A 1,122,234-nucleotide genomic window follows, 5' to 3' on the forward strand; every position below is an offset into this window, starting at 1 on the left:
AGTCAGCTGGAGTGATCTTGACATAACACCTTTCCCCAGATTCATAGGAAAATTGTACAGGATCCTGAAAAGTTTGTAAGCATTTCTGATAAATGGAATCACTGATTACCTTAATGTACATGGCTGGCTCCTGGGCATTCAGTTGAATTGCTTCCACTTGGTCGACGGTGAACCTGAGTGTGTTAGAAACCCACCAATGAATTTCCATAGGCGAAGGTCGGGAACTCTGACCATCCCACAAACAGCGTACGGTGTTTCTCCGTTGGTATGTTGACATTTGTCTGTTATTTTATTCCTTTCAGTACACTTAAATTCAAACCTTGTCGCTATACAACAGAGTATTACACTTCATTGATGACTGTCGTATGGTGTGTGTACTGTTGAGACGCAAGCGGACAAGTTACACGTCCTTCCTCTACCACAGGCACAGCACTACTAGCTAATAGCTAATGAGACAGCTCCCACAGAGCGCCGAGTTCATGCGACCTGTGCTTGGCCACGCTGCACGCCGTTACAGCGTTGCCAGAGCCTCGTTTCTTAACTCGCATTTCTATTAAACCTATTGGTGGGACTAGGTTTTGCAAGATAAACTTTTGTCGTGAATTTCGACGAGGAACCGCATGCCGATCTCCAAGTACGGCATTTTTTTGTTTACCCTGTATAATTAAGAAATAAATTAACGCTCTGGAATTGGCTTATATTAGTTTCAAAAGTAGCGAGTGTTGTAGTGGATAGTGAATTTCCCAGACGTCACTCTGGAACGATGCTCTATTTCCAGCATACTAAACATGGAATTTCGGTAAAACCTTTTCTTTTGCTTTATTTACAACTTCGATGATAGATTTTCATGGAAACACTCCTCAATCCAAACAAAAAATAAATCAGGGTTATCTGGGTTGATTCATTTTTTACTCTTCATTGAAGGTGTTTCTACTTTTTGATTCTTTCAGCGCACGTTGACCATTGAAACACTATATCTTTCTTTCTTTCTTAATCTGTTTACCCTCCAGGGTTGGTTTTTCCTCGGACTCAGCGAGGGATCACACCTCTACCGCCTCAAGGGCAGTGTCCTGGAGCGTGAGACTTCGGGTCGGAGGATACAACTGGGGAGAATGACAAGTACCTCGCCCAGGTGGCCTCACCTGCTATGATGAACAGGGGCCTTGGTGGGTGATGGGGAGATTAGAAATGATAGGCAAGGAAGAGGGAAGGAAGCGGCCGTGGCCTTAGGTTAGGTACCATTCCGGCATTTTCCTGGAGGAGAAGTTGGAAACCACGGAAAACCATTTCCAGGATGGCTGAGGTGGGAATCGAACCCACCTCTACTTAGTTGACCTCCCGAGGCTGAGTAGAACCCGTTCCAGCCCTCGTACCACTTTTCAAATTTCGTGGCAGAGCGGGAATCGAACCCGGGCCTCCGGGGTTGGCAGCTAATCACACTAACCACTACACCACAGAGCCGGACGAAAAACTATATCTTACAAGCAAAATAATCTCGGATACGGACCTCTTTTCCCTTGTGTTTTCAAGGAGGCGTTCACGTTTTCTATTCCTTCATGTGCAAGTTGGGACTTGCGAAAAGGTAAGTGCTTATATCCTGTTTTCAATGCTCATCTTGTCAGTTTGACTGAGATGTTTCTGTTCTTGGTTTCTTCCCTGTGGTTGCTTGCAACTGCTCAAACTTCAGTCGCCTACGTTGCATTTCGGAATGTCGGTATAGTTCAGAGTTCGCTTTTAGACGGTAGGTTCCGTCGAAGTATTCTGGGTCAATGGATTTTTTTCACATTTTTTCCAGGTCAACCATGGTCATTTTCTATTCATTAGCAGAGCCTCATCTGAGTGTAGCAACTGGGCTCTGACTACAGTTCTCTAGTGACGGAACTTGGCATTCTTCGCAATGTTGTATCTGTTTCGCGGATTGTGTTGAGTTTCGTTCATTTTTCTAGGAGGGGAGTGCCGTCTTTACCTATGCGGTGAACACATTCACTAAGAAAGAAAACGACACGACAAGCAACCCCAACACACTTGATTCCAAGAAGAAAATAGCATATAATTGTACAATCCTGGGAATGTTTAACAAGAAAGTCGTTTACTCCTTGAAAAGTGAAGTCAGTAACTTTATAACTTTGTGATCCTATTCTCCCCAGTGATCCTATTCACATCATTTTACGGTACTTGGTTTCATCATACGATATCTGCGTCCTGTCTTCAGCGCTATTTCGTGCAAGACTTGGACAGCAATGACATTTTCCTCGGAGTTTTTGGCTAGGATTGCGATGTATCTGCAGAGACCAGACACCTGACTTCGGTCTTTCTAGTAACGGTTTTGGAACAGGTTTGATTCTTAGTTTTTCGTTTCATTTTCCCACGCTTGTATGTGTTTCCCAAGCCCCAGGACTGAAATTAGTTCCAGTCACTCATTTATTTTTACAAGATGTTTTAAAGATTTATTATTCGCTTGAAAGAACTGAGAATCAGTCCTCGGTGGGGCAATCGCGGATACTTGTCATTTAGGGTTTAGTCTGGTCTTTGTTTATGTGAAGAAATGGTCAAGAATAACGCTTCAACCTTTACAAACTTTCATATTCACGACCTCGTTCCTGTAATTCGCACTGTTGGCAACGTTGTCTATCTGAAATGAACCAACAGCGGGTTCGGTGACTGCCAAATGGTCTGGTACCTCGGCTCCCCAGGAAAGACTGTGGACATGATACGCATCTGGTTCAACCTAGACAGTTCTATTAGATGCTTACCGTTTGTGTTGGTGCATTTACGTGCTGTGTGAGATCCTGTCGGAATCGTGCACATTCGACGAGAACTTGATCAGCTAGATCGTCGGACTAAGATAGGCAGGTTGGACGTTCTGGTGAATTACTAGCCACTTTAACCTTTATGAGTGCACTGTGTGTCGGTGGACGCAGTGGTAACGTGAGGTAAGGTTCGGATTAAACCCGGTGGACGACAGGCAATGAGGAGAATCTCAGTGTTCGACGGCTGTAAGCACGACACACACGTCATTGCGCACCTTTCAGAGAATGTCACGGCAGCTGTGGATACGCCTGTAACCACCAGGCGGCTAGTAAAGCAGGATCTGTCGCCGCGGTGTCGCTTATGACGTCTACCATTACGACCTGAGCATCACCGAATTTCTTTGAACTGCAGCCTTGCTGCTTGTTGGCAGGCAGCGAGTGATGTTCAGTGACGATTCATGGTTCTTTCTTGATGCAGATGACCGCTGGATTCGAGTCTAGAGACGTCCCGGCCAGCGCTGTGTAGTGTGACACACACCCCCAACGAGAGCTGTCGTGGTGAGGGGTATCATTTCCTACATTTTCTGCTTCCCTCTGATGATGATTAAAGGAACCCTGACAGCGTGATGATACGTCCAGGAAATTCTTCGACCGTGCCTGCTTCCTTTCCTGGTGCAGCTCGACACAGCACAGCGCCCAGACTCACATAACACGGGTATCTTTGATGTCTCCAACATGCTTCCTTGGCCAGGAAAGCCCCCAGACCTCTCGCTCATCGAAGATGTTATGGACCAGATTGGATTGCAACTTCAGCTAGTGGAATTTATGGAATATCTGGAGGACTTTCAGGCCAGCTGTGGCAATAACCGACGTCTGTATGCCTTCATGACTGGCTATATCGCCGCCTAACTTTGTGCTACGGGTGCTACCGTACCATGTGTTTATTACCCTGCTATAAGCGCAATAAGTTAGGTACAATATATTGATGTTTTCTTTATACTACCATGTGCTGTGCCTGTACCCACTTACGTGCCATTGCTTTGACTCTTTAATTACAGAAATTAATTTGGAAATGTTTGTATGTTTTCTTTGCTAGTGTTTTAATGTCTCGACATGGTATGAGGAAGGTAGCTGCCGTGACTATAACTAACGTACTGTGTTTCTCTGGCATGAGGATGGAAACAAGGAAAAATCTTTATCAGTGCAGCCAACGGAGGGATTCGAGCCAACAATCTCTCAGGTATACAACCAATATCGAGTAGTTAAATGGTGATAAACATAAAGTGGATAGTTACAGGCCAGTCAGCTTGACATGTGTTGCACGCAATTTCTAGGAAATACTTTTTCTGCTTATCTTAAACAACTGGTTTTATGAAGGGCCGTTCGGGTTTCGGAAAGATTGTTTCAGTGAGGCTAAACTTGTAGGATTCAAGTAAGATATAGCAGCTATTTTAGATTCGGGAGGTCATATGGACTGTATCGCTGTTGACCTATACTAACGAAACGAAACCAAACTAAACCACACGGGGCAACAGCCCCGCAGGGCCATTGCCTTCCAAGTGACTGCTCCTCAGCCCAAAGGCCTGCAGATTACAATTGACCTTTACAGAGTTGTTGATAAGGTAGATCATGGAAGACTACAGACGAAAATTAGGACCATTGGACTAGACAAAAGAGTAGTTGAATGTGTGGCTAAATTTCGAGAAAAAAGAACTTGGAATTAGAGTAACGATTGAGAGGTTTTCACGCAAGGTGGAATTTTTGGATATTTATATTTTCATATGTATACCAGGTAACCCTCCAGCCCCGTGCTTTCGACGTATAAGTGTCCTGCATGCGCTAGTGATGAACAGGATGCCTTTTACAAAGGAGCGCTACAACGTGGTACAGTATATTGTACGCGCACTTCTTAGTGATAGATTTTTGTACTCGGTTCCGGTAGTACTGCCAGTCGAATAGAAATTACATCTGAATTGAATCGATAATATGATCGATCGATATGAATTTTCTAAACCTTTATTATCGTACGCCAACAACTGTGTCACACACACAATATATAATACTATATAACATTTCCCGATGCGAAACGTGTTCCTAGCATGAATTCTATAGTTAGGCTTTGCTGTGTAAACAACAACAGTACGAGTACTTAAAGTGTACGCCAGATGTCGCACAGCGATGAAAAGCGATTCTTAGTTTGTGTTTCAAAGGTTGCCAATACGAATCTTGAAGATAACCGAAGTCGACCGATTCAGCACTAGGGTGTAAATCTATCGCTAAAAAGTGCGCATATAATATATCGGATGTGACACACATAGTAGTCATTTTACTACACACATTTTGTGATAGGGTACATTTGTAAATACGCTAAAGATGCAGAAAATAAAGTTTAAAGCTCATTAATTTCTACACCTACAGACATTCCACGCTACCAAAGAGCTGGTATGTGCCTTGAACGATCCATTAGCGAAATACGTGTACCTCCTTGCGCATACCGTCTGCGAGCTTCGGCTGCATTCCTACCATACGTTAAAATGATGCCAGTGTATTCGTCGATATCTTAACAGGAACTGTAGTGCTGGTGAACAAAACACAAGCCTACCCAGCGTTTAAAAACGAGGCTTACTAACGCAAGGGGGCTCATTAGACGCGTAGCGCTGAGGAACATGCAGCGAGTGGCCGCCCTGTTATCTCTTGGAATTCTGGCGTAACATACCTCCAAGCAATAACACCCCTGTGATAATAAGTTGTTCGACATCCCATCCATCACTAGTGTATGCGGGGCAGTTATAAATAGAGGGTGCGGCGCTAGCGAGTCAGCTGGTATAAATGATATAAGAAAAGAACTGGAATCACACATACGGAATTTTGCAGATGAAGTTATACTATAATGAGTAATGACTAAGTTACCTCGACAATGTTGTGGGATGAAATCCAGACAATTATGTGGTGGCAAACGGGATGATAAGTCAGGTTGTAAGTTTCACCGAGAGGAAAATTACTGTGTTGATGGGTTAATAGTGCGGAATCTCTTGGGAATCACCGTAAGTACGTAATTATTAATATAACGAATGGTATTCATTGGGGCAATCACATTAACGAGGTGGTAAATAAGGGTTTGAGGGTATTTAAGGGAATGCAGTACGATTTGTTCTGGGTGATTTATGACAGAAGGGCAGTGTTATGAAAATGTCGCAAACTTCGGTTTGGGAAGACTTGGGAGTAAGGATTTTAACAGCTCGACTAAGGTGAATGTTCCATGCTGACATTGGAGGCATGGCTTGGAATGACATTAGTAAATGAATATACTTAAATGGAGTTCTTCAAAGTAATTGAAATTGGGGAAAATAATCGCTAATGTGCAGATGAATTCGAGGATGGAATAATTTAAAAATGGTGGCTTTTTGATAAATTTCCAACTTGTTTTACTAGGTAAACAACTGATAAGGAACTTGCCACATGGGTGACAGCCCTAAATGAATATATGTGATGATCGATTGATTGAGTGATTGATTGATTGACTGATTAATTAATTAATTAATTAATTGATTGATTGATTGATTGATTGATTGATTGATTGATTGATTGATTGATTGATTGATTGATTGATTGACTGTCAGCTCTCTCTGATGCAGTATACTGCTAGCATGTCACAAATTTTAGAGTTCACTAAAATCTTAATGGTTTTTTGGAGGGGTTGAACTGCTGGAATTGTGTCCTGAAGAAATTATTTTACCTGCCTTAGAAGCTATCGGCATTTGGGTGGCGTATTTGAGCAGCTTCAAATACCACCAGAATCTAACTTGGGCACTGAGCCACTCAGCTCTGCAAGTATGTAGCTGATGTAGGCTGGACCGAGTAAAACAAGAGTCTGAACTCTCACATTATGTTATAATACATTTGGACATGGTTTACAAGTTTTCAGCCTTTTGGGAACGGGAGGGTAAGTTGTTGTGTGGTGTTCCATGAGCGAACCCTTAGAGGCTAATCTTCAGTAGCCTAGGATAATCCAATTGCTGTTTGGCTTATTTTGCATTCTTGACTTTTGTGTACCACATATTTTAAAATATTGACTAAACGTATTACACTTTACTGAATAAATGTCAATGCGTTAATCTCCGTTACTGAAGAAAAATGGGGCATTACAAATTAAATTACAACATCTACTGTTTAATACCGTTTAAAATCATCTTAGCCATTATGTAATCTACCGTATCAAACTTCTTGATAAGAGATATCATAGATACATGAAGGAAGGGAAATGATTTGATACAATGGATATGGAGTTCTACTTTTAAATATGAGAAAGGTATATCGTAGGCTTCACATAATCACTACCAGTCTTTTATTTCATCTTCTGGAATATAGTTTTACATTAGAAATGTACAAAATTAGGTATGAAGACTGGAAATAATTATAGGACTGAAAATAAAGAAGGGGAGGGGGAAATGCACAATTCATGAAAAATAATATCATAATGCTTTGTGTTATTCTTAATAGAAACTTACATAAATTAAATTAATGTCATGCCAGCTTACTCTGCACTCAAAAATATAGTAGCAAATTTGACATTGGAACTCAGGAGATAGTTTAAAATATTTCGAAGTATTGAGGACAGTACAAATGTGAAAATTTACAGATTACTTTTAAATTGTCGTCTTGCATCTGACATATGTGCAAATAATTCATAATAGGCAACAGGCTCCTACCACCTCAGTCTCTTGAAACATTCTGATCCATTCTTCCACTAATCCACAGTTAAATTATTATTATTATTATTAAAATAGTGTTAACTATAATAATTTTATATTTTCGTGATCTTCATGAATGGTCCACAGGAAAAGAAAATAGGGCAGACACGAATCATTCATTCAGCTTATGGCCACAATAGAAAGATTTGAAGAAACTATTAAACATTGGACTATATTCTCCTGTGTTCCATATCTAGGTAAATCATTATAATTTGTTTAGGTACTGGTATTATTAATCGTAGATTTCTACTTGAGAACATAAATGAACGCCTGTGAGGTAATGAATTTGCAAAAGTTTAACAATGCTGAAGCTTTGAAGAGTCAAACCCACCAGGAAATATAGGATGGAATTCATGAATTTCAGGTCGTGTATTTTATCTTCAAATTATTTGCTTATGAGGAAAGATCCAGACATGATCAATAATAGATATCTACATGTTGCATTCCTAATCATATTGTAAATCAACATAAAACAAATTGAAAAGACTGATAGCAATTCATTTCTGATGAGAACACAAGTGACACAGATACATTCTGGTATATTGTTTCACAGTTCTGTTCATGCTATGATCATCTCCTCTTTGAATAAGCTGCTCCTCAACCAACCTCATTTTAAACACTCACACAACAGAAACGTATTTTATTTGTTAATGTTAATCCACTAAATATATTGATAATTAATGAATAAATGGTGGGAGAGGGGATATTTAAGCCCCAGATTACATTTAACAGGAAATAGGAAAAGAATGAAACAGAGAGGGGTAGGGAAGACCAGGGTGTTACTGGTTTTATCACGTTTACAGATTTGTATTTTCAGGCCTGAACTGTATTCCTTAGCAGCAAGAATTGGCTTCTTAATAACTCTCCTGAAGCTAAAGAGAACACGAATATTCATTTCTAACAGAAAGAAATATTCTCCTATTTGAACCTTTCTAACCCCTTGCCCATCTCATGCGAAGTATTCTTAAACAAATCTCACAAACCAGAGGAACAAGTCCTGGTGGTTTTAAGGAAGCATGTCACTGTTGGCAATCAATGATATGCAGGCTTTGACAGTTTCCAATAAAACATCTTGTGGAGGCTGGAACCACAAAAGGTTTCACAAGGTAAAATACAATATTTCTTACTTGAGATATAGGTATTACAACAAAAATCCTGATTAAAGTATTCCTTTTCAGAAGACTCGTGAATATCACTAAGCAAAAACGTTAGTTTCAAATGTTACTCCCCTAAAACTTCCTTATTTAACTGCATCACAAAAATACCGATATATTTTATACCAGCGACTATATATATTTATTTATACTCATTATTTTTACTAAAACCCTGATTGTGAGAAATTCTTAACAGCTTTCATTATAACTCAATGCTTCAGGGAAATTGATTAACAATTTCAGTAAAATATAAATATTTCATTAAATCTCTACTATCTTGGCCCACATATTTCATAAGCCAATGATTGCTTGAATTGACATGCGCTATTTAAGACAACCTAACACACATTAAAACTCTAGGGACACCTCCACACTGAAGAATGTTCCACAGTAACACTGTATATATATCTCTCTTTTAAATATTTTCTCTGCTTATTTAACTATGCATTCATACATGCCTTTTTATGTAGGATTTAAATTTTTTTTTAAGATTTTATGTTTACCTAAACCAACGCTGTTTTACGATGTACCTACTGAAATAAAGGTACTCTTAAAATATATATCTTTGCAAAGTAAAACAGAACAGTTTTCTTTAATTATATAAATAATGATTGGACAAAACTGACAACATTCTCAACATTTGAGTCATAAATGACTAAATGATAATAACTTTATCATGACTGGATATCAAGTTGCAGATTAATTTATGGTAACATATTTTTGTACTAATTATTTACTTCATGTTTCACAGATAATTCTCATATAGGTGAACATTGATATAATTTTTGTATATAAGTATATTTATTCACACTTACAATTATAGCACAGATTACATGTAGTAGGCTCTGAACAGAAATATTTCTAAATAGGTCTGCTCTTCAGAAAAAGATACTACTTGGATAATGGTCCTCAAAAATGACCAAATAGGATGTATTATAATTTTAATTATTGACAGTGTCTCTATTTCGTGTGATTTAAAATAATTAACTTTCGGAAACTGGTTTACTGCTACAATTGGAAAGAACACATGTGTTCTGTTAGATATGTCATAAATAATTCAAATTACTTATGAATTTTCAATTGGGAACCTATTAAGAGATGAGTTGACTGAAATTATAATAGCAATACTAAATTGCATTTAGAGATCAGTAAACTATACAGAAAATTCAAGTAAAGTTGTTATAAATTGATAGGCCACTAAGTAAGTCATAGTCTACTGAGTATATTACTTATGTTTCATTCATGTTTGATGTCAGGGAAGTAGGGTGCATTTCCAATAACTTTGAAATACGGAGAATCTCTCTGGCCGGTCTCTTTTCTTCAATGGATGGAAGAATAAAATGGAGTGGTTTAGTGAATCTTAGATTTACTTGGAAAGTTAGAAGTACGCCTACGTATCACGTGTGTCAAATTTGAGAGCAAAAGTACATTATAAATGAGAGTTAAAATTAGCAATGATATCCTCCTTGAGGGAAATACTCATAAAAAATGAGTACTGGTACAGTAGCCTATAAAATTGTGAATAACTCTTTACATAGGTGTTAAACCTCTCCTAAATGCTATATTTCCTTCAGTTGATTTCTTTCACTACCTTATTCTTTAGTTTCCCATTATAAATAAATACCATCATATTTGAAAACCAATCTAGCTACCATTTCAGTCCTTTGTTTATGCATTGAATAATGCAACATCTTCATCTCCTTTCCTCTTAAATCTTAAAATTAATAAAGGTTTGTAATGATTTTTTAAATAAGTTAACAGAAATTTATATCTGCTATGTAAATGAGGTGATCAATACATAATGAACTCCTTCGTATGTTACAATGTTTACGATTTCATTTTAATGCAGGCTGGAAAACATCAGACTCCAGGCTGATGTTAATATTCCATTAATAGTCGATGAACCGAGCATATGGTTGAATCATTACCTACGAAAATATTACATCTTTTCATAAGTAAAGTTAATTTAGGAAACGTTGACCGCATAAGAAAAGAATGTCTCATGAATATCTCTGACAGAACCATAGTAACACTAATATGGTATACTTTGTGTTTTTCGTACTATGCATTAATTTTCAGAATTTATTTCAGTACCAGTACTGCTTTACACTTTGTTAACAAATTACAAAAAATAATTTGTAAATTACAAGGAGTATAAAATTAAAAGTCAGTCGTAGAAATTGCCACTCCACAATCATAGCATATGCTTAACATTTCAGCAGAGGAATTCAAGTTTCACTTGATGGATTTCAGGAAAACCATGCATCAATATTAGAAATATTAACTGAACTTTAAATACAGTATCATACTCAGTATCTTAATACTGCTTATTTATGGTTATTATTCCCTCTCTTTAACAACCTCAATATAATAGAAAACTATTTCAGAAAATAGTTTATTAAGCTGCATTGTTGCTATATTGTGTCCATCTCTCCGAGCACATCAAGAAGTGTAATAACTGCTGAAAACCAGTCATATGGATTTGCTCCTAAAGATACATTTTTATTCACTATTTTATGTATTAGATATGGCATACTGAAAAATAGACAATTACGTTTTTGGAAAATGTTTTACTCATTCTCAATTATATTAAGAATTGCCTTAATTGCATAGTATATTTTTATTCATCCTATGAATGCTCCCTGATGAGTTAGTATGATATATTTAGAGTCAATCCACTGTGACACATTTTGTCATGCAACTAACTGGTGCTGCAATAACAAACTTAAGTTTTATTATACAGGTTGTGACAATCAGAGAGAAAGTTTTCCAACCAGTCCATCTATATATTTTATACTGATTGAATACCATGTATTTTTGTTTTCCATTTAGAACTTATGAAACTATATACTATTTAAATTGCCTACTGCCACAACTGCGATATTCCAGCTAGGAGAGAAAAATACACAACATAAATATGCAATGGAATGGAGGGTAGTATCACAATAATGAAGGGAACACTGCAACAAGTATTATTTCAAGAGAAGGACAATTTAACACATATTCATTTTGTCTAGATGCCTAATTTACGTGACATCTTGTATTATTTTCTAATAATGTAGCAATGAGGTATAATAGCCCCTAAACTGTCAGACTACAGGAAATGTGTATATATGCTTACTTTCGTATAGCAAAAATAGTGATGTAGAAACATCACACAATTTTCAGGCTACCACTAAGTCATGCATACTAGATTTAATCAAATCCATATCCCTTTCTTTGGAGAGCAGTGTCATATAAAAAGTTATGCAGCAATTCGAAGACCAGTACAGCAATTTAAATTTTATGGAAGTTGAGAGAATTCAATCAACAAGCCATTTTCACATCTACCAATATTGATCTAAGATGTGGATCAACATTATAAATACAGTAATGAGCCTTTACTGCAGTTATAAGTTGGAACATCTTATCATTGTGTATATTTAGATATGGTAGTTAATATACTGAATGTTTATGCTGAAGTTACTTTCAAATAAAAGACGTTTTGAAATACTGTGTCTAGATCTCATTATGCGTAGTAATTATTATAATACAAAGGTTTAAGTACAAAGACACTATACAATTACACAAATAGTAGTCTGTTTGAAAGCTGTCTATATACAAAACAAAGAAGATGAGAAACTAAATCAATATAAGGAACAAAGAAATAAAAAATAAAAACTGACAATTTTAGATTCAAAATTGGTCTACTATTACATGGATATACTTCAATGTAAATTACAGCAGTAACTGGTCATGAAGAATAAAGAGCCCCTTCCAGTATACCCATGTTTACATTAGCTTATTCATTAACCTCTCTCATGTCTGGCCTTAACCCAGCGTTCTTCTTCACCTTATTTCTGTAGCTGAGATTTTTGCTGTTGTTGCGGAGGTGGTTGCTGCTGCTGCTGCTGCTGCTGCTGCTGCTGCTGCTGAGACTGTGGTTGTTGCTGTTGCTGAGATGGTAATGCCTTCAGTATGGCATGAACCTCCTCAGCTACTGCCATTAGTACAAATTCAAACTGCTGCTTGGTACGAACCATAGCTTGTCGCTGGTCGCGAATATGCTCCAAAGTGGCAGCAATATCAATTTCCTTTGCACCCTTAGCCATTCGGTTCAGCACCATATCAATGAGACAGTAAGTACCTGTTCGCCCCACACCATCGCTGCAAGCAGAAAATGATAATGACATACAGAGGTATTATAAAACTAAAAATACTAACAACAACTCCAGCATATTTCCCCAATCTTTCTGTACATAATAGCAATGCCTCTCATGTGACTGCTAGACAGATGTATTTTTCGGGTAGAAGAAAGCAGGGAGTTATTTACCTCCTTCTCACATTACCTACAGTATATACCTCGACACGCCTGGATTGCGCATGGGAAGGTATAACCTGGTCTCCACGAGATCCGTCTTGCTTGCGCAGTTCTAAGATGGCAGGAAAGACGGAACACGGAAGAAGACATGGATGTTCCGTTTTGTTGAGAGTTTTTGTGAGTCGTGCACGGAAGAACATGTTAGGGAGACTTTTAATTTACACCGCTGCAGCATTAGTTTTGAGATCCAAAGCTAAGAAAAGATTACATCAAAGTGGGCAAAAGCTTGATTACTTAAAACAGATAAACTTTCGCATATACATTTAATGAAAGATTGATCTCTTGAATTAGGTGTCTGATACAATTGTTTGAGGATACACAGTGAAATGCATATATGTGCACGTTCTTTACTTGGTACCACCCACATCAGAAAGGGTGGCAGTTCAGTATCTCAAAGGAACCAATCAACGTCACACTTTGTTTCCTAGCAACCAGAATAAGTTACAAAGATCTGAAATTGTCTTTTGCAGTTTCAGCCCAGTCATTGGGAGACCTGAGACCTGCGCTGTAATATGCTGTATAAAGTTCTAAAGAAACATTAGCACAAAGTAAGTAGAATTAACGTGTAAGTAATTTGTACAAGGTGAAACAATGAATTTCATGTTCCTTTAAAGTATTAAACTACAGTATAAAAATTGCAAGCTTACAGTTCGATATACAATAATGATACCTAATAATTTTACCACTGCTTCTTTTGTAGTTTGGTGATTAGTTTCGGGTACAGATCACAAGCAACATTTTAAAAATATGTTTAACCCTGTATTCTTTTATTTATTTCCACAATCGCAGATCATATCTGTATAACTGGGTGAATTCGATTTAAAACGCTCGAGGTTTAATCGTCAATTCAGAAATTATGTCCTACGAGCGAAGTGCATAGTTAGATTGAAGACCCGACACACGCTCCAAGTTGCTCGTCGGCTTACTTGTACACGCACAGAGATATTAACCTTTTACAAACTTCCCGTAGCCCATTTCTTTCCGAAGAGGCTGTCTGTTATTGAACTGTACAATCTGACATTGACAGTCATCAAACAGGTTGAACCTGTTGGTTACAAATAATCACAAGACAAAATGTGATTATGATGAGACGACTGTCCGATGGAAAATTATTGATGACTCAGATTCCTCACCCTACCAATCAAGACCGACCTCTATCTTTGTCCTTGGACCAGTGTCACATTCTTTAAAACGTCAGGACATCACTTTTATGAAATACCATGTACGACAGGGAAGAAGAAATTAGTGGAAGCCATGTCAAAAATAAATACCACATGCAGTTAAAAGAAGTGATTAAACAAGTTCCTTTCTTAACTAGAAAGCACGTGGCCCCTAAAAATGTCGAAAACATAATGTGAAACGGGCTAAGGATGCATTTTTATCGGAGGTAATTACTGCTCTTCAATATATGAAAGACAACAATATCCACTTTCGAGGATGGGCTTTCCAAAGCAGTGGTGCAACCATTTCATTCCCAAAAACGGTAAGGAAATGTTTTGAAATCTATGATGTCAACAGCAATAATTTTCAGTATCTAAAGCCAGTGAATATACACTTATTCAATATAAGCGACGAGAGACTGGAATGTTTACAGAAGGATTTTATGTCATACCTCGAAAGGACAAGAGAGTTGAGTAGTGGACACGAAATGACATTCTCAAGCAAAGGAACTTCCGCAGCTATTCTTTTGAATACTGTCTTGTGCGTTAAGTATCTTTTCTCGTGTGGATTCCATTTCGTCCTTAGGTCATTTAATAGTGACTTAGTAGAACACTTCTTCAGCAAGCTGAGAAGTAGGCTACGTGAAATGTTATATTGCAGAATGGAACTAACAACATTGACATGTATCGGAGGTTTTGTTGTGCAACAAGTACAGAAGGAAGTCGACTGCAAGTTCTGCTGTCAGTTGGTAGGAAAATAAAATGTAGCTCTTTTTTAACGGACTTAATTTACACGAGGGACGTCTCTGATAAGCTTCGCTATTCAACTGAACTGTTAGTGTGGATACTGAATACACTTCTGAAGGTTGTTGCTGAAGCTACGAAGTTCAGATTTGCTAGGAATTGTGAAACTGTAGCACAATATATTCTTCCTGAATTTGAATTGTGCCCTGCACTTAATTGCCTCGTCTCTCCGGAAAACAGTCACGCAAGAAGGTTGTAAATATGCTAAAGGCCTACCCATCTTTATGCAAAAAATTGCTTCACAAGTCAGTGGCGATTATTCCATATAGGATGTGAGGATCATCCTACATTCCACAATTTATTTGTATAAACTTTTATTAACATTCATTGCAGTAGTTGAAAACTGTATGACAAATCAGAATTAAGAACGTCATTGATAGGCACTAAGGAAAGAGAGCAGGTTGGTATTGGCTTGAGGACGTATTCGCTTCATCTTAAACTGGCCTTGAATTCACGTGGCTGTGAGTGACACCAGCGCAGCGGGAGTAAGGTGGGGAATTGTGCTCAAGACGTCGGGTTGTTCGTCCAATAGCTTGACCCGGAGCGTGTACTGAATAGATGCGTCGTAAAATGTCTTGTAATGCGAGTACATCAAAACGTGAAAATCCAGTAAGTGAACGTTGTGATTGTGCAATCGAAGGACTAATGGCAAAACCGTTCAGTTCATTAAGCTTTCAAAGAGAAAAGGAAGTGATTTTAAGAGGGTGGCCTACACCATCATTACCCACCTTAATTGCGTTTTGTAAAACACGCGCCAAAACAGTGAAACTTCCGTTCTATATTTCTAAGTGGTTAAGTGGCTGTAGACATTTAAATAATGGCCGTGTTTATTGTTTCGCAACCAGAAAAGTACTTGGGACAATGAAGGTGTGACTGATTTAAATAATTTAGGAAATATTCTCCGTAAACGTCAACAAACAAGGAACACATTATTATTGCTTAACCTACCTATTTCTTTTCTTGTGTGTGTGTGTCTTACTACTAATGTTTCATCCTACACATCTAAAAACCAGGAATTGCCACTGTCACTAGGATCTCAAGAGTTAGAGCATTTCAACTTTCTCAAAGTCCAGCCGGAGAGTAGGAAAATGCGGCGTGTGTAAACTGCCCGCCAGCGCGCCGACCGTCGGTGCCGAGAGGTGAGTAGTAGAGAAATTGTAGACTAGTTCAATGTGCGCGCTCTCCGTTGGAGTGGAAGGGTATGTGCGATGGTCTTTATATTCATTTCCTGAAGAAGATCAGCTGAAAACTGGATTAAGTCTTATCTATTATGATTTCAAGAAATATTTAACCTTTTGAAATTGATTTACATGAATGACTTAAAAATATTTACAAACAAGTGACAAAGCTTCTGCATGTAGTCTTGTGTTTGCCTGCTACAAGTGAACGACGTATGAGTACTCTTTTCTGACCCATGAAAGACTCTCTTTCCCACCGATAAGTCACTAGCCACTGTTTGAGTTAACAAAGGATCATCACTTCAAGATAAGAGTTATTGAAGATACGCAGAGAAGAAATCCCGTCGAATTGACTTAAAATGCAAACGTATTTAGGTGTTGACAGAGCGAGTTGCTCGTGCGTTTAGGGTCACTTAGTTGTGAAACTTACATTCAGTAGATGGTGGGTGGGAATCCCACCATCGGTAGCCTTGTGGATGGTTTCTCATGGTTCCTGTTTTCACACCAGGCAAATCCTGAGGCTGTGCCTCGGCCGCTTCCTTCCCAACCCTAGCCCTTTCCCATCCTTGCGTCGCCGGAAACCTGCGATGTGTTAGTGTGACGTTTAACCACTAGCAAACGAAAAGAAAAAAAATCCACAGGAATAGAACCTGCTTCTGAGTAGCTAGACAGTGTGCGTTTGCAGAGTTTCACCCAGATGTGGCATTTGGGCTCATCAGCTGTATTGGCGCGCCCCTCCAAGACTCTGCTTAGCAGTGGCACGCCGACTACGACTAATAAAACGTTTTTATTCCGTCCTTGAAGGGAACGGCGAGCTTCGTAGACGGTAACGCTGTCTCGCAAGCCACGGAGATGTGATACGGTGAAGGAGATGTTCGGAGAAGGTGAGGGGGTTGACGGCTGTGGCCTATACTAGGAACTATCCCGGCATTCAGCTTGGTGCAGGAGAATGGTAAACCACGGAAAACAATTCTCAGGACAGCCGGTGGTGGGGACGAGCCCTTTTCCTCTGCCGAATGCAGAGGCGTACAGCCACGACAGAGCCGCGGTCAGCCGTCCTCTGCTCGGTTACTCGGTCGGTCGGAGCCATTGAACCACGAATCAACCATGACCACCTGTAAGCCGAAACCCACTCTGCGTCCGCCGACCAGACCAACTGCGGGTCCCACCACGTTAGCAAATGGAAGTCTCCGCACTCTTCTGAAAACTCCCCAAGAAACACATTCATTTCTTCTGCACAACCTTTCACAAGGATTCCTCCAGCCAAGAAGCATCTTTGTCAAGCTCATCAGATTCAACATGCAGCGCCACGATGTAGCGGACATCCGTCGCAAATTCTAATGGTGTGAACATTTACGTCAATGGGAAGGACGCCGCACGTCATGTCACCCACACCATAGGAGTCGCCAAGTTAGGATTAGCATCACCAGTCAAGCCCTTCTCCACTCCCACCACAAAACACCTCCACCACCCCCACCTCCACCACAGTCTGTTCAGTTGCCTTAACCGGGGAGTGGCCTCGGATATTGCAGAAGACACCATCGTTTCCGAGCTGAATGCGGAGGGCGTCCCAGTCCGGAAACACTTCCGCATACAAAACTCATCAGGACCCACGTTTATGGTGAAGACTCTACTTTCCAGCAGCACCCAACAGCACACTGCACCGCAGAATATACGGTGTGCGGACATTGTTGAGAACCAAATCCTACTTCCCGATGCCCCAATGTTCAATGCCCGCTCAAGTAGAACAACTGTGGTGAAACTCACCCCAAGTACTCCCGTCATTGCAAGGTCCGTCCCACCACCCTTGAAAACCGCCCTTAATAAGTCGCTCCCAGACGTACCACAGATACCCCCACCCGACCAACTCCCTCAATCTTTCCCCCTACCCTTGATGACATTATTCAATTCATCACCACCTCCCTCTTCACTATTCATCCTTTCCATCGACCCATGCTACTCGCCCAACTACAAGCCGCGGCAAACCAAACCCTTAATATACACTTTGAAACCTCTCACTCCGGCCTCAACACCCTTTTCTATTTCACCCCTCTTGAGACCTTAGTTTGATCATGAATAGAGTCCCTTCCAGATTCCGGTCTCTCAAGCCCATCTCCATCCTGCTCTTTTACAGCCTCAACACCCTTTTCTATTTCACCCCGCTTGAGACCTTAGTTTGATCATGAAGAGAGTCCCTTCCAGATCCCGGTCTCTCAAGCCCATCTCCATCCTGCTCTTTTACATCAAGTCCTTTCACTCCAAACGCCCCCATCTTGAAGCCCTCATGGCCCAAAACCCTTCCCATGTCCACCCCCTCACTGAAACTATTCTCCGCACTTATCAGTTCGCCAATCTCCACGGCTTCAGTCTACACCGCTCGGACCACCCCCACGTCACTGGCCGAGGAGGGTTTCCCACTAGCATCACGCACGTAACTCCCAGTCCGCATCCACACTCTATCTCACCCTCTCTCCTTCCCTGAATCCATTACTGCCACGATTTATTTCCCCTCCCGAATCCTACATTTTGCCACCATTTACCACCGGTCCCATCTCCCACTACCGCCGGCCTATATACCCAACTCTAGTAACACCTTCCTCCACTTTCTGCTCCTAGCAAACCGTAAACTACCATACCACTCCCACATCGAATGGATCGTTTGCAGAACCTACTTTATCACATCGATTGATCCCTGGTCACTATTCCTGGACACATTCGGTCTTCCTCAAACACCACCCAGACGCCATCATCGCCGACATTTCCCTCGCCCAGTTTTTATAAGTCTCTCTACTTCGAAGTATCGGCAGTGACGACCTCCCCGTCCTTCTCCAAATCCCCTTGCTAATCACCGCTCTCCACCCTACCCCACTATGAACATTACCAACTATGCTCAAGCAGACTCGCCCTCCTACTAGACCCATCTATCCGAAGCCTTGGTACAAACACCTCTTCCACTGAACTACTGACAATCCGTCGACAACCTGAACACCTATATCCTATCCGAAATTACTTCTTCACCCTCGGTCCACATTCTCACCACCCTCCACTCACCTTCCAAACCCCGACTACCTCCCCGTTTCTTCCACCTCTAAGACCTCTCCCAATCCTACCTTCGCCAATTCGCATCCACTCGCGATCCATACTTCCTACCCCTGCATCGACAGACCTTCCGCATCATTCCGAACTACTTTGCAGCCCACTCCCTTCGTTCCTAGGCCCATACCTGCACAACTCTCAACACACTGCACGCCCATCCATCGAAATATTGGCGAAAGCTCCTTGGTCAATCCCCCATTCCTAGATACCCGATCATCGACTGTGGCGTTGCTCCAGCCAACACCTCGGAGAAACTGGACATCTTCGCCCGGCATTTCAAACGCCGTTTCAACACGCATGGTGACTCTAATTTCGATATTTCTGACACTCAGCTCCACCGAAATCTAGCCTCCTGCCCCCACCCACACCCTCCACGAACCACATCCTCACAAACCGTCCTCTAGACGATCCTATCACCCGATACGAAACCTGTTCCGTCCTATACAAAACTCGCAACACTGTTTCTGGATCTGAAAAGACCCACTACCTACACATCCGTCAAACCCCTCCAATGCTTCTCACTATCCTAGACACATTCTACATCTTTATTCTTAGATCCGGCTTTTACTCTTCATCTTGGTAACATCCACAATGGTCCTTTTCCCCAAATCCGGTAAACGTCCCTCAAACCTCGACTCTAACCGCCCCCATTATCCTTATCATGGTCCGTGCCAAAATCCTTGATAAAATCCTTGTTTGACGTCTCCACCCTCATCTACACAGTAACCACTTACTACCATCCTCTCAATTCGGCTGACGTCCTGGCCTGTATACCACTGATCAACTCCTACGTTTGGTACAAATGACATCGAATAAATTCTACCATATCCGTCTCACCCTTCTGATCACGTTTGATTTTCACCTAGCATTTGATTCCATCTGGCACCCTGCGCTCCTTTTCTAGTTGCATTTATTTGCTTTGCCTCCCTCCTATATCCGGCTTATCTCCTCCTTCCTCAGCAACCGTCCGACAGATCTCCATCAACCAGCGGCTCTCCTCTTCCTTTCATCTCACACTTGGTGTCCCACAAGGCTCTTGACTCTCCACCCTCCTTTTTATCCTTTTTGTAGCACTTATACCCCAACCCACAACCCCGATCCAACTTATTCGATTTGCGGATGATACCGCCATCCTCGCCCCCTCTACTCCATCCAGTCTATTAACCATACCGTCCAATCTTACCTACAACCATTCATTTCCTGGTGTGACCGGTGGCACTTCCAAATCAATTCATTTAAAACCCAGTCTTTCCTATTCCGCCACTAACGCCGGAGATTCAGCAGCAACCGTGATTCTCACAATTTCCACCTCTAAGTCCGTGATAGCCGCTTCCGGAAACAATCCACCCACAAATACCTAAGAATCAAATTCGATGAACACCTAAGTTTCCGTCCCCACTTCCTTCATCTCAAAACTAAGACCTCCGCCCGTGCCTGGCACTCGGTGTGATCTTAACTCCTCTCTATTCCTCTTAACCTAAAAGTCCTTTCTTTGTCCATCCCCCATTATCTACGGTCTCATTGTCTGGGCAGCTGTCGCCCACTGCATCCTACTCTGTACCGTCCATTCCTTTCCATAGAGCGTCGCCTTGCCCATCATGCCCCAAGCCCCCCTTGCTCCTTCACACGTCCGACCTCTCTGACATTTTCCTTTTTCACAAATTGGAATACTACTTCTTCATCCACCTCCAACGAGCCGTCCTTCGCGTCCTCAACCGAGCCCACCCTCACCTACGCAACTCCTAAATGGCCCAATCCCTACCTCCCCACTCTTCATTTTATTGTTCCCTTCCCCCACCCTAGCGTGGTGGCTGACCGTGGCCTGTGACTGGACCTTCAACCTGGATTTCCTACCTGTTCCCTCAGTATTCTTCGCAACAACAGCAACGATTAATCAACTTATTTCACTCCCATTATAATGATCAGCATTTTGTGCGTGAGCTCACGTCGGCGTCCCTCTCGAGCATACTCATATTTCATGTACAATGTCACACTTTTATGACTGTTCACCTCATCAATTATCCATTTCTTGTATTACTGATATTGCTTTGTAATATTCCATTTAAAACAATGTAATATGTAATTATGTCATAAAAAAATCCAAAACAAAGAATAGTACACGTCCAGTTACTGTGCTTAAGGCTATATGTTTTCCATCACAATATACTTTATGTACGTCCAGAGAAAGTCTTTGTAAATTATATTATAGAATGTCTTGTACATTCAGATTATGTCAATGTCATATGTTCACATCTTGTCCTTTGTCCCTATATTTATAACTTAATATAAACTATTCCCCAACTTAAGAAGCTACAACCTCCCACTACTCTTCAAACCACTCCTTATCAATACTATATATCCTTCACTTCCACTAAACCAGTCTTTTTCTCCTGACCAGAGAGAAGGCGTTCCCGGGTAGGTGGCCCGTCCCCCTCCCAAGAAGGGAGAATGAAAACTTCAGTAGTAGTAGTTGACCTGCCACTGCTAAGCAGAGTCTTGGAGGGGCGTGCCAATCCAACTTATGAGCCCAAATGGCACGTCTGGGCGAAACTCTGCAAACGCACACAGCCTAATCACACACAAGCTGGTTCTGTTCCTGTGATTTTTAGATCTGTGGCCATGAAAGCCATTTTGGAAAAGAAAGAAAGTAGTTAGGTAATATTTTACATTATGTACGTTAGAGTTGCAGAGCAATATGCATATAAGTAATTACTGTATATCTTGCATTCAATGTAATTATGTTAATAAGTGATTTATGGGATTTAAAAAGGTATGGATACCTACCCTTGTTATAAATGTACCCTTTGCCACTGATCGCAACCATGGCGACAAATTCCCTCAATAAATTTGTCCTTGAAGTGAGGAGGCAATATTCAAAAGCCACCCGATCCTCCCTTCCCGGAAGGTTACTTCCACAGCCCTCCACCCATATCCTTAATTCAATGGCTGGCCAATTCCGCTGAACATTTTATGTTGAGTGTGTGGTCCTGAGATATACAGGGTGTTAGGGGTATACGTGCAGATATTAAGCTAGTCGGCAAAGAAAAATACATCTCACAATATATGCTATATACTTTTTACCTTGTCCTATTAGTTTGCCCATAACAGAGCCAAATATTTCAGGACCTAATGTGTTTTGAACGGCCGTAGCAGGATGCGCCGGTTACGTCATTCTGTCCACGCGTAATGGAAGTACAGTAGCAGAGTATAGGGCTTGTTGAACCTGTTTCTTATCGCAGGCCAACACATGTTGTTGTGCACTTCCCCTAAAGGCTTGGCAAGTAGGAGAAGTTGACTCACGTGCCTGGCCACTTGCTGTACTCGAAAACCGGTCTAGGGTAGTCTGTTTGAAAAGTACACGGAATTCTTACAGTGACGTCGAAGATCCGTACCAGCACATGCATGCGAATCAAGTGTTGTGTAGTTGTGTGTGATTTATAAGACGTCATTGGCATTACTCAGTGATCCAAGCTGACAAAATTAAAGGAAATAGTTAATAAGTAATGAAAAATGGGCGCAACATTTCTGTGCTGTTATTGCAACAGTCTACGATGAACTTCTGACAATAGACAATGCGAGTTGTCTATGCTTATTCATAACCTTTTCAGGTCAATGAAAGGACGGTGGACACTGAAAGAAAAGGCTATAAGTATTCAGTGAAATTGTTATTAATGAGACAAATTTCAAAAACCGTAGTTTCATCCATCGTGAACATTGCTCGAAGGAAAAAGAGCTACCGGTACTGTGGAATTGCCGCCGGGCATTTGTAATATAAGGCTTATTCTTCCTAATATGTTTACCCTCCAGGGTTGGTTTTCGCTGGGACTCAGCAAGGGATCCCACCTCTACCGCCTCAAGGGCAGGGTCCTCGAGCGTGAGACATTGGGTCTGGGATACAACTGGGGAGAATGACCAGTACATCGCCCAAGCGGCCCCACCTGCTAGGATGAAGAGGGGCCTTGCGGGGGGATGGGAAGGGATAGAAAAGGAAGAGGGAAGGAAGCGGCCGTGGCCTTAAGCTAGGTACCATCGCGGCATTTGCCTGGAGAAGTGGAAAACTACGGGAAACCACTTTCAGGATGGTTGAGTTGCGAATCGAACCACCTCTACTCATTTGACCTCCCGAGGCATAATGGGCCCCGTTCCAACTTTCGTACCCCTTTTCAAATTTCGTGTCAGAGCTCGAAATCGAACCCGGGCCTTCGGGGGGTGGCACTATACCACAGAGGCGGACAGAAGGCTTATTACTGGACAGTAAGTGCCGATAGGTAAAGTGATGACTGTAATGGACCCGCTTAATTAGAACTTCCGTAATCATAATAATACTACTACTACTGCTAATAATAATAATAATAATAATAATAATAATAATAATAATAATAATAATAATAATAATAATAATAATAATAATGTCTTTACGTTCCACTAACTAATTTTCACGGTTTTCGGAGACGCTGAAATGCCAGAATTTTTTACCGCAGTGTTTTTTAATGCAAGTAAATCTACAGACACGAGACTGGCTTATTTGAGCACCTTCAAATACCACTGAACTGAGCCGCCATCGAACCTGCCAAGGTGGGATCAGAAGACCAGCGCTCTATCGTCCGAGCTACTCAGTTCGGCATTAGAGGTTGGAATAAGTTGGTCGTGTGGTTAGGGGCGCGCAGCTGTGAGCTTGCATTTTGGTGATAGTGGATTCGAACTCCGCTGTCGGCAGCCGGGAAGATGGTTTTCCGTAATTTCCCATTTTCACATCAGGGAAATACTGGGACTGTACCTTTATTAAGGCCTCGAACGCTTCCTTCCCACTTGTATCCCTTTTCTCTCCCATCGTCGCCGTAAGACCTACTTGTGTCGGTGCGACGTAAAAACAATTTGTAAGTACATGTTTCGGTAATTTCGGAGACATGTCCGCAATTATAAGATTAATAATAATTCGGACTTGTTAAAAGTTCACTATTTTCTTTAGTGTTTTCTGACAGATTACCAGCTACGAAGTTTGAGTGGGGCGTTTAACTTTTATTTTCGTAATAGTTAGTAATAATGGAGTAACACAGCTTTTTTTATAATATTGGTAGGTGGTTTTACGACGAATGCAAGCTGACAGCCGCGCGCTCCTAATCACATGGCCAACTCGCTCAGTAATAATAATAATAATAATAATAATAATAATAATAATAATAATAATAATAATAATAAATGTTTACGTGCCAATGGAGACGCGCGGTTTCGGAATTTTGCCCACGGGTATTCTTTAACGTGCCTGTAATTCTACCGATCAGAAGCGGACGTATTTGAGTACCTTCAAATACCAGCGGACTGAGCCAGGATCGAACCTGCTAAGTTCATGAAACCAGAGCTTGAACCGCCTGAGCCACTCAGCCTGGCAACGTTTATTTGGATACGTTTAATAGGCACTGCAAAAGCAGAATGCTTTAATTTACCATTAAACAAGTTCTTTTCGTTTGGAAGCACGAAAAGGAAGTACGTTTAATTTATTTATTTTTATAACATGTCCCTTATTGATATGAAGCAAAACGTTCGATGTGCTTTGACAATTCAGTTCTGATACTACTCACTTGGAAATCCTATCCCACGCATTCTTTCGTTGACGTAAGAAACTTTATTAACGTACACGTCAACACGGAGTGTTTCTGCATACGGCGAGTTGGTCTCCCAAGAATCCATGGTATTGAAATCACACTGTGGGAGAATATTTCACGTAAGCAGTTTGACAAATTCACTAGACCTGTCACGGGCCGGTCGGTCGTCTGCTGTTTCTAGCGACGGGGGTGTGGTGGGACGGGTTCCCGCCCCTACATGAAACCACCGGACTAGAGGTATGAGCTGTCTGTCTGACCTTGACCTGAATAACAGCTGTCAGAGAGGCGAATTATCGTCCGTTTAGTACGCGAGTTACTTCGTAGTAGCAGTATTTGAATAATGCCAGTGTATGAATACCACGAATACCATGATATGCTGCTAGTGTATCGAGTGGCAGAACAGAACACGGGTCGCCCTCAATGAATCTATCGGAAAAGGCTTTCCAACAGACGGGTGCCGAACCCAGCAACGATACTTGCTGTACTGCAGCGTATTCGCGATGCAGGTTGTGTTACATCACGCTTTCAGAAGCGATGGCCTAAACGGCCACGTGTAATTCTAGACGCGGAAGAAGACATCCTGACAATGGAAATAAAATGGCGTATGGATATTAGTGCCGGGAGATCCCAGGACGGGTTCGGCTCGCTAGGTGCATGTCTTTTGGTTTGACTCCCGTAGGTGACCTGCGCATCTTGATGATAATCAAATGAGGATGAAGACAACACATACACCCAGCCCCATGCCAGGGAAAATAACCATGATGGTTCAAATACCGACCCTGCCGGGAATCGAACCCGGGACCCCTGTAACCAAAGGCCAGCACGCTAACCGTTTTGCCATGGAGCCGGGCATCCTAACAATAGTAAACGATGATCCCGGGCGCCGTACGCGTAGTATAACACGTGCCGTTGGTGTACCAACTTGGACCATACGTAGGTCACTGCATGAAGAACGAGTGCATCCTGACCATATTCAACGGGTGCAGTGTCTTTGACAGCTGATTACCATTTTCTTACGAGCTGATGTACGTCGCCACGACACAGATAGATATTACGGCGACGACGGTACAGGAAAGGGCTAGGATCGTGAAGAAGCAACCGTGGCCTTAATTAAGGAACAGCACCAGCATTTGCCTGGTGTGAACATGGCAAACCACGGAAAACCGTCTTTAGGGCTGCCGACAGAGGAGTTCGAACCCACTATATCCCACTCATGGGCTGTAGAACGTCCCCATTCAGTAGGAGAAGGCAATTTCCAGCACCGGTTATGAATTAATACCTGGATGGGTGTAGTAGGAAGTCGGTTACGTGGACTAATCATCTTTTTTATTAATGTTACCTTGCTCCTGTAGATACAGTACGTTACTTGAGCTTTCAGAGGACGTGTCGCTTCGACTACGCAGAACCACGTGGATTTTACACGATGGTGCAGACATTTCCTCAACGGTGGACAGGACGATATGGAACTATCAATTGGCCAGCCAGATCTCCAGACGTTATTCCAATGGACTTTAATGTCTGGGGGAACATGAAACACAAAGTATATCGAACTGAAGTAACCACTTCGGACGACTTCCGTGAACGTATTGTTTAAGCAGCAGAGGATATTCTGAACAACCCTGGTGAAATGAAATGAAATGAAATGAAATGTCGTATGGCTTTTAGTGCCGGGATATTCCAGGACGAGTTCGGCTCGCCAGGTGCAGGTCTTTCCATTTGACTCTCGTAGGCGACCTGCGCGTCGTGATGAGGATGAAATGATGATGAAGACAACACATACACTCAGCCCCCGTGCCATTGGAATTAACCAGTTGAGGTTAAAATCCCCGACCCGGCCGGGAATCGAACCCGGGACCCTCTGAACGGAAGGCCAGTACGCTGACCGTTCAGCCAACGAGTCGAACACAACCCTGGTGTCTTGGCTCGAATGCGTCGCAACTGGATTCGGAGAAGTGAAGCCTGCAGGGAAGCCCAGGGTGATCACTTTGAACAATTGCTACGAGTTTTACTTTGGTATGTCAGATGTTACGCCATTTCTGCAACGTAATGGCTTGGGAGTACAGTACAGTATCGCCTTAGTATTTTGAGTCTCGATAGGTCGATATTCTCATAAATCCGAGCAGGGAAATATTGATGTACCGGTAACAAAAAATATAAATCGAGAGTTTCAGTGCGCGAGTGCGGAAGACGTGCTTGTTAAAACGCTAGACATTGACCTTGAACGCATTTCGGCAGTTGCTCAATCCTACACTGCATGTTTTTTTTTGCTACTTGCTTTACGTCGCACCGACACAGATACGTCTTATGGCGACGATGGGACAGGAAAGGGCTAGGTGTGGGAAGGAAGCGGCCATGCCTTAATTAAGGTACAGCCCCACCATTTGCCTGGTGTGAAAATGGGAATCCACGGAAAACCATATTCAGGGCTGCCGACAGTGGGGTTCGAACCTACTATCTCCCGAATACTGGATACTGGCCGCACTTAAGTGACTGCAGCTATCGAGCTCGGTTTTTTGGTTCTTTACGTGTGTTCGAGAAATTTATATTTTGTTTCTTATTCACTACGAGTTAAAACAGAAGACATTTTGCGTTTTTAAGGGCCGATGACCTTAAAACAGCAATCATCATCATTAACACGTATACAAATTCAAAAATTCAATCAAATTAGTTATTTCATTCCCACACTCGTAGAGGGGTGGGTGGGCCGTCAGCTATACGTGTAGCTCTTGGGCCATGGAGTAAGGAAGTAGAGTTGTGAGGATGAAATAATTCAAGTTGGACGTGTGTCTTGTACATACAATAAATTGAATTGAACATGTTAGTAAATACCTGAACGCGCAGAGAGATAACCGCAGCAACAACACGGACCCCAGAGGAGGCCCGCAGAACACACCACCCAGGACAGAGACCCCCCAAACACCCCGTTTATTGAGTACGTTTTCATGGTACGATGTTGACATAGTACAATGTTGACATACATACCTGGGTAAATAAATAAATAAACAAACAAACAGATAGAAGTGGTTGGCCTTGAACTTGCTGTGCCGAGTGAGACAAGTTCTTAGTCCAGATATGTGAACAAAACAAGCACTGAGGTCATTGACCATGCTACACTTTTAAAGGCTGCAGAGCAGATGAAAGGCGATGTATCACAAGGCCAAACTTAAACATGTAACAGAACGTAAGATGTAACTCTGTCACATGAGAAACGAAACACCCCCGGGCTGGGGAAGCAAACACAGATCTTGCAGCACTGTCTTGAAGCACAAGACAGAAGTACACCGGCACACGACACAAAAGGTGAATTAAAGACGGAAAAAGTATTGTGTCACATGAAGCTAAAGAGATGTTATAAATAAACGAAATAAACTAAATAATAAAAATAATAATTATATAAAAATAACAATAATATTAATAACAAAACATCAAATATGAATAACAAGTATACGACTTAAAAGGAGAGTAAAAAGAGGAATAAGACGAAAGTATGAACAGGTGAATAATAATAATAATAATAATAATAATAATAATAATAATAATAATAATAATAATAATAATAATAATAATAATAATAATAATAATAATAATACCGGTAATGTTATTTGCTTTACGTCCCACTAACTACTCATACTGTTTCTGGAGGCGCTGTAATTTAGTCCCGAAGGAGTTATTTTTACGTGCCAGTAAATCTGCCGACACGAGGCTGACGAGCACCTTCGAATGCCACCGGACGGACCCAAGATCGAGCCTGCTAAGTTGGAAACAAGAAACCAGTGCTTTAAACGTCTGAGCAACTCAGACTGGCCACTTTTATTTTGCTTTATTTTACCATTACACATATGCTTTTCGTTTGCAAGCACAAAATAATAATGTAATTTTTTACGTCCCAATAACTACTTTGTCGGGTTTTGGAGACGCCGAGGTGCTGGAATGTTGTACCGCAGGACTTTTTTTAATGCAAGTAAATCTACAGACACGAAACTGGCGTATTTCAGCACCTTCACATACCCCCGAATTGAGCCTCCATCGAACCTGCCAAGATGGGATCAGAATACCAGCGCTCTATCGTCGGAGGTACTCAACCCGGCATTAGAGCTTGGAATACGTTGGTCGTGCGGTTAGGGGTGCGAAATTGTGAACTTTCAGTGGGGAGATACTGGGTTCGAACTCCACTGTCGGCAGCCCTGAAGATGGTTCTCCGTGGTTTCCCATTTTCACATCAGGAAAATGCTGGAGTTGAACCTCATTTAGGTCACGAAGGCTTCCTTCTCACTTCTACACCTTTCCTGTCCCATCGTCGCCATAAGACATATCTGTGTAGGTGCGACTTAAAGCCAATTTTGAAAATCATCATAATTAGGACATTATACAACTGTCGAGATCCATAGTTATAAACGATGAGAAGTATTTTCTAGGCAGACATTATTGGCGAGTAGTCAATAATAATAATAATAATAATAATAATAATAATAATAATAATAATAATAATGGTATTTGCGTTACGTTTACGGTTATCGGAGAGGATGAGGTGCCGGAATTTAGTCCCGCAGGGGTTCTATTTACGTGCCACTAAATCTACCGGCACGAGTGTGACGTATTTGAGCACATTCAAAAACTACCGGACTGGGCCAAGTTCGAACCTGCGAGGTTGGAGTCAAAGGACCAGCACCTCAACCTTCTGAGCCACACAGCCCGGCAGGAGGCACGAAATGTAGGTACGTTTAATTTATTTATTTGTATAACATGTCCATTATTCGTTTGAAGTAAAACGTTGGCTGTGCTTGCCTAATTCAATTCAATCCCATGCTTACTTTCGTTGGCGTAAAGACATAGGTTTTCAGGTCATTTCCATACTCACTAGACCATGGGGCTGACGACCACAGATATCCCAATCCCCTAAATGACGTAACAGCAAATGAACCAGTATTAACGCTGACAATTCGATACAGCTCGAGGGTCCGAAACCGATAACTAGGGTTGTCTGACGGAAACTAAATACTAACAACAAAACCAGTCTGGCGAGAATGTAACGTAACATTGTGAACACCGGTAGCAGCCTTCAGCTGTTATCGTAGTTCAGTTGCTCGTAAACATAAAACCAGTTTGGCAAGTATATTACGTAACATCTCGTGGCGTTCAGCTGTTACAGTAGAACCAGTTTGGTACGGATGGCGCGTGACTTGCCTGTTATCAACGGAAAGCTATTCATTCGCAGAACGAGGCATACTACCTATTCTAAAAACATCATATCACTTTGCTCTCGGAAATAACTTCCGCGGATTACTAAAAGTTTGATATATAGTGGTTCGTCACATCGTTCTCTATTGCTACAAGAAATATCTGCACGTATACACCTAACACCCTGTATATATTGTAATGAGTTATAATTACAAAATGCTACACATTATTCATATATGTCGAATGTGGTATGCGTTATAGTCCATCGTTTTGTTAGATACACAATTTTACGTACGGAAAGATCATGGATGGATATGATGCTCTCAAAGACAGGAGGATTGATTTAGTGTATAAACAATAGATTAGTTTTGCGTGCATGTTGATGCTGTTGAATCGTACTGGAAGAAGTTCCCCGACCCCGTATAAGGAAAAAGGGACTAAAAATAATAGTGTACTTGCGTGTTCGGTCATGGCTATAATATAGGCGAGCCTACGGTTAGAGTGGTCTAGAGTTTGATGCTGCCGAAGTAAGAGAATTTTTCTGGGCGTATTAGCTTGGAACATTTAAATTCGGTTATGTGACGTCAATTGAGATGATATAGATGGCTTGTGCTCCTCGAATACGATAATTGACTTACGTGATACTGAGTGCCGTAAGAGTTTTGTTGCCGATCATAGTTATAATAATAGTAATAAAATAATAATCATAATTTGAGCTATTTTCCTGGATTATTTGGGGTCGTAACGTTAACAGTTTTACGGTTGGTTGCACAACCCTGTCTCTGTGGTAGTTGGCAGTGAAGTGCGTTTTATGAGTATTACAAATAACTCAAATACCAGGTTCCAATTCCTAATGCCCCTTCCTGTAAATTAATATTTGCCACAATTCACCACGTGCATTCCAACTTTATCTTCATATTATGATCTTTCCTGCCTTCAAAAGTAGAGCTTTCGAAGTTTCGCAAAAGTTTATTCGTCTATTAAAGTCATTCCATGCCATCTCTCCACTGACACTCGGAACATGTCACATAGTCGAGCAGCCCTTCTCCTCGCTCCCAAGTCAGCCTGGTTTCCGTTGATTAATTGATTAAATAATTACACATTTAAAACTACATTTAGAATGTGAAATTATGGACAATGTCTTACTTATGGCATTAACTGCATTCATTGTTTAATTTACTTTAAACGATTTTGTTCTCCTTTCTTTTTGTTACTTTGTTTCATGTGCATTTCATTTCGTGTTAAAATACAACTAGTTCGTACATTATAATTTGGGATCTAGTCTCTGTTACAGAAGTTTAATTGATTTCTTCTAGTGGCTCATCATTTTTATAGGTTCATCTGAATGTCAAGATAAACACTTTTCGCTGAATCAAGGGATGAAAACCGAGCTCGATAGCCGCGGTCGCTTAAGTGCGGCCAGTATCCAGTAATCGGGAGATAGTGGGTTCGAGTCCCACTGTCGGCAGCCATGAAGATGGTTTTCCGTGGTTTCCCATTTTCACACCAGGCAAATGCCGGGGCTGTACCATAATTAAGGCCACGGCGGCTTCCTTCCAACTCCTAGGCCTTTCCTATCCCATCGTCGCCATAAGACCTATCTGTGTCAGTGCGACGTAAAGCAAATAGCAAAAAAATATATATATATAGCAAGGGATGAAAAATGCAGTGTCTCTACCGCTCATTCCTCTAAAGAGCCTATTTTGTCACCGACTTCACTTTAACTGAAATATCCGAAACAAGGATAAACGAATATTTTCAAACAATACTACAGTATTTTAAACGAAAGAATGAACCGAATGTTGATTGGGTTTTGAAAAGTATCTTGTCCTGGATGAACAATTAATTTTCAGGAGCCCGGGCGAGTTGGCCGTGCGGTTAGGGGCGCGCAGCTGAGAGCTTGCAACCGGGAGATAGTGGGTTCGAACCCCACTGTCAGCAGCCCTGAAGATGGTTTTCCGTGGTTTCCCATTTCCATACCAGGCAAATACCTTAATTAAGGCCACGGCCACTTCCTTCCAACTCCTAGCCCTTTCCTATCCCATCCTCGCCATAAGACCTATCTGTGTCGGTGCGACGTAAAGCAAGTAGCAAAAAATTTTCGGGAGAGTATAAGAGTTCTACCTTCCACTGCCACATACAGAAACACCTAGTTTCCTGCATTCCCATGCATTTAGATTTCAAATGAAGATGATTGTCAATAAAATGGCCGACTATTTCGACATGCTTTCCAAGAGGACAACAGTCTTTCCTGTCAAAATTATGGAGATTATCTCTGGTAAAGTGTATTACGTATTTCTGACGAAATGACTGTTTTCATGAATGCCTCATGAATATTAAATTGGTTATAGTATGTGTGTCTATTTTTCGATCACTTCTAGACCAAATAACTACCACTATTACATATGAATACACTCACCTGCAGTGGACTACGATAGGGCAAGAGCGGCCGCGGTAAGACTTGTTTACTTTCCTGAAATTAAAACGAACATTGTATAAACATTTGAGTGCTTACAAAAATAACTGGACAGAATGTATCAAATAAAACACTTTACTGTATATGCAATATAACAAAAACAATAATATTTAACACTGATTCCTCAATTTAAAAGGGGGTTTGATGAGTAATCTCTGGAACATCTATGGGCAGTTCATCGTATAATCATTCCTCAGTGACTTTATTATCGATATTTCCCCTGCTTCTATAAAAGGTTTGGTAACTTCGAGTCCCCAATAACTTCACAGCTATTTCCTTTGTGTGCCGACTGAAATTTGAATTAATTTTCGTAAGGATCTTTGCTTTAATCCCCCTAAAGATCCAATATCAAGCCCATGTCCCTAAGCAATATACAGTACGATGATATTTTCTTTAAATAAAATAAACACCGAGCGAGTTGGCCTTGCGGTTAGGAGCGCGCAGTTGTGAGCTTCCATTCGGGAGGTAGTGGGTTCGAATCCCACTGTCGGCAGCCCTGAAGATGGTTTTCGGTGGTTTCTCATTTTCACAAAAGGCAAATTCCGGTGTTGTACCGTAATCAAGGCGACGGCTGATTCTTTCCCACGCCTAGGCCTTTCCTATCCCATCCTCGCCTTAACATCTATCTGTGTTGGTGCGACTTAAGGCCAATGAAAGAAATAAAACACTTGAGTCTCTTTCTGATACCTTCTTCTTCTCCTTCCAGGCGTTATTCACGCATAGTTACAGGGTCGGCCTTCATTCTGACCGATCCAAGGCACCTTCTGGGGGTAACATTCACTTATTCCTTGTCCCACTTGATGCGAAACACCCACCATGTTTTGATCGGTCACTTGTACGTTGACCCCTCAGCCTCTCGAGAACGCGTTCTCGTTTCCATGGCGTGCAGAACATGTTAATGCTTTGCTTTCGCTGGGCAGCAATCTTATCCGTAGAGGGTGACCGGGATCACTACTCTTCTTTCGGTTTCGGGACATCAGACGATCACACAAGATTCCAGGTGGCGTTGACTTAGGCGTGGAAGTCCTGAAGGCTCTCACTGTTGCTTCATATGAGAGAGCCGAGGTACTGGGTGCTATATTCTATGTACTCTGTCTTCTTGGGATTGAGTCGAAGCTCAAATTCGCCAAGCTGTTGTTTCTATTGCTGACGTTTTCACATTGTACATCCGGCAAAAATATAGCATCGGCGGTGAGAAATGTTCACGGCTGGTGAAGCCGAAAGTAACACGCATTAGTATCCACGCTATGGAAACATGTTAGGGTGGAAGTGCCAGTCTCTGATGTACTACACCATTAATTATGAAAGGAGGCATTGTTCTTGCCCAATATCCGATAATGCCGGAGACACTGTGGTACAATAGTTGGGATCCACTCGACATAAGCTTCGGGAACATGACGGCACCTTGGAGCGTGCCAAATGAGCGCATGCGGGATGTGGTTAAAGGCCTTGTCCAAGTCAAGGGGTGCCATATGGGTGGGGATTGTCACCTCATAGTGCTTCTCCTAAAACAATCATCACCTCATAGTGCTTCTCCTAAAACAATCGAGCAGCGTGAATGGCATCGGCCTTTAACGAATCGACATTGAAACATAGTGGTAGAGACAATCTTACGAAGCCTGACATCCGTAAACCATGCGTATAATTTCATGGCGTGTCAATAGAGCGGTATCGGTCTGTAATGGTTGCACTCTATCAAATCTCGCTTGTCTTCCAAATTGGTTCTCTAATCCCAAACTGCTGGGGATACACCCGTAATCGATGATTCGATTGTAGAAGGCAGTAAGGACCGTGGCTCCTTAGTGATCAAGAATGATCCACACTTCATTTGGGATGTCGTGGAGGCCAGTTGCCTTCCCATTCCTCATCTTACTTTTTGCTTCTTCGCCCTCCTCGATGGCAATTGGTAGTACTGTCCCAGAAAATGTATTCGCACATTGGCTTGGAGGATAGTTAAATTCCTTATTACGGATTTTGGAGAAGTACAGTAGTACCTCCATCGGCGGGGGATGATGAGTAGCTTTCGGAGTCGGTAGACGTCCTTAACGTGGCTGACATGTCCAATATACTGAGTTGCTTGATGACGTGCGCGGAGCAAATGGACTCTCCTTCAGGTGGATCCAACTCAGCATATAGCCACAGAGTCGTAGTAAGCTGCCTTGATTACTGCTACTGCTGTTTCACTCCTGACTTTTGCATCTGGTTATGCTGAAGTTCTTCATCGTTGTTGAATTAGAACCAGCGTTTTGACAACCACAAAACCTTCCATTCTCTGTTTTAGCGTTCCAAATGTATAAATAAATTTAATTTTTGACAACTACGAAAACAATTTTTTGAATTCTGTCTTTTGAAATGTATTTTGTACTTGGAAGAACAAAACATAGCACGAAATAGGATGATTGATAACAACACTATAACTAAACATGGAGCAGTTAATATTTGGCATAACGTTATATTTAACATATCTGAATCTGCTATTTTGGAATCTAAAAATAGTTTTCCAGGTACTACTTTTTATGACAAATTATTATGATAAAGAATAACATACAAGCCACAAGAAGCGAACTGAACATTTCAACATTATAGCTCGCATAGAGGGTGGCTGCCCAGTTGTACTTCTTCTTAAAATAATAACCACTAGGGTTCGGAAGTACAAAATATGTAAGAAAATATGCCCTAAAACAAGCCAAGTATGACTCAAAATCTATAAAATACGACATAAAATTTAGTGATAGATTAGATTATTACTAACATTCAAAGTCTTAAATACCAAAATGTGCTCAGCGATTATACACCAGACACATTTAGTCATACAAACTGACAAAGAGCTACAGTACGTTAAAACTTACAGCACTCATTCAGTTTCATAGCCTTGAGGTGCAGTTCTCGCTCGGTGTTTCTAAATAAAGAAAGGAAGCAAATACGAAGTATTAGCATGGATTATGGTATATGACGGCAGAAGTTAGAAGACACTGCCTGGGCCGATGACCTTCGATGTTAGGCCCCTTTAAACAACAAGCATCATCATCAAGACACTGCCTAAGAGGAAGTTTATTTGGTTCATTATCGTACGTTCCTCTTCATCTTCAGCTCTGCCATCACGACAATGCGCAATCTCAGGCTTTCGAAAATAAATTCTTTCGAAGGTCGCTCAGTACCTTTTTGCTGGGAGAAGCCCCTTTCTGCGTCACATGACGTCACAGGTGCATATTTAAACATAGTTGAGTGCTGCTTAGCAGAGGGTCCTCTTTGCCTAAACCAGTTCCACTAACCTAAAAATGGCACTAATTCTGCACATTTGTTGCGTATCCCTCATTTGCACTCAGTATCGGAGTTTGTTTTTTCACCGTAAAATACTGTACACCCTACCTCTTGCTTGTTCTACCTTTGATACCATGTCCTTTACTACTCACAATCTCTCACATAATTTCTAAACTAGTCATTTCTAGGCGAGTAATAGTTTACGACAGATCCCTTTTTGACGTAATATATACTAATTTTCCCGACAAATCATTGGAAAACCGCTCCTGTGCCATTTTTATTGACGTTGCCTCACTCCTGTCAAGGGCAGAAACATTTTCTCGCACAGTTTCGTAGTGTTCAAAGCAGTACCCCACGTTCTCCATCGGGTGAGCACTGGCTGAGGAGGAAGAAGAAGATGAGTGATCTTTGTATTTGGCACCCTCAGTGGAATCTTCAAAAAATATTTTCTTAATATTTGATATAAACTGGTCATCATCAGGAAGATTCTGTTGTATATCTTCAGCAACTCTGTGCAACCCGTGAACAAGACACGTTAAATGGACATTTTTTATGTATGGTACGTAAGTCCCCTTGCTGTTTTCACGATGTATGGTGCAGTATCGGTTGCTAGCAAAAAGATTCGTTCTCGCTTAACTTTAGCATCCCAAAAAAGCTCATGACATTGCCAGAAAGTACTGCAATTGTGGAATGGTTAGCTGCAGCTAGAAATTCTGAATGAAGTAAATATGCATCGCCCGAAAGATCCACGGGAAGCGTGGCAAATTTAACATTTGCAACATACCTCCCACAAAGATCCGTAGTTTCATCATCGGGTACCCAGACGCTATTGCTGCCTATACTAATTTTAATTTTTCAAAATGTGTCTTCATAACAGGAGGACAAATAACTTTTTCGCAATGTTGCCGCGTCCGGGATAGACTGTGTTGTGTATTTAGTTAAGAATTTTCGGAAGTGTTCGTTGTTCGATGTATTAAGCGGAATATTCGTAGATGCCAACATTTCACACAGGTCTTCTAAAAAATTGGAAATTTTGGTACACGAAGATTTCCATATATGAAACGAAAGAACCTGTCTGCTCTGTTCAGAAGACTTTCGATTCGCCCAGCTTTTATGCTTAGCTGTAGCGCAGTGCTGTGTCACATTAAATCGCTTTAACGCTACTACCTTAATTTTACACGCTTTACTAAAGAAAATTGTTCCATCAGTACTGAATATCTCTTCACCGCACTCTTTCACATATCTTCTTAATTTTACACTTTCACTGCATTTCATTTTCGGCATGATGGGGCTCACTGCATTACCACAAGGGTGACGAATCTGGTGAAATTCGCTGGTAATGAAACGGGAAGGGAGCTGAAACTGGACCCGTGAAGGAAGAACTGGGCGAGATAATATTGAATTTCCTTGATTGCTAATTGCTTTTGAGCTAAATATATCTACTGGAGTGAAATCCTATTCAAAGACGGAAACACACGTGAGCTTACGCGTATCGCGTCGCAATCTAACCGGCCGAGAATGATGCCCTGAAAACGTCCGTACAGCAGCTCCTTCTGGAAATCAGGTCTTTTATACCTGCTAATTGTCCGTTCCGAAAAAATAAAGAAAAATATATCTACTACAATATTTGGAAATTCGGTGTTTGAATCTCGACGCAGATAACATGTACCACGTTAACGAAGCCTCAATTAAAAAAATATTGAAATTAAAATCAAATATGACCTTATATAACTAAAATGAGCAAAACATGACCCAATACACCCTTACATTTCAGATTTCGGCTAAAACGAACTCAGGAAAGAAATCTAACTTTCCCTTAATTTCTCAACCTTTATTATGACTATCTCCACCACATTTATATTCATATTTAAGCCCTGAGATAAGCCTAATCGTTGACGCGTACACACGTTTCGTAGGGTCGTTTTATGTCACCAATTAAGGTCTGTTACATGAAACCTCAAGCTTGAAGATGCCATACTGTATATAGTCCAGCTGTCACTTACTCCGAAGGAAAACATCTTCTTATTCTTATTTTTCTCCCTAGCGCTTTGTCCCACGTAACTGTCGGGTCCGCTTTGCTGAACTTCTCTTTCTATCGCTGCCGACCTTTGGGGTCAACTGAACTAAGAATTCATCCTCCCGTAGTACTTTAAGCCATCTCTTCCTTCGCCGTCCCCGTGGTCGACGGTCCTCGCAACAGAGGTACCACTGCTGTACGGAACTTGACCATACCCTCGCGCATGTTATCAGTAATTGGACCCACATAGACATCCAGTTTTCTTACGTGGTCCAATTTCATAAGTCCCAGAAGCCAATGAAGCATCTACATTTCCATGGCATGGAAACATTCTTCATATCCTTTAAGACTGGCCAGCACTCCGCCACGTACAGAGCTACTATACATATTTGATTTCAAGTACAACGGGATCTTCCACGCCATATACGCCGCACTCCTCCTTATGGAACGCCATCAAGAGAAAGAGAGACCACTACACATGGCATTCTTGGATCTTATCACATTATCTTATTTGTCACACGCTTGGTTTGCAAAGCGCACCAGAAATTTACGTTCGACGGATTTAGCTCCTGTAATCTCACCAGCGTGTGACAAATAAGATAACGTGACACTCTGTGAAATGCCTTTTCAAAATCCAGGAATGCCATGTGTAGTGGTCTCTATTTCTCTTGATGGCGTTCCATAAGAAGGCGTGAGGCATATAAGGCGTTGACCGTTACTCTACCTTTTACAAAATCATTGTTTCGGAGTGACATCACAATATCGCGAAAACGTGCGTCGAAGGAAAATATATTTTTAAAATAAACAACCTACAGACACTTCTAAGTGGCCAAGTGATGACCACCAAGGTACCTGTAACTGAAAGAAGAATACATTATGTTGAACATAGAAGTAAATATTTGAAGATAAGAGAAGCGATAATAATAATAATAATAATAATAATAATAATAATAATAATAATAATAATAATAATAATAATAATAACTGTTACATGGCTGTACAAAACATGAACCAAAAATTACATTTTTACAAGTATATTTAGCAATGACCGTTTTCTTTTCTTTGTCTTGGCAAATTAGGAAACAACAACAATAGAGGAGAGAAAATAGAAAATAATAGATAAGCTTAGGAGCTTAGTTAATTCACAACCAGGTGAGACAGGATTCCCATTTTCATACAAGAATTCGAGTCGAAACTAGACCAATAGATCTTATAAATTTTGTCATCTTTGGCATTAAAAGTGAGGCACTTTCTTCTTCTTCTTCTTCTTCTTCTTCTTCTTCTTCTTCTTCTTCTTCTTCTTTTCTAGCCTATTTCAATCCACTGCTGGATATAGGCCTCTTCCATATGCTTCCATCGTCTTTGGTCTTGAGCCACTTGGAACCAGTGTGTTCCAGCCAACAGCTTTATGTCGTCGAGCCATCTCTTCTTGGGTCTTCCAATGCCTCTCTTGTGTTCCCATGGTCTCCAGTGAACAATCCTGGAGGTCCACCTGTTGTAGTCTTGTCGAGCTACGTGTCCTACCCATTGCTATTTTAGTATTGCTACTCTCTCTAGGATGTCTGTTACATTAGTTCTTCTCCTGATGTCTTCTGAACGGATCTTATCCCTAAGGCTGATTCCTAGCATCTGTCGCTGAAGCTTGCGAGCACTTTCCTTCGTCAGAGTCATCGTTTCCAGACCGTAAGTAGTGGCAGCACGCACGTATTATAAACCTTGGTCTTCAGGTTAATTGGAACATCCTTGTTGGTGAGGATGAATCTTAGTTTTCGGAATGCAGTTCAACTCATACCTATTCTGCGAGGAATTTCTGCACGTTGGTTGTCTTTTCCAAGTTTTATCTTGTGTCCAAGATAGATGTACTCATCGACAGCTTCTATATATTGGTTTCCCATTTTGAGTGGTCGACTGTCTGGGCTTAGTATTTTCGTTTTATTAATGTTCATTTCCAATCCAATCTTAGCAGAAGCAGTTTTTAATTCTTGGATCATGCTTTCTAGCTCATCTAGATTTTCACTTATGAGCACAATGTCATCGGCAAAACGCAGGTGGTTCAAATATAACCCGTTGATTTTTATTCCTTTATTATCCCAATGAAGGGTTTTGAATACATCTTCCAAGGCAAGGGTAAACAGCTTTGGAGAGATTGTTTCACCTTGTCGAACTCCTTTGCCAACTGGGATTTTATTGGTGATGAGGTCTTCGTCCACTCTGACTACCAATGTTGCTTGATCATAAATGTTTTCCAGGAGATTTATACACCTTGAGTTTATCATGGCATTTTGAAGTGCCTTCATGATTGCTCAAATCTCCACTGAGTCAAAAGCTTTTTTATAATCAGTGAAGGCCAGATGAATCTTGATGTATTCAGTGGTTTTCTCAAGAAGAAGACGAATAGTCTGGATGTGTTCAACGGTTGAGAAACCTTTACGAAATCCCGCTTGCTCGGCAGGTTGATAAAAATCCAGTTCTCTTGTGAGGCGGTTGGTTACAATTTTAGTCAGGAGCTTGTAAAGGTGTGATAACAAACTCACAGGACGATAGTTCTCTAAATTTTCCTTATCAGCTTTCTTGAAGAGAAGTACCACTTCAGCATTTTTCCAATTTTCTGGTATTCTTCCAGAGTTAATACACTTGTTGATGAGTATTCTCACGGCTTCTAGCAGATCTCTTCCACCTAACTTCAGCATTTCATTCGTTATTTTATCCTCCCCACGGGACTTTTTATTCCTTAGTTGTTTAAGTGCATTTTCAATCTCAGCAATGGTTACTTCCGGTGTTACTTCATCTGTATAATTCTGGGCTAGTTGTTCATCACTGGGTGGTTTATTAATGGTTGATGTATACAGCTTGTAGTAGAAATCTCTAATAACTTCAGTAATGTTTTGCCTATCTGTGGTTATTTCTCCATTTTGGTTCTTAGGTTTTGTAATTTTTGGCCTTCTTGTAGACATGTTGTTCTTTAAAATCTTCATGTTTTTATTTTCTTCAATTGTCTGCATGATCATGTTATTATTAAATTTCCTTAGATCTTTTCTTATTTCCTTGCGAATGGTCTTGTTAAGATTTTTGTATTCTGCTGTATCCCTGTCCATTGTCTTACTGTCCTTAATGAGCTGCATGGTATTACGTGAAAGTCGGCTCCTCTTATTACTTTTCTTCAATGGGATCTCCATTGCTGCATTTTGAATACTGACTGTAATTTTCTCATTAAGTTCGTTCACGTCCAAGTATTTCAAATCTTCTGTTGGGTTAAGTTTTTTGGTAAGAGCTTGTTGAAATGATGATTGATGTTTTTCTAAGTCCTCTACTCTTGGAAAAGTGTACCCCCTTGTTATTTTGGACTGTTCAAGTTTGAGGTCAAATGTGAAGGTTGCTCGAACTAGCCTATGGTCGCTTCCTGTATCAAATCTGTTGAGAACAGTAACATCTGTACAACATTTCTTCTTGTTGGTCAGGATAAAATCTGTCTCATTCTTGGTTTGTCCATCGGGGTTCTTCCATGTCCATTTTCGTTGGATGGGCTTTTTAAAGGAAGTATTCATGCAATAGAGATTTTCGGCTGTGAGATATTCTAGCAGTCTTTCTCCTTTCTCCTCTTTCGTTTCGACCGCCTAGTCCATATGTACCAATGATCTCTGGGTCTCCGATTTCCTTTTGACCCACTTTTGTATTGGAGTCTCCAATGATGATACAGAGTTGTGCCTTTTCTGAATTTTTCGCTTTGGTGATATCTTCATACAGCTGTTCCACTTCCTCTTCGTCAGAAGTACTGGTTGAAGCATAGACGTGTATGACTTGTATGGAGAATTTACTATTTAATTTGAGGACGATATATATCACTCTGAAAGAGACACAAATCATCTTGTGTGTACCGGGCGGTACACCTCCACGCCGCTAGTTCAAATATTGCGCCAATTGAAACTCCTCTACAGGAGAAAGTCTGAACTTTAAAAAACTGTATCAACTCACTGTTTCTCCGAAGATGACTCTGTGTAAATTTTGATGTGTTTTTGTTTGTCATTGATCAAGAAGTGTGGACGTTCTCTACCAGATGTCTCTACAAAAACTATGGTAATACACTCTGGTGCAATGGAATGAACCTTCCGGAAGAAATTTTGTATTCATAAGTTTTGTCTTTACTAAATTTTGTTCTGTGGTTTGTGGGTTGGCAACATTATTTCTACGCGCTTGTTTTGAATTTAGCCAATCCCGAATTTCTCTAATTAGTTTTTGACCAATAACGTATATGGATATGTTGCTTTAAGCTATCCAATAAAGTTGAGGGGGGTGGGTGTACTCATTCTTGAAAGGTCTCGAATGTTCCACGAGGATATATAAACTGCTGATTTCTTGTCTCGGGGCCACTTCATCGACATCTTGCTTAGTGTGTGATTATGTAGCAGGGGGCGGGAAGCGCCTCTTTCTTCGGGCAGCAGTTCATCCACAAGGTAATGGCCGTTTAATAACTTTATTTCTTGCTAGCTCAGCAGTTTAACCCTCGGGGCAGGTTCGAAACTTTTCTCATGTAACCTATCTTTAAAATGTAATAGACACTTGGTAAAATTTCGTCTCTTTAACTATAAATTGGGATAGAGAGTGCCTAACCCTCTCGAGCTCCCACTCATATTGTTTTGAGGTGACTACGTTTTCATAACCGTTTTTCTTCTCTTCGTAATGTAATAAAGTTTTCTTATCGTGTCACCTCTTTAGTTTGGGATTAGCCCTTGCGTAAGCGGCCTAGTGCCAAGTAGGTTTCAAAAGTGTATTAGGAGTGCAAGCTTCGCCTCCATTCTATTTTGTATTATGGGCCAGTAACTTAACCTGATGTTTTATTTTCCTCATGTAAAGGCCCTGTAGGTTGGGTATCAAATACCCCTGTTTCTTGGTGCGCCTTAAGGGCAGATAGAAATGAAGTTTGTTGTAGCCTTTGATGGGCTTGTCAAATTGAGAGCGGGTCTGCTCTTTTTCTTAACGTTGTAATTAGGAGCAAGTGCTCCTTGTACTTAGGGGTTTTCTGCCCTTTAGCTATTGTGGTGGTGAGCTGAGAGCTCAGAAATTAATCTTGGGGCTCGAAGCCCAAATCTTTTAACTATTGTAATTTCTTAAATTTTTTTCCTGCTACTTGGTACTTGTTACTCTGTTGTTGTTATCTGTTGATTTTGAAAAGAAAATATAACCTTTGTTAAAGTTTTAAATTAACTTTAATTCTGTAGTTGAGACCTATTCCACCCAGCACCTTCTTTCACCTATGCAAATCCACAAAACATCGTAACATTGTGCATGAATTCTTTGATATTTTTTATTGACAAGAATAGCAACCCCATGTGTAGAAGCATTCCCGTTATTACGTAAGATGACATGACCTGATGGAAGGGTCTCAGCTTTTTCTCCTTGAAGGCGAGTCTCACAAATACCCAGAATATCCCATTTTATGTCATGCAGTTCTTGTTCTAGCCTTTCCAGGTCTTCAGCTAGTCTCATAGTTCTTATGTTGTATGTGGCTATTCTTACTTTTTTAGTCGTTCTTTTCGAATTTTTGCATCCCCCAGAATCCTTGAGGCAGACTGACGTATTGTCAGTGTGAGATTCACTCTACTCACCTGGAGTAGTTTCGTAGGCTTTCAACGATATTCTCCGATCTTATAGTGTGCCATACGTCAAAAAGGAAGGCTGAGATGCGAATATCCCAGCGAGCTAGGCGTCCAGTACGGTTGGGCTTACCAAGAACCCAACTCAATGCCTGATTTTCTGTTTCTAACTCAAACTTCGCATTTTTCTAGGATAAAAAGAATGGTGAGGTCTTCTAGCCCGTATGCAGAGAATTTTTCCTCTTGAGGAGGAAGAGTTCTAGATGCCCAGACGACAGGTTCAGTGTCTTGCATCAGAACAGCAGCGACGGGTGATGAAGAGCCGTCGGTCTGAACGATAAACTTCCTAGATAAATCCGATGTTACCAAGGCTGGCACATTACAAAGAGCTAACTTATGGTCTTTGAAAGCTGACTGCTAAGAAGGTCCCCACTCAAACTTAACATGTTTCCTACGGAGTAAATGCAAAGGAGCAGCACGGTTTGCAAAATTAGGCATGGAATTGCGGAAAAAATTTATCATTACAATAAATCTGGCTACACACTTGATGTCCTTAGGAGGCTTGAAATCACGAGTTGCCTGAGTCCTGAAGCGGTCGACAGAAACTCCGGTAGGACACTCAAGGTTTCCTAAAATGCCCATGCTTGATTTTGCAAAATAAACTGTTTACTATTTCACGGTCAGGCCAGATTTTCTGAGAAGCAGTACAATTTCTTTCAAATGAAAGAGGCGTTCTTCGGAAGTTTCTGAATGTACAACTACGTCGTCTAATTAATGGTAGACATAGTTAAATTTTACGTCTGAAAAGATACTATCCAGAAGTTTAGTCGGTACTGTAGCTTCAGTGGACCGAAAGGCACTGGGTTGAATTCGTAAAGATTCGAATCCGTAGCAAATGCTGTGAGGTGCTTAGACTCCTCGGCTGACGCGATTTGATAGTAGGCTTCATTAAGGACTAATTACTTGGCCTACGGGACCAATAGAAGCAAGAATGCAAATTAGGGAGAGGTACTGATTGCAAGATGACCTTTCTAACGAACGCCCTATAATCCACAACCGGGCCAAAACCACCTTGTAGTTTTGGCACTAAGGAAATAGGAGAAGAATAGGCAGATGTAGATGGGTAGATGATACCATCGCTCAGCATCTTATTTATGAGTTCCCTGAGAGCATTCATGTTGGGAGGTGCCAACTGATAGGGAGAAAACCTCACTGGATTTTATCATGTCAGTGACTGCTAGCTTCTCTGAGAAAACATCAGAGTGAAACTGACACAGATAATGAATACCATTAGTCTGCTCCTCAGGTAAATGTCTAAGAACTAATGTAATTTAATGCCGAGGAGGCGAAACAACCGGAAATGACACAGAATTGCAATGTAAAAGAGGTAGTGACACATTATTAGGAAATTTGAACCAGCAGGATCCTTTTTGAAGATCCAGCATAATGCCAGAATGGGATATGAAATAGGCTCCAAATATAATGGGGACACGATAGATTTTTAGCTACAAAAATATGAATTTTCAAATGACAACTTTACAGAAAATAAAGCCCAAAATTTCTAAAGAACAAGAGTTGGCCGAAACACGTTCTAATGAGGAAGGAACCTAGTTAGATAAGTTTACAGGCGGTCTTCAGTTTGGAGTTCCATTCCTCACAAATTAAGGATACTACACTCTATGAATCTAATAAGGCGGTTACGGGTTCATTATTAACCTCTACCTTGAGAAACGGGACGAAACCAGAAATGTCAGCTGAACACCCCATAAGGCCAAAAATGTCATTACAAGGACACTCATCATCTTCACTATGGCACCTAGCCTCAACATTAGGTGACAGATATTCACCAACACATGAATAGGATTTACTGCCCTTTCTCTTACCTGGATCGGCAGAAGAAGAAAACGACTCAGCCTGGCGGCCTGGTGATATACCATGTATATGCATAAGTTTTTTCCGGTTTCACTAAGAGATGGCGCCAGCGAACAGTACGAGGCGTATGAATTTGACACAAACATTAGTTTGTTGATTTCACATTAACCTACCAATACACACAAGTTGAGTATACCAAACACTAGCGTCTGTGTCGTATCGTTCAGCTATCAGGTCGTCGTTTGCGCGTGAAAAAGAACATTTGCGGCAAGCATTGCTTTTCTTATTTAATCAAGAGAAAAAGGCTCGCGGAATATCATCGCTTGCTGGTAGACACATATGCTGAACAAGCTCCATCGATTAGAATATGGTTTCGACAATTTAAACGTGGTGATTTCAATGTGAAAGGCAGTGCAATCTGGTAGACCAGAAAAGTGCGAAGACGAGCAATTGCAGGCGTTGCTGGATCATAACCCAATTCACACTCAACGCTATTCCAACAAATTATTAATTTAAACCACGCATTGATCGAAAGACGGCCCTAATGGGTCAGAAGATATTGCAAAGTGATTTTGTTACACGACAATGCGCCGTCTCACACAGCAAAACCAGTGAAAGACACCTTGAAAACGCATGGATGGGACATCCTTCTGTGCCCGCCGTACTACCCCGTCCTGGCACCATCTGACTATCACCTCTTCGCGTCAATGGGGCATGCGCTCGCAGAGCAGCACTTCAGCAATTTCGAGGGAGTTGGAAAACGGCTCGACGAATGGTTTGCCGCAAAAGACAAGCAGTGTTTCTGATATGGTATTCATAACTTACTTGAAAGATGGGCGAAGTGTGTAGAAGCCGATCACCAGTATTTTCAGTAAACGAAAAATGAATTTTCCTTGAAAGCTATGTGTTCTCTTTACCAAAAAAAAAAAAAAAAAACGGCAAAAACTTATGAATACACCTGGTATTGCTACTATTAGGTTTAGAATTGCATGAAAAAGGAGAGTTACGAACATTAGAGTTCTTAGACAGGTATTGAAAGGACGCGCACTTGAAACATCCTGCAGGGACAGAAGTTTCTCTTTGAAGTTTTCAAAAGAATCAAGGGGCACTTGTTCATTAAATGATCTGCTGACCCACAAGCATAACAATTCCGAGGGGTGAAAGTTCCTCGCGACGGAGGCTGAGTTATCGAAGAAGAAGATGGTGGATCGCGCACTATTCGAAGAAAGTCGGCATATTTGACACCCTCCGTAGCATCGGACATGCCGCGTGTGAAAATAGGAAACCACGGAAAACCATCTTCAGAGCTGCCGACAGTGGGGTTCGAACCCACTATCTTCCGGATGCAAGCTCACAGCTGCGCGCCCCTAACCGCACGGCCTACTCACCCGGTGAATAGTAAACGGGACAGTTTACCAATGGTTTGCGGCCGGGAAGCATAGCAATAGTAAAGCTAGTTGCTTTACGTCGCACCGACATAGGTAGGTGTTATGGCGAAGATCCGACTCGTTGGCTGAATGGTCAGCGTACTGGCCTTCGGTTGAGAGGGTCCCGGGTTCGATTCCCGGCCGGGTCGGGGATTTTAACCTTCATTGGTTAATTCCAATGGCCCGGGGACTGGGTATTTGTTCTCTCCCCAACATCCCTGCAACTCACACACCACACATAACACTATCCTCTACCACAATAACACGCAGTTACCTACACATGGCAGATGCCGTCCACCCTCATCGGAGGGTCTGCCTTACAAGGGCTGCACTCGGCTATAAATAGCCACACGAAATTATTATTATGGCGACGATGGGATAGGAAAGGCCTAGGAATGGGGAGTAAGCGGCCGTGGCCTTAATTAAGGGACACCCCCGGCATTTGCCAGGTATGAAAATAGGAAACCAAGGAAAACCATCTTCAGAGTTGCCGACAGTGGGGTTCGAACACACTAATCTCCCGGATGCAAGCTCACAGCTGCGCGCCCCTAACCACACGGCCTACTCGCCTGGTGAATAGTAAAGCAATAGTAAGGTGAAATCCCTTCAATAATGGTCTTAACCATTCGCCCTACGGTGTAGTGAAGTGCAAAGACCCGGACATAAAATTTATTATTTTGAATGAAGTTTCGTTCAATATTTGGACCCTAAAATGATACCTCTGGACTAAAGATTGCAGAGCTCTGGGAGGAGTAAGTATGCGAGAAGATGCGCATGAAAAGTTTCTATGGTACTTCTGTCAGAGATGGCTTTCACAATTTTGTCAAAAGAACACCAATTACGTACTGCACCCGTCTAAATCTGCACATTCCATTCATAAGGAGAGAAATGGAAAATTTATGGAACATTTATTCTTTATTGAATGTCATTTCGTTATTATTATTATTAATATTATTATTATTATTATTATTATTATTATTATTATTATTTCCACAGAGTAATAACAGAAGGAAGTCCTACACATGTCTTCTGATCATATGATACCAAAGTACAACTTTGAAAAACCGTTTGAGACCCATATAATAAAAAAGGAAGACTGGGATATCAAGAGATGGAATATTGAAAAAGAAGATATAGCGTGGTGGACTGATGGCTCAAAGACTGTGGATGGCACAGGAGGAGGGATCAACGGGGGAAGACCTGAGAGATTAATCCAGATGAGCCTGGGTAAACACATTACTGTCTTTCAAGCTGAAGTGATAGCTATCACAACATGTCTTGAAGAAAATCGGAAAACGAACAATAGGAGTAAGGACATTTTCATTTTTACGGACAGCCAAGCGGCAATTAAGGCACTAGAAGCAGTGCGGATAATATCCAGAATTATCTGGTATTGTCATTCACTTCTCCTGAAGCTCTCAAAGTACAACATTGTCGAAATAATATGGGTGCCAGGGCATGGAGGTGTAGAAGGAAATGAAAAGGCAGATGAACTGGCCAGGAAAGGGGCAGAAACACATTTTGTAGGCCCAGAACCTGTAAGCGGGATTTCCTATGGACAAGCCCGACACTACATAGGAAATTGGATACGAAAGAAACAAATGGAGAACTGGAAAAATACTCCAGGTGCAGGCTTGCAAAGGAACTGATAAAAGGACCGAACAAGAAGCATACGAAAGAACTGTTGAAACTCAGCAGAGAAAATATAAGATGCGTAGTAGGACTGTAGACAGGACACTGCCATCTGAAAAAAACACTTACATAGAATTGGAGTAATAAGAGGCAATATATGTAGGAAATGCAATGAAGCAGAGGAATCAGCTGAACACATACTTTTCGAATGTGAGGCGCTGGGTAGAATCAGACTCTCCACTCTAGGAATACCAGGTGAAGAGAGAGAAGAAAATCCAATAAGAACAACCTGCAGCTTTGTAAAGGGAGCAGGTATATCTAGGTGGGAATGAAGGGAAAAAATGGTAGCAAAAGATCTTAGAGGTCGTCGCTAATTATAAGAACTAATATTTAGAGGCCCCATGAAGGAAAAAAGAAAAAGAAGAGCAGAAAATAAGCAGATAGTTTATCTGAATTCCGGTACATTTATAAATACTTTGTTGAGCTAATAATAGTTATGGATGTGATTGTTGTTGTTGTTGATATTTATGCACGAGTTTGATAAAGTGCTCACATCTTCGTGGGAAGGGAATTGACTACAACCATTAGCAAATTTGATGAGCAGAGCATCATGTTGAACTGAATCAAAGGCTTTGGAGAAGTCCGTGTAAACAACATCCACTTGCCGCCTCCTATAGAGGGATTCAGAAATAGTTAGCTGATATTTCCAGTTTATCTTGTGCCACCATCTTTACGCCAGCCACAACATCAGGCTCCTGAAGGAAACCTCCTCAACTAACGTAGCACTCTCTAAGTCCCGATGAAGATTGACAATTGAAGGTTCAAACTCATCTGCAAATAATTCTCACCAGAAAGTGATAATAATAACAGTTAAAAGTCGTGAATTATGATACACGTCAATAATGTGATATTTTACGCGGATTTATATAAGTATATGTGTGTGTGTTTGATATTGCTGTCTATATGTTTCTCGAAGGAACAACAGCAGTTCGAAAGTGTCAACAACAAAGACTCCTTGAGAAAATACTTAACTGAGTCCAACATTTGCACGTGATCGGGTAACTTTATGGTTTTCAGCACAAAAACTGAAGTTGACCAGTCATGGTAGATGTCAAATAGTTTTCGTTGGATTAGGAATTCAAACTAAGTGGGAGGCCGTACTACTGTCATCATAAGTAGCCCTCTTGAGTTACTTGGTATACTAAATAACTTACATCATATAGCTCTTTGCCACGCTAATGAAGTTCTGTGCTAGTCTCTCATATCAGTCAGTTCCTGAGTAGGTATCACGGGACTGGCTGAATTCCGTTCCAGCACTCGATGCCTGCGGGTAAGAAGACATGTGCTCGATACATCCGGTCATGGTGGCGCGGCATGCACGAGTCCTCTACAGTAGGTGATGAGGGAGGCCATAACAGAAGGTCATCTAATCTTGTTCACCATTACATGAAGAAAAGTCACGAGGGTCAACATTTATTCAAATGCCTCCTGCTCTTCAACGCAGCGGGCAACTCAAACCATCTTGAATGCGTATCACAAGTCGGGAGTTAACCCACATGTTCAGAAGATCAAACAATAGGCCATCCTTTCAGAATATTGACTGCATTGCATATTTAATATTGATTTGAAGTCCACCTCAGTCTGAAATGTGCCTTGGAATATATAATGAGGGAATGGTACAATAGTAACCCAAAGAACATCCGAATTGGAAGACTCAAAGGCAACATAAATTTAAATTGCCTAGGTTTTGCCGATGACCTTGCTTTCTTGTCCAGCAATATTCAGGAAACCAGATAACAAGTTACATCACTACAGGAAATAGCACAGAAAATTGGTCTTGGAATATCTTTTGAAAAGACAGTAATCATGTTTACTGACCCACCACTCATAAACAAAATTCTATTCCTTCACTTCCCATCAGCATTTTTCTGTGGTCCTAAAATTTTACTTAATATCCTCCTCTAATTTTTTTCGAGTTCTTGAAGCTCACCGTTTTTTATTCATTGTCAGGCTTTCTGAAGCGTACAGACCCTAATATGTCATATGTGAGTTTTCAACAGTCATGACATCAGTAGTTCTTATAATACGAATATAGTTGGTCCGTTATTGGACAATAAATTTTACAGCTAACTCATTCATGGCATTTACTCATTCGTGAAAAATATTTTAGGTTCCCTGTGGGAATCAACATCTATATCATCAGTAGTTCTGGCAGAATACATGGAATATGGACATTAAGGGGAGAGACTCTTAGCAGTGAAGCATGGGACTGTAAAAAGGAACTGAGAAATTTCAATTCCTAGGGGGATGGGTAGAACCTAACGGATTGGATAAAGAGGCGAATAGGGCAAGAATTAGAAAACTAGAATTAGCTTACAGGTTAAACCAGAACATATACAACAAAAGAGCAATATCTTACAAGGCGAAACTTGGATACTACAGCACATTGGTAAAGCCAGAGGGTCTGTACGCTCCAGAAAGCCTGACAATGAATAAAAAACGGTGAGCTTCAAGAACTCGAAAAAGGGAGAGGAGGATATTAAGTAACATTTTAGGACCACAGAAAAATGATGATGGGGAGTAGAGGAATACAAAAAATGATCTCTACAAATGCACCGAAAAAAAATCACTGTCACCATGCGAAAGTGAAGGCTAAAATTCTGTGGGCATCTACAAAGAATGGATGAGAAGTGACTAACTTAGAAAGTATTCAAGTACATCATTGGACTGAAAGCTTCGACGAAGTGGGTCGAAGAGGTAAAAAGAGACGCAATAGAAAGTGGACTTGCAATGGATATGATTCACATAAGAGAACAATTTAAAAGCCGAGTGGACAGCATCAAAACATTCCAGGAGAAACCACCAAAATATAGACCCAAATTGGTCACATGTGAGAAAGAAAGGAAGATTAGAAGTGTAGGATGAATGGGTTTTGGGAGAAGAAGAAGAAGAAGAAGAAGAAGAAGAGGAGAAAGCCTTAGGTTCAATGCAGTCCATAGGCGGCCGAATTCGGAAACAAGTAGAAGGTGTGGGACGTGAACGACAAACAGGCGTTACACAAACATTCCACCAAAGGTGACTCAGAATTATCTGACAGACCATCAGTGTTCCTCTGGACGCCCGACAACAGCTCCAATGGTCCGCATATGGAATCGTCGCATTTTAAAGCAAATATTCTACTCTGAACTAAGCGAGGGTAGCCGCCATGTTGATGTTCACAGGAAGGGGTAAGATATCGCATTAAATCCATTCTGAAACAGGGTAAATTCGATATTGGCAACAGTTAAACACGTGTCCTGGATCAGTCAATATGGAGAAGTACAGCAGATATTCGGTGTAACATTGTCAGGTAAACCGCGGATTTGGATATTACGTCATGAAGAGTATATGTCCCCGAAGTACATCTTTGGGGGTGAAATTGTTACCGCAAACATTGGAAAAGATTATTTCTTGGCTTTCGGTTTCGATTACTACATTACACTGTAGCTCTGCATTTCTGTTGTCATTCCAAATCCCCGAAACAGATTCATTTAGGCTACTGCAGCCTGCGAATACATAACTTGCGTGAAAAACAGACGCTGTGCATTAACCCTAAAACAACTCTTACTGACAACCAAAAATTAGGTGCTCTGTGAAGACGTGCTCAAAATACAGTATGGCTTTAGTCCAGTTTAACAATTTGGAGCAATGCAATTTGTGCAGCAAGTAGGAATGATTCATACGAGCACATACTGCTACTAGTGTAAGCGGTGGCTAGATTATTAATAATTTTTCATTATGGAAGCTCAACAAGTAATAAAATATAACTGCTAACCCTGAGGGTCAGCAATGATTTCAATTTAGTTTCTTCTTATTAAGATCTAATGAAGATTTATTGATCTAGAATGATTATTTTGAGCAAGTGATTCTCATCCCATTTACTCACTCTTTTCCACGAGTAAAAGCATCTCTAGGACGAATAAATGTAGGGTCATCTACAAGATTTAACGGCGAATAAAGCTAAAAATTAGTGACAGAATAATTATGCCAATAGGTCACGTAAAAGTACAGATAACAACGTGTGTTGAACAGTGGCGGCTCGTGACAAAATTTTTAGGAGGTTCACAACATTTCTGTTCATGTCTCAAATCAGCAAAAGAGTAACATAGGTACATAAATCATTTCACTAACAGTTCCTTGTACGGTTCCTTCTTCACAAATACTTTGGTAGAACCCCTGTAACCGAGGATAAATTTTATACGAGACTAATTTGTTAGTGTAGAACAAAAGTAAAATTCACAATAACTTTACTACACTGAGATTATTGAAGGATGCGAGCACTATTTTTGGTTTTTAAACAGCACGAATTTCACCTGGGTGTTAGTGTAGAACCAAACCAAACCTCATGGCCTACCAAGCAACTGCTGCTCAGCCCGGTGGTCTGCAGATTACGAGGTGTCGTGTGGTTAGCACGACGAATACTCTCGGCCGTTATTCTTGGCTTTTTTGACCGCCATCTCACCATCAGATAGCTCCTCAATTGTAATCACGTAGACTGAGTGGACCTCGAACCAGCCCTCAGATCCAGGTTAAAATCCCTGACCTGGCCGGGAATCTAAACCGGGGCCTCCGGGAAAGAGGCAGGCATATTACCCCTATAATAGTAAAATTCATAATAGCTTTACTGCACTGCGAACACTGAAGGATGCGAGCACTATTCCTGGTTTTTAAACAGCACGAAGTTCACCTGGGTATGACGAGAAGCATAGAAGGAATGTGTACCGCATTTACCGGTAATTTTTTTAAAAATAATTATTTCCGAATTGACCCCCATAGTCTCCACATTATCTCGGTTAGTTAGGGTTCTACTGTATCACATGGTAATTATTCTCATTTTGCAAATTATAGCCACTACTCTAAACAATTTAGCATGCAGTACAACCAACAATACTAGATCATGCTTATTTAAATGATAGAATTTAGATTAGAAACTCACGTAAATGCTGATTATTTGTACAGGAAAGCAATCCTTCTGTCTTTCAATCGCGCGAATTTCTCAATCACTTTACGATTGAAGTCACTGATGTTGTTGACAAATCTCTTCTCAATAGCAAGCATAACCAGCGCTGACAGTCGTTCTCCAGTCATGGTGTTCCTCAGAAACGTTTTAATTCGTATTCAAAGTAGAAAAACACCTCTCAGGCTCCGCTGTCGTAATTGGGGTTGTGACAACAATTCGGAGTAATTCGCATACTTGTGGAAATGTGTCCCTATCTAGTTCATTGTCAAGCAGAAACTGCAACATGGAAATGGCCCCATCATCTTTCTGAAAGCCATTTCTCATATACAATACTTCTAGTTCAGTCTTCAGCTGTATCTTATTTAGGCAGGGATACATATGCGCCATTGTATTCAGTTCTCTTTCTGGAAAAGAGTCTGAACAGACACCAAAATGCCTATTCAGAATTAGGGTACTAGCGAAATCTGCCGGTAATGTAATGCAATAGTAGCTCCTGGGAGGCTGTGGCTAACCATAATAGGGGAGGTGGCGGACCCTTGTGGTCAACTGTAATACTGCCACTGGGTTGAGGGTGGCTCTAGACGACAAGGCACGTACCTTACCGTGCTCCTCGCTAATGGGAATATCAGTGCAGAAAACCATGACGTCATCTGCTTTGCGCATGCGTATAGTCTTCAGCAAAATAGCGCATTATCCAGTGTGCTCGCTGCACTGTCAGTCAAAACGAACAACTGTCGGTGTAACGGAGCTTCGATATAAGTCGATTGTCGAATGCTTTCGATCGATTGTCAAAATCAGGTCGAAAGAAAGGAATGAATGCGTAAATATATAATAAAACTGGGTGTTCACGTGCTCCTGTGCTCCTGAGAGCCCACCGCCACTGGTGTTGAATGCATGTGTGTTGTAGAGACAAGTGTTTGGAAAATATGCTTTCGCCATATCATGCCATTTATCATTCACGATGTGTTTTTTCTGAACTTCATGAGTTGCAACGTAGTGGAAGTTTCAGATCCGGTTGAATATACAATTAAGATTGAATTTATAAGTGTTTCGAAGCTTCTGTTCTCTAATTTTACCAACAGATTTATTCATGATTAAGAGAAGATTTTCAGCTAGTAAACTATAAAGTTAACGTTAAAATCATAATTAATCTATTGAAAGAAAAGGAGCCAAAGAAAGTAAACGAAATAAACTATTTTAATAAATACAAAGAATGATAAGGAGAAATGTGTTTGCGTAAAAACAGGAAGAGCACTAAATGAGTAATCCTAGGGACGATAATCCACATTTAGTGTTAGATAATGCCTAATTTAATGTTGGAGTAAACATTAATCCCTAAATTATACTGACCGGGCGAGTTGGTCGTGCGGTGAAAGGCGCGCGGCTGTGAGCATGCATCCGGGAGATAGTAGGTTCGAATCCCACTGTCGGCAGCCCTGAAGATGGTTTTCCGTGTTTTACCCACGTTCACACCAGGCAAATGTTGGGGCTGTACATCAATTAAGGCCCAGGCCGCTTCCTTCCAACTCCTATGCCATTCCTATCCCATCGTCGCCATAAGGCCTATCTGTATCGGTGCGACGTAAAGCCACTAGCAAAAGAATTATACTGATACGAGAGATAGGATTAATAATCAAAAATTAAATTATCTTTTAGGGCATAATAATTCTCTTAACTCAATCTTTTTGCAGATAAACACTAAAAATAGAAAGTGATGAATTAATTCAAATAATTAATTTGAGAATTTAGGAAATCTGCCTGTGTGTGTAAATGTTAGATTCATATTTAAGGGAAATACGATGGGTAAAACTATTGAGACGTGAAGAATAATTCACAAGTGATGTAAATATTGTACAGATAATGATAGGATGTATTTTAGACCACACGGGCTGCTCTTGTAGAGAATTGGTCAGTGATTTGTCTTGTTAGACAGACATAGTGATTCTTAGAGAAGTAATTGATCCTTAAATAATTAATTGTTTAGTTAACAATGATTAGTGAACCTTATGTGGAGAATTAAGCAAGATTTTGCTAAATTTAAGGAGGTTTTTCATACAGGACAGAGAAAGATTTTTGGGGAGGATAACTCCAGAATTATCACTAATTTAGATTATTCTGATTAAATATGAATTGTCATAACAGCATCGAGGTATCCTGTGAGGAAGAGACCACTGAATGGGAGATATATATTTCTTAACAATGTATAAATTAACAGTCACGTGAGAATTCAAATTTTTGTAAATATTTTTCAAAGAATTCACTCTCAAGAATTATGTTTTAATTCATGTATATATTAAATAAATTTGCACCTTTGTTAATGTAATTCTTAGCCGCAGGTTTTGTAATGTTTTGAACATCACAGCATGTACATAACACCATCAAACTGTGTAATTAACTTCAAAGGTGCATATATTTAATTTGTGATGGGCCATTTTAGATTACTATGCGTATTTATAGGGCTCGTGCCTTTGTATTACGAAGACTGAACGAATTGTGTCTTGCGTAAAGTATTGCAAAAATCACACTTAGTATTGCTTGCAGTAATTTCTAGTAACCTGTGGTTAGTCAACCGGATATACGGCATGGTATTTTAGCTCATTACACCAAGAAAGACGTCATAGAAATACATATATATTCTATCCCCACTAATTTCGAGCGAAGCCGTTGGAATTGGTCAACGCCTACTTTTTGAAGTATTCCACCTCACGTTTACGAAGCCAGCAAACTTTCAACCTATGTGAGTGATCGCTACGGAACCAGATGATGGATGTACAACGGTGGAAAGAAGAACGGGTGAAAAATCAAATCTTATTGGACCATGTGAAAATAGAACGGGAGGCAGAACTGACAGTGACGGGAGGTCTTTCTCATCGGCTGGTTACTTGGTCCTTCTTTTCTTTCTTTGAGGTGTCATCGTCATTCAATTAGGAGGGAATCGTCACCAGTAGGTGGAGGCCAGAAGGAGACCAGATATTGTACCAGGAACCGCCAGCGGTCTGGAACATAATTTATTTCAGCGCGAGGTACTGCGAAGTAAACAAAGTCACAGCTGGAACTTTTGGTGAGAGAGGGAGTAACTACGTCACGAGCTCCACGCAAGGAAGTGACATTGCTGTGACGCGCCGATCATGTGTACAGCACGTGATTGCATGGAAAGGAATGGAACTTATTTTTACGATATGTTGATCTGGATAAACTATCAAATAATGGAATATGTCATTTTGTAGCCCATCATTTGAAAGCAAACATAACCAAATTTAAAGTGAATCGTCCCACTGATTTACGAGTATTTCCACCTCAAAGGAGATCAATCCTGCCTCGGCAGAATGATATAAAAGGACAGGGATTCGCCAAGTAAAAGTCAATTCATAACTAGCAGCTGAAGGAACAACACAATGTTGTACGCGAGTGACTGCGCCGAGGTTCGAACATAGCCGCCACGAGTGAGGTTCGCCGGTAAGAACTCTGCCGTAATTGTCGTCAAAAGACTTGTATTCAAAGTGCTACATTTGGACTTAAAAATTTTCCTAAAATTAAAATACGAACTTAGTTTTCACGAACTACTAGGACTATTTCGAGAATGTGTGACAATAAATTAAACTGTGGAATAATGCTTTTGAACTTCAACTCAGTTGAAAGCGATTGTGCAGAACCTGCACTCACACCAGATTTATTTTTAACTTGAAACATTTTTTAATTTAAAAGCGTGTGCATATTAACGCAATTGCCCAGTGAAATACTTAAATACTTAGTCTGTTAAAACCAATAACGCAATAAAAGTGCTTAAAGATTGGTATTTAATTAAAGTGTGATTAACTCTAAACAGCATCAAAACCTTCGTCGCGGGTGAACAAGACAGTGCCGCATTAGACGATCTCTTCTTTGTAATACTCCAACTATTTGAACGTACAAACATTCATGAGTTTAAAACACTTCTACTGTTGTAAATAGAACTTTCGTTCTTGTGTCATACCAATGATTATATTGGAAATGTGTTTTTCCTCTGAACAGTTCTTCCGATAAATGAGCTTTCATAATTCTGCTGCCAGTGTTAAGAACAGTGAACAAGTGCGCATTACAAAATACCGTGCATACTTTTATGAAGTGCAAATACGAGTTATTTTGAATAGGACACTACTAAGCAATCATAGTCAGTGGAACTTTCACGTGTTCGCTAACACTACACAGTGACGCGTGAAATCGTGACAGGTGCCTATTTCTCGTAATCATGATATGCCTGCCGCTACACAAGCTGAATCTCGAATCGACGTGGGACGTGTCAACAAGGGAATGGAACCGTGGTATCAACGTGGGATATGGAGCGTGGTGCTATGGTGATGACTTCACGACATCGGCTGCCTATGGTAACAACTTGCTGTTCGCTGAGCAGCAGCTGTCTGCATTCCAGTCCTGAGTTCCAGTAAAAACAGGTGATATGAAGTGCATTTTAAACCACTTTTAAAACAAGTGCATAAAATTCCACAAAAACTAACTTTCTTCTTGCCAAGTGGAATAGTAAAATCAGTGACTTCGTTTAGCAGCTTTACGAACAATTATTACAACGCTCATTGGAAACTAGACTTTTACTAAATTCTAGTTTGCGGTATTTTCGAAGTGTTACATTTTTCATACGTATAAAAACTTTTAGGGAGAACTTCACAAACTTTGAAAGTGAAAGAGTATTTATTTTAAAGTGAAGGAATATTTATTATTATTTAAAAAGATTGTAGGAAACAAGTGAAATTTATTATTTAAAAAGACTGTAGGAAACAAGTGAGATTTATTATTTAAAAAGACTGTAGGGGAAACGATTCAGTAATTGGAATTTTGAATTTGATCTTCTGGCGAAACACATTCATTTCAATTAATTTATGGTGACTTACGTAAAACCAAATTATTTTCAAAACATCAAGATATAGGCAATCTTTTGCGGATATCATGTTTTTAAATCAGGCAAACATTGCATTACGAAAATTTCGTAAAATAACTTGCTTTAATGTTTAAATAATTTGCCAACGAAACAAATATTTCGTGATAAGGAACAGGAATAATACAGTAGGAAACATTGCCCATAAATACATGGTGGTGAATAAATTGAGTTTTAAGCCCAACTATTATTTTGCTCTGCGTACACCTCTCTGTACCTGCTCCATAAGAGCCGTCCACCCTTACGTGAAAGTTCTCATGCCCAGATCCCTGATCGTTTCCCGGTACAATATGTTACTATAACACTTCGTATTAGAGTAGAGTACTATTCTCAGTGTTTCACATTGAAAACTGGTTGTTTAAATGAAGAGGGATCAAGACTGTGAGACTGTAGGCCAGATGCTCAAATTAGCTAGAGACCAGCTTTAACTTGTCTCAAATAGTAGTTATTTTGTTATATATTTTGTTATGCAACATTTCTGTAATATGGAAGAATACAAATGTATTCTCTCCATGAACGCATCCCAAGGTGGTTTTGATATTCGAAACTAGGGCTCATTACCATATCAAGGAACGAGTAATATAGGAAGTGCTAAGGAACATGCCCAGTAGACGAAATAAATGTGGGGCAAAGTCATATTCTCATATGTGTCAAAATTTAGTTTCAGGAAAAATGATAAAACAATATTTCTTCGTCGTCGGAGAGGGTAGGAATTTCTGCCTGAATGTCTGGACACAATGAAATTCCCAAAAAGTGTTGTGTTCTGGGGTTGTATTTCAAGTCAAGGAGTGGGTTCACTTCCTATGACTGAAGGAACACTGAATGTTGATGCATAAGGTAAAGACTCAGATGATGTGGTTTAGGAACAAGAAGGGGCTGTTGATGCTGAAGAAATGGGTGACCCAATTTTAAGGTCAGAATTCGCAGAGCTTTGAGAGACCTAAATAGGAACAACGCATCTGGGATTAGTGACATTTCCTCTGAATTACTGACTGCCTGAAGAGAAACCAGCATTGCAAGTTTACTCCATTTATTGTGTAAGATGTATGATACGGGATAAGTGCCATCCGATTTTCCGCAGAATGTTGTTATACACATTCCCTAGGAAGTCGATGCTGACAAGTGTAGAAACTACCGCAACGTTAGTTTAGTATCTCACGTCTGCAAAATTTTAAGACGTATTATTTACAGAAGATTGGAAAGACAAGTTGAAACTTATTTGGGAGAAGATCAATTTGGCTTCAGAAGAAATGCAGGAACACGTGAAGCTTAGACGATCGAATAAAGGAAGACAACCCCACGTGCATGGCGTTCGTAGATCTAGAAGAGGCATTCGATAATGTTGATTGGACCAAGCTATTAAAGATTCTGAAGGTGACCGTCATCAGATACCGGAAACGAAGAATAATGTACAGTCTGGACAAAAAACAGTCTAAAACAATAAGAACCGAAGGCTTTGGAACAGAAGCAGCAATCCAGAAAGGAGTGAGGCAAGGCTGCACTTTGTCCCCTCTACTTTTCTCTGTTTATGTGGAACAGGTAGCAAAGGAAATCAAAGAGGAATTTGGAAAGGGAATCACAATCCAAGAAGAGGAAATCAAAACACTGTAATTTGCCGGTGATGTTATTTTATCTGAGACCGCAGAAAATCTAGAGAAATTGCTAAATGGTATGGACAGAGTATTGGGGAAGGAGTACAAGATGAAAATAAATAAGTCCAAAACAAAAGTAATGCAGTGCAGTCGAAAGAAGTTAGGTGATGCAGGAAATATTTGATTAGGAAATGACCTCTTAAAGGAAGCAGATGAATATTGTTACTTGGGTAGTAAAATAACTAATGATGGCAGAAGTAAATCATACCGATCCTAAAAATTAGACAATATAAACATCCTCAACGACATTAAATTATAAGATGAAGAAAACTTAGATATTTCATATCCTAATCAACCCCATAGTACTCTAACGACTAGGGCATATATTTCAATAATTATAAATTAAAGTAATTCTATGATTACGTTATGATTATGATTATATGCAGGCTAGCGCAAGCAAGGAATGCCTTTCTTAACGAAAGAAATTTACTCACTTCGAACATTGATATAGGAATTAGAAAGATGTTCTTGAAGACTATCATCTTGGGCGTGGCATGGTATGGAAGTGAAATATGGATGATAACTACGTCGGAAAGGAAGAGAATGGAATCATTTGAAATGCGGTGTTACAGAAGAATGTTAAAAGTGGGATGGATATATCGAATCAAAGGTGAATAGATACTGAATCGATTTGGTGTGAAGAGATCGATTTGGCTAAATTTGATGAGAAGAAGAGATAGAATCATTGGATACATCTTAAGACACTCAGGACTTGTTCAGTTGGTTTTTGAGGGAGGAGTAGGCGGTAAGAACGGTGGGGTTAGACGAAGGTATGTATATAACAAGCAGATTAGAGCAGATGCGGGGTGCAGTAGTTAGGTGGCATGGAGAGCTGCATCAAACCAGTCTATGGACTGACGTCTCAAACAACTGAAGAACTAGTAGGCATGTAGACCTGCACCATTGTTGTGGGCTCTGATTTGGTATCTACTTTGACAACAATAATTCTTTCACTGTGCTGGTCGTAGTAGCTTACCCGCTGCCCTAATTTCTTATTGATTATTATACAAACTCCTGCATTTCGCATATTTGATTTTGTGTAGGCAATTCTTTATCTGCTTGACCAATAATCCTGCTCCTCCAGGCAACGCAATTCACTGCATCTAATTTTAGTCCATCCATTTCTCTCTTCTGATTCTATAACTTACCACAACAAATGTATTTACAGAAATAAAAGTTTTAATCACTCCTAATTAATACATTAATTTGAGGTAATTAACCCATTCAAAGGTTTTGGACTAGTTTCGATCAATGTAATGGTGATCTTCAGCAAATCAAACAAGATAAAAAGCTAATCAAGAATGAGACATAGCTATCTAAAAACATACCTGAGAAATGTCTAAATAAGGAAGTCAAATGGGATTGTGAATGTCCTATAAGAGAAGAATACAATGAGCAAGAGAATATGTACAAACAATGGGTTAATGATTCTAAAATGTATGTATATCTTCCATGATATTATATGTTGGCTTAAAATCTTGATTTTTTATTAAAATAAAGCGCAAGCACACTTTAACTTCAACTAGTCCGCTGAACATGAAATTGTTGTTTTCTGATTGAACGTATAAAAGTATAAAATGTGCCCAAGCACGTAAGATTTGTGTGTCCGGTAGACACTAGTTGATTGTACAAGGCTTCTGTGTGTAGCTGTAGTCGTCTCCTTTTATCCAAGGTTGTAATGACGTCCAAATTAATGCTGAATGAAGAAAGTTAAGTCTTAGGTGGATATCATAGTTGTTTAAAGCCATATCTATCAATTCGCTGAACCATGTAGGCCTAAATTATAGGATATCTAAAAAGAGACAAAAAGACGGTGACTTAGAAAAGCCGATAGAAAGATGGATTCAGAAAATAAAGAACGAGGCTTACCCTTGATGTTCCAGTCGGAGTGCAGCAGTTAACAGCTGATAGTGTTGTGAGAGCTTGTTGGAGGTTTTGAGTCAAGGCGACGGGAGGAAATGGTAGGGGGAGAAGGAGAGAGAGAGAGAGAGAGAGAGAGAGAGAGAGAGAGAGAGAGAGAGAGAGAGAGAGGGAGAGAATATGTATAAGCGATTACTAATGTGATGCCTGTTGAATTTCCTATCATAATATTTGGCGACTATGGGGCTACAGATTCTAAAAGAATATAACAATTTTCGGATATTTCATTAGTACTGGATTAGAGATATGAGATATGAAGCACCCTTCAGAAAGTTAAGCAGGGGGCCTTTCTAACTGAAGCTAACTATGTTGAAATTCTGTTGAATATTGGTAAAATTAAAATCTTTGACATGTTGACCCATAGCGGAAAATTTAGCTTATTTTATTGCATCGACGTGTTCGAGCTAGCGTGCATTGAAATTACTCTTGGTCTGACCTATATACGTGGTTTTGCTAATCAGTGTATTTTAGTCTATATATGCCTGAACATCCAAATTAGTTGGATGTATTTTTGGAATTGAAATGATGGAAAAACGAAAATTGTTGTTAATGGTTATAAATGCTATTTCTTAAGGGGATATAAAATGTAATGAATACTATTATTATTGAAAGTAAACGTGGCGTATTTTTGTTGTAGCTTTGATTCTCTGATGGGATTGGATTTAGATTTGTTTTTGATTTTATTAATGAGGCTGGTTTAGTAGTGGAAACTGAAACTATTACTTAGAGATATATTATAGGTTATATTTTGTTCTGTATTAAGATCGGCTGAGACTTGGGAATGTTGAAAGCTCTGTTAATCATACTGTGATACGTTGCTTTCTTATGGGAAGTCTGCGTAGGTTATTTAAATATTTTGAAAATGAGGTGGTCATTGTAAGGTCCAAGAAACTGCTAGAATGATTATTTTCTTTCTCTAATGTGAACTTGATGTAGGGGTTCAAATCATTTAACGATTTCAGTATCATTTCACTACTAGTTGAGCGTTCATCCAGTATGCAAAGAACATCGTCGGCACACCTCAGCCAGCATATTTTTAAATTTATTAATACTCGTATATTCAAGATGATCAATATAAATCTCAGCCAAGATACCTGAGGCCGGTAAAACACGAGGAGACAGTATTGTTTATAGATAGTGTTGTTAAAGGTAAAATAATTATTATTCAATATAAACTCCAAAATATGTATGAACTCTTCTGTTACAAGAATGTTTAAATTATGTGCTGTCTTAAACTGTTATTGACAATAGCTATTGTCTCTTTAATAGGAATACTCGGATACATGTTATTTATGTCAAAAGAAGGTAGGGTATTTTGTGAAGCAATTTTGAGATTTTTCATGATCTTGCAATGCTAGCTAGAATGTTTTATTGACTTGTTAGCAGGAAATTTATAATGGTTACTGTACCAGGAGTAAGGCCTTTCCGACCATTTAAAATTGCCTCTTAGTGCCTATCTGGTATAAATACCTCGAACTATCAGATGCTCTAGGTAGTTTGACTGTCGGTGATTAGATGTCCTTACAATCGATTTCGGACTGCTTCCTGGCGTTCAAGTATTATATAACCTAGAAGAATTCGATGTTTAGAAATCGGGCAACCTGTTTACGGTTAGTTAGTCCTTTTATTCACACTGAAGTTGTCAATACTGATCTCTTATGAAATGTAATCAAAACAAAGCGATATCCCAGTCAGTTTGTCCCTATTTAATAACCTGCAGTCCCATGAAAAGTGTTGTAACTAATCTTTCTAGAAACATACCCTGAGTCTCTATTTAAGAGCAAGGTTTTCGGGCTAAGATGTCTTGTATGGATTGACTTGCGTGTGAGCAACATCTGAGAGGGATCTAAGGGCGACACCGAATGGGGATTGAAGCAGCGTGGACATTATATATTTATCAGGTAAGGCAGCAACGCTCAATGTTTAAGTGAATAAAACTTGAGTGTGAAATTCGGGAAGATTTTAGGTCTTCTGTTGGCATGTAACTGCTGGGTCATCCGTCCCTTTCGTAAACTCATGTAAAGATTTTAATTTCATAGGGTGAATTAATATAAGGAGTCTGCAGGTGATGAAGATTATTCCCTAATGGGAACTTGTCAAACATAAGGAAGCACGGGTGTGGTACCCTCGTTATACTTCATATCTACTTAATATTTGGTGACTAAATTTTCTAACTGTTCAATTTTTATCGCTCTTTCGGCCCTTAAATTTCTACCTTTACTTAGTCATAACATACTGATGTATGGATTAGCCTCTGCTTCGTAGGGCCGTAAGCCCAACAAGGTAATGCAAGCATTTGTCCTCTGGAGTGCGTAGATTTTTCCTCCTCGATTCTTGTTTTTCGGGCTTGTAAATTTAACCTTCTTTCACTTTCATACCTTTATGGACGGGTATTTTGGGTCTTTTGTCCCTGTAATGTGGAATGTGTTATCCCATTTGGACAAGTAACGAGTGTACGAAGTAATTTTATAGCAACTGTTGTTGCTTTTTCGAATATTAAGGTATTTCTGTGGCCTAAATCACGGGCAGATTATAAAACTGCTTGAATGAATTCCGGGGTTTGAGCCCCTTGCCTTGTATAATTTCCTCCTGAGTCCGAGACCTTGAAAGATATTTCTTGAAACGAACTACTGGGTTCAAGACAAGTTGTGTAATGACATTACACTTTCAGAAGCCACGGCTTCTCCATTGGATGGTATTTTACATACCCTGTCGAATGTACAGTCTGAAGTCATTACTTATAATTATAACGAAGTTTAAGAATTAGAGTTTACTTAGTATAACTGTGAAATAGGTTTGCTCGTGTAGCGTAAGGTACTTTTAGCCGTTATGCTCTTTCTTACCAATGACCTCCGAGCTTTTTAGCTTCTGTGTAAAATTTATTAAACGCTGGTGTTTTCTCAAACTTATCTCTCGACAGATATCCATCCGATATGGTTGCAGCTACGGATCGGCTATCTGCTTCATTGGGACGAGCAAGCCTGCTCACCGCGGCAAGGTCACATGGTTCACCTGGGAAGGTTCAATAAGGTTTAATAACTAGGTATTGGCCATTGTCCATTCTACAGGGTGAAATTGAATGTTGTAGTGTGATCGTACAGGATATGCAAGGCATACGTGAAAACTATCTTTCTAACACAGTTTTCAGGTGTACGCTCTCCACGTAGAGATACAGTGCGAACACCCGGAAGTAAACTTACAGAAACGGGCCCTTTACTTAGTAGGATGTGAAGGACATAAACCGTGCGTTTAATGAGGAGAAAGTAAACGAAATGGCAGGAAAAAATAAAATATACGCCTACAAAATCCCTACGACGACTTGGGCAAGAAACTGGGGGGGGGGGGAGAGTTCGAAGAGCACAATATGGTGAGCTACGAAACATATAAGGAGAAATAGCTTCAGTTATGGAAGACGAACTAATGGGTGTGAATCGGAGTTTCCTAACATGATGCCAAAACTGTTGAAGGAGAACATTTCAGACACCTGTCACAAGGCACTGCTTATTTTCATAATTGTAATTAACTCATGTGATATGCTTGTTGCGGGGAGTGATGAGTCAACGGCACGCACGCTGGCAGCAGGCAAGCCGCTCCACCGATGTGGTAAACTCACTGTATATAAACGACTAGCAATTACCCGCGGCTTCGCTCGCGTGGATTTCGTAATTTGATCAAAGTAATCGGTCCTCGGCATTGCACTGAGACATTATCTGAAAATTCCTAAAGTATAAAATCTCTCCCAAAAAGTAAGTTTCATTTATCCCAGAAATTATTTGTAAACCATGTTTGAGGTATTACCTTTTATGGCTAAGGCGACCATGCGACACATAACTGCACATGTGAGAAACAGTATTCTCTTAAGTCGAAAAAATAAAGACATGTTTCTTTATTTTTAAAGGAGATTCCAAATACATATTCCCAAATCTGTAACAATTCAGTTTTTCAGGTATACATAAGTATCCCCACAAAAAGAATTCAACCCCATGATCAGTCCTTCCCCCACCCTCACCCCCATCTAAGTGTACTTTCGGAAAACAAAAATACATGTTCCTTTATTTTTAAAGGAGATTCCAAACAACAATTTTCACGTCTATAACATTCTCAGTTTCTAAGATATAAGTATCCTCATAAAAAATTCAACTATTTTTCACTTCTTTTCACCCCCTGTTAAGTGCCTTCTCCGAAAACAAAAAGGTACACTTTCCTGTATTTTGAAAGGACTTTCCTAATACCAAGTTTCTTGTCCCTAACACGTTAAGGTTTCTACATATAATGTAGATATACCGGTATTCATTTTAAAAATCACCCGCTTTTCCAATTCTTTTCAGCCCCTTAACTGGATTTTCCGAATACAAAAAATGCGTGTTTCATTACTTTTAAAGGAGATTCCAAATACCAGTTTTCATGCCTGTACGTCTGTAAAACCTTCATTTTTTGAGATAAATTTATACTCATAGGAATAATTCAACTTATTCACTTCTTTCCTCCCCTCTCCCGCCTTAAGTGGACTTTCCGAAAAGAAAAAATACGCGTTCCTTTATTTTGAAAGAAAATTCAAAATACCAACTTTCACGTCTGTAATAGCTTCAGTTTTTAAGATAAAGCATCCTCATAAACATATTTCAACTCCTTATTTACTTATTTTTAAACCCCATACCCCTTGCGTAGATTTTTCGAGAAAAAATGCGTGTTCATTCATTTTTAAAGGCCACTCCAAATACTAATTTTCACGTCTGTAACATCTTCAGTTTTTGTGATAAAAGTAATTCAACTTCTTTTTATCCCCCTTCCTACCCGTTAATTTGATTCCCCCTCCCCAAATGTGTGTGATTCTTTATTTTTAATGGCGATTTCAAATACCAATTTTCACGTCTTTAATATTTTTAGTTTTTTTAGATATAAGTATCCTCCCACAAATAATTCAACTTTTTCAATTCATTAACTCCCTTAAGTGGATTTACCGAAGACAAAATACCACGCGATTCTTTACTCTGAAAGAAGATCCCAAATACAAATATTCATGCCTCTAACATCTTCAGTTTTTGAGATATAAGTATTCTCATAAAAATAATTCAGTTCCTTTTTCACCCCAGCCCGTTAAGTTGATTCCCCCTTCAAAAATGCGTGTTTCTTTATTTTAAGATGATTTCAAATACAAATGTTCACGTGTGTAACCTTAAGTTTTTGAGATATGAGTTTCTCCATAAAAATAATTAAATTTTTTCATTTCCTTTCACCCTCGCCCCGTAAGTGAACTGTTTCTTTATTTATAAAGGAGCTTCCAAATGTCATTAATCACGGCTCAAACATCTTCAGTTTTGAGATATTAGTATCCTCATAAAAATGAATTAAATTCCTTTGGCCCCCATGTTGATTCCCCCCCCCCAAATCCGTGTTTCTTTATTTTAAAGGAGATTCCAAATAGTAATTTTCATGTCTGTAACATTTTTGGTTTTTGAGATAGTAGTATCCTCATACAAAATATTCAACTAATTTTTCAATTAATTCACCCCCTTAAGTGTATTTTCCAAAGAGAAAAGGTCACGTCTTTCTTTACTTTGAAAGAAAATTCCAAATACAAAATATTCATGTCTGCAACATCTTCAGTTTTTGAGATGTAAGTATCCTCATGAAAATAATTCAACTCCTTTTTCACTCCACCCCGCCCGTTAAATTGGTTCCCCCACCCAAAAAAATGCGTGTTGCTTTATTTTTAAAGGAGATTCCAAATACCGGTTTTCACGTTTGTAACATCTTAAGATTTTTTACATATACATTCTCACACAGATAATTCAACCAATATAGCAATTCTTTCACCCCCACCCCACTCGTTAAGGGTTTTTTCCGAAAACCAAAAATGCGTGTTTCCTTATTTTATAGGAGACTACAAATACCAATTTTCACATCTGCAACATGTTAAGTTTTGAGATACACTGTAGATACGCTAATTAAAAAAATAACCCCCTTTTCCAGTTCCCCTTAAGTGGCTTTTCAGAAAAACATTTATGTTTCTTCACTTTTACAGGAAATTCTAAATACTGGTTTTAAAATCTGTAATATGTTACGTGTCTACGATAATTTGCGGATATAGCCTTTTTAAAATTCACCCCGTTTGTCACTCCTGTTCCCCTATTCATCGGGTTATCCAAAAACGCACAAAAGTACGTGTTTCGTTATTTTCGAAGGAGATTCCAAATTTCAATTTTAATGTCTGTAACATCTTCAGTTTTTGAGAAATGTCTCGTGATAAAAGGTGTTCAACCCCTTTTCCCCCTTTTTTCACCCCCATTAATAGAATTTTCCGAAAAAATACATGTGTCTTTATTTTTAAAGGAGATTCGAAATACCAATTTTTACGTCTGTAAACTTTTAAGTTCTTGAGATATAGATATCCTCATTTAAAAATTCACCCCCCCCTTTTCACCCCCTCAGCGACGGAATATCCAAAAATCCTCCCTTAGCGTGCATCGACATGTTAGTATGAATGTATCCCCAAAATTTCATTTCTTTATGTCCAGTAGTTCTGGCTCGGCGATGATGAATCAGTCAGTCAGTCAGTCAGTCAGTCAGTCAGTCAGTCAGTCAGTCAGTCAGTCAGTCAGTCAGTCAGTCAGTCAGTCAGTCAGTCAGTCAGTCAGGACAAGTCATTTTATATATATATATAGATATATGTGTAGGGATATTATCAGACATCACACACAGAGCGTGCGCAGCTATCTCACAGCTCTTCTCTAAAGCCTTCTCGGTCTAAGCAGAAGGCAGTAGTTGGCATAAGGTTTTTCTTTCTTTCATTGCTATATCTGTAATCGTACACCATCTGAATGAACTTTGTGAGATTTAAAATTTTAGAGTTTGATTTCCTTATTGTTCGGCGAGCACGTTTTATTCTCAGGCTGTGGAACAATATTATAAAGTTTAACCCAATTGTAGCCGTAATTAAATTTGTTTTGATTCTTCTTATTGTATATTGCTTTATTTAGGCTATGTTTAAAGGAAAATACACTTTTTTTTAATTACTTCCTTTCTTCTCAACTTTCTAGGTGGTGTGAGAATTCATGCCATGACGGTATATAACTCACACTGGCGGAAAAGGAAATCTCATCCGCAAGAAGACATTTGATTAGAGGAATGCAATTTAGGCTAATCAGTCGTCTAGGTAACATATTTATTTGATTATTACAGTTTCCAGGTCACTGGTTCAAGTACATTAATACCGGATGTAGTGGCCACGATTTTGAATGCAAGTATGCAAACGTGTATGCTTTGTATCGTACAGGTGCCGAGTGTCATTTTGTGAGACTGAGTTCCACGCCTGTTGCACTTAATCAGTCAAATTAGCAACGGTTAACGCTTGTATTGGATGACGCTAGATCTCAATGTCCCATACATGCTGTTCAATTGGCGAAAGGTCTGGTGATCTCGCAGGTCAAAGCAACTGGTCGACACTCTGTAGAGCACTTTGGGTGACAGGTCATCCTGTTGAGAAACACCCCTTGTACTCTGAGAATGAATGGCAGCACAACCGGTTCAGTCACCAGTCTGACATATAAATCAGGTGTCAAGGTTCTTGGCATAACGGCACGGGTCCAAGACAGAAACGGCTCTCATCTGAGAACACACCACCCTTCAATGAGCTCTAGCTTGACATTACTGAAGTCGCAGATAGCATTGTTTCGGAGTTAGTGTCGTAGTGGCTACAGGACGTCTGGATCGGTGCTGTCCGTGGAGCAATCGATTTCACTCTGGTGCCAACTGAAGCTCTAATGTCTGCTGCAGGTGCAGTCCGATCCACCACAGCCATGTGGCGAATATGGCGGTCTTCCCTCTCCGTAGTGTCCCGTGTGCGGCCTGACCCCGGCTTCTTGAGACAGTGCCTTTCCGTGATCATTGTCGTCAACACTGTGGATACATCGTTTCCAAGTCTTTCTGCAATATCCCGGAAAGAAATGGCGCCCTTTCCCTATTGCCCTCCAATACATCACACCATTTCCTAATATTATGTCAGAAAAATCAGTACTGAACAACAGACCTCTAACGGGAATGTACAATAATAACTTATTGTCTTTTTCACTGCTTCTGTCCTGATATAATCGCAATCATCGTACAGTAACATTAACTATCCAACAAAGAATCAGAAACATAAACTTCTTGAAATCGCACCTTTTTCTTCCGGTGGAACAGTTATCGCCTTGTGTTGCACTAAACATAGAATATTCTTGGATGTAGGCAAACGCTACACCTGTAGAATCAACCAAATGTCCATTGTTGTAATATCTCACCTCTTTCAGGACTTGCTTGTAATTTTGAGGAGAGACGCATTTAGGTATCCAATCGCATGGGTTGCCAAGATTGCGATAACAATTCACCTGGTAAATTATACAAGATAAGTGCCTGTACAGGAGTCATGTATTCATCACTTCGCCGGAATATTGGGTAGTACCATCTCTTTATATGAGTGCGATTGAGCTACAAACCTTGCAGTACCTCACCATCATGGGCTCTTCTCGAGATTTTTTAATGGAGCCTTATTTATTCGGTAAGAACGGATAGTACAAATAACGCAAATCTGTTCTTCCTTTACACCTTCAAGGAGACCAATGTTGTTCGAGAACTTGTCCATTGAATATTCCGCATAGTTCTGAACAACAGTTGTTCCAATCTGACGACCAGTAATATAGCTTCTTGTGCTTCTACACATGGTTCAAGTTTGATTATTCGCTAGGGATATTCAAACACTACAAAAAAAACCCACATCAAATCAACTTAACCCCGATTAACTGATTCATTAAATGGCGTCCATAACAGGGCTGGATTGTTTCGTCAACACAAAACATTCGACCCAGTGGTTTTATCGAATTCATGTTAGTGGTGATTGATTGAACTTTTCACCGAAACGCTGAATAACTGGTTGAACTTTGTGTACTCTGAGTTATCACTGAAATGAAGATTTCTGCACAGTTTTCTGAAAGAACCCGGTTCATACTGTAGCATCAACTACCAATAAATTTCGGGTATGTGTCCGTTCTTCCCAATGCATATCTCGTGTGTAATATGGCAATAACGAAACAATTATTTACAAATACCTTTGCGGTATACCTGAATTTGATTCCTTCCCTGCATGGCATAGGTAGCAGTTCCTCTACAAGCGTTCGTCAAAAGTTAATCATCGATGTTCCGTGGTTTCCGTGGAACGCAGAGGTGAAAGAAGGTGCCGGGGTGAATGGGTCTAACTACAAGGTCAAAAATTGAATTTAAAACTTAAACTGAAGGTTATATTTTCAGAACTTAAAACTTAACATTTTTTCACGACAATATTACAGGTACAAGTAGCAATCATTAAACAAGATTGGGAAAAATCCAAGATTCAGAACCTTAATACTTTGGGTCTTAACCCACCAGTTATACAATTCCGGAGATACCGGATTCAGTTTACACAATTTAAGTTAAAATTTGGGAACCATTAAGTCAAGGGCAGAAATCTCCCAAATCAAGAGCACTTGCTCCCAAAATTACAATATCTAGCCTTCCAGAGGCACTCTTTAATCTTACAAAACTTTGGAAAAGAGCAGATAGGCTCTCAATATCTTCTAGCCTATTCAAGGCAATATCAGAAAATTACAATCACTCGCCCATCAAGGCACAACTTACAAATTGAAAGATAATGTTATACAGGGGTATCTAGTACCCAACCTCCAGGGCCTTTGCGGAAAAGAACAGCTGAAGTAAATAGCCCGAAACACAAACTGAATGGAGGCGTATACTAGCACTCCTAGATATGAACACTAAAACAACCTAAGGGGCTCTACGCCGATGAAACAGGGGCTATTCCCAAACTACTGAGGTGAATCGTATAGAAATTACTTTACCACATTACAGAATGAAAAACAATTATAAAGACGTAGTCACCTAAAACCAAGATGAAGGGGAGCTCGAGAGGGTAATTCACTCTCTATACCTGATTTACAGTTAAATATTTCACGAAGTTTTTACATTAGCCGAAAGAAGATTTACATTTTAGAAAAGCTGGTTACATAGTTATAAAGATTCGGACCTTTCCCTCGGGTTAAACTGAGGAGGTAGCAAGAAAGAAATAAGTTATGTGGCCATTACCTTGTAGATGTTCAGCTGACCGGAGAAAGAGGCTGCCCGCCTCCTGCTTACCACACATAATAAGATTGACGATGATCAATTGGCCAAGAAACAAGAAAAGCCGCAGTTTATAAACCCTCAGGGAAGATACGATATCATTCAAGATGAATCAGGACACGCCCTCTTGATTTTATTGGTTAAACACAAAAGTGACACTCATAATCGAGGAAGAAGCCTGTGATAGGCTGAAAATTAATTACAGAAATTTGGGATTGGCTAGATTCAAAACTGGCGGAAATAATAATGAAGTATTGCCAACCCGAAAATAAATGAACATCATTCAGTTACAAAAACCTAGAAACACAAAATTTCTTTAAATGATAACTTCTTACAACTCGCACCAGGGTGCGTGATCATAGTTTTTAGTAATGTCATCTGTGGAAGAATGCCCAAACTTCTTGATGAATGGCGAACAAAACAAGGAGAAATTCACTCAGTTTAGGAAACTGCACAATAACAAAATTACATCATATTTCTGTGGTGACATCTTCTGAGTAAAGTTCTAAGTTGGTGTAGTTTCAGTTTCACTGTTTTACCAATAGAGGAGTTCATTTAGGCGCTGAATTTGAATGCGCGGCGATGGGATGTACCTCCCGGTACAATCGATAATATGAGAGACACTGCCGTTCAAATACACCTTTATGGAAAGATCGAAAAGTAGTTTTTTTCGTATGAACATGTTATTGCTTACTTTATGCATTCAAGTACATACTTATTTGTCATAAGAGTGTAACAAGATACACCAACCAAATCAAAATACAGCAGAAATTCAATATGAATTATTAACGTACAAACACCTGGATGTAGCTGTTTTTTACTGAACTGAGGGGATATAATAATGTTTGCACGAAAACGTGACACAGACCTCTGCCTGCACAACATTTTAATAAAATCTAAAACATTTCTGGAGAATTTCAATAGTCAGAACATTCAACTGCAATGTCATTTACTAAGATAATAATCATAACTTGTATGTTTATGAACCTTTAAACCAGAAATATATATTTTTATATGGAAGCCCCCATCATATTCCAAACAGACTTGCTGCAGGTGTACCCATTAACAATCTTTCTGCCTATACCAAGATTCTTCACATCTTCAATTTTCTCAGTTGAGGGTCGATGAGATAGCTGCGCTTTTGTTTGAGCTACAACCTCTATTACGTACGGATTTCTATATATCTAGATCACTTTTAAATCTATAACGTAATTTTCACAGGTCTTTACTTTCATTTAATGTGCATTGAATGTGTATTAGTTTCATGTTTAACTTCTCTACCTAACACCCCAACGTCACCCTCTGTTGTGAACACACCATCACATTCTTATTTATCATTATTATTATTATTCTTGAAATACATGCAGACTTCTTCATCAATTTCTTATATGTGATCAAACGCACGGTCTGCTCGTAAACGATGGAAGACATTCGTGTGCCTTCTAGTTCATACGAACCTGACACGCCGGCGAAACACTAAATTGATACTGTGACCGCATTAAACGTAATACTTGCTATAAGCTGCCCAGTGTGCCGTACGGTAGTTGGTAAAGGCGTGGCGGAGCGGGCTTGTATGTCAGGTAGGAGGTTCGATTCCGGGGCGAAGAAAACCCATTTCCGAAATATCTGTTTAATACGTACCGCACGCAATGTAGGTTCAATATTTCTCACTGGATACGTAATATATTCGATGCCTGATTTTTCAGTATAAAATTAATAAAATTACACAGAATGTGATCGTTCTTGTTTTGAGATGTACACCAGTCATCAGTTAATACATATACGATTTCTTATTCTCTATTTCTAGAGGTTACAACTGATGTAAAAGAGCACCAGGTAACTCTGTAGCGCCTCGAAGAGACTGGTCTTCGGTCTATATATTATCTTCAAAATGTTTAGTTATACTTCGTACTACGGGTGTGAGGAGTGAGGAGGGAGCTCTTCCGGTTCCGGTAATATTTCCAACTGAATGGAAATGAAATCTCAATTGAATCGATAGTATGATCGATCGATATGAATTTTCTAAATCTTTATTATCTTAAGCCAACAACTGTGTCACACACATTATATAATATTTCTCGATACGAATCATGTTCCTAGCATGAATTCTCAGAAATATCACTTTCACAATCTCACTGCTATCTGCAGTACTATTAATTACAATCTCGTCCATGGCTATTTCCATAACACCGTCTTGCCCCAGTATTCCTCTTTCAGTTCTTTCACCATTCTGCAATACCCCTCCCAATCTGCGACAGATATTGAATGGAATGCCTCGATGGTTAGTCGTCGTAAGTTACCTGCTGACTTGTCTCCCGTAACCCGTGTTTTCCTCACTCATGTTCAATTCTAACCTATATTATGGCTTTGCTGCGTAAACAATAACAGTACGTAAAGTGTTTCAATTATACCGCCACTTGTCTCACGGTGATGCATAATCGATTCATAGTTTTTGTGTCAAAGGTTGCCAATACGAATCTCGAAGATAACCGAGGTCTATCGATTCAGCACTAGGGAGCCGAAGTATAACTAAAAGTTTCGCGGATAATACAGCGTGATTCAGCCACCCCTTCCAAAGGAGTTTTATGCAACCCACAATATTCATTCCGTCCGGTATGCTCAGACAACTCAACCGGATATCTTGGTATTTACTGCCTCACCATGATAGGACGCCGTAATATTGTAGCAAACACTGCAAGACATGCGTGTGACTTCTAGATCATATGCACCTGACACGCCGGCGAAACACTAAATTGATATTGTGACCGCAGTAAACCTAATACTTGCTATAAGCTGCCCAGTTTGCCCTACGGAATCGTAGTGTAGTTGGTAAAATCGTGGCGGAGCGGGCTTGCATGTAAGGTGGGAGGTTCGACTCCGGGGAGAAGATTATGAACTTTCGAAATGTTTGTTTATTAGGTACCGCACTCAATGTAAGTTCAATACCCGCTTTCATGGAAATTGTGTGTGAATAAATGTGTTTGTGGCCCTAAGAAAGGCCGATTAGTTAGCATCCCGGACACATACAGACCGGAAATAATAGGAACACAACTGCCTTGACAATGTTTCATCGCAGCAAATGCTCGATATGATGACCGTTTTGGTTTATGCACATTCGGCCTCGGTGACCAATAAATTGTCATGCGCGCTGAAGCATCCCAAGTGTAATTGCTCGGCAGGCGTCCGTGATGAGTTGCCGGCGCTGGTCGGGATTTTCCAGCGCTTGAGTGTAAACGACGTTCTTCAAATGTCCCCACAAGAAGTCTTACGGCGTTAAATCCGGTGATCTGGTGGGCCAAGAAACAGGGCCTCCTCGTACTATCCGTTTCCCTCGCAGTTCCTTGTTCAGATGGCTACGAACGAGCAAAGTCGAATGTGGTGGAGCTCCATCCCGTTACAACCACATAATCACACGATCGTGCAAAGGCACATCACCCAGTAGCAGTGGGAGTTCCTGACGCAGAAAATGCAGGGAGCGTGTGCCCGTCCAAAGGCCCTCAAATAAATAAGGTCCAATCAGGCGATCCCCCAAGATTCCACACCAAACGTACGTGATGGGCCGCACCAGTGAGAGTGTCCGGACTTCAACAGTGCACAGTAGCGGCAGTTGTCCCCCACTTTGTGGAGAAAATATTACATTTTTATTCCATTTCGGTCAACGGAAACTAGGAGTTATATGAATTATTTAAAAGAAGCCATTTATACAAGACCTCTTGTCTATCAGCTATTTCCTCTATTTCCTTTAATTATTTACACAATTATTAGCGGATACGCACAAAATGTCGTTCGTCGCGGCTAACCGATTTATGCTGTAAGGAAAGGTAGCAAAGGTACATACATTGCCAAGGTCATGAACACTGAGGTGTTATTCACCCGCTTGCCGCGCATTCGTCATTCACTTTAGCGCCTGTTAGTTTGTTAGTATGCAGTCAAACACTAAATGGTTTTTTTAATTGTATAATCACACCTTACTTCTATTTAATTGTAATACATGTGTAATACTGTTCCTCTGGTGAAAGTTTTACTGTACAGTGTTGAATCAAAATCTCAAAAAGCCTTTACCTGTCTGTAGAAATTCGCTCATAGAGTATCAAAAACTTCCCATTTTGTTGCGCTTTTCTTTTCAGTTTTGATGTATGTACCCCTCCTCCCCGGTCCGCTATATTCCACAAACCCGGCCACTTTTGTCGTCTGTATATTTCTTTTGCCCCCGTACTTTTAATTCCCAATCGCCGCTACTGATAGTCCATGTTGTAACGATTGACGTTCCCAATATTGTGGAAGCGCGATTCGTCCGAGAACAGGATATGCGATACGAATGCTGCATCATTGTCCATCCTGCCTGATAGCCACCGACGGACCTCCATTCGAGCTTCGAAATTCTGCCCATGGAGCTCTTGGTGTAGCTCAAAATGGTATGGGTGAAATTTATGTCCATACAGTATTGGCCAGACGGCTGGCTGGTGTACACCTGTCGTGCAATCACTGACGTATGGATTATTACAAGCTGCCTCCAGAACGGCCACTTCTGCTTCACTCGATGTAACGGGCCTATCGCGGCAAACACGTCTGTTGTCCTTAGGCGCCTTTCAACACGGCGGAATGTCGTAGCAGCCGAGTGTCGCCTGTCGGTATACCGTTCCTGGTACAGACGTAGTGCCTCGCACGCGTTTGGTCTTGCTTCCCCATAAATGAGGAGCAAGTTAACGTATTCCTCTGCGGAAATCATGCCGAATGACAGCAGAGATTACAGTACATTCAGGCCTTAACCAGCGGAGTATGCGCAGGGCACAAGATGAATAACAGCGTTATTCTACTGTTTGAATGTGGCAAACGCGGGCTGTGTTTACGTATTCAAACATAATACCGATACGAAATTATTTGAACGCTGCAGGATTCGAACCGCCGCTGGCACGTTCCATCGATTGCTTGGCGAACGCCTAACCACACCCACTACGCTACACTGCTTGAGACATGCTGATAGTACACGAGAGCAGAGTGCATACGCCATCCAGTTCGGTGTTTAAGACATTAATTACTGCACTGTTATTTAGTTTCATTCCGTGATTCCCCTCTTCTTTACACTCGGTCACTAGACACGACACATAACATAGTTACACGGTAAACTATGTTAAAGGGCGTTGCTACATGGTTTCAAGGCGCCATGTTGTGCGAACGGATGATATAACTTTTCGCTAGGGTTCAGAATCGTGTGCAAAATGTGGTCACTGAACATTAGTACCATACAGTACGCCTGCAGGGCAACAGAACCCCTATAACCATGTTCACGTTAGTACGGCTGCAGCAAACGGTATCGGAAGGAACTGCTGAATCACGCTGTTTAATTTTTTTCAAGGCAGAAACAGGCTGCAGGGTAAACATTCCAGGAATCATAAATGACCAAGGGAAGTGTACATGTGAGGATTTAGAAAAGTCGGAAGTACTTCATCAGCACTATGTTAAAAGAGTTGAATATAATAATTACATCCAAGTAGAGGTGGTGAGTAATACTTTCGAAGAACTAAAAGTTCACGATGATGGAAAGGACACCTACAAATTGATACAAAATTTGAAATCCAAAATTGCAGGTGGGGTTGATAAGATTTCTGTATATATATTAAAGGCAATGGGTAGGAATGCAGTACCACATTTGAAGTACTTGTTCAAATACTGTTTGCATGAAGCAGTTATACAAATTGAATGGAGAGTTGTTTTAGTCGACCCAGTGTACAAAGGAAAGGGTGATAAACAAAAAGCCAATAATTACAGGCCAGTCACCTGGACACGTGTCGTAAATTCTGCGAAAGCTTACTTTCTCCTTGTATTACACATGTTTCGAAAATTATTGACTAGTTTGTTTGAAGGCAGTTCGTGTTTAGGAAGGGTTATTCCAGTTCGGCTCAACTTGCAGGATTCCGGCAATATATAGCAGATATCTTACATTCAGGAGGTCAAATGAACTGTAATCTCCATTGACTTATTCACGGCTGTTGTTAGGTTAGATCATGGGGGAAACTGCTGACGAAAATTAGTGCTATTGGACTAGACAATATAATGATTGAATGGGCAGCTAGAATTATAGAAATAGAACTCAATGAATGAGAGAACTTGAAGAATTATTTGATACTGTAGTGAATAAGTGGGAGGTTCCGCAAGGCAGTGTTATTGGACCTTTATATTTTCATATATACCGCGTGATACAGCCGCCCCTTCCAATGTAGTTTGATGCAACCCAACTAACGTGCGACTTGGTTATAAGGTGGTTATTACCCTGCAGGCGTACTGTATGGTATTCATGTCGAGTGAGCACATTTTGCACACGATTCTGAACCCTACCAACAGGTTATATCGTCCACTCGCCAAACATGGCGCGTTAAATCATGTAGCGACATTCCTTTGACCATGCAACTGTGTTAATATGTCGTGCCTCGTGACCAGGTGTAACGAAGAGGGGAATCAATGCATAAAACTAGATAACAGTGGAGTAATTACTGTCTTAAACACCGAGCCGGATGGCGCATGTACTCTACTCTCCTCATGCTACCAGCATATTCCCAGCACTATAGCGTAGCGGATCTGGTCAGGCGTTAGCTTAGCAATCGATGGAATGTGCCTTTGGCGGTTCGAGACCTGGCAGTTCAAAGTTTTTGTGTCAGTATGATGTTTGAATACGTAAACATAGGTTCACGTTTGTCATATTTAAACAGTAGAACTACGCTGTTATTCATCTTGTGCATTTGCTGCGATAAAATATCGTCAGGGCAGTAGTGTTCCTATTATTTCCGATCCGTATGTGTCTGTACTGCTAACTAATAGGCCCTTCTTAGGGCCACAAATACATTCATTTTTTCTTAGTTTCTTAATCCGCTTAAACTCCAGGGTTGGTTTTTCTCTCGGACTCAGCGAGAGATCCCACCTCTACCGCCTCAAGGGCAGTGTCCTGGAGCGTGAGACCTCGGAAACAGGTGCCTTGGTGGGGGATGGGAAGATTGGAAGGAATAAGCAAGGAAGAGGGAAGGAAGCGGCCGTGTCTTTAAGTTAGGTACCATCCCGGCATTTGCGTGGAGGAGAAGTGGGAAATCACGGAAAACCACTTCCAGGATGGCTAAGGTGGGAACTGAACCCACCTCTACTCAGTTGACCTCCTAAGGCTGAGTGGACCCCGTTCCAGCTATGGTACAAATTTTCAAATTTCGTGGCAGAGCCGGTAATGGAACCCGGACCTCCGGGGGTGGGACCTAATCACACTAACTACTACACCACAGAGGCGAACAAATACATACATACACACAAAATTTGCATGAAAGCGGGTATTGAACTTATATTACGTACGGTACGTATTAGAGAGTCCGCCTTTGACTCTATTTATTCCCAAGCTGCACCTGCTTCTTAAATCCTTTATTCTCTGTTATAATGCATAATTTGTGATACATACCTATTTGCACACTTGTCAATACTTTATTTATACCCATCCATTAGGCTATACGTTTATACAGTTTTTATTCACTATTTTCCATCGACCAAAATGACGGTACTTTTTAAGAATTGCTCATGCGTACGTTGTCAACCATATGGTAATTATTAATAGTCCTACTTTTACAACCTTAACTTCTATCACAATTATTCTTAATTACGATTAAAACAGCTTTCCGATCTCGTGTTAGTTGTATAGCTGATTAAATTTAATGGGTACTGTCCACGAGAGAGAAAAATATAAATAAAATCCATTCTTCAGATATCCTTCTATAGTACTGTCCTTCCTCTGGATCTTCACTACACGTCCTGCCGTGGCAGGATGATTCCTTCGTCTTGGTGACTGGGTATTTGTGCTCATCTTTCTATTGAAACTCATTACTCTAGGCTAAGGGAGTGAAGAATGACAGGAATTCTAAGGTAGATGGATCACAGCACCTACAGCGCGAGAATTCGAAACTTTCTTTGGAACTATCAGCAAGGCCATTATAGGGATCCAGTAACATGGGCACCACAGTTTCCCCATACTTTTTCGAACAGGCTTACAGACTCCTGAAGGGGACTCTCCAGTGACGTCGTGAGTCTTCGGCATAACACGGGATGTGGTACTTTTCTGTTACAAGCTCCTCTGATTGGCATATGTTTCGAAAGCCACGAGCCGCTACCGTCGGTGGGAGAGATCATAGAGTTTTACAGGACAGCTACCGTCGAACATATGGTGGGCAGCTGCCTGCTTCATTGCGTGTCTGAAGCTTAGAGGACTTCTCGACAAGCAGGTCGATGCCGTACACTGAACAAGAAGAAAATTCATTTCATACTGCAACGTGGGTAAATTGGGACCGTGTGTCCTCGGTACACTAATGACACTCAAGAGGTTGTCTTCATTCATAAGACTGTTGTCTTCGAGAGAGAACTCTGTTCAATTAGCGTGGATTTTGCATGTCTGCATGAGACCAGACTGCGTAAGAGACGTCACTAGCGATCTTTCTGTTTGAACGCTCGAGTAACAGCACCTAGGTCATCATGAAACAGGAAAATATAAGAGGAGTGGATTTCTCTAACTGTGCTCATCTTCAGTATGGAAAAAAAGGAAAAAAAGGCGGTTCTGGGCCAGGGATAACGTGCAAGATGGCGGACACGTCTGATTTACTGAGGCAATGCAACGACGTCACACGTTTCGCTTGCTTTCTCGTAGGATCCAAACATATGTGCCGTAGTTTTTGAGCACAAGAATATGTTGTTGATGAGTAGCTTACTTTTTCGGATAACCGGGTGCTACGCAGCATACTTTCCTTTAGAAGGGTGATGACCTAGCAGTTTTAAAAACAACCAACACTGCAGGCTGTTGTTTTATAACTGTATGAGTTTTAAGGAGTCGGCAAACAGAGTCAAGTGGAATATTTACAATCCAATTTATTCAATTTCATTGTTGTCCTATAATATGTTTCATTGCCAGAGGCATAAATGTATTCTGTGTATTTTTATGGCAGAACTGACACCGCTTATTTTCTTTTCTGCATGAACTACATGCTTATAACTCATGCGAACACATTCAAGTGGTATGTTTCCGATGCAATTTATAAACTTTCATGTTTATCCGATATTTTTTTTTCCTTGCTAGGCTAAAATGTAATCTAGATATTTCTGATGGCAGATATGACACTGCTTATTTTCTTTTCTGCACTGGCTACAAGCTTAGAAGTTATGGTAACAGATTCTTCTTCTTCTTCTTCTTCATCTTCTTCTTCTCTTCTTTATCTGTTTACCCTCCAGGGTCGGTTTTTCCCTCGGACTCAGCGAGGGATCCCATGGTAACAGATTCAAGTGGTACATTTCCGATTAAATTTATCAAGTGTCACGTTTATCCGTTAGTTTGTTTAATTGCTAGGGGGCTAAATGTATCCTATGTACTTCTTATGGCAGAATGGACAAAACTTATTTTCTTTCCTGCATGAGCTACAAGCTTACAACTTATGCTCACAGCTTCAAGTGGTATGTTTCCATTAGAATTTGTTAACTTTCATTTTTATCCGATAATTTGCTTCGTTGCTAAGGTCCTAACTGTATTCTGTGCATTTCTTACGGCAGAACTGACACCGCATATATTTCCTGTTCTCCAAGAGCTACACGGTCATAACTTATGCTAATGGATTTAAGTAGTAGGTATCCGATCCAATTTATTAACTTTCATGTTTATCCGATACTTAACACCATAACTATTCAAAATTGTAGGTAAATATAATCTCGAACGTTAAAAAGCTTTCCTGTATTAAGCTTCAAATTACTTTCAGAGTAAAAAATAATCTGGGGTGAAAACATTCCTTAAATTAAACATATTTTATCTCGTAAACAGATAGTCAAATTTGATTCTTAGTTTAAGATTTATTAAAACTGATCCTCTAACAGGTGATATTTAACTACTCACCTCTAACTTTGACTTTTTAAAATTTCGGGTAATTTTTTTACAAGTTGATTTATGTCACACTGATACAGATAGGTATTATGGGGACGATGAGACAAGACGGGGCCTTAATTAAAATAATTAAATACTTTAATATTTCTTTGGTACAGCCCCAGCCAGGGTAAAAATAACCTCGAACGTTGAAACAAGTCTCGAATGATACTTTAAATGACTTTTGGATTAAGAAAATTAGGTTGGGGGTGAAAACAACCATTAACTTAAAAACTCGTTATCTCCTCAATCAATAGCCGCAGAAACTGTTTATGAGCTTAGAATTCATCAAAAATTATCTTCTAACAGGTGATATATATCAATCCACCCTCAAATGTTTCATTTCAAAGTTTAGAGGTAAAAATGGACTCTAACATTAAAAGAGTCTTGGATGATACATTAAATGTCTTTCAGAGTAAAAATAGGTGGGGGTGAAAACATCCCTTAAATTAAAAATCCATTATCAGCTGAACCAATAGTCCTAGAAAACTGTTCTTGAGCAAAAATGTTTCGTTTTACTGCTGTACCTCTTCGCATGTCGTTTCTATCTTTCACCCGTATATTTTAAAATTTGGGGTAGGCGTGCCTAGAAAATAACTCATGTGATACATATTCTTGGTTTATGTTATTTTATGCATGCCTTCATATTTATGTTGTCTTAACATGTTTTTTCTGTACAGGCCATAATGACATACATAATTGTTAATTTAGACTTTTACCGGGCGAGGTGGCCGTGCGGTTCGAGGCGCGCGGCTGTGAGCTTGCATACGGGAGATAGTGGGTTCGAATCCCACTGTCGGCAGCCCTGAAGATGGTTTTCCATGGTTTCCCATTTTCACACCAAGCAAATGCTGGGGCTGTACCTTAATCAAGGCCACGGTCACTTTCTTCCAACTCCTAGGCCTTTCCTCTCCCATCGTCGCTATAAGACCTATCTATGCCGGTGCGACGTAAAGCAAATAGCAAAAAAAGGTAATAGTAGATGAAATGTCATATGGCTTTTAGTGCCGGGATATCCCAGGACGGGTTCGGCTCACCAGGTGCAGGTCTTTCTATTTAACTCCCGTAGACGACCTGCGCGTCGTGATGAGGATGAAATGATGATGAAGACAACACATACAGCCAGCCCCCGTGCCGTAGGAATTAACCAATTAAGGTTAAAATCCCCGACCCAGCCGGGAATCGAACCCGGGACCCTCTGAACCGAAGGCCAGTACGCTGACCGTTCAGCCAACGAGTCGGACAATAGTAGATTATACTATGGTCACTGGTACGGTGGGAATTGAAACTCAGGGAATGGGAAGGAGGCGGCTGTGGCCTTAATTAAGGTACAGGATTCATCAATCACCAGCATTTGCCTGGTGTGAAAATGGGAAACCACGGAAAACCATCTTCAGGGATGCCGACAGTGGGATTCGAACCCACTATCTCCCGGACGCGAGCTCACAGTTGCTACTATTACTAGCTGAACACTTCTAAGTAACGAAGTTTTAAGTATGTCTACAAGATGTCTCCACTGGTGATATTGTGCCTCCTTGTGTACACTCCTGTTACTGACTTTAATGAGTATTACAAGATATTAGAATCATTCCGTATTGACGGTTTTCACTTTACAATGGCGAAAAATGAAAGTATCCTCCTATTCAATACATCATATATTCCGTCATTAGACGGAGTAAACAAGTTCAGACATGTTTCGGCTCGTTTGAGCCATCTTCAGTGAAAAAATTAGGGGGGTTGGAATAATTTACATAATATGAGTTGAAAAAATGCTAAAAACATAATGAAAGCGCAAATGAAAAAACAAACAAAAGAGAGCCTAGACGGAAACAAAATAGCACAAATATACAATATTTACAACAATATGCAGAGCAAAAAACAACTTATTGCAACAAAATTCAGTGAAACAGGAGTTTTTGAAATAATAATTGATACTAAAAAACTGCGTTAACCTAAGAAACAAGGGAATGAGAAAACAAATGATGATGATGATGATGATGATGATTTTCTCATTCCCTTGTTTCTTAGGTTAACGCAGTTTTTTAGTATCAATTATTATTTCAAAAACTCCTGTTTCACTGAATTTTGTTGCAATAAGTTGTTTTTTGCTCTGCATATTGTTGTAAATATTGTATATTTGTGCTATTTTGTTTCCGTCTAGGCTCTCTTTTGTTTGTTTTTTCATTTGCGCTTTCATTATGTTTTTTAGCATTTTTTCAACTCATATTATGTAAATTATTCCAACCCCCCTAATTTTTTCACTGAAGATGGCTCAAACGAGCCGAAACATGTCTGAACTTGTTTACTCCGTCTAATGACGGAATATATGATGTATTGAATAGGAGGATACTTTCATTTTTCGCCATTGTAAAGTTTAATGAGTATGTTCATAATTTAAGATTTCGTAACCTGATATCACTTCAGTAATGATTTATATATTTTGAAGTCGTACCTACTGTCCAATTTTGGTTTACCAATCAGTTCTCTTCCTTGTGACTTTTGGTTCATCCAATCAGAAACTCTAATTACGTCATTGTTCTCGAACTGCCACCTCGCTATAAATAGTCATGAATTAGAGCCTTGAAAGGTCAGTGTTCGCCAAGATCTGAAAGAGCGCCACCCTGAACGAGGTCTCATTCCGGAGGCCGGATAAATTTGAGGCTGGCATAAGGTAACGCAGAACATAATCTCATCATGTAATTACCGATCTACGTGTGATGTAGGGAAGATTTATGCGTTCCCCTTTAGCATGTGACGGTTAGGTCGATCTGCGTCTAACTTTAATGTAGGGTTTTCTTTTCAACTTTAGTTTAATGTGTAGGTCTTCCACGCAGTCGACGAATTTCTCTACCCCTCATGGGGGCTTTGTAAAAGTATAAGGACGCACGAGTGTATAACCCCGTTACCCTTATTATCTTTGTTTTCTGATGGCTAAGTTTACCTTTTATCTCCCCTTTTTCGGCATTTAATATATTTTCCTTACTTATCAAGTAGTATGGCTTATAAACTGAATCTTCGTGCCCTACGTCCTCGTAAGGTTTTTCCATTATATTGAACTTCGAGGGCTTTTGGGGATTCAATCCCCGATTTTCATTTCGCTCTCGGCCTTGTAACTTATTCCCTTATTGGCCGTGTAGTATGGGCTTCGACTCCTGTAACTTCTGGATCTTTGGATCTATAAGTGACTTCCTCAGGATATGAAGGTAGCAAGTGTTAAAACTATTTAGCTTTTGAATACAGAAGGTGTATTCTGCTCTACGAAAACAGAGGTGTTTTATTAACAGACATTTATGTAAATTCCTGGCCCAGAAAGGGCAGTTGTAAATTGTAAAATATAAATTATTTTCAGGGTTTGAGACCTTACTGATGTGAAGAAACTGATACTTGGGGTTCTAGTAACTGTTCGGAACTTTGTTCTGGAAGGTACGGCTTCTTCCTTATACTGATTACGGTTCTAGTTCCCTCTAATGCGGGACTTATTATTATTAGGCATGCCTAATCCTAAAAAATTATACATTTCGTAGACTTCTTGGTCTATCTCCTATGCAAGACTTGTTAGAAAAACGGTTCTTACTCCCCTATTGTAATTTACTGAACTTTCAAGGCCCCTTTGTTATTTATCCCTCTTGTTAAATGTTGTTGCTGTTGTCAAATAATCCAATAAAAAGACAAGGAGGAAAATAAATTTAATTAAATATTGTTGTCAAAATTTGATCGTTGGTTCTCGCTTTATCCAGCCATTAACCCCTCATGCTTCTTTCTGTCTCTGCGCCACGGAACCATTGTAACAAGTGTTAGTAGAATGTTTGTTTTCTGGGTATGGAAATGCTCCCTTTGACTATTTTCGGCAAAATGTTCAATTCGACCTCTGAATATATCAATTTTCCAAATTTTCGAACTTTTCTTATTTTCATTATGTCAGACCCTCGGGACATTGTAGCTCTAGGGATCTCCGTAAAGACGAGCTCATTTACGACCTGTTAATTAGGGAAATACAGTCTAATGGCACAGTCTATACAGATTTGCCACAACTTAAGAAGCTTTTGGGCTTATCTATTTCTATCCCTGTTTATGGGGAGAAAGAATTTGGAGAGTCAATATCCATAAGCGGATCTAATGTAGCTGAATATATTTCGGTAATTACAGTAGTTTTCCTGAAGTGGCTGAGCCATCAGCTAACCCACTTAAACGCGCACAGGCATGATTGTTTCAATTTTACAATTGAATTCGAGATCTATTGTTTCTTAAATTTAGTGATGCACATTATATGACTACTGAATTTTTGTGCCAAATATGTCCATGTTGTCTGATAAAGTTAGTCAGTGGATAACTGGGTCTGTCATTGGGAGGAGTGATAATATTGTTCCACCTACGGCTAATGTGGTAGAGGAACACAACAAATGCATTGAAAATATTCTCTCATTTGTACAACACCACGCTGCTGCCTTATCTGAACAGCACGTACCTGGCCCTTATGTGCATCAACAACTGCCCCTTCATCAATTAGGCTTTTCAGAAACCGAACAGCCTAATCATCCCCCGTAGTACCAACATTTTATCGATGGTTCAGTAATCATGCTCTCGTTTTTGTCCTATCTCATTCACGGATATTGCAAGTAATATATCTTATTGCAAGTCACATTACTAGTTGACTGTTGAAGGGAGCAGACGTGTTTGTGCAGCAATGGGTATTTCCTTATCAGCTTGGCGAGCAGCAATCGAGACATGGGCTGCGGAGTGCTTGCTGGGATGCGGACCTGCAACAGGCAGTTACCCGAGAAGTGTTTTATCGTTGGCACTCGTTACCACATTACTTTTAATAGGAGGCTTGGAGTTAAACCCGGGCCCTGTTCAACCAGCTTCAGAAGTGGTAGTGAACGTGAACGTGAAGTGTATGGGGTGTAAGAGGAACTTAAGATCTGGTGCTAAGTGTGATACGTGTGGAATGTGGTTTCATTTCAAGTGTGGTAAGCTACAGTCCTTGGACAGTGATAAGGAAAGGATGGCATGTAGCGAGTGTTTCATGAATGGGAATGTGACGAGCGACAATGCGAAAATTGAAGAACTATATGGGAATTAAATGAAGCAAATCTCATGATTGCGGAGCTACAAAAGAAGTTACAGAAAGTATATATGAGAAATGTAGGCACTCACTCATCTGTCGAAAATATAAAAACCGTAAATTGTGTGGTGATAGGCGATTCTATCATGCGGCGTATAGGACAGGAAAATATGTCAGTGAAAGGGATGTGCATGCCGGGAATTCGAGCGGAACAGGTGAACAGGAAAATAGAGGGTGAATGAGGTGGGAATGAGGAAGTAGTAATTCTCCACGTGGGAACTAATGATTTAAAAAGGCAACAGACTGAATATATGATGGGTGACATTTATGATCTAGTGAACTCGACTAAGAAAAAGTTTCCGACGGCAAATGTTATAAATAGTGGTATACTAACGAGACCAGATGTATCATGGCAGCTGATTGGCCGATTGAACGAAGAGCTTCAGTGGGTGGCCGAAAGTTCCGGATCAATCACTGTAGACAGCAACAGTTGGATCGACGACAGGGACTTCAGCAGGGATGGACTTCATCTGAACCAACGAGGAGTGGCGAGAATAGGTGAACTCGTTTCGAAGGTTACCGAGGCCTTTTCCACCCAAACGGATGACGGCGAAGAACGGCCAGCCGAATGACGATCCACGACGGGAGCAGATTCGATGCAACTACAACGACAACGGGACCACCAACAGGATATTGTGAGAGGCAGTGATACCGGATCGGGGAAGTTTCTTAGATTGTTGCAGGTAAACTGAGGAAGTATTGGTAATAAAATCGTAAAATTCGAAAACTTACTTGATGTGAGTGACCCTGATATAATTGTGGGAACAGAAAGTTAGTTATCGGATCACACACATAAGTCAGAAACTCCGCCATTGTCCGGTCCCAAGTCCGGAATGAGAAAGGAGGAGGGTTTGCTGGTCTGGGACCCAGCTGTAAAACTGCCAACGCCGAGTGTTCTAACGCGGGAAATAACCTGACTCCCTACGGAGGCCAACGGCTTCGGGCGAATGAGCCCCTTTAAGGTGGGGTGATGGAGGAAATGCCACTGGAATCCATTGTGCAGCGTCTATTCTTCAGGTTAGGGGCGGCTGCACAAGGCGTCTGTACTCCAGAGGAGCGGCCTCAAAATCACCTCACTGAATCTCATCCAGAGTTGTAATTCGGGACCTTGTCCCACACAGGTGACACCTTGACAGTCAACTGTGGAAGGTCTTTTAAGGTATACTCCACCGCCTGGACCAAGAGTTCAGAGAAAGCAGCATTCGAATATGGTGGACTGCCACCTAAGAGATACCGTGAAGTCGGAGGCACGGAAATACCCCAGTACCACATACACGAACGAGACAAAGTCAAGAATCAAACCAAAGCAGATAACCTACTTCTCCACACACAACATAACCTCACTCATGCAAACCGGTAAATGGAAAGTGATCACCGACAAAATGAACCAACACAAAATTCTTATCATGGGATTACAGGAAATTAGAAACACTGATCAGGATGCCTTGGAATTTCAAGGGTACAGACTTTATAAAGGTATATCCGGGAAGAGTGTGATGAAGAAAGTCCCACAATATGGAACAGGATTTATGGTAAGCCTTAAAATAATAAGCTCAGTTCAAGAATTCAAATCACAGTCTCCATTACTCTCAACGCTCACCTTCTATGCATCTAATAAAATCTATACTATAATAAATGCCCATGCTCCCACTAATGATAAAAACAACTCCTTAAAACACCAGGAGGAAACAAAAGAATTTTGGGACTTATTGGACCTGACCATAGATAACATCCCCAAACACCATGTAAAATTATTAATAGGCGACTTCAACGTTCAACTGAGCTGAGAAAGAAAATATCGCGACATCATCGGGAAATGGCCAGCACACAAGAAAACAAATAAAAATGGAGAGAGACTAGTTAACCTGTGTGAAACAACAACTTAACCTCAAAATCTATATGTTTTACGAGAAAACCTCAAAAACTCAAAACGTGGAAACATCCTGACTACACTAAAGGAGAATGGCAACTGGATCACATCTGCATGGACAAATATCACTGCAAAGATATATATAACGTCAAAAAGTCCTTCGAAGAATAGACACAGGTTCCGATCACGACGTAGTTGAAATTAAAATTAAACACACTCCCCAGAGGAGACAACAAAAGCAAACCCCTAAAACGAAAATTAAATTAGATCCTACCCAACTAATAAAAAATGATAATTACCAAAAAGCAACTGAAAAAATAAAAATCACAGATAAACTTGAAGACTTAGGACAAAACCTTAGACAAATTACAGAAGATCTGGCTCCAATTAAACCACGTAAATACACCAATGGTGGAACAGGGAATGTGATGAAACAGTGGAGAAAAGGCATCAGGCATGGCTATTACATCAGTCCCAAAAATTAGAAATATCCTATCGAAATCTAGTAAAACAGAGAAAAGAAAATACCCAAGTCTTAAGAAGAATAAAAAGAGAGCATCATAAGGACATACTGCGATTAATTGAACAAGAATTCAATAAAAATCAATCAAGGGACTACTACATTAGCATCAGAAAACAGCCCCAAAAATATGAACCCCCGACCCTGCTGAAGAAGGATGAAAATGGTAAGTTGGCCCATAACAATAGAGAAAATGCATAAATTCTGGCTAAATATTTCAACTAGCTTCTAAATTGTGAGGAACCTAAGGAAGTACTTCATTTGGACCCCAACATCCCAATAAAAACACCACCAGAGAACATCAATCCCCCCACAATAAAGGAAGTCTACCAAGAACTGAAAAAAAAAAAAAACTACAAAGTGACTGGACAGTATCAAACCTTTGCAGAAATCTGAAAATATGCAGGAAGATCATCAGAAGTTGCCCTCCATCAACACCTTGTCTCTGTCTGGATTAAAGAAGAACTACCAGAACACTGGGCAACAGCCCTCATTCACCCACTGCACAAAAAAGGAGAAAAACCGACCCTAATAACTACAGGGGAATCTAGCTTCTAGACATAACATACAAAATCTTTTCAATCCTTAATAGGATGTTTACAACTGAGAAAGAACTAGGAGAATATCAAGGAGGTTTCACCCTGGAGGAGCTGTCCTGATCAGATCATGAGTCTTAAGTTGATAATGGAAACAGGAAAAGAAACAAATATGGTGATAAGATTTGAAGATTTGAAGAAAGCTTACGATTGTATCAATAGAGGATCTCTGTTTAAAATTTTAAGATGCCTTGGACTACACCCCAAATTAATAAACATGATGAAATTGACTCTCACTAACACCAAATCAAAAGTGAAATTTACGGGTGAAACATCAGAGTCCTTTGAAATTAAAACTGGACTACGGCAGGGAGATGGGCTCTCATCACTATTATTTAATTTAATTCCGTCTAGCTCGAGCAGCCGAGGAGTGAAGTCGCGTGGTGCAGTGCGTGCCGTAAACATGGTCGGTATTGAGCAGTACCGGGCCGCGATTGGGAAATGGCAGCTGAAGCAGAGGAAATAGAACAAGAATGGACGGGTGTTAAGAAAAGAAGGGGTAAAAATAGGTGAAGCGGTGCTGGTAGTGACAGTGATAACGATGCTACTGGTTATTGGGGGGGGGGGTGGAATTAAACCCAGGCCCAAATACCAGCGGAAAATTTAGCATGGAGGACTTGGCAGCTCTCAAGGTGGTAGTGAGTGAGGTAATACAGGAAAAGTGTCAATGGGATAAGGTAGAGGAAATAAAGGACATGATGGAGGAGCAGAGAAATGAGATAGGGAACATGAAGAAATGGCTAGAAACGAAGACGGAGGAATCGAAAAGGAGAGTGGACAATAATGAGAAGGAAATAGAGTTATTAAGAGGGAAAGTGAAACATCTGGAAGAGGAGATGATGATGATGATGAAGAGAGAAGCGGATGGGTACAGGCAGGAGAGAATGAAGAAAGCCATATTTATATATGGTGTGGAGGAAGGTGAGAGGGAAGGCAAGATTGACCTGATATCCAAGGTGGTAGAGGTCATACGGGATAGGATGAAGATAAACTTCAGTGAAGTGGATATAGACGATGTGGAGAGAGTGGGAAAAACTAAAGGACGGAGGCCGATTAGGGTAACATTTTTCTCAACCCTAATGGCAGAAATTGTGATAAGAAACAGTAATAATTTACAGGGCCAGAAAGTAGGGACCTTCTGAACCGAAGGCCAGAACGCTGACCGTTCGGCCCGTTCAGCCAACGAGTCGGACATTGGGATAGTGTAGTAATAGAGGAATTACATTTTCTGAAATATGGTTGGGAAGGTGCGTTAGAGGAGAATAATATTGACAAAGCCTTGGAATTGATACTACATCCAATAATGATGATTGCACAGAAGGTAGAATGTAGAAGAAAGAAAAAGAAAGAGGGTGAAGAATGGTTTAACAGAGAGTGTGAAGGAATGCGGAGGAGGGTGCTGGGTGCGTTACAAGAGTATAGAAAGAAAGGTGGGGGTGCAGAAAGGGAGGTTTTCTGTAAGTTGAGGAAGGAGTATAAAAATAAAGTTTGTGAGGTAAAAAAGGCGTGGTTAGAGGAACAAACTGAAGCCATAAATAAAGAATGTAAGACTAACAGCATTGAAAAATTTGGGAAAGGATTAACAGAATAATAAAGGGTGGAAGGAGTCTAGAGGTAAAGAGCATTGAAGATGTACAGTGGGTGAGCTACTTTGGTGAATTACTCGGGGATAAGGAGGAAGAATGCTGGAGGTAGACGGGGGATGAAGTAATTTGGAGAAATAGAAGAGTGGCAAATTACGATTTGGACAAGGAAATTACGAGGGAGGAAACCTTAAGAGTGATAAAAAGAATCAGGGGCAGGTCGGCAGGGGGTTGTAATGGGATCAATAATAAGTTTTGGAAAGAAATTAGCAAAAATGGGACAATGATAGAGGGCATAGTGAAACTATTTAATAAGAATTTTGATCAGGGGATGTACAAGAAGGAATGGGAAACAGGAATTGTATGTCCAATATATAAGGGGAAGGGTAATAAAAACAGTTTGAATAATTATAGGGGAATATCTCTGTTAGATTCCTTAAGCAAAACTTACACAGGGGTGTTGGCGAACAGGTTGTGTGAACGGGCAGAAAAGAATGAAGTATTGTCTGATTTCCAAGGGGGATTTAAAAGAAAGAAAAGAACAGTGGATAATATAATGATAATGATGACAGTTCTGGAAGAGTATAGGAGCCTGTCAAGAAGGAAGGTGTATGTGGTGGCAATCGATTTTGAAAAGGCATTTGATAAGGTGGAGAGGGAAGCTCTATTAGAGAAACTGGGAAGGTTGGGGGTTTCGGGAAAGATGATGAGGGCAGTAGAGGGGATATATAGGGTAGTCAGCTTCTGTGTAAAATTGGGAGACGATAGGTTGAGCAGACCATTAGAGTCTAAGGTGGGCTTAAAGCAGGGGTGCAAATTATCGCCAATTTAGTTTATTTTATTTAGTAACGATATCTTGGAGGGGCAGTGCCGGTAATTAATGGGGTAGAGGTTCCAGGATTGATTTTTGCTGATGATATGATTTTGATGACTCTAACCCTAGGGGGGATGCAGAAGGCTTTAAATTCAGTGTCCGATTTTGCGAAGAAATGGGCCTCGAAAATTAATGGGAATAAATCTAAAATGCTAATAGCCCAGGCGCACAAAGGAAGAAGGAATGACGGGAAATGGGTTGTGCACGGAGAAAGGTTGGAACTGGTAAGCAAGTTAGAATATCTAGGAGTCATTATTAATGGTAAAGGCACCTGGAATGATCATATTAAGAGGGCGAGGAACAGAGGGTGCGCCGCCCTAGCCTCAGTCAAAAACTTGCTAGCGAAATATCCGGGTATCAATTATAAAACCCTGAGGTTAGTTCTAAAATCGGTGATTTTTGGGAGGGTATTGTATGGACCTGAAGTCTGGGGGTTGGATGACAAAAGACTTGAGTTAAGACGAATTATTACTAATTTCCGTAAGATGGTGATGGGGCTACCGATGTGCACAGCCAATGCCGGGGTGGAATTAATGTGTGGGGAGGATTTGGAATCTGAGTGTGTGAAAAGAATAGTTAGATATTGGATGAATTTGAAAAGACAGGAAGGAGGGAGTGTATTACAGGCCGCGTACAAACAACAACGGAAGAGTATGTATAAGGGATGCTGGCTAGATAAAATTAAAGGATACTTGGAGATGATAGGCCTGGGGTACATGTGGGAAGAGGTGTGGACGAAGACAAAAGCTAGAGGGATGAAGGTATTGGTAAGGAGGATTAGAGATCTGGGTAGGCAGAAATTATTGGCAGAAAGTTGATTAAGAAGTTCCCTTAGTGTTTTTAATAAAGTTGAGGAAGTAACGGGGATAAATATGAAATACGCTGAGAGGTTAAATAGGAGAGGGTTGATATGGTGGATAATGGGACTTCATAAAAATAGGGGATGGTTGAAAGGTAGAGACAATTCTGTATGTATACTTTGTGGGGTAGAGAACAATGATTTTCACTTATTAGGTAATTGTGAAGTAACAAGTAAGATCAGATTTAGTCTTTTGGGTGCTAAACATCGGAAAATATAAGAAATAGGGGACGAGCGGAGTATTATAAGGTGGATTATTAAGGAATGGGAAGACGGAGGAGATTTGAACAGGTACTTATGTGCGGTTAAAAATGCATGTGTGAGAAAAATGGAGAAGGTGTTTCATAGGGCGATGGTTGTGAGTCTAGCTTGGAGAGAATAAGGGGGTAAGTGCTGGAATGTGGACGGGTGTTTTTGATTTTTATGGGGGTCTTGTATAACAGTACCCAGTGGTTTGAGTTGGTTAGGTATTTTCAGCAGTAAGTGAAGTGTAGGTGATGTGGTCATAGTGAAGGATGTAGAATGCAAGCCTGGAGGTGAAGTAAGACCGGGTGACAGCGATGGGCATGCAGATTGCGAAGTAATTGAGTATGTAAATAATATGGTATGTGGAAAGGTAGAGGCCTTACCGATTGCGAGATTGCAAGTCAGTATGCGATTCTTGTCATGTGGTGTGCTTTAGATCCAGGTTAAGTATGTTAAGGAACAAGGACTGCGAAGTAAGCAACTGTGTATACAAGGACTGAAGTGGAATCTGCTGTAGCGTAAGGTCAGCGGTTTCTTTTTAATTTTTCAGAACTATCTGTTGTGACGCTCATGTGGTGAAGGCAAGGTCAGGGTAGGGCTAGATTGGTTGTTTTGTAGGTAGATTCTTGTTTAATATTATTATTATATTTACTATTATTATTATTATTATTATTATTATTATTATTATTAATATTATTATTGCTTTGTGAACATGTATCTGCGCTGGAAGCCTGTTTTGTTCATTAATACATACATACATACACTGACTGACAGAGCAAATGCAACACCAAGAAGGAGTGGTCAGAACTTTATGCCAATTGCAGGGTAGACTGACGTCACTGAGGTATGCTCATGACGTGAAATGCGCCGCTGTGCTGCGCACGTAGCAAACGATAAATGGGACACGGCGTTGGCGAATGGCCCACTTCGTACCGTGATTTCTCAGCCGACAGTCATTGTAGAACGTGTTGTCGTGTGCCACAGGACACGTGTATAGCTAAGAATGCCAGGCCGCCGTCAACGGAGGCATTTCCAGCAGACAGACGACTTTACGAGGGGTATGGTGATCGGGCTGAGAAGGGCAGGTTGGTCGCTTCGTCAAATCGCAGCCGATACCCATAGGGATGTGTCCACGGTGCAGCGCCTGTGGCGAAGATGGTTGGCGCAGGGACATGTGGCACGTGCGAGGGGTTCAGGCGCAGCCCGAGTGACGTCAGCACGCGAGGATCGGCGCATCCGCCGCCAAGCGGTGGCAGCCCCGCACGCCACGTCAACCGCCATTCTTCAGCATGTGCAAGACACCCTGGATGTTCCAATATCGACCAGAACAATTTCCCGTCGATTGGTTGAAGGAGGCCTGCACTCCCGGCGTCCGCTCAGAAGACTACCATTGACTCCACAGCATAGACGTGCACGCCTGGCATGGTGCCGGGCTAGAGCGACTTGGATGAGGGAATGGCGGAACGTCGTGTTCTCCGATGAGTCACGCTTCTGTTCTGTCAGTGATAGTCACCGCAGATGAGTGTGGCGTCGGCGTGGAGAAAGGTCAAATCCGGCAGTAACTGTGGAGTGCCCTACCGCTAGACAACGCGGCATCATGGTTTGGGGCGCTATTGCGTATGATTCCACGTCACCTCTAGTGCGTATTCAAGGCACGTTAAATGCCCACCGCTACGTGCAGCATGTGCTGCGGCCGGTGGCACTCCCGTACCTTCAGGGGCTGCCCAATGCTCTGTTTCAGCAGGATAATGCCCGAGCACACACTGCTCGCATCTCCCAACAGGCTCTACGAGGTGTACAGATGCTTCCGTGGCCAGCGTACTATCCGGATCTCTCACCAATCGAACACGTGTGGGATCTCATTGGACGCCGTTTGCAAACTCTGCCTCAGCCTCGTACGGACGACCAACTGTGGCAAATGGTTGACAGAGAATGGAGAACCATCCCTCAGGACACCATCAGCACTCTTATTGACACTGTACCTCGACGTGTTTCTGCGTGCATCGCCGCTCGCGGTGGTCCTACATCCTACTGAGTCGAAGCCGTGCGCATTGTGTAACCTGCATATCGGTTTGAAATAAACATCAATTATTCATCCGTGCCGTGTCTGTTTTTTCCCCAACTTTCATCCCTTTCGAACCACTCCTCCTTGGTGTTGCATTGTCACTGTCAGTCAGTGTACATACATACATACATACATTATAATTATAGACTGTTATGCCTTTCAGCGTTCAGTCTGCAAGCCTCTAAGAATTTACTAAACATCGCCACAATCCTCGATTTGCAACTAGTGTTGTGGCCTCATTTAGTTCTATACCTCTTATCTTTAAATCGTTAGAAACCGAGTCTAACCATCGTCGTCTTGGTCTCCCTCTACTTCTCTTACCCTCCATAACAGAGTCCATTATTCTCCTAGGTAACCTATCCTCCTCCATTCGCCTCACATGACCCCACCACCGAAGCCGGTTTATGCGTACAGCTTCATCCATCGAGTTAATTCCTAAATTAGCCTTTATCTCCTCATTCCGAGTACCCTCCTGCCATTGTTCCCACCTGTTTGTACCAACAATCATTCTTGCTACTTTCATGTCTGTTACTTCTAACTTGTGAATAAGATATCCTGAGTCAACCCAGCTTTCGCTCCCGTAAAGCAAAGTTGGTCTGAAAACAGACCGATGAAAAGATAGTTTCGTCTGGGAGCTGATTTCCTTCTTACAGAATACTGTTGATCGCAACTGCGAGCTCACTGCATTAGCTTTACTACACCTTGATTCAATCTCACTTACTATATTACCATCCTGGGAGAACACACAACCTAAATACTTGAAATTATTGACCTGTTTCAGCTTTGTATCACTAATCTGACAATCAATTCTGTTGAATTTCTTACCTACTGACATCAATTTAGTCTTCGAGAGGCTAATTTTCATACCATACTCATTGCACCTATTTTCAAGTTCCAAGATATTAGACTGCAGGCTTTCGGCACAGTCTGCCATTAAGACCAAGTCGTCAACATAGGCCAAACTGCTTACTACATTTCCACCTAACTGAATCCCTCCCTGCCATTTTATACCTTTCAGCAGATGATCCATGTAAACTACGAACAGCAAAGGTGAAAGATTACAGCCTTGTATAACTCCTGTAAGTACCCTGAACCAAGAACTCATTCTACCATCAATTCTCACTGCAGCCCAATTGTCAACATAAATGCCTTTGATTGATTTTTAATAATTCCATAGTCGCCCAGTATGTCGAACATCTTTTCCCTCGGTACCCTGTCATATGCTTTCTCTAGATCTACGAAACATAAACACAACTGCCTATTCCTCTCGTAGCATTTTTCAATTACCTGGCGCATACTGAAAATCTGATCCTGACAGCCTCTCTCTGGTCTGAAACCACACTGGTTTTCATCCAACTTCCTCTCAACGACTGATCGCACCCTCCCTTCCAAGATGCCAGTGAATACTTTGCCTGGTATACTAATCAATGAGATACCTCGATAGTTGTTGCAATCCTTCCTGTTTCCTTGCTTATAGATAGGTGCAATTACTGCTTTTGTCCAATCTGAAGGTACCTTACCAACACTCCATGCTAATTTTACTACTCTATGAAGCCATTTCATCCCCGCCTTCCCACTATACTTCACCATTTCAGGTCTAATTTCATCTATTCCTGCCGCCTTATGACAATGGAGTTTATTTACTATCCTTTCAACTTCCTCAAGCATAATTTCACCAACATCATTTTCCTCCTCCCCATGAGCTTGGCTGTTTGCAACACCACCATGATGATTTCCTTTTACATTGAGAAGATGTTCAAAATATTCCCTCCACCTCTCCAGTGATACCCTGGGATCTATTATGAGTTCACCTGAATTACTCAAAACACTGTTCATTTTCTTTTTCCCTCCCTTCCTAAGATTCTTTATTACTGTCCAGAAAGGTTTCCCTGCTGCTTGACCTAGCCTTTCCAGGTTATTACCAAAATCTTCCCATGACTTCTTTTTGGATTCAACAACTATTTGTTTTGCTCTGTTTCTTTCATCTACGTACCAATCCCTGTCTGCCTCAGCCCTTGTTTGGAGCCATTTCTGATAAGCCTTCTTTTTACGTTTACAGGCTGCTCTCACTTCATCATTCCACCAAGATGTTCGCCTTTTCCCATCTTTACACACAGTTGTTCCTAGGCATTCCCTTGCTGTTTCTACTACAGCATCCCTGTATGCCACCCATTCACTTTCTATATCCTGAACCTGCTTACTGTCTACTGTTTGAACCTTCTCACTAATCATAACCATGTACTTCTGTCTAATTTCCTCGTCCTGGAGATTTTCTACCCTTATTCGTTTGCAGACAGATTTCACTTTCTCTACGCTAGGCCTAGAGATACTTAGTTCACTACAGATCAGATAGTGGTCAGTATCATCGAAAAATCCGCGAAAAACTCGTACATTCCTAACAGATTTCCTGAATTCAAAGTCTGTTAAGATATAGTCTATTATGGATCTGGTACCCCTAGCCTCCCATGTGTAGCGGTGAATAGCCTTATGCTTGAAGAATGTATTCGTAACAGGTAAACCCATACTAGCACAGAAGTCCTGCAAACACTTCCCATTCCCATTAGCTTCCATATCTTCCCCACATTTACCAATCACCCTTTCGTAACCTTCAGTTCTATTCCCAACTCTCGCATTGAAATCGCCCATTAGCACTATTCTATCCTTGCTGTTGACCCTGACCACGATGTCACTCAATGCTTCATAAAACTTGTCAACTTCATCCTCATCTGCACCCTCACATGGTGAATACACGGACACAATTCTAGTCCTAATTCCTCCAACTGACAAATCTACCCACATCATTCGCTCATTTACGTGCCTAACAGAAACTATGTTGTGTGCAATGGTATTCCTGATAAAGAGCTCTACCCCAGACTCTGCCCTTCCCTTTCTAACACCCGTCAAGTACACTTTATAATCTCCTATCTCTTCCTCGTTATCTCCCCTTACCCGAATATCACTTACTCCTAGCACATCCAGATGCATCCTCTTTGTTGACTCAGCCAGTTCTACCTTCTTTTTTCCATAAGCCCCATTAATATTGATAGCTCCCCATCGAATTCCATTTCGTTCGCCAAGTTGTTTCCAAGGAGTCCCTCGCCTGTCAAATGGGAGTGGGACTCCATTACTCCCATAGGTCCGAGGCTTGCTTAAAGTGTTCTGAGCTCGGTAAATTCATGAAGCAGGATGCTGCCCTACTTGCACATAGTCCAAGTGAGAATCTCTCCTCTAACGGGTTATGGACCACCGGTGAATTGTATAGTCCTAGCCGCCTGAGCACAAGGAGGGCCACGACTCAGAATATGTCCGAGTTGCCCACTCCCATTCCATAGCAACTGGTATCCCGACTGTCAGGACCACTTACTAGGCCACTCAGCCGTTGCCCATGGTTCACGAACTAGGACGTGACAACAGTAACCCACAAACATGAACCATTTTATACTAAATACTATTATTTAATTGTGCTCTAGAAATGGTAATTACGGATTGTTTTCGGAAATGTCCCCCTAAAATAAAGTTTGGCCGAAATATCAAAACAAATTTCCTGGGTTTCTTTGACTGTTTAGTATTACTAGCAGTGCACATAAAAGACGCAAAACCCCAGATATCAGAACTTCAGAACACTACAAACCAAACTGGTCTCAAAATATCATTTGAAAAAACAGAAATTATGCCCCAGAAACCAACACATCTAAAATAAGTTACCATAAATGGTAATAAAATCAAAATAGTAACTCAATTTAAATATCTCGGAGAAAAAATAACACATAACCTAAATTTAAAACAATCTCAATCCAAACAAGAAAAAATAGATTAGCTAAAGTACCAAAATTAACCTGGGATCTACAAAAATAAGTGCCTATCAATAAATGCAAAAATAAAACACTACAACACAGTTGTAAAACCAGAAGCTACATACGTAGCAGAAAGGCTTCTTCACCTGAATAAACAATCAAAGACTGACAGACTTCAGAAAATTGAAACGACGTTTGGAAGAACCTGCATAAAAAATACCCGAAAGATGGTCAGTGGCGGATAGTACCTAACAAAGTCGTGTACACAAAGCTACAGATACTATGCATAAGAGGAGACTGGGATTCTTTGGACATATCATGAGAATGCAGGATTCGAGACTTCTGAAACAACTAGTACAACACAATCTCGTCTCAAAAAATACCACAACAGGATTTAAATGGATCAGAGAAATAAGAGAGGATCTGAAGGAAATAGGCCTTACAACAGAAGCCACCACAAATAAGGTAAAATTGAATACGAAACTCAAGAATATAAACCTCCGCTTTACCCTTACACGAAACAAACCAACAAGATGCATATTTTCAACCGAGGAAAGGGCACGAATATCGGAGCGTCTGAAGAAGTACTAGGAGGACCGCAAAGCCCGAACAATCCCTTCAAAGAGACCTGAACGATGGAATGACTAAAGTGGTCCTATGCGGTCATAAGAGAAGAAGTAGAAGAAAAACATAAATCAGAAATATTCAGATCAACATTTCTAACGTTTAAACGGGTAGAGGATCGAAAGTATGGGGAATTTTCATTTGTGTTAGGTCAGAGCTAAGCAGTACGTTAAAATGTGTTCTCGATGACTGCGAAATAATTGAGTCGATTATTTTAGAAAGCAGTCAAGTGCCAAAAAATGAAAAAAATGGCTTGAAAACGAAAGTTGATAATTAATAATAATAATAATAATAATAATAATAATAATAATAATAATAATAATAATAATACGTAATGAGATTCAAAAAACTCCCATGGCTGGGGTGACGGAACACAAATCATGAAGTACACTAAATTGGAATTTAAGGATCATTAACAATCATTTCATAAAATACAAATTAAAACAGCTATTTATTAGGATGAAAAACGTGACGTAACGGCGTATTAACGAAATCTGAACCTACGAAAGCAAAAGAAAAATTGAATGAAATTAACTCTAAGAAAATGAACTGTTGCGCGAAAACTTGCAGTAACTTATGCCTTTAGCTTACCATATGTAGACTCTGTTATCTTGAAGCTGATGATGGGTGGATCTCTCGTGCCGGCTGCCTCATCTGTTGTTGGATTCCAGTCCTACTTATGCTTTTCCTGTCGTTAACACTTCCTACTGTACTCCTTACATAAAGTCGTAATGAGTCCTAATTTTAAATTCAAAATCACCATGAGATATATTCATGGAGAGAATACACTTGTATTCTTCCTTATTACGGAGCAGTAGCGTAGCTAAATTCATTATAAAAGCTCTCCTTCCCTGTACTACTCAAAACCGGTCTCCCGTTGACTATACCTCTCGTCATTGAAATAACAAGTCCCAATAAGAGTAACTTTTGAGTAGTATCCTACGGTACTACTCAGATGCGAAGTGAACTAAGTTAAAATCTTCTCCGATGTGCGGACGTAGAATCATAGTAAGAGTGTCTTCCAAGAGAGAGAATAAGAATGTCCTCTCCAGCTCTTGTCTTCGAAGTATATCGGTTCAAAAGTCTCCCTCCATCAGCCATATCACATGGTCCAGTAAGATTCGAGGTCTCATCCCTTCTATGTATTGCTATGAATCCATCACGTTGCTTCATTACGTTCATTCACATAGGCTGAACCTTCCCGCTGAAATAAAGCGTCAGGTAGCGAAGTTCGAAAAGTGGGCGTTTATAATGTTTCAACTGTCTCTTCAAGAGGTGGAGAGGGTAAGATCTCTCGTAATCTCGATGACGTACTTTTCCTGGAAATGGGCTGAAATTAGCCTGCTGACTCTGGTCACCTCACAGCGGCTATTGGAAAATTTACTGCAAGCTATTAATATGAATGATGTTGAAATACTTTACCCAATTATTTGTTCGTTCAGAATACGTTATATCCGCGATACAAAGAAATGAAATTATGATTGAAATGGATGATAAAAACCCTATATATATATTTAAAAATGACCTATCAGTGATTAAATGTATACATCTTATCAATTAATTATATAGTTCATTAACTGAAAACATGCAGTGATATCCCAAACATCACAAGATGGTACATGTACACGTGGAACTCCACAACAAGACCGATGTGTAATAAGCGGTGCACTACAAACGCTCATAACCGCAGGAAGTATTTCGAAACCGTTAGTGGTATTCGCGAGTGAGCAGACCATATGGTCTTTCAAGAAATTCCTCAAATATGAAACATTTTAGAAGAATTGTAAAATGATAATCTACAGGGCGAAGCAGATATTGTTATAATACCTCCAGAAGGAAGACACGGGAACTTGACAGATGGGGAAGCTGGTGACGATGACGTAACATGCATCGATGAACCAGATCTACCTGCAGAAGTGTGTGAAGGGGTAAAACTACACCATGCTACTGAGGATGATTCTGATGATTGCGGTGAATCTCATTCTAAGAGGACTAGGTCTAGAAAACATCCATGTATGACCAGCAACAAGGCAAGTAATAAAGGCAATAGAGAAAGAATTTCACCGCAATGGAGAAAGTCAGAGGAATCTACAAGAGACTCCCATTGACCCTTTTGAACAAATTTGTCCTCACCTTGTTGGACTGGACTGGAACCGCTTTCCCTATTATATTATTTGTTCAATAATAGTAAATTGGAAAGGAAATGAAAAGATAAACAAATCAGAAAGTGACACTAATTGTTACTGTTATAAGATAGATGTGCTAAAATTTTTCAAGTAGTATTTATGTCAGGATATAATTCCTTATCACGAGAAAAACTGTATTCTTAAAAAATGGGAGATGTTTCTATGTCACTTGTTTCAAGGCAAATGAGTCTTTACAAATTTCAGGCAGTATTGCCAATAATGAAGAGCTGACACCTGAAGACAAAATAGCATAAGTAAGACCTCTCACTGAGGCACCTCATTTGCAAATAAAGAGATTTGATTTGATTTGATTTGATTTGATTTGATTTGAACCGATTATATTCGGATTGAAACTTTGGATGATACGTTCAGTTCGTGGATATCCTTTCAGAATTCATCCACATTTTAGCAGGAACATCAATAACCAGAAATCGGATATTCCGTCGGGCACTCAAGTGGTGAAAAATATGTTAAGCTTTGTACTCCGCCCTAAATATCACATGGTGTTCGTTGGTAATATTTTCACGTCGTATGATCTCCTGGCTGACATACGTCTTCTTGGATTCAGGGCTACAGCATCAGTGCGCGAGATGAGACTCAAGAACTACCATCTCCAGAATATTATCGCAACAGATACTTGCATTCTAGGAACATATGACTTTAGAACTGATGGAAATGTCCTTTGCAGCAAAGTGGAAAAACAATAAACGTGGGTTGTGTTGCAACAAATTTTGACAAAGTGCATCCTACGTAGAAGATGAAATGGTATAGGTAAAGTCAGAAAAAGCATATACAAGTTACGCAGCCTCATTTTATAAAATCTTACAGGTATATGGGAGGAGCGGATTTACTTGAAGATTTCACTTCGCAATCTGGACCGGTAATAAGGTCAAAATGGTACTGGCCTACACTTACGAACTGCATCAGTATGCTGAGAATTGGTCCTTAGCGGGTTCACGTAATACTCTCTCCGAAATCAAAACTGGACCACGTTGCTTTCACCAGAATGCTGATCGGTGGGATTTTTACACCCACTCCACTATCTCCTAGAACCGGGCCTTCAGGATCACTTCCTGTTGTACAGAGCACTGGTGGAAAACAACATCTTGTACCAGTAAAGAAACAAGGGTGGTGCCGATCATGCACAAAGAACGCCAATCTAATGCGTTTAGCTTGCAGTGCACATATTCCAGTCCTGTTTAACCTTTCCTACTCACCATTGTCCCGCAGTGCAAAATAAGACGACTTGACTCGATAGTGAAATAACTCAATATAGCTGTTGTGTTGGATCATTGTTCCCAAAGGGGAACATACATTTTTGAAGACGTTCCTGCATGTAATTTCTTTTTAAATGTGGTTTGTTGTCTAAAATGATGTCAATAAATAGAGAAAAAGTGATAAACTCTTCAACAGTAGTTGTTAATGGGCTTGGGTTCAAATGGGATTTGGAAATCAAAGAGATCGCTGTACAGTGATAGTCATCACATTAATACTTGGAGATCAAGAGCTAACCACTCAGTATATACGCTGTACAGAGATGATAATTACAATAATCCTTGGACTTAAAGAGCTAACCACTCAGTGTAGGGGCTGTACATAGATTGTAATCACATTAATACTTGGAGTTAAAGAGCTAACTATTCAGTATGTAGGCTGTTCAGAGATGCTAATCACATTAATCCTTGGAGGTCAAGAGCTAACCACTCAGTATATAGGCTGTACAAAGATTGTCATCGTATTAATCCTTACAGTCAGGAGCTAACCACTCGGTGTACAGGATGTACAGAGATTGTCATGACATTAATACTTGCAGTTAGACAGACGTTCTATGACATTCTGGTATCCCTCAAACAGCCCAAAGATGAACCGCTCTGGTTCGAGAGGCTGAGGCAGGAACCCTATTGTAAAATCTTCAACATATGAAACTGAAATATTATAAGTTTGTGGCTTTCGGAGGTGCTGAGGAGCCGAAAATGATAAAAAAGAATAAAATAATTTGTAGTTCTTATAAGACCCTTGATGGCATGATCATAGCCACGTGACCTCTGCGTTTAATTGCAATACGAAGCATAGTGAAGAGATTTTCCGTTACAAATATGACAAGTACAAGGAATTCCGTTCTGCAAGAGTTCTTTAACCCGGCATGAGGCTGGGAAATTCGAACACTTTCAGTAGGCCTTATCCCGTCACCACGGCACCCATATCGTTGAAAACGTTAGTGAGTCCAGTTCTATATTTTGTGTGCATTGTTATTAAACAGACGTCGGCTGATCAAATCCATCCCATTAACAACCTTTGGAAAATACTGAACTCTTAAAATTGTGAAGGAAGACATGTACAATAAAACAGTGTGGTAATAATCACCATGAATTTGAAGTTTTAAAGTTTTTGATTTAACGATATGAAATTTGAGGAGACTTTGTTTCTTTATTATATAATAAACTTGAGTAGAAACCTAGTCAATATTTCCAGCGTGTGCTTCTTTGAATTACTTTTCGTAATTTCTAATTTCAAAACATGTATCAAAATTGCAAAATTAAATTAAGACATTTATGTAGTAAAATTGCATAACTTTTGTAATAAATATATTGCGTGTATTAAAAAATGCTATAAATAAGTTACTTTACTTTCATTATTAATTTAAAACAAAAATTATTCTCAAAATATATAAAAAAATCACAACTTAAGTATTTCCAGTGCTTAACACTACGGCTTACAATACTATAGGTTGAACTTACTACTAGCATAACACTACAAGTGATAATAAAGTAAACAACTAAAACAATACGAGTACAAAGAGCAATTCCATGGAAAAAATTATAAGAAATACTATTAGTTTAACATTCTAAATTCAGCATCATCATATACGATTTCAGGCATAATTTAATTATTTCCAGTACTTAACACTATGGCTTATAAAACTGCAGGATGAGCTGACTACCAGCTTAACGTTACAAGTTATAACAAAGTAAGGTTAAAACATAATTACCCAACAACAACAATAACAACAAGAGTAAAACAAGAAATTCCATGGAAAGAAAATGTTACAAGACATACTACTAGTTTAACTTTCTAAATCCAGCATCATCATATACAAATTCACACACAACTTAAGTGTTCCCAGCACGTAACACTACGGCTTACAGTACTATAGGCTGAGATTACTACCAGCTTAACACTACCCAACAACAATAACAACAACATTAGCACAACAAGCAATTCACTGGAAAGAGAATACCACAAGAAAAACTACTAGTTTCACAATCTAAACCAAGCAGATAATCATAAATTCAGTGTCCGTAATTTACAATTTTTACTTCTCACTTTACACTAGCACTAATGGTCTTCTTAAATGACTTGATACCGGAAGGGAATCTATCAAAGACTGCTTCAGGTAATTTATTCCAATCCGCTATGGTCCTGTTCATGAAGGAAATCTTGCCCACGTGCGTATGCTGGTTTCTGGACCTAATTTTATGCTTATGGTCATTTCTCGATAAGTATGAAGGAGGTTCCCACCTATTCCTAATAATACTCCAGACAGCCCTTCCCGTATATCTCTTATAAATACCACACAGGCGAGCTCTAGTTCTTCCAGATTCAAGGTAATCCTCCTGTTCCCGGTTACGAAACGCATCGCTCTTCCTGAACTTTTTCTATGTAATATACATTACCTATCCTGTACGGATCCCAGCACACAGATCCATATTCAAAAATCGTTTCTACCAAGCATATATCTTTACTTTTGGCACCAGAATTAGAATCTCCAGCATTTCTTAACTACATTTTCCACTTGCTCTGACCAGTTTAAGTCTTTTCTAATAGTAACACCTAAGTAATTACAACTATCAAATTCAGCTACACTTTCCCCTCCAATTTCGTAATCCTGTCATTTTCTTTTGATTGAAACGCAATTTCTTGCTTTTTTCTGCTGTGGATTTTCATTCGATTTTCACGCGCGGTATATGATGTAATCATCGGCAAAGAGGCGCACTCCGATTTTATCAAATCAGGCATATCATTCATGAAAAGTCTGAAAAGAATTGGCCCAATAAAGCTACCCTGAGCCTCACCAGACGTAACACTTATTGGAGAAGATAGCATTTCCCCAACGCGCCCCCTCTGACTTCTTCCACTGAGGAGTTCTCGTATCCATTTCACAACCCTGATGTCAATGCCCGTATGCGCTAACTTGTTAAGAAGGATGTCATGTGTCACAAGATCGAATGCCTTAGCAAGATCAATTACCATTGGATCAATCCTTGACTCACTGTCGAGCTTATACGATATATATTGATATACAGAAAAGAGCTGACTTTTGCAGGAAAAAGCCTTCCCTAAAACCATGCTGCCCCTTAAATATCATTCCAGAAGAGTCCCCTATTAATCTCAAATAATCTACTATTAATTGATCCCTTTGTTTGCATATTATTGACGTCAAACTTACCGGTCTGTGGTTACTAAAGTCGCTCTTGTCAACCCCTTAGCGAGTAGGAACGACAATGACCGATTTCCAATCCTCTGGAACCTTCGTACGGTTTAGCATGGGCGCCCATATGACTTTTTTTAGAGGGGGCCTGACCTGGGGGTGTGTAGTATTTTAAATATTTTGGAAGATGAATGGTGACTTGTATTCCACAGTAGAATAACACCCACGTTATCCTCTGCCTGTTGATGGGGTGCGGTACTACCACTTCTCCGTAATACCGACTTTTAAATAATTTTCTTAAAAGAAAAACACCTGACTACGGTAGAATTTTGCCTTTCCCTGAGAGCTAAAGGGGGCAGCGGTCCCCCCTTGCCCCCGGGTATCGGCGCCCTTGTGGTTTAGTGATAAGTTAAAGATTCTTATGAAATATGGTAGGATCGCTTCACCCCCCCCCCCTTCCCCGACTTTAAGTGCCTCTCCGGAAACAGAATCTGGCCCACATGATTTACTTCTGAGTTCAGAAAACCTTTACGCAATAATGAAGCTTTAATTTGGAAAACATGATTAGTTTTCGGAAAATTGTTCCTGCATAACTGTGCTGCCGGATCAAAAACCTTTCCGTAGTGCTTATTTAATGCTTCCGCTTTATCTATATCTGTTGTCGCCAATATATCCAGTCCTATACAAAGACAAGGAACTGACTTGGTCTCTACCTTCAGTCTTCGTATATGTTTAAAAAAAGGTTCCAGGAATTTCGACTTTCCTTTAGGATACTGTCAAGATATTTCTCTTCAGCCACTTTCTTTTCTGCTAACAAAAGCATCACCAAACTTCTATACTCCGACTTGCACGCATCGTTATTATTTCTTCTGTTGAACGCTCTTTTAGTTTTACGTTTAAGCTTCCTAATAGTCGTGGTGTAGTACGGCGGACATGAATTTTCCCTAATTCTCCTTTTGTGAACGAATTTATTCAGTCCAGTGTGTAAAATGGTTTGAAGTTCTCCCAAATGTCGTCCACCCCCTTTCCATCCTTTAACCAAGTAGTATAGCACAACCACTAATAGTTTTGATAACCTATGGAGTTTCCCCTCGCATAGCACCGAATAGTCTTAGAAATTCCCACAAGCCTCTTATTACAAGTTTCCCAGGAGAGATCGAGCACCACTGCACTGTGGTCACTAATGCCCTGAATTACAGTAGGTCACAGGTTATGATTATGTCATCCGGTCTGACTAGAAGAACATTTAAAGTGCTCGTTTACGTGTGTTCTTTGTAACGACTTGGGAAAAGCCACTATTCCACACTAATAAGTTGAATGCTTCCTGCGATAGTCCCCACCCCCGTAGTTGACCCAGTCCAGTTTACTGACGGTAGGTTTAGATCCCCTGCAATTATATTTCTTTTCCCGTAGCTTATATTTGCACATGTCAATTCTGAAAGACGAGTGATCGTGTTAAACCTGATTTCGGCGGGCGATAAGCTCCAATAACGACAATTTTTTTGTAGTGGTTGCATTATTTACCTGCACTCCAATTATTTCGCAGTCATCGAGAACACATTTTAACGTACTGCTTAGCTCTGACCTAATACAAATGAAAATTCCCCTTCCTTTCGACCCTCTATTCCGTCTAAACGTTAGAAATTTTGACCTGAATATTTCTGATTTATATATGTATGTACGATACGATAATCAATTTTCCGTTCCCGCAATTATATCAGCGTCATTCGCATCAACTAAATTTGCGAATTTTACTATTTTATTGCCAATACTTCCGCATACCTGCAACAATCTAAGAAACTTCCCGTTGACGTTATAGCTGCATCGAATATGCTCCCGTCGTGGATCGTCATTTGGCTGCCCGTTCTGTGCCGTCATCCGTTTGGCTGGAAAAGGACTCGTTAACCCTCGAAACGAGTTCACCTCTTCTCGCCACTCCTCGCTGGTTTAGATGAAGTCCATCACTGCTGAAGTCCCTGTCGTCGATCCAACCGTTGCTGTGTACAAAGAGTGATCGGGAACCCACTGAAGCTCTTCGTACAATCGGCCAATCTTCTTCCATGATACATCTGGTCTCCTTAGTATACCACTAATTACAACATTTGCCTTCGGGAACTTTTTCTTAGTCGAGTTCAGTAGATCATAAATGGCCCTCATTATATATTCAGTCCCGTCTTTTTAAATCATTAGTCCTACGTAGAGAATTACTACTTCCTCATTCCCGCGCCATTCGTCCTCTATTTTCCTGTTCAAATGTTCCGCTCGAATTCCCGGAAAATATTCTCGACGAATGGGACTCGAACCGCCGAAGCACGGTCTGAGAGCATAACTTCATGCTTTAGCGACCACGGCAAGCAGATTGGCGGGAAGATATACATAATGTATCTTAATCCGTACGATGGCGCTTGCTATCACCTGGCCGTGGCACTACCAAAAATCACTAAGCCCCGTCATGTGAAGTTTTGTTAGCCGCCTGGCGATAATGATGTGAACGGCAGTTTTTCTTGACGCTCTTGGAAGCAAGATGCTTTCGCCTGGCGACCTGAATTTTAATTTGATAATCATGTTGATGTGGGTCGTTGTGGAACATGAGTGATGAATTTATAACCACGCTCCTCATGTTTAACTCTTTTATACTTCCTGTGGTGAAGTATCTTGTATTTTAATTAATTTTCTCCGTAAGTATCGACGACTTATTAGACAAGGATGAATGAGTTCTTATTTGGATTGCTCAATTTGAAGAAAGTTTTACCTCTTTCAATCACTGAAATGGAGGTTCTACAGTGATTCTCGTCCTGAATCAAAGCATCTATTTCCAAAATTCTCCGTGACTGTATTCAAATTTAAAATTTAGCAACATGGCATCCTCAGATCTCGTTTATGTACTAACACAAAAAAGGAACAATTAGATCATCATAACTTATCTTGAACTTCTCTCCTTTTAATTAAGGTTTAATTACCTTCACTTAATTCTAATTTTTCCTTGAGAAAAGTACTTCTCACACTCAATTATTTACTCAATTATTTATTTATTAGGCAATTCTATCTGGTTTATTGGGTAAACGGTAACGTTTGGTTATTACCCTCGCTTTGGTTTCATTTGGGATATTTATCTATGACCTAATATTATTACCCTACTTTACAGAATTATTAAATGTAATTCATCGCTGGTCATTATAATGTTTGTTATTATAGAAACTGCCCTAGTTGCGTTCGATTACAAGTTAGTCTATATATAATTACGTAATTCTCTAAAATGGATCTTCCATGCGGACAGCAACCCAGGGATGGCAAACCTTTCACAAACAGTGTGCCATTTTAAGTCTGGTTTATTTTATTCAACTGTCTACAGTGCTACTTCTTATTCTCCTTTGGAATGACTATAACCCCCCAAACTTCCATCCCTAAATCCAAATTATGTTTCATAATTCGTTATTACATATATATTGCAAATAATACATTTGATTGCATGATCCTTAGTCGTACTTGCCAGTACCACAAAAATACTGTCATAAATATGTAAGTTTCAAGAATACCTAACATAAGCGCCTATTGAAACACACTTCATAGTAAGTATTATTAGATATAGAAATCAAACATAATAATATTACCGAAGGACTTTAAGTGTAATATCGTTCTCAACTTTAATGTGAAACTTGTTGCTGAATCTTAGTAGGCATGTCAGTTATGTTAGGTTCATAACTGTCTTCAATAACACATAAGAAACACTTCGGCTTGAATCAAGTGGGTTTCTCACTGTTGACTTAACAACGTTCATTATAGAAAATATCTGCTGGCAGGCGCTGTAAAAAGTTTCTTCATGGCCGAAAACATTTGAGGGAGGCTTCTCCGTTTTCTGGTGAGAGTATTCATCACCGACAGAACACTCGAAGTCGTACTAATTTGTTCACACATGTTCTGCTTTCTTGAAATTCAGTCAACTCCATTTATAAACTGTCAATATTTAACCACTCAAAAATTGACCTCAATGTCACTCATTTGTGCAATATGAGGGTTTGAAATAAAGTGTGATATTTTCTGCAAATCTCGAAATTGGTATAATCTCCTGGCAACTATTTGCCTTACAAAATTCAAAACAACAAAATTACACACTAAGAAAAATTATGCACTGCTGGCAACCACACACAAGCGAAACTTCACTAACTGATTGATGTGAGTGAGCGAATGGCTCGTCGGCCGCATCTCACATTTACCTCCATTAGTGTTACAGTGTTGCCATAATGGATGTCCGAATAGAACTAGAATTTAGATTTTCGGTATTTATTTCTTAAACCTGAAATATTATGACTATACGATGCACGAGATATGTATTGTGACCGTGAGGCCACAAATGAGTGAACAGGTGTTGGTGCGGCTTGTGTTCGCTTGTCGGCGAGATGGGGTGCACGCGACCTTGGACAAGGGCGAGAACGAGTTTTTTTTGTGCGGAGAGCGGCCGGCTGGCTAACGGAATAAAAAAAAAATGAAGGTTGGCGAGTGAAAGAAGGAGGCCAGCGCGTGTCACCTGTAATTGCGAGGAACGATATGAATGAAATATTTGTAATATCTTCGGTGGCGACGTGCATAATTACGGAAGGCTCAAGGGTTAAAGTAAAATAAACTGGATAAAAGAATAGCACATTTGGAGGATATAAATTAAAAACTGAAATTTTGAAATAATTTGCACGACCTTGTGGCTAAAATGGTGATGAAGTTGTAGATTCGTACAGTAGAAGAATTTAGTTCCTAAATTGACTTTACTTCCGTGCATGTGCACCAGACATGATATTTAAGTCATGTGATACGAGTACCCATTCTCACTCACACACTGGCGTGTTCCTGGACTATCACCTTCAGTCGCTCAGCGTGGAACGTCGTGAATACTGGCTTCACTCCTGTGCTCTACACGTCTGAAAATAGGATACAATTTAGAACAGTGCTGTGATCAGACGTCGAATGTGCAGATATTAATCCCTTAAGTACGTGTCATTTCCAAAATACAGTTACGTGTGTGTTTGGAGCCTACTCTAAGGCATTTTGTGTAAGTTTCAGCTTTCTTACGAGTGGACGCGGAAGACGTGGACGTGAATATTTCCAGAAGAGGACGGAATCTCACATCATGGATTACCAGTGCTTCACCATGAAGTTCTAAACCTTTGACCATCGTTGGCGGCGTCGGGATGCAGATTCTTTCATCCTGGCATGGCTGATTGAGAACCCAGACTTCCAGACATGAAGATTTCTCTATAAGTTAAGTCGATTACGTCTCATTTATATCTGTTCTATGTAGTTTTGTTCTATTCTTTCTTTCTTCTTAGTAAGCTATTTTGACACATTTTATGGTTGTTTATTTGCTGGAATACGTCGTAAAACTGACACATGTGATTACTTAATGACCATGTGGCCATGAATTTGACAGTGAGGGTTCTGATAGAGTTATCCATGTGTTATCGACACCATCTTTGCTTATTGAGTAAATTTCGTCACGAATATGAATTAATTTATGTCTGATAGATTTAATGGTAGGATATTTCGTCCACCTTTTCTATATTTTCCTTGTAATGGAACTTCTACTTGTACCTCGTGTCTGAGACAACGTGTCATCGGGATATTGAGTCCGAATTCTACGTACGAATTTAATGTGAACATGTGCATTGGGAGCATGTGATAATTAGTTGGAGTAATTAATCATCGAGACACTTTTAAGTGGATATTATGTATTTGTAGGACGATGGTAGGTCCTGATATTTCACGGCTACACATATTTGAGATTAGGATGCGACAAGTTAGGGTCGTCATTGTGGTACACTGTACGTGTAGAGTGTATGGAATAATTGTGCATGGCACAAATCTTCGTGAAACTGAGCTTTTCACATGTTAATGGATTATTCGCGATAAATGCAGTGTAGTCTAATATTGGTGTCTTCAGATGAAGAAAATGAAAGTCCATGTTAATCGATGTACTTTTTAATTCGTGGGAATATCCCAAATTTTCTCAAGTAATCCAGTAATTTCAAGCTCAAGGTACAGATGAATGTTCGAGAAGGCCTTAGGTCTAAAGAACAGGTCTTCGACGAAATATCTAAATAATATCTGATTCGTGACTATATCAGCTCATTCGTTGATGCAATTGTTCGCTCTCATGTGATAACTCAATCTTGCTGTAACTCAATAAATTCGTTAACAGGAGAGTAATACGGTTGATCGACACTCGTCGACATGTACATAGTGTAGATATTTTCTTCTTGGTACTTACAGTCTTCTTGACAATTTCCGTAGTTAGCTGTAGAAGTAGTAATTTGTTAGTATTTAGAGGATTATTTTTTATGTGTTCTGTTCTGAAATATGTGACACTGATATTATCGATTGATCGTGGACAGGATTTCCACATGGATGGTATTCTCCCCATTTACTTACGTTTGCAAGCCCAGGAGGCGTTTTATTTTGTTTAATTATTGGTCAAATACTTAACGTTCAGTATAAATTCTCACGAAAAGAGATGTGAGATGACGTGAACAGGTATATCCGACGTCTCGGATTAACTTAGAGAAAACCAAGGCAAATTCAAATTTTCATTTTATAATTACAAATTGTTAGATAACGACTGTAAATTTTATTTTTGCTATGAGTGTTAACTTTTTGAATCTTGGATATTTCTTTATTATACTCGTTATTACAATTACTGCATTTTTTCCAGATTATCGATGAAGGCTTGGCCCAGACCTCATTTTTCTGAATGAAAATTTTAATTCAACTTTAAACCAATAACTTAATAACTGTAAAGACGAGAAAAAAAAATTTTTTACAATGTAAATACTCTGTTAGAATGTCAGGGAAATAACTGTCGTGTACCATCCCATTTGATTGCACATAGGTTTGTTACATCAAGAGCCATATTAAATTCCATAACGTAACGATCATAATCATAATCACAGATTTCAGGATGGCCAATATTGCATTTAATTAAATAAAAGTGTCACATTTGTTCTATACTTGGAATGTGCTTATTTGATGAACCCTATGATAATCCTGCCACATTCATTTATTTTATAAGCCTACAGCCACCGAACTGAGCACCCCTGGGGTGTCTCGTGTTCGCAGACTGACTACGACGGGCACATCTTAGTGGCTTTTCCCATCCGTGGGGCATCTTAGTGGCTAGTCCCTTCCGTGGGGCTCGATTTGTGGCTTAAAAAGTGGCTTAATCCATCGTGGAACTTGATTAATTGCTTCTCCACGTGGTTTAAATTGACTTGCTCAAATCATTAATTATTCAAGGTTCGGCAGGTTCATTTCAGATTTAATGCCATCCCAGTTAGGTAGAATTCTAACAGAGTACGCGGAATTTTCAGAATATTTTACTTAAGATGATGTGTTTCACATGGAAAAATGAGGGTTAGGAATTTTCTTCATGAAACTTGAATTTGCCTTATCACAATCAACATGTCTGGGGGGAAAGTTTCTGCATTTCGGCGTTTGCTGACACAGGTCACTTTATGAATAATAGAATGGATCTCGAGGAGATTAGGAAGTTATTAGAGACTATGACAGTAGAGAGTAGGAGAGCACAGGAAGAGAATAAAGAGGAACTCAGAAAAATGCAGGAAGAGAATAAGGAGGAATTTAGGAAAATACAGGGAATACAGGAAGATAGTAATGAGCGCATGAGTCAAAAAATGAACATTATGGGTGCTGCGATACAGGAAGAGAATAGGAAGGCACAGGAAGAGGCGAAAAAGGGTCGTGACGAACTATATGCAAAACTGGAGGAAATAAGCTGTCGGATTGACAATATCGTGTTAGAGTGCAGGGAAAATCAGAAAAAAACCCTGGAACAAGTTGTTACTTTGACAAGCCAGATTAAAGAGGATAATAAGGTTATCACCGGGAAGGTCACCGCTCTTCAGAGTGACGTAGTCCTAGTAAGAAATAACATTGAATCCGTGAGGAAGGAGTTAGATGTTATAAAGGTAGAGATTTCTACGGCACAAGAAGAGATGTCAGAACAAGTGAAAAATCTTAGAGGAGAGGTCACAGAAGACTTAAAGAAAATAAAAGAGAAGGTCGACGATGATCTCCGTTCCGTAAAGGACAGTATCTCAGTCAACCAAATGGAGATACAAGATATTTCACTCCCGTTCGATGATATCAAGAGCATGATTGACAAGGACAAGTCGGAAATACTCGAACAAATTATTAATCTTGCCGGAGATGTCAAGTCCGGGAAACAGAAGATGGAGGAAAATATGGACGCCCTCCAAAAATTAGAAAAAGAAGTAGGATTCTTGAAGTTGCAGGATAGGAGCACTAGAGTCTTAGTGACATCATTAATGGACCGACAGAGTAATGTCGAAGAGGTCGTACAGGCTAAATCTACTGTAACAGAAGGAATATCGCCCGTAGCTCAATCGTCTCAGAATATTACCCACATCGAACAACCCACAGTAAATCTCAGTACTACACCGGCCCAAAGTGTACCTCAAATCATTAATTTTATCCGAATGAGCGAGGACAGGCCTAGAAAATTCAACAACTTAAACGGGGTCACACCTAAAAATTTCATTAGGGACCTTGATGAATATATTCGTGAACAGAAGATCCCTACTGAAAAACATCTGCGAACAGCGGAGAAATTTTTAGAGGGAGACGTGCTCAACTGGTACCATGCTTTCCGTTATACGTTTGAAGACTATGAAGGTTTCAAGCGCTTATTCCTACAGAGATACTGGGGAGCGGATCTGCAACAAGCACTACGGTTGGATTTGTATTCACGAAAATATTCCATAGATGGGCAGACGCAGTACGCTAATTACTTCTGTAATCAAGTACGACGAATGAAAGACCTCGACACTCCACCATCTGAAAATGAGTTGGTCCAGGCGATAACAAAGCAGTTTCCTGTGGAAGTACAGCGTTTACTCATTGCTGCTAATGTTCAGACCGCCGTGCAGGCTGAGGCCATCCTCAGACAGCTCGACCACACCATGAATGTTTCAACAGTACCGAAAACTCAAAGAAGTAATACTTATCAGGTCAACGTAATAGACACTCCGAAAAACCGGAATTCGACTCCAATGCCTGAAAACGGAAATCAGAGTGGACCTAAAGAGTACAAAAACCATCCCAGAGCGTACGACCGCCGATGGGAAGAGAGAAGAACGAGACCCAGAGAGGACAGGATGGAAGATCCGAAGAACGTCCGAAGAAGGGGAAATTACAGGACACGGGACCGACCACAGGACTACAGACGGAATAGGCCCTATGATAGACCTAGATATTATTCAGATCGCAACTACCAGAATTTCAGAGACGAGATGGAGAACCGTCATCGAGAAAGCATGAGGTACATCGAAGAATTAAGGAAGGAAACTGAAAAAGGCTCAAAATGGAAGGACGCCATTCATAATCAAGACACCGATCCAGATGTGATGGGAGCCGAGAGCCTACAGTTCCAGCGACACCGGAGTTCACCTCATGACGATAGATTAAATCCTTCGGCACCACAATATCAACCTGAAAATCAGGGTGCCAGAAGAAAGACTCCAATGTGAAGATATCAAACTATTACTCTCCTATGAACAGTTATATTCAATGCCTCGAACCTAAGACTCTACCGTAAAGCAGAAGAGTGAAGAAAGAAAAAAGAAAAGACCCAGATCGGCTGTCGAAGAAATACCAGTTTGTGTCGTGCAGAATGATTACCGTTCAGACAACTGACAGATGCTTGGAAATTATAAATACCATGAAAATTAAACAGTGAAGTAGACAGCATACGGACCACATTTTAAGGAATGAACGTGATCAAAAAATTTTTAACCTTGTTTAAAAATTTTTGTCCCAGTAAGAGGTGGATGTGACCGTGAGGCCACAAATGAGTGAACAGGTGTTGGTGCGGCTTGTGTTCGCTTGTCGGCGAGATGGGGTGCACGCGACCTTGGACAAGGGCGAGAACGAGTTTTTTTTGTGCGGAGAGCGGCCGGCTGGCTAACGGAATAAAAATAAAAAAATGAAGGTTGGCGAGTGAAAGAAGGAGGCCAGCGCGTGTCACCTGTAATTGCGAGGAACGATATGAATGAAATATTTGTAATATCTTCGGTGGCGACGTGCATAATTACGGAAGGCTCAAGGGTTAAAGTAAAATAAACTGGACAAAAGAATAGCACATTTGGAGGATATAAATTAAAAACTGAAATTTTGAAATAATTTGCACGACCTTGTGGCTAAAATGGTGATGAAGTTGTAGATTCGTACAGTAGAAGAATTTAGTTCCTAAATTGACTTTACTTCCGTGCATGTGCACCAGACATGATATTTAAGTCATGTGATACGAGTACCCATTCTCACTCACACACTGGCGTGTTCCTGGACTATCACCTTCAGTCGCTCAGCGTGGAACGTCGTGAATACTGGCTTCACTCCTGTGCTCTACACGTCTGAAAATAGGATACAATTTAGAACAGTGCTGTGATCAGACGTCGAATGTGCAGATATTAATCCCTTAAGTACGTGTCATTTCCAAAATACAGTTACGTGTGTGTTTGGAGCCTACTCTAAGGCATTTTGTGTAAGTTTCAGCTTTCTTACGAGTGGACGCGGAAGACGTGGACGTGAATATTTCCAGAAGAGGACGGAATCTCACATCATGGATTACCAGTGCTTCACCATGAAGTTCTAAACCTTTGACCATCGTTGGCGGCGTCGGGATGCAGATTCTTTCATCCTGGCATGGCTGATTGAGAACCCAGACTTCCAGACATGAAGATTTCTCTATAAGTTAAGTCGATTACGTCTCATTTATATCTGTTCTATGTAGTTTTGTTCTATTCTTTCTTTCTTCTTAGTAAGCTATTTTGACACATTTTATGGTTGTTTATTTGCTGGAATACGTCGTAAAACTGACACATGTGATTACTTAATGACCATGTGGCCATGAATTTGACAGTGAGGGTTCTGATAGAGTTATCCATGTGTTATCGACACCATCTTTGCTTATTGAGTAAATTTCGTCACGAATATGAATTAATTTATGTCTGATAGATTTAATGGTAGGATATTTCGTCCACCTTTTCTATATTTTCCTTGTAATGGAACTTCTACTTGTACCTCGTGTCTGAGACAACGTGTCATCGGGATATTGAGTCCGAATTCTACGTACGAATTTAATGTGAACATGTGCATTGGGAGCATGTGATAATTAGTTGGAGTAATTAATCATCGAGACACTTTTAAGTGGATATTATGTATTTGTAGGACGATGGTAGGTCCTGATATTTCACGGCTACACATATTTGAGATTAGGATGCGACAAGTTAGGGTCGTCATTGTGGTACACTGTACGTGTAGAGTATATGGAATAATTGTGCATGGCACAAATCTTCGTGAAACTGAGCTTTTCACATGTTAATGGATTATTCGCGATAAATGCAGTGTAGTCTAATATTGGTGTCTTCAGATGAAGAAAATGAAAGTCCATGTTAATCGATGTACTTTTTAATTCGTGGGAATATCCCAAATTTTCTCAAGTAATCCAGTAATTTCAAGCTCAAGGTACAGATGAATGTTCGAGAAGGCCTTAGGTCTAAAGAACAGGTCTTCGACGAAATATCTAAATAATATCTGATTCGTGACTATATCAGCTCATTCGTTGATGCAATTGTTCGCTCTCATGTGATAACTCAATCTTGCTGTAACTCAATAAATTCGTTAACAGGAGAGTAATACGGTTGATCGACACTCGTCGACATGTACATAGTGTAGATATTTTCTTCTTGGTACTTACAGTCTTCTTGACAATTTCCGTAGTTAGCTGTAGAAGTAGTAATTTGTTAGTATTTAGAGGATTATTTTTTATGTGTTCTGTTCTGAAATATGTGACACTGATATTATCGATTGATCGTGGACAGGATTTCCACATGGATGGTATTCTCCCCATTTACTTACGTTTGCAAGCCCAGGAGGCGTTTTATTTTGTTTAATTATTGGTCAAATACTTAACGTTCAGTATAAATTCTCACGAAAAGAGATGTGAGATGACGTGAACAGGTATATCCGACGTCTCGGATTAACTTAGAGAAAACCAAGGCAAATTCAAATTTTCATTTTATAATTACAAATTGTTAGATAACGACTGTAAATTTTATTTTTGCTATGAGTGTTAACTTTTTGAATCTTGGATATTTCTTTATTATACTCGTTATTACAATTACTGCATTTTTTCCAGATTATCGATGAAGGCTTGGCCCAGACCTCATTTTTCTGAATGAAAATTTTAATTCAACTTTAAACCAATAACTTAATAACTGTAAAGACGAGAAAAAATTTTTTTTCACAATGTAAATACTCTGTTAGAATGTCAGGGAAATAACTGTCGTGTACCATCCCATTTGATTGCACATAGGTTTGTTACATCAAGAGCCATATTAAATTCCATAACGTAACGATCATAATCATAATCACAGATTTCAGGATGGCCAATATTGCATTTAATTAAATAAAAGTGTCACATTTGTTCTATACTTGGAACGTGCTTATTTGATGAACCCTATGATAATCCTGCCACATTCATTTATTTTATAAGCCTACAGCCACCGAACTGAGCACCCCTGGGGTGTCTCGTGTTCGCAGACTGACTACGACGGGCACAGTATAGCCTGTAGTACAAGACGCACATAAAACATTCATATGTGCATGTGGTGTGCCACCGAAATCGTGTTCGCGTGTCACCTAGTAACACGCGTGGCATGGGTTCGCCATCCCTGGCCCTAACCTTATTCACTCGATAATTTATATTATTCCAGCTTAATTCCTTAACGGAGTACATTTCTTACTTCAATACTAATTAAGGGGTAATACTCTCGTTATTTGAGTTCAACTAAGAGGAATATTATAACTTTTTGAACCGAATTAATTTTAAGATTAACTCATTTGACTTAGTAGATTTCTTTCCGCCTACGTTTGTCTACCATTTTGGTTTCCGTTATTCTTCTGTTTTCTCTGTTATGTCGATGCTATGCTCAGCTATTTCCTAAAAAGAGGCGTGGTCATTGTTTCCCCGTGTTGATGATAATTATGTGATGGATTTTGTTTTTGTGATGGGATAAGTTGATAAATAAGGAGATGGCTGATTAGATTGATCATTGATAGTGACGTTTAGGATTCAACCTTTTACTGATTGAATATTTTTCTCGGTTTTACTGTATTTCAACTTTAAGTAATTGGTTTCTTTCTTTCTTTCTTTCTTTCTTTCTTTCTTTCTTTCTTTCTTTCTTTCTTGTGTCAGGTGAATCATTACCACCGAATGAAGTGAGCTGAGATTGCCTTACAGTTTCCTTGGTATTCATATAGAAGAAGGAATAACGTATGGTAGTTCTAATCGATCTTTAAAATCACTTCTACAGCTTTTTTGAAAATAATGTAATGTTTTCTTTGATTCCATTAAATTTTGATTTCCTCTAAATGAAATCTTATTTCAGTCCAGTTCTTTTTTCTCGTCTTCTTTTAAGTAGCTCTAATTCGCCTTACCTTCCTTATGCGTGGCTTAATTGCCTTTTAATATTTTTGAAGCACGTTTGGCACCTGGTCAAAAGTAAGTTCGCTTCCTCATTAGTTTGTGTTTCTGAGTGTATTTTATTGTATTGAAATCCCATTTCGTGACAAAAGTATGATTTGTTAAACTACTGAAAATACTTCATAATTTTCTAGTAGCGAGAGCGTAAGATGTCTACTTGTTCGTACCTACTGTTCTTATCATTTTGAATCTTTACACATTGCAGCGAAGACAGTTTTTTACCTGGTGCTGGACTATGTGTTTTACGGATGAGGAATAAGTGATTAACACAACGAAATGAACTCTACACATTTCGAGGAGCGGTTCAGGAAAATATTAAGCCTTTTGAAAAATCAGCCGTTATTATTTACACAATGATACGATGATACATCCACCCACAAGGAATCCTAGTGTGGCGAAAAGATAAATATTTCACCACCGCTCTATGTCGAAAGTTATGAAACAAAACCGGAGTTAATTGAAGTGAGTAGAGACACCTCAATGGAATCTCGACATGCTAACAAAACCAATCCATTCTGACGGAGTTTGTTTGTATGCCCCTTGCTCACTGCGAATTAAACGCAATCGAGACCATTTGGGCTTACGTTAAGGGGAAATTGGCAAAAGTAAATATCGCCGATGCTATCGAAAGAGGGAGAGGACTGGAAATGATGAAAGATCTATGCACTGAAGCTTTGCTCTCGGTAATGCCTGAATTATGGAAACATATATTCAGCACTCTCCGAAAATTGATAAAACATTATTCGGATAAAGAAGAACTTCCTTACAATATCACTCCTATGGTTACCATTATAATTAAAATTGATTAAATCTCTGATTCGGCGAGCATTAACATCTCTTATGAGGACATTTTATAACTAACATTATTTAACTTTTTGCACATATGTAAATACGAATCGCGATGATTAAATCTGATGCATAAATGTTATGCACATAACAAGGTAAATGGCAGTTGTTTTAAACAATAAGATACGCACCATTTTAAACCTGCTGTAGCAGGCCCAAAGCCATTAAGCAAATACGTGATGAGATATTACCTATGCTTAATAACGTTCAATATTATTCCTGTTTTAAACAGAGTGTTAAGTATTCACTTAATTATGTACGGTCTACCGCGAGCGCGGCAACACACAGCTCTATAGGCAGCTGGAGGGTAGCTGAATTCCCCGCTTCGCGCTCACGCTATTTCCCTCTCAAATAATAATGTGTATAAAATTTATGGAAACGTGTAGATTTTATGTATATTGTACCCGGGTGATAGAGTCCGTAATTTTATCATAATTTGTTATCAGAACGAGAATATTTGCACATATTGAAATGGGAAAAATCAGTTAACAATATTCAGGGCGAGGGAAGTGTGGAAATGTACGAACCGGCTGCGCGACGGAATGGGGCCGTAAGGATTATTCTGTCACAATGACCAGAGTTGTCACTCCTAGCAGGGTGCCCATTAGTTTACCGACAGTAAGATTTGGATGTCCCAATGTGCCTCGTACAGGAAGAGAAAGGACAGCCAGAGACAATGGCATATGTTACAACATGAGCGCTGCGAAGATGTATTTCGATCCGGCAGAACTTTCCACTACGTCACAAATTCTCGGAAGCTGGAGGTTGGACATCCCAGCGCCTCGGGCGAACATGTTGTTAAGTTGTTACGGAGGAAGATTCAAATTAACCGCTCGCCTCAGCCCAATCACAAAATTCATTTGGCCACCCAGGAATACGAGCTAAAAAGAAATGAATTGAAACATCAGTTATTTCAGAAATTAATCATTAATTAAATATTGCAATTATAGGAATTAAATCAAGATATTTTTAGATATCACGCATAAAGAAATCAGTTGTAAGTTTAATAAATTGAAGAATGAAATTCCCGGAACTGGGCCATCTCGAATGCTATTGGCCGGAAAGTGATCACGTTATGAGGGCGCTGTTTAGTCCGCGAAATATTGGGGAGCGATATCTGCTAATATCTCTGAGATCTACGATCGCTATGAGATCATATTAAACCAGGTGTATGTTCCATACTAGTGGATTAATCAGCATCAATTACAACCTTCTATTCGGACTGCCAGACCGATTTAAGAAAACTACCCCCTCTCTCCAAGGCGTGACGTCAGTTGATCCGGCAGTAAGGCCTTCCATCCATAAATACGAGTAAAAGGAACAAACCACACTCTCAATCGTATTCGGATCTTGGGCGAAGTGGCGTGTCATTCTGATTCAGGAAGTTGTATTGTGTCCCAGTCACCTGCGTTCGAGTGAACTTTAGATCCAGCCAGATCTTGTTACGATCTGAGCTGACTATTAGTTAAACTATGAATTCAAGCAGATGGGTAGCAGTCAAAAAGTGATGAACATTTTTTGATAATTAACGTTGAGAGCAGAAATAGCAAGTCGTGCGACGAACAGTCAGTACAAGCTATAGTGAATGTTGCTGGTCAGTAATTAAGCCTGTATTGTAGGACGGTAAGATGAGCCACGTGGAGCACCGGAATCATGAACACATCAAGAGTACGGCTTGATAACATTTCGGACGCGCCGTATCGAGACTCGTGAAACGCACCGGGCGATTTATTTGACACATTTTCGTACGTGTCTCAGTCCTTTGTGCGGGAAAGGATGAAGAATAATCAGTGTAAATAAAATTTGGGTCTTAGGTACCTCTGTGTGATCATGTGTTAAAATTTCAAACCAGCGTTATAATAGCTGAACGCCGTAGTGTAAAGTGTCTTTGTGAATTGAAACCAGCCACCATGCAGGAGTAAATGGATAAGGGCCGACATGGGCGTCTCATTCGTAAATTGTCGACCAGGAGTCAACCAAAGAAATGAGTACTAATCAGTAAATTATTTGGGGAATGTTGCCATGATTAGGAGGGAAACAGTATTATTTTGATTTGGTTACTTCGTGTAACAAATGGATCGCTTCCCGAGTCCATTATAAATTTAGGATAGACGGACGGAGTTAAATTTTGATAACGTAAATGATGGGTCAGATTCAGTAGTATATTTTATTTGTTGTACATTAGTCTACAGTAGGTGCGGGATAGTATTTTAAGTCATGCATGTATTTTGGTGTTAATTGATTCGAGCTTTTCTCGATATTGATGTTGTTATTTAGTGTTTGTACTGACCCATAGTGTGCTTCTTTTTATATCAGTCAATTGATGACAAGTGGTGTGAAATTTTTCTATGGGAAATCCAGCCACATGCAATGCCAGTGTTTTCCGTTGTGTTGATTTTTTAAATTTATTAATATGTATTTGTAGGGAAGGTCACGATATAATAATAATTCATGATGCCGAGATTTGCTGTGATTATGAAAGGGTATTAAATTATCGGGATGTAAATCCAATATCCAAGTGTAAACAATGCTAAACTTTGAAATTTAAATGGATAAAATGCTAGAATAAGTGGGAATCGCAGATGACATACTAACATTTCTAATTGGATTTAAAATATGGTGTTAATTAAATTTGCGAAATTATGAGGATGAACCGGTGATAATAATACTAAATATCTGTGTAAACTTATTGTTTAAATTACGGTTCGAATATATTATAAATAATGGTCAGAATTTTAATGTAAAGATATTGGTTTAGGACCACGTAGGCCTAAAAATTACATACTCACGATTGTCAAATTTATGCGAATAGAAAGTCACTCCCCTGCGATTATTTGTCGAGACTAACCTCAGAAACCGATCAAGTGTAAAGGGAAGGGAGACGTTATGAAGATCATACAGTCGATAGCTAAATATATCGTACTATGTCGTCGATGAAATATAAATCAGTCGTAAACTCTGTGAATAATAATTTAATAATATTACGTTGAAAGATGAGGAAGGACGGAATTCCGTATGGGCACACTCATAATGAAGCTATATTGAAAGATAATGTGATACGATGAAATATGTGAAAATATGATAAACACAGAGAATATTAGTGTAAGAGTACGGACAATGTAGACAGAGTAAGATTGAGTTACTGGGAGTACAGGGTTCGCACCCGTGATAGTATGTACGAGATGGAGGGGCTGCATGGGTAATCATTTGAAATAATACGGACGGAGAAGTTAAAGAGGTGGATAGTCGACATAAATGAACGAAAGGTGTAATGAATAATGATGACTAGGGATGCAATAATAATAATAATAATAATAATAATAATAATAATAATAATAATTTAACGACGATATCCTTAAGGTTAAGACTTGTAGCAAAGATAATCGCATTTCTATTGGAAAGGGAGATGTCGATTCGTAACAAGACAACTCGTCGTGTGTCAAGTTTAGGTTAGACCCGGTTTGTTTGTATTTGCTAGAGGGATGTGAGCGGAGAGTAGTCAGGTATTTCCCGTTAAGCCCTTGTTAAGTAAGTGAGGCGTTGACCTTCCCAGACCAGGCAGTCGAGCCTGGCAGTAATAAATATATTGAGTTAATATTTGTAATGACGAGTTCGGTTTGGCATGGCATCAACTGGATCAAGTATAGGGTCCGTCCGTAAAATACATCCTACCTAATCATAGTAGCGTTACCCAACCCAAGACGCCGACCTTGGGAAATGTACATCTGGCGGAGGTACTTCATCAAACCGGATCGAGAAGCCGACAGTAAAATTTATTTTATTCTCGTGCTCTCTACTCCTAAAGGGTCATCCTTGTGAACTACCCAGTTCGATCCCAACAGGATCAGATGGTGGAGCCAGCTCCAGAAATATCCCCAACTAAGCTGGAATATACCCCGAATTTATGTTTTTCTTACAGGATAGGTATTATAACTGTATCCTCACCACCTGCGGTGAAGCAAGAATCATGTAATTTAGGTTGTTGTCAAATCAATGTGTTGGTAAATTGTATCTGAAATTAGTGCGCCGAATGGTGCAATAAACTGCTCCTTATGGCATTTATTTTCAAAGGAAACCATTCTCATACTATTTTTATTGTAGTTGGCTATGATGCCCATGTAAATTTTAAGTGTCACTTCCTAGTCCTATCATGGAGTCCTTAAATTTATGTTTATAATTGAGCCTCCCCCACCTTAATTTGCATGCCCCGTTCATCCCTGTGTTTATGTGTTCCTCTATATATTTATGGTTAGATTTTGATTAGATGATTTTAAAAAATGAACCAACACCCCTGAGACTAATGCTAGCCCGGGACTCAGAGGGTGAGTGGGTGCAATATATCGATTGTGAAAACTGTACGTAAAAACTCATAACGGTATGCTATCAAAAACAGCCTTTTACGACGTCGCAAAACTGAGAAATATATATATATATATATATATATATATATATATATATATATATATATAAAATAACATGTCCTGACTGACTGACTGACTGACTGACTGACTGACTGACTGACTGACTGACTGACTGACTGACTGATTCATCATCGCCGAGCCAAAACTACTGGACATAAAGAAATGAAATTTTGGGTATACATTCATATTACAACGTAGGTGCTCGCTGAGGGAGGTTTATTAGATATTCCGTCGCTAAGGGGGTAAAAAGGGGGTGAAGTTTTAGAATGAGGATATCTATATCTCAAGAACTTTAAAGTTTACAGACGTAAACATTGGTACTTTGAATCTCCTTTAAAAATAAGGAAACACGTATTTTTTTGTTTTCGGAAAATCCCATTAAGAGGGGTGAAAAAGAGGGAAAAGTGGTTGAACACCTTTTATGAGGAGTCTTATATCTAAAAAAAATGAAGATGTTACAGACATGAAAATTGAAATTTGGAATCTCCCTTGAAAATGAAGAAATACGTATTTTTGTGTTTTTGGATAATCTGATGTATACGGGGTGAACAGGAGTGAAAAACAGGGTGAATTTTTAAAAAGACTGTATCTGCAAATTATCTCAGACACGTAACATATTATAGATTTGAAAACTGGTATTTGGAATTTCATGTAAAAGTAAAGAAACATAAATATATATTTTTCGGATAATCCACTTAAAAGGGAACTGAAAAAGGGGGTGAATTTTTAAAATGAGCGTATCTACAGTATATCTCAAACACTTAAAATGTTGCAGACGTGAACATTGGTATTTGGAATCTCCTTTGAAAATAAGGAAACGTGTATTTTTTGGTTTTCGAGAGAAAGACATAACGGGGGAGGGAGTGAAAGAATTGAAAAATTAGTTGAATTATTTGTATGAGAATGTACTGTATATATATAAAAAACGAAAGATGTTAGAAACGTAAAAACTGGTGTTTGGAATCTCCTTTTAAAATAAAGAAACACACATTTGTTGTGGGAATAAACTTGGGGGTGGGGGGGGGGGAGAGAAAACGAAGATGAATTCCTTTTACGAGGATACATATATCTCAAAAACGGAAGATGTTACAGTCGTGGTAATTGGTATTTGGAAGCTCTTTTAAAGAAACGAGTACTGTTTGTTTTTGGAAAAATCATTGGAGTGGGGAGCGTGAAAAGAAGTAAAAAATTGAATTCTTTTTCTGGAGAAACATATATCTCAAAACTGAAGGTTAAAGATGTGGAAATTGGTATTTGGAATCTCCTTTAAAAATAAAGAAACGCGCACTTCTGGGGAGGGGGGAATCAACTGAACTGGTAGGAAGGGTGGCGGTGATTGAAAACGGAGTTGAATTACTTTTATGAGGATACATATATATCAAAAACTAAAGATGTTACCGACATGAACATTTGTATTTGGAATTTTCTTTCAAAGTAAAGAAACACGTAATTTTTTGTCTTTGAAAAATCCACTTAAACGGGTGAATTAATTGAAAAATTAGTTGAATTCTTTGCATGAGGATACTTATATCTCAGAAACGAAATATGTTACAGGCGTGAAAATTAGTGTTTGGAATCACCCAAGGTAGTTAGAGTAAGAGGTAGGGATCACGCGCAGGTCTCCCCACCACGCTTGGCCGCCGATGACGTCAACGTGAACCCTCAGCGCCTTGTCTTCTGTATGAGGTAGGCTAATACACAGCTGTAATAAGCTATTCTCTTTTAGCCACAAGTTAGAGATAAGAGAACTTCATTGATATTTTAACTTCACCTCACAAAAGGTATTCCACTTCACTATTACAGTAGAGTAATTATAGGAGATCAAATACAATGTGAATCCAGCAGCGTTTCTGAAGTATTTCGATCTGTATAAAAGGTTGTAACAATGCTAAGACTGTGATTGCACTGGAATGGCTATTCCATATGTTCATGTTCTCAACACCTATGATAACAATAACAAGAGGTTCTAATTGTTACAGACTCGAACATTAAAGCCTGATGCTTGATGACTGCAAGAAATATGTCCGTTGTTACAAGCAATATTGGGAAACTATATACACTGTCAACAACACAAACAGCAAATGTTAGGAAACTGTCCACAACACAAACAGTACAGTAAATGTTCTCTTCCAAGTGCCAGGAATTGGCAAAATCCACGTTAACATTTGATAGGCCATATAAATTAATGAGCCTGTATATTAACATTGTTAGCACTGGTTTCATATACAACATAATAAATTGCCTTCCATACTAAATAACAGGTATGTTATAAACAAAGAATAATGCTGATATTAAAAAAAAGAATATCAAACACACTTATCCATAGCATCAGTGGAATTTGTTTGCTTTTGTTCTTTCTTTATCGGTATTGTATTAACTGAAACCCGGTCTCTTGAATGTCTTATTTTTGTTTAAAGCGTCCATTCAAATAAAATAACGGCTTCTCACAAAGCAACTTGCAAGCTCATAAATTTCAGGGAATTTCTTCTTCAGGATATCCGTAAGGTTTGTGATGATGTTAGAACCCTCTTTCAGTTCTTTCCCGTGGTAAAATTGAAACTACGGAGCTCGATGGCTGCAGTCGCTTAAGTGCGGCCAATATCCAGTATTCGGGAGATAATGGGTTCGAATCCCACTGTCGGCAGCCCTGAAGATGGTTTTCCGTGGTTTATCATTTTCACACCAAGCAAATGCTGGGGCTGTACCTTAATTAAGGTCACGGACGCTTCCTTCCCACTCCTAGCCCTTTCCTGTCCCATCGTCACCATAAGACCTATCTGTGTCGGTGCGACGTAAAGCAACTTGGCAAAAAAGAACTCTTTTTGAAATCTAATTTCCACCCCTTGTAGTTTGACCTGTTTTCTCTCTGTAATTTTATTGCTTTCTATATCGAGCTTCTTCTTCTTTACCCTAAGAGCTACAATATAGCCAGTGAAGTTTTCAAGCAGCTCATCACGATCCTTGGTTTTGCGACTGTCCTCAAGCTGTTTTACTAGCCCTTCAAGGGCTTTAACGAACCCTAGCTCATCCTCCAGTAAAGAATAGGATGTTATGGGCTAAACGCTGGCCTTGGCACACGATATCCGAGTTTTGATCGAGTTCATCAGTAGCATGTAACATATTTGGGCGTAATGTTTCATAATCTTCCGGAGAACAGATGGAAGTTCCTATCGCCTCGGAAGCATTGAGGCTGAGGAGCAGTGATCTCACCTTTCGCGTCACAGCTGTCGGAAGAGGATGGTCATAAAGCCTTCCGAACCCTCGAAGCTGAGAAAGATAGCTTTCGATAATGACTTGATTACTTTTGTCACCATTTATTTAGGCCAGTGGCTTTAGAGAATACGTGAAAGTGTATGTTTCTTTCCTTCGCGTGCCTGCTATGATTTGTGCAGCCTGCAATGGCATGACAAAGCATACTGAAAAGTGTACACTATTACTGCTTTTTACGTTTTATCACATAAAAAACACACACGGTTTCTTATACACCACAGATATGTTACTATCGTGTATTATTAGCACCTAGCTTCTGCGTGTACAGCGATTCTTATTCGAACTACCTCTACCTCATTCAGAGCAGATTCAACGCGAGGGTCCTGCGTGACGTCACAACTCTGCTTTGCTACTGCGCACCTCTCTCGTGATCCCTACCTTGTATTCTACGTACATTGGGAATCACCTTTAAATATAAACAAACACGCATTGCGGGGGGGGGGGGGGAACTAGGGGGCGAAGGCGGTGAAGGAGCTTAATTCCTTTTTATGAGGATACATATATCTCAAAACTGAAGATTTTACAGTCGTGATAATTGGAATTTGGGAGCTCCTTTATAAATAAACAAGGTTTTTTGGTTTTCGGAAAATTCACTTAAGGGGGGAGGTGAAAGGAGGTGAAAAAAGTAGTTCTTATGGAGACTCTTATATCTCAAACATTTAAGGTTACCCACGTGAAAATTTGTATTCGGAATCACCTTAAAAAGTAAAGAAACACGCATTTTTTGGAGGGGGAATCAACTTAACGGGCTAGGGTGTAAAAGGAGTTGAATTCTTTTTATGAGGATGCTTATACCTCAAAAACTGAAGGTATTAGAGGCATGAACATTTGTATTTGGAATCTTCCTTCAAAGTAAATAAACACGCATTATTTTGTGTTCGGAAAGTCCACTTAAGAGGGGTGAATGAATTGAAAAATTAGTTGAATTTTTTGTGTGAGTATAGTTATATCTCAAAAACTAAAAATGTTTGAGACGTGAAAATTGGTATTTGGAATCATCTTTAAAAATAAGCACGCATTTTTTTGGGGGGCGGGGAATCAACTTAACGGGTACGAAGGGGAGTGGAAGAGGAGTTGAATTAATTTTATTATGAGTCCGGCCGCGCGGTGTATGGGGCAACGCGTCCGCCTGTCAACCGGAAGCCTCGGGTTCGATTCGCGGCCAGATAGGGGTGTTTAATTGTAAATGATTGATATCCCTGGCTTGGGGACTGGGTGTTTTTGTCGTCCTGAATGTTCCTTTCCTCACGTTCAACACGTTATACTTCCGCCATTTACATTATAAACGCCGGTTCCTCACATATGGTGCAAGTAGCGGCAAAAGTTCTTCCTAGGTCGACGCCGCAAACAAATAGCAAGAAAAAAACTTATACATAAAAAACTGAAGATGTTACAGACGTGAAAATTAGTATTTGTAATCTCATTTAAAAATAAAGAAACACGCATTTGTTGTTTTTTTCGGAAAATCGACGTAAGCGGTGTGGGGTTGAAAATAAATATATAAGGAGTTGAAACACGTTTATGAGGATACTCTATCTTAAAAACTGAAGCTGTTACAGACATGAAGGTGGTATTTTGAATTTCCTTTCAAAATAAAGGAACACGTAATTTTTGTTTTCGGAAAGTACACTTAAGGCGGGAGAGGGTTGGAAAGAAGTGAAGAAGAAGTTGAATTACGAGTATACATTTATCTCAAAAACTGAAGGTGTTACAGACGTACAGGCATGAAAACTGGTATTTGGAATTCCCTTTAAAAATAATGAAACACGTATTTCCTGTTTTCGGAAAATCCAGGTAAGGGGCTGAAAAAAATTGTAAAAGCGGTTGAATTTTTAAAACGAGTACCGGTATTTCTACATTATATGTTAAAAGAGTTAACATTTTAGAGACAAGAAACTTGGCATTTGGAATGTCCTTTAAAAATACATGAACCTGTACCTTTTCGTTTTCGGAGAAGGTACTTAACAGGGGATGAAAAGAAGTGAAAAATAGTTGAATTATTTTTATGAGGATACTTATATCTTAAAAACTGAAAATGTTACAGACGTGAAAATAGGTATTTGGAATCTCCTTTAAAAATAAAGAAACATGCATTTTTGTTTTAGGAAAATATACTTAAATGGGTTATCGGTGGGGGGTTGGATTCTTTTTATGGGAATACGTATGTATATCTCAAAAACTGGAGATGGTACAGATGTGGGAATTGGTATTTTGAATCTCCTTTAAAAGTAAAAGTATGGACTAGAGAGAAGACTGTTTCTCACATGTATGGTTCTATGTCGCATGGTCGTCTTAGTCCCAAAAGGCTTTATCACGTTCCGATGACGCGTTTTGATATTACGTAGTTTTACAGTCGAGGTTGTCCGTAGAATGCCAAAAAATACGTTCCTTTTTGTTTCCAATTATAACAGCTGCAGAAAGGAACACGACATAGAAAGTTGTATACACTGTCAAATGCAAAAAGAATTGAGCTATAATTTGACGCATTAGCTTTGAGATTGGTGTACCCGTTCATTTCTAAGAGAATCTAAAATTCGAGTATCCAAAATTTTGAATCTCACCGTAGGTTGTTGTATTTCTCGATCAATAAGCACAATAACCATCCACAGCAGTAGTGTAAAATGGGTGGTTGGGCCTTGCCTCCGTCTCACGGAATGTACTGACTAAGAGTGCATGCTTAACCTTACGCGACATCACAGCGCGGACGGTTTGAAATGCGGGCTGTTGTCTAAAAGTGCACCCTTAACTTCATATGACATTATAACATAACTCTGGCTATGTGTGCAGATTTTACTCCACATTCTCGGGTTCAACATCAGGCTTAAAATTACAAGGGCGTTAACTTTACAGACCCAAGTTCGATGCCCAAGAGAGCAAGCTTAACCTAATAACCAAAGTCATCATGGACAAGAGTGCAGGCTGGAATTCGAATCCAGGCTTAAACGTACAGGAGCGTTAAGGTTAGAGCCTCAAGTTTGCGATTCGATCCCAGGTCTAACCTAACTAGACAATATGGCAACTATACATTATTCATATGAGACATGGTCCAGGGCTACCTCAGAGACTCTGAGCTGAACTTGAAATACTGCACAAGATGGCAACTACACACTGCACTAATGGGACGACGAAGACGGTGTAAGGTCTATTATGTATGCTTTTCTTATAGGATCATAGCGTTGGAAGGCAGCTTTAGTCCCTCGGATCCGAACTTGGAATTGTTAACAATATGGCTGCTACACATTTTAGCAATGGAACTAGGGAGATGGTGTAAGTCTTAATACGTGTGCATTATTTATATAAGAATAACGTTGGAAGGCGACCTCGGGTACTCTGTGCTGAACTTGGAACTCTGAACAAGATGGTGTCTGAGCTGATGCGTAACGCGCTGTTGGTTTTTAGTGTCTCGAACACTGAATTTATGATTTTAACTTTTCGAGCATTTAGATTTGAAACCTAAAGACTTGTAATTGGGCTACCGCAAAGTTTACACCATTCAGAGATTAAAATTTTGCGTTCAGACCAAAAAAAAAAAGTGTCGCCGACCGACCGGCCTTCGAGCTACAAGAATTAAACGTTAAAAATTCCGAACCCGACAGAGAATCGAACCCGGGACTCCTTAACTTGAGCTGCTAGCTAAATGAATATGCAATAAATTCTTGCATTTATTTTTAAAGACAAGGCCGTAGAGCTACAGGAAATTAAAAGTTAGAATCCCTGGTCTGATCGGGAATTGAACCTGGGACTCCTTTCCTTACGCTGCAAACAAGCATGCTGACTAAGTGACTGTGCATTAAAACGTTGCGTTTAATTCACAACACCCGACGTTCGGACTACAGGAATTAAAAGACAAAATCCCCGTCCTGACCTAGGATCGAACCCAGGGCTTTCCCTTGGACAGCAAACTAGCATGCTAACTTAATTATTGCGCATTAAAAGCTTGCGTTTAATACACACACTCGGCCATCGAGCTACAAGAATTAAAAATTAAAATCCCTGTCCCGACCTAGGATCGAACCCGTGGCATTTTCCCTTGGACAGCAGACTAGCATGCTAACTAAATTATTGCGCATTAACATATCGCATGTCATTCAAACACCCGGCCTTCGAGATACAGGAATTACAAGTTAAAATCCCTGTCCCGACCTGGGGTGAAACCCGGGGCTCCCTTCGTCTGAAGAGTTTATGTTGAACTATTTTTTTTGCTAGGGGCTTTACGTCGCACCGACACAGATAGGTCTTATGGCGACGATGGGATATGAAAGGCCTAGGAGTTGGAAGGAAGCGGCCGTGGCCTTAATTAAGGTAGAGCCTGATGTGAAAGTGGAAAACCACGGAAAAGCATCTTCAGGGCTACCGACAGTGGGACTCGAACCCCCTATCTCCTGGATGCGAGTTCACAGCCGCGTGCCTCTACGCGCACGGCCAACTCGCCCGGTTATGTTGAATTAAAACATCTAACCCCGAGCTAAGAGGAATTCAAAATTATAATACGCGACCCGACCGGAAATCGATTACTAGATTTTCTTGGACTGCACACTAGCGCGCCAACAGCTCAAAGAGCTACAGAGAGATAATGCTGAAAAAATATTGTATTATGAAGCCAAGTCGTGTCACTTCTCAGCAAAATTTTCTCTACAAGCATTTAGGATTAATAACCTAGCAAGAATTTGCTGACACGAAGGTGGCTTTTATGTATTCAGGCAGGTGCTCGTAGATGTCATCGGCTGGTCTGCGTGTGAAAAAAATATGCATAAGTTTGAACTTTTATTTACTGTTTAAAAACGGGCCAGTGTTTGCCTGTTATTGCTCATCAGGAAACTCGTCGAGAAAACTTGTGCATTCTTCTTCTTCTTCCTATTATTATTAAATACGTATATTACATGACTGTGTTCTTTTTTAATATAGAATATCTATGTCCTCCAGAGGTATCTCAAATGGAGTGAGCGATTTGCATTTCATGTTTAGTTACTACGATACACATAAGAAGCGCAGATAACAGTTCGAATGCTGAATCGTAAAAACTGTAGCTAATGCAAGGAAAGTAGCCTATACATGTTTATTTAACCTTGCCACGATGTGTGACTCTTTAATCTTACGTCTACTCACTGCTGATCAACTGCTGTTGTAAGGTTCCAGACGTCGCAGTGTAATTATTTTAATTTTATTATGTTTAATTAATTCAGGAATGGTATATTTGACGTCATGATATTTATCTTCGCACGTAATTTTATTATATTTCATGTTTGATCATTTGCTCACTATCATTTCATTACTTTGTAGCTACGACTTTTAAACGTGGGCTGAATATACTTATATCAACTTAGATTCTTGCGACATTTGTATAAATTTAACTTGCAGTTGATTTTCCTCTATCTTGCCACATCATCGAGGAAGAAGAAGCGACGAATTTAGAACTCAATTCTTGGAAAAAGCCGGCACTTGTCCAGGCGTTGTAACCGCAGCTACTGTGTTCCGAGCTGAGTAATTCAAACTGGCCACCGCCTACATTTTCAAAGGAGCGTCCTGTTGCCATGGATACTGAGTGAAATGGCTAATAGATAAACAGTGGATATCATCGTGGGGACCCTTCATCTTCGATATCTGGAGTAGGGATAGACGTGTTACCTGACTGGACCACGTGTTTCGACCTGTAATTAGAGCCAGTAACACTTACTTAAGGGTGTTGGAGCTCTTGGCTTCATTAGACTCGATTCGATTCTATCTCGTATTTCGCTTTAGGTCTGAGAACATGTCTTATGTTTGATGTACCATAGTGGACTCGTTTGATAGTTTATCACTTCTTCATTCTTCACCTCGTCACCACGACGTGGTACTCTCATCAGGAAGAACAAACAGCTATAATACTAGACCGGACCAGTCTAAAACAATAGGTATCATTAAACTAGCTAGAAATGAAACTACGGTATACATTTTCAGTAAAGTTGGACGGATTGTAAATTCAATATCCTCTCCCTATAACCCAAGGGAATTTTTCTAACAGTGATTCAGGGCTCATATCCAATATATGGGACAGAGCATAACAGAGAGTGGTAGTTTCGAAGCCATCATCCTATTAGTGTTTGATGCACTGGGCAAGGCAAGAATGTTACTTGGCAGCAGATGGAGATATCTCAAACACGACCGGTGATGTTCCAGCTACAAGGACGGAGGCTTTCCAAGGACCAGCAGAACAAGACCACATGGTGAGCAAGCAAGTTAAAAATATTGCAAATTTCCGCGAGGTAGAGTCATTCGACTTTTTGTTAAACTCATTTCCTACTTTAAATTCAGTCCTCGTAAAACCGTCCTCATTTTTATTCAGTATAATACATAATATTTTCTTGGTTTATTTTAATCAGTCTGCCTTAGTTAGCCTTGTAATTTCTAAATCTACTGCTTAATGATTAGTGCAATGTCACCCCATTCCTGTGATGAGCATCCATACGAGCTTCCTTATATATTTTTGCTTTTAAGTCATCAACTTAAAGACTGGCGCCCTTAGCTTGGATGCTGCATTTCTCGTCCAATTGTTCTCCAAAAGAGGGGCAAGTCACATATGACGTTCCAACGTGGGGCGAGAAAATCATTAAGTACGGAGCAGGGAATGACAGTAACGATAGCAAAATTAGTATTCTGGGTAAAATGTGGATATCCACCTTTCATTAGGAGTGTTTGATTGTGGGAGGGTCATGGCTGATCCGGCGAAAGAGGAGAAGATGTTGCGCAGTGTACGGGAGATAAAAAACAACAACGTAGAGAGTTCAGAGGAAGATTTGGGTAGTCTAGTAGAGGAAACTGAAGATAGAAGTGTAAGTAGTATGGAGTGTGAAGGCAAGGAGAAAGAAGTCAGTATGGAGTCAGACGACGTTAGGATGGGGGGCGAAGCGGAGGTAAACACTAACAATAAAAGTACCGGTAATAATAATGATCAGTTAATGGGAATGATAGAGTAATGTTAGAGGAATTAAAACAAACTAAATCTGAGCTTAAAAGTGAATTAGAAGAAACTAACAGTAAAATTGAGAATACTAAATATGAACTTAAAGAACAGTTAGAGCAAACTAAAGCTGAATTAAGCAGGGAGATGAGGGAAAATAAGGAGGAAGCGAATCGGAGAATGGACGAACACAGTAGGCAGTAACGCGATTTGGTGGTAAAAAATTAATTGTTAAATAAGCGATTAGAGGAACAGAAAAGTGAATGTGAACGGCAAGGGAAAGAGGTAGAATAAAAGTTTGCGGAGCAGAGAAGTAAATTCCTGGAATTAATGGGGAAGGAAAGAAACTCTACTAGGGAGGATGTAATGAGGCAGGTCACTAGTATAGATAAGAGAGTTGAGACTCAAAAACGAGAAATACGGGAATTCAAAGACCAGATCCAACAAGCGATTGACACAGTAAAGCTTAGGTTGGAAGATGAGACACGGGCAAGCGAAGAAAGGTTTGCAATAGCGGAAGATAATAAGATTGAAATTAGGACACTGAAAAAGAAGCAGGTTAATTTGAAGAGCGAAATTGATGGGAGAGACAAAGACGTAGAACGCCGGATGGAGAAAGCAGAAAATCAGTTAAAACAGGTGGCAAGGGATAAACAGGTTTTCACGGGAAGGCAATGTCTCGGAGGTAACTAGAGTAGGGACATTGCACTACCTAAATTTAATGGGAAACAAACGAACCCGCTAGATTTCGTTAAGATGATAGAAAAAACGGTTTGAATAGCGTCTAGAGGAAGGGTCTATCGACTGGGAAGACGTTATAGAAAATATTGGCCATGCTTTTGTACGAGAAACTCGGTCTTGGTTCATGGTGTATAGGGAAACGATGACGAATCTTAAAGAATTCAGAAATAAGTTTAGAGAGAACTTTTGGAGTGAAACGGTGAAAGCTTGGGAGAGAGAAAGGATGGTATTTGGGAGGTACGAACCGCATGATGGAGTCACTATGACCGAATATTTCTTGGCCCATGTCATGATTTGTCAGAAATTAGATGGTATAACTGAGAGGTCTGATGTAGTTAGACTACTTTGAGACATTTTCCGGACATGGTGAGAGAAGCGGCCTGCATGCAAAGAGTTGGTACTATTCAGGAAATGGAGAACTTACTATGTAGTTTGATGCTTTAGGTAACCTTAGGAGTAGAAGGGAGAATACTCAGAAATTAGTCATCACAAAGGAGTGAGAGAAAACAGGAGAACACAGAATCGTGCCTAAGTCCGATGGATCTATGCGTCTGTGCATTGATGGCAGAGAAATGAACAGACGCATTTGTGCTGATCAGTAGAGATCACAAAACATTGAACAGTTGATACAGAGTTTTCAAGGTAAGAGTTGGTTCTCTAAGGTAGATCTTAGGAGTAGTTTTTGGCAGATACCTTTGAGATTAGAAGACAGGCCTCTTACTGCTTTCAATTTTAAGTATGGTTTGTATAAATTTAGGCGCGTTCCTTTTGGGACACCTACGAGCTCGGCGGCTCTAATTCTCGCATCAAGTATAGCCTTGGGAGATGATACTGGAGACTATGCTACGATCTATATCGACGACTTGCTGATTACATCGAGTACCTTTGTAGAGCACTTGGATCACCAGGAGAGGGTTTTTTCTAAATTAGAGTATGCTGGTTTTACTCTGAAACTTGACAAGTGTGTTTTCAGTAGGCGAGAGGTGACTTTTTTTGGGCACCGTGTATTGGCAATGGGAGTGACGCCTGAAAGCACTAGACTGACGCCATCACAAGTTAATTTTGGTAGTAAGCCCCAGAATGAACTAGTTAGAGTGTTAGGTTTGGCTCAGACACCACCTCGTAATGTTGAATTTTACGCCCGACTGGCACGAGAGAACCTGATTAAATCTGGGGATAAACGTAAAAGGCAGCAGAAATGAAAGGTGCCGGATGACTTTGAGATTGGTGACCTTGTATTGTAGAGAGTTCCCATGTTGTCAACCAGTGAGGGTAAGGTAACCAAGAAATTTTTCTTTTATATCAAGGCCCTTATAAAAGTACATAGAAAACTAGGACCCTGTGCTTACAAGTTAGCGGACGGCGAGAGCGTATTGGATGGTTCATATAGCATTAGTAGTTTACGGAGATACCTGTCGTGTGATGTGGCTGAACCGGAGTGTGAGATATAGGTCAGTAGTACGGGGAAGTTGCTACCTGTTATGTCAGACTACGAGCTGAGGGAGTTGACCTCTCAATTGTGGTGGTATTTCTTGGTTGCGTTTGTAAACAAATGACTTGTTTATGTGTAACGGTAGATTTACGCTCGTTCATTGACTATAGATCGTCTGTTTTCTGTATGTGAGGCCATGTAATTTTCTAGTGTATCTATTTTCTAAAGTTGACGACGGCAAGTAATTAATTTTCCCGTATGTTCATTTCTAACTTGCAATAATTCTATCGTGAGCTTAAATCGCATGTGTCTTCGTGTGAAGTGTGTTGTATGATACTTCAAGATAAGGTTTATACATTTGAGAGAGTGATTAAGGTATTAATTGGCTGTATCATATGTTTTACATGGTTTTGGTGTAAAAGATTGGAAGAGAACGTGTTACTGCTAACTAGCAGAGAATGCGGGAAACATGAAGAGTAAAAGAACTAATAGACACTCGGAAGAGTTTGTAATCTGAGTTGTATGTATTATATGTTATATTTTAAAAGATCATATTGTAAAAAAATGGAATGTTGCTCATGTTGGGCAGAATTTAGTGGGTAAACCTCAAGCGAGCTGGACTAAAATACGCTTGGAAGAGTTAGCTATTGAGTTGCATATATGTAATCTGTATGGTATAACTTATCAGTGTAATATGGTGAATGAAATGTTGCCCGAATAGTACAACTACACGGTCAACCTCAAGATGAACAAAAATAACAGACATTCGCAACGGTAAGCAGTGTAAGACTGATATGAAGACAGTGAGATATAATTGTAACTGTATGAAAATGGTGCAGCTCGTAATGGGCATCTAGTAGATGTATTTCAGGTCAAGGTGGGAGTGAGTGTGTGAGTTATCAACTCATGTCCTACTCGTTAAGAACTCATGGGGGCGAATGTAACGTTTCAGACGTCACTGTGTAATTATGTTAATTTTCTTATGTTTAATTAATTCAGGAATGGTATATTTGACGTCATGATATTTATCTTCGCACGTAATTTTATTATATTTCATGTTTGATCATTTGTCACTATCATGTCATTACTCTGTAGCTACGACTTTTAAACGAGGGCTGAATATCTATATATTAATTTAGATTCTTGCGACATTTGTGTAAATTTAACTTGCAGTAGATTTTCCTCTATCTTGCCACATCATCGAGGAAGAAGAAACGAAAAATTTAGAAATCAATTCTTGGAAAAAGCCGGCACGTGCCCAGCGTTGTAACCGCAGCTACTGTGTTCCGAGCTGAGTAATTCGAACTGGTCACCGCCTACATTTTCAAAGGAGCGTCCCGTTGCCATGGATACTGAGTGAGATGGCTAATAGAAGAAAAGTTGATATCATCGTGGGGACCTTTCATTTCCGATATCTGGAGTAGGGAGAGACGTGTCACCTGATTGGACCACGTGTTTCGACCTGTAATTAGAGCCAGTAAAGCTTACTTAAGGGCGTGTTGGAGCTCTTGGCTTCATTAGATTAGATTCGATTCTATCCCGTATTACGCTTTAGGTCTGAGAACTTGTCTTATGGTTAATGTACCATAGTGGACTCGTTTGATAGTTTATCACTTCTTCATTCTGCATTTCGTTACCACGATGTGGTACTTAGGAATTTCTGAATGATGGGCGTATAACCACTCTCATCAGGAAGTACAATCAGCTATAATACTGGACCCGTTTGTATCAGTCTAAAACAAGAGGTAGCATTAAACTAGCTAGAAATGAAACTACGGTACACATTTTCAGTAATGTTGGAAGGATTGTTAATTCAATATCCTCTCCGCATAACCCAAAGGTTTTTTCTGACAGTGATTCAGAGCTCATCTCCAATATATGGGATAGAACATAACAGGGGGTGGTAGTTTCGAAGCCATCATCCTATTAGTGTTTGATGCACTTGGCAAGGCAGAAATGGTACTTGGCGGCAGATGGAGATATCTCAAAGACGACCGGCGATGTTCCAGCTACAAGGACGGAAGCTTTACAAGGACCAGCAGAACAAGACCACATGGTGAGCAAGCGAGTTAAAAATCATACAAGTTTCCGCGAGGTAGAGTCATTCGATTTTTTTTGTTACATTCATTTCCTACTTTAAATTCAGTCCTCGTAAAACCGTCGTCATTTTTATTCAGTATAATAAATGATATTTTCTTGGTTCATTTCAATCAGCCTGCCTTAACTAGCCTTGTGATTTCTAAATCTCCTGCTTAATGATTTGTGCAATGTCACCCCATCCCTATGATGAGATTCCATCCGAGCTTTCTTATAAACTTTTGTTTTTAATTCACCAACTTCAAGACTGGCGCCCTTAGCGTGGATAGCTGCATTTCTCATTCAATTGTTTTCCAAAAGAGGGGTAGTTCACAATGTTCTCTTCTAACTTCAAATCTGCAACCGTGTCTGACGTTTAATGATCAACACTTGTTTTCTTCCAATCTTAACATTGCAACTGTGTCTGACTGGTTTCTCTTACGTCTGTTCTATATTGAATAGTTGTTGTTTTCTTGTAACTTCACGCTTGCAATCGTGTCTGACCTTTACTGATCAAGTCCGGATTTCCTCCAATGTTATCATTGTAACTATGACTCTTTACTCTTACGTCCAATCTCTATTGATCAAATGTTGTTCTCCTCCAACACAAAAAGTTGCAAACGTGTCTGGCTTTATTGAGCAACTCTTGTTTTCTTCCAATCTTAACGTTGCAACTATGTTTGACTCTTTACTCTTACGTCTAATCCTTATTTATCAACTATTGTTCTCTTCTGTCTTCAACCTCGCAACCGTATGTGACCTTTGTTGATTAACTCTGGTTTTCTTCCAATATTAACCTAGCTGTGTTCAATAATACACGCTAGCGGATAACGCTATAGATGATTTATAGTAGGATCGAAGAAGTTTACTATGCGATTATTTTTCTATCCTTTTCTAACTATATTCTATAAGATAACGAGAACGGTAAACATACTTTGTTACATCTGTTAGGCAGAGTACTTAGTATCGACACACGAGGTTTTTGTCTGTTTTGTTGACGCACTGGCCTTCTGACCCCAACTTGGCAGGTTCGATCCTGGCTCAGTCCGGTGGTATTTGAATCTGATCAATTACGTCAGCCTTGTGTAGGCAAATTTATTGACACCTAAAAGGACTCCTACGGGACTAAATTTCGGCACCTCGGCGTCTCCGAAAACCATAAAAGTACTTAGTGGGACGTAAAGCAAATAACATTATTATTCTGTCTTGTTTCACTAGCATTGCTTTACGTAATCATATTTTTTTTCTTTTTCGACTGAAGGACATTGAATTTAAGAGCGTGGGGTAGCGACTACACTGTAGCAGTTAGCTGAAGTGGGTGCATTCTGACAACCACATCTTCCTCGTCCGTCATCACCTGCGAGAGTGCTTCTGCTTTCTCAGGTATGAACAAGAATATGAAATGTTTGGAAAAAGTAGGAATTGTTTAAGCGGGTGTCTTCTCGTGAGTTAGTCTGCGAAAAATTATTTATCTTGCTGAGATTCAATAAGTTGTAGCAGTTAGCTGAAGTGTACACATTAATAGTAAACCATCTATTATATTTAAATGCGATCTATGTACTATGGGCTTTGCAAGGCGTGACATTCTAGTTAGGCGTAAAGGTACTGTACAGAATCTTACCATGTTCTCATGCGGGCAGTGTTAGGCTATGGTCAGAAGACGGGATAACCGTGTAAGTCATATTAAATTAAAATATACTAGCATAGCATCTGCTTTACGTGAAGATTTCGGGAAATATTTCACTAATATAGAACAGTGCCAGTCCTACATAGTAGCAGTACATCAGCAGGTTCAGGTATCTACTTGCGAATACAGTCCTCAGGCTATGCAAAAAAGTGTAAAATTACTGATGTAGGTAAAGAAATCTGTATTAAGAAATATCTAGAAAAATGAAGTAGAACATAGTGAAGAACTTCAAACTATACACTGTGAACACTGTAACACTAATGTACAATCTTCATATTTCCAAGGTGGAGGCGGCTGCCGGACCATCCCATGTACCAGGGACGAATGCTGATCATGAAAGTCAGACTTGCTCTTCCATTCGTGAAAGTTGGTGGGACATGCATAGTTCTGAATGAATAACATTTATAAACCCAATAATCGCTAAATCACATGAACATTTTAATCATCGGTTACATGAACATGCATTCAAACTGGTTACGTCACACCTTCAAGAATGGCCAAAAAAATAACAATCAGACACATTTTATAATTATTAAGAAATCATGACAAGCCAGTGATTATATAATTTAAACAAGTAAACGTCAAACTATGTACACGGAAAAATTGCAACTATTTATTAGATCTTCGAAAACAAACTCTACTCTGCGGCTTCTCTTTACAAAACCATCAATAACGTCATCATATAAAGAGGACTGTAATCTAATATTTGCAAGCAATCCTGTTTTCAATCGACAACATAGCTAATGATGATAGCCTCTCCTGGCCTTGAGTCGATCTGCAATATGTATTAATGCGTCTCAGTGTTGAAAAAGAACGTTCTGCAGAGGATGTAGTAGCAGGATTTGTTGCTACAAGTTTGATGAGCTTGAAAATTTCTGGCATACCCATGTACAATTTATTAGTATGCATAAACTGAATTAAGTCTGAAACACTTTTCTCTTTAAAATCAGAAGATGAATACATCACACTTAATTTAGTTTTTAAGCGAACAATGTCTAAAAATGACCCATAGGTCTTTTCTACGGAAGTAACATCACTGTCTGGAAACCTATTTCTGTGCTTCTGAAACAAATCAAAATCCAACAGCGAGAAGAACACAAATTTATTTATGCATTTAAAACGCTCTCCTATTTGGACAATTACATTGTCAATAAGTTCACTGAATAGGCGTTTGCATTTCGATTTTTCTGGTTCATCACTAATTCTTCGATTTTAGAGCACGGCTGTCCTCCACAAACATCAATTTCAGTATCAACATGTCCATACAAACTATCAAAATCTTCGTCTCTGATAGACTGGATATTTAAAAAGAGCTCTTCAACTTTCTTGCCACAGTACTGAATATCCAGACTTTTTGTTTGTAAAATATTGAACACAGTATCGGAGAATGAAAAAATCTTGGAGAACACTGCCAGCAGAAATCTAGTGTTGAACTTAAGTAAGAAGAACAAAAATCCTTGTGCTTTCAATGTAGTGCCTTCATCCCAGTCGATGAAGTATCCTGTACATGTTGAAATAATTTCACCAGCGTATCATAATATTCCTTCACAGTATTAATAAGACGTGAAGCAAAATTCCATCTCGTTGGTGCTACTATTGGCAACTTCTTCTGAACAAAATCTCGGAAGAGCAGCTGTTCCCTTTGTAGACTTTGATAAAAAAAAAGCAGCAAGTCCTGACATTGTTTGGAAGAAAATTGTACATTCTTTGATTTTTAAATCAGACTGCTGTAGTGTTAAATTCAATAGGTGGCTATAACAATGCACAAATGTCGCATATGGATACTGGTCTTGAAGTAGTTTATTAAGCCCATTCACATGACCGGCTAAGACAGCAGCACCGTCATATGTTTGAGCCACAATCTTTTCCTCACAACTGAACTCTTTTAAAATAGCACGAACATGATTGGAGAGGGCTCCAGCAGTGCGATCTTTATTAATGTCAGCAAAACCAAGAAACCTCTCTTGAATTTCACCACTTTCACCTACAAAACGGAGTAAAGTAGAGAGTTGTGACTTATTAATAATATCGGACGTTTCGTCCAACATTATTGCCACAAAAGTTGCTTGTTTAAGCTCCTCCTTTATTCTTCTCACAATTATTGAACTTATTTCTACTATTAAATCATTTTGGATAGCAGACGACGTCCCTCTAAAAATAGTGGAGTCTTTCAGATGAGCTGCTGGAAGAGGATCATATTCACTTATAATTTGTAGAAGTTCGATGTACGAAGGCCATCCGGAAAGTGGTACCCGTTTGCGCAATAAAGACACAGGAGTAAATATTAACAAATATACACATTTTTATTGGAAAGAGCATACTTTACACTATTTCTCCACATAATCTCCAAGCAAATTTAGGCATTTGTCATAACGTGGGACGAGTTTTTGTATTCCAGCGTCATAGTTCCCCACCGCCAGCGTATTGAGATACGTAGTCACGGCTCGTTTAAGTTCTTCATCGTTCTCAAATCTTTTTCCCGCCAGAAAGTCTTTAAGCTTCGTAAAGAGATTAAAATCCTAAGGGGCCAAGTCCTGGCTATACGGGGGATGGTCGAAGGTTTCCCACTTGAATTGCTGCAAAAATTGTTGTGTTATCGCAGCTGCGTGAGGCCTGGCATAGTCATGAAGGAGAATGACGGTTGTAGACAATAGACCTCGCCGTCGATTTTGTATTGCCCACCGTAATTCCTTTAATGTTTCACAATACGCATTAGCATTAATTGTGTCTCCACGGGCCATAAAATCAATGAGCAGTACACTTCGGCGATCCCAGAAAACGGTTGCCATGAGTTTCATGGTGGACAGAACTGTCTTGAATTTTTTTGGTTTGTTTGGTGAATGAGCATGATACCACTCCACTGAGTGTCGTTTACTCTCAAGTGATGCATAACAAACCCATGTTTCGTCCCCAGTAATTATGCGAGTCAGGAAAGAGTCTCCTTCATCGGAATAACGTCCCAGATACGTCAGTGCTGCAGCCATACGCTTGGTTTTGTGCCCCTCTGCAAGCATGCGAGGGACCCACCTTGCACAGATTTTTGAATAATGCATATGGTCATTGACAAGTTCATGAACAATTGTTCGAGACATATTAGGAAAATGTTCACAGAGTTCATCAATTGTGACGCGCCGATCGTTGCTCACTCATTCGTCTACTCCGCTCAGCAGTTGGTCTGTAATGACAGATGGTCTCCCTGAACGCTCCTCGTCGTGTGTATTCTCCCTCCCCAGGTTGAAGTTGCGACACCAGCGCCGAACAGACGACTCGTCCATCACATTGTCTCCATACACCTCCGTTAATTGGTGATGAATATCACAAGGTCGAACGTTTCGTGCATTAAGAAATTTAATCATGGCCCTCACTTCACAACTGGTGGGCAATGCTAGAGTCACGCAACCTCGCACAGAGCAGGCAGACAAGCCATTGACGCGGTATGACCTTGCCCAGCGGCTACCCGAGTCGTCAGCGCTTCACGCGGCGCTAACGGGTACTACTTTCCGGATGACCCTCGTAATTCCCTCCGTTTATGGAAGTTGCAGACTCGTCATGTCCGCGAGATGGTAGTTCCTGTTTTGCTAAAACACTCACTGCATCGATCAGTCGTTTAAGCATGTCACGATTTTTCTTTGCCTTTTCATTATGAAGTTGGTCACTGATGCGTTTATGTTCATCCAGCTGGTGGTCGATCCTTGTACGCCCAAAGCTATTTAACTGCAAGAAACACTTCATATGGTTTGAAGATTTCTCATGTCTTGTAATGGACAGCGTCAAGGTGTTCAAATTGTCAAAGCCAATTTTACACCATACATCGTTATCAGCAGAAAATAGTAAACACGGCCTGCAAAACAGTTTATTCAGTTTCTTGGACCCTGTCAACCAGTGAGTATTTTTATACTGAGATACAGAGAACGTACATATTCCCTATTTTTCTCCCTGTGCTGTGTCTTTAAATCTGGCAGCGCCGGACAGGGCCTGCCATTCTTAATAATGTCTGTTTTCTCTTGGATAGTCCTCCGAGAAAATGGATTTGATAACAAGCTGTCAATAATGCACGGTTCGGAACTCATTGCAGCACGTCAAATCATTCAGAATAGATGATCAGGAACTTACAGTACACTTCTCACTGACACAACACACTAGGGCCCGGTTTCATCAACACATGTTAGTACTTAACAAGGTGTTAAATCATTTTAACATACGATTTAAGAAAATTTGCGTTTCATCAACAACTGTTAACATTAACAAATGTTAAACTGCGTATTAAAGTTAACATCAGCCATTTCCAATGTTAAATGGCTAACATTAACATTTAGCAACCTGTTCCAAAATGGCTGCTGTGAATCTCGCTTTCGATGCGGAATTGCTCTATTTAGATCTTTTACACAATAATCCTGATCGAAGAAGAGTTCAGCGACGTAATGACTTTTGAAAATTTGACGGATGCTGAATTTCTTCATAGATACAGGTTATCGAAAATAGTCGTTGCTAAGGTTGTTGACGAAATTCGAGTGAGGTTAGAATATCCTACGAAGAGAAACTTAACCTCTTTCTCCAATGTTGCAGGTACTGATAATATTACGATTTTTTTTGCTGGTTATTTTCACATAATGCTCGGAGACAATGCTGGAATTTCTAAAGCCACTGTTAGTAGAGTTGTTTGACGAGTGTCTGCAGCAATAGCATCCGTGAGGAGGAGGCATATAACATTACATTCCCTTCAGTAGAAGAGCGTCAGCAAATTATCCGCGATTTCTATTAAATAAGCCGTTTTCCTATTGTTTGTTCTAGGTGCAATAGATTGCGCACATGTAAGAATCCAATCACCTGGAGGCAATTGGGCCGAAATATATCGTAATCGGAAGGGATATTTCTCTGTTAATGTTCAGGTGATTAATGAGCCTAACCTCCAAATCAGGGATATACTTTCTACGTGGTCTGGTTCTGCACACGACAATGCAATATTTAATAACTCCCATATCGGAGCACAGTTTGAAGTTGGACAATTAACGAAGTGATTTTGTTAGGTGACAGTGGATACCCGCTAAAAAAGTATCTGTTAACCTCATTGAAACCATCGCGGCCTTTCTCCCACGCCTCGTCCTTTTGTTTTATCGTCAAGCCATCCGTGCGCTTGCACTCAATAACTTATATGCATTTACTAACTAATTCAATTAACAACTCTTTTTCGAAGGAGGAAAAATTAGAACTACGATTCCGTTTCACTTCTCGCGCCATATTTTACAGCTGTACGCAAAGAAAAGCGCATCGGAGCGCGCTGTAAAACAGCATGTTCGTACCACTGCCACCTTGATTCGCACCAGTTCGCAATATTGGGAGAGTTAACAGTCGATTAGTTAACATTTCACAAGAAAAGTTTGATGAAACGCAAGAAACCTAGCAAGATGTTAAAATTTTAACTCCGTATTAACTAACTACTTGTTAGTATATATTTAACATGTGTTGATGAAACCGGGCCTAGATCTGTAGCTCTCAGACCAGAGCTTCCAACTGCACATTACAAACGTGGCAGCTTGCAACCGGCCTTGGAGAGAAGAAACCTGCGCGCGCATACATTTCTCGCTGTGTCGACAGTTCCGCTGAAGCTCCTAAGACACGAGCAAGCCTCGCTGGACTCGCCAAGATATATGCAACATGCGATTTGTATAATGCAGATCTATTACAGATACAGTACATATTGTAATTTTTTTAACTCGCCTGCTTTAGAAAAATATTGCGCTTGCGCAGCAAGCGTAGCATGCTCGGACAAATCGCCCCTGCCATGTACCCTGCTCACAACGCCTCTCTAATTTTCTTGCTTCCGAACTTGGCTACTGTTTTCCGATGCAAACGTTGATACCTATGGTGGTTTCGATTGTTCCACTTTCGTCTCTCATCCAACAGGTCCAGACTTCCGTCTCTCATTCAGTCTTACTTTTCTGCTTCCTTCCTGCTTGCAAGTGTGTTGTCCTTGTTGAGACGAGTACATGCTTCGAGCCAGCTCACTGATCCTCCACCTCATTGTCGGTATTCTTCAGTTGCTTTAGCTCTTCTACAAGATCACTCCTGACTCTGCCATGAATTTCGGTGTATTTCATTTTGTTGACACCAATCCTCACATCGCACAGATTTTCTTACGAACGATCTAACGTGATATGAAAAACGGAAAGCAGATTCGAATTGAGAACTCCTAGGTTAAGTAAGATATCCTTTTAAACCTTTTACCGGAGGAAACAAAATTGCATGCTAGTGTTTTCTAACAAAATTAATAATTTCATACCCATAGGAATGTATGGCTTACTTTTTAATACAGTAGAAACATTATACACCTCCTAATTCTCCCCTAAGAAGCTTACCATACCAAGGTAAAAGTTCAGGAATCAGCAACGCTTGAGACCAAACGTACAGTATACTGTATTAGTTCTATTTTTGTAACGGGAGGTCTGTCATCTACCAGATATAGTTAGTACATCCCAAGTATGATCTGAACTCAAAATGAAGTCAAAAATTGTTCATTCAGATAAGAAAAAATCGGGATTGCAGGGGTAATCTGCACCATAATCTCCTTCACAATGAAGAGCAGCAAGTTCGTTATCTCGAAAAAAGGATAAAATACAAAACAAAGTAGGTACTTAATGTAAATACATGACAAAAGTCAGAATTCAGGTAGTAAGAAACTTTCCACCGTACAAGGTGCAGGGTCCTTACTCGGAGAGGTAGCGTGTTTTTCTATCTACTGAATTACTACTCACAAGTTTGTACACACCATTTCCCGCTCTTCCGTACTCACAACTGTCTCCTAATTAAACTCAAAACTAACTGGCTTTCACACTTGGAGGTAATTGTGGGCACCTTTATCAGCTTCCAGCCTCAACAATTGCCTGGCTCCGCACAAACTCGGCCTTCATTGCCGCAGAACTCTGTCGGAAAGCTTGACGATATTCTTGAAATGCCATATGTTTCCGGTTATATAATAGAAACCCAGCAATATTTACTTCTTCTTCTTCTTCTTCGTAGCAATTTTGGAGCACTGCTTAAAGTCATTATCCAGTCACTACATTTATTATAGAGTTATCTTCAAGGAAACAGATTTCATTTTCACACGCTATTTCTTGAGTCGTTCGGCACATTTAGATAAATGTAGTTAAACTTCTTTATGGTGTGTTGACTCGTAAACAAGTAAACGTCAAACGAGTTTCTTGGTCCTGAAATGTACCTATCGAAGCGACTAAATGTCCCAACGTAGGCTCCTCACATGTCAGACAAGTTGCGGATGAATTGTAACTGAATCGTTTGGGAAGGGTTCCTTGTGAGTAACCCCACTGGGAAAAATGGGCTATCTTAATGTTCCACATTTTGTTGGTCTGTGTGAAAATAAAATAGGAAGTGTTGTTAATTGATTCATGTTGTCACGTTTCGCCCCCTTGTAGAAATCTAACAGTGCAAAATAACTTTACGTTTGACATGTTTTGGTGCACGGACACAAGACAGTCAGTTGTTACAGTCTTACCGGTACTATTATGGATATGTTATGTTCTTAGATGTGTTGCAAATACAACCTTACTTTGAATGAAATATTTGGTTGTTACTGTTTCCATAAAATAAGAAAGGTGCCTGCATTTTGACAAACCAGTCTGCCAGGTAGGTTTTCTGGTTTGAATAGAACATTAGTGGTGGCAGGACGGATGCGATTCGACGTGAGCAAAGCTGTAAGTAAGTCAAGATGAAGAGACATGTAAAATTGGGAAAACGCGTACGTGCAGCATTTACGAAGACTTTTGACTCATTGATGATGGAAACGCAACTCGACAAGGTAAGATCATATTTAACTAAGTTAGAAAGACTGGTTGTTAAACTGAAAGAAGCTGATGATAAACTTTTAGACGTGCTTCTCAACAGTAGCGATGACGCAGATTGGGAATGTTAATACAATGAAGTGCAAGAATACCGCGATAAATTAGACGCGCGTCAGTGGGTCGAGAACTCTTATCCAGTGAACGTAGCAACTGTCACAAGTGAAGGTGTCGATGTGTTGAGTGACAATTCCGGTTCCGCTAAGAAAACACCTAAGTTGCCTAAGATCGAATTGAGGAAATTCAGAGGTGAAGTTAAAGGCTGGTTAGGTTTCTGGAGTCAGTTCCGTAGGATAAATGATGATCCGGACATAGAATGGGAAGATAAATTCCAGTACTTAATTCAAGCTACTACAAAGGGCAGTAGGGGGAGGAACGTCGTAAATAGCTTTCCGCCTACAGCTGATAACTACGAGGGAACAATTCAGTGTTTACAGAGTAGGTTCGGAAGAGAAGAATTATTGGTGGAGTTTTATGTTCACGAACTGTCAGGACTAGTTTTCAAAATTTCACAGCATCTAATAAACTCACTACTTTGCAACTCTATGATCGATTAGAATCGCACTTACGTCATTGGAATCGTTAGGAATGACCAGTGATAAATATACAGCCTTTTAATTCCTCCTAGTTCAATCATTACTCCCAGAAACCTGCTAAAAGCGTGGTTCACATGGTTCACAACTGCCATTTCTTTGCCTATCAGTGAAACAGCAGAGAATCTTTATTGTGAGAAATTGTCACAGCTATCGCTTTTTCTGAAGGACGAAGTGGAGGGAGAACAAAGAATTGTTCTCACCCAAGGGGAATTCAGAAGAGCAGAAGAGGAAGTCACATCGACCTGAATCTATGCTAGTAATCTGTTTGCTGGAGAAGCAAGAGGTGCATCAAATGGAAGCAATTCTGCCTACTGTAAGAGAAACCATGATACGAAAGATTGTTTCAAGGCACAGAATATGACTCTGTCTGAGGTGAAAAGTATATTGATGAAAATAGAGTGCTGCTAGCAATATCTGAAACAACGTCGTACGGCTAAGGCTTGTAAAGCGACTATGCGGTGTCAGGTATGTGGGAAGAGACACCGTGTTCTTGTGAGTCGAACGAAGAGCTGAAGGAGGAGGAGCCAAGAATGGAAAAACACATTGCAACGTTGAACAGACAAAGCTATGGTCAAAAGGTTCTCCTTTGAAACCCTAATGGTGAAGATCCTGTTCGGAAGAAAAGAACGAATCGTCAGAACTTTGATCGACAGTGCATCGCAGCGATCGTATTTATTGGAAAGAACTGCTGTGTCTGTTGGACTTCAATCCTCAGGTACGGAGACCTTAACTCATGCTTTCTTTGGAGGTATTGAACTGATAGGCAGTTGCATTCGAGCTACCAGTTGAAGATCTGCAGTGTGGATGGAAAGTATTGTTGTCCAATCCCTGAGCTGTCAGCCTGTGATTTGTGGTGGAATTCACAGACTACAGATGGGTCTCTTAAAGAAGGAACTGAAACAAAACAATATTTTGTTTTGATTGTCGTCTCAATAGACCTGATATTGAACTGCTTATGGGAGCTGACATGTATGGATAGTTACTGACCGGGAATAATACAACTTTGAGCTGTGGACCAGTAGCTGTAGGAACCCGTTTAGGATGGGTTGTTATGGGAAGTTTGGCGGATCGTCATTCCTCCTGTAACGCTAACATGTTTGTAACATCGCTGCTGACATTGAATTCTAGTGTAACTAAACTGTCGAAATTAGACACTCTTGGAATCAAAGATCCTGTGGAAAAGAAGTCCCGAGAAGAAATGTAAATTGCCACACTTGACTATTTTAAGAATACCGTTTCTATTAACAATGATGGGCGCTATGAGGTCAGCTTGCCTTGGAATGAGAGGTTCGAGGATCTGCAAGAAAACCTAGAAATTGCTAGGAAAAGTGAAGGTCTACTTCAGAAAAACTGATCTGTGAAGGAAAGTATGGAGATTATGACAAGGTACTTAAAAAATGACAACAAGAACAAGTGATAGAAGAAATACCACTCGAAGAAATGAATTAAAATGCCACTACTTACCACACCGGGGAATGTTTAAAGAAACTATTCCTTTACATCCGTCAGGCTGGTATTCGATGCCTCCAGCAAGAGTAAGGGGTTTTCATCTTTGAATGAGTTCCTGAAAAAGGGTCCCAATTTACTGGAGCAATTTCCACCAATTCTGGCAAGATTTCACCGTGGGAGAATAGGCGTAGTTTCTGACATCAGGAAGGCCTTTCTTCAAATTTTCGTTGCTCCACCTGATAGAGATTTTCTCAGACTTCTGTGGTGGGAGGACTTTTCCCAAGTGAAATTCAAGGTTTTCAGACATAGACGAGTAGTCTTTGGACTTAAATGTAGCCCCTTTTTGTTGAGTGCTGTGCTTACCCTTCTTCTGGAGAAAAGTCCACCCGAATAAAGGAATACATCCGAAATGCTAAGGAGGTCTTCCTATCTTGACAACTGTGTTACGTCCATTAACACCGAAGAAGAATTGATCTAGTTCACTGATGAATCCACAAGACTTTTTGCATAAGCAAAGTTCGAACTTCGAGGCTGGGAAAGTAACTGCTTGGAAAGGACTATAGGAATGCAAAGTGATAATCCCGTTCTTGGCCTGCTGTGGGATAAAAAGAATGATGAACTGTTCTGTGACGTTTGAATGATAACAGAAACTGGAACCACCACCAGAAGAAAGATCCTGTCTATGGCCCAAAGGATTTTTGACCCTGTTGGATTTTCAAGTCCGTTTATTTCGATCACGAAACTTCTTATACAGAGTACTTGGAACCTCAAGATGTGCTGGGATGATCCGTTGCCTGAAGAGATGAAGAAGAAATTCAAAAGGTGGGAGCAAGAAATTCCGCAGTTTTTTTAGTTGAGGGTACCCAGACGCATACGTGCTTGTGAAACTGAAGAAAATTGGAGCTCCCACACCTTCTGTGATGCCAACAATAAGACCTATACCTCAGTTATTTTTCTGAGAAGTGGACCGGAAAGATGTGTTTTGTTTCAGCTTGTCATGACGAAGTCAAGAGTTACGCCTCTGAAGAGTTTATTAATGCCCAGGTTAGAGCTTCTTATTTGTTGTATAGAGAGCCGTTTGGCAGCTAGTGTGAAGGAGACTTTACGTAAACACACCCCAGAGTATTTCTGGACTGACTCTTCTACAGCATTGCACTGGATCAAGACAAATGTTTCATTGGGTCCATTTGTCAGTAACCGTGTGAAAGAGATTAGAACACTGACGAGGCAACAAGACTGTAGACATAAAGCCGGTGATCTGACCGTCTATGCCGAGGATCTTCTGCATGACCTCTGATTGACTCCCGATGGCGGGAGGGCCCAGATTGGTTAAATATGGAAGAAAAGGATTGCCCCTATCATGTGTTAGTGCACACGAAGATGAAATTGAGCGAGAGAAGAAGAGGTCGTCTCCATGCTTGATTACTACTTCACACCAAGACGTAGCATGGTATCTACGACGGTTTTCAAAACTTACTCAGATCGTCAGACTTGTAGCCTGGATACTACGCTCCGTTGCCAGAACACTGAGGCAGATACGGTGTGAAAGGGATGACTTCACGGTTGATGAAATAGAAGAGGCTGAAAGAAGACTGCTGAAGTTCGTCCAGATAGAAACACTAGGGAAAGGAGAAGGTGACATTATAAAATCATTCACTTTCATTAATCGGGATGGCCTTCTAAAGCTGAAAACGAAAATTACTTGAAGGGAAGACAATGAAAACTTCAGATACCCTATTTTATTGCCTTCCAAACACAGAATCACAGAACTTCTGATAGATTGAAGAGTGCCATGTGAAATATTGATACGCTGGATTTCAGATGTTGTTGGGAGGGCTAAGAGAAAAATATTGGATTTTGAGGGACAGGAAGACAGTTCGTGGAGTACTATCCAAATATGTTACCTGCAGAAGATCTAAGTCGAAAAAGACTATGCCTGAGTCTTCACCGCTGCCAAAGGATGTTTTGGTTTTGAAGTAACTGGAGTGGACCTCGCTGGACCGCTTTACCCTCAGAGTGGTGTGAAGGCATGGATCGTGCTGTTCACCTGCGCAGTCTATCGTGTTGTACATTTGGAGCTGGTTCTGAGTCTTTCTACAGATGCATTCCTCCAGGGTTTGAGGATGTTTATCGCAAGAATAAGAAGGCCTCGTATGATTTATAGCGATAATGGCACAAATTTCTCCGGAACAAATAGTTTGATGACCTCACTAGACTGGAGCAAGCTAAAGGAGGTTGCAACCATTCAGAGAATCCAGTGGGAATTCGTCCCACTCACTGCCGCATGGTAGGGTGGATGGAAGGAGAGAGTGGTGCAGGTGATAAAGAAACTGTTAAGGAGGTCACTTGGAAGGGCTTCTTTGAACTATGAAGAGGTATCTACAGTCTTTTGCGACGTGGAGTGTATGGCTAATGCGAGACCCCTGACCTACCTGTCCGAAGACCCAGATGACTTGGCACCACTGACCGTTACAATGTTCCTGCAGGACATTCCTTCAGTTTGGGTGGCCGACTTTGACCACCTGGATGTTACAGATATAAGGAAGAGAGCAAAGTACGTCCAACGTCTGCGGGGGCAGCTGAGGAGAAGGTTTCGGGAGGAGTATCTGAGTGTTTTGGTGCAGCAGCAGACTGGAAAGGTACACAAGGAACTTCTGGAGTTTGGTGATATATTTCCGGTTGGTTCTGATGATAAAAGAAGACCTGAATGGCCTGTTGCTAGAGTGGTATAAGTAATCCCAGGACAAGACGGTCACGCGAGAGTAGTGAAAGTTAGAGTTGCAGGAAGAGATATCATCAGACCTATTCAGCGAATTTTTCGCTTGGAGGTGTCTTCACCAGGGGATGTACCACATCTGGAAGGAGATAATGATGTCAACCTGAGAACTGACATTCCAGCTGCTGGGCTTCAGTCTTGAAGAGTAGAAGTGGGCGTTCATTGAAAGTACCAGTTCAGTTAAGGAGTAATCTAACGTTGATTTTTTTAGGGTGACCGCTTTCGATTTGGTTGTGTAACAAAATAATCGAGGTGGGAGGTATGTCACGTTCTGCCTTCTTGTAGAAATCTAACAGAGTGAAATAACTTTACGTTTGACATGCTTTGGTGCACGAACACAAGACAGTCAGTTGTTGCAGTCTTACCGGTACTGTTATGGATATGTTATGTTCTTAGATGCGTTGCAAATATACCTTACCTTGAGTGAAATATTTGCTTGATACTGTTTTCGTACAATAAAAGAAGTGCCTGTATTTTGACAAACCAGTCTGCCAGGTAGGCTTTCTGGTTTGAGTAGAACACATGTTTTATGAAGAGTTGTTATAAGAGCGCTCGTTCTTAATCAGACACTTGATTATGACTGAGCGTTAAATAAGGGTAACCCGGAGAACTTCGTTATGGTTACTTGACTGGAAGATCTTTTGCTTGGAACACTCTCATTTTCAATTCTATTTTAGAACCCGGTTTATCCGGATCCCGAAAATCTGGATGGCTGGCGTATTCCGACTACTTATGTAGATAAGGTTTCTACATTGAACCAAATACTGTATAATCCCAATACCGGAAAATCAATGTCATAACAGGCGACAAGTGCTATTAGTGCTCCAAGAGATCTGAGTTGATGTAACTGTTTGGTGTTCAGAAGAATGACTGCTGTCTGTGTGGTTGCTAGCAGGTTTTTTAAATTTTTTGCAATGAGCTGTAAAATCCTGAAAACTGTGTTCGGTATATTTTTAAAAGGAATGACAATGGAAGCATGGATATGTGCCATTTTTACATTTCTACAAGATGAAGAACGTAATGATGTCCCATTAGATTAGAACATCTTCCTCATTAGAAATAATTTCTGCTTACGTTTTATATAGGCTTTTATTATCTATTGCTGTAATCTAGAATTCCGTCCGGCTTCATGGCTAAATTGTTAGCGTGCTAGCCTTTGGTCATAGGGGGCCCGCGTTCGATTCCCGAAATGGTCGGAAATTTGAACCATAATTGATTAATTCCGCTGACACGGGGGTGTATGTGTCGTCTTAATCATCATCTCATCCTCATCACGACGTGCGGTCGCCTACGGTCGTCAAATCGAAAGACCTGCATCTGGCGAGTCGAGCTTGTCCTCGGACACTCCCGGCAATGAAAGCCATATGCCATATCATTTCTTCTTGAATTCCAAACTTGCAGTACTGCTAACTGTGTCTGTTTAAGCCGAAAGGCGAATTCAGACATTTTATTTAAGGAATAAGGTCCTGAAGAACTGAAAAACAATACGATTTGTGCAAGAAATTTTCTAGCCATCGGATTGTAGGTACCTGGATGTAACCGACCAGGGTAAGAATCAATTTTATAGTTCAATTAAAGTCCATTGAACATCAAGTGCGATGTTTAACTTACCAATATCGTAGCGGTCATGGTAATAAGTTGAAAAACGGAATGGTTTCTTCTCTGAACTTTTCTGAGAACTGAAACATCACTAAAACTAGTTTAATGTTTTACCTAACGAGAGAACAGCGTTAACAATCTACAGGGTCTTTCACTGAAAGTGGGTCGGACGGTCGGCTGGCGCAGCGCAGCGGGTGGATGGGCGAGCTAAAGGCAACTCGCTGAGCTTGGGGCCGAGAGAGCGCCCGTGTGAATCGTATGTAAATAACAAGCACACATTATAACGCATAATGAACGTAAAATAATTTGTCCACTTCTCACAGAAGATGTTGAAAATGTCTTCAACTTGCATCTACACTTTTCGGGCTTCATAAAAGGAAATTTTCATTCATACGCATTGGTTCATCTACGAGATATCCTCAATTTCTCTCGTCATATTTTGTTTGAGTTCATCTAGAGTGTGAAAATGGGAGTGTTGGCGGCAGTAACTGCGGACAGGATAATAGGGCCTTTAGGTTTTGAAACCATAATCACTGGGCAGAGATACAGGAATGACATTCTCGTACCATTTTTTATAACAATTGATGGAGAAAGAACGCCAATCTGGAAATTTCCTGCAAGACCCGGCAACCGCGCATACGACTAACGAGTCATTAAGTTTAGTTGAGGAAATTATCGACAACAGGGTATTTAGTAAACCATTGTGGCCGCAAATTCCCCAGATCTTACGGTTTGTGATTTGTATTTATTGGGGAAAACTGCAAAATAAGATTTTTTTTTGCTAGGGGCTTTACGTTGCACCGACACAGATAGGTCTTATGGCGACGATGGGATAGGAAAGGCCTAGGAGTTGGAAGGAAGCGGCCGTGGCCTTAATTAAGGTACAGCCCCAGCATTTGCCTGGTGTGAAAATGCGAAACCACGGAAAACCATTTTCAGGGCTGCCGATAGTGGGATTCGAACCTACTATCTCCCGGATGCAAAATAAGATTTAGGCAACCAACCCTCACACTCTAGATCAGTGGTACCCAACCTTTGCCAGCTGACGCCCCACTTTTCAGATACGAGTGGTCATCGCCCCCCTCCTCCGTCGCTCCTCTAACCTCTCCGAAAAACAGACGTTGAGGGTATAGACCTACTCTAATGACACTACATAATGAATTATTCTATTATTAAATTATGTATGAAAAAAAATATGAAGTACGCGCTTTATATCTATGACATACGAACTTCATTTTAGCACAATACAAATAACACACTTTTACAATAAATCCTTAAGTTAGTCAACAAATATCAGTGTGAGGGTTGACATTGTTTTCTCTTGGTAAGATTCGGTATGTTTGATTTGATAATTGACAGAGCACAGCGGAGATCCCTTGCAACATCAAGCCGATAGCACTGCTTTTTTTCTTATGACACTCAGCGTTGAAAATTCTGACTCGCATAAATATGGCGTTGAAAATGGGACAATGACACCCAATGCTACTGTGGCTATTTCAGGATACACTGCAAGACATTTTACCCAAAAGTCGCCCAGTCCTAATATTTTGTAATAATCTTTTAGCTTTGAATCACACTTCAAATCTGTGGCTTCTTCTTGAAGTTGTGCTGGCAGTGCTTCAATGTCAGTGGCAAACGGATTTCTTGTTAACATCCAGGACCATTCATCTGACGAGATATCAGGAAAGTAGAAATTGAATTCTTGTGCCAGGGAATCTAAATGTGACTGAATTTGCACCTTAAGTTTATTACGATCACGTTCATTTTCCGGCAAAATTTCATTAAGGCGGTGAAAGGATGAGAAGTTGTTCAACTGAAGCCGGCGTTTCCATAACTGTATTTTTTTCCAGGAAAGCTCTGATGGCATCATAAGCAAGCATAATATTGGAGTTTTTGCCTTGGAGCTTTATGTTCAAACTGTTCAAAGCTTCCAAAAAAATCGCAAAGATATGCAAATTAGACGATAAAATTGGCATCAGTAAATATTTCATACAGATTGTTCTTACCTTCACCAAAAAAGGAAAATTTCAACTTCAGACTTTAATTCAAACAGCCGAGCCAACATGTTCCCTTTTGATAGCCAGCGAACCTCTGTATGGAAAAGGAGAGCTTAGTGATCGGCTTGAAGGTCAACACAAAGGGCTTCAAACAATCTTGTCTGTAAAGAACTTGTCTTCACAGAGTTCAAAATTCTTATAGCGACTTTTAGAGCGCTATTAAAATCTTGGGGCAAGGTGGATTCCCATGATGTTTGAATTTTTATCTTTAGCCAATTTGAGAAACCCAGAACGTGACCCAAACATAGCAGGTGCACGACACGTACATGCACCCACTACATTTTCCCAGGAAAGTACATATTCCTGGAAAAAACTATCGATGACAGAAAACACATCCCAAGCTTTCGAAGTTATTTTATAACATTGGGAAAATAACATTTCTTCTCTTAAAATTCCATTGTCGACAAATCGACAATATACAATCAGTTGACAACAATGGGGCACATCAGTTGTTTCATCACACTGACTTGAAAACACTGGAGATTCTTCCACCTTCTCAAAAATTTGCATTTTAATGTCTTCTGACAGTTCTTGTAGTCTGCACTTCACGGTATTATCAGAAAGAGAAATTTTAGACAATTTCTGCCGATTCCCTTAACCCAAAACTATATTTGCGGCTAATAACATACATGGCTTTACTAATGTTTCCCCAATTATGTGTGCTTTTTTGTGTTTGGCAATCAGAAGAGCTAGTTCGTATGATGCTTCCACTGCTTTCTCATTTTCTTAGTTAAAATTACCCGATGAATCTAATTTCATACGTTTTAGTGAGTTGAGTTTAGTTGCAAAAAATTATGTGGGTTTGTCTGTTAAGTCTGAATGATTCGCGTTTAAATGTCTCTCCAAACGCACAGGCCTCATCGCATCGTTACTCAGAACACAGCGACAGATTACGCATTGAGGCTGTTGTATTCCGTCCCGTTCAACGACTGTGAAGCCATATTTAATGCAGTCATCATTGTACAGTCTCTTCTTGGATATCGTTATCATTTAAAAAAGTCACAATATTAAATAACACAATTCACACAGTCGCACTGTTACAGCGAAGCATACACAACACTCAATTGTACTATGCAGCTCTCGCCAATTTGGCTTCAAGGGAAGAATAAGAATGTGTAGGGGTGGGAACAGAGCATTCAAGGATGAGCAACCCACAAAACGAGTCTATATGCCGCGGAGTGAGAGGGAAGGAGGCACTTCCACTTCATTTGTTGCTTCTGAAATTCCGGTATTCTTTGTTCTTCAGAGTTAATGTCGACTCCTGACTGTAGTAACTTATTGCCAGTTAATGTCCTTCGTAAGAAAATGTCACTGTTTCATTAATTGCTGTGGTTAAACATTAATTAGTTGTAGCCCAAAATACCAGTAGGCCTACATAGAATTTCACGCTAGCCGTGAAAGCCTAACACGTTATATATTAAAGAAATTTATTATAATTTAGCCTACTATTATTGCCTTATCTCCTGTTGTTCTCGCTACTAGATCAATGTGATATAATGCCAATATCTATACGCGTACCTCCTTCATTTAATATATTTTGTTGATGAGAAAAACCTTGTACAGTATGTAACAATAGTACTAGAAAATGAAAGCAACTACTACATCGTTGATGAGTTGAAACATATCGCGTATGGTCATAGTTTACTTTCACGCAAGTAGGTCCACAAAGTGTGCAATTAAACGTGCGTTGAATGGTCTTGTTCCCGCACCTGCTCTCAAGCTTCATTTTGCTCCTCACAACACAACAAATTCCTTATTTCACCTCCAACCTCGCGCCTTCGCAGAGGTTTGTGCCGACAGTTGGCAATTACCAGTGCTTTTGAACGATTGACTTGGCGCGACAATCATTTGGAGAGATTCGAAAAATGTTTATTACACATTTTTGTAATATTCGAGTTTTAAATAAAATTCGAAAATCACTTCACGCCGACCCCCCCCCCCCCCATGATAAAGCTCCACGCTCTCCTATGGGGCACGTCCTCCAGGTTGGGAACCCTTGCTCTGGATGAACTCAAACAAAGTATCACGAAAGAAACTGAGGCTATCTCGGTAGATGAACTAATGCGTATGAATGAAAATTTCTTTAGATGAAGCCGAAAATGTGTAGATGCAGGTGGAGGCCATTTTCAACGTCTTCTGTGACAAGGTGAGAAATTACTTTACTTTGATTATGCCTTATAATGTATGCATTGTGTGCTTGTTATTTACATGCGATTCATACGGACGCTCTCCCAGCTCCAAGCTCGGCGAGTTGCCATGTGCTCGTCTGACCTTCAGCTCGCCCATCTACCCACTGCGCCGCGCCAGCCGGCCCCACTTTGAGTGAAAGACCGTGTAGTTCAAAGAAAAGAATGAGTGAAGACGGTGAATATTTTACCAGTTAAAACAGACGTTTCGAGCGCAGTAGAATTTCGTAATGCTCCGTTGTGAGGAAATAATCAAGCTCGATGTCGCTCAGCAAGAAGCCTAGTGTTCTAATACATTTCGGTCGGATTTTTATCTCTCTTTACTTTCACATGTTATATCTCCCGGACTGGTTTCGATTATAACCTACATAATAATTTTTATCAAACGACTGTTATTCGCACCACAAAAGTACAGGCCGATTAAAAAAAATGAAATGAAAAGGCTGCCTCATGTTCTCGTTACTCCAGGACATATTTATTAGCTCATCACTGTGTTTCATGAATACCAGGTAAAAGGTGCTTGATGCTTGTTGTTTAAAGGGGCCTAACATCTAAGGTCATCGGCCCTATCAGGTAAAAAGAAGTCAATCAACAATGTCATTTCTTTGTATAAGCGTGCCATGTGGGCCATATTCTGTACGTGATTTTATCAGAATGAATATGCTAATGTACTCAAAGGAACAGCTTGAAGGTGATTAATAGAGCCCGGATTTCCGTGCACTATCAAATCTCAAAATATGCATGCATTCATGCACTGTAATATGGCAAAGCATGCACAATAAACCGGAAAATATGCATTATCAAAATTCAGTTTCTTTTGAAACTTTGTACAACTACCGTAATCTCTGCCAATCGTCTTTTATCTGTCAGCATATTCGTAAACACAGAAAATGATCTTTCTACGTCAGCAGAAGTGACACATGCACACTTAAGTGAAGACATTTGGGACAAATTGTGCTCAAATTGTACGTCTTTTGCATTTTTACCACAATCCGTCTGGACGAATTCAAAGCCAGGATTTGTACGGATCACTTTGTTCGACCTACAGTATCTCCAGCTGCCGCAGCTACTTCTCCGTGCGATGACTGCAGACACGTTTGAAAGTCCTCAATAACTGGTATCGGTTGCATGCTGCGATAACAAAGACGTGTGACGAGTAAGAGTTCCGGGTAGGATATTCCATGATAACAACAGAAGAGGGTTCAGTGCAAAATCAAGGTTTGTAAGCTGCTATCTCAGTAACGCGAAGTGATAGAAGTGCGATACAAGAGATACAACAAATGAGCCGCCAAATGAGCCGACAATGAGTACAATTTAAGGTTCAATTTATAGCACTGTATAACTGGGACACCTTATTCCTAAGAATTACAGAGATCGACTTGGGGACTTCCGGCTTACATCAATGTTTACTCAAGCAACAGATAAAGTGTTTTGTTAATTGGATTATAGGACTCCTGCCGTATGTACTAACTTTGGTCGTCAGATAGGATGCCAGGAATACATTCTCCCCGTCTCTCAGTAATAGACATACTGTATAACGTGGAAAAATGGTCCCAAATTCTGCAAACGAAAATTCATAAAAGGCATTATCATCCAAGTTAACATTATATATGCGCCAAAGTTAGAAGAAGTGTCATATTCGCTATTACATCCAAAATCTTTAAAATATGCATTATTTATGAATTTTCTTCTAAAAACGCCAAAACATGCAAACATGCACGGAAAAAGAACGGTTATTTGGAATCGTTAAGCCATAAAACGAATATTTGCAAAGTTTGAGAAGTGTAACTAGCTTATTTAAAAACATGCACTTGCATGGAAATCTGGGCTCTAGTGATTAATCTGTCACTTAAAAAAATGGAACCTGTCAACACATTCAAGGTCACTAGAGAAGATTTAAAGTATCTAAGAAAAATTGTTGAAAATAATGCTAAAATGGTTCGTGAATAAAACCTTCACATCTGCAGACTCAGTATCCAGTATCCATGATAGTGAGCGAGTTATAGCTGCCTTATCAACGATGAACAGTATACCAAATTTACGGAAGTTTTCATTAATCACTCTAAAAATGTTTAAAGCAAAAATTTACCCCAATACTGACATATGGTTTGACATTAATCTGGCACCAACTCAAAAAGAACATCACGGAAATCGAAAAATTAAAAGCATGATTCCTGAAAAGGGCCTTATGTATTTCAAAGTATAGGCCTACACCCTCATGCCTGGCATATGCACTCGCCAGAGAATCCCTCTACATTGAGATGTGACCTATTCCTGCCATCAACAGAACCATATCGCAGTCTACTCCGAGAAATGCAAGGAGGAAAGGAGGAAATATTTTCTGAGTTTTACGCTACAGACGCAATGATCAATAGAGAATGCATAAAAGTCAATTATGCTTTGAGACACATCAAGGAGCGCTTTACGGATCATGGTTTTCACCACCGTATCTGCACGAGAGACATCTGCCATCAACCGGACGAGCTACGCGTATGCCAAGTTTGTGATAACCCATGCGACAGATATAATGTAATGTCATGTAAGCGCGTCTCTGACGAAATTCTGTGAAAGTGCTTAAGATTTAAGATCATGTACTCTACTTATGCACATTGTGCGGAATGAAATTAAATTAAATTTCTGCAGAGATGAACATTTTAATTACGGTGTTAGGAATGACTATGATACATTAAAACATAGGCAATGCATAACTGTATGTAGCAGGTGTAGCAGATTTTGTGTATACATAGTGTTTGAACGTCAAGAGCTCTCTTATATAAAACATGTGGACGTCAGAGGCAAACTATCGTAAATACAAACATGACTTTTACGATGATTTTATCGTATGTGACTTGTTTTGGTCGTACATTTTATGAGTACACTTGTACCTGCACGTGTCATAGGAAATGAAGATAAGTTCTGTGCAAGGAGAACCCAGCGATAAACAATGGTAAGCGACCATACAACCTTATGCCGTCCGCCGTACTCCTTATCGTATAGGTTACCATGGTCAGAACTGCCCTGCTCCTCAGCTCTCCTGTAAAGTTAAGACATTTTACCTCTCACGTCCATATTCTTCTTTCTGTACACTTCCACATTATTATTCCAGTGTGCCAGGTGTAGCTACGGCTTTACAGGCCTAATATTTTCCACACCAGAAGGAAAATAGGGAAACGTTGTTACTCTCTTTCAGAGAGCAATGAACGAGAAATGCAGATATCCAAGCTAAAGGCGCCAGTCTTTAAGTTGATGACTTAAAAACAAAAATTTATAAGAAAGCTTGGACGGACTCTCATCACAGGAATGGAGTGACAGTAAGTATGAGAATTAGAAATCAAAAGGCTAATTAAGGCAGACTGATTAAAATGAACCAAGAAAATAACATTTATTACACTGAATAAAATGACGACGGTTTTACGAGAACTGAATTTAAAATAGGAAATGAATTTAACAGAAAAAATAGAATGACTCTACCTCGCTGAAACTTGCAATATTTTTAACTCGCTTGCTTACCATCTGGTCTTGTTCTGCTGGTCGTTGGAAAGCCTCCGTCCTTGTAGCTGGAACATCATCGGTCGTCTTTGAGATATCTTTATCTATCTGCCTTACCAAGTGCATCAACCACTAATAGGATGATGGCTTCGAAACTACCATTCCATATATTGGAGATGAACCCTGAGTCACTTTTAGAAAAAACCCCTTGGGTTATACGGAGAGGATATTGAATTAACAACCCTTCCAACATTACTGAAAATGTGTACCGTAGTTTCATTTCTAGCTAGTTTAATGCTACATACTGTTTTAGACAGGTACAAACGGGTCTAGTATTATAGCTGTTTGTACTTCCTGATGAGAGTGGTTATACGCCCATCATTCAGAAATTCCTAAGTACCACGTCGTGGTAACGAAGTGAAGAATGGAGAAGTGATAAACTATCAAACTAGTCCACTCTGGTACATTAACCATAAGACAAGTTCTCAGACCTAAAGCGAAATACGAGATAGAATCGAATCGAATCTAATTAAGCCAAGAGCTCCAACACGCCCTTAAGTAAGCTTTATTGGCTCTAATTACAGGTCGAAACACGTGGTCAAATCAGGTGACACGTCTCTCCCTACTCCAGATAAAGAAGATGAAGGGTCCCCACGATGATAACTGTTCTTCTATTAGCCATCTCACTCAGTATCCATGGCAACGGGACGCTCTTTTGAAAATGTAGGCGATGACCAGTTCGAATTACTCAGCTCGGAACACAGTAGCTGCGGTTACAACGCTGGACACGTGCCGGCCTTTTCCAAGAATTGAGTTCTAAATTCGTCGCTTCTTCTACCTCGATGATGTGGCAAGATAGAAGAAAATCTACTGCAAGTTAAATTTACACAAATGTCGCAAGAACCTAAGTTAATATAAGGATATTCAGCCCTGGTTTAAAAGTCGTAGCTACAAAGTAATGAAATGATAGTGACAAATGATCAAACATGAAATATAATAAAATTACGTGCGAAGATAAATATCATGACGTCAAATATACCATTCCTGAATTAAAATAAAATTTACATAATTACACTGTGACGTCTGGAACGTTACATTCGCCCGCATGAGTTCTTAACGAGTAGGACATGAGTTGATAACTCACACACTCACTCCCACCTTGACCTGAAATATATCTATTACATGCCCCTTACGAGCTGCACCATTTTTATACAGTTACAATTATATCTCACTGTCTACATATCAATCTTACACCGCTTACCGTTGCGAATGTCTGTTATTTTTGTTCATATTGGGGTTAACCGTGTAGTTGTACTATTCAGGCAACATTTCATTCACCATATTACACTGATAAGTCATACCATACAGATTACATATATGCAACTCAATAGCTAACTCTTCCAAGCGTATTTTAGTCCAGCTCGCTTGAGGTTTACCCACTAAATTATGCCCAACGTGAGCAACATTCCATTCTTTTTTTTTACAATATGATCTTTGAAAATATAACATATAATACATACAACTCAGATTACAAACTCTTCCGAGTGTCTATTAGTTCTTTTACTCTTCATGTTTCCGACATTCTCTGCTAGTTAGCAGTAACACGTTCTCTTCCAATCTTTTACACCAAAACCATGTAAAACATATGATACAGCCAATTAATACCTTAAACACACTCTCGAATGTTTAAACCTTATCTTGAAGTATCATACAACACACATCACACGAAGACACATGCGATTTAAGCTCACGATACAATTATTGCAAGTTAGAAGTGCAAGTGACATCTCAGAAAACACATACACTAGAAAATTACATGGCCTCACTTACAGAAAACAGACGATCTATAGTCAATGAACGAGCGTAAATCTACCGCTACACATAAACAAGTCATTTGTTTACAAACGCAACCAGGAAATACCACCACAATTGAGAGGTCAACTCCCTCAGCTTGTAGTCTGACATAACAGGTAGCAACTTCCCCGTACTACTGACCTATATCTCACAATCCGGATCAGCCACATCACACGACAGGTATCTCCGTAAACTACTAATATTATATGAACCATCCAATACGCTCTCGCCGTCCGCTAACTTGTAAGCACAGGGTCCTAGTTTTCTATGCACTTTATAAGGGCCTTGATATAAAAGAAAAAATTCTTGGTTACCTTATCCTCACTGTTCGAAAACATGGGAACTCTCAGCAAAACAAGATCACCAATCTCAAAGTCATCTAGCATCTTACATTCCTGCTGCCTTTTACGTTTATCTCCAGATTTAATCAGGTTCTCCCGTGCCAGTCGGACGTAAAATTCAACATTGGGAGGTGGTTCCTCAGCCAAACCTAACACTCTAACTAGTTCATTCTGAGGCTCGACAGTTAAGAGATTAACGTATTGACTGTTTGATAAATCAATCACCCCGTCTGCTAACATAGCTTGAATTTGGTCCTCCACGGCTATGGCAAATTTGTGTGGTATTGGATACCGTCGTCCACTGAATGGACTCTTATCCAGCATAGAAAAAGAATGCTCATACAGATGGGTAACACCAGACTTCTCGGAAAAAATCTCCATGTGTTCACATAACACTTCAAATAACTTGTCCTTCTCGACTTCATTTAACTGATTTCTACCTACGGCTTCTTTCAAGGCACATATTTTATCCTCATTAAGCCAACTTCAGGCCCTCACTAGCCTCGTCATTAACTTTAGAAACCTCTCTCACCCTCCACACTGTACTAACTTCCGTTTTCCTCTGAATTTCCTCCTCAAACTTGACCTTGATATCCTCATTATTCCACCTCAAATTTAGCACTGCATCATTGTTATCTAACTGAGCCAATTTTAACGTTAACCAGTCAGATCCCAAGATTAGATCAAATATCAAATGCAGAATTACCAAATCTCCGAAAGCTAATAAAATTATTAATACAGATCGGAACAGCTACCTGTTTACAAATTTTTCTAGACCTCTTACCAACAGCCGTAATGATGAAAGTAGACTTAACAGGTATTTCCTCCAATTGAATACCCTGTTTCACTAATGACTCATACCATTGAGAACTAACACCTGAGATTTGGCTGCCGGAATCAATTAAAACATTAACCCACGCCCCCCCAACTTTCAATTTAACCACGGGTTTGACTACTTCATTACTTGAATCTACATTATCCTGCTCGGGTTCATACAACAAATCTTCTCTAACATCTAGGTCATATGGTAACACTTTCATGACAAGACACTTCGCTACCTTCGTACTAGGCTGGAATTCTGATCTAACATTACAGCCTCTAGTTAGTTTAAAGGTTCCCTTTGTGTATTGACGTTGGACTCATTAGTACATTGCTCTGGCCCTCGTTGGGAATTCCCTGTTCTATATTCAGGTACTCCGCTCCTACTGTTATGCTGGGGTCTGAACTGGTTGCGAGCTTCGTGATTCTGTGTTCTCCTGTTTTCTCTCACTCCATTGTGATGACTAAAGATCTGAGTATACTTCGTTCTATTATTAAGGTTACCTAAAGCATCAAAACTACCTAGTAAGTTATCCATATCCTGAATAGTACCAGCTCTTTGCATGCAGGCCGCTTCTCTCACCCTGTCCGGAAAATGTCTTTAAACTAGTCTAACTACATTAGACCCCTCGGTTATACCATCTATGTTCTGAAATATTCGGTCATAGTGACTCCTTCATGAGGTTTGTACCTCCCAAATACCCAAATTCTTTCTCCTTGTCTTCACTCTCCATACTACTTCCACTTCTATCTTCAATTTGCTTTACTAGACTACCCAACTCTTCCTCTGAACTCTCCACGTTATTGCTTTTTATCGCCAGTCCACTGCGCAACATCCTCTCCTCTTTCGTCTGATCAGCTATGATCCTCCCCACAATCAAACACTCCTAATGCAACGTGGATATCCAAATTTTACCCAGAATACTAATTCTGCTATCGTTACTGTCATTCCCTGCTCCGTACTTATTGATTTTCTCACCCCACGTTGGGCGCCATACGTTACTTGCCCTTGTTTTGGAGAACAATTGAACGAGAAATGCAGATATCCAAGCTAAGGGCGCCAGTCTAAGTTGATGACTTAAAAACAAAAATTTACAAGAAAACTCGGACGGATGCTCATCACAGGAATGGGGTGACAGTGAACTAATCATTAAGTAGGAAAATTAGAAATCTTGGATGCCCATCATTCATAGTTTAAGACATACAGACCACAACATAAACACACGGGCCGCAACCCATTACATAACAGCGCGGCAAGCCCCCACTACCTGGCTGTGACATAAATTTCCAGAAGCCTCGCGAGACAGCCAGGGCTTACGTCAGCCAGATAGGCTGGGATATAAAAGGCCAAGATCAAGGCCACTCTAGTAGTGTAAACTCTGCCTGGGAGACTGATTACCTCGGATCGAGTAGGGGTATTTCAGTTGCCTTGACAAAGAATACTGCAATGTATTCGAAACGTCGGCAAACTGTACGTGATATGCGTACAAGTACAACACGGTTCAACGCGGTAAATAAATAATTCTTCACACCTTGGAAGCTTCACTTCTAAGTTACTGAAAAAGTTTTTAAGTGGTCGTACCCAAAATCACAATAAGTGCATCAACAGTGTTATTTGGATCAAGAATTCCAAAAAACAATTTGTATCAATTCATGCGATTCATTTTCGTGTTTACGATGCCTTTTAACAACAGCAACTTGTCAAATTGTGAGGTATTGAAGAAACTTAGTATTAGTATTGGGTATCACACCATACGAGCCAAGTACAAGCTTGACAAAGAAAAAGTGAAAGCATTGAGGGAGGTGGAAAATGAGGCACGAGAGAAGAGAAGAGAGATGAAGAGAAGGCTGGAAGAAACCTATCAGGACGATCCAGATGACCCAATTTATGGTTCTGTAATGCACTGAAACTTTGACAGTCATTTCCCGTAGTTTACTTTTTAAATGATTTAGTGTACTGTACCTTTTCTCGGAAACTACCTGCATGAACTTCCTGAAACTTTTACAGACTTGAAAGTATATTTCTGTGAGTATTTTAACACAGCATTTTACCTCATTGTGTGCGAATTATTGACTGTACAGCACCTCTAAAAGTGCAAAAAAATTGGAGTATTTATAAGAAATGCTGCCAAACGAAACAGTACTTTTGGAAATCCCTGTGTTAAAGTATTAGAAAACCATCATAGGTTCTTATTTTTTTCAGACATGTTCCTTAATTAGTTGTTGAGAAAAGGTACAATGAATTTTGTAAAATATGCATGGGAAAGATACACCCAACCGGAGCCCCTTAATAAGTTAGAGGTGGAGTAATTAAAGGGTAACATAGGCCCCAGTTCAAATTTCTGGGTGTTCACGTGTACTTGTGCTCTTGAACACGAGACGCCGCCACCGCACACGATTATTGATATTATTATTATTACTATTGTGGTTACTTTTATTATTATTATTATTATTATTATTATTATTATTATTATTATTATTATTATTATATAATCTTGCAGATATGTGAGCGGATCACAAACTGCATTTTGTCACGTGGAAGGTATGCAGGCATAGTGTGGGTTGTTAGATAACTGAAATCAAAATACGGGTCAGATGTGTGATCAAGGAAATCAACGGGCTCGTATTCTACATGTTATAAACTTCGTTTCAAAATGATACGCTTATTATTATGTTGACATCATAGAGCAGTTTATTAATGCATGCCTTAACATTTATACACAGACTGAAACTTACAGTACCGAGCAAGTTGCCCACGCGGTCTGGGTCATGTAGCTATGAGCTCGTACTCGGAAGACGATGGGTTCGAACCCCACTGTCGGCAGCCCTAAAGATGGTTTTCCGTGATTTCCCATTTTACACAAGGAAAATGCGGGGCTGGAGCCTTCCTTAAAACCACGGTTGATTCCAATCCTAACCCTTTTCTATCCCATCGTCACCGTAAGATCTGCCTCTGTCGATGCGACGTAAAACAAATTGAAAAAATCAGTTTATTTAATTATTCATACCAGTTCTTTCGGTTTCAACATACTGTATTTTCATTTCTCTGTAGTGCTGTTATTCTTTAGTCACTCTTAACAATTTCATAAAAATCTCTGCATGACATTAAAGAAAAATTTACAGAAATGAACAGCTCAGACCTAATCATGTCAACAAAACATAATATTCTTCACAGCTGAAAATTTCACACGAACATGTGGTGGACACGGACTACCTCAGATAGCTGTCCGCTATTACGCGTCTTATTCGCCAGGATCGACAACCTGAGAACTGCAAGCAATAAAATAAAAATAAAAAATCTAAGAAAACTTTGAAAGAAAGAAGACAAGCTCTTGGTACTTATCAGAGGTGGAAACACTCGTGTGTTTCTCTCGAGGTTCAAAATTCGGGACAATTGCCGGCCAGGATAGTAACTGATCGGGACGCGGAATATTTAACACAAATATGGTACTGTCCCGTAAAATCCGGGGCGTCTGGAAACCCTGGACATAGTGTGTATTCACAACAACAGATGGCTCTGTGATTGCTGGCAGCTAAAATACCCGAGTTTGCTAATGCAGGCACAACATCACAGGTTGCTCGGCTCCTACCTAAGGCAAGGGTGCCCCTGGAGGAGCTTTACTCTGCTAGAACCTTACCACATCAGAATGAAGTGTCCTACAAGAGTTGGCCAAGGAGGTTAAATAGACGACAGCTTAGCACACATCATAGCTAGACTCAGGTAAAAATACCTAAGTTCGCCATTGCAGACACAACAACAGCACAGGTTGCTCGGTGCCCCTGGAGGAGCTTTACTCTGATCACCCCCCCTCGGAATAAATTGACCTACAGGAGTTGTCCAAGGGAGGTTATACACAACAGCTTAGCATACATCATACCTAGGCTCAGCTAATGACCCCTAGTTCGCTAACACTTGCTCTTTCAAGTCAGGTATCCCTTTTAGTAGCCTCTTTCGACAGTATTCCATAAGATAACGACATCCTATTTTCTGAAGGTGTCCAAGGACGTAGTGCGTAGCTAGAGGTAGATTGCGCGTGGCGGCCATCTTGCGCGGTGGCGTTAGAGGTAGATTGCGCGCGGCGGCCATCTTGCGCATTAGCCCCTGGCCCAGAATCCCCTTTTTATCCCTACTACGGTAGATTGCGCGTGGCGGCCATCTTGCGCGGTGGCGTTAGAGGTAGATTGCGCGCGGCGGCCATCTTGCGCATTAGCCCCTGGCCCAGAATCCCCTTTTTATCCCTACTACGTATCCTACTAGCACGTAAGTGGCTTATACGCTGCGAGAGCCGCGTCAAAAATTATATTTTTATTTTTATTTTCTATACTCCATCTGGAGTTCCCACTTGGATACTTTCATTTCTAGCCAAGCCCTGCATGTTCTATAAATTTGAGCGAAATCGGTGGTGACGAGTAGGGAATGCCCCCTTGGTAGATAGTTTCCATCCATTCGTCGAGGAAAGAAACTTTACTCAAACAATGACCACACGTTTGAACACATGGGCAATAAATGGATTTCTTCAGTTCGTGCTGTAGCTATGACTTAAAACACATAAATAAACACTCAGAATATATGCTTTTAATTTTTGGCTATAAATGCCGAGTCCAGTGTTCTTATGTTATGAGAAATGCTGCAATAGAAGACTTGATGTTTAATTTTAGAAAGTGTGCATTAGGAGACAAAGCGAACTATAAAGACGAGAAGAGAATTGTGGCTGAATTACGAACTTCAAATCTCTATAATAGCTACATAGAGTTCTTTTTGCGGAAGCTTACTATTAACATTGTGGCGTTATACTATTCGAGTACATATATTATTATTACCAGTATAACCGTGAGTGTTATTGCTGACGAATTGGAAAGTATCACCATAACAATATGCCATTGACTGTTGTGCAGCGATTGGCTGTAATGAGTAATTAAGGTAACCATTATTCGCCTATTGGACTGTAAAAGGTGTACATTGTTCCTAATACGTTACTCCTTGCCGTCGCAACTAGACATTCCACTGTTTCCTGTCGCTCGCTCTGTCTGTCTGCTAAGACGGACGCGTTACATATCTGGTGCTTATAGCCATTATGGTCGGAAAGGACGACTTCAAACTACCCTAATGGAAGTTAAAGTGGTTTTGGAATCCTAAACTATTTACTGTATATATTTAGAAATGGCGGTGTGCTTATCGTCATGCACGTTAGGTACCAAAATGGGTTAAAAAGCAATGTAAATTTTTGAATCTTATAGCAGTTGTATTGCATTTTTGAATTGATTTCACATACTGTATATGAGTTGATTATGTATTTAAATACAGAAAAAAATTATGAGTGGAAATTTTGTAAATAATATACATTTATTAAGGATGACCTGTGTGTTTAATATAAAAGTTGTTAATGTAAATTGTGTAATACTGTTGCCAATGATGCTTTCACGGCCCGTATTTATAGACATGATAGTGTATAGGCTTTTGGGCTTATGCCGTGTCAAGATAATATGGTGAAATTCTTTACGTTTCGCAGAGAAATGTGCTCTGCGTCATCAGAAGAAAATGTTGACTGTCCACGAGAAAGGCTTCTTAAACAATACTGTATTTTTCTTTTTAATTTAAAATTAAGTTGTTGAGAAAAAAATATTTTTGCGTATCATTTGCCAAAGAGGTAGACACCTCATTTGCACATTAAGTATTTTGATTCGATTTGATTTGATTTGATTTGATTTGATTTGATTTGATTTGATTTGATTTGATTTGATTTGATTTGATTTGATTTGATTTGATTTGATTTGATTTGATTTGATTTGATTTGATTTGATTTGATTTGATTTGATTTGATTTGATTTGATTTGATTTGATTTGATTTGATTTGATTTGATTTGAGTTGCCTGGACCTGTGGGGATCTTGTGTGACTTATTATCATCGTTCTGGGTGATCTTAATTTTGTGTTTCGTCTTGTATGAAGTATTATTGTGCATTCTAATGTCAGAGTTATTTAGATATAAAAGGCCTCTACAGTGATAAGTCATTACCAAATACATAATATTTATAACCAAACTTCGACCTTTCTCTACCACGTTGTGTGACTACGTGATTTAAACAGTTCGTCCGACATGACTTCCGAAATTATGCTGTTTTCAATTCAGACACCTCTACCGCTCTCATGGTGGATGCCACTGGTGAAAATTAATCGATGAAAATTTAATTCTACTGAAATTTCAAGTGTCTTCTCCCTCAGGAAAAAGATTTTCAAAATTCTGATATCAATAATACTTCAAGACATTTCAAATTGTGAAAAGCACGTCTATGGTCCTTTAACTGAATTATATTTAAGTATTTGTTACAGTGTTTAATGACTCATCAATTTAGAGAACCGGTTTCAAAAGAAATAATTGTAATATTTTGGCTTAGTGAATGAATGATTAGAACACACACGATGGTTCATGGCCATCTGCGAAATATTTCTTTACCACTGAGGTCACTATAGAATGTCATGCATCCTATTGTAAATACTTATCAAGTTGATTTCTTAGGTAGTTTTTATAAATTATTTCTTTTCAATAGGACACAGAAGTTCCGGTTGTATTTTCATATTTATTTGGGTCATTGTTATTTTCATGTAGATTGCCCTCTTGGCATTTTTGTTGTCGTCTGGTGTCTTGTGACTGTTTATGGCATTATTTTCCCTGTGATGGACTGATAAGTTTTAGATAAAGTTCCGTCATAGGCTATTGTTCATTATTATTATGTCCGACTCGTTGGCTGAATGGTCAGCGTACTGGCCTTCGGTTCAGAGGGTCCCGGGTTCGATTCCCGGCCGGGTCGGGGATTTTAACCTTCATTGGTTAATTCCAATGGCTCGGGGGCTGGGTGTTTGTGCTGTCCCTGCAACTCACACACCACACATAACACATAACACTATCCTCCACCACAATAACACGCAGTTACCTACGCATGGCAGATGCCGCCCACCTTCATCGGAGGGTCTGCCTTACAAGGGCTGCACTCGGCTAGAAACAGCCACACGAAATTATCATTATTATTATTATTATTATTATTATTATTATTATTATTATTATTATTATTATTATTATTATTGTACCGGGCGGTACACCTCTACGCCGCTAGTTTAAAAATGTGCGCCACTTGAAACTCCTCTGCTGGAGGAAGTCTGAACTTTATCTACGGTATTAATTTTCTACTTTATCAGAAGATGTCACTACCTGGAAATTTTGGAGTTTTTGAACTGTGTCATTTTCGACGTATTTTTGTTTTGCTTGTAGTAAGAAGTGTGAACTTTCTCTTCTAGAGGACACTACTGAAAAACTACAATGGTGCACCCTAGTGCGACGTGAAAGAACTATTTTTTTGGAGAAATTTTTATTTCAAAAGTTTGTTTCTTGTTAAATTTCTTTCTGTTATTGTTTAAGTTGGCTGTATACCCCTCTCTTTCCCCTTGTTTTGTATTTAGCCAATCCCGAATTTCTTTTATTAATTTCTGACCAATCGGATGTATCTTCCCCCAACTTGAATATGTTGCTGTATCCTACCCAATAAAGAGTTTGTGGGAGGGTGTTCTCATTCCCCTAACGCCTCGAACTTTCCGCGAGAGTATATAAACTGCTGATTTTAGGGTCTCCGGGCCACTTCTGTTCCATCTTTTCGTGTGTAAAGTACATAGCAGGGGGCGGGAAGCGCCTCTTTCTTCGGTGGCAGTCAACAACCAGGTAATGGCCGATTAATTATTTCTTTTCTTGCTTGCTCAGCAGTTTAACTCTCGGGGCGGGTCCGAAGTTTTTCCATTATGTAACCTTCCTTAAATGTAAAGGAACTTGTATCTATTCTATCTTTTAAACTACATATTGGGATAGAGAGTGCTTAACCCTCTCGAGCTCCCACTCATATTGTTTTGAGGTGAACTTGTTTTCTCAACCTATTCTTCCTTAACATTATGTAAATTTGTCAATTTCTAAAGTCACCTCTTTAGTATGGGATTAGCCCTTGCATCAGTGGCCTAGAGCCAAATTAGGTTTTGAAACAAATACATTAGGAGTGCAAATCGCCTCCTCTCAAATTGTTGATTTAGAGGTCATGTAATTAACCTTCTTGTCATTTAACAGACCTCAGTAGGTTGGGTATTTTACCCCTGTGTATATGTCCTGAGAGGACAGCTTGAAGGTAGAATTAGGTGTGGCCTTTGACAGGCCTGAATTTTGAGAGCAAGTTGCTCTTTTCCCGAAAATTTTGTTTTCTGCGCGCCTCAAAGAGGCCTTACGGTGTATTTTGGAGCAAGTGCTCCTAGGTATGAATGGGGTTCTCCCCTCTCTGTTGACACTTGTGTTTGGGGTAAAACTGAGCTGATTGCTCAAGGATTGTGACCGCGGGGCTCGAAGCCCAAATCCTGTAAATACTGTAATTGTACTTTTGTTGCTTTGCTACTCTGTACCTGCCATATTTGTTATTTCTTGATTTGGAAAAGAAAATATAACCTTGTTATATTTTAAATTCACTTTACTTTCGTAGCCTGAGACCTATTCACCACCCCGCACCTTCTTTCACCTCTAACTACCACGGAAAACTCCGTAACAAGTGGTAGCAGAGCGTGGTTGAATGGGTCTCATTTTAGCCCCTTTTGACGGCTAAACATTGCTTTGATAACAACTTTAACTATTTTCTCAGTTGCTGGAATTTTTTTGATTTTTTCTTTTTCAAAATTGTTCTGTCATCATGCCCGGCCCTCGCGATGTTCTCCATCTTAAGTATTTGCGCAAGGAGGAGTTGATCTATGAGTTAACTATCAGAAATGTGCAATCTGGAGGCACGGTTGCGATAGACTCCAACAAGCTTAGAGAGTCCCTTGACTTGCCCATTTCCATCCCCGCTTTGGGAGAGAAAGAAATTGACGACTCTTTTTCCACGATCGTCGAGAATATTACTGGGCTAGCATCTGTAGTTAGTATTTTTGATGAAAATGATCCTTCTCCTAATCAAATCAAACGTGTGCAAGCCAGGCTGTTTCATTTTTCAAATAGAGTTAACGATCTGTTGTCTCTAAAGTTGAATGACGTTCAGAGGAAGGAAGCTAGTACGCTGCTTGAAAATATTTCTGAATTATCTAGCAAGGTCACTCAATTGTTAACTGGGGAGGTTCCTCCCAAAACTGATCAACCCGTCACGATGAATGTAGGTAGCGAGGAAGAGCCTCCTAAGGGAGAAGTCAATAGGATAACCGTTGCTGCTCAAACTATCCCTGCCCCATTGGACAACGAGTCTGAACGCCGTAACTCATTGAATAATATACGTTCTGAATTAACTTCCTTGCCACTGAAACCTTTACCTACTATGTCACCCGGGTTCAGCAGCTTGCCTCATCCATTGGCAATGTTGCTCAGAGGTATATCGAAGTTTTCCGTTAATACCACCAGTGAAGTAATTTCATTTTTAAGATTTCTAGTTGAATTTCAGGATCATGCCCTTGTGTTTTCTCTTTCCCCATGTCAAATTTTGCAAATCATCTATCCTTATGCAATTGGTATTCTCTCCGACAAAATAGTAAGAGCCATAGCTGAACAGTCATCTATTGAAGATTTTCACGCACACTTGCTTGCAAATTTTATTCCTGCTCGCGCGAGGTCATCTCTGATTCAGAAGTACTATTATCGTGTACAGCGCTTGGATGAAAACTTGGCTGATTTCATACAGGACATTAAGTTTTATACTAGGGTGTTTGCTCTTCACTTCCCTGAGGATCAGATTGTACAAGCCATTGTGGAAGGTATCTCACCATCCTATAGGTCATATTTGTGTTTCGCGGCGTGCCCGCAAACTTTCTCTGAACTTGAAGCATTGGCCGTCTCAGCGGAAGGAGTTAGATACGCCGATTCTTTGCGTGTCGCGAAAGAACCCCCTCCTTCTTTTAGTAATCCTCGGCCTCCACCTCGCCGACCAGTCAATCCCCGTAAATGTTATGCTTGCGGGTCGCCTGACCATCTTCGCAATAAGTGTCCACTGATCAAGTCGAGTGGGACAAGGAATGGGGCTGGTTCATCACAAGGCTGTTTTAAATGTGGGGCTTTCTCACATATCGCCAAAAATTGCCCAAATTCAAATAGCACCCCCTCCTGCTCAACTTCTGGTGCAACTTCCAACAAGAATCAAAAGTGACTAGTGGCTTCGGCTGAGTCAACTAATCCATCTTCCCGAGACTCAGCCCCGGGTAAACAGGTTGTAAATTCAGGGAACGATCAGTCTTCAAATTCGTCTTTTGAATGCCCTAAAGAGTGTCTTAGGATTGCGGCGGGTTCCCCCGCGCCTGTTCCTTTTCTTAAGATTGAGTTAAATAATGAACCTGTAACAGCTCTCTTAGATTCAGGCAGTGTTTGTTCGATTATTTCGGCTGAATGGTATTCTAAATTGAAATCTGTTTGTAAACTACCTGACTATGTCTCATCTCCTGTTCAATATGTTTCGGCTAATTCATCTCCATTAGAAATTCTATGTTCTTTACATGTCAAAATTCGTATTTTTAAATTTACATGGAAAATTAAATTGTTTGTGGCCAAGCACTTGTCTTGCCCCATTTATTGGGAGCTGACTTCATTTCCTACACTGGTCTTGTGCTCGATCTCCAGAGCAGGTCGTGCACATTAAAATTTGCGTCCAATTGTAAAATTCCCTTGTTAAAGTGTAATTCTGTATCATGTTCATCTATTTCGCCTACCCAGGATGAGATGTTGTTAGACCTTAGACATCTACCTGAGGAGCAGGCTGATAGTATTCGTAAGTTGTGTCAGTCGTCTCCAGAGGTGTTCTCTGATACTCTTGGTGTTACTGACCTTATTGAATACAAAATTGAGGTCACGGATTCGATTCCTGTCCGTTTTCCACCTTATAGGCTATCTCCACCTAAAATGAAGGCTCTGAAAGAAATCATCGATCAGATGTTGAAGGATGGTATTATTAGGCCCTCTAAGTCGGCGTATTCGTCGCCTATTTTTCTAGTCCCGAAACCCCAGGGGGGCTTCAGGCCTGTCATTGATTATAGGGCTCTCAATCGGAAGGTGGTGTTGCAATCCGTGCCCCTTCCTGACCTTCATTCTTGGTTTTCATGGTTTCGTAAGGCCAAGTTCTTTACTATCGTGGACTTGAATCAGGCCTATAATCAAATTCCCCTTGCCGAAGAGTCTAAACATCTTACAGCGTTTGCCACGGACTGGAACTTATACGAATACAACCGCGTGCCTTTCGGGCTCCCCACGGGAGCAGCTGTACTCACTAGGCTACTAGATAGGGTCTTCTCCGACATCAAATTTGAGTACTTATATCACTACTTGGATGATGTCGTCGTATTTTCAGAGACTTTTGAAGAACATCTAGATCATCTGCGAGAAGTTCTCGATCGCCTTCGTAAGGCTGGGTTAACTGTCAAGTTGTCCAAGGTTGCCTTTGCTAAGCCCTCTATGTCATTCCTAGGGCATGTTGTGTCACCTGATGGTGTAGCAGTCGATCATTCTAGAACACAGGCCATCCGTGATTTTAAACCTCCCAAGGACATTAAAGGTATCGCCAGGTTCATTGGTATGGTGAATTTCTTCAGGAAGTTTATTCCTAACTTCGCTAATAGAGCGGCACCCTTAAACCTTCTTCGTAGGAAAGGCATCAAATTCGAGTGGGGACCTGCTCAACAAGCCGCTTTTGAAGATCTTAAATTAGCTCTCTGTAATGCCCCTGTACTTGCTATGCCTGATTTCTCAAAGAAATTCATTGTCCAAACCGACGCGTCGTCGTCAGCAGTAGCTGCAGTCCTTCTTCAAGAGACTGAACTAGGGAGGCGACCCATCGCCTATGCATCTAGGACCTTGTCGGCTCAAGAAGCCAAGTATTCTATCTATGAGCTCGAAGGTTTGGCAGTCTTATTTGCCTTAGAAAAGTTCCGTCTCTATCTTGAACATGTCAAATTCGACCTGGAGACAGATAATCAAGCCTTAAGCTGGGTCTTAGTTAGGCCGCGTCGTACTGGCCGTATAGCCCGTTGGGCCATCCGTATTTCTGCCTTCCAATTCGATGTCAGGCATATCAGAGGTACCGAAAATGTTGTTGCTGATGGACTCAGCCGTATGTTTTCCAACGACGTCGAGACCCATGAACCGGTCGACAGTTCATCACCTTCCGAGTCCATACTATCTGATGTTAATGCCATCTTAACAGATGCTCCCATGCTCTTTAGGGATATCGAGAAATACCAACGTGAAGATCCGACGCTGGCTCCGATAATGGAAACCCTTTCTTCTGGGGAACATGTTGTCCCTTATGTTCTGAGGAATGGTGTTTTATGTTGCCCATCGAGGCATGATAAGATGATGAAGGTTGTCGTTCCAGCTGTTCTTGTGCCTATGATCTTCAAATACTATCATGAGACCCCATTAGGGGGGCATCTTGGAATCTTTAAAACTCGTGAAAAGATTCGTGAAAGGTTCATCTGGAAAGGTATGGACGGTGAAATCCGTGAACTAGTAAAAGCTTGTAAATCTTGTTTGCTTAGTAAACCAACCATGTCCACCAAGGTAGGCCTTTTGTCTTCGCATCAAGCGTCGCGCCCCATGGAACGCCTGTATATTGATTATGTAGGACCCTTCCCCCAGTCAAAGGGAAATGCCAACAAGTTCATCTTTGTATGCGTAGATGGTTTTACAAGATTTTCCTGGTTATTTCCGACTAAGCTGGCTACCGCTCAGTCCACCATTACTTGCCTAAATTCTATTTTTGCTTCTTTTGGTCCGTGCCAATATATTGTGTCTGATAATGCTAAGGCGTTCATATCAAATCTTTTTCGTGAATTCTGTTTTGACTTGTCCATCTCTCATGTAACTACTTCTGCTTATTACCCTCAACCATCTCAGGCTGAACGGGTTAACCGTAATCTCAGGTCCGCGCTTATTGCCTATCATCATGAAGATCATTCCAGGTGGGACACGTCCCTGCATTGGTTAGCTTTTGCTTTGAATTCGGCGGTTCATGAATCACATAAATTTACTCCAGCCTCTTTGATGTTCAAGTTTGTTCCCAACACACCGCTCTCTAACCTCTGGTCTCTGAGTGACATTCTACCCGAGACAATAGATCCGGACAACATTAAAGATCTTTGGAAGAACGCTAAAGCCAATCTTAAAGTGTCTCATGAAAAGGTTAGGGAAAGGTATGATCGTGGACGGAGACCCACCCCTTTGAAGGTAGGTGACCAAGTAATGGTCAAGAATTTTGTTCCCGCGGGCAAGCTTGCCCCCAGATTCCATGGGCCGTGCGTCATTCTCGATTTCCTTACGCTCGTTACGTTGTTATTAAGCAATCCAGCCACCGAGAGGATATTTAGGGTTCACTTGTCGCAGGTGAAACCTGTATAAATTCTGTGCTAACTTGCCTCATATTATCTTGAAAGGAATATGAAGGTTATATTTTTTTTTTTGAGTTTCACTTTTAAGGCTTTCTGCCCCTTCTATAGTATTTTGTTTTATATGTAAGCATTTTTGTGAAACCTGCCCCGAACCGTTAAACTGCCATCCTGTCCTTGCCACGGCCATTACCACGCTCCCGTCTCCTGCTCCACTCTATACAGTGGCTTAATTAATGCCATGGATATTTGCACGCCGCTGGCCCCTCAACCTCTCCACAAGCCTGTGCCCTAGAAAAAAAAAGATGATGGTCCAACAAATTCTGCCGCCTAGTTTTAATGTTTCAGTGCCCCCGCAGCCGCGCGGCGCCGTGCCGCGACTGGGTTAGAGGAAGGGCCCCCTCGGCCCCAGCGAGGACGACATGTGCACGGCGAGCAGGAGCCCTCCTCCCGGCCAAGGCTGATGTGCGGCGCACGACCTGCTACTTGCCCGCAGCCTGTATATGTTCACCGCGGGCGCGGCGTGCTTCAACACCACCGCTCCCCTCATAGTGCGGGCGAGCGGTATCTCAGGGTACTTGTGGGGTCCGAGCGGCCGCCTTTGGACGCAAGCTGCAACGGCCGGTCTGGCCATCCAACTTAATCAACATCAACTATATGGACATTCCAGATCAACTTTACTACCTTTTCTTGGGTATTCTACTGCAATATTTGGTGGACTTAGAAAATTTTCCTCAACTTTAAAAACTAAAGTTTTTCCTTCTGAATTCAACTTCTACAAACATAAAGACTTTACTTCGCCTGTCACAACAAAATTTTGAAACTGAATCAAACCACATTAAGAAAATCCTATAAATACTTCTGCAATTAATCTCCATATCAACATCAAAACTTGAAACTTGTTTCCAAACAAATTGCCAGTGTCACCCCTGGAGGAACTTTTGGGGGGGGGGGAGGTCTGTACCGGGCGGTACACCTCCACGCCGCTAGTTTAAAAATGTCCTCACTTGAAACTCCTCTGCTGGAGGAAGTCTGAACTTTATCTACGGTATTAATTTTCTACTTTATCAGAAGATGTCACTACCTGGAAATTTTGGAGTTTTTGAACTGTGTCATTTTCGACGTATTTTTGTTTTGCTTGTAGTAAGAAGTGTGAACTTTCTCTTCTAGAGGACACTACTGAAAAACTACAATGGTGCACCCTAGTGCGACGTGAAAGAACTATTTTTTTGGAGAAATTTTTATTTCAAAAGTTTGTTTCTTGTTAAATTTCTTTCTGTTATTGTTTAAGTTGGCTGTATACCCCTCTCTTTCCCCTTGTTTTGTATTTAGCCAATCCCGAATTTCTTTTATTAATTTCTGACCAATCGGATGTATCTTCCCCCAACTTGAATATGTTGCTGTATCCTACCCAATAAAGAGTTTGTGGGAGGGTGTTCTCATTCCCCTAACGCCTCGAACTTTCCGCGAGAGTATATAAACTGCTGATTTTAGGGTCTCCGGGCCACTTCTGTTCCATCTTTTCGTGTGTAAAGTACATAGCAGGGGGCGGGAAGCGCCTCTTTCTTCGGTGGCAGTCAACAACCAGGTAATGGCCGATTAATTACTTCTTTTTTTGCTTGCTCAGCAGTTTAACTCTCGGGGCGGGTCCGAAGTTTTTCCATTATGTAACCTTCCTTAAATGTAAAGGAACTTGTATCTATTCTATCTTTTAAACTACATATTGGGATAGAGAGTGCTTAACCCTCTCGAGCTCCCACTCATATTGTTTTGAGGTGAACTTGTTTTCTCAACCTATTCTTCCTTAACATTATGTAAATTTGTCAATTTCTAAAGTTACCTCTTTAGTATGGGATTAGCCCTTGCATCAGTGGCCTAGAGCCAAATTAGGTTTTGAAACAAATACATTAGGAGTGCAAATCGCCTCCTCTCAAATTGTTGATTTAGAGGTCATGTAATTAACCTTCTTGTCATTTAACAGACCTCAGTTGGTTGGGTATTTTACCCCTGTGTGTATGTCCTGAGAGGACAGCTTGAAGGTAGAATTAGGTGTGGCCTTTGACAGGCCTGAATTTTGAGAGCAAGTTGCTCTTTTCCCGAAAATTTTGTTTTCTGCGCGCCTCAAGGAGGCCTTACGGTGTATTTTGGAGCAAGTGCTCCTAGGTATGAATGGGGTTCTCCCCTCTCTGTTGACACTTGTGTTTGGGGTAAAACTGAGCTGATTGCTCAAGGATTGTGACCGCGGGGCTCGAAGCCCAAATCCTGTAAATACTGTAATTGTACTTTTGTTGCTTTGCTACTCTGTACCTGCCATATTTGTTATTTCTTGATTTGGAAAAGAAAATATAACCTTGTTATATTTTAAATTCACTTTAATTTCGTAGCCTGAGATCTATTCACCACCCCGCACCTTCTTTCACCTCTAACTACCACGGAAAACGCCGTAACAATTATTATTATTATTATGTAATCATCCTTCCTGACAGACGCTTGGTTGTGTGTGCTTGTTGTTGTCTCATGGAGTTGAAGTTGCAAGAACGTGTTAAGTGAAGTTAATTGTGCTATAAGGGAAAATTAGTCTCAGGAATATATTCAATAGGACACAGAAGTTCTGGATCACTTAATTTATATTTGTGAATTTCGCCAAATGTTAATTCATTTTTATTTCGGTGATTATGCCGATCTTGGGTGTGATGCACGTTTGTTATACTACATGCTTTCTCATTTACCTTCCGCAATTTGAGAGTATTTGATTTCTCCCTTTCCGAATTTTCATTTTCTTTTACATTATGTGCTTCCTCGTTTCTGTTTTTTTGGGGGGGGGGTTTCGATATATTTTTATTTATGCACTTCACTGTTCTATTAAAAAAAATTATGATTAGGTTGAAAATAAGTATCCATATAAAAAAAAGCAACTTTAAGGATACATTTTAGTATTTTTTTTTACAATCTATTCAGTTATATACCATCGGACTGCAGTACCGTAAATAGCTTTATTAGAAAAGAGATTAGTCAAGAATGGATGTTCACTATGCACAATTGTTCAAACTTATTTTTGCAAACACTCCTTATTTAAGTAGATAGACACTTGCTTTAAAATTTCTTCTATGTACCAAGTAAATATACCTGAGCTCATTCATATTACGGACAACTGAATATTAATGAGGAACTCAGTCCACTTCGAGGTCAGGAAATAATACAAGGTATAGTTCAGACGATCAGTAGTAGCTGCCATTTCAAGGTTCTTAAAATATTTTAAAATAATATGGTGCACTTCTATGAAGGTTACATTGATGCATTAACGAATACCTTATTGTGAGTATATGTTCACAAAGGAAATATTTCCAAACAAGTGTGTAACAAAGCACTGAAAGAAGTTGTACTCCTAGGAGTGTGTACTCATTAAGATTTACGTTACTCAATGTTCATGGGATTTAATTTTCTATATTTGCATTATATTTATTTCTTGTCCAACCACGATTTTAATATTTTAAATTTAATTACATTGCTCTTGATTTTAAAACTATGACACGTGTTTTATGTTCCTTCAGGTGAATTGTCCACATCCTTTGTTACTGTTTCCTTATCCACACTCGGTAGGTCCTCATGACCTTGGCTCTCTCCAGATTCCCACGCTTCCTAGTCTCTTGTGATTATGTGTTGCGACTTTCTTCCACTTTGTATCATATGTTCTGGGAGTGTCACAATAATCTCATCTAGTGGTATTCATGATTGACACTGCGCTACTTGGGGGCGGTTGTAGTCTGTTGTCTCTTGGTACCAGAGTTCGGTTGTTTTATCGCTACGTAGTATTTGGCTTTACGTTCACCATACACCACCTGCTTTTTTATTACATTACTTTCCTCGTTGAGACTGAACACGCAATAGAATGCAAATTAGTTAGGATTCATCGACGGTCATTGGCGGTATGGTACTGTTCTCAAAGCCACACACAGAAAGCACAGATTATGAATTAAGTGCACTCAGGCAGAGATGCACAAAACTTGACTCTGGCAGCAAGTGCGCTCACGTCCTCAATGTACACAATCCTTCACACACACACACACACACACACACACACACACACACACACTCTCTCTCTCTCTCTCTCTCTCTCTATCTATCTCATTTACTCTGTATTATTTTGCACTAAGATGCTGCCTGGCCCGCGTTCAATTACCGGCCGGGTCAGGGGTTTGTAAATGATTAATATCCATGGCCTGGGGACTGGATGTTTGTGTTGTCCTTAACGTTCCTTTCCTCACATTCAACACTCTACACTACCGCAATTCCAGTTACACGCAGGTTCATATCAAATTTTGCAAGTGCCGTGCGCGTAGAGGCGCGCGGCTGTGAGCTTGTATCCGGGAGATAGTAGGTTCGAATCCCACTATCGGCAGCCCTGAAAATGGTTTTCCGTGGTTTCCCATTTTCACACCAGGCAAATGCTGGGGCTGTACCTTAATTAAGGCCACGGCCGCTTCCTTCCAACTCCTAGGCCTTTCCTATCCCATCGTCGCCATAAGACCTACCTGTGTCGGTGCGACGTAAAGCCCCTAGCAAAAACAAATTGTAAGTAGTGGACAAAGATCTCTAGAGGTCGACGCCACGAACAAATAGTATTAAAAAAAAAGGGATGCTGCCTGCGTCACTTGCACATCATGCAGTCAACGGTAATTTTTTAAATACATATTAATATTTTGTAGGAATTGTTTATTTTCCTTCCAATTCTAATCTTGTTAAATACTGGACGTTTATCAAAGTATTGGATCGGTAATAAATCCATAAAACGACGATCCTGTCTATATTGTAAGAAATTTTAATATAAGAGTAGCAAATCAGGATGCTGGTACAATTTCTACAGCAATAAGACTTCAAAATTTTCTAAGACTCATGAATTTAACAACAAATAAACAAATTCGTATTGAGCGAGATGATCAGCCTTTGTTACTTTGAGACGATTATCTTCCTCCAGCGCCCCCCTACACTTTTAGTTAATCTGAAGAAACGTAGAACACTTAATTGTAGGTCAAACTTTTAGACCTCCCAATTACGACAAAGCCAATTTTCGATTATACGTGATTTATAGATTTATTGGAATTAGTCAGAAATGAATAAATCCGAGAACGTTAGCAGTGCTCTTGACTGCTTTTAAAAGAAATTCTATGACATACCTGATTATTGCGTCCCTGTAACATGTTGTCCAATAAGTTATCCGATATGGTATCATAGTGAATTAATACACCTAATTCATAGTAAGGAATCTCACATGAAAAGAAGGTACCTTTGTGAAAGTAGTATTAAGGGGTTCTGATCATTGAGAACAATTGTAAGGAAAATTGACATATTTGAAGCAAAGGAAGGGCAATAATCAGGAAGTTCGTAGTTATCAACTTGGCAACAACATCTTAACTTCCATGAAGAATACAGTGGAGGGATTTGACCCTTATTCCAATAGTACATAATATAGAAAATAACTCAGTAAGTAATCAGTGCCATACTCCAGAGAAATCGAACTATAAAGAACTAGATGAAGTTGTATGGTGATGATCAATAATAAGGTTACAGTCCGGAAACAGTGCTGGTCCAAATAATGTGAGGTGAAACAAGTGGAAACGCTCTGGCATATCCACTTTGTGAAATAAGTAATTAACAAATTTCTGTATCTAAACACAATTCCTGATTTGTGGAGGATAACAAGAGCATGTTTCGCAGCGTGTCTACAAGCAGTGGTGTACTACACGTGGCCACGAAACACGACGTCAGAATTGTGGTCGGAAATACATCAGGACTGAGAGGGCCCGGAGAAGTTTTTCACGGTTTGGGAATCAAAATCGCTTCCAAACTCGACAGAAATTGCTGCAGTCGTTGAATGAAGGTAAATCCTAACATATTAGCGAGAGAATATTGCGACGGGAACTGCATGCAGTTGGGGTCGGTCACCAAGCAAGAGGCCATTCCTCACACAGGCACAAAAAGCTGCGCGTCTTCAATGGGCTAGAAATCATCAAACGTGGACAGTAGCTGACTGGCGGAACGTAATGTTGTCTGACGAGTCACGTTCTTGCCTGTATTCTAATGACGCACATCGCTGAATACATCTACGGCCAAATGAAGCACTTCATCCTGGATGTGTGCACGGTCAGACTCAAGCTGGAGTGGTTCTGTGATGTTTGGGAGTGGTTTTCGTGTCATGGATTGGGCCCTCACACTCAGGTGACCACTAACATGAACCAGCATGTTTATTTAAACATTCAGGATGATCAGGTTTTGCCTTTCAGTCAACATCTGCATGATGAGTACGCTATTGATACCCCGATTTTTTAAGACGATAACAGCAAAGTTCATCGGGCTGGGCGCGTATGTGACTGGTTTTATGAACACTCCCCCACCCTATTCCATCTCGATTGGCGTGAAAAATCACCTGACTTGAACCCCATTGAAAATCTGTAGGACATGTAGGTACAGCGGGTAAAATGCCTACATCAACATCCGCGTAATTTGGTGGAATTGCGCGATCAAATCCTCAGTGAGTGGCTTCATCTGGATGCGACGTTCCTGCGCAACCTTGTGGACTCACTTCCTAACCGAATCCGGGCGGTTATCAAGTCCAGAGGCGGAGTTACACTGTATTAAATGATGCCTGTAATGATTTGTCCAGGGGGGGTGACTATTTTTTTTGTCCGGTGAGCTTACTTTATTACGCTATTTACTACATTTGTTTCACTACATTTACCACACACACTTCTGATTTTCTTCCTCATTCGCTGCTCATGGTTCTGACGATGACCACTTTGTGAAATGTTCTATTCAGAGGCAAATACTTTCGGCACCACTGAAATATAAACTTTCACTTGTTCCCCTGTGGACAAAGGCAGCTACTACGAATCGTCTGAACTATACGTTTTATAATTCCCTGATCTCGAAATGGACCGTGTTCCTCATGAATACTGAGTTGTCCGTAATATGAATGAACTCAGGTATATGTTTCCTGTTTATAAGCGTCAAATTCTTTAATGTGTACATTTGATTTCCTTTACTGTGGACCTCAGACATGCATTGGTGCCACTATATACAACAATATAAGCACAGTGAAGACCTTGAATATATACAGTACAGGAATATTTATACACGTATCACGTAGAGAGAAAGTCCAAAATTGACAGTTTTATGTCAGTGCTTTCCACAATAAGATATAATTATATATTTCTTCCAGTATATATTTGTGAAATATAATTTAATAAATGTCTTGGGAAATCTTTCCCATCCAATGAAATATAATAAAATATTTATAATCTAGATGCCAGTACCCGAAAATGACATTGATACACTCCATTCAATGTACAGTAAAATAAAATTACAGAAGAATTAGAATATAGGATAAAAGAAAGTAATATTATCTACACAGAAGTGAGAAAGAAAAAAATTGATATGATACTATTCTATTTACAGGAAGCATACCATGAATTGCCAAAAATATTATTGCACTATTATTGAAACTGAAGAAGAATATTTGTGATTTTGAAAATAAACGAGGGTTGCACGAATTCAGTCAAAGAATGGGATGTATATGTTAAGTCCACTTAACCACTAACACTTCTTATCACTTAATGAAGTCAATTGCATTATTTAATATTTCGACATAGATGTCACAAAATATTTCAATATAGGGAACGGGCAAGGACGATCGCTAGGTGAGCGGCTAATCTGAGAAACTTGCAGGGAGGTCGAGAGACTGCTGAGGCAACTCAAGTGGAAAATAAAGGGCCTAGTTATTATATTCCGTGAACGAGTGTTGAATATTGAATCATATGTTCGAAAGGAATCAGATTGGAATCCAAATCTTAGCATTCAGAATTTGGTTAATGAATATTATGCAACCAGGTAGTACTGAACATTCGAATCAAAGAAGAGGACATTCAGCATCCACACAAGAAACTCTGGACGACATTTGATGCCTCTTGCGAAATTCCACTATAAACTTCAATCGCCGTCGTTTTCTGACAGACGCGTGGTAAATGAAATATTTCTTAGTTGAACCGCGAAACCGTGAACTCCCCGCTAGGAAAATGTTTCACTGATAAGCTGCTCACCCGTTCTAGAGCGTTCAAATACGTTAAGAGCAAGAAGTCTCATTGGGATACCCTCAGCATGCCACAAGCCCAAAGCGTAGAAAGATGAAGAAGAGATGAAAGCAGTAGTCTTGTTTCAGAGAGAGCAGAGTGTAGCCGTGCTGGTATAGGGAAGCAGAAGCTAGAGGCAAGCCCACGACACTGCCATCACTTTTGTGACTATGCAATCAAGGCACAAAATTGCAAAAATCACAAAAATGATGAAAGGATCATGATTGGTTGGTTAGTACATTACTTAATCTAATCAATCTGTTAGGAGTGCAAGAAGCATTAATAGAAAGGTAAAGTAATAGAAGCAATATACGAACGCCTCATCTTTTGGATGTGATAATACACTTCGCAATTATTCGAAGTGATGCCAGTTTTTCTACTAGACGTTCACTGTATAATCTAAAATGAGGAGCTGTATTCTTACGTAGATGTGACCTTCAAGCTACAAAACGTTAGAGGTGTATCAAAAAATGTGGAAAGATTTAATAAAGTATGCATTCCATTAATATTTGCAATTACCGATATGCGATATTGTTCTTTAATAGCTTTTGAGATATGTCGGAGGTTGTTCAGTATTGCAGTTGTTTATGTATAAGACGAGAGAGCAGAGGGAGCGATATTCGAATTTTATGTGAAATACAAAGGTGAAGGATGATGCTATACCTAATGCGGCCGTCATATTGTCCGAAGACAGAGATCAAATTACATAAGCTTGATATTGTTTGAATAAAGCACAGGAACTATAAGGGAAGATTGCGGCTTTATGTAGAATATGAACAACAGGGACGGGAAAAGCCAGTGACGACAACTGTGCTTCTGTTGCTATCAGAATTTAGTGGGGTGGTCTACACAGCTTGTGGTAGCAGAAAGCATTTCACTTGATTATCGTGTTCATACTGCTATCATGATCTGGAGGTTGGTGTAGTCAGCTTGTGACAGCAGGAAGCATTTGATTTGATAATCGTGCTGATACTGCTATCAGGATCTAGTGGAGTGGCGTAGTCAGCTTGCGACAGAGGAAGAATTTCACTTGATTATCTTGCTGATACTTCTATCGGGATCTAGTGAAGTGGTGTAGGCAGCTCGTTGCAGCAGGAAACATTTCATATCCTCATCGTGCTGATACTGCTACCAGGATTTAGTGGAGTCGCTTTCTCAGCATGTGACAGCAGGAATCATTTCACTTCATCATTGTGCTTATACTGATATCATGATCTAGTGGAGTGGTGAAGTCAGCTCGTTGCAGCAGGAAGCATTTCATATCCTCATCGTGCTGATGCTGCTGTCAGGATCTAGTGGAGTTGTCTTGTCAGCTTGTGACAGCAGGAAGCATTTCACTAGATCATGCTGCGAGTACTGCTATCAGATCTAGGGGAGTGGTTTTAATAGCATGTGACAGCAGGAATCATTTCAATTGATCATCGTGCTAACACTGATATGAGGATCTACTGGAGTTGTCTAGTCAGCTTGTGTCAGGAGGATCATCGGGCTAATAATGCTATCAGAATTTAGTGGAGTGTTAACGTGTGACGGCAGAACGCATTTTATTTGAGCATCGTGTTGATACTATCAGATTTAGTAGAGTGGTCCGGTCAGCTTATGTCAGGAGGAAAAATTTCACTCGATCACCGTGCTAATACTGCTATCAGGATCTAGTGGAGTGTTCTAGTCAGCTTGTGTCAGGAGGAAGCATTTCTCTTGATCATCGTGCTTATACTTCTATCGGGATCTAGTGGAGTGTTCTAGTCAGCTTGTGTCAGGAGGAAGCATTTCTCTTGATCATCGTGCTTATAGTTCTATCGGGATCTAGTGGAGTGTTCTAGTCAGCTTGAGTCAGGAGGTGGTTCTGTGCTGTTTGGTGGTGTTTTTGGTATCATGGATTGGGCCCGCTCACTGAGGTGACTACTAACATGAATCGGCGTGTTTATTTAAAATCATGGATGATCTGGTGCGGCCTTTCAGTCAACACCTGGATGGTGAGTGTGTTATTGTGTCAGGAGGAATAATATCACTTGATCATCGTGCTAATACTACTATCAGGATCTAGTGGAGTGATCTAGTCAGCTTGTGTCAGGAGGAAGCATTTCTCTTGATCATCGTGCTTATACTTCTATCGGGATCTAGTGGAGTGGTCTAGTTATCTTGTATCAGGAGGAAGCATTTCTCTTGATCATCGTGCTTATACTTCTATCGGGATCTAGTGGAGTGATGTAGTCAGCTTGTGTCAGGAGGAAGCATTTCACTTGATCATCGTACTAGTACTACAATCAGGATCTAGTGGAGTGGTCTAGTCAGCTTGAGTCAGGAGGAAGCATTTCACTTGATCATTGTACTAATACTACTATCAGAATCTAGTGGAGTGATGTAGTCAGCTTGTGTCAGGAGGAAGCATTTCATTTGATCATCGTACTAATACTACTATCAGGAGCTAGTGGAGTGGTCTAGTCAGCTTGTGTCAGGAGGAAGCATTTCACTTGATCATCGTACTAATACTGCTATCAGGATCTAGTGGAGTGATGTAGTCACCTTGTGTCAGGAGGAAGCATTTCCCTTGATCATCGCACTAATACTACTATCAGGATCTAGTGGAGTGGTCTAGTCAGCTTGTGTCAGGAGGAAGCATTTCACTTGATCATCGTACTAATACTACTATCAGGAGCTAGTGTAGTGGTCTAGTCAGCTTGTGTCAGGAGGAAGCATTTCATTTGATCATCGTACTAATACTACTATCAGGAGCTAGTGGAGTGGTCTAGTCAGCTTGTGTCAGGAGGAAGCATTTCACTTGATCATCGTACTAATACTACTATCAGGATCTAGTGGAGTGATCTAGTCAGCTTGTTTCAGGAGGAAGCATTTCACTTGATCATCGTACTAATACTGCTATCAGGATCTAGTGGAGTGGTTTAGTCAGCTTGTTTCAGGAAGACGTATTTCACTCGATCATCGTACTAATACTACTATCAGGATCTAATGGAGTGATGTAGTCAGCTTGAGTCAGGAGGAAGCATTTCACTTGATCATCGTACTAATACTACAGTAATATGAGGATCTAGTGGAGTGGTCTAGTCAGCTTGAGTCAGGAGGAAGCATTTCACTTGATCATCGGACTAATACTACTATCAAGAGCTAGTGGAGTGGTCTTGTCAGCTTGTGTCAGGAGGAAGCATTTCACTTGATCATTGTACTAATACTACTATCAGAATCTAGTGGAGTGATGTAGACACCTTGTGTCAGGAGGAAGCATTTCCCTTGATCATCGCACTAATACTACTATCAGGAGCTAGTGGAGTGGTCTAGTCAGCTTGTGTCAGGAGGAAGCATTTCACTTGATCATCGCACTAATACTACTATCAGGATCTAGTGGAGTGGTCTAGTCAGCTTGTGTCAGGAGGAAGCATTTCACTTGATCATCGTACTAATACTATTATCAGGAGCTAGTGGAGTGGTCTAGTCAGCTTGTGTCAGGAAGACGTATTTCACTCGATCATCGTACTAATACTACTATCAGGAGCTAGTGGAGTGATGTAGTCAGCTTGAGTCAGGAGGAAGCATTTCACTTGATCATCATACTAATACTACAGTACTATCAGGATCTAGTAGAGTGGTCTAGTCAGCTTGTGTCAGGAGGAAGCATTTCACTTCATCATCGTACTAATACTGCTATCAGGATCTAGTGGAGTGGTTTAGTCAGCTTGTGTCAGGAAGACGAATTTCACTCGATCATCGTACTAATACTACTATCAGGATCTAATGGAGTGATGTAGTCAGCCTGAGTCAGGAGGAAGCATTTCACTTGATCATCGTACTAATACTACAGTACTATCAGGATCTAGTGGAGTGGTCTAGTCAGCTTGAGTCAGGAGGAAGCATTTCACTTGATCATCGGACTAATACTACTATCAGGAGCTAGTGGAGTGGTCTTGTCAGCTTGTGTCAGGAGGAAGCATTTCACTTGATCATCGCACTAATACTACTATCAGGAGCAAGTGGAGTGGTCTAGTCAGCTTGTGTCAGGAGGAAGCATTTCACTTGATCATCGAATTAATACTACTATCAGGATCTAGTGGAGTGGTTAGCTTGGGCCAGGAGAAAGTATTTCACTTGATTATCGTACTAATACTACTATCAGGAGCTAGTGGAGTGGTCTAGTCAGCTTGTGTCAGGAGGAAGTATTTCACTTGATCATCGTACTAATACTACTATCAGGAGATAGTGGAGTGGTCTAGTTAGCTTGTGTCAGGAGGTTCATCGTGCTGATACTACTATCAGAATCTAGTGGAGTGGTGCGATAGCGTGTGACGGCAGAACGCATTTCATTTAATCATCGTGCTGATACTATTGGGATTTAGTAGAGTGGTCTTTCAGTATGTAGTAATCCATGTGCTGAACTCGACCGCAAAAGGATAGGTTGCTATTTTGCATCTGCGACCAGCTTCATGGAATCTGGTCTCATCCATCATTTTGCACTGATAACGCTCGATGCAAGTTATTTTCCCTTATACATTCGACATTACTGAGAAGTGATATAAGTTCTCGTGATATAACCCCACGATATAAGTGGCACAAGGCTCTTGAACTACACATTTCTTTACTAGTAACATGTAGACACTCGTGGGGAACGTGGTAAAATTCCTGCGACCCGACATTAAATGCGTTTTGGAACAGATTTGTACGTAAAGACGAGCAACGGAATCTAATGTTATTATTCACTGCGCAATATACATTTCTCTCTCTTTAAAGTCTTTAGGAATATTATCTTTAAAATGTAGGATGACGTCAGCTCCTCATTCATCATACAATGCTCGTATATTCCTTCAAGTACCATTAATCACTCTACTACTAAACTATGCCTACATTTAATACTCTTATACCTACAAAACTGCAGAGCTGCAAGGTTTCACTGACTTTAACATCCAGAAATATATTTAAACTCCTTTTGTACTGGTACCTAATGTGAGTAAATTATTTTTTGAAAATATTTTACAATGTTCGTCACAGAATGCAATAAGCAGCACGTACAAGAAGGTAGTGATTTCCCTGCAATTCACTTCCACAGAAACCTTGAAGCTCTGACATTTACCTAATAATCACAATATATATAGCAAATTACAGTTTCTTGGTACAAGTTGACAGGCAAGCAGGGACCTCTGCGAGTCTAAAGAAGGAACAAAGCATTTCTAACATGCCTTAAATTGTAAATAACCTTATTCTAGGGAAATAGCTCTACATTCTAAGGTGAATGCACACGAATGCACCAGAACACGCAACGTATCCCTTTACGAATGTTTTTCACAAGATACTTCACAATTTAAAATAGGCTTAAATTAGAACGTCCATTCAGACCTGCCTACTTGCATCATAAATCTCCTCCGCGAATGTTGTAGAAGTAGAACACTTGGAGCTTCAATATAGGATGTGTTACAATTAATATATAGAATTTTGTCAGTAGTGTAAATAAGATAGATTTTTACGCTAAATACTATAGAACCACTAGTAATTATAGGCTTCCCTTGGAGTTTGTCCTCACTTAAGTTATTATGATTCATAACAGAAGAATGATATAGAGTATTTGAAAACAAAATGGACGCTGCATTGCGCGCGATCCAGTAATGACTCAACTACGGCAGGAAACTGTGTCCGAATATCGGATAATACTTTCAAGTCTGAAATTTAGGGCACCGGTTTTCATTTTGTATACGTAAAAGATTCACTTTAATAATGCAAAATTAGGCTGATAAACAGTTTAATAAAAACATTTGCAGCAATTTCCATATCACAAAATTAAGGACATTATTATCTAAAGGAAGTTGATTTCAAGTGTTTTCTATGAGAGTTCCTAATATCGGATAAGGTAGAAGGCAATACACGCAAGTTATTCTTATGTCAGAAGAAATGTATGTGTAATGTAGTTACCATTTTCGATAGAATGAAGTGTGACAAAATAACATTATTCGAAATGCAAATTTATTGACAAACATTACTAAAAAGAGTTTTGAATAGGTACTCTCTTATCAACACCAGAGCACGATTCATGTGTCGCGCATCTACTGTTTACCACTTTTCTCCAATAGAACCGAAAAGCAAGCTGACATATCTGCTGACCGTAATTCAAAATATGTAGTTTCCATGACTTTTCAGCTGCATCTTCAAAGTTTACCTTTTTGAGCGATCTACAGGGTCTAATGTGCAAGATGACGGCAGCGCAAAACTACCTCCGATACCCTGAAGAAATAGGATAGTGTCACCGTTTCGTTTGCCTTTTCCCACAATTTAAACGTATGTGGCGTGTTTTTTGAGCAGCTGACTATGTTGTAGATTAGTAGCTTAACTGTTTTCGGATAACCGGGTACAACGAAGCCTACTTTCTTTTAGAAGGCACATGACCTACCAATTTTAACAACAACCAACACTGCAGGCTATTGTTTGTAACTGTGTGTGTTTGAAGGAGTTCCCACAGTAGTTGCCTTGTGAGAGATCCAGACTTAGCGCGGAAGATTTGAACTTTGGGCGTGGGAGATTTGTAAAGTATGTCAAGACTTGTACAGACTTGGATTCGGCTCCAGGCTTAATCTCACCTGGCAACATAGCTGCTATACACTATTCTCATGGGCGTAACTTAACGAGCGCTATCTAACTTTCGAGAACTGACGCAAGGGCTATTAGGCAAGGTAGCTGCTATACACTGTCCTAACTTTAGAGAGCTATCTCAGGGGCTAACAACTTCTAACTTAGGACTTATTAGCTTTATCGCCCTAACATTTGGGAAATGATCCAAGGGCTATTAGGCAAGATGGCTGCTATATATTATTTTTATGGACCTGCGTCTAGAAAGCGACCTTAGGATCTCACAACTTGTAACTCAGGATTTACTAGTTTTATCAGCCTGTTGTTTGGGAACTGACGCAAGGGTTACTAGGCTAGATGGGTGCTATACATTGGTTTTATGGGACTAAAGGTGACAGTTTTGGAACCTCCTCCTCAGAAGGCTGCCCTTCCCTACACCGGGCCGTAGCTCAGCCCCATGTAATTACATGTATGAAAAATTTGCTTGATAACTTCTATTACTGTAATAACTGTAGTAGTGTGTTAAATTGTACTAGTGTTAGGCTGGGGGTGAAAGCATCCCTTAAATTAAAACATTCATTATCTCCACAACCGACAGTCTTAAATAACTTATGCTTAGCTTAAAATTGATCAAACATTATCGTTTAATAGGTGATAACCCACTTCTAACTGTTTCTTTTGAAATTTCGAGTAAAAATAACCTCGCACACATAGGTCTTTTGGCTATGATGGGACAGCAAAAAGCCTAGGAGTGGGAAAGGAGCGGCCATAGCCTTAATTAAGGCACAGCCCCAGCATTTTTCTGATGTGGAGACGGGTAATTCGGAACACCATCTTCAGGGCTACCGGCAGTTAGGTTCGAACCCACTATCTCCCGGATGCAAACGGAATGTTTTCACCTCTAACCTAACACTGGTGTATTTTTTTTTGCTATGGGCTTTACGTCGCACCGACACAGATAGGTCTTATGGCGACGATACTGGTGTATTTTAACGCACTATTCCAGTTATTACAACAACGCAGGTTATCAAGCAAATTCTACTTGCATGTAAGTACACCGGGTTGAGCTACTAACTGGCGTAGGGAAGGGCAGCCTGCCGAGGAGGTGGAGGCTCCATAACTGTCACCATTAGCCCCATTAAACTTATGTATAATAGCTAGCTTGCCAAGCTGGATTAAGCCTGGGGTTGAATGCAAGCCTGTACAAGCCTGCACAATTAGCCAGCCGATTTTTACTATCAAATCGCGCTCGCCCAAATTTCAAATCCTTTGCACTTTATCTGGACCTCCCATATGACAACTGCTGTGGGGACTGCTTCAAACTCATACAGTTACAAAAATGAAGAAAATAGCCTGCAGTGTTTGTTGTTAAAATTTCTAGGTCATGACCCTTCTAAAAGAATGTACACTATGCGGTATTCTGTTATCCGAAAAAAGAGTGAACTGCTCATCTACAACATAATCATCTGCTCAAAATATTTTGCGACAGACTTAAGTTCTGGAAGAAGGCAAGGGAAACGGATGACGTCATCCTATTTCTTCAGAGTATCAGAGGTGGTTGCACGTTGCCGTTATATTGCGCATTAGACCCTGTGTCGGCTTCGGCTATTTTACCCTGCTAATGCCTTTAATTATGCTTCTTACGCAATATTCAAGAGTTCATTTTGGAACCATTTTAAACAACCACTTAAAAACCCAATCCTGGGGTACTGGAGACCTGTGCAATCCCTATGATAAATAGAAGGCATGGAAGAAGGTCAGCATAACCTGAGAGGTCACAAGTTAACGAGCTGTGATACACTGGGTTGTAAAATTGGTCAGTGCACTTCATTCAAACATCACCATCAAGGCACAAAACAGAAGGTGTCAGCCAGAAAGAATATAATTCGTAAACACACGAATACCTTACGGAGGTGGTGTGGTGCCCATTCTAATATCCTGCTCACATCTGCTCTTGCTTTCAAAGTATGCTGCACCAGTTTGGAGAAACTCGGCCCACACTTATGAGTTTGACACTACTCTTCACGAAACAGGTCAAATTATTACAGAATGACTAAGACCGACATCTGTCAATAAACGTTTCTTTCTCACAGGCATAGCACTTCCCGAAATAAACAAAACGATTGCAGCCGAAATCGAGAGAAAGTATAGGGTGTTCAGACGAGCTTTACTCCGGTACGCGGTATTTTTATTGTGGGCCAGCGCACGCTCCTTTGCCGCGAGCGGGTTGAGGTAAGTAGCGGTAAGGTGAAACATACAACCGCAACACACGCAATTTTAATAAGTTCATTACTTGCCAAATTATGAGGCGGGGGTGGGGGCTTGCAAATAACAGCCTTCATTCTCGACACATTTCGGGCACCTCGTTAGGAAATTATTCATCACTCGCTGTAATTAACGCTGAGGAAACTTGGAAATTTCCTGAGAAATTTCCTATTTCACTTCTGGTATGGTGTGTGAGTTCCACTTGAACACGGCATATTTTTATATACGCTAGAGATAATAATCGCAGGCGTACCAATTGGGGGACCGAGGGGGTCACAAATCTGCATTATGCGGAAACGTTGTGACTTTTACTCGTGTAATTATTGGCAGTGCAGTGGCAGGGTCATGTCGTTTAATTCTCTGAAGAACGGGGTGAGTATGATAGGCACATAAGTAAAGCCAGGCAGAATCAACTCTATTCTAAAAACATGATCCTACGACTCTTTTTCACCACTGCTGGCACACAATAAACCGACTTTTGCGTCGTGGAGGGGCAATTCATGTACGAAGTCAGGTTTAACAGCACTCCAGTAACGATTGTTTTATGTACACAAATAACCATGGATGTGGAAGTAGTATTCGAGAAGAATGTAAAAAGTAGATCTCTTTGTCCATTGTATACATTCACTCACAAAAATATGCCCCTATGCACAGGGTAATCTAGTTGAATAGTATATGCCAGAGTTATATTAAACGGCTTGAATTGTAATAGTTTAGTAACCCATTTGTAGTTCACACTTGTATATGTCGACGAAGTGATATTTTAGAACTTTTCGAACTATGACCAATGTCATCATTATTTTTGTCTGATGAGATCCCTATTCTACTCTTTCGATTTCGGTCCAATGACCTAGAAGTTAGTCCCCTTTAAAAAGAAAGCAAACGAATCTCTTTGTTCCTTAGGGTGAATTCTTCCAGTTTCCTGAAATTTGTTATAAAGATTCTGGACTGTTTTACGACTTGGAACGTCTATACCCGGGAATCTTCCTTGAAACCGTTTTTTGAAATTCATGAGCTGAGTTAAGACATATGAATCATGAATCGTACACAAAGACAGGCTGTGCCGCTGAAGACGCCCAAGCCATAACAACCTTTATAGCTAGTTAGAGAATTAAGGAAAGAACAAAACAAACATACACCAGAGAACAGCTGAGACATCGGACACGTGTACATTGTTAGCTAGCAGGGATGCGTGCGCACGCAAAACAAAGGCCAGTGTCAGGAAACAAAACACGTGATGGTTACCACAATATCCCCTTCCTCCGCGCGGCAATACCAGATCCGGAACGCTCATTTGAAAATGAAATTTTTTGTATGTGTGTGTGGTTTTGCCCTCTATTCGATTTTAAAGCACCACGCATGTCATATCCTTGCCGGTATGCTTGGGCTTGGTTTAATAACTCCTTAGGAGCGTCTAAATTTTACGAAGAATAGTCATCCGGACTAAGATATTTCTTAAAGAGCATCTCTTATAGTCCTCTCGAGGTAGGGTATTCTACGCTTCCAGTTTTAACAACATTTTCTTGAAATATGACTTTTTTTTAAATTAGCAAATGTATACCGTTTATTTTCACGTTGAATTCCATACACGATATCAAGTTCTTTTCTAGCCGTAGATGCGCTATTAAGGATAGATAGGTATTCTCTTTACTTTTGATCAGTTGTAGCAGATGATCGAAATCTGCATCATCATTATCTCCTGATTCTAATTCTTCTATGTTTTCTCTTCTTCTGCTTCTTCCAACTTGATATACTCATAATTCACTTCCTCCCTCACGTCACTGGTGGACGCAGCACCATTTCCCTAGGACCATCTGCTACAAATTTTCTTCTTGTTAAAACGTCTAGAGACTGTTGTCTCTGCTCTGTTCTTGGAAGAATTATATTTAAACGTTTAGAAATAGGTGGAAATGTTTTCTCTAATATGGCCTCTGTAATTTCGTGGCTCGATTTAAGTGCTCTGTACTTCCGTTTTAAATACTTTACTGATTATTGAAGCCCTCTTTTACACTTTCTTACGCGTCTCACGTTTTTCACATCGAGCCATCGAACGAACGCTTTACTGTTCCACTCTTCCTCATCTTGTGTTGAAAGGCAGTTGAACGTATGATGTTTTACAATTGTTCAACATTCAAAGTTTATATTCCCATGAAAGAGAATGATGATTCCAGGTGATTACTACGCAAAGATGACTGCCACAGAAAGGGGTCCTATGTCCTAGGCAGCTGGCGCTAGATGGCTCCCTCTGGCATGTGGTTTCAAAGACCAACTGCAGCATGGCGGTCTGCAGGCTGAAGCAAGATGGATACCACTGGCATGTGTTCCAAAGACCAGCTGCAGCATGGCGGTCTGCAGGCTGAAGCAAGATGGATACCACTGGCATGTGTTCCAAAGACCAACTGCAGCATGGCGGTCTGCAGGCTGAAGCAAGATGGATACCACTGGCATGTGTTCCAAAGACCAACTGCAGCATGGCGGTCTGCAGGCTGAAGCAAGATGGATACCACTGGCATGTGTTCCAAAGACCAGCTGCAGCATGGCGGTCTGCAGGCTGAAGCAAGATGGATACCACTGGCATGTGTTCCAAAGACCAGCTGCAGCATGGCGGTCTGCAGGCTGAAGCAAGATGGATACCACTGGCATGTGTTCCAAAGACCAGCTGCAGCATGGCGGTCTGCAGGCTGAAGCAAGATGGATACCACTGGCATGTGTTTCAAAGACCAACTGCAGCATGGCGGTCTGCAGGCTGAAGCAAGATGGATACCACTGGCATGTGTTCCAAAGACCAGCTGCAGCATGGCGGTCTGCAGGCTGAAGCAAGATGGATACCACTGGCATGTGTTCCAAAGACCAGCTGCAGCATGGCGGTCTGCAGGCTGAAGCAAGATGGATACCACTGGCATGTGTTCCAAAGACCAGCTGCAGCATGGCGATCTGCAGGCTGAAGCAAGTTGGATACCACTGGCATGTGTTCCAATGTACTCCATCATGCCATCAAACACTATCGGAAGATGGCCACAACTGCCACTTGTTCCAACCTAACCCACAACCATGGCTGATACCGGCACGTGTCCCAGCCTTGACGTACCCTAAGACATGACCTACCCCACCACATGACCTATCCTCAAACAATGATCTATCCCAACACGTGACCTAGCTCGACGCATGATTCAGTAATCCAGTTTCAGAGTCGAGGTTGGCGTAATACTCTCCCTCCCTGTCTATTGCAATAATTAGAGAGGCTCCTCCAATTGACTACAAACTTGTGAAAATAATGCGCTGAATCTGTTGTTGATCTGCACATCGGCGAATATCAATCCAAGTTCCGTACGACCTGCTCTATTCATAAGAGACTTCCAAGAAGGTCTATGACTTAAATGACTTATCCCCTCTTCCATGATATCCTCAGGAACTGGCGGAGAAAGAAGACTCGTTCATTTATCCATCAAACTCTTGCCAATACCTATTGAGAGGTAAAATTCACGGGGAAAATAAGCAGATCCTTAGAGTTTATGATTGATGTTCGTCGAGGCGATGGGCCCTTGGAAACACACGCTACGAAAAAGAAAGTGTATTAGACTGTGCACTCGATCGAAAGTCTTGCTTTTGCAAATGTCCTCAACAGGCTGAGACATTTTCAGGAATAGCTGAACTCGTAGGTATCTAGATTTACTTGAATAATTTGAAGTAATGGTGTCTGTTCACCTTAGTACCATCGCGTTCCTCGGTTCCAAGTACAAACTTCGCATTTGCAGTGTCCTAGATAGGTAATTTTGTGTAATGCATTGGAGGAAGAAGCCTTAAGATTTCTGGTAAATTAGGCAAGTCTTATGGCAGAAAGGTTACCGTTACTACATCACAGTAGTATGTCCCGAGTGCGTGGCCTTCTCTCACCACGGTGATGAAAATGATCGGAAAAGGGAGGAAATTGCTGTAGAAAATCCTCGCCCCACGCAAACATTGTAAGGGTGAGTATACTCCCAATTTGAAAAGCTCTCACTTTCTATGAAAAAGCGTCAACTATGTTTCACAATCATCTCCCTCGAATGCCAGAACATAAAGCAAACTTTTTTTACCTTGTCATGACTTGGAACTGTGCCACTCAGTAACTGACTACAGTGACCGGTGTCACTGAAGCAAATAGAAATAAGGACTTGGGTACAGGGGGTAAAATATCGTCTGGAAAGAAAAGAAGAACTCTCAGGGGATATCATGGAAAGCAAAGAACAGCATTCTCCACCAAGACGTCTTTTTTTTTGCAAGTTGCTTTACAATACACCGACACAGATAGGTCCTATGGCGATGATGGGACAGGAAAGGGCTAGGAGTGGGAAGGAAGCGGCCGTGGCCTTAATTAAGGTACAACCTAGTAAAAAATGGGAAACCACGGAAAACCATCTTCAGGGCTGCTGACAGTGGGGTTCGAACCCACTATCTCCTCAATACTGGATACTGGCCACACTTAAGCTTCTGCAGCTATCGAGCTCGGTACCACCAAGATGAAGGAGTACTGGAAATGCAGTAAGGCTATCAAATGTTAACCGCGTCACTAAGTGGCTGATAATACCAGCTTATGTTCCTACAAGTGTATTGCTTTTGACGATTAACCGAAGAGCTGTCATTTAGCTGCGGTAAGTTTCTTTAATGTGTCCGTATACCTACTGACAGTGACGAAGTGTAATCACGCAACCTACGCGCTACACACTTACCATCCAGTTCCTCGAGCGGCATGAATACGAGGAGCCCTGACCAACACCACGTTTGAGATCTCTGCACCTCTAATATGATGTCCTCGTTCGCCGTTAGTATTCACACGAAGTGTTAACAAATTGTGCCAGTGTTCATAACGCCAGCGGTCTACTGCTCAATCTTGAAGAAAAACCAAACCAAACCCCATGGCACTACAGCCCTTGAAGGGCCTTGGCCTACCAAGCGACCGCTGCTCAGCCCGAAGGCCTGCAGATTACGAGCTGTCGTGTGGTCAGCACGACGAATCCTCTCGGCCGTTATTCTTGGCTTTCTAGACCGGAAATCTTGAAGAAAATGGTGACGGTACATCAATGGTAGGTGGAAAATCAGGAGGTTCTTGAGTGTTCAGTTGGACCTTTTTAATAGATTTGAATGTTCAATGAATACATCAAAGACCTCAATCATAAAATGATATTAATAAGATACAGAAAATGAAAAATGATCACCTACCACCAATAACTATACATGTGATATTCGAAAACGCCGAGGTACAGAATTTTCCCCGCAGGAGCTCTTTAATTGTGCCGGTAAATCTAGCCAAAAAGTCTGATATATTTCCGTACCTTCTAATACCACCGGTTCTAGCCGGGTCATAACCTACCAAACTGACTCCAGAAAGCTAAAGCTCTACCATCTGAGTCACTTGGCCTGGCACAAAGACAACATTTTTATTGTCTGCGGCAGTACTGAAGAGTTATGATGTATTCATCTTTATAGTGTTCGGCAGTACTGATGTGGAGGCTGCAGCTCCAGTGGCTCGCGTAATCATTCAAGTATACATGCCCACTTCAACCAACGATGATGAAGGGGTTGTAGAAAATTGATGATTAACTTTTCAAGGCTCAGTGATAATGTAATGATAATAATGTAATAATAATAATAATAATAATGACCTCTTGCAGCCCTTCATGGACTTCACGTGCAAGGCTTTAGACAATATTAGACTTAGAAAACAAGCATATCCAGATTTAAGACCCACAGTCTCAGCCAAGTACTAAAATTATCTACAGGAGACTAATGGAAAACAAGCCAAGCATACCCCATATCATGCTAAAGTTTCCAAACAGAATCTGGAAGCAATTTAAGACACCAAACACAGCCGCGGAGTGTGAAGTAAGTGTCGGAAATAATTCCGACAGAACAAAGAATTTTCTTCAGAATATTGTACTATCACCCCTTTGTAGGATGTGCGGAAGAGTGGATACGCAGCCGCACAGATATACCACCTGCGCAAATGTGTCTTGGGTGTTTCTCACACAAAAACACATTCTTATAATGTAAACTTGAGAACGAACGTAAATAAGTCGCTCTAATATATCTGTGGTACCGTATATATTATGAGAATACTGCCAGTGAATGGCAGAGGCTCATTCATTCTTGTCAAGTGTGTATTGTTCCGATGGAAAACAAATCTCGGAAGACATGATGCAGGAGGTGGTCTTCATATTCTTCCATAGATAACGATGTCTGCAGCCAGTTTCGAGACTGTTTTTGGAACCAGATGTTCGTCAGCAACAAGCTGTGAGCACACTTATATAGATATGTATCCGTACAGTTAGAAGAGTGAACTTACCTGCGGAATTCTAACAATGCTTTGGTGGAGAGTGGCACGCCGCCATCAGGCCAGGACAGGAAGTGGAACTGAGTAACGGTTCGAGTTTCACCAGTCTTCAGATTCTTCAGGTAGAAGCTGCGCACTAGGTAGTCATCACACCAGATGTGCTCACTCACCAGATGAACCTAGAGGTAGAGCCAAACAAACATGTCATACAGGGACTAAACTACCATCTGACAAAGGAACTGAAACCTGGGTGAATGACCGGTTAACATTTAATGGTAATAATAATGATGCTGTAAAGATAACTGATAACGTAACGCAGCAGAAACCACCGGCTGGGAATCAAGACGTGGGCTACCACTAAGTTGGTTTAGTGAACGTCAAGTCTTAAGCGTTTTGAGGTTTTGGAACATCAGAGTAGTTGTCAAGGCTGTTTCACAGGCTACTGCCACTACCAGTACTCAACGCCTGCTCAGTGCGAATGGTAACATAGTGTTTAGCAAATTAAAGTCCACCGTGCTCGATAGCTGCAGTCGCTTAAGTGCGGCCGGTATCCAGTGATCGTGAGATAGTGGGTTCGAGCCCCACTGTCGGCAGCCCTGAAGATGGTTTTCAGTGGTGTCCCATTTTCACACCTGGCAAATGCCGGGGCTGTACCTTAATTAAGGACACGGCTGCTTCATTCCACGTCCTAGGCCTTTCCTATCCCATCGTCACCATAAGACATATCTGTGTCGGTGCGACGTAAAGCAAATAGCAAAAAAATAAAAAATAAAGTCCGGCTTTGTGGCTAAATGGATAGAATTCTTGCCTTTGCTCCGATGGTCCCGTTCAATTTTTGGGATCAACCTCCTCGTACACTTGAATCACCCGACTTGGGGATTGGGTGTTTAAGGCGTCTTCGCCATTCATTTCATCCTCATTGTATCACCACCAAGCTTTTCCAGAGGCAATGATTGAAAAAATGAAAACCTACAACCTGTTTTCCAGTCATTGACCGGGTCAGAGATGTAATGAATGAAACATACATAGGCTGTTATTACGATGGGATCGCCACTCCCAAGGTGATTTATTAATGAGTGATAAATGCTATGAAATGATAATGGAGGGTGTTGCTGGAATGAAAGATGACAGGGAAAACCGGAGTACCCGGAGAAAAACCTGTCCCGCCTCCGCTTTGTCCAGCACAAATCTCACATGGAGTGACCGGGATTTGAACCACGGTATCCAGCGGGCAATGATTATCAAATTAGAATACAGAATTTTACAGCATTACCTGCGGTCGTACACGTCGTTCACTGGTTTATTGGCTTCCTAGGAAGATCGGTGGTGGTGTCCGGCCCATGATCACCGTTTCGATTTCAAACAACAAAAGAGGACACTAATCCTAAAAGATTGCATTCCATTTTAGAAAGAAAATTATGTTACTCCTATAACAGCAGCCCTGGTGTCTTCCTAGAAGGATGTAGAAGTAGATGGGAGTGAAATACCAGCACTCTATTATCTGTAGAATGAAGTCCGAAGTATGAGGTCACGAAGTATATACGATGAGGAAGGCAGGGCTGTTTGGAATCGAACCCGTGATCGTGGTTCGGACACCACCACTGATCTACCAGGATGATGATATACCACTGAACGACGCGTACGACCACTGGTAATGTTGTAATGTTTATTTTAATTTTATAATAATAATAATAATAATAATAATAATAATAATAATAATAATAATAATAATAATAATAATAATAATTATCTATAATTATCTATAATAATTATAATTATAATAATAATAATAATTATTATTATTATAATTGTACCGGGAGGTACACCCCAACGCCGCGCATTTCAATCTAGCGCCTAAATGAACTCCTCTACTGGTGAAACAGTGAAATTGAATCTATACCTACTTAAAACTTTACTCAGAAGATGTCACCACAGAAATCTGATGTAATTTTGTTATTGTGAAGTTTCCTGAACTGTGTGCATCTCTACTTGTTTTGTTTGCTATCCATCAAGAAGTTTGGACATTCTCTCATAGATGACACTACCAAAAACTATGATAATGCACCCTGGTGCAAAGTGAAAGAACTTTTGATTTAAGAAGTTCCGTATTCGTAATTTTTTTTTTTTACTGATTGATGTTCATTTATTTTTGGGTTGGCAATATTTATCTTTTCTTTCCGCCAATTTTGAAACTAGCCAATCCCAAATTTCTGTAATTAATTTTCTACCAGTCACAGTTTTCTTCTTCAATTTTGAGTGTAAACTTTAAATTAACCAATAATTTGGGAGGGTGTGGCTAGTTTAATCTTGAATGATCTCGAACCTCCCCTGAGGGTTTATAAACTGCGGCTTTTCTCGTTTATTGGACAATTGATCGTCAGCTTACTAATTGTGTGTGTCAAAGCAGGAGGCCACTTTCATCAGGCAGCAGTACATCAACAAGGTAATGGCCACATAACCTCTTTATTCCTTGCTAGCTCTGCGGTTTAACCTGAGGGAAAGGTCCGAATCATTAGCTATGTAACCTAGCTTTCCTAAAAATTTAACTTTCAGTCGGCTAATGTAAAAACGTAGTAAAAACTTTAACTGTAAATCGGGGATAGAGAGTGATGTACCCTTTCGAGCTTCCCTTCATCTTGGTTTGAGGTGCCACGTTTTTGTAACCTTTAGTTTCTGCAATGAATTAAAGTTATTTCCGTTCGTGCTACCTCACTCAGTAGGTTGGGAGTAGCCCCTGTTTGGTCGGCCAAGCGCCTTATATGTTTTCAAATTTGTGGAGCTCAGTCTTCGACTCCATTCAAATTGTACTCGGGCCGTTTATTTAACCTGTTCTTTTTCACTAAGGCTCAGTAGGTTGGGTACTAGATGCCTCTGTGTAATTAGGTTTCTATGTGTAAATAGTGCCTGGTAAGGCCAGAGAGTATTAGAGTTTCATGCTATGTCGCCTTGAGTAGGCGTGGAAAACTGAGAGCCTGTTTGCTCTTTTGAAAGTGTTGGTAAGATTAATGAATGCCTCCTGAAGGCTAGATGTTGTACTTTTGAGAGCAAGTGCTCTTTGAATTAGGGGATTTCTGCCCCTCGCTAAATAATACCTCTTCCTTTGCAAAATTGTAAAACTAGGGGCTTGAAGCCCAGAATTTGTAAAATCCACTAATCTTGGACCTTCCTACTCTTGTTTCAAGATTGATTTTGTACCTGATATATTGTTAAGCTAGTTTTGGAAAAGAAATATAACCTTTTACAATTTTAAATTCAAGTTTTGACATTGTAGTTAGACCCATTCACCCCAGCACCTTCTTTCACCTCTGCGTCCACGAGAAACCCCGCAGCAAGTGGTTGCAGAGCGTGGTTGAATGGTATCAATTAAGCCCCTTTTACGGCTAAACACAGAATTCGTTTCGAACTCTAAGAATTTTCTAGGCTGCTGGAAATTTTCTAAAGTTGTAAATTTTCTTTCATCATGTCCGGCCCTCGCGAAATTTTCCATCCCGGCTACTTGCGCAAGGAGGAATTGAGTTACGAATTGCTAATCAGAAATGTTCAATCTGGAGGCACGGTTGCGACTGATACCACTAAGCTTAAAGAATCATTAGAGTTGCCTATTAGTATCCGAACTTTGGGGGAAAAAGAAATTGATGAGGCTCTATCCACTATCACGGGCAACACCACCGAGCTAGCTTCTGTAGTATGTTTTCTTGAAGTGAGTGATCCATCTCCCAATCAACTTAAAAGAGTACAAGCTAGATTGTTTCACTTTTACAATAGTGTTAGGAACCTATTGTCTCTCAAGTTAAAAGAGGACCATGCTAAGGAGGCTAGTAATCTTGTTGAACACCTGTCTGAAATGTCAAATAAAGTTCTTCAATTGTTGACTGGGGCAGCTACTCCCAAAACCGACAGAGCCCCTGCGATAAACATGGTGAGCGAGGAAGATTCTTCCAAGAATGTAGGAAGCAGAAAATCTGCGGCTACGCAACAAACTTCTGCCCCATTAGGAAATGAGCCTGAGCGTCGTACATCCATTCCACCATTAGTTTTAAATAATGCTGTGTCTGAAGCTTCTTCATCCCCTAGGCCGTTGCCTATTATGTCACCCGGGTTCAATAGTTTGCCTCACCCTTTGGCTATGTTGCTTAGGGGAATTTCTAAGTTTTCTATTAATTCTACTAATGATGTCATTTCATTTTTAAGATTCTTAGTTGAATTTCAAGATCACGCACTAGTGTTTTCCCTTTCTTCTTCTCAAATTCTTCAAATGTTTTACCCTTACTCCATAGGTGTCCTCGCGGACAAAATATTCAGAGCCATAGCTGAACAATCTTCCACAGAAGACTTCTACGCCCATCTGCTGGTTAACTTCATTCCGGCTCGAGCTACGTCATCATTAATTCAAAAATACTATTACAGAGTGCAGAGACTGGATGAGAATCTCGCCGATTTCATCCAGGACATTAAGTTCTACATTAGGGTATTTGCTCTTCATTTCCCAGAAGATAAAATTGTGCAGACCACTCTTGAAGGGATTTCACCGCCCTACAGTTCTTATTTGTGTTTCGCGTCGCAGTTAAACTACCTTCTACCTATCAACTTCAAAAAACAAACTTAGAAATTTTCTTCATCTGGAAATAATTTTTTCATAATTCTTCTGTGTCACCCCCAAGGAAGGACATTTGGTAAGGGGGGGGGGGGGCAGGTCTGTACCGGGAGGTACACCCCAACGCCGCGCATTTAAATCTAGCGCCTAAAAGAACTCCTCTACTGGTGAACAGTGAAATTGAAACTATACCTACTGAGTGAAAGAACTTTTGATTTATGAAGTTTTGTATTCATAAGTTTTTTTACTGATTGATATTCATTTATTTTTGGGTTGGCAATATTTATCTTTTCTTTCCGCCAATTTTGAAACTAGCCAATCCCAAATTTCTGTAATTAATTTTCTACCAATCACAGTCTTCTTCTTCTTCTTCTTCGATTTTGAGTGTAAACTTTAAATTAACCAATAATTTGAGAGGGTGTGGCTAGTTTAATCTTGAATGATCTCGAACCTCCCCTGAGGGTTTATAAACTGCAGTTTTTCTCGTTTCTTGGCCAATTGATCGTCAGCTTACTAAGTGTGTGTGTCAAAGCAGGAGGCGGGAGGCCTCTTTCATCAGGCAGCAGTACATCAACAAGGTAATGGCCACATAACCTCTTTATTTCTTGCTAGCTCCGCAGTTTAACCTGAGGGAAAGGTCCGAATCATTAGCTATGTAACCTAGTTTCCCTAAAAATTTAACTTTCAGCCGGCTAATGTAAAAACGTCGTAAAAACTTTAACTGTAAATCGGGGATAGAGAGTGATGTACCCTCTCGAGCTCCCCTTCATCTTGGTTTGAGGTGCCACATTTTTGTAACCTTTCGTTTCTGCAATGTATTAAAGTTATTTCCGTTCGTGCTACCTCACTCAGTAGGTTGGGAGTAGCCCCTGTTTGGTCGGCCAAGCGCCTTATATGTTTTCAAATTTGTGGAGCTCAGTCTTCGACTCCATTCAAATTGTACTCGAGCCGTTTATTTAACCTGTTCTTTTTCACTAAGGCCCTGTAGGTTGGGTACTAGATACCTCTGTGTAATTAGGTTTCTATGTGTAAATAGTGCCTGGTAAGGCCAGAGAGTATTAGAGTTTCATGCTATGTCGCCTTGAGTAGGCGTGGAAAACTGAGAGCCTGTTTGCTATTTTGAAAGTTTTGGTAAGATTAATGGATGCCTCCTGAAGGCTAGATGTTGTACTTTTGGGAGCAAGTGCTCTTTGAATTAGGGGATTTCTGCCCCTCTCTAAATAATACCTCTTCCTTTGCAAAATGGTAAAACTAGGGTCTTGAGGCCCAGAATTTGTAAAATCCACTAATCTTGGACCTTCCTACTCTTGTTTCAAGATTGATTTTGTACCTGATATGTTGTTAAGTTGGTTTTGGAAAAGAAATATAACCTTTTCAAGTTTTGACATTGTAGTTAGACCCATTCACCCCAGCACCTTCTTGCAACAACAACAATAATAATAACAATAATAATAATAATAATAATAATAATAATAATAATAATAATAATAATAATAATAATAATGTACATCTTCTGGAAAGACTTGCTGGTGACATAAGGATGAAATGAATTGCGAATACGTTATTAATACCCAAACCTCATTCCAGGGTAATTAAAATTACGAGGAGGTTGATTCCGGGGAAGATGTGGGGTAGGCTTGCCATTTTAAACTATCAGCAATTTATCTGCATAACGCAATTGCGAGGATGGTTTATCCAGTACGGTTTTATACGGTTACAAAAGTCACCCCACACGGTCAGTCACGTTTTACAATGTAACTTCAAATAAACTAAAATTGTTCTGAAAACAAATACACAAACAACTTTCTCAACTATAAACAATCATCAATCAGTAAGATGTCTTGTTCATGCAACAGCAAGCACTTGACACCGAAGTACTTGGGTCAATCGTATCTTCTCGGAGTCTTCCGGAGAGCTTCGTGTCATTGAGCTCTCTCCCTCCTCAGTAGTGGGAGGGCGAGTCACGAACTGACGGAACAAAGCCTTGTCCACCTATCCCCTCTGTCCCCGAAACCTATCGGACATTCAGCATACATTATTGCCTCAAAGGAGACACTCTGCCATAAAAAGGTACAATAAAGCTGTGAAAATGTTTTAAAATATCTGCATTGATCAAGACTGGAACGGTGAATCTATTTTGGGATTCAAAGTCCGTACTAATTCATCCACAATGACAAGAATCTCCTTGCTCAAAGGAAGAACGTCTCCTTCATTTTGACATTCAATTTCCGTGTCATACCTATGGTTCACATTTTGCAGGGTTCATTTAGGTTCCATCACAATCAATCACGTGGCATAATCTCGATCGCGTTAGTGTTACGTGCATTATAACAGCAGGGAGATTGCAAAAAGTTGCTTTTTCCCGTACAAGTTTGGCTCGTCTTATGTTGCTAACATAATGGCAGCAAGCAGAACAATTTCAAGGAGCTATTGGACCACTCAGTATTTCCACTTTCTAAGGGACATTTTTTGCAAACTACCGTATACCCTATGTCATAATGTATCTTAAGGGTAACTTTATTTGTTGCACTAGTGTACTAATGTTAGACGCAGTTTCTCAATATTTAGTTAAGCATTTGCACAGGATAGGGGAATATTGGTGCATTAGGACATCGCGGCCATACAGAGGAGGTTACGGTACAATTATACAGAAACCATCCCTCTGCCTGGCAAATGAGGCACGAATTATCCCGTTGTTTTCTTTATTTAGTGATATGTCTGAAATTATAGGTGACAACTATGGATTCAGTGTATTACACCGGTTTAAAAATCGAAGTCCACAGAAATTATGAGCAAAGGAAGTGAAATACTGGTACCAGAAGAGGAATTTGTGATTTGTACACACCGAGCCCGCTAACACTACGTTGAGTGTTAATGGTGTCTCAATATTCTTCTGGATCCCTACAGTGCTGAGAGGACATCGGTATGGATGACATCTTTGCTCGGTTTTGAGTATACTGCAGAAAGGCGTTGAACCATTCTTTCTTTGAATTACGCTCTCATAGACGGCATTTCTAAGACTAAAGGCTAAAACCTGTGACTATCACTATCCATCCTAAAGTTCCACAGTGGTCTCTAGATTTACTGGTGCGTTTAAGAATCGCTTTCAGCAAAGAAATCCTTCATGTCGGCTCCGGAGGTATTTGGGACACATGCTCTATAATGAATACTTTGTAGCTCAGCCGAATTGAGTAGAACGCAACGTAGCCCTTGATGGAACGGTACGGGGCATTAACTCCCTCCATTTCAGTCATTTAAAGCAAATTGTGACACAAGCTCTCACCTCATAGATATGGTAGAGTTCTGAACCTTCCTCCGGCCAGTAGCGGTGACACATAGCCGTACCTCCTTCCGTCAGTCTAGTCAACATGACCATCACGACACTGCCTTGCTCCCAAATCATTTGCCAGAAGTCAGGAGCTGTGTGTGGCAGAGGACCTTGTGTGGCGATGTAAGCTGGGTTACGAGGATCATGATCAGTCTGCAACAAAGAGCATTCTACCTGTAGGAGGAAACATAATCACACTTAATAAAAATAGATTGTACGTACTTTTAATTAATAACTTACAGCCACTGGTAGCTTGTAAACTGGTGGGGCAATAAGACGGCACTTAGGATCGAGGATACAGTGAAATAACTTATCTCAATAATAATAATCTCTCTGAGAAGGCAGCTTTCGAGTCACAAATCAGGAAAATGAAAATGGCATATAATCTAACAAAGGCCATTTACAACAAGAAATCCATATCTACAAATGCCAAGTTAAGACATTACCTCACAGTCATCCGTCCAGAGGCCTTGTACGCTGCAGAGTGCCTTGCATCGGAAGGGACTAATAGAGAAATTGGAAGTGAAGGAAAGGAAAATTCTAAGAAAACGGGGAATATATGAGACGGCACAACCACGAACTTTACCTCGTGTGGAAAAAAATAACTGACACCATGAGGAAACGGAGAATTATCTTTTACTGCCATATAACAAGAATGAACCCCGTGCGATTGACAAATAGGATTTTCCCCTATTTTCTCGCAAAGAAAACCAAGGGAGCTTGGTTCACTGAGGTGGACAAAGATTTACAAGAATTAGGAATTAGAGAAAATGATATCTGGGAACGTACCCCCACTTAAAGAGAAACTAACAAGACACCGATATTTCCAAGAAAAACGTAAGCTTCCAACAGGCAAGAAGTGGACTGAAGAAAGCAAGCAAGGGCATCGAAAATTAATGCGAAAGTGCTGGGAGGGTGTTAAAGCTCAATGCAGCAAGATGTAGTTCTTAGATGACCGAATCGAAATAATAATAATAATAATAATAATAATAATAATAATAATAATAATAATAATAATAATAATAATAATAATAATAATCATAATAATAATAATAATCATAATAATAATAATAATAATAATAATAATAATAATAATAATAATAATAATCGTCATCATCATCATCGTCATTCTGATGCTAGAAATATTTCTGATTGTGTCTTAACTGAATAAGCATTTGAGAATTTTACTTGGATCGATTGGTTCGAATAATATGTAGTATTGCTGATCCTTCAAATATATTTTGTATACGGTTCGACATAACATAGTAGCACTATTTGGGAGCTCTTTCCATATTCACCGAATTTAAAGCACTGGCACACCCTTAATTTCTTCTCGAAGGTCGTTGAAGAAGAAAAGACACTAACCCAGGTTATTACAATCTAAAACATTAAAACACCAGTCCAGTATTGCACTTGCAAAAGTAATATACACCCTTAACAAAGTACTGCTTCATTTATATCAACTCATGGCCAATCATTCCTGGCCTCGTAGCCATGGACTGGCTACTGACAACATCATGCGATTAATACACACTGCTCGAGAACATAAGTCCCTAAAGATAAAGGTCCTAACTCCCAAGTCATGGGCTGGTAACACGTCAAGGCTACACCCTGCTTCGAGAACATAAGTCCCTAAAGAGAAAAGTCCTAACTCCCAAATCATGGGCTGGTAACACGCCAAGGCTACACCCTGCTTCGAGAACATAAGTCCCGAAAGAGGAAGGTCCTAACTCCCAAGTCATAGGCTGGTAACACGCCAAGGCTACACCCTGCTTCGAGAACATAAGTCCCGAAAAAGAAAAGTCCTAACTTCCGAGTCATGGGCTGGTAACACGTCAAGGCTACACCCTGCTTGGAGGACGTTAGTCCTATATAAGGAACATTCGCGAAGTACCTAACTGTTAATGATATTGTTATACAATCATATGCTTGTTGTACCAGTGAAATGAAATGGCGTATGGCTTCAGGTGCCGGGAGTGTCCGAGGACAAGTTCGGCTCGCCAGATGCAGGTCTTTTGATTTGAAGCCAGTAGGCGACCTGCGCGTCGTGATGAAGATGAAATGATGATGAAGACGTCACATACACCCAGCCCCAGTGCCAGCGAAATTAACCAATTCTGGTTAAAATTCCTGACCCTGCCGGGAATCGAAGCCAGGACCTCTGTGACCAAAGGCCAGCACGCTAACCATTTAGCCCTGGAGACGGACATTGTACCAGTTTTAGCTGCCCACAGGGGTAATATCTTATGTTTACGAGCCTATATCGATACTGATATAATAATGAATATGAGAGAAAATTAATCTACAAGTAATGATTATTCTACTAATTTTAGTTGTCTTTACATATATTCAAACATGTCTGTGAATCTTGATGTCGAAATGTTCTAATCAAAATTGTAAATGACAATACGCACATTGGATGAATGACGCATTTGTGCAATTGAGAATTGAGCAACTCGAATCTTCCGGGTCCCATTTAACATTGTCAGAGCATGAAAGGCATCATATTCAAGCAGAAATCAGGCACACTTTTTCATGCTATTGAATATGGGGAAACTGAAAGCGCTCTCTAGATCAGTATCAATGTTGTCGAGTAAAACCCGCTCACAAAAACGTTTGGCGAGCTTCTGCCATTGAGGAAAGAAGTACAGCTTGAAAGGTTTAATAGGGGATTGCGTATATTAACCAATAATTAAGAACAGTTTCTGTTGATGACGTGAAAATTAATCTAGATCCGGACGGCATCTTGTTCCAACATTAGGGGAGGGACAGTTCTCCCGTTATTGTTCAAGAAAACTCTTGTACACTATGCCTGATTTTGAACACGTTACACACATGTTAGCAGGTCTTATGCACAAGAGGACCAAATGGTTCACGTAAGACAAGAAGTGGAGAGGGACGTTTCCATTCTCTGGATAAAAAGGGCTCGATTGTATGCGAATATGATATTCCGGACGCTCATTTCACTGTACATGCACGGATTATCTGAAATTGCTTATCTGCAGTGAACGAGTCTATAAGAAAGGTGCCATCTAGTGGATGATTTGTGCCTATTTAAACGACCAGGCAATTCGCGATTATTCTTTGTTAGTAGAAGACATTTGTAACTCACAGGCCCCATTGCCCATCCACCCTGCTTAGAGAAAAGTAGTGTGGTCCACAGAAGTATAATAGCCGTCCATATATAGTAAGTTCAATCGATTTCACAGGAGTACGCTATCATTCCCTACAGATTAAGTACCTATAAAATAAGTACAATCTATTTCACAGGAGTACGCTAGCTGCCCCTATAATTTAAGGGCAGTCTCCGAACATTACGTCTATAGGTTCAACTGTTTCTGAAAAAATGTATCTGTGGCTTTTTCTGAGCGACTGTCCTACGATAGCGGGTTGAAGCGTGCACGTCACGATTTAAAATTTCTTGGATGGGAATGACAGAATTTCCTCTTAGAAAAGTAAAATCCCTATCAACCATTCAGTAAAATGTAATACGTTATTCAAAATATTTCATGCTTGATTTTGTGCGGTGTTCTAGTGTTTTGTGACTTTACATGTTCGTCGAGTTTCTGAAAATAGTACTTACTTCTAAGTTCATCATGCGAATGAGCATGTTTCACTTTGTAGCGCCGTTCTACATTTAGCATTTACCACATAAGAGACTGCCCTCATAATAGGCATTTTGCACAGTACACTGCTAGAACTCCGCCCAAAAAACCTGTTCTTCTGCAGTTAGATTCGTAAGGCCCTTTGTTTTTCATTAGTTTCTTCCAGCACTTTTAACGCGGGATATCGCCGCAATGATCGAGTCTAACTAGCAGGCCTTCGCCTGGCTTTGACAATCTCAGCCAGTGACGTAACCACAACGTCACTGTGGCTAAATAACATACGCTCATAGCCTCCCGCCCGCTCACAATGCTGTGTGCCCCCGGGACGAAATGCCCAGAGTGAGCACCTCTGCTATAGAGTAATAGTCCGTTGCGTATAAGTACGCTAGCTGTTGCGTTCAGAATGATGATCTCCTTTCTTTTCTTTAAATATTTTATATTTTGTGTTCTTTGATTCGTTTACTCTCCGTAGCTCAGTATGTGTATCTGTTTTGTGAAATGTTGTTAACGATGGTACCTAAGGACAACCATTAAAAGTATTCATGTTTGATCGTTTCTTATTAATGAAATGCAATAACACAATTGGTTTCACCCAAATCAAGTAGATTATGGTCCCTAACACTAGTTGTCCCTACACAACAAGTACAATCTATTGCACAGAAGTACGCTAGCTGTTTCAATAGAATAAGTACAATCTATTGCACAGAAGTACGCTAGCTGTTTCAATAGAATAAGTACAATCTATTGCACAGAAGTACGCTAGCTATACCCACAGAGTAAGTGCAATCTACTGTACAGAAGTACGCTAGCTGTACCCGTAGAGTAAGTACAATCTATTGCACAGAAGTACGCTAGCTGTACCCATAGAGTAAGTACAATCTATTGCACAGAAGTACGCTAGCTGTACCCATAGAGTAAGTACAATCTATTGCACAGAAGTACGCTAGCTGTACCCATAGAGTAAGTACAATCTGTTGCACAGAAGTACGCTAGCTGTACCCATAGAGTAAGTACAATCTATTGTATTGAAGAACGCTAGTTGTCCCTATAGAGCAAGTACAGTCTATTCCAAAGAAGTACGTTATACAACAATGGAATCCACTCATCTGAGGTACGCTAGCAGTAAGGACACATATCAGACAAGATATTATGTTACTTACGATAGTAGAGGCGTTGATGTAGTCAGAGCCGGAGATGTTCGCCAGGTCATTGAGTACTACTCGAGAATGGTCGTACGGCAGAAATTCATTGTAGCGGTTCTTCTTGGAATTCTCAGGCTGGACAGAAAATGAAAGAAGCATATATTTATAGGAACAGTCAACAAAAATAGCAAAGTTAAATCTACCTGTTCAGCATAAACACGCAAGTGTTGTAGAGGATTGATCATCCGACACTGTGAAGTGTTTGTAGTTTAAACATACCATGGAACACATTGTGAAATATAGTAGCAACTTACATAACCGTACTTCACTCTCTCTCTTAATGTAGGATACATTTTCATTATTACACAGTAGCACAGTATTACCTACACTCACACTTGACTTCGAACGCTCAGAGCCGAAAGAAAACAAGCTCGTCACACAAGCAATGATGTAAGTGATTCCCATGGAAATGTTTGATAACAGAAAGAAAAACATTATATACAACCGGACCAAAACCACACATTTTGATGACATACTATCTTTTACCTGCTGCATCATACACTTTGCTAACTTCTACATAAATCCTCATCATGCCCCCTGATCATATTTACGTTATTTTTCATCAATTTTTGCCATTTTTTCTGCTAGGTCATTTCTTCAATTTTGCTTAACAATTTTTTTAATTTTCAGCAGTCCGTTACATTTTTTCTTTCTAAGCATTTTTCTGTAATTATTCAGCCATTTGCATGCATTTACGTTGTGTAATCAACATTCTGAATAATCGTACGAACTTCCAATAAACAAAAGTAATCGAACATCAAAAGTTTCTGTACTCAGTTCGAAAATCATGAAATAAAGTAATCTTCTACAACTCTTATCCGTATTCTTTGGAAATCCACATCCTTAGAGTGCAATGAGAAGTTGCCCCTAGTCTGGATGGTCTTGCGATGAGAGAGGGAGGTATTCTTATTGTAGCAGGTACAAGTTCGCATTTTCTCTGGTTGCTGAAGTATCCGAGTACTAACATACATATACATGTTTGTTAGTTTCATTTCACACAGTGCGAGTTTTAATTATTTGTGTGTTATTCATTTCAAGTGTAAAAATGACACATGTAAAGCCATGTAACACTGTCCATTAAGGGAAACTTATTTCACAACTCGAGGAGGATATATATATTCACAAGTTGCTTTACGTCGCACTGACACAAATAGGTCCTGTAGCGACGATGGGACAGGGCAGGGCTAAAAGTGGGAAGGAATCAGTTAAAGTGTGAACATGCGAAATCACGGAAAACCCTCTTCAAGGCAGCGTTCGAACCCACTATCTCCCTAATACTGGTTAATGGCCGCACGTAAGCGACTGCAGCTATCCAGCTCGATAATATTATTTCTAGAAATGGCCAGATACTTTTCTGGGAATTATGCGAAGTGAAAGGGGCAGCAGCAGTTAAGTAGTGAAAATCAAGTTGAAGGTGACATCCTGAACTTATTGACTCACAACATACAAGTACCAACCTATATAACAAAAATGACAATACCATCACAACAATATAATATCTCCTTCCTGAACATACTACCCTCCTAACTATGTAATTAATTCAGCATATTAGACACAAAGTTTAAGCATCACTGAGATGTGTTAATGCACCAAAAATGTTCTCGAGTTGGAACCACATTAGTCCATCTGAAATGATACACTTAACAAACAATACAGATATTTGAAGAGAAAAAGGAACTGAATTAAATGTCATCACTCATTTGCAGCAAGCATTGACTAGTTTATTGACACGTCGCTTGAAGTAGCCCTTAGTAGTATTCAAATTAACCACTCGAACAAGCCCATCTCGTCCTGGATGAAGCTCCGTGACCTAGACATTCTTCCACACTAGTGGTGGAACACTATCTTACTTGATGATGACTACAAATCCCACCATGAGATTTTGTTGCATTTGTGACCATTTATTTACCTGCAGCAGTTGCCAGAGATAGTCTGATGTCCAAGACTTCCAGAGATTCCAGAAGTGTTGTACCATCTGTTGAACATACAACCAACGAGACAGGTGGCTAGGTTAGGGATCTATTTCGTTGTCGTCTGGGACAGACAGCATGGATGATCGAATGAGAAAATGACCATTTGTCAGGATGTCTATGTTATCAGGGTCGGTGGACAAGGGAACAAGTGGTCTGGTATTCAAAATAGCTTCGGTGGGACACAATACAGTGCAGAATATTTCAAAGGCCAAATTGGCAGTGCTAGTTGTGCGTTGCAAGTGAAACTTGACTGACTTAACACCTGCCTTCCAAATGCCTCCCATATGAGCGAAATTCAGAGGAATAAAATTAAAATCGGTGTGGTACTCCACAACATAACTCGTGATTTCAGTTTTGAAGTCTGATGAACCTAGTAACTCAGTTCATTACGTGCTCCAATAAAGTTGGTCACGTTATCACTGTAAATGTTAGAACACACTCCTCTTCTCGCGATAAAGCGTCTCAAGGCTCCGATAAAGTTTCAGTTGACAGATCGGTTACTACCTCAATGTGTAAGGCCTTCACACTCAAGCACACGAATAGAGCTATGTAACACTTGGTCTTCAGGTTACTTCGTCTTCCTCGTTGTTTCCTAGCAGGCTTCTCCTTGCTGCTTCCGTGACTCCAGTCACTCACATTTGTCATTTCCTGAATTTGATTTACCCTGTGCGCAACAAACGTCTTCCATCCTGATGGTGAAGAAACCAGCTAAGATAGGGTTACGATTGAGTCATACCAAAATCTAACGTCGTAAAATTTCTTCTTGATAGTCCGTTGTGTCTTCTGACACAATTCAGCAAGTAAGTGAGTACCAAGAAGTTCTAGTTTTGGCAGCGATAACTTCCTTAAGGGAGCTAGTCTTGATCGTGAGCTTAGTAGTTTCGCATTCGCATTTCCTTCCGTGTCCACAGTTTGAAGATATAAGCAATTCACTGGCATCTGAAAATCCGTGCAGTTGAGATCTGTCACTGCCCTCCATACTACTGATAAAACGGTCGAGCTTGATGCCGTTTATAGTTGAAAACTGTTCATGAATGTTTGACCAAGAAGTCCTTAAAGCCTGTGATAGTGGTACATCCCAGTCTATTCCAGGTGACCAAATATTTGCATAACATTTTTTACAGGTGCCAATTAGTGGGCCAAAATGTCCTATAGGATTATATAGAAGCAGTCGTCCTCAACACACTCCTCTTGGTTACAATGCTGTCTGGTTTAGGCTAGATATCAAACAAAAATTTGTCATTCACTGGCGTCCATGAAACTCCCAACGTTTTCGTAGTTTCCTTGTCGTTGAAAATCAATGCGACATATATGGCGACATCTTCTGGCGGGATATTTTGTAATCTTAAAATTTCATTTAAGTCATCCGTTCCAGAAATTATCTCATCAACATAAAAATCATTGTTGGCTCTCTCGGCTGCTTCAGGTTAGTTCGGTGATTCATCTTCAGAAAATCTTCTGAGGTATCTTATAGCTAGAAATGGCGCCGATGCTGCGTTCAGTTCGTACTCTTGGACTGCTTGGTTTGGATCACTTCTCCGTACTATTCGTTGGAGGTGTCTGTCTTCAGGATGTATCAAAATTTAAATGACCGGGCGAGTTGGCCGTACGCGTAGAGGCGCGCGGCTGTGAGCTTGCATCCGGGAGATAGTAGGTTCGAATCCCACTATCGGCAGCCCTGAAAATGGTTTTCCGTGGTTTCCCATTTTCACACCAGGCAAATGCTGGGGCTGTACCTTAATTAAGGCCACGGCCGCTTCCTTCCAACTCCTAGGCCTATCCTATCCCATCGTCGCCATAAGACCTATCTGTGTCGGTGCGACGTAAAGCCCCTAGCAAAAAAAAAAAAAAAATTAAATGCACTTGTGTGTAATCGGAATCTTCGAATTATTGAGTACAGATCATCTTGCACAGTTGCACCAACCATTAACAAATCATTCAATGAAGCTCCACTGTCACTCCGTTCTGAGGCATTAAAATAACCCTTAACTTATTTGTTGAACTGGTCTCCTTTATGACACCCTGGTATGGCATGTAAATTGGTGGGGATGTGTCAGCAGGAAGTATTTCATCCTTCTCGTCATCTAGTGACATATAACCCAACTCTTCATATTATTGCGAGAACTAGTGATACATTTCCTTCATCTCTGGCTGGTAGTTTAATTTCCGTTTTTTACATTGTCAAAGGATCTCCCTAGTGATTTATGATTCTGTTTCAGTGGTAGTCTAACTTCATACTGACCATTCTCTAGACGTCTTCTCTATTCTCGAAAGTGGGCTTCACAAGCTTTCTCTTCCTGTGTAAGTGTTCTACTTGAAATATCTTCTACAGACCAGAATCGCTCCATTACTTGATGTAAAGTGTCTGTCTGTAGGAAGTATACGTTTGAATATATCACGGACGGATTTTTCCAGCAAGTATGTAGCCTAATTGTGTGTTCTGGAGAACTGGCAATCCTTTATATTCAAACTTCCCTTCTAACATAATATGAAAGAACATTTCTGCCCCAATAACGAGGACATCAGTAGGCTTGTTAAAAATTTTCATCTGCAAGTTTTACACCAGAGGGGAAGGCCCATTTAGAGATGCCATGTGTACAGTAGGTAAATAATTAATAACTTGTGGTAGAACCAAACAGGTTATTTTAGTTTGATAGCTGCTGTGTATGGAGCTTAGTTCCAATTGAACAGTGTGGGTGACTGTTGGCGTTACGTTCTAAACACCCTTTATTGGTATTTGATTCATTGTCTGACGATGGGTTAAACCTAGCCTTCTAACAAGGCCTTCCGTGACGAAATTAGATTGCGAACTACTGTCAAGAAGAATTCGACATGATTGCTGATTGCTCCTATTGTCCATGAAATAGTTCTTAGCTGTTCATAACAGCACACACAGTATGCTGTGTGTCTCCTTAAATGTATGGTACGAACCCCTTTTATTGTCCACTTGGAGTGTTTCCTGACTGCGATGTAATAAAGAGTGGTGCCACTTGACACATACTCTACATCCGCTGGATATTCATTGTTTAACCATGTGAGCATTACCAAGACAATTTATACGTAAGCTACGGTGTGTAACCATTTCATACCTGGCAGGAGGATGGGAAGCTTTAAATTCTGGAAACATTAATTGATAGCATGGGAATTATTACATATAGCACATTGATCCTTGACACTAACAAATTATTGTGACTGGTTCTTGGTAAGACTTGCCCTGTTGTTATCATACTTCTGGTATACAACTCTGATCTTTCCTTGAGATTTCTAAGTTGATAACTCCCTAACTGAAATGCGAAGCTCCCACTCCTTCCTTGTTCTACTGTGTGAAAGTCCTGTACTACTGGACCAGCCAATTACAGGCCCTGACCGTCAAAATCACTGTCTCTATTCAACGTATTTTCATGCCTTTATGTGACTTCGCCATTGTGTTTTTCAATTAGTGTGCTATATACAATAATCCCGAACTCTACACCTTCGACACCGATTACGTTCCGATATGTGGTACGTCGGAACAATTCTTCCATTTTGACAACATTCATAGGATTAATTCATATCTTGATGCTGAAGTACACTGTTTACAGACTCAGCTCGCAGCCAAATGCTCTATGAGCCCAACTCCTACTGCTGCATTACTATTCCAGCAAGCAGACTGATAATTCGTGGAGTTACAACACCCCACCGTAAAATGATGAATTTTGCATGCAAAAGACTCAGCTCAATATTCTAAGCATTCTTTGGTTTATTCGAATTCAACTAAATCCCTTGTGAGTGTGTCCATTCTTTTACCCATTGGTTTAACGGCAGATACCCTTCAGATTTCTGATACTGACGGACGATACCAAAAATCAATTGTACATCTGGAAAAAGTCCCCAAGATAAACGATAGAATTCTGTTGGAGAAAATGTAACACATCCGATCGAAATGAACCAATGTCTTTCCAACAATCATCAAAAATTATTTACAATTCCATTTAATATTTTGTTGACTATGTTATAATTTCCATTAATTTACGAACATAGAGGAATAATGAGCCAGACTTTGTAAAAACAATGGGTTTTGGATATTTGTAAATGCAATAATGATGTACCCTCATACTCCCAAAAAACTCATCATGAAGGAGCCACCGCTGGGACATGCACGTCAGTACGGACACATAACATTGTGGTAGAGAGAGAAATATGAAAAATACCGTATCACACCAAGTATGTATTCCAGCGGAAGAAACACTTAATGCTGTGTTGGACCCCCTTTAGCACTGAGACAGGAGACAATACGCTCGGGCATGGAGTTATGCAGACGGCGAATATTCTTCTGAGGAAGATTCAGCCACGGCAAGCGTAAGTGACCCTCCAAACTTGCAGTAGTTCCAGCTGGCCAAAGTTGCCGTCCAGTCTGGTCCCAATCGTTCTCCATGAGCGAGAGGTCTGGAGACTTTGATGTCCAAGGAAGCATATTGACATCACGGTTCTTTCAATGACAACCAGTAATGAACGGATATCGTAATAAATTGGCACCCCTACCATGGCACACCTCGTTGGTGTGTGGGACGTCTGCAGACTCGAATTCGGTGGTCGTCTGTATTCAGACAGAACAGCTGAACACCACTCGTCACCACTACTACCATGCTGCTTGTTCCTGACAGAAGTTCAAACGTCATCGCCGATGCGTAGGTCGTTATGGTAGGCGTCAGAAGGAATGCCGTGACGACAGATCCTACTCTGCTAGCCGCTTGAATATGGATCTGGTGGACACGATGTATCCCCAGCTCCCTGGAGAGAGCACAGGGACGCCTGCGGTCTACTTACAGCCTTGTCGCACGATAATACGCTCCTCCCTGCTGGCAGTCGGCCATTGGATCCAACACAGACACACACTGCAGTCAGAACAGTTCAAGTGGCAAATAATGCGTCGAAACCTCCAATCTGCCTCTGTTAATCCGACGATATCGCTCTCTTAAAAACATTTGTCTGATAAAAGGCATGCCGAATATACCGCCAGGACATGTTGCTTGTTCTCTCAATTTAGCTCGGTTGCTCACATAAAGCCTTACTTGGTTCTTTCGTCTATGAATGATGGAGGGACATGTATTTCCCTGTGGTATTTCCACGCAAACTACCATCATTAAATGCAAGTGGGACACATATCAGCCTGTGATGATACCCTGTAGCTAATGACAAAGGTATTCGCGCAATATATTTTGCAAGTGAGTGTATAGCAGACTATACATGGGTGGACTAAATTACATTTAGGAGAACTGAAACTGAAACGGAAGGAGTACTTCAAATATTTAGGTGCCCTATTCCTTGAAATGAAATGGCGTATGGCTTTTAGTGCCGGGAGTGTCCGAGGACAAGTTCGGCTCGCCAGATGCAGGTCTTTCGATTTGACTCCCGTAGGCGACCTGCGCGTCATGATGAGGATGAAATTATGATGAAGACGACACATACACCCAGCCCCCATGCCAGAGAAATTAACCAATTAAGGTTAAAATTCCCGACCCTGCCGGGAATCGAACTCGGGACCCCTGTGGCCAAAGGCCAGCACGCTAACCATTTGGCCATGGAGCCGGACGCATTATTCATTAATGAAGCAACATAACGAGTGTGATGAGAAGAAAGATGTTTTTACACGTAACCCGTTCTATTGTACTTACGAGTCCTGCAAGTCCGAACGGTGAGAAGCCGTGACTCGGGATCTCGAGGTTTTCGTGCAATTCGAGTCCTTTTTTTCCATTAAACCTTCATTTAATGGCCGCTAGGAAATTTTTATCTTCATATAGTGTGCGTAATTTGTGCAACACGAAAATAGGACGGACATGGAAGCACAGTAAACAACATCCTTCATTCGGCTAGCTCATATGTTACAAGACAATGTCCCAATGTTTCTCTTATTGATGTACTTTGTGTATAAATACTGCATCACAATTCATTCTGCCGAACTAGAGAAGGTACTCCCGTGTAAAAAGAATTTAGAATCCTATTCATTATCTCCTTACCTTTTGGGCCACAGTGGCAGAGCAGGGTTCGGCCTCATACGCGCAGAGAGCCACCCACTCCTGTTCCAGACGGTCCTTGTTCTTAAGATGATCTTCCATGTAAGACTGGAAAAAAGAAACAGAATTCAGTTTGTTTCACCATGTTAATATAGTTAGGAAAATGTAAAAGAATCATGTATTCAAAGTAATGAAATTAGTAATGCAAGTGTCACACTCGCTATCGGTACCCAACATTCCCTTAAAAATTTGAAACCAATGAATAATTTTATGATATTTAACGCAGACACATCGTTGTTTCACAGTAGCTACCATTAACATCAAGATATGCACACTAAGCTACCTCGGTGAGAAGTCAGTGACTTTCCACTTCAGCAAGGCCAAAAGCAAGAAATCCAGGAACCTCCTGGCAAAGTACTAAATATGTTCTTCATCGCTCTATCGTCATTTGCAAGCAATATATGTCTATCCCACTCTAGCACCTTGCAGTTAATTATGTTAACAATATCGGGTTTGTTAAGTAGCCTATTAAGGTCATGGTTGCATCTACTTCTCCATTCTCCGTTTTCTTCTACTAGCTCAAAGTTAAGCTGTTTATCAACCGATTTTGACAGAGACTTAGCAACCACAAAACTGAGTAATTTATGTTACTTCTGGATTCTATCCTCAATAATAATTGGTTTTCTTTCAATATCAAGAAATGTTTCTCCCGATGGGGGACGGTGATTCACACATCCTGGTCGAAATTTATATGGACAATTTAGGAAACCACAAGATTCTCAACGATGTAAATATGTATTGTCGTTTGACTGAGGTTTGTTGGTGATATCTTTGTAATTATAGATGCCAATTCATTAGACGAAATCAACAGTTTAGACCCTTTTTTAAATTTATATTAGGGACTGAAAATAATAACAAACATTATTTTTTTGCTATTTTGCATTTGACTATTCAAAGGAAAAAGAAAATCTGTCTTTCACGATTTTCAGAAAGTCGTCTCAAACATTAATTTAAATAGGCCTACCACATAAAAGATTCATAAACCCCGAAGCACATAAAAAAACTTCTTTTTTAAGAATGCTGAACAGAGCCAATAATATCCCCCTATCTAAGAATGACTTTCAGAAATAAATCAACCTCATTTAAGGAATAGCAATAAGTAACGGGTAGGCCTACATAAAAAATTGCATTGATATATTAATAATTGAAATAAAAAGTAAACCCCAAATACAGCTTACAAAGAACAAAATAACAAGAAAAATGTTGCTACATTTACCTACAACAACGGAAATATATACCAAATTACATTTTCAGGAAACTCATTTTTAATATAGCTCTGCGCACAAATAATAATAATAATAATAATAATAATAATAATAATAATAATAATAATAATAATAATAATAATAATAATAATCAACGGCTATTGTTCAATTACCGTAGTGTTGCGAGATTTTTAAATGCAGGGATATATAGGATCAAGTGCGCAGATTGTAATACTTCTCATATCAGACAAACAGGTAGGAGTTTGTCCTTAAAATACCAAGAGCATATCAATTCGGAGAAGTAGAATAGATATTTAGCCATGGGCTTACATATAATCGAGCATAATCACAGTTTCGGTAGAGAAGAAAAACACTTGACTCTCCTACGCGCAAGTTTCCAAAATAGCGTTCGGATAAACATTTCGTACGACTTCACTCCCCTTTCCCTCCCTCTCCCTGGTAAACAGCGTGATATACACACTGAGCCAGCTGACGGCGAAAGTAAGCACAGCGGGACCGGCAGGGAGGTAGGCGGTTTGAATGATTTTCGATACCCATCACGCATCCACAATATCTTCTCTTCTTTTAATTTCCTTTCCTTTCCATTTACAGACTCCTTAATATGCCGGATCAACAAATCTGCTCAAGGTCTAACTTCAACTTTGGTTTCTCAGGGAGTTTCCCCGATCCCCGTATTCGTTTTTTAAATTCTAAGTCCACTAATGCCAGTTTTAAGTTAAGTTAAATTTATATAAAGCAATAAAAGTAACAGTTCCAGGATTTTTGAAGAAATAAAGTCTACCTTGTACAAACACGTCTCACTCGTGGACGTGGATTTTATTATGAATTTTAACATCGACATATTTTATGTGTTTTAACATAACATGAAAACATTATCAACCTCATTTTCACCATAAGTGTTTCAACTATATGTGTTAATTTACGCATTTACATTTTTTAGCTAAAGATGTTCCATATTTTAGGAACGAAACATGTACTATTTTTTGCTAGTTGCTTTACGTCGCACCGACACAGATAGGTTTTATGGCGACGATGGGGTAGGAAAGGGCTAGGAGTGGGAAGAAAACGGCCGTAGCCTTAATTAAAGTACAGCCTGGTGTGAAAATGTGAAACCATGGAAAACTATCTTCAGGGCTGCCGACAGTGTGGTTCGAACCCACTATCTCTCGGATGCAAGCTCACAGCTACGCGCCCCTAACCGCATGGCCAACTCGCCCGGTGAAACATTTACTAATATTTTAGTTGAGTAGTTAGACATTAAAATGTATTACGTTCGTATTTTCAAGAAATAGCTATAAAAACATTGAGTTTTGGAAGACGTGATTCTTCGTTCATCCTCAGTTCAGTTAATATCGCTACGGAATCAAACCAATGATATTTATATTATGTTCTTTCCATTGTCCAAGCAAGGAGCTGTGTTTGTGAGGTATCATTGTTTGAAAAATTCGGGTATATAATTTATTACCTGTTTGGATACTCATCTCTCAACGTTCGTGAGTACGTTTCTGGAAATTTTAATCCACCTTCAATAAGTCTACTACTTCCGTATTTGACCAAACAAAAGGCTTCCGGTTGAGATAGCTAAATCAAATTCTGGAAACCCAATCCTCAAAAATTACAAGTGTTTCGCCCCAGTGCGGCGTAGGCTCATCAGTTTAATTAGCTATCTCAATCGGAAGCCAATTTTTTGGTCATGCTAGCTCGGGAGGGCATATATACCAGTTTCAGATGTAATTCTCCCCTAGTACGTCGGCACTGCAATGTACTGTACTTATCACAGGATAGCTTGCAGTGGCGTCGGAATCCTCAGCCGTCCAAAAGTTTTCCTACACCGTAACTCAGGCACGGAGGGCATTCCCTATTAAAAAGTGTTCTGACCAAGTGGACAGAAAAAAATCCGCGAGGTGTCACCTCAGGGCGAGCCCATCGTCAGCAATACCGTGTTTCCTCATACTCCAGTAAAATTCCCCTCCGTCATGTATCGCTATTCACCTTCTGCTGAAAAATTTAAAGCTAATCCTTCTCTTCTGTACTGAACATTAAATCCTGAAACCAGTTCAGATCCTCCCTCTGCAAAATCAAAAGGAGTTTCAGCTAAACATGTTGAAAACCATGCTAACATAAGAGAATCGGTCTTATTTAAAAGGGCGTAAGTCAGGGTTTTTAGCTTTTTCATGTTTGTAACGCTTTAGATAGTGTTTAAAAGGGTGTCTGTAATGTTCCTGGTTGGTTGGTAACGGAAGAATGAAATACGTAATTGTTTTTAAACGGACGGATGTCGCTGACGCACGCCGTTTCAAAAATGGACAGTTGACATGGAAACAGATGAAGAGCGCCAGACCGGGCGAAAAACAACCCTGTTTGTTGCTGCCTTGTGGAATGAAATCTACTAATATATTATTGTGGAAATTAAGGACTTAATTACCTGTAAAATGTCAGATGATAGCAGTGTAGAAGGTGATATTGAAGACGAAAATAGAAAGAGGAAGAGAGGAAGAGATCCTTCCAGGTACAAAAGTAACTAAATAAAAGCAGCTGGTCTGAAGGGAGTAGCCTATGTCAATCACAGAGGCAAGTCAACTGAGGCTAAGAAACCTGAATTCTCTTGCAGGTAAGCACGGCTTAAGTACGTTTTCTAGCATGCACCGTCTGTGTCAGTCACCGTTTCTTATTCTGAAAGCAATTTTATTTATTTTTGCAGATGAAAGAAGAAATGTTTGGAGGTCATTGGAGAAGAAAACTGCTTAGATATTTTCAAAAATTTTTACAATATTCCTACTAAGAATGAGCAAGATATATTTCTTCAAGGCCTAATAGATGTCGGAGAGGTCAAGTAGAGGCGACCATGAAAACAGGATAACCCTTTGGGACTGCATTCTGCTACTTTTTAATCAAGTACTGGTCGGTTTACTTCGTCGAGAGGTTTGCATGAAAGGTTTCCTCTTAGTTTCTGATATTATTGAAAAACGAGTTCGCAGAATAAGGCTGCTTAAGCAGTCTAGTAAAACCCCAGAAGTCAAGAGAGGTAGGGGAATTACACACAGTCTTCACTCATCTAATTATGATGCAGTATGGGAGCATATTCAGTCAATGCCCTTAAAGGAGAGTCATTATACTTCTGAAAAGTTGTATTGCCTTAGTGCAGAATTAGATGTGAAAATAATGTGGACATTGTTCTCAGAGAAGCATCCAGAATGTAAAGTAAGTTATGACTTTTACTGGAATTTCTTCAAAAAAATCTTTAATTATCGATTTGGGCGACCTCAGGTAGATACCTGCCGTACCTGTGAAGAGCTCAAATTGAAACATAGATCGCCATATCTTAATGATGTAGGAAAACGCACCACCGGCTGCAGAGTTGATGGTACATCAGTGTCTAAGCAAAACATTTTACTCTGCTCTCAAGTATGAGGCATCAGATGTAGCAAAAAAGGAGATGGATGTATTGGCATTGTCATTTGATTACATGCAGAACATTAGTCTGGTAAAAGTGCCAGTTCAGGAACTATTTTATTTAAGAAAACTTACAGTGAATGTTTTTTGCATTCATGATATAAGAAAAGGAACCAGTTCATATCGTGTTTACCACGAAGGAAACGGTAGAAAGGGTCCTAACAAAGTATGATCTTTTTTGTTTCACTACCTAAACTCAGTGTCCGAAAACATCACAGAGCTTAGACTGTTCTGTAATAACGGTGCTGGACAGAACAAGAACCAGCCACTCTGCAGATTTTTACTATCACTGACAGATCCTGGCCGTTTCCAAAAAAAAAAAAAAAGAAATTAGCGATATTATCCCTTGCGAGGGCACAGTTTTATGCCATGAGACAGAGATTTTGGAATCCACTCAAGAAGGCTTCGTCGATATGACAGAATTTTCACAATCCATCAGATTATAGAGCACATTGTACAAAGTACTGTTAAAGTAGGCAATTTCACAGTAACAGAAATTGAAGCATCCCAAATCCTGGACTTCAAGAATTGGTGGGCAAGATATTATAAGAAAACAGCAGTGTCTGAAGAAACAACGAGCAAGCCTAGAACTGAAACAATAAATTTTGCAATCAGTACCCTGTTCCACCTTGTGTACTCACAAGATGGAGTTGGATATATCAAAGGATCCAGTGGAATTAACACATTCTTTTTGGCATCTAGGAGAGGACCTGTCCTTTCACTATCAGCAGGAAAAGTGCCAATTGCAGTTAACAAAATGCAAGACTTGAAAAAAAAGGAGTATATTCCACATTAACATATAGAATTTTATGAGGAAATTTTCAGCTGGCCTACTGAGAATAATGGTGTAGATAGTGATTGAAACGTAGTGAGTTAGTTAATGTGTTATTTTATAATGTAAACGATATTGTGGGTTTCATTAACATTTTGCTCCTTGTATGTGATTGAAAAAACTTCCAGTGTAATAGAATGTTGTATTGTTGTTAAATCATTAAGTTTGTCCCTGTCCTTAAGGTAATTTTTTAAGGGGACCGATTTCATCCTGCTCTTTTTTTAAAGGGCGATATTTTCTATAATTGAAACCTATAAAAATACTATTGTGTATTATGTTCAGTAGGCAATTACATTCAAAAGTAATAAATATTCACTAAACCTAACAAATTATACTTTCAAAATGGTATCTTTATGGGTAGGTTCTCCCTGAAGTAGTTTTCTTCAATTTCCCACAAATTTACATTCCTTGACTTTCACCCTTTTAAAAACGACCGATTCAAGAGGGAAAGTTTAAAACATCAATAATACATAACCTTGAAAATTCATAAATCTTATAAGACAATAGCTATCAACTAAAAAACTCAATAAAATGCTTATCTCACTTCGTAAGAAATCGTTTGACCCACAGCACGTAACCCCCATAATGCATTATTCGTGTTAGATGATCACCACCACCACCACCACCACCACTGACTTCAGTCGAACAGCCGCAGCAGCTCACCACTCGGCCGTAATGTCTAGTTTTGCCGCCAGATTTCTTCCCAGGACACCAGCTCCGCGTTCAATTCCAGTTTAAGAGGTTTTCTCCTCTGTATGCTCCGGAGGAAGAAGAAGCTCCGCGACGCCTTGCTTTGGACCTGGAACCTGCCCCATCTTTACTTTTCTTTGATGTTTCCCTATTGTTGCGAGTTATCTTGTTGTTGTTGGTTACCGGATAAGATGCCCCGGTGTTGTGACAAGCGTCAAGTGGTTCTGAACATAGTGAGATGCATTTTATTTGAACGTTGTTTACCGAAACCATGGGGTATTGTAATCTTTTAAATTTAATTTAAATACATTTATTTATATTCCCTGTTTTACATTAATTTTATTTCAGGGTTAATTACCTAATTTTGGTTGGAATTTTCTCTATTTGAAATGATAATATAAGTTTTTAATTTATTTCACTCATTGTTAATGTTTCATTAATTTCTGTTTCCCATTTTTGGTAAATTTCATACTTTTAAAAATTTTCCTGTACAGTTATGTGTTCGCGGAGATTGTCATTATTCACATTGCTAATAACTGATGAGTAATTAAGAAACTTAATAATTATTTATCTGGGATTGAAAAGATTATGGTTTTAAAATGGTTGGTCTAATAGATGCTGCAGGATCCTAAAAGTATTGCCACATTAAAAGGATCCTCATAAGAGTATTTATTTATTGAGGATAGAAAATTATAAAACATGGCACTTACAAGTTTATGTTGGGGTCATGAACTAATGGATTTTAAGGTAATTAATTTCTTTTAACGGTTTCATTTTCGTTTGTGTTCCACTTTTTGTAAATGTCACTTCAGTACCCACTCTTTATTTTAATTAATTTTTTCTTTAATTGAATTATGTCTTGTTCACTACAAGTTTCAGTAGAGTTGTTATGTACCTTCAAGACTATCGTAAAACTGAATTCACCGTCTGTCCTTCTCCTTTCCTTGGGTCCTTTCCACGGGCTCACCCGCTCTTGATCTCTTGTACGTTTCAATGCCAATTTCTCTGGTGTTACATTTTTGTGGTAATCCATAGTCCATAATCCACGGTCTGAAGTAAAAGCATGGCAGGATGAAACTAAAGAATGACGTGTAAAGGATTTTCTCTTCTTCAGACATCCAAGAAAGATCTGATGATGCTTGTTGTTTAAAGGGACCTAACATCTAAGGTCATCGGCCCAAGAAAGATTTTCAGACATGGCGTCTATAATAATAAACTTCAATGTTTGTAAATTTTAAAAGAATATTTTACGTATAGCGAAACTAGACCCAATTTTATGACGGAGGGGAGTATTCACGTGCAAGATTCAACGAATTATGAAAGAGTATTTGAAGTTTGTTCCAGTATTTACTAACATGTATATGTTTTATAACTTACAAGAACCATGTGCCCCGTAGAGATGTCCATATTGGTTAGCGCTGGTTCTTCGCTCCTGAAACACACAACAGCATGAAATGATTAACACAGCAATGTTATCAGAGAGCGAAATTTGTCGGTGCTGGACCATAACATAACGAAAACAAAAGCCTTAATATAATGGTCATATTAACAACTAACATTCATAAAATATCTACTTAAGAAGGCAGACAAAATATGCCATTTCAAGAATACTCGATAAATCTGAAAGATAACAATATGTTCATGAGAAGCAATTTGTACCACTGAATTTAATAAATGTTATATTCTTTCTCTTTCGTGTCACATTCATTTGTGTCAATGACGTTTAATGCTGCTTTAAAACGATTAAAATATCTCTTGTATAATTAATTCACAATATGCACAATTTATTCCTTTAAAAAATCGACGACATGGTAGTACTGTACGTTTTTTCGGTACTTCCTGATTTCTCGCTGTAGGAAGAAATACGGGGTTTCCAGTTGCAATACAAGCGAGGTGTACGGACGTGAAGTGCTTATAGCGTGCGCTTGAAATACGAGAATGGAGGTGGCATTGCACGATAAAAATCAAACATCCAACATGTCGACAGTCCCCTTAATATAGCGCAGGTGGTGTTGACGGGAGTGGTGGTTATGGCTCTGCTAGTGGTTGGTGGTGTTGAAATGAACCCCGGCCCTGGACTTTCTTGGGAGGACATTGAAAAGCTAAAGGAGGTAACGAAAGAGGCGCGTCAAATGGACAAGACAAGGGAAATATTAGGCTATTAGACCAAAGCAAGGAGCGCAAGGACTTGAATAATTACATACAAGCAGAGTTAATCGATATAAAAGTGATTCTGAAGCAAAATAAGTCTAGCCTGGAGGAAATTAAGAATCGAGTGCTGGACTTAAAAGAAAGGGTCATGAGACTTGAAATGAAGAAGCTATCTGGAGATAGGGAGGATAGGAAGAGAAATATAGTAATATATGGCCTGGAAGATTCCTATAGAAAGAATTTTAATGAGATGATAAACAAAGTGGCATTGTTGAACAGCGAAAAGTTAAGGTAGACTGTAGTGAAAGCGATACTGACAAAGTCTTTAGAATAGGAAAAACACGGGAAGGTGACCTGCAAATGCGTGTGTGGTATAACGTATAAACGTGTGCAGATTTTAAAAAATGCGAAGAATCTGAAAGGGACTCAAATATGGATCAGAAAAGAAATGTGTCCGAAAGAGACAGAAGATATGAGAACGCTTCGCCGTCAGTTGTACCGGGCACGCAATTCAGGTCTTCAAGCCTTCGTCCGTGGTTATAGACTTATGGTTAGAAGAGGTTCGTAGAGCAAATCGTGGTCAGTCAAACAGCTAAGGGGAAGCACGTTCTGATGGGTCAGCAGTGAGTAGCGAGGTCAACTCCAAGACGAGGAAAACATCGCTTGACGACATCTCATAAACAGCTCAACAACCAGGAAGAGGTGACGTTGACAAGTGTGGAGACCCGAACTTACCCTGTCAGCAGTGTGTAACTGTTGAAGTAGATGAGCAAGCAGCCGGCCAAACGGACGACAACACAGCAAGAAAAGAAGCAGGAATACGTAAGGTGCCATTAAACTTGAAACACTTGTAGGGTAAAAACCGGGCAAGGAACGAAGGTAGTGATACAGACGACGATCTAATTAGCTCCCCAGATGGATGTATCATACAGCTAGAAAAAATAACAGTCACACGTAGCAAGACCGTGAGTATGGCGGATACGCAGATAAGTAAATAACTAGTGTGGAAAATAGGCTGTGTAAATATAGAGAGTATAATGAATAAAGTGGGAAATGATGAGGTGAGGGAATTAATGTCTGACTATGAGATCATGGGGTTTACAGAGGCACGGCACCCAAGAGGATGCCAACTACAGATACCGCGTTATAACATCTCGAGCAAAACAAAACAGAAGAGGGCATGTAAGGGTCCTTATCCTGGGGGCATATTAGTGTGTGTAAAGGATGCGGTAGCGAAACGGGTGCAACTAATCGGCCCTTGATGAAGTAATCTGGGTTAGGCTAATTAAGAGGAAACAGGGAGACTGGGAATTAATTATAGGATTCGGTTACAGCCATCCAGAGGGATCGTCTTTTGCAAAGAAAAATGTCTTTGGTGACCTCCTCTGGGAAATAAACCAGATAAAACTAGAGAGTGAAGAAGCAGGGATAATTTTAATGGGAGATTTTAATGCAAGGGTGGGTGAGAAAAATCCATTGTACGGTAGAGAAAGAGACGAGATAATACTAGAGGGAAGAAATTTTAAATGCAGCAGAAACTCTTAAACTTACAAGAATGGGGAATCTTCAAAAATTAGAAAAAGTTGAAAGAAGAACTCTGTGAAAAATACTGGGACCTATAAGAAATAACGATGCCGAATTTAGACTAAGATTAAACAGAGAGCTATATTTAAAAGTTGAAAAACTGACAAATGTAATGAGGAAAAGGAGACTCCAGTTTTTGGACACATTTATAGAACGAATAACTATAGACCAACTAAACAAATCTTCAACTAATTGAACAGTTACAAATCAAAGCTAACGTGGTTCACTGAAATTGAAAAGGATATGGAAAACACTAGAATTAAACTAGATACGATAGAAAACAGAACACGTTTCAGAGAAGTAACACGAAAAGCAGGATTTCGGGAGAAAGAAATTAACAACTGGAAGAAAATGGACTCAAGAGGAAAAGGAGCAACATTCTCAGAAAATGAAGGAAGTTTGGAAACGAAGAAAATTAAATGCAAATAAAAGTAACCAAAGTTGTTTTATCGTACCCTCGAAAAGGTTATTCGTAGGAGTAGAGGAAGAAGAAGAAAATGGAAGAAAAAGTCAATACGAAAAATGTAATAAAAATGGTGAGATGATATTAGAAATGTGTGCAATACAGGAATTACATATACTAAATGGTTGGCGGCCGGGAGATGAATCAGGGAATTTAACTTATGTTGTGGACGCAGGATTCACACGATAGATTTAGTTATAACTTCTAGGGAAGCAATAAGTACATTAAGGTAAAGAACCGGGCAGCAACTCATCATTTTCCAGTTGTTATTAAGTTGCAGATAATTGAAAAAAAGGACGAAGGAGAAGCAACAGGTTACAAACGTACAGAAACAATTGGTAAGGTATAGATGGAGAGATAAATACAGAGACAATTTAAGGATAATTTCAGTGGAGAAACCAACGAGCTAGAATATAATACGTAAAGTGGCTATCACGCTGCCATCTTTGAAGAAAGTCGAACTGGCGATCGCCATGTCTTAAATGTACCTCATTAGGCGGAGCACTGTGTAAGCGAGTACGGAACAGAGCGAGACATTTCCACACAGATCTTGTTCATGAGCTATAACAATTAGAAATCATTTGAGTTGATGATGAAATCATCGGATGGAAATCGTAACTGTTTCATGTGTATAAGTTTTCCTTAAGCAGATATGCCCTACAGAATTGGGATGTACTGTAACTTACAATAGAAGAAACAAAATACTCAACAATTTGTTTTTCTTGAAGCAGTATGTTGTTGAAAATGACTGAATCAAATATTGTTTAATCACAAAGATGTGAGAATCCATATATCTCCAATACTAATCAACATACAGAGGAGTGTAGGCCTACGGTACAAGGTATCTAAACAGCCAAGAAAATTAAGCACACTTTAATGAACATTAACAACCTTTCTATGTAAATATTTTTATAACATATACCGGAAATATAATTTACAATAAACAAATTGAATTTTGCTTTGGCTTTCTAGACCGGCGTCGCCATCTCACGGTCAGATAGCTCTTCAACTGTAATCACGTAGGATGAGTGGACCTCGGACCACCCCTCAGATCCAGGCAAATATCCCTGAACTGGCCGGGGATCGAACCAAGATCCTCCGCGAAAGAGGCGGGCACGCAATCCCTATACCGCGGGGCCGGATCATTGTCCCATGAAAAGTATTCATTTTGTGTACACATGCCCCATGGTTTCTCTTTTCAGTTCTTGCGTAATAGCTCTGTGTCTTTGGTGCCGTCTAATTTAAATACTGCTTTCAGAGAAGTCTTGTCATGCTGGCGTAATGGGATTCCTCAATGAAATCGGTAGCAGTAAATAAATTATCGTTACTGTAAAATACTGCCCCGTAACTGACGAGAGAACTTCAGTCTCCAACTTGAAGTTTATGTTAATTTTGCGACAGTGACATTTTCTGAACACTTTTTCAGCCACGTGTCTTTTCACATCATGAACTGGATAGAGAGACATGCTTTAGGCAATATGTCCTTTCATCTCTTCGGCTTGCTAAATAAACATAACATTCAGACAGCCGTAGCATTTAATTTTTCTTTCTCACATTTCCTGCTACGTACTCAACTTCATTTTCAGAGCACTTGGTGAGTGGCTCGTAATTTGTAGCACAGTCATAATATTATCAGTAAAGGAATCGTAGTACACAGATAAGAGAAGCACATCACTTCCTGATTTTGCCGTGGTCGATGAGTCTATCTGCCCAAGTAATCACTTCCTACAGGCTGATCTGAATTGTTCTGCACTGGGATTATTTCTGTTTCCCCCAGTATTACGTATGCATAAGAAGAGCAATTCTAAATTGTCCGTACTGCCTTGGACACCAAATGTCTCCTTCAACACTCGACCCCGTAGAGAAAAAAGACAAGAGTTGGACACACACACACACACTCCTCAGAATGTTCTGAACAGCGTTTACTTTGCTGATTGGGATAGGCCTTAGATTCGCCTCTCTTCATGTTATTCACCCATTGCCTAGTCAGCTATTTGCCTTTTAGTGAGAACTTGTGACTAGAATTTATGCTTTACAGTAGCGAAAATTAAGATCATCTTTTAATATACTGTACGTAGCCTTCTTAAAATAAAATAAATGAACATACCTGAAATAAGATACATTGTTTGGATTGCTGGCAAGAAATCATGTGAACCAGAATGTAGGCATATTTACGCTTCAATAAATAAAGCCAAACTATAAATAATTTCGGCAGATTCATTGGCACGTAAAAGAACTCCTGCGGGACTAAATTACAGCACCTCGGCGTCTCCAAAAACCATAAAAGAAGGTAGTGGGACGTAAAGCCAATACCATTATTATAATAAATAATTTCTATCAATGATGAACTTCACAGACATGCGAGATTACTCAGACAGCTCCAGACAGCTGTTGTCGTTACCTGGTACATTTAAGTCATGGCGGTCGTAGTGTTGCTTGCCTCCGCCCGGAGCACTAATCGAGCTGCTATAGCCACTCTATGTATTATATTCTAGCTCGTTGGGAGAAACGTTCGAAATCTCGAAGATAGGTATTGAAAATACGTTAAAACACAAGAACACTGATGAAGCGATAAAAATAGTGGAAAGAGGAGTAATAATAGCTGGTAGACAAATGGTTGTAAGAATGAGAAGGGAAAAAAATCAAGATTCTTGGCGTAACGATGAATGTAAAGAAAGAAATCTGAAGAGATGAGGGTCCTATAAAAGTGCAGAAATGAGGGATCGCAGGAATCTAGGGTAAAATTCTGTAAGGAACGGAGGGAGCACAAAGACATATTAAGTAAAAATAGGATACATTGGCAGGCCGATGAAGTACAGTTACTGAATAGATATTGTAAAGGAAAAGAAACCAAACAACATGGAACAAGATAAGCAAACTTTGTAAGAATAGTAATCAATCATATCGTCCCTGTTCTGCCAAACGAATGTGACAATGCTCTTCCTATCCATTATTTCCCTTAAGACTAGTCACGCCTTCCAGCCATTTATTGATATGCGGTCCATCGGAACAATTTTCGTTGAGTTCATTTTCCTATGCACGTGTGTAAAGGAAAATGAATCTTAAATACATCACACTCTAGAAGTGGGTAAATGTCATGCAAACGTACATTCCTTCAGGATGGTACAGTAAGGTTCATTTTCCTTTACACACGCACATAGGAAAATTAACTCAACGGAGATTGTTCTGATGGACTGCATATCAATATGCGGCTGGAAGGCGTAACCGGTCTTAAGGGAAATAACGGATAGGAAGAGCATTGTCACATTCGCCGTTTTGGCAAAACAGGGACGATATATAAGTAATAATGAATGGATACATTACTTCAGAGGATTATTAGGGGGTCAGGATAAATAGGAACTGACGGGAAATGAGATTGGCATACATAGAACTAGGTGATCTGATAAAATAGGAGAAAGTATTAGAGGAAATGAAAAAATGGAAGAGGGGAAAATCAGGTGCTATTAGTGGAATAACCTACGAATTTGGGAAAAATCTAGGTAACAACAGCTATATGCTGGGAACTATAACAAACATATTTAATGTAACGTTTGATGGCAGGTAAATCCCAAGATTTTGACAAGAATGAATAATACGAACAGTATACAAAAGGATGGGAGAGAGATCCAATACAAGTAATTAAAGAGGCATTACTCTGTTGAACACACTCAGCAAGATTTATACTGGGATATTAGCAAAATGGCTTATAAAATTGGATTACTCTGTACTCTCCATATATCAGCCGTGTTCAGGAAAGGAATGAGAACTTCAATCAATATATTTGTCATCAAAACAATAATAGATCAACACATAGAGAAAAAAGGTTAAATTGTATATTTCAGCAATAGATTTAGAGAAAGCATTTGACTCTGTAAACAGAAGGTCAGTCGTTACGAAGCTGGCTAAAATCAAAATGATTAATTCCATAAAAGGATTGTATTGAGAGGTGAAATGCACGATTAAAGTGAAAGAAGACTTACCTGTGGGAGAGATATATTCAAAAATTGGTCTAAAGTAGGGGTGCAAATTATCACCAATATTATTCATACATTTCACTAAGGATATTTTGAAGAATGAAGGAAATGAGAGTATTGCAAGCCCATTTCTTAACAATACGGGAATTACGAGAATTCTGTAAAATTAGCAAAAACTGTCCATAAAGAAGGAAAGAAAGAAAGAAAGAAAGAAAGAAAGAAAGACTTACTAATAGAGAAGTAAGAGGTGGTGGCTAATGGATATCTATAAGTAATAGTGTCTATAAGGAAAATTGAAGAAAATTGCTGTTTGTTATGTATAGAAATAATGGAAGAGGCACACTTATTGAGAGTATGTAGGGAAAGAGAATCAATGAATCAAGTACCTGGGTAGTGAGTGCAAGAAAATGTTTACAAAATTATACAGTTTTTAAACAAGGAATGGATCGCACTGAGTAAGGCAGCAAATTTTCCCAGATTATCAAAAGTATGTGGCAAACGAGAATCAAAGAAACCGAGCACTATGTTAATTTTCAGTGTTATGGTTGTATTGTTGATATAATTTCATTTCATTAAGGTAACTATGTGTTAAATGCATGTGAAATTGCTTTGGTTACAATGGGTAAATGTTCCTTCCTCAGCTGCTGGAGTTCCGTAGATGAAGGTTGAGAGCATTCATTCATTGATCAATCCATTCATTTATTCATTCATTCAATGCAATTATCCAATAATAAAAATCTCTCTCCCCAGTGGAGGACATCCGTGACGGGGAGAGAGACCTATTTTCATGCATGCATTGCAATGCTTGAAGAATATATTCATAAATACTAATCCCATTCTAGCACAGAATTCCAGTAAATACTTCCCGTTCATATTAGCTTCCATAACTTTCCCATATTTACCCTTCACCTTCTCGTATTATTTATTTCTATTTGCAACTCTCGCAATGAAATTGCACATGGGCACTATCCAATCATTGCTGTTGACCCTGACCACAATGCCGCACAGTGATTTATAAAACTTGTCAACTTCCTTCTCGACTGCACCCTCACAAGGTGAATATACTGAGATAAATCTCGCGCTAACTCCTCCAACAGCTAAATATTCTCACATATTTTGCTCATTGGTGTCATTTTCTGAAAAACGTGAAAGGTGATTTACCGGATTAAAATTAAATAGAGAGACGGGATAGGGCTTGGAAATTCAGGATTATATGGGGTTCGCGTACGGGAGAGTTGGAAAACCTAACATTTAACATTTGACTGTTTACGGTTTTAAACATTTCGCGAGTGCGTCTCATTTCGAAATTCGTGTTCTCACCTTTTCTGCACATCAGTTCCTTACTTCGCATTCTTATCCATTCTTGAAGGTTTCGTGACAATTGTAACAAAAAGCAACTGCGACCTGACCGCTTCGATTTCACTGACGGTCATAGAAATAAAATGTAAAGGCAGGGGTAAAAGTGGATGTCCGTAATTCCAGTAGAGTAATACATTCCATTGGTTTGGAGAGGTACTATAAGCCGGTCGAATTTCTACGCGCTATCAATCAACGTAGACCAATAAAGCAGATTTGAATATTTGTAGTGAAAAGAAAGAACAGTTGATGTCCGTACCCTACTTTAAAGAAACAGATGATCTGCATATATCCAGTTCCTGCAGCTTCTCTTAGTCCTCACACATTTGTATGATTGTAACCTCTTCCCTCTAGTGTAATGAGGTTATTTTTGTAGTTCTGGTACCAAAGTGGTCAATGCTCCTTACCAAGGCTTGTGTTTAGCCAGCCACGAGTTCGGATGAAAGAACCTCAGTAGAAACATTGAGGAACATAGAAAAGAAGAGAGTGACGGCGGAAAGGCTCACCAGTGTTGTGAAAAAATCACACCTCAGTGTCATGATGTGGACGAAGACTGCTATTGTAAGAAATTGAAATGTTTCGAACATATAAATGCACAAGAAACGCAATTAATTGAACTCAGAAGCAGATATTCTTGAGATTTGCCAGAAAGTTTTCTATGTTGATCGAGATTGTAATATTGGAATATTTCCCAGTGCCACCCACTCTTTCATTCACGTACTGCGTTAACTGGAGCAGAAAATCTGTTCTTCTTCTTTCTTTGCACAAAAATGATATTAGCAGAAGCAGATTTTATGGACAGTTTCTTGCCAGTAATTTTTGTACTTTGTTCTAGAAAATAAATCAATATTACGCTTAAAATATTTTCTAGTGTTTATTGGAGATTTAAGACCAACAGGCGAAAAATCAACAAAAGATGACAAAATTGTTAAGAAATTCTTTTGGTTTTAAAGGTTAAAATTTAATACCCTCAAGACAATTGTCCATGAAACTTTTCTCCCCTGGCCCTTCAAATATATTTACTTAGAGTGAATCTACAAGGCCTGCTTCTTTCCATGTTGCATGCGGTAAATGAAGAATGAGACAGACTTACCAAGACGAAGTGCTGGATCTTGAGGATGGACTGTTGTTCGAGCCCTCTGACTCTCGCGATAAACTAGCGATCCTGGTTTGTCCCACGTGAATGGGTTCAGACTTCTCCTGTTGTGCCTTATTAGCCATTCGAGCTCGGCAGAGATCCTGAAACACAACGGAGGATTTCATTAACTCAGCATGAGCGGTGATCCGAATTCCTTCTGCACAACTGCATGAGTTATCAGAGTCGGTGAATACAGCAAAATACATAATTGTAAACAAAAGAATAAGTGAACACTAGTGGATAAAATCATAATCATCAAAATACAATTTGACTGATGTCGGGTCCAGAAATCGAACCCACATCACAATGAATCCGATTACAAATTACGAGACAGAACCCGTTTTAGGAATCCAATCAAAAAAAAATTAAACACAACTCAAGGAGCATATTAAAAAAATATGTACACATATTTTAAAACAAACTATAAACAAATATACGCATGCAACTGGCTGTGTAACGTAAAAAGATATTGTGTGACAAGGAAAATCCATGGTCTGCCTTGGAGATCGAACCGATGATCACCAAGATGCCATCGACAAACCGGTCTCTAAAAACTCCCTATCAATTATTCATAAGGTTAACAAATCAATAATAATACTGGCGTTCCAGTTATTTAATTTATTTATAGAAATGAACATGAACGAGTTAAAGGAATCCTTTAAATGTAATCCGGTTTATGCGAAACCCCAAACATTCAGTCATAGTGGACAGGCTTGAACAATAAACTTGGCAGTTTCCTTCCTAACAAAGGATTACTAGCGCTCCCTCTTTCTAAAATCATAAATCATACAACGCACAACCGCACCTAATAATGGGTGGCCGCAGATCACTTCTTGTCAACAAACTCAAGGCGAGACAATGCGTCTCCCTGAAAATACATCTTGGTAAATAATAGCATTTCAACTGATATCCTCTTATCATATTCCAAAGCTCCACTGGCTTATTAATTCACTGCCCTGTTACAATTCTTTAATTCAATATCAAGCCACTGTTCATCTTTTCAATTTGACATCCATGGAAGAATGTCCCGGTTCACATCCATCCGACTACATAGAATATCTCAGCCTATGTATAGTTCGTCTTTTGATTTCTCTAATTCCTACAGATATGAGAAGCCCATCGAAATTTAAGAAGAAACGTTTTGTTGCTTCATCGGGCGGATAATACTTAATTTTTTTACGCACTAAAATTGACGAATTGTGCCTACGAAATTTCTTACTTTGGGCATTAATATTGCAAAAAATTATCTAATTCTTTTTTACGACAAATTTTTAACGTTCTGAGTCAAATTAAAATCTATATATAAAAATAACTTGTCCTGACTGACTGACTGACTGACTGATTCATCATCGCCGAGCCAAAAATACTGGACATAAAGAAATGAAATTTTGGGGATATATTCATATTAAGATGTAGGTGCTCGCTAAGAGAGGATTTTTGTATATTCCGTCGATAAGGGGTGAAAAGGGGGGTGAAATTTTAAAATGAGTGTATCTATATCTCAAAACGTTAAAAGTTTACACATGTAAAAATTGGTATTTAGAATCTTCTTTAAAAATAAGGAAACACGCCTTTTTTGTTTTCAGAAAATCCCAATAGGAGGGGTGAAAAAGGGGTTGAATGCCTTTAAATAGGATACTTATATCTCAGAAACTGAAGATATTGCAGACCTGAAAATTGGTGTTTGGGATCTCCTTTATAAATAAAGAAACACATATTTTTTTTGTTTTTGGAAAACCCAATTAATGGGGGAGGGATGTGTGAAAAGGGGATGAATTTTTAAAATGAGTGTATCTATATCTCAAAATTTTTAAATTTATAGATGTAAAAATTGGTATTTAGAATCTCCTATAAAATAAAGAAACACGTATATTTTTGTTTTAGGAAAATCCCAATAGGAAGGGTCGACAAGGGTGAAAAAGTGTTGAATGCCTTTAATGAGGCTACTTATATTTCAGAACCTGAAGATATTACAGACCTGAAAATTGGTGTTTGGGTCTCCTTTAAAAATAAAGAAACACGTATTTTTTGTTTTGGAAAACCCAATTAATGGGGGGTGAAAAGGGGGTGAATTTTTACAATGAGTGTATCTATATCTCAAAACTTTTAAAGTTTACAGATGTAAAAATTGGTATTTAGAATCTCCTTCAAAACTAAAGGAACACGTACTTTTTTGTTTTCTGTAAATCCAAATAGGAGGGGTGTAAAAGGGTGAAGAATGGGTTGAATGCCTTTAATGAGGATACAGATACCTCAGAAACTGAAAATATTACAGAACTGAAAATTTGTATAAGGGATCTCCTTTAACAATAAAAATTGGAAAATCCAATTAATAATGGTTAAACAGGAGTGACAAATTAGGGTGAATTTGTTGAAGGACTATATCTAGAGTATATCTGAGAAACGTAAAATGTTACAGACGTAAACAGTAGGTATTTGGAATCTCCTGTAAATGTAAAGAAACATAGGTGATTTGTTTTTGGAAACTCCACTTAAAGGAGAACTAAAAAGGGGTGACATTTTAAAATGAGATTTTGTACAGTATATCTCAAAAAACTTAACATGTACCGGTAACAGAAGTGAAAAATGGTATTTTATTACCTCTATTAAAAATAAAGAAACGTGTCTTTTTAGTTTTCGGAAATACAACTTGGGTGGAGAGGGTGGTAAAGGTAACTGAAAATGGTGTGGAATTCTTTTAATAAGGCCACTGATATCTCAAAAATGAAGATGTTACAGATGTGAAATTTGATATTTGGAATCTGCTTTTAAAGTAAAGAAACACGTATTCTCGAAAAATCCAATGAAGTGGGGGTGGTTGGGGGTGGTGAAAGAATTGAAAAATTAATTGACTTAATTGTATGAGAATACATACACCTAATAAAAACTAAAGTTTTTACGGACGTGAAAAATGGTATTTGAATCTCCTTTAAAAACGAAGAAAAACGCGTTTTGTGGGGGAAACCATCTTGGGGGGGGGGCCGCGAGTGAAAATGAATTGAATTCCTTTCATGAAGACACATAAATCAAAAACTGAAGAAGTTAGAGTCGTGATAATTGGTATTTAGAAGATCCTTTACTATTAAAGAAACAAATAGTTTTTGCCAGAAAATTCACTTGGGTGGTGGTGGGGGGAGGAGTGTGAGAGGAAGTGAAAGAAAGTGAATTCTTTTTATGGGGATAATTATATCTCAAAACTGAAGGTAATAGACGTGAACATTGGTGTTTGGAATCTCCTTTAAACGTAAAGAAACACGCCTTCTTTTAATTATTTTTTTTTTTGGGGGGTGGCAAATATATTTAATGGCGGTGGGGTGTAAAAGGAGGTGAGACCAATTGATTTTACTGTTCATAATGTACTTATGAGAAGCCTCCGTTGCTCAGGCGGCAGCGCGTCGGCCTATCACAGCTGGGTTCAGTGGTTCAAATCCCGGTCACTCCATGTGACATTCGCTGGAAAAAACGGAGGCGGGACAGGTTTTTCTCCGGACACTCCGGTTTTCCCTGTCATCATTCATTCATTCCAGCAACACTGTCTAATATTTCATTTCATTTGTCATTAATCGATCATTGCCCCAGAGGAGTGCTTCAGCAGCCGGCACAATTCCTATTGTCGCCGCTAGATGGGGCTTTATTAATTCCATTCCTGACCCTGTCGAATGACTGAAAACAGGCTGTAGATTTCCGATGTACTTATTTTGATCATAAACCGATCATTTTTAATCTTTCCTGGGTTCGTTTTCAACAGCCATCTTTTCCTTCGGAGAAGGTTCTTAAATTACAGTAGACTCTCCTGGCATAGAAATAAAAATTTAAACACGTTTGAAATAAACGATAGGAATGAGATTGAGCGTCAAATTGTTCACGTCTATAATAAGGTCAATAATGCACGGAAGTATGTCATTCGTATCGCCAGATACCCCGCACACTTGCCTACGCGCGACAATGGTGCTTGTCACATTGTCAACAATGAAAATGGCAGCAGATGTATTATACTAAAATTTATAATTGGATGCTTTACGTGTTATATAAATCCGCCGAACTTCGCGATCTGACTCGTGTTCTGAGAGAATCCGCCAAAATTTGCGATCTGACTCGTTTTCTGAAAGATTACGGCGAAGTTCCTCCCATTTTCAATCTTTCTTTCGAGCAATCAATTTCGTATTTCCCGGACTACGTCCGGGTATTCCACCCGGTCAGTTGGATCCCTAAATCTTTGCCAACTTTTCCTATAAGCATTTTAAATATGGATCAAATCCTTGAGGAGATTCGGCGTCGTGTCGTCTTGGGTGCCTTGGCGGTACTGAACCCGCGGCCGGACTGCATTCGTAGTCATTATCCATCCAGGACACATTTCCAGCGCGGTCTGCACATTTTAACGACGGTCCAAGAAATTATTATTATTATTATTATTATTATTATTATTATTATTATTATTATTATTATTATTATTATTATTATTATTATTATTATTATATGTTCTGGACCCCACAGCAAGATGCAAGACCGCTACTTGGCGGTAAATTACATCTGCTGCCATTGTCATTGTTAAGAATGTGACAGCACCATTGTCGCGCGTAGGCAAGTTTGCGGGATTTCTGGCGATACGAATGACATACTTCCGTGCATTATTGACCTTATTATAGTGGTGAACAATTGGACGGTCAATCTCATTCCTATCGTTTATTTCAAATGCGTTTTAATTTTTATATGCCAGGAGAATCTACTGTAATCTAAGAACGTTCTCCGAAGGAAAAGATGGCTCTTGAAAACAAACACAGGAAAGATTAAAAATGATCGGTTTATGATCAGAATAAGTACATCGAAAATCTATAGACTGTTTCCAGTCATTCGACAGGGTCAGGAATGGAATGAATAAAGCCCCCATCTAGCGGCGACAATAGGAATTGTGCCGGCTGCCGAAACCTGTCGCACTCCTCTGGGGCAATGATTAATGCATGACAAATGAAATGAAATTATATTGGACAGTGTTGCTGGAATGAATGATGACGGGGAAAACCGGAGTACCCGGAGAAAAACCTGTCACGCCTCCGTTTGACCAGCACGAATGTCATATGGAGAGACCGGGATTTGAACCACGGAACCCAGCTGTGAGAGGCCGGCGCGCTGCCGCCTGAGCAACGGAAGCTCCTTATAAATACATTACGAACAGTGAAATCAATTGGTCTCACCTCCTTTTACACCCCACCGCCGTTAAGTTTATGTACCCCCCCCCCCAAAAAAAAATAAAGGGAGGCGTGATTCTTTATGTTTAAAGGAGATTCCAAACACAAATGTTCACGTTTATTACCTTCAGTTTTGAGATAAAAATAATTCACTTTTTTCACTTTCACACTCCTCCCCCCCCCCCCCCCCCCGCCACTAAGTAATTTTGATTTATGTGTCCTCATGAAAGGAATTCAATTACTTTTCACTCCCGCCCCCCAAGATGATTCCCCCCAAAAAGGGTTTTTCTTTGTTTTTAAAGGAGAATCATATACCAATTTTCACGTCTGTAGGCTCTAACAATTTTAGTTTTTATTAGATGTAAGTATTCTCATACAAGTAAGTCCATTAATTTTAAATTCTTTCACCCTCCCCCCCCCCCCCATTCATTGGATTTTCCGAGAATAGGTGTTTCTTTCCTTTTAAAGCAGATTCCAAATATCAAATTTCACGTCTTAACATCTTCATTTTTGAGATAACAGTAGCCTAATTAAAAGAATTCAACACAATTTTCGGTCACCCGTCCACCCAAATGGTATTTCCGAAAACTAAAAATACACGTTTCTTTATTTCTAACAGAGATAAAAATACCATTTTCACTTCTGTAACATGTGAAGTTTTTTGAGATATACTGTATAAATTCTCATTTTAAAATTTCACCCCCTTTTTAGTTCCCCTTAAAACGAGTTTCGAAAAACAAATCACCTATGTTCCTTTACATTTACAGGAGATTCCAAATACCACTTTTTACGTCTGTAACGTTTCACGTTTCTCATATATTCTGTAGATGTAGTCTTTCAAAAAATTCACCCCAATATGTCACTCCTGTTTAACAGCCATTAATTGGATTTTCCAAAAATAAAAAGAAATGCGTGCTTCTTTTTTAAAGGAGATCCCATATACAAATTTTCAGTTCTGTAATATCTTCCGTTTCTGAGATATATGTATCCTCATTAAAGGCATTCAACCCATTATTCACACTTTTAACCCTTCTTATTGGGATTTACAGAAGAAAAAAAAGTGTTCCTTTATTTTTAAAGCAGATTCTAAATATCAACATGTGCAGACTTTTAAAGTTTTGAGATGTAGATACACTCATTTTTGAAATCCAACCCCCGCCCCACTATTTGGATTTTCCTAACGCAAAAAAAATTTCTTTATTTTTAAAGGAGATCCCAAATACCAATTTTCAGGTCTGTAATATCTTCAGTTTCTGAGATTTAAGCATCCTCATTAAAGGCATTCAACCCCTGTTTCACCCCTCCTATTGGGATTTTCCGAAAACGAAAAATACATGTTTCTTTATTTTTAAAGGAGATTCTAAATACCTATTTTTACAACTGTAAACTTTTAAAGTTTTAAGATGTAGATACACTCATTTTAAAAATTCACCCTCCTTTTCACCCCGCATTATTTGGATTTTCCAAAAACGAAAAAAAACCTGTACTTTATTTTTAAAGTAGATCCCAAACACCGATTTTCAGGTCTGTAATATCTTCAGGTTCTGAAATATAAGTAGCCTCATTAAAGGCATTCAACCCTTTTTTCACCCTTTTCCACCCTTCCTACTGGGATTTTCCGAAAACAAAAAATACGTGTTTCTTTATTTTTAAAGGAGATTCTAAATACCAATTTTTACATCTATAAACATTAAAAGTTTTGAGATATAGATACACGCATTTTAAAAATTCACCCCCTTTTCACTTCCCATTAATTGGATTTTCCAAAAACAAAAAATACGTGTTTCTTTATTTTTAAAAGAGATCCCAGACACCAATTTTCAGGTTTGTAATATCTTCAGGTTCTGAGATATAAGTATCCTCATTAAAGGCATTCAACCCCTTTTTCACCCATTTTCACCCCTCTTATTGGGATTTTCCAAAAACAAAAAAATACGTGTTTCTTTATTTTTAATGAAGATTCCAAATACCAATTTTTACATCTGTAAACTTTCAAAGTTTTGAGATATAGATACGCTCATTTTAAAAATTCACCCCCCTTTTCACCCTCCCATTAATTGGATTTTCGAAAAACAAAAAATAAGTGTTCCTTAATTTTTAAAATAGATCAAAAGTACTAATTTTTAGGTCTATAATATCTTCAGTTTCTGAGATATAAGTACCGGTATCCTGATCAAAGGCATTCAACCCCTATTTCACCCTTTTTCTCCCCTCCTATTGGGATTTTCTGAAAACAAAATATGCGTGTTTCCTTATTTTTAAAGAAGATTCTAAATACCAATTTTTACATCTGTACACTTTTACAGTTTTGAGATATAGATACACTCATTTTAAAATTTCACCCCCCTTTTCACCCCCTTAGCGACGGTATATCCAAAAATCCTCTCTTAGCGAGCGCCTACATCTTAATATGAATGTATCCCCAAAATTTCATTTCTTTATGTCCAATAGTTTAGGCTCGGCGATGATGAATCAGTCAGTCAGTCAGTCAGTCAGTCAGGACAAGTTATTTTGTATATATAGATAAGCATTCAGTTCTAAATTTCAGTATAATACCGTAGCGAAGCACGGGTATCTTGCTAGTGTCTTATGATAAATATCGGTATTTTTTGGTTTCTCTATTTCCTATCGGAATTAAAGAAATGTTTTTGTTGCTCTATCGGGTGGTGAGTATTTAAATATAACTCACGAAAATTGACGATTTGTGCCTAGGATAGCTGACACTTAAAGAGAGCTCGGAGAAAGCTTTCGCGCATGCGCATTTACTTGTCACATACGCTATAGACCTCGCGGAAATATTTGTTCGTGAAAGACAATCGTAATCGCAATTGAACACTTCCAGTGAGACTTGTATCACATGTTGCACCAATCAGTTCTCTTCAGAAGCACAGAAGTTGTTGTTGTTGTTGTTTTTTTTTGTTTTTTTTTTTTTTTTTTTTTTTTTTTTTTTTTTTTTTGCTAGGGGCTTTACGTCGCACCGACACAGATAGGTCTTATAGCGACGATGGGATAGGAAAGGCCTAGGAGTTGGAAGGAAGCGGCCGTGGCCTTAATTAAGGTACAGCCCCAGCATTTGCCTGGTGTGAAAATGGGAAACCACGGAAAACCATCTTCAGGGCTGCCGACAGTGGGATTCGAACCTACTGTCTCCCGGATGCGTCACAGAAGTTTTAGACTTTTATGTGAACTAATTTATGAACAGCCTTAACTTTATGCCGTGACAGCCAGCAGCGGCGATTATTGGGGGGGGAGGGGCAGTTGCCCCTCCACTTTGTAGAGATTTTTTTATTTTAGACACCTGACTTATTTTTAAGTTTCGTAAGTATTATTTTAAAAATCGCCTGAAAATAGAAATTATAGAAAAACAATTTTTACAATCCCTCTTGTTTTTTCAGCTAATTCCTTCCTTAAATTTCTTTCATTATTTAGAAAAATACGCACGAAATATCGTTCTTTGCGGCTAACCGATTCATACAGCGCCACAGCAAGTAGCGGAGACTGGCGCAGCAGCGTGTAGTATGAGCTGTGAGGAAGGGTAGCAGGGGTCTACTTTCTTTTTTTTTTGCTAGGGGCTTTACGTCGCACCGACACAGATAGGTCTTATGGCGACGATGGGATAGGAAAGGCCTAGGAGTTGGAAGGAATCGGTCGTGGCCTTAATTAAGGTACAGCCCCAGTATTTGCCTGGTGTGAAAATGGGAAACCACGGAAAACCATTTTCAGGGCTGCCGATAGTGGGATTCGAACCTACTATCTCCCGGATGCAAGGGTCTACTTTTTGCCGAGGTCATGGACACTGAGGTATGATTCACACGCTTGCCGTGCGCATTCTCACTCAATGTGTCTGTTACTTTGTTACTGTGTAGTCAAATACTAAATGACATTTTAAATGTATAATCACGCTGAACTATTTAATCGTGATACATGTGTGATTATTATCCCTTTGGTGTAAGTATTATTGTATAGCACTATTACCGCACTGAAATTGGTGGACTCAACCTTTACGTCTCTATCGAAATTCGCTCAGCGAGCATTTAAAAATTTACCATTTTGTAGCATTTTTTTAAATTTTTTTGTCCCCCCCCCCCCCTGGTCCCTCTGCTATAGCTCTTATATCCGGGTACTTCTTGCTGTCTATAAATTTTCGTGCTCTCCCACTTCTAAGTCCTAATCGCCGCTACTGACAGCCAATGTTAAGTAAAATGGGAAAGGTTGTTCCATATACTAGCCAGCTACGGAATGTAGTGAGCTGTTTCAATGTAGGGTAAGATTATCCGCTGGTCTAGTGTGGCGTCATTTCTTTTTTCTTTTTGCTATTTGTTTTACGTCGCACCGACACAGATACGTCTTATGGCGACGATGGGAATGGAAAGGCCTAGGAATGGGAAGGAAGCGTCCGTGGCCTTAGTTAAGGTACAGCCCCAGCATTTGCCTGGTGTGAAAATGGGAAACCACGGAAAACCATCTTTAGGGATGCCGACAGTGGGGTTCGAACCCACTATCTCCCGAATACTGGATACTGGCCGCACTTAAGCGACTGCAGCTATCGAGCTCGGTGGCGTCATTATTAAGATAGATGGAAATATGCAGGTTAGAAGACAGAATAGTTCAACATCTTCGATATATAAGGCATCAGAAGAAATAAAGCACTTCGTGGGAAACATTTGACACAGCCATTCATATAGACATATTTGCAAAAGGCAGAAGAGTACAACAACAAACGTACCTTCCCCGATCTTACAGCTGCTTTATTCCTTCATAAAGTAAATATGCCTTCAATGAGGAATTGCTTCGAAAAATACACAGAAAGATCTGTCCCAGATGAAAGCACTATGTGAAAGAATTACTTGCATCCTATACTCGGAAGCGAAGTTGATAAACGTTAAGAGGTAATAGGAGACCACCCCGCTTATTTACTTTTGATGAAATACCCGATATTGTCTTGAGAGTTGTCCTGAATCTCCTTGGATGCCGCATGTCGGGAGAGCATCAACGCCAATGTTGTGTGCAATGTATTCATTTCAAACATTTGCCATGCACGATTTTAATGACTGTTCCTGCAAGCTTTGGCCTACAAGAATTAATGAACAAGAAAATATTACTAACTTTATTGAACAGGCACTATACATGGCCTCAGCATTTGGATACTCGGAACTCTATATCTCGGTCTCCATCACGTAACCAGTGCTGCTCACATATTACAGAGGGTATGCAAAGCAGTCAGAGCTGAATATCAGGCAGCAAACTCCTTCGTATCCGAACTCAAGAAGACGATGGTTAAAACTCCCAATAGAACACACCACAGACAGATCAGAGGTCTGCAGTTGCCGTAGTAGTTTCCCTTCATCACCAGATGGGATTTCGTGTCTTATTTTTCTAAGTGAGAATTTTTAGCGAGGTTACGCCTTTGTGATTTTTTTAATAATCCGTAGTGTAGCACGGGCAAGGCTTTATTGAGGCATCCACATGTGGAAACAGAACTGTACCGGTACTCAAATTTCTGCCCGGTGCCATAGTGAGTCTTGAAGAGGAAACATTGCTCACGGAGACCCAGTGGAGTGTGAGAGAAGAAGTGAACAGCATGTTGGATGGATTTGCCAAAGACAAACTGAAGCAAAATTTAGCAAAGTATCCAGAGATTAAAAATCAGAGTGTGCTGATTTAGAGTACAGGGTAAAACTCAATTATTAGTTGATGTTGAGATGTCATCTTCTGTTTTTAAGGAGGTCCTTCATTCAGAGAAGTAGAATCCGACTTTTATACACATTAAAAAGTTGAACGTAATCAAATACAACAATTTCCGTATGTTGTGATGTGTTAACTGTAAGCTCGTGTGGACCATGCGTATCCACGAATTTGCTGAAATGTATTTTTAGTTAAAATGGCGCGTTCTTGAGGGAGCATAGTCCCTTTTTCACAATAACACGCAGTTACCTGCACATGGCAGATGCCACCCACACTCGTCGGAGGGTCTGCCTTACAAGGGCTGCACCCGACTAGCAATAGCCACACGAAATTATTATTAATTATTATTAGTCCTCTTTTCAAATACTTTTTGCGGACAACTTCCTCTTTTTATTGTCCTTTTTCTATGACAAATTTTCCCTTCAAAATCCGGTCTCTAGTTGTTGTTCTTCTTCTTTATCTGTTTATCCTCCAAGGTTGGTTTTCCCCTCGGACTCAGCTAGGGATCCCACCTTTAACGCCTCAAGGGCAGTGTCCTGGAGCTTCAGACTCTGGGTCGGGTATACAACTGGGTAGGATGACCAGTACCTCGCCCAGGTGACCTCACCTGCTATGCTGAACAGGGCCCTTGCGAGGGGATGGGAAGATTGGAAGGGATAGACAAGGAAGAGGGAAGGAAGCGGCCGTGGCCTTAAGTTAGGTACCATCCCGGCATTTGCCTGGAGGAGAAGTGGGAAACCACGGAAAACCACTTCCAGGATGGCTGAGGTGTGAATCGAACCCCCTTTACTCAGTTGACCTCCCAAGGCTGAGTGGACCTCGTTCCAGCCCTCGTAACACTTTTCACATTTTGTGGCAGAGCCGGAAATCGAACCCGAGCCTCCGGGGGGGGGGGGGGGAGCGGCAGCTAATCACAGTAACCCCTACACCACAGAGGCGGAGCTCTAGTTGTTAAACTTACGAAGTCCTGTGTGATGTTCTTATGCTAACACACAATGATAATCAAATGTTCTAATTCCTTCACATTAAAATGCTCCTGTCCTGCTGAAATATAGCACAGACTGACACAATGTAGGCCAACCCATGGTGTAAGGGTAGCGTGCCTGCCTCTTACCCGGAGGCCCCAGGTTCTATTCCCGGCCAGGTCAGGGAGTTTTACCTGGATCCGAGGACTGGTTCGAGGTCTATTCAGCCTACGTGATTAGAATTGAGGAGCTATCTGACGGTGAGATAGCGACCCCGGTCTAGAAAACCAAGAATAACGGCCGAGTTGATTCGACGTGTTGACCACACGACACCTTGTAATCTGCAAGCCTTCAGGCTAAGCAGCGGTCGCTTGGTAGGCCAAGGCCCTCAAGGGCTGTAGTGCCATGGGGTTTGTTTTTCTGACACAATCTACTTCTCATGCACCTCGAGGCGGTACATATAGGAAGTGGGTTCAAAGGGTTTCAAATCTCCCTTCCGTCCACCACAACGGAATAAACATGAACTAGACAAGCTTAAACAGCGCGTACGGATTTTCGAAAATTCGAATCTTTAAATCAAACCTATTATGGGATCAAGTATTTTCAAAATAAAACATTTGAATATATAGAGAAGCACTAGCTGCAGTACCCGTTGTGGACAGGTCTATCGTACAGCATGTGCAAAGTTATATAACCCCATCTATCGGATATGTGTGGCAGAAGAAGAGACAAATCACATCTTAACAATTGTCAATGTATTCTCATTGTTAAATTTTTTTATAAACTTTCGATATTGTAGGCCTTCGCATTTAGTTTTCTTCCGAATTTGTGATATTAGGGCATCTAATGTAAAGGCGGTCCTTCCTTCTTTTATGACTCTCTCTTGTCGTATTCTTCTAGCGATCGTTCCTTTACGATTTTTCTCATTTTTATAATCACAATTTTCCTTGGCGATATGGACCGATGACCACGCAGTTTAACACCTTAAGACAATCAAGGAAAAATAACCATCGCCAGTTAACACCATTGAACAATATTTCCAAGTTAATAATGATCGGCGTTGTTACGGACTTAGCAGCAAAAGTCTAAATTCATGAATTCTTCTCTCATAGTCGGAACGGTAAAGCTGTATAAGACATAAAAGATCGGGAGTTGTATTTCCTATCACTTTTGTTATGACGTTCTTTTCTATAGGACCAATAACAAAGGCATTTAAAAAATAATTTTAGGCGCTTTCCCCTGAACTACCATTTCGTCCAACGTGAATACAATTATTTATAGCCTGGACTGTAGTGCCTTATTTTCTGACTTCACATACCGATTTTCATTAAATTCTGATCACCCATTTTCTCGTGGTTTGGCGTTGATGCAGACTTAGCAACGAAAATCGAAATTCATTAATATCTCCGTTATCACAGTCGGTACGGTAAAAATGTATGACATAAATGGTCAAAAATTGAATTTTTTATAACTTTGTTTATGTAGTATTTATCGATAGGACCATTAATAACATAGTTATTTGAGAATTACATTGTAAGCTTCCCCCTAAAATACCATTTCACTCAGCATGATTAAAATTATTTATAGCCTAGATTATAGTGCCTCATTCCCTGACTGTAGATACATGTTTTCATTAAATTCCCTTCAGCCATTTTCTCGCGATATGCGTACATACGGACATAAAGACATGACGGAAAATGAAAAAATGCATTTCCTTGTTACTGTGGATACGACCGAAACAGAAACCTAAAAATAAGAGTTTTGTCTTTACATTGCTCAGTATTCAAAAAGAATGGTATTTCTGTACCGGACGTGTCCGCAGTAACAAGGATATGCACTTTTAATTTTCCGTCATATCTGTCTGTCTGTCTGTCTGTCTGTCTGTCTGTCTGTCTCTGTATATGTGTGTATGTATGTATGTATGTATGTATGTGCGCGCATCACGAGAAAATAGATGAAGAGAATGCAAACCTACAACCTGTTTTCCAGTCAGTGACCGGGTCAGGACTGGAAATGAATGAAGCCCCGATCTTGTGCCGAGGATAGGAATTGTGCCATCTGCCGAAGCCTGCCACACTCCTCTGGGGCAATGATTAATGACTGACAGATGAAATGAAATGGTAGTGGAGAGTGTTGCTGAAATGAAAGATGACAGGGAAAACCGCAGAACCCGGAGAAAAACCTGTCCCGCCTCCGCTTTGTCCAGCACAAATCTCAAATGGAGTGACCGGGATTTGAACCACGGAACCCAGCGGTGAAAGGGCGACGTGCTACCGTCTGAGCCCCGGAGGCTCTTTTCATAAGGACGCTTGTATCTCAAAAACTGAAGAAGTTACAGACATGAAAATTTGTATTTTGAATTTTCTTTAAAAATAAATAAACACGTATTTTTTGTTTTCGGATAATCCACTTACGGGAGGGGTAGGTGGGGGGGGGAAGAGGTAAAGAAAGATTTGAAGCCTTTTTATGAGGATACTTTTACATATATATTAAATACCAAAGAAGTTACAGACGTAAAAATTGGTTTTTTGGAATCTCCTTTAAAGATAGAAAGACACATATTCTTTTGTTTTCGGAAAATCAACTTAAGGGGGGTGAAAGACTTGAAGAATTAGTTGAATTCTTTGTTTGATGATACTTAAATCTCAAAAACTGAAGATGTTACAGGCGTGAAAATTGGTATTTGGAATCTCCTTTCAAAATAAAGGAACACGTACTTTTTATTTTGTTTTAAGAAAATCCACTTAAGTGGGAAGGGTGAAAGGAAGTGGAAAAGATTGAATTATTTTTATGAGGATACTTATATATAAAAAACGGAAGGTTACAAACGTGAAACCTGGTATTTTGAATCTCCTATAAAAATGTCCGACTCGTTGGCTGAACGGTCGGCGTACTGGCCTTCGATTCAGAGGGTCCCGGGTTCGATTCCCGGCCGGGTCGGGGATTTTAACCTTAATTGGTTAATTCCTACGGCACGGGGGCTGGCTGTATGCGTTGTCTTCATCATCATTTCATCCTTATCACGACGCGCAGGTCGCCTACGGGTGTCAAATAGAAAGACCTGCATCTGGCGAGCCGAACCCGTCGAAAAGAATTGAAGAAAGTCAAGGAGTTTCAAAAGTCAGGCAATGGTACAGATGACAATTATATACCAAGTTTATGGTACTATGAGGACCTATGGTTTTTAGTGGACCAAGAACTTTCCAGAGCGTGAGCAGTTTGGATTCCCCAAAAGAGGTAAGCATAAATAAACTAACGGTATTTAGTACTTAGTGATAGATTTCAGTTTTGATAAGCACTGTTACAATACCGTGTCTCTAAACAAGGAATAAAATGCATGCTATTTATACTGAATTTAGAAAGATCTTAACTGATTCAAGAACTGTGCATTCTGAAATAGTCACCCTGCTGGAATTGTCGAGTACGTTTCTACAAGTACATAGTGCTTAATCGATGAGAGATGTAACAAATGGGGACACTCGCTATCTGACTGCATTTGTCTAATACACCGAATATGCGTGCCTTTGTTTCTCCATCTTTAACTCGTTTAATTATTTCTAATATATTGGTCAAAGTGTATTTCTTCTTTTTATTCACCTGCTATTGCTCTGTTCGAACGGACATAAGGAAATACGAATATTTTCCCTTCATTGCTTACCGTAGATGTTATCGTCCCTAGGGTATTTACATGGAGGATTCGTGGGATTCCACATCCAGAAATAGTACAGGAATCTGCAAAATTCCTTTGAACACTGAGGGTGTGCAAAACTTGTTTTCAGCTCTGAAAAATTCTCACTGCAATTATATTGAATTATACTCCAATCATATGTTAAATGAATATTTATTGCTGAGACGGGAGACATGAGAGAGTTCGGGTTATATCCGATTCTGCGGTATTATTTTAATTATTATTGGGGCCGTGATACCGCAGTGGCTTAGCTGCTGGCTTCTCACTCAGGCGTGTGGGGTTTGAATCCCCATGACTGCAGGGAGGAATTTTTATCTGAAAAACTACGTGGCGTCAGGAAGGGCATCTGGCCTTAAACTCCTGGCCAAAAATCCAAATGAGCCAGGGTGAAATATGTGGAAGATTATTATTATTATTATTATTATTATTATTATTATTATTATTATTATTATTATTATTGGAGAAGATTATAAATTAACGTTACAAACCTCCGTAGTGTAACGGTTAGCCAATTGTCTGCCGTCCTCGGGGCCCGAGTTCGATTCTCCGCACAGATCTGATGAACACCCCTACACTACATTTGTACATCAGGCTTCTCGGGTGAGGAGAGATAATAATAATAATAATAATAATAATAATAATAATAATAATAATAATAATAATAATAATAATAACGTTCCAAATACTAAATAATAAGATATGCCTTTACTTATTAAACAAATTTTATTTTACAATAGTATACACTACATCAAAATATAAAAATGTATAGAACAGAAAGTATAATATTTCTATTTACTTCTTCGTAAGTTGATGATGACGGCGTTGATGAGACTGCAAGTGTGAGTGCATCAAATTCAGAAGTTTCACTGTCAGGAGGATGTTCATCAAGGCAGTCGTTCAGAAAGAGAATAAGGCTTGATCGGTCTGATGAGGTACTGAATTTGGTCGCTACGAAATTGCAGTCCAGCGAAGGGAAATTCTCTGCATACGGCAAGCATCTTGCACAAGAGCTGGAAAGCCTTCCCGACGAAATGGCAGTGTTCTGCAGAAAAGTAATGAATGACGTACTTTTCGAAGCACAGATGGGCACATTAAATAGGACATCACGAGTTGTAACTGATCCTCGCTATCCACCATCAACAAGCACACCACATGAGTACGTATGTCCTGAGCCATCGTCGCACACCTCTAATCCCAACGTCTCGGTGGGACAACTCTTCGCAAATTTTCTTCAGTGATAACTGTTACTGAGGTAAGCGGTTTTTAATCTTGTTTAAGAAATAATGTGTTCACAACAATGGTTAAGGAATCGGCTGATCACTGTATTTTGCCAAGGCACTTGACCTTCTTCATTAACGTAACTCATGAACTTGTTCCTCACAATTTTGCCCTCTTCACCATGACGGCTACTGTGCCCACATTGTAACGGTGTTAAAAAATGTTTACGTTCTCTTCCATTTCATCCCCTATGTCAACCGCGTAGGAACTGCATGAACGACGTAAATAATTGTGTAAAACATAACAAGTCAAGACAACTATTTCTATTCGATCCAATCTGAAATTCATTGCCGTGTGAAATATGCGGAATCTTGAAGCCATTATTCCAAACATATTTTCTATAACCCTCCGTGCTCGTGACAAGCGGTAATTAAAAGCTCTTCTTTCATTTGTAAGGTCTTTCTGACTGAAAGGTTTTAAAAAGTCTTTACGTAACGAGAAGGCCTCATCCCCGATAAACACATAAGGCAACTCATATGTAGCATCCTCAGGTTTCTTAGGCGAGGGGAGATTAAGATTTTCATTCACTAGTTTGGAATAAAATGCCGTGTTCTCAATGACCCCTCAATCTGAAATTCGGCCATTTGTTCCAATATCACAATATACGAACTCGTAATTAGCATTCGCAACTGCCATTAAAACTAAACTGTTGAAACCTTTGTAATTCCAATAGTATGATCCACTTCCAACTGGTGGGATTATTTTTACATATTTTCCATTAGCCGCACCCAGACAATTTGGAAAATTCCATTTTCTTTCAAACTGCTGTCCAATACACATCCATTCATCTTCTTTTGTTGGAAACTGAAACAAAATAAAATTAAAATTATTATTATTGTTATTATTATTAAATCATGCAACTAAAATATAATTTAACCCAATGTACTTTCTTTTTGTTTTTAGGTTGGTTGGACGAAGACTTAATTTTCACACTCCGTTATATAATTCTTTCTTATTGTACTGTAAGCATACATTATACCTTGTTTTATATTAAATTAACATGAAATACATTTCCTTTTATCTTGTACAAGAAACTTATAAATAAATTTTACTTACTTTCAGAGACTGTTTCTTGAGCACCTTATATATTGCAGCGCAAGTCTCAGGAATAACTACTCCCAAAGACTGGGTTGAAATTGCAGCGGAAAATTTCAGATCTTCGTAACTTCTACCGGTTGCTAGGAAACGAAGTGTGACGCTGAGTCGTTCATGCGGTGTTATTGCCCGTCTCATTGCATTGTCACTCTTTCTGATATGGGGCGCTACCAAGTGAAGAAGGTGTAAATACGTTTCACTGTCCATCCTCAGATAATTGTACCAGTCACCTGGCCCAAGAGTTAAATCTTTCATTAAATTTATATGCGACAGTATATCTCGTTTAAGTAACCAAGCTTTTGCCCATTTTGATCTAGCCCTTTTCTTTTTAGCTTTTGATCTCAAAGCTAATGCTAGAGCGGTGTAAATTACAAGTTCCTCTAACATGTTATCCGTGCACGACTAGCGAAAACTGATCGCAAGTCTGACAACAAAAGGGAGCGTCTGATTCCTCTTCCGTGTTCCGTCTTACCTGGCATCTTAGAACTGCGCAGGCAAGACGGCCCTTTAATAAGACTCGTACCTGGGCAAGCTGATTTTAACAAATAGCAAATCCCTGACTCAGAAGCACGAAACTGAAGGCTCACAAATAGGACGTCCATCCTGAGGAAGACGCAACAGACGTTGCGTATATTCAGGGGCAGAGAAGTGCGAGGAAGAGCATCATTTATCTAGCGTACCCATTTTTGTTCTCTTTGTTTTCCACGTATAAAATTCATTTTGCGGTAAATAAATAGAGATATGAAGCAATGTTAGTCTTCGACCATCTAAAGTTAACTTCTTAATAAATGTTAATATTGATAATTTGATCATGATCTCCAGTCACACAAGTTTTGAGAAAATGTATTACATAGTATGTGAATTACAACAATAAAAACTATTGTAATAATAATGTATTGCACACGATATTTATTTGAGGTACCTGCTATATTTCATTGGATTGTGGAGATCGGTAACAGCGTGAACCGGGTATATGAGCGTTAGCGGGTTGGTCACAGGCCTACTTATAAATAATGAGAGCGCCGATAGAAGAAATATACTTCTCCAGTGGAGGGACTTGAATAAGGGCCTCCCTGCTCGGCCCGCAGCAAGCATTGGCTGAAACCCACGGTGTGTTAGTGTTTGATGCTCATTTCTCGGCGTGGCTCTCAAGCCCGACCAAGCCACGTGCAGATTAACAACACCGCCTCGTACAGCCCATCTGAATTCGCTCGCGAAGTGATCTGATTGGTTAACTTCAACAACTCATAAAATGACAACGATGCGAGATATCGACGTAATCTTTTCAAATTACTTATCAGTATGACCAAAGTCCTAACGCTCATATACTCGGCTCACGTTATTTCCGAACACCCTGTGTAATTGTGTAAGTAGACGTGCATAATATTATTTATACATGTATTTGTGTACACGATTTAAGATATAACCGGAATTTTTTCTATACGGTTTAAATTTTCCTCATTTAAAATTATACGTGATGATGATGATTGTTGTTTAAAGGGACCTAATAGCTAGGTCATCGGCCCAAAAATTATACGTCTTAGTGAATATATTTGTATTAAAATCTCCGACATTTGGTATTATGGCAAAACTGAAAAAAATATTGTTCTCTTCTACGCATTTGTTGAAAAAGTAACTCATGACAGACAACTTGAAGAATGAAGTGAAAATTACAATATAAGTGCCTCAAGATATGTGATATAGCTCCCAATTTAACTAACATTACTCAAATCTTCTTTCTTTCTCAACCTGTTTACCCTCCAGGTTCGGTTTTTCCCTCGGACTCAGCGAGAGATCCCACCTCTACCACCTCAAGGGCAGTGTCCTAGAGGGCCAGTCTTAGGGGCGGGGATACAACTTGGGAGTAGGACCAGTACCTCACCCAGACTGCCTCACCTGATATGCTGAACAGGGATGGGAAGATAGGAAGGGACAGGCAATGAAGAGGGAAGGAAGCGGCCGTGTCCATAAGTTAGGTACCATCCCGACATTTGCCTGGAAGAGAAGTGGGAAACCACGGAAAAACTTCGAGAATGGCTGAGGTGGGAATTGAGCCCACCTCTACTCAGTTGACCTCCCGAGGATGAATGGACCCCGTTTCAGCCCTCGTACCACTTTTCAAATTTTGTGGCAGACCCTGGGATCGAACCCGGGCCTCCGGGGGTGGGAGCTAATCACGCTAACCACTACACCACAGATTACTCAAATACTAAAATTATATTGTATTTTTATTAGCACAAAATGGACGATATTTTGCTATACTGTACGCACTCCGCAAAATTCAAAATATTACAAACGTTCTAAACAAAGCAATTGCATGCAGCGTTTTTTGAATCACATCCTTATAAAAATGTAGAAATACACGTATAAACAAGAACATTTATTTATTTATTTATTTATTTATTTATTTATTTATTTATTTATTTATTTATTTATTTATTTATTTATTTATTTATTTATAGTATTTCATTCGTTTACCCTCTAGAGTTGGTTCTTCCCCAGGGTTCAGCGAGTGATCCTATCTCTACCACCTCAAGGGCAGTGTCCTGGAACGTAAGACATTTGGTCGGGGATATAACTGGGGGGAGCACCAGTACCTCGCCCAGGCGGCCTCACCTGCTATGCTGAACAGAGGCCTTGAGGGGGATGGAAATATTGGAAGGGATAGACAAGGAAGTGGCCGTACGCCAATCACTAGGCTCCACATAACTAGCTGAGTAGCGAATGGTACCATTAAGAAGGTATAATAATTTATAATTTCGTGTGGCTATTTCTAGCCCTGTATGGCAGACCCTTCGATGAGGGTGGGCGGCATCTGTCATGTGTAGGTAACTATATGTTATTGTGGTGGAGGATAGTGTTGTGTGTGCTGTGCGAGTTGCAGGTATTTTGGGAACAGCACAAACACCCAGTCCCCGAGCCAAGGGAATTAATCATTTAAGGTTAAATCTCCGACCCGGTCGGGAATCGAACCCGGGACCCTCTGGAACAAAGGCCAGCACGCTAACCATTTAGCCATGGAGCTGGACACCATTGAAATGAAATGGCGTATGGCTTTTAGTGTCGGGGGTGTCCGAGGACATGTTCGGCTCGCCAGGTGCAAGTCTTTTGATTTGACTCCCGTAGGCGACCTGCGCGTCGTGATGAGGATGAAAATGACGATGAAGGCGACACATACGCCCAGCCCCCGTGCCAGCAAAATTAACCAATTATGGTTAAAATTCATGACCCTGCCGGGAATCGAACCCGAGACCGCTGCGACCAAAGGCCAGCACGCTAACCATTTAGCCATGGAGCCGGACTGCACACCATTAAGAAGGTTATACATATTTTTGATAAATTAAATCAATTTGATAACTAAAACGCGGCGGTTTTGTTAACTCCTTCAGTTTGTCTAGCCCCACCCAGCGGAAAATTCTAGCCCCCTTTGGTACTGCTTTGATGACTCTATTAAGACATGGTTATTAAACACACAGAGTTGTTAAATATTCTCCTACTCACCATTTTAGATCCAGCCTTCGGGCTCAATATCCAACACACATACACCACTTTCGACGGCGGCACAGTGACACTGAGTTGAAACTTGCGCGCTATCGCTCCGTTATCAACTCGGAAGTACGGTACACGTACTCACATCAATTAGCGTGCTTCAGCCCGCACAACACAGCGGCTTCAACGTCTAGGCTACTTATTAATCTACTGTATATCTATCTAAGTTTTCTATTTCCTGACTCCGAATAAAAGGAACTTCTTGTTCATTTTTTATTCCTGTAGGAAATAAAGTGTGGGTTGTGGCATAAGTCGTGGTAATAGGGTGCTGGGGAATGTAGTAGCTTTATCACGTAACTGGAGGAATCTGTCAGCCATGAAATTCTTCTGGTACATAATGTTTATTCTCAAAGAGCAGTGGAGTGGCGGCGATTGTGGAGAAAACATTACATTTTTATTCCATTTTAGTCGCCTGAAACTAAGAATTATAGGAATTATTTTAAGAAAGCAATTTGTACAAGCCCTGTTATCTTACGGCTAATTATTTCCTTTATAATAATAACAATAATCCACAGCCTGTTTCCAGTCATTCGACTGGGTCAGGAATGGAATGAATGACACCCCATCTGTAGGCGAGGATAGGAATTGCCCCGGCTGCCGAAGCCTGTCGCACTCCCCTATGACAATGATTAATGACTGACAGATGAAATTAAATGATACTGGAGAGTTTTATTGGAATGAAAGATGACAGGGAAAAACGGAGTATCCGGAGGAAACCCTGTCCCGCCACGGCTTTGCCTTCAAAAAATATCACAAGGAGTGACCGGGATTTGAACCACTTATTCTTTCATTATGAACAATATTCTTAGCGGAAATACGCACAAGTAGGGTAAATGCTTGGCTCCGGCGGCATCCGCAATTGCGGATCGCTCGGCTAAGTTAAGCTAACCTCACATTATAGACTGATTATCGGTTGACTGATTGACTGATTAATGCAATGATTATCGATTGATTGGTTTATCGGCTTCTGACGTCACCTACAAGGGTCATTCAGAAAGTATTTAAAGTTAGCTAAGAGTTGGGCGTTAACCTCATGCCAATTTCACTGGCTGCCTCTCTCGGCTGCTATATTTTTACGGCTTCCGGTGGTACGAGGATCATTCGAAAAGTACTTAACGTTAGCTAAGAGTACGGCGTTAACCTCTCGTTAACCTCACAGGCTGCCCTCCCCAGCTGCTGTTTCTTACGCCTGGCTGCCTTCCTTACGTCACCTACGAGGGTCATTCAAAAATACTTAATCTCATTTAACGTTAGGTAAGAGAGCGTAGTTAACCAAATTGGCTGTCCTTCTTGCCTACGAAGTTCATTAAAGCTGTTGTTGTTGTTGTTGTTTGAGACATAAATCCATAGACTGGTTTTGATGCACTTCTCCATGCCACCCTATCCTGTACTTACCTTTTCATTTCTACATAACTGCTGCATCCTACATCTGCTCTAACCTAATTTACCGTTAGCTACGGGTGAGTAGTTAATCTCACTGGCTGCCCTTCCTAGGTGATAATTTTACACTCAGCTGCCCTTCTTGACGTCACCTACGGGGGTTATTCGAAAATTATTTAACCCAATTTAACGCTAGCTAAGAATGCGGCGTTAACATCGCTGGCTGCCCTGCTCTTTTTAACGCCCGGCTGCTCTTCCTGGAGCGTCACCTACGAAGGTCATTCGAAAAGTACCCAACCTAACTTAACGCTAGCTAAGAGTGTGAGCTTAACCTCACTGTCTGCCGTTCCTTACAGCAGGGTGCCCTTCCTAAGTCTGGGTGACCTTAAGAGCAGCATCATTGACGAGAAACCTGGCTGTGTTTTACGGGCCGCAGAGGATAGTGGGTACCAACCACATCATCGGCAGCCTCAAAATAAATATCTATGGTTTCGAATTCTCACACCAGGCAAATGCTGCGGCTGCACCTTAATAAATAACACGATCCCTTCCTTCCTAGTCCTAGCCTTTTTCTATAGGCTACATCATCGCTGTAAACCTATGCGACGTTAAACCAAATAATAAGAACATCAGTGCAATTACGAAACACACTAGACTCACTACTGAGACTATCTGCGCCAAACACATACAGTATTATGATCAGCCGGTAAGAGTACATGTGCCAAGCAGTAGAGCCTGCTGCTATAACTCGATACCAGTCCGCATAATTGTTCGGTCACTGGCGGCGGCGCCCTGATCATTGACTTTTTGGCACCGGCTCATTCGTTTTCGTCATTCGATGTTTCTAGTTTTAATACATTTTGTTTTTGCCCGATAAAACTACAAAACATATAATCAATAAATGAATTACCGTACTTATAAGTCGAAGAAGAAACATATCATAGACACCGCGTTTAAAAAAATATTTCTGTTTTCTTTCCGCCCTGAAAAGGAAACCTACAACGGAGCGAGGGAAGGAACAAGCCTGCCTTACGTGGTGTCGCGTTTGGGACACGTAATGGGTAGACACCATCACTTCAGAATAACAACAAGAAAAAGATCACATGAATGACCTTCTTTTCGTCAAGACTTCTTCTCAGCAAAGTCATCAATTATGACATCAAAATTAATCCTGTTTACAATTCCACCTTCAATTTGCAATACACACAATGCGTTAGATCTTTCTCCCAAAAATATTTTTAAATTTTTTAAAGCTGAAAGCGACCTCTCCGCTACAATTGACAGATGCATTTCATCTTTTTTTCATATTACCTTTCAAATACAATGTAAGGTTGATACATTCGCTTTAGGAGCAGGAGACTCTGAACGAGTCTACAGTCATTGTGATCAGATAGCACGGCAGTTCGGTAGACTCATGAGCAGGAAACTCTGAACGAGTCTACAGTCACTGTGATCAGACAGCACGGCAGCTCGGTAGACTTATGAGCAGGAAACTCTGATCGAGTCTACAGTTACTGTGATCAGACAGCACGGCAGTTCGGCAGACCCATGAGCAGGAAACTCTGAACGAGTCTACAGTCACTGATCAGACAGCACGGCAGTTGGGTAGACTCATGAGCAGGAAACTCTGAACGAGTCTACAGTCACTGTGATCAGACAGCACGCCAGTTCGGTAGACTCATGAGCAGGAAACTCTGAAAGTCTATAGCCCCTGCCATGTAAGCTAATACCTTACTCTTTCTCCACTGTTAAATACTGAAGGCAGTGATTTATAGTTGGTTTATAACTGATTGGTTGTCTGACTCGTTGGTTGAATGGTCAGTGTACTGGCCTTCGGTTCAGAGGGTCCCGGGTTCGACTCCCGGCCGGGTCGGAGATTTTAACCTTCATTGGTTAATTCCAGTGGCCCGGGGGCTGGATGTTTGTGCTGTCCCCAACATCCCTGCAATTCACACACCACACATAGCACTATCCTCCACAAAAATAACACGCAGTTATTTACAAATGGCAGATGCCGCCCACACTCATCGGAGGGTATGCATCACAAAGGCTGCACTCGGCTAGAAATAGCCCCTCGAAATTATTATTATTACTGTTGTGTTCGATTCAGTGTCGCTAGCCATACAGTTCAAGGACCCTACTTGCTGTTAATTTGTAGGTTGGCACTAATTAGTCATGATTTTTTCGTGACTTGGGAGATTTACGTATTTCCACTGTCGTATTATGAAAATCACTAGTGTCACATTGGTGGGAGCAAGTAAAGCATATTTTTTTTTCTGTAGGGTTCTAAATCTGTTTGGGTAACACCTGGTAAGTAGAATTCTGGCATGTTCGAATAATGCAGTTGGTATTAAATGACGAACGCAGTATATATATTTTTGCTATCGCTTTACGTCGCACTGACACAGATAGGTCTTATGGCGAAGCCGGGATAGGAAAGGCTTAGGAGTTGGAAGGAATAAGCTGTGGCCTTAATTAAGGTACAGCCCCAGCATTTGCCTGGTGTGAAAATGGGAAACCACGGAAAACCATCTTCAGGACTGCCGACAGTGGGGCTCGAACCCACTATCTCCCGGATGCAAGCTCACAGCCGCGTGCCTTTGACCACTCGGCCAACTCACCCGGTCACTATTTTAATATTACGGTCTTCTTTCGTCCAATTCGTATGTGTAGAATTCAGTTGGGTTGTGTAAGAAGCAAGGAAAGGAGCCTCCGTGGCTCAGGCGGCAGCGCGCCGGCCTCTCACCGCTGAGTTGCGTGGTTCAAATCCCGGTCACTCCATGTGAGATTTGTGCTGGACAAAGTGGAGGCGGGACAGGTTTTTCTCCGGGTACTCAGGTTTTCCCTGTCATCATTCATTCCAGCAACACCCTCCAATATCATTTCATTTCATCTGTCGGTCATTAATCATTGCCCCAGAGGAGTGCGACAGGCTTCGGCAACCGGCACAATTCCTATCCTCACCGCTAGATGGGGGCTTCATTCATTCCATCCCTGACCCTGTCAATGACTGCAAAACAGGCTGTGAGTTTTCATTTCATGAAGCAAGAAACATCTGCAAAAACTCTTCCGAAAAGGAAAGCAACGTTACTTCTTCCTAATGATCAATTCAGTTGAAATGGAAGGAAACTTCATTACCGGTGTATGGACATGTAATATATTTGCTTGTGAGTATTATTACAGCGTGTTTTCACTTCAGTACGACCAAGCTCGATAGCTGCAGTCGCTTTAGTGTCCAGTATTCGGTAGACAGTGGGTTCGAACCCCACTGTCGGACGCCCTGAAGATGGTTTTCTGTGGTTTCCCATTTTCACACCAGGCAAATACTGGGGCTCTACCTTAATTAAGGCCACGGTCGCTTCCTTCCCATTCCTAGCTCTTTCCTGTCCCATCGTCGCCATAAGACCTATCTGTGTCGGCGTGACGTAAAGCAACTTGCAAAGAAAATGAATATATTATTGCAGGATAATGGTCAGACAGTCGTTGACATACACGGCAAACTCACGACGTTCACAAAAACGCTCCGTATATTCTAGAAGCGACTAAGGAATGGAAATTGAACATTTTTTCAACCGACTTCCACCTTTATAACTGTATTTCGGGACAGTATTTGTGTATTGCGTGTGCAAGATAACCCAGCTTCATCAGTTTTTCGTAGCACAATTTCACAAACTCAGTAGGCATGAACAAAAATGGAGATGGACACACTCAAAGTCACGTTCAAGAGTGATGGTTACAGCGATTTGCATATCCATAGAGCCTTGCATCCCGGATAAACGACCAAGCAAAACTCACAGAAGGAAGAAGTGAAGGGAACTGCCTACCTTTACATTCACAACACCACAGATCGAACTGCCAAGGTCCTCCAGATGTACCGTGTCCGGTGAGCCATCTTGTGACGAATGAACGTACCACTTCCACTTGTATGAGAACGTCTAAATTAAAACCTCATTCTCTGAGGAGCCTTTCTCGTGAACACTTGAGATTGTCTTCTGAAGACGCAGAGCAAAGTTCTCTGCGAAACGTAAATAATTTCACCTTATTTTCTTGACACGGCATAAGCCCAAAAGCCTATATCATGTCTATAAATACGGGCCGGGAAAGCATCAATGGCAACAAAAATTAACGTGTTCAGCAAGCCTTTTCAGTTTCACGGGGTGTCGTTCGGCAATTCGAAAATCCAACGGCATTGAAGGATAGATATTACGAAACTCTCGGCTTGTAACGCTGGCATTGTGCCCTACACCAAGACTGCACAATAACGCACCAGAAATCATGTCTATGTTTGGTTGGGCGCATTGCTGAAAGTATTCTTTTCCTGCCATGAATCTAATAAAGAATAAAGACCGATCAGTGCTTCAACACCAAGGTATAAAAGTCACGCTCTGCATTACAACAGCAAATGCATTAGCTCCTGATATATCCTCGCTTGTTGCGCACAGAGTGTGTCAACAGCCATTCAGAGGCCACCAGTGGCCCACGACGCTTGCGAAGGAGAAGTTGTGGTGCCAAACATTTCGAAACTAACAGCCATGTCCCAGAATGGAGAGGGTGGCTCCTTTGTAACCCATATTGAAAGAGAATAAACGCGGGGCAATATAATCGTTGAGACACTTCCAGGTATGCCAGAGAACCTGTTACAATCAAGACCAAGTGGGTCGATTTGCTGGCAGTTAGAAGAAATTGTGCCTCAGGAACAAATCAGCACAAGGATTCAAGCGTACGTATTTCTTCAACCAGTGGGAAACATTTCCAAAACTATGACCTATGATTTTAATGGTTTGTAGGTTTCTAGAAGTCCAAATTTATTTCTCACATCGAACTCCGAAGAAGTATTGAGGAAAAGTTTCGAGATATTAAGCAAGCAGTCCGTACTAAGAAATGGACGTCTGTGTACAGCAATGTACATAAGAGGTAGATATGAAAACGAAAGTTTCGAGCACCACTGTAGGCAGTCCTGAAGATGGTTTCCCACGGTTTCCCATTTCAAACAAGGCAAATGCTGGAAATGTACCTAAATTAAGGCCAGGGTCGATTCCTTCCCTCTCCTAGACCTTTCCTGTCCCATCATTTCCAAAAGAACTATATGTGTCGATGCGACGTAAAGCGAAATGTAAAAAATAAATATGAAGAAACTGGGCTTACACTCATATATTGCTGACTACAAGTAAGTTGCGGAATTGCTAATAATAATAATAATAATAATAATAATAATAATAATAATAATAATAATAATAATAATAATAATAATAATTGTACCGGAGGTACACCTTCCGCGTGTATTTGAACTGACGCCTTTTAGGAGGCCATCTGTGTTATCAATCAGAAACTATGTACTGGAAGAAGTTTGGACCTTAAATCTTCAGATGTCGCTACTGTCGACTTATGCGCCCACTGGGGGGTGAGGGTGGAGGACGGACAATCAATTTTCAAGGGAAAATTCTATTGTATATGTTTGTTAAACTGAAGTGTTTGTAGATTGCTTTCTTTTGTGCTGAAGTTGTCAGCACTACTACGATCTCCTTCTTCCTTATGTTATGGACCAATCAGAAGTTTTTGTAAATATTTCTGCAGCCAATTAAAATTCAGGGTCTGTACAGGCATTCTGCCTAGAGAGTTCTGGAACTTTCCCCTCTGCTATATAAGCTGGGTGTTTTGGGGCCATTTTGTCTTCTTCATCGCTCCAGTCTAGAGTGCATAAGGTGTAATTAGAGGCAAGGGAGGTCTTGCCCGTCGGTAATGGCAGAAATCTTTTATGTGATAACTCCAGAAAGTTAACTTGAGGGGAAGGTTTCAAATTCATTCTTAATGTAAATTTCTAAAGTTCAATATCACCATTTAAATGTAAATTTTCAGGCTAGTGTAGGGACTCTATTCAAATCCCTGCTGGGAAATATGTAACTTGGGGAATAAAGAGTGTTCGCCCGCTATTAATCCCCATTCAACATGGTGTTGGGGTGACTATCATTTTCTAAAACACTAAATTTTTAATTCTATTTTGGAACTTAATATTTCGCCATCTAGTCACCCTCTGTAGTATAGGCTTAGCCTCTGTAACTTCGGGCCATAAGCCCATTTAGGATTGTAAGTGTAAGTGTATTTCAAAAGTAGTGAAAGTGCTTCGTCTCCTAACATTTTGTTCATGGCCGATTTCTTAAAACTTTTCTTTTCAAAATGTAATGTTAAAAAAAACATGCTTATGGTTCATGGTGTGGGTTACAGTAAACGCGTCCTAGTTCGTGAACCATGGGCAACAGCTGAGTGCCCTAGTAACTGGTCCTGAGAGTCGGTTAAGATATAGTCTATTATGGATCGGGTTCCTCTAGCCTCCAATGTGTAGCGGTGAATAGCCTTATGCTTGAAGAATGTATTCGTAACTGCTAAACCCATACTAGCACAGAAGTCCAACAAACTCTTCCCATTCCAATTAGCTTCTGTATCTTCCCCACATTTACCAATCACCCTTTCATATCCTTCAGTTCTATTTCCAACTCTCGTATTGAAATCGCACATTAGCACTATCCTATCCTTGCTGTTGACCCTAACTACGATGTCACTCAATGCTTCATAAAACTTGTCAACTTCATCCTCATCTGCACCCTCATATGGTGGATACACTGAGACAATTCTCGTCCTAATTCCTCCAACTGACAAATCTACCCACATCATTCGCTCATTTACGTGCCTAACAGAGACTATGTTGCTTGCAATGGTATTCCTGACAAACAGCCCTAACCCAGACTCTGTCCTTCCCTTTCCAACACCCGTCAAGTACACTTTATAATATCCTATCTCTTCCTCAATATCTCCCCTTACCCGAATACCACTTACACCTAGCACATCCAGATGCATCCTCTTTGCCGACTTAGCCGGTTCTACTTTTTTCTTCCATAAGTCCCATTAATATTGACAACTCCCCATCGAATGGTGTCCCACTCCCATTTGATCTGAAGACATTACTAAACTGTGTGGTCGGACATAGTGCAGCAGCAGGTCTGCGTTTAAACACGAAAAAGACCAAAGTAATGCCATTCAACCTGTTAACTTGACAATAGCTGGCACATCACTGGAGCAAGTCCAACGCTTTAAGTTTCTCGGCAGTGTACTTGATCACAGCTGGAACAATGCTGTTGAACAGACAAGGATTATATTCAAGAGAATGAGCAAACTTCTCTGTAACAGGGACTTTAAGATTAATCTCCGTCTCCGTTCGCTTTGGTGTTATGTATTTTCTGTCTTATTTTATGGTGCCGAGACTTGAACATTAACAGAGAACACCACCAAAAAACTTAGAACTTTTGGGATGTGGTGCTATGGATGCCTGCTCAGAATATCATGGGTTGACAGAATACGTAACACTGAAGTACTCCAACGCCTGAAAAATGTGCTAAAGATAATGTACAACATAAACATCAAGAAACATGAGTACTTTGGCTATATCATTCGAAGATCTTAAAAGGCAAAATTGAAGGAAGGAATCTACGGAATCTACGAGAATGATATGGGCTCAGTAACACCCACTCTTTTCCGAGTTGCTGAGAACAAGAACCAGATCACCCTGGTGACAGCCGTCATCCAATGAGGATATGGTACAAGAAGAGGAAGTAGCAGAAGAAGATATTACCTCATGCGATCACTACGGAGGTGTATGCCTCCAGTGTATAACATCCACATGAGTGGATTTATTTAGGTGAACATGGAGAAGGAAAAGACCATGGTTATCAGCAAGAATGAAAAGAGGTGCATAATCATTGTCAATTAAAAATAAACTGAAGGATGCCAACAAATTCAGCTACCTTCGTTCAACCATCTGCTCGGGCGAGAAAGTGGAGGATGAGAACAAAGAAATATCTGGAGATGAAGGCTACCAGCTTAATGGCATCCGACAGGATTCCAATATGAAGGAGGTCTTGAGTGGTATAACCAGTATGGCGCCGAGTCCTGGGCAATGACAGAGCTGAATACCTCCAAACCCTGCACAACAAGGTTGTGAAGGACAGGATGATAAAGCATTGAACGTGGTGAATAGACCGCATACCGACGTTGATGAACAAGAGGAAGACCAAGTCGCGTTTTAACCCATGAAACCCTGTCTTTTTTCATGCAAGACTGAACGATATGCTATAAATGTCTCTAAGAGCAATCTGTGAGTTAGCCTAAAAAGTATTTCAGTATTCCAACTAAGTCGGCACTAAGTGAAACGTTACTTTAAAATTTCGGGAAGGGAGTAGGTTTGAGGCGAAGTTGGATCATTTTTAATAAGAGTTGGAAGTAAGTTATTCTAATTTATTTACTGCATATTTTCTATGTTCACTAAGATAAATATTTCCACTATACCCAATGGTGATTCAAGAATGGTTAGACATATTGTCATCCTGAATGATTCACTACACACTTTCGAACTTTTGTGATCTCTGCAATGGCTCCTCCTTCATGGCAAAAGTTAGAAACCATATTTGTGATTATCACTTCTTGAAGTGTGAGAGCAGATGGTTTTCTCCCGCAAACTAATAGCTGTGAGGAGCTGCCAGCTATTGCAGAGTGTGTCTTCCTGGACAGTTTATAACCTAGAGAATGGCTTACATTTGTAACTAAAGCACATGAGATAAACAACTAAAACTATCTACCATACAACTGATCATATAAAGAATGAATACCATACACTGTAAATTACATATTTCTTCTACATTTTAAATGCAAAACATTTCAATAGAAGTAATATTAAAGGAGATACGTAAATACCGAGTTTATGTTAGACTGTTTTCACGGAATATCAAAAAAGCAATTATAAAATGAATCTGTTTTCGAATTTCTATAGGAAATCGGAGTTAGAATGAAATATGGGATGAAAATCCATAGGTTACGGACCAAAGAACGATTTTATACATACAGAGTGTGTACGTGATGACGATACATAATTTGAGGGACGCTGGAAGAAGGAACACGTATCAATCTGATACAGGGAACCCGGTCCAGAAATGCCTTAGTCGCAAAGTATAGGGCAAATTTGTTTTGGGATTCCTATGAAGGAGGGGTTAAAATGTCCTCACGGATCTTTGTGTGAGGATGTTGTAAATTTCTTTACCCGCACTGTCTATGACATATACAATAGGTTTTAAAAATGGCGGCCTCACACACAACAACGTCGCAGTACGTTCTGGCGTATATAGGCGTCAGTCTAACGATGTGACAGGTGTCTCGTAGACACAACTAGAAGAAATCAAATGGGGGCAGATAAGGTGAACGAGCTGGCCACGAGCAGCATGTTAAAGGTGGGTTGATCCCACATGCGTAGCGTAGAAACTGTGCCGTTAAGCGAGGTCCATGTTCATAGCAAAGGCCACTCACAACTTTAACATCATCTACACGTGACCCTTTCCATATTTTGTGAAACAGAAAAGTGAAGCTGGGCAGAAGATCACTGTAGCAACCATTGGCTTAACACGACATGCGGCTGTTCCCGCATTACTTTCCAAACAATACTGTGATTTGGAACGGAGCGCATGCTTATACAGTAACGAGGTGAAGGACTGCTTCCTGCCAGTCGGGCGTTCTTTCTCGATCGTGATGTTGTGACTCGCATAACTGTGTGAAAAGCCTTGTGAACATTGTATGAAGTGGATGTCCCCTACATAGGTAATTGGCCTGATTTAAACATTCCGTTTACCGACTGTTTGCATGTGTTTGTCGGCGTTTGTGCTCACGGAATGCATGCTTCGCCGTGTAAAGACAGATCTAAATGTTATATTACTAAGGAACTTCATCACATTTCGAAATCTACCTTGGAATTTGTTTCATCGCGTTTCATTATACCTTTTCAGGCAATCTTATTAACTTTCCCCTGTGAAATGTGCCTGGTGTGAACTTACTTATGTGAACTCAAGAATTACCTGTTGGCGTGCCGGTGAACTAAACATTTGCTCCAGTACTGGCACCCCAGCCGCCTCTGTGGTGTAGTGGTTAGCGTGATTAGCTGCCACCCCCGGAGGTCCGGGTTCGATTACCGGCTCTGCCATGAAATTTGAAAAGTGGTACGAGGGCTGGAACGGGGTCCACTCAGCCTCGGAAGGTCAACTGAGTAGAGGTGGGTTCGATTCCCACCTCAGCCATCCTGGAAGTGGTTTTCCGTGGTTTCCCACTTCACCTCCAGGCGAATGCCGGGATGGTACCTAACTTAAGGCCACGGCCGCTTCCTTCCACGGCCGCTTCCTTCCCTCATCCTTGCCTATCCCTTCCAATCTTCCCATCCCCCTACAAGGCCCCTGTTCACCATAACAGGTGAGGCCGCCTGGGCGAGGTACTGGTCATACTCCCCAGTTGTATCCCCCGACCAAGAGTCTGAAGCTCCAGGACACTGCCCTTGAGTCGGTAGAGGTGGGATCCCTCGCTGAGTCCGAGGGAAAAGCCGAACCTGGAGGGTAAACAGATGATGATGATGATGATGATGATGACTGGCACCCCAAGTGTCCGCTATCCTAACCCGCGACAATGCACATAGGCAGTTTTTTTAAACAGGCTTCAGTTGGATTATAACTCGATTGGAGGAGAGAAGCCACTTCTGGTGGTTGTAATATTTGCTCCGTTAAAATGAAAAAAAACTGCTATTCTGGATATGATCCAGGATGAGATCATATCTACTAGCGATGAGAGAACGTCGGTGAAGTTTTAAATCTCCTATTTTCCTCATTTTTCTTATATTTTGAGCAAGTTATTTGTTGTGCTCTAAGAGCCCTTTAGAATAGTAGACTTCAATGATGTATCTGAACTTCACTAATTCCGGAACATCGCCTTCTTATCTACGCGTAAGTGGAAATCTTTAAAATGTATAAAGTATTTCATATTGCCTAAATCTAAATGCTATATTCGCCATTAGCATGTCGTATCGGCGTTGTTTAAAGTCATGATGTAATTACTTCCCTTACGGTTAGGACTGTATTTCCTTCTGTTAACGTATTACAGTTTGAGTGTCTGAAACTTGTTAAAATTTTAATTACTGTTTAAATCACATTTCTTGAGAATTCCTTCAATCTTATTCTTGTCAATATCGTTACATTTTGAGGCTAGGCCTAATATTTTACCATCTAGTTCATTTCAGAGATGCTTAATTCGAAATTAACATTGATGTAAATGAGACTTCAAAATTATTAACAGATCTCATACTGGTTAATTGTATGAAATAATATGCTCTTCGTTTTTTGTCTATTACCTTATTTTATTTGATGGCGTATTTTTTTCTGTTTCGTGTGTTTTAATGATGGATGATTCTAAGATTGCGTTGATGTTGACTGGTTCGGTATAGGCGTGTCCTCCTGAATTTTTATTTCGACATCTTTAACTTGAATCTTGGAACATTTAATTATATCATTTATCACCATTACACTGCCTCACAAAGTAAGTTTAGTACCCAGAAGGACTGGTCCAATATTATCCCATTTCGGTATACATGCATACCATTGATGTGTAAGTAAATTATTAGATTTACAAGGATCTGTAATCTGTATTACGCCCACCAGAGTGCATTCGTGAGGGCATCGTCCTGTTCCTGATACGTTGTTACAAGTCAACTGCTGTGAGGCAGACAGTCAAGCATGATGTGCAGAGAGGACGAAGTACCCGCGATGCCTCGCAGACGCGTTAGACAGCCTGGCCATCAACTGACAGCATTTGGCAGAGGCCGCATTGTGGGACTGCATGAGGCTGGTTGGTCGTATCGAGCAATTGCCAATCATGTGGGCCATTCAGATGTCACACTGGCCCGATGTTGAACTCAATGGGTACATGAAGGCACCCAGTCACGTCGCGGAGGTTCGGGTCGACCAAGAAACACCACCCCGAGGGAGAACCGTCGTATGGTGCGCCAAGCATTGCGGGATCCCGTAACGTCCGCACCCGCCATCCGCGAACATGTACTGGAGACTCTACAACATCCTGTGAGTTCCCGCACAGTGTCTCGACGACTCGCATCCGCCGGATTGGGGTCCTATCGCCCCATGCGTCGGTTACCCTTGACACCAGAACGCCAACGCCTGCGTTTGGAGGGGCGCTTTGCCCGGGAGTCATGGACAGAGGACGACTGGCGCCGCATCATATTCAGTGATGAGTCCCGCTTCCCCATAACTTCCCATGATCATCGTGTGTGGGTTTGACGGCGTCGAGGACAAAGGACAGATCCTGCCCATATTGTGGAAGGACACACAGGCGTAATCTCTGGCATCATGGTGTGGGGAGCCATAGGACGTGCGTTCAGGTCACCTCTAATAGTGCTTCGGCAGATAGCGATAAGTCGCAGACATTCTGCGTCCACACACAGCACAAGTGTCTATGGACTGCCTAGAGCAAGATCCCCGGACCTCTCCATTATTGAACACACGTGGGAGGACATTGGCAAGGGGCTCCGTCCCAGTACCAACCTGCAGGATCTGGAGGGACGGCTGCAACAACTGTGGACGAACTTGCCTCAGGGGAGGATCCAAAGGCTGTTTGACACCATTCCGAACCGCACAAGGGTATGCACTGCGGCCAGGGGTGTGCGACAACCTACTGACTCGGCGCCCACGTTCCACCTGTAACTGCCAACGCCCTTGTCTCTTTGATCGCACATTCTAATCAGTTCAGTAATTGCACAGGTCTTTCAGCATATGTAGTTCCATTCACGTTCAACCACTCCTTCGGGTGCTTATCTTTCTTTTTATCAAGCAGTGTAATTGCCTGACTGGGATTAATTGCTATTAATAATAATAATAATAATGTTATTAGTTTTACGTCCCACTAACTACTCTTTTACGGTTTTCGGAGACGCTGAGGTGCCGGAATTTAGTCCCGCAGGAGTTCTTTTACGTGCCAATAAATATACCGACACGAGGCTGAGGTATTTAAGAACCTTCAAATACCACCAGACTGAGCCAGGATCGAACCTGCCAAGTTGGGGTCAGAAGCCCAGCGCCTTAACCGTCTGAACCACTCAGCCCGGCATTAATTGCTATTTAGACCCCTTATGATATGATATCACACCAAATGAAGGTGATAATTTTGGGGTTCCGGAATAAAATTACCTTATTTAATTGACGAAGCTCGGTCTGATATGTGATTATCTTTCAATTTTCCATGAATGAATTTACTTTCTTTAATTTGAAAGATTCAAACATTTAAATAGCTATTATTTTCGTTCTGCAAGAATTAATGAGAATGAATGAATTATTATTTCAATGAACTACGAATTGAGGTATCCCACCTTTGTCATTTGCGATCAATCATCATTTAAGTCGCTGTTATTTCATTTTCAATTTTAATTATTACATTTTATTAAGAGCCATCTTGTGTTCCTCATTTCATGGGATATTGTTTGGGGAGCTGGATTTTATTTAGGTCATTTATTAAATCCCGGCCTTTCGGCTTTTGCCAGTGTGTTGTGCCGCTCCACGCATCCACGTGAGATTATTGTCACTGGTAAGTAATTTGTTTTTGATTGTGTGACACTAAACCTTCACACTTTACGCTACTCAGGTTTACAGATCACGCCATGATGTACGCTTACACGCACCTACTGCTGAAACTTGACGTATAAAATCTGTATCATTATGACGGACACTAACCTGGTAGTCCTTGCTAGCTTCAGTGTCCGGCGCCGAGAGGTTCTGGAGCTTCTCACGTGACCGTGCATGGCGACGTATGACGTAGAGAGCCGTAGCCGCCACCAGAACAGCAGCCACAGCACCGCACAGAAGGAACGTCGCGATGTATAACTCATGCTGAGAGTCAGGAGCCACCAGAACAGATGGTAACTTCGTCTGAAACAGAAGAAAGCCTTATTTTGCTACAATTTACTTTACGTCGCACTGATACAGATAAGTCTCATGGCGACCATGGGATAGAAAAGGGCTAGGAGTAGGAAGGAATCGACCGTGGCCTTAATTAAGGAGCAGCCCCAGCATTTTCCTGTTGTGAAAATAGGAAACTACGGAAAACCATTTTCAGGGCTGCCGAAACTGCAGTTCGAACCCACTGTCTCCCGAATGCAAATCGCGCGGCCACTTACTCGGTAAAAGGAAAACAATCCATGTCACAGTTACATAATAGTTATACCGACATTGTAAAAGTTTATTTTTGTACAACAGAGTAAAACCATCTGACAGTAGCCATGGAAAGAAACAAACATTTTGTAAACCTGGTCGAGACAACTTACAAATCGGGAAATGTTACAATAATTTGAAGAACTGCTTAACATAAGAGAAATCATTTTAAAGTTGTCGAAATGAGATCAGAAAGAAATTGTACAGAATAGAAGAAATTTTGCTGAAGGGAAACAAACTGAATCGATGATTACAGAATAAACCTGAATCACGTTTTAACGATGTTGAGTTATGATCTGATTCTGAATCTCTGGATGTAGACGCAACTTTGTGCGTAGAAAGGATCCTAGTCCACGCAGGTACAGCCTTGGTAACAGGGGATTGAATTCTTCATTGAGTGCAGAAAGGTTTGGAGTCCCGGACTGAGGCCCCTTTCTCCTCACGTCTTTTGTTTTGTAGCGTGATAATCGCGCATATTTTATTGTGATGAAATGGACTAATTTGGTTCTCGTTGTGAAAGAATGGAATCAGAGAGCCAGAAACCAAATAAACGCAGAAGAGGGGGAGGAGTGCTGATTGCAAAGGTAACAAAATAATGGTAGCAAAAGCGAAAGGGCAGCAACGTATCAACTATGCTGGGCAGGACGTAGCGGCGAAATGCAAATGTCCTTTGACAAGCTTTCCAGGAATTTGTTAAAACGACCAGTTAAGTATATTGACTACGTTTTTGGACATCACAACTGCATCTCCATAGAAACTTCTCATCATTCTGCGGCAATAGACCGGAAGATTTCGTTACGTGTGTCGACATTTAACCACTTTGTCTACGACAGTGAAAAGAAAGGTTGCTTTCTGCCTACCAGTATATCAGTGGTCTGAATTTCAGCACATTTCATCTTTCTATGTCACAAAACCATAGCACTGCACTGCTTATGCGTCTGGCATATCTAAGCAATGCAGTTCCCTTAACTGAGATGATATTATTTATATTAACAAATCGGCTGCCTGTGTGTCAGAAACAGCTGAAAATGACGATATCTGGAATTGTAACTTCCGATGGTCAACTGTGAAATGAAGGTAGGAAGAAGAGAACATTGAGGAAGTGCTGCCAAATACTGTTTTACGGGGAGTGTTTGTTAATACTAATGCTTTCTGTCTCTGTGTACAATGTGAAGAATGTAAGCAAAGATTAGCAACAAAAAGACCTGAATCAACATTATTGCAATGCTTTGAATAATGGAATAATACAAATATTAATGTCATAACAGTGGTGTGTGGGATACTTGCATTTGTTTCTATTAATATTCGCTGTGATTTCAGGTGATTTATTATTACATTTTATGTTATGGTAATGTTGATTGCAGAAAGGGCCTGGATCCAACAATTATGAATTGCATCCACAGTTGTATATTGAAGGAGTTCGTTTAGACAATAGAGTTAAGTGTGTGTTTTAAGGTACTCTTTCGAGATACATTAATTACATACATTAAAATACGTCCCAATAAATTTTAAATAACTCAATGGTATACTGAAGCACTTAGGTCGTTTCTGCAATTATCGATTCAAATAAACTCATAATGAGAGATTCCAAAACGCGAGGTGTTAATGGACACATTTCCATAAAATTATACAATAAGGTTATACCAGAATTCGAGGTTATCAAAGAAATTAAAAGTAAGAGAATCAGAAGGAAAGGGAAAGTTTGCCTGCACACGCTATGAGCAATTCATTGCGTTCCGTACGTTTGCCATATTTATGCCGGAAGTTTACAAAAATTGCCAAAACCGTTTTCTGTGATATGCACCAACTGATAGCAGTCGACATTCAACAGGGGCAATATCACGAGCACTAACTGGTAAAAGTGTGTAAGAATTAAGAAGTGAGGCGTTCGACGAAATGTTTTCAATGCATCTTGGTACGCATTGTTCGTTGAACTGCAATGGGTGATGTGCGGAAATATCGCCGAAGATGTTGTACACGTAATATGACTGGTGATTTTGTTATTTTGTTACTTGTCGGAGAGTGATTCCAAGGTTCACTGCAAAATACAACTTTATTTGATTGGATATACAGAGAAATCAAAACGAGGGGGGGGGGAAGTCATGCAATTTCGTGATAGTTTATAATCTCTTCACTGGCATTACTTTTATTAATACTAAAATTAAAATCAGGGCACTTTATTGCACAAAACAACTATAAAATAAACGTAACATTTTTGTTCTTTGGCTTGTCTTTTCTGGTGTCCTTATGTCTCTTCGAAGTTGATAGTTTACTCTTTGGGAAATAATCTTCACAGACAGGTCACTTCTGCCTATCTTTACTTTCTTGGAGAAAACAGGATTTTTCAATATTTGTTCAGTTGTAGAACTTTGTTTGTCAGCTTGAAATATTAGGTCTACATTTCCTAGAGGTACAAGGGATAGAGCAATGGCATCACCAGAAACTGAAAATTTGTTGAAAGGAAATATCAAAAGCTACTGCAAACTATAGAGGCTTGGGATCCATTCCGATAATCTCTGGGATTATATTTCAAGATTCTCTCAGCAGTTTTTACTGTAAACTTCAGCGTCTATAGTATGGTCTGGAAATGTCAAAATATCAACAACGTTATCAGATGTCAGGTGCAAAACGAATAATATGACGGGTACAAAGGAAGGGATGGAGCCAACCTTTCGGAGAAAGGCGAATTCACAGGAATGTTTATACTAGGAGCGTTGACGCATGCTAGAATTCCCATTTCCTGAAACTTTATTTCTAGTCATCCTTTTACCGAATTGAATTGCAGCATTTCCAGACTTACACTTACAGAGTCACGATCGTCAATTAACTTCTTCAAAGATTGTCTGGTTTTCACGAATTCACTCTAAGTTCAACGTTTCCGACTATTTGACGACCATTGCGTGAAAAAAAATAGTATTATTTAACATTTGTCAGTCTCTTTTTAACTTATAACGGGTAAACTGTTGAGTTGTTTCTACCAAAACTTATTTTTAAAATGTACCAACTCAACATCCTTTAATGTACTGGCTCTTGTAGGAAGCATGACATAAAGAATCCCCTTTTGCGCTGAACAGGTATGGTTCAAATTTAACTGTAAGCAACTTTTATTCCGTCCAATTTTTTAATAGGATCAAGTTTATGGAACTACGTAAGATTGAAGAACCTTCTTTTATGCTCTACTGAAAATAGAATGTTGTATGTCAGAAGGCACTAAAATACACTCATCGACCAAAAAAATCACGCATCAAGGAATTGACGTTTTGCTACAAAACTCAAAATCCAGTCACATATCAAGCAGTTAGTCGATTTATGAGCACAGTGACGTGGTTAGTTGAACAGTGCCACCCGAGGCGTATGTAAAGGCCTGTAGAAACGCTGATCCCGGTGACTGAAAGCTCCTGAAACACTCGACATGCCACTACGACGCTGCCGAAGAGATTTCGCCCAGTTATCAGAGTTTAAGAGGGAACACAATATTGGAATTCGCGAGTCTGTATGGTCATATCGATGAATGATCATTCCGATCAGAGTGTTAGGCGTACCAGTGATACGCGAGGGCACGCACGCATGGACCCCCTGGATTGACCACCACGAGAATCTGATCTCACGTCAAGCACGAGCAGATTAAACTGTTCTGTAACAAGGGAATCACAATAAACTTAGCGCATTTCAAACAACGCGCAGTACCGGGCGAGATGGCCGTGAGGTTAGAGGCACGTGGCTATGAGCTTGCATCCGGGAGATAGTGGGTTCGAATCCCACTGTCGGCATCCCAGAAGGTGTTTTTCCGTGGTTTCCCATTTTCACACCAGGTAAATGCTCGGGCTGTACCTTAATTAAGGCCACGGTTACTTCCTTCCAACTGCTAAGCCTTTCCTATCTCATCGTCGCTAAAAAGCCTATCTGTGTCGGTGCGACGTAAATCCACTAGCAACAAAGCGCAGTGTGAAACGATATTCCTCTAGTGTACAACCGAAGCCAAGTCGACTCTGACCTTCTGAATTAATGTTCAGATTCTTCTCTTTTGATTTTTCTGTATTTTCAAATAGAAAGGATTAAGTTTATTTCTTTTTAAGTTTTTAACAGTTATTCCTAACGTTTATACTGCGTTCATTTCTTAGACTTCTATAGTCCAAATACTTTGTAAACGTCCTGCGCGGGAATCAGCCGCGCATATGGGGAGAGGCAAACGAGGGTCCTGTCCCGTCTCCCACTCTTTTCGCTGTCCAGTCTCCGCCTACACCTCGTGCTAAGCACCGTACGCAGTGGCTGAACACAACGTGTCAACGAGCTAGTTAAAGGATAGCGAACCGGGGAGAGAGATCACGCTAATCAGACCTCCCACACTATCTACATGACCACGCCCCGCCGATCACTCAGGAGGACGTTTACTAAGTATACGAACTATATCTTTGTGATATACGAAATCAAGGCAATGTAATTACTGCAGAGAATTCATTTAAATCTAAAGAGATGATTCTTTATAGAATATCTTATTCAAATAATACATTTCAGCAGCTGTAGATTCTAGGATTTGAAAATGAACTCCGAATCGGAAACTTTTAGGTGATTGCGATGGGAGAGACTCTACCTATTTCAAGGAGAAAGAGATAATTTTTATTTCGAATTCTTCCTACTCCAGCAGTAAAGGTAAAGTCAACAGATGAAGCATGAGGTAGACAGTGATAGTCGTTGCAAACCTTGAATAATCCAAAATACTTTCAAACTGCGTGGTGGCAGTCTCCGGCTTCTCGCCAACGTCTGTGGTTAAGAATCCGCATAAGAACTGGAGGTCCCCGGGATATGATAACTTATGCTTTGGGTGCGAAGTCTTCTTTGCAATATAAGATATCATGAAATTTAATTGTTGGAGAGAATTCAGTTAGATCTAACGAGAAAGATGATTCTTTAAGGATTAGTTTATTCAAATAATACTTGAGCATCACATAAACCTACAAGCTTGCTTGCTTGAAGAAATTTTCAAAGAATAGTGAACAGCAATCAAATCGAACTTAGTAAAGAATTACAGATGAAATTTCCCTTTACAATGTACTGTGATTGACTCTTATTTGAGTCTCCTCATCTTTAGGTTGGTTCTCATGCTTCAGAAATCTAATTATTTTATTCTTGATGTGAGTTCGGTTTATAGGCTATGATATCAACCCGGTTGTTACTGACTTCCCTGAACACAACTCGAACCTCCTAAATGGGGGTATATCCCTTTTCCTTCAAGGCGTACATGATCATAGTATATTAAGGGACTTCAAATAATATTTTAAGCTGAGCAAACGGAATATAAGTCAAAAGTATCAACAGACAGTTAACCTCCGTGATTAAAATGGGTTTACTAGTCTGAAGTAAAGAACAATGTGGTTAAAGGACGAGGAGAAGATAGTATGACAGCTACATGACTCATACCGCGTAGCCACTCGCTCGGTACCCAGACTTTTATTTTAAATACTAACTGATAGACCACACAGATGAAGACAGCTCAGGGAAGTAGACGGAACACCAAAAGTAGTGACACAGCAAATTCAGACCTATATTAAGGAGGCATATGCAGATAAATTTTCGAGGTAACTAAAACACCACTGGGTCTAGCTCTCCAGTCTTATGGTCAGTATGACGGAATTCTCAATCATATTCCTTAAATTCTTCCAGTGTGTGACCTTAAGCAGCTCTTCAGTTGATATCTATAGGCCTACGGAACCCCATTCCTGCAATCACACCATGATTAAATCCTTGAACCTGCTGAGAATCGATCCAGAGCGTCCGAGTAAGAGGCAGAGTCAGTAGACAATCTTCTGGCATAGGCTAGTGGTGGTGCGGTAACGAATGTGAAGGCATCACAAACCTGGTGTGAAAATTGGAAAACCACGAAAACCCATCTCTAGGACCGATTGCAGGCTCCGTATCAACTCGCCCAGTGTAAAGACACTTGGCGCAATATAAAAATATTGCAACGTGGAAGGCCTCCACATCCGCCATTTTGTCGCACATCATAGGGAGTGACGTCACTGCGTGGAGCCTAGCCATTCGCCACACAGCGAGCCGGCGCTGCCGTTACGGTCACTGGAGATCTCGAACATTGCGGAAAGTACGAGAACTGTTGAACCGAGACCCTTCCAAGGGCTTCATGTTCCCGATGTATCTCGCAGGGCGGCCCAGGCCTCCTGGCCAGAGAGAAGGCGTAACCTTCTAGGTGGCCCGCCCCTTCCCTTCGGGAAGGGGAATGAAAACATTCCCCTTCGTTCTTAGCCCAGGCAAGACTTTCCGGTGCGGTCTAGTTAAGTGAGTGCCTCCGTGGACAGTGTGGAGGCAGTCTGCAGTGCGTTCTGTCCGTGGAGCTGAATGTTCGTTCGCCGTGGGCCAGCGTCGTGTTTCAGGAGCAGCGTGAAAGAAATCACTCGGGCAGCGAACGAAGTTCTACTGGAGTACGCACAGCATACGTCGTACCAAACTGAGACTTTCGTGCGCGGGCTATGGACTGAGGACTACGATGGCCGGAACGCCAGTAAATGAGAGCCTGAATGAGATTGTGTTAGTGAAAGAAGACTGAATGTGAATTAGTGTGACTAAACACTGTGCACTAACAGAGAGGGTGAACTGTGTAACTGTGAATTCTGCACTGCGTCGTGTAAATTATGGTCCTGGTATGTCTGTAAGTAGTTAAGTAGTCAGAAAATAAGTCTTAGAAGTTTAACGCTACCAGTAGTTGCATTTATTTATATACCCCGCCAACACGTAACAATATCATCAAAATATTCGAATGCTAAATTTGGCCTTTCTGACTATCGTACTTGAACAGTATAACTATTTTCTAAGTTTTGAGTAATTTCAGCATTTCTATTTCCTTTCCATTTTGGCCACATGCGTAAATTTACATGAGGCACTCCAAAGTGGTCTCCATCAAAACAACATATGGAGGGATATGGAAGACATGAGTGTGATTATATCCGGTATATGCGTCGTTTGCTTAGAGGTAAGAATGTAGTTCCTATGATCATGTTCGTCTTCCCTGAAATATTGAAAGATAGCGACGGGTGGTAGAAATGATTTCGTTGGGATAACTTGATTGAATTTGTAATATTATAAGTGATTTAGGGACTAGTATACGTTGAGTCAAATGAAGACGAAGAGAGAGGTGAAGACAGTGGACGTAACTACGGGACCCGCCTTCATGACAACGAACTTTACATTAAAATTTTGAATAACTTCGTAATTACTGAACACCTGTGTATCATCATCTTCTTCTTCTTAATCTGTTTACCGTTCAGGGTTGGTTTTTACCTCGGACTCAGCGAGGGATCCCACCTCTACCGCCTCAAGGGCAGTGTCCTAGAGCGTAAGACATTGGGTCGGGGGATACAACTGGGGATAATGACCAGTAACTCGCCCAGGTGGCCTCACCTGCTATGCTGAACAGGGGCCTTGCGGGGGATGGGAAGATTGGAAGTGATAGACAAGGAAGAGGGAAGGAAGCGGCCGTGGCCTTAAGTTAGGTACCATCCCAGCATTTGTCTAGAGGAGAAGTGGGAAACCACGGAAAACCACTTCCAGGATGGCTGGGGTGGGAATCGAACCCACCTATACTCAGTTGACCTCCCGAGGCTGAGTGGACCCCGTTCCAGCCCTCGTACCACTTTTCAAAATTTCGTGGCAGAGCCGGGAATCGAAAACGGGCCTCCGGGTGTGGCAGCTAATCACACTAACCACTACACCACAGAGGCGGACGTGTCATGATCTTTCTTTACTTATTCGTTGTATACATGCACTGCAGAATAGGTGAAATATTTCATGTATGAATTGAAATTTGGTACCGTATTAGTTTCTTTCTACGCCTTTCTTGCCAACAGAGTGCTTTAAAATTGAAATTTTCAGCAGAGGCACGGTAATCAAAACAGCATCAGTAGGATATTGATATTTCGTAACATGTGCAAACAATTTCAGGTCAAAATATCACCCATTGTGAATTGGATGACATCTTAAGTAGAAGCCTGTAGAATGTTGTAAAAATCGGTGTGGCATTTTGTCAAGAACTGGTTTAATTAACACCTGACAAGGACTGGGAATGAACTGCCCATGCAGTCTGTACATTTGCCAAGTGTAAACATGGCAAAGCACAGGGCACCCACCGTCTTCCGAATGCGAGCTTTCAGCTACATGATGCAAAACCGCGCAGCCAACTTCATTCCACTCAATATTTTCTTTGATATATGAGGTCTTACGTTATATCTATGAAGTCGTTGTAGGGGGAAAGTCAGCCAACAAATGTCACTGTGCTCCATACTTGCATACTCTTTTTAACTAAAAAGACAACTACTTTGGTGACTTTCTGTATGGTGGTAACTTACTAGTTCTTCTAGTTCTCCTAGTACAAGACTTGATTCTCATAATTATCTCGGACAAAATACTATTCGTTGAAAAGTTTTGCCAATAACTTCATGAATTGTATGATTCTCCATGAACTTTATTTTTCCCCCGATCTTCAGCGGAAATGTCACTTTGGAGTGCTGCAATTATCTCTACAAGTAACGACATCTTCCAGCACTCTGAGAGAACTATGTGGCCCGCGATGGGATATTTTCTGTGCTGGCGGCCAGTGAACTATTCTGAGTGAACCGCTTCCGCTATCTGGTGCGTGTGATTGTGGTTAACGTTGTGGTGAAATCAGGAAAAAATTTGAAATTATAATAAACAATTTGAATCATCTTCATTATTAAGTATTTACCGGATCGCTAATTATGCATACGAACTTCGTGGAAATGTTCTCCTTACTACGAGCATCAAATCCTTAAGCTCTGTTATCATATAATGTTTTTAATTCCAATGTTACATTTGTTATTTATATTTTAATTGTTATTGTTTAATTCTCTTCTGGACACCCACTAAAAATAAATCATGTTTTCCCTATTTTGAAGCATTTTGATTCAAGCTACGTGCGCATTATTATTAATTAATTAATTAATTTATTTATTTATTTATTTATTTATTTATTTTCTCATCTCATTTTATGTTTATGACTTTCTGGGAGTTTCAAGACAGCCGTTTACTCTTTTAGTGTAAGATAGGAATAGAGATAAATGATTATTGTGAATTCGTAGTTCTTATGAAACACAATTGTGCATTTGTTCACTTGATTCTTGAATTCATTCGGTGTGTCTTGTTCCTTGCCAGCCTTCTTTGAAGTGCTAAATATGTAACAGTCATCCCTTATTGCTTTTTCGAGGTGAATAGTGTCTTTATGGCAGCGTGTCTATTGTTTGATTGCTTTTTTGGGTTGAGATTGTTGTGTATATAACGTGGTTCTCCTATTTTACGGATTATTTGATGATTTCAAGGCTATAATAATTTTAATTGAAGGGGATTCTCTTGAATGATTATGATTTTAAAATATTTTTAAAGTAGTAAAATAAAATCGGGAAGTTTTTGTGTCCTATTTAGTATTTCATTTTTTACTGTGTTAGCCTTTGAAATGATCCTTCCAAGTTATTTGAACTTAGAAATAGATTGTAACGGAGTTATTTCCAGAAAAAAATGAATCTGTGCTTTTCCTGTTGTGGTTCATCTGAACTATAAATACCGGGCGAGTTGGCCGTGCGGTTTGGGGCGCGCAGCTGTGAGGTTGCATCCCGGAGATAGTCGGTTCGAATCCCACTGTCGGCAGCTCTGAAGATGGTTTTCCGTGATTTCCCATTTTCACACCAGGCAAATGCGGGGGCTGTACCCTAAGTAAGGCCACGGCCGCTTCCTTCCAACTCCAAGCCCTTTCCTATCCCATCGTCGCCATAAGACCTATCTGTGTCGGTGCGACGTAAAGCCACTAGCAAGGTAAAAACTATGAATATCAAGTTACATTCTCCACCTGATTAAACATGAATTTGTTGAAGATATCACTTACATTTCTAGTTACTGAGGATCCCTATAAAATTAATATAATTCTTTGATCATCAATGTCATCATCATTTCCAGCCACTTCTTCCTGTCAGAATATAGTTCCTATTCCTCATGTCCCCCCATTTGACATTCTTCTTACTGAGCGCCGGGCTGAGTGGCTTAAATGGTTGAGGCGCTGGCCTTCTGACCCCAACTTGGCAGGTTCGATCCTGGCTCAGTCCTGTGATAATTGAAGATGCTCAAATACGTCAGCCTCGTGTCGGTAGATTTACTGGAATGTAAAAGAACTCCTGCGGGACTAAATTCCGGCACCTTAGCATCTCTGAAAACCGTAAAAGTAGTTAGCGGGACGTAAAGCCAACAACATTATCTTACTGACCTCCGAGCTCACTGTGTCCATCCATCAATTCCTGGCCTCTCTATTGATCTCTTCCCTCTAATTTCTCTGTCAAAGTACTTCCCTGCTGTTCTTCTTCTGTCCATCCTCATTACAGGTCGAAACCATTGTAGCCTGCATTACTTAAAAGCTCGGTAACAGGTATTTTGATGCCAGCCCCCTCCCTGAATCATTCTTTTCTAATCTTGTCTTTCCTGGTCTTTTGGTTTATTGTCCTGATAAATTTCATTTCTGTTGACTGGATTTTACTGTTAGCCTTGTTGTGTAAGGTATATGTTTCGAGTCCATGGGTGAAAAGTGGATTGAAGTAGGAATGAAACAGATCAATTTTGCTTGCTGGTGTATTTTATGTTCCCACAGAGCATTTCTCACTTCAAAATAAAGTTGAGAAGTTTTCATTCCTATTGAGCATTTCTTTCTTTTATTATGTTATCGTTTGAAATGATCCTTCCAAGGTATTTGATGTTACGTTGTAAATGAGTTCCCTCCAGAAAAAAAATGTTTGAATCTGTGCTTTTCCTGTTGACAGTCATGTCGATAGCTTTTGATATTTTTTTAACTTGACACTCCAAAGATTTAGCTTCACCTGTACTTCTACTTCAGTTCCTCCCCAAATGAAAGCATTATCTGTAAATATTAAATTGTTAGGCTCTTTGTAATAGTATTGATGGATTTTATGATCCGATTCATGATGATGAACAGGAGTTGTACCAAGCCACTTCACTGCTTGACTCTTATCTTTGTTTCAAATCAACCTGATCTTCCATCTCCTACTTGGACAAAGTTGAAGGATTTTTGATGGAGCATTTTTGTTTTTATCAGTCAGAAAGTTTGAAACACCTGTATCTTCCAAGCATTTCCAGATCATCTTCCTCTGGACACTGTAGTTGGCCTTCACAATGTCCACAAAAACATTCACTAACATTTACCATTCTGACAACAATTATGAGGTCTGTACTGCTTCGGTTCTTCCTGAAGCCGTGTTGCTCCTCCTTCAATGACGGTTTAACAATTTTCCTGAGTCATCTTTAAATTACTTTCTCCAGAAGATTAAGTGAATGAGAAACTAGAGTGATGCCCCTATAATTTTCAGATTTACTCCTGTCTTCCTCTTTATACAGGATGTTCATGATGCCTTTCATCCAGACTTCTGATATCCTGTTCTCTTCCTTGGAGCAACCGTTGTATGTCTTGTGCTCCATCTGCGTTTATCATGTCAGCAGTGAGGTCATCATACTCTGAGGACTTACCATTTCTCATGTTCTTCAGTTCAGACTTCACTCCTAGCATTGTTAGCTGGTGATATGATCCATAACTCGGACTTAAACTGCAATCTTCAGTGATATCATTTCAAAGACTTTCTCAATTTAATAAAGTATTGAAGTAGTTCTTCATCTCTTCTGTGGTGCCTTGAACTGTCTTTATCAGGTTCACACCATCTGTTTCCAGTTATGCTCACTTCTTCTATGCTTGACAACTTTATAAATCAACACTTCCTGATACTTTCGCAGTCTTCTATTAGCCTGGTAATAAACTCGTTCCTACACCTCTCTTCCTTAATCAGTCGCTCCACAAATAGTTTCTTATTCCGGTACTCCTGTGCCAGGTACTGAATTTCATCTTCTTAGTGGATTGATTTCAGTTTTTTCATTAACTAGCCTCTTCTTTGTTGGATTTTTTTCTGTAACAGATGTTTTTACCTCCTCATTCCACCATGGTATTTGTTTCTCCCTGAATATTGCACATGTCTTTCCACATAGTGATTCGGCTTCTGAAACCAGGGTGTTCTCGAATGATCGCCACTCTTCTTCTATTCCTCTTTCTTCATTGTTTGGTAATTTGGCTGAAAACTTTCTTTGGTATTTTTCTTTCTCCCCATCTTCTCCCAGCAACTAGCGACCAGAAGCCGGTGGTGACTATCGAGACATTCACCTGGGACAACCTTAATATCAGTGATGAACTGGCTAGCACATATACAGGGTGAAGCGTAATTCGCGCGCACTCGGGCGTCGCAGCGCGACTCCTCACATGCCAGCAATAAAAAAATGTCTCATACAAAATTGCATCTTGCGAGTATATCATCATCATCATCATCATCATCTGTTTACCCTCCAGGTTCGGCTTTTCCCTCGGACACAGCGAGGGATCCCACCTCTACCGCCTCAAGGGCAGTGTCCTGGAGCTTCAGACTCTTGGTCGGGGGATACAACTGGGGAGTATGACCAGTACCTCGCCCAGGCGGCCTCACCTGCTATGCTGAACAGGGGCCTTGTGGAGGGATGGGAAGATTGGAAGGGATAGGCAAGGAAGCGGCCGTGGCCTTAAGTTAGGAACCATCCCGGCATTCGCCTGGAGGAGAAGTGGGAAACCACGGAAAACCACTTCCAGGATGGCTGAGGTGGGAATCGAACCCACCTCTACTCAATTGACCTCCCGAGGCTGAGTGGACCCCGTTCCAGCCCTCGTACCACTTTTCAAATTTCGTGGCAGAGCCGGGAATCGAACCCGGGCCTCCGGGGGTGGCAGCTAATCTCGCTAACCACTACACCACAGATGCGGACTTGCGAGTATATCCGGAAGAAAAACGACGTAGAAGAGTAGCAGTCTGGCAACACTGTAACCACATGTAGGGTAACTACCTCTGTCAGCAGAAGTTAGTCGTACTGTACAGTTGGTGCAATGGATAAAGTTCTGGGTTAGCACGCAGGAGGTCGAGTGGTCGGTCCTGGGTTGAGGCGTATGTTTTTTATTTCGTAAATGTAGTCCAGGTGGTATGGTATCTGGCACCTTAATCGTCAACAGCGACTGCAGCGTTTCCTCTAGAAACCATTTGCACTTACATACTACGATCCTAGAAATGGACGAACAATCGTTTTCATTGGTCAGCTTTGAAAGGCGCCCTTTCCACGTCGTGGGCGTGAATTTATTCGCACCACTTCATCTACTAGATGTGAAACCTGTTTTCTTTGTACCCTCCTCCAATGGTCCCATAGATTAGTACCAACTATTATTCTTGCCTCGTTCAGGTCCATTACATTTCGTTAGGGCCTGACGTTACCAGTAGGCCTAGCAACGTGCTCTGCGAATAATGTCCAAACTCGGTTACAATTTGTATGTGTTATCACCATGGTCCCAATAATTCTGCCTTTCAACATTGTGTCTGGTAACCGCATGCTGTTTAGTACGTATCTCAATGCATTATTATTATTATTATTATTATTATTATTATTATTATTATTATTATTATTATTATTATGTTGTAAATGTAGGATACATGTGACCTCAGAAACGGTGTCTTACTGTATTACAGTAGGTAATGTCAGATGGAAATTAGCAAATAAAAAATGCGCCTCAACCCAGGATCGAACCATCGACCTCCTGCATGCCAACCAAAAACTCTGCCCCACTGCACCAACTGTACAACACGACGTGAACGTGCTGACGGCGGTAGTTACCCTACATATGGTTACAGTGTTGCCAGATTGCTACTCTTTAACGTCCGTTTTCTGCTGGATATACTCGCAAGACGAAATTTTTGTGAGAGACATTTTTTATTGCTGGCATGTGAGGAGTCGCGCTGCGACGCCCGAGTGCGCGAATTACGCTTCACACTGTATAAGTCATTATATAGACTATCACTCTCTTGTGCTTCCCATCCCAACAATTTTGTGTGATTTTATGGCTATCTATCTTCTGATACTAGGAGTTTCCTATGGTCGAATTATTTTGGGCACAGAAGTCTATCAGGTTTTCTCCCACCTGGTATCTACCACCATAGTGTTGGGAGACTATGCTGCTTTCACGGCCTTGCCAATCTGTCCTGGTTTTGGCATTGTAGTCTCCCGTAATTATAATGATGTCTTCCTTTATTTGTACCTCTAGATCTACAAGAAATGATCTTTTTCATCTGCAGGACAGCCTGCCTGTGGGACATATACTTGGAGAAAGGTATGGAATACCTGGCCAACACCTAATTTTATTTTAACGATTCTGTCAATCATATAACTGATGTCCATCTGCACGTAAACGTCTTTGTGGAGAACGAAAGCAACTCAATTTCTGACTTCATTACGGCCCATACTCCAGTACAATATACAACCTAAATCTTTCTATTTCGTCTCACACACCCCATGTCCATGAGGTCTACAATTTCTTCACATTTACCGGTAAGGGTGAGGATGCTGAGGGTTCCAACTTTCAGCTGTTTCTTCCTGTGTAATATCTGTCTCTTCCTGCACCTACGAAGAGCTTCGGGTTGTTGGCCATCATCAGTTTGTGAGCTGCATAAAGAGTTGCTGACTTATCTGGTAATTTTAACATTTTACATCCGAGGCAGGTTTTGGTTTTGAAGGCAATGAACTAATCACTTCTGTTCAGCTGGCTTACTAGAGGATTTTCTGTCGGGGTAATCTCCGTTAGCCTTTGGCAGTCCCCAGCCACATCTGCAAGGCTGCAGCGTGTTGGTGAATTTGTGTGTCATTTCCTACACAAAGACTTAACCAAATAAGGGAGAAATCCTCCGCCATTAGCCGTTGGTTCTCACTTAGTTTGTCGGGTTTGGTGCTGTCCGCCCAAACTTTGGCCAGACAGTCTACTGTCACATACGGTAGCAGGGTGCTCCTGACCTGACAAGTTAAAATACTTTACTTACTCAAATTACTTGACAGCAATTCCTTTTGATTTATTTATTGCTTTTCAAATACCTACATTTCCTACAGGCTATCTCTGTCCTTGTTTGGGGTATTTTGACGTTATCTTTTCCCTTAGAAAACAGTGATTTAACTGTACTTACGATAAATTCATGAATTCATTAAATTTTTGTTAAAATTATGCGTTGTTCTCATTCAACTTTGAATCTTGTACAGGCCTCTTAAACTTGTTTGGGGTGTGTGTCTCTTTCAGCTTCGTTATTTTTGGGGATTTCTCTTCTTGGGTAACTTGTCTAAGGTAAGTCATTGAGTGATTACCTTTTGTTATTAATGTTTATTGGTGATGATGCCTTTCTTGATTTTTTTGTGATCTTTTGTGATGTGTGTTCCCTTCCCTTCCCCTAAAATTAAGAGGGCTGAAAGAAATACATTCAGTAGTTTAAGTAACTCGTGAAGGTTTCTCCGAAGGTAAATTACTTTGAGCCCAGGTGTTTTTACGCTGGATGCTAGTGTAGTGCGATAATGGAGTTCCCTCATCTGGCTAGGAATCAAATCCAGCTACATGGATAATTCACCTTGGAAGCTGAATTTAAGCGTAAAACTAATAGGACATTAATGTTTCTCTCTGAACACTGAGAAGTTGAGGTAACAATAATACTTTTATTTATAACACATTATAAAGTTGATAATAATAATAATAATAATAATGATAATAATAATAATAATAATAATAATAATAATAATAATAATAATAATAATAATAATAATGTCCGGTTCCATGGCTAAATGTTTAGTGTGCTGGCGTTTGGTCAGAGGGGCCTCGGTTTCGATTTCCGGCAGAGTCGGAAATTTTAACCATCATTGGTTAATTTCGCTGGAACGGGGGCTGAGTGTATGGTCGTCTTTGTCATCATTTCATCCTCATCACGACGCGCAGATCGCCTACGGGCGTCAAATCAAAAGACCTGTACCTTGCGAGCCGAACAGGTCCTCGGATACTCCCGGCACTATAAGCCATACGCCATTTCATTTCATGTCATAACAATGATAATAATAATAATAATAATAATAATAATAATAATAATAATAATAATAATAATAATAATAATAATAATAATGTTAATTATTTTACGCCCTACCGTCCAATGTTACGATTTTGTAGAGACCGAGGTAGCGGAATTTTGACCTACAGCAGTTCTTTTGCGTGCCGGTAAATCTACAGACACGACACTGGCGTATTTGAGCAACTTCAATTTCCATTAGAGTGCTAGTTGCTTTACGTCGCACCGACACAGATAGGTCTTTTGGCGACGATGGGACAGGAAAGGGCTAGGAGTGGGAAGGAAGCGGCCGTGGCCTTAATTAAGGTACAGCCCCAGCATTTGCCTGGTGTGAAAATGGGAAACCACGGAAAACCATTTTCAGGGCTGCCGACAGTAGGGTTCGAACCTACTATCTCCCTAATACTGGATACTGGCCGCACTTAAGCGACTGCAGCTATCGAGCTCGGTGAATTAGAGTGAACCGGAATCGAACGTGCCCAATTGAGCTACATAAAGGAGTCGACCACGTTGTGTAAGAAATGACCTGGAGTCACACTACGTTTTATTACCCCCTTGTTGATTGGACAATTACATACCATGTGTATGACTATAATTTAATGTTGAAAACTTTTCTTAGCAGAAAAACGTAAAATTAAACAATTTCCTCAATTGTGCCGATAGTTGAAAGGTATCAAACTGTGAGTCATGGACAGCTCTATCAAACGGCCTGAATGCAGTTCCATAAAAACAGCCTAAAATCGCTTGTTTCTTTACTCGTTTTCTTTTTGACTCAAATCCTAGCTAAATTTAACTTATTTACACAATTATTTTTGGTTCAATACCCTCAGGCGCTTTTTGGTGTTTGAAATATGTCCACATGGAATGTAGTTATAAGGGCTTACGTGAAACTCTGCATTGACTCACATTAGCGCTCGTAGTGGTAGGAAAAGGCAAACTGCTAATCTAATCGACCGGATAACGAAGATTAAGGAAATTATTGCAATTTTTAGGAATAAATAAAGAATATATTCCCATACTTTATTATATCGTCGCTGCCGGGACAAAACCTCCTATGTGAAATATTTTAGCTTGGAACTTTGGCCGGTAAGGTTCTGTCATCTAAGGTGCAATATTGTGTGAATATTGTCAAGGCATATTCGCTCTTCATAATGTATGTGCTGCGGGTCAGTATACCTCCAAAAATATTTAACACAGCAGGTTTTGTCCCGGCAATGACGATATTTTTTTTTACCTAAAATTCATAGCTCATGTTTTCAACATTTAGTTGCTAGAACTGTGGATGTTTACCACATTGTTCTCCAGATTCTTGGGGACATAAGTGGCCATGCCTCTCCCTGTCAGTGGCTTGTCGTGACGTACTCGCTTTCTTGATCTCTGTGGCCCTTCGCAGTTTCATGTTGTTCTGTATTATTGCTGACCTTGATTTGATCTCTTCCTTGCGGTATAAAAGGAAGCCAAGTATGGGGTTAATTTTCAAAGAATACTGACAGATGTACAAAGCTTTTAAAGTGTTGTCGGAACTATCTCCATCGCAACTCTGCTTACAGGCTACAAAGCTAGTTACCGGCTCTTGGACCTAAACATTCACATGGCTGCTACTGATTAGTGATGGGATAATAGAATACAAAATAATCGCTGATTCGATTACTCTACTTTATTCAATTATTCGATTATATTTTCCATTCGATTATTCATTCGAATGAATGTTGCAATCGACTAGTGAATATTTTTCCATCCGATTACTTCTTTCGATTATTCATTCGAAACTCCATTCGAGTGAATGAGACAAACGAATAGTGAATACTTCCTCCATTCGATTTTTCGATTTTTTTTTTATCCATCCGAAACTCGATTCCAATCAATGAGGCTATCGAGTAGTGAATTTTTCCATTGGATTATTTTTTTCACTGTTCTTTCGGAACTGCATTCGAATGAATGAGGCAAATGAATAGTGAATGCTTTCGAAATAATCCAATAAAAAGTGATGTTTTCAAGACAGTTATTTCACTAATTTAGTTTCAACACTTGGAGATACGTTTGGAAAAAGGTGTATTTCTATGTTTCATAAGAGTTCATCTATTTGCTTATTTTAATCGATTACCCATCCGACACACTTAAACAGAAAAATTGATTCATGACGCATACAAATATTCTATGATATTTGAAACTCATTCGATTATTTTGTTCGATTATTTAATAATTGGATGGACGTTAATCGATTATTAACTATTCGATTATCCCATCACTACCACTGATATTTCCCTTAGTTTTCGCTGTATCTTAAAAAGATATAGAACAAAATTTGCCACGAGTTATTTCCTTGTAAAACCAACCTTAAGAGTGATACATCGATTTTTATACTTTAGGCCCCTTCTGAAGCACTCGCTCCACCTGAATGTTTTGAACAACCGCTAATATCAGACTCAACCTTGTTCTAAATTGAAGTAACAACTTTCATTAAAATTCTTCCATCCATTTGAATGATGCATTTATCTTCTCAAGAACCGCTAAGTGAACCTCAGGATTCAAACTTATGTCCTTTCAACAGAACAGCATTGGCTACTACTGCCGAGAAAGAGTATTCATGTACGTTAGGAACCAACTGTTAGTAACCACTAGACACCCTTTTTGTGTTATCCTCTGAAACACATCGGGTGAGTTGGCTTTACGGTTAGAGGCGCACAGATGTGAGCTCGTATCCGGGAGATAGTGGGTTCGAACCCCACTGTCGGCAGCCCTGAAGATGGTTTTCTGTGGTTTCCCATTTTCACACCAGGCAAATGCTGGAGCTGTACCTTAATTAAGGCCACGGCTGCTTCCTTCTCATTCCTAGGCATTTCATGTCCCATCGTCGCCATAAGACATATCAGTGTCGGTGCGACATAAAGCAAACAGCAAAAAGAACCTCTGAAACAGAAAGAGTTATCGTGTTTAACGTAAACATTTCTGTGATGCTGTGGCATACACAGACAAACATTAAACTGAACTCGACATAATGAGATCAGTATTCTTGTCAGAATACAGTTTTAACAGTCTGGAATGTCGCGGTTTTAAGAAATGCTATCGTATGAAATGATCAATCAAATGAAAAATGGCACAGTTTCTCACGTTTTACGAAAAGTACTATGCTGGCGTTCTAACAATGCCAATTTCAAGAGCTGGAATGACCCAGTCACAGACACCAGTAAATAGTGATCTGCCGTTTTCCGTTAAGGTCAAACACTACCCATGCCTATCAGAGCAGGGATCGAATAGCTGGTATACCGGTACTAGGATTAACCGGTGTGTCACGTACCAGTAGTTACCAAAACATATGTGAACCAGAGGAATGGCATGCTAAAAAATGTTGTTTAGCTCCCCAGCTACATCCCGCCATAATTCAAGCGGACATTGTTACCACCAGATGATTTATTTTTACTGACGACTCTTGTGAAGTCTCAAACATGGCTACATTAATCAATCAGATACGTGGAATACCCACGAATATTGGAAATACTCTAAAATAGGAATTTATATGTCTTCTCTGATAAGTCAACGCGGATTTGCATATTTTTAGTGTTTTTATTCATGCCTGTGTTCCTTTCTCTTCTTCATACTTGACGTTGGTGATTTTTATTGTTGTGTCTTGGGAACCAACGTTGATACTTCGTGTGTTCGTAGACCAACCGCGATGACATTTGTGTTACAGTTTAGGATAATTTACGGAAAAGGACGACAGTTAGCTTAATTATTTAAAAACAGGCAACGCTTCATCAACGCTCTAACAAAGAATTATGTCGCAGATAGTTTATTTTCTCCTATTATGATATTGAAGTGTTACGTGTTTCAACACTAACTTGATGAGGGACGATGTTGATTTAATAGTAAATTATTAAATTATGACACATTTGTGAATCTGTTTAGTAGACCAAGAAATTGCTTAATCAAGTATTAAACAAGGCGCATGGCCTCACTGTGTATGGTTTCTGGTATTGTTACCACTAGATGATGTTTATTTTACCGAAGACTCTTGTGAAGTTCGAATCATAGCTATATTAATCAATGTAATAATAATTCCTATTTAAGAATGTGTTAAATTGTGAAAAGGGATCCATGTGGAATCCAGGCCATGCAAATATGTGAAAGAATCTTGGGTTCGACTCTCAAAAATCGGTCGAGTTGTCATAATAATGGCAGTAGCCCATTAATATTTTACGATGGTGACATTATGTTACAATGTGTGTCTCATAAACTTGATTTGTACTTCTCAGATTTTAATTAATATTATTTCATTTCATTTGTTTTTCCATATTCTTTTAAAGTCGATTATCTTTATAAAAGTTTAGTCATTTTTAAATTAAGTTCAGTTTTCCATTAATGCTTGGGATTTTGGGTAGCTAAATTAAATTTTCAAATAGAGTCAGTTTATCTGTTAAGTGAGTAGAGTAGCCTGAGGATATGGCAAGCGATGCATCCCTGGGATAAGAGAAGATAGGAGAATATTCTAGCGGCGCCCGGAACTTCAAGCACTCACTAGCCACTCATGCAGGTACGACAAAACAAAGAACACTAGGAAACCGAAGTGTGAAAGAAATGGGGGTGTTGTACGTTGGAAGTGAAGGGGAATGTGAAGAAAGTCTGATAAATAAATCGAAATCAGTCTTGAGACCAGGCTGGCAAATCCTCAACACATCGCTTATGTTGCCAAGTGCTGTGAGCAAAAACTCTTTGTATAAAAAATTTAACGTTATCCTGCAGTACTCAGGGAAATAAGTCACATCAGTGAAGAAAGGCGAGGAAAATCCTCCTTTAGGCACTAAACTAGGCTTTATTATCTCGTGCACAATGATATTTGCGAGCTTCAGGCAGTCGTAGTTATACGCGGAGCCACAGCATTAACTTGCCAAACACGCAATAATCCGCTGTCACTCTCTGTCTGCCAGTGAGGTACATCGGCAATAAAGAGAATTTTTAAAAAAGGGAAGAATTTAGGCGCTGAAAGAAGTATTTATCGCAAAATATGTGCTAACTGTCAAAGTATGCATTTATTACCACTAACAACTGGCTTTCATTTATCATAATTTGACTCACGTTTAGCAATAACAAGTAATTAACGAAACGTCCTCAGCTTAACACGTGATAGCGAACCACGAACTGGGTTCAAAATATCTGGCACTGGCAGTAAGCAGCCAAATAGGTAGGAGGAAGGTTTCATAATAGTCGTGTTGTTGCGTCGGTAAAAAGGTATCCAAGAAAGATTCCAAATGTCAGCTTGAAAATGGGTTATTATGAATACAAACAGTTTTCGCTTCTGAATAGCAGAATTGTAGTTGACGGGACAATTTGGTCTTGCTCTTTCATTACAGATTTTGCCATAACATGGGATTACCCTCTTAAAACAAATTTAGTCATTCTTCCAAGTTCTTATTGAGGTGTGAGTTTCAACGTGCCTACACTTTTATGATTGTAATGGTTAATTATATTGATTTTTACGACCTTCTACTGTACGCAGCATAACATGGCACACATTTTTCATAACATTTCTGAAAATTATTGAGCATGTTGATGGGGAAATGCTGATGTAAGGACAAAAAAAAAAAAGACTGTATCTCCTCGCATAACACGAGAATGGTTGTAGTTGGGTGATTCCTTTAACATGCTCCATATGTACGGATCCGTGGCGCAAAATTAGAACATCTCCCTCACGGTCTGGGCTGTAGCTCCATCTTGCTGCATCCAATATCGTTGAAGGAGTAATTTTCTGGGGCGACAAATTCCACATGAATACGATAGACAATATTGCCCACTAATTTTTAATTCTGTGCAGCATCCTCGACGAAATAAGGGTCCAATATTCCATGACCAGACGCGGTGCACCAAATAGTAACCCGCACACTGTGTAGTGGTTTCTGTGTAACGACATAACATGTATAGCACTGCCACCTGGGTGATAGCTCTACATGCAGATCATTAATGATTGATTGATTGATTGATTGATTGATTGATTGATTGATTGATTGATTGATTGATTGATTGATTGATTGATTGATTGATTGATTGACATCAGGCCGTTCAAACCCTAAAAACCAGTTGTTTGTCAGTTGATGTAGCCACCGTGTGAATCTTGCTTCCACCTGAAACCATATGTTGCGAAGAAATCTGGACCCTCATACGCCATCGACAACATTCGATTGCTTTACTGGCATCGGGCTCGCTCATCCCTTTCTGTCAGACGCTGAGCCACTTGAATGCGGGCTGCTCTTTAAACATTCGCCGAACAGAACTATCGCTCGAACCGAACTTCAGCGAACTTCGCCGTAGACTACGCTTTTTGGGACTGCAACACCTACTGAAGAAGTTCGTGGTAGCTGCTGTTGGGCGGCGTGTTGTTCCCTTCCGTTGACGTAAGACGAACTTGTCAACGACAGGTAACATTGCTCTCGTACAGACGTGAATCCGCATCGGCACACTGTTGTGGGAACCGCAGCAACACAACACTTCATTTGGACTGCAGACAAGCAATAATTTTGCTACGCTTGGTTTTGCCTCATGCCTTAAATATTTTACGGTTTTCGGAGACGCTGGAATATTGTCTAGCGGAGTCTCTTTATGTGTCAGTAAGACTGGCGGGCAGAAGTTACCAACTTGAGCTAATGCCTGCCTGTCTTTTGAATGCTGTTATAAACTGAACAAATTAATTCTGCCTAGTTTATTCCCATTGTGAACACTTTAAGTAAAATGCCATGTAAAAATGTTCTTGAAACCGTTTTGGCAACAGGGTAGGGGATAGGGTAGGTAGGCTTGAAGGCTTGGCCTCGGGGGGCTGCTGTCACACGTAGACATTATAGAGCTGACTAACCATGGTGCCAAAGGGAATAATTTAGAGGTGGCGCGGGAATGAACCATATCTGACCAATAACGAAATTATTGATAGGAGACTTGATACACAGACGAAGCAATGTCTGGAGTTTAGGTTTATTTGATCTAACTGCACTGGTGGCTTCAGTACGGAACCGGAAGCGTTGACATGCACGGGTAACATTGTCCTTATCGACGTTGGTGGTAATTCGGGGAATGACGATTTCAGTTCTCCAGTTGTACTGTTAGAATGTTGATAAAAACAACCTCGGACACGTAATAATATGAAGGATTTAGGTCGGGTGAGTAAGGTGGCCACATGTGTAGTGTGATTGGTCTCCAACCACAGAAAACCAACTGAAATACACGCTATACGGCCCTAAATTTTGTATGTTGTCTATACAGGGCTTTACAATTGCCTCCAGCAACTCAATGTAGCGAGCAGCACTCAACGACTTCGGTTTGCTCGGGATAAGTACTTTGAGACTACACGAGTGGCAGAAGTAACTTCTTACACGATCTTAGAATGCAGGAGAATCAAAGTCATCTCCCAGATAGTCACGGAAGTATAAGAGGAACATTGCTCCAACATATTTCAGAGAAAAAATTGCCGATGAATAGACTCTAGTATGAGGGTTACACAACCTCTTCATTGTAATGAGACGTCACGGGACACAGCTGCACGTAGACAACATTTACACTTCGAAATGTCATGCTGTCGGTTGCCTCCTCTCCGGACAGCGTTCACGCAGCTACACACATACATGCCATCGCATGTTGTTATCGTTTCAATGTGGCATACTTTGCCCTACCCGTGGTCTATTTGAAGCTTAGACTACGTAGGACGTAGCTAACTGTTTGCTTGTGTCTTAGCCACATACCATCCCATCCTCTTCCTCGGACCCTACGGTATGCCACCATACACACAACCCTCTACAGGGCCAAATAAACAAATCTGTCTGTGTGAACTATTAAGTATGCAACCTTGCCACATCCCATAGACCTGGTGGTATAAAGAATGATACTTGCGTGAGACTTGAAACTTCGTACCCTCGAGCACTGCCGACATCTCTGACCGTGCCCCTGCCAAGTGACCTATTGCGATATCTGAAATGCAGCGGGTAGTCCCCAGCCTAAACAATACCTGTTCCTGGTGTGTGCGCGTGTGTGTGTGTGCACTTCCTCTTGTAAGGTACGTGTTATTCGTGTCTGTGCAAATTGTACGGATTAATTCAGGATACCCACAATGAATTAATAATAGCGCCCATGATGCCTCCTGTCTTGTAGCCTGCAATAGCACATCTTGATATTTTATCCCTGTTTAGGGCGAGGGGCCGACGTTTTTGAGAATTTTAGTAAATGCGACGGGTTGCATGGAACTAGATCGCAAGGGGCTAATGGACCATCCGGAATATGCTGTCCAAGTTGTTGTGGAAGATGGCTCTTTCTGATTGAATTAGAGAAGCGATGGCCCCACTCTACTCTGCACGCTTCATTATAGCTTTGTGGAGTTCTGCAATGATCACATATACCGAGGATACATCCAGCTTCATAGCTGACGCGAATCAGTACCATTCGCCGACAATTAATGCCTATGATTTACCAATATTCTAACAAACACGTCAATATAAGCATGTTCAAGTTCAGTATAATTATAATAACTTACTTCTACATTTCATTTTATTGGAAAGTTCTTGGCACTGATTTCTTTCTGACACATTTCGAATGAATTCGCCACATTCTACTAAATCAGTACTTTATCAAACCCAAAATTCACTCGAGACCACTAAAAGGAAAAAAATATTTGCTTATTTCTGATTTAGCCCTGACATAAATCTGTACCTACTAGGAACGCCATATTTACACATTCCTGCACATAATTGTCATTTTCGTCAACTTTCTGAAAACCAGAATTTGTACTGAGTGAGTGCAAGAAGCGCACATATGCCTGGATCCGACAACTCTTTCTGCGGTCTTTTTAAATTCTAAAGTGTGTAACCAAAATCTTTATTAATTAACTGCTTGAGAAATGAAGGGTACAGGGCAAGAAGGGGCTCATTACATTTTTTTGGAAAAATGTCAAAATGTCTGCTGATGTTCACTTAAACTTCCTAGTGGGCAACTCCATATGTGAAATAAGCAGCTGCCTCCAGAGAAATGAACTCAAAATGAAAAGAGCATACAGGGAAAGAGGGGGCTCATGGACATACCTGCACGGGAAGAAGGAATCGTTGTATTCTTCTCGCGCTCAGTGTACGAGCAGCAGGAGTTTAGATAAGCAGAACAGAAGCATTTTATTTGAGGAAAAGAAGACATAAGGAGAAATCAAAACGTCAATATGAATTTGAGGCGATTTTCTTCGACTGTGGGAGAAATTTGGCTGTTGTTAATATCTCCACGAATGATGTCTACTACAGGAGACAGTTATCTGTGTTTGCATTTAACGTCCATATACTGTCCACTTCCCAAAGTGTTTTTATGTGTATCCGGAGCAAGAAGGCAAAACGAGAAGTGACGATATGTGTTCCTTGTTGCATCACGTCATCTACAACCTTTCTAATGACAAGCACCGGAGTATGTTCTGTGACTCGTGTAGTGGACAACAGAAGAACTTCATCTTCTTTCGGTTCCTCTTCAACATGGTGAAAGTTGATAAAAACCGTAAATTTCCCATTAAGGGGTCATTCCTACCTTGAGAACGATAAAAACATGGGTTTGTTGAATTCAAAAGCCCAGACAATTATTCTTAGCGACTGGATCTCGAACATCAAAACCGCTTGTCAGAAGCCCAGTTCGACGTTGTAACACTTGACCACACGATGTTTAGGAGTTGGGAAATTTTTTGGAATGAGAGGTATGCCACGATATCACCATTTCCATCCCTGTCAGTAACGGATATCAAGATTCATAGAGGAAAATTGTTGAGCTTTCGGACCATTTAAAATGGAGATTGGTAATCCGTCTCCATAGCGCGGAAAGGAAGAGACATGATGCTGCCAATCATCCTGATGGCATCTTTGACCTGCCAGAGTAAATTCATGAAGGTATGTGTATCATTCCCTTCAAGATGTTATCTTCACATTCATTTATTACCCCATCATAGCACAATGGGATCTAATACAATAATCTTCTTTCCCAGGAGCTTTGCGCATATCTGCCAAGAAGTTCAAAGATTCTGTGGTGAGGAGGAAATGGATTATTTCTGAAAATAAATCTTCATGGACGATGAACTGCAGCCTATGTTACAGGATGTGGTGGATGTACACTGACTGACAGAGCAAATGCAACACCAAGAAGGAGTGGTCAGAACTTTATCCCAATTGCAGGGTAGACTGACGTCACTGAGGTATGCTCATGATGTGAAATGCGCCGCTGTGCTGCGCACGTAGCGAACGATAAATGGGACACGGCGTTGGCGAATGGCCCACTTCGTACCGTGATTTCTCAGCCGACAGTCATTGTAGAACGTGTTGTCGTGTGCCACAGGACACGTGTATAGCTAAGAATGCCAGGCCGCCGTCAACGGAGGCATTTCCAGCAGACAGACGACTTTACGAGGGGTATGGTGATCGGGCTGAGAAGGGCAGGTTGGTCGCTTCGTCAAATCGCAGCCGATACCCATAGGGATGTGTCCACGGTGCAGCGCCTGTGGCGAAGATGGTTGGCGCAGGGACATGTGGCACGTGCGAGGGGTCCAGGCGCAGCCCGAGTGACGTCAGCACGCGAGGATCGGCGCATCCGCCGCCAAGCGGTGGCAGCCCCGCACGCCACGTCAACCGCCATTCTTCAGCATGTGCAAGACACCCTGGCTGTTCCAATATCGACCAGAACAATTTCCCGTCGATTGGTTGAAGGAGGCCTGCACTCCCGGCGCCCGCTCAGAAGACTACCATTGACTCCACAGCATAGACGTGCACGCCTGGCATGGTGCCGGGCTAGAGCGACTTGGATGAGGGAATGGCGGAACGTCGTGTTCTCCGATGAGTCACGCTTCTGTTCTGTCAGTGATAGTCACCGCAGACGAGTGTGGCGTCGGCGTGGAGAAAGGTCAAATCCGGCAGTAACTGTGGAGCGCCCTATCGCTAGACAACGCGGCATCATGGTTTGGGGCGCTATTGCGTATGATTCCACGTCACCTCTAGTGCGTATTCAAGGCACGTTAAATGCCCACCACTACGTGCAGCATGTGCTGCGGCCGGTGGCACTCCCGTACCTTCAGGGGCTGCCCAATGCTCTGTTTCAGCAGGATAATGCCCGCCCACACACTGCTCGCATCTCCCAACAGGCTCTACGAGGTGTACAGATGCTTCCGTGGCCAGCGTACTCTCCGGATCTCTCACCAATCGAACACGTGTGGGATCTCATTGGACGCCATTTGTAAACTCTGCCCCAGCCGCGTACGGACGACCAACTGTGGCAAATGGTTGACAGAGAATGGAGGACCATCCCTCAGGACACCATCCGCACTCTTATTGACTCTGTACCTCGACGTGTTTCTGCGTGCATCGCCGCTCGCGGTGGTCCTACATCCTACTGAGTCGATGCCGTGCGCATTGTGTAACCTGCATATCGGTTTGAAATAAACATCAATTATTCTTCCGTGCCGACTCTGTTTTTTCCCCAACTTTCATCCCTTTCGAACCACTCCTCCTTGGTGTTGCATTTGCTCTGTCAGTCAGTGTAATTTCCAATATATGTACGCAGTCAGAAAATATTTTAATATTTTTTTCCCTAATTGTTTGTTAAAATTCTGTAATGAAATTAAATTACACATTTATAATGAATGTACCACGATCTGTAAATTTCTGGATTTTAACATGGACAAGGGATCAGGTTTTACGAGATTTTGAAGGTTAAAATGCTTCTAGTGGCTAGTTAGTAAAATGTTGATGAGCCTTTCTTTCCCTGTACCCTTCAAATATAAAAGTGCGTTTCTTACTTCGCTGTCTAGAGGATTGTCATTCTCCACTCTCTAGTAATGTTGGAGAAAATGAAGAGGACTAGCGACCAGAACAACTACAACGCTTTTAAGTGATCAAGAGGGAAGATTGGCCACATAACGTGGAGTAAACTGAAGAAATCGTCACACAAGAAAATGTAGATGGGCCAAGACAGTCGGACAGGGTGTCACAAAGTCAATAAACATGAATTGTGATTTAAGGGGTTGTTACATCCATTTACCAATTGTAATGTTAATTTGGTTCTTTTACATAAACGTAAAATTGGATTCATAATATACGGTACATTTTAACACGTTTTAATTCATTATTTGATTATAGTTTAATAAATAATTATGTAATCAAATGCAAGCACCAGGCACTGATATGTCAATAGTATTATTATGAACTTTGCAAATAAATACAGGGTGTCCCAAACATTTTGGGTCAAACTGAAGCTGGTGATAGTGGGTCCACAACTGATTATATTGAGATAGGGAACCAATGGGCGGAAATGCATATTTATTGTGTTATGGACATACAAAGCGCACACCGTATAACAACAACGTAGCTCATAGTAATTGTCCAAAGTGACGACCGCCAGTCTTAATGCATGAAAGGCAATGGCGCATGAAGTTCTGCCGCACTCTCTCAAAGATAGCTGGTGTCTGCTGTATCAGAAGACAGGCAGCTTGGACCCTAGCAAGCAGGTCTTCAACCTTATCTACGGGGATTTCGTACACCAATGCATTGACGTAACCTCAGAAGAAAAAGTCCAGAGATGTGAGATACGGCGATCGCGCTGGCCATGGGTTAGTACCTCCCCTTTCAGTCCACGGATGAGGGTATTTGTTTTTCAGGTGCTCGCGGACATTAACATCAAAGTGGGCTGGTGCACCATCGTGTTGAAACCACATGCTTTCGCGGAAAACAAGGGGTCCAGTCTCCAGGAACTGTTGCAGTACATCTCGCAAGAACACCAGGTAGCGAGGACCAGTCAAACGGGGAGGCAGCAAATAAGATCCTATTAGGTGACGTTGGACAATGCCCACCCATAAGTTGGCAGATAAGCGTTGCTGGTGTCCACCGAAACGTGTGGCGTGGGGATTGTCCTCACTCCAAATATGGACGTTACGGCTGTAGAAAACGCCATCATGGGTGAATGAGGCCTCATCCGTGAACAATACAAACTGTACAAAGTTCGGCACTACTGCTCTGAAGTGAATAATCCATTGACAGAAGTTAACGCGGGGCTCAAAATCCATTGGTCTCAGTGTTTGCACACGTTCTTTATGATAGGGGTGTAATAACTGTTCCGCCAGTTCTCTTCACACTGTATCCTCCGAAGTGTGCATTTCACGGGCAAGTCGACTGGCGTTTATTGCTGGGTGGTCGGCCACACGATCCATCACCATCTCCTCAAAGTCTGGTGTTCGGGCATGTCTTTGGCGGGAACCTTGGCTGGCTTTCTGTGGCGTGAACGACCCTGTCTCTCGTAAGTTTGTATCAACGGAGATAAACTTCTTCCAATTAGGAAGGCACCTGTCGGGAAAGCGTTCTCTGTACATTCGTGCTGCTTTACGGGCACTATATACTGCCGCACCGTACATTAAATGCATGTCTGACAACTTTCGTGACGAGTAACGATCCATCGTTGACTACGCGTCATGCACTGTACACAATAACACACCTCAACATCGACACATCACAAGCTGTCTGATGCAATGGACAACTGATACCAGGGGTAGTGGTGTGCATGCGCCGGTGCGATGCATGCGGTCGTCACATGACACACGTGCTAGAACTAAGTTGTGTACAGTACGTCTGTTAGGTAGTCAGGGGTGTACGCCGTTTATCATCCCCTGCTTGTTCCAGTGTACAACAGACACCCGGGATCTTTGCGAGAGTGCGGCAGAACTGCTTGCGCCATTGCAATACATGCATTGAGACTGGCGTTCGTCACTTTGAACAATTACTATGAGGTACGATGTTGTTATGCGATATACGCTGTGTATGTCCATTACACAATAAACATGCATTTCCGACCACTGGTTCCCTATCTCAATATAATCGGTTGTGGACCCACTATCACCTGTTTCAACTTGACGCAAAAGGTTTATGACACCCTACCTGTATAGCTGTTGTAGCCTATCGCTTATGATGAATAACAGTTCTTCCGAAACTCTACATAGACTTTGCCACATACGTATAAAACTTATAATGATATCTTCAAATCCTTCACTTTGGAAACTAATTTGAGGAGCCTCAAGTGATTCAGCATCATGAATATTATTCAACTGAAGAATGAGCTTCAGTACACTCTTTTCAAAATGATTTTGGATAACCTTCTAGCAATTTGGAGAACGATAACCATCACAACACAACACAACACAACACTATCTGTTGTTGCATATAAATCGTTGTACCAATAAGTGATTTATTCTCTTATCTCATTAACATATCTGGTATAATGAAGTCCCAAAGACACATCCTTACATTTTTTGAAGGAGATACGATGAATAAGTTGTGGACATCACTGAATTTTAGGGAGTATGCCACCGAACTTATTTATTTATTTCGTTTGGCAGAAGGATACAAGTTTACAAACAACGATAAACATTATTTACAACTATATAGATATTTGAGAAGTATTAAAACATACAGAATGAGTCTTAGATTACATGATGTAGTAGTGTTAGAGTTGAATTCCAACATGTATAACTATTTCGCAGCTTCATCTGTGGCCTCATGGATGTCCTGAATTGTTCCGTTGAACTTCTGGAGTGCGCTATCCATAGCGATTTGTTGGAGAGTCTGCGGCACCTCTACAGTCACAATATGGGTTCTCAGTTACCTTCCCCTTATGCTTCTAGTATTGACATCTGCCATGCTGGGTTCTTACTCGATTTAATGAGGTCCAGATTTTTCTGGGTAGGTTGAAACCAGAAGGACAGTTAACTGGATCCATGATTTAGCCTAGTTTGATTCACGTTAAATTGATTTTGAATCAGTCCCTCACCTAGTACTCATGATGGATTCCTTGAATTTATCCTGAGACGTTGATGCAATCAGTCCTGATGTATTGGCAGGAGAGAATTTTCACGCCATTTGGGCCGTTCTTTTTTCAGTGACATTGATCTTCTAAGATAAGGGAGAGGAATGTTAGGAAGTACTGGTAGCCATTCCAAAGGTGTAGAGTGAATGGTCCCTTAATAGTCCTCATTGTGTCATTCAACTAAGGTCTATTTTCTTTGTGTGAGCACTATTAAGCCATACTGGACTGCAATATTCAGCTGCTGGGTAACTAAAACAGGAGCTGTTGTTCTTAAGGTGGATGCAATTGTATCCCAGCCTGTTCCTGAGGGTTTGTGTAGGATGTCATTTCGGGTTCTGATCTTTGCAGATATCCTGTTGAGATGTCCTCTATAGGTCAATGATTGATCGAATAAAACGCCTAGATATGTTGAATGAGGATTAAACTTCAGTAGCTGTCCATTGAATTGTACTTGAGAGGAGTAAGTTGCTTGCTTATTGTTCAAGTGAAAGCAGCTGACCTCGGTTTGGTTTCAATCGCCAAGTAGTGAAGAAGGCCAAGTTTTAGAATATCATCTGTAGGGATAACTGCAGCGGTTGTAAAATCGCGGGACTGTACAGTTATAGAAAGGTCGTCGGCATTTGTAGAAGGTAGGTCAGTCGTGTTTAAGTTGAAGAGCAACGGGACAAGGACTGAAACCTGCGGTAATCCATTGTTTAGTCTGTAAGACCTACTTATATTACCATTTAGATGAATTTCAAACATTCTGTTGGATAGCATGTTCTTCAGTAGTAGGTTGAGAGTATTGCAAGGAATTATTTACAGGAATTTCAGGATCATTGCATTACGCCAAACAGTGTTATATGCTGATTCAGGTCCACGAACACAGAAATGGTCTTCTGGTCTTGAAAACATTTCTCAATGTGTGTGGTAAATGACACAATCTGGTCGGAACAACTGCGATTTGATCTGAAGCCAGTTTGATCTATTGGTACGTGCTGTAAGATCTTGAGTGAGATTCTGTTGTACAGGATTCTCTCCAGCAGTTCGTAACTTACACTCAGGGGGGCGATTGGTCCGTAATATTCTGCATTGTGCCCACTTTTCCCTAGCTTGAGTATTGCTACTACTTTGGTTCTTTTGAGTACAGAAGGGATTCTTCCATCCAGTAATATGTTTTGGTAAAATATGGCGTTCCATTTAATTGTGTGTGGGCCAAAATGCATTAGAAATTCTGAATATATTCTGTTTAGTCCATCTACTTTCTCCGGCTTAATTTGTCAATGCATTTGAGATCTCATCGGCGGTGAATTCTAATGAGAACTGAAGGGCTATTTCAGCCTGAGACGACCTGAACTTTAGTCCCAGCTGTAATTTCTTATCTTCCTTCCTCTTTCAGCTGTGGTCGTTCTACTTTCAATGTGGCCCCAATTTAAAGACAAAAAAATTAAATTAGTTTAAAATAGAAAGGAGAATCATATGGATTCCAGAAATGTAAGTGACCAAAAATGCAGGTGGGAAGGATAGTGAAGCAGTAGGACGGACGGGAAATTTAACCAACGTGATGTTACACAAGAGAATATCTCTCAAGGCATTATTTTCTAGCTCTCTCTTTTAACGTATCATATTTCTTCATTACCAGTTGGTAAAGTTGTATGATTAATCGAAGGCCTATCGAGAACTCTCCAGTTATTCGGAGAAACCATCACAATAAAACACAAGAGAAGCTGTTCAGTTTGAGTGAGATACAAGTACATAAATCATAACCGTGAGGAGACAACAAGGTCATGCAACACTAATTACGAAACAACTGATCGTAGTAAGACAACGGCACGTTGGACAATACAATATTCGGAAAGATGAGGAATCTCAGTGTCACATGGAGAGGACAAACTCCAACAGAAATTCCAGGAGAAGATTACAAGCATTCGAAAGGCTATAATCTACGTACATGCAAAAATATAAGCATGCTTGACTTGTATTATATGTTGGGAATACATATGGGAATAAGGAGATCTCAAGACCAGCTAAGCGTGGAAAATGAGGACAGCGAGAGAATATCTTTAGCAACTTCAGCAGTTTCGAACAAATCAACTTCAATATGGAAATAATATCTGAGTTTGTGTATTGATAGCCCACTGAATTGGGTAACAGTCCTGGCGTTGCCGAATACATTCTATGAAGAAATGAGCCTTCACGGAGCTAATGATCATGACATCTCAGGCCTGTATTTATCTTGGCGGGACAGCAGATGTTCTCTGTAACATGCAATGCGGCTATCAGCTAAATCGTATTTCTTACGTCTCCTTCCCGGGTATATGAGCCTTCTTTTCATACACAAGCCTAATGAACCGGATTTCAAATTCGTAAATGTAGGCCTATAAAGTGTGATTCAAAAATGTGTGAGCGTCTCTGAAGCTGTTCAATTTCGAGTTTACTGCAATTCGTCATTCTTTATTAGTTTTGTTATTTACCTTCTCGTTGTTCATCAAAACTGAAAAGACAACACATCACGAACACGAACAGTAAAATTGGAAAACATTCACAGAAATGGGCTGGCGGGTTGGAACCTGTAATACCTTAACCTCCTCAATGGTCCTCCATTGGCTCTTCGGATATTTTTCTCTCTTTTCTTTCTTTTCTTCAATTTCAGCAGAATTCAAACGTTTCTACCTCACGATGATTTAGAGGCTATAGATTCTTATCGGAAAAAAGTTCTGACCGAGCCGTTACCTTTTGAATAATTCCTATAACATAGCATTTTAATTAAAAACAGCAAAGGAACTCTATTTTTCTAGAGCCACTACAACTCGTTTTGTGTCTTGGTTGGATACTCATGTGACTTTTCAACTAAGAATTCCAACCTGAGTTTCCAACCTGCGTCGTTCGGGTGGAAATCCAGCGGGTAAATCACTGTGCCAATTGCGCTTCGTCACCACTCACCCGCCCCCCCCCCCCGCCCGCGCCAACACCGTTCTCAATGATTTGTAATATGTATATGGAGACCTTGTCCCACTTCTCTACGGGGTCGAGTATGAAGTAAGAGTAATTTTCGTAGCGAGTTTTTACGACCAGATACCCTTCCTAACGTCAACCTCATAAGAGAAGTAAATGCGATGAAATGAATGACGTGGTATGTGATAGCAGAAACAAAGCAAAGGCATCTCCGTGCAGGCCACTGAGGAATGGACTATCCCTAACCTCGTATCTTCGCTCCCAGGAATTAACCTCGTACTCATTTTCGGTTTAGGTTGAGTGGACCTCAAGGTAAGGTGCATCTCCGGAAGTGGAAATCTCGTTTTTAAATTTTTCCATTTCGGGACGGGGAATCGAACCCAAGTCATTCCGAGTGAACCAAGCAGTCCTTTACCGCCTCGGCCAGCCAGCTTCTATGATAGTGCAAAGGGAGAGGGTGAATCCCTGTTCCGGCACAAAGTCTTCTAGAGGCTTAACGTTCCAACTGACGGACGAATCACTATCAACAGTGTCGGGGCTCATTCCAAATGAACATTGCGGAGAGGTTTTGAATTGAATCGAGGCTATAGGCATCACCATTTCCCCTACCCTGTCGGCCATAATTCTGATGATGATTACTTTTCTCCAACGGGGCTTCAAGTGGCTTGCCAGAAGGCGGGCAATGGGTGGTCGGTCCACCAGCCCATTTCGATCTAGTTTTATGCATCCCGCCGCTTGTTCTAAAATGCATCGGTCCCTTTCCCTTAAACGGAGCAATACAACGAGATGTGGTGAGCGCCACTATTAATTCATTCATTATGGGTGCCTCAAATGAACGCGTGAAATGAGCACAGATACCTTACGGGCACCAGGAGCAGGTATTGTGTAGCCTGGGAACTGCATATCAAGCCTCACAGTAGCTCACATGGCAGGCGCACAGTGGACAGTATGGTCCTTTCAGCCAATTCCGAGCAAAGAGAGAAAATTCACCATTGTGGCACTTTCGCCCTTTTCCATTTTCACTCTTCAATTGTTTTAAAACCATCCCATAGCCTGTTTACCATTTTCTACTCATTATAATTAATTTTTAACTGCCCCTACCACTCTTATCAACCATACGGTATTACCTAATAGTTCTACTATTATAATCTTCCTTTCCTTCACATTTGACTACCTATGACAAAAAATGTGCTGATAACTTATACTGTCACTATCACTAAAGTTAATCTGTAGACCTCATCTGGCTTCATCTGCACTACGTCTAAAATATTTTCCCTCTAGTTGGTCCTATCACTTTCTGATTCATTTGCTCTTCTCAGATTTACGTATTTACTACTTGTTGGTCACGCTTTCCGTCATTCGCATTCCCTTTCCAGTTAACTTTCGGCAAATTGAGATCACCCACTACGATAACGTTATTTCCTGTGTCGTTACCTACATAATTGATTATCTTATCAAACACTTTCGCAACAGCGCCAGGATTTCTAGGCCTATACACCCCCAAAACATCAAGTTGACTATTTCCTTGAGAGATGGGCCTTGCGCCTAGAATTTCACGTTTCTGTTCCATAGGTTACAAATTCTTTTCTGACCAGTAGGTAACTACCCCACCCCCCACTTGCTGTTCTCCACCGATCTCTACAATAAACACTCCAGTTCCGTAAGAAAATTTCCGCATTCATAATATAACCTCTCAGTCACGATCACAAACGAGCACTCAACTGTGATTACGGGACCTTGACACTCTTTGTGTGAGGATTGGTCAAATGAAACATTGCAACAATGGAAATAACTGACGGAGAGCCACGAGAAGGCAGGGTGGCATGGTTTGGTGTTTGTAGTTTCTTTCCATATGGCTAGGGGCGTGAATTTTTCGCATTAATTTATGTTCGATTCCGCGAAAAGGAAGCAAATTTTCGCGTTATTTCGCGAAATAAGGCTGACCCCAACGCTTTTACTTCGCGTTAATCATTCACTAAAATTATTCATCGAAAGTTTAATTAGTGAAATTTGTGAATTATTTATGTGAAAGATAGATAATAAAGATAAACAGTACTGATATCCATTCATTATTCCTTATGTAATATTGTTTATAACTATAATATAGCCCTAATCAAGATTATATAACAATTTACCCTTTCACCCTGCATGGCCGTAGCTTTCGCCCTACATGGCCATGCTGTTAAGGGATTTTGTAGAATATTAATACGAAGAGGTACATCTGTCGAAATGAGAAATCCTTCTTCTCTCTTCTGTTTCCCTTCACACACGTGATATTGGAAGACAATTTCAAGAACGTTATTTTCTATGAATTTCATTGCATTTTCGCACTTATCGCAAAATAAGTAAATTTCGCTTTAAACTGGCCTTGTCGTTTTAATTCGGTGTAATTCGCGAAAAAAATCACTAATTTCTTAACCTGAATCATGTGATACTTTAAGATATCTCAAAATCGCTTCAAAATATTTCTTGTCGCGCTTATCGTTAATGCGAAAAAATCATGCCTCTACGTATGGCTTTTAGTGCCGGGAGTGCATGAGGACATGAGTGTAGTGTTTGTGGTATCACCTCAGAGTGTGTCTGCTAAATGGGGAAGGAGTTGAATGGTTACATTAGGAGTTAGTAAATTTTTAATAAGCTTAAATGTAAATTTTTAAGGTAGAATTTTGAATTTATTTAGAGTTTAAGATTAGTATATGAAGCTTGTAGTACAAAGAAGGTGTTTTAAATGGGAAGACTGTCGGCATATCAAAACATTCCTCTCTTTGCTTTAGTGAAGAGAAAGCATTTCATTATCGATCAAGTGGTTCCAGATGATATGCAAGAAGGATTAACAAGGAATTGTTCAGCATTGGGACAGGCAGTCGTTTTGATGTTGTCCAATACAAGATGGTTTCTTAAGAAGGAAGTCATATTTTCCAGTGTCGACTTAGTTAATGAAACTGAAAAATCTTCTCAGTCTGTCGAAAACACTTTTCATAACACATGCCTGTAAAAAATGCACACTATTAAACAAAGAATGTCATATTTCGTTCTACAAGAACATCAACGTTGTTAATACAATGGCCATTGTAAAACCATCAGTAATTCTTTAATCCATCTATTGTAGGTAGTCGTCAAGGGGATGAATATCACTGAAAAAAATGATGTTCTGCGGAACATGTTAATAATAAAAGCCATAATTTTCAAGGCAATGAGAAAGACACGATGTTAATTTTTAAAGGTAACTACGGTGTAGAGTTAAATACCCATTAAAATACTGAAGTATTTATGGCACAGGAAAAGGAACCTGAAAATATTTTACAAGAAACCGCTATTAGTAGCACAGTGTTTACAACGGTGAGATGACGCAATGTCGCGTGATCGAAGGTGAGCGTCTGACAGCATGTCCAATCAGGTTCACATACTGTCATTCATTTCTTCTTCTCTATCTTTACAGTTTATTTCATCTGGGTTCCATTTTACCTTTAGACACCCATGCGGATTAATAATAACTTTTAATCACTGATGATGGATCTTAGTATCCGAAATCGATAATGAACTGGGCACTTGTGACCTCATACGACTGTTAGATTTTAATAATACCTATTATGCAACATTGGAAGTTAAGTGCTGAGGGGAGGGATCTATCAGCATTTGTTTTAGAAATCGAAGACCACACCATTCTCTCGAATCGTCAATATCTTAGTTTCAGCTGTTAGTAAGTTCCTCACAGGAATTACATTACTAGGTTCGAGATAAGGAATTTGTTGCCGCTACAAAGTTCTCTGAAATTTCAGTTTCCTGGTTCATATAACTAACTAGCTGATGTACCCGTGCTTCGCTACGGGATTCTCAGAAAGACTGTCTTTGTGGTTTTCCTACCTGAAGTCGTCAGAAGGAATGTAGTGATTAAAAGCAATGTTACATAAAATACTCGATCAAATTAATAAACCGCACATTTCCTCACTTTTAACGAACAGTACTACGGTGCTGATCTAACAGTCCAAAGTTCCAGTGCTGCAATGACCAGACCGCAGACAGCCGTGAACACTTCTCTTCCATTATTCCGTTAAATATGCACACTGCTCATTCCAATCAGTGCCTCAGAGTAGGAATTGAATAGCTGGAATGCTATGATGAACCAGTTTCTTATGTATCACTAGTATCAGAAATTTATCTAACTCCCCAGCTACTTCCCGCCAATTTTCAGGCAGGCTGTTATTCTCGGTACGACCGGGTGAGTTGGCTGTCCGGTTAGGGGCGCATAGCTGTGAGCTTGGATCCGGGAGGTAGTGGGTTCGAACTCCACTGTCGACAGCCCTGAAGATGGTTTTCCGTGGTCTCCAGTTTTCACACCAGGAAAATGCTTGGGCTGTAATGTAATTAACGTAGGGGCGGCTTCCTTCCCACTCCTAGCCCTTTCGTATCCCATCGTCGCCATGAGTCCTATCTGTGTCGGCGCGACGTAGAGCAAATTAAAAAAAAACTCGGTATACAGCAGTAATCCCATCTATCGGAGATGAATGGCAACAGAGACACAAAGCAAATCACAACAAACAATGGTCAATGTAATGTTATTGTTGATCAATGTTATGAGCTTTCTGTATTGTAGGCCTTCACATTCAGTTTTCTTTCGCCCGTCTTATAAAATTAATTATAGTGTAGACTGTAGTTCCTTATTCCCCGACTTTACATACCGATTTTCATTAAATTCTGTTTACCCATTTTCTCGTGACGGCGCTGATATAATCTTAGCAACAAAAAATCCATATTCATGAATATCTTCGTTATCATAGCCGGTACGGTCAAAATGTATAAGACATAAATGATCGGAAATTTAATACTATGTCACTTTATTTATATAGTAATTGTCAATAAGACCACTGACAACACAAATATTCTAGAATTAAATTTTGGGCCTTCCCCTAAACTACCATTTCGCTCAGCGTGAATGAAGTTATTTATGGCCTAGATTGTAGCGACTTATTCCCCGACTGTGCATACCGATTTTATTTTCGATGGGACAACTAATAACAAATATTTCAGAATTAAATTTTAGGCCTTCCCCTAAACTACCATTTCTCTCAGCGTGAATAAGATTATTTACGGCGTAGACTGTAGCGACTTATTCGCCGACTTTACATACCTATTTTAATTAAGATAGGGCCACTAATAACATAAATATTTGCGAATAAAATTGTATGCCTTCCCCTAAACTACAATTTCTTTCAGAGTGAATAAGATTATTTATAGTTTATATTGTAGCGACTTATTTTAGAACTTTACATACCGGTTTTCATTAAGATAGGACCACTAATAATATAAATATTTCAGAATTAAATTTTAGGCCTTCCCCTAAACTACCATTTCTCTCAGCGTGAAAAGGATTATGGCCTAGATTGTAGCAACTTATTCCCGGACTTTACATACTGATTTTCATTAAATTCTCTTCAGCCGTTTTCTCGTGATGCGTGTACAGACAGACAGACAGACAGACAGACAGACAGACAGACAGACAGACAGACAGACAGACAGACAGACAGACAGACAGACAGACAGACAGACAGACAGACAGACATTACGGAAAATTAAAAAATGCATTTTCTTGTTACTGTGGGCATGACTGATACAGAAATACCATCCTTTTTAAATTTTGAGCAATGTACAGACAAAACTCTTATTTTATATATATAGATAGATAGATATATATGAGTCGCCGAAAATATTAATGTGTTAATGCGACATTAAAGGCAGACCTAATACGGCGACATGGCGCTTCTTGTCTACAAGTTTCACAGTATTCTGATATAATGGACAATCTGGAAAAAGCTCTCATGTCTGTTGCAAGCAGTTGGTGGTGTGTCTGACATTGACTCTCAGTTTGCGGAAAATGCCACGTCACTGACGCAGTTGAGAATGTAAACTGGTGGAAAATGTGCTGGACTAGATACTCTTCTACACTTGGAATTATGCAGTTCAAATATACCTTATACGTGCAAGTGCCATTTCGTTTCGAGGATGGTTACCCAGTTGTACTTCCTCTTAAAACAATAATCACCACCACCATTTCGTTTACTTGATCTCCACGAGGTAAGCATCCCAAGTATTTTGCCGTCTATTCCGCAGCCTGCCTCATTAATACTGATGAGATCCCACTCACTAATCCAGCATACGACTCTTTTTACCAGAAACTGGTCACGTCCGCGACAAGCCCGTGATTAATTCAACCAACCAATAAGAAAAGTGACATAGTAAGTCGACAAAAAATGCTCATCGACATTGTCACTGTATCTTACATTATTTTAATGGTAGTATTATTACATTGATCTCGTAACAGCAATGTGATGTTCTGGTAATGAAATGAAATGGCGTATGGCTTTTAGTGCCGGGAGTGTCCAAGGACAAGTTCGGCTCGCCAGATGCAGGTCTTTTGATTTGACAGCCGTAAGCGACCTGCGCGTCGTGATGAGTATGAAATGATGATGAAGTCGACACATACACCCAGCTTCCGTGCCAGCGAAATTAACCAATTATGGTTAAAATTCCCGACCATGCCGGGAATCGAACCAGGGACCCCTGTGACCAAAGGCCAGCACGCTAACCATTTAGCCATGGAGCGTTCTGGTAATATTAAATGTTAATAAAGCAAAAACTTTGGAACACGCTTGACTTTAAGTGCCTATACATTTATACAATTGAGATATGAAATAAAGATTTATATATGACCTTCAAGTTAGCTAAAGAAAGGGGTCTGCGGGGACCGGATATGCTACCTGAAAAAGAAGATATATGACCTACAAACTTGCAAATTTCTCTCGTGAAAAAATACATTTTTGACATGTCAGATTTTGCCTTTCACAAACAGAATATATTTCTGCAGGCCCATTCCGAGCATTGTCAAACTGAAAATACGCCATTTCCTGCAACAAAAGTAATTCTAGCCCATTAAAGCACTGGACGACTGCACCGTATTGCCTACTTCTCATATGCCTCAGCCCTAACAGCACTTAAGTGTGATTCTTCCACATCCTGCGTTTAAATGTTTGGCGGGTCTTAATTTCCACCACATTATTATTATTATTATTATTATTATTATTATTATTATTATTATTACCACCTCCTTGGCAGAATGACCAAAGGATCAAAGGGACCTGGCAGGACCAGAGATTTTAATTTTAAATGGTTAGTTCCCTTTGCTTGTTTGGTGCTACCCCCAGTAACATGTGGCAGATTGTCTGCACCTTTCTAGCAATAGCGAGGTGAAATATTGGGCATTATTATTATTATTATTATTATTATTATTATTATTATTATTATTATTAAACGCAGCCTCATTGACAGATCTTATTCTGAGTGTAAGATGACCAGAGCATTAGACCTATGTTATTTGTTTGACGTCTGTAAAAGGTGTCGACACATGGCCTGAAATGCAGAGGCGGCACCTCCCAACTGAGTAGAGAGGGCTGTATAAACCAGATTTCATAAACTCAAGGAGGGGGTGTTCTTGTGTTGGGTGTGTGTTCGTGGGGATGCTATGTGAAGTGCAAGCCGCTGTATAAAATGTATGTGGGTTGTATGTTATCAGGGGCGGATGTTGTTCCAATGTCATCTTTTACCCCTTTGCATTAGAACGTTGCTCAGTAGTTTACACATTTATTCTGCGTTATTACAAGCGATTATAACAAGTCTTAATTTTGCATTCTTTTTGCATCTTTTTGCCTATTTGGGATGATCGGGTACTTTCTTCCATTTTCAATATGGTTTTAGGTGAACTTATAACATTTTGATGAATTTTAATATCATTTTAAAATGTTTATTTTTTATTTATTTATTTATCCATGTATTCCTTAATTTCAGTAAGTCTCCGTGGGTCAGACGGCAGCGCGCCGGCCTCTCACCGCTCGATACCGTGGTTCAAATCCCGGTCGCTCGATGTGAGATTTGTGCTGAACAAAGCGGTGACGCGACAGGTTTTTTTCCGGGTACTCTGGTTTTCCCTGTCATATTTCATTCCAGCAATCCCCTCCATTAACATTTCATTTCATCTATCAGTCATTTATCATTGCCCCAGAGGAGTGCGACAGGCTTCGGCAGCCGGCACATTGCCCATCCTCGCCGCTAGATGGGGCTTCATTCATTCCGTCCCTGACCCGGTCGAATGATTGGAAACAGGCTGTGAATTCTCATTTTCATTCCTTAATTTCAGACTGAAAAATGTGCACAAATGACAACATAAAAATAAAAACATTTTCTTACATATGACTCAATTTGCTATAATAATATCTTTCATGACCAAGCAAAATGACCAATGGATGGTTCATGGGGTGGGTTACTGTAGCCACGTCCTAGTTCGTGAACCATGGGCAACGGTTGAGTGGCCTAGTAAGTTGTTCTGAGAGTCGGGATACCAGTTGCTATGGAATGGGAGTGGGCATCTCGGACATATTCTGAGTCATGGCCCTCCTTGTGCTCAGGCGGCTAGGACTATACAATTCACCGGTGGTCCATAACCCGTTAGAGGAGAGATCCTCGCTTGGACTATGTGTAAGTGGGGTAGCATTCTGTTTCATGAATTTACAGAGCTTAGAACATTTTAAGCAAGCCTTGGACCAATGGGAGTAACGGATTCCCACTCCAATTTGACAGGCGAGGGACTCCTTGGAAACAACTTGGCGAACGAAATGGAATTCGATGGGGAGCTATCAATACTAATGGGGCTTATGGAAGAAAGGAAGTAGAACTGGCTAAATCAGTGAGTAAGTGATATTCGTGTAAGGGGAGATAACGAGGAAGAGATAGGAGATTATAAAGTGTACTTGACGGGTGTTACAAAGGGAAGGGCAGAGTTTGGGATAGGGCTGTTTATCAGGAATACCACTGCACGCAACATAGTTTCTGTCAGGCACGTAAATGAGAGAATGATGTGGGTAGATTTGACAGATGGAGGAATTAGGACGAGAATAGTCTCGGTGTATTCATCATGTGAGGGTGCAGATGAGAACGAAATTGACAAGTTTTATAAGGCATTGAGTGACTTCGTATTCAGGGTCAATAGCAAGATAGGATAGTGATAATGGGCGGTTTCAATGCGAGAGTTGGAAATAGAACTGAAGGATACGAAAGAGTGATTGGTAAATGTGGGAAAGATATGGAAGCTAAAGGGAATTTGAAGCGTTTGCTTGACTTCTGTGCTAGTATGGGTTTAGTAGTTACGAATACATTCTTCAAGCATACTGTAAGGCTATTCACCGCTACACATGGGATGCTGGGGGTACCAGATATATAATAGACTATATCTTAACCTATTTCGAATTCTGGAAGTCTGTTAAGAATGTACGGGTTTCTCGGGGATTTTTTGATGATACAGACCACTATCTGATCTGTAGTGAACTATGTATCTCTAGGCCTAGGATAGGGAAATTGAAATATGTCTGAAAACGAATAAGGGCAGAAAATCTCCAGAACGAGGAAATTAGAGAGGAGTAGATGGATATCATCAGTGAGAAGTTTCGAACAGTGGACAGTAAGCAGCTTCAGGATATACAAAGAGAATGTGTGGCATACAGGGATGCTGTAGTAGAAACAGCAAGGGAATGCCTAGGAACAACTGCGTGTAAAGATGGGAAAAAGCGAACATCTTGGTGGAATGATGAAGTGAGAGCAGCTTGTAACCGTAAAAAGAAGGCTTATTAAGAATAGCTCCGAACAAGGACCGATACAGACAGGGAATTGTAAGTAGATGAAAGAAACACAATGTAACAAATAGTTGTTGAATCCAAAAAGAAGTTGTGGGAAGTTTCTGGTAATAACCTGGAAATGTTAGTTCAAGCAGCAGGGAAACCTTTCTGGACAGTAATAAAGAATCTTAAGAAGGGAGGGAAAAGGGAAATGGACAGTGTTTTGGGTAATTCTGGTGAACTCATAATAGATCCCGGGGAATCACTGGAGAGGTGGAGGGAATATTTTGAACATCTTCTCAACGTAAATGGAAATCTTTCTAGTGGTGTCACGAACAACCAAGCTCATGGGAAGGAGGAAAATTATGTTGGTGAAATTATGCTTGAGGAAGTGGAAAGGATGGTAAATAAACTCCATTGTCATAAAGCAGCAGGAATAGATGAAATCACACCCGAATTGGTGAAGTATAGTGGGAAGCCAGAGATGAAATGGCTTCGTAGAGTAATGAGATTAGCATGGAGTGTTGGTAAGGTACCTTCAGATTGGACAAAAGCAGTAATTGCACCTATCTATAAGCAAGGGAACAGGAAGGATTGCAACAACTATCGAGGTATCTCATTGATTATTATACCAGGCAATGTATTCACTGGCATCTTGGAAGGGAAGGTGCGATCAGTGGATGATAGGACGTTGGATGAAAACCAGTGTAGTATGAGACCGCAGAGGGGCTGGCAGGATCAGATATTCAGTATGTGTCAGGTAACTGAAATATTTTACGAGAGGAATAGACAGTTGTGTTTATGTTTCATAGATATGGAGAAAGCATATGACAGGGTACCGAGGGAAAAGACGTTCACCGAACTGGGAGACTAGGAATTAAGGGTAGATTATTAAAATCAATCAACTGGGCTGCAGTGAGAATTTGTGGTAGGTAGATTGAGTTCTTGGTTCAGGGTACTTACAGGGGTTAGACAAGCCTGTAATCTTTCACCTTTGCTGTTCCTAGTTTACAAGGATCATCTGCTGAAAGGTATTAAGTGGCAGGGAGGGATTCAGTTAGGTGGATATGTAGTAATCAGTCTGGCCTTTTTTTTTTTTTTTGCTAGGGGCTTTACGTCGCACCGACACAGATATGTCTTATGGCGACGATGGGATAGGAAAGGCCTAGGAGTTGGAAGGAAGCGGCCGTGGCCTTAATTAAGGTACAGCCCCAGCATTTGCCTGGTGTGAAAATGGGAAACCACGGAAAACCATCTTCAGGGCTGCCGATAGTAGGATTCGAACCTACTATCTCCCGGATGCAAGCTCACAGCCACGCGCCTCTACGCGCACGGCCAACTCGCCCGGTAGTCTGGCCTTTGCGGATGACTTGGTCTTAATGGCAGATTGTGCCGAAAGCCTGCAGTCTAATATCTTGGAACTTGAAAAATGTTGCAATAAGTTTGGTATGAAAATTAGCCCTTCAAAGCCTAAATTGATGTCAGTAGGTAAGAAATTCAACAGATTCGAGTGTCATATTGGTGATCAAAAGCTAGAACAGGTAGATAATTTTAAGTATTTAGGTTGTATATGTTCTCCCAGGTTGGTAAGTAAGACTGAATCAAGGTGTGATAAAGCTAATGCAGTGAGCTCGCAGTTGCAATCAACAGTATTCTGTAAGAAGGAAGTCAGCTGCCAGACAAAACAATATTTACAACGGTCTGTTTTCAGACCAACTTTGCTTTACGGGAGCGAAAGCTGAGTGGACTCAGGATATCTTATTCATAAGTTAGAAGTAATAGACATGAAAGTAGCGAGAATGATTTCTGGTACAAACAGGTGGGAACAATGGCAGGAAGGTACTCGGAATGAGGAGATAAAGGCTAAGTTAGGAATGAACTCGATGGATGAAGCTGTACGCATCAACCGGCTTCGGTGGTGGGATCACCTGAGGCGAATGGAGAAGGATAGTTTACCTAGGAGGATAACGGACTCTGTTATGGCGGGTAAGTGAAGTGGAGGGAGACCAAGACGACGATGGTTAGACACAGTTTATAACGATATAAAGATAAGAGGTATAGAACTAAATGAGGCCACAGCACTAGTAGAAAATAGAGAATGCGGCGACGTTTAGTAAATTCACAGAAGCTTTCAGACTGAACGCTAAAAGGCATAACGGTCTATAATGATATTATATGTATGTATGTATGTATGTATGTATGTATGTATGTATGTATGTATGTATGTATGTATGTATGTATGTATGTATGTATTCTGTAATTTTTGCTAGTTGCTATACGTCGCCGCACCGACACAGGTAGGTCTTATGGCGACGACTGTATGTATGTATGTATGTATGTATGTTTGTATGTATGTATGTAGATGTCCGGATAATTTTGTTTAAGTAGATTCCATCAAAATATCTCGTAAATGCATTCAGGTATTTGGAGAGGAATTGTTTGTAAAACAAGGTCTCTCCGAGGTTTTACAATAACCAACGAGACAGGTCAAGAGTGGGTTACAGGCACTTCTTGGAGTAAGTCTATCCACCTGAGAGGAGGTGTGCCAGTACTCCCAGCTCAGTGACCTCAAGAGTGGATCATAACAACTTCTTCCAAAACGTCTGCCCTCGAGAGATATTGTGTGTCAGTACTCCCAGTTCAGTGTCTTCAAGAGTGGATCAAAACCGCTTCTTCCAACACGTCTGTCCTCCAGAGACATAGTGTGCCAGTGCTCCCAGCTCAACGTTCTCGAGAGTGGATGAAAACCACTTCTTCCAACAAGTCTGTCCTCCAGAGATGTTTTATGCCAGTGCTACCTGTTCAGTGTCTTCAAGAGTGAGTCAAAACCACTTCTTCCAAGACGTCTGTCCTCGAGAGATATTGTGTGCCAGTGCTCCCAGCTCAGTGACCTCAAGAGTGGATCAAAACCACTTCTTCGAACACGTATGTCCTCGAGAGATATTGTGTGCCAGTGCTCCCAGCTCAGTGACTTCAAGAATGGATCAAAACCACTTCTTCGAACACGTCTGTCCTCGAGAGACATTGTGTGCCAGTGCTCCCAGCTCAACGTTCTCAAGAGTGGATCAAAACCACTTCTTCCAACTCGTCTGTCCTCCAGAGATATTGTGCCCCCGTGCTCCCAGCTCAACGTTCTCAAGAGTGGATCAAAACCACTTCTTCCAACTCGTCTGTCCTCCAGAGACATTGTGCGCCCGTGCTCCCAGCTCAACGTTCTCAAGAGTGGATCAAAAGCACTTCTTCCAACTCGTCTGTCCTCCAAAGATATTGTGCCCCCGTGCTCCCAGCTCAACGTTCTCAAGAGTGGATCAAAACCACTTCTTCCAACTCGTCTGTCCTCCAGAGACATTGTGCGCCCGTGCTCCCAGCTCAACGTTCTCAAGAGTGGATCAAAACCACTTCTTCCAACTCGTCTGTCCTCCAGAGACATTGTGCGCCCGTGCTCCCAGCTCAACGTTCTCAAGAGTGGATCAAAACCACTTCTTCCAACACGACTATCTACTGGAAATATTATTTGCGAGTACTCTCAGCTCAACGTCGAGGAGTAGGTAACCTCGCTCTTCTTTCGTCGAATTTGATCTAGGGATAATGACTTCCACGTGTCCAGGTAATAAGAAATGGTTATAACCCGTTTATCTGGGTTATATGAAACGGGTACCCACGTACCCGGATAACCGTTCTTTACAATATTTCATTTTTTAATCTTTTTTTTTGGAAGCTGATTTACGTCGCATCGACACAGATAGGTCTTATGGCGACGATGGGATAGGAAAGGGCTAGGAGTGGGAAGGAAAAGCCCGTGGACTTAATTAAGGTACAGCCCCAGCATTTACCTGGTGTGAAAATTGGAAACAACGGAAAACTATCTTCAGGGCTGCCGACAGTGGGGCTCGAACCCACTATCTCCCGAATACTGGATACTGGCCGCACTTAAGCGACTGCAGCTATCGAGCTCGGTTTGTTTAATCTTACGATAATGGGAAGGATGACTTAAGATCATGCATACTAACTAAAACAGTAGAAGAATTAAGTTAGTTTTCTAAAATAAATTATATCCTACATGATGGCTGTGATATGAATAAGTGCGTAGAGATATACGAGTAAAAGAGTTCGCTAAATGATTCACCAGGAATGCGTACCGGAGGGTCAAACTGTCAAAGCCGCTCTCTACGAGAAAGTTGGGAAACGGTTGTTGCTACGTGTCTGGCGTGTTCCACCAGAGTTGTACAGGACTGGAAAGTGGAGTCTCCTCCACGACAAAGCCCGGCGCACATTGTGATCCGTGTGCGCAACTTCTTGGCTATGAGGCGCCTAACTGTTCTCGAGCATCAACCATTCTGCCCGAATGTGGCACCTGCAGACTTCTTTATTTTCCTCGCCTCAAGGGGATTCTCAAAGGCACACATAGTGCAGTCAAACAAATACGTGTGACATCATTGCTTCGATCGATTCCGAAAGGCGCTTTCGCTGCAAATTTCTAGCAGCTGTATACAGGTTGCAAGAAGTGTTCGGGGCCAAAGAAAACTTTTTTTTTTTTTTGCTAGGGGCTTTACGTCGCTCCGACACAGATAGGTCTTATGGCGACGATGGGATAGGAAAGGCCTAGGAGTTGGAAGGAAGCGGCCGTGGCCTTAATTAAGGTACAGCCCCAGCATTTGCCTGGTGTGAAAATGGGAAACCACGGAAAACCATCTTCAGGGCTGCCGATAGTGGGATTCGAACCTACTATCTCCCGGATGCAAGCTCACAGCCGCGCGCCTCTACGCGCACGACCAACTCGCCCGGTAAAGAAAACTTTGAAGGCGACTAAAAGTGTTTTGTTTGTAAATCTGTTTCTTTTCTGTTATGGCATCATTCACCGAACGTTTGTATATTACGATCTTACATCTATTTTGTCAGTGTAATATAATTAGTTATGATAGTAGCAATCTTTTCTTTTCATCTCTCTCTGTAGTGGTGCTTTGTTTTTGAAATTACCGTACTTGTCATGTTTGCAAATGTGTTTTCTTCGACTGCAGTTCTTCTTTAGTGCAACGTCGTAAATTTGTAAAATATTTTATCAGTCATCTTGAATTTGGGGCTGCCTGGCCGAGGCGGTAAAGGCGTTCTCGGTTCGCCCGGAAGGACGTGGGTTCGTATCCCCGTCAGGAAGTCGTAAAATTTAAGAAACGAGATTTCTACTTCCGGAGGTGCACAAGGCCCTGAGGTTCACTCAGCTTACACCAAAAATGAGTACAAGGGTCATTCCTGGGGGCAAAGGCGGCCGGGCGTAGAGCTAACCACTCTACCCCATCACGTGCCGCGGTTAACAATGGTGGAGGCTTTTACCTTCCACTCCTCCAAGGGCATTCATGGCCTGTATGGAGGTGACTGTCTTTGTTTTTTCATCTTGAATTTATTTCTTATTATTCGAGTATGGAAGGTTACCAGAAATAATAATAATAATAATAATAATAATAATAATAATAATAATAATAATAATAATAATAATAATAATAATAATAATAATCAGAAGAAGAAAAAATTAATGACCGAGCGAGCTGGCCGTGCGGTTAGGGTCGTGCAACTGTGAACTTGCGTGGGGTAGATAGTGGGTTCGAATCCCACCGTTGGCACCTCTGGAACTAATTGTCCGTTGTTTCCTATTTTCACACCCGGCAAATGCTGTGCCTTGATTATGGCCACGGCCGCTTCCTTCCCAATCCTAGCTCCTTTCCGTCGCCGAAATCCTTCGACGTGTAAGTGCGACGTTAAACATTAGGAGAAAAATTAATAAAACCTATCATTGCTCTTATTTGCGACTGAAATTTTTGGGAGATGTTTAGTTGTGTTCTCTATTTTATTTTCGAGGCTGTTGTAATATACAGTTAGGAGAATACCTGCCCATGCTAGATAAAATTATATTTTATTTGTGCTAATTTTCTCTCTGCTAACTTTATGTTTCGGAACACTATTACAATTTCGTAATCGAGTTAGACTCAATAACTGACCTAATTTTAATCTAGTCGGACTTAGTATCTGATGTTGCATCCCAAAGTTTACCTCTCTCCAAATAATAATTGTAATAAATAATTTATGTAGAAATTCTTTTAGATTGGGTGTGTCATGTGTATATTAATTAGTTGTGTGATGTTTTCTCACACCTTGTAGTCTCTATTCATCATTGTGTTTGTGTTTTTGATTTGTCATTATTGTCATTTTCTGCAATGACTAGTTGTGGATTTTGCGTTGTGTCGCGGCCGTATCTGTATTCCAGCGTTGAACCAATGATACTTCGGAAATGGAGATAATTAGGTCTTTGTATTTTATTGGTGGTTTTCAAGCTACTTGTAATTAATTTAATATGGTGGATTTTGCGTTGTGTCGCGGCCGTATCTGTATTCCAGCGTTGAACCAATGATACTTCGGAAATGGAGATAATTAGGTCTTTGTATTTTATTGGTGGTTTTCAAGCTACTTGTAATTAATTTAATATGGCAAGATCGACACATAAATCAAGAAAATTTCAGCTATGTGAAGCTGAACTGAAAGAACATCAAATTTAAGGAACTGTATTAACTTAAATTTAGAAGGCATCGTTGTGTTCAGTGCGAAAATTAAGAATTCAACGTTTTGCGCTGACACTGTAGCACAGAAAGTACTGTGTTCACACTGTAGCACAAACAGTACTCTTTTGACTCTGTAGCACAAGCATTTTGAAAATTAAAGGACAACGCTAAATTTGGTTTATTTGAGGACGTGAGTTTCCTCATTATTTGAAATTTTTAGGATATTTTTAAAAAAATTATTTTATTTGATTAAGAAAGCTGAAGGAATAAATTATTGAATGTTGATAAAGAAAATGAGTTAATTTAAAGTAATTTCAAATGGTCGAAATACCAAAAGAAATTCATTCGTACACATCTTGTAATTCACTTTCTAAATTACGATGGTTTGATAGGTTGTGGTAATATTATTTTGATAGATTTTCATTGAGATTTTATTATTAATATAATTGTTTCACATATCTTATCTTTGTCAATTAATGGATTTTCCGATTTTCTTGCCCTTACATTCACTAGTTGGATATACGACCAGTCCACCCTTGGGGATCGTCCTGTTTCTCCGTTGAGCTGTGACGAGCATAATACATACATAGAGTGACCATTTTCGCCTCCAGCTTAAGTACGCCTCTCGCTAGAAGATTAAACTAGATATTTTAGGTCAGAGCCACTGTATGATTCCATCGTGTGCATCAGAAGTGGATCACAGGCCTATTTTTAACAATGATGTTAATTGCCGGCCGCACAACAACCAAGAGTGGCCCACTGAGCAGAATGAAACGTTTGTACACATAATAGTGGTCGGCATTGTGCTCAAAATATAACGGTGCACTGCGGCATTAACATACAGAAGTTGATACAGTCCAGAGACATTAAGTGAGCTGTTTCGTTAGACTTGCGAACTATTTCCTACTTAATACACCGTGATGTTAACATGCAGTAGTTTAGGGACATTAAGTGAGTTGTTGTGTTAGATTTTCGAAATGTTTCCTACTTAGTACACTGTGATATTAACATAGAGTAGTTCGTATAGTTAAGAGACATTAAGTGAGCTGGGCTGTTAGATTTTCGAACAATGTCCTACTTAATACACTGTGATATTAACATACAGTGGTTTAGAGACATTAAGTGAGCTGTTGTATTATACTTGCGAACTATTTCCTACTTAGTACACTCTGATATTAACATGCAGTAGTTTAGAGATTTAAGTGAGCTGTTGTGTTTGACTTGCGAACTATTTCCTACTTAATACACTGTGATATTAACATACAGTAGTTTAGAGACATTAAGTGAGCTGTTGTGTTATACTTGCGAACTATTTCCTACTTAATACACTGTGATATTAACATGCAGTAGTTTAGAGACATTAAGTGAGCTGTTGTGTTTCACTTGCGAACTGTTTCCTACTTAGTACACTCTGATATTAACATACAGTAGTTTAGAGACATTAAGTGAGCTGTTGTGTTAGACTTGCGGACTATTTCCTACTTAATACACTGTGATATTAACATACAGTATTTCGTATAGTTAAGAAATATTAAGTGAGCTGGGCTGTTAGATTTTCGAACAATGTCCTACTTAATACACTGTGATATTAACATACAGTGGTTTAGAGACATTAAGTGAGCTGTTGTATTATACTTGCGAACTATTTCCTACTTAGTACACTCTGATATTAACATGCAGTAGTTTAGAGATATTAAGTGAGCTGTGTGTTAGACTTGCGAACTATGTCCTACTAAATACACTGTGATATTAACATACAGTAGTTTAGAGATATTAAGTGAGCTGTTGTATTAGATTTTCGAACTATTTCCTACTAAATACACTGTGATATTAACATACAGTAGTTTAGAGATAATAAGTGAGCTGTGTGTTAGACTTGCGAACTATGTCCTACTAAATACACTGTGATATTAACATACAGTAGTTTAGAGATATTAAGTGAGCTGTTGTATTAGATTTTCGAACTATTTCCTACTAAATACACTGTGATATTAACATACAGTAGTTTAGAGATAATAAGTGAGCTGTTGTGTTAGACTTGCGAAATATTTTCCTACTTAGTGCACTGTGATATTAACATACAGTAGTTTAGAGATATTAAGTGAGCTGTTGTATTAGATTTTCGAACTATTGCCTACTTAGTACACTGTGATATTAACATACAGTAGTTTAGAGGTATTAAGTGAGCTGTTGTGTTAGACTTGCGAACTATTTCCTACTTAGTACACTTCCTCACCCGCACCCCCTGATGTGTACCGATTTCAGCCCAGTGTCTGCGTCCTCTGTAAAAACAGATTTACAGTCAAATGCTCTTTGCTACCAGTTGAGCAAATAGAAAATACAGATGGTTGTTCGGTTGACAGAGGTACCATAATGGGTTGAAAATCACGGTTAGCTCGCAATTAGAGTCGAACCTCGATATCTCGAACCTCCATTACTCGAATTTTCAGTATCTCGAAGTAACTTAAATTTCCTGGCCGTTTCTCCTATTCATCACGTGTATTCATTTCTCTATTACTCGAAATTCGGTCACATGAATATCTCGATGTCTTGAAGCAGACATTTTCTCCCTTAAAGCAAAAAATACTCTGTAACTCGAATTTTATGCAGCATAAACTGTGCAATACGCCATTTTTGGTTTGTGAAGAACAGTTAACTAGTAAAGAAAGGGTTACATTGATGCTGGGAGCTAGTATGACAGGAATCGAAAAACTAAAACTTTCAATGATCGGAAAATCGTCGAAGCCTCGCTGTTTCTCGGGTGTAAATTAATTACGGGTCACGTACGAAAGCAGTCCTCCAAGTCGGGGATGACAAGCTACAGTACATTTACGAATTTCATCTGCGTGTTATTGACGAGAAGTTTGAACGTGAAGGGAGGAAAAGTTTACAGTTACAAACAAAAGAGACTAACGGATTTATTCCAAAGGTGTTAACCGAGCTATGTGCCTTGTTTCACTACTGTATGTACTGTATCGTGTCTTCTACTATAATAAAAGTTATAATTAAAGTGATGCCGTCAAATAGAGTTTGTATATTTTCAATACTGTTAAAAATAACGTGTTCAGTATAAGCCCATAGATACATATGACTCAGTTATGTGCTCTACATGCTCACAAACGGTATTCTCTATACCTCGAAATTTCGATACCTCGAAATAAAATTTAGCTCCCGAGGTTATTCGAGATACCGAAGTTCCACTGTACTTAATCAGCTTTTATTTTCTAAAATGGCAATAAGTTTACAGTTCGTAAATTAATGTGTATACGCCGTATTTAGAGAGGATGCAGAACAAAGGAAATGAAAATCCTTGTGATAAATGTTTTCATTCACTGTGGGAGCAGCTCTTGGTCAAGAAACAAATGAGAAATCATGTGTTTGGATCAAGAGGACGCTTACTCTAACAGTCAGGCAACTTATGTTGAATCGGAAGAAGTTTCGTTGTAACTGTACTATTGTATTTTTCTGCTATTCGTAAGTTGAAAAGCCAGTGTAAAGAACTAAACAATTAAGCAGGAACTGTTACAGCAAAAGTTGCTCCGATTCAACACATACGAAAATAAGTTACCCGGTTGGTACAGTAATACTGCCATCTGCTTTTAGCTACTACGCACACTTTTATCTGAGTACATGTGTGATCCGTTGTAAAATACGACACCTGACCAGAACAGATGTTGTATCTCCGTGGCAATATCAAGTATTGTGTTTCCAAAACAATAATGGCAGATTCAAATCGTTCACTGAATGAAGAAGTTATTACCAAGTTCCAATCAGGTATCGATGAAAATGACAGCATTAGCCTATATTAGAAAATGGTTTTGTGAAATTTTGGACAGCGACACTACGAATCTTTTGTAGAATGCAGATACTGCGACCAAATGCACTGCACATTGTTTAAGCATAGAGATATGAGTTTCAGAAAAGGTGTCACATATCTCAGGAGATGTGTGATGTACGACAGAGATAAGCGTGCCATTTATCCAAGTACAAACAAAGGTACGTAGTGACAAACAGATGTATTCTGATTCCTCATCTGTTTCTTGGCAAACAGTTCACAGCAGAAGAACAGGAAATATAGACATTTCTCACAAGATACTAGTTTTGGGATCTGTGGTTGTAGGACCTTCATTTCTTGTTTTGATTCTTGATATCTCCTGTTGGTACCTTCTTCAGAACATTCTGTATGGAACGTTTTAGTTCCAAGGTGGTTTTTACATTTTATTTTCAGGATCTGAAGATGTCTACTTGACTGGACGTTTTTGATTCAACTTTTATGTACTGGATACTTTTTGAAAACTTCACTTAAATTTTTAGCTACGGAGAGATCGTTGCAATGTAAGCGTTTGCATGTGATTAAAATTTTCCGGCTTATTTGTTAAGTCATATTTCGTTCTGTAAATCTTTATAAAACATCAACAATTTCCCGAAATTCACACGTCGTAAACTGAAAACGTTCTTCAGTCTACTGGACACGTCGAGAAAGCTTCGATGAGAACGATTTTTTTTCTTAAATTTTGGTCTTTACTCAGAGCCCTTCCAACATTTTGTTAGAAAGTGGAAAGTAAGTTCCGAAATTGCTTCAAACCACTGTGACTATTAAGTAGACTGTAACTGAATGACCTTAATCTGACAATTACCTGTACTGGTATTTGTTGTGTGTGTCCTCCGCATCGCAAGCTCTGCGCCTACAAGCTCCGCAACCCGCCGTAGCACCGAAGTTTCTAGCAGCTACGAGGTGTCTTCATTGCGCCTGGCACGCTCACCGATGACGTCAGCCAGCGATATATAAGGAACTTCGTTCCGAGCCTCTCCAGGACTACCCCAGTGTTCGACGACCAGACCGCACCGCAAGTCAGACACGGGGGCATTCCTCTTAAAAACGTGTTTTGAACAGGTGGACAAATTGCTGGCCGTGAGGTTTCACCTCTGAACATTGCCTCATTATCCTGATCCCCGTAGCCACGTCGAGCCCCGAGTATAGCATTCTGCTACTCCCTTTAGTCCTCACCAGTGCTCCGACGTCCACCTTAGCATTCTGCTATTTGAATAAATTAATGCAAGTTTCTTGCAAGTATAAACCTAGTACCAGCATTCTGCCTCTCTCTATAAGTTACGCTTGTAATTTCACAGAAGATAGTTTTCGACTATCAGGACAATTTATTAGTGAAACAGACTATCTCCTCAAGATAGAACTAAGTGTATATAGAACTCTCGTATTGTATAATCGTACATATGCAACAGACATTCAATTTAAGATTTAATTTCAACATTAACTGCTTGGATTCAAACAAGTTTCAAGAAGGATTCAGTTTCATTTCTTATATATTGTATCAAATCATTGAAACAATAAACTTTATGTTGTGTCACTGTATACCAAGTTCCTTGTATACAACAGTATTAGATCTAGTTATACATACGGTAAGTGTAGTGGACCACCTTCTGTAAATATAAGTTTCGTGAGCAACATAATTTACCGTGACGAAGTTACAAGCCAGGAATATGATAGGGAGTGTACATAAGCGAGATGTTGCTGTGGTGAGGAATGGGAGCGTATTTCAATCTGGTTGTGACACTGAGGATGATACATTTTTGGGTGGTTGAAGAGTACCGACCAGGAATTAACATATATTATTCGTGCAAACTCGACTCTGTTCGAGATTTCGGGGAACATCGAAAGTGTATGGGACACAATGAGACACCGACATACTACTTACTGCCACGGACATCTCACTTACAAGCCACTTTTCAGTGCCTCTTCCGATGAGCAATCCAAAGCAGCATGAGATGGAAGTTTCTCCCCAATTTCGATCTCCTACCTCACCACCTTTCACCATCTACAACAAGAAGACTAGCATGTAATATACAAGACTACACAAGATGAGATGGTTACTCATTAATTATCGTCAACGGACGCCATTCTGGAGAGATTCGGCCATTTCTACAAACCATAACGGAGAAGGCTTGTTCATTTAATGTATTTTAAAGCCAAGGTTCCGTTGAGTAAAATTACTGACAAATCCTTATTGGAACACAGACACGCCCTCTTGTTACAGCTGAGCTCAGTTCCCTACTTTACATCAAGATGGATGGCTAGCCAGCACAGAAGTGCCCGAGCGATGAATACTGAAGAAGATCATCGCCCCATGCTAACGAGAGATACTATTGACATGCTTTTAGATATATTCTGACAATGACTGAAAATATGAAGATGTTGTTTACGTGAGATACAAAATCCTAGCATGTTATTGCTTACACTCATAACCTCTTTTGAAGCCAGTTTCTTGGAAAGTCCACTGTCATGAAAACTGTAATGGTTTAATAGAAATCTTCAAGCAAGATTGTGGTCTGATCATTTTTTTTTCTCGAGCAGTCACGTGCCCTCTCCACACAGAGTGAAAGGGTTCCTTCGTCATGTGAGCGAGAATGCAGGGGTAGGAGAATCTTTTTCTGTCTCTTTTTACAATTTCCTCCCTTTAAATATGGTAAAGATTGAGCTCGTTCTTGTCCCAAAACGAGAAAGCAAATCATTATAATTTTTGACTTTTGTGCACATATGTAGATAGCCTCATTATGACAAACCTCCCATAAGAACTAGCCAAATTTTGTCACCACTCGATATTCACTAAAAGACAACGTTATCTGTAACTAAATCACGACCTTAATGACATGATACGTTACTGATATTGACACCCATTGAAATTTTAGAACACTTTAAACATTTCATGTTCTGGCTATGACCACAGAGGAAATATTTACCTCCCCATTCTGCGCTAACGTGGACGTCTTTGCGGTTTTGTAACTGATATTTCATATTTCTGCACACGGTACACACAATCATCGAATTGCATAGGATTTGCTCCTGATGAGTCCGCTCCTGATACACCTTTTAAACTTGTGGCGTCTCACTTCTACTTGTCTGTGTTCGGGGGCTACAGGCTAACAATAAAGTGAAGTCTAAGTGAAGCGATGTGAAAAGCTATGTATACATTTGAAAATCAGCACGAATTAGGAAAGTAGGTACCCTAGATTCATAAAGCTAAGTAACAAGCAAACTGGGACCCCCAAATCACTAGAAAACTCCCCGAGAAGACTGATTTGAAGCGGAAGCAATACAGTATAAGTACGAAGGCACAAATATTTTGAAAACAGTGGGACACATTTTCTAAACCTATGACCTATTGTTTCGAAGAGCCTAAGGGTTTTCTGTAAGTATAAGTTACCTTTTTTTCTTCAAACCACAATAAAGTGCCGAGGGACATATTCGAGTTATTAAAGAGGTAGGAATACATAGTTTGTCAATATAGGAAGCTCCATTAAAGAGCGGTAGATGAGGGATCAACTACAACAATGAAAATAGTATACATAAGCTCACTGGACAAAAAAATTAGTCGCCCTAGTGTGCACGCACAGATGGATCATTAAGCATGTACAGATGGCACAGCGAACGAGTTGCGCGATCAACCTCACGCGCACTGCCTCAGTGTACGTCGACATGGGTAGATGTAAGGATGTGATAGAGTGGCAGAAAGGGGCAATCATGTTTGGTCGTGCCCATGGCCATACGGTGCGTGGAAGTTGCTGAATTTGATAATGTTTCTCAGCGAACTGTTCAACGTGTCTACCTACACGTGGCCACGAAACACGACGTCAGATGTATGGTTGGAAAACAATCCGGACTGAGAGAGAAGGGAGACGCGTTTCACGGCTTGTGAATCAAAATTCCTCCCAAATCCGACAGCAATTGCTGCAGTCAGTGAATGAAGGTCCATCTCAAACTGCTAGCGAGAGAACATTGCGACTGGAACTGCATATAATGAACATTTGGTGTTGGTCACCTCGCAAGAGGCCATTGCTCACACAGGCACATAAATCTGTGCGTTTTCAATGGCCTAGAAATCATCAAACGTAGACAGTAGCTGACTATGGGATTTTAATGTGGTCTGGTGAATCACTTCTTCTCATGTATTCCAATGACGCACGTAATCGAGTGCACCGAAGACCAAATGAAGCATTTCATCTGGATGTGTGCAGAGTCAGGTACAAGCCAGAGGTAGATCTGAGATGTTTGAGGATGTTTTTCGTATCATGGATTGGGCCCGCTCACTGAGTTGAGCATTAGCATGAAACAGCATATTTATTTAAACATTATGGATGATCAGGTGTTGCCTTTCAGTCAATAAATGCATGATGAGTATGCTACCAAAACCCCGATTTTTCAAGATGACAACAGTGAAGTTCATTGGGCTGGACGCGCACGCGATTGGTTTTATGAACACTTCCCCATCCTATTACATCTCGATTGGCATCCAAATATCCTGGCTTGCCCCATTGAAAATCTATGGGATATGTTGGAACAGCGGGTAAGACGCAGACATCAGCACCTCCGAAATTTAGTGGACTTGCGCGATTAAATCTTCAGCGAGTGGCACGACATACCTGCACAACTTTGTAGACACACTTCCTAACCGAATCCGGGCGGTTATCAAGTCCAGAGGTGGAGTTACATGGTATTAAATGATGCTTGTAATGTTTTTTCCAGGGATGACTAAATTTTTGTCCGGTGAGCTTAACAACATTGTTGAGATGGATTAATTGGAGGTCATGGCTGTCCGAATCAGGTAAAAATGTTCATGAACAAAACATATGTATTGATCCTTAATGAAATGTAAATCTATAGCCGGATATGTGCATACCTTACGCGATGTAGTTTGAATGGGTCCATTCCACTGCTAATATGGGACGTTTTCTTAAGAATTATTACGGGGATGCACATGAGGATCGCTTTAAAAATAAATAAATAAATAAATAAATAAATAAATAAATAAATAAATAAATAAATAAATAAATAAATAAATAAATAAATAAATAAATAAATAAATAAAGTACATTTGAAGGGGAAAATATTTTAACAGATAAACATATCTAATATTAAACGTTTTTATAACGAATCAAAACAAAAAGTTTGGATTATTCTTATATAATGATACGTCCCAGTAACTACTTTTGCGGTTTCGGAGGAGTCGATGTGCTGGAATGGGACGATAAACCAATAACATGCGAAAAAGCTTTCACAAGTCATTTAAGATTTTAAACAGATATTTGATACGTCTTTCAAAGTAAAGAAACATGTAATCATTTGTTTTTGTAAAATCGACTTAAGGGGATACATTAATTGAAAATTAGTTGAATTATTTGTATGAGGATACTTATACCTCAAAAACTAAAGATGTTACAGACGTAAAAATTAGTATTTGGAATCTCCTTTAAAAAAAGAAACAGGCATTTTTAGGAGGAATCAACTTGGGGGCGTTGAGAAAGGAGTTTAATTCCTTTTTATGAGGATACATATATCACAAGACCGAAGATGTTACAGTCGTAATAATTGGCATTTGGAAGCTCCTTTATAAATAAAGAAACAAATATTGTTGGTTTTCAGAAAATTCACTGACGTGAAAGGAAGTGAAAATATTTAATTCTTTTTATGGAGAAACTTACATCTGAAATACTTAAGGTTACACACGTGAAAATTTGCATTTGGAATCTCCTTTAAAACTAAAGAAACAAGCATTTTTGGAGGGTGGAATCAACTTAACGGGCTGGGGTAAAAAAGGAGTTGAATTCTTTTTATGGTGACTTACATTTCAAAAACTAAATATGTTAGAGGCATGGACATTTGTATTTGGAATCTTCTTTAAAAGTAAAGAAACACGAGTTCTTTCGTCTTCGGAAAATCCACTTAAGGGGAGTGAATGAATTGAGAAATTTATTGAATTCTTTGTATGAGGATACTTATATCTCAAAAACTAAAAATGTTAAAGACATGAAAATTGGAATTTGGAATCTCCTTTAAAAATAAAGAACACGCACTTTAGGGGCGGGGGGAATCAACTTAACGAGTAGGAAGAGTGGGGGTGAAAAAGGAGTTGAATTACTTTTATGAGGATACTTGTATCTCAAAACTGAAGATGTTACAGATGCAAAAATTAGTATTTGGAACCTCTTTTAAAAATAAAGAAACACGCATTTGTTTTCTTTCGGTAAATCGACGTAAGGGGTGTGGGGCTGAAAATAAGTAAATAAGGAGTTGAAATATGTTTATGAGGATAGTTTATCTTAAAAACTCAAGCCTTTACAGACGTGAAAGTTAGTATTTTGATTTTCCTTTCAAAATAAAGAAACACGTATTTTTTGTTTTCGTAAAGTCCACTTAAGTTGGGAGAGGGGTGGAAAGAATTGAAGAAGAAGAAGAAGAAAAAGAAAAAGAAGTTGAATTATTTTTATCACTATACATTTATCTCAAAAACTGAAGGTGTTACAGACGTACAGCAATGAAAATTGGTATTTGGAATCTCCTTAAAAGTAATGAAACACGTATATTTCCTTTTCGCGAATCCAGTTAAGGGGATGGAAAGAATTGGAAAAGCGGGAGAATTTTAAAATGAGTACCGGTATATCTACAGAATATGTCAAACTTAACATGTTAGAGACAGGGAACTTGGTATTTGGAAAGTCCTTTAAAAATACAGGAACATGTATCTTTTTGTTTTCGGAGAAGGCACTTAATGGGGGGTGGGGGTGAAAAGAAGTGGAAAATAGTTTAATTATTTTTGATGAGGATACTTATATCTTAAAACTGAAGATGTTACAGAAGTGAAAATTGGTATTTGGAATCTCCTTTAAAAATAAAGAAATATGAATTTTTGTTTTCGTAAAATACAACTATATGGGGTGGGTGAAGGACTGATCAGGGGGTTGAATACTTTTTATGGGGATTGTTATGTATATCTCAAAAACTGAAGATGTTACAGATGTGGGAATAGGTACTTGGAATTTCCTTTAAAAATAAAGACACATGTATTTATTTTTTCGACTTGAGAGAATACTGTTTCACATGTACAGTTCTATGTTGCATGTTCGTCTTAGCCCCAAGAGGTAATACCACAAACATGGTTTACAAAGAATTTCTGGTGCAAATGAAACTCAATTTTTGGGTCAGTTTTTATACTTTAGAAATGTTCAGATAATGTCTTAGTACTGAACCATATCATCATATGCTTCATTGGCATAATCATGATAGAATACTGCGGACTTATTGAGCAACATGGCTTTGTGTGGGAGTCTGTTTGGAAGACGGTTAGATACCGGACACGCCAGCACAAATTGAGCGGCTAGTGCGAGGCTTCAGTCAACGATTTTCGTTTAAATTTGAAAGTGGTTTCAGGAAACCGCCGCAGCACACTTTTTCCAGCCAGTTTCGAACTCCGCCAATCACGAGCTAGGAGGAGGACTTTGCGAACTGCCGAACCGCGATGGCAGAATAACCAACTCTCTAACTGCATCCTTGAACCAGTTTAATTTTTTATGATAATCTGTCATTGCGCCGATATTCCACAGTTCTGAGGTGTCTAGATAGACTTGCATAATTTTTCGGATGCTTGAGAATAAATCTGGTGCCTATGTAAGGCCTAGATGTTTATTTCGCATTATCAACGGCTTCTAATTCAAACTAAACCGCCGCTCAACAGACTTTCTATTCATCAGAGGGGAGTCCCCGCCCTTTCGATTGAAACTCTTTATAACTGCCAGTAACAAGGGAGCGTCACTTCACTCTCTGTCTGAATTTTGTGCCGGTCGGTCGATCGTCCGCCGAGACCCTACGATTAGAGGACGCTTTGTCCTGATATTTGAGAACTGAACCAGTGATACGTGTTTGAATATAATACAATTTATAACTGTGTTTAACTGTGGCACAATGTATGTGAAGTATTTTAATTCGATCCGGAGGTGATCTGTATAAACGTAATAAGATAGTTGCCTCTATCTGTAGCGGTTGTGTAAGTGACGCCTAGTGCGGGAGTGGCGTATTTATCTGACGCTATCAGGACGGTAATGAACGGTGTTATTCAGTGCCGCCTATAGTTCGGCTGATAATTCACGTCTATATTAGCATAACTGCTATAACAATCCGCGGGCGCGATTGGGGAACTGTCGTAATCGTATGTTGCGTTGCAGCGCCAAGGACTATTCGCGTCCGGGCGAGTTGCCCTTAAATTAATGGTGAGCGGAACGAACTAATTTTCGCTTGCAGGCTGTAGCCAATTAATGGCCAAGCATTAAGGGCGTGATCTTACACACGTGTGCGACTAGCGGCGAAGAAGATGTGCCTAATTCAACTATTTTACAGGAGCAGCATCAATCAGAACTATGGAGCCAGCACCGAGGATCGATGTAGTGACTTCACACATCCTGGAGACTGACATAACCATGGCCTAAGTTCGTGGCGACGCCAGTGGTCATGTGATCGTCATGGGTGATGAGTCGACGCAAGATAAGCTCTTTGTCATTTTAGCATGCGTGGGTAATAGTTGCACACTAGTTTAGATCAGATGTGTATAAGTAATTTAAAGTTAATTGTCAGCCATAGGGCACAGTGGTTTTCCAATTCAATGTACAGTAAATACGTCCTGGGCTGATGCACGCTTTTATATTTCTTTTATATCCTTTTTTGTCAGTTATATGGGTTTAAGGGTATGCCAGTGTAGATATAGGAGTGTTTTTATGTTTTTTTCAGTGTATTCCATTATGTGGTCAGTATGCAAACTCTGATCGACATTTACAGAGGCTATACGCTAGTGATGATGTATGGGAGATCACATTACATTTGTAGTTTTTTATCGTATATTTTTTTATTCATGCATGGGAATTTCAGGTGTGATCCGGAAGCAGAGTCGCGGAAATTCAACGTTGTTTTATTAGTCATTACGCCGAGCTGAGTGGCTCAGACGGTTAAGGCGCTGGCCTTCTAACCCCAAATTGGTAGGTTCGATCCTGGCTCAGTCCGGTGGTATTTGAAGGTGCTCAAATACGACAGCCTCGTGTCGGTAGATTTACTGGCACGTAAAAGAACTCCTGTGGGACTAAATTCCGGCACCTCGGCGTCTCCGAAAACAGTAAAATTAGTTAGTGGGACGTAAAGCAAATAACATTATTATTAGAGTCATTACTATTCGGGGAAAGCATGACCGACGGTCTTTTAGAATAGCTGACTGGCCGAATAAGACGCCAGATGTGCACGTATAGGTGGAGGAATATTAATCTGGGGCTGGTTATGTGAGCCGTGTGGAATCATGAGTATACTGATGTATAATTCAGGGGTTGATAGATTGAGACATGTGAAGGAGGCTGGAATTGCCGTAGTCATGACATGAGGAGGGTCGAGAACCCGTACACTGCCAAATGCAAGGCCCGAGTATGGTCTCAAGATTTTTAGTATGTGATGTGTTTATTCATATGAGAGGGGATGAAGCCCGTATTGATGTGCGTTTGTTTTAATCTGCGAATTGAGATCGCAGGTCATTATAAGTAAGAAGCAGTAATAGTGCTGCGAGTGTTGTGAATTTAGTCTTGTCTCCGGAGGAGAGTTTGCAGGTAGAGACGCAGCCCCTTTCTTGAGAAGTCAAGTGTACCGCCCCAAGGCCATATTTTGTAGAAGGCTTGCTAGACCGTTATCCGTGTATCTCCCCAGACAGTTCGGAAGTTCCAGGTATGAGCTGTTTGAAAGAGATCCTTAATGGATTGCCCTTGCGTCTGACTTCTGGATGTGAGCCATATGATTGCTGGCTGAGGAAGATCCTGATGACCACACGTGGAGCATTTATGAATATTTCATGTTTTTCTTTTACAGGTTCCATATGCCTACTTTATTTGCGTGTGTTATCATGCCTATCTGTTTGTTTGGTATGTGTGATGGTGATGGCTGATTTGATTAGCTTGTGTTTGTTTTGTTTCCTTTGTATTATGTGTCGGCGTGACCAGCGTTGCATTAGATTATTTTGTGTGTTTAATCGTTTGCTATCGTCGCCATAAGACCTATCTGTGTCGGTGCGACGTAAAGCTCCTAGCAAAAAAAAAAAAAAATCGTTTGCTAAATAGATGGTCGCTGGCATTTGTGCCATCGGATTGCTATGTGGGTGGCACATATTTAGAATCTGTGTAAGTATAAGTTGCAGCTCAGGGCTAGCGTTGCATTGAATTGATTTTGTTAAGGATATGTAAATATGTATAGTCTGGATCGCTTACTTGTGTGTTTAACTATCTACCGCGGTCATGTATAGACACTTTTCGAGGCGCATCCCATACGGGAATTATGACATTGAAGCGAAGCTTGCGTCAACTTAAATTAAAATGTATTCATGCGAAGTCAATCCCAAGTCGTGTGTTTCTTTAGTAGGGCCGAGTCCCTAGTGTAATACATTTGTGTTTAATATGGACATGTGCGGGCCACATATTGTGCTTTGATTTTATGTGGCCAACAGATTAGTGTTGTTATATATTTCTTGTCGTTAGTGAATGGGTTAATGTCTTTAATAAATCCATTGTAACCCCGTTTCTCTGTTTTATTCACGTAGTCTATGTACCCGTATTCCTATCATGTACCTTTGGTATTATGCTCATGATGAGTTTTGATTTTGTTTAGTCCATATCTTTTTTTCGAACGGTAACCACGTCTCTGCCACGACTAGCCCGGGATATTATGAAGACGAGTACAGTACAGTACAATGCCGAGGAACGGTTACATTGATCCAATTACGAAATCCGCGCGAGCGAAGCCGCGGGTAATTGCTAGTATATATAAAAGAAAATATAAAGGTCCAGTAATCCCTTGAGGAATTCCCCACTGAACGATGACAGGATCAGATAATGCTTCACGTACTCTAATTCTCTGAATTATATATTCTAGATATATATTGACCCATTCAGTTACTCTTTTTTCTAGTCCATTTACACTCATTTTTGCCAGTAGTCTCCCATGATCTACTCTATCAAATAACTTAGATAGGGCAATCGCGATACTGTCCATTTGACCTCCTGAATCTGAGATAACAGCTATATTTTGCTGGAATCCTACAAGGTGAGTTTAAGTGGAATAACCTCCCCTAAAGCCGCACTCTCTTCTACCGAACCAGATATTAATTTCACAAACATGTCTAATGTAATCAGAAATAATGCGTTCCAAAGCTTTACGAATAAACACGTGTCAAACTGACTGGCCTATAACTTTTGGCTTTATGTTTATTCGCGCAAATGGAATAACATACTAAGTCTGTTTGGCACAGGTTACAGGCCGGTGTGGAACTGTGCGATACACTTCACGTGAGAACAATCAAAGGACCAAATGGCCCGATATTCGAGACCTGACAGAAGGTCGAGGTCATAACAGATACGCTTGAGGTGGCATTCATTGCCAGCGGGGAACCATCAGACCCCACCTTCACAAGGCGAAAAGGGGCAAATGTAGAGGAATACCTCGCCAATGCACCTAAGCCTGAGGTTAAGAAAACTAACATACACGAGATTAAGTGGATCATAGATCACCTTAATCCAAAGAAGGCCCGCGGCCCAGACGAGATACAAAATATACAGTAATAATGAACTATATCAAAAAGCCCTTACATTACTCACATGCATACGAAATGCAATGCTCATGCTTCAATAGTACCCTGAGCAGGGAATAGTGCCAGAATCCTAGTATTTGTAAAAGCAGGCAAAGTATTCGAGAAACAACTGCTGAAGGGGCCAATAGCACATATCAAGGAAAGAGCAATTATCCGCAACAAGCAATTCGGATTTAGGTACGGACTCCGCTCCACACAACAGCTCATGCGATTCATAGACCACGCAACTGTCGGCTTTAATATGCAAAGAGACACGGGCACGGTATCCCTAGATATCCAGAAGACATTCGAAAAGGTATGGCCCGAAGGCTTGCTCGCGAAACTAATAGACCACGAGTTCCATCCTGGATATTCAGACTAATCAAATTATATCTGGAGGGCAGAGAGGTCCAAGCAGATGTACATTACACTCTGTCGATCACGTGAATAATTAGATTGGGCGTAGCGCAAAGATCACAGGCCCGATTCTGTTCATCCTATTAACAAATGACATGCCGACAGCTGAATTCACTACCACGAACCTCTAAGCAGACGATACAGCAATATCAGTGCGGCCCCAACCTCATCTCATGAGGATACAAGATAATCTACAGGTAGCAGTACACTCCCTTGTACCATGGCTTAAATGGCGAATAAAGGTCAATGTTAACAAGTGCCAAGCAGTTAGAAGAGGCACACACATAGCTCAGCCAACATAACGCTATTCAATCAAAAAGTAGCGTGGCATGGCAAAGCTAAATGCCTAGGGGGTAGTTGTAGATATAATATGGAAATGAAAATCCAGTATTAACCCGAAACAAATGTTCCGAATGTACGCGAAGTCATGGGGTAAAAACATCAACTCTCTAGTAAGTGGCACTGAACTGTACGACTTTGATCTCTACAAGGAATACCACACACCGAAACATATACTGTTCAGCCATGGGGTTAGAAGGAAAGGTCCAAATAAAACCTCCATTGTATGCTGAAACCATTAACACACTGAACAGAAACATGAAATGCACACTTTAACTGGAAACATAAACATGTATTACTCATATCTATGTTACCACCCACTTAGTCTGCAAGGAACTACAACACGACAACGACAGCCTTGCTGGACGACAACTGACGCCTCAATCCACCCCATAGCATCCCGACGGAGACAGAGGAGCGGAAATTTAGCCCGCTCTCTTCCAAGAAGGTGGTCATTTATTCCTTTCCTTTGATATTCTATTTTTCTTGTTTTGTAGACGGAATAACAGGGACACGAGAGCGGACGTGCCAGCACAGATTCTAGCAAATCTACATCATCAATCAAGAAATTGTAATATATGAATGTGTATGTATTTCAATTAGTTACATCTGCAGATAAGTGTGTATGCCACCGCCGCAAGAATGGGGCGTCGACGCGCGGAAGAAGATAGCCCCTTACTTCACGTAAAGCTTGGCTATCCATCTTTTATGTAGGTCGTAACAGAAGTATCTCGTTTATGTCCCTCTTTTCAGGTGTTGAAATATTCAATGTGTCTCTTTTTTGGTTTTCAAATTTGGTCACCCTATACTAGAAGGACAAATCACTGTTTGTTTGCGGTAAATGTACGAAATCTTTCACTATAAAGAGTAATGGAAAACGTCACGAAAAGACTTGTGGGGCTGTTATCAGTGTAATAAATGTGGTCGTGAATTTCCAAACGCACACAACGGACGTCTACATGAAGCTGTTTGTAATTTAGCTTAGTCCGCGAATATAGAGTAAAACTGAGCCAACTAAAAACAATCATCATCTAATGATCCCTGATAATACTAAGGTTACTAAATATTCAAGATCTAGCGAAAAATCACTGTATATTCGCTATAAAGAGTAATGGAAAACGTTGCGAAAAAACTACTCGTCATCTTATCAGTGTAAAAACTGGGGTCGTGAATTTCCAAACGCACACAACGGATGTCAATTTGAAGCTGATTTTTATTTAGCTTTGTCTGTGAAAAAGGAGTAAAACTGAACCAGCTAAAAATCATCAACAAGTAATGATCCCTGATAATAATAACGTAACTGAAAATTAAAATTCTAGCATGAAATATATTGTGGTATATTACCAAATGTTCAGAGCGGACATCAACACAAGGAAGTTTGTGATGTAGCTACGCTTGCGAAGAAGATCAAAACTGCTGGTACAGCATCCATGGTAACTAATGGTAACACCGAAAAATCACAGTATATTTGTGGAAAATAGTTCTCCAGGAATTTTATTAGCAAGCGTCATTAATAAAGCTGTAAGGGCGAGAAATTACGAAACGTTCGGAACAAACGTTAATATGAGGCAGGTTTGGAAGCGAAAAAGATTAAAACTGAAGGTAGAGCATCGATGCGCTAATGGTAATACCGATAAATCACGGCATATTTGCGGAATATGTGAAAAAATCCTTCTTCAGGATTGTTATTAGGAAGCGCCACGAAGAGGGCAAGAACTACTACGTTATAACGAGCTAAAGCATCGTTTCCTTCTGTATATCATACATAGGCTCAGTTTTTGTTTTTATTTTAGACCGTGCGCTTGTTTGAATGTTGTTTTCAAAGGTAAACAATATGTCTTTTTTTTGGTCTTCAAATCTCGTCACCCTGTACTATGAGAGACAAATCACTGTTTGTTTGCGGTAAATGTAAGAAATCTTCCACTATAAAGAGTAATGGAAACCGTCACAAAAAGATCTGTGGGGCCTCTTATCAGTTCAACATAAACGCCTCAACGTCGTTGCCATGAAATATCCGTAATGATGCCTTAAAAGTACATTCCCTATGGCTATTAACGCTGGCGCCTTAGAATATTCATTTATCTTCTTCAAATTACACTAACAAAGCTCCGATTACCATGCCTAGGTATTTTTAAATGATGTTTCGACTACTGATCGATTCATGTGCTGCTGTCGATATTTCTGCAAATCGACTAGCTAGAAAACTACAAAATGCTCACACTGACAGAGAACGCGTGTTCTGTAGTAAGTTTCTACTTTTCACATGTTGACAATTCGAAAAGCTTGGTTTAAAGTTAGACGTCGAAGTCGTCTCGCCTTCATGTATAGAGGTTTGTCCAGCTTATGAAGTTCATTTAAAGCGTCCATCTCACATGCTGACATTAACAATAGACTAGAAATAGTGTCGCTGCTGCCTTGAGATATGCTAAGAAAATAACAATGTTTTTAAAATGGCCCTATTTAAGTTACACTCGGTTCACAATATTGAACAGTGACAATCTCTTTCGTAAATTGACGATTACGCAGCAGATTAAGTCCCGTTGAACGATAGACTGAAAAATAGTTTTATTTTTCTAAGTAGCTTCTGTCTCGAACGAAAATGCGCTCATCCCTCGCATTTACTACGATGCGCTTGCAGTCCTCTGCGAGTCGTAATATTACTGTTAGTGAAATAAGGCCTGTAAATGTTCCATCAGTGTTAATCATCGAGTCGTTGGTAGAATCGGGACACCAGCCTCCCATACGAAGAGGTTTATTTTCTCCACCTCCATAAAAGGGACAACGTTTCACTGCGCTTGTTATTCCAATGTTTCGAGTACTGTTCACTTCAACAGCACTGACCTTTTAGCGCACCTCAGAAAGATAGAAAGGCTGGATGATGATGATGATGATGATGATTAGCCAATGTCCATGTGGTATATTACCAAATGTTCAGACCGAACATCAACACAAGGAAGTTTGTGATTTAGCTATGCCTGCGAAGAAGATTAAAACTGGCGGTAGAGTATCGATGATTGCTAATGCTAATACCGATAAATCACGGCATATTTGCGGAATATGTGAAAATATCCTTCTTCAGGAATGCTATTAGGAAGCGCCATGAACAGGTAAAGAACTGCTACGTTATAACGAGCTAAAGCATCGTTTCCATCCGTATATAATACATAGGCTCAATTTTTGTTTTTATTTTAGACCGTGCCCTTGTTTGAACAGTCAACAGGTAGTCTGACCATAAGGAACTTTAGTTTGTGTTAAATATGGTGCTCGTAACACATTTCTAATAGCCCAATTCTGTACAAGTTTCAGTGGTTTCAAGTTTGTTTCAGACCTATAATCATATAAGTTATGTGAGAATGAATGAAATTAAATAAAACATCAAAACATAATTCTTGCTTGATGATACCTTCTGGAATTGAAATTCTTAAACCATTCTCAAAATCTCACTTTTTACAATAGTGAGATTCTTCCACCCTGGTTCCAATATCTCGGATGTTAAGGTTACTAACATTCAATAACAATGTATCCATTAATTTAAAGCTTCGTAATAATCGAAGAGCAAGAGATAAGTTATTCCTAAATTCCTACTATAAATATTCTAAGAAAACGCTTAATAATCTGAATTTCTTCTACTGAGGTCTAAAACCTTTAAATCATTTATTTCGTCCTATTTCTACCTTTACAGGCATAATTATCACAAGTAAAGTTTTGATATCCAATAAATCAATATGATTTCTTCATAAATTGAATTAAATCTTCATCCTGACCATATGGCTAGGCTAACGAATTTTACAACCCTGTTTCACATCAGTTCAAAATATTATCTGCTGAAATTCTTATGATCCCATTTAATATTCTCTTAATCGAATCATTCGTCAACACTATTAACAATATTCATCATTTTTAAAGTATTTATGGCTTTATTTAGCAATTTTTATTTTTATTAATACTTTAATTAATCAACAGTCCCCTTATTATTATTTTTATCTGCAGGATTAATTAGTCATTACCTACTTTTAGACTTTAGCTTCTGTTAATTAATAATTCTCCTTGAATACTCTAATCTTGCGTCATTTTTTTATTCACAAATTAATCACTCCTTTAATCTTCCTATCAGAATATCTTCAATTTTCACAAGAATTTTTTTTACTCAAAATCGTGTAATTTTTACAGAGTATATTATTTTCGTTTCATTGGCTGGTCGTTTTAATAGGATAGAATATGAGCCGTTCTTCTATTAACGTTTTACATTCTTAAGGATCTATCACTCGAGCAATGGTTAAATTATCCTGTGGTAATAAGCACAAAGTCATTCTTTCCACTCTGAGAAATTCCTAGGTTCGACACTGATCTGAGCCTTTCACCGCGGCAGAACACCTAAATTTCAGATGTCCCTTAATAATATTCACATGGCAAAAAATTAACATAAGAATCAGATATGCATGACAACAAACACAGTCTAATCCATACAACATACACTCAAGTACATGTCTCTTATGAATGCATTTACTTACTAACATCTATAATTTTTAACATTGATTATTAAACACTAATCGTAGGAATTATTACGTTGATGACCTTACTTTTACGCGCCTCTCGAATTACACGTCCGCAACTTACTTAGTTGGTGATTGAATCCGTAGAAATCAATTTATGGTCCTAACATTCTATTTCAACGCAGAATGACACATTGGGAATTCAAATGCAAGAATATCATCTCCTATATTTTCTGATATCTAATATATTTCATCCGGCATTAATAGCTACTTTTATTATTTATTACTTTTGAGCTGCCTACAGAATGATTATTAAGTCATTTAGCTCCAGGTTGCACACACATGGTAATAGTTCCCATTAGAAAATCATTCTAAGCAGTTATTAACTAGCTCCAAATTCAACTAAAATGGATTCCGCCATACAGTGTACTCCATCGTTTGAATTCAGCACTTATTCACTTCACTAGCAAACTTTTCCAATCATAACTCTATTTATACGCTCAATAACTCCTTTAGAGACTATTCCCGATGTTACTCTTATAAAGTTTAGCTTATTACTTTTAGCCCCTAATTATCATGTACTTGAATTGATGACCGTGTCTTTAACATGTAGAAAGTTTCTAAGAAGAATGTAATTTATGCCACTCGTGAATTAATCACACCTCGAATACGGATTGAAATTAATTCCAAATAATTAAATTAATTTATTAATTGTCGATGAGGTCATTTATTTTAGTTTAACCGTTTTATCTGCAAATCAAGAATAAATTCATATAATTTTAATGATCACTTATTGCACTCCATTCGAAATCAGATCTACATTTCTATACTAGTGCAAAGTAATAGTATATATTAGCTTTAAGAAGATCTTACTACAATCTACTGAAATGAAGGAATATTAATATATAATTCTACTCAAATTTGGCTGTTTCTCGATTCTTCAACTAGTCCTTCATGTAGTCGAATGTTCTAGTTCGTGGTTTCTGTTGATACACATCACGGTCCAGGCGCCGTATCCGGATTAAGCGTTCATGATGATCGTGTAGTCCCGTATTGGACATATCAGTTGGATTCCCGTTGTTCCCGGTGTGAAGAACATGATGATCCCTCGCTAATGTGGTGGATTGAAGACGATGTCCTCTTGATTTTGTCCTTCCAGAACGAACAAGACGTTTTAGGATGTGCTTGTGACCAGTTTATGGCACACAACTGATCACCTTGAATTATACTAATCTTATTTAGTGGTTAACTGACTGCAGATGCACTAAATTATTGTAGTACATCACTAATGTTGAATCTAACACTTAAAGATTGTAGTCTGGTAGACTGAACGTTTATTGCAGTATGAAGACAATTTAGTTTCATGTAAGCCGAGTTGAATTCTCACGAAGTACACCATCACTGTAAATGTCGTAGCCGTTGTAACGTGCTCCCCTACGTATTTATTACTTCAAAATTTCTACTTTACCATCTGTCAACTTCTCCGGCCTGCTCTCACTACAGCGTGTGCTTCGACTGCTTACCCTGCCCGTTATGCACTCTACTACTGCTCTCCCGACGTCCCCCCCCCCCCCCATCTACCGCTCCATGTATGCGTCACGTCTATTTCTCGTACATTCTGGACTCTGCTATCTTTCCACTATAAATGCCTGCCTTCGCCTCGAACAGGCGGTCAGACAGCCAGTGTCGAACCAGTTCGCCTCGCATTATGGCTGGCCCGTATGCGATATCTTATTTTAACTGCAACATCACATCTCAGCTTTCGACGGCTCGCTGGGTGAGCAAAAAAATCGTATTCTGCCTTAAACTCCTAAATAAGGAACTATTATTCTCTTCCATTATGCCCTTCAGGCTGGATTCTCAGCATTACATTTTGTGTGGCAACTAAAATTATCTACGAGTATGTTCATTCTGAATTTGATTTGTAATTTTCAAACCGTTATTGCCACTAGACTTACTTCGTGTACAGACGCTTGAAGAGATAATCATATCTGTGATCTTCCTTGTTTTGGAACAGTGTGTACGCCTAATTGTGTGCGTGGCTTTACTACTTTCTGGAAATTTGTATGCAGGCTGAAAATCTTTCTTACCCGTCCCCTCGCCAGCCCTCTGATTTCTTTTTTCTCCTCTATTGCTCTTTTTATCTCTTTCTAGGTGACCCTGGCGGTTTTCATATTGTATAGTGGCCTTCGTGGTTTTATATATCATTCTAAACATAGTGCTGTTTTTTTTTGCTAGGGGCTTTACGTCGCGCCGACACAGATAGGTCTTATGGCGACGATGGGATAGGAAAGGCCTAGGAGTTGGAAGGAAGCGGCCGTGGCCTTAATTAAGGTACAGCCCCAGCATTTGCCTGGCGTGAAAATGGGAAACCACGGAAAACCATTTTCAGGGCTGCCGATAGTGGGATTCGAACCTACTATCTCCCGAATGCAAGCTCACAGCCGCGCGCCTCTACGCGCACGGCCAACTCGCCCGGTAATGCTGTTTTTAAATAGGGTGTTAGTCATATTGTAATCTATTTGTGATTTGCAGGATCTAACCTTATTCATTAGTCCTGCGTATAAAATTTTGTAAAATGTTTCTCTTCTCTTCCTGATTGGATCTATACTATTACGAATTTGCTCCTTTTTATAGTGTTAAAATTTCTAGTTTCTTGGCTTCAATTAAATCTCGTCGTCTACTCTGCAAAAATCAACTTATACACTAAAACTTGCCTATGTAACCATATTTTTATTGGCATTTGTAATATAAAAATGTTCTGCTAATCTGAGTGGGTGTACATTCCTGACAGTCCTTTCACCATTCTCTCTTCTTCTTGCCAATTTATACTTACCACGTAAGATTTCTGGAAAGGTCTCAGCAAAACGCTTCGCGCAAAACTCTACCCACTAGCTGCGATTTGGATTTTGAAACATAACTTGATTAATCTCCTATTAATGAAGAATATTGTTAAATGCTGAGTACTCACAGTGTAAAGGTGTCCACAGACTTTACTGTTTACATCACCATACTGCAGTTCTTTGACCATATCGCCTGTACCAACTACACTAGTCAGACTGGTGTCTCAATTTTGGAGTATATTTCTATTCTAAACAGTTATTTCAATTTTTACTTATCTGAATACATAATTGTAAGTGTAATCGATCATAAGCCTTGTTAGTTTTATGTTATGTCCAAACACAATCAAAAATAACTACAAACCTAAAAAGTACGCCACAAATGGTAGCAGACTATTTTTTCTCCTCTTTATAATTATATCTTTTTTGCCTTCTTTTCAATATGGCATGCTTTTCTGACAACTTTCCCTTGGGCGAAGAAGCTACTTCATCACCACTTCCTCCCTACCATAATTTTTCCTTGCCCAACCTTCCCGTTGCTGATTTAATTTATTTTTCTATTCCTCCCAGTTCGTTTACATATTCTTCCACTCCTACTTCTGACAAATTGACTGCTGATGTTAAATCTTCCCCATTCTTTCAACAACACTCTATGTCTCCGAATCCACATCTCCATTCATCTTCCCCCATACACCAACTCAACGCTGTTGACAGTTCACTCAATGTTCAAATTGTAAAACAATCTTTACTTCAGGTTCCCCAATTACTAGCTACTGATCCCCGTAGTCTAACTATTTGGCTTTTCTCTGCTCGTAAATTTTTGAATCTTAAGTTGGCTTCTTTTCCACAATTGATTGGTTTCTGGTTTTCTCAAAATTTTGGCTGGATGACACATCTGATTTTTCTACTTGGTATGTGTTACGGGGTTACCCGTGGAACGCAGAGTTGAAAGAAGGTACCGGGATGAATGGGTTTAACGACAATGTCAAGAATTGAATTTAAAACTTAAACTGAAGGTTATATTTTCAGACATCAAAATTTGACAATTTTTAAAAGTAGGAACCGTTAAACAAGATTGGTAAAAATTTCAAGATTCAGAACCTTAACACCTTGGGATTTAAGCCCCTAGCTTTACATTTCCTGAGCTACATGCTCAAATTTACAAAGATCACAAATTTACTCAAGGGTAGAAATCCCCTAATACATGGAGCACTTGCTCCGTAAATTACAACATCTAGCCTTCAAGAGGCATTCATTAATCTTACAAAAACTTTGAAAAAGGGCTAACAGGCTCTCAGTTTTCCAAGTCTATTCAAGGCGACATCAACTTACAATTTCTGGATAATACAGGGGTATTTAATACCCAACCTACTGGGCCTTCATGGAACAAGAATAACGGCTAAATAAATGGCCCGAACACAAAATGAATGGAGGCGAATACTTGCACTCCTAGATATGAACACTTAAAACCTAATGGGCACTAGGCCGATGAAACATGGGCTATTCCCAAACTATGGAGGTGACTCGTATAAGAATAGATTAGAACATTACGGAAAGGAAGGAAACCAGTTATAAAACGTAGTCACCTCAAACCAATATGAAGGGGAGCTCGAGAGGGTACATCACTCTCTATCCCTGATTTACAGTTAATGATTTTATGAAGTTTTACATCAGCCGGCAGAAAATTACATTTTTAGAAAAACTAGGTTACATAGTTAATGATTCGGTACTTTCCCTCGGGTTAAACTTCGGAGCTAGCAAGAAATAAAGATGTTATGTGGCCATTACCTTGTAGAAGTTCTAGCAGCTGAAGAAGAGGCCGCCCGCCTTCTGATTTGACACACACACTCAGTAAGATGACGATCAATTGGCCAAGAGACGTGAAAAGCCGCAGTTTATAAAACCTCGGGGAAGGTTCAAGATCATTCATGAATAATCAAGACACACCCACAGGATTTTATTGTTTGAGTTCAAAAGTGACACTCAGGATCGGAGAAGAAGCCTGTGATAGGTTGAAAATTAATTACAGAAATTTGGGATTGGCTAGGTTCAAAACTGGCGGAGAGAAAGGTAAATATGAACATCAATCAGTAAGAAAAACTTATGAATACAAAACTTCTTTAAATCAAAAGTTCTTTCACTTCGCACCAGGGTGCATGATCACAGTTTTTAGTAGTAACATCTGTGGAAGAATGTCCATACTTCTTGATGAATTGCAAACAAAACAAGTAGAAATTCACACAGTACAGTAAACTTCACAATAACGAAATTACATCAGATTTCTGTGGTGACATCTTCTGAGTAAAGTTCTAAGTAGGTTTAGTTTCAATTTCACAGTTGCACCAGTAGAGGAGTTCTTTTAGGCGGTAGATTTAAATGCATGGCGTTGGGGTGTACCTCCCGGTACAGTATGAATTCCGAAATGCCATTCACAATTAATTCTTGCCTTATGAAATACGTTTTAAAAAGTACTGAGTTCATTCGCCGTCATCAACTACCTACTGAACCGGCACATGACTTTTTAGATTCTCATTGCTCATGTCACCGAGTTAATCTTCATTGTTCAGTTTCATACTACTCCTTCTATGCTTCATTGTATAATCTGGCTCAATCCCATGCTATATTTGCATCAGGTGATTCTTCTTGTTATTCTTCCGTTCCGCCACCACTTTTTACCTCTTCTTCTCCACCTACGTCCTCTGTTTCTAGTGCCCCTAATGTTGTTCGATCACCTATTTTCTGTTTTCGTTGTAAAAGACAGGGCCATATTTCGAACTTTTGTACAAATCCATCTTCGGGAAACTCTCTTCCCCCTTGTCATTAGGCAGTTGACGCACTACTGGGGAAACCTGCCTTCCCACACTCGTTCTCCTCCTCACTACAACTCTCAAGTTTTCTACGTCACTACTGTCTTATTCTTTTTCTCCCAGTTCTGCCTCATTTATACCTCAGGCTTCTCACGTCATTGTGACTGTAAATAATTTACCTTCTGTTGCTCTTTTAGATTCCGGTGCTGCTGTGTCTCTTATTAGTTTAGCGTTTTTTCTATCTTTATAATCAACTTGTTCTCACTTGCATTATTTTCTATCTACATTGTGTGTTTCCGCAGGTAATCAACCTCTAAATGTTCTTGGAGCTATTTATTTAAATATAAAGTTGCAATATATTTCCTGGCCCTTTACCTTTCTTGTTGTTGAAAATATATCCTCTCCTATTATTTTAGGTTTCGATTTTTTCTCACACTGGTCTTGTTTTCGATTCGGTCACCGCTAAGGTTTCTTTTCATTTTTCCTCTAACTCAATTCCACTGATTGACAATTTTGATTACCCCTTTTATCACCAGCCTGCCTCCTTTACAATAGATTCTGTTCATTCTGATCACGTTCAGTCTTTGCTTACTGAATTTTCGTATGTGATTACCCTACTTTAGGTACTGTTAAAAACTCTACTGCTCACATTGATCTCACCGACCCGACTCCGGTTCGTTCCTCCCCCTATTTCTTGACTTGAGTCCTCCCAAAATGAAAATCCTGAATGAATTGGTTGATTAAATGCTTAAAAATGATACAATTATTCCTTCATCTTCTAATTATGCCTCCCCCGCATTTATAGTGTATTAACCGGATGGATAATTTAGATTTATTGTTGATTATAGGAAACTGAACTCTCGCATTTTATATGACGCATACCCTATGCCCAAATTACAATCTGCTTTTCAGCACATTTCTAATTCTCAACTTTTTACTATTTTTGATTTGAATTCAGCTTATCATCAAATTTCTCTTGATGATGTCAGTTCTTGCTATACCGCTTTAATTACCCCCAAATGGTCTATATCAGTTCAACAAGGACCCTTTTGGCTTAAATCTTGGTTCACAGATCATGCAGCGTTTTGTTGATTCTTTGTTATCGGATGACAAATACAAATTTTTATTTCCTTTAATTGATGATATTCTTATTTATTCTCCTGATTGTTATCTCATTTAGTTCACGTTCGCGAAGTTCTAACTCCTCTTCGTTCTGTTGGCTTAACTGTTGACCCCACTAAGGTACTTATTGCCCAGTCATCAATTAAATTTCCAGGACATATTTTAAGCTCACAGGGTGTTGCTGTCAATCCCGACAGAGTTTCTGCCATTCATAAAATACCTCCTCCTAATAATTTAAAACAATTGCGCTCTTTTCTTGGCATGGTTGGCTTTTATGCCAAATACATTCAAAAATGTTCCCAAATTTCAGAACCGTTAAATTTCCTTAAACGAAAAGGGATTAAATTTCACTGAGCCTCTCCCCAACAAGCCGCCTTTGATATGTTGAAATCTAAACTATCTCAGGCTTCCCTTTTGCAAATTCCAGATTTTAATTTAACTTTTGAACTTTCTACCGACGCTTCTGACATCGCGCCTGGCGCTGTTTTACAACAGACAAAGTGGTCAGACATTACCTCTTGTCTGTTTTAGCCCCATTCTCTCTCCAGGTGAACGTAAATATTCGGTGTACGAAAGAGAAGCTGTAGACCTTATTCCTTCCATTGAACATTTTGCGGAATATCTTGATCACCGTGAATTTTTAGTAAGCACTGACAATCAAGCTCTTTCCTTGTTATTGAATAACTCCCCCAAAGTCGGTCGTACTGGTCGTTGGTTGCTTCGTCTGTCCCGCTCAAATTCTCCCTTAATTTTGTATCTGGGTAGCATAATTCCGTTGCTGACGATTTATCTCGTCTTTTTGACGATAATCTATCTCATGTTTCTGAACTTAATCAACTTCCTATTCATTCTCTTACTTCTATTTCTTCCCTTAATAATTTTCCTCTTTCCTTTCAATCCTGTTTGGATCACCAAAAACTTGATCCGTATTGCCAGCAAATTGTTCATGATCTTTCGTCTCCTGATTATTCTGGTTCTTTTCGTTTACACAATCAGCTCCTTATATTCAAACCTACCCCACGCGCTACCCCTCGTCTTGTTCTCCCTTTTAATTTACGCCCTATGATTTTTAAGTATTTTCATGGTTCCCCTATTGGGGACATTTTGGTATGGCTAAGATCAGTGCTTGTCTTGCATCTGAATTTGTTTGGCCCCAGATAAGGAAATATGTTTATTCTTGGGTGCGCTTATGCGACTTGTGTCAAAAGCATAAGCCCCTTAACCATCAACCTTATGGTAATTACGCTGCTTCTCCTGCCGCCTATCCTGCTGAACAAATTTACATTAATATTGTTGGTCCCCTCGTAAAATCTTAAAAGTCTAATTCTTACATTTTTACGTTGCTTGATGGTTTTCCTAAATTCCTCATTGTTCGTCCTTTACGCAATATTTCTTCACAGATACTTATAAATTTATTGTACAACCAAATTTTCCCTATTACCGGTCTTCCAAAATTCTTAGTTTCTAATAACTACTATTTCTACCTCTGAAGATTTCTACAACTTTTGTTTTTCTCATGGTATGAAGAAAGTCTATACTTCTGCATACCACCCTCAAGCTGATATTTTTGAGCGCTATCACCGCAATTTAAAATCTTTTTTGTCTATCTTCTATTCCCCTGACCATAAATCTTGGGATGCTGAACTTCCCTATTTTGTCGTAGCATTAAACGCTACCGTAAATAATTCTACTTCTTATTCTCCTGCAAAATTGCTTTTAGGCCGCGAACTACAGGCACCTCTTTCCTTAACTTGGAATTTTCCTCCTTGCTGGACACTCCTTCTCATCTTCTCACTTATGCTCATTTGCAAAATGCCCTCCAGAAGCCTTTTCAGGCTAGAGAAATCCACAGAAAAACTTATAATTCCCGGGTTCGTACCCCCACTTTCAAAACCTTTTGACTTAGTTTTGCTCAAAAACCACCCAATCAGTTCCTCTTCTCAACACCTTTCTGCCAAGCTTTCTCCTCGTTGGCTTGGCCCTTTTCGCATTCTTTCGTTTCCCTCTCCCATTACTGCCCAACTGCAATCACTTGACAATCCTAACATTCTTAGTAACGCTCACTTTTCCCAGTTGAAAAAGTTTTCTGCTTAAAGCCTTGGCCGGACTCAAGGATTGGAATTTTTCAGTCTGCCTTTTGTATTTGCTTTTTGATCTCTTCTTGCGTTTGTCCACGCGTCAGTACATTTTTCTTTCTGGTTAATGATCATTGTTTTCCCTGTTTTTGCTCACCCTGTCATGCTCCCTCCACTCACTTCACCCCTTTTGTCTGACTCTCCCATGAAAAGTTTTTCTCCTTATGGGACTTGTGTTTTCCTTTTAATAACGGGAAACCATTATTGTAATCCTTAATTGTTAATGGTCCCTTATATTTCTATTTTGCGAAAACGTTAATTCTTAAACTCATATTTCAAAGGCCACTTATATTCTGCAATTACGATATTTTATATTGTATTATTAGTGCTACTCCTCCTTCTTTTCTTTCTTATATGTTGTATACGATTCGGATCGATTCCTTTTTTCCTACCACTATTTTCCCCTTTTCCCATTTCCCCCTTTATTTTCTCTTTTTCTTTTTTCCGCTATTTATGCCTGCTTTTTGGTTTCCTTGTTATCTTCGACGACAGTCTGCGTGTTCCTGAGAAGGCACCTCTCCGGGACATCGATGGACCTCCGTCGCACCAGTCTCTCATCCTTAGGATTTCTCCGGCTGCTGAGAGTATGCAACGTGCTCCCCTACGTATTTATTACTTCAAGATTTCTACTTTACCATCTGTCAACTTCTCCGGCCTGCTCTCACTACAGCGTGTGCTTCGACTGCTTTCCCAGCCCGTTATGCACTCTACTACTGCTCTCCCGCACTCTCCACCCCTCTATCGCTCCATGTACACGTCACGTCTATTTCTCGTACATTCTGGACTCTGCTATCTTTCCACTATAAATGCCTGCCTTCGCCTCGAACAGGTGGTCAGACAACCAGTGTCGAACCAGTTCGCACTCGCATTATGGCTGGCCCGTATGCGATATCTTATTTTAACTGCAACATACATCTCAGCTTTCGACGGCGCGCTGGGTGAGCAAAAAATAATCGTATTCTGCTTCCAACTCCTAAATAAGGAACTAGTATTCTCTTCCATTATGCCCTTCAGGCTGGATTCTCAGCATTACATTTTGTGTGGCAACTAAAATTATCTACGAGTATGTTCATTCTGAACTTGATTTGTAATTTTCAAACCGTTATTGCCACTAGACTTACTTCGTGTACAGACGCTTGAAGAGATAATCATATCTGTGATCTTCCTTGTTTTGGAACAGTGTGTACGCCTAATTGTGTGCGTGGCTTAACTACTTTCTGGAAATATGCATGCAGGCTGAAAATCTTTCTTACCCGTCCCCTCGCCAGCCCTCTGATTTCCTTTTTCTCTTCTATTGTTCCTTTTTTCTCTTTCTAGGTGACCCTGGCGGTTTTCATATTGTATAGTGGCCTTCGTGGTTTCATATATCGTTCTAAACATAGTGCTGTTTTTAATAGGGTGTTAGTCATATTGTAATCTATTTGTGATTTGCAGGATCTAACCTTGTTCATTAATCATGCGCATTAAATTTTGTAAAATGTTTCTCTTCTCTTCCTGACTGGATCTATACTATTAAGAATTTGCTCCTTTTTATAGTGTTAAAATTTCTAGTTTCTTGGTTTCAATTAAATCTCGTCGTCTACTCTGTAAAAATCAACTTATACACTAAAACATGCCTATATAACCATATTTTTATTGTTATTTGCAATATAAAATGTTGTGCTAACCTGAGTGTTTGTACGTTCCTGATAGTCCTTTCACCATTCTCCTTTCTCTTGCCAATTTGTACTTACCACGTAAGATTTCTGGAAAGGTCTCAGCAAAACGCTTCGCGCAAAACTCTGCCCACTAGCTGCGATTTGGATTTTGAAACTTAACTTGATTATTCTCCTATTAATGAAGCATCTTGTTAAATGCTGGGCACTCACAGTGTAGAGGTGTCCACGGTCTTTACTGTTTACATCACCATACTGCAGTTCTTTGTCCATATCGCCTGTACCTACTACACTAGTCAGACTGGTGTCTCGATTTTGGAGTATATTTCTATTCTAAACAGTTACTTCAATTTTTACTTATCTGAGTACATAATTGTGAGTAAGTTTAACGAACCATAAGCGTTATTAGTTTTATACCATGTCCAATCAATAACAATCAACAATAACTACAAAGCTAAAAAGTACGCTACACCGTTGCAGTGGAGAGCCGCACAATGTGCTGCTTCCTATCTTCCTGATTTATCGTAGAATATCCAATGTCGTGACCCTCCCTACGAGAGATATTTCATTTCGAGAAGAGAATATAAGCGAAGTATAATACAGGAGAGAGAGAGAGAGATATATATTGTGTTATCAGCTGCGCACAGCTTGTATTAACTCATATCCCAGGTAAGTGTGAACGTCAAACACTCTCTTATTGGACATTATTCACGGTCATGACGTTCATTGCTTCCTCCTTCTCGCTAATGAGAGTTCCAGAAATCTATTCTGGAATACTGTTCGCTGAGTTCACCTTCTCACGCGACTAGAGATGGGGATTTTCTGAACGAGTGATTCATAATGAACGAATCATTGCACTGAACGGTTGAATCATGATTCAGTGAACTAAATGAACTGACTCGTTTGTGAATCGAAAGCTGAATCGAGTGTTGGCAGCCACAACTCGTTCCTTGGTTCCTCGTTCGTTCTGATTCATATCGCCAAATCGGGTACCCACCATTTTTGAATCCATAACAACATGTGAAGAGCGACTCTGTTACATTTTATTTACCCTGAACTAAAAGTCCGGTTCACAAGTCAAACACTCCTAACCTAATCTTACAGGATTTTTTTGAAAATAAGAAATTATCACATCATTTCATGTCACACACTTCACGGAACTGTAATATACACTCAAATTCCAGCTCGTTGCGAAATGTTAGGTTAAGTTTACTTCAAGGTTCCCGTTCTCGTTCTCGTGAACTACTGTGAACTAACGTGTGGAACATGGAAGCCTCCCCGTTCTCGTTCTCAGCCCTTTGTAAGAAACGATATTTTTTAAAATCTTGTCATGAAGTGTATATGCAAGTGGAATTGGAAGAGTTAACCATGATTTCTTTGTATATAGGCAATATAAGACTATTAAGGTGCAATACTTAGAGTAATTTTCATCATGATGACGAAGGGAGTAAATAATGCAAGGCATAAATGCTCCAAGTGACAGATTCTTCCGAATGTGATATGTACACCAGTTACTATCTGACACATAACCTCAATTATTTCTTAAGCATTTTCGTAAATTGTTCCATACTTCCCCCTTCGACGTTCGTCTTTCTGGTTTCTATGTTTACTCTGAGGAGCGGCAGTACATTAAGGGGCAACCGTACTAAAAAAAAGACAATTCACCGAACGAGTGGCTGCGCGATTTGGTTCACGTACCTGTCACCTGCACTTGGGAGTTAGTGAGTTTTAATTCCACTGTCGGCAGCCCTGCTTCCTTCCTAGTCCTAGCCCTTTCCTATCCAACTGTCACCATAAGACCTATGTGTGTCGGTGCAACGTAAAGAAGATCGTAGGTATTTTTTTTAAAGACAGTCAGCTGCTTTACTTCGATAGCGCATTGTCTTATTGGCGGCAATGCACTATTTGATAATAATAATGTTATTGGCTTTACGTCCCACAAATTACTTTTTCCGTTTACGGAGACGCCGGGGTGCCGAAATTTGTCCCTAGGAGTTCTTTTGCGAGCCAGTAAATCTACTGAACGAGGCTGATGTATTTGAGCACATTCAAATTCCACCGGACTGAGCAGGATCGAACCTGCCAAGTTGGGGTCAGAAGGCCAGCCCCTCTACCGTCTGAGCCACTCAGCCCGGCATATCTACTGTAAATTTCAAATTCGATTGTCGTATAATTTAGAATGGTAGCTTCTTAAGTTTGGAAAGAATTAGGTCGGAAAATGGTGTAGCAGGGTTTCGACTGTAACCTCTAAAAAGGATATTACTCTAGTTCAAATGCTAGCGATTACCTACATTTCACTTCTTGTAACTTGTAAAGCAGTAGCAGTTATAAATAACATAACGGAGTGGTTCAACTGAGTCCATAGTTTCGCTTTCGGTTCTCCGTCACGTGGTAATCGAATGAACGAATCAAATGAACGAATCGAATGAATGAATCATTTTGGTGAATCGATTCAAATGAATCGGTTCTTCAAAATGAATCAGATTCCCCATCTCTACACGCGACTCATAGCTTGGCTTGAAGCAAGAACTCGGGAAAAGGAATAAATAAAACTACGGAGTCGGGGGATTGGCTGTCAACCCCTCGCTGCGTTTCATGGTCAAGGTCAGCCTCACAACCGCTCGTCCCAACTGGTTCCAATGGCGAAATAATACATTCTATTATAAATGTCATATTTCCTTTCCCAACAGATAAGGACCGATATTGACGGGTACAATATACACAATATACTAGAATACACATCCTCGTTTGGCTCTGTTTAAAGTACATCGTATTTCTCGCTATGATGTTTATTAAACAGCCACAAACACTTCCAAGCGGAGACGTAGATTCTAGCCTTATTCCAGAATCGACCGAATAAGATCACGGAACACTTTGTTACAAAACCATTCGACGTCTCATTGCCACACCATCGGGTTTTGTAGGACTGACCTTCTGAATACTCTGATTACCTCGATGAACGGAGTGCGATTTCAGAATATCTACATATTTGCCAAGTCACTCTAACAACCACTACACGTTATATTGGAACAGGTCATGTATAGTCCCATGAAAAAGGAAAACAAGTGTTATTTTGTATTTGCAGCGCACGATGAAGTCGAAACATTCGCCCCGATTCAGTCATGATTTTAGATTATGCGTCTACGAAACAGCAGTCCATCATTTAAGCCTATTTTGGAATGGGTCGTCACAAAAATGTAGACTATGCCGAACGTATTCACGCATACCGAAACATCTCATTCGCGATAATGCAAACGTCATTGTTCCTTTTCGTAAAGATGAGCGAAATATGAGCCACGTCTACGATGATCACGTGAATCCATACATGACATTAATCGCCTCTACAGAGTTGTGCGCTGCCCGTTGGAATGATCATCAACATGGCGCTATCGACAGAGTGAGATCGATAAGAGTTGCTATCATAGAGGCTTCGGCGACTTTATTCATGTTTAAGGCAACACTTATATAGAGAAATAGACAAGCAATTGAAACAGCATATTATCAGTGCTAGAAATAATATTCGACGCAAGTTTCGCGAACTCAAACACATCGTGCAGCGTTTTCTTCAAAAGCATTTAGAACTACCACTACAAACATTACGGAAGCTGATATCGTAAGCAGTTCACGATACATCGACGAAGACAATGGAATCTAAAAGAACGTATACTTTGGGTAAAGAACATACAGTAAAGTGAAGGCAACGCAGACGTTGAATGATCAGGACGACGTAGAAAAAGAAGTATTTTCTCCTGTAGAGGAATTTATGCCAGCACCAGTCATTGCTACTACGTCAAAAGACACTCCCTTATTTGAAATCTTCTCAACGCCAGAATATAATACGCAATTCAAGACGTTGCTTAGAACTACCAACAGACTCGAAACTTCACCATGATTGGAACAACACTTTACCAAGAAAACCTATACGACCTTTAGCATTCGCTACTAGAACAAGAGATTTCGCACTGGTGATTTAGGTATTAAGATAAGCGATAATTCTCTCACCATGCAAAACATTCAGTATTAACCAACACCGGGGCTTCTTGCACTTCTGTTTTTGAGAGATCCTAACAGCGAAGATTACGGTAAAGGTGATCTCACCAAGTACAAGTAAATCTTACTTGCCGAATGCGTATCTCCGTAACTACAGTATTCGGAACCGGTCATTGCAAATAAGAGCATTAAATATAGAACGATCATCGCAAAGTTATTTCCTAAGTTGGAGAGCCCTCGACGCACAGCTTCAGCCTCTGGCTGCAACATTAAAACCTAACATTGATGTTTCTTACTGGAATAATTCAAATAAGTTGGTTAATCGTCTCCAGTGCCTACAGACATCTCAACAGGCTGTACATACTTGTCACGAAGGGGCTATTTTAGAAATAGAGGAGGAATTTCGTAATGCCGGAATCATCGTTTAAACCTTCACCCTTCAAAACGGCAATTGACCACGAGTTCACCAGTCCAGCTCGTCGCAAGTTCTGTATTTTCTCGCAAATTTATTTTACGCGGAGTCAACGATCTCTGGCAAACTGATCTTTGAAAGATAATGAAGGATTCAAGTATATACGTATGTACGCGCTCACCGTGTACTGATGCGAACATAATCACCTGCAGGAAATATTTTACGCATTGGAACAACTGTTTTGATGGAATTAAAAATACGAGCCAAGAATGAAAAACATTTCTTAACGAGTCGTGCTTTCGTACCGATGATTCTATATCAATGGCGTATACTGAGGGCTACCAAGGCTACCAGTGAAGCCCAAACCTCAAATGCGAACGATGGAAATCTAAAGCACATTATAATGTAAGCATCTGACACACTGTTCCATTTACAAACCTTGAAAGCAATGAAAAGAAACGTCGCACGTATTTCTGAGAACAAAACTTCGGAGATTGATATTGCAGCTCTCCTCGACTCACCTCGCGCAGCTTGCTGCTGTATGCCTATAGGCGCGGGGACCGGGGGATAAGTGTGCTAGGCTTCGTTCCGTCAGATCACCACTGCTAACTATCAATCATGCGTTACCCATCGTATTTATTTCCTAACCTCATCCTTGTGACTTAATTATATAGATAACAGAGTGTTGGTATTTCACTCCCGTTTAATTCTACATCCTTGTAAGAAGATACTGCAGGGCTGCTGTTGTACGAGTAATATAATTTTATATGTAGATCTACTGAAATGTAATGCAATCTTTCTGGTTTAGTGTTCTCTTGTTGGTTGGAATCGAACCCGTGATCATGGGTCGGACACCACCACTGATCTCCCGAGGAAGCTAATTAACCAGTGAACGATGGATACGACCACTGTAAAATTCAACATTTTAATTTAATAATAATAATAATAATAATAATAATAATAATAATAATAATAATAATAATGGTGTATGGCATGGATAAAATGAACGGCGAAGACGTCATAAGTACCCAGTCCCTAAGCCAGGGGAATTAAGAGTATGAGGGTGTTGATTCCATTTAGCCACAAAGCCGGACTTCAATTTGCTAATCCTTAGGCTACAATCTCGACTGATCAGGTGTTGACTATTGAGAGTAGCAGAAGCCAGGGCAGTAGCTTGTGAAGCAGCCTTGACAACACAGCAGGCTTCTCCGTTGGCTATTGGCTGCAGCTCAAAACGCTTAAGGCTTGACGTTCACTAAATCAACTATCGAAAACAGGGTAACCTAAGTCTAGTGGTAGCCCACGTCTTGATCCCAGCATATGCCACTGTTCTATAATTGGTATCTTTGTAGCGCATAGCTAGAGTAGGGTACACGTATAATCAGGTAGACTAGTTATCCGTTCAGTAGGTCCCTTGCAATCTGATCAGTAGGGACCTTGTGATCTGATCAGTATGGTCTCTGTGATGTCATCAATACGGGCCTTGCAATATGATAAGTAGGGGCCTTGTGATATGATCAGTAGGAGCCTTGTAATCTGATCAATAGGTCCCTTGTGATCTGATCAATATGTTCCTTGCAATATGATAAGTAGGGGCCTTGTGATCTCATCAGTAGGTCGGGGCCTTGTGATTTGATCAATAGGTACCTTCTGATCTGATCAGTAGGGACCTTGTGATCTGATCAATAGGTCCCTTGTGATCTGATCAATAGGTCCCTTGCAATATGATAAGTACGGGCCTTGTGATCTGATCAGCGGGGGCCTTGTGATCTGATCAATAGGTCCCTTGTGATCTGATCAGTAGGAGCCTTGCGATCAATTGAGGAGAGAGAAGGCGGTCTAAGCCCCAAGCAATACCTACTGTTGACGCTCATCAACCTAACGCAGGGAGTCATTGTCGCGGAGGAGCTCAGTCCAGAAGTTGACAAAGACACCTGCAAACTGTATTCGAGTAGCTCTGAACGTGTTCAGCACTCACTATCAGCCATCATGCTCGCTTGTAAGCTAGAGACTAGGCAGATCCGGCAGTAAAGTGTATCATTACTCCAATTGGGGAGATGTCTGCAAACTTAAAATTTTGATGTAATTTTAATGCATGCTTTCGGTTTATGCTTAATTAATCATGTAATTATAAGTTTTGGGGATTCTCTTGTGTAACTTGTGCAAGTTGAATTGCGTCACATTGCTGCTAGGTAGTTGTACCATAGTTTCTTGTAGTCGGTGATCCTTGGCTCCCTTGCTCCATGCTTGTAAGTGACTTTTGTAAATTCTTCTATCTTTGCGTCTCTAAACTCTCTCCAACCTATCGCACCGTAGAAGATGACTAACCCATATATAGTTTGACCTTTGGACCATCGTCTGCACTTTCCTTTTGTACCAGATGGTAGATTTTCCCTTTACCCTCTTGCGATTAGTGTGGGACTAGCTTTTGCTCAATTCACGTCACACTATAAAATGTAACAGTAAGGCTGGGCTAAATCCACACAGGATTATTGGAAAGAGAACAGCAAGAAGAAGACTAGCGCTGATGTAATTCGGACTCAACCATCCCCTAAACAAGATTTTTCTCGGTGACCTATTCTTGAAACACTATAACGTTTATAATGTTACAGTATTCCCTCTTTGTGTGTATAGAAATTTACCACATATTGTAAATTACTTCTTCAGATTTACCTTTAAAGCCAGTGAAATATCTGAGTGAAACTTCTATGCTGCAATCATTTTAACAGACTCCTTTTAAGGAAAGAATGTGTTAACTTGCTGAACGAGGATCATTCTGCCGTTATTATCGTATTTGTCAAGTACCTACATGTTAGAGTACTTGGTAATCGTCCACTGAAGTTTACTATGTCCTATACTAGTAAGCCTGTTTTTCTTATCATATTCTTGTAAATATTTCTCTTTTGCTTTGAAGACTATAAACGGTTTTCCACCGTAATACTTATTTGTTTTCTTTGTGAGGCATGTTAACTGTGTTTTTCTCTTTCATGTTGCTAAATTTAAATGTTCGCCGTCACTTTATATTCAAGTAATAAAATAAAACCCTTCACCTGGCCCAGAATCAAACCTGCATCCCTTCTTTAGATTTAAACTAATATTCAAACAGGGAAAAGCACACATGGTTGTAATCCAAATCAATATGTCCCACATGAAGAGGGTCCGATAAAATAATGAATTCAAGTAGAACAAGCTCACAACACAGAATTTGCTGGAACTATTTTCAGTACTTCAGTAACCTTCAGAATGGTGGCAAATATTAGAGTATGTTCCAATAATAATAATAATAATCAAAAATAATAGTGAAGTTTTCACTAATTTACCCACTATGGCAGACATTCCAAACTTATAATCCAAACATTTGATGTCTTCCAGAAAATACACTTTAAGGACAGTTCTGGTTGTCGTTGAGAGGATTCCCTACCTTGTTTCCTATGCCTGCAGATGTCACCTCTATTCCAAGCCTCTTCTTCAGATCACCTTTGATGCTATCTGGAATAAGAGGGAAACAAGGCATGATAATAAAACAGAATGAATGGCAATACTGCCAATGACTTCCACTCTTTTAGTGCTCACATCTATGGAGTCATGTAATAAGTGGTTTCTTGGGAATTCTTATCGAAGGATATATTTTACTAAATTAACATACAGATATAATGTTATCCTATTGAGTGTAATTTTATCACAACACAGAAACAATCAGATAATAATGTATCCAGTAACTGTTATGTTTAGTGTACTAACACAGTTTTATGGTTAAATAATGTGTGTTTCAAATTACTTTCTCTTTAATTTAGTGATTCTTTAAAACTATGTCTGCAACTCCTAAAGGTATGTCACATGCAACGTCTCGAATGTTTCTCATAACTTTCATGTATACGATTAACGGTATTCTGTAAGAAAGAAGTGAATTCTCCGACGGAACTGTCTTAACATAGGTCTCTTTTCAGATGTACAGAAGTGAAAACTGAACTGATTCGGGACATTTAATTAATAAGTTACAAGTATCTGACATGAATGTACTGTAGATGCGAACCATTGCATGGATTAACTTTTATCTCCTCATTCGGGTAAGTTAGAAATAATCTCGACAGATAAAGCTGAATGAATAAACCGGCTTTGGTGGTGCGGTCATGTTAATTGAACGTAGGAGGTGGTGATTATTGTTTTAAGTAGAGCATAGGTTACTTAGTAGAATAATGGAATCGGCCATGGACAGTAAGAGAAGACGAGTGAGATCAAGATGATGATTGCTAGACTCGGTTTCTAATGGTTTCATGATAAGAAGTATGGAATTGAACGAGGCCACAGAGCTAGTAACAAATGGAAGACTGTGGAGGCGTTTAGGCCATTCACTGAGGCTTGCAGACATAAAACGTAAGGTATAACAGTTTATGGTAATTCTTCTTCTTCTTCTTCTTTATCTGCTTACCCTCCAGGGTCGGTTTTTCCCTCGAACTCAGCGAGGGATCACACCTCTACCGCCTCAAGGGCAGTGTTCTGGATCTTCAGACTCTGGATCTGGGATACAACTGGGGAGGATGACCAGTACCTCGCCAAGGCGGCCTCACCTGCTATGCTGAACAGGGGCCTTGCGGGGGATGGGAAGATTAGACGGGGTGGACAAAGAAGAGGGAAGGAAGTGACCGTGGCCTTAAGTTAGGTACCATCCCGGCATTTGCCTGGAGGAGAAGTGGGAATCCACGGAAAACCACTTCCAGGATGGCTGAGGTGGGAATGGAACCCACCTCTACTCACTTGACCTCCCGAAACTGAGTGGACCCGGTTCCAGCCCTCGTACCACTATTCAAATTTCGTGGCAGAGCCAGGAATCGAACCCGGACCTCCGGGGGTGGCAGCTAATCACACTAACCACTACAGCACAGAAGCGGACTTATGGTATTTACATAATAATAATAATAATAATAATAATAATAATAATAATAATAATAATAATGGCCGCCAAGCTGGAGTCATGAAGTGGAGCTCCGCGATCTTGACATCTTTTCTCGCGTTCTGTGTAGTGTCGGTGGGTATCAGGGAGTATTTGAGCATTTGATTGGTGTGGTGGTTGTGTGAACGTGTTATCTTGGGAATCTAGAGCTTGTTTTAATTGATTTGAGGGCATAATTTTATTTCATTTTATTGCCATAAACGCCTCCATGTTGGATTTAACTACAATTGCTCCATAGATAACTTACCAAGAGTGTATATTGGCTGCTAACCTTGCCCTAACAACCACCCACTCGCTAAATTTTCTTGGTCTCCATATATACTACCAACTAGATATATCATTCCACTCTTCCATTGAGGCGTCTCTAAGGCAACAGATCTTAGCCTACTGCTGGGAGCCAACTTGGTGGTCTGTGATAATATAATAATAAACATCATAGCAGAACATCAGCTACCCGTTTGGACTAACAACCCTTACGGTGAAGGTGAATCAAAATGAATGATTCAACCGTCCCGGGCTCACGCCCACCAGCTAACATCAACAAGGTGGCGGATAAGGGGCTCACAGAAATGTGGGCTGGTTCTAAAACCACGGAAAGGAACCCTCGGACCAATAGGCAGCCCAGTTCCTGGGGGCTTTATAATACTCGGACACCCTCTCTCCAGGGGTAATAAGTATGGAGAGCCCTTGCCGGGGTTATGGTGAAGACCTCAACGGTTGACTTGGCAGAAAAGAAGTTCTTCGGTATGGCAAGTGAGGCGGAAGGGGCAATGAACCACAAATCCAGCTATGGTGTCTGTTCCCGCATCGGGCGGCTTGCTGGTCAGCGTCTGTTATCCCATGTTAGGGGCGGCTGTTAATGGAAGCTCTGGGACTTACAATCTCAGTTCTATATCTGCGAAGCAATTCTTGCTTCGCCACGTCTAATGATTAGACAGTTAACGCGTTATGGACTACCAGTGCATTGATGAAACTACTCCAGGTGGCAGCCCAAAAGGGAAGTCCACCGCCACGATAAGTGGCGCAAGCAGGCCAAAGGGTTCTGGAGAGCCTGCACAACAACGCGAGGGGAAGTCGGAGTCCCCTGGGAACCACAGACTCAAGATGAAACGCAAGTTCTGGCTAGGAACTCTGAACGTAAACTCACTACTTAAGGTCGGAAAATTGAAAGAACTAACAAAGACAATGGAAGAAAGGGAAATAAGAGTTTTGGCTGTTCAAGAAACAAGATACAGAGACGAGGACTTACTCGATACTGGAAAGTTTAGGATATTTAAAGGAAAACCAGCCATCATAGTGGACCAAACTAAATCTCTCCCACTATTCGGAACAGCATTCATTGTAGACAAGTGTTTAATAGACTCCGTTGTAGGTTTCGAGAGTTTCTCTGAACGCCTATCATTTCTGCATTTAGGATGTGGAAACAAAACGTACACATTAATCAATGCCCACGCCCCGACCAATGAAGACAACCGAAAAAAAGCAGACAAAGTTGATAGTTTTTGGGAGGAATTCGAAGATCAGATCTCCCGGATTCCCGAAAGAAATGTGAAGGTATTAATGGGGGACTTCAATGCTCAGATAGGAAGAGAGAAAAAGTTCAGAAAAATAGTAGGGGAATATCCGGCACACAGGCGGACAAACAGGAATGGAGAGAGGCTTATTGAGTTGTGCCGAGCCTTTAATCTACAACTCATGTCAACTAAATTCAGACACTTGCCAAGAAAACAAAAAACGTGGAGATCTCCCAATCCGATTCTGGGTGAATTCCAAATTGACCATGTGGCGATCTCTAAACAAGCGCAAAAAGAAATCATGAACGTGAAAGTATTACGAGGTGCCCAAGTTGATTCTGATCATTATTTAACCAAAATAAAGATGAGACTTCTCCCAGTCAGGAAAAGACGAAAGGAGAAAAGAGTACCAAGATACGATGTGGGAAGGTTAAAACTTCGTGAGGAAATAAAGCATCAGTACCAAAAAGAGCTGGAAAACATGAATTCAGTAAACTGGGATGACATTCGAGACAATATTAAACATGCTGCAAGTAAAACCATTCTCTTGGCGAAACGAAAGAAACGTGAATGGTGGAATGAAACATGTGAAGATGCACTCTTCCGCAGAATGGAGGCATGGAAGAAATGGAGTTCCACCAGAAGGAACTGTGACTTGATTGCCTTCAGAGATCAAAGAAAATTGACAGCACAAACTTTCAGGCAAGCGAAAAGACAATATGAAACAGATCAGCTGAAGAAGACCTCAGAAGATTTCTAGAAAAATAACACCAGAAATTTCTATCAGACCTTTAAGTCACGGTTAAAAGGATATAAATCACCTGGTTTATGTTTTGAGGATGAAGAGGGTAAACTAGGAATGAACAATAAGGAAAACTGTCAAATTCTCGCCAGATATTTCAAAAGATTACTGAATTGCGACGGTCCACAAGAAAGACTGGCAATTAAGCGACCGCAGGTAACAATGCCAGATTCAAAGCCACCTGACGAACGTGAGGTATCCAAAATCATCCAGGAGCTAAAAAATAACAAGGCAGCAGGTGAAGACGGTATTGTGGCAGAACTGCTCAAAATGGGAAATGCAGAATTAATCTCATCATTGACCCATTTATTTAAAATTATTTGGGAAACGGAAAGAATTCCAGAAGACTGGCTAACTGCTTTAATACATCCATTACACAAAAAATGGAACAAGAAGGATGTCAATAATTATAGAGGAATTTCGCTGCTTTCGGTCCCATATAAAATGCTGTCTAAAGCCCTTTAAACCAGGGTTGAAGAAAGACTCGATGAAGAACTGGGCGAGTACCAAGCTGGATTCCGGAAAGGCAGATCATGCGCTGAGCAGATTTTTAATCTCAAGAACATCATAAAGTACAAGATGCTGGGACGAAGCAAATATGTTGTAGTCTTCGTGGATTTTAAGAAGGCCTACGATTCGGTAGATAGAGAGACGTTATTCGGAATACTGGAAGAATTTGGTGTGGACAGTAAAACAAGGAATATCATCAAACAGACACTTACCAACACCAAGTCAAAGGTCAAGTTCATGGGTGAAATATCGGAGTCCTTTGAAGTCAAGACTGGTGTGAGACAAGGGGATGGACTCTCACCAATTCTCTTTAACTGTGTCTTGGAAAAGGTGATAAGGAAATGGAAAGAAGGAATCCCAGACAAAGAAGCATTCCGTATTGGAAGAGGGGCAGGTGCTATACGGATAGACTGCCTGGCATATGCTGATGATATCGCAGTCTTTGCCAGTGACATAGAAATAGCAAAGAAAAGAGTGGAACAACTCCATAGCATAGCAGAAATGACTGGACTGCAAATATCATACAGTAAGACTGAATTTATGACCAACATCAAAGAGGCTCCCCAAATGTTAAAGTTGAAAGAGGGGAAAGTCAAAAGAGTAAAGAGCTTCAAGTATCTTGGAGAAATAGTTCAAGAGAATGGATCAGAGAAGCTAGCTCTGATAGAACGAGCGAGAAAAATGGAAACAGCGTATCAGCTCACTAGAGACACCTACAACAAGAAAGCTTTGTCATATGGAGCCAAATTAAGACATCTGGACACAGTCATCAGACCTGAATGCTTATACGCAGCAGAAACATTGGACATGATTGGAAAGGGAGATCTAGAGAACATCAGAAAGAAAGAGAGGAAAATGCTCCGGAAGATCTTGGGCCCGAAAATGAAAGGTGGGGAGAGGAGACTTAGACCCAACAAAGAACTATACCAGAAGACAGAGGAAGTCGTCGTATTGATGAAAAAGCGAAGGCTTCAATTTTATGGACATCTACAGAGAATGGACACCAACCGACTGACAAAAAGGATTTTCAGCTTCTTCAGCCTAAGGAAGACGGAACCAAAATGGTTTCGGGAAGTAAGGACCGACCTGGCCAGGATAGGAGTAGAAAAAGAGGACGTACTGGACAGAAACAAATTTAGACAAAAAGTGAAGGAGTTCAAGGGTTTTCAGGAGACTGGGGAAGAACTTGTGAAGAAGAAGAAGAGAACCTACACAGAAGAACAGAAGAAAGAAGTCAGTGCAAGGATGAAGATGTACTGGCAGAATGTGAAGTCAGGACTGGTGAAAAATAACGTAAAGACTGTAAAACGTGGTTCATAGATGGCCTGAACGATAATTAATAATAATAATAATAATAATAATAATAATAATAATAATAATAATAATAATAATAATAATAATAATAATAATAATTGTACCGGGCGGTACACCTCCACGCCGCTAATTTAAAAGTTGCGCCAGTTGAAACTCCTCTGCTGGAGGAAGTCTGAACTTTATTGACGGTATTAATTTTCTACTTTCTCAGAAGATGTCACTACCTGTAAATTTTGGGGTTTAGAACTGTGTCATTTTTGATGTGTTTTTGTTTTGCCTGAAGTAAGAAGTGTGAACTTTCTCTTCTAGAGGACTCTACTGAAGAACTACAATAGTGCACCCTAGTGCGAAGAAAAAGAACTGCTCTTTGGAGAAATTTTTATTTCAAAAGTTGGTTTCTTGTTAAATTTCCTTCTGTTATTGTTTAAGTTGGCTGCATACCCCTCTCTTTCTCCTTGTTTTGTATTCAACCAATCCCGAATTTCTTAACTTAATTTTCCACCAATAATGTGTTTCTTCTTCATCTTGTGTAGGGGTTTCTCTTTATTCTCCAATAAAGTGATTGTGGGCGGGTGTTCTCATTCCCCTAACGCCTAGAACCTTCCGCGAGAGTATATAAACTGCTGATTTTAGGGTCTCTGAGCCACTTCTGTTCCATCTTTCAGTGTGTAAAGTACATAGCAGGGGGCGGGAAGCGCCTCTTTCTTCGGCGGCGGTCAACAATAAGGTAATGGCCGATTAATTACTTATTTTCTTGCTTGCTCAGCAGTTTAACTCTCGGGGCGGGTCCGAAGCTTGTTCCATTATGTAACCTTCCTTAAAATGTAAAGAAACTTGTATCTATTTCATCTTTTGAACTGCATATCGGGATAGAGAGTGCTTAACCCTCTCGAGCTCCCCATCATAATGTTTTGAGGTGAACTTATTTTTCTCAACCTATTCTTCGTTAATATAATGTAAATTGTTCTTTTCTGAAGTCACCTCTGTAGTATGGGATTAGCCCTTGCATTAATGGCCTAGTGCCAAGTAGGTTTTAAAAACAAAGTGTATTAGGAGTGCAGATCGCCTCCTCTCAAATTGTTATTTTTGAGGTCATGTAATCAACCTTCTTTTCATTTAATAGACCTCAGTAGGTTGGGTATTTTACCCCTGTGTCTATGTCCAGTGAGGACAACTCGAAGGTGGAGTTTGGTGTGGCCTTTGAGAGGCTTAAAGTTGAGAGCGAGTGGCTCTTTTGAAAATTGAGTGTTGTATGCCTCGTGGAGGCTTTTCAGTGTAATTTGGAGCAAGGGCTCCTAGGCATGAATGGGGTTTTCTGCCCCTCTGTTGAAACTTGTGTTTGGGGTAAAACTGAGCTGATTGCCCTAGCATTGTGAAGTCAGGGCGCGAAGCCCAAATCCTGTAAATATTGTAACTACCCTTTTGACTTGCTACTTTGTACCTGCCATGCTTGTTATTTCCTTATTTTGAAAAGAAAATATAACCTTGTTAAATTTTAAATTAATTTTACTTTCGTAGCTTGAGACCCGTTCACACCCGCACCTTCTTTCACCTCTACCTACCGCTAAAACACGGTAACAATAATAATAATAATAATAATAATAATAAGGGGGAGTTTTGTAATGTTTAAATTAATTGCATTTTGTGAAGGAAGAGAACTTGGAACTTTAATTAGTGATGTGAGGCAAGATCTGTGGTCCTTTTAGTGAGAACAATCTCATAGTCACTGAAATCAAGAGCCGTCTCGAATTACGTAAACAGTTCAGTATGATGCTATTCTGTAAATAAGTCTGTACGTGAATCTGTGTTGTGTAAATAAAAGTGCATAGCACAAATTGGAATAGGATTTGTCTGACTCATTGGCTGAATGGTCACCATTGAGGCCTTCGGTTTAGACGGTCCCGGGTTCGATTTCCGGCCGGGTCGGGGATTTTAATCACCTCTGATTAATTCCTCTGGCCCGGGGAGTGGGTGTTTGTGTTTGTTCCAACGCTTTCATCTTCATGTCCATACAACACACTACACTACCAACCACCACAGAAACACGCAATAGTGATTACATCCCTCCATATAGGGTTGGCGTCAGGAAGGGCATCCGGCCGTAAAACATGGCCAAATCCACATGTGCAACACAGTTCGCACCCGCGACTCTACAGGAGTAGGAAAACGATATAAAAGAGAAGAAATTAGAATAGGATGACTTTTGTTTCAGCTGTGTGTTATGTTTTGTTATACGAGTTGGTATTGGCGATGATTTGACTGTAACTTCAATTGTATCATATTTTCACTGGCACTGATTGGTTGTGACGCGAGCACGCTATGGCGAATCCATGGCCCAGGGGCCGTTAAAGCTTTCGCCAAGTATAATTTAGTATTTATGTGTGCACCGCGCTACCCTGAATATTGAATTCCAGCCATTAACATTTACTGTATATTCTATTTATTTGAAGTGAATGAGTTTAGTTTGTTCCTTCTGAGCAGTGTTGCGTTAAACTGGGCTCGTATGTTTGCCTAGTGATTTGGTGACCTGATGTTATTGAAGCTTGTCTCATTTAATATATACTGTATGTATGTTTTTGGTTCTGTAAGTTTTGCTGGCCATTAATTTATTCTTGTGGACACATTCTGATGTGATTTCAAAAAATTCTTCTTCGGTGGTTGTTGAATGTTGCCGTGGTGATTTTGTGTAACATGGACTCGTTGATTCTAGTAGTTGTTCACTTCAAGAGCGTTTAATCGTGATACTCTTCTCCGCCCGACTAAGATTATATTCTTTAAATTTCCGATAATTTATTTGTCCCCGTTGTGTTATTGCGAAGCAACTTCTCTCCCCGCAGTTATTTGGTCTTTTCATTTCTAAGGAAATCTTATTTCTAGTCTAAATTGTCAGCTCAATTTACATTCCTAATTAAGTTACTCTATATGCATTTCTGTGATAAACATACCTTTTATTTAAGCTATGTGATTGGTGTAATGGATTCTACGAAGTTTTAAAGAGAGTTTTGAAACGGAATTCCTACTCAAGTATTTATTTAATTTTAATCTTCCATAGGGTGATATTTTGAAAGCTGTGTTAACAAAGGTTTTAAATTTTAAATAAACTTTATATTTTATTTTAAATGTGTGTTATTTTGTTCGAGCTAGTTGCTTTTCATCTAGGTGTTTTGTGCAGTGGAGTAGAAACCGTATCCTTTCCTCTTTACGTTGTCACGTATTGGGCTGGTTTTTACTTTGGCTGAGAATAAAGGTAAGTAACAAGGATACATTGGTGTTATACATTTTTATTTTGATGGGTTTGCAGTTCCCTTGCCTGAGTTGTTTTCGTATTATATTTCGCACTTCTACCTGATTGTAACCTCATAACGTGGCTTGAGTCGCGGATTCCTACCTACCTTGACCGTCGCCACGACTATGAATTGTATAAACTGCTGAGCAAAACTTAAGGACGAAAGTAACTTTCGCATGTTGCGTCATGGCCCAAGTAACATAGCTCGATGAAACTTGAACCACACATAGGAAGAACCGCTGCAGTATGGTACGGTAGGCAACTGAAAGCGATATGCGATGAGACGAGCAGAAATGACACCTTTATACGGAGACAATAAATGACACGTAAGTCACTGCGAAACACGATGGTCCCCTGGACATCACAAAAGAAGGGATATGGTTCTTAAAAGGGTGTGTGATCACCACGGACATCGATGCGTGCTCTTCAACGTGTTCCCATGCTGGCCTCTAGATTGGTAAGGAGTTCTTGTGGTAGAGCGCTCCAAACCTCCACCAGCGCTGTTGACAACTGCTGGATGGTCGTTGGTGCATGTGGACGTGCCGCAATAAGTCTGCACAACACGTCCCATACGTGCTTGATGGGATTTATGTCAGGGGAACGGGCAGGCCAGTCCATTCGCCGAATATTCTCTCGTTCCAAGAGTTCCTCCACCTGCGCTGTTCGATGCGGTCGTGCATTGTCATCCATAAAAATGAAGTCAGGGCTGAATACACCCTTGAAAAGACGTACATGGGGAAGGAGTACACTGTCACAACAACGTTGACCAGTAAATATACACCGTTCAAAGATTAATAATAATGTTATTTGCTTTATGTCCTACTAACTGCTTTTACGGTTTTCGGAGACGCCGAGGTGCCGGAATTTTGTTCCGCAGGAGTTCTTTACGTGGCAGTAAATCTACCGACACGAGGCTGACGTATTTCAGCACCTTCAAATACCACCGGACTGAGCCAGGATCGAACCTGCTAAGTTGGGGGTCAGAAGGCCGCCGCCTCAACCGTCTGAGCCACTCAGCCCGGCGTTCAAAGATTTGGAGGTCGGTACTCCCATGCAACGTTATGCCTCCCCACACCATAATACTTGGACCACCAGAATGATCATATTCGACAATGTTCCTGGGTGCATTACGTGCTCCCACCTCTCGCCAGATGAGGGTAAGTCTAGAATCACTACTCAGCTCTCATCTGAGAAGAGTACGCGACCCGACTCCTCATCAGTCCAGACCTGATGCTCTTGGCACCATTGCAAACGTTGCCGCCGATGAAAAATGAAATGAAACGGCGTATGGGTTTTAGTGCCGGGAGTGTCCGAGGACAAGTTCAGCTCGCCAGGTGCAGGTCTTTAGATTCGACTCCCGTAGGCGACCTGCACGTCGTGATGAGGATGAAATGATGATGATGATGAAGACGACACATACATCCAGTCCCCATACAAGCGAAATTAACCAATTATGGTTAAAATTCCGACCCTGCCGGGAATCGAACCCGGGACCCCTGTGACCAAAGGCCAGAATGCTAACCATTTTTCCATGGAGCCGGACGGTGCCGCCGATGTGCGGGTGTTAACGGAACAACGTAATGGTCGTCGGGCAAACAGACCACCCCCATGTTGTCGCCATGCCACTGTGGGCGTGAGATTGGGTGCATTTCAGTCCTGTTAGATGTGGTTGAAATTGCACCCGCTGTTTGACGTGAGTCTCTTCCTGGCTGTTGCACAACGTAGCTGTCATCTGCTGCTGTAGTTGGCCGTGTTCGACCCCTCCTCTCCTTCAGGCAGCAGTGCCTGTGGCTCGGAATGCTCCCCATGCACCAGAAGCAACGCTATCACACTTCGTCCTTCCAGTTTCCCGACGATTCTTCCTCGTGTGAAGTCATCCAAATGTTGTCTCCGGGCCATGTTGTAATGAGTAGCACCACTACAGTGTACTGTAACAGCTCGCTGATTGGTTCACACTGTCTTGTCCCGTTCCTTCAACTGCCTGGTTTTGACGCTGTAGTCGCGCTGACCTCACGCCAGGTTCCTATGCACGTACGGGCACCATGTTACCGCACTTTCATTCATTTCCACCGAGTACTTGATATGACGTTATGTTGCTTTATCTATCCCGTCCTTAAGTTTTTCACAGCAGTGTATGTGAACCAGTATATGGCTTATATGACATCAAAGAGCTCAAGAATGTTACGATTATAGGCCTTATACAGGGTGAAGCGTAATTCGCGCACTCGGGCGTCGCGGCGCGACTCCTCACATGCCAGCAATAAAAAAATGTCTCTTACAAAATTTCGTCTTGCGAGTATATCCGGTAGAAAACGGACGTTGAAGAGTAGCAATCTGGCAACACTGTACGCATATGTAGGGTAACTATCGCTGTCAGCACGTTCTGGTCGTGCTGTACAGTTGGTGCAGTGGGTAGAGTTTTTGGTTGGCATGCAGGAGATCGATGGTTCGATCCTGGGTTGAAGCGCATTTTTTATTTGCTAATTTCCATCCGATATTACCTACTGTAATACAGTAAGACACCGTTTCTGAGGTTACATGTATCCTACATTTACAACATTTTGTAACGCTGAAACAACAAATACCTGGTTAGACTAATAAGAAATAGACAGCTGAAACAAATGACCAGTCATAGGACAGAATAACTACACAAACAATATCACTTTCGATATGCTAAAGATGATAGCACAGTACAGTAACACAACATCTACCTTGTCATTTACATACTAAATGTATAATAATAATGTTACTTGTTTCACGTCCCACGAACTACCTTTTTTAAGGTTTTCGGAGACGCCGCCATACTACATGTAATATGATCGCGCAGATGTAGCACATTAACACTAATACTGTTCATATTAAATTCACGCCCACGACGTGGAAAGGGCGCCTTTCAAAGCTGACCAATGAAAACGACTGTTCGTCCATTTCTAGGTTCGTAGTATGTAAGTGCAAATGGTTTCTAGAGGACCCGCTGCAATCGCTGTTGACGATTAAGATGCCAGATACCATACCACCTGGACTACATTTACGAAATAAAAACATACGCCTCAACCCAGGATCGACCACTCGACCTCCTGCATGCTATCCCAAAACTCCATCCACTGCACCAACTGTACAGTACGACTAACGTGTGCTGACAGAGGTAGTTACCCTAGATGTGGTTACAGCGTTGCCATATTGCTACTCTTCAACGTCGTTTTTCTGCCGGATATACTGGCAAGACGAAATTTTGTAAGAGACATTTTTTTATTGCTGGCATGTGAGGAGTCGCGCTGCGACGCCCGAGTGCGCGAATTACGCTTCACTTTTTATAACATAAAATGTAAACTCAAAGATGTTACCGTTTTAGGGCTTATGCAATGTAATATGTTGACCACCGTTACCGTTATAGGGCTTATGCAGTTAAATATGTAACCTCACAGACATTTTAATGCTTTTGGTGGGATGCAAGGGAACAATGCCTAGTTTCTTCCGTTACTTTTATATATGCTTCTCTGTAAGTGAACAAATATTCGAAGTTACATTATTGAAATAATTCGTCGTGGGCTCAGTTGAGAAGCAATGCCAAGTTTCTTCCGTGATGTTTGTACCTGTTTCTGTAAAAGTGACAAATATTTGAGGTTATGTATATTATTGAAATAATTCGTCGTGGGCTCAGTTGAGGGGCTAATGAAGACGAAATGGATGATGGTGAATGAAATTGGGTTAGAAGGTGAAAGGAATCGGCTGTGGCTTATGAATAGGAACTGTTCCCCCATTTACCCGGAAGTGAAATAATAATAATAACGATAATAATAATCAGCTCCGCCTACAGCAATTACTTGATGTATTGAGTAGCTCAGTAGTTGCTATTGCTGGCCCCAAGCCCGGATAAAGGAGGATCGTAAAAGAGAAAGAAAATCCAGTCTAGAACACCGACGGGCATTTGTCAACCACCGCAAAACATCAGCTGCCGTGTGGACTAACTACCCTTATGATGAGAGTGATGTGAACCTAGAGACTGCGATTCACTCGCCCTGGGTTCAGGCCCACAGATAAAATCAACCACGAACTGAGCTTGATAGAAAAACAAGCGACAATGCAAATACCTCAGGCCGAAGCTGAGAAGAATGAAGGCAAAGCTGGTCATTCGGATTCTGGGGGAACATGACATCATGCTGGGAAAAGAACAAGCTTCCCAAAACTCCTCAGACCCAAGAGAAAGTAATTCATTGGTACTATCAACATACAGACGCTGACCAAACAGGAAAACTGAAGAGGCTGACGGATACCTGCCACAAATTCGATATCCGCATACTTGCAGTACAAGAAACACGATGTCGTGACTGAAATAACATTGACTCTGGTGGATATCGCATCTCATCATCATCATCATCATCATCATCATCTGTTTACCCTCCAGGTTCGGTTTTCCCCTCGGACTTAGCGAGGGATCCCACCTCTACCGCCTCAAGGGCAGTGTCCTGGAGCTTCAGGCTCTTGGTCGGGGGATACAACTGGGGAGTATGACCAGTACCTCGCCCAGGCGGCCTCACCTGCTATGCTGAACAGGGGCCTTGTGGAGGGATGGGAAGATTGGAAGGGATAGGCAAGGAAGAGGGAAGGAAGCGGCCGTGGCCTTAAGTTAGGTACCATCCCGGCATTCGCCTGGAGGAGAAGTGGGAAACCACGGAAAACCACTTCCAGGATGGCTGAGGTGGGAATCGAACCCACCTCTACTCAGTTGACCTCCCGAGGCTGAGTGGACCCCGTTCCAGCCCTCGTACCACTTTTTCAAATTTCGTGGCAGAGCCGGAAATCGAACCCGGGCCTCCGGGGGTGGCAGCTAATCACGCTAACCACTACACCACAGAGGCGGACGGATATCGCATCTACGAAGGAAAACTTGCAATCAAGCTTAAAAACAGTCATTTACATATCTTGCGAACCGCATTTCTAGTACACAAAAGTATCAAGAATTCTTTGATAGATTTCACACCACCCTCCCTACTCACAGTGAAATGCGCCAACCAAGCCTACACAGTTGTAAACGCACATTCCCCAGGTAACAATGACCCTGACAAGTACAAAGTTGAGACTTTCTGGTCACAACTTGAACGAGCACTCACGAAGATCCCTAAACACGATCTCAGGATCCTCCTTGGAAATTTCAATGCACAAATTGGCAGAGAACGAGAGCACAGACACATCACTGGTGATTTCTCGACACACAATAGCACAAATGCCAACGGACATTGCCTATTCAACGTATGTGGAATGGCAAACCTCCAACTAATGTCCATACACTTTATGAAACCACAACGGAAGATAACAACTTGGAAATAACCAGTCAACCACACTGGAGAACACCAAATTGATTATGTGGCGATAACCAGAATATTTTCTCCAGAAATCATGAACGTGAAGGTACGCAAGTGTTTCATGGAGTCCAATCATCACCACTCATAGGACAAAATCCGCTTCGTAGCCAACAGAAAGAAGCGCTGAATGTCTAAACTCCCACGTATAGATCCAGAACACATAAAAGAACACGCAGAGGAGTTCGTACAATCGCTACAGACCAACACAAAAACATGGAATGGACTTCTTGAAAACATTCAACAAACAGCAAGAAAACTCGCTCAACCGCCACGGAAAAGGAGGCACCGATGGTGGACTTACACTGCGACAAACCGCTAGAATCCCGTATCCATGCCTGGAATACTTAATATAGCCATAAAACTCCAGAGAATTGGCAGAACATTATAGAAATGCAGAGGAGAACATTTAGAACAATCAGGCGTATTAAACGGGTATACCACCTCAAATGATTAGAGGAAATCGATAACGATTTCAAATAAACAGAACACGAAACTTCTAGAGGATATTTAGGGAACTACAAGTCGCCCAGTCTTCGATTCCGTCCCCTGATGGAACATGTGAGATTAACACACACAAGTCAACTGTGAAATTCTGAAGCAGTACTTCGAGAAATTACACAACTGTGAACCTCCTGCAAACATACTCCTCCATTTAACAGCACCAAACCAAAACACCTCAAAAACAACAAAGCCCTAGTGGAAGATGGTATAATCACAGAAATATTCAAGATCGTAGGTGAACTACAGACTACAAGCCATCATTGAAAATATATGGGAAAGCAGCGTCATACCAGCAGATTGGAAACAATGATTTGATCCAATCACTGCAGTAAAAGGCGGAACAGACAGATCGAAACAATTGCCGAGGTATTTTACTTCTACCAATTGCCTACGAAGTATTCTCACGTGCCCTGTTTACCAAACTGGAACAGCAGACAGAACATTTAGTCGATGAATAGCAGGCAGACTTCCGACCGAGCCGACTACGCGCTGAACAGATATGGAACCTCAAAATGATACTGCAACACCGCCAGTCGAACCGCCCAGCTGTCGCTTCGAAAAAGCCTACGACTCGATTGACCGCACCACCCTGTTTGATATACTTCGTGACAGGGGCGTATATAAGTGGGGGGGCCCAGGGGGCCTGCCCCCCCCCCGAAAAAATGTATAAGTCTTGAAGAACCGGACCAAAATGATGGGAATTTTCGATCGTTGTTGAGATACCGAGCCAACAGTGGAGATAATATTCTTAAAGACCAATTAACGACTAGTGGTGGGAAGACGATGTACACAAGTTCTTTAATTCAAAACGAACTTATTAACACATTCGGTCACTTAATGCAATCAAAATGTTAGAAATTCTGTTTTTATTCGATTTTAGGAGATGAAACCACTGACATCAGCCAAATCAAATAGATTTCTCTCTGTGTACGTTATGTAGAGGAACAAACTTTCAAAATCAGAGAAGATTTTCTGTCATTCGTCCCCGTTTATGACATCACTGGAGCTGGTTTGGCCAACACAATATTGGAGACCTTGTCAACATTAGGGCTTGACCTAAACAAAATGAGAGACCAAGGGGACGATGGTGCTGCCACGACGAGCGGGCAATTCGGGCTACCGTTGGCCCTGTATACACATTGTTCTTCACACACTCTAAATGTATGTTTGTCAGATGCGAAAAAAGTACCGTCTGTAAGAAACTGTATGGGTGTTATAAAAGAAGTCTGTGGATTCTTTCATATATCAGCCAAAAGAAACGAAATATTGAAATCAATGATTTCTGAATGTTGTCCAGAACAAAAGAAACAGAAACGTATTTCATTATGCGAAACCCGATGGGTAGAAAGGCACGACTCTGTTTTGAGCTGGATGCTATCAACCATGCATAACTTATCTGAGCAGTTTCAAAACAACAATATAGATCTTCCACAGGCCTTGACTAACGTCATGAGTGTCTTCCACATTCGCTGCCAAACTTGACATTAAAGAAGAGATTCCAAGAATTTGCTGCCTTCAAACAGCAAGTAGCAACGTCCCTTACACCACAGAAGAAGAATACTATTGAGTAGCTGTTTATGTGCCGTACCTGGACGATTTTTGTAACTCACTAAAAGAACGCTTTGAATCTCACAAAGGAAATAGTTGCATCCTTACAAAACATCCTTCCACAATTGTGTATCGTAACAGATTTCGGTTCACTGGAGGCTGCTTTTAGTTTCTACGAAGAAGATCTGTCACATAAAGAGATTGTGCAAAGTGAGTTTATGTTGTGGAAAGAAAGGTGGAGTCAGGAAAATCCTTCAAATCTTCCCAAAATGGCTGTAAGTTCTCTAGAAAAATGTGATAAGACTTTCTTCCCCAACATTTATACCCTTCTCAAATTACTCTGCGTTCTTCCTGTTTCTGTCGCAACCGTAGAAAGAACTTTCTCTAGCCTAAGGAGACTGAAGACTTACTTAAGGAACAGCACATCTGAAAGTAGGCTTAACGGGCTTGCTTTACTCTCTATCCACAGAGACATTATAGTTAGTGACGAAGACGTTCTTGAAAAGTTTGCAAGTGTACCAAGAAACCTGGACTTCGTTCTTTTTTTTTTTTTGTTTTGCTAGGGGCTTTACGTCGCACCGACACAGATAGGTTTTATGGCGACGATAGTACTTCGTTTTGTAACCATTGGTGTACTGTATGTATGTATGTATGTATGTATGTATGTATGTATGTATGTATGTATGCATGTATGTATCAGCCCAAATCAATGTTTCCTTTTTCCTTTCTAAAGTGTTTGAAATCGTCTGACCTCTTAAAATTACTTAACCTAACCTTACATCAATCTTGGCCCCCCCCCAAAATATATTCTATATTCGCCACTGCTTCGTGAGTACGGTGTGGATAACAAAACAAGTATGTTAATGGAACAGACCTTGACAGACACATTCTCTAAAGTAAAATTCATGGGTGAAATCTCCGAACCTCCTGATTGTTATTTTTCCCTTGTGGAAATATGTTATTTTTTTTTATAATGAAATAAATATAACCTTTGTTAAACTTTTAATTCAATTCTTGACATTGTAGTTAGACCCATTCAAGCCCGCACCTTCTTTCACCTCTGCGTTCCACAAATACCCCGGAATAATAATAATAATAATAATAATAATAATAATAATAATAATAATAATAATAATAATATCCGACCCTTAGTTTTTTCCGATATGGGGTCGCGGATGAGGTGAGATCAAATTATCCGGGATGTTTTACGGCCGGGTGTCCATCTTGACGCCAACCTCAGTGTCTTAGACCTTAGAGTACCAGGCTATGTCAGATTTATGTAAAAACTTGCATATATCAGGCATTGAAATATGAGTGCCCTTCAGGTTATTTACACTTACCGATCCGCTTTGCCACTTCAGAGGCGTTCAGGCCCTTCGAATTAGGCTCCACTTTGAAGGCTACTTCATTCCGATGAACGCTAGAAAAGAAGAAAAAGGGAAATTTACTTTATCAAGCGTTACATTGATGCAGATATATAAAGTAATCAATGTTTTCAGCGTTAATCACAATAAGTGGGAATAATATAAAATTTAGATGACGATGATGATGATGATGATGTTGATGATTGTTGTTGTTGTTGTTGTTGTTGTTTAAAGGGGCCTAACACCTAGTTAATCGGCCCCTAATAGTATGAAGCGCAACGAAATGACACGATAGTTAAAACTGCAAAATGTATCCACTGACTAGAATCTAAAAGGAATCATGATGAAAAAATGATCGTGAAACAAAAACAATCAGTGGATTCAATCCACAATGCCTTCATTACTGGAATGATACTTATTATCTAAAGGGGCCCAAAATCCAGGTCGCCGGCCCCTCATAATGGTACTGATCACTGATAAAGCAGAACCATGGTGTTCCTCCTATAGTGGTACTAATCCCAGGTAATGTACACCCATAGTGTGTTACACACAATGGCACGACTCGCAGGTAACACAAACCCACAGTGTTTCGCACATAAGGGCACTACTCACAAGCAACGCTGACCCATGGTGTTCCTCGTATAGTGGGACTAATCACGGCGCCGGTATTCCCGTGGTGTTTCTCACATAGTGAAACTAACCACAGGCCATGTATGCTCATGGGGTCACTCGCATAGTGGTACTAATCTTAAGGAATATAGACCCACGGTGCATCACACATTATGGTAACGCCCACAGGCAACACAAACCCATGGTGTTCCTCACATAATGGTACCACTCTCAGGCAACGCAGACCCATGGTTTTACTCACATAGTGGTACTTATCACGGGCACCAGGTAAACCCATGGTGTTTCTCACATAGTGGCACTAACCACAGGCAATGTAGGCCTATGGTATTTCTCATAAAGTGGTACTATTCAGGGGTAACGCAGGCCCATTCTGATCACAGCGGAACCGACTAGTGGAATACAAACGATGAGACTTATCACAAGCAACGCCCAGACCCGTAGTGTTTATCGCATAATGGTACTGCTCCTATGTAATGTAGACCCATGGTTAGGGGCAAAACTGTATAGGTCGACGCCCCGAACAAATAACATAAAAAATGACCCATGGTTTTCCTCACAAGGTGGTACGAGTCCAAGTAGCCTCCACCCATGGTGTTCCGCACGTAATGGTACTGATCACAGGTGGTCTCATGCTTCTAATGTCACAATCACTAGATAGATCCTTTTAGTCGCCTCTTATGGCAGGCAGGAGATACCGTGGGTGTATTCTTCGTCTGTGCCCCCCCACCCACAGGGGGTAGCATCAAAGAACAATTTAACATCCTCATCATAAAATGATGCCTCTTTCTTTTATTACAGCGTTTAACATCGCCTGAAAAGAAGATTTCAGAGGTTGGAACCCATTTCTAAATTTGCCCAGTTGTGGAACTGTACTTATTTCTTAAAGACCATTTTCGTTAACTGGAAAATGACTAACATTCACTTATGTTGGTGACCTCAAAGAACAGAATATGTAATCCTCATATTTCTTTTATAAATACAAAACAATGGCATCTTGTCACATGCATCCAGTAAGAGCATACGTAGTTGGCTTTATTAACATATCAACGAGTCAATAAAAAACCTGAATTTTTTGTACTTTACTCCCTACATGAAGTGAATGATTTTCGCCTTGTTCATGAAGAGGGCTTAGAATATGGCCCGGTTCATATAAGGGATAAATTCTAGTCAATTTCTTAAAAGCATTCATTTCATAACTAGGACTGACCATATCCACGCCAAAGAAATGTGTAAATAATTACAGTGACAGGAGAAACATGTAATAATAATGATAATAATAATAATAATAATAATAATAATAAAATTGAACCATATCCTAGGCAAAACTGAGGCACTACCGCTCAATAGTTCAACCAGAATCCCTCTTCGCCACATAGATATTGGTAAAATAAAATATACTGGGAAAAAGAAAAGGGAATGAAGGTTCTTTAGTTAAGACCATAGTGGCGAAAAGATCACTACGGTATGGTAGAAGTAGTGCCATAAGCAGTTTGGCCTATGCTAACGACTAGGTCCTGTGCCGAAAGCCTGCAGTCTAATATCTTGGGACTTGAAAATAGGTACAAAGAGCATGATATGAAAATTAGCCTTTCCAAGACTAAAGTGATGTCAGTAGGAGAGAGGAAGGGAATACAAAGCTGGAACAAGTATTTTGGCTGTTTATTCTCCCAGGATGGTAGTGAAAGGTTTATATCAGCATCTTTGACCCAAACTGCGCTTTATCAGCTATCTAAAGAGCTCTCTCACCTGTTAAGATTAAAAATACGCCCACTCTGCGTTAAAAACATACCGCTGAGCAATAGCGGCAATCTGTATATCCCCCTGCACTTTCCCACGCCACTACATTAGGACGTGTGCTGCCAGATACGCGGAAGTTGTGGTCTCTATATTTCCCTCCACCTCCCCCTACCGCCATCTTGGATTTCTTGTGCTCCACTTAAGGCGGCTACACACGTTACTGTATAAATGTGCGATTTAACTGCAGCAACCAAACTGCGGAGATTTATCTCACGTGTGGATGGTAAATCGTTGCAGTTATTTCTGCTTGCACAGTTCGTCGGAGAAAGTTCATTTTTCTAAGCAATAAAACTGTGTCGATTGCGTTTGCACAGTTTTATCGCAACGTGTGGACCGTGGCGACTGCCGATTGCTCAGTAAAAGTGAGTCGCTCGTTAAGTTAGTTATCATAGCAATGTCTCAGGAAGACCAAAGCGGATATAGTGAGCATTTAGAAGCTTTCATTGAATGCTATAGAAATGAATCTTGTCTCTGGCAGACAAAGTCTAAAGATTATCACAATCGGAACAGAAAAGACGCCGCCTACAGTAAATTGATTGCAAAATATAAATTAAATGACTGCAAAGCCAACAGAAACGTAGTTGTAAAAAAGATTAATAATCTTAGGAGTTCTTACAAAAAGGAGTTAAACAAAGTTAAACAATCTAAAATAACGGGGTGAGGCACTGATGTGATATACACTCCACGTCTGTGGTACTTTCATCTATTGGACTTCTTATATGAACAAGAGACCCCAACTTCGGTACGAAACCTAAGTCATTTAATAAATTTGCGTGTGAATATTTTCTCAGCAGTAGCCAATCTTTAGACCACACGCTGCGTGTCTTCTTTTGCTTTTTCATTATACACACACATAGGCCCAACACCGCTAGTACGTCATCATCGTCCGTTGCTTTGATAAATGTCTGATGAGTTCTGTCGATGGACGCAGTTATCTGTACCGTGTGGAGGCTATAGGGCTTTCAGATTTACTGCGCAGTTCATCGTTGCAGTTAAATCGCACAGTTATACAGTAACGTGTGTAGCCGCCTTTAGACGCTCTCCTCGCCAGGTACAGCTGTCAAACAAACCACAACATTCAAAACGTGTCTGAACTTGTGTTCTTTCAAGAGCACATCAAGAGAGCATTGCCTAAGATTACACGATAATAAGCTTTTGAGCGTTTGCCCTGTCATAAAACAAGGTGGAGAGCTTTACGTTTCGCGGAGAACTTGAGAATAAAATCTCGTTTGCTCATGAGCAAGACTTCCTTAATTACATTTATGGTCCGTGAAAGCATCAATCTAAATATTGTCTAAACGCATTTTAGTGGGACATCTCTTTCATGGTAATTACAGGTTTCATCAGGGAATATGGTAGACGACAGCAAGTCCACCGAAGAACAGCAGAGGGAATGGTTTCAGTCCATCAACTTGAAGGACTTCAGGCTTGAGCCAGGACACGCTGACGCGGGCACCCCGAAACTTCTTCTATACTACGATGAGAAACTGCTGATGAATGGGCCTGAAAACCTGCAGAACTGCATGGTCAGAACATGCTGTACCTTCTCATCTATTGCGAGGGCTACCCCGACCCAGCTCTGGACATCGAGGCCTTCCTGCCCCAGGACGTAATCTTTCTTCCTGTTGCTCCAGACGACATCGATTGTTACGAGGAACATTTCAAGGCCTTCCAGACTGTCAGAATCCCAGTGATGGGTAAGACTCTCTGTTGGAGGACTGACGGCTTCATGCAGACAAAACAGCCGCCACCAAGCCAGAGACGACGACGACCGCCACGTAGACCGCCAGGAGGCAGAGGTAGAATCAAGTAAGAAAGAACACATGCTCCTTGGCTCTCATGAGGCCCACGGCTGCTAGGATCGGACGGGAGCACCCTGCACTGCTTGTCCAAGTAGATACAGATGACCAAGGCCGCAGTCCAGGAACGTCCATGTGAGAAGGGCCCACCACCCGCGTGCAACCCAGGACGGTGGCCCGGACTAAGGATGACAGCATGGAGGTGGCGTTCCGAGGTTACTTCCCCGGCTTCCCGGCCTCCTTCAAAATGCAGGAGCCTGAATGTTCCGCACAGGACAGAGACCACGCCAGGATGCCTGCGCCTGCTCCCGACACCCGCCAGGAGGGAGAAGAAGTCAGAGCAACTGCAGAGCCGCCCGCGCCCTCACGGTTCCCAGGCCGAGATGAGAGATACCAGCAGTAAGTGGCCTCATCCCCTGCCGAAAAGAGATCGCCGACAGGAAGAACACACCAGGAGGAAGAAGATGCCGGCCCACCAGGAGAGGGCCACCCAGCCGCAACGCACAACCGCATCCAGGGAGGAAGTGAAACGAAGGACCAATGAGGAGAGAACCCGAACGGGAAACGGCAGTCAGGTGAGATTAATAGCTCTTGCAATGGAGTGGGGCCACCATCATACAGCATGCACCGCACCTAGGGAGGCGTGGAGGCAATCTCATTTGTCTCGCATATAGAGCAATCGTACAGGCAGAGACGAAGGAGCATGTCATCTGGCAATAGCGGAGCAGAATTTTTTGTACTCATCTAACATTTGGGTCGGCCTTGTATTTTCGTAACACGTTTAATATTTCCCATTACTGTTCTGAATCGAATTATGTGACTTTAAATGATGTTTAATGAGGTTTCCCGATTCTTGAGAATGATAAGTTAAAATTAAATTTTGAATGGAAGAAGCATTAAGATCTCCTAGAATAGTTAGATTGTGCCATATATGTATATCATAGTGAGATTCTAATCATTTGAATATATCTAATTTTCAACACGTTGCCAACATGCCATACTTTACCGGCAAGGCCCCAAAAGTATTAGTCATTTTTTCAGATTTCAAGGCTGCCAATTTTCTTGCTAGAGTGGTAAACAATCCTTCTCTGTTCCTCCGATATACTTTGCACTTCCCCACTACAGACCTCATGTCGATAAACATTCAATGAACGCCAACACATCAAAAACATTATACCAATCTCTTTCAAAATATCCAGTATTGGCTTTACTCCACCTACATCACGGTAATAAATGGAGAGAGTTTCAGTTTGACTAGATCTTTCTGTCCATTAGTTAGGATAGCATGGAAAATTGATTGTACGTAATTTCATTAGTGCATTTCCTTCGCTCATTCGTCTGTAAAATATAGGAGTAGGCATTGTCGGAGGTTTTTGCCGGCGGTGTTGAGCTTACGTACTAAAGTAGTAGTCCACAAAGAATGTTAAATCTCTCTTTAAAGTTGTGAATTCCATGGACAACTGTCATTTAGAAACGGTCTCAGACAATCACTCGACGTGCGTCTCCGTGCTTAAGCCCACGGTAATAATAAAACATCTACAATATATTTTATTGTTTAATGTTGTATTGTTACGTAATAGAACTTGTGCGACGGCTGTTCGACTACGAGACGTGACCGAGCTTTCATTAATGATTTTTAACGTACGGGTAACCGTTCAGTACGCCAAATTGTGGTTTATTCTTTCAATTTATAGACGTGTACGATTCCTGTTATCAAGACAATTCAACATTTTTGAAATTTTAGCAAACATTAAGTCAAATTTCACACTTTATCACTGGATTCTTCCAAATTCCTTCACTATTATCACTATCATAGCACTTGTCGAGCATTGTCAAACGACGTCTCATACAACGTACGGTGTGTACGAGTTCCGGGATATATTAATTTTACAGTGCGCTGAACAGGTAATTTTCCACTCGAAATTTGCGGCCATTTTGTGGCGCTGTGTGACGTCACGCGTTCGGGGTTTCATCCTTTCTCTCTTAAAATGTATACCGCTTATTTCGCTATGCATTATAGATTTAAGGTTGTTAACACAAAATCGCTAACACCGAATTTCGCAGAGTTTCCGCCTACCCAACCCGCGGCGTTAATTGTTTCCCATCAAAGATCCTCTAGAAAGTACAAATGAATCTCTCCTCCCACTTTAAGCAAAGTCACCTGAAAATATTTTATAGTTACGCTGAAGAATACTAGTAATGAGCTTACACTCACCTTTCGACCATTTAACTTACTTGGGCTTGGTAAAGGCCTCAGGCTCCACACCAAGTAGACGAGCCACTTCACTCACGATGCGAGTTCCATCCACCCACTTCTGAATCCTGTAACAGAGATAATAAGCTTAAGGGGATACGAATTCATCAAAATTAGCACCCTAATCTCTTAATCTTCCTGAATAGGAAATGGTAATATTCTACGGTGATCAGATATGCTTTATTCCGGCGCGCAGTGTTTTTCTATGGGCGAATGACCTCTCGTTTGCCGCATCGGTCGAGGTCTGTAGTGGGAAGGTAAATCATACAAGAGTAACACCATCAATTTTAAGAAGTTCAGTACTTCTTTAACTGCTCGCCTTCATTTTCCTTCCACATATTTTTGCCACCTCGTTAGAAAATAATTCATAATATTCCACATTATCTCATTAATAATACGTTTTAATTCTTGTATGATGTATGGATGCATCTTGTACATGGCATTTTAAAATGTAACTCAGAGATAATCATCACAGGCGGATAAATCGCGGAGACCGAGGGGGACACATATCTCTGTTCTGTGGAAAAAGCTTCGTGAATTATTCGCAGTGTGAAAAGTAACAGAGTCCTGTCAGTAAATTTTCAGAAAAACTGGGTTAGTATGGTAGTTACATAAGTAATAAAATCAACCTATTCTCATTACACAAGGGTACTTCATGTACGAAGTCAGGTTCAACTGCACACTTTTACCATGGATTGGCCAGGCCTCAACCGAAAAGAACATTAAATGTGGATCCGTTTCTCAATTGTCTACATTTTCCAGATTCCACTCACAAAATGTGCGCCTAAATACACGATTAGTTAGTTGCAGAGCATGTGCTATAGTTATCTTCTATGGCTTTAAGTGCAAACGTTTTAAGCAGACCCTTGTACAGACCATATGAAATTACCCTATTGTTGTGCAAGACGACGAAGTGATATTTCAGAATAATTTTAGAAATGTTGACCATTTGAGTCTCTTTTCTTCGAAGAGAACCATACCCTGATTCCTTTTGGTTTCTTGGGTTGGATAATTCCAGTTTCCTGAAAATTATCATAACGATTATGGACTGTTCAACGACTTGGTACGTCTACACCCGATGAACTGCACGAGCCGACTGAGTTAAAACATAAGAAATGTGCATAAAGACGTACTGTGCCATTCAAAACGCAAGATACAGAATACGTTTTATACCTAATCACAGAATTAAGAAAAGTACAACACACACACTCGAGAACAGGTGAAATACGATGCTGCATCGTACATGTGTACAAATAACTTAAGAGGGTTGCGCTGCGCGTATACAATGAAAGGCCTTCAGGGAACAAAATATGTGATGGAATACCGCGCCATTCCCTTAATGCGCTGCAAACGAGCGGAGAGCTCGCCCATAGAAAAAACACGTGCGCACTGGAGTAATTCATATTGATAACTAGTAGTTGTTTTGCACGGGTTCTGAGGCCTCCACCAGTGCCTGAGATACTACTCCTCCACATCGTTGTGCGGACTAAGACTGCTAGCTTAACGTCACATTACATCATAACCTAACGCTGACTGAGAGTGAAAATTTAACCTCACAACAGACGTCATCATGTAACCTACCTAAATCTCACAAAACCAAGTTTGACACCTGGGCTAACCACATAAGAGTGCAACCTTAAGTCAAAGGTTTGGATTCAATCCCAGAAAACCAAACCAAAACCAAACCCCATAGCACTACAGCCCTTGAAGGGCCTTGGCCTACCAAGCGACCGCTGCTCAGCCCGAAGGCCTACAGATTACGAGGTGTCGTGTGGTCAGCACGACGAATCCTCTCGGCCGTTATTCTTGGCTTTCTAGACCGGTGGATTCAATCCCAGGCTTAACCTAACTGTGCTACTGGACAAGATGGCTGCTATACATTGCTCTTATGGGACTAACTCTTAGGAGAGATGAAGCAGGGCCAGTGGGCTAGGTAGCTGCTATATGTTTCTCTTATAGGGCTAACTCTGGAGAGCTGCCTTGCGGGCTCACAACTTGTGACAGTTTTATCGGACTGACTCTAGGGAGCTGGTGGAAAGGACACTAGGTAAGATGGAAACTATACATTGCTGTTATTTATAGGTGTAACACGAAGGGAACTCACCAGTATCAGGAGAGCAGGAGGTCTACACCAGTTACTTAGAATCTGTGAAGTGACAAAAGGTCGCGGTAGTGACTTGTTTAGCCCCTCCTCTCTTCATGCGTGCGGCAGTTAAAATGATACGTTCGCATGCCATATTTTGACCTGAGGTAACCTGAGTAAGTAACCCAAAAATTGGTCTGTTTCTGCGATGCGTAGTTGTGCGACAGGCGAAATTAGATTTATATCTGCAAATATCATGTCGAAAAACTGTTTGTAGCCTTAATTGTTGACGAAGAAAAACATTATAATAAGCTTGTGGGCTTTTGACCTACCAGAAAATATAGTGAAATTCTCTGTGTTCCGCAGATAACTTTGCGCCAGGTCTTCAGAAAAACGTCCCGTCTGCTCACAAGCACGACTTCCCCAATATTACTATCTCTAATATTATATTATTATCTCTAAAGTGATATTATTAGAGAAGTCTTGCTCATAAACAGACGAAAGGTTCTTCTGAAGACTCGGAGCAAAGTTATCTATGAAACGCAAAGATTTCACCTTGTTTTCTGACACGGTGAAAGCCCAAAAGCTTAGCATGACTACAAATACGGGTCGTAAAAGTTCTAATATAAATATAGGAAAAACATTGTAAACGCGCACAAACTTACGGTGAAGTTAATCTTACGCTAGATACTACGCGGTGTTTATCTGCAGACCTGTCTTCGACTGTAACTTTCGCTTATCAACCTGAGTTCGTCTCCAGCCTCTATATGTGGATACTAGCAAGATACCCGTGCTTCGCTACGGTATTATAATGAAATGTATAATTGAATACTTGACGTTTTATATATAATCCGCCGAAATTCGCGATCTGACTCGTTTTCTGAGAGAGTCCGCCAAAATTCGCGATCTGACTCGTTTTCTGAGAGATTACGGCAAAGTTTCTCCCATTCTTCAATCCTTCCTTCCAGCAATCGATTTCTTACTTCCAGCGCTAGGTCTACGTATTCCACGCTGTCAGTTGGGTCAATAAATCTTTGTAATCATTTCCTATAAGCATTTTTAATATGGATCAAATCCTTGAGGAGATCCGGTGTGGTGTTTTGGGTGCCTTGGCGGTAATGAACCCGCGGCCGGACTGCATTCGTAATCATTACCCGGCCAAGACACGTTTCCAGTGCGGTCCGCAAATTTTGACGACGGTCCAGCAGAACATTATTATTATTATCATTATTATTATTATTATTATTATTATTATTATTATTATTATTATTATTATTATTATTGTTGTTCTGGACCACACAGCAAGATGCAAGACCGCTACTTGTGGTAAATTGAATCTGCTGCCATTGTCATTGTTGACAATGTGACCAGCACCATTGTCGCGCGTAGGCAAGTGCGCGGGATATCTGGCGATACGAATAATATACTTCCGTGCATTATTGACCTTATTATAGAGGTGAACAATTGCACGGTCAATATCATTCCTATCGTTTATTACAAATATGTTTAAATGTTTATTGGTATGCCAGGAGAATCTACTGTAATCTAACTTTAAGTTCCCCAAAGGAAAAGATGGCTCTTGAAAACCAACCCAGGAAATATTAAAAATGATCGGTTTATGATCAGAATAAGTACATTATGAACAGTAAAATCAACTGATCTCAACTCATTTTTCACCACACTGCCGTTAAGTTGATTTATCCCCCCCCCCCCCTCCAAGAAGACGTGTTTATGTTTAAAGGAGATTCCAAATACCAATGTTCACGTCAGGGGCGGCTTTTCAGGTGAAGTAGGTGAAGTGCCACTTCACTTATTTTTACCATAATGAATTACTTAAATTTATTTTTCTTATACCATTTGTTGGTTTTACGGAAAGAAAATGTTTTATTGTACGGCGTTTGGAGCACCTCATCACCTGATGAGAACCAGGGAAACTCACGAAAGCGCCGGCTGTCGGCCACAGTACGGCGCGTGAGACTGAGTGAAGACAAGAGATTCCGCAGCTGCCTCTACCTCCCAAGTGCTCCCTCCTAGCGCTTGGCCTTGGCGGTTGCCATGACAACCGTGACGTCATCCGCGTACTCTCCACATAGCGGAATGTGCTAGTGAAGTTGTCGGAAGAGCGGAATGTTTCGTCTTCCGTGCGTCATCCTGTGTGTAGTACGAGTACTTATGCATCGTGGTTCATTCGTAGTGTTGTGCTGTTTTATTTAAATATGTATCCTATTTATGATATAGTGTGCATTTTATTATAAACATTTTCACGCTGGAGAAACGAAGATCAGAATGAAGTTCTACGTTTTGATCGCCCTACTGAATCACTGCAAATTTGTGCTACAAAAGAAGTGAAACATTCCGGTAAATCTTACAATCTTAGTTTCAAACGATCGTGGTTTAAGGAATTTCCATGGTTGTGCTCCTCTCCAGCTCTACAGATGTTGTTTTGTTGGGCCTGCTTGCCTTTTATCAATAAAAATAACGTTTGGAATAAAGAAGGATTTTCAGCCCTTTTGAACATAACACGTTCTTTACATAAGCACTCAGACTCTGCAGAACATAAAATACGGCAGCTAGATTTCAAGACATTGGAAACAAACCAAAATACGATCTCTGATGTCCTGAAGGAAAATGTCAGACTGTATATTGTAATTGTACAGTTCAGTGAAAATGTACATTTAAATAGGCTTTTCCTTCAGTTGGTAAATGATGCAGTGCTCTATTTAAGTAAGTAAGCAAACTAGCTTTTCGTGGTCATGACGAAACATTAAATTCAATAAATCGTGGTCACGTGCTGGATCCTCCGCCAGTCACAGGTACGAGGTACGAGTACAAAACAACCAAAAACAAAACGTAGTTCCTAAATCATGTCCTCCTCTGTGGTGTAGTGGTTAGTGTGATTAGCTGCCATTCCCGGCTCAGCCACGAAATTTGAAAAGTGGTACGAGGGCTGGAACGGGGTCCACTCAGCCTCGTGAGATCAACTGAGTAGAGGTGGGCTCGATTCCCACCTCAGCCATCCTGGAAGTGGTTTCCCACTTCTCCTCCAGGTGAATGCCGGGATGGTACCTAACTTAAGGCCACGGCCGCTTCCTTCCCTCTTCCTTGTCTATCCCTTCCAATCTTCCCATCCCCCACCAAGGCCCCTCTTCAGCATAGCAGGTGAGGCCGCCTGGGCGAGGTACTGGTCATCCTCCCCGGTTGTATCCCCCGACCCAGAGTCTGAAGCTCCAGGACACTGTCCTTGAGGCGGTAGAGGTGGAATCCCTCGCTGAGCCCGAGGGAAAACCAACCCTGGAGGGTAAGCAGATTAAGAAAGAAAAAAAGAAGTTCTTAAATCTGTCGCTCGAAACCGAACGGGTAATAGCTCTTCACCATACTTTACAGCCACGAGCCGCCACTGGTTCACGTCTGTTACCTTCAGTTTTGAGATATAAGTATCCCCATAAAAGGAATGCTCTTTCTTCACTTCCTTTCACCCCCCCCCCCCAAGTGAATTTTCCGGCCAAAAATACTTGTTTCTTTAATAGTCAAGGATCTTCTAAATACCAATTAACACGACTGTAACATCTTCAGTTTTTGAGGTATGTGTCCTCACAAAAGGAATTCAACTCCTTTTCACGCCCGCCCCAAAGATTCCCCCCCCCCCCCCAAACGCGTCTTTCTTTGTTTTTAAAGGAGATCCAAATACCAATTTTCACGTCTGTAACAATATTGTTTTATTAGATGCAAGTATCCTCATACAATTAATTCAATTAATTTTTCAATTTTTTCACCTCCACCCACATTATTGGATTTTCCGAAAATACGTGTATCTTTACTTTTAAATCAGATTCCAAATATTAACTTTCACGTCTGCAAAATCTTTTGTTTTTGAGGTAATATTTTCTTCATACAAATTATTCTACTAATTTTTCAAAATTCCCCCCATAAGTGGATTTTCGAAAACAAAAAATATGTATTTCTTTATTTTTAAAGGAGATTCCAAATACCAAATTTCACGTCTGTAACATTTTCAGTTTTTGAGATATCAGTATCCTAATTAAAAGAATTCAACCCCATTTTCAGTCAATTTTTCCCCACCCCCGCCGAAGTGGTTTTTCCGAAAACAAAAATACATTTTTATTTACTTTTAATAGAGATAAAAGTATCATTTTTCACTTCTGTAACATGTTAAATTTTTGATATACTGTAAAAATGATCATTTTAAAATTTCTCCCCCTTTTTAGTTCCCCTTAAGTGGAGTTTCCAAAAACAAATCGCCTACGTTTCTTTACTTTTACAGGAGATTCAAAATACCAGTTTTTACGTCTGTAACATTTTACGTTTCTGAGATATACCGTAGATATAGTATTTCTAAAATTTTCGCCCAATTTGTCACTCCTGTTTAACCCCCATTAATTGGATTTTCCAAAAACAAAAAAATACGTGCTTCTTTATTTTTAAAGGAGATCCCAAATACCAATTTTCAGGTCTGTAATATCTTCAGTTTCTGAGATATAAGTATCCACATTAAAGGCATTCAACCCCTTTTTCACCCTTTTCACCCCTCTTATTGGGATTTTCCGAAAACAAAAAATACGTGTTTCTTTATTTTTATGGAGATTCCAAATACCAATTTTACATCTGTAAACGTTTAAGGTTTTGAGATATAGATAACTAATTTTAAAAATTCACTCCCCCTTTTCACCCCCCATTAATTGGATTTTCCAAAGACAAAAAATACGTGTTTCATTTTTTTAAAAGGAAATCTGAAATACCAATTTTCGGGTCTTTAATATCTTCAGTTTCTGAGATATAAGTATCCTCATTAAAGGCATTCAACCCCCTTTTCACCCTTTTTCACCGCTCCTATTGGAATTTTACGAAAACAAAAAATACGTTTTTCTTTATTTTTAAAGGAGATTCTAAATAGCAATGTTTACATATGTAAACTTTTAAAGTTTCGAGATATAGATACACTCATTTTAAAAATTCAGCCCCCCTTTCACCCCCCCCATTAATTGGACTTTCCATGAACAAAAAGTACGTTTCTTTATTTTTAAAGGAGATCCTAAATACCAATTTTTCAGGTCTGTAATATCTTAAAGGCATTCAGCCGTTTTTCATCCCTCTTATTGGGATTTTCCGAAAACAAAAAAAATACGCGTTTCTTTATTTTTAAAGGAGATTCTAAATAAAAAAATTTCATCTGTAAACTTTTAAAGTTTTGAGATATAGACACACTCATTTTTAAAAATTCACCCCCTTTTAACGTCCTTAGCGATGGAATATCCAAAAATCCTCCCTTAGCAAGCATCTACATTGTGTGTCCTCAAAATTTCATTTCGTTATGTCCAGTAGTTTTCGCTCGGCGATGATAAATCAGTCAGGCAGTCAGGACATGTTATTTTATTTAAACATACATAATATATAGATGTACAGTACTTGGCGACTCTTCCCTTTCGCTTAAGAATTGTCTTTAAGTCTGTGTCTCGATTCTCAGTAGCGACGGTGAGATGCAAGAATTTAGTCATTGTGAATAATGTTTGAGGGCGCCTAGCTGATGTAATACAGGTACGCTCTGTTCACTTAAAATGACGGGTTTCAATCTCTGTCAGAAAGGCTGATAACCAAAATTGCTTGAGATTACGCGGTCTTGATCTGCGACTGCATTCGACTCCAACCTCTGTATGTAAATGTATAGGTTGTCTAGAGCTCAAGTTTAATGATTCGATTCTTGTTGAATTCTGACCAGTAGCCTTTTGAGCTGTATTTAGTGGGTTCGATCTGGGCTCAGTCTGGTGGGACTAGGGGGTGCTAGCCTCGTGTCGGTAGATTTGCCTAACGGACTGATACGGGATGAAATTATGGTATTTCGCCTTCTTTGAAATCTGTAAAAAGTAGTCACTCGGATGGGAAAACCAACGATGAGTCGCGTTTTGGGTTGAAATAATGCTCTGGGAGACTGTCATTTGAAATTTTGTGGATATACGAGGCCCAGACAGCACGTCTCATATTTTCCAAAGAATCCAAATTATTTCTGATTGCCAGTCATGAATATCTTTGAAGAATGCAAACTTCTTTTTTCAGTCGGCCTGCCCTTTCCTGATAAAACACGCCCATCTCCAAGTTTCTTCCTTTTCATATCCTTTCTCAGTTTTCTCGGACGGGCTCCCATCCTCTTCTGAGTATGTTCTACGCATTCAAGCTTCTCAATACTAATGTCCTCATAAGGCTTGCTTTCTAAAACTTTATGAAAACTCTTACAATCACCATCACCCAAGTAATTCAAATATCGGACACCGTACCTCTTTACAGAATGGTTGAATATAGCTACTGCTCCTGCCGACTCCATTCCTTCACGTTTGTCTTCAAAGATTTTGCTGCACCTACTATTCATGTTAGAGAACTTCAACAGCACGAATAATGTAGACAGGGCTATTGGTGGAGATGGACAAAAAATATCACAAGTTATCTTGGAACTGTTCCGGACTCGGAACTAATCTTTGAATGAACAGTACGCCGGAACATCCTATTCCGAAAGAAAAGTGTTCCGTGTCACATGCATTCCAGCGAGATTGGTCTAGCAACATGCTATGCCGAAAGAACAGTGTTCCGTATCGGCTGCACTCCAGCGGGATTGGTCTGGCAACACCCTGTTCCGAAATAACAGTGTTCTGTATCGCCTGCACTCCAGCGGGATTGGTTTGGCAACACCCTGTTCCGAAATAACAGTGTTCCGTATCGCCTGCACTCCAGCGGGATTGGTCTGACAACACCCTGTTCCGAAATAACAGTGTTCCGTATCGCCTGCACTCCAGCGAGATTGGTCTGGCAACACCCTGTTCCGAAATAACAGTGTTCCGTATCGCCTGCACTCCAGCGAGATTGGTCTGGCAACACCCTGTTCCGAAATAACAGTGTTCCGTATCGCCTGCACTCCAGCGAGATTGGTCTGGCAACACCCTGTTCCGAAATAACAGTGTTCCGTATCGCCTGCACTCCAGCGAGATTGGTCTGGCAACACCCTGTTCCGAAATAACAGTGTTCCGTATTGCCTGCACTCAGCTGGATTGGTCCAAGAGCCACTCCTACGGTCTCAATTGTTCTAGGTGTTTAAGAACCGCGCATGTTCCGCTGGTTGGCTGATTGTTCCCACTCCGGGCGAGCGTGAGTGCTACACTGGTTTCGATGGTCTTTGAAACTAGTCATTGGCTGCGATGAACAGCAGGTGAGCATCGAGGGTAGGGGAATGGAACCCACAAAATATGAAATTGTAAGAGGCGCGCATCTTAGTCAGCATTTAGACAGACAGCGAATCCACGGTATGCATAACACTGATTTTAATCTTTGTTCGCCTGAATTCTTGCCGCGTTAAACCACGTGCATAGTCAAAGCATAATTTTACAGCAATTTACCCCTGTTTGTATTGTGATACCCACTGCAATTTGTTCATTAGGTGTGTTGTACACACCGGTATATAAAAACATGGCAATGTCAATATACCAAAAATGTTATTGAAGTAGGCCTACGTGTTTCGTATTTTCCAATACCTGCTTTCTTTTGTCACATAAAAACCTTAGTTAATCTATAACTGTAAGGTTCTTCTGTCTGTCGAAACTAATTTATGATTAAGTAAAATGTATAAAAATACCTGAAAAATAACACATTTAACAACAGAACAAACATGAAATTTAATTTAATTATGGTGTTTCTTTTTCAGATTTCATTAATACCCAATTTGTTTTGAGAAAGCCATGTTTTAGTGTTTTCTAGAGACATTAAAATTAAAACATTAAACGAGCAGTGAGGAAACAACTTTCCAATTAGCATTTGTGAGGTTCGTTGATATTTTCTAATTCCCAACTGCCTAAACCTTTAACTGTTATTTTGGAACTGCTTTTCGGAACATAATATTTTTTCGGAACAGGATCAACCGGAACCGTTCCAGAAAAAGAATAATTTCGCCCATCTCTAGCTGTTGGTCACTTTTATAGTAAAATGAACAATGCTCGTAAATACATTATTCATGCCGCTAGAAATCCCGCCTTCTCTTACGCGCGACAATGGTAGCGGTATTATTGTCAATCATGGCAGAGATAATGTCCTGTCATGTCGGAAGGAATGTCGACTATCAGGACTCATCTGATCGCAGTCACGCTACACTCGCCTTGTGGAGACAGCAGATGATAATGTTGTTATAGTCCGCTTCCTTGACTGAATGTTCAGCAAAATGCCCTCCGCTTCATAGTCCGCGGGTTCGATTCTTGGCCGGGTCGGGAATTTTAGCCGCGTTCGGTTAATTTCTCTACCCGAGGGGATGGTTGTGTTCGTTGCAAAACACATCTTAATTTATATGACACATCACCCTACCAATAACTACAGAAACACGCGTTAGTCAATAAAACCCTCTACTTACGGTCGGCGGCTTAACCCACACTAGTACCGACCACAAATAATTAAAACAAGCCAGTAAAATAGAATAAATACATTATTATTATTATTATTATTATTATTATTATTATTATTATTATTCAGCAGCTAATCTCAATATAGGTAAGTAATAAATTGTTCCCAAAATAAATTTAGTAGTCCGCTTCTGTGCTGTAGTGGTTAGTGTGATTAGCTGCTACCCCAGGACGTCCGAGTTCGATTCTCGGCTATGCCACGAAATTTGAAAAGAGGTACGAGGGCTGGAACGGGGTTCATTCAGCCTCGGAGGATCAGCTGAGTAGAGGGGGGTTCGATTCCCACCTTAGCCATCATGGAAGTGGCTTTTCGTGGTTTCCCATTTCTCCTCTAGGCAAATGCCACGATGGTATCTAACTTAAGGCCACGGCCGTTTCCTTCCCTCTTCCCTTGTCTGTCACCTCAAAGCTTCCAAGACAACTGTTCAGCATAGCAGGTGAGGCCGCCTGGTCGAGCTACTGGCCCTCCTCCACAATTGTATCCCCCAACCCAGAGTCCCACGCTCTGGAACACTGCCCTTGTGGCGGTAGAGGCGCGATCCCTCGCTGATTCCGCGGGGAAAAACAACCCTGGACGGTAAATGTAGAAAGAAAGAAAGAAAGAAAGAAAGAAAGAAAGAAGAATGAAAAATGTAATTCTGAATGGAGACTGAAAGGAAATTCACATTATATTAATGACGAGATTGAGAACATTGGGCAAGGAGATGGACCAGCTAGCTGATGCTCTGCAAATAGAGTAACGTGATGAACTTCTAGAATTGTTAGAAAGAATTCAAGAAAGAAAACAGTATATTAACTCCGTTTCAAACGTTTAATTCTTAGTGATGTAAGTTATGTTATTTAGGCTACTAAAAAAACTGACGGAATTGCAAATCATGTGATAAAACTGAAATGTCTACAGGATGGTACAATTGTACTTGAAACTGATGTTACTGAAGGGTTTGGCCGCGCGGTCCGGGCCGTGTAGCTGTTCGCTTGCATTCGGGTGATGGTGGATTTGAATGTCATTGTCGGCAGCTCTGAAGATCATATTTAGTGGTTTCGCATTTTCACACGAGGCAAATGCTTGGGCTGCCACGGCCGCTTCCTTCCCAGTTCTAGCCTGTTATTGCCATAAGGGTCGTATTCAAGAACAAGACTTTGACCCACCAAAGTCATTTTCCTATTCATAGTCGAGAGTTCGCGGAAAATAGATTTTGACAATGATTTTTGTTTCGAAGTCGCTAATGGCCCGTACTTTGATTTCACAAAGTTGACTGTAGAGGATAATACAATGCCGGAGATTCTAAACATAATCCAGTTTGTGGACGATCTTGAAGATGTCCAGTGGCAGGGCTGAATGGCTCTAAAGGTTGAGGCGCTGGCCTTCTGGCCCCAACTTGGCAGTCCGGTGGTATTTGAAGGTACTCAAATACATCAGCCTCGTGTCGGTAGATTTACTGGCACGTTAAAGAACTCCTGCGGGACAAAATTCCGCCACCTGCGGCGTCTCCGAAAACAGCTAAAAGTAGTTAGTCGGACGTAGAACAATAACGTTATTATTATTATTATTATTATTATTATTATTATTATTATTATTATTATTATTATTATTATTATTAAGATGTCCAGCACATTATCCAAGCCGCACATACCCCTCGTCGAGTTAAACGAGACGCGCAAAATCCGACTGAGTTCTACAGGGATGGCGAATTCAAAGTTAGGTACAGATTCGATAAACTAATTTCGCGATGTTCGAAGATTTACTCTGCACGGGGTCGGGTGTGAAGCGAGATTCGTAGCGAATTTTTACGACCGGATGCCCTTCCTGACGGCAACAGAGGAGTTAATGAGACTAAATGAATGACGTGATATATGATAGCAGGAAGAGAGAGGGTGAAGTCCCATTCCTCTTGAATAGCACCAAAGGGTCTGCTCATTGCTTTACGGCCTCATCCGATGGACGAATCATCAGCGCCATATGCCCTCACTGCATATGAGCACTCCGGAGAGGTTTGCAATTTAATCCAGGCTTTTGGCACGCAATCTGGTGATTAGAAATTTTATACCATCATCTCTCCTACCCTGCCGGCCAAGATTCTGACGGTGAAAATTGTTTTCGACCGACGGGGCTAGCCAACCAGTTATAGACTTCACACCTTAACGACCTTGGCTGCCAGGTGGGCTGATGTTCGAAGATGTACAAATGACAAACTCAAAGAGGACTTTTCCTTCAATGATACAACTGCTAATTGCTTTAAGATATTATGCAGGGATTATTATTATTATTATTATTATTATTATTATTATTATTATTATTATTATTATTATTATTTAATCGGTTTTCCGTCCAGGTTTGTTTTTCCATCGGACTCAGCTATGGATCTCACCTCTACCGCCTCTAGGGCAGTGTCCTGGGGCGTGAGACATTTGGTTGGGGATATGCCGAACAGGGGCCTTGTGGGGGATGGGAAGACGGCCTGGAGAAGAAGCGGGAAACCACGACTGAGGTGGGAATCGAACCCCTCTACTCAGTTGACCTCCCGAGGCTGGTGCGATTCTCGTTCCAGTCCTCGTCCGCAGACACGAGCTAAATGTGTAAACTGAGGGAGCGAACACCCAAACTCTTGGAGAGACTGCAATCTCTTCCGCTCTGTTATGGAGCAGAAGTTGGTACGAGAGTACCTGAGAAATCAGAAAGACAGGGCTCTCCCTGCTGCAAGAGAAGTAGGCCGCTGCAGTCATTCCAAAACCAGGGAAAAATATATTATTCCCACAAAATTACAATATGGAGCGATAACCCTGTTATTCGAGAGACTTCTTCTCACCCACCCACCTCAATGGATACCTGGGTACATAAAACGTACTGCGACCGGAGCAATTCGGCTTCCGATCTAAGCGCAGTGCTCCTCTTGTGGCACTGCGCTTAATAGGCCTGCAGTATGCCACAAGATCGTTCAATGTACGCCGTAGCGTGCCAGCAATATTTTTCGATGTTGTGAAAGCTTTCCACACTCCCTGGCACGATAACCTCATTGTTAAACTTATTGAGAAGTATAAAGTCTCAAATCACCCAGTCAAAATTATTCAGTCATACTTGACGAATAGGAAATTTTATATCTCCTGTGAGGGGGAGAAATCCACCCCTAGGGCACTAAAAGCCAGTGTCCCGCAGAGAGGAGTTCTGTCCCCCACCCTCTACGGCCTATATGTGAATAATATTCCAACCCGACAGTGAGTGGAAGTCGGGCAGTACGCAGATGACATTGCAATTTACACCTCTAAGAGGAGAAAAGCCCACGCTGTCTCCGCGCTGCAACAATGGATCACGTCTTTCTGGAAGTGGTGCGTCCGAAACAAGGAGAAAATAAATACTACAAAAACACCAAGCGTCGGCCTAAATTTGGTCATCTCACTATTGACGATGTCTCATTGTCCTCGACCAACAAAATAAACTATTTCGGGTTAATAATTGACCGCAGTTAGTCCTGGACCTGAAGATAGTATATAGAACAAGCCTTACAACGAGTTTCGGCTTGGGTAGCAGCCCCGAAAGCTCTGCTTGCAAATAAATATATCTCCACAAGTATTAAGAGAAATATTTGCCCAGCATATATCAGGCCTATCTTGCTGCATTGTTGTGAGGCCTGGAGCTATATTCCCAAAACTTCACTTCATTAAGTACAAGTTTTCCAAAATAAAACTTTGAAAATGATATCTAGAGCCCCAGTACCGAAATCTAATAAAATATACGACATGAACTTCGTGTTCCGCTTATTAGATATCAGATAAACAAAATAGTAAAGATGACGAAATCTAGAATCCTCCTTAGCTACTCAACCGACCCGAGCATCATACTCTTAAAAGGGGTCACAAGGACCAAGAAGCCGAACACACGATTCAATGTCCACTTATGACCTGTTTTAAATAGGAAAACAACAAATCTTTGGATCTTTTCCAAATTTAAACCAACTGACAATCAAAATTGGAAATTCATTTATTAAGAAATGAGGTTTTCCCTCCATCCCCTTCCAGTACTCCGGCATTAAATTTTAAACCTGTCCGGCCCCGCGGTGTAGGGGGCAACGCGTCCGTTTGTCACCCGATTCCCGGCCGGGTCAGGGGTTTTTAATTGTAATGATCAATATCCCTGGCCTTGGGACTGGGTGTTTGTGACGTCCTTAATGTTCCTTTCCTCACACACAACATTCCACACTACCGCCATTCCAATAACACGCAGGTTCATTCAATATGGTGCCAGTAAGGTCAAAAAATCCACATGGGTCGACGCCCCGAACAAATTACATTTTAAAAAACTTTTAAACCTAAAATGAACAAATAGCGGTTTTTCCTTTCTGACGGGAGGCCTCTCAGCCAGATCGAGTTTCCCCCAATGCAGTAAACAGAGATTTTTCCAATTCATCGGGTATTCCCGGAAACAGGTGAGTAAAAGTTCATAGTTTTCACCCTGGGACTCCAATTTACTTGCCCTCAACATGAAAAAACAAACAACTCCCTCCTGCTTTCTTTCCTTTGCCTTTATCGACGCGGACTATGAAATGCGCATATCTATATACATAAAATAACATGTACTGACTGACTGACTGAGTGATTCATCATCGCCTAGCCAAAACTACTCGACATAAAGAAATTAAATTTTGAGGGTACATTTATATTAGGCTGTAGATGCTCACCAAGGAAGGATTTTCAGGTATTCCGTCGCTAAGGGGGTGAAAAGGGGGGGGGTGAAATTTTTAAAAGAGGATATCTATATCTCATGCCTTTGCTGGCAGGATCTAGTGTTTACAGTGCACTATGTCTTCTGGTATGGGCTAGAGCAATTTTGTTACTTTCATTGATCTGTCTCTGTCTTATCCTTGGCTTTGACAATATGAAAGTGACTGAGGTATGAGCGATGCTAGTAATGCCATTCCTTGTGCAGCCAGTCCCTGCTATGAATGGTGTGAAAATGTTGCTCACAGGGTCGGTTTGTGCATGCATTTCAGTGGGCTTGGCAGACTGATATGTAATAGCAACTTCTGGCTCGGTGAGGAAAGCAACGGGAAACTACCTTACTCCTCATTTCCCTAGTACGCTTAAAAATAAAGAAACACGTATTTTTTGTTTTTTAAAATCCAATGAATAGGGGGTGAACGGGAGTGACAAACAAGGTGGAATTTGAAAAAATATATCTAGGCCTACAATATATCACAGACACTTAACATGTTACAGAGTTGAAAACTGTACTTAGAATCTCCTGTAAAAGTAAAGAAACATAGATAATTTGTTTTTGGAAAATCCTCTTAAGGGAAACTGAAAAAGGGGGGAATTTTTTAAATGAGCATATCTACACAACATCTAAAAAACTTAAGATGTTAAAGATGTGAAAATTGGTATTTTTAATCTTTTAAAAATAAAAAAACATGTATTTTGTTGTTTTCGGGCGAAACCACAAGGGGGGGGGGGGCAAAAAGGAATGACAAGGGGCTGATTTTTATTAGGTTAGTGATATCTCAAAAACTGAAGATGTTACAGACGTGAACATTGGTAGGTATTTGGAGTCTTTTTAAAAATAAAGTAATACATATTTCTTTTTCTCAGAAAATCCACTTAAAAGGGGCGAAGGAATTGAAAAATGAGTTGAATTCTTTGTATGAGGATTCTTATATATAAAAAACTAGAAATTTTTCAGAAGTGAAGTGGATCTCCCTTTAAAAAAACACGGATTCTTTTGTTTTCGGAAAATCCATTTACGGTGGTGAAAGAATTGAAAAATTAATTGAATTATTTGTATGAGGGTACTTAAAACAGGTAAGTGGAGTATCTTTCAAAAGTAAAGAATCACGGATTTTGTTGGGAAAATCAAATTCGGAGGTGGGGAGGAGATGAATTATTTTTATGAGGAAATAAATATCTCAAAACTGAAGATGTTAGAGTCGTGATAAATGGTATTTGGAAGATCCATTATAAATAAAGAAACACGTATTTTTTGTTTTCGGAAAATTCACTTAAGGGGGAATGAGAAAGGAAGTGAAAAACGTTGAATTCCTTTTATGGAGAAATTTATATCTCATAAACTGAACGTTACAGACGTGAAAATTGGTATTTGGAATCTTCTTTAAAAATAAAGAATCACGTCTTTTGGGGGGAAGGGATGAAGTTAACGGGCGGGGGCTGGGGTAAAAATGAATTGTATTATTTTTATGAGGGTACTTATACCTTAAAAAGTAAAGATGTTACAGACGTGAAAATTGGTATTTGGAATATCCTTTAAAAATAAAGAAAACAGGCATTTTTGAGTGGGGGGTGATCAAATTAACGGGCGAGGGTTGGGGCGGCTGAAAAACGAGTTGAATTATTTTTATGAGGATAATATCATCTCAAAAACGGAAGATGTTCCAGACGAAAATTTTTATTTGGAATCTTCTTTCAAAGTAAACAAATACCTATTCCTTTGTCTTCGGAAAAACAACTTACGGGGGGAGGGCGTGAATGAATTGGAACATTAGTTGATTTCTTTGTATGTGGATACTTAGGCCTATACTGTATCTCAAAACTAACGACGTTACAGACGTGAAAACTTTCCTTTAAAAATAAAGAAACACGTTTTTTGTTTTTGGAACTTCGACTTAAGCGGGTTTGAAAATTATTACAGAAGGAGTTTAATTCCGTGCATGAGGATACTTATATCTTAAAGACTGAAGCTGTTGGAGACGTGATAGTTGGTGTTTTGAATGTCCTTTCAAAATAAAAAAAAACACGTACTTTTTGTTTTCGGAAATTCCACTTAAAGGAGGAGAGGGGTGGAAAGAAGTGAAGAAGAATTTGAATTCCTTTTATGAGAATACTTATATCTCAATACCTGAAGGTGTTACAGACGTACAGAGGTGAAAACTGGTATTTGGAATCTCCTTTAATCTCCTTTAGGAAAATCCATTGAAAGAGCTGAAATGAATTGAAAAAGCGAACGAATTTTTAAAATTATTACCGGTATATCTGCATTATATGTCAAGAACTTAACATGTTAGAGACAAGAAACTTGGTAGTTGGAAAATCCTTTAAAAAACAGGAACAGGTGCGTTTTTTGTTTTCGGAAAAGGCACTTAACGCGGGTGAAAGGAAGTTGAAAAGTGAGCTGAATGATTTTTTATGAGGATACTTATATCTCAAAAAATGAAAATGTTACAGACATGGAAATTGGCATTTGGAAACTCATTTAAAAATATAGAAACGTGTATATTTTCGACTTGAGACAACACTGTTTCTAACATGTAAATTTCTGTGTCGCATGATCGTCTTAGGCCCAAAAGGCAATACCTCGAACGTGTTTTAGAAAGAGTTTCTGGGGTTAATGAAACTCTACTTTTCGGTGAGTTTTTATACTTTAGGGATTTTCAGATAACGTCTTAGTACAGTGCCGAGGAACGATTGCTTTCATCAAATTACGAAATCGAGGCGAGCGAGAGAAGCCGCGGTTAATTGCTAGTTAAGTATAAGTTTTATCATAAACTCGTTTACTATGGTCCCGTCATGCCACTCATGGCTTGACAAATGTTCGCTTTTTCTGTTATTTTTATAACCATTGCTGCAACTATGGTCAGAGTTAGAGAGAGAAGCTGTTTACGTTTAACAACAGAAATCAGTAAAAGTAAAATAAAAAACACTCACGATATGGTTCGAACTGCTTTGATTTTTTAAATTTACAACTAGCTCTCGGACCCGTCAAAGGAAGGTTAATTTTTGTGTAATTGCTACAGTAATTCCATCTACTGGAGAAGTTTGGCAACAGAACCAACAAAACACTTCTTAATTGTCTTCTTCTTCTTCTTCTTCTTCTTCTTCTTCTTCTTCTTCTTCTTCTTCTTCTGTTCCTCCTCCTCCTCCTTATACCACATGCTGGTGGGATCGCCGGTGTGATCTGTGTCACACATGTAGACTTAGATACGTTTTATGGCTGCTTGCCCTTCCTGACGCCAATCCTATGTGGAAGGATGTGTCCATTACTATGTGATTCTGTGATGGTAGGCACTATGGTGTGTTGTGTGACACAAACGCCCAGTCCCAGGAATCGTACCATTCAGCCAAGGAGCCGGATTCCATGGTAACATAAATATTCCTAATTAATTATATCTCTCCAGTTAACGATTTGAAACCAAGATGGTAAATTGCAGTCCTGTTTTGAGCGTGTCGTGTTAATCAGACTCGTTTTCTTCTCTTGTTTCATTTTTAGGTGACGTGCAGTTTGTTGTACAGAATCCTAATTTGTAGGCAGAAACTTTTCCAAAAACAATGAAATATACGAAGAACGGAATAGACGAATGCCGGAGACACCGGAGCAAGTATTCTTTGAAACTTCTGTCTAATATGCTTGTCATGGAGGTTGCCTACTCTTGTTCTTCTGCATATAGATTTAACTTTCTCTACCCTAGGACTAGACACACTCAGTCCATTACATATCAGATCCGCATCATCGAAAAATGTCCGGAATATCCGCACATTCATAACAGATTTCCTGAATTCAAATTCAGTTACGATATAGCCTGTTACGGACCTGGTGCCCCTACCCTCCCACGTGTAGCGGTGAATAGCCTTCTGCTTGAAGAATGCATTCGTAACTGCTAATCCCAAACTAGCACAGAAGTCCAGTAAACGCTTCTCATTCCTATTAGCTTCCATATCTTCCCCACGTTTACTATTCACCTTCTCGTATCCTTCAGTTCTATTTCTATCTCTCGCATTGAAATAGCCCATTAGCACTATCCTATCCTTGCTGTTTACCCTAACTACTTCATCCTCATCTGCCCCCTCATATGGTGAATACACCGAGACAGTTCATGTCCTAATTTCTGCAACTGCCCAATCTACCCACATCGTTCGCTCATTTACGTGATTAACAGAAACTTTGTTGCGTGCAATAGTTTTCCTGATGATTACTCCTAACACACACTCTGCCCTCCCCCTTTTAAAACCTGTTAAGAACACTTCGTAATCTCCTATCTCTTGCTCGTTATCTCCCCTTCACGAATATCACAATTCCCAACTCATGCACACGCAACCTCTTCGCTGACTGGGCGGGTTATAGCCTGCTTTCTTTCTTTCATAAGACACATTAATATTGATAGCTCCCCCATAGAGTTCTATTTCGTTCGACAAATTGTTTCCAAGGAGTCCCTCGCCCGTCAAATGGAAGTGGGACTCAGTTACTCCCGTAAGTTCGAGGCTTGCTTAAAATTTTCTGAGCTCAGTAAATACTGTCAAGCAGGATGCTACCCTACGTACACAATGTCCCAGTGATAATCTCTCCTGTAACTTTTTAGGGACCACCGGAGGATTGTATAGTCATAGCCCACGGAGCACAAGAAGGGCCATGATTCAGAAACGTGCCCGAGATGCCCACTCCTATACCATTGCAATGGTATTCCGACTCTCACGACCACTTACTAGGCCACACAGCCGTTTTCCATGGTTCAGAAACTTGGACGTGACTGTGGTAACTCATACCACGGACCTTTATTTATTTATTTATTTATTTATTTATTTATTTATTTATTTATTTATTTATTTATTTATTTATTTATTTATTTATTTATTTATTTGAGAACTGACCACTTAGGATCAAGCTACAGTTTCATTGTTTCTTTGTCTGAAGTTTCTTCTTCCTTCAGTAGGCCTACTCCTTACTATGGGGGCCATGCTGTTTCTTCTGTTCATCCGTCCAGACTCTTCCCGTCTTTCCATTTCTTTCCGCTTGAAACCCTTCCAAATTTTGAATCATGGTCCGAAATGTTTTCCTGTCTAACATCTAAACTTCCTGGATGTTGATGATGTTTGTCTTCTGTAGATATTAACTTGCTTAATCCATGCCATCGTTGTCTTCTTGTTCCACAGGTAGTCGAATAACGTTTTGGTTAGTCTGGTTTTGTCCATTCTCTGCAAATGTCCGAAAAATGATAACCGCCTCTTTTTCACGGTCTCTGAAATATTCTCCATATTTTTGCGGACTTCATGTTGTTCCGAAGTTTCCAGCCAGTTTCGGCCTGCATTCGGCCCAAGATTTTCCGTATTATTCTTCTTTATAGGACCTCCAGCTTCTCCAACTTGTAATTCATCGAAAGGCATTCGCAGACATACAGGCATTCTGTTTTACTACAGTGTTGTAATGCCTTATTTTGGCATTCCATGAGTTGCATTTCTTGATTATTATTATTATTATTATTATTATTATTATTATTATTATTATTATTATTATTATTATTATTATTATTATTATTATTATTATTATTATTGTTTCGTTTCGGCCAACTAAGGACCACGTCATTTCAACTGTTTCCCTTGAGCTTTAATGTTGATCCAGTACTCCTTCATTCATATACGGTGTTGCTCCTTTCGTTCTTCCGTCCATGCCTTTCCAGTTTTCATCTTCGGCTTTGGTAGGAAACTCTGATGTTCTTGGAATTTTTTCTTAAGTGGGACACGCTCTTGGATATCCTCAAATGAGATCCCAATCTCCTGCAGATCTTTCTGTACCTCACTGAACCATGCCCCCTTTGCCTTTTTCTCTTGGAGGAAAGTGAAAATGCGATTGGTTAACCGTGTTGAATTCATTCGGGCCATGTGTCCATAAAAAGTAATCCTCCTTTTTCGCATCGCATCAATTATTTTCTCCACATGAGAGTACAACTCCTGGTTGTGCTGTCTCCTAAACTCGCCGTTGTCTTTGACTGAACCTAAGATTTTTCTCAAAATCTTTCTTTCCTTGGCCTCCAATTTCTCCATCATGCCTTTTTTGTTCATGGCGAGACATTCCGCAGCATATAGAGCCTCTGGCCGGATAACAGTGCAATAGTGTTTGATTTTTGCATTCAGAGATATGGATCTTTTGTTATAGACATTTTTAGTCAGATGGTAAGCCATTTCCTTTTTTTCATGCGTGAAGAAAAGGCTTCTTTTTCGGACAAGTTAGGTTCTATCCATTCACCAAGATACTTAAATTTTTCAACTCGCTTGACTTTTCCGTGAGTCCCTTCTAGCTCACTTGGCGCCTGTTTGATGTTTGTAATGAATTTCGTTTTCTCAAAGGAGATTTGGAGGCCCGCCTTTGCAGCTTGTGTTTGAAGCTGGTTGATCTGCTTCGTGGCCACATCCAAGGAATCAGCGAAAACCGTGAGATCATCTTCAAATGCTAGACAATCAATTAAAAGGTTCTTGTTCTTGTGGCCTAGTCTGACTCCGCTTTCGACTCCTTCATAACTCATTTCTCTGCGCCATTCACGGATCACTTTCTCAAAAACGCAGTTGAACAACAGAAGTGAGAGACCATCTCCTTGCCTAACTCCTGTCCGTATTTCAAAGGCCTCTGAAATCTCTCCTCTAAACTTCACTTTTGAGATGGTATTGGTGAGAGTCTGTTGGATGATCACTCTTGTTTTACCTTCCAAGCCAAATTCCTTTAAGATCTGAAGTAGGGTAGTTCTATCAATTGAATCATAGGCCTTCTTAAAGTCGATGAACGTTACTACAAAAGGCTTGCTCCTTAGTTTAAGATATGAAAGGACAGATTTCAGATTCATAATCTGCTCCACACATGACCGTCCTTTCCTGAAACCTCCTTGGTAATCACCCAGCTCTGGATCTAGCTGTTCTTCTACCCTGATTTGAAGAGCTTTCGAGAGAATTTTGTAGGTTATAAGTAGGAGGGAGATGCCGCGATAGTTGTTAACATCCGACTTGTCGCCTTTCTTATGAAGTGGGTGGATTAGGGCAGATGTCCAGTCACTTGGAAGTCTTTCAGTGTTCCAGATTTCATGTATGATGTCCGTTAATTTTTCCACTGCATTGTCACTAGCAAACTTCCACAATTCAGCTATTATCGAATCTTCATCCGGCGCTTTATTATTCTTCAAGGATTGGATAATCTGTCTCACTTCCTCTTTCGTAGGTGGAGCTGAATCTCGGTGAACTGTTGTTTTATATTCAAATGTGAATCTGGACATTGGGGCCTCGCAGTTCAGAAGGGATTCGAAGTATTTTGCAAGGATCCGGCAGTTTTCCTTGTCGTTATGTGCTAGGTTACCATTGGAATCTCTGAACTGTAGGCTCGGAGGGTCGTATTTCTTCAAGTTGCTTTTAAATGTTTTATAAAAGTCGCGTGTATTGTTCTTCTTGAAATCCTGCTCAATTTGAGCCAGCTGGTGTTTATCAAAAGCCCGTTTAACGCTGCGGATGGTTTTTGCTGCACACTCTCTCTCATTTAAGAAGTTTGTCCAGTTGACTTGGTTCTTTAGCGAGTTCCATTTCTGCCAGGCGAACTGTCTTTGCCTTATCGCTGCTTCGCATTCACTGTTCCACCAAGCATGCTTCCTGGGCTTAGTAAGCTGAACCGTCTCTCTAGCTGTTTTGACCAGGGCCTCGCGCAGTTGTTCCCAGTTCTCTGCATCCACCGATTGTAGTTTATTATTATTATTATTATTATTATTATTATTATTATTATTATTATTCATTAATGCAGCATAGATGAGGAACATTGGACTGTGGTAATCAAGTTTATTACTCCAGGACAGGAAGAGGGAAGACATAGAAAGAAAAAAACTGTTTTTATGAAAGCATCATACTGTAATTACTTGGAATGTATTTCTTGTAAAACAAATATGTAAATGAATCATTTTACTTATAATATTGTATTATCCGACTGTTCCGGCTCTTTGACTGAATGGTCAGTGCAGTGGCCTTCAGTTCAGAGGGCCCCGATTTCCGGCCGGTTATTTCTCTAGGCTAGGCTAGTGGGTACTTGTGCTGTCCCCACTATCTTCGCAACTCATACACAACACAATCCTTCACCACAATAACAAAATAACAATACACAACAGATGACACCCACCCTCACTGGATGGTCTGCCTTACAAGGACTGTACCAGGGTAGCATTAGTACACGAAACTATTATTAATATTATTATTATTATTATTATTATTATTATTATTATTATTACCATACGCCGTGCAGGGCTGGTTCGAAGTCCATTCAGTCTACGCGATTAAAATCGAGGAGCTAACTGACGGTGAGATAGTGGCCCCGGTGTAGAAAGCCAAAAATAACGGCGAGAGGATTCGACGTGCTGACCATACGACATCCGATAATCTGCAGGCCTTCGTGTTGAGCAGCGGTGATTTGGTAGGCCATGACCTTTCAGGGCTGCTGCGCCATGGGTTTTGGTTTGATTATTATTATTATTATTATTATTATTATTATTATTATTATTATTATTATTATTATTATTATTATTGTACCGGGAGGTACACCCCAACGCCGCGCATTTAAATGTTGCGCCTAATAGAACTCCTCTACGGGAGGAACAGTGAACTTGAAACAAGACCTTCTTAAACATTTACTCAGATGTCACTGCTCATAAACTATGATCATGCACCCTGGTGCGAAGTGGAAGAACCTTGATTTCAAGAAGTTTTGTATTCATAAGTTTTTTCATTACTAAATTTCGTTCATTCATTTTTGGGTTGGCAATATTGATCTTTTCTTTCCGCCAGTTTTGAATCCAGCCAATCCCCAATTTTTGTAAGTAATTTCGAACCAATCCCGTATTTCTTCTTCGATTCTTAGTGTGTGTGTCAAGCAGGAGGCGGGAGGCGCCTCTTTAATCAGGTAGCAGTTCTTCAACAAGGTAATGGCCATCTAACATCTTACTTATTTGCTAGCTCCGCAGTTTAACCTGAGGGAAAGGTCCGAAAACTTAACTATGTAACCAACTTCTCTAAAATGTAACTTCTGCCGGCTAAATAAAAATTTCATAAAATCTCCAACTGTAATTCGGGGATAGAGAGTGACGTACCCTCTCGAGCTCCCCTTCATATTGGTTTGAGGTGACTACGTTTTGTAACTCGTTTTCTTCCTTTGCGTAATGTCTTAAATTATTGTTATAAGAGTCACCTCCATAGTTTGGGAATAGCCCCTGTTTCATCGGCCTAGTGCCCCTTAGTTTTTCAGACTTCATATCTTGGAGTGCAGATACACGCCTCCAGTCTATTTGTGTTTTGGGCCATTTACTTAACCTGTTCTTTTCTACTACGGCCCAATAGGTAGGGTACTAGATACCCCTGTTTCAAATTTTGTTAGTTTTGCCTTGATGGCAAGTAATTGTAATTTTCTGATATTGCCTTGAGTAGGCTTGAGAACTGAGAGCACGTTAGCTCCTTTTCTAGTGTTGTAAAAGTGCCTCTGGGAGGCCGGATATTGTAATTGCTGGAGCAAAGGCTCCACGTATTAGGGCATTTCTGCCCTTAAGTAAAGTTGTGATCTTTGTAAAGTTGAGCGTGTAGCTCAGGAATTGTGAAGTGAGGGCTTGAAGCCCATGATCTGTTTATACTACCAATCTTGTCTTTCGTAAGACTTGTTTATTGTTACTAGTACCTGTTACATTGTTACTTGTTGGTTTCTTTTAAAAAAAGAAAAATATAACCTTTGTTACAGTTTTAGATTAACTTTGATTTTGTAGTTAGACCCATTCACCCCAGCACCTTCTTTCACCTCCGCTGATCCACGGGTATCCCCGTAATTATTATTATTATTATTATTATTATTATTATTATTATTATTATTATTATTATTATTATTATTATTATTCTACGTCACTCACGCCTTCTTAGAGGACTTTAACAGCACGAATGATGTAGAGAGGGCTATCGGTCACCTGTATAGTAAGATGAACAACGCTCGCAAATACATTATTCATGGCGATAGAAATCCCGCCTTTTCTTACGCGCGACAATGGCAGTGGTATTTTTAACGATAATGGCAATAATTAGCAGAGGTAATATATGTTACGCCAGCACGTCCAGATTAATAATAATAATAATAATAATAATAATAATAATAATAATAATAATAATATGGATCGTCGTCTAAATTTTGGGACTCCGCGGGAAACGGGCGCTGGCCGAGACTGCTCGGCCTAGCAGGAACATAGGATAGTCTCCTCTAATCCCATCCCACTAAGGGGTGCAGACCCTATCCTGGTCAGCGCGATTTAAATTGCAATATTTCACAACTATACAGGCGTTTCCTGATCCCCCTGCAAGAATAATCTTAGGGGCCAGAGTGCCAGAATGGTCCGCCCCCCTCGCAAAATAATCTCCTCCTAGATGTTTAGTTCCCTTAAAACGCGGAGTTTGGTAGTCTTCGGAGGCTGCTAAGGCGTTAAATCTGCAGAAGTTGGTTGATTTTATATCAAGAAATGAGATTAGAAAGCGGCATTCCTTCAGAGAACTACATTTCCCAATGGAGGCTGTTCAGGCGGTACATCTGTGGTAGAGCATTTCACATTTCGTATCATGAAATTAACAAAATACAGTAATAGGATATTTACAGTATTAAGAACATGTATTTATGAAGCAAGTTCTAATCTTTTTACTTGTGATTATTTTTTTATAGCTTCGTACGTAAAATATTCCTTCAAAATATTTACTGTATTTATGAATCAAGTTCTATTTCTCTGTGTGTTTGTGTTTTTTGTTATTATATAGGTGTTTGCCTTGATAGATGTTCCTCATTACACATGCCTGTGTTCATGTTAATCATGCCCCCTCAATAATGACCCTGCCTGCCAACACAAATGCAGTCCTAGTTAGAAAGAAAGTATATAACGAAAGAGCACTCAAGGCCCAAACTGGGTCAAACGGTCATAATCCCTCATTGGTACCGGGACTTCCCGGCACCCTTGAGAATTGTGAATACCCTTTAGTTAAACCGCGACACCCGAGACGACACCACGGTGGATCTCCTTAAGGATTCGATCCACATTAAAAATAGGTATAGGAAAAGACGAATAACAATGATATAATAAAAACATACTGAAAAAAGAAAAGAATAAACAAGAGGAAAAACGATTAGCCAATGAGCCAAATACCTTCCATCTCCTTATTTCCAAAAATCAACTACCCAACTCCTAAATCCTTCACTTCAGCTTGAACCCGCCTGAGTCTCTTGGCCAGAGAGAAGTCGTTTACATTCAAAGTGGCCTCCCCCTTCAGGGGACGAATACAAACTTTCTCTATGATAATAGCATGGCAAAAATATCGCGAATACCAGGAATACCAGAAACTCGCCCGGGAAGTCCGCAACCGTTTGCTGTAACGTAGGATTGAAAAATGGCAAGAATTCTGTCGAAATCTCTCGGAACCCGAGTCGGACCGCGATTTCAGGCCGTTTTCTCGTAGTCTTTCCTGTTCCTGTCTAGGTGTAATAAACTTGGCTATCACAGTCCAATGTTCCTCAGCTATGCTGCATTAATAATAATCATCATCATTATCATCATCCTCACAATCTCCAGTAAACACATACAGAGAAGATATCCAAGTGCACAGATCTAGCCACAGAAATAAAAACCATGTGGAAACTCAAAACAATGTTATCATCATTCCAGTAGTGATTGGATGAAATGGTATTATATCAAAGACAATACACAGGAGCATTGGAACACTTAATCTCCACCCTCTCACTTACAGAGAATTACAAAACGCAGCAATCCTGGCCACTCTATATAGTAAGGAATTTTATTGGCGTGAACTATCCACTATATACGGAGGAATACTGAAAATTGTCTACTAATAATTTTGACCATTTATGTATAGTAAATATCCTATAAATATCTGTTAAATGTATTTGCCAACATTATATAAGTATGTACCAGCATGTATGGAGCATATGTACGTATGTACTATAGTACCTCTTCCATGTACATTGTTCCGAAGAAGCACACAAACCCAATTTTCAAATTGTGATTTACGTATGAATGTGGAAATGAAAATCCACAGCGTGTTTCCAGTCGTTCAACCCGGTCAGGAATGGAATGAAGCCCCCATCTAGCGGCGAGGATAGGAACTGTACCGGCTGCAGAAGTCTGTCACACTCCCCTGGGGCAATGATTAACGACTGACAGAAGACATGAAATGATAGTGGAGACTGTCGGCGGAGTGAAAGATGACAGGGAAAACCGGAGTACCCGGAGAAAAACCTGTCCCGCCTCCGCTTTGTCCAGAACAAACCTCACATGGAGTAACCGGGATTTGAACCACGGAACCCAGAGGTGAGACGCCAGCACGCTGCCGCCTGAGTCACGGAGGCTTTGAATTATATAACAATAATAAAAATCATCATCGTCATCATTATCATCATCCTCACAACCTCCAATCAACACATACAGAGAAGATATCCAAGTGCACAGATCTAGCCACAGAAATAAAAACCATGTGCAAACTCAACAATTTTATCGTCATTCCAGTAGTGATTGGATGTAATGGTAAATGTTCATATTATTATTATTATTATTATTATTATTATTATTATTATTATTATTATTATTATTGGTGTAGTGGTTAGTGTGATTAGCTGCCACCCCCAGAGGCCAGGGTTCGATTCCCGGTTCTGCCACGAAATTTGAAATGTGGTACGAGGGCTGGAACGGGGTCCACTCAGCCTCGGGAGGTCAACTGAGTAGAGGTGGGTTCGATTCCTACCTCAGCCATCCTGGAAGTGGTTTCCCGTGGTTTCCCACTTCTCCTCCAGGCAAATGCCGGGATGGTACCTAACTTAAGGCCACGGCCGCTTCCTTCCCTCTTCCTTGCCTGTCCTTTTAAATTATCCCATCCCACACCAAGGCCCCTGTTCAGAAAAGCAGCTGAGGCCGCCTAGACGAGGTACTGGTCATCCTCCCCAGTTTTATCCCGCGACTCAATATCTCACGCTCCGGGACACTGCCCTTGAGGCGCTAGGGGTGGGATCCCCCTCGGAGTCCGAGGGAATAACCGACCCTGGAGGGTAAACATATTAAGAAAGAAAGAAAGAAAGAAGGAAAGTAATAATAATAATAATAATAATAATAATAATAATAATAAAATAATAATCTGACTCCTTGGATGAATGGTCAGCGTAATAGCCTTCGATACATGTGGCCCCAGATTGATTCCCATCCGCGTCGTTGACTTTAGCTGTGTTGGTTTGAGGCTTGGTTTTTATGATCGTTTGCCAGCATTGCATTTGTACCGGTACTGCAGATTTCTTTTTCCTCGGGTATTCGGAACCTGTTTCTTCCGAAGTGGGGACGATGAACTTCTCACGATAGTCTAAATTTCAGTTCATTGATGATTATTTCCCTGACCTATTTGAACTTAATTTAAGGTACCCTGTAAGTGAAAGGAGCTAGAGTTTCGATTTATTCTCGCCACTTCCTTAGTAATTCAGAATGTTGCTTTTCTGAATACATCAACAGTATTACGGAAGTTAATTTATAGTTTTGTATTGATCATATCGAGCCACTTTTTAGGAAGAAATGCGCTCTTTAAAGGTGGTGATTTCTACTACAACCTTCCCGCCATCTGTAGTGCTTTTGTTAAACTCTCAGAATTACTATCGACCTTCTCAACGAGGTTCGAAAATCAACCAACAGAGTCGCCGCGGATACCACGACGAGGTTCGGTTCTGCTACTGTAGATGTCGTCACCTGTACGACGAGGTTTGGAAATTAAGATAGTCATCGCGGATACCACGACGTTCGATTCTTCCACGGTAGATCGCATCTAGCGCGTAGTGTACATTATAATTATAACCATGGCCGACTGGATCCCTCACTGCGCTCCTTGTAAGGAGCTAGCTAGAGCGACGCATTAAGTCGGCCGTGTTATAACACAATGCCTGGAAGTGAACGAAGTGAGTCGCGATCGTTGCCTACGTTATAATACAAGCCCTGGAAATAGAGCCCGTAAAACGCTATGGAAGTGGTTACACTGAAGTTCAATGCCGGGTCGCTAAGATCGCTTACCTGCCCCCTGTCTACCAGGCTCGCGCCTTTAAACGTGTTCATTAACTGATTTGGTTGTGAATGTATTATGTATTTGTCTGATGTTAAGCATTCGCAGTTCCAGTCATGGTTTATTCACGAGAAATTAAAGGTAGTGGTATTTCGTTTCACAAGTTTCCAGTGAATGTTCAATGTTCGAAACATTATACAGAGGAAGTATTAGGTATGAGATACGGCTTCAAGCTGATCGAAGTAGGCCTCTGTTCCTCTAAGTTTTGATCCGAGTTACGTCATAAGAATCGGGCGATCCGAAAATTTGTCACTGGACGTTTTTAAAACTATGCTACCGTGACCGGCAACCATTTGAGAGGCATCTTCAAACTCAGAAATCTTAAATTAGGAAACCAACGAGGAAAATAATTTGCCCAACAAATTTCACGAAAATGAATGTAGCAAGAGCTAAAAATATTGTATTTTCCCCTGAAACAGTCTCTAGTTTGAAAAGTATGGAGGTGATTTTGTCCCGAGAGCATAAATTATAGTTTAAAATAAGCCGTTTGTTTTATGGAGCATTTTTTTTAAATTGTTCAATGCGCATAACGTCTGCAACACCTCACATGGGACATATTCAGGAACGAGAACAAACGAGCATCTTTTAACCGGGCGAGTTGGTCGTACGGTTAGGGGCGCGCGGCTGTGAGCTTGCATCCGGGAGATAGTGGGTTCGAATCACACTGTCGGCAGCCCTGAAGATGGTTTTCCGTGGTTTCCCATTTTGACACCAGGCAAATGCTGGGGCTGTACCTTAATTAAGGCCACGGTCGCTTCCTTCCAACTCCTAGGCCTTTCCTATCCCATCGTCGCCATAATACCTATCTGTGTCGGTGCGATGTAAAGTCACTAGCAAAAAAAAAAAAGAAAAGCATATTTTGGTACTGAAGATGACCTCCTCAGTTGGTTAATTAATGATTTCCTGTCATATATTAAGAAACTTAAAATGCATTCAGAGAAAGTAAAAAAGAATCATGAGAGAAATGTGTCAGGCATAGATCTTGACTACCCAGTCCACTGTGTCCTGCGTAAAATACCTCATAAGTATACATTTGCATTATGCATTGACGAGGAACCTAACGAGCTATGACATCGAGCTCTTCTTCAGCTACCTAAGACGCCAAACGGAATACAATGCCATTATGGTTCGTGTGGCAAAAGAAAAAAAAACAGACTGTAAAGACTGTTTAGAACATATCTGTTCTCCAGCTACTCAAAGTCCAACATTGTGTCTTATTCGTTTTCAAGATCGAGGAGCCCTCAGATACCGAAAATCGTCTGTGGCACTTCTGCAGTGAACGACGGAATTTGTCACTTGCGCTATGCAGTACTTGCCCCGAAGAGAGTTACTAAAAGGTGTACGTTTATTTTTTCGAAAGTCATGTTCAACAGTGAAATTAAGTGTGGAAAGTGTAAAGGCGACAAACCACCTCTTTTTCTACTATGAAAATTTCTGAGACCTCTGTTAGACAACATTGCTTTGAGCCACTCAAGTAGAAGAGAGAAAGTTTTGAAACTTGATAAGAAGCCCCTCAAAAGGAAAGTTTTGAAACTTCAATGACATATCCAAGCCAATGCAGCACCGCTCTATAAATAAAGTACTGTCAATACTCGCAAAAACATTCAGTTCTTTTTATTTAGGATATACTTTACTTATTGACATATACGGCCATGCAAATACAAGGGGGCAAGACCGCGAACCTAGCGGCTGAATGGTGAACTAGGAAGCAACCCGTTTCCACGAGTGCATTTCAAGGCCTTGTATTATAGCGTAGGCAACGGTCGCGATCAACAACGTGAGCGATGGTTCACGGCCGACTTGATGCGTCGCTCTAGCTAGCTCCTTACCGGCCTTGACAATCGGGTCCACGCACTGTAATCGGAGTACTTACACAGCTCGACACGTGGCGCTGGCGGCCGACCTATTTGCGGTAGAAATGCATACTTCTTTATGGAAAATAAATGGACTTAGATTGCCGGTTTATAATAGAGTTATGGAGAATGTTACATAGGTTAATACTGTTAAAATGATTAATCCTAAGGGTTATTTTCCTTGATATTTGCCAAAATGATGTGGAATGAAACTGCGGGGAGATGACTTGGTCCAGCTGACGTTCTGAAATTGACTCTGATTGCCGATGTATCTTAATTTAGGGAATAAAATAGTATGTTACATTGACTAATATTGTTAAAATGATTAATCCCAAAGGCTACTTTCATTGATATGTGCAAATATATCGTCGTGAAATGAAACTGCGGAGGATGGAGTAGTCCAACTGACGTTCCTTAATTGTGAGGAATAATAGTAATCGTTTTTATTATCATGACATTTAGATACTTAGCAGAACTTACCACAATACTTTTGTCTTCTGATGTTAATATTGAGATTAAGAGTCATTGTTCAATTAGTTTTAAAATTCTTCAAGCGCTGCTCTCAGGAATGGGGCTGGACAAAACATAAAAGTCTTACTTTTCCATATTCGTTGTATGCATAACATAAATATTTTGACTCAAACATGTTTAAATTTTAATTTCAACATATATATTGTTTCCGATTACATTTCATTCATACATTTCACTAGAATATTAAATGCCGGGCAAGTTGTCCGTGCTAAATTCAGACAATAATTTGTACTTGAAATGTAGTAGGGTAGAACAAGTTGGCCGAGCGGTGTGCAGCTGTGAGCTTGCATCCGGGAGACAGTGGGTTCGAACCCCACTGTCAGCATCCCTGGAGATGGTTTTCCGTGGTTTCCCATTTTCACATCAGGCTGTACCTTAATTAAGGCAACGGCCGGTTCCTTCCCACTGCTAGCCCTTTCCTATTCCACCGCCGTCGTACGACCTATCTGTATCGGTGCGACGTAAAACAAATAGCGAAAACATAATAATAATAATAATAATAATAATAATAATAATAATAATAATAATAATAATAATAATAATAATAATAATAATAATAAGAGGAGGAGAAAAGTAGAAAAGTATTTTGAGTAAATAAATTGTAAACTGTTCTCTGCTCGATGATGATGATGCTTGTTGTCTAAGGGGCCTAACATCTTGGTCATCGGCCCCATTGCTCAGGTAACAACACTTCATACGTTGGCCTTACCGTCATAGCAGTAGTGATTCTTACTCGTCAATGTTTAAATGTTAAAGTTCAGATTATCTTGGATAAAAATGTGTTATGTTGCTGTTATATGGCAAATACGACACCGCCTAAAGGATTATTCTATGAAAGAAAATTAATGGGTAAAAATACCTGATTAGCGTGATAAGCTGCCACTCCCGGAGGCCCGGGTTCTATTCCTGGCCCTGCCACGATATTTCAAAAGTGGTACGAAGGCTGGAACGGGGTCCACTCAGCCTTGGGAGGTCAACTGTGTAGAGGGGTTATCGATTCCCACCTCAGACATCCTCGAAGTTGTTTTCCATAGTTTCCCACTTCTCCTCCAAGCAAATGCCGGATGGTAAGTAACTTAAGGCCACGGCTGCTTCCTTCTCTCTTCCTTGTCTATGCCTTCCAATCTTCCAATCCCCAACACAAGGCCCCTGTTCAGCATAGAAGTTGCGGCCGCCTGGGCGAGGTACTGGCCATCCTTCCCAGTTGTATCCCCCGACCCGCAGTCTCATGCTCCACGACACTACCCTTGAGGTGGTAGAGGTGGGATCACTCACTGAGTCCGAGAGAAAAGCCAACCCTGGAGAGGTAAACAGAGAAAGAAAGAAAGAGAGAAAGAAAGAACGAAGGAAAATACCCGAAATAGAAACGGAAAACTAAAATGAGGGTGCTACCTGCTTTTAGCCACTCCGTAGTTTTGTCCTGGTCTACAGGGAATTCGTGAAATGATAGTGTCCCTTTGCTCTTTTTTTCTGTTCGCAATACAAAAAAAGGCACACAGCAATATATATTCGAATATTTCCTAACACAGTTAAAGAAAGGCAAATCACCACACCATTTAAAATGAATTAGCGCATAAATTAAAATCCTTGTTCAGGACGAAGTTACAACGAGAAATCACTTTGTTCTGGTTTCCATAAAATTTCTGCTCGAAGTACGAAAAGGTGCACAAGAATATCACAAATTCCAAGATTTGTAAACACAATTTAAAAAATATAATCACCACACTACACAATAAAAAATAAACTCACTAGAGCATAACTCTCAAATCTCAATATCGAGCCAACAAGCACGTCATTGCGAACAGATTGCCAACATTTACGACAGCAAAACTATATAAATAACACTGGAAATGCGGCAATTTGGGGTATACAGCTTCCTGTCAGTGGGTAGTAGGCCAGCGCTCCAGCGGCATTACGGTGAAACGTTCCAAATACAGCTTTAATGCTGGACTTCACAAGCGATTGTCAAGGCCGGTATAAGGAGCGCAGCGAGGGACCCAGTCGACCGTGGATGGTTCAATCTCGTTCCGCATTTTGACGCTAGGTTCACTTCTTGGCGACCTTAATCGAAACGTTTGCATTACGTTCCATGTACATTGTATCTCCATACTTGACGGTAAAGAAGGTGTCTTAAAGAGTGAGAAAGTCGCTTAAGTGCGGCCAGTATCCAGTATACGGGAGATAGTGGGTTCGAGCCCCACTGTCGGCAGCCCTCAAGATGGTTTCCCATTTTCACACCAGGCAAATGCTGGGGCTGTACCTTAATCAAGGCCACAGCCGCTTCCTTCCCACTCCCAGGTCCTTCCTCTACCGTCGTCGCCATAAGACCTATCTGTGACGGTGCGATGTAAAGAAAAAAAAAAGTGAGAAATCTCGGGTATGTTTAAAACTGACAAGGAAAACATCTCGTATTTGAGATATACTTTAGCCAAGGGCATTGGACCTCCTGTTTGACAGAGAAAAAGCAAGGTTTTCGTGTGAATTGGCGTAAATGTGGAATGAAAAATCACACAATGCTCTTTGCAGGGATTTTCTCCCCCTCCTCACCAAAAAATTGCTTTACGTTGCACCGACAAAGAAAGGTCTTACGGAAACGCTGGGATAGGAAAGGGCTAGGAGTAGTAAATAAGTGACCGTTGCCTTACGTAAGGTACAGTCCCAAAATTTTGCCTGGTGTGAAAATGGGACACCGCAGGGCTGCTGACGGTGGGGTTCGGACCCGAATGCAAGCTGACAGCCACGTGACCCAAACCGCACGGTCACTTACTCGGTTATTTGTAGAGAAATTTATATGTAAAGAGCAGTGTTATGAATTGTGTTTTGTAGCGTGTCGTATTGTAAATCTCGTCAAGTTTCGTTTCATAAATTTCCATTGAACGATGACATTAAGAGTAAAATGTTTTCTAGCTGTTTCGCGTGAGGGGGAAAACCAGGGATTTTATGGAAACCGAAACAGTCTTCTACAATTTGTAGCAAAGCATTTCCAGGATTCTCATTATAGTGTAAGTACTGTAAAGGGAACGCAAGTAAACAGAAATTAGCACAAATGAGCATATGCAGTAAAAGAGAAATGTATCAACAATAAAAGAAAATGTGCAGGTAATGTAAATATTACAGAAGACTGTCGTGATGAAATAACTGAGGAAATCAATGGTCAATCGCGTCTTAGTGTAGGAACGCAGTGCTCTACAACCAAGTCAACTCACGGCAAATCAACAAAAATAAAATTGAAATTAAGGAGGACAGTAAGAAAAATGCAGTACACAGGACTACAGTTAAACTGGAGGATTATTTTATGAAACAAAAATTTGCATTCACTGCAACGTCAGGGCAAACTCGGTGTTGAAATATTCTATCGAAGTTCAAGAGTGAAGCTGGCCGTGGGGACTTGAAAACTAGTCTCTTCATTCTTTTTCTTTCTTTCTTTCTTTCTTTCTTTCCTGATCTGTTTACTCTCCAGGATTGGTTTTTTCCTCGGACTCAGCGAGGGATCCCACCTTCATCACCTCAAGGGCAGTATCCTGGAGCGTAAGCCTTTGGGTTGAAATACAACTGGAAAGGAGGACCAGTAAATCATCCAGGCGGCCTCACCTGCTATGCTCAACAGGAGCCTTGTGGGAGGATGGGAAGATCGGAAGGGGTATACAAGGGACATGGGAGGAAGCGGCCGTGGCCTTAAGTTAGGTACAATCCCGTCATCTGCCTGGAGAAGTGGATAACCACGGAAAACCACTTCCAGGATATCTGAGGTGGGAATCAAACCCCTTCTACTCGGTTGTCACCCTGAGGCTGAGTGGAAACCGTTCCAGCCCTCGTATCACTAATCAAATTTCGCGGCAGAGACGGGAATCGAATATGGACCCTCCGGAGTTGGCAGCTAATCACGTTAACCATTGCACCACAGAGGTGGACAAATTCGAGCTTTCGCCAAAAGAAGCGTATATACAGTGGAGAAAATAACCGAAAATGGTCTATTACAGTCAAATAAATCAGCGGCCGCTTACCGCTAGAACTTTCACATCCCCGAACACTGAAAACTTATACTGGGTCCACGAACAGAGAGACAGGTGTCACGTCACTTGAAACAGGTAGGTTGACTGCTGAAGAAAAGTAATTGGCTCTCGACAATCAAAAGTTAAATTATTATGACCACTTTGAAAGAATATTGCTGCGAACCGTACGAGCAGCAGCGCATGTTTCTGAATCTTTGCAGTAAACCTCTTAAGATAAATATCCTTAAAGTGACGCGAATTTCAGCAAAGAACGAGCCGTATTGATCGTTCAGGTGGAAATGGAGGATAACCGGTAAGTAATGCTAAAGAGGACGTGTGTATAGAGTATGTGAGTTGGACGTAATGCGTAGTCAACAAGAGACAACTTGGGCGCTAAACCGCAACTGTAGCGGTGTGAAGCGGAACTACCAGTTTGTCTCGCCAAGTCTCGGCTCTATTTCCAGACCTCGAATAATAACGTGTCCGCCTGTGTGGTGTAGTGGTTAGTGTGATTAGCTGCCACCCCCGGAGGCCCGGGTTCGATTCCCGGCTCTGCCACGAAATTTGAAATGTGGTACGAGGGCTGGAACGGGGTCCACTCAGCCTTGGAAGGTCAGCTGAGTAGAGGTAGGTTCGATTCCCACCTCAGCCATCCTTGAAGTGGTTTTCCATAGTTTCCCACTTCTCCTCCAAGCAAATGCAGGATGGAAAGTAACTTCAGACCACGGCTGCTTCCTTCCCTCTTCCTTGTCTATGCCTTCCAATCTTCCCATCCCCAAAACAAGGCCCCTGTTCAGCATAAAAGTTGCGGCCGCCTGGGCGAGATACTGGTCATCCTTCCCAGTTGTATCCCGCGACTCAATATCTTACGTTCCGGGACACTGCCCTTGAGGCGGCAGAGGTGGGATCCCTCGCTGAGTCCGATTGAATAACCGACCCTGGAGGGTAAACATATTAAGAAAGAAGGAAAGTAATAATAATAATAATAATAATAATAATAATCTGACTCCTTGGGTGAATGGTCAGCGTAATAGCCTTCGATGCATGTGGCCCCAGATTGATTCCCATCCGCGTCGTTGACTTTAGCTGTGTTGATTTGAGGCTTGGTGTTTATGATCGTTTGCCAGCATTGCATCTGTACCGGTACTGCAGATTTCTTTTTCCTCGGGTATTCGGAACCTGTTTTTTTCCGAAGTGTGGACGATGTACTTCTCACGGCGCGTAGAGGCGCGCGGCTGTGAGCTTGCATCCGGGAGATAGTAGGTTCGAATCCCACTATCGGCAGCCCTGAAGATGGTTTTCCGTGGTTCCCCATTTTCACACCAGGCAAATGCTGGGGCTGTACCTTAATTAAGGCCACGGCCGCTTCCTTCCAACTCCCAGGCCTTTCCTATCCCATCGTCGCCATAAGACCTATCTGTGTCGGTGCGACGTAATGCCCCTAGCAAAAAAAAAAGTACTTCTCACGTGATTCTAAATTTCAGTTCATTGATGATTATTTCCCTGACCTATTTGAACTTAATTTAAGTTACCCTGTAAGTGAAAGGATTTTTTTTTTTTTTTTTTTTTTTTTGTAGCGGCCTTACGTCGCGTGAAAGGAACTTAAGTTTCGATTTATTCCCGCCACTTCCTTAGTAATTCAGATTTTTGCTTATCTGAATACATCAACAGTATTACGGAAGTTAATTTATAGATTCGTATTGATCATATCGAGGCATTTTTTAGGAAGAAATGTGCTTTTTAATGCTGGTGATATGTACTACAACTTTCTGGCCATCTGTAGTGCTTTTGATAAACTCTCAGAATTACTACCGACCTTCACAACGAGGTTCGAAAATCAACCAACAGAGTCGCAGCGGATACCACGACGAGGTTCGGTTCTGCTACTGTAGATGTCGTCACCTGTACGACGAGGTTTGAAAATCAACCAAGAGGGTCATCGCGGATACCACCACGAGGTTCGATTCTTTCACGGTAGATCGCATCTGGAGCGTAGTCTACGTTAGAATTATAACCACGGCCAACTGGATTCCTCATGCGACGCATCAAGTCGGCCGTGTTAAAACACAATGCCGGGAAGTGAGGCGTGATCAGCAATGTGAGCAATGGTTCAATCTCGTTCCGCATTTTGACGCTAGGTTCACTTCTTGGCGACCTTAATCGAAACGTTTGCATTACGTACCATGTACATTGTATCTCCATACTTGACCGTAAAGAAGGTGTCTTAAAGAGTGAGAAAGTCGCTTAGGTGCGGTCAGTATCCAGTATTCGGGGGATAGTGAGTTCGAGCCCGACTGTCGGCAGCCCTCAAGATGATATTCCGTGGTTTCCCATTTTCACACCAGGCAAATGCTGAGGCTGTAACTTAATAAAGCCCACGGCCGCTTCCTTTCCACTCTTATGCCCTACCTCTACCATGGTCGCCACAAGACCTATCTGTGTCGGTGCGACGTAAAGTAAAAAAAAAAAAAAGAGAAATCTCGGGTATGTTTAAAATTGACAAGGGAAACATCTCGTATTGAGATATACTTTACACTGCTTTACTTTGGACTGCTGTTTGACAGAGAAAAAGCAAGGTTTTCGAGTGAATTGGCGTAAATGTGGAATAAAAAATCACAGAATGCTATTTGTAGGGAATTTCTCGCCCTCCTCACCAAAAAATTGCTTCACGTTGCACCGAGAAAGATAGGTCTTACTGCAACGCTGGGATAGGAAAGGCCTGGGAGTAAGAGATAAGCGACCGTTGCCTTACGTACGGTAGTCTACAGTCCCAAAATTTGCCTGGTGTGGAAATGGGGAACCGCAGGGCTGCTGACAGTGGGGTCCGGACCAGAATGTAAGCTTATAACCACATGACCCAAACCGCATTGTCACTTACCCGGTTATTTGTAGAGAAATTTATATGTAAAGAGCAGTGTTATGAATTGTGTTTTGTAGCGTGTCGTATTGTAAATCTCATCAAGTAAAGGCAATGGACTTTCGTTTCATAAATTTCCATTGAACAATGACATTAAGAGAAAAATGTTTTCTAGCTGTTTCGCTTGAGGGAGAAAACCAGGGATTTTGTGGAAACCGAAACAGTCTTCTACAATTTGTAGCAAAGCATTTCCAGGATTCTGATTATAGTGTAAGTACTATAAAGGGAACGCAAGTAAATAGAAATGCGCAAAAATGACCATATGCAGTAAAAGAGAAATGTATCAACAATAAAAGAAAATGTGCAGGTAATGTAAATATTACAGAAGATTGTCGTGATGAAATAACTGAGGAAATCAATGGTCAATCACGTCTTAGTGTAGGAACGCAATGCTTTACAACCAAGTCAACTCACGGCAAATCAACAAAAATAAGATTGAAATTAAGGAGGGCAGTAAGAAAAATGCAGTATACAGGACTACAGTTAAACTGGAGGATTATTTTATTAAATAAAAATTTGTATTTACTACAACGTCAGGGCAAAGTCGGTGTTGAAATATTCTATCGAAGTTCAAGAGTGAAGCTGGCCGTGGGGACTTGAAAACTAGTCTCTTCATTCTTTTTCTTTCTTTCTTTTCCGATCTGTTTACTCTCTAGGGTTGGTTTTCCCCTCGGACTCTGCGAGGGATCCCACCTTCACCACCTCAAGGGCAGTATCCTGGAGCGTAAGGCTTTGGGTTGGGGATACAACTGGAAAGGAGGACCAGTAAATCCTCCAGGCGGCCTCACCTGCTATGCTCAACAGGAGCCTTGTGGGAGGATGGGAAGATCGGAAGGGATATGCAAGGAACATGGGAGGAAGCGGCCGTGGCCTTAAGTTAGGTACAATCCCGTCATCTGCCTGGAGAAGTGGATAACCACGGAAAACCACTTCCAGGATATCTAAGGTGGGAATCGAACCCCTTCTACTCGGTTGTCACCCTGAGGCTGAGTGGACACCGTTCCAGCCCTCGTATCACTAATCAAATATCGTGGCAGAGACGGGAATCGAATATGGACCCTCCGGGGTTGGCAGCTAATCACGTTAACCATTGCACCACAGAGGTGGACAAATTCGAGCTTTCACCAAAAGAAGCGTAAATACAGTGGAGAAAACAACCGAAACTGGTCTATTACAGTCAAATAAATCAGCGGCCGCTTACCGCTAGAACTTTCACATCCCCGAACACTGAAAACTTATACTGGGTCCACGAACAGAGAGACAGGTGTCAAGTCACTTGAAACAGGTAGGTTGACTGCTGAAGAAAAGTAATTGGCTCTCGACAATCAAAAGTTAAATTATTATGACCACTTTGAAAGAATATTGCTGCGAACCGTACGAGCAGCAGCGCATGTTTCTGAATCTTTGCAGTAAACCTCTTAAGATAAATATCCTTAAAGTGACGCGAATTTCAGCAAAGAACGAGCCGTATTGATCGTTCAGGTGGAAATGGAGGATAACCGGAAAGTAATGCTAAAGAGGACGTGTGTATAGAGTATGTGAGTTGGACGTAATGCGTAGTCAACAAGAGACAACTTGGGCGCTAAACCGCGACTCTAGCGGTGTGAAGCGGAACTACCAGTTTGTCTCGCCAAGTCTCGGCTCTATTTCCAGACCTCGAATAATAACGTGTCCGCCTGTGTGGTGTAGTGGTTAGTGTGATTAGCTGCCACCCCCGGAGGCCCGGGTTCGATTCCCGGCTCTGCCACGAAATTTGAAATGTTGTACGAGGGCTGGAACGGGGTCCACTCAGCCTCGGGAGGTCAGCTGAGTAGAGGTAGGTTCGATTCCCACCTCAGCCATCCTGGAAGTGGTTTTCCATAGTTTCCCACTTTTCCTCCAAGCAAATGCAGGATGGGAAATAACTTCAGACCACGGCTGCTTCTTTCCCTCTTCCTTGTCTATGCCTTCCATTTTTCCCGTCCCCAACACAAGGCCCCTGTTCAGCATAGAAGTTGTGGCCGCCTGGGCGAGATACTGGTCATCCTTCCCAGTTGTATCCCGCGACTCAATATCTCACGCTCCGGGACACTGCCCTTGAGGCGGCAGAGGTGGGATCCCTCGCTGAGTCCGAGGGAATAACCGACCCTGGATGGTAAACGTATTAAGAAAGAAGGAAAGTGATAATAATAGTAATAATAATAAATAATAATCTGACTCCTTGGCTGAATGGTCAGCGTAATAGCCTTCGATGCATGTGGCCCCAGATTGATTCCCATCCGCGTCGTTGACTTTAGCTGTGTTGATTTGAGGCTTGGTGTTTATGATCGTTTGCCAGCATTGCATCTGTACCGGTACTGCAGAATTCTTTTTCCTCGGGTATTCGGAACCTGTTTCTTCCGAAGTGGGGACTATGTACTTCTCACGATAGTCTAAATTTCAGTTCATTGATGATTATTTCCCTGACCTATTTGAACTTAATTTAAGGTACCCTGTAAGTGAAAGGAACTAAAGTTTCGATTTATTCTCGCCACTTCCTTAGTAATTCAGAATGTTGCTTTTCTGAATACATCAACAGTATTACGGAAGTTAATTTATAGATTCGTATTGATCATATCGAGCCACTTTTTAGGAAGAAATGCGCTTTTTTAAGGTGGTGATTTCTACTACAACCTTCCCGCCATCTGTAGTGTTTTTGTTAAACTCTCAGAATTACTATCGACCTTCTCAACGAGGTTCGAAAATCAACCAACAGAGTCGCCGCGGATACCACGACGAGGTTCCGTCCTGCTACTGTAGATGTCGTCACCTATACGACGAGGTTTGATAATCAAACAAGAGAGTCATCGCGAATACCACCACGAGGTTCGATTCTTTCACGGTAGATCGCATCTAGCGCGTAGTCTACGTTAGAATTATAACCACGGCCGACTGGATCCCTCACTGCGCTCCTTATAAGGAGCTAGCTAGTGCGACGCGTCAAGCCGGCCGTGTTATAACACAATGGCGGGAAGTGAGGCGTGATCAGCAATGTGAGCCATGGTTCAATCTCGTTCCGCATTTTGACGCTAGGTTCACTTCTTGGCGACCTTAATCGAAACGTTTGCATTACGTTCCATGTTCATTGTATCTCCATACTTGACGGTAAAGAAGGTGTCTTAAAAAGTTAGAAAGTCGCATAAGTGCGGTCAGTATCCAGTATTCGGGGGATAGTGAGTTCGAGCCCCACTGTCGGCAGCCCTCAAGATGATATTCCGTGGTTTCCCATTTTCACACCAGGCAAATGCTGGGACTGTACCTTAATAAAGCCCACAGCAGCTTCCTTTCCACTCCTAGGCCCTTCCTCTACCATCGTCGCCATAAAACCTATCTGTGTCGGTGCGACGTAAAGTAAAAAAAAAAAAAAAAAAAAAAAAAAAATGAGAATCTCGGGTATGTTTAAAATTGACAAGGGAAACATCTCGTATTTGAGATATACTTTAGTCAAGGGCATTCGACTGCTGTTTGACAGAGAATGAGACGGCTGCTAAGTGCTCTTTGGGATGAAGACGCAACGAAAAAGCAAGGTTTTCGAGTGAATTGGCGTAAATGTGGAATAAAAATTCACACAATGCTCTTTGTAGGGATTTTCTCCCCCTCCTCACCAAAATATTGCTTTACGTTGCACCGACAAAGATAGGTCTTACGGCAACGCTGGGATAGGAAAGGCCTAGGAATAAGAGATAAGCGACCGTTGCCTTACGTAAGGTACATTCCCAAAATTTGCCTGGTGTGGAAATGGGGAACCACAGGGCTGCCGACAGTGGGGTCCGGACCCGAATGCAAGCTGACAGCCACGTGACCCAAACAGCATTGTCACTTACCCGGTTAATTGTAGAGAAGTTTATATAAAAAGAGCAGTGTTATGAATTGTGTTTTGTAGAGTGTCGAATTGTAAATCTCGTCAAGTGAAAGGCAATAGACTTTCGTTTTATAAATTTCCATTGAACGATGACATTAAGAGAAAAATGTTTTCTAGCTGTTTCGCGTGAGGGGAAAAACCAGGGATTTTGTGGAAACCGAAACAGTCTTCTACAATTTGTAGCAAAGCATTTCCAGGATTCTGATTATAGTGTAAGTACTATAAAGGGAACGCAAGTAAATAGAAATGCGCACACATTAGCATATGCAGTAAAAGAGAAATGTATCAACAATAAAAGAAAATGTGCAGGTAATGTAAATATTACAGAAGATTGTCGTGATGAAATAACTGAGGAAATCAATGGTCAATCGCGTCTTAGTGTAGGAACGCAATGCTCTACAATCAAGTCAACTCACGGCAAATCAACAAAAATAAAATTGAAATTAAGGAGGACATTAAGAAAAATGCAGTACACAGGACTACAGTTAAACTGGAGGATTTTTTTATTAAATGAAAATTTGCATTTACTGCAACGTCAGGGCAAACTCGGTGTTGAAATATTCTATCGAAGTTCAAGAGTGAAGCTGGCCGTGGGGACTTGAAAACTAGTCTCTTCATTCTTTTTCTTTCTTTCTTTCCTTCTTTCTTTCTTGATCTGTTTACTCACTAGGGTTGGTTTTTCCCTCGACTCAGAGAGGGATCCCACCTTCACCACCTCAAGTGCAGTATCCTGGAGCGTAAGGCTTATGGGGATACAACTGGAAAGGAGGACCAGTACCTCACCCAGGCGGCCTCACCTGCTATGCTCAACAGGGTTCTTGTGGGAGGATGGGAAGATCGGAAGGGATATACAAGGAAGATGGGAGGAAGCGGCCGTGGCCTTAAGTTAAGTACAATTCCGTCATCTTCCAGGATAGCTGAGGTGGGAATCGAACCAGTTCTACTCAGTTGTCACCCCGACACTGAGTGAACATCGTTCCAGGCCTCGTATCACTAATCAAATTTCGTGGCAGAGCCGGGAATCGAATATGGACCCTCCGGGGTTGGCAGCTAATCACGTTAACCATTGCACCACAGAGGTGGACAAGCTAATTTCTTACTTGAACAAATTCGAGCTTTCACCAAAAGTAGCGTAAATACAGTGGAGAAAACTGTACCGGGCGGTACACCTCCACGCTGCTTATTTAAACCTTGCGCCAGTTGAAACTCCCCTACTGGAAGAAGTCTGAACTTTGTCCTATGTGTTAATTTTCAAGTTACCCTGAAGATGCCACTACTTGGAAATTTTGAAGTTTCTGAACTGTGTTGTTTTCGATGTAATTTTGTTTTGCTTGTAGTAAGAAGTTTGAACTTTCTCTTCTAGAGGAGACTATTGAAGAACTACAACGGTGCACCCTAGTGCGAAGTGAAAGAACTTTTTTGGAGAAAATTTAATTTCAAAAGTTTGTTCTTTGCTAAATTTCTTTCAGTCATTGTTTAAGTTGGCAATATTAACCATTTTCTTTCCCCTTGTTTTGTATTTAGCCAATCCCGAATTTTTAAAATTAATTTCTAACCAATCAGGTGTATCTTCTCCAAAGGGGATATGTTGCTGTACCCTAGCCAATAAAGTGATTGTGGGCGGGTGTTTTCCTTCCTGAAACGCCTCGAACTTTCCGCGAGAGTATATAAACTGCTGATTTTAGGGTCTCTGCGCCACTTCAGTACCATCGTGCAGTGTGTAAAGTACATAGCAGGGGGCGGGAAGCGCCTCTTTCTTCGGGGAGCAGTTCTACACCAAGGTAATGGCCTTTTAATATCTTCTTTTCTTGCTAGCTCAGCAGTTTAACTCTCGGGGCGGGTCCGAAGCGTTTCTACCATGTAACCTTTTCCTAAAATGTAACTACTCTTAGCATCAATTATCTTTTAAGGCTACATATTGGGATAGAGAGTGCTTAACCCTCTCGAGCTCTCACTCATTTTGTTTTGAGGTGAACTTATTTCTCACAACCGATTCTTCCTCAATGTAAAGTAAATTGTTTCTTTCTGAAGTCACCTCTTTAGTATGGGATTAGCCCTTGCATTAGCGGCCTAGTGCCAGATTAGGGTTTTAAACAAGTGTATTAGAAGTGCAGATCGCCTCCCCTCAATTGTTATTTTAGAGGTCAAGTAATTAACCTTTTCTCACTTAATAGACCTCAGTAGGTTGGGTATGTTACCCCTGTGTATATGTCCTTAGAGGACAACTTGAAGGTGGAGTTTGGTGTGGCCTTTGATAGGCTTAAAGTTGAGAGCGAGTGGCTCTTTTTTGAAAACTGAGTGTTGTAGGCCTCGAGGAGGCTTTACTGTGTAATTTGGAGCAAGTGCTCCTGGGCTTGATTGGGGTCTTCTGCCCCTTTGTTGAATTCTGTATATCGTAAAGTTGGGCTAATTGCTCAAGAATTGTGAGGTTGGGGCTTGAAGCCCAAATCCTGTAAATATTGTAATTGTATTTTTATTGCCTTGCCACTCTGTACCTGTCTTTCGTGTTATTTCTGAATTTTGGAAAGAGAATATAACCTTGTAAAATTTTACATTAACTTTAATTTCGTAGTTTGAGACCCGTTCACACCCGCACCTTCTTTCACCTCTACCTACCACAAAAAAAACGGTAACAAAAACAATAAAAACTTGTCTATTACAGTCAAATAAATCAGCGGCCGCTTACCGCTAGAACTTTCACATCCCCGAACACTGAAAACTTATACTGGGTCCACGAACAGAGAGACAGGTGTCACGTCACTTGAAACAGGTAGGTTGACTGCTGAAGAAAAGTAATTGGCTCTTGACAGTCAAAAGTTAATTTATTATGACCACTTTGAAAGAATATTGCTGCGAACCGTACGAGCAGCAGCGCATGTTTCTGAATCTTTGCAGTAAACCTCTTAAGATAAATATCCTTAAAGTGACGCGAATTTCAGCAAAGAACGAGCCGTATTGATCGTTCAGGTGGAAATGGAGGATAACCGATAAGTAATGCTAAAGAGGACGTGTGTATAGAGTATGTGAGTTGGACGTAATGCGTAGTCAACAAGAGACAACTTGGGCGCTAAACCGCGACTCTAGCGGTGTGAAGCGGAACTACCAGTTTGTCTCGCCATTTCTCGACTCTATTTCTAGACCTTGAATAATAACGTGTCCGCCTCTGTGGTGTAGTGGTTAGTGTGATTAGCTGCCACCCCCGGAGGCCCGGGTTCGATTCCCGGCTCTGCCACGAAATTTGAAATGTGGTACGAGGGCTGGAACGGGGTCCACTTAGCCTCGAGAGGTCAACTGAGTAGAGGTGGGTTCGATTCCCACCTCAGCCATCCTGGAAGCGGTTTTCCGTGGTTTCCCACTTCTCCTCCAGGCAAATGCTGGGATGGTACCTAACTTAAGTCCACGGCCGCTTCCTTCCCTCTTCCTTGCCTGTCCCTTCCAATCATGTCTTCCCCCCGCAAGGACCCTGTTCAGCATAGCAGGTGAGGCTGCCTGGTCGAGGTACTCGTCATCCTCCCCAGATGTATCCCCCGACCCAGTGTCTGAAGCTCCAGGACACTGCACTTGAGGCGGTAGAGGTGCGTTCCCTCGCTGAGTCCGAGGGAAAAACCGACTCTGGAGGGTAAACAGATGAAGAAGGAGAAGAATAACGTAGGCCACGATCTAGAGATGGACGGCGAGGATAGGAATTGTGCCGGCTGCCGAAGCCTCTCGCACTCCTCTGGGGCAATGATTAATGACGACTGTTGAAATGAAAATATATTTTTAGAGAGTGCTCCTGGAATGGAAAATGACGGGGAAGTCCGGAGCACCACGGGGAAAACCTGCCACGCCTCCTCTTTGTCCAGCACGAATCTCACACTGACAGACCACGATTTGAAACACGGAATCCGCCTGAGCCACGGAGGCTCAAATATTTTGCAGTAAAATATGCGTGGATGTCAGATTTAAACGCGAGAAATTAAGGTGAAACAAGGTAAACTTCACTAAGAACTTCGTAAGGCGATTCGTGTAAATTTATAACTACGCTGCAACAAAACTGTCAGTAGTCGATACATGTTACTAGCCTTCTTGTTTCTATTAAACTACACTGACTGACAGAGCAAATGCAGCACCAAGAAGGAGTGGTTCGAAAGGAATGAAAGTTGGGGAAAAAACAGAGACGGCGCGGACGAATAATTGATGTTTATTTCAAACCGATATGCAGGTTACACAATGCCCACGGCATCGACTCAGTAGGATGTAGGACCACCGCGAGCGGCGATGCACGCAGAAACACGTCGAGGTACAGAGTCAATAAGAGTGCGGATGGTGTCCTGAGGGATGGTTCTCCATTCTCTGTCAACCATTTGCCACAGTTGGTCGTCCGTACGAGGCTGGGGCAGAGTTTGCAAACGGCGTCCAATGAGATCCCACACGTGTTCGATTGGTGAGAGATCCGGAGAGTACGCTGGCCACGGAAGCATCTGTACACCTCGTAGAGCCTGTTGGGAGATGCGAGCAGTGTGTGGGCGGGCATTATCCTGCTGAAACAGAGCATTGGGCAGCCCCTGAAGGTACGGGAGTGCCACCGGCCGCAGCACATGCTGCACGTAGCGGTGGGCATTTAACGTGCCTTGAATACGCACTAGAGGTGACGTGGAATCATACGCAATAGCGCCCCAAACCATGATGCCGCGTTGTCTAGCGGTAGGGCGCTCCACAGTTACTGCCGGATTTGACCTTTCTCCACGCCGACGCCACACTCGTCTGCGGTGACTATCACTGACAGAACAGAAGCGTGACTCATCGGAGAACACGACGTTACGCCATTCCCTCATCCAAGTCGCTCTAGCCCGGCACCATGCCAGGCGTGCACGTCTATGCTGTGGAGTCAATGGTAGTCTTCTGATCGGCCGCCGGGAGTGCAGGCCTCCTTCAACCAATCGACGGGAAATTGTTCTGGTCGATATTGGAACAGCCAGAGTGTCTTGCACATGCTGAAGAATGGCGGTTGACGTGGCGTGCGGGGCTGCCACCGCTTGGCGGCGGATGCGCCGATCCTCGCGTGCTGACGTCACTCGGGCTGCGCCTGGACCCCTCGCACGTGCCACATGTCCCTGCGCCAACCATCTTCGCCACAGGCGCTGCACCGTGGACACATCCCTATGGGTATCGGCTGCGATTTGACGAAGCGACCAACCTGGATCACCATACCCCTCGTAAAGTCGTCTGTCTGCTGGAAATGCCTCCGTTGACGGCGGCCTGGCATTCTTTGCTATACACGTGTCCTGTGGCACACGACAACACGTTCTACAATGACTGTCGGCTGAGAAATCACGGTACGAAGTGGGCCATTCGCCAACGCCGTGTCCCATTTATCGTTCGCTACGTGCGCAGCACAGCGGCGCATTTCACATCATGAGCATACCTCAGTGACGTCAGTCTACCCTGCAATTGGCATAAAGTTCTGACCACTCCTTCTTGGTGTTGCATTTGCTCTGTCAGTCAGTGTATATATTTCAATCCCTCAGCTGGCTCCTTTTCTGAATTATCAATGCAGTGGCTGCGGGATCAGAATCCCGGCCGGTTCGAGGATTTTAGCCATACTGGCTAATTTCTCTAGCTCGAAGACTGGTATTTGCGTTCGAAACACCTCTTCGTTTGCACACAGTACACCACACTGCCAACCACCAGAAAAAGACGTAGAAACCTTTGACCGTAAAAGGTGAAGACCTACCGAACAACACAACGCTTCCGATCCGATGAGGATAAAGTCAGGGATTGATGCTCTCTTGATTGGAAGTGAATTATTATTCCGATATTTACCGTACCTGAGCTATGAATAGTGTTCTCCAATGAACGGTCTGTGTCAGTGAAGAGTAATCGTTGTCAGCGCTCGGTACAAGACCCGTCCAGCTGTTGATGTTTAGCTCCATCGAGGAGAGACCTTTTTGATCAGTCACAGTGCTGAGCGTACAGTGTTACATGCATCGAATGGAGACCGAATGTCCCTAAATCTGTCCAGCTTTATGGTAATATCAAACACTAGCCCGAAGTCTTAAGGAATAAAAACTCTTAACAACTATTTGAACAGCATATTTCAATATATCCGTATTAGTGGAGCTGCAGTTTGATACATAATTTTTAAGTTCTCCCTCAAGTGAGTGTTGTCTTTAACAGCAATATTTATTCAGACAGCATTGCCCCTATTTAGAGACAACGTGCCCTTAAGTTCAACAGCAATTATCGCTATTTGTTTATCAATCGTTGTTGATAATGTAATACGAATATTTCATGAAGAAACACGTTTTTACTATTTAGTTATTCAAACTGCTACCATTGCGCCAATTCTACAACTTTATTAACACTCACCAAGCTCTTACCTTCCACATTTTTCACGGAAGACTTTCTTTCTTACTACCTTTCTTAGTCATAATGTTAAGAAGAACAATTCGAAACCCAGATCACGTACGTGGGTATCATTCATTGTATCACTAAATTATCTGCACATATCATATCCCTGATTAGTGTACGCAATGCAGAATGAACGTGTGAGTACCGGAAACAACTTTTTGCCGGGTTCGTTCAAATGTGTTAATACCCTAACGTTGCTCATTATGTGAAAGTAAAATCTGAAACCAGCTTTTGGCGGAGTGGCTATGTTTAGCTGTGTGTGGGACTGAGGTAGATGGCTCAATATTTGGTATCCTACAAATACTATATTAACATTTTCAGAGAGTTGGCGTGGAAAATACTGTCATGGGATGCTCTAATGTCACTCCCGTAGATCCAGCCTCGCACCTCAAAACGTTGCAGTTTCCGATCTTACTGAGGAACGGACGTGATGGAGAAGGCAGGAGGCTGCTGTCCACCCCAGGGAAGAGTAACAGAGACTGGAGGTGTGATAGTGTCACTGGCTTCTCACTACGGTTGCCCAGTGAATGCACGCTGGATATTTGACATAAAATCATATTCCAGTGGTGTCCAGGATGGCGACGATGGGATAAGAAATTGCTAGGAGTGGGAAGAAAGCTCCCGTGGCCTTAATTAATGTACAGCCACAGCAATTGCCTGATGTGAAAATGGGAAACCACGCAAAACCATCTTCTAGGCAACCGACATTGTGGTTCGAACCTACCATCTTCCAAATGCAAGCTCAAGGTTGCGCTTCCCTAACCGCACGGCCAACTCACTCGGTCACATACATCTTGATCAAAAATCGAATTCCATTTTCAATCTCAACGAAATTTAGGAAAACACTATCATTCTTGTTGATTTAATAACTGAAAGAGGTCTTAATCAGGCCGGGCTGAGTGGCTCAGACGGTTGAGGCGCTGGCGTTCTGACCACAACTTGGCAGGTTCGATCCTGGGTCAGTTCTGTGGTATTTGAAAGTGCTCAAATACGTCAGCCCCATGTCGGTAGATTTACTGGCACGTGAATAAATTCCGTGGGAAAAAATTCCGGCAACACGGTGGCTCCGAAAACAATAACAAGTAGTTCGTGGAACTTAAAATCATTATTATTATTTGTATTATTATTATTATTATTATTATTATTAGTATTATTATTCTAAGTAACCTTTCCTTCTCTAATCACCCCATTTCCAAAACCGGTTCATACCTAAAGCTTCATCCATCGAGCTTATTCCTAACCTAGCTTTCTTTAACATTTGCTTTTTACTTCGCACCGATAAAAGTAGGTTTTATTGCGACGATTGAATAGAAAAAGGCTAGGAGTGGGGAGGAAGCTACCGTTTCCTTAATTAAGGTACAGCCCCAGCAGGCAGGCTACAGGCAACTTAGCTTGCTGGCTTTCCTTCTTCTTCCTACTGTGCTACAAAACGTAGCACTAAGGTCTGCTCCTTCTTACCCTCAAGATCAATAAATTGAGGCATCCTTAAATATCTTAAGAAACGCTATAAGCCCAGAAGTGTCCTGATCATAGCCTAGCATTATATCGGAGGGACCCCTCGTGTTCACAGCATCTCTCTGGGAGTCTGACAATGAACTCACTGCAGCTGTACCACTGAGTCAAACATACTATTTTAATAGTGCAGTTGGGGTTGCAAAGCTGTGACCCTGCATTCGGGATATAGTGGGTTCGAATCCCCGCTCTCGTCAGCCTTGAAAATAGTTTTGCACGGTTTCCCATTTCCGCACCAGGCAAATGCTGGGGCTGTACCTTACTTAAGGCCACGGCCGCTTCCTTTCCACTCCTAGCACTTTCCTATCCCGTCGTAGCCATAAAACCTCTCTGTGTCGATGCAACGTAAAGCAACTTGTTGTTAGAAAATGTTACTGTAGACGCCAGTCGCGTTAATATTGAAGATTAGGCTCCGCTTCATAATGGACTATATCCAAGGTTACCTTTCCGCTAGTAATCTCAGTACCGGGCGAGTTGGCCGTGCGGTTAGGAGCACGCAGCTGTGAGCTCGCATCCGGCAGATAGTGGGTTCGAACACCACTGTCGGCAGCCCTGAAGATGGTTTCCCATGGTTTCCCATTTTCACACCAGTTAAATGCCGGGGCTGTACCTTAATTAAGGCCACGGCCGCTTTCTTCCCATTCCTAGGCCTTTCCTGTCCCATCGTCGTCATAAGACCTATCTGTGTCGGTGCGACGTAAAGCAACTAGCAAAAAAATAATCCCACTACGATACGGTAAAAGGAAAAAATAAAAGTCCCCTACAGTAGTGGATAAAAATATTTTTATAGAGCGAGTTGGCCGTACGGTTAATGTCGCGCTGCTGTGGGCTTGCATTCGGGAGATAGTGGGTTCGTATCCCACCGTCGGCAGCCGTGAAGATGTTTTCGCGTTTTTCTCATTTTCACTCCATGCAAATGCTGGGGCTGTACCTTAAAGAAGTCCACGGCTGCTACCGTCCCAAGCCTAGACGTTTCCTATTCTTCCGTAGCAGATAACCTTCGATGTGTTCGTGGGACGTTAAAAAACATTAAAGATATATTAATAAATCAAAATAATAAGTAAATACCTTAAACAATTATAGTGGCACTCATGGGGATACAATACGTTTAAAAATATGTTCATAGTGATGTAACCTATCGTAGGTCTCGTTGGTTTTAAGTACTCCTTTTATAAACACTCATTTATGTTCGTGGTTTTAATTGTAATTTAAGCTTAACCACAACAGCCAAGCAGGACAACGCTCGTGTTCCGATTAAGTGGCCTGTTCGTATGTCACTGTATGACGGTTCTCCGTATATCCTTTTCGAAGTACCCTACAATCAACTGATCGTGGTGTTGGCTTCGGGCTGCAACATGGATGAATTGGCGCCATTCGCACTCTATGATAATTAATGCTCTAAACTTTCGGCTGTCTTTAATTTTGTACCAGTGATTCTATAATTCGTATTTTTAATAACTTTCGTCATTCGACAACCACGCCCCCTTGCTTATGTGACCACGGAAAACATGGCGGACATTCGTTGAATTAGCTTCAGCTAGGCAGCGCTTACGCCTCTCCATGCTATTCTAGCTCGTTGGCGCGCGATCAATTCTCCGCGCACGTGGTGATTATCTCTAGAACTAACAACATATTGTCCCCTGCCTTTTGTGTGCACCTGCAGCCCGCCCACTACTGCCTCATCTTTTGTAAGCACTCACTGCCTATAAAAGCGAAGGACGAGTTTGGCAGTTACAGCGAGCGGGCATATGTGCTTCCCGCTGAGTCACTCTCCTCGCCAGGCTATTTGTACTTTCCGAGTACTAGTCAGGCAACTTGTACTGGTTAGTACATCTTCAGGAGAGTATTGTATACATTGTGTACTTTTCAGTACAAGGTAATTGCATTGTTATGTAGCACTTTTCAGTGCTACCTCTCTTTCAGGCATTTATTTCAGGAAGCAACGGGAATGGTGGAGCTACGAGAGATCGTCTCGTAGCTCCACCAGCTACTACTAGAGGACTACCGGTAGACGGTGGCGGATATTGTTCAGTGGGTTGACAACAGGAAAATGCCGCTGAACCTAGTCCTCCCTGCATAGGGGCACGACAGCTACAGGGAGCTTACCTCATCATGCAACTTCTCTCTAGGTTTGAGGAGGTTGAAGGGGAGGTCCTTTCGACAAATGCCATCTAGGACATCTTAAACTGGGCGATAATCATTCGCCCCATGGTCTCAGGCCTGATCGGCTACTATAGGAGGATCTATTCTGCTTGATTTTAGGTCAGGCGACTACCAGGAAGGCGATGCTGTACAACCGACACCGGCAGCCATGTGGCGGTCACCCAGACGTCACAGGAGACGTCTGCCGCCAAGAGGCAGAAGAACAAGCAGTTGGGCACGGACCCAGGCTTGTTGGTTCCCCTGGAGCCGAGGTCCGAGGAAGACGGCACCGCTCCCGAGCGCTGCGACAGCGCGACCCAGGTCGAACTGCTGCACTTTTCGAAATACACGCAGACCGATAGGGCCGCCAACCAGGAACGTCCACCAACTGCCAGAGCCACACAGGGAATGCCCACCACCCGGGCGCAGACCATGAAGGCGACCCGGACTGCGGAAGGCGGCACGGCGATGGACGCCCTCGGGCTTTCACAGCCTGCTACCCAGGCCCGGCTTGTTAGCGCCTTCTTTACGATGCGGACATAGATGTGCGTCCAACCGGACAGGGATAGGAATCAAATGCCAGCAACAACACCGCTGCCGCCAGCAAGTAGGAGGGAGAAACCGGCATTGCAGTGGGGCCACCCGCTACTCAGGGTTACCAGCCCACCGCCAGGAAGCAGACGCTGCCCCAGGGCGAGGAGGAAGAACGACTTTGACTCACCAGGAGAGGGCCACCCAGCCGCATCCCAAGGCTGCTCCCAGGACAGCAGTCAAGCGAGGAGCCAATGAGGAGAAGACCTCAGCGTGTAGCGGCAGTAAGGGGGAATTAAACATCCCCCTCAGCAGCTCTTACAGTGTTTCCGCTGCTCGAGGTAGGGCCACCGTCAGGATAGATGTGGGCTCCTATTTTCTTTTTAATAGTGAGGTGCAACCGTTGTGAGGGTGATCACCACTACATGGCCAGCGCAGCACTTAACGAGGCGCCGGTGTGCGTCAACTGCGCGAGGGGCCACCCGGCGTCTCATCGTAGTTGCCCGGTCTTCCAGGACATGGACCGGGCAGAGAGGAAGGGGGCCGGGCGTCATGTCCCCCAACCAGGTGGCCCTCGCCTCGGTGGGCTTAGCCTCGTTATACGGGATCGGAGACTGAGTACGAGGGACCTCAAGGGCGCCGAGAGGTGCGACAGGTCCCAGTGGCTATTGCCGAATGGATCGGCAAACGGCAAGGCCCGCGCTGGTCACGGCAGTGCCCAGGACTGATCTCCTGAATAACTTGACTAGCTAATGACCTGTGTATGACACCTGCACCAAACTAAGCGATTACCAGGACCTTTCCAGAAACTACATCCTTGTATGTACTATTTAAAAAATGTCAGGTTTTGTATGTTGGCACGTGGTTTTGTCCTGACCCTTATTACCCGATTACACCGCTATTAATACCCATCACCGCATCTGGCCTGGTAGCATGCTGAGCATGGGGACAACCAGATACTCCTGTAGTATCACACTCCCAATCCTCGTTGCTATCTCATTCTTCTTAGAAATACTAGCATGTCGGAGGCGACGTGGATCAGAGTCGATCGCCATACGGGGGGAGCGGCTACGGGGCCCCCAAAAATAAATAATAATAATAAGAATAAAAAATACGAACTTATCAGAGGACGAAACAGTGTTAGCGGACGGATGAACGCGCCTACGCTTAGTCCCTCTCCTCGCTAGGTCCTGTACTTCACAGTACTGCCATGGCTGTACTTCTAAGTACAAGTAAGAGAGTTTTGTTTACAGCAGTGTATTTATCATTATACTAAAAGCACACTTGTTAGCGCAACCTCTCTTACAGTCTTATTCCAGGTACCATCATGGAAGATGAATATAAAACTCGATCTTCTAGAGGGCTGGGAATTCGAGGGCACAGTAACGTCGTTGTTTCAGGGGATTAAACGCTAGGGCTGATATCCTGAACCCAGCCTTCCAGGTGCTGATGGCGTATTACCGATAGGGTAAAGTCGGTCACAAGGACACTGTTAACATCTTCGGAATCCTGTCAAAGCTAGAGATGGAATAAGGAGGAGAGGGCCCACAGCAACTCATCGAACACAACCTATCATGGGTGTTAATCATACGCCCCAAGGCCCAGACAGCATCGGTTTCTACGAGAAGAATCTTTTTCTGTTCTTTTAGGCTACCAGGACTGAAATAAAGCCCAACTGATATCGGAAATCAGGAGACATCCACCCAGACGCTGCTGGAGGAGAAGATGACGGCCACTACCGACATGCAGACAGCCAGGAGGCAGAAGCATAAGCAGCTTGCCACGGACTCGAGCCCATCGGGTGCAACGGAGCCCACGACTGCGAGGATGTTGTGGACAGCGGCGCTCCCGAACGTCGTGACGGCGTGACTCAGGTCGTTCTGTCCTATTACTCAAAGTGGACGCATCCAGCGTGGGCCACTCAGGACAAGTCCACCATTCGGGCGCAAACCAGTACGGCGTTCCGGACGGGGGATGGCAACATGGCAGTGGAGAGGGACACTCTCTGGCGTTCTGAGGTTGGTAGCAAGACTTCCCTGCCTATTATCACCTCGTATACCATGCAGACGTCTGCATACAGCCTACGGGACAAGTATCACACGAAGACGCCTGCATGCGTGGACGACGCCTGCCAGAAAAGAGAACAACAATGGTGTAGCCGCGCCCTCACGGTTCGCAGGCCGAGAGGAAAGGCGCTATTAGGACGAGGCCTCCTCTCCAGCAAAGAAGATACTGTCGCCAGGATAACGACGTCTAGGGAGGCACTGGTGTGCACCATTCGGACACTCTTCAAGGGGTCATGGCCCGGGTGGAGAGGAGGATGCCCGGCGTTATGTGCCACCACCATCCATCAGGTCCCTGCCTCGGCGGGCGTGGCCTCGTTTTCTGGGATCAGTAGGCATGAAGAAATGCAAGTGATCATCAACAGAATTGCGGTGGAATATCAAGAATACGACCCAAATGTAAATGCCGCAAAAACAAAAATCACAGTCGCCAGTAAACAGAAATCTGTTGGAGCAAGTGAAAAAGAGCATATTCATGACATTCTGTGCAATAACACAATAAATTTAGACGTTATTGGAGAACTGGCCGTGGACGGCAACGTATTTAAAGACACATGAAGCATTTGAAACGTGAGTTTATAGACGCATAGTGCTTATAAGCTGGATTGACAAAGTGCGAAACGCGGAGGTTCCAGGATATACTGGGAAACCGAACGCAATTGAGAGAAATATATTTTAAAAAAGCGAACACCATGTCATGTGACAGCCAGAAAAATATAATATCATCATGCAAGGTGAGACTGAAGGCAAACGAGATTCCAGTGGTAGAAAAGTGGCTGAAGAATCTGAAAATTTTCCTTCAAACAGTCTCGGGGAGTAGTCAATAAATGTCCGCTAAGTGAATATAACTCAGAAAGAAATGAATTCACCGAGCTCGATAGCTGCAGTCGCTTAAGTGCGGCCAGTATCCAATATTCGGGAGATAGTGGGTTCGAACCCCACTGTCGCCAGCCCTGAAGATGGTTTTCCGTGGTTTCCTATTTTCACACCAGGCAAATGCTGGGGCTGTACCTTAACTAAGGCCACGGACGCTTCCTTCTCATTCCTAGGCCTTTCCTGTCCCATCGTCGTCATAAGACATATCTGTGTCGGTGCGACGTAAAACAAATAGCCAAAAAAAAAAAAAGAAATGAATTCCACAAACAGTTCTAAAAATAAACACGATGAAAGTAAAACTTCGAGACAGGAAAGTTCCTATTTTATGAAACACTGACGTAAAGTGATTCAAATCCTGACGAGGCAAAAGGTAACATTTTAGGATCACATCACGAGTACATTAGGATTTTTGACTCAGAAATTGCAATTGACAGGAAGAGAACACAGGATAATGATAATTGTGACCCGCCAGAGCAGATGGAGATTGTCGGCCATCGTTAATGATTTTCCTGATTTTCACTTGGGAGATTACAGTATTGTTCAAGATCACAATTCCTCACACCGGACATTATCCTGGTGTAATTCAGGGCATCTCATCTCACCACCTTCCAAATGCAAGTGTTTACTTGCACGACTCGTACTGCATGCCAAATATCTAGGCAGGTTATTAACATGTCTCTCAATGGCGTCGCTTTCAGTTGAGACATCGATTTCGGGGTCCTAGTTCAAAAGATCTCGAAATATCGATTTCTCTGCACTCGAAATAATTACTAAAAGGTAACATTGACTGTTGGAATGTTGCAGTGAACTTATTTATAATTCACACATCGTATTTAAAATACTGTACAAGGTTACAATTAGGGGTTAACCACCGGTGGTTTGGGTTTGTCACAATTTTTAAAGGCTGGTGCGGGGTAGAGTAGACAAGTTGATTTTCTTCAGATCCTTATCATTGCAACGACCGCTTCCCATACAGTTATTACACACAAAATAATAAACATGCTCCACTCACAATCAAGCTCAGAAATGAAAATGCTCATTGGTTCTCTACCTATTTTCAATATTTTCTTCATGCAGTATTCTATTACAAAGAGAGAAAGTAACATTTTACTGACCCATTCTTGAATCCTATGTAAGCATATGTAGTATCAACAATATCATACTGGTCGGAGACGGATGTCCCATCCGTTGATTCCGGGTTTGGAAGTTCTTTCTTTTGTGGTAACATGTGAGGAATCTGGAAAAGAACGCAATAGTATTAGTCCTCTGTGTGCGGTGAAAGAACAGTGTTATAAGATTAACTCAAATCAACAGGTTTCGTGTGAAAATATTCAATAAACACATCAAGAAGCGACATTCAATAAATTTTCAAATCCAGTAACAATAACCTCAATTTTAGTTAGGCTTCTCTGACAAGATTCACCATTTTAATAAAGAAAAAGAAAAGCAAACTCATTCAAAATGTAAAATACTAAACATTCACTATAGAAGTTTCCTGATAACTTTACAAACAAGTAGAAATTCAATTACGAATTTCTTACTAGGTTCAAGAATTAAAATGAGTAAACGAACTTGAGGAGGTAATGTATGTTGATTTGTTAGTTGACAGCAACGCCACATCAACGCAGTCGGCTCGGCCAGGTACGGTTGTAAGCTGTCTGCTCACACCTCCAAGTCTCCATTTCTTCCCTTCCTCTTCTCTTCCTGTTCCTTCATCTGACTAAATATTATTCCACTATTCGTAGGTTGTTTTGTAAAATCTATTAGTATATACCGGGTGGTACAGCTGCCCCTATTCACGCAGTTTTATGCAACCCGCAGATTATAGTCGAACCTAAAAATATTGACCTTGACTACTCACTACAATGTCTGCTCTTACAACGCTTTCCATAATTCGTTTATTCGTGTCAAGCAAATCAGCATTAATGATAAAATACCGATTGATGGTAAAGAATCGTGAAAATTATGTGTCGCAGAAACGTCCTGTACAGAGAATATTATTGGTGAATGACTAGAAGTACAGCAACACAACAGCGCTAAGTAGCAACCTGTGATAGCCGAGCTTGCTAAAAGTTAGAGGAGAGTACCGGTGTTCGTTAATAGGCGGTTCGAGTTCTGTGTACGACGAATACTTTTATTGCGTTGTTGATGTTCGTGAGAGTCGTGTTGTTGACGACAAATCTAAATCATGATCAGTTCTCATATTGCAGGTACCCAGCTATGTTTGTTTTTTAAGGAGCTCTTAAAAGAGCTATTTGCAATAAAGTGAGATTGTACCGACAGCGGTGCGATGGGCTTATGCATGGCCATTCGATTAATGAAGCAAATGTTCAAAATGACCACCTGCTTCGTTAATGCACATCTGAGCACGGTGGAGGAGAGACATTCTTGCTTGCTGCAACATATGTGGTGGAATCTGCCTGCAGGCTTCCGTGATGAGCCGCCGTAAATGATTCGGGCTCTCAGGCTCCTGCTCATAGACTCTTTCCTTTAAATAACCCCAGAGGAAAAAGTCGAGTGGAGTAAGGTCAGGTGATCTAGCCGGCCATGTGACCGGACCCCCTCGTCCAATCCATCGTCCAGGATATGTCCTATGCAAGTGGTTCCGTACTGCCAACGACCAGTGTGGGGGAGCTCCATCCTGCTGGAACCACATCCGTAACCGTGTCATAAGGGGCACATCCTCCAATAAGAGTGGGAATTACTCACGAAGAAACTCTAGATAGCGTCGTCCCGTGAGGTTTCCTTCGAAGAAATATGGTCCAATTATCTTGTCACCTAGTATCCCGCACCACACGTTGACGCCCCATTGTACCTGAAATCGAGCTCCCCTGATCCAGTGAGGATTTTCAACGCTCCAGTAATGGAAGTTGCGACGATTAACAGTTCCGTTGTTGTGAAATCTGGATTCATCACTAAAGAGAATGTCCATTAAGAAATTCGCATCAGCTTCAACTCTTTGTAATATCCATTGCGAAAATTCTATCCGTTTTGGAAAGTCATCTCTGTGAAGTTCCTGGTGCAGCTGTTGATGGAAAGGGTGGAATTTATGGCGGTGCAATATTCGCAGTACAGATACATGACTGATGTTCAGTTCATTTCCTATGGCCCGTGAGCTTGTGTGCGGGTTGTATGCAATTGCATTTTGAACAGCTTCGTCGTTATTTCCAGACGTCACTGGAGCATCCCGAACGGGGGGTAATGTATGAAATGACCCCGTTGCACGCAACCGTCTTTCAACACGTCGAAATGTATCTGCAGTTGGCAGCCTTCGTCCAGGAAATCGTTCTTGATACAAGCGTCTGGCTTCCCGTGCATTTTGCCTTGCTTCTCCATAAAGTAGTACCATATTCACATAATCATCCCGTGAATACATAATGTTTGCTTTCGTGCTAACCGTACAGTACGTGCTCACACGTTGCTGCTAGGATTGCGATATGCTGTTTCATGTGCCCTACGTATGAAGTGTAGACCGCTGTTAGTTGGTCTTCGAGTCGAACGTGCGCAGTTGCTTGGTTGAATGGGTGGGTCAGAATGTTGACAACACGTGCACTGCGCTTCATTCCCTGTAGTCGTTTGCCATATGGAAGTCGCATGTTGTTATTCCTTTCGTATGTACGCTTTCTTTGTAAAGGTGGCAAATTACTTTTGAGACTTAAGAACGTTAAATATTTATTATGAATGGCCTTACAAGTATAATATAAAAATAAAAATTGAAAAGCTCATAACTAGATTCGAACTCTAAACGCCTGCTAACATATCGTATGCTCGCTGCGATTGGTGCCATGTAGCCACTGCAGGCGACAAAGAATTGGTCTCGTAGCTCTGTACTAATGGAATTACCTAGGCTATCGCTTCGATACTGATCGTTGATGTTAAAAGTTCTGAACTCGAATGTGCAAACACCACAGTGAACTAAAGAATCGCGTCTCTCTTACGCCCAGATAGTTGCAACCATTTTCTACGCATTACTTGGTTGAATGAGTCCAGCGTTATGTTTCAGGTGGTATTCACAATCGGTGCGTATGTGGCGATATTTATGATGCCTGTTTATTATAACTTCCGCAGAAGAGTATCGGAGACTTCAGAAAGGTCTTCGTAAACGATGCCTAGGCGAATACGAAATGACATTAAAAAATGCATGACTCAAGAATGGTTGGAACCCTTCCTGCTTCAAGTAACCTATCGAGGTACGTCTTCCATACGTAATTCCGCGCAGCTATTTGCAACGTACAAGCGCCAACCTTGTAACTCTGTATTCACGAGGAGAGCGGAAGTTCCCGCTTCGACAAGTTACTGATGAGTTACAGCCTTATGGTCCCGTTTTATGCCTTTTTTGATCGCTCTAACGGTAGTAATTACATGGCGTAAGCTATCACATCTGCTGTACAGCATTTGCGTGCCACAGATTATAAACTACAGTGCAAAACACGTTTCTATCAATTTCGATGTGATGAGACTGTACAAAATGGTGGTGCATTGACATGTCTGTAATTGGTCTTACCCTATCACGTTTTCTGTGATACCACGACCGCCCTTTCTATCAAAAGAAAATGGCCTCTTGGACCAATCAGGTGCGCAATTCTCTACCGACAGCTATAGGCGTGTTTATAATTTGTACAGTATAGTAACATTTCGTAAAAATTAGTAGAGTATTGGACACCGCTCTACATAAAATGGTACAGTGTTTTTGAGATGGACCTCACTTACTGCCTCTTGTACCATTTTTCCATTGTGCGGAGAAGTCTACATCGGGTTAACTGCACATAACATTGCTGTAAGGTGTTGCGCAATATGGGACTAAGAGGCATTTACGTCCTAGCTGGTTGCATATATTCGGGGAAAATAGGGGCAGCTGTACCACCCGGTATATTGACTGGGGACAATGCTTCTTCTGTACAGGTGTTCCTGTTTTTGCGTGTAAAATTAGTAACAATAACGGAAATACTGACTTAATCGGTTTTTGAAACACATTAACTGATATTTTAAGCTGCTAAGAGACGCCGTGGTGCCAGTATTTTGGAGATTCCCCGATGTCGATAAATCTACTAACACGGCACAGCAGTACTCGAAAACTTTCAAATACCACCGGACTGAGAATACAGCGTAGAGCATCTGAAATAACTGTAAGGTCGGCTGCACATAGGGTTATTTAATGCAAAAAGTTGGCCAAAATTATTTTTTGGTATTTTCTGGACTGCGAGACCGTAGAGAACACAGTGTTAGGATAATAACGTAGTCACATACGTTATACAATGAATAAAACAACATAATGGGATTATTATGAGATGCATTATTTCTTTATTTCTTAGCTAAAATATTATGTATTATTAAGATGATGCTTTCAAGTCTTGCTCGTCGGAGCAGTCTGTTCCTATTGAGGACTCCTCTTCATCATCATTTTCAGCTTGAGGGATCTTCCTAATGTATCCTGCGCTTGAGAGCAGTAAATGCAATGTTTCTTTTAAGAAAGGTTTGTAGTTTTTCTTTGGATCCGGTCTCATACCTGTCATTAATGGATCAGATGTCAGTAGTAGCCTGTTAATTATGTCCAGTTTGAATGTTTTGTGTGATAATTTCCTTTCAAAACTGTGTCTGTACAGACGAAAGTGCTTATTGCGGGCCACAGCTGATTCTTCTGATAAACTGCCTGTGGGTAAGAGGACCTATTCAATGACAGTTGGGCCATGCACCAAAATCCTGTGTACAGTGGGAGACATAGGATGCCATGGATATAAATCAACATACAGTCTTGCAATTTCAACAGTATAAGCAGAACATTTGTCAATGTCTATCTGATGTCCACTGGAAATAGTTCCTAGAATAACCCTGAATCGATAGATGAGATGCAGATCTACACCTGTTATTTCTGGTGATGTTTCAGGGTCTGCAAGAAATCTCCTTCTGGTATTTCCATCATTGCTGTTTCCATAGCCTGGCTTGGGAACATCTACAATTAATCCCAATCGATTTCCGTTTTTGAATGGATTTCCCATTTCTTGACGTTTATTTTATAGGAAAAATGCAACAGAAAAGTCTAATTCGGGCACAGAGTATAGACAGGCCGAAATGAAGGTCTTCTGTATTTACTGCTTTGGTTTTTGACAAGTCATTGAAGTCTTTTGTGGTAGCCTTGCAAATGTAGCATCTCATTGTTGATGCTGTCTCTGTTGCTGCATTGCGGACCTTTGAATCTACCATAGTAAGCAGCAATGAGTTCTTGAAATTGTTATTTCTTGTAATGTTTCAATTTTACTGTTTATATAAGCAGTTTCTTCCTTAGTAAGATCAGCTGTTCCATGTATAAATCTAATTCTTATTGGTTTACAATAACGAGGGGATGACGGGTATTTCCAAACAATTAGGTCTTTATACTTGCGGTTAAAAAGTTGGAGAGGCACTAAAGATGACTGAAATAGGTTAGCATCAGAATCATTGTTGTTTTCAAGTTTTTGTTTAAACTGAATTTGCTGTGAACCATCACAACCCCATTTATAGAAAAGTTCGAATGATTGTATGTCATCATGTGGAGGACCATTTAAAACCTCTTCCAAATAGAATATTCGAATCGCCTGATTGTTAAAACTCTGCGACATCGTCGGAAACATAGTGCCTGAGTAAACTTTCAGTTTGGAAGATAAAGACCCTTAAATTAAATCTTTCAATCTTTGAACGAATAGAACTAATAACGGGGTATTTTTCCAGTACCGTATAACGAGTGCCGGTTAAAATTATTTGAATATGTAAATTTGTCAGTGTCCAGTTCATGACATCGTCAGATACATCATCGCCCTCTACCATGACTGCGCTAATACGCCTTCCCAACACAGCTATATGAGCGATATGGGTCTAGTTCCCATTTTTACCACTGAGCGCTGTTTCGCTGGCATTAAAACACGATTGTTCATTACAGCACACGTTAAGTGTTTTGTATATTTCTGTTCAAATATAAAGCCAATCACTCAATAATTATATTTGAATCACACCTTTCACCTTAATAAAGAAATTCAGTGAAGAACGTACCCCTCCGAAGCGGAAAAACCGTACAAAATAATGTTAACGGTAGGTAGTAAATACTGTAGAATGGTCTTTTAAATACTGTAGAATACTTTTCTGTTTAGGTGTTTCGCGTTTTTGCGTTCAAATATTTCAAAGATCTCTGTTATTTATGTGGCTATGTTATTTAAGAATACAGGAATAACTCGCAAGTAACTACACTCAATAACTATGAATGTCCGATTTCAGGACAACTGAAGTGAGGAAAATCACGCAACACAGACACTAAATAGTCACTCATAGATGCAACAGGATTTTTATGTACAAATGGTTGTGCTTTCAATACAAAATCGTGAATATCTTTCAAAATCCACAGTGGCAAATCAGATGGGTAATGCAGCCTGCTGTTTTGATCTCTTTTATAAATCAATCCATTAGCACTGTTGAACACCTTGGTCTTGTCAAAAGAATCAAGCATCTTGTCCGGCTGCAGTGTTGCTACATTTGTGCTACTGACACGTATGTAGAATCAATTTTTTATCGATAACTTGTATTTGACAGTGGTACCTGCATTTAAAAAATCGTGCATATCTGTATAGGAATGGTCTTTTAAATATCATAGGGCTGTTATTACTTCAGTCGCGAAAATATCATTCGCGCGCAGCACATTCATTTCTTAAACTTAGACGGCTCGATGTTTTTTCATGTAAGAAAAATGAACCCGTTTCACAGTTTCATTTCATTGCATCTGATACAGTTCCTTGATAAAATCACTATTTATATCCTGGGAACCATCAAACATAGATTTTTTGAGTGAAGAATTTCTTACTTTTCAGAATGTGCCATTTGTCGAAAGCAAGGAGAGGCATTTCACTACCAACAGGATGACAGATCTTCGGTTTAATGTGTTTTGAAGAAGAAATTCTTCTTATCCTGCTAACATTAGTCTTATGATTGTCACTCACAATGCGCAATACGAAAAAACAGCAATCTTCGACTTCCTTTATTGCTTTGAGTGTTAAACTATGTAGCTCTGTACCTAAAAGCCTCTTAAAGAAGAGAAATGCTGCTGTAACCTTTATTTTGTAGTCACAGCAGAAATTATAAAACAGAAAATGTTATTGACTAGGGTAATTCGATTTCTACTTTCGTTTGGATGACGGTCATCTTCAGTAGTTTTTATTCGCTCAACATGGAATGAAGCATCTTTCTGTTGAAAGAAGGTGCCGAGTTTCTTGTCATATAACGTCTGCTGTTCGATGGACTACCAACAATCACAATCTCTCTGCTTCACTTAGGCACTGACTTTCTGCTAAGAGGCGCTCCTTTACTAAGAGTATTATTCCAGTCTCGCAGTTCATATCTCCTACGTAGCATGAAAGTGTAGATTTATTCGGTGTGGCAAACATATCGTTAGGATGATCTTGAATTGAAATTCGGCGAGAAATGTTTCTTGAAATAACATTTAGCCATTTATGACGTTGTAGCTCGTTGAGAGGAAATTCATGAAACGAAATCCCACTTCCCGATCTGCTTTTCATCTTACATTAAGGCACACAGCAGTAAACAATATTATGTACATAATAACTAAAACGGTTCACGGCCAAAGAAATAACCAAATAAGGTAGATACAGGCTCAAATTACACCAGCACTCTTAGCAATGATTACTGAGCGTGTCTCGTCAAGCAGACTAAGGCCAGCTTCTCAGCGCTCCAAGCGCCTGAACTGGTAACTACGCCGTGTTCGCTCGTTTACATGTGAAACTGGGCGAATGAGAAGGCGTATTAGCGCAGTCATAGTAGAGGGCGATGGATACATTAAAACAGCTCCCGCCATCTTAATTTTGGTCATTCTCGCTTCATAATTCGGAGTGAATCCACGTTGCTTTGCATCCGCTCCAAATCAACAGAGACTAAGTCCGAAAACGAGACTTGGGTTTTGGCCGTGTAGGCTACCCTGAAACATACCCTCCAGCAGTAGAGGTAAAGGTATTTCTGTAACACTAGTGAACTTTCTCTTCGATAATTGCTAGTCAGTCAGATTTTCATTTGGCAGTAGCCAAATAATTATTAAAACACTTCGAATCACAAATAAGACTGTCAGTTAAAACAGTTAAATGTATTGTCGGTATTCCAGATGTGGAATAATATTAAAATTCATAGACGGTAAAACAGACGGTCGTACTTACGCCAAAGTTCCGAATTGAATTCTAATAGAAGGTGTTCTTGTACGTACAATTAAAGCGTGTGCGGGAAAACATTCGTACAAACGAGTGTGTAATTGTAAAAGCCAATTTGCTGTGTGAGGGTATAATTTTTTGTGTAAATATTTACAGGTTCTAAAAAATGTAAAGCCCATTGTATCAAAAGGAAAATCCCAAACAAGGTAATAAAAATGTATAATAAATTCAGAAAAGTATTTATGATGACCGGCTAAAGCATAGAGAAAGGTAGTGACAACCTCCCCTTTGGATTCTGATGTGTACATTAGGTAATGTGACTTACCCCTTTCATAAAGTGTTTGTTTCATTATGTCACGGTGTCCTCTAAATTTTGTGACTAATTTGGGTCAACCATTTGTTTACGTTTCAATGTTTGTAATGTACGACGTAAGTTTCATATCTTGGGAAATCATTATCGGGAAATGTTTGCGTGTGCGTGTCTAATTTTGTCTATTTAATGAGGGTAATACGATATTTGTGTTGAGGGCTGAATTATTACCGTTAAGTAAAATGTTTGTGTCGTTTTATATATATTTCGAAGGTAAAACAGTTTGAGTGTTGTTTCACGAAAATTTGATGTCAGTTGTTTGAGTCGGGAACCGTCTAGTTATGTTCAGTCGATATTTATGAACATTTTTTGGTATTTTAACGTATGACGTGAGTTGTGCAATCACCCGTCATATCGCGCGTGGAATCTTCAAGCTATGGAGCGACGCGCAAATTTTCGATAAAATTAGAATTGTCTTATAGAGTGTGTTTTTCAGAAGGGAAATGTCTTTTGAATGTTAAGAATTGTCATGAGATCCGTTGTGAATCACTATTCGGAAATTTTGTCAGGGAGTCTAAGCTCCGAATTTCGGTTTATTGAGGAAATGTCGTTAATGCTAAGAAGTATGCGGGAAATTGCTTTTCGCCGTCAGAAGTATATTTGTCACAGTAGAAGATGCAGAGGTAGATCAGATATTCCGTGTCAGTATCGGAGAAGGAAGGTTGAATTTGACTCTAGCGGTTGAAGTCCTGTAGTTTTTGAGAAGTAGATTGCCAGGAGATTGTCCTGAGGTATTTTGAGATTGTTTCATGCCGAAATTCTGAGTTAGTGATGTTCGAGGATTATTTGCGTATATTTGTATGGCACGGGAAAGTTTGCTGAAACCCGTGGGTTGGTATTCACGTTAGACCATCGATCTCGTTGACTGAAATTTGGGAGGACAAACTTTTATGAGACGTGCCTACTCAAACCTTCTCCCATATTGTATTAGTCTGGTGTTAATTTCTGTCACGCTATGTTGTAGAGTGAGAGTTTATTTTTGATATTTTTGAATGCAATATAACCGATCTGTTTAGAGGATGAAATAAATGATTTTTTCACGCTAGGGAATCCAGGTACGAAACCATATGTTCGGGGTAGGCTTTTCCTGTTAGGCCGGCTAGCCTGGAGCCGAGACTACACTTTGGCAAAACAACAAATAACCGACAAAATTATCATTCAGTGCTAGTATTGGGAAACTCTTTATTATTCAGTCAAGGTAATTAATGTTAACTTGTGAGATATTAGATTTATTGTTTTAAAAACGATGGGAGTAATTCCATGCAGAGAGATTTTCTTTCGTTCGAATATTCATATTACGGTGAAAAGATAAATCGCCAGGTTTGTAGTTGTAGGAATGATCCACGTGAGAGGTGTCCAAGGAGGAGCCGTACTCATGCTGTTGGGTACTCCAAGGGGTGTTGAAAACATTGTAAAAATAATATATATGGTTATTTTAACGTGCACTTACTATGGTATATTTTTTAATGTAGATGATGTAGGGATAGGGATTACCCAAGCTTCAGACTTGTTTAGGATTTAGTGTAAATAACTTAGCGTTAGGACCAGATGATTGACATGATGAAGTAAACACATAATTCTTAGTAGTTTGTGTTAAATACGTTTTTATCTCCAAGTCGGGAATACTACAAGGTGGCTGTGAAAAATAAATAATTAAATAAATTCTTCTCCGGAATTCCATGGTAAATGAATGACCAAAAGTAAATTAATAAATAGAAAGTGTGTGTTAGAGAAATAATTTATTCGGTGTTAGTTAAATTTATTCCTCCATGATGAGATGATGAATTCATTATTTATTAATATTATTAAACCCGTATTTTAAAGTAGTCTACGTCACGTGATCGATCAAATTAATTCCAGAAGTCATAGTTTTATTTGCTGGGGAAGTTAACTTGTCAACATAACAATTAAGGAGACATATCCGAATGTAAGAGACTTTACCGTCACATGTGATGTGAGCATTTTGTTGTTGTTTTTGTTTTGATTTTTGAATTGTTGGGCACCAGAGGTGCTGGGGATTTAATAAGTGGAAGCCTTAGCAATCAGGAACCATAACTTATTTATGTTTGGCCACCAGCCGCCTTTATTTAGATTTCTTTCAGGCCCTCAGCCACATTAGCTAATTTGCATTGGTCATCAACCACACTGATTTGTGCATATTACGTTTAATAAGGATGGATATCAATCCATGACCACTTCGCGGGTCGTGCCGACTCAATTAAAGATCCGTGACGTACAATTCCGGCGTGGCCTACGTTGATTAGATGACCTTAATTATATTTAGAATACAGAACTCGTGTCACGTGTACTGGATCATCACGAGTCATTATGGCATCACAAGCGAACTTGCATGGAAATCGATGATAGAGATTACCAGGATTTTCTTTGTAGCTAAAGTAATGTAGAGGGTGGTTTCTCAGACAGTATGCCCTTCATGCGGGTAAGAAACGGATGCTGCCACAGCGCCAAATTCAGTTCAGCGAACATTTATGTAACAATAATAATTTGTCAAATCCATCAAGTTTGTTCATCACTAAATTTCATTTAAAGGAATTTCATCACGTTCTAGTCAATACACATTGAATCGAAAGGTAGCCAATCTTAGAATCCAGTTATTTAGTAGAAATTAGACAGTAGATTACTAGAACCCTGCCCAGTACCTTCAGCAAGTGACTAAAGATCCCATAACGACCCTGAAGAAAGAAACTCATGTTGATTCTGATAGGTAAGGAAGGCAAGTGTCCTTCCAGGGCAGTAAAGGGTTCAGCCCTTTGGTGCCCTTTAACTTCTAGTGCCCTTTAACCTTAGACATATAGCCCTTTAGTACCCTATAGCCTTTAGTGGCCGTTAGAGGACTTTAACACTCTATTGGCCTTTAGCCATTTAGCCATTTACTATACCTTAATCCTTTAGAATCCTTTAGAACTTTAGTGCCCTTTAGCTTTATATCTCTTTAGCACTTACACCACCTCCCTAGTTCCGTAAGTACAATGTATAGCCCAATCTTGTTCAAAAATATTAGCTCAGCTCTCAGGCCTTGAGGTAACCCTCCGGAATTGGTCCTATATAAATAATGCATACATATTAGCCTTTATACCACCTCCCTAATCCCATAACAGCAATATATAGTCGCTATCTTGTTCAAAAATAGTAACTCAGCTCCGAGGTCCTAAGGTAATTCGAAAATTAGTCATATATAAGCAATGCATACGTATTAGCCCTAACACCACCCTGCTAGTCCCATAACAACAATGTGTATTTGCGGTCTTGTTCAAAAGTAGCAGTTCAGCTCCGAGGTCCTCAGGCAACACTAAATTTAGTCCTATATAACCAGTGCATACGTATTCGACTTTGCACTAACTCCCTAGCTTCATTTACATAATGTAAGGCCCTGAGTTAGCTCTCTAGCGTTAGGCCCATAAGAATAGTGTACAGCGGCCATTCTTGCCTAACAGGCCTTGCGTCACGTCCCAAAAGGTGACGTAGATCCTGAGGTAGCTCTCGAAAGTTAGGCCCGTAAGAATAGTGTATAACCGCCACCTTCCGTAGTTAGGTTAAGCTAGCACTCGTATGCAGTAAGCCCGGGTATACAACTTTGAGTCCGTTAGATTAAGCCTGCACTCTTGTGTATCGAACTTGGGTCTCTAAGGTACGTTGAAAACCTTCGCTTGGTTCCCGCGCTGTCCACGAGGGAGCAGCACTCGCCACGTCACACCACACTTATCTCGCGAGCGCGGTTTACCCCCCACACTCCGCTTAGATGCCCATAGTTGATCTGGAATGAATGTAAGGGCCCTACTTTTTGTATAATATTCTTCTCCTGCTGTCATAGCAGACATAGCATATCTAGTTGGCCTGCTCACTAGCATGACCTCACATAAGGACGAGAACACCTTCAAACTCATACATTTATGAAAAAAGTAGTCTGCAGAGTGGTTGTCGTTACAATAGTTAGGTTATGCGAAAAAAATAAGCTACTCATCTACGACATAGTAATCTAAAAAAAATTACGCCACATACTTTTGGGTCCTGGGAAAAGGCAAACGAAACGGGTGACTTCATCCTAATGTCTCAGGGTATAGGAGGTGGTTGCGCGCAAACTCCACCTTGCGCATTAGTCCAGGTGACAGCTCCCCCAGAGTTGGCCCCATAAGACCAATGTATAGCGGCCATCTTGCGCATTTGATACTGCGCTAGCTTGCCCTACCATATTTTATCGTACTTTCAACATACAACATGACTATACGGAAGTGCACCCCAGACGAAGGAACAAATCGTTGCTACATGTGGCACGAAGAATTCGGACATAGAGCCTGTGAGGAAATTGTCTCCTGTGTTTTAAAAAAGAATTTGAAAGCCGACCATAGTGTGTGACTCACGCCATAACCTACTGAGATATATGTGTGGGACGAGATACTATTAGAAATATTAACAAGGCCTACATGTTCTCATTATTTGTCAGCAAGAACCACCACATTGATTTTGAAGATCAGAAATTTCTGCTGCCCGGAATGCGATAGAGATCATACTCGCATTGATAGGGCATAAATTAAGACGACTGAAATCCCAATCATGGTATCCCAAGAATGGTTCCAATTTGTCCGTACTGTGAATACCAAAGGCCGTTTCAAGTCAAGAAGAGTTCAAACCGTTTTCAAAACTTGTTCAAGAACAACTGATACAAAAGACTACAGACATGGAGGCCAAAAAAGTGAAGTGCCTAGAAATTATATGGGTGAGGTGTGAGAAAGCATCCGGGATGATAATATTAAAAAATTCCTTTGTGATAACTTCCAGGTACTCGACTTGGAGCGATCCAGACGGGGCAAATCCGTATGTCCATGATGACAAAATGTTACAACGATCCACTACCCACCAAATCCTCTTAAAAAGAATCTACTAAGTCTCATTCCACAAATTCACAAGGTGTGTCAAATATTTGAGATAAATCTGGAAACGAACGGCAGAGTACTGGAGGATTCTGACAACAATATTGAGACAAGCGAGCGATTTGTTCCCTGAGCTTGTGGAATATGTAAGAATAAAACTTATACCTTCTTTCTATTACATTTACAAATAATGTATGCTACTTCAATTTAGAGGTAATTGACATGCAATCTGAATATCAGCGATCTCTCAAACTTTTAAAAACGTCTCCTGAAAATTCGAGTTCTTTGACATATCGCGTTCTGCCTTAGTAATAGATATAACATATTACGATCTCGTCGCCTGAAACCTATCTGTATTAGTGTGACTTTTAACAAATCGTATTTTACACAGGGATACAAGAATATATTAGTACTCACATTAGGGATAAATTCCTTGTTTATATCTGGGTTATTAACTTCTTGCTTTGACAGTTGACTCTCCTTGTCCGCTCCATCTGGCACCAACCACGACTCTGTAATGTCAAAATTGACAACGTTAATATACACCTCGTAATTTTGTCTTTGACAGCTGTTTGCTTGAGGTTATACCAGTCCACTGTTGTTAAATTGTGAGTGACGTAATCTTTCCTTTATTGTTCGACTGCCGATCACATATTTTCCAACAATACGCAACTCTTGGTTTTCATTGTCTTCACCTTACAATGAAGCAGCGTTTATACTGTCATATTTTTTGAGACATTGCAGTGAAAAATGGGCAGCTCCGTGGTATTAACGCCAGAGACAAGAGCTGCTATACTTGCTTATTCGTCAGTTGGTCTGATCGCAAGAGAGTTTCTAAGACAGCTTTTAATTAGTCAATGATTTCGAGGTTACTGAAAGAGTATAAAGAGAAAGGAAATATTGATCGTTAGAAAGGAGGAGATAGAAAAAGTGTGCCTACTGGCCAACAGGACAGGATATTGTAAGTATTTATCTCGGTGATCGTCGCCTGTCATCAACTGAACTAAACTGAGAGTGGGAAGGAATGTGTTAAGTCTCAGTAACGAGAAGACATGTAAGAGCAGACTACTGGAAGGTGTGTTCCCTAGAAAAAACTATTTACAAGAACAATGCAATAACAGCGGCTAAAATGGGCAAAAGAATATGTCTTACGGACACAGAAAATGTGGAACAGAGTAATCTTTTTAGACGAGTCAAAATTTAATCGGCATGGCTCCCATGGAAAAGTGTTCGAGCGTGGAAGGAAAGGTGAATATTATTTTCCTTTCTCTACAATACAAACAGTCAAACACACTCAAGAACAGGTAGACTCCCAGCCACGGAGTATGTCATCTGGACTTCATAAATGTTACTGTCACTGCAGATGTCCGCAATAACATCCTTGAAAGGAAGCTTATGACCACAATAGGAGACCTGTTTGGAGATGCTTCTAGTTGCATTTTCAGAACGACACAGCTCCTTGCCAGAGACCGTTTGAAGGCAAGTCCTTTGAACAATATTTTTACCTAGCATGGAGCAGATGATGTCCCGGCTTAATTATCATGCATTTCTATGTCTGAGGTAAAATATTTCCTTCGACAAAATGGAATACAAGTGTTAGTGTGTCCTGGAAATAACCCTGATCTCAGTCTTATTGAGGACTATTGGAAAATCATGGGATATGCTGTCGTCACAAAGAATCCACAAAATAAACAAGAATTGATGGAGACTCTTGTGCGTGCGTGGTTTCATGAACTGAGTGAGGAATACACTGAAAAGTTAACCCTTTCAATGCCTACACGATGTCAAAATGTGATTGAAGGACATGGCGGACTGACACGGTATTTAAAGGCCACAGTGTATTCATATGAGGCTTTTTTTGTATTTAAAAAGCCTGAAAACTATCCGTCTTATGTCACATAATAAATATTCAGTGTTTCTTCCAACGCTGACATTCATACATCATAAGAAGCTGATGTCTGTGGCTGAGCTGAAATCACTCCCAAGCCCTCTGGACCTGCGTCCACTGTGACCTCAGTCTCTGTATTAGGGTCGAAATAATGATTGCTTAGGTTCTTACTTCTTTTACTTCTCATTACTTCTCTTTCTTTCTTGAAAGTTGTAAAAGTTTTTTTCCTCCAAGCGACCCCGTTTCCAAGGGACATCCTTTTTTTTTTATTAGATACGGAGGGGAGATATAATACTAGGGGGATTCGGGAAGAACCTGGCAAAATACACATCATTTCCCAAGGAACTGCGCACTAAAATTCGTAGCCGAAAAAGTACACACTTCCCGCCTAAAATACAATTTTTTTTTCTTGTTTACCGTAAGGCACACTTCTGACAGACTCTACATTACCGCCAATAATGCATTATCACGTTTCCTCTCCGTCTTTCCGAATACAAGGATATCATCGATAATGTTGAGTGCCTTTTTAATTCCACTGATAATCTCTCTTGCCTTGCTTTGGAACTTCTTCGGGGCTGATCATATCCCAAACATTATATGCATATAGCGGAACAAAACTTGGCGCGTATAGGAAATTGTTATCTCCCTAAAAGCCTCGTCTTCTCGACTTGGTAGAAACCCTCAATGAGGTCGAGCTTCGAAAAGATGAACGACACGTTAAGGGCAGTTATGATGCCATCTATCGTTGGAAGTTGATGCCTGTCCCGAAGAAATGCCGCATTCACAACTCTCACATCAGTGCAAAGTTGTACTTTGTTCGGACAATGTGATTTAGAGGCTAGAACTACACGATGATGGTCCCACAGCAGGTTCAATTATTTCAGCATCCTGAAGGCGTTTAAGTTCCTCTTCAAGTGTTTCCCTCAAATGCAATGGAATCCTGTTATGCATCTGAGGAACTGGGGGAAAACCCACGTCAATGTGTAGTTTCATTTGTCCGTCGTTATATTTGTCAGTCCTCACAAAGACTCGGGGAAACAGTTTCGAAATTGTTGGCACATAGTACCTTGATAAGATGGAGATCCAGGGTCGTCTTGTACCCAAAGAGAGACTCCTCATGTCCTTCAACAACATGTAAAGTAAGTGTCTGTGTGACAAAAGTGGAGCAGAAAGTTTTCCCAAAATCTTCATTCCCTTCTTAGCTTGATCAGGAAACAGGCTATGGTGGTATAATAATTTGAGTGGATTTTATTATTATTATTATTGTTATTATTATTATCTTCATGCTCGCCGTAAGTCAATTTAAATGCACTACTCAATAATTTGCGATTGACTGTAGAGGAGTGATTGGCTGATATTAACAATTAACTCTGTACTCTTCTCCTGTAATTGGACCACTCAACGGTGTAAAATTTAACTATTGGTTAGCGCAGTTCCGTTTCTGCCGCGCGCTCTAGCGGTCAACTCTGTAAATCTTGGGAGTTTGTAGCTGTCCGTCTGCCATGATGGATGTGTTCCAGCTTCTCTGTCTTCTGATCATTACGGCTCAGAAGAATGATATAAAACCTCCATATTCTCATTACTGAAATGTCGTTCAAGTGTTTTGATACTGTGTTTTAATTCCATGGTGGGTGTTGTGTTTTTATTACTTGAATTTACTGTACCTGGAGAATTGATGTGGCAACTACTGTTTGATACGGTACGAGAAGCCAATTACCGTGAATTAGCGATTGTGAGTATTGGATATACCATCGCAACATCTGTATGCGAGTTACTGCAATTGTAATAAACCAGAAACTCGCCAAATTTATTTTCTTGGGCCAACAGTGTGTCCTTCAACGACTGCTAAAATTTCAATACGAGTATGTTGCCGTTCTTTCGTCCGATAATATAAATTTTGACAAGCTGTCTCCTGCATCTTAATTTCACCTAAATTTATTGAGAAATGAAAGTTATATCCATGAATATTTTTTCCTCGTTAAAAGACGGATTCTTAATTTTTTGAAATAATAATAATAATAATAATAATAATAATAATAATAATAATAATAATAATAATAATAATAATAATAATAATAATAATAATAATAATAATAATAATAATAATAATAATAATGTGTTCGTGTTGTAACATGCTAAAACTACGTTAGAGTTTGATCTACTAGAAAACTAGTGTAATGGTAATTCTTAAGGCCTCCAAAGGTATCAAATTGACAAGTTTCAAATTGTAAAAGTTTCTTGGTGAGTGCAAAATAATTTTATGATGCGCAAAATATTTATATATGACTGTTTCTGGGCCATTGGCGAAATACAGTATTAGTAGCCACTGGGGCCCCGCCAGTATTGTAAACTTATGCACATATCTTTATTTAAATGCTTAGGTAGATTTAAATTGTACGTTTCAAATGAGAACTGAAGTTGCTGTTAATTTATACGGCGTGTTTTCAATCTTAATTTCTTACATTTGACTTTTTGCTTTATGGCTTTGTCATTATTACGTAGTTTGTTCTTGAGGCAGTTGATGCCATTGTTTTCCCTGATAAGGATTGATTACATAACGTTATATAATCCGTTATTGTCAATTGTTGATTGATCGTCATATGTGATGGACGTATTGATATAGGGAGCATCCTATTGTTGTGTTTGTGCCTGAACTTACAAGAACTGTATGTTAAGTGAAGTTACTGGTGTTGTATGAGTAGTTTTGTCTCGGTAATATTTTTCTAATTGCCATATAAATATTTTTCTGCGAACTTGTGAGATTTTATTTATCTTTAATTTAAATTCATACCAACTTATTGAGGTGATATGTGTTTGATGGATTCTCAGTTTACTCAATTGCTTTCCGCAAATTTTAAGTTTAATTCATTTCTCATTTTGAGGATTTTTCATTTTTCCTTTCCCGTTATGCGTCACCTAGTTTGAATTATTAATTATTTGACATCTTTTGATAGCACTTCAGTGTTAAATTGAAAATTTAGGTAAATTAGTTAAACAAGGGTACCCTTTTCAAAATATTTAATGTCAGAAGGGAATTATGGTGTACCAGCCTTTCAAATATGGAAGAGTACTAGACTGTAGTCAATTATTGGTAAATTTTCAGTTATGAAGGATTAGGTCCTCAATTTGCACTTCAAAACATAGTACCTTTCACAGGGTTCACCACATTTTCTGCATTTACAGTAACTGCATGGAACATGAAAAATGCTTCGTTCAGCATAGTTTGTGTTGAAACCCGTGGACTGAGAGCCTAGTTGCTAAATGTCTTAGTTCGCAACCTCTCCAAGTCCACTCCTGGTTAGTCTTACGTCAGTAGTCAACTTTCTTTCCCTTGTTTTTTTTTAATTTTGGCTCAGAATATCGGGAAACACGGCACTCTTTTTCGAAATGGTTATAGTTCAACATGGAGCAGACCGATGCCCCTTAGCTGGACACGGTCTGTAGTTTTATTATTACACTGACTTTTCTTTGTGTCGACTTTATTGACAGGCTGAGAATCTTTGTTAGACTATGTAATTATGCCTATATTGCCTCTTCGTTTCGACCAGAATCGAGGGCATCTTGGAACTTTATCTCTGGTTGGGACAAAGTATGTTTTTGTAATTTCTTAGATATGGTCCCCACGAGTAGCTGCATAGTTAGTTCAAAATCTTCTTTATTCCCAAAAGAACAAGTACCAGCAAGACTCTGCAATGTAGCCCCAGATTCCAATATACACTCAGATTCAGAATGAACCACTTTAGGAAATACGTAAGCCTCGTAGAAAATGGTTCTTCTTCAGTTCGAAGTGGTATTTCAGAGCGGCCGGCGCTTCCGCGTTTGGCAGGTTATCAAACACCTCCGCTTTCCCAGCAATGTTAGTCTTCTAAATATTACTCCCAACGCTGTCTGGCCGATGAAGGCTCGGAGTGTGGCTCAAAAACAGGAGACTTGTTCATATCCGTCGGGAGTAATTACAATCTTATCTTGAGTTATTTTCGTGGGTCCTTATCAGTTATTCATCGTCAATGTAATGTAGTTGATAGCTTTGTGGAACACGTTAATTGCATAACTCTGTATTAATGGAATGCACAATTCATTTCATTTGTCTTGTGTACATTTCTTACACAAATCTCTACACACTGTGTGTCTTTTAGAAAATGTTCGACTATTAAATTAATTGCAATATGTTGCTTTCCTGGTGATAAACATGTTCGAAAAAGAATTTCAGTATTTTATTCGTGCTAGAGAATGCCTGTCTTCTGTTACCTTTATTCATAGAAATATTTTGTATGTAAAACCATACAGTTCTGGAACTCCGATGGCGAAATAACATCTGTTTTGCTACGCTTCTCTAAAATATGGAAGGAGACTAGGCATCTGACTAGAAATATCCATAAATTCATCAACAAATGCCCGAGGAGTAAACATGAAATTCTTTGATTAGAGTGGTGTACTTCGATGAACTATGGGAAAGAATGCATCAAATACCGATCGACCGGCAGATGAAGACAAGGAAATGGACTGTGCAGATCTTATGAGAGAGGAGGAGTGGTGGAGTGAGTTGGTGTTAGAGGCTGTTGTACCACGAAATGTGACGCAGCCATACCGAGGCACTCCTCCCTGAGCCTGAAATTGGTATTGCAGCACAGCCTTCAGACGCACTTTTAGAAATTCGAGTGGTTATACAATAAACGTGGTTACATTTCACAAAATAAGCAAAGCAGACTTTTGACTTGTACCCAAGTGCACTCCATTAAAATAAAATAAAAATGAATCTTCCAGAGCAAACCATTCGGGACGATCGGATGTGTAATCACTCTTGAACAATGCTAATATTATATTTTATTAAGTAAAATATCAAATAACCGCCATTCTCTGGGTCATCTCAGAGTCATTGTAATTTACGTTTCCATAAGTTCATGGCCCACAACCTATCTCACTTAAAGACAACGTCAAATTTGGCCTTCTTATTCGTTCTCTTCTAGTGTTACTCTCGCTTGTCGTTCCAGTTCATCGTTTTGTACACCAGGAAAAACCTTTGTGCCGAAAGAACCATCAGGTACGAACGTTAGAGCAAAGACATTAGGAGATAAGGGTTACATTTCAGACACTTCAACTGGTTTCTTAAAGAACTTTACGCACAATACGCGATGTTTCGTATATCAGAGGCCTACTATGGTGTACCCTGAATTATTAGCGGAAATAAAACTTCTCAAAGAAATGAAAAATCGTCCTTTTCTCTAATTTCATGAACCTTAAGTGCTCTTGTCCGTAAGAATTTTAAAACAACTTACAAAACATTTCTATAGATTCAATTTACAGCTTCAGGGATACAAATTCACATTACGTATTTCTATGACACTATTACAACTTCTACATCAAAATCAAATGCCACCGCCAAATCCAACGAAGACAATTTGCACACTATTTCAGGGTAGGAAGCTTCTGTGAGCATAAGTGTTAACGACAAATAGTTCCACTTACTCACCAGTGTAGTAGAAGATCTTACTGCTTGGTCATTCTTTTAGCACCCTGCACAATATTAGGCGACGTCTAAACTTCTTTACCTCGTGACCATATTGACCACAGTTGATGACATAAGATGATGTTGATGATTCGAGTTCAAATTTGACAGTATTTTCCAAACAAACTCCTAGGTAATATTTTACACACATTCAAAGGTTACCTACGCATGTGCTGTTTGGTTCCACCTAGATGTTCAAGCTGTTATTTTTAGAAATGGAAAATAATATAATGCATGAAGTAAATAAGCTCTTATGCAGCAAGTCAACAACGCCAGACACTGAGATGACAGCTCAGCGAATACCAAGGCATGTCAGGTGAATTTCGTTGGTGCACTTGCTTTTTGTGAATTTCTGTGAAAATTAGTATAACGCGGTATTTTTTCCATCTGCTTCCACGTCTGTCACTAATTTTAGTTGTGTCTTACACGATTTTCTCCCTAAATGCAGCATAATATGACTTCAATAAAATAAAGCTACTACCTCGGGAGCTGCCTAGTCGAGACGATTCACGAATCGCCGACAGCAAGCTGGGAGACTTCCACTTGTGCCCCTAGGGTTAACTCCTCCAGTATGATCAACAAGGAGATGGCATTGTTAATGTAGAACAAGAACTGTTCCCATAGCACAGAACATTGAAGCCCTGGACATTGTGAAATATTGTAGAAACTTTATTTTATAAACATCTAAACCTCCCTCGAAACTGCAACAAGAGGATGAACACGTCAGGTGAAGAAATCATAGTATGGTATGTGGCAAAGATGTATTGTGAGAAAAAAGACCTACCGATGAAATATCATCAGCCTTGACATGCCAAAACTTTGCAAGAAAACCCTGGACTGATGGCTGCTAAGAAAACATACTTTCTGAACAGAATACAGTATCTGGAAAAAATCGGTACGCCGCGAATGCTATGAGTTTATTCTTGGAGAACCTGGCAACCCCTTCTTAACAGGAAAATGTTGATATACAGAATGATGACAGAGATGATGGTTGTGTTGACATTCAACATCAGTACTATCGGCTTTACTTGTTGTATTTTCATAACAAACGTTTAGGTGATTAGGCGCAATTTTAACTTTTTAAATATAAAAAATAGACAAGTATTTTATTGGAATTTACTATTTTGAATCAGACTTTTGTACTACGTATGGAAGGAAATGTAGTGCGTGAGTATGAAGTACAAATAGATGTATTTCTATGCTACCCATAATAAGCTGCACTGTGTTTTGGTAGTTTTTTATACGGTAAAATAATCATTTGTGGAAGTTGATTTTCGGAGTCAACTTTTCAATTGAAGATAACACAGAATGTAGCAGAAGAGCCAGGAAGGCACCTAACCATATCGTACGTTGGCTTCACATACTCAAGTGAACAATACAACGTTACACTACGATGCCATAAAAACTGTATCAATAGGCTTCAGCCCGAAATTTGGTTGCATCCACCATCACAAGCCCTTTTCAGCCACTTCCATACACTGGCGGAAAAAATATCCAAACACAAAGAAGGAGTGTTTCTAGATTAACGAATGTTGGTAGGCATGTTTATACATCTGAAAGATGGCGTTGATTCAAATGTCCTGTAAATCTCATTATCCTGGCGCTAGTAGCAGCCCCATGAATTTGCACATTAGGTTTGCTTTGAATACGGGATGTACTGTGCGAGAGGGTAAGTTACCTGTGAGATTGGACGGAGTCACTGTGAGTGGGTCAAGAATGCCTTTACGACGACGAAAAGGCCAGTATGAACAGCTCACTGCGGTTAAACGAGGCCGTATAATAGGGCAGAACGACTTGGCAGGAATGTCTCCACTATACATGCGTGCTGGCAGCAGTGGTCACGAGAAGGTCCGCTCCCAAGAAGATCGGGCTCCGCACGTCACCATGGCACCACCGAGAGGGAGGACCGCCGTATTCGGCGTATGGCTGTGGCGCAGCGGACTGCGTCTGCAGCAGCAATTCGAGCGGCAGTTGACACCACAGAGAACAACGAACTGTTCGAAGTCGGTTACTTGAAGGGCAGCTCCGAGCCAGACGCCCTGCGGCGTGCGTTCCACTTACCCCAAACCACCGCCGTCTGCCACTTCGGTGGTGTCAAGCGAGAACTCATTGGAGGATGGAGTGGAGGTCCGTTGTGTTTTTCGATGAAAGCCGGTTCTGCCTTGATGCAAGTGATGGCCGTGTGGTGGTTATAAGGAGATCATGTGAGCGCCTGCATTCCACCTGCCTGCGGCGTCGACACACTGGACCTACACCGGAAGTTCTGGTCTGGGGAACATTCCCATAACAGCAGGAGCACTCTGGTCTTTATCTCACCCAACCTGACTGCAGATGTGTATGTCCGTCTGGTGATTCGACCTGTTGTGCGGCCATTCATGAACATCATTCCTCGGGGTGTTTTCCAACAGGATAATGCACGACCCCATGCCGCTGCTGTAACCCAACGTGCTCTACAGAGTGTCGACCTGTTGCCTTGGTCTGATCGATTCTCCGACCTGTTCCCAATCGAGCACGTATGGGACACCATTGGACGACAACTCCAGCGTCATCCACAACCGTCCCTGTATTGACCGACCAAGTGCAACAGGCATGGAACTCCATAACCTGTAGTCGAGTACCTTTAATCAATTAAATATGTTACCTCGACAAATATACTGCCAAAATTCCCGTATTCTACATTCCTTACTTCATGGTGTTTGGATATTATTTCCGACAATGTATTATGACAGCCAAGGGTGGAAGTGACGAGGAATCTATTTGATTGTACCAGAGCGATTGCAGCGATGGTCAATAAAGGTATAAATAGTAATTTTGCAGTAACAGCTTAGAAAAATGTTTCTTTAGTTAGAAAGATAACGTGGTGAAGACATCGTGTTACATCAGAATAAAATTTTCCAGCTTTATTCCGGTTAAGACACGCACGTTCATATGCAGATGACTGACTTTTCACACTACACAAAACTTTAGCTGCCTTTGAAGCGATACATGCATACGTGTTAATGAAATGAAATGGCGTATGGCTTTTAGTGCCGGGAGATCCCAGGACGGGTCGGCTCGCCAGGTGCAGGTCTTTTGAGTTGACTCCCGTAGGCGACCTGCGCGTCGTGATGAGGATGAAATGATGATGAAGGCAACACATACACCCAGCCCCCGTGCCAGGGAAATTAACCAATGATGGTTAAAATTGCCAACCCTGCCGGGAATCGAACCCGGGACCCCTGTGAGCAAAGGCCAGTACGCTAACCATTTAGCCATGGAGCCGGACTACGTGTTAATGAAAAGGATATATAAAGCTTAAATTTCTGTTCATGTTGACGAAATGACATTTTCAATATCGAGTGGTTTATGATGACTGGTCTCATCTTCCAGAGCCAGATAATATCTAAACAATGCTTCGATGCAACTTTCAGAAGCTGCTCAATTCAATTACACGACGAGCAGTGCATTTTGACTACAAAACGTCGTCAGTTTATTTCAGGCCTTAGACTGATGTTAAATGCATTCTTTTTTCTTACTAATTACTTCCACTATTCTTAACAATGAGCTTATAATTATTCAGTAAACAGTGATTTCATCCAAGTATAACACCAAAATTAACAAATCCTCAACTTACCAGTGACCTCAGGTATTTCTTGGTCCAATTTCATTTCTGTATCTCCATCCTGTAAAAGAAATCACTATTAACTTGTATACGTCATTTTCTCTGGTATCATCAAGAATAACAGTAATTATAACTACAGAATTGGAATTTACATCGTGTTTTAATGCAAGCTTGCATGTTCATGCGACTAAAAGGATGGAAGTGGACGTAACACCGTGGTTGGCCACTTCGGGTCCCGTTGGTCACCATCAGAATGTTGCTCATCAGGATAGGAGAGGTGATGGTACACAACATCTAGTCACTAGATTGCGTATCAAAAGCCTGGATTACATGTAAAACCTGCCCGCAGTGTATGTATGGAGTGAGGCCATATGACGCACAGTGTTCAGTTTTCCCGATCTAGCTGGACAGAAATCATTGTTCAACTTCTTGACTTGGGCCATGTTCTTGACTGTACAAGAAGTGTTGGAATGCATGATATTTAACCCGCCAATTCACAGGCAGGGTCTGTGAGAACCATGTGAGTCTAGTTCCTTCTTTTTCTCCGAGATTGAATTAGTTGGTACCTTGTAGTTTCTGCTATCTTCCTGTCTAAATATGTTTAGTAACACGACAGACTTGTGAAGAAGTGTTCGCTTATACTTGTGACCTTTGGGTTATTTCAGTGCTCTGTCGGCCAGTCAGACCCAACCCATGCAGTCATGCAAGTTTCTCTTTGTGTTGTTCTGTCTTATATTTTCAAACTGCGTTCAAAATAGCGTTTTACGTTAGTTCTTATAGCAAATCTGGGACGAAGGAAGATGAAGTGCATGAAAAGATTGGGAATAAAAGACGGTGGTGTGAGTAAGTGCAAAGACTACTACTCGTGCTTCCAGTGCAAAAAGTACCAGCGGTTACATTGTAAAATATTATGAATGTGATTACATGTGTTGATTTTGTGATAATAATATGATAACGGGGCCCCCGTGGCTCAGACGGCAGCGCGTCGGCCTCTCACCGCTGGATACCGTGGTTCAAATCCCGATCACTCCATGGGAGATTTGTGCTGGACAAAGCGGAGGCGGGACAGGTTTTTCTCCGGGTACTCCGGTTTTCCCTGTCATCTTTCATTCCAGCAACACTCTCTATTCTCATCTTGCAGCATTTCTCAGTCATTAATATCACCTTGGGAGTGGCGACCCCATTGTAATAGTAGTCTATATCTGGTTCAATCATCACATCCCTGACCCGGTCAAAGACTGGAAAACAGGTTGTAGGTTTTCATTTCCAATATGATAACGCTGCATTTATAACAGAACAAGATTGGTGAGAATAAAGTAATTTTAAATAAGTATCAAGAACTTATTTCTGTGAGACCCAAGCCGAGCACTCACGAAACATATTGTGCCCGTTCACTTCGCCAGTTGTTTGTTATGGCCAGATAGCATAAGGAAACACCAAATGCTTCGCTGGCTTGATCTCATTCCTCAATCGCACTGTTAACAGTCGCTTTATTAAAATACCTGCAATGTAGTCTTGCATGAGGTGAACGTTAATGTTGTGGACAGTAGTTTGCCCTTCGTAAAGAAGATTACATTGTAAAATGTGAAGGCAAGATTCCTCTTTTCGTAACGCTAACTTCAAATATAGTTATAAGAAAATGTCTATTCGGCCCTATTAAAACCGTACATGGCTGTATCCGTGAACTTCTAAAGTTTTGAAATATGTATTCAATTTTTGCACTTGATTTCTCTTATTAGCACAAATAAGCGCAAAAATTTAGCGCATATTTCGAACGTTTAGGACTTCACAGATACAGCCATACATGGTTTTTTTAGGGCCAAATAGAGTCAATTTTCTATAACTCTATTTGAATTTAGCGATACGAAAAAGTGATCTTATGTTCACATCATACAATATAATCTTCCTTACGGGGTAAATGTACTACGGGTGATGGTTTGGTCCGCCTTGTCAATATATTATCAAGTTCCTAATTTTGTACAATTATTTCACTTGTACACGTTTCGGGAGTCCTTACTTCCTTCATCGGCGATTTCTACATCATAATGTGATATTCCCCATATATTAAGATCTAACATTATTCAGCTATATAGCATATACATCATCATCAATATTTATAACCTTATTTTAACACATACGCATTTAACAAACATTCCTTGATAATGTTTGTTATGTTATAGAACACTTTAAACAGGTATTAAAACGTCTGTTGTTTACTTGGAAAAATCAAAGATAAAATGTTTCTTGCTGCTGTTAGTTCCGTTTATGTTTCGCCCTTCAGCCCACTTCGAGCGTATTAAAATACCAACTAATACACTACGAAAGTTAAAATCTTCGCCGTGTTGTGGAGATGCTATAGCTATATTTGAAGTTAGCGTTAGGAAAATAATATCTCAACATTTCTTGTACAGTTAAGAACTTAAGTCAGTACACATTTCGACCCAAGTTAAGGAGTAGGAAAAATTATTTATGTCCAGCTACATCGGGAAAATTGCACACTGTGCGACGGTTGGAAACTTTAAGCCTTGACGAGACCTTCTGGTGTTATCTGACAAGAGTAGGCTGCATGCTGACACTGGGTTTCACCCTCTCCCTACCTTATCATCGTCATCATCCTACATACAGACGCGCAGGTCGCCCATTGGAGTCAAATAGAAAGACTTTCACTAAGTGAGCGAAACTTGTCCTCAGACACTTACGCCACTGAAATGAAATGGCGTATGGCTTTTAGTGCCGGGAGTGTCCGAGGACATGTTCGGCTCGCCAGATGCAGGTTTTTGATTTGACACCCGTAGGTGACCTGCGCGTCATGATGAGGATGAAATGATGATGAAGACGACACATACACCCAGCCCCCGTGCCAGCGAAATTAACCAATTAAGGTTAAAATTCCCGACCCTGCCGGGAATCGAACCCGGGACCCCTGTGACCAAAGGCCAGCACGCTAACCATTTAGCCATGGAGCCGGACAGTTACGGCACTAAACAAATGATATAACACCGGGGAAATGAGATTCCGGACGAAACTGGGATTACAGTCTGTGTGCACTCAGGATACCTTATTTGTACGTTGGAAGGTAGTGATACAAGGAGGTGAGGTCACGTGGAGTGAAGAGGTAAGAGGCTACAGAGCTCTTAGGATTTTTGGCGATGAGTTAAACTGCCATTCGATGACATTTCTCCAGGCGATTCTTCAATTGTTTCCCACCAGAATCGATTTTTAATTTTAAAGGAGCGAAGAGAACCCCTTCACCCCTTCTATTCTTCTAAGAAACATATCATGGTCGCCGCAGAATACTAAACAAGAAATAATCGAAGACAATACTTGACTTCGTGTATGGCCTAACCATGAATGATTCCACTGTCCGGTGTGAATAAAACACAGTGCTTGCAAGGAACACCCTTCAGATGACACGGTGCGTACTGATCTAACCAAGAATGATTACGTTTACTCCGCAAATGGCTTGCATCAATTTTAAAATCGTATTTCTTTGGTACAGCGCAGCGATGTTTGTAACAACTCTTTCTTCTTTTCCACTTTTAGCTGTAGAGCTCCTCTACACAACGACTCACGTCATATTCCTAGTAGCCAGCATTCTCTCCAATCGCATGATTGTTTTAGCAAGTAGGAGCTACTATGTCCACGTCCACTGTCATCTTCATATGAATTTAGCAGTCTACTTTCTTCAATTGTATCTTCGCTTCCACGGATACTATGTTGAGCCTTTGGACAGCTGAATTAAGACAGTGCCCCATCTCTGATCCAGCAAACCCCCTATTAAGAAGTAGACATGGAAGAGCTTCAGTTTCGCATCTACACCCGAGTATAACGACTGTCCCGGTTCAACAACTTTTCATAATCAGTGGCTCTAATGGTAATAAAACTTTACGCAGATACTACTTATTGTGATCCTGGATAACTATAATTTATAACATTCATTTCCGTGTTGACGTTTCACTTATATGATAGGGATCAGTCGAGGGATATTCCACCATTCAACTTTGTATATAATGTGTATCATTTAATCAATGAATACTAGTTTTGATTCTCTTGGATCATTATCAGTTCAATGTATTTATGTATTTGTTTGTATTCTTTAAATTGTTCCCAGTATTTATGCATTTGTTTGAATTGATGATGATTCCAAGTGAATCGAAACTATTCTTCATTTATTAAGGGTATAAATACACATTATATAAAGTGTTGAATACTGGAATATCCATCGACTGATTCCTATTATATAAATCCTCTTGCGATGACTTTCGTTAGTATTAATGTTTTGTTTTCATACATTTTGTTCCTTGAATTATAATAAAAATATATGCAGGAAGTGCAGGTTGGAAAGAAATAGAGTTAGAAATGTCTGTGAAAGTAAGGAGAAATAGAAAGGAACTTACTACGAAATTGAATCTAGCAAAGAAGTAAAATAAGGTTAACATGATGGCAAGCATAATATTGGCAGTCATACAAATTTTAGTGAAAAATGGAAGGGTATGTATAGGTACTTTAACGCAGAAACAGAAGGACATTCCAGGGATCATTAATGAACAAGGGAAGTGAGTATGTGAGGATCTTCAAAAAGAAGAAGTATTGAGTCAGCAGTATGTAAAGATTGTTGGTCACAAGGATAATGTCCAGATAGACGAGGTGACTAATACCAAAGAAGTATTAAAATTTACCTATTACAAAAACGACATTTACAGTAAGATACAAAAGATAAAAACTAGAAAAGCAGCTCGAATTAATAAACTTTCGGGGGATATACTAAAGACAATGGGTTGGGATATATTACCATATCTGAAGTACTTATCTGATTATTGTTTGCATGAAGGAGCTATACCAAATGAATGGAGAGTTGCTATAGTAGCCCCTGTGTATAAAAGAAATGGTGATAGACATAAAGCTGAAAATTACAAGCCAGCCATCTTGACGTGCATTCCTTGTAAGCTTTGGGAAAGCATTATTTCTGATTATATTAGACATATTTGCGAAATTAATAACTGGTTAAATAGAAGGCAGTTCGGGTTTAGGAAAGGTTACTCCACTGAAGATCAACTTTTAGTAATCCAGCAAATATAGCAGATATCCTGGATTCAGGAGGTCAAATGTACTGTATCACGATTGACCTATCTAAGGCATTTGATAGGGTGGATCATGGGAGATTACTGGCAAAAATGAGAGCAAATGGACTAGATAAAATAGTGACTGAATGGGTGGCTATATTGCTAGAAAACAGGACTCAGAGAATTGGGGTAGGCAAATATTTTTCTGACCCTGTAATAATTAAGAGGGGAATTCCTCAAGGCAGTATTATAGGAGCTTTACGCTTCTTATATATATAAATGATATGAGTAAAGAAGTGGAATCAGAGATAAGGCTTTTTCAGATGATGCTATTCTGTACAGCATAATAAAGAAGTTCCAAGATTATGAGCAACTGCAGAATGACCTCAATAATGTGGTGAGATGGACAGTAGGCAATGGCACGATGATAAATGGGATTAAAAGTCAGGTTGTGAGTTTCACAAATAGAAAAAGTCCTTTCAATTTTAATTACTGTGTTGATGGGGTGAAAGTTCCTTTTGGGGATCATAGTAAGTACCTAGGTGTTAATATAAGGAAAGACCTTCATAGGGTACCCACATAAATATGGTTGTAAATAAAGGATACAGATCCCTGCACATGGTTAAGAGGGTATTTAGGTGATGTAGTAAGGATGTAAAGGAGAGGGCATATAAGTGCCTGGTAAGATCCCAACTAGAGTATGGTTCCAGTGTATGGGACCCTCACCAGGATTACTTGATTAAAGAACTGGAGAGAATCCAAAGAAAAGCAGCTCGATTTGTTCTGGGTGATTTCTGACAAAAGAGTAGCATTACAAAAATGTTGCAAAGTTTGGGCTGGGAAGAATTGAGAGAAAGTAGACGAGCTTCTTGACTGTTCCCATCTGTCAGTGGAGAGATGGCGAGGAATCACATTAGTAGACGAATAAGTTTGAGTGGTGTTTTAAAGGTAGGAAAGATCACAATATGAAGATAAAGTTGGAATTCAAGAGGATAAATTGGGGCAAATATTCGTTTATAGGAAGGGGAGTTAGGGATTGGAATAACTTACCAAGGGAGATGTTCAATAAATTTCCAATTTCTTTGGAATCATTTAAGAAAAAGCTAGGAAAAGAACAGATAGGGAATCTGCCACCTGCGCGATTGCCATAATGCAGATCAGTAGTGATTGTTGTGTTGTGTAAAGATGCCTATTGGGAACTAGCAGAGCGACCTGTCCTTGACGGACCAATACAGGCTATTTCCATGGAAGCCAGTCGCTGAGGATAGCGGAGTTCCAATTAATCCTAATATTCAACAATTATTAAACTAAAAGTGAAAGAATAAAAAATCATAATAACAAAACTTAGTTGATTGTGGAGGTTCTTAAAGTTCTAGGGAAGTCCAACATCCAGGAAGTTCAGATGTTAGACAGGAAAATATTTCGGACCATGATTCAAAATTTGAAAGGGTTTCAAGTCGAAAGAACTTCAAAAACCTGGACAGATGCCTGGACAGATGAACAGAAGATACAGCATAGCACCCATATGAAGGAATACTGAAGGAAGAGGGAACTTCAGACATAGAAACAATGAAATTGTAGCATGATCCTAAGTGGTCAGTTCGCAAACAAAAAGTTGATAGAATCTGATGATGTTCTTTCAAAAACTAATGCCATTATAATCTGTTCCTAAACGTTTTATCCCTGCATTACTTTCGATAGACTAGAACACTTCACATATTGTTTGATTCAGACCAATGTTACATCACTTTAATTTGTGGATAAATTAGATGAAATGAAGTAAGTAGGCCTAAAATAAAACTCTCCAGGCATCTGAGTTGTCGTCATTTTTCTCAAAAAAGTGTCTAAAGTTGGTTTGTTTGGTTTGTTTATTTAAAGGAATTGGACGGGATTAAGAGGAGGAAATTCTAATTCATGTGAGGTATCGGAATTATAGCAGACTTAAGGAAAGAGGAAAAAGGAAAGAGCAGAAAATATTTTAAGAGAAAGACCAACTTTATAGGTGTTATTTATTATTTTACGAATTGGCTATTTATTATTTATTATTTACGATTTTAAGATAGTGAATAACTTTATAGACGTTATTTAGTATTTTACGAATTGAAAGTATTTTATTTTAAAGGGTTTTACTAAATGGCAAAGTAAATGTTAAATTTAGACACGAAGAAACATTTCATTCTTTTTAAATGTAAATAAGGACGTAAAATTAACATATAATGATTAATTTAATAGATTTTTTATTATTTATGATTTGAAAATTCTAGTTAAAAATCTGTAACAAATTACATAGTAAGTTAGTTAAAGGTGAAACACAGAGAAATATTGTAACAATTTCGAGATTTATATGTAATTGTTCTATTTGTACCAATGCACCGAGTCCAAAGATTAATTAATGTTTGGCACCGCTGAAGAAGAGAGAAGTTGGCTCTCGAAACATGTACGGTAATTAAATATAATAAAATATGTAAAGTATTGACAAGGAGGAAAGTGTTCTATAGAGATTTGAATATAAGTCAATACGGACCAACATGGTGAAAATAATCAACTCACTTCACAGTAGTTCATGATTTTGAATTGGTACGCAATTGTTTAATTTAATTTCGCAAATATATTTTCAGGTGAAAATATTAGAACTAAACATAGATCGGTCAGGTGTCTCCTTGTTTCTCTCTACTTCTTTTACCCTTTGTACATCAGTAAGGCAACGCCTTAAAACTTACCGAGCTCGATAGCTGCAGTCGCTTAAGTGCGGCCAGTATCCAGTATTCGGGAGATAGTAGGTTCGAACCCCACTGTCGGCAGCCCTGAAAATGGTTTTCCGTGGTTTCCCATTTTCACACCAGGCAAATGCTGGGGCTGTACCTTAATTACTGTAAGGCCACGGCCGCTTCCTTCCCACTCCTAGCCCTTCCCTGTCCCATCGTCACCATAAGACCTATCTGTGTCGGTGCGAGGTAAAGCAACTAGCAAAAAAAAAACCGCCTTAAACGCCTGAGGGCGGTGATATCTTGCGGAAATATGCTGAACATTCTGTAGAGTACTTAATTCTCTAGTTTATTACTTTTAGTTCGGAGTGCGACCCAGGGGCTTGGATTCAACACTGTTTAGAAGAGTATTATAACTCTAAGGTGGTTGGCACTCAATGGCTTAATTAATGTGTTTCTAAGTTGCCACTAGTGTGATTTCAAATTAAACTAACAAATCACTGCCCAGCTCGCCCCTATAAATAGGGGTAATCTTGGACATTGTGTATATACATGGATCTGATCTTCAACAGTGCTATGAGATGCGTGGGTCTCCTCACACGAGGCTACAGGCGAGTCGGGGCAGTCTCTATGGGAGGGGCTAGACTTTATTCTATCATGTGAACTCACTTGCGTGTGGCGACGGGAATATACCAACGCTCCCCTCGAGCACGTAACAGTTAGTGTTGAGCCGCTTTTAACTTTTTAAATGTAGGCTATCTTAGTTTATTTAATCTGTAAACTGTAGGTTTGTAGGTTTATTGCTACGCTGTGTAATCACATGTCTAGTAATGCATTAAGGATGTACGAATATGGACACTCGTTTCTGCTGTTCACTTTGCTTTTCGGTGATTAAGCTTTTACAATTTTCTAAATTTTTAATCTTGTATTTCGGTTAGTAATTTTATTTCCCGTCTTGGTTACCAACGTAGTATTGCTTATCCTCCATGTCTTCGGGCTTTCTGCTCCCATTAGGTTTTACGGCAAGTCATGTCTCGGGATTGCTTTAGTGGGTTCAACATCCCATTTTTTTTCGACCTTTCCTGTTAACCATGTTTATTTCATTTTTGGTCTCTAGTATAAGGTTCTGGTCCTGTTTTGTGGGTCCCTATGATCCACATGTTTTGTCGTTGCTTCCGTCTGAATTAAGGGCAGCGAGTGTTAAGTGGTGTAAAAGCTGATAAGTTTTTAAGCATGCTAAGAGGTACCTGGAAGTGAATTCTAGGACCGTTGGGCCATTTAAAGTTGAGAGTCTGATATCTCTCTGTAATGTGACATTTATTAATAGAACTTCTAGCTCCTTCATTGTGTAAAATACCAAAGTTTCTTTTACCGAAGATGTGTAAAGACTACCAAGTGTTGTGAACTTGGAGCTCATTTTCCCCTGTTAATTATTAAGCTCTAAACATTCTTATTGCAATACTTGTATCCGTTTCTAAATATTTATTCTAGTTGTTATTTCTCGTTAATGACTATTGTTGTTGTTACCTTTGAAAATAAAATAGAACGAGAAAAGAAAGGAAAGGAAAGATCATTTAGGAAATCTATTCAAAATTTGAAATTTTTGCGTAGTCATTTGTCCAGTAGCCTAGGCGCTGCTGCTTTTTCTACCCTACTACCCTTGTATCCCGTAACACCCTTCAGGGTCAAGTCCATTCACCTCATATGATCGAGTTTTGTTCCCATCTCCTCATTTCGAGTACAATCCTGCCGTTGTCAACGTTTACTCTCACACAACTATATGCACCAAAATCTGTAATATTTTTTCAAATCCCATCCCCATATGCTTGGTAGCATTGTTTTGTCCAATTTGCCCCAACTTTAATGCACTGCGTTTCGAATTTCGAAATGATAAACGAAAAGTAACGGTAGCGGCAAATTTTATTTCCACATTTCCAACACTTTTGCGTACCTCCTGAAGTTGCCCTGTTGGAATTTTGAGGTCATTTAGGAGGGATAATTTACTACGGAAAACTTCTGGTGTAGAAAACCTCCATACAGGCCAAAGTACCTTTACCTCAGACCACCACTATGTCGGCTTTCGCCTTCGCATCAATAGACAAATGTCACTGCAGTTATTCTCTAACTAATGTGTAAGCTGTTCTACGCTCCAATTAAAATACTTTCGGGTCTTAGTTTGAAATAAAACTCAGTCATGTGACAGACGTTATGATATTCCACCCGGCAGTTTAGCCGTTTCATAAGGCAGAGAGACGTCATTTCATTCTTATAAATAGACAACATCATTTCCAAATGTTTACATTTCTACTGAAGTTTTATTTAGTAGGTTAAAAAATTAGAATTTTGATTCGTTATCATCATTTGCTTTTGTCACTTTTCCGTGGTCCCAAACTGATGCACATGAAAACCATAAATAACCAATCTGTGACAGGTTACCTACCTTACATTAACATAACCGGAAAGAGACTTTTAATCCTAAGGAAACATGAGTATTTAGTAGAATACTTAATTACCACTTAATATAACTTTTGAACACTTAGGTCTAGCTTCCTGAAAAAAAAAAAACCTGATATCCACGTCGCCTGAAGTACGAAATCACCTTTTCGGTCACAGACAAATTTATTTATCACAATAAAACTATTTACTACTCTCCTCACCAACTTACACAACCGTTTGCTTCATTGTTTGGAACTCAACCCAGGTGATTGACTGATGCAACGGTCGCCCCTTTTATAGAAGTGGGCTGCGCTATAAACATATGAAATATTATCGTGTGACTATACTAGAAGCTTCCAGTCCTCACTGGCTTTCTCGAAGTATGTAGAGACATCTGACGCGAAATGTAAGAACTATTTCGGAAATAGTTCTAAAATTTCAAGCCCAGATAGCTCTGCACTCCTGCGATACAAAATTCCTTCCATTTCCCTCTTTTCTACGTTTACATTTATAGATTTTACTTTGAGCAAATGCACTATAGACAATACTGGACACTTTCTTATTCTCTCGCATTGAATTCAGAGATATGTTGACAGTGGCGCACCTGGCGGCCCGACCTTAAACATTAGGCGGCAAGATTGAAACTACAAAGGATGCATATTAAAATTGATTGAAACTATGAAAATAAATAATTATTTGTTCTGTATTCTACTACGGAAGTTGAATGTTAATGCTAATGAAATAATGAAACTGAATAATGATTTCTTTTTTTTCCGAATCCTTGGCTGAATCGTCAGCGTTGAGGTCCCGAAATCGATTATCGGCCGGATCGGGGATTTTAATAGCGTCTAATTAATTCTTCTGGCTCCGGGATTGGGTATTTGTGTTTGTTCCAACACGTTTCTCTTCATATTCAGACAACACATTACACTTCCACCCACCAGAGAAACGTGCAATAGTGATTACTAGACCTCGGAAATTTTGGTGATTAAATGTTATTTTAGCTGCCTAAAATAAACTCTCAAATAGGTTCTAAAATGTTCTGGGCAGCTTCAGTTTTACGTGTTTTAATAGGCATAATTTAAAATACCATGTTTATTTTGCCAAACTGATAACAACTCGTTAGGCGGAAATATAAAACAAGTTTCACTCACCTCTTTGCTTCAAACGTCACAGTATATAATTTTACCATCCGCTGTGAAATGGTGAAACCTTTGTAACCACATTTTATTTAAACACGACTTGGAACCTGACACATCCGGCATAATTCATAGTGTTATAGTGTACTACTACAATCAGTTTCAAGGCCGTCCCGCTAGGTGCGCTGGCAGTCATTGTGTTGCGATATCTAGCAAAGTGGCACGTATTCTCTATAGTTTATTTGCTTTGAGCTCCTAAGGTGGTGGGGTGGGGAGTAGATTTCCCCCGATCCTGGCTGGGTACGCCCTTGATTGTATAGTGTATAGTACTTACCTCTAATTTACGATCACGAAATGCATAATTATTGGTGCTAAACGGGGGGCCGGGCTTCTTAACATCAAGTCGTTCACGTCGCTTAAAGCCCCAGTCCAGAGGATCGTACTCAGCCAGCATGGCATCCAGACTGTCATCCAGTGACTCCCTCAGGTTTTCTTCTAGAAACACATAAATAATGGCCACGTTATATTATTTTATTTCATCTTGAAAGTTGCAGTGAACAAACCAAAGATGAGTACAGCCTCACGCATTTCAAGTTGATACTTTTAACCATAGGTGGCTTTTGCCCAGACAGGAAGCCTCCATAAAAACCAACATTCTAGCCTATGCACTCTTGTCGCACTGCCTGATATCAGTTATTCTAGGCCATGGTTAAGGTTTCCAGATTTTCTCTTAAAAACCTGACACTCTAAAACCTAGATAAAGTAAGACATTGATTTCCCCAAATTATCATTTTATGATTTCTAGTACCGTTCTGAACATGTCAAATAATATACGTAACAGTCACATCTTATAAAATATCTTTGAAATGAAATAAAGCTGTACATAGTGCTTAATCATATTTCTGCTCATTTCTCAATCTCTGCAAAAATTTCTTCCCTTTTTCCTTGCCAAAAGAAGAAACGAAACTCTAGGTATGTAAATGACTAGCGCGTCTTCATCATTGTCAATCTCTATAACATTCTGCATTTAATCAGCTGCTTTCCGTTTGAATGTTTTGGCATGGTCACCATTCAGTGACTTCGAGGTAACCGAAGTTGCCAGTGAACTGAAAAACTGCCCTTCCATTCTTTGTGTCTGAGAGGTCCTAATATGTTTCATAATGTCAAAGAGATCTCTAATGGGTGCTTCATGTGGTTGCCACTTTGCATGTTGCACTGTGAAATAACCACCAATGTTCGTGATAAAGCCAAGACAAGATAAAGATAACTCTTCTTTGAAAAGTCTGTACTATTTTTGGCATGTGCTCCTGGAAATGGAAGTATGATTTGACTGATTCGAAAGTTCGTAGTGCGCTGTTAGGGCTAAAGCAGATAAGGAAGAGAGAGCCATCAAGGGGATACTTAATTAGAAACGTCCATTCATAGACTCCACATCAATTTTAAGGACTACTGCATGCCCCTACTACCAAGTTTCAAAACTAAATTCTTTCCGAAGTTAACACAGACATTCTCAGCACAGAAACTGCTGAAATTGTTCAAAAGCAAATGTGTTCTTTTTAGTTCACGTTGTTTATGTGGTACCCTTTACTGAGTGCCTCATAATCATTCAGCTGCTAGAGCAAGTACTGGGCTGATCATTTTCGTTGCCTATGTACATCCATATGAAGAAATGCAGATATTTTAAAATCAAATTCGGGAGTAAATTGTTGCAACAGTCCACAGAAACCTAACTGTTTAAAAGTGATAATTGTTTAACTGAATGCTCTAACGGCAATTACGTTTTCTTGGTCTATACTTCAATGGGAGGAAAAATAAGTGTATACCTTCTTCTGCGTTTTCGAAGAAGACCTATGAATAGAAGATTTTGTGTCATTTTATGACACTTTTGCCTCTATTAGAACCAAATAAGTAGGAAGGGCACACAGTACAACCAGCCCTGCGCTACATTCACTTGCAGAATTCTTTACGGAGATGTAAAATACACTGTAACGGCCAATCGCGAAATGTTGCGAACAGGAAACAGAAAACACGGACTATTCACAGACTACTGCAGAACTTGGGAAAGTACCACGTTGCGAGCTCCGATTTCATATTGTAGTCACTACAGTCAATTAATTTAAAACCCCATATTCTTGTAATGGACAGTTAAAAGTAGAGACTAAATTATGTGAAATCTTGTGTATTGTCACCAATCGCGACTGGCTTTAATCGGCAGTCGGGTTGTCACCAGGAAAATTGGGAGAACTCTGCCTATATCGTGATACGAGGAAGCCCTGACCGTGGTCCCGTTCCCAACGTTTCACCGCAAACTGAATTGCCCTATCCTTTCCAAAGATCAGTAGTGGGCCAGGGCATTTTCAAGAATCTACACTCACCAAAGATTAGTAGTTTCAACGGTAATTTTTAAGGCCCTACCCTTTCCAAAGGTCATTGGTTGGAGTGGGCAATTTTAAGGCTCTACCCTGTCCAAAGATTAACATATTGAATGGCAAATTTCAAAGCCCTACCCTCTCCAATGGTTAGTACTTTGAATGGTAAATTACAAAGCTTTATCCTCTCCAAAATTTAGTCGTTTGAATGGTAAATTTCAAGGCTCTACTCCCTCGAAAAGTCAGTAGTTGAATGATACAATTCAAGGCTCTACCCCCTCCAATAGTTAGTAGTTTGAATGGTAAACTTCAAGGCCATACCTTCTCCAAAGGTTAGTAGATTGAATAGTAAATCACAAAGCTCTACTCCCTCCAAATGTTAGTAGATTGAATTGTATACTTCAACACTCTGCCCTCTCCAAAGTTCAGTAGTTTGAATGGTAAATTTCAAAGCTCTACCATCTCCAAAGATTAGTAGATTGAATAGTATATTTCGACGCTCTAGCCTCTCCTCAAAGATTAGTAGTTTGATTGGTAAATTTAAGGCTCTGCCCTCTGAAAAGGTCAGCAATTTGAATGGTAAATTTTAAGGCCCTACCCTCTCCAAAGTTTAGTAGTTTAAATGGTACATTTCAAGGCTTTACTCTATCTACATGTTTGTAGTTTGAAATGTAAATTTAGAAGTTCTACCCTCGCCAAAGGTTATTCATTTGAATGTTAACTTTTAAGGCTCTACCCTCCCCAAAGGTTAATATTTCGAATGGTAAATTACAGGGCTCTACCATCTAGAAAGGTTAATAGTCTGAACGATAAATTTCAAGGCTCTGCCGTCACCAAATTATAATAGTTTAAATGGTACATTTCCAAGCTCTGCCCTCTCCAAAGGTCAGTGTTTGTAGTAGGCAATTTCATGGCTCTACCTTCTTCAAAGGTTAATAGACTGAATGTTACATTTCAAAGCTTTACCTTTGCCAAACGTCAGTAGTTTGAATGGTAAATTTTAACTCTCTACACTCTCCGAAGTTTAATAGTTTTAATGGTAAATTTAAAAATGTCAAGGCTCTACCTGTCCAAAGGTTAGTAGTTTAAATGGTAATTTTCAAGGCCCTACCCTCTCCAAATGCTAGTACTTTGAATAGTAATTTTCATGGCTCTTCTGTCCCCTCAAATATTAGTAGTTGGAGTGCGCGTTTCAAGGGTTCACTTTCTCCGAAGATCAACAGTAAAGGTCCACTCCCTCCATAGGTCAATATTTGACCTAGTCATTTTCAAGTGTCTTCTCTGTCCGAAGTTCCATAGTGGAACAGTCGTTATGCAGCATAATGTTCGGATCTAGAAAAATGTAATTCCGGAAAAGTTCCTGGTTTATTCATGAGACGACTGGTTTGAAAGGCTAAACTTGAAAACCAAAAATCGCACACTAAGCCAGAACTTCCAGAAGAACAAAGTTTAGTGGCACTGTCAAGAAGTAAACATTAAGAGGCCTCTCTTAAGATAATCATGATGAAAAAAACGTGTCGTTGTAAGAACCTAGAAGAGCCATGTGAGTTTCACGCTGAGCGCATTTTGAATTTGACAAAAGGTGCAAATATTAATTGTAATTTAAGTGTTGATATGTGGGATGTATTAATGGTAACTGATGACCCATAGGATGGTGGTGTTCAAGAGTTATTAATGGGGTTATCTGCAGAGAATGCAACTGGGAAACCTATTGACTCTAATTTTCCCTTTTTTAAGAATTACAAATTACGTAAGGGTTTGCTCTTGAACCGGCGTTTCCTAGCTAAAAGTAAATTAACTACTGCGCGAGACGTCGCTGCTTGCTCATTCTGAGGCGAGCTATCGCACGGTATAGACGTAGGCGTTATCCACGTAGTCCCTACGTATTGAATTCAACAGCTGTAGCGCTTAGCAAACAATATACTTATATTTCTTGCATAGTTTTCTTCTCCTATTCCCTTTTCGTGAAATAGCTTGAGTCTACTCCTATTCCACGTGCAAAAATTCAAGGGGGTGTTCACGTGATCTAATCAGACGACCCTAATCTGCTGTACCTAAGTGATTACACTCCGATGATCCCTCAACCATCTGTCCTTTCTTAATGCTATTTGTTCGGGGCGTCGACTTATAGAGATCTTTTGCCCCTACTTGCACCATGTGACATGAACCTGCGTGTAATTGGAATAGAGGAAGTGTAGAGTGCTGAATGTGAGGAAAGGAACGTTAAGGACGACACAAATACCCAATCCCCAGGCCAGGCATAGTATTCATTTACAAATTAAAAACACTGACCCAGCCGAGAATCGAACCAGTGGCCGCCGGATGACAGGCGGACGAGTTTCCCCCTGCACCATGGGGCCGGACAACCAGCTGTCTTAGTCCTCATAAACTAACCTAGAGGGCATTTCTGTTGAAAGTTGAGTAAACCTCAGAGCTATCTTTCTGACTTATTTACAGACAATCGAATTTACATCTTTTCAAGTAGACCAAACAGAATCGCTGTTAAGTTAAACGTTAAAGTCCCATTCAGATTAAAAATAGATGACTTCCTCCCCGTCACTATTAAGAATCGAACCTTGAATATTCCTGTTAAGAGACGGAGATTTGATGCCCATCCTAAGTAAACTACGTATGTCTAGCTTTGAGAATAATCATTCTGAATGCTAGCAGTGCGGAAATTACGTACATCCGCTCTCACCTCTTGTGAGACTGGTTGTTGGAGCTGGTAAGTGGTATCAAAGCAACTTTGGAAGACAAGTTATATTCTCCTCATACTACCTGAAGTAAACGTTCCCTCCGTATTGCACCTACAACATTTCAAGCTTCCCGCCGCCCCCACTGATAAGAGTCCGTGTGTACGAAACTGCGCATTATTGCACTAGAAGGTAACCATGACGGTACATTTTGTGACAAATTCCTTGGATATGTTAGAATTAATTGGCAGCCCCTTTGTAAAGGAGAGTTTGTACTTCTTGCTATTTCGAGTTTAGGGGCGGGGAACAGATTTCCAGAAGAGGCTGCCACTTTTGAAAAAAAAAGTGGATTTGATACGTTTTGGAATCAAGCTCCAGAAATATGCACACTTCACTACTAAAGGCGGAGTGTACTTACAGGATAAGTTGTTCTTTCTTTCTACGTTATCTGTAGCGTTCCCTTGTTTGACAGTATGGTACTTACCTTGATTTTCTGGAAGAAAGATGAGTCCTCCCTCGGTGTATCCCCCACCAACGTTTCCGTCATGTCCATTTCGGTACACAACGCTTCCCATACGTCTCAAGTCAGCCGGGGAGTACAACTGGCCTGGAATTTCATTTTCATCATCAAACTTGTCCTCTTCATTCTCGTATATGGGTCCAAATTCCTGCTGAACAACTGCACCTGGAGGTAGTTCAGGCCTCAAGAAGACATTTCCATCTTCACCATATATCTGTCAAGTCAATAAACATAATAATACATCCTACATTGTCAGTATTGAATACAATCTACAAGTACATGAACATAGCTTGACAAGTAACACTTTCCCACTGAATTCTGAACAGTAAGCAAGCAGTACCCAACCTGCGTGTGCAGTACGGAAAACCTTGTCCATTTGAAAGTGTAAAAGCATCTACCTCTGAACAGAAAGATGACGGATTATATTATTTTTGCTAGTGGCTTTTCGCCGCACCGATTCAGAAGGCCTCATGGCGAGGAGATCATATTTGTACAGCATGTTGATTCAATATTCATTTCTCGAGAGCGGTAACAATGTTTCACCGTACTAGAAGAGTTAGATGGTGTAAAATTTATGATCAGTGCAAGTGACTCTCTCCTTATTCGCAAAATTTGTTTATTTTGTGAACTCCTACAAAGTAATTCCTGTCTGCTATTCAGAGGTTGACCACCCAGTGGGCAACATTAGCATCTAATATTGCACACACAGTTGATATGAACGACATGGTGCTTTTCTGAGATAATACAGGGCTGATGGAGTCTACTTCATTTGCAGAGACTTCTAGAAAATGGAAATAATTGGAGGGTTAATTTTATATCACTTTCCTCCTTTCCTAAATTAATACAGTGCTGATAATCTCTTCTTTGTGTTCAGAGCATTTCTAGTAAATGAAAATGGTTGGAGGGTTAATTTTACATCACTTCTGTCCTTGAAATGAGAGATTAATACCTAATTCAACTGCCATCTGCTGAGGTCTGATTGCAGAACTACAAACCACTACACAGTATGGTCCAGTTAAAGAAGTAAAAACTACTTCTCCGAATCAGATAGAGACCAGGTCACAAGTCACAGAGAGAAGACATCACGACTCAGTGACCCTGAAATGCGACCAAATCTGGACAGGTCAAAGGAGAGATACAAAATCCTGACATGGGCAAACGCTGAACTGCATCCACAGATCAAGTATCCACCAGTACAAGTGATCCCTTTGTACCAAGTTTCACCGATATCTTCAAACGTGAATGAGTGGGTGGAGTAGACAGCTGGTTATCAGCTAACAAAATGAAACCTATTAAATCACTTCTACAACTTGCAAAGCTGAAAAACATGAACATAATGAAAGCGGATCCTTCTTCTCCCACCCTGGGGAAGTCACAGGTACGACCTTAGTCGTGAGTGAGGACTTCTCCCTTTTTTACAGACAGAAAACCTTCACTATAGTGTATTTCTGTGCTGGTTGGTGTGCTTGAAGAGGATTAATAGGAATTCAGAATAATGGCTGCCGTCAGACTGCGTCATATGCGGATGATAGTTCAAGAAATACCGCAATGGTCTTCTTGCGGTCTTGAAATCCCTTCTCGATGTGACCTGCACCTGATCACAACTGCTTCGATTAGGTTATTCACTTGGGATGTATTGAAAGTTTATAACTGTGATTCTGTTACAGATTAGGCACTTTTATAGCAGTTAATAACAAATACTCAAGAGTCCAATTGGTCTGTAATCTTCATCATTTATTCCGCTTTTCCCAGGCTTTAGTGCGGCGACTACTTACCTAATCTTAAAAAAATATGGAGGTCTGATAGCTCGTAATATATCACTGAAAAAGTTGAATAGCCGTTTGACTGGTCGAGATACACACTGATTTAAAAATTCCAGCTATATTCTGTCAGACACTACTGCTTTCAAAGAATGTGTTTCTTTAGAGCGATTTCAATTTCTCCAGCTGTGATTGGTTGTGAGAATTATGAATTTGTTTCAGCCTGGAATAATTTCTTTTCAGTCCCTTCCAGATTTTCCGGTGCCCCATTTCTTTTAGCTACTTAATCAGGATTTAGCCGTGAACTCTGATTACCATAGATTGGGAAGCTACTGCCCCATTTCCTTAAAAGTGACCGCGTTTTACTGCTGGAGTTTTGGAAGTTCGTGTTTGTCACAAGTACGTTCCATTTCTCTTCCCTTGCCAAATTTTGGCTTTGTAGTAATTTTCAGCAACTTCGGTGTCATTACTGATATTATGTTTTTGAAACAACTACTTTCATTGTAGGCTCCATCCAGAAGCGTTATTGTAACGGAATCCTCGAGGAATGTGCTTATTTGTAATGGAACAAACCAAATCAAACCCCACGGCACTTAACGCCCTTGAAAGGGCCTTGGCCAGCCCAGCGACCGCTGCTCAGCTCGAACATTACGAGGGGTCGTGTGGTCAGTACGACGCATCCTCTCGGCCGTTATTCTGGACTTTCGAGACCGAAGTAATGGAACAAAGCAATGAAAATTTCAAGTTTTTGCTGGTATCGCTGAATACTCTGTTCCATTTCACTGGTGAAGGCTTGCCAGTAAGCTTTTCCAATATTCCAGGGTGACTCTGGGATGGATCTTACAATTGGAAATTTTAGGCCAACTCTTATAAGGACAGGTCTATACTGGCTCCGAGGAAAATCATTTAATACACCCCTAGTACAGAGCAAAGTCTTCTTTGCAAATGTTCACATACAAAGCTGAAGTCAGGATTATGTACTGTGTCCTAGAGGTGCCTAGCAATGGCATGATGTCTATTTTCTAGGCCGACATAATCAGAATTGCGAAGAAGAATAATTAGAACATTAAACCAAGGGGAGTGAATATTGCTAGAATAAGCCGCACTCTGCTCTCGTCCAGTTTCCAACGAGATAGAACAGAAGGTACCAGAATATTCTCCCCGGTAGAGTCTCTCGACTCTTGGAATAGAATAAATAGCTTTCTTGAAATAATATGTCATCTATCGCCAAAATTGCTTATGAAATGAGGCCGATGACCTATAGGTTAGGCCCTTCAAACAACAATCATCATCGTAATCATCATCATCATCATCATCATCATCATCACCACCACTATCATCATCACTAATTAAATGGATCAGTTTTCTGTACAGTAACGAAACAAATATGTCCACATTTCCGTAAGACATAGAACATTACTTTGCATAAGTTTCTCAAGACTAAATGTACCATGCAAGACGTACACGTTTTGTAAACGGTTATGTAAATATACAACTTAGATTGTTTTAATATCATACGGAGTTGTGCTCTGATAAATATGTTCATGAATTAATTACTTATTATTATTATTATTATTATTATTATTATTATTATTATTAGTATTATTATTTATTGCTATCTTGCACATACAACTGGGGTGTGCGCATTTACTGAAGTGTAAAAAAACATTATTTGACAGAGACGATGGATACTCTACTGCGAGGGGAAGACAATCGAGTAGCTTGTGGCTGAGTATAAACCCCGTACATAAGTGGGGTACGTTCTGCAATAATCCACATAGATACTCACTTGAAAACGTACGCATCTGTTTCCAGAAAAGCAATCGATAAAAGTGTTTATATAGGCCTAAGACCGGTGGTATCGCACAACATCTGGTAGTGATACAGTTATAATCGTATTCAGAGGTATTAAGTAAGACCCAACAAGACCATACTTCGTTTAGAAGTACGATAAGGTTTCTCCTTTGGAGACGATACATAGATTTACGGTGGAGTAAATGTTATGAACAGGCTGTGAATATTAAGCATTTCCAACAATTACAGTACGTATGTCAAATTCTTTCTCAATAATTGAAGGGGTGTTTTTATATTAGTCACCACCCAATGGTCAGATGAAAGAAACTGACATTCAATTGTGGTAGTTAAGGCTTTGAAAATTTGTCATCTTATGAACGACCATTCATCATGTTCTTTTCTATAAATATACTTTCACTCCTTGAACTTGAAGGGAGAAGACGAGGAAATCGTTACCTCTACCTCCATCTTTTATTACCATGTTTCCACAGCAGATTTTCTAAACAAAATGTGCATATAATGAAATATGGAACTTACTTCTTGGTTGGGCGAGCCATTACTGATATGTATCTGCAGAAATCAATTTTCACATTGAAAAGCACCCATTATAGATATTGCTATGGTGCGTGCAGTTTTCTCCCGAAGTTTTACACTTTCTCCAGGAAAATGTTGTGATAATACTTGATTTAATATCGTGGGACACTTTCGCAAATATTGTAATGGACGGTTTTTATATTCTGTTTGGCACCGTCTCTAAAATTGCACATAGTTTTTTTAGGTAAAAGCATCGTCAAATTGTCCCCACTGTTACTCCCTGGGGTGTATAAAATTACCTGTACTTGCGGCAAGATATACATTTGCCAAACATGCCGGTCCATTGGGACTCTCATCAAGGAACACCAAAGAAATATCCGTGTCAAGCAGCCAGACAAGTCAGCAATAGATGACCACGCCCTATCGTCGGGTCATGATGTCGTGTTCCAAAATGTTCAAGCTCTTACCCACACTAAACACTACAGGGTCAAGGATTATACTGGAAGCTGTGGAAAAACGTCAAAATCCTAATCATTTCAACAGGGACACTGGCTATCAATTAAGTAATATGTGGTTGCCAGCCATTAAGGATTTACGTAGGAAATTCTCTTCCCTGTCCTTTCCATATTGTTATTTCATTGCGGTGTTTTCCAAATTCGTACGCTCCTCATCACCAGACGGTTCATTCCAAGCTATGTGTTATGTGTAGTACTTTTATAACTAGTGTACACGATTATGCCCCCCACCTCCAACACCACCTCACATCATTATCATCCTCTGGTTTTCTCCACATACTTTCTTTCCATTCTTCAGCTCTGTTCTATTCTATCCTGGTGTATTTCGTTTCATTTTATTTAAGTTTTTAAATTTATTTTATTAATGTCTATTTATTCTTCTACCACATTCGTCCCTGATTCTTTTTATGTCCTCTGTGATAGGGCCTACTTCTGACGCACACACTGTGTGATGAACATCTTAATAGGAGCTTAATGGTGTCGCCAGCTCCCGCTTAGAGCGCTGTGCCAGCATACAGTGAACCACCTGGTGCGAATGAGCGTACCACTACAACTCCATCGGTAAAGCATTCTTAAATTCAAACCCTCATTATTATGGAAGTCTTCCTCGTGAAGAGTCGAGATTTTCTTCTGAAGACGGCGGAGCAAAGTTCTTTGTGAAACGTAATATACTATATTATTTAATAAACTATATTATAACAGAGAAGTAAAGAGACTAAGAAGGAGGTGCAGGATGGGAAGAAATAGAGTTAGAAATGACTGTTGAAGAAGGAGAAATTGAAGGAACTTACTAGGAAATTGAATCTATCAAAGAAGTCAGCTAAGGATAACATGATGGCAAGCATAATTGGCGGTCATACACATTTTAGTGAAGAATGGAAAGGTATGTATCGGTACTTCAAGGCAGAAACAGGATCCAGTAAGGAGTCATTAATGAACAAGGGGAGTGTGTATGCGAGGATCTACAAAAGGTAGAAGTATTCAGTCAGCAGTATGTACAGACTGTTGGTTACAATGATAATGTACAGAGAGAGGTAACTAACACTAAATAAATATTAAAGATGACCTAAGACAACAATGACATTTGCAATAAGATACAAAAGTTGAAAACTAAAAAAGTAGCTGGAATTGATAAGATTTCGGGGGATATACTAAAGACAATGGGTTTTGATTATTGTCTGCATGAAGGAGCTATACCAAATGAATGGAGAGTTACTATAGTAGCCCCTGTATATAAAAGAAATGGTGATAGACATAAAGCTGAAAATTACAGGCCAGTCAGTTTGACATGCATTGCATATAAGCTTTGGGAAAACATTCTTTCTGATTATATCAGACATGTTTGCGAAATTAATAACTGGTTTGATAGAAGGCAGTTCGGGTTTAGGAATGGTTATTCCACTGAAGCTCAACTTGTAGGATTGCAGCAAGATACAGCAGATGTCTTGGATTCAGGAGGTCAGTTGGACTGTATCGCGATTGACCTATCTAAGGAATTTGACAGGCTAGATCATGGGAGACTATTGGCAAAAATGAGTCAATTGGACTTGACAAAAGAGTGACTGAATGGGTGGCTATGTTTCTAGAAAAGAGAACTCAGAGAATTAGAGTAGGCGAAGCTTTATCTGTCCCTATAATAATTAAGAGGGGGATTCCTCAAGGAAGTATTATTGGACCTTTATGTTTTCTTATATATATCAGTGATATGGTTAAGGAAGTGGAATCCGAGATAAGGCTTTTTTCAGATGATGTTATTCTGTACAGAGTAATAAATAAATACCTTACAAGATTGTGAGCAAATGCGAAATGACCTCCATAATGTTGTGATATGGACAGTAGGCAATGGTATGGTGATAAACGGGGTTAAACGTCAGGTTGTTATTTTCACAAATAGGAAAAGTCCTCTTAGTTTTAATTACAGCGGAAGTTCCCTTCGGGGATCATTGTAAGTACCTATGTCTTAATATAAGGAAAGATCTTCATTTGGGTAATCACATACATATGATTGTAAATTTAGGGGTACAGATCTCTACACATGGTTATGAGGGTATTTAGGGGTTGTAGTAAGGATGTAAAGGAGAGGGCATATAAGTTTCTGGTAAGACCCCAACTAGGGACCTCACCAGAATTAATTGATTCAAGAACTGGAAAGAATCCAAAGAAAGCAGCTCGATTTGTTCTGGGTGATTTCCGACAAAAGAGCAGCGTTACAAAAATGTTGCAAAGTTCGGGCTGGGAGGACTTGGGCGAAAGCAGAAGAGCTGCTCGACTAAGTGGCATGTTCCGATCTGTCAGTGGAAAGATGGAGTGGGAGGACATCAGTAGACGAATCAGTTTGAGTGGTGTCTTTAAAAGTAGGAAAATATCACAATATGAAGATAAAGTTGGAATTCAAGAGGACAAACAGGGGCAAATATTCGTTTATAGGTAGGGGAGTTAGGGATTGGAATAACTTACCAAGGGAGGTGTTCAATAAATTTTCAATTTCTTTGCAATCATTTAAGAAAATGTTAGGAAAACAACAGATAGGGAATCTGCCACCTGGACGACTGCCCTAAATGCAGATCAGTATTGATTGATTGATTGATTGATTGATTGATTGATTGATTGATTGATTGATTGATTGATTGATTGATTGATTGATTGATTGTAAAGGGTTTCACCTTGTTTTCTTGGCACGGTATAAGCCCAAAAGCCCATCATGTCTACAAGTACAGGCTGTGAAGGCATCAGTGTTAATGTGGTTTTTACTATAACATTTGCAGATACAAAGAAAACTAATGAAGGATTAACTGAAGAACTTTACGTTAGAATGTCTGAGTTAAACGTTTCTCACTGTGATAATGAAGACGTGGTTTTCGTAACAGACCAGAACTGAAACGTAAAGAAAGTGTTCGAAGATCAAAGACGTCTTCCTTGTACTGGTCACTTCATAGATACAGCACTTGTGCACGTATTTGATGGGACGAGATTTCTTGTGGAAGATGATCCACTATCTGCAAGCACAATAAACGCTGCAAAGGCTGTGGTGAGGTATCTTTAAATAAGCGATCTTGCTGCTCATCTTCATACAATGGTGCAGCAAAAAGTAGTTACGAGGTGGAACTCTATACAATGTTACAGTCTGTGTTTGAATAGTATGCTGCATTGTTGCCAAATCATAAAGTCTTGCAGAAGTTGAAGATGGTTGCCTAGTTGTACTTCCTTCCAAAACAACAACCACCATCACCACTTACAGAAGTTGGATGGCTTCAGTTATGAGGTTGCAGAACATATGGTAGCTTCCTTTGTATCATCAAAGAAGCAACAGATGACCTGAAACATGAAACAGCTCCAACATTTCACGTAGTTCTCTTGTGGTTCTATAGACTGCGGCATTACTGAGGGATATGTAAATTGAAGACTTCTGCAGTTTATGTCACGTAAGTAATGTGCATAAAGACATTGCATTAATATTATGCTGAACCTTGATTATGCTTTCAGAAAATCCATAAAATAAAGATCAGTTCTCAGAAGCTCTTAATTACAAGTACAGGTTCCAACTGTAGACAAAATAGCCACGTTTCTATGGCCTCTATTTCGCCACCTGAAAATACTAGAGGAAGATGAATATAAGGCCATAATGGGCGAAGTCTGTAATATCTGTGGAATATCTGATTCACCAAGTTTGCAATATAATTTGTTGTCTGCAGTTACTTAAGCAGTTGTATTCCAACATCCATCAAAAACCTTGTTTAGTTGTTGTATTTCTAATCTTATATTTTTCTCTCTGTAGATCCTTCACGTCGCACCATGCATGCATCGACCATCCTACTAGAGCCTCCAAAGAAGAAAAAAATCAGTGAGTGGATATGCGACAGTTCAGCTGCTGCTGATGAAGTAGAGATGTAGGGATATGAATACTGGTGATGATTATGATGATGACGACCTACTGCACTGGTGGAAGGAGCACGAAATCAGTCTGCTTATTCAGTCCGCAATTGCCAGACGTACGTTGAGTATTCCAGCAACCAGTCCAAGGAGTGAAAGAAACTTCAGGAAAGCTGGAATGCTTTTAACTAATCGCAAGAATCAGATAGACTCAGATGAAGTCAACGACTTGTTATTAATTCATAGCAATCATGACAATAAATGATCATTTTGAAATTCATTCCCAATTTGGAGCTAGAGTGTCTGCAGTAGTAATGTTTCTTTGGATAGAAAACCTTGAGGCGAAGAGGACTATTTTCATTAATTTTTGAAATTTTTATTTAATTTTACGTGTTATAATGACTTATTAATTTGTACAGCCATTATTTCAGGGTTCATAACTAGTGGTTATTTTTCAGACAGTTTCGTTCATTTATACGTAAATATATTTGGTATGGCCAGTAGTGAAATGTATGGTATGTGCATTAATACAGTTAAACTAATAACATGCATTTAGTTCCCGTATATAGTAAGAGTAAAGTAAGCTAGCCAGGAACAGTAGCACAACAGCACGTGAGTTTCATTATAACCATTTCTCCGACAAGGAGTGATATTTACTACCTTATTTTCAGTTTTGCTTACGCACACAAACAGTTTAGAAATATGAGTTTTAATATTGACAATTTCATTCCCCCGTCATGTGTTCGCCATTAAAGCAAAAGCGTAATATTTCGAGAGATAAAGGTACGTACAGTACGGCTAACCAAGGACGGAGGGAGGGGGAGCACTTCTGCCTGTGACTCAGATAGCACGAGAAGGAGTGAGTATCAAAGGGCCTTTGAGAAGTAAACTTCGGTCATGGTCATGCTCAACAAATATTAAGCGAGCATAGAGCGTTTTTTGAATGACACTAATTGAAGCAAGTGAGTTCACAGCTGGCCAGCACGCAGCTTTTCACTCACAGTGAACAATAAATTCTCTTGGTCACGGTGAAGTAGTAGTTGAAGTCCAAGCATGTCAGTAAATAACAAATACTCTCGTCGGTAAGGAATGATGAATGATCTCTATTTAGTCCTGGCAAGACATTTGATAGCCATTTCACTACATTTTACCAACCAGTCACAGTGACTCCTAGGAACCCTGCTGGCAGTGATCCAGTAGCAACGCACCATGCTGACTTTTGGCTGTTTGTGGCTGGTTTAAGGAAGTGTTTTCTTTATATTGTCTTGAGAAAGCGCTTAAATCTATCGAGGACGCTTCATTTCTGGATATAGCAACTAGTGTTTCCATGCGTACCTGGCAGCAAGTAACTGCTGTTAAATTCTTTGTCCATGTCACTATCAGAATTATGAAACAGGTCATCTAAGTATCTGGATCTCCTCACAATGCTCTAACACCACACCTCACTAGCACAAACAATCGTAAAGCAAGTGTTAACAAGGCGCTCATAACGTACCCAGGTGGGTACACGCTAGCATGGATCTAGTTAAATAGATCACCAACAGATGTTACGAAGAAGTCCTAAGAAGCCTGGATACAAAATCATGAGCACGCTCATATTCAAACAGACTTATGACCCTATTATGGGGAAATGAAATTCCTACACTGAAGTGGCCTCACGTGTAACACTGAACGTGTTTAACATTAGACGAAGAAAATACACCGACAGGGACTAGGAGGTCGAGTAAATATTATGCGCCAGCTGGAAAATATTTTAAACCATCCCCACACTTACTTTAACCGCACGTCAAACACTGACTATATCTGTATTTCAATTGTAATATTGCTCAACAATTGGAAATAACTTCAAACTACTATGATTACTGTCATTAGTTGCTATACCCAGAAAGCAGAAATGTAGTTCCCTGGGTAGATGTAAGAATATAGAGACAACACTTCGTTAACGATGGCTCCCGTGAGCAAGTCAGTTTTTCAAATACTGTTCTACTTCATGATGCAGTTTGGTGGCGGCCTACAGTTTTAAATATCAACACTTTCATCTATCTTAGTGTATTTTGGTGTGAAATAAAGCGCGTAATACGCTTAGCGATTTTAATGTGACGATCTCTCAGTGCCACAGTCACCGTGAGTATTCTAAACGACCCAGAGATGGTGGTGGTGGTGGTGGTGGTGGTGGTGGTGGTGGTGGTGGTGGTGGTGGTGGTGGTGATTATTCTTTTAAGAGGAAGTATAACTAGGCAACCATCCTCCGACCCAGAGAGAAGCATCGGTATTTACACCTGATATGACACTTTCTTTTATTATCATTGGATTTGTCGGCATTTTTAAGTGTAAAACTTTAATTAAACATAGTACATATTATCGCAGCACTGCAGCAATTCATAGATCCCATAGCCGTAAGCAGGGTCACCATATTCCTTTTAACGAACCGCAAAATTCATTAAGTATACTCACATTATAATGACAGAAATAGGAACTTTTGATTTCATCCATTATCTTACAATTCTAGAACATTATATAGCCTAACTCAAAGTTGGAAAGCCTTGCATTTTTCAAGTTTTGAAAAAACCGGACGGACGCTCACAGAATATAGAAAAATCCGTACAAGTCAGACGGAATTCATACGATAGATCAATGACACTTCGGTACTTTTCACTAAGGGGAAGAAATGACGAAAGATGAGTTATAAATAAGATAGGCATATAACGGAGTTTGAACATGGAGTACTGTCGGAGCTTAAATAGTGTTCTTTTCCTTCGTACTTGAAAAATGATTCTCTTTTCGGCAATTTAATCACTGGGTTATCAATTGGAAGATATGCCTGGAACTACACTCCTCGTACGGAGAGGCAATTTAACTCCACCGGACTATGCCGTTCTTTTGCAATCCGCTGGAACTGTGATGCCGGTGGTGGACGTAAACATGAGATTTTACGAGCAGTGGTGATATCCACCCAGCTCGCACTGGTTCCTTCGAACCGGTAGTGAAATATTACAAGTTCGGTCGAACCTGAAGTTACATTTACAAGTACGGTTGACAGATAGTCAGCTGTTACAAGTACAGATGGCCGCCAGTTAACGGCCGATTGTGAATTGTTACAAGTTCGGAGACTGAACTTCATATTCTAATTTCGACAGTAAAATAAAAAATATATAACCCTTGTCGAAATTTAATGTTTTGTTGGCAACATTTCCTGTTAGTGGAATATCGATAGTCCATACTCATGACTTCATTTTTTTTGACGTCGATAGAAAATTCACCAATCCCTCCACAGAGTTTGTAACAGATTCCCACGTTATATTTTTAAGCAATAAAACATTTCACATTACTTTCAGATTTTTTGTAGAAAGCCTTGTGACCCCCGAAATGGCAATAATGAAACTGAAAGGGAACTGGGGTTAGTAAGGCTAGTAGGTAATCAGACAGGTTGTTCATTTTGCCACAGAATTAGTGTTTTGTGTGTATCTAGGGGAAGAGATAATTATTCATTTTTCACAAATGGTGTCGTTGTTCCGAATGGATCAGCAAAGACTACATCAGAAAGAAAGTTAAATGAACATAATACCACCGTTGCTTATTCCAAAGACTGAAAATGCATTTAATAAATCAAAGATGGATATGCTATAAACATCATACAGCAGTTGATTCAAGAAGAAGGAAGAAACAGGTAGTGCAGAGCATTTTATAAAATCAAAAAGTGATACGGAGACTTTTGAGTGTATTTTAATGCTACATAGGGAGAGTTTATGAAATAAAATTATTGTCTTACAGGTTGTCCGTAGGTCCCCTCCTGGTCGTCTCTAGACTCGTGACCCTCTCGGAATCCTTCAGGAGTGTTGTAGTTGTGGAAGAAGTGACCATCAACGAGGATTTCGTCGTCACGTGTTTCCTGTCCCAGTCGAAATGCATCAGGTGTATTGTAGTTTGTATGGAAATGATGAGGCCTGTTCATAAGTTTCTGCAGCAGAAGAGAAGATGCTGAAGGTTGATTTGGCTCTGGCTGTGGGATACGGCGCTTTCTCAGGTTGACACCTTCATATGGGTAGTAGCCTTGAATTGGAGCACTCGGGTCTACTTCCACCACTGAAAAAAAGTAAAAACCATATTGTAAAAACTGCAATCATCGAAGTAGATAATGAGATTTTAAAATTTTCTCCAAAGAAAGGTACTTGCACGCCAATTCAGTAACACTTTGTAGCGTAGCATTAATATACGAGCTGTCTATCCGAGGCGGAAAAGTCTTGTGTGGTTCTCTCAGAAGGGTGTCACGGTCGATACCCCTTTTGGAAGTTGAACATTTTAGAAATGAGATTTCCACTTCTAAAGAGAGTACCAGATAAATTACCGGGGAAGAAGAATTAATACGGAAACTGTTTGGGTTGGACATGACCGATTGAATTGATAACGATTCCATGCCCAGGCACCTTGAGCTGGAGTTCGAGTAAGGGTAAGTTCCTGACCAAATAGACCATCAGGGGGCACTAAACGGATCTGAAGCCTGGAAAGGTTACTAGAGAATTACCTGGTAAGGAATGTTCTAGCGTTGCACTCACGAGTGCTGCTTGACATCAAACAAACGGTAAGAAACACTCGCTCAAAAGTTAACTTTCCAAGGAGTTTGAAATTATAACTGGTGTCAGACGGTTTTCTTTAACTGTTATGCGCGAAAATGAAAGGAAACTTGCTAAGAAAGGTTTATTAAGCAAGCACATATCGGAGGATCAAAGAACGGCGTCAGTGTTAAGTGTCTTGCTTTGGCTGGTGACTGCCCAACTTACCTAAAAACACACACACAGCTGCACAACAGATAAATATGCTAAAGAAACAAGGTGAAAAAGCTGATCTCCAGATTTCTGTAGAGATGCTTAGTACACACCAAAACCGCCTCCTATCTTCGAAGAACTCAGTTGACAGCTTCAGATGCCTCCGTAACATTGTCCAGATGATAACTAGTGAAAGGCACGCCAATTTTTGCAGGCGAGAGGACACAGCCTGTACAAAATGAGGCGATCTCAAGACAAGCTAAGCACAGATACTATAACACAGTAAGAGAGCATCTTTATGCAAGTGAGTGCATCCGAATGACAGGGAAGGCTGGGCTTAGAGACGCTGAGTAATTTGAGAGAGAGAGAGAGAGAGATTACTCGCGAGATACTGTAATAGGTCCGAAGACAGTACTTATACAATGTAGGTTAAGGGTAAGCGAAGAACTGTGTCACTAAAGGAAATGAAGTCTGAAGTTCCAAGAACATCTATTCAGAAGGGATTGAAAGCAGATCATTAAAATACTGGGTAGTAGTTGCAGGATGTCAGAAAGAACTTGAGGACATCATAGATAGAGCACTGTATAGTTTACAGATCAACACAATGAGAAGTGAAGCAGATCAGAGGATGGATGGAGGAAAGAAAACAGTGTGCTAAAGAGATTCTGGGCTGCAAAAAAGTGTGGTCTCTATTGTGGCCTCAGCTGACGCCATCCAGGGTCAATTACTCTTCCAGATTACAGGCATCCTTGCACGTGTTGTATGTAACGTTAGTACAAGGAAAACAACATGCAACAGCTATGAAAAAGGAGTGTAATGTTGCATTTCGAACCCAAAATTATCGTTCAAAGTGTGGCAGATCGATACCATGATTGGGCATGCTTGGACACGATGAGGATTACTCAAAAAAACAGAATGCAACTTGACCCGGGAAAGATTATTGGACTCTTCGATAGCAGCTTCAGTCAGTTCCTGAATGTTCGCAGGAGGAATAAGACGGTGGAAAACTGCTCTATTCAGTTCACGCCATGCTTGTTCGACACAGTTCATGTCCATCATATCATTCGCTGTATGCCATACGCCTCAAGTATCTAATTGAATACTGGCTCGATGGGCACGAGCATTTTCATCCACTAGTGTAAAGGACGACAGAAAATCCTATAATTAAACGTTGTCTCCATACAAAAGAGCAGCCTTGTTACCCTGGGTAGGAATTGGAGGCGTGCCTCGACAAAACATTTTGATGAAACTTAATTGTTGCTGGTGGCGCTCTAGAATGAAGGGGTCCGGATCGTCTGCAGAGTCTAAAGCTCCTGTTATATGGATGCAGATTCTAAAGCTCCTGTTATATGGATGCAACCTTACGGTGACCTGATTAGAAAGGAGCGTACGCTGACGGCTATCCGTTATTGCGCATCTCTCACGAGCTGCTCTATGAAGTGGTTTACAGTTCCTGATATCAGTCCTCCATCGAGCAACTGATTTTGGACTATCTGATCTGACACATTCACTGGCGGAACGAGGTGGCAATAGCAGTGGGCTTGCAACATGCTGATCCTCCATACGAGTTGTTTTGAATGGGTTGATCAGACACGTCTGTGCCTCCCCAACGTTCATCCGAACTATGCAAACATTACTTTCACTCCAACACGAGTGTCACCACCCATCAGTGGCAGGAATGGGTACCCTTGTCGTGTTTATCTTAGTCCTACAAGTGTTGTCTATTACAAATGCTGTTGTTAAACTGACGGACACGACAAATATCGAACCTGATCTGAGTTTAGCGATACTGTGTCATACTCTAAATATGTTCCAAGTACCGTAACAAACTGTTACCTCGTAAACTGGATTGTGTTGTGCTTATGCTAATGGCAATATGCGTTGCGAGCTACCAGGAGCTAGGCACCGATAGACAGGCTTTTAGCAATTTCTTGTTTTCAATGGAGGTGCTGTATATCATAAATATTTTGAAACTCATTTCGATCGTCTTAACGTTTACCCTTCCATCAGCTGAGTATCACCAATGCAGCTACCAAGGGAAGGTTGCACTGTGGTGGAGCTTCCGCTAGGTTATCTCCATGGGTTTAAAATCAATACCTACGAGGTAATTCTCTCGAATAGGCTAAATTATCGAGATTTTAGCATTTCCTTCCTCAAAATCCACTTACCACCTGTCATATTTACAGTAATGTTCTCGTACCATGATGGTCGAGGTGCTCGTTCCAAATGTAAGGTGCGCAGGTTAAAATCCCCAATTATTCAAATTGCGTTTTAATTTAATTTTAAAATTAGTTCGTGAAGTTCCTTTTAACTGTAGGTCTCCTTTCATACCTCCTTTTCTTGCTCATTTATTCCATTCCAACGTTTAACCATAGCATCACATTCCAGAAGCAACACATAATACGATTAAACATTAGAATGACATGCCGGTTTAGTAAGTTAAAGTATCAGCATCATATTAACAGGCCAGTTAATTTTGTTTACACATGTAATGTAATTATTATATTACTATATTATTATTATACATACATACATACATACATACATACATACATACATACATACATACATAAATTATCATTGTAGACTGTTACGCCTTTCAGCGTTCAGTCTGCAAGCCTCTGAGAATTTACTAAACGTCGCCACAATCCTCGATTTGCAACTAGTGTTGTGGCCTCATTTAGTTCTATACCTCTTATCTTTAAATCGTTAGAAACAGAGTCTAACCATCGTCGTGTTTGTCTACCTCTACTTCTTTTTCCCTCCATAGCAGAGTCCATTATTCTCCTAGGTAACCTATTCTCCTCCATTCGCCTCGCATGACCCCACCACCGAAGCCGGTTTATGCGTACAGCTTCATCCATCGAGTTCATTCCTAAATTAGCCTTTATCTCCTCATTCCGAGTACCCCCCTGCCATTGTTCCCACTTGTTTGTACCCGCAATAATTCATGCTACTTTCATGTCTGTTACTTCTAACTTATGAATAAGATAGCCTGAGTCCACCCAGCTTTCGCTCCCATAAAGCAAAGTTGGTCTGAAAACAGACCGATGTAAAGATAGTTTCGTCTGGGAGCTGACTTCCTTCTTACAGAATACTGTTGATCGCAACTGCGAGCTCACTGCATTAGCTTTACGACACCTTGATTCAATCTCACTATATTACCATCCTGGGAGAACACACAACCTAAATACTTGAAATTATCGACCTGTTCTAGCTTTGTATCACCAATCTGACATTCAATTCTGTTGAAGTTCCTACCTGCTAACATCAATTTAGTCTTCGAGAGGCTAATTTTCATAGCATACTCATTGCACCTATTTTCAAGTTCCAAGATATTACACTGCAGGCTTTCGGCACAATCTGCCATTAAGACCAAGTCGTCAGCGTAGGCCAGACTGCTTACTACATTTCCACCTAACTGAATCCCTCCCTGCCATTTTATACCTTCAGCTGATGATCCATGTAAACTATGAACAGCAAAGGTGAAAGATTACAGCCTTGTCTAACCCCTGTAAGTACCCTGAACCAAGAACTCATTCTACCATCAATTCTCACTGAAGCCCAATTTTTAACATAAATACCTATGATTGCTTTTAATAATCTACCTTTAATTCCATAGTCCCCCAGTATGGCGAACATCTTTTCCCTCGGTACCCTGTCATATGCTTTCTCTAGATCTACGAAACATAAACACAACTGCCTATTCCTCTCGTAGCATTTTTGAATTACCTGCCGCATACTGAAAATCATATCCTGACAGCCTGTCTGTGGTCTGAAACCACACTAGTATTCATCCAACTTCCTCTCAACGACTGATCGCACCCTCCCTTCCAAGACGCCAGTGAATACTTTGCCTGGTATACTAACCAATGAGATACCTCGATAGTTGTTGCAATCCTTCCTGTTCCCTTGCTTATAGATAGGTGCAATTACTGCTTTTGCCCAATCTGAAGGTACCTTACCAACACTTCATGCTAATTTTACTACTCTATGAAGCCATTTCATCCCTGCCTACCCACTATACTTCACCATTTCAGGTCTAATTTCATCTGTTCCTGCTGCCTTATGACAATGGAGTTTATTTACCATCCTTTCCACTTCCTCAAGCATAATTTCACCAACATCATTTTCTTCCTCCCCATGAGCTTGGCTGTTCACAACACCACCAGGATGATTTCCTTTTACATTGAGAAGATGTTCAAAATATTCCCTCCACCTCTCCAGTGATTCCCTGGGATCTGTTATGAGTTCGCCTGAATTACTCACAACACTGTTCATTTCCTTTTTCCGTCCCTTCCTAAGATCCTTTATTACTGTCCAGAAACGCTTCCTTGCTGCTTGATCTAGCCTTTCCAGGTTGTTACCAAAATCTTCCCATGACTTCTTTTTGGATTCAACAACTATTTTTTTCGCTCTGTTTCTTTCGTCTACATACAAATCCCTGTCTGCCTCGGCCCTTGTTTGGAGCAATTTCTGATAAGCCTTCCTTTTACGTTTACAAGCTGCTCTCACTTCATCATTCCACCAAGATGTTCGCCTTTTCCCATCTTTACACACAGTTGTTCCTAGGCATTCCCTTGCTGTTTCTACTACAGAATCCCTGTATGCCACCCATTCACTTTCTATATCCAGAACCTGCTTACTGTCTACTGTTCGAAACTTCTCACTAATCATATCCATGTACTTCTGTCTAATTTCCTCGTCCTGGAGATTTTCCACCCTTATTCGTTTGCAGACAGATTTAACTTTCTCTACCCTAGGCCTAGAGATACTTAGTTCACTACAGATTAGATAGTGGTCTGTGTCATCGAAAAATCCCCGGAATACTCGTATATTCCTAACAGATTTCCTGAATTCGAAGTCTGTTAAGATATAGTCTATTATGAATCTGGTACCCCTAGCCTCCCATGTGTAGCGGTGAATAGCCTTATGCTTGAAGAATGTATTCGTAACAGCTAAACCCATACTAGCACAGAAGTCCAGCAAACGCTTCCCATTCCCATTAGCTTCCATATCTTCCCCACATTTACCAATCACCCTTTCGTATCCTTCAGTTCTATTCCCAACTCTCGCATAGAAATCGCCCATTAGCACTATTCTATCCTTGCTGTTCACCCTGACCACGATGACACTCAATGCTTCATAAAACTTGTCAACTTCATCCTCATCTGCACCCTCACATGGTGAATACACAGACACAATTCTAGTCCTAATTCCTCCAACTGACAAATTTACCCACATCATTCGCTCATTTACGTGCCTAACAGAAACTATGTTGCATGCAATGGTATTCCTGATAAAGAGGCCTACCCCAGACTCTGCCCTTCCCTTTTTAACACCCGTCAAGTACACTTTATAATCTACTATCTCTTCCTCGTTATCTCCCCTTACCCGAATATCACTTACTCCTAGCACATCCAGATGCATCCTCTTTGCTGGCTCAGGTAGTTCTACTTTCTTTCTTCCATAAGCCCCATTAATATTGATAGCTCCGCATCGAATTCCGTTTCGTTCGCCAAGCTGTTTCCAAGGAGTCCCTCGTCTGTCAAATGGGAGTGGGACTCCATTACTCCCATAGGTCCGAGGCTTGCTTAAAATGTTCTGAGCTCGGTAAATTCATGAAGCAGGATGCTACCCTACTTGCACATAGTCCAAGTGAATATCTCTCCTCTAACGGGTTATGGACCACCGGTGGATTGTATAGTCCTAGCCGCCTGAGCACAAGGAGGGCCACGCCTCAGAATATGTCCGAGATGCCCACTCCCATTCCATAGCAACTGGTATCCCGACTCTCAAGACTACTTACTAGGCCACTGTGCCGTTGCCCATGGTTCACGAACTAGGACGTGACTACAGTAACCCACAAACATGAACCATTATTATTATTATTATTATTATTATTATTATTATTATTATTATTATTATTATTATTATATTATTTAAAATACCTTCATAAGCTACGCATAAATGGCTTCGACGGTGGGGCATTTGAGGCGAATGGAGGAGAATAGGTTACCTGGGAGAATAATGGATTCGGCAATGGAGGTTAAAGACGTAAAGAGAGACCAAGACGACGATGGTTAGACTCGGTTTAAGAGGTATAGAACTAAACCTGGCCACACAGCTAGTTACAAATAGAGGATTCCGGTAGCATTTAGTAAATGTACACAGGCTTGCTGACTGAACGCAATAATGAAGGTGTATGTATGTGTGACTTGCACACTTTTGTCTGTAGATATTTTCCTCCTTGGACATTAAAACGTAGAAGGGTTATTTCATACAGTGAGTGCATTCTTCGAGGAATGCTACTTTTTACAACTTATCGTATGGATTGTTCATAATTCAAAAAAGGAATGCATTCAATTTAGCACGAATTCATCTTTGAACTGAAAAATAAATAAAAGTGCTTATTAGTAAATGCCTTATACAACAATGATATATTGTATCAATTAGTTGCGTCTGTGAAACGAGGCGCGATATATCCGGACAGAATGTAGTCTAATTCTCTCTCTTTCGTTCAGCACAGTCCTCATGTTGTGATGTGGGAGGTAACTTGCTATGACACCACCACGTTAGTGAGTTTCTCGGTCGTCATATTACATATCATTTTAATTTATTACCTGCGTTTATAAAGTTTACGAATTATCAGACAAAATTTTAATTTCATTTTTGCAATTTATAAATAATAATAATAATAATAATAATAATAATAATAATAATAATAATAATAATAATAATAATAATAATTATGTGACTGAAATCAACAGATGACATACAAAAAGAATGAATGTATACGAAGGACTTTTATACTGTTCCTATATGAGTTCCAGGTGTTTTCCTCTTGTTTCTTGTGAACTTTCAGCCAGGGATGTGTCGGATTTGGAAACGGGGATTGTACGAAAAGACGAAGGATCTAATCTCGGCTCTGACAGTGGCCACCCTGTGTGACCTCCCAAACTCCCTCCGACCAGAGCTGGTATACGGTCATGTAATTTTAAATTCAGGGAACTGACACCACTTTCTAGCCCCAAATAATCACAGCAAAGCACACATTCCAAGTCAAATCGATTGATATTTCTGATTTCCGTAATAATTTACGTGTTAGGACGAACCAACTGTATTACTAAACACTGCATGTTCAATGACTTTTTTACTATAAATATTGATTTTAAGGAATTGTCAAACAGTGACAAATTACATGATTTCTCCACACCTAGAGAAGTACAAATGTAACTCCAAAACTATTACAGCCATAGACCTCATTCTGGGGACATTTTAAGTCAAATACATAGGATACACAGCATAGTTCTTATGCTGCGATATTTACTTGAATTCGCAAACTTCTGAATACAACACTTGTTTTCCATTTTCAATAATTCAATAAAATCCCTTTTAGTTAAGACAATGTATGTTACTTTATTACTCCTCTTTATTTTCTCTTGCAAACTATTTACAAATAAAGAAACATGTCGGTGGTGCGCGAGCAATACCTCGTATTCCACATTGTTCTTCCAATCTGTTATTCTCCTTAAGACTTATCACGCCTCCCAGCCACAAATGAAGTCCATCAGGACAACGTTCGTTCGTTCGTTCGTTCGTTCGTTATTTTTTTGTGTTCATTTTCCTGTGCTAATGCGTAGAGGAAAATGAACGTTACATGCATTATACTGTAGGGAGTGGGAAGGTGATCAGGATCAAACTGTGTATCAACAATGACTAACATGTGAAACTGGATACCACTCCCCGTTCTTTGACACTGTGTACAGCCAGATGCAACACATTTCATTCGCTTTGCAGTTTTAGATTTCACCTTAACATACATAAACCCTCACTTGCTCTATGGCCCGCATAACTAATATTGCTATTGTGCATGCAGGTTATCTTGTTAAGATCAATGGAATTAGGTATAGCAGAATGACGATCACAATAGCCCATATATCGAACATCTCGACCTTGTTGAGAGACACCACTTCAGTGGAAGAGATACAAACCCACATCCTCTGCCCTAGGTCATGAGTAAAACGACTGAATGAATGACACTTTTTAATTTCCACTGCACGTGAACGTTGAAACTACTTACAGCTGTGATCAATTACTTACCACATAATTTAACCATCGTACAAACCATCGTGATCCCATCGCCTTGACAACGGGTCAAGTCTCCAAGTCAAGGAGGATGGTTGTCCATATAATGTCATGGTCGGTCAACGAGAAATCTCTACCGTACACGGAATTGGCACTTAAAAGTTATATTAAATTAGAAATGATAATACCGAGAGCCATATCGGATCTCAAGTGCTTACTGTTGAGATGTATGTCATCTTCATCCACTTCCGTGAGAGGCGGGAAGTACACTTCATCAGCGAATTCTGGATGGGGGTTTGATGCACTGGGTGTGAACTGGACGTAGGCCAAATTTCTTTGATCCAGTTTCTCCTAAAACATAAAATACACCGTTAAACTAGTTAAAAAGTACATGGCAGAATTTCGAGATTCCCTGTCAACAGTTGTACATTATGACACCACTTTAGTAGACACGGTTCTGCACACACATGTGTCCCTCCAACAACGCCATTACAAGGAATCCTTGACTGAGTTAGTGATTCACCCATTAAGAAATGACTAGTAGAATGGTAACGGAAATAGCATAGACGAGTCCTGAGTTCGTACAAGTCTCTTTTTGAGTGACTAAAGCGCACATTCCTTAATCATTTATAACGTGATCACCTAGTCCTCTTCTGAGATGATACGTTCTATACTTGGCTGCAGATTCTCATAAACCACCGAAAATGAGGAGCATGTTGGGGTATAAACTTCCAGTTACAACCATCATGTGAATGTCATCTACCAAATAGAGCAGCTCAGACGGCAGAGTTGTGCCCTCTTGTGTATATGGCTGTGGCCTATGAACAGGAACTGTCCCGGCATTCGCCTAGAAATGAAAATGGGAAATCACAGAAAACCATTCTTAAAACAGCCGACGGTGAGTTTTGAACACACTCGTCTCCCGAATGTAGAGTCGCAGCGCGTAAACTCCGCCCCGCTGAGGGGGACTGTTGTACCCACCTCCCTGATTATCTCCCTTAGTTATGTGTAGAGGGGTATGATGTTTCTTGTAGCAAACCTTACAATTACTGTTCGAGCACTTGCGATTCGTAGTGCTTCACATGACGAAATACGGTATTAAATTTACTTCACATTGATAGCGAGAATGCTGGAACACTTCAACAATGCATGTAACTCCTTGCAACATAAACAATGGTAGCAACTCACTGTCATAACAAAATGATGTGATCAGCGCATGCCTCTCCTCTCACTGGTTTGATGTCCTGACTCGTTAGCAGTCTCAGCATCATCGGTATCCTGAATTACTTTCACAACCTTGTATTTATTTTCTGTAAATTCACATAATTCTTCCAAAGGATGTAAATTAGGAGAAACACATGATAATTCATAATCCTTTCCAGCTTCCGAGTCTAATTTAACAATGATTCATGCAATCGTACATCCGTGTTGAATGCTTGTCAGGCAAGTAAATTACTATGAATGCAATTAATGAGCAACACTCTGCTGTTACATTAAACAGTACAATGACTTTAGCATTGTTGTATATGCGATTAACCAGATACCATGTAACATGAAAATTATCACTACTTACAGCTGAATTCTTTATCAGCATGTGTGCCTCACTTTGAGCATCAGAAATGTAACTGTTTTTAGTTTTAATGCTTCAAATGTACCCCTGAATACAGGTAACGATATAACTGCTCAGATACGATCCAACTCTTTGATTCATCCAAGATAGCCTCATACTTAACCTGGAAATCTTCCTTATCATGACCATCTTCTACAGTATTTCAAGTGCATCTTGATGTTGTAAATACTTATCCCGTGTCTTCCGAAAATGTTCAAATCTACACTTAGTTTACAACAGTTCATATAGAGATAATGGTCTATAAACGTACGTATGTGAATGGGACTAGACTTCCACAGTATTCTCTGGTTCACTAAGAACGTCTTTCTTTATCCATAATTACTGCAAGAAATCAACAGGAAGGATTACTTGGCCTGAAGTTCAGATCTGTTGTGTTGATGCAAACTCAAAGCAATGATGTGGCTTGTCATTCGCCACTAATGAAGTTCAACGTTTTCCATGAAGAAACATAACACATGCACACGTAACCTTGCACGTAACGTAATACTCATGAATAGCACACAAAGGAAAATACTGCTTCTAGTAATGATGTCACTGATAACGATAACAAGCAAGCAGTCAATGCTGGTTTCACACTCACAAATTCATGGCTGGTCCAAATAAAATATTACACACAACTGACCAACTCCTCGTACACATAAAAATACAAGGACTGTGCACGCCCACAGATTTCTGATCTATACGGGAGAAAGTAGGCTTGTGTCCAAATGTACCTTACGTGGCATGCAACAATTCAACACAAATTACTTGTTGATGCATAAACCCAAGTCCTCTGAAACTGATCAAAAATCACATGACCACATTTCAACTCCCAAAGAATATGGTGGACATTAACTAATGATGGCAGAAGTAGGATGACGTAGTAAATGGGTAAGAAAGGCCCTCAGAGGGTTGAATACGGGTCGACTTGGTTTTCTAAAAAATAACCATACTTCAGGAATCACTAAAGTTGGAGATGTGAGATTCAGCAAATAAACTCGTCATCAATGAATACCGAGTTTAGAAATCTTACCGAGACCTCTGATAGATGTCACAATATGTTACTGCTGTTGACAGTAGATGGACCAGGTTTAGATCCTGTCTCAACTCTCCTACGGTTATGTCTATGTTAGCTGAAGGCGGCTACTCTCATTTCATTCTTTAAGCATTGGCTTCAGGTCGAATATTCGTATGTTCGAAGCTAGGAATTCTTCGCAAGTGGTCCAATTTCACTGTCGTCAAATTAAAGAACGATAGGCTAATTGCTTGTGTAGCATGGTTCTAGTTGTTCCCGTCCAAACTCTCTGAAGTATCGAATTCGGCAGCTCGTAACAGCTCCCTAATGCACTACTGCCAGAAACCGCTACAGCGCTGGCAACGGAACTGCATCAACTGTATCCAGTGCAAGACGTTGCAAATACTTGAAAAAATTAGAAAACGATGTAGGAAAATCGTCATTCCTATACAAACTACCAGTCTTCCGACGACTGTGTGGTTTATAATGATGGGGTCACTCACAGGATCCAGGAGAGTAGGCAGTGCGATTAGAGGCGCGCAGCTGTCAGCTGGCATCCGGGAGATAGTGGGTTCAAACCCCACTTTCGGCAGCCCTGAAGATGGTTTTCTGTGGTTTCCCATGTTCACACCAGGTAAATTAATTAAGGCCATGGCCGCTTCCTTCCCACTCCTAGGCATTTCATATCTCATCGTCGCCATAAGACCTATCTGTGTCGGCACGATATAAAACAAATTTTAATCACTCACAAATGTTCACCAGTTTTTTCGGAATATCTACCACCAGAAAATGACATCAATTTACGGTCTATTGACAATTCAGAATTCCTTACGTCTGTATTTCGGAATAAGATTTCTAGATTTGCATTGTAGTTGTTTTGTTGACGTTATTTGTCTCACGTTCTGCCGTTGATAATGGAATATATTTTGACTGGTCTCCTCCTCCTTTACAGTTGTGTCTGGAATCTGCACTGAGATTATTTCTTTGAAAGAGAAAAAGGTTGTAAGAACAAGTGACCAAAACAGCGAAGGATCGCTGGTCGGATACGTATACGTGAATGAATGTTTAAAATACCGTGAATATAACTCCAGTTATGCTTACACTGATCACCACATTGGCAGACATTTTGAAATACACTGACTGACAGAGCAAATGCAACACCAAGGAGGAGTGGTTCGAAAGGGATGAAAGTTGGGAGAAAAAGAGAGACGGCACGGACGAATAATTGATGTTTATTTCAAACCGATATGCAGGTTACACAATGCGCACGGCATCGACTCAGTAGGATGTAGGACCACCGCGAGCGGCGATGCACGCAGAAACACGTCGAGGTACAGAGTCAATAAGAGTGCGGATGGTGTCCTGAGGGATGGTTCTCCATTCTCTGTCAACCATTTGCCACAGTTGGTCGTCCGTACGAGGCTGGGGCAGAGTTTGCAAACGGCGTCCAATGAGATCCCACACGTGTTCGATTGGTGAGAGATCCGGAGAGTACGCTGGCCACGGAAGCATCTGTACACCTCGTAGAGCCTGTTGGGAGATGCGAGCAGTGTGTGGGCGGGCATTATCCTGCTGAAACAGAGCATTGGGCAGCCTCTGAAGGTACGGGAGTGCCACCGGCCGCAGCACATGCTGCACGTAGCGGTGGGCATTTAACGTGCCTTGAATACGCACTAGAGGTGACGTGGAATCATACGCAATAGCGCCCCAAACCATGATGCCGCGTTGTCTAGCGGTAGGGCGCTCCACAGTTACTGCCGGATTTGACCTTTCTCCACGCCGACGCCACACGCGTCTGCGGTGACTATCACTGACAGAACAGAAGCGTGACTCATCGGAGAACACGACGTTCCGCCATTCCCTCATCCAAGTCGCTCTAGCCCGGCACCATGCCAGGCGTGCACGTCTATGCTGTGGAGCCATTGGTAGTCTTCTGAACGGACGCCGGGAGTGCAGGCCTCCTTCAACCAATCGACGGGAAATTGTTCTGGTCGATATTGGAACAGCCAGGGTGTCTTGCACATGCTGAAGAATAGCGGTTGACGTGGCGTGCGGGGCTGCCACCGCTTGGCGGCGGATGCGCCGATCCTCGCGTGCTGACGTCACTCGGGCTGCGCCTGGACCCCTCGCACGTGTCACATGTCCCTGCGCCAACCATCTTCGCCACAGGCGCTGCACCGTGGACACATCCCTATGGGTATCGGCTGCGATTTGACGAAGCGACCAACCTGGATCACCATACCCCTCGTAAAGTCGTCTGTCTACTGGAAATGCCTCCGTTGACGGCGGCCTGGCATTCTTAGCTATACACGTGTCCTATGGCACACGACAACACGTTCTACAATGACTGTCGGCTGAGAAATCACGGTACGAAGTGGGCCATTCGCCAACGCCGTGTCCCATTTATCGTTCGCTACGTGCGCAGCACAGCGGCGCATTTCACATCATGAGCATACATCAGTGACGTCAGTCTACCCTGCAATTGGCATAAAGTTCTGACCACTTCTTCTTGGTGTTGCATTTGCTCTGTCAGTCAGTGTATTTACCACACAAAGACAGTTGGCACCAAGACCACTCCAGAATAAGTTCCTCACAACCATCTTTTAAAGCTTCTATCTAAACCTCCTCAAACCGAGAACGTCCTCCAGCTGTAAACCTTTCCCGAGGTATATATATAAATTTGATAACAGAAGTTTTGGACTTCTGTAAGTGATTTCCTATTTCAGGGAAAATACATTTAAGGATAAAGTACAAACAATCATCTCAATAACTAACCCGCCATTTCCTTACGTCCTTATCAAACACACTGCGTGTAAATACGGCATTCTGAAACAACAATTAGGAGAGTATTTAGCATAATTTAAGTTTTGAAATTCAAAAATTGCAGATTACCAGGTGTCGTGTGGTCAGAACGATGAATCCTTTAGGTCACTATTCTCGGTTTCCTAGACCGCGGTCGCCGTCTCATCGTCAGATAGCTTCTCAATTGCAATCACGTAGGCTGACTGGACCTCGAACCAGCCCTCAGATCCAGGTAAAAGTTCCTGACCTAGCCGGGAATCGAACCCGAGCCGTCCGGGTAAAAAGTAGGTACGCTACTCCTACAGTCCGGGACCGGCAAAATTATAAAGATATTAAAGGAATTGTCCGCCTCTGTGGTGTAGTGGTTAGCGTGATTAGCTGCCACCCCCGGAGGCCCGGGTTCGATTCCCGGCTCTGCCACGAAATTTGAAAAGTGGTACGAGGGCTGGAACGGGGTCCACTCAGCCTCGGGAGGTCAACTGAGTAGAGGTGGGTTCGATTCGCACCTCAGCCATCCTGGAAGTGGTTTTCCGTGGTTTCCCACTTCTCCTCCAGGCGAATGCCGGGATGGTACCTAACTTAAGGCCACGGCCGCTTCCTTCCCTCTTCCTTGCCTATCCCTTCCAATCTTCCCATCCCTCCACAAGGCCCCTGTTCAGCATAGCAGGTGAGGCCGCCTGGGCGAGGTACTGGTCATACTCCCCAGTTGTATCCCCCGACCAAGAGTCTGAAGCTCCAGGACACTGCCCTTGAGGCGGTAGAGGTGGGATCCCTCGCTAAGTCCGAGGGAAAAACCGACCCTGGAGGGTAAACAGATGATGATGATGATGATGATTAAATGAATTACGGTGATGTGTTAGTCTAGTTTTGGGTGCATTTCTCCCACAAGGAGCTCCCGTGACCGCCTCTGTGGTGTAGTGGTTAGTGCGCTTAGCTGCCACCACCGGACGCCCGGGTTCGATTCCTGGTTCTGCCACGAAATTTGAAAAGTGGTACGAGGGCTGGGACGGGTTCCACTCAGCATCGGGAGGTCAATTGAATAGAGGGGTTTCGATTCCCACCTCAGGCATCCTCGAAGTGGTTTTCCGTGGTTCCACACTTCTTCCCCAGGCAAATGCTGGGATGGTACCAACTTGAGGCCACGGCCCCTTCCTTCCCCTTCCTTCCTTCCTTGCTTATCCCCTGCTCAGCATAGCAGGTGAGGCCACCTGGGCGATGTACTAGTGGTCCTTCTCCCAAGTTATATCCCCGACCCAAATTCTCACGCTCCAAGGCACTGCCCGCGAGGCGGTAGAGGTGGGATTCCTCGCTGAGTCCGGGCGAAAACCAACCCTGGACGGTAAACGGACTAAGAATGTGGAACAGGTATCGTGCAACCGCCTTTCGCATACTACACACTGAATCCAGTCAGATCTATACTTCTATGAAAAAAAACCAAACCCCATGGCACTACAGCCCTTGAAGGGCCTTGGCATACCAAGCGACCGCTGCTCAGCCCGAAGGCCTGCAGATTACGAGATGTTGTGTGGTCAGCACAACGAATCCTCTCGGCCGTTATTCTTGGCTTTCTAGACCGGGGCCGCTATCTCACCGTCAGATAGCTCCTCAATTCTAATCACGTAGGCTGAGTGGACCTCGAACCAGCCCTCAGGTCCAGGTAAAAATCCCTGACCTGGCCGGGAATCGAACCAGGGGCCTCCGGGTAAGAGGCAAGCATGCTACCCCTACACCACGGGGCCGGCATACTTCTATGAATTCATCATTAAATTCCTCTGATTCATCATCGGAAGGATAATTATTTGTAATTCCACTTTTTACGACAAAAAAAGTCATGCTGAAATAGGGATGAAATTCCTGTAGCAAGCAATAAAGTAAATTGAACTCTTCGGTGACAGCTTCCGACGATGATTTTAAGTAAAATCTTATCTTTGCATTCTTGGAATGTTGAATAGAATTCTTTAGCAGTCCACCTCCATTCTTCATTCAGATCCTTCAATCACTTCCCCGCAAAATTGTTCATCTGAAGCCCTGATTCATCAGCCTTCCGTATATTCCCGGGTTTGTCTAATCATTTGTTTCTGTCAATACGTTGAATAATTCGGCACTTCTTTTCTTCAGGAACAACTCATCCATTTAGCTCATGATTTCTCCTTAGAAATAAGTTCAGCTACATTTTAACGCCATTTTTCCTTCCGTGTAGAATGCGATCATTAAGCCTTACACCCCCGCGTTATATTAAGCAATCTTCCTTACATCTCTCCTGGACGGAACATATCCCGCAGTTTGAAGGTCAGGTACAAGTTTCACTATTTTCCTGCATCATTACCTAATTGAGAATTTTTATATATTTATTCCCGCTCTTTGAATGTATTCGAGTATATTGAATTGCCTGATGGCTGCTAACAACGAGAGAAGTTTGTTGAGTACTGCATTGCTTCCCTCTTCACTCCAGGAATACCCTTTTTTATCTGGGTAGGCTGCAGAATGTATTTCGCACGGTGACTGAACCTATACGGACAATAGTAGTAAGTCTATTTCAGCTCACTAGGCTATTAAAATGATAGCAATGAGTCACCCGTCAACTCTCGTAGCATCTCCGGTGCAAATACAGCTGACCAATGCTGAGGCTGCAACAATGGCTGTAGGTTACAGTATGCGATGAATTTACTATGTCTCACAAGGGAGTAATTGCAGCGTTGGACAGGACTCTCCAGGACATTCGGAGAAGCAAACATCTGATGGGCGAGATGACTGTATTACAGGCCGGGAACTTCCGGCAGACTCTAGGCACACGTACTAATGAGATAGAAGCCTACTTGTGGCCTAAGTCGAAATCCTATCCTTGCGAGTCAATAAAACGTGATTTGAACGCTTGAATGATATAGCTGACGATGGCCATGGGATGCAGCCTGAATCGAGAAGATTTCAGGCCACGGCTATCTCCAGTGCCTCGTTGAGAGAAGGTGTGTTAGCTTCGTATGAGAACGCGCCCAAAATGGCTATCAATTTAGTCGTCCCACGCTTCTTAATCTTCACAGCCTGGTGAGGCAGATAAAACTTTGCGCCAGGTGAGTCTTTCACAGGACCGACTTCCACTTGTCCCTTCTAGATGTAATCTAACATGTTACTATAGCACATCTCCTTTAGGCTTTCGTTGTTTTGAAATATTGTCTCTGAATTGCTCAGTCGTATCTCTGTATTTCGTCGATTATTCGACGGAAATATGTATTCACATTCCACGTGGAAGGATACTTGAAATTCTTCCATTATCGTTGAATGTTTGGCGGTCGGTGATCGGTCAGACGTTTCCGTTATCTCCATGCTATCCAAGTCCCAGAAGAGTCTGAGATCTGAATTCCAAGGCAGCGAAGTCTCGTCAAAATTCAAGTTAAACGTCGCAGAATTCACATATATTCCTGAACGGTTCCCACTGAGAATCCACTCAAATATGGATGGAATCAACATTGCAGTTGAAGAGCGGCGTATCATTGATCTGTCCCTGCCGATTTTCCAGTACAAGTCTCCATCTATCAGGATCCCAATGGGGAGGTGTTCTTTTGAGTCTGTCTTAGGATCAGGTGGTTGTAATTTCCGCGTCTGTATCAAGGTCTTTATATCTTTCGGGACGGATGGTTGGAGTGAAAGCGTATGGGCACATTCAATGGCGCTGAGAGTTACCGTGGATTTCGCCCAGATTCCCTTCACGAATCGGACGAGTCTACGTCGGATTGAAACAGTGAAATGAGACTCGAATGTGCATACAGTCAGTTCACGTTGGTCAATGGGTTCCAATTGAAATTCGTCTATGAGTGACCTGGTGATGAAACATCACTGACTCTCGCCATCTAGTACACAGTGAGCAGCATTACATAGTCCCGTAGGTCCTACAACCTCACTTTGGCAGTTTGGTGATAAGTGAATCTAAATGGAGAGAAATCGATCCTGGTAACAGCGGTGGGGTTTCAACGTTCCATATGTGCTTTTCTCTTTCTTGTCGAAATCGCAAATAGATTTGTGGTGACCCTCCCAGCAGTGAACACATTTTCACAATTTTAACGTGTATATCTGTGACTGAGAGAGAGTGAAAATATCGGCTCGCCTTCTTAAGACGGTTTATTAGAAAAGTGGTACGAATACCCAAGGGCTCTTTCGGGGTTGTCTTTCAGACTTGCAAACTGCTGCTGCTGTCGAAGGGATGCCCAATAGGCTTGAATACTCGCTGCGTATCTTCTGTGCTGTGAGGGCACCATCGACTTCTTCCCCCAAGAATTCCATCTGATTTAAGATTCCCTCGGAAAGCCTTTCCTTCTAATATCATTTGGGAAGGTATCTTCGAGGCGATTACTCTACCATACACGTCAATGTCTTTGCCGAGCGCATGAATGGCTTGTATTTGGCGGCTACAATCACTGAACTTCAAACTATGAGCCTCAGGAGTGGGATACTGAATAGGTTCTATGCCTTTCAACTAATCTAAATGCGCTTGAATAATTGTATTTTTGTCAACGTAGCGGCCTTGAAGAATTCTCTTGGTCTACTCATACGTTTCCGCAACCACAGCAATGCCCTCAATTAGGTGTTAGGCTCCGCTTTCAGGTAACCGCGCAAAAATGTACTTGTTAATGGTGGACAACGACGGGTCTTTATCAGTTTATTGCTCAAATTGTTCCCAGAAACGTGCGTATGTTTCAATATCTCCTACGAAAGTTTCAAACTTGAACGGAGGAAGTTATAACGTAGTTCATGGAGCTTTTTTTGCTAGTTTCTTTACGTCGCACCGACACAGCTAGGTCTTATGGCGACGATGGGATAGAAAAGGCCTAGGAGTTGGAAGGAAGCGGCCGTGGCCTTAATTGAGGTACAGCCCCAGCATTTGCCTGGTGTGAAAATGGGAAAACACGGAAAACTATCTTCAGGGCTGCCGACAGTGGTATTCGAACCCAATATCTCCGGGATGCAAGCTCACAGCCGCGTGCCCCTGACCGCACGGCCAACCCGCCCAGTAGTTGATGGAGCAATCACTCCTGTTGCAAGTTCCACTCACTGATCTTAACGTTTGCCGTGGAAATTGCTAGGCTCTTTCCAATGTCACTAGACATCAGAGTCGACCAACTACTCATATTTCAGCAGGTTCTCTTCGTTGCCACCGTCATCAAGGGATCATGTGTCTCGTCGTCGAGAAGCAACGTCACTTGTAATCTCTCCTTGTAGTGTTGGTAGTCTTCGAGCGGTGAATCTTCTGTTAGGTTATTTATCTCCCTCGTTCTTTTTCTGTTCAGATGTTTTCTTATGTAGCCTCCTGTCACTTTGTCTCGTACGGTAGCTCTTCCTGGAAGGGTGCATTTGTCACTGCCTGCGTTGGAAACCTTAGTGGTCAGCTTCGTGCCGTCAGATTTTCTTCGACCGAGGCTCTTGTTCCCATTACAACGGGGTGCACGTGTGCCGGAAGGGGGTGACGCAAGCTTGCGTTCTTTAAACTGCAGTACCGGAGCGACAAGCGCAGTTTCAAACTTTCAGTAACAGAGTTCGCCTGCACTAACAGATGGTGCATTCTTAGGTGAAAAAGAAACCTACTTTACACTTTCAATAGCCATTTACAGAGCACGCATGCGTAACCTCCTGACTGATGTCCTTATTTAATGACAATATTCCAAAATTCATGCATGTATGATCATGCAAGATATCTCAGTGTATATTTTGATATTAAATATTCTGGTTCGTCCATAGACGTGGATATTGAAGTGGTCAGTTGGGTTTGTCAAAGAATGCCTGCGTGGGTCATGGTATGCTCAATTTCCTTGAATCACCTGGGGAATTCCCTGAGGCGTGAGGTGGCAGGAAGACCCTGAAGTCTTTGGGCGTGAAGTTGTGAAGTTTTGTAGTCCAACCAGTCCTAAGTCCCGGGTTTTGGCACAACGTAATCGCAAGATGAACTATTTCCCTTCGTCTCTGTCTATCCTCCACAGCTTATTTACAGTCCGAGTAGTGTGTAAACCAAGAAGACCGTTATATGACTCAAAAGAAGACTACCAGTGCACATGTCCGCAAAAGAGTGGACATGTGTTCTATAGTGCCTCTCGCAAGACAGCGTTTGTGCAACCTGTTGGACATGGTTCGATTCCCTACCAAGAAACGAGTATTGCACTTATGGCCAGAGGTCCGCTGGATCCCCTTACAGTGAGAAGTTGGTTTACGTCAAAAGTAAATGGCCCTTATTTAGGTAAAAATGGCCCCCAAATTTAACAGCTTTGTGGTCTCAATTTTAGTTTTCCTCTTTCCTTAACTGTCATGAAGAAACACTGGTATTCATTGCAAAATATGCCATGTGACATTCCACTAATTAGAAAATAAAAGATCTGTCCACGTTCTAATAAATTAATCGATGGCGATGTCCAGTTAGAAAGGAGTAAGGTGCATGTTTCGTTCCTCCAAGGAGGGACTAGATATTATCCCGAACTGATTTATTTCACGACAAATGAGAAAGAACTATGAAACTTTGAAGGAAAAATATGGCAAGTTGTAGATATAATTGTATGGTCCGGCCACCACCACCACCACCACCACCACAAGCGCCTGGGAGAGTTCTCCACCGAACGGAATGTGCTGACTAAGTGTGCATGTTTAACCTCACATGACCTCACTTGGCGGGCGATTTGAAACGTAGGGCGGCTAGCTCCGTGTGAAGGCTTAAATTCACAGACCCCGGGTTCGACCCCAGGCTCAACCTTACAAGGGTGTTAAATTTACAGACCTAAGTTCGATGCCAAAGAGTACAAGCTTAACCTATCTGGCACGAAGTTCAACATCCACGCTAACCGCATAACAGTGTAATCTTAACCTAATAGACTGTAAGACCGATACCTGTTTCAGCGAAGTTGCGCATACGCATAGAACGACTTCTCGTGTTTATCCCCTTTCCAATCCCCGTGCCCCGGGTGGTTTGAATTGCTAAAATCATTTCCTATTAAATTTTCGGGGAATGGGACGTGAGGAACTTTGATGCCATCCTGTATGTTAGCGTCGTTAGCAAAGCGTGACAACTAGAAACATGAATAAAATTACAGGTTTTTTTTATTTTTTTTTAACTTTAAAACCTTTACCTGCTCATCTCCCTCAATCGCCCTCAGTGCTGCTTCCAGATCTTGGTCCATCATGGAATCACATACACTTCGATCGAATTCGTCTTCACTGGAAACATAAATAAACAAGCACATTAAACTATTTCAAACAAGTTTAATGAATGGTAAGAAATGTGTCCAGTAAGGTGTACATTGCAGAAAGCGCGGGATGTTTCTCCGCCCAAGGAACTATTAACTACTGTAGATTTCTAAATTGTTTTTCATTAATACTGAAGCACGTGTAGCAATTGCTATGAAAATCAATAATTCTCGAATTGAATTTTTGAGCTAATTCTAAGAAAATGAGCTTCTCTTAAAGTGATTCAGGCGGCTATTTAACAGGGATTGAAACATTTCCTCCTTCGTTTTACATTAAACTGCATTTAACCTTTGATTTTCGAGGAGCGCATTGTGGTGGTTGCCATATGTTCATGGGTAAATAATGAGATTTATCAGATTGAGTGTTATCGATACAGTCATTTTCACCTGATATTATACATTTACTCTCCAATAAACCGAAGTATAGTATCACACAACATAACATTCTTAGAGGGTAGATAATTACAGCAACATTTGATTCAATCGTAAGGTGTATTCAACATCATGACGTGTCCATAATATCAGTGTGAACACCATCTTTTGACTTTCGAGGAGTATTATGGCATGGCGCTACCAAGCGACCGCTGCTCAGCCCGGAGGCCAGCACATTACGAGGTTCCGAATGGCCGGTGCGACGAATCCCCTCGGCCGTTATTCTTGGCTTCCTAGACCGGGGTCACGCGATCTCACCGTCAGGCAGCTCCTGAATTGTAATCACGTAGACTGAGTGCACCCCAAACCAGCCCTCAGATCCAGGTAAAAGGACCTAACCTGGCCGGGAATCGAACCCGGGTCTTCGGATGAGAGGCAGCCGCGCTACCCCCAGACCACGGGGACGGCTCCCGTGTTTGTAGTGATGAAAAAATAGTAAATGATACTGTGCAAACTTCATTTCTGTAGAAAGCGATATATTCATCTCAGGCGAGCAGGCCAAATGACGTGTCCGTTACAGTCATCAGCTGTTAAAAGTGGAGGAAAGTTATTTAATGTTGGAAAGGGTTATGTGTTTAAATAATAGTTGCAGTGACTTGGTTTCAACGTCTACCGCCTTCATGACCAGATAGTACTATCTGAAGTGCGTATATATTAGACTTAATCACAGTGAAATAACACTTATTTGTTTTAAATTCAGTATTTTCTTTTCACGAGTGAATTAATGTCATAAAGTGGATGCCAGCGTTTCATTTGGACCATTAGTCCTACGTTATAAATTGACCAATACAAAATTGTATGCAGCGTCTTGCTTCGTTCACTTCTATTTGTCCTTCAAGTTGAGCTTCTACGAGAGGGCCTCTCAGAGTACATGCACCAGTGCATTGCACGGTGCAAGGTGTAAAAGACGACTTCGCTTGGTTGACCAGAGTGCAGACCCCACTCCTCGATTTGGTGCAATAGCGCAGTCTCTCTCTTTCCCCACGCCTGTCTCGCTTCTTCCGCCTGTCTTCCCTTTCCTCACTTGCTCTGTAGCGCCCCAAATGCAAGCCGAGTTGCCCTGAGACGAAGCGCTGGTCCGAGCCGAGCCGAGTGGGACCGATGCACTGTACACAGGATCTCTGCGCCTCAATTTGCACGCGTGAGATTTTAGGCGATTGAGAGGCCCTGTTCTACGAGAACGTCGTCTTGAATTCCTATTTGAACAGCTTGTGGAACTCATACAGCAGCTTCTAGTTGTTTCGTTTATACTTACATGAACGTCTACTTGTAATATTACTTGGAATTTTAACTGGATTCTCTTAATTGGACACTTATCTACATTCAGTGTAATAAGTTATGTACTTCAGGAATTTTTACGATGTATTAATGGTTCAAACTGTATTCTAATTTCAATAATACAAGTTTAAACTTTCACCTATAACATGGTAACAACGCGTGGCTGAACGTAAGAAGATGCGTGGTAATTCTACGAGGGAGTAAGTGGATTTCAACATTGAGATAGAGTTCATCAGAATGTTATCTTAAACACGTGAATCGACGCCGACAGGAATCGAAATGCAGGGACATCCATCACCCTACAGCCCAACACAAACAACCAAGTAATCGAATATAATGGAAATCAAGGTTATAAGATAAGTTGGCCATTTCAATTAATGTGATTTGTTGTATTAAAATAAATTTGACGGATTTTCTTTAACGTAGGGTAGACGAGACAGTAGGAGGTTCTACATATTTAAACTTACAATAATATTCCCCTGACATTAGTGTATTTCATTATTTGTTTTCAAGCGTTCCTTTAAGGTTTATCTTTGTTATTTAGTTGAATTTATGCGCATTTGGAGTAGATGAGGATGGGGAGTCTTCAGATCATAACAACGTGTGACTGACAGACGATGGAATAAAATCAACCGCAGTAATATGAGAAAATGAAATTGTATACGCGATTCTTCCACGCATTCAACATGATATTTTATTCGCCAGTGACTGAATTTGAGTCATGTCTTCATTTCTTGTTCATTACTTCATTTACTAATGTACTTAATTTTCATAAACTACAATTTAGAAATTAGATTGAAATAGTTAATAAGATTAATTGTAAATGTTTAATGTAGTAATAGGGAGAAGAAAGCACGCATCAAAACAAATTTTGGACAACAATAAATTATTACTCTCACGCCAGTTTGAGGTGATCAAAAACTGTGGGAGGGGAGTATTCTATTCTATTCTACGTAATGTTCATCTAAATTTAACTCACTTAAGTAGGAAGGGTGCATCCCACATCCTATAATAATTATTCTTTAATAGAAATAAATCGCTAATTGGAAATAATACTAATTTTAAGATAGTGAGGAAATTTGCTTTACGTCACACCGTCACAGATGTGTTTGTTGAAGGCCGTGTATTCTGTCTTTTCAAAAGATATCTGAAAGCCGACTTTTTCCGGAATTCTTCTTCTTATTATTATTATTATTTCAGTATTAGAATATGTAGGTATTTCTATTCGTGAAGGTCACAAGCACCATGTTATCATCGACCTTTCTTTCTTTCTTTTTTTTATGACGTGACAGTCGATCAAATAGGACATATTTGAAAAGTGAATTGACTTCTCAGTTGGAGCGGTTTACAGGCCTATTATATGTGTTTTCGAAACGTAAACCGTGCCGTCTGGTAAACCGTATCAAAATGAATGGCAGAGGTCTTCACATACAATACACCCTCAGTGTATATATATATATTTGCTATTTGCTTTACGTCGCACCGACACAAATATGTCTTATGGCGACGATGGGATAGGAAAGGTTTAGGAATTGGAAGGAAGCGGCCGTGGCCTTAATTAAGGTACAGCCCCGGCATTTGCCTGGTGTGAAAATGGGAAACCACGGAAAACCATCTTCAGGGCTGCCGACAGTGGGGCTCGAACCCACTATCTCCCGATTACTGGATACTGGCCGCACTTAAGCGACTGCAGCTATCGAGCTCGGTGATCAGTGTATCTAGAGCACGCACTAAAACATTCCGTTTATTCTGTCTGAGGTACATTATTTGTTCTGCATTACCTCGCTGTTTTCTTTACACCATTTAAATTACCCATACCGAAAGTCAGGGCCAATGAAGACAATACCTTATCCCCACTCCCCCAATCCTTCCCCCGCGCCCTCCCCCAACCTCCGCGGCATTTCGTCGCACCGAAGCGAACAGGTCTTACGGCAACGATGAGATAGGAAAGGGCTAGGGGTTGACAAGAAGCGGCCGTGGTCTTAAATTGCCTGGTGTGAAAATGGGAAACCACGGAAACCCTTTTCAGGGCTGCCTACAGTTGGGCTTAAACCCACGATTTCCCGAATACAAGCTCACAGCTGCGCGCCCCTAACCGCACGGCCATCTTGCTCTGTAGGAAGGGCATCCGGCCGTAAAAATATTCATATCATCCCCGGGCCCGTATCAAGAAAAGTAACTAACTGTTAAATCAACAAGTTTCGAGTTTCGTGAAATTAGTTCTTGATTTTTATATATTCTCATTTATATGCATATATTTGCCGATAAATAAACAATGTACTTTAATGTATGCATTATTTTTTGTATAATTGAGCGCAAAAGATGCACACACTGTTTGTTTATGAAGCTAGTATGGTTGTCAAAAATGATTCGACCATGCTTTTCAAATATCATATATAACATTGATTTGTTTTGGTACCCTCGACAGCTCTGATAAAAATGCCAAAGTACCAAATTACTTTTTATCAAACTTATATTTCTTTGAAAGAAACGATCAAACTAGGTACAGATTTGAAACCTGCGTCAGCAGAAACTACCGGTTATCAAATTTAACAATGCTAAAATTGCACTCTTTCGCCACTTCAGACCCCTGTGTGGGAGGTGTCGTGCCAGATGCGAATGCGACCTGTGCTACTAGCGACTCCATAATCTGTATCGCACCGGATGCGACCGGCGTTGACAACCAAGTTGCTATGACATCGTCCAAGATAAGGCAAGCTAAATCAGAACACAGGCCAAACATTTATAGCACTGCCAGTCCAACGTTTTTCGTCAGTACATGAAGTGGCTCAGTCCAACGTGTTTACCCAGTAGATGAAGTGGCTCAGTCCAACGTTTTTCGCCAGTACATGAAGTGGCTCAGTCCAACGTTTTTACCAGTACGTGAAGTGGCTCAGTCCAAGTTTTTCACCAGTACATGTAGTGGCTCGGTCCAATGTTTTTCACCAGTACATCATGTGGCTCAGTCCAAAGTTTTTTTACCATTACAGTACATGAAGTGGCTCAGTCCATAGTTTTTCACCAGTACATGAAGTGGCTCAGTCCAACGTTTTCATCAGTACATGAAGTGGCCAAGTCCAACGTTTTTCACCAGTACATGAAGTGGCTCAGTCCAACGTTTTTCACCAGTACATGAAGTGGCTCAGTCCAACGTTTCTCACCAATACATGAAGTGGCTCAGTCCAACGTTTTTCACCTGTACATGAAGAGGCTTTGTCCAACGTTTTTCACCAGTACATGAAGTGGCTTGGTTAAGTCCAACATTTTTCACCAGTTTCTCGCCAGATAGAAGGCGTTACCTTCTAGGTGGCTCGATCCTCCCGTTTCGGGAGGGGAATGAAAACGTGTCCTTGTCCTTGCGAGCACTTCCAGAGAGCTGGGCCGACGGTCGTACGCCAAGTAGCCTGGCGCTTCTCTACCCACGTGCGGAAGGGAACGGTGTACACTTACCGATTAACAGTTGGCAATTATTTTGGTAGAGGAAGAGGTTAGTCCACTCCCCCTATAAACAATAAAGCATAATTGGTTACTGATCTGCCTGTGCATGAGTTAATAGACAATATAGTGAATTTTATATGACTAATTGTAGGAGATTGGCATAGAGTTCCTCCCGGGACATGGCGCTGATCGTTCATAGTTTTAAGACAAGGTGCCCCTATCTCTTCCCCGTTTTATGACTCTAAAAGCATAAATTTCAGGCTATCCTGATGGATTCGTATTCGACTCTGGAATCATTGATAAAGTTTACAGTTTTACGGTGTGTTAATCCAATAAACGAAAACAGGGAAGGGCATCTAATCGTAAAACTTTACACTTTATCTATGATTCCAGAGTCGAACACGAATCCTTTAGGTTAGCCAGGGAGTTAAACTTATGTTTCTCGTGTTACTAAACACAACGACAGAAGGGCAAAGCAAAGCAAAGTCATCTCCGTACAGATCATGAAGGTACTTGGAGGGGTGGAAGGTAAAGGCTTCACTATCCGTAACCTCAGCACTTGATGGGGTAGAGTAATTAGCTTTACGCCCGGCCACCTTTGCCCCCAGGAATTAACCTAGTACTTATTTTTGGTGTAGGCTGAACGAACCTCAGGGCGATGTGTACCTCCGGAAGTGGAAATCTCGTTTCTTAAATTTAAAGATTTTCTGACGGGAATTCGAACCCACGTTCTTCTGGGCGAACCGAGCACGCCTTTACCGCCTCCGCCAGGCAAAGTCAGAAGGACACCTAGTCATAAAACTATTAACGAACATTCATCTCTAATGTCCGGTGATACAGTTCAGTCCCGAGACCCAAAAGAAACTCTATGCCAGTTTCCTACAATTAGGCATATAAGAGTCATTATATTTTCTATTAACTCATGAACAGGAAAGTCAGTAGGCAATTATGCTTTATTGCTGATAGGGGAGTGGGCTAACCTCTTCCCCCTACCAAAATAATTTCAATTGTCCGGTAACTGTATACCGTTCCCTCCCGTACGTAGCGACAGACGCGCATGACAGTCGACCCAGCTCGCAACGTGTCGTCAGCTTTCATGTGCTGCTGGCTTGCCGCCATTTTACCAACAGTGCCATATAGCGGAGGACTGTTAAGTGCTGCTGCTATCTGTTAGTCAACTCCACAAACGTAGCAAGTAACTCACGAACTAGCCGTCAGAATGCAATAGTTGTAGGTCTGCGCAATGCCCATTGAGCATTCCTCACTCCTCCACCAACGAGCACGGTATAAAACATAGCGCCAGCTGTAATGAGCGGCATCTCTCGCTGTTACTGGGCATCTGCAATCTCTGCAACCTATCCTATATTTTTGCTCGGCCGGGTGGCTCTTCATGTTTAATTACAGCTCCCGCCGACTGCAAGAAAGCATATAAGCCGACTCCGCACTGGCAGTTGGCCTCCCCAACTACAATCCTTTCCCATCATAATGATCGCCACCACTACAACCACGACCTCTGCTCGCACCTCTCGTTTTGTATCTCTCACCACGCTCACGTCTTCCCATCCATCTCCGATCATGTCCTCCTTCCTCCTTACGACACCTGCACGCCCCAGTCACAATCAACGGCAGCCACTTCAAGCCACACCTGCCACACCACAAGATACGACTGTCGACGTACCTCTACCATCGTCACCAACGCCAGCTCCATCACACCATGGAATGTATAGCTGTGTCATCCGAGGCGTCGACCCTACTTTATCTGTCTCATCCATTCTCCGAGAACTCCACGCCGCAAGCGTTCCGGCACGCCGAGCTTTCCGCATCAAGAACCCTACTGGCCCGACATTCTTGGTACGCATTCATCTACCTACGGAAGCAGACATCCGCCATCTCTTCACCAACGGCGTATATATCTTCAGGCATTGACATAAAGTTGAACCCTTTGTTCCCCTCCTAGACCATTATTCAGACATCCTCCCCCACACCCACGACATCGCACCCAGCCAGCCCCTATTTCCTATCAACCTAGCGCTTCTGTCCGCTCACCTCCTCCCTCAACTCGTTCCTTCCTTCTCCGACTATTCACTACTTCCTTAAGTCAGCTCGTCGCTACACTCCTCCCCAATCACCTCAACCCTGCTGCCTCTGTGGATCAGTGGTAGAGTGTAGGCCTCCGGATCCCAAGATAGCGGGTTGAAACCCGGCAGAGGTAGTCGGATTTTTGAAGGGCGGAAAAAGGGCCATTTGACACTCCATGTCGTACGATGTCGGCATGTAAAAGATCTCTGGTGACACATTTGGTGTTTACCCGACAAAATTAATTAAATCTCAGCCATAGACGCCCAAGAGAGTTTCGGTTTACTCGGTCTGCCATCTAGTGGGCCTAGAGTAAAACGGAACGTCGAAATTGACGAGCAGACAGCCAGATAGCGTCAAATTGAAGTGTCTGCACACGGTAGCTGAGGCCATACGATTATTATTATTATTATTATTATTATTATTATTATTATTATTATTATTATTATTATTAGGTATTATTATTACCTCAGACCTGGCACTCTCATATAACCCTCCACATCTTCTGCGCGTCATACCTCCATCACATCTTCTACTCATATATCCTCTCAAATCATCACATCGCTCTATCTACCTTCCTCATCTCCACGCACCACACATTTTTCCTCACAGCTACGGCCCGGGAGACGGCGTCACCGTTTAGGGGCCCGCCCCGCCCTTCGGGCGGGGAATGAAACACGTCTTCGTCGTCGTCGTTATGAGCTTCACTCCAGTGTACCTCAAGGCGGAGTACTCTCTCCTACTCTTTTCAATCTATTTATGACAGATATGCCTAAACCGGCACACGCGAAAGTCTATCTTTACGCGGACGATACAGCTATCTCCTCTGTCTCGTGACAACCAGCTAGAGTGCAGACTAACATTCAGGACGCTCTCTCCACCCTCGAACCCTGGTTCGAGAAGTGGAGAATCAAAATTAACGTAAGGAAAAGTTCGGCTACTCTCTTCCCCAAAAGAGACAGAAGTGATCCTGACCCCCTGAGCGTCTTTGGAGAGGTTATCAGGTGGTCAGGCACCACCAAGTACCTAGGGGTTACATTGGACAAGGGACTAACCTATCGTCATCAAATTAATATTACTGCGGTCACAGCTAGCCGACGTCTTTCCAAATTATTCCCGCTTATGAGAGCCGAAAATGGGCTCACTAGAGTTAACAGACTCCTGCTGTACAAGACTACAATACGTCCGACCCTAGAGTATGCCAGTCCTATCTTTGGCTGCGCGGCTAAGTCGCATCTAGCGAGGCTACAGCGCATTCAGAATAGAGCGCTGCGCTTCATCTCATATGCACCTTGGTTTACTCGTAATTCAGACCTCCACAGAGACAATAACATAGCCTCTCTTACCGAGCGCATTATGAAGCAAGCCAGGAAGTTCTGTGCAAAGCTCGGTAATATCAATAACCCTCTTATTAGGGAACTGGGGAACTATGAAACCGAGGGCCTCCGTTACAAGAGGCCCAAGGTCTTAGTCTCTACCCCCCCCCCCCTCCCAACCCCCGTCAATAGGCACTAGGTCATATCCCGACTAATCGTTAATGTATAAAACTCGGCCACTAAATCCAAAACAATCCAGTCTAAACACCAAATTACCAAGAAAAAGCACTCAAAGCCTCAATAGGCTGACGGGCTAAAATAGTCCAGTCAAGTTAAACATTAAAGGGGGTCATGCTTGCAAAAGGCCCGGTCGTTCTGAATTTTTTATATGTTGTTAGGACCTCAACAAATATTTAAAAACCAGATTTGCAATTTCCAAAGTGCTGTGCGAGCGGCGGTGTACTCAAGAAACCATGAAATTTTCGGACTTTTTTCAGGTTTTGCTCAATATCTCAGTGAAGGAAGGGTCTGACCGGTATAATTACTCTACATACTTTTAAAGTAGACTAAAGTTTCTACAATTTGAGACCAGGGCGAGCTCTATACAGTCATTGGTTCCCAAGATACGGTTCTTCGAAAATAGGCAATTTTTTCCAAAAAGTGAATTTTTTCGAAACTGTCACATATTTTGTTAAATATATTCTAAAATAGGAATCCCACGTCAAATATTATGTGAAATGAAGTTATAGTAAATTTAATTGGTTTTCATTTGAGACCTGAGTGGTACCTGTAGGCCCAGCGGTTCTCTCAGAAACGGCAAATAACCAAAAACAGTCATAAGTGGGTTTTTGGGGGGAAATACAAATAAACTGTTCGCACTTTTTTATGGTTTTATGGTTTTATTAATTTTTATTGGAACCTTCATTTGTACACTGTCCACAATACGCTCCCTTTTGTCCACGCATCTGGACATATTTTGTACGCTAAGAGCGCGCACCTCTACCTTCAGGATATGATAGCTCTACAAGAACGGATGGATAAAAGTGAATACGACATGTTCACAAAAGGATCATTCATTCGCCGGTCTGACAAGTTTTGGTATGGGTTGTGATCAGACCTAACAATTGAACAGGACCTGATGCGATCCATGAAGACCTACGGCGGGTTGACCCAAGGAAGGGGAATATCCGACAGTGTGCCGGCAAGGTGGACAACAGGAATGGTGTTTATGGTGAACATATGTAAAAAACTAGAATTTTTTGCAGCATCTCATATCCTACTGGAGAGCAGCATGTAGACATGAGGTTTTCTCGAATCGTCCGAGATAACAGTGATGTGGAAAAACTCAAAAACTGATTTGCTCTCCACCCTCCATTTCCCAAAACTGACAGTTTGCTTTCTATCAGTAGTGGTTTACTGACTGGTCCTGAGGATTTAAAGGATGACTTGAAGTATGAGTTGGCCCCGTTCCCGATGTCTCTGTTCAATGAACAGGGGATCCGCAAGGGCACAATACCCACTCTGTACTCTGCCTTCACCCCCCTTTCCAGACACACGCCGATAGATGCCAGCACTCACGTCATTTTGGATGGTGGCTGCTTCTTGCATAAGGTCGTGTGGCAGCGGAAGAGCACAGTTCGAGCACTTTTGGCGCGTTATACAACCTTCGTCCGTAACCACTTTGGGAAGAACGTCTCCATCGTTTCTGACGGCTACCCCGATGATGCTACCAAAAAAAAACTCACCAAAACAGCGGAACGACACCGGCGCTACGCAGCTCATTCCACGTACGAATTGACGTTCGATGAATCGACAGTAATTCGAATTGCTCAAGAGCATGTATTGGACAATAAGGACAACAAGAGACGCCTAATAATTCTTCTTTGTGACGCCTTTCAGAAGGAGGGACTGGAAGTGACCGTTGCCGAAGAAGATGCGGATCGAGAGATCGTCATGACGGCGCTCTCAAAAAGAGCAGTAGCCGATCGAGTCGTCATAGTTGGAGAAGACGTCGACCTGCTCGTTCTTCTCAATGGTTTAGGAGCTGAAGAGAAAAACGTCTACCTTCAGAAGAGCACGAAGGGCGAAGCTGGTTGCTGTCACTACTCTACGACCTCCTACAACCATCAGGACTCCCAGCGATCACCACGGATGGTACTATTCACCCACGCGTTTATAGGGTGCGAAAATCCCTCAGCACGGTTTGGGCAAGGAAAGAACAAAATCACCACACCCCTGAGCAAAAGTGAACCACTTGCTGAACAAGTGGAGGTCTACCTTCGGTCAGACTCCACCCCACAAGCCATGAGAGAAGCAGGCATCAAGTGCTTTGTTGCTCTATATAGGGAGGGATACTTTGGATTTCCTGAGGTATAAGACGTTTGTCACCTCAACGAGCATAAACCTTTCCCGTTTGCTACCGATGGAAGATGCCATTGGCCACCATGCAGCAAGAAGCTACCTCCAAGTGCAGAAGTGGCGGGGAGTCAACTTGAATCCCACTGATTGGGGGAGGAAGCTGTCTTCTCGGGGACTCTCTCCCATCCCCACTACCATGGATCCCGCACCTCCTGCCCTTCTGCGAAAAATTTCATGTAAAAGCAATAAAGAATGCTGTGGGAGCTGCTCGTGCAGAAAGGCTGGGCTTCATTGCTCAGTCCTCTACCAGTCTTGCGGTGGCAAATTGTGCATTAACGTCTCGGATGTGGAGGTAAAAATGCTCGGACGATGATGATGACCCGACTACAGACTGGGCGCCTCTCCCAGCGTCCATTACAGCCATCGAGACACCATCTTCGTGCGAACCCAAGGCCGGGCCATCTAAGATAAAAAGACAGGCATGATTTGGCAACTAAAACACAATACCTACATGAATTATATTAGTTTTTTGTGTACATGTAATTTGTGCTTATAGTAGGTACCATGATGTTTGTACAAGTATTTTAGTATGTAGGTATATAAAACAATGTTTGATGATGACGTAATTCCCGATAGGTGATTATCTTATCTTTTTTTCATCAAGACCTGAGAACAGTTTATTTGCATTTCCCCCCAAAACCCACTTACGACTGTTTTTGGATATCTGCCATTTTTTGAGAGAATCGCTGGGCCTGTAGGTACCAGTCTGGTCTCAAATGAAAGCTAATTAAATTTACTACAACTTCATTTCACATATATATAGAGAGAGAGTATATAGAGTAACAATACCGGTCAAACACTTCCTTCACTGAGATATTGAGCAAAACCTAAAATAAGTCCGAAAATTTCACCGCCGCTTGCACAGCATTTTGGAAATTGCAAATCTGGTTTTTAAATATTGGTTTAGGTCCTAACAACATACAAAAAAATCAGAACGACCGTACCTTTTGCAAGCACGGATGTACATATTGATTGAACTAAAATCCTCACGATGCAGGCCCCGCCTGCACCAACGAGACGGTCCTGCTGCTACTCCAGCCGCGCTGTTCCAATTGTGCTGGTCTCTCTCCGAACTTCCCTAGAGAGAATGGGGAAATTTTTGGTCGGGTCAGGAGATCAACCAGGGAAAGAGAAACCTCTCCCCCGAAAACCTCAGTTACTAACCTGATCGATAAGGCTCCTCCATAATGAACCTGTTTGAGGGTAGGTCAGCGTTCCTTGGGAGCAAGGTTGAGTTAAGGCGTCATACTGATGTCCTAACCTCACCTACAGGTTATTTGACTGATATGGCTCCTCCAATTGATGCCTGTGAGTTTAGGATTGGCCTCGGAAGTAAGGTTAAGACGTTATCATGACCTCCTAACCTCATCTAGAGGTCAAAATCCCCAGGTCATTGCCCTTGCGTTCACCAAAATATGCTGACTCAGGAAAAATTCAAATTTATCGCCAAAAACGTGGGAATAAGCTGATTCAGCACCCACTGTTCTAGAACATACTTTTCTCAACTACTCTAACCTAAAACAGAGTCCTTATAGGCATCTGGTGTATTAATGTTCGACTGTACCACTCTTATTTCGGGAAATTATAGATAAAAATAATAATTGAACATCTTCCTGGAATACGCCTGGATAAAAACTAGTTTTAGTTTGTAACTTATTTTGATAAGTCAGTAATTTACTTGCTCAGCGCATTTTTTATATCTGTGTCAATTGCCATCTTAACTTGCTATCTAATAAATAATGTGACTTTCTAGGTGATTGCTACCGTATCTTTCATTATTTCTCACCCTTATGATTATCTACTCAAGACACATGTAATTTATACCTGTGCCGTTACTACTGATATCATTAGTGTTACCTCCGCACCGTTCCTATTTCCTGTATCTGGACTTGTGCGCGATATACTGTATTTCACCGATTCTCAGGACTATCGAGTCTCGCTGTCACGTGACCCAATGTAACTGATGATTCAAACAATAATTCGATTGACAGTTACTCTTGACTTGTATTGCGAGAATGGCGTGTTACTTCTCCACTACCACTTTGGCCCCCAAGAAAGTATCGTTCGCGGGGCAGCGGATCCATACAGATCCCGGTTAAACTGAGAAAATGGATTCCTTCATGAGTTAAAGCCAGCAGCTTTAAATTATTTCCTTACTACCTTCGTCTTTTTGGCATTTGGGCTTTACCAGATTTCTGATCGATGACCAGGTAACTCAATATCATTTGGCTTTCGTTTAAGGCTGATTATGTCTTAAGGTTGTTGTAAGTAAACACTGGAATTAAAGTATTAAGAGCGCAGTTTTACACATCTATCTACGAGCCTATTGGCTGTCTCTTTCTGGAAAACAACATGTTCCGATTGCATTTTAACAAAATACGCTATCCCACCCACATTAATAGATTATATGTACCGTTGACGAAATTGATACTATGTTGATCCTTTGCCTAACCACCTTTCTTCGTAAGTTATTACCTCGATGGATTTCGGTACTCCTGTGCCACCACAAAGTTAAAATTCTTATTGAGTTACCTTAATTTATTGAACAAGTTACGTCATTTTCCTTCGCTGTTTCTTCGTTAGTACTTTATTAACCTTCATAATAACTTTCCTACCTGCTGCCAATGTCATCCTTTCTTCATATTTTAAATATTTATTTCATGTACTGTGTTGACTTGTACGGCTTTTTATGGTTTTGCTTAGGGAGCGTATTGCCGTTAATCTGAAATTTTTTCAATTATATACGCACATTTTCTCATTTCTCCGTCAAACTAAATATCATTTGGTACGACCTCGTTCTCGAGATTTGAAACATTTAGGATTGTAAAATCGCAATAATTTTTTATTTAATCATCGTTAATAATGTCACATTTGGGTTCAGTTTTCCTTAGGTGTTTTTCATATCAGCTGTTCTCCCTGTAGATGGTGTGTCAATGTTTTTCCGAGGTACCGGTACTTCTTCTAATGCTGATTTTCTTCTGTGATTAGTTATGTGTATATTATGCTCGTAATTTGTGAGTATTAAATTTATTAATGTATTTTTATGACTGTAGCACAAGTTTTCTTGCTTCCTCCTTGTTGTTTGTTAGTTATCCCGACCTCTTTATTAATTTGCTGAATGGTCTTAGCAATTCCACCCGTGTTTGTTGTGACACAGAAACGCATTCTTACCTGGTGGGTGCGGTAGCTCTTGGTGGGACAGCAAGATATATATGTATTAACAATTCCAAAAATTTTCCTAACAGAATTTCCTACGAACTGTTTACAACTTCAAGGGTCTAATGCGTGATAGTACTTAAGGTGCAGTTATCTTCATGAAACAGAAGTAAAAAATTTAATCTGGTCGTAGCATCCATTTAAATAACCCACACTACCTCTCAAGTACGACTAAAACACTCTTTAAAACACCAAAATGAAGATAATCAGGATAATAAATTATAACGTAAGTTTAAAATTAAAGTATATTTACATTAATAAATGAATTAAACAAAACTCTTATTAAATTACATTTATGTGGCACCAAGACAATAATAATGAGATGCTATGAAGTCATAGGACGACTATCTCGTAAAGATTCCCCAAGACAATTCTGATGCCCTTGGAATCTTAATTGGTTGGGATGAACGATAATATAAAATCTAACAATAGGTCCTTTGCATCTTCGACCAATCAGGAATGTTACATAATGGTCACTCAACAATGGAGGAAGTTAGTTTAAATTTTTAGAAATTACGTATACTAATAATAATTATTTATGATGTCTCATATCTAACACCAAGACCATTCGAAGGAACACATTTCGGTACAAGGAAATCATTTAGATTATTGGTATTAAACAGTAGTTCGCGGTCACAATTATCATGAAAACATGGCCCAAAATAAAATAGGCTATATTTTTAAAAACTTACAGTCATTACTGCGACTTGATTTGTTGGCAACACTAAGTATGCCGCACTTCATAAATTTGACATCATGCAGTTGGCAACGTACTGCTTTATCTTGGTTACAGATTAGAGAGAGACAAAATGGCTACCAGCCGCAGCGGATGTCTTTTTGTACCTCTAAAAGGCTTCACATGTAAATTGGTGTGAATTTATGTGCTGTTTATACATTTATTCCTATAGAATAAATGCGTTGAATCATATCAATGAGAGATGTGCATGTGTCTGTCCGTGCAGGACAGTCTGGTCCTCCAAATTAACAGAAAAATTGCGCCTGTGGAAATATGAACTTGTATGTGCGTCCGGTATGTTGGCCCGTCGGTCACAACTTAAATTTTGGTCCTTTCGGGCCGTGATAAGAATCACTGCGAACTATGAACTTTGAACAATGTGCATTCCAACAACGCCCTGTTACTCATCTATTTAGTAATTCAGTACTACCAGTACAATGCTCAAAATTGTGCAATTAATAACAGTTCTAATATGTTTGATAACTGAAAGGAAAACTCTTTGTACTATATACGGTTAAGTTCATTTAATAGTTATACGCGTCTTTGTTAAATAGATGTTTAGTTCGGTGCCAATATCAACAAATAGCTTCTTTGTAGATTTTATTTCAAACTAACCTTTAAGAAAATTAAGCTCACTAGTATTTTCCTCCATATCCCGTCATTTACCATTATCCTGACTTTATCTTCAGGCGTAGTGTTTTCTTTTTTTTTTTTTTTTTTTTTTGCTAGTGGCTGTACGTCCCAGCGATACAGATAGGTTTTGCGGCGACGATGGGACAGGGAAGGGCTAGGAGTTGGAAGGAAGCGGCCGTGGCCTTAATTAAGTTACAGCCCCAGCATTTTCCTGGTGTGAAAATGGGAAACCACGGAAAACCATCTTCAGGGCTGCCGACAGTGGAGCTCGAACCCACTATCTCCCGAATACTGGACACTGGTCGCACTTAAGCGATTGCAGCTATCGAGCTCGGTTTGTAGTGTTTTAAGGAACAATGTATTCCCTCACAACTTAAAATAAACGCTCCATACTTCCTTGCATGTAGGTATCAGAACCTCTGCCTTCCATCTGCTGTAGTCGAGCCGCTGGCTGTCCGGCCCTGAGAGATTGTGGTGTAAGGAAACAAAGGGGAGAGAACAGTATTGCCAACGTATTACGATTTCAAACTGTAGATATAACCTTGAAATCACTATTATGAATTACATTGTGCCGAATGATTTTAATATTAAATCATTGAAACCAACACTTTCGTCCATTTGGTTTTATGGTTTTAATTTATTTTACCGCAAAAAATACTAAGTTCTGCTAGTAGTAGAATAATGTCACGGTTTGCAATGCCTAGCGTCACTGACGCACCAGATTTAAGATTTAACAGCAAGCACCAATCACCGTTCATGTCGCCATGGGTCCCGTCTGCTGCTGGTGCGGTGATGCCATTTGTCTGAAGACAAAATACGTGGCCTCACTTGCTCTCTCGATTGCATGATGTGCATACGTTCGCGGTGTGTGTAAACCATTTTTTTGTTATTGTGACATGGCCACTGGATCATAGGGAACAAGTTTTAAAAAAATCAGTTGTTATAACAGCGAAAGCCGTGAATTTATAAACCAGCTACGTTAATATTTTAAGAAAGAGCGTGATAACGGTGGGCACTTCTTCCTGTTACCAAAGTGATGTATCGAGTTTGTGACGCTTTAAAAGTAAGACGACTGTGGAAAGTGCAACCAAAGAAAAATGTGTAATAAACTTTCTGAAGTGATGCGTTTTCGTGAAAAACGTAGACCAAGACATCGCTAGATGTATTTCAAAAGAATGCCATAAGGCGACATATTTATAGTTATCATATGAGGAGGGAATTTCCCATGCGTGGGAAACTACTTTCCTGTTTGGAAGAATCTCGCGTATTCAGTGGAGGAAAGACCAGGTTAAGTACTGAGATAACTTGGCTTTTGTCAGTGTGTGGCGTATTCCCTTTGGATTAGTTAATGTCAGTACAGTACGCGAACCCTTTCGTGATATCTGAGCTCCCTAGTGCTGAATCGGTAGACCTTCTTCGAGATTCGTATTGGCAACCTTTGACACAAAAACTATTAATCGCTTATACATCGCCATGAGCCATGTGGCGTACACTTTACGTACTAGTACTCTTGTTGTTCACACAGCAAAACCAAACTATAGAATTCATGCTAGGAACAAGATCCGCATCGAGAAATGTTATATAATGCTATATAATGTGTGTGTGACACAGTTGTTGGCTTAAGATAACAAAGGTTTAGAAAATTCATATCGATCGATCATATTATCGATTCAATTCAGATTTCATTTCCATTCAGTTGGCAGTATTACCGGAACCGGGAGAGCTCCCTGCTTACTCCTTTGGCATGAAGAAAACGATCGCGTACTGTACATAATTTGTATCATTTTATTGCAATATTTTATTACTTCGGTGCTACTATTATCAGGGTTTTATTTTTTATTCCAATTTAATTACTATTCTAATTCTAATTTTAATTACGGTGATGATATTTACAGTGTTTGGGTTTTAATACTATTATTTTATTATTACGTTTATATTATACTATTATTGAGTTTCTTTCTTTCTCTATTAAGCTGTTTACCCTCCAGGGTTGGCTTTTCCCTCGGACTCAGCGAGGGATCCCACCTCTACCACCTCAAGAGCAGTGTACTGGAGCTTCAGACTTTGGGCGGGGGTACAGCTGGGGAGGATGACCAGTACCTCGCCCAGGTGGCCTCACCTGCTATGCTGAACAGGGGCCTTGCGGGGGGGGGGGGATGGGAAGATTGGAAGGGATAAACAAGGAAGAGGGAAGGAAGCGGCCGTGGCCTTAAGTTAGGTACCATCCCGGCATTTGCCTGGAGGAGAAGCGGGAAACCACGGAAAACCACTACCAGGATGGCTGAGGTGGGATTCGGACGCACATCTACTCAGTTGACCTCCCGAGGCTGAGTGGACCTCGTTCCAGCCCTCGTACCACTTTTCAAATTTCGTGGCAGAGCCGGGAATTGAACCCGGACCTCGGGGGGGGGGGGGGGGGTGGCAGCTAATCACACTAACCACTACCACTACACTACAGAGGCGGACTATTATTGAGTTATTATGGTTATTCCATTCTCTGATTGTGTTTAATTTTGACTGGAAAATTTGGTATTATATTTACGCTATTCTTGGAGTGAGGGTTTTTTTTTTTGCTAGTGGCTTTACGTCGCACCGACACAGATAGGTCTTATGGCGATGATGGAATAGGAAAGGCCTAGGAGTTGGAAGGAAGAAGCCGTGGCCTTCATTAAGATACCACCCCAGCATTTGCCTGGTGTGAAAATGGGAAACCACGGAAAACCATCTTCAGGGCTGCCGACAGTGGGATTCGAACCCACTACCTCCCGGGTGCGAGCTCAAAGCCGAGCGGCCAACTCGCCCGGTACGTTCGATTTTCATTGGAACGTTTCATTACTATGGTTACACTATTCTTGGTTTTCAATATATTGGAGGTAATTTTCGCTTCTTTCTATTTGCATTTCTATCGTCGACTGTATGTTGCGTAAGCACAGTGTCCGACATGCAGTGCCCTATTCTTTTCCTTGGCTAAGCTGACCGTGCTCCCTTCAATATGTGGCTGGTGTGAATGGGGTCAAATTAAAACACCAGCGCACGATATCTGACGCTATAACGGAAGAACACAAATAGGGTGAGACACACCTCATTAGCGTAGGTGCGACTGGCCGATAGATAGTTCTGCATATACGCTCTTACGAGTACGATTTGTTTGTCACTATATGTGAAGTATACCACGGCACGAAACCCACTAACTTGCATCTGTACCTCCTTCCACGTGACAAGAAATAAGAATATGAAGCGAAGAAAAACATCATACATACTGCACCCATACCCTAAATTGTCGGATCAAACTTAATAGTCTTCCATATAATTCATGTATTGCATTCTAAATGACTTTCCAACACAAGATAAAGCAAGCAGGCAACACGCAGAGAGCGGGCGGAATTCACAGACAGCACTTATACATAAGTGCCCCTTATAAGCCAGGTTTCATTTCATATTACCTACTTAAGTGTCCCACTTAATGCTATAAGTGGACCTCCCACACACACTTAAGTGACTCACTTATGTTGCAGCAAGATGGAGGATGATTTTGCTGAATATGTTGCATTTCATTCACAGAGTACTTTCCGTGCACACAGTAAAGATGGAAAATCCTGTCGAAATGTAATGTGACCAACAATTTAAAGAAGGTTTCGTTTTAGTAAAGTGAGAGTTTTGAATATTCTTGTTTCTTTGATTGAGAGAGTGAACATAACCTCTAGAGGACTCACTATCCCACCATTAATGAAGATAGCCTATTGTTTTGAGATTTTATGCCACCTCTTAATTTCACGTCATTATTATTAATAATATTATTATCATCACCATCATCATTGCCGGTATTTCGCTTAATTAACTGGAAATGTGTTACAAGTTGATAAGTTACCAAGACAGTAGGGCCTATGGAATAGTAAATAACTATACTGAGTTATAAGAAAAATGAACGTGTTGCATTACTACCATTTATTTTAAGGTTGATTTGTGTTAATTATATCAGGTTAGTCAACCAATCGTTTGCCGGTATATATCAGGAGTTTCTGAAATTATGACATCGCACATCAAAACATACTAATTGCATTTTATTGGGGAAGTAATTAGGCCTATTACAACGTAACGGCTACGGATATATTTGTCAAATCATTAAAAGCGTTGTAAGGCTAGATATTCTACATTTGGATGATTATTTGTATAGGTTCGAGTGCCTGGATAACTATAAACATATTATATTAAGAAGAAAATTAGACTCTGGGCATTTTTCGTAGTTTGCTTTGTCCACAACAAGTTTTCCTCACGTCATTCATATTCTGATGAGAAACTGCATCGATCTACTTGTTCCATATTATGTGCATGTACTGTACTTCGACACAATTTCTTGAAGGTGCCGTCTCAGCTCGCTGTTTTGTTATCCATTCTGATAATCAAATCCAATATAGACAATCTTTTAACCTCAAAAATTTCGCACACGTACGCTCGATGTCCTTCGATAAACAAAACACAATAGATCATCCCACTATTCCGTAGCCAGAACTACACGATCCAGGAAGCATGGGCATAATATACACCATTGCCACATCTCCAGTGATACTTACTGTATCAATGAGTGTGCTCTATAAGTGTTGTCTATGAAATGTAAACTCATATAAGTGAATACTTACTATAAGTGATCCCTTATTACTTAAGGGTTCCACTTATATATAGGCTAAGTGTTGACTATGAATTCGGCCCTAAGTCACGTTCTATTTGCTGCTATTAGATAAGGCTTTCACATCTGCGGAGTTAGATAAGGTAAAAGTAAGCAGGGGAATTCTTGAGAAAATTTTGCGACACAATTTGAGTGACCAGAAGAATAAACCATTCCAAATGCTTCAAATACTACCCCATCAGACCAATTCGATATTCACTTGTCTGATGGCACAGGTTGAAACTGCCCAGTTCATTTCTAACTACAGCCTCTAGGTAGTTAATAGTGAATATAAGTCCATACGAAGTGCCTCAAATTAAGCGAATTTCTGCACTACCCATGGAGATTAATAATAAGATGGTGTGATTCATTTTAATAAGTGCGACGTACGGTCCTTTGTACATCAGCTACTATCTCGTTACATGTGATGAGCTCATCATGGCGTGTCTCCACCAGAAGATATAATATTAGTGACGCACGTCTGTTTTTCAATATTCACCGTGAAATGAAGTGAAGAGTTGTAACATAGGTCTTTTGTGTGGACATTTTTGGTGTAAAATATGCCTGAGCATAGACTCTGAACCAACGATCAGCCAAAAATTATGCCGGGGAGTGATACACTTCGCAAAACATCAAAGGTCGGGCCGATTTCACAAACCAGACGAACGTGTCAGATACGCATTCGATTTCGATAAAACTATACCATGCAGAAAGCATTAGTGAAGAGTGCAACTTAGCCTTCGTAGACGATTTTCCTGCTGCTCTTGCAGAAGAGGTGAAAACTGTGAAACGATTTATAGCCGCTTACGTGCATTTTTTTTATTTCGATGGCGGAACATAAGAACGAACACTTTATTTAGTGAATTTCAAACACGAGTGAGGGAACAGGATAAACTAACGTCCGGCTCCATAGGTAAATGGTTAGCGTGCTGGTCTTTGGCCACAGGGGTCCCGGGTTCGAATCCCGGTAAGGTCGGGACGCGCAAGTCGCCTACGGGAGTCAAATCAAAATACCTGCATCTGGCGAGCCGAACTTGTCCTCGGACACTCCCGGCACTAAAAGCCTTACGTCATTTCATTTCACGAGGAATGCAGGCTCCAAACATTTAAGAGCTCCAACACAGCTGGTGGTATTAAGCGTAGCCCATTGCCCTAGTGACAGAAATACAATAGGGAGGATCGCAGTTATACGGGCGGTAATAAACAGGACCCTCCATCTTCGGAATTGTTTCTTATCAACTAATTACTTACGACAAACGAATGAAGTGGTGAAATATTTGTCATCTGTTAAAATTCAATGTGAAAATTAGTATAAGAAATGAATCAGTATTTAATTCTTTCTTTAATTGTGAGTGTCACCAGTGTATAAAGAAGAAATGTATTAGCTAATATTTTCCCTTGGAATTAACCTGAGCACATCAGCTGTCTCCACGGAGACGGATGACGATTATTGCTAACGTGGACATCAAAATGTGAGTCCAGAATTTAAGATTTGCCTGTGCTTTAAAACTATGTTAATTTAATCAAAAACGAGCTCGATAGCTGCAGTCGCTTAAGTGCGGCCAGTATCCAGTAATCGGGAGATAGTGGGTTCGAGCCCCACTGTCGGCAGCCCTGAAGATGGTTTTCCGTGGTTTCCCATTTTCGCACCAGGCAAATGCCAGGGCTGTACCTTAATTAAGGCCACGGCCGCTTCCTTCCAGTTCATAGGCCTTTCCTATCCCATCGTCGCCATAAGACATATCTGTGTCGGTGCGACGTAAAGCAAATAGCAAAAACAAAAAAAAAACATAATTAATCAAATGTAGCCTAGTTGTGGTCATTTTTTATAATCATAAGAATAGTGTTTCTTCGTAGTAATATTCTAAATATTTATCATCACGAAATTTCACGTTAATTTGATTTTCCTTTTGATTTATTCAATTTCAAATAATAACATAAATGAGCTAATAACGATCACGACTAATGATTAATGATGTGGATTTGATCCTTTACGGTCAGTTTCATTAATCTGTTTCATCGGTGCGACGTAAAGCCCCTAGCAAAAAAGAATCTGTTTCATGGCTGAATAGTGATGTCAAGTGTCCAATGTCGTTAGATACTTTCGGAATAATAATAATAATAATAATAATAATAATAATAATAATAATAATAATAATAATAATAATAATAATTATTATTATTATTATTATTATTATTTCGTGTGGCTATTTCTAGCCGAGTGCAGCCCTTGCAAGGCAGTCCCTCCGATGAGGGTGGGCGGCATCTGCCATGTGTAGGTAGGTGCGTGTTATTGTGGTGGAGGATAGTGTTATGTGTGGTGTGTGAGTTGCAGGGATGTTGGGGACAGCACAAACACCCAGCCCCCGAGCCATTGGAATTAACCAATGAAGGTTAAAATCCCCGACCCGGCCGGGAATCGAACCCGGGACCCTCTGAACCGAAGGCCAGTACGCTGACCATTCAGCCAACGAGTCGGACATAATAATAATAATAATAATAATAATAATAATAATAATAATAATAATAATAATAATAATAATAATAATAATAATAATAATTTCCCTGATTTATAAGGTACCTAGAGTTTGTTTATGAAAAGGCGGCGTGTTTACTTTTTTTTTGCTAAGTGCTTTACGTCGCACCGACACAGATAGGTCTTATGGCGACGATGGGATAGGATAGGCCTAGGAGTTGGAAGGAAGCGGCCGTGGCCTTAATTAAGGTACAGCCCCAGCATTTGCCTGGTGTGAAAATGGGAAACCACGGAAAACCATCTTCAGGGTTGCCGACAGTGGGATTCGAACCCCCTATCTCCCGGATGCAAGCTCACAGCCGCGCGCCTCTACGCTCACGGCCAACTCGCCCGGTGGCGTGTTTACTTTTTCTTTTTTTTTTCTTTTTTTTGCTACTTGCTTTACGTCGCACCGACACAGATAGGTCTTATGGCGACGATGGGACAGGGAAGGGCTAGGAGTGGGAAGGAAGCGTCCGTGGCCTTAATTAAGGTACAGCCCCAGCATTTGCTTGGTGTGAAAATGGGAAACCACGGAAAACCATTTTCAGGGCTGCCGACAGTGGGGTTCGAACCTACTATCTCCCGAATACTGGATACTGGCCGCACTTAAGCGACTGCAGCTATCGAGCTCGGTGGCGTGTTTACTAACAGATTTGATAAATTAATTGCGATTAGAGTCTAAGTAATATGTTAAGCTTGCCAGCTAGCGTAAATATTGAATGTGAGACGGAATTCACCGTTGTTGTGTGCTACAATATTTTATAGAGATAGAATGGTCTAATTTATGGAGAAGAAGCAACAGAAGAATGATATGTTGAACCCTTGAACTTACCATTCCATCGTTGGTCGGCCACGGCTGCTACAGTAGAACAATTTAGAACTCTTAAATCTTGGGTCGTTGCGGGAATAAATTCGATCACGATCTTAACCAAACGATGGGGTTCAGAAGAGAGCCTAACTACTTGAAATGAGGAGCAAAAATGTGCTTACTAACTTTTATTAAACTGAAATAGCACGATAACATAATTAATTTAATATGCATTCTTGCCACAAAAATAAAACAAAATTAAATTATTGACTTTGAATGTTCCAAACACAGTCACATTACATAACGTCACTTCGTTTCTTCCAATGTCGAAGATTTGCTTCGGAGAAGCTAATATGTTAGTGGACAGCGAAACTGAAAAACTGAAAAGGGGAAGACCTGAAAACCGGGCGCCTATTTTTCCAATCAAGAACTGAGAGTTAATCCACACGATCCGTGGAAAATCTGACTTTCAACAATTAGAACGCCTGATTTTCTCTTAATTAAGGTTATCCACCAGTCAAATACCCTTCACGGATACGGAAACATCCGCCGAATGGACCCTTAATCGAACCAAACTGACTATCAGTTGCTTTGGATAGGTTGCGAAATATTATGGGAAAGCATGGTGTTCACTACAAGTTAACAGCATCATTCACAACTGACCTAAAATTCCACCATGTATTTGTCATTCATGACACCCTTAAGTGATACGTTAATCCCGATGCTAACTGTGCATCACCCCAAACAACTGTTCGGAAGGAACCAACAACAACATGATCCGAGAGGATCTTACGTTAAGTCGTTCTAAAGGAACAAAACTGCGAAATGCAGGAAACACTTACTAATCATGCATTTAGAAGAAATGCCAAACACTGACGTTAATCAAAAAGTGAAAAGTCACTTGAAAATATTATTATTGAACCGATTTTCAGGTTAGAAATGGGTTTATTATGCTTAATAAATTTACCAGTCCACGCTACAATTTACTACAATTTTAAGGAATTCTTTCCCTTGACAACAATGCTACCAGTACAGATCTCTCTATTTACTGTCTGTCCCAACACGCTACTGGAAAGTGATTACTTACTTACGTTAACTATGAATCAGAATGAAAATATGACAAGATTAAAATAAAATAAAATCACCGGCTGACGAATCGAAACCGCATTCGCAACTCAAGTCTCATTCTAAAACACTGAGTGTCAATATGCACACTATCAAACGAAAAACAGACGTCAAACGAGAAACAATGAAGTTCGTAAAAATAAATTAACATCTCAAAGTCATACAGCTTAACACGCACGAAGAAACACAGTAAAAATATTTAATCTAGATCGGGTCGATGTCCCGCACTTGGACAGCCCTCGTTTATCAACAACAGTCCCGTTATCTCAATGAGAGCTTCGCATAGACCCTCTACAATAAATCATATCGCACTGTAACTGCTACCTTCCCCCAGGCCACTTCCACAAAAGAACAAACAAAAGAGAACATCTAAACCGAGACTTGAGCGTGTACAGCTACCATCCCAGACCTATCGTCGGGCTCACTTGAAATCTGTACACCCTAAACCTAATCAGTATATACATGATGCCTTCCAAATCCTATCGTCGGGCGTGACCTAGGACGTCTCATCATCAATGACTCCAAGAATAAACACGTGACGTCCTAAATCTATCGTCGGGCGTCAAAGTGGGTCGTACTACGTCTCCCTTAACATATCAGGCGAAATGCAATTTCCAACAAACCTCCAACAGTAACACTGAATCTGGTCAGACAAAAAATACGCACGACGGAACTACGTCTCTTATCAAAAGAATGCAAGTCGAAACACGGTAAGTGCCTACCTCTCGAAAAAATACAGTAAGTGTCTACATCATTATAATATGTGAACTCCTAAATAAATAGACGTGACGAACGATTCTCCACCTCGAACACAATCTCAGCCTGTGCACTGAAGTGTCAGGGCAGCCAATGAAAATTCCCAACACACGTTTCCCTTTTAGTGGATACCTTCAAAATAATAATCATCACCATCACATTCGAAATTCGCGGATCGCCTATCATCAATTCCAACCATCTTATCCATGACCTCTCCAATGAACAAATTAAATATAACCCAACCGTGTGTCAAAATTGCTCTTCAATCCGTGAGGCCGTACCTTATCTTAACAAAAATCACTGGATGTTTACTACCCAGACCTTTACATTTTACTAGAGTCGTTTTCACTTGGAATCGTTCTATCAATTTACAATGCTTCACATCATAGTCGTCTCAAGTTCGGATTGATTGCGGAAAACAATACAGCCTGTTTCACACAGCCTGTTCCTAAATACTTCCTCTACAAAAATGTCTCAACACTCTTTCTCATCGCTTTATTTCAGCGGTAACACTTCTCTCTCATCTCCACGTACATATAAATCCATCGCTCTCAATCCCTTTTCCTTCAAGACCCTTTTTCATACTTCGATCCCCTGGTGAAAACGACAACATTATTAAGCACATCTCTGACTTTACTATAATTACGACTTTCGAACCTCAAAAATCCAAGAGCACACATCGACCTTTCGCAATTCAAGTATACACGATGTCTCAAAATTTTCTTCCCATTAACGACTGTAACTCTAACAAATTTCGTTGACATTATCTAAATATGCTTACGATCCTTGTCGAAATAACTGGTTAAATGTAATTTAACAGAGAGGAGTTTCCTTATCCCGTGGTAAACATTATCATTATTATTATTATTATTATTATTATTATTATTATTATTATCATTATTATTGACCAACATTTCTGAATGCAACTGACACATGAAATTACAATGTTCGCCACGACAAATTTACACTTATAACGTTCACAAATCCGTACTTTGAATGATATCTCATCTCAACACAAAATTTTAAGCGTCGCATTTTACCGTTCTTGACATGAAATTTACACACTGAAAATTTTCACACGCTGACCAAAATTTACAACGCCTTTCGCCTGATAATTACGAATATCACCCGACAATCATCTGGAAATTTTGTTTAGGACAGACAGTAACTAAATAACTAACTACAACATAATATAAAATAGACAGACCTGCACAATGGTGACATTCTCAGCATTCTGATTGCATCATCCCAGCAACCTCGTACTTAGCCACTCATTTTTACAGATAACATTTTCATTTTTAAAATCTCACTCATCCAAAACACTACCCTTCACACACACACGAGATTAAAAATTACCATAAATAATGCACTTTCTTTGTAACTTGCACCACGAACTTCCCTCGTTCTGCAGTCGGCTATAACTGTCTGATGCGTCTCCCAGAGTGGTTTCTCTCCCCGTTGTTTCAACAAGAACAGGTGTTCGGCCGATAAGGGAGTCGAACTATTTTGAATCGCTTCCCCCAGACCTTCTTCACTTACAAGAGTACAGGAAATGATAAAAATAAAATCTGCTGTGTATTTTTCAACCAGCCTACACCTTCCCAGTTCGTCTGCAAACGTTCACAGCTTCTCCAATTCACTTTTCTTCTTACTAAATATATGGACTTTAGCCACGAACATGTATTTGATTATTGTTGGTCAATCTGGCGCGAATTTCTAATGACGACGGGCACGAGCTCCCGCGGCTTCAAGTTCCAGATCGACACTGCAAAATCTACGGTGGGGGGTTTCTTTTATAATTTCCAGAAGGACGCTATCCCCTCTATGAGGCTTGGTTGTGAAATCTGCCAAATTTGCTTCTAATAAACCGATTTTGATAAAACTTGTCCCAGAACTCCGGACAGACTTGCACTTATGTTAGGTGTTAATTTTATAATTTTTCTACACTCACAACATGAGAAATAAATTGTTTCTGCCCGTGCGTTTCGCGCGTTTTTCTTCTGCCCACGACCTTGGCACGTGTAACTAGCTCGCTGTTCTCACGCTAACACACACTTGGGCTTAACTGCATCTAAAATTTTCCCTGGTGTCACTACCTCCACAAAGGGTATATGAATAATTTTGCTTATTTATTTCTTCCTTTACTATCTTGTCAAAATCCCTCGTTGTGCAGAATTCATTAATTTAGAAAATTGTCGGGCACTCGAGTTCCACCGAAGTGTCCCGGCAATCCACGAGCTCGCCTTGCGGGAACCTTCCCACGCAACATCGGGCTCTTGGAAGCGCAAAAATGGCTGCCCTCAAACATACAGTAGTTTCTGAATACCAAATAAATATTTGGGAAAAATAAAAATTTTTCTCACCGTAGAATTATGGGTTCATAATCCTCCTACAACGACGAAATGTTTACCCAGAAAGGGGAAATATTTAAACAGATATATTCCTTCAAAATTCTAAAGTATACATGGGAATTTTGATACAGATGAACCGTGATTCTACGTAAACTTTCCCAGCCGATCTCACTCTTGACGTAGGGCTCTGTTACTTTCACGTATTTCCCTGTTTTCTTCTTCCAACAATAGAATTGCGTTACAGATGTCATCAACAAAGTCTTCTCTTAAGAATGAACATTGTAAACATTCAGCGTCTTCCTCTTCTTTACTCCCACTGCTTGCCTGTCCTTGGAGTGGTGCCTCGACCTGTCTTCCTCTCGACGTGACGATCATATTTACTGGTTGTACCTCTTCTTCTTCTTCTTCTTCTTCTTCGGTGACCATTTCCCCAGCTGGCAAGGCTGCGTCATCCTGTAGTGGAATTCTTTCTTCGGCTCTATGATAAACCTTTAAATTTCTTGTTGGGTTACGGTCATTATTGAATTGGGAGTTGCTCGGAGTCTGTTTCTTGTTGTTATTGATGTTATGTGCGTCATTTGATGGTCTCTGCCGCCTGCCTCTCTCTCTCTCTCTCTACACCTGCTATCTGCATTTCATTGAAAGGGCTCTCCGGCATATCTTTCCTTTATCAAAGAAACAATGTTGACGGGCTGTAACGTCTACCCACAATAATGGCGCTTTCTCGACGTATCCATCAGCTGTCCTCCATCTACGTTCTTCAGATATCTTGGCCTCCAGGACATCTTCCATCAAATCCTCAAAGACTTCCTTTACAGTTAGGTGCGGGTCTTCCTTCAATTGGCAAAACTGTTCCTGATATCTCCCAGTCATATTAAAGACGTTCGCGATCCTTAAAGTTTGAGATTTTCTCGCCTCAACGTACACATTCTGGCCTGTAGCCTTTGCGTCCTTTTCAACTTTCAATTGACTACCAAGGTCTAGATTATAATTCTCCATAGCTTGACTCAGATTTCCAACCATCTTTGATTGCCTGTCCGCTGTACTGATCTCATTACTAACTTCACTCTCCTTGAGTTTGACCTTCTCGTCCGTCTGCTCCTGGGCTAAGGTATTCACTCTTGAATCCTGTTCACAATTACTATCGACATCCTCGGACTCTTTGGTGTGGACGGTCATGACCCGTTCATCGTCACCTAAATCCTTTTCTACTTCCACTGCTCCCTCTTTGAATTCTGGACAACCAATCTCAGTCTCTGGAATCTGATTCTCAACTTTCACGTGTCTATCGGTCATTTCTTCTGAGCCTACCTTTGACCCATTATTATTTCTCTTACAAACATTTCGTAACTCACCCACAATACTCTTCAAACCGTTAAAATTATCTTTCAGGCTAACCTTCAACTCATCTATCCCACTCTTTAAATCGTCATGACCTTTTTTCAAACTGGCTCGAAAAGCATCCATACTACTCCTAGTGTCTTTCAAACTAGACTGTACCTTCTCCCTAGTGTCTTTCAAACTCGACTGCAACTCCTCAATCTTACCATCCAAACTTTCATTATGAGCCTTCATGTCCTCTTTCAAATTCTCCCTCTGGACTTTCGCGTCCTCCATCTTGCTATCAAAACTTTCTAACATTTGCCCTTTCGTATCCTCCATCTTACTACTCAAATTCTCATTCTGGACTTTCATGTCCTCTCTCAACTTACTATCCAAACTATCTATCTTACTATTCAAGTTCTCATCACGAACTTTCATGTCCTCTCTCAAACTCTCATTATGAACTTTCATGTCCTCCATCATCTGCCTTAGCAGATCCACGGTCACCTGACCTTCCATCTCACAATACCACAAAGAATACAATAATGAGTACGCTGGCTGTCGATGCAACCAGAATACTCCAAACTACTAAGGAAAGAATTCACTATTTACTGCGTTTTCACATACAAACGCTGTTATAATTTAATACCGAAACTGACAACATTCCAACAGTTGTCTTATAAAGTTTTTGTTTACATGGCTGGTATCACAAAATTGTTTAATGAAAAGGAAATTCTGAAGTTAATAAGTTACTCTGGATAAATATCCCAAATAGTTTCGCTTCCGTAAATTAAGTAAATAAAGAACATGTTAGCGCATAAACTTTGAATGTAATTCAGCATTACCACTTCCAAAACTTATATTGGCAACATGACATAAGCTTCAATACAGCTTTAAATACTGGTTTCCTAAAATGCATTGTGACTGTTATTATTATTATTATTATCTACCAAGTAGTTACGCTCCTCATTAAACGTATTAATATCTAGCACTCTCATTGGGCATAATTCGTTTAACTGTGGCTCAGCCATAATTTTCACCCGCTTGTATTATTTATAATGTGGCTTAAGCCTCAACATTATTTTATATTTTTCTAACATTTATTTTCAATGGATAATTTCATTATCGTTATCGTGGCATCATATCGTTATCGTGACTTTGGGCTCCTCATCGTTATCGTGACATTAAGGCCCCAAAGTTGATGGCGCCACTTCTACTGATCCACCAACGTATAACAATCCTACAATTGGTCATCGTTTCACTGATGTCAACCAACTTAACTTGTAGTTCTTCTCTCGATGTACTTAGGCCCTGTCTTAAGTGACTGAAGCCACCACGTTGGAAGCCACTTCTACTGAACCCTTGAACTTACCATTCCATCGTTGGTCGGCCACGGCTGCTACAGTAGAACAATTTAGAACTCTTAAATCTTGGGTCGTTGCGGGAATAAATTCGATCACGATCTTAACCAAACGATGGGGTTCAGAAGAGAGCCTAACTACTTGAAATGAGGAGCAAAAATGTGCTTACTAACTTTTATTAAACTGAAATAGCACGATAACATAATTAATTTAATATGCATTCTTGCCACAAAAATAAAACAAAATTAAATTATTGACTTTGAATGTTCCAAACACAGTCACATTACATAACGTCACTTCGTTTCTTCCAATGTCGAAGATTTGCTTCGGAGAAGCTAATATGTTAGTGGACAGCGAAACTGAAAAACTGAAAAGGGGAAGACCTGAAAACCGGGCGCCTATTTTTCCAATCAAGAACTGAGAGTTAATCCACACGATCCGTGGAAAATCTGACTTTCAACAATTAGAACGCCTGATTTTCTCTTAATTAAGGTTATCCACCAGTCAAATACCCTTCACGGATACGGAAACATCCGCCGAATGGACCCTTAATCGAACCAAACTGACTATCAGTTGCTTTGGATAGGTTGCGAAATATTATGGGAAAGCATGGTGTTCACTACAAGTTAACAGCATCATTCACAACTGACCTAAAATTCCACCATGTATTTGTCATTCATGACACCCTTAAGTGATACGTTAATCCCGATGCTAACTGTGCATCACCCCAAACAACTGTTCGGAAGGAACCAACAACAACATGATCCGAGAGGATCTTACGTTAAGTCGTTCTAAAGGAACAAAACTGCGAAATGCAGGAAACACTTACTAATCATGCATTTAGAAGAAATGCCAAACACTGACGTTAATCAAAAAGTGAAAAGTCACTTGAAAATATTATTATTGAACCGATTTTCAGGTTAGAAATGGGTTTATTATGCTTAATAAATTTACCAGTCCACGCTACAATTTACTACAATTTTAAGGAATTCTTTCCCTTGACAACAATGCTACCAGTACAGATCTCTCTATTTACTGTCTGTCCCAACACGCTACTGGAAAGTGATTACTTACTTACGTTAACTATGAATCAGAATGAAAATATGACAAGATTAAAATAAAATAAAATCACCGGCTGACGAATCGAAACCGCATTCGCAACTCAAGTCTCATTCTAAAACACTGAGTGTCAATATACACACTATCAAACGAAAAACAGACGTCAAACGAGAAACAATGAAGTTCGTAAAAATAAATTAACATCTCAAAGTCATACAGCTTAACACGCACGAAGAAACACAGTAAAAATATTTAATCTAGATCGGGTCGATGTCCCGCACTTGGACAGCCCTCGTTTATCAACAACAGTCCCGTTATCTCGATGAGAGCTTCGCATAGACCCTCTACAATAAATCATATCGCACTGTAACTGCTACCTTCCCCCAGGCCACTTCCACAAAAGAACAAACAAAAGAGAACATCTAAACCGAGACTTGAGCGTGTACAGCTACCATCCCAGACCTATCGTCGGGCTCACTTGAAATCTGTACACCCTAAACCTAATCAGTATATACATGATGCCTTCCAAATCCTATCGTCGGGCGTGACCTAGGACGTCTCATCATCAATGACTCCAAGAATAAACACGTGACGTCCTAAATCTATCGTCGGGCGTCAAAGTGGGTCGTACTACGTCTCCCTTAACATATCAGGCGAAATGCAATTTCCAACAAACCTCCAACAGTAACACTGAATCTGGTCAGACAAAAAATACGCACGACGGAACTACGTCTCTTATCAAAAGAATGCAAGTCGAAACACGGTAAGTGCCTACCTCTCGAAAAAATACAGTAAGTGTCTACATCATTATAATATGTGAACTCCTAAATAAATAGACGTGACGAACGATTCTCCACCTCGAACACAATCTCAGCCTGTGCACTGAAGTGTCAGGGCAGCCAATGAAAATTCCCAACACACGTTTCCCTTTTAGTGGATACCTTCAAAATAATAATCATCACCATCACATTCGAAATTCGCGGATCGCCTATCATCAATTCCAACCATCTTATCCATGACCTCTCCAATGAACAAATTAAATATAACCCAACCGTGTGTCAAAATTGCTCTTCAATCCGTGAGGCCGTACCTTATCTTAACAAAAATCACTGGATGTTTACTACCCAGACCTTTACATTTTACTAGAGTCGTTTTCACTTGGAATCGTTCTATCAATTTACAATGCTTCACATCATAGTCGTCTCAAGTTCGGATTGATTGCGGAAAACAATACAGCCTGTTTCACACAGCCTGTTCCTAAATACTTCCTCTACAAAAATGTCTCAACACTCTTTCTCATCGCTTTATTTCAGCGGTAACACTTCTCTCTCATCTCCACGTACATATAAATCCATCGCTCTCAATCCCTTTTCCTTCAAGACCCTTTTTCATACTTCGATCCCCTGGTGAAAACGACAACATTATTAAGCACATCTCTGACTTTACTATAATTACGACTTTCGAACCTCAAAAATCCAAGAGCACACATCGACCTTTCGCAATTCAAGTATACACGATGTCTCAAAATTTTCTTCCCATTAACGACTGTAACTCTAACAAATTTCGTTGACATTATCTAAATATGCTTACGATCCTTGTCGAAATAACTGGTTAAATGTAATTTAACAGAGAGGAGTTTCCTTATCCCGTGGTAAACATTATCATTATTATTATTATTATTATTATTATTATTATTATTATTATCATTATTATTGACCAACATTTCTGAATGCAACTGACACATGAAATTACAATGTTCGCCACGACAAATTTACACTTATAACGTTCACAAATCCGTACTTTGAATGATATCTCATCTCAACACAAAATTTTAAGCGTCGCATTTTACCGTTCTTGACATGAAATTTACACACTGAAAATTTTCACACGCTGACCAAAATTTACAACGCCTTTCGCCTGATAATTACGAATATCACCCGACAATCATCTGGAAATTTTGTTTAGGACAGACAGTAACTAAATAACTAACTACAACATAATATAAAATAGACAGACCTGCACAATGGTGACATTCTCAGCATTCTGATTGCATCATCCCAGCAACCTCGTACTTAGCCACTCATTTTTACAGATAACATTTTCATTTTTAAAATCTCACTCATCCAAAACACTACCCTTCACACACACACGAGATTAAAAATTACCATAAATAATGCACTTTCTTTGTAACTTGCACCACGAACTTCCCTCGTTCTGCAGTCGGCTATAACTGTCTGATGCGTCTCCCAGAGTGGTTTCTCTCCCCGTTGTTTCAACAAGAACAGGTGTTCGGCCGATAAGGGAGTCGAACTATTTTGAATCGCTTCCCCCAGACCTTCTTCACTTACAAGAGTACAGGAAATGATAAAAATAAAATCTGCTGTGTATTTTTCAACCAGCCTACACCTTCCCAGTTCGTCTGCAAACGTTCACAGCTTCTCCAATTCACTTTTCTTCTTACTAAATATATGGACTTTAGCCACGAACATGTATTTGATTATTGTTGGTCAATCTGGCGCGAATTTCTAATGACGACGGGCACGAGCTCCCGCGGCTTCAAGTTCCAGATCGACACTGCAAAATCTACGGTGGGGGGTTTCTTTTATAATTTCCAGAAGGACGCTATCCCCTCTATGAGGCTTGGTTGTGAAATCTGCCAAATTTGCTTCTAATAAACCGATTTTGATAAAACTTGTCCCAGAACTCCGGACAGACTTGCACTTATGTTAGGTGTTAATTTTATAATTTTTCTACACTCACAACATGAGAAATAAATTGTTTCTGCCCGTGCGTTTCGCGCGTTTTTCTTCTGCCCACGACCTTGGCACGTGTAACTAGCTCGCTGTTCTCACGCTAACACACACTTGGGCTTAACTGCATCTAAAATTTTCCCTGGTGTCACTACCTCCACAAAGGGTATATGAATAATTTTGCTTATTTATTTCTTCCTTTACTATCTTGTCAAAATCCCTCGTTGTGCAGAATTCATTAATTTAGAAAATTGTCGGGCACTCGAGTTCCACCGAAGTGTCCCGGCAATCCACGAGCTCGCCTTGCGGGAACCTTCCCACGCAACATCGGGCTCTTGGGAGCGCAAAAATGGCTGCCCTCAAACATACAGTAGTTTCTGAATACCAAATAAATATTTGGGAAAAATAAAAATTTTTCTCACCGTAGAATTATGGGTTCAATGTGTCATATGAATAGACTCCTAGCGAGGAATTGTTTCTCGATGTGTAAGGGATGATTTGTTGTATTTGCTTCCAGATGAGAGTGCATGATGCTCCGCGCGAGTTGGCCGTGCGGTTAGGGGCACGCAGCTGTGAGCTTGGACCCGGGAGATCATTTATACGGGCGGTAATAAACAGGACCTTCCATGTTCGGAATTGTTGATTGTGAACTAATTACTTACGACAAACAAGTAATACTAATTTTCACACTATATTTTAACAGATGACAAATATTTCGAGCCCCACTGTCAGCAGTCCTGAAGAGAGTTTTCCATTTTCATACCAGGCAAATGCTGTACCGTAATGAAGACCACGGCCGATTCCTTCCCACTGCTAGGCCTATCTTTTCCCATCATCGCCATAAGACCTATCTGTTTCGTGCGACGTAAAGCAGATTGTAAAAAAATAATATTAGAGAAAGAGAGACGGGAAGACTCCAGTCTACGCTGTATTTTAAAACGGACAAATGTGGAGGACATGACAGAGAAATGTCAGCGTTTCGAGATACAAGCGCTCTCCGTTTAGACCGTATTTGTTGTGTACGACGGCCACCGCAACATGTATGTGAATCTCGATCGCTATTCAGGGAAGTTTAATAATAATATGCGCTCATTACTCTAGCAGGAGCAAACATGATAATTTGGTGACCAAATACCAGGGAAATCTGAGCGAATTTTTAGGGAATGACTTCCGCCATGATAAATTATTATTTCAGTCTGAACGAATTTTAAGTAGTTTGCGAGATACAGTATAATTAATTAATAATGGTTAGAACGCAGCCTATAATTTGCGTGTAAGATTTTGATATTCCTTCAGGGTGATTTAATTAATGCATAGTGATTTTTGTTGTTAGTAAATTCGAGTGCTTAGAATCGAGTCAAACGTTGATAGTTACGAGATATGATACTGAACTAACCATCATAAGAGGTTGTTATGCCATGGTCAATGGCAACCTTAAGTGAAATAATTAGACTATATAGTCTCCGAAGCGTGCTGAATTTTGAATTTTTTGAAATCTTAGAATATGCATTACATGCAACGTCCCTGTGATAAAAATCAACCGATAATAAACATCATTATATTCCTAAATTAAGGCAAAATCAAGAAACATGATGCTTGTACAATAGTTTAGTTAGTATATTTATGTGTATTTTTAATTCAGACTTTCGCGGGTACCGCATGAGTTATTTAATGCTCTTCGCTATTATGTGAGTGCAATTAGTTGTGTTTGATAATTTTGTGTTGTTGTGTTAAGCCAACGTCGTCCATAACCTGCGTGCGGTTATCCTTGTACAGTGGATATTAACAAAATAAGGATTAGACCAAAACTGGCGCAAATTAAGTGTATGCACCATTTTAAAAGAACAGTATTTTTACAACAGGTCATCAATGAACAGATATTTATTTTAATTTTTGCATGTTTCAAATGCTAAAGCTTAATGGATAAATTATTATAAAAACAATGTAAAATTGATATTTAATTAATTTAATTGAGTGCAATGGTGCGAATATCTGTTCAGTTGATAGCATTTTTGATAAAGCAAGACGAATGACCTAGCACACTAGTAGGGTGAACAATTGAAACTGCGACGAAATAAATTCATGAATTAGGATTGCAGAGGAAAGTGTATTCATGGACAGAGTTAATAAATTTAATTTATGAGTAATAATTGATGAAGGAAGTTTAAAGCCACGAGGGTCAAAAATAACCAGTTTGTTAGAGTGTCCAGTGTTCGATGTCAAGGATGACATAACAGTGTTGTGCCAACACAGTTGAGATGTTACGAGTATGAAAATCGTGTGTGTGCTTCATCATTAGCATTTTAGGAGTTTAGTAACTATTACTCGTTTAATTTTAAGCAATATTATTTTACTTTACTCAATCTAAATTTCATTTCATTTTTTACCTATTTTGTCCAAGTCGTATTCAACTACTCAATATTAATTCAAATTTAGAGTAATTTTATGATAATTAACACAGTGACTGTAATTTGATGCTATTTTTCTTGGTTCACATCTTATGTAAATTTTATTTGTGGTCAATTTATTTCAGCTTATTCGTTGTAGTTTCACAATTCAATTTCACAATCAATGTAATTTATCTGTTTCAATTTTCAAGTTTTTTTAATTTATACAATTTGTTTCAATTCAGTTATATTTACATTCAATTTTCAGTTACTTCAGTCTTTCAGTTTAATAAATTCAATTTAAATGGTCAGTCTGGTTTCATGTACGTACCCCAGCGAAGACGAAGGGACGGATGGTCCGCAACCTACGATAAAAGAAGAATAGTAAGTACCTGAGCAGCTCCGAGGCAGAAACCGAAGAATACGAACTAATGCCGGAAGAGAAGCAACGAATGGGTACAATACATACATACGTACACATTGTACATAGTCCTTTTGATTAGATAGCGGCATCCTCACTTTATGTAGCGCAATTCCTACCAATTAGGATGAGATGGTTCATGCATGTATTTCCCCTTCAGTTTTCGATTTTCTGTCTCTACAGCGTGGAAGCTGTCATTTCCCTTGTTTAGGATGAGATATGTGGTGTATCTTACTCATGTGGTTGATGCTGAATTAATGTTTGAAGATCTAATAACCGGACTGATTCCAGCCTAACCCTTCACCTCTGCGGGGAAGATTTGCGATGATTTTAGGTGGAAATTGTCACCTTAGAATAGGAAAACGGCTATGGTAGTTGAAGTTAAAGTTCAATAATAATAATAATAATAATAATAATAATAATAATAATAATAATAATTAGAAATGGAAAATGAGGTATCTCACTACTCACCCCATTTGGATGCTTTCCAATAGTGCCTGCATAACACACTGAGTGTAAGTATGACTCCACCGATAACCTTGCCTGAACAGATGGTCCATCTCCTTCTGAAGAGTGCGTAAGTCAGGATGGAGCAGATCAAACCTAAAATATTACAGTAAGTTTAGTTTCAGACTTAAGTAGAAAACACATTAAGAAAATTGAATAACAAATATTTCTTCAAACGTTCTCCAGTAGAAAATGAAAAATTGGCAAATAAATCAAGTAAGAACGACTTTGAAGTAAGTCTAAAGACAAACAACATTCTAGAAAGTCATCACACCATCCTATAGCAGCAGTCATTAAAGCTAAGTCAATCACAAGGCAGCAAACTGTTTTAATTGCCACAAGTGCGTAATATGGGAAGCTACGGTAAAGACAGTAGTTTGGGTAATGTCTCTGAGTACGATCATGATCGCAAATAACTTATCAAAGTAGTACAATGAGCGGCGAATGAAGAACGAATCATAAAACTGAATCAAAATTGAAGTCCTGCGTTCTGGTGAAAATCCTAGTTACGGCCATTACTCTTTACAGTCAGCATGTCAAGCTGAGCTAGTGGCGGCACTGGTCAGACTGTTCTACCGTCGCCCACATACTGGAGTGAATGGAGGGACAACAACATCGCACGTTGCCACGGCTTCGTTTAAATTAAATTCATTTAAATATTTAAAGACTTGTGGAGTCAATTATATCAAACCAAAGCTAGTAATATCACCATAAATTCTTCGGAAAATATAATGTACTGTTTGTTTTGTTTTTACAAAGTTATTAGTAAGATACAGGTGGCCCCGCGGTGTAAGGGTAGCTTGCCTTCCTCTTACCCAGGAGCCCCGAGTTCGATTCATGGCCAGGTAGGGAATTTTTACCTGGAACTCAGTGCTGTTTCGAGGTCCACTCAGCCTACGTAGTCTAGTCAAACCAAGAAACATGACTCATAAACCCGGGCGAAATTGATTCAGAAGCCAGTGAAGTGGTATTCAACTCAACAAATTTAGCTTTATAGCATATTCAAAATCTGACAAAATCCGACCACGGGGAAGTATCAAGAATCAAATACAAAATAGCGGCTCTCTCTCGAACTTTTGATTACTTAGTTTTATGATATTTTTTAATATTTAGGGTAATGAAATTATAGCCCTTTAATGGCAGTGTGCGTACGACTATATTTCAGCAACATGGAACTTTAACTTTGTTGATAAGTTTAAACGAGCGGTTTGTTTTCATAATTAGTAGACAAATATGAACGCTCTCCTTGAAGAATGTAATAAGTGAGGTTGGCAAAATTAGACACTTGAATCACAGTCATTGTTTCCTATTAAACGATTAGTCACATCTACTGATCTATCACTCCACTCACGAGGCTGAACAAGTCAGGCCATTCTGTTTGCTTCCACATCACACTGTTACGCATTGTTTCTTACAACAACAATGGATCATTTCAAGAAACCACTCTGGTGCTGCTGGCATATCTGCCACTGTACGGTAAAAAATATTGGCGTATGGCTTTTAGTGCCGTGAGTGTCCAAGGACAAGTTCGGCTCGCCAGGTGCAGGTTTTTCAATTTGACAACCGTAGGCGACCTGCGCGTCGTGATCAGGATGAAATGATTATGAAGACGACACCTACACCCGGCCACCGTGCCAGCGAAATTAAGCAATGATGGTTTAAATTCCGGACCCTGCTGGGAATCGAACCCGGGACTCCTGTGACCAAAAGCCAACACGGTAACCATTTAGGCATGGAGCTGGACACTGTACGGTAATATGAGTTTTCCTCAACAAACCTTACCCATTTTTGTAACAGTTAAAAGTGTCTCTTTTGATTTCCAAACACTGATCTTGTAATACGCACGCAAACTGTGGTACTTTGCTGCTGATTCTCTAGGTGGCCAACGTGCTGGTGCGAGAAATGATGTAGCTGCTGCTACTTTTTCTAGGAAGGTAATCCAAATCATCTGCTGATGGATATGTAAGCTTTCACATCACTCTTGATTACTCCCTAAACTGCCTCTATTATGTGTACTTTTTGTAATTCAGGATCAAAGACTTTTGATTTGCATGGTAGGATCTAAGAATTCGATCAGCAGTCTTTTTTAACATTATAATGTGAGTTTTCCCACTTTCAGCTGATATTATAACATTTTCACCGTAGTGTTCTTGAAGCTTTCTTTTCATGTGTCTTCGATCATAAGTTATGCTTTTCAGTCACTTTCTTTGGGATACTCTTCAATTTTTAAAATAAGACCTGCAACAAGTAATTGTTTCTCGCTAATAGATTCAATGTAAGTGCATGTTCTCAGTAAAGCATCTTGTTGCTCTTCATTTATTGGACGGCCTCACCTTTTGTCTCTTTGAGGACTGTTCGGTACGTGCATATTCTTGAGGAATACAGTATGTTTCCCATTACAAAAACTTACACTACATGTGTGGTGGTACACGCACTCGGCAGCAAGCAGATCTGATAATAATAATAATAATAATAATAATAATAATAATAATAATAATAATAATAATAATAATAATGTTATTTGCTTTACGTCTCACTAACTACTTTTTAAGGTCTTCGGAGACGCCGAGGTCCCGGAATTTAGTCCCGCAGGAGTTCTTTTACGTGCCAGTAAATCTACCGACACGGGGCTGTCGTATTTGAGCACCTTCAAATACCACCGGACTGAGCCAGGATCGAACCTGCCTAATTGGGGTTAGAAGGCTAGCGCCTTAACCGTCTGAGCCACTCAGCCCGGCAAGCAGATCTGAAAGGAAAGATGCAATGTGCTCTTTTACCACAGCGTTTTCTGATGGTCTCAGTAAATTCGAAAATCAGCGCCTTAGTTGTTCTGTATTCGGTTTGAACATCACAGAAACATCCACAGTAGATCCGCAAAACAAGCAGTTCTAGAGAGAAAGGGTCCTTCATCTACACTGATAATTTTCATTCCAATCAATGCATCATTTGTTGATTGTTGTTTGTTCCATATATCAATCCCCTTCTTATCAGCGTGCGTTCTCCTGCATAAATTATAAACTCTGTCTCCAGCGATTATTGGCTATGTTTATGCCATTAGCGCCCTTCTGCAATAAAGTCACTGCCTCCTGGCCATCTTCGACAATGTTTTTGCAAATACAACGATGTTGTCCAGTGGCAGCCAGTTTTAGTAAACATTAACCGAAACAATAAAATGTTATTTTAATATCGTGTCTATTAAAATTACACATTACAAACCCTATAATCTTATACTAACAAATGCAACAATTTAGAGAAAGGGCAGCCATTTGAAATTTGAATTTAAGGCACTTCCCCATGGTCGAATTTTGTCAGATTTTGTATAAGTTAAGAAGTAACATTTGTTGAGACCACTTCAATCGCTGCTTTGCCCAGGTCAAATCATAATATGATCAGACCTAGGTGATTTTCAGGCACGAATAGGCTAAAAGGCAAGCAAGGCTCAAGTGTAGGTGTTCTGATCGATCAGATCGCTAATATTTATGCAAATCTCACTACAGAACCACTGTGCGGGCTATTGGGCAATTATTGGGGGGGGAGGGCATGGTTTACATGAACACAGACATGTGAAATAAGGAACAACTATTAATGCAAACATTCCTATATAATAACAGTATTCTCAGACAGACAGACAGAAAAAACATAAGAATAATAGAGCTTGTTTCTCAAATACAATTTTTAACGAGTCTTATGTACGTAGTGTTCAATAATATTCACAAGTAAACAGAAAAGTACACCTTCATTCATAAACACAGTAGATATGTTGAAGGAATGCTTTATTTTCGCAGCTATCAAATACAATCACAAATAGAAAAAATCAGAACTTTGTACATTAATACATTTTATTTATAAACAACATATTCTTCTTCTCAATCTGTTTACCCTCCAGGGTAGTTTTTACCTCGGACTCAGCGAGGGATCCCACCTCTACCGCCTCAAGCGCAGTGTCCTGGAGCGTGAGACATTTGGCCGGGGGATACAACTGCGGAAGATGACTATTACCTCGCCCAGGCGGCCTCACCTGCTATGCTGAACATGGGCCTTGGTGGGGAATGGGAAGATTGGAAGGGATAGACAAAGAAGTGGGAAGGAAACGGCCGTGGCCTTAAGTTAGGTACCATCCCGGCATTTGCTTGGAGGAGAAGTGGGAAACCACGGAAAACCACTTCCAGGATGGCTGATGTAGAAATCGAACTCACCTCTACTTAGTTGACCTCCCGAGGCTGAGTGGACCCCGTTCCAGCCCTCGTACCACTTTTCAAATATTCGTGGCAGAGCCGTGAACCTAACCCGGGCCTCCGGGGGTGGCAGCTAATCACACTAACCACTACATCACAGAGAGGCGGACATAAATGTCATATTACTGTATATTATGCATTTCACGATACGAAACGCGGAGAGCTCTACCACCAGACGTACCACCCGAACAGTCCCCATTGGGAAATGTAGTTTTCTCCTTCTCTGAAGGAATGCCCGCTTTCTAATCTCATTTCTTGATATAAAACCATCCACCTTCTGCAATTTAACGCCTTTGCACCCTCCGAAGATTACCAACTCCATGTTTTAAGGGAACTTAACATTTAGGAGGAGAATATTTTTTGGGGGAGGGGGGCAAATGGCACTCTGCCCCGTTAAGATAATTTTGGAGGGGGGAAGAAAACGTCTTGCCCCACCAAAGTGAGCGCCACTGGCGGGCTACATGATACTTGCACCTTGCTTAAATACGCTTGTATTCTAATATATTAGTGACTAAGAATCCTTTCCGTTGAAGAGCTATCTGACAGTGAGACAATGACCTCGGTCTACAAGGCCAGGAATAACGAGTGAGAGAATTCGTTACACTGACCACGCGTCACCTCATAATATGCAGGCCTTCGTGCAGGTACTTGAGGAGAGCAGCTTATATCGGTCACGGAAGGGAATCACTGACGTGGGTGTAGAACATACGACGGCCTCGGAGGAACGTCGGATGGATATCTTCATTAAATTGAAAACGAAAGATTTCCACTTCTTTGGCTACTTATGATCCTGAGTACATGTGGCAAAGGTGGCCGGGCGTAGAGCTAAGCACTTGCGAGGGAACACATACATATGTTTCACTCGGATTCGATTGAAATTTGGTAGGAATATTCGTGGAAAGCAGTAGAATGCTAAGGTGAAAACTGCATGTCCCCAGCGCAAGTTTAAACGCCAAAATAGAACAAATGCATAGTCGTAAAATTAGAAGTGCCGCGGGAGTATCTGGGTGTGGCGGAGAGGGAGGGAGGAGCGAAGCAGCGGACGTGAGCAGCGTATAGTCGGGCTGCTCGCTCGAGTCGAATGAATGACCACCCACCTCCACCCTCCCAGCCACTCTTCTTTACTACACCGCACTTCGCACATACCTCGTATCTTCCCGATTAGAAACGTCAAAGCAGATCAAGAGGTGCACATTGATTAGTCGTCCGATGAGACAACGTTCTTACAATGACAGGTAAAATCTGACGTTCTTATAGTCATTTTTATGAATGGTGACTGTATATTTACTTTAACCATGTATGGTAATAATTGATATTTTACACCTAGATACAAAAACGCCCACTACAGAAGTCATTCAATCCGTGGAATGTAGTAGTGTGCCCTCAGAATTGTTTTGCAGAGTGTGACAAAAAATACACCCCATTTTCTGAAGATGAAAGGAATTTGGGTTTGGAATTATATATATACTTTTACGAGAAAAACAAGCGTTCACAGGAATTGCGTTCTTGTCTCCGTTTTACAGGTCTAATTGCCGACAGGGTTTTGGATACCGATATGACAGTGGAACTGGATGGCACATTGGATATGTCAGATGATGACTTAGATTTCGAGGAAGACAATATTGAAACACCGTTATTTGACCTCGTCTCCCAAAATGTTGCTCCTAACCCTGCATCCACAACAACGGCTGAACGATGCCTAATCCCAATAACTTATAAGAAGAAGGTCGTCGAATATTGGTGAAACAAAGGTGGGAAACAGAGGAGCTTCGCATCGGGGAACACAGGTTTTGTAAATTAAAGTTCCGGCAAGAGCTTTACAGGTGGGAGCAACAACTGTAAAACGGTGGCACAATGGGAGAAAAAAATAAATTTTTTACGAAGAAGACTTATCAAAAGTTCAAAGAAAGTAGACAACGAAACAAAATTGTTCACGATATAAATATTAAAAAATGGGCCTTAAAGTACGCTCGTCTAGTTAACTACGACACGTTTGGAGCGTCTCATTCCTGGGTAATGAGTTTTAAAAAGAAATTCAAAATTGGATCAAGGAAAATTTGCAAATTCATATCTAAAAAGTACCAATTTGAACAAGAAGATACTAATTGTAACGCGACACTGTTTGTTGAAGAAGTGTCACAATTAATAGAAAGTCACGGCCCAGAGTGCGTGTTTAATACTGATCAGTCTGGTTTACATGAAGAGTTCCATTCTGGCAGGACCCATAATGGACGAGGAGAAAAAGTCGTATTAGCGGAAGCACAATCTATGAGTTCACTAACTCATAGCTACACAATACAGCCAATAATTTCTGCAGATGGACAACTCCTGCCGAAGTTGCTAGTGGTGTTGAAAGAAAAAATGGCAAATTTGCTCCTAATATAGAAAAAACTATTTACCGCACCAAATGTGTACACTTTGCCTTCAAAGTCTGGAAAACTGACCAAAGAACTTGTTCAGAAATGGTTACGGGATGTTTATTGTGAGCGAGTACCAGAGTACAGTGTTTTAGTTCTCGATTCCTGGACCGGACAGAAAGAAGAAACTATTTTAATTGCTAAAATTGGGAGTATGAAAATCATTAATGCTTCGCTCCTCCCTCCCTCTACGCCACACCCAGATACTCCCGCGGCACTTCTAATTTTACGACTATTTATTTGTTCTATTTCGGCGTTTAAACTTGCGCTGGGGATATGCCGTTTTCACCTTAGCATTCTACTGCCTCCCACGAATATTCCTACCAAATTTCAACCGAATCCGAGGGAAACACATGTATGTGTTCCCTCGTCAGTTTTAACAGTACCATCACTCATAATATCCCGACATGTTCTCCACAAAATAAAGAAACTGACAGCATTGGAAACTGATAGCAACATATAATATTTTATTTATGAAGTGATTTTCTTTTGATGTGTACAGTACCTGAGATCGTCCACCTGAGAGGCCACCTCCAACACAAAGATGTGCTGACTAGGAGTACATGCTTAGCCTCACATGACGTAATAACCTAATGCTGACCAAGAGAACAGTGCTATGCTAACCTTATCCCGTAACTTACCTTAACCTCACAGGGTCACTAACTTTTCAGAATAAAGTTCAACGTCCGGGCTAACCGCATAAGAGTTCAAACTTAACCTAACAGCAGACGTAAAGACGCAACCTACCTTAACCTAAAAACCCCAAATTCCTTTTCTTTTTCAATCTGCTTTGCGTTGCGCCGACACAGATATGTCTTACGGCGACGAACGTATACGAAAGGTGTAGGAGTGGGAAGGAAGCGACCGTAGCCTTAATCAAGATATAGCCCCAGTATGTGCCTGGTGTACAAATGGGAAACCACGGAAAATCATCTTCAGGGCTGCCGACAGTGGGGTTCAAACCCACTATCTCCCGAATGCAAGCTGAAAGCTATGTGACTCAAAACCACAGAGCCACTTGCTCAGTAGCCCTATTTTATAAGTCCGGTCTGACCGCATAAGAGTGCAAGCTTAACCTTACAGGCTTCGAATCCATTCGAGGCTTAACCTAACTGCTATACTGGGCAAGATAGCTGCTATACATTGCTATTATAGGGCTAACTCTGGAGAGCTACTTTAGGGACACACAACTTGTAACTTAGGTCCTATGGGTCTTATCGGACTAACTCTAGAGATGCGACGCACATGCTAATGGCGATACATTATTTTTATGGAGTCCGACTCGTTGGCTGAATGGTCAGCGTACTGGCCTTCAATTCAGAGGGTCCCGGGTTCGATTCCCGGCCGGGTCGGTGATTTTAAACCTCATTGCTTAATTCCCGTGGCCCGAGGGCTGGGTGTTTGTGCTGTCCCCAACATCCCTGCAACTCACACACCTCACATAACACTATCCTCCACCACAATAACACGCAGTTACCTACACATGGCAGATGCCGCCCACCCTCATCGGAGGATCTGCTTTACAAGGGCTGCACTCGGCTAGAAGTAGCCACAAGAAATTAAAAGTGAACTTTTATGGGGCCATCTATGGAGAGCTACCTTTGAGTCTCGGAGCTGTGTGAGGACTACCGAAGATGATGGCCACTATATACACTGACTGCCAGAGCAAATGCAACACCAAGAAGGAGTGGTCAGAACTTTATGCCAATTGCAGGGTAGACTGACGTCACTGAGGTATGCTCATGATGTGAAATGCGCCGCTGTGCTGCGCACGTAGCGAACGATAAATGGGACACGGCGTTGGCGAATGGCCCACTTCGTACCGTGATTTCTCAGCCGACAGTCATTGTAGAACGTGTTGTCGTGTGCCACAGGACACGTGTATAGCTAAGAATGCCAGGCCGCCGTCAACGGAGGCATTTCCAGCAGACAGACGACTTTACCAGGGGTATGGTGATCGGGCTGAGGAGGGCAGGTTTGTCGCTTCGTCAAATCGCAGCCGATACCCATAGGGATGTGTCCACGGTGCAGCGCCTGTGGCGAAGATGGTTGGCGCAGGGACATGTGGCACGTGCGAGGGGTCCAGGCGCAGCCCGAGTGACGTCAGCACGCGAGGATCGGCGCATCCGCCGCCAAGCGGTGGCAGCCCCGCACGCCTCGTCAACCGCCATTCTTCAGCATGTGCAAGACACCCTGGCTGTTCCAATATCGACCAGAACAATTTCCCGTCGATTGGTTGAAGGAGGCCTGCACTCCCGGCGTCCGCTCAGAAGACTACCATTGACTCCACAGCATAGACGTGCACGCCTGGCATGGTGCCGGGCTAGAGCGACTTAGATGAGGGAATGGCGGAACGTCGTGTTCTCCGATGAGTCACGCTTCTGTTCTGTCAGTGATAGTCACCGCAGACGAGTGTGGCGTCGGCGTGGAGAAAGGTCAAATCCGGCAGTAACTGTGGAGTGCCCTACCGCTAGACAACGCGGCATCATGGTTTAGGGCGCTATTGCGTATGATTCCACGTCACCTCTAGTGCGTATTCAAGGCACGTTAAATGCCCACCGCTACGTGCAGTATGTGCTGCGGCCGGTGGCACTCCCGTACCTTCAGGGGCTGCCCAATGCTCTGTTTCAGCAGGATAATGCCCGCCCACACACTCCTCGCATCTCCCAACAGGCTCTACGAGGTGTACAGATGCTTCCGTGGCCAGCGTACTCTCCGGATCTCTCACCAATCGAACACGTGTGGGATCTCATTGGACGCCGTTTGCAAACTCTGCCCCAGCCTCGTACGGACGACCAACTGTGGCAAATGGTTGACAGAGAATGGAGAACCATCCCTCAGGACACCATCCGCACTCTTATTGACTCTGTACCTCGACGTGTTTCTGCGTGCATCGCCGCTCGCGGTGGTCCTACATCCTACTGAGTCGATGCCGTGCGCATTGTGTAACCTGCATATCGGTTTGAAATAAACATCAATTATTCGTCCGTGCCGTCTCTGTTTTTTCCCCAACTTTCATCTCTTTCGAATCACTCCTCCTTGGTGTTGCATTGTCACTGTCAGTCAGTGTACATTGCTCATATGGGGCTAACTCTGCGGAGGTGGCGTATACATCGCACTTAGAGGGGTGCACAACAGTTGTACGTGTGCTGTACCTCAGACTGCAGAGTCTGTTAGTTCAGCACATGCGTGTGGCGACGCCAACTTTGCATGTCATATATTTATATCCTGACCTAAGGTAAAACAGAGCATTGTTTGCTTCTGCGGCGTATAGTTGTGCGGTAGGCGAAATTACCTTTATATATCTAACAGTATGAGCTGTAAGTACAGTAATAATAATGGCGTGTGGGCTCTAGAGATGTCTGGCGCTGCTGGTCTTTTGAGCAGACTGCCAACAGGCGAGGATGGGGCTGTACTTAATATGAAACCTATTGTTGAACACAACGCATACACGCGCACCTCTCTCGTACCATAGGAATGAACTAATGTAAGGAAACATCCCCAATCCAACCGGGAATCGACCATGAGACCATTAGACGGAAAGGCCAGCATGCTAACTATTTAGCCATGGAGCCGGATAATCTGTTAGTGTTAGCATAGGAAAAAGCACACAAAGGCCTTGGCAGACTATGCGGTCTTTAGCTGTAGACCTGTGTTCCACTCCTAGTTTATGTATGTTAACTCGAATTCGATTCTAGCCTATATTTATAGGAGGTGACTTAACGCTTTCACTTAAAAATAGGAGTAATCACGTTGAGACGCAAGAATTTAGTCATTGTGGATAATGATTGAGGGAAGCCTACTTGAGGTAGTAAAGGCAGGCTTTTATTTTATGTTATTGTCTTTTCGGTTTTTATTTTCTTCCAATAGATCAATTAGGTTCATCACTGTGCAAATCTGGAGAAAATGCAGTTTATTCATTCATTCATAGAAAAGGTAGGCTCGGTCTACTAAGAGGGGTGGGTTTCAATCCCTGTCAGGAAGTCTGATAGCGAAATCTGCCAGAGACTATACGGTCTTTATTTGTGGACCTGTGTTCAGTTCTAACCCCTGAATGTACACTTGTGGTTTGTGTAGTGCTCAAGATAAAGCTGAATAAGTTGCGACAGCTACTGTTATTTCGACGCTGTTCGGGCAAAAGCTTATATCTCACAATGCTCTTCCTGTCCATTATTTTCCTTAAGACTGGCCACGCCTCCCAGCTACATATGGATATGCAATCCATTAGAGCAATTTTCGTTGTGTTCATTTTCGTACGCTAACGTGTAAAGGAAAATGAACTTACAGTGCATTATACTGTAGAGTTGCGTAAATAACTCATGCAAACATACATTCTTAGACTGCGGTACGATAAAGTTCATTTTCCTTTATACACTAGCAAAGGATAATGAACACAACATATATTGTTCTGATGGACTAAATATCCATATGTGGCTGGAAGGCGTGATCAGTCTTAAGGAAAATAATGGATGGGAATAGCATTGTGAGATACAACCTGTTGCCCGAACAGCGACGATTTATAACTTAAATCTGCACCCCTAATCGATTTACGCATCTTGAAAACACGTAGTTATAAAGGTATCTTATGCGTTAGAAACTTCTAACGTACAATCTGAAACAGGCTGAAAATTGTTTCATGGTTCATGACATAAACTACAGGGTCATCAACTTAAAGTGAAAATACTCATCGGTCAAGCTCTTGAAATCTGCAGGGTCATCCGCCTAAAAGGAAGATGTAAGAAAGAAAGAAAGAAAGAAAGAAAGAAAGAAAGAAAGAAAGAAAGAAAGAAAGAGAAAGAAAGAAAGAAAAACAGACAGAGGCTAATGCGAAAGGCAACGTTGAAACTTAGCAACTTATTCCAGACTTCTGTGAGTGAGAACAATTTTCCAATGTATGGTGGTAGTGAACCCCTATCACTATGAGCTTACTAATATGACAGATTGGTATTAATTGTGTTTATTGAATCACGACAGGCAATGAAATAAAATGTGCAAAAACAAGCGAGTCATAGCCAAATGCCGACCAGCGGGCCACTTGAGAGTAGACTCTCGAAAGAACTTGTAACAAGCAGAGTCATAAAATGACACCCTGCCATAAATTCGCGTTAGAGAAGGCGTGACAAGGTTTGCGCTCTGCCAGAACAAGACAATTTAAGAAAGAAAACACTCTAGGTCCGAGGCAAGGCCGTCTAAAACTCGTAGAGAGAATGTCCTAAACAGTTGTAAAGAATTAAAGCTGAGCTCAATCATAAAACATAACCTTATGTCAAGGAATGAAGCGATACGGAGACAAAAGGGTACAAAGTTTCCTAGCCCAGGCCTGTGCGAGCGCAGGAGGAATCGAATCCGATAGCTCAAGAAATAGACGGCAAACAGATTTACCAATAAGAAAGGGCTTCATAGTGAATACCTCATCGCGCCTGGAGGAGACCAAGAGAGATCGGCGTGCAGACTGTCCAGGGGTGAAGTCGGAAGAGGTGATAAGTTTGACAGTAGGAGGCGCCGAACTTCACTTGGTGGCGGTCACTTCACATTTTGGCGGGTTACTTCGTCGTATTAGTCATCTTGATTTACTTGCACTACATACGTGTTACTGTGTCACTGAACGAGTGTGCGATGAGAGTTGTTAGTCATTCTGATTACAAGTAAGACGGCCCGAAGTTGTTTCCGACTTAGCCTGAAAATCGAACTGTAGGTGAAGGAAACTTGGATAATAGTTAGTAACGAAGTGAATAGATGAGTATAGACCTGTTGTTGTTGTTGTTGTTTGAGTCATCAGTCCATAGACTGGTTTGATGCAGCCATGCCACCCTATCCTGTGCTAACCTTTTCATTTCTACGTAACTATTACATCCTACATCTGCTCTCATCTGCTTGTCAGATTCATATCTTGGTCTACCCCTACCGTTCTTACCACCTACACTTCCTTCGAAAACCAGCTGAACAAGTCCTGGGTGTCTTAAGATGTGTCCTATCATTCTATCTCTTCTTCTCGTCAAATTTAGCCAAATCGATCTCCTCTCATCAATTCGATTCAGTATCTCTTCATTCGTGATTCGATCTATCCATCTCACCATCATTCTTCTGTATCACCACATTTCAAAAGCTTCTACTTTCTTTCTTTCTGAGCTAGTTATCGTCCATGTTTCATTCTTTTCACAATGCCACGCTCCACACGAAAGTCTTCAAAATCATCTTTCTAATTCCTATATCAATGTTTGAAGTGAGCAAATTTCTTTTCATAAGAAAGCTCTTCCTTCCTTGTGCTAGTCTGGATCTAATGTCCTCCTTACTTCTGCCATCGTTAGTTATTTTACTACCCAAGTAGCAATATTCATCTACTTCCTTCAAGACTTCATTTCCTAATCTAATATTTCCTGCATCACCTGCCTTCGTTCGGCTGCACTCCATTACTTTTGTTTTTGACTTATTTATTTTCATCTTGTACTCCTTACCCAATACTTCGCCCATACCATTCAGCAGCTTCTCGAGATCCTCTGCAGTCTCAGATAAAATAACAATATCATCGGCAAATCTCAAGATTTTGATTTCCTCTCCTTAGATTGTGATTCCCTTTCCAAATTCCTCTTTGATTTCCTTTACTGCCTGTTCTATGTAAAGATTGAAAAGGAGGGGGGACAAACTGCAGCCTTGCCTCACTCCTTTCTGGATTGCTGCTTCTTTTTCAAAGCCCTCGATTCTTATCACTGCAGACTGATTTTTATACAGGTTCTAGATAATTCTTCGTTCTCGGTATCTGATCCCTATCATTATCAGAATCATAAATAGCTTGTTCCAATCCACATTATAGAATGCCTTTTCTAGATCTACGAATGCCATTTACGTGGGCTTGTCCTTCTTGATTCGATCCTCTAAGATCAGACGTAAAGTCAGGATTGCTTCACGTGTTCCTACATTTCTTCTGAAGCCAAATTGATCTTCTCCCAACTCAGCTTCAACTTGTTTTCCCATTCTTCTGTAAATAATACGTGTTAAAATTTTGCAGGCATGAGATACTAAACTAATGGTGCGGTAGTTTTCACACCTGTCAGCACCGGCTTTCTTGGGAATAGGTATAACAACATTCTCCCGAAAATCAGATGGGACTTCTCCTGTCTCATACATCCTGCACACTAAATGAAATAACCTTACCATGCTGGTTTCTCCTAAGACAGTCAGTAATTCATAGGGAATATCATCAATTCAAGGTGCCTTGTTCCTATTTAGGTCACTCACAGCTCTGTCAAACTCTGACCTCAAAACTGGGTCTCCCATTTCATCAGCATCAACAGCCTCTTCTTGTTCCAGAACCAAATTATCTACATCTTTACCTTGATACAACTGTTGGATATGTTCCTGCCATCTTTCTGCTTTGTCTTCTTTCCCTAGAAGTGGCTTTCCATCTGAGCTCTTAATATTCATACATCTAGATTTCCTTTCTCCAAAGGTTTCCTTGATTTTCCTGTATGCAGCATCTACCTTTCCTAGGATCATACAACCTTCGACATCCTTGCACTTCTCCTTCAGCCATTCTTTACAGGACAGTATTCTGATAGGCAGCTAGTCTCATTTCGTGCGAACGTGATGGTAGAGAACTCGATGGAACATGTTAGTCAGTGCAATAGCAGAGTGTATAGCGGCATAACAGTTCACGTGTGCGCGGCCAACGTCGAGGTGGCAAGATCGAATTCCGATACTAATGAACAGTGTCAATAAATATTCCGGGAAATGTTCTGTCGGGCGACCGCGACGCGAATCAACTTAGAAACTCAGAAACTACGAGCAGACGGAAGTAGACAATATTACCATCTTGATTAAAGCCAGGTAGGATGCCATGAACTCAGTAGCTATCCCACAGATAGCTGGATAGGCAACGGCAGTTCTCAAGTGTTACCACGCTACCGGTGATACACCTATGTACGAGAGAACCAACTGATCTGGAATCCTCAGATCCGGTACGCGAGCTCATCGATGGAGCGCAGTAACGGGACCAGACTTCTGAAGATGGACATGGACGTCGGTGACAATGATCGAGTAAAACTATCGGGCCATCAGGCTTGAGGCAAGGCGTAACCTGAAGGATGAGTAGCAATCACCATTTTAACCATGTAGTACTCTACGAAAATAAATAAAGGGGTTTACTTTGCCAGTAGTTGCCGTTGTTTGTTTCAAGTGTCGTTTATTATGAATATGTGAGTTAAATAAGAGGCAACCACCAGTGATATAATGATAAAAAATAAAGATAAGATGGTTAATGAATCGCATACAATGCATCTTATTTCATTTTGCATTCTTGGGAAATTAACGTCAAAATGCATGCCATTGGGAGTAAATGTAAATAAGGGAATATTTCTGTTCATAATTAGGCGTCACATAAAGAAAGTATGGGAAGTAAATGCGTGGACAAGCCTGAAATGTAATGTCAGATCCTGCGTAATTGAGTAATCTGCCTGCCTATAAATGAGTGAGTTCATACATGATAGTGTGCGCAGTTCTCTGGGTGTTGGTGAGTGAAAATGCTGTTGTAACGTCAGAGTCGTCTGTTTTCAATGTTCGTCGTGAGGAGAATTGTTTATTGAACTTCGAATTGTTTCCGTGAAGTTAGTGTAAGTGATGTGTGATAGACACAGGAATAGAGTCTTCAGAAAAATACTATGGTAATTAAGAAAAACAGGTTGTGAGAGAGGACCGCGAAATATATTCAGTATAGCAGAGCGCATAGAAATCTTCGATATAATTATTGTCAGGCCTTGGGGATAATAACAGTGATAGTGGGAAACGAATTCTTCAGATTATTAACTTGCCAAAGGTACCAGAGTCCGAAGTACGTGGATATTTGAAGTGTCAGTTGACATTAATGAGAGTAGAAGAACATGTGATCTCCTAATTATTAATGCCGTCAGGACTAGGGAATTTTCTGACGAGGTGATTGAAACCCCAAGGATTGTTAAAATTATAGGCCTATGCGTATTAATTGCCTGCCACAGTCGTCTGATAAGCAGGACAGAGTAGCAAGACTGATCCCTCTAGATAAATAGAAAGAGATCTGTAGCCCCAATGGATTTACGCGTCTTATAACCACTTAGTCATAACGGTAGGTTATGTGACAGAGACTTCTAACGAATAATTTTAAACAGGCTGAAATATGTTCATGTCATAAACTGTAGGGTCATAAACTTAAAATGAAAAAGCTCTTGAAATCTGCAGGGTCATCAGCCTAAAAGGAAGATGTAACTAAGATAGGAGGAAGCTTATGTGAAAGGCAACGTTTAAACGTAGCGACTTACTCCAGGCTTCTGCGAATGAGAACAGTTTTCGAATGTATGGTGGTAAGTAGGTCTTGTAACTTTTAGTTCAAAACATTAGTTGTTTTTCAAGCCTACTTAATAGCTATGATTGTTAGGAAATCAAGTCTAAATGGTCTAACACCGTGGTTAGTCTGTTAGAAACCCTGTCAGTAGATATAATTCCTACCGACTGGTAGGGTAGGAAAGGTGACGGTAATCACCTGGATTCAAATCTAAACCTCTCTACACTGTTCATACAGAGAGATGCTGTTGGGTGGTAGTTCCAATGTCGTATGGAACCGTTAAACATTCAGCAAGCTATTTAGTGCTATTCGACAGGAATAACCTATGTGCCATCACTGGCTTTTTATAATCTTACACTCAAATACCAATGGGTTTGACTCGGATAGACGAACCGATGCGGATAATTTTTCCCAGTCTATGACAGAACTGGGAGGCTGCCTATAATAGCAGCTACTAGGAACAGGAGGAGGAGGAGGAGATAATATTTGCAAATACCACTATGTTTTTGAGGAGGAGGGGAGCAAGGAGGAGGCCATATATGTTAACGCTTCTAGATCTATGGGGAGGAGGAAGAGGTCCTCTTTTGAAGAGCTATAATACCCGCATGACGCAACTCTACCTCTGTTTCTAGAATCTCTGCTTAATGCTCCCTGTGACTTATCTTGCAAGGCTTTTAGCAGTAGGAAACGTTCTACAAGTTGGTTGGGATCGTTCCAGTATCTTATGTCTACGTAGGGTAACAGAGGCTTGTAAGTGAGATTCAGACCACGTAGCCTACATACAGTTGATATGTAGGAAACGGTAGAAGTTCTTTGATGCAGTATGTGTTTCTGCAATAGTGTCTGTAGTAAAAACTCAAAATGCTTTTATGGTAAAGTGACGTTGGTATATTCTTCTTCTACCTCATCCTGATTCTCTTCTTCTTGAGTTGATTGCACGGTGACATAAGCTGTAGTAGGATTATTTATTTATTTATTTATTTATTTATTTATTTATTTATTTATTTATTTATTTATTTATTTATTTATTTATTTATTTATTTATTTGTCATATTTCTATTGGCGAAGTTAGGGCGCATGGCCTTCTCTTATACTTAACCACATTTACAAAACTTTTCTGCATAATTTAGTATAACTACATGATGCTAACACGCATGCTATCACTCTCACTCACATTTATAAAGGAATTAAAATATTATACTGTACATTAACCAATATGAAATAATGTTTCTCAAACACATACACACAAAATAAATGCACATATTCCACATATACCAGAGAAACACCGTCTATCGCCATTCACTCACTCGGCTGTACAGTGCACACGTCAATCGGTAGCTTTCAACAGGTAATCTCTTGCATTTAGTTAATGAGTCAATGTCTCTGACACTGGTAAGGAATTCCAAAGTCTGGAACCGGTCACAGTAAAATAATTACTATACGCAGATGAATGGTGAAGAGGAATTGAAGGAGTGGATCCAGCGCGAGTATTACAGTTATGCAATCCTAATAGACCACATTCCTGTTATCAGTATCTACCCCTACCTCCACCTCCAACTCCTCCGCCACTAGCTAAGTTAATATTCAGAATCGAAACACTGTCGGTCTCTCGAAGATTCGATTTGCTGACCATGCTTCACCTTAGTGTCTGTAAGCCAGTTGGAACGGTTTTCACTCAGCCTTGTGAGGAAGTATCTATCCCCTGGGAGGATAAATGAGAAGATCTGCTCAGTATAAAGCTCGTAAAATGCTCATTCATTGTAGTTGTCCCTTACGACAGAACAGAATTATTAACTCCACCTCCTACACCAGGTACGTGAATATGCAAGATACAGCATGTAACAAGCGACCTTTGCACTGAGCGTTATTTATGCTGTCCTAATAGACTACATTCCTGTTCACCTCCATCTCCATCTCCACTTCCGCTTCCTCCTCCATCAGGTAAGTGAACAATCTGAATAGAAATATTGTCAGTCTCACGAAGAGTCGACTAGCTGCTCATGCTTCAACTTATCTGCCCATGTTAGAACTCAACTCCATCCCACTATCGGCAGCCCTGAAAATGGTTTTCCGTGGTTTCCCATTTTCACACCAGGCAAATGCTGGGGCTGTACCTTAATTAAGGCCACGGCCGCTTCCTTCCAACTCCTAGGCCTTTCCCATCCCATCGTCGCCATAAGACCTATCTGTGTCGGTGCGACGTAAAGCCCCTAGCAAAAAAAAAAAAAAAACTCAACTCCACACAGTACACTAATCATGGGAAACACACAGGAATAGAACATAACAGCATATCATACAAAACACCTGTTTACATGAAATGTTCAAATGTCACCCGTTAGGTTTGATATATGCATACGCAATACGCCAGAGATGCATCAGCGCATCCGCGATTCAGGCCCATGCATATCACGAAGAAAGACCGGGTACCGGATTTAAATTCCGAAGAGGTGGGTATTCATCTGGATTATGGTTATGGCTTCCACAAGTATAACCACGAACACAAAAAGCACTACCTACTGTAATGTTTGGTTCACCATTTAGTGACGGTACAAAATTGAGCTTATGTTAGCCAAGTAAATGTTAACCAAATTTCGCGGAGGATGTACAGATATTTTAGGTTAGCTACAACTATCGTGTGACGTCAGAGATACTTCATGACGCTAAGGCACACATTACTAATTGGATGATAAAACACCAACATAAGAACTGTTGAATAATAGTAAGTATTCAGCCATCGAGTTGAATGACATGCAGTAGTTTAGACATACATTCAAAATCCTCGCCAGGTTCTCCAAATATCCATTGAGATGAATGCATCGAGAAACGAACCGAACGTGAGCGCGCAAGAAGCGATGGGTTATCAATACCAGAGTGTGTCTTTGAGCTATATAACATTAGATATTCCGAGGATTAAAGGAATGAAAGGGAGAGTAACTTTTAAGTAACGTGTAGAAATTTGACTTCAATGTACATTTCACTAGATAGGGCAGCAATAACAAATTAGGTCATAAACTATGATCGTAGATCAATATTCAAGACATGGACTCAGTCCGGGGCTCACAAAGTGCAGTGATTTGAAACAGGTATAATATTCACAGTTAAAGATATCCAAGAGAAATGACATTCCTTTTTTGTTTTTTAGCCGCTTCGGGCAAAAGAGAACCTATAAACAAATCCCCTGAGAGGATAAATTAGACTAGATTAATCGTATGATTCGTAAGTTAACAAACAAGGAATATAAATCGTATATTTACAATGTAGATTTTTCCCAGGACCAGTACACAGGAGAATAAAAAGAACTATATTACTGAAAGGCAAAGGCAAGAGCAAGGCAGACGCACAATCAAAGATAAAGGGAGGACGATGGGAGGGATGGTGAGGGAAATACTAGTGTATTTACAATATTAAATTTCTTACAAAAAATTCCAAAAGGGAGAACATTCCCCTGTTACAATCAAATACGGAAGTGGACACAAAGTAAGGTACATCAAGGGAAAGGGGGATAATAGCAAGATTAATTATTTTAGTTTCAAAATAATTCACCAAAAGAAGTCCACAATGAACCAAAACTTTCACAAAGAGGAAAGTTTTACAAGTTTCACGATTAATAGTCCACCGATGATCGTGGAAAATAATAGAAGTTAAGAGTTCATTCCAAGAATTAGCGCTAGCGAATAGTCAAGGTCATAATGCTTGTTCCTGTCACAAGTGCCTCAGTGAACGTTTCAGAAATATTAAAGTCCGGAGTCATTTACCAAGTTATGCCTGTGAAGTGATTCATAGCTTGACAAGTAAAAGTTCCTTTCTTTCCCCCTTTCCTTCGTATACGGAGACCAGCTCCAAGGATTAAAACAGCTGCCACTCCATAACCTCGACACACACTATTGACGAGCTCGTCATTTAGCGAAAATATCGCAGGCTTATATTCTGGTCGGAGGGAGGTGAAAGTAGGGGGAATATACACTACACGGCACAATATTCGGGAAGGTTTAGAAAGTTATTTTCATGACATCAGTGGAGGTGAGTAGTCTGTGCCTGACGGAGAACACGTTCTGAAGTGCAACACGGTGCAGATAGTGGCATGGCAATCAATGGATAGTAAGTAGACTGCATTGTTGTTGTTGTTGTTGTCGGGCAATTATGTTTTAACTTTAATTTATTATCACTTGTAATGTTAAGCTAGTAGTAAGCTCAACCTACAGTATTGTAAGCCGTAGTGTCAAGTAATGGAAATACCTGAGTTGTGTGTGAGATTGTACATGATGATGCTGGATTCAGAATGCAGACATGCCAACTTTCAAAAGTGAAAAATCAGAGGAAATTTCGCAGCGAATCGCGACGTATTACGACACATCACCGATGGCAGAACATGTACAAATTCATTATAATTCAATACATTAACAATTCTATTTGCTCATATATATATTTTCCATCATTTACATGTGAATACTAAATACTGGACATACCTGAACTGTACGAACATGTGACTTCTCATCCTTCAACATTGTGATTACATTACGACTAATTGTTGTTCAACGTACCAGTAGCTGACTTAGCCTTCTCGGAACTAAATTTTTGCTCAAGGCCCTTGCCTTGCTGAACTGATTTCAAGGTTAAAAGTTTTTCCAAAGTTTGTTCAGACAGCAAGGATCTGAACTGTGTTTTTGTCTTTGTGACTCTGCTAAAAATCCTTTCACATTCTGCATTGCTATGTGGAATTGATAAAATATCAAGCATCACCTTAGAGGGTCTGTCATATTTAAGTACACCATCAGCTGATTTCATCTGACCTACCAATGCCCATTGAACATCAGTTCTTCCTTTTGCCAGGTCTGTTTCTTCGAGCTTAAAGTTACAGAACTGGGAGTGCAGAATATCAGTTTCTTTATCCAAATGTTCCGTTTCACTAGTCAAAATGTTCGGACACTCGTTTATGAAAAATCTAAGGCTAGAAAATGATGCCTTACATATAGCAGAAATATTTGCAACTTCTGCATTAATTAAAACTTCATATTTGAATGGAAATTAATGTACCATGTAGTCACACGATGAAGAGAAACACTTTCTAAAAGAATATGCACTTTTCCTCAGACTTCAGGGTGTTCACTAAAACAAACGCACACAAGCTATTTACCGTCTACCTTTGCTATTTTTTTACGTCGCACCGACATAGATAGGTCTTATAGTGACGATGGGATAGGAAAGGCCTAGGAAATGGAAGGAATCGGTCGTAGCCTTAATTAAGGTACATCCCCGGCATTTGCCGGGTGTGAAAATGGGAAACCACGGAAAACCATCTTCAGGGCTGCCGACAGTGGGGCTCGAACCTACTATCTCCCAAATACTGGATACTGGCCGCACTTAAGCGACTGCAGCTATCGAGTTCGGTTTACCGTCTTCCCTTGGCGGAGTGACGGGGCTGTGATGTCACAGCGCAGGCGATTTTTAATACAGACTGCTGGCAAAGAGTGCATGCATAATTTCTCATGACGTCATAACCTAACGTGCAGACCTGTTGCTGACGGAGCTGTGACATCACAGTGTGGGCAATTTGAAATGTGGATTGCTGGGTATGAGTACAGGGTTGACTTTAAATGACGATATAGACATTCGTGGCTACGTGTGAAGGTGTAACGTTACAGGCTCTGGGTTCGATCTCTTTCCCAGGCTTAAACATACAAGAGCGTTAAACGTACAAACCCCAAGTTCGATATCTGAAAGTTCAAGCTGAACCCAAATAGACAAGATGGCGACTATACGGGAGGTAACCTCAGGGTCTCGGGTCCGAGCGACCGCAGAGTTAAATACGCTAGCGTTTTGAGCTGATGACTGACGCTCAGTCGTTAGTGTCCGAAGCACTCATTTTATTATTTTAACTTTAGAGCTTATAGAAGTACCGTTCTGTCCAGAACACACTTGAAACTTCAATTTACTACGACAGCTATGTCTTACGCATGGGAAAAGATAGCGGGACTCACCATATGTCATACTAAGGTCACGGTTTTGGCATGCAGCTATCACGTTGACATGGTTATGCATGTTCATCCATGTTTTTATCAAAGTCACTCTGTCGTAAACTTAAGTTTTTATATATGATGTGAGTGGGGATATTTTACTCAGTCGATAAGATGTTGTGATAGAGTATTATGTGTTTTATTCCATCATGGCAAGAACATTGATAGTTGATGTTCAAGGCTTTAAGGTGAACAGGAACAAGTTTGTGTTCTAAGAGGTAGCTCTATTGGATTGCACTGTATTGTGGGCACCGAAAATCGTCAATTTATTATTTTCCCGCCTTTCCCTTACTGTTTGCAAACGGGAGAAGATTAAAAGCAGACGCAATGAATTAAAAAATAGGAATGCAGTGGGAAGAAAAGGGTTTCCTTCATCGCTTTCGAGCTCTGTCAAGTGTACATCTAGCGTTTGTAAAGGATTGTGAAAAGGAGGAATGATTGCGTGGTTGTCTACCATCAACATGTAAAATAAACGACCTGCATGAATTAGGATGTCCATCATTTGAAACCCTTCTAGAGGAACATAGTGCAGAAACGATTGAACAATTTTAATGCCATGTGTGTATGCTCTTTGATTGGTTGTGTCGCATGCTTGTCGGTAGATGAGCTTTATATGTAAATTGCAATGTTCAAAAGTCTACATTCAAAATGAAACATTTGTAAAGTAAAGATAATACATCAAGTTTGTCTGATACTAAGTGTAACGCAGTCGAAAATGCTATCGTAGTGTTTTATGCTTGCAATAAAAAATTAAACACGTTTACTGAAATAGAGTTAAAGGCATAACCAAAGGCGTTTCCAGTTAATGAAGCTGCGAGTACTGTAAAGATTTGGGAGAAAGTGCCTTGTGAAAGGACTCAAGATTCTGGTTTGTCGGAGCTTCAAACGTGTAATCTACACCATCAACTAGTAAGTTTATCTAAGAGACCCTCAGTGAGAAAGTGTCGTACGTGTCAACTGATTAAACTGTATCGCGGACCTAAAACTAACGGGTTGACTTCACTTATGAACACTTACTATGGCTGCGAAGAGAGCAGACAAGCAGGCACAGAAAAACATGAAAAGATGTGCTGGGACAAATTTGAGGAAGCATGTTGGGCATGGGCTCATCAATAAAACAATAATTGATCTTCTTCCTTTTCAGCTTCATTTTCCTAGCTACCGATACTGTGTCCTGGCACTCAATTCGATGTCCGCTTGGCGTGTGGTGATCCTGGTATTAATATGATAGATGCTGCTTGCAAAGAGCATGAACTTATTTGCCGTGCTAGTAAACTCGAAAACAAACCTGAACTGACACGTGTAGCCGATGAAAATCAGCTTCGTAAAGCTCTGCAGCGTGTGAAGTCGCCTTATGCTATAGTTGCTGACAAAATAGTATTTCTTGTCTTTGGCAGTACAATGAAAGGGAAACTGTTACGGGGTGGTGGCGTTAAGAGAACGAGAACAGCAGAAAATATCTATGCGAGAAATGAATAATCAGATTTATTTGATGAAGGAAAAGTGTTCACATGCTAAAATAAATACGATTTGTGAAACATAATGCAGTTATTGCTTGACTTTTTACGTTAATCCTGCTCTACTCAAAGTTCTAACTTAACTAGTAGTAATGATGTTGACTAACAAGTTTAAACTTGTTTTAAGCAATAGTAGAGAGGAGAGAAAGAGGCTCTAGAACAAACTCATCCAACATTTTAAAGTACATATTTTTTATTGATATATGAATTGAAGTTTTTATTAAAAGCAAGCCATTTGACATACAGCTTATTACCACGACGACGAATAACTCGTTCGATTAAATAGCGATCAAGATATTTTGTTCACTGCAGCACTTCAATACACAATCATTCTTCGAATGGCTGTCCTGCAAGACCGTGAAGCAATTAGGTAACTGGATTATTAAGCTTAACACTGCTGATTTGAAAACTTCCGTGCTCCAGTTAGGAGTGTATCCTTCTGCGAAGACAGATTGGTTATTGCTTATAAAAACAAAATCACGTTTCTGAAAGCCATGGTGCTGTGCATGAGCTGTTTTGATTACACGATGATTAGAATCTAAGCGTGGTGCATTCTTGGTAAAAGATGTGGCTTTGTGCCAATGATGCGATGAGGTGTATCTTTGTTAGTAGACAAAAGCCTAGGCAGCAGACCAATCCAGAGATAAGAACCTTGAGTTGTAAATTCTCGCCACAGCATTATTTAGAGAGTACGGTTAAAGCGTTCTACAACTCTTGCCATGAGATTGCTGTACGTAGAATAGTGATAAATGCCGAGTGACTTCAGATAAGAAGAAAAACGTTGTTGTAAGACTCTTTACCTTGATTAGTTTGAAGAAGCCGTCGCCAGCGTTTTGATTGTTGAACAATACGTTTGATGGCGTCTTTGACTTGAGCTGCAATCTTAGAACGCACTGGTTCTGCAAAAGAAAACTTAGAGTACACATCGATGACAGTAAGTAGATACTTATACCACTTATTGCTAGAGGCATAGGGAATCATTTATACTACTTATACCCCTTATTACTGGAGGCACAGGGAAGCATTTCTACTAAGTCAGCTTGCCAGAGATCATCTTTTCTACGTGTGAACACGTCAGCGATGGTAGGTGCGACGAGCTGGTTTATGTAACTCGTTTGTGATGTTTATCTTTACAGGCGAGGTCTTGCCTTGTGGAGCCACTACTAAATAATAACTGCATGACGTAATTATTTCTCAATTTATAGAATTTCTGATTCGTGACCTGTGTGGCCGGCATTCTGCGAAGATCTTAGCAGTACCAAACGCTCTACAAGTAGGTCAGGGTCTTTCCAGTACCTTAGGTCTACATAAGGCAACAAAGGCTTGTAGATGAAACTGAAACCACGTTCAGGGAGTTGATGTGAAGGTAGGAGCTTAAGAATAAACTCTCGATACTTGTGACTCTTACTTGCATTTACAGCTGCTGTCCTCTTGTAAATGGGTCGAGTAGCATAAGTAGCAAAATATATTGATTTGTATTTTATAATATCATCTGGTAAAAATGTATCCTTGTCGGGTATCCGAAAGAACAGGAGTTATAAGAGACCAATAGCAGGTTTATAGGCGACACCTTTTACTATGAGACTCTTGGCATTAATATTAACATTTGCGTTACTTATACAAAAGCAGTCGTCTTCATAGCGAATACGTTAGGTTGTGCCGGTTTGTTCTGTAAAGCATTTTTCTATATAAAGAGCAAAGAGTGAACTGTAGGTGTTTTGAATAAATGTCGATAACTGATTACGATACTCTGGTGTAATCATAACCTCAGACAAAGAAGGTAGATATTTTGTTGATATAGTAGGTGTTTCAGCATCAACGTCTGTAGTTAAAACTTAACTCGCTTGGGTGGTAAAGAAAAGTTAATATCTTCTTTCTCGTCCTCCTCTTCTTCATCCTTATCCTGCTTCTCATCTTCCTCATCCTTCTCCTTCTTTTTCTTGAGGCTTTTTCTTTACTCGCTTGTCTTTATCTTGAGATGTTTGCATGGTAACAGAACTCGTAGTACATTCGGACGATGAAGTACAATTAAAATGTTCTCTTAGTGGCGTACAGTGTTCCGTTTTCAAAAATAAATCAGTATCTGATGAATACGTTTAAGCTCTTTAAATTTTCGCCGAATAATGTTTCGAGCACGGATTATACGTTGCGAAATCTCTTTGCTCGATGTTGACATGATGTCGAGTTGGATCAAGTTCAGGCTGTAACTGCTGTATTGATGCTCATAAAATTATCAAAGCCCATGCGATACATCCATAATTAACACCAATTTATTTATCAATAACTAAGAAGCCGCAACGTTGCGATGGCCAACATGTAGCACAAAGACGTTCAGAATCATTGAATGTAATATCAGTGTTAACGTGATCGTCATACACGTTGCACTCATATTGTCGAGAGAGCACAATGATATTAGCGTTGTCACGTATCAACTACTTAGGCACACGAGAATAGGTTTGACGTAAATAAAATCAATTTACACATTTATGACGTCCCATAATAAAACATGCACCAATAACGTTTTGCTGTTCTTTGACATCGTAAAAGAACATAAGAGGATTTAGATGCTAGTTCAGGAGGTATCGGGTGACACATGCCAACACGTATCCAGGAAGTGAGGTGGTTTAAACCTGGGTTGCCGTACTTTGCTCTTTTAATTTTACTTTTAATTTTGTGTTGTTATGCCCACCATTGTATCTTTATAATGTAGCCTATTGTCTATGACATCTAGGTTTCCTTGTTTTTTGTCCTTGCTGTAACTGTCGTAGTTTTGCATGGTTTTTCTTTTTTCCCAATTGAGAATTGTTATTTTTCTCCGTTAAGATCGATTAGGTTGTGTAACTGTAAGATCGGGAGTAAAATAAAGGTTTAGGTTACTTTACTTACTTACTTAACATAAGAGGATTGGAAGGATTGGAAAGCACATTATCCAGTGGCAGTACTTGCTCACGCGCATTAAATTAAAAATATTTCAAACGGGCTTTAACCAAATCCTGCAAGATAAGCTGTAGTATAGTATGGAGTAGCTAATAGATTGGCTTAGCTAAAACGTACATATTCTGGAAGCGTATGCCATTTAAAGAGGTAATGCGTGTAAGTAAAATATTTATCATGCCGCATCCCGATGATCCTGCAATGATACATCGAATGGTAGAAGGAAACAATGTTCCATGACCTCTTTGGGTAGTTGTAACGTAACAAAGTAGGAAATGTGACACTATGTCACTAACAGGTACTGTGTCTTGCTCCGTTATAATATTTATGCTGACTGAATAAAGAAGTAGCACATAATAAGGATATATATATAACAAATGAAACCACAAGTAACTATCAGTTCGTAAATCGCTCTTAACGAGAGAAGTCGTGTACAAAATGGTGAAATAATGATATCCTAACGTTATGAAGATGAAAACTGAAACAGTAGGATGGAAAGAATTTTCAAAGGCTGCGCGAAAGCTAATCGAGGATAATACAATACACGAGTAGCCGTCAATAGGGCACTACGCACAGCAAGTGAGAGAATTTCTCCTAAGAGTAAAGCAATGTTTTCCAAACGTGCTCGAATAATTCCTGTATTGAAACGAGGTTGATTCCTTCCAGCCCTGTTTTCTGGACTCGCAGCTTAAGGATCTCAGCTAAGTGGCGCTACTGCTGTATCAAGAACTGCTAAGGCTGAAGAAGAGGCGAAGCAGCAGTTGAAAGAGAGTGAACGCAATTTAAAGCGATGGAAGCAATTGCATTGCGAGGTAAAGGCGTATACATGAAGCTAGCATCATACAAGACAAGAGCTAATTATGAGCAGTAATCGAAGTGATTACGATGTTATTAAAGCAGCACGAACACCAGCAGACTCGAAAATTACCCGTCAAAGTATATTGTGGAAGATTCCACATGTGACATTATCTGATCGACGAAAATTTAGATTGCTCAAGATTGTACAAAAGGATACACCATTACCTGTACGGGGGTTGGGTGTATGTGTCGTCTTCATCATCATTTCATCCTCATGACGACGCACAGGTCGCCTACGGGTGTAACACACCCCACACAGACTCTTTACCTTCCCTCCTTGGAGAAATCACGGAGCGGTAATGTCACAGAGCGGGCGATTTAAAATGCAGACTGCTGGCTGTGAGTGCATGCGTATCTTGACCTGACGTCATAACCTAACGCACAGGCCTGCTCTTGACGCAGCTGTGACGTCACAGTGCGGGCGATTTGAAATGCGAACTGCTGACAAATAGTGCATGCATTACATGACCTTAAACTGGCTACGTGTGCAGGTGTGTCCTTATGGGCCCTGGGTTTGAAACCTTTCCCAGACTTAACCTTATAAGGTCGTTAAACTTACAGACCCCAAGTTTGCTACCAAAGAGTGCAAACTTAACGTAACAGGCTTAACCTAACTAGACAAGATGGTGACTATACGGGAGGTAGCTTAGGGTCTAGGATCCGAGTGACCGCGGAGTTATATACACTAGCGTTTGAGCTGATGCATAATGCTCTGTTTTATAGTGTCTGGAACACCTTCCTTTTAGATTTTAGCTTATAAGGTCATATATTTGAACTCCAATAGCCCACACAATTTTTTACATCACTCAGAACACACACGAAACTTTAATTTACTAGGACAGATATGTCTAACGCCTGGGACAAGGTAGCGGGACTGAGTATGTGTCATACTGTTTTTGACTTGCAGTGATCACATGGACAAGGTTAGGCATGTTTAGACTTGTTCACTGACAGGCTATCTATCTGTTAGCTCTCTAGGCTATCTTTGCAGGGATTTCCTATTGTGTTTGAAGAAATAAGATATTCGCTTTCTGGGTTCGGGATTCGAAACGTATGCAACGTTTATAGATTTTAAAACTAGAGGATTTTAGTAATAACTGCATGTCAGCCCTATTGATAATCTTACATTTCTGGCAATACCGGATTCGAAATCGGGTCCCCGAAGCGAGGTGGGAGAGCTGGAATGAGACTCAATCTCGTAGAACAATCGGAAGAGTTGATGGATGTGAGAGGTAGCGAAGCTGGTTATGATCGTAAACGCATGTCAGTCCTAATGCTAATCTTAAATTTCTGGTGATACTGGAATCGAACTTGAGTCTCCGATGATGGGTTAGTCTACTGTTACATAAACTCGAAAATTAGCTGTGGCTCATAAGAATTGAACTTTTGAACGTATACACATTCTACTTGAACACATTTTTAAACTAGGTAAGTCTAACATACTTATCTATTTGACTTACAACATGTTTTTATTCCTTGTAACGGGAACGTAATTCAGTTAAGAATAGTACGTCTCCATGCCTGGGATTTTAACTTCTTTTAGTTAATTACTCCGATGTGGGGCTGGGTATTTTTATTCATCTTATTACAGAGTCCCCCTAAGTACTAAATATTCTTATCACCTCTAGTCGCACGGCATGCGGTTGTACTTTTCAGTTCAGAACGCAACGATTCAAACCCTGAGTGTTGTAAACACTACTGTATATTACAAAAAGGCTCTAGATTTCAAATATATAGACTGAAAATGATAAGATTAGAAAATCTGTGTTTCACATACACGTAAACATACGTCGAGAGCACATACTGAGCATTGAACATACCGCTATCTTCTGCTCATATGCCCATGTGCGTGCGCCACCTTATTCATTTAGGACGCATAATAGCGGATACACACCCGTTGCTGCCATCTGTTATTAAACTAGTCAACTCCACATGTAGCGAGTAACTCTAGAACTAACAGAATACTCCCCTTACCCTGCCATGTGCGCGCGCAACTCTCCTACTGCCTCCTTCATCTCGTGCCCGCGTAACTCTCCCACTACAGCCTCCCTCTCCTCACTTCCCTCCTACGCGCATGCAATAAAGGCGGGGAGGAAGCAGGCTTCCACCTCCCCTACCCTTCGTTCAATCCATCAATAGGGCAGTCCAACCCTACATTGATTCCTTCATATTCTGGTGTGATCGATGATACCTCAAACTCAACCCCTCCAAGATACAATCCATTCTCTTCCGCTGCTGACGTCGCAGCTTCTGTTGAACTGGTGATCCCAACCTACTCCAATTCGGCATCCTCAACATTCCAATTCGATCCCAGCCCAGCCTGAAACACCTCATAATCCAATTCGATCAACACCTGACAATCCGCACTTCCCTTCTCCATCTTAAACCCCAGACCGCCACCCGTGCCCGTCTGGTCTGTCGCCTGTCCGACACCCGGTGGGGTCTAAACTTCTCCCTCCTTCTCCTCACCTATGAAACCTTTGTTCGACCATCCATAATATATGGTCTGACCGGTTGGGCAGCTGTAGCCCATACTAACCCACACCGATACAGTCCTCTCCTTTCCATTGAATGTAGAACAGTCCGCCATGCCCTTCGCCTCTCTTTCACCTATCCAACCTCAAATTTGTATGACATCATTCCCTTCACAAAAATCGATTCCTATGTCCTCATTCACTTCCAACGTGCTATCCAATGCGCCCTCACCCGCGACCATCCTTCCCTGCCCCACCTCCTGCGTGGCCCCTCCTTCCCCCCACCCCCGAAATTTATCCAGACCCCTTTTCACCTGTTTCGTTCCCTTCTCCCACTCTAGGGTAGTGGATTCAATACGTCTGTGCCGGTGCCCCTCAAACACATTCCCCTCTCGTCCGCACTGACTACATCTTAGAGCACACTCCACAGAGTGGGTGGGTTCGCGTCGGCGTCCTGCCTGTCCATAGTACTGTGTAATAATTTCGATTGTTCAATTATCATACTGTATGAATAACTACAGATTCAAAAGATATGCTTAGTAACAATGTACTAATTAGATATTCCTTAATTAGTATGTATCACAAAGAGAACAATAATTGACATTAATATCATTCCTACAACAGATTTCAAGTTGTGCATCTCTTTCTGCATACATGCATAAACTGTGCAATTTCTCCATCTCTACCAGCATCATTGCCAACATTTAGTGTATCACAGACAACTTTATGCGTATTCAGCTATTTATCCTTCTATCCATGTTGTGCTATACCGTGGCAATGATATCTCCGTAAGTATATCAAATTATACTTCACAATAGACACATTGTCACACTGTTAAAATTTTATTAATGTTAAGCTAACTACCAAATCGTACATACACTATCCTTTAGTGATTCATGATTTCTATCCGATTATTACAAAAAATTCCCCTATATAAATTAAGTAGGTACGTGAATTGTATGTAAAATTTAGACTTGTTCAGCAACTTTTTTTATAATTATGCTCCCATTTAATTAATAAAAATACATGAAACAAGATTGGATATAAAAATGTAGATCTTTAAAGTCCCGATTAGATATCTAGGTACAATGTAAGTTCGCCGGACAAAAATTTGCCACCCTAGTGCGCACGTACAGAGGGATCGTTAAGCTTATACAGATGACGCAGCGAAGAAGTTTCGCGATCAACCGCAAGGGCACTGTCTCTACGTGAGCATAAGGCAGTAGCGATCAGTGAGACACTGATGTTTCAAGCAGACGGTGTACATCAACATGAGTAGATGTAAGGATGTGACAGAGTGGCAAAAAGGGGCAATCATGGTTGGCCGTGCCCATGGTCATACGGTACGTGAAGTTACTGGATTTGTTGGTGTTTGGCAGCGGAGTATTCAACGTGTCTACAAGCAGTGGTCCACTAAACGTGGCCACGAAACACGACGTCACAATTTTGGTCGAAATAAGATCCTGACGGAGAGGGACCGGAGACGCGTTTCACGGCTTGCGAATCAAAATCACTTCCAGTACCGAAATGAATTGTTTCAGTCAGTGAATGAAGGTTCATCCCAACCTGTTAGCGAGAGAACATTGAGACGGGAACTGCATGCAATGAACATTTGGAGTCAGTCCCCGCGCAAGAGGCCATTGGTCACATAGGCACATAAAGCCGCGCGTCTTCGATGGGCTACAAATCATCGAACGTAGACAGTAGCTGACTGACGGAACGTAATTTGGTCTCAAAAATCAGGTTTTTGCCTGTATTCCAATGACGGACGTCGTCGAGTGCACCGAAGGCCAAATGAAGCATTTCATCCTGGATGTGTGCAAGGTCAGGTTGAAGCCAGAGGTGCTTTTGTGATGTTTTGGGGTGTTTATCGTAACATAGATTGGTCCTGCTCTCTGAGATGACCACCAATATGAACCAGCATGTTTATTCAAACGTGATCAGTTGTTGCCTTACAGTCAACATCTGCATGATGAGTATGCCATTGATACACCAATTTTTCCAAGATGACAACATTAAGTTCATCGGGCTGGACGCTTATGTAGCTGGTTTTATGAACACTCCCCCACCCTATTACGTCACGATTGGCCTGCAGAAATAGCTGACTTGAAGCCCATTGAAAATCTGTGGGACGTGTTGGAACAGCAGGTAAAATGCTGACATCAGCACCCCCGAAATTTGGTGGAATGGCGCGATCAAATCCTCAGCGAATGGCTTAATCTGGACGTGACGTTCCTGCACAAACTTGTGGACTCACTTCCTAACCGAATCCAGGCGGTTATCAAGTCCAGAGGTGGGGTTAAATGGTATTAAATGATGCTTGGAACCATTTTCCCAGGGGTGCCTAAATCTTTGCTCGGTGAGCTTACTATCAATATACTTACAATTTAGGTATATACGTACACAAAAATGATATTTAAAAATTTATGAAGTACTGTCCCCTTCAAAAGTGGAAATAAATTTTTAAGGGAGAATGATTTATTTCATCAGTGAGTTGAAACATTATTTCGATCGCCAGGAGGGTGAGATTTTACACTCCCGTGCTAGCGTGAACAGGCCGCCTGCGAACCGGTTTTCCCAACCTACCAAGAGAACGAGGAAGCAGGGTGAAATTCCTGTTAGGTGTCCTTCAGACACATGTGTGTGTGCCACGTGATCGGGCGGGCAGCGTGATTATAATCGATCAATAATTGCAAGGTCGTGTGACGTGAAACTAGGGCAGCCAATAAAATGACAACCTTCACAGGAATGAAACAGATCCACCAATCAGATATAATCAAGACGCACACCTCCGTCTTAAGACAGTGGATTTATGGTAATTCCAAAGGAAATTTTATAGAGGGTTTTTACTTCTAAACACTTGATTTGAGCGTTACTCTGAATGCAGCTACGGTCGAGACTGGACGTCGTTTGCTTTACTGGGAGACTTTGCATTAGAGAAGGCACTGAGGACTGAATAAACTGCAATTCAGGCATTTGAAAAACTTCTCTACGATTTATTTATGACTGTCATAAGATAAGTGTCCATCTCCAAATTATTAAACATTGCGTGTGTATCCTGGACTATTGCTAAGACTTTTATTAGTTTCAGCTTTTCTACGAGAACTCAGAAGAAGGAAGGTCGTTGGTTCGAGCTCGCTTCAAGATGGCTATCCCTTTCCGAGATGAATCCTACTGTTTCCTGTGCACCTTCATCTCCTCCATGAGTCACTAATTATGTAAGGCGTCGGACATGGGCAAGACTTTGTTCGATGGAAGGTGATGTGACCACGTACTAGGTCATCAGCCAGAATCCAGTTAACACCAGCTACATGAGTATTCTTTAAGAATTCATCTTTCTATCTTTCTGTAAAATGTCTGTAAAACGTAGCCTTACCTTATTCATTTAGATATTCTATTAGTTTAGCAGTAGTTTGACTTTTCATTCTTCTTTCCTCGGTGGGAGGTAGTTTGTGCTCTGGAATGAATGTGTATTCATTAGTTAGAGATAAGAGTGAATGTCATCGAGAAAGACCTCAACTGTCCTAAAAATTTAAGACGGCAGGAGAAATAAAAGTAAATGACCTCCGCGTTAATCTTGAATGATTTTGAAATAGTTTGAAAATTAATTGAGACAGATTAGGACAGTGTTCTAGTGTTTTTCTAAGTGTCAAATTTCATTCTACGATTATACGACATTTCTGTGGACTTTAGTTCGTTTAGAGTCATCTGAATAATTTCGTACGATAGCTTTGCAAGTGTGATTAGGCACGGTCAATAAATATTATAATAATAATGAGTAAAAATAATTAAACCAAATTACGGGCTAAAATTTGAATAAGGTCATGGGTTTAATGTTGGGTTGTTCTTGGAAAGAATTATCGTGTGCTCACTTTATGTAAAGTAGGCCTGGAACATGGCATCCTCCGGACGGAGTAATGATGAATTATACGTATATTTTACTGTGCTATTAATTTGATTATGACTTGCAGATGGACATTATATATTGTGTGATAATTTATGCATCCATTAGAGTCATTTTGGAAGAAATGTGTCACTGGACATGATTTCTTCGAGCTTGAGTGCAGATTAATCGAGAGCCACGATATAGTAGGAGAATAAGAATAAATGCCGCAACTCATGTACCGTAAGCGCGTATTCTAATATTTTGACCTGTGCTGTAGGTATTTTACTTGCTTATTTTGAATGATTTCTGTTTAAAGGATTCCCTTGAACATCGTTGTATAATTAATTTCTGCATAAAAGTGATAACCTCAACTCTATCACGTTCTAGATCGATACCTGGAATATACATGATATTGTCATCTAGAGAATGATTTCCCTAAATTGGAATAAATCCAAAATTTAATAATAATGGGTTAGTGTTCGTGTAAATAATATTGTAATATTGTCGTGTACCTATGTGTGAATGTGTGATGTGTGATGTGATTATATTCTGTGTTTTGTGAATATTTCTTGAATGGTTTTATGATGATGTTCTCCACTGCGCGCGTCAAATTTTGACCGATTTACGTTATTTTCGCGTGTCCGTGATTTGATGAATTATGAATCTTTAAAAGATTTTATTATAATTTAAGGTAGATTAGGATCTAATTCACTAAAATAAATTGAATAAGAGAAGGCAACGTCCGTGGATTGATGTCACGAGGCTGAAATTTTAGTTATTGTACAGTCACTTATTGCATAACAACGAGTAACGTTTAGGTTGATATGAGATCAAATAAGAATTAATTTTGAGAAGTTCAGTCACTTAATAATTATAAAAATGAATTGATTGATGAAGGGAAAGTCTAAGGAAGACTTATTAACCACAATTCCTTGAATTAAACATTTTTCAATAATTTTAATAAGGGAAAGAAAATGATCATTTTCTTGTAGAATTAAGTGAGATCCAGAAGGAATATTTTAATTTAAGCAATTTGATTATCATTATTGGAGAGAGTGATACCAGATAGTATTTTGATTTTCAATCCAATTTATAGTAAAATAATGATCCCTATTATTATTATTATTACAGACAAGAACATTCGTTGAGCTTTAATTTGATCAAGATTCCTTATAGACGATAGCACGAGGAGAAGAGATTTTCAAGAATTAGTTCCAGATTTCGTAAATTTAATTGTTTTATTGGAAGAGTGATAGTTTTTAATAAATGTATAAACCTATTTTAGTTTCTTTTCATTTGTCGCTAGTCCTTCATCTATTCCTGCCTTTAAAATTTTCTGCACAGCCGATAAGCGAATGGTCTACCTCTGAGACTCTCGCTCACCGGCGAGCTGAGCCCGGCATGATCGGGGCAGTACCTAGTTACGAAAACTGTAGGGTAAACTTGGCAAATATGGAAACTAAGGTAATATGGGCATATTTAAGAAATTGCTCATGTTTCACGCAATGGTAGCGAGTAGAAGCATGCGCTCTGCTAGGTTGGTGATCCTGAAGTGTCATGATGCTCAGCGTGTTGAAGGTTATCTTCTATTGTGCTAACACAAGCTGAGAAGAACGTGTTTTGGTGTAAGTAGTGTAGCGGTTCAAATCCCGTTACAAGCATTCATTTGTATTATTATTATCATTATTATTGTTGTTGTTGTTGTTTGATTCAATTCTATAACCTGATTTCGTTAAGTATTAATTAGTTATCGCTTGCTGCATTGTAGTTAATTTATTGTGTATATATATGTGTGAGTGTGTGTGTGCGTGTGCGTATTAGCATCAAAATCATGTAAATTGTGACTAACTGCCTAATATCAGATATGGATATGTTTTGTGAAACCTTTTGACATTGCAACATATGGTGTAATACTGCTACCGTAACTGTCGAGCCATCGCTCTGTCATGGTATGCTTTTAGCGATGAGATCATATTTACGGACTTCCATATTTGCCTTAGGCTATTTCAACATAATATGTAACATTTGTAGCTCGGTGGGAGTGACATCATATCTATTCTGAGCTCTGTCGTGGGTGTTATACCATGTGACAACTAATGGCTATATATATGGGCTGTATCCTATAGCGGCAGTCATTTGGATGGCGAGGCCTCAGTCGGTCAGTTGGATAATTCAGTTGGTTGTAATCAGTTTGTTACAACGAGATGAATGGAGACTTGCCATGAAGTCAATTGGAAGGAGACGAATGGGTAACAGTGATATGGATACGTAATCGTCAGTGACCATATGGATTATATGTTCGGAGTGTGTTTTCGTGTATCTGTTCGGTTGAGTTCTTGTGTCAGTTCGGTGACAGCCGAATATTGAGTCGTCGTAATGCAGACTAACAGTTATCAGTGAAATACTTGTAAATTTGATTGCAAAGTGTAAATATAATTTCAAGACATACTATATCTCGTCTGTGAAACTAAAATAGGATGTATCACCAAATTTGGCTTGAGATACCTACAGCTGACACCAACTCAAAGGAATACTTCGTAATAACACTCAAAGTGTTGAAGGTACAATTAAGTGAACCAGTGAGGGATAAATTTCTTGTACAACTTTTGAATTTCCGGTCAAGAAGATTTCAAATGTAATGCCTACAGTATCCTTCAGTTATAATGTCAAAGTTTCATATTATCTTTTGAATTATCGCAGTAAATCTCACTCGTTAAAATTAGCATTTAATGATATATATTTTGTTTAGTATCAAGTATAATTGATTGTTTCATTTCTATAGTAGATCAGATAACCTCAAATTTTAATGGGGAAACCGAACGCGAGTCTCATTTTCCCAGAACCTAAATATTATGCTGTCAAAGTAAGCGTATTACCTCACACCCTACAGATATTCAAGACTCTCATTCTATTATCGTTACATCTATTTGTAGCTGGCGCCTATCAACAATTGTATGTGTAAGTAATCAGGTAAGTACTAAGTCTGAGTACATAGTCCGATGATTGAGCATTTTATTTCATGAAAATTTTAATATTGTATTTCATTATAATTCAGTTTAATATAGTTTCATGCATTTAATGGTCACAAGGTGGCGCTCGAATAAATTCGGAACTTGCTCTGAATGACAGCATACTATAGGTTGATTTTGGGAAGAATATGCACATCTAAACCAACGGAATTATAACCGGTCAATGTGAGGAGTGTAATTGTGTGTTACGTATTTGTATTTTGGGGGCATGTCAACGGATTTGAAAAGGGAAATCAATTTAAGATCGCGTACTATTACTAGTGAACCAAAGATGGACAAGGAAGACAATAGCAAGTCACGTGACGAGGAGACTGTTGCTTCTATGAACATCCAAGGTGATGTTGAAAATAGGGAGCGGGTGAACACAATGGAAAGTTCTGAGGTAATTCAGGAATGTGCAGAAGTTTAGAAACACATTGTAACTCAAGAGAAAGTCGCGGGTGGAAAGAACCAAGATTTTTTAATTTGTTTATGGCCAGATTGGGCGACTTCAATGAAAATAATAAGAAACAGATGCAAAAAATGATTAGTAGTAACGAAAATAATAATAAACGAATGGAGGAAAAAATTAATATTAATAACGAAAATGGTAAGAAACAGATGGAAGAATTAATTGGTAGCAGTAGCGAAAATAGTAGTAAACAAATAAGTAATAAAATGGAAGAGTTGATTGGTAGTAGTAACAGTGCGATCATTAGTAAAATAGATACTAATATATTAGAGGTAACTGATCCAATATCTAAGTTAGAAAGTAAGTCAAATAAAGAATGTGTTGAAATTGGAGGTGAAATGTAGTTGAGTCGGAGCGATCTTCATACTCAGACCGAACAAGTCAAGGAGACAGATACAGAGAATAGTAACAACATCCTACAGTTAGACAATAAGGTTACTACTTTATTTTGCTAGGGGCTTTACGTCGCACCGACACAGATAGGTCTTATGGCGACGATGGGATAGGAAAGACCTAGGAGTTGGAAGGAAGCGGCCGTGGCCTTAATTAAGGTACAGCCCCAGCATTTGCCTGGTGTGAAAATGGGAAACCACAGGTTACTACTAATCGGGAAGAAATTCATCATGGGGTCGAGAAAAGATTGGATAAGATTTACAATGAAGTTGGGCAAGAGACGAGGGAACATGTTAGTAGTATCGAGCAGATTGAAAGCAAACTTGGAGAGGTCAGTGAACTACGGAACAAGCAGGAAACGTTATCACAGGATGCGACAGAGGAAGGAGAAAAATTACAGGAAGAAGTGAGAATAGTGAAAGGGAATGCTGAGAGAGTAGCGGAAGAAGAAGTTTTGAATTGCCAGAAAGTGATACGGCAAAAATTTAGAGGTCAGACGGCGGGAGAGGTGGTAGTAGCGAGTGGTTTGTTCAGTAGGGATCAAGATTTACCTAGGTTTTCTGGAAAACAGTTCGATCCTATGTAATTTGTAAAACTAGTTGAGAAGATTTGCAAGCAAGTTAAGGAATATTATTATTGAATGGGAGTACGTGTTGGAGATCTTGTCGAATGTTGTTATCGGTAAAATTTAAATATGGTTTCAAGTGTATCGGAATAATATGTCTGATTTAGGAGAATGTAAAGAGAAGTTTATTGACAGGCTTTGGGATGAATGTGTACAGGGTCGCGAGAGAGAGCCTATTACGTTTGGTAAAATTAGAGCAGTAGAGGGAGGGGGGAACTATCAGGGGAGAGGTAAAAATTATGATCAGCAGAGGATTAATAGAAATTTCAATAGCGATAGGGGTCAGCAGAGTTACCAGAGACAATCCTAAAATGGGAGGCGTATGGATTTGAGTTATCAGAGAGATAATGATAGGCCGAATATGAATGTTACTGAGGAGTCGTCCGCAATCCAGGGTATTTTAAACTCTCAGGGAATCGGATAAAGTAGGTCACGTGTACAGGCCGACGGTAGAAGTTGAACAGGTAAGTAGCATGAATAGTTGTGTAGTGAAAGTAGATTTAAGAGAACAGTATGACTGTGACCTAAGTAATATTAAGTGACATATTTTAAGTAATGACGTCGTCATGGTTAATAGAGTAATTTATATTAGTAGTAAGTTGGACGTAAGCAGTGATCGATTAAGATATGTAAGTTAAATAAGGGCAAAATTGGACGCATTCAGTTTGGGTGACAAGGTCCTACTCAGAGTTCCATTTCCATTATCTGCAGAGGCGGGAAGTATGTCTAAATTCTTTCTTTTGTATCAGGGGTGTTTCACAATTGTGAGCCGTATCGGGAAGTATGCCTATTCCTTAGAAGATCAGGAAGGGAATATTGTCGGTACTTATAACATCCGAAATTTAATCAAATTCGTCACGTGAGACTTATTGAGATATTAGTAAGATGATTGTTTTTTGTAAGAAGCTGGCATAAAAACTAACTGCTGTGAATTTGCGTACGAATCAAGTGTTGTATTGGTGCAATGAACTCCAGTACATTGAAAATAAGTGCTATATTATTGTGAATTGTATGATAAGGAGAGAACAGGACACTTAAGAGTTATCTATGATGTCAATGTGCGAGAAAAGTTCTCATATAAGTGATATTTTCTAAAATGTATTGATGTGTTAAATATAATGGTTGCATACTCATTTAAAAGTGTTTATATGTGTCAAGGTTAGTGTTATATACGTTATGTTGTTCATAAAACAAAGAATTGTTTTTCTATTTATTTATGAGGGAGTCGAACTGTAATGGTTCATATCCCGTTACAACCATTCATTTGTATTATTTTTATTATTATTTATATTATTTTATCTGTGTTATTATATCTGTATTATTATTATTATTATTATTATTATTATTATTATTATTATTATTATTGCATCTGTATTATTATTACTAATATTGTAACTATTATTATTGTTTGATTCAATTCTATAACCTGATTTCGCTATGTATTAATTAATTATCGCTTGCTGCATTGTAGTTAATTTATTGGTTTATATATATGTATGTGTATTAGCATCAAAATCCTGTAAAGTGAGACTAACTGCCTAATATCATATATTGATATGTTTTGTGAAACCTTTTGACATTGCAACATATCCTGAAATACTGCTACCGTAACTGTCGAGTCATCGTTCTCTCATTGTATGCTTTTAACTATGAGATCATATTTAGGGAGTTCCGTACTTGCCTTAGGCTGTTTCAACATAATATGTAACATTCGTAGCTGGGTGGGAGTGACATCATATCTATTCTGAGCTCTGTCGTGGGTGTTATACCATGTGGCAACTAATGGTTATATACATGGACTGTATCCTATAGGCCGGTCATTGGATGGTGAGGCCTCATTCGGTCAGATGATTTGGAAGGAGAGTGAGGTCACAGACGGTCTGTGAGCTCAGCTGGAGCTGTCAGTTGGATAGTTCAGTTTGTTGGAAGCAGGTGGTTGGAAGGAGATGAATGGGGAGACATGCCATGAAGTCGATAGGAGTCAATTGGAAGGAGACGAATGGGGAACAGTGATACGGATACGTAATCGTCAGTGACCAAATGGATTATATGTTCGGAGTGTGTTTTTGTGTATCTGTTCGGTTGAGTTCTTGTGTCAGTTCGGTGACAGCCGAATATTGAGTCGTCGTAATGCAGACTAACAGTTATCAGTGAATTACTTGTAAATTTGATTGTGAAATATAAATATAATTTCAAGACATACAATATCTCGTTTGTGAAACTAATGGGATACATCACCAAATTAGGCTTGAGATACCTACCGCTGATACCAACTCAAAGGAATACTTCGTAATAACACTCAAAGTATTGAGAGTACAATTAAGTGAAGCAGTGAGGGATAAATTTCTTGAACAACTTTTATTTGTAAATGTCCCGTCAAGAAGCTTTCAAATTTGATGCCTACAGTTTCCTTCAGTCATAATGTCAAAGTTTTATATTATCTTTTGAATTATCGCAGTAAATCTCACTCGTTAAAATTAGCATTTAATTATATATATTTTGTTTAGTATCAACTATAATTGATTGTTTCATTTCCATAGTAGATTAGATAACCTCAAATTTTAATGGGGAAACCGAACGCCAATCTCCTTTTCTCAGAACCTAAATATTATGCTGTCAAAGTAAGCTTATTACCTCACACCCTACAGATATTGAAGACTCTCATTCTATTATCGTTACATCTATTTGTAGCTGGCGCCAATCAACAATTGTATGTGTAAGTAATCAGGTAAGTAGTAAGTGTGAGTACATAGTCCGATGATTGAGCATTTTATTTCATGAAAATTTTAATATTGTATTTCATTATAATTTAGTTTAATATTGTTTTATTTATTTAATAGTCACAGTAGACCAGCCTACTCTTCCAAAATCGAGCTGTTATACTACCTGAGTCAATTAAATTACGGCACTACGCGCAAAATACACTTATTTTTTCAAGAAATGTTATTACGGACAGCTTTCAGGATTAGTTAAGGCTATGTTATACCGAGTGGACACGCGCTTGGGAGTTAGTTCTTTCCCAGTAATGTCAACTGTTGAAAAGTGTTACTAAGGCAAAAATGGACATTGATATTGTAGGTAATATGGGCATCATCAAATTACATTGTATTATCGTGACGCGCTCTGGGTTAGACTTACTATTCTTTATTTTTACAGCAGTCTTTACGATTTTATGCTAATAGATTAACATAGCACGTAGCTGTTTCACAAAAATTAAATAAATGTATTTTCCAGATGCTGATGCAAAATCGGAATGAACGAGCGGGTATCCGCCAGAAATGGGATAAAGAAGATATGTAGCGTGATATAACAGCTGTAAGAAATGGCTATTTTAACCAGTTACAAGTATCTAGAACGTATAATGTGCCTAGACAAACTCTGCAGCGGTATTTGTCGAAAGATGAACGGACCATGTCCGTTCATGGACTATCCTAACTTCCTTCGTCTTTCCCATCCTTTTCACCAGTGAGAGTAGGAGCCATTTTTAAGGAAATTAGTCCAGTTCCAAATCTGAAAGTAACGACTAGTAACCGAGAGAGGCGTAAGTGATCTGCAAGCGAAATTACTAGTAAAGAAAGTCTGCCTTCAACGCAGATAAGAGCTAGCGCTATCTCGGGAGCCAATATAGGAGGTTTAGCGACAAAGAGTAAATTCATAAAGAGCAACACATTTCCTTGTATGATGAAAATGAAGGGAAGAAGTGGGAAAAGTGATGTGGTTCATGTGCTAAGTGGTTCCATGAGGACTGCGTAGAGATGGAAGGCGATTCCTTCTATTTCGGTGAGTGTAATTAATTAAACTTTGTCAATATTTATGACTCAGAATGCTCTCATGTGATTAGTTTTGTTAGATTAATCCTTGTATTTTTATTATTACACACAATTTGAGCCAGTTTTATGTTATTTGCATTTTCTAGTTCATTACAAGTGATCCCTAATTGATAACTTAATAATGGTATGAGTTCTATTTCCTTGGTAACATTTGTTCATGATCAGTGTTTAATTATAATATTTATTTACCCCCTTTTTTCATATATGTATGTTCAGTACAACCACCTTGTTATAATACAAAATGAATGTCATCATGTCTCTTACTCTAATTATCATTTAACAGCCTGTGCCCACATTCCCAACAAATATGCCCATATTAGGTACCTTAAGAGTCTGACAAATATGGGCAGTTGCAGGATTTGCTGCGAAATTGCACAGTACGTAAACCACTATCGCTTGGAGGCTGCCTCAAGCTTAATTAGAATGGGAGTGGTTGTAAGTTTTCAAAGATTTTTTACTAAGTAACTGGAAGTTGTTTTTTTTTTTGCTAGGGTCTTTACGTCGCACCGACACAGATAGGTCTTATGGCGACGATGGGATAGGAAAGGGTTAGGAGTTGGAAGGAAGCGGCCGTGGCCTTAATTAAGGTACAGCCCCAGCATTTGCCTGGAGTGAAAATGGGAAACCACGGAAAACCATCTTCAGGGCTGCCGATAGTGGGATTCGAACCTACTATCTCCCGGATGCAAGCTCACAGCCGCGCGCCTCTACGCGCACGGCCAACTCGCTCGGTGGAAGTTGTTTTAGTGCTCCTTTTTTCGAAGATACGTCTTTTGGTGACCACATTTGCCAAACTTACCCTGTGTATAAATGTATATCTATTGTGTTCTGTTACATGGTACTATCTATGTTTGTTTAATTACTGTAAAACTAGTGACATGCACCTTTATAAATATCAAGTGCCAATGTCTTTGAACCCATGCATTTTCAATACTATGGAATATATCATTATTTTCGCAAATGCAGTTCTATCAAATCAATGTTTCCCAACTACTTCTTCGATATCGAAGGTCAACTAACCCGCTCCACAATACATAAACATATGTACAAATAATGATTGTAAAATTTTCATTAGTACAATCCAAGTATAACAACCATCTTGTAACGCCCTTAACAAATAATGAAGCACTTCTCCTTCTCCTCCACATAACTTTTTATACTCCTTTCTGCCTCTCCCTCCATCCACCGAAGCTCCTGGCCAGAGTAAAGGTGTAAAAGCCCATACATTCCCTTCAGTGAGAGGAATGAGAATTGTCCTATGATGGTGATGACTTCCACCGTTAGTCTCTCCCGACGGGAGAGCGACCACTAGCTGGCCTTCAAACAAGGGGGCCGGGAAGTTTTTTGTTTGACTGGGAGTAGTCTATTGTGGAAGAGCACTCTCCCCCCACATTTTTTGGCTGGACTGAGAGATGGTCACTGGGAGCAACAACCCTCTCTCCCATAAGAACTCGGTGGATAATCTGAACAATAGGGCTCCTCCGTGGGGAGCCTGTGTGACCAGGTAGGTTAGGTCATAACGTACTAACCTTACTTAGAGATCAATGACACCAGATAGATCAATGACCTGCCTTCACCAGAAAAATGCTGATTGAGCAAAAATTCTAATTTCCCACCAACACCGTGGGAAATTCTCATTCGGCACCCATTGTATTTGAATATAATTTGCCCTTACTAGTTTCCACGGATCAGCTGGAACTCTGATGTCTCATGAAATGCATTGCTTTCGAAAACGTCTAGATGCAGGAATTCCGTACCCCAAGAATTATTTTCGTGCGTTTAAATCTGTTGACACGAGCCTGGCGTTTTTGAGCATCCTCAAATACCGTCGGTCTGAGTCGGAATTGAATCTACCTACTTGGGCTCAGAATGCCCACGCTCTGCGGTCTGAGGTGCCCTGCCCGGTCTCTTCACAATATAAACCACATCAGAAGGAAAATAAAGATTGTTCCTCGAAGAGTGTGAAATGAAATTTAAGGGTCGACATAACCTATGTAAGTCGCAGGCGAATCATAATAATTGTTAACCCAAGTAGGACAGACAGCAGGAAGAGGGGCTTAGCACGGGTAGGAGCAATTTCTAATTTGAATCGTGTCAGCGTCATCACGCATATATCCTGCAGGCTCGAACGTAAACATGTTGCTCGTAGCATAAGAGACCAATTTCGCGAGGCTGTTACGACTATAACTATTACTGCTCCTTTCGTCAGAATGTGGCAACTGGGCCATCCGGCTGTTGGAGATCCCACCAGTCTTCGGGCTGATTACTCATGCCTACATGCGAGGGCTGTAAATAAAGTAGCACCGAGCTCGATAGTTGCAGTTGCTTAAGTGCAGGCAATACCCAGAATTCGGTATATAGTGGGCTCGAATCCCACTGTCGGCAGCTCTGAAGATGATTTTACGTGGTTTCCCATTTTCACACCAGGCAAATGTACCTTAATAATGGCCACAGCCGCTCCCTTTCCACTCCTAGCCCTTTCCTGTCCCATCGTCGCCATAAGGCCTGTTTGTGTAGGTGTGACGTAAAGCAACTTGTAAAAATATAGTGGCGGAGAGCAGGAAAGCCAATACTGAAATTGCATTTCTCTAAGTACGTACTGTACATTGTTGCCACATTCAAGTCACCCAGAAGATACTCTTTCGTCGTGTCATTTTGCGTGTATTCTTGGAAATAAATAAATGTGTTGGACTATATTATACTCCTCGGTGTTGCTGCCATTTTTAACCCAAGGTTCATGCTTTCCTCTCTTGTCTGGTTCTACAAAGTAATGCCCACCATTCCTTTTCAATATGTTATCTATTACAGTATTAGATACAAGGGCTATAACTAAAGTAGTGGCAATATCGATATACGACGCAATACTTAATCAACTAAAAAGTACAATTGCATCACATTCCTTCAGTGTAGTCACCCACAAAATCTATTATATTTTGCCAAATATGGGGAAGCCGTTGGGGACCGCTGGCAACCCGTTCTCTGGTGTTGACAGCGAGGGAACGCCCTCCTGCGCGGAGTACAGATGCCACGTCAGGAAATTGATGGCCTCGGAGGGGTGGCTACAACTTCGGAAACAGGTCGAAGTCACAAGGATTCACGTCTGGTGAATACGGAGGGTGTTCATCCTGCCGAAATTTCTGCGTACAGTACATGGCGAACATGGGTGACGTCATTAATTCGATTGACGCTTTAATTCAGGCTCGTAGGATCGTGCCCACGTCTCATCATTGGCTACAATACGCTACAAAAATGCGTTTCTTTTTTGCATTATTTGTCCAGGGGATGCAAGCCAGTGCATACAAGTGCTTTCTGCAACTCGGTGAGTTGATGTGGAACACAACGGGATGCAACTTTCGTCAGTACGTGCCACACCGTTTGATGACCGAGACTGACCCCTGGCAGTCCATCGATGGTCTACGGAAACGAGACCATTCACGTTGGCAATGGTTAGCCGACCTGTGCAGTCCAAATCCGCAGTCTCATTCTGATCCGCACGAAACGCCTTGACCCACTGTACAACTGTCCTATACGGTAATCCATTCTCGCCACAGGCTTTACGTAGTTCTCGACAACATTCTGATGCATTTCTGCCAGGAGCAACATCGAATTTAATCCACAAACACTGATCACCTTTTGAAAACATGCTTTAGAGTTGTGAAATTGACACACAGTAACAACACTTCCAACTGGCGTCCGTCATGTGCACACTATACATCGACAACAGCGTCACCTGACCGCTACCATACCGTATTTGAGCATTAGTGTGTCTCAACTAGGTTGCCATTACTTTACTTACAGCCCTCGTACTTATATATATACAAGTCTATATATATAAAATAAGAGTTTTGTCTGTACATTGCTCAGAATTTTAAAAAAGGATGGTATTTCTGTATCAGACGTGTCCACAGTAAGAAGGAAATGCACTTTCTAATTTTCCATAATTTCTGTCCGTCTGTCTATCTGTCTATGTGTATGTATGCATGTACACGCATCAAAAGAAAACGGTGAAGAGAATTTAATGAAAATCGGTAGGCAAAGTCGGAGAATAAGTCGCTACAATCTAGGTCATAAATAATTTTTTTCACGCTGAGTGAAATGGTAGTTTAGGGGAAGGCCTAAAATTTAATTCTCAAATATGTATGTTATATATTAATGAAAATCGGTATGCAAAGTCGGGATAATAAGTCGATATAATCTAGCCCATAATAATTGTATTCGCGCTGAATAAAGTGGTAGTTTAGGGGAAGGCCAAAAATTTAATTCTCAAGTATTTATGTCATTAGTGGCCGTACCTTAATCGGTACGCAAAGTCGGGGAATAAGTCGCCCTAATCTAGGCCATAAATATATTTATTCACGATGAGTGAAATGGTAGTTTAGGGGAAGGCCTATAATTTAATTCTCAAACATTTGTTAGTAGTGGTCGTATCGATAAACACTACATAACTAAAGTTATATAGTATTAAATTTCCAATCATTTATGTCCTATACATTGTTACCATACCGACTATAATCGCATAGATAGTCATGAATTTTAATTTTTGTTACCAAGTCCATATCAGCGCCGAGTCACGAGAAAGTGGGTAAGTAGAATTTAATGAAAATCGGTATGTAAAGTCGGAGAATAACGAACTACAGTCTACGGTATAAATAATTTTATAAGACGCCCTAATATCACAGAGTCGAAAAAAAACTCAATGTGAAGGCCTACAATGTAGAAAGCTCATAAAACTGATCAATAATAACATTACATTGACCATTGTTTGTTGTGATGTGCTTTATGTCTTCTGTTGCCACTCATCTCCGATAGATTGGATTACTTCTGCGTACCGAGTATTTTTTTTTATTTGCTTTACGTCGCACTGACACAGCATTTGCCTGGTGTGGAAACCTAGGAACACCATCTTCAGGGCCACCGACAGTGGGGTTCGAATCCACTATCTCCCGGAGGCAAGCTCACAGCTGTGCGCCCCTAACCACATGGCCAGCTCGCCCGGTCGTACCGAGTGTAACAGCCTGCCTGAATATTGGTGGGAAGTAGCTGGGGAGTTAGATAACTATCTTCTTTACCGTACCGTTCCTCTGGTTCATAAATTTTGTGATACTACTTGTAGGCCCTTCGTAACACACTGGTTTATAATAGCATTTGAGCTATTCAATCCCTACTCTGAGTCACTGATTGGAATGAGCAGTTTGCATATTTAACGGAATAACAGCACAGGAGTGTTCACGGCAGTTTGCGGCCTGGTCATTCCAGCTCTGGAACTTTGGACTGTTAGATCGGCACCGTAGTACTGTTCGTTAAAAGTGATAAAACGTGCTGTTGATCCAGTATTTTATGTGACAATCCGTACATTACTACCGACGTTTTTGTAATAACCTATGTTGACTTCAGTTAGGAAATCCACAAAGTGAGTCTTTCTGAGAATCCCGAAGCGAAGCACAGGTACATCAGCTAGTATTATATATACATACTGTCTCCGTGCTAGTTTTACGCAGAGTTTGCGAGTGTGAGCTCCACCAACGGAATGCTTTGGACAGGCTGTGCTTGAAGGAGCTCCTAGCGGCAAGGTCATAGAACACATCCGATATCCCGCTTATATTGTCGGCGCATGTTATAAATTGAAGGATGCTGACAGCTGCTACTGTGCAAAGAAATAATACACTCTGTGAGCTTGTTTCAAGGTATGGAGTGAATTTTTAGTGTGGAAATTACATTCCTTCTACACCGTTCTATATGACGTCTACTATAGCCAATGACAAGTGACTTTTTTCAACATACTTCACGCGTTCATGCTAACTTCAGTGAGCATTAGCGTGAGATCGTCCTCACTTTTTGCATTGCCGACTTGAGTACCGCGGGAATTGGGACATAGAATGACATTCATATTAGTACTCAGGTGACCAAGCAGAACTTCTTACTGCATTCTGAAGCCATCGTGGGAATATTATGTTCCGACGTTGGAATCGTGGTTTGATGACTAAGAGTACTTTCACCTATGAAATCGAGATGTCCGGCGTCCGGTTAATCGACGTGATGCCCTAGCCTGAGGATGAAAACCCACAAAAAGAGGAGGAAACCGTAAGTTTTACCAGAATGTCTACAATCAGTAGAAATTAATATTTATATGGGAGCGATGTCCTTCCACTTTGAAATTAGGTCTGCCTTACATTCTGTTTAGTTTCAGTTTGTCAGAACATTCTGGATGGATTGTAGATATTTTCCTCTCTATTTGCATTCTTCCTTAGTAGTTTGATGTAGACTTTGGTAGCATTTCATCACGAATATTATGTGAAATCGTGTCCACCATAATCAAGTCTTCAGGATTGATGTTTCCTTTATTCACCATGTGAGGGAAGAGATGAGAATGAAGTTGACAAGTTTTATGAAGCATTGAGTGACATCGTAGTCAGGGTCAACAGCAAGGATAGGAGAGTGCCAATGGGCGGTTTCAAGCGAGAGTTGGAAATAGAACTTAAGGATACGAAAGGGTGATTGGTAAATGTGGGGAAGATATCGAAGCTAATGGGAATGGGAAGCGTTTGCTGGACTTCTGCGCTAGTATGGGTTTAGCAGTTACGAATACATTCTTCAAGCATAAGGCTATTCACCGCTACACATGGGAGGCTAGGGGGTACTAGATTCGATGATACAGACCACTATCTGATCTGTAGTGAACTACGTATCTCTAGGCCTAGGATAGAGAAAGTAAAATCTGTCGACAAACGAATAAGGGTAGAACATCTCCAGGACGAGGAAATTAGACATAACTACATGGATATGATTAATGAGAGGTTTCGAACAGTAGACAGTAAGCAGGTTCAGGATACAGAAAGAGAATGGGTGGCATACAGGGATGCTGTAGTAGAAACAGCAAGGGAATGCCTGGGAACAACTGTGTGTAAAGATGGAAGAATAGTGGAATGATGAAGTGAGAGCAGCTTGTAAACGTAAAAAAGAAGGTTTATCAGAAGTGGCTCCAAACAAGGGGCGCTGCAGACAGGGAATCGTATGTTGATAAAAGAAACAAAGCGAAACAAATAGTTGTTGAATCTGAAAAGAAGTCGTGGGAAGGTTTTGATAATAACCTGGAAAGGCTAGGTCAAGCAGCAGGGAAACATTTCTGGACAGTAATAAAGAATCCTAGGAAGGGATAGAAATATGAAATGAACAGTGTTTTGCGTAATTCAAGGGAACTCATATGGATCCCGGGGAATCGCTGGAGAGGTGGAGGGAATATTTTGAACATCTTCTCAACGTAAAAGGAAATCTTCCTGGTGGTGTTGCGACCAGCCAAGCTCAGGGGAGCAGGAAAATGATGTTGGTGAAATTATGCTTGAGGAAGTGGAAAGGATGTTAAGTAAACTCCATTGTCATAAAGCAGCAGGAATAGATGAAATTAGACCTGAAATGGCTAAGTATAGTGGGAAGGCAGGGATGAAATGGCTTCATAGAGTAGTAAGATTAGCATGGAGTGTTGGTACGGTTTCTGCAGGTTGGACAAATGCAAGGAAACAAGAAGGAATGCAACAACTATCGAGGTATCTCATTGATTAGTATACCAGGCAAAGTATTCACTGGCATCTTGGAAGGGAGGGTGCGATCAGTGGTTGAGAAGAAGTTGAATGAAAACCAGTGTGGTTTTCAGACCAGAGAGGGGCTGTCAGGATCACATGTTCAGTAGGCACCAGGTAATTGAAAAATGCTAATGAGAGAAATAGACAGCGGTGTTTATGTTTCGTAGATCTAGAGATAGCATATGCCAGAGTACCGAGGGAAAAGATGTTCGCCATACTGGGGGACTATGGAATTAAAGGTAGATTATTAAAATCAATCAAAGGCATTTATGTTGACAACTGGGCTTCAGTGAGAATTGATGGTGGAATGAGTTCTTGGTTCAGGGTACTTACAGGGGTTAGACAAGGCTGTAATCTTTCACCTTTGTTGTTCGTAGTTTACATGGATCATCTGCTGAAAGGTATAAAGTGGCAGGGAGGGATTCAGGTAGGTGGAAATGTAGTAAGCAGTCTGGCCTATGCTGACGACTTGGTCTTAATGGCAGATTGTGCCGAAAGCCAGCAGTTTAACATCTTGCAACTTGAAAATAGGTGCAATGAGTATGGTATGAAAATAAGCCTTTCGAGGACTAAGTTGATGTGAGTAGGCAAGGAATTCAACAGAACTGAATGTCAGATTGGTGATACAGAGCTGGAAAAGGTAGATAATTTCAAGTATTTAGGTTGTGTGTTCTCCCAGGATGGTAATATAGTAAGTGAGATTGAATCAAGGTGTAGTAAAGCTAAAGCAGTGAGCTCGCAGTTGCGATCAACAGTATTCTGTAAGAAGGAAGTCAGCTCCCGGACGAAACTATCCTTACATCAGTCTGTTTTCAGATCAATTTTGGTTTACGGGAGTGAAAGCTGGGTGGACTCAGGATATCTTATTCATAAGTTAGAATCAACAGACATAAAAATAGCGAGAATGGTTGCTAGTACAAATAGGTGGGAAGAATGGCAAGAGGGTACTCCGAATGAGGAGATAAAGGCGAAGTTAAGAATGAACTCGATGGATGAAGCTGTACGCATAAAATGGCTTCGGTGTTGGGGTCATATGAGGCGAATGGAGGAGGATAGGTTACCTAGGAGAATAATGGACTCCGTTATGGAGGGTAAGAGAAGTAGACGGAGACCAGGACGACAATTGTTAGACTCAGATTCTAACAATTTAATGAGGTATAGGACTAAATGAAGCCACAGCGCTAGTTGCAAATAGAGGATTGTGGCGACGTTTAGTAAATTGACAGAGGCTTGAAGACTGAACGCTGAAAAGCATAAAGGTATATAATGATAACGTATGTATGAAGGGTCTCACGCCAGCGTTGAAGCAATGTTGGATTCAACTGAATGATTATGCGTGTGGAGATATTTTAAGTAGACATGTTTTCTGTGTGTCGACCCCGACACTCAGATAACCGTAATTTTCCTTTAGAAGGAAAGCATGGAAAATAAATGGAATAAAAATGAGATAATCATCAGGAATGACTTATGTTTACATTTAAACAGATATAACCATGTGGATTAATTATTACTATAAATTTAATGATAGAGTAACATTGAAAATAAGGAAGCTCTCGTGTTGGACTGTATATGAATTTATTTTGCTTTCACACTATTGGAATAGTACACTTAGGCCGTCGAGCCTTATTTGCGAATATGTAGTGAATTTATGAGCACATGGAAATTCATGGTTACAATTGATGATTATCAGATATTTACTTCGTACTGCATTACTTGTGGGCTAGATTTGACGCCACGCGTTGATAGTGATAAAGATGAATGTGATGCCTACGAAAACCGAAGAAGTAGTTAGTGGGACGTAAAGTCAACAACATTATTGCTGAATATGATGCACATTCATTTAACGTAACCATGAATTTTCTCATATGAGTCATTTTCTTCAATGACATTCGTGTTGACTTTTGTTTCGTGCATTGCTGTGTTGGTTTTATGGTTATTTCTACTCTTCACATATAGAGAGATGAATCTTTTACTTTGTATTGATTTAGAATGAAATGTTACGTATAAAAGGCGAGATCTTTATGTGCCTAATAGGATGCAAAAACACTGCGGTTTTTTTCTTGATAAAGTGTATTATTCTGGAGAATGGGTGGAGAATTTCATAATTCAGGCCTGTACTTAGATATTTCGTACAACGATTTAAAGTGAATTTGCTTCTCCTGTACAATGACAGTTTGTAATTAGACCAGTACGCATTGTTAAAGAATCAAGACAAATAGAATTTATACGAGTTAAACCGAATGTTATATTTTAATTTATAATCAAGGAATTACTTTGCAACGAGCTAAATTCATTTTGAGAGAAATTTGATAGCAAATTATTAGATTTTGTAAATATGTCGTTTAAATAGGAAGCGATTTCATAACTGGAAGATACACTGACCATATGCACCCAAACGTATTCAGTAGAACAGAGCTTGTATATTCAGAACATTATTATTGATGTGATTTTCTTTAAATATGCGTTTCTAAATTCACGTCAGATGATAATTCTTTTTTCTCAAGATTCGAATGTTAATAATGTTATGTTTATTTTATAATTTGTTTTATTATTTCAAAGATAGTAGTTCCTCGAAACCCCCATTTCTATTCTCGTACATCCTTCAGGCACATGGACAGACTCCACTGATGAAATCACGCGCGATTTTCTGACTAGTACGGGCACAAATACATTCATACATAGATACATACATGCTGAACCCATATTTTACATGGTTAATGATACCACCTTGGGAGTAGTAGTATTTGTGTGCGCTGGAGAGCGAACCTCCATTGTTATTTTAGAACGGCCGAGAAAATTGATGCTTTAGATCAGGGCCTCTCAGGGTACATGCACCTGGTGCATGTACTGTGCACGGTGCGAAAGACGACTTCGCTTGGTTGACCAGAGTTCAGACCCCCCCTCCTCGATTTGGAGCAATAGCGCTGTCTCTCTCTGCTGCTGCCTAGTGGCGGACCGAAGAAGGTCGGTTTTAAAAAAACGCGAGTTGGTGCGTGTCTCGCCGGGTCACGCCGTTCTACCCCCCCCCCACACACACACACACACACGCTAGAGTATTTTTCGTACGTCTCATCGTTTGTGTGGAAGTGGGTGTAGTTTAATCACATATAAGTTTTAAAATCGTAATTTACACTGCACAAGGTTACTACAGGACATAATGAGTCCGCAGCCGAAGGAGAGGAAACCCGAGGACGACATTTCTAAGTGGCTTTCCGAAAGTATGTCAGACATTGACGATTTTCTCTGTTGACATGAATAGTGGATCAAAGTTGGAAATCGGTGATAGTGGTGCCGGCAGTAGTGAGACTGACAGTGAGTCTGGTGAGGCTACGGATAGGCCCAGGTTCGTTGTGTCTGGTGCATGGAAAGAAGTCAAATAAGTAACTACCATCGATTTACAAGAAAACAACTTCACGTTTAGTTTCTGCAGTGTATTTATATAGTGTGTAAATATTTATCTCGGTCAACAGAACAGACTATCTAATTCAGAAGTTGCTAGAAAGTAGAATTCAAAGGATTTTTTGTATAACTTATCTTACTTTTTTGCAGTGTATACACAGTGTTTCCTTCCACAGTGGGAAGGAAGCGGCCGTGGCCTTAATTAAGGTACAGCCCGAGCATTTGCCTGGTATGAAAATGGTAAACCACGGAAAACCATCTTCAAGGCTGCCGACAGTGGGATTCGAACCCACTATCTCCCGATTACTGGATACTGGCCGCAATTAAGCGACTGCAGCTAGCATAGGGGTTATGGGCTCTAGAATCATTCAATAATTGCTCGGGTTATTATGATGCATTATTACTTCTTCTGAGAGAATCGTGTTTGCTGAAGGTGTGGCATCCTTCCAGAGCACCTAAAAGAACACTATACGAGAAAATTGAAATTGAATGCTGATTTTGGGAAAGGAAGTAGAAGGTGAGGGATGATTAATAAACACTCGGCGCAACATCCCTGGAAGTGCCTTGGCCTACCAAGCGACCGCTGCTCAGCCCGAAGGCTTACAGATTGCGAGGTGTCGTGTGGTCAGCATGACGGATCCTCTCGGCCATTATTCTTGGCTTTCTACCGAGCTCGATAGCTGCAGTCGCTTAAGTGCGACCAGTATCCAGTATTCGGGAGATAGTGGGTTCGAACCCCACTGTTGGCAGCCCTGAAGATGGTTTTCCGTGGTTTCCCACTTTTACACTAGGCAAATGCTCGGGCTGTACCTTAATTAAGGCCACGGCCGCTTCCTTCCCACTCCTAGCCCTTTCCTGTCCCATCGTCGCCATAAGACCTATCTGTGTCGGTGAGACGTAAAACAACTTGTACAAAAAATTCTTGGCTTTCTAGACCGGGTGAGGGATGAATTGCAATGGCAAATAATTAGTTCCTATCCTACAGCCTGGTCAAGTACCGATGGAAATCTCATGACGCGCAAAGTTTATTAGGCTTCGGCTGTTGAACTTGCAAGTCCTGTATTCTGACTCCTGGAAGAGAGCATTTTGTAAAGGTGCGAATTTCAATTTAGCAGAATGGCTCTGTACAAGAAAGTTGTACTTTGAAGAGAAGGAAGGGATATTGTTTGAACTAAGCGATGTTTTACTTGTACTAAGGCAGGTCATTCTGCGCTACAATGTCGAGCACGCTATGTTATGGCATATCCCATTACTTTGCCGATCTATTGAGAAAAGGAAAGAAGGAATACATTGAAAATAAATATGAGTCTAAAATAAAAGAGATTTCTTTGTCCAATACTTCATTAATGGATAACAATTTTTCAGTTAACTCCCAAAGTGAGATTTATCCACATACTGTTAGTTTATGTTAAGAATCCCCACAAACGTAGGGAAGTTTGATTACTGATTGATACTGGATCCCCACGTTCATATATTAATGGTAGTTTGGAAAAAGACATGTCAGTCGGTTGGAGCCCTGCAGGCAAAGCTGACGTGTGTGCCAGAGAGCTGAGTGTTTGTTGCGTAAGCGAAATGGGGATAGGTGCAGAACTCTACCAAGCGGTCATCTGCCGATGGAACAACCGCTTAATGTACCAGGTATGTGGATTAAAATGTGATGTAAATTATTTTGAAATGGTGTTGGCAGCGATAGTGATTGCAGTGCTATTAGTAACTGGAGGAGTGAAAAGCAGTCGTGGGCCATGAGTTGGGAGGATAATGAAAAGCTTAAGGAGGTGATAAAAGAGGTCAGCCAATCAGACACAACGAGGGAGCTGACCATGTCGCAGAATAAGTACATTCAGGATCTGAAAGATAATCTAAGAGGTGACGTGGCAAGTATAAAAGAATCCCTGGATAAATACCAGGAGGAAGTGGAAATTGCAAAGGAACATCGCTTGCAGTGGCGGTTCGTGCATGAAGGGCTTTTGGGCGCCGCTCCACCGCCTTTTCAAAACACACTTTACATAATCTCACTCTGTAACTGATTGCATAAAGAGATGGACAAATCGAACGATGTTGAACTTATGGTGGTGTGCTATTCAGTTATACAATGTTATCTTTGTTATTTCGGCTGTAAACCGATGCAGCTGTTCAGCAAGCACGATGTTTTCTCTTTAGTCGTGAGGCGGTCGGGTTCTGGCAAGAGAGCCCTCAGTAAGTTCCTAGAGTTTAGCAAGTGTGCGGGGTGCGGGAAGAGCCTGGAAAGACGATATGGGCTTGTCAGGGGAAGGAAGAGTGCAGGCGGGGGTGTGGTCTGTACGTCAGAGCCCTCAACCCCTTTCGATGCACCAAAGCATTTCCTGGCCTTCGGTTCAGAGGGTCCCGGGTTCGATTCCCGGCCGGGTTGGGGATTTTAACCTTAATTGGTTAATTCCTTCAGCACGGGGTCTGGGTGTATGTGTTGTCCTCTTAATCTTTTCATCCTTATCACGACGCGCACGCCGCCTACGGGCGTCAAATAGAAAGACCTGCACCTGGCGAGCCGAACCCGTCCTGGGATATCCCGGCACTAAAAGCCATACGACATTTCATTTCAATTATATGTTGCTAAAAATTATTTCCAAAACATTTTACAAAACAATGAATTCCATTACAATGACTAAGCAATTCATTTCTATAAAGATGCTAAAACAAAGATTCAAATTTTAACCATAAGGCCATGGCACTATTTGTAGGAGAGTCAAATTGTTAAATGCGTCTTTATGCTTTGAGGTTTAGGCAAGACGAGAGAAATTCGGGCATGCACCGTTTGTTTTCGTGAATGGCCTTATTGTCGCTTGTGACTGATCAGTGAAATAGTGCAGTGCCATAGTAGTCGTGATTGCAGTAGCTGTTACCCTGCTGATGTGTGTGTATAAATGCCATTGCAGTGTAATTAATTATATAGTGTTGTAGTGAGACAAGCTGATTTCTATTCAGCCAGTGTCATCGGGTTATTATTATTATTATTATTATTATTATTATTATTATTATTATTATTATTATTATTATTATATTTCATCTAAAATATCGGGATGCTCGTTAGCGAAAAGTGGATCGATTGGGAGGGGGAAGGGATAGCGGCACAGCCCTGCCAGAGTAAAATGTCACGAACCGCCACTGATCGCTTGGTGTTGGAGCAGCGCACACAGGAGCTGGAGATGCAGGTCCGGAGATCAATGCTTGCCAATCGTAGCAGATGCCTGTTCATATATGGGATTAGAGAGAATAGGGACAGGGGTAAATTGGCATTGCTATCTTCTGTGCAGGGAGTAAAGAATACAGGGAGCTGCCCGCTACACTACTCTCTGTGGCTATCGCTTGAAGCCAACGGTCACCCCCCGTCCATGGTTACCAAAACATGGCAATTCTTGCGTTGTGATATATACAAACTAAGACATTTTCTCGGGAGCAGGGGAACTTCGAATCGCTCAATTAAGTAGAATCGTTTCAAAACAACACGGCGAGTAACTGTAACAAAATTTTCTGGCAAACAGATCTATTAATGCTTTTTTACTAAGCTCTAAGAAAGCGTTTCTCATGACCCGCAGCCTTAATCAACCCTCTCGCTAGTTGACTATCGGTACTATAAACCCAGTATATTAAAAACAGTTTATGCAAATCTTCACCAGACATCAGTAAAGATAAGGAGTAGGCTATTAATAATGGCATACCGCAATCTGAATGCTTTAGGGGAATGCGCAATAAATCACCAAATAGGGCTTAGCAACATTGCTTACTACATATTTTGGAGTGGTGGTGGTGATTATTCTTTTAATAGGAAGTAAAACTATCAAGTAAACCATCCTCTGACACAAGTGGAAACAACGCAGGACTCAGCTAAGGTCCCCGTGGACGCCAACCCACACTCCGAAGTTAAGAGACCTTTAGGCCCTTAATCGCCTTTTACGACACGTGGTGGTGATTATTGTCTTAAGAGGGAATACAACTAGGCAACCATCCTCTATTAACACTAATTAGAGAGAAATGAAGATATCGACCAAAGAAAGACAAAACCCATGAAGGCCGAGAAAATGAAAGACTCCCTAGCCCTCGAATCCTCTTATAGCCTCGGGGTCGGAAAAGAACAAGAGTTGACCATCGGAGGTCGGACATAATAGATTAAAATTAGCCTGGCAAAAGTAAGTGGAAGGAATGACAGGACACAGCTAAGGGGCCCGTGGTTGCCACCCATGCTCCCCAAACTGAGAGTTCCTGGGGCCTCTTCCAGTCGCATCTTACGTAAAGCAGGGGATACCAAGGGTTTTGTCCTACTACCTCCACCTTCCCAGGGACTTTTACGACAGGCAAGGGATACCGTGGGCCTTATTCTACCGTACAGGAAGTACAACTGGACAATCATCCTCTATTAACACTAATTAGGAGAAAAAATGGAAGGGATCCGATACTTCGAAAAATGAAGGTATCGGCCAAAGGAAGACAAGGGCCACAAAGAGCATGAAAATGTAAAATCCCTAGGCCTCGATTGCTCTAATTTTGTAGGTAAGAAGGGAACGCTTTAAAAATAGTAGGCACTGCATTCACCTTCAAAACAACTTTCTTCATGGACCGATCAAATAATTCCGGTTTGAAATGTGCTGAACATATTCTGGTGTAAGGAGAAGGTATCCAATTTTCCCTTCTAATGGCCTTAATCCACTCTGCTCTCCTTTCTTCACGAACAGGAAACCTCAGGAAAAATTGATGATAAACAACAAGTCTAACCTAAAAATTCTTTCAAAAAGTGGACGGTGCTTTTGGGACTCTGAAATACAGTGGACGTAGTATAATGTACTGTACTACATATTAAAAGCCATACTTAGACTCTTACCTGTGAAATGTTATTCCAGGAATATTTTTGGTTTTCCGATTCTTGCAACCGTATGCACAACACGACATTGTAAGAGCTACAACATCAACTAAATATTAGTATCTCTTTTACATTTTAGCCTGTCGTACAGTGTTTGCATCTGAAAATTCCCGCAATTACAATTTGCGTGCACCGTAATCACTTCAATGAGCTTTGATAGATTTGACCGATTTGACTATCAAAAAAGAGCATGCGTTCTCGTGCCTATTTACGACCACGGCCCCTATGTAGACCACTGTCATTGGGCTTCACTCTTAGAGCTCCTGTATTCTTTACTCCCTGCTTCTCTGTTGGAAGTGCTCTCGGCAGGAGTGAAAGTAAATTGCACGGAATCCGATGTGGATGACGTGCAGAGAATAGGAAGGACTCAAGGGAATAGGTCGATTAAGGTGCAAACGGTATCTGGGATGAAGACCAATGAAACTTTCCGGAATGCCAAGAATTTAAAAGGGACGAGAGTTTGCATCCAGAGAGACCTGGAAGTTGAGGAAAGAAAGGAGATACGAGTTCTTCGATTCCACCAGGACAAGAAGTAGTTTGGTGTGATGAATTGTGGCAATCTGATGTGAATATTTGGGTACGGAGAATGCCCATGTTACGCTACCTACTTGAATGTTTAGTGCCAACAGTGAAGTTTGGAGGAGATGGTATTATGATGCGGGGATGTTTCTCAAGACAGAGTCAGCCCTCTTCGCGTTATAAATGTAGAAGGAATCAACTCATTTTGAATGCTTTCGTACTGCCTGCCGTGAACAATCAGTTCTATAAATACTATTGTTTAAGCCAACATGGCAACGCTCCGAATCATAAGGCGCGCTCTGTAAGCCATTGGTTTAAGGAGGATAATATTATGCAGCTGGACTGGCCTGCTCAGAGTCCCGACCTAAACCCAAATCATAAGAAGAGAGGGCCTTACAGCGTTCATAAGTGGAAAGAGACTTTTCACCATAGGCGATGTTTGGAAAACTACTCGCCATCCCAGCTGGAAGCCTTGGCGCGAGAAGGAACTGTAATTCAAGCAAAATACGGAAGAAGGAATAATGACGCGCAAGAAACAGGAGCGAAGCACGTGCCGATGAGTTTGCTTACAGATACTGAGAATGAGAACGTTGTCGCCAGTGCCGAGCGGTGGCCTGTAGTACACCGGTAGCTGTAAAAAGTAGTAGCAAAATAGAAAATGATAAGAAAAAGAAACAAGGACAGAACTTAAAAGACGTATGGACAAAGAAGGGGGATCTCGTAGATAGAAAAGGAAATAAACGGGAAGGAAATATACTAGGGAGAATTTATAGCTCTCCTCGTGGAAGTATAGTCCAAACTGGTAAAACAATAAACACACGAAGTAAAACGGGAAGTGTTACTGATAACAGAAAAGCGAAATAACTAGTATTGAGAATTGGTTTTGTTAATATAGAAGGCTTATTAAACAAACCGGGGAACGATGGAGTGTTTGAGCTTGTGGAATATTTTGAGATATTTACCCTTTCTAGAAAGAGGGATACCCGAAGGGATGATCTTATCGTGGAAAGGGTATGTTACGAGAAGTGCAATGAAAAGAAAGAGAAGGGCACGAGGAGAACTCCTGGAGGGATATCACTTCTGATAAAGGAGGAGATTATTAATCAGATAGAAGAATTACCTAACAACATGAAAGATGTAGTTTGGGAAAAGCTCGAACTGGAAGGTAAGTAAACAGAGGGATATATGCATAGGCTTCCTACATAACCATCCTCTAGGTTCACCATATACGAACATATATATTTTTGATGATTTAATAGAGGAGATTAACTTAATGAGAGGTAACTTTGAAGGAGCAGGAACATTATGTTGGGAGAATCGAATGAACGAATTGGGGAGTCGATTCCAGCATATATTAAGGAAGGAATAGAGCCAATGAGAGGTAGCAGAAATAGTCGGGATAAAGAACGGAATATATATTGGTATAAACTCTTAGAACTATGTGCTGCAGAAAATCTATATATTCTAAATGGATGGTGGCGGGGGGATGAAACGGGAAATCTAACACACATCAGGGAGGCAGTGTAACTGATCTAGTTGTGTGTGCAGGGAATATTTCATAAATGGTAAATAAAATAGAGATAAACGAATGAGCCGAATCACATCATCTCCCGGTGTCTGTTACCTTAAGACTGTACGGGAAAGGGCAAGATGAAGGTAATACTGTAAGAAAAAATAGGATAAGGAACAAATATACGTGGTGCGAGAATACCACAAAAATAATAGTGTCCAGTTTATGAGGAGAAGAATTTCAGATCATTCAGAGTGGAATAGTTGAAGCGTTATTGAGTAGTAATGTGTACCTAGCAACAGAACTAGTAGAGAAACACTTTACGACCATAGCTCACGTGAAAAGAAAGCAGGATAATAATAAAGATAAGTGAAAAGGATGGTATAGTGAAATGTGTAAAACTAAGAAATTGGAGGTGATTAAAGCCCTAAAGGCATTCAGGAAAGAGGGTGATTCTGAGATTCGTGCACAGTGTTGTAAATTAAGAAAGGAATACAAAGTGTTATTAGTAGAACAAAAGAGGATTTAGTAGAATAAAAGAGTATATGGCAACAGGAGCAGACGAAATTATTGAACAGAGATTATAAAATAATCATAGTGATAAGGTATGGCATAAAATTAACAAAATAAGTAGAAGTGATAGGAATTATGCTAATGTTAAAATTGCTAATGAAGTTTGGGTTGATTATTTTCACAAATTGTTGGGAGGTCATGTTACTTAGATAAACAATAGAACGTGTATGGAAATCTCGAGGGGTCTGGAGATACGTATCCCCTGCTTAGATGAAGACATATTAGACTATGAGGTTTAAGAAATGATAAGAAATGCCAAATGTGGGAAGGCGAGGGGTTTATATGGTATAATAAATGAGTGTTGGAAAGAAGCAGTCAAAAGTCAACAAATACTGGAAATATTAGTAAAATTATTCAATAACGTATTTGATTCTTCGGAATTTCCTAATTCATGGCAGATAGGAATAACATGCCTAATTTACAAAAAGCGTGGGGAGAGAAGTATTGCAAGTAACTACAGAGGCATAAAACTATGGGACTCCCTAAGTAAATTTTATACTGAAATTTTGGCAAATAGACTGATGAAATGGGCAGAAGAATTTTCCAACCTCTCGATATATCTGAGTGGTTTCAGGAAAAGAAGAAGAACAGTAGATAACATTATGATTGTAAAAAAAGATCAATATGCAAAACGGAAAGCAGGAAATCTACATATATATAACGGCAATAGATTTTGAAAAGGCCTTTGACATAGACAGCAGGGGTGCATTGGTCGCAAAATCACGCCTATTCGTGATGTCTAGAAAGATGATACAAGCGATTGAGGTGACCTATGGAAGGGTGCAATGCAGTACTAGGGTAGTTGATGGGGTAGTATGTGGTCAAACAGAATCTAAATTGAGTTTGAAGAAAGGGGTGTAAGCTATCGCCTATTTGTTTCGATATTTAACAACGATATATTAATTGGACATTGAGGAGATAAGTGGACGAGTCCAGTTTTACTAAACCGTGAAATACCACGCCTTAATTTTGCAAACTATGTCCCGCTGATGACGTTAACGGACGGAGACATGCAAAAGAGTATCAATGCTGTGGCAGGGTTTTCAAAAATGACCATTAAAAATTAACATCCCTAAGACGAAAGTTCTGATTTGTAAAAAAGGGCTGTGAACGAGCGACGATTGAGCAATGGACGATACATGGATGTCAAGTGGAGGTCATGAATAGATTAAGGTACTTGGGAAAAAGTATATGGCAAATGACGGGAAATGGATCATCAGAAAAAACAGGCAAAGTGAAAGGGGCTTGCAGTATTATTAGTAATTCGATTTCTTGAAAATAAATTCCCAAATATAGATTATAAGATTCAGAAGAATGCACTGCAAGCTTTAGTGAAAAATCGAATGTTATATGTAGCTGAACTCTGGGGAGGAGAGAAATAGTGTGAGATGCTGAATCAGGTAAGTTTTGTAAAATTATAATGGGCTTACTAAATTGTACAGCAAACTGTGGAGTAAGATTAACTTAATATGTGAAAAAGTATTCAAGTATATATTCTTAAGAGAATTTTAAAATATTTGTTAATATTGAAAAGAAGAGAGGGTGGCGAGCTTCTGCAGATTGCATATCAACATCAGAGAGAAAATATCCAGGGAGAGTACTGGCTAACTGAAGTTAAAATCATACTAGGCAGGTTGTGATTCGGAAATTATTGGCAGAAGGACCTAGAGAGGTTCGAGGTATCGACGAGTAAACTAATTATTATACGACTTAGGGATATTCAAAGAAAGTGGTTGGTATCACAATGTAGGAGCAGGACGACCCTCTCAGAGTTCAATTGTATAAGGCAGGGTAAGAACATAAATGTTGTGAATGTGAATGTGAATAGAAGAGAAACCCGAAGTTTGATCTGGTGGATGGTGGGAATTTATAAGAATAAGGGATGTATTAGGGGGAATAATACAGTTAGTTGCGTTCTCTGTAGTTAACATAGAGAAGAATTTCACATGCTGAAATCCTGTAAAGAAACCCTAGCGGTTAGAAGGAAATGTTTGAATAGCAATGAACAACATATGGTAAGTGAGGATGAGAATGGCTATAGAATTATTAGGATGATAAGCAAAGAAGGGTGTAAGCCTAGTAATCTCAGTAAGTTATTAATTGCAATTAGGAACTTATACAGAAGCAGATAGCAAGATCGTGTAATGCGGGTAGAACAGATTGCGGATGGATAGATGTTTGAGTTATGAATCGGTAGGTTAAGAATCTGTCAATAGTGGCAATTAGTATAGTGAGTATTAGTATCACTATATTGTTGTTAGTACTCCATAATGTAATTATTGTTAAATTGCATGTAAAGTGTCAGGGTCCAATAGTAGGAATGTTTCTTCCTCAGCTGCTGGTGCTCCGTAGCTGTAGGATGAGAACATTCATTCATTTATTATCCCATCTATCCATTAATTTATTCATTCATTCATTTATTCATTAATCCAGTTATTCAATAATGAGGGATCACTCCACAGTTACTGGTTACCCGTTACTGTGACTGAAGAGTTTCTTTTGCGTTTCATGCATACATAAATTCTATTCATTCATTCATTCATTCATTCTGCATGAGATAGTCTCTCTGTATCTGCTGGTGCTCCGTAGCTATAGGCCGAGTGCATTTAATTCATTCATTCATGCATTCACTCGTAAATTCATCCATGCATTCAGTCATCAACTCATTTAATTAGGAATACGCTCTCCTCAGTTGGTGGTTATCCGTAACTGGGAGAGAAGTGCTTATTCATTCATGCATGCATGAATACAGTTCAGTCAAGCAATCATTAATTAATTTATTCATTCATGTAGCCATTCATTTATTAAATTCAAGCACAGTGTCTGTTGAATATTGAGGAGAAATCTGTACAGACTTATGACAAATAAATACTTGAACTATTTTCCCGTTGCGAGAGAGATAATTAACCACTCAAATTTTGATGATAACTCAACAGACTGTAGAGTGCACTCGCTCAGACTGAGGTATTTTCAATCATTCATGGATCAGGGTAAAGACGTGGATAGTTCAACTCCAGGATGAAAGTCCCTTTAGACTAACTGCATTATTACCTTCAGAACATCCGGTAGTCAAGAGGAGGCTGAAGAATTGCATCGCAAAATTAATCGTGTAGGAGCAACAACGCTCCTGGTTTTAATGCGAGAACAATTCTGGATTCATTGAGGATACCAGTTAGCAAGAGAAACTATCAGTGTATCTATTATTTCGTCGACATTTTTATGCAAAAATTTTTCACGCTCATTCGGCTTCCTTGTCTAATCATCGAATTTATGTTGCGGCTTTATTCGAAGTAATCGGGCTAGATTTTTCAGGACCATTTTACTTTCGAAGTTCATGCAAGTCATGTGTAGCGCTATTCCGTTGTGCTTGCTCCTTTGCTTTATATTTGGAGATAGTTCCAATTCTATCAACAAAAGCTTTCATAAGTGGTCGACCTAAAGTGATCATTAGGAATAATGGCACGAATTTTTGAGGAACTTGTAATGCGTTGGAAATGATTTACAGGTATCTAATTATCACATTCAGTTCTATGGACATTCAGTACACTTAAGCAGCCATGGTGGAGTGGTTCTGGGAACGACTAGTGGATCTGGTCAAGCAAATTTAACGGAGGAAGCTTGGGAATCCAGTAAATCTACCGACAGGGACATGCGTACAGAAAAGAAACTGAAAGGAAGATCACAATGTGCATGAATTAGTTGCAAGATTCGTAGCAACACAGTGCTACGCTCTTTCCCACTCTCGGTAACATTGGCCGTTTCTGCACGAGGTTTTTATTAGGCCTGTTTGCACGCAATGTTTCATAAAATTGACCACTCATGAAGCCTAACGAGTGTTAAATCAGACTATTGCGGTGGCGTAATCTGGTAAAAAACAACTACAGACACTACATCATATTTTGCGAAGCTGTAGACATCATGGCGGCGTTGGATGACGTAAAGATAAGCAGACTCGTATTTGAAAGTGATAATGTGGTCGTTTTGAAATTGAAACGACTGACAGTGAAGGAAATTTTGAACACGTTCGTTAGGAATCTGGAACCATTTCCATCTCCTATAATTGTACGTGCCAGTTGTAAATAATGATAGCCGACTTGAATATTGACAGTGATATGTGTAACACACTATATGCTGACTGAGCTTTGGCTGAACTAGTGGACACCTACTGATGGAAATAAAATCACAATATTGCTGGCAGTGTATTTTCTGATATAAATTGTTTCTAGGAGCAACACAACAATGTGTTTCACTGAGGAACATATGCTAGAAACTTGAACATTTCCATCTTACGAATACGATAGCTTGAGCCCCCACAACTTCCACTCCTGTTCAGAAAATTGTAAAGATAATTTCATAAGAAAATTTGTTTTAAGTCATATAATTTGTAGTACATGACCTCACATCTGTTTTAACTTCAGGTTGTTATCTCGACCGGTTCCGGAAATATGAATTATTTAATATAAACCTACATTCCATATTATATGTAGCTTGATAAAAGTCACTTTTTGAGGGGAAGTCTACACAGCTTCTAAGGAGAGGTTATCCTGTGAGGTTCTGTACAACAGTTCCTCTCACTAGATCCTTCCCCTTGTCTTCAATAGGCGCATCAAGCGTACCAGTCCGGAACATGTTGCGATTGGGACATAGCCAGCCTCAATATTGCTGTGCATAAAGCTAAACCACTTGACATTCATTGACGAAATATAAGCAGCATATCAACTAGTTCGTCAATCGTATAATGTGTCTTTCCATTGTTTGGTATTTAACTAGACCAGAGCTTTTCTTTTAAATTCTCAGTACACTTTATTATGAAGACAGAGCGTTCACAGATTTTAAATGCATTTCAGATAATGACCCATTTACAACGTAATTAATCTGTGGGTTCTATCACAAGACAAAAATTACACCGGATTCATACACACATTCGTATATCACACAATCTTAGCAAAATAATCAATCAATCCATCAATCAATCAATCAATCAATCAATCAATCAATCAATCAATCAATCAATCAATCAATCAATCAATCAATCAATCAATCAATCAATCATCCAAAATATGCATTTAGAGCTATCACCAAGGTGGCAGATTCCCTGTCGATTGTTTCCGTAGCTTATCCTTAAACGTTTTTAAAGAACTTGGAAACTTATCGTGGATTCCCCTCGATAATTATTCCAATCTCTTGCACCTCCTCCTATAATTTTTTCCTCCGCAGTTCCAACTTTACCTTTATATTATGATCTTTCCTAGTTTCAAAATCTCCGCTCAAGCTTATTCGTCTACTAATGTCCCTCTACGCCATCTCTCCACTGACAGTTCGGAACATCCAGCTTAGTCAAGCAGCTCATCTCCTCACTCCCAAGTCTTCCCAGACCAAATATTGCAACATTTTCGTAACACTACTCCTTTGTTGGAAATCATCCAGAACAAATCGTGCTGCTTTCCTTTGGATCTTTTCCAGTTCTCGTATCAAGTAGTTCTGGTAAAGGTCCCGTACTTTGGAGCCAGACTAACTGCGGTCTTACCAGACACCTATATGCCCTTTTCTTTACCTCCTTACTAAAAGCTCTAAATACTCTCATTCTCTCTGTTCATTAAATGTACAAGGAATATATCTGACCCTGTGAGAAGAGGATTCTTTTGTACAGCCAACAACATATCTAAACCTATTGACATTATTAATAAGTGTATATCAAGATATTAACAAGAAGTAAAAATGCAGATCTTGAGTAATCTCATGGAATGTGCAGTTAAGTCTTAAAAGATACAGCTGCTTCCTGTACTTCACTAAGCATAAAATTCCAGACAGTAGTTAATCGTAAATTGGCATCAAATTGCAATTTTATACATGCATCTTTACAGAAGAATGAATAAATGTTGATCACCACATTCCTATTACAATCTAGTATTTTATATTACTAGCATACTATATTTTTAAACATTTAATTGAAATTCGGGAAATAGCACATTGCAAATACTAGAAATGCCAGAAACTGTACCTTTAAAATGATTCGTTTGTATATTGCTTGAAAGCTTGTGTACATATACAAGCTGGCACTAGTCATTTGTATATTCCCTGAACTCAGAAACAACACACAAATTCAACAGTTCATGCGAGTCTTCTCTAAATTCCTTACTATCTCCCGAACGTGGCATGCATCTCATGATGTAATGAGCTCGTACGCTGAGCATTGCACAGAGCCATCACGTAGTATTTCAGCAAATTTAGTTCCCGGTTAGTTCACAGCCCCTGCAGCTCGGCAACTTTTTCGGCTTAACGTTGCTGCGTGTAGCCGTACCCTGTATCGCAACGAGAGCTCCTGTGGCGGAGCTGGTTGACCAGCCATTCTACTGCGCAGCGTATATCTGAAGCAGCCGCTACATCCGACCACATTATACAGCTTCCTTGCTCTCCACATCTTGCAGTAGAAAGGAATATCAAGAAATATACTGATATTTATGGACGAAATGTCGCCATAGAATAAATCCCTGAGACATGGTTTCCGACGTCCAAGTATGAGGATTGTTCAGCATTGACTATTGTCTAGAAGCGTATATATGCACGTGTATCTATGACTACATCATAATGGCATGATACTGATGAATTTTACAGAGTTGCTCAAATATTCAGGCACCTGTCGCAACACTGAATCAGTTTCCCTATACATTTTATAAAGTAGGGCGCTGGTTTCTGCCGGACCACACGTCCACAGTACTGCATGCTGGTTTAGTCTCCAGTGCTTTCTTCGACAGACAAATTACGAGACTGTCAAATCTTAGTTCTAAGGTAATAATAAACTCGTGCCCTCATCCCGAGGTGGTACAGCTCTTTTCAGGCACACACCCCATCGAGGTGAGCTGCATGTACCATTTCAACTACACACAAGCCCTCCTGTCATTCTTAAATTTCTGGCAGTATCGGGAATCGAACCCAGTCTCCCAAGGACTGCAGCTAATAACAATGACCGTTACGCTACGGAGGCGAAGAGTTCTAGGTTGAATTATACGTACGAGTGTCCACTGTTACGCTGGCAGCACGGATATGTACGTGTCCGTGGAGCGCAAGCCACACTGTATTGCGCCAACTCTTCCACTGTGTTCGTTTGGACGCATCCGTTCAACACGAACGTTGCTTGAACATTTTTCTTCTACTAAGCGGGCGTGTCTCAAACACTAAGCATGTTCTGATCAGTTACTAGAAACATCAAACCGTCTCTCCAGTAAGTTATTCGCAGCGTTGCCAGCTCTGTTTTGGTTCCAGTTGAACGAATATTATACACTCATATTCATAAAAAACAGAACACCTTGAATGACTAGAGGTAGGAAGTTCATATTCACAGGACATGCTCACTAGTATGTTCTGCAGAAACGATTGGCATTTCAGTCACATAGGTTCAGCATGTGTCCTGTTGCCTAGTAGGCACTGGGTCCTCCATGGGCACTCTTAACTTGTTCCATGCGTGATGGAATCGCCCCGAATAAGGCGCGAAAGACGTCCTGGGGTATAGCCATCCATGCTGCACTCACCTGGTTCCAAAGTTCATCTTTGGTGGTTGGCATTGGGCCACAGCGCCGCACCCGCCGTTTCAACATAAACCACACATTTTCGATTGGCGACAAGTCCGGTGATTGGGCGGGCCAGGGCAACAGTCTGATATCCTGTGACAACAAAAAGGCACGTGTTCCTTCAGCATGTGGTGCGCATTATCCTGCTGAAATATGGCGTCTGGGGCTTCGTGCAGAAAGGGTATGGCTACGGGTCGCAGGATGTCATTTACGTGGGTCAAACTGGTCACAGTGCCCTGGACATGCACCAACTGTAATTTTTGGTTGTACCCAATAGCACCCCACACCATAAAGCCTCTAGTTGGCGCTGTATGTCTTGTGCAAGTGCAGTCAATGTGATGCCTCTCCCCCTGTCTGCGGCAAACCAAAATGGGGCAATCATTTTCAAACAAACAGAACCTGGATTCGTCCGAAAAAACTATCTGCTGCCATTCCTGTCCCCAGCGACTTCATTCCATACACCATGCAGTATAGCATATTTATGCACGTTAGTCAAAGTTAGGCGGAGAAGTGGACGACGCGCCGGTAACCCAGACCGTGATAAGCGGCGACGGACTGTCACTCTTGATAGTGTACGATGTGTTCACTGTTCTACTGTTGCGCCAGAGCCGAGGAGGACGCAGATCTGTCCTGCAATGCCATTTGGAAGAGGTGTCGATCTTCTCGGTGGGGAGGGGGGGGCGTCTGTGTGGTGCGGCCAGACCGATCTCGTCGTGTTCTTCGGCCTTCTGTGAACCATTCTGTACACACCCGTTGCACTGCCGACATACTTCGTCTCACATGAGCAACAATTTCCCGGATGGATACAACACTTTCTCTCATGCCAATAATGCGCCCTCTTTCAAACTCACTCATTTCATGGTGGTGTTCTCGCATACGTCTGCGAGGTATGCTGCACGTCTGCTCGAGTCACACTGATCCATTACATTCGGGTTATAGCGACAACGAGAGCCACAGGCACATTTTACCAGTCGGTTATTCTGCGCCGAGATATCGATGTGGACCTTGAACCTGAGGGCCGACTTGGTTCCAATGCTAATCATTTCTTCAGAACGTACTTGTGCACAAGTCCTGTGAATATGAACCTATCTCTAGTCCTGCAAGGTGTTCTGATTTTTATGAACATCCCCGTATTTACGTACACTTGACGAATTACTGTTTTAAATTTCACATTTTCAGCGCAACGCACCTGTCTGCATTTTGCACCCCGTGTCCATATGTAATGGGCAAGCTACCTCCCGTTTGTGGATCAAATACCAGCAATAGAATACCACAATTTATCGATCTAAAATGAGCAAACTCCATTTTTTTCCCACAAAAGAATGACCTTCTGCGATCGATGTAAGCATATGTTAATATCAGTGTGGACAACCTCTAACAACTTCCCAGAACTCACTAGCCTACAACTTGAAGCTAAAAGGAATACAAGAGTAATTCTCAGAACGTATCCAGCGAACACATAGGCAACAGGCTGCTAGCCGCTTCAGAGCAGCCACGTACCGGATTCCGAAATCTATCACGTTATTTCATCACGTGAATTCAGACTGCGAAAATGTCGAGCACGATGCTGAACATCATTTTCAGTACAAAGGAGCATCTGTATTTGCCAACAATTCCAGGAGAAATAAAAGAGAAAGACGTGGCTAGAGTTTTGGTTCTGTGTCACACTTCTTTGATCTTCTTTGCAATGTTAAGAAAATTATAACGCTTTGAGCAATAAGAATTACAGATGTACAAAAAACTGCGAAAACGTACGGTTTGAAGACTCGCAGATAAAGGCAAGAAAGCAAGTTTCTAGTTTTACATGGCTGAGACCCACTGTTTTTTCGTAGAACGCAAAACAGAAGGACGTGACATTTATTTTAAGAATCTCACATGCCTTAGCTCAGATTCGAAACGCGGCCACCTTGATAAGATGCCGTCACCCACAGAGATGTCAGCTCCAGATAAGGAAACCTGAGATTCATCAACCCATCAGTAGTATCTGTTAGAATCGGTTCCACGTCTACAAGTCAACGTTTATACTCATTTCATAGTGGACCTATCTTTTTCCCATGACCATACCATCAGGTACAGCCAAATATCGCGTAACCAACATGGCCAAACACCTACTAATACGAGAGTTTTTCTCATACTTACATTAGATACACATGGTCCTGAGGTTCAATCAGTCTATACAAGAAATCAGTACCATGTTACTTCATGTGAGCAAAGGTGACCGGGCGTGGAACTAACCCCCACCAAGTGCTAAGGTGATGGCTCCTCCAAGAGCCTTCATGGAGATGACTTTGCTTTGCTTTTTAGATCCGAATTATCAAACTATAAACGATAATGAAGGGCTGCTCTACCTATGATAAGGCTGCAAAATCCTCTCCATACAAAATTTCTCTTTCCTTGGGCAGTTTCGTAAACCTGCCGAATAAGACATCGCTCTATTACTGAAATATACACTGCGTACACACCAGGTGGAGTTGCCGTTTCTAAAAGAAGAAACACAAGATCACAGGGATTACGGGAAACCATTGCCGAAACGTTGCCGATGATGTGGTTACAACCACTCGGCGTGATGTTATCATGTGTGTCCCATTGTTCATGTGCTAAACGCCAGAGAGAATTCTTACTCGCTGAACGCACGTGACATCTTACCGCATATGTCCATGTGCTAACCGCCAGAGAGAATTCTTACTCGCTGAACGCACGTGATATCTTACCGCATATGTCCATGTGCTATCCGCCAGAGAGTGTTCTTCCTCGCTGAACGCACGTGACATCTTACCACATACGTCCATGTGCTAACCGCCAGAGAGAATTCTTACTCGCTGAACGCACGTGACATCTTACCGTATATGTCCATGTGCTAACCGCCAGAGAGAATTCTTACTCGCTGAACGCACGTGACATCTTACCGCATATGTCCATGTGCTAACCGCCAGAGAGAATTCTTACTCGCTGAACGCACGTGACATCTTACCGCATATGTCCATGTGCTAACCGCCAGAGAGAATTCTTACTCGCTGAACGCACGTGACATCTTACCGCATATGTCCATGTGCTAACCGCCAGAGAGAATTCTTACTCGCTGAACGCACGTGACGTGTTACCGCATATGTCCATGTGCTAACCGCCAGAGAGAGTTCTTACTCGCTCAACGCACGTGATATCTTACCGCATATGTCCATGTGCTAACCGCCAGAGAGAGTTCTTACTCGCTGAACGCACGTGATATCTTACCGCATATGTCCATATGCTAACCTCCAGAGAGAATTCTTTTTCGCTGAACGCACGTGACGTGTTACCGCATATGGCCATGTGCTAACCGCCAGAGAGAATTCTTACTCGCTGAACGCACGTGACGTGTTACCGCATATGTCCATGTGCTAACCGCCAAAGAGAGTTCTTACTCGCTGAACGCACGTGACGTGTTACCGCATATGTCCATGTGCTAACCGCCAGAGAGAGTTCTTACTCGCTGAACGCACGTGATATCTTACCGCATATGTCCATGTGCTAACCGCCAGAGAGAATTCTTACTCGCTGAACGCACGTGACGTGTTACCGCATATGTCCATATGCTAACCGCCAGAGAGAATTCTTACTCGCTGAACGCACGTAACGTGTTACCGCATATGTCCATATGCTAACCGCCAGAGAGAATTCTTACTTGCTGAACGCACGTAACGTGTTACCGCATATGTCCATATGCTAACCGCCAGAGAGAATTCTTACTCGCTGAACGCACGTGACGTGTTACCGCATATGGCCATGTGCTAACCGCCAGAGAGAGTTCTTATTCGCTGAACGCACGTGACGTGTTACCGCATATGTCCATGTGCTAACCGCCAGAGAGAGTTCTTATTCGCTGAACGCACGTGACGTGTTACCGCATATGTCCATGTGCTAACCGCCAGAGAGAGTTCTTACTCGCTGAACGCACGTGATATCTTACCGCATATGTCCATGTGCTAACCGCCAGAGAGAGTTCTTACTCACTGAACGCACGTGATATCTTACCGCATATGTCCATATGCTAACCGCCAGAGAGAGTTCTTACTCGCTGAACGCACGTGACGTGTTACCGCATATGGCCATGTGCTAATCGCCAGAGAGAATTCTTACTCGCTGAACGCACGTGACGTGTTACCGCATATGTCCATGTGCTAACCGCCAGAGAGAGTTCTTATTCGCTGAACGCACGTGATATCTTACCGCATATGTCCATGTGCTAACCGCCAGAGAGAGTTCTTATTCGCTGAACGCACGTGATATCTTACCGCATATGTCCATGTGCTAACCGCCAGAGAGAGTTCTTACTCGCTGAACGCACGTGATATCTTACCGCATATGTCCATATGCTAACCTCCAGAGAGAATTCTTACTCGCTGAACGCACGTGACATCTTACCGCATATGTCCATGTGCTAACCGCCAGAGAGAATTCTTACTCGCTGAACGCACGTGATATCTTACCGCTTATGTCCATATGCTAACCGCCAGAGAGAATTCTTATTCGCTGAACGCACGTGACGTGTTACCGCATATGTCCATGTGCTAACCGCCAGAGAGAGTTCTTACTCGCTGAACGGACGTGACGTGTTACTACATATGTCCATGTGCTAACCGCCAGAGAGAATTCTTACTCGCTGAACGCACGTGACGTGTTACCACATATATCCATGTGCTAACCGCCAGAGAGAATTCTTACTCGCTGAACGCACGTGACGTGTTACCACATATGTCCATGTGCTAACCGCCAGAGAGAATTCTTACTCGCTGAACGCACGTGACGTGTTACCGCATATGTCCATGTGCTAACCGCCAGAGAGAATTCTTACTCGCTGAACGCACGTGACATCTTACCGCATATGTCCATGTGCTAACCGCCAGAGAGAGTTCTTATTCGCTGAACGCACGTGATACCTTACCGCATATGTCCATGTGCTAACCGCCAGAGAGAGTTCTTACTCGCTGAACGCACGTGATATCTTACCGCATATGTCCATATGCTAACCTCCAGAGAGAATTCTTACTCGCTGAACGCACGTGACATCTTACCGCATATGTCCATGTGCTAACCGCCAGAGAGAATTCTTACTCGCTGAACGCACGTGATATCTTACCGCATATGTCCATATGCTAACCGCCAGAGAGAATTCTTATTCGCTGAACGCACGTGACGTGTTACCGCATATGTCCATGTGCTAACCGCCAGAGAGAGTTCTTACTCGCTGAACGGACGTGACGTGTTACCACATATGTCCATGTGCTAACCGCCAGAGAGAATTCTTACTCGCTGAACGCACGTGACGTGTTACCACATATGTCCATGTGCTAACCGCCAGAGAGAATTCTGACTCGCTGAACGCACGTGACGTGTTACCACATATGTCCATGTGCTAACCGCCAGAGAGAATTCTTACTCGCTGAACGCACGTGACGTGTTACCGCATATGTCCATGTGCTAACCGCCAGAGAGAATTCTTACTCGCTGAACGCACGTGACATCTTACCGCATATGTCCATGTGCTAACCGCCAGAGAGAATTCTTACTCGCTGAACGCACGTGACGTGTTACCGCATATGTCCATGTGCTAACCGCCAGAGAGAGTTCTTACTCGCTAACCGCCAGAGAGAATTCTTACTCGCTGAACGCACGTGACGTGTTACCGCATATGTCCATGTGCTAACCGCCAGAGAGAGTTCTTACTCGCTGAACGCATGTGACGTGTTACCGCATATGTCCATGTGCTAACCGCCAGAGATAATTCTTATTCGCTGAACGCACGTGACGTGTTACCGCATATGTCCATGTGCTAACCGCCAGAGAGAATTCTTACTCGCTGAACGCACATGACGTGTTACCACATATGTCCATGTGCTAACCGCCAGAGAGAATTCTTACTCGCTGAACGCACGTGACGTGTTACCGCATATGTCCATGTGCTAACCGCCAGAGAGAATTCTTACTCGCTGAACGCACGTGACATCTTACCGCATATGTCCATGTGCTAACCGCCAGAGAGAATTCTTACTCGCTGAACGCACGTGACATCTTACCGCATATGTCCATGTGCTAACCGCCAGAGAGAATTCTTACTTGCTGAACGCACGTGACGTGTTACCGCATATGTCCATGTGCTAACCGCCAGAGAGAATTCTTACTTGCTGAACGCACGTAACGTGTTACCGCATATGTCCATGTGCTAACCGCCAGAGAGAATTCTTACTCGCTGAACGCACGTGACGTGTTACCGCATATGTCCATGTGCTAACCGCCGGAGAGAGTTCTTACTCGCTGAACGCACGTGACTCATTTCCTCTACCACAACTCTGAGCAGTGATTAAACGCAGCATTTTCTTTAGGTCACGTCCTGATGCTGTCATATACATAATATATAAGAATTCACCTACATAACGAGAGTGTCGACTTCGTAAACAACCATGCTGAAGACACAACTCTATAACCTTCATCAGATTATTCGGCGGAAGCAAAACTACTGTGCAATTAAAAGATCTTTATTGCAGAGCCATCAACTGAAATGCCAACGGCCGTAGCCGAGTTGAAACACCGGATCCCGTGATATCTCCGAAGTTAAGCAACATTGGGCGTGGTCAGGAATAGGATGGGTTGCCACGCGCTGTTGGTGGGGGTAAGGGAATGGAGGAGCGGAAAGGAACTGGCCACCCTACCGCACGTAAACTCCGGCTCAGGAACATCTCTGCGGAGGTTCGGACCTGCCTTCGGGCAGAATAACCCTTACCTATCAACTGAAATGAGATGGGTCTCTCAGACGTCATGGAACTTAACTAATTCAAAATCGACTTCTTATTGTTTTAACCCCTACAAACTCGCTGATATAGCACATAAGACGCACCTTCCTCTTCGTGTACAAATACAGGCCCGTCATGAATTGTAATCAGATCATAGTCCATTAATATTTATATTCTCTTCTAGCTCCCAGCTCACTTCTCCACAACGTCGGTTCATAACTGGCCATATTTTAGGGGGGGAAACTTTAATATCTCTTAGAGACGCCTAGTCGCAGTCAGACTTTAAGTGATATAGATCAATTAGTCATGCATCTTACTGAAGCAATAATATTCCTCCGTATGTGCTGCAGTTACCAAACAGTTTCCATCCGTAGAAAGTTCCATCGGTAACAGTATATATTGTACCTGTATATTTGGGTATTACTACGGTAATATTACGTATAGTTGTTGTATTGCCATGGCGGCGATAATATGCGTGATACTGGGTCAAGTCAGTCAGCTGTGTCTGAGAAGGGATTGCTGTTACCTTGAAATTCCAGCTTGACGTGTTTCCAGTGTTGATTGTAAGCGATCTGATACCGTAATATTCTCTATTGGCCGAGACAACTCACGTGAATCACCAGCCCTGTGGCACGTACCAGGGTCAAGTCCGCCCAATGTGTTCTTGAGGAATCGGTTACCCAAGGGTAGAATCTATGAAAGATGTGACAGTCCATGAAGAAATATTATCATTGGACAGTGATTTATCCCACCCTTGGGAATACGAGGGAATAAAGGATCGTGTGATTCAGTTACATACTCTCTCTTTGCTCTTGTATCTTTTCTCGGTTACACGATTGCATTACTCGCCTTAGACTCGAGTTTGTCAAGCTGTGTATTACATTAGACTGTTCTACCGCAAGCGAGCTAACTATTTCAATCCCATGGCTTATTTCGCCAATGTTCGGCGATAACATTCTGTTATACAAGAATTATTTATGTCAGTATGTTAAAACAGCAGACTTCGTGAAATGAACTCTATAAAGTTTCTCGAAATAAGATGAACTTTTTCGTCATGAAAGAACTACCATTATAAATTATTAATTTCTAAGGGAAACTGCCTTCTTCATTTTTTCGACGAGAACTAAACGCTATTCGATTAAATTGAGACTTAAGTGGGATTAGTGACAGACGAATTAAGTATCCTATCTCGACACGAACACTCAAGGATATCAGTTTTCATCGTATACTAATTGTAATTTTAGTTTCAGAATCTGGAGTAATAATGGAACACAGGTATTCGTGAGCTATCAGGATCATCTTCCCATCAAAACCCAGAGAAATGGAACAATGGAAGACATCACGGTATACACATCGGGGAACGTCATCGCCAGGATGAACACTCAATAAACTACTATGAGTCTCCCAATCTTTAAGGGAGACCTAACATGAGCTGATTTACAGCCCAGCAGAAATCCAGATTCATCGCAGCTAAATTAAGTACTATTGTATCTTTTTAATTTCAAATTTCAGTAGAGTGTAATATGAATCCCCTCATTGACATAGTATTTCTATTAGATTTGTGAACATTTGAGCATCTTTCCGCCTTCAGTCTATTATGGGTGTTTGTTAAATGGGTATTTTGCGAGGAGTAGACCTATCTTTTGAATGTGAATGTGAATGATATAATTTTCTAGTTATTTGGGTTAACGTTAGTTTAAATCAATAATGATCAAATGTAAAAGTAATTAACCACTTCGTTAAAATTCCAGATAAATGCCGTACAACATCGTGATTGTAATTTAAAATGTTGCCGATGTGATTGTTCATACTTCTCTGAATCGTTCTGCTTCTTAAGTGTTAGATGGTCATTCATACACAATTTTTCTTGAATTAAGGGTTAAACAGTTCAATAATTAAGAAATAATAATGATTGACACGGAGTTAAAAGTGTTATAAAGGCTGACTGAGTGTTGAAATGGCTATTAGATAGATTTCTCTTCGATTGCGAAAGGTGCTCAAGAGATTGTAAATCTATTGCTAGAAAGCGTGAGGATTCTTTGTCCACATATAATGGTGGTGATTATGAAATTCGCGTCGCAGTGTGAAATATGACGACATGAATTGAGCATGTATAGGTTGCAGGGAAGCAACAGGTGCTATTATTTATGTATAATAATTACAGTAAAGTACACTCAATCCTGAATAAATCCCTTTTCGGAATATTTTGTAAATATGAGATAGTACGTATTTATGCGAGACGGTAGATAGAGGAGAATCATCGAAAATATATCACATGCTGTGAACACATTAGGAACTCCTCCAATGCCAGTGGAAGTGATTTTATAAACGTGAATCACTAATCAGTCACTTTAGAGGAGTAATTATGAAGTTAAGGTTATATCAATTTCGAAATTCAACATAAATTTAATTTTAAAATAAGAAACCGATCACGTGTTAAAAGTAAATATAATATACGCGTACCTTACGAGTGTATGTGCTGGTATGAATGATATTTAGAATTATTCAATGATATTTCTTGTGATTTACGATTTATTTGTTGGTCAGATGTTCTGCCATGAGAAGTTTCATTTCATCGATGGTTAGAAATTTCTGGTGAAGGATATCTCGAAATTAATGAATGCTTTAAGTGAACATAAAGCTGAATTACAGTAATTCAAAGGATGGTACATAAGAGTTCGAATTCGCTCTTGGCTTTACGTCGCACCGACACAGATAGGTCTTACGGCGACGATGGGACAGGAAAGGGCTAGGACTGGGAGGGAAGCGGCCGTGGCCTTAATTAAGGTACAACCCCAGCATTTGCCTGGTGTGAAAATGGGAAACCACAGTTCGAATTCGTATTAGGCTCAATGAAGGAAGGTAAATCAATAGATCAAAATAAAATAAATCAGAATGAAATGGAAATGGCGCATGGCTTTTAATAGCGGGAGTGTCCGAGGGCATGTTCGGCTCTCCAGGTGCAGGTCTTTTAATGAGGACCCCGTAGGCGACCTGCGCGTCGTGATGAGGATGAAATGATGATGAAGGCGACACATACACCCAGTCCCCGTGCCAGCGAAGTTAACCAATGATGGTTAAAATTCCCGACCCTGCCGGGAATCGAACCCGGGACCCCTGTGTCCAAAGGCCAGCACGCTAATCATTTAGCCGTGGATCCGGACATAAATAAGAATAAAATAGATCAAAATGAAATAGATCACACTGTATTTAGTGCTTCTTGGTGAAAATTAAGATTAGTGATATTTATTTACATTTTATATAAATTAGTTTAGTTGGTGTTCGTAGATGGCGTGTTCTAGGTTAAGTGGGCTAGGTTTACATTGTTTCGATCTTAGGCTGGGGGAAATCCCCCCTATCTCTCTCTCTCTCTCTCTCTCTCTCTCTCTCTCTATATATATATATATATATATATATATATAATAACATGTCCTGACTGACTGACTGACTGACTGACTGACTGACTGACTGACTGACTGATTCATCGTCGCTGAGTCAAATCTACTGGACATAAAGAAATGAAATTTCGGGGATACATTTATATTACAGCGTAGGTGCTCACTAAGGAAGGAATTTTGAATATCCCATCGCTAAGGGCGTGAAGAGTGGGGTGATTCAAATGAGTATACGTATATCTCAAAAACTTAACAGTTTAAAAAAGTAAAAATTGGTATTTGGAATCTCCTTTATAAATAAAGAAACACATATTTTATTGTTTTGGAAAATTCACTTACCGGGGCGTGAAAGGAAGTGCAAAATGGGGTGAATTTTGAAAATGAGTATATTTCTAAACTCAACATGTTACGGACGTAAAATTGGTACTTTGAATCTCATTTAAAACTTAAAAAACACGTCCTTTTAGGAAACTCCACTTATGAGAGGGGGTGAAAAAGCTGAAAGAGGGGTTGAATCCTTTAATTTGGATACCTATATCTCAAAAATTAAATAAGTTACAGATATGAAAATTGTTATTTGAACCTCCTTTAAACATAAAGAAATGCATATTTTTGTTTTTCGTTGGGGGGTGGGAGTGAAAGGGACCGAAAAAGCGGTGGAAGTATTTTTATGATATCTCAAAAACTGAACATGTTACAGGCATGGAAATTCATATTTGAAATTTCGTTGTAAAACAAGGAAACACGTATTTTTTGGATTTCGAAAATTCACTTAAAAGGATGTAATTGAAAAGTGGGTAATTTTTTTTAAATCTACACTATATCTCAAAAACTTAACATGTCGCAGACATGAATATTGGTATTTTGAATATCCTTTAAAAATAAATAAATACTTCTTTTTTGTTTACATAAAATCAACTTAAGGGGGGGGGATGAAAATAAGTTAAAAAGGAGCTGAATTCTTTTCATGAGGATACTTACAACTCAAAAAATGAAGATGTTACAGACGTGAAAATTGGTATTTGGAATTCTATTTAAATATAAAGAAAAATATATTTTTGTTTTCGGAAAGTCCACTTAAAAGGGTGCAGTGGAAAGATGTGAAGAAGAAGTTTAATTATTGTTATGGGAATCGTTATATTTCAAAAACTGAAGATGATACAGACTTGAAAATTGTTATTCGGAATCTTCTTTAATAACAAAGAAACACGTTTTTGTTTTCGGAAATTCCACCAAGGTTGTTTGAGGGGATATTTATTTCTGGGAACCTGAAGTTGTTACAGACGAGGAAACAGGTATTTGGAATCTCCTTTAAATATAAAGAAGTATTCTTTTTTCTCGACATGAGAGAGGTCTGTTTTCCCCCATGTACAGTTTTATGTCGCTTGTTCCAGAGTTAGCTCTACCAGTAGTTTGGTCATCTTAACCCCAACAGGCAATACTACAAACGTGGGTTTTTGTGAGTTTCTGGGGTAAATGAAACTCAATTTTCAGTGAGTTTTTATACTTTTGGGATTTTCAGGTATAATGTTTTAGCGCAGCACCAAGGAACGATTAATTTTTATCAAATTATGAAGTCGCGGTAAACAGCTAGTAAGAAATAATATTAATATTCATTTATACATATGTAGAATATTTGTAACTTTCTCAGCCTTTAGAATTGTGCAGGCAATATACACGGTATTTCGTATAGATATTCAAGAGCCGTTCAAACTATGACGAAAGTAATCATTTCTTTAATTAAATAATACGATACGCCTGTACATATTGTTAAAAGAAATAAGGTCAAGACAATGTATGGTAATTCACTGGGGAAGTAGTAAACAGTCTTTGGATCGTTGGCGATTATTTGCTGCCATTCCTATCCAAATATTGCACGAGAACATAGAGTATACGATAGTCGAAAAACCAAAAATAATAATCAGCTTATTACTGTATTTCGATTATTTGTAGTTGCAAGTCTCCAGCGTTCTTTGTACTTTGCACCTTCGATCATTCAGCATTTAAGGGAACCATACTTGTAATTTCTATTAGCTTGAAGAAATAATCTTTCTAATACATATCTAGTTTTAACTACATTTCTGTAGTTTCATTTAACCTATTGTAATTAGGATACATCTAAGCGGAGTTGGAATTGTAGTGTAGTTATTTTATTTCAAAATATATATCTTGTATTATTATTTAGTTCTTTATAATTTCCATTGTTTCAGTTAACCTGTTGTAGTTTTTAGCACATTTCTATTATTTCCATTATCGTGTTGAAATTAAGATACTCTTAAGTGCATTTTAGAACTGTATGTAGCTATTTTATTAGATACGGTATTATCTTGCTTGCATTCCTTACTCATATTTTCCTTTCGATATTCAACAATTAACGGCAGTTTTCGTTTCTGTTAGGGCGTTATATGATAAAAATATAACAAGCCTAAGTAGTATTGTAGTGTAGTTAGTACGTTAATTACTTTATTGTCGTATGGTCCTTGTGTAATATCCCAGGTATTAATTCTTTCCTTTGATTTTTGCGCAGCGTAAGTGATTTTTCATTACTCATTAAAGAAAAGTAAAGGAAAGGCTGAAGGGGCGTTTTCACGGGGGTAGTTTACGAGTTGCAGGTTCTAGGGGCTTGTGAACATACCTTATGTAAACACACTCGCCACTTAGATTACAGCTCAGTGGGCTGGTGGCAAGCGGAGTTGAACTCCCGGGTTCTTTACAGTCCACTTACCGATCACGTGTCACAGGCTTGCAAGCACCTACAGTATTTGCCGCGTGCAAACACAAAGTTACTCAGTTACTGGCTAGCGAAGACAGAACCAAGATGTCATCCAGGTAGAATTGTGATGAAATGGTAAGACTTCTTGATATCTATGAGCATTATGAGTGCCTCTGGAACATACGACATTCTGATTATTGCAATAAAAATAAACGGGATTCTGTTATGATTAAATTACTGAGTGCATTAGCGAAAGAGAGCATTTGCGTTGATAATAAAGAGACGTAAAAAATTCAAAGTATTAAAGAATGTTTATCACCAAGAGTTACTCAAGATAGAGAAGTCTGCAAGAAGTGGAGCTGGTGTAAATTATATTTATCTTCCCAAACTGATATGTTTCAAGGGAGACCTGACGCTTTCCTGATGAATTTAATGATTACAGAGTTTCTGGTAAAAATCTTCAAATTGTGTGTGGTGGTATTCAAAACAATAATGCAAGAGAGGGGAAAGTATCTCCACTGGCAAGATATCGAAGGGTAACGTCAGGCCTGGTTCTTGCTGGATTTGCACATTTCATAATTGTATCCTGTTTAGTAATCAATGTTCAAACCATGTGAAGCAACTCCCCAAATCTATCTACATCCTGTCTAAGATGCCTTCTATATTCATGCGGGTTTTCATTGATAATTCACGAAGCACACAGTTTGATGCACCATGAGATTCTCTGTGAGCAATCCAATGTCTACATGGCCGTCGTTATCGACACCACTTCTTTTTTTTCACTGAAGACTACTACAGCAGCATCAATAGCTTCATCAATGCCACACATTTCCATCGAAACAACAGCAATATTCTTGTATTTTCCTCGATCTGGGTGAATGTAGACAATAGAGAATGATGTGTGGGTTGAACTAGCCGGCAAGTACGTCCGGCTTTTATTAGTCCCATGTAAATATCGACTTGCCTGGTAACCTTGACTTGCGGCAAGAAAACTAGCCCCGTGAAAACGAACCTTAAGGAATGCAGGTGTAGGAATTGTGGTGTGACCAGGCATTAAGGAATATGAGGGAAATGTTGGACAGTTTGAGGGAGATAATTAGGATCCTCTCGGAGGACACAAAAAGAAGGTAGGTCTCCCTCTAAAAAGGTCAGGGATACGGTAGTGTGTTCATGAAGGATGGGAAGGAAAGGGGGAAGTTTCCAGAAGACAGGTGGCCTAATGTTTTAGGGGGAAGGATATTGAGGGCTAAGGGCTATATTCAGAAGCAGAATTCAGGAAATGTGTCGGAGAGAGATCGGTATGAATCACTCCATGTAGGACAGCAGAGAGAAGATGAGGAACAGGGAACTGTTACAGAGGAGCGCAGAAGTAGGAGGAAAGGAAAATGTAGGGAAGGGATATGTGGAGTAGAGGATAAGAAAAGAGAGTTGGAACAGGGTCATCACAGGAAGACAGTGGAGAAAGTAGGTTCTGCATCCGTCAGGATATATATGGGAGACCAGGCGGGGAGGGATCAAATGAAGTCGGTGGGATCGAGGCTCTGGTCATAAAGGACTTTATTGTCAGGAATGTGTGTGGAGGAAAAGGGACCAGGGTTGAGTGTTATCCGCAAATTAGGTTAACACAGATGTTGAGGAAAGTAGGAGAGAAGGTGGTAAGGATTTCAAGTCGGTACCAGCAATGTAAGGCAATTTAGGATCTGGTTGACGCAGCACGGGTGAAGTTCAAGGAAGCGAAGATTGTTATCAGTGGAATACTGTGTAGGACTCTGACATAAAGGTGATGGGGGATGTAAATGAGACTATAGTGTGGGTATGTCAGAAACTGCGAGTGAGATTTCTGGATCTTACTGAGTAGGTAGGAGGTGTGGATCTACGCTCATACGGCCTTCACTTGAACCGCAGTGGTACGTATAAGTTACGAAGTTTGTTTACAATGGTTATAGGGAGGTATATTCAGGGAAACGGGATGGACTACGGAGGGGCGATAATGGTACCGGTATCCGGAATGACATAAAAATATTATTGTTGAATTGTAGAAGTATTGTAAGAAACGGATTAGAATTAAGGAATTTAAGAGATATATATTCACAAGATATTGCAACAGGATTAGAATCATGGATGAAAAATGATATTACGGATGCGGAAATTTTCTCACAAAACTGTAGTGTTTATCGTAGAGACAGGGTAGGAAAGTTAGGAGGGGGTATTCACTCTAATCAAAGAAGACTTTGTAAGCTAATAAAAAGTTAAAGATGAGAAATATGAATTTCTACATGTAAAAACCTAGAAAAAGGTGGTACTGACGCTGAAGGGGGATTCTTTGCTAAGATAATCAGCAATGAGGGAAACGACACGGAAAGGAACGTGATTGTAGCTGGTGATCTCAATTTGAAAATGAAAATGAAAATCCACAACATTTTTCCAGTCATGCGACCGGGTCAGGAATGGAATGAATGAAGCCCCATCTAGCGGTGAGGATGGGAATTGTACCAGCTGCCGAAGTCTGTCGCACTCCTCTGGGGCAATGATTAATGAATGACAGATGGAATGAAATGATAGTGGAGAGTGTTGCTGGAAAGAAAGATGAGAGGGAAAACCGGAGTACCCGGAGAAAAACCTGTCCCGCTTCCGCTTTGTCCAGCACAAATCTCACATGGAGTGACTGGGATTTGAACCACGGAACCCAGCTGTGAGGGCCGGTGCGCTGCCACATTTATACATACGTAGAGCACATGGAGGCTCCTGATCTCAATTTAACAAATGTAAATTGGGAAGATAAGGTAAACGACAGGAAGCATGACCAACTAATGGCGAATTTGTTAATCTGGGAAGGACAGCTGAAACAGAAAGTGATGGAACTAACGAGAGGAACGAATATTCTGGACGTGGTGCTGGTAAAACCAGATGATCTCTATAGAGAAACCGAAGTAATAGATGGTACTAGTGATCACGAAGCTGTTTACGTGTTAGTTTAGAATAAATGCTATAGAAAGGTTGTAAAAGTAGAACTATTAGGCAGTACCATATGGCTGATAAGATAGGCATAAGGGAGTTTTTAAAAATTAACTTAATTTGGTCGGTAGAAAATGGTAAATAAAAATGTTAACAGACTGCTGGATGGGTTTAAAGTAAATATTGAGGAATTTGGAAACTGAATTTTCATTAAACAATGGTGTCATTCAAAACCGTAGATCAAAACGGCTTTTCCACGTAAGTCCTTTTCACCCCTAGGCACGTAAATCTCCCATCCGTGCACAGTCCCTACGTTCGTGATACTTCCTTCTCATACGGTGAGTGTCCTGGTGAAAGCGTTCATCGTGTTCCTCGCTTACAGTTCATAAATTTGGTCCAAATAAATCAATATGAGGAAACAAATAGTGCATTTTCTCTGACCTTCTACATATAAGCACATAGTAATTATGTAGCAAATTATCTATCAGTTGTATATACACAGTTCAAAAAAAATTAGGGGAACTTTATAACTTCTGGTATGTGAACGTTAATTTTTTGGATGGGGCTCCAATGGTCGTACAGCATACCTTGAGATCTTAGCTACACAGGGCATGTCAATCGAAGTTATACTCCATATGTAGGCGTAGCCATGCATTAAACTGTCAGGTGACCCCTCAAAACAAAGTGAACAGCGGTGCGTCCGTGTGTCTTTGTGAGGTACACAGACCACTGCGGTCACTTGAGCACGTTGTACGTAAACCAGCACATTCCATGAGACATCTTAACGAGGTTCAATTTGCAAGAGCCGTCACTTTGATCCAGGAAGGATGGACTATTGGTCGTGTTGCTGTAGATCTCAATGTCTCTCCGTCAGTTATTCAACGCTTGTGGAATCGCTACAATGAGACAAGCCAGTTTACAAGAAGGGTTGGACAAGGTCATGGACGCATGAAAGCCCCAGAGGATGACCGATATCTGACCATCTGTGCGTTGCGGCGTCGTTCAGCAACTGCCAGAAAACTGCTACAAGACCTCAGGAGGGTCACTGGAGTCACAGTGTCTGACCAGACAGTAAGGAACAGGTTAAGAGACGTGTCCTTACTACCCAGACCTCCTGTTCGAGTGCCCCGTTTAACGCAGCAACATCGCGCAGCTCGCCTTCTGTTTGCTCGTACCTACGTCAACTGGCAACTTCGCCAATGGAGACCTATGTTGTTCACAGGCGAGTCCAGATTTCCCCTGACACAGCATGATGGACGTCAACGTGTATGGAGACGCCGTGGTGAGCAGTACATGCCAAATGTTGTCCAGGAAGGCAACCAATTCGGACAAGGTTCTGTGAGGGTTTGGGGGTGGATTTAGTACTGATGGCCGTACGGATCTTGTCGTCGTCCGTAGTAATCTTACCGCTGCGGGCTACATCGAGCAGATACTGCTACAGCATGTGTTGGTTGCTGCATACGGTGTTGGCCCTGAATTCGTACTCATGCACGACAATGCCAGGGCTCATGTAGCGCGCACCAACAGAACTGTCTTGCAAGAACTGGACATTCAAGAGATGGAATGGCCAGCAGTGAGTCCCGACCTTACTCCTATTGAGCATGTGTGGGATAGGCTTGACAGAATTGTTCGCGGGCCTCCTGTTCCACCACAGATTCTCCAAGACCTCGAACAGGCTCTCATTGAAGAATGGGACCTGATACCGCAACATGACCACCGTCGACTTATACGGAGCATGTCTCGTAGGTGCCAAGCTGTGATAAATGCTCGTGGAGGACATGCACCATACTGAAGCTCTCCAACTGTTATAAAAATCCACCTTGGAGGACTGTTATCACTTTGTTTTCGCCCCTATTTGGACAATTACGTTTGTGTTCTGAAAATGAACGCGAATCCATCGATATTCTTTTATATACTTCAACGGTAATGAATAAAGGTTTCGTCAGTAATGTACCTGGATGTGAGGTACTGTTTTGTGGAGCATGGCATACGTTCAAAAACATGTTCCCCGAATTGTTTTGAACTGTGTAATTCTCACTCCTTTTGTTGTCCAGAAATAATTGAACTACCATTCTAAAAGCATTCCAAGCGTTTTGTTCTCCAAGTGTCATTGAGTCTACAAGTTTTCAGATTGTAACATCAAACGAATCTGAGGCCCGGTAAACATTTCGCCCGCCAATTTTGCTTTAGATAACTTCGGGAGCAATTTTCTGTTGTGACTCAAAACGTCATTGTTGCTAGGTATCCAAACCTTTGATGAATTGTTTACTAAGAGCAAGTTTGATGTGGAGTGGTGGCAACGGGGACAAGTGGGTCTTTTATTACACTGCATGCAGCTTGTGCAATACTGATCATCTGCCCAGCGACCTAACAGGCAGAGGAAGCAAGAATATTTGGTGTAGCCACTTTGAAGTCCAAGAAGGAATCTCAACATCTTAAAATCACCACAAACATACCATTTGCAACATCCACTGTTGATTTTTTTCTAAGATCAGCTTAATAAGCGTGTAAGGATGTTTAAGTTGTACAGAATGAACTACAGGAATGGAAGGAATTTGTTCCCATTGTGCATTAAGACGGCTTTGAGACTTCTACTTGAGCTGTCTATAAAAATAACCAATTGGTCTGGCTCATGAGGAATCTTAATGAGATTTAACATTACTACAAAAAGACCGATTTTCGTATATTTGGTACAAACTATCAAAATTCTCATGCTTTACCCTTGGATAAGTTATCCAGCAAATTATATTCCGCAATTCTGGATGAAGCGAATTCAGCCTAGGACTTGGTTAGTTGCAACTCTCTTACAAGGTCATCCAATTTCGGTTGTTCCTTAGAAATACTCTCGTCACTAAGACTGAAATTGCTGTCGTCACTTGAATTTGTCTTTATCTCTTCTTCAGTTATAGTCTGTTTTGGCGGTGATGGAATTGGCAGATCTTCTCTATACTGAACTGGAGACATAGATTCTAGGATATGGAATATTCTTTTAGAACTTGTTTTACAACGCACCGGTCTAGAAAGCAAAGAATAAGGGCCATGAAGATTCGTCGCGCTGACCACACAACACCTCGTAATCTGCAGGACTTTGGGCTGAGCAGCAGTCGCTTGTTAGGCCAAGGCCCTTCGGGGCTGTTGCGCCATGGGGTTTGGATTTTGTTTTACAACGCACCGACACAGGCAGGTTTTATGGCGACGATGGTACAGGAAAGGGCTAGGAGTGGGAATAAAACGGCAGTGGCCTTAATTAAGGTACAGCCCCAGCATTTTCCTGGTGTGAAAATGGGAAACCACGGAAAACCATCTTCAGGGCTGCCGAATGTGGGGTTCAAACCCACTACCTCTCGAATACTGGATACTGGCCGCAATTAAGTGACTGCAGCTATCGAGCTCGGCTGGAATATTTTATAATGTAATCAAAAGTAACAGTTGTCGTGATGATTTGCAGATGCTCGCCATTACAAATGGCATACACTTTCTTCTTCCACGTAGCCAGGCATCGAACGTAGACCGGCAGCTGCCACAAGTTACGAGGGGAACCCATGTAACATTTTTCTTGGCCATGTAAACCGAAGGAGCCAACAGCCGTAGCCGTGTTGAAACACCGGATCCTGTGAGATCTCCGAAGTTAAGCAACATTGGGCGTGGTCAGGAGTTGGATGGGTTGCCACGCGCTGTTGGTGGGGGGTAAGGGAATGGAGGAGCGGAAAGGAACTGGCCACCCTACCGCACGTAAACTCTGGCTCAGGAACACCTCTGCGGAGGTTCGGACCTGCCTTCGGGCAGAATAACCCTTACCTTACCTAAACCGAAATGAAATGAAATGGCGTATGGCTTTTAGTGCCGGGAGTGTCCGAGGTCAACCTAAACTGAAAGAAGCAAGGCACGCCTCATAGAACTTTCTGTCGAACTCAGCTTTTGTTTCACTTGTTTATATCCAATATAATGTCCGCAAACATAATGAAGCGTAACTGTTGGCAATTTACAACTTCTGGTTACTGTCATTTTACAAGATATTTTATGAAAAATCTATCGATAAATGTCGATATATAGCTGGCTTCTGAAGTCTATATACTGAGGCGTTTCAGATTCCCATGAATAAAGTCGGTAATCTGGTAGTCACTTGAACAACTACGATTGCCAGAAAAACAGTAAACTTAACATTATTAAATAATTCGTTAAAATATCGAAAAGTGTCGACATCTGAAAAAAAAAAAAACAATAGAAAATTCGTTTTCAGCACGTTGCTTTAGGCAATAATCAACAAGAAATAAACCATTCCTGCTAGATAGTGTTGTAATAATCACCGAGAGGAAGGGCCACCTATGTCCATATACAGTAACTTTATTTTAAGAGGCTGGTGGGTCGCTCTCTATGAATGCAGCGAATGTTTTGTAACCTTCAAGTTTATTCATGAAAATGCATATAAAATCTGTAGATAGCCTGTTCTATGAGAATATTTAAAATCTGATAGTTTTAAGAGATGTTAAACTTACCGGTAAAATGCTTCTTTTTCTATAGGCCCGTGCAGTGCAAGGCAGCGTCCAAATGCGTAGTCTGAAATCAAAGTCAATCGCTACATTTAATCTCAGTTAAGGTAATGATCAGTGAGCATTTTATTAAACTGGATATGGATGGGCGTGATCCCAATCGTAGAAACAGATATTTAACATAAGCGACCTGAAGATGATGTCTTCTAGCAAGACAACACGAAGGACACACATGAATTACAAGTAGAAGCGTCGCTCAGTCAAAATATAAACAGAGTTGGCAACAATAAAAATAACTGACTGGATGGCCACGACTTCCAGCACTGATGGATTATTATTATTATTATTATTATTATTATTATTATTATTATTATTATTATTATTATCATCATCATCATCATCATCATCTGTTTACCCTCCAGGTTCGGCTTTTCCCTCGGACTTAGCGAGGGATCCCACCTCTACCGCCTCAAGGGCAGTGTCCTGGAGCTTCAGACTCTTGGTCGGGGGATACAACTGGGGAGAATGACCAGTACCTCGCCCAGGCGGCCTCACCTGCTATGCTGAACAGGGGCCTTGTGGAGGGATGGGAAGATTGGAAGGGATAGGCAAGTAAGAGGGAAGGAAGCGGCCGTGGCCTTAAGTTAGGTACCATCCCGGCATTTGCCTGGAGGAGAAGTGGGAAACCACGGAAAAGCACTTCCAGGATGGCTGAGGTAGGAATAGAACCCACCTCTACTCAGTTGACCTCCCGAGGCTGAGTGGACCCCGTTCCAGCCCTCGTACCACTTTTCAAATTTCGTGGCAGAGCCGGGAATCGAACCCGGGCCTCCGGGGGTGGCAGCTAATCATGCTAACCACTACACCACAGAGGCGGACATTATTATTATTATTATTATTATTATTATTATTATTATTATTATTATTATTATTATTATTATTTTCCTTAAATTGAACGTGTACAATATAGTGGTGATAGATGGAGAAAGGGCAAGCCGCACATATACGGAAGTGCCTCCATCCCCTCACCTATGTTTATATAAACTCTGCTAAATATTTACATATGTGCAGACAATTTTAAATTTACATATTTACACTCCAAACACTGTTCTCTTATAATAATAACTACCTTGATTTATGCTATACATATTAAAGTAAGAAGACCCAGTCATACCCTCTCTCATACTCCTGTATACACACTCATTCACAACCACTTTCACACCCGAACGCATATACATTCGCCCACATTCAACTGTACTTGCAAAACATCATTCTTGAAATTCGAATTCATACAAGTTATATTACATCACATACGGGTTCCTGTTTACATATACATTTTCTTTTCTGCATAGAGGAAGTGAGAAAGAGGAAGCAGTATTACTTCAGGTGGTAGAAGATTCCAGAGACAAGCAGACCATGCGTAAAAGCCATTTAAATATGAGGTTGTTCTGGCCAGGGGTGGAACAAGAGTAACTCCTTGGCTGCAGAGCGGTAATTAAGCTGCAGGCGGTGGAAAGGGGAGCGGTGTGTGTTGTACGTAAGGAATTTCTTAAGGAAATGTTTGTAGTACCAGCTCAGAACATTGTCAGTCTGAGACACGCGTCTGGTCAATAGAGCAAAATGTTGAAGTAATGTACGTGTTAAATAGTTACGTCCAAACTAATACAACGCGGCTTGATTCAGTTCTTATGCAAAGAAGATTTTTTGACCGAGAAAAATGTCACGAAGTTTGCTTAACGTACGTCACCTCGATGCTACTCTTGTTGGAGTCTCATGGATCACCAGGATCTCTCTCCGTGGGACAGTGACGTCTTTAAGATTAAGCGGCTCCTCGTGCTTGGAAGACAGGTTCAACAAGGAGGGCATAGAGAAAGTTCTCCAGCGTTGGAACAGATACTGCATATGAACGGTGGAAGTAGATCTGTAGATTCTTTCAAAGTATCATCAGTATGTTATCCAGCACATAAGTTCCTACACTCCAGTCCATGTTCAACAACACTAATACTGCAGACTCTCTCAAACTAAAACAGTGATCAACAAGAAATGATTTCCGGTGGGTCTCTTGGTATCTAACACGCGTTCTAAGACAACTGAAGCATGCTGATTCAAAATAATGCAAACCATTTGTCTTTATCACCCACCGTTCTTGAGATATACGGCATGAACTATTTACATATGTTTAACATTGTATCAAGTACAGACAGAAGATTCACAAGAGAATTGAATGCTACATGGATAATCAATGAAAATGGCTTTCGCTGAGATTAGTGCAAATGCACGTATAGTATTTGTTTGTGGCTGTGAGCCACACACGTAGTAAAACGGATTTCTTGAATTTACGCAACTCACTGACAATTATTAAAAGAAGAAAATGAAAATGTTCGGCTTTGGGTGAAAAATAACGAAAAACAATGAAAACAACGCTGTTCCATGAAAAATAAAATCTTTTTCGTCATCTTCAAAACTTAACGTGATAAAGCAGACGGTTTTCAGAGTTGAAATCAGCATGAAAATCTCCACTAGAAACAGTAGACATCATGTCAGATCTACCCCTTGTAAATCAGTGTAATCACTATGTTGTGCAGTACATACATAAGGTGTAACAGTGTGGTAGGACACATTCCTCTCACGTAGCTTTTTTTTTTTTTCTCTTCGTTTTACGTCGCACCGACACAGATATGTCTCATGGCGACGAGGGACGTAGCTTTTTTTTTTTTTAAGTTACTTCATGTCGCAGCGAAACAGACAGGTCTTATGGCAAAGATGGAATAGAAAAGGGCTAGGAGTGAGAAGGAAGCGTCCGTAGCCTTAATTAAGGTACAGCCCCAGCATTTGCCAGGTGTAAATACCAAGGAAAACCATCTCCATTGCTCCCGACAATGGGGTTCGGACCCATCATCTCCCGAATGCAAACTAACAACCGTGCGCCCCTAATCGCGCGTTCACACGTAAAGTAAGGAAATATGTTGTCAATCAATCCACCGTCGCATATAATCCCGGATGAGCTATGGTTCAATTGAAAAACCCTTATGCATTTACCGCCCAAATTCATCGAAACTAGCCATTGTACGCACACCACGTATGGTACATACCTAGTGACAGTCAAATGGGAGCGAGTAATTTCTCTACCCACATGGTTTGAAAAGGGAGCCGCCCGCTCTGGCGAGAGCGAAGGTTAGCCACCACGTGGCACTGCTGATATTTAAAAAATGCCTGTATACTTCTCAGCAAGTGGTCGTCTTCTGCAATGACTATCTTGCCTCAATATGTATTGCTAGCGTGGAATATTGTACCTCCTAAAGTGGGCAGGATATTCTTTTGTGTAAATTTGAGTTTATTGAGAGAAAATGTGAGTATTTATATTTCAATCGAGAAGATTTAATTTTGTTTACATATAACATTTTAATTAATGTGGGAAAAACATTCAAGCCTGTTAATCATTAAAATATAATTATTTTCAAGTGAAAGGAATTTAAACTGTTTCAAATAGGTGGAATTAATTAAAGATGAATTTATGTCTCAGTCAGACGACTTTTAAAATGTTCAGAAAATAAACAAATTACAAATCCAAACCCCATTGCGCAAGAGCCCTGAAGGGCCATGGCCTACCAAACGACCGCTGCTCAGACCGTAGGCCTGCAGAATATGAGGTGAAATAAATAAATAAATAAATAAATAAATAAATAAATAAATAAATAAATAAATAAATAAATAAATAAATAAATAAATAAATAAATCAGCTTAACGAATTTTGACTAAGGAAGATTAAGAGACAATGCAAAAACATTTTCGTGACTTTAAATTAACTCAATTTAATATTTGAGAGTCGCTAGTATTACTTTGAATCGAACGATAATTTATTTATAGAATACTCCTTAATTTATAACCTACAAGCAAAGTGATCAACCTAATAATTATTTAAGAACACTGAAAATGCGATTAGACATTATAAATGCATTTTTTTTTGCAAGTTGCTTTACGTCGCTCCGACACAGGCAGGTCTTGTGAAGACGATGGGACAGAAAGGAGCTAGGAGTGGGAAGGAAGCGGCCGTGGCCTTAATTAGGAACAGCCCCAGCATTTGCCTGGTGAGAAAATGGGAAACCACGGAAAACCATCTTCAGGACTGGCGACGACAGTGGGGTTCGAACCCACTATCTCCCGAATACTGGATACTGGCCGCAATTAAGCGACTGCAGCTATCGAGCTCTGTAGATTATAAATGAGTTACAAATGAGTACAAATTCATTGGCTGCAAAATAATATTTGTGGTCGTTATTCAGAGAAAGGACTTATCAGAACTTACTTAATTTTATTTGAACGCCAACACGATGTACGATCATGTATGTTTATGGTGTTCTTTGCCAAATTTATTTCTGTTCAGTTTATTTGTTAAATAAAGCTGGATTACCATTTTACGTGTTTTACTTATTTGTGTTACCCTGACGAATCCTTGACGAGTTCTTATCCCTGACTCAAGACTTGTTTTCGACCGTGAGGAATTACTTTATTGTGAGGTCACTCCATAACGCCAAATCTGTTGAACAACATTTGAACGTTTTAAATACTGTACTTTGATTTATAAAGACGATTTTCATAAAAGCGTAAAGATGTTTCATTTTTAAGTAAGAGAAAACTCACAGCACTCCTGACTGCCTAGTATACTGTAGATCCATCAGCATTAAAATGAGATCAGCCATTTTTTCTCCTGGTGTTTAGATATTGTGCCTGCACTAGTCAGTAGCTCGCATGAGATATCATCAGTGATGGTGCAGCGATATGTTTGCTGAGCGTAAAGAAAGGGCAAGAAAAAATTCACAAGGAACGCTTATGCTTGTGAAAACAAAGAATATGCTCAAACCACAAGAATTAAGTTGAAATGGCTTTATTACAAAAATCAGAGCATAAATTAAAATCAACAACAGGTGTTAAAAAAAATTATCAGATGGGTTCATGAACAGGCTCTGATAAAAATACGAAGATTGATCAAATATAAACGGGATTTCTGTTCCTGAACATCAACAGTTGCTAGGACTGGCCCCGCACTTCTGCTATGCGCAAGCGGGACCGTTAGAAGTGGGGAGAGCATGCTGTTAGATGTTTCCCGCCGTTGCGTCAGTAACACTCACGATATCGGAGGAAGAGGTGCACCTTTCCACTGCCCAACGCATAATTATAAATAAAATGTCTTGCTCGTGAAGGAGTTACAGCGGCGGAAATTTGCCAGAGACTGAAGACACAGTTCGGTTATCAATCATTGTCAAGGACGCTTGTGTGTAAGAGGGGGGGGGGGGAGGAAATGGGAGGCAGCACCAGTAACAGCCAACAATCGACTGTCAGGTGACAAGGTTCTTGCAAACTTTTTTTTTTCGATCGGCGAGGCATTTTGCTGAGTGACTTTTTGCATGAGCGACGCACAATCAATGCTGCTTACTACTGCGAGCTGTTGAACAAGGCGAGGGTTGAATATCGTCGCAAAAGAGGAGACCAACCGATTCGACAATGCGCGGCCCCATACTGCAGTTCTAACTGTCTCCAAGCTACAGGAAATGGACTGGACTACACTTGATCATCTTCCTTACAGCCCGGACTTATCGCCCTGCGATTTCCATTTGTTCGGACCGCTTAAAGAAGCTCTAGAAGGGCAACGATTTGAAGATGACGAGAGTGTGGAAGACTTCGTGCACAACTGGCTGGTGACACGACCCTGTTCATTTTACGATGAGGGCGTCAAAAAGCTGCCCATACGCTGCGACAAATGCACTTCCAAAGCAGGAAAATATGTGGAAAAATAAATTGTTACTGCCTTGTGTTTTTCAAGAAATGAATTTCAATTAAAAATAAAATCCCATTTATATTTGATCCCCCCTCATATTATCAGTTCTATTATTTGCCTTCTCGAATAACACAATGTATTTTGTTTTATGCGTTAGAATACTCAATTGTCTGTAATATCACATGTTACGAAATTGTATGAGTGGCTTATTACATTGTCAAGAGATTGCGATTTGGATCATTAATGTCATTATCAGACTTACTAGCTGGTTCATTTAATTCAATTTCCTAATGGCTTATCGTGACTTATTACACGAACATTTCACTTTATAGCAGCCTCTAAAATTTACTCGTCGACAAATGTGACAGGTTGTCTGACTTACATGAACTTACATGAATGAACTCGTTGTAACATGCAAAATGTAATATGTTACCGTAACACCAATTAATACAACAATTATTATAGAACGTGATCAAATGATTTATCTTTATCATTTAATGATTTATCCCTGATTTCTAGGCATCCTAACGCTCTATCACTGGTCTCGCCTGATGTGGTTATATGCAAGAAAAATACAATCACTGTTTAAATAAAGTTGCCTTTCATATCAAATATATCAACCGTGGGCAATCTCCAGAATTTAGCAATTGTTCAACGATGAGCTGAAAATAAGAAGACACCCAAACATGAGACTAACTACAAATTCCTATCACCAAGAATCCCGAAAAATGACTTCTTGCTTTTAAATACGATTATTAGTAAGTCATGACTGTCAGAAACAGCATCTTCTAACGGACCGCGTCGAAATTGAGAACTCTATCATATCGCTCATTAAACCCATACAATCCTACGTTACATTGTGATTGATATCAAAGGTGTACTTGTTTAAATAAATCGTTATATAAACGGAAATACGCCCTACTAGGAAACACATCGGAGAAGTAAAGTGTGCAAGGTATCCTACAGTGATGAAGTATGGCGAAATCGAACGCACCAAAAATATATAATGGGAGCTACAATTAACTAGTCACCGCAACATTTAAGTAACAATTCAATCGTGTCCATCAATTCCACGCAAATATTCGCGATAACATGTTCGGACGGCCTGACTGTAATATTCAAACAGCGCGACCTAATCAAAATCCAAAAGAAATGGGCACCCACACTAACTTATATGGTTATAAAAAATAAAATCCCAACATGATTATTTTTCCACAGCATTAGTTCTGTTCAACTTCACGAACTCATCACCATCATCGTCATCAACACCATCATATTATTATCCACTGTAAGTTGTCAAGCTTTCTTAAATAGGAGATAACACAGATCGTTGCCTCGTGGCCGACACGCAAGCCTCCATTCTCAGTCAGCACAAGTCATACAGGCTGTATCTAAATTATACCGACAAAAGAATCAGGGATTACTTCGTGTTATATTAAGAACGACAGCGCTACGGAATTGGCGAAGAATTCTTTTCTTCTCGAGAAAATGAGCTTACTTTGTTACTTCCGGGTGCGCATACCGCTGCTGTGCTTGAGGGAAGGGAGGAAAAGCACAAGTATCTCCGTTCGACTCGCGCAGAATTGTCCTTGTCTGCACAGTTTGTTTATAAACAGCCGTAATTGCACACCCAGAACAAGAACACGCTGTAATGCACCCGATTATTTCTCCTCTCGTCAGTAACGTCATCCCTGCCGCCACACGATCGTACATTCACAACATTGTAAAAGGAATGAAATACTGAACGAAAAATAATATGCCCAATGGTCCGATTACAGTGAATGTTCAATATGTCTGGCCCCGCTGTGTAGGGGGCAACGCACCCGCCTGTCACCCGGTGGCCCCGGGTTTGATTGCCGGCCTGGTGTGGGGTCTTTAATTGTAATGATTAATATCTCTGGCCTGGGGACTGGGTGTTTGCAACGTCCTTCATATTCCTTTCCTCACACACAACATTCCACACTACCGCCATTCCAATTACACGCAGGTTCATACAATATGGTGCCAGTAGGGGCAGGAGATCCACATGGGTAGACACCCCGAACAAATAGCATTTTAAAAAATGTTCAATATTCCCCTGTTCTATTTCTATCTTCACGTAACAAGAGAAGTCCATGGGAGTCAAATCTGGCGAGCGCGGCGAGTGAAATGCGGTGGAGTGCCATTACGACACAGTCACACTCGCTGCCGAATACCCACAGGCACATCTTCGAATAATCCAGGCAAGATTCTACCAAGAAACGGTAGCATTCCTCGCCGTTGAGGCGAGGAGTAATCACATGCGGCCTAAAGCAAACAGTCACCAAACATACCGGCCCAAATATTGATAATAATCGATGCTGAAATGTGTGCGCTACTGACTCATGAGGCTTTACTTCCGCCCTCCTTCACGCAATCGCCTGCCAATGGATACGAAGTTTGAATAAGATGTTGGCGGCGATTAGGGTAACGTAAACAAAGCTCTAAGGCACTGAGGCCGCTCACACAGCCAAACATGTTCCAGGAACAAGAATCACAACCTCAAAACGAACATATACACTTACAAACAAGTAGTTCTGAAGTGAGACCTCATTTTGATTATTGCGACATAGTTTACAACAACCTAGGAGTAGACTGGGGAAGGAAATTACAGTGCGCTCAGAATGCCTGTGTAAGATTTATCTGTGGACTTCGTTACGCTGACCATGTCACACCGTCTTATATGCGGCTCGGGTGGCTTCGCCTGCAAGAACGACGCACACTTCATACTCTTTGCTTCTTGCATACTATTCTTAAAAGTTCTCAACCAGCCTATCTCCGTGATCGAATGAAGCTCCTCTCCACAGACCATAACAAAAATACCCGATCCTGCAGCACCATGTGTTTATCCCTTCCTGTACACAGAACAGCAATCTACACGAAATCATTCACCGTTACCGCAGCCCGACAATGGAATCTCTTACCAGTGGACGTCAGAAGCATGTCCAGCAGCTTAGCTTTTAAACATGCCTGTGTCGAAATACTAGGTAAACATGCATGAATCATCAAATTATGACCTGAAAACACCTACTCCTACCGCCTCTTCATCATCATTTCCCTCTTCCTTTCACAGATATTCTTCTTCTTCCTCTTCTTCTACTTCTTACTAATCCTTCTCTTCACCTCTCAACTGAAGGCGATATTTCGGTGTACTGTAGAAATGTATATATTTTCTAAACTTTTTCTTAAGTAGTTGTTATAGTACTCATTATTCATAATGATATTCTTAGTACTCATTTTTCATAATTATATTCTTAGTACTCATTATTCATAGTTATATTCTTAGTACTCATTATTAATAATTATACTCTTAGTACTCATTATTCATAATTATATTCTGCACTTTACGTACGATTTATATTATATAGATGATATGATTTTTTTTAAGTGTGGTTACTTTTGTTAATGGTATTACTGTTACTATTGTCCATATTATCATATTATTGTCATCAGTAGTTATTATTAAGTGTTCTAGGTTAAGACTGGTTAAGTGTAAGAAAGGGAGTACATCCCTAACTTTGCCAGGATAAATAAAACATATTACTATTACTACTATTACTATTACTACATAAGACAACGCAGCCAACACAAGTTCCAAGGACCCAAGATTAAAAAAGGAAACGTGTCTCAGGCTGTTCAGGTGGTCGATTCAGAACATGGGACATACGCTAACCAATTTTATACTTATGGCAATGTTATTAGCCTAAACGATAATGGCCCTAAACATAAACTGTATACAAACTGTAAACAAGCAACTTCTACTAAAACAACTCATCCGAGACCGGGACATTGATATTTCTCTACTACAGGAAGGTGAAGCAACCGATCTGCAGCACATCCCTGGCTACGAAACTCGTGTGACTGTAAATGAGAATAAACGAGATACCGCCACATTCATTCACGATAGCATCTCGTACAGTGACCCTTTCTCTTGAACGCGCAAGGGATCAGCACACGTCTTAGAGATCTATTGATTGTGAATGTCTATCCACCTTCAGGTTCACAGGCCAGATCTGAAAAACAATTTATTTACAATAAATATCCTACCCCTTATTCAGCAGTTCCAAGACAACATGATACTGTACGGTGATTTTAATGCCATCATGTCAGCAGAAGACCACACTGGGTCCTTTCAAAGTTGCCCAAAGTTGATACAAGGGCTACAATGGAAAGGTACGGGAACTGTGAAGGTCGCTATTGTCAGGATACACTTATTTCAATAACACAGGAGCCTCCCGATTAGATACAATATATGTTAGAAAATTTTCAGGGAGAAGTACGCGAAGTGGATGTAGGTTCTGTGGAGTTTCTAATCATTGTGCACGCATATGCAAGTTAAGGCAACCAGCTCTAGGCCCAGTGCGTGGAAGAGGCTCATGGAAACTAAATCAAACCATATTACTGCATACAGAGTTACAAGAATAATTTTCTACAGAATGGCATCGATGAGGACGACAAATAAAGCGATATCAAGATTAATTGGACTGGTAGCTGTTGTATGCGAAGCGAAACCCCGAGTTATAAAATTCATGGAGGCGTACCGCTCCAAACGCCATCGAATGTGCAGACTTACAACTGAATTTTATTATCAATATTTACGCCAGCTATATACAGAAGACAGTACCAATCCAATGATTTATCAGAGAATAAAACAAGTAAGGGCCCGGTTACTGTCATTGCACCGCAACTACCAAGAAGAATGAAAAATACGCACCCAAAACAATCAATGCAATAGTGAGGAAACTCCTTCAGTTTATTATCTAATCCGAGCATGTCGCAGAAGACGTCAAAAATGTATTCATCATCTTACCACTTCTGACGGAAGGACGAATCAAGATCACTCACAAATTAGAGAAACCATTGTTCGCTCCTTTGAAAACGTGTACGGAGATGAACCCAACACACCTATGCACCACCAAGCCGATTTGTTATGGCATACGATGACGAGTACGGGGACAGACTATGTATGGTGTTAACACAAGGAGAAGTGTACTAAGCTATCATAAACAGTGCGTCGAATAGATCTCCCGGGATAGATGGACTGGGAAAAGAATTCTATACTGTGATGTGTCCAGTCATCAAGAACGAACTCATTGACGCTATAAGCAACACTCTGGAACCGGGAGGAATATTGAACGTATGAAAGAAGATTTTTTTTTTTGCTATTTGCTTTACGTCGCACTGACACAGATATGTCTTATGGCGACGATGGGATAGGAAAGGCCTAGGAATGGGAAGGAAGCGGCCGTGGTCTTAATTAAGGTACAGCCCCAGCATTTCCCTGGTGTGAAAATGGGAAACCACGGAAAACCATCTTCAGGGCTGCCGACAGTGGGGTTCGAACCCACTATCTCCCGATTACTGGCCGCACATAAGCGACTGCAGCAGTCGAGCTCGGTTGAAAGAAGATCTAATAGTACTCGTTCCAAAAAAGCCAAATCCCAAGACTACACCTGACTTTCGTCCCATAAGTTTCTTAAATGTTGATTATATGATTCTCACCCGATGTCTAAAACGTAGACATAGCACTTCTGAAGACGACGCAACATCTAAACATCTATCAGCTGCAGTCCAAGGAAGCAGTTTTCTTAACACCGTCTGTGACATTCGGGACACTGTAAGTAAATCATTGACGGTAAGTCAACGTAGACAGCTCATTTCACTGGATTTTTACCATTCTTTTGATAAAGTAACTCGCAGACATCTGCTGGAGGTATTTAAAAGCTCTGGTCATGTCCGGGTCCATGTGGTCATCGAAGACGGGGTGTATGATTTGTACGTCCTCTCGAAATAGAACAATGACGTTTACATTATTGGTATTCGAGACTAGGATTGACAGAGATCAAAACAGTTTACATTTTTTGACGACCCATACTGAAATAGGTTTCAATGGTAGCCTGCTGGTCTGCGAACACATCGTTGAAAATCATGAGTGAATAGGGGTGAACGTCATCGGGAGAAATGACGTCTTCGTGCGCTGCGAAGGCAAAATATCCAATATTTTCTTTATTGAGACCGGACATGACCTGTTTTAAGAACACGAACATTGTTGATAGAGCAGCTTGGCAAAGATGTGGATATTCTGAAATCACACGCCGTTCAATGAGATAATCAGAGTAAGCAGAATGTTAGTGTTTCTGCATCCTGATGGTCCAGTAATGAGACATAGAACGGTTTTGTAAAAATCTATACGTTTTCATATGATATTATTGATTTTTCATCGCTACAGGGTCCCTAAAACTGTCATTTCGCAAAGAGTTGAATTTTAGCAACCTTACCGATTGAGAAACCTTTTAAAATGTCAATACTTTATCCAGTAAAAGAGGAAAAAAACTATATATAGACAGAGTAAATATGGGTGGATTTGGAAGAACAGACGGTACGTAGATGCGATCATATTACAACGGTTTACAAGTTTAAAATCTACACTGCTGATCGCAGAGGAACCTAAGGGAGACAGTGATATAGTAAATAAACGGTATGTCTACACATTTATATCAAAGGAGGAGATGAATTCAGACGCCACAGTGCGATTCGGGAAAGATACTGCGCATGACACCGATCTGGTGATATACAGTATGTGGATACAGTTATATTTAAAAATTAACGATTTAAAATCTATTCTAAAGCCTGTAGACGATCCCGGGTAGGACAGCGATCCGGTGTATAAACGGTAGGTTGTTGCTACTACATTACACCGAACCAAGTGTTTAAGTCGCTCTCAACAAACAAGCCACTCGATGAGGGGATAGCAAAGACGAATTATAAAGTGGGTGGTATTATTTTCGCCATTGGTATGATGATTCTATTCGCCTACTGGAACATCAACCAGACAGGAAACGTTTAAAACTGTACTTAAATTTAACAACGATTGCATTGAATGATGACTGTGAAGTAAAAGAGTGGGAAGAACTATCATTTCACTGCAACCTATCAAAAGAAGAACGTACAAAGGGGAGAGCACAAACAATAATGAGCTAATTCAGAGCAAATCAAACGCATTTTAAAGATAAACATGAATATATAAACATTTACTCGCGTTGTATCTGTGAGATAAAGCTGGCAGTAGCTCATGCCATTTATATTGCATAAAGGTCACAACACTACTGGACGACACCACTTTCAACTGTACGTTGCACTCGAATATACAGTATAGAGAAGATAACGATTTTGTATATATGTATGTTGTAGAAAGCAAATGTATAATTGAGTGTATTAAAAAGTATTCGTGTAAAAATATGGTGAAGCGTCATTACATCCAAACCAAAAAGCTACAGGTAAAAGAGAAGACGAGTGAACTGTAACAAATCTTACAAGCAGCGCGCAAGGCATATAAAGGGGAAAAATTCAACGATTTGCATTACGAAAAGCGATACGTATAGCACGAGCACACGGCAGTCCTATGGGTAGAAAATTATTTCTAAAACGTACGCGTATTGTTCCCGTGCCTAAAGAGGTGGTTTCTTTCCGATTCTCTTTGCCGGGCTTGTCGGGCTTGGTTCACTGCTAGGTGGTGCAAGTGCCGTTGGAAAGGTGGGGAAAGGTGGTAGGCATTCTTCACGAGTGGAGTAATTGGACGTTTCTTGGTGGCAAATGTCACATCATCACAGACATAACAAAAAAATCCCGATGTAATAATACAATTTAATTTTCAAGTGAACTATGACCACAAAACTATCCTGCAAACAACGAAAGTAAAAACATTAATCTCCGCTCATGCGAACTGTAAACAGACAAGGAATAATAGATTGTAACTCCTTATGCCCACTCCAAGACTCACCAACCTCTGTATTTGCATTACGTACTATCAAACTTAGCCAGACACTCCATTTTATGTATGTGTCCTAATACATCATAAACAGATTGTATCTCGGAAACGAAAGCTAACTAAGCGTTTTAACACTGCATTAGGCGCGAACTAAAATTAGCATCAGTGCTCGCGTCGTATCTGAGAGATACATAAATTCAGTTCATCTACACAACCCCTATACAATTTGTGGAAGACAGAAACAACATAAAATGTACTTTACGTTTATTTACAACATATCCATTTAAATATTGAGAAAGGACACTGGCATATTTGAAACAATTAAACTCATGAGTTACTATATACAGAAGACTGTACCAATCCAATGATTTATCAGAGAATAAAACAAGTAAGGGTCCAGTTACTGTCATTGCACCGCAACTACCGAGAAGGACTACTTTCCACACGCTTCAGGGTCCTGAGGCCGTAAGGTTACTGATTATTCAAACAACTGACTGAACACAACGGAGTTTTCACAAATCAACTTCATCTTCATTTCCAGTTTCAAAAGATCCTGAGCTGCAAGCATTATCACGAATAATAATGAGCTAATTCACAGCATATCAAACGCATTTTAGAGATAAACATGAATACTTACAAATTTACTCGCGTTGTATCTGTGAGACAAAGCTGGAGGCATCTCGTGACATTTGTATTGCTTAAAGATCATAACACTACTGGACGTCACCACCTTCGAGACAGGATGCTAGGAGGGGAGATGGGCTTCTAGTCTCAAACAAGCTCAAGTTACAGCAAATCATCTCAACCCTGTATCTCCCAGATAACATGTGACTAATGCAGTGTTAAATGTCATATTCGTTTCTAACACACCAAAGTAAGTACCAAACAAGTATTTTCAAGCCAGAAACAATTTCATTGTTTTCCATTATCATTTTCGTTATCATTACCATTTTAATCCTAGTCACTATGTGCCATACCATATATGCCCCAAAGAGTAAAGTAGGTAATATGGTGTAATATTGTGCATTTAAAACAAGAGGGAGTCGTGGTGCAATAAGGAAGTTGCGTAATGCAATATCTAGGCAGAACGTGGCATCAGAAATAACGTATCTTCCATAGTAGCAGCGAGCAGCTTGGGTATTCCATATTAGTCAATCTGGGAATTTATTTGAGAGCGGCCGTTTTAAAAGAGACCAATCACAGCCCTGGAAGCGAAATTGCGGAATGAAGGGATATACAGAACAAACGAAGTCAGAACTACCAACTTCGAGATTTACAGTGCTGCACTATTCTTGATTTAATTAGTCAATCTGTAAAAAAGCCATACTCCACGTTTTTGATATGAAATAGAAGTAAATCATATATTAAAAACTACCGGTAGACAGTTACAGCACTTAATTCTAAACTAATAAAGTAATAAATATATTTCTATTGACTCAGCGTTTTACCGAGCAAGCGGCTGAGCCATGGTGTCATCACATCAGTGAAATCCCCGATGGTATTACTAATACCAGAAGTTTGGTGAACGCAGTAGCGTCAGGAGATGGGACGATCATTCTGCTTTAACGTTGCAAACCGCGCGGGTCGGTGTTTCATATATTAAGCCTGTGGCATACGGTAGTAACATTAATAGTGACGATTTTTATCAACCAAGTAGACATACTTATTGTGAAAGCTGAAACGTTATTTTATGAGAATATGCATTACCTAAATGCAAGTGATATAATGTAATTACGAAAGTGTATTGTACAGTTAACAAAGCAATTACCTTTGCTATATATAGGATCACGTATGATGTTGCAGTATGCCAGAGTGCGGTTTTGGCACGGGATTGTCAATAACTAAGACGATATTTATTATCGATATATCCAAACCCGTGTATGTAATTTGCATCCGTGTAATGCAAATACTGTGATCGGTACGCGTCCGGTATCGCGAAGAACGTGAGCGAATCGTCATTTAGCGTTTCGGTACAAATTAATGGTGTGTGCGGAGCACCATTTCTCAAAGATGGTGGAAGAAGAAAGGACCAGCAGTGTATTTAGTAACTCCATGCAGTTTGTTGCAATAATGGCGTAATCCACGTAGACGTAGCGGCCTGGGACCAAGAGAATGCTGAGACGACACAAGTTAAGTTTATCTTAAAAGTTATAGGCATGCTTAGATAGAAAGAATTAGGCTAATTCGATCCTATTGTAGTTTAAATGTAAATGTTAGTCCTTTTGTGGCTGAGCTATGTTTTCTTTTTATAGAGTAATGTCATGTTTCAGGGAAGATGCATGTTTGAACCCTGATGTTTGTTTATTATTTTATTTCCTTTTTATCAGATGGCAAAAAGGGAAATGTTAGGTGTAGATGAGGATATATGTATGTGAAGAGGTAACTGCGTATTCCAATTTTTGTAACAAGATGTAGACTTTTTCATTAAGAAGGCTGCACAGCCTCAAGCTAGTTTGGGAATGAATTTCAGCAGGGAACAGTTCTTTTAAATCATGTAGCATGTCTACAGGAGTGCACAGCAGATGTAACCAGCGTGAAAGTACACCGTTGAATTAGTGTCTTTTAGATCAGCAAGGAGGACTAGCTATTTGGTATTGTGTTGTGAAATTACGAGAAAAAAATCAAGATTAGCCTGAAAATGAGATTATACAATGTGTGTTAATACAGGACGAAGGTGCCTGGTGATGAAGAGAGGGGTGTTCATTAATACTATGAGAGTCGAACTCTTGGACTCTGAGGTGTTAGGCCAGATGTACCGTGTCTGATATATAGAAGCCGTGTTAAATTGAGATGTGTATTTAAGGCCATATGAATGTGTATTGAGAAGCCTTAAGTTGAGTTCAAGGCTTATTGTTAGTTTAATGAACAGAGAAGTGATTTGCTAGGGGCTTTACGTCGCGCCGACACAGATAGGTCTTATGGCGACGATGCGATAGGAAAGGCCTAGGAGTTGGAAGGAAGCGGCCGTGGCCTTAATTAGGGTACAGCCCCAGCATTTGCCTGGTGTGAAAATGGGAAACCACAGAAAACCATTTTCAGGGCTGCCGATAGTGGGATTCGAACTTACTATCTCCCGGATGCAAGCTCACAGCCGCGCGCCTCTACGCGCACGGCCAACTCGCCCGTGATTTGCAGCGTTAATATGTGGTCCCCGATATATTAGAATCTCTCAGGCAGGAATTACAAATACAATTAGTTAGTGTTTTCCCTTGCGAGGCAGGATGTCTCATAGCTGGAGAATTAGAAGTGTCAGTTGATTTATAATATGGCGTGTTAGGTGAACGACCAACGTGTGTGAGTTCCGTGCTTTTTAATATGAAGGAGTTTAACATCTTATTACTTGTATTTCAAATAACGGATACACATATGTTTTGTTTATTTTATTTGCACGAATTTTACAGGTTTCTTTGAAGTGTTTTATTTATATTGATTTCGTTGCATGTCTTATTGCTGATTATGTCATTGTCACCTTTGATAAAGACTTGTTCTTAAATATGAGTCGGAGCTCACTTTATTGGGAAGCAGGCTTTCGAGCCATCCAACTTGTAACAGAACGGTCTGTTAGTAAACTCAGTGTAGCTATATGTTAGGGACCCTGGAGCATTGATTTGTTGATAAGTGTTGTACATATTATTTTTATTATGGATCGGATTTAGCATAATTTTATTCTGTCGCGGTATGTCCGATAAACGTTATTTGAATGATATCCGTCAGTATTCGATAAGATAAATTTAACTGCGTAGACTCGATGCGAAGTGTGTAATTCTTCCCCCAGGTTTTTATTTTTTATTTTTTTTATTTTAACACGGGACATTGCCCGTCTTTTGTGACATGTATTAATTTTTGTGTAACTATGTGCACGGCACATATTGGAAATTTCGGCACTTGTTTGAGCCATATTTTTTATCGTTTAACATATTAATTTGTTTATTTTTCGGATTTCAATAATGTTTCTTAGATAATAAATCTATCTTACCCCCTATTTTGAATTTTATTTCGGAATTATGTTACTGTTTCCCGTTCATATTCCCATGGTATAAATTATCCTGAGATATTTGATTTATTTTAGCCCTGATCATATTTTTACGAACCGAACACGCAGCTCTCCGACGGCGCCGGAAGACTGTATTTTAGACGGGAACGGTACAACTAGGTAAATTTGAAATTTTAAGCTGTCATTTCCTTCCACTGCATCTTATTCCATTAAGGTCTAGTGACCTAGATCTTAGGTCCCCTTAGCATTATCAAAGAAAGCTTGCCTCAAAATAAATCCACTGTGCGGAACTTGCTAAAATAATCAAAGCATTTCAGCCTTTAAACAAATTTTCCACTTCCAGACAAATAAGCCTTGCATTAAACTTTTCGAAAGCATTCAAAAATATCCTACCTCACTGGCTATGTTCGTATATCTCCAATAAAAGTTTACTACCATATTTCTTGCTTTAATCTTGCCGAGAGAAACTCTAGAATTCAACAGCTCCCATGGGTCACTGAAACTGATGATGATGATAATTATGACGCTTGTTGTATAAAGAGGCCTAACATCTAAGTCATCGGATCTTGGTCATTGAAACAATTATTGCGAATATTATCACGATGACCTACTTAACGCATTTTACGTTAAATGCTCAATGCCAGTATATATTTCCTAGAGAAATGAGTGTTCTTCGTTAATACTGGAAGCATGCAGAATGGTGACATGTCACATGGACCTAATGCAACTACAATCCTCCTTAATATCGTTACTTCCAGTACCCATGAAGTAAACCAGTATTGCATGACAATGTACGCTCATAACACAGTCATTATCTCACACAGTGAACTACACGTAACCATCTTCTCAACCAGACGCGGAATAGATTAAAATTATATGTCGTATCTCCCAGAGATCGAGAACAAATCGAAGCAAATTTTCGGATTACGATCGTGCAGACATCCACTACCTCCCCTGCTTAACAGTGAATGAGTCTTGTAACTAAACTCAACCGCACCTGTGAAACACCTTGGTTTATCCCTATTACAATCACCCCACTTCCTCAACCAAGAAAAGTATAAAATATCTCATAAAAACAGAAAACTCTCACTCGAAATTCAAGGTTCTCCGAAAATATATCACTCCTGTATCCCATAATGACGCTCACTGTCGCTATGTGGATAGGAGCCACAAGCAATCAAATGAAGTACTCTTCAAATATTTCAAAATAATGTTTAGTAACTCGTGAATACTCATTAATTTGTACGTAATAGCCATTCATCAAGCTATCAGCAAATAAATTTCTTCAGAAAGCATAACCAAATTCCTGACAATGTGTTTCATAATATTGGTTAACTCTCGCTGGCCAACAGGATTGAAATCAATACTGCTTCAAGGTATCCTGTTAAATCTCAGGGAACTGCGAAAACAAGTTTATTTATTATTTATTCTGAAATATTTCAAATATTCATCTATAACTGATATGTTCTTTCTCAGCGTTTGTCCAGTTGGTGTTTTTCGTAGACATGAGATCTACAACTTAAGGTCTACCAGGAGCGAGTTAGAGTGCCGTTATGTCCTATCTTCCCATACCTACCACTCTCCTTACCTCTACCATTGGAGCTACAGAAAGTCCCAGAAGAATGATGTCCTTAGTCACATTGTCATAAAAGGTCAATGCAAGGGTCCACTGTAGCATTTTCACCTCCAAGGCTTGAAGATCCTGCCGCTGTTGCCTCACCAAAGGTCACCATTACATCCCGTTGAGAACTACTGGGCGCGTCCATATTTTTATTTCCTCCCATTTTTGTTACAAAGAACACCTGTAATTTACTTCCACTTAAGCCGAGGTGCGGGAGTTCAGAGTGGAATCGTTCAAGGATGTTATTCCTAAATTGATGTCCACTCAAGATGTCAGACCGAGAGGAGTAACGTAGGAAGTGATAGACTGACCACACACCACAATGAAGGAGCACAACTAATCTAATTTATTTTGTCCTAGACGTTAGCCATGCTATATAGTCTAGAAGTCTAGAACAACATGTATCTTCTCCTTTCTTAGCTTATTTAGTGCTTACTTTTGTGTCACAGGTCTTATGGAGTATCCAACCATTACAACATACATTAAGACTGAACTGAACGAGTCGACGACTGCATGAATTGGTAAATGGATGGTTACATGGGTGCATTGAACATTCCATTATGAATGAGACCCTGACTGCCTAAATGAATGAATGAACGGATGTATGACTGAGAACATGAATGAATGGGCTGCATTCCAAATCCTCTCTCCCAGTCGCGGATAGCCACCAACTGCGGAGAGAGTTTCATGCATTATGAATTGATGAATGGATGCTTCCCAGACTGAATTTCATGCCAGAGTGAATGCATAAACACTCTCCTCTCCTAGTCACGGATAACTACCGACTGGGGAGAGAGCATTCAGTAGAGGATGCGTGCTTGATTGTGAATTGATGAAATAACTTCAACTTTTAATTGTGGATTAAAGAAATGCCGACTGCCTAAGTAGATGAATGAATTGATGGCTGGCTGAATGCATGAATGTATGGATTAGAGTCCAAGTCCTCTATCCCAGTCACGGATAACCACCAACTGGGGACAGAGTTTCATGAATGAATGAAGGGATGTTCTCATTCAATTCACCTGTACATAAAGACAAATTAAGGTTAGAAGATATTGACACGACAATACAATTTATATAGTACTACATTCAATATTATATTTGACCTACTAGTAATTATATTCAATATTCTAGGACAGGCATTCCTCTTTTCCTTCTTATCCTTAACCTTAAATATTCTCACTCATATCTGTTTTTCTTATTTATTTTTCCACATACTTTTTGAAATACAAAAAATCTGCTACTCTTCCCGGTGTAATCCACTCTGTATTCAATAGTTTAACAATTGCATAAAATTATCTCTCTTTCTAATTTTATTTTATATTCACTTCCCAGATATTTAACTCTCAGTGTTTCGGTTGCCCTACATACTCTTAATAAATGCGCTTTTACCGTTCCTTCTCCACACAGTAAACACTGATTTTCATTATTTCTCTCTCTCTCTCTCTCTCTCTCTCTGACCCCTATTTTTATACATACCCATTACCCACCACACCATGCCACTTACTTCTCTGTTAAGAAGCCTTTCTCTCCTTACTGACATATTTGTATAATTTTACAAAATTCCAGCAGTGTCCTTTTAGCTCCACATTCTACAATAATCGTCTGTTTCTCAATATCCTTCACTCTAACTATTACTTTCTTACTGAATTCCTTATCTTTATACTCAATCTCTTCACCCCAGTATCTTCCCATTCCTATTCTGTGCAGCATCCTTTCCACTGTCTTTAGCCAGTTATCATCCTTCTCCCCTTCTGAAACTTAACCAATATTCTATTATTTTCCTGTTTGAATGATTATATCCCCTCATAGTCTTCTAACTCCGCTATTAGCCGTGCAACATGGAAGCCCCATGATTATTTTGCAGAATTTATTATTTTTACACCTAATTCATTTCCCTCTGCTTCAATGTCCCATATTTCTCCTCCATATAATGCTCTTGAAATCACCAGGGCATTTAAAATACTTTTTATGTAACTTGTATTAAGTATTAGGCAACTTCCCCTCTAAATACTTTGTGCTGGATAAAGCTATCAACCCTTTCATTTTAGCACGTCCTTTTTGCTCATTCCGCATCCTATTGGATGTCATAAGAATTCCTTGATATACTATTTTATTTACAATTTTAGTTCTGTACCCTCTTACCTCCAACCTCTTTCATTTTTCTTTAAATTATTTTCTTCATTAATTTTGTTATCTTAATATTTATTTTCATATTAAATATTCTGCAATATTCAGCAGTTTTATTAAGACTATTCTGCATACAACCTGGTGTTAGCGAGAGCAGAAGGATGTCATCCGCGGAAACTAGACCAGGAATTCCTTTATTATTAATACATGGGCATGTTCTATCCACCTTCCTTTGATTATCCAGTATATCATTAATGAAAAGTATGAATAATATTAGCGATAATTTACATCCCTGCTTAAAGGGATTGGTACAGTGAACAACCTTCAAAATTTGGATATTTTAAATAATTTTGATATCAGCTCCTATTGTATGTACAACAACGAAACTTTCTAAATGGATCAAGCTACATGTTTGCTATGTAGCACATGTCTCAGAATTGATTTTGGCATTATCAAACTCACTAATTAATTATTCAAAATGGCGGATTTTTTGTGTCTCTGCTCACCGTTTCCTTCATAGCTGGGTGATTTATCAATATATCAGTGTTCTGCTGTTTTAAATGTACTTATTGAAGTTACAGCTATAAGACTGATCACTTCCAGAACTATATTTGCAAAATTAGTATTTTTAATTTTGTGTTACATAAATATTGCATATTTTGGTCATTTTTTGCACGTTGATTTTTTTCCAAACAATTATGAACCCTAGGTGCATGAGTCTGGTCAGTCACTAAGATCATTAGAGAAAAGTGGCATTGTAATACACCATACAATTTTGGAGTTACAAGGGAAATGGTTTTGAAAAATATAGTTTTGAGAAAATGAGCTGCAAATTTATCTGACCCCTGTAAAGACACAGCAGCCTTCCAGTGGGTGCTAAAAAAGTCCTGGGGCATAGGATGTTCCCTCTAAAGCAGTTTTCACAGCTTCATTTTCCAGTTTTCTTCTGCTTTGTCTGTCCTCTTTTGTGGCTTCTTGAACCCTTCTTTCAGCAGACTTTATACGCATCACATCCTTTCGTAGCATTGCATGTTTACAAAAGACACCAGGATTCATGCCCATTTTTTGCAGCACAGCCAGCCTACTTTTCACTCCATCATTAAATGTCATAACTGCATCATTTGTGGCAATCTTCACAATTGTCTTTCCACAGAATCCAGTTTCTCTGCACACTTTCCAAATCCTAGCATTGAGAGACTGATTAGCATTCTGTGTATAACCTTCTAAACACATTTTCAAGAGTTCATTAGCAACTAAATCCTTGAAAAAGGCATAATCACATACATAGCAGCTGAAGGTAATGTATTTTTGTGTTTGTATTCTTGAACTGTGCCTGCAGTGATAGCTTGCTGGTACGGGCACCAGGAATTATCTCCTTTTGGGCACAAGTAATGAAGTGGATTTTCGTCAGATGAGTTTTTATGGTACCAAACTTCCCAGATAGCAGTTCTCATAACATTTACTGATGCTGAATTACTTCCTACGTCATTTCCATAGTAGGTCGTCAGAGTATTTATTGCAGAATCTGTCAGTCTGTTTTTCCAGACAGTAATTTGCCAACTATTCGTAAAACAATGAACAGATGACAAATCTTTGTTCATGTTTACAGGACAAGTGACTAACTAAAACGGATGCAAGTATCAAAGATAAAACACATCGCCTCCAAAGTGCATATATGTATAAGATATTCCACTTTCAGAACAACAAAAAAAAACCCACGAAAATGGGGATGAAAGTGAATAGTCACTATGTGGGCGTGGCGCTATTGGTGAGCATGCCGCAGAGCTCTCTAAATAGCCTATGCAATGTCTAGCATTTTAAATCATAACTCCTAAACTAGTGCAGATATTTAAATAATTCTTTCACCAAAATGAACTAGAAGAGTGCAGTTAAGCACTAAAAATTTGAAAAGTCAAATTTTTAAGGTTGTTTACTGTAGCCTACCGATCCCCTTAAATACAAAATTTGAGTGAAACCCTCCTGCTGTTAATTCTTCCTTTATTTTGATCGTGCATACCATATCTGTGTATAGTTATTCTATGGCCTTGATCATTTTATTTGACAGTCCTATTCTAACCAGCGTCGCAACGACAGCCCGCCTGCTCACTGAATCAAGAGATTTTTGGAGGTCTATCACTGCAATACACAATCTCCCACCTTATCTCCTTAAATATTTGTCTATTATTGTTCTAGTTATACATATATTATGTGTGGTTCTCATTCCTTTCCTAAATCACGAGAGGTACACTGAGAGTCTAGAGTAATCTTCCGCAAATTTCATCATTCTTTTTGCCAGATTATCGGTATAAATCTTACTAAACGTATCCAGCAAGGTAATACCCCTATAATTGTTGTTAGTGGATCTTTCCCTTTTCCGTTTGTATATTGGACATATAACTCCTTCTTTCCAATAACTTGGAATTTTTTATCATCAAAGATGGTGTTAAATATTTTAGTAATTATTTCCAGCATCTGGTCGTTTTTACATACAAACTTGTAACTCCTTCAAGAATTCATAAGTGATTCCACTGATAGCACTTGCTTTATCCCCCTTACCTTTCTTAAAGTGTCTACTACTTTACCTGTTGTTATTGGGTCGTCTAATGCAGGCAGAATGAACCCCACATGTCTAAGTATACACGTCTGAATTTCGTTCATTTTCCATCTATACCCACCTAACAAACCTTTGAAATATACCAAATAATCCTCGTTGTTTATGCTTGCTTCATTATTACTTTTATGTTCTTTAAAGATTTTCCTTATTTTGTACCGCATTTTCTTAGTGTCGTTTTCGTTACAATACCTATTTAATAATTCTACCTCTTTAGCCTGCCAGTTGTTTTCATTTTCGCTCAAATAATCTTTGTATTCTTTTATCGTTTTGCAGGAATCTATCCGTAAGTCATGAAATTGTTCATTTCTGCATACTTTGAGTACCTTTATCACTTAAATTTTCTTTTTCTTACACTTATCATTGTACCATATATTTTGTTTATTTCCCTACTCTTCCTTACAATTACTTTTGCCTGATGTTGTTATTGACCTTTCAACAATTTTTATTGTTTCTTCCATGTTGTTATTCTCTATCATATTCCCAGTACCCAACTTCGAAATTTCTTAAGTTTTCCTCCTATAATTGTTTCTACATTCATCTCCATATTCTTTCATCCATCTATACCTAACCAGTCGTTTCTGTACATAGTTAATGTGATGGTTTTCTTTTGATTTTCCTTAATCTCATTAATCCAATAACAACCGGTAAATGATGGGATGCAGTCCAACTCTGTACTATAATATCTTTGATACAAGTTAGTGCTTCTCGGGACGCCATTAATAAGCCTATCGTGCTTCCTACTGACTCGACAATGTACGTTAAGTTTCTTGTTGTATCCCCCACCCACCCAGCGTTCAGAATGCATAATTCCTCTATTACACAGGTTTGTAATACTTTCTCACCATTCTTTATCTTTGCTTCTCCTTGCTTCTATTACAATTTTATCTATTTCTCCATCGTATATTGGATTTTTCACCCAATCTTGAATTGAAATCTTCCATTATAATTATTCCCACTTCTTCATTCTTTAATTTGATCTGGATAATTTCTCAAACAAGATCATCAAAGAAGGATTTTTCTCAATTGTGGACCCCAATGGATGGTTGTAGCAGAAACCTGCCGAAATTTGTCTTACCTCCTGCTTTCGTTTAGATATTTTTACCCAAATCATTTCATCAATTTCTGATTCCCATAGCTCGACCTGGTTACACATTTTATCTTTTATAAACACTGATATCCCTCCAGGATAGCACCCTTTCAGAGTCCTTTTTTGTTTCGTTTTACTCCAGATTTTATTGTAACTTATATCCATCAGGAATCCTTGTTACAATCATCCCCGTAATCTCATTATCCAGCATTAAATCCCTGACCTCACAATTTCCCAGTTTACTCAGTATACCCTCTATATTTCTTACTCCCACCACCCAGCCTAGTTATTTATTTGCGGACATATTTGCTGAGCTCGCAGCTCTACTCCTCGCAATTCTTAATTATTCTAATTGAATAATAGATCCGCTTGGGGAACTAATGATTCTCTATTCAACACCCCTAGTTTCCTCAGTACTCGTTAGCCCTTTTATAGCCCAAATGTCCTTTAAGTTTAACGCTGGCTTACGTTATTTTCTTATCTTCTTCCTCAGGTGGTAATTCTCCTTCGAACCACTCCACTGCTTGTCTGGATTGGTGATCTCATTTTCGTCACTGGGTCGTCGTCCGCATTGATCTGCTACACCTTTTGCTGCTCCTGCTGCTGCTGTTGACTCAGCTGAGCCGCTCTCGCTGTCCCTAACACCGACCTTCCACATAGCACATCAGTCCGTCGCTCCACCTCACGTAGCTGCTTCACCGACCACTGCCTACTCCACGTGTCACTACCACGAGACTCTTTTAAAAGCTTTTAGTTCTGATTGCCGCACTTTTAGTAACTGAAAAAGAAGCGTATACTTATTTTTCATCTTCTCTTGGTCGAGTTCTTTCTTGATCCATATTTTTGACCCTTGCAGCTTTTTCGCATCCCCAAAACTTTTTGAGCCTTCAAGCTCAATACCATGCATACTTTGATCGGTCTTCTTCCCGCATTTTTCCCTAATCTGTATACACAATCAATGTCACTGTCATAATATTAAACTTCCAGTTTCTCCCTGGTTAAGGAAAGTACTCTATCCAACAATTAATTTGGGCTCCCCTTATCTGGCTCTACTTCTAAGATGGACCTCAAATCCTTAGATTATGTTCTTTACTCCATTAGAATCGCTTCTTATCCACTTTCAAGACCTGCTTGAGCTTCTCCATGTCTTCCCAAGGTAGTCCAAGACCTGGGTTTAATTCAATGCCACCGATCACCAATAGCACCATCACCGCTACTTCAGGTTTACGTCGCACCGACACAGATAGGTCTTATAGCGACGATGGGATAGGAAAGTGCTAGGAGTGGGAAGGAAGCGGCCGTGGCCCTAATTAAGGTACAGCCCCATCATTTGTCTGGTGTAAAAATGGGAAACTACGGAAAACCATCCCCCGAATACTGGATACTGGCCGCACTTAAGCGACTACAGCTATCGACCTCGGTATCACCGCCACTGATGTGAACACCATCTGTGTCGGTGCGACATAAAGCAAATAGCAAAAAAAGACCATCTGCATGATGTTATGGTTATAGTTTCCGTTCTGCATTGCCTTCATTTTCAATCCACATTGTCACCTGACTATAGCGCACCGAATTGCTTTACTGACACTCCCATGTTTGATTGAGTCACACGCCTTCGTACTTCCTACACTGTCACGCGCTGAGCACTATCGCATCCTTTCACCTTGCAACTCTTCTAAACTATTAACACCAAAATTATGAAATGTTTACAGTAGTATATTACATTTATTTACCATCATGTACCATAGGCATTTCAATGTATAGGTATTTTCTGTGAAGGTATTAATTATTTTCTTACTGAAAATAATAATAATAATAATAATAATAATAATAATAATAATCATAATAATCATAATAATCATAATAATCATAATAATAATAATAAGCTAACTGTTTCAAAACAAAATCAAAGACATTTACCCGACATTTCAACGAGCGCCTTTATGACACTATTGGTTGTGTCGCTGTAAACAATTAAACAGAATGTATTATTGACCCTGAATTTTTTTTCAAAACAAAGGAACGTATAGAATACTCATGGGTACGACGATTTGAATAACATTTATAAAGAAAAGAAAAAACTCAGAAATTCTTTCTATCATATTGTCCGCCGAAAAGAGCTTCTCTTATTTGGAAAAAACAAGCGAATTGAGTTTCGTTTAAGTAAGCAGCAAAACATAGCAGTGGAAAAGCACAATGGGATTATTAAACAGAATAGGCAAATTATGTGTCAATTAACAACTGGTGTTTGCTTTCTAGACACTCAGAGACCGTTGCTTTTCGTGGTCATGGCGAAAGTAGTCTATCTTTGAACCGAGGTAACTAAGTTGAGTTTTAGAACATGTTTGCGCGTTACGACAATCCGCTTCTAATCCACACGGAAACTACAGTAGTTTCAGAGGTGGTGACTCGTGAAATAAAGCCTGAAATGTCGGAGGAGCGTTTTGTTGCCTTAATTCTTTATGAAACTCAGTGGCGGCTCGTGATGATAGAAATGGGTGGGGCACATTCAACATATTAGGAACACTAGGAATCAATTAAATCAATTAAATTAATCTTAAATTAATCCGCCATTGAATATATTATTCATTGTACAATTCCTCTGTACGAGCCTTTGGCTCGTTGGAATTCATTATTGAAATAAATAACTATCTATCATCTACCTTCTTATTTCTTGTATATGAAACTGCGATTGTAGGTTCTATTTTTATCTTTGAATGATTTATGCTAAGGTCTGGTCTTGGTCGGCCCATTTCTTTAGCTAATAATCTGTTTTCGTAATTAAGAGATTTTGTTTGTAAGTAACTCACTTGATTCATTTTAAAAACACTTATGCTCGCAGAGGAATACACTCAGATACATCACACTAATCTTCACACACTTTTCAGTCTTACAATGAACATCGACACCGATGGACACGATTAATCTAACAGACGTACAAGGTAAGCACAGGTTTGCTACAAACACTACCTTTGCGCGCGTTAATAATACATATGCCGACAAGAAAGTGTAGCTGGATGCTATCTAGTAGGCTGTAGGAGAAGTAAGTTCAAAATACGAACTAGCGCTGAAGTGTCACGTCGTAGAAATACTGTGACCGGGTCAATGGAATTTGCCATTACCCCCTTCACCCCTCACAGCTCGCAGAATGACGGGATGATGTTCAGGTATAAGAAAGAGTCGGTCCCACTCGGGATTAGACCTTTACTATGTTGCCTAGTTTAGTCCAGGGCTGCTAGAACAAGAACAACCATGGTGAATCATAGCCTCTTGAACTCACTGAAGATGGTCGTGACAGTAATCGTGCATAATGTTGTTCTGATTTTTATAATAGTTATAATAGTTTTAATCGGTGGAGGGGCACGTGACCATGTGACCTAAAGGCAAAACCGCGCCTGATGAAACTTCAGATAAAACCATGAAGTACCGTATCAATTATTAAGTAAGGATGGTAGCAGAATGAAACGATTTCTTCGCTTCACGGATGTAAGGGCTTCAAGCGAAAATTCTTAGCCAGTACCATCAGGCTATATTTGTTTTTTGTTTTTTTACAATTGACTTTACGTCGCGCCGACACAGATAGGTCTTATGGCGACCATGGGATAGGAAATGGCTAGGAGTGGAAAGGAAGCGGCCGTGGCCTTAACTGAGGTACAGTCCCAGAATCTGCCTGGTGTGAAAATGGGAAACCATGGAACACGATCTTCAGAACTGCCGACAGTGGAGTTCGAACCCACTACCTCCCGAATACTGGATACTGGCCGCACTTAAGCGACTGCAGCTATCGAGCTCGGTAGCTATATTTGTACACTGTTATGCACACAAATTAAATTTGGTGCTATCTCAATCCACTAGCTTCATAAAACAAGAATTTCCTTTGCTTCCCTACCAGCTTCTGCAAATTTCTTCGCTAAGTCCACAAAAAGAACAGAGGCTTTAGATTGCCAAGTAAAAGGACATTTGCATCTGACGCGCCAACTAGGTGGCAATATCAAAGCCGATTGGTAGAGACCGTTCACGGTTACAAAGCAGAGATTCAGAGTCTTCTCACTTCCATTGTTGTCATGCCCGATCGATGGGATTCGGATACTCTATACTCTGCCTGTGGCCTCTAGCTCATTCTGAATGCTTTTCAGTTCAGTTTCCTGCCGGAAGTATTTTCGTCAATATTTCGATTTTCTGACGCTCTTATCAAGGTACTACAGGCAAAGACTAAAGATATTTGCTTCAGCAAAAAAAAATTAGGAATTCAAAGCTCTTTTACAGTGCCTTACGGGCAATTTCGATATTTCTGTTCCGGATAAAAGGCGACTTATTTGGTTCCCTTAATTCCTCCTAAACGACCTCGAATTGACTTAGTTCCACAGGACAGAAATTCTACTTATAGACGGCTGTTTTTTTTTTTTTTTTTTTTTTGAAATTATTAACGGCATTCCTGTGAATATTTCTGTCAGATTCTGTAATTTACACAAACTCCAGTTTTTTTACCTTCTTGAAAGCAAGTGTTTTTAACAATATACGAATACATTTCCAGAGTCGTCACTGTCTTGCTTGAAGGAAAACTATGGGATGAAGTTTGAATTCATAGGCTTAAAAAGTGAGCTGACTTTTGTACGTCAGAGGCTTTAGACATGAAAAAAGAAAATGTGTTTAGACTATATAAGTACATGAGTACACTTGAACTAACCGTGCGAGTTAGTGCTGACTGTCCCAGCAACCAGTGCAGTGGATCATTGCTCTTTCTCGACAATGAAGAGGATGAACTCCTACGGACTCTCCCCTTGCACTGCTCAACAATGAAAAATCACTTTTCCAGAAACTGCGGTCTAGAACAATATTCGAGGATGACATTATTGACATTTTCGCCACGAAATATCGGAGAATTGATCTAGCCTACAAGAAGTAAGGTAAGCAATATTTTACTTAAATAATTTCATAATCATTCAGTACGGGTGACTGTTAAAAACTTTGAAAACTACTGTGTTAGTTTTAGAGATAACCGCAAATGAATTCAACGACAGGTTTTAGTTGACAGCTCCCTCTACGTAGAAAGCCACGCTTGCCCACTGATCGCAGTGTTGTAATGTGTGAATTTTTCGGTGAATGAGATTGAGTTTTTGTTATACACATTGCGGCATAGCTGATATGCTGTGTCCATCTTTCTTACTCTTTGCTGTAATGAAATTCCTGGTAACCTTGTAGGAGTTATCAACTCCCCTCGATATTTAAAGTTCTGTAATCTGTTAATTATTTCACACTCGGTAACAATATTGTGTGCTGGGTCTCTTCTGTCCTGTATCATGAGTTCTGTCTTGTCCGGCTTCATGGTTAAATGGTTACCGTGCTGGCCTTTGGTCACAGGGGTACCGGGTTCGATTCCCGGCATGATCAGGAATTTTAACCATCATTGGTTAATTTCGCTGGCACGGGGACTGGGTGTATATGTCGTCTTGATCATCATTTCATCATCATCATGACGCGCAGGTCGCCTACGGGAGTCAAATCAAAAGACCTGCATCTGGCGAGCCGAACTTGTCCTCGGACACTCCCGGCACTAAAAGCCATACGCCATTTCATTTCATAGTTCTATCTTTTCGTCCCGTCTTTACAGCAGTCCCTTGAAGTATTTCAGCCTTCTGTGTCGTCTGCCAGTATCGCCATATCGTCTGCCAACGCTAGACAATCAATTTTTATTTCAGACCTCCCCACTACTATTCCATTTTTCATTCCTAATTCTGTCAACCTGTTCCTCCACTCTCTGGCCACTTTCTCGAGTACAACATGGAATAGGAGTAGTGAGATCCCATCCCCTTTTCGGTCACGCATTTCTTTCTCAAGCGGTTTTGACAAAAAACCAGTGAACTTTATTTGTGATGTAGTGTTAGTGATGGTTTCCTTGATTACATTCCTAGTTTTGACATCAACCCCAAATTCCTCTAATGTGCTTATCAATGCTGTTCTGTATCGAATCATGCGCCTTCCTAAAGTCAACTAATACAGTCATTAAGTGTTCAGGAAGGACATTTTATATTGTTGTGCTGGTGTTGTTATTTCTTTGTATATAGGTTGATACTTGTGTGTTAGGTTGTTATTCAATAAACTCAAAATGTTACCTCCATGTTGGACCTCAAAGTGCCGGATAAGATACCTGTACCCATCGGTTTTATGGAGTAGAGACGGGAATACATTTTGACAGTGACACTAAACGTACCCGTTTTCGTGAATTATTCGTAACGAATGACTATGGCGTCGAAATGTCAACCACGTGTAGTCGCGTTCAGTGTCACGCGTCCGGAAATGAATCGTTATGAAGTGCGAGTATTCCACAGTGCTCCCAAGTTTGAATAGTGAATAAAGAAGTATTAAGTAACTATAGATTCTGTAAGTGACTGATGTATGAACAAGGACGCAGGTAATTATACTCATGTGACTAACCTGTGTGTCGTAACATCGAATTTGACGGCGGGAGATTCAACAATTCCATTACGCAATAGACTTCTGCAAGGCAAGACAGGCGATTTCCTTCCTAAAATACGTCCTAAAATGACTAACTCCCAAGTTAACCTATTCATCTGAAAACTAAGACGGCTGAAGATAACGTTAAGCAACTTGTTCGACATCCGGCAGCTACAAAATCTCCCTTTACGAGAGCAGGAAATCCCATTGCTAGTTACGATAAAAAGACTACCTGCTCAATTAGAAGTTAAATTAAACTTTCTAGAGACATAGTGGGTGAAAAAAAAATTAAATGAAAAGTGAATTAGATGCAGTTCATGGTCTTACTGATGAAACTAAACGGTCAAATGGAAGATAGGTACGCACTTTTGCCGTCGAAGTGTCAGTCTCTCCAGACCTTCCTGAAACCATTCTTTCGGAGTGCTGCGTACTCATGCCTTGGCAGCTGTGTCCTGTTCTGCTAAATCCGCAAAACGGCGACCACGCAGAGGTTTCTTCATGTTCCCGAACAGGTGATCATCACTTGGTACCAAATCGGGAGAGTATGGTGGGTGTGGCAGCATCGATTGCATCGATTGTTGTTTCGCTTGTGGCTCATCACCAGTCACAAGCCTGGCCATGAAGTCGGGTGGATCTTGATCAAAGCGTTGCAAAAGTTCTCTTCACAAGTCCACACGCCTCTGCTTTTCGTTTGCAGATAAGCGTCTAGGCACTCACGTGGATGACACCTTCCCCAATTGTAAGTGGCCGTGCACGATCCGCTGCAGGGTGTTTCGGCTAATTCTCCTGGCTGCCTCCATTTCCGTAAATGTGATGCATTTGTTTCCTGGGATGGCCTGTTCGACCCGGGCAATGTTGGCTGGTGTTGACACTGTCACATTCCTTCCAGAACTGGTTCTCTTGTCCACCGGTGTGCGACCGTTTTCCAACCTTCCACCCAGTTGTAAACTGTTTTCCGTAATGGCGCATGTTCTCCACAGACTGCCACCAAGCGCTGATGAATTTCTGCAGTGGTCACGCCTTCTTTCCATAGGAACCAAGCCGTATAGTGCCGTCCCTGACGGTTGCTTTCCATGTTGTCTGCTCCTACGCTGAAAATGTTGTTATGAAATGCCTATGACGAGTGCATTCGTTGGCCCCTGTGCGTGTGCTGTTACCAAACGGTGGAACAAGACACTAGTTACACTTCACTACCTTCAAAAGTGAAATGTGAACCACACCCGGACGTACAAAGGTAAAGTGTAAAACAATATAGTACGCCCCTCGTATTAATACACACATTGACAATTTCAGACTGTACTCATTTTTAGATAAAAAATGCAACACATTAGAAAGCTCACAAGAAAATATCAGCGTTAACGACCAGAAGTATGACAACAACAGGGCAAGTCTTACCAAGAGCCGGTAACAATCATATGTTAGTGTCAAGGATCAACGTGCTTATACGTAATAATTCCCAAGCTGTCTACCTGTGTTTCTTGAATTTAAAGCTTCACAGACTGCTGCCACTAAGAAATGGTTGAACCATTTTCGAATGCGTCGATCAAATGGTGCCGAAAGTTTCCATTTCCAATAAGCGAAAAACGCTATGGATCACTGAAGAGATATCAGGTATCCGAAAGATAAATAATTTATACATGAAACAGAAGGATAATCCAAGTGACAATAGGTAGGAGAAATGCAGACTGGCTAGGAAGAAAATGAAATCATTAATCCGTGATAACTACCGTTCATACTACCACAACCTTAGTTCCAATAGTAAAGAGCTATGGGCTTTCATCAGAATCAAAAGCAGCAACAGTGCTACATTCGCCTTCAAGTACAATAGACTATCAGTTTCATCTCCCACGAGAAATAACTGACACATTTAACAGTAAATTTAAAAATAACTTCACCTCGGCTGACGAGGACGAATACATGTTCCCGCCATAAGCCCAAAAGCCTATTTCATGTCTATAAGTACGGGCCGTGAAAGCAGCAAGTAGATATTTTTTTCTGAGAAAATCCCTCGCAGGTAACATTCACATCAACCCCTTCAAGCGCTTACAGCTGAATTACCGTTCCGCTCAAAGAGGTCGAGATGTGTCCCTTTTCCCTCCACTTCCAAGAACAGCATCTTTATTCGTACTGCTATGGAATGAAGTCTCTCCACAAGCAAAAGAACTACCTTCCGAGAAATGTATTAAAGAGATAAAAAGAATGTATATATAATGAAACCTTCTGCACATAACATAATTCCCTACTGTGTGAATGCTCAATATGCGTGGAAGGACATATGAAAGTTTATGTGATCCCGAGTAAGTGTATGTGGATATGAATGAGCCGGCCGGTATATGCATATGTGGGGGATTCAAGTGTGTGTGCATGTGTGTGTGTGTGTGTGTGAGAGAGAGAGTCGAATTACTTGAATGTTGAACAGGTCTTGTGAATATTATGTAAATAATACGTCTATGTTGCGCCCTGGTGGGGGTGTGATAGGCGTCATTCAATTGTAATTAAGTATAGAGGAATATACATATTTCATTTTCAGAAGCAAGAAAATCGTACTTTATGTATTGTAAGTACGAGCCAGGCAGAAGGTGTTGAGAAACCTACCACATACCGATGTCTCCACTAAGATTAAGAAACACAATGGCCAGCAAAATTAGTTTTCTCAGGAATGGTGACGAAGGGGAAAGAGAGAGGCGAGAGTTGTTGACAAGTTAGTGAAAAGATTCATCGCCGCGAGAGAAATTTGCAGTGGCAACCCCGCAAGAGCCGTGTGCAAAAATTCCTAGAAAAGATGTCAAGGGAGCTCCTGAAGCTGAGCGCACGGTTGGCACTTGAAGAAAAAAAGATGAAACTTCCCTGTCCCGCGCTAGTTTGGACCAATCGTAAAATTCGCAGGCCAGGAAGCAGGCACGACAACTTTGTATTGTAAGAAGCACTAGCAACCTTAACTCCACAGATTAAATTTATAGAAGGAAGTGAGTTATAAATTCGGGATAAGGTGGAATTTAGAAGCCTAACCATATAGTAAAAGTTATTAAAAGTTATTAACTGAGGGAGATTGATTGGCGTAATTCTGAGAATTCATGAATGCTATCCGTTGATTGGCTGCAGGCAAGAGACGCCGGGATACAAGAGCTAAATACGCAATTATATCAATTACCAGCGAACGATATTAGTTGAGAATTGGCATGGAGCCTTTGAGAACATAATTACATCATTGGATCCCATATTTAAGCCACTGGCAGAGCCGTAAATAGTCGTATGAGGATATCGGAGCTGCGCGTCGTAAGATGACCTGTCGTAAACTCGGAGGAGAGGGGAGACGAATATAAATCTAGGGTCGTGGAGACGGACCTACTTACTTCTGATAATGTGTTCGAGCTGTTACCACGCCAGGGGTGCGTAACTTACTTGTGAATATTGTCCGTGCTGTTACTACGCCAGGGAGCATGTGTGTATTTACTCGTGGAGTAGTGTTCAAAGTGTTAGAATGTTACGTAGCACAGTGATTCGTGACCTGTAGTAGTTCATATTACAGTCTTGAACAGTCTACTAGCAAGAAGAGTTCCAATATTTACCGAACTTATTAAATTGAAACCTACGGATAGGAGTGTGAGATTCTACAAAAAGAAATTAGGAAGTACGTGACGTGAGAACGATCACAGGTGTTCGACGTATTTCACCCAATAAACAGTCAATCATCAACTGATACCTGGTCCGCTGCGCGAACGCGTGACGAGAAATGGAGTGCGCGCCCGGACCGTTGTAAAGGGGGCCCGAGGTATCCCATGTTCCTAGTGTCCAGGAAAGGAACGAAGAATGTATATTTATATTAAGTGGGCTAGGTAAAAGGCCAGAAAAGTAAAGTTTCAGTTCAATATTAGTGTGTGTAAAATTGCTAAAATATTAAAATTTTTAAAACTTGAAATTTAATATGTGTAAATCTGAAAAGTGCATTGGATTACCTCTTCAAGCTGGCATGAATACCAGTAAGATGCAATGCTAAACATGGGTGAGGGCTGTGCCCCTCGTCCGGTTTAGCAAACTACAGGCTGAGATGAGTACCCATTAATATATATTTGTAGATTGCTAGCGTTAGCGGGAGGAAATCATATTCTTTCATTATGGTAACTTGATTGTGAAACGAACCGTTTCCGGCTCGTATAAAATCAGAGATAGATAGACAAAGGGACAAATTAATATGTACATGATTAGATCAAGCACTCATCATAATTTTGATTATTTAAAAGAGTAGATTAGGGTGGATTTGTTTATTCAAGTGCTTGAATTGTTTGAAATTATATGGAGCACGTTTCACGTAAAGATAAGATTAATATCCATTCTAGAAGTGCTCAACTGTGGTTTTCAGTTATCGGAAACTTTATAGATATTAACGCATGTTGTAAGATTTTCCGGAAGTAGAGGGTTGCCAAGTGACTTTAATGGTTGTGGGACGGAATGAAGTCCATTGAATTGTCTGTAAATATCGATGATTATTTGTGCCGCGAAGTTTCGCCAGTGGACAGAAATAATAATAATCAGTAGAAGTGTCGGAGTAATCAATTAATATGGGTAATGTGTAAATGCGTGTGTAATAATAATAATGCTTTGCGAATAAAGGCACGGGTCTAATTTGAGAGAACGATTACAAATTAAAGTAATTAAAATGTGGAGATAACATGTGGCGTGAATATTTTAATTCGGGCAGTAAATACGATTTTAGCACTAATGGTTGATTTAACGTTTTTTTGGACTCCATAATAATCATAAATAATTTTGTAGAAACGATAGAGGCACTTGTATAAGATGATCACGCTATGTTGGAAGCCCAGAGTGATTTGAGCCAAAAGTTGAGGTCGGAAGTCGTGTGGGACAGAAATCCGGCACGAGATGAAAGTGAATTGTACTGATGTTGATGAAGAAATAGATGGATCTTAAGGCCGACATTGAGGTCGTATGCCAAGACCGGTGTTATAAGTGGCAGAATAGAGTCCACGCACCGAGGGTTAATTAATTAAATGTTTTGAAGAGTTCCAGTGGGATAAATGGACTTCAAAAGGAAAAGAAAGGAATGATTTAGCACTTGCAGAGATTGGAGGTATTTGCCCAACTGCGAGGTGTTATGGGATTTGAGATTTGTCTTAGGAGGACATGGTCTCCATGAATTAACGACAGTACAAAAATAAGGTTGCGGGTTCGAATACCGTTATTTTGTCCCAACCGATATGAAATCGGATCTTTGTGGTTCATATTTGGGAGTTAACATATGTGACTAAGTTTTAAAGATTGAAATTAAAATATAAATTTTCGAAATAATAATAATAATAATAATATTCCGAGTAAATCATGTCTTAATTGATTAAGTGCCGAACTAGACCGGAATTGTAAAAGGGGTTATGATTTAAACCTAATAATAGTGGACTGCCGTGTAACAAGCGAAATTAATTTATAATAATAATAATTTGAAGAGGCAGAAGACGAATTAATTGTTTATATTTCTGAACATAATAATGATGGTGGGAGCTGAAATGAAAATATTGACATTTTCAAACTACTATAAAAATAATAATAATATTTGAAGAATCAGAAGAAGAAGAACCTACTTTTTTATGTCAGATGATAATAATAAGAGTGAGAAGTTGAAATATTAGAGTGAGGATGATTACAGGTTACGATAATCATAATGTCCACTATTAATAATAATGTTAATGTTAATAATAATAATAATAATAATAATAATAATAATAATAAATATTTTTTATGTTTTATTTTTTATTATTATTTGGGATGATGATGATGAATGATACTAGGGAAGTCAGCTGGCGAAATAACGTAATAATGTCAAATTGTTGTAAATAATCAGTTATGTTAATATTTGTTACATGAAGGCAAATCTCTACATCTGGACCATTAGGTTAGAGTCTCTTTGTCGTTTCCTACAGTTAACGATTAGCATATCTTGGTTAGGAACCCAGAGAGAGTTTGTAGTGTCCCGGGTTGGTCTTATCTCAATAAAAGTTGAGGCAATGACATGGGTCATGTGATCGCGCCCACTTGGGCAACGGGTAATTGGTCCATGGTCATAAATGGTCATTGTGTTAATGAGGGTAAATCTGATACCTTCAGATATCAACGGTTCCACCCTCCAAATGGATGGGTGGTCAAAAGTGTCAAATATTGTGTAAAAAAATCAGGAATAATTTGCTAATACCGGCAAATTAAGGATCAACAGATTTTGGTTGTGTGAAAAAAAAATTACTCTAAATAAAATGCTCCTTTAGCATTTGCAAGGACACAGTTCCAGGTTCTTGTTCTTGTAGCATAGTAAACCCTTGGTGACCGTTTAAATATCCGTCCCCATTCCTAGGACGGAGTCTTCATAATTTCCCTTCGATCTGATTTTTAATATATTTTGTGTGTTTTATAATGCGCCTTAAAGTTAATGATTAGAGTGTCCCGTTCAACCCTGTAGTACTGATTGGATGGCGCCCATACATTTAGTTTGAGATCTTATATCTCTATATTAAATTTTATTGTTTATTAGTTGCGATAGATTCGGACCGTAACACTCCCGGAGATAAATGCTGGTTGGGACTCAGGCTTTGAGCGGGTACAATGTAAATACGCTAAATGTATATAAGCACATTCTGTAGACTATAATTGTATTCTTTAAATATTGTCTTGTAATCACAAGACTTGAGAACTATCATTATTCTTCATTCACTGTAGTTCTAGGAGCGTAAGAGGGCAGGAAGCAAGCACGACAACACTAACTATATCCACCTATCCCCATAGATAGATAGATAGATAGATAGATAGATAGATAGATAGATAGATAGATAGACTGATTGATTGATTGATTGATTCTATTACTTTCATTTATTTACTTATTTATTTACTTATTCTCTTTTAGCTCTTTCCTCTCTTGACATTGCTGAGAATCATTCTGTGTAGATGCGACGTGAATCAGGTAGCACACACGGTTGTGTTAAGTTTCTGTAGAGTCCCTGCAACAACAATCACCAAATAATTCCTAGTCCCATAACCAAATCCCAATTCTAGTAATCTTCGGGTGGTGTGGGACAATGCACTTCGGAATGTTGTCCACTCTGTACACCATCTAAAAGTAGGTTAACTGAAAACTAACATGGAAGATTTTAAATTGGAAAAATTTTATTCTCTCCAGAGAAAATTTTACTCAGTTGCATAACTAGTTCTAAATATTCAATAGTTTTCCTCTAGCACTACCGTATTGCGAGCCTCGCTACCACGCTTCCTTGTACTCTTCTTCTTCTTCTTGTTCTTCTTCGGGAGAAAGTTTTGGACTCTTGTATTTTACCCAGTCACAAGACGTGAGGTATAGTGAACACGCTCATAATGACACAAACGACACATATAATTGCGCAGATCAGATCGAGATCGCATAGAGGAATGATAACCACTAATCCTGAAGGAAAGGAGAGAAAGAAAGAGCACAAAAACATACACCAGTGAAAGCAGGAGGATGTGACATCATAGAAGCCAAGAATCTTGATGGGGCACGTATCAAATTACCAATACTTGGAGACACTAAACGCGAAATGACAGAGAGGAAAATAAATTACGTAGGAACAAACACCAGTGGAAGCGGAGTATTTGACCTTGAGCATATCAGTAAGACAGAAGCTCACAAGATAATCTGGGCAGTATCGAAATAGATATTGATCGCATTTATTATTTCAGGTGTGGGATTGTAAGGCAAGCAGAAGACATTGGTGGGAAGGGGATGGCAAAGACTCGTGAGACGAGCTGTAAAAGGTCGACGAACAAAATCATACTACGCAGGGCGTTGTAATAAGAGATGATTCGCATCGGCGTCAGGTGTACCACATATGCACGAGGAGAGGTTGGTGAATAGAAATCTGCATTTTTACTGAGGCGTCAGTGCGTGATTCAAACGAAGACGAATAATATTGGTGATGTAACGCCTAGAATAGTTACCTTTCGTGTACCAGGGTTTGGAGGGAATAATCGGTTGTATGTTATAATAGAATTTTCTTTATGCAATGCAGAAATATTCCAGTCCTCTTGCCAATTACGATAGGCTGCGTTTTTAATAACAGGATAAAAATCTGTCGGTGGAACTGCTACCTGAAGCGGAGATGTATCAGCGAGTGCAGCACGTGTAGCAAAGAAATCAGCTTGATCATTTCCATAAATACCCTTATGGCTAGGGATCCAAACAAGCGTAAAATAGACACCAGATTGATGCACAGAATATAGAAGGTTTTTATCATTGTACAAATTCCCGTTTAGTGGGAAATTAAAGTACATTAGTGATTGCAATGCACTAAGAGAATCAGTATAAATAGTAGCTTTTTTTAATGGAATGATTCTTGATATATAAAAGTGCCTGTCTGATGGCAAAGAGTTCTGTGGAGAAAATAGTGAAGACAGGCGGTAAATGATATAGCTCTGCCACATGTGTGGTAGCGATAAAGAAGGCTGCCCCGACGCCATGGGAATTTTCAGCGCCATCGGTATAGTCCTTGATCTTTAAGAGGTACACGTAATTTTCCTTGTACTCGACTGTGACATTGTAGTTGGTACACACCATCGGTCCAGTGAAGGCCCAAGGACAAGGAACTTCCACATTCTTTTCAGATCCAACGAGTAAATAGCGACACTTCTTGGTCGCGAACGTCATGACCCTTCACGCAATATTCCACCATATGCCGTCGTCATCTAGTCAATATACCGCTTCGGGACACATCGCCTCAGCCGTTTTCCATAATGATATGCTTCTCAATGCTATCTCGCTGGACAGACACGGCCGAAAAATGTGAATAATTGCTATTAGATGTTGGGAGTAACCAGTGCGTTAGGAGCAATCCTTAGCTTCTTCAGAATGAATTTATTCGTTCTTCTTACGCAGCGGAGGTTCGAGATTGTCTTGCGCCTATTTCAACACCACCCTTCCAGTCCTCTGAAGCTTTTCTGGCGATCCTTTCTCTGTAGATGTTGAATACGAGCAGCAACAAAACACATCCCTCTCTCTCTGACGCCTATTCCGATCATACAGTAAATGGCTCAGATAACTTGCCATCTATCTAACGCATGTTTCCTTGTTGGTATAAGTAGTCGCAGGGCAACATGCATTTGTTATTTGGAAGTATTTATGACTGAGATAGGTCGAAGTTCAGTTATCACATTTCAGTTATACAAATAGTCATGATAAAATACACTGACTGACAGAGCAAATGCAACACCAAGAAGGAGTGGTTCGAAAGGGATGAAAGTTGGGAAAAAAACAGAGACGGCACGGACGAATAATTGATGTTTATTTCAAACCGATATGCAGGTTACACAATGCGCACGGCATCGACTCAGTAGGATGTAGGACCACCGCGAGCGGCGATGCACGCAGAAACACGTCGAGGTACAGAGTCAATAAGAGTGCGGATGGTGTCCTGAGGGATGGTTCTCCATTCTCTGTCAACCATTTGCCACAGTTGGTCGTCCGTACGAGGCTGGGGCAGAGTTTGCAAACGGCGTCCAATGAGATCCCACACGTGTTCGATTGGTGAGAGATCCGGAGAGTACACTGGCCACGGAAGCATCTGTACACCTCGTAGAGCCTGTTGGGAGATGCGAGCAGTGTGTGGGCGGGCATTATCCTGCTGAAACAGAGCATTGGGCAGCCCCTGAAGGTACGGGAGTGCCACCGGCCGCAGCACATGCTGCACGTAGCGGTGGGCATTTAACGTGCCTTGAATACGCACTAGAGGTGACGTGGAATCATACGCAATAGCGCCCCAAACCATGATGCCGCGTTGTCTAGCGGTAGGGGGCTCCACAGTTACTGCTGGATTTGACCTTTCTCCACGCCGACGCCACACTCGTCTGCGGTGACTATCACTGACAGAACAGAAGCGTGACTCATCGGAGAACACGACGTTCCGCCATTCCCTCATCCAAGTCGCTCTAGCCCGGCACCATGCCAGGCGTGCACGTCTATGCTGTGGAGTCAATGGTAGTCTTCTGAGCGGACGCCGGGAGTGCAGGCCTCCTTCAACCAATCGACGGGAAATTGTTCTGGTCGATATTGGAACAGCCAGGGTGTCTTGCACATGCTGAAGAATGGCGGTTGACGTGGCGTGCGGGGCTGCCACCGCTTGGCGGCGGATGCGCCGATCCTCGCGTGCTGACGTCACTCGGGCTACGCCTGGACCCCTCGCACGTGCCACATGTCCCTGCGCCAACCATCTTCGCCACAGGCGCTGCACCGTGGACACATCCCTATGGGTATCGGCTGCGATTTGACGAAGCGACCAACCTGCCCTTCTCAGCCCGATCACCATACCCCTCGTAAAGTCGTTTGTCTGCTGGAAATGCCTCCGTTGACGGCGGCCTGGCATTCTTAGCTATACACGTGTCCTGTGGCACACGACAACACGTTCTACAATGACTGTCGGCTGAGAAATCACGGTACGAAGTGGGCCATTCGCCAACGCCGTGTCCCATTTATCGTTCGCTACGTGCGCAGCACAGCGGCGCATTTCACATCATGAGCATACCTCAGTGACGTCAGTCTACCCTGCAATTGGCATAAAGTTCTGACCACTCCTTCTTGGTGTTGCATTTGCTCTGTCAGTCAGTGTACACAGTTCAAAAAATTAGAGGAACATGTTTTGAACGTATGCCATGCTCCACTAAACCGTACATCACCCCCAGGTACATTATCACCTAAACCTTTCTTCTTTACCGTTTAAGTATACAAAAACATCGATGGATTCGCGTCCATTTTCATAACACAAACGGAAATGTCCAAATAAAGGAGAAAACAAAGTGATAATAGTCCCCCAGGGTGGATTTTTAACACAGCTGGAGAACTTCATTATGGTGTATATCCTCCACAAGCATTTATCACAGCTTGGCATACTCCGTATAAGTCGACGGAGGTCACGTTGCGGTATCAGGTCCAGTTCTTCAATGAGAGCCTGTTCGAGGTCTTGGAGAGTCTGTGGTGAAACAGGACGCCCACGAACAATTCTGTCAAGCCTATCCCATACATGCTCAATAGGAGTAAGGTCAGGACTCACTGCTGGCCATTCCATCTCTTGAATGTTCAGTTCTCGCAAGCCAGCTCTGGTGATGCACGCTACATGAGCCATGGCATTGTCGTGCATGAGTACGAAATCAGGGCCAACACCGTATGCAGCAACCAACACATGCTGTAGTAGTATCTGCTCGATGTACCCTGCAGCGGTAAGATTACCACGGGCGACAAGAACCGTACGGCCATCAATGTTGATGCCACCCCACATCATCACAGAACCTTGTCCGAATTGGTCGCCTTCCTAGACAACATTTGGCATGTACTGCTCACCACGGCATCTCCATACACGTTGACGTCCATCACGCTGTGTCAGAAGAAATCTGGACTCGTCTGTGAACAACACAGGTCTCGTCCATTGGCGAAGTTGCCAGTTGACGTACGGGCAAACAGAAGGCGAGCAGCACGATGTTGCTGCGTTAAACGGGGCACTCGAACAGGAGGTCTGGGTCGTAAGGACACTTCTCTTAACCTGTTCCTTACTGTGTGGTCAGACACCGTGACTCCAGTGACCCTCCTGAGGTCTTGTTGCAGTTCTCTGGCAGTTGCTGAACGACGCCGTAACGCACAGATGGTCAGATATCGGTCATCCTGTGAGCTGTCCACGACCGTGTCCAACCCTCCTTATGAACTAGCCTCTCTCATTGTAGATATTCTATAAGCGTTGAATAACTGACGGAGAGACATTGATTAATACGTGGTTACCAGCCATTAAGGATTACGTAGGTAGTTCCCATCCCTATCCTTTCACTATTGTTATTTCGTATCGGTGTTTTCCAAATTCGTACATTCTTCATCACCTGATGGTTCATTTCAGTCTCTGTGTTGAGTGTCATACTTTCATAATGGTTATGACTCCGCTCCCCTAACCTCCCACACCGTCTCGCATCATCATCATTTTCTGGTTTTCTCCACACACTTTCATTCCATTCTTCTTCTCTGTTCTATTCATCCTGGGTGTCCTTTTGTTGAATTTTATTTTATTATTATCTATTTACTTCTTCTACTACACTCGTCCCCGATTCGTCTGACGATCTCTCGCACTACTCGCGCACACGCGGTGTGATGGAACATGGTATCGTCAGCTCCCGCTAGGAGCGCTGTGCCAGCATACAGAGAGCCACCTGGTGACAAACGAGCGTACCACTACAGCTCCAACGATAAAGCATTCTTAAATCAAACCCTCATCATTGTAGAAGTCTTCCCGTGAGAAGTCGAGATTTTCTTCTGAAGACACGGAGCGAAGTTCACTGCGAAACGTAAAGAGTTTCACTTTGTTTTATTGACACGGCATAAGGTCAAAAACCTATATCATGTCTACAAGTACGGGCCGTGAAAGCAACAATGTTAACATGAAATACTATTATTACATATTAAGATACGTGGTATTATTTTCAGATTATACTTTTAGGGGTAAAAAATTCTGTGCCACTGGTTTAACTGAACATGAAAGAAAATCTGAGACTATACAACCGGATTATATATTTCAAGAAATATTCTGTCATCCTTTTCCCTCCATCACACTCTGACTGACGTGGATAGGTTAAAGGGTTGAAATCTCCTGTCCTAGCAAAAATTCATGAGTTTGATTTCTCCAGTATGAATTTATTATTAGTCGATATTTCCAAAGCATTTTCAATAAGCAATCTACCGACGATTGATCATAGACATTCCGAAAATTAGGTTCAATTCACTATTTTCGAACTAGTTAACTATCCTTATCGCCACAAAGTATCGAACTGGCATGTTCGTTAGTTTTCAGCAAGTACAGGTATGTTACTTTGTCGTGCGTCAAAAGTGAATGGTAGAATTAAAATATTCGTTGCTGTAACAAAGCCACTTTACTAAAAATCTCATATTCGTCAAAATGCAATGGTTCGCTGTAGCTCTTCAATGACAGATACAGGTGCGATACTTTGCCACAATAGAATTGGAAACTACCGAAATGAAACATGCTTCTTTCACATTTGTTAATTTCATATGGACCGATGATAGAATGTTGCTGTCACACTGCCAACTTCTCTGCAGATGTTATCGGATATCTGATTGAGACACTAACGTAATTGAGACAATTCACGACATTCTCTTTCCCCCTCCACCGTTGTTACTTTTCTGCTCTCTGGGCATCAATAGACGAGTATTTCACTCTCAATGTCAGCAGCGCCAAATCTAGGCGAATGGTGCAATTGTAAGAGCCATGGCTCTAACCGCTTCTTGCGAACGACACCTTTAACCCTCAGATATTATCGACTTTATTGATGTTATGTTTTTTGCATCTTACTTCTACACTGTTTTAGCCGCAGAGAATCCTCTATGGTTGTTTTCTTCATCTATTACTAAGATAAGTCAGTCTCAGCAAGGCGTAATTTAAGGTGGAGATGTACATTGGCTGTACTTGTTAATTCCTTTTTTAGTTAGTTGTCAAAATCAAGAAAAGTCAAAGAAGATGGACAAATGTAATAACAGCCGCGTTTCTTCGGAGTCTCTTCTACATCCAATTTTTCAGCTTCTGTTTCTTTTTACGAAGAATAATGGTGGTTTTCAGTCGCCGTGGGAGTCTGTCTTGGAACATCCTACGTTTCCCATCGCAGTTACAGGGTGAGAACATTATTGACGGAAGAGTTTGGGTTTTACTGAATTGGATATCTGGAGTTTTGTTGAAAGATCATAGGTATTCTTGAAGTAAGTATTATGTAAATAATATTTGTGTACATCGGAATGGTAAGATAAGTTCATTAATTCACAAACTGGTCTCACAGATGAACATGAGGATAAATTTCAAAATAAGTAATGAATAAATAAATAAAAAATAAAGAAAGTTGTAGTTATTTTCTCACCGCTTTACGTCAATGGAAAGTGAAAAGTCTTCTGTATCATTTAAGAATATTATTAGGAACCATCTTCAAATAATAGGAAGGAGGTGAAATGCTAATGTCAGCTAAGGGCTTACAGACAGAAAATGAAACTTAATTTCAGCCACCCGAGAGCTTACCTAACCACTCACTTTACGTATGTAGTAGCCTTTATATGGCACAGAATTCGCAACTTCCCACACCCAGATTTCTACTAACCAACTCGCCCTATATGAAATCCTATTGAGCAGAACTTTTCCTACTTTACATTTCAAAATGGATCCATCTACGTACGGCTTATTGAATTAAATAAGTTAACGCCCGCCGATTCCAAACAATGTTGTTGCATTAGAGAATGCAATAAACAATGTCATACTTGTATGATATGAGTACATATTAGAAGTGTGTGGAGCGTGGAAGTGAAACATGGACAATGACTAGCGCAGGAGGAAAGAGAATACGGTGTTACTGAAGAATGCGAGCTGGTGATTGTAGAAGAAAAGAGAGGACTTGTCCAGTTAGGTTCTGAGCCCTAGGAATTGTAGGAGTAGCTTCTTCTTTTTCTTCTTGTTGTACGATATCCACATTGGATGTCGGCTGTCATCAGGGCTTGTTCTCAGCAACTCGGAAAACGGTGGGGCTATTGAGCCCATACTATTCTCATTGATTCCGTAGCCAAAATATTCTTCTTCTTCCACTACCTCTCCTTCCTTCAATGTTACCTTGCAAGATAAGCTGAAGGAGTCTCTATTTATCATTTCGAATGATAGTACTCAAGTTTCTTCTTTTTGCTGGTGTGCATGACCGCTAGCTCTTTCTTCAGGCGTTGGAGTACTTCAGTGTTACGTATTCTGCCAAACCCATGATATTTTCAGCAGACGTCCGTAGCCCCACATCTCAAAAGATCAAAGTTTTTTGGTGGTGTTCTCTGTTATGGTCCAAATCACGGCACCATAAAATAAGACAGGAAATGCATAACGCCGAAGTAAACGGAGAAGGAGATTGATCTGTTACAGAGCAGAGGAAACCAGAGCGTAAAGCTGATAAATAAATAATGGCGTATGGCCTCCGGAGAGGTCTGGTGCGGGTCTTTTTCTCGTAGATAGGCTATTAGGCGGCCTGCATGTCTGTGAAGATGAGGACCCTACCTAGGATGATTTCTAATGCTGAATACGCCACACACAAACACACACACGCCCAGCCCTCGAGCCAATGGAATTAATCAATTAAGGTTAAAGTCCCCGACCCGGCCGGGAATCGAAACCGGAACCCTCTGGGCCAAAGGCCAGCAGGCTAACCATTTACTTAACAGAGTATCACTGCACGTCCTGTTTGTTGGACATTGAAATGTTTGTTGTAAATACACATGAAAGTAAAAATGTCATAGCTTTTGCATTGTAAAGTGATTTTCTCTCATCGGTTGGCCGGCAGGCGTGCCCAGCTTATCTGAATCCCGTTGACTCATCGTTACCCGTTACACAGCGCACCAAGAGCACGTGAATGCCCGCACTTCGCAGTTCTGGTCCGTGCTTAGAACGTGTATTAAGTGTTGATCTGTAGCTCCAACTGTAATCAATCAGTCACTACTTATCTACATTTAGAGCAGTCGCCCAGGTAGCAGATTCCTTATCTGTTGTTTTCCTAGCCTTTTCTTAAATGACTGAAAGGAAATTGGAAATTTATTGAACATCTCCCTTAGTAAGTTATTCCAATCCGTAACTTTCTTATAAATTAATATTTGCCCCAATTAGTCCTCTTGAATTCCAACTCTACCTGCATATTGCGATCTTTCCTACTTTTAAAGACACCACTCAAACTTATTCGTCTACTAATGTCATTCCACGCCATCTCTCTACTGACAGCTCGGAACATACCACTTAGTCGAGCAGCTCGTCTTCTTTCTCCCAAGTCTTCCCAGCCCAAACTTTGCAACATTTTTGTAACGCTACTCTGCTTTTCTTTGGATGTTTCCCTGTTCTTGAATCAAGTAATCCTGGTGAGCGTGCCAGATACTAGAGCCATACTCTAGGTGGGGTCTTACTAGAGCCGTATATGCCTTCTCCTTTACATCCTTACTACAACCCCTGTTCTCGAGTTATAAAGTGTTACTTCGGGGTTTAATTCTGATAATGCCTCCATATGTGTACACGGTAGAGGAAAGGGTATATATGTACGATAATTATGTGAAAACAGTCTTGTATGCAAGTTGTTAAGCGATTTGTAGCACAGTTTCCTGATGTACGCCCTCCACAAAAAGAGGCCGTGCGGAAACTCATAAACAAATTGAGAGGAACTGGTTCTTTACTCGATCAGAAGCGGAGTGTTTAAAAAACGTGTACTTAACGAGGAAAAGTTAAATGAAATCGGAGAAAGATTAGAACATACGGCTACAAAATCCCTAAGACGACTTGGACAAGAAGCTGTGGTTTCGAAGAGCTCAGTGTGGCGGGCTATGAAGATGTTAAAATTGAAACCATATCCTGTCATAAGGTACGAGCTTATTTTCTAAATTCGTAATTACTAACTTTCTTAATTCTTATTTTTTTAATATTAATGTTATCTCACGGATAAGTAGCCTCCGTCGCTCAAGCGGCAGCGCGCCGGCCTCTCACCGCTGGATACTGTGGTTCAAATCCCGTTCACTCTATGTGAGATTTGTACTCGACGAAGCGGAGGCAGGACAGGCTTTTCTCCGTGTACTCCGATTTTCCCATTCATCTTTCATTCCGTCAACACTCTCCACTGTCATTTCATTACATCTTTCAGTCATTAATCATTGCCCCAGAGGAGTGCGACAGGCCTCGGCAGCTGGCACAACTCCTATCCTCGCCGCAAGTTGGGGTCTTCATTCATCCCATCCCTGACCCGGTCATTGACTGGAAAACAGGTTGTAGGTTTTCATCTCACGGATAAAGTGAGCGATGTGCTGTCCTAGTTGTTATGCGGGGAGTGATGAGTCAACGGGAGGCAGATAAGCTGGGTGCGCCTGCCGGCCAACCTATGAGAGAAACTCACTGTATTTATCCACGAGCACCACAACCAGTCACCTTTGGCAGATAAGAAAGTTCCGAGCCTACAGAGGGAGTACTCTGCCTTTTGCAATATTTGGAGATCACAAATTATTCACTGATTGACACTTCCTTTTTTAATTCAAAGTACTGTATAACAACTGTTCAACCAATAACACTAAAGGTCGATTCACACATCTCCGGGACGTGACGGCGCTTTCCGTGACGTGACGGCATCTTCCGTGAAAATAAAATATCGTCGCCATGTAAACGAAGGGATGAATTCCAACACTTCCGTTAACTTCATTCGCCGTGACCTTGAGTGCTTCTCCGTGATCCGTGCCGGTAATACGCATTCGCTCGCCGACGATATTTTCTTGTTTTCACGGACGTGATTTCTCTCTTCCCGCCTTCCTGCTTCTCTGCTTTCTTCCAGTACTGAGGTTATCTGTGTACGTTTGAAGTGTTCTTTACGTCCAAAAATGAACGACGAACTGCTGATTGAATTAGTGAAGGCACACTCTTTTCTATATAACTTAGCTGGTTCGAAATATATGGATAGTGGTTTGAAGAAGCGTGTATGGGACGAAATTGGCGAGAAAATGGAAGCTGAAGGTAGGTAACTAATATTTTTTTGCTTTTAAGATTAAGGAAATCAGTCTGTCTGTACATACGCACCGACTTTGGCGCAGCAAGGCACTTTCTGCCCCAACCTACAAAGTCAGGGGTATTAAAAATGAATCAACAATTACATTTAATTTTTCAAGTAATTATTATTTAATTCTTCAAGTAATTAAAAGCAAATGTAGTGTATCCGTGAAATTTTACTTCGTCGTCCTTCAAGCACTTATATAGAGTAGAAAACTCTCTTTCCTAACCCACTGTTTCTTCCTCTCTTTCTCCTCTTCATCCAAGATTATAGCTATCATTAACAGTTCATCATCCCTAAAAGAAAACTCATCAAGGAATACTTGATTGCCGACTTATAACTGCGCGCAACTGCACGGAACTGAAGTGTGAGAACAGACGTGAAATATTCATGTCGGGAAGGACGGATACGGACACGAAGAGCGCCGTCACGTCCCGGAGATGTGTGAATCGACCTTTACTCTCCCACACTTGCTGTTGGGTAATTAGGACAAGCTTTGAAATAGCATTTATTATCGGATATAAATTGCAAACATGAAGTGCTCACCATCATAGCAGAATTCTTCATCTACACACAGACTATCGCTGAAGAGACAGCCTGAAAGAAACAAGGTACAGGAGTCAGTGAACATACAGTGAAAATAATTAAACAAATGTTATGATTATAGACTTAGGCTTCATAGTCGCCCCGCAATATAAGAGAGGCAACAACAACAACAACAATAATAATAATAATAATAATAATAATAATAATAATAATAATAATAATAATAATAATAATAATAATAATAATAATAATAATAATTGTACCGGGCGGTACACCTCCACGTCGCTAATTCAAACCTTGCGCCAGTTGAAACTCCCCTACTGGAGGAAGTCTGAACTTTATCTAAGGTGTTAATTTTCAAGTTTCTCAGAAGATGTCACTACTTGGAAATTTTGAAGTTTCTGAACTGGGTCGTTTTCGATGTATTTTTGTTTTGCCTGTAGTAAGAAGTGTGAACTTTCTCTTCTAGAGGACACTACTGAAGAACTACAATGGTGCACCCTAGTGCGAAGTGAAAGAACTGTTTTTTGGAGAAAATTTGAATTCATAAGTTTGTTCTTTGTTAAATTTCTTGCAGTCATGGTTTAAGTTGGCAATATTAACCCTTGTTTTGAATTTAGCCAATCCCGAATTTCTTTAGTTAATTTATGACCAATCGGGAGTATCTTCCCCAAAGGGGATATGTTGCTTAACCCTAGCCAATAAAATGATTGTGGGCGGGTGTTCTCATTCCTGAAACGCCTCGAACTTTCCGCGAGAGTATATAAACTGCTGATTTTCGGGTCTCCGCGCCACTCCAGTAACATCTTTCGGTGTGTAAAGTACATAGCAGGGGGCGGGAAGCGCCTCTTTCTTCGGGCAGCAGTTCAACAACAAGGTAATGGCCGTTTAATAACTTCTTTTCTTGCTAGCTCAGCAGTTTAACTCTCGGGGCAGGTCCGATGCTTTTCCACCATGTAACCTTTCCCTAAAATGTAAAGACTCTTAGTATCTATTAAGCTGCATATTGGGATAGAGAGTGCTTAACCCTCTCGAGCTCCCACTCATATTGCATTGAGGTGAACTTTTCTTTTTTTTTTCTCAACCGTTTCTTCCTTAACGTAATGTAAATTGTTTCATTCTAAAGTCACCTCTTTAGTATGGGATTAGCCCTTGCAGTAACGGCCTAGTGCCAAGTAGGTTTTATATAAAATGTGTTAGGAGTGCAAGAACGCCTCCTCTCAAGTTGGTATTTTAGAGGCCACGTAATTAACCTTTCCTTACTTAATAGGCCTCAGTAGGTTGGGTATTTTACCCCTGTTTTCGTGTCCGTGGAGGACAACTTGAAAGTGGAATTTGGTGTGGCCTTTGATAGGCTTAAGGTTTGAGAGCGAGTGGCTCTTTCTTGAAAATTGAGTGTTGTATGCCTCGAGGAGGCTTTTCTGTGTAATTTAGAGCAAGTGCTCCTGGGCATGAATGGGGTTTTCTGCCCCTCTGTTAAAACTTGTTTTGGGGTAAAGTTGGGCTAGTTGCCCAAGAAATGCGAGTTCGGGGCTCGAAGCCCAAATCCTGTAAATACTGTAATTGTACTTTTGTTGCCTTGCTACTCTGTACCTGCCATGCTTGTTATTTCTTGATTTTGAAAAGAAAATATAACCTTGTTAAATTTTATCTTAACTTTAATTTCGTATTTTGAGGCCCGTTCACCCCCGCACCTTCTTTCACCTCTGCTGTTCCACAGATACCTCGGAACAATAATAATAATAATAATAATAATAATAATAATAATAATAATACCAAGTTGAGAGTGACATTACGAGAAACTGTACTGATCAATCAGGTACGGTAATACAGTAGTTAGTATGACACATCTAAAGTGTATTATTTTATGAATCATTGCTTTGATACGACACGGGACATTATTTTACAATCATAAACACACAATAAAAATCAATAACGTGTAAACGGACTTACCTGAACAAGTCCTAACAAATTGTCGAATTAGAATAATGAGGCAAATAACAAGGCGGGTCTGAGCTACCAAAATAAATGAACTAAAATGGCGTAAGCCTTTTAGTGCCGGGATTGTCCGAAGACAGGTGCAGGCCTTTTGATTTGACTCCCGTAGGCGACCTGCGCGTCGTGATGAGAAAGAAATTGTGATCAAGACGACACATACAGTGCCAGTGGAATTAACCAGTGATGGTCAAAATTCCCGGCCCTACCTGAAATCGAACTCGGGGCCCCTGGGACCAAAGGTTAGCACGCTCACAATTTATCCATGGAGCCGGACTACTAAAATAAAGAAAAGCTAGAACTATAACCGAGTTAAATAAGAAGACTTCGTTTAGAGGCAGTAAAAAGTTTGAACAAAATTAAGAAGGTATTAAATTAATGCATTTAAAATTAACACAATTTTTTTCTTGGGAAATAAACTTGTAGAATCAAGTACCTCATATTAAAAACTTTAAGTCATTAGTGTACACTATAAAATTGAAATGAAATATAATACGTACAATATAGGATCTTTGGTTCCTCAGAAAATTATTTAGAGAGTTAAATTACGGAGTAGTCCTTTCTAAAGATTCGAAGTGGTGATAGAAATCATTAAAATTTGACTTAATTCCTTCAACTAGTTTTGAACACCGAAGAATTAGAAGATAAATTCCAAATGCCTTGCTTCAGTAAGTAATTGCAATAGATATGCAATTAAATGATTAATTAGAGCAAAAGATTAGGCGTAGTAAGTTTCAGTGAATATTATTTTAAAAGGTTAATTGAAAACCGAAATATCCTCGTAAATGATTGAGTCAACACATCATTCAACCAACTCCATCATTAAAAACATCAACTCTATTCATTGTATTCAACATAGGCGAAACAAAAGACCACGCCCACTTTGTCAGAGAAATAATTAAGCAATGACACGACAAATAACAGGAAACGGAGAATGAGTAAATTAACGTGGCAGACAAATGCAAGCAAAGAACTTCAACTTATTTTGTGTTCGAAGGAAATGGTAATAAAGTAACAGAGTTTAATTAATTAATTAAATAAAAAAGTTGAAAGATAAACATTATTTAAGGAATACTTCCTTAATCTGTTAAGTTAACAAAATAATGATAAGGCAATTCAAATAAATATACGCTTCTATGGACGACTCGTAATCCTAAACCTTTCAGTTATACATGAGATAATTTTATGACACCGCAAACTAGTCCCGTACTTTCGTATTTAACACCTAAGGACCAAAGCCGATTTATTAATAATGCTTAAGGTCATAATGACGATATTAGGCCTAAGTATTGAAATATTTCTTGAGTACGCCTCTGTGGTGTAGTGATTAGCGTGATTAGCTGCCACTCTCGGAGATCCGGGTACGATTCCCGGCTCTGCCACGAAATTTGAAAAGTGGTACGAGGGCTGGAACGGGATCCACTCTGCCTCGGGAGGTCAATTGAGTAGAGGTGTGTTCGATTCCCACCTCAGCCATCCTCGAAGTGGTTTTGCGTGGTTTCCTACATCTCCACCAGGTAAATGCCGGGATGGTACCTAACTTAAGGCCACGGCCGCTTCCTTCCCTCTTCCTTGTCCATCCCTTCCAATCTTCCCATCCCCCACAAGGCCCCTGTTCAGCATAGCAAGTGAGGCCACGTGGGGAGGTACTAGTCCTCCTTCCCAGATGTATCACCCAGACCAAATACAGTAGAGACAATACACGACACTGAGCGAGATATCGAGGGACAGCTATTGGAGCTCACTCTAGCGGATAGACCTGAACGGTACTGATTCTGTCATAAGAGCACGTGTATTTTTGTGTGAAGTTTTTGGTGTTATTTATGCGTTTTCAGTGAGTTGACATAATTAAATAGTAGCGTGTGTCATTCCTTGATATCTCCTCTCAACATGAGGGGAAAGGTATGTGCTGTGTTTGGCTGCAGTAATTACGAAGTAGAGAAAAATGCGCGGTCGTTCTTCAGGTTCCCTCGTGACAAGAACATGTAAGTAATATTGTGTTTGCATATATATTCTTCCAGTGACAGAGATTTTTATAGTACTTCATAATCTTCTGACCTGCTCGACCCATGTTTTAACGGGTTTAAAATATAATACGCATATTTTATTGTATAGTGCAGCAGTTAACCTTCAATACCGATGTGTTGTTGTAGGTGTGATCTGTGGGTTTTGAAATGTCACAGAAGCGATTTGGATAAAGTGTACAAGAAAGAAGGGACGTTACGCTTATATAAGAATTATAAGATCTGTTCAGATCATTTCCAGGCCAGCGACTTTAAAAATCCTCGACTATACAGCCAAGGGTATGTTACATTTTTACTCTAATTGTACGTAAATATTCCTCAAAGCATCACTATCAACAACATTTTCAAACTTTTCTTTCGTTTATCTTTCTTCTCAGATTAAAGCCGGGATTTTATAGATTTTCTTTCTGTTAGTAGGCTTCATGTTAAGAGGAAAATTGTCCAACTTTTAAATGTTAATTCATTGCATCATATGTGTAAGGAATGTGCCGATATTTTTATTGACAAATGTCTTAATGTGATGATACAATGTTTTTAAATGAGGTAAAAAGACAAATCCAACCGTAATATTTCAGGCAGGTATGCTAAAGCTAAAAAAGTAATGCATAAATGAAAGATCAAGCCATTTCACAGCAGTCCATTTCACTCCTTGTTTATATGTCTAATTTCAGTCTTTGAATAATAACCTTTTAAATAATTCTTCATTCATTTATCCAGAATTGCTTTAGCAACTTCGAAGTTAATATCTCAATACCACTTTCTTTCTAGACGTAATTTATTTATCCATTTCCGTATATACATTTCCATTGATATTTGAATTTAGCGCGACTTGTTCAGGTCAAGTCACTAGGAGCGCCACCGTCGAATTGTCTCCCATTTTAGCAAGGCGAAATCCGTAAGTGTCGTGTATTGTCTCTACTGTATTTGCCCAGACCCAAAGACTCGCGCTCCAGGACACTGCCCTTGAGGCGGTATAGGTGGCATCCCTCGCTGAGTCTGAGGGAAAAACCAACCCTGGAGGGTAAACAGATTAAGAAAGCAAGAAGAAATATTCCTTGATGAGGATTAATCGAAACAGTAAAACATGACATTAAATGAATAAATATCGGTAAATCAATCTTACACCATTAAAATTTCAGGCGGAAGGTTACATCTTGATCCAATAAATGGATAAAATAACCAAACAATTTTAGCAGATTAATTAATATGAACAGGAGTTTTACAAGCTAGATATAAATAATTAGGTGAAACCCATTAAATACAGCGATTACTCCCTCTGCCAACTGTCGCCGAACTGTTGCCTTTCCTCGGAAAATCTACCTCCGTGCAGTGATCGAACAATACCGAATAAAAACATTATTCAGTTCTAAACGATGGTAAAACTTCAAGTGTTCTGTTCTCTACTGATTTTACAACTACATAGGTTACACTGCTGGACTGCAGGGTCTTTAATCACGAGTCGCATTGCGTCAGAACATTTCTGAGTAAAAGTAAATAAAATGAAAAGTTGAAATACTCCAATTTTTTTACAGAGCTTTGACTTGTCTACCGCTGACAGAGTCAGGCCGTGAAATTTCTTGCAGTGTCGACAGAGACGCTTCAAAGTTATCTTCTTCTTTTTCTCCTTCTTTATCTGTTTACCCTCCAGGGTCGGTTTTTCCCTCGGACTCGGCGAGAGATCCCACCTCTACCGCCCCAAGGGCAGTGTCCTGGAGCGTGAGACTCTGGATCGGGGGATACGAATGAGGAGGATGTCCAGTACCTCGCCACGGCGGCTTCACCTGCTACTGTATGCTGAACAGGGGCGTTGCGGGGGATGGGAAGTTTGGAAGGGATAGACAAGGAAGAGGGAAGGAAGCGGTTGTGGCCTTAAGTTAATTGCCATCCCGGCATTTGCCTGGAGGAGAAGTGGAAAACCATGGAAAACCACTTCCAGGATGGCTGAGGTGGGAATCAAAACCCACCTCTACTCAGTTGACCTCCCGAGGCTGAGTGGACCCCGTTCCAGCCCTCGTACTATTACTTCGTCCAGGTGGCCTCACCTGCTATGCTGAACAGAGACCTTGTGGGGGATGGGAATGTCGGAAGGCATAATCAAGAAAGAGGGAACGAAGCGGCCGTGCCCTTAAGTTAGGTACCATTCCGAAATTTGCCTGATGAAGAAGTGCGAAACCACGGAATATCACTCCGAGGATGAGTGGACCATATTTCAGTCCTCGTACCACTTTTCAAATTTCGTGGCAGAGCCAGTAATCGAACCCTGGCCTCCCGGGGTGGCAGCTATTCACAGGAACCACTACACCGCAGAGGCCGTATTAAGCCTAAAAAAATACGGTAGAGGGTTCGCTTACCATTTAATTATTAAAAATGCTGAAGAATGCAGCAAAACAGAATAGCCATTAAATGGCGACGATGGGATAGGAAAGAACTAGGAATGGGAAAGAAGAGGCCGTGGCCTTAATTAAGGTACAGCCCCAGCATTTGCCTGGTGTAAAAAAGGGGAAACCACGGAAAACCATATTCAGGGCAGCCGACAGTGAGGTTTGAACCCACTATCTCCCGGATGAAACCTCACAGCTGCGCGCCCCTAACCGCACGGCCAACTCGCCCGCTTCACGATTACTGGATCGTCATACTAAAGGATATCATGCTAAGGTGGAAGACTTCCTAAAAAGGAATTAAAGAAAGATTTTAGCAGTACAAATGCTGATCCATTAATTAACCAGGGTCTTTAAAAATCCGTACAAACATCTTTATTTCCCGTAAGGAAACCAGCAGCAGATTAAGTGTCGGAAGCATCTTGCTTCGCAGAAACAAACCGATTAAATTGAACGTCGGCTCATTGTCGTCAGGTCTCAACACACGGCGACGTGACCGTTTTGTTAGTAGTTCCGCAAGGGGCGTCAGAATGCGCCGGGAAGCGGACAATTATAGGGCTCGCTACATAAGCGCACGCGGTGAGGAACTTACGAACCAAGATCACATAACAGCAAATTCAAACTCATACTGCGGGCGGTAAATTCAGTTACAATATAAATGTATGACTAACGTCACAAGGCAATAACTTAACGACAAAAAAAAGATACAAATTTCCATCAATGTTTAGTAGAATAAATATTCCAAATTCAAAATATAATTACAGTTAGTACACTTCAAAATTGAGAACAGCTTAGAAAACGTTTGTCTTATCTTATAAATAGACCTTGATCATGTGAAAAACTTACCTATATATATTGTTCAGGAAAAACAGGTCTAGGAAGTCAAGAATAACAGCCGAAAGGATTCGTTACGCTGATCACGTGTACCTCGTATTCGGTTTGTAAAGGGGTCGTTGATAGACCGACTAACTTTAGAGTTGTTTGTTAAGGTTTCGGGGGATATAGTAAAGACAACGGGTTGGGATAAAGTACCATATCTGAAGTAATTATTTGATTGTTGTCTGCATGAAGGAGCTGTAGCAAATGAATGGAGAATTACTATAGTAGCCACTGTGTATAAAGGAAAGGGTGATAGACATAAAGCTGAAAATTACAGGCCAGTCAGTTTGACATGCATTGGATGTAAGCTTTGGGAAAGCATTCTTTCTGATCATATTAGACATGTTTGCGAAATTAATAACTGGTTCGATAGAAGGCAGTTTGGGTTTAGGAAAGGTTATCACACTGAAGCTCAACTTGTAGGGTTCCAGCAAGATATAGCAGATATCCTGGATTCAGGAGGTCAATTGGACCGTATCGCGACTGACCTATCTAAGGCATTTGATAGGATAGATCATGGGAGACAACTGGCAAAAATGGGTGCAATTGGACTTGACAAAAGTGTGACTGAATGGGTGGCTATTTCAGTAGATAAAGTCACGGCTTCTGAGGCCGACACCGCCACCGGCTCTCCGCAGAGGCCAAAGCCACCACCGCCACTGCAGGCTCTCGGGAGAGGCCTCCATCCTCACGCTGGCTAAGAGCGCGACCCTAACCTCACATCCGCCATCTTAGAGGGACTTAACTTTTCATGCGTAAGAGAGCTAGCCTAACCTCATCTAAGGGCCTAAACTCAGTTTTACAGCCGGATACCCTTCCTGACGCTTAAGAGCGCGACTTTAACCTCACACCCGCTATCTCGGAGGGGCTCAGCATAACTTTTTATGCGAAAGAGAGCTAACCTAACCTCACGGAAGGGCCTAACCCCAGTTTTACGGCCGGATGCCCTTTCTGACGCCTAAGAGATTGAGCTTAACATCACATGCGCCATCTTAGAGGGGCTTAACCTAACTTTTGACGCACAAGACAGCAAGCCTAACCTCGTGGAAGGGCCTAACCTCAGTTTTACGACTGGATATCCTTCTCGACGCTAATTACACAAGATGGCAGCTATACATGGCTCCTAATGAGACACCTTAAGGGTGCTTGCGCAAGATGGCGGTCGCAAGATGGCTTCTATACATTGGCGCTTATGAGACTCCCTAAGGATGCTTGCGCAAGATGGCGGCTACAAGATGGCTACTATACATGGCTCCTTATGAGACGCCTTAAGGATGCTTGCGCAAGATGGCGGCTGCTCTTATGAGACGGTTTAAGGGTGCTTGCACAAGACGGCTGCTGCTCTTATGAGACAACCTAGGGATGCTTGCGCAAGATGGCGGCTACAAGATGGCGGCTATACACGGCTCCTTATGGGACGCCTTAAGGGTGCTTGCCAGAGCACCGTGCTGCTATCTTTACGGCTACTACCTTAAGCCCGTAGTAGCGGGCAATATGAAAAATTCCGTCAGCTGTCATCCGCCATCTTTAATCAACAGAGCACCGCGCTGCTATCTTTATCGTAGTAGCGAGCAATTTGAAAAATTCCGTCAGCTGTCATCCGCCATCTTGCATCGCAAACCTCAGTGCTACTATCTTTAGCTACTACCTTTGAGATCTATCTTTAATCAACAGAGCACCGTGCTGCTGTCCATAGGTATATATCTTGCATCACAAATCTCAGTGCTGCTATCTTTAGTAATATCTTTGAAATGTGGTGGCGGTGATTTGAAATTCTATGAAGCTGCCATCTTTACAGTACAAATCTCCATACCTTCGACATGTGGTAGTGGCAATTTGAAATTCTATTAAGCTGCTATCTTTACAGCACTGCGGGCAATTCTACAGCGACCATCAACAAAGTGCTAGCTAAATCCACATGCCTGCAACTTTACGCAGGCAATTTGTTAGGCGCTATCTTCTTTGTTGACGGTCCCTATCTAACGGATCTGTTTTAGGATTCGAGTTAAAGCATACAGAAGCAACTACAGCCTTAGGCGAATGCTGCTCAGCACGAATAGCATCTAACATGCTCTTGTGCAACAACTCAGAGTTAAAGCAAGCAAAACGGAAGTAACTTAGCTAAAATAAATCGCGGTCCTGTGACGTCAGGAAGGGCAACCGGCCGTAAAACAATTGAACATGACGTAAGACGCTAGATACTGCAATTTAAAATCTTAGACTTTACGTCAAGAACGGCATGTAGCTGTAAAACGGATTCTTGCGATTTAAAATCCCCAGCCTTAGCGTCAGGAAGGGTATCCGGCTGTACAACAGATTTTTGCGATTTAAAATTTTAGTTGTTGCGTCAGGAGGGGCATCCATCTGCAAAACAGGTTCTTGCGACTTAAAATCCCCAGTCCTAGCGTCAGAAAGGGCATCCGGCTGTAAAACGTATTCTTAGGACTAGGAGCGGGGAAGCAGCTAGCCGCTTTCTAGCATTTACAGTGTAGTTCGGGCGTTATGCCTTGCGAGTAGGCATGTACAAGCACTGGGTTTCGAAAGAGCACTTGTGCAGACTCTAGAGTTCTACCGCCGAGTTAGAGATGCGTAAGTCCCTTCCGAGCAAGAAAAATATCGGGGACGTGTTTTACTAAAACGTCGTATTATAGTGAGCTTGAAGCAAACACACACACACACACACACACACACACACACACACACACACACACACACAAGCTGCTTCAAGTCGGCCAGCGCACGGACACTGCTGGAATGTAGTACATCAGCGAGTTTAGCCCAGTACAAAGTTCACTGCTCGCCTACAGCCTGCGTCAAAAGTAACAGCAGCCTGTCCTCTCTTGCCGAGTCGGGCTGAGTAGCTTAGAAGCGCTAGCATTATAACATAACAGGTTCGATTCTGGCTTAGTCTGGTTATGCTGAAATACGTCGTGTCGGTAGAACTCTTGAGGGACTAAAGTCTTACACTTTAGCGTCTCCGGGTTCGACCCTGGCTTAGCCTGAAAGTGCTCGGGATAACTTCTAAGGAACTAAATTGTAGCACCTCGGCGTCTCTATGTTTAATCCTAGCTCAGTCTGCTCGTGCACGGTAGAAATTCTGAGGGACTAAATTCCGACACTTCGGCGTCTCCGGTTTCGATCTTGGCTTAATCTAAAGGTGTTTAGTAGAAATTTTGACGGACACCCTGGCGTCTCTAGGTTCAATCCTAGCTCAGTCTGAAGGTGCTCGGAAGAAATTTTATAAAGGACTAAATTTTGGCACCTCGGCGTCTCCAAGCTTGATCCTGGCTAAGTCTGAACGTGCTTAGTATAACTTCTGAGGGACAAAATTCTAGCACCTTGGCGTCTCTAGGTTCAATCCTAGCTCAGTCTGGTCGTGCACGGCAGAATTCTGAGGGACTAAATTCGGATACTTCGGCGTCTCCGGGTTCGATCCTCGCTCAGTGTCAAGGTGGTTAGTAGAAATTCTGAGGGACAAAATTCTACCACCTCGGAGCCTCGTGTTAACGTAGCAGGTTCAATCCTGTAGCTCAGTCCGGTAGTATTTGAAGGTGATCAGTAGGACTAAATTCCGGCACCTCGGCGTCTCCGGGTTCGATCCTGGCTCAGTCTGAAGGTGCTTAGTAGAACTTCTGAGGGACAAAATTCTATCACCTCGGAGCCTCGTGTTGTTAACATAACAGGTTCGATCCTGTAGCTTAGTCTAAAGGTGCTTGGTAGAACTGTTGAGGAACTAAATTCCGGCACCTCGGCGTCTCTAGCAGGTTCGATCCGGTAGGGGATACCGTAGACGGTACTCCCTTTCTTTACGGTGCGTTGTTGTTAACTTAAAGTCGCTTCTTGCTAACAACTATTTTTTGGGACACTAACACGGGAAGGAAGAAGGGCTTTAGTCTACTGCTTACTTTAAAGGCCTGTGTGTTTTCTCCTGACTGTTTAGAAAGTCAGTGCATAACCTTTTGTTACAACTGTAGTGCAGACGTTACATCTGTAGGGCGGACGTTTGCAGATTGCATAGCCGCCTAGTAAAAAGTCGCATTCTACGGGATGTAGTCTGTGTGAAGCGCACGCAGTTCTCCGTGTGTGTTAAGTGTGTGTGCATATAAAATTCCTGTACTTCGATCCAAGCTTATTATCGTCTACCGTCTAGTAGTAAAACCAAAAGTAAGAATATTTCGATTATTATTATTATTATTATTATTATTATTATTATTATTATTATTATTATTATTATTATTATTATTACGATTTCATTTTTATTTGTTTTTAGAAAATCACCGTATGCTGTGAACATTATTCCAGTAACTATTCTTCAGTTTACAGCCTTCAACATACAGTAAGCCTAAACTGTTGGTTAGTGCTAGGCAGTTCTGTTAATAATCTAACTAACTTTCATGCTCTTTCTTTTCCTTTTATTAGTATGTGCTACTCTTAGGCCATAATATCTCTATTGATAATTAGTTGTTTATTGGGTCGTAGGATACAAATGGGGAGTAGGGCCAGTACCCCTCCCAGGCATCCTCACCAGCTTGTAGTAGGATGGAAGGATTAGAAGGCATAGACGAGGAAGAGGTTAATCTTGTAACTTCAAACTCGCGACAATGTCTGTCCTCTACAGGTTGAAACTTGGTTTCTTCCGAGCATTGAAACTTTTGCCTAATTTCTATTGATAAATAGTTGTTCTCTTCAAACCTCATGCTGGTTACTGTATATGACCGTTATTAATTGAATTTTCGTTTTTTCCAGTTTTTAACCTTGCGACTCGAAGAAAAAACATTGAGTTACTATATTTTTAACAACAGCAGCAACACCCTCATCGATCGTCATCTGCAAGAGTACTTCTACTTTGTCAGGTATGGAACATTCATCTCTCTGTTTGCTTTTTCTAACTTCAAATTTACGACAATATCTAACATCTATAGGTAAAAACTTGGTTTCTTCCGAACTTTACAACTATGTGTGTCTCCGTTATGTTTACATTTAATCTTTAGTAGTAATTTTTAAACTAGCGACAATGTCTGACCTCTATAGGTTGAAACTTGGTTTCTTCTAAACATTGCAACTTTCGTCCAATCTCTACTTATAAATAGTTGTTCTCTTCAAACCTCATGCTGGTTACTGTATATAACCGTTATTAATTGAATTTTCGTTTTTTCCCGTTTTTAACCTTGCGACTCGAGGGAAGGACATTGAGTTACTATATTTTTAACAACGACAGCAACATCCTTATCCATCGTTATCAGCAAAAGTGCTTCTACTTTGTTAGGTATGGAACATTCATCTCTCTGTTTGCTTTTTCTAACTTTAAATTTACGATAATATTTAACCTATATAGGTAAAAACTTGGTTTCTCCCGAACTCGCGACCATGTCTGACCTCTATAGGTTGAAACTTGCTATCTTCTAAACATCGCAACTTTCGTCTAATCTCTACTGATAAATAGTTGTTCTCTTCAAACCTCATACTGTATATAACCGTTATTAATTGAATTTTAGTTTTTTCCAGTTTTTAACCTTGCGACTCGAGAGAAGAACATTGAGTTACCATATCTTTAACAACAGCAGCAACACCCTTATCGAACGTTATCTGCACGGGTGCTTCTACTTTTTTAGGTATGGAATATTCATCTCTCTGTTTGCTTTTCCTAACTTAAAATTTACGATAATATCTAACCTCTATAGGTAAAACCTTAGTTTCTTCCAAACTCGCGACAATATCTGACCTCTATAGGTTGAAACTTGGTTTCTTCCGAACATCGCAACTTTTGTCTAATCTCTATTGATAAATGGTTGTTCTCTTTTCAGAACTTGTTGCGTACGCTGTTCACCTAAACACTTTATTCTAAGAAAGAGAAGACACTATGTTCCCCTGCGAGCGGTGTAAGGCAACGTACACAAGACAAGGATGAAACATCATCAGGCATCTGCTTGTGACTATAACCCTACTACGTTCCCCTGCGAACAGTGTAACGTAACGTTCACAAGACAGGATAACCTCGCGCATCATATAGAAACAAAACACCCTAGCATAACATCCGCTTTATGTGAAGTTTGTGGGGTGTATTTCGCTAATGTGGAGCAATACCATGTTCACTTAGTAGTAGTACATCAGGTATCTACTTGCGACTATAACCCTCAGGTAGTGTGAAAAAAGCGTGTAAATACTGATGTAGATGTAGAAAGTTGTAGTAACAAAAAATCAAGGAAAAATGAAGATCTTCAAACTATACACTGCGAACACTGTAACACTAATGTACCATCTTCACATTTTCAGGGTCACTTACGAAGTAATGCTCATAAAAACAATGTCTGTAGAAGTGCTAGTAATACAAACATCGAAGAAATTAATACTGCATTTAAAAGTAGGATCTTCAGTTGCAGAATTCGTACTAGTCAGAAGTTTCAAAGCACCGTAAACTTTTTAAATTGCGTTCAACCGGATGTGCAACAGCTTCTTTTTACAAAACTTTGTCTGATCATAATTTATTTAAAGTTAATTTCAAACGTTTTGCGTTGTATATTAAGAGCAGAGATGAATGTGAAATAACTGAAATTAAATCATTTAATACGAAGAATTTTGTAGTAAGTGAGTCAATTAATTTTAGTGATGTATTTAGGGATATCTCTAACATTATTTCAACGAAGAGTGAGGAATTTCAGGAAAAGGAATCAGGGTGGGCATTAGTTCAAATTTTGTATCTATAAGTTAACATCAATAACTACAATTCCTTGCGAGGATCTTCGTACATCGAGCTGCCGACATGGATTCAGCGAAGAAAAGCTGTTGTGAACGTTCAAAACGATGACGAGGCGTGTTTTGCATGGGCTGTCGTGTCGGCTTTAAATCCTACGAAATCGAATGTAGCGAATAGAACATCATCGTATCCTCACTATTCAACATAACTAAATTTAGATGGTATAGAATTTCCTATGCAGTTTAGGGACATTAAGCGCTTTGAACAACTAAATTATATTAGTATTAATGTGTATAATGTAGACAAAAAGTCTGTAGTAGGTCCTCTGTATTATACATGTAATAAGAAGAGTACTCATGTTAACTTACTCTATATCGAAAGCAGTGAGAATAGTCACTATTGTTGGATTAAAAATTTGAGTAGACTTGTTGGTAGCCAGTTGTCAAAAGAAAGGTGTAAAAAGTGGCTATGCGAGGGATGCTTGCAGTACTTTAGAACTGAAGATCAGTTAACAAACCATTCTAAGAATGACTGCAATCATGTATGTACAGAAATACCTACTACGGGCAAAAATGTTTTAAAATTTACAAATTATAACAAGCAGATGTGGGTGCCTTTTGTTATTTACGAAGACTTTGAAGCTATCCTCAAACCATTCAGCACATGCGCGCCTAATCCAGACAACTCTTTTACAAATACTACACACATGCATGTCCCGTATAGCTTCGCGTATTATATCAAGTGTAGTTATGATAGTACGCTTAACAAGTTAGAGCTATATCGAGGACCTGATGCTGCTAAAGTATTTTTAGAAAGACTTGAAAGTGATGCAGTGCGTCTTAGCAGTATTCTAAATACTAACATTCCTATAAAAATGCTTACCGAAATTCAGTTACAAGAACATGAGCGTGCTACAAAATGTAGTATTTGTAATGGCGAATTTTCTGAAAATGACACTAAAGTTTTCGATCATGGCCATTTAACTGGCTTGTACAGATGTCTTGCTCATAATAGCTGTAATCTTAAGTATAGAGTTCCAAAATTTATTCCTGTAATTTTTCATAACTTATCTGGTTACCACATTTTATTGTTTCATAATTTGGAGCTTCAGATGAAAAAATAGATATAATCCCTCAGAAAAAGAGCGGTACATTGCATTTACAAAGTGCGTAAAAGTAGATGAGGAGCATACTATAAAATTGAGATTTCTTGACTCGTTTCGCTTTATGGGGAGTAGCCTTGATAAACTTTCGAGTAATTTGCAGCCAGAACAATTTACAGAAATTCGACGTGTTTTTCCTGAAGAAGAGCAGTTTAATTTAATTCGGCGTAAGGGTGTCTTCTATTATGAATATCTTGACTGCTTAGAATGCCTCGAAGAACGCGCCTTACCATCAAAACAATTATTTTTCAGCTCGCTGAATTCAGCTTATATCAGTGATGATGACTATTTACATGAACAATGTATCTGGGAGCAGTTCCACATTCAAACGCTAGGCGAATACTCTGACTTATATTTAAAGACGGACTTACTTTTGTTAGCTGATGTTTTCGAAAATGTTCGCTGTGTTTGCAAGAAAATCTACAGCCTTGATCCATGTCAGTATTTTACAGCACCTGGGTTAAGTTGGGATGCCATGTTAAAATACACGCAAGTGAATTTGGAACTGCTAACATATATTGATATGGTGCACTTTATAAAATCGTCTATTCGAGGTGGTCTAAGTCAGTGTAGTGGGCGGTATTCTAAGGCAAAAAATAAGTACATGCCGAGTTTTGACTCTAGTCAGGAATCTCAGTATATTGTTTATCTCGATGCTAACAATCAGTATGGGTGGGCAATGAGTCAGCATCTACCATTAAATAGTTTCCACTGGCTACCGCAGTGCGAAATTGATTATTTACAGCTGCACACCCTAGACGTTGAAGCTAACAAAGGCTATTTTCTTGAAGTTGACTTACAGTATCCTAAAAAGTTACACACTTCTCATAATGACTTACCGTTCTGCCCTGAAAATATGAAGTCTCCGTGCATCACATCATCAACAACAAAGATGCTAATTGTTAATTTGTGTGACAAATCTAAGTATGTCATTCATTATCGGAATTTAAACAGTGTTTGCAGCATAGTTTGAAGTTAACCAAAATTCATCGCGTACTAGAATTCAATCAGTCACCATGGCTAAAACCATGGGTGGTGTGAATAAAAATGAGTCTAAGCGAGTGAGCGTGTGCTCGCTGAGTGCCTGAGTGACTTTCTTCCGATGAGCTTCCACTCCGCATTTGCGGTGAATAAAAATGTAGAGCAGAAGCACAGCATACACTCGAGTGTCTGGAGTAGCCACTCAGCGTCACTGATCAAGGTCGTGCACGTGCCATGTATATAACACCTTAGACTGCGATAACACTTCGATGACTTCCGTGTAGTTCAGTGCTTAGCATGGCAGACGACACTGTGGAATTCCAGTCCACTTTTATCTCCATTTAAAAGGAACATACAATCATGTTTTCAAAGTCACAGTTACTGGATAAGAAGCACAAGAAAACAAGTGCAATGAATGCAGTTCAGTGTGAACTACTCGCTAAATTTAACTTAAACATTTCCGTCCAACAACTGTCTGATTGGCTGAATGGTCAGCATTGAGGCCTTCGGTTCAGAGAGTCCCGGCTGGGTCGGGGATTTTAATCGCCTCTGATTAATTCTTCTGGCCCGGAGACTGGGTGTTTGTGTTTGTCCCAACACTTTCCTCTTCATATTCGCACAACACACTACGCTACCAACCATTACAGAAACACGCAATAATGATTACATCCCTCCATCTAGGGTTGGCGTCAGGGAGAGCATCCAGCCGTAAAACAGGACCAAATCCACTTGTGCGACACAATTCGCACCCAGGACCCCACAGAGGTGGGAAAAGCGGTAGAAGGAGAAGAAGAATTTACGTCCAACAACTCTTGGTAAAAAAATGGCAAAACATGAAAACAAGACTGAAATATAAAGTAAAATTAAAGCGTACGGGAAATAAATGCATATCGTTAAAATAATGGGAGAAGCGGCTGATGAATCTGATGCAGGGGGAGAATAACCCTACCATCGGCCGTCTGAAAGGTAGGAAATCATAGCATGTATAATACGACATTAATAAATTGAGGAAAATTATATAACGTAAATAACAAAAGTTAATTATAATAGTAATATATTGACAATTGAATGACATATTTGAGGAGAGATATCTGCAGGACCGGATGAGTTGGCCGTGCGGTTAAGGGCGCGCAGCTGTGAGCTTGCATCCGGGAGATAGTGGGTTTGTTCCCCACTGTCAGCAGCCTTGAAGATGGTTCCCATTTTCACACTAGGCAAATACTGGGGTTTACCTTAATTAAGGCCACGACCGCTCCCTTCCTACTCCTACACCATTCCTATCCCATCGTCGCCATAAGACCTATCTGAGTCGGCGTGAGGTAAGTATGGTGTAAGATCTGCAGAAGTTGTCATCCCTTCGACTTCCTACAGAGGCGTCATAACTCTGCAAACATCGGAGTTTCTCCAAATTCGGGAGTCATAGACAGAGTCAGGCCGTGATACATCTACACTGGTTGAATTCTTCGTTTCCATTGTAAATGGCCTGTTACAGTCTACAGTTCCGTCAGCATAAGGGAAGCTCAAACGTTCTCTCCACTTAGCCCGTGCTTCCTGCATCTAAGCAACATTTGTTGGAATTTTATCTAATAATCTGCTTTCATAGCCGCCTCTGTGGTGTAGTGGTTAGTGTGATTAACTGCCACCCCCGGAGGCCCGGGTTCGATTCCCGGCTCTGCCACGAAATTTGAAAAGTGGTATGAGGGCTGGAACGGAGTCCACTCAGTCTCGGGAGGTCAAGTGAGTAGAGGTGGGTTCGATTCCCACCTCAGCCATCCTGGAGGTGGTTTTCCGTGGTTTCCCACTTCTCCTGCAGGCAAATGCCGGGATGGTACCTAACTTAAGGCTACGGCCGCTTCCTCATCTCTTCCTTGTCTATCCATTCCAATCTTCCCATCCCCACACAAGGCCCCTGTTCGGGCCTGGGCGAGGTACTTGTCATCCTCCCCAGTTGTAACTACGACCCAATGTCTCACGCTCCAGGACACTGCCCTTGCGGTGGTAGAGGTGGGATCCCTCGCTGAGTCCGAGGGAAAAACCAACCCTGGACTGGAAGCAGATTAAGAAATCTGCGAAAATGTTTTTGACACAATTCTCCGAGATGTCTTCACCAACTCCACTCTGAAATCGATTAACCACCACCATTACCTCTGCCATGCTATTGAACTAGGCACTACCATTAGGAGACACCTACTGAGTTAGCGCAAGGAAACATGAGCAAGAAGATTTACATTGTTCTTCATTTGTTAGTGCACCACCTCTTGTTTGTTTGGAGTGCCCAGAGTGCGCAAGGAAATGCTCCGCTAATCATTCAGCATGCTCCTTGAAAATCCACAGCCTGTTTTCAGTCATCTGACCGGGTCAGGAATGGAATGAATGAAGCGGTGAGGATAGGAATCGTGCCGGCTGCCAAAGCCTGTCGCACTCCGCAGGGGCAATGATTAATGACTGACGGATGAAATATGTTATTGGAGAAAGCTGCTGGAATGAAAGATGACAGGAAAAACTGGAGTACCCGGAGAAAAACCTGTCCTGCCTCCGCTTTGTCCAGCACGAATCCCACATGGAGTGGCCGTGATTTGAACCACGGAACCCAAAGGTGAAAGGCCGGCGCGCTGCCGTCAGACCCACGGAGGCTCTTCAGCATGCTCCTTACTGGAACTTTATAACATTCTGTAATCAAGTTGAGATGATTCTCTGCGAAGTTTATATAATTTTCTTTTCCCATTAACCACCACCATTACCTCTGACATGCTACTGAACTTGACACTATCATTTGGAATCACCTACTGAGTTAGCTCAAGGAAACATGAGCAGGCGCTTACCGGAAGGAGTGCCTGCTTTATCTTTATTCACCAGAAATATGGAGTGCCCACTCTGCTACTCGAGCGACTGGAGTGTGTGCTCAAGGTCACAGGTCTGCTGTGAGTGACTGCTTCCGACATGCGGTTTTTATTCACCTCATTGCGATTGCCTGCTCTAAATTCGCGAGTAAAGAGTGCGTGCTCATTTTTATTCACACCACCACATATATCGATCTCAACAATAATTTAAGAATAAATGCAGTTAACGAGTTTGAGAAAGATTTCTACAAGCTCATGAATAACAGTGTGTTTGGTAAGGCTATGGAAAATGTTGACAAACGCGTTAATGTAAAATTGATTACTAACTGGGAAAATATTAAGCAAAGGTACGGTGCTAACCATTTAATTAAACCGAATTTCCATGGCTGTACTATCATACATGAAAATGTAGTTATTATACAGATGAATCGTGTTAAGGTCAAGTACGACACTACGTTGGCTTTGCTATACTTGAATTAGCTAAAACACTGATGTATGAATTCCATTACGATTATATGATGAAGAAGTACGCTCATAATGCGCAATTGCTCTACACAGATACCGATTCGTTTATTTACCAAATCAAAACTGATGACTATGACAATGATATAAAGCCAGACTTAGGTAGGTTTTATAGTAGTAACTATCCTGAAAATAATCAATATAATCTACCGCTAGTAAACAAAAAAATTCTAGGTAAAATGAAAGATGAATGTGCTGGAAATATTATCGATTCATTTGTAGGTATTAAATCAAAATCATATTGCATAATGCTCTTAAATCAACTTGAAATAAAGAGATTAAAAGGAATTAAAAAGAACGTAGTTCAGAATCGGCTAAGTTTAGAAAATTATAAAAATTGTATTAATAGTAATCCACCTATTTTACATAAACAAATAGCTGTTATTAGAAGCAAGAAGCATCAGTTGTACACTCATTTAATTAGTAAGGTAGCCCTTAATATTGATGATTGCAAACGGTTTGTCATTCCAAATTCTACCAATACTCTAGCCTGGTGGCATAGTAGTATTGATAGGTACTACTTCACATAAAGCAGATATGTGTGTGTGTGTGTGTGTGTGTGTGTGTGTGTGTGTGTGTGTGTGTGTGTGTGTAAATATTATGCTAGAGGTGTGCACTTTGTAATATATACGCTAAGTTGTCTTACATCACAATTTACTGTACATATTGTATAGAGATAATAAGAAGGGAGAGGTACGCTGAGAGCGTAGTACAGCGAATAATTTAAGTTTAAACTTGTACATACAAAAATTGTAAGATAAAGCATGTGCATACAAGAATTGCGTCGGGAAGTGTGAAGTACGTAAACATTATTACGGTAAAATAATTCAAGATGAAACTTGTACATATACGATGTAAATAAATAATGTAGATTTGGCATATTCTTTTATTTTAGATTAGGTATTACCTTCTCCTCCTCCCGCTCCTTCTTCTCGAAGAAGAGTAAGTATGTCAAGAAAGAAGGTGTTCAGCAGATTCGTAAGTATGTTATCGTCTTAGAAGAGCAGCTCGGTAAGTATGTTGAGAAGAGAATTTTTTTCTTAACAGTGTTTGATTCTAGTCTTGTAATGCAGTGTTCTAAAACATCGAACTATAGTATGTAATTCTAGTTATATGATTTTTGAACGGTAGTATGTGTTCAAGTCTAAACATGCACAACTATGATGACGCCATCGCTGCAGCACGTGCACACTTTTGCTTTCATGATGCGTGTTTAAACTTGTTCGATAGAGAGATATGCCTTCTCTGAGCTAGCTTTCTGCATAACAGCAGCCGCCATCTTGCGCAGTAGCCTCTGTGCAATCGCCCGTAGCTAGCATCTCTAACAGCATCTTGGTTTAAAAAAACTAACATAATAGTATGTTGAGAAGGGCAGCTCAGTAAGTATATTGAGAAGGGCAGCTTGTTATAAGATCGTAAGAAGGGCAGCTTGCTTGCTTGCGGCGTGGCTAAGTCCCGCGCTATAATGTTTAACTTCCGTCAAGATAGTTGTGGTAAGCAATGCGCATGTAGTTAAAGATGGCAGCTTGTCAAAAAAAAGCATATCGAATTTCAAATTGCCGCCAACACATTTCAAAAGTAGTAGCTAAAGATAGCAGCAATGAGGTAAGCGATGCAAGATGGCGGATGATAACTGTCAGAAAAGCACGTGCCTTTGTTTGCTCTGTTAATTAAAGATGGCAGCTTGTCAAATAATCACGTGGAAATTGCCGCCACCACATTTCAAAGGTATGTACCTAAAGATAACAGCACGGTACTCTGTTGATTAAAGATAGCTGCTGTAGAATTTTTTTAATTATCCGCCACCATATTTCAAAGGTAGTAGCTAAAGATAGCAGCACTGAGATTTGCGATGCAAGATAGCGGGTGACAGCTGAAGGAATTTTTCAAATTGCTCGCTACTACGATAAAGATAGCAGCACGGTGCTCTGTTGATTAAAGATGGCGGATGACAGCTGACGGAATTTTTCAAATTGCCCGTTACTACGGGCTTAAGGTAATAGCTGTAAAGATAGCAGCACGGTGCTCTGGCAAGCACCCTTAATGCGTCCCATAAGGAGTCGTGTATAGCCGCCATCTTGTAGCCGCCATCTTGCGCAAGCATCCTTAGGGAGTCTCATAAGAGCAGCAGCCATCTTGTGCAAGCACCCTTAAGCCGTCTCATAAGAGCAGCCGCCATCTTGCGCAAGCACCCTTAAGGCGTCTCATAAGGAGCCATCTGTAGCAGTCATCTTGTAGCCGCCAGCTTGCGCAAGCATCCCTAGGGTGTCTCATAAGAGCCAATATATAGCAGCCATCTTGCGACCGCCATCTTGCGCAAGCACCCTTAAGGCGTCTCATAAGGAGCCATGTATAGCTGCCATCTTGTGCAATTAGCGTCGAGAAGGGTATCCATCCATAAAATTGAGGTTAGGCCCTTCCATGAGGTTAGGCTTGCTGTCTTGTGCGTCAAAAGTTAGGATAAGCCCCCCTAAGATGGCGGATGTGATTTTAAGTTCACTCTATTAGGCGTCAGGAAGGGCATCCAGTCGTAAAACTGAGATTAGGCTAGCTCTCTTACGCATAAAAAGTTAGGTTAAACCCCTCCAAGATGGCGGATGTGAGGTTAGGGTCGCGCTCTTAGCCAGCGTGAGGAGGAGGCCTCTCCCGAGAGCCTGCGGCCTGTCCCGAGAGCCTGCGGTGGCGGTGGTGGCCTCTGCGGAGAGCCGGTGGCGGTGGCGGCCGCAGAACCCGTGACTTTTTCTACTTATGTTTCTAGAAAATAGAATTCAAAGAATTAGAGTTGGCGAAGCTTCATCTGTCTCTGTGATAAATAAGAGGGGAATTCCTCAAGGCAATATTATTGGACCTTTGTGTTTTGTTATATATATATATATATATATATATATATATATATATGTATATATATATATATATATATATATATATATATAAAATAACTTGTCCTGACTGACTGACTGACTGACTGACTGACTGACTGACTGATTCATCATCGCCGAGCCAAAACTACTGGACATAAAGAAATGAAATTTTGGGGATATATTCATATTAAAATGTAGGTGCTCGCTAAGAGAGGATTTTTGGATATTCCGTCGCTAAGGGGGTGAAAAGGGGGGTGAAATTTTAAAATGAGTGTATCTATATCTCAAAACTTTAAAAGTTTACAGGTAAAAAAATTGGTATTTAGAATCTTCTTTAAAAATAAGGAAACACGTATTTTTTGTTTTCAGAAAATCCCAATAGGAGGGATGAAAAAGGGTGAAAATGGGGGAAAATGTGTTGAATGCCTTTAATCAGGATACCGGTACTTATATCTCAGAAACTGAAGATATTACAGACCTGAAAATTGGTACTTTGGATCTCTTTTAAAAATAAAGAAGCACGTATTTTTTTGTTTTTGTAAAATCCAATTAATGGGAGGGTGAAAAGGGGGTGAATTTTTAAAATGAGTGAATCTATATCTCCAAACTTTTAAAGTTTGCAGATGTAAAAATTGGTATTTAGAATCTTCATTAAAAATAAAGAAACACGTGTTTTTTTGTTTTCGGAAAATCGCAATAGGAGGAGTGAAAAGGGGTGAAAAAGGGGTTGAATGACTTTAATGAGGCTACTTATATCTCAGAAACTGAAGATATTATAGACCTGAAAATTGGTGTTTGGGATCTTCTTTAAAAATAAAGAAACACGTATTTTTTTGTTTCTGGAAAACCCAATTAAGGGGGGTGAAAAGGGGGTAATATTTTAAAATGATAGTATCTATATCTCAAAACTTTTAAAAGTTATAGATGTAAAAATTGGTATTTAGAATCTCCATTAAAAATAAAGAAACACGTATATTTCGCTTTCGGAAAATCGTAATAGGAAGGGTGGTAAAGGTTGAAAAAGGGGTCGAATGCATTTCATGAGTCTACTTATATTTCACAACCTGAAGATATTACAGACCTGAAAATTGGTGTTTGGGATCTCCTTTTAAAATAAAGAAACACGTATTTTTGTCTGTGGAAAATATAATTAATTGGGGGGGGGGTTGAAAAGGGGGTGATTTTTTAAAATGAGTGTATCTATATCTCAAAACTTTTTAAGTTTATAAATGTAAAAATTGGTGTTTAGAATCTCCTTTAAAAATAAAAAAACACGTATTCTTTTGTTTTCGGAAAATCCCAATAGGAAGGGTTTAAAAGGGTGAATATTGGGTTGAATGCCTTTCATGAGGCTACTTATATTTCAGAACCTGAAGATATTACAGACCTGAAAATTGGTATTTTGGATCTACTTTAAAAGTAAAGAAACACGCATTATTTCGTTTTTGGAAAATCCAAATATTGGGGGTGAAAAGAGGGGGTGAATTTTTTAAAATGAGTGTGTCTACATCTTAAAACTTTAAAATTTACAGATGTAAAAATTGGTAGTTAGAATCTCCTCTAAAAATAAAGGAACACGTATTTTTTTGTTTCCCGTAAATCCTAATAGGAGGGGTGTAAAAGGGTGAAAAATGGGTTGAATGCCTTTAATGAGGATACACATATCTCATAAACGAAAGATATTACAGAACTGATAATTTGCATATGGGATCTCCTTTAAAAATAAAGAAACACGTATGTTTTAGTTTTTGGAAAAGCCAATTAATGGCGGTTAAACAGGAATGACAAATTGGGGTGAATTTTTTGAAAGACTATCTACAGAATATCTTGGAAACGTAAAATGTTACAGACGTAAAGAGTGGGTGTAAATCTCCTGTAAATGTAAAAAAAATATAGGTGATTTGTTTTTGGAAACTCCACTTAAAGGGAACTCAAAAGGGGTGAAATTTTAAAATGAGAATTTTTACAGTATATCTAAAAAAACTTAGCATGTTACAGAAGAGGAAAATGGTATTTTTTTAATCTCTATTAAACATAAAGAAACGTGTACTTTTAGTTTTCGGAAATACCACTTGGTTGGAGGGAGGGGGGGGGTAAAATTGACTGAAAATGGTGATGAATTCTTTTAATTAGGCTACTAATATCTGAAAAATGAAGATGTTACAGACGTGAAATTTGATATTTGCAATCTGCTTTAAAAGTAAAGAAACACGTATTCTCGGAAAATCCAAAGAAGGGGGGGGGGGGGGTGAAAAAATTGAAAAATTAATTGACTTAATTGTATGAGAATACATACATCTAATAAAGACTAAAGTTGTTACAGACGTGAAAATTCGTATTTGGACCTCCTATAAAAACAAAGAAGAACGCGTTTTGGTGGGGAAACCATCTTGGAGGGCGGGAGTGTAAAGGAGTTGAATTCCTTTCATGAGGACACATAAATAAAAAACTGAAGAAGTCAGAGTCGTGATAATTGGTATTTAGAAGATCCTTTACAATTAAAGAAACAAGTACTTTTTGCGGGAAAATTCACTTAGGGGTGGGGGGGGGCAAGGAGTGTGAAAGGAAGTGAAGAAATTGAATTATTTTTATGGGGATATTTACATCTCAAAACCGAATGTAATAGACGTGAATATTGGTGTCTGGAATCTCCCTTAAACATAAAGAAACAAGCATTCTTTTAAATTTGTTGGTGGGGGGGGTGTGGCGGTAATTAAACTTAACGGCGGTGGGGGGTGGGGTGTAGAAGGAGGTGAGACCAATTGATTTTACTGTTATTAATGTACTTATCAGGATCCTCCGTTTCTCAGGCGGCAGCGCGCCGGCCTCTCACAGCTGGGTTCCGTGGTTCAAATCCCGGTCACTCCATGTGGCATTCGTGCTGGACAAAACGGAGGCGGGACAGGTTTTTCTCCGGATACTCCGGTTTTCCCTGTCATCAGCCATTCCAGCAACACATAATAATAATAATAATAATAATAATAATAATAATAATATTCCGGACCGTCGTCAAATGCGCGGACCGCGCTGGAAACGGCTCCTGGACGGGTAATGACTAAGAATGCAGTCCGGCCGCGGGTTCAGTGCCACCAAGGCACCCAATATGACACCACGCCGGATCTCCTGAAGGATTTTATCCATATTAAAATTATTATAGGAAAAGATGGCAAAGATTTACGAACCCAACTGACCGGGAGGAATACCTGAGCCTAGCCCGGGAAGTACGAAATCGATTGCTGGAAAGGAAGATTTAAAAATGGGAGGAAACGTGCCGTAAAATCATAGAAAACCAGTCAGATCGGGAATTTTGGTGGATTCTCGCAGAAAACGAGTCAGATCGCGAATTTCAGCGGATTATATATCTAAAACAATAAGCATTCAATTATAAATTTCAGTATAATACCGTAGCGAAGCACGGGTATCTTGCTAGTATATATATATATCAATGGTATGTGTAAAGAAATGGAATCAGAGATAAGGCTTTTCGCAGATGATGTTATTCTGTACGGAGTAATAAATTAGTTACCAGATTGTGAGCAACTGAAAAATGACCTCGATAATGTTGTGATATGGACAGGAGACAATGGAATGATGATCAACAGGGTTAAAAGTCAGGTTGTGAGTTTCACAAATAGGAAAAGTCCTCTCAGTTTTAATTACTGCGTTGATGGGGTGAAAGTTCCTTTGGGGATCATTGCAAATACCTAGGTATAAATATAAGGAAAGATCTTCATTGGGGTATTCACATAAATATGATTTAGATAATGGATACAGATCTCTGCACGTGGTTATGAGGGTATTTAGAGGTTGTAGTAAGGATGTAAAGGTGAGGGCATATAAGTCTCTGGTAAGACCCCAACTAGAGTGTGGTTCCAGTGTATGGGACCCGCACCAGGACTACTTGATACGAGAACTGGAAACAATTCAAAGGAAAGCAGCACGATTTGTTCTGGATGATTTCCGACAAAAGAACAGTGTTACAAAAATGTTGCAAACTTTAGGCTGGGAAGACTTGGAAGAAAGGAGCCGAGCTGCTCGACTAAGTGGTATGTTCCGAGGTGTCAGTAGAGACATGGCGTGGGAAGACATCAGTAGACGAATAAGTTCGAGTGGTGTCTTTAAAAGTAGGAAATATCACAATATGAAGGTAAAGCTCGATTTCACCGAGCTCGATAGCTGCAGTCGCTTAAGTGCGGCCAGTATCCAGTATTCGGGAGATAGTAGGTTCGAACCCCACTATCGGCAGCCCTGAAAATGGTTTTCCGTGGTTTCCCATTTTCACACCAGGCAAATGCTGGGGCTGTACCTTAATTAAGGCCACGGCCGCCTCCTTCCCACTCCTAGCCCTTCCTTGTCCCATCGTCGCCATAAGACCTATCTGTGTCGGTGCGACGTTAAGCAAGTAGCAAAAAAAAAAAAAAAAAAGCTCGATTTCAAGAGGACAAATTGGCAAAATATTCGTTTATAGGAAGGGGAGTTAGGGATTGGAATAACTTACCAGGGGGGGATGTTCAATAAGTTTCCAGTCTCTTTGCAATCATTTAAGAAAAGGCTAGGAAAACAATAGATAGGGGATCTGCCACCTGGGTGACTGCCCTAAATGCCGATCAGGATTGATTGATTGATTGATTGATTGATTGATTGATTGATTGATTGATTGATTGATTGATTGATTGATTGATTGATTGATTGATTGATTGATTGATTGATTGATTGATTGATTGATGTTGTAGTGCCATGGTGTTTGTTTTAATGAGAACCAGAAAATGTGTTCAAATTCCGAATTGTTATAATCATGAAAGTCCGCCTCTGAGGTGTAGTGATTAGCGTGATTAGCTGCCACCCCCTGAGGCCCGGGTTCGATGCCCGGCTCTGCCACGAAATTTGACAAGTGGTATGAGGGCTGGAACGGGGTCCACTCAGCCTCGGGAGGTCAACTGAGTAGAAGTGGGTTTGATTCCCACCTCAGCCATCCTGGAAGTGGTTTTCCGTGGTTTCCCACTTCTCCCCCAGGCGAATGCCGGGATGGTACCTAACTTAAGGCCACGGCCGCTTCCTTCCCTCTTCCTTGCCTATCCCTTCCAATCTTCCCATCCCTCCACAAGGCCCCTGTTCAGCACAGCAGGTGAGGCCGCCTGGGCGAGGTACTGGTCATTCTCCCCAGTTGTATCCCCGACCAAGAGTCTGAAGCTCCAGGACACTGCCCTTAAGGCGGTAGAGGTGGGATCCCTCGCTGTGTCCGAGGGAAAAGCCGACCCTGGAGGGTAAACAGATGATGATGATGATGATGATGATGATAATCATGAAATTGGGGGGGGGAAGCGCCAGAAAGTGAAAGCTCGTGGTAAAGAGCAAAGGGCACATGACAGGCTGCCATCGTGGTTAGAGAAAAGAGCATGGCTCTCATTAGACATTGCCGACGGCCGTAGCCGTGTTGAAACACCGGATCCGAAGTTAAGCAACATTAGGCGTGGTCAAGATTTGAATGGGTTGTCACGCGTTTTTGAGGGGGGGGGTAAGGGAATGGAGGAACGGAAAGGAACTGGCCACCCTACCGTACGTAAATTCCGGCTCAGGCAAACCTCCGCCTTCGGGCAGAACATCTTTACCTACCGACATACTCATTAGACAATGGATTTGACGAAATTAAAAAATAGGTTTAATCCTTAAAAATGGCAGGTGAATAACACCTTACAAATATTAGCTTCTTAGTGCATTTATACACAGAACATAGAATGCCTATAATGATGATAGAGATTAATTTTTGCCTATTTATCATGTTTTGCAATTGAAAGATCAAAAGGCTGCGCCGAGTGGCTCACACGGTTAAGGCGCTGGCCTTCTGACCCCAACCTGGCAGGTTCTATAATGGTTCAGTCCGGTGGTATTTTTAGGTGGTCTAATATGACAGCCTCGTTTCGGTAGATTTATTAGCACGTAAAAGAACTTCTGCGGGACTAAATTCCGGCACCTCAGCGTCTCCGGAAACCGTAAAATCAGTTAGTGTGACCTAAAGCAAATAACATGATAACACGAAAATTCAAAAGCAACATATTTTCTGTAAAATTTCACAACTTATTTTTCATGTCTTGATTATTTTTCAAGTAGGACTCTGCATACCATACTTGGCAGGCTAGTCCGAGATTACTTTACAGTTTAAGAGCATTCAGTGTGCAGCGACGCATATAAACAACGACCCTAGGCCGTATTCCTTGAAGAAGGGGAAGTGCACTGTTGTTCGCCTCTGGTGTGTTACTTTCTTTAATCTATTACAACCTTGCAAAAAAATTATGAATTCAATCCTGAGTTCTCGAAGTGTGAAGCGTGATGTGCGAACAGGTGAACTGTACAACATCGGAAATTAATATTTCAAAGGCTTCTCTGGCTCGTCAATAGCTGCAGGAATTTCCGGACTTAACATCGCACCGACGGACAATGTATTGTCAAGCATGTAGCAAACACACGAGTACAATGAAATAAATCATATTTAATTTTTGCAGCTAAAAGTAAGTTCTGTATACGACTCGGAAGTTAATAAATACGCCAACATACCTGTTCGCTCTTTCCCAGGCTAAAAAGAATGACTTCCTCCTGTAAGTTTTAAATTAGTTTCGAGATGGAATAGTATAGCTGTTAGGATGCAGTGTTTTTTGAGATTTCAATTTGAATTTCTAAAATCATATTGGAAATATGTTTTTTTAATAAATACTGCAAATTTTAAGTAATGTTAAATTATTTATAATAGAAAGCCACTTCCAGGCTGTTCACAGTTTAATTTCCAGTGGCAAAAATCGGACTTAGTTCAACACGTGCAAGGTGCTACACGCTAGGAAAACAAAGAGCGAAGAGGAAAACTTAAAAAGCTATCAGTCTTGATGAGAATAATATATTACTTGTCTACTAGCATGCACCAGCGTATAGGACAGCTGCAGTAGAGTTACTGAAAGTTTTCTAGCCTTCTCTAACCCGCAATGCTTCCCTTCCAATGGCGTTAATCGTGTCGCAGAGCAAATAAGGCTTGACTTTCCAAGGGTCAATATACTGATTTCTGCAGTAAAGAAAGTCTTCGTCAAGGCTCCGAAAAGAGTTCCGAACCTGTGCTTACCCGCCGGGGGGACGTGGATTAAAGCTGCGAAATATTACAATCATTACTTCAGTGAAGTGAAATATGTTGTGTTGAGTCCAAAAGAGGATTCTGTAAACGTAATTTCTGGAAAGGAAGATCCTGACCTAAGTTGTGCATATTATTAAATCACTGGGAGCAGCGCGGAAACCGCTGTATAAACAGATGCAAACATTCAACGAAATGCAAGAAAGGAACAAAAATATTCCTGATCCAACTGGAGAAAATGCGCGAGATAAATCGGGGAAAATTCTCCAGAGAAATACAGTATTGAAGAACCTGTGCGCTGCTTCAGATATTATATTGGGGAAAACCAGTGTGACATTTCCATCAATCTGGTGACTAAACTGAAATATGCTCATATTACTTCAGTGGATGTGGAGCGTTCATTTTCAGTCTACAAATACAGTAGCGTAGCCAGGATCGACCGGTGGGGGTTTACAAATGATGATAGAACATAATGACACTGATACGTTCATATTCAGGTTCCAGTATCGATAAACTATAAAATCTTAAATTAAACTACAGAACAAGAACAATATGATCAAGGTCAACAGTTGTACAGCGAACGGTATGTTCAGTTGACAATCTAAATCCAACTTTCGAGCCTTGTAAATAAATAGATTCAAGAGATGTCTTGGTTTTACAATTATCTCTCTGTTAATGTTCAACCCACACTTATTTATTGTCAGTTTATGTTTATTTTATTTTGTAAAAATTCATTGTTGGGAGGTTCTAATTTCCAGTAATCCCCCCCCCCCAGGCTATACCCCTGTGCAAATTAGTGATGAGTGATAGACGGCATTGTTTTACTAGAAAATTTAGAAAATATATTAGCAGAATATAATGGACAGTCGGAAACAAGCCCGCTTTGTATATTCACTTGTTTTGAGTAATTTTTAATCGATTTACTACTAAATGTATTATTAAATTTATTCCAAATTAATAATTATTAGAGCAATGGCAGATAAGTTACGTTTACAGTTGCAGTAACAACAGCATTAATAATATAACCTATTATTCAGAATAGAATAGAATACTCCCGTCTCCCAGTTCCGGATCGCCTGAAACTGGGGAGAGAGCATTCGTTTATTGGAATTAATTTAGTTTGATACACGTCTTACACTGTTTTAATATCTGATGATTGCATGCAAGATTCTAGCATGTGCATTAAGTAATGTCACAAAAATGGAGGAGCACCTCGTTCTTGAAAAAAGCCGTACGGCGATATACGTGGACCTTCTCTTCCAGATTGTATCATCAGGCAGGTTTATAACATCAAATTTCAAATTTATTATGAACCACGAAAAGCTCACTTTTGATTTAACGCCCGTAGGTGACCTGCGCGTCGTGATGAGGATGAAATGATGATTAAGACAACACATACACCCAGCCCCCATGCCACCGAAATAAAGCAATGATGGTTAAAATTCCCGGCCCTGTCGGGAATCGAACCCGGGACCCCTGTGACCAAAGGCCAGCACGCTAACCATTCAACCATGGAGCCGGACAGGAAAGTGTTGGGACAAATACAAGCACCCAGTCCCGTATCCCGAGCTATTAAAATACCCCATCCGGCCGGGAATCGAACCCGGGACCCTCTGAACCGAAGGGAAGTACGCTGACCACGGAGTTGGACTATTATTGTTATCGTTACAATGTGTGGGAAACTTCATGCTAGGCGGCACTTATAACTACATCCTTTAAGAGATGAATAGCCAAAAATGTATGAATTCGAGAATATATCAATCATATCTCATACGGTGAAAATGAATAAGACACAAATGTTCGGGAGTGATCCTTCCTGTAACTTTTCTTATATACAGGTTTTATATAAAATAGATACTTTCGGGGATATTTGGAAAGTAGTATAATACAGGGATTCTGCGGCCACCGCCACCTCCGGCTCCCAGTGGCCACCTCCACCTCAGCCAGTGGCCTCTTCCAGTACTGCCAACTTAACCTAACTAGCGCGACAGTACTGCCAACTTAACCTAACTAGCGCGAAATTTGAATTTGTAAACAAAGCCACGTGCTTTTTGACAGCTGTCATCGACAACAACGCATCGCTAACCTCAGTACTGCCATCTTGACGGGCCTAAACCTCAGTAGTGCCAACTTAACCTAACTAGCTCGAGATAAACAAAGCCACGTGCTTTTTGACAACCACGTGCTTTTTGACAGATTTGTAAACAAAGCCACGTGCTTTTTGACAGACAACAACGCATCGCAAACCTCAGTACTGCCATCATGACGGGCCTAAACCTCAGTAGTGCCAACTTAACCTAACTAGCATGAGGTAAACAAAGCCACGTGTTTTTTGACAGCCACGTGCTTTTTGACAGATTTGTAAACAAAGCCACGTGCTTTTTGACAGACAACAACGCATCGCTAACCTCAGTACTGCCATCTTGACGGGAATAAACCTCGGTGGTACCAACTTAACCTAACTAGCGAGAGGTAAACAAAGCCACGTGCTTTTTGACAGCCACATGCTTTTTGACAGCTGCCATCCGCCATCTTTGAGCACCGTGCTGCCCTCTTTCGTCACCTGTCATCGGCAGTGCTGCCATCTTGACGGGTCTAAACCTTAGTGCTACCAACTTAACCTAACTAGCGCGAGGTAAACAAAGCCACGTGTTTTTTGACAGCCGTCATCCGCCATCTTTAATCCATAGAGCACAGTGCTGCCCTCTTTAGCTACTTACCTTTGAAATGTGGTGGCGGATAATTTGAAAAATGCTTTTTTGACAGCAGCCATATTGCATCGCAAACCTCAGTGCTGCCCTCTTTAGCTAGATACCTGTGGTAGCAGACAATTCCACGTGACAGCAGCCATCTTTAATCAAGAGAGCACCGTGCTGCCCTCTATGTGGTGGCGGCAAATTCCACGTGCTCTTGTTTGGAAACAAACCCACGTGCTTTTTTTGACAGCTACCATCCACCATCTTTAATCAACAGAGCACAGTGCTGTACTCTTTAGCTAGATACCTTTGAAATGTGGTGGCGGCAATTTGAAAAATTCTATGTGCTCTTGTTGGGAAACAAAGCCGCGTGCTTTTTTTTTGACAGCTGTCATCCGCCATCTTTAATCAATAGAGCACTGTGCTGCGGGCAATTTCGTTAGCTGTCATCCGCCATCTTTAATCTAGAGAGAACAGTGCTGCCCTCTATGTGGTGGCGGCAAATTGAAAAATTCCACGTGCTCTTGTTTGAAAACATACTCACGTGCTTTTTTGACAGCTGTCATCCGCCATATTTAATCCAGAGAGAACAGTGCTGCCCTCTATGTGGTGGCGGCAAATTGAAAAATTCCACGTGCTCTTGTTTGAAAACATACTCACGTGCTTTTTTGACAGCTGTCATCCGCCATCTTTAATCCAGAGAGAACAGTGCTGCACTCTATGTGGTGGCGGTAAATTCCATGTGCTTTACAAACCTATGTGCTTTTCTGACAGCTGTCATCCGCCATCTTTAATCTAGAGAGAACAGTGCTGCACTCTATGTGGTGGCGGCAAATTCTACGTGCTTTACAAACCTATGCGCTTTTCTGTCATCCACCATCTTTAATCTAGAGAGAACAGTGCTGCACTCTATGCGGTGGCGGCAAATTCTACGTGCTTTACAAACCTATGCGCTTTTCTGTCATCCACCATCTTTAATCTAGAGAGAACAGTGCTGCACTCTATGTGGTGGCGGCAAATTCTACGTGCTCTTATTTGGAAACAAATTCTACTCGCTCTTCAGCTGTCATCTACCATCTTTAATCAAGAGAGCACCGTGCTGCCCTCTTTGTGGTGGCGGATAATTTGAAAAATTATTTTCGACAAGCAGCCATCTTTAATCCAGAGAGAACAGTGCTGCCCTCTTTAGCTACTTACCTTTGAGGCGGTTAATTTGAAAAATTCTTTTCGACAAGCTGCCATCTTTAATCCAGAGAGAACAGTGCTGCCCTCTTTAGCTACTTACCTTTGAGGCGGTTAATTTGAAAAATTCTAGCTGCCATCTTTAATGAAAAGGGCATCGTGGTGCTATCTTGCGGGTAATATTTTACGTCACAGCTGTCATCCACCATCTTGCATTGCTAACCTTAGTGCTGCCCTCTTTAGCTACTTACCTTTGACAAGCTGTCACCCGCCATATTGCATCGCAAACCTCAGTGCTGCACTCTATGTGGTGGCGGATAACTTGAAAAAATCTTTTTGACAAGCAGCCATCTTTAATCAACAGAGCACCGTGCTGCCATCTTTAGCTACCACCATCTTACATCGCTTACCTCGCTGCTGCACTCTATGTGATGGCGGTTAATTCGAACAAGTTTAATCACGCATCGGGTAAGCTAGAGTAAGCACGTGCTGTTGTGATGACATCATCATACATGTTTAGACTTGTCCGTTTTCTTAAGAGTAAGTCGATGTAAAGGAATGTGGTAGCGGTAAATTCGAACGAGTTTAAACATGCATCGGGAAAGCTAGAGTAAGCAAGTGCTGTTGTGATGACGTCATTGTGCATGTTTAGACCTGATCGTTTTTCTTAAGAGTAAGTCGGTGTAAAGCAATGCCATAAGTACAACATTTTTTGAATGCGATCAAATATTTATTTACAAATGTACTACAACAGTGTTCGTTTTTGCTGCTGACAAGGTTGGTGTGCTTCTTAACAACGTATGCTTCCGAAATGCCTCCTGCAACATTCAAATTAAACAAAGCATTTAGAAATATATTATACTAAGTATGTTATGCTTTACAGAGAAGATCATGTACTTCTTACCTTGCTGTTATTCCTTTTCGGAATCATCATCATCATCATGAAGTACTAGAGAAAGTTCATTCATACACTGTGTACAGTGTTCAATCCTCGGATTTGGTCCATCCCAATCATCATCACCATTTTCTCCTCGATGCTTGTAATGTCGCTCACAAGTTCTGCATAAAGCTACTTCGATTGACATCTTACTGTGTAGAGGAAGGATGTCCCAAAAATTATGTACGTAAGAGGCAGCGTACGTATATAAAAATCCTGGTGGTAAGTATTGAATAAGATGTTTCGGCATCGATGATCTACGTTTATAGAACATCTTAATAGCCTCACTCACTCGTGAAACATAAATAAGATGTTGCGTATGAGCATGCAAACAGCATGCACATTTACAGTTTTGTTCCATAGCGTACGATGTCGAAGCACACACTAATGAAAATGATAAAGATCTATTCTTATTTATAGTCTCGTAACAATATTCGTTAGCGGATGGTAAGTAACATCACTCATATGAATAATAAGACAATAGGCTGCTGTGTTAGCAGGAATGTTTTCAGATGTTTCAAATTCTAAACGAATATCAACTGGAGATTCTTTTATAGATTCTTCATGATAAGAGCAGTCTATAACTACAATCGGTGCTTTATTTTTAAATTCTTGAGGTGTAAATAGCGGACGATCTTCTTTCTGATAATACGATGATTGAAATTTACAAAACATGTCATAGAGCATCCCAAACTTATTTTTCTCAAAGTTAATGTCGATGTTTTCGTAGGGATACGTAATTCCATTGAGATATAGTCTAACGTGTCTTAATTTGCAGTGATCAAACAGTGAGCTATCTTTTTCGTGATTGAATTTACGATTAGTTTGAAATCCAAAAATAATGTACAAGGGCTTCTCAGTAAAACGTGATGTTTTAACTGCCCAGCTATGCTTGTTTGTAGGTGGTAACACAGGATATTCATGCAGCTCCCAACTTCTAAAACGTATAGGTAATGGTGTATCATTTTCTACAATCTTGAGCAATCGAAGTTTTTCACGATCAGATAAGGTTACATGTGGGATCCGCCACAGTATACGATGCAGTGTTATTTTCGATTCTACAGGTGTTTCTACTGCTTTAAGAGAATTGTAATCACTTCGATCACGGATTAGAATAAGCTCTTGTTTTACGTTGATTATAATACGTGTAAAGTCTTCTGCGAATCCAAAAATATGTTTCAGTGATAACATACCCGTAAAAGTTCCATCCTCATTAATCATCCAGTTGTTAGTAGATTTTGGACACCATCCAGCCATCCGCAAAAGATTACTTTTTTCATCACAGAAAGAAGGGTAGAGTTTCATTGCGCTTGTAATACCAACATTCTTCGTTCGATCTATTTCAACATTATTTACTTCATATCGCGCTTCAGAAAAGAGAAAAGCTAGAGCATGGTTGTTTAGTTGTGAAGTGCTTGGTCCACTTCCATCAGACTTTTCTAATCGTCCTTCAATATAGAGGTAGCTTTCGTGTGGTAAGGTGTAAACATCTTGTTGATTAATAATAAAATGAATTTCATCATTGTTATTTAATCCAAATGTAAAAGGTTGATAAGAATGAAGCTCACTTCGTACTACACCTTCACGACTTTCTACTGTATTCGTAATGTCTAGCATTTCTTCCATTCTGTTGTAATAGTGTATATCCTAAATCTTGGAGTATCTGCTTATGGGTATCTGTTAACTCGATGAGTCTCTGCACACATGTAGTATGCCTTCGGAATGTACACCGTGTTTTATAGATGGTTTTCATACTGGTTTAAGATGTAGTTTGTAAGCTACGTACGCGTGCTGATCTAAATGAATAAGCTGATTATGTTTATTTACAAGTCTAAGAGTAATGTTGCTAATGTGTTTTACAGACACAGGATGATAAAGAACTACTGCTGGTTTCTCACAAATAGTATATCCACGTTCCTCTGTAACAATAAAGTCGTGCAGGACGTGCGAAGGTTGTAGATTACTATTCAAGTCTGTAATAATATTACAAGTAATGTTCACATTATAAACATCGAAGAGTTTTATAGGTTGATCAGACTCGTAACGTACGTTCGGTAGGAGCTCCCTCGATGAAAATCCAAGCAGTGGACCAATCGAATCAGGTTGTGATTTGAAGTCAATCTTAAATGATGATTCAATAACACATTTGTGCGTAATGTTGCTTATAGTGATTGAGAACTTGTAATTATGATTACTAAAACTATCTTCTCCAAACTGATCAATTAACGTACTTTCAATATAGTCATGAATATCATCTACTGTATAACTACCTGAGGGTAGTGTTAGCACATACTCATCGTAATAGAACTTGTTTAAACCATCACGCACATTATAGATTTTATTGTAGCTTTCAAACGATACTAGTCCAAGACTATGCGGCTGATAACCAAGTTCGATTGGTGGATTAAAATAGACGGTTGTTTCAGGTCCTTCTCCACGTACAGCAAACGTTCTTTCACTGTTCGTCATCACGTAGACACTAATACACTTTCTCTACTGTCTGGGTTTGATATAAGAACATAAGACATAATCGTCCGCACATGCGTGTATTAAAGTTTTGCACACGGTTTTTATTGTAAACAATGTCTGCACTGCTTCCGAAATAACGTATGAGCTCAAAAGGAGGAGGTAAATCTCCATAGCTATCAAAATACCATACTTTAGATTTACGTTTTACATAAGCAACGTAATGAGTTCCAGGTCCACGACTGTCGTCCAAGTTAATTACGGCACTTTCACGTTCACGTGGACGTGCTGGTAGTTGATCACGCATATACACTCCTCGAAAATAATGAATTCCTTGTTGTTTAGCAAACGTAAAAACTTCATCATGCGTTAGAGCTCGATATGGCAGTGCATTCAGTAGACGTTTTTTGGAGAAATGTAGATACCAAGCCCTTTCTTGTATGGCGCTAGCTTCATGTTCACACCTTTGCCTCGTAACGCAATTGCCTCCATCGTCTTGTTATGACGTTCACTCTCTTTCAACTGTTGTTTCGCTTCTTCTACAGCTTTGACAGTTCTCGCTACAGCACTAGCACCACCTAGCAATGACCCTAAAGCTGCTAAGCCAGCAAACAGCGCAGGAAGAAATCCTCCTCGTTTTGGTACAGGAATAATTCGCGCACGTTTACTAAATATTGCTCTGCACTTTGGAGAAATTCTCGCTCTTGCTGCGCGTAACGCCTTAGTAATAGCTACACGAGGATTGTATTCCCCTCGAATAGCTTTTTGCGCAGCCTTTATAACATCTTTCCATCCAACAGTTTTTACTTTCTTCTTCTTCTTCATGTCGTTTGGATATCGTTGTTTCACCATGCTGGACACGACTTTAATAGTCAAGAGCAAATCATAAACTAACCGTTGCCTCTTGTTTCGTTTAATATATATATATTACTATTACGTACTTTATGATTCAGTTATCATGAAGATTATAAAGCAGCAAGACACGCTACCTGTTACCGACATTGTACCACATCTCTTACCTAGTTCTAGTACAACTACAAGAAAACGTCATGGAACGTTGTTTCCTTTTACTGTTCGATGTATTATATCAGGTCCGTCGGGATGCGGTAAAACAAATCTTTTACTCACACTTATTACTTCTGTAAATGGTATACGCTTCGAGAATATTTACGTTTTCGCAAAGTCACTCTATCAGCCGCTATATACTATTCTACAAACTGTAATGCATGATCTAGTTAAAGATGGAATAAGATATTTTAAATTTAATTCACATGAGCAAGTACCATCACCAGACGATGTGCTTCCTAATTCTCTAATGATCTTTGATGATGTCGCAACAGAACAGCAAAACGTTATTCGTGCATTCTTTAGTATGGGTCGACATAAATATGTTGATTGCATCTATTTGTGCCAAACCTATTCTCGTGTGCCCAAGCAGTTGATACGCGACAACGCAAATGTTATTGTGCTTTTTCGGCAAGATGAGCGCAACATGCGACATGTGTATAACGATCATGTTAACACTGATATGACATTCGATGACTTTAAACGTATGTGTGCTAAATGTTGGTCATTACACCGTTACAGCTTTTTAGTTATTGATAAAGAAAGTGATGTACAGCATGGACGATATCACATGGGTTTCGATCATTTTATATGCATTAACACAGAATTACAGTAACTACTTGATTAAAAACCACCATCATGTTAACATCTAGCAAGGAGATCACAAAACATATCATCCAAGCTCGAAACAATATTCGACGGAAATTTAAAGAGCTTAAACGTATTCAAGCAGACACGGATTTATTTTTAAAAACACAACTAAGTACACCACTCAAAGAAATTTTTAATTCTACTTCATTACCGCAGTCTACTTCAAGTTTTGCTTCTATGCAAACATCATATCATAAAGAGAAGCATGAAGAAGAAAAGCATGAAGAAGATACGGAAGAGAAGAAGCAGGATGTAGATCAAGAAGAGGAAGATAAGGAAGAAGAAGAAGAAGAACTTAATGATGCATCACCATCTAAGCGTGTTGAGTTTTTAACTACAGATGTTATTGCAGAAACACCTACTACATCGACGCAAAATCTACCATCTTTGTCTGAGGTTATGATTACACCAGAATATCGCAATCAGTTTAGAACTTTTATTCAAGATACCTATGGATCTCTCTTTGCACCTTATATAGAAAAACTTTTTACAGGACAAACTGACACTACCTATGGTATTCGCTACGAAGATGACTGTTTCCGGATAGGAAATTCAAATGTTAAGATTAATAGCAACAAACTCATTGTAAAAGGTGTTACCTATAAACCTACGAAAGGACTCTTAGAACTTCTTTTCTCACGAATACCTGACAAGGATATAATTTTACAAGATGATCTTAAAAAGTATAAAGCAATACTTTTTGCTACCGATGCAACACGACGTAATTACAAGAGAACAGAAGCTGTAAATGCGAATAAGAGTTACAAGTATCGTGAGTTTATTTCTAAGCTGTTTCCGACTGCACGTAGTCTAGACGTTATCTACAAGCCTTTGTTGCCGTATGTGGATGTAAGATACTGGAATGACCCAAACTTACTCGTTGAACGATTACAACTTTTAAGAGCATCGCAAGAGGCTGGTCACACTGGTCACGGATCAGAAATTCTAGAAATAGAAAGAGAACTACGTTATGCCGGTATTATTTTATAATGGCTCGTCAAGAGAAGATCTCACCTGTAAAGGTAAACATCGCACATGAGTTACATAAACCAGCACGTCGCACCTACTGTCGCAGACGCGTTATTACACGAGGAAAAGATGATCTCTGGCAAGCAGACTTAGTAGAAATGATTCCATATGCTTCTAGTAATAAGGGCTATAAGTATCTACTTACTGTTATCGATGTGTACTCAAAGTTTGCTTTTGCACAACCCGTGCGTTCTAAAACAGCAGCTCAAGTTAAAGAAGCATTTAAACATATTGTTGAAGAATCGAAACGCTGCCCAAGGCTTCTTCAAACTGATCAAGGTAAAGAGTTTTACAACAAGGATTTTTCTTCTTACCTCAAGTTACTTGGCATTCAACACTACTCTACGTTCAGTAATCTCAAGGCAAGTGTTGTAGAACGCTTTAATCGTACACTCAAAACAATGATGTGGCGAGAATTTACAGCGCAAGGTTCATATCGTTGGATTGATCTGCTACCTAGACTTTTATCTACCTACAACGATACACCTCATCGCACTATCGGAACAAAGCCACGTCTTGTTACAAAGAATACACCTCGTCTAGATGCTATTCATCTTGTAATCAAAACAGCTGATCCACGTCGCTATCGCTTTAAAGAAGGTGATTTCGTTCGCATCAGCAAACACAAGTCTATCTTTGCAAAAGGATACACACCTAACTGGAGCACTGAAATTTTTCAAATCAGAAGTGTTAAGCTTACTAATCCAGTTACGTATTTACTTCGCGATCTCAGAGGACAGCCTATTGAAGGAGGATTCTACATCGAAGAACTGCAGAAAACAAAATACCCTGATCACTATTTAGTTGAACGTGTTATTCGACGTCGTGGTAATAAACTGTATGTTAAATGGCTTGGTTTTAATAACAGCTTTAATTCATGGATTAATAAAGAGGATGTACTTTAAATCTTATGTGTGTTTTCTTTTAATCCTCTACGTTTCCTTTCTTCTAAGTCACTAGGACATGCTGTAGGATTAAACAACACCTGTAATATGTTTTGACAATTCATATTTATTTTAGACTATATACATACATTTTTATCCTTTGTTCATGTTACGGTCTTTGTCACTCAGTTTTTCGTTTTATTGCACCAACAACGACAAGTGCTGCTATATTCTTCTGAGCAGCTAAAGCACTAGGTAATAACACATACACACACACACACACACAGCATAACTTTACGAAGCAGATTTTAACAGCTACACTCTATGCAGGCAGCATGTAACTACGTATCAGGCGAACGTGTTCTAGGGCCGCAGGGGAGATGAAGCACGAAGAAAAGAAGATCAATCACTCTATTGATGAGTCCACGCCCAACATGCTTCCTCATCTTTCTCCCAGCACGTTTCTTCACCTTTTCCTTGTTTACTCTCTCTACAGCCATGATAAGTGTTTATAAGCGAAGACAACTCGTTAGTTTTAGGTCCGTGATACAGTTTAATTAGTTGACATGTACGGCACTGTCTCACAGAAGGTCTTCTAGCTAAACTCACGTGTTCATGATGTAAACTACACGTTTGAAGCTCTGACAAAACAGGATCTTGAGTCCACTCACGAGGCACCTTATCCCAAATCTTCTTTACAGCATTCGCAGCTACATTGACCAAAAATGCCTTTGGTAATGCATTTAACTCTTCTTCAGTAAAAGTGTTTAGTTTCTTTTTGCATGCATAAAACTTTACGATCGCCTTTTCAACTGCGTTACACTTAGTATCTGTTAGAAATGACATGATGTCTTTACTCTACAAATGTTTCTTTTACACTAAGGTTATTTCGACACTGCACTTTACATATGTTGTTCACTTCCCGACATGCACTGCGACACAACCAATCAAAGAGCATGCATACATGTTGTAAAGACTGTTTAGTTGTTTCTCTACTATGCTCTTTCGGAAGAGTTTTAAATGATGGGCACCCCAATTCATGCATGTCGATAACTTCACATGATGATGGTAGAAAATCACGCAACCATTCTTTCTTTTCACAACCCTTTAAAAGAACAAGATCTGCTCTTGACAAATGTGCATTCATCATTAAAGGTAGAAAACGATAAGGTATTCCTTTTTCTTCCCACTTCAAACCTAAATTGTTTTCAATCCACTGAGTCTGCTTTTTATCTTCATCTGTTTGCAAACAGTAAGGGAACGGTGGACTAAATACTAAACTAACAAGTTTTGGTGCCCACAACACACAGCAATCTAACACAGCCACCTCTTTAAACACAAACTTGTTTCCGTTTACTTTAAAGCCTTGCACATCAACTATTAATGTTTTCGTCATGTTTGCACTCCACACTCTATCACTGTTTCCCGAAGACTAAAGCTTTTAGTCAACGAACGGGTTTAAACATGCATGATAACGTCATCACTGCAGCACGTGCTTACTCTAGCTTACCCGATGCGTGATTAAACTTGTTCGAATTAACCGCCATCACATAGAGTGCAGCAGCGAGGTAAGCGATGTAAGATGGTGGTAGCTAAAGATGGCAGCACGGTGCTCTGTTGATTAAAGATGGCTGCTTGTCAAAAAGATTTTTTCAAGTTATCCGCCACCACATAGAGTGCAGCACTGAGGTTTGCGATGCAATATGGCGGGTGACAGCTTGTCAAAGGTAAGTAGCTAAAGAGGGCAGCACTAAGGTTAGCAATGCAAGATGGTGGATGACAGCTGTGACGTAAAATATTACCCGCAAGATAGCACCACGATGCCCTTTTCATTAAAGATGGCAGCTAGAATTTTTCAAATTAACCGCCTCAAAGGTAAGTAGCTAAAGAGGGCAGCACTGTTCTCTCTGGATTAAAGATGGCAGCTTGTCGAAAAGAATTTTTCAAATTAACCGCCTCAAAGGTAAGTAGCTAAAGAGAGCAGCACTGTTCTCTCTGGATTAAAGATGGCTGCTTGTCGAAAAGATTTTTTTCAAATTATCCGCCACCACAAAGAGGGCAGCACGGTGCTCTCTTGATTAAAGATGGTAGATGACAGCTGAAGAGCGAGTAGAATTTGTTTCCAAATAAGAGCACGTAGCATTTGCCGCCACCACATAGAGTGCAGCACTGTTCTCTCTAGATTAAAGATGGTGGATGACAGAAAAGCGCATAGGTTTGTAAAGCACGTAGAATTTGCCGCCACCGCATAGAGTGCAGCACTGTTCTCTCTAGATTAAAGATGGTGGATGACAGAAAAGCGCATAGGTTTGTAAAGCACGTAGAATTTGCCGCCACCACATAGAGTGCAGCACTGTTCTCTCTAGATTAAAGATGGCGGATGACAGCTGTCAGAAAAGCACATAGGTTTGTAAAGCACATGGAATTTACCGCCACCACATAGAGTGCAGCACTGTTCTCTCTGGATTAAAGATGGCGGATGACAGCTGTCAAAAAAGCACGTGAGTATGTTTTCAAACAAGAGCACGTGGAATTTTTCAATTTGCCGCCACCACATAGAGGGCAGCACTGTTCTCTCTGGATTAAAGATGGCGGATGACAGCTGTCAAAAAAGCACGTGAGTATGTTTTCAAACAAGAGCACGTGGAATTTTTCAATTTGCCGCCACCACATAGAGGGCAGCACTGTTCTCTCTAGATTAAAGATGGCGGATGACAGCTAACGAAATTGCCCGCAGCACAGTGCTCTATTGATTAAAGATGGCGGATGACAGCTGTCAAAAAAAAAGCACGCGGCTTTGTTTCCCAACAAGAGCACATAGAATTTTTCAAATTGCCGCCACCACATTTCAAAGGTATCTAGCTAAAGAGTACAGCACTGTGCTCTGTTGATTAAAGATGGTGGATGGTAGCTGTCAAAAAAAGCACGTGGGTTTGTTTCCAAACAAGAGCACGTGGAATTTGCCGCCACCACATAGAGGGCAGCACGGTGCTCTCTTGACTAAAGATGGCTGCTGTCACGTGGAATTGTCTGCTACCACAGGTATCTAGCTAAAGAGGGCAGCACTGAGGTTTGCGATGCAATATGGCTGCTGTCAAAAAAGCATTTTTCAAATTATCCGCCACCACATTTCAAAGGTAAGTAGCTAAAGAGGGCAGCACTGTGCTCTATGGATTAAAGATGGCGGATGACGGCTGTCAAAAAACACGTGGCTTTGTTTACCTCGCGCTAGTTAGGTTAAGTTGGTAGCACTAAGGTTTAGACCCGTCAAGATGGCAGCACTGCCGATGACAGGTGACGAAAGAGGGCAGCACGGTGCTCAAAGATGGCGGATGGCAGCTGTCAAAAAGCATGTGGCTGTCAAAAAGCACGTGGCTTTGTTTACCTCTCGCTAGTTAGGTTAAGTTGGTACCACCGAGGTTTATTCCCGTCAAGATGGCAGTACTGAGGTTAGCGATGCGTTGTTGTCTGTCAAAAAGCACGTGGCTTTGTTTACAAATCTGTCAAAAAGCACGTGGCTGTCAAAAAACACGTGGCTTTGTTTACCTCATGCTAGTTAGGTTAAGTTGGCACTACTGAGGTTTAGGCCCGTCATGATGGCAGTACTGAGGTTTGCGATGCGTTGTTGTCTGTCAAAAAGTACGTGGCTTTGTTTACAAATCTGTCAAAAAGCACGTGGTTGTCAAAAAGCACGTGGCTTTGTTTATCTCGAGCTAGTTAAGTTAAGTTGGCACTACTGAGGTTTAGGCCCGTCAAGATGGCAGTACTGAGGTTAGCGATGCGTTGTTGTCGATGACAGCTGTCAAAAAGCACGTGGCTTTGTTTACAAATTCAAATTTCGCGCTAGTTAGGTTAAGTTGGCAGTACTGTCACGCTAGTTAGGTTAAGTTGGCAGTACTGGAAGAGGCCACTGGCTGAGGTGGAGGTGGCCACTGGGAGCCGGAGGTGGCGGTGGCCGCAGAATCCCTGTATTATACTACTTTGGAAATTTGTGAAAAATAATATAATCGTGAAAATTTCTGTTATCTTCCCTTACACGGTAAAATCGCACAAGACGTAAAAGATCGGAAATTACATACTAAAACAACTTTCGTTAAGTACAGGTTTTCAATACGGCGAATATTAACGGAGAAATCTGACATTTACTGCCCTGACCTCCATGAAATTACTAACCCTTTTTGTTATTATTGTTACCATTAAAATGCGTGAGACAACTCTACTCGTTGCTGGGAGCGTCTTATGACGTGCTTATTTCACAGATGAAAATTAGCAAATGTTCAATTTCATCTTAAAATCCTTTCCGGATCTGTTTCTGCATTCATAAGCACAACAGCCTGGCGTAATTTTCTTCAAAACTCAGACCTCGGCAATACGTAAATTCACACATACTTCGAAACTAACAATACTATATAATCCCCCGTGTTTAATAAAAAATTATTTTCGATAGTATTAAAACAGGTAGCCTGTACTTCGCTGAAGTTGCATAAAGAGTGATCTTACCCTGTGCGAAATACATACGTTTAAATCAGCTGACGGGACATTTGGCTAAAACTTAACGGAGCCAATCAGAATGAAGCACTCGTTGGCCACGCTGTACATGTAGAGTCACTGTAGCTTTGCTGCACCCAGATTTAATCTCACAAAACCACCATCCTGGGAGAATACATATTACTAGTTCCAGTTTGGTATTTCCCTAATGAGATTACATTAATCCTGGAAAAGCTAAATTTCATGTCATGCTTAATGCTCCTATGCACTTCCACATTCCAAGATATTGGATTGCCGGCTTTCTGAACAGTCTGCCATTAATACCAAGTCATCCCAATAGACCTAACTGAATCCTTCGCTCCCACAGGTTTTCATCCATATTACTCTCAACCACTGTTCACACACTCCCTTCCAAAATGCCAGTGAAGAACTATCCTGGTAAAGTGATCAATGAGATACCGGTACCTCGATAGTCGTTGAAAACTTTCCTGTTCCCTTGCATTAAAGACAGGTGCAATTACGGCTTTCGTCCAATCAGAAGGTACCTTACTAACATTTGATGGTAATCTTATTACTATGTAGCCATTTCATTCCCGCCTTCCGATTCCAAAATTACAGGTCTAATTTCATATATTCCTTTCTTTCTTTCTTTCTTAATCTGCTTATCCTCCAGGGTTGGTTTTTTCCTCGGACTCAGCGAGGGATCCACTCTCTACCGCCTGGAGCGTGAGACATTGGTTTGAGGATACAACTGGGGGAATGACCAGTATCTCGCCCAGGCGGCCTCGCCTGCTATGCTGAACAGGGGCCTTGGTGGGGGATGGGAGGATTGGAATGGATAGACAAGGAAGAGAGAAGGAAGCGGCCGTGGCCTTAAGTTAGGTACCGCCCCGGCATTTGCTTGGAGAAGTGGGAAACCACGGAAAACCACTTCCAGGATGGCTGAGGTGGGAATCGAACCCACCTCTACTCAGTTGACCTCCCGAGGCTGAGTGGACCCCGTTCCAGCCCTCGTACCACTTCTCAAATTTCGTGGCAGAGCCAGGAATCGAACCCGGGCCTCAGTGGGTGGCAGCTAATCACACTAACCACTACACCACAGAGGCGGACTCATCTATTCCTGCTGTTTTATAACCATGGAGTTCATTTACCATCCCTTCCAATTTCTCAAGCGTAAGTTCACGAACATCATTCATTGTTCATCTTTGATACAGACGTCGCAGAAAGAGAGCCTTTTATGTTGAAAAGATTTTCAAAATATTATTTTCACCTTTCTATTGCTGCCCCGGAATGTACTGTGAGATCGCCTGGTTTAGCAAAACACTATTAATCCCCTTTTTTCCTCCCTTTATAACATTGTTCATGCCAGTCCAGAAAGGTTTCCTTGGAGCTTGAACTATCCTTTCCAGGTTATTACCGATATCTCCCCATGACTTCTTCGTGGAGTTTATATTTATATGTCTCGCTCTGTTTCTTTCATCTACGTACAATTAATTCCCTGCCTGCATCAGTCCTAGTTTGTAGCCATTTCTGATACGCCTTCCTTTTACGTTTACAAGCTCTCCTCCCTTCATCATTCTACCAAGATGTTCACTTTTCCCTACTATTAAACTCAGTTGTTCCTCTGCATTCCCTTCATGTTTCTACTACAGCATCTCTGTATGTTTTGCAGCTTTTCACTAATCATATCCATGTACGTCTGTCTAACTTCCTCGTCCTGAAGATATTCTACACTTACTCGTCTGCGGACAGATTTGACTTCGTATGTCCTAGGCATGCCTTTACGAGTGGCGAAGTTAGGGCTCAAGGCTCTGTCTTACACTTAACCACTAGAAGAGTATGCAAACACATAACTTATAATTACAAGTATGAATAAGACAAAGAATTTATTTATTTATTTATTTATTTATTTATTTATTTATTTATTTATTTATTTACTTAGCGTATGGCTGGTACATAGTTTTATAACTCATGTACAATTATAAAGGAAATAATGAAATAATTGAAAACAAACACAGTACACAATCAACCAAACTCATGGAGAGTCCATAAATTTAAATTGTATTATTTTACAATTGGCTTTAAGTCGCACCGACACAGATAGTTCTTATGGTGACGAATGGATAGGAATGGCATAGAGTGGGAAGGAGGCGGCCTTGGCCTTAATTAAGGTACAGCCCCAGCATTTGCCTGGTGTGAAAGTGGGAAACCACGGAAAATCATCTTCAGGGCTGCCGATAGTAGGATTCGAACCTACTATCTCCCGGATGCAAGCTCACAGCCGCGCGCCTCTACGCGCACGGCCAACTCGCCCGGTTTTTCCCTTGTTTAAGATAGGTGCAATTACTGCTTTTGTCCAATTTAAAGGCACCTAACCAACACTCCATGCTAATCTTATTACTCTATGAAGCCATTTCATTCCTGCCTTCCTTCCCCTATACTTCACCATTTCAGGTCCTATTTCATCTATTCCTGCTGCTTTATGACAATGGAGTTTATTTACCATCCTTTTCACTTCCTCGCTGATTAGTCTCAGGAAAATGCATCCTCGGTTATAGGAGTTCTACTATATTATGAGTGGAGAAGGAACCATACAAGGAACGTTTAGTGAAATGATTTAAGTAAGTTATATTTTATTGATTTTCATTCTACTTTGGTACATTTGAGACGTGAACAAAAATTTGCTGCAAACTCACTGAAAATGTTGTCACGAGCCGCCACTGACACAAACGTTTCAATAGTTATAAACATTTATTTACCCGATTCCATGTGCTTATCACCTGTTGAGTCCAATTTAGGGTCTCAGTCATAAGAATTCCTAAGATAGTCACTGAAATACAGAAGGACTGATTTTGTTCTTTAAAATTATTTGAGGGTTACTTGTAAGAATAAGTTTATACTGGTACCGATAATAATAACTTGAGTTTTATTCGATCTATTAATAATCTCTTTTTATTTGCATAGTCACTAAGAAATTGTACGTCAGAAAATTAGTTAATAATTGCAGTATCTGTAATACTCGGTTTTGAATGCATTTTGCAGAAATTAAGAGTTTTTATATGTCATTAATTTCGATGACAAGTAACAGTAGTCCAAAGACGGATCCCTGAGGGACATGGTTGCTCTTGCTTTGCCATCCTGAACTCACATTTCCAACTGTCACAAGTTACCGACGACTTTCAAGGTAAGAGGAAAGAAACAGAAGTGACATTCTATAAAAAATTAGTTCTCGAAATTTCTGCAGTAGTATCTGAGGGTTGATACTGTGAAATAGACTACTGATATCATAACAATATCAGTACAGTCATGTCCCGTTGGTCCCTTGCACGTCTGGTATCATCTACACTACTGTCCAAAAGTTAAGCATAAGTTACGAGTAAGCAGGGCAACAGGAAATAGGCCGCAAATCGCACGACATATGCACCTACCAACCTTACGTGTTCGCTCTATATAGGAAAGGAGTGTTCCCTGCTTTGACTAGCGGCCTAACCGCAAGGTAAACACAGCCAGTGCCTGCGCTCCATATTCCCTCAGTCGTGTTTGCCCTGTTTGGACCCCGTTTTGCAGGGTAGAATACTCGGCTGCCTGAAGCAGGCCAGACACAGACCGAAGTCGCCGTATCCTTGAATGTGCCACAAAGTGTCATTTCCAGGCTTTGGAGACGATTTCGAGACACAGGAGATATTAGTCGTAGGCCAGAACCAGGTCAACTAAGGGTAACCACCCCACAACAGGACCGATATCTGGCCTTAACTGCCCGACGAAATCGGAGTGCGCCTCCAAGACAATTGTCGGCGGAGTTTGCAGCCGTCTCAGGGGTTGCCGTTTCCCGGCAAACTGTGTACCGGAGGCTCAGAACAGCAGGGCTGTGTGCCCGATGTCCAGTGGTGTGCGTCCCGCTCACTCCATCACAGAGACGGGCCCATTTACTGTGGAGCCGTCAACATCGAAACTGGACCATGAATGAATGGAGGCATGTGCTCTTCACAAATGAATCCCGCTTCAGTTTGCAGAACGATTCCCGTCGCACATTAATCTGGAGAGAACCGGGTAGTCGATACAACCACAGGAACAACGTGGAACGGGACCAGTATGGTGGTGGTGGCGTCATGGTGTGGGGTGGCATCATGTTGAATGGCCGTACGGACTTTTACATCTTCATGGGTGGTCCGAGGAACACTGTTAACGCTCGGAGATACAGGGATGGGGTACTGACCACATGTTTGACTCTTCAGAGGTGCGGTTGGTCCAGACTTCCTCTTAATGGACGATAATGCCCGACCGCACAGCGCTGCTCTGGTGGATGAATTTCTGGCTGGGGAAGACATTCATCACATGGACTGGGCAGCGAGGTCTGCGGATCTGAATCCTATAGAACATGAATAGGATTCACTGGAGAGGCGAATTGCATCCCGTCAGCCTCCGCCAAGGAACCTCCAAGACCTTCGCATTGCCCTTTCGGAGGAATGACGTCGACTGCCACAAGAGCTCTTGGACCATCTGATAGAGAGCATGCCACGTTGCTGCAAAGCATGTGTGGCCGTTAGGGGTAACCATACACCCTATTTAAAGCACATATTCTGTTGTGGAAGACATTGCCAAGTTCTGTTAGTTGCTGTCAAAGGTGTACCTTAGCTATCAGAACCTTTCTGACACTGTTTTTTGGACAAGTTGTGTGACATATGGTGTATGAGTCAGCTTCCGTTTGTTCAGCAATCCGTCTGACATTCCTATCAGGCGGTATGGCCTCGTTTAGTGATTACGCTTAACATTTGGACACTAGTGTAGTACTCGTAATGAAGTTGTCGCAGTGTTTATGTCCTTTTCTGAAGTCGGACTGATAGGGGTTGAGGAGGGAATGCTTGGTAAGGTATTCATTAACTTGTGTGTGAACTAGATGTTCAAGCACCTTGAATAAGGATGACAGGATGGATACTGGACGATAATCTGAAGGAGAATCTAACTTGGAGCTCTTCGGGATGGAACTAATTAGTGCATATTTCCAAGCATCTGGGAACACTCCGTTTGTCAGGCAGTAGTTAAATATATTCCTGTCTAGTAAGTCAAAAATAACGGCCGAGGGGTTTCGGCGTGCTGACCACACGACACCCCGTAATCTGCAGGCCTTCGGGCTGAGCAATGGTCGCTTGGTAGGCCATGGCCCTTCGGGGCTGTTGCGCCACGGGTTTGGTTTTTCCCAGTTACATATATGAGTTAGTACTGGCAGAACAGTTCCTGAGATATCCTCAATAATCGATATAGGAATGTAGCATATATGTCATTATTCCATTCGAGGTGATATTTCTAAAAGAAAATAGCTCATGCACAGAATGTTGTTGAGACAAAGGTGGTGAATTTTCAGAGAAAAGGGTAGAGGATATTGGACGTACGAAATTATAGCTCTAGCGATATGGTTGCCACATTTTGCTGTACGGCTTTACGTACGTAACTTACTCCATTTTTGTCTCGGTACTGTTGTTTTTCATCAGTTCTTGAAAGTATTTATGCTCGTATTTAGAATTGCTAATTAACTGCTTACTTCTGATTCTCAGAACTGTGTACCATTGGAATTCATCTGTGTCATGCGTCTGTTCTGTATGGCCTGTACAATTTGTCACTGCTGAACATAGTAGATCTTACCTCAGCCGTTAGCCACGCGAAAGAATGGTGGGCGATTCTTTCCTGTTTCTTTGGTGAGTGGTTGTCAAATATTTCCTGTACCAGTGAACTGAAATTGTTTACTTTAGAGATTATGTTCTGAAAATTACATATGCTCTCCCAAGGCAAGTTATATGCATCGTGGCGTAGTGTACTCCAGTCCATATTGTAATGTAGTGTGGTATTTCCTTGTACTTAGGTATTTGTGTAGAATAACACAGGTACAATTGGTTGCATGAAGAGATGCCAAGAGCAGGAGTCTGTCCGTTTTCCACTACTTTCTAAGGTTGATTTGTCACAAAAAGATCAATTAAGGTATGACTTGTATGGGTAGTGTAATGATTGTGATTAGTAGCGTTGAGATGCAATAATCGTCATGTCAATTCGGTATGTTGTTCGCTTCACTAATCTGCTTTAAAAGGTCAATGTTAAAGTCACCCACGACTATAACGTCATCATATGCCGAGATAAGATTTGCTGATGCCCCTTCAGAATCATCAGTCTGTCTTTTAGATGGCTTGTATTCAGTCCTTATTAATATATTTTTATGGCAGTCTAATTCTGCAAAAAAACCTGTCACAGTGACAGTCTTGGGCCAGAGTCTTTTAGGTCATTTGTCTAATACTAATACTACATATTTTGTCAATACATTTCTGAGTATGGTATGCGTCCATATCAGCAGCCGATGACAGCAAGTCTTTACGCATCCACCTTTCACCGATTCCAATAATATGTACGTTGTTCACTTCAAAAATAGCCAAATGAGCTCATAAAGATTGTCCGTTTAATTGGCAACAGTGTAACAACGGCGGGTGGCTAATGAGCTGCTCTTGCAACACAAGACACGTTGAAGGCAGTAGAGACGAAGGAGAAGTGGTGATGAGGTCTGTGGGGAGGGATGCAGGTCAATGGCATTATCGTTATGGTGGTCAACAAGCATTAAGCAGTAGGGTATAAAATAAAGTAAACCGAGCTCGATAGCTGCAGTCGCTTAAGTGCGGCCAGTATCCAGTAATCGGGAGATAATGGGTTCGAGCCCCACTGTCGGCAGCCCTGATGATGGTTTTCCGTGGTTTCCCATTTTCATACCAGGCAAATGCCGGGGCTGTACCTTAATTAAGGCCACGGCCGCTTCCTTCCAGTTCCTAGGCCTTTCCCATCCCATCGTCGCCGTAAGACATATCTGCCGGTGCGACGTAAAGCAAATAGCGGGGGGGGGGGGGAAGTAAGATGTAAAATGAACTTACCCGTTGAACATGGTGAGTAGAGTTTTTATTGTCTTCTGTAAAATTCGCTTTCATTAACATAGGAAGATTAACAATGGCAAAGACGATAGATTTTCTTAATATTCAAGATTCAAAATTACTTGTTATTATTTCGGTACGGGAAAATTAACATGAAATTTCGTATTTGAGCTCCTAATAGTCCTACTAACTACTTCTTACGGTTTTCAGGGACGACCAGATGTGGGAATATTGTCCTGCATTGTGCCGGTTGTTATACTGATCACCGCATTGACACGGGTACTCATCAAGTATTTCTGCAACTTACAATTTGTCAAAGACAGAACTCATCATGAGGTCACGTCGCATCGCATCGCCTCTAAACGTCTGCCTTAGAAACAAATTTAATTGATTTATTGTTTTTAAGGGCTAAGGAGGCTTAACTTCCTCATACAATGCTAATCACCTACACTCTAAATCAGGGCCTCTCAGAGTGCATGCGCCCGTGCACTGCACGGCGCAAGGTGCAGGAGACGACTTCACTGAGTTGACCAGAATGCAAACCCCTACTCCACTTCCCCTGTGCACTGTACGGCGCAAGGTGCAGGAGACGACTTCTCTAGGTTTACCAGAATGCAAACCCCTACTCCACTTCCCCTACACCTGTCTCACCCGTTCTGCCTGTCTTCGCCTTCTCCACCTTCCCAGCTGATTCTCGCCTCACTGCGCAATGTTTATGTGCGGTGAGTGGTGACACTGTTGTATGGGACAATGTTACCGGTGTTAAAACACACTTCTTTCAATTTGGTTTGAGCAGACAATTTATCTTCTCTAGCTCTCCTTTTCCTTTACCTTTGCAATGATGCCAGTTATGCCTGGAACAAGGGACCGGCTGACAGCAATTCTGAGAGCCTTCTTTAAATTACAGTCAGAAATAGTTCTACTCGCACGCAATCGTTTTCGTTCAAGTCAAAACAGGAAAAAATACCTTTCACATATGCATGTGGAACCAAACATAGAAATAATCTTAGCTGCTTCTCGATGCAGCTTAGGAAAATTTTTCGTCGACAAATTCTCGTAGAATTTGAGCAAAGCCATTGTATTGGAAAATAAATCCTTTTGATTAACTTATCACATAATTATTGTCTACAGATTAACCATTTGGCTTTATCGTCACGACTGAGAAAAAATACGAAAGTTCCCAGTTCGATTGAAATGGATTTTCGGAAGTGTCTTGCGCTTATATTTTCAGTGATAAACAAGCCGTCTATCACCGAACGCTTCGTTCCCCTTAGCACGTCCCCCTTGACCATCCGAGTTAACCCGAGTCGGACCGATGCACAGTGCACAGTGCACGGAGCTCTTGCGCCTCGATTTGAACGCGCGATATTTCGGGCGTTTGAGAGGCCCTGCTCTAAATGCTTGCCCTAGAAACAAATTAAGTTGATTTATTGTTTAAGAACCACTGCTGCTGAATATCCTCGTATGGTGTTGGTCACCTAGAATCTAACGTATAAGCTAGGAACAAATTGAACCGATGTATTGCTTAAGGACATTCTTGCTGCTGATATTGGTACGCCAAGCAGGAAGATATTTTTTTTGCTACTTGCTTTACGTCGCACCGACACAGATAGGTCTTATGGCGACGATGGGACAGGAAAGGCCTAGGAGTGGGAAGGAAGCGGCCGTGGCCTTAATTAAGGTACAGCCCCAGCATTTGCCTGGTGTGAAAATGGGAAACCACGGAAAACCTTTTTCAGGGCTGCCGACATTGGGGTTCGAACCTACTATCTCCCGAATACTGGATACTGGCCGCACTTAAGCGACTGCAGCTATCGAGCTCGGTGTGAGAGAATTGATGTGTGAAAATGAGATTACGGAACTGAATGAAACATGCATCCCGGTAGAATGTGAAGTACAGATATCACGTTATAACATCTGGAGTAAAACAATACACAGGAACGTATGTTTGTTATCTGGGAGGGATTACTGTATTTGTGAGGGAAGCGGTGGGTAAAAGTCTTGAACGAGTGGAAATGGACCTCGATGAAGCTGTTCGGGTGAAGATCGTTAAAAGAAAAATTTCTTTGCTGACCTCATAAGGGAAGTATAACATATCAAATTACAGAATGAAGAAGTGGAGGTAACTAAGGGATGATTTTTATTAAAGGGAGGGTGAGAAAAATGAACATAACGAGAAGTCAAGACACGGAATGTAACAGGAATAGAGAGAAAGCAGTAGAAATTTGCGCTGCATAGGAACTACACGTACAAAATGGTTGGTGGTCGAGCAATAAAACAGGGAATTCTACATACATTGTCTACTCAGGAGGGATCACTATTGGTCTAGGTATCGCTTCTAGAAACGCAATGAATTCTGTTACAGGAATAAATACAAGGAAATGGGCAGCATCTCAATTTTCCAGTTGTTATTAATTGCGGAGAAATGAAGGAAAATCAAAGAAAAAGCAACAGGTGACTAATGTACAGAAACAGTTCGTAAGGTAAAAATGGAGAGATGAACACAGTGTGCTCTCTAGTCGTTACCGATAATCGGATACCTGCCTCGGCTGCATCGGTGACAAATATTATCTGATTCTTCTATCTCTGAGCGTCGACGGATTGTTTCTCGTCACTTCATCGAGTGATCGACAGGGTTCGAATGAATGCGTAACTACTTCAAATAAAATGCGAATAATATATTAAATCAAGTTTATTTGGGAAAAGAAAATTTAGAAGAAATTGAATTTACAAAAATTATTTGACAACGAAAAAAATAAAGCTAAGTGAATTATTATTGTTTTTACATAATCGAAAATAAGCACACAGCTTCTTACCCTGGAGGTTGTGAACAAGGCTTCCAAATAATATCGTGGATTAATTCGCTTGATCCGTGAAAAATTTCGTTTTCGTAATCGAACTCCGAACTATATTAATGTTGTCTACCGATTAAGTACCAGCGCAGTGTATCAAACAAGCACAGAATATAAGTAACCTCCAGCTATCTGCCAAGCATGGTGCTCTAGAAGTAAAATTGCAATAATCAAAGAAATAAAGTAAGATTGCACCATCGTATGTCACAATAAAATATCATGAACTTTATTAGCAAATGCTCAAACACGCACAGAAGCTTAAATTGCGTTCAGGTTTAGCAACACGGCTGCGATCTGACTGGCTAACTCGAGCAGCTGATAAAATGACCACCACCGAGCTCGATAGCTGCAGTCGCTTAAGTGCGGCCAGTATCCAGTCATCGGGAGATAGTGGGTTCGAGTCGCACTGTCGGCAGCCTTGAAGATGGTTTTCCGTGGTTTCCCATTTTCACACCAGGCAAATGCCGGGGCTGTACCATAATTAAGGCCACGGCCGCTTCCTTCCAATTCCTAGGCCTTTCCTATCCCATCGTCGCCATAAGACCTATCTGTGTCAGTGCGACGTAAAGCAAATAGCAAAACAAAAAAATGACCACGGTGCGAGATATCGAGTTATTATCAGCATGACCAACCCTCTAAGGCTCAAATACTCGACCATTCTGTATGTATGTATATATTCTAGCACTTTGTATCTTTGCGATTGTGATCGTCTGGGGCTTTGCCGATGCTCTGAACCTGGACACTCACCGCCTTCAAAGCTGTTGAGTCAGATACTGTTTTGTTCTTTTAGCGCAGGACAAGTAATGTATTTTATCGGCTGAAATTGACCTTGAAACATATTGATCGTTATCTCTCATTGTCACAGCTGCTTACAAAAGATAAAGTAGGGAAATAATATGACCCCAACGTGAAAAGAGTCTGCTTTCACTTGAGTTCGTTGCTCGTCCGCATACTTGGGAGATGAATAACTACAGGAGAGCGAGTAGTAAATTAAGAAAATGGGGTAACTGGTCCAATAAGTGAATTTAGTGATATGCCATTTAATAAGCTAAGTTTGGAAGTGTAACTGTGTGGTATTTTTATGTCAGTGACAGAATGAACGTGCGCGAGGCATGTTACGCACTCTCACTTTCCTTCGGGTCCCCTTGAGAGACACTACACCGCATTACAAAAGTCGAGTATAAGAGAATTTCTGCTCGGGCTGAGGAGTAGTGGAATGTTAGATTACGGGTACATTTTTAATCAAGGATCCATAATCACCATTATTACAGAGGATGGAGTTTTAAGACGTTTCATCGTATTCCAACGAGGGATGACCAAAACTGAAGATGGATTCTTCTGGAGAACGTATCCTCACCTGTATTTAGGGCTGTCATGGAGGTGGCAGATTCCGTAATAATGATTAAACGTTTTTAAGGAATTTGTAAATTTATTGAACATTTGTCTTAAAATGTTATTCCAATCCCTTACTCCTTGTCCTGTAAATGAATATTTGCCCCAACTTATCCCCTTGAAATCCAGTTTTATATTCATATTACGATCTCCTCTCCACTCAGGTTTATTCTCCTACTAATGCCATTCCATGCCACCTCTCTGCTGGCTTGTCGGAGCATGCCACTTATTCAAAGACTTACTGAAAAACTCCCGAGTCTTTCAAGCCCAAAATTTGCAAAATCTTCGTAAGACTACTCTACATCAAACAGTGCTGCTTTCCTATTGATCTTTTCCAGGTCTCCTATCAAGCAGTCCTAGTGGGTTCCCCATACACTGGATCCACGCTGGAATTGGGTTCTTACCAGAGACTTGTACGCCCACTCCTTTACATACTTACTACAACCCATACATTCTCTCATTACACTGTGAAGAGATTTGTAACCTTTGTTTACAAAATCGTTTATGTGATTACCCCAATGAAGATCATTCCTCATAGTAACACTTAGGTTCCTAATGAGGCACTATCACCCCATCAACGCATTAATTAAAACTGAAAGGACTTTTCCTCTTGGTGAAACGCTCATCCTAACTTTTCATCCCCATTTCCATCACAGCATTGTTTGCTGTCTATCTCACAGCAGTCCAGGTCTTTTGGTAGTCACCCACAATCCAGTAACGTATTTACTACTCTATACAGTATAAGATCACTCGCAAATAGCCTTATCTGTGATTCCAATTCTTTGATCGTATAATTCATACATATATAAGAAAACAAAAAGGTTCAGTAATACTGCCGTGTCGGACCCCAATTTTAATAATTAAAAGATCAGATAACACTTCACCAGCTTTAATCGTCTGAGTTCTATTTTCTAGAAATGTGGCCACCCATTCAACTACTCTCTTGTCTGGTCCAATAGCCCTTATCTTCGTCAGTAATACCACGTGATCTACCCTATCAAAAGCCTTGGATATGTCAATAGTGATACAGTACATTTGACCTCCTGAATCTAAAATATCTGCCATGCGTTGTTGGAATCTTACAGGCCGAGCCTCACAGGAATAACCTTTCTTAAACTTGAACTGCCTTCTGTCACACCAATTAGTAATTTCGCAAACGTGTCTGATATAATCTGAAAGAATGCTTTCCCAGGCCCTAAAAGCAGCACATACCAAGGTGAATGGCCTGTAATTATCCGCCTTCTCTTTATCACCCCTTCCCTTGCACAAAGGTGCTACTATTGCATCTCTCGACTCATCTGGTATCGCCCCTTCATGCAATTTGTAATCAAATAAGTATTTTAGATATGGCATTATATCCCAACCCATTGTCTTTAACATATCCCCAGAAATCTTATCAACCCCAGCTGTTTTTCTGTCTGTTAACTTCTGTATCTTATTGTGAGTGTCTTTATTAGCATTGGTAAATTTCGGTTATTCACCAGTATTAGTCGCCTCCTCTACCTGTACACTATCCTTTTATCCAACTACCTTTACATACTGCTAACTGAATACTTAGGCCGTCTGTAAGTCCTTACATGTACACTCCCCTTGTTCATTAATGATCCCTGGAATGTCCTTCCTAGAAACTGTTTCTTCCTTAAAGTGCCTATATATCCTTCAATCCCTCCCTAAAATTCAGATAGTTGCCTATTATGTTTGCCATCATGTTATCCTTAGCTGACTTTTTTGGTAAATTAAATTTCCTAGAAAGTTCCTGAAATGTCTCCTTACTCCTGCAACCATTCCTAACTGTTTCTTTCTAACCTGTACCTCCTTAATCTCTTTCTTTCCCTGTTACAATATAATGGGTCCTCACCGTTCCTTACAACTTTTGAAAGTACATACCTGTTTCACACTCCTCAACAATTGCTTTCAACCCATCCCATAGGCTGGTTACATTTTTATTTACTATTTTCCATTGATCATAATTGCCTTTTAGAAACTCCCCCATGCTTTCGTATCAACTATATGGTATTGCTTAATAGTCCTACTTTTAAAACCTCCATTTCTATCACATTTATTTGTAACTGCGGCAAAAACAGTTTCATTATCACTTATACCATCTATCACTTCGGTTTCTCTATACTGTAGAGCTCACCTGGCTTTATCAGCACCACATCTAGAATAGTTTTCCCTCTAGTTGGTTCCACCACTTTCTGGTATTTAGAATATGATAATGTAGTTTCTTTGATGTAGACATCAGTACACCATGTTAAACAAGGTGGAGTGTAAAACTGTTCGTGTCCGCAATTTCCCAAAATCTGGTGCCGAAAACCGGAAGAAAAGAAGTAATTGGTATGTGTGGACATTATATTGTGAAACGTGCTGATTGATAAAGATAACATTGCCGGTGTACCAGTATTTCCGGTAAGAAGACATGAATACGTTTTGAAGCACGACATCACGACCTTCTAGCACACTGTACCAGAAGACAGCAGATACTGCAAACAAACAAACAAACATCTAGCTCACCATCAGAATGGAGACAGTTTCCGGGCGGAGATAACCCAGAAGATCATCTCTCAAGCGGAATACCCCTAGATCGGAAGAAGTCTTTAAAACAGTGGTGGCGAGGGTCTTCATGGGTTATCGACCATACCGATTCATGACCTCAAAATGCTACTTTTATTGCCGCGCTGCCTGAATCAAAACACGCAGAACACCAAGTATTGATAATTGACATTATAGAAACTCCCATCATCGCTTCAAGATACAGCTCATACCTCAGACTTCTGCGTGTGACGGCACAAATCACACGCTTCATTCAGTATTTAAATTCAGCATAAAAATTTTCTGGAGAAATATCAGCGTCTGAGTTCGCCGTAGCACGAGCGTATTGGATCAAGGGGGTTCAACTGGAATCCTTCAGCACTGAACGGCATACTCTTCGGAATATTGTAGTTTGCCACAACTACGAAACTCCCAAATGTATTGATTCAATCATTTTCTGTAAGATGGGTTGATTCGTCTTGGTGGACGCTAACAATTCGCTAAAGATTTACTCGGCATCATGCATTTCGGCGTTCGCATTGTCCTTTCAGGACTTCGGGAAGACTTTCAGATCCTTCGTGCACACCAATCGATCAAGAAGGTACTGCGTAATTATCTTCCGTGCAAGATTGGTAAGAATCCTCATGGACAAGCTCCTGAAGCTGCACTTCCTTACGACAGGGTAAAATCATCAAAGGCCTTTGAGGTTACCGACATAGACACAGTCATAAATTAGCGTGGGGAGCGCCATGACTAAAGATAAATTCCTATGTGCACTGCAACGGTTTATAGGAAGACGAGGCATACCACATACTATTTGCACGGATAATGCAAGCACATTCCATGCCGCCAATAAGGAATTGACAGAACAGTGGGCCTCACTCACTGCCTCAAAGACCTATCTACACCTGGTAGAGTAGGGGATCGCTTGGAAGTTCAGCGCTCCCTGGGCTGCTTGGTGGGGAGTTTGGTGGGAAAGGCTGGTGGGATGAAAAATCGATGCTTAGGGAAAGTATTAAGCAAGCTCAAGTATCATAAGAAAGTCTAAATGCTACTCTTATCATGACTGAAGCAGCCCTAAATTCTAGGCCTATCGCACAAGGAGAGTCACAAACACTAACATTTTCTCTGCGGAGTTCGACTCACAGCAATTCCAACGGGACCAGAACCTGAAGTTAAAACTAATCTCATAAAGTAGTTACAAAAACACCATAACCCAGTGGAAGATCTGTGGAAAAAATGGATGAAGGAATATCTCACCCAGTTAAGGAGCTTCCATGAAGTCCGCCGACCCCACAAAACATCGGCAAGAGTCAGAATTGGAGACGTAGCACTGATCCATGATGAGATAAAACCATGTCACATTTGGAAAAGAGGCCGGATAATGGAATTGCGAGAAGGAAGAGATTGAGTGATAAGGAACGTCGTACTCCATACACCACATGGAGAGACAGTCGTTCGACCTATTCAGCTGGTCATTCCTTTAGACGCTGACCAGGTTGGGGAGGGTGCAGAGGACTAACTTACATACTTGCTATTCGATTGGACCTCACCACATTTAACTTTACATTATTTGTTGCTGTAAACACTCCTTGTATTTAGAATATGGCAATGTAATTTAGTTTCTTTGATGTATACAACAATAAACCCTGTTTAGCAAGACGAAGTTATAACTGTTCGTGTACGTAATTTACCAACATTCCCTTTCCAGTTAACATCTAGTAAATTCAGATCATCCGCTACAATAACATTCTGTCTGTGTGGTTCCCCACATAGCTGATTATTTTATCAAATTATTCCCCATCCACGTCAGCGCCAGCCTTGTCAGGAAAACTTGCCCGCTGACAGATGTTTCGCATTTCACACGGTGCAACACAATCATTCCATTTGGTCGACTGACTTGTGCAGAAATGTTTTCACCCCCGATATTCGTATGCAAGAACAAAATCAGAGGCCATAGTGACGAATGAGATCCGACTTAAATGAGGTAAATTACAATGCGGTATTCACAGTCTCCTCCAATCACTACTGGTATAAGCCTAACCTAAACACTATAATTACGACTTATCTATACACTCAAATGACGCACTATGAACTCTACGCTATAAATTACACAATTACAAAGGAATAAACCTTGCACTGCATGGTGCAGCGTTTTCGCTACATAGTATTCTACCTCGTGTAGTTCAGTAACATGCTAAAAGATGGCAAATATAACTATGTACATAATACCTTTGACATCTGTACTTCCAAACATTATGCTACAGATGGCTCGGGGCAATAATCTTCTCCATCTACAGTATATGCTATGTTATCTTGGCCTGAGGCAGTTGGACATGTGTCATGGCGGCTGTAAATGCATTAGTAGCATTGAAATAAAATTCTGGGTGATTCACTGATGATTGAAGTTTAACAAAAATACTGCCCTGTCCACAGTATATTTATCTTTTAGCATAAATGTCTAATAATGTACAATTTACAATATTTGCTACTAAAAAGTCATGAAATATGAATGTAGCGGTTTTGCTACTTCGTGCAGCTAAACCATTTCTTTTCAGATGCATATCTGAAGGTTATGGGCAGCAATGACTTGAAGTACTCCTTGATAGTGTTCTATTTGACGATTATTTCTTTAATGCTGCAAAAATGAAGTCCTAATAATAATAATAATAATAATAATAATAATAATAATAATAATAATAATAATAATAATAATAATAATAATGCGTACTGTATTGTGTTTTCTCAAGATGGAGTTGTTTACCTTTATTAGCAAATACATTCGACATAAATGTCTTATGGCTGGGGATCATCTGAAAATAGTCGTTACGGGAGTTAGCTTGATAGATGTGTAACCCTAGCAACTGTGCAGGCTGTGTGAATTTTCTTAACTGTCTGACTAATTTTCAAACATATTATATAAATCTGGATTAAATTGAAAAATCTGAATATCTGCATTTAAAATGGAAATTATAAAAATTAACATTCATTAAATAAAATACACACTCGTCGAACCTTGTACTCACACTTACTTGTTACCTGCTTACTTACACATACGTTATTTGAAGGGCGCCAGCTGCCACTCAGTGCAGCAATAATAGAATGAGACTCTTGACTATCTCTAGGGTGTGGGATAATAAGCTTACTTTTGACAACATACCATATAAGTTCTGGGAAAAGGAGATTGGCGTTCGGTTTCCCCATTAATTTTGATGTTAAGATATATTACTGTCAAAGAAATGAAACTATGAATTCGTTTGATAGAACAATATATATTCTTTAAATAATATATCAAAAAATAGTGAGTCTTGTTGCGATAAAACAGATGAGAATATGAAATTATGACATTGCAACTGAAAGAAACTAGGCATGAATTTGAATTCTTCTTGACCGGACATTTAACAATTTATACGAAATATTTCCCTCACTGATTCACTTGACTGTACCTTCAACACTTTGAGTGTAATTACGACGTAATCCATTGCTCTGGTGTTTACTGTAGATGTGTCACGCCTTACTTGGTGATACATCCTTGTGACTGCTTCTTCTCCATCTCATCTGACTTCTTTGTAAGTCAATATGGTATTACCTCTTGGTAGGTCCTGGGTTGCCCTCTCTGACTTCATGGTAAGCCCTTGCGTCCGTGTCTTCCACTAAGTGACGGACCAACCATTTGGTCTCACTCTCTCAATGACCAATAATGGCTCACTGAGTCTTCACCATCTCTCGTTCACACTGGTTGACTGACCAACTAAGGCCTCTTGATCTAGTAGACTACTTCACTGTACTGCATCCGTATAACTAATGACTGACGCTACAATATGCACCCACCTTTTATAGACGTTGGTTGACACAGCTACGTAATCTCCAGAAATAACAATGACATACTCCCACCTACGCAACAGATATTACATCAAGTGGTGAAATAGCCCTGGGGCGGCCGACTCTCTGAGCGCATATTCTAAATAAATACGATGACATAGCCATGGAGTGGCGATGACTTGGCAGAATCGCCAGTGGTATCGCAATATAACAACGTCACTTCCAATCTCTGATATATACAACAATTCTCACTGTACAGGTATTGAGTGGTATTCTACACATACGTATCTATGCATACATCTAAGTACAATCTTGCAAGCAACAGGCAATTGCAAAATCGAATTGAATAAAACGGATAATTACAATAATAGTAACAATATCACAGATAACATAATAATACGGACATAATAATAATAATAATAATAATAATAATAATAATAATAAAATACAGATAAAATCATACAATAATAAAAATACAGATATCATCTTGTAACGGGATTTGAACCGTTACAATTCGCCTCCCTCATAAATAAATCGAAGAACAAAGAATCGATTGATTTATGAACAAAATTATATATATATATATATAACACTGACACATATAAACACTTTAAATGAGTATACAACAATAATTTCCTTTTTCAGCATCCATACATTTTATAATACATCACATATATGAGAATTTTTCTCGCACATTGTCATCGCAGATAACTGTCCAGTGTCCCATCCTCATACAATACACAAGAGCATAGCCCTTAATTTAACACGCACAAATAATTTTCAATCAATATACAACATTCTTCTCCTTTTTTCTAACATATCAAAATATTTTGTGAAAATTCACTTATATGAGAACTTTTCTCGCATATTGTTATCGCAGTAACTGTTCAATGTCCTGTTCTCCGTTGTTTTGTCACACAGAACATGACAATGTAGCACTTATTCTTCCAATATACCAATACGACACTTGGTTCACACGCAAATCGCAGATGTTAGTTTTATTTTGCCAGTTTCTCACAAAAATTAATCATCTTATTATTATCTCAACAAATCTCACGTGAAGTACTTCTTTAAATTCTTAATGTTGTAAGTACCGACAATCTTCCCTTCCTGATCTAGTAAAAAATATGCACACTTCCCGATACGGTTCACAATAGTGAAATACCCCTGATACAAAATAAAGAATTTCGACATATTTCCCGCCTCTGCAGATGATGAAATGGAACTCTGAGTAGCACTCTGTCACTCAAACTGAATCAATTTTGCCCTCATTAACTTACATATCTCAAAAAATCACATCCTCCTTGGCAACAATAATTAAAGGATCAATACCATAGCTACAAGATGGTTCAATTATTCCGTAATCCAGCATAATGTTTATTTGTTCTTAGACGTCACTGGCATTTTTAAGTTGAATGGGGTACTTACCTCCCACAAACGATCAATGGTCATGTACTACAAATTTATGTTCATATACGTGTTCTTCCTCACTTACCACTAAACACATCTCGATGCTTACCTAACATCGAACACAATTACTCCTCCTGTAATTCACTCAAATTACCTCACGTCACTGCCTCATACCGACGATCCCTCGGATACTGGTCGTATAGACACCTGACACACTTCAATACATTTCCTCTCACTAGGAACACCTTCACTTACCTCTCATATATTTTTAAAGAACACACGTCACCAACACACTTACCTCAGACCATCATAATTACCACGTACTTCTTTGCTAGTTTTTTTCCCAGAACAAACACACACCACCTAAATTAAAGTCTACTCTACTTCCATGATTTGCAACCAAGTCAGCTCCTATAATAACTGAATACACAAGTTTTGGTACAACAAGGCGTGGCTGAAACTTACAATTATCTTCAATTGATTAGTACCACTGTCATTTTATTTACTCACTTTGACTCACCCAACGGCTGTTATAAGATCTGATAGTACCTTCACTTACCTTCTTCATATCACAATTTCCATCATCGGAGTTACTATCTCACTACTTACATCATATTCTCAGTATTATAAGTACTTACATCACTTACCAGAACACTTCTTACGTCTAACTTACTGTTACCATTAATTACTGCATGATCTACGACTACGGCACTACTTAAATATCTCACTTAACATTACTTAGGTCACAATCACACTACCCTTAAATCTACTTTCACTACATAACTACTTATACTAAATACCAGTTCAACTTCTACCTTCGGATTGTTCACTTAATTTACCCGATTCCCTGTGAATCTGAAATACTCTGAATCGATAACGACACCTTGATAACCGTCATATTCGGCTTATCATAATCCCTCTGATAACTCATATCCGTACGCCTCCCACCTTCCAATTCTCTCTGATTACTCTTCTGACCTTCTCTCTCATAACTCAAATACATACGCCTCCCATCTTCCGATTCTCTCTGATTACTCTTCTAATCCTCTCTCTCACAACTCAAATCCATACGCCTCCCATCTTCCGATTCTCTCTCGTTACTCTTCTGACCACTATCACCATCAACACAACTATTAATCCTCTGCGGATCATGATCACCCCCTCTCCTCTGATACACGGCTAACATTTTCCCCCTTCTCTCTACTATACTACTTTCCCCAGACATCATGCGCTCTCTCTCTCTCGCACGCCCTTCCACACATTCCTTCCAAAGCCTGTCAACGAACTCTTTAATCTCTCCTAAATTAGACATATCATCCCAGTACACTCGAAACCATATTCTACTTTCACCAATAAAAACATTTGACAAGATTTCCAGTACGTATTCCCATTCAATAACATTATTCCTCAACTTACTTGCAAATCTTTTCTCAACTACTTTTACAAATTCTATAGAATTAAACTGTTTTCCAGAAAACTTGGTTAAGTCACGTTCCCTACTGAACAAACCACTCGCTACTATCATCTCACCCGCCGACTCACCTGCAAATTCCAATTCCTGCCGTATCACTCCCTGGCAGTTCACAACTTCTTCTTCTTCTTCTTCTTCTTCCGCTGCTCTCTCAGAATTCTCTTCCACTATTCTCACTTCTTCCTTCAATTCTTCCTCTCTTTCTCTTACCTGCTGTGATAGCGTTTCCTGTTCGTTCCGTAGTTCAGTGACCTCCACAAGTTTGCTTTCAATTTGTTCATTACTACTAATCTGTTCCCCCGTATCTTCCCCAATTACATTGCAAATCTTGTCCAATCTTTTCCCAACTACCTCATGAATTTCTTTCCGATTACTAGAACTTTTATCACTTAATTCTACGATATTCTCTGTACCAGTTCCTTTGTCATGCTTAATTTGAGTATGAAAATCGCTCCGATTAACTTCATTTCACCTTCAATTTCAACACATTCTTCATTTGACTTACTTTCTAACTTACATGTTGACTTAGATGTTTGATTATTTATATCTAATATCTTAGTATCTATATTACTAATGATCGTATTACAATTTTCTTTATTACTGCCAATTAATTCTTCCATCTTACTACTCACAGAGTTAATATGTTTATTAAAATTTTCGTTATTACTACTAATTAATTCTTTCATTTTAATACTACTTTCTTTATTCCTACTAATTATTTGATCCATTTTGCTACTTATGGAGTCAATCTGCTTATTAAAATTTTCATTATTAGTAGTAATTAATTCTTTTATCTCTTTATTATTTTCACTACTACTACTACTAAAAAATTCTTTCATCTCTTTCTTATTATTTTCACTTTTAGTATCAATCTTTTCTTCCATCACTGTAAATCTGGCCAGCAGCAAACTTAGAATATCTTGGTTCATTCCCCCCGCGATCTCCTTTTGAGTTTCAGTGTGCTCCTCAATTTCTGCACTTTCCTGAATTATCTCAGAAGCTTCCATCGTATTCACCTGCTCCCTACTCTGAATTTCACCTTGGATGTCCGCAGAAGCAATGACCTCGTCGTCACATGACTTGTTATTGCCTTCCTTGTCCATCTTTGGTTCACTAGTGATAGTACGCGATCTCAAATTAATTTCCCTCTTCAACTCCCTTGACATATCCCCAAAATACAAATATATATCACAAAATTATAGTCCTGAAATTTACCGGTAATAATTCCGTTGGCTTAAATGTGCATACTCTTCCCAAATGAACCTATGATATGCTGTCATTCAGAACAGATTCTGAATTTATTCGAGCACCACGTTGCGGAGCCACTTTGTAAGTTTCCTTAACTGTCTGACTAATTTTCAAACATATTATATAAATCTGGATTAAATTGAAAAATCTGAATATCTGCATTTAAAATGGAAATTATAAAAATTAACATTCATTAAATAAAATACACACTCGTCGAACCTTGTACTCACACTTACTTGTTACCTGCTTACTTACACATACGTTATTTGAAGGGCGCCAGCTGCCACTCAGTGCAGCAATAATAGAATGAGACTCTTGACTATCTCTAGGGTGTGGGATAATAAGCTTACTTTTGACAACATACCATATAAGTTCTGGGAAAAGGAGATTGGCGTTCGGTTTCCCCATTAATTTTGATGTTAAGATAGATTACTGTCAAAGAAATGAAACTATGAATTCGTTTGATAGAACAATATATATTCTTTAAATAATATATCAAAAAATAGTGAGTCTTGTTGCGATAAAACAGATGAGAATATGAAATTATGACATTGCAACTGAAAGAAACTAGGCATGAATTTGAATTCTTCTTGACCGGACATTTAACAATTTATACGAAATATTTCCCTCACTGATTCACTTGACTGTACCTTCAACACTTTGAGTGTAATTACGACGTAATCCATTGCTCTGGTGTTTACTGTAGATGTGTCACGCCTAACTTGGTGATACATCCTTGTGACTGCTTCTTCTCCATCTCATCTGACTTCTTTGTAAGTCAATATGGTGTTACCTCTTGGTAGGTCCTGGGTTGCCCTCTCTGACTTCATGGTAAGCCCTTGCGTCCGTGTCTTCCACTAAGTGACGGACCAACCATTTGGTCTCACTCTCTCAATGACCAATAATGGCTCACCGAGTCTTCACCATCTCTCGTTCACACTGGTTGACTGACCAACTAAGGCCTCTTGATCTAGTAGACTACTTCACTGTACTGCATCCGTATAACTAATGACTGACGCTACAATATGCACCCACCTTTTATAGACGTTGGTTGACACAGCTACGTAATCTCCAGAAATAACAATGACATACTCCCACCTACGCAACAGATATTACATCCAGTGGTGAAATAGCCCTGGGGCGGCCGACTCTCTGAGCGCATATTCTAAATAAATACGATGACATAGCCATGGAGTGGCGATGACTTGGCAGAATCGCCAGTGGTATCGCAATATAACAACGTCACTTCCAATCTCTGATATATACAACAATTCTCACTGTACAGGTATTGAGTGGTATTCTACACATACGTATCTATGCATACATCTAAGTACAATCTTGCAAGCAACAGGCAATTGCAAAATCGAATTGAATAAAACGGATAATTACAATAATAGTAACAATATCACAGATAACATAATAATACGGACATAATAATAATAATAATAATAATAATAATAATAATAATAATAATAATAATAATAATAATAAAATACAGATAAAATCATACAATAATAAAAATACAGATATCATCTTGTAACGGGATTTGAACCGTTACAGCTGTGATGTAAGGTGTGGATGGATGGCCAGACAATGTTACATAGCAACTGTGCAGGCTGTGATGTAAGGTATGGATGGATGGCCAGACAATGTTACCTAGCAACTGTGCAGGCTGTGATGTAACGTATGGATGGATGGCCAGACAATGTTACCTAGCAAGTGTGGAGGCTGTGATGCGAAGTATGGATAGATGGCCTTGCAATGTTACCTGGTAATCGCGCCGGCTGTGATGTAAGGTGTGGATGGATGGCCAGACAATGTTACCTAGCAACTGTGCAGGCTGTGATGTAAGATGTGGATGGATGGCCAGACAATGTTACCTAGCAACTGTGCAGGCTGTGATGTAAGATGTGGATGGATGGCCAGACAATGTTACCTAGCAACTGTGCAGGCTGTGATGTAAGGTGGGGATGGATTGCCAGACAATGTTACCTAGCAACTGTGCAGGCTTTGATGTAAGGTGTGGATGGATGGCCAGACAATGTTACCTAGCAACCGTGCAGGCTGTGATGTAAGGTGTGGATGGATGGCCAGACAACGTTACCTAGCAACTGTGCAGACTGTGATGTGAAGTATGGATGGATGGTCAAACAATGTTACCTAGCAACTGTGCAGATTGTGATGAGAAGTATGGATGGATGGTCAAGCAATGTTACCTAGCAACCGTGCAGGCTGTGGTGTGAAGTATGGATGGTCAAACCGTGCAATCTATGTCTTATGGCTGGTGGTCATTTGAAATCAGCAGTCGTTGATGGATAACCATGACCGAGCAGCACTGTGTTTGAAAAAGAATGTAGATTGGTTCAAATGCTAACACATCAGCTGAACTGTGGACATGACCTATCCATTTGTGTAAGCTATTATTTTCCCATTCCGTCAGTGTATTAAATCTCTTTTAATTGTTTAAAAATAATTGTATTAGTTTTCTACAAGCCTCCGTGGCTCAGCAGGCTGCGCACCGGCCTCTCACCGCGGGGTTCCATGGTTCTAACTCCGTTCACTCCCTGTGAGACTTGTGCTGGACAAAGCGGGGGCGGGACAGGGTTTTCTCCGGGTATTCCAGTTTTCCCTGTCATCTTTTATTCCAGCAACACTCTCCAATTTCATTTCATTTCTTCTCTCAGTCATTAACCATTGCCCGAGAGGAGAGCGACAGGCTTTGCTATTTGCTTAACGTCGCACCGACACAGATCGATCTTATGGCGACGATGGGAGAGAAAAGGCCTAGGAATGGGAAGGATGCCGCCGTGGTCTTAATTAAGGTACAGCCCCAGCATTTGCCTGGTGTCAAAATGGGAAACCACGGAAAACCACCTTCAGGGTTGCCGACAGTGGGGTTTGAACCCTCTATCTCCTGGATTCGAGCCCTTAACCACACGACCAACTCGCCCGATGACAGGCTTTGGCAGCCGGCACAATTCCTATCCTGGCGACTAGATGGGGGCTTCATTCATTCCATTCCTGACCCTGACAAATTATTGGAAATAGGCTGTGGATTTTTAATCATTCATTTTCGGTTTTCTATGTTCTTACGAGTAATAAACAATACTTCTTCTCATATACTGTACTGGGTATCATTTGTACATAAGTAGCCTTCAATGCATGATGTAACGTTTTTGCACACTCATTTTCGCTCACCAATATGATCAAATACAGTACATCAAAAATTTGTTGTCAATATGTTGTTACATATCTAATCTCCCTGTAATATTTTTTACGTCAGAGTTCTGGGTGTAAATAAATTCATGTAGTGTAGGGTTAAGATGAAACACATCTATGAAACAACACTAGTTTAGATATTTCACTCACTGAATTGACACCACATGTTACTTCTGCATGGTAGTAAAACATAAACAAACAAGGGAGCCATGCTTGTACTACTAAAATCAACACAAATACGAATTCCTAAATATAAATAATACAAATACATAAGATATAAACTGTCAAAGTATACACATGTGGCAGATATAAATTGAGTACTATTTAGAAGAGGCACAACGTTATCTCCAACAGTTCAAATTTAAGTATTTCCTAACATAAAGTAATTGTATTGATTACGTAGTAAATAAACGACTGTCAGCGTGCCCAGGTGTAAAACTGCGGCTGATACGCCGCGAAATACTTGAATAACCAGCGAGAAACACAAAGTAAACTATCATTATGCTATTACATGAGAAGTGGGTGTGGCTCTGAGCTTTTAAATGTCGTGCGGGCTCCTATTAAATGGCTTCTACAAGCTCTAGAAAAGCCGGAATGACTAAAATAAAATCATTTTATGAATGATGAAGAATTGGGCTATTTTTACAAGAATAAAAACGCGTTTGTGGCTCAAAATACGAAGAATTCAGTCATACTTCCCCTTAAGTGAAATATAATGACGCAGGAGCCTAAAAATGTTCTGTTTTGTGGTAACGTAAATATTTGTGTTAAGTAATACATTCCCTGCCGGGTCCAATATGTTGTTCATGTTAAGCCTAGAAAGTCTAACGTGAGTCCACTGGACCCTCTACGATTGTATTTTGTGATCTGCACTGAGTAAAAATATTATTTCCTTGATTATTAATTAATTATTTCGTGTGGCTATTTCTAGCCGAGTGCAGCCCTTGTAGAGCAGACCCTCCGATGAGGGTGGGCGGCATCTGCCACGTGTAGGTAACTGCGTGTTAGTGTGGTGGAGGATAGTGTTATGTGTGAGTTGCAGGGATGTTGGAGACAGCACAAACACCCAGCCCCCGGGCCACTGGAATTAACCAATGAAGGTTAAAATCTCCGACCCGGCCGGGAATCGAACCCGGGACCCTCTGAACCGAAGGCCAGTACGTTGACCATTCAGAAAACGAGTCGGACAATTTCCTTGATAAGACTCTTAAGTATTTTTCAACAATTGAAAGATGTTGCCAAAAACGTTTGCTTGTGGTTTTGCTAACAATGGTTATTTATTTATTTATTTATTTATTTATTTATTTATTTATTTATTTATTTATTTATTTATTTATTTATTTATTTATTTATTAAGAAGGAAACTTCATAACATTAACACCCGACGTGGGTTAGTTAGACTCTAAGCTCTCAGATGTCAGTTACCATTTTATTTTACGACTCTTGGCAGACTTGCTTGTTATGTTATACAAAGTGGCAATAATGTGTCACATTCATACTAACTGTTGTGTATATTTGAATTAAAGGTGCACTGTTCATGGTTTTGTTTGTGGTGTTCTACAATGTCTGTACTTTGTGACAAGGCAATAAGAGATTGTTTGCAGTCGGAAGTAGCAGAAGTAAATGAAGAGAGTGTTGGCTAATTATCAGACAGTAACAATGAAGATTATAATCCGAATGAGTCAGATGATGAAAACGATCATACTAACATTGCCAGTGAACACAGTGAAGTTTTAAATGAAAGTGAAACTGAAGATGTGATATCGCAGGGTGATAGTGCAGAGGTAAAAACCAATTTGAATGTCAAAATTGTGCAGTTTTTACATCAAGGACTAGAGCTTCGACTATAATAGGTACCAACACATAAGGCTGTTCTTCCAATAGCAATAGACAATCCGAAGGACAGTTTTGAACTCTTCATTACAACAACTATTCTAAAGGACATTGTAAACGTCGTCAATCAGAAAACTGAGAGAGTCTAACACCAGAAAAATAAAAATTCACCATGGAGAGTGTGTGAGGAAGTGAAATTACTGCTTTCATTGGACTGCTCGTAACAGCAGGCCACCTGAAATCTAATCATGAGACTGTGTCGTCACTGCGGAGCTCCAAAGACGGCTCTCTTATTTTACGTGCTACCATGAGCAGAGAAAGATTCAAGGAGCTTCAATTTTTTCAGCGACATGATAACTCAAACAGAAGTGCTCGTCGTGAGAAATACACGCTCGCATCGATTCGAGATATCTGGAAAGCAGTCTGTAAAAATCTCACCAAGCATTACCTTCCAGTAGACGAATAAGTGGCACCATTTAGAGAACGTTGTCCTTTTCACCAATACATGGCATCTAACCCTGGTAAACATGGAATGAACATCTTTTGGGTCTCAGACTCCAAAACGTTCTACCCTTTGAAAGGAATACCATACCCGGGAAAGGAAGGTAATAGTGTTGACAGCGGTTCAACATCTCACTGAGCCATACTGAGCCGTATCCTGCCGGCCCATAATAATAACTAGAGTATTATTTGACCCAATATGTAAAATTTATTCATAAAAGTTACAGTCTAACATGTTAAAGCATCGTATCCCAAGATAGTTGATACCGGATGTTGAGCAAGACAGTGAGTCGCTGGATATTGCTTCATATTTCCGTATGACCGTGACAAAGGGTGGCGTAACCAAGCGTTGGCAAGGATCGACACGTGTATTAGATGCTGAACAAGCAAGATATTTCATCCAATGGGAAATTCAGGATTTGGAAAATATGGAGGCTACACCGCGCCAAATCTTAGTTTCAGAATGACCAACGTGCTCAGTTGCTAAAGTCAGTTTCTGTCGGTAATCGGTTTTCCACAGTTTCAGAAGTCAGATATATTTGGAAAAGTAATATAAAAATTGGTGGAAGCGATTTGCTAGTGTTTGAGCTGTGTTTTGTAAATATATCACAATAAATATTGTGTCATCATATACGACGCATTTTGTGATTGGTGGTTGGTTCAGACACCCGGGAACCCCAGTATTGAAATGGCGTCACCAAAGCCTCCTCAGTAACCCAAGCTCTGGAGAGCGTCACTCTGTGTTAAATGCTTGGATAGTGCGGAAGCACAAACTCTGAATTGGTGATCGTGATGTTATTCCAGTAACAGTAACTGGTTTTAAATGATATTTTAAATTGTACAGTTGGAAGATTTTACTGTTCTTGAGTAAATGGAATAGTATATTTTGGCAGAGTTTACTTTTCAATATATAAAGACGGTGCTTAGTGACAGATGTGTAGCAAGTGTAGAGGAGACGTGGTATTGTTTCACTACTTCGAGACGGGCGCGTTTCGCGAGGAACTTTCGTGGCGAACCGTGTGCTGCTTTTCAAACTGTATTCTCACCCTTTAAATGAAGTGTGTATTATATATATGTATCAGTGTGTTTAGCTGATCTTGTAAAGAGAAAGGGTATTTCGGCTCGTAGCATTAAGCAGCGAAGATATTGTCAACCAAAGTCTTCTCTGTTCCAGTGGATTATTTTCAAGCAAGATGGTGGCTATGCATGCAGAAGAAGGAAGTGCATTTCCACATGTTAATGCTGTGATTAACATGGAGTAAATCCCTCAATCAGCGGGGATGTAAGCTGCTATCCTGGTATCTCGAGAGTCGTTAAGATGCATGTGTTATTTATGGCATGATATGTAAATTATATTAAGGTACTAGGGCAGTGTAGATAGCATTTTTAACTTCATGTAAAGTAAGCCTGACGGCATGTGTTTGTTTTAATTTGTTACCATTATAGATTCGGATACGAGAATAATGCATGTTTATTTTATTTTCATTTTGCTTTATGATTAGATGATTGGGAAACTGAGGGATTGATAGGATTAGTTGTTGTTTATTTACGCATGTTACTTAGTATAGGATATTCCGAGTTTTCCTTATATATATGCTAGAAGGGCTAGATTGACAGGTTCATCTTTATACAACGTTCAATACGTATTAGTTCATTTCAGTTCGGTTATTCAGAGTGACAGGTATAGATATTCTGCATGACGCATGATTTTACGGAAGCTGACTGAAGGAGCTGCAGAACGTCGTTGTTAAAATAAGATCTTTGAGTTAAGTTGAATTCTGTTTGCCTGATGGTCTGTAAAGGACACGAACTGAGTCTAATACTGTGGAAGGCAAATGGGATTTATGAGAAATAATGAGATAAAGATTGCATGCTGAATTATAATGTATTGATGCAGGATGATTGTATGCCTGACAAGAGAAAGAATATTGTGCAGATGTGTGTGCCTGCTAAGTGTCTTCTGAGTGTATATAGTGATCAGAATGGACAGTATAATTCCAGACTATTGAGTCTGATGATATTCAATGGTAAAAGCATGCTAAGGAATGAATATACGTGAGTTTCCGTGTAGCCGGCGAAAGGCGTTATCTCATGGCAAGCTGATTTCTGGTTTGTGTTTATCTAGGCGTGAATGAGACGATACTTCCTTGTGACAGCCTCGGGAGACAGAATCCAAACTTTAGCATAGTGTTGAGGTCAACATTTCTTTTCAGCTCGTAATCTACCCGGAAGTACATGACGGATGACCGCGCCGGTGAGCGCACAAATGCAGCAGAAGGAGGCAATGTTGCCCATTGCTTTCTTCGTGATATCAAGGGTTATTTATATGTCTTTCCCTTACAGGATGATGTTTTACATTGTTATTTGTGATTGTATACCTTGTCTCGTTGTTTTAAAAGGGAACAGCCCGAGTGCTGAAGTATTGATGGTTTATCTAGTTCTGTCTAGATCTTTTGCAGTGAACCGTGATTCACATTAGAATCTGTGTAACATTTAAGACTTTACTCGATATCCGATGTATATAGATGTGTTTAGTTTGATTATTTGAATTGTTGTATATATAGTGTAGGATATGCCCCTAGTATTTTGCATAACTTACATAGCGTCTCATTGCGTCTTAATTATTTTCCTTTTCGTCGTAACTTTTCTTTATAATGTAACTTTTATTTAACGGTAGTATTTCGGCGACTCTCGTTTTAACTCAAATTTGGAAACCGTATCGTTGTGATGCGATAGTGTGTAACTCCATACGGAAATACCACATGTCAGTGTTTGCGTACACTTGTTGCCATACAATATTAACAATGGACTATAAGAAGAAGCTCAGTCTTGATGTATATAAATGTTCTTTGTTGAACTTGATTTTTGATTTCAAATTTGTATTATAATTCAAGTAACGTTTTAATTTCCATTTATTTTGTATATTTTGAATTCATTTTGACATATTATTTTTCCTTGATTTAATTGTTTTCTCGTAATATGATCGGGGATATTTATCAATAAATCCATCTTACCCCCTATGATTGTTTCTCATTCGTGTTATACCTCCATTTCCTGTCATTGATTGATATTTTAGTGTAGAACTTCGACTTTTTATCCTCACCCAACCGACAACCAACCCACACTCTGCCCAACCCTGAGTTAGTCGGATGTTCATACATGAATGGAGGCATCGTCCTAGAGGGTATTTACTCCTGGGTACGGTACAATACAATCACAATAATAGAAATGTTATGTGTGGTAACTTCTTCACAAGTTTGGAACTCGGAAGGAACTTGGTGAACAATGGTCTGTTAGGAAAACAAGAAGTTTACATAGCCTGAATTTCAGCCTAACAGAACACGATAATCTCAGCCATCACAGTCTAGTTTCACTCTCGTGTTTTACGTGCCTGCGAAAAGTATAGCAGTAATACTTCTTGGCAGTATGCATCACACAAGAGCAAACGAAGTAGGTCGGTAGATGCGGAGTGGGTCTTGGCCAATAAGAGGCCACGGCTGGTCCGTAGTCCAACAGCTCTGCACTTTGACCGGCCAACCGAGCACAGGAGGGGTGACCACGGCTCTACCATGGCTCTACGCCTCTGCATTCGGGAGACGGGACAGGGCTGGACCTCACGGCTGGCCCCAACTCTCGTCTGTCCTGAGAATGTTTTTCCGTGGTTTCCATTCTCCTGCACTAAGGCAAATGTCGGGACAGTTCCTAGCATAGGCCGCGGCTGCCAACCCCCTCACCTTCTCCGACCATCCCCTTCACCGATCTCCCGGTCTGAGAGACAGCGTTACCGTCTAAGGGGCCCGCTCCTCCTTCAGGGGAGGAATGAAAACATTTAAGTAGGGGTAGTAAAGAAGTATGTTATTATTATCCATTAGAATGGCACAAAATTTGGTGTAGATACTCTGGACCAGATGGTGAATGCCTATCCTTGCAAGAGAAAGACAAACCACTGGCCTGTAAAGTTCTTTATAAATCAGAATGATGTTTTTGGTGTGGCTAACTCTAAATCCCGAATGGAAGAAATCCATAACGAAGGTTCGTTTTGATCGACTTAGCAAAAGATCTTATTGAATGACACATAAAACAAAGGCCAAGAATTGGCCTGCAAAGAGCAACGTCAGCAGCTGTTCAAGCTACTGTTCTACATCCAGCTGAAACTTAAACATCTGCACCAACAGAGCCCTACCCCCCACCGCCCCTCCCCCTACCGAAGGAAAAGAGGTGATACTTATGTGATTCTAAAGAAAGGTAGAATGTAAAGACAACTATGTAACAAGTGTAACAAAAATATGTGTTCAGAACACACTGTTTGTGAAAGAAAATGCTTGAAATATCATCATCATCATCATCATCATCTGTTTACCCTCCAGGTTCGGCTTTTCCCTCGGACTCAGCGAGGGATCCCACCTCTACCGCTTCAAGGGCAGTGTCCTGGAGCTTCAGACTCTTGGTCGGGGGATACAACTGGGGAGTATGACCAGTACCTCGCCCAGGCGGCCTCACCTGCTATGGTGAACAGGGGCCTTGTAGGGGGATGGGAAGATTGGAAGGGATAGGCAAGGATGAGGGAAGTAAGCGGCCGTGGCCTTAAGTTAGGTACCATCCCGGCATTCGCCTGGAGGTGAAGTGGGAAACCACGGAAAACCACTTCGAGGATGGCTGAGGTGGGAATCGAACCCACCTCTACTCAGTTGACCTCCCGAGGCTGAGTGGACCCCGTTCCAGCCCTCGTACCACTTTTCAAATTTCGTGGCAGAGCCGGGAATCGAACCCGGACCTCCGGGGGTGGCAGCTAATCACGCTAACCACTACACCACAGAGGCGGCACGCTTGAAATATAAACTGTTTTAATTAGGTTCTGTCTGTGAAACTGTACGATGAATAATTCCATGAAGTTACTGCCTGTAACTTGCATATATTTTTTCTTGTAAGCTGTAACCAGACTGCTTCAATTACGCACTGATTGCTTTTAAATTAATTTAAACACAATGTAGTAATAAACAAATGTGTATGAAATGGATATCATACGAAGTGTAGGGAAAGCTGTACTTCACAAGTGTCGAATGGACTCACCTCGGGCAAATTAAGATGTGACCGGGCGAGTTGGCCGTGCGGTTAGGGCGCGTGTCGATGAGCTTGCATCGGGGAGATAGTGGGTTCGAATCCCACTGTCGGCAGCCCTGAAGATGGTATATTATTAAATAAATTAAGCTTTAAATTTTAAAAAGGTACCAAATAAACTTAGAATGATTCATAAGTGGAAACTGAAACATTGTTGAAATTTATTTTTAGCAACAAGAATTGACTACAGCATTAATTAAAACATCTGTTTTAAGATATTAACGAATGTTTGGTTTTCAGCAGCGATGCCCTTGTCTTCATCAGGGCTATGTTAGTAGAATGCAGCAGGCAGTATTTGTGAAACACTGTAGGCTAAGATAATTAAAGCGGAGCGTGCTGGCTGTGCGGTCAGGGGCGCGCAAGCTGTGAGCTTGCATCCGGGAGGTAGAGAGTTCAAACCCCACCGTCGGCAGCCCTGAAAATGGTTTTCCGTGGTTTCCCATTTCCCCACCAGGCAAATGCTGGGGCTGTCCCGTAATTAAGGCAACGGCCGCTTCCTTCCCACTCCTAGGTCTTTCCTATCACATCGTCGCCGTAAGACCTTTCTGCGTCGGTGCGACGTAAAGCAACTTGTAAAACAAAACAAGAATTAAGATTCGTGACGCCGCACAGAGGAAAGATTCGTTAAATTTGTTGGTACAGTGGATGAGAATTTGAACGTACTCTGCCTGTTGTGACCAAACACGTTCGAACCTGAGACTCTGCGAACTGAAGGCCTGGACGCTGACTAGGAGCCGGACGAAGGGAAATAAACATAAGAGGTAATCCTTGTTCATGTTCTTCGTCGCTCATCTGTAAAGTTGGCTCATTTCTGTGAATTTACAGTCTGCTGAGTTTCATGGGTCTATCACTAGGAATGCCGAGAAAATTATAAAAATTCAACATTAAATACAGGTAATTTTGTTCTTGTCTTGAGCTGTCTTGGAACTGCGGATTCAAGGAGTACAATTTTACGTTAAGCTTGAAAGTAGCGTACTGTGTGGACGATGTAGACAGCTCTCTGAGCCCAACCTTCCCGAATAAGCGTGAATGTATAACGCGTTGAGGAGAAGAATCATAATTCATCATATGATAACATTATCTGAATTCCCTGACGTACATGCACCAAGAACCGGAAAGAAATTAATATTCAAGGTTTTTCATCAGCTAGCACATAGACAACAGAACACAAGTTGGGAACGGTCTTTTTAAACCAAGGGACATCAATACTTTTCACGTCACCCTCGGTTTTCCAAGGGCACTTTATAACATCAATTATTCGCATGAAGTGGGTCCAGAAGCCACCAAAGCGGCTGCGTTTGAAAGTAAACTCGTATCCTCGTGCTGAGGTGGTGCAGCTCTTTACAGACACACCCCCAATGGAGGTGAGCTACACATACCAACCCTCCTGCTAGTTTTAAATTAATAATAATAATAATAATAATAATAATAATAATAATAATAATAATAATAATAATAATAATAATAATAATAATAATAATAATTGTACCGGGCGGTACACCTCCACTCCGCTAATTTAAAATGTGCGCCAGTTGAAACTCCTCTGCTGGAGGAAGTCTGAACTTTATCTACGCTATTAATTCTCTACTTTCTCAGAAGATGTCACCACGTGGAAAATTTTGAGTTTTTGAACTGTGTCATTTTTGTTGTGGTTTTGTTTCACTTGAAGTAAGAAGTGTGAACTTTCTCTTCTAGAGGACACTACTGAAGATCTACAATAGTGCAACCTAGTGCGGAGTCAAAGAACTATTTTTTTGGAGAAAATTTAATTTCAAGAGTTTGTTCTTTGTTAAATTTCTTTCTGTCATTGTTTAAGTTGGCAATATTTACCCCTTTCTTCCCCTTGTTATGAATGTATCCAATCCCGAATTTCTTCTATTAATTTCTGACCAATCTGGTGTATCTTCCCCCAACTTGAATCTGTTGCGGGGTCCTACCCAATAAAGAGTTTGTGGGAGGGTGTTTTCTTTCCCCTAACGCCTAGAACCTTCCGCGAGAGGATATAAACTGCTGATTTTCGGGTCTCCGGGCCACTTCTGTTCCATCTTTCAGTGTGTTAAGTACATAGCAGGGGGCGGGAAGCGCATCTTTCTTCGGCAGCGGTCAACAACAAGGTAATGGCCGATTAATAACTTCTTTCTTTGCTAGCTCAGCAGTTTAACTTTCGGGGCGGGTTCTAAGCGTTCAACCATGTAACCTTTTCCTAAAATGTAACTACTCTTTTCATATATTCTCTTTTAAAACGACATATCGGGATAGAGAGTGCTTAACCCTCTCGAGCTCCCACTAACATCGTCTTGAGGTGAACTTATTTTTCTCAACCAATTCTTCCGTAATGTAATGTAAATTGCTATTAAGTCACCTCTGTAGTATGGGATTAGCCCTTGTATTATCGGCCTAGTGCCAAGTAGGTCTTAAGCAAAGTGTATTAGGAGTGCAAGTTCGCCTCCTCTCAAATTGTATTTTAGAGGTCATGTATTAACCTTCTTGTTATTTAACAGACCTCAGTAGGTTGGGTATTTTACCCCTGTGTATACGTCCTTGGAGGACAGCTTAAAAGTGGAGTTTGGAGTGGCCTATGATAGGCTTGTATTTTAGGGGGAAGTTGCCCTTTCTTGAAAATTGTGCTTCTGCCTCAAGGAGGCTTTTGGGTGTAATTGGAAGCAAATGTTTCTGGCATGTTTGGGGGTTTTCGGCCCCTTTGTTGTATGGTGTTCATTGTAAGGTTGGGCTCATTGCTCAAGAATTATGTTTCTGACTTTTGAAGCCCCAAATGGGGTACCTATGTAAATGTATTTTTCAATCGTGTTTCGGCTACTAAGTACCTGTTCTATTTGTTGTTACCTAATTTTGAAAAGAAAATATAACCTTGTTAAATTTTAAAATTAATTTCACTTTAGTAGCTTGAGACCTATTCACCGCCCGCGCCTTCTTACACCTCTACCTACCACCAAAATACGGTAACAAGTGGTAGCAGAGCGTGGCTGAATGGGTCTCAATTTAGCCCCTTTTGACGGCTAAACATTGTTTGTTCCGAACTCTAACTATTTTCCCAGTTGCTGGAATTTTTTGAGTTTTTCAAAATTGTTCTGTCACCATGCCCGGCCCTCGCGATGTTCTTCATCTTAACTATTTGCGCAAGGAGGAGTTGATCTATGAATTAACTATCAGAAATGTGCAATCTGGAGGCACGGTTGCAGTAGACACTAACAAGCTTAGAGAGTCCCTAGATTTGCCCATTTCCATCCCCAATTTGGGAGAGAAAGAAATTGATGACTCTCTTTCCACGATCGTCGAGAATATTACTGGGCTAGCTTCTGTAGTTAGTTTTTTTGATGAAAATGATCCGTCTCCGAATCAAATTAAGCGTGTGCAAGGTAGGCTATATCATTTTTCGAATAGGGTTAACGATCTGTTGTCTCTAAAACTGAATGACGTTCAGAGGAAGGAAGCTAGTACGCTCCTGGAAAATATTTCCGAATTATCTAGTAAGGTCACTCAATTGTTAACTGGGGAAGTTCCTCCCAAATCTGATCAACCCACCATAGTGAATTCTGGTAGTGAGGAAGCGCCTCCCAAGGGAGAAGTTAATAGGATAACCGTTGCTGCTCAAACTATCCCTGCCCCATTGGACAACGAGCCTGAACGCCGTGCATCGTTGAGTAACATCCGTTCTGAATTAACTTCCTTGCCATTGAAACCTTTACCTACTATGTCACCTGGGTTTAGCAGCTTGCCTCATCCATTGGCAATGTTGCTCAGAGGTATTTCTAAGTTTTCTGTTAATACCACCAGTGATGTAATTTCATTTTTAAGATTTCTAGTTGAATTTCAGGATCATGCCCTTGTGTTTTCTCTTTCTCCATGTCAAATTTTGCAAATCATCTATCCGTATGCTATTGGTATTCTCTCAGATAAAATCGTAAGAGCCATTGCCGAGCAATCATCTATTGAGGATTTCCATGCCCATTTGCTAGCTAATTTCATCCCGGCTAGGGCCAGGTCCTCCCTTATTCAGAAGTACTATTATCGTGTACAGCGCTTGGATGAAAACTTGGCTGATTTCATACAGGACATTAAGTTTTACACTAGGGTGTTTGCCCTTCATTTTCTTGAAGATCAGATTGTACAGGCTATTGTAGAAGGCATTTCACCATCTTATAGGTCATACTTGTGTTTCGCGGCGTGCCCGCAAACTTTCTCTGAACTTGAAGCGTTGGCCGTCTCAGCGGAAGGAGTTAGGTACGCCGATTCCTTGCGTGTGGCAAAAGAACCCCCTCCTTCGTTTAGTAATACTCGGCCTCCACCTCGCCGACCAGTCACACCCCGTAAATGTTATGCTTGCGGGTCGCCTGACCATCTTCGCAATAAATGTCCATTGGTCAAAAGTAGTAGGGCAAATAATGGAGCTGGTTCAGCACAAGGCTGTTTTAAATGTGGGGCCTTCTCACATATCGCCAAGAATTGCCCAAACTCGAATAGCACCCCCTCCTGCTCAACTTCTGGTGCAAATTCTACCTATGCCAATAATAAAAAGTGACTAGTGGCTTCGGCTGAGTCGACTAATCCATCTTCCCGAGACTCAGCCCCTGGTAAACAGGTTGTAAATTTAGAGAACGATCAGCCTTCAAATTCATCTTTTGAATGCCCTAAAGAATGTCTTAGGATTGCGGCGGATACCCCCGCACCTGTTCCTTTTCTTAAGATTGAATTAAATAACGAGCCTATAACAGCTCTCTTAGATTCAGGAAGTGTTTGTTCGATTATTTCGGCTGAATGGTATTCTAAATTGAAAACGGTTTGTAAACTTCCTGACTATGTCTCTTCTCCTGTTCAATACGTATCGGCTAATTCATCTCCATTAGAAATTCTAGGTTCCTTACTGGTCAAAATTCGTATTTTTAAGTTTACATGGAAAGTTAAATTGTTTGTGGCCAAGCAATTGTCTTGCCCCATTATATTGGGAGCTGACTTTATTTCTAACACTGGTCTTGTGCTCGATCTCCAGTCTAGGTCGTGCACATTCAAATTTGCTTCTAGTTGTAAAATACCACTATTAAAGTGTAATTCTGTGTCATGTTCTTCTATTTCGCCTACCCAGGATGAGATGTTGTTAGACCTTAGACATCTACCTGAGGAGCAGGCTGATAGTATTCGCAAACTGTGTCAGTCGTTTCCCGAGGTGTTCTCTGATACTCTTGGTGTTACTGACCTTATTGAATACAAAATTGAGGTCACGGATTCGATTCCGGTCCGTTTTCCACCTTATAGGCTATCTCCACCTAAAATGAAGGCTCTAAAAGAAATCATCGATCAGATGTTGAAGGACGGTATTATTAGGCCCTCTAAGTCAGCGTATTCTTCGCCTATTTTTTTGGTCCCGAAACCCCAAGGAGGCTTCAGGCCTGTCATTGATTACAGGGCTCTCAATCGGAAGGTGGTGTTACAATCTGTGCCCCTTCCCGACCTTCATTCTTGTTTTTCATGGTTTCGTAAGGCCAAGTTCTTTACTATCTTGGACTTGAATCAGGCCTATAATCAAATTCCCCTTGCCGAAGAGTCTAAACATCTTACAGCGTTTGCTACGGACTGGAATTTATACGAATACAACCGCGTGCCTTTCGGGCTCCCCACCGGAGCAGCTGTACTCACTAGGCTACTAGATAGGGTCTTCTCCGACATCAAATTTGAGTACTTATATCACTACTTGGATGATGTCGTCGTATTTTCAGAGACTTTTGAAGAACATCTAGATCATCTGCGAGAAGATCTCGATCGCCTTCGTAAGGCTGGGTTAACTGTTAAGTTGTCCAAGGTTGCCTTTGCTAAGCCCTCTATGTCATTCCTAGGGCATATTGTGTCACCCGATGGTGTAGCAGTCGATCATTCTAGAACACAGGCCATCCGTGATTTTAAACCTCCCAAGGACATTAAAGGTATCGCCAGGTTCATTGGTATGGTGAATTTCTTCAGAAAGTTCATTCCTAACTTTGCTAATAGAGCGGCGCCCTTAAACCTTCTTCGTAGGAAAGGCATCAAATTCGAGTGGGGATCTTCTCAACAAGCCGCTTTTGAAGATCTGAAATTAGCTCTCTGTAATGCCCCTGTCCTTGCTATGCCTGATTTCTCAAAGAAATTCATCGTCCAAACGGACGCGTCATCGTCAGCTGTAGCTGCAGTCCTTCTTCAAGAGACTGAACTAGGGAGGCGACCCATCGCCTATGCATCTAGGACTCTATCGGCTCAAGAAGCCAAGTATTCCATCTATGAGCTCGAAGGGTTGGCAGTCTTATTTGCCTTAGAAAAGTTCCGTCTCTATCTGGAACATGTCAAATTCGACCTGGAGACAGATAATCAAGCCTTAAGCTGGGTCTTAGGTAGGCCGCGTCGTACTGGTCGTATAGCCCGTTGGGCCATCCGTATTTCTGCCTTCCAATTCGATGTCAGGCATATCAGAGGTACTGAAAATGTTGTTGCTGATGGACTCAGCCGTATGTTTTCAAACGACGTTGAGAACCATGAACCGGTCGACCGTTCATCACCTCCCGAGTCCACACTATTTGATGTTAATGCCATTTTAACTGATGCCCCCATGCTCTTTAGGGATATCGAGAAATACCAGCATGAAGATCCGACGCTGGCTCCGATAATGGAAACCCTTTCTTCTGGGGAACATGTTGTCCCTTATGTTCTGAGGAATGGTGTTTTATGTTGCCCTTCGAGGCATGACAAGACGATGAAGATTGTCGTTCCAGCTGTTCTTGTGCCTATGATCTTCAAGTACTATCATGAGACCCCATTAGGGGGGCATCTTGGAATCTTTAAAACTCGTGAAAAGATTCGTGAAATGTTCATCTGGAAAGGTATGGACGGTGAAATCCGTGAACTAGTAAAGGCTTGTAAATCCTGTTTGATTAGTAAACCAACCATGTCCACCAAGGTAGGCCTCTTGTCTTCGCATCAAGCATCGCGCCCCATGGAACGCCTGTATATTGATTATGTAGGACCCTTCCCCCAGTCGAAGGGAAATGCCAACAAATTCATCCTTGTATGTGTAGATGGTTTTACCAGATTTTCTTGGTTATTTCCGACTAAGCTGGCTACCGCTCAGTCTACCATTACTTGCCTAAATTCTATTTTTGCTTCTTTTGGTCCGTGCCAATATATTGTATCTGATAATGCTAAGGCTTTTACATCTAATTTATTTCGTAAATTCTGTTTTGACTTATCCATCTCTCATGTAACTACTTCTGCGTATTACCCTCAACCATCTCTGGCTGAACGGGTTAATCGTAACCTCAGGTCCGCACTGATTGCCTATCATCATGATGATCATTCCAGGTGGGACACGTCCCTGCATTGGTTAGCTTTTGCTTTGAATTCGGCGGTTCATGAATCACATAAATTCACTCCAGCTTCTTTGATGTTCAAGTTTGTTCCCAACTCGCCGCTCTCTAACCTCTGGTCTCTGAGTGACATTCTACCCGAGACAATAGATCCGGATAATATTAAAGATCTTTGGAAGAAGGCTAAAGCCAATCTTAAGGTATCTCATGAAAAGGTTAGGGAAAGGTATGATCGTGGACGGAGACCCACCACTTTGAATGTAGGTGACCAGGTAATGGTCAAGAATTTTGTTCCCGCGGGCAAGCTTGCCCCCAGATTTCATGGGCCTTGTATCATTCTCGATTTTCTTACGCCAGTTACGTTGTTAGTAAGCAATCCAGCCACCGAGAGGATATTTAGGGTTCACCTGTCACAGGTGAAACCAGTGTAAATTTTGTGTCAACTTGCTTCATATAATTTGAAAGGAATATGAAGGTTATATTTTTTTTTGAGTTCAACTTTTAAGGCTTTCTGCCCCTTCTATAATATTTTGGTTATATGTAAGCCTCTTGTACAACCTTCCCCGATCCGTTAAACTGCCATTCTGTCCTTGCCTCGGCCATTACCACGCTCCCGTCTCCTGCTTCAATACACACTGTGGCTTGATTTGAGTAAATGCCATGGATATCTGCACGCCGCTGACCCCTCAACCTCCTCACCAAGCCTGTGCCCTTAAAAAAAAAGATGATGGTCCAACACAATTCTGCCGCCAAGCTTTAATGTTTCAGTGCCCCCGCAGCCGCGCGGCGCCGTGCAGCAACTGGAGCAGAGGACGGGCCCCCTCGGCCCCAGCGAGGACGACGTGTGCACGGCGAGCCGGAGCTCTCCTCCCGGCCAAGGCTGATGTGCGGCGCACGACCTGCTACTTGCCCGCAGCCTGTATATGTTCACCGCGGGCGCGGCGTGCTTCAACACCTCTGCTCCCCTCATAGTGCGGGCGAGCGGTATCTCAGGGTACTTGAGGGGTCCGAGCGGCCTCCTTTGGACGCAAGCCGCAACGGCCGGTCTGGCCATCCCACTTCATCACCATCTACTACATGAACAGTTACTATAAGTAATGACTACACTTGGGAATTCAACTGCAATATTTGGTGGACTTTGAAAATTTTTTTTCCTTCACTTTCAAGTATAAAAAGTTATCTTCAGAAATTCAACTTCTACAAACAGAAAGACTTTACTTCACTTGCAACAACGAAATTTTGAAACTGAAACAAACTAAATTTAGAAAATCTCATAAATGCTTCTGCAATCTATCTTCATATTCACATCAAAACTTGGACTTTGTTTGCAAACAATTTCATGTGTCACCCCGGGAGGAACTTTTGGGGGGGGAGGTCTGTACCGGGCGGTACACCTCCACTCCGCTAATTTAAAATGTGCGCCAGTTGAAACTCCTCTGCTGGAGGAAGTCTGAACTTTATCTACGCTATTAATTCTCTACTTTCTCAGAAGATGTCACCACGTGGAAAATTTTGAGTTTTTGAACTGTGTCATTTTTGTTGTGGTTTTGTTTCACTTGAAGTAAGAAGTGTGAACTTTCTCTTCTAGAGGACACTACTGAAGATCTACAATAGTGCAACCTAGTGCGGAGTCAAAGAACTATTTTTTGGAGAAAATTTAATTTCAAGAGTTTGTTCTTTGTTAAATTTCTTTCTGTCATTGTTTAAGTTGGCAATATTTACCCCTTTCTTCCCCTTGTTATGAATGTATCCAATCCCGAATTTCTTCTATTAATTTCTGACCAATCTGGTGTATCTTCCCCCAACTTGAATCTGTTGCGGGGTCCTACCCAATAAAGAGTTTGTGGGAGGGTGTTTTCTTTCCCCTAACGCCTAGAACCTTCCGCGAGAGGATATAAACTGCTGATTTTCGGGTCTCCGGGCCACTTCTGTTCCATCTTTCAGTGTGTTAAGTACATAGCAGGGGGCGGGAAGCGCCTCTTTCTTCGGCAGCGGTCAACAACAAGGTAATGGCCGATTAATAACTTCTTTCTTTGCTAGCTCAGCAGTTTAACTTTCGGGGCGGGTTCTAAGCGTTCAACCATGTAACCTTTTCCTAAAATGTAACTACTCTTTTCATATATTCTCTTTTAAAACGACATATCGGGATAGAGAGTGCTTAACCCTCTCGAGCTCCCACTAACATCGTCTTGAGGTGAACTTATTTTTCTCAACCAATTCTTCCGTAATGTAATGTAAATTGCTATTAAGTCACCTCTGTAGTATGGGATTAGCCCTTGTATTATCGGCCTAGTGCCAAGTAGGTCTTAAGCAAAGTGTATTAGGAGTGCAAGTTCGCCTCCTCTCAAATTGTATTTTAGAGGTCATGTATTAACCTTCTTGTTATTTAACAGACCTCAGTAGGTTGGGTATTTTACCCCTGTGTATACGTCCTTGGAGGACAGCTTAAAAGTGGAGTTTGGAGTGGCCTATGATAGGCTTGTATTTTAGGGGGAAGTTGCCCTTTCTTGAAAATTGTGCTTCTGCCTCAAGGAGGCTTTTGGGTGTAATTGGAAGCAAATGTTTCTGGCATGTTTGGGGGTTTTCGGCCCCTTTGTTGTATGGTGTTCATTGTAAGGTTGGGCTCATTGCTCAAGAATTATGTTTCTGACTTTTGAAGCCCCAAATGGGGTACCTATGTAAATGTATTTTTCAATCGTGTTTCGGCTACTAAGTACCTGTTCTATTTGTTGTTACCTAATTTTGAAAAGAAAATATAACCTTGTTAAATTTTAAAATTAATTTCACTTTAGTAGCTTGAGACCTATTCACCGCCCGCACCTTCTTACACCTCTACCTACCACCAAAATACGGTAACAATAATAATAATAATAATAATAATCATGCTACTAGCTTTACGTCCCGCTAACTACTTTTACGGTTTTCAGTGACGCCGAGGTGCCGGAATTTTGTCCCGCAAGAGTTCTTTTACGTGCCGGAAAATGTACCAACACCAGTCTGACGTATTTGAGCACCTTCAAATACCTCCGGACTGAGCCAGGATCGAACCTGTCAAGTTGGGGTCAGAAGGCCAGCGCCTCAACCGTCTGGGCCATTCAGTCCGGCTTTAAATTTCTGGCAGTACCGGGAATCAAACCCGGGCCCCCTAGGACCGCAGCTAATAATCGTTGTTTTTATCCTCTATTCTTCAACGCCGGCCCCGTGGTGTAGGGGTAGCGTACCTGCCTCTTATCCGGAGGACCCGGGTTCGATTCCCGGCCAGGTCAGGGATTTTTACGTGGACCTGAGGGCTGGTTCGAGGTCCACTCAGCCTACGTGATTAGAAATGAGAAGGTATCTGACGGTGAGACAGCGACCGAGAGGATTCGTTGTGCTGTCCACACGACACCTCGTAATCTATAGGTCTTCGGACTGAGCAACGGTCGCTTGGTAGGCCAAGGCCCTTCAAGGGCTGTAGTGCCATGGGGTTTGGTTTTTATTCTTCATCTGTATTCTGTTTCATTGCTTTTCCTTCTGCTTTCTATTTAAGGACGACACATACACCCAGTCCCCCAGCTAGTGGAAATAACCAATCAAGGTAAAAATTCCCGTATCGTCCGGGAACCGAACCCAGGGCCCCTGGAACCAAAGGCCAGCACACTAACCGTTGCGCTGCCGAGGCGGACTACGCCTATGCACGTAGGAGTTTTAAACGAAAAAGGCGCGTCCCTATGGTTGAGATTTCGTATAAAACTGAAAGCCCTGTGGCTACGATCACGTAAAACTAGAAGCCGCTCAATATGAGCAAAACGTGGGTGGGAGGTTGGCATTGATCAGCTCCGCCCACGAGTCCTGCGCACCGGACGCAGTGGGTGGGCGTACCTTTATTAATGTACATGTTGTAGGCAATACATGAAGGAAAAAAAGAGAGCTCCTTCACTGGAAACTGGCTAGGACTCCATCTGAAGGTGCTCAAATAATACGGCAACAAAAAAACTTCTGATAGGCAACTCAGCGTCGTTGAAAACCATAAATGTACATAGTGGGAAAGATTCGAACCCCACTGTCGGCAGCCCCGAAGATGGTTTTCCGTGGTTTGCTATTGTCACACCAGGCTGTACCTTAATTAAAGCCATGGCCGCTTCCTCCCCACTCTGAGGCCTGTCTATATCCCATCGTCGCAATAGGTCCTAACTGTGTCGGTGCGAATAGAGCAAAATTGTAAAGAAAAGCTTAGTGGGAAATAACAAACAATGATATTATTAACCTTCATTGGTTAATTCCAATGGCTCGGGGGCTGGGTGTGTCTGCCGTCTTCAGCATTAGAATTCATCACAGGTAGGGTCCCATTCTCATAGACGCGCAGGTCACCTGTGCGTTGCCAGATCGAAAGACCTAAACCAGGCCTCTTCGCAGGCCACACGCCATTAAAAGTTATTATTATTATTATTTTATTATTATTATTATTATTATTATTATTATTATTATTATTATTATTATTATTATTATTATTATTGGTGCTTTCCCGTCCAACATACATACCCGGTTTCGACAACGAGCGTTATTAAATCAGTTGTCCACTTTAGCTTGTTCTCTGTACAGGATAAGAAATCATCAATAATAATAATAATGACGGGCGAGTAGGCGGTGCGGTTAGGGGCGCACACCTGTGAGCTTGCATCCGGGAGATAGTGGGTTCGAACCCCACTGTCAGCAACCCTGAAGATGGTTTTCCCTGGTTTCCCCATTTTCAGACCAGGCAAATGCTGGGGTTGTACCTTAACTAAGGCCACGGCAGATTCCTTCCCACTCCGAAGCCTTTACTATCCCATCGTCGCCATAAAACCTATCTGTGTCGGTGCGACGTAAAGCAAATTGTAAATAAGAATAAGAATAAGAATAAGAAGTGTACACAGAAGGAATGTGGATGAAAAGGTGGTGTCCTGAATTATACCAGCATTCTGAGAAAATACCAGACACTATTAGAAAACACGACCGACAGTTTATGGCCATATTTAAAGAATGGACATTGAGAGACTTACTAATTACGCCTCCTCACTAACAGTCAAGAATAATTGGATAATCGAATTTGAAAATGACCTTTAAGAAATCAGCATAACAGGTGAAATTATATGGGACAGGCCTAAGTTTTGAACGTTGGTGAAAAAACATCTTGGTGAAAACCCTAAGATAGGTACCATCACTGCGTGGACGGAAGAACGAAAAGAAAGAAAAGATACAGCGAGAGGATGAACAGATTCTGGGAAGAGATGAAACCAATAAGATCATTCGCGCTCCTTTATCTGAGCACAAAGTTGTGAAAAACAAATGTCATCCCACAAACTACTTTTATAGTTTTCGGAGACGCTGAAATTCCAAAATTTTGTCCTTCATGAGCTCCTTTATGTGCCATTATATCTACTGACACGAGGCTACACAATCAAGCACTTCAAACACCACCGGACTGAGCCGGGATCGAACCCGCAAACCTGGGTTCAGAAGCACAACGCTTCATCGTCTGAGCAACTCCGCCCAGTAAAACGTGACTAACTGCCCCTATAACAAGACTGAGTTTAGTCTCGTTACACCCCCAGCTTTTTTTAAAGCGTAATTTGAAACTTGTGTCACAATTTTAATTAAGTATTATTTACCTAATGGCATTCTATAGCTTCCCCTATGATATTATTTTATTTGCTCCTTGCGAGTTTGTTTCTTACATTCTCCACCATGAGCTTTTGTGTGCTCTAATGTAGTCGTGTGGTGTAGTGGTTAGTGTGATTAGCTGCCACCCCCGGAGGTCCGGGTTCGATTCCCGGCTCTGCCACGAAATTTGAAAAGTGGTACGAGGGCTGGAACGGGGTCCACTCAGCCTTGGGAGGTCAACTGAGTAGATGTGGGTTCGATTCCCACCTCAGCCATCCTGGAAGTGGTTTTCCGTGGTTTCCCACTTCTCCTCCAGGCAAATGCCGGAATGGTAGCTAACTTAAGGCCACGGCCGCTTCCTTCCCACTTCCTAATCTATCCCTTCCAATCTTCCATTCTCCCCACAAGGCTCCTGTTCAGCATAGCAGGTGAGGCCGCCTGGGGAGGTACTGGTCAACATCCCCAGTTATATCCCCCGACCCAGAGTCTCACGCTCCAGGACACTGCCCTTTAAGCGGTAGAGGTGGGATCCCTCGCTGAGTCCGAGGGAAAAACCGACCCTGGAGTGTAAACAGACTACGATATGATACGATAATACAGTCGTCTTTTGTACCGTGGTGCGATCTACCACCAGAGTTGATTCTAGTATGACTCTTTAGTCATATGACCCATTCTTGTTGTTGTGTAATAATTAACCGATCTTCAATTGGTTTTAATGGGATACAGTTGTGCATCCGCAGTGTACGGGTGGGATTATTTAGTTCTGGTCTGTGTGTCTGATATTCCATCGTGGAAGGTATGGAAAGGATCCCATTTGATCCTGGGTAGGGTATTAAGACCCATGAAGATACAAGTTAATTAGTAGCCTACTGTGTTAATTTTTAATTTGGCCGGAAGTTTGTAAAAGAGAGGCCTGCATTTTGTGTCTGCTGATCTGGCAATTTCTTTTTTCGCTATTTGCTTTACATCGCGCAGACACAGATAGGCCTTATGGTGACGATGGGAAAGGAAAGGCCTAGGAATGGGAAGGAAGCAGCCGTGGCCTTCATTACGGTACAGCCCCAGCATTTGCCTGTAGTGAAAATGGGAAACCACGGAAAACCATCTTCAGTGCTGCCGACGGTGGGATTCGAACCCACTATCTCCCGGATGCGAGGTCACAGCTGCGCGCCCCTAACCGCACGGCCAGCTCGCCCGGTGATCTGACAATCAAACTTCGTATATGTTACACTTGGTATTCACACTTAACGTGATACATGTCGGCGTGGCACATAATTTCTACAACGTGAAAAAAGAAGCTCTTGTAAATTCCGGTCTGTATATTCTCGTTATTATATTGAACATTATCATTTAATTTGAGCTCAAATAACTAACTTACCGAGCTCGATAGCTGCAGTCGCTTAAGTGCAGCCAGTATCCAGTAATCGGGAGATTGTGGGTTCGAGCCCCACTGTCGGCAGCCCTGAAGATGGTTTTCCGTGGTTTCCCATTTTTACACCAGGCAAATGCTGGGGCTGTACCTTAATTAAGGCCACGGCCGCTTCCTTCCACTTCCTAGGCCTTTCCTATCCCATCGTCGCCATAAGACGTATCTGTGTCGGTGCGACGTAAAGCAAGTAGTATGAATGAATGAATGAATGAATAACTAACTTATGTCCAAGATGGGTACCATAACGCCACCCTATCTTTTATATGACGCACCCATCATTTGCTTGTGTTGAGTCTGGTTTTAACAGTAGACCTATTCTGATTTACTTCTGTTATTGTTAAAAACTATTTGATTTGTCAGGTTGGATAGTTCCTAATTTTCTGCTCTACTTATCTTCATTGTTTATTTAAACCGTTTATTGGAATTTTAACTCATTATTTCAAAGAGTTCTTTTCTTCTTTTCCCTTGGTTTAATTTTATGCACGTAAATTAATGGCATAAGTTAGTAAGTTTCGTTTTTTAAATGAGAACTATATTTATCTGAATCTTAAGACAAGCATCTTCATCTGGTCATTATTTAATTTCCATCTGTAAAATCGTGGTAATCTTGAAGTGAACGGTTTATTTTAATGTTTACGTCCGCTTCGGGTTTCTTGGGTCGTGGTGTATGTCACCTGTTGCATTGAGCTGAATTTGCTGCTTATTTCCCTTAATTTGTGGGGTAATTATGTTTATCTTTTATAAATGCTGTAATTATCATTATTTCTGTTCGACTTGCCTGGGCTATTTAACGAACATAACCTTTGGTTGTGTTCATTTCCAGTGTTGTTTCATATTATTTTGCTGAGCTATTTAACGTATGCATCTGAACTACCTGGTTACCTTCAATATTACCTCGATTAGTGAACAATTGAAATTTGATCTCGTTACTCACGTTATTTTTCAAATATCTAAAACCTTCTGCATCACACTATTTACTTTGAGTTTAGTCTTGGAAAGGTATTCATAACTAACCTATTCTTCGGTAGGGTATCGATCACTCTGTGACTTACCGGGCGAGCTGGCCGTGCGGTTAGGGACGCGCAGCTGTGAGCTTGCATCCGGGAGATAGTGGGTCGAATCCCACTGTCGGCAGCCTTGAAGATGGTTTTCCGTGGTTTCCCATTTTCACACCAGGCAAATTTTGGGGTTGTACCTTAATTAAGGCCACGGCAGTTTCCTCCCAACTCCTAGCCCTTTCCTATCCCATCGTCGTCATAAGACCTATCTGTGTCGATGTGACGTGAAGTAAATAGCAAAAAAAAAACCTGAGTGACTTAGTTCCAAAGTCTGAAATCCATCTTACTATCAACTGGATGATTAATAAATACTATTTCACGTCATCAATTCCTCTTGCTCTGTGAAATGTATTTATTTCCCACCTTCATTTAGTTTGTTAAAATCTTTTGATTCAGTAAATTTATATGTGACTCATTATTTAGTAGATTGGTGCAGTATCTCATTAGTTTCATTTTTGCGTTTCGGTATTAATATAATTATATTTTTTTGCTAGTTGCTTTACGTCGCACCGACACAGATAGGTCTTATGGCGACGATGGGACGGGAAAGGCATAGGAATGGGAAGGAAGCGGCCGTGGCCTTAATTAAGGTACAGCTTCAGCATTTGCCTGGTGTGAAAATGGGAAACCACGGAAAACTATCTTCAGGGCTGCCGACAGTGGGGTTCGAACCCACTATCTCCCGGATGCGAGCTCACAGCTGCGCGACCAACTCGCCCCATGGGAGAGACCAATACTGTACAAATGCGATAGTCCCAGATACTGCAAATCCGAAATGATCAACAAATATCCGTAATGCAGGAAATAAATCCAACTTGCAATGAAAAGGAAGGATTCAATCTTGGTACTGTCTAAGTTTACTTAAAAGTGCTAATTTATCGGAATAGGTTCCGAATACAGTTGCTGTAATAAAAGTGAGGCTGTAAATACGGTGTAAGGAAAACTGACGCATAAGCAGCCTAAATGCATGCTGGTAATGACATTAGTAGACGAATAAGTTTGAGTGGCGTCTTTAAAGGTAGGAAAGATCACAGTATGAAGATAAAGTTGGAATTCAAGAGGACAAATAGGGGCAAATATTAATTTATAGGAATGGGAGTTAGGAATTGGAATAACTTACCAAGGGAGATGTTGTATAAATTTCCAATTTCTTTTAAATCATTTAAAAAAAGGCTAGGTAAACAACAGATAGGGAATCTGCCGCCTGGGCGACTGCCCTAAATGCAGATCAGTATCGATGGATTTGATTTTTATATACGGAAAGGGCGAGTAGTCACACCGACTCAGACAGGTCTTTTGGCGACGATGGCCAGAACTGCGAGGAAGTGACCGGGCGGCGCAATTTTGCCTGTTGTAAAAATGAGAAATCACGGAAAGTCATCTCTAGGGCTGCCATCAGTGGGATTCGAACCCACCACGAGCGAGTTCACCCGGAAGTAAACAATGTTACACTTCTCCGAGGGTCTCCTAACTCGAAGGATTGAAGGAATACCCCGTTCACCCGAAAGGATGTGGGTTCGGTTCTCTTGCTTTCTCCTGGGATTCACGTAACCTACGCCAAAAATGGATTTCAGGTTAATTCCTGGGGGATAGACTTTAAGGTCGAGGTTACGGATAGTGGTTCCCCATGGGCTCCATGTGAATCAGAGATGGCAAGAGACTCGTGAACGTGAGGCAATGTCACTTTTGCTATGGACAGGGGCGTATTTAGATACTTTCCACGCCTAGGTCCTCGGTAAATTAAATGAACATACCGTTCCCGTTAGTTACAGTGGCTGTGTGGAGCACTGACAATGAGAACATCAATTTCCCCACAGAGTGAGTGGAACATCTGCCGCCGGATGTATTTGAACAACCTTGAGTGACTGGGCCAAGGCAAATCATCACCTGTACTAACCAGCTTTTTATATGCTACAGTGTTCTGTTTTATCTTTTATCTACCCTGTGCCACTCTGTGACAACTGAACAGTTATTTGAAAGTCTTAGCAGTTGATTGCGTGTGTTATTCTGGAATGTTCCGATTATGGAATATTAACTAATGAAGCTACAGGAAGTTATTTGTGATAACCAATAGGATGTGAGTGGGGTGGCATATGAAGGGTCTCTGTTATAAACCCCGTCCATCCAGCGGCGGTTCTACCCTCCGAGACCTAAACCTAAGCAGCTGTACGGGAGGCACGCAAGGAGCGTGCATGTGTTCGAACTGTCATCAATAACCGGTCTAAATCTCAGCTGTTAACAATGTAAAGCAGTTTTAATTGCAACACCGTATTTTCGTACGTAAAAGTTACTTTAGGTACGAGTCGGCTCGACGGTGACGCGATGCATTTGTTCAGCAATTTCCTGATTCGCTTTATGTTCATCATCATCACTAGTGAAAGGATTGTAACGTGCAATTCATTTCCAAAAATATAGATATTTTCGTACGGATAGGTCGTTATATGTATTTGAGAACATGAAATGAAGCGAAATAAACTATTTGTTGCCCATTTCTTGCGATATTACTACATGTTGCCACATTTTCCCTTCCATTTCATGCTTTAGCACCCCCCCCCCCTCGACTTTTATCTTCGTTGTTGAAAGATTAGACCGAATCTTTTTTTCCTCTGCTTCAACAGATTTTCTTGGGCGAAAATTATGATAAAATCAAATGCTTCACCTATGCCCTAAACTCAACGGAGGCAGAAGCCTTCAAGCAGGTCCAACAATTACTCAACAACAAAGACCTTGAGTTGAAACTTTTTGTAGTCCATGGCTACAAGTATTTGCCAGATGGTGATTCAAAGTTTGGAAGAAGTTGATGAGTGTTGGGGAGAACATTTATGGATTAGCTAAAGACAAATTTGAATTAAATTTGAAGAACAATACAGATGTGGAAACCTTTGCAACTTTGACTGAACTCCCTTTACAAGTGCTGACAAAATATGCTTCAGTGGTGTCTGTAGATGTCGAGCGGAGTTGCGCCCTCTACTGAGCTCAAAGCGCCAGCAATGCAATATAACAATTGTATTATTAGAACCCAGTGAATGGAATAAGGAAATTTCATGTAACTGTATTAAACCTTAATAACGTGATTTTATTAACACATTTTTTGCACTTTTTGTATGCATTTTCAGAACTTCTCTTCTCCCTTTTCTGACTATACTTTCCTCCTTAAAATCCTCTCACTATCCATCACCGTTTCCTTTGTACACTGAGGCTACTATAGCAACTCTCCACTCCATTATCCGTTTTCTTTTACGAAATTAACTTCACCTTAATATTTTTCTAAAATAATTCAGAAAAAGGCCCATGGATGTGGTTTTTGAATTAAGTATGAATAGGATAGATATGGATGTACTACTACAATATGCAGGGTGTAAGGATACATTACAGCTAGACTTTCAGGACATGGGTCCGGATACGCTTTATTCAGGAACAGAAGGTACCAACCAGTATACACATGAAACTATTTCAAAATGCCCTCCGTTAGCAGTGATACATGCGTCAACCAGCCGCTTATAATTTAGTTTTAAGCAACCGTAGTTTATAGACAACTTAAAACTATTTATCCCAGCTCCAGTGCAGAACTTGCACAATGGTATGTTTGGGTTTAGACAACAGGAACGGAATCGTTAGCGCCAAAATAATTCAGGTTTGAAAGCTGTGGTAAATTCAAGAAACGATCACAGTTGCGAATAACACTTGAGTTAGAAGACAAAACACACAAATACCAGATACACTGCGATCTTACTACCGAGCTCAGGCGGATAAATTGCAAACCCAGACCGTGCAGAGATTGCGCCTTTTATTTACACGTGGTACGTACCGCGGGCATATTCCTACTCGTTTCCTAAGAATGAATGTCTATCTGATACTAAAAAGGTCCATTTGTACCGAATATTACGTCGCACCGTTGTTATAAAATACTGAATCATCCGAAAGGAGGCCTGTTGATAAGAAAAGCCACTTTGTGTATAAATGCTCCGGGGCGTCGAAGTCAGATTCGGGGAGCTCTTGTTGAAATTGCCGATGGTAATACTCGCATACCAGATGAACGACTGCTGTACACGACCAGACATTATAAGAAAATCTGTAATGGGAACGCATTCAAGTTTCCTGAAAGTTTTCTTTTCGCGGCTGGTTCTTCACAGATATGTTCTCTTCCACAAGACGGATGTTTTGTGTAGCAAACATAGGTTCACAATTTCAAAAATATCTATATAGAACATGGTTCGAACCGCAGATCTATTTCAGATGTCATTCATTGTGACGGCACACTCATTTTTCGCAGGAAGGGCGCTACTTATGAATATCCCTCTCAGGAAGACAGTTCACGTCATATTCCGGGCCATATCTCTGAACATTTATTTAGCATTCTACTACTACAATTTTTTTTGGTAGAACCTATCAACAAATTCGTATTGGCGGTTGTTACTTCATTCATAATATAAAATATATTCGATACACAATGGCCGTCAATTGCAATCGTACTGATTCCGCTTCAAGTGAATGAATAGACAGAGTAATTAACTAGGCGTCAGAGTTCACCCCTCTAATTTAGATAGAGCATAATAATTTTCTCTCCCAGGACGTGTACATGAGGCTGTGTACAGACCTTACCCAACACACTTAAAAGTACTAAACGGGTGGGAACTGCACCTAGGTTCTTCAATAAGTTCTCCAAACGAATATACAATAACTTATCTATGTTGTGATATAACCATAATCCGTGCCTGAGCACTTCATCTACATACTTCGTACAATAAATATAAAATAGGAACACACCAACAAACATTGACACGTACTGGAGAATTTTCCCTATATTCAACAAATTGGTCCAGTACTAAAATAAATTCGGGAATACAGTGACAAATGAACTGTTATTTGTAGTGAGACCAACGAAATCAAAATACATATCGAAACCGTATCCAGAATAGTACAGTGGAACCTGGATCAAGGAGGGTGACTTGAATTTTGCTGAATCAGTATGTTTGATTGGTGCAGGGGACAGCAAGGTCAATGATATCTGACGTCATCATGGTCAATGGCCTCTGACGTCATCATGACGTCATAACGTAACCTTCCCTCACATGCCCAATCGAGGAGCCTATCGGCCAGGTCAGTGACCAGTTTTTGGGGTGAGGGACACTCTCAGGACCCTCCATTCGTCTCCTAGAAATTGGGGGAGAGGGATTCCGCCAGGACCCTCCATCGGTCCACCTAAACTTGTTAGCGCCCTCAGCAGTCCTCCAGACCCACTCAGGCTTGACGCCTGAGAGCGGTGGACTTGTCGAGAGACCAGCATCGGCACTCCGTCCGAAGACTGAAATGCGAGATGTGAGATAGAGGAGAAATGGGAAGGTGGAAGGTGGAAGGAGTAGAACGCTAGTAGCTCAAGATAGCAGCATGAGAAGGTAGTGGGGATATAGATGGCGCTGCTAGTCCAAGATAGCGGTAAAGAAAGGTGGAAGGGGACATGTAGACCGCCAGTTTCGCTCAGATAGCAGGACACGGTGGGATGGGAAGGTGGAGGGGGATAGATAGTCCACTTTCGCTCAGCGGTCTTTTTAAAATGGGAGCGCGAGTATTTTGAATTTTGACAGTTGAGAGAGTTCTTTAGATAGCTGATAGAGCGCACTTCACGTCAAAGATGGGGGCATGAACATATGTTTTCGGGTAATAGCGCGTATGTTGAATGATGATAGCTATGTCTTGTGGAGAATTGCGCACATCAGTCATGTGTTAAAATTTACTTTACAATGTCCAGCATTAAAGATGAGCTATTGATGAAATTAAGGGTAAGCGAACCGTCTGTATTTATTGGGAACCAAGAAGTATGAAAATAATGCCAGAAGAAAAGGTGTAAGGATCCATTTTGAATGTACAATGTTAGACACGTATTAGTCCCAATATTAAGGGCACTTGAACGCGTGTATTCGTATAGTATAATGATGATAATAAAATTGCGCAAGTGAAGTGGAAAGGCTTAGGTAAGCAGTATTAAGGCGGTACAAACTATTAAAATGTCTTAGAGAATCCAGACCTTCGCAGAATGTCCAGATGTAACGTGAGAGAAAGCTGGAACGTGGTATGGTGAATATGGTATTGGAAATACAGACCAGCAACAGAATGGACATTAGCCACAGTATCCTGGACACCACCATGGAAGGCTAAAATGGAGCAGTCATCCAACCCAACCTGAAGATGATTTGAGGATGGAGTAGTACGCCTAATTTTATTTTGTTCAAACAATATTAAGAGGTGCACAGGAGATTATGAAGTTAAGTGTAACTTGAATGTTTTCTTTTCAGAAGTGAATAAAATTCTGTTAATGGCAACGTGTACTTTACTTAGCCAAGTAAACGTTTTACAGACACAGTGATTTGACTTCACTTAATGTAGACTTGTGTGGAGTTTAGAGTCGTGAGATTTTTGTTTGAATTAATTCAAGGATTGGGGCAAAAGTCATGGCAACTATCCTTTTTTCCTTGTAGATATGTGAACGGATCACAAACGTATATGTGTCGTGTGGAAGTTCTGCAGGCATAGTGTGTATGCAGAACAACAGATGGCTCTCTGATAGCTGGTAGTAGCGCAGCGAGGGCTGTGAAATCAGTCAATTGGTGAGTGTCGTCCGAGATGGACGTAACCCGTGTTGAGCAGCACGATTACATCAAAATAGCCATTCTCCGAGGGAAAAATGCGATGGAATGTCACAGTGAATCAGTGGAAGCCCTTGGGAATAATGCCCTACCATACCGTACAGTGCCACGGTGGGTAGGAAAGTTTCAGCAAGGACGTGTGTCAACTAGTGATCATCAACGTTCTGGACGACCTGTCAGTGTGCGGACCGACGTGGCACGTGCCGTCATCGAGCAGCTCCTGGATGAAGACAGACGATGGACGCTACTAGAGTTAGAGAGGGCAAGTGACATCAAGAAACGCGCCGTCCACAGGATATTGCGTAATGAGCTGCAACTGCGCAAAATCGCATCGCGGTGGGTACCGCATGCTCTGACGGAAGTTCAAAGGTGGGTGCGCTATGCAATATGCTCCGACCACCTTGCACGCTGGCAACAGGACGGCGATCAAGTCTTGTCACGAATAATCGCCATCGATGAATTTTGGGCCAGGGCATACGAACCAGAACTGAAACGTCAGTCCGCGGAGTGGCGACATGCTGGATCACCAAGGAGGCATAAGGTCCGTCAGAATCCTTCCCCAGTCAAATTGATGGTGATCGTCGCGTATGACGTCAGGGGTGTCATTGTTTGCCACTTTGCTCCACATGGCAGAACAGCGACCGCACAGTACCACAGAGACTTCCTGGTGCGACAGGTATGACGTGGCGTTCGGAAGAAACGTCCGGATCTTGTGGACAGTGCAATAATCCTGCACGACAATGCAAAACCACATAAAGCAGTGTGTGTAGGGCAGCTACTGCGACGTTGGGGGTGGGAAGAATTGGAGCACCCACCGTACTCTCCCGACATTTCGCCCTGTGACTTTGATTTCATTCGAAAGATTAAGGAACCACTACGCGGTAGGCGGTTTGCAACACGAGAGGACATTGCTAATGCTGTGCGCCAACAGGTGACCCTATTCACACATGGTGCGGCAAATGCTGAGGCAGATGGTATTCAGGGCCTCCGACATCGTTGGCAGCGTGTGGTGTCAGTAGCAGGGGACTACTGTGAGGGTCTTTAGGCACAGGTTTGTCATGTCAACTTTATGTGTACTGTGCTGTCATTCTTTTGCACCCTCAAGGCCATATTGCCCTGTATACTACCGTAATAAATGAGCGTGTTACGATATTTCAGTGCTATTCATTGTCCACACATGTAGTTAACACCTTGTCCTTTCGTCTGTATATGTCACATTTTCCAACCGGACTGGTATCTTCAAGAAAAAAATTGTTGCCATGACTTTTGCCCCAACCCTCGTATGATTAAGAGGTCAGTGTGAGTGTTACAGTGATACATTATCGGATGATTATAAGGAATTAAGTAGACATCGTTATTCCAACGTTGCTGCGCGTAACTATTGTGTTGTGTACAATGTGGTCTTAGTGTCAAAATCGTCAGTATTTCATGTCACAGCTGAGTGCAGCGAATTATCAAGGTAAAAATTTACGGCAGATTTCCTTGTCAAAGTTGCTGGAGAGTATGTGGTCTTCTATAAAAATGATGCACAATTATGCCGCTTGAGAAGCATTTATTTTTACGAATCCTCTACATCTGCAGTTAATACAAGTAAAATATTCTGCCTCTTCCATTAAGATTGCGCAGGAATTGTTTTCCAACAGTTAGTCAGAAAGTCTGGCATATATTATGTCTAACTTTGGAATTATATCCAGTGCACTTACTCGCTTAGAAGCTGCTAGCTTAGAAATTCATGCAAGTATTGAAATTGTGAGAAGTGTTGAACTTTCAGCACAACAATCACATGGAATAGTTGACGTCCGTGTAAAACAGAAACTTCAAAACGTGCTTAATCGAAGTGACGGTGTTCGCTGTGTGTGCAAGATAAATGATGTTCTTAGAGGAGAAGGAACTAATAAATTTCAAGATGAGTGCATACTCGACAGCAGTAGTAATATTAATGCCGTGTGGTCTCCAGAGAGGCCTGGTGCAGGTTTTTTATTTGACGTCCGTAGGCGACCTGCGAGTCGTGATGAGGATGAAATTATGATGAAGACGGCACATACACCCAGTCCCCGTGCCAGGGGAATTAATCATTATGGTGAAAATTCCCAACCCTGTCGGGAATCGAACCCGGGACCCCTGGGACCAAAGGCCAGCACGCTAGCCATTCAACCATGGAGCCGGACCTCGACAGCGGTGATTTAATATTATTTCAATATGCATCAATAACGTCTTGTGACGTAGAAAGGAGCTTCTCTTCTTACAGTAATCTGTTAAGTGATAATCGGAGGTCTTTCGCGCCTGATGAATCTAGTCATACACTTCAATACCACCCGCGGAGAAGAATGGAAAGTTATATGAGTTTGCAATATTTGCCCTTCCGCCATACCATAATGTATCGAAAAACAACGATTTAATTCGTTTCGTGGTGCTCAATTTAAACTTTAACGCATTTGAGTAATATTAATGTAATCTGGGATTAAACGTCCCAAAATATTAAAATAATAGATTTATTTCTACTTCTCTCGCATTTCAAACCACCAATAGCAAAGCAAAGTCACCTCCGTACAGGCCATGAAGGCCCTTGGAGGAGTGGAAGGTAAAGGCTTCCACCATTGTTAACCTCAGCACGTGATGGGGTAGAGTGGTTAGCTTTACGCCCGGCCGTCTTTGCCCCCAGGAATTAACCTGGTACTCATTTTTCGTGTAGGCTGAGTGAACCTCAGGGCCATATGCACCTCCTGAAGTGGAAATCTCGCTCCTTAAATTTTACAACTTCCTGATGGGGATTCGAACCCACGTCCTTCCGGACAAACCGAGCACGCCTTTACCGCCTCAGCCAGGTAGCCCCTTTCAAACCACCAATGAAGGGTGCAAACATGTTCTGACTTTTAAAATATTGTGTGATCTGATAATCTTAGCGAACTTAGTACTTTATAGGTATGTATTCACAAATGTTTGATAAGTGAGTCGAAGACAATAGACAGTGAATAACTGCTAAACACGTGTATTCAGAAAATTAATATGAAGGTAGGAATAAGGAATTTAGTTAACAAATGTGTATCAAAGGAATTGCCGTTTCGATTTATAACTTATTTTAAAATAGCCATATTCAGATTAATCATTTTTGTGTCATATTTTGTAATTTTTACGTCATATTTCGTCATTTTTGAGGTCATATTTGCTTGCTTATTTGGGCTTTAGGTCTTAAACATCCCAGCCCTACTCATAACATATATCTCTCTTGTGGCTGGATCACCAGGTTTTAAACAATGTAAACCTGTATGGTTTGATATGTTACGGCTTTGTAGCTCTGTGTGCAGAAGAAACCGAAACCCATACTTGTACTATTTTTGTGAGTGATTCATTCGGTGACCGTTCAAGATTCGCACCAATGTCATCTAGCTTTCCCTTTGTTAAAACTGTTAGAGTGAGCACTGAGCCAGTAGTTTCAAATTTATTTACATTTACGTGAATCTGTGCTCATGAAGGTGGCACTTCAGCAGGAAATTGCTGAACAAATGCATCACGTACCCGTTGAACCGACTCGTACTTAAAGTAACTTTTACATACGAAAATGTGCTGTTGCACTGATAACTGTCTCACCATGTTGAGATTGAGACTGGCTATTGATGCTAGGTCGAACACGTGCAGACTCCTTGCGCGCTTAGGTCTCGGGGAGTAGAAACACCGCTGGAAGTTCTGGCTTTATAAGAGAGACCCTGTATTCCCAGGTCGGAGTGGACATAATGCAATTAAAGAATTGTAAAACAGTTTGTCAATATTCTTAACGGATCAGAAGATATTTGGCTTAATAACCCTGTACATAAGTGTAGTCAGTGATAGCGCCGTCAATTACTTTTTTGTTACATCGCTGCGTCTACGTCAATATCAATTGGTTTTATCATTTAGTGTACTTATACCTCCATCGGCGTATATTTGCACCGATATTTTCATTTGTATGATGCCTGTGCTTATGTGAAAATTTTATAATAATGTCAGATGTGCAGTTCAAGCGTGCGTAAGTAGCAGTAAAAATAAAAGGATACCGGTAAGTAAGTAAGTAAGTTAGCCCGCCCCACGGTGTAGGGGTAGCGGGCCTGCCTCTTACCCGGAGGCCCCGAGTTCGATGCTCGGCCAGGACAGGTTTTTTTTACCTGGATCTGAGGACTGGTCCGAGGTCCACTCAGCCTACGTGATTACAACTGAGGAACTAACTGACGGTGAGAGAGCAACAAAGCCAAAGAATAGCGGCCGAGAGGACTCGTCGTGCTGACCACTCAACGCCTTCGGGCTGAGCAGCGGTCGCTTAGTAGGCCATGGCCCTTCGGAGCTGTTGCACCATGGGATTTGGTCTTTATTTGTATGAGGGGCGGGGAGGAGGAGGGTTGCTTAAGGATCCTGATCTTCGTAGTAAATGGATTCATTTGATCACGCGCACAGACTGATCTCGGCGAACAGATCAGTGGCATGCATAAAACATTTTCAAGGCGGTCACTTGAGGTTTATTGAAAAATATATCGATCCGGTGGGAACGAAGTGTTTTCGTGAACGCGCTCACCCCGTTTTGTGAGAATTAGCATGTAAGTGCGTGTGAACTAGGGCAGCCTACCGAAAGAAATTTTCATGAGATAAAACTTCTTGTTTGATGGTCTGTAGGAATGGTTTAGTTAGAGAGTGGAGTCAGCTTTCGTCTCTCATAGCTGCTCGTGATGGAAATCTTTCACCGGATGATATCAATTGTCGAAGTTCTCCTGTATCCCAAATTGGTGCCTCTTTAGGAAAGCGAAGCTGTTGTTGGAAGATGCTAGCAATTTTGTGATGACAGTTGCCTAATATTTTAGACAACTAACGTTTCAGTTTGGTCATTTATGAAGAATCGAAAATTTCAGTACATATACAGAATGTGAAGTGATACGACGTCATAAGATTAAATAGTGATTTGTTATTTCCACGCCCTAAAATATCTTCTTCTTAATAAAATGGTAATATACATTTATTTATGCATATTGTTCAACTTTCGTTGTGTATCTTCGAGTTCACGAAATTTATATAAAGGGAACTGTTGTTGTATGTTGGGTATTCAGCCCGAAGGCTGGTTTGATCTTCCACAGCTCCACCAAAAGCTATCATAGACAGCCTAGGCGTCACTGAAGAGACATACTAGGGAAATGAGGAGTAAGGTAGTTTCCCGTTGCTTTCTTCACCGAGCTAGAAGTTGTTATTGCATATCAGTCGGCCAAGCCCACTGAAATGCATGCAGCAATCGACCCTATGAAAGATATTTTCACACCATTCATAAGAGGGACTGGCTGCATATAGACTATAAAATGGGCGATTGTTTGGAGTTGCTGGGAATAAAACAGCATTTTAGTTCCTTCCGCCTTTGGTCATTTCAAGGAGGTAATAAGACTTATTCCGAGTACAGCAGCTTACAGAGTCATGCTTAACAACAATGTGTAAATAAGTCTTACGAGAAATACATTTATGTGCACTAAAATTATAATGTAGCATAACGGACAATGCTAGGATGAATCCTGTAATGTGTAATAACAATAATAATAATAATAATAATAATAATAATAATAATAATAATAATAATAATAATAATAATAATAATAATAATAATAATTTCTTTCCGTCCCACTAACTACCTTTACGGTTTTCGGACCCGCCGAAGTGCCGGAATTTAGTCTCACAGGGGTTCATTTACGTGCCAGTAAATCTACCGACACGAAACTAACGTATTTGAGCACATTCAAGTACCACCAGACTGAGCCAGGATCGAACCTGTCAAGTTGGGGTCAGAAAGCCAGCGCCTTAACCGTCTGAGCCACTCCGCCCGGCATGTAATGTTTCATGGCCTTGCTAAAGATAAAGGCAGTACAGTAGTTACTACTTTCAAATTGATAAGTGTCCCACAAAAACTGAGGAAATGGCCGTGCGGTTAGGATCGCCCATATGTGAGCTTGCATTCGGGAGGTAGTGGGTTCGAACCACACTGTCGGCAGCCCTGAAGATGGTTTTCCGTTGATTCCCATTTTCACACCAGGTAAATGCTGGGGCTGTACCTTTGTTAAGGCCACGGACGCTTCCGTCCCACTCCTAGCCCTTTCCTGTCCCACCGTCGCCATAAAACCTATCTGCGTCTGTGCGACATTAAGCAAATAATAATAATAAAGAATAATAAATGCCCCATCAAAATTCTGTTCTCAACGACTGTCTGCACGAATTTTAAAAACATTCGTTAAGAAATAACCCTTATAAGCATGTAAAAAAGGAAGAGTCGTCATAATGTAATCAGGCAAAGTGACAAGGCATATTATAAATTAAGAAGTAATTAATGACACTCTATGTATTGTGTGTTTTGTTGATTAAAACAGTTCAAACTTAACAAGATGTAGGTCAACAATAATTCATCATTGTTTTGAAGTACAAGTAGCTGGCTATTGATTTTATTCCTAGCTAGGTCGAGTTAAAGAGTGGCCACCAGCTCTGTCTGCGACGTTACTACACAGTAGTGATGGGTAGCTCGTGAATGAGTCGTTCAAAATTAACGGTTCATTCCTACCAAGTGTAAACTAACCACTCAATTTCAATGAACTGGTAATTCAAACAATTCACAGTTTTCACACTTCATAACATTCACAACTCAATCGATTCGCCTGTCGCTCGCTCACTCGCACTCTTCCCCTACCCCTATCTGTGTCGTTCATTACCCCTTCACTCTCAGGCCGATCCTACCAGTCAGCTGTGTTCTTGCGCGTATGGATTTATTTCCTTCTTTATATGAGACAGGATTATCTGTTTATAATAACAATAACAATAATAATAATAATAATAATAATAATAATAATAATTGTTACGGGGATACCCGTGGAATGCAGAGGTGAAAGAAGGTGCGGGCTGGAATGGGTCTATCCACAAAGTCGAGATATGAATTAAAATTTCATTAAAGGTTATATTTTCGAAAATAGCAAAACTTTACAATTTTTACATAAAATTTGAAACTTTAACCAATAACAACAAGTCAAATCAGGTACAAGACCAGGAAAGCCAAGATTTAGAGACAACTTAACAATCTGGGCCTCAAGCCCTAATTTTACAATTTCTGAGCTCTCAGCTCAACATTACCAAGGTACATTCTTGTCCAAAGGGCAGAAAACCCCTTTGCTCCAAAAACCGTATCAGGCCTCCTAGAGGCACTTTTGCCACATATAAAAGAGCTGACCCGCTCTCAATTTTCTGAGCCTATCAAAGGCCACAACAAACTTTACCATTAACTGCCCTCAAGGCACACTTACAAAGAAACAGGGGTATCTTGTACCCAACCTACTGGGCCTTAGTAGAAAAATAACAGGTTAAGTTAATGGCCCAAAATGCAAAATGAATGGAGGCGTGAGCTTGCACTCCTAAACACACATTTTAAAACCTAAAAGGCACTAGGCCGATGAAACAGGGGCTATTCCCAAGCTATGGAGGTGACTCGTATACAGAATAAATTTAACATATTAAGGAAGAGTAGAAAAACGGTTACGAAAACGTAGTCACCTCAAATCCAAAATGAAGGGGAGCTCGAGAGGGTAAATCACTCTCTATCCCCGATTTACAGTTAAAGATATATGAAGTTTTTATAGAATTCTACATGCTTAAGAGATAGGTTACATGGTAAAGGTTTCGGACCTTCCCCGCGGGTTAAACTGCTGAGCTAACAAGAAATAAAGATATTAAGCGGCCATAACCTTACTGAAGATCTTCTGCCTGAAGAAAGAGGCGCTTCCCGCCTCCCGCTATACATCCATACACTAAGTTAGATGTTGATGATGTGGCCGAGAGACAAGAAAATCAGCAGTTTTTATACCCTCGAGGAAAATTCGAGACCTTTCATGAATAAAACAGCCACACCCACAGGCTTTTATTGGCTGGCTAAAAATTACACATCAAAATTGAAGAAGAAAGACACGATTGGACAAAAATTAATTACAGAAATAATTGATTGGCTAACTTTAAAACTGGCGGAAGGAAAAGATTAATATTGCCAACCCACAAATGAAAGAACGAAATTTAATTACAGGAAAACTTATGAGTACAAAATATCTTCAAGAAAGGTTCCTTCACTTCGCACCAGGGTGCATGATCATAGTTTTTTAGTAGAGACATCTTTAAGAGACTGTCCACATTTCTTGATCAATGGAAAACAAAACAAGTGGAACTCCACACAGTATTAACAACTTCGTAATCACAAAATTTACTGTAGTGATATCTTCTGAGACACTAATGAGTTGATCCAGTTTTTAAAGTTCAGAGTTTCTCCTGTAGAGGAGTACTTTAAGGCGGAAAATTCAAATGTGCGGCGTAGAGGTGTACCAGCTGGTACAATAATAATAATAATAATAATAATAATAATAATAATAATAATAATAATAATAATAATAATAATAATAATATTTATTGATGGTGCAAAACCGTCTTACAAAGTTGCTAATATGTAACTAAGCATTTTTTACATTAGACATAAAGGAGAAATTGGTAACGTAAACATCAAATGTCATTATACAGTATTATATGACAAAAAGTCTAGGTTCCCTAACGAGTATATTTTAGTACATTTAATTTTCTAGCTTTTATCATAAGGTGAATGTGTGAACATTTAAATATATCTACATCCAACCTATTCACATTTCTCATCATTGCTTGCAATGAACTATGCAAAGCATAGTTTGTTCTCTACCACTTTGTTATAAAGAACTGATTTAATCTCTCACACCGTGTCCCTATCAACCATCATGCCCATCATCTTGGTGCTGTACGCGGGTAAGCCATTGGATGCCCATAATTACGTAGCTCTGCCAACTGTTGGTAATATTATTAAGTATTATGAAGCTTTATTGTGTGAGTGAGATACTGTGAACGAACTCGCTGCTTAATGACATAGTAAGCAGCTTCGTCAGGCTTCATTACTTCATGAACGAACTACATAATTTGAACGATTCACAGTAAAGTGTGTGAATGAAATGGTTCGAACCATCGCTACTACATAGTGTCGGCCAGGCGATGGTCATACCCGATAATGCCGATATTGGTAGCCACTGTAAGGCTGAGCGTAGTTCGTTGGACATTACCCCGAGCCACGCATTCAGTATGCATAACTACAAAGACATAATACAGGATAAATTATTGGATGGAAGCTTAAAAATTAGTGACCAAGATTAATAAAATTAAAAGCGAGCGCATGTTGGGAAAGAGTCTAATTCACAGTAATGTTCCTCAAACATCCTTTCTTTAAGCAGCCTTTCCATAACAGAATATCACTGACCCCATGCCGATATTGAACATACCGATCTCCCGAACACTTTAGGTTTACACAGACTTTAGTGATAATGAGGGTCTCGTAATTCAGTCGGCATCAATTTTCTGTAATATCACTGATCACCGAGATAGGTGCATCAACGTCATTATTTAAAATGGATATGAATTAATTTCAACTAATGAAATTATTATACAGGGTCTCTCTTACAAACCCAGACCGAACGCACGGTGTTTGTACGCTGGGCTACGGCAGCTGTAGTATGGGAGGCGCGCGCATAGCAGCCTGCAAGTGTTCGACCTGGCAAGCATGAGTCGCCAGTCTGAATCTCAGCTGTTACCATGGTGAGACACTTATCATTGCAACACCGTAGTTTCGTGTGTAAAAGTTCTGATTTCATCTTAATGGTCGTGTGAACAGTCATTATGACAGGAAGATTGGAGTTTGGTGTGCTGTTAGTGCAAGAAGAAGAATTGGGCCTATATGTTTCGAGACGACAGTAAATGCAGAGAGGTTCCAAGATGACATTTTAACGCCATTCTACCATCAGTTTACGGAACAAAAAAAATCGCGTGGGTGGTTTCAACAAGATTCAACCACTGCTGATACAGGAGAAGATTCTATTCCTACAATCTCGGAAGGGTTTACAGACAGACTGATCAGTGCTGGCCTATTTTCCCCTCGTTCTCCAGACGTAACAGTGGGTGATTTTTACTTTGGGGGTAAACTGAAAGAACAAGTGTATCGAATAAATCCTCACATATTGGAGGAACTGAAAGAAAACATTACGAATTCAGTCAGAAACATTACAGTGGCAGAACTCACTCGCGTCAACAAGAATGTGGTTACCAGATACAATGCCTGCATAACCCAGGAAGGACGACACTTCCAGCATCTTTCATAAGGTAAGATTGTATAAACGCTTAAAGCTGGCCGGCCGCGCGCGAAAGTAAGTTGGGCTAAGCCAGCTGCCATAACTCTCGCTATTGGTGTGCAGAAAATTCTAATGGTGTTTATGAAGTCCCTCATTATGACAGGAAGAACACCGTGCGTTCGGTCTGAGTTTATAAGAAAGACCCTGTATTCTGCCCGAAGGCAGGTCAGAACCTCCGCAGAGTTGTGCCTGAGCCGGAGTTTACGTACGGTAGGGTGGCCAGTTCCTTTTCGCTGCTCCAGTCCCTTACCCCCCACCAACAGCGCGTGGCAACCCATCCACATCTTGACCACGCCCAATGTTGCTTAACTTCGGAGATCTCACGGGATCCGGCGTTTCAACACGGCTATGGCCGTTGATTTAACTGGTGTGATCAGGCTATATTTGGTCACTCGATCCGTTAGAACAAATGTAACATTTGCGTGTTTCTTGTAATAACTCCAGTAATTTCTAAAAAAAATTTCTATTGTGTCAGCAATGCCTTGTGTAGTACCTGTATTAGCTATCTATGAGGTTTAATCACGCAACAGGAAGTCATAAACAATATCTGTAAGCTGAGGAATTCTCCTGTAGCGACATTTCATTTAAGACAAAAACTAAACTAAATTACAGGATAGGTGTATTATTTATTGCTACGTATCACACTGCCACATCACCATGTTGTTACTATGAAGACTGATAGTGCTAACTAAGAAGTCAGTAAACGGTAACAAGCGAGTGTCGGTTTGGTTCGTTGTCGAATCTGGCGGAATTGGCTCGCCTCCCTGGACTTGCCTGCGTTAACAGAGGCGGATCCAGGGAAGGGAAAAGTTAGAAGTTTAAACGTTTCATTAAACTTTGATGTCGGATCAGATATGTGAGGTACTGAAACCCAAGCACTGATTTTAAATCATCGACAAAGTATATATGTAGAGAAATTCAACGACTTTCCAAACATTCTGGATTGCTACAAGAACAAAGCTTAACTACATAAAAAAATAAAAAAACATAAATTTGAATAATTAATAACACAATACACAATCTATAGTATTAAAGATTCGATAGAAAAAAATTACATTACTTATTAGGACATTAAAAGAAACTACTGTGAATACAGACGTGATTTTAAAAATTGATAAAGATCCACGTAAAGTGGCGATTAGCAAAAGATTGATTTTAGACTTCTGTAAGTCGAATCTGTTCCAGGAATTCATTAAAAAGCCTACTTATAGTGCCACGTGCTTCTACCATCCAACCCAGTATTTGCAGATCTTCTAAATGGTACTTTCTCCGGTAAAATTCGAATGTAGGTGTATAGATGTTCTTCTTTTCAGCGTTAACCTCCTCAGGCTGACCGGTGTGATGCTCTATCCTGATTGTGGGATCAATAATAGAACCTTTCTTACTGTCATGTTTAAAGGTTATCACGTCAATTCTGGTGCTCCTGTTTGTTGACACGCCGTGAACCTCTTCGTGAACGATATAACCCTCTCTTCACGAAGCTCTTCTTATATTATGATGGCCGGCGTTTCTTAGTGTATCACCATACTGGCAGTTTCCCAGGACGTAACGCCCGTGCTTCATTCTCTCTGCCACATCTGCAACAGAGGCTGCCATCATTGAACTGGTGCATTACCAAAAGCTGCGATATTAGACGAATTAATAATATGTTAGGGATTATATTATAAGTGACAACGTTTGTCTCTGCTTCTGTAAAAAGAATGTCTGCTCATCAAAGACTTATTAATGAAGCTGACATCTGTAAGTCAAAAAATCCAAGTTAAAAGCATTTTGTCCAACTCATTGCGTAGAAAGACATGATAGCTTCATTGTATTTCAGGAACTAATGTTAATGTTGTAAGGCTTCTTGAACAAATAGAAGGAGCTCCAGATAGTGAGACGTTAAGTAAAGCTCTTGTCTTTAGGCACAGCTTTGAGAAGAAGTGAATTTATCACTGGTTTGGAAACAGCTGTTCACTCCTCGGGCCACACTGTGAAACTAAGCGAGTCCTTGCAAGATCCTAAACAATCGGCATTGTCGTACATTGGCACCGTAATAGGAAGGTTGAATATAATGAGAAAAAATATCGATGAAAAGTCTAAAGGCATTTTCATTGCAGTAAGTGACATGGCTGCTTCAATGGATGAAAAAACCCGTCTCCTAAATATTTGTGGCAGGCAAACTCAAAGATTGAATGTGTCAACTAAGGATCCTGAGGAATACTTCAGGATGCTTTTAATCTATCCTTTCCTTTTGTTAACGAAGTGACCCCTTTAGAAGGGGTTATTCCCAGTAAAGTTTCTAAGTTTTCAATAGGCGAAATTATTGCAGCAGAGATTTATGAAGCAGGTTGAACAGTAATTAAGAGCAGAAATACCACTATGGAGACACACTGCTTGGCAATCCGTAAGCTAAAAACGTACAAGTACCTGCGAGAGAACCAGCTAAATGGCCTCGCATTAGAAAACATCCATAAGGATAGGACAATAAATGTTGAAGATCTCTCAAGTCAATGCCTCAAAGGTTGGATATGTCTAACTGGTCAAATGTTGACTGATGTGAACTGCTAATACGGAAGTGTTCATAACAAAGTTGATGTAGTACTTTAAACGTTACTTAATGGAATTTTGTGGTGAAATAAATATCGATTAATTACCTCTACTAGCGTTTACTCTACTGTAATAATTTCCTTAAAACAAACTTGGAAAGTTTCATCACTACGGAAGTAAAATGTCCCAACTACTCGTTATTGCTTTGTGGTATGTTTTTTTTTTCTTTAAGTAAGGGAATTCTGGATCCAGGGAGCCTCCGTGGATCAGGCGGCAACGCGCCGTCCTCTTACCGCTGAGTTCCGTGGTTCAAATCCCGGTCACTCCATGTGAGATTTGTGCTGGACAAAGCGGAGACGGGGCAGGTTTTTCTTCGGGTACTCCGGTTTTCTCTGTCATAGTTCATTCCAGCAACACTCTCCACTATCATTTCACTTCATCTTTCATTCATTAATCATTGCTCCAGAGGAGTGCGACAGGCTTTGGCAGCCGGCACAATTCCTATCCTCGCCGCTAGATGGGAGCTTCATTCATTCCATTCCTGACTCGGTCGAATGGCTGGAAACAGGCTGTGGATTTTCATTTTCATTTTCAATCCTGGATCCGCCTCCGTGTGCTGCAGAGCATTTTGCCCGCCTCTAGCCTCATGCCATAAAGAGAATATTAAGATCGTCGTTCTCTCTCAACACGCCTAATCATTGAAGTCGTCATCTTCTACGAATTTGTCTATAGTCTCACACCTGTCGTGAAATAAGTATCCTTATGTCCTTCATTCATTACTTCCTCAACTACCGTCATAAAATTCCATAAGATATTGGAATATGGAACCCCTGCTTATAAACACACTCAGGTTCAATTGGGAATAAACCAATCGCTCAGAAGAATGATCACGGAACCTTGACTGACGCAACGCCGTCAACAGGTATGTAGGGCTTGCCCGTATGCTGACCTGTCTTCGTGCCATTGATCCGCATGGCATGCCTCGGTCGCTATGGCAACCGCTGCCACGTCATGATGCGAGACCATGTGACGTCACTGGGAACCAGCACAGCTTGCTACAATCAATCGCCGGGGGAACGTCACTAGAGATAGCGTCAGCACCTCAATCATCACTTCTGTTCACGATAGTGGGACGCCCTATCAGCAGCTTGCATAGTGATATGTTTTATTCAGACGAAATAAGTAAATGTCAGTATAGTGTTCATGACGTAAGCCTCCGTGGCTCAGGCGGCAGCGCACCGGCCTCTCACCGTGGTTCAAATCCCGGTCACTCCATGTGAGATTCGTGCTGGACAAAGCACTCCAGATCTTTCATTCAAGCAACACTCTCCAATATAATTTCATTTCATCTGTCAGTTAGTAGTAATCATTGCCCCAGAGGAGTGCGACAGGCTTCGGCAGCCGGCACGGTTCCTATCCTCGCCGCAAGATGGGGGCTTTATTCATTCCATTCCTCACCCGGTCCAATGACTGGAAACAGGCTGTGGATTTTCATTTTCATAGTTTTCATGACACCTAAATAACAAAGGAAGGACATTATTTTGAAAATTTCTTGATACCGTAATTTCACTACATTGTTTCCTTATTTTTCCAACCCTTTCGTCCAGTCATTCGTTTTCTGTTGGCCTTGACTACATCAATGTTAAAATTAATTCATCATAAGAAATGGCCGGTGTACAGTTGTGAACAATCACACTGTTGCTAGATAACCATAGGCGTAATTCGGGGGTGGCAAGGGGTGGCACTTGACCCCTCCCCGCAATATTTTGAAGGAAACCAAATTTTCGTAATATTACAGACATAGAAATACATAATTTACAAGTAGACCGTACGTTTTTCGTCACTCTGTTTAATTTAGCTCAATAAAACAAGATTGTTTTTGTAGAGAAGTATTTGAAAAGTGTGTTCATTCTCAATTTTGAAATATTTCATTTGGTTCCTTACAGTTCCAATGAATTCAACAACTTGTGAGAAGTATTTTTCATGCTTGGGCCGTTCATAAACATAACGCAGGAGCACGATCGCCCAGGAGAGGAATACTGATGTTGCCTTTCCAAAAATAATGAATGACTTCATTTTGTGTAAAAATACGATGTGATAACATTATGTACAAAAATTAAACTTTTGATTTTGTCCGTGTTGTCTACTTGATTCTTACTTTTACAAAAAGAACAGGTCAAATAATGAATAAATTTGAAGTAGGTCAAGCATACTTCTTAAATCTGTGTGAATGTTCTTTACTGTACAGAGATTTGGTTATTGAAGTTATTAACGTAGAATATTAGAGGAAAGGTAGAGAATATTAGGAATAATTTTGTGGTCACAGATTGCTATCAAAAGGGGCCCATGGTCCCCGGCAATCCCTGTCACCCTAATCAAAATGCTCAAATGACGCCTATGGAGATGACCGAATGTTTGAAACAAATAGTGTAGTTCGGAAACTTGGTGTGGGAGGGACCTTGTGATGTCTAAACAAAGTAGGAACATAGCGTATTTTCACAAATCATCTTCTAACACAGTCTTCGGCTCGAGGAAACACAAAAGCGATAGGGCCATGTACACCGTGCTTTTGTCATGATTTTAACATTTTATCACTCTTAATTTTAATTATTATCAAAATGTTTCACTTCCCACAAAGAAAAAACATTGCATCTATAGCTTCAGTTGTTTCTTAAGAGGAACCCTACGCTCATTCTGTTCCTGAGCGACTGTATATTTGATACCGCAAGCACATTTAATAAAGAGACTTTTTAAGGTAGTTGAAATGCGATGATTGGTTCACGTACCGATAAATCCAGCGAATCATTATTTTATTATAAAACACCAGTTATTAAAAAACAATGAGCAATACGAAAATAGAATACAGTATATTTATGAACAACATGGCACTGTACACGAAACATTAAATCATCGGGAATGCATGGAGTAAGAGACGTCAACCGAAAGGAACCCGATTTATTGAGCGTCCTTTCCACACAATCTACACCGCTTATCCTCCAGAAACCCAATAATCTACCATATCAGTATTATTAAAAAATATATGAACTCCAAAGACGCGGTTCTAGAGTAAACTTCGTATGGGTCTCAGCCCACATCGGGATACCACATAATGAATATGTAGATGACTTAGCGAAGAAAGCATGTGTCAGTGGACAGGTCCTGAACACTCCCAGCAACTTCGTGGATTATACAGTGATTATGTTCCAACGAGCATATAGTCAGTGGTCACAGAAGTGGGAGGAAACAAAGAGTCACAAAGGTAAATTTTACTCAACGATTGAACAGTATCCCCCGCGACGTCCTTGGTTTGCACAATGGAACACTCAACGACGATTCATCTCGACTATCACTCGAATGCGCTTCAGTCACGGAAGTTTTAGAAGTCACCTTTATCGCATCAACGTAGTGGACACACCATACTGTTCCTGTGACGCCCAGTCGATTCAGGACATAAACCATCTCTTTTTTTTCATGTGCTCATTATCACCAACAGCAAAATGTGTTTATTACAGCTCTACTTCATGCTAAGCAACAGTTACCAACCTGTGTAAATACACTACTGGCGACCAAAAACAAAAAAAGTGTATACTATTATTGGGAACTATTTAAAAACAACTTGTCTACAAATTTGATTGTTTTTCTATGGAAAAGTTAGTGATTTTAATGTAATGATGTGCAACATCTATGTCTCTTACATGTATATATATTTTACACTGTGACAATGACTTGTAATGAATTGTAAAGTTCAAACTAGCGTACTGTAATATCCAGGTGGCTGTTTGGTCTGTAACTGATCTAAAGCCAAATAAATTTTAAAAACCGAAAGGAACAGAGCTCCAAGTAAAATGCTATACGCTTTGCATGAATGCGTGTGTTCAGGAAAGGAAGCAGACAATGACCTAAGGAGTTTGAAAATCAACCTAAATATGATAATGAAACCAAGGAAGAAGACGGTGAATAAGTAAATGAAAATGGAAATACGTTATACAGAAGTGTAACAACATTCCTCACATCTAGTAGAAGAAAATATTGTTTCTGTCTGTTTATCGCTCAAATTTATTTCTAGAATAACCCACTAAATGCACACACGCAATTCTATTCAACTATGAATGGACACACTCACTAACTGCTGTCTATTTACAAGTCTTTTGACCTTTCCACAGTAGGCGGTCCGGCTCGTTGTCGTTATCTGAGACAGCTATAATCGTGTTCACAGGCTCGCCCCACTTTCACTTCTCAAAATCCAATCACACCACACAGCAGCTGCATGTAGACAGCTAGGTTTGAATACAAGACTAGTGGCCACACGACACACGATGACTATTCCTTGGTTCGACTCCAGAAACAGTTAAGTAAATCACACAGTAAAATACAGTGAGCTACTTCACGCTGACAACTAGACAGCAACAGTTCAATAGTGCTAGCCATTAATGCAACATTCCCCTCAACAACGGCAGTTAACACTGCTCCAGTTCTACTCACATCACTGTTCCGCACGCAGTCTCCAAGGCAGTCTCCACAGCATTTCTTTCTGTACGCGACGATACCCTGACTCCGGTTGGACACTACTACAGCTGTCCTCAATCCATCTACTCACTTGACACTCCGACGCAAAAGCAACAACGACTACTCGTTCAGACTCCTGTGGGACACTGACGACAGCCAACACTACTGCAGACGTCCGCAGTCCAGCCACCGAACTCCAACAGCCACCCCGATACACTGACTTCAACTTTGACTGATTTTTCGTAGCTATCCTCATTTTTATAGCTGGGATGGTGAGTGCCGGAATATTCGCGATGTGGCTAGAGACGGAACAATCTCGTTGCACATCCCAGAAACGCACGGGCAAATCAGACGAAGACAACAATACACGGAAAGGGCGGCCATGCCCTCCAGGCCAGCTGGCCGATCCCTGGTCGTCTGACTCACTAGTACCGAAAGGGGCTACCACAGAACTGGCACGAGCAGTACCTCGTATCCCGCAATGCTCTTCCTATCCATTATTTTCCTTAAGACTGGTCACGTCTCCCAGTCACAGATGGATACGCAGTCCATCAGAACTGTTCATTGTGTTCACTTAGACGTTAAACAACGATCATCATCAGCACACTTAACCCACGTGTACACTGGTGTTGAATAAAATCTCGTGGCCAGAAATAATTTCAGGCAAGGAAATCAGTACAGCCCTCAGAACCACCCAGTACTAACTTACACACCTGAAGAGCGAGGGGAGATGGAGAGAGCGAATGGCGGGAGATCTCACACGAATCAAACACGTTCACAGGGGACGTTAATTGCTTCCCCATCTGCCCACATGCCCCCCCCCCCAACTGCCTTGACCTTGAATATGCGCTAGAGAGAAGTATGAAGGGAGGAATCACACGGGCTTGTATGTCAATTCATTCGGAGTCAAGTTTTCCTATTTCTTTGAATTCTTTTGTGCGAAGGCTGGGTGAAATGTTAGCGGTCTCTACCATGACCTTATTGTCAAATGGCATCGCGCCCGACCATTGTAATAAAGAGTGGCCCTTAATTTCGTCAATATAGGTCCTATTAAATTACTCTACACTAATAACTTTGCACGCACTGTCAAAAGAAGGAGTGATATATTTTGCACTAAAATATGCATGGATATGAAATTTGGACGCAAGAAATTAAGATCAAAAATATAACCTTCACTAAGAACTTAGTAAGACGATTCGTGTTTCATATAAAGAAATATACTCTTTAACTGAAATATCATACCATGCATTTTCTTAATATAATTATGGGAAATTGGAGAGAAATTAAGTGGGGTAAAATAACGTATAAAAATAAAAGACAGAGACAACGCATACATTTAAAAGACTTGAAAAATAAGAATATTCTTCACAATCCAAAAAGGAATAATGATTGGTGAGTCACAAGCCACACCTCCTGGAAGACGAACACATGTGACGTTGCCTCGCTTGCTTCTCCTCTATCCTCAGGGTTTGCCAAATTCTACGCCCGAACGTTACCTGTTTTCCTTTCCACCCGGAATTCTGCTGATCACGAGTATACGTGAACAGAATTTAACTTCCTCATCCAGGTATTCTGTACATCTGAGACGTTTAGCTTTCATTTCGAAACAAAACACAGTTCCCAAACTGGTATCTATTTATTCTATTAATTTTGAAGATGTACATCTTCTCTTCAGATTCCGGAAATGGAAATCTTTCTCTAATGACCTGTTATGAAGTGACATACTAGAAGTTGCAACGTTGTACCAGACAGGATATTATTTACATGTCTTAATTCAACATTTTCATCCGATTCCTCCATATCAATATGAGATAGGTAGAAGTTGCATTACTTTGGGCACAGGTTTAGGTGTATTGAAGACTAGCTGCAATACGGCATTAATGCGGCTCATATGGTCAAACCTTAGACGTACAGCTATTAGACAGAACTGATATCTTCGGAGATATTTGGACGTTGTAATCACCGCAATTATCTCCGTTCTTATTCCGCATAGGTTAAACACATCAAAGACTGAAAATCATATTTTGAATTTTATATTCTTTATTACGTAAGGTGTAGCCTCCGTGGCTCAGACGGCAGCGCGTCGACCTCTCACCGCTGGATACCGTGGTTCAAATCCCGGTCGCTCCATGTGAGATTTGTGCTGGACAAAGCGGAGGCGGGACAGGTTTTTCTCCGGGTACTCCGGTTTTCCCTGTCATCTTTCATTCCAGCAACACTCTCCATTCTCATTTCATAGCATCTATCAGTCATTAATAAATCACTTTGGGAATGGCGACCCCATCGTACTAACAGCCTATATCTGCTTCATTCATTCCATCCCTGACCCGGTCAATGACTGGAAAACAGGTTGTAGGTTTTCATTTTCATTACGTAAGGTATTTCGATACCGCTAACATTTCTTCCTTTCGCCCTCTTAGCACTGTATACTAATTAAATAATATCATTACTGCTCGGGAAGAAGAGTGAAAATACGCAAATTTTCAGTCCAGGCTATTTAATATTTCACATATTAACACCACACTACTGTAGACTCTAGAAAACTAATGTTTACGTATTTATTGCAGATAAATAGATGCCAATATAACAGTTTAAGTAATTATTTGCAAACGAAGAAAATGAGAATTTTACTCATTTGTGTTCCAGATAGAACCATGCAATGAAACGTCACCTTGATCTAAGTCGTAGAAAGAGGACGAAGGGTCCAGCGGATAAAGAAGGGAACATGGTACGAGTGCTCTGTCTTCAAGAGAACAAATGTAAGACTGTTAGGAGAAGGATACAAGTTATTATATTCCAGAACAGACAAAGGAAGGAATGGACTTGGAGTAATATTGAATGAAAAACGGAAAGAAAAACTGTTCGAAGCGAAGAGACTTGGTAGCAGGATGATAAAACGACACCTACGCCCCTCAGATTGGGTGTTCTGATGTGGAAAAGGAGCAGGCTATTAAAGAACTAGCAAAGGGAGAATTTGTTATGGTTGGAGTAGACCTCAATGGCCGAGTAAGGTAGGAAAGTAATAGGTATTAAGAAGAACATCGAGGATTTGGTTATGGTGAAAGAAATGAAGAAGGTAACAAAATACTGGAGTTCAGAATTGCTGTTAATAAACACAACCTTTAAAAAGAGTAAAGACCATCTAACTACATACAGCCATCGAAACATTACCTACATTCTCGAACCAAAAAGTGAAAAGGAAAGAGTAAGAGAATGTAAAGTTTTGCAAGCTGGCAGTGATGGACTACGGCAAGACGAAGGAAACCTGGCAAAATAAGAGGGTAAAGTTATAAGAACTAAAAGGGAAGAGAAAATAAAATATATTAAAAAAGTAACTGGCAGAAGCTGAGGCTGTGGAGATGCTAGTTAAGTTCAACAAGTGACACTCGAAGTTGGAAGGAGGAAAGGAAGGATATATTGAAACGCATTTAAGAGGTGGAAAAGAGATGGAAGTGAAGATGACAGAGATATAAGGATAAGAGATTAGCAAGGAAGCAAAGAGAATAGCACGGAAGGCGAAAGACGCAGAAACAAAGGAATTTTATGAGGTAATGGTAAAGAGGAATGATTAGAATAATTCATTTACAGGATATCGAAGTTATGAAATAGAAGGAAGCAAGATATAGGAAATATCCGGGTGGTGAAAAGGGATGCAAAATTTGATATTGCAAATTAAAAGAACATGAACGGAGTACTTTTAAGAACTTCTGAATATGGGAATGATTTACAAGAGTGGCTGGACATGAAATGAAAATTCAGAATGAAGAAGTGAGACACGCCATGAAAGCTGTGGGTGCTGAAAATACCATAGGGTAATGGGTACTGTCTAGAGTCAGGAGAAGATTTGTGAAAAAGTCTCAACATCCCTACTTACAAATAGAAGGGTGATGTTCTGTAGTGTGGAAATTATAGAAGAATATCTGATGAAAGAATGGGAACGGGTAGTTGACAATAAGCTAGGGAGGTTAGTGTCGCAGTATAACTCTGTGAAGTGAAAGGGAACGATAGATCCACTTTTAATTGCCAGACATTTGCCAGAAAAGCAATGGGAAGGAAATAAAAAGATGTTTTATGCCTTCGTAGATTTAGAAAAAGCATATGATAGAGTTCGAAAAGATCTCATGTACTGGAGTCTGCGGAAAAGAAGAGTGACAGGGAAGTCCATTAAAAGTGTGAATGATACGTGTGCAGACACAAACATCTTCGAAATGAATGTTCAAAATGGTGAATTACGCCACGGATTTTTCCATTTCAGGTATTTAGGATGTGAAATTGAATCAAGGTATAGCAAAACTAATGCAGGGAGCTCGCATTTGCGATCAACAGTATTCTGTAAGAAGGAAGCAGCTCCCGGACGAAACCATCTATACATCGGTCTGCACGGGAGTGGGAGCTTGGTGGACTCGGGATATCTTATTCGTCATCACTATCGTATTCTAAAGGCTAAGCCTTGTCGCCGCAGCCATAGATGTCTATTTTGAGCCAGTCTTTTCAACTCGGCGTAGGTCTTGCAGTTCATTCTCTGATGCAGGTTCTTAAAATAAGACACTCTGGGTCGTCCTCTTCCTCTTTTCCCTGCAATTCTTCCTTCATTGATGTTATAATGGAACTCTTTATGCCGCAGAATGTGACCAATAAATTTAAAATTTTTACATTTTATTTATCGTTTTTCAATTTCAGTTATCAGATTCCGTTCTTCTCCTATCTCTCTAAGGACTTCGGTATTGCTCTTCATTTCAGTTCCTGCTGTCCTAATGTCCAGTTTTCGCAACCGTACAGAAGCACGCTCCATACATAGATTTTTGCAATTGCCTTCGGAGTCTTATTCATAAGCTAGAAATAATAGACATGCATGTAGCGATAACGATCGCTGGTGCAAACAGGTGGGAACAATGGCAGGGGGCTACTCGGAATGAGATCTCGATTGATGAAGTTGTACGCATTAACGGGATTCGGTGGTAGGTCATGTGAGGCGAATGGAGGAGGATAGGGTTCCTAGGGGAATAATGGACTCGCTCATGGATGGCAAGAGAAGTACAGGGATATACAAATGACGATGGTTACACTCGCTTTCTAATGAACTCAGAACTGGTAAAAGTGGACGATTGTGGAGGCATATTCCTCGTTGTCTTCCTGGCTCTTCTTTTTAGATCTTCTGTCCTGTCTTGCTTTCTGTTGCAGTTTCTGAATGTTTGACTCTGCTTGCGCTATCCGCCTTTATCGTGCAAGATTTTTATTGTGTGTATTCCTGGCTCTAGTCCAGCCTTCTGCAACACCTGAATCCTACCATGATTCCCTTCATTATACCAGCGTACAGCATCATAAACAGCAATGTTCAACACATTTAAGCCACAAAATGTGGTTTTACGACATCTGATCCATACTAAATTGATGAAACCTTCATTAGTATTTTACGTTTTGCCATATTTTTCGATACTAGAGCCATCTGGATATAAGAAAGTGTACTTCACAACATAGAGAATGAAAGTTTGGAGTAAGATAGACCATGTAAATGGCTCAATAAGTGATAGGGTTGTATGTATAGATTACATGAAGCGTCGAAACTTGCTTGACATAAAAGGTGGCGTGGAAGTACCTACGCACTGATACATTATTTATTTATTTTCATTAGCTTCCAGTTCCTATATTATTTTTAAATGTTCACATATTGAAGAAAACATAATAAGCGACGTAAAATAACAAAGAAAAATTCTAAAATTTTGACCTCAACCGGCTACATCCCCCCTAGTTTCTGAGAAAAGGGGAACATCCCCCCCCCCAAAAAAAAAGTCTCAGAAATCATACTTGAAAGTGTAATGCCACTTACAAAACTTGGATGCTACCATGTTTCTGACCACATATACACCAGATAGAAAGTGATATCCTAGCAACCAATGTAGCCAACTTATGCAGCAGGATGCTTCCTATAAAGCAACATAAATTACCGCCCTCAAGAGGAAATAGTTCCCGAGATATCTCGTCTTAACTGAAGAAATGGTCACGAAATCTGGCGAACTGGCTTGTGCAGTACTGTACTTTTTTTAAATTTATAAATACTTATATTAATCTAAAATCAATGAAAATATATACAATTAAAGAGGGAACTCCAAATAATAATTTTCCATAAATAAGTAAAACATAAGTTTTTACCAATACCACCTTCTGTATTCCCCTTAAGAGGTGCTAAAATAAAGTGTATGCCGTGTGTAGTTACAATGGTCCCAGTACGAACAGCCATTCTCAAAATCTAATGAAGTTAGCCTTTTCTGGAACATAGTGTTGAACAGGTTGCATGGACAGCGTTCTTCAATATGCCCGTGTGGTACGAGCGTGTGTAAGTCACAATGGGAATTCAAGGTTCGTGCGTAATAAAGTAAAGAGTAAAAGAGAACATCGATTTCATTATCTAAGTGCAATATGTTTCTGTTAATTGCCTCACTAAATGAATAATTAACTTAATTAATGTGATGTGGTACGAATACAGCGATCAATATTAAGGGAATCCACACCATCAAGGATTATCGTAGGGACTAGTCTGGTGACCGCAATGGGCACTGCCATGTTCGGTTAGGATTGAAATGCAGCCCGACCGAACCTGGTAAGGCATATCTGGCAAGGTGAGAACCTAATAATTAAATTATTATTGTAAAAAAAGCTACCGAAAAATGTCTGGGGGGATAATATGTGTTGTTATTTATTTCAGACTTTAAAGTAGGGTGATTTATTTATTTTCACTTAATAAGCTTTTGTTATCTTTGATTATAGTTCTACACAACGTAGAAAACAGCGTTCATCCGAAAAAAAACGCACTTTCAAGGTGTACTCCTGGAAGAATAGTCGAAAATTACCCCAGACGTGACCTGGAGTAGTATAGGCAACAGTCGTTCACGCACAGCGCGAACTTTGAATTTTGCTGAACACAGCATTTTCGATTGGTGCTATATCAAGATGGGGTCAATGAACTTTAACGTCATGACATCATAACAGTCCTAACCTCACAGGCTCCATGGAGGAGTCCATCGGTCATGTTAATAACCGGTTTTGGGCGAGAGAGTTGTACCTCGTGATCTTGTACCAGTCCACCAAAAATTGCCAACCGCTGCCCCAGGGAGCAGTCACCGGCTCGAAGCCCGAGTGCGGAGATCGGTTGGAGGCCTAAAAGTGAACAGCAAGTCTTCCCTCACACTATGCGGTCTTTTATGCTGCTGTGCGAGGTAGAGCATGGGGGAAAATGGGAAGGTGGAAGGGATATAGAGAGCGTCACCATCTGTCAGTGTTCGGGAATTGAAGCACATGATTCAAATTTGTTTTAATCAAAAGTCCATATTATTTCTGTATTGACTTACTCTATTTCTATATCATCTTCCGTTTACATGCTGACTTGTTCTTTCTCACTGTATTGCACAGATGGCTACTATGTGTCATGTGGTGCCAAAGCTACCTTTCATTTCGTTGTTTATCTCCTATTATTCTTTGGAGATTTTTATTCGGTGAACCCAAGAAGAAAATGGAGGCGACCACAAACCAAATAGCCTTCCCCTGTTATTTCGGGAATATTTCACCGTTTCAAACATGATTATTTTGCTCGGGTCTCTAGGACAACCTAAGTCTATAATATTTTTATTTAGGCTATGTCATAGTTTGTGTATATCATTTCTCTCCTTATTCCTGCGGCACTAGCCACTTCGGTCTTTTCGCAGTTTCGGTTTTACCAATTTATTCTGCTTTAGTAAAAGGCGAAAGATTTGTGCGATTTGAAGGGAGACCATAGTATATTTCGCTTGGGCCCTGTTTATTTCATGCACAACCTAATCGAGCCTCTGGTCTAATTCCTTTCCTGGCACTATGTCGCTACGAATCCCCTCTTCTTTTCTGTGTTTATTTCCTCACTAGGTTATTTCCTATTCACGCAGATTCTGCCTGTACGTTTGTTTTGTTAAGGCATGTGCTTTCGATAATGTGGATCTCATGTGCATGATTCGCTTGGCAATCGTTTCTGTTACGGAGTTATCCGTGGTAGTTAGAGGTGAAAGAAGGTGCTGGGATGAATAGGTCTCAATCTACGAAATTAAAGTTAATTTAAAATTTAACAAGGTTATATTTTCTTTTCAAGATCAAGAAATAACAAATATAACAGGTACTTAGTAGCCTAGCAACAAATCGAGAATGTACAATTACAGTGTTACAGGATTTGGGCTCCGAGAGCCAGACACATAATTCTTGAGCAATTAGCCCAACTTTAGCCAGATACCAGGTTTGACAACGGGGCAGAAAACCCCAATCATGCCCAGGAGCTCCTGCTCCCTATTACTCAGTAAAGCCTGCTCGAGGCACACAGAAATCAAAATTTTAAGAAAGAGCAACCCGCTCTTAAAGTTCAAGCCTATCAAAGGCCACACCAAACTCCACCTTCAAGCTGACCTCCAAGCACATGAAAACAGGGGTAAAAATACCCAACCTACTGAGGCCTACTCAATAAAGAAACAGGACAATTACATGGCCTCCAAAATACCAACTTGAGAGGAGGCGTCCTTGCACTCCTAATACACTTTATTTAAAACCTATTTGGCACGAGGCCGCATATGCAAGGGCTAATCCCATACTAAAGAGGTGACACGATAGGAAAACTTATTACATTACGAAACGAAGAAAAATGGTTGAGAAAACGTAGTCACCTCAAAAACAATATGAAAGGGAGCTCGAGAGGGTTAGGCACTCTCTATCCCAATTTGTAGTTTAAGGAGATAGAATTTATACCAAGAGTCTATTACATTTTAGAGGAAAGTTACATGATAAAAGGTATCGAACCTGCCCCGAGAGTTAAACTGCTGAGCTGGCAAGAAAAGAAGTTATTAAAAGGCCATTACCTTATGGATGAACTGCTGCCCGAAGAAAGAGGCGCTTCCCGCCCCCTGCTACATAATTTACACAATGATAGGTGTCACTGAAGTGGCGCGGAGACCCGAAAATCAGCAGTTTATATCCCCTCGCGGAAAATTCGAGACCTTTCATGAATGAGAACACCCGCCCACAAGCCTTTTATTGGACGACCAAAAGATTACATGTCAGAATTGAAGAAGAAAACCAGGATTGGTGGAAAATTAATTACAGAAATTTATGATTGGCCAGTTTCAAAACTGGCAGAATGAAAGGGTTAACGTTGCCAACTTAAACACAAGCTGAAAGAAATTTAATAAGGAACAAACTTATAAATACTAAATTTCTTCAAAAAAGGGTTCCCTCACTTCGCACTAGGGTGCACAATAGTAGTTCGTAAGTAGTGTCATCTAGAAGATAATGTTCACACTTCTTGCTACAGAGAAAACAACAATGAATCGAAATTGACATAGTTCAGAACCCTTCAAAATTTACAAGTAGCGACATCTTCTGAGAAACTTGAGAATTAACACGATAGTTAAATTTCAGGCTTCCTCCAGTAGAGGAGTTTCAACTGGCGCAAAGTTTGAATTAGCGGCGCGGAGGTGTACCGCCCGGTACAGTTTCTAAGATATGGTATTGTGGGTGGAACTCGATGCTAGAGACGAAGTGCTTGTATCGTGTAATTTTCTTCCATGTGCTTGGAGTTCAGGCGTTTTACTTCGGTAGTGTCCTAATATTTAGCCACTGTTTCGACGGCGAGTTTCGAACGAACCAAAGACTTCGTATCCCTGGTATTATCAGTGACTTGATTGACGGCACTGCTGCCTGTATCTCTGTTTGCTTGTGGAGTGTGTGTGTCAAGTGAATCGTGTGCCACTGCAGGGTTGAGGGAAGGAGCCTTAATTTACTTTCCCTTTGATTTTTATCCTTTTACCAGGTATATTTGTGGGTATGTCATGGTTTGAGTCCGTATTTAATTAATTTATTACTTTATTTTTGTGCGGTACCATGGTAACCTAGCATGTATTGTTTTAACTCTACCCACTTTTACGGCGTCTCCACGTTCGATTGTTAATATGTGCGCCAGAGCTTTTAGGCCTTGTGTTTCGTCACCGTTTCCTCCGTGTTATCTCGTTTTATTCCAGGAGAGAAGCGGGTGACGATGGTTTTATGGCGTAGGTGCGGTCTTTTTGTTTGGCCCATACTGGACGTTATGGTTTTTTATTTTCGAGTAATACATCCCTTCTAAGTTAAAGGACTATATCTGACAGTCCTCAGACTTTATTGATCGCTTGTATGAGATGGGACGTTGAAACCCTAAAGGTGGTGCGCGAAATATTACGGCAGTATACCAACGATGTTGACGGTACTATTTCGTGTTAAATCCTCTCCTACCAGAAATTCTATATGTGTAATAGTGAGTACAACTCTATTATGTTCATACAGTATGTTTACCCTACCAATGTCATTTTACCCTCTGCATTTTTTTAATAAATATTGTATTTGCTTTGCCTATATCCCCTTTAATTTTAGTATCTTAGTTAGCTTAGTTACTTATGTTTTAATTCAGTAGCACAAGTTCTACTTCGAACGGGTTATTTATGGGACTCTGGTCGAAGTCCACTGGGTTCATTCTCTGCTACAATTTGTTTCTGGGCTACCGCTGCGTATTTCTCTGTTATCTTTGGTTATTCATATTGTTATGTCAAACTAGTAACACTTCGTGGCCGTAGTGTTAGCGTCAGTGTAAAGAGTGCAGCACCATCGACATAAGTATAAGATGGTGGATATCTGTCACAAATTACGTGCGCGTCTTAACCTAGCAGTCGTCACCTATACTGATATAATACATGGAGGAGACCATCAGTGGGTCAGTGACCGGTTATTCTTTGTTGTTCGGGAAGGGTTAACATATCCGCTCCAAAAATTGCCAACCGCTGGCCGATGAGCATTCAGCGGTTCCTCCAGCCGTCCTCTGATTCCTCTCCGACATGGGAGTGAAACAGTTGGTAACCCAGTTGTCGGCGGTCCGTCGGTCTGTAGATGCTGAGTGGGTCTCGGCTCTCAAGTGGTCACGGCCGGTCCGTGGTCCAACAGCTCTGCACCCTGACCGGCCAACCGAGCAGAGGAGGGGTGGTCACGACTCTACCGTGGCTCTACGCCTCTGTATTCGGGAGACGGGACAGGGCTGGACCTCACGGCTGGCCCCAACCATCGGCTGTCCTGAGAATGGTCTTCCGTGGTTTACCATTCTCCTGCACTAAGGCGAATGTCGGGACAGTTCCCCCCTCAACTTCACCGGGCATCTCCTTCACCGTAACAAATCGTCCGGCCTGAGAGACGGCATTACCGGTTAAGAGGCCCGCCTCCACCTTCAGGGGATGAATGTAAACGTTTTAGTAGTAGTAGTAGTAGTAGTAGTAGTAGTAGTAGTAGCGGTCCGTCCCGGGGACAAACTACCGATGGTCTGCCGTTCTTTGAGGCTTATATTGGATACCTGGGCAATACAGAGCGCAGTGCGATCGTTGACACACGTACAAGATGGCGGACATCTGACTTTGACGTCGGTCACTTTGACAATTGTCATAGACCATATGCGATTGAGCGCGCAGTTTAAATATTTTGATATTTGTTACGACCACTGCATATGTGACTGCGTTTTTGAGATCGCTTATAGAGCGCGGAGTTAGATGAAATACAGAGCTTCCCGAGCATTAAACTGCGGGTTTTTTTGACAACCACGTCAACATTTGTAATGGCGTGCGACTCGTTGGCTGATTGGTCAGTGTACTGGCCTTCGGTTCAGAAGGTCCCGGGTTCGATTCCCGGCCGGGTTGGGGATTTTAAGCTTAATTGGTTGATTCCAACGGCTCGAGGGCTGGGTATGTGTGGCGTATTCAACATTAGAAATAAACCTAGGTAGGGCCCTCATCTTCACAAACATGCAGGTCGCCTAATAGGCCGTCTACTAAAAAAAGACCTGCACCAGGCCTCTCCGGAGGCCATACGCCATTATTATTATGGTAGTTGGACTACGCGTTTTTAATACCTATGTTTAAACTGTCAGAGCACGAGCTAGAGACGGTTTTGAACATGTGTTTTGACAGGTGGGGACTCGTTACAGCAGGGTAAGCGGAAGTGCTCACAAGATGGCTGTGTTTTGACAACCACGCTGACATGCGTGATGGTAGTTCGACTACGCGTTTTGAATTTGTTTCAACAATCAGAGCACATGCTAGAGAGAGACGCTTTAAGAGCGTTCTGACAAGTAAAAATGTCTCAGTGTACCTGTTTTTGATAGCTGCCATTGCAGTGAGACGGCTATATTTAATAACAGCACGCTGTGATAATCCGGGATCTGTCCCACCGGAAGAAAAAATCTAACACCGGTAGCCTTTTCGTCGCCATATTTTCTACGCCTAGATCAGCGATTAGATCTCTCGGTAACGATTTTCCCTCTTCCTTAGCGACGCCATATCGTTATTTTCATGGATATAGGGGTTGCAAATGACGAGATGGATACTATCCACATCTAGCCGCGGGACTTCTCACTGCTGTGTTAGATCATTTCTAACGACGCGCCCTACGGCGTCAATATATTTTGTTTGCAGTTTAGTGAAGTATGTGTAAGAGGTTGTGTACTCACAGATACTGGGACAAATCTCCTCGAAGTACTGTACATACTGGGTGTTCAACATTACAGAAATGTGGAATGCAGACAGAACAGTGCAGGAATGTTTGCTGCTCTCGTGTCCGAGAGAATATCGTCGCTGCCGGGACAAAACCTCCTATGTGAAATATTTAAGCTTATAAGTTTGGCCGGTGAGGTCCTGTTCTCTAAAGTGCAATACTGCGTGAATGTCGTCAAGGCATTCTCGCTCTGCATAATGTATGTGCTGCGGGTCAGTATATCTCCAAATATATTCTCACATAGGAGGTTTTGTCCCGGCAACCACGATATTCCACATTCTTCTGCGGGCATTACGATGTGATGAAAACAATTCACAGCTAACAAAGATGAAGACTGAACTGGTTCTGATTTTGAAAGAAAAATTTTCCACACAACTTTGGGGAGTTTATTTCATTAATAGGATGTCTTAATAGCATGATGACAGACAGCGCGATCGCTAACCTGTTAAAATTGGGTGAAACATTAACAAAAACAATTCAGGCAAGGCGGGAAACTTGTCTTCTGAAAGAGATTTCTTATGCTTACCTGATATTCTTACATGTAGCTGTAACATAAAAACGTTTGTCTGATACAACCTCAGCATTTGCCTAATGTGAAAACGAGAAACTATATTCATAGTCGCTGTTATAACCCCACCTGACGTAGAAATGAGAGTCGCTGATGCAATGAAAAGGGAAGTGATACTAGGCAAGGGTATCAAAAGACAAGAACTACCTGAAAATATATGCCTTGTGAAACTTAATGTTCTACCATAATTTATAACTTTAATTTCCGTGTTGACGTTTGACTTATGTGATAGGAATCAGTCAAGGGATGTACCACTATACAACACTTTATAAAATATTTAATAAATGAAGACTAGTTCCGATTCTCTTGAAATCATCATCAGTTCAAACAAATACAAAAGGTATCAGAGCTAACACACATTTTACATGGAATATGCCTTAAAAATACGCTTGAAGTAGTTAACATGAACTGTATGTCTTAAAAACATATTGAATTTAAATGACTTCCTTGGAGTCCAAGTCACTTTAATTGAGCACGTGTGGAGACACTGTTTTCAGTCCAGCGTTGTTTTACGGGAGTGGGAGCTGGGTGCACTCAAGATATCTTAATCATATGTTAGAAGTAACAGGCATGAAAGTAGCGAGAATGATCACTGATACTTGAATTGAGGAGATTAAAGATAAGTTAGGAATGGACGCATAAACCAGCTTCGGTGGTGGGATCATGCGAAGTGAATGGAGGAGGATAAGTTACCCAGGAGAATAATGGACTCTATTATGGTGGGCAAGAGAAGTAGAGGTAGACAAAGACTAATTTTCTAATTATTTAAAGATAAGAGGTAGAGAACTAAACGAGGCCACAAAACTAGTTACAAATAGAGGATATTGGTGGCGTTTAATAAATTCACAGAGGCTGCAGACTGAAAGCTGAAAGGAATAACGGTCTTTAATGAATGTGTTGTTTCTTTGTGTGTTTATTATTATCATCATTATCATTGCACCTTTCCTGCGTCCAGGACGGGTCGCGAAGAAATCCAGACTAGCTCTTCTCGTAGATTCGGAGAAAATGCGAAGGATATTCTGACCTACAGATATTTCATCTATCGCCAATGCCGATGGACGTCTCCACCACACCAATTATCAGTTATTGTCAAAAGAATTCCGAAAATATCTTAAATTAAGGATAACTATATTACTACGATGCTTATGCTGAAGTACTGTATGCGCATAAATGCCGACATCATTGTTACATCTATTTATTTAAAATCTAGAAAATTAAGGAAAAGAATGAAATATTTTTGAAAATATTTATTATCTTCACTGAAAATTTCATATTAACTAACTTCCATCGTTGTATCAAAGATCTTTGATTAAGTTGAAATAATAATAATTACGTACAATAGAAAATAGGAATAATTCTGTAAGGCTCAACTCATGGAAATGAAATCACATGGATATCTTTGTATCATTGGTTATCTGTGAACGAAAATGTTAATTACATTCCAACACCTCACATACTGTTATTTATTAAAATAGGTATAAAGTATTATTCATGAAAACTATCAATCATAACCTTCTGGAATTATATGTGAAACACTTATCATATTTGTGCGTAGGATTAAATAAGTGTCATGTATTTGTTCAACAAATATTCGACTTATAGCAGAGATCTGGGTTAATTTCTGATCAATATCCTAGTCAACTTTCCAAACAATGAATTTTCTCGATGATTTTCTAGTGCCTTAACTCCTTATAAACTTCATAATACGTTTTCATATATGTTGGATATGGAATATCTATTAACTATCACACATCATGGTGTCAAGTACAGTACTAACCCTGGATTGCGTCAACCTTCTTACTTTCATCTTCATAACAAATTATTTCCATCCTTATCGAAGAAACAATACATATCACATTCATTATTTTTCTTCATATTCATTCAATATTCATATATCACTTTCTTCACATCTCAATATCATATTTCATCTTTCACTTGCATATAACCTTCATATACAGTACAGTTCATATACGCACAGAATTCTCTAACCATCATTTATCCACTTGGTTAATCCATTTCTTCTCAATCAATCTCTTTACTCTCATATCCTCATCTAAGACAATTCTGATCTTATACGGCACTGTACGATCTCCACCTTAACTATTATATCGTTATAGGTCTCATAATTCATATATAATAAGCTCATCATTTGATTAAATGTGCGATAGCACTTACATGTTATTCGCTTCACACATACAAAGGGTACTAGGAAAGTTTTGCAATACGCAAAAGCGAATGGCTAGACACACCTGTTATGGTAAGGGATGAAAAGAGGGGTGAAAGCTGGTCTAGAATACAACAAGGTGCGACCTTCACACCACTTGTTACCAAGCAGTGGAATTGAAAGCAAGTTAAGATGTCAGTGTGGTTTAGGCCTAAAGGTGAATATCGCGCAATTATCCGCTACAATTTTGCTCGTAGATTAACTGTTGATCAGTTCATGGAGGAAATGACTCCTGTGCTGGGGAAAGACTGTCCACATCGGACAACAATTTTCCGCTGGTTCCAGAGGGGAAAGTTTTGGGGGTGAAGACGATCCTCGTTCTGGGCGACCGTATGAATCAGTGACTGAGGAAAACATTGAAGCTGTGAGGAAAATGCAGCAAGAGAGGCGGTTGACATATCGGTAGGTAGAAGAGACTCTCCACATCCCTGCACCAGCTATTCATTCACTTCTACCCGACCATCTCCATGTTAGAAAGGTTTGTTCCCTTTGGGTGCCCATTCACTTTCAGAGGAACAAAGGGCACATCGAGTGAAATGGTGCCGAAAAATGCTAAAACAGTTGGAAAATGGGACTTCGCGTAACGTCAATAGCATCGTTACAGGTGACGACACTTGGTTTTATTATTACGATGTCCCAACAAAATCCCAGAACAAGGTGTGGCTATTTGAAGATGAGAGTACTCCTGTGACTATGCGAAAATCAAGGTCAGTGAAGAAAAGGATGATTGCAGTATTCTTCACTAAACGGGGCATCCTGACTCAGGTTGTGCTAGAAACACAAAGGACAGTCACTGCGAAGTGGTACAGTGAGACATGTCTGCCTCAGGTCATCCTGGCTCTCAAGCAGCTCCGTCCAAGGTCACGGCTCAGCACTTGGCTCTTGCATGACGACAATGCTCCAGCACATCGTACTAATGTAACAATGGATTTTCTTGCCAGATCGGGGTTGAATGTGCTTGATCACCCTCCAATGAGTCCTGATCTTGCCGCATGTGACTTTGCACTCTTCCCAGAAGTGAAGATGGATCTGAAAGGGTGGCGTTTTGCATCCGACGAGGAGCATCTGGCAGGATGGGATCAAGAGTGTCAAAATGTGACCGAAGAAAAGTGGCAGAGTTGGTTCAGTGACTAGTTTCGACGTATGTGGAAGTGTATTGAGTGTGGTGGAAATTATTTTGAAAAAGTCTAAAACGTTCACTCACATTGCAAAACTTTCCTAGTGCCCTTTGTATCCTAGCCAAGGATTGGTCATTTTATACAGATGACTACCTATTATCCCTGCATTTCGACACAAATATATCATTAGTTCGCGAGAATCTAACATATATAAGTTAATTTGATGATCACAACGCCTCACCATTTATTCATCAACAAGTTAAAGATATTATTGAAATCTGCAAGATTTATTTAACTTACTGCGCTAATACATAAGACTTATCCTTCTCCATCCGCTCCAAGGGGATTGAATTAGATGCCCTAGGACATCTGTAGTTCGGGCAAGGCAATTACATCCTCTCGCTGTTTATTGGGTTGCTCTGGGATAGGTACGGTTCCTTTTCCGTCACCTCAGGTCAGTCTCCTCCGCATATCGGACCATCGTCTTCTTAGAACATCTTGAAAGCCATATCTTGCACAAATGAAACAAAAATAAATAAAGACGAAGTCAATTGCGTCATGATACGAATTCCATAGCCTTCTAACATGGTAACTTAAATATCAAGTCCGTCGTTTTAACTTTAATTCTAATAACGCTTGTCTGCCTTTGTTTCAGATGTTTGTGTTATAATTGCTATTTTTATATGTTCATTTAGTTATTTCCCGTATCCTAAAGGTTTCCTTCTTGGTAATTGTATCAATGGTTGCCCCTTGCCGATTTGAAGATGCAATGAAAGCCTTTCTTGCTATCTTTCTTCTTAACTCGCCGCTTTATTTACGGTTTCGTATTTCTGCGTTCTCCAATTAAGATATATGTCACAAATCTTCTTCCTTAAATCTCTTGCTCAATGCGATCGTTGCTCAGGTTTGCTCTATCAATTTCCAGTTGTTGTTTTTTTTTCAATAGTAGTGTTTTAACAATAATTCTAAACTTTTACTTGTCTTAGTCACCGCCGCCTTGACCTTTTCTGGCTCGATCATGCCATATATTATATTTATTGACATAGATGACAGATTATGCATCGCATTTACTTATATCATGGCAATTGCGTCCATTTTACTTCCAATAAACTATCCATTTTGGACAGTCTGCACATTATTATTATTATTATTATTATTATTATTATTACCGGTTGAGTTGGCCGTGCGGTTAGCAGCCCTGAAGATGGTTTTCCGTGGTTTCCCACTTTCACACCAGGTGAATGCTGGGGCTGTACCTTAATTAAGGTCACGGCCGCTTCTTTCCCATTCCTAGGCCTTTCCTCTCCCATCGTCGCCATAAGACCTACTATATCCATGTCGGTGCGACGTAAAACAAATAGCAAAAAAGTTATTATTAACAGTCTCACGTAGACTGTGACTGTCGGTGATAACATTTCTGGTTCATAGCCCGTTGGCTCTTCTACAAATAATTTCATTCACGCTGTGTGAAATGGTAGTTTAAGGGAGGGTCTAAAATGTATTGTTCCATATCTGTTACTTGTCGTTCCTTTGGTAAATATTGCCGGCCCCGTGGTGTAGGGGTAGCGTGCTTGCCTCTTACCCGGAGGCCCCGGGTTCGATTCCCGGCCAGGTCAGGGATTTTTACCTGGACCTGAGGGCTGGTTCGAGGTCCACTCAGCCTACGTGATTAGAATTGAGGAGCTATCTGACGGTGAGATAGCGGCCCCGGTCTAGAAAGCCAAGAATAACGGCCGAGGGGATTCGTCGTGCTGACCATACGACACCTCGTAATCTGCAAGCCTTCGGGCTGAGCAGCGGTCGCTTGGTAGGCCAAGGCCCTTCAAGGGCTGTAGTGCCATGGGGTTTGGTTTGGTTTGGTTTGTTTGGTAAATATTACCGTATACACTGTAATGCCGTCACGGGAAACTCATACCAGATAGCACTTAAAGTTGTTTACGTACGTTGCAGTATGACAGACATGGTATGTCTACAGCTCTATGACAAAATCAACAACTACATTAACTTATGTTTCGGATGCGTATGTATTTCAACATTTGTACAACAGTACATTATGCAACAAGCCTATAATGGCAATAATTACCATTATAGGCGAGTTGCATACGACTGTTTATGCTCGACGATAATTATAACGCAATTTTTTAAACAAGCATACATTATCATCATAGAAAGTTATGCCTTTCAGCGTTCAGTCTGCAAGTCTCTGTGAATTTACTAAACGTCGCCACAATTCTCTATTTGCGACTAGTGCTGTGGCCCCATTTAGTTCTCTACCTATTATCTTTAAATCGTTAGAAACTGTGTATAACCATCGTCGTCTTGGTCTTCCTCTACTTCTCTTACCCTCCATAACAGAGTCCATTATACTCCTAGGGAATTTATCCTCCCCATTCGCCTCACATTACCCCACCACCGAAGCCGGTTTATGCGTACAACTTCATCAATCGAGTTCATTCTCAATTAGCCATTATCTCCTCATTCCGAATACCCTAATGCCATTGTTCCCACCTGTTTGTACCAGCAATCATTCTCGCTACTTTCATGTCTGTTACTTCTAACTTATGTATAAGATATCCTGAGTCCACCCAGCTGTCGCTCCCGTAAAGCAAAGTTGGTCTGAAAACAGACCGATGTAAAGATTGTTTCGTCTGGGAGCTGACATCCTTCTTACAGAGTACCGTTGATCGCAACTACGAGCTCACTGCATTAGCTTTACTACAACTTGGTTCAATCTCACTTACCATATTACCATCCTGGGAGAACACACAACCTGAATACTTGAAATTGTCTACCTGTTCCCGCTCTGTATCACCAATCTGACATTCAATTCTGTTGAATTTCTTACCTACTGACATCAATTTAATCTTCGAAAGGCTAATTTTCATACCATACTCATTGCACCTATTTTCAAGTTCCAAGTTATTAGACTGCAGGCTTTCCGCACAATCTGCCATTAAGACCAAGTCGTCAGCATAGGCCAGACTGCTTACTAAATTTCCACCTAACTGAATCCCTCCCTGCCACTTTATACCTCTCAGCAGATGATCCATGTAAACTACGAACAGCAACGGTGAAAGATTTAGCCTTGTCCACCTCTGTAAGTACCCTGAACCAAGAACTCACTCTACCATCAATTCTCACTGAAGCCCAATTGCAACATAAATGCCTTTGATTGATTTTAATAATCTACCTTTAATTCCATAGTCCCCCAATATGGCGAACACCTTTTCCCTCGGTACCCTGTCATATGCTTTCTCTAGATCTACGAAACATGAACACAACTGCCTATTCTTTTCGTACCATTCTTCAATTAGCTGGCGCATACTGAAAATCTGATCCTGACAGTCCCTCTGGGGTCTGGAACCACACTGGTTTTCATCCAACTTCCTCTCAACGACTGATCGCACCCTCCCTTCCAAGATGCCAGTGAATACTTTGCCTGGTATACTAATCAATGAGGTACCTCGTTATTTCTTGCAATACTTCCTATTCCCTTGCTTATAGATAGGTCCATTTACTGCATTTGTCCAATATGAAGGTACATCACCAACACTCCATGCTAATCTTATTACTCTACGAAGCCATTCCAACCCTGCCTTCCCACTATACTTCACCTTTTTCAGGTCTAATTTCATCTATTCCTGCTGCTTTATGACAGTGGAGTTTATTTACCATCCTTTCCACTTCCTCAAGAGTACTTTCACCAACACCATTTTCCTCCTCCCCATGAGCTCGGCTGTTCGCAACACCACCACGAAGATTTCCTTTTACGTTGAGAAGATGTTCAAAATATTTCCTCTACCTCTCCAGTGATTCCCTGGGATCTATTATGAGTTCACCTGAATTACTCAAAACACTGTTCATTTCCTTTTCCCCTCCCTTACTGTCCAGAAATGTTTCCCTGCTGCTTAACCTAGCCTTTCCAGGTTCTCACCAAAATCTTCCTATGACTTCTTTTTGGATTCAACAACTATTTGTTTCACTCTGTTTCTTTCATCTACGTACAGTTCCCTGTCTGCCTCTGCCCGTTTTTGGAGCCATTTCTGATAAGCCTTCTTTTTACGTTTACAAGCTGCTCTCACTTCATCATTCCACCAAGATGTTCGCCTTTTCCCATCTTTTCACCCACTTGTTCCTAGGCATTCCCTTGCTCTTTCTACTACAGCATCCCTGTATGCCACTCATTCTCTTTCTATATCCTGAACCTGCTTACTGTCCACTGTTCGAAACTTCTCACCAATCATATCCATGTACTTCTGTCCAATTTCCTCGTCCTGGAGATTTTCTACCCTTATTCGTTTGCAGACAGATTTCACTTTCTCTATCCTCGGCCTAGAGATACTTAGTTCACTACAGATCGGATAGTGGTCTGTATCATTGAAAAATCTCCGGAAAGCTCTTATATTCCTAACAGATTTCCTGAATTTGAAGTCGGTTAAGATATAGTCTATTATGGATCCGGTACCCCTAGCCTCCCATGTGTATCGGTGAATAGTCTTATGCTTCAATAATGTATTCGTAACTGCTAAACCCATACTAGCACAGAAGTCCAGCAAACCCTTCCCATTCGCATTAGCTTCCATATCTTCCCCACATTCACCTATCACCCTTTCGTATCCTTCAGTTCTATTTCCAACTCTCTCATTGAAATCGCCCATTAGCACTATTCTATCATTGCTGTTGACCCTGCCCACGATGTCATTCAATGCTTCATAAAACTTGTTAACGTCATCCTCATCTGCACCCTCACATGGTGAATACACGGACACAATTCTCGTCATAATTCCTCCAACTGCCAAATCTACCCACATCATTCGCTCATTTACGTGCCTAACAGGAACTATGTTGCGTACAATGGTATTCCTGATAAAGAACCCTACCCCAGACTCTGCCCTTCCCTTTCTTACACCCGTCAAGTACACTTTATAATCTCCTATCTCTTCCTCGTTATCTCCCCTTACCCGAATATCACTTACTCCTAGCACATCCAGATGCATCCTCTTGGCTGACTCAGGTAGTTCTACTTTCTTTCTTCCATAAGCCCCATTAATATTGATAGCTCCGCATCGAATTCCGTTTCGTTCGCCAAGTTGTTTCCAAGGAGTCCCTCACCTGTCAAATGGGAGAGGGACTCCGTTACTCCCACAGGCCCGAGGCTAGCTTAAAATGTTCTGAGCTCGGTAAATTTGTGAAGCAGGATGCTACCCTACTTACACATAGTCCAAATGAGGATCTCTCCTCTAACGGGTTAGGGAGCACTGGTGGATTGTGTAGTCCTAGCCGCCTGAGCACAAGGATGGCCATGACTCAGAATATGTCCGAGATGCCCACTCCCATTCCATAGCAACTGGTATCCCGACTCTCAGGACCACTTACTAGGCCACTCAGCCGTTGCCCATGGTTCAGGAACTAGGAGGTGACTGCAGTAACCCACAACGTCTCTTACGTTAATTTTCTCCACTGTCTTTCTCAGTTTCACTTTCATTGTACCGGTGGAGATAAGCGGACATCGAACGCAACCAAAGAGCATTTGATAGTAAACACTTGATTGGAACGAGAAAGTATTCGCATATGCATGAAAAGAAAGCTGTTTTTTTATTATTATTTGCTTTCCGTCACACCGACACAAGTAGGACATATGGTGACGATGGGACAGCATAGGGCTAGGACTGGTAACGAAGTGACCGTGGCCTTAATTAAGCTTTTGCCTGGAGTGGAAATGGGAAACCACGGAAAACATCATTAGGGCTACTGACAATGGGGTTCGAACCCACTATCTCCCGAATGCAAGCTAAAATCTACTGTACGTGAGACACGCCACACAGCCAATTGCTCGGTGTAAAGAATGTCATTCTTTGTAGATAAAACATGAAGATTATGATGATATGTTTAACAACAACTCTAAACTGAGAGTCAACTCAAGACCTAAGCGGTCTCTTTGATGTTAGCCCGACTTCTGGTCAGTGAAGAGGTTTCAGCAGTGGTAAATTGTTTCTATATTTGTTGCTTGTTTTTGCAGTCAGGAGCTTCCCTCAGTTTGGTTAGATATTCTGGTGAACTGACTTGACTAATTAAACATTTTTGCGCTGTAAAATATGGAAAACATGTCACAAGCTGTATGTTATTCGGGTTCGTTACCAACTCTTATATTTCATACTTAGATGGCTGTGAATAGTTATTGTTCTCAGTAGTGTATGTAACAAAGTAAATAATTATTTAACATGAGTTTGATACCTTATTGCATTGTGTACTTTTAAGTTTTGTTCGATTTCATTCCATTGATGTATAGTTCGCATAATTTTTACGGCGTTGAAGATGGATCCAAGAAAACTGTTGGCAGTACTGGCTGCAATAGCATGCTCAATATTCATAATGGCTGCCAGCCGTGATCAACAAGTGGGTGATGCTGTGAAGCTTGAGTCGCAAGTGAAATACTTTAAAGCTAATAAAAAAGGGAAGAGGTGGGGGTGAATTAAGGAGGAAGTCTACTCAAATTGTTATAAACGTTTACAGTAGCCTGCGAGATGAAAATCCGCTGTGGACTGTGGAAGAAGTGGAAAACAAACAGTAAGGGCCTTAACACGGTATGGGTATAGGATCCTTAGCGTACTCGAAAGAAAAGAAAAAATAATAATAATAATAATAATAATAATAATAATAATAATAATAATAATAATAATAATAATAATAATAATTTGTACTTTATTTTCGTAACTGCCCTCTATCGGCAGAAATGTTGCCATGAGGGGATCATGAGTTCGTTTTTAACCTTCCGAATGAGGAACATTCCTCGAAACACTGTATTTTGCAATCCCACTCACAGGCGGGTATTCAGCTTGTTGAACTGTGAGAAACTGCCACTGACAGTCGTTGCACGAGAGAGGAATCGTATACTTAGCCTATGTCGTCATACTTTTCGTTGCAAGTCCCCACGTGCCTGGCTCACACAGATTTCATTATGAAATAAAAATAAACTTTGCTTCTCTCGCCTCAGTAATCGCCAGTAATCTGTAGGTTTGACATGGTCAATTAAGGAATAAATAGGCATGGTACGTAATCTAAGTACAACTACATGAAAGGAAGTAAGTTCTTTTGATTCTACACTATTTGAGAATGAAGTACTTGTCAGATGGACACACTACGTTAATTATAAGCTGGCTGTGGCGGAGAAGGAGAACTGAGACGGGAAGGGGGAACAGGGGACGTGCTCACATGCGGAAGGATACTTTTCCTCAGCTCTTGAGTTGACTTTCAGTATAGAACGAACATGTTTGCTTTGCTTTCTGTACTAAACGTGAACTAACTGGTTGATAGGCATGGATTTCTTTTGTATAAACTCATTACTTGATATGATAATGAAGGAAGCAGTTGTTTTTTAGAACGCACAGGTAAATACCACATTTTGTACAGAGTACCTGGTTTTGGAATGACATCCATGTCTTTTCCATTTCTAAGCATTCTGCACATCAACAAATATTTGTAAGTGCTCTGTATCAACAAAATGAATCTCCGGAATCGGTTGACTCAGAACTCTTTACACTTTCACCGTAGTCTGTTCATCTATATCATCCTCAGTGTCGTCAACAGGTTTGGACGGTGCTGAAGAAGGTTGTCCTGGTTTCTTATTGTAGTCTACATATTGTAAAAATGCTTCTAGTATTACATTTATAATGTAGTCTGGTGAAGATCAATACAGCAGATCTTAGGAGTTTTATGTGTGAGCGCATGAGATACCGCTTATGTAGAGAGCTCACTGAAGGTGAGAGTACTGTAGAGCAAAATTTCCAAAACGTGAAAGCCAAAACAGTACCGTAGAGAGGCTGTTGTTCTTAATCTGCTAGCTTACCTTTCGTTTACAGTTCACTTGAGACTTATGATGTCGAATGAATGACCGAATAACATCAGTTTGCGAGGCTATATACGTATATACACCGCTACCGATCAATATTCATTCTGACTGATTGCAACACCTGCATCGAATAGCACGTCATCATCCCTAACCAATACTTCGTGTTATCACTCAAAGAAATCGTGGAGTTCTCGTCTGTAGATTCAGGGATGGTCATTATACGTCGACATAGTAGCGTGGGTAGTCTTCGCGTCCACATATGTGGATTTGTGGGGTCTCCACACATGTACACATCCTCATCTGTAGAGGCGGTGTACGTATTTGGATCTGCAGAGTGGTCCAGGTAACCAGCGCAGCACTTCCGCTCACCATGCTCTATCTAATCAGTACTTGCCAAAATAATTCAAAACTTGTGGTCTAAATCGTCTCTCTAACACGTGATCTAACCGGTTAAACAAATTCAAGACGCGCAGACAAGCTACCCTCACGCGGTTGTCAAAAAACTCATCATCTTATACCGACATGCTCACTATTTTTTGTCCAAAGGCGTCCCCTACCCTTGTACACATGGTTTTGACAGTTGTCAACATCCAAAACAAGCGCCCCCGTTCAAAATATATTTTTCATACCACCACCTTACCAGGTGTATGCGTAAGCTTTTGCCGGGTTTTGTGGTAAAGAAAACACGTAATTTTCAAGGGAAAATATTTTTTTTTGTTTATTCAAAATATTGGCTTCTACACACTTCGTCCATCTTTCAGGTAACTATGTATACAATGCCAGAAAAAAGGCTTGTCTTTTGCGGCAAACCATTCGTCGAGCCATTTTCCAACTTCCTTGAAATTGCTGAAGTGCAGCTCTGCGAGTGCGTGCCCCATTGATGCGAAGAGGTGGTAGATGGCGCCAGGTCGGGGCAGTACGGCGGGTGCGGAAGGATGCCCCATCTAAGCGATTTCAAGGTCTCTTTCACTGGTTTTGTTGTGTGAGACTGCGCATTGTCGTGTAACAAAATCACTTTGCCATGCCTTCTGGCCCATTCCGGTCGTCATTCAATCAATGCGTGATTTAAATTAATCACTTGTTGGCGATAGCGTTGCGCATTAACGGTTTCGCCGGGCTTCAAGAGTTCATAATACAAAACACCGCTCTGGTCTCACCAGACACATAGCATTGTCTTCTTGCCGAAATGATTTGGCATTGGTGTTCGCCATGTGACAGCCACGATTTACTCCGCTTCCGGTTTTCAAAATAAAACCATTTTTCGTCACCCGTCACAATTCGGTACAGAAATGATTTTCTTTCTTAGTGTTGAAGCAGCATTTCACAAGTGACTTTGCGATTTTCCATTTGCCATTCATTCAAATCGTGTGGGACCAATTTACCGAGATTACTGATCTTCCCCATTGCTCGTAAACGTCTGCTGATTGTTTTTGTGACACATTTAATGATTGTGCCAATTGCTGTTGAGTTTGAGATGGGTCATCATCCAGTAACGCCTCCGTTAATTGCTCGTCTTCGCACTTTCGTGGTCTTCCAGAGCACACACTGCCTTTCACATTGAAATCACAACGTTTGAATTGTCGAAACCATGTCTCACATATTCTAATCGATGGAGCGTGTTCACCATATGTTTCTACCAGAAAACGATGACTTTTCACGTGTACCGTGTCATATTGTGTGTTAAATAATAAAAGCAACGTGCGGTGCAAAGGTTCTTTCTCAGGCACAAACGACGACCTGATCACTGAACGATACAACACAGACGCTAGTGTTTGGCGGACTCAACTTTTGTGTTGGTAGGTTAATGTCAGACGAGCAAATGACGTATGTGTCAAATTCATACACTGCGTACTGTTCGCTGGCGCCATCTCTCAGTAAAACCGGAAAAGACTTACTCTATGTATACACATGGTATGCTCGAACTGCGCTCTATCAGCTATTTAACGAACTCTCCTGCGCATATACACGTGATTTTTGACTGCCGCCAACATTAAAAACACGTGCTCTCGTCTTATGCACGATCTGTTCTCTATCAGCTCTCTACAGATTATCTCTTGTACGTGCACACGTGGTTTTTGATAGCTGTCAGCATTCAAAAGTTGCGCTCTCACTCAAAACCATATGGTCATACCGTCATCTTAAGACACATACTGTCCCTAACAGCTACCTAATTAACTCTGGTTCCCTCCATCACTGACCGATAGTGGTGCTCTCTATATACCCCTCCACCTTCCCATTTCCCCCACTCACCACATCGCACTGCAACGTAAAATAATGTACAAGAGAGGGAAGACTTTTAGTTCATTTTTTGGTCTCCACACTCGGGCTTCGAGCCTGAGGGCAACAGGGTCTGGTGAGGCGAAAGAGGGAGAGAAACCGGTGAATACTCACAGGGCCAGCGGTTGGCTAATTTTTGGTGGACTAGTGCAGGGTCACTTAGTCATTCGCCTAAAACCGATCACTAACCTGACCGATGGGCTCCTTCGTGGAGCCTGTGAGGTTAGGTTGGGTTATGACGTCATGTTGGCATCAGAGGTCATTGACCCCACGCTGATTTAGTACAATTCAAAAATGCTGATTCAGAAACATTCAAACCGCTGAACCGCTGTTGCCTATACTACTACCCAGAATTTAACGAATAGCATACCTAGTCGATTACAGGCTGTGCATTTTCGCGAAGGAAACAAACATGCCAATCCGTGTCATACGTGTATGAATACATTTTGTCTGCAGAAGAGACATTTCTGTTTGTAACACTGTATTTTGTTGCTATGGATAGGTACTTTGTACATTCTGTAACGTGTAACGTGTAACGTGTAGTTTGCTGACATGTGTGTGCGTGCCAATACATTTTGGACCGACTGAATGTCATATTGTGTGTTTCTGACACGTCGTATTCGAATGCAGTCGTGGTATCTAAATGGTGCATTTAACAAAGTCCTCGATTCATTGCAATGCTGATAAGATTTATTTCGTATATGATCAATGGAGTAGATATTTTACACACTCCTCTTCTTTATAAACATAAGAGTGTTTAATTTACGTTGAGGAATCGTGCGAAAGGTCGCAGTATTCATGTATGGAAGGAGCCTGTCATTGCTCGTTATTGCTATTCGAATTCGTGTGAAATAGCACGCTATTCCCATTGTCCAATGATGTATTTAGTTAGGAGAACAGGAAAACACTCCCAGCTGTAATACTTTTTAATGTACCACCGTAGTATTGATTCTTCATTGAATCGTTGAAGGACTTTATAATTCTGATATTCAATCATCTACCCGCATTTAGTGTGACGTCAATTAACCAGCGTGTAATGTTTGGAATCTTGAACGCATTTCAGATCGTGTTGCATTTTAACCGTTCATCCTAATTACTGTTAAGAAGCTGGGATGTTTGTCTTGTTGTTTAGTATGTTTGTGCATTGTACGGAGAAGACTACAAACATATGGGGTGGGATCTTAATACTCTACTCTACTCGACAACATTTAGGAGTGACACCATCTATATATTTAAAACATTAGGCTGATATTTGTTACATCGAGTCTGAAAGAACGGCTGACCCGAAGGACATCGTAAAGCATTCTAACGAATGTTCTTGGTCTGTAGATTTGCAGAGTATCTTTAAAAGCATAAACATTTCTTTCTGGATATTTTTTAAATTATGAAGGGAAAATGTAGCATTCTGATTGGCTAATGCGCTCGCCAGTGCGTGAAAGCCGCCTGAACCGCGAGTGCGCTGAGCAGCAGCCACGATAGGTGAGGTGCAAGGGGGATAGGCTCGCATTCACAGTCAAGCATCTTTCTAGTCAGCTGTACTTAGTGCTGGGCAAAACAGTTGCTATTAGACAACGGTTGTCGCCGAAACAGTTGCACGCAGACAACTGTTTTATAAAACTGTTGCAAAATAACGTACTCCTACCGATATGGATAGAAATGAGGAAGTGCGTCAACCTTAGTCAACCGCGGCAACATCTCACATCTTTCTCTTTACGGGCCAGTCAGTAATCCCTATCATTCAATCCAAAACAAACTGATATAAAACAATAACCATTGGAAATACTGTACGTATAAAGATTAGGCTACAACGCGACTAAGAACACAATTTCTCAAAAACCCTTAGCCAAAAAAAAAATTATACTACAAAACTGACAACACCATTTTTCCATGGAAATATAACATTCTGAAATGTCCACTCAACGTATAAAACAGTCCATTTTATATTGTGTTAAAATTCGGATTCGATCAGTTAACGCATTTTAGGAAACTCAGAGGTGCCGGAATTTCTTCCCGCAGGAGTTCGTTAACATGCCAGTAAATCTGTCACGAGGCCGACGTATTTGAGTGCCTTCAAATACCACCGATCTGAGCTAGGATCGAACCTGCCAAGTTGGGCTCAGAAAGCCAGCGTTCCACCGTCTAAGCCGTTGTGAGAATGTGTTTGTCATTATAGAGACAGATTTGAAGTCATATGTTTTCGTATTAATTTGAAGTGATAAATATTATGGCATCTAAATATCCATTAGGTCTGTATTCCACGACTGAGTGGAGTGTAATCAGAATAAATAACAAGATTAACTCAAAAATACTCTACTAACTGTACCTTGCAACACTCAAGCCACCGAATCTAGCGTAACACTGTAATCGCGCTCTCGGTAACGTCAGGCGCATCAGCCAATAGCAGTGCAGATCTCCGGAATGGTCTATCTGACCTGTGAGTTATTCTGTACAAAACCCCACTTACAAGAAATGCAACGCTTGCGAACGACGGTTTTGTATACGTACCGGTTGTGAAGCTGTGAAACGGTGCTGGTGAAGAACAGAACAGCAGAACGGCGCTGCAAATGCAAACTTACTTTCTTGCAATGGTTTCATTCAACAACGGTTGTGTTCCCGAAACGGTTCCAATAAAACGGTTGCGTTGTATCTGTCCCAGATCTAGCTGTACTTCGTGGACAGGAACAGCCGCTGTTTGGCTGCCGAGCTGTTGAACAGTGCACATTGCATTCTAAATTCCTCTAAATTTAAATGAGAATACCGTGTCTGGTTTAAAATTAAATTCCAAAGCAGTTGGCGATATTCGATTAGCACGGCTCAATATGGGATAAAGCCCCAGTGGCAAACAGTCGTTCATTAATGTGTGTGAATCGTCTTCTAATATATATCGTAGGTAACGACATTCCATTCGCTCTGGTGGGAAAATTATTGCTCTTGAGAGATTTCATAAAGATGTTGTCTATTTTGCCACATGCTTATCGCCAAACAATTATTTCTTTATAACTGTATTAAATAATCTCCTCTTTGAACCTTTTCCAAATACGTCACTTAACTTACATAAAACTATGCGGGTTAATTTAATTTCGTGTGGCTATTTCCAGCCGTGTGCAGCCCTTGTAAGGCAGACCCTCCGAAGAGGGTGGGCGGCATCTGCCATGTGTAGGTAACGGCGTGTTATTGTGGTGGAGGATAGTGTTATGTGTGGTGTGTGAGTTGCAGGGATGTTGGGGACAGCACAAACACCCAGCCCCCGAGCCATTGGAATTAACCAATGAAGGTTAAAATCCCCGACCCGGCCGGGAATCGAACCCGGGACCCTCTGAACCGAAGGCCAGTACGCTGACCATTCAGCCGAGTCGGACAACTATGCGGGTAAAACTACCAATTATTCACTGATTTTTATTTTTTATTAGCTTTAAGACTTTTTTTGCAAGAAATCGGTAACGGTGGCTGTTGCTCTGTAGATGGTGACGGATCAAATGTTATTGAACAACCAGCCAGAATTTTAGCGCATGGTGATACTATGATTGAAATGTATAGCAAAACATTCATTTCTGCAAATGATGTCATCATTTTCTCGAAATTTACCATTCTTAATTAATTTGAAAGATTTTGTCTTATACCCGGCAATTCAAAACCATACACTAGCGTCAACAGATTAATACTGAAGATAATGAGAACTTCGTGTGGCTATTTCTAGCCGAGTGCAGCCCTCGTAAGGCAGACCCTCCGATGAGGGTGGGTGGCATCTGCCATGTGTAGATAACTACGTGTTATTTTGATGGAGGATAGTGTTATGTGTGGTGTGTGTGAGTTGCAGGGATATTGGGGACAGCACAAACACTCAGTTCCAGAGCCAAGCGAATTAACCATTAAAGATAAAAATCTCCCAGGCGACCGGGAATCGAACCCGGGACTCTCTGGACCAACGGCCAGCACGCTAACCACTTAGCCGCACTGTAGATGAAAGCTAGCAAATTCAATTTCCTACATAATTCTTTAATTCCTTGCAATTAACGGCTTGCCTCCACGTATTCTTATTCCAAAAATTTGACTTTCACTTACGTTCCTTAAAACTCGGAACGTTTCTCAACGGCTCCTAAAGGGAACCAGATCAAGGCCTAATTCTAAGAATTATGTACGAAAATTGTTTAGATTTGGAAATAATAAGTGGAGATGTCCGCCTCTGTGGTGTAGTGGTTAGCGTGATTAGCTGCCACCCCCGGAGGTCCGCGTTCGATTCCCAGCTCTGCCACGAAATTTGAAAAGTGGTACGAGGGCTGGAACGGGGTCCACTCAACATCGGGAGGTCAACTGAGTAGAGGTGGGTTCGATTCCCACCTCAGCCATCCTCGAAGTGGTTTTCCGTGGTTTCTCACTTCTCCTCCAGGCGAATGCCGGGATGGTACCTAACTTAAGGCCACGGCCGCTTCCTTCCCTCTTCCTTGCCTATCCCATCCGATCTTCCCATCCCTCCACAAGGCCCCTTTTCAGCATAGCAGGTGAGGCCGCCTGGGCGAGGTACTGGTCATTTCTCCCCAGTTGTATCCCACGACCAAGAGTCTGAAGCTCCAGGACACTGCCCTTGAGGCGGTAGAGGTGGGATCCCTCGCTGAGTCCGAGGGAAAAACCGAACCTGGAGGGTAAACAGATGATGATGATGATGATGATGATGATGATGATAAGTGGAGATAAAACTGGACAGAGAACTTTGATCCCTCGAACTGACTTAGCAATATCCGATAAAACACTTGCGTTTTCTTTCAAGAGGCATCACTTTCCAATTCGCCTGGCATTTTGTATCACGATCACTAAACCCCAAGGGCCGTGAAGGTTTCTGTACACCTCAGCCAGTTTTCAGCCATGGACAGTTAAATATTGCAATGTCAAGAGAGCGATATTTTTAAGTTGCTATAGTGTATAAGGAATGCATCGAGCAACGGACTGCATGGTTTGGGTAGCATGGCTATCAGCTTGTATTCAGGAGACAATGGGTTCGAACCCAATTGTCGGCAGCCCTAAAGAAGGCTTACCGGGGTTTTCCAATTTTCACACCAGGAAAATGCTGGGGCTGTACCTTAATTAAGGCCACGGTCGTCTCCTTCTCACTTCTAGCCAGTTCCTATCCCATCGTCGCCATAAGACTTGTATGTGTCGGTGTGACGTAAACAATTGTAAAGTAATGAAGTTTCAAGAATGTCGTATATAAGGAAATCCTTCAAAAAATATTTCAAACCCCATTGTCGGCAGCCCTGATGATGGTTTTCCGTGGTTTCTCATTTTTACACCAGGCAAATGTAATGTCTCCCAGTATGCATAGAACTAGTAAAGTCTGGAATAGGAATCCATCAATTTACGTTGAGGTATAAGATGATTTGTGTTGGAGCAACTTAATAAAAACCAGCTTGATGGAAGTTGAATAGAATTTGAAATTATTTCATCCAAGCGATAATTATCGGAGTTATGAAAAATTCTAATGATAATTTACATAATGACTTGAGTATGTGTATTCAAACTTCAGGTGTATCCGTGATCATTTCATCATTATCATCATCATCATCATCATCACCCACGTTAAGGCTAGGGACGATGTTTGAATAAATTAGATTTATATTTTACCAGTCCGACATCTTGGCTGAATGGTCAACATTGAAGCACTCCGTTCAGAGCAGTCTGGGTTCGATTCCCGACAGGGTTGTGGATTTTAATCGCATATAGTTCATTCCACTGGCTCGGGGACGGCGTATTTGTGTTTGCGCCGACAACAACACTCTACCTACCACCACCGAAATATGCCTTTACAAATAATTGCGTCAGGAGGGGCATCCGGCCGCAAAACAGGGCCAAAGCCACATGTGCTACACAACTCGCATCCTCGACCACACAGATGTAGGAAAAGTTGCAGAAGAGATTTGTATTTTTTCCTCTATCTTCATCGAACACATTCCGTTATTTATGTACCCGCTACACCTGAACTTAAAAGAGTTTTCATACAGGTTCAGTTTTAATAATAATATTATTATAATAATAACACATGGTCAGTGAACATTTTCGCCTCAAGCGCTTACATTTACAAGTACTGAAATATCGTTATAACGAATTTCAGGCACATTTATATTAATTTCGTTGAACTGAAATTTAATGTCGTTGATTACTCAAAGATTTTAGCAAGAGTGAGAGAATGAGAATGGCACATTTTTATCTATTAAATAAATGGAAAATTATGTTTAGGGAATGGACGTGATAAACAAGAATACAGTTCTATGAGATGTTGGGTTAATTACTATTTTACATTTTGAGAATGGTTTTAAACCCACACAGTAATATTACAGTGTTACTCCATTAGTAGATCACTAAAGAAAAATATATTTATTTGTTATTTGAGATGGACATTTTGCAACTGTTTCTTGTAGATAGTACTTACTGCATCTATTAGCAAATTCCATGTGACGAAAGAGACCTTTTAAGACGAAAGCCGAGACAAGACGGCCTGGGGTGAGCAAACCACAGTACACAAAATAAATGTCGTACTTGCATGAAGGCAGGGTTACCGTACGTCCGCATTTATGCGCACATGCCCGTATTTTTGACCTTTAATGTCGCGTCCGCGTACATTTTTACGATTTCTGCTGATGTCCGCATTTCTTATTTTTGGGAAGTAAGATCTCTTCAACTCGCATCGTCAGTAAGTTATAAATCTTTTTATATCGATTTTTGAATTACACCCTTTGTTATTTGATTACAGTCGATATGTTATTACATTGCTTACAATCGATGTATCGATCTTTTTAGCTAGCTTAGAGATAGCTATGATAGCGAAAGATTTTAAGTGCAATGTTGGAACCCTCTATGATGCATGTTTAGAGTATCTGAACATGTGAACGTAACCGTTTAGGGAATTTTCTTGTTTTGAATGGTTCGAATTTGCAGACGTATCATGGAATTATGTGGAAGAATCTATCAAATTTTTGTTCGGTAAACATATTGAATTTGATGAAGAATTTTTAAATTTATAAAAATCAGAGCCATATGCGATGAAAAATATGAAACAAGCCAAAAGAAATGGTGCAAGTACATGGAGTCGTGCAATAGTGGAGAACAGTTCTTTGCAGTGCGAGCCTATAATGCTTGTGTTGAGAGGTTGCTCTCTTAATACAGGCACATTGGATAAAGGAAAAAAGTACCGGTATACTGAGAGTTGATTGTTATTTTTGACATGTGAGTTGCAAAAACTATTTTAAATATTTGTGTCCACAAAAGGAACTGTTCAAAAAGATTCAGTCCAGTGAGAAATACCCATGGGACATGGGCTCTATAGTGTAGGTATGTGCGGTGTGTGTAATACTTGTTATTTTGTTTCTTTCTTATGTAAATATATATATTTGGCAACATAAAATTGAAATAAAAGTGTTTCCTTCGGGATTCGGCAGTTCTAAGAGCGTGTTCATCAATACCGTTGAGGGTGTCCTCATTCGGGGTTTCAGAACATGGTAACCCTACATGAAGGGGAAATTTGCTATACTGTTAATACTTATGCTCGTGAAGTTAAGTTACAGCCTATGGGGAATACAGTATTGTAGCGACATTTGGCTGCACCCGAGACCCCACGCCTAGCCACTTGCAAGGAGTTGCAGAGGCCTGTTTCCCTAACTCTTCCTTGGTTAACTTGACGAGTGTTGTTCATTTAATAAGAAACAGAAAAGAGTTGCGGTAGGAATAAAAGCGATACGGGAAAGACATTTCAGAAGAATCCTGCCCTTATAAGTTTGTTGCTGTTAACCTGTGTAGGGATTATTTCATTACGTACCGAAATAATGTATGCATCCGAACTTAGGGGTCAAGCTTTATATCCAGTCAGGCTATAATATCCATCATCAACTGTTCCTAAGTGAACTCGACATATTCCTCGAATGCCTGCAGTCGTTAAATTACGGCGCGATCTTCCTCTTGCGCTTGTAAAACGTGTGGAATGTGCAATATTAAATCCATAAATGAAAGGATGCATTTAATAAAGCCTCGTGTCCGCGAGAATAAGTTTTGCAATATCCTGAAAGAGGCGTGCGTGTCATGGTTATGAAGACATTCTTTAGTGGGAAAAGGGAACATGCTAATACACTTAATTTCCTGGTTTATTGTTTTCTAGCGGTTCTAAGTCGCACCTTGTTAGGAATGATGTAGATACACCCCAGCAAACGAAAAGCAACAAGTCTTGAGCCACACACCCGGCTCACACGGCTGTTGCTAAAGCTTTATGATTTGTAATATCTGAAGCTATCTCTTTGCAGTTTCGACTCAGTCAATTTATAACTGTTAGATTCTTCAGTTTGTCGAAACTAATTCTGAGTAATAGATTTATAAACTACCCTACAATATGTATCATACGGTAACAACTTACTTTAAATAGAATGACACGTTTCGTTTTTGAAAGACCATCATACTCAGATATTTAGAAACTTATGTTTATTTCTGTTTAAATAATTATTAACTGAAGTCCTCTTCTCTCCACTCTAGCATAGAATGCAAGGTGTTGATAAACCGTTGCTTTGCCATTGGCGTGAGTCTGGCTAGCTAGTCAGTCCGTTGACCTTCCATCCCCCCAGCCCTGGCTAGGTCAATGACACGCTGTGTTTTACTTTGAATTGCTTTATTTTAGTGCCCCCCTTAGTATTAGTATTATTCTAGTTGTTGTCGTCGTTGTTGTTGCTACTATTATTAATATTATAATTATTATCCTCGTACTACAATTCTTTGTAAACTATGCAAGGGTTCTTAATGAACATTTAATTGGCTGCGTATTATACCAGTAATTTTCCGTTATGCCATTTTCCCTTACTTCAACACTTTTGGAACCGTACTTGCAGATTATTATTATTTTTATTTTTTAATCTGACGTGGAAATTTAGTTGTACTTGACATTTGAGTACATCCAAATTAAGCTACCATTTCCATTGTTATTATTGTTATACTATTATAGTAATTTGAATTGTTCTTGAAAGCTATTTAGGGGTTGTCCAATGAACTTTTAATGGGCTGGGTTTTTTCCTTAATTTTCGTTGTATAATTGCGTACCTGTGACCAGTGAGTGTCCACTCAGAGATTCAAATTGGGACCACTGAGTCTACCAGTCCGCTGTCCATCCGAGAGCTGTTCATCTCGTTTTTTAAATTTTTAATTATATTGTTTGGCATTCGGCAAGTAGCCATGCAGCCAGCAAACATCATGGATAAATACATAAAGTACATACCATATATAAAATAACACTATATCTAAAATACATGAAACAGATGGAATATCTCAACACAATAGAAATACAACTCATTTTATTCCCTTCACACCACACGCAACAGAACCTTCGGCGATAAATGTCTCATTCGGATCTTCAGATCAGTCATATGTAAAAAATTGGCAAGTGCTAGGTAAATGTTGGTATCAGATTTTCTTCGTACACATATAAATGGGGCATGAATATGGGCCAGTTTTTCAAATAAAACACATTGTGCCTGTCGATATTTGCATCTCTTCATTTATGAATTTAAAATTGTACATTCCACGCGCTTTACATGTGATGGACGTAAGAGATGTAATTTGTGAAACCAGGGTCGTGTTGGTATGTGAGGCTGATGAGCGTTATGTTCCACCTATTCGACCAGTCATCGTGAGATTTGCTGCGCAGTAATGGTATGAACTCATTATATGGAATTGCCATAGCGTTATAGATTCCATCTCAGATGCTCTGCTTTGCCAGTTGATCAGCCATTTCGTTATGTTCTATGCCAGAGTGTCTTTTCATCCAAAGGAAATTAATGTCGACGCCGACGATTCTTGCTCTGTATGCTACTTTCAAAATGTCAAAGAGGTACTGATTACATTTTAAGGTCCATCGAGGGTGTTGTAGTCGCTGTAGAACACTTTAGGCATCTGTAAGTAGTAATATTCCTTGTGTATGCTAGTCCATCTCGTTATATTAACAATGTTTTTGTGAGTACGGATTTTATTTCAGTAAACGAGGACTCAGATATAGAATCTGTAATGTTATCGATTATAGGTTTGTGTGGGAAGACATGGGTCATTAGAGAGGGTAAAAAGGAAATGTTCACGGCAGATTATGGGCTTCAGAATGATGCAAAAATATCCATCAAATGCTTTCATTCCCCACTCTTATTATATCAAGGGGTTTACAATAGGAAGTACAGAAAATTTTTCAACAGTGGTATTACAGATTTACAATTTCGGTTGTGACATGTCACAAAGATTTTGCACTGTATTATAAACATGTAGGGAATCATGGTGGAGTAAAGGAATAATGCAGAGGCTGTGGGACTAGTGAGGGGTGTATGAGAGGGGTGAAAGAATGGGCTAGGTTGTGGAAGATACAAGAGAAATGATGCAGTGAAGTGAGTAAGATATGGAGGGGGTTTGATAGGGGTGGTGGTGGGGGAGAAAGATCGGGTGGAGGCGGGTAAAAACAGATGCGTGGACTCGGTGGAAGGAAAGGTGGAGCTGGCCGGGGACGGCGACGAGATGTGGGAGGTCGGGTGGAAGTTTGGGGAGAAGAACGAGAGGGTTCAATCTGATGAAGGCGGCCGTGGAGATGAATTCCGTTGTCGATGAGGTGTTGGGCGGTGTCCGGAGTCGGTAGATGAAGTCGAACAAGGTGCGTAGGTCCTGAGGCATTGAAGATCCGGGTTGCTCGGCGCACTGGTGTTCCGGTCTGGCGAAGGGCTTGGACGATGGTATCCGTGGATAAGAGCGGGTCCACTCCTCGAATGACGCAGGTGTAAGCTGGCGATAAAGGTGGCGTCGTGTCGGTGGCAGGTTCAGATGCTGCTTGTTGGCTTGATGCGGTAAGGTTGGAAGGGGAGGTAACAGTAGTTATCATTATAGGGGTGGGATGGGTAGTAACCGAAGTGGTGAGAGAGTTTGTGATGGAGTTGTGAACAGAGGAGATGGTGGTGGTAATAGTGGTGGCGGTGATCGTGGCGGTAGAAGTGATGCAGAGAGAGGACAATGGTTGTGGCGCGGTGGGGGTAGGGAGATGACGTAGAAGCATCAGATGCAGGAAGATCAGATGAGTAGTCCGGTAATTGTTCAAGAACTTGGCTAGGAGTGGATTCCACGCGATGAAGACGGCTGCGAATATGGGCACCAGTGGCGAGAAGATGGTCACGGTCGGTCGGAGAGGTGAGAAATAGAAGGACCTCTGGTGCTTGAGCGGAGCCTTCGTAGAGTCTGATTGCGCTGTACACTCCCGTCTTGCGGAGGTCGGAGAGGATGGTTTCTTCCGAGATGGAATGGTGGACGTCCAGGACAATACAGGTGAACATTGTCTATAGCTGACTTCCAACTAGGCGTCTGGCCGATATGCTTGTTGTGTCGGCTGGGTGCGATGGTAAAGTTGTGACGTCACCCGGCCGAATCAAAAATAATGAGAAGGATTCACCAGAGCTGTGTCTCTCATGGATGCAAAGAACGGCTAAGATCCTGTGAAACTTGTTTAGTTGTTCTTTACTGTCGAGTTCGTGAAGATGATAGTAGAATAGAGGAATCTTTTATTCTCAACAGCACATGCGGTAATACGATACGTTATTTCCGTTCCAATCTAGGGTAAATGAATGGGTACCAATTACTGTGGAGGAAATGTATGTACTGTACCAGGAAGGCCTAGGTCCTGGTCCATATTAATTGAAAGAAATGTTATTTCCAGCATTAAAGATCCGACCGACGTACGAACATCCATGTAAAGAATGTTCCAGTATGTGCCAGACCCTACGAGTACGCTAGGCGGAGTCAAGTGACGTCACCTGTCGCTCGAAGCTCACCTCCCCTAGAGATATTTCTCGAAAGAATTTTTCTTTTAACAGCTTTTTAACACCTTAACCAATTTCAACGGGACAAACGCTGAATTATAGCAAACATCATAAAAGTTAATCCCTGTAAATTTCAAATTAATTCATCAAACGGTTGTTGAGTTATAACAATTTAAAGTCTCAACGAAATTACGTAATTGCGGTCACATGGCCGAGGGAGAGCTGCCACCCCTCCCTGCGCTGGTATCTATATATGTCAAGGCCAGATAGCCCGCAAACCAGTGTGCAGTACAGTACAGTACAGTATGTTCGCGCAGTCACGGTAGAAGTACTTTCGTCGTATCTCCAGAACGCGAAATTCTATCGCCGATAAAGGACGTCGCACTGCAGTCAGTATGTCGCGTCGCGATTACAATATAATCCTAAAAAGACATTTAAAACTGTAACACGAGTGAACTTATTGGAGTACAAATATTAACTATTTCATTACGTGTGGACTTAGGCAACGTCAAGTAACATTAAACTTCTACAGAGCCTAATACTTAAGAATCACCAGAACTTATTTTTTTCTCTCGAGTATTGCATTATATTTCTTTATTCACGTCACATCAATATTTTGAATGAAAGAGTAAGAACTTTTCTGAGTTAATATAACAGGATTAGCAGAAAATCTAACTTAATGACTGTGTTCACAGACTGTGCTTATCGACTTGCTTTCTTTTTTCTTTCTTCAAGTGTGAACTGTGTGATTAAGAACGTTTCAATAACGACTGTAAATAGTATTTAGTACAGAAAGGACTGTGATTCTTCATACGCCATAAATAGTGTTCAACAGTGTAAGTGATAACCAGTCGCACTAAATGAATTTTCGTGTGCGAAACTCAACAGTTCCAGCTGTCATCACCTCATCGGGAACGTCAACATCGCCGATCCTGATTCTACATGGAACATTCCAGATGTCCATCTTTCGACATTTGGTAACAACAGTTCTTGTCATAAGTGAGTAACAAACTGACTAAACTTTTTCATTTACTTTGAACAGTGAAACTTCAGTGTCGCGTGTGAACAATTTCCATAATTTCTCAAAAGTGATAAATTTAATTTCAATTTCATTTCTCGTAGAAAGACTGTAGGATTTCAAGTGTGTTGTATAACGAGATTGACAAACTGAGAACTGAAAACTTTTAATAATTTCTCATATCCATTTACCATTATAAAAGTGTGCTTAGGTTTAAAAAGACTTTAGGTGGAAATTCACACATATGAAAGACTTTGAAACCAATGATATTTATGCCATTTTTTTTTCCAAGAAGATTATTTTCAACATTTAATTTCAATATAAATTTTGAGTCAACAATCATACCGCAGGGTGAGAAATTAATAAATTGTTTTGAAAAAAAATTATTTACCATCTATTATTCGCTCTGCGAGACTATCCTTCTCTGTATCGGCTCCAAAAACCCAGTTCCACTCCCTGAGGTCCTACTCATGCCCCTTGCCCACAACTTTTCCTGGTACAGTACGTAGGTCAGTCAATAAGCATATACAATTGTGCTCTAATTGTCTTTAGGTTGACTCTATGGCGTTGAATGCTCACCAGCCGCTAGATGGCGCCGTTGTCTACATCTGTGGTAGGTTTCAGCGTTATCAGATCAGTACTAGCGTAGGGGACGGAGCGGAGCAGTTGTTGTGACATCAACACCGAGTTTTTTAATTTCGTGTGGCTATTTCTAGCCGAGTGCAGCCCTTGTAAGGCAGACTCTCCGATGAGGGTGGGCGGCATCCGCCATGTGTAGGTAACTGCGTGTTATTGTGGTGGAGGATAGTGTTATGTGTGGTTTGTGAGTTGCAGGGATGTTGGGGACAGCACAAACACCCAGCCCCCGGGCCATTGGAATTAACCAATGAAGGTTAAAATCCCCAACCCAGGCGGGAATCGAACCCGGGACCCTCTACACCGAAGGCCAGTACGCTGACCATTCAGCCAACGAGTCGGACATCAACGAGTGAACTACCGAGTGAATGTGATGTGGGGGCACGTTTAAATACGTTATTGGTATGGCAACATGAATTCAATGCCCTTTTCTCACAACATAACCATTTTGCTGAATACAGCAATGTTGTTTTCTCCTGGAGAAGTCGACCAGCTCATTTCATCCTTGTGATGCCTCTTGATATAATCCCACAAATTTTATTCGCCACCACCCGTCGCATAAATGCGGCCGCAAAATTTGCATTTTGCTTATTTTTATCACCAGTAATTTCAAATAACTGCCATGCATCAGACGGTTTTCGTGGCATTTGTGGTACAAATTTCTGTAAAAATGTATGCAATTCCTTAAATTTTCTAAAACATGTATACCATCTCAAAATGGGATTAAATATCAAACTAATGCCGCAATTATTATCTACTAAGCTTTGCATTATCCCAAAACACAACAAGCGGAGGAAATATAGACGCAAATTAAGAAACACAGACTGAATACAGGTACAATACTCTTACAAGGGGTGGCCACGACGTTCGGATCACGGAGAATCTTCAAACTTTGTACACATTTAGTAGTCCATTAGGACAAGATAATGTGCACGTAGTAAGGTGTTCTACTAAGGCGTTCTCGAGAAAATCGCAAGAGAAGTTTTCGCGTCGAATATGTACTGGTGCGTTGTGATCACGAGCGCAAAACACTGGTGGTCGAGTGGTTAGCGTCCAAGCTCCGTAATCGCTGGCTCGAGTCCCACTTGTCGTTTTGTTTTTCAACGCTGGTCAAATTCTTTCATATACATTACAATTCAAAGGTAATATAATAAAAAAGAGGTACATTTTCATGAACTTTTATTGGATTTCCAATGTTATTTCGCTCTTTACTAATGTTTATCATTACAAAAAAAATCTTTCTTTCTTTCTTAATCTGTTTAGCCTCCAGGGTCGGTTCTTCCCTCGGACTCAGTGAGGAATCCCACCTCTACCGCCTCAAGGGCAGTGTCCTAGAGCGCGAGAGTTTGGGTCGGGGATACAACTGGGTAGGATGACCAGTACCTCGCCCAGGCAACCTCAGCTGCTATGCTGAACAGGGGCCTTGTAGAGAGATGGGAAGATTGAAAGGGATAGGCAAGGAAGAGGGGAGGAAGTGGCCGTGGCCTTACGTTAGGTAGGGGCCTACATCCCGGCATTTACCCGGAGGAGAAATAAATGGGAATCTACGGAAAACCACTTCGAGGATGACTGAAGATGGAATCGAACCCCCATCTACTCAGTTGACCTCCCAAGGCTGAGTGGACCCCGTTCCTGCCCTTGTACCACTTTTCAAATTTCATGGCAGATCCGGGAATCAAACCTGGGCATCCGGGGGTGGAAGCCAGTCACACTAACCACTCCACGACAGAGGTGGACTACAAAAAAATATATATCATTTATAATTATCAACAAGTAAACGGCCCAATGCACAAAGTATTCCTGAAAATGTATGCCTGTCGTGATTTGTGAAATCCCTCATACCTGACAGTGAAATCGAGTAAGGTACCCGGAACTGCTTTGCACCTGGACGCTCTGACCTGCAATATATATGAAAGAATATGACCAGTGTTGAAAAACAAAAAAGCGAAAAGCGAGACTCGATCCAGTGACCCAGCGATCACGGAGCTTGAACGTTAACCACTCGACCGTCGCCATCTCGTGCTCGCGACCGCAACGCACCGGTACACATTTGGACGCGAAAATTCTCTTGCGATTTTCTCGAAAACGCCTTAATAGTACGCCTTACTATTTGCACATTGTCTTGTCCTAATAGACTACTAAAAGTGTACAAAGTTTGAAGATAATCCGTGATCTCAATGTCGTGGTCTCCCCTTGTTAAACATGTGTCGTGCGCTACACTGTGCTCGGGTCCTCCACGAGTACTTGCAGTTGTAAGCGGAGGGGATCGGTGGTGCGCTCTACCGCTACAACCGGATTACTCATCGGTATTACTCGCTCCGTTCCCAGCTCATGATGTACATCTTGCGCTGTTGCGACGTAAAGATGGCTGCGCCACTCTCTGTTTCCACCAAGGAAAAACAGCGGTGTGGTCTGAGGGTGTACTAGGAGCGGAAATTCATAGAAGACTTTCAGCAGAATACGGCGATAATGTTTTGCTACATCGAAGTATTTACCAGTGGATTGAACAGTTCAAGTATGAGGAATGATCCGGGCGTCCATCTGCAGCCGTAACTCATGCCAATATCGAAGAAGTGCGTGATATGATCCTGAATTACAGACAAGTGACTGTTGATGACGTGGCAAACCATATGCACATTAGCCATGGTTCTGCACATGAAATCATACGTGAATACGTGGCTTGCTGCGCAACCAATAACCTTTTCTGCAGAGGGTAACAAAAAGCTTGTGAATCGGTGGACCACGTGCATTGAAAAGTAGGTGACTATGTTGAAAAATAATATCAATAATAACTGTATATTCTTTTTGTAATAAATTATAATACATTGGTTGCAGATACTTATTGAATTGCCCTCGTAGTTTTTGAATCGCATATGTTAATGGGCATAGTACAGAATCCTACATTGAGATCTTATTTATAAAAACCGGTTATTAGCTAATCCTATATTCCCTTGATCGATTTGAAAACATTACAAGATTCGTCCGCTTCACTGGCTGTCACGTTTTCAAGGCACCACAAAACTCTTCAAAAGTTTTCCTGCGTTAGAACAGCTTAAAGAAAAATTCAATTTAACATATCTTCCTGATAACAACATTGCTATGTCTTCAGAATGGTATACTTTCTTTCAAACAGTTTCTTCCACTCAAGCCTTCACAGTTTGGCATAAAATCGTATGAAATGTGTGAATCTAAATCGGGATATTTTTGATCTTTTTTGGTGTACATAGGCAAAGATAGTATTTTCAGTCCTAACAATTCACCTGACATACCTAAGACTAGTGCAATTGTTATGGACCTGGTAGGGCCTTTGGTGCACCAAGGCCACACTTTGGAAATGGATATTATTTATAATTCTCCACAGCTAGCAAAAGATTTGAAGGACAACCCAACCGACTGTGTAGATACACTAAGATTTAAATAGAGAAATGTACCATAGAAAGTAAAAAAATATGAAGCTAGTTAAATCTATATTGCATCTCAACATGCGGATCTGTTCTAAATTGGATGGATAAAAATTTGCATCATTCATTTCTATCTTCCATGGTGATGAGACAGGCGGTGTGAAGAAGAGGGGAAAGTCAAAGGTGAAACCTACTTCTGCCATACACTATAATAAAAACATGAGGGGTGCTGACTCAAAAAATCAGAGTTATTTACGACAATGGAAGATGATGTGCAAGTGGTATATCAAACTTTTTATGAGGTTGTTAAATATTGCTGTGTTCAATTTCTTTGTAATTTACAAATTTAATCTCCAGAACAATAGGGCAGACTACTTGAAATTTAGGGTTGATCTGTTTCAGAGAATGTTCCAGGTCGACATTCAGAAGACATCACCGGAATACACTTTCCGCAGAGGATTCTCCCTAATGCAAATAAATCAAGGCCGTAGAAGCGCTGTGATGTATGCTGCAAGCAGGGAAAAGGGAAGGAATCTGTGTATTGGCGCCCAGGCTGGGAGGCTGGTCTACGTATATAGGAGCGTTTCAAAATTTACCATACCACACTGAACCTCTGAGGTAAGCATTTTAAATACATTGAAGAAAATGGAAATTGCAACACCCAGAAGGATTGGTGCTACATTGATGCAATTGAACATGCAGGATGAGTATTCGGTTGTGATTCGATGATTACACTTTTAGGTGCCTCTGACTGCAAGTTTAGACAACAATCAATACAGGATGTGCCCACCACGAGCTGTAATACATTGATGAATTCGTCGAGGCATGGAGTCAATAAGGCCCTGGATCGCTTCCTGAGGAATTGTGACCCATGCTTGCTGCACTGCACGGGTCAGCTGTTCCAGAGTTGTGGGTGGCTGAGGACGGATGGCCAGTTGTCGACCCATCATGTCCCACACATGCTCAATAGGACTGAGGTCCGGGGATCTGGCGGGCCATTCTAAGGTTTTAATGCCGTGAAGAGCTTCTCTGTAGATGCGTGCAGTGTGAACCCGGGCATTGTCCTGCTGAAACATCCCATTAGCAATGTTCGCCATCATAGGGACAACCACTGGATTGAGTACCCTATCAACGTACTGTCGAGCAGTCATAGTGCCCTCGACAAGCACTAATGGGGATTTCGCATTAAAGCCAATAGCTCCCCAGACCATAATGCTTGATGTTGGCCCTGTGTGCCTCTCGACAATAAGATCTGGGCGGCCCCTCTCCCCGGTACGTCGGCGCACACGATTCCGGCGATCACTGCGGGCAAGACAGAAGCGCGATTCATCACTAAAGACGACCCTATGCCATTCGTCGACCCACGTCGATCTTTCTCGACACCAGGCCAGCCTTACACTTCGCTGTTGTGGGGTCAATGGAACACCTTCTGCAGGGACACGGGCTCGTAAGCCAGCTGCACGCAGGCGATTACCAACTGTTTGTTGTGTAAAATGGGGTGCCACAGCTGCTCGAATTTGCGCTACTATTACATGGGGTTCCATCCGGGCCATCCGAATGATGCGACGATCCTCTCTCACAGTTGTCCGTCGCGCTGGGCCTGTGCCAGGTCTACGACTGTTGGTACCTTCATTTGACCACTGCTGCCATACACGTTGTACCGTAGATGCCTGTCGGCCACCATGTGCAGCGACAGTCCTTAGCGATAATCCAGCCTCACACAGCCCAAATATCCGAGCCCTCTCAAATGGCGGCAGTTGTTGATAGCGTGCTCTTCTCTGTCGTCGAAGGATGTTTGACGGGGAACATTTCACTGCACAGACTGCAAGTCAACTACGCTACACCAGAGTCCGTATACTGGAGTTGATTTCTCCACGACCAATCACGTGGGGAGACCTGTAGCAATAATCCAATGTGTCTGAAACTTTGATCGTTTACATACCTACATGACATCGTTCCATATCTTGAAAATCAACACAAACGACCAATGCCTTCATGGTGTTGCAATTTCCATTTTCTTAAGTGTATCCTCAGGTAATTCCAGTAACTTATGCTGTGTGTTTATGCATTGTAAACAAACTGTGCACATTTTGGTAAAATGCATTGAAACGTTTACCTGTTATTCCAAATTAACTAGAAGCCTGCTGTATTCCTCCCGCAGGTCAGTGGAAGCCCCCCCCCCCCCCCCCCACACACACAGAGCGGCTACAGCGCATGTTTAGGTAACTGGTGTGTGCTATTTGCTTTACGTCGCACCGACACAGATAGCTCTTTTGGCGACGACGGGAGAGGAAAGTCCTAGGAAGTGGAAGGAATCGGCCGTGGCATTAATTAAGGTACAGCCCCGGCATTTGCCTGGTGTGAAAATGGGAAACCACGGAAAACCATCTTCAGGGCTGCCGACAGTGGGGCTCGAACCCACTATCTCCCGATTACTGGATACTGGCCTCACTTAAACGACTGCAGCTCTCGAGCTCGGTAGGTAACTGGTAACATGCAGATCGAACGCAAGATGGCAGTTTGAGCGCGTCTCAAGTATTTGTGTTTTTTATACATGAACACGTAGGGTGACCAACCATCCGGCATTTGCCGGGCATGTTCTTTTTTTTTAATGCTTGTCCTCTGTCCGGCAGGCATTTATTACTTGCTATTAAATGTCCGGCTTAATGTATATTGTGTTCTTAGTTATTGAGTTTTCCGTTGTTTTCACCGTTGCACGACTATTCTTGTTGAACTTTGTCTATCTCAGTCCATATTCTGAATACCCCTGTCAGAATTCGTCATTTACTCACTTGGTTATTCGATGCGCATGCACTCTGATTTCCTCAGTGATAACATCTTGCTGGCGAGATGTAGTGTTTACAGTGCACTATGTCCTCTGGTACGGGCTAGAATAAATTTGTTAATTTCATTGTCCTGTCTCAGTCTCATCCTTGGCTTTGACAATATGAAGGTGACCGAGGTATGAGCGATGTGAGTAATGCTATTCCTTATGCAGCCAGTCCCTGTTATGAATGGTGTGAAAATATCACTCATAGGGTCAGTTGGTACATGCATTTCAGTGGGCTTGGCAGGCTGATATGAAATAGAAACTTCTGACTCGGTGAGGAAAGCAACGGGAAACTACCTCACTCCTCATTTGCCTAGTATGCCTCTTCAGTGACGGCTAGGCTATTTATGACAGCTGTTGGCGGAACTGTGGAGGATCAAACCAGCCTTTCGAACCGAATACCCAATATACAACATACGACATCTTGCAATGCAATCAAAAGTGCACCAATCCACTCATGTTCTCCCTCCCTACCATGGCTTTCAGATGAACTAAGATGGGCATTCACTGACGTAAGGTTTTATGATAGGATGGAAAATAAATGTATCTCTTAAAGTCAAACAGTTTCTGAAACCCTCACTGAAAATGGCTTCGCATTTGTAGAACATGATTGTTTTCATGAAATGTGCATTCAATATGTATTAAAGCAGAGGAACGGTATGATGGAAGAATTTAAGTGTTTCCAGTGGATGAAGCTTCATAGTATTGTTAAGTTTGAAGATGTTCTTCCTTGTCTCGAGTATTTGAAATCTAAACGTGTGGAGATAGATAATTCTAAACTTTTTGACCAATTTTACAATGTTCAGCATTACACTAGGAGTTCCGAAAATGATAAACTTGCAACATAAGATAGTGGAGTGAATTTTTTCTTGTAATTTTTATGAGTTTTTCGAACGCAGCCCTGACATTGAAAAATTTAATGCGCTGCTTAGAATGTGTCAGTTTTATTTCGCTATTCCAGGTTGCAATGCACCCGTTGAAAGAGTGTTTTCCCTGATTAATATACATTGGTCAGAGGAAAGAAACGGTTTGCTGACCGAGTCGGTTAAGGGTATCACAATAGCGAGGTAGCCGGGCGAGTTGGCCGTGCGGTTAGAGGCGCGCGGCTGTGAGCTTGCATCCGGGAGATAGTGGTTCGAATCCCACTCTCGGCAGCCCTGAAGATGGCTTTCCGTGGTTTCCCATTTTCACACCAGGCAAATGCTGGGGCTGTACCTTAATTGAGGCCACGGCCGCTTCCTTCCCATTACTAGGCCTTTCCTATCGCATCGTCGCCATAAGACCTATCTGTGTCGGTGCGACGTAAACCCACTAGCAAAAAAAAAATAGGGAGGTAAAACTTTAAAAACACGCCATGTGGAGAGTTTTACAATTATTTATCACCAGAAAGCAATGTATCTTCGTTGTCGAAAGTGTGTGCAGTCGATAAGTATCAGCATAAAATAGCTACAACTTCAGCATCTTCATCATCATAACAATTATAAGGTACGTAGTACTAAACTTTGTATTTAAAAATTAAAATTCCATTTGTCCTCCATTGTTATGAAAATTCCTTTATCAAGAGTCTCTCCTCCATTTGAAAATTTAGAATTGGTCACCCTATGAACACTTGGAGGCGGTGATGCACGTTTAGTGCAATTACTTTACAGCATATGTCTTGTTACATTCACCTGACCATGAACCGGTCACTGTTTTGTGTTCATAGCAGTAAATTTGTGTTCAAAACACTTGGGGCTTATGGATTTACTGTTCAGAACAATAAATTTGTGTTCTTTTTCAAGGTGAGCTGTATGACTCGCTCCTGGCTTTTATCCATTGAACATATATTCTTAGCGATCACGATTGTCCCAGCGACCACGGTTCTCTTAGCTGAGACAACAGAAGAAGTCGTGTTTAATTCAGCTAATGATCTATGAGAAAAGAGAATATGTTTACTTGTGGATGCAAGAGATCTTTGTAGGGCTCACCCTCTCCCTACCTCATCGAAACGCACAAATCACTCATGGGGATGAGTACCTCAAACTCTACGCGGGGAGGTCTCACCCTTTTCCGGATATTCTTTGATTATCATTCAAGTATTTACTACTACTGATGTCATGTGGCTATTATTGCGCTGCAGACCTTCTGCCAGGGGGAAGGGAGTGGACGAAACTGCACGTTTGTGGTGGAGTGTGTTGTGTATGAATTTCAGGAATGTTGGAGACAGCAAGAACACCCGATCTCCGAGGTAAGGGATTTATTGTTTAGATAGAAGTGTCTCTACACAGTTGAGAATCGAAGCAGGAGCTCCAAGCATATGGAAGGCTAATCGTACCACTTTGGAGAAAAGAGTTCATGTCACTGCTAGTAATTTACATTTCATAAATTTAGTGCCTAAACAGCTCCACAGATGCTTCATAATAAAAAAAGACGGCCGAGTTACCAGAATTTCGACAATCGATCTTTTCTACTCGTTTAATGTTGAAATAACTAACGTAGGATTGATGATGGCAAGGGGATAACATGCTTCACATGCAGTACAGTTTCAAGGTTTAATGGTGAAATACTGTGAATCTGAAAACTATCACGACAATTGGACCCTGTAGAATACAGGAACTGTGCAATGATACGGGCACATTTTTACGTACTCGAGCAGACAGTCTACACTTTACCTTCAGTCATTGGCACCAACAAGCGAATAAATCTGTCTAATTAACGTTGGACGTGGCAGTCAATATTTACTGTCGGTTTATCCATCCAAATGTTGACCATGCACAATGTTGATTGAACTTTGATCTGGCGCTTCATAACATGAGGTTATGTGCTAGATGCTCGTACTGGAGGTTACTGAATGCATTACTTTTTACGTAATGGTCCGAGTATTCTGTCCGTTATTAAGAGGATGTTACAACCAACAGCGGAAATACCAGCCTTGACAGTGTTAACACAGTCCAGAACTACGTTGATGTTTCCGATGCCGTAATGATAGCTCGTATGTTTAAACAGCTGTTCTCTACATTGTTCATGCTTCACCACAAACTCTGCAATTCTCAGTCTATATGTAGGATCAAAAGAGCTCCATACTCTCTTCCCAAAGTGGTGTCTTACACCAGTGAACCTCCTCCCACCACCGTTCGGCCGGTACGACTGTAGAGCGCTCTGCACGTCGACCTAAAATAAGAAGCGTGATTAAAGAAACTACTCCATGAGTATGAGAACCTAAACCGTATCGAACACAAATGTTATAAGTTTTAGACTGATAACTAAAACATTTTCAGTCCATGAAAAAAATGAAATGTCGTATGGCTTTTAGTGCCGGGATATCCCAGGACGGGTTCGGCTCGCCAGGTGCAGGTCTTTCTATTTGACTCCCATAGGCGACCTGCGCGTCGTGATGAGGATGAAATGATGATGAAGACAACACATACACCCAGCCCCCGTGCCATTGGAATTAGCCAATTAAGGTTAAAATCCCCGACCCGGCCGGGAATCGAACCCGGGACCCTCTGAACCGAAGGCCAGTACGCTGACCATTCAGCCAACGAGTCGGACTTTTCAGTCCATATCTCGCTGCCATGTTGGTCTCCGTATGACAATGACACACGTGCAATGGAAACAAGACAATACGCATCACTTGAGCCATTTCCAACGCACTAGGTGTACAATGATCATACACATACAACGGTATCACGTGACACATTTATTGTGTACAAAGTGTACAATGTTCATACACATACAATGGTATCACGTGACACATTTATTATGTACAAAGTGTACAATGTTCATATACATACAATGGTAAGGAGACCATACGTATAACTTGTACATTTCTTGTGTACAAAGTGTGCAATGTTCATATACATACAGTGGTAAGGGGACAATACGTATCACTTGATATGTTTCCATTGCACTAAGTATACATTGCTGAAACACTGATAATACACTGACTGACAGAGCAAATGCAACACCAAGAAGGAGTGGTCAGAACTTTATGCCAATTGCAGGGTAGACTGACGTCACTGAGGTATGCTCATGATGTGAAATGCGCCGCTGTGCTGCGCACGTAGCGAACGATAAATGGGACACGGCGTTGGCGAATGGCCCACTTCGTACCGTGATTTCTCAGCCGACAGTCATTGTAGAACGTGTTGTCGTGTGCCACAGGACACGTGTATAGCTAAGAATGCCAGGCCGCCGTCAACGGAGGCATTTCCAGCAGACAGACGACTTTACGAGGGGTATGGTGATCGGGCTGAGAAGGGCAGGTTGGTCGCTTCGTCAAATCGCAGCCGATACCCATAGGGATGTGTCCACGGTGCAGCGCCTGTGGCGAAGATGGTTGGCGCAGGGACATGTGGCACGTGCGAGGGGTCCAGGCGCAGCCCGAGTGACGTCAGCACGCGAGGATCGGCGCATCCGCCGCCAAGCGGTGGCAGCCCCGCACGCCACGTCAACCGCCATTCCACCGCTGTTCCAATATCGACCAGAACAATTTCCCGTCGATTGGCTGAAGGAGGCCTGCACTCCCGGCGTCCGCTCAGAAGACTACCATTGACTCCACAGCATAGACGTGCACGCCTGGCATGGTGCCGGGCTAGAGCGACTTGGATGAGGGAATGGCGGAACGTCGTGTTCTCCGATGAGTCACGCTTCTGTTCTGTCAGTGATAGTCACCGCAGACGAGTGTGGCGTCGGCGTGGAGAAAGGTCAAATCCGGCAGTAACTGTGGAGCGCCCTACCGCTAGACAACGCGGCATCATGGTTTGGGGCGCTATTGCGTATGATTCCACGTCACCTCTAGTGCGTATTCAAGGCACGTTAAAAGCCCACCGCTACGTGCAGCATGTGCTGCGGCCGGTGGCACTCCCGTACATTCAGGGGCTGCCCAATGCTCTGTTTCAGCAGGATAATGCCCGCCCACACACTGCTCGCATCTCCCAACAGGCTCTACGAGGTGTACAGATGCTTCCGTGGCCAGCGTACTCTCCGGATCTCTCACCAATCGAACACGTGTGGGATCTCATTGGACGCCGTTTGCAAACTCTGCCCCAGCCTCGTACGGACGACCAATTGTGGCAAATGGTTGACAGAGAATGGAGAACCATCCCTCAGGACACCATCCGCACTCTTATTGACTCTGTACCTCGACGTGTTTCTGCGTGCATCGCCGCTCGCGGTGGTCCTACATCCTACTGAGTCGATGCCGTGCGCATTGTGTAACCTGCATATCGGTTTGAAATATAAACATCAATTATTCGTCCGTGCCGTCTCTGTTTTTTCCCCAACTTTCATCCCTTTCGAACCACTCCTTCTTGGTGTTTCATTTGCTCTGTCAGTCAGTGTATTATCATCATACTTACAGTCTTTAGCACAAAACAGAACAAAAAGGCGTTCTACGGGTTCCGTGGAATTAACCAAGAAAGAATACTTTATTTAGAATTTATTAAATTATATATTAATACGTTTTCATGTTATAAAGATAAATTCGAATGTACCTCTAGTGATAACAGATCATGAACTGTACCCGAAGTGATAACAGCAGATTACGAACTGTTCATTTAGTGATAACAGTAGATCATGAGCTGTACCTCTAGTGATAATATTAGATCACGAACTGTACCTCTAACTATAATATTAGATCACGAGCTGTACCTCTAGTGATAATATTAGATCACGAACTGTACCTCTAGTGATAATATTAGATCACGAACTGTACCTCTAGTGATAACATTAGATCACGAACTGTACCTCTAGTGATAACATTAGATCACGAACTGTACCTCTAGTGATAATATTAGATCACGAACTGTACCTCTAGTGATAATATTAGATCACGAACTGTACCTCTAGTGATAATATTAGATCACGAGCTGTACCTCTAGCTATAATATTAGATCACGAACTGTACCTCTAACTATAATATTAGATCACGAACTGTACCTCTAGCTATAATATTAGATCACGAACTGTACCTCTAGTGATAATATTAGATCACGAGCTGTACCTCTAGTGATAATATTAGATCACGAACTGTACCTCTAGTGATAATATTAGATCACGAACTGTACGTCTAGCTATAATATTAGATCACGAGCTGTACCTCTAGTGATAATATTAGATCACGAACTGTACCTCTAGCTATAATACTAGATCACGAACTGTACCTCTAGCTATAATATTAGATCACGAACTGTACCTCTAGCTATAATATTAGATCACGAACTGTACCTCTAGCTATAATATTAGATCACGAACTGTACGTCTAGCTATAATATTAGATCACGAACTGTACCTCTAGCTATAATATTAGATCACGAACTGTACCTCTAGTAATAATATTAGATCACGAACTGTACCTCTAGTTATAATATTAGATCACGAACTGTACCTCTAGTAATAATATTAGATCACGAACTGTAACTCTCCTCCACAATCCTACCACACCGTGGTCAATGCCATTCATTTATTTCATCGTTTGAGTAGCCCACCAGCCCTCCTCCTACTATCAAATCCAAAAGTGGTTCCTAAGACGTTACTGTGGCTAATAACCTGCTTTATAGAAATTTACCAAGCACGCCCAGAATATCGGACGAATGGGAGTGACGACGGAGCGATTCTTCTTCTTCTTCGCTTGGTGGGGTCACTGTGTGCAGGAATCAAGCAGAAGTGAGTGGATACACTCACACGCCGGAATTCCATGTATTGAGCATATACCAGGTTTATGCATAAGTCTTTCCCGGTTTCACTAAGAGATGGCGCCAGCGAACAGTACGCAGCGTATGAATTTTACGTCATACGTCAGTTTGTTCGTCTGTTATTAACCTTCCAACACATACAAGTTTTGTCCGCTAAACACTAGCGTCTGTGTTGTAACGTTCAAGTATCATGTGGACGTTTGCGCCTAAAAAAGAACATTTGCGGCACGCATTGCTTTTCTTATTTAATCAAAAGAAAAATGCTGTGGAAAGTCATCGTTTGCTGGTAGAAACATGTGATGAACACGCTCCATCGATTAGAATATGTGAGACACCGTTTCGACAAATCGCTTCAACAAGAAGACCATGCTTTGTGTCAGGTGGGAATAGAGCAGTATTGTGTTTTATGAACTCTTGAAGCCCGGTGAAACCGTTAATGCACAATACTATCGCCAAACAAATGATTAATTTAAATCACGCATTGATCGAAAGACGACCGTAATGGGCCAGAAGACATGGCAAAGTGATTTCGTTACACGACAATGCGCCGTCTCACACCGCAAAACCAGTGAAAGACACCTTGAAATCGCTTGGATGGGACATCCTTCCGCACCCGCCGTACTGCCCCAACCTGGCACCATCTATCACCTCTTCGCATCAATGAGGCACGCGCTCGCAGAGCAGCACTTCAGCGGTTTCGAGGAAGTAGGAAAACGGCTCGACGATTGGTTTACCGCAAAAGACAAACAGTTTTTTTTCTGGCGTGGTATTCATAACTTACCTGAAAGACGGGCGATGTGTGTAGAAGCCGATGGTCAATATTTTGAATAAACAAAAAATGAATTTCCCTTGAAAACTACGTTTTCCCTTTAACACAAAAACCGGCAAAAACTTATAATAATAATAATAATAATAATAATAATAATAATAATAATAATAATAATAATAATAATAATAATATCTTCCAGTTGTATGCATATTATTATTATTATTATTATTATTATTGGTGTTGTTACGGTTTTTTACGCAGAGCAGGGAGGGAAAGAAGCGTTAAGGGTGAATGGTTAGAGTAAGCAAATTTCAAGTTCAATAAAAACTATTCAAAATTGAGAATTTTTAATTTTCTTTCTTTTCACACTAAAGTAACAATATAACCAAGTAATACGAAGAGAGCAGGAAGCTCAGGCAGCAACAAATAGAGCCACAGGCTCATAAACACTACGAAATTGGTAGTTTTAATACAAAAGGAGAGCTCATAAGCTCTTTAATACAAGGAGCCCGAAGGCCCAGATATCAATTATAACAAAGAGCTCAACAGCTCAGAAATGCATTACTCTACATGATAACAGAATCTCACAAACTTTACAATATTAATGATCAGCGTATTCAGGTTTTTACAAGTCGTTGTATATGTGGTCAGGCAAAATTGTGCAGTTTGACAGAGGTAAGGAAAATACCCTTATTAAAAAGACCCTAACATTTGACACAGTTTACAATTCCAGTCTCGAACCCAGTAATACAATTTAAATGAATTTACAATATGCCCTCAAATCGGCCAGTAGATTACATTAACATTTGAAAAACCAACAACACGTTAGGACTTATCGGTCATATCGGACTAACACTGGGGAGCTGACACAATGGCTGTTGGGTAAGATGGCTGGTATACATTAATCTCTCCGGAGTTGTTCTCATAAGAGCAATCTATAGCAGCCACCTTGACTAGTATTGTGATTACCGGGCGAGCTGGCCGTGCGCGTAGAGGCGCGCGGCTGTGAGCTTGCATCCGGGAGATAGTAGGTTCGAATCCCACTATCGGCAGCCCTGAAAATGGTTTTCCGTGGTTTCCCATTTTCACACCAGGCAAATGCTGGGGCTGTACCTTAATTAAGGCCACGGCCGCTTCCTTCCAACTCCTAGGCCTTTCCTATCCCATCATCGCCATAAGACCTTTCTGTGTCGGTGCGACGTAAAGCCCATAGCAAAAAAAAGTATTGTGATTAGGTTAAGCCTAGCATCGAATCCAAGCCTTTTAAGGTTAAGCTTGCACTTCTATGCGGTTAGCTCAGGCGTCGAACTTTGAGTCTGTAAGGTTCCGTGATGACATCGGCTGGTAGGATAAACTTGCTCTCTTGGACATCGAACTTGGGTCTGTGAGGTTAGTGACCTGTATGGTTAAGACTGGAGTAGAATCCATGCCTGTGAGGTTAGGGCTGCACACGTAGTCAGCGTTAGGTTATGACGTCATGTCATGTTAAGCATGCACTTTTAGTCGACACATCCGAGTCGGCCTCTGGAGCCCCCAACATACATTAATGATTACTATTTTCTTTTCTCTTACTCCGTATATTCGAATTTACCCTTCTAACATGCAAAATTATTAATATCTAATTTATCAAATCGTAAATAAAGTCATCTTTCTTGGATAATTCCACAGAGTCAGTAGAACGACTTTTTGTTCCGTTTTGTGCTGAAGACTGTAAGTATGATGATAAAGATCAGATACTATAAGTCTTTCAACATTGTACACTTCGTGCAATAGAAATATATCGAGCGATTTCTTCTTACCATTGTAAGTGTATCAACATTTTACACTTAGTACACTGGAAATGTATCAAGTGATATGTATTGTCTCGTTCGCATTGCACGTGTGTCATTATCATACACATTGTAGAGTAGGAGACCAATATGGCAGCGAGATGTGGACTGAAAATATTTAAGTTGTTACTCTAAAACTTTTAACATTTTTCGAGTTGTGTTCGATACGGTTTAGGCTAGCTCACTCTATCATACTCATGGAGTCAGGTTCCATGTCTAAATGGTTATCGTACTGGCCTTTGATCACAGGGGTCCCGGGTTCGATTCCCGGCAGGGTCAGGAATTTTAACCGTCATTGGTTTAATTTCTATGTCACGGGAGCTGGGTGTATGTGTCGTCTTCATCATCATTTCATCCTCATCGCGATGCGCAGGTCGCTTACGGGTGTCAAATCAAAAGGCCTGCACCTGGCGAGCCGAATATGCCTTCGGACACTCCCGCCACTAAAAGTCATACGCTATTTCATTTCATACTCACGGAGTAGGTTCTTTAATCACGCTTCTTATTTTAGCTGGAAGTGCAGAGCGGGCCGAACGGTGAAGGGAAGCAGTTTAAAAAACCGAGATTAAGGGCCAAGAGGATTCGTCACACTTACCATGCGTCACCTTATAATCGGCATGCTTTCGGTCTGAGCAGCGGTCGCTTGGTAGACCAAGGCCCGTCAGGAGTGTAGTGCCGTGGGGCTTGCTTTGTTTGGTGTGTGAATTTTATATAATGTACGTTTAACTAATATGTAGTGCTTTCCAAGCAGTCTGGCTTTCTCGACATCGAAGTAAATTAAATAAAAAAAACCAGAAAAGGGCAGTACACAGACTCATGCGTACTGCGTTCTGCTCCTCCTTCCCTCTGTAGCTGCTATCGACCGACTGTCTTCAAGGGTTGTCCATTTAGTATCACTTATAACCACGGCGGCAATTAGGAGGAGGATGTGGCTTATTAAATGCGGAAGTGGTGTAACATGTAGACAGTCTTGTGTCCGTTGGTAAGCGAAATAAGTAGAACTTCGAAGTACTGCAGGTAAGGAAGTGGCTCCGATGAAATTTGTAATACTTTCCCATTTAATAGCGTTAAAATAAGAATTCTCTGTTTAGGACCCATATGTTCCATTCTTATGAATCGGAGAGTTGAGATTCCATATAACAGATTCCATATAACCGCACAGAACTTATATCATATGCTGCGGCATAAGTTTTTCTTACTCCAAACTATCTCAAAAGTAAAAATGATAGCAAAATCAATCTGGGAAATAATTATAATAGTAATTTTATCGAGTTGAATTAGTTGAACGTTTTCCGGAGAAGGAAATTTTCCTCATCACAAGCTCTCAAAAGAGCCAGTAAATCTACCAACATAATTACCACAGGACTGAGTCAGAATCGAACCCACCAACATTGCTCAGAAAACCGGTCCAGTGTTTCTTTGTTCTCTCATAAGGAAAGGGTTTGCAACACTCAAGAAAGACCAGAGTTTCGAAGAACTGAATCAATGTGCAACGAAGTTAATGCAGTGAGATCCCACTTGCGATCAATGGTATTCTGTAGGAAGGAAGTCAGTTTCCGGATGAAATTGTCTTCACATCGGTCTGCTGTCAGACCGACGTTGCTTTACGCGAATGAAGCTGTGTGGACTCAGAATAGCTTATATAACGGGCATGAAAGTGGCGAGAATGATTGCTGTGGTACAAACAGGTGGGAGCAATTGCAGGGAGTTAGTGGGAATAGGGAGATGAAGCTGTGCGCTAAGACCGGCTACGGTAATCAAGACATGTGATGCGAATGGATGTGAAGAATAATGGACTCAGCCATGAAAAGTAGAGGAAGGACAATGAGAAGATAAGAGATGTAGAACAAAAGGTAGCCACAGAGCTTGCAGACATGTATGTGTTTATATCTGTATAGAACTTTACAGCATCTCTCTCCGTCGAAACACGAAATACAAGACTTAACTTACCTGCAGTAAAAAAAAAACAGGTATGTTAAAGTGTTCGTATTTTGATAGTCTGAGTCAACTCTGTGTATGTACAGCAGGTACAGTATGTGTGATCGAACCGAAAGACGTGATATCCCAATTCAAAAGTTCCACATGCTTTGACCGTGAGTCAAACTGTGACCAGCTTAGATTGAAGCCAGTGGTGATCGCTATCACCTACCACGCCCCGCCTACTTTTTGCTAGTTGCTTTACGTCGCACCGACACAGATAGGTCTTACGGCGACGATGGGACAGGAAAGGCCTAGGAATGGGAAGGAAGCGGCCGTGGCCCTAATTAAGGTACAGCACCAGCATTTGCCTGGTGTGAAAATGGGGAAACCACGAAAAACCATCTTCAGGGCTGTCGACAGTGGGGTTCGCACCCACTATCTCCCGGATGCGAGCTCACAGCTGCGCGCTCCTAACCGCACGGCCAACGCGCCCGGTACCACGCTCCTACTTGGACTCATGGGCGTAGCGAGGGGGGCGGGGTTACTGGGGTTATAATCAACCGCTGGAATTTTTACAAAAAAACAGAAACTGACAATAAACTACTGTAAATAAACATTCAGAGACATAATTTTAGAACCAACAGACCTGCAATTCAAGTATATCAGTTGTAATGACAAGTCATGCATGCACATTCATTGTTTTCTACTACCATTCTGCAACTATAACACACACATCCCCCCAAAGACCGATTCTGGCTACGCTACTGCTTGGGCTAACGTGGTATCTTCACACCAGAAATTCCAAAACCATGGCTCATGGGCCAGGAGCACTCACATCTCCACTTCACACTGGTGCTTATTTCTCGCCTCGCAACTTGAAAAGGAGTTCCTCATAAACCTGATGGATGAGGCTACGACCACGCAACATGAAAAAACGCTCCTCATAAACCTGATGAGGCTACGGCCTGGCAACATGAAAACACGCTCCTCATAAAGCTGATGAGAGTACGGCTCGCAACCTGAAAACACGCTCATCGTAAAGCTGATGAGGCTACGGCCTCACAACATGAAAACACGCTCCTCATAAAGCTGATGAGATTACGACCTCGCAACATGAAAACACGCTCCTCATAAAGCTGATGAGACTACGACCTAGCAACATGAAAACACGCTCCTCATACACCTGATGAGAGTACGGCTCGCAACCTGAAAACACGCTCATCATAAAGCTGATGTGTCTACGGTCTCGCAACCTGAAAACACGCCCCTCATAAACAATTATAGCTTGGCTACCGTGTCCCTAATTTTTAAGTCATATGAGAATAATAAGAAGAATAATAAGTAGAAGTAAAATAATATGTTTTGTTGCGAATGAAAATTTCGTGTTGACGGGTCGCAACGATAATAAAAATTGTCATTATATTTTTGGTGACGTAATTAGGAATAACTTTTTATGAAATTTTGTGAAGTCGGATAATAGGAAGAATAATAAAACAGTTGCGATTTCCATGTGTTACTTAGCCAACTCTAAGTTATGGATTTTACGAAGTTTTCAACATAACGTCAGAATATGTGGATATTGATGTCCATGGAAGGATCAGTCATTGACAGGTATGCAGTAATAACATAATTTTAACTTCTAAGATGTAAATGTTTTGTGTTGTTTACGTGACCGTGAGTTAATTGATACAGTGTTGACCGGGTGCTTAGAAGTGAGTTAAGGGCCCCGCGAGAGGAGGAAAATGTTACGTTGAGGTACCAGTGAAAATAATCCTGAATTAAGTGACGAGCTACGCGCCGTTATGAGAGCCAGTGTCCACGAGTAAAGATGGAAAGAAGATAAATAAAGCTCCGAGGAAATAATAAGAGAGAAATAGAAATAAGAATCTACTTTGAAAATAAGAAATGTAATAAAGAGGGACTAGTAGCTTTATAATAGAGAAAGGCCGGTGTCTGCTTATAAATACTCGAAAAGACCGCCATAATCACAACATCCAGACGCACTGGGAATATTTATTTGATATTGAGTTGATTCCAGATTGTGTCCTCTGATACGATGCAGAGTTAAATTGATACCCAATTATTTTATACTTTAAAATTACGCCTGTGAATAATAATAATAATAATAATAATAATAATAATAATAATAACAATAATAATAATCAAGTGATAGATGCCCGACACTGTAACATTTTGTTACGGAGGTTAAATAATAATATTTATGTCCATGACATTTGTTTGCTTGACTTTTCAATCGTAATTTTATCATGGAAGGATAATAGATGGATAGTTTATGAGTATCTTACAGCTGAATGTATTTTCATGCCTATTTATTATTGAACTGACTCTTTGACGTTAGAGTTAAGCGACATTTCAGACTTGTTTAAATTATTATAGTGGCCATGATATGAGATAATTGGACTTGATCTCTCTCTCTCACACACACATACACACACACACACACACCGTCCACAGTGAGACATTACCATAGCCACTGTGACGAGTGAAATCATCAGAACATTGTTCGTTTCCGTAGCGTAACCGTTAGTGTTATTAGCTGCTGTCTTCGGGGGCCCGGGTTCGATTCCCGGTACTGACAGAAATTTAAGAATGGCAGGAGGGCTGGTATGTGGTTAAAATGGTACATGCAGCTCACCTCCTTTGCGGGTGTGCCTGAAAAGAGCTCCACCACCTTGCGGCGAGGACACGAGTTTACTCTTGTCCGGCTCCATGGCTAAATGGTTAGCGTGCTAGCCTTTGGTCCAGAGAGTCCCGGGTTCGATTCCCGGCCGGGTCGGGAATGTTAACCTTCATTGGTTAATTCCTATAGCTCGGGGCTGGGTGTGTGCGCCGTATTCATCATTAGAATTCATCACAGGTAGGGCCCCATCCTCATAGACGCGCAGGTCGCCTATACGGCGTCAACTCGAAAGACCTGCACCCGACCTCTTCTGAGACCGTACGCCATTATTATTATAATCATAACATTCAGTAATATTCAGTCATGTGAATGACAGGTGCGGTCAGCATCTTCGAAGTAAATAACAGTCAGATTGGCACGTAATTTGATTGCTCTGTGTAATGAGTATAGGTTAGATATGATAGGGTGTCTGTTCTTTCAGGAGTGTATATATATGGTAGAATTAGGATAACAGAGGCTTAGCTCATTCTTTCTCATGTCATTTAGTTTGTTTTATGATCAACGTGGGAGGATTCACCCACACTGTAATGTAAATATGAGGTCAATAACCTTAGGGAAGGAAGGCAGCTTGGTTACGTCTTTTAAAACAACATTTCGCTTACAGTATCCAAGCAAATTGCAACTGAATAATTAAACCACTGTACAGGTATTGCAAAGTGTAACTAAATAAGACTTAAGTGTAAAGCTGTAGACTTTAAGACATTTCTTTAATAACTGGGGTAAAATGTCCCAGAATCATGCAGACCCGATCGGGTAAATATTGGAATGTGCTAATATGTAAATGTTAGGCAGGTCTGTTCAGCTGATCTAAAGAAAAAAAATTATTTAATAAGAATAATTAACTCAGAAAATCCATGTAGACAACACAGTAAGGTAATGAGTTGATAAAATTCGTTTGAATATCCATCCGATACCAGGTTATGAAATGCCAGTAGAGGCCATATCTATTTTTATGCTAATTTGGATAACGGTAACATAACAGGGAACAGTAACCTCCCAAACTGAGGTGTGTTCTCAGGAAAGTCTTAATTATTCATTGGAGCAGTTAATTCACATGACTCAATGCAATCTTTTATGATTTTAATTTTGGTAACTGTCAATTTACTAAAGATAAGTCTAACACTGCTCAGAGTTACCTTATGTAACAAGAAATTTTTAGATGAAAGATAATTAAGGTTACGTCAGGCATTTAATCAATATTGCACACCTGTGTTGTCAGCAATCAATTCCAGATTAATTAATGATTTATGGAGAATTGTTGTATATGGCGTGACCTGACTATTGCTTTTGGTTCTACAATTTGAGTACATTTAATGATTTTATTGTCCACTTAAACTTTTGGATTATATTTCATTTCACGACTAGAATAAATTAATTAGTAAAAATTGAATCTCGTCCATTCTCATTTAGTTGCGATAGTACTCGTAGTATCTAATTCCTTATGTACCAACTCATGAAGAAGAATCCCGAACCGATCGCGCCCCAAGCAGATGACAGTCTCCGAGCGGTAAGTATATTTTATTACAGAGCGCCATGGCAGAACCCAAGAGCTCATTACCGCCGCTTGGACGCTTCCAAAAAAAAAAAAAATAAGGAGGCATATTTTGTGGCGCGCCAACGTGGGCCGCAAATTCTTCGTTGTTTATTTAAATTCACTATATATAGTACGCCAATGAGGACCGCCACTTCTTCGTGAATCATATGGGCGCAGTACAGAGGTTCTCTTTTATGCAAATCTACAGCCCGTGCACTTCTGTGGTCACTGTTACTAAGTAAACTAATTTCACCACACACAATTGATATGGACCTCCTTCTCTTACAGCTTGCTCTAAACTAGTGCCTTCTATTTCAACACACTATTTATGCAAATCTACAGCCCGTGCACAGCTCAAGGTCACTGTTACTATGTAAAACGTCAACAGCTGCTAATTTCGGATGTCCGCCAGGCACAAGACAGTCTAAGCACGAAACTGTGGATTTAAATATTAATTCTGCAGTGTGTACCATTGATCTGAATGTTAGTACTACCCGGCCAGCTTAATGCAGCGTATATCTATTTGGCTGTGGTACCACAGTACGTATTTTATTACTCAATCACTGATCAATGATCTGCATTTAGGGCGGTCACCCAGGTGGCAGATTCCCTACAATTGTTTACCTCATATTTACATTCATTATAATTGTTTACCTATATTTTACTTTAATATTTTCAACGAACTTGGAAATTTATAGAGCATTTCCTTTGATAATTTATTTCAATCCCTTACTCCTCGTCGAATAAATGAATATTTGCCCCAATCTGTCATCTTGAATTCCAACTTTATATTCATATTGTGATACTTCCTACCATTAAAAGTTCCACTCAAGCTTTTCCTTCTATCTATGCCATTCCACGCCTACTCACCACAGACAGCTCGAAGCATACCACGCAGTCGAGCATCTCATCTCCTTACTCCCAAGTCTTCCCAGCCTAAAGTTTGCAACATTTTAGTAACAATATTCCTTTGTAGGAAATCACCCAGAACAAATCGTGCTGCTTTCCTTTGAATTGTTTCCAGTTCCCGTATCAAGTAGTTCTGGTGCGGGTCCCATACACTGGAACCGTACTCTAATTGCGGTCTTACCAGAGATTTATACTCCTTCTTCTTTACATCCTTACTACAACCCCTAAATACTCTCATAACCACGTGAAGAGATCTGTAACCTTTCTGAACTACTTCGTTAACATAATGAAACGGCGTATAGCCTTTTTTAGTACCGGGAGATCCCAGGACGGGTTCGGCTCGCCAGGTGCAGGTCTTTTGATTTGACACTCACAGGCAACCTGCGCGTCGTGATGAGGATGAGATGATGATGACAACACATACACCCAGGCCCGTGCCAGAGAAATTAACCAATGACAGTTAAAATTCCCGACCCTGCCGCGAATCGAACCCGGGACCCCTGTGACAAAAGGCCAGCACACTAACCATTTAGCTATGGAGCCGGACACTTTGTATATTAACGCCTAGGTACTTACATTTTCCCCATGAGTTACTATCGCCCCATCAACACATTAAACCAGTGCCTATTATTTCAAAAGACACTACAGCCCGTGTACCCCTCAAGGTCACGGTTGCTAGGTAAATAATTTTGTGACGTCACTTCCGTTACACATTTTGTTCCGTCACGCACATCACGTCACGCAAATTTTCGAATGACTCCCCGTCCTAAGATATATTCTTGTCAGTAAGACTCATACTTCTATATCCAAGCACTAAAAGCGTGACGTCATCCCAATGGAACTGTCAAGTGTAGCAGGCCGGAGATACCTATCGAGTTGGCCGTAAACAGTACACTTAGATCAGGGATCAAAAGCTGTTCTGTTTGGTATACTTCATAAATCCTTACGGCTATGAAAGCTTGGTAACGAGGATTAAACCATAGAACTGAAATTCTCAAGGAATTTTATTGACTGAGGCAATTCTATCTCATCACCTATAGGTGTATATATGTACGATATTCATACTTATTTCGTGATTAGTTTTCCTTATATATTTACCTGTAACTTTGCACATTAGGTTGTCTCATTGCGATGAGGAACGTTATTCTACTCATGATGTTTTTATGCAAATGGTTTAAGTTTCTATTGTGTTTCATTATATTATATAAATTTATCTTATTTAAATATAGATAAACTAAATGTAAGGAAAACTGCAAACAAATTGTCATTACTAGCGTCTATTTGTACTGATTGCCACAACTCATCTCTTATCAAACATATGTATTTCATGTCTTACTTTTCATGATTTTCTTTTTATATGTCAGTTGCATTAACTGGTGTCAGTTTAAGACTAGAGTTATTTCTTTTGTAGATACTAATTCTTAATTTATTTGATGTTTCTGTATTTCTAATTGTATTTATATTCATTTTTAGATATTAAGTATTTTAGGTAATAAATCCACTTCGAACTTTAAAAAATATTAATGTGGTGTAATTTCCGATTGCTGCTTTACTTCTTAATAATGTATATTTTTATATATTAACTTCTTTTTGACATTTGTTATTTTTAATAATTAATGTATTGTGACTAAGACACTTGTAACTGGAGAAACATCTCTGCTGGTGGTATGAAATATATGAAACATATGAAATCACTGCCTTTACATATATCCACGTGTATCACACCACATCACTAAATGATCGGTCAATTATTTTTGTAAATCTTTTTTAACCATAAAGTATAAAACATTGATCTGAAAGGTCCTGAATTTGATTATCGAGCTGTGTTTCTTTAATTCCTGTGGTTCGTGTTTGTGTTGGTCATAATACACATTTTTATTACACACAGTACTCCACACTACCACAGTAATACTTCACTTCAGGAAGGCCATCCGGCCATAAAAAAGAGTCTGGTGCGATATGTGTGACAACGAGCGATCCCACTATACCAGCAGGGAGCGGAGAAGGACAAAGTAGTAGTACTTTGTTTGGACGTCTTTCTCAACCTCTCAACCCCCATTACAGTCTACGAGGAAATTAATGAAACTGATCCTGGTACATGATTGTAACAAGTTTACCATGTGAAGTAACAGGGATCATAGCAACTAGGTCATCGGCCCCTGATGGTGCGAGGTGCAAAGAAATTAAACGAAAACTAAACTTTCAAAATGTATCCACTGAAAAAATATAAAATGAATGCCGATGAAAAAATGACCATGAATCAAAAAGTCAGTGGATCCAATTCACAATGCCTCCTTTTCTGTGGTGATGCTTGTTATAAAAAGGGCTCCAAAAATCCAGGTCGCCGGCTCCTCATAATAGTACTAATCACTGGTAACGAAGAGCCATGATGTTCCTCCTGCAGTGGTACTAATCACAGTTAACGTAGACTAATGGTGTTCCTCGCATGGTGATGATCACAGGTAATGTAGACCTGTGGTGTTCCTCACAAAAAGGCACCACACGCAAGCAACGCAGATCCATGGTGTTCCTCGCATAGTGGAACTAATTAGAGGCAACGTATATTCTTGGTGCCGCTCACCCAGTGATACTAATCATACGCAATTCAAATCCATATCGTATCACACATTATGTTACCACCCACAGGCAGCACAGACACATGGTGTTACTCACATAATGGTACTACTCTCAGGCAACGCAGACCCATGGTAACGATGTCGAAGCACGGTATTAATAAAATACATTTCAAATACGCAGGGTTCGGGTTGCATCACTTGTAGACAGGTTGGTGCAGTAATTGGTATTCTATAGGAATTAATAGTTGCACCGTCATGATCAACCAGGCGAGTTAGTTCTCTTACCGAGCGTAATATCTTTATCGCTAACAGGCAGTGATCAGACGAACTACTGAAGTACCAATTAACAATTTCACGCAGCTCTTCCGAGTAAAATATTGCTGCAACTTTCCGTATAGTTTTTCTATGTACTTTTAATAAATCGATTTTTAAATTTTTAGTGCATTATCGATGAGAACATTACAGTAAGTAAAATCTGTTAGTTCCACTAAACGTCTTAGAAGGTTATGGATGTTTCCAATGTAGAGAGGGAGACGATGTGGTGTGGCTGAGTCTGATAGGGCCCTGTGGTAACGCGGGACCTGTACAACAGTCCACCTATCAGTAACACACAGTTTCAACTGTCATTCTGAGTGCTAGTTTCCTAGCAAAGCGCAGTAGCTGACATGACGTGTCACATTTCAAACTCGTCATGAGCCATCCCGGCTCGTCGTTAGGCCTGGTCCTTGCAATGTTGCATTAATGAGCAATATCCATGAATTTTAAGAGGCAATGGAGTGCCATAATTTTACAATGAAGGTAGTTTTACACCGAACAAATAACCTACTCACTCGAGCCTCTCGAATTTAAACATTCTAATATTCCACCCGAATGTACCAGGATACGCTTCCACAAAATTGAGCATCGCATACTAGGGCCTAACGAGGCCATAGAATGTAGTTTTCCTCCTCCTGTTCAGGAACTAATTCGTGCGCGATAGGTCTCTACTCTGGAGTTTTATCTTTTGCGGAAAATGCCAACGTTATCTTAGGTTGATTGGCGTTTTCCAGATGGTTATTCCTGGTCTTCTTCTGCTTCAGATCTTTAATGTGATCAGAGCTGTCTTCACAGTAAAAATCGCGTCATAGGTATCTGCGCACGCACACACACACACAGGCACCGCTAATTGCTGTTAAGAGTTAGCAGGCGATTATAGGCTTTTCATCCAAGTGCTGCAGTATTGTGCTGCTGTGGTGAAAGTATATCGTGAATACTGCGCGGCATCAAGTGCAGTTCAAATGGGACGATCGCCGCTACAGTCGAGCTGAAACCAGCGGACTTCCGACTTCATATGGGAGTTCCAAGTAAATGGATCGTCACTAAATCCATACTAACGAATGTGCATTGCTGGAAAAGGGTTCAGCCAGTTCGGCAGTATGGGAACTTGATCTCCACTAACTGTTAGAGATTGCCTCCTCCGAGGAGTCTCGTTATAAGAGACGGACGTTGGCGTATCAGCGGAGAGAGAATATACTGAAACCCTTGCTGTAAAACACACAAACTGATGACGTCAGCGTTACAGTTCCCTGGATCAAATCATCCAAGTGAAGGAACTTGTGACCGATTTGGTCCAGAATCCACGCTGATATCCCTGGGGGGGGATAGACTCCATCAGCAAGACAATGAGAAATGTCCGTAAGTAATAGAAAGAGCTTGAACAATACATCCCCTAATTCCTCGGCCTTCTGTGCCGTGTCTGCTCAGTAGATCCTCTGCCACGCACCCTCAAACTGCTGTGGGTGCTTATAGCGGCATGGCTCCAGAGATCTGTGACAACATTATTGATCTAACTGAGTCTCTCACAGCTGCTAGAAGTTAGCAGCATGACTTCAGAGATCTGTGACAACCTTATTCATTGAACTAAGTAACTCTCAGCTGCTGCAGGATGTACTTCCCGCACCATGGCTCCAGAGATCTGTGACAGGCGTATTGATCTTGGTGAGTTTCTCCCAGCTGCTGTAGTACGTACTTCCATCACCACGGCTCGCGATATCTTTGAAAACCTTACCCCGCCAAGCTGCACACTCGCTTACTCTGGATATTAGTTTGTGGTCGTGTGAGAAAAGCGGTGTCTAATCAGATGTTCCATTCTCGTGCGAGGTTTTATGTCCCATCCACAACATTCCCTCGGAGAATTAGAATGGGGAAACTTAATGAATGAAGTTCTCATACATTGAGAAGAAAAGTCAACATTATTCCGAAAATGCTTAGTTTCTGAGTTATTCAATTGTATTAATTAAGCCCAGTGAGGTTATTTGCTTGAATTGCAATACACTGTAAACACTCAATAAAACATATCAGACTCATAAACCAAACCCCATAGCACAACAGCCCCAAAGGGCCAAGGCATACCAAACGACCGCTGCTCAGGCCGAAGGCTTGCAGATTACTAAGTTTTATGTCGTCTGCACGACGAATCCTCGCGGCCGTTTTTCTAGACTTTCTAGACCGGGGCCGCTACCTCACCATCAGATATCTCCATAATAGTTATCACGTAGGCCGAGAGGACCTGGAAGGAAATTCTCAGAACCAGGTAAAAATCCCAGACCCCCCAGTTATGAGGCAGGCACCGCAGTCTTACATGCCACTGTTCAGGCGACAATAGACTTAAACGTGCAGTGTTGTGCACGCCTAAGTCAACGCCCGTTTCAAAAGTCAACCTCATACTGCCTGAGTGTAAACACTTCACAGCTCTGTGGAAAATGGTGAGGAGAACACCATACATACTAGGGTGAGTCAATAAATAAGTCGCAAACATGTGTGTGCCTTATACCATTTGGAATTACGCGCGCAAGTTTTGCCAGCAGATGGCAGCATATGTACGCTTGTCGTACGACATCTCACAGGCACTCAGAGGCTGTTAGTGCACGATGGCACATGTGTTGCATGACTGAACACGAGAAGAACAACCTTATGGTGAAACTGTCAATGCCGCGTCGTACTGTATCACTCTGCGGGAACTCCGACAGGCCATTCGCAGCAAGCGACCTGGATCCTGTCAAAGGGTATGATTCTTCTGGATGACAACGCCCGCTTTCACACAGCAAGACTAACGCAGGAGTTGTTACGAACATTTCATTGGGAACGCTTGGAACATCCACCGTACAGTACTGACTTAGCCCCCAGTGATTTTCATCTGTTTGGGCTCCTAAAAATCATTTGGGTGGCCGTCATTTTGATACAGATGATGCCGTAATCTATGAAGTTACACGTTGGCTGCGACAGCAACCAAAAGACTTCATTGCTGCTGGCTTTCAAGGACTTGTAAGAGATTGGATAAGTGCCTGCATGTACAGGGTGAATATGTGGAAAAGTGAAATAAATGTCAGAAAGTTACTTTGATTATTTTTTGCCTCAGTTCAGTTTTGCGACTTATTTATTCACTCACCCTCGTATGTATCAAATGAGAGAGATTACTAAACAGCCTACAATCTGATTTTGCATAAGAGCATCCCATTCGGGTCACCTGCCTTGGATTTCTTAATCCGTGCTGTTATAACGGTTGTATTTGGCTAAGGACTGTGTTGCACATTGCCTCGTGACACCGAGGAACCACCTGATATCGGGCTATCATTTTTATTAAGGGTTGGAGTAGGGAACCGGCTGCGTTGCTCGTGGATGAGCAGCATACAACGGACGGATTCCAGTGTGTGGACATTTTTGGGTAGTTGTAGGTTGTAAGCGGCGAGACGCTTTTCAGCCTACAATAACTTCTCCATCTGAAGATGGATGTAGATGCTCAACGTGCATCACCTCGTCACAAGACGAAGTGATGTTTGCCTTGAGCTTCTTCGACTTTTTCTGGGGACAGGGTTTCCTCTACGAGGGAAGCGCGCAGGTTTTCCAGCAGGAGTAGCTGCTGGTGCTGACACGGACCCTCCGGATGGAGGGCGTGTGTCCCCATTCGCAAGAAGTTGGGAGAATGCCCGGCAAGGGCATCCTTCATCCTCACCTTCGTTTCTTGTGTAGACGGGCTGGGATGTATAAATTACCATCCCCGATTGAAGATGCCGCCCCCGGCGGCTTGGGCGCGGCTTTCGCCGACCTCTTGGAAGAAGGAGACGGTCTTCTCACCCTCCTGTGCCGACTCTTAGGTTTCTTAGCCGGCACAGACTTGTTTGTGGCCGAAGGCTGGAATGAACGGACCCGCCTTCGAGCTTTTACTCTTTGCGGCGTTACTCACAGGAGCAACTGCTACCTTAGGCTCAGTGATCTTCACAGGTGTTTTTTGAGTAAACTACGAACTTGCTAAATTCAGTGCTATCACACTGAAGTCTAGTGTCTCGGCATGCGCATTCAAAGAATTAAACTTACGGCGTGCGTCCTGGTAGGAAAGACGACCCAGTGTCTTGATCTCCTGGGTCATATTCACGCTGAGAGGGACGCTACAGTTTTTGTCTCGAGGAGAATAATGGCCTGGGCAGTTAGTGCAACTGTTCGAAGTTGTTCAATCTTCCGCGCCATGAGTTTCTATTCGACGTGTATCACACAAGCATTGATTCGAACAACGAGATATCGTACGTCCGAACCTTTGACGTTGATAGCACCACATGGGAGGTGGGATACGGCCTCACATCGCAACGATAGGATTTTTCCTTGACTTTCTCTGGTAACAATGACAACTTGAAAGAGACCATAAAGGCACCGCTGACACCGTCCTCACCATTTACATTGCGCGAAATGCGCCGCACGTGTTTCGCGCCACGGTTTTTCACATCTTTAAACAGCTCATCATCAATGTTCAAGATGAAATCGTGGTGATAGATGACCGGAGACTTTATGTATTTGTGCTCTTCCACTTTGACAGGGAGTTTGCCAAATTGGTTACACTTGAGCAACCGATCTGTTTGGAGTGCATTGCGCATCTTGAGGAGCAAACAACCATTGCGCATTTTCTTTAGATCCACAAGTTCAGCGTATACACCTTCAATGTGTCGACTAAAAGATTTGATTTAACAGGTTTGAAGTATTACGCATCGGTTCTAGCAAATACAGGAATCTAGGGAAGCTGGAACCCATACTTTCACGCTGCGCTTGTTTCAAGTGGGTTGCCACTTCGGAGGGAATCAAATGTCAAAGACATGGGTGGAGGACCACTATGGATAGGCTTAGAACTTTTTTACGACCATGCCCGAAAAATCCTCCCCGAATTCCGCCCACTTCAATCAGGGGCCTTTCTACCCCAACCAAACAGCCAAGGCCATATCCAACTGGTCGTAGCCGGTATTGCCCGGAGTCCGACACTGGACGATGCCTAATATGGACTATCTAAGGCAATGAGCACCAGGACTCCCTCCCTCAAATCACCCGCAATAGCATGTGCCCCATAGAGTATATAGAGTGATAACTATAGTTAAAAAATAAAAAAATTAATGTATAATAGTTTAAACTTCTGGCATTTAGCTGTGAGGAGATCGGCGTTGTCAGGCTGAATATGTGGCGCTTCCAGCCGACGAACTAGGGATACGGCCTGGGCTTTACAGCATAGTCGCACACGTAACAGGCCTCTCCCCAAGTAGCACGCACATCAAATTCTGATTCGGTCCACAATCAAACCTCAAGACAAAAACATTAAAAAAAAGAGGAGACCGATTGCAACATGATCCTGTTATATTAATTCTACTACAGGGAGGGTTTACCTGTGGATACATTCAAACTCTCCCATCCACAGTGAGCACAATTCATGGCCCCATAACAACAATCCATTCCCGAGCCTAGGTCGCCCCGTTTAGTCGCCTCTTACGACAGGCAGGGGATTTATTTAGCATGTGTCTTATACAGACAATACCAGTAATATATATACCGGTATATATATTTACATAAGAGAAACAAAGTAATTTGTGCTTCACAATTGAATTTCTAGTTCATCAATCCAACGTACAGCATCTGGAGTTACCAGCAGGAAGTCATCTTCATCACCGTGATAGGCTCGAATCTTACATTCCATGACGATATGATGAATAGTCTGGTGCGGAGCTCCGCAGTCACAGTCTGGATTAGGTGGCTTTTTCCACTTATGGAGATCGGCTCTGCGCCGGCCATGTCCTGTTCTGATTCTATCCAGGGCAGTCCAGGTCTTGCGTGGTAGGTGGGATGCACTTGGAAGTCTGGGACCTGCAGGCGCACATCTGTTGCTGCTTCCACTCATCAAGAGATTTAAAACCCTTAGCACCCATGTCAGCAGCATCGCGCAGAGATGGATGGCGTGATTCAAAAGTGGCAGGTCACTATGCACGGCAGGGGATACCATGGGTGAATTCTTCGTCTGCGTACCCTACCCCACCCATTGGGGGTTACCTAATTTGTTGCAGGGAATATTCACAATTTGAGGATGTCTAAGCATGGTAGCATCCTGCTTCGCATAATTTTTACCAAGGACGCGAACGTTTCAAGCAAGCCTCGAACTTATGGTAATAACGGAGTCCCACTTCCATCTGACAGGCGAGGGACTCTTTAGAAACAACTTGGGGAACGAAATGGAATTATATGCGGAGTTGTCAGTATTAAAAGGGCTAACGGAAGAAAGGAAATAGAACTTGCTGAGTCAGCAAAGAGGATTCGTTTTGACGTGACAGAAGATAATGATAATCGGATAAAAGGAGATAAGGAAGAAGAGATAGGAGATTAGACAGAGTCCTCAACAGGTGTTAAAAAGGGAACGGCTCAGTGTGGGAAGGACATTTCTTCAGGGATACCACTGCATACAACATGGTTTCTGTTAGACCAGTAAATGAGCGAATGATGCGAGTAGATATAGTTGGTGGAGGAATTAGGACGACAATTGTCTCAGTACATTAATCATGTAAGGATGCAGATGAGGACGAAGTTGACAAGAGTTATGAAGCACTGGGTGACATCGTAGTCAGGATGAAGAGCAAGGATGGGATAGTGCTAATTTCAATGTGAGAGTTGGATATAGGACTGTAGGATGTGGGAAAGTGACAGGAAAGTATAGGGAAGGTATGGAAGCTAAAAGGAATGGGAAGAGTTTACTGGACTTCTGTACTGGTATGGCATTAGCAGTTACGAATATACTGTAGCCTTCAAGCATAAGGCTATTCACCGCTACACAAGGGAGGGTAGAGGCCCCACAAAAATAAAAGTCTAAATAATAAGAGACTTTAAATTCAGGAAATCTGTAATGAATGTGCGCGTATTGCGGGAATTTTGCGATGATACAGACCACAATCTGATCTGTAGTGAACTAGGTATCTGTTAGCCTACGGTAGAGAAAGTGAAATCTGTCTGCAGGTGATTAACGATAGAAAATCTTCAGTACGACGGAATTAGACAAAAGTGCATGGATATGATAAGTGAAAATTTCCAAACTATAGAGAGTAAGCAGTTTCTGGATACAGAAAGGGAATACGTGGCATCCAGGGATGCTGTAGTAGAAACAGCAAGGAAATGCCAAGGAACAACTGTGTGTAAATGTGGGTAAAATGAATATCTTGGTGGAATGATAAAGTGAAAGCAGCTTGTAAACGTAAAAAGAAGATGTACCAGAAATGGTTCGAAAAAGGACTGACGCAGACAGGTAATTGTACGTAGATGAAAAAAACAGAGTGTAACAAATAATCGTTGAATCCAAGAAGAAATCATAGGAAGATTTCGGTAATAACGTGGAAACGCTAGGTCAAGTGCAAACGAAACATTCCTGGAGAGTAAGAAATAATTTTAGAATGGGGGTGGGGTGGGGGGAATGTTGGGTGAATCAGGAAAACTCAGAGTAGATCTCAGGGAATCACTGGACAGGTGGAAGGAATATTTTGAAAATCTTCTCAACGTAAAGGGAAATATTTCTCTTGTCGTCGCTCACAACCGATTTCATGTTCAGGAGAAATATGATGTTAGTGAAATTACGCTGGTGGAAGTTGAAAGGATGGTAAATAAACTCCGATGTTATAAAGCAGCAAGAATAGATGTAATTAGACCCGAAATGGTGAACTATAGTGGGAAGGAAGGGATAAAATGGCTTCGTAGTGTAATAAGGTTAGTACGGAATGTTAATGAGGGAACTGCTGATTCGACGAAAGCAGTAATTGCACTTATCTACAAGGAAGGGAAAAGGAAGAATTGCAACAACTATCGAGGTAATTCATTGATCAGTATATCAAGCAAGGTGTTCACTGGAATTTCGGAAGGAAAGGTGCGACCTGTAGTTGAGACTAAGTTGGATGAAAGTCGGTGCAGATTGAGTTCACAGAGGAACTGTCACGATCAGATTTTTAGTATGCACCTTGTAATTGAAAAACACTACGAAAGGAATAGAGAGTTAGGTTTATGTTTCGTAGATCTAGAGAAGATATGTTGCAGTACCGAGGGAAAAGATGTTAGCTGTACTGGGGATTCTGGGATTAAGGATAAATTATTTATAGTACTCAAAGACATTAATGTTGACAACTGGGCTCCTGTAAAAATTGATGGTAGAATGAGTTCTTGGTCCAGGGTACTTACAGGCGTTAGACGCCTCTTTAGTTCATAGTTTATATGGATCACCTACTGAAAGGTATAGCGTGGCAGGGAGGGATTCAATTAGATGGAAATGTAGTAAGCAGTCTGGCTTATGCCGGTAACTTGGTCTTAATGGCAGACTATTCTGAAAGCATGCAATTCCATATCTTGGAACTAGAAAACATGTTCGAAGAGTACAATATGTAAATTAGCCTTTCGGAGACTAAAGTGATGTCAATAGAGAAGAAACATAAGATAACGGAATTTCAGGCTGAGAATACAAAACTGAAACAAGCAGATCATTTCAAGTATTTAGGATGTGCATTCCCCCCAGGATGGTAGTATAGTAAGTGAGACTGAATCAAGGTGCATGAAAGCTAATGCTGTGCGCCCGTAGTTGTGATCAACTGTAAGAAGAAAGCCAGCTCCCGAAAGATACTATCTTTACACCGGTCTGTTTTCACACTAGCTTTGCTTTACGGGAGTGAAATGTGAGTGGACGGAGGATATCGTATTCATAATTTAAAGATAACAGACCTGAAAGTAGCGAGAATCTTCGCCGGTGCAAACAGGTGGGAACAATGGGAGGAGGTACTCTCAATGGAGGAGGACTGGTTACCTACGAGAATAGCGGACTCTGTTACGAAGGATCAGAAAAGTAGAGGGAGACCAATACGACGATGTTCCTACACAACTAGTTACAAATAGAGGATTGTTGAGGCGTTTAGTAATTTCACAGAGGATGTATGTATGTATGTATGTATGTATGCATGCATGTATGTATGGTACGTATGTATGTATGTATATATGTATGAATGTATGTATTATTACGTCCTATTTCACTACAACAATACTGTTAATTCTAAAAAAGTTCACATTTTCATATGAAGATCATTTGAGCTCCACCTTGGGTAAGCCGTCCGCAATACGACTAAAATCATTATCCCCACGATAGAAATCGATTTGTAATTTTAATTAAAGTGAAACATTAAATTAGCATACATTGATGCCCAACACACTAACACTTTTATTGAATTCATTCATTTGAAATAATTCTTGATCAAACTCCACTCAAAGGTCACTTACAAAATACAGCAAATAATATCGCTTGTTCCGCTCCAACGTAACCACGTTATATAAATAAATATTTATCTTACTTCATGTCCTGAGAGCTCTTCTTCCCAGGTCGCTGATCATAAGCAGACGAAAATCGAAATCTTCACATTGACCTTACCTTGTTTCCCTCTGAAATCATGCCTTAATCATCTACTAAATTAAATTCCACATGAACTGTAATTATGTAAATTTTGACAACAGTTAAAACACCGAGAGAGATATAATGTACATACCCTTCCTGCTGGATCTCTGCTAAACCCAAGATGTTTCAGTGATACTGAATTAAACTAACAAGATTATTACACTCTAGATTCATTAGGTTAGGTATTTCGTCCCTCCTTATGTAATGGAACAGAAACAAATTTACGTGGCTGCTTCCTTGCTATTCATTACCGCAAGCTTCCACAATTGCAGGTTCGTCGGTCCTGGCGCTCACCTACTGGTGACTGTCCCTGTTTCGCCGTGATAATGAGATATTTCACAAATAAATAACATTATGTCACAGTACTTAAAAGTAATTGACAACACAGTACCAAATTACCAAGCCTCGGAACTAGTTATGAATGGCATACGCTAAACTTTTTCCGTAGTATGTATGCAGACAATTTTGCGACACTATATATTACTATAATGAAATTGCATTTGAAGTATAATTACGTAGATTCTTGTAAACGTACCTAGAAATGACCTTATAAATAAAGTAGTCAAATTAGAATTATATCAGATCCTTAGTAAGATGATAGTAGTAATGTCGTAGACTGAACGTACACTGACGTAGTAGAGTATATCTCAGAATACACACAGAATAGAATGAATTCAAACATATATCCGACCGACGTAGCAGAGTGAAAATAAATCCTTTTTTCGTCCAATTCCCGGCCCTTTTCATACTATTGTGTCACTTTCGGGGGCATTTAGAAAAGTCCCCCGAACACCAAACACACACTGACAGAACTATAAGCAAGTTCTCATCAACGGAGGTTCACTTAAAATTACAAAAAATATATCTGTTCTAAATAGTGAGCAAGGAAGTTGAAGTTCACAACGGACCCCGTTACTCAAATGTTCACATTGATTAACACGTTTCTTGTCTGTTTATAACACGACTGTTCGCCCGTCCTAAGCCGAGTGTCACAATACTTTTCGAGAATCTAACAAATAGGTTTCAACCGTCTTTCTTATCTATCTATCTATATATATATATATAAAATAGCTTGTCCTGACTGACTGACTGATTCATCATCGCCGAGCCAAAACTACTGGACATAATGAAATGAAATTTTGGGGATATATTCATATTAAGATGTAGGTGCTCGCTAAGAGAGGATTTTTGGATATTCCGTCGCTAAGGGGGTGAAAAAGGGGGTGAAATTTTAAAATGAGTGAATCTATATCTCAAAACTTTAAAAGTTTACAAATGTAAAAATTGATATTTAGAATCTTCTTGAAAAATAAGGAAATACGTATTTTTTTGTTTTCAGAAAATCCCAATAGGAGGGGTGAAAAAGGGTGAAAAAGTGGTTGAATGCCTTTAATCAGGATACCAGTACTTATATCTCAAAAAATGAAGGTATTACAGACCTGAAAATTGGTACTTTTGATCTCTTTTAAAAATAAAGAAACCCGTATTTTTTTGTTTTTCGAAAATCCAATTAATGGGGTGTGAAAAGGGGGGTGAATTTTTAAAATCAGTGTATCTATATCTCAAAACTTTGAAAGTTTACAGTTGTAAAAATTGATATTTAGAAACTTCATTAAAAATAAAGAAACACGTATTTTTTGGTTTTCGGAAAATCCCCTCTAGGAAAGGTGGAAAGGGGTGAAAAATGGGTTGAATGCATTTAATGAGGATACTTATATCTCAGAAACTGAATATATTACAGACCTGAAAATTGGTGTTTTGCATCTCCTTTAAAAATAAAGAAACACGTATTTTTTGTTTTTGGAAAATCCAATTAATGGGGGGTGAGAGGGGGTGAATATTTGAAATGATTGTATCTATATCACAAAACTTTTAAAGTTTATAGATGTAAAAAATTAGTTTTTAGAATCTCCTTTAAAAATAAAGAAACACGTATATTTTTGTTTTCGGAAAATCCCAACAGGAAGGGTGGAAAAGGGTGAAAAATGGGTTGAATGTCTTTAATGAGGCTACTTTCATTTCAGAAGCTGAAGATATTACAGACCTGAAAATTGGTATTTGGGATCTACTTTAAAAATAAAGAAACAGGTATTTTTTCGTTTTTGGAAAATCGAAATATGGGGGGGTGAAAAGAGGGGTGAATTTTTAAAATGAGTGTATCTACATCTTAAAACTTGAAAAGTTTACAGATTTAAAACTTGGTATTTAAAACCTCCTTCAAAATAAAGTAACATGTATTTTTTGTTTTTGGAAAATCCAATTAATGGGGGGTGAGACGGGGTGAATATTTGAAATTTGAAAAGTGGTACGAGGGATGGAACGGGGTCCACTTGTGGAGGGAAATTGTGAAATTTGATATTTGGATTCTGCTTTAAAGTAAAGAAACGCGTATTCTCGAAAAATCCAATGAAGGGGGGGGTGATAGAATTGAAAAATTAATTGACTTAATTGTATGAGAATACTTACGTCTAATAAAAACTAAAGTTGTTACAGACGTGAAAATTGGTATTTGGATCTCTTTTAGAAACAAAGAAAACGCGTTTTTAGGGGGGGGGGAATCATCTTGGTGGGCGGGTTTGAAAAGGAGTTGAATTCCTTTCATGAGGTCACACAAATCAAAAACTGAGGAAGTTAGAGTCGTGATGATTGGTATTTAGAAGATCCTTCACTATTAAAGAAACAAAGTTTTTGCCGGAAAATTCAATTCGGGGGGGGGGGGAGAGGAGTGTAAAGAAAGTGAATAAAGTGAATTATTTTTATGGGGATACTTATATCTCAAAACTGAAGGTAATAGACGTGAACATTGGTGTTTGGAATCTCCTTTAAACATAAAGAAACATGGCTTTCTGTTATTTTTGTGTGTGGCGGGGGGGGGGGGTAAATAAACTTAACGGCGGTGGGGTGTAAAAGGAGGTGAGAATAGTTGATTTTACTGTTCATAATGTACTTATAAGGAGCCTCCGTTGCTCAGGTGGCAGCGCGCCTGCCTCTCACAGCTGGGTTATGTGGTTCAAATCCCGGTCACTCCATGAGACATTCGTGCTGGACAAAACGGAGGCGGGACAGGGTTTTTCTCCGGATACTCCGGTTTTCCCTGTCATCATTCATTCCAGCAACACTGTCCAATATAATTTCATTTCATTTGTCATTCATTATCCATTGCCCCAGAGGAGTGCGACAGGCTTTGGCAGCCGGCACAATTCCTATTGCCGCCGCCAGATGGGGCTTTATTCATTCCATTCCTGACCCTGTCGAATGACTGGAAACAGGCTGTAGATTTCTGATGTACTTATTCTGATCATAAACCGATCATTTTTTATCTTTCCTGGGTTCGTTTTCAAGAGCCATCTTTTCCTTCGGAGAACGTTCTTAGATTACAGTAGATTCTGCTGGCATATAAATAAAAATTTAAACACCTTTCAAATAAGCGATAGGAATGAGATTAACCGTCCAATTGACCCAACTGACCGGGTGAAATACCTGGACCTAGCCCGGGAAGTATGAAATCGATTGCTGGAAAGAAAGATTGAAAAATGGAAGGAAACTTGCCGTAATCTATTAGAAAAGGTGTCAGATCGTGAATTTTGGTGGATTCTCTCAGATAACCAGTCAAATTGCGAATTTCGGCTGATTATATATAAAACAATAAGCATTCAATTATAAATTTCAGTACAATACCGTAGCGAAGCACGGGTATCTTGCTAGTTTATCTATAAACTTCCTATCTCAAAATTCTTACACTTTAGGTTTTACACAGACCTCATTTAATGTCTTAAACCTTCATAAAATACATTATTTATGCTATGAAATTGACAAATTATGTTAATTATTACTTAATTTTCATATTCATGGTTTACACATATTAGTTATGACACCAGATCCATAGCCTGGGTTCGGGGTTTGATTTCCTGCATGGTTACATGTCAAAAATTAATGTGGTTTGATTTCAAAAGCGCACTGGAACTGAAACTATAAATAACAATTTATATGTGTGGACGTGGCTTCTCATCCCGTGTTTATTTGAAGAAAAATATAAACAATGAATTCATACTTTAAAAGGAACAATTTAATGTCTGGTATAATACTGAAAAAATACGTAGTACATTCATTAAGTTCTGAGACTGACCGCATGATGGAGTTGTGATGCACTATAGCCCACAGGTGGCGGCGTGGTATGGTATCATGCCAGTCAGACTCTCGTCCCTGCAAGAGACAGTTGAGCGCATGCACTGGAAGCAGACGTACGGTCGTTGTTGTGACGGTGATTTGAATGCGCCTGTCAGAACTTGACATGTCACAGATTGGGCAATGGGCAAACCTCAAGTTCTGCCAGAAATTAGGCAAAACCGCTGCCGAAACATTTGAAATGATGCAGCAGGTTTACGCTGAGGCCGCATTGAGTCGCAGTGTTGTGTTTAGGTGGCACCGACGTTTTGTGCAAGGACGGGACGGTTTAGAAGATGATGTGCGTACTGGTCGGCCACAAACAGTTCGAACGGAACGCAAGATCCAAGAAGTTGCAACGTTGGTGCGTGCCAACCGCTCCCAATCGGCAGACGATCTCGCAGCAGCAATAGGGGTCAGCGATGGTACTTGCCACAAGATTCTGACGGATGACCTCAACATGTCTCGTGTTACCCAGCACAGTGTGCCACGAATCTTGTCGCAAGACCAACGTGATGATCGCATGACGATTTGTGGTGACCTCATCAGTAGTGTTGACGATGATACGACGTTCATCACCCGGATAATAACTGGAGACGAAACATGGTGCCTCCTTTACGATCCGCAACTGAAACGACAATCCGCCACCTGGAAAACGCTATCATCACCACGACAGAAAAAACCATGACAAGACAGGTCAAAAGCCAACGTGATGCTGAAACTGTTTGCTTATTCAAATGGAATTGTTCACACGGAATTCCTCCCGGACGGTGCAACGGTAAACAAAACCCGCTACAAGGAGATCCTTGGCCGTTTACGCGATTCAATTCACCGTAAGCGACCTGGGTTTAGGCGTACAAAGAATTGGCTGTTGCTACACGACAATGCCCCCTGCACATCGCTCCGTCCTTGTCCAACAGGAACTTGCAAGGCAACAGGTGACAGTGTTGCCACACCCTCCGTACTCACCTGATATCGCACCATGCGAATTTTTTCTCTTTCCTCGCCTGAAAGCACTTCTACGTGGGCGAAGATTTCAGTCGTCCGAAGAGGTCCTGACGGCCACAAGAGAAACCATACGGGACCTTCCCGCCATCTGCTTTCAGCGGTGCTTCCAGCAGCTATACCAACGATGGCAAACGTGTATAACGGTCATGGCGATTATTTTGAAGGTGGATGTGGTTTTGTTTAAGTGGTTAACGGCCAACGGTAGTTTTGTGTAGGTGTACGCCGTGTAATGCGGCATCATCTGCAACATACAGAGTCGTGTGGGTGCCTATTCTCCAGGCGTCAAGACTGAGAAATGACTGTACTACGTACGTCTTCTTGCAGGCAGTTGATGAATTTATTACCGAAGAACCTAACAGTAATAAAATAACTGAGTAGAGGATGATATTATCGAAAAAACTTCACAGCAAGCAACTCAATGTTGAAAATTTCAGATAAATGAAATATAATAAACTATGAGAATATATTCTTTATTTATTCCTAATATTACAATCCACTTCTTAATCATGGTTATACGGCCGATTAAATCAGCAGTTTGCCTTTTCTCACCACTACGAGCACTAGTGTGAGTCAAACAATTGTCTCACATAAGCACCACTACGAGCGCTAATGTGAGTCAATGCAGTGTTTCACTTAAGCCCTTATAACTACATTCAGTGTGGACATTTTTCAAAAAAATAAATAAATGCCTGAGGGTATTGAACCATGGAACGGATTGCAGAAAGAATTATGTAAATAAGTTAGTTTGGCTAGGATTTGAATCAAAAATGTAACGAGTGAAGTAATAAGCGATTTTAGGCTGTTTTCCGGAACTTCATTTACGCCGGAAGTGATATTCGAATTATTTTTTTAGTTTGACGGAGCTACCCAAGACTCACAATTTGAAACATTTTCGGGCCCTTCAGCACTTCAACTTTCGGCACAATGGGATAATTGCTTAATTTTACATTTTTCGTAAGAATTGTTCTCTACATTAAAATTTGTACTTCTGATCTGAAGGAATAGGGTGGATTCCAATACAAATTTAATTAAATGGCAGTCCGCACAGCAGCTCTGTGGCCTAGTCTATCTACCAACTAGACCTGAGAAATACCGGGCGAGTTGGCGGAGCAGCTGTGATCTCGCATCGAGAGATAGTGGGTTTCAAACCCCACTGTCGGCAGCCCTGAAGATGGTTTTCCGTGGTTTCCCATTTTCACACTAGGCAAATGTTGGGGCTGTACCTTAATTAAGGCAACGGCCGCTTCCTTCCCATTCCTAGGCCTTTCCTATCCCATCGTCGCCATAAGACCTATCTGTGTCGGTGCGACGTAAAGCAAATAGCAAAAAAAAAAAAAAAAAAGAGACCTGAGAACTTGGCCAGCATATCTCAACCGAGGTTTGATGAATCTCGCATAATTTAAGGCATAGGCCAAAAGTTTATTTTGATCATATTTGCACGTCAGTGCACATTCGTACATTTTCAGCCTTGTTTGCCTCCTTTTTATTGCCAATGCACATAAAGCATGTATGTATCAACCCTGTAAGTAGGCAAGGGGACGAATCTGTGCAGTTCCTAGAAAAGTCATACAGACAGCCTGAGATGAAGATTATATCATAGTTCCTTCCACGTTAAGCGACCCCATCGTCCAATTACAGGGAAAAACTCACTTAAATATCCACCATTGTCGTAGTCACACTAACAAGTCAAGGAGCGAAGCCTTACGTGGGTCTAGGAGATTCTGGCGCAAGAATACGCATCGGTGTTCCGTCTATAATTTTCTACAACTGTCTTCATTTTTGATGAACGAGCTTTCTTTTGAAAGAGAAAGTTCAAAATTTTAAAACAGTCTAAATGGAATTAAATTCGGATTTTGGATTCAAACGTGCAAGGGGTCAAATTTCACCGTCTTTTCTTTCAAAATCAGTCCTTCGATAAATCTCCATTAGATTATAAAGTAATATATATATGTATTATATTTATATATCTTCGGAAAGGGCAAGAAACTACAAATACAATGATTTGTATACCATTTTTGTCGGTTAAGTTGAACATTGGATTTAAATTCGCATACGTTCGTTTATTCTTTCAGATGTCAGTTTATTATGAACTATGACTGGAGCACGCACGTTTAAAACGCTTGTATTGCGCTTTACGTCAGTTATCTCAGACATGTATTTAATGAAATGTGTATAAAGATTGATTGCTTAGTAGGGCCTATAACAAGCAAAGTATTCACTGGCATCTTGGAAGGAAGGGTGCGATCAGTGGTTGAGAGAAGTTGGATGAAAACCCAGTGTGGTTTCAGACCACAGAGGGGCTGTCAGGATCAGATTTTCAGTCTGTGCCAGGTAAATGAAAAATGCTACGAGAGGAATACACAGTTATGTTTCGTAGATCTCGGGAAAGCACATGACAGGGTACCGAGGGAAAAGATGTTCGCCATACTGGAGGGCTATGGGATTAAGGGTAGATAATTAAGATCAGTCAAAGGCATTTATGTTGACAATTGGGCTGCAGTGAGAATTGATGGTAAAATGAGTTCTTGTTTCAGGGTACTTACAGGGGTTAGACAAGACTGTAATCGTTCACCTTTTTTGTTCGTAGTTTACATGGATCACCTGCTGAAAGGTATAAAGTGGCAGGGAGGGATTCAGTTAGGTGGAAATGTAGTAAGCAGTCTGGCCTATGCTGACGACTTGGTCTTAATGGCAGATTGTGCCGAAAGCCTGCAGTCTAATATCTTGGAACTTGAAAATAGGTGCAATGAGTATAGTATGAAAATTAGCATTTCCAAAACTAAATTGATGCCAGTAGGTAAGAAATCCAAGAAAACTGAATGTCACATTGGTGATAAAGAGATGGAACAGGTAGATAATTTTAAGTATTTAGGATTTGTGTTCTCCCAGGATGGCAATAGGCCTACAGTACAGTAATTGAGATTGAATCAAGGTGCAAGAAAACTAATGCAGTGAGCTCGCAGTTGCGATCAGCAGTATTCCGTAAGAAGGAAGTTAGCTCCCGGACGAAACTATCTTTACAGCGGTCTCTTTACGGGAGCGAAGGCTGGATGGACTCAGGATATCTCATTCATAAGTTATAAGTAACAGACAAGAAAGTAGCGAGAATGATTGCTGATAAAACAGGTGGGAACAATGGCAGGAGAGTAGTCGGAATGAGGAGTTAAAGGCTAAGATAGGAGTGAACTCGATGAATGAAGCTGTACGCATAAACCGGCTTCGTTAGTGGGTCATCTGAGGCGAATGGAGGAGGATAGCTTACCTAGGAGAATAATGGACTCTGTTATGGAGGGTAAGAAAAGTAGAGGGAGAGCAAGACGACGATGATTAGACTCAGTTTCTAACTATCTAAAGATAAGAGGTATAGAGCTAAATGAGGCCAAAGCACTAGTTGCAAATAGAGGATTGTGGCGAGGTTTAGTAAATTCACTGAGACTTTCAGACTGAACGTTGAAAGGCATAACGGTCATAACGGCATGATAATGTACGTATGTATGTATGTATGTATCAAGGAAAAAGAAATAAATGAAGAAATAAAGAAAATAAATAAATAAATAAATAAATAAATAAATAAATAAATAAATAAATAAATAAATAAATAAATAAATAAAATACATGGTTAACATTTCACATTTGAATATTTTCTTTAGTTACGATGAGCTATGACCTAAGTACATAGCCTCCCAATTTTGCCAAATATATAACAAACAGGTACCTAGGCCTACTTATTTTTATTAATAGTTTATATCTCTCGACAAGATTTCGTTCGTGTTGATCAATGCGCATAAAAAAGCTATTCTGAAACCTTAACCATATCTGTAAATATTACGGAGACAAGAAATAGCAGCAAATAATTCTATTTCAGTGTTTAGTGCTTATTTAAGTGCATGCTTCCAGGTTTGCATGCGCATGTAAAGTGATTTTGGGACGGGATGAAAGTCCAAGTTCATGTGAGATAGCCTTTAGCTTATTACACATGATCCGGTCTTGAAAGCCAAGAATACCGCCGAGAGCATTCGTCGTGCTGACCACACGACACCTGAGCAGCGGCCGCTTGATAGGCCTATGTTTGTGCTTTGCATTTGTTGCTGAGAGGATTTCTAGAGAACTACCCACATTTAAAGGTTAAAAACTTTACATAACAGTATTCTGACAATTCTTTCAAGCAAGGCCAGACCTCAACCGGCTTGCATCTTATTTTCGGAAAGAAAGCCTGACCTTAGCCTGGCCCATCCAGTTCCTGTTATTGACATCGCTAACATCAGACAACAGAAGTATGACAGGTAGACGATAATTGGGAGGACAGAAGAAACAAGGGAAGGAGAGACTCATTTCGAATAGCTCTTGGCTTAATGAGGGGAAACCAACTCTGTTTATATAGCGAATGCGCAGGGCAGCTCTCTGCGGATAAAAAGAGAACTTCGTATTATAATCATTGCCATGTTTACAAGATATTATCAAGATTTATACTCATTCTTTCAACTGATAAACTAGAGTAGTTGTGTATGTTTCATAATACTTACATGAAGACTTATGGGAAAATACTTATGGAAATCTGGAAAGAGCACCTCTAAAGCAACACTTTAGGCATGACAATCATTAGCTTCATCTGCGACCCGAGCATTTTCTTGGTTTGAAAATCGAGGATATTTATTTTAAATCACTGATATGGATGTGCATATATTCTGCTCCATCTCACAGGGATGGGGGTCAGAACTTAGCTACTTGAGCTAGGACGTCGGAGATGAAAGGTTCGAATCTGAAACTACGGCGAATGTCATAGTCGTCCTGAATTATTGTATTGGATTGTCTACAACAGATATGCAATATTACATGTTGTAAACCGATCGTGATCTTAACTCTCGTCTATGTATGCAAGAATTTCGAAATAAAGGGCGACACGGATTACGTAAGATAGATTACGACTCGAGAGAATAGTAAAAATCTTCTTCTTTCTCTTTCCTTAATAAAGGTTTAAGGTCCAACTAACATTTTCGCGACGAGAGGTTAGAACATGCCATCAAGCCATTTGCCTGGATATTATCTTGCCTGGTGTGAAAACCATTACCACTCAAGGCAAGGCCCATATCACTAAGGAAATCGCATGGAGGGAGTAGTTTTAGTGAAGAATTTAGTTTTAATCATTTAGAATACTCCGACAATGACAGGACGAAAATATTCGGCATTTAGAATCAACTTTCACGACAACATAATTTTTGAACAGCAAAATGTTATAAATGACCTAAAATGCAATCTCGACAATCTGTTAAAAGCAGAGCAGAAGTTCTTGGTTGTAAATCAGTCATGTGGCCTACACTTATATACCCTCCGCAGAACGCGAATACCACTAAATTTCCGCTGTCCTTCTTAATTCATGTCGACAACATCGTGAGAAGCACAATCAATTTATACAAAATTTGATTTTTGGTCCACTTTTTCAATACTTTATTGACTAACACTTCAACAATTTAAAAAATAATGAAATGAAATTCATTCAGCGCAATCAATGAAATTCTTCAGTTACCTGCAGGCACGCAAGGCAGCTCTCTATACTCTGCAACTAAAATGAAGGTACTTGGGCAGTGGACGGCAGAATGGGAGGCACCACTCCAACATCTTAACAAATGTCACTTACTAGAGAAGGCTGGTAATGAGTACATAACATCATTGCGCAATCTGGTAGAAGAGAGAAAACTGGGTGTTCGGAGACTTGACCTAAGAAATGCAGACAACACTCAACTCGAAGAAATTAGCGCAAGAAAGTTAAGAGAAACACCAAGGAAAAACGAGTGTAGCAAATGGTGTGCATTAAGCACTCACCGTAAAGGAGCCTCACCCTAAATGGACTCTCCGGATCGGAGTGGAAAGACGCTGAAAATGCAACACATCATGGTTCCGGTACAGGCCCTCTCTGGACGTAGCGGGAAGGAGTTTGTGCAGACACTGCAGTGAGCCTGAAGCCCTAGCTGATGTTCTTGGTTCATGTCCACGGGGTGACTTGCTTAGGAATGTTAGTGACAACAAAATAAGATCTAGAATTGCAGCAGCATTCTCCCAGAAAGGTTACCGATGTACACGGAGAAGTGCCATGTGTTGCTGACGATGGAAGCAACCAGGAAATAGATATAATGGCAAATGACCGAGAAAAGGACTTTGCATATATTCTGGACCCCACTATTAGATGTGAGGTCAACTCGTCAGCCAGCAGAAGCAGACGCGGAGAAGGGAGCCATCTATGAACCAACCATCAGCTACTTCAACGAATCATACATCATCTCCTGTATAAGTGTTATGGGACTTTTTATCAGAGTAAGAGGAACGATTTCAACATTCTTAGTTGAGATTTTCAAAAGTGTGGACATTCCCAAGAATCTATACTGTGATTAAGCCGTCTTGGCCATTAAGGGCTCCCCTCAAATTGTATGATATCACCTCTATAGTACTTCATACGAACAGGACTAACTCCAGAAATTTCTTTATGGTTAAACATACATTCAATATTTAAGAGCTACGGTATACTTTGTCAGATTTAGGAAGCCTATCATTGTAGGAAGTACAAATGAACAAACAGCCGGTCTCAAATTGCTTATTGAGGATAGTCGATATTTGTGTATTACCCGCTTAACCTGGAATTCAAAGACGTTACGTATAGGCAGGACCAAGAATTTGACGACAAAATAAAAGCCCAAAAATTACCAACAGAATGAACTGAAAATCAGAAAATGACTCAAAGACTGTTAAAAAATACCCAAAGATTTTAAATAATATATTCGTCTACTGAGAACTATATTTTTATGCATGTCTGGAATAATCTAGTAATAAAAAAATTAAGGAGGAAAACATCGTGACGTTTGCATGATGGGTATTCTAATAAAACAGCAGGAATTTGTTGAAATAATAAATGAAAAGTAGTCTTATAGGAACCAAATGAATCACTTCGCGACGATCAGATCATTCAGTTTTTCAGGTAAACAAAAAAGAGTGAAACTTCTCAGTGGAATATGTGTTCATTGTGTAACCGAGTCATGACAATTTGCTACACGAAAATACAGTATCTTAGTTGATTAGATTCAATGCACCTCATTACTTCGATGACATTTAAAACAATATTTTTAAAAAGGAATTGTAGAAATAAATCACTTACTGACATGATGCGTTTTGATAACACGTATAAGGGAGTGTCCGAGGACTACGGTTGCCAAGTCTTACGTTTACCCGTAACATTTACGTCTTTTACTATATTTCACGGCTTACATTTTTTCCTTTACTGTAAAACGATTCCTTACCTTTTTCGCATAAACAAATTATTAGATGATTTTTGAATTCTCAGAAAAGTGTAACTACACATATGACCTACCCAACATTGTTTTTTTACAATTTGTTTTACGTCGCACTGACACAGATAGGTCTCATGGCGACGATGGGATAGGAAAGGCCTAGGAGTGGGAAGGAAGCGGCCGTGGCCTGAATTAACGTACATCCCCAGCATTTGCCCGGTGTGAAAATGAGAAACCACGGAAAACCATCATCAGGGATACCGACAGTGGGACTCGAACCCACTATCTCCCGGATGCAAGCTCACAGCTGCGCGCCCCTAACCGTACGGCCAACTCGCCCTGTCCAACCTTGTTTAATTTAACAGTGTCGTTAAATTATTTTAATAGTTTTGGCGTGCATTTGTGATTTAAATAATTCAATAGCACAATTTCGTTCATAAATAATTCAGGCTTGTTAAAATGTACCGTATTTTTATATAGTAGGTTGATATTAGTAATCAATACTTCCTGTCGTGTCGTTGCGTTGTCATTTGAACTGAATTCTATTTTGTAACGTTCTTTAGTGTGTGTGTGTGGAGTAGATGTGTAATTGCGTAGAAGGCAGTACAATATGTGTGAACAAACAGAGACTCCTCCGAAGAAAAACGTGAAGTTACAATGTGTTAAGGGCAAGAGAATTTTAAACGGTTATCTCCTATACCTTCACTGTAAATTGTGTAACAAAGACTTCAGTATCAATTATGGCGGACAGTTATTTATTTTATTCATTTATTCACAAAGCACAAGATACAGCTACACTGAGCAAATTTCACTTGCACTGTCAACAGACTAATTAACAAATGTAAACTTTCACAGTAAAATATAACAAACATAAAATATAACGATACCAGGTACACAGCCTACTAATAACAAGTGTCCAAATCGAAAACCATGAGAATGTCCGTGTTGTATACAAGGAACTTGGTATACAGTAACACAACATAAAGTTTATTGCTTCACTAGTTTGACACAGCATTTACAATAAATATAACAAAACTTGTCTTGAAGTTTGAATGATTTGCACGCAGTTAATGTTAATATTAATGGTAGACTGAAAGTCTGTAACATATATACATTTATATACAGGGGGAGTCCTATACACACTTTCACTTCTATCTTGAAAAGATAGTCTGTTCCACTGGGAAATGTCCTTGGATAGTCGAAAACTATCTGATGTGTAATCACAAGTGTAACTTGTAAAGAGAGTTCTTACTAACAGACTGCTAGTACTTGACCTAGGCTTGCAAGGAACTTGCATAATTATCTTAATTCGCAGAATGCTAAGATAGTCGTTGGAGCACTGGTGAGGACTTGGGAGTGTAGCAGAATGCTTGACTCAGGGCTCGACGTGGCGAAGGGCATCAGGGAAGATGAGGCAATGTCCGGAGGTGAGACCTCACAACCAGCAATCTGTCCACCTGTTCAAGACACTTTTTAAGAGGAATGCCTCCGTGTTTGACTTGCGGTGTGGGCTGGCTGTTGGACACTGGGGTAGTCCTCTGTAAGGCGAGGAATGTCGCTCCTTATATAGCGCTGGCTGACGTCACAGACGAGCATGCCAGGCGCAGTGCAGTCTTCTCGTAGGCTCTGGAAACATCGGTGATGCGGCGGGTTGCGGAGCTTGTAGGCGCGGAGCTGAGCGCGGAGGACACACACAACAGTCCGTGTCCATAGCCAAGTCGTCGTGGGTCAAAATGACGTTGTAATCCCTTTACATCAACTTATCTTTAAGAGACTATTTACACCCCTCTCGAATATGCTTTTATTTGATGCTATTTCAAGCTCGTGTCTCCTATCAATATTGTTAAAGAGTGGTGGGAGGCGGATTAGGAAAGGTCGTTGAAGTATTGAGTGCTGAGTGTCGGGAATGTGGAGAAGGTCCTTGCTTCTGGTGGAGCGGGAAGAAACACGGAGAGAGAAGAGTGAGACAGGATGTTCGGAGCAGTAGTGCCCATTTACGATTCCGTGGAGGAAACTCAGGTCAGCTACCTGTCGCCTGATGTGCAGCGGTGACATATTTATTGCCCTTAATACCTGCTGCGTAGACAGATTTCTGAGCTTGGGGATTCTATTCCTTACAATTGCAGCTAAGAAGGACACTGCTCTGTCTAACTGATTAGTATTGGAGGGGAGAGACTGTTGTCCAAATCGTAGAGCAGTATTTCGAGAGGTTGAATCATCGCGAGGAAGAGTGACGAAGAGCAATGGGGTCAGAAATGTCTGTGAAGCGATAGAGAATGCCTAGTAATTTCATAGCTAGCGAATATTCCCGATTTGAAGGCCATTAGGACAAGCAAAAATATTCTTCGAAAAGTAGCAAACCTCTAATTAAAAAAAACAGAATTCGACATGGTAACAGCTTCTTAATTTGGACTTGCTCATCGCCGTGTTAAACAAAACTAAGCATCGAAAATAGAAAGGATAATTTGACCAGCTTCCTGATGGTCTCCTGTCTGATTTTTTTTAAAGTAAGTTTTCCCACGCAAGTTAACAGCATCCTTTTTTTCGGATTCTGAAATAGTAGCAAAAATGTCGTGCGCTAAAAGCAAGTCAGAACTATTAACAAAGAACGTTCTTGCCCCAAGAAGTGACAGTGACTTTGCTGATATTCTTAGTCCAGTTGTAATCGAGCTAGCGAAGCGAGAGGTAGTATTCTATAGTGAGTGCTGAGGAGAAGAATGGGGATCGCTGTGCAACAACATCGGGCGGCCACAGGTCGAGTGCGTGTGCGTAGAACAAGTGGAAGATGCACCTGCAATAAACTGGGCTGCAGATAACTGTGGTGGACGTGTCAATTCTTCTTGTAATGGGAGGTGTAGAAGTGAATCCTGGACCAGCTGGAGCAATGAGTTGGGAAGAGATGGAAAATATTAGGGAAATAGGCAGAGAGTCCTGTCAGGCTGAAAAAATGTGGGAGCTAATTCATGAGCAGAATGAAATGAAAGAAATAAAAGAGTGCGTAAGAGGAGAGCTGAGAATTAAAACAGAAAAAGTGGTCGAGAAATCTTCTGAAGTAGAACTACTCAAACTAAAAGGACGGCGCTGAGACAAATCAACTGGCAATATAAAATGATCACCCAGGTAGTAATGAGAAAAAATATTTTCATCTGCGGTATAGTGGAGAATGCAAAGGAAGATTCAAATGACTTAGTGATAAAGTGTTGGACGTTATAAATAACAATGTCAAGGTAAACTGTAGGAAAGAGGACATTGATGACGTACACAGGCTGGGGAGAGTTAAAAGGAAAAGACCGATTTAACTCTGGCAGTAACACGTCTATAAATATCGCTTTAGTTACACCACACGTCTCGAAGACGTGCCACTCAAAGCGTATTATTTCAAGTTACCAGACGGAATGAACAAGGAATAGAGGTGGTGGAGGGGATAACTTTCCCCTCCTTGTGAGGACTAGATTGGCATTCATTCGCACGACACGTCAGAAAGTCGTATGGTGTAATTGTCAGGGTTAAGTTAAATTGGTCTCGGCTCTGATGGTAAAGAAAGTCATCCTCAATGCTAAGAACTTGAAAGGGGAAAGGATTTGGGTCATAAGAGATATGGATAAAGAGACCGCCACGGAACAGAGAATCCTACAATTCAATTTATTAAAAGCTAGGAATTCCGGACTAATTGCATATATAAGAGGTAAACGCCTTATAATAAGTGTCGGAAATTTGTTGCGAACTTGAACCATAACCCAGCTAAAGCAATTGGATAAACAGCTGAGTTCGTCGACTCAAGAACTGTGCCCACGGCCGACAGGGAAAGGAATGTTCAACGTAACTACGAGTGAAACTTTTGACTTCTACTTAACATAGAATCAGTTGAAAACGGGAAACTTCGTAGTACACGGCAAGCGAACGGAAGAGAGCAGACAGATGAACTGTCAGTAGAGGGGGGCGCAAGAATAACTGACCGGCGAATAGACCCGATTCCAGGGCCTAGTGGATCAACAGAGGGCAGAAGAAAGGAACTGGCGACTAGAAGGAAAAGTTTCAGTTTAAAGGACTTCTGGGCTAAGAAGGACAAAGGACAGGAAGATAATATGGACAAGGAAATTATTAGTTCGCCAGAAGGTAATATTTTAGAACTGGAGAAAGCGAGAGTAACTAGAAGTAAGACTAATAACATTACAGAGGCTAAAATTAAGAAAAGAAACCGGACAAGTTGGTCGTGCGGTTAGGAGCGCGCAGCTGTGAGCTTGCGTCCGGGAGATAGTCGGCAGCCCTGAAGACGGTTTTAATGACATTATGGACCAAATCATTTGAACAATTAGCATTTACAATGTTTTCATTTTGTAAGTTACGAAGCTGAAAAACAGAATGGTGTCTAACAAAAATTCACATTGGCATTGTCAGCAGAAAATGAAGAAATGTGACTGGGATTAAAATGGAATTTCTCTCAATATTATCCAACAACATTGTTGACATAGAGTTAGCACTTTAACCTGCCTTTTCAACAAAATTCAAAAGATAATTTTCAACACCTTTGCTGGGGTCGAAATACCCAACACAGAAAATGGGAAACATTTTCCTGTTCCATTTATCAGAAACATCAGTTGCAAGATTTCAACGTTAAACCAGAAAAGGCAAGTCAATATTTTTTGTTAGCAACGTTAAGATTTGGTGTAGCAAGAGTTTGAAACTAACATTTCATGTAAATCTTATAACGTCGCATTTATGCTCTAGCAAAATTTATTTAAGATAAATGTGACTGTGAAACTGAATAACTCACGTCAACGAAGAAAAATTTAATTACTTTTTTGGAATTAATGTGAGAGGAGAAGAATATTTTACTTGTTACCACAATCAAGTAAGTAATTGCTAGTTAATTAATTAGTTGATAAATGTTAAATTCAGTGTGAGTAAATTTTACTTTGTTAATTCATGCGAGCATCAATGATGAAGAACATTAAGAATGCAGATTATGTAAAAGACTGAATTATAATGCCAAGTGAGTGTCAAAAACTTAAATGAACAGTTAAATCACTTTATGAACTACTGCGATGCGTACTCGCTAATCACAAGGGATTCTCACTGTCTTGTTCATCTTTTGGTCGTTGCCACAAGTTTTGTGAATACATGTTAAGCCTATGCCTGTCTGTTAGGTCATCAGCTCAGAGGCTGGTTGGATCCTCAAATAGCACCACCAAAGGTTATGCGGTTATAAGGAAACCCCAAAAAACCAATGGCAGCACCAAAATGAGGCGTACTAGGCAAGATGAGGAGTGAGGTAGTTTGCCATTGCTTTCCTCACTGCGTCAGAAAGTACTATTGCAGCACGACTTACCCTATGAGCAGCACCTTTCGTAACACTCAGATGCACTAGTCATGCTCTGAACGTCATTACTCAGCACTACCCATACCCCAGCAACTTCCATATTGTCACAGCCATGGATGTTGACTGGCACTTAGGTGGAAGCTACACTTTACTCTGGCCTGTGCCAAGAGAGTTAAGCTTATATCTGTGTTATATTATCCGAGCCCGGATTATCATCCTACCCTTATGCCTGTTGTATATGTCAAGGGTAGATACAAAAGGTCCACTCCGTGGGATCATCGTGTCTGCCACCTAGCTCGGGAGAAAGTGGGCAATATGGAGCTGAAATTTGGGAAGGGGATCATGGAATTGTGGCTTTAGATGTGGTCGTTAGTAAATTTCCTAAAATAATTATGCGATTACCAAGCTGTACTGCAAATAGTGGAGTGAGAATGATGTGCGGAGGGATGAGTATACAGACAGATATTTGTGAAACGAATAGTTAAGTACTGGTTGACATTAAAAACGGGACGAAGTGGTGAAATTCTAGGCATAGCATAACAGAACCTAAAAAAATATCAAAATGAGGGCTTCGGGTTGATGGTATGAAGAAACTACTAGAAGACATAGGAGCTGGGTACTGCTGGGAGAGAAATTTATCAAGGAGTGAGAGGAGATTGTGTAAGAAAGTAGTCCAAAGAATAAAATATATAGAAAGATAAATAACGACAGAATGTAACAGCAAGAGAATACCAACAGAAGTTTGCAAAATAAGCGAAAATATCGCAATAAGGACGCAAATGTTAAAAAAGGAAAATGAGGGGAATAATTTGGTGGTTTATGGGAGTATACAAAAACAAAGCTTTACGAGAAAAACTAACGAAAATATATGTATTTTATGTAATACCGACGTGGAAATGGTACGTCTGCAAGAAACGAGAAATATCAGAAAGAAATATACTTTTTTTTTGCTAGGGGCTTTACGTCGCACCGACACAGATAGGTCTTATGGCGACGATGGGATAGGAAAGACCTAGAAGTTGGAAAGAAGCGGCGGTGGCCTTAATTAAGGTACAGCCCCAGCATTTGCCTGGTGTGAAAATGGGAAACCACGGAAAACCATCTTCAGGGCTGCCGATAATGGGATTCGAACCTATTATCTCTCGGATGCAAGCTCACAGCCGCGCGCCTCTACGCGCACGGCCAACTCGCCCGGTAAGAAATATACCGATGGGGAAAAGAGATGGGTAAAACTGAAAATGAACCTGAACTTTACACGCTTGCTAAGCTATTAAACAGAGAATAGAAGAAACCGTCCGCCTCCGTGGTGTAGTGGTTAGCGTGATTAGCTGCCACCCCCGGAGGCCCGGGTTCGATTCCCGGCTCTGCCACGAAATTTGAAAAGTGGTATGAGGGCTGGAACGGGGTCCACTCAGCCTCGGGAGGTCAAGTGAGTAGAGGTGGGTTCGATTCCCACCTCAGCCATCCTGGAAGTGGTTTTCCGTGGTTTCCCACTTCTCCTCCAGGATGGTACCTAACATAAGGCCACGGCCGCTTCCTTCCCTCTTCCTTGCCTATCCCTTCCAATCTTCCCATCCCTCCACAAGGCCCCTGTTCAGCATAGCAGTTGAGGCCGCCTGGGCGAGGTACTGGTCATTCTCCCCAGTTGTATCCCCGACCAAGAGTCTGAAGCTCCAGGACACTGCCCTTGAGGCGGTAGAGGTGGGATCCCTCGCTATGTCCGAGGGAAAAGCCGACCCTGGAGGGTAAACAGACGATGATGATGATGATGATGATGATGATGATGATAGAAGAAACCAGGAAAATAGCAAAATGATGTAACATTAGCAATGGAATATGGGAAAATAGAGAAAGGTAGATGTAGTTAAGAAAGACGTATCATGGACTAGATAACTTAGTTACAGTCCAGCAAATATCTCGGAATGCTAAGGTTGTCCAGTTTCCAAAGATGTCTGAGTAACCCTCATGGAATAGGTACTGTAAGCAAAATAGTTTAATCATGTTTTGTGACAGTGTGTTAAGTGTAATAGTTTGGTATTTTCTTAAAATAACAAAACTAGTTGCATGTAATTGCGACAGGCGGATGCTCATTCTCACAGCTGGTGGTCATCCGTGATTGTGGGGAGGGGATTATGTTCATTGTCTCTGTTCATTTATTCTGAGCAATGTACAGACAAAATTCTTACTTTATATATATATATATGGATTAATGTTATCTAAGTCTTTGGAAAAGGAGCGTCTCCGTCAAGATGCAAAATAGTATTAATGAGGTAGAAAATTTGTGATAGCACGGGTGTTTTAGAAGAACGCATTAATTATCACGGTACTGTTTCGATAAGTGGCTTCAATTTTCTAAAGTATCAATGGAGAATGTCCAAAATATACAATAGAGTAATAGATTTTATTCCAGGAACAAATTAATTCGTGGAAAGAATGTTTTCAATAATGAAAATGAAATGGACAGACATTAGAAACCGGAGCCAATCAGAACTGATAAAGGCAGAATTACAAGTTTCTCAAAATTTGTCACTATCTTGAAAAGAATGTTATCAATTTGCTAAGCAGGACATTGAATTGTTGAGTGTAGCCAAGTCACAAGAGAAAAACAGTTATATATAACGATGTGGGGCCGGCCCCGTGGTGTAGGGGTAGCGTGCCTGCCTCTTACTCGGAGGCCCCGGGTTCGATTCCCGGCCAGGTCAGGGATTTGTACCTGGACCTGAGGGCTAGTTTCGAGGTCCACTCAGCCTGCGTGATTAGAATTGAGGAGCTATCTGATTGTGAGATAGCGGCTGTGGTCTAAAAAGCCAAGAATAACGGCCGAGAGGATTCGTCGTGCTGACCACACGACACCTCGTAATCTGCAGGCCTTCAGGCTGAGCTTCGGTCGCTTGGTAGGCCAAGGCCCTTCAAGGGCTATAGCGCCATGGGTTTTGGGGGTAATGATGGGGGTAGTGTATTAAAATAAGTCCACTAGAGATGTTTTCCGTAAGTCTTAAAAACTTACTTTTTGCCCTGACCAAATCCCGGCAACCCGGTTCGCCAGTTCTGATACCGTACTACTACATGTGTGGATGTGTTGATGTGGGAAGGAGAAAAGTAGCATCCCGGCAATTTCCTTGAGTTAAAATGGGAAACCACAGAAAAACATTTCTAGGATGTCCCCCGAGTACGCAACGCACTGAGTTAACCTGTTCGGTTTCACCACACTGAGTACAGTGCTTGTCACTACATCAGACAATACTAGAAAAGAAACGACTTGATTCCATTTTTCCCATTAAGAAAATACTCATTATAGACCCATCAGTACCACTCCCACTCCACAACTCGGCTCGTCCTGTTGTGTTGTGTGAAAAGTTAGCAAAAGTAGTAATCAAACTACTCTTAGCATTTACATACATACATACATTATCATTATAGACTGTTATGCCTTTCAGCGTTCAGTCTGCAAGCCTCTGAGAATTTACTAAACGTCGCCACAATCCTCGATTTGCAACTAGTGTTGTGGCCTCATTTAGTTCTATACCTCTTATCTTTAAATCGTTAGAAATAGAGTCTAACCATCGTCGTCTTGGTCTCCCTCTACTTCTCTTACCCTCCATAACAGAGTCCATTATTCTCCTAGGTAACCTATCCTCCTCCATTCGTCTCACATGACCCCACCACCGAAGCCGGTTTATGCGTACAGCTTCATCCATCGAGTTCATTCCTAAATTAGCCTTTATCTCCTCAATCAGAATACCCTCCTGCCATTGTTCCCACCTGTTTGTACCAGCAATCATTCTTGCTACTTTCATGTCTGTTACTTCTAACTCATGAATAAGATATCCTGAGTCCACCCAGCTTTCGCTCCCGTAAAGCAAAGTTGGTCTGAAAACAGACCGATGTAAAGATAGTTTTGTCTGGGAGCTGACTTCCTTCTTACAGAATACTGCTGATCGCAAATGCGAGCTCACTGCATTAGCTTTACTACGCCTTGATTCAATCTCACTTACTATATTACCATCCTGGGAGAACACACAACCTAAATACTTGAAATTATCGACCTGTTCTAGCTTTGTATCACCAATCTGACATTCAATTCTGTTGGATTTCTTACCTACTGACATCAATTTAGTCTTCGAGAGGCTAATTTTCATACCATACTCATTGCACCTATTTTCAAGTTCCAAGATGTTAGACTGCAGGCTTTCGGCACAGCCTGCCATTAAGACCAAGTCGTCAGCATAGGCCAGGCTGCTTACTACATTTCCACCTAACTGAATCCCTCCCTGCCATTTTATACCTTTCAGCATATGATCCATGTAAACTACAAACAGCAAAGGTGAAAGATTACAGCCTTGTCTAACTCCTGTAAGTACCCTGAACCAAGAACTCATTCTACCATCAATTCTCACTGAAGCCCAATTGTCAACATAAATGCCTTTGATTGATTTTAATAATCTACCTTTAATTCCATAGTCCCCCAGTATAGCGAACATCTTTTCCCTCGGTACCCTGTCATATGCTTTCTCTAGATCTACGAAACATAAACACAACTGCCTATTTTTCTCGTAGCATTTTTCAATATTACCTGGCGCATACTGAAAATCTGATCCTGACAGCCTCTCTGTGGTCTGAAACCACACTGGTTTTCATCCAACTTCCTCTCAACGACTGATCGCACCCTCCCTTCCAAGATGCCTGTGAATACTTTGCCTGGTATACTAATCAATGAGATACCTCGATAGTTGTTGCAATCCTTCCTGTTCCCTTGCTTATAGATAGGTGCAATTACTGCTTTTGTCCAATCTGAAGGTACCTTACCAACACTCCACGCTAATTTTACTACTCTATGAAGCCATTTCATCCCTGCCTTCCCACTATACTTCACCATTTCAGGTCTAATTTCATCTATTCCCGCTGCCTTATGACAATGGAGTTTATTTACTATCCTTTCCACTTCCTCAAGCATAATTTCACCAACATCATTTTCCTCCTCCCCATGAGCTTGACTGCTTGCAACACCACCATGATGATTTCCTTTTACATTGAGAAGATGTTCAAAATATTCCCTCCACCTCTCCAGTGATTCCCTGGGATCTGTTATGAGTTCACCTGAATTACTCAAAACACTGTTCATTTCCTTTTTCCCTCCCTTCCTAAGATTCTTTATTACTGTCCAGAAAGGTTTCCCTGCTGCTTGACCTAGCCTTTCCAGGTTATTACCAAAATCTTCCCATGACTTTTTTTTGGATTCAACAACTATTTGTTTCGCTCTGTTTCTTTCATCTACGTACAAATCCCTGTCTGCCTCGGCCCTTGTTTGGAGCCATTTCTGATAAGCCTTCTTTTTACGTTTACAGGCTGCTCTCACTTCATCATTCCACCAAGATGTTCGCCTTTTCCCATCTTTACACACAGTTGTTCCTAGGCATTCCCTTGCTGTTTCTACTACAGCATCCCTATATGCCACCCATTCACTTTCTATATCCTGAACCTGCTTACTGTCTACTGTTCGAAACTTCTCACTAATCATATCCATGTACTTCAGTCTAATTTCCTCATCCTGGAGATTTTCTACCCTTATTCGTTTGCAGACAGATTTCACTTTCTCTACCCTAGGCCTAGAGATACTTAGTTCACTACAGATCAGATAATGGTCTGTATCATCGAAAAATCCCCGAAAAACTCGTACATTCCTAAAAGATTTCCTGAATTCAAAGTCTGTTAAGATATAGTCTATTATGGATCTGGTACCCCTAGCCTCCCATGTGTAGCGGTGAATAGCCTTATGCTTGAAGAATGTATTTGTAACAGCTAAACCCATACTAGCACAGAAGTCCAGCAAACGCTTCCCATTCCCATTAGCTTCCATATCTTCCCCACATTTACCAATCACCCTTTCGTATCCTTCAGTTCTATTCCCAACTCTGGCATTGAAATCGCCCATTAGCACTATTCTATCCTTGCTGTTGACCCTGACCACGATGTCACTCAATGCTTCATAAAACTTGTCAACTTCATCCTCATCTGCACCCTCACATGGTGAATACACGGACACAATTCTTGTCCTAATTCCTCCCACTGACAAATCTATCCACATCATTCGCTCACTTACGTGCCTAACAGAAACTATGTTGCGTGCAATGGTATTCCTGATAAAGAGCCCTACCCCAGACTCTGCCCTTCCCTTTCTAACACCCGTCAAGTACACTTTATAATCCCCTATCTCTTCCTCCTTATCTCCCCTTACCCGAATATCACTTACTCCTAGCACATCCAGATGCATCCTCTTTGCTGACTCAGCAAGTTCTACCTTCTTTCTTCCATAAGCCCCATTAATATTGATAGCTCCCCATCGAATTCCATGTCGTTCGCCAAGTTGTTTCCAAGGAGTCCCTCGCCTGTCAAATGGGAGTGGGACTCCATTACTCCCATAGGTCCGAGGCTTGCTTAAAGTGTTCTGAGCTCGGTAAATTCATGAAGCAGGATGCTGCCCTACTTGCACATAGTCCAAGTGAGGATCTCTCCTCTAACGGGTTATGGACCACCGGTGAATTGTGTAGTCCTGGCCGCCTGAGCACAAGGAGGGCCACGACTCAGAATATGTCCGAGATGCCCACTCCCATTATAACATACAAAAATGTATATGTATTTTTTCAATCATGATATTTTAAAAAATATGAAATTATAAATAGTTTAAAGTTGTCTTCTTTCGTATGGAATGAGTTAAATTATGAAACTGATATAAATCTCTTACGTGCAGAGGTGTAATCATCAAGCTATTCGCGGTATTTTCGCACGACGTGTAAGTCTGTTCTCCAACTTGAAGGTGAAGTGCTCTGTAGAGTGGAAACCTGTCTGTGGTAAAACATCCTAATCGCAGTTTCCGCTGCCTAGTTCCCGTCTCTTCTGTTTTAAGTTATGTTCTACTTTACTTTTCTCTTTTTTCAATTGGCTGCAGTTCCCACCTGAACTGCTCGTAGTAAAAGATGCCTTACAAATTATGTCAGTCAAGGATAATTTATTTCGGCCTTATCATACAGACGTATACAATCCATTCTTCATCTCCAGTCACCATTCGTTCTTTTACAAAGTTTAGTTTGATTGCGTTTTCAGAAGTATAAGAAAATGTTTTGATGATCGGTTAACCAAATTATCGACGTAGATTTCTCAGGAGGATAAGAAATATGTCTTGAGGATCGGATAACGAAATCACTCACAGAGGTTTCCCTGGAAAATAAGTACTATGCTTTTAGGCTCGGATAACGAAATCACTCAGAGCTTTCTCGGGAAGGTAAGAAATGTGTTTTGAGGCTCGAATAATAAAATCACCCACAGAGCTTTCTCAGAAGGAAAATAAAAATGTTTTGAGGCTCGGATAATGAAATCATCCACAGAGATTTCTCAAAAGGAAAATAAAAATGTTTTGAGGCTCGCATAACGAAATCACCCACACAGTTTTCTCAGATGAAAAAATGTCTTGAGGCTCGGATAACAAAATCACTCACAGAGCTTTCTCAGAAAGATAAGAAATGTTTTGAGGTCCGGATAACGGAACCATCCATGTAGCTTTCTCGAGAGGATAAGAAATAAAATACGTTTTGAGGCTCGAATAACAAAACCACCCACAGAGCTTTCTCAGTAGGAAAACAAAAATGTTTTGAGGCTCGGATATTCCCTTATGGAAAACTAAAAATGAAGCAATCTTTGTTCAGCCATTTTTGGTACGTCATTAACTGAATACGGTTGTGGGCTGAGCGGCTTAAAGGAAAGAACTTCCATCCTGATTCAGTCCGGTCGTACATCAGTCTCGTATCGGCAGTTTTACCGGCACGTAAAATAACATTCCAGCACCTCAGCGTCTCCGAAAACCGTAAACGGGTGATTAATGGGCCTTATCGTTTGAAGTCCTCGAGGAGAAACACAACCAAAATAGATAATATATGAGTCCGTTACAAATTTCCCTAAACATTGCTTGTCATTTTCATAACCTTGTAGGACTATGTAAGACAGATGTTTTTTTTTTTTTTTTTGCTAGGGGCTTTACGTCGCACCGACACAGATAGGTCTTATGGCGACGAGGGGATAGGAAAGGCCTAGGAGTTGGAAGGAAGCGGCCGTGGCCTTAATTAAGGTACAACCCCAGCATTTGCCTGGTGTGAAAATGGGAAACCACGGAAAACCATCTTCAGGGCTGCCGATAGTGGGATTCGAAGACAGATGTTGACAGCGATTCTTCCGTATAGGAACTGCTCATCATCACAATCCCAATATGTCTTTTTCCCAATGTTACGTCACTCGCTCCAATTCTGCAATTGTAACTTATTTCAATTCTTGAGGTACCCTTCTAATACTCACAGGTACATATTAACTGCTGATGGACACACAAATCATCCTGCACCGAGATCGATAGCTGCAGTCGCTTAAGTGCGGCCAGTATCCACTATTCGGGAGCTAGTGGGTTCGAACCCCACTATCGGCAGCCCTGAAGATGGTTCCCGGTGGTTTCCCATTTTCACACCAGGCAAATTCTGGGGCTGTACCTTATTAAGGCTACGGCCACTTCCTTCCCACTCTTAGCCCTTTCCTGTCCTATCGCCGCCGTGAGATCTGTGTCGATGCGATGTAAAACAACCTGTAAAAAATATCCTCCTGCTAATAGTTTGATCGCATGAAGTCAAGTCCACAAGTAGTCTGCAAAAGCAAGATCTGTTCCGCCCCACGTAAGGACAGGTTAGAGTTCAACCCTCCGAAATGAGGAATCTAGATAGATACTATTAAATACACGTGGGTAAAGAGCGCCATCTATCGCCCGGATACGTAAAGGGCAGGAAACGCCGGGAATAGTGCCCGGCTCCATGACACAGTGGCCCTCGTTTCGATTCTTCGCCGGCTCGTTAAATTGTGGCTCGGGGTCTGGGTATTTGTACTATCCCGAACATCCCTGCCACTTATTGACCACACTCAACACCATCCTCTACCGCACCAGGCTAGAAATAGCCACATGACATTATTATTATTATTATTATTATTATTATTATTATTATTATTATTATTATTATTATTATTATTATTATTAGGGTGTAGTGCAGTAGAGCCTGTGCAAAGTATCTGCTGTCGTGAGCAGATAGCTTGATACACACTAACTTTACCTGCGTCTAATTTGAGATACAAAACTTGAGGAATTTATTCAAAAAGTAAAAACTTACATTGAACAAATTAGGTTCGTAAATTGGTGGAGGGAGGGGGGGAGGGAATATTTACTGCTGCAGTACTCTCACCACGTTAGCTTTAACCATCACCATCGTCATCATCTCCTCCAGTACACTGTACTGAAATAATATCAACTTCATGCGTGCATAAGAATGAGAAGGAAGACCAGAAAAAGTTTCCAAAATCTCTAAGAGGAATTAAGTTTATAAGTATGAAATGGCAGCAGAACAAAACCTCCAACATCACACAGTATGAATTCTTAAAACTTCCCAAAAAAAAAACTAAAACTCGCCAAACACCAATTTACTATTCTTCATTTTATTAATCTGCCTGAAATTCCAGGCGAGCACAACGATCCAGAACACGGCGGTTATGAACGAATGACATGCAAAGGGAGACTTGCATATAGATGGTGTTGGTTTTGAGTCTGTTACAGAAGACTTAATTTTTTTATTTAAGAGTTCGATACAGTGTAGACATTTTAATTCCAAAATTCAAAGCTCCAATTTTTGAGCCTCATCAGTATAGGTATTTCGATAGTTTTCACTGCAAAGTACACTGACTTAGCAAATGTCATGGGATAGTCACCTAATAGCGTGCGAGGACTCCTCTGGCCCTGCGAACTGCAGTGAGACGCCGTGGAAGTGAGGTGACAAGTCCCTGGTAGTTCTCTGGACGCAGCTGACACCAAATCGGTTGCAGAGCAGGCAGGCGGAATCCATCGCTTCATGTGGTCTGCGCCATACACGGTGCCTCCCATCGGCATGGTGCAGTTGAAATCGTGATTCGTCCGACCATATCACGTTACGCCATTGTTCCAGTGTCCATCCCTGATGACTGGCGACAAATGCGCTTAGTTGTGCCCGATGACGTTGGGTTAACAGTGGCACCCGTGTGCGGCGCCGGCTCCCATACCCCATAGAACCCATGTTCCTACGAATTGTCCACTGGGAGACGTGTCTAGCCCGGCCTGTGTTGAATTGAGCCGTGATTTGTTGCACGGTTGCCCGTCTGTCACTATTGACAATCCGTCTCAGATGCCGCCGGTCACGGTCATCGAGGGTGTCTGGACGGCCGGTCGTTCGTCTGTTGTGGACGGTGATACCCACATTCAACCATTCACGATACACCCTGGACACGGTTGATCGTGTGAATCCGAATTCCCACACCACTTCCGAAATCTCACTTCCCATCCGTCGGGCACCGACCACCATACCCCGTTCGAACGGTGTCAGCTCACGACGACGTTCCATGTTACACCTGTCACATGCACAGCCACTGCTCACAAGGTCTCCTATTCAACTGCCGCTGGCACAGGGGGCGTGTGGTGCGCAGACAACACACCTGCGCATCAGTGCTCCGTATTGCATTTGGTCAGCCAGTGTACATATCGCAAAATTAACTCGCTTTGAGTTTTTAACATTTTCATACCGCCCTATGAGATTTTTTTTGCGGTGTTGACTGGTAATATCCATCAAGTTGTACGAGGTAAATTTAGTTACTCAATTTTCTAATAATGTTTTCCTTGCTAAGTATCAAGAGGTTAAATACAGTAATTCTACTTCATCACAACGCTGTTTTTGCTCGTAGTCAGCCCTAAGTCTGTAACAGTGGGAAGGATACATTTTCACTCGAGTGTTTGCTCAATACCTAAAATCGGAGTTACATGGACTATTGCGCAACTTCACATTTCCGCCATTGACAGCCTCAGAAAGTTTGTTGCTACCGTAATATTTTTTGTTTCCTTTTTTGCCAGTGGTTTCACGTAGCACTAACTCATCGAAGACTTCGGGCGACGCAACGATGAGGAAACAGCTAGGACTGGAAGGTAGCGGCCGTAGCCTTAATTAAGGTATAGCCTGGAGTGAAAAGGGGAAACCACGCTAATGTCAGCGCACATGATAAGAAAGTGGTGAGATGTGATTGTTGAATGCTGAGAAGACATTTTGATGAAGTTCGATCCAATCCTTCAACTGCCAGTAGTGATGCATCACCAAATCGACCCAGAGGCTCAGGAAAATCAAAGTTCGTGAGGTGGCGAAAATATTGTAAATTTCCGTCAAAATAGCTCATAAAATCATCCGTGAGGACTTACGATATCACACAGAGTGCCTCATCAATTCTCTCCTGAGGATATAATACGGTACCATACTTCATTAACGAAATGAAGAGAACGTCGACGGTCTTCTGTCGTAAGGAAGAATGTGAAGACGACGCCACTGGGATGCGGTGGGGGTCAGGTTTTAGAACACTCTTCTTATGGCGTCAACATTGCAATTCATTCTTCATTGCTGGAAAAAAAAAATTGCTTAGTACCGAGTCAGAGCGGGATGACAGAGACCGAGTCCTCGTTCACATTATGGGACTTGATGGACTAGGAGTGGGAAGGAAGCGGCCGTGGCCTTAATTAAGGTACAGCCCCGGCATTCGCCTTGCACCACCGTGAGGACTGCCGACAGTGGGGTTCGAAGCCACTATCTCCCAAATGCAAGCTCACAGCTGCGTGACCCTAACCGCACCAACTCGCTCGGAATCCTCAAATTCTGAGGACACCGCAGAAGCACTAACATGATCACTGACTTCTATATAATCAGTCTCATCATCTGCTTCTTCAGGCAAATGAACCTCTTCCTCGAATTCCTCTTTACGAAAGAGTTGTCTTTCAACCAAATCCTGTTCAATTTGCGGATGCTCATTCTCCTGCAGCTCTTTTTCAACAGTATCCAACAATTTTCGTATGCAATCTTCGTCCATTTCTGTCAAGAAAATCCGCCGCTTTGGAAGTCGCACGCGGTGGAAATGACCGCAAGAAACAAATACACGGGAACTCACATGCGGTCGAAAGCACCGCGCCCATGAAATACTGGCTGAATGTAAGAATACCACAGCTCGTCGTGGTCATTAACTTTTATGGCCATGACTCGATATGACACAAGTTTGTTCTTGCCAAATGATTCATTAATATCCTCCTGGTCAATTAACGAGTAACTGGTTCTAGTTATGTTCCTAAATAGTGAGAAGAAGATCCATGACGTAAGCGGTGACAGAAGCTTTGTTTCTTGATAATGAGCGTTGTGCTAAGATTTTTCGGGAAGTTAAGAAAGTTCTGACAATGAGACAATAATTTGAAAACGTTATCGATGTCTTAAAAAGCAAGATATCATGAAGAGTGACGAAACGGAGAAGCAGGTTCGGGCGAAAATGATAATTCGAGTATTTATTATTATTATTGCAAGATGGAAGAGGTGTTTCATGTTTAATAACGTCCCACTAACTACATTTTCACTGTTTTCGGAGACGCCGAGGTGCGGGAATTTTGTCCCGTGTGAGTTATTTTACGTGCCGGTAATTCTACCGACATGAGGCTGACGTATTTGAGCACCTTCAACTACCACCGGACTGAGCCAGGATCGAACCTGCCACGATGGGTTCAGAAGGCCAGCGCCTCAACCGTCTGAGCCACTCAGCTCGGCTGTTTCATGTTTTACAGACTGCACGTCACGAGGAACGATTAATTTTCTCAAGAGCATTAAGAAACTAAATTGTTGAAATTGTATCAATAAAATATTTTAAGTGCTGAAATTCATAAATTTTTACTAGCGGTCATTGAAGATTTGACCTTATATATAGACTAAGAAATTTGTTGTTCACTATTGTTGATATTTAAAAGAGTTCTATATATTTACTTAATGCATTTAAATAATGTCCGACTCGTTGGCTGAATGGTCAGCGTACTGGCCTTCGGTTCAGAGGGTCCCGGGTTAGATTCCCGGGCGGGTCGGGGATTTTAACCTTCATTGGTTAATACCACTGGCCCGGGGGCTGGGTGTTTGTGCTGTCCCCAACATCCCTGCAACTCACACACCACACATTACACGATCCTTCACCACAATAACACGCAGTTACCTACACATGGCAGATGCCGCCCACCCTCATCGCAGGGTCTGCCTTACAAGGGCTGCACTCGGCTAGAAATAGCCACACGAAATTATTATTATTTAAATAATAATAATAATAATAATAATAATAATAATAATAATAATAATAATAATAATAATAATAATAAATGGAGGACCCATACTGCTCTGCAGCATTCGTTATGAAGAGGTGAAATAACGTCTCTTGATATGAAATTATTCCATGCGTAGCCCGGCTACTTTCTTGAACATTTATATTTAGGATTTTTATTACCTGTTAATTTTGTGTCGAGTGAATTTCTTTATTGTGACACTGATATTACAAACTATTTTGTCGATGTAGAGTTGCGTATTTAATTAAAAGTTTTAATCTTAGATTATTTTGTTCCGCGTGGAAGTTTGTCCTTGTTGAAGCCCGTAGTGTATGGAAACTAGCCGATCTTTCTAAACAATTAATAAAAGTAAGTGTTAATTGTATGTATTTACGCGTCGCGCTAGGTGTACACGATTCCAGCTGTCACTGGGACTGTCACCAAATAGCCAAGCGCCAGAGATGGCGAACCTTTTCCATCTAGGGTGCCATTTTAAATCTGGTTTATTATTCCCAGCTGTCTACTGTGCCACTTGTTATTTTCCTTTGGAATGGCTACAACTCCCCACCCCCGACTTCCATCCATAATTCCAAATTATGTTTCATAATATGTTATTACAGATATATTGTAAAATATTACTTCTGATTGCACGTTTCGTGGTCGCATTTTGCCAATACCGCAGAAATACATTTTTAAATATGTAAGATTTAAAATACCTAACATTATTTATTTAAAAAAGGTATATTAAGTGTCCAATGTAACACACTTCTTTATTAAGTATTATTTGATATAGAAATCAAAATGACTAATATTGCTAAAGGACATTAAGTGAAATATCGTTCTCAACTTCAGCGTGGAACTTGTTGCTGGATCTTAGTAGCCATGTCATTTATGTTTGGTTCATAACTTCTTGTCTTCAATAACAAGCAAGAAGCACTTAGATCTGAACCAAGACGCTTTCTAACTGTTGACGTTCATTGTAGAAAATAGTGTAAGTAGCGCTGAAGCAAGTTTCTTTTTTTTTACTTTGTTTTTTTTTTTTTTTTTGCTATTGGCTTTAAGTCGCACCGACACAGATATGTCTTATGGCGACGATGGGACAGGAAAGGACTAGGACTGGGAAGGAAGCGACCGTGGCCTCAATTAAGGTACAGCCCCAGCATTTGCCTGGTGTGAAAATGGGAAACCACGGAAAACAATCTTCAGGGCTGCCGACAGTGGGGTTCGAACCTACTATCTCCCGAATACTGGATACTGGCCGCACTTAAGCGACTGCAGCTATCGAGCTCGGTGAAGCAAGTTTCTTGATGGCCGAGGCTGTTCCTTTGTTCAAGCATTAAGTTCTCCGGTTTGTGGAGGAAGTATTCACCATCAAAAGCACACTCGATTTTCACCAATGCTTTATCAAGTTGTACGAATTTTTACCCCCCAAGTACTGCTTTCTTGAAATTCAGTCAACTCCATTTTTAAACTGTCAATATCTAACCACTCAAAAAATTTACCTTCATATCACTCATGTGCACAATATGAGGTTTTGAAATAAAATACCATAGTTTTTCCAAATCTCAAAATTGGATAATCTAGCTATTTCGCTTTACGTCGCACCGACACAGATAGGTCATATGGCGACGATGGGACAGGAAAGGCCTAGGAATAGGAAGGAAGCGACCGTGACCTTAATTAAGGTACAGCCCCAGCATTTGCCTGGTGTGAAAATGGGAAACCACGGAAAACCATCTTCAGGGCTGCCGACAGTGGGATTCGAACCCACTATCTCCCGGATGCGAGCTCATAGCTGCGCGCCCCTAACCGCACGGCCAACTCGCCCGGCAATTGGATAATCTTTTGGGAACTATTTCCCTTACAAATTTCAAAACAATAAGCAGTTACACAACCACACACACACTTAACTTCACTAATTGACGGATGTGGGTGAGCGAATTCCTCGCCGGCTGCATCTGACATTTATATCTATCAGTGTTGCCATAATGCACGTCCGAATGGAACCGGAATTTAGATTTTCGGTTCTTATTTCTTAAACCTGAAACATTCTGACTATACGATGCATGAGATATGTATAGTCTATAGAACAAGACGTGCATAAGAACGTTAATATGTGCATGTGGTGTGCCACCGAAATTGTGTTCGCGTGTCACCTAGTGACACGCGTGGCATAGGTTCGCCATCCCTGCGCCTAGCCTCTCAGCGTGGAACGGCTTTCACTACCTGGCTACCCTGAGCTGCGGGTGGAGTATAGCACCAAGCATGCTACGAGTGCAGGCTTGTAGTTAATCGGGCGTAAATGACAAGCGGTTCAATGGATTTTACCAAAATGTTCAGTTTTTATTAGTGCATAACACACAAACAGCATAATTCACTGGAATTATCCAAGTTCCAGGAGGTGGAGGAATCTTCTGAGCTTTCAGATCGAACAAGTGATATGGCTGAACCAAATATAGAAGTAGCTAGCACCCGGATTTTTTTAGAAATAAGGTCTCGATACAGATTTCTGTACTATTATCATTAACATACACAATGCAAGAACTACATACATACATACATTTCCTCCACAGTAGCCGGTACATATTCATTTACCCTCGATCGGAACGGAAATAACATACCGTGTGATCACATGCGACGTTGAGCATAAATATCTGCCTATTCTACTATCATCTTTACGAACTCGATAGTAAAAACGACTGAAAATTTTCACACATGATATAAGCAGTTCTTTGCAGCATTCCGAGACCCATAATTTGCCGTAAATATTTCCCTTTGCCCTCTATATTTATCCATGTCTTCTCACAAAATCCCACCAACAATTACATTACGGCCGATTTTTTCCCGTGTATCAAAAGCAACATCAATGTCACGATCACTACTTTGACTCTTAAATTCTATATCCTAGTCTTTGCTTAACGAAACTAATCTTTACGTATCATCATTCGGTAAAACATCGTTAATTTTCAAATTGGCGACATTGGCATGATGTCAACAAAAAAACTTGTTGGTTTTTCAGACGCGATATATCATATGTAATCGATAAAAACTCGATAGATATACGTATCAAATGAAAGATCGATGCATCTCCTGTAGATATATCTTACTACATTAATAATAGTTCAAGAACTATTCGCTAGATAGAAGCGCAAAGCAGCAGCTGCTACGCATGTGCAATGTACGTCACTCCGCGACAGAGAACGTTGGGGAGTCTGTGTGCAGTGTACGGCAGTCCACGTTGAGTGGCTAGCGAACCCGAGAACTGTCGATTCAATACTAATCTCGGTCAGTTTGGACATTTTCTTTTTTAACCCTTCTGACTCCCATGCCGATGGAGGCTAAACTTGGACTTAAACGGCGTCCATAGTGTCACAATTCATCTTAGCAATCCCGAAAATTATGGGTCCGACACCAATATTTTTCGATTATTTCTACATGTCACTCCTTCCCAACCTCCAATAATAGGGGTACTATGGCTGACTTACCCCCCCCCCCACCACAGTGTTATTCTCTTGATAGCAAGACATGTGTGTACCAAGTTTGTTTGAAATTGCAACAGACGCCTATCATTTTTAATCGTTTAGCTTCGCGGATATGTTTACGTAAAGATGTCACTCCTTAACTCTGTGAAATTCACTAGATACAGAATGTATTGCGGGCTAGGGCAATCATTCGCCATCAATTATTGGGGTGATCACTTTTAATGATTTAATTTTAGGATTACTCAAAGCTGACTGAAATTAGAGACCTATCAATCAATGCCTGATGAGTCACCGGCGGAAAATTCCGGAGAGAATTCCGGTCCAGTATAACGACCGGACGGAAAGGACAAGGCTGTTTTTAGTAAAATATTTTATTACCATATTACTAAAATACGAGGGCTATAAGTAAAGTAGTGGCAATATTGAACTAACAAGTACAATTTCATTATATTCCTTCAGTGTAGTCACCTTTGCGTTCCCTCTTGATGACAGCCAGTAGCGGCGATTGGGAATGAAAAGTATGGACAACAAGAAGACCCAAGTCCAAGGAATATAGTGGGTGGGTGGTGTAGACATCAAAAATGAAAACATCATTGCTGTAAAATGGTTTGTGATGCTCTCTGAGCGAATTTCGATACAGACGTAAAGGTCCACAGTCTACCAACTGTGGTGTGGTAATAATCGTCCTACACAATAAAACTTGCACCATGTACGCATGTATTACAAAGTACGGTGTAATTTTACAATTGAAAAGTAATTTAGTATTTGACTACACACTGACACTAGGTAACACTAACACTAACACTAGATAGAACTACACAGACACACTGAGTGAGGTTCCCAGACTGATGAATGTGCGCGGCAAGCGTGCGACCTTGGCAAAATTATACCCCTGCTACCCATCGTCCCAGAACATGCTACACATTGTTCCACGGGTCTCCGCTACTTGCTGTGGCGCTCTAGAATACGGTTAGCCGCGACGAACGACATTTTGTGCGTGTTTCCGCTAAATACTTTTCTTAATAATTGAATAAATTAAAGGAAATAATTAACTGAAAAGACAACAGGGTTTACATATACAAATTGTTTTTTAAATAATTCTCAGTTTCAGGCGGCTAAAATGGAATAAAAATTCAATTACTTTCTCGACAAAGTGGGGGAGGAGGGCGAATGCCCCACCTCGCCCCCCCCCCCTAATCGCCGCTACTGATGGCAGCGATGGGGCGCCCTACTGTACGGAGTACAGATGCCACGACAGGAAATCAGCGGCCTCGGAGTGGTTCCTTCAACTTCGTAAAAAGGTTGAAGTCACAAGGAATCATGTCTAGTGAGTATGGCGGGTGTTCCAAGACTTCTCAATGCCACCGTTGCAATAAGAGCTTGACACTGTTTGTGACATGACAACCCACGTTGTCATGCAACACTATACGATGATTGTCTGGCAATAAACGTGGACGTTGGCATCGCATAGCCGGACGCAAATGTCGCTCCAGAAATCGGCAGTAGTAATCACCGTTTACGGTTTGTCCCTCAGGCAGAGCATGCGTATGAATTACACCCTCGTAGTCGTATGTCGCAATCAGCATAAGCTTCCCGCGACTGAGTTCGTGTCGAAATTTCTGTGGACGTGGCGAACCTGGGTGACGCCATTCAATCGATTGACGCTTTAATTCAGGCTCGTGGGCTCGTGTCCACGTCTCATCAATGGCGACAATAAGCTGCAGAAATGCGTCGCCTTCCTTGCGGTATCTATTCAACTGGATTCCAGCCAGTGCATACCGGTGCCATTTCTGTACGTCGGTGTGTTGATGTGGAACACAACAGAACGCAATTTTCTTCACGTTAAGACATTTCGTCAGTATGTGCCACGCTGTTTGATGACAGACCAACCTCTATGGATAATTCCCGGACAGTCCATCGATGGTCTAGGGAAACGAGACCACTCACGATGTCAATATGATCTTGGTGAATGGACGGCCGACCTGTGAGGTGCAAATCCGCAGTCTCATTCCAACCCGCACGAAACGCCTTGACCCATCGTGCAACCGTCCTATACGGTAATGCATTCTCGCCACAGGCTTCACGTAATCCTCAATAACATTCTGATGCATTTTTGCTCGGGCAACCTCGATTTTTATCCACGAACGCTAATCACCTTTTGAAAACATGCTTTAGAGCGGTGTAATCGACACTGTTCACATCAACGCCACATAGCAACAACACTTCCAACTGGATGCCCGTCAAATGCATACTACACACCAACAACAGCGCCACCTGACCGCTCACATATCGTATTTGCGCATGCGAGTGTTTGGACTGCGTTGCCACTACTTTACTTACAACCCTTGTATTTCGACATTTCTTTCTAATCCCATGTGGAGGGATGTATTCACTTTTGTGTACTCCTGTGGTGGTTAGTAGTGTGATGAGTTTAATATAATAATAATAATAATAATAATAATAATAATAATAATAATAATAATGAGAGTATTCACCATCCAGAGACATAAGACGTTCGTACTCACGTTGGTTTTGAGGGGAAAGCGATAAGACTGAGCCAACAGTGTACAAACACAGCTTACGATAACGTTCTTCATCTGCTCTAAATAAGTAATTTCCATCACCTAGTATAGGTTCAATGCCGGCCCCATAGTGTAGGGGCAGCGTGCCTACCTCTTACCCGGAGGCCCTGGGTTCGATTCCCGGCCAGGTCAAGGACTTTTACCTGCATCTGAGGGCTGGTTCGAGGTCCACTCAGTCTACGTGATTAGAATTGAGGAGCTATATGACGGTGAGATAGCGGCCGAGAGGATTCGTTGTGCTGACCACACGACACCTCGTAATCTGCAGGCACTTGGGCTGAGCTGCGGTCGCTTGGTAGGCCAAGGCCCTTCAGGGCTGTAGTGCCATGGGGTTTGCTTCGGTTCAGTATAGGTTCAATCCTTCGCGTTTAAATTACACTAAATTACGTGGACAACGTTTGTGACAGAAGTGAGAGGGAAAAGACCAGTAGAAAGGCCAAAATGTGAAATGAGGAGATTTGGAGGAACAGAAACTCTACTCTCACAGAAAGAAATGGCGTGCGCTTGTACAATGCACCCGGGAAATTGGAGCTGGAAAATGATTATGAATGTTTGTGTTGTCAACGTGAAATACTCTCGACAAACGACGAGAAAGGACTGATTCCACAGTTATGTAGTCTACAGCGAGGGGACGTCGTACGAGATGTCGCATATGTGAGTACCCTTTAGAATTCCTGTCACGCACATGGCCGGCAGTGGACCAGCAGGTGGCCTTCAAGTACTGGCGAGCGCTTTGGCCGATCAAAGTGCTTTTAAGGACACTGCAAATCCATAGGCCAAGAGCTTCCGTCAGAATGTTTTGCGATGTCAATGGTTCAGCAGTTCTCTTAAACTCGCGGTAAAAAATCAGCCTAGTGTTTTAAATATATAAATAATAATCATTATAATAAACGTAGAAATGAGACTCTTAACCTTAAAGGGATAAGGACGTTATTTATATCTCTTTGTAAATGTTTTTATTTTTCCTTTGTTTCCGTTTTGTAAGCTGAGGTGATGTAACATTTCAAAATATCAGCCTCACTTTTGGGCGTCATTTTAACATTACGAAAACACTTGCCTCATTGTTGGGTGACAACTGTAGTGTTGTTACTCTCATGCTATTAAATTTACATTTTGGAAATAATTTATAATATCACTAGAATTTGACGATGACGATTGTGATAGCAATTCTATTAATTCTTGTGCAACAACTGAATTTTAATTATAACATGGCGACTTCCAGTGAAATACAGTATTTTAAAAACATAAATAAATAAATGACAATAAGAGTAACAATTCGTAATTTGCCCAAAGTGCTGGTAAATGAGCGCAGAAGGATCAATCGATTTAGTAAAATAATATGAATTTATCATTTACGGTAGAGCATAAAAGCTTCTGTCTCAGGTAATGTACATAATGACTGGAAAGCTTTACGGGAGCGTAACGATCAGTGTTGTTATCTGCCGTCCTCGTGGGCCCGGGTTCGATTCACGGTAATGCCAGAAATTTAAGAATGGCAGGGGGGCTGGTACGTGGTTGAAATGGTACATTCAGCTCACCTCCCTTGGGGGTGTGCCTGAAAAGAGCTGCGCCACCTCGGGATGAGGACACGAGTCTACTTTATTTTTACTGGAAAACTGGTTTCCTCTTGACTGGGCCTTATTTAATACCCCGTGCAAGGGATTAAAAAGGTCAAGCCTAAAGTACATGATTTGAGTTAACGGTTTGACTCTAATCTCAATATTACAAAAACATTTGATAATAATCATAATTTACAATGTTTTTGCGTGAATCATATCAATACTCCTTTCCTCTTAGAGTCTTCAATTTACTTGTCATCTTTGAAGAAAGCGGTTACTTTCTAGCAAATTGCTGCTTTCTTCGCTGGTTTTGAGCCTCACGTCCTGAAACTACAGAGCTGTCCTTGGTTCGGTCTTCTTGTGAAGACATGTACCAAACACGTGACACCGTTCGCAACCCGCGACCCTAGAGACGTATGAATATCTGGCAACAGCGCGCGGAAAGACAAGGGCATCGTTAATGTACAGTGCATGTGTTGCACACGATAGACAAACACTACCTCCATTACTTAATAATATTTCCTGCTTTCCTCAGCCACTTCCTTTCCGTAATAATCTGTGGTCGAGTCAAACTCGTTTACCACTTGCTAATAAGGACAAAGTACTCATGTTTCCACAAGGAAAAGATTAAATCCAGCGCATATTCAGAGATACCTAACCGTTCTATTTCCTACTTCTCCTGCCCCGCTACATTAGCGCTGCCTTCCGTGTCATTGCTACAGATGTTCCTGGTTCATCAGAACTACTGTTCGTCAGATTCATGGAGAACTAAATACTCCATACATTAATGAACACATTCGTAAAATGGCTAAATATTACGAGCTTGGACTTAAAACCAAAACCTCTCGCTGGCTGAAACGTCGTATCCCTCAAGATATATTACTCCCCACAACTGATTCAGAAGGTAAACAATGATGAATTAAGTTTGAGTAGTTTCTGCACCTTAGTTCAGTGCTTCAAGATAAAGTATCAATAGTATCTCAGTGCAACCTCAATCTCAAGAAAGCACATTAGAGTGCTTTACTTTTCAATATAAAGGAAATCAGCGTAAACAAGTACAGTAGTAAACTGACGAACTCATTCGTGCCTTAGCGATTGGAAAGATCATTAAGAGGAATTTGACTTAATACTACTCAATAATATGTTATAAATTTTACTCGAGGGGTCCACTAGAAGGGATATCACTCTAGCAACATCCAAACTTAGTTTTATTTGTTTGTGTTGTGTTCTCTTTTTTCGTTCTGTGATCGCTAATCTGATGTAGAAAAATATTTTGCTGAGCGATTAAATATTATAAAAAATTTAAAATGGTCTACTGTCCGTCATAAGTCACGCGAAAATTTTACAGGCTATGATACCACTCACTCTCATGTACTTAACCAAAATGAAATAAATAATGGTTGTAGGTACCCTGAAAATATCACAGTAGCTGCAGAAGAACTTTTTTTTTCAATTTTGCTTTACGTCGGACCGACACTTACAGGTCATATGGCGACGATGGGATAGGAAAGGCCTAGGAGAGGGAAGGAAGTGGTTGTGAACTTAATGAAGGTACAGCCCCATTTGCCTGATCTGAAAATGGTAAATCACGGAAAAACATCTTCAGGACTTCCGACAGTGGGGTTCGAACCCACTATCTCCCAGATGCAAGCTCACAGCTGCGCGCCCCTAACTGCATGCAGAAGAACTACCAAACACATTTCTGTATGTCCACTGAGCCGATAACTCACAGTTAAACTGACCATGGATCATCTGAAAGGTTTTGGAGCAAGCAGAATAATAATGGTATAACAGAAAACGTAACTGCTTACGCACTACTCGATAGGATATGACTACCCCGCAGAAGTATGATGGGTAAGTTGAACCGCTGAACTCATTTGGTCAAAGTGAAACACCTGTTTGAAATACCAAAGAAAGACGGGATTGATTTTTAACGCAGTGTTCAGTATCCCATGTTCATTCACTTTACTGTATTTTTAATTTATAATCTGATCTTGAATCTCCTTAACAATTTAAACCTTAACCCTAGAAGTGCCAAGATGTGGCACAAAGTACCACAACACAGGTATTTCTCCTACAATTTCAGTAAATGAGAAGAACAGTGTGTGAAAAATTGTATTGTACTTTAGTATGACACTTTCAACTTTTTGTTATAATTGTGTGTTTATCTTTCCCCCAAACTACCCTTTTATACGATTTCGCAGCTTTAGTTACAAAATGCCACACCTCGGTAATCGACGGTACCACACGCACGAAAATTATTTATTTCTGTTGTATACCTCATTATTCACTTCCGGAGGACATATGGTCCTGAGGTTCACTCAGCCTACACCAAAAATGAGTATCAGATTAATTCCTGGGGCAAAGGCGGCCGGGCGTAGAGCTAAACACTCTACCCCATCAACTGCCGAGGTTACGAATAGTGGAAGCCTTTACCTTCCACCCCTCCAAGGGCCTTCATGGCCTGTACGGAGATAACTTTGCTTTGCTTTACCTCATTATTACCTTTATTTTCAATTCTATGCTGCAGTGTTGCCGTTGTACAATAATACATAATAATTCGCATTGTTACGGTAATATCCATATGTTATGGTATGTTTATTATATATTACCATGCCGCACTGGCATAATGAGAATAAATCATTAATATTCATCTCGAGAGAGCAGAGTGCGCAGTCAAAGTTGGGGCAAAGAAATAAGTTGGGCAGGAAGTACACCGCAGGCTAGACGACAATCATACTACCTTTAGTAATGTCCCAATCATGAAAGAGAATAAGTAAAAATATATCCGGAAAGCTTAGTTTTAATTATGTTATAGAAGTGTTTATGGTCAAACCTCATCAGCAGTGAAGTGCATCGATTTACATAGACTCTGCTCCAAAATAGATCAACATCAACAAGAAGAAAACAACAAAGCAATCTAACACCAAAATGAGAAAATGACTTCTCATACATAAAATATCTTACAAAATTATCACGGGCAGCGTATATTCAAAGAGAAAAACCTACAAGAGAAAAAGAACAGCAAAATGGCCCAAGGGGTGGGGGTAGGTGGGGGGGGGAGAGTTAGGCTAAGGAAGATTTTTAATAAGACGTTATTGCTCTAATGTTACAAAGAATTATGAGTACAAAGTTAGAAGGGGCGGTACACAGTCCGAGAAGAATCAGAGATTTTGCAAATGAGAACGAGGTTCCAACGATTACATCTTCAGAATAAATTTCACTAAAACATAGTTCAGTTTCTTTTCAGAACTTGCTCTGTACGTGGCTTCTGGGCGGTCAGACATACTGATACCAGCTGTTTGTTTACAAAAGTTTTTCGAAGGCCGACCAAGTCCCATCCAAGTCGCCCAATGAGCCAAATTAGAATGAAAGAAGACAGTTCCCTACTATGTCCAAGACTTGAATACAGCTTATGACTTAAACACACAGCACAGTAAGCAAGTCCATAACAAACATAAACATACTCTATCTAATGAAACTTTCATTACAACTAGTGTTAGCATTACAGCAAACCACCCAGACGTAATCGACGAGGTGTACAGAATGTTGTTACAGCTCTCGAAGGCTTTCTTGCACCTGATACTCTAATCATGTGGAAGTTTTCGGTACGTTTTTCAACAGTGACACTATAGCTAAGATTGAGCTAGAGAAAAATAAGTAACTTGAGACAAGGAACATCACTTTGACTAATAATGACATTGAAATATTAGCATACTTATGTTTACGACAAAAAACTCCATATACGTGATTTATGGTCAAGGTTACTGTGAAGAAGTGTGTACTATGGTACTCTGAGTAGTAAAAGATTTCTAGATATTCACAAATACATCAGATTTTATGATAAAATTACCAGGCCGGAGCGAAGACAAGAAGACAAGTTTGCTCCAATAAGAGAAGTTTTGAGGAAGTGAATTAAACTTTGTCTTTCCTTGTACTGTCGGAGGCTTGATCTTGTTGTAGATGCAATATTATCCCTTTTCAGGGGGCGGTGCCCATTCAAGATCTTCCTAAAGAACAAGCGTAGGCCGATGACTTAGCTGCTAGGCCCCTATAAACGACAAACATCATCATCAAAGAACAAGCCTAGAAAGAACGGAATGCTAATATAAATGATCACATATTCAGCAAAGCGCTACGTTCTAAGAATTGAAGAATATGCTGCTAAATTGGATACCATTTCTGCGAGTGAAGGAGGTCCCACTGCAATTGCCCTACGATTTGCCTGTGATTTCCCAAATACCGATAGAAATATAACAATAGATCACTTCTACACATCTATAGATATAGCACGTAAACTATGGACTGAACATAACACAACACTAGTTGGAACAATTCATGCTAACAGGAAGTACATACCAAAGGAATTGAAAACAATAGTAGGTGGGGAAATTTTTCAAATAAATTTCCTTTTTCTCAACTTGAACTAGGAAAAAAATCTCCAACACAATGGAAACAAGCGGAATATTCATGCTGTAGTTCAAATGGTACGGGCTACTACTGAAAAAAGAGGTAGGGCCTACATGAAAATGGCCACAATCCATGTTTTTTGCTTTGATTGACATTGCTATGTTGAATGCGTACACAATTTTTATTTTGAATTTTCCCGACCTGAACATTACCATATCCAATCGACGATATATAAAGTAACAAGGTGAAATTCGGACCAAGAATATTAACGGGTTACAGGCACACATCAAGATAGCCGTGGAAGAAATATTAGAGAAGCCATTGCGGGAAAATAAACGAGGTGTTGAACCAACTTCAACTTCCGAGGCATACAAGGGTCGGTGCTATGTCTGCGTGAAAGAGACAAGACGCAAATACGGAAAAACAAACAAATTGTCAAAAACAACGATGGCATGTTGGAAGCGTTACAAATGCATATATGGAAAGCACAGTAAAAGAACAAACCTATGTGGAAATTGTGAAAACAGCAGTGATAGTAAATAAATAGTGACACAAATATTTAAATGACTGAATTTTCATATTATTTTTTTATTTTTCTGCAAGCTGCTTTACGTCGCACCGACACAGATAGGCCATATGGCGATGATGGGATAGGAAAAGGATAGGAGTGGGAATTAAGCGGTCGTGCCCTAAATTAATGTACAGCCCCAGCATTTGCCTAGTGTGGAAATAAGAAACCACGAAAAACCATTTTCATGGCTGCCGACAGTAGGGTTCGAACCCACTATCAACCGGTTGCAAGCTCACAACGGGGAGATAGTGGGTTCGAACCCCACTGTTGGCAGCCCTGAAAATGGTTTTCCTTGGTTTCCCATATTCACACCCGACCGGAATTTAGTACCGCAGGAGTTCATTTACGTGCCAGTAAATCTACCAGCACGAGGCTGGCGTATTTGAACACCTTCAAATACCACCGGACTGAGCCAGGATCGAACCTGCCAAGTTGGGGTGAGAAGCCCTCGGCCGCTTCCTTCCCACTCCTAGGCATTTCCTATCTCATCGTCGCCATAAGACCTATCTGTGTCGGTGCGACGTAAATTATTATTATTATTATTATTATTATTATTATTATTATTATTATTATTATTATTATTATTATTATTATTATTATTATTATTTCACTTTTCTAATTTGGGTTTGTAACGTAGTACTTGAATATACATTAAACACATATCCCGACATTTTGGAAAATATACTGTGGTCATTATTTACCGCACCTTGGGCCTCAACATTTGCAGTTGTAGGGTTAACACTTTCAATATGGGAAAAGGAACGGTTCCATCTCTTGTTATCAATCAAAGTGGTTCTCGCTCTAGATATACCTGAATTGCTTCTTTCATGTGCACAATCAGAGCGTTCAAATTTAAATTGGGTCCATGTTGATGAGCGCACTGCTTCCGTTTGTTTAATAATGTTATTTGCTTTAGGTCCCACTATTTTTACGGTTTTCGGAAACACCGAGGCGCCAGAATTTAGTCCTGCAGGAGTTTCTTTACGTGGCAGAAATCTACCAACACGAGGCTGACGTATTTGAACACCTTCAAATACCACCGGACTGAGCTAGGATCTAACTTGCCATGTTGGTGTCCGAAGGCCAGCGCCTCACCGTTTTAACCACTCAGCCCGGTTCGGTTTGGTTTGGCTTCTTGTTCCTAAGTCATTCCTTAACCTTGTTAATTAATATAGAATGGCCATACCAGATTCGGATCGGGGATTTGAGCTTTTCTTGCACCCACTTCTGAAAATGCACAGAATTCATCTCGTCATGATAATTGGCAGCCCGTATTTGTCACCTCATGCGTGGAATACAATTAGTCTTCCGCCAATACTATCGGATGTAAAAACACCTGCCACCTCATCAGTTCTTTATTGTATAATTCGGCTGTTTCGTCAGGTTAAACGATGGGTCTCACGTCATCGCGATCTCTCTTCACTTGACAAGTCTTGAACTTGAAACCTGTCCCTATCAGAATTATTGTTAGGTTTTCCCCTTTGTCCCCAAAATTCCAAATAATGGGTGGCAATAGTGAACAGTTTTTGAGTTATTAGCACTTTCTTTTCTTAGCCGTGTAGTATTTTTGTATTTTTTGTCTGAAAGTATAGTCACTCAAAACAGAATGAGCGCATGCTCCTCGCATTTAATATATTTTTCGACTAAATTTTAATTATTATCAAAATAAAATCCACCTCGAATATGCATACCACATGTATTACACGTAACCATTGGGAAAGCAGTATTTCTGATTATATTAGACATGTTTGCGAAATTAATAACTCGTTCGATAGAAGACAGTTCGGGTTTAGGAAAGGTTGTTCCACTGAAGCTCAACTTGTAGGATTCCAGAAAGATATAGCAGATTTCTTGGATTCAGGAGGTCAAATTGAATGCGTTGCGGTTGACCTGTCTAAGGCATTTGATAGGGTGAATCATGGAAGACTACTGGCAAAAGTGAATGCAACTGGACTAGACAAAAGAGTGACTGAATGGGTGGCTACATTTCTAGAAAATAGAACTCTAGAATTCGAGTAGGTGAAGCTTTATCTGACCCTGTAATAATTAAGAGGGGAGTTCCTCAAGGCAGTATCATTGGACCTTTATGTTCTCTTATATATATCAATGATACGAGTGAAGAATTGGAATTAGAGATAAGGCTTTGTGCGGATGATGTTATTCTGTATAGAGTAATAAATAACTGCAAAATGACCTCGATAATGTGGAGAGGTGGACAGTAAGCAATGGTATGTTGATAAACGGGGTTAAAAGTCAGGTGTGAGTTTCACAAATAGGAAAAGTCCTCTCAGTTTTAATTACTGCGTTAATGGGGGTAAAAGTTCCTCATGGGGACCATTGTACGTATCTAGATGTTAATATAAGGAAAGATCTTCATTGGGGTAATCACATAAATGGGATTTTAAATAAAGGGTACAGATCTCTGCACATGGTCATGAGGGTATTTAGGGGTTGTAGTAAGGATGTAAAGGAAAGGGTATATAAGTCTTTTGGTAAGATCCCAACAAGAGTATGGTTCCAGTGTATGGAACCCTCACCAGGATTACTTGATTCAAGAACTAGAAAAAATCCAAAGAAAAGCAGGTGGAATTGTTCTGGGTGATTTCCGACAAAAGAGTAGAGTTACAAAAATGTTGCAAAGTTTGGACTGGGAATACTTGGGAGAGAGCTGTCAGTGGAGAGATGGCGTGGAATGACATTGGTAAGTGCTGTTTTAAAAGTAGGAAAGATCAAAATACGAAGATAAAGTTGGAATTCAAGAGGACAAATTGGTGCAAATATTCATTTATGGGAAGGAGAGTTGGGGATTGGAATAACTTACCAAGGGAGATGTTCAATAAATTTCGAATTTATTTTCAATCATTTAAGAAAAGGCTAGGAAAACAATAGATAGGGAATCTGCCACCTGGGCGACTGCCCTAAATGCAGATCAGTAGCGATTGATTGATTGATTGATTGATTGATTGATTGATTGATTGATTGATTGATTGATTGATTGATTGATTGATTGATTGATTGATTGATTGATTGATTGATTGATTGAACCACAAACATTACATATGTACCTGTGAGGAACATGGCCCCATTCTCTTTTTGAATGTCAGCACCCGAAGCCAACGTCTTCAACGAGCTAAGAACTTTTCTCCCGGAGTGTTCATATAAGGGCCATTCAAAAAGGTGTTGCCCAGCACTGTTGAGGCACTTGTCCCACTGCGGCACAAGGCTGCGAATGGCCTTGGGACTGCGTTGTGAACGACTTTCTAACGTACTACTTGACAGCGGCGCCGACTTTGGGGAGACAAAGCGTTTTCTGCAACCCCACCCCCACCCAAAACGATCTTAGGAGGGCAGAGTGTCATTACTTCCCCCCCCCCCACACACACACACACACACACACAAATCTCCTCCTAGATCAGAAGTGCTCAGCTGGACGCCCCTTGAGGCCGGGCTGGCGTGACGTAAATGCGCGCAGCTTACGTACCAAGCATACGTCACAGTGAAGAGGGAGAGCGAACACACTTTGCAGGGAAGGGAGGGAGCATTGCCCTTCACATGTGATTACGAAGCTCTCCTCCACTACTCAGCGAAATGTGATTGAGGTACAATATTTAAAATCGCAGAAAGACTGGCCTTTTCAAGATATTTCGGATTGATTTATACTGCCCTCCACATAAACAGTCAGTTTTATCTATATACCGGGTGGTACAGCTGCCCCTATTTTTTCCCGAATATATGCCACCAGCTAGGACGTAAATGCCTCTTAGTCCCATCTTGCGCAACACCTTACAGCAATGTTATGTGCAGTTAACCCGATGTAGACTTCCCCACACAATGGAAAAATGGTACAAGAGGCAGTAAGTGAGGTCCATCTCAAAAACACTGTACCATTTTATGTAGAGCGTTGTCCAATACTCTACTAATTTTTACGAAATGTTACTATACTGTACAAACCATAAACACGCCTATAGCTGTCGGTAGAGAATTGCGCACCTGATTGGTCCAAGAGGCCATTTTCTTTTAATAGAAAGGGCGGTCGTGGTATCATAGAAAACGTGATAGGGTAAGACCAATTACAGACATGTCAATGCACCACCATTTTGTACAGTCTCATCACATCGAAATTGATAGAAACGAGTTTTGCACTGTAGTTTATAATCTGTGGCACGCAAATGCTGTACAGCAGATGTGATAGCTTACGCCATGTAATTACTACCGTTAGAGCGATCAAAAAAGGCTTAAAAATGGGACCATAAGGCTGTAACTCATCAGTAACTTGTCGAAGCGGGAACTTCCGCTCTCCTTGTGAATACAGAGTTACAAGGATGGCGCTTGTACGTTGCAAATAGCTGCGCGGAATTACGTATGGAAGACGTACCTCGATAGGTTACTTGAAGCAGGAAGGGTTCCAACCATTATTGAGTCATGCATTTTTTAATGTCATTTCGTATTCGCCTAGGCATCGTTTACGAAGACCTATCTGAAGTCTCCGACATTCTTCTACGGAAGTTATAATAAACAGGTATCATAAATATCGCCACATACGCACCGATTGTGAATACCACCTGAAACATAACGCTGGACTCATTCAACCAAGTAACGCGTAGAAAATGGTTGCAACTATCTGGGCGTAAGAGAGACGCGATTCTTTAGTTCACTGTGGTGTTTGGACATTCGAGTTCAGAACTTTTAACATCAACGATCAGTATCGAAGCGATAGCCTAGGTAATTCCATTAGTACAGAGCTACGAGACCAATTCTTTGTCGCCTGCAGTGGCTATATGGCACCAATCGCAGCGAGCATACGATATGTTAGCAGGCATTTAGAGTTCGAATATAGTTACGAGCTTTTCAATTTTATTTTTATATTATACTTGTAAGGCCATTCGTAATAAATATTTAACGTTCTTAAGTCTCAAAAGTAATTTGCCAACTTTACAAAGAAAGCATGCATACGAAAGGAATAATAACATGCGACTTCCATATGGCAAACGACTACAGGGAATGAAGCGCAGTGCACGTGTTGTCAACATTCTGACCCACCCATTCAACCAAGCAACTGCGCACGTTCGACTCGAAGACCAACTAACAGCGGTCTACACTTCATACGTAGGGCACATGAAACAGCATATCGTAATCCTAGCAGCAACGTGTGAGCACGTACTGTACGGTTAGCACGAAAGCAAACATTATGTATTCACGGGATGATTATGTGAATATGGTACTACTTTATGGAGAAGCAAGGCAAAATGCACGGGAAGCCAGACGCTTGTATCAAGAACGATTTCCTGGACGAAGGCTGCCAACTGCAGATACATTTCGACGTGTTGAAAGACGGTTGCGTGCAACGGGGTCATTTCATACATTACCCCCCGTTCGGGATGCTGCAGTGACGTCTGGAAATAACGACGAAGCTGTTCAAAATGCAATTGCATACAACCCGCGCACAAGCTCACGGGCCATAGTAAATGAACTGAACATCAGTCATGTATCTGTACTGCGAATATTGCACCGCCATAAATTCCACCCTTTCCATCAACAGCTGCACCAGGAACTTTACGGAGATGACTTTCCAAAACGGATAGAATTTTCGCAATGGATATTACAAAGAGTTGAAGCTGATGCGAATTTCTTAATGGACATTCTCTTTAGTGATGAATCCAGATTTCACAACAACGGAACTGTTAATCGTCACAACTTCCATTACTGGAGCGTTGAAAATCCTCACTGGATCAGGGGAGCTCGATTTCAGGTACAATGGGGCGTCAACGTGTGGTGCGGGATACTAGGTGACAAGATAATTGGACCATATTTCTTCGAAGGAAACCTCACGGGACGACGCTATCTAGAGTTTCTTCGTGAGTACCTCCCACTCTTATTGGAGGATGTGCCCCTTATGACACGGTTACGGATGTGGTTCCAGCAGGATGGAGCTCCCCCACACTGGTCGTTGGCAGTACGGAACCACTTGCATAGGACATATCCTGGACGATGGATTGGACGAGGGGGTCCGGTCACATGGCCGGCTAGATCACCTGACCTTACTCCACTCGACTTTTTCCTCTGGGGTTATTTAAAGGAAAGAGTCTATGAGCAGGAGCCTGAGAGCCCGTATCACTTACGACGGCTCATCACGGAAGCCTGCAGGCAGATTCCACCACATATGTTGCAGCAAGCAAGAATGTCTCTCCTCCACCGTGCTCAGATGTGCATTAAGGAAGCAGGTGGTCATTTTGAACATTTACTTCATTAATCGAATGGCCATGCATAAGCCCATCGCACCGCTGTCGGTACAATCTCACTTTATTGCAAATAGCTCTTTTAAGAGCTCCTTAAAAACAAACATAGCTGAGTACCTGCAATATGAGAACTGATCATGATTTAGACTTGTCGTCAACAACACGACTCTCACGAACATCAACAACGCAATAAAAATATTCGTCGTACACAGGATTCGAACCGCCTACTAACGAACACCGGTACTCTCCTCTAACTTTTAGCAAGCTCGGCTATCACGGGTTGCTGTTTAGCACTGTTGTGTTGCTGCTACTTCTAGTCATTCACCAATAATATTCCCTGTACAGGACGTTTCTGCGACACATAATTTGCACGATTCTTTACCATCAATCGGCATTTTATCATTAATGCTAATTTTGCTTGACACGAATAAACGAATTATGGAAAGCGTTGTAAGAGCAGACTTTGTAGTGAGTAGTCAAGGTCAATATTTTTAGGTTCGACTATAATCTGCGGGTTGCATAAAACTGCGTGAATAGGGGCAGCTGTACCACCCGGTATATAAAATAGCTTGTCCTGACTGACTGACTGACTGACTGACTGACTGATTCATCATCGCCGAGCCAAAACTACTGTACATAATGAAATAAAATTTTGGGGACATATTCATATTAAGATGTAGGTGCTCGCTAAGAGAGGATTTTTGGATATTCCGTCGCTAAGGGGGTGAAAAGTAGGGGTGAAATTTTAAAATGAGTGCACCTATATCTCAAAACTTTAAAAGTTTACAAATGTAAAAATTGGTATTTAGAATCGTATTTGAAAATAAGGAAACGCGTATTTTTTGTTTTCAGAAAATCCCAATAGGACGGGTGAAAAAGGGTGAAAAAGGGGTTGAATGCCTTTAATCAGGATACCGGTACTTATATCTCAGAAACTGAAGATATTGCAGACCTGAAAATTGGTACTTTTCATCTCTTTTAAAAGTAAAGAAACACATATTTTTTTGTTTTTGGAAAATCCAATTAATGGGAGGGGGAGAAGGGGGTGAATTTTTAAAAGGAGTGTATCTACATCCTAAAACTTGAAACGTTTACAGATGTAAAAATTGGCATTTAAAACCTCCTTTAAAAATAAAGAAACACGTATTTTTTGTTTTCGGAAAATCCCAATAGGAGGGGGGAAAGGGGTGAAAAAGGGTTGAACGCATTTAATGAGGATACTTATATCTCAGAAAATGAAGATGTTATAGACCTGAAAATTGGTGTTTTGGATCTCCTTTTAAAATAAAGAAACACGTATTTTTTTGTTTTTGGAAAATCCAATTAATCGGGGGGTGAAAAGGGGGTGAATTTTTAAAATGAGTGTATCTATATCTCCAAACTTTGAAAGTTTACAGGTGTAAAAATTGGTATTTAGAATCATCATTAAAAATAAAGAAACACGTATTTTTTTTTCAGAAAATCTCAATAGGACGGGTGATAAAGGGTGCAAAAAGGGATTGAATGCCTTTAATCAGGATACCGGTACTTATATCTCAGAAACTGTAGAAATTACAGACCTGAAAATTGGTACTTTTGATCTCTTTTAAAAATAAAGAAACACGTATTTTTTTTTGGAAAATCCAATTAATGGGAGGGGGAGAAGGGGGTGACTGTTTAAAATGAGTGTATCTACATCTTAAAACTTGAAACGTTCACAGATGTAAAAATTGGTATTTAAAACCTCCTTTAAAAATAAAGAAACATGCATTTTTTGTTTTCGGAAAATCCCAATAGGAGGGGTGTAAAAGGGTAAATAATGGGTTGAATGCCATTAATGAGGATACATATATCTCAGAAACTGAAGATATTACAGAACTGAACATTTGTACATGGGATCTCCTTTAAAAATAAAGAAACATGTATTTTTTTTGTTTTTTTTGTTTTCGGAAAATTCAATTACTGGCGGTTAAACAGGAGTGACAAATTGGGGTGAAATTTTTGAAAGACTATATCCACAGAATACCTGAGAAACGTAAAATGTTACAGACGTAAAAAGTGGTATTTGGAATCTACTGTAAATGTAAAGAAACATAGGTGACTTTTTTTGGAAACTCCATTTAAGGGAAACTAAAAACGGGGTGAAATTTTAAAATGAGGATTTCTACAGTATATCTCAAAAAATTAACATGTTACAGAAGTGAAAAATGGTACCTTTTATCTCTATTAAAATTCAAGAAGCCTCTGTGGTGTAGTGGTTAGCGTGATTAGCTGCCACCCCCGGAGGTCCGGGTTCGATTCCCGGCTCTGCCACGAAATTTGAAAAGTGGTACGAGGGCTGGAACGGGGTCCACTCAGCCTCGTGAGGTCAACTGAGTAGAGGTGAGTTCGATTCCCACCTCAGCCATCCTGGAAGTGGTTTTCCGTGGTTTCCCACTTCTCCTCCAGGCAAATGCCGGGATGGTACCTCACTTACGGCCACGGCCGCTTCCTTCCCTCATCCTTGCCTATCCCTTCCAATCTTCCCATCCCTCCACAAGGCCCCTGTTCAGCTTAGCAGGTGAGGCCGCCTGGGCGAGGTACTGGTCATTCTCCCCAGTTGTATCCCCGACCAAGAGTCTGAAGCTCCAGGACACTGCCCTTGAGGCGGTAGAGGTGGGATCCCTCGCCGAGTCCGAGGGAAAAACCGAACCTGGAGGGTAAACAGATAATGAAGATGATGATGAAAATTCAAGAAACGTGTATTTTTAGTTTTCCGAAATACCACTTGGCTGGATGGGGGGGTGGCGTAAAGTGGCTGAAAATGGTGTTGAATTATTTTAATTAAGCTACTGATATCTCAAAAATGAAGATGTTACAGACGTGAAATTTGATATTTGGATTCTGCTTTAAAAGTAAAGAAACACGTATTCTCGAAAAATCCAATGAAAGTGGGGGGAGGGGGAGGTGCAAGAATTGAAAAATTAATTGACTTAATTGTATGAGAATACTTACGTCTAATAAAAACTAAAGTTGTTACAGACGTGAAAATTGGTATTTGGATCTCCTTTAGAAACAAAGAAAAACGTGTTTTGGGGGGGGGATCATCTTGGGGGGCGGGATTGAAAAGGAGTTGAATTCCTTTCATGAGGTCACACAAATCAAAAACTGAGGAAGTTAGAGTCGTGATAATTGGTATTTAGAAGATCCTTTACTATTAAAGAAACAAGTTTTTTGCCGGAAAATTCACTTGTGGGGGGGGGGGAGTGTGAAAGGAAGTGAAAAAAGTGAATTATTTTTATGGGGTTACTTATATCTCAAAACTGAAGGTAACAGACGTGAACATTGGTGTTTGGAATCTCCTTTAAACATAAAGAAACATGCCTTTCTGTTATTTTTTGTGTGGGGGGGGGGGTAAATAAACTTAACGGCGGTGGGGTGTAAAAGGAGGTGAGGATAGTTGATTTTACTGTTCATAATGTACTTATAAGGAGCCTCCGCTGCTCAGGTGGCAGCGCCCATGCCTCTCACAGCTGGGTTATGTGGTTCAAATCCCGGTCACTCCATGAGATATTCGTGCTGGACAAATCGGAGGCGGGACAGTGTTTTCTCCGGACACTCCGGTTTTCCCTATCATCATTCATTCCAGCAACACTGTCCAATATCATTTCATTTCATTTGTCATTCATTATCCATTGCCCCAGAGGAGTGCGACAGGCTTCGGCAGCCGGCACAATTCCTATTGCCGCCGCCAGATGGGGGCTTTATTCATTCCAATCCTGACCCTGTCGAATGACTGGAAACAGGCTGTAGATTTCCGATGTACTTATTCTGATCATAAACCGATCATTTTTTATCTTTCCTGGGTTCGTTTTCAAGAGCCATCTTTTCCTTCGGAGAACCTTCTTAGATTACAGTAGATTCTCCTGGCATATGAATAAAAATTTAAACATCTTTGAAATAAACGATAGGAATGAGATTGACCGTCCAATTGTTCACCTCTATAATAAGGTCAACAATGCACGGAGTATGTCATTCGTATTACCAGAAATCCCGCACACTTGCCTACGCGTGGCAATGGTGCTGGTCACATTGTTAACAATGACAGTGGCAGCAGATGTAATTTACCGCCAAGTAGCGATCTTGCATCTTGCTATGGGGTCCAGAACATCTATAATAATAATAATAATAATAATAATAATAATAATAATAATAATAATAATAATAATAATAATAATAATAATAATAATAATAATGTTCTGGACCGTCGTCAAATGTGCAGACCGCGCTGGAAACGGGTCCTGGACGGGTAATGACTAAGAATGCAGTCCAGCCGCGGGTTCAGTACCGCCAAGGCACCCAAGAGGACACCACGCCGTATCTCCTCAAGGATTTGATCCATATTAAAAATTCTTATAGGAAAAGATGGCAAAGATTTAGGGACCCAACTGACCGGGTGGAATACCTGGACCTACCCCGGGAAGTACGAAATCGATTGCTGGAAAGAAAGATTGAAAAATAGGAGGAAATTTGCCGTAATCTATTAGAAAACGAGTCAGATTGCGAATTTTGGCGGATTCTGTCAGATAACCAGTCAGATCGCGAATTTCGGCGGATTATATATAAAACAATAAGCATTCAATTCTAAATTTCAGTATAATACCGTAGCGAAGCACGGATATCTTGCTAGTTTTCTTATATTTGTTAATTCTAAGAAAACTGGCACGTTACACTTTTTGTTACAATCGACAAAGGTACATGGTTTAAGCGTACATAGCTACGATTTACAATTCCTTGGATGGACATGACAGTATTTCCATTTTTAAAAGTAAAATTCCTGTTATTCATGAAGCAAAAAGTAATATAATTACATAATTCAACAAGTTTACTGCTTGATTTTGCACAGTGTTGTAGTGGTGTGTGACTTCGTCTGCTCACTGAATTTCTGATTATGGTATTTACAATTTAACAGGCGTTCGATGATAATAGCTAGTTTCTAAATGGCGGAACGATGTTTCATCACGAGTGGGGACATAGATATTTACTATCTAATGTTAACGTACAACAACAATGTAAATATATCTACCAGATAGATATACAGCATGCCTTCAAATAAATAATTTAACTAATGCTACTCCCGGTAAGCACGGTTGAATTGTTGGTGAGTTTATCACATAATTTAAACCCAAACAACCACAAGCTACAGCCTATCCACCTTAACTCCGTGTTATATTAGAAATGTTTCTAAAACACCTCTTGAAATTTAATAGTGAAAATTGCAGTTCATTACGTACATTATAAAAATATTTGAGGTTGTATGCCTAACTCTCTACTGTATCCGGTCAAAATACATAAACTGTCATAAACGTAAACAACTTATTTCTTACAACGTAAATTGAAAATGACGTGGATTTCTTTCATTGTTTTCTGCGATACCGCCGCAGTGGTCGAGAGTTACGAGAGAACTTCACGGCCTGTGACGTAGCCACAACGTCACTGTGGTTGAATATCATACGCTGCGCTCATCGCCTGCCTGCAGGCTGCCCGCGGGACGGAATACCCAGCGTGAGCACCTCTGTCCTAGGTGTTAATTCCCTTTGCACTGAAACATGGAGTTCGGCGTGGATACAAGGAGGCTGCTAATGCGTTAGATCTGGAGAAGGTTACAGATGATTTTATATCAAGAAATGAGATTAGAAAGCAGACATTCCTTCAAAGAACTATACTTGGTAATGGAGACTGTTAAGGCGGTACGTCTGGTGGTAGAGCTTTTCACACTTCATATCATGAAATGCACAGTACGCAGTAGTGGGACATTTATTCAGAAAACCTATTTGTGAAGCACGTTCTACCGTTTCTGTTTACTTGTGGTTATTCTTGATAACTCCGTGCATAAGACATTTCATCAAAATATGTATATTTCATCAAATTCTATTTTTTTTTAATTTGTGAATATTATTGAAAACTCCGTACATAAGATTCATGCGGAAAATGTACTTGAGAAACAAGTTCTATTATTGTTCTGTTTTACTGTTTGATTGTGAATATTGTTAAAATATAGGAATGCTTGCATTAATAGCTCTTCATCATTCCACACGCTCTTGATCATGTTAATCATACCCCCCCCCCCCACGCCCACAATAATTACCCGAAGTCGGCGTGAGGTAAATCGTTTGCCTCTCAGAGACTTCTTTAGTTCACATAGGATTATTTGTATGGAGACGACCCTGCATGCTTCCTCTGGAGACTACTTTGCCGTTTTGACTCCGGTTCGAAGTGATGACACCACGTCTCGTCTCCAGCGAAAAATCGTGACAGGAACGCATTCCCCACAGCGCAGCAGATGAAATTTCACGTGAAATTTCAATCTGTCCTTAATGGTTGCGTGAACACTCCCGACGTTCACTCCGACCTCTGCGGCAATGGCTGCTACGGTAACACGCCTTTCTTACATATCCACCTGCTGCACAATGGCATCGGTAATGCGTTGTGGCGTTCCAGACCGTGAATCATCGGCCAACGACATGCGTCCTTCCCTGAATCGTTTGTGCCATGTCTTGACCCTTGCAACGGACAAGCAGTGTTCTCCGTACATGTGTGCTATTCTTCGATTAATTTTCGTTCCCCTCACTCCTTCTGATGTCAGGAAACGCTCTACACCCCTTTGCTCTTCTTTTGAAGCCTCTATTTCACTGCTTTCAGTACGACTGGGTACAGTGCGCATACTCGTGTTTCGTCACGTGGTGTGCACCCATGTCCCCCCAGCAGCAAGTTTAGGACATCAGCGCTCTTATAGGGACTACACCTTCTTCCGCAGGCAATTGTATTACGATCTTTTTAGCGGTGTTCATTTTGTAGCCTCCAGCTCATTTTTTGAAACGCCCTCATCTTTTTCTTCTCGCTCTTTGTTTTTCTAATGAAGGGTTAAGATTTTCCAGTTTATAAGCAGCCCTATTTAGGGCCATCGTTCATACACTGCAGTCACATGGCGGCTATTAAGCTTCTTCCACCAATATCAACACTTTTCGGCATACAGAAGTAAATTTACCCACTCAGTTAAATGATTAAGAACACTAGGGCGACACACATACTAAAACACTACATCTAATGAGAACAGTTATAATTAACACTACAGTAACATTAATAAAAGAAATGTCTGCAGATAACACGCTGAAGGTAGTTAGCGATACGCGACACTCTAGTCGTAATTATATCTTGTTTGTTCTCATCTTCTTCATAATATTATATAGATGACGAAGATTATAAACATAGAATGTGTCGGAGGGGTGGGTAAAATTTATTATACCGTACCCGGACAGGGAACGGCAGGCCTCCTAGTCTCTTAGGCCAGGGAGAGTGATTAGAGGAGAAGGTGAGGTGGGAACTGTCTCGGCATCAGTGGCGCCGACTTTGGGGAGGGGGGACAAGGCCTTCTCTGGCCCCCAAATATTATTTTAGGGGGGCAGAGTGCCATTTGCCCCCCCCACCGAAAAATCTCCTCCCAGATGTTAAGTCCTCCTAAAACGTGGGGTTTAGTAGCCTTCGGAGCCCCGAGTCGAGAACTACAGCGTAACAAGATTTTTAAAAGTCCCAAGGTTGGGTTTGGTAGATGATTTTATATCAAGGAGTCAGATGAGAAAGCGGAACTTCAGAGAACTACATTTCCCAATGGAGACTATTCAGGCGGTACATCTGGGGGTAGAGCTTTTATCATGAAATGAACAATGTACAGTAACAGGTCACGTATTCTGAAAATGTATTTATGAAGCAAGTTCTACTTTTTTTACTTGTGATTCTGTTTATTGCTTCGTACATAAAAGATTCCTTCAAAATATTTATTTATGAATCAAGTTCTATTCTTCGGTTTGCTTGTGAATATTACTGAAAAACTCTACATGAGACTCGTTCAAAAATGTATTTGAGAAACAAGCTCTATTATTGTTCTGTTTTTCTATTTATTTGTGAATATTGTTAATAGTCTATATAGGAATGTTTGCATTAAAATTTGTTCCTATAATTTCACGTAATTTCCCCTCCCTCCAGTAATTACCCGAAGTCGGCGCACCCGCTCGTCATTCTGCTTAGTACAGGAGAATGGAAAACCACGGAAAACCATTCCTAGGACAGCCCTTGTGCCTCGTGAATTTAAAGCTACAAGGCTGCTAAGCCGATACACTTGCGCTCTTGACAAATGTAGTAATGTTTGTTAGCGAGTAAGCGCGTTCACCACTGGGGCGAAATGTTAGGGAGTGCAGGTGGGTCCAGACCTTTACGAGGCCCCGCAGACCCTTCGCAAGATAATAAATATCTAGAATGTCACTCTGCACGGAAATCGTCAGGGCGGTTTTGTAGAATCAGTCAACATGATTCCTTTTTACAATTTGTACGCAGAGGAATTGCCATTTAGTTGCATCCAGCAACAGTCATTATAAGTGTGTTGAATGTAACACAACACAGCTGTAAACAATGCCTGCCTTTACTGTCTCTCGCAACACCGCGACACGCCCGGTCGGTAGATACAAGAGTGGCTCTCGGCCAACAAGTGGATACGGCTGGTCCGTGGTCGAACAGCTCTGCACTCTGACCGGCCAACCGAGCAGAGGAGAGGTGGCCACCGCTCTACCGTGGCTCTATGCCTCTGCGTTCTGGTGAAGGGACAGGGCTGGACCTCACGGCTGGCCCCAACCGTCGGCTGTCCTGAGAATGGTTTCCGTGGTTTTCCATTCTCCTGCACTAAGACAAATGTATAGACCACGGCCACGGCCGCCAACCCTCCCACCTTCTCCGGGCATCTCCTTAACCGTAACAAATCTCCAGGCCTGAGAGATGGCGTTACCGTCTAAGAGGCCCGCCTTCCCCTTCACGGGAAGAATGAATACGTTTTAGTAATGTAGTAGTAGTAGTAGCGACACGCTCTTCACAAAAGACCTGCACCAAATTATTTAAAAACTATAGCTATGAAAACTGATATAAAATTACCACATTTTAGTTCAAAAATGATATTTTATTGATGTTCAATGCACCAGAGATCGTATTATTCACAATGTTTTTATAATTTTTTGAGTGGGCCCAAATTATTTTGGCAAGCGGGCCCGTGTGATATACGTTACGCCCCTGGATGACTACACACACTCTCTATGGCAGGGATTCAAGGCCATGAAACTATGACGTTCAGGGACACGCGCGGAATACCTGTCTGTATTATATTTTTGTAAGAAGGAAGCCGTACTTTGTAATATTTGCTTGACGTCGCACCGACACAGATAGGCCTTATGGCGACGATGGGATAGGGAAAGACTAGGAGTGGGAAGGAAGCGGCCGTGACCTTAATTAAAGTACAGCCCCATCATTTGCCTGGTGTGAAAATGGGAAACCACGGAAAACCATCTTAAATTAATTTAACTTAAGTAATTAAAATAATAATAATGAATATCTAATTAAATGATAATAAAATTACCGGTATGATAGGTAGACCATTAAATGCTCATTAAGAACCCTTGCCTAATTTATAAAAGTATTATAATACGAGAAATTATAATAAGGATAGCAACAACAATGATAATACTAAGGGAGCACCAGGGGTAGCTGCTGATCTTTCCCTCACATGTATTTTGAACGAAGATCCTGGCGTTTGTAGAGTGAAATTCTGTAAGTCCGCCTCCGTAGTGTAACGGTTAGTGTTATTAGTTGCCGTCCTCGGGGGCCCAGATTCGATTCCCGGTACTGCCAGGAATTTAAGAATGGCAGGAGGGCTGGTATGTGGTTAAAATGGTACATGCAGCTCACCTCCAACAGGGGTGTGCCTGAAAAGAGCTGCACAATCTCAGGATGAGGACACGAGTTTACTTCCCAGGGTTAAAGCACGTGAAGGGGAAGTGCACGGTGGCATTAGCCTGACCAAGGTGTGGGCGTGACGTAATGAAGGGTCAGCAAACTGGCAGCCGGTTGGATTCGAGCCAATGAAAGAGCAACTGTTTTTCAAACTCCTCACGTTGTATGCTGGAGTGGAGACAAAGCAGGACTTCCAAATTTCAAATTCCTGGATGTTTGGACAGAAAAAGCATAAATTTTCCCAAATAGTGAGTGTGATTTGATAGAATCTGATGATGTTCTTTTAAGAACAAAATATGTCATTCTTTATTTAACAGGTATGTTATAGTATAATATTCACATTGAATTTGTGTGTTCGACAGACTGAAAAGCTTTTAACTTACATTTGCCTGTATTCTGATCTTAACAAAACACACACCTCGTTAAATATGGCCGGGATCCTTTGGACGTCTGTTGTTCTGTTTAGTGCCCGAAGTGGCCGAGGACATGTTCAGCTCGCATTTCCCTGTAGAGCAACACGTACTGCTGTGGGTGTAGGTGTAATTGTACGGGATGGGAATGTGAAGGAAGCAGTCGTGTCCTTTAGAAAGGTGCCTTCAGTTGAAATGGGAAACCACCAAAAAGCCCTTCAAGGATGGCCAATGCGGGGATTAGAACCCATCAGTTTGTCGAGTACTGAACTAACCTGACGACTTATTACTGCACATTGTCAAGGACGTACGGAGTGTGTTGTTGATTAAAGGTCTACATTCCCGTTTACGGTCTGTCGAAGTCGATCATCCGTAATAAAGTTTCCATCTGTAGCAATGCATTTTTCAATACGTGGGATTTAGGCATTGTTTCGCTATACAACAATTAAAGTCAATAAAGTATTGTAGCAACCATTCACCACGCATTCTGCCAGCTGTATTCTCTGTGGATGACTGGAGGCTAACCCGTTACGCTACTCGTGACATTGCATCAGCTGCAACAAGGTGTAACCTGATCTCACAAGTTTCAATGGGAAAATTGCATTCTTCGTTTGAAGAAGGCAAAACAGCTATTTAGGTTATTTTAGGTACAACAAAATTCACCTTAGATTCCTATATAACGCTGTTAATGGTTTATTTCGTTCTCCTGAACCTGCATCCTTCTTTTCCCTACATATTCCAACTCGCAAAACCAGGATTAATCCACCCCTTCATATTCCGTATTCCCACCTCTCTCTTGTTAAGAGAACTTTACTTATTCGCATTCCAACCCTCCTTAACTCTTATCTTCTGACACAAACTTGGACGTTCTTTCTTCGTATGCCTCCTTTATTCGATTCTTCCTTACCTTAACCTAGCTCATTTTCTTCATATTCCTTGTTTGTTCTCTCATTGCCGTCCCCTCTATTGTACATAATGTAATATTTATTTATGTTTTACTGTACTATACTGTGTTTTGTCTGTACTTATCTTACTGTGCCAAACTATGAGTTCTTCTCTTCGTCTTGCTTTCAATCTTTAATTTTCCTCTTTGTTTCTTTTGCCTTTATGTTTTATTGTTAATCGTTATGTCCCTGCAGTTATTTTGTTAGTTTTTAATTTTTTCCTCTATTTTTATCATTAGATGATTTTTTCTCATTATTCTTCCACTTATTTTTTTATGTTTGCATTGTGCTACTCATTGTAAATATTTTTTTCATTGCGGAACTGTGTAATTCGGCTTCTTACTGTTTTGGTTCCCAAATACATAAATAAATAAAAAGTAAATAAACATATTCTGCTTCGGGAAATGTGAAATGAATATATATCCTGAAATTTGTTAATTAATTCGCCAGAAAAAATCGGTTTAAAACCTAAAAAACCGGGCCCTAGTAATTACATTACTTCAAATGCATAATTAGTTAAAATATTTGCACGGTGTCCAGCAATTTATGGTCCGCCACTTTCCTTTCCTCGCTCCTTACAAGTTAGTTCGTCGAAACAAGCTCATCAGCCGCCTTGTACATGCTGCTAGTGGACCGTATGAGGTTCGAATGAGCGTGAGCGAACCAACTGGCTCATTTGCAGACCTCTATTGTTGATATTAGAACATACGCTGAGGACGACCTTGCTCCAGAATAACACATTCGACGCTGTGTCTGTGGAACTATCGTCAATGTCAATTTCCCAGTCATTGGGCGAGTTGGCCGTGCGGTTAGGAGCGCGCAGCTGTGAGCTTGCATCCGGTAGATAGTCGGTTCGAACCTCACAGTCGGCAGCCCTGAAGATGGTTATCCGTGGTTTCCCATTTTCGCACCAGGCAAATGGGGCTGTACCTTAATTAAGGCCACGACCGCTTTCTTCCAACTCCTAGGCCTTTTCTATCCCATCGTCGCCATAAGACCTATCTGTGTCGGTGCGACGTAAAGCCACTAGCAAAAAAACTTAAATAAACTAAACCTACGGTAAAATAATAAACATAATACACAGTCCATAGTTGCATAATCAGAATCATACGTTTTTAACAAAAGAAACATGGAAATTAACACAAAACTAATTTTGAAATTACTAATAAATAACTAAAGAGTTGTGTCTTCTTCTTTATTTGTTTACCCTCAAGGACAGTGTCCTGGGGAGGATGACCAGTACCTCGCCCAGGTGGCCTCACCTGCTATGCTGAACAGAGGCCTTGCGGGGGGATGGGAAGATTGGAAGGGACAGACTAGGAAGAGGAATAGGTCTTATGGCGACGATGGGATAGGAAAGGCTTATGAATGGGAAGGAAGCGCCTGTGGCCTTAGTTAAGATACAGCCTGGCGTGAAAATGGGAAACCACGGAAAACCATCTTCAGGGCTACCGACAGTGGAGTTCGAACTCACTATCTCCCAGATGCAAGCTAACAGCTGCGCGCCCTTAAGCACGGCCAACTCGCCCGGCGAGCACACGTTATTAGTGTTGCATTCCTACACTTATTGTTGAACGTTAATTGTGTTAACTATCATTATGATGTATAGTACTAGTGTGTATGTGTGTGTGTGTGTGTGTGTGTGTGTGTGTGTGTGTGTGTGTGTAAAAGTCTCTATGTGACGTACTTTAAACCTCACAGAGGCCTACTCTTCAAGACCTGGAAAATGAAATTAATAGGACTAATATGTGAAATTACCGGGCGAGTTGGCCGTGCGCGTAGAGGCGCGCGGCTGTGAGCTTGCATCCGGGAGATAGTAGGTTCGAATCCCACTATCGGCAGCCCTGAAAATGGTTTTCCGTGGTTTCCCATTTTCACACCAGGCAAATGCTGGGGCTGTACCTTAATTAAGGCCACGGCCGCTTCCTTCCAACTCCTAGGCCTTTCCTATCCCATCGTCGCCATAAGACCTATCTGTGTCGGTGCGACGTAAAGCCCCTAGCAAAAAAAAACATGTGAAATTGCAGAGGTGGACATACAACGACTAATTTTCTACGCCGATGTAACGTTTGTATCGAGAATGATGGTCGTTTTCAATAGCTTTGACGAAAGGTAGGGTCTATATTGCCTTTCAGCTTCATTCATTATTTATTTATTTATTTATTTATTTATTTATTTATTTATTTATTTATTTATTTATTTATTCATGAAGCCCAAGATACCGCTACACTGAGCAAATTTCACTTGTACTGTCAACAGACTAATTCACAAGTGTAAAATTTCATGATAAAATATAACAAACATAACAAAAGATAACAAGATCAGGTACACAGCCTACTAATAACAGCTGTCCAAATCGAAATCGATGGGAATGTCCATGTTCATAGCCAAATCGTCGTGGGTCACGATGGATTAACTAATAATTTAGGCCTGTCGCAATGTAGCTGAACTCATCGCTGCCTCTCCCTGTTTTAAACTAGAATTAATGCTCGACTTTCACATGAATAAAACTTTGCACCAACACATGTCCGAATTAAATTGCTAGGTATTAGGACACCAATCAACAGGTATCCTCCCAAGTAACATCATTTTCTAGTAATATGGCTATTCCACGTAGCAAAATGATAGTTTGATGAAGTTAGGAAATGATCAAAACAGAACCTTCGCTCACGCCATGAATAGCAAAATGCACCGTCTCCTCCTTCCACAGCAAAAGCAAAGGGAACTGGATTATCACACCAGACATTGTGATCATGTGCATATGCTATAAGAGGCTCAAGTTCCCTGTCTTTGCACGGCCAGTAATATTGGTAGCAGCCTTGCACGGATCCGTAGTGCCCTCGGATCAGAGGACATCGGGTTCGATTTTAATCTTAAATAGTTAATTCCCTCCGTTCAGGGGCTGGGTATTTGTGCTGTTCCTAAAATCGCCGCAACTCATCACACTCAACACTATCTTCCACTACAACGGCACTACTATACACGACAAATGCCACCCACCCACATTGGAGGGTCTGCCTTACAAGGGCTGCACCATGCTAGCAATAGCCACACGAAATTATTATTATTATTTATTTTTTTAATCTGCCTACCCTCCAGGATTGGTTTTTCCCTCGGACTCAGCGAGGGATCCCACCTCTACCGTCTCAAGGGCAGTGTCCTGGAGCGTGCGACTTTGGGTCGGAGGGATAAAACTGGGAAGGAGGACCAGTACCTCGCCCAGGTGGCCTCACCTCCTATGCTGAACAGGGGTCTTGTGGGGGATGGGAAGATTGGAAAGAATAGACAACGTAGAGGGAAAGAAGCGGCCGTGGCCTTAAGTTACGTACCATCCCAGCATTTGTCTGGAGGAGAAGTGGGAAACCACTTCGAGGATGACTGATTTGGGAATCGAACCCTCCTCTACTCAGTTGACCTCCCGAGGCCGAGTAGACCCCGTTCCAGCCCTCGTACAAATGTTCAAATTTCGTGGCAGAGCGGGGAATCGAACCCGGGCCTCCGGGGGTGGCAGCTAATCACACTAACTACTACACCACAGGGGCGGACATTATTATTATTATTATTATTATTATTATTATTATTATTATTATTATTATTATTATTATTATTGTAGCATCCCTGAGCTGAGCTGAGCCGAACTCAGGAGCGGATAAGGTAGTCAAGTCGAGGAGTTCATCACCTCTATTCTCAAACTCCCCCTCCCCTCGTTGGACATTACATCTGACTGTTGTTTCTCAGCTTGTGTTTAACGAACCACATTGTAAGACAGCTCTGGGGAGTCGCTGTGTTCAGGGGAGAGAAACAGTCTGTCCTCTAGCAGACATCAAATACAGTATTGCCGGCCATGTAGGAGTGATGAAATATTTTTTTAAAAAAAAGCTGCCCTGCTTTCTTGAAACTGATGTCACAGACTCTGTATATAAAAAATAGTGGATTTCTCGCACAAATTTTTCAAAGACAAATTAAAAAATAACATTTTTTAAGAATTCTATGCCTCTGCTCTATTCAACCTAAAGGACTCATCGCTGCTGCAAATTGCTCTGCAGTATATTTTGAACGTTGTATAGCAGAAATGTTTGTGCTTTGAACGTGGGGGGAGGCCTTATTCTACTACACAACATAGCTGCATTGTATATCTTTATTTTAGTATTCAAATGAAGCTAATTTCTTAATTAAAAATGGACATTTAATTTGCCCAAGTAATGACAAATAAAATTTGAGGTTCACATTAAGAATAAAGTCGCTTACTTTTCTATTCCTTTTTTTTTTTGCTAGGGGCTTTACGTCGCACCGACACAGATAGGTCGTATGGCGACGATGGGATAGGAAAGGCCTAGGAGTTGGAAGGAAGCGGCCGTGGCCTTAATTAAGGTACAGCCCCAGCATTTGCCTGGTGTGAAAATGGGAAACCACGGAAAACCATCTTCAAGGCTGCCGATAGTGGGACTCGAACCTACTATCTCCCGGATGCAAGCTCACAGCCGCGCGCCTCTACGCGCACGGCCAACTCGCCCGGTTTTCTATTCCTAAAAGTCCTCCTGCTGCATAGGTGGTGCCTTATTCTTCTTCGGATTTGAGGCCATTGTGCTTCTTCCTCGTCCACACCTCCGACGATTTTACTCCGGAATACAGTGCTTCAAAGCCACATTCAGGCGCTCCTTATCTGCGGCACTTTCGCCGGACACTTTCTACTTGCCAGGTTTGATTGCAGCCTTTTTTTCTGGGTGTCTAGTAGTTCTGACGTACTGCCCCTATTAAAGTGGAAAATACTCTTCAATAGATTCTAATCCCACTGTCAGCAGCCCTGAAGATGGTTTTCCGTGGTTTCCCATTTTCACACCTGGAAAATGCTGGGGCTGTACCTTAGGTAAGGCCACGGCCGCTTCCTTCCCACTCCTAGCCCTTTCTTATATCATCGTCTCCATAAGACCTACCTGCGCCCGTGTGACGTAAAGCAACTTGTAGAGAAAACCTCTTCATTACTCTAAGCTGGGGTTTTGCGTCCTATGTGCAAAATCTGTTTACCGTTTGGGGTTTGTTTTTCCCTCGGACTCAACGTGGCAGTGTTCTGAAACGTGAGACATTTGCTCGGGGATACAACTGAGGAGAAAGACCAGCAGTCCAGTACATCGCCCAGGTGGCCTCGTTCGCTATGCTGAACAGGGGCCTTGTGGCAGATGGGAAGATTGGAAGGGACAGGAAAGGAAGAGGGAAGGAAGTGGCCGTGATCTTATTAAGTTAGGTATTAGCCTGGAGAAGAAGTGGAAAACCACTTGGAGGATGGCTGAGGTAGGAATCGAACCCCCCCCCCCCCCGCTAAACTCAGTTTACCTCCCGAAGCTGAGTGAATCCCGTTCCAGTCGTACCAAAGTCGTGGCAGATTCTGGAATCGAACCTGGACCTCCGGGGATGGCAGCTAATCACACTAACCACTACACCACAGAGGTGAACATTATTATTATTATTATTACTATTATTATTATTATTATTATTATTATTATTATTATTATTATTATCTTGCGTAAAGTATTACGGCTACGTTATAGCCCATCGACAACAATGCCAGTTTTTCACCGAGGTCAACGAATGACAGATAAGTCACAGGGGATAGCATATGTATCACTGGTTCCGGAGCGTAGGATAAGACCAACAGCCAGTACAGTTTGTCATTGGAGGGGATTCTGGCCTAGCAGGCAACACTGGGATGGAGAATAGACTAACACAAGTCACGGTACGCTCCATGAAATCAATATGGATACAGTGTAGGTAGCGGCAATGTTGCTCGACGTGCCTAATGGAAATGTTATACGTTGTGTTGGTTCATTTAGAATTGTCCATTCGAGGGTTGCCTGGACAATGTAGGTTCAATTTAGAAACGAGACTTCCACTTCCCTTCCTGTGAACAGGTCAACAGGATACAGAACATTTTTTTGCTTGTGGCTTTACGTCACACCGACGCAGATAGGTCTTATGGGGACGATGGGATAGGAAAGGTCCAGGAGTTGGAAGGAAGCGGGTTCGATTCCCGGCAGGGTCAGGAATTTTAACCATAATCGGACAATTCCGCTGGCACGGGGACTGGGTGTATGTGTCGTCTTCATCATCATTTCATCCGCATCACGACGCGCGGGTCGGCCACGGGCGTCAAATCAAAAGACCTACATCTGGCGAGCCAAACTTGTTCATGGACACTCCCGGCGCTAAAAGCCATACGCCATTCAATTTCAACTGGGAAGGAGGACCAGTAGGCCCTACCTCGCACAGGCGACCTCACCTGCTATGCTGAACAGGGTCCTTGTGGGGAATGGGAAGATTGGAAAGGATAGACAAGGAAGAGGGAAGGAAGCGCCCGTGGCCTCAAGTTAGGTATCATCCCGGTATTTGCCTGGAAGAGAAGTGGGAAACCACGGTAAACCACTTCCAGTGGGAATCGAACGCACCATCTACTCAGTTGACCTCCCGAGGTTAAGTGGACCCCCGTTTCCAGCCCTCGTACCACTTTTCAAATTTCGTGGCAGAGCCGGGAATTGAACCCGGCCTCCGGGGTGGGAGCTTATCACACTAACAACTACACCACAGAGGCGGACATCAGCGTATTTCATGCTGTAAAACTACCAGTTTCCTCCAGTAGTGTTATGTATATTACGGACAGTAGCTGTTTATAAGAGTGTTTCACTTAATGCTGGTACTTGACAGTTCTTCAAAAGCAGCTTAGGGAGATTTTTAAAAATATCTGAAACCATCCCTTTTCAGTTTCGAATCAGATAATTTATAACTGTTATTTTTTTCATTCCGCTTAAACTTAACTTTGATTAATAAATTCATAAACGATCTGAAAAGGAAAACATACGGTAACAGCAGTCTACTAAACTCAAAAAAGAAACTACTTAATTAAAATATGCTGGAGTGAAGACAAAGCAGGACTTCATTATGGTAAGTTCCAGATTTCAAGTTCATCAGCCGGGCGCTGGCCTTCTGACCCCCAACTTGGCAGGTTCTGATCACGGCTCAGTCCTGTAGTATTTGAAGGTGCTCAAATACGTCAGCCCCGCGTTGGTAGATTTACTGGCACGTAAATGAACTCCTGCGGGACTAAATTCCACGCACCTCGGCGACTCCGAATACCGTAAAAGCCAATAACATGATTATTGTGTATGTTGGGGATTCAGCCCGAAGGCTGGTTTTATCCTCCACAGCTCCACCAACATCTGTCATAAATAGCCCAGGCGTCACTGAAGAGACATACTAGGGAAATGAGAAGTGAGGTAGTTTCCCGTTGCTTTCCTCACCGAGCTAGAAGTTGCTATTACATGTCAGTCTGCCAAGCCCAGCGAAATGCATGCACCAACCGACCCTATGAGCGATATTTTCACACCATTCATAACAGGGACTAGCAGCATAAGGAATGGTATTACTAGCATCGCTCTTACTTCAGTCACTTTCATATTGTCAAAGCCAAGGATGAGACAGACAGGTCATTGAAAGTAACAAATTTATACTAGCCCATACCAGAAGATATAGTGCACTGTAAACACTACATCCTGCCAGCAAAGACACACAATCAAGTTCATTCTTTCTTTCTTTTTTAATCTGTTTACCTTCCAGGGTTGGTTTTTTCCCCTCGGACTCAGCGAGGGTTCCCACTTCTACCGCCCATGGGCAGTGTCCTGGAGCGTGAAACTTTGGGTCGGGGATACAAATGGGCAGGAGGACCAGTATCTCGCCCAGGCGAGCAGGGGCCTTGTGAGAGGATGGGAAGATCGCAAGGGATAGACATGGAAAAGGGAAGGAAGCAGCCGTGGCCTTGAGTTAGGTACCATCCCGGCATTTGCCTGCAGGGAAAGCACGGAAAACCACTTCGAGGATGGCTGAGTGGGGAATCGAACTCCCTCTACTCAGTTGACCCCTGGAGGTTGAGTGTACCCTGTTCCAGCCGTCGCACCACTTTTCAAATTTCGTGGCACAGCCGGGAATAGAACCCGGTCCTCCGGGGGTGGCAGCTAATTACACTAACCACAGAGGCGGACATCCAGTTCATAAATATTTAAACAGAAATAACTATAAATACCTGAGTGTGATTTCATAGAATCTGATGTTCTTTCAAGAATGAAACGTCATTCTATTTTAAGGTTGCCATGTGTTTTCTTTTCCAGCTAGTTTATAAATGTATTAATCAAAAATAGTTTCGGCAGGCAGTTATAAATTAAATTGTTCATATAGACCACGTAACAGCAAAACAAATAATCTTTGTTAAAATGTAACTGATCTTGCGTTATTTTAGCATTCAGTATAGAACACGTGATTGAACATTTTCCCCCACGTCTTTAGGGTTTTCATCTTGAAATACCTCTTGCGATATTGTATGACCCATCTATGTTTTATCTGGGGAAGGAATATCTCGGTTTATGGCGTTCCAAATTATACTTTACACTAATTTATTCTACAACAATGAGTTCTTGAGATGGTTTTAGATTTTATCTTTTTTTGCGTGCATAATTTGTATGCATAATTTATTTCAATGTACTAATTAATTATTATTTATAAACCTTTCACGGAATCGTTGGACTTGTTCTCCGTAAAGACTTGTATAGCTGTATTTCCCGACGACTAATTCAGTGTACGAAATTAAATGTTACGAACTGTTTGCTGTTATAGTAGTTCGCTATTTGAACAGAGCAGAGAATATTATCATTCCCTACCCGGTAAGCACTGCTATCAATTTTTGGCCTATTTCCTAACCTCATCTGGTTCTGATTTATCTTACCGTATCCTGGATGGAGGCATAGCTTATTAAATGAAAATTGGTTTGTCAACACTGTTCGCATCCGGCACGGTTACAGATTGTGCGGTTGCTGGTGGCACGACAGCATTGTAACTTACCGGTGAAACCCAAGTCCTTCCTTTTTTTCTGGACATGTGCGACACACTGTTTCATGTAGTAGCCACTTCTTATTTTTTCTTATTCTTCTTCTTCCACCACTTTTCCGACATCGCGGGTGCACACTGAATAGCACATGTGGATTTGACCCTGTTTACGACCGGATGCCCTTCCTGACGCCAACCCTATATGGAGGGATGTAATTACTATTGCGTGTTTCTGTGGTGGTTGGTAGTGTAGTGTGTTGTCTGAATATGAAGAGGAAAGTGATGACACAAACACCCAGTCCCCGGGCCAGAAGAATTAATCACACTCGATTAAAATCCCCGACCCGACCGGGAACCGAACACGGGACCCTCTGAACCGAAGGCCTCAACGCTGACCTTTCAGCCAATGAGTCGGACATGTAGTAGCCACTAGCTTCATAGATATTTTTTAACTACGTGTATAATTATATTAGGGAACCTGGGACGTACGGGAGTCGGCCCTGTGGTATAGGGGTAGCGTGTCTGCCTCTTGCCCAGAGGTCCGAGGTTCGATTCCCGGCCAGGTCAGCGAGTTTTACCTCGATCTGAGGGCTAGTTCGAGGTCCACTTATCCTACGTGATTACAGTTGCGGAGCTATCTCACGATGAGATAGTGGTCCCAGTCTATAAAGCCAAGAATAACGGCCGAGGGGATTCGTCGAGCCAACCACACGACGCCTCGTAATCTGCAGGCCTTCAGGATGAGCAGTGGTCGCTTGGTAGGCCATGGCCCTTCGGGGCTGTTGAGCCATGGTTTTTAGTTTGGTTTGGGACGTATGGGAGCTGAATGTTACTTCTGAAGGGCGGGGCGTGGATTCAGAATAACCGGAATTCTACGGAATGCTATCAGTATCAAAGTGATGTATGCCTGGATGGAACTAAATTAAAACACAGGATAGAATTGGCTTGGTTGGGAAAGAGCGAATCTGGGTGAGATTATTGTTGTTGCCTGGAGACCTTAATCATCAGCCCTAAGATAGGAGACTGGTGTCGGCACCTGTACAGTAGTACGAAATAGACGACTTGTCTCACAGTGAAAGAACAGATGAGCCTGAAGGGCAAGCGCGAAGGTAGGAGGACAAGGAGACGAATTCATACTAGCTTTATGCACTAGTACGAGATAAGTTGATTATTCAAGCAAACGGCTACTTTCATTTATACGGCGCACCGGCATAGACAAATCTTATGGTGACGATGGAATATGACTAGCTGCAGACAGTGGGATTCGAACCCACTATCTCCCGGATGGAAGCTCACATGCGCGCTTCTAACTGCACGGTCAACTCGCCCGGTAACAACTAAAGTAAGGTCAAGTACGATTGAATAGTCATGATGAATGAAACAGTCTAAAGAATAAACATTGAGTAATTCCTTGAAATGGAATGGTTTTAATTCATAATGCAGGGATACAGAACGATTGTAAGGATTGGATGACACGCTATTGAATGATACAGATACGGTAGCATGCAAATGTAAAAGAAAGGAAATGTACCGAAAGTAGCTTCCAATAAGAAATATCCAAGCGAGCTGGGCACACGATTCGTTTCAGATTGCTGTGATATTGCATTCGGGACATGGTGACTCCGAACCCCACCATCGTCAGCCCTGAAGATGGTTTCCCATTTTCACACCAGGCTGTGAGTTAATTAAGGCCACGGCCGTTTAATTCCCATTGTCACCTGAGGACCTAACTGAGTAGGTGTGATGTTAAAACATTGAATTTGAGTCCTAAAGGATACATCGAACAAAATCTGGAAATGTTAGTTCATTTTAGTGTTTTATATAGACCTACGCTCAAAGAAACAATGTTCCTTTCAGGTACACTATATATAATGCTTGTATCTTGATAATAATTAAACCAAATGTTTCATGGCGTGCGTTACTGTAGTCACGTCCTAGTTCGTGAACCATGGGCAACGGCTCAGTGGCCTAGTAAGTGGTCCTGAGAGTCGGGATACCAGTTGCTATGGAATGGGAGTGGGAATATCGGACATATTCTGAGTCATGGCCTTCTTTGTGCTCAGACGGCCAGGGCTCTACAATCCACCGGTGGTCCCTAACCCGTTACAGCAGAGATTCTCACTTGGACTATGTTTAAGTTTTCTTTGCTAGTTGCTTTACGTCGCACCGACACAGATAGGTCTTATGGCGACGATGGGATAGGAAAGACCTAGGAGTTGGAAGGAAGCGGCCGTGGCCTTAATTAAGGTACAGCCCCAGCATTTACCTGGTGTGAAAATGGGAAACCACGGAAAACCATCTTCAGGGCTGCCGACAATGGGGCTCGAATCCACGATCTCCCGGATGTAAGCTCACAGCCGCGCGCCTCTACGCGCACGGCCAACTCGCACGGTCTATGTGCAAGTAGGGTAGCATCCTGCTTCATGAATTTACCGAGCTCTGAACATCTTAAGCAAGTCTCGGACCTATGGGAGAAACGGGTGTATCCACTCCCATTTGACAGGTGAGGGACTCCTTGGAAACAACTTGGCGAACGAAATGGAATTCGATGGGGAGCTATCAGTATTAATGGGGCTTGCGGAAGAAAGAAAATAGAACTGGCTGAGTTAGCAAAGAGGATGCATCTGGATGTGCTAGGATTAAGTGATATTCAGGTAAGGGGAGATAAAGAGGAAGAGCTAGGAGATTATAAAGTGTACTTGACGGGTGTTAAAAAGGGAAAGGCAGAGTCTGGGGTAGGGTTGTTCATCAAGAATACTATTGCACGCAAAATAGTTTCTGTTACGCACGTAAACGAGCGAATGATGTGGGCAGATTTGGCAGTTGGAGGAATAAGGACGAGAATTGTCTCAGTGTAGTCACCATGTGAGGGTACAGATGAGGATCAAGTTTACAAGTTTTATGAAGCATTGAGTGACAACGTAGTCAGGTTCAACAGCAAGGATAGGGTAGTGCTAATAGGCGATTTCAATGCGAGAGTTGGAAATAGAACTGAAGGATACGAAAGGGTGATTGGTAAATGTGGGGAAGATATGGCAGCTAATGGGAATCGGAAGCGTTTGCTAGACTTCTGTGCTAGTATGGGTTTAGCAGTTACGAATACATTCTTCAAGCATAAGGCTATTCACCGATACACATGGGAGGCTAGGGGTACCAGATCCATAATAGACTATCCGTTAGGAATTTACGGGTTTTTCTGGGATTTTTCCATGAAACAGATCTGTAGTGAGCTAAGTATCTCTAGGCCTAGGATAGAGAAAGTGAAATCTGTCTGTCAACGAATAACGATAGAAAATCTCCAGGACTAGGAAATTAGGCAGAAGTGTATGGATATAATTAGTAGAGAGTTCCGAACAGTGGACAGTAAGCAGGTTCAGTATATAGAAAGAGAATGGGTGGCATACAGGGATGCTGTTGTAGCAACAGTAAGGGAATGCCTAGGAACAACTGTGTGTAAAGATGGGGAAAAGCGAACATCTCGGTGGAATGATGAAGTGAGAGCAGCTTGTAGACGCAAAAAAAGAAGGCTTATCAGAAATTGCTTCAAACAAGGGCTGATGCAGGCAGAGAATTGTACATAGATGAAAGAAACAGAGCGAAACAAATAGGTGCTGAATCCAAAAGAAGTCGTGGGAAGATTTTGGTAATAACCTGGAAAGGCTAGGTCAAGCAGCAGGGAAACCTTTCTGGACAGGAACAAAGAATCTTAGGAAGGGAGGGAAAAAGGAAATGAACAGTGTTTTGGGTCATTCAGGTGCACTCATAATAGATCCCAGGGAATCACTGGACAGGTGGAGGGAATATTTGAAAAGTTTCTGAACGTAAAAGGAAATCTTCATGGTGGTGTCGCGGACAACCAAACTCATGGGGAGGAGGAAAATTATGTTGGTGAAATTACTCTTGAGGAAGTGGAAAGGATGGTAAATAAACTCCATTGTCATAAAGCAGCAGGAATAGATGAAATTACACCTGAATTGGTGAAGTATAGTGGGAAGGCACGGACGAAATGGCTTCATAGAATAATAAGATTAGCACGGAGTGTTGATAAAGTACCTTTATATTGGACAAAGGTAGTAATTGCATCTATCCATAGGCAAGGGAACAGGAAGGACTCCAACAACTAGCGAGGTATCTCATTGATTAGTGTACCAGGCAAAGTATTCACTGGCATCTTGGAAGAGAGGGTGCGATCAGTCGTTGAGAGGAAGTTGGATGAAAACCAGTGTGGTTTCAGACCACAGAGAGGCTGTCAGGATCAAATTTGCAGTATGTGCCAGGTAATTGAAAAATGCTACGAGAGGAATAGACAGTTGTGTTTATGTTTCGTAGATCTGGATAAAGCGTAGGTACCGAGGGAAAAGATGTTAACCATATTCACCGTACTGAGGGACTATGGGATTAATGATAGATTATTAAAATCAGTCAAAGGCATTTATGTTGACAATTGGGCTGCAGTGAGAATTGATGGTAGAATGATTTCTTCGTTCAGGGTACTTACAGGGGTTAGACAAGGCTGTAATCTTTCGCCTTTGTTGTTCGTAGTTTACATGGATTATCTGCTGAAAGGTATAAAGTGGTAGGGAGGGATTCAGTTAGGTGGAAATGTAGTAAGCAGTCTAGCCTATGCTGACGACTTGGTCTTAATGGCAGACTGTGCCGAAAGCCTGCAGTCTAATATCTTCCAACTTGAAAATAGGTGCAATGAGTATGGTATGAAAATTAGCCTTTCGAAGACTAACTTGATGTCAGTAGATAAGAAATTTGAGAGAACTGAATGTCAGATTGGTGATACAAAGTTGCAGTAGGCAGATAATTTCTAGTATTTAGGATGTGTTCTCCCAGGATGGTAATATAGTGAGATTGAATCAAGGTGCAGTAAAGCTAATGCAGTGAGCTCGCAGTTGCGATCAACAGTATTCTGTAAGAAGGAAGTCAGCTCCCGGACCAAATTTTTAAATAGGTCTGTTTTCAGACCAACTTTGTTTTACGGGAGCGAAAGCTGGGTGGACTCGGGATATCTTATTCATAAAACATGAAAGTGGCAGGAATGATTTCTGGTACAAACAGGTTGGAACAATGGCAGGAGGGTACTCGGAATGAGGAGATAAAGGCTAATTTAGGAATGAACTCGATGGATGAAGCTGTACGCATAAGCCGGCTTTGATTGGGTAATGTGAGGCGAATGGAGGAGGATATGTTGCCTAGGAGAACAATGACACAGTTATGGAGGGTAAGAGAAGTAGAGGGAGACCAAGACGACAATGGTTAGACTCAGTTTCTAACGATTTAAATATGAGAGGTATAGAACTAAATTAGGCCACAGAACTAGTTTAAATCCAGGATTCTGGTGGCGATTAGTAAATTCACTGAGGCTTTCAGACTGAACGCTGAAAGGCATAACGGTCTATAATGATGATGTATGTATGTATGTAATTAAACAAACCAATCAACATTCATCTGCATTTAATGCAATCGCCTAGGTGGCAGATTCCCTATCAGCTGTTTTCCTAGGCATTTTTTAAATAATTGCAAAGAATATGGGAATTTATTGAACATCTCCCTTGGTAAATTATTGCAATCCCTAACTCTCCTACTTATAAAAGAATATTTTCCCCAATTTATCCTCTTGAATTCCAACTTTATCTTCGTATTGTGATCTTTCCTACTTTTAAATACATCACTCAAACTTATTCGTCTACTAATGTCATTCCACACCATCTCTCCACTGACAGCTCGGAACCATTTAGTCAAGCAGCTCGTCTCCTTTCTCCCAAATCTTCCCAGCCCAAACTTTGCGATATTTTCGTAATGCTACCGTTTTGTCGGATATCACACAGAACAAATCGAGCGGCTTTTCTTTGGATTTTTCGCAGTTCTGGAATCAAGTAATCCTGGTGAGGGTCCCATATACTAAAACCATACTCTAGTTGGAGTCTTACCAGAGACATATATGCCATCTCTTTTACATCCTTAGTACAACCCCTAAATACCCTCATAATCATCTGCAGAGATGTGTGCCTTTTATTTAGAAGGGAAGTCTAAAAACATGTTTTTTGAGCGATTATTGGTACTAACATACAGAGTGTTACAACATTCCCCACATGTGGAATAAAAAATATGTCATATGAACAGGGGTCCGGAAACGCTCTACTTCCGTATTAGAACTCATTTTCTGCAACTCTACATAGTGCATTAATCATGGGAAATATACGGGACCAGAACGTACCAACATATCACATGAAACTTTTTCTCAGTGGCGGCGATAAGGACCCCGCACGGGGGCCCATGACTGTTTCTTAATTCAGTAGCTGAAAAGTGATTTAACATAATGATAAAGCTACAGCACACAGCACAGTATTATTTGTATTACAGAGGATTAATCCAATCTTAGGCCGTCGTTGTGCAGAGCTTCCTTCGTCAATAGGAGTACGGTAGTTATTTCTGACAGAATGTGGATTTCCCAAGCTGTTCCAATAATAATCATCCCTTGCTGCCACTAACAACAATCAACAAGGCTCTTAAGTAATTAGCTAGTTCTGAGAACCCAGTAATCAGTGAAGATGCGATGACAAAAACATCCTCCTTATCTAAACTCTAAATACTGAAGTTTCGAGCCTGTTTACAACTCTCGGCAGTCAGTGTTAGTAGGCCTACGATTGACGGTTGAGTTGTAAATAGTAGTAAATTATTTGGTCTCAGGAACGAGATTATTTCTTTATAAATTGTGACGGTCAGCGTGTTTTGGTTACTATAACTGTGTATGTATGTGTGTGCAATCCAATCAAAGCCGGCTTATGCGTACAGCTTCATCCATCGAGTTCATTCCTAAATTAGCCTTTATCTCCTCATTCCGAGTACCCTCCTGCCATTGTTCCAACCTGTTTGTACCAGAAATCATTCCTGCCACTTTCATGTTTTGTGTGTGTATTCGTGCCACATAGGTGTGTTCTTTTAATTCCTTCGGATTTGCAAACTAAATTTTGTAACTTATTATTATGATTATTATTATTATCGTCGTTGCTTTTCATTGTAATAATATACAACCTTGTACATCTTCTTCTTCTTAATCTGCTTACCCTCCAGGGTTGGCTTTTCCCTCGGACTCAGCGAGGGATCCCACCTCTACCGCCTCAAGGGCAGTGTCCTGGAGCTTCAGACTCTTGGTCGGGGGATATAACTGGGGAGAATGACCAGTACCTCGCCCAGGCGGCCTCAACTGCTATGCTGAACAGGGGCCTTGTGGAGGGATGGGAAGATTGGAAGGGATAGGCAAGGAAGAGGGAAGGAAGCGGCCGTGGCCTTAAGTTAGGTACCATCCTGGCATTCGCCTGGAGGAGAAGTGGGAAAGCACGGAAAACCACTTCCAGGATGCCCGAGGTGGGAATCGAACCCACCTCTACTCAGTTGACCTCCCGAGGCTGAGTGGACCCCGTTCCAGCCCTCGTACCACTTTTCAAATTTCGTGGCAGAGCCGGGAATCGAACCCGGGCCTCCGGGGGTGGCAGCTAATCACGCTAACCACTACACCACAGAGGCGGACTACAACCTTGTACTCATCATCATCATCATCATCTCTTTACCCTCCAGGGTCGGCTTTTCCCTCGGACATAGCGAGGGATCCCACCTCTACCGCCTCAAGGGCAGTGTCCTGGAGCTTCAGACTCTTGGTCGGGGATGCAACTGGGGAGAATGACCAGTACCTCGCCCAGGCGGCCTCACCTGCTATGCTGAACAGGGGCCTTGTGGAGGGATGGGAAGATTGGAAGGAATAGGCAAGGAAGAGGGAAGGAAGCGGCCGTGGCCGTATGTTAGGTACCATCCCGGCATTCGCCTGGAGGAGAAGTGGGAAACCACGGAAAACCACTTCCAGGATGGCTGAGGTGGGAATCGAACCCACCTCTACTCAGTTGACCTCCCGAGGCTGAGTGGACCCCGTTCCAGCCCTCATACCACTTATCAAAATTTCGTGGCAGAGCCGGGAATCGAACTCGGGCCTCCGGGGGTGGCAGCTAATCACGCTAACCACTACAGCACAGAGGCGGACACAACCTTGTACTACGAAATAAATTTGTAACTTTCCTTATCATGAAACGAGGGGCCCATTTTTAATTATTACATGAAGTGTTCAAAATGACCTCCGTTAGCATTGATACATGCAGTAGCAGCGATTAGGGGGACGAGGGGGGGGGGGCAGTGGAGAAAATATAACATTTTTATTCCATTTTAGCCAGTTGAAACTATAAATTAAAGGAATTAATTAAAAAAAGCAATTTCTACAAGCCCTGTTGTCTTATCAGCTAACTATTTCTTTAATTTTCTTTAATTATTAACAAAATTATTAGGGGAAATAACTAAACACAAAATATCGTCCATCCCGACTAACGGATTTGTATAGCGCCACGGCAAGTAGTGCAGACTTTGCATGTACTGTGAGGAAGGGTAGCAGGGGTATATTTTTTGCCAAGATCAGGAAATCTGAAGTATGATTCCCCCACGCTTGCCGCGCGCATCCGTCAGTCTGGCAGTCTCTTTAGTGTCTGTTAATTTCTTAGTGTGCAGTCGAATGCCAAATGGTTTTAATTGTATAATCACACCATACTTCTTTTTAATTGTAATGAATGTGTAATGAGAGCCTCCGTGGCTCAGACGGCAGCGCGTTGGCCTCTCGCCGCTGGATACCGTGGTTCAAATCCCGGTCACTCCATGTGAGATTTGTGCTGGACAAAGCGGAGGCGGGACAGGTTTTTCTCCGGGTACTCCGGTTTTCCCTGTCATCTGTCATTCCAGCAACACTCTCCATTCTCATTTCATAGCATCTATCAGAATAAATCGTTTTGTGAGTGGCGACCCCATCATACTAATAGCCTATATATGATTCATTCATTACATCCCTGACCCGGTCAATGACTGGAAAACAGGTTGTAGGTTTTCATTTTCAAATGTGTAATATTGTTCCTTTGACGAAAGTTGCGTTATATAATATTGGATCAAAATATCAACAAATTATTATTAGCACACTTAACTTGGTAAACTATTAACCACCGGGCGAGTTGGCCGAGCGCGTAGAGGCGCGCGGCTGTGAGCTTGCATCCGGGAGATAGTAGGTTCGAATCCCACTATCGGCAGCCCTGAAAATGGTTTTCCGTGGTTTCCCATTTTCACACCAGGCAAATGCTGGGGCTGTACCTTAATTAAGGCCACGGCCGCTTCCTTCCAACTCCCAGGCCTTTCCTATCCCATCGTCGCCATAAGACCTATCTGTGTCGGCGCGACGTAAAGCCCCTAGCAAAAAAAAAAAAAAATTAACCTTTACCTTTCTGTCAAAATTCACTTAGAGAGCATCAAAAACTTACCATTTTGTAGCGTTTTAAAATGTATATAACAATCCACCCGTCCGCTATGTCCCACACACCCGGTACTGTTTGTTGGCTGTATATTTCCCCCCCCCCCCGCACTTTTAACTCCCAATCGCCGCTACTGGATACATGTATCAACTCGCCATCACCCTATCCAGGATTCAGTATGTATGTATGTATGTATGTATGTATGTATGTAAAACAACTTCTGTACGTATTATATTGGCCTCAGTAGATCACTTCAATAGTAGACTAGTGTATGACAGTGTTACCTCACTACCAATGTTACGGATGCCAACTATGATGACTCCTCTTGGAATAATATCAGCGTTTCCCTGCGATTTCCTCACGTAGCTACCCGCAACACACATGGGTTCATTTCGTACCATATGCAAAATTGCAGCCCGATATTTAGCGTTTATTTAAATATATTATCATTTCTACATGGTATCAAAACAAAATGTTTGAAGTGAGCAATGGCCATATGAACAGTGACGGTTCTGTCCACTTCGGAAATATAATGGATTTATTGCTTTCATAAATGTCAAAAAAATGTCAAAATATACCGGGCGAGTTGGCCGTGCGCGTAGAGGCGCGCGGCTGTGAGCTTGCATCCGGGAGATTGTAGGTTCGAATCCCACTATCGGCAGCCCTGAAGATGGTTTTCCGTGGTTTCCCATTTTCACACCAGGCAAATGCTGGGGCTGTACCTTAATTAAGGCCACGGCCGCTTCCTTCCAACTCCTAGGCCTTTCCTACCCCTCGTCGTCATAAGACCTATCTGTGTCGGTGCGACGTAAAGCCCCTAGCAAAAAAAAATGTCAAAATACTCCACTGTTCAGGTAAATTATATTGCAGGAAACGATACGAAATGTCCCAAACATCAAGCTCATTTCAAGGAACAAAATAGATCATGGCTCAAAACTGTACATTAGGAGGTCAACAGTTTTGTGTTGGTTGATGGTAATGGAGTCACGGATTGCCCAGTCTCGGTTAACCACCGCTGCTAACAGCTATTGTGCGTTCATCATATACTAATAAGAAATTATAATTCTTCCGTGTATAGCGTATTTTAAAGCTGTTAGAACACTTTCGTATGGTTTGTAACTAGCCTACTGTCATTTATAACAAAAGGAAAATAAACCACTCATCTATTGCCACATTTGACGCTGCCTGGGGCAATACTTACTAATAAAGCGGTGAAGAGAAATTCGTTTCCTACCTTATCATCTAGACGGCATTTCGATTCACATCGTGCTACTAACTCTATAGAGATGAATTTTGATCAAGTAAAACTTCACGAATTATCCATTTCGTAAATCCCTCTTAAATGGCCCTATTATTATCACCTCAGTTTTGATAACCAGGCGCAATCTCATTCCGAAGTGCTCGTATTTAAATAATTAACGAACCAAATGTTTTCCAAAAAGTAAGTGCACTTGAAATGTGAACTCCTCAATGACTGCGCAGTGTATGAAGGTGTTACAAGTTCTGCCTACAGCTTATGGGGCTGCAGAAATAAACAATGTGTTTTCACACTGAAGAACATGACATAACAATAAGTGACAAAATTAATGTTTAAATAGTCCATGAAATGACGTAGGGTTGATATTGCGACAAGATATGAACTCCACGTCGATTTAAGCCACTTAATCTTCAAGACACATAACTTAATTTAGTCAACATGTGTATGTAGATATCTCAATAAAATTAAATGACTGGCATTTTTATATATTAAATCTCTATACACAGACTGCTATCTAAATAAACTATTTAAAAGTGTAGGCCTAACATTAACTTGTTTATTTTCTATTCATTTTGAGTCCAACTTATTTTAGGGTGGGGCAAACCCTATAGGTGAAGCATGTACACAATACCGCTGAAGGAGATTATAACGCTCATTGTAATTTCAATAATGCAATGAAATGGAGTCTGTTAAGAGAAGCTATCAATTACTATTGGTAAGTAAAATCACCAGTTGATAGATAATAATTGAACAAAGACTAAATAAACTATTTCTACGTCTGCAAGAAGCAAAACACTATGCGTTCATTCAAGAAACACGAAAAGCTCAATTTAGTTCAAGCGAAGGGCATTTTTACACACAGAGTAGTGTGACACATCTTGGTGCGTCTGAATATTGGTAATCAATGTCTGGTACGTTTAACGTACAGCTCATTACCATATAAAAACAGTACCCTTATTGCATGACACTCTCTCACCTGAGTAATGATAACCTTGTGTTAATAAGGTGTTCTACTTACCAACATTGCCTTCACCAACAGAGCTGCCAATGATCCAGATGTTAATAAGTGCGAAAATCCACCCCCGAAGCATCACTGGTAAAGATTTCATGGTACCTCTCGGGAAAATATAATTTAATGATTTCAGCTTTCTGAGTAAAGTTTAGTACGCATTCACATTGCCACTGAATATCATTTTCAGTGACAATGCGCAAGCCATTTCGCAGAACTAAGTCTCAGAGACGATATTTTACCAAAAATAACAAGGAAAGATGTAACTTTCAAAACAGCTGAACGAAGACTAAATCTAAAATTTCGAAGAGGGGATGAGCCCTCTTGGAAATAAAACTAGAGGCAGTTGTACCAAAATTTATAGCTGGGTAGGTACTAAATGCTCCCACGGAAAGAACTAAATTTCAACTGCATTTGAGTGACTCCAGCTGTTAGAATTGAACGATAAAAGCGGGGTAGGTAAGGATACAAAGTGGGGGTAGAGAAGGTGCTGTTGGTGGGGGTTAGTAGGGGAGATGTAGAGGGGGCGTAGTGTTGAATGCGTAGGGTTCAAAATCGATTTTTTGCTTCCCCTCCTCCAACACCTCGAACCTCGACCCACGCTACCTATCTCGCTTGCACTCGATTTCTATCGGACACACAGCAATTCCATAAAACATACACTGAGAATTCCAGCCCGTCAGAAAAGTCACCGTCCTATATAGAAGAGAAGGCTGCAAGCAGGATGTCGCATTATACACAGGTGTACCATAATGTGGCCCGGCACTGCAGTGGCACACTGTCCGTGCGTGAAAATACAGGAAATTTCCCTTCCTCCTCCTACATGCAATCTATCTCGCTCCGTCAACCCACCCAGCTGTCAAGTTCAGAGAGAACAGCGAATGGCTAATCGACGAGTCTAGCAACAAGATGGCGCTGAGATGACTCGCTCTCTGGTTTACGATTTGGATAGCCCTCTTCTATAACCTAATGTAACGATTTGAATGTTCCTCGTTCATGCAGCGTATTCCGGTTGGATTGCCGGTGTTATTGATTTCCTGAACACCTGTTGATAACATCCAGCCTTAGTAAGGAAACATCTCGAGGTCACGCAACATTTCTTAATTCAATGAATCGTACCTAAAATTAACGATTCGTTCTTAGATCTGCAGATACCGGTATGCCCTACTGTATTATAGTTTAAAACCTACTTGAGCTGCTTCTGCGAATGAGAAAAGGGTGTATTCAGGTTTCGATAAAGGCTGTAAGTTAAATACTGAAGGTTACTTCTAAATTGACCGAGCTCGATAGCTGCAGTCGCTTAAGTGCGGCCAGTATCCAGTAATCGGGAGATAGTGGGTTCGAGCCCCACTGTCGGCAGCTCTGAAAATGGTTTTCCGTGGTTTCCCATTTTCACACCAGGCAAATGCCGGGACTGTACCTTAATTAAGGCCACTGCCGCTTCCTTCCACTTCCTTGGCCTTTCCTGTCCAATCGTCGCCAAAGACCTATCTGTGTCGGTGCGACGTAAAACAAATAGCAAAAAAAAAACTTCTAAATTGTTACAAGAATTTGTTACTTGTCTTTTTTTACGTCGCACCGACGCAGATAGGTCTTGTGGCGACGATAAGACAAGAAAGGGCTAGGAGTGGGAAGGAAGCGGCCGTGGCCTTAATAAGGCCCCAGCATTTGCCCGGTGTGAAATTGGTAAACAACGGAAAACGATCTTCAGAGCTGCCGACAGTGGGATTCGAACCCACTATCTCCCGAATAGTGGATTAGCCGCACTTAAGCGACTGCAGCTATCGAGCACGGTATTCTAAATTGTGATTTACCTACTACGCTTTTTAGTTCTGTCAGTTGGTAGTCATAGGTACGGTACGTCTGCCGTGGTCTTATCACTTCTACGTTCGGTTAGTATGGGTTTGATTTCCGGCCTTGTGGTGCAGGATTCTAATTAAAGGATCCGGTGCAAAAACGGGGTGGTTCCATTTCTTGGTCATATGCATGCATTGATGGTTTCATATAGAGTGTGTATTATATCGTTCCTGTATATGACACTTAGCTGTAATGTACAGTAGTTCATATCATCATTAGAATAAATTGTGTATTCTGTGAACATTTGTTGAATTCTAGACCATTTTAGTGCAAAAATAGGGCAGGTCAAATTCTGTTTACTTTTTAGCAATATAAGTTTATTATCGTGTTAAATTGGTATATGCTGCGATAAGAGGTCCATATAAGTAGGTATGTTATGGAAAAGAAAAAAAGTACTTAGTCAACATTTTCTAAGAAGTTTACATTTGTTTCTCACAAGCTTGTTTGGAGCCACCACCCACTTTTTTTAAATCTGCACTTATCAATTCGTAGTCCTTCTGAAGATAGGCCTACGTAGTTTCCCGTCTTTATCTTCAGGAGACTGCCGGAAAGGTGAACCGCCTTCGGTTTCTTGAAAACATACAACCTGCTACGAAATAAATCTCTCGTAATCGTATCCTGCTCGAAATTTTACAGCAATTGCCTGTAGGCCTACATAGGCCCTATAGGCTGGTGTAAAGGAGCCACCTTAAAAACAGTGTAGAGCCCACATCTCTAATCATCTATATTGTAAATGAGCAAGGAGTTACGAGGTGCATCTAAATCGTCTGAATATCCCGGAAATGTCCTAAATTTTAGTAGAATAATTCTATTTCATTTCATTTTCATTTCATCATCCGTATAAATTCCAGGGTTTGCCCCTCGTACTCAGCGAGGGTTCCCACCTCACCACTTCAAGGGCAGCGTCCTGTAGCGTGAGACATTTGGTCTGGGATACAACTGGCGAGGAGGACCAATACCTCGCCCAGGTGACCTCGCCTTCTATGCTGAACATGGACCTTGTGGAGGATGGGAAGATTGGAAGGGATAAACAAGGAAGATGGAAGGAAGCGGCCGTGGCCTTAAGTTAGGTACAATCCCGGCATTTTTCTGGAGGAGAAGTTGGAAACCACGGAAAAATACTCCGAGGATGGCTGAGGTGGGAATCGAACGCCCTCTACTCAGTAGACCTTCCGAGGCTAAGTGGACCCCATTCCAGTCATCGTACCACTTTGCAAATGTCGTGGCAGAGCCGGGAATCAAACCCTTAATCACACTAACCACTACGCCACAGAGGCGGACAGAATAATTTTGATTTTGAGTATAAAAAATGAAGGCCTACTCCGTGCACATAAAAGTTCCTTGTTATTAAAATTTGACCACCATATTACCAAATAAATCAGTCTGGCCGTTTGGCTGAATGGACATCGGCTCAGAGAGCCCCGGGTTCTATTCCCTACCGGTCTGAGGATTTTAACTTATCTGCCTTGGGGACTGAGTATTTGTGTTCGTCTCATGCACAGAAACACGCAATAACGAACACATCCCTCAACAGAGGTAAGGGTATTCGGCCGTACAACAGACTTAATAAATTGGGAATAAGGCGAGGGAGAAGATGAAGACTAACGAACAAATCGCTGTGCGTAGATATCCATTCAAGATTTACCGTGGGCGATTAAACTTGCGGACATCGAACACATAACAAATCTACAATATTAAGTTTCCGTCGATAAAATAAGGCACTATATCTCCAGCTTATTTCCACAGTCAGTGGACTTCAGTTCAGGAAACACACCATATTTCTCAAAGACAGCGGAATAACTTTAACTTCGGATACCGCGCTACGCTGATGAAACATTACCCTTGTGCCTCAGCTTCAGACATAACTAGCAGTGCTTTTTCACGGGTTCTACAGCCACCGCCTGAGAGGCGAACTCCACCGGTGAGATGCGCCTGAGAGGCGAACTCCACCGGTGAGATGTGCTAATTAAGGCCTCTAGCAGTGACGTGCACTGAACCCCATCTACCCCAGCGAGCTGGGTTTCCTTGCCGGCGCAAAACGAGCTACCCCCAGCGAAATTTAAGGTCGCTTGGGTGACGCATGCACCTGTCCTGGAAGCTGGGCGGAGCTGTAGGCCCTCCCCCGATAGCAATTTATGGCGAAAAGCCAGCTAGCTTAGGTAAGGTAATGTTAGTTTTAATACTTGATACTCGAAGTCTTCAGCGCCACACATTAGAGACTGCAAGAAAAATATCAACATCCTAACAGTATAGCCACTTGCACATCGTCTTGCTAATAAAAATAGAGCCAGTATATGAAATCAATTGTAATATAGAAGAATACATTTTAGTCTTGGGTTTCGGCATGTATAAAGTTTTCTTCGAGCAATTTATTGATGGCACGTGTAGAGTAGATGTTCCGACAGCCGTAGAAAAATATTTAAATTGTCCAGCATGAGCACTGAGGGTTTTTTATTTGCAAGTTGCTTTACGTCGCACCGACGCAGATAGGTCTTATGGCGACGATGGGATATGAAAGGGCTAGGAATGGCAAGGAAGCGGCCGTGGCCTTAATTAAGGTGAAAATGGGAAACCACGGAAAACCATCTTCAGGGCTGCCGACAGTGGGGTTCGAACCCACTATCTCCCGAATACTGGATACTGGCCGCACTTATGCGACTGCAGCTATCGAGCTCGGTAAGCACTGAGTTAAGTGCGAAGTAAAAGAATTTTGTATTTGGTTGTCTGTGATGGTGGTATATAGCGAATTTTTGTAGTGTTCCTCTTGGATTATAGAGCCGCTGGATTCCGTAGTTCAAATCCCGGTCACTCTATGTGAGATTTGTGCTGGACAAAGCGGATGCCGGACAGGTTTTTCTCCGGGTACTCCGGTTTTCCCTGTCATCTTTCAGTCCAGCAACACTCTCCACTATCGTTTCATTTCATCTGTTAGTCATTAATCATTGCTCCAGAGGAGTGTGACAGGCCTCGGTAGCCGGCGCAATTCCTATCCTCGCCGCAAGTTAGGGGCTTCATTCATCCCATCCCTGACCCGGTCATTGACTGGAAAACAGGTTGTAGGTTTTCATTTCCCTCCTGGATTATAGGTGAAGGTTTCGCGAGTTCTGTGGCATTCTTCATTAATGTAACGTGTGTTATACGGCGTGACAAATATTTTCCCTCGTTTGTCGTTGATGCTCGTACACTCAGTATGATAGTGAAACTATAAAACTTCAGCGACGGTAAAATACCAGTTAAATTTTTCTGATTGGTTTAGATTAGCCTTTTAAGTAAAAAACAAATAGTGAACCCATGACCTTTGTGTCATAAGAAATCGGAGTCCTAAAGTTACCACATGAGGCCCCATATCAGTCGCAATGAGGAGCTTCAGATACATTTTTATCTCGCAGAAACGGCACGAAGCAAGCGGGTAGTAGCTCTCTTTCTCACGCTAAGAAAAATGACGTCACCCACACGTGTCAATGGTATATGGATACAACAATTTATTGCTTTAATAAATATATTCTTTAAAAGGAATTAGCAGCGAAACTAACATAATAATTGTCCTGCAATTGTGTGTGAGACAATTTGGTCCTTTGTAATACAGACTTTAGATCGCTAAAAGGTTTCAGTGGGAAAATTGGCAAAGGACGCGCTGGTCTGTTCAACCTATGTCACGTCAGCAAAATGTCTATCAAATGAGGTCATTTATCAGTCAATTTGTTACGAGAAAATCTTTCATATTCATAAACAATGTCACTACTAATTTAGCAAGTATTGGGTTAGTAGGAAACCTGCCTTCAATACATTTCCACAAGGTAGGAAAATATATGTAAATCTTCTTGGCGGCAAAAGGAAATGCCTGAGAGAAGGAGTAAAGACTATAAAAATGGGTGAGCCATCTTCAAATCATCCACATTGTGTCAATTGAGCTCGAGGAGGAACCCCGTACTGTTGCATAATTTATCGGCGATTATTAGACTAAGTCCAACAGAGATTTTGCCCCAGATGGCTGGAGTATCATCTCCAAGTGGAGATAGTTTTTTAGTAGCGTGCATTTAATAAACAGACGGTCATTTTTATGCCGCAGTCTTATAGGTGAAGTTTTTATGTAACAATATCGTGTTGTAAAGTATTGCGTGTGCGATTGGTATTACAACAGACGTATTCGATCCGCGAAAAAACCGTGTGAAGGGTGTATTTTTTATATGTGCCATTATTTTCAGGTGAAGTAAAATATAAAATGACCTGTAAAGCCAAATGTGTAGAAATGGCTAAATAAAAAATTGGAGAGTTGCTGATGATATAACGTGATGGCAGCTGACGTACGTCCCAAGGTAGGTGATTGATCACCATTACACCATGTTTTATTTGTTTCATGCTGTCACTGTTTTATTCGTATGTGTATTTGTGACGCAGTTTGGTCACCCATTTATTTTCGTGTCAGAAAATATGACGAAAGGTCATTTATTTTCAATGCTTGGATAAAGTTAGGAAAATTCCGAAACATCATGTGAAGTGTTTTTAAAATAGTCATTTGATGTTAATGAAACGATGAAATGTCTAATGTACGTTGTCATCTCCGTGCGTTTATTTTTGTGTATTTTGTGGGATCAATTTAAGATATTTAATCTGTCTTTAAAAATTTCTGTTCGGAAATATGTCGAAAGTTGTGTAAGAAATCCGTGGTTAACCATTTTCAGACGAGTGAAGGCACTCTGTCCCGTTGAGCAATGTAAAAAAGTTTATTAAGGAAAGTTACGAGGCGAGATCGATAAATATATGTTACAGGGATTGCTATTTTTATGTCCGTTTTAAACTGTGTATAACTGACGATAAATAACAGTAAATTATGTCAGTCATTTTTGTGAAGTCCAGTTCAGAAATACGAGGTCACATTATGTGAAGATGATTCATTGCCAGAGTGTTTGTGTGTGTGTGTACAACGTTGTGGATCCTGAGAGTTATATTCCATTTTAATGTCGTCGAGATTTTTGTCGTGTTTGAGCAAGTGGTCAAGTATTGCTAAATGTGAGTTGAGGTAGGATTTGTGAATCGGGTTTGTTGGAAGCCTGTGTTGATGGTGTGCCGGGAAGTTCTCTTGAAACGCGAGGATTTATTTGTGTAATATTGAGAGGGGAATATGGGCCGGATTCCACGTAAAATGGTAGGTTCGCGATATATATGAATATTGAGTGACATCTTATGCGCACCTTGCAAATTATCAGCGGGATCGTAGATATCATTTCTTTATACACCAGTTAAAACGTGAGTAGCCATATGGTTCATGTTAAGCGAAGTCGAGGGGAACTCGTTCCGCTAGAAACAGCTGTAGTCAGAGTAGACCGCTACTTGGAAGATAACGGTAACTTGTAGCATTTCATTCAGTTGAACGTGATGGAAATCAGATTGTATTCTTTAGAATGGAGCTCGTAATGTTGAAAGAAACTAACTGGAATTTTCATCTCTGAGTAATATGTTTGGAATTAGATTGCATTCTTGAATATTAAATTGTATAACCGAGATCTGAACGCATATTTGAAGCGACGGAAGTGAGACAATAATGAGCGGATTTAACCATTTCCACGGATGTCCAAAGTAGAGTATTAGTGGTAGTTATTGATTTTAGTTTTGAGGGATACACAAAGCCTTACCTTTAATGTCACGATGTGATGTGGCATGGTGTGGGCTTAATTTGGCTTGAGTTATATTTGTGCAGATTTGAGTACTTGATAAATAGGGTTATCCAAGCAAGTGTTAATAATTGCTAGTGTTAAATTAAATATATGGTGTGACGTCATGAAATAAATAAATAATACTGGAAAATAAATGTCTTACCTTTTCCAGCCTCCACAAACGGAGTGACGATGAACCATGTAATCAAATTACGTCAGTAAATTTGAGTAGGGACTTGTTAAAGAAGCCATTCGTCCGGGTAGATAGAATTTGTTGTTAATTAGGAATTACAAAAATCATTTCAATTTATTAAATTATTAAGTTCAGTGGAAACAGTATTTGAGAAATAACTTAAAACCAAGTGATTAACTTGAAAATGTATTCTGGAAGTCTTAGTTTATTTTGCTGGGAAAATTCAATTGTTAACATAACGATTAAGAGGACATGTTCGAATGTAAAGGTTTTTCTGCCACAAAGGTCGTGAGCGTTGTTGTTGTTGTTGTACTATTTGACTTTGATTGATGGAGCATTAAATGTGCTGGGATTATTGACGTGGAAACCTTGGTCATCAACTACAGTAACTTAATTGTGTTTAGCCTTCAGCTTAGAAATTTGGATGGTCATGGGGTTATCAACATCAGTCACTTAGATTAAGGCCTTCTGCCATTATAGCATAATTTTCATTGCGGTCTTTCTTCTTTATTCGTGTCAGGAGTATCAACCTTACTTACAGATATTAAAAAACATGGTATTTACATTCCTACTATACAAATATACAGTTATATTACACAGTCACAGTATTTTAAAACATGATATCTACATTCCTACAACACAAATATACAGGTCTATTATACAGTCACAGATAAAGCAACAGTTCAAGAGCTAGATAATTCTTGCCCAGTATTGGGCGACGTCAATAGCGTTGGGGGAGGCTGCAATCAAGTCTCCCATACTGCACATTGAAGGACATAAAACACACTGACGTAGATGTTGGATCGTCTGCTGCTCTCCGCAATCACAAAGTGATGGATCACTTGAGAAACCCTACTTCCGCAAATTTACTTTCGTTCTGCCGACTTCTGTGCGGAGTCTGTTAAGGGGTTTCCATACTGTCCACTTCTCCTGGTGTCCACATGGAACACTTTCCTTCGGCTCTATCCAGTTGGAAAGGTGGTTGATTCTTTCTTTCCACATTTTGACCCTAGCATTCTCTGCTTTTCTCTCAAGGTTAACTGATGTGCGGAGAAAACTTTTCTAGATTTTAGCCTCTGTGTGGCTGGGTGGTATCCATAGAGAGGGTGTGCTTCTGAAGAAGATGATTGGAGCCCTTCTTTGTCATCATCCACAATGACTTTAACGTAAATTGCACAGTTAGATGTCGGTCCATGACATAGTCCGAAGTCACATCGATTCAATTAAAGGGTTTATGCTGTACAAGCACTGTGTGGCACATACCGATTAGAGTTCGTGTTACGAGAGCTGGATCACCACGTATAATTATGATGGTACATGTAGTCTCACATGGAAGCCAAATTGAAGGATTTCCAGACTTTATTTACTTCACTCTTAACTTAAGAGTGTGGTTACTAGTAAGCATGGCAACAGGGCGAGTTGGCCGTGCGGTTAGGAGGGCGCAGCTGTGAGCTTGCATCCGGGAGATAGTGGGTTCGAATCCCAATGTCGGCAGTCCTGAAGATGGTTTTCCGCGGTTTCCCAATTTCACACCAGGCAAATGCTGGGGCTGTACCTTAATTATGGCCACGGCCGCTTCCTTCACATTCCTAGGCCTTTCCTATCCCATCGTCGCCATTAGACCTATCTGTGTTGGTGGGACGTAAAGCAAAATAGCAAAAGAAAGTAAGGATGCCCATCAGGCAGTTGAGTTAAAGTACATCTCTCCACGACTCTGGCAGTAGAAAACCTGTTGGAACAAATAAAACAGACTATAAAAAGACCAAAAGGAAAACTATATGTGGTTTTTGTTGATTACTCAAAAGCCTTCGATACGGTCAACAGAAAGGTATTAATAGATAAACTGGAGGAACTAATTGGAAGAACGAGCACAACGACCCTGGTATCGAATATACTGGCAGAAAACTACATACAGATAGATGATGGAATAGGCATATCTGACTGGCTGTCGCAGACGAACGGTGTCCTCCAAGGCGATCCACTCAGCCCTATCCTGTTTAATGTTCTCACGAACGATGTCACCAAAGGAATGACAGGAACAAGCACATACGTATACGCTGATGACATGGCCATCGCAGCGACAGATATAGATAAACTGCAAGTATCGCTAAACACACTATGTGAATGGGCAGAGAGAAACGACATCCAGATAAACGAAAAAAAGACGGAATTGGTAGTATTTAGGAAAGGTGGAAGACTCACTGAAGCAGAGAACATCAAATGCAATGGCAAACTACTCAAGAGGGCTAACAATTTTAAATATCTAGGTATCACAATTCAAACAACGGGAAAGAGTTTCAGTTTACATATAAGATCTAGAGCAGTGGCGGCCACTAGGGCTATGAATGAAATCAGGAACATCACACAACTATCGATCAGCACAGCTATGGACTTGTTTAGGTTACCAGGGAGACCTTCTTAATAGAGGATCTGAGATGCGAGCTCATACTTCAAGCTAGTACCAGCTTCAAACAGCTTATACAAGATCTGCATGAGAAGAAAAACAACATACCAGAGGACTTCTATGCAACATCTGCTATGCAAGACAGGACCTGGATGGAAGCTAATTATGATATGCGACACGTGACGACGAGATTGGCGATCCATGGTTTCCACCACAAGGTGTGCTGCAACAAATTATTTCACGAACCAAGTGACGAATGTGTGTGTGAGTTGTGCTTGAAATTCAGCGATCGATACCATATTGTAAAATGCAGGAATAGATAGAAATCCATCGTAGCTTATAGCAAAGAAAAGTAATGTGTATGTAATGTAAATGTAATGTAATGGTATTCTGCACGGCATGTGCGCATTTTTCAATAATAATAATTATCATTGTTGATTGTGTTTATCGAACAAATTGGAGTTTTCTTCTTAATTTCACATTAAAATGATTTCTTGAATAAACCTAGATTTTCACAAATTTGATTTCTTATTTCGTAGAGAGATTAAAATTACTGAAAGCCGCCTATTACCAAAGCATGTGACGAAGAACCCGTAAACGACCCTAGAGATAGATCTCACGCCGATTGCTGTTAGGCAGGGAAGGTTGGTATCCTTTATGGACCTTAAATGGTTCAATAGTTAGTCCCAGTGTATTTTTGTGAAAACCATGACTGTACTATGACGAAGCGTCACCGGATGAAACTGTAAGTACATTGCTTAAAATCTGCTATAGATTAAGTTATGATGGTGTCGTCACTGCCGTGGATATCAATTTGGAAGTACGTGTGAGCGTATGGTTGAAAATAATCTTGAAGGATCTTTCTCAGGTAGACTTTTCCACGAAAAACGCAGCCTTATAAAATGGTAATGATGACATTAGAGAGTGTAGTGGGGCTACGATTGTTTATGTTTAAAAAACTTTTTGCAGCTGGGGTAATGAATATGTTCACCGCACGCCACTGGCCTCTATTATACTAGGACACTGGTGTCGGGCTGGTGGACGAGCCCAGCAACGCGTTCTCGGGACATACGCTATAGCCTATCATAGGGTAAGGTGGTACATTTAACTGATCGCGCACTCATACTTCATTTGCGCTACTATAAAACTTATTTTATATTGACAATGATGTAGACACCTTAAACAACGGCACCCATTATTAATAATAGCATTTGAATTAAGCCGAAGCCTCCGTGGCTCAGACGGCAGCGCGTCGGCTTCTCACCTCTGGGTTCCGTGGTTCAAATCCCAGTCACTCCATGTGAGATTTGTGCTGGACAAAGCGGAGGCGGGACAGGTTTTTCTCCGGGTAATCCGGTTTTCCCTGTCGTCTTTCATTCCAGCAACACTCTCCACTTTCATCTCACCTGTCAGTCATTAATCATTGCCCCAGAGAAGTGCGACAGGCTTCGGTAGCCGGCACAATTCGTATCCTCGCCGCAAGATGGGTGTTTCATTCTTTCCATCCCTGACACGGTCACTGACTGCAAAACAGGTTGTAAGATTTCATTTTCAAATAAACCTTCGTTGTAAAAAAAAGAAAGTCATGGAACAGAGGAGCCTGTCTGTGATCGCAATTGTACCTCTGGTGGCACAATTCTGATCACACAAACTACAATTTGGATCACACACATTTCCCATACACCAAGTATCTATTTCTTTTTCCGCAACACATACGACCACGCATTGCACTTCTGCCATTGAATCCATGGTATTTTCTTCTTCATCTGTTTACCCTCCAAGGTCGATTTTCCTTCGGACTCAGCGAGGTATCCCACCTCTACCGCCTCAAGGGCAGTATCCTGGAGCTTCGGAATCTGGGTCGGGATACAACTGGGAGGATGACCAGTACCTCACCAAGGTGGCCTCACCTGCTATGCCGAACAGGGGCCTTGCGGGGTGATGAGAAGATTGGAAGCGATAGACAAGGAAGAGGGATGGAAGCGGCCGTGGTCTGAAGTTAGGTATCATCCCGGCATTTGCCTGGAGGAGAAGTGGGAAACCACGGAAAACCACTTCCACGATGGCTGAGGTGGGAATCGAACCCACCTCTACTCAGTTGACCACCCGAGGCTGAGTGGACCCCCTTCCACCCCTGGTAACCCTTTTCACATTTCGTGGCAGAGCCGGGAATCGAATCCTGGCCTCCGGGGGTGGCAGCTAATCACACTAACCACTACACCATAGAGGCGAACCCATGGTCTTCTTATCACGTAATTCTCACACTCGAAATCCAGATGACAAAATCCACACTCGTTGTCTTTCGAATGCCCTTGTTGAGATGTATTGAACCCTTTGTTGGTCCATAAAGGATACCTACCTACTTTCCTTACCTATCAGCAATTAGCATGAGATCTGTCTCTTGGGTCGTTAGGCGCTCTTCGTCACTTGCTGAGGTAAGGTGGGGTTTAATTATTTAATCTAGCTACTCGAATGAAAGGTCTATTCAAGAAATATTTTGTGTTTATTATAGAAATAACAAGGACATTTTTTTAAAATCAATATATAATTTGGACTTATCTTGTCCAATTAACACTACAATAATTTACAACACAGAGGAGCAAATTACTGGTTTGAGCCTTTGACTTAACTGCCTGATGGGCATCCTTACTAGAAGCCATTGCCACAAATTATGAATGAAGAGAAGAAAGTCTGGAAATCCTCAAATTCGGCTTCCATGTGAAACTGCATGTACCATCATAATGATTCGTGATGGTCCAGGCCTCGTAACACGAACTATGGACTCTGGGTATAATTAAGGCAGTCCAATCGGTGTGTGCCACACAGTGGTTGTACGGCATGGACCCTTAATTGAATCGATGTGACCTACGACTATGTCATGGACCGACATCTAAACTTCTGATTTACTTTAAAGTCATTGTGGATGATGACCGCAAGGAAAATGATGCTATCGTGGCATATGGCCTTAATCTAAGTCACTGATTAGATGACCATGACCATCCAAGTTTCTAAGCTGAAGGCTAAACACAATTAAGTTACATCGGTTGATGATCAAAGTTTCCACTTTATTAATCCCAGCACATTTAATGCTCAAACAATCAATGTCAAATACAACAACAACAACAACAACAACAACGCTCACAATACTTCGTGGCAGTAAAATCCATTACCTACGTTAATATTTGAACTTTCGAAGAAAATAAACTAAGATTTCCAGAATGCATCTTCAAGTTATTCATTAGGTTTTAAGTTATTTCACAAATATGGTTTCCACTGAGTTTAATCATTTAATCAATTTAAATGATTTTATGAATCCTAATTAACAACAAAATCTATCTCCGCGGACGAATGGTTTCTTTAACAAGTCCCTACTCAAATTCTGACGTACCGGTAATTATTTTCAATTCCTTTATCCTGTTTATCGTCTTTTGTTATCGTGCAGCTGGAAGAAAATTGACATCATTTATTTCCAGTATTATATCTTCTTCATGACATTACACTGAAAGTTTACTCTAACACTAGCAATTATTAATACTTAGATAACCCTAATTGTTCCGGGAGGTACACCCCAAAGCCGCGCATTCAAATTCGGCGCCTAAATGAACTCCTCTATTGGTAAAACAGTGAAACTGAAACTACACCGACTTAGAACTTTACTCAGAAGATGTCGCCACAGAAATGTGATGTAATTTTGTTATTTTGCAGTTGCCTAAACTGAATGAATTACTCCTTGTTTTGTTTGCTCTACGTCAAGAAGTTTGGACATTTTTCCACAGATGACACCACAAAAAATGCATGATCATTCCCTCTGGTGCAAAGTTTTGTATTTCTAGGTTTTTGTAACTGTAAAGTAAAAACTGATTGATATTCATTTACTTTTGGGTTGGCAATATTTCCTTTTTTTATTTCCTCCAGTTTTGAATCTAGCCAATCACCAATTTCTGTAATTAATTTTCCGCCTATCACAGGCTTCTTGTTCGATTCTGAGTGTTACTTTTGAAATCTATCAATAAAATTGAGAGGGTGTGGCTAGCTTAGTCATGAATGATCTCGAACCTTCCCTGATGTTTTATAAACTGCAGCTTTTCACGTTTCGTGGCCAATTGATCGTCATCTTTCTGAGTGTGTGTGTGTTAAGCAGGAGAGTCCACCTCCCGGCAAAGGCTGATGTGCGGCGCACCAACCGCCAGCTTATCTGGGGACTGTAAATAAACTTCGCATCTGCGGCGTCCTTCACGACGACTAAACCTCTCATAGTAGCGGGAGAGGTGTATCTGAGGGTACTTGAGGTGTCCGGGTGACTTCAACTGGATATCGGCAGCGGCAGCAGGTCTCGCCGTCAAAATTAGCAGCATGTATTTCAAAGTATACAGCAACAAAGACACTCTAAAGCAGGAATTCAACTAATTTCAAATTATCAACCACAAAAACTTGGAAATTTTCTTGGAAAATAAATTTCTGCTAAATTCTTCTGTGTCTCCCCTTGGAAGGACATTTGGGGGAGGCCTGTACCGGACGGTACACCCCTACGCCGCAACTTTAAATCTTGCGCCAATGGAACCTCCTTCATGAAAGGAGAAACTTGGAACTTAAAACGGAACAACTTATAAATTTACTCAGAAGATGTCACTACTGATTTTTTATGGTGAAGTTTCCTGAACTGTGTACATTTCTACTGGTTTTTTTCCGTTCGGCAAGAAGTGTGGTCAGTCTCCCATAGATGTCTCTGCCAAAAAACTATGATCATGCACCCTGGTGCGAAGTTAAGGAACTTTTTTGAAGAAATTTTGTATTCCTAAGTTTTCTCTTTGCTAAATTTCGTTCTTTCATTTGTGGGTTGGCAATATTGATCTTTTCTTTCCGCCAGTTTTGAACTTAGCCAATCCAGAATTTCTGTAATTAATATTTGACCAATCGTGTCTTTCTTCTTCGATTTTGAATATTCTGACCAATAAAATTGAGTGGGTGTGGCTGTTTTATTCATGAAAGGTCTCGAACTTTCCCCGAGGGTATAAAAACTGCTGATTTTCTTGTCACTCGGCCACTTCATCAACATCTAACCTAGTGTATGGACGTGTAGCAGGAGGCAGGAAGCGCCTCTTTCATCAGGCAGCAGCTCTTCAGTAAGGTAATGGCCGTTTAACATCTTTATTTCCTTGCTAGCTCAGCAGTTTAACCCGCGGGAAAGGTCTGAAACCTTTACTATTTAACCTATCTTTCAAACATGTAATTTTCTGTCGTTTTTGTTAAACTACATAAATCTGTAACTGTAATTCGGTGATAGAGAGTGATTTACCCTCTCGAGCTCCCCTTCATATTGGTTTGAGGTGACTACGTTTTGTACCTGGTTTTCTTCCTTTCTGTAATGTCTTAAAATTTTCTTATACGAGTCACCTCCATAGTTTGGGAATAGCCCCTGTTTCATCGGCCTAGTGCCTCTTAGGTTTTAAAAAGTTTCATGTAGGAGTGCAAGTACACACCTCCATTCTACTTGGTGTTGCGGGCCATTTACTTAACCTGTTCTTTTCTGCTAAGGCTCAGTAGGTTGGGTACAATATACCCCCGTTTCCTTGTAAGTTGTGCCTTGAGGGCAATTAATGGTAAAGTCTGTTATGGCCTTTAATAGGCTCAGAAAAGTGAGAGAGGGTCAGCTTTTTAATGTATTGTAAACGTGCCTCTGGGAGGCCGGATAGTGTAATGAGGAGCAAGGGCTCCGCGTATTATGGTATTTCTGCTCTTGAAACATATTTTGGTTTTTGAGCTACCACTAGAAATGGTAAAACTAAGGGCTTGTAACCGAAATATGTTAAAGATTTAAAATCCTGAATTCCTTTTTCTTTGCCGAATCTTGTATTTTTTTAAATTGCTATGTTATTGTTATCTCACTAAGTGAGAATTTGTTAACTTTTCGAAAATATAACCTTCCATTTCAGTTTAAATTCTTTCTTGTCAAAGTAGTTAGACCCATTCACCCCGGCACCTTCTTTCACCTCTGCTGTTCCACAGAAATCTCCGGAACAATATTAATAAAAAGGTAGAGACACAGCCACCAAAATGGAAAGAGCTGATGGAGGAAATTAATATGACAGCAGATCAAACAGATGAGAGCATGGTGTAACTGAGATATATGTGGCAGTTCTCTTCAACATTACTTGGTTTTGGGTACCTTTAAGGCACTACCTAATAATCCTTATGGGGAAATATATTTAAATACTAAAATTGAGCAGATAAAGCTCCCAGCAGATGGAAAAGGTAATGAATTACAATTTTATGCCTTAAAATAGTAATTGGGCAAATATAATACCATGAAAACAATTTTATGTAGATTAGAATAGTGATCTATACATATAAAATAACTTGCCCTGACTGACTGACTGACTGACTGACTGACTGACTGACTGACTGACTGACTGACTGACTGACTGACTGATTCATCATCGCCGAGCCGAAACTACTGAACATAGAGAAATTACATTTTTGGGATATATTTATATTAATATTTAGGTGCTCGCTAAGGGAGGATTTTTGTATATTCCATCGCTGAGGGGGTGAAAATGGGGGTGAATGTTTAAAATGACGATATCTATATCTCAAGAACTTAAAGGTTAAGAGTCGTAAAAATTGGTATTAGGAATCTCCTTTAAAAACAAAGAAAAACATAATTTTTCTTGTCGGAAAATCTCATGAAGGGTGCAGAAAAGAGGGAGAAAAGGGGTTGAACACCTTTTATGAGGAGACTTATATCTCAAGAACTAAAGATGTTACAGGCATGAAAATTGAAATTTGGAATCTCCTCTGAAAGTAAAGAAACAAGTATTTTTGTGTTTTGGATAATCGGATGAATAGGGGGTGAACAGGAGTGACGAACGTGAATTTTTAGAAGGACTATATTTGCAAATTATCACAGTCACGTAACATATTACATGTTTGAAAACTGATATTTGGAATTTCCTACAAATGTAAAGAAACATAAATATGTTTTTTGGAAAATCCACTTAAGGTGAACTGAAAAAGGGGTGAATTTTTAAAACTAGCGTATCTACAGTATATATAAAAAATTAACATGTTGCAGACGTCAAAATTGGTATTTGGAATCTCCTTTTAAAATAAGGAAACACATACTGTTTAGATTTCGGAAAAAACCCTTAACGGTGGGGGAGTGAAAGAATTGAAAAATTAGTTGAATTATTTGTATGAGAATGTATACATATACCAAAAAATCTAAAGATGTTACAAACGTCAAAACTGGTATTTGGAATCACCTTCAAAAGTAAAGAAACACGCATTTGGTGGAGGAATCAACTTGGTAGGGGGGGTGTGAAAACGGAGATGAATTCCTTTTATGAGTATACATATATCTCATAAACTGAAGATGTTACAGTCGTGATAATTGGTATTTGGAAGCTCTTTTTTTTTTAAACGGCTAGTTTGTTTTTGGAAAATTCACTTGAGTGGGGAGTGTGAAAGGAAGTACAAAATTGAATTATATTTCTGGAGAAACTTATATATCAAAACTGAAGGGTACCCACGTGGAAATTGGTATTTGGAATCTCCCTTAAAAATAAAGACACCGGCATTTTTTGGGTGGGGGGAAACCAACTTAACGGGTGGAGGTGGGGTGAAAAAGGAGTTGAATTAATTTCATGAGGGTACTTATATCCCAAAAACTGAAGCTGTTACAGACATGAAAATTTGTATTTGGAACTTTCTTTCAAGTTAAGAAACACGTAATCTTTTGTCTTTGGAAAATCCACTTAAGAGGGGTGAATTAACTGAAAAATTAGTTGAATATTTTGTATGTGGATACTTATATCTTAAAATCTAAAGATGTCAGAGACGTGAAAATTTGTATTTGGTATCTTCTTTAAAAATAATGAAACACGCATTTTGCTGGGGGGGATCAACTTGGTAGCGGGGTAGGTGAAAAAGGAGTTTAATTCCTTTTCATGAGGATACATATATCTCAAAACTGAAGATATTACAGTCATGATAATTGGCATTTAGAAGCTCTTTTATAAATAAAGAAATAAGTTTTTTTGTCTTCGGAAAATTCACGTAAGGGGGAGGGTGAAAGGAAGTGAAAAAATTTAATCCTTCTTATGGAAAAAGTTATTTCTCAAAACTTAAGGTTACACACGTGAAAATTTGTATATGGAATCTCCTTTAAAGACAAAGAAACACGCATTTTTGGAGGGGAGATTCAACGGGATGAGGTGAAAAAGGAGTTTAATTCTTTTTATGGAGATACAAATATCTCAAAAACTGAAGATGTTAGAGACATGAACATGTGTATTTGGAATCTTCTTTCAAAGTAAAGAAACACGCGTCCTTTTGTCTTCGGATAATCCACTTAAAGGGGGTGAATGAATTGAAAAATTTGTTGAATTCTTCGTGTGAGGATACATATATCTCAAAAACTAAAGATGTTAAAGATGTGAAAATTGGTATTTGGAATCTCCTTTAAAAATAAAGAAACACGCACTTTTGGGGTGGGGGGAATCAACTTAATGGGTGGGAAGGGGGGTGAAAAATGACTACTTTTATGAGTATACCTATATATCAAAAACTGAAGATGTTACAGACGTGAAAATTAGTCTTTGGAATCTCCTTTTAAAATGAAGAATCACGCATTTGTTATTTTCGGAAAATCGACGTAAGGGGTGTGGGGTTGAAAATAAGTAAATAAGGTGTTGAAATATGTTTATGAGGATACTATATCTTAAAAATTGAAGCTGTTACAGACATGAAAGTTGGTATTTTGAATTTCCTTTCAAAATAAAGAAACACGCATGTCTTTGTTTTCGGAAAGTCCACTTAAGGCGGGAGAGGGGTGGAAAGAAATCAAGAAGAAGAATGTGAATTATTCTTATGAGTATACATTTATCTCCAAAACTGAAGCTGTTACAGACGTACAGGCGTGAAAACTGGTATTTGGAATCTCCTTTAAAAATAATTAAACACGTATTTTTTTGTTTTCGGAAAATCCAGTTAAGGGGCTGAAAAGAATTAGAAAAGCTGGTGAATTCTTAAAACGAGTACTGGTATATCTACGTTATATGTCAAAAACTTAACATGTTAAAGACAAGAAACTTGGTATTTGGAAAGTCCTTTAAAAATACAGGAACCCGTACCTTTTTGTTTTCGAAGAAGGCAATTAACCAGGGGTGAAAAGAAGTGAAAAGTAGTTGAATGATTTATGAGGATACTTATATCTTAGGAACTGAAGATGTTACAAACGTGAAAATTGGTATTTGGAATCTCCTTTCAAAATTAAGAAACATGTATTTTTGTTCTCGGAAAATACACTTAGATGGGGGTGAGAATGGGGGAAGGACTCATCAAGGGATGTAATTCTTTTTATGGGGATACTTATGTATATCTCAAAAACTGAAGATGTTACAGATGTGGGAATAGGTATTTGGAATCTCCTTTAAAAATAAAGGAATATGCATTTATTTTTTTAACTTGAGAGAATACTGTTTCTCACATGTACGGTTCTATGTCTCATAGTCGTCTTAGCCCCAAAAGATAATACCAGCAAACATGGTTTACAAAAAATTTCTGGGGCAAAATAAACGCAATTTTTGGGTGGGTTTTTATACTTTAAGAATCTTCGGATAATGTCTTGGTACAATGCTAGGAACGATTATTTTGATCAAATTACGAAATTCAGGCGAGAGAAGCCACGGGTAATTGCTAGTTAATAATAAACCGAAAAATCTTTTCAACGGCAGTCGTGCTTAATTGAGTTAATTATGATGTGTAATCATTATTTTACTGCAACTGTAAATTGCTAAGCTAAAAACAAATGCGACGAACGTTTAAATACAATTAACATCAGCAGCAAATAAATCAAATAATAACAAAAAGAGAAACTAAAATATGTGCAGTAATTCCAAAATGGAGGGAAAGGATTAATTACCTAACGTGAGTTTATGAAGCATGTACAATTAGCTCACACAATCCTGGTAGAATCCGGTGAAGCCATTCCAAGAGGATAAATGGCAAATCAAGTAAGTATTAGACAAGGTGAACTATATAATCAATCTTCGTGACACAGCTGTGACGTCACAGCGTGAACGATTTGGAAAGTGAGCGTGGCTCTGATATCACACGGGGGCGGCTCTGACGTCACAAGTGCGAGCGATTCAAAAATTGGGCGTGGCTGACAACGTGTGCAGGCTTAATGCCACGCTGGCCACGTATATGGACTTAACCTTACAAGGACCGTCAACCTTACATGACATCAATGTCTACAAGTGCGGCGTGATCTAACTATGACGTCACGCTGATCATGTGCGCTGACTTAAGCGCGTTAACCCTACATGACGTCAATGGCTACGTGTACAGGCTTCACGTCATGCTGACAATATGCGCTGGCTTAACCGGACAAGGGTGTTAACCTTACACAACATCAATGGCTAAGAGTGCAGGCTTAATCTCACCGGTTGACATTCCCTACACCAGGCCGCCCTTCCCTACACTGGCTTGGGCTACTAGGCAAGATAGCTTCTATACATGGCCTATAAGGGAGGTTTTATGCTCTGTAAGAATGCAGGATTAACCTCACCGGTGCCCAGAAGATGGTTTTCCGTAGTTTCACATTTTCACACCAGGCAAATGCTGGGCCCGTACCTTGATTAAGACCACGGCCGCTTATTTCCCATTCCTAGGCCGTTCCTGTCCCATCGTCGCCATAAGACCTATCTGTGTCGGTGCGACGTAAAGCAAATAGCAAAAAACTAACCGGGTGCACTTCCCTGCACCAGACTGCCCTTCTCTACACCAACTCACATGCTTCCGGTGCAGGTGTGGGTGACCTTAGGGCTTTAGAGCTGTGATAGATTGCAGGCTTTGGTAGATAGATATAAGATATTTATTACCCCACCATAGTTACAAACCATCGGTATAAGGGAATGAAGAAATTATTCCAAAGCTGGACTAACTACTTAACTACAACTGTTCTATAACTAATTTAATCTAAATATTCTATGGCTAAATTACATTCTAACTAATTTTCTGGCGCCCCGCACGGGCGGGATACCTGACACCATGCACGGCACCACCCCTAACAAAATCTACTGAGCTGCCTCTAACATGGGCGGATAACCTAACCGCATGTTAGGGCACCCCCTGCATCTACTCTAACGTGCTAACTATTTATTCTACTACCTACATCTAATTAAAAGAGGAACTGGCTGGTCGTGGTATCACCCTGGTAAGGAAACTGCCCGTCCAGCCCGTGATACCACTGCCAGCCACGCCTGGGGGTCAGATGTCTTCCCCCACCTACACCTAGTTAGCAATGTGCTTCCCTCCCATTTTTTGCGTGGCGAGTCACATGAGGCGGAAACCAGTCCATCATGTGACCCGTCACGTTCTTATCTACTGTCCCGCCTGCTGAATCCGAGTCGCCTTTCTTACACATTGCCAGCACCCATCCTTGACTCTCCTGTTTCACCACGTGCGGACATGCTTATTCTTTTCACCTTGGGGTGGGTCAGTCCCATCCCACCATTCCACCTCTTATACCTACCACTCCCTATCCCATATCTTTCAGTATTCTCTTTCTCACTTTCACCCTACCTTTCATCTACCTTATTTGCATCTTATCCTCTACAGTTTACACACGCATTGCTCATTTTCTTCCACTATGTCCTACAGTTAATAATTAAACACTTTTTACAACACCGAACTTGCCAACAATTCAACAGTTTCCTTACTTCTCACAGTTCTTCCACCTAATTTACGTCCCTTAGTCTAAAAACCACTTACTAATTGCACATTTATTTAAACATTACCATCTCAATGATTATCCACATCTTTACAGTTCCTCGCTCAACTTACGTTCACATATCTAATTTCTTTATAACAAGGTTTTCCTTCCGCGCTCTTATCTAGCATTTACCTACTCATCTCTTATTAATACAACCTTTCACCAATATCTACAAGCTTCTTCTTATTATGTCTTCATTATCTATAATATAACACATTTGTCTAAATCTTCCTCATCCTTATCTAGCTATTACCAACACGTCTCTTAATACCAATATCTACAAATCTCTTCGTAATATCACTACATTATCTGTAACATAAGACATTGACTACATCGTATTCACCCCTATCTAGATATTACCTATTCGTCTCTTAATACAATCTTCTACCAATACCTACAATTTCCTTCTTATAATTATTATATTATTATATTATATTATATTATTATTATATTCTTATTATATTTACATTATATATAAACTAACACTTTCATCTAAATGTTACTTCAAATTTCTCTGAAACACCATTCTACCTGTTACTCCCTTAATTTCTTTAAAAATCTAGCTCTACATACATACATACATACATTATCATTATAGACTATTATGCCTTTCAGCGTTCAGTCTGCAAGCCTCTGAGAATTTACTAAACGTCGCCACAATCCACGATTTGCAACTAGTGCTGTGGCCTCATTCAGTTCTATACCTCTTATCTTTACATCGTTAGAAACAGAGTCTAACCATCATCGTCTTGGTCTCCCTCTACTTCTCTTACCCTCCATAGCAGAGTCCATTATTCTCCTAGGTAACCTATCCTCCTCTATTCGCCTCACATGACCCCACCACCGAAGCCGGTTTATGCGTAAAGCTTCATCCATCGAGTTCATTCCTAAATTAGCCTTTATCTCCTCAATCAGAATACCCTCCTGCCATTGTTCCCACCTGTTTGTACCAGCAATCATTCTCGCTACTTTCATGTCTGTTACTTCTAACTTATGAATAAGATATCCTGAGTCCACCCAGCTTTCGCTCCCGTAAAGCAAAGTTGGTCTGAAAACAGACCGATGTAAAGATAGTTTCGTCTGGGAGCTGACTTCCTTCTTACAGAACACTGCTGATCGCAACTGCGAGCTCACTGCATTAGCTTTACTACACCTTGATTCAATCTCACTTACTATATTACCATCCTGGGAGAACACACAACCTAAATACTTGAAATTATCAACCTGTTCTAGCTTTGTATCACCAATCTGACATTCGATTCTGTTGAATTTCTTACCTACTGACATCAATTTAGTCTTCGAGAGGCTAATTTTCATACCATACTCACTGCACTTATATTCAAGTTCGAAGATATTAGACTGCAGGCTTTCGGCACAGTCTGCCATTAAGACCAAGTCGTCAGCATAGGCCAAACTGCTTACTACATTTCCACCTAACTGAATCCCTCCCTGCCATTTTATACCTTTCAGCAGATGATCCATGTAAACTGCGAACAGCAAAGGTGAAAGATTACAGCCTTGTCTAACTCCTGTAAGTACCCTGAACCAAGAATTCATTCTACCATCAATTCTTACTAAAGCCTAATTGTCAACATAAATGCCTTTGATTGATTTTAATAATCTACCTTTAATTCCATAGTCCCCCAGTGTGGCGAACATCTTTTCCCTCGGTACCCTGTCATAAGCTTTCTCTAGATCTACGAAACATAAACACAACTGCCTATTCATCTCGTAGCATTTTTCAATTACCTGGCGCGTACTGAAAATCTGATCCTGACAGCCTCTCTGTGGTCTGAAACCACACTGGTTTTCATCCAACTTCCTCTCAACGACTGATCGCACCCTCCCTTCCAGGATGCCAGTGAATACTTTGCCTGGTATACTAATCAATGAGATACCTCGATAGTTGTTGCAATCCTTCCTGTTCCCTTGCTTATAGATAGGTGCAATTACTGCTTTTGTCCAATCTGAAGGTACCTAACCAACACTCCATGCTAATTTTACTACTCTGTGAAGCCATTTCATCCCTTCCTTCCCACTGTACTTCAGCATTTCAGGTCTAATTTTATCTATTCCTGCTGCCTTATGACAATGGAGTTTATTTACTATCCTTTCCACTTCCTCAAGCATAATTTCAACAGCATCCTTTTCCTCCTCCCCATGAGCTTGGCTGTTTGCAACACCACCATGATAATTTCCTTTTACATTGAGAAAATGTTCAAAATATTCCCTCCATCTCCCCAGTGATTCCCTGGGATCTATTATGAGTTCACCTGAATTACTCAAACCACTGTTCATTTCCTTTTTCCCTCCCTTCCTAAGATTCTTTATTACTGTCCAGAAAGGTTTCCCTGCTGCTTGACCTAGCCTTTCCAGGTTGTTACCAAAATCTTCCCATGACTTCTTTTTGGATTCAACAACTAATTGTTTCGCTCTCTTTCTTTCATCTACGTAAAAATCCCTGTCTGCCTCGGCCCTTGTTTGGAGCCATTTCTGATAAGCCTTCTTTTTACGTTTACAGGCTGCTCTCAGTTTATCATTCCACCAAGATGTTCGCCTTTTCCCATCTTTACACACAGTTGTTCCTAGGCATTTCCTTGCTGTTTCTAATACAGCATCCCTGTATGCCACCCATTCATTTTCTATATCCTGAACCTGCTTACTGTCTACTGGTCGAAACTTCTCACTAATCATATCCATGTACTTCTGTCTAATTTCCTCGTCCTGGGAACTTTCTACCCTTATTCGTTTGCAGACAGATTTCACTTTATCTACCCTAGGCCTAGAGATACTTAGTTCACTACAGATCAGATAGTGGTCTGTATCATCGAAAAATCCGCGAAAACTCGTACATTCCTAACAGATTTCCTGAATTCAAAGTCTGTTAAGATATAGTCTATTATGGATCTGGTACCCCTAGCCTCCCATGTGTAGCGGTGAATAGCCTTATGCTTGAAGAATGTATTCGTAACAGCTAAACCCATACTAGCACAGAAGTCCAGCAAACGCTTCCCATTCCCATTAGCTTCCATATCTTCCCCACATTTACCAATCACCCTTTCGTATCCTTCAGTTCTATTCCCAACTCTCGCATTGAAATCGCCCATTAGCACTATTCTATCCTTGCTGTTGACCCTGACCACGATGTCACTCAATGCTTCATAAAACTTGTCAACTTCATCCTCATCTGCACCCTCACATGGTGAATACACGGACACAATTCTTGTCCTATTCCTCCCACTGACAAATCTATCACTGACAAATCTATCCATATCATTCGCTCATTTACGTGCCTAACATAAACTATGCTGCGTGCAATGGTATTCCTGATAAAGAGCCGTACCCCAGACTCTGCCCTTGCCTTTCTAACACCCGTCAAGTACACTTTATAATCTCCTATCTCTTCCTCATTATCTCCCCTTACCCGAATGTCACTTACTCCTAGCACATCCAGATGCATCCTCTTTGCTGACTCAGCCAGTTCTACCTTCTTTCTTCCATAAGCCCCATTAATATTGATAGCTCCCCATCGAATTCCATTTCGTTCGCCAAGTTGTTTCCAAGGAGTCCCTCGCCTGTCAAATGGGAGTGGGACTCCATTACTCCGATAGGTCCGAGGCTTGCTTAAAGTGTTCTGAGCTCGGTAAATTCATGAAGCAGGATGCTGCCCTACTTGCACATAGTCCAAGTGAGGATCTCTCCTCTAACGGATTATGGACCACCGGTGAATTGTATAGTCCTAGCCGCCTGAGCACAAGGAGGGCAACGACTCAGAATATGTCCGAGATGCCCACTCCCATTCCATAGCAACTGGTATCCCGACTCTCAGGACCACTTATTAGGCCACTCAGCCGTTGCCCATGGTTCACGAACTAGGACGTGACTACAGTAACCCACAAACTCTAGCTCTAACCGTATTTAAATATTTTGATATATTTGTTCCACTTTCCCACTCTCTGCACAGCCGTGATGTCATCTTATAACACTTTTCTACTTTTTCTATCTCTTTCTTATTTAACACTTTCTTTTTAATCTCCTCTAACGCACTACTCTGGTTAAATATGTGCAGGTCCGACCACCCCTCCCCACATAAAATACATCTATCGTTATTTTCTCGACCTATCCATCCCCTGTTTTTCGAAACTCCCATTAACCACCAGTATAAACCTCTTTTACCCCTTCTGCCCGCAAATTCGGTTCTCGGTTTCGTTGTTTCCACAAATTTGTTTAATACTGATAGCGAGTCTCTTTCACTACATTCCATTATTAAACTCTGTTTTTCTATATCTGGCACTCTACCTTTTACCCTTTTCCGTACCCATTCTTTCCCCTCCTCACATCCCGCACACCCTAGATCCCCTAACCCTAAATTTTGTAATTAATTTTTACATTTATTCACCCAATATCCTTCATTCCACACTTTTCTGGAACCTATACAACTCTTATATTAAATCCCCTCCCTTCCCTTCTTCCAATCTCATCCAATACTTCATCACCCTCTTAGCTAATGTAATTTCTATCGATTCTTTACATACTAATCTAGCCCCCGCATTTGCAGTACAGTTCGGAACACCCCTCATAATCTTACTAAATTTCGCCACCATTTTTAGTTCCTTCCTACCCTCCTCCAACTTCTACCCCATATAACATTTTTCCATTTACCAGTGATTGGAACACAATTATCTGAATTTTGTACTTTATATCCGGGAATTTATTTTCTATTACCCCCACTGCTGCAAGTGCTCCCCTCCCCTTTAATTTGGCCCTTCTGCCCTGATCCTTCCATGATCCGTTACGACTAATTATTACACCTACATACTCAATTTTTACCTGGTCTGATTTCTTCCAGCTCTACCATCCAAAATTTCTTTTTTTCCGGCTTTCCATTCCCTACATACCATTATCTGCGTATTCCGTTCATTTACTCTAAAATGCCCATCTTGTAGTATATTCCACAACCTTTCTAACTCTCTTTGCAGCTCACTTGCTGTTAGTGCCAAGATCAATAGATCGTCTGCAAATAGCAGGCCCGGTATCTCTCGCCTCCCTATCCAAGGACATTGCTATCTCTCTCCTCCATGTCTGTCTAATATATTATTTATAAACAGTAAAAATAATATCGGTGACAGTTTACAACCTTGTCTCACACCCCTCTTCGACTCAATACACTTACTCAGCCCACCCCTTGTAATTTAATCATCACCAGTACTTTCTCGTATATTCCTTCTATTGCCATCCTCATTTTCTTCGATAACCCAATACCCCTTAATCTAGTAAATAGCGCCTCCCGATTCACTGCATCGAAGGCTTTCTCTAAATCAATAGCTGCTACATATAATCTCATCCCTGCTATCTTCACATTCTTCGTAATTAAAGTATCCACAATCCACACATTATCCACCGTGTTTCTCCCTTTCCTAAACCCATTTTGATACTCCGATATCCTTTCATACTGCTCTGCTCAATTTTTAATCCTATTGGCTAGAATTCCTGTGTACACCTTCGACAACGAATCAAGGAGTGTTATTCCTCTATTATTATTAGGATCACTTCGACTCCCTTTATTCTTATATATTGGACATAATATCCCTTTTCTCCACTCATTACGAAATTTCGCCGTATCCCAGATCCTGTTAAAAATTTCACCATCACCTTCAACATCGGTTCATTTGCCCCCACTTCCTTCCATGCCCTGTTTGTAATACCGTTCGCCCCACCTGCTGCATTTGTTCTTGCTTTACTAAACACCCTAATTACTTCCTGTCTTGTTATCTCCTCATCTAGTATCTGTACTCCTGCTTCTAGTTTTCTTACAATATAAGTCTTTCCCATTTCCCCATGCCAGCCTCCCCTCCCACCCAAAAGACCTCTAAAATATCCCACCCACTCATTTTCCCCTATATTTATTCCCTTCCCCGTTGGCCTCGTTCTTTTTATCTTATTTATCGCTTCCCAAATCCTCTCAAATCTTTTCTCCTTACAATATCCGTTTATTCTTTCAGCTTCCGCCTATTTCCAGCATTTCTTTTTCTCGTTCAGTAACTTCTTGTAATCTCTTCTTAATTCGCAATATTCCCCCTATTTTCTTGTTTCCCTCCCTTCTTAAACTCCGCTAGAACTGTCATTACAACCTCTCGTTTCCCCTTACAGTCTTCATAAAACCACCCCCATGACTCTGTTTTTGTCCCTCCCTTCTCTTATCTACACTTTCTTTCCCACCTTCCATACTGCGAGTTCTATTAATTTTAGAACCTTATCCATATCATCTCCTTCCAGCGTCCTTACAATTTCTACCCGTATACTATCTCCCCCTCTTTTAACTCTAATCTCAGTTTCTCACTCGTAGTATCATTCCAGATATACTTCCATCCCTCCTAATACCTCACCCTTTTTCCTACCCCTCTCTTCACTTCACCATCCTCATCTCTTAGTTTTATCTTAATGGGCACGTGTTCTGTTGTCCCACATTCTGCCACCTCAAGCATTATTTTACTTAACGCTGTTTCCGTGCTTACTCCTATATCTAGTACACTCCCTCCATTTGATGTGATGTATATCAATTCCTCCTTACTGTCTCCCCTCATCCATCCGTTTAAAATATATAATTTTTCTATAGCACATAGCTCTAACAGCCTTAATCCATAACTATTTATACTTTTGTCTTTACTCCTTGTTCTATACCCTCTCACTTCAGTATCCTCCCTCCCATAATCTAGTACCCTATTACTCACTCTTGCATTCCAGTTCCCCATTAAAATCATTCCATCTTCCACATACAGCCTTTTAATTTTGTTCATTTCTTCAATCAGTTCTTCAAAAAAATTTATTCGCATAAACTGAATCCTTAGGATGATTATATAATAGAGCCAGACAAATTGCCTCCTTCGCGTCACTTCCCATTTTAATTCTAAACCACACTACCCCCTCTACCTCATTCTGTATCCTCTCTACCCTCCCCGCTATCTCATTTTTTATTAAAACTGCTATCCCACCATGGTTTCTTCCCATCTTCTCCATTCTTTTTCTTATCACGTCGACTACTCTATACGCGTCCCATTCAATTTCTACCCCTTTCCCTAACCAAGTCTCCACTAGGGCAATTATGTCAAACTCCTTCACTAATTTCTCAATTTTTTTGTTCCCTAGCTTCGCCATCAACCCCTCAATATTCCACAACCCTATCGTCATATCTAGTTCTTTATTCCCTCCCTCTCTCTGCTTCTGTGCTTCTCCACTTCCACCCCTACTCTTGTCACTATTCCTTGCAAGTCTTCTCCATCTCTCTCTCCTCTTCCTTTTCTTCCTTCTCCTCCTCCCCTTTCTCCGTACCTACACCTTTTTTCCTTCCCCATAAATCTTTCAAACTTAATGATCTTTCCTTATTTAGCTCCTGTTTCCTCTCCATTTTACTTTCTGTGTTCCTTTTACTCGGTAATAATAATAATTTCGTGTGGCTATTTCTAGCCGGGTGCAGCCTTGGCATACCTTGTAAGGCAGATCCTCCGATGAGGGTGGGCGGCATCTGCCATGTGTAGTTAACTGCGTGTTATTGTGGTGGAGGATAGTGTTATGTGTGGTGTGTGAGTTGCAGGAATGTTGGGGATAGCACAAACACCCAGCCCCCGAGCTATTGAAATTTACCATTGAAGGTTAAAATCCCCGACCCGGCCGGGAATCGAACCCGGGATCCTCCGAACCGTAGGCCAGTACGTTGACCATTCAGCCAACGAGTCGGACTTTTACTCGGTGAGGAGAATCATTACCCTGTCTCCCTTCACCCCTTTCACTTCACTCAGCACCACTCGTGGCATATTACTTGCTTCATCGACCTCTGCGTTGTGCTGGCTCTTCAATGTCTCTGCATTCCCGACCATCTGGTTGCTGACACTGCTGTCCAGCAGTTCTCTACTTCCTGCAACTGATATGATGTGGAATTCGCTCACTTCCGTAATATCACTCTCTTCCACGTCACTGCCACTTCTCCTTGTGCCCTTCGTCGCTTCTCCCTCTGCCGTCAATGTCTCCTTCTGCTGCTGTTGATGTTCTTCATCAAGTTTCTTTAGCCGGCCCACCACCCATATACGTGTCCATCTACCGTCTCCAACCACCAATTGCTGCCCTCTAATATATGCTTTAAGGCCTTGCTTTTGCCTCCCTTAAAAGTCTGTTCAGGATTCTGTTCTCTTCGATGGATTCCCTGCTCATCTCCTTTCTTATCTACACTTTCTCTCCTTTTAAATTGCTCGAATTCCTTATCACCATGTCCGCCATCAATGTAGATAATAATTTCACTGTGATGGAGTTCCCTTAACTTTCCCCAAACGGTGCCCATCGTCTATATAAACTTCACTGAAGTTGATCTTCATCCTATTCTGAACCACTTCCACCACTTTATACATTAGTTCCACTTTAGTCTCTTTTCCCTCTTCTTGCACACCATATATGAAAATATTCTTCCTCACACTTTATTGCTCACCCCTCTCTACTAATCTCTTCGTTTCTCTCAGGTCACGCTCCAAACTTCTTACCTTCTGCTTCAGCAGTTCCTGCTCATCTGTACTACACCCCCCCTCTTCTAATATCTTCCACATCTTCCTTAATATTAAACTTTAGGTCCTTAAACTCCTTAGATACTGTAACTCTCGAAACATTTCTCCTATTTGCTCCGTCTGACATGCCTCTCTTATTGCTTCGAACTCTTCCCATCCAATGGAACCCACTGGATCTGGACCAGGATTAACTTCCACTCCTCCTATTACCAACAGCACCGCCGCCGCCACCACCGCCGCCACCAGTAGAGTAGCCACCATCCCACTTTCTTCACCCTTCAGCTTCCACTCTTCTCTCCTTTCTACTTCCCATTTTACAGTTCCAGCTACCAATCGCTATCCTGTATTGTGTCAACGTGTTGCCCATTGCTCCACGCTCCACTCAGCACATCCGCACTCCTAGCTGTCTCAAAGACGACTGACGCGATTGCAGGCTTTGCCTCCCGCTAACTATACGATAACCTAACCGGCTGTCTTTTCCTACACAAGACTGGCCTTCCCTACATTGGTTTGGGCTACTATGCAATATGGCCGCTATACATGGCCTATACGGGAGGTTTTATTCTCTGTAAGAATGCAGGCTTAATCCCAAGCTGATCACGTGTTAACGTAACCGGCAGCCCCTCTCTACACGAGGGTGCACTTCCCTACAGAAGCTTGGGCTACTAGGCAAGATGGCTGCTATACATGCCTTATATTGAAGGTTATATGTACAGGCTTAAACTCCCGATGCGTTAACCGAACAAGTTGCCCTTCCCTACACCAATAAATGAGGGCAGTCTAAGTGTTCTAGGCTGACGACTACCGTCCTCTCAGCTGACTCGGGCATTATTACAGTTGTTTAAATTGAGACGGAAGTTGAGTGAATACTCTTAACTGCCTCCTCTGAGGAATGCCTACCCAATACCGCCTCCTCTCTGGAGGGATTGCTTTTAACCGCCTCCTCTCAGGAGTGCCTACTCCATACCACCTCCTCTGATGACAGACAGCTTCTCACACCTTCCTATGAAGAGGGGCTACTTCTCCTGGAAAGGGACTACTTCTATATCTTCTGAGGATCACGTACATTAGGTGGAGGTGAAGGCCGAGGTTACAATGAATACCTTAATCTACAGCTATGATGGGACAAGACAGCGAGGCAGATCAGGTGTCATACATGCAGAGATTATGTGGACATGTTTAGACTTGTTCGCTAACAGACTCCAGCTCTCTAGACTATCTTGTGCAAGGTTCGAAGTTCATGCAGCTTGCAATGTGTAACTAAACACAGTTACTTGAGCCAAGAAAGAGAACAAGCATTTATGATAGACTTAGAATTGCCTTATCTTTCATCTTAAAATTAAATTCAATAGGTGAGAGAAGGCGAAATAAATACAATGATCTTTTTAATTTAACGAAATATTTATGTTATAATTATATACAAAATTATGTAAACGATTACTACAGTCGTTTTAAAGTTATTCCCATACACCTTAACATCTTACTGAGAAGGTGTAGCATGCCCACGAAGCCCCTGACATTGAAAAAATAGTTATTGTTTTCGCAAATAATGTGTTGAAAATATTTTATACTATGCTTTGCAAAGAATCTGTTGCTGATCCTACTTTGGTAAGATCTATGTGTCTAGATTCCTTCACAGTCATCATCAACTAGAGTAATGAAGAGTGCAAGTTCGCGCGCACACCATCTACAGTTCACAATCCTCTGATTAGATCCATTCCATTCATAGCCACCATTTTCGCCTCGGTGGTTGTCATGTCGTAGGCAGCGTTTGCATGCAACTACGTCGCTTGACATCTTACTGTAGAACGGTAGCTATCCCAGAAAGTATTTACGTCGTGAACAGCGTACGTAAACAAAAAGCCTGGCGGTAAACTCTGAATCAGATGCTTTGGCCACCGATGTAACGTTCGTTGTTTAATTGAGAGAGGTAAATAAAATATAGCGTAGGCCGATTAGTCTCACTGCTAGGCAAGCAGGTTGCACATTTACAAGTTTGTTTGTCATCAAGACGAATGTCTGAAACCGTACAGTCTTTCTGCCCCATAACGATAATTGATAGTGGATGATAAGTGATATCAGTCGTGAGAATAATAAGACAACAGGATGTAGTGTTAGCAGGAATATTTTCAGATGTTTCTAATTCTAAACGAATTTATACAGGAGATTATTTTATAGATTCTTCATGAAAAGAACAGTCTATAACTACAATCGGTGCTTTTTAAAATTATTCATGAGAAAATAGCGGGCGATCTTCTTTCTGTTAATAAGATAATTGGAATTTACAAAACATGTTATAGAGCGAGCCACGTTTATTTTTCTCGAAATGAATATCTATGTTCTCGTAGGTATAAGTAATTCCGTTGAGGTAGAGTCTAATACTTCTTAATTTTCAGTAAAACAAGATGTTTTACCTCCCAACTATGTATGCTTGTTTGTAGGCGGTAACACAGCATACTCGCGCAGCTCCCAACTTCGAAAACGTGTATGTAATGGTATACCATTTTCTACAGTCTCCAGCAATGGAAGTTTTTCTTGATCAGATAATGTTACGTGTAGAATCCTGCACAATATACAGTGAAAGGTTATTTTTGAGTCTACCGGTGTCTATGCCGCTTTAAGAGCATTGTAATAACTATGGTCAGGGATCAGAATTACCTCTTGTTTTGCATTGATTATAATACGCCTACAGTCTTCAGCGAAGCCAAGAATATGTTTTAATAACAGCATACCTGTAAAGGTATCATTGCCATTAACCATCCACTTGTTAATACTTTTCGGACACCATCCTGCCATCCGTAAGGTATTGTTTTCTTCAGCACTAAAAGATGGGTGGACTGTCATTGCACTTGTAAAAACAAATTTCTTTCATTTATCTTTTTCTTCGCTATTTAATTCATAACGCGCCTCAGAAAAGAGAAAGGCTAGACCTTGGTTGTTTAGTTGAGATGTGCTCGAACCACTACCAACCGTCTTATCTGTATGAACTTCAAAATAGAGGTACCTTTCATGAAGTAGTGTGTATACACCTTGCTGATTGATAATGATGCGAATTTTGTCATTGAGTCCAAACGTAATAGGTTGATAAGAACTGAACTCACGCCGTACTATACCTTCTTGAGTTCTATCGTGCTGATAACGTCTAACATTTCTTCCAAATTGCAGTAGTAGAGTATAACCTAAGTCTTGGAGAACTTGCCTATGCGCATCAGTTAACTCAGCGACTCTTCGCATGTGGTATGTTTCTTCGATGTACACTGTATTTTATAGATTTTTCATACTGGTTTAAGACGAAGTATGTAAGTTACATACGTACGACGATCCAAATGAATGAGCTGATTATGTTTACGGACAAGCCTAAGTGTGATATCACTAATGTGTGTTACAGTCACAGGATGATAAAACACTACCGGTACTGACGGTATCTCACGAATGCTATAACCACTTTCTTCTGTTTGGATAAAGTCGTGCAGGACATGCGAGGGTCGTTGATTACTATACAAATCCCTAATAATATTACACGTAATGCCTACATTATAGTCATCAGAGAGTGTTACAGATTTATCAGATCCGTGACGTTCGTTCGGTACGAGTTCTCTTCATGAAAATCAAGAGCAATGGTCCAGTCAAATCAGGTTGTGATTTAAAGTTAATCTGGAAATAAAACTCAGTGGTTCATTTATGTATGATGTTGCTTACTGTAAGAGACAACTTGTAATAGTTATTACCAAAATTATCATCACCGTACTTCTCAATTAACAGAGTTTCAACGTAGTCATGTATACCGTTTACATAATAAGTACCTGGCAGTAGCGTTAGCACATAATCGTAAAAGTAAAATTCTAGGTGGTCCGCTGTCTGTAATGTCATTCATTTCGCCAAATGTTGATATATTTATCCGTGTTAGGTCAACCCGAGATTATATCAGTTGCTTTTAGCTTTCGTGTCTGTCTGTCTGTTCCACCATCGCGGGTAAACAGCTGAATAGACCTCAACCAAACTTCAGGAGCAGGTTTTGATATGCACATCATTTAAAAGTCACTGAATGGACTGGGGGTTTATACGAAGACTAGAAGTGTTTTCTTAAGTTTTCTCTTAGACTATTAATTATATATTGAACAAACTTCATATTTTGAGTCTACTCATTCAGAGTCAGGTTTCAATATGCATATTATTAAAAATCACTGAAAAGACTGGGGGTTTATACGAAGACCAGAAGATTTTTTAACTTTCTCTTACACTATTGATTATATATTTACCAAACGTCATGTTTAGAGTCTACTCATCCAGGAGCAGGTTCCAATATGCATATCATTTAAGAATCATTGAACAGACTGGCACTTTATAGGAAGACCAGAAGAGAATGTTTTCAATTATCTTTTACACTATTGACTATATCTATACCGAACTTCATATTTAGAGTCTAATCATCCAGGAGCAGGTTTCGATATGCAAACCATTTAAAAATCACTGAATAGACGGGGGGTTTGCAGGAATATTAATATTAGAAAACGCGCACAATGTGCAAAAATTTGCATGGTAGAACAGAATTTTGTCAGAGATTCTAGTCTAAGTATACAGTACATAGCTCGTTATCTGTCGCATTGAAGATTACATCTTTCACAGAAACAGGTGTCCTGGTTCGTAAAATAGTTTGTTCGCACATATCTTGTAATGGAATCTATGAATAGCAAACCTTGTTATAATAAGCATGAGGTTGAAGTTAGCTTGCTTCCAATCATTGGTCGTCATAGCATTAGTGGAAAAAATTCACTCCATATTTCAGATCGTTTTTGTTGTCTGTCTTTAATTAATTTCTCATAGTTCACGGTAGAAGGCAAACCGTGAATTATCCTTAAATCTTCTATGAAGAATGTTTCTCTAGTAAGTTCGTATGAGAGTCTTGAAAGGGTATATTTTGACAGGCCTAAAACAGCTTTCAAAAATTGAGCTTTCACTTTTTCCACTGTGGCAAAATCATGGAGGGATAATTTGGGCCAGATGATTTCAAAGCCATATGTTTTGCTGGGTACAATTTTGGCATAAAAAATATTCATGGTCGTTTCTAAGTGAGAGCTGTTGCATGTTTTGTATATCACGAACACCTTTTATTCCTGCTGCTGATTTACCTTTTATATGGATTCTGAAGGACTTGTTTATTGTTTGAAGAGTAATGCCTTGTTATTTAAATGTGTTCACTATTTTAATGGTTTATTCTTATGAAATACTTTAGCGTTTGCTGCTAAATTTCCCCCTTTTTTGAAGATAATGTGTACTGTTTTCTTATGGTTGATTTTGAAATTGTTATCATCTGCCCAGGCAGCTATGCTGTCCAATCATTTTTGAAGATCTTCTTTGTTGTTTGAGGCCAGAACCATGCCATCTGCGCATATACACAGTGTTAAGTTTGATATGTCCTTAATTGATTTGAGTATCGTCGCCACAAGACCTATCTGTGTCGGTGCGACGTAAAGCAAATAGCAAAAACAAATTGATTTGACAATGTCAGAGGCTGCAATGTTAAACATCAGTGGGCTGATGGGATACCCCTGTAAGACTCCCTTTGTCTGAATAATCTCAGACGAGCTTGATGTGGAATCATTAATGATTACATAGGTGAATGCTAGAATATTTCTTAATAATTTAACTAGTGGGTTAAGAATTTGCTCGAGTTTCTGAAAGAGTAGTTGGCTGACTAGTAGATCAAAATCTTTTGTATAATCAATAAATACACGGCAGAGCTTCCCTTTTGGATGTCTTAAAGATTCTTCTATATCATCAATCAGGTTTTTTATCGCCTGTAATGTGCTTCTGACAAATTGTTGTCTAGTTCTTCAGTTAATGTATTTGTTAATAACTTGGTAAGTATTTTCAATATAATTTTTTCCAGTGCGACACCTCTGTATGAATTCGGATCTTCTGAATCACCTTTGGCCGTATATAATACTTTGATTGTCGATTTCCTCCAACAATCCAACAATCGGGGATGTTTCCAAGTTCAACGTAATTATTTAATAATTTTGTCCTAATGTCCAAGAATAGATCTACTGTTTGTTTTATATGTTTTAAACATGTGGTCAGGACCTGCAGAATTTTGCTTTTGGTTGGTTTAATAACTTGTTCCACTTCAGCATTGGTAAAAACTTGTGAATTGATGTTTTCACTCTCATAAGAATCAAAATTAAAGGCCAATTGGACACCAGAAATGTTTAGAGTTTTGTAGAAATGGGAATCATATTTGAAGGTCAATTGGACACCAGAAATATTTAGAGCTTTGGGTAAATGGGATTTCCAAGTCTGCATATGTATGTTATGTTGTTAACATGTGATTTTCTTTTCCTTAATGCTATAAATGGACCTCTTTTTGTTTCTTCTGCAAGTTCTCTAGCATTAAGTTCTGTATGGTTTAATTTTTTCTTTTGTAGAAGGTATTTATATTTCCTTCTAGCCAAAGAGTGTTTAAGGAGATCTTCTTGTCGATTAGTTTGTCTTGCGTTCCTTAAGAAGTGTAAAGTTCGTTGTCTTTCTTGAAAGCGTTCTAAATCAAACCGTATTTGGGATTTCCTCCCTTTATATGGAATAACTGCGTCTAGAATGATATTTTCCACTGTCCTAGCCGCTGCGTCTTGTTCCTTATTTCTCAAGTGATGTCGGATAGTACTCACTTGATCCAAGGCTGAAGCGAGCTTGGTTTCATCTAGTTTTCTTGTGCCAGAGTGATGTGTCTCGGTAGTTTCTTTCGCAGAAGATATTTCCACTTTCATAGATACTGGACAATGTTTCCTGAACGCGATAATTGATTTGAGAGTGTTTCACTTGTAATCTAAGATTTTCATCTGTTGACCTCTGTAAAAGATAAGGTCTATTTTACTGCATCCGTTGGATGCGAAATAGTTTTTTTTTAATCTTCTGGCTTATTGATTAGCTGGAAACCATCTTCATTCATTGTCTGCAAAAGAATCTCTTGTCTCTGATTCTGAATATCTATTCTGCATTTGAAATCACCAGCTATTGTTATATTTCTTGATACATCAATTTATGTTGTTATTTCCATTATAATTTCTATCACGTCTTCTATGGGAGCGTCGGGTGGCAGGTATAGGCCTCCTATCACAATCAGATCCGAATGTATTATTATAATATTTTCATAATCGAATACCTTTTGATTTTTTCGGAAACGTGGATTGTAATAGCACAAGAACCCACACGACGACCTGCCTAGTTTTATTTGTTTAGCAAGTGAATGGGTTGCATAGAATCCTTGAAGTCCTATATCGTCTGTTAAGAAGGTTTCCGTAAAAATTAGTATATCTTGTCTTGTTAATGAGTCGTCAGGTATCTATTTGAGGAGTTTTTTAGACCTTCGACATTCCACAAAAGTAGATTAAAAATCAAAACGTGCCCCGGTTGAGCGTCGAAGTCGATACCGTCTTACAAGGAAATCTCTAGGCCAGAATTCCCTGTTTTCCACTTTTGCATGATCTGTAAATAATATGCCCGTGCGGAATGCCTTATGGTAACATTTCGTTTGTAATTCTTCACATTCAATGACATTGGTAATTCTTTGTTTGTGCAAATGTCGTTCTATTTTCTCTTTAGTGGTATCCTGATGTACCTTGCCGACATAGAGCCAAGCATGTTTAGCCCCAGCCTGAAGTTCTCCTTCGGTTGATTACATTGTGCCTATTGTTACCTTGGGTTGTCACGGGATCTCATTTCTTCTCGATGCTTCTGTGTAGTTTCTTCCTTCTTCTCACGTTTTTCTGTTCAAATCCTGATGAAAAGATGTAGTAGTAACTTGTTGTTTAGAGTTCTGAAGGACATGATTTTGTGCGGCGTTAGCTATTTGTTAAACAGGAATTGTAGGTGCTGGCATTTTAGGGCCTCCGTTTATTACGTTGACTTTTACCATTTAGAAGTTTTTCAATTAATGTAGTCATGTCTGTAGTAAAGAAGGACAATATGTTCTCTATTATTTTCATTCATTTGATTGAAATGATTAATTTTCTCTTTAAAAACCAAAACTTGAGGTTTGCAGATATCGTAAAGCCAAGTAAGTTTACACTTTGCTCTTTTCATAATTTCAAATTCTTCGTTTGTGAGTTTTGCACAATTTTTGTGATACCACTTGTTACAAGGGCATTCACACTGAATAGCATTACATTGGGATTCAAGTATTACACTGCATGCACCACAATTAATGAGCCCTTGCTGGCAAGATGTAGTGTTTTCAGTGCGCTATGTCTTCTGGTATGGGCTAGAGCAATTTGTTACTTTCATTGACCTGTCTCAGTCTCATCCTTGGCTTTGACCATGTGAAAGTGACCGAGGTATGAGCGATGCTACTGTAGTAATGCCATTCCTTATGCAGCCAGTCCCTATTATGATTGGTGTGAAAATATCGCCCATAGGGTCGGTTGGTGCATGCATTTCAGTGGGCTTGGCAGACTGATATGCAATAGCAAATTCTGACTCGGTGAGAAAAGCAACGGGAAACTACATCACTCCTCATTTCCCTAGTATGCCTCTTCAGTGACGCCTAGGCTGTCTATGATAGCCTTTGGTGGAGCTGTGGAGGAACAGACCAGCCTTCAGGCTGAATACCCGACATACAACCACAATTTGATTCGTTTTTGTTTGTTGAGATTGGTTCGTTGTCCAAATAGGCCGGCATGACGCTTGGAATTTAAAGATAAGAAAGATGAATTATTTATTTCTTAGGTTACTGGGTACTGGAATTCACAACACCACATGAATCAGTCGATGTTTATATTACGATTCGAGCTGTTATTCTGTATCGTTTAATTTCTATACGTCAGCAGGATCCGATGAGGCACGACCGACTCCAACCCTCAGACCGTAATATAAAAAAACATGGCGGTCGGAGTAGTCGGATTGCTGGGATTGGCTAACGCGAAAATATCACGTACAATGGCGGTAATTTAATATTACAAATGTACATATATTCTACTACAATAAATGGCCAACCCCAAAATAATAAAAGGAACAGCAAGCTGATTATTTAGAAATTTCACTTAGTCAAATAACATTGTCTCTTCAATTTCACTTCACAGGGTAATGGGAAAGGATTATAAAAGTGGTCAAATAAGTTTATAACTTCATTTTGAATATTTAAAAATAAATTACGGTGCAAAATGTCTCAATTTGTTCCTATGCATGAGAGCTATGAAAGCATAGCTTGTTGCCTTTTACTCTGAGGGAATCAAACATTTTAACAAGAATATTACAGAGCAGAGTGAATTGGTGAGGAGGTGGGGCTGGAATATTCCTGGAATGAATCAACCTAATGTTTGAAGGTGAATGGAAAGAAATAGGTGCAAATGCTACAGAACAATAAATGAATGTAAAATATGCTTTAGGCCTACCTTATTTACTGCTGAGTTTTAACGCCTTACGTTTGCTCACTTTAATTCCAAGTTCCCCAGTAAGTTTCTTTTTATGTACCTGGTTCTCAAGTTCCTTTGCCAGTTCCTTGGACACATTTTTATCATACAGCACTTTTGAATAGTTAATAACAAATATGTTTGCAAGCACTTTCACACATTTCTTAACTATTTTTTATAAAAAGACACGCCACAACTGCATCCGTCACTTACATTCTTTATATTGTACCAAGTTCACTGTTCCTCCAGTAGAGGAGGTTTTATTGGCGCAAGATTTAAATGTGCGGCGTAGAGGTGTACCTACCGGTACAGACCTACCCCCCCCCCCCCAAATGTCCTTCAAAGGGGTGACACAGTAGAATTTTTTAAAAATTATGATTTAACTTTGAACATAGAAAAAATCTAAGTTTTTTTGAAGTAGTCAGGTAGCAACTAGTTAAACTTCAGCCTTAGAGTGTCTTTGTTGCTGCAGAATGTGAAATACATATGAATATTTTTGACGGCAAGTCCTGCCGCCGCTGCCGACATCCAGTTGAGGTCGCCCGGACCCCTCAAGTACCCTCAGATATACCTCTCCCGCTACTATGAGAGGGGTAGTCGTGGTGAAGGACGCCGCAGATCAGAAGTATATGTACAGTCCCCAGATGAGTTGGCGGTTGGTGCACCGCACTTCAGCCTTTGCCACGAGAAGGACTCCAGCGCGCCGTACACAGGTAGATATCACGGGAGCGGAGTTGGCCCGTACCCCACCTCAGTGGCGGTACGGTGACGAACGGCTGCGGGGCACTGAAACAGTAAGATCTCGGCGACAGAAAAGTGTTGTTGGATACTTGAGAATAGAGGGTACCATCCATATTAGTGATGATGAGGACCGGGAGGCGTGGCAGGTTCTCTTGCCACCGTGTAGATATGCAGGAGGCGGGGGCTAGGTAATGGCCACTCAGGAATGGGCAGCAGGAAAACCGGAGGGAAAGATCGTACATTTAGTATACAAATAGACAAAATACAACCAAAGTGCAGAAGGCCTTAGATTTAAAGAAAATATAACCTTCAAAGTTCCAGCAAAAGTTTAGTGGCAATGAGCAAACAACAAAAAACGAATTCTGCAGGCTTTACTTGGGAGATGTAGACCCGAAAGATCTTCTCGGTTGCTGGATTGCTCACCAATAATGTAACAGGAGTCAGAAAATCTAAAATGATGCACGGCCCATGAAATCTGGAGGCAAGCTTGCCCGCGGGAACAAAGTTTCAAACCATGACTTGATCTCCTACATTTAGATTGGTGGACCTCCGTCCACGATCATATTTTTCCCTAACCTTTTCATGAGAAGCTTTAAGATTGGCCTTAGCCTTCTTCGATAGGTCTCTAATGTTATCGGGATCTATTGTCTCTGGTAGAATATCATTAATTGACCAAAGGTTAGAGAGCGGCGAGTTAGGCACAAATTTAAACATCAATGAAGCAGGAGAGAACTTATGAGATTCATGAACCGCCGAATTCAAAGCGAAGGTCAACCAATGCAGGGATGTATCCCACCCGGAATGATCATCATGATGAAATGCAATGAGCGCCGATCTCAGATTACGATTGACCCGCTCAGCCAGAGTTGGTTGAGGATAATACGCCGAAGTAGTTACATGAGAGATGGACCGATCAAAACAGAATTTACGGAAGAGATTGGAGGTAAATGCCTTAGCATTATCAGAAACTAAATATTGACACGGACCAAAGGAATCAAATATGGTATTTAAACAAGCGATGGTGAACTGAGCGGTAGCCAGCTTAGTAGGAAATAATCAGAAAAATCTTGTGAAACCATCTACACACACAAGAATGAGTTTGTTGGCATTCCCCTTTGATTGGGGAAGGGTCCTACGTAGTCGATATAGAGGCGTTCCATGGGACGCGGCGCTTGGTGAGAAGATAGTAGCCCTAGCTTAGTGGACAAGGCGGGCTTACTAAGCCAACAAGATTTTACCAATTCACGAAATTCACCGTCCATACCTTTCCAGATGAACATCTCTCAGATCTTTTCTCGAGTTTTGAAGATGCTTAAATGCCCCTCTAATGGGGTCTCATGGTAGTACTTGAAGATCATAAGTACAAGAACAGCTGGAACCACAACTTTCATCTTCTGATCATGCTTCGATGGGCAACGTAAACTCCATTCCTCAACACATAAGGCACGACATGTTCCCCAGAAGAATGGGTTTCCATAATAGGAGCCAGCACTGTATCTTCACGTTGATATTTTTCAGTGTCCCTAAACAGCATGGAGGCATCAGTTAGAATGGCATTTACACCAGGAGGTATGGTCTCGGGAAGAGAAGAACTATCTTCCAATTCAGAGGTCTCCCCATCATTAGCAAACATGCGGCTTAATCCATCCGAAACAACATTTTCCGATCCTCGAATGTGCCTGACATCAAACTGGAAAGCAGAAATCCTGATGGCCCATCGGGCTATACGACCAGTACGACGTGGTCTAGCGGTAGCCAGCTTAGTAGGAAATAATCAGAAAAATCTTGTGAAACCATCTACACACACAAGAATGAGTTTGTTGGCATTCCCCTTTGATTGGGGAAGGGTCCTACGTAGTCGATATAGAGGCGTTCCATGGGACGCGGCGCTTGGTGAGAAGATAGTAGCCCTAGCTTAGTGGACAAGGCGGGCTTACTAAGCCAACAAGATTTTACCAATTCACGAAATTCACCGTCCATACCTTTCCAGATGAACATCTCTCAGATCTTTTCTCGAGTTTTGAAGATGCTTAAATGCCCCTCTAATGGGGTCTCATGGTAGTACTTGAAGATCATAAGTACAAGAACAGCTGGAACCACAACTTTCATCTTCTGATCATGCTTCGATGGGCAACGTAAACTCCATTCCTCAACACATAAGGCACGACATGTTCCCCAGAAGAATGGGTTTCCATAATAGGAGCCAGCACTGTATCTTCACGTTGATATTTTTCAGTGTCCCTAAACAGCATGGAGGCATCAGTTAGAATGGCATTTACACCAGGAGGTATGGTCTCGGGAAGAGAAGAACTATCTTCCAATTCAGAGGTCTCCCCATCATTAGCAAACATGCGGCTTAATCCATCCGAAACAACATTTTCCGATCCTCGAATGTGCCTGACATCAAACTGGAAAGCAGAAATCCTGATGGCCCATCGGGCTATACGACCAGTACGACGTGGTCTAGCTAAGACCCAACTTAAGGCTTGGTTATCTGTTTCCAAGTCGAACTTGACATGTTCCAGATAGAGGCGGAACTTCTCTAGTGCAAATAAGACTGCCAAACCCTCAAGTTCATAGATGGAATACTTGGCTTCTTGCGCCGATAGTGGCCTAGATGCATAGGCGATGGGTCACCTTCCGAGATCAGTCTCTTGAAGAAGCACAGCAGCCACCGCCGACGACGACGCGTCGGTTTGAACGATGAATTTCCGCGATAAATCAGGCATAGCAAAGACAGGGGCGTCACAAAGAGCTAATATCAGGTTTTCGAAAGCGGCCTGTTGAGAAGGTCCCCACTGAAATTTGACGCCTTTCCTACGAAGTAAGTTCAAGGGCGTCGCTCGGTTACCGAAGTTAGGAATAAATTTCCTGAAGAAATTCACCATGCCTATGAATCTGGCAACACCTTTGATGTCCTTAGGAGGATTGAAATCATGGATGGCCTGTGTTCTAGAATGATCGATCGAAACACCGTCGGGCGACATAATATGCCCAAGGAATGACATGGAAGGTTTAGCAAAAGCTACTTTAGATAACTTCACAGTTAACTCGGCCTTACGAAGGCGATTAAGGACCTCTTTCAGATGATCAAGTTGTTCTTCAAAGGTCTCAGAAAATACGACATTATCAAGAAAATGGTATAAGTATTCAAATTTGATGTCGGAAAAGACCCTATCTAGCAGTTTCGCTAGCACAGCTGCCCCCGTGGGGTGCCCAAAAGGCACGCGGTTGTACTCATACAAGTTCCAATCCGTGGCAAAAGCAGTGAGATATTTGGATTCTTCAGCTAGAGGGATCTGGTTATAAGCCTGGTAAAGAACTTATCTTTCCGAAACCATGAAAAACAAGAGTGAAGGTCGGGAAGAGGCACAGATTGTAACACCACCTTCTGATTTAATGCCCTATAGTCGATCACAGGCCTGAAGCCACCTTGGAGTTTCGGAACCAGGAAAATATGCGATGAATACGCCGACTTAGTGGGTCGAATTATACCATCTTTTAGCATCTGATCTATGATCTCCTTGAGAGCTTTCATTTTAGGTGGAGATAACCTATAAGGTGGAAAACTAACGGGGATCGAATCCGTAACCTCAATCTTGTATTCGATAAGGTCAGTAACACCAAGAGTCTCAGAAAAAAATCTGGAAACGACTGACACATCTTACGAATACTCTCAGCCTGCTCCTCAGGTAGATGTCTAAGGTCTAACAACATCTCATCCTGGGTAGGCAAAACAGATGAACATGACACAGAATTACATTTTAGCAAAGGAATTTTACAATTATTAGCAAATTTGAAAGTGCAAGACTTGCTCCAAACGGCGAGCACTAGACCGGTATGAGACATGAAATCCGCTCCTAATATCATGGGGCAAGACAAGTGCTTAGCCGCAAACAGTTTAACTTTCCAAGTAAATTTAGAAATCCGAATTTTGGCAAAGATGAAACCTAAAATTTCTAATGGAGAGGAATTAGCCGAAACGCATTGAACCGAAGACGAACAATAATCAGAAAATGTACAGACAGACTTTAATTTAGAGTACCATTCAGCCGAAATAATGGAACACACAATCCCAGAGTCTAATAGAGCAGTAATCGGTTCATTATTTAACTCAATTTTCAGAAAACGTACAAGTGCGGGGATCTCCGCCGCAATCTTAAGATATTATTTAGGGCATTCCACTGCCGGTTTAGAAGAACTTCTACCCTGTTCCAAGCTTTTGGAGGCTTTAACCGCGGCTGAGCCTTGGAAAGATGAATTTGCCGACTCAGCCGATGCCACTAGTCACTTTTGATTATTTACGTTGGTGGAAGTTGCACCAGAAGTTGAACAGGAGTGGGTGCTATTAGCATTAGGGCAATTCTTGGCGATATGGGAAAACGAGCCGCATTTAAAACATCCTTGGGATGACCCTGCTCCGTTATTTGTCCCACTGGATTTAATCAAAGGACACTTGTTCCGGAGATGATCTGCCGACCCACAAGCATAACATTTGCGGGGTATGGAAGTTCGGCGGGGTGGATGACGAAAATTACTCGAAGACGGAGGGGGTTCCTTATCGACACGTAAGGTGTCGCCATACCGCACTCCTTCGGCTGAGACAGCCATAGCCTCTAGTTCAGCAAAAGTTTGAGGACGCGACGCAAAACACAGATATGACCTGTAGGGTGGTGAAATCCCTTCCACAATGGCCTGCACAATTTGATCTTCAGGGAAATGAAGAGGAAATACCCTAGTGTAGAACTTAATGCTTTGGATGAAGTCGGCGATATTTTCATCCAGTCGCTGTACTCTGTAATAATACTTTTGTATTAATGAAGCCATTGCTCGAGCGGGAATGAAATTAGCTAGCAGAAGGGCCTGGAAGTCTTCAATAGATGATTGTTCAGCAATTGCTCTGACTATTTTGTCCGATAGGACACCTATGGAGTAAGGGCAAATAATTTGAAGAATTTAACAAGGGGAAAGAGAAAACACTAGAGCGTGAACCTGGAATTCAAATAAAAACCTTAAGAATGCAATGACATCATTAGTGAAATTAATGGAAAACTTAGAAATACCCCTAAGCAACATCGCCAAAGGATGAGGCAAACTACTGAACCCAGGTAACATAGTAGGTAAAGGCCTAGGGGGTGAAGAGGCTTCAGAGACAGCGTTATTTATAAAGAATGGTGGAACTGAGGTACGACGATCAGACTCATTTCCTAATGGGGCAGACGTCTGTTGAGTAGCCACAGATTTTCTACTTTCTTCCCCTTTTGAAGAATCCTCCTCATTAGCTATGTTTACAACCGTGGCCTGGTCGCTTTTGGGAGGAACTGTCCCAGTTAACAATTGACTAACTTTACTGGACATTTTTGATAGATGATCAACTAGATTACTCGCCTCCTTAGCATGATCTTCCTTTAATTTTAGAGACAATAGATAGCACACCCTGTTATAAAAATGGAACAATCTTGCCTGCACTCTCTTAAGTTGATTGGGCGATGGATCACTTACTTCAAAAAACTAACTACAGATGCTAGCTCAGTAGTGTTCTCCGTGATCGTGGAGAGAGCCTCATCAATATCTTTCACTCCCAAAGTTGGGATACTAATTGGCAATTCAAGGGATTCTTTAAGCTTGGTGGTATCGGCTGCAACCGCGCCTCCAGATTGAACATTTCTAATAGCTAATTCATAAATCAATTCCTCCTTGCGCAAGTAGCCGGGATGGAGGACTTCGCGAGGGCCGGACGTGATGACAGGAACTTTACAAATTTACAAAATAGAAATAGAAAATTCCAGCGACTGAGAAAATTGTTTGAGTACAAACCGAATATAAGATTTAGCCGTCAGAAGGGGCTTAATTGAGACCCATTCAACCACGCTCTGCTACCACTTGTTACCATGGTTTGGTGGACCAGCAGAGGTGAAAGAAAGTGCCGGGATGAATGGGTCTAACTATAAAGTCAAAGTTAATTTAAAATTTTAACAAAGGTTATATTTTCAGAAGAAACAACAAAATTATAACAACTTTTCACTTGGTAAAATAACAATTTGGAAACAAGACTTAGAAAGATCCAAGATTTCAGAATTTTAACACTCTTGGGCTACAAGCCCTAGTATTATAATTTTGAGCTCCTAGCTCAACTTTTACAGGCGAGCACAAATTGTTCAAAGGGCAGAAAGCCCCTAATCCCTGGAGCACTTGCTCCCAACTTCAAATATCAGGCCTCCCAGAGGCACAGTTACCACACTAGAAAAGAGCTGACACGCTCTCAGTTTTTCAAGCCTATTTAAGGCAATACCAGAAACTAACAATTATTTTCCATCAAGGAACAACTTACAAAAAAGAAACAGGGGTATCTTGTACCCAACCTACTGGGCCTTAGCAGAAAAGAACAGGTTAAGTAAATGGCCCGAAACACCAAATTGAATGGAGGCGTGTACTTGCACTCCTACACATGCATTCTTAAAATCTAAAAGGCACTAGGCCGATGAAACAGGGGCTATTCCCAAACTATGGGGATGACTCCAATAAGAATAATTTACTACATTACGGAAAGGAAGAAAACCAGTTACAAAACTTAGTCACCTCAAACCAATATGAACGGGAGCTCGAGAAGGTAAATCACTCTCTATCCCGGAATTACATTTACAGATTTTATGAAATTTTCTCATTAGCCGGCAGAATTTACATTTTAGAGAAGTTGGTTACATATTAAAGTTTCGGACCTATCCTTCGGGTTGAACTGCGGAGCTAGCAGGAAATAAAGATGTTAAACGGCCATTACCTTGCTGAAGAACTCCTGCCTGCTGAAAGAGGCACCTCCCGCCTCCTGCTTCACATACACACACTTAGTTAGATGTTGATCAAATGGCCAAGAGACGTGAAAATCCGCAGTTTATAAACCCTCGGAGAAGATTCGAGACATTTCATGAATAATCAAGCCACACCCGCTCAATTTCATTGGACCATACAAAATTTACACTCAAAGTTGAAGAAGAAATCCAGGATTGGCCGGAAATTAATTACAAAACTTAGCGATTGGCTGGAAAGATAAATATTGCCAACCCACAAATGAATGAACGAAATTTAGTAAAGAAAAACTTATGAATACAAACTTTCTTCAAAAAAGTTCTTTCACTTCGCACCAGGGTGCATGATCATAGTTTTTGCAGTGGCATTTGTTGTAGAAAATCCAAGCTTCTTGATAAATGGTAACCAAAACACGTTGATATTCACACACTCCTGGAGACTTCACAATCACAAAATTAAGGTAGTGACATCTTCTGAGTAAAAGTTTAAGGAGGTCTAGTTCCAAGTTCACTGTTCCTTCAGTAGAGAAGGTTTTATTGGCGCAAGATTTAAATGTGCGGCGTAGAGGTGTACCTACCAGTACAGCATCTATCAGTAATTAATATATCACTTTGGGAGTGACGACCCCATCGAACTGACAGCCTATATATGCTTCATTCATTACATTCCTGTCCCGGTCAATGACTGGAAAACAGGTTGTAGGTTTTCATTTTCAAACTGAATCCCTAATGTTATCACAGCATCTCTCTAATTTTCCAACTTTAAAAACGCAGGTTCAAATTTGCTGCTAATGAGTACCTGAACAAGTCTATAAATGTCACAACTTAAACACATCAAGGAAGATGAAGGACACTTCAATCCAGCCCTGTTGAGTTCACTGAAGTAAGACAGAAGATTCTCCTTGTCACAATTGATGATTAAGTCGTCTACAGACTGCAATACTTGCTTACACTGTGTGCACTATCCAATTTTCTCTAACTTTAACAAAACCTTCATGCTCGTGCAACTTGCAATACATAACATTATTGTTAGCATCTCAAGAGAAATCGACACTAAAGGTGTTTCATCCAAGGCAGACTGAATTTTGACCATGTTCTCAAGTACTTTATCTTAGCTGAAAAGTAACTGTCAGATCCTTGAGAGTAAATTCCCCCAACTTTGCAGAATGAAGTTTTAACAAACGTATCACCTTGAGTCTTCGTTCAGATTCTAGCACTTGTTCTACTGAGGCATTATATGTGCAGCTACTTAACCTTCTGTACGCTCCGAATCTGCCTTCTAGACTGTCTCTCTGTAGCTTACCTGTCAGAATGTAGGAACATTTATATTTATTGCAAATATATCTGCATAACTGAACAACTGCAGTCAATGTGTGTGTAAAAGCTAAGAATGTTTCATTTTTTTTGTTATTTGCTTTACGTCGCACCGACACGGATAGGTCTTATGGCGACGATGAGGGAGGAATGGGCTAGGAGTGGGAAGGAAGCGGCCGTGGCCTTAATTAAGGTACAGCCCCAGCATTTGCCTGGTGTGAAACGGGGAAACCACGGAAAACCATCTTCAGGGCTGCAGACAGTGGGGTTCGAACCCACGATCTCCCGAATTCTGGATACTGGCCGCACTTAAGCGACTGCAGCTATCGAGCTCGGTTAAGAATGTTTCATTACTAAGTTTACCCTCGTGTGAGGTGCTGCTATGCCATGCTATGCTGCTATGTCTTAATATGTTCTAGAAAGGGAAGCTTAGCATCACCAGGGCCATTAGTTGGGCTAGCATCATCATTTCGTGTGTATTTTCCTTTCATTGGATGCTGAATTTTGGAAATTGTCCACCACATAGAAACTAATTTTAAAAACTGGACAGGCCCCTCAGAAATAGCGACACCCTCACTTTTAAGCATATTCAGTGCCACTGTGTTTTGGTATCAAATATACTCATGGCAAGAGCAACATTCTGTCTCTCTATAGCGGTACGATATAATACCTTTCTTGATAAGTTTGGATCCAGTTTTAATATCATATTTTTTCAGAATGGAACAGGTTTCTAATATCAGATAACTTTGCCTCAACATCTGTGTACTGAAAAATAGATTGGTTTACAGTAGGATGTAGCATGCTTTCTATTTTGGGAAATGTCTGTTCAGTGTTAGGAATGACAAAAGTTTGACTTGGTTGATTTAACCAATTGTTTCTTACACATTTCAGCAAATGTACACTGTCGAAATTAAGAATTAGTGACCTAGAGGTATCAGCTGGGTTTGCAATGCAGGATTTTAGACTACCACCACCCAAGAGCTCAAACATCTTGCGATTCATGGTGTGGTTATCTGATATCAAGCAGACTACATCAAATTGAAGCTCGTCCATGAAGGTTAAGACATGAATAGTTAGAGTCAATAGAGTTTTTGCATTCATGTCTCTCACAGGGAAAAGATCTATTACATCTTTAGTGTCTGAATGTAAAAAGGAAAACATGAACGCCTGAATGGTAGTGGCAGAGTCTCCTCCTGGGCTATTTTCAGCCATTCCTATTATTTCCCCTGCTTTATAAGCGAGTTTGAAATTGACATAGATCTCATCCAGCAAAACAGTGACAACTTTCTCATCATCATCCAGGAACTTGCATTTTTCTCTTAAAAATGATTTTTGCAAAGGGCCGATACCAGAACTGTTTGGACCTATTTTGGACAAGAATTGTCTCAGTGTCATTATGTTTATACTTATCAAAGATTGATAAGCCCCTGGGTGTAAGAAATGCTTGCCACCCATATTCAACGATCTGCTGAATATTTAATTTGACAAGAAAAAGAAAGTTCCAACTGTTCTAAGGCAAACTTTATCTTTCTAGCCCTCGCTACATTCATATCAGCATCGAGTAACATTTATCAATGAAGTTATTCTTTCAGAGAGAGATATATTTTCCTCATTATAATTAGCAAGACAACTCACCAGATTCTACGGCTTGCTCCATCTATCACACTTGTAGGTTTTGTTTCCATTAGACTCCAAGATCCAGGCAAACTTTTCCACAGGCAAGCACAGATTCTTGTAAAATACACTTACATTTAAATCGCTGGATGATTTAAAGCACACAGACACTGATGGAATATCTCGATATCCCTTATCATCTGTTTTAAAGAAACTAACATAGCCTTCCTTCACAATCTTTGTGAATTTATTTACCAGCTTATTTTTAATTGCACATAAAAAGAATCAAAATTTGCAATAGTATCCTATTCACACCATTCATTAAAATTCTCCTCATCACTCTGTAATATCTGCTGCACACGTTCTTCAGGATCTCTTCTTCCTTTACTAAGCCTCACTGTTAGATATGATGGTTGATTAGGGAAAATTATAGGGTAAGCATCATTACTAATTTTGAATATTTTCGAGACACACGAATAGGTTCTCCATTTAGAACTGGAAAACATCTTCCTTAACCACAAACTTATCCTCAAAATGGTGTATGAACACGACTGTTTTATCATTGACTTCAAAATTGTCACGGTGTTTACTCCTAATCCACTTTCCTCTTAATGTTTTCTCCGTAGGAAACTTAAAAATAGTAGTACGAGAGGCATTGGTGTAGTTTGATCTACACCCCGCCACACAGCATCAGCGACCCATATTAAAATAAACACACTTTCACATTACTGCACATAATTGCACATCACGAATGTCCACTGATTCATATACACACTCCCACGCTTAAATTCTACAAATAACCTAACGTTTATCCTCAACATTCATGAAAAAACACCGACTGAACACGATCACAACAAAACAAAACAAACCCACATTTCCAACAAATCCGGCTACTCGATTCGCCATCTTTGACCGATCGGGAGTAGCATTAAGGTCTAAGGATTGGAGTCGGTCTCAGATGACGTAAGTATTCACTGGAAGAATTTCGAGCTGTTATTCGCTACCGAAAGTCAAGTCAAGAGCTTAGGAAAAGTATCCTTCCGCATGTGGGCACGTCCCCTGTTCCCTCTTCCCGTCACCGTCCTCAATCTCCGCCACAACCAGCTTATTAATAACGTCGTGCGTCTATCTGACAAGTACTTCATCCTCAAATAGTGAAGCATCAAAAGAAATCACTTCCTTTCACATAGCTGTACTTTGATTACGTACCATACCTATTTATTCCTTTATTGACCTACAGATTGCTGACGAATACCGAGGCAAGAGATGCAAGGTTTATTTTTATTTCATAAAGCAATTCGTGCAATTCCGCTCTCGTGCAACGACTGTCAGTGGCAATTTCTCACAGTTCAACAAGCTGAAAAACCCACCTGTGACTAGGATTGCAAAATACAATGTTTCCAGGAATGTTGTTAATATTGTAGTCTCAACATTCGGAAGATAAAAACGAACTGATGATCCCCTCAGGACAACATTTCTGCAAGTAGAGCGCGGTTACGAATATGAAGTAAAGTACAAATTATTATTATTATTATTATTATTATTATTATTATTATTATTATTATTATTATTATTATTCCGGGGTATCTGTGGAACGCAGGGGTGAAAGAAGGTGCCGGGGTGAATGGGTCAAACTACCATGTCAAGAATTGAAATTAAAACGTAAACTGAAGGTTATATTTTCAGAATTTCAAAATTAACAATTTTTTCATGAGAATATTACGGGTACAAGTAGCAATCATTCAACATGATTGGGAAAAATCCAAGATTCAGTATCTTAACACTTTGGGCTTTAAGCCCCCTAGCTTTACATTTCCTGAGCTACAAGCTCAAAGTTCCAAAGAACACGAATTTATTCAAGGGTAGAAATCTCCTCATTCATGGAGCACTTGCTCCCAAAATACAATATCTAGCCTTCCAGAGGCTCTCGTTACAATCACAAAATTTGAAAAAGAGCTAACAGGCTCTCAGTTTCTTACTGCCTACTCAAGGCAACATTACATCATTCTCTGGTCTCTCAAACCACCATTTATAAAATTGAACATACTTTTACAGGGGTATTAAATACCAAACTACTGGACCTTCGTGGAATAAGAATAACGGGTTAAATGAATGGCCCGAACACAAAATGAATGGAGGCGTATAATTGCACTCCTAGATATGAACACAAAAAAACTAAGGGGCTCTAGGCCGATGAAACAGGGGCTATTCCCAAACTACTGAGGTGACTCGTATAGAAATTACATTAACACATTACAGTGGGAAAAACAGTTAGAGAAAAACGTAGTCACCTCAAACCAAGATGACGGGGAGCTCGAGAGGGTAATTCACTCTCTATCCCCGATTTACAGTTAAAGATTTTATGAAGATTTTACATTAGCCGGCAGAAAGTTACACTTTTAGAAAAGTAGGATACATAGTTAATGATTCGGACCTTTCCCTCGGGTTAAACTGCGGAGTTAGCAAGAAAGAAAGATGTTATGTGGCCATTACCTTGTAGATGTACTGCTGACCTATGAAAGAGGCCGCCCACCTTCTGCTTTGACACACACACTTAGTCAGATGACGATCAATTGGCCAAGAGACGTGAAAAGCCGCAGTTTATAAACCCTCAGGGAAGGTTCGAGATCATTCAAGATGAATCAGGACACGCCCTATCGATTTCATTGGTTAAATACAAGGTGAAGAAGAAATACGGGATTGGTTGGAAATTAATTACATAAATTAGTGATTGGCTAGATTCAAAACTGGCGAAAATAAAACGAAGAATTGCCAGCCCCAAAATAAATGAACATCAATCAGTTACCAAAACCTAGATACACAAAACTTCTTTAAATCATAAAATCTTACACTTCGCACCAGGGTGCATGATCATAGTTTTTGTAGTGTCATCTGTGGAAAAAATATTCAAACTTCTTGATGAATGGCAAACAAGACAAGGAGAAATTCACTCATGTTATGCAACTGCATAATAAAAAAATCTTCTGATTAAAGTTCCAAGTTAGTGTAGTTTCAGTTTCACTGATTTACCAATGGAGGAGTTCGTTTAGGCGCTAGTTTTGAATGCGAGGCGTTGAGGTGTACCTCCCGGTACAGAGCTGCCTCCCCCCCCAAATGTCCTTCCTTGGGGTGACAGAAGAATTTTGAGAAAACATTTTCAGTTGAAGAGAAAGAAAAAATCTCTAAGTTCTTTTTTAAGTTGATAGGTAGAAACTTGATTAACTCCAGCTTTAGAGTGTCCTTGTTGTTGTAGAATATGACATACATGTTGATAGATATGCCGGCAAGACCTGCCGCCGCTGCCGATACCCAGTTGAGGTCGCCCGGACCCCTAAAGTACCCTCAGATACGAGGTACACCTCTCCCGGTACTTTGAGAGGGGTAGTCGTGGTGATGGTCGCCGCAGATTAGAAGTATATGTGCAGTCCCCAGAAGAGTTGGCGGTAGGGTTACCGCACTTCATCCTTTGCCGGGAAGATGCACTCCGGCGCGCCGTTCAGAAGGAGGCTTTACTAGAGCGAACAGGGCCCTTTCTTCGCTCTTGTGTCCCTCACAAGATGTTACAGAACGGCGGCAGCCAGCCGAGGGGGCACTGAAACAGTAAGATCTCGGCGACAGGGAAGTGTTGTTGCAGACTTGAGAGTACGATCTTTATTGGTGACTAGCAAGATACCCGTGCTTCGCTACGGTAATATACTGAAATTTATAATTGAATGCTTATCGTTTTATATACAACCCGCCGATATTCGTGATCTGACTCGTTTACTGAGAGATTACGGCAACGTTCCTCCCATGTTTCAATCTTTCTTTCCAGCAATCGATTTCGTATTTCCCGGGCTAGGTCCAGGTATTCCACCCGGTCAGTTGGGTTCCTAAATCTTAGCCATGCTTTCCTATAAGCATTTTTAATATGAATCAAATCCTTGAGGAGATCCGGCGCGGTGTCCTCTTAGGTGCCTTGGCGGTACTAAACCGGCGGCCGGACTGCAATCGTAGTCATTACCCGTCCAGGACCCGTTTCCAGCACGGTCCGCACATGTTGACGACGGACCAGGACATTATTATTATTATTATTATTATTATTATTATTATTATTATTATTATTATTATTATTATTATTATTATTAGGGTGGTTGAAATTAATTGAATTTAGGTATTATTATTATTATTATTATTATTATTATTATTATTATTATTATTATTATTATTATTATTATTATTATTGATGTTCTGGACCCCACAGCAATATGCAAGACCGCTACTTGGCGGTAAAATACATCTCCTGCCATTGTCATTGCTAACAATGTGACCAGTACCATTGTTGCGCGTAGGCAAGTGTGCGGAATTTCTGGCGATACGAATGACATACCTCCGTGTATTATTGACCTTATTATAGAGGTGAACAATTTGACGGCCAATCTCATTCCTATCGTTTATTTCAAATGTGTTTAAATTTTTATTTATATGCCAGGAGAATCTACTCTAATCTAAGAACGTTCTCCGAAGGAAAATATGGCTGTTGAAAAAGAATCCAGGAAAGATTAAAAATGATCGGTTTATGATCAGAATAAGTACATCGCAAGTCTACAGCCTGTTTCCTATCATTCGACAGGATCAGGGATGGAATGAATAAAGCCCCATCTAGCGGCGACAATAGGAATTGTGCCGGCTGCCGAAGCTCCCCTCTGGGGCAATGATCGATGAGTGACAAATGAAATGAAATATTGGACAGTGTTGCTGGAATGAATGATGACAGGGAAAGCCGGAGTATCCGGAGAAAAACCTGTCCCGCCTCCATTTTGTCCAGCACGAATGTCACATGGAGTGACCGGGATTTGAAACACGGAACCCAGCTGTGAGAGGCCGGCGCGCTGCCACCTGAGCAACGGAGGCTCCTTATAAGTACATTACGAACAGTAAAATCAATTGGTCTCACCTCCTTTACACCCCACCGCCGTTAAGTTTATTTACCCCCACCCTCCAAAAATTAAAAGAAGGCGTGTTTCTTTATGTTTAAAGGAGATTCCAAATACCAATGTTCACGTTTATTACCTTCAGTTTTGAGATATAAGTATCCCCTTAAAAATAATTCACGTTTTTAACTTCCTTCCACACTCCCCCCCCCCACCGTCACAAAGCGATATTAAAGCAAAAAATACTTGTTCCTTTAATAGTAAAGGATCTTCTAAATACCAATTATCACCACTCTAACCTCTTCAGTTTTTTATTTATGTGTCCTCATGAAAGGAATTCAACTCCTTTTCACTCCCGCCCCCCCCCCCAAGATTGTTTCCCCCCCAAAACGCGCTTTTATTTGTTTTTAAAGGAGATCAAAATACCAATTTTCACGTCTGTAACAACTTTAGTTTTTATTAGATGTATGTATTCTCATACAATTAAGTCAATTAATTTTTTCTATCCTTTAAAACTCCAAATCCCCTTCATTGGATTTTCCGAGAATACGTGTTTGTTTACTTTTAAAGCAGATTCCAAAAATATAATTTCACGTGTGTAACATCTTCATTTTTGAGATATCAGTAGCCTAATTAAAAGAATTCAACACCATTTTCAGTCACTTTCACCCGCCCCCCACTACCCAAGTTGTATTTCCGAAAACTAAAAATACACTTTTCTTTATTATTAATAGGATAAAAAATGACCATTTTTCACTTCTGTACATGTTAAGTTTTTTCAGATATACTGTAGAAATTCTCATTTTAAAATTTCACCCCATTTTAGTTCCCCTTAAGTGGAGTTTCCAAAGACAAATCACCTATGTTTCTTTACACTTACAGGAGATTCCAAATACCCACTATTTACGTCTGTAACATTTTACGCTTCTCAGATATTCAGTAAATATAGTCTTTCAAAAAATTCACCCCAATTTGCCACTCCTGTTTAACCGCCATTAATTAAATTTCCCAAAAGCAAAAATATACGTGTTTCTATATTTTTAAAGGAGATCCCATTTACAAATTATCAGTTCTGTAATATCTTCCGTTTCTGGGATATATGTATCCTCATTAAAGACATTCAACCCATTATTCACCCTTTTACACCCCTCCTATTGGGATTTAGAGAAAACAAAGAAATACGTGTTCCTTTATTTTTAAGGGAGATTCTAAACACCAATTTTTACATCAGTAAACGTTTAAAGTTTTAAGATGTAGACACACTCATTTTAAAATTTCACCCCCCTTTTCACTCCCCATTATTTGGATTTTCCCAAAACGAAAAAATACCTGTTTCTTTATTTTTAAAGTAGATCCCAAATACCAATTTTCAGGTCTGTAATATATTCAGTTTCTAAGATATAAGTATTCTCTTTAAAGGCATCCGAACCCATTTTTCATCCCTTTTCACCCCTCCTATTGGGATTTTCCGAAAACAAAAAAATACTTGTTCCTTTATTTTTAATGAAGATTCTAAATACCAATTTTTACATCTCTAAACATTAAAACTTTTGAGATATAGATGCACTCATTTTAAAAATTCACCCCCCCTTTTCACCCTCGCATTAATTGGATTTTCCAAAAACAAAAAAATATGTGTTTCTTTATTTTTGAAAGCGATCAAAAGTACCAATTTTGAGGTCTGTAATATCTTCAGTTTCTGAGATATATGTATTCTCTTTAAAGGCATTCAACACATTTTTCATCCCTTTTCACCCCTCCTATTGGGATTTTCCGAAAACAAAAAAAAATACGTGTTCCTTTCTTTTTAATGAAGATTCTAAATACTAATTTTTACATCTCTAAACTTTAAAACTTTTGAGATATAGATGCACTCATTTTAAAAATTAACCCCCCCTTTCACCCTCGCTTTAATTGGATTTTCCAAAAACCAAAAAATATGTGTTTATTTTTCACAGCGATCAAAAGTACCAATTTTGAGGTCTGTAATATCTTCAGTTTCTGAGATGTAAGTAGCGTATCCGGATTAAAGGGATTCAACCCATTTTTCACCCTTTTTCACCCCTCCTATTGGGATTGTCTGAAAACAAAAAAATACGTGTTTCCTTATTTTTAAAGAAGATTCTAAATACCAATTTTCACATCTGTAAACTTTTAAAGTTTTGAGATATAGACACACTCATTTTAGAATTTCACCCCCCTTTTCACCCCCTTAGCGACGGAATATCCAAAAATCCTCTCTTAGCGAGCACCTACATCTTAATATGAACTTATGCCCAAAATTTCATTTCTTTATGTCCAGTAGTTTTGGCTCGGCGATGATGAATCAGTCAGTCAGTCAGTCAGTCAGGACAAGCTACTTTATATATATACTAGCAAGATACCCGTGCTTCGCTACGGTATTATACTGAAATTTATTGTTTTAGATATATAATCTGCCGAAATTCGCGATCTGACTCGTTTTCTGCGTGAATCCACCAAAATACCTTATCTGACTCGTTTTCTATTATTTTACATCACGTTTCCTCCCATTTTTCAATCTTCCTTTCCAGCAATCGATTTCGTACTTCCCGGGCTAGGCTCAGGTATTCCTCCTGGTCAGTTGGGTCCGTAAATCTTTGCCTTCTTTTCTTTTAATCATTTTTAATATGGATAAAATCCTTCAGGAGATCCAGCGTGGTGTCATATTGGGTGCCTTGGCGGCACTGAACCAGCGGCCGGACTGCATTCTTAGTCATTACCCGTCCAGGAGCCGTTACCAGCGCGGTCCGCACATTTGACGACGGTCCCGAACATTATTATTATTATTATTATTATTATTATTATTATTATTATTATTATTATTATTATTATTATTATTATTATTACTATTATATGTTGCTGGAATGGCTGATGACAGGGAAAACCGGAGTATCCGGAGAAAAACCTGTCCCGCCTCCGTTTTGTCCAGCACGAATGTCACATGTAGTGACCGGGATTTGAACCACGGAACCCAGCTGTGAGAGGCCGGCGCGCTGCCGCCTGAGCAACGGAGGATCCTTATAAGTACATTAATAAGAGTAAAATCAATTGGTCTCACCTCCTTCTACACCCCACCGCCGTTAAGTTTATTTAACGCCAACCACCCCCCCCCCCAAAAAAAAATTAAATGAAGGCTTGTTTCTTTGTGTTTACGGGAGATTCCAAACACCAATGTTCACGTCTATTACCTTCAGTTTTGAGATATGAGTATCCCCATGAAAGTAATTTACTTTTTTCACTTAATTTCACACTACTCACCCCCCCCCCCCTAAGTGAACTTTCCCGCAAAAAATACTTGTTTCTTTAATAGTAAAGGGTCTTCTAAATACCAAATATCACGACTCTAACCTCTTCAGTTTTTGATTTATGTGTCCTCATGAAAGGAATTCAACGCCTTTACACTCCCGCCCTCCAAGATGGTTTCCCGCCCAAAACGCGTTTTTCTTTGTTTTTAAAGGAGATCCAAACACGAATTTTCACGTCTGTAACAACTTTATTTTTTATTACATGTATGTATTCTCATACAATTGAGCCAATTAATTTTTCAATTCTTTCACCCTCCCCCCCCCCTTCCGCTTCATTGGATTTTAAGAGAATACGTGTTTCTTTACTTTTAAAGCAGATTGAAAATATCAAATTTCACGTCTGTAACATCTTCTTTTTTGATATATAAGTAGCCTAATTAAAAGAATTCAACACCATTTTCAGTCACTTTTACCCCCCCCCCCTTCCACCCAGGTGATATTTCCGAAAACTAAAAATACACGTTTCTTTTTGTTTAATAGAGACAAAAAATACCATTTTTCACTTCTGTAACATGTTAAGTTTTTTTAGATATACTGTAAAAATTCTCATTTTAAAATTTCACTCCTTTTGAGTTCCCCTTAAGTGGAGTTTCCAAAAACAAATCACCTATGTTTCTTTACATTTACAGGAGATTCCAAACACCCACTTTTTACGTCTGTAACATTTTACGTTTCCAAGATATTCTGTAGATATAGTCTTTCAAAAAATTCACCCCAATTTGTCACTCCTGTTTAAACGCAATTAATTGGATTTTCCCAAAGCTAAAAAATACGTGTTTCTTTATTTTTAAACGAGATTACATATACATATTTTCAGCTCTGTAATATCTTTCGTTTCTGACATATATGTATCGTCATTAAAGGCATTCAACCCATTTTTCACCCTTTTACACCCCTCCTATTGGGATTTACAGGAAACAAAAAAATACGTGTTCCTTTATTTTTAGAGGAGATTCTAACTACCAATTTTTACATCTGTAAATTTTAAAGTTTTAAGATGTAGACACACTCATTTTAAAAATTTCACCCCCCCCTTTTCACCCCTCAATATTTGGATTTTCCAAAAACGAAAAAATACGTGTTTCTTTACTTTTAAAGTAGACCCCAAATACCAATTTTCAGGTCTGTAATATCTTCACGTTCTGAAATATAAGTAGCCTCGTTAAAGGCATTCAACCCATTATTCACCCTTTTACACCCTTCCTATAGGGATTTTCCGAAAACAAACGAATACGTGCTTCTTTATTTTTAAAGGAGAATCTAAATACCAATTTTTACATCTATAAACTTTAAAAGTTTTGAGATATAGATACACAAATTTTTAAAAATCACCCCCTTTTCACCCCCCATTAATTGGATTTTCCAAAAACGAAAAAATACGTGTTTCTTTTTTAAAGGAGATCCCAAACACCAATTTTCAGGTCTGTAATATCTTCAGGTTCTGAAATATAAGTAGACTCATGAAAGGCATTCGAGCCCTTCTTCAACCTTTTCCACCCTTCCTATTAGGATTTTCCGAAAACAAAATATACGTGTTTCTTTATTTTTAAAGGAGATTCTAAATACCAATTTTCACATCTATAACCTTTAAAAGTTCTGAGATATAGATACACTCATTTTAAAATATTACTACCTTTTCACCCCCTCCCTTAAATGGATTTTCCAGAAACAAAAAATACGTGTTTCTTTATTTTTAAAGGAGATCCCAAACGCCGATTTTCAGGTCTGTACTATCTTCAGTTTCTGAGATATAAGTAGCCTCATTAAAGGCATTCAACCCTTCTTCCACCCCTTTTCACTCCTCCTATTGCGATTTTCTGAAAACAAAAAAATACGTGTTTCTTTATTTTTAATGGAGATTCTAAGTACCAGTTTTTACATCTGCAAACTTTAAAAGTTTGGAGATATAGATTCACTCATTTTAAAAATTAACCCCCTTTTCACCCTCCCATTAATTGGATTTTCCAAAAACAAAAAAATACTTGTTTCTTTATTTTTAAAAGAGATCAAAAGTACCAATTTTCAGGTCTGAAATATCTTCAGTGTCTGAGATATAAGTACCGGTATCCTGATTGAAGGCATTCAACCCATTTTTCCCAATTTTCACCCTTTTTCACCCCTCCTATTCGGGTTTTCAGAAAACAAAAAAAATACGTGTATCCTTATTTTAAAAGAAGATTCTAAATACCAATTTTTACATCTGTAAACTTTTAAAGTTTTGAGATATAGATACACACTTTTTAAAATTTCACCCCCCTTTTCACCCCCTTAGCGACGGAATATCCAAAAATCCTCTCTTAGCGAGCACCTACATCTTAATATGAATATATCCCCAAAATTTCATTTCTTTATGTCCAGTAGTTTTGGCTCGGCGATGATGAATCAGTCAGTCAGTCAGTCAGTCAGGACAAGTTATTTTATATATATAGACTAGCAAGATACCCGTGCTTCGCTACGGTATTATACTGAAATTCATAATTGAATGCTTATTGTTTTAGATATATAATCCGCTGAAATTCGCGATCTAACTCGTTTTCTGCGAGAATCCACCAAAATTCCCTATCTGACTCGTTTTTTTATTAGATTACGGCACGTTTCCTCCCATTTTTTCAATCTTCCTTTCCAGCAATCGATTTCGTACTTCCCGGGCTGGGCTCAGTATTCCTCCCCGTCAGTTGGGTCCGTAAATCTTTGCCATCTTTTCCTATAATCATTTTTAATATGGATAAAATCCTTCAGGAGATCCGGCGTGGTGTCTTATTGGGTGCCTTGGCGGCACTGAACCCGCGGCCGGACTGCATTCTTAGTCATTACCCGTCCAGGAGCCGTTTCCAGCGCGGTCCGCACATTTGACGACGGTACGGAACATTATTATTATTATTATTATTATTATTATTATTATATGTTGCTGGAATGGCTGATGACAGGGAAAACCGGAGTATCCGGAGAAAAACCTGTCCCACCCCCGTTTTGTCCAGCACTAATGTCACATGGAGTGACCGGGATTTGAACCACGGAACCCAGCTGTGAGAGGCCGGCGCGCTGCCGCCTGAGCAACGGAGGATCCTTATAAGTACATTAATAAGAGTAAAATCAATTGGTCTCACCTCCTTCTACACCCCACCGCCGTTAAGTTTATTTAACGCCAACCACCCCCCCCCCCCCAAAAAAAATTAAATGAAGGCTTGTTTCTTTGTGTTTACGGGAGATTCCAAACACCAATGTTCACGTCTATTACCTTCAGTTTTGAGATATAAGTATCCCCATAAAAATAATATACATTTTCACTTCATTTCACACTACCCCCCCCCCCCCCCCCTAAGTGAATTTTCCCGCAAAAAATACTTGTTTCTTTAATAGTAAACGATCTTCTAAATACCAATTATCACGACTCTAACTTCTTGAGTTTTTGATTTATGTGTCCTCATGAAAAAAATTCAACTCCTTTACACTCTCGCTCTCCAAGATGGTTTCCCCCCCCCCCCCCCCCAAAACGCGTTTTTCTTTGTTTTTAAAGGAGATCCAAACACGAATTTTCACGTCTGTAACAACTTTATTTTTTATTACATGTATGTATTCTCATACAATTGAGCCAATTCATTTTTCAATTCTTTCACCCTCCCCCCCTTCCGCTTCATTGGATTTTAAGAGAATACGTGTTTCTTTACTTTTAAAGCAGATTGAAAATATAAAATTTCACGTCTGTAACATCTTCATTTTTCATATATAAGTAGCCTAATTAAAAGAATTCAAACCGGGCGAGTTGGCCGTGCGCGTAGAGGCGCGCGGCTGTGAGCTTGCATCCGGGAGATAGTAGGTTCGAATCCCACTATCGGCAGCCCTGAAAATGGTTTTCCGCGATTTCCCATTTTCACACCAGGCAAATGCTGAGGCTGTACCTTAATTAAGGCCACGGCCGCTTCCTTCCAACTCCTAGGCCTTTCCTATCCCATCGTCGCCATAAGACCTATCTGTGTCGGCGCGACGTAAAGCCCCTAGCAAAAAAAAAAAAAAAGAATTCAACACCATTTTCAGTCACTTTTACCCCTCCCCCCTTCCACCCAAGTGATATTTCCGAAAACTAAAAATACACGTTTCTTTTTGTTTAATAGAGACAAAAAATACCATTTTTCACTTCTGTAACATGTTAAGTTTTTTTTAGATATACTGTAAAAATTCTCATTTTAAAATTTCACCCCTTTTGAGTTCCCCTTAAGTGGATTTTCCAAAAACAAATCACTTATGTTTCTTTACATTTACAGGAGATTCCAAACACCCACTTTTTACGTCTGTAACATTTTACGTTTCCAAGATATTCTGTAGATATAGTCTTTCAAAAAATTCACCCCAATTTGTCACTCCTGTTTAAACGCAATTAATTGGATTTTCCCAAAACTAAAAAATACGTGTTTCTTTATTTTTAAAGGAGATTACATATACAAATTTTCAGCTCTGTAATATCTTTCGTTTCTGACATATATGTATCGTCATTAAAGGCATTCAACCCATTTTTCACCCTTTTACACCCCTCCTATTGGGATTTACAGGAAACAAAAAAATACGTGTTCCTTTATTTTTAGAGGAGATTCTAACTACCAATTTTTACATCTGTAAATTTTAAAGTTTTAAGATGTAGACACACTCATTTTAAAAATTCACCCCCCTTTTCACCCCTCAATATTTGGATTTTCCAAAAACGAAAAAATACGTGTTTCTTTACTTTTAAAGTAGATCCCAAATACCAATTTTCAGGTCTGTAATATCTTCAGGTTCTGAAATATAAGTAGCCTCATTAAAGGCATTCAACCCATTATTCACACTTTTACACACTTCCTATTGGGATTTTCCGAAAACAAAAGAATACACCTTTCTTTATTTTTTTTATGGAGATTCGAAATACCAATTTTCACATCTATAACCTTTAAAAGTTCTGAGATATAGATACACTCATTTTAAAATATTACTACCTTTTCACCCCCTCCCTTAATTGGATATTCCAGAAACAAAAAAATACGTGTTTCTTTATTTTTAAAGGAGATCCCAAACACCGATTTTAAGGTCTGTAATATCTTCAGTTTCTGAGATATAAGTAGCCTCATTAAAGGCATTCACCCCTTCTTCCACCCCTTTTCACTCCTCCTATTGCGATTTTCTGAAAACAAAAGAATACGTGTTTCTTTATTTTTAATGGAGATTCTAAATACCAGTTTTTACATCTGCAAACTTTAAAAGTTTGGAGATATAGATTCACTAATTTTAAAAATTAACCCCCTTTTCACCCTCCCATGAATTGGATTTTCCAAAAACAAAAAAATACGTGTTTCTTTATTTTTAAAAGAGATCAAAAGTACCAATTTTCAGGTCTGAAATATCTTCAGTGTCTGAGATATAAGTACCGGTATCCTGATTGAAGGCATTCAACCCATTTTTCCCCATTTTCACCCTTTTTCACCCCTCCTATTCGGGTTTTCAGAAAACAAAAAATAATACGTGTATCCTTATTTTAAAAGAAGATTCTAAATACCAATTTTTACATCTGTAAACTTTTAAAGTTTTGAGATATAGATACACTCTTTTTAAAATTTCACCCCGCTTTTCACCCCCTTAGCGACGGAAAATCCAAAAATCCTCTCTTAGCGAGCACCTACATCTTAATATCAATATATCCCCAAAATTTCATTTCTTTATGTCCAGTAGTTTTGGCTCGGCGATGATGAATCAGTCAGTCAGTCAGTCAGGACAAGTTATTTTATATATATAGATAGATTGAGAGGGGCGGGCGGCGTGGAAGGATCTTTCGTGCCAATAGTGCGGGGATGTAGGAGACGGGGGCTCGGTAATGGTCACTAAGGAATTGACAGCAGAAAAACCAGAGGGTAAGATCGTAAATACAGATCATATACAACATATAATAACATAATCGGGGCAGAAGGCCTCGAATAATAATAAAAAACAATATAACCTTCAAACTCCTGCTAAAATTTAGCGGCTAACGAAACTAGCAAATCAATTATACAGGTTTTACCTGAGAGAGGTGGACTCTAACGATCCTCTCTGTGGCTGGATTGCTTACTAATAAGGTAACAGGTGTCAAAAAATCCAATGTAATACACGGCCCATGAAATCTGGGGGCAAGCTTGCCCGCGGGAACAAAGTTCCTAACCATGACTTGATCTCCGACTTTTAAATTGGTGGGCCTCTGTCCACGATCATATATCTTTCCGTAACTTTTTCATGGGATACTTTAAGATTGGCCTTAACCTTCTTCCAAAGATCTCTAATATTATCGGGATCTATTGTCTCTGGTAAAATATCATTGAGTGACCAAACGTTAGAGAGCGGCGTGTTAGGCACAAATTTAAACATCAGAGAAGCTGGATTGAACTTGTGAGATTCATGAACCGCCGAATTTAAAGCAAAGGCCAACCAATGCAGGGAAGTATCCCACCTGGAATTATCTTCATGATGAAATGCAATTAGAGCATATCTAAGATTGCGATTGACCCGCTCAGCCAGATATGGTTGAGGATAATACACCGATGTAGTTACATGTGATATAGACACGTCAAAACAGAATTTGCGGAATGAGTTGGATGTGAATGCTTTAGCATTATCAGAAACTATATATTGACAAGGACCAAAAGAAGCAAACATATTTAAACAAGAAATGGTGGACTAAGCGGTAGCCAGCTTAGTCGGAAATAACCAGGAAAACCTAGTGAAACCATCTACATACACTACAATGAATTTGTTCGCGTTCCCCTTTGATTGGGGGAAGGGTCCGACGTAGTCTATATAGAGGCGTTCCATGGGGCGCGACGCTTCGTGAGATGATAATAGACGTAGCTTAGTGGACAAGGTGGGCTTATTAAGCAAGCAAGATTTACAAGCTATTACCAAGTCACGAATTTCGCTGTCCATACCTTTGCAAATAAACATCTCTCGGATCTTTTCTCGAGGTTTGAAGATGCCTAAATGTCCGGCTCATGGGGTCTCATGGTAGTACTTGAAGACCATAGGTACAAGAACAGCTGGAACTACTACTTTCATCTTTTGATCATGCCTCGACGGGCAACACAAAACCCCGTTCCTCAACATATAAGGGATGACATGTTCCCCAGAAGAAAGGGATTCAATAATAGGGGCCAGCAATCTTCACGTTGATATTCTTCAATATCCCTAAACAACATGGGGGTATCAGTTAGAATTGCATTAATACCCGAAGGTATGGGCGTTAAACGAGAAGAACTATCTCCTTGTTCAGTGGTCTCCACCTCCTGAGAGAACATGCGGCTTAGTCCATCCGCCACGACATTTTCCGATCCTCTGATATGCCTAACATCAAACTGGAAGGCAGAATTCCTGATGGCCCAACGGGCTATACGACCAGTACGACGCGGCCTAGCTAAGACCCAACTTAAGGCTTGATTATCTCTTTCCAGGTCGAACTTGACATGTTCCAGATAGAGGCGGAACATCTTTAATGCAAATAAAAGAGCCAATCCCTCAAGTTCATAAATGGAATATTTGGCCTCTTGGGCCGATGAGGTCCTAGATGCATAGGCGATGGGGGTCGCCTTCCGAGTTCAGTTTCCTGAAGAAGCAAAGCAGCCACCGCGGACGACGAGGCGTCGGTTTGAACGATGAATTTCTTCGAGAAATGAGGCATAGCAATGACAGGGCGTTGCAAAGGGCTAACTTCAGGTCTTCAAAAGCGGCTTGTTGAGACGGCCCCCACTGAAATTTGACGCCTTTCCTACGAAGTAAGTTGAAGTGTGCCGCTCTGATAGCTAAGTTGGGAATAAATTTCCTGAAGAAATTCACCATGTCGATGAACCTGGCAATACCTTTGATGTCCTTAGGATGTTTGAAATCACGGATGACCTGTTTTCTGGAATGATCGATAGAAACACCATCGGGCGACACAGTATGCCCTAGGAATGACATGGATGGTTTAGCAAAAGCTACCTTAGATAACTTCACAGTCAACCCGGCCTTCCAAGGGCGATGGAGTACTTCCTTCAGTTGATCTAGGTGTTCTTCATAGGTCTCAGAAAATACGACGACATCATCAAGATAATTATATAAGTATTCAAATTCGATGTCGGAGAAGACCCTATCTAGCAGTGTAGTGAGCACGGCTGCCCCCGTGGGAGCCCGAAAGGCACACGGTTGTACTCATAGATGTTCCAATCCGGGGCAAAAGCAGTTAGATGTTTGGATTCTTCAGCCAGAGGGATCAGGTTGTACGCCTGGTTAAGGTCTAAGATGGTGAAGAATTTAGCTTTCCGAAACCATGAAAAACTAGAGTAAAAGTCGGGAAGAGGCACATATTGTAACACCACCTTCTGATTAAAGCCCTATAGTCAATGACAGGCTTGGGGTTTCGGCACCAGGAAAATGGGCGATGAATACGCCGACTTAGAAGGTCGAATAATATCATCTTTTAACATTTGGTCGATGATCTCTTTAAGAGCCTTCATTCTGGGTGAAGATAGCCTATAAGGCGGAAATCTAACGGGGATCGAATCCGTAACCTCAATCTTGTATTCGATAAGGTCAGTAACACCAAGAGTATCGGAAAACACATCCGGAAATGACTGACACAACTTACGAATACTATCTGCCTGCTCCTCAGGTAGATGTCTAAGGTCTAACAACATCTCATCCTGGGTACGCGAAACAAATGAACATGACACAGAATTACATTTTAGCAACGGAATTTTACAATGTTTAGCAAATTTGAAGGTGCTCGACTTGCTCTGAATGTCGAGCACCAGACCAGTAGAAGACATGAAATCCGCTCCTAATATTATGGGGCAAGACAAGTGTTTGGCCACAAACAATTTTACTTTCCAAGTGAATTTAGAGATGCGAATTTTGGCAAAGATGAAACCTAAAATTTCTAATGGAGAGGAATTAGCCCAAACGCATCGAACCGAAGACGAACAAAAGTCAGAAAATTTACAAACAGTCTTTAATTTAGAATACCAGTCAGCCGAAATAATAGAACAAACGCTCCCAGAGTCTAATAGAGCAGTGATCGGTTCACTATTCAATTCGATTTTGAGAAAAGCTACAAGAGCAGGGGTCTCCGCCGCAATCCTAAGGCATTCTTTTGGGCATTCAAATGATGGATTAGAAAAACCCTTACCCTTCCCCGAGCTTCCGCTCGGTTTAACAGGGGCTGAGCCTGGAGAAGATGAACACGCCGACTCAGCCGATGACACTAGTCACTTTCGATTATTAGGGTTCGCGGAGGTTGCACCAGAAGTTGAGCAGGAGGGGGTGCTATTGGCATTAGGGCAATATTTGGCGATATGAGTAAACGAGCCACATTTAAAATATCCTTGTGCTGACCCTGCTCCATTCTTCGTCCCACTCGATTTTATTACTGGGCACTTGTTACGCAGATGATCTGTCGACCCACAAGCATAGCATTTGTGGGTGGTGAAAGTTCGGCGAGGTTGAGGCCGAAAGTTACTAGAAGACGGAGGGGGCTCCTTAGCGACCCGTAAGGTGTCGGCATACCGAACTCCTTCGGCTGAGACCGCCATAGCCTCTATTTCTGCAAAGGTTTGAGGGCGCAACGCGAAACACAGATATGACCTATAGGGTGGGGAAATGTCTTCAACGATGGTCTACACGATTTGATCTTCAGGGAAATGAAGAGCGAATACCCTGGTGTAGAATTTAATGCCCTGAATGAAGTCTGCGAGATTTTCATCCAGTCGCTGTACTCTGTAATAGTATTTTTGAATTAAGGAAGACATGGCTCGAGCCGGAATGAAGTTAGCTAACAGATGGGCGTGGAAGTCCTCTATAGAAGATTGCTCAGCTATTGCTTTAGAGAGGACACCTATGGAGTAAGGGTAAATAATTTGAAGAATTTGGGAATGAGAGAGAGAAAACACAAGAGCACGATCCTGGAATTCAACTAAAGACCTTAAAAATGAAATGACCTCGTTTGTAGAATTTATGGAAAACTTAGAAATTCCCCTAGGCAACATAGCCAAAGGATGAGGCAAACCACTGAACCCAGGTGACATAGTAGGTAACGGCCTAGAAGGTTGAGAAGTCTCAGACATATTATTATTTAAAAAGAAAGGTGGAATTGATGTGCGACGATCAGACTCTGTTTCCAATGGGGAAGATGTTTGTTGAGTAGCTCCAGATTTTCTGCTTTCTACATTCTTGGAAGAATCTTCCTCACTCACCATGTTTATAGCAGGGGCTTGGTCGGTTTTGGAAGTAGCTGCTCCAGTCAGCAATTGAAGATCTTTATTTGACATTTCAGAAAGGTGTTCAACAAGGTTAGTAGTTTCCTTAGCCTGGTCTTCTTTTAACTTGAGAGACAATAGGTCCCTAACCCTATTATCAAAATGGAACAATCTAGCTTGTACTCTCTTAAGTTGATTGGGAGATGGATCACTTACTTCAAGTGGTGTTATCAGTGATCGTGAAGAGACCCTCATCAATTTCTTTCTCTCCCAAAGTTGGGATATAAATTGGTAATTCTAGGGATTCCTTAAGTTTGGTTGTATCTTCCGCAACCGTGACTCCAGATTGAACATTCCTAATCAGTAATTCATAAATCAATTCCTCCTTGCACAAGTAGGCGGCATGGAGGACTTCGCGAAGGCACGACATGATGAAAGAAAATTTACAATTTTAGGGGGGAAAATTCCAGCGACTGAGAAAATTATTGAAGTTCGGATCGAATCCAATATTTTAGCCGTCAAAAGGGCTTAATTGAGACCCATTCAACCACGCTCTGCTACCACTTGTTCCGGGGTATCTGTGGAACGCAGGGGTGAAAGAAAGTGCCGGGGTGAATGGGTCTAACTACCATGTCAAGAATTGCATGTAAAAATTAAACTGAAGATTATATTTTCAGAATTTCAAACTTAACAATTTTTTTCATGAGAATATTACAGGTACAAGTAGCAATCATTCAATAGGATTGGGAAAAATCCAAGATTCAGTATCTTAACACTTTGGGCTTTAAGCCCCATAACTTTACATTTCCTGAGCTACAAGCTCAAAGTTCCAAAGAGCACGAATTTATTCAAGGCAGAAATCCCCTAATACATGGAGCACTTGCTCCCAAAATACAATATCTAGCCTTCCAGAGGCTCTCGTTACAATCACAAAATTTGAAAAAGAACTAACAAGCTCTCAGTTTCTTACTGCCTACTCAAGGCAACATTACATCATTCTCTGGTCTCTCAAACCACCATTTACAAAACTGAACATACTTTTACAGGGGTATTAAATACCCAACCTACTGGACCTTCGTGGAATAAGAATAACAGGTCAAATTAATGGCCCGAACACAAAATGAATGGAGGCGTATAATTGCACTCCTAGATATGAACCCAAAAAACTAAGGGGCTCTGGGCCGATGAAACAGGGGCTATTCCCAAACTACTGAGGTGACTCGTATGGAAATTACATTAACACATTACAGTGGGAAAAACAGTTAGAGAAAAACGTAGTCACCTCAAACCAAGATGAAGGGGAGCTCGAGAGGGTAACTCACTCTCTATCCCCGATTTACAGTTAAAGATTTTATGAAGTTTTTACATTAGCCGGCAGAAAGTTACATTTTTAGAAAAGTAGGTTACATAGTTAATGATTCGGACCTTTCCTCGGGTTACACTGTGGAGTTAGCAAGAAAGAAATGTGTTATGTGGCCATTACCTTGTAGGTGTTCTGCTGACCGATGAAATAGGCCACCCGCCTCCTACTTTGACACACACTTAGTAAGATGACGATCAATTGGCCAAGAGACGTGGAAAGCCGCAGTTTACAAACCCTCAGGGAAGGTTCGAGATCATTCAGGATGAATCAGGTCACGCCCTCTCGATTTTATTGGTTAAACACAAGGTGAAGAAGAAATACGGGATTGGTTGGAAATTAATTGCATAAATTAGGGATTGGCTAGATTCAAAACTGGCGGAAATAAAGGGAAGAATTGCCAACCCAAAAATAAATGAGCATCAATCAGTTACCAAAAACCTAGAAATACAAAACTTCCTTAAATCATAAGTTCTTTCACTTTGCACCAGGTTGCATGATCATAGTTTTTGTAGTGTCATCTGTGGAAAAAAATGTCCAAACTTCTTGATGAATGGCAAACAAAACAAGGAGAAATTCACTCAGGTTATGCAATCGCATAATAACAAAATTACATAATATTTTAGTGGTGACATCTTCTGAATAAAGTTCCAAGTTAGTGTAGTTTCAGTTTCACTGATTTACCAATAGAGGAGTTCGTTTAGGCACTAGTTTTGAATGCGCGGCGTTGAGGTGTGCCTCCCGGTACTATTATTATTATTATTATTATTATTATTATTATTATTATTATTATTATTATTATTATTATTATTAGTATTAGTATTAGTATTAGTATTAGTATTATTATTATCGTATACGCCAAGGATCCCATTCCCATACCGTGTTAAGGCGTTGCCTACGAGATACATAAGGCCGGGAGATAGAGCACACTAGACTCGTCCTCGAGATACTTCCGACAAGGGCTGCTAGATTTCTCTTTACTGAGCTGTCTCGCCCGCTCATTGCAACACATTCCAGTACGAAAAACCTACAAAAATTCATTTAAACTAGCAATTTCACAAGACACCAAACAGATGTGAGATAAAAAAAAATAGACGAAGAGCAGTTGTATGACTAACTTTCTACAACGTATTTCTTACACTTTGCTTAAACGAAATAAGTAATTCACGAAATAAGCAGAGAAGTCTATTAACGAGTTTGTCACTTCTTTCCGTTTTCTCTAATTCTGCCTCAGTGTATCCGGTAAACTGATCGAGATTGCGATCATAAATAACTTTGTGTTTAATAACTATCTTATAAATTATCAGCTATCCTACCTTCTCCTCCACACATCTGATGTTTCGACATTCGTATTGAAGCCGCTGTTTGGAGAGCGATGTTATACCCGTTTCGTCATGAGAAAATCCTATATAATTTTTCAGCATCTTCTGATGTGGTAAAGTTAGGCAATGCAAGGATCTCAAATCTGTAGCCGGTAGGTGCTTTCCTATGCCAGAGGACGCAAACTATTAGCGTCGCTTCTTCGTATTTCACTCTTTCTTCCCGTAAGATTCGGTTTGTTTTAACATGAATAAAGCTCCTAAATGATCATTTGTACCATTATTTACATTTTCGCCAAGGTCAGATACCTTAAATAATTTTTCTGATTTCATTTCCATATCCTACTTCTCAATATAAAGACTGTTTTCCGTAATCTGGCATTTGAAATCTCATCAATATATATTTAGATTTAACATAGAATTTTTTTAAATTTTTATAAATGATATTTGTTCGTGGCGTCGACCTCTGCAGATCTTTAGCCATTACGGAAGTGTAAAGTGTTTAATGTGAGGAAAGGAACACTAAGGACGACACAAACACCCAGGCCAGGGATATTAATCATTTACAACTAAAAGCCCCTGAATCGGCCGGAATTGAACTCGGCGCCGCCGGGTGACAGTTTAACATAGATACTCATAGCCTTTCGTTGACATAGAAACGAAACTTATAGGTACTTCTTTTTTGTTTGTGGGTGACGTAGATCAGTTATATGTTGAAGATATGATACATGGGTGCCCATATGAGAGTTTCTAGAGGGGGCCCAGACCTGGGGGTACGTAGTAATTTTAATATTTTGGAAGATAAATGGCGATTTCTATTTTGCGGTAGAATAACCCACGGTATCCCCTGCCTGTTGGTGGGGGACGGTGCAACCGCTTTTACGTAATACTGACTTTTAAGTCATTTTCTTGAAAGGAAAACACGTGACTACACTAGATTTTTGCCTTTCCGTGAGAGCTAGAGGGGGGCCGCGGCCCCACCTTGCCCCCAGGTATGGGCGCCCTTGATATGATATGGTCATCGTTATCTGAATCAGAAATTTTATAAATTGTAACGGCAATACGTAATTTCTTGGAGCTGGAGCCTTCTTGCGTTTGACACTTTTCTGTTATGATCAGGATATACACTAAAACAGAAGGAACTTCGTTGGGGAGAATTCGGTTGATTGATATGCTTACACTGAAATCTGATGTATTAAAATGCAAGCTACATACTCGTGCCTCGAAACAGCTTGCCTGCATTTCTCTCTTAAACCGCACTCCGAAGGAAAATTATGGACCGAGCTCGATAGCTACAGTCGCTTAAGTGCGGCCAGTATCCAGTAATCGGAAGACAGTGGGTTCAAGCCCCACTGTCAGCAGCCCTGAAGATGGTTTTCCGTGGTTTCCCATTTTCACATCAGGCAAATGCCGGGGCTGTACCTTAATTAAGGCCACGGGCGCTTCCTTCCACTTCCTAGGCATTTCCTATCCCATCGTCGCCATAAGACATATCTGTGTCGGTGCGACGTAAAGCAAATAGCAAAAAAAAAAAAAAAAAAAGATAGAAAATATTGGAATGTCACATTTTCTTGCTTTTTCGCGGTATGCGAAGTACATAGAGGTACACAACAGTGCACCATGCTTTTCACCCTCACGGACACTCACCGACAGAAACAATACGCACAATAAATTGCATAAAATCAACACAACTTCACTCCGTACATCACAATGTTAAAGTCCGCCAAGAGCAGAACAGAAACCTGACATCTAGCGGCCAAACCCTGAACACGGTCGGGCCGCTTTTTCAGCGGCAAATTAGTAGCTCTGTTCCGGCCTTGTATATCTCGTAGGCAACGGTTAAGGCCCTTCCTGTATTGTTTACGGCGAGTGCATAGTTCGAACTGAGCTGACACATAGGCCTACTGACGAACAGCCAAATGAGCAAACGTTTTCTATCACATAAATGTGGCAAGCAGCTTAGTTGAGTGACATTTTCCTTATCACCTTGATTGCTTGTTTACATATTGAGACACTTTCTTAAAACTAAGTGTTCAGCGACTTTACAGAAACGTGTCATCAGGAAGACAGAGACTTACGAAACTATACTTAAGATTTTAAGAATGCTACAAGAAGACGTATGTGCTCTAAAACTTGAAAATGAAAGCTTAAAGGACAGAATAAAGAATCTGGAAGCTAAAGGAAGATATTGGGAAAGAAAGATCGCCGAAGACGGAAGTGACGCGTACGGTAGCCATTTTAGGCCGAATGTTAAACATGTGGAAGAAACTATGTGCAACCTAAAACCGGGAAAAAACTCTTTGCAGTGCCAAAATAAATTTCAGTAATTGCAACAAGTTCCAGAAGAAGACACATCAAGTTTTCCGAATAATTTTAAATCCAGTGGAGGTAACCTACAGAAGAAGAAAACCAACCGAAAGTCAAGATCGCCAAAAATTCATTTCCAGAAGGGTATAGAGTCTATTGTAGGGACCGAGGAGATAAAATGGGAGGGGGGGGTGTTCATTCTGGTAAGGGAATCTTATTGTTCACATGAATGGTTTACCGATGAAAGGGATGAAATATTAGGGATAAAATTAGTTTGTGATAATATGAAGGAGGTGGGAATTATAGGAACATATAGGATTGGAAGAGAGGAAAGAGGCATGGAAATATTTGAGAAAATAATAGATTATACTCATAAAAACAATAATAATGAAATGGTGATAATTGGGGGGATCTAAACTTTTTGCTATTTGCTTTACGTCGCACCGACACAGATAGGTCTTATGGCGACGATGGGACGGGAAAGGCCTAGGAGTGGGAAGGGAGCGGCCGTGGCCTTAATTAAGGTACAGCCCCAGCATTTGCCTGGTGTGAAAATGGGAAACCACGGAAAACCATTTTCAGGACTGCCGACAGTGGGGTTGTTCGAACCTACTGTCTCCCGAATATTGGATACTGGCCACACTTAAGCGACTGCAGCTATCGAGCTCGGTGGGGGGGGGGGATCTAAACTTGCCTGAAGTTGAATGGAATGGAGCTGCAAGTGAAGCCCATGAACAGAAACTGGCAAATAAGTGAATCTGGGAGGGAGGATTTACACAAGTAGTACAAGAACCGACTCGTCTCAATAACTTGCTAGATGTATTCTTGGTTAAACCATGGGAAATTGTTGATAAAACTGAGGTCATTGAAGAAATAGGTGAACATACGGCTGTATTAATGGATGTAGGACTCGTACCAAAAATGCTTAATAAGAGGGTCACACAAGACAAGAAATTATACAGAAAAACTAAAGTTGATGAATTTGCAACTTACCTTAAATTGCAATTCAGTCGTTGGATAAGTGAAGGGAGTAATGTGGATACACTTTGGGCTAAATTTAAAGGAATCATTTGGGAAGGAGAGAAGAGAGATTTGTACCTGTTAAGAAGGGTAAAATGACCTCAGACCCTGTTTATTATACAAGGGAAATAAGAAAATTAAAAAGAAAGTGTAGAATAGTAAACAGGAAAAACAAAGAGGGTAGGGAGAATAGAGAAACTAGAAAACAGCAAATGAGGGAACTGAATAGAGTGAGAAAGGAAGCAAAAGAGAATTATATGAATAGCATACTTCAAGAGGGTAATGACCACAAAGGGAAATGGAAAAAGCTGTATTCATATATTAGGAATCGAAAAGGTAAAGGAATCCAAATTCCTACAATGGTGGGAGAAGGGGGTGAACACTATTCAACACTGAGAAAGCAAATCTATTTAGTAGGAAATTCAGAGATTCAGTAGAATATTGTCAGGAGTTGGAAACCATAACAGAAGATAGAGAGGGAGAGACACATAGGGAAACAAGAAGATTCTCATTCACAAATTAAGATATTTTCAGAGAAATCCAACTGCTTCAGCAAGGAAAAGCAGCAGGAAGTGGTCAAATTACTGGGGAGGTATTACAGACAATGGGGTGGTACATAGTGCCTTATTTAAAATTTCTCTTTGACTGTGTCATAAATAATATTGTAATACCAAAGGAATGGAAGGAATCTATAATAATACCAATTTATAAAGGAAAGGGTGATAAAGGAAACCAGAGAACTACAGACCAATCAGCCTGACCAGTACAGTTTGTAAAATACTGGAGAGTTTAATAGCAAAGTACATCAGAGGGATATGTGATGATAAAAATTGGTTCATGAGGAGCCAGTAAGGATTTAGAAAGAAATTTTCTTGTAAGGCACAACTGGTGGGATTTCAGCAGAACATATCAGATCAGTTGGATTCAGGAGGCCAGTTAGATTGCATACCCATAGATCTTTCCAAAGCCTTTGATAGAGTGGAACATGGAATATTATTAAAGAAATTGGAAGGAATAGGATTGGACGTAAGGGTTATACGTTGGATAAGAACATTTCTAAATTCAAGGGTTCAGAAAGTCAAAGTAGGAAATAATATATCATAGGAAGAGAAAGTTTGGAAGGGAATTGCACAGGGTAGTATAATCGGTCCGTTACTTTTCTTAATATACGCAAATGATTTAGGAAACAATATAACATCAAATAAGATTGTATGCAGATGACATAATTGTTTATAGGGAAATAAATAACATTGAGGATTGTTCAGAATTACAAAGGGACTAGAGAGTATCCAACAATGGGTTGAAGAAAATAATATAAAGGTTAATGGAGGCAAATCAACTGTTACAACATTTACAAACAGGAGCTTTAAAACTGAATTTGAATATACACTGACTGACAGAGCAAATGCAACACCAAGAAGGAGTGGTCAGAACTTTATGCCAATTGCAGGGTAGACTGACGTCACTGAGGTATGCTCATGATGTGAAATGCGCCGCTGTGCTGCGCACGTAGCGAACGAATAATGGGACACGGCGTTTTCGAATGGCCCACTTCGTACCGTGATTTCTCAGCCGACAGTCATTGTAGAACGTGTTGTCGTGTGCCACAGGACACGTGTATAGCTAAGAATGCCAGGCCGCCGTCAACGGAGGCATTTCCAGCAGACAGACGACTTTACGAGGGGTATGGTGATCGGGCTGAGAAGGGCAGGTTGGTCGCTTCGTCAAATCGCAGCCGATACCCATAGGGATGTGTCCACGGTGCAGCGCCTATGGCGAAGATGGTTGGCGCAGGGACATGTGGCACGTGCGAGGGGTCCAGGCGCAGCCCGAGTGACGTCAGCACGCGAGGATCGGCGCATCCGCCGCCAAGCGGTGGCAGCCCCGCACGCCACGTCAACCGCCATTCTTCAGCATGTGCAAGACACCCTGGCTGTTCCAATATCGACCAGAACAATTTCCCGTCGATTGGTCGAAGGAGGCCTGCACTCCCGGCGGCCGCTCAGAAGACTACCATTGACTCCACAGCATAGACGTGCACGCCTGGCATGGTGCCGGGCTAGAGCGACTTGGATGAGGGAATGGCGAAACGTCGTGTTCTCCGATGAGTCACGCTTCTGTTCTGTCAGTGATAGTCACCGCAGACGAGTGTGGCGTCGGCGTGGAGAAAGGTCAAATCCGGCAGTAACTGTGGAGCGCCCTACCGCTAGACAACGCGGCATCATGGTTTGGGGCGCTATTGCGTATTATTCCACGTCACCTCTAGTGCGTATTCAAGGCACGTTAAATGCCCACCGCTACGTGCAGCATGTGCTGCGGCCGGTGGCACTCCCGTACCTTCAGGGGCTGCCCAATGCTCTGTTTCAGCAGGATAATGCCCGCCCACACACTGCTCGCATCTCCCAACAGGCTCTACGAGGTGTACAGATGCTTCCGTGGCCAGCGTACTCTCCGGATCTCTCACCAATCGAACACGTGTGGGATCTCATTGGACGCCGTTTGCAAACTCTGCCCGAGCCTCGTACGGACGACCAACTGTGGCAAATGGTTGACAGAGAATGGAGAACCATCCCTCAGGACACCATTCGCACTCTTATTGACTCTGTACCTCGACGTGTTTCTGCGTGCATCGCCGCTCGCGGTGGTCCTACATCCTACTGAGTCGATGCCGTGCGCATTGTGTAACCTGCATATTGGTTTGAAATAAACATCAATTATTCATCCGTGCCGTCTCTGTTTTTTCCCCAACTTTCATCCCTTTCGAACCACTCCTCCTTGGTGTTGCATTGTCACTGTCAGTCAGTGTACTTTGGATGAGGTAGTTATCCCAAAAGATGGCAAGTGCAAATACGTAGGTGTGAGGTTTGAAAGTAATTTGCACTGGAAGGGTCATATTGATGACATTGTTGAGAAAGCATACAGATCGTTACATGTCATAACGAGGCCTCTTAAAGGATGCAACAAAGAATTAAAAGAAAAAGGTTACTTAAGTACGGTTCATCTATTATTGGAATATGCAAATAGTGTTTGGGATCCTCACCAAGAATACCAAATAAAAGAAATAGATAGTGTGCAGAGGAAAGCAGCAAGATTTGTAACAGGAGATTTCAGGAGAAAAAGTAGTGTATCAGAAATGTTAGGGAAACTTGGGTGGGAAACTTCAAGTAAGAGAAGGGAGAAAACTAGACTTATAGGATTATATAAAGCCTATACAGGAGAAGAAGCATGGGGGGAAATCCGTGAGAGTCTTCAGTTGGAAAATAATTATAACGGCAGAACTGACCACAAGTATAAAATTAGAAGGAAGTTTAGCAGAAGCGATTGGAGTAAATTTTCATTCATTGGGAAGGGCGTGAAGGAGTTGAACAGTTTACCGGGGGTAGTGTTTGATCCTTTTCCAAAATCTGTACAGATATTCAAGAAGAGAATAAACAGCAACAGAGAAAATAAGTGAAATGTTAGAGGGCATTCGACCAGTGCAGCTTATTGTAAATAAAAAATGTGTGTGAATAAATTAATTCCATCCCCTGGTCTATGGAGTTTGGACAGCCGAAGTTGAGGACTGCCTGTAGGGGTGAAGTACAGTGGGGACTTCGAGGGTCCTGGGACCGCTACGGTAGCTGTGAAGGCCCTTCAGGAACTCTGAAAAATGGTGGCAAAAGGGGCTCTGGTTAAGACGCAGCAGGTCGTTACTCGTTACGCTACTTAGGTTCCAAAAGGGGTTAAAAAGGTAAATAAATTCAATGTAAATTTTAATTTTATACCAGTTGTACTGTATTATTTGATGTAATTCCACATACCGTATATGAGTTGACTATGTTTGTAAGTACAGGAGATATTATTTTAAGCAGAATTTTGTAAACAATATAATTTATTAAGGATGAACTGTATGTATAATAGAAAAAATTGTTAGCATAAATTGTATAATATTGTATTCTAGGAAAATGTTCTTCTTCCCTTGTTAATTTGAAATTTAGTGCTTGACAATAATGTATTTTAGTGTACCATTTGCCACCGAGGTAGACACCTCATTTGCAAATAAAGAGATTTTGATTTGATTTGAAGACTCACGACATATATAAACAGCCACAGGATAGCATACGATATAGTACCGGTACCACAAGAAAACACAAGAATTCCCTTTCGACCTTTCGCTGGAGACTTGGATTTTCCGTTGAGTTTAAATTCCACGCGAGCGGCGTAAACACTGTACACAGAAACGCCAGTCAGCTGCGCGGTCTTTTTCACCACGTCTTCCACAGTCCACAGAGGATTCTAATCTCGTAGGCTACTGTAAACCTTTAAAACTATTTGTTTATATTTCCTACTTAATTTTTCTTCACTTTTGTTAGCTTTAAAGTATTTCACAGGGGACTCATGCGCCACAGCACCTCACACGTGGTGTTCACAGCTGGCAGCCATTATGAATACTGAACATGCTGTTGCAACCAGTATTGCCAACAGTTATTTTTGGATCCATCTTCAACGTCGCAAATATTATGCGAATTTATCAGCAATGGAATGAACTCGAACAAAGCTTACTAAGTACACAGTGCAATAAGATATCAATCTCATATTAAATAATTGTTATTTTGCTACATGCACCACTGAGAACAATAACTATTCATAGCCATCTACATATGAAATATAAGAGTTGGTAGCGAACCGGAATAACATACAACCTGTGATATATTTTCTATATTTATACAGGGCAAAAAATTTTAAAACGTCAAGTCAGTTCACCAGAATATCTAACCAAACTGAAGGAATCTCCTGACTTCAGGAACAAGTACCGTAACAAACCTAGGAAACTATTTAGCGCTGCGGAAGCCTTTTCACCGACCAGAAGTCTGACTAACATCAAAGGGACCGCTTAGGTCTTGAGTTGACTCTCAGTATAGTAAAAAATTTCCCTGACCAAAATGGCGTCTCCCAGCGAAGCCAACAATGATTATATTTTTCTTCGCAATTCAGTCCCCTTTTACTATACACTATGAACAACACAATCTATTGAGAAGGAACACTTTCTAAGTGTAAAAAATTCACTGTATGAACTACGGTATGTGAAACTTCAGACACTATTTAATCGTTGCGAAAATATCACCTCGAATTACGCCCGTCTGTCCCTTCTCAATTTTCTTTTTTTTTTTTAAATCCCAACTCAAACTGAGTGTTTTCTATTGTTCCGTGGCTGATCCTGTTTACTCAATCACCAGGAGAAAATTCACATTGTAAGAATAAAATGAGAGTTTTTCAATTTTTTTTACTCTATTGATTATATCTCGACCAAACTTCATATTTACAGTCTAATCGTCCAGGAGCAAGTTTTGATATGCATATCATTTTAAAAATCACTGAAAAGACTGGGGGTTTATACTCTCTCCGTATTGTGTTATCAGGTGCATATGATGTCATCGTAACCACATAGTATTGGTATTTATTGAGAGATTATTCTCAAAAATTTTCGTTGACATTCGGTCTATCAGAAGACTGTATATAAAAAACGGTTAAAGATAGAAATATAATACAAATGATTACCACAGCGACAAATATTTATATAGGTGAATTCAGAGACAAGTTTGAACGTGATCGTGATTGCACAATTTACCGATACAGAAATACGTGCTTTGATAGAGTGCTAAAATTCCTTAAAACGTTCACAGAAACTCTAACGAGTAAGACAGTTTGTTTAATCTGATATTGTTTTTATTTACCTATCATGCAAATATGTTCTAATGTAGGTATTTATGTATATATATATAAATAAATTTAAAAGCTGTAAATCTTTTATTTCTGTCTCCATGGTAGATTGCCCTTAGTGTGAGATGCAATCAAATTTTTCTTCAAGGGTTTTTATTTTCTCTTCTCAACAAAAGAAAAACCTACATAAGGTCTTCAAATTTGGTTTAGAATATTTACATATACTACTATTTAAGGTATTATTACCATCATCATCATCATCATCATCATCATCATCATCTGTTTACCCTCCAGGTTCGGTTTTTCCCTCGGACTTAGCGAGGGATCCCACCTCTACCGCCTCAAGGGCAGTGTCCTGGAGCTTCAGACTCTTGGTCGGGGGATACAACTGGGGAGTATGACCAGTACCTCGCCCAGGCGGCCTCACCTGCTATGCTGAACAGGGGCCTTGTGGAGGGATGGGAAGATTGGAAGGGATAGGCAAGGAAGAGGGAAGGAAGCGGCCGTGGCCTTAAGTTAGGTATCATCCCGGCATTCGCCTGGAGGAGAAGTGGGAAACCACGGAAAACCACTTCCAGGATGGCTGAGGTGGGAATCGAACCCACCTCTACTCAGTTGACCTCCCGAGGCTGAGTGGACCCCGTTCCAGCCCTCGTACCACTTTTCAAATTTCGTGGCAGAGCCGGGAATCGAACCCGGGCCTCCGGGGGTGGCAGCTAATCACGCTAACCATTACACCACAGAGGCGGACATTATTACCAAAGAAACCTAAAAACAGCGCGCATGAGTAATTCATATTGAATTTCAGTTTGGGCTACAGGTGTAGCCCGGTGATTTATTTCGTTGTAGTACAGAGTATATTCGTTGCTAGGAATATTGATACTCTCTATAGCTGTCTGTCAATGTTTCAATTAACTGGCGAGTGTGTTTCCGGCTTGACCAGGCACGCCATTTAAGCACAAGACGGATTAGAAGCCGTCTGGGCTACAACAGTAGCCCGCGCAAGCATTGCTGTTTTAGTGCTGACACTGAGCGAGCAGAGGAAACGTCGCCGCGCAGGCGGTCAAGTAGATGACTTTCAAATCAGTCAGTGGTTAGATGAAAGTAATGATAGTATTGTTAGTGGCGATAGTGACGATAGTGAACAGGATATACTTACACACGAAATACACCAAACTGAATCTGAAGAAGGTACAAGCAGTGAGGAAGGTACCCCGACCGAGTGTCCAGCGACAAATGACGATGCAGATACCGGCAGCAATAATTCCAGATGGTTCACTGCCAAGGACAATTTCAAGTGGCTAAGGGATCATCCACGTACTAATGTGCGTACAAGAGCCCATAATACGGTCGTGCACTTTCCTGGCCCTAAGGGAATTGCTCGTGGTAATGTGAAAATTGAACTTGAATATTTAGTTTTTAAGTAGGCCTAAGTGTAGGCTACCGGTATGTTATTTTCATTCCTTTATGTCGTGTACCGGTACGTATTTATCGTAACACTGATAATAACGCAGATGATTACGAAAAAATTGATTTTTAGTCTAAGGCCCGCGGGGCATGTCGTGCATGTCGCTTAAAGGCGGGTAAAGAGCCATTTTGCTCTTTTCGGTAGGGCAGGTATTAAAGGAGGTACAGCATCGTCAACGTCAGAGCGCCACGCAAATCGTCAGAGGTAGGAGAGTTTCGCACAACTTCGGGCCAGGAACTGTACCGTACAATAAATTCGGAAATCGCCCTCATTCTCTCACGAATTTGTTCAGTTTCATAATGTTTTCACTACTGAGCCGTGCTGTCATAGGAAAATATAATGTTAACATATCGCATTGAACGTGTGTATAGAGACATGTTTGCCAGCCCCGTGATGTAGGAGTAGTGTGCCTGCCTCTTACCCGGAGACCCCGGGTTCGATTCCCGACCAGGTCAGGGATTTTTACCTGGACCTGAGGGTTGGTCCGAGGTCCACTCAGCCTACGTGATTAGAATTGAGGAGCTATCTTTTTTTTTTTGCTAGTTGTTTTACGTCGCACCGACACAGATAGGTCTTACGGCGACGATGGGACAGGAAAGGGCTAGGAGTGGGAAGGAAGCGGCCGTGGCCTTAATTGCCTGGTGTGAAGATGGGAAACCACGGAAAACCATTTTCAGGGCTGCCGACAGTGGGGTTCGAACCTACTATCTCCCGAATGCTCGATACTGGCCGCACTTAAGCGACTGCAGCTATCAAGCTCGGTGAGGAGCTATCTGACGGTGAGATAGCGGCCCCGGTCTAGAAAGCCAAGAATAACGGCCGAGAGGATTCGTAGTGCTGACCACATGACACCTCGTAATCTGCAGGCCTTCGGGCTGAGCAGCGGTCGCTTCGTAGGCCAAGGCCCTTCAAGGGCTGTAGTGCCATGGGGTTTGGGGATAGAGACATGTTAATTCGCATAAATTCCTGAAGGAAACATGTGTGTTTGTTGTTGTGTTTGAGTCATCAGTCCATAGACTGGTTTGATGCAGCTCTCCATGCCACGCTATCCTGTGCTAACCTTTTCATTTCTACGTAACTATTGCATCCTACATCTGCTCTAATCTGTTTGTCATATTCATGCCTTGGTCTACCCCTACCGTTCTTACCACCTACACTTCCTTCTAAAACCAACTGAACAAGTCCTGGGTGTCTTAAGATGTGTCCTATCATTTTATCACTTCTTCTCGTCAAATTTAGCCAAATCGATCTCCTCTCACCAATTCGATTCAGTATATCTTCATTCGTGATTCGATCTATCCATCTCACCTTCAGCATTCTTCTGTAACACCACATTTCAAAAGCTTCTATTCTCTTTCTTTCTGAGCTAGTTATCGTCCATGTTTCACTTCCATACAATGCCACGCTCCACACGAAAGTCTTCAAAAACATTTTCTAATTCCTATATCAATGTTTGAAGTGAGAAAATTTATTTTCTTAAGAAAGCTCTTCCTTGCTTGTGCTAGTCTGCATTTTATGTCCTCCTTACTTCTGCCATCGTTACCCAAGTAACAATATTCATCTACTTCCTTTATGACTTCGTTTCCTAATCTAATATTTACTACATCACCTGCCTTCGTTCGACTGCACTCCATTACTTTTGTTTTGGACTTATTTATTTTCATCTTGTAGTCCTTACCTAAGACTTCATCCATACCATTCAGCAACTTCTCGAGATCTTCTGCAGTCTCAGATAAAATAACAATATCATCGGCAAATCTCAAGGTTTTGATTTCCTCCCCTTGGACTGTGATTCCCTTTCCAAATTTCTCTTTGATTTCCTTTATTGCCTGTTCTATGTAAACATTGAAAAGGAGAGGGGACAAACTGCAGCCTTGCCTCACTCCTTTCTGGATTGCTGCTTCTTTTTCAAAGCCCTCGATTCTTATCACTGCAGACTGATTTTTATACAGGTTGTAGATAATTCTTCGTTCTCGGTGTCTGATCCCTATCATATTCAGGAAACATGTAATCCATTGCAATTGATAATTCCTGTGCGAAGGTTAATAGAGAACAGTAAGGTTAGTCATTCCGCAGTACGTGCTGCCACTGGCTGTCCCTGTGACGTCACCATGGAACATCGCTGGTAGCCGCTGACGGCAGATTGTATTAGCGCGCGGGTAATGTTCCACATTTTAATATTATACCGAAGTGATATATTTGAATTTTCGAACGTCATCCAATGTATTCTATAGAAACATATATTATGTACAAGATAAAGTATAACATCGTAGCGTTACAAAATAAGAGGACCGGGCGAGTTGGCCGTGCGCGTAGAGGCGCGCGGCTGTGAGCTTGCATCCGGGAGATAGTAGGTTCGAATCCCACTATCGGCAGCCCTGAAGATGGTTTTCCGTGGTTTCCCATTTTCACACCAGGAAAATGCTGGGGCTGTACCTTAATTAAGGCCGCTTCCTTTCAACTCCTAGGCCTTTCCTATCCCATCGTCGCCATAAGACCTATCTGTATCGGTGCGACGTAAAGCCCCTAGCAAAAAAAAAATAAGAGGTAGGTACTTAGAAGTATTAGGTTTAAATCAACAGATTCGGGAAAATAAGACTATTTATATTAACTGTTATTCACTCTTACCTCAGTGAAGATGATGTTGACGAAATGCATGGAATCTGCGCCTCACTGTGACTGACAGATGGGGTTTGTTTTATATCACAAACACTGTTAATTTGTTCAACACTTCACAGTGAAGACTTACAGGACACATTGCGATATGTAATAACTTCAAGTCTTGGAACACTAGCATCAAATAAATGGTTTGTCTTTTTTCCATTCACATAAGTCAAGAAGAGTATCACAGTCTAGTATATTCACTATGTACTCGATTTTCATCCAAAGGGCTACAGTTCGTATCGTAGTCGATGAAAGCGAGACAGGGTATGAATTTAGTTCTCTTCCGAGTTCTGCGCAAAAGGCACAGGTCCCGTGGCTTTGCACATGAAGTTTAAAACAAATAATACAACGATCACGAACATTTCTTGACCTTGAAAACATTTACTTTGTTGATAAATGCCACATTCTCGCTTTTCGCTTACGGGCAGCCTCCATTTTCTTTCTTTTCTGTTTTGCAGCCAACCAACGCAAACGGAGTAAGGTTCTGATATTATATTTTTCACAACTTCTGGTTCCCTGTTCAAATCTGTTCGTCGTGAACTTCAGCAAATATCAGTTCGAATTTAGTGATCATTTCCATGAAATCATCGGAAGGGACGAGCAAACCTCCCCGAGACAGCATGTGTACCCACCCCAGACTTGGGTCATCAGGCGGTGCCAACAACTCTCCTGTAGGCGTGCCCAGGGACCTGTCAAATTTTCGGCAGCGATATGCGATGAACCCCGCAACGTATCTGAATACCTCCACTCTACAGTCAGTATCTTCCTGTAAGGATAGTTCATCACTATCAACAGCTGGCAATTCAATGTCATTAATATCCTTGTCACCTTCAGTCATCGCCAGAGCTTCAGTCATATCCGGGAGGATGTTGCCAAACATAGCCGACGTAACAAATTCTCCTCCTTCCGTAGGAGCTACAGGTGACACATTGGAAAGAGGAATATCGCTGGAATTGGCTCCTAACAACAACAGTCTGATCCTATTTTTGACATTAAGTGGAGATGGATGATCGTAAAAATGTCCAAGACCTCTTAGGCGCGAAAAGAAATTTTCCAGGCAATCTTGATTCAAACGTGCTGTGAGAATGTATTTAACGCCGAAAGATTCCATGTCTTTGAAATTGCCAAGCATGGAACGGATACTTTTCAAAAATCCTTTTTGAAAGGGAAGCGTATGTTTCGCAGAGCTAACACGCATGTTCTCACAACATTCATAAAATTCTGTGAGGCATTTCTCCTGTTCATAGCGACGAATGCCAAACCCACATGCAAGCCGCTTGTCACTCTCAGGTATTCTAGAATTCAAAATGTCTATTGTCTCATCGGCAAGTTGTATAAACGCACTAGCATGTTCTTCGTCTGGCATCAAGTACCGGATAGCCTGTGCTGTTGTGTTAGAAAACAACTCAGGTGCTAATTTAATCGTAGACTACACGTTGTCGCTCCCTGCCCACCACATTAATATGATGCTGAGAAAGCTTAGGACACATTTTAAATTCACCACTATCCAGAACCAATAATTTTTCAATCACATTTTTCATTGCTGGTTTTTAGCAAGGTAGTATACCTTTGTCCAAGAAGTGATTTCTCCTTAACATAAAAAATGAGGTACGTCAGCAAACACCCACACATTTCTGCTCGCGTTGTGAGGGTTAGGAAAATGAGTGTTTAGGTACGTTACCTCAAGTTCTTTCCACACAGATGCATTCTTGGCTCCCATGTCTGCCACAGTAGCTACAACACTGTGCGAGACGCACTCTAAGGACAATGTTAGTCTTTTCAGAAGCGTAGCTGTCATTTGTAAGTCAAAATCAAAGTAGACAGGTTGTTTCCAAGGTGCAAACAACCCTCGTACCATAACAACGAGAACATTGCTATGTGGGCCTACTATTCTGACTTCTTCTTGGTCATAACAAATTCTGCTATCGATGTTCATTTCATCGAATGATACAACGCAGATTCGTTCTTTGTCGCCCAGTCTTTCAGCTTGCATTTTCATCAGAAGTAGAACATCTTGCAATATGCCTGGCCGACAGCGAAAGGAGCGGTTTATCCATGTTCTTAGCGTTGAAACTGCAGGCAGTGGGTATCCCATTTTTTCTCGCAAGTAAATGTAGCATATGTGCGAAACAGCACGTAGAGTAATCGCTTTACAAATGTTCTCCTTATTCCATTCAACTCGTTTAGATCCACTTAACAGACGTGTGAAAAATATTTTCCTCAATATTCGTTTAACTGCGTCAGACACTAAAGTACTCATGTTCTTCTTTAGTTTGTGAACATTTCTTTGTGAAAGTGACAGCTTATTCGCAAGTCCTTTGTTTCGTAATTTTAATTTCATATTCACATCAGACAACCGAGCGTTCCTTGCTTCAAGAGCTGCAATAGTTGTTAATAAGTTGTCCTTTTCTGAAGTGGCAGTAGGATCATCTAGTGTGTCAGTACATTTGTCAGCTGTTCTCTTAATGGATGATAGTTGTTTCAAAATCTCAAGAGCTCGTTTCTGCACTAGTCTTTTGTCGTACCGCTCCCTCCTTTCTTCTGCAGTAGGCGAGATCATGCAAGCACTAACTACAAGCATGTTATCATTCCTATTCACTAAAACAGCATTCGTGTTAATGCATGGCAACATAAGTGAGGGAACAGCCCCGAGTTTCAGCACCCACTTCTGAGGCAAATTCAACAATTCAGACCTCAAGTGTCTTATGTAGTCTGACTGCTGAAAATGAAGAGAGCATATTCGAGCATTTTAAATATTTACCGAGTCTTTTCTGCAGCACTTCGATACCCAAACCTCTTGCAGTTTAATATCACGCGGGAAAGCATGCAAAACTATTTCACTTTCTGTAGTGTTTCGTCGTGGGATTTACAGTTTACTACAGCGCAGCCCGGCATTGTTTGTCACAATTCTAGAGCACTGTGAAGAATAGAACCGTCATCACCGTATCACGACCGCCTGTTATCTCTGCGAATACACATTACGGCTTCATTTCACAATTATCTCATACCTTGTACCGCGTAAGTTACAGCCGAACAGCACAAACGAAAAAAGAAACTAGGTCCTCTGATACTCTTTCAAACACCCACGCACTGTAAACATAAACAAATACATCCGATACATGTGATAACTGAAGGATTTGCCGCGATCTACCCTGGTCCCGCGTGGCTAGCTGTTCCACCGTGACGTCATGCGCTATGCGAGGAAAATGCAACACCTTCTGCACACGGCTGAGTGCACCCCCCATGATAGGAAAATATAATGTTAACATATCGCATTAAACGTGTGTATAGAAACATGTTAATTCGCATCAATTCCTCAAGGAAACATGTAATCCATTGCAATTGCAAATTCCCGTGCGAAGAACGGGTATAAATGCTAGTCATCGTAATAGAACTTGTTTATACCATCTCGTACGTTATAGATTTTATTGTAGTTTTCAAATGATACTAGTCCGAGACATTGAGGCTGATTGAGTGTGTACTGTGGATTAGAGTACAGAGTTGTTTCAGGTCCTTCTCCAAGTAGGTACGGTAAACATTCTTGCAAAGTTGGACATCGTGTGTACACTGATGCTCTTTGTCTACAGTCTGGGTTTCATATATGCACCTTGATTCAATCTTACTAACAATACTACCATCCTAATGCCGATACGGTAGCCTACTTGAAATTATCTACCTGTTCCAGTTTTGTATCCCCAATCTGACATTCATTTCTCTTGGATTTCTTACCTATTGGTATCAATTTATTCTTAGAAAGGCAAATTTTTATACCATATTCATTGAAACTATTTTCAAGTTCCAAAATATTACACTGCAGGCTTTTGGCACAAAGTTGTCAGCAAAGACCAGATCGCTTTGTGCATTTTCACCTAACTGAATCTGTCCCCGCCACTTAATACCTTTCAGCGTCCGGCTCCATGGCTAAATGGTTAGCGTGCGGGCCTTTGGTCAGAGGGGTCCCGGGTTCGATTCCCGGCAGGGTCGGGAATTTTAACCGTAATTGGTTCATTTCGCTGGCACAAGGGTATCAAATCAAAAAACCAGCATCTGGCGAGCCAACTTGTCCTCGGACACTCCCAGCACTAAAAGCCATACGTCATTTCATTTCAATACCTTTCAGCAGATGATCCATGTAAACTAAGCTCACAGGACCAAAAAGCGGTCACCCCTGGAGAAATCAATATAAGCATCATTTAATACCGTGTAACTCCGCCTCTGGACTTGATAACCGCCTGGATTCGGTTAGGAAGTGAGTCCACAAGGTTGTGCAGGTACATCGCATCCAGATTAAGCCACTCGCTGAGGATTTAATCGTGCAATACCACCAAATTGCAGGGATGCTGATGTCGACATTTTACCCGCTGTTCCAACATGTTCCACAGATATCAATGGAGTTCAAGTCAGATGATTTTGCAGGCCAATCAAGATGTAATAGGGTGGGGCAGTGTTCATGAAACCAGTCACATATGAATCCAGCCCGATGAACTTTCCTCTTGTCATCTTGAAAAATTCTCATCATGCAGATGTTGACTGAAAGGCAACACCTGATCATCCAGAATGTTTAAATAAACATGCTGGTTCATGTTAGTCACCTCAGTGAGCGGGCCCGATTTACGATACAAAAAGCACCCCCAAAACATCAGAGACCAACCTCCGGCTTGAGCCCGACCTTGCACACATCAGGGATGAAATGCTTCATTTGTCCTTTGGTGCACTTGACGACGTGCGTCATTAGAATACAGGAAAACGTGATTCATCAGACCACATTACATTCTGCCAGTCAGCTACTGCCCACGTTCGATGATTTCTAGTCCATTGAAGATGCGCAGCTTTATGTTCTTGTATGAGCAATTGCCTCTTGTGAGGTGACTGACTCCAAAAGTTCACTGCATGCAGTTCCTGTCATAATGTTCTCTCGCTAACAAGTTGGGATGGACCTTCATTCACTGACTACAGCAATTTCTGTCAGATTTGGAAGCGATTTTGATTCATAAGCCACGAAACACATCTCCAGTCCCTCTCAGTCAGGATCATTTTCCGACCACATTTCTCACGTCCAGTTTTGTGGCCACATGCAGTATACTGCTTGTAGACACGTTGAACCGTCCGCTGCGAAACACCAACACATACAGCAACTTCACGCACCTTATGGCCATGGGCACGACCAGACACGGTAGCCCCTTTATGCCACTCTGTCACATCCCTATATCTACCCATGTTGACATACACTGTCCACTTGAAACATCAATGTCTCACTGATCACTACTGTCCTACGCTCACGCAGCGGCAGTGCACATGCGGTTGAGCATGGAACTCGTTCACTGTGCCATATGTACAGGTATAATTATCCATCTGTGCGTGCGCACTAGTGACTAATTTTTTGTCCGGTTAGCTTGTGAACAATGGAGGTGAAAGATTATGGTCTTGTTTAACCCCTGTAAGTACCTTGAACCAAGAATTCATTCTACCATCAATTTTTACTGCAGTCCAATTGTCAAAATGAATGCCTTTGATTGGCTTTAATAATCTACCTATAATCACATAGTCCCCCAGTAAGGCGAACATTTTTCCCCACGGTACTCTGTTATATGCCTTCTCTGGATCTACGAAACATAACTGTCCATTCTTCTCATAGCAGTTTTCATTTACCTGGTGCATATTGAAAATCTGAATTTGATAGCACCTCTGTGTTCTGAAACCACACTGGTTTTATCCAACTTACTCTCAACCACTGATCGCACCTTTCGTGATATCAGTGAACACCTTGCCTGGTATACTGATCAATGGGATACCTCGACAGTTGCTGCAATCCCTCCTACTCCCCTGCTTACAGATAGGTACAATTACTGCTTCTCTCCAATCAGAAGGTATGGTACTTGCTAACATACCATACTAATCTTATTACTCTATGAAGCCATTTTGTCCCTGCCTTCCCACTATACTTCATCATTTCATGTCTAATTTCATCTATTCCTGCTGCTTTATGACTGGAGTTTATTTGCAGGTGACAACTTCAAGAACTCAGTTAAATTTTGTGAAATTTCAAATAAGTTTATTCTAAGACCCAATCATATATTATGCTCTTATGACATTGTAAACATGTACCAAAATATTCCAACCAATGAAACAGTAAGAATCATCAATGATAACATCATTAAACATAGTAACCTTAGTAAGCAGGAAATCGAAGAATTTATGAAGGTCTTAAACTTTGTCTTAAATAATAATTATTTCTCTTTTAACGGTACGATTTATCAACAAAAAGGTCTAGCTATGGGTGACCCTCTCTCTGATATCCTAGCAGATATTTATACGGATTCTATAGAGCATACGAAGATTTTATCACAGATAAAAGACATATGTTTATGGCTTAGATTTGTAGATGATACGTTCGTAATAATTGATAAGGACATCACCAGTAGTGATGAGATTTTAGATCATTTAAATAAAATTGACCCTAACGTTAAATTTACTAGAGAAGATGAGGTGAATAATTCCTTAAACTTTTTAGATATAAAAGTCACGCGTTTTAATAATGCATTCGATTTTCGTATCTTTAGAAAACCTACACTCTCCCCCATTACTACTAAAAATACCCTCCCTACATTTTAAGGCCCAAAAACAAGCCTCATTCTATAGCTTGACTTATAGATCTCTGAAAATTCCTCTTTCTTCTAACAACTTAAACGCTGAATTGAATTATATAAGCAATCTTGCCAAAATTAATGAATTCAAAGTTGACATGGTCAATCGTCTACTCAACAAAGTAAAAACTAAATTATCCACGAATTTCATCCCAGAAAAGCCTAAAAAACAAATTCGCTACATTTACTTTTAATAACCCTGCTATCCACCAGATAACTAATACCCAAAAGAAGCACAATATTAATATAGCATTCAACGCGGTCAACACCAATTAAAACATATTTCTTAACCACAATAAGGTTAATTGTAATAGCAACATTTACTCGAGATCAGGTGTGTATAGATTAAAGTGTACACAGTGTGGATTTTCATGCGTTGGTCAGACTGGGAGGAGCTTTTCCGCAAGATATATGGAACACCACAACGCCTTTAAACATAATAAGTACTCGGCCATGAGCCGACACATGACTGAGACAGGGCACCACTTTACATCAATAGAGAAGGATCTTACTATTATTAGAAGTATCAGTGAAGGAAAGTTAATGAACGAAATAGAAAATTTACATATCTTTTTGGATCAAACCTATAATCTAAATGAGATCATAGAAAATAAAAAAATTATATGAATTAACAACCAAATTAATATATATCGTGAATTCACATCAGAATAAAATCCCTAATCTTTTTAAATCCATTCATCCAGATGTTTCATCCACCAAGCCAAGCGTTAGGCCTGCCCACACCACCCCCATTAACGCCCCTCCAGTAACGGCACAGGCGCATAAGGATCTTTTTTTTGCTTTACGTCGCACCGACACAGATAGGTCTTATGGCGACGATGGGATATGAAAGGCCTAGGAATTGGAAGGAAGCGGCCATCTCCTTAATTAAGGTACAGCCCCAGCATTTGCCTGGTATGAACATGGAAAACCATGGAAAACCACGGAAAACCATCTTCAGGGCTGCCGACAGTGGGGTTCGAACTCACTACCTCCCAATCACTGGATACTGGCCGCACTTAAGCGACTGCAGCTATCGAGCTCGATCGCATAAGGATCAACCTAACCTCTCTCCCCCTCCACGCCCCACTCCTCCCTTACCGCACAGGTATGACACCAGGAATAGAAGTGTTAGTCAGGCAGGAGCTGCTGGAACAGTCAAATCTACCTAGCACAACCTTGACGAGTACGTTACTGCACAATTGATGTATTAGATACTCCAGGTTACTTGTTAATACGCATGCTTCAAAATATTCTAACTTCTCTTTTATAACATTACAGACAATATCCCTTTCTAAGGCTAATAATCACATCAACAAGAAAGATTATTCATACATGACTGTTCGTAAGCGCCAGGGACACAATTGAACAATTAAACAGCAACCTCAACTTGGAATCTTGACACTGCTTCACGCGATAGAAAACATGCAATCATATATTTTTATAATTACAACATTTCAATAACAACACTCAATCGTATCCAATTTACTGTTAAACATCCAGTTGTTGTTGATAATTAATTTGACATTGATTTTATCATGATCAGGTACATTGAACATTTGGGCCAAATGTACCCAAGGAAGAGTACACACTTTACTCAAGACTGTTGCTATCCCACTGGTCTGCAAGTTATTATGAAGAGGATCCATTTTAGTTTTGGACTTTCTTAGAATCTAGAATGAACAGCACCAATAAGTTTTTATTTTCATGTATGCAAAATACCATCAATCCTCGATACTCATAGTGTGTAATGTGGCATCTTTTTACAGTACAATTGTAGCGTGTTTAAGTTTTTAATTTTCATGTGTACAAGATACCATCAATTCCCGATACATATAGTGTGTAATGTGACATCTTTTTATAGTATTATTGTAGCATATTAATTTTAAGAGGTCTTTAATGTGTAAAGGAACTTTCATTGTAAACCATGTATGGATGGACAAGGTTTCGGACATTTGACCTAACGGTTGCCTAGAGGCTGATGATGCACTTAAGAAGGGGCAAAACATGTCCCTGAGAAGTTTATATAGTATTATGTAAATTTCAACCACGTAACACTTGGAATGTATTGAATAGGTGGTGATAATAAATTATTTTTTATGATAATTTTGCTTATGGAGTTTGTTTACCATCCTTTCCAATTCCTCAAGCATCATTTCACCAGCATCATTGTCCTCCCCACGAGCTCGGTTATTGTCACCAGATTTTCAAAACATTCCTTCCACCTCTCTAATGATTCTCTGGGATCTATTATGAGTTCACCTGATCTACCCAAAACACTATTCATTTCAGCTTTCCCTCTCTTCCTAAAGAGAGATAAAATAATTATATAAATCTGACCATATGTACAGCTGACCACAAGGACCCAGAATAACTATTGTCCACAAAGGTTTCTCTTCTGTTTGACCTAACCTTTCCTGATTATCCCACGACTTCTTGGATTCAACAACTATTTGTAACACTATTCCCCCCCCCCCCTACCTACACTTCCCTGTCTGCATCAGTCCTTATTTTGAACTATTTCTGATATGCCTTCTTTTTACGTTTACAAGCTGTTCTCATCTTTATCATTCCACCAAGATGTTTGCTTTTCCCCATCTTTACACACAGTTGTGTCTTGGCATTTCCCTTGCTGTTTCTACTACAGCATGCCTTTATGCCACCCATTCACTTTCCATATTCTGAACCAGTTTACTGTCCATTGTTTGGAGCTTTTCGTTAATCATATCCATGCACTTTCAATTTCCTCGACCTGGAGATTTTCTACCCTTATTAATCTGCAGACAGATTTAACTTTCTCTACCAGAGGCCTAGGGATACTTAGGTCACTACAGATCAGATAGCAGTCTGTATCACCAAAAATTCCCCAGAATACCTGCACATTTCCAACAGATTTTCTGAATTCAAAGTTTGTTATAGTCTATTACTGATGCCCCTACCCTCCCTTGTGTAGCAGTACATAACCTTATACTTAAAGAATGTTTTGTAACTTAATCCCATACTAGCATACAAATCCAGCATACACTTCCCAATCCAATTAGCTTCCATATCTTCCCCACATTTACCAATCACCCTTTAATATCCTTCAGTTCTATTTCCAATTCTCACACTGAAATCGCCCATTAGCACTATCCTATCCTTGCTCTTGACCCTGACTACAGTTTGATAACAGTTCCCTCTTAGCAGTGATAGCGTGCGGTCGCGCTGTTAGTCATTGTGACGAGGTGTAGTGGACGTTTGTGCCGTGTGCTAGTAAGTAAGTAGAAGGTGTAAACTAGGGTGGGCAATAAAGAAATGTTTAATACCTTAATACCTAGTAAGTGAGTACGAAATAGGCTATGGCAGCGAACAGTGGGGGTGAGGAGGCTCCTGACCCCTCGAAGTTATTAGTCGAGCGTGAAGAAACAGTTCGTATGGAGCAAGATACAGAAGACAGCTCGAGTGAAAAAATTGATAGAGTGAAAAATACTGAAAAGCAAGATAAGAGTGCTGATAAAGACCTTGGTGATCAAGTGCCAAAGTCTGTGATACAAGAATTCTACCCCAGTTCCCATTATGGCCCATTTATTATTTTCGTCGAGTCTACCGCATCCCAAAATATTGGTCATATTGGGTCGCATTTTCTATGAGAATAACATCTCCGGAATTAAATCGGTGGCACGAATGGGCAGAAACAGAGTACAACCTGAATTTGTGTATGCGGTACAAGCGAACTCATTTCTAAAGCATCCTATATTAGCTGAACTTAAACTCAGGGCGTATATACCCAGCTCCAATGTCTTACACGTGGGTATTATAAGGGGAGTTGAAAAAACCATAACTGATGATACCATCTTAAAGCATTTAAAATCTACGGCGACTACAAAATCAGTGCAACGTCTGAACCGTAAGATTGTTAGCCAAGAGGGTAACCAGTATGTCCCTACGGGATCTATTAAAGTTGTCTTTAGTGCACAGAAACTCCCTCAGTATGTCTCACTATATCAGGTTCATTTAGAAGTTGAACCATACGTCTTTGCCCCTATTATTTGCAAAACATGCCAAAGATATGGTCACGTGGATAAGCATTGTAGGACGACAAGTCCACGGTGTGGGCGTTGCGCTCTTCACATCACTACAGACTGTAAGGAAACCTTTCTTCAATGCGTTCATTGCCAGGGAACCCATTTAACCGGAGCACCGGAATGCCCGGCGCACCAGCAGCAAGTACGCGTTAAAAAGATCATGAGTACCGATAACGTACCGTTCAAGGAAGCTGTGAAGGAAGTCCAGTCTACAGAATATAATTCTGCTGTCAATTCCGAACATTTTCCCCCATTAACTCGGGAGATGCCACCTCCTACACAGGAGAATTCACGGAAGAGAGAATTTACCCAAGTCATTTTCCAATCACATAGACCTGTGCGCGCCCCCCCCCCCCCCCCGGGATATGATCGGGATGCATACTACAACTTGATTCGAGCTCCACCCAGCATGGGGATGAATTATTCACGAGCAACAACTTCTCACAATATTCCTAGTCAAATGGCCGAGGCTGCAATAGACATACCTGCCATCCCCAGTAGCGCCCCGATGACGCAACAGATACCTCCTATTCAACAACAACGAGACCACCTTCAAAGTGGAATCTACCAAACTATAACTCAACTGGTGCAATTATTGGGTGATAACCCAATAATAGCCCATACTATTTACCAGTTAAGGGACAAGGTTAACAATTTTATACAGTTCTATGATCAGAATCACACAATGAAACGCTAGGAGTATTATGAATAAGAGACACGAGCTATATACCCTGATTCAGAAAACGATACCTCATTTTATAGCACTACAAGAAACCTGGTTTGACCCTTCGCAGAGCATTGCGTATCCCAATTACACTATTGTTCGTAACGACGGGCCAGTTTATGGAGGAGTTGCCTTTTTGGTTCACTCTTCCATGACATATAGACTTAATTCGCATCTTCAGACAATACCCTCTACGTATGTCATAGGAATTTATTATAAGCATATCCTGCTTGTGAATATTTATTGTCCACCAGACGTTTTCATCACCGAAAGGCAATGGGATCAATTTTTTCAGCAATTTGCCGCAGAGACTCACCTTTTTTTTTATTTTTGGTGACTATAATATTAAGCATACGGCGTGGAGAGGAAGTACGGATACACCTACAGGTAATTATTTCCTCACTGCTGTTAACAAGCATTATCTTGCAATATTGAACGACGGGTCACCAACTCGCCTTACTGAGCCTTCTGCCCCTCCTAGCGCAGTGGACCTAACTCTATGTAAGAGGAGTATGGTGTCTATTACCACCTGGCACACCTTAGCTGATACTTACTCAACTGATCATTTTCCTATTGTGATTTCATATGGTTTAGGCCGACCTAGTTCCTCAACTTCGCAATTACTTGTCAATAATACTGTGCGTTCGTTGCGACGATTTAATTCGCAGTTATATACCACATATTTTGAAGATAGATTACGACGTTTACCTAATAACCTCTTAACTTGTCAATCACTACTTCAAAGTTAACAAGATTATATTAATTTGCATCATCCCATAATGAAAACCCCCTCCCCCACTTCAGGAGACCTCTGAAAATCAAATGGTGGGACGAAGAATGCCATTTGTTAATCCAAGCTCGCAAACGTTTGTTCTACCAATATAGGCAACACTCCACACATCAAAATTATTTCCGGCTTAAACATCATATAGCATACACACGAAAAATGTTTCAAAAACGTCGGTTCGCTTGGCGAGAGTTCATCTCTTCACTTACTCATCAAGTTTCTATCACAACATTGTGGAATGCTATACGGGCTTTAACAAGAGTTACGCAGCGTGCCCCTTCAATGACATTTCCAAGACAGGTGTTATCAGATTTTCTTGTTCGTGAGACTCCTGATTATGTCGTCTCTAATTATGTCCCTTTACAAGAAACGTATGACACGCGGTTTTCAGTAGGCCTACTACTACAGCCGTGCGACCACCAGGAATTAGAAGCGGTCTTTCAATCTTGTTCGAATTCATCTCCAGGTCCTGATAATGTATCGTATCAGATGCTTAAACTATTGCCGATTCGAGCTACGAAAGAATTATTAGAGATATATAATGATATTTTTCGAACTTTTATTCCGCCTCCTCAATGGAATGAGCCTGTTCTAATTCCTATTCTCAAAAATAGGCAAATACCCTCTGAACTGCACAATTACCGCGGTATAGTTTTGGTATCTTGTATTCGTAAAGTATTTTTAAAGATTTTACTTCTGAGACTTATATGGGTCGTAGGCCCGTTGGATATCCAGAAAACATACAATCGTGCTGTGCTTTCTATGACGGGCTAATAACAAGTCAGTGACAAACATATTAAATGTATCATATGAACTTCGTCCCTTGAAAAAGGCATATTGATATTGCGGCGTTAAACTATAATACTCTCTGTACCTCTGAATATCCTATGGGATAAACTTGCATCTCTTAAAATACCTGTGGGGATTATTACCTTTCTTAGACACCTACTTACATATCGAACATTGTCTTTCAAACCGTCTCAATATTAGTGATGGGCAGTCTGAGACGAGGTCTCGAGATTTCTCGAGACTAGAGCAGGCATCATTTCTCGCGAGAAATCTCGAGAGCGTTGTCCCCACAATGTGCGGCGAGCAGCGTGTCGTAGGCCTGCAGGTAGTCGAAGCTGAATGTTGTTTGTCCAGAATATGCGAATAGCCAACCACGGGCCTTCTCATTTTCGTAAATACGTGTCAACAAGCGACTAGGGCGTTCATTTATACCGAGGTCTATTTTGACGCAGTATAACATAATTATAAAGGATACGCATTCGGGCATTGTATGCACTGGTAGGTACACGAATGAGTGATTTAAGTACAGAACCCGACGGCTACTGTAGGTACACGTACCTGGATACTAGAGGCGTGCATTATTCGAATTCGAGACGAGGCAAGATGCGCCTTGCTGCATATGCAACCACCATTACGCATGAGTGGAATGTGGAATCTAAATTGCTATAGAATATTCGCGTCATAATCAGGTAGGTACCGTACTTCATATATGACGGTGCAATGTGAACTGTGTCGAATTGTACGCGACAACTTGAAGACGATATCCGAAACGCAACGTAAGTCGTGGATGTCGGTTATTTTTAAGAGATGTCACGTAGCACAGCCCACTGTGTTGCTCATTCAAAAGAAGTAAAATACATCGGCAGAAATACTTCTGGGATGATCCGGCACTTACAAACGCATATCAATGAAGAGGAATCGTCACAGAACACCTCCGGCCCGGTTTGAATCACAAGAAACTACCCTGCCGACAACGATTGTGAGACATCCAGGTAGGATTACATCCTAATAACAATTATTAACAAATTATACGGGTTATTCAGTTAAGAAGTCCACCTGACATAACTCGTGAACAGTTTAAGATACTGGCATTCTGTATTCACTTTCGTTAATGGTAAGGAGCTCATAGTTCAACATACAGTGCTTTCATAGGATTTTGACAAACTTTATCGTCACACACGTTTCCATGTGAGAACTGCTGATGATAACTATCAACCTTACATTCGTAGTTACTGGGACGTCTCACAGCTCGCAGCACACGAGAATCGGTCTGTTACATGTTCCACTCATGCGCAATGGGGGTTGCGTATGTAGCAAAACACATCTTCCCCAACTCAGGTTCGAATAATGCACGCCTCCAGTATCCAAGTAGGTGTACATACTATCTACAGTTATTCACAAACTATGCATTGTTATTCACCTAAGATGTCCACCCCAAATAAGTCGTGAACAGTTTAAGATACTGACATTCTGTTTCCACTTTAGTAAATGGTATTAAGGGGTTCATAGTTGAACATGCAGTACTTTTCCAGGCTTTTGACAAAATGCATTGGCTTATTTTCATAAGAGAACGTTATTTCATGTAATAACTGCCAATGATATACTATCAAGTTTACAGTCGTAGTTACTGGTACGTCGCACAGCTTGCGCTACAGGAGGATCGGTCTCGGGATTCTCGCGAGAGTCTCGAGATCTGCGACGTCAGTCTCGAGAGTCTCGAGCGAGAGCGTTGCCCATTACTACTCAATATACAATACCGTCTCGTCAGGTGAGTACAGGCTTGCCTCAGGGAGATATACTGAACGGCATTTGTTCTGCTCTATTTATGAAGGATTTTGAAACAGTTATTCTCCGCTATGCTCGTATACAGGCTTTCGCAGACGATTTCTTGATTTATTATACGCACGAGAATCTACAGGTTTGTAGACAGCACATCACATACACGCTTAGAGAGGCTTTAGCCTGGTTGGATTCTCATGGACTTCATCTTTCTATCGCCAAATGTCGTGCGATGATCTTCACACACCATCGTACTTATGATCGCTCGCCGATTTCCTTTGATGCGTATGAAATCCCCATCGTTAATCAACATAAATATCTAGGATTATTTATAGATCATAAGCTTACATGGAAGCAGCATTTTCTCTACTTACGCTCGAAAAGTGATAAGTATATACAGATACTAAAATCTGTCACCCGTAGACATTGGGGAGCAGACCCGTGCGTGGCGCTATCACTGTACAAGTCCACTATAAGGTCGCTCCTGGACTATGGAGCCCATATCTTTGACATGGCAGCGAGTACGAATTTCAATACTTTCAATATACTCTGACTGACAGAGCAAATGCAACACCAAGAAGGAGTGGTTCGAAAGGGATGAAAGTTGGGGAAAAAACAGAGACGGCACGGACGAATAATTGGTGTTTATTTCAAACCGATATGCAGGTTACACAATGCGCACGGCATCGACTCAGTAGGATGTAGGACCACCGCGAGCGGCGATGCACGCAGAAACACGTCGAGGTACAGAGTCAATAAGAGTGCGGATGGTGTCCTGAGGGATGGTTCTCCATTCTCTGTCAACCATTTGCCACAGTTGGTCGTCCGTACGAGGCTGGGGCAGAGTTTGCAAACGGCGTCAAATGAGATCCCACACGTGTTCGATTGGTGAGAGATCCGGAGAGTACGCTGGCCACGGAAGAATCTGTACACCTCGTAGAGCCTGTTGGGAGATGCGAGCAGTGTGTGGGCGGGCATTATCCTGCTGAAACAGAGCATTGGGCAGCCCCTGAAGGTACGGGAGTGCCACCGGCCGCAGCACATGCTTCACGTAGCGGTGGGCATTTAACGTCCCTTGAATACGCACTAGAGGTGACGTGGAATCATACGCAATAGCGCCCCAAACCATGATGCCGCGTTGTCTAGCGGTAGGGCGCTCCACAGTTACTGCCGGATTTGACCTTTCTCCACGCCGACGCCACACTCGTCTGCGGTGACTATCACTGACAGAACAGAAGCGTGACTCATCGGAGAACACGACGTTCCGCCATTCCCTCATCCAAGTCGCTCCAGCCCGGCGCCATGTCAGGCGTGCACGTCTATGCTGTGGAGTCAATGGTAGTCTTCTGAGCGAACGCCGGGAGTGCAGGCCTCCTTCAACCAATCGGCGGGAAATTGTTCTGGTCGATATTGGAACAGCCAGGGTGTCTTGCACATGCTGAAGAATGGCGGTTGACGTGGCGTGCGGGGCTGCCACCGCTTGGCGGCGGATGCGCCGATCCTCGCGTGCTGACGTCACTCGGGCTGCGCCTGGACCCCTCGCACGTGCCACATGTTCCTGCGCCAACCATCTTCGCCACAGGCGCTGCACCGTGGACACATCCCTATGGGTATCGGCTGCGATTTGACGAAGCGACCAACCTGCCCTTCTCAGCCCGATCACCATACCCCTCGTAAAGTCGTCTGTCTGCTGGAAATGCCTCCGTTGACGGCGGCCTGACATTCTTAGCTATACACGTGTCCTGTGGCACACGACAACACGTTCTACAATGACTGTCGGCTGAGAAATCACGGTACGAAGTGGGCCATTCGCCAACGCCGTGTCCCATTTATCGTTCGCTACGTGCGCAGCACAGCGGCGCATTTCAAATCATGAGCATACCTCAGTGACGTCAGTCTACCCTGCAATTGGCATAAAGTTCTGACCACTCCTTCTTGGTGTTGCATTTGCTCTGTCAGTCAGTGTATGTCAACATAAAGCACTACGCACATGTATAGGAGCTCTGAAATCGACACCTACTAATGCGCCTTTGGTGGAATCCTGCGAACCTCCCTTGCATATTCGTTGAAAAATGCTTTCTATGCAATATTGATTTTTTTAAAATCCCTTACGAGGCAACCCTTTAATTCCGAAATTGCAACTCTTCAACGAGTATTTCTCCAACCGGCGTCAAATTTTGCGAAGACTGCCTGCTTTATATCATGCCTTCGAAGCTTTAAAGTCGCTACAATATACAGTAGTGCAAAGCGTAACCTTAATACCCTACAATTTGCCGTATTCTGTTCTTCATTATCGGCCACAGATAATCTGGCCTCCCCGCAGTAGCTATTCTGCTGTCATACGTGCTCAGGAACCAGATCATTTGCCCGCCAAAAAATTGAAACTTTCTTGTATTCTTCCAAGCATGGATATATACACAGATGGTGCCAAGGACACCACTGGAGTTCTAGCCGCATTCTGTATACCATCTATAAATATCAAGCGACAATATGGTTTACCTAGTGATTGTTCGATCTTTACCGCGGAATTATTCGCTATACAACAAGCTTTACTTTTTACTCAGCGGAATAACTATAAACTAGTTACGATATATACAAATGCACTGAGCGTTTTGCATTCTCTGACCTCCTATGCTCTATCTCATAACTGGTATGTTTATAACGTAAAAAGCCTTCTTTACATGCTGGATAATTCAGGTATTTATATAACATTAGTCTGGGTGCCTACCGGGCGAGTTGGCCGTGCGCGTAGAGGCGCGCGGCTGTGAGCTTGCATCCGGGAGACAGGGGGTTCGAATCCCATTGTCGGCAGCCCTGAAGATGGTTTTCCGTGGTTTCCCATTTTCACACCAGGCAAATGCTGGGGCTGTACCTTAATTAAGGCCACGGCCGCTTCCTTCCAACTCCTAGGCCATTCGTATCCCATCGTCGCCATAAGACCTATCTGTGTCGGTGCGACGTTAAGCCCTTAGCAAAAAAAAAAAGTCTGGGTGCCCGGACATATGGGTATTTTGGGTAATGAACAAGCGGATTTCCTAGCAAAACAATCTTCTCGACTCCCTGCTCCGCCTTCCAATAATACCGTTCCTTCGTCAGATTATTTAGCTGTAATTAAACACTGCTCGTAATGAATAGCAAAACGAATGGCACCAGACTGCACGAGTCAAAGGTACCCTTTATTATCAACTACAAACAACTATCCCAGTGAAGTCATGGTATATGATAGGATCATATTCCAGAAGACATATTTTCGAATCCCACTATCGGCAGCCCTGAAGATGGTTTTCCGTGGTTTCCCATTTTCACACCAGGCAAATGCTGGGGCTGTACCTTAATTAAGGCCACGGCCGCTTCCTTCCAACTCCTAGGCATTTCCCATCCCATCGTCGCCATAAGACCTATCTGTGTCGGTGCGACGTAAAGCCCCTAGCAAAAAAAAAGACATATTACAAACATCATAAGATTATGATTTAATCATGCCCAAACGCCCCAATATAAATTTCGGTACCATTTGACGCAGGAGTCAAATTGTTTGTGGGGCCGATGACCTTCGATGTTAGGCCCCTTTAAACAACAAGCATCATCATCATCAAATTGTTTGTGTGGTTCTAGTGATGGAGATGCGAATCACCTACTTTTTCAGTGTCCTATATATATGCCTTATTGTGGAAAGCTTATTAGTAGTCTACTGCAACTTAAGCAAGTTTTTCCAACCAGTGTTTCTTGTTTGCTGCATAATCCTTCTGCTAATATAATGAAAGTTATAAGTACGTTTTTGGATGAAGAAAATATTGCGTTATAAAATTTTATGTGGTGTCGTTTGGAATGTATTCATATACTTTGATTCCATTGAGGTGATTCATGATATTTTTGGAGTATTCGGTGATAGTGACGTAGTGGAATGCAGTGGAGTGAATTCCTTTTAAAAAATAAGCCTCTTCATGGATTGATGTGTTCTATTGTATCAGTGTTATTCAGCAAGAAAGGGATTGTAGACTGGGTGAAATTTCTTCGATAAAAAAGCCCGAAAAATCATCCAAAAATAACAAACCCTGACTACGATATCACTCAATGCTTCATACAACTTGTCAACTTCAGCACTATCTAGACCCTCACACGGTGAGTACACCAAGACAATTCCCATCCTACTTCCTCCAACTGCTAAATCTACCAACATCATTCGCTCACTTAAATGCCAAACAGAAACTATGTTGTGTACAATATTGTTCCTAATAAACAGTCCTACCCCCACTCTGCCCTTTCCTTTATAACATCTGTCGAGTACATTTTATAATCCCCTATCTCTCATGGTTATCTCCCCTTTGCTGAATATCGTTAACTTGTAACACGTCCAAAGATGTCCTCTTTGCTGACTCAGGCAGTTGTACTTTCTTTCTTCCATAAGCCCCATTAATATTGATAGCTCCCAATCAAATTCCATTTCATTTGTTGAGTTGTTTCCAAGGAGTCTCCCACCTGTCAAATGGGAGTGGGACTCTGTGTTACTCCCATAGGTCCAAGACTTGCTTAAAATGTTCTGAGTGTGTTTGGTGAAAAATCTGTGAATGATTGCTAGAATTACTTACACACAGTCCATGTGAGGATCTCTTCTCTTAACGGGTCAGGGACCACCAGTGGATTGTATAGTCCTAGCCGCTTGAGTTCAAGAATATGTCTGAGATGTCTACTCCCATAGCAACTGGTGTCCCGACTCTCAGGGCCACCTACCAGGCCACTCAGCCGCTGCTCATGGTTCACGAACTAGGACGTGACTACAGTGACCCACACTGCGAACCATTATCAGGAATAATAGTGAACATATTCCTAAATAAAATTGAACATTTCTTAACCAACTATGGGATGTAGAAGGAGACCAAATTTTAAGAGATGTGGAACTAAAAGAAGCTACAGAACTGGTTACAGAGGACTATGGAAGCACTTAGTTAATTTGCAAAGGCTTGCAAACTGAATGCTAAAAGGTCTATCAGTGCACAATGAAGTACGTATGAGATAATGATCCATTATCTAGTAACCACATTCTCCTGTGTACGTGGTAAGGATCACCAACCACAGCCTTCAGCTATTATTCAGGTGGGATCTGCAAATAACATAGATCTGTTAATATAATGATAATATGAAGGAACAAATTTGTTAGGCTGTACTCCAACATGCATTATTTATTTTATTTATTGAAGTAAATCAACCTTTAAAAATTTATTTTTTTCAAAGCTAGTTATGGTTCAATGCAGGTCTCTTGCTTAGATAACAGAGGCAGTGTAACGCAAGAGTAATCTTCGGGCCAAATGGTACAAAGTTGTAACCACAGTATAGTGCGTAGGGTAAATAATTATCTTCTTGTTCTTTTTAATATATATATATTTTTGCAAGTTGCTTTACGTCGCACCGACACAGATAGGTCTTACGGAGACGATGGGACAGGAAAGGTCTAGGAGTAGGAAGGCAGCATCTGTGGTCTTACCCGGGATTCAAACATAAGACCCCTTGGACCGAAGGCCAGCATGCTAACCACATACCATTTTTTTTGCTAGTGGCTTTACGTCGCACCGACACAGATAGGTCTTATGGCGACGATGGGATAGGAAAGGGCTAGGACTGGGAAGGAAGCGGCCGTGGCCTTAACTAAGGTACAGCCCCAGCATTTTCCTAGTGTGAAAATGGTAAACTACGGAAAATCATTTTCAGGGCTGCTGACAGTGGGATTCGAACTCTATCTCCCGGATACAAGCTCACAGCCACGCACACCTAACCGCATGGTCAACTCGCCCGGTAACCACATACCTGGACTATAATTGTAATGAAACTGCTCTGCATTTTCGACTGCTTCTTACAAAAACTCTGGTTATGAGAAAATCAGTACTGGGCTGAGTAGCTCAAACAATTGAGGCACTGGCCTTCTGACCCCAACTTGGCAGGTTCGATCCTGGCTCAGTCCAGTGGTATTTGAAGGTGCTCAAATATGTCAGCCTCATGTCTGTAGATTTACTGGCATGCAAATGAACTCCTGCAGGACATTACGGTACCTCGTCATCTCCAAAACTATAAAAGTAGCAATGGGATGTAAGGAAATTACTGTTATTATTATTATTATTATTATCATTATAGAAATAAACTCTATTGCCAACTCTCTTCCGGAATACAGCACAGACTAAATATAAAATTATAACAGTTGGGGAGATCCACCAAATCAATACAGCCTTATAATCTCTCTTACTGATCAATTATATTTTCAAAAACCACAGTAGGCCTACATGTTTCAGCTTCTAAGAGCCATCTTCAATTGTTACAAATAGTTGAAATTAAAATAGCCATAAAAAAGACATTGTCTACATGATGGTGTGCACAAACAAAATAAACATTTAAAACAGGGTCTACAAAATTGAAAACACTGTATACACAGTATGTATCAAGTATATTTAACTCTAATCTTAAAATATATTCATAGCTCAAATTAAAATCTAAAATAGAATGATGCCATTTCTTCAAATTACAACAATCCCATGTTTGAGCACACCATCATGTAGACAATGTCTTATTTATGGCTATTTTAATTTAGACTATTTTTAACAGCTGAAGATGGCTCGTGGGAGCCGAAACATGTACTGTGTTTTTTGTAAATATAATTGAACACTAAGAGTGATTGTAAGGCTGCATTGTTTTGGTGGATCTCTCCAACTATTATAATTTTAAATTTTAGTGTCAATGCGGAACAACGATGAAGTTTTTCACTTGTAACAGTCTAAATATGTTGACCCAACATTTTGCCAAAAGATCTTAGAGACTAAACTATATTCCACAACCCCCAGTTAAGTTTGTACAGCCCAGGTGTACAAGTGAGACTGGCGGTACAAGCTCACTGTACTCGCTGCCTGAGCAGGTCAAACGGAAGCAGAAGGGGAGTTTGTTCATCTCCAGGAGTCACTGGTCCACTGCTAGGTATAGGACGCTTGTAGACACCCTGTGCAGCACAGCTGTACACATTGGGAGCCCTTCCTCAAGCAACACACACAACAAATTTGAATGTCAGACCAGAAGGAGAGTTGACGGTTAAACCTTCAAGATAGGACAAAACCCCAACAGACCATTCTAGTTGCCCTTTACAACAGATAGGGCTTACTTATGAGTGCATTCTTTACCCTCCCACCCACAGGTCCAATTCACAAATTCCATGCTGCAAACCAGTGGTCATTCCTTATAACAGGGGGTGTATACTATCCCCCACCCTCAGCACTCTACTAAGATGACCAGAATAGCTCTAAGCTCAAGTAACACATTAAATTCTGAAGATGTCAAATGATAATTTAAAATAGAACCAATCAAAAACAGACTATCAATATAGCTGCTCTCAGTAATGCTCTTGTGCATCTATTGCAACTAGGCTACAAATAAAATGGTCACAGAGAATTTATGCACAATATTTTATTGAACATACATTGTTGATGCATAGAATCACAGACAATAATTTTCAACACTTGAACTGTTATATTTATACATGGTAATCCATGTTCAAAGTATAAATGTTCCTCTAAGGATTACAATTTCTCTTGAGTTTGTCATATAAACATATGGTAGTTGACACTAATGCATTTTATTTAAAACTATCTGATAATATCACACTTTCTTAACCCATCTACTTTACTGAAAATTCCCATTAGTCCATTCCAGTAAAAGAGTTACCATGTTTAGCAAGTTTCTTGGTCCACAGTTTTTAATATAATCTTTAGGCTTACAATAATTATGCATTACTGAACCAAACATTATTGCCAACTCTCAGGAACACCGCACAGTGCAAAAATGTACCAAACTTTCAACAGACAATCACTACATGTGACATTCTGCCATAAGATCTCAGAAATAACTTCTTAGGTGACTAATGATTTGAAGATGTAATGAACAAAGCAACACACTGTATGCAATCTCTTGCACATCCCTGTAAGGTTACAAATAGAATAGTTATAAAAAAATATTCACATAAAATTTGTTCAATCATTCATATTTTTCATTTATTCATTACCTTAATCATTAATTCCATAGGTGTCACAATTTAAAATGTGCATTTAAAACTTACACTATGGATTTACAAAGAAAGAGGAAAAATGAAATATTATCAAGTACAGGTAAATTCTGAGTATTTGCAACACTGTAATTAATTAAAATAACAAAATGAAACACTATGGTAACTCACAGCCACTGTGAAGAAACTGTAACAAAGGCTTTATCTGTACTGTAGAAGTAATTCCACTTCACCATCTTGTATTGTATACTGGTAGCTAAAAGTTACAACATTACAAATATTTAAATCCATTATGGCCACCTACTGTCCCAAGTGGGAGGATTACAGTCTTTCACCAATGCCGTAAGGGTTCAAATCTTGATGAATGCCTGTGATATTTGTCCTGAAATTAATTAATTAATTAATTAATTAAATTTATTTATTTATTTATCAGTGTTGATGTTAGGGCTCGTTGCCCTTTCTTACACGTAATAGGTTTTACCAAATCTTTGATTTTAATTCCTGAAATGTGAGATAGGTCTCAAGAGCTAGCACATTCCTGTACCTTCACACTTTAACACCATATCAAAATAATAATATTATTATTATTATTATTATTATTATTATTATTATTATTATTATTATTATTATTATTATTATTATTATTATTATTATCATCAAGGTACAGGTATTTAAGTATTTATTGCCAATTTCCAAGGTTACTAATATAAATATCTTCCAGCATAAGTACCAACACTTTACCGTATTAACACCACAGAGTTCGAGAATAAGTGCTCCTACTTCCCACAAAGCACTTCCAGATGCAAACAGTGAACAAGAGAGTAAGAGCTTTCAAAAAAGTGTACCCAAGTGGAACACATTTACACATTGCATATAAAGATCATACCATAATGTCCCACCTTTTAAGAATTACTACCTATTGCTAATTTATATCAAGTATAAAACATCACTCATCATTGGTCAAGTTTGTATTTATGACCCTGTATACCATTTCTCAGGAACATATCTTGGACCTGAATATCTCAATTATTGGTGTAACTAATCTGTCAAGGCTGGTATCACATGTGAGCAAGTTTTGCAAATGCTTCTTCCTACAAGGGCTGGAGACCAGTATTACTGCTTCCCAAAAGAAAGTTGATTGACCACATAGTAAAACAAGGATTGATAGGCTAGGCTCATTCAACACCGCCATCCAAGTACCAGTATTTCACACATTACAACAATGAAGAAGTATAGACTTTCTTAAAATTTTGCACAGGGTGGTTGTAAATAACGTGAACCAAGTATATGAGCATCACAGCGTTGGTCATACTGATAATTAATTTGAAAACATTACATCGATATCTCGCGCCGCTATTATTTTATCAGCCGCTGAAGTTAGCCAATCGGATCGCTTCACGGGCGAATTCAAATGGGCTGTACGAGGCGGTGTTGCTAAATCTGCACGTGGCTTGGTCGGGCTTGAGAGCCTTGCTGATAAATGAGCATCAAACATGCCTATCAGCAGGGAGGTCCTTGTTCAAGTCCATCCCCTGGAGAAGTTCATTTCTTCGATCAACGCTCTGGAGCCAGTCATAAAAAGCCAGTTGCAGATTTAGCAACACCGCCTCGCAAAGACCATCTGAAGTCACCCATGAAGCAATTTTATTGGTTACATTCAGCAGCTGATAAAATGACAACGGTTATAAGCTATAAATTTAATTTTTGTTCCGTATTGAAGTGCAATTATAAGAAATAAATTAATAGCACGAGATATCTAATTCTTGTTTTACAATTATTCATCAGTATGACCAACTCTCCAACACACTCATATACCTGGTTCACGTTGTTTCTGACCACCCTGTATTTACAATATACACAGATAAGTTTTATGGCGACGATGGGATAAGAAAAGCCTAGGAGAGAGAAGGAAGCGGCCATGGCCTTAATTAAGTTACAGTCCCAGCATTTGCCTCGTGTGAAAATGGAAAACTAGGGAAAATCATCTTCAGGGTTGCTGACAGTGGAGTTCGAACCCACTATCTCACGAGTGCAAGCTCACAAGGGATTATTCAATGAGCTGGCAAGTTTACCAGTAATTTTCTGCTGTATCATTTTCGGGTGTCATCAATGCCATTCGTGGGAGTGTATTATTATTATTATTATTATTATTATTATTATTATTATTGATAATGATGTTTGTTGTTTAAAGGGGTCTAACAGCTAGGTCATCACTGCCCTAATGGTACGAGGTGTACAAAATGAAAATAAGACCGTGAAACAAAAACAATCAGTGGATCCAAACTGGGATAATACTTATCTAAGGGGGTCCAAAATCCCCATCACTGGCCCCATCATAATTGTACTAATCTATATATATATATTAAAAAAATTACATGTCCAGACTGATTCATCATTGCCGAACCAAAACTACTGGACATAAAGAAATGAAATTTTGGGAATACATTCATATTACAATGTAGGTGCTCACTAAGGGAGGATTTTTGGATATTCCGTCGCTAAGGGGGTGAAAACGGGGGTGAAATTTTAAAATGAGTTATCTATGTCTCAAAAAGTGAACAGTTTAAAGACATGAAAATTGGTATTTGGAATCTCCTTTAAAAATAAAAAACCACATTTTTGGGGTAAAAAAAAAAAAGGTGAAAAAGGGGTTGAATACCTTTTATGAGGATACTTACAGTATAGTCTATCTCAAAAACTGAAGATGTTACAGACATGAAAATTGGTGTTTGGAATCTCCTATAATAATAAAGAATTTTTTTTTTGTTTTTGGAAAATCCAATAAATGGGGGACGGGGGGGGGGGGGTGTAAACAGGAGTGACAAATGGGGTGAATTTTTAAAGAGACTATATCTACAGTATACTGTACAGTTATTGTTACAGATGTGAAAATTGGTATTTGAAATCTCCTGTAAATGTGAAGAAACACAGATAATTTATTTTTGGAAAATCAACTTAAGGGGAACTAAAATAGGGAGGTGAATTTTTAAAATAAGAATATCTACAGAACATCCCATAAACTAAACGTGTTACAGGTGTGAAAATTGATATTTTTAATCTTTTAAAAAGCAGGAAACATGTATTTTCTGTTTTCAGAAAACACACTTACAGGGGAGGGGGTGGGGGGAGGAGTAAAAAGGACTGAAAAGGGTTTAATTATTCTTATTAGGATAGTGATATCTGGAAAACTGAAGATGTTATAGAGGTGAAAATTAGTATTTGGAATCTCCTTTAAAAATAAACAAATACATATTTCTTTGTTTTCGGAAAATCGACTTATGTGGGAGTGAAGGAATTGAAAATTTAGTTGCATTCTTTGTATGCGGATACTTATATCTCAAAAATTACAGATGTTGCAGATGTGAAAATTGGTATTTGGAATCTCCTTTAAAAATAAGGAAACCCACATTCTTTTGCTGACGGAAAATCTACTTGGGGTATGTGTGTGGAAGAACTGAAAAATTAGTTGAATTATTTGTACGAGGATACCTATATCTAAAAAAAACAAAAGATGTTGCAGACGTGAAAATTGGTATTTGGAATCTCATATAAAAATACAGAAACATGCATTTTCCGGGGGGGGAATCAACGTAACAGGGGTGGAATGAAAAAGGAGTTTAATTCTTTTTATGAGGATACTTATATCTCAAAAAATGAAGATTTTACAGTCATGATAATTGATATTTGGAATCTTCTTTAAAAGTACAGAAAAGTGTATTTTTCTTTTTGGAAAATTCACTAAAGGGGAAGGGTGAAAGGAAGTGAAAGAATTGAATTTTGTTTATGAAGATACTTATATCTCAGAAACTGAAGATGTTACAGATGTGAAACGTGGTATTTGGAAAGTGCATTAAGAATACAGGTAGATTAATTTTTTGTTTTGTTTTCAGAAAAGGTACTTAACAGGGGTGAAAAGAAGTTAAAAATGAGCTCAATTATTTTTGATGTGGATACTTATATCTCAAAAACTGAAGATGTTACAGATGTTGAAGTACTGTAGGTATTTGGAATCTCTTTTAAAAAATAAAGTTTTTTTTTAATTTAAGAGAAGACTGTTTCTCACATGTACAGTTCTATGTCGCATGGTCATCTTCGGCCCAAAAGGCAGTACCACAAACATGGTTTACAAAGAGATTCTGGGATAAATGAAACTAAATTTTTCAGCGAGTTCTTATACTTTACGGATTTTCAGATAATTTCTTAGTACAGTAGCAAGGAATGATTACTTTTAACAAATTACGAAATCCATGTGAGCAAAGCCGTGGGTAAGTGCTAAGTCACTGATAAAGGAAAACCATGGTGTTCCTCCTATCGTCATTGTAGATGATTATTATTATTATTATTATTATTATTATTATTATTATTATTATTATTGTGTATTAGAGACAAAATTTAAGTTAATGATGTAGAAGTATGAAATCAAATTAAGGAGTATCTTGTAATATATTATTTTTTGTGATAGATAATAATAAAATGTTCAGATAGTCTTAAGACAGACAAGTGCTTCCATGGCATTGCACCGGCCTGTCACTGCTGGGTTCCATAGTTCTGAACCTTAATTAAGGTCACAGCCACTTCCTTCCCACTCCTAGCCATTTCCTATTTCATCATCGCCATAAGACTTGTGTCAGAGCGGCGTAAAGCAAAATAAACCTAAATAATTTCCCAAATAATTAAAATACAACAAAAACTAGCAATAAAGCTGAAAGTACAATTCTAAGCGGCCACTGACAGTTAACCAGAGCATGACGTAGTGGAAAGTTACCGAAAAACTAGCCAGCAGGCCTCGCGCCATTGACAGAGAATTGCCCTCTTTGTTGGACTGGGGGTATGTACTACTGGAGAACGTCATTAAGGTAAGTTCTAACTTTCAATATTAAACGGTATAAACATAATTTAATAATATATGTTTCTACATTTGTAAACAATTTTCATCAAATAAAAAAGTGTGATTTGATAGAATCTGATGATGTCCTTTCGAAACGAAACATGTCGTTCTTTGTTTAATAGTGTATATTTTATAGGTATGTAATAGCTTTAAACGTGTTATAATTAGTGGTCGACAGATTGAAGAACATTAAGTTACATTAACTGAGTCAACACTGAAATTTATGGCTTCCTTCTTAACAAACTGCTATTAATATGTCAGAGCAAAATGTTGAATATGTTATTTGGCAGTACTAAAATGAATGTTAAATTCCTTCTGGGACTTGACCAAGAAAGTGTGAAAAAAAAATTACAAAGTAAGTATGGTAAAGAAATGTAGAAGTAAATATTGAAAAATAAAAAAAGGTTTTATTTTTATTATTATTTTTTTACAATTTGCTTTGTGGCACACAGACAGAGATAGGCCTTATGGTGACGATGGGATAGGAAAGGTCCAGGAGTGGGAAGGAAGTGGCCGTGGCCTTAATTAAGGTATAGTATTTGCCTGGTGAAAAAATGGGAAACCACGGAACACCACCTTCAGGGCTGCCGACAGTGGGGTTCGAACCCACTATCTCCCGGATGCAAGTTCAGAGCTGCACAGCCCTAAACACACAGCCAACTCACCTAGTGAAAAAAAAAAAGAAGAAAGAAAACAAGTTGTGTGTATGATAAAACAAATACTCACTCTCTTGTTGATCGTGTCGAATGGACTCTTAAAATGACCACCTTTATATTAGAACAAGTGCTAGCAGATGGGTGCCGAGAGCTGCCGCTAGTAAGAGGTGGTGGCAGTGAACAGGATGGGAGAGGAGCTGGAGGAGAGGAAATAGCTTATGTGTTTTGTATTTTAATTAATTCAGTGGCTCATAGTTCTGAATTTATTTTGATTATTTTGCCAAAAGGAATGTTTACTTTCTCTAAAATTTCATTATTAAAAGTGATTATTCCTTTGGTCATGATGACTGGATGTTTTCGTATTTATGTATTAAGCAAAGCACCTTTACTTGCCGTGCATATAATGTCCAAATCTTGGTCTATGAAGGACAATGAGTTCTGGCATTTACATCGGGTTAAAAAAACTTCTCCCAGTCGGACTAATATAAGGGGGAGCATCTTCATTTCTAATCATGGAAGTTCAAATATGTATTATTAAATGCATACATATTGTAGAAAGCCTCCCATAAGTCCAACCCCTCGTCCACCTCGAGGAAGTTGGGCAATGGCATGAAGTAGGGGATTGCCTGTAGGGGTGATGTACAACGGGCACTGTGTGTGCCCCAGAACCGCTAAGGTAGCTGTGAAGGCCCTTCAGGAACCCTGGAGAGTGACGGCTAATGGGGCTCTGGTGAAGTCCTCAATGGCAGATGTGGCGGAGGAGGAGACCTTTGGAACGGAAAATCTGGCAGACGAGGCAACCCTTTTCCCTTGGGGTTGAAGAAATGGGGGAAACCACTGCCTTGTGGTGAAGAGGTATCTTCAAAGGCTAAGAGAGAGAACCCCTACAGAAAACGGCAGGCTTGAAGGCTCAGGTGGCAGCCCCACTACCAAGCTCGTGTGCTGTGGACTAATAACTCGCAAATCTTAAATCAACTTATTAAACAAACTGAAGTGAAATGAAACCGAATGGATACCTCAATGACGAACTTTGACCCAAAATGGAAAATGAGAATTGTTTGTTGGAATGTTAGAACTTTGAAAGAAGAAAATAAACTAAAGCAGGTTGAGAAAGAGATGCAAAATTACGGCTTGGAAATTCTTGGTTTAAGTGAAGTGAGGTGGTGTGATTTTGGAGAGATCATGACGCAAAATGGGAATACATTTATTTATTCTGGACAGTCTGGGGAGGATGCTGAACGGAGAAATGGAATGGGTATGTTGCTAAACAGGACATCTAAGAACAGTTTAATTGGAGTCCCATCTCAGACAGAATGATGACAGATAGATTTCAAGGTAAAATTTTAAATGTAACAATAGTAGTTTGTTATGAACCAACAGAAGTATCTGATGCCGACATGAAGGATCAATTTTATCATCAGTTGAATGAAACTATGAAGAATATAAATAAAAGAGATATTGCTATTATTATGGGTGATATGAATGCGAAGATTGGATCAAATAATGAGGGACTAGAGCATGTGATAGGGAAACATGGATTAGTTGAAATGAATGATAATAGAGATACTTGTAAATTTGTGTTCCAGCCAGGAGATGGTGATTGGAGGGACAATCTTTCCTCACAAAAGGTGTCATAAGGTTACATGGGTATCGCCAGATCACAAAATAGAAAATCAAATCGACCATGTAGCTATTAGCAAGAAATTTAGAAGATCATTCACAGATGTGAGGAATAGAAGAGGAGCTGATGTTTGTAGTGATCATCTAGTAGAAGCTGAGTTTAAATTGAAAATAAAGGCTGCATTGAAGAAGTTTGCAACAAGAGAAAAGAGGTTCAACATACAAAGGTTAAACAGTAAAAAGAGGAGGAAAGAATTTAGTCTGGAGTAAAAAAATCAGTTTGAAGTCCTTTCAAATCTCGAAAAAGCGGAAGAGTTGAGTGTAGAAAGAACTTGGGAAAATGTTAAGAACACTTATATACAAACGTGTGAAAAAGTAATTGGTTATAGGAGCTATCAACAGAAAGAGACTTAATTGAAAAACGAAAAGAGGCAAAAGCTATAGTAAACCAGAGCAGAATAAGACAGCAGACGTCAGAAGCCAAAAGGAAATATTCGCAAATTGACAAAATGGTTAAAAGGAGTGTGAGAAGCGATGAAAGAAGATGGATTGACCAGCAGGCACAAACTGCAGAGGAAGCTGAGAAAAAGGGTAATATGAAACAACATTTTAATATTACAAGGAAGTTGTCAAGAGGAGGTTATAGAAAGAGTAAACCAGTAAGGGATAAGCAAGGAAATATGTTATCACAAGAAGAACAATTGTGAAGATGGCAGGAGTATTTTTCAGAAATTTTAAACAAAGATGATGGAAATGAGCAGGAAATGCAAGAAGAAGTAAATGAAGGCTTAGATAGTGAAGACTCAAGAATAAAACTAGATCCCCCAACAAGGCATGAAGTTAGGTTAGCATTGAAACAATTAAAGAATGGTAAGGCAACAGAAATACTAAAAGTGGATGAAGAGGCCACCATAAATTTGCTGCTACCATTACTGGGGAAAATATGGAAAGAAGAGAAAAAAGGGCTTGATCATGAAACTCCCCAAGAAAGGTGACACAAAAGTCTGTAAGAATTGGAGAGAAATAACACTACTGAGCACACCAAGTAAAATTCTCTCTAGAATAATTCTAAACAGAGTAAAGGACTCGATTGAGCAGCGCCTTCGAAACGAACAAGCTGGTTTCCGTAGACAACGCAGCTGCGCTGATCTAATAAATATGATAAGAATAATTCTAGAGCAAAGTAATGAATGGCAGGCCACATTGTACTTGACATTCATTTACTTCGAAAGAGCATTCGATTCATTAAATAGGATCATAATGTGGAAGACCTTGGTGAAATATGGAGTACCATATAAGATCTCGAATCTCATGAAGGCAATGTATGAAGGGTATAGATGCAAATTAGTACATGAAGAAAAACTCTCAGATTATGTGAATGTCACAAGTGGAGTTCACAAGGGATGCGTTCTTTCACCAACAATTTTTTTAGTGGTGCTTGATAATGTCATGAGAAATATGGTGGGTGGAAGGAAAAGTGGAATACAATGAGGAATGGGGGAAAGACTGGAAGGGAAGGACTGGAATATTTAGAATTTGCGGATGATATTTGTCTTTCGTCTTCAAGAATTAGTGATATGAAACACACGTTAGAAGGATTACGGAAGGAAGCAGAGGCTGCAGGACTCAATATAGATATTGTTAAGACCAAGGAAATGAGAGTAAATGCTAAAACTGATGAAAGATTGTTTGTGGCAGGAGAAGAGATCGAAGAGGTTAAAACATTTACCTACTTGGAAAGTGTAGTGACAAGAGAAGGAGACAAGATGAGAGAGCCAGAATAAGGAAAGCAAATGGAGCCTTCATGCAGCTGTATACAGTATGGAAGAATAACATTTCAAGGAAAATGAAAATAAAAATTTTCAATACAAATGTTAAATCAGTCCTCCTATATGCGTGTGAAACTTGGAAGGTTACACGAACTATCATTAATCTCTTGCAGACATTTATAAACCGTTGCTTACGACGCATCATAAACGTCAGATGGCCTGAAATTATATCCAATGACGAGCTATGGAGAACAACAAACCAAGTTCCAGTTGCAGTGGAAATCAAGAGGAGGAAATGGAAATGAGAAAGTCGGCGGGATCTATAGAACGCACAGCATTAGAATGGAATCCGCAAGGGGCACGGAGGAGAGGTCGTCCTAGGAAGACCTGGAAGAGGACTGTAGATGAGGAGGCTCTTGAAGCAGGGAAGACTAGGAAGGAAGTTAAAGCATTGGCAAGTCGACAATCACAATGGAGACGTTTCACGGATGCCCTATGTTCCCGTGGGAATTAAGTCAAGTAAGTAAGTAAGTAAGTAAGTAAGTAAGTAAGTAAGTAAGTAAGTAATAAGTAAGTAAGTCATATTGTAGAAGAGCTTCAAGTTAGTACCGGTATTGCTTTTTCTAAAAGCAATGTTAAAAGTTCCGACTGTTAAATATTATTTGTCATCTGATATATGTTACTATTATTCTAAGTGATAACCTTCTATTTTGGGGGGGCTCTTTTAATCGGTGTGGTGCCTGGCTTATTTTTCATTTTATTAATGATTTTAACAATAAAATTTCTATTATATCCATTGTTAGAAGCTATGGTTATAATTTTTACCAGATAACAGAACGATATAGATATTGATTTCCATAGGGAACCTGAAATATTTGTCCTGAATGAGTTAATTATATTGGAAGAATAATAAATAAAAATAATAATGTTAATTGCTTTACATCCCACTAACTACTTTTACGGTTTTAGGAGACGCCAAGGTGCCGGAATTTGGTCCCACAGGAGTTTTTTTACGTGCCAGTAAATCTATAGACACGAGGCTGATGTATTTGAGCACCTTCGAATACCCCCAGACTGAGCCAGGATCGAACCTGCCAAGTTGGGGTCAGAACGCCATTGCCTCAACCATCCGAGCTGCTCAGCCTGGCTACATTGGAAGATAACGGAATGTTAAAGAGCTCTATGAATCAAACTATAAAAGGTGGCTTTTTTTACGAGTATCCAGGTAAAGGGAAACTTGTTTGAAAACATTTAGTATTTGAGCAGGTTTTATAAAAATATCGAGCATAAGAACATTGTTTCTCATGATTTTGAGATAAAGGTAATTCAATGACTTATTGACTTCTGATTCTATTGTTCATTTGATATGAGGATTCAAAGGGTGAGGTTGTTCCAGTAACACTTACCGTCAATGGTTTGCTTATCAATGATGGCAAAAATGTAATTTTATAACTTAGTTTTGCAGACTGAAGAACCTAATTTTTGAATAAATAAATTCATAAACTACCAGAAAAAAGAATACATATGGTAACAGAATTATGCCTGAAAAAAAAAAAAATCAATCAACTTAATATATTTAATAACAATAACAATATTTTTCAGCTAAAATTCTGTTACCATACATTTTCTTTTTCAGGTAGTTTATAAATTTATTTATTCAAAAATTAGATTCATCAGACTGAAGAACCTAAGTTATAAATTAACTGACTCGAAACTGAAAAATGGCATCAGATATCACAAAAATGGTAATTGACATATCTTGTCCAATAAAAAATACCACTCACATTGTTGATTATTTTTGTTTTTTCCAAGTGTCAGCAAGATTCCTGAAGCTGGTGATTAATGTTGTTTAAAGAAAAATATCTGTTGTCAAGAGCAAATTTTAAAAGGTTCAAAATCTCTTCTATTTCTAATTTACTTAGTTTTCTGTGTTTATTTAAATGTTCATTAATTAAGATAACACAGTTACTTACAGGGATGCTATAATACATGTTGATAGTATCAAAAGAATGTATGGTGTCATAAGATTGTAGTTTAAGCTTTTATGAAATATTACAAAATTCTATTTGAATTATTGATAGAAGTTCTCTTAAAGAAATTATAATGCTCTGTTAAAAATTTGTGGATGAATTGGAAAGTTTTGTAGGTGGGACTGTTCCTAAAATTAAAAATTGCTCTAATGGGAATTGTCCTCCTTATAAATTTTGGGTAAGGCTCTAACTGCAGGAAGTTTAGGGTTCCTACTTATCAACTTGGAGATTTCCTGCTCACTAAGAAAGAGTGTTATCTGCTTTTAATTTCCTTGAATTTTGTTAGTGGGGTCCTTTTCTCATCCCGAGATAGTGCTATCCAAGAAAAACTGTTCCGTTTTATTAATGTAACAAATTTTAGTCATCAAAACAATAGTGTTCCCTTAGTTGGCTTTAGTAATTACTATATTACTGCATTATTTTTGATCTTCTGCTTCAAATCCATCAGATGCTTGTTAGAAATAAAAGTTCCATTAGATTTCTGTTCTCTATTTACAGTACATCATTTTTCTTAACTTCATAACTTAACTAGACTTGCTTTTATATTCACAATTTATTAACAGCATATTTTGTTTCATCAAAGGTAGTTATGAGATTATTTGGGTCCTTTGCTTAGGATACCTTGTTCAATTTCACTGAGAGGTAAATCTGTAACATTTTTAATGGGCGAATAAATTTTATGGATAATATCTGTACACTGAGAGATAAAATCAGTTTTTGAATTGCTTGCCGACTTACTGATCTTGAGATTCTCTATTTTTTTATTTAATGAATTTTGTTTTTTTAGTCAAAGTGTTGAAACTTTTCCGATTCATGTGATGTTGAAAAGAGTACCATTCCAATGGGGCCAAATGAAGACTAGGGTCTAGATGTGAGTTATACAATTTAGCATTTAAATTTATTTTTATAAAGAAACCATTTTGTTTTTGATCCATAATAAATTAGTTGTAACTCAAGTCTTTCACACCCAACCTGAGTTCTTAAATTTCTTTTGATTGAAAATGAGAAATTTTGATTTATCCGCTAGGCACTGTTTTAAAAATAAGACTTCTTTCCCAATTTTTGTTACTTTAATTTTGAGATTAAGATAGTGATTTGCTTTCTTCTTTGCCTGGTTGACAATATGATTACAAATGACAAATTTCATTATCGGTTCCATATGGTCTTGACAATGTTTAACAATGTTTAACATTAAACCTTTCTAACAAAACAGTATTTGTTTCATCATATACCAAACCAAACCCCATGGCACTACAGCCCTTGAAGGGCCATGGCCTACCAAGCAACCGCTGCCCAGCCTGAAGCCCTGCAGATTACGAGGTGTCGCGTGACCAGCACGACGAATCCTCTCGGCCATTATTCGTGGCTTTCCAGACAGGGGCCGCTATCTCACCGTCAGATAGCTCCTCATTTCTAATCACATAGGCTGAGTGGACCTCATGTTCAGGTAAAAATCCGACCTGGCCAGGATCGAACCTGGGGCCTCCGATTAAGAGGCAGGCACACTAACCCTACACCACGGGGCCAGCTTGTTTTCTTTCTTATTTTTTCAGTTTCTTCATCATTTCTTTAGAATACTTAATTTGATTTTTCTTTTCATTCCATACTTCCCTTGATCAAGCCCCAGAAGTAATTTAACATTTATATTGCTACTGCCAAATAATATATTCAACATCCACTTTGACATACTTCTACAATAAAGAAATACCAATCACGACAATGCATAAGAGATGTTTCTCCAGCCCATTTGTCATCATTAAAAAAGCATCTGTTTTGTTTATTTACAACATAAGACTACTCTACATCCATGCCTTCACTACTGGTTTTTAGACACAAGAAAAAAATATTTCAAACAAAAGAATAATGTTATTGGCTTTATGTCCAACTAACTAATTTTTCAGTTTTCGGAGACACCAAGGTGCCAGAATTTAGTCCGGCAGGAGTTCTTTTACATGCCAGTAAATCTCCCGACACAAAGCTGATGTATATGAGCACCTTTAAATACCACCGGACTAAGCCAGGATCGAACCTGCCAAGTTGGAGTCAGAAGGCCAGCGCCACAACCGGCCGAGCCACTCAGTCCAGCCTTTTAGACATCTAAAATGGCATATCTAAATTACTAAAATTACAACTAAGAAACTAACATTATATAACTAAACAGTTTTAAAGGAATGATCACAACCTTCTGAGAATCGAAAATGACCACACAAAAAAAAAAAAAAAAAATTGAGCAACACTACTCCATTTGTAATTTACTGACACCCAAGAAAATATATTTGCCATGTCTAACGTCCCTCCCTTTCGAATCTTTTTACAGTTTTATCCCCGTTTACACATTTCAACAGAAACTCCACATGGTGAATCTCTTTTGCCGATGGTGAATTTATACCACCCCTTTAAGGTATCATTCTGCACTGCGTATGGCATGGCGTATTTCTTGGAGACTGCCTGAATGCTTAACCTTCCAGCCATTACATCCTGGACTGCATTTCTGATATATTCTGGACTGCTGTACCCTTTCTTTCCTCTAACTTTCATCTTATTTATTTTTTTAATGACACGACATGATCGGTTTTACCCTGCAAAGTGAAATGTTTACATTTTCACTCTTCTCTCTCCCAAGAAAAAGCATAGTTTCAAATATCAATTACTTTGTAATATTGTAAGGGTAGTCCTACTTTAATGCTAAGATTAAGATTGTACAATATAAATGTTTAATTTAATCCTCCTATTCAATACATTATTCATTTCATCTATGAAGATATTATTTTTACATTATCGACCATACATGTTTTGACCCCTATTTTGTGTCATCTTCAGTGGATTGAATCTTCAAAGTACAAAATCTACAGTTCAATGATGTACTAATAAGGATACTAATACAATAAATCTTGCTAAAATCTTGAATCTTAGAAGTACACAGTCTATAGCTCAGCAGCATCATAATAGAAGTTAATGGACACTGATGTAGTATGTCTTACTTGAATCTTGATTAGTAACATATAAAAGCAGAGTTAAAATATGGTACTGAGATATGATCTCTTGTGCTAAAATTATAAAATCATGTGTAGTAAATTCTCTAATCTACTCTCTTGAACTAAAAACCGTTTCTAAAAAAACTCTGTATATAGTCGTCAAATTTATATTGCACAGTTTATACTATCAATATGGTTATGAAGTTGATATTTTGCAATAACTTTTTTTTTTTACTAGTGGCTTTACATCGCACCGACACAGACAAGTCTTATGGCGACGATGGGATAGGAAAGGGCTAGGAGTGGGTAGGAAGCGGCAGTGGCCTTAATTAAGGTACAGCCCCAGCATTTGCTTGGTGTGAAAATGGGAAACCATCTTCAGGGCTGCCGACAGTGGGATTCGAACCCACTATCTCCCAGATGCAAGCTCACAGTTGCGCACTCCTAACCGCACGGCCAACTCGCCCGGTATCATGCAATAAGATCAATGGCTAAATGACACTTGTTAATCATGCGTACTACATTTCTTTCTTGATCCCAGTAATTCAAGTGGAATTGTTATCCAAATAATAATTCCTCTGTTAGCTCATGAATGGCTCACTGGGGCCATTTGCTGCTCCAGCATTGTTGGTCTGGGAGGTACATGCCACAAATGTATGAATTAGAGCAGAAATTCCTAGACTGGCCTTCAGTTCTGACAACTATCTGTATTTCTGCATATCTGACCACAGAAATCCCCACAAAATCCATGAGAATTGAATATCAGATTGGGGATACAAAGCTGGAACAGGTAGATCATTTCAAGTATTTAGGATGTGTGCTTTCCCAGGATGTTGGTATAGTAAGTGAGTTTGAATGAAGGTGCAGTAAAGCTAATGCAGTGAGCTCGCAGTTGCGATCAACAGTATTCTGTAAGAAGGAAGTCAGCTCCCCGACAAAACAAACTTTACATCGGTCTGTTTTCAGACCAACTTTACTTTACGGGAGTGAAAGCTGGGTGGACTCAGAATAGGCTGTCTTAGTCATATGTTACATGTAACAGACATGAAAGAAGTGAGAATGATTGCTGGTACAAAAGGTGGGGACAATGGCAGAAGGGTACCCAGAATGAGGAGATAAAGGCTAAGTTAGGAATGAACTCAATGGATACAGCTGTACGCATAAACTGGCTTCAGTGGTGGGGCCATGTGAGGCGAATGGAGGAGAATAGGTTACCTAGAAGAATAATGGATTCTGTTATGGAGGGTAAGAGTAGTAGGGGGGAGACCAAGACAACAATGGTTAGACTGAGTTTCTAAGAATGTAGAGATAAGAGGTATAGAATTAAACAAGGCCACATAACTAGTTACTTATAGAGGATTGTGGTGGCATTTAGTACAGAGGCTTGCAGACTGAATGCTGAAAGACACAAAGGTCTATAATGAAGATGCATTTACCGGTATTTATGTATGTATTTCTCCGAATCCAAAACAACCCCCACACTTCCCTTCAAGAAAATTAAATCAGGCTTAAAATTTGTTTTCTTAAATCATTTGAATACTTTTCTTGTACACCACATATTTTTAGACTATGTTTGACTTCACTCCATTGCCGGACATTGGCTGTAGTTATGCCGAATTTTCTTGCGAATGCATGTTGAATAACCATTATGTTCAAACTGACATCATAAAATTGAAGAGAACCTGTTGAAAATTTGTCGGCAGTACCTGTTCCACGTGTGTCTACAATATGACGATCCATCAGGAAAATATTCCTGCTGCCTATAAAACTTACTTTTACTAAGCGTCAGGTACACTGGTGTTCATTTGTAAGTCGGGGCCAGCAATATTAACTTCAGGCAAGAAATCGGTACAGCCCTCAGAAGTGCCCAGGACCTGCTTATACACTCTCTATCATTGGCCACATCCGTTAAGACAGGTAACACATGCTCACACTTGAAGAGGGAGGGGAGATGCAGAGAGCGAAAGCCGGGACATCTAGCAGGAACGAAATACACGCAGAGGAGAAGGCATTTGCTTCGCCATCTGCCCGCACATCCCCCTGGATCGACAACGAAGTTGCGCTAGAGAGGGGAAGGAGGGGAGGAACCACACAGCTCCCTGAAGGTAACAGACTTACAGTAATGTGTATGTCAACTCAATGAGGGTAAAATTCTCCAGTTTCTTTGTAATTCTGTTGTACAAAACCTGGCTGAAATTTTAGCAGTTTGAACCACTGTATGAAAGAACGGCTCGTAATTTTGTCAATATAGACCATATAAAATTAAACTACTTCAATAAACTTGCAAGCACTGTGAAAATAAAATTTAAATGCAAGAAATTAAGATGAAGGAAGGTAACCGTTTCATTAAAGACCTAGGGCCTACCCTACTACTTAAAAATAATATACCACGCTTTCTCCTTAATTATGGAAATGGGAGAGAAATTAAATGAGACAAATGACATAAAAATAAAAGGCAGAGGCAATGCTTCCATTAACAACGACTTGTAAATGAAGAATATTCTTCACAATCCAAAAAATGTAAAACCATGAACAATGATAGAGTTGTAATAAAGGAAAACAAAATATTCTCATATCATCATAATAAACTGCCTTTAAAGAAACAAAGGAACACATTTTGTAAGAAAATAAATATTAAATAATAGCATTTCTATAAAATGAAAAGTAAGAGTACAATCATAAACAATTTTCCATTTAAAAAAAAGTTTATAGCCATTCAAGTAGTTGGAAGAAACTAATCAGGGGAAATAAAAAACAGAATGGTTTTTCATTACTTGATTAATAGGACCAACACCAACAGTCATTGTCCTAATTTTTATGAGTCTTCGAGGAATGATTGGGACCAGGGAACTACAGATACGAGGGCATCCCCTGACGCTTTCCCAGACTTCAAGAAAATGATTCTTGAGAGCTTCCGTTGTGCGTTCTTGTCACGACTCCCTCTTTCTAGCCATCAATGCCCTTATATGGTATTGAGATCATGTGACTTAGCGAGCCAGTTCTATGCCGACACTTCCGGGTGTTCTAAGAACCACGTTCTGGTGTATGCACTGTGATAGTACATATCTCACACCCTCACACTACGTGTAGAAGTGAGAGATATTATTGTCAGTATTCAATTTATTATTATTATTATTATTATTATTATTATTATTATTATCATCTGTATTTCAGTTGTATATTTTGTCATTTGTATTTGTAAGCTGAGATGTCTCCATATATGGTATGAGTAATTTGCTTTGTACAATGGCTGGGAAAACATTGCTAAATTGAACTTGGAAACTTTGCACGAGTCATGTGTATATATCCCAGTCTGATGAGATGAGCTTGTTGTTGTACTCGGGAAATTCTATGACTCATGTGAAACACCCTAGAGTTTGTCATTTTCTTGGGACTAAGAAGTAGTTCACGGCATGGTCTTGACTATGAGGATACACTCTTGATTGGCTGGCCAGGATCAATCCAGGCTATCATGTGAGAGGAAGGGGAATGCTGATGTCTATAAAGGTTGATCATACGGCAGGAAACCACACAGACTGTACGGGAAGGAAGTAGTGCGGACACACTGTACGGGGATGAAGGAGTGCTAACACACACGGGAGTGAAACTGGATATACGGTACTGGAGTGAAAATGCTACAATATACTGGACTAGACTTCAAATGTTCGTGGAACGTAGTCTTGTTATGTTTGTGGAAAGTGGCTGACCGACAAATTGTGGAGTGCTTACGCACTGGGTATTGTAGCACTTGTGGCGGCCTGGTATTACATGCTGCTGAAAGCTGGGAGGTGTTATATCTCAGACTTTCCATAATTTATGTTCAGGAACGACAAGCATGTGCTGCTCAAATGTATATATCTTTACAACAAGTGTTTAAGTCAGTGAACACAATATTACGAGGTACAGTATCTGTGTGATATTATAAGTGCCGATTATGAGAATCGGCAAGTCGTGTTGATACAGAGACAGTGAAGGGTTCTAATCTACATATATGTACATTGTTCAACGAACTAACTACAAATGGTGGCATAGTTCTCGTTTTCCCACTGTTTTCTTTGTTGTTGTTGTTGTTGTTGTAAATATGAAGTCTTCCAGTAATATTTTGTTTGTGTATTTTAAGTGCATTTTGGCGAATTGATGAGGTACTCATGCACGGATTTTATTGAGAATATAGTTTGTTATTTTAGAATCAGTGGAGTTATTGATGAACCTAGGTGCAGTTCCTACCTATTTAGTCGTTTTCAGAAGGTTAGGTAAGGCCTGAAGCAGATGTACCAGTACGCAGCATTATGTACACGCCCTGGGATATAAAGAATTATCATGCTCTATCTAAATTCGAGGGATCCATTCTGGTGAACTCTGGCGCCCATACTACGGACATTTCGATTAATTATTTTTATTAATTTATTTCAAGTATTTTATTTATTTATATAATTTTATTTATTCAGTCATTTATTTTATTTATTAGTATTATCAAACAGTTACAACACACTGCTGTTATCGCAGACTAGATGGATGGTAAGTACATTTTTCGTGGGGTAGAGAACTCTGACAGTATGAAGCACACACACTCCTAGATGAGACTTCCACTAACTCTCCTAACCCACTGGTGCTCATCCATCCCCAAAAGCTCACACTGATACTTCCATTCCGTGCCTCAGTAACAACATGTTGAGGAGAGTAGCGCGTCTTGTTGGGTTGCCACAGTTTGCCAATGGCATCAGATGAGAAAATTTCATCGCACCATATAACAGACTACCAGAAGTCTTGTGGCGCTGAAAGATACTGGAGGCAGAAAGCCACGCGTAATTCTCGGTGCTTAGATATAAGGACTCCCTTTCTGGCAGGTCTTCGGTGATGTATGCCAGCAGCATGAAGATGCTGGTGGACTGTTAATGCACTCACTGGCAGGCCTAGATTTCTAGTGAGCACTGTAGCTGGAAGGAAAGGATATTCATTTCCGGCTTCTAAAATAGCTCTGTCTTGCTCCCTAGTTGACTTCTTTGGTTACCCTGATTTTCTGCGAGTTTTAAGACCCTCCATGCCCTCTTCCTGGTGCCTTCTTATCCAAAATCAACCTGTGTCTTCTGAGCGACCGACCACTTCAGCAATATTTGACATCGGATGACAACATTCCCACATACCTAAAATGCGGCCCCTCGTCACCTCTGATGTATAAGGCGTGATGGATGATGTGTAGGAAGTGGTAGGTGTAATGCATGTATGCTCCATTCACTTGAAGGGAGAGGGAGTGTTATTTCAAACTTCCATTCATGGAGTTATGACTTGTTCACGCACTTTTCATATAGTCGGTTGTGTCCGAGTTTTCTCACACCTCCTTCCCCTGCGCACAGACTGTGAAGAGAGAGATGGCAGTAAGACAGTAAATGCACTGAAAAATAACAGTCACAGACTACTGAAGCATTTTAACAGCTGTATGCAACTCCGTTATTTTAGCAGTTTTCAAACACTGAATTAAGCGAGATATCCATATTCATGCGAGACTGACTATGATTAGTATTCTAATGGGTCGAGGTGCTGTATGCTATTCTACATTGCTGAAAATACTGTACATTACAGGTCCAGAAGTCATTCACAAGGGAAAAACGTGCTAGGTAGGTCAGTCTTTTATTTTATTTTCATGAACTGTTATGTGGTATAAAAATATTCCTTCTTATTATGACCATTTCTTCCACCTTTATAAAGCCGTTGAATTTTAAGTAACTGCTCGGTTTATTTCCCACAGAGTGCATTATTATTATCATTATTATATTTTATCCTCAACAACCAAAGTAAAAATAACCTGCCATTAAATAATTATGATCATCAGAGATGCAAGGGTGTTTGTAAAACTGTTCCTATTGAGTTATTGTTTACATCGTGCACATTCATTCACAATTAAATTACATTTAATCAATTGTTTTCATTGATTACAAAAAGCCAGTATAGCAAGAATGTTTAACCTTAGAAATATCTTAATCACTTCCCGAGAAAATGGAGTTGGAAGTGACTTCTGAGTGCATAACATCACAAGCCACAACCCCTGTAAGACCAACACATGTTACATTGCCTTGCTTGTTCTCTTTCATCCTCAGGGTTGCCCAAAATCTACACGCAAACGTTACCCGTTTTCCTTTCCACCCAGAATTCTTCTGATCATGAGTGTACAACTGGCTGCCACTAGACGCACATCTCACTTGCTGGCTTCGACAGACTTCAGCGGCTAGTGATGTATAATAAATACACAAACGTTGAATGTCCACAAGTATATTGCGCCATGCTATTGCCATTTCGCAATTGTTTTTCATGCACATACCTCACAATTTAATCTTTGACTTCTTTAAAGCATCCTTGTTGTGGACAACTGAAAGCATTTTTTTTAATACAGTACCAGAACGTATTTTTTAAGCTATTTTTGTCTTCATGCTAACACAGAACATTGGCTTTAGTTATGCCGTATTTTCTTGCGGCTGCACAATTATTCTTCCTCTGCGCACGTTTAATAACCATTAAGGTACAAAGGCGGCGTAATATCAACAAGAACCCACTGAAAATTTGCCAGCATTATCTGTTCCACGTGTCTTTACAATATGACGATCCATTATGGAAATATTCCTGCTGTCTATAAAACTGTTAATTTTACTAAGCGTCAGGTACAGTAGATGTGTTATAACTCTGACACTGAGTAGTCGTGGCCTTTCTAAGAATATCAAGGCTCGCATGTTTTGATGCCATTCAGCAGATTTGAGAAACCTTTTTGTAGAAGCTTCCTTCTCTCTTCACTATTTCCTGAGAACCAGTGATGTTACACAGGTTTCAAATGTAAGATGATCCTTGATTTTTTTACACAAGATTCTGAGGGAAAAATGTAGTCTTGGATTCGGAGAAGTCATATTTTGCTGCCTATTTCTTAAATTTTTAGAGGCCCTTTGCCTGCCAATTTTACACATTTCTAGTGAATATAATTTTGCTCCCTGGTAATTACTGTCTGAAGATACAAATTATGTCAGTTCTTCATCATTAATTCTTGTTGTTACATGAAAATTGCTGCAGTTTTTATTATTCATGAATCTCTATCATCTGCCTGCTGTCATTTCTTGATGGATACAGTACTTTTGCATCCATCTCTTGGCACAGGCCAGAGTAAAGTGTAGCTTCCACCGAAGTCCCAGTCAACATCCATGGCTGTGACAATATGGAAGCTGCTGGGGTATGGGTAGTGCTGAGTAATGACATTCAGAGCATGACTAGTGCATCTGAATGTTATGAAAGGTGCTGCTCATAGGGTGAGTTGTGCTGCAATAGTACTTTCTGACCCAGTGAGGAAAGCAATGGCAAACTACCTCACTCCTCATCTTGCCTAGTACGCCTCATTTTAGTGCTGCCATTGGTTTTTGGGGTTTCCTCATAACCGCATAACCTTTGGCGGTGCTATTTGAGGATCCAACCAGCCTCTGGGCTGATGACCTAACAGACAATCTCTATCATTATTGCTGTAATTGTGGAAGGAATGATGATTGTTCATAAGATGTCTGAAATAAACCCTCTGCATGGGGAATCTTTCTTTGATCACCACCACCACCACCACCACCACCACCACCACCACCACCACCACCATCATCAAACTCCAGTTTCCTGGGTGTGGTGCACAAGAGCTTGCAATCTCTTCCTATCTGCATACATCTTCCATTCCAGGATATCTTCCCCTCTGAGTCCTCACTCCTCTACATTTCATTTCAATGTCTACCCAGTGCTTCCTTGGCCTTCCTCCTGGTTTTTTTCCTTGGGTAATAAGGTTGAAGTATTGGCAGGTCTCTTGCTCTTCATTCTCATGTGCTCATACCACCAGTCTATGCTTCTTTATTACACTGGTAATAGAGTCCTCAACCCCACCTACCCTACAGTTTACTTAATTCCTGATTTTGCCATTTCGAGTAGTTTGATTCATAGTTCTAATGAATCTCATATCTGTTGCCTGAATTCTGCTGTAGTCATTGTTTAGTAGAGTACATGCCCCAACCATATGTCAGAACTGATATGAAGTAGGTGCGATACAGGGTTGGTTTTGCATTATTTTTTATTTTTTATTTTTTATTTTTGTATTTTTCCATCAGAGAGTAGGTTTTCGACTTGATTGTAAAAGCTTGATGCTTTCTGTGTCCTGCTGAATATTTCCTGCTTGACAGTGTTGTCTTTGGAGATTACGCTTCCGAGGCACTCGAAGTGGGAAACTGATTCTAATTTTGTTTGTTCCAAAAAGAGGTTTTAGTTTGTTCCTTTCATGCTGATGGTCATTCCTATGGTCTTTGTTTTACTTATCTTCATTTAAAAGTTATTGAATGTACTGCTCCATTCAGTCAGATTTTTTCTGTACTTCAGCTTCTGTTTCTCCCCATAATAGCACATCATCAGCAAATACCAGGGCAATTGGTTTGCTGTCCATTTTCTTGATAGACCTTATTGATCTTGTTCGTTACTATTATGAACAAGAGTGGTAATAGGGCACTTCCTTGTTGGACACCTCTCTTTGTATCAAACAAATTTAATCATCCATTGCCTATCTGAACACAGCTGTAGCAATTCTGATCTACGATCTTTACTCTGTAAGTCAGGTATTTTGGCACCTTGAGATCTTCCAGACATTCCCAGATCTTGTTCTGATGGACACTGTTGTAGGCCTTTTCAATGTCCAAAAATGTAATCATAAGATTCTTTCCATGTTCCCAGTACTTTTCTGTAAACATTCTTACTGAAAAAATGAGATCCAACAGCTTCAGAGTGTGTGACAACAACATTATGCCCCTATAGTTTCCAAATTTCCATCTGTTGCCCTTTTTACACACACCATGAAGGAAAAAAGGGAGATGTTACATCATTAGTATTAAGGGAGGAGTAGAATACCAAGGTCAGAGCAAGTCGAGTAGGAGGGGAGGGCTAGGGGGGGGGGGGGGGGGGGGAGAGGGAGAGAGAAAAAGAGAGAGAGAGAGAGAGAGAGAGAGAGAGAGAGAGAGAAGTCCTGGAAGGAACATGATCCCACAATCATGTACACGCATTACAAGGTGATAAAGTGGCACTTCTATACCCAGAAATCTCCTGCAGATATCCCAGAGCATGCAGTGAGAAATCAAAATCATAACAACACAATCCCTCACAGGTTCAAACATTTCACAATTTCACCATTGTACTTTCTGAAATTTGGTCCAAGTTTCAAGCATGAAATGAGCAGGAAAACCAATGACACTGCATTTAATTGCATCATACTAAATAAGTCGATGATAATATCAAAGATTCTTAAACAAATTAAAAGGGGTCATTCTATTTCATGTTAAATTCAGTTCAGATTTTCTCCTTAGTCTAAAACAGTAGTGGCATTTAAAATTTGGTTTTGAATGTAAACCAAAATCATCCTATTTCAGTCATTGTCAATAGAACTACAGCAGCTAAATGCAATACATTAAACATAAACGTCAGGAGAATGAGGTTCTGTACTGCCATGACCCGAGGATGAATTAAGGAATTTAGTCCTGCAGGAGTTCTTTTACGTGCCAGTAAATCTACCGACATGAGGCTGATGTATTTGAGCACCTTCAAATACCTATGGACTGAGCCAGGATCGAACCTACCAAGTTGGGGTCAGAAGGCCAGCACCTTAACCATCCGAGCCACTCAGCCTGGTAAAATAGATCAGAACAAAACTTACTGCTAGTGGACAGTCAACATATGCAGACATACAATTCTGTATGTGGCAGATATCCCTGAGTATATAAAGAACATGAACAACATCAAATTCTTGAACCTCTGATCTATCAACAGGATTATGAGTGCATATATCTATTCTGTACTTGATAAAATTTTGTTACAAAAAATTCTACTTCAAGCAATATTTTGAAAATTCTACAATGGGTAATTTGTAACATTTATAAGTAATATACCGAAAGACGATGCTCACACATTAAGAATAAACAGCAAACTACGTGGTTACAGCCCAAAAAGAGAAAAGAGCACCCTGATCTGGTAAAGAATTAAGTTCCAGGATGTGAAATAGTGTGAAGTGGGATAGATACAAAGTCACAAAGTCATTGAAAAAAGAATATCGGTGCCACCAATTATCAACCCTCATAAAGATTACTACTGTAAAATAGAGGTGAATAAAAACAGCAGGTTGAATAGAAACCAAACTTTAAAGAGAAGAAAAGGTAAGAATTAGAATTCCCCAGTCTAAAAATGCTACCCAATTTTGTCTACAAAACACTTCCAATGGTCAGTGAACAGTAAATTATAGGGTCGATGCATAAGTTTGTGCGCTATTCTTTTGGGTTGGCAACAATGCGGCAGGAAGGGATTACTTATAGTTATTCCGTTGTTTTAACCGAGTTTGGAGTTTGTGTGTTGTGAAACACGGGTTTTCTTGATTGTGAACGTATTATTTGTGTATATTTCAGACAAATGGATATGGAATGTCAGGTTGAGAAAAGTGAGCATTTCCGACAAACTTTACTCCTTGAGTTTAACCGAGGATCCAGTGCAGCAGGAGCTGCAAGAACAATTTGTGATGTGTACGGGAATGAAGCAATTACTGAAAAAACAGCACAAAAATTGTTTTCCCACTTTCGCGCAGGACGGTTTGACTTGTCTGATGATCCACGTTCTGGAAGACCTTCAGATTTTGACGAAAATCGCTTCAATAAGTTGCTTCATGAGAATCCTCGTCAAACAACGCAGGAAATGGCTCAAGTTTTTTAATGTGATCAGTCAACTACTGTACGCCATTTGCATTCAATGGGCAAGGTACAGAAATTGGGTATATGGGTACCACATGTTCAAAGTGACAGTAACAAAAATCAATGCGTAAACAACTGTTCGTCATTGCTTGCCCTGCACCGGTTGGCTTGTGATAGGCACGAAGCATTCCTTTAGAACACTGTCACTGGTGATGAAAAATGGTGCCTGTATGTAAGCATGAAGAAGAGGAAAGAGTGGCTCAGCCCATCAAAAAAATAACTCCCCGTGCCAAGGATAGTGCCCATCCACAGAAAATCATGTTGTGTGTTTGGTGGAACAAAGATGGCAATCTTCACTATGAACTTCTTCTGAAAAACATAACGATTACAGTGACCAGCTAAGATGGCTTGCAGTTGCTATTGAAAACAAAAGACAAAGACAACAACCAGTCTTATTGCTCCATGATAATGCTCATCCACATACAGCGCAACTGACCAAAGATGTGATTGCTGAACTTGGCTGGGAACCTCTTCCTCATCCTCCGTATTACCCTGACCTTGCCCCCTCAGATCTTTTCTGCTCTCTTTCAAACCACATTCAGGGGCTAGTGTTTCCTGACGAAGCTTCTCTTGACCAATGGCTAACAGATTTCTTCCAGTCAAAACCAAAACAGTTCTACAGCCGAGGCATTCAACTGCTACCTGAACGTTGGCAGAAGGTCATCGAGAGTGGAGGAGGAATAATAATGTTATTTGCTTTACGTCCGACTAACTACTTTTACGGTTTTCGGAGACGCCAAGGTGCCAGAATTTTGTCCCGCAGAGGTTCTTTTACGTGAAAGTAAATCTACCGATATAAGGCTGACGTATCTGAGCACCTTCAAACACCACCGGACTGTGCCAGGATCGAACCTGCCAAATTGGGGTCAGAAGGCCAGCGCCTCAACCGTCTGAGCCACTCAGCCCGGCCAGAGAGTGGAGGTGAATACATCACCGAGTGATTGTGAGTTACAGTGCGTGACAGTGACAGTAAAATAAAATATAAGAACCACACAAACTTATGCATCGACCCAATACTTTCTTCAAGGTTGGTGGCATTGTTTTTTGTCAGTCAACAGTTTGATTTCAATGATGCATTAGTATTGGCTTACAGTGGAAGAGCTAGAAATTTTTTATATGCAGACACTATTTTATGGGCTACATGGCGGAACATTTGTGTAAGTTGATTAAAAGTGGATTGGTTTAATACATTTATTTTGAATTTTTTTAAACTTTACAATATTTCTTCAATTCCAATCTTCACAGACAGAAGGTTAGGTTGTGGGGTGAAAAGGAACAGAAATTTTTGCCATTTCTATTGATCCCATGTATTAATGTCTCTCCTTAAAGACTACATTTCAGGGCCAAAGTATATAACTGTACTAATATATATATATTCTCTCTCCCATACAATACTGCCTATGTGCCACGTTACCAAGATGCCTAGAGAGTACAGAACTAAATCGCAGAAGACTTGCAAGAAGCACGAACTGGGATCATTGAAGAAAGCTGTTGGAAGACTTTAGGGAGTAATGTGTTGACATTTAGAAAAGCAGAAGAAAAGTATGGATTACACAACTCCTACACAGGGCTTTACACTTGTCCAACTTGTGGACTGAAGGTGGACCTACGGGTACCAGGTATAACTGTAAAAAGTCGGGATGGTTCAATCATTTTTGCTTTGAGGACTGGATTGTAACAGTGACCATTCCTTACTCGAAGAAGCAACCAGTAAAGAAGAAAGTAATTGGGGACAATCTTGCCTCACATTTAACGCTAGAAATTATTGGACTGTGTTCTGAGAATGATATCCGTTTGATTTTTCTTCCTACTAACTCAACACACCTCGTTTAGCCTCTGAAAATAGCTTTCTTTCACTCACTGCATATACAATATTTTAGCAGTGGAAAAGTGGATAGGAAGAAATGAGACAACTTTGTTCAAAGACATATTTCCTCGAATTCTCAACCAATTAACTGCAGAGAACATCACAGAAAAGGGGCCAAACAGTGTCATAGCAGGTTTCAAGAAATGTGGAATTATGCCTCAGATAGAATGCAAGCCTTACAAATGTTTTTTAAACCTCTTGATACCATTAGGGAACAAGAATATAGCCTGATGATGGATACAAGTTTTCTTAGAAGTAAGTAAGAAAAGGTACATCCACAAGGAGTAAACAAACCAAAATGAGTGTATTTTCTCGGAAAAGCACTGCTGCACAAGAGCATGATGCTTCAGATTCATCAGATGAATCGAGTCTACACAATTCAGATTCTTCATAAGTGACTAACTCTGATACAGAGCCACCTAATAGCTCCAGAAAAGAAGACACTACAGCAAGAAGTAAGATCAAGCCTTGTGTCACATAAATTAGAAGTTCTTCTGCGAATCACCAATTCATGTCGTGCCATAAAACGCCTTGCCCAACCGTAACTTGCTTTACATTGACTTTCAGGAATTTCCATTCTTTCAGCAATATTTTGTCCTTCAAATTGTAGCATTTCAACCTAAATAGAAAATCTGTCTGCTCGTGTTTTACGTATGTACTCCATAAGACAGTTTTCCAGTTCTGAATATTGCACTTTTTTGCTGCCTATACACACACGTCGCTACAGTATATGTATTTCATATCCATCCACTGCAAAGATAATCTCAATTTTACTTTTCACCAACTCATTTCATATGGAAGAGAAAGAGTAGGCGAGGACCCATTTTAATGTATTTTTAATATTAGGTGGTCCTTCATCACTTATTTGTACAGATTCTCCCAAATCGTTCCACCAAGTCAAATCCACATCACAGTGTGACGGAAGCATTTCTATGCACCCCATTTAAAGGAACAATGCAATGTTGATTACCCAAACTAAGTAAGCAGGAAGAAGCATAGGCATATCACTGGGTGATTGAAGAAAGAGTGAAAATGAGCACAAGGGCCAGTGAGAAGATGGATTGCAAATCAGGTTTCTAGTAACAATATACAATTTTCACATGTGGGAGAGTAGCTTAACCTCTACAAAAGACTGTAAAATAAATGCTAAAATGGGCTGCAAGCCATACAACTAAAAGAAACATTACATGACATGAAAGAAATTATCTAACATAGAAATTAAATGAAACAGAAGTTAAGGAGTGACAAAAATTTGTATATTCAGAAAAAAATATAGGCCTAACGAAGTTCATTAAGTAGCAAAAGTATAATCATTCTAAAATGACAAACTGGGATTTAAACATAAGTATTTTACAATAACAGACTTAACACAGTAACTTATACCTATTTTATTCCATAAAAGGGAGCTCTGCCTGCAATAGCAAGGGACTCTTTCTGTGGCTTACAAATCTCATAATTGATTTACAATTTACAACAGCAATTAAAATTCTCATTTTAAACTAACTTGCACTGTCAGGAATAGTCTGTGGTCACCCTGGCGAGCAATTAGTTGTGCAAAAATTCATTATTTGAAATTCAATGAGACAGATTAAAAATTGATAAAAAGCATAAATATCAGATTTCATTAACCTTTAAAATGCATGATTATTTATTTAGAATGGACTTATCTAACATAGAAATTAAATGAAACAGAAGTTAAGGAGTGACAAAAATTTGTATATTCAGCACAAAGAAACACTGTTTAGAAAAAAAAATAGAAAATATACATTTCACATGATCAAGGAAAGTTTCAAGAAGCAGTAGAACATACTTGCACGTTTGATAGCTTGGCTGCAAAGATCACCCAATCTGACATGCTTGGATTTCTGTGTGTGGTGCTATGTTAAAGACAAAGTGTTCTTCCCACCTCTTCCTGCAAGTCTAAATGAACTGCAAGTTTGGCTAAAAGAAGCAGTAGCAATCACTGACCGTGATATGATAAGATTTATGGAATTTGAGACGAAATCACACACAGATTAGATACATGCAGTGTTATAAAGGGGACCCATATTGAACATTTGTAATACTTGAAGTTTTACTCAATGTTTTGCTGCATTATTCAGCGAAATCCAATTTATACTTTCTTCATAATTCAAGTTCCTTTCTGTGTAACTAAATTAGGTAGACCATATATACAAACAAATTATCTGCATACATGGTGTGTGTTCATTCACTGATAAAAATCGATATGAACACATGATTCAGCCTACTTTCTTGGTTTCAAGAGAAATACCAGTCTAATAACTCCAGGCTACTGGTGGAAAACTGCATAACAGTTCTTGTCTTTGTAGAGACAAGGAAACAATACTAATGTGAATGAACTGCATCCGGGAAACTTGCACTGGATTCATTTAATATTTCACTCAGGCCAGTTATCAGCTGAGTCTTAGGTCTTCAAAAAAATGGCTTTTAATAACGCAGAACAAACTCCATCTCAAAGCAACATTCATCAGTAGACAACTGTAAATCTGTAGTGCAGATAACAGAGCAAGCAATTAATTATTCCTTTCACATGTATTTTCTACATTTTATTAATTAATAAATTAGTTTCAACAGACTGAAGAACCTAAGAGTTATAATAAAAACTAAATAAAAATGAGCAACCAATGTCAGAGATATTCTGTTAACTTCTTGGTGTGTAAAGGAAGCATGTATTAGTTCATAAAAGTCCTCCAGAGTTCCCTAGATCACTTTTAAAATTATGTTGCAAATATGCTTCACCATGCATTTAAGGGTTACCACATTCAAGAATGCATTTTCACCCATATTAGCTACAATATTAGAGTAGATTAATTTTTCAACAGTTTCTGTGGACAATGAAAAGGGTGTTCTCAAAAAAACCAGAGCACTCGGCAGTAGCTCTTCACTTTCACACACACCACTCCACTCCCATTTCTAAGGGAGAATTTTAAAAATTTAACAATTACTCAACTCCAAGTCAACAATAATTATTACTAAGCAAAGCAATGGTTTTATAACCTGTTAATTATTCATGATAAAAGACATATTCCCACTGACTAGACAAAGTTGCAAATTAAATATGGTTTTGAAACTTTGGTAAGAGAAAAAAAGCACCTATTCTCTGAGAAATCACTCACTCTTCACGAAGTTCAATCATTAGTTTCACAATTATTCTCAATTTCTTTTGCTACTGACTTGTAGTCTCTACATAAATTGTTTTCTTTTGCCAACATTATCACAAAGTATTTATTTTCATACATCTTGATACTGATTTCCTAAACAACACAAAAAAAACCTCTGTATACAAGGATTATGATAGAAATATGATTGAGCAATCCAAACAGCAGTGCTTAAAAACACCCAGTAATACCATGTAGCAGGAATCACCTACCTGAAGTACACCAGTTTACATACTGAGAAATACAAAACCCTCAACATTATCTGAAATAATCTAGAAACAATACATGATCAAATTACAGAGTAACCCAGCAACATCCAGTAGTTGCCAGGTTCAGCTCCTTTTAACTTACTAGTAACAATTAAAAATGTTGAGAAGAGTACAGTTTTTCAAACATCCTGCAAATAGACATAAGTTTAAGAGTGATAACATCAGGAATCTATTAGAATAGCTCATATGTAAATAAATGGTGAGATAAATATTTATTATGTCCACTTATAAACTACAACAATCATTTTATACCAAGTCGTCGTCTGTTCTTTGTTCATCGTACTAATAAAGTAAGAATGGAGTGTCTGTTCAAATTTTTTTTTTTCTTTTTCTGTAAGAATTTTGAGAGGTCGATGGTATAGAAGTTTGGCAGATAATACCCATCATTTCTGAAACTTCTGTCTGTATATTTTTCAGTTTAGATTGAATAAACACAATTTTATTGTACAATCGTTCCAAAACAGCTGCAGGTTGCCCAAGGACAAAGAGTACCTGAATAACAATAACAGATATAGATGAATGGATTAGCCCTACACGAAACAGTATGAAGTTACATAAGAGTAGGCAAAAGACTGAGTCAAGTCAAACATTTATCTGGTATTAGGTAAGCTGATATATGTATCTTTTACAGCGTTTCATTCGGTCCCATTTTGTTGCCTTTAAGGACTGGTTGTCTGTCTGTATTTCCTTTGGTTGTCCATGGTCTGTTTATTTTTCCTGTATTAGTAGTATTTCTGTGATGGATGTTTGGGGCCAGGAAGTAAAACTGTTATTGAAGCCAAAAACTTGCACCAAGTGTCTTTTACAATTTATTTTACGTCGCACCGACACAGATAGGTCTTATGGCGACGATGAGATAGGAAAGGCGTAGGAGTGGGAAGGAAGCGGCCGTGGCCTGGTGTGAAAATTGGAAACCAAGGAAAACCTTCTTCAGGGCTGCTGACAGTGGGGCTTGAACCCACCATCTCCCGGATGCAAGCTCACAGCTGTGCGCTCCTAACTGCATGGCCAACTCGCCAGGTATACCAAGTGTTAATCTCATTGTTAAATTGCTCATCCGCCAAATTATTTTACAATCTGCTTCGCTACTGCACCATTTTCTGCTTAAATTCATGCAGTAAAGCATTGACACCTTGAGTTTCCATGTTAGCATGGTCACTTTCTTCAGCGATTGTTACAACTTCTCTATTCTTCTTGATACTTGCAAGTATCAAAGTATACACATTCTGAATTTCCCTGTACTTGATTTTATCTCAACCAGTTATGTAGGAAGTGAGAAATAACATTTAACTTCCTAGCCAGAAAGAAGTGAACATGAGTTCAGTGAGTTCCCTCGTGGACTAATGATATCGTGTTCAAGTCCACTGCTGGTTTCTTGCAAAAAATAACAGTTGTGTTTGGTACTTTTTGGCCTTCTGATCGCTGTGTAGAATACAGAACATTTTGAACTGAATTCTGTAACATCCTTGAAATGTGCACCGACTGCGAGACTGTCTTTTCAGATATTCGCTTCACCAAGAGCTTTGAATTTATTTTCCTTACACCTGTCAGCAACGTCTCTACTTTAGTGAAGCGGCACACACGTTGCAATATTTTGGGATACCGATAACAGCCATGTGAAGTACAGCAGAGTCCCATTATCTTTCCAATAATGTAAACTTTACTGCATGTAATGGGTACTTGTGCTATTAGAGTGCTGAGAGACTGAAATCAAGTAGTACGAGTACTCTGTTGCTGTTTTCATAACCACTGCCTGCCTGCGTGAAGAGTCATAGAACTCTTCCGCTGTTTGTCGAGCCACTGCTGTTATTGTGCTGGTTCTCGTGCAAATTATGAGTGTAAGTACTGTACTGTATCTATTAATAGTAAGGAATAGTGTATTAGTGATTAAAATGGCTAGTAAGTGGAGGTATAGCCTACTATATGTACTTTTAAAGATAAACCGAAGGTTATGAAACCTTCAGATAAAGGCAAGAGTGTGAATAAACTGTCCATGGAGTTTGGTGCCGGGAATGCCAATATCACTGACAGGTGAAAGAACACTCACTTCAATAAGGTTGACGAAGTCATCCTTAAGTGGCTTACCACAGACTGGCAGAAAAGTACACCTTCGAGTGGCCTCTTGTTCAACAGAACACTATCCATTTTCATTTAGTTAACCAAAGGCCAAAATTCCCTCTTCATTGCAAACACTGGATATATAGGTAGATGAAAAAAAAAAAAAAAAATTCCACCAAATTTGTCAGTTCAGCTATCAGCTAACCAACCTGTGGCTGAGAAATATGTTGCCGAGTTTGCCGATGTGATATCAAATGTGGCTACCATCGAGAAGAGTGCATCTGTGTCGATTACGAAATGCTCTGCTGAGCGGTGACAAAAATTATGAGACTCTGGTTATGCATGCCACTAACTGGGTAAACCCTATACGGTTTTGTTCATGAGGTCATTGAAGTACTTTTTCTATACATGAAAGAAGGGTTAAGTGGGCATTAGAATTCTTTGCCCCTTACAAAAGCCCAGGTGTGGATGGGATCTTCCCGGCGCTTCTTCAGGAGGCGGGGGGGGGGGGGGGTCCTTATACCATACCTGGTCAGAATCTTTAGAGCCTGTCTCACTATGGGGTACGTGTACTCCTTGTGGCGTCAGGCGAAGGTGGTATTTATACCTAAACCCGGAAGGTCTTCATATACTAGACCTAAGGATTATAGACCCATTAGTCTAACGTCTTTTCTACTTAAGACCTTGGAAAGACTGGTGGATAGACATATCAGGGAGAAAGTATTAAGAGACTTTCCCCTGCATTCTCATCAACATGCATATCAACCAGGGAAGTCTGTTGAGACGGCACTACACCAGCTGGTTTCTAGGCTGGAGAGTGCCTTGGATCAGCAACAACTTGCTATGGTTGTATTCCTAGATATAGAAGGGGCCTTTAACTATACATCTTTGGGCTCCATAGAACATAGTCTAGAGAGAAGAGGAGTGCTCACAAAATGGATTATGGCCTCACTGCAGGGCCGTCAAGTTCTGTTTACTCTCAACGCTGTAATGTTGAGAGCTAATATAAACAGGGGGTGTCCACAGGGAGGAGTATTATCACCAACATTATGGTGTCTGGTAGTGGACGAACTACTTACCAGGTTAAATGTTGGAGGAATATACGCCCAAGGCTATGCAGACGACATAAGCCTGATGGCGGTAGGAAATTTCCCCAGTACGGTTTCCGAACTCGTACAGAGCTCTCTACGTGGGGTGGAAAGATGGTGTCACGAGACAGACTTGTCGGTTAATCCCGATAAGATGGAGCTCGTGGTATTTACCGGGAGGAGGAGGCTAGACGGACTGTCAGAGCCTTTCCTATTCGGAAAAAAATTAGTTAAGACAACCTCGGTTAAGTACCTAGGGGTAATCCTTGAGGCAAGACTGAGTTGGAAGAAACATATAGATCATAAGGTGGATAAGGCTCGCAAGATTATGTGGGCCTGTCGCAGGGCCGTCGGGAAGACTTGGGGCCTAAGACCTAGGGTGGTCCAGTGGCTCTATATCTCCATTGTACGGCCCACGATCACCTATGCATCTATAGTCTGGTGGCCAGGCTCAGAGAGTAAAACTGTGAGCACCAAGTTAAATAGTGTCCAAAGACTTGCGTGTCTAGGAATAACAGGGGCACTGGATACTACACCATTATGTACAATGGAGGCCATCCTAGGTTTCCCCCCCTTACATTTATATGTTAAGGTAATAGCGGGAATGAGTGCCTATCGCCTTTGGTCACTCGGAGGATGGTCCTTCAAAAACCCGAATAGAGGTCATGCCTCTATTCTTACAAGGCTTCACCAGACTTGCCCTATGACAATGATGATCGGGGATCTGATGAAGCCTAGCTTTAATTTGAATTATAAATTCACAGTGGTGATACACACAAGGGAGGAGTGGGCCGCGGACGCTGGGGCCCGTCTTAAGTCTGGGGGCTGTACATGGTACACAGATGGCTCGAGGACGGAGGCGGGCAGAGGCGCTGGGGTCTGGGGGCCTAAGACAAGGCTCTCCCTTCCTATGGGTAAATATGCTACTGTTTTCCAGGCTGAAGTATACGTAATACTAGCCTGTGCTTTAAATATATGGAATATGCCTGGACACAGAAGACACATCACTATATGTAGTGATAGCCAGGCAGCGTTAAAAGCACTATGTGCAGTTAAAACAACATCAAAACTGGTATGGGAATGCCAAAGGATGTTAGATCAGCTGTGTGAGCTTAGCTCAGTTACCTTATTATGGGTTCCTGGGCACACAGGAATCAGTGGAAATGAAGAAGCTGACAAACTAGCGAAACAGGGCTCAATGGGTTCCTTCACAGGACCAGAGCCCTTCCTGGGAGTGTCACTCTGAAGTGTGAGACTGGCAATATCCCAATGGATAAACCAGTCTCACCTAGATATTTGGAAGAGGTTAACCATAGCAAGACAGGCACGTGAACTTATCAAAGGGCCTAGTCAAAGCTATAAAAAGGTCCTAATGAATTTGAATAGGACCAGAATGAGAATGGTAGTTGGACTGTTAACAGGCCACAATACCTTACAGAGACACCTACACATCATGAAAATCACCCAGGATCCGATGTGTAGAAGATGCGGTAAGGAGGAGGAGACCTCCGCGCATGTGTTATGTCAGTGCGAGGCTTTTGCAAGCACTAGACATCGATACCTGGGCTCACACTTTGTGAGCCTGGAGGACATCAGGAATGCCAAAATCCGGACACTGGTATCCTTTATAGGAACACTAGGGCTGGACTAGGCAAACCCGTTCAAGGGGCACAAAGGGTCTTCATAAACCTACGTGTGGAGCTCTGCGAAAACAGGGCTCACCCATTTCTTATCTATCTATCTATCTATCTATCTATCTATCTATCTATACATGAATAAAACATGACTTACCATATATATGTGAGGATAATCTTCAGGTAAGGTCAGAATCTTCCTGCTACCGTACGTAACAGTATGTGAACTGCGACTGTCTGGCAGAAGTTCACATCCAAAGGAAAGACCAATAGCTATAGGCAGAGGAGCCCTTCCCTTGGAGGCTAGGTGAAGCCTTTGTGTAGGAAATAACACAAACTCACAAGAAAGAACATGGTCAATGGTTTAGATTGCAGAAGAGAACTCCAGTCCCAGCAGCAGATAAAACTGAAGGACTTTCCCCTGTCAGCAACGTCTCTACTTTAGTGAAGCGGTTGCAAAAGACGTCTGCACTCCTGAGGAGCAGCCTGAAGTTACACCTGGCAGTAGGTATAAAATGCTTCTGGGAGTGGCGACCCCACCGTAATAATAGCCTATGTCTTGATTAATAAATTTCATGATGTTCCGTATTGATATCTATAGTATGTCATAGAAAGAAAGAGATCCACCTTATCAATACTAAATTTATTAATGTTTTTAAAACAGGACCGGTTTCGACTTTTCACAAGTCATCCTCAGCTGTCATATACATACACATTAGAATACATGTTTTAACAGTTGTATCTTACAAATAAATGTCATATTTGATAGACATTAGGTAGTATGTCTAGAAGTGAAATTCTGCTTCTTATGTCTAAGTTTTGAGGATCAAGAATATATTAAAAAGATATCTATCTTTAACACATTAAAAGAATTACAACACATGATAAAATTTGTTGTTTACACCTGACCTTGAATATAGCATTAACATTCAAGTTTTACCAGTAAAAGTTCTTTAAAGAGACTTTCATATTGCGTTGTTTTTAGTCGACTAAATATGCTTAAATGTAGCTGCATGTGCTTATACAGTATACTTTTTATTAGGCTTAAACTTTGTCAAAATGAGTAATGTGAATCTGAATTTGAAATTACGATATAGTACACGCCAAGCGATACACTTCCCAATCATCTCACGACAGTACACACACACACACACACACACACACACACACACACACACACACACACACACACACACACACACACACACACACACACACACACACACACACACACACACACACACACACACACACACACACACACACACACACACACACACACACACACACACACACACACACACACACACACACACACACACACACACACACATTCTAAGACGCTTCTAATTGATTTCATTTACTTTTTACAGATAGTTAGCAAGTATCATAGATCGAAAAAGAACCACCTACAACAACAGCTTTCATAACTCCAGCAGCACATTCATCTTCAATCTGTATATTTAACAAAATATAAGTTTATAGTGATTGAACTTTAGCAAATATCTTACAGTGGCCAATAGTGCCCCATTTGAACTTGGCATGTACATGTGAAGAACAGTACTTCATATGAAGCTTTACAAAATTTGCAGGACTGCCTCACCTTTTAACTTGCATATTGAAATGTACCATTGTCTTATGTTGCATATAATGTATTTTACACAGCATATATTTGAAGAGGTCATTCAACACAGGTTTTAATCACCTGGTATTTCATTTGTCAACGCAATCTCAAATTCAGATTCACATTATTTATTTTGACAAAGTTTATATAAAATATACTACCCCATTTGAACTTGACACATACGCATGAAGAAAGAACAATACTTCATATGAATTTCACAAAACTTACATGATTGTCTTATACCTATAAACTTTTACATATTGAAGTGTGCTGTTGTCTTATTTGCATGTAATGTATTTTAAATAGCATATAATTGAAGGAGTCATTCAACACAGGTTTCAATTACCTAGCTTACTGTTATTTGAAATGCATTTCACTTTGTTATCGTAATTTCAAATTCAGATTCACATTACTCATTTTGACAAAGTTAAAGCCTAATAAAAAGTATACTGTATAAGCACATGCAGCTACATTTAAGCATATTTAGTCGACTAAAAACAACGCAATATGAAAGTCTTTTTAAAGAACTTTTACTGGTAAAACTTGAACGTTAATGCTATATTCAAGGTCAGGTGTAAACAACAAATTTTATCATGTGTTTTAATTCTTTTAATGTGTTAGAGATAGATATCTTTTTAATATATTCTTGATCCTCAAAACTTAGACGTAAGAAGCAGAATTTCACTTCTAGACATACTACCTAATGTCTATCAAATATGACATATTTATTTGTAAGATACAACTGTTAAAACATGTATTCTAATGTGTATGTATATGACAGCTGAGGATGACTTGTGAAAAGTCGAAACCGGTCCTGTTTTAAAAACATTAATAAATTTAGTATTGATAAGGTGGATCTCTTTCTTTCTATGACATAATAGCCTATGTACGATATGTACTTCCGTATTTGACTCTGGAAAAAAAAATGTAAAGACATAATTTATGGAGTATAGCCTGACCATAACACACTCACATTCATAAAAACCAGGACACCTTGAAAGACTAGAGATAGAAAGTTCATATTCACAGGAAATGTGCATTAGTATGTTCCGAAGAAACGATTAGCATCTGAACCATGCCGGCCCGCAAGTTCAAGGTCCACATCGATATCTCAGTGCACCACCACCAACTGGTAAAATGTGCCTGAAGCTCTTGTTGTCGCTAGGATCAGTGTGACTTGAGCAGACGTGCAGGATGCCTCGCAGACGTATGCGAGAACCGTACCGTCAAATGAGTGAGATTGAAAGAGGGTGCATTATTGGCATGAGAGAACATGATGCATCCATCCGGAAAATTGCTGCTCGTGTGGGACAAAGTTTGTCGGCAGTGCAATGGGTGTGTACAGAATGGTTCACAGAAGGCCATAGAACACGAGATGGGTCTGGTTGCACCACCCAGACCCCCCCCCCCCCCCCCCCCCCGAGAAGATCAACACCTCATCCGAATGGCATTGCAGGACAGATCTGTGTTCTCCTTGGCACTAGCGTAACAGTGGAACAGTGTAACGCATCGTACACTATGAGGAGTGACAGTCCATCGCCGTTTATTATGGTATGGGTTAACGGCGCATTGTCCACTTCTCTGTCTACCTTTGACCAATGTGCATAAACATGCTATACCACAATGGTGTATAGAACGACGTCACTGGGGACAGGAATGGCAGGTGATAGTGTTTTCGGATGATCCAGGCTCTGTTTGTTTGAAAATGATAGCTGCATTTTGGTTCGCCACAGGCAGGGGGAGAGGCATCACATTGACTGCATTTGCACAAGATATACAGCACCACCTCAAGGCCTTATGGTGTGGGGTGCTATTGGATACAACCACAAATCACAGTTGGTGTGTGTCCAAGGCACTGTGACCAGTCTGACCTAAATGAATAACATCTTGCGACCTACAGCCATACCCTTTCTACACGACACTCCAGATGCCGTATTTCAGCAGGACGATGCGCAAGCACATGTTGCTGCACGAACACATGCCTTCTTGTTGTCCCAGGATGTCATACTGTTGCCCTGGCGCGCCCGATCACTGGACTTGTTGCCAACTGAAAATGTGTGGGATGTGGTAAAACCCAATGCCAACCACCAAAGTTGAACTGTAGAACCAGGTGAATGCAGCATGGATAGCTATACCCCAGGACGCCATTCGCGCCTTATATGCGTTGATGCCATCAGGCATGGAACAGTTTATCAGTGCCCATGGAGGACCCAGTGCCTACTAGGCAACAGGACACATGCTGAACCTAGGTGACTGAAATGCTAATTGTTTCTGCAGAACTTTTTTTTTTTTTTTTTGCTATTTGCTTTAACGTCGCACCGGCACATATGTCTTACGGCAACGATTGGATAGGAAAGGCCTAAGAAATGGAAAGAAGCGGCCATGGCCTTAATTAAGGTACAGCCCCGGCATTTGCCTGGTGTGAAAATGGGAAACCACGGAAAACCATCTTCAGGGCTGCCGACAGTGGGGCTCGAACCCACTATCTCCTGATTACTGGATACTGGCTGCACTTAAGAGACTGCAGCTATCGAGCTTGGTGCAGAAAATACTAATAAACATGTCCTGTGAATAAGAACTTCTTATCTCTAGTCTTTCAAGGTGTTCTGTTTTTCATGAACATGAGTGTATATGGTAATCTAATGATTTGAGATAAACTGGAAAGTAGTCTGTGTCCGTTAAGAAGTAGGTCACTGCACAAAGGAGAGAAAGTTGTTTGTTGGGGAACCCCTTGGGCAAGGCGTGGACAGAGTGTCTTTAAAACCCCAGAGGGTGAAGCTTGCTGGGTCTTGGCGCGTGTCATTTGTCGACGAGTCAAAACCACAAACAATAAATCCTTGTTAGCAGTTGCGATTGGAATATTTTATTCTCAAACAATCTGCGTGATAGAGGTTACAGTATCAGAGTTAATATGGAAAGCTTTCAGAAATATTAACTGCAGTGACTGACTGTTAAATTCTCCCAGCTAGGAAACTTCCATTAGCATCAATCATTATTAGCTGGAAGTGGGCATATGAAATGACGTCTGGGCAAGTAAGTTCATTCCACACCTACCAGACGATGCCAGATTCATTATGAGAGTGGGTTCAGAACAGACATTTAAATTATTTGGAGGAAGGAAATATAATTATAATGGACCATGCACCTTATTGTTATGTTCAGTTTAGCAGAATACCCAATGCCTTCACATGAAAACATGATATCAAGCAGTGGTTAAAACACACTGTCATTAATTTCTCTCCCTCAGAAACAAAACTTGAGCTTTTGAAAATAGTACAGCCTTTAAAAGGAAGAGAGAATATATACAAAATTGATCAACTGGTCAATTAAAGGGGGCATCACATTGTTAGAGTCTCACATCATTGCCAGCACAATGTGATAAAACCTGTTTGGGCACAAATGAAGAGCGAAGTTGCTACGAAAAGCAAAGCTTACACGATATCAGACTATTAAAATATAAATACGACTAAAGAAACTGGATTGCTAGCGTGAAACATGCAGAAAATTCCAAGAATGATTCTGCAAAAGAAATAGGTCTATTAGAAATTTCAGGACCATTATTTGTAACTTACAAGATGACAGTGATACTGACGACTAGAGCCCGGAAGTTGGGCAAAATGCCTTTCTAATCTGGATGTATATATTGAAGTGTCACACAGAGACAAACATGTTTCCATATGTTTGAGAATAATATAACAAGTTATTATTTTGCCTTTTTTGACTATTCTTACCTTCCGTAGCTTATTCGATAGCTTAATGCCTGTTATTTTTTTGGCCTTTTTTAAAGTTGTGGATATTTTCCGCTGTTATTTATATTAAAATAAATCAGTGGAATGAAAAATGTATAATTCCAATGCACTGTATTAATAATAAAGAACAAGTTTCATTTTAACTTAAAATAATATTTACATAAACAATATTTTCATGTTACACAAATTTCTACTGAAAACTCCACAAGCCAAATGGTGGAGAGGGTTGCCAGGTCCTACGTAAAATTAAGTGCTGGTGTTGATTATTGTTTCAAGAGGAAAAACAACTTAGTAACCATCCTCTATTAAGACTAATGAGAAGGAAAATGGAAGAGGTCAGATACTTTGAATAATGAAGGTATCGGCATAATAACGGAAAGGACCACGAAGAGCACGAAACAGAAGACCCTCTAGGCCTCGCAAATCTAATACCACCGGGTCGAAAAAGAACAAGAGCTGACCAACGGAGGTCAGACAGGAAAGGTAAGAGCGAGCAACCTGACACAAGTAAGTGGAAGCAACGCCAGACTCATCTAGAGGAACTGTGGTCGCCCACCCACACTCCCAAGTTGAGGCCCTGGTCCCCCTTACAGTTGCCTCTTACAACAGACAGGGGATACCCCTGACGTTATTCTAACATCCCCACCCACAGCGAGATGTAAGATTCAGTATTAAAATGTGATGCAGATGTGTGTTACGTAGTTTACATTATTTTAGTGCCCATTTTGTCGTTATAAATGCCTATTTTAACTATTTTACTGCCTATTTCCAAAATGTTATGTGCTTATTTGCCTGCATATTTTAGCAAAAATGAATGCCTGTTTCCAGGCTCTACTGATAACTGACTATATAGTTAGTGACGTGATGACGATTGGGATAAATCACTAGCCATGCCCCTGAAATCTATATATAAAAACTAAGAGTTTTGTCTGTACATAGCTCAAAATTTAAAAAGAATGTTATTTCTGAATCGGACGTGTCCACAGTAACAAGGAAATGCACCTTTTAATTTTCCGTCATCTCTATCTATCTGTATATATGTAGGTGCGTCACGAGAAAATGGCTGAAGAGAATTTAATGAAAATCAGTATGTAAAGTTGGGGATTAAACCAACACAATCTAGGCTATAAATAATTTTATTCACGCTGAGTGAAATGGTAGTTTAGGGAAAGTCCTAAAATTTAATTCTCAAATATTTATGTTATTAGTGGTCCTATCGTTATATAGAATTAAATTTCTGATCATTTATGTCTTATACATTTTCACCATACCAGCTATGATAAGAGATACTCATGAATTTGTATTTGTGTCCAAATCAACGTCGAGCCACGAGAAAATGGGTAAACGGAATTTAATGAATATCGGTATATTTTACCTTTGTAAAGTAGTGTCAGGGAATAAACTACAGTCTAAGCTATAAACAATTGTATTCACGCTGTATGAAATGGTAGTTTAGGGGAAGTCCCCTAAAATTTAATTTTTAAATAACCTACATTATTGGTCCTATCAAAGAGTACTACATAACAAAAGTTACATAGAATATGATTTCCGATCACTTATGTTTTATTCAGTTTTACCGAACTGAGAGCGGTATTTCAGAGTCCGAAGAAAACTAAATGTGAAGGCCTACAATATCGAAAGCTCATAACATTGATCAACAATAATATTACCTTGACCATTATTTGTTGTGATGTTCCATGTCTCTTGTGCTGCCACTCAACTCCGATAAATAGGATTAGCGCTGCATACCGAGTATAACAGCCTGACTGAATATTGGCAGAAAATAGGTGGGGAGTTAGATAACTTTCTTCTTTAGCATTGCATTCCTCTGGTTCATACATTTTCTGATATCATCATCATCATCAATGTCCCACTCCAGTCGTCCGGGTGTGGTTTCTGCTCATACATAATACACTGGTTCATCATAGAATTACAGCTATTTGATCCCTAGTCTGGCGCATTGATTGGAATGAGCAGTGTGCAGACTTAAGTCAGAGGCTCACTTATGATCTACTCTAGAATTATAATTTCGGCCTATTGCGTATTATTGCACCACAATTCACTCTATAACTCAACAATCCTTAAGGGAGTGTTTTTTAAGAAAAGGTTCTTGCTCTTACTTTTATTAAATTCTACATTCATTTTATTCCAAATTAGCAGCAAAGAGAGGGGTCTTTTTCCTCTGGCTTGGAGGAAAAATTTGCCACCAAGTCAGATAGTTTTCTCCCCTACCAGTATAGTGAATTGAAATTTTACGACTGGTCAGGTACTCCTAGGAAAATGATTAGTAAAAGGGCATAGTTTTTTCCCTGGGGCTCTCCACTATCCCCCCCCCCCCCCCGAAAACAAGAAGAGAGTTCACGGATCATGGCTGTTTGCGGTCTGGTCATTCCAGCTCTGGAACTTTGGACTGTTAGATCAGCAAAGTAGAACTGTTCGTTAAAGGTGAGAAAATTTGTGATTTTTAATTTCATTTCAAGTATTTCATATGATAGCTTTGCTTTTAATCGTGCCATTCCTACTAATATCACTGTAATGACCTACGTTGATTTCAGCTGCGAAAAACACTAAGACTTTCTGAGGATGTAAAAAGTAAGTGGAGAGCAAGTGCCTGCCATTATAATGAAAACTCTCCAATCTCATTGTGACTAATGGGAGGCAAGAGGGCCTACCATTACGCTGAAAATTCCCTAACACAGTCTTCATATGAAAAAAGACGTTTGGCGGCTTCCCAGTCGCGTATCTAGGGTGACGTTAAGAGCTATGCAATTTAATACAA

At 40.7% G+C, this 1,122,234-nt stretch overlaps 1 protein-coding gene across 1 annotated transcript; it reads right to left on the reverse strand.

The window, feature by feature from the left end:
- Nucleotides 1-7,073: 7,073 nt before the first annotated feature.
- IA-2 (tyrosine phosphatase IA-2) lies at nucleotides 7,074-972,223 on the reverse strand. Its single transcript, XM_067142075.2, has 24 exons — nucleotides 971,853-972,223; nucleotides 698,949-698,999; nucleotides 649,350-649,410; nucleotides 560,978-561,109; nucleotides 523,325-523,412; nucleotides 511,017-511,149; nucleotides 501,717-502,030; nucleotides 489,439-489,688; nucleotides 484,227-484,387; nucleotides 472,562-472,610; nucleotides 461,972-462,066; nucleotides 448,235-448,356; nucleotides 391,029-391,115; nucleotides 384,544-384,623; nucleotides 366,836-366,903; nucleotides 277,317-277,511; nucleotides 240,854-240,999; nucleotides 231,610-231,664; nucleotides 223,975-224,079; nucleotides 215,964-216,080; nucleotides 211,154-211,351; nucleotides 203,289-203,455; nucleotides 32,454-32,507; nucleotides 7,074-12,801 (listed from the first exon to the last, which is right to left on the reverse strand). Exons 1-24 carry the CDS (start codon nucleotides 971,941-971,943, stop codon nucleotides 12,489-12,491), a joined length of 3,132 nt encoding a protein of 1,043 aa, XP_066998176.2. The 5' UTR covers nucleotides 971,944-972,223; the 3' UTR covers nucleotides 7,074-12,488.
- Between the last annotated feature and the right edge of the window lie 150,011 nt (nucleotides 972,224-1,122,234).

This window comes from Anabrus simplex, chromosome 2, assembly GCF_040414725.1.
Source record: "Anabrus simplex isolate iqAnaSimp1 chromosome 2, ASM4041472v1, whole genome shotgun sequence".
Taxonomy (NCBI): domain Eukaryota; kingdom Metazoa; phylum Arthropoda; class Insecta; order Orthoptera; family Tettigoniidae; genus Anabrus; species Anabrus simplex.

What these genes read in the sequence shown, in the direction of transcription:
- IA-2 (XM_067142075.2), bottom strand. Translation starts at nt 971,943, where the DNA reads ATGAAATCTTTACCAGTGATGCTTCGGGGGTGGATTTTCGCACTTATT. An exon ending in GAAAAAGAAGCATTTTACCG is followed by an intron (nt 561,110 to 649,349) that starts GTAAGTTTAACA and finishes GTAATATTTTAG; the next exon opens with GTTTGATCTGCTCCATCCTG. An exon ending in GAGGCCTTTACCAAGCCCAA is followed by an intron (nt 384,624 to 391,028) that starts GTAAGTTAAATG and finishes CTTCTTTTCTAG; the next exon opens with CGTTCATCGGAATGAAGTAG.